Source organism: Spodoptera frugiperda, chromosome 12, assembly GCF_023101765.2.
Source record: "Spodoptera frugiperda isolate SF20-4 chromosome 12, AGI-APGP_CSIRO_Sfru_2.0, whole genome shotgun sequence".
Classification (NCBI taxonomy): domain Eukaryota; kingdom Metazoa; phylum Arthropoda; class Insecta; order Lepidoptera; family Noctuidae; genus Spodoptera; species Spodoptera frugiperda.
The window spans coordinates 3,670,011-4,768,357 of record NC_064223.1 but is presented as its reverse complement, the minus strand read 5'-3'; the positions used below and the strand labels follow the sequence as shown (position 1 = coordinate 4,768,357).

General features: G+C 36.0%; 57 protein-coding genes, 1 long non-coding RNA gene and 2 other non-coding genes across 119 annotated transcripts; 24 read left to right on the top strand and 36 right to left on the bottom strand.

Moving 5' to 3' along the window:
* Nucleotides 1-17,856: 17,856 nt before the first annotated feature.
* On the top strand, nt 17,857-19,579 carry LOC118262860 (zinc finger protein GLIS2). Its single transcript, XM_035574492.2, has 4 exons — nt 17,857-18,086; nt 18,190-18,416; nt 18,526-18,673; nt 18,799-19,579. Exons 1-4 carry the CDS (start codon nt 17,958-17,960, stop codon nt 19,543-19,545), a joined length of 1,251 nt encoding a protein of 416 aa, XP_035430385.2. The 5' UTR covers nt 17,857-17,957; the 3' UTR covers nt 19,546-19,579.
* A 1,406-nt stretch (nt 19,580-20,985) lies between these two features.
* LOC118262443 (probable nucleoporin Nup54) lies at nt 20,986-31,297 on the bottom strand. Of its 2 annotated transcripts, none has more exons than XM_035573786.2 (13): nt 30,987-31,297; nt 30,595-30,711; nt 30,235-30,333; nt 29,650-29,879; nt 29,372-29,528; nt 28,804-28,960; nt 28,019-28,127; nt 27,579-27,762; nt 27,217-27,305; nt 26,792-26,959; nt 26,218-26,337; nt 21,953-22,040; nt 20,986-21,481 (listed from the first exon to the last, which is right to left on the bottom strand). In XM_035573786.2, exons 1-13 carry the CDS (start codon nt 31,045-31,047, stop codon nt 21,348-21,350), a joined length of 1,713 nt encoding a protein of 570 aa, XP_035429679.1. In that variant the 5' UTR covers nt 31,048-31,297; the 3' UTR covers nt 20,986-21,347. The 2 variants fall into 2 exon arrangements, with proteins under 2 accessions (XP_035429679.1, XP_035429678.1); XM_035573785.2 differs by having other exon boundaries at nt 29,372-29,531; nt 30,987-31,295.
* Nucleotides 31,298-32,036: 739 nt separating this feature from the next.
* Nucleotides 32,037-32,882, bottom strand: LOC118262445 (endothelial differentiation-related factor 1 homolog). The gene has a single exon (XM_035573791.1). The coding sequence runs from the start codon at nt 32,764-32,766 to the stop codon at nt 32,326-32,328; it is 441 nt and encodes a 146-aa protein (XP_035429684.1). The 5' UTR covers nt 32,767-32,882; the 3' UTR covers nt 32,037-32,325.
* A 135-nt stretch (nt 32,883-33,017) lies between these two features.
* On the top strand, nt 33,018-36,934 carry LOC118262444 (cyclic GMP-AMP synthase-like receptor). Of its 3 annotated transcripts, XM_035573790.2 has the most exons (4): nt 33,018-33,437; nt 33,532-33,696; nt 34,056-34,199; nt 35,625-36,934. In XM_035573790.2, the coding sequence occupies exons 1-3, from the start codon at nt 33,284-33,286 to the stop codon at nt 34,187-34,189; spliced, it is 453 nt and encodes a 150-aa protein (XP_035429683.1). In that variant the 5' UTR covers nt 33,018-33,283; the 3' UTR covers nt 34,190-34,199; nt 35,625-36,934. The 3 variants fall into 3 exon arrangements, with proteins under 3 accessions (XP_035429683.1, XP_035429681.2, XP_035429682.2); XM_035573788.2 differs by lacking the exons at nt 33,018-33,437; nt 33,532-33,696; XM_035573789.2 differs by lacking the exons at nt 33,018-33,437; nt 33,532-33,696; nt 34,056-34,199 and adding an exon at nt 34,986-35,146.
* Nucleotides 36,935-37,750: 816 nt separating this feature from the next.
* Nucleotides 37,751-45,029, top strand: LOC118262714 (zinc finger protein 665). The gene is made up of 11 exons (XM_035574274.2): nt 37,751-37,919; nt 38,260-38,465; nt 38,784-39,093; nt 39,336-39,461; nt 39,886-40,029; nt 40,496-40,633; nt 40,970-41,273; nt 42,516-42,606; nt 42,984-43,060; nt 43,674-43,831; nt 43,909-45,029. The coding sequence occupies exons 2-11, from the start codon at nt 38,316-38,318 to the stop codon at nt 44,043-44,045; spliced, it is 1,635 nt and encodes a 544-aa protein (XP_035430167.1). The 5' UTR covers nt 37,751-37,919; nt 38,260-38,315; the 3' UTR covers nt 44,046-45,029.
* A 1,340-nt stretch (nt 45,030-46,369) lies between these two features.
* Nucleotides 46,370-47,023, bottom strand: LOC118262857 (nucleoside diphosphate kinase). The gene has a single exon (XM_035574487.2). It carries the CDS (start codon nt 47,012-47,014, stop codon nt 46,484-46,486), a length of 531 nt encoding a protein of 176 aa, XP_035430380.1. The 5' UTR covers nt 47,015-47,023; the 3' UTR covers nt 46,370-46,483.
* Nucleotides 47,024-49,804: 2,781 nt separating this feature from the next.
* Nucleotides 49,805-59,126, bottom strand: LOC126911263 (uncharacterized). Its single transcript, XM_050697300.1, has 7 exons — nt 58,656-59,126; nt 54,184-54,393; nt 53,496-53,594; nt 53,075-53,173; nt 52,190-52,288; nt 51,419-51,493; nt 49,805-51,128 (listed from the first exon to the last, which is right to left on the bottom strand). The coding sequence occupies exons 1-7, from the start codon at nt 58,687-58,689 to the stop codon at nt 50,572-50,574; spliced, it is 1,173 nt and encodes a 390-aa protein (XP_050553257.1). The 5' UTR covers nt 58,690-59,126; the 3' UTR covers nt 49,805-50,571.
* A 454-nt stretch (nt 59,127-59,580) lies between these two features.
* On the bottom strand, nt 59,581-60,403 carry LOC118262639 (DNA-3-methyladenine glycosylase 1-like). Its single transcript, XM_050697172.1, has one exon. It carries the CDS (start codon nt 60,244-60,246, stop codon nt 59,671-59,673), a length of 576 nt encoding a protein of 191 aa, XP_050553129.1. The 5' UTR covers nt 60,247-60,403; the 3' UTR covers nt 59,581-59,670.
* A 622-nt stretch (nt 60,404-61,025) lies between these two features.
* Nucleotides 61,026-63,153, bottom strand: LOC118262344 (uncharacterized). The gene is made up of 4 exons (XM_035573602.2): nt 62,986-63,153; nt 62,631-62,802; nt 61,514-62,271; nt 61,026-61,294 (listed from the first exon to the last, which is right to left on the bottom strand). The coding sequence occupies exons 1-4, from the start codon at nt 63,031-63,033 to the stop codon at nt 61,046-61,048; spliced, it is 1,227 nt and encodes a 408-aa protein (XP_035429495.2). The 5' UTR covers nt 63,034-63,153; the 3' UTR covers nt 61,026-61,045.
* A 722-nt stretch (nt 63,154-63,875) lies between these two features.
* LOC118262347 (anaphase-promoting complex subunit 15B-like) lies at nt 63,876-65,596 on the top strand. The gene is made up of 3 exons (XM_035573607.2): nt 63,876-64,108; nt 64,443-64,539; nt 65,168-65,596. The coding sequence occupies exons 1-3, from the start codon at nt 63,989-63,991 to the stop codon at nt 65,344-65,346; spliced, it is 396 nt and encodes a 131-aa protein (XP_035429500.1). The 5' UTR covers nt 63,876-63,988; the 3' UTR covers nt 65,347-65,596.
* A 269-nt stretch (nt 65,597-65,865) lies between these two features.
* Nucleotides 65,866-70,387, bottom strand: LOC118262345 (uncharacterized). Of its 2 annotated transcripts, none has more exons than XM_035573603.2 (7): nt 70,177-70,387; nt 69,751-69,923; nt 69,256-69,357; nt 68,060-68,505; nt 67,487-67,621; nt 66,420-66,671; nt 65,866-66,105 (listed from the first exon to the last, which is right to left on the bottom strand). In XM_035573603.2, exons 1-7 carry the CDS (start codon nt 70,198-70,200, stop codon nt 65,975-65,977), a joined length of 1,263 nt encoding a protein of 420 aa, XP_035429496.2. In that variant the 5' UTR covers nt 70,201-70,387; the 3' UTR covers nt 65,866-65,974. The 2 variants fall into 2 exon arrangements, with proteins under 2 accessions (XP_035429496.2, XP_035429497.2); XM_035573604.2 differs by having other exon boundaries at nt 68,060-68,451.
* A 138-nt stretch (nt 70,388-70,525) lies between these two features.
* On the bottom strand, nt 70,526-72,037 carry LOC118262346 (kallikrein-8-like). Its single transcript, XM_035573605.2, has one exon. It carries the CDS (start codon nt 71,737-71,739, stop codon nt 70,684-70,686), a length of 1,056 nt encoding a protein of 351 aa, XP_035429498.1. The 5' UTR covers nt 71,740-72,037; the 3' UTR covers nt 70,526-70,683.
* A 611-nt stretch (nt 72,038-72,648) lies between these two features.
* On the top strand, nt 72,649-84,180 carry LOC118262348 (ATP-binding cassette sub-family F member 1). Of its 2 annotated transcripts, XM_050697829.1 has the most exons (17): nt 72,649-73,012; nt 73,586-73,705; nt 74,325-74,426; nt 74,794-74,928; nt 75,505-75,609; nt 76,103-76,206; nt 76,330-76,603; nt 77,032-77,319; nt 77,682-77,758; nt 78,026-78,174; nt 78,658-78,741; nt 79,182-79,419; nt 80,259-80,436; nt 80,964-81,142; nt 81,541-81,774; nt 82,229-82,387; nt 82,986-84,180. In XM_050697829.1, the coding sequence occupies exons 1-17, from the start codon at nt 72,775-72,777 to the stop codon at nt 83,085-83,087; spliced, it is 2,766 nt and encodes a 921-aa protein (XP_050553786.1). In that variant the 5' UTR covers nt 72,649-72,774; the 3' UTR covers nt 83,088-84,180. The 2 variants fall into 2 exon arrangements, with proteins under 2 accessions (XP_050553786.1, XP_050553787.1); XM_050697830.1 differs by lacking the exons at nt 72,649-73,012; nt 73,586-73,705 and having other exon boundaries at nt 74,794-74,927; nt 75,503-75,609.
* A 13,058-nt stretch (nt 84,181-97,238) lies between these two features.
* LOC118262770 (dynein axonemal light chain 1) lies at nt 97,239-99,257 on the bottom strand. Of its 3 annotated transcripts, none has more exons than XM_035574366.2 (5): nt 99,119-99,257; nt 98,665-98,824; nt 98,195-98,306; nt 97,786-97,932; nt 97,239-97,487 (listed from the first exon to the last, which is right to left on the bottom strand). In XM_035574366.2, the coding sequence occupies exons 2-5, from the start codon at nt 98,820-98,822 to the stop codon at nt 97,344-97,346; spliced, it is 561 nt and encodes a 186-aa protein (XP_035430259.1). In that variant the 5' UTR covers nt 98,823-98,824; nt 99,119-99,257; the 3' UTR covers nt 97,239-97,343. The 3 variants fall into 3 exon arrangements, with proteins under 3 accessions (XP_035430259.1, XP_035430258.1, XP_050553130.1); XM_035574365.2 differs by having other exon boundaries at nt 98,665-98,876; nt 99,119-99,241; XM_050697173.1 differs by having other exon boundaries at nt 99,153-99,171.
* A 1,314-nt stretch (nt 99,258-100,571) lies between these two features.
* On the top strand, nt 100,572-109,082 carry LOC118262835 (probable ATP-dependent RNA helicase CG8611). Its single transcript, XM_035574453.2, has 13 exons — nt 100,572-100,714; nt 100,786-101,324; nt 101,707-101,875; nt 102,085-102,242; nt 102,545-102,830; nt 102,911-103,175; nt 103,254-103,822; nt 104,607-104,792; nt 106,235-106,323; nt 107,216-107,317; nt 107,923-108,074; nt 108,499-108,718; nt 108,868-109,082. Exons 1-13 carry the CDS (start codon nt 100,676-100,678, stop codon nt 109,004-109,006), a joined length of 2,913 nt encoding a protein of 970 aa, XP_035430346.2. The 5' UTR covers nt 100,572-100,675; the 3' UTR covers nt 109,007-109,082.
* Nucleotides 109,083-157,157: 48,075 nt separating this feature from the next.
* Nucleotides 157,158-183,764, bottom strand: LOC118262760 (homeobox protein B-H2). The gene is made up of 4 exons (XM_035574355.2): nt 183,094-183,764; nt 167,430-167,658; nt 158,681-158,905; nt 157,158-158,497 (listed from the first exon to the last, which is right to left on the bottom strand). Exons 1-4 carry the CDS (start codon nt 183,230-183,232, stop codon nt 158,251-158,253), a joined length of 840 nt encoding a protein of 279 aa, XP_035430248.1. The 5' UTR covers nt 183,233-183,764; the 3' UTR covers nt 157,158-158,250.
* Nucleotides 183,765-224,550: 40,786 nt separating this feature from the next.
* On the top strand, nt 224,551-228,185 carry LOC118262761 (uncharacterized). The gene is made up of 4 exons (XM_035574356.2): nt 224,551-224,680; nt 225,245-225,471; nt 226,370-226,550; nt 227,859-228,185. The coding sequence occupies exons 1-4, from the start codon at nt 224,650-224,652 to the stop codon at nt 228,047-228,049; spliced, it is 630 nt and encodes a 209-aa protein (XP_035430249.2). The 5' UTR covers nt 224,551-224,649; the 3' UTR covers nt 228,050-228,185.
* Nucleotides 228,186-233,263: 5,078 nt separating this feature from the next.
* On the bottom strand, nt 233,264-254,750 carry LOC118263130 (dynamin). Of its 12 annotated transcripts, none has more exons than XR_007705790.1 (18): nt 254,515-254,750; nt 250,132-250,205; nt 249,280-249,429; nt 246,273-246,476; nt 245,671-245,863; nt 244,561-244,770; nt 244,239-244,446; nt 243,991-244,128; nt 243,568-243,725; nt 243,300-243,406; nt 242,996-243,183; nt 242,781-242,900; nt 242,516-242,530; nt 240,487-240,696; nt 240,175-240,409; nt 239,691-239,847; nt 234,919-237,569; nt 233,264-234,317 (listed from the first exon to the last, which is right to left on the bottom strand). XR_007705790.1 is itself a non-coding variant. In XM_035574932.2 (18 exons), the coding sequence occupies exons 1-18, from the start codon at nt 254,676-254,678 to the stop codon at nt 234,254-234,256; spliced, it is 2,745 nt and encodes a 914-aa protein (XP_035430825.1). In that variant the 5' UTR covers nt 254,679-254,750; the 3' UTR covers nt 233,264-234,253. The 12 variants fall into 12 exon arrangements, 8 of the variants coding, with proteins under 8 accessions (XP_035430825.1, XP_035430823.1, XP_035430824.1 ...); XR_007705789.1 differs by lacking the exons at nt 242,516-242,530; nt 254,515-254,750 and adding exons at nt 242,001-242,045; nt 253,321-253,625 and having other exon boundaries at nt 234,919-238,961; XR_007705787.1 differs by lacking the exons at nt 242,516-242,530; nt 254,515-254,750 and adding exons at nt 242,001-242,045; nt 253,321-253,625.
* Nucleotides 254,751-255,358: 608 nt separating this feature from the next.
* LOC118263170 (protein PRRC2C-like) lies at nt 255,359-265,310 on the top strand. Of its 2 annotated transcripts, none has more exons than XM_050697380.1 (14): nt 255,359-255,557; nt 256,007-256,168; nt 256,692-256,837; nt 257,130-257,190; nt 257,436-257,610; nt 257,786-257,919; nt 258,012-258,262; nt 258,468-259,583; nt 259,855-263,125; nt 263,316-263,457; nt 263,635-263,906; nt 263,995-264,240; nt 264,353-264,560; nt 264,627-265,310. In XM_050697380.1, exons 2-14 carry the CDS (start codon nt 256,055-256,057, stop codon nt 264,743-264,745), a joined length of 6,255 nt encoding a protein of 2,084 aa, XP_050553337.1. In that variant the 5' UTR covers nt 255,359-255,557; nt 256,007-256,054; the 3' UTR covers nt 264,746-265,310. The 2 variants fall into 2 exon arrangements, with proteins under 2 accessions (XP_050553337.1, XP_050553336.1); XM_050697379.1 differs by having other exon boundaries at nt 255,360-255,557; nt 263,992-264,240.
* Nucleotides 265,311-267,546: 2,236 nt separating this feature from the next.
* Trnat-agu (transfer RNA threonine (anticodon AGU)) lies at nt 267,547-267,620 on the top strand. Its single transcript has one exon. It is a non-coding gene; the product is annotated as a tRNA-Thr (tRNA).
* Nucleotides 267,621-270,578: 2,958 nt separating this feature from the next.
* Nucleotides 270,579-299,931, top strand: LOC118263117 (choline transporter-like 2). Of its 7 annotated transcripts, none has more exons than XM_050697388.1 (14): nt 270,579-270,745; nt 270,906-271,056; nt 293,080-293,202; nt 293,423-293,586; nt 293,895-294,084; nt 294,808-294,920; nt 295,656-295,821; nt 296,242-296,467; nt 296,757-296,940; nt 297,190-297,316; nt 297,965-298,118; nt 298,401-298,692; nt 298,990-299,215; nt 299,433-299,931. In XM_050697388.1, the coding sequence occupies exons 2-14, from the start codon at nt 271,041-271,043 to the stop codon at nt 299,528-299,530; spliced, it is 2,079 nt and encodes a 692-aa protein (XP_050553345.1). In that variant the 5' UTR covers nt 270,579-270,745; nt 270,906-271,040; the 3' UTR covers nt 299,531-299,931. The 7 variants fall into 7 exon arrangements, with proteins under 7 accessions (XP_050553345.1, XP_050553341.1, XP_050553342.1 ...); XM_050697384.1 differs by lacking the exon at nt 294,808-294,920 and adding an exon at nt 294,283-294,506; XM_050697382.1 differs by lacking the exons at nt 270,579-270,745; nt 270,906-271,056; nt 294,808-294,920 and adding exons at nt 287,843-287,876; nt 292,379-292,611; nt 294,283-294,506.
* On the bottom strand, nt 299,587-302,518 carry LOC118262626 (exosome complex component RRP4). Its single transcript, XM_035574145.2, has 5 exons — nt 302,302-302,518; nt 301,983-302,220; nt 301,487-301,621; nt 300,877-301,062; nt 299,587-300,501 (listed from the first exon to the last, which is right to left on the bottom strand). Exons 1-5 carry the CDS (start codon nt 302,424-302,426, stop codon nt 300,286-300,288), a joined length of 900 nt encoding a protein of 299 aa, XP_035430038.1. The 5' UTR covers nt 302,427-302,518; the 3' UTR covers nt 299,587-300,285.
* Nucleotides 302,519-302,779: 261 nt separating this feature from the next.
* On the top strand, nt 302,780-305,495 carry LOC118262652 (mediator of RNA polymerase II transcription subunit 18). Its single transcript, XM_035574189.2, has 5 exons — nt 302,780-302,984; nt 303,063-303,194; nt 303,579-303,783; nt 304,050-304,162; nt 304,479-305,495. Exons 1-5 carry the CDS (start codon nt 302,880-302,882, stop codon nt 304,602-304,604), a joined length of 681 nt encoding a protein of 226 aa, XP_035430082.2. The 5' UTR covers nt 302,780-302,879; the 3' UTR covers nt 304,605-305,495.
* Nucleotides 305,413-325,500, bottom strand: LOC118262653 (uncharacterized). Its single transcript, XM_050697235.1, has 4 exons — nt 325,113-325,500; nt 306,120-306,192; nt 305,810-305,928; nt 305,413-305,625 (listed from the first exon to the last, which is right to left on the bottom strand). The coding sequence occupies exons 1-4, from the start codon at nt 325,303-325,305 to the stop codon at nt 305,486-305,488; spliced, it is 525 nt and encodes a 174-aa protein (XP_050553192.1). The 5' UTR covers nt 325,306-325,500; the 3' UTR covers nt 305,413-305,485.
* Nucleotides 323,498-324,576, bottom strand: LOC118262654 (proline-rich protein 36-like). The gene has a single exon (XM_035574191.2). It carries the CDS (start codon nt 324,464-324,466, stop codon nt 323,780-323,782), a length of 687 nt encoding a protein of 228 aa, XP_035430084.2. The 5' UTR covers nt 324,467-324,576; the 3' UTR covers nt 323,498-323,779.
* Nucleotides 325,501-344,471: 18,971 nt separating the features above from the next.
* On the bottom strand, nt 344,472-345,704 carry LOC118262570 (ribosomal RNA small subunit methyltransferase NEP1). The gene is made up of 3 exons (XM_035574052.2): nt 345,423-345,704; nt 345,093-345,336; nt 344,472-344,815 (listed from the first exon to the last, which is right to left on the bottom strand). The coding sequence occupies exons 1-3, from the start codon at nt 345,564-345,566 to the stop codon at nt 344,493-344,495; spliced, it is 711 nt and encodes a 236-aa protein (XP_035429945.2). The 5' UTR covers nt 345,567-345,704; the 3' UTR covers nt 344,472-344,492.
* Nucleotides 345,705-346,012: 308 nt separating this feature from the next.
* LOC118262572 (autophagy protein 5) lies at nt 346,013-353,946 on the top strand. Its single transcript, XM_035574054.2, has 5 exons — nt 346,013-346,343; nt 346,459-346,664; nt 346,767-346,891; nt 352,779-352,979; nt 353,098-353,946. The coding sequence occupies exons 1-5, from the start codon at nt 346,188-346,190 to the stop codon at nt 353,202-353,204; spliced, it is 795 nt and encodes a 264-aa protein (XP_035429947.1). The 5' UTR covers nt 346,013-346,187; the 3' UTR covers nt 353,205-353,946.
* LOC118262571 (torsin-like protein) lies at nt 353,284-355,916 on the bottom strand. Its single transcript, XM_035574053.2, has 6 exons — nt 355,443-355,916; nt 355,071-355,345; nt 354,737-354,888; nt 354,486-354,631; nt 354,259-354,406; nt 353,284-353,860 (listed from the first exon to the last, which is right to left on the bottom strand). Exons 1-6 carry the CDS (start codon nt 355,642-355,644, stop codon nt 353,731-353,733), a joined length of 1,053 nt encoding a protein of 350 aa, XP_035429946.2. The 5' UTR covers nt 355,645-355,916; the 3' UTR covers nt 353,284-353,730.
* A 1,386-nt stretch (nt 355,917-357,302) lies between these two features.
* Nucleotides 357,303-359,048, bottom strand: LOC118262303 (protein-serine O-palmitoleoyltransferase porcupine). The gene has a single exon (XM_035573532.2). It carries the CDS (start codon nt 358,768-358,770, stop codon nt 357,445-357,447), a length of 1,326 nt encoding a protein of 441 aa, XP_035429425.2. The 5' UTR covers nt 358,771-359,048; the 3' UTR covers nt 357,303-357,444.
* Nucleotides 359,049-359,606: 558 nt separating this feature from the next.
* LOC118262304 (ATP-dependent helicase brm) lies at nt 359,607-371,922 on the top strand. Its single transcript, XM_050697652.1, has 28 exons — nt 359,607-360,328; nt 363,079-363,653; nt 363,733-364,057; nt 364,151-364,228; nt 364,404-364,504; nt 364,580-364,718; nt 364,799-364,988; nt 365,110-365,248; nt 365,358-365,532; nt 365,633-365,740; nt 365,834-365,954; nt 366,035-366,164; nt 366,303-366,384; nt 366,471-366,628; nt 366,837-367,014; nt 367,098-367,340; nt 367,420-367,586; nt 367,692-367,880; nt 368,073-368,231; nt 368,362-368,533; nt 368,627-368,736; nt 368,826-368,946; nt 369,031-369,216; nt 369,321-369,517; nt 369,606-369,737; nt 369,964-370,087; nt 370,200-370,380; nt 370,991-371,922. The coding sequence occupies exons 1-28, from the start codon at nt 359,873-359,875 to the stop codon at nt 371,128-371,130; spliced, it is 5,076 nt and encodes a 1,691-aa protein (XP_050553609.1). The 5' UTR covers nt 359,607-359,872; the 3' UTR covers nt 371,131-371,922.
* Nucleotides 360,371-361,769, bottom strand: LOC118262301 (carboxypeptidase O-like). Its single transcript, XM_035573529.2, has 5 exons — nt 361,650-361,769; nt 361,454-361,571; nt 361,148-361,341; nt 360,953-361,037; nt 360,371-360,764 (listed from the first exon to the last, which is right to left on the bottom strand). Exons 1-5 carry the CDS (start codon nt 361,719-361,721, stop codon nt 360,502-360,504), a joined length of 732 nt encoding a protein of 243 aa, XP_035429422.2. The 5' UTR covers nt 361,722-361,769; the 3' UTR covers nt 360,371-360,501.
* Nucleotides 371,909-373,442, bottom strand: LOC118262302 (gastrula zinc finger protein XlCGF57.1). Its single transcript, XM_035573531.2, has 2 exons — nt 372,280-373,442; nt 371,909-372,208 (listed from the first exon to the last, which is right to left on the bottom strand). Exons 1-2 carry the CDS (start codon nt 373,332-373,334, stop codon nt 371,944-371,946), a joined length of 1,320 nt encoding a protein of 439 aa, XP_035429424.2. The 5' UTR covers nt 373,335-373,442; the 3' UTR covers nt 371,909-371,943.
* Nucleotides 373,443-374,110: 668 nt separating this feature from the next.
* LOC118262797 (60S ribosomal protein L5) lies at nt 374,111-376,786 on the bottom strand. Its single transcript, XM_035574407.2, has 7 exons — nt 376,620-376,786; nt 376,003-376,116; nt 375,771-375,920; nt 375,413-375,573; nt 375,006-375,164; nt 374,630-374,747; nt 374,111-374,338 (listed from the first exon to the last, which is right to left on the bottom strand). Exons 1-7 carry the CDS (start codon nt 376,620-376,622, stop codon nt 374,144-374,146), a joined length of 900 nt encoding a protein of 299 aa, XP_035430300.1. The 5' UTR covers nt 376,623-376,786; the 3' UTR covers nt 374,111-374,143.
* A 183-nt stretch (nt 376,787-376,969) lies between these two features.
* Nucleotides 376,970-379,964, top strand: LOC118262508 (1-acyl-sn-glycerol-3-phosphate acyltransferase alpha). The gene is made up of 5 exons (XM_035573935.2): nt 376,970-377,182; nt 377,283-377,416; nt 377,511-377,692; nt 377,770-377,935; nt 378,018-379,964. The coding sequence occupies exons 1-5, from the start codon at nt 376,992-376,994 to the stop codon at nt 378,170-378,172; spliced, it is 828 nt and encodes a 275-aa protein (XP_035429828.1). The 5' UTR covers nt 376,970-376,991; the 3' UTR covers nt 378,173-379,964.
* On the bottom strand, nt 379,062-383,358 carry LOC118262507 (protein-associating with the carboxyl-terminal domain of ezrin). Its single transcript, XM_035573934.2, has 7 exons — nt 383,014-383,358; nt 382,752-382,937; nt 382,518-382,657; nt 382,192-382,301; nt 381,775-382,104; nt 381,477-381,664; nt 379,062-381,304 (listed from the first exon to the last, which is right to left on the bottom strand). The coding sequence occupies exons 1-7, from the start codon at nt 383,224-383,226 to the stop codon at nt 380,495-380,497; spliced, it is 1,977 nt and encodes a 658-aa protein (XP_035429827.2). The 5' UTR covers nt 383,227-383,358; the 3' UTR covers nt 379,062-380,494.
* Nucleotides 383,359-383,676: 318 nt separating this feature from the next.
* On the top strand, nt 383,677-384,679 carry LOC118262902 (NADH dehydrogenase [ubiquinone] 1 beta subcomplex subunit 8, mitochondrial). Its single transcript, XM_035574559.2, has 3 exons — nt 383,677-383,844; nt 383,926-384,143; nt 384,400-384,679. The coding sequence occupies exons 1-3, from the start codon at nt 383,754-383,756 to the stop codon at nt 384,610-384,612; spliced, it is 522 nt and encodes a 173-aa protein (XP_035430452.1). The 5' UTR covers nt 383,677-383,753; the 3' UTR covers nt 384,613-384,679.
* A 692-nt stretch (nt 384,680-385,371) lies between these two features.
* On the bottom strand, nt 385,372-386,659 carry LOC118262903 (mediator of RNA polymerase II transcription subunit 22). Its single transcript, XM_035574560.2, has 3 exons — nt 386,453-386,659; nt 386,070-386,171; nt 385,372-385,640 (listed from the first exon to the last, which is right to left on the bottom strand). Exons 1-3 carry the CDS (start codon nt 386,547-386,549, stop codon nt 385,423-385,425), a joined length of 417 nt encoding a protein of 138 aa, XP_035430453.1. The 5' UTR covers nt 386,550-386,659; the 3' UTR covers nt 385,372-385,422.
* Nucleotides 386,660-387,093: 434 nt separating this feature from the next.
* On the top strand, nt 387,094-388,347 carry LOC118262992 (uncharacterized). The gene is made up of 3 exons (XR_004782552.2): nt 387,094-387,522; nt 387,611-387,760; nt 388,222-388,347. It is a non-coding gene; the product is annotated as an uncharacterized LOC118262992 (long non-coding RNA).
* Nucleotides 388,348-390,192: 1,845 nt separating this feature from the next.
* LOC118263025 (argininosuccinate synthase) lies at nt 390,193-393,947 on the bottom strand. Its single transcript, XM_035574765.2, has 9 exons — nt 393,784-393,947; nt 393,568-393,673; nt 393,230-393,475; nt 391,442-391,587; nt 391,210-391,331; nt 390,977-391,128; nt 390,749-390,840; nt 390,520-390,668; nt 390,193-390,408 (listed from the first exon to the last, which is right to left on the bottom strand). Exons 1-9 carry the CDS (start codon nt 393,846-393,848, stop codon nt 390,248-390,250), a joined length of 1,239 nt encoding a protein of 412 aa, XP_035430658.2. The 5' UTR covers nt 393,849-393,947; the 3' UTR covers nt 390,193-390,247.
* A 689-nt stretch (nt 393,948-394,636) lies between these two features.
* Nucleotides 394,637-404,014, bottom strand: LOC118262527 (protein ROP). Of its 2 annotated transcripts, none has more exons than XM_035573969.2 (15): nt 403,926-404,014; nt 402,625-402,765; nt 402,346-402,501; nt 402,098-402,201; nt 401,455-401,603; nt 401,314-401,374; nt 399,605-399,759; nt 399,351-399,499; nt 398,946-399,100; nt 398,706-398,786; nt 398,254-398,421; nt 398,050-398,139; nt 397,659-397,756; nt 397,471-397,553; nt 394,637-397,229 (listed from the first exon to the last, which is right to left on the bottom strand). In XM_035573969.2, the coding sequence occupies exons 1-15, from the start codon at nt 403,951-403,953 to the stop codon at nt 397,096-397,098; spliced, it is 1,752 nt and encodes a 583-aa protein (XP_035429862.1). In that variant the 5' UTR covers nt 403,954-404,014; the 3' UTR covers nt 394,637-397,095. The 2 variants fall into 2 exon arrangements, with proteins under 2 accessions (XP_035429862.1, XP_035429863.1); XM_035573970.2 differs by lacking the exon at nt 402,098-402,201 and adding an exon at nt 401,723-401,826.
* A 500-nt stretch (nt 404,015-404,514) lies between these two features.
* Nucleotides 404,515-561,383, top strand: LOC118263127 (ras GTPase-activating protein raskol-like). 14 transcript variants are annotated; one of them, XM_050697212.1, is made up of 20 exons: nt 404,515-404,675; nt 405,159-405,360; nt 453,838-453,959; nt 458,511-458,537; nt 470,899-471,082; nt 547,513-547,738; nt 551,242-551,311; nt 551,805-551,932; nt 553,032-553,175; nt 553,871-554,016; nt 554,439-554,669; nt 554,960-555,159; nt 555,535-555,743; nt 555,965-556,077; nt 556,234-556,400; nt 556,794-557,051; nt 557,131-557,231; nt 557,317-559,303; nt 559,434-559,549; nt 559,674-561,383. In XM_050697212.1, the coding sequence occupies exons 2-20, from the start codon at nt 405,291-405,293 to the stop codon at nt 559,954-559,956; spliced, it is 4,782 nt and encodes a 1,593-aa protein (XP_050553169.1). In that variant the 5' UTR covers nt 404,515-404,675; nt 405,159-405,290; the 3' UTR covers nt 559,957-561,383. The 14 variants fall into 14 exon arrangements, with proteins under 14 accessions (XP_050553169.1, XP_050553170.1, XP_050553164.1 ...); XM_050697207.1 differs by lacking the exons at nt 404,515-404,675; nt 405,159-405,360 and adding exons at nt 430,937-431,103; nt 436,316-437,262; XM_050697208.1 differs by lacking the exons at nt 404,515-404,675; nt 405,159-405,360 and adding exons at nt 430,939-431,280; nt 436,316-437,262.
* Nucleotides 561,384-562,679: 1,296 nt separating this feature from the next.
* LOC118262529 (uncharacterized) lies at nt 562,680-565,288 on the bottom strand. Its single transcript, XM_050697229.1, has one exon. It carries the CDS (start codon nt 565,142-565,144, stop codon nt 562,751-562,753), a length of 2,394 nt encoding a protein of 797 aa, XP_050553186.1. The 5' UTR covers nt 565,145-565,288; the 3' UTR covers nt 562,680-562,750.
* Nucleotides 565,289-574,996: 9,708 nt separating this feature from the next.
* On the top strand, nt 574,997-673,793 carry LOC118262489 (hormone receptor 4). 6 transcript variants are annotated; one of them, XM_035573903.2, is made up of 9 exons: nt 574,997-575,282; nt 576,328-576,414; nt 656,389-656,493; nt 661,516-662,616; nt 662,706-662,920; nt 663,001-663,396; nt 664,406-664,598; nt 668,635-668,750; nt 669,116-673,793. In XM_035573903.2, exons 3-9 carry the CDS (start codon nt 656,394-656,396, stop codon nt 669,194-669,196), a joined length of 2,202 nt encoding a protein of 733 aa, XP_035429796.1. In that variant the 5' UTR covers nt 574,997-575,282; nt 576,328-576,414; nt 656,389-656,393; the 3' UTR covers nt 669,197-673,793. The 6 variants fall into 6 exon arrangements, with proteins under 6 accessions (XP_035429796.1, XP_050553187.1, XP_035429795.1 ...); XM_035573902.2 differs by lacking the exons at nt 574,997-575,282; nt 576,328-576,414 and adding exons at nt 624,447-624,593; nt 647,863-648,118; XM_050697230.1 differs by lacking the exons at nt 574,997-575,282; nt 576,328-576,414 and adding an exon at nt 590,108-590,219.
* Nucleotides 673,794-675,135: 1,342 nt separating this feature from the next.
* On the top strand, nt 675,136-677,953 carry LOC118262336 (eukaryotic translation initiation factor 3 subunit I). The gene is made up of 5 exons (XM_035573596.2): nt 675,136-675,299; nt 675,426-675,652; nt 676,543-676,675; nt 676,921-677,088; nt 677,414-677,953. Exons 1-5 carry the CDS (start codon nt 675,297-675,299, stop codon nt 677,870-677,872), a joined length of 990 nt encoding a protein of 329 aa, XP_035429489.1. The 5' UTR covers nt 675,136-675,296; the 3' UTR covers nt 677,873-677,953.
* A 170-nt stretch (nt 677,954-678,123) lies between these two features.
* Nucleotides 678,124-680,414, bottom strand: LOC118262339 (serine/threonine-protein phosphatase 6 catalytic subunit). The gene is made up of 6 exons (XM_035573599.2): nt 680,058-680,414; nt 679,456-679,601; nt 679,060-679,201; nt 678,817-678,971; nt 678,541-678,653; nt 678,124-678,391 (listed from the first exon to the last, which is right to left on the bottom strand). Exons 1-6 carry the CDS (start codon nt 680,220-680,222, stop codon nt 678,201-678,203), a joined length of 912 nt encoding a protein of 303 aa, XP_035429492.1. The 5' UTR covers nt 680,223-680,414; the 3' UTR covers nt 678,124-678,200.
* A 1,583-nt stretch (nt 680,415-681,997) lies between these two features.
* Nucleotides 681,998-691,190, bottom strand: LOC118262329 (RNA-binding protein RO60). The gene is made up of 12 exons (XM_035573586.2): nt 691,049-691,190; nt 690,447-690,770; nt 689,443-689,617; nt 689,142-689,300; nt 688,158-688,369; nt 687,507-687,712; nt 686,496-686,632; nt 685,967-686,098; nt 685,621-685,788; nt 685,192-685,325; nt 684,567-684,820; nt 681,998-684,380 (listed from the first exon to the last, which is right to left on the bottom strand). Exons 2-12 carry the CDS (start codon nt 690,639-690,641, stop codon nt 684,245-684,247), a joined length of 1,908 nt encoding a protein of 635 aa, XP_035429479.2. The 5' UTR covers nt 690,642-690,770; nt 691,049-691,190; the 3' UTR covers nt 681,998-684,244.
* Nucleotides 691,191-692,164: 974 nt separating this feature from the next.
* On the top strand, nt 692,165-693,387 carry LOC118262331 (coiled-coil domain-containing protein 28A). The gene has a single exon (XM_035573590.2). It carries the CDS (start codon nt 692,362-692,364, stop codon nt 692,959-692,961), a length of 600 nt encoding a protein of 199 aa, XP_035429483.1. The 5' UTR covers nt 692,165-692,361; the 3' UTR covers nt 692,962-693,387.
* A 137-nt stretch (nt 693,388-693,524) lies between these two features.
* LOC118262330 (uncharacterized) lies at nt 693,525-697,401 on the bottom strand. The gene is made up of 2 exons (XM_035573589.2): nt 697,000-697,401; nt 693,525-696,591 (listed from the first exon to the last, which is right to left on the bottom strand). The coding sequence occupies exons 1-2, from the start codon at nt 697,220-697,222 to the stop codon at nt 695,042-695,044; spliced, it is 1,773 nt and encodes a 590-aa protein (XP_035429482.2). The 5' UTR covers nt 697,223-697,401; the 3' UTR covers nt 693,525-695,041.
* Nucleotides 697,402-700,540: 3,139 nt separating this feature from the next.
* Nucleotides 700,541-929,450, top strand: LOC118262332 (GTPase-activating Rap/Ran-GAP domain-like protein 3). Of its 7 annotated transcripts, none has more exons than XM_050697227.1 (26): nt 700,541-700,684; nt 703,952-704,062; nt 776,933-777,038; nt 888,084-888,153; nt 911,333-911,422; nt 913,839-913,920; nt 919,017-919,123; nt 919,578-919,709; nt 919,791-919,917; nt 919,993-920,091; nt 920,377-920,480; nt 921,379-921,484; nt 921,699-921,838; nt 922,137-922,259; nt 923,536-923,698; nt 923,817-923,957; nt 924,057-924,323; nt 924,427-924,536; nt 924,618-924,731; nt 924,812-924,923; nt 925,366-925,455; nt 925,568-925,689; nt 926,061-926,212; nt 926,429-926,577; nt 926,831-926,957; nt 927,196-928,099. In XM_050697227.1, the coding sequence occupies exons 2-26, from the start codon at nt 704,008-704,010 to the stop codon at nt 927,275-927,277; spliced, it is 2,970 nt and encodes a 989-aa protein (XP_050553184.1). In that variant the 5' UTR covers nt 700,541-700,684; nt 703,952-704,007; the 3' UTR covers nt 927,278-928,099. The 7 variants fall into 7 exon arrangements, with proteins under 7 accessions (XP_050553184.1, XP_050553185.1, XP_050553179.1 ...); XM_050697228.1 differs by lacking the exon at nt 700,541-700,684 and adding an exon at nt 816,006-816,030 and having other exon boundaries at nt 704,040-704,062; XM_050697222.1 differs by lacking the exons at nt 700,541-700,684; nt 703,952-704,062; nt 776,933-777,038 and adding an exon at nt 833,496-834,461.
* Nucleotides 788,223-788,294, bottom strand: Trnap-ugg (transfer RNA proline (anticodon UGG)). Its single transcript has one exon. It is a non-coding gene; the product is annotated as a tRNA-Pro (tRNA).
* LOC118262337 (ZZ-type zinc finger-containing protein 3) lies at nt 816,541-817,955 on the bottom strand. Its single transcript, XM_035573597.2, has 2 exons — nt 817,777-817,955; nt 816,541-817,631 (listed from the first exon to the last, which is right to left on the bottom strand). The coding sequence occupies exon 2, from the start codon at nt 817,623-817,625 to the stop codon at nt 816,651-816,653; it is 975 nt and encodes a 324-aa protein (XP_035429490.2). The 5' UTR covers nt 817,626-817,631; nt 817,777-817,955; the 3' UTR covers nt 816,541-816,650.
* On the bottom strand, nt 929,444-932,969 carry LOC118262333 (uncharacterized). Its single transcript, XM_035573592.2, has 5 exons — nt 931,197-932,969; nt 930,988-931,048; nt 930,655-930,785; nt 930,196-930,410; nt 929,444-929,696 (listed from the first exon to the last, which is right to left on the bottom strand). The coding sequence occupies exons 1-5, from the start codon at nt 932,771-932,773 to the stop codon at nt 929,605-929,607; spliced, it is 2,076 nt and encodes a 691-aa protein (XP_035429485.2). The 5' UTR covers nt 932,774-932,969; the 3' UTR covers nt 929,444-929,604.
* A 249-nt stretch (nt 932,970-933,218) lies between these two features.
* LOC118262635 (39S ribosomal protein L30, mitochondrial) lies at nt 933,219-934,106 on the top strand. The gene is made up of 3 exons (XM_035574161.2): nt 933,219-933,412; nt 933,489-933,615; nt 933,746-934,106. The coding sequence occupies exons 1-3, from the start codon at nt 933,300-933,302 to the stop codon at nt 934,046-934,048; spliced, it is 543 nt and encodes a 180-aa protein (XP_035430054.2). The 5' UTR covers nt 933,219-933,299; the 3' UTR covers nt 934,049-934,106.
* Nucleotides 934,107-934,451: 345 nt separating this feature from the next.
* LOC118262532 (uncharacterized) lies at nt 934,452-935,200 on the bottom strand. Its single transcript, XM_035573980.2, has one exon. It carries the CDS (start codon nt 935,198-935,200, stop codon nt 934,547-934,549), a length of 654 nt encoding a protein of 217 aa, XP_035429873.1. The 3' UTR covers nt 934,452-934,546.
* Nucleotides 934,452-947,275, bottom strand: LOC118262531 (cyclic AMP-dependent transcription factor ATF-6 alpha). 2 transcript variants are annotated; one of them, XM_035573978.2, is made up of 13 exons: nt 947,109-947,275; nt 946,588-946,786; nt 945,809-945,930; nt 945,400-945,500; nt 945,057-945,123; nt 943,815-944,086; nt 942,759-942,961; nt 940,759-940,909; nt 940,188-940,285; nt 939,730-939,824; nt 938,821-939,024; nt 938,013-938,402; nt 934,452-937,856 (listed from the first exon to the last, which is right to left on the bottom strand). In XM_035573978.2, exons 1-13 carry the CDS (start codon nt 947,149-947,151, stop codon nt 937,456-937,458), a joined length of 2,346 nt encoding a protein of 781 aa, XP_035429871.2. In that variant the 5' UTR covers nt 947,152-947,275; the 3' UTR covers nt 934,452-937,455. The 2 variants fall into 2 exon arrangements, with proteins under 2 accessions (XP_035429871.2, XP_035429872.2); XM_035573979.2 differs by having other exon boundaries at nt 945,809-945,927.
* A 475-nt stretch (nt 947,276-947,750) lies between these two features.
* On the top strand, nt 947,751-993,424 carry LOC118263064 (probable E3 ubiquitin-protein ligase HERC2). Its single transcript, XM_035574837.2, has 89 exons — nt 947,751-948,194; nt 948,347-948,521; nt 948,648-948,792; nt 949,104-949,268; nt 949,946-950,200; nt 950,502-950,657; nt 950,893-951,021; nt 951,182-951,302; nt 951,511-951,679; nt 952,814-953,024; nt 953,340-953,485; nt 953,943-954,102; nt 954,454-954,551; nt 954,634-954,789; nt 954,949-955,054; nt 955,190-955,292; nt 955,489-955,711; nt 955,978-956,122; nt 956,420-956,508; nt 956,595-956,668; nt 957,048-957,190; nt 957,634-957,830; nt 958,969-959,185; nt 959,538-959,775; nt 960,159-960,329; nt 960,646-960,849; nt 961,125-961,287; nt 961,370-961,488; nt 961,626-961,798; nt 961,878-962,461; nt 962,562-962,686; nt 962,803-963,170; nt 963,595-963,761; nt 964,159-964,298; nt 964,599-964,782; nt 965,021-965,257; nt 965,492-965,610; nt 965,870-966,056; nt 966,381-966,532; nt 966,842-966,935; nt 967,126-967,277; nt 967,605-967,746; nt 968,077-968,205; nt 968,522-968,683; nt 968,969-969,070; nt 969,221-969,322; nt 969,473-969,702; nt 970,481-970,549; nt 971,129-971,300; nt 971,405-971,500; nt 971,800-971,954; nt 972,231-972,458; nt 972,708-972,827; nt 972,898-972,999; nt 973,168-973,323; nt 973,730-973,891; nt 974,274-974,504; nt 974,890-975,013; nt 975,874-975,992; nt 976,068-976,223; nt 976,521-976,755; nt 976,928-977,067; nt 977,427-977,579; nt 977,922-978,041; nt 978,212-978,347; nt 978,565-978,717; nt 979,492-979,659; nt 980,388-980,485; nt 980,843-980,999; nt 981,425-981,630; nt 982,045-982,325; nt 982,701-982,921; nt 983,265-983,359; nt 983,544-983,650; nt 983,934-984,111; nt 984,474-984,597; nt 984,889-985,018; nt 985,288-985,394; nt 985,695-985,822; nt 986,233-986,382; nt 986,738-986,860; nt 987,202-987,412; nt 987,902-988,096; nt 988,421-988,593; nt 989,016-989,146; nt 989,515-989,678; nt 990,068-990,222; nt 990,364-990,476; nt 990,564-993,424. The coding sequence occupies exons 1-89, from the start codon at nt 947,958-947,960 to the stop codon at nt 990,733-990,735; spliced, it is 14,478 nt and encodes a 4,825-aa protein (XP_035430730.1). The 5' UTR covers nt 947,751-947,957; the 3' UTR covers nt 990,736-993,424.
* A 2,498-nt stretch (nt 993,425-995,922) lies between these two features.
* On the bottom strand, nt 995,923-1,004,523 carry LOC118263065 (leucine-rich repeat-containing protein 40). Of its 2 annotated transcripts, none has more exons than XM_035574839.2 (4): nt 1,004,200-1,004,523; nt 997,694-997,837; nt 997,200-997,367; nt 995,923-996,952 (listed from the first exon to the last, which is right to left on the bottom strand). In XM_035574839.2, exons 1-4 carry the CDS (start codon nt 1,004,360-1,004,362, stop codon nt 996,786-996,788), a joined length of 642 nt encoding a protein of 213 aa, XP_035430732.1. In that variant the 5' UTR covers nt 1,004,363-1,004,523; the 3' UTR covers nt 995,923-996,785. The 2 variants fall into 2 exon arrangements, with proteins under 2 accessions (XP_035430732.1, XP_035430733.1); XM_035574840.2 differs by lacking the exon at nt 1,004,200-1,004,523 and adding an exon at nt 998,803-999,165.
* An 8,675-nt stretch (nt 1,004,524-1,013,198) lies between these two features.
* On the bottom strand, nt 1,013,199-1,060,758 carry LOC118262864 (PDZ domain-containing protein 8). Of its 8 annotated transcripts, none has more exons than XM_035574499.2 (15): nt 1,060,532-1,060,758; nt 1,046,414-1,046,585; nt 1,038,590-1,038,772; nt 1,032,355-1,032,547; nt 1,031,153-1,031,363; nt 1,030,360-1,030,525; nt 1,029,232-1,029,432; nt 1,028,740-1,028,943; nt 1,027,963-1,028,594; nt 1,025,488-1,025,710; nt 1,024,475-1,024,580; nt 1,018,849-1,018,971; nt 1,016,087-1,016,210; nt 1,014,263-1,014,452; nt 1,013,199-1,013,384 (listed from the first exon to the last, which is right to left on the bottom strand). In XM_035574499.2, exons 2-15 carry the CDS (start codon nt 1,046,564-1,046,566, stop codon nt 1,013,226-1,013,228), a joined length of 2,868 nt encoding a protein of 955 aa, XP_035430392.1. In that variant the 5' UTR covers nt 1,046,567-1,046,585; nt 1,060,532-1,060,758; the 3' UTR covers nt 1,013,199-1,013,225. The 8 variants fall into 8 exon arrangements, 6 of the variants coding, with proteins under 6 accessions (XP_035430392.1, XP_035430393.1, XP_035430394.1 ...); XM_035574500.2 differs by having other exon boundaries at nt 1,025,488-1,025,704; nt 1,060,532-1,060,757; XM_035574501.2 differs by having other exon boundaries at nt 1,014,263-1,014,468; nt 1,060,532-1,060,755.
* Nucleotides 1,060,759-1,065,662: 4,904 nt separating this feature from the next.
* On the bottom strand, nt 1,065,663-1,071,125 carry LOC118262502 (phosphoglycerate kinase). Its single transcript, XM_035573924.2, has 10 exons — nt 1,070,959-1,071,125; nt 1,070,667-1,070,870; nt 1,070,156-1,070,382; nt 1,069,640-1,069,757; nt 1,069,244-1,069,382; nt 1,067,761-1,067,895; nt 1,067,208-1,067,329; nt 1,067,027-1,067,127; nt 1,066,601-1,066,699; nt 1,065,663-1,065,928 (listed from the first exon to the last, which is right to left on the bottom strand). Exons 1-10 carry the CDS (start codon nt 1,071,018-1,071,020, stop codon nt 1,065,888-1,065,890), a joined length of 1,248 nt encoding a protein of 415 aa, XP_035429817.1. The 5' UTR covers nt 1,071,021-1,071,125; the 3' UTR covers nt 1,065,663-1,065,887.
* Nucleotides 1,071,126-1,071,367: 242 nt separating this feature from the next.
* Nucleotides 1,071,368-1,080,396, top strand: LOC118262503 (WD repeat-containing protein 5). The gene is made up of 8 exons (XM_035573925.2): nt 1,071,368-1,071,721; nt 1,071,846-1,071,942; nt 1,073,028-1,073,173; nt 1,075,733-1,075,877; nt 1,077,496-1,077,598; nt 1,077,765-1,077,996; nt 1,079,351-1,079,550; nt 1,080,071-1,080,396. The coding sequence occupies exons 1-7, from the start codon at nt 1,071,593-1,071,595 to the stop codon at nt 1,079,537-1,079,539; spliced, it is 1,041 nt and encodes a 346-aa protein (XP_035429818.1). The 5' UTR covers nt 1,071,368-1,071,592; the 3' UTR covers nt 1,079,540-1,079,550; nt 1,080,071-1,080,396.
* Nucleotides 1,080,397-1,098,347: the final 17,951 nt, after the last annotated feature.

Genomic DNA, 1,098,347 nt, shown 5'->3' with positions numbered 1-1,098,347 from the left:
CGCAGCGGAGGAGGAACACCGCAGTGGTTTTATCCGGTAACAGTCCGGCACGCCTCCTCCCCTCAAACATCACGCTACGACCAATAAAAGCCGAATGTGGGTGAAAAATGATATAAATCGGACGGATGTAAATCACGCCTCTCTCTAAACCACTGTATAGATTCGAATAATTATTTTTGTGTTTAAAAAAAAAGTAGTGCATTTATCAAATGATCAACCTATATCAAGGAACGCTATAGCCTTCCTAAAAATTATAGGCTATAAAACATCACGCTACAATTAAACCTAGCCGAGCAGAGCGGGTGAAACCGCACGGAAGTGGCTAGTTTCCAATATAACAATTTCAAGGACCAGACCCAACTCAAAAGTCTTTTATCCTGACTAATTATTTTAAGAACAAGCTTAGCGGTCTTATAATAATACAATACATTAGTAGGTACATAGTCCAAATAGGTACATTACCATTTAATCGGGGCATGTGCCCATAATCTCATCTAGACATCGATTAATTCATTGATTGATAAATGAGGTACGGCTTAGCAAAGAAATATGACTGCGAATTTACTTAAATTAGTGGAAAATACCTCTTTAATAATAATTGCTATCAGTCCAGTGTCTATAGAAAATAATAATTTATGAATACTATCAATAAATACTTCTGTCTACCGCTTAGTTCTCGCACGATTTTGGCATACAGTTTTTGTAGCCAAATCAGCAAATCAGCTGTATTCTACCATTACAAAGTATTTTATTTAACATTAGTTTCATTAGAGCTGTTTCAGGATCAGTTGTCCAATTAAATCATTATTTTAATTTTGACCTTCAAATATTTCTTAAAGTTCAGGCAAAGTTTAAAATGATGAAATTGTAAGGAAATTACTGAAATCATCAATTTTTTCTTCCTATAGGTACAAACTGCGCAATAAGTGCCATGAAATATGTGACGGTAACAAATTATTTCAATCTGAACTAGTCGCAGGGTCAACAAAAAAACAAAAGACTCGTCAATGATGTCACCAAAAGACAAGTGCAGAAATATATCGTGTTCTCTTTCTATATGACACAAATCAAATTATGTGGTGTCCCTTCCCAATCTTCCCAATCCTCGATTCCCCAACAACCCTTAAATTCCTGGCCCCTAAAAGGCCGACAACGCATTCGTAACACCTCTAGTATTTCAAGTGTCCATGGACAGCGGCAGTTGCTCGCCATCATCCGGTGATCCGTCTGCTCGTTTACCGGCTTACACCATATAAAAATTATGTATGTAGGTATAAAAATTTTAATTGAAAATTGATACTTAGCCATGTTTATAGGTACGTATGTATAAAATAAAATATATCAAAAATTTTCTCCGCCCTAAAGATAACAATTACTGCGTTTCAGGATATGATTGACGCATTTCTATTTTTATTTATCGTAAAAGTATTAAAAGACTAGATTATCTGTAGGTAACCTTGGTGCATACGCATCAATGCACGACTTCGAAAAATATCTCGTATGATTCATTGTTTGTTTGTAAACTACACAACCCTTAAAATATCAATTGTTTACTAAGGTAAAAGTAATGTTTACATGTAGATTTATCTTTATTAATCTGAGATAATCGCAAACGTTTATTATTAGAAAATGAAATGTTAAAGTTAAAAAACAGACATAAAAGTTATATTTCTTTGTAATTTGCACCCAGCAAAGAAAGGATTTTTGAAATATTATTTTATTCTCGTGGGACTCGTGGCACAGAATAATAAGTACAGCTACAAGTGGGTGCTCGTGGGTGAAATCGGAAAAAATATTTTGTAAGTTATAGGCGGAATACCTGTTATTTCAAACCCTTAAGTCTTAACTAGATAATTGGGTCGGGTTCCCGATATTTTGGCTCTGCCCTAATTATTATTATTGTAAGTTCTCTTAAGAATATCTGGGAACTGTGAACATTGGACTCAATAAGTAATAGGGATATTGACGGGGTATAAACAATAAAAATCTATTTAGTCCGGTAATTTTTATTTTGTCATATAAGGTAGGTAACAATACTTAGATATACTTAACGAATCAAAGTTTAGGAGTGGGCGAAAATTCGTCATTTCTACGTACAAAACGCACTAAGAAGTGACGTCACGCGATATTTTAAATCAATACACTGGTATCGTTCGTAAGTATTTGTTTCCATAAGAAAAAAAAATATACGTGTCAAATATTTTAAAATAATCTAAAAGACGGACGTTAAAATGAAAATTAGTCATCTACCCTCCCCCTACCCTATAGATCTACACTAATATTATAAAGAGGAAAACTTTGTTTGTTTGTTTGGTTGTAACGAATAGGCTCAAAAACTACTGGACCGATTTTAAAAATTCTTTCACCATTCGAAAGCTACATTATCCACGAGTAACATAGGCTATATTTTAATTTGGAAAAAAATAGGGTTCCGTGAGATATTTGGATTTTTCGGACGCAAACTGAACAAAATCAACCAAAGAAGTTACTTATTTTGCGTACGCTGCCTAAACTACAAAAGATAGAACCATAAAATGTTATAATTAATTGTAGATCTTATAAATATCTACAAAAAAGTCCGCGACACACTATACCTATCTATGTCGAGTGAGGCACAACAACCACATTTTTATTTAAAAATCTTGAATTTTTTTGGACTACATTTAAACGCGTTTATTTTACTCATGCTATTAATCCTTATTAAAATAAATTATTTCACCAATAAGTACAGTTTATGTTGATAATATTTGGTCTTTGAATTATTAAAATTGGACGTTTGGTTTTGAAGTTGTGGTCAAATTAAAATATTACGATTTCTGCCGCACGGCCCGTTGCGAAGTGGACGTCGCCAAGGCCAGGGGTGCGTGTGCGGGAGAGGGGTGTTTAGATCTATGAGTAAGGTACCCGCGCGGCTCATTATTTAATATTATAAATGCTAAAGTAACTCTGTCTGTCTGTCTATTACGCTTACGTCGTTACGCCTAAACCAGTAAACCGAACATTTTAATGAAATTTGGTACAGAGATAGAATAGACCCTGGAGAACAACATAGACTTTTTAACTTTTTATTGCAAAAAAATAGGAGAGTGGGTAAAAATAGAGGATGAATGGTCATATGGAAATTCGCCATTTTTAAAGCTGTAACATAGGGGAGAGTGGGTAAAAATAGGGGATGAATGGTCTTATGGAAATTCGTCATTTTTAAAGCTGTAACAAAGGGGAGAGTGGGTAAAAATAGGGGATGAATGATCATATGGAAATTCGTCATTTTTAAAGTTGTAACAGTGAAACTTTGTATTTAGAGACTTAATGGGGAACGAAAGAACATAGGCTACTTTTTATTTTATAGCGAATAAAAAGGGTAGAAGGCGTTTTAATTTTGACCACCAACCACGCGTACGAAGTCGCGGGCAAAAGCTATAAATAGATAAAGTGATTCAAAAGGAAGGTTTATATCTATAATAGGTACATGCATAATTTATTACCATGGCACCCATGCGAAGCTGGGGCGGGTCGCTAGTCAACAACAAAGTCATCGCTATTATTGAGTACCACTAGTACCTAGAACTAAATGATAATGAAATTCTAGTAAATTTAGTAAGTCGTCGGTTGATAACACATCACATAGGTGCATACTTCAGATTTACAAGATATACAATCTTGTGCATTAATTTTAAGATCCCATAACATCGTACCAGTTAATCCCCGGAGGGGTAAGTTACATGCAATCATCACGGTATCACGCAGTACTTTGGTTTGTCACTAATTAGATCATATCACACTAACATGAGCGACGTATGTTCTAAGAAAGTTTGTTGTTTGTTTGGATGTTTGTCCGTCAATCACGCTGAAACTACTGAATGGATTTTTAATGTTTGGTATACAGACAGGGTATGAGCTGTCTTGGGTGATAAGATACTTTTTATCCCACGGGAACGTGAGCGAAGCCACTGGCAGAAGCTAGTATTAAATAGGTACTTATTACTAATGCCGTAATTAGCAATTAGCCACATTAGCAGTATATCATAGGCCGTATGAAATGGATCTGCGGGAATTTCGTATTTTTCGAAAAATTTGGTACCTTTTCTACTTAAATACTTACCTAATTCATAACAAAGATTCTTATTACGTAAGTAAATGCAACATAAGATAAAGGAGACCTTTGTTCAGTCTTTAGATATCCTTAATTTATATCAGAATCGTGCTGATTTCATCGAAAAGTTTATTGGAATGTAAAATTTGTAAGTTAAATCCAGTTTTCACTAGTTTGTCACCTGTTGATATTACAGAGGGCATGATAACGTTCGCATTTGGGTTATTTGGGTAATCATGACACGACAATATCCTCAATCAGGTTACTCATAAAAGAACACCTGCGAGATATCGTATGAGAGATGTTGGTAACTATCGACAAATATATTTGCTTAGGTATACCTACCTATTAGCTCTAAAACAGGTCTAATTAGAGGACTCGGTACCCCTTACCGGTGCTAAAGGTAGCCAAAAGAGTAACGATGGAGTTTCTTGCTCGTTCTTCTCCATTCGAAGCAACACTTTGGAACGAGCGTCTAGCTTCACTGACGGACAGACTGACGGACAATTCAATTTGACGTTTCAAAAGTGCCTAATTTAGGATTAATTGAAATAAATGCTTTGGCTTTGACTTTTGACGTGGTGGTTTTAGTGAGGTAAAAATCCCAAACTCACTAGCCTTTCTCCCCAAAAAGCTAAGCGCCTTTTGAAGGTTTCCCCCGTCATCAAAAAAAATAGGTACACCTACCTAAAAGTAGAAAAGAATCAATGCCCAAAGAAAACTCAGTTGGGGGGGAAAACACGTTACGCCGTACGTCATAATACGTATGACTATTTTAATTTCGCCGCGGTATAATCGAAGCGGCTATTTTCGAGTTTTTATTTTGGCGTAGTTCGCGTGTGGTCGATGCCGCCATCATGTTTTGGCGGGAAAGTCATAATGGTTGACGTTGGCCGCCGGTGCAGCCGCTGACGTGAAATTAAAAAGTCAGAATTTTATAATAATTTTGTGAAACTGCATAATATTTTATTATGGTGAGTCTTAATCTCAGCATCATAATAACATACTGACATACTAACTTTAATTTTTAAATATCGTGTGAAATACTACCATAAATTATGATAACCTATTTTCATTTTTTATAATCTGTGACCATTTTTAACCTACTTCATCGACGTTTTATTAAAAACTTAGGTATACTAATGCAGATAATATACTTCACTTAATAAATTGAAAATGTGATAAAACTAATTTTCAATAAATATAGGTGGATACTGACTAAATCTGATCCAATAACACGCAGATACGCAGTGTTATAGATATAGTTAGTCATATTTCCCTTATACGCATAAAACTCAAGTTTAGATTAGATGTAAAATAATTTGGTATCGAACCGCTGAAGTACCTGAGTCAATTCTATTTATACAATAGCACTAGATAGGTATAATTATATCCATATCTTTTATTTAGACTAATAATGTTTCGTTAACCTTAACATTTCGCTTAGAAAAAAATACCTAAGTATAAGTTCAATCCTAGCAAATGAGAAAAATGTCCTGAATCATAACAAAAGGTAAAAATGTAAATAATTAAGTAGCGCAAATGGTGAAAATTGGGTGTAGATTGTATAGCGGCATTACGTGCCGTAATGTGCACCTCTGCCTACCCCTTTGGGGATAAAAGGTGCGACGTTGTATAAGTAAGTACCTACCTTACTTCAGAAATATTCCCCGTACAATTTTGATTAGATCATCATTCATAATTATTGATTGTTGATAAACACGAAATTAATGTTTAAAGTTCATCAGCTATATGTATTCGTATTATCTTTGCATGTACTTTTTTTTAATGTGTGTGTAACATAATTAATCATTCTTCAGATATTTAATTTTGTAACAACGTGTGACTATTACGTATCCAACGAAAATTCCCTTAGAAATCATGAAATACGATACCTATTTTACTAATGAAATTGTCTGTTAAATGAATATTGAGCTCAATTCGCCAAAAAATCTATAGATTAGTGGTTCCCAAAGTTATTTGGATTATGACCAACCTAACTCAAGTTTACCTAACCCAGCGGGTTTACCGGGGATCCGGCTCGAAGGGTAGAAGTAGGAACGGGGTGATTTTTAGTCAGTAAGAGTCTGACACTCCCTCCCGCCTCGCCCAAGGTGGGAGAAGCCATTGGATGATTTTCACCCCTCAAAAAAAACCTAACTCAAGTTCCCAAACTCAGGACCTACGTTCAGGGAATTGAAATTAAAATTTCTAATTGAAACGCCCGTAAACCGTGACCAATGTCAAAAATCTAATACGAACCAAGAACGGTTGGCTACAGACAAGGCCCACTCATTACCTAATCAATCACAAACGACATAGGTACAGTACCTAAGACGTCTCAAAATCTACGATATCAGCATGTCACGAGTATCAAACACGGCAAGTACACTTGATACATTTTCAAATGCGTGCTACAATTAAGTAAATCACGCAACGACTGCATGATTATACTGCAACATGATTATGACATCAAAAACTGAAGGATTAGGTGTTTAGTTATCTCTTATCGGCGTTATCAACCGCCATCGAGTACGACCTGAGATTGGTGTCTGGCCTCATGATTTGACGCGTCATTTTATTTAACCCACTTGCTTTGCTAGTAATAGGTAACTAGTTAGCTATTTAGGTGTAACCCAGTATGGTATGCGCATCATGAAGACAAACATTTGGAAACCAGTAAGATAGACAGAAAGTTGTTGATACAAACGGCTGTCGAATAATAGACTATAAGACCCTTTTTTTAAGGGGGGGCAAAATTATCTAAAACTTCTCCCGCCTTGGGTGAGGCGAAAGGGAGTGTCAGACTCTTACTGACTAAAAACCATCCCGTTCCTACTCCTGCTTTTCGAGCCGGAACCCTGGTAAACTTGCTAGGTAGTCCGCAGCTCCGGAACTATAAGACCCTAGTCCCTGAAAAACTTAAAGTTGGTAGTAACACATAGAATTTTATTATACTCAGTTTTTGACTATTAGGTTCACTCCTATATCAAGGAAATTAAAAACATAATTAATGGAACATGGGAAGAACTGAAGAGGTACCGTAAAGAATAAAAAGCGATATGTTAAATCATATTCTTATGATTCTTATCCCGCGAAAATCACTTTCACTTATTTCCCATTAATAAAATACGAAATTAATTCGTGTAAAATTACGTGAACAATTCGGATAATTGAAGTTCCGTGTATTAATAAATCTGAACACAATTTAATCAAATCTGAAGGCGCTTTCAGCAAATAAGAATTACTGTTTCCATGTACGATCTCAAGTTAGTTAAGTACTTTTAAAGCATTAACTGTCGAAAGAAAACTGTTGAAGGCAAATCCTCCGCTCCCCCCCTCCTCAAAAATGCATAGTAATTACAGTTGGCCTGTTTACTATTAGATTTAACTTATTCTTCAAGAAAATGGCTTTGCTTTAGTTGATGTACCAAAACTAAATCCAGCAGGCTATCTAAAATAATGCATCGGGTACATTAAAGACTATTGACAATATTTAAATAACAAGGATTTCATTTAAAAATCAGTTTCATTTTATTACTAAATACCATAAGTCAACTCTCTCAATAAAAATAACCACAATGCTCAGAGCGTATTTTGGAAACAAAACACCCCCATGTAGATTCGAAAATATGCTCGTACTTATACATTCCTAGTAACTAAATGTCATAATTTTGTAGAGTCTGGATTGTATGATATGAAGGTAATTGTGTAAGTATTGTTTATGCAAATAACTTTGTACCGTAAAACATGGCAACTTTACCATATTTTGGAACAAAAATCGAAATATATTTTTAACCATAAGACGCATAGAAACCAAAACTATATATTTAGTATTGTAGTCTATCTGGCTCACTTTACCGTAATCGTCATTATATACAAACGCTTACTTTAGCCGTAGTAAAGAAAAAACAACATGGGTAAAGATACCAAATTTTTGGCAACTTTACCTACGCTCCGTATTCATCGTGTATTGCATATTATAGAGTTGTTGAGGTACAGAGGGCTTCATCTAGGACCTCTTCGTATTATAATGCAAACAATATGAGGAAATCTATAAAGATAACGGCTACACAGACAGTAGGGAAAGTTGCCACGGGTTTCATCGTAATTTACATACAAATAATTTGTTACGCTCGGGGTTGTCAAAAAATGAGAATTATTTTTATGACATGTATATTTAAAAAAAAATTATAAACCTTAAACCTAAAGTAAAAAAAAAGCATAAATATCTGACATAAATATTGTTCCCTTTTAAACTAAATTAAGTTCTAAAATTTTAAGTTATTTAAGTTTAAAATTGTAAAAAAAAGGCTACAAAATAATGTTTAATCTTTTGACTTTTTAATTTTTTGACTTCACTATCTCCATAGCTAATTTTAACATTACTTTCGTATACTTTTTATATTGTCTAACTCCGAGTTATCTGCGGTTTTGTTTCATGTGAGCCATTTTGGCTCTAAAACAAAAGGTATTATTAAATAAATTATAACTTATCATCCAGGATATTCACTATTATGCTGGGAAATTTAGGTATTCGAAAATGGTTACATACACACAAACAAGAAAAAAACATTTATTGCCAACCCTAACTATATTCTAAATTGTAGGTAAAGTTGCCACAAAGCAGGCCGTGGCAACTTTACCTAACCTGTGTCAACATTACCGAAGCGATTATTTATCAATAAATTAAAGAAAAAGCAATTTCTGACATTACAACAGTAATCCCAACTATATTATACATTCAAGATCAAAATTTCACTCACCTGTGACATATAATTAAGGCTCTGTGAGCACAATTTAGGAACTACTAACTTTTAGCACATTTTCACGCACTACACTGTGACGGCCATTACTGGCATAATAGCAGTCTTGCGTCTACGCAAAATATAGTAAATATTTCCTTTTAATGTCTAAAAAATACTACTATTACAAAACAGAATTCTAATGGGTAGATTTTTAGATAAATGAGTTTATACTGAATACCTATAGTATGGTAAAGTTGCCAAGGGTCCGGTAAAGTTGCCATAGTTTACCCTAATTATAGTGCTAATTCATAATTAAAATCATCAAGGAACATTAAAAAGGTACCTATTTTTATTTTGGGTATCCTCACGATGTCAAATCATGTGATGTCCTCGATGGCTGATTGCAGTGATTGTAAATAAAATAAGGTGATATTTGATCAGAAACCCGATTTCAAAGATTCCAAAAGTGGGTATCTGGTCAAACCCCACTCTTCTTAAACACGTTACTAGGTATTGATTTTGAAGGTTCCAAGAGGCCAAGAGCACTTAGTCAAACCTACCTTCCTAAATATGTTACTTCTGAAATAGTGACGAGTAAACTTTATTGAGCATAATATTTTTGACACATCAAACATTTAGTGCATACTTTAGGCTTTTTGGTGCATATTTGCACACGTACATTTTGGCGCTTTGCCTATAATAATCCGGTCATTACCGACATCACTCTTCATTGTTTGAGTCTATATACATTATCTTTTCTATTAGAGAAAAAAGTGCCGCAATCGGTAATTACCAATTCACGCAAAACTGGTGTACAGATATAAATTAAATTAAGCATAACTGATAGATTATGATGACTTGCGAGATTAGGACATTAGTACATTTCTTATAGATACTGATACGGATAGTGAAGCGGTTGGTGTTTTGTGTAAAACCAGTTCATAGAATTAAATCTACAAAGTTGAAATCAAAGTTACAAAAGAAACGATTAAGAAAGATTTTTATGCTCTTGGATAAAATAAGAAAAGAGAAGGGCTAAAAGTCATAAGCGTAATATCGATACCAAATCCAGAGTTGCAAACTACCTAGCGGGTTTACGAGGGTATCGACTCGAAAGTTTTCAGTTAGTAAGTCTTACACTCCCCCTCGCCTCACCAGAGTATTAAAAATTGTAGTTTTGAAGTTTAGGCAGATTGTGCAGGGGCGTAGCTTAATAATAAGACAAATAACAAAATTATAGATGGACTTTACGCGGAATGACAAGACAGAAACTGTTAGTGATAAGATGATATTCTGGTAATATAATAATAGAAAAAATTGCTCAAGTTACTTGTACTTTTTAGTGGGGCAAATCATTCAATGACTTCTCCCCGCCCTTTGTCAGGCGGGAGGGACTGCCAGACTCTTACTAACTAAAAACCACCCCGTTCCTACTCCTGCTCAGAGCCCCGGTAACTTCTTAGGTTGTCCGCAGTTCCGGATAGATTAGCATACTTGAAGTTGGTTTCCCGGTTAGTGTAACTGACCTTAAAAAATCCTAAAAACATAAGCATCTCGCATATTATATAGACATCTTTAATATAGACCTGTGTTGAACTGTGCAAAGTTCAGGATTCAGCGCATAACTAAACATGACGTAGGTAGTTGATAAGTATGTAATCTAACAATACTTAGTACATTTGGTACATTATACACCTAAATAACCAACTAAACAGGTTCAATAACTTTTTTACTAATATGGGTATTTGTCCATCGACATTTTTTCTTTAAGTACCTAGTTTAGATAGAAACGTAGCCTTTAGTAAATAAAAATATTAGATTTGACTGAACGGTTGTTGCGGTGGCTGGGCGATCGGCTGCCAAGCAACGTGTAGCGGGTTCGATTTCCGCACAGGCAGAGTAACTCCATGATCCACAAATTGTTTGTTCGGGACTGGGTGTCATGTGTCAATACCTATATGAAAATGTATGCTGAGGTCAACGTTTTTTTAAAAATGGTAAACTGATTTGCACATTTCAATTCCAATATCTAACCTATTTTTCTATAAAAATCTATCTAATTTACTTTACCATAAAAACAAACTAAAACTAATCTAGACCTACATTAGTTGTTCATATTATTTACTTTGATGATTTCATAAATCTTCAAGTGACATGGTAAAAAGCACCGCCTTGTTTGCTAACTCTATCTAAGAACACAATACACTGTTTTTCTTCACTATATTTACATAAGATAGCTTGAGAAAACTATTACCATTACATAACTGTTAGATATCATCTTGGTTTAGTTTTCAAAAACATGTACTTATAACGTAACATTACGTCTAAAGTTGTTTTTTTTTATCTTTATTTATTTAGGGACTTTTGGTTATTACAGTAACCATGTCAGTCCCATTGTAGCTCGTACATAATGTTATGAACATGAAAAACAAATTAAACTACAGTATACCATTATTTAACCTAAACTACTTTACACTTTACATTCTAGTATGCTTACAGTCTACAGAAACCTTCCGAGTAGCAGACACCTTATTGACTGAGACAACGGCTTACAAACTTATAAATCTTACGAGCACCTTCACTATGTGGATTGGATAATATGCAAAGTAATGATCCCAAATCTAACCTATTGATTTTCAGTTCAGTCAACAAGATGTCTCTTTCTCTTCGATAGCGGGCACATTCCATCAACAAGTGATGCACATCTTCTATAGTCCCACAGTGTTCACAGTTTGGACTGCTCACTTTTTTCTTAAAAAGCCAAACTTATTGAGTGGCATGTGCCCTGTCCTTAACCTATGAGCTAATACAATATTTTTACGGTTTATTTTACAATCTCAAAACCCTGAAAAATACTTTGACTGACCGACGACCTTGAAATAAAACTTAAGACCCTTCTAAGCCTATGACCTGTCGACAAACAAAGGAGTTTGTATAAAAGTATCTACATACCATTGTCGAAGTAAACATCATATTATGATACTTAAACATATTTTTCATAGTACAAAGAAAGATATGTTTGAACTATAAGCTGTTTATAACATGGACATGATGATGAAATACATTAAACTGAATGCTGGCTGGGTGTGATAAGGGGGTAACCGGCGCAAACCGGCGATGGCGGCCCGTGCGCCTGCCCCCGACGGACTTTACGATACTGACAAGTAAACACGTCTACTTTGACGACACGTGAACAAATATTGCTATATAACTTGCTAATAAACCTTAATAGAATCTCTATTTGCATAAAACCTGACATCCGTTAACTGTACCTATATACTTTTGTTATAAAATCACAAGGACCCCACGCAAATGCGAACCATTCGTCTTAAATTGAAGATGATATGTGGCCCGAACGGATATTGCAATTGGCGACAGATCAACGCGGCTTATAAAGAAGAATCGCTGCAGTTCCTTTGTGCTGTTATCTATATGACACTGCAGCATGTTCAACTGCGCATTTTAGGTTTTTATAGGTACGATTTTAAAAACCAACAGCGTGCGTGTCGAACTAAATGTGTCGAACAACGGTTAATATTGCAATGTATGAAATCAGTTAGCTACTAAGGGGCAGTTTGTTTGTTTTAAAAAGATAACATAAGCTCCAAATCAGCCATGTGTCAAAATATTCTTTATCTACCAGATCATTGTTTTAGCGTGGCTATAAGTAAAACTAATTTAGGTAACTGAAGAAGAAAAAGAAATATTTCTATCTCAAATCTTTCAAAGGGTAATTATAGGTAGCTACAACTAGTTACAACAAAACAATGGAAAAATATGATCGACACATCGTCTGCAAACACCTTATCAACAACTTAAATATTCGGAATTTATTAACCTCGATATCGATATTATTGTCAATAACCAGTAAACGATAAACTTGGCAACAGACCACGCATTGGACACACGAACTGATATATTCTTGTTATAAAAACAACAGTTTAACCTAGCCGGTTAAGTTAATTATAGCAGTGTTATTAAAATCAAGTAGGGATCCGGACCTGCAGTCTACCTAGCGGGTTTACCGGGTCTCCGGCTCTAAGAGCATGAGTAGGAACGGGGTGGTTTTTAGTCAGCAAGAGCCTACTCAGGTTGTTCCTCGACTAATTCAGCTTTTTCTGATTTGTGTAAGTGTTCAAGAGGTGTAGTGGTTTCGTCAGTGCCACTAATCTGATGGTACACGAGGTTCTCAATACCGCCCTTAAATAGTACAAATGATGTGATTTTTGTAGTGCTAAAATTGTCTTAAGAGGAGGCATCTCATACAATCATATCAAAACCCTTAACTGGATAAAAGTGCTGACACGTTTCAGTTGAACTAAATTTATATTATTTATTTTACCCCTAAACTTTACTGCTTAAATTAAACTGTTAAAGGACATAATTAAATATAAAAACTGCAGTATCAACAGCGTAGCGTAATCTCCATATTCATACAAAAAATCCAACAACGTTAATGTAGCTATTAATCATTACACACATCGGTATCGTGGCACATATATTTTTATTAAGTCCTTCATAAACTTTAGTACTGAGACTGAGCGTTGAAGACGACAGCAATGATAAGAGAACCGGCTGAAACCGGCGCACGCGCCGCGCGCCGGCCGCAGGGGGCCGTACGTACCCACACGACTACGTAACCCAAGTGTCCACACACACATTGAGCACGCACACAGCCACACAACGCCACTGATAACACTATCATTCGTTTGAACAAGTATTCAATGACGCACAGTTTTGCAGTGTATGTCCATATTTACTCGCGGTATGATGTTAACGCAGAATTAGGCGCTTTGTCACGTTTTGTCTACTGTTGCACAACGAAAAATACCAGAAATTTTCTTTAATACGCTTACAAACAATGAATTAGTTCATGCGTTGCTTAACAAATTATGTAATGTGTAATGACCTATTTATCTACACTTTGTTGTTTGCTTAAAACTGTTGATGTTTATCTATAAATAGACTATTTATATATACATAATAGATTATGTACATATTATGTATCATAACAATGTAAATGGTAAAAAATATTTAAATTGCGCATGAGCATGAGCTTTCTTCCTAATTAGTCTTCGAGACGTCGCGTGTATGCTTATTCAAGTTGACCTAGTAAATGTATCAACAACGTTAACAACATTTTAGTGATTTTCCGCATTAACATAACATCACACCTGTTATTCCCCGAAGGGTTAGACAGAGGCGCACATTTTAAATGTAACTTTTCACCACTTATGTTAATTATGAATCCCATAAATAAATTGCTGTACACCGGACACAACTGCAAGCTCCGTGTTACTACAAGAATTTTCGATAAGCCAAAAATGTCCCATTGTGCTTTGACTGATTCGGGCACCAAACGGATCGAACTCTTTACTCAGCAGTGGCGAGGCTACTGAAACAACAAGATACCTAAAAGTATAGGATTTACACTTACTTCTAGAAAGCAAAGTTCTCCAAGGGCACCTCATGACGTAGAGCCCATAGAGGTCATAGGATATGTGTCACTAGATAAGGTCAACAAGGGATATCTGAATCAGATATTGAATCATTTAAGGAGCTATTAGATTTATTTATAGTCTCGCTTGGGCGCGAGCTAGGGTTAGGGAAGGAAGCAATTGTCTACGTACCTACTGAATTTTAAATCTAGGACGAACTGCTTTACCCGGAGCTGTGGACTGCCTAGCGGGTTACCGGGGCTTGGGCTCGAAAAGCAGGAGTAGGAACGGGGTTGGTTTTTAGTCAGTAAGAGTCTGACTCCCTCTGGCCTCACTCAAGACGAGAGAAGACATTGGATTATTATGCCCTTGAAAAAAAGAGGACGGACTGCTTTATATGACCTTGAAGATGCATTTACAGGGCGCCAAAAAGTAATTATTACTATCAAAATCGCAATTACTATGACAACTAAAGAAAAGGCCCTTCGATACGTCATTTTAATGGCAACTGTCATTGATAATGATCCGTAATTTCCCGTTTTTGAATTACAAACTTGAATATCTAAAACAATGACGGAAACGTATCAATCGAAATCCAAAAGAGAAGATAATTCAGAAAATCCGGATCCTGTCAGCCAATCACGTGATAAGATAAAATCTGCGAGTATCCACCTCGGCCATTAATACCAGTTTACTTTACGTTTAAAGTAATCCAAACGAGAGGGGATTCGGCGCTCTGATTGGCCAGCTCGAATAAACCAACCAATCAGAGCGCTGAATGCGCTCTCGTTTCGAGTACTTTTAATGTAAAGGAAACTCATACTATGGGTTCTGATCATAAGAACTAGCGATGATACATGATAGACCACTTTCGCACCACGCACGCAAGCACGCACAATCGCCAAGCCAATTCGTCTCATACCTCGAATTTTTCCGATGGCCTAACTGATAATTTATCCTTATCAGATATGTCTGTCTGGCTGAATGGAACCAGAAACTGTGGGGAAAGGTCGTTTGATTGAAAAAACTGGTATCTTTAGTTACTAGCTACTCGTCGATACTCAATAAATCACGCATCGGAAACGTGTGCGTCCGTATTTTTACGTCGCGTCGTCCGTCGTGTACAGATATTCGATTTGCGATTTTCATTTGCGTTGTGTTATGTGATGTTGCATCGGTACTAGGTAGCTACAATAAGATGCCTTGCAAGAAAGTTAGACGTTGATTAGGTGATTTTTTATGGTATAAGTCTGTAAACGAGCTGACAGATCACCTAATTGTAAGCAATTGCCGCCGGACATGCGACACCCGAAACACCAGATGCGTTACAAGTGCGTTGCCGGCCTTCCTGGTTTTATGATGTAAGGGTTGTTAAGGAATCGGGGGAAGTGGGGTAATTGGGCCTCCGGTAACCTCACTCACACACCGAAACACAACGCAAACGTTGTTTCACGTCGATTTTCTGTGACACAGTAGTATCACTCCGGTCTAGCTGGCCAATTCGTGCCGAAGCATGGTTCTCCCACACCTGATGAAGCACTTGATTGACACACAAGATGATGGGACAGATGATACACAGACACACGTAGTTTACATAAAACTGCTTATTAAAATTTGCGTTCTTTCCCTAAGGCAAACGTCACTTTAGAAGGACTTCCCACTTGAATAGGGACTTAAAGAAATGCGTCCAAGCGACGTCACTCAGAACCAAAAGCAATCATAAGTTCAACATTTAACATATCTACTGACAATCACATACCTATTATCATCGAATGCTTAATAAATTATATATATATAGCAATTATCTAAGTATTAGATGAATAATAAATTACAGTAACCAATCGAAGTACAAGGTACACCGACCTATGAGCAAACTAAACTTCAGCAGATTTGATACAATACTGCAATATCGATAATTTTTACAATATCATGCTTCGTCATTTTACAAGCAAATTTAACGGACCTAAAATTACGCAATTCACACCTTTTATTGCCTATCAAAAGTATTGTTATAAAAATAATGCTTATGTCACTCTCAGACCCATATACAGGACATGTAAACAACATATCTATCATGAACATGACTCTTAATGGCTCGGATACCGGTTATTTTTCAAACCGTTATTATGTACTTGTACGCAAAACCTTTACATTGGGTTTCGTTCGCGAAACCGGTTTTTTTAAACCGGTATTTGGAACAGTATTTTCATAAAGGTTTTTTCGGATTAACCGGTTTAGAGCAATAAAAACCGGTTAATACGACGCACATCAAAGAAACGCCGCGCGCTGTTCAGCTTATTTCAATAATAATATTTCAACGCGTGTACCGACATGCCCCTCGTCGAATAAACCGGTTAATTTAGGTTAAAATAAAGTTCTTTAATGTTCACGTTCTTAAGAAAAGTTCGGAGGAAAACCGATATAAACCGGTATTAACCGGTATTTTTTAAACCGGTTCCGAGCCTTGCTCTTAATTGTCAAATTCAGGTGTTACTTTATCTGTTACAAAGCAGAAATAATTTTGTGCTAATGGCTTGAATACCTATCAGTTAGGTATATTTTTTAATTTATTTTTCTCCAGGTGTTTTCTTAAACTATTATTCAGTGGACTATCCTATTCCTCATTTAAATGCTTAAAAGCTAGAAAGAAAAGTAAAAAGTGTATCTATGTATCCCTATAATAAAGAGCAATCTACTTAACTAGAAGTGTAAATAAACAAAAAGATGCTCCCTACAATTTTTGTGTCACTTCCTCTAATTAGTGGCAAACAAAACACTTATGTATTTAAATTGATAATATACCAGAAATAAGATGCGCCTGCTACCAAACTGTTCGGTCTTATCGTACTCAAAATAACCAACCTTTAGGAATGAGCTAGAATAATCTTGTTTTGAATACAATATTAATACGGACAACTTAGTATACACGTGGCTGTATTTCACATAATTGCCAAACATTCAAGACTAACCACTTCGGTCCGCATTTTAATTAAAAAAAAATCTGTTACATCATGTATTTATCATAACTTTATAAACATTACATTCTTTATACAAATGGAGTGATAGCGATGTTTCAATTATCTATCTAAATCTTCCGCAAATTCCCCTTTCCGAGTGGATACTTCCGTGATGTAGGTACGTGAGCAACACCACGGCACACACGCGCTTTGTTCTTGGGCTAGCGTCTTGAAGGCGATTAGTAATGAGACCGTCAATAAGAACCAGTAAGAGGTCGCTTCACACCGACACTGCGATATCAGTCACCTATTGAACCGCGGCCTATCGGACTGGTAATAACTGGACAGCAGCCGCGGCAGGCGGCTTCTGATAACGCTCCCACATACACACGGTCCTACGTGAGTTCCACGATACAACGCGCTCAAGCCAAACTGACCCTTATTGCAACCAATTTTCAAAACCAAATTCATTCCGAAAATCTCGTAGTACACCTGTAGATGCAGATGAATGAATTTGTCGGTGAGAAAAAATTTACGTGAAATGTGTGAAGGTATCATGTTCGCGGGGGACTCGTCCTCTTATCAGCGCGTTGTCACTCGTAGACGTTTTATAAGTAGGCGACGCGAGCGCCCGCCATCATTGTCCGTAGCGACCGCGCGGTGACCACAACTACTTTTTATTTGTTACCATTTATTCAGTGAACAGTGTTACGTATTTACAATGTTAGTGTTTCCGGCTTGGAGATCGGATTTGCCCCGCGACGGGTGTAGGGTGCCCAGGTGGATGCCCGCTGAGAGATTCGCGCCATATTTCGCGAGAACCGTAGCTTTGCCACCACATCCACCACAGGTGCGGTTCTTTTTTAAGAAAAAAAAAATATTTTTATTTTGTAAACAAAACTTTCTTGTAATATTTTTTTTGCAAATTGTTTTATAATGAATTGTCTTTGCAGTTGGAAGATGATGATTCGTCCGGTGGATCGTCCCCTGACAGAACATCTACTGACACGGTTGAGAATGCGGAGGGAGTGTGCCAGTGGCGAGGGTGCGGCGCGCACTTCCCGAGCGTGGCACGTCTCTCGGCGCACGTCGCACGCGCACACGCGCTTGCACACAGAGATGGACTCTTCTACTGCGGGTGGAAGGGATGCGCAAGACCACAAAGAGGATTCAATGCACGGTAAGTGTCCCACAAACAAAACTTACTCTAAAAAATAAAGAAAATATTTATTTTTTTGCTAGCTTTTTGCTATTATTTTACTTATCTTTTTTTATTATTTTTTCAACAGATACAAAATGCTGGTGCACGTGCGAACACACACAAATGAACGTCCACACACTTGCAATCAGTGCAATAAGAGTTTCTCCAGAGCTGAAAACTTGAAAATTCACCTCAGGTCACATTCTGGAGAGAAGCCCTACGTTTGTCCTTATGAGGTAAATATCTGATTATATTAAATCATTAAGTATATTAAAAATAAATACCTTTTATTTATATTATATTACTATATACTATTGGTGATTTACAGCATGTTCTAATTTTTGTTTCTTTTTGTCATCAGGGTTGTGGCAAGGCATATTCAAACTCCAGCGACAGATTCAAGCACACAAGGACACATGCTGTAGAGAAGCCGTACTGCTGCAAGGTCCCCGGGTGCAACAAGCGTTACACAGACCCGTCCAGCTTGAGGAAGCACGTCAAGACATACAAACACTACACAGCGGAACAAAAGGCACGACAGGAGTCCTCAGATGAAGTTTACAGCCCAGACACGTACTCACCTACAAAGGAAAATAGCTCTTCGTACACAGTCATAGAGCCCACATCACCGTTACACGCTAGCAGAGCGTTCAACGTGCCCGTCAGCTCTCTATCCCCGACACTACCGACATACCCGCCGATGCTGGCAGACACCTCCGTCCCTACAACTCTGCCGTACTCTCCCATGGAACAAGTCACCTACATCAGGCCTCTTGAAACCCTCTACCCAGTGAGAATCCCGACAAATGAGATGTCCTACATGGAGTATACGCAGATGTATGAGCATGCGTACAGGAACTACTACTCCAGCACACTCTCCTACCCTGCATTGGGACCAAGTATTAGTGACAAAGTATTTACGTATGAGGAGCAGCCTCGCCTTGAAGAAGTATCCGTCAAGAAAGTGGCGGACAGTCCCAAAATGTACAGTCCAATGGACGAGGACATGCCACTAAACCTTATTTGCTCAAAACGACGAGATTACAAAACAATTGAAGAACTAGTCAGACGCACAGACTTACCTTTAGATTTAAGTACTAAGAGTTAATATTTATTTTGTAATAAAAGTATTATGAATCGCTTTTCTGATTTTCATTCATTTCCATAGACACGGGTACAAAGTCTACAGCAAATATTAGCACCTGTTTGGTATTGTTCATCATATTCAGCACATCTTTATCAGAGTACAAACACAGTACGTACCTACGTGACGAGACATACAAGCGGATTACTTCCTTATCTGATGACAAAAACTTGTGTTTACACACACCAATACAGTACAGGATGAGTTTTTGAAACGGATACATGTATATGGTCAATTTCGATAATTTGTGACTTTTTACATCAAAAATCTATCTATACCATCTCCATTGTACTATAGACCAAAGAAAGATATTTAACAAAAACAAATTACCTGGCATGAACAATGAATTAATGTTGATAAAAACTCACCTTGTACTGCAGACAGACAGACAGACTGATGCTCCAAATCACGCTATCTTTTACAAGGGTATTTAATACTTGTTAGCTTTACACATACTGCAACAAAATTGTTAGCTGCGGCCTTTTCCCAACTAGGTTGGGGTCGAGTCGATAACCAGATACAACTGGCTTTTGGCAATTTAAGTGGAATAACTGTCTGCCCTCTGCAACCCATCTAGCAACAGACCTCTTCAAGTGTTGTTAAGTCGTTTTACTACAAAATTCCCACTGGGCCATTAACTTTTCCAAAACGATCGGATAATTCGATGCCAAAAGTTGAAATTTGAGCTTAATTTGCTATTGTATACGTTCACAAAGTCCACGGAAATAAGCTAACGATAAACAGAAGTAGGAACGGGGTGGTTTTTAGTCAGTAAGATTCTGACACACTCTTACCTCGCCATGATTTTCTAGCCCCAAAAAAAATGTTTTATGGGATAGACTGTAATGGAGCAGACGAATCTCCTGTTAATGATCAGCTTTACCACTGAATGATAGACACTTATAGGCCACCTTGAACCCCAAAAAGCGGTTGGACCTCCAGCAATGAAGATACTCACGCAGCAAAACACAATGCTTTCACGTTGGTATTCTACCAGCACCCCGATTGAGCCGGTCCTATTCGGGTGTTATCAGCACAAAAATGCACGCAAAGAAGCCAATGAACCCTAATTATAATACCAGACTGAAAGATGTCACCGACTTGCAATATCGCAAAATAATTTTCTTTGAAATTGTGAACAGTTTTAGTGACAATTGGTTATTCATGTTACTTACAAATAACATGAAAAACTATAATAGGATTTCAATATAAAGATATTGTCACATTGATAAATATAAATAGAGGATACATTACCAACTGTATGTTATTTATAGATGTCTATCTATTAAGTACGACGGATCAAAGGTGGAATTTTTGTTAAACGGAAATCGGTCGCTTAATGCGGACACAATTAACCGATAAAGTCTAATTTAGGCGAATTACTAAACACAATATACACAAAAATAACTCCAATCAACTTTATTCAATACTTACTTATAATAAAGTATACAAAAATAGATAATTAAGGAAAATATTTTGAAAAACAATACATTAATTCAGTAAGGAGTCAAAATGATTACGGTATACGTTTTTGGATATTAATTTAACAAAAAAAATCCATTCTACAAGAAATAATATTCAATGTATACTGTGAAACAAATTAAAAATTTTCGTGCTACCAGCAGATCAACCCTACGCACTTTTTATTTCAACTTTCAACCTTAAGCTGTTACAATAAAGTTAAAACTCCATTAAACAGGTAAGGGTAGCTTGATGTGCTAGTATTTGTATTATTGATTATCAGAAATGTCAGGATATTTACATATTTAGGCTCGTACTAGTCGCGACATGCCTTCAGCAATAGTCCCGAGAGCCGCCAGGTCCTTACGGGCGGTGTCCAGTAGATGAGCCATTCCCTTCTGCTGTAGAGACAAGAACTGCTTCACGTCTTCTTGTGCACCTGCGAGGAGGAAAATACATGATAAATGTCGTAAGCAAACTTATGCTCATATGTTAATTGCACGGTTGGGGCGCGGTAGCTTAGGCACCCGGCTGCTGCGCAACGTGCAATGGGTTCGATTCCCGCACGGAGCAACTCTCAACACAGGAGAACACCCTAGTAGGCTAGTATAGGGCAAAGTTTTTACGCAATTGTTGAAGCCCACACAACAGATTTATTCATTTTCTTTGTTTTGGAGTACTTTCTACCTACTGATTTATTGACGCCAAAAATTCAACCTGCTTCAAGCTGTCCATAGATATTTAATTTTACAGCTTTGTAATAAAGTCTAAAATCTATCTAACTGATTTTACAGTTAACTTGCTGACGTCTGTACATTTTCTAACGTGAATTGTTTTTTTTTTAATAATATAGTTCTATATTCTTTATATTTGTTAATGGTTCTTAGATTGTGTGAAATAAATATCTTACCAGGATCCAGATGGTACCGCTCATGCGACGCGCCTGCGCTTGCGCTGCGTTGCAGTCGTACCGCACATAACAGCTCGTTCAGACGACCCTAAACAAAAAAAATATTTAAATTAATTAAATCCTTCATTATTATTAACCAAACGCAAAAAAAAAGTTATTAGAATGTCACATGCCAAACTGCCCTAAAAATAGTTCTCACATCTTTGTAGACTAGGGTTTCTTCGTTTTCTTTTTGGGTGCCATAGAAAATCCTATCATATTTACAAGTACCTTATCATAATTTAATTCCATTATTTAGAGCTAAAATGACTTATACATTAAATAAGACAATCAATATTTCTCTAATATAAAAAATGCACGCATTGTTGGTCCGGTGACTGGGCAGGCTGCCGGGAAACGAGTAGTGGGTTCGATTCTCGCACAGAGCAACTCTTTCTGTGATCCACAAATATTTGTCACTGTGTAAGTGAACTTGTATTTTTGTATCTTAGTATGGGGCAATGTTTAGAAAGAAACACAAAAAATGTATAATCATGGCACCCACAATATCCATAAACATTTTGTTACTACAACAACTAAGTGTATAACCAAACAAGCAATAACAAAACTCATTTCATATCAAAAACTCATACTTGCATCGCTTATTGCGCCGCATAATACTACATGAAAGCCTAGCCGTGTCAATATTATCTTAAACATCTAGAAGTAAGTTCTATGGGCGAAAATTGTCTGATGTATCGCTATATCACTATATCTATCTAGTCTACTGCAAAGTCACGCACGATTTGTTTCGTGTTTCGATATAACACCTCAACAATGCGTGATAGAGATGTGGACGCAACGTGATACTCCTATACCTCCTAAAATCGATTAATTAATGATAAACTACTATCTTGTGGTTTACCCGCACGATCGCTATTAATCGTAGAAATTCGTTAACCGGTTACAACCGGATAATTCGATTAAGCTGACGTATATCGTTGTAAAATTTGGCAATGTTATGCAATACTTGGTTTGTTATGGGATGCAATGTGAATATTGCCGCAATATGTGGTTTGTGATCTAATTTTAATCTATTGTACTTTTATAGATTAATGATCTAAGTAAGTAAAACATACCACAAAAATATTGTACTACTTGTACCTATATACTAAGTATAAGTATACACTAAGGCATAAGTAAAACAAATAGCAGGTCCAAAAACAATAATTGATTAGAGACTTGTTCGAGACAAGCTCATAGAAATTATTGTTGCCAATATTTCATAAATTATAATTTACAGAATCTAGAAACTTCTATTTGATTTCATTAGCTTTCAGTAATTTGTTTGGCTACTCGTAACTTTGTACAAAAGATCCAAACGAAACTAGAGCGCATTCGGCGTTCCTATTGGTTGATTAATTCGCACCGACCAATCAGAGCGCCGAACGCGCTTTCGTTTCGTTTTCGTTCAACGTAAAGCAAATTCGTCACTATACCTACCTAAATTGAAAAACGAATACTAAAGTTTTTATTAAAACCAAAATTTGTTCATATCCTATACAGCAAAGCTTTAGAAACGTTATTTAAACGTAATTGCAAACATTAAACACGTTTCCCACAAGTACATTGTAAATATACAAAATGATACGAAAATTCATTGTTTTGTCAGCGCCATTTACAAACATTGACTTTACTCTACTATAATGATTTAATACTAAAACAGAAATACTTGCAATATTTAAAAACACTGCATCACGAATAAAAATAAAACTGTATAGACACTACTAAAATTCCTAGTAAATCTTTAAAGCTCCACCATACAATGAAAAGACAACCTTATCAATAAAGAATTAAGGTTCCAATTTTATCACAGCTCCACCATAGGATTAGACATACCTACCCATAGGATACAAACAGTCTGTAACTTTCTCAGAACAAATTCTAAATTAAATATTTTTTCTAAGATCTGAAAGTAATCTTATAATCAAATAATCAGTCACTTTGCTGAGTAAATATGTCTAGACCAAAGGAACACTAGAATGTATGATAAAAGTGGTGAACTCTTAGGCTGCGTTTACACAGACGCGGCGCGGTTGACGTCCGTCATACATTGCTGATTATGTTCATGTTTGCGAAGCTATGACGTAGCCCGCTGCGGCAATGTACAACGAACCCCACAATTCTCGCCTCCTTAATATCTCTTTACATAAAGACTGTCTGTTTGTCTGCCTGCGTCTGTGTTTATTGACGCACTTGGTTACACCTCGAGACACGCATGTCCGATTGGCGTGATGTTTTGTTTGAAGACAAATACTAATGTAGCCATCACCCTGGTATATGTCTGTTGCTAGTTGATTTATAGATTCCAAGTTTCATCAACCTTTTATTGCACAAGAGTGAACAAAGATTGGACAATAAGTTCTTATAAGGCTGTGATGACAAGAGACAAGATGCGAACCCGCATTGAGCAAGCGTGGTGATTAATGCTCAAACCTTCTGCGTGCGAGAAGAGGGCTTTGGTCAGCAGTGGCCACTTAATAGGCTGTTCATGTGATGTGATGACAAGAAAGTGTGAAATAACATCATGCCTGCTATTCTACTCAGACGACAATTACTGTACTATCAGTTATCACTAATTGCAGGTTCTACATAATCTAGGTACGCTGACGAAAACACTACTAAGCCATAAACGAAACAGTCTACACGTGTAAACCAGGACTTATGCACCGGTTACAACTAAATCCAGTAAATTCCCGCCAATCAGATACTTTAATACGCAACATTGATAGTTGATACTTTATTATTTTACAAAATATATTGTACAACAATTAATCACTAAACCGATAGTTATCAACCACTTATTTAATTTAATTTGGATATTTCTAAACCCCCAATCGCGATACGTAACGCCTTAAATCATTTGAAAAATGACCAAGCATAAATAAATCATACATACCTAATCTATATAATTACCTATATATAGATTTTACATATAAGATATTCACAGATAAAGAATTCAGTATCTTGGTTACACTCGTTTCCTGCATGATAATCAAACCATTCCATTTTGATCCAAAGTAACATTTTGTACCGGTTTTTACTGGTTAAGGGATATTTCATAACACTTTTATAGATAGTACTATTCAAATAAGTCGAAAAGATAGCAGGCATTGTTGTTTTATGATAGGTTTACGATACGTAGACATTGTGTTATTTTCATTAGAACTAATAGACTAATGAACCGATGATCTAGCTTCTATAGGTAGATCGATTTACGTCTCAGGTGAGAAAACACATAACTTCACCAAAAACAAACCCCATTGTTATTCTTCGTTGGTGTTAATTATTAGTTTATCAACAACAGCGTAACGCCGATATATCTACTCGTGTTATAATACTGTCTGGCGTCTGGAGATAACGATAAGCTTTGATAAGGTAGCACGCGTTGCCCGAGTGTTCCTACATTCGGCCAGACAAGGTCATTGAGTACTAAAATTAACGTTGCAATAGTGATAAGCCGTCTGATCCCATGCGATAACAGGCACTAGCTGAATACCGTACGTGTAGATGAGCCACAGATCTACTGATAAGAATAATCATCATGAAAAACCAACTTTTTTTCGGTGTGTCATGGCCCCCGAAACTATTAGCTCTTGTAATATTATGTTGTTTTGTAAAGTCATTAATTTTTATACGTGACTAGTAGACCCAGCAAACTTCGCAATGCCTCAATTTTTTTTTTCTCACCTTTTAAACTTTCCCTGGACTTCCACAAATAATTCAAGACCAAAATTAGTCAAATCGGTCTAGCCGTTTTCGAGTTTTAGCGAGACTAATGAACAGAAATTCATTTTTATATATAAGAAGATATGGATACAGCTATTCATTCTCTAACTCTACCCTTAGAACGAATTTGCTTTACGTTGAACGAAAACGAAACAAGAGCACGTTCGGCGCTGTGATTGGCCGGCGCGAATGAACCAACCAATCAGATTGGCGAACCAACCTAATGAACAAACCGAAAAACTTAAAGCAAACTAATACTAACGCCCCTGTTCCGATATCCTTTACTCATCAAGTACTTCGTATCATCATGGTTGTGTCAGACATAGCACTCACAGATAAACTAAATCTTTTAAGTTGTAACCCTTAAATGTAAATGGAAACGAGGATCGTAGTCCATGAGTGGACGGTCATGACGATGATTATGTTGAACATCATTCAATATCAAGTTTAGTTTTCTACTTTTAGAACATATATTACATACTGTAGTGTGTACTTACATTGTATAGCGGTGGTGCAGCAAGTTGTGACGTAAGTTCGTGTAGCCTCGCCCGCGCCGCCTCCTCCTCGGGGGACAACGCCGCGCCCACGCGACCCATCACCTCGCGCCGAGCTACCACCTGTAATGACAATACAGGTTTTATAATAAAAAAAAAAGTCAACCAATGCTTATTAAAAAAAAGTATGAAAATTACGAAAATACTTGAAACTTTGAGATATAACTCTTGCTAAACTTAATTGTAATGGTAGTTCTGACTACTTTGTCACGTTACGTACTATTTTGTCACATTCAACTGGTAGTCAAAACTGTGATTACTGAACAAGGAGGATTTATATTTGAACCAATAGATTCTTTATAACTAATGAAAACTATTATAATGCATGTATACAGATTTCCTGAAATGTGGAATTAGATTTATAGTTTAATCACGGTAATTAGTTGAATTACCTCGTAACTATTTGAGGTTACTCGACTACGACAAGCAAGACGAATCGACAAGCCACGCTAGAGGTTCATATTCGGTGAATTAAAGGCCTTATATATATTAAAAATAGTCTCTGTAATCATGTTACCTGTAGCAGAGTATGTCGGCGAGCATGTAGCCGGGCGGCGAGCTGCGCCAGCCTGGCGGTGGCGGCGGCGCGGCGCGTGCGCAGCTCGGCCAGCTCGGCCGCGGCGCGCTGCAGCCACTGCGCCTGCAGCTTGGCCTGCTCCGACTGGCAGCGGCTGCGGAACTTTATCTGCAACAACATACACACTATTGTAACATGGATAGCTTCATCACTATCATTAGCCTGTGACTATCTAATGGGGATATAAATCAATAGGACTAAAATCAATTGAATTTGCCATTTTATTCACACTTAACAGATAGCTTAGATATCTCAATTTTAAAAGATTAATGTATATTAGAGTGTTGCTGCCCGGTCTTTGCTCAATGTACAGTTCCTTAGTCAGCTCTCCCGACATAGCATGTATAAGATAAAATAATGCTCACCTCAGAAAACCCAATTATGGGCACAGGAATGTAGTTTTCAGGGTCTGGATTGTCAGCCTGCGCTTGCTTCCAAAGTCTCATGTCCATTCCTGGAAAATTATACATTATTATTATTTGGTACTGTGAATATTGTTTACTGCAAACTCATCCATTTTATGTTACTCTCAACCTTACCCTTACCCTTTCAATAGGTTAAATTGGCATAAATAATTTTACTTTGACAGTCACTTATTATAATAAACCGATGCGTGATACGCATTGATTTACTAGAAACTACTGAAAAGTGGGTGTTACATTACATAATTATGTAGGTACTTCTGTCCACCCTTTATTAGAGATAATTAAATCATTTCTATACGTACCAGGCGGTGCAGTTTGTAAGTACTGCGCCAACATTTGCGGCGAGGGCGCAGTGACCGGCGACACGGTAGTACATCCCGCGCCGTTCAACGCGTTGCGAGCCGCGCCCGCGTTTAAAAAGTTACTCAGCTCGGACGCCGATATATGCGTGTTGCCTGCCCCTTTATCCACTACGTATATTACAACCTGAATAAAAACAAAAAAGGATGTTAGATTTTTTGCAGATGCAATTTATGATTATGAGCCTCGGTGTAGGTCGAAATTAGTCGAGATTCCTCGAACAATTTAAGTAAACCGTAAATATTATAATAATACACTACAATAATTTTGACGATAAAATAAATTATACGACATATTTCATCGCATCCTGACATGTATAAAAGTGAATAACATTATTAAATTGATATTGTATAAATAAAATAATTGATAAATAATCGAGTACCTGAGTTTTGTTATCAGAGACAGCCTTAACACATTCTATAGTGACGGCTAAATTAGGTTTGTTTCCCATTAAACCTTGCAGAGATGTAGTCAGGGCCTGCTGATTAGTTCTGGAAAAATTAATTGGTTTTATTATTTGTGAAATTTTACAAACTAACCTTCCACGCAAGTCAATCATTATCAAGTACTATAAAATTAATTCGTTGCGACGCAAAGGTTTAAAAACTGTCGAACAACAGGCGCAAGTATTATTCGTAGACCTTTCGAATTATTAAACAACCCTGAAATTATTGGCTTCCCCTATTATGCACCCTATGGTACCACCACTACCCTATGGTAGTGGCATTATTAACACGTTAACTGTTATGTCCGTGCATTACGTGTAAGGCAATTTTGATCTGGCTGTGACATCCGTGCATTATATATAATGCATTAGTCAGTGGCAATTGAACTGCGTTTCCTGCGCTGGACGTGTGAACTAGAACTTTATTTTTCTAGGGACATATGAACAAAGACTTGACAAAATAAAACTCAATGTCCCATCGAAAATGGTTTTTTTTTTCATCAGTAGAACATTTTAAGTATCCTCATTAGACGTGCCACTAGATTATCCAAAATAGATGGGACAGACAACGTGTTAACAGAAATAAGTTTTTTATCATTAATAACTCAGAATTAGGCCACTTGCCTGGCGGTAAGCAACGATGTGGCCAACAATGCTGTTTCATCCTAAAGACCAATAAAATAAAAATCCTTATTTCCTAAACAATAAAATTAAAAACATACTTGATCTCCTGTTCAGGTTTGTTGAACAGCATGGCGACGTGACCGTCCTTATCCTCGCGGCCGCCGAGTCGGGAGTATCCTACTGCCTTGAACCTGCATAGCGGATTCTGTTCGTTCAGCTCTAATGGAGGCGCGTTACGGCTGTAGTAGGCTTGACCTGAAAAATATAATAGTAGTTCTATTATGCTGTATTTGTCGAAAGTTTTACAAATCGCGATTAAGATTTCCGAAGAGTGCCTGATTAAGTTATCGTTAGCGTCTATCTATATTTGGACACATTTCCTATGGAAAATTCATTCAACCATAAGTATCCTTATTGATCACTTCCACTCAGTCTATGTGGAAGTCATTGGGGAAGGCCTATGTTCAGCATTCAACATCTTGTGACTGATATGATAAAGATGATGATGATGAATGACAGCTATTTAATCAGACAAATCAATTTTCTTACTGTCTGTCTACTAAAAGCGCTGAGTCTGGCTGGGGTAATCCAGGGATATTTATTCGTACAATTAAAGGTCAAATAATTGTCACCCCTACTTTACTACTCGTAGTATTGGTAACTCACCAGTGCCCCACTGTGCCTGTATAAGATTCCACTTGGCCAGCACTTGGTCCCTCTCATCTCCGAACACACAGCAATTGAAGACGGCGGCCACAAGCGCCTCGTGAGCTGATGTAGGACCCTGAGCCTGTTGCTGTTGTTGCTGCTGTTGCGCTTGTTGCTGCTGAAATGCAATATATAGTACTTTTTTAATTAATATTGCTAATATAAATAATTGTGTACACAATTTCTTATTGGAAACAAGAAAAATTACACACAGACATATTATTACATTATTTTACCTGTCCAAACTGTGGTGTTGCTCCGAGGTTACCGAATCCAGCAAATCCAGTTCCCGGCTTAGCTCCAAACCCTGAACCAAATGTGTTGGTACCACCGCCAAATGGTGCGCCAAAGGTATTGGAGCCAAGGGTATTGGTGCCAAATGTTGGTGCAGTGCTTCCAAATGTGGATTGACCAAATGCTGGTGTGGTGCCAAATGTGCTTGTACCAAATGAAGTATTCCCAAAACCTATGGAAAGATATAATTAACATAAACTTAATGGTTTAATTTGTTAATAATGTGTGTTTACACAATATTTATATATATAATAAACCAATTTTCTATTGTATTTTAAGTAAATTATTTCAAAGAATTTTTTTTGGGAATCTGTATTATAGACAAAGGGACTAAGGAAGTACACTTACTGAACTATATATAATATAGTTTTTATTTTGATTAATTATTACACTTTGTAAGGTGGCACTGAAACTGACTGATTCAGTAGAATATGGATATTTTTATTTAGAAAAAGAAAACATACAGTAGCTGATTGAGTTATCAATAAAGTTGTAAAAATACTTTGTTTATGGTAGAATGTTTGTACCTGTAGCTGGTTTAGCAGCAGTTGTGCCAAAACCTGTCCCACCAAACAGGGATGGGGCAGTAGATGCAGGTGTAGTTCCTAACCCACCAAATGGTGTAGCTGTGAAATATAACCACAAATTGAAGTTAAGACATTGAGAACATTGCCTTGTAATGAACATCAAGAATGTTCATTACAACAAACAACATAACAATATGTTTTACTTATACTTTGATGAAAGAACTTCATCTTTTATTTGGTGAAGACTGAAATGACACTAAAATGTTGTTATATGTGATATATCTTAGCTTAAGCATTCCCTAAAATTTAGAAGAGGTTGGTAAACACAGTCATGTGTTTCTGAAGTTAAACCATAGTTACCTGTACTAGTTGCTGTTGCACCGAATCCACCAAAACCTGTTGAAGTGGATGTATTTCCAAACCCACCAAAACCAGAGCTGGTTGTTGTTGTGGTAGCACCGCCAAATGAAAATGTGGCTGGAATTAGACAAAATATAGATATAAAGTAAAAAAGTAGTACTATGTTACCATTCAAAATGCAATTATTATGTTAATTTCTACATTCAATGTGTGAATGTCTTATCAGTAAACCTTCGTTAAAGAATATAATAGAAACTGAAAGGAACGGTAGCGTACTAGACACTTTAATTTAATGGCACTGGGCAATGAAGTATAATAATTAAGCATTAATAATTTCTTCTAAAGTTGTGTGTATTGCATGATATCTGTTAGGTATTGGCAAATTTACTTACGTTTTGCTGCAGCCCCGAAGGTTGAAGTTTGAGTACTAGGTGTTCCGAATGAAAAAGCCATTGTTGCTATTTATTTTTGTATTTTTTTAGTGATTTACAAACTTCTTACACTACGAACTTATCGCATATCGATAAGTTTTAATGAATTGTTCCGTTTCTTTTCAACACAAAATAAGGTGCTTTTAACAATAGAAATGTAAACAATTCATTAATTATTATAGAAAATTAACTAATTTAAAGAGGTTATTTTTGCAACAGTATGAGTAAACAACGAGAAGACCGGGAACGGGATGACGTTTAAATTTTGACATTTGACGTTCACGAAACGGAAACTTTCTCTTTTATTGTAGACCAATCATAGACAATAATAGGGATGAAAATCCTGAAAATCACAAACCACAATATTATTTTCGTTTATCACCAGGTGAATTGATGGCCAAATGACAAATCCTAGTAAATAAGTAAAAAAGGGAATATTGTAATAATACCACTTGACTGTTCAGGATATTAAATAGAACGTCTAATTCTAAGACAAAAATAGTATGTCGTAATCTTTCGGACAGATTTCTGTAAATTTGAATTTGAAACTACATTCTGAATAATTTAACTTTGCGACAACAATTATGAAATCTATTTGATATTAGACGCAAAATAAAAATTGTTTTTTTGTTCTTTATCATTTACGATTAGTAAGTTTTGATTCTTTAGTCTTTGGTTTGAGTAGGGTTGGGATTTCGAAACTGATAATCGTTTGGACGACATGCTCACACACAAGGTCACAACAGCTGATATGATAGAGACGAAAAATCAAAACATCAAACACAAAGTTATATTGAAGATATTGTTAATAATATAAATGCCTATTATTCGATTGAAACTTTAGAGTACTTTAGGATTGATATCATGTTTTTCATTTTTATTTAATAAGCTGACGAAACTATAGCACCTGTTTGTCAATCTGCGTGTAACCTATTGTATGAGGACACATAACCTATAAAAATACCTCCTTTTTTCGAAAGTATTTGCTTGTTTACAAATAAAAGATAAACAATCATAAATAGCTACTTTATTGCATATCACATCACCAATCCACCACTATCTCCAAATTCATTGTGAACATTTTCAGTAATCTGATAGAACATTTTTTCCTTGGTGGTAACACATTGTAAATCACAGATGGAACATTCCAGAGGAAAATAAATGCTTACATCATTTTACTTTTGTTAGTTTAGTAAGTATACAATCATTTAAAAGAACACATTCAACAGCAAAAATGAGATAGAATTAAAATTATGCAATAAACAAATCGGAGTTAAGTCTTCGCCTCCCAGGGAATCCGTTATTTCTTTCCTCCAGGAGGCTGTAGTGGCTGGCCACGTTCTTTTCCTCGAAGTTTTATTCCAATTGCCCTTTCTATCTTACCGAGAACAATATTGTTTGGAATGCCACGACCGGCCTCATAGTCATTGACAATTTGAGGTTTCTCGCAGATCTTTGTTGCCAAATCCTTTTGACTCATGCCTTTCGACTGTCTTCCTTGCATTATAAGTTTTCCCAGGTCAAGAGGTACTTTTTCATGGCGCAATTCTTCAGTCTCTCTATCGAGTTTAGCCGTGTTTTTAGTAGTAACGTGTTGTTTATTAGTCCCAGCTCCATATTTTTGTTGAGTTTCAACTGGTAGGCCTTGACGGCGTGCCGCATTTACGGCTTGTTCAGTCTTCAAAGCCGACGCTTTTGGTGGTTTCTTACGAAGAATCGTGACCGTATCCCAGTCAGACATTTTAGCGCAGCTGATATCACTGGTTTCACAAAGAAATGATTAGGTATACGAAAATTTATCTGCGTTTTCGTGTCTGCCGTGGTGTTCTCTCTATGGCAGCTAATTCAATGACTAGAGATGGGCATCGATAGATAAGTTTCGAAAGCAAACGATAATCGAAATAATACCGGTTTCATCTCATATAAAATTTACTAACGAAAAAATTATTAGGCTCCTATGTATACATTATCAGAAAAATTTTGGTACAATAAATTACTGACCAAATTAGCGTCGAGAAATCATTTTCATTGACTGAAATATACTTTTGCATATCTGCGGCCTCATCTGTTGTCTATAAACATTTTGACATTGACATAAAAACAGGCTGCTTTGTTATTGTTGCAACTTGCAAGTGATTCAAATTCAAAATAAAAATCAACAGTGCAGTGTCTATTTTAATAAGAATTATATTATAAAACAAAGAATTGTCTTTACGTCAGTCCCTAAGTGCTGAGCATTATAAAATAAGGTAAACAGCATGGCTGAAGTAAAGGTTGAATCTGAAGAGGAAGAATTTTTAGTTTACGCAGAATTTGAAGACACCGTAAACATTGAAAAATATCGAACTGTTCATGTACTGGGTGTTGATGGAAAGAATCCTATCATGCAAATGGATGACACGTTTTTCACAGGTATAGAATATTTAAACATTTTTGAAATCGCTATAAGCACTAATTCAAAGGTTATGTTTATGATAATGTAAATACTATAATTGAATTCAAACAGGTAAATATGACAACGCACTAGGAACGTATATGTTTTTCGAAGAAGATCCAGACCCTAAATCCGAAGACCCTTTATTTGATAAATTACCTGAGAAAAACCTGAAATATGTTTGTAAGACAGGAAAATTATTGACCATGGAACATGCTTACGTTACTCCAAAGGAAGGTAAACTTACAAAGCTTTATTATTTCGACAGCGAAGTAGCAATAAATCCTAACTGACAAAGTTTAAATTTTACACAAAATGAAATAAACCTTTCATTTTTTGGGTTTTCATACATCAGTTACTATTTCAATTAATTTCGAAATAATATCAGGAATTGGTACTTCGCCGTCGATTTATTTATTATCCTGCTTTCACATTTCTATAATAACATAACATCATCACACTTTTAAATCTCCGAATGGGTAAAGACATGTGACAAAAGTGTGCATAAGTTGATGAAATATCCACTTTTGACTACTTATGTCCAAATTAATATTGGGAGAGTCAGTGCCATTGCATAATGCTAACTTTTATTTCAGGTCATGATCTCCAAAACATGAAACTAGAAGTGGAAGATAATATAGAACCAATAAATTTCAAAACTTTACAAGAAGCTATTGACAAGTTTAAGAACCATTTCGAAGAAGAATCAATAACAGAAGTCATAGATTAATTTGAGTAAGGTGAGAAAAATTATGTTACTTGTTGAAAATAGAATTATAAACACAGATTGTTATATCGTAATTTGTTTCTTTTGATAATTTCCCTCAATATTATCTGTACTGTAGAAAGCCAGATCATTCCAGACTGTATTTTGTCTCTATAGTTCAGTATTTTTTTATATAATAAAGTAACAAACATTTGCATTTATAACATTTGTAGGATATAGGATAGGATAGGACCAAGTATTCTTTGATTTTTAAACAGTATATTGAAGTATAAGTATAATACAAAACTACAGAGGATTTAATGAGGCTGGTGTATATTGAGGTACATTACACCTCAATTGTGACCTTTTATCTTACGGAAAGAGGTTTTCATTCAAACTTACCATCCAGAGTATAATGGGTCTGATGTTATATTGATTAGATTAGACAGAAACAAATAATAATAATTAATAGAAATGCATTTAATAATAATATTATTATAAGAATATAAAGTAGAACTTACACATTTTTTTCATAGAACAAAACAATAAATTATCTACTTCATTTTTAATTAAGTATGTCAAAGTAATATAGGTACACAGATAACTTTTAGTCCACTACAACAATATTTATTCTTAACTAAAATACAAACACCTTAATGGCTACTGAATATTATTTTCCTTGATAATAGACAAACAAAACTAAAATTAACGAAGAAAAAGTCCCCTGTGAACTGAAAAATTCTATTAGTGCAGCAACACTAACGCGGGGAAAACCCACTGCGAACATAGGCAGACGCCGATGAAACATGAATGGTCTGATTAGTTCATTCGTTCATTATACATTGTATCGTGGCGACTGGGCGTCGTACACACAGTTTATTGTTAGCTTGGACGATTTAATTACTTACTGTTCAATTGGTACTACTAAGTACATAGTGGCGTTGAGTTTATACTCCGTATTACTTGGTGTTTGTGAGCTTGGTAAGCATATATGTATAAATAACTTGAACTTGAAAAGTAAATGCATGAATGATCTCATGTTTTATTTGCAACATATTATTGTGTCGAAGTATTTGCTTGTGTATCATTCAAGTCTTTAAACAATCTTTTTTCCCCTGGAAGTGACTCAAAATAGGTAGAAATAGCATTTTACTGAATGGAACAATTAATAAAACGAGATAACTAATAATTACGTTCGATAATTTCCTATCAACTTATTTTAACTTCATAGTTCATACTACTGTTTTCCGGTATACAGATAGATAAATAATTATAAACACGATACATGCGAGCGTAGCGTTCTAAACTGTGGTACCGATCTATAAATAATATGTTGATGAAGGCAATGAGTGCGCGACCGGTTTCAACTGTCATGTGCCGATTCCTTATTCCTGTGATATACCTAGGTTACAAATTCGTATATTCGTAAGAAAAAAGGTCTAATTTTTTTTTTTTTCAGCAAGATGACGAACACTAGCAGGCAGCCAGAAAAGAAACGTACAAAAAACTTGGAAAAAATATTTCAAGAGATAAATAAAAGACATGTACGGATTAAAAGAAAAGAGAGGAAAAATAATAACTCTATACTTTATAAAGTGCTGCAAGAACTTTTGAAGATAATGCGTAAATGCGACAGCCTGTTTGACAGTATGAAACCAAGATTAGAATATTTGGGCAGCTACTTTGACGGGTTACGCGTGGGACAACCAACAGAGTACGACATAAATGTTATTTTGACCATACACATCAATTATAATAAAATCGAATTAGATGCTTGTGATATTGAGAATGGCTATACAAGTATAATAATGCCAGCAGAATTCCGCAGACTGTCCAAAACTCCCGCGACTGCCGAAAAAGGTTTCAAGGAAACTGAATTTTGGTGTGACCGATCCCACCGTCTTTTAGTCACAAACTTTCGTTCATGGATGCAAAGTGTGGTAGATACAGCCCTCAATAAACTACCCTTAGTAGACGGTAAACGTATGCTAAGAGTAGAAGACAAGTTCTTTAAAATTGCCTACAAGATGTCTGGACCTGCTAATACTATAACAATATGTATGCAAAATGATTATGTAATTGATGTCGATTTGGTTCCAACATTATCGTTTGAACTACCTAAACAACCTGCTCATTCAATGATAGATTTTAGTAAAGTAAAACAGACCAAAATTTCGCGCTATTTTGCAGTACCAAAACCAAGTAACAATGATCTAAGTTGGAGATTAGCTTTTCCATATCAAGAAAGATATTACACGGATAATACAAATAACTTAAAAAGTGCATTAAAACTTTTAAAACTGTTTCGTGATATTCAAGGGTTTAATAAATTAGCTAGTTATTTTATTAAAACTTTATTTTTGTGGGAAATCATAGAAAATGATCGGGACTTTTGGAAAAAGAATTCATTGGCCTTCTTAGTACTCCATATGTTAAAAAAGCTGCGAGATAGTTTAGCAGTTGCGACTATCAACAATTTTTGGTGCCCTAATCACAATCTTCTTGTAAAAATAAAACGTGAAACATGTGAAAATTGGAGTAATCGCATATCTAATATAGTAAAAGATATAGAACGAAATAAATTAAAAAATCCGCATGTTGTGTTAAAATATTTCACAAAAACGACGGTAAAGTGTATGGACAAAATATAAATTTATGTCTATGCATAGCCCATGTAACATAGGTTTGACAAAAAATCAATCATGTAAATACACAATTATAATTTTAAGTTTTAGTGTAAAAGTAAATATAATTTATTACATAATCGATTATTTTGTGTGTCATTTTGAAAGTACTATGATATAATAACAATCCCTTATAGTTACTAGTAGACTATAGTTGTACTTGTAACGTGTGTGGAGTGAACGTAGACGTGATGTGACGAGTATGTCCTAATGTCCACTGAGGAGGAAAGTCTTATCTCGAAACTTAAGTTATGTCCAATCATATACTACAGACTACAGATCATTAGAAAAGTGTAATATCACACCTTATATCACTGAACGCGGATCTAGAAGTGTACAAATATTCAACGAAACAGTCACTTTTCATCAATTAGGAAAAGGTACCATGTAATTCCGCTAATTACATGTGCTTGTTACCTACCATTAACTGACATTCTGTACTGTTGCTGACACCCAAATTAGCCTACCTATTTGTTGTGTAAATTGTTTGTTGTAAATACGATTATTTCTCTTTGAGATGTCGAGAATTCCTTCGATTGTCGTAATTAGTACTCGTTGCAATCGACAGACTTTTTCCTAGAACTCAAGGGTTTGTGCTATATTTTTTTTTGCATAAATCCCCAATAATATCTAATTGACTATCCCCGGTATCGAACCTTGGATCTCTCCTCAAGGTAATTTATTGCCGAAATTCACGCAATAAGGTGATTGCTGTGATATGATTGTAACTGTTGAAATTAAAAATTAATTGTTAGCTATTTTTGCTTAATTTAATAAAAATATTGTTATTTTAAAAATTGCAATTATTATTTTTCGAAGACACATTTTTGCATCTGGTATGAAAAATTTGAAATGATGAAATAATATTTTTCATTGCTGGCAATGATAACTTACGCCCCTCCTCAATCAAAGCCGCCATTTTACTTGTATTGTATCGCCATTTCGTTTCTTTCGTGAGATGGAGAATTGGACAAGAAAGTGAGACAGAAATAAAATATTCTGAATCCTTTCCTAATATTTGTGTAATTTAAAGTTGTTAAAAGTAATATAGGCACGAAAATTATAAGCAGGTTAGCTATTTTGGACTCTTAAAACGTTTCCTATCACATTTTTTTTCATAATCGTGACCGCGTCTCACCTCTTGTTCGAGTACAATGGCGTCCGTTTACTCGTAGCGCGTATGGATATTCCGTCATCCTTTTCTTGCATATATCGACTATTCAGGAGACACTGCCTTTCTAACGAATGATCTTTTTACGAGTAGAGTAGACTGATAAGAAATATTCCCCGTTACCTTCGCACTTTGTGTTTGAGTTTCGCTTTCGCGTACAATAAAATTAGCCGCGCTTTTGTCGGACGCTTAAAAATGTTTTTATATACATTTTTAGAGTGTATTTTCTGTTATAACAGACAAACGAGATGTACAGCTGATTGAAATTGTGTGATGAAATAATTGATGTGTCGATATGTTCACTACGAACACCGTACAAACCGGCACGGTGCCGACGCTGCAGTATCAAGAGCATCCAACCCAAAAGTCACAAGGAAAAAACATTGAGAACGTTCAACAAAAGAATGCTCAACAGACTCAACAAACTCAGCAGCAACAACAACAGGTACAATATATTCTGTACATAACATACCACAAACTTTTTAATATTAACTTATTCATTTAGATGCAATAAATAACTGAAACATTCATCCCTATGAGTTTATTCCAATGATTATCAATAATTGCTTTGTCCTATGCTTACACCTGACTCTATTCTAAACTAAATCTGAATATAGTGGAATAATTTTACAAGTTAATAAAGGAATGTTTGTATTTGACAATTAAATGATATGGTAAAGTTTTGATTCAAAATGGATTACAACAATGCTAGAGATTCTTCAGTTCTATGTTTGTGACTTAATTTATTTACTTTCCATTCCAGGAGTTCCCAACATTCTGTTATACTACAAATGTCAACATGATTGGCAAACTGGGAACCGGTACCACAAGTGGTGCTGGGAATGTAACCAGCGGAGTAAATATAACTCAACTTACTACAAGTGACGATAAGACTTGTTATATAGCCCAACCATTTTCATACAACTATGCATTAGTGAATCAAATGCAAATAGCTCCCAATGGAATCCAGAATACAATATCAAATATTAGTTTTAAGTGTGATGTCTGTGGTCTTATGTTTGGGCATTTAACTCTTCTGAATGCTCATAAAAGGATACATGCTCAAGATACAGGTAATTCAAACTTTTTAACATACCAATTGCAGTGGTGTGCATTTCATATAGGCAGTTGGATTGTGGATATGCTACAAATATAGTGAAAATAAGTGTTTCTTGTATTTATTTACTATTTTTATAGAATAGGTGACCTAACTGCTCATATGAACTGCACAACACTGACTGTCAGTGGTGTGTAACGGACTGTTGAAATAAAGTTTTCGGTGAAATAATGATAACTTTTGTTTGTTTACTTTCAGAGAGCAATATAACAGTTGTAGCGACCGGTGTAAGTACTGGAAATGATGTTGCAATGCCACCACACATTCAAATCCTCTCCTCTGATCCCAATGAGCAGCAGCAACACCATGTGCCAATTCAAGACAGTTAGTAGGCAGTTGTTTATTTTTTTTTAAGCTTTGCTTTTGTTTATTACTCTCTATTTATTACTTCCAGATATCCAGACCTATTTTCAACCTTTGCACTGCTTTTTCTAGTTATATTTATGAATAAAACCTGTGAATAAAGTCAGTGTAGTGTAACGATAAATAATATTATTCATATTTAAATTAATACTGTTCATAAGACTGGAAAGCATGATGATTATACTTGGTCTGACAGTGTTATGGAAGATACTATATTTTTTACTCATATAGCACTGTTGGCACATATGTGGTTAAATTAAATTTCGTAATTTATATACTTAATTAATTTTTGACTTCAAATATATGCTATTTTAACTGCATGCTGACACTTTATTAATGGGAAAGATGTTTGATTCTTATATTAATGTTTCTATAATTGTTTCAGCTAAACCAGTCATAATAGAAAAAGTACAGAAATGTATTACTTGTGGTGGTCCTATACCCAATAACCCTAAAAGAAAGGGACCTAAACTAATACGCTGTGAAAACTGTATTGCACAAGATTCTGTGGATCAAAGGAATAATCAATGTAAGTAAATACTACTTTTTTATTTAGCCAAAACCTCTGGTTAAAGCATTAACTGCTGAAATAAATCTGTTGAAAGCAAACCTTCCGCTAAGTGGTACATGTTAAGTTTTGGTTTGTCTTATTAACAGATTATTTTAGATTCATAATAAATTTATAATTATTATAAGCGATCAAAAATCTGTCAGTTAATTATTTTAAATATTGTATACAGTTTAAATATTGAAGTAAAACTTTAAAGTTCATTGTATCATTCACGTTATAGTGTAAAAATGTTTAGTTTATCAGACATTGATCTTATGAGAAATAAATTAGAAAGTAATAATCAGAATTATTTTACTAATTACGAATCTAAGAATAAATACTATAAAATAAGTACCATTATTCTATCATTCAGTATTTCATAAAACATTACATTTGAAATTAGTTAAAGAAGGATGTGCTGATTAATTTTATTTATGTTTATCAGTGAATGCAACACAAATATTTGTGGCGGCGGAAGATAATGTGAAATTTGAAGTGAGCAATGTGACTACAGTGCAGCCATCTGCCGACCCACTGTCAACCACACAGACCAATCAACAAACGCAACAACAACAGAAACCTTGTGAGTACAATATTTATTGCTGAAACTTACCTAACAAATACTGTTGACTGCCTGTAAGGATACATACAAAATACATAATTATTATTGTCACACCTGTACCCCAGTGATGTAGGCAGAGACAACGGAATGCCAACAGAGATTCCGGCGTACCTCTGCTTCATTTACATAAATCATTCTCCTTATGCATGCTCATTGATTGGGATGCTTCTATATCCTGTCACCTATTTGGTTTTAGAAGAATGTCACAGGAGATTGTACTATTATAGTTGTATTGTTGTTCTGTAAAGATTCCAGATTTATCTTGATAACACATAATAAATAAATATTTTCTTTCAGTACCTGGACACCATCCTGTCAAGAGGAGAAACCTAGCATCAGTAACAAAATGTCAGAACTGCAACGGTTCAGGCATTATTTTTGTAGGCGGCAATAAGAATAAATTAAGTAATGCTAATTTGGACAAGCCATTCCACTGTAATATCTGTGGAGGATCTTTTGCAAGATATTCCTCATTGTGGTCACATAAGAAGTTGCATTCTGGTGAAAAGAATTTCAAATGTGGTATCTGTGGTATCGCATTTGCTAAGGCGGTTTATCTTAAGAATCATTCAAGAATACATACTGGAGAAAAACCGTACAGGTATGTTTATGATAAAAAATATATATATATATAATATTGCACCCTTTTATCCCTGAAGGGATAGGCAGAGGTGCATCTGCATATTAAGGCCGCGTTTCCATTGAAGCGGAGCGGGGCGGAGAAGAGCTTAGCGGTGCACGAATTGACCAATCACTATGCTCGAAATCTCCGCTCCGCTTCAATGGAATCAGCATGAGCGGGGCAGAGCAGAGCTGAGCGGATATTCATAAAAATATATAGCGAGACGATGCGGTGCGGAGGGCAGCGGGGCGGTGCTATGCGGAGGACAGCGGGGCGGTGCGGAGCAGCGCGGTGCGGTACTGTACTGTACTTAAGACAAGGATAGTGACACTAACACGACGCCAATGCTAACGTGTGACAGAGACATATAATCGAGTACCGAGTATTGTCGAATAAGCACGAAGATTCACGAAGTAACCAAAAAGGGATTCCAAGTAGCGTGTGTGAGGGTGTTGTTTATCGATTTTCTTAAAATCGATTACTACGAAACAAATTACTTATCAAACAAAAATATATTTATTTTCAATGTTATATTGATGTTTTAAATTTTCTTAAACAGTCGTTACTCAAATAGTCGTTAATGATAATTGATATTCAAGTAAATCATAACTTTCAATTGAGAAAATACTTTCTTTTAGTTTTATTTTCATGTCGAAATATCGTTTATAAAATTAACTATATTTGTAAATCTTATTTAGTTTAATATATCATATAAAAAAAACAATAAACTCTAAATGAAAATATCGATTGCGATATTTGATCGATAAAGGGTCTATTGTATTTAGACATGGTCAATCTCTCAATATGATTCCAAAAGTATGCTCCGCTCCGCCTCACTCCACTCCGCTGACCATTTTTCACCGCTCTTCTCCGCCCCTCTCCGCCCAGCTCCGCGTCAGTGGAAACACTGACCACTTTTCACCGCTCGTCACCGCTCTTCTCCGCCCCGCTCCGCGTCAATGGAAACGCGGCCTAAGGCACGTAATGCCAATGTATAATCTACACTCACTTTTCACCATTCGTGTTATAAGTCCCATGTAATATGTAAGCTCACATATTCTGTCATATTCTGGGCACAATTCTAGACTCTGTGCTACTACTGAGAATTTTTTGAATAATCTGAAAATCCCCAGTATTACTTTTGCCTGACAAATACTGTTAACTAAAACTATGTATTAAATGTTTACCAAATGGATGTGAAACATAAGTAATTAATTTCAGATGTAATACTTGCGGCATGCAGTTTTCACAATCACCACATTTGAAAAATCATGAAAGAACTCATTCTGGAGAGAAACCATATGTTTGTGAAGTAAGTGCAAATTAATATTATTTTAATATAAGTTTTGGTTTATAAGATAATTAATGGAAATGGTCAATACTCAACTTCTCATGTGATACTGACTAAAAAAAACTATGAAGTTATGTGAAGAGTTAAAATGGTTGCTCATATTTTGAGCTGAAGAAGTGTTTACATAATTATTATTATTCTTTATCAATTATTAAATGGTATGGTATTGCGCTGCATTGGAAATTGATGTGAGATGTTTATTTATATCCAATCTCATACACTTAACATGTTGTTAATTCAGTCATATATTAGGTTAATAAGTTTTATTAATATAAATTGTATCTTATCATAGGTTACAGTCAGTGTTTGAAAATATTAACACCATTGCTTTTATTTAGGTCTGTGACAAAGGATTTGCGCGGCACGCTACTTTATGGAATCATCGGCGTATACACACCGGAGAGAAACCATACAAGTAAGTTTATTGCATAAGTACTTAACTAACTACATAATAAAACAACATTGCATGGCATTGTGACTGCGAAAGACTATGTTTTATAGGCTCTTAGATATTATTCGAAAAATCAAAAAAGTTGTCATTTAAGTGAAAAGTACTTAAGATTTGAATTCAGTAAAAAGTAACGAATTTATAAACATTTCACAAAGAAAATTTGTTAATTTGTTATCCTTTGCACTAGCCAGTTATGGTATTTGTAGTATGTATAGGGTTTCTATTACAACTTACTACATTATTAAGTATAGTATCAATATGAAACAGATTTTAAACAATTATTGAAAATACAGAAAAAGTCAAGTGCTAATATAACATCTGTTTGGTCTGTCAGTTTATAGTTCTTATTAAAAAGAATAACAGTAAAATGGGGTGAATAGGGATCGAGAGGTGTATTTGTAGAGGGGAAATTCTTCATAGTATCTATTCACCCTTCTGTCTGTCTGACAGAAGTAACATATGAGTATACTTGTATACATCTTACATCCTCCAAAATAATGATAAAATGAATATATAGTTTTTTTTAATCAGCCTTTTAACTGATTAATTTCATAACAATATTTTTCATGTAATACAGGTGTGAAACATGTGGATCAGCATTCAGCCAGGCAGCCCACCTTAAGAACCATGCGAAAGTGCATTCCGGAGAGAAGCCTTTCAAGTGTGATATTTGTACGGCTGCTTTTGCAGATAGATTCGCGCTAAAGAGACATCGGGGTATTCACGACAAATATGGTATGTATGAAGATATTCATTGTTGCTCACAAAATATGTAAACTAAGATCGAATTATTAAAAGAATTACTATTGCAGGTCAAACAACACCATTACCTTCAAGAATACAACAAAACCAACAAGAGCAACAACAGCAGCAAACACAACAGAACAATGATCAACAGAGCACACAACCAGCTGTGGAAGTGGAACTCCATGCTGAACAAACACTTTGAGCTTCATGTCTTCCATGTGTTTTGAGATAATCCCACCCTGTCATTAATTCAACAACATTGATGACAAAAATGTCTATAGCTCAAGCAACTATGACTGTGTGATGGCCAGAGACATGTTATTGTGATATAGATGGCCGAAGTGTATTCAGTGATCAATAGTATTTCTCATCAATAGATATTTCGAAAGATATACAATTTTAATATACATAGTTAACGCAGCGGCATAAATGACTTACATGTTATGTGTTCATGTAATAATAATACGCAGGTGATACATCATAATAATATTTAAAAGGTTTCCCATTATTAGGAGTTTGTTTTACATATTAATAAGGTATACTCTCTGGTTGTTCTTAGCAGTCTCTTCTAGCACTGTCCCTTGGAGCAAGAGTTGTCACCCACCTGGGTGTAAATTTTTCTCAAGTGTTCACTTTCAAACCATACCAAAAGAGACTGCTTACTGGTATTTACTCTTCTCAATATAACTGGTGTTCAATTACTGTGTTCAAGGGGACTACTAGGAACAATTGATAATCTCAACGATTATTTAGCCTTTTAAAATAATTGGCTGTGGAACACAACATTTTAATTTTTATGCTCCAGTATCTGTTGTGATTTTTTATCAAAACATTGTAAATAAATTGAATTCAGGTGCATCACTAAGCCTATGTGATTTAGTATTTGTAGCATATCCAAGAGATGTCAATGAATTTTTGTTATATAGATTATGGATGGGATGAACTTACTAATATTAGAAGCAATACTTTGTTATTACAATTATGTAGATAAATGGTTCTCTGCAATATTTTATTCAGAATAGTGGATAAACAATTTACTCTTTATTTTTTATATATAGATGTTAATTATCTAATACATTTTGAAGTAAGTGCAGCTCATCCAGAGGCACCCGCATCACAGTGATGCATTTTATAAGTTAAACCTGGAATTTTTCATTAAGGAATATAGTAAAATTTTTGTCTATAATTTTGGTTTTATTATTCACTAATTTGATTTTTTTGAATGTTTTTATCCTAATACTTATTGCATAGGAAACAAACAATAAATATTTTCAAAAAAAAAAAAACGCTAACGTGGTTGTATCTGCACAAACATAGCCGTTGGTCGAGGCCTGCCAAGAGTGGTACCGACACAAGTCACAGCAATATGCAGAGTAGAAAAGTCCGGGGTGGCTTTATGATAAAAAAAAATCCGGTAGAAATTTTCTATCCAGTAGCGTAATTATAGTGTTCGAGGCCCGTGGCTAGCCAGTATACTATAGTAGTTTCTGGCCGTGGCTTATTCATTGGATGGACCCCCTTTGTCTTATAAAATAAGTTCAGCTACGAACCTTGACAGGGACCCGTAGCATTTTGCCGACTTCCCAGTTCCCACCCTGTAATTACGCCACTGTTTCTAATTTATTGTAATGTTATTTAGCCTCACGTTTCGGGATTATCTAGTTTATCGTATAGAAACTTATCTTAGGGTCATTAAGAGCATGAATATTCTCATTTATCATTATTATATTAATATTATCATTCTCATCTAATGAGAATAATACTGCACAAATTAACCTACGGGTCTATCACTGAATTTAATTAGGCATTTTTTCCAATCATCTATTTTAACTTGATTGATACCATTTTTTATTCGTCCCCTGTAATGTATGGCAAATGGTGGCAGTGACTAATATGATGCCTTTATTCATACCTCAATCTAGATCTTTCTTACTGGATTCTTGTTGCAAACGAGCATTTAAAATGTGTTTTTTTATTAGGTGTCTGTTATTTTCTAATTAGGTTTTATCATATTAGATTTAATCGGAATTAAATGACTAATAAGTTAAAGTCTATTTGAAATCTAATTCCTGATTCGTTTCAACGAATGTTACCATAATGGTACCTATATGTATTATTTAGGAATTACAATTCCTGAACACATTTTCCAAGCTCTTGGAAATTGTGATTATTGTCTACCAACTTGAATGGAAATATTTGGTTTCTGCCAACCCCCATTATGGAACAAGGACAAAGGCGTGAGTTTGTACATGGTTCAATAGGTAGGTATACCAAAAAAGTACTGTTTGATTATATTATTATAATCAGTTTTAGTTTTCTGGGAAAATTTAAATAACAAATTCTAGCAAAATAGGTACGTTACATTGTTGTTTACACAGGTTCAGCATGTTTTTAGAACAAGTATGATGGAGTTATGCGTGCAAACTGAACATAAGTTTTAAAACTTTCAAGGTTAGCAAATAGATAAGTAGGTACCTAGAATAACGATTTATGACACAAGGTAATAATGATAAATAAAAAAGAGTATGAGGTTTAGGAGTTTTTTAATATTATATCACTGTATAAACTTAAAAGCATTTACGAACCTATTACACGTGGTAAAAGGTTATAACACTTATAAATGGAATATTATGCTATAATTTATTCATAAACCCAGTTTTCGGCAGCCGGTGTCCATCCCACGACTTCTTTATCTCCAAACCAGAGAGCGATTTCCTTTTTAGCAGATTCGACACTGTCGGATCCGTGGATGATGTTGCGGCCAACTTCAATGCAGAGATCGCCACGAATAGTGCCGGGTAGAGAGTCAGCTGGGTTTGTAGCTCCAAGCATCTGACGGCCGGTCTTCACGGCGTTCAAGCCTTCCCACACCATGGGAACTACGGGTCCGGAGCTCATGTATTTCACTAGACCAGGGAAGAAGGGCTTGGACGACAAATCGCTGTAGTGTTTCTGCAGCAACTCTTCTGAGGGCCACATGAATTTGAGGCCGACTAACTTGAATCCTTTCTTCTCAAACCGTTCGATAATGGTGCCAACAAGTCCACGTTGGACACCATCAGGTTTAATCATGAGGAAAGTTCTTTCACGTTGTTCCGCCATTACGACTTTTATTAACGTGTAGCCGGCGCGTCTGAGATGGATTAGAAGGTAAAGCAAAGTGGCAATCATACGAAAAAGGATGATTTCGCAACGCGTCACAAAATCAACCACAGAATGTATATACCGAAAAATGGTTTGATGTATATCTATAACTAGGCGCGATAAGGGTTTTCATACAGAATTTTTTAGGTAAAATAATTATTTAAATGGCCTTAAAATTGTTAAGTAGTTTTTATCCACGTTAAATTTAAGTTACAGTTATACAAAAATATGCAAATGTAAAAAAATACTGAGTGTTTTTCATAGAGTAATATAATATATATATAGGTATAGAGAGCCCGCTCGCGGAATTTTTTGAAGACCGCTAATGTCAATTGATCTGAAAAACAGCGCCATCTATTATCGTCATCCACAAACTTACGATATGTATAGATATAGCGCCTATAGCTATAGACACGTACTAATGGCGCTTGGACTTCAGCTTCTTACTATTTTACTTGAATTTAAGTTGATAAAGTTGAGAGAAGTCAAGTTAACTAAAATCTTATCAACTTAAATACAGTAAAATAGTAAGAAGCTGCAATCTAAGCATAACTTTCAGTAAGTGAGTGGATACAAAAACAAAAACACATTTTATTTTACAATTTATTTATGTAGTTAAAACTTACATTATTTAACATTGAATTGTAAATTTTGACAATGGTACGGGATTTTAGGAAGTAATTGATTTTGATTGTTTTGTAATAATCAGAGACAATTATTTTGTACTGTACATGTATTATTTCAATATTATTATTATTATTCTGTTGAATACAATTTAATTTTTATGTAAGACTATTTAATACATCCAATATTTTATTTTAAATAACCCAATTTAATTTAATTATGACATTCAATCTTATTTATTTTCTATTAATGTATTTCTGTGTAAACACAACTAACATAGATTAAGATGATTTGTTACTAACAAAATTATGCACATATGATTAGTCTGAATAAAGAATTATTATTATATTATTTATTTATTCCATGTCTGTGTTTATTTTTATAAGCTTGTGCCGCTGTTTTTATTTCGTCCTCACCATGATACGTTATTTTGCCAGACAAAATACGGTTAATTGAACGGCACCAACTGTATACAAGTACATGAATGACTGTATTTTCAAAATATTTTTTTAACATTATTTTATGTTTATCACAATTGAAGGGATAATCCACAAATATGTCGGTAAACATTTTAATTTTATGTTTTAATCCTTTTTTAGGTACATCTTTCTTCAAAATATCTGTGACTAAATTTTGAATTTGAATAAAACATTTTTCCATGGCTTTTGATGGATATATTAAAGATTGTTTATTTTTTTTGTACTCTTTGGCCCTTATATATTCATTTGATGTGCTCTCAGGGTCGCCATACATATTTTTTTTACAGTCTTTGCAGCTTTTGCAAACATTTTTAATACATCTGTTCAGGACCCACCCACACACATAATTGCCCTGACCAACATCATTTACAGACGTATTTAAATTAATAAAAGGTACCACAATTTCATCATCTGTGCTTTCAGAAAATTGTGGCTCCTCCTCATCAATTGGGCTGGGAATATCAGAAGTCGACGGCGCCAAAACCGAATTTTCTTTTAAAAAAAAATCTAGGTTTTGTAAGCAATTATCTTCGTCTTTTTCGCAGTTTGCGTGCAGAGAATGGGGCGAGTTAAAATTATTTATTAATAGGGACTTAAAGGCCCCTTCGAATGCCACTGTGTCTGGTGCCGTATTCCTCGCCCCATAACTTCTGATATTCCCGAAGAAATTCTCTAGTGGGTCCTGGTTAAAATTACGAGTTAGCATAGCATCAAATGAATATGTTTGAGACAATAATATCCATATTTGTTGTATTCCCTCAATTGTGCGTATTAAGTTTTTAATAGATGGTATTGCTTTTGTTTCAATTAAACGGATTTTGTTATTATCCTTAATTTTTTTAACAAATTTTACTGTATTTAAAACTTTTATAGCATTCTTCCATAAATCATGGTGCAAACTATTTCTTCGTACACAACCTTTATAAATTTTACCATCAGGTACATGGAATGTATTGGAATTTAGGGAATCAAAAAGATTATCTATTAATTTGGTAAATTTTACCAGATTTTGGCATTCTGCTGGAATTTCTCCTCTTGCCACAAGATGTCCCGCAGTCGCAGCCATTGTGTGGCTAAAAATTTGGGCTGCTGGTTTCACTTTCATTTTTCTCATTTTTTCAACATAAATGTGCTCGTCTGTGATTTTTAGCAGGCATTTTAACTCTCCATAGGATTTGTCTGCTTCATACGTTAACTTGTAATAGTCCCATTTAACAATTTTTTCACTCTCCTCTTCAAAATCAAAATATTTCAAATCTTTGGTGAGCAGATTATTTCTCATTCCTTTTATTAAATGCGGAACATCAAATATAGGGATTAATTTTGTCTTCCCTATTTCAATTATTTCATTTTCCCATTGTTTTTGTTCTCTTAAATATTTTTTTCTTGTGTCTTCTATCAACTCATTGATTACACTAACATTGACTGTGCTTTGATCGCACACAGTGCACACAACTTTTAAACCTGTACTTCGTACATATGAAACAACTTTTTTTAATATTTCTTTTAATTGTGCCTTATTTAAGGCGTTGGTAAAATAATAGGCGATGGGTTGTTTAAATTTTTTTCTGAGTCCCTTAACCATGAAGACTAATACATGGTCTGCTATTTTTTCACCATTAATTGTGAACCCCCTAAGTAGATCTTTTGCAGCATTGTAATGGATTTGTGGAGAAATCGACATTTCGTCGAATATAAGGCTGCACAATCTGTCTTCTGGGTAGGGATTGCAATCCGGTCCGGCGGATCCGGTAATCCGGCGGATCCGGCGTGTTTTTGGACCTACCGGATCCGGCGAGTCGGCGCCGGATCCGGTGGCGGATCCGGTAAAGCAAAAAATACGCGAACGCGATCGAAAAAGAAACAGATTATGAGAAAATACTTAAAAAAGAAATGACTGCGTATGAAGTAGGAGTAAAAGGAAAACACATTTCGCTGATCTACAGTTACTTGATGGCGATTTGGCCAACCAGTGTTGAGGCAGAAAGGGCCTTTTCTGCCGCAGGTTATATTTGTAGTGCCATCAGAAGCAGACTAGGAGACAGTACAATAAACACTATTTGTTTTCTTAGATCGTTTTTTCAGGCACAAAATAATTTTCATTTGAATTTTGCATTGCAAAAAATAAATGCTTCTTGTTTTGTTTCTTAGGATTATGAACTGAAGTTGTTGATTTTATAAGTACAAATTTAAAAGACTGTTTTGTTATATAACTGTGTAGATTATTAATAAGAGTTTAATAGTATTATTATTACTTAAGTACTTTCAGATACTTACATAAATGGGTACATCAATAAGTGAGAGTCAGACTGATTACTTTATTATTAAAAATAGTTTCATAATTTGATTTAGTACAAATAGACCCAAAAATTACAATTAATACCGAAAAAATAATTAAAAGTGATTTTATTTTCCATAAATACGTATTTTATTTTCTTTTATACATTATTATCAAAACTAAAAACCACTAAATACTAGGCCCTAAGTAACTTTAAAATCCGGCCGGATCCGTCCGGATCCGGCCGGATTAGCATCAATCCGGTGAAATCCGGCCGGATCTTGATACCGGATTGCAATCCCTACTTCTGGGCTTAAATCCTTGACAGTATTTTTTATTTTTAAAAATATACATTTATTAAGCCCTGGCTCCACTTCTATTTTTGTTAAAAGTCTCTTCAAAGATTTTGTTGATGGCAATGTGAAAAATTTTGCTAACAGAGGGTAACTTCTCGGACTCTTCTTATATAGAGAAAGTGAGAGCACTTTTTCTTCAAGCGTGAATCTGCGCCCAGAAGGCTTCTTTCTTGTCTGGCTGTATTGCATTTTGGTGAAAATTTTTGCTGCTGTTGTCATTTTGCAGGACAGTTTTTTAAATAAATCGTCAGCAGACATTTTCTCCGCACTGGCTATTCTGGATTTAAGATTTTGGTTTCTCTTCTGAGATCTCATCAAGTTAGATTGCAAAATTTTAATTTTTCGTCTTGTTGTTTTAAGCTGATTTATCCAGAATGATGGCACCTCTTGCTGCTGATGATTACCTGTTTAAAGAAACACAATTTCATTAGTCTCAAACTAAGCGAAATAGTATTTGTATGCTGTATGTATTAATAGATTTGTTTGTTATTAACTTTAAAAAATAAAATATTATTTTTTTGTTAGCCTATCCTGTCCAACTCCTGCGCAAAGGCCTCCTACCAGTCTGCTCTTGCTAATCTTGACGGAATCGGTTTTTTTGTTTTTTTTTTTTTTTATTAATGGGATCGGGTTGGTCTTTAGAAAAAGTGCACTCTGTCACCAATTCCCCTAAACAATCTAAATAATAACTTACTTTTGTTTTTATTTATTGCCTTCTTCTGCAGCTGGCAATAATTGTGTTCTGAAATTATGATTCTGGCAGAGTCATCTGTAATGTGAAAAAAAAATTATTAGAAATATTGATATGTAGTTGTTTTTATATATATTATATTACAGGTAATGTGTATAATCCGGTATTCTATACAATACCTAGGCAATGTATAAAGTTAAAAAATAATAACCCTAACCTGTCCATGTCGGGGTGCTCTAAAATTACATTACCTCCTTTCTCGTCACTGCCTAGGTTTTGTATAGAATACCTGAATTATACATTGTAGAGTTGAAATTAACTTTTATTGAAATAGATGATGATGAATAATAGGCTCACCACCTATTACATGTTACAACATAAATTGTGAAATGTGGGTGTACACAATGGCATTACGTGCCATACACCTCTGCCTAATTAAAGGCGTGACGATGTTGTGAAATAGTTTACGTTATACAAATTATTACAGAGATGTTGTGTGTTACAATATTCCCGTCGGTCTGGTGGGAGTAGGGCAAGCGGGCATACACGGCGCGTCGAAAATGGCGTCGCTTCGTTTTAAGAGCGGGAAACGCTGATTGGTTGAAAACGCGGCAGGTGTGCCAACCGCGCACAAGTCTACCAACTTACAATTATATTTGCTCTGTGGCCCTTGCCATAGACAATTTGTAATAAAATTAGGAGGCGCGCTACAACATATATATTTACCAAAAACATGTGTAATAAACAATATTAAAATAATTATAATTAACATACCTGTCAATATAGATTCTGATACAGCAGGGTTGCTTCTTTCATGTTTGGATTCAGGTAAAAGTGTAATTTTCTCTGAAAGACCAACATCATCCGACTCGCCTGAAAAATAAGAGTATATGTTTAAGTATATTGCCGAGCACGGATAAACATAGGAAGATTTTATTTATCATTGAAAGTGTGTTTTACTACAACCCAAATGGTGAATTAATACAGTTAGTATTGATTGGGTTCAATACAGTTATTGACCATTTAGATTCTACTACATTCATTACATTTTATTAGAGTAGGCCCAAAATTAATTATGACGACCTTTTGGGCATGTTGACCTAGGCCCTTATTAATAAACGTTACTCAAAACTCCAGCATTACCGGATATTACCGGAGGCCCAATTCCCCCTTTCCCAATCTTCCCCATCCCCGATTCCCGAACAACAACCTTTAAATTCCTAACTCCCAAAAAGCCGGGAACGCACTTGTAACGCTTTTGGTGTTTCAAGAGTCCATGAGGGCCGCAATTGCTTACCATCACGTGATATGTCAGATAATAATAAAAAAAAAATACTTAAAACTAGTTTCAAACTTGAGTAACGTTTAGTATCATGGGACCTAGATGCCGTCAGCATTTCCAAAAGGTCATCATCGTTCAAAAGTTATTTGTTATAACAATAAAGGTTTAGTACCCTTGGACCCGAACCCAAGAGTACTAAACCCAATAAATAAATAAAATGAAATAAATTTTGTTATACATTTATATACCAAAATTTATTTTGACTTTCTTTAATAGCCCTTTAATACTTTAATCTTAGCCAAAAGACCGAAAAGTGATGTTTAATAGTTTTCTCTGCTAATTAGAATCCATATATATAATATGTAACCTGTACATACCTGCCAATGTCAGTTTTAGTGTAGTAAGGCTGCTTCTCTCAATCACAGGTTCAGGTACAAGAAAATCTTTTTCTGAAATACCAGCTTCATCAGACTTGCCTGAAAAATAAGAGAATAATTAATTATTTAAAAAATAAATAAAAACTTGTAAATTATGTCAGAGAATTTTTAATTTTAAGTTGGACATAAATATATTTTTTTATTATTAAAAAAAAAAGCAAACTGGGTTATAAATAAAAAGGAAATGTTTGATTTTTGTTTGTTTTGTGTTACAACTTATCTCCAAAATTCTCAAAGCTATATTTTTACTGAGTAACATGACTAATTATTTTCTTTGATATGGGCGAAATTGCTGACTGAAGCGAGTAGTGGCAAAATTTATATTGCTTATTATTTTATAAATTATGTAATTTGTACATACCAGCCTGTGTCGGTTTTAGTGCAGCAAGGATGCTTTCCTCAATCACAGGTTCAGGTACAAGGAAAACTTTTTCTGAAGTACCAGCTTCATCACACTTGCCTGGAAAATAAGAGAATAATAATATTATTTACTGTAAAAACAAATAAAAACTTATGAATTATTTCATTTTTGTTTGCTTGTTACAATTTATCACAATAATTCTTAAAACTACTTGAACAACTTAAAAAATTCTTTCATGGGAGCGAAGACGGTGACAGAAGTATATACATATATATAAACACTAATAAATATAAAAATCAAACAATACTAACCATAGCCAAGTAAACTACAGTAAGTGTTGTTGGGTAAAACATCATAGTTTTGCCTAATGGTTTAGGCGCACAATGCCACTTTCGCAGATTGCCACATTAGCAAAATGCCACATTCGCAAAATGCTACATTATCAAAATGACACATTCTCAAAATACACCCTAAAAAAATCCAAAATGAATGAATGAATTGAATAAATATTTTTGCCATTATGCGAAAGTGGCATTTTGCGAAATCATTTTGCGAATGTGGCATTGTGCGCCTAATCCTGCCTGAGCGCAATATTAGCAAAATATTAACTTCAATTTAATAAGTTATAATAAAAAGCCCAGTAATTAAGTTATAATGACTTAATTTAAAAATTATATGTAAATCTTACCAGGAAGGTGAAGTGATGGCACAGCTAGAAAATTTAACCGGTTATTACGGTTCCTGTCCCTGTCTGTAAAATGGATATCACAGATGACCTTCTTTCTATACAGTTCATAATCAGTAGGACTATCTAACTTCCCACCTGCTATATGAACCCAAGCCTTGAAACGGTCAGGATTCCTTTCTGGATGTGGAAATTGATGGTAGGAGATGTTCTCTGAAAAAAAAAATTCATGTTAAAGTTAACAATACTTACATCTCAGCCAATTATAACACTACTAATAATATAAACAAGCAGTCAAGTTAGACTTACACTCAATTTTTTTCTATCACCATGTGATATTAACACTACTTTTAAGTAAATCCTTGCTTAACAAGAAATTGGAACCCCCAAGCACCGTCAGGGATGTGGTCGGCGACGGCGACCTCTCGCGCCCGGCACTGGTTCAGGCCATGGTGCGGAGCGAGAGGGACTGGGATGCCGTCTCCTCCTTCTGCGAAGCAGTCATGCTAGCTAAGGAGGAGGCGGGGCGCGTGAGAGAACAAACCTCCTCACGTCCCAGCCGTCGCGAGAGACACTCCGGGCGTAGGGGATCGCGGGATGATCTCCGGCCACCGTAAGTGCGGGCCTGCGGACGGCGAGCAAGGGTAGCTCACCGCCCGAACAGAACCAGACCCGTGCGTCGCGTTCCGCGCGCGCCTCAAAGAGCCATCAGACCACCACAGATGGGGCCCAGCAGGGCTGATGCCTGATCCGGAGCTGCGGACTACCTAGCGGGTTTACCGGGGCTCCGGTTCGAAAGGCAGGAGAAGGAACGGGGTGGTTTTTAGTCAGTAAGAGTCTGACACTCCCTCTCGCCTCGCCCAAGGCGGGAGAAGTCATTGGCGCACGCGATCTGGTGTAAACAACTTTTAGTAAAGATGGAAGAAATATTACATGAGAACTTAGGCCCATATTAATAAACGTCACTTAAAACTCAAGCATTACTTAAAACTAGATTCAAGCCATTTGATTGGTTAAAACAAGTTTTAAGTAACACTTGAGTTTTGAGTGATGTTTATTAATATGTACTGGCTTTAGATTCACCATTGGTAAAGAAAGATTTGACATTACAGAAAGAAAACACAATATGTTGTAGCATAGGTACCAAAGAAAAAGATAAAAAAAAGAGAATAATTACTTATTTTTCAAATAATCACATTAGCAGTATACATGATTATTTGCAGACAGTAAAGCTACCATGCATAATAACACAAAGGCACCGGTTACCGACCGACCTCCTCGATCCGTCCATTTTAGTTTTTTTACGCTAACTTGTGTATTTATCGCGCGAAAGTCTTGAAACAAGCCTTAATCAATACATTAATTCGTCATACACCTTCAGTCTAAATTTGGGTTTTGTGCAGTTATCCCTATTCCAATTATCCCACAAAATCTAAAAAAGGAGCAGTTTGCGTAAAATTGAATGCGAAAAAAACATAAATCAGTGAAATAAAAGATCTCGATTTTTGCGATGAACACTCGGGTAAACTAGGAAAGTATTTACTTTATGTGAAGTATTGGTTCATTGAGTCCTTATAATTTCAATATGCATACAGAAATTCCATGGTTTTATAGATTTATCGATAAATTAATGTTGGACGGAATAAGGAACCCTACAAAATAACGACGTACCGAATACCGACCAAATTGGTCGGTAAACGGAATTTTAAGGTTTATGAATGACACTAATTTTCTGTAACGTGAGATGGTTTGGGAGTGTTTTGTGATTAGTTTCTTATTCTTAAAGCTATCCTTAGATAATAGACCGGTATTCAGCAGGGTTGGGTAAAAACATTTTTTGAAAAGAGTAACGATGGAGTTTCTTGCTCGTTCTTCTCCATTCGAAGCTACACTTTGGAACGAGCGCCTAGCTTCACTGACAGACAGACTGACGGACAATTCAATTTGACGTTTCAAAAGTGCCTAATTCAGGATTAATTGAAATAAATGCTTTGACTTTGACTTTGACTTTGTTGAAAAAAAAATGTTTTTTATTAATGCTTCACTGCTGTTTTAATTGACTTGTTTTAAACATGTTTTAATCTTGTTTTAAACACGTAAATATGTATAAAATGAATAAAAAAGCTGGAATTTCTATAAAGTTCCGCCAAAGCGGGTCTTTCTTCCGCCCTGTTATCATATTTTTTTCCCAAATAATACAGCACACATACACGCACTGTAATAGTTAATTAATAACGCCGAACAAAATTACGTAAAAAAAGTATATATACGGTCGAATTGAGAAACCTCCTCCTTTTTTTGAAGTCGGTTGAAAAAATACGTGTCCACCAAAAGCGAACCGGGAAATCCCCGCGTTTTATGAACATTCATTCACCGCATTCCCGCTTGTCAGTCAGGGGAATCCTATCTAGTAATATCCATGTTGCCAACTCTTTAGTAAAAAAATATACCATTAGGTTTTTAATTTCTTGAGTGTAAAAGTATAAAGAGATTTTTTTTATGTGTTTTCAACATACTTTTGTAGTGTTTTAATCAGTGTTTTAAACGTGTTGAAAACACATAAAAAAATACTCTTTATACTTTTACACTCAAGAAACTAAAAACCTAATGGTATATTTTTTTACTAAAGAGTTGGCAACATGGATATTACTAGATGGGATTCCCCTGACTGACAAGCGGGAATGCGGTGAATGAATGTTCATAAAACGCGGGGATTTCCCGGTTCGCTTTTGTTCAGTTAGATAGAACGAAAGCCAAACGAAATCGATCAATTCATGTTTTGCATGTGTAATGTGGTGGACACGTATTTTTTTTACGTAATTGTTTTTGTTCGGCGTTATTAATTAACTATTACAGTGCGTGTATGTGTGGTGTGTTATTTGGGAAAAAAATATGATAACAGGGCGGAAGAAAGACCCGCTTTGACGGAACTTTATAGAAATTCCAGCCTTTTTTTTCATTTTATACATATTTACGTGTTTAAAACAAGATTAAAACATGTTAAACATGTTTAGAACAGCAGTGAAGCATTAATAAAAAAACATGATTTTTTTGTTTTTCAATTAAAACATGATGTTTTTTTCTTTATAAAACAAACATGTTTTTTTCCAACCCTGCCGGTATCCGACCTATGCTAACTATAATGGATTCTTTGTAATTTACGTTTCAAATTGACATATTTCCGATTTATTTGCGATTCCTTCACAAATTCTTGCTAGAAGTAAACCTTTATATTTAATGTTTATTTCGAAGAATTTCATGAATACGATATTGTTACAACTTAATAAGTAATAGTAGAGTAGAAAGTAACTAAAAAAAAAATGGTATAAATTTCGGTAAAGACGTTTTATTAAATACAGGTTTGGTCGTAGTCTGGATACGATTTGTTTCCCTGTCCCTTGTTCCGACTAACTAAGGAAATATAGGTTTAGGTGTTTTTTTTAAATTACATGATAAGCACATCATCGGTAAGTCATCGGGATGAACGACAAAAACGTTGGTAATAGGTATAGTACTTGTGCGTAATACCTACGACACATAATGTTCCGAAAATAACTTCGGAGGTTTATTGTACCTACCTACAACCTACAAGAAGTAAAGTAAATAAAATAAGTACCTACCGTATGTACGATACATAGTATATAATATAAAGTAGGTACATACAAAAATTTAGTTACGAATATACCCAATGACGTATCTTAATTATAGGTACATAAGTACTTAATGACCATGATCGCATTAAACAGTAGGTAATACGAACAATTTCTTTATTAGGCATAATAAATTAAGATCGACATGATGTAGGTAAATCGTACTAGGAAACTTAATTAAAAAATTAAATATCTACCAACACGGTAGGTTGAAAAGTAGGCGTTACATTGTATGTTCTCTGCTTACCTCTCCGAGGCGAGTGTTAAAAGACGTAATGTTATGTTAAATTTTAAAATTCATTATCGTAATTTCAGTATCGAATCCAAAAACAATGCGTGAAAAGTTTTTGAAAGATTGTTGTTTTACGAATTTCTACTCTACTGCCAGATAGGTTCCTGAGGAGTCGGTATCACGTACATCTGTCGGCAGTCGGTCGGTATACGGGGACTTTAGTATTTTTCCAAGCGTAAGAGTTTAAATCGAAATAAAGGTACAAAATAGTCGTAAAAGAGCAAAATAATGAACATATTTCCAATTCATAGTTCTTACGGAATCCGGTACTTTCGGAAAAGCATTTTTTTTATTATACGATCTTGAATATTTGGTAATATGTTATTAGCCTTTCAGATACTGTCAATTTAAGGTTACTAGGCTACAGGTTATATTGTTCAAATTTATACACCTACGGCACTTGATTAACTTGAAATGACGCCGGATTGCACTAAGAACCAGCATGTAAGTAGGTACTTCAACTAGACTCTTCTTGGAAATCTATGAAGAAGAAAAAGATAATGGTAGAATATATATATGATGACTATACTTACTATTAGAACATCCTAATGCACAACGTTTAGGCATGATGAAAACAAATCACGAGCGTCTATATCGCAAAGAAACAGCACAAACACAGCGTTCGTCGCAAAATACGATTGCACAGGTATGGTGGAGGAACTAAAAGCTCAACTCGCACAAAAACTTCGAGAAATACGTACACTTCACTGCGGAGGAGAGGACTCAACTCAACGCGGATCAGAGGATTAATTTCACGAAGAACGGTACAAAAATATAACAAAACTACAAACAAGCGCAAACGCAAGGAGCAGCCGCCATATTTTTGAATTGACAATTTGCCACTTGATAATCAATATGGAGATCAATTCTCTGTGTTGCTATAGTAATTATTACTCAGCTTAAAAGCTACACAAAATTTAAAAATATAATACGATACGAGTTCAATTATGTAAATAATTTAGATATTTAAATAGATATTCTATGTATTTTTTTGTAATAAACTATTTCTTTTTGATTGTGTCGCCATCTGTGAGTGTACAAATCAACTAGTTGTTTTGGATGGAGATAAGAGATGGCGCATTTCACAAATAAAGACCCTAAATCTGTCATTCTAAGGAATTGTCCTACCCCTGGTGTTTTTACTGTTTTTTATCTAAATGGATGCCCTATCGCGATTTTGTGTAGAAACGATCGATATGTTTTGTATCATGTCAGGAAATCGATTGAAAAGGAGGACAGTATTCTCGTCCTTAGAATAATATTACTAATTTTTAAATATTTTTTTTTTATATTTTATAAGTAATGTTAAAAATATAATTTTAAAGTATTTTAAATAAATATATGGATAACTACTAAAGTACTATTCAATATAACTAAAAACTGAAGTGCAAAAGCGCAATAACAAAATTAGCTATTCACTAGGTAGTTATACTCACCTTACTAAAAAAAACTACAAAATGCAATTAGTATTATTTTTATAAACGTACAAACTTATTTATATTTACAACAAAGGGCTTACGAGAATTCTATGTATCTGAGATAGGGTTTTTATTTATATATATTGTAACACATACAGTTTAAAACATGATCATTGACAAGACCACATGCTTGCATGAATGCGTAACATATTTTGGAGCCCACAAACTTAAAACCCCTTTTTTTCAAAGCTTTAGATAAGGCTGTAGATTCTGGTGTTTCGGGAGGGATGTCTTTGTGGTGTTTCCAAGTATTGATAATGGGTTTTTTATTGACAAAACTCCAAATAAAATTGGAAAAATCTTCACCTTCGTTTTTCATTTGCAAGTAACATTTGGCATTGTTTATTATTGAATCTATTTTTCCTTTATGCCTTACAACTCCAGATTCATTCAAAATTAATTTCACATCCTTTTCCGTTAACTTTGATATTTTGTGAGGATCAAAGTTAAAAAATATCTTTCTATAGTTTTCCCTCTTCTTCAATATCGTTAACCACGAGAGCCCTGCTTGTTGGCCTTCTAAACACAACATTTCAAACAAAGCGTCGTTATTATATTGTGGTTTGCCCCACTCTTCATCGTGATATTTTATGTATAATGGGTCTTTTGTCAACCATCCACATCTAAGAATTTCATTTTCTGCCATTGTCACACTCCAATGAGAATTTATAAGGGGAATCACAGTCTCTTTGCGCTTGTCAAAACAGTACGGTGTATACAGAAACGTACATGTTTCTTGAATGACAATATTTTTAAAACTTTACTTCAGATACCTACTGAGTTTCTGATAATTATAACCTAACTCTTCTAAAACCACAGATAATGCAAAATTATCAACTTAAATTATGAAGTTGATACATATTTTTGCATTCATTCTTTTTGGATTGGCTAAAACCAGCTGAGACACTTTTTATGTAGAGAAAAAAATATTGGAGCTCCTAAATCTTAGATTTTTGTTAATAACTCTTCTTTCCTGAGTTAATTAGTTTTTGACCATGTTTTGATGCTAATGTGACACTAGCGCAAAATGCGCCAGAGAACATTTTATATTTGATGAATGTTTTATGGATGGAAGTTATAAAAATAAATACTTCTCTTATGTTAAATTCAATTATTTATTGTTTTGCGTAAAGTATTATACAATATTTTTGAGTTAGGTATGTCAGCAACCAGAGCTATTCATGGAACTCGGGAAGCCAAGATCTCATTTTGTACGTATGAAAGTTCTTACAAATATATTTTTAATGCTTTGAGGCTTAGCGACATATGTATTACAATATGTAATATCGATTCTGTTAAAAACGCTAACACTTAAAATAGTTGTTATTAAGTTGGCAAACTAAAGTGTTTTTTTTAGAAAAATATTTTAGTTATATGTGCTTATAGTTTCTTTAAACCAGCCAAAAATATAAATGTAAGTAGATATAATTTACGAAAAACTAAATTTAATCATACAAGCTAGCTGCATTTAAATTTAAATATCCTGTACAAACTAGCCATTTGGGGCCACCATATACTTTTGATAGTCTGGACTGGTGGTTACATCTGTGAGGCTTAATGTATCTTCGTGTTTGGGGTCCTGATACCAAGCTGTTCACAAGTCTTATATTTTCATCACTGAGTGTCCCTTCAGATATTTGCTGCAATAGTGGTATATATTCCGGTTTCGATAGTTCGTTTGTAATGCGCATCATCTGAAAAATATCAAAGTATTATAATGGTCTTCTAATCGAACAGTCGCGGTAGCCTCATTCGTAAAATGCGATGAGACAGGAATCAGAGCACAACTGGAGAGATCAAGCACAACGACTTAGCTTTCAAAGGGTGTCGCATTAAGTAATTTATGGGCCCACTCCACCCTGTTTGCTAGCCCAACGCAAGAATCGAATCCAATTATTAACAAAGGTACGTACCACAATTTTTAGTTGGGCTTCGGAAAGTGGTGTTGCTATGGGTCCCAGTAACATCACGCTGCTGTTTGAACCAAGACTCTCTGGATCCACCGATATAAGTCCATCGTCACTTCCATTACTCTTTATTTCGTCATTTATTATTAAAAACATGTGTTCGTTTGGCGCTGTGGTTTGTGAGTATTTGTGTTCTGGTACGTAAGGTTTCTGAATTATCGGTTGTGGCATTATGTCATTCAACAAAGCCTTGAGCTTCAATTTAGTTCTATCCTTCTTTTTGGATGGCTTATTTCGTTTGCAACAAAGTGTTTTTAATTGAGCGACAAGTACATCAAATAACAATTCTTTCTTCTCATCTTCTTCATCGTTCTTTTTATCTGATTCTACTTCTGAAGGATTACTATACAATAAATTGTTCAGTTTTTGTACAGCGAGATATTGAGGATCAGCGCCTCGGTTAGAAGCGAATGGGTCAACTTCTTTATTTTCAAGCCGAAAGACTGGCGCCTCTTGTTTAGGTTTCTCAAAACTTGTTAACATTTTCTTATTTTTCTTAGGACTCTCAAATATGCCTTTAAATTGTGCAAGAGCTTTGCTCAAGGTACTTTCTTTCTCTTTTGGTGGGGCTAAATTAGTCGTATATTTAGTAGCAAGTTTGACAATGTCCTTTAAATTATATTCAGATTTACTAGGTTGTTCGTTTAGTAGCTTAATTAATTCGTCGTCAGGTAATTTCGAAAGAAGATACGTGACGTCGCTATCTGAAAAAAAGCATATACCTATCATTACTAATATTGTTACAACTTTTCTAAAAACTATTCTCATCCAGTTCTGTTAGGAACTGCATTAAATTAAATGAATAACTGTGAGGTGGCATTAATGGTCTTTTCTAGTTTAAATTAAATCATTCGAATTAACGTAATTTATAGTCAAGTGCCTATAATGTTTCGACGATCTAATTCATTAAGAGCCAGAGCAATGCTGGTGTAGAGGTCACAACTGCGACAGCTGTCTACAACATGTTGAGATTAATAAAATTCTCAAGACGATAAAGTTTTGTTCAATATTAGTTAATACATCTATTTACGACACGAAAGCATTCCGTAGTAACTTTACTTACCCATATCTTTTGCTATCGATGCGCTTGACAAACTTTTTTCATTTGGTAAATCTTTTTCATTTGGCACTAACCCTTTTACAACTAAATATTCTGCTATATCAGTGTTCCAATGAGCGGGATATGGCGATGGGTTTTTATCTGCTATTAAAGACATCGGAAGCACTGCGTGTATCTGCAATAAATTAATAGTTTTAATACACCTTAATGAAACTGCTTATTAAATTATTTTGTAAAAGTCCTTCTTGTGGGCAAGTACGAATCTGTTTATAAGCATTTGTGATACAATATGAATAGGAATTTATTGAAATATTTTATTATGAACAAACTTAAAATATTGTATTGTGGTGTCACTTACCCAATATGAGAAAATTATTATCTTAAATTCATTAAAATACGGAAACATGTTCGTTACGAAGAAAGCAATATGCGGTCAATGCTAGTTTAATTTTACGGCTGAATGCTCAATAGCTTCTTTCTCATAAAAAGTAGTTACCTATCTTGTTATTGTTTACGAAATTAACAATGAACAAGCGCTCGTTAAAAGGTTTACGATAGCGATAAGAAGATTCATTCGTGTTGAATGTAATGTTTTAGCATGTCAAGGACTTTGTGCTTTTTTGTTTATCTACACAACAATCTGCACTTGCAATCAGATCACTAATGATATTTAGAGATTCCCTTATTCGGGGAATCACCTGGATTTAATTGTGATTTTGTGATACAAATAAATGGCATGATGCAGTATATTATCTATCATCGCTGAATAATACGTCTTTCAAATGAAAAATATGTCCATTTGGACATATTTTTCATTAAGTATATTAAGTTAGTGATCACAAGTACCCAGCAATGCCGAGCAAAGAATTTTGTGATCGATTACCGTATCAATTTTTATTAAGAATATTTCGAAAAATGTTAAGTACTAGCAGTACCGTAGCACGGTATCTGAAACTATGCCCGGTATACAATAATAAGTCCTTGTTACATGGGTCATAGGGACATATAATTCATAACTGGTAAAATAATAGTTGTTACATTGTACTTCTACCACTACTTACCACTTCAATTCAATCAATTATTTTAATTTTTCTTTATTAGGGAAAAACCAAGAGTTAAGACAAAATGTAATTATAAATTTTGTCTTAGATGTATATACATATAACATATTTATGTGCAAAAAATTTAGTATTCAGGCTTAAAAAAAAAGGCCAACCAATTGACAGACAGACAAGGTGACAGTGACATTGTATTGTTTGAAAATTTTGAAATTGATGTTGTTTGTTTTGCAGTGCATTGAAATACGAATAAATTACTGTATAGCCGTTATTATTTAACAAGTAACTTTAAAAACTAGAAAAATGAATATTCCTTTCCCAGTTTTGACTCCGCGTTTAGTAGACCCCTTGTGGTTTAACGCAGATAGTCCATGTGACGAAGAAACTGAGTTAACTGCTTTGGAACAAGCAAACCAACTTTGGGTTAGCACTTATTTACTACAATTCTAGAACATTGTTTATAATTTGTTTTTGTTACAGTTACGTCTTTCAAACTAAGTACCGTAATAATGCTAGAAACTGGAATATCATGTATCTTAAATGCTAATTGAACATTTTTGTAACTAACTTAAAAAATACCATTTATTTACGTATATTATGAAGTGATCATAATGATGAATAGCTCAGAAAAGGACAGAAGCCTCTCATTTCTTGAAGTCATAATATAAAAAAATATATATATATGTCGACCCACTAAATATATAAAAAACTTACTATCATTTAGATTAAAAGTATTGTTTTTACATTCTATTTCTAGTTGAACTCTATTGGCCAGCAGTACATGAAGCGTGCCCCACTTGGGAAAGCTGATCCTGAGCCTATGGAGGAAGAAGCAGACACTGACGAGGAGGAAGGTATAAAACTATTAATATGAATGTGAAAGTTTGTGTGTATGTTTGTTACTCAATCACATTAAAACAGCTGAAGGGATCAGGATGAAATTTGGAACTGTGGTTGATTTTAGTCTGGAATAACACATAAGCTTCTTTTTATTCCATTAGGTTACTTTTAACCCACAGGAACATAGGTAAAGCTGCTGGTGGTAACTAGTTTGTAATATTGTTACCAACAAATTCATATAAAAATATACTAATATACTTCTACTTTTATGTCAATTTAGAATTTTTGCTGTAGGTCAGGATATGACTGTGTTAGAACCTCTTGACGATAGCTATGTCGTATCACACACATTGTTATTGCATTTTGTTTACTTTCTGGCAAATGACAGGTTAATCTGAAGTATTAATTAACCTATTGTGTGCCGAAACATGGATCAATGTGAGACACAATGTATTTTCTATTGTGTCTTATATACAAGAGGTTAAAAGTTTTATTCACCCCTAATATTGGTGAATATTAATTCTGATTTAGAATAACACACCATTAAAAAAGAGAAAGTGTATGCAAGCAACTACTTATTGAGTATTAATGTACCAAAAGAATATTTTGAGAAGCTCCAGTTCTTATCATACTTTGTTACAGGTAATGATGAATCAGACGAATCTGAGGAATCTCATGATGAAGATGAAGAGGAGGACGTTCCAGCTTCATACTCCCCTGCCCGGAACAATAATGAGTTGGAACCGGACAGCTTAGATGATATCAACGATGGAACTGATCTCAACAGCTCCGATCAAAGTGCACTATGGCCTATACAATAGCTAGTATTAAATATTAGACTTTTAAATTGGTGATTTTAAAGGCAGATTTTACTTTGAATCTGGTAGTCAGTGTATGTCTTTTTCGTTGTGATTTTGATCTTGCGTAGCCTGCCTTTGAGTCATATAGTCAAATATATTGTCACCATTATGTGTAAGAATCTATTTATTGCAACATACATTGTTTTGACTGAACATAAGGACTAAGATTAATGTATAAATAAAACCTCTTTTTAAAAAAAGGGAACCATCTTTAATTTTCTTAATTGCATCCATTTTTGTTAGGTCAGCTTTTGGCTCTGAAACATTCTAAAATCGCTTCATCCAAACGCGAGATAATCGCACACCAACACACATATAGGTCAAACAGAAAGCATTTTTTTTTAAGTCAGTTAAATACCTCTTTTCTGCATATACTGCCTAAAGTTTCAGTAGGAAGACTGCCTATGACATTGTGTACGATAATGTACAAAAGCTTTGATTGAGAAATTAACAATAAATACTAAGAATAAAAAGCAAAAAATATTTTAAGTAATTTAATTATAAATTTTAATAATTAAATCTTATTAATAAATAAAAAAACGTAATAATATATTAACAAACTAATAGATCACTTCAATAAAATACTGGATTAAAATGCACTGGTCACATCAATAATGACATTGACCACTCTGGTTACTAGTGGCCTTATGTTTTCTGGGGAAACAGTCTTCCATTTCTTTGTAAGACACTTTTCGACGAATTCATGCGTTGATTTTGACACTGTAACAAAAATAATTAAGGATTAAATTAACAAACTAAAAAGTGACTGCAACCAATAGTAAATATACATACTCAGTAATTGAAGATCAATTTTGTATTAAAAATATTTAATTGGTCGAATTGGGATCAGTGAACACAATATTATATGACCATACTATAATAGGGTATACTATACAGACTATTTTGCGCTCAGTGTGTGGTATATATTATACAATCGCCCATATATTAAAATGGACTTATGACTGAAAACTGTGTTATACTACGCCATCCCCATCAAGAAATTAATAGGTGTGTAATAAATTTATTTTATTTACCTGATATATTTGAACAATTAGCCTTATTCAGAGTGAAAAATATAGCACTCTTCTTGACAAGAGGATCATATTCATCGCAGTAATAGTGGAAGGCCATGGCCAGGTCTGAAGGTACTGCGTCTACTTCTTTGACGAGCATCACCCCGGATCTGTTGACGTCATCCTTGTACCTTGAGATCAGCTGTCCATGTTCCTGCATGTCCAGGTTTGCACTTTCCACTACTGTATGTTGTATGGAAGACATTTCGCTACCTAAATTAGGGCAGAATAGAACAAAGTGCTGTTATTTACTTTATACAGGTTTGATATCTGAAATGAATGTTTGGAAATAGGCTTTGTATTATGTATTAAGTTATCGCAAGCATACTGATATTATTCCAGGTTCTATTCGAGGGTTTTTTTATTCAAAAAATTCCTAGAGGCAGGTGGAGTACCTTCAACCTTTATTTCAAAATTTTTACTCGTCATAAAACTGACACTAAAATGTAGCGTGTTATGTGCCTCATTTTATGGATATTTAGTAAGATGAGAAATAAATCTGAGCAATAATAAGAACAATGGCTATTGTATTGAATTATTAATGACAATACATTGTTAGAAGAATTAACGGTAATATTTTTCTGCAATATGTGGCTTTATTATTGGCAACTGATTTATCAAGCATCTGCATACCGAAATTTGGATAAATTGCAGGATACAATATGACAATATCACTATTTTGTATTCATAAATATACCTATAGCTATAGACCACTTAGAAGCATCTTAAAATCTCCTAACATCTTATGGACCAAGAGCCTGGGCTCTTGGTCCGATCTGATAAGCAAGTACGCAGGCGTTCAAGGTTCATATAAAAGCTACTCGGTATCCCACGTTTTGCCTTTCAGAAAATAAGTTATGTCTGGCAGGCCTCGGCTCTTACTCTATTACATCTTGCGACAAACGCGATGTAAATAAAACACCAGAAGAGTCAGTCATTCATTTCGAAGCGTGGTTCTCCCACACATGTGAAAGACGCATCTCGCACCCACGTCAAAAATGCTTATAATAAAAAAAAAAAATACTCACGCAAATATTTAGCAGCTGTGTAAGCGACTTCGTCTGTGAACTTGCCGAACTTAATAGCATCGAAATTGATCTTATTGCCGTTATAGAAGAATATAAAAGCTCCTGTGTCCATCCGTGAGATTATTGTTGATATACCTGAAACATTTCAACAGATTTGGAGTTCTATATTCTGGTCAAGAAGTTTCGAATTCGATTCCTCGGTTAGACAATAGCATGGACTCTGAATTGTGCAGTTTTTAACATTAGTATTATGCTTACCACCTAAGCATTTGGCATTTATTATAACTTAAGTGATGAAAAGTGGCTGTTAGGCATAACTGATTGCACGGTTGGCGCAGTGGCTGGGCAACCGGCTGCCAAGTAACGTTCCCGCACGAAGGTAGAGTCTTTGTGTGATCCACAAATTGTTGCTACGGGTCTGGGGTATCATGTGTATGTGAACTTGTATGTTTGTAAACACACCACTACAATTAAATGTAGGGCACATCAAAAAAAATATGTATACAATAGCCGTAGTAGGTCATTTTAGAGGTTTCTTAACTTAAAAATACTAATGACTGTTTCAAAACTTACCACTCTTCAGTTTCAGAATAGAATCATCATCAATATTGTATTTCTCCTGGAGGTCTCTTAAACTATTTTCAAATTTAATTTCATCATAATTAGTTTGCGTTGATTTATCTTGAGTCTGGATCGTTGTTTGATTATTTAATATAAAATATGAAAATACAGCTATAATGACTAAGAATATTGGAAGAATAATGCCTCGTGATGTGTTTGCTGGCTGGGGTTGTGTTGTCCTAGGATTGACTTTTGAAAAGGCGTTCAACTTCTGTTGATGAGGTAACGATGGATCACGTTCTAAACTGATGTTACTTCTATTCTTTGCTGACTGGTAACTTTCATCTTCAGCTCTTGACTTTGATAAATAGTTGGAAAAGCTATCTTCAACATCAGAATCATCACTGTAACGGAAACGTGACGGAAGTGTTGCAGGTAAAGATTTTGAAAGCACATTGCTGCAAACGAAACACATAATAGACTTCACAAAAGCTTTGTCACATATTCGCAAACAAATACTTGAATGAATGGCTAATGACTAGCTGACGATGATGATGTGTTATGATTAGCAGCAATGTGATTTAAAATGCTTATGAATAATTTATTGTATTAAATCCACCAGATCACCCAGAAATTCATTAACAATCATTGTTACTATTTTGATATCTTTTATCATTAAAAGTATTGATAATGTTATAGTTAATTTAAAGCTTATACAAGCTTTTAGTGGCAACAATCAATATAAGTCAGAAATCTATATGTGTTAAAATAAAATAATAAATATGCAACAGAAGAATTAGAAATCAGATTTAGTAAGTTGCAATGAGCTTTATTTTCCCCATGGGTTGCGGGACACAGTACCCATTTCCCACCAGGTCAACCACAAGAAGGACAGACCTCCACAGTTTAATAAAAAATTGTAAGTTGTTAGTACAAATATTATTGATATTGTTACTTTGCACACTTACTTTACAAAACTGTCAGTTTCCATGGTTAGTCATATATAACAGATTTTTTTTTGTTCCAGTGGAATTTAAATTACATTAAATACATGTTATATTATATTAATGTGTTAACACTGTCTATAACTTATCCACACCAAGAATAACTAATGAACAATGTAGTTATGGTATTAATGTTACATGACAAGCTTGACGGTAGTGATAACAAGCTAATGTAATTATAGTAATATTATCCTATCAACTCACGTAGTATTGTCATCCGAATTATCCTCATCCTGTGAATATGAATTTGATCTGTTTATCTTTTTCTTTCTTATTGATAGTGGACTTGTTTGACGAGCCATTTTGCTGAAAAATATGATTATTTTTTTAAATATTGTGAACGATAAAATATGATACTAACTTTAAAGGGATTTTTTATTATGTTCAAATATGTGTAAACGAGGAAAACAATACTGTATGTATTGATAATTTTACAATGTGTCTATTCAATTTTTTTAATAGAAGTAGGAATATTTACCATCTGTATTTCCTTATTGGAAATAGGAACATTAAAAGTTACTTTGTACAGTAAAAAGTATACCTGTGATATTGTATAATAATATAGAGCTAAGAATTTGTAAAAAGAACTATATTTTAAGTACTTATCGCTTCTGTTATAATTTTCTGAATTGTAATACAGTATAGTTAAAGACAGCTTTTGTTAAATGAAATAAATAAATATAACAAATTGTCCATTACCTCATTACATTGTCCGTTTCGTCCACTCCTCTATCAGCACCTTCTGGCCCATTTTGGGTGTTAGATTTGTTCAGCCCATACCTACCCATTGTTTCATTTGATCTTAACCTATCGTCTTTATAGCTATGAATACTCCTTCGAGCTGACGGCTTGATAATAACCCCCCCAGATGTCTGAAAATGTGTAATCATAACTTTTATTATTACTTACTATGCTTTCGGAATTTAGGTTTTGTTTAATTATTATTAATGGTCAACACTAAATATCTGTGCAAAATGCACCTTTTATAGTATTCTCAACCCAATACGAGCACTACTAGTAGACAAAGTAATGAGTGAAAAAATTTACTTTCGTAATTGCGCTCATTTCAGTATGGGACAACTGTTTTACTTAGTCTATAAAAAAATAATATTAAAAACGTCTCACCCCTTCTGAAGAATCACTATTCATTTATTTGTTTGTATAACACACTTTCTAATTAAAGTAAACAGAACGATGTAAAATTGTAATGAAGTTTGACATGTTACCCCCAAAACACGGTCACATTCAGCAAGATCAGTCGCACTCGCACACAATGATGTCAACATGTCAAAATACGAATTTTGATTACATCAAATTGACATTGACATTTATGGATTTCCGTAAAATTACCAGAGAATCCTACACTCTACGTAACTCACGAAATAATTATAATAGTTAGGTAGGAATATCTCATGGGGTAAGCTTTATCTTGGGAAAACAAGCTACACCTTTGGCAGAAATTAGTATTTGCACATTTAAAATACACTGTTTCCACATTTATTTTAAAGTATAACATCATAGTTCCAATACAAACGCAAATAAATAGAAAAGTATTGTCCAAAACGCAAAATCTATTATTAAGTCACAAAAAATTTACACGATTTTTACAGTAAAGGACTAATAAATAATACTTCAATAAAGTGCAAAGATACACACAATTCCTGTAAAAATATGCGCAGGAGTTGATGTACTTATTTCTACTCTCGAACTCGTGAACTTATGAAGACCTTCGAGATTATGTGCCCTTCTAACTGGTAGTCCTGGATAAGCCACTAGTGCAACATGTTCTTGTTCATCATTCTTTTTAATTTTTTCATCTAGCCACGCCTTAAAAGCATACGTCGGTATAACATCAACCATCCTTTTGTTTACAGCGTACGTGGATGACATTTCTTTTGAACATTCCTCTTGGCCTTTTATGACAATACCCATAAGCTCCTTATCAAATAAAACTGGGCCACCAGTATCTTTGAAACATGTTGTTACCTTGGTTTCAACGCAGTCAAAATAGATTTTCAAAACGTCTGTTACTTCTTCTGGTGAACGGTTTTCCATACCAACATACTGAAGCTCTTTCGTTTGTCCAATATCAGCATTCAATCCAAATCCTATACCTTCCAAGTCAAGAACATTGCGAGGGTTAGTGTAATTGCTAAGAATTATTTTGGTTGCAATACTATTATTGTGTTTCTCCGTATACACAATACCAATATCTTTTAGAGAGTCCGATCCAGTAAAAGTGGGGAAGCGTTCAGTTTTTATCACGTGAAGCGACACGGTGGTGTCGTCTTTTTTATCAGTTGTAGTATTTAATAGTATGTAACTTAGTGGTTGCTGAGTACACTGCGCTGTAGTTAATATTAATCCATTAGCGACCACTACACCAGAACACAAGTATTCGTTTTGTTGAGACATTATGGCGGCCATGAATGGAAATTGCTGATGACCTGCCGCCAGTATCTCATGCATTTGGCTATTTTGTCTTCTTGTGCACGTAATATTGTTGGGTTCACTTTCAACGGGAATGTCCAGGGATTCGTCTTTGGACTCATCGTTTGTTTCGCCGTTGTCATCTCTATTATCATCAACACTTTTTTTTACATTTTCACCAGCACACGTAGTAATAAAACCAAATACGAATACAATGGGAATTAGAAAATGCAGAAAAATTGAACCAATCTTCATCATTAAAATTTGCTTTTTTTCCCTAGAGGAATTCTAGTTCTTTTTTCGTATCTATCATGTCATGATTGTTTCTTCATATTTCACAATTTTTTAAGCTGCCAGCAAAAATGATAAATTGAAGTTTCTTATCATACGCGAATTACTCTGGTTAATTTATACGAACATATTCAACAGTAAGTTTTAGCAAGAATTAACACTTCGATACTTTATCTACACAACTTCTGATCGTAAGTCTCGGTCTGGATATCTTCTTTAGACGAAAAGATACCAAAGATTTTGGTAGAGACATTAAACTCATGCCTTTATCCCACGAGGGTAGGCAGAAAGTAAGAAACTACAGAGCGCCACCTAGTAAACTATCCTTCATATTTTTTGTGTGCGGTTTGAAGTACTTTTCGTAATCCTGTTTTCGTCTATTCTCTCAACATGGTTCTCTCACAAAAATATTTTAATATTTTTGGTAGGTACCTGAGTTAAGAGGGACGGAGGGAATGTCAGATTGTTACTTATTAAAAGCAACCCCGTTTTAACACTTGCCCTGTGTTGGGGCCACAGTATATATTTCGGCTAGCCATATGGTTAGCCCCGTTTATTTGCAATCTGGATAGGTTGCATCTATAATTTTAACAACCGTGTCTTCTTTTATGCTCCACAATTTTTTGTTATCAAGTTATTTCTTAGCTTACCTGTCACTTTTAAAGTGCAGATAATTTTTTTTTAATCAGTAAATATATCATATAGTCACTAAGTATTTTTAAAACTGATTCTTTCAGTAATCTCTTTACGAAAGAACAAGGGGCTTTACCCTAGCGTTACCTTGCGATAAAAAAAATATGAAATAGTCTATGTAAAAATCTGCATGGTCAATGACAATTACTCACATGTGTCATTGTCACGGTGACAACATATTACTGTCATCTGTCATTATCACACCAAAGGTTCACTCACATAGACGAGTTGATGGTTTTATTTTTTTAGTGAGTTGGCCGATTCTGCGAGATATTTTGTTTTAAATTAATATTGGTATAAATCACCAAAATGTCGAAAAAGAAGGGAAATAAGAAAAATCAAGATTTCGATGAGGATTTCGAGGAGAAAAAAACTATTACAAGCGATTCTCACGAGGTAACCTCTAAAAGTAAAGGAAAAGGGAAAAAGAAGGGTAAAAGCAACGCAGGCGACTGGAGTGATAGTGATGAAGACGTTCCGAAGAAGGTGGTAGCGTCTGATGACGAGGACGTTCCTAAACCAGCAGCAAAGAAATCACAAAAGAAAGGTACAGACAGACATATGTTATAAAGTAACTTGCATGCAATTATTTCTTATCATGATCTAATTTATAATATTCCATATTTAGCTTAGTAATCCCCCTATTGTTACTATTTTATATCTGTTCCTACTGACTATGTAAAATGTAATAGTTTCATGTAAAGGTTTATTGTAAACTAGCTTCTATGGCTTTATTCCGTGGCTTTGCCCACGTTCCTGTAGGGTAGAATGTAGCCTATGTGTTATTTCAGACCCTTATCTACCTCTGGTCCAAATTTCATCCTAATACCTTCACCCGTTTGCCATGATTGATTAACAAGTTTACACACAAACTTTCACATTTATAATATTAGTAACATGAATATTTAATCATTATTATTCATATACCAGTCATGTAGACTCAATCTGTAATGAAAAGATTAAATGGATTTAGTTACAACTTAAAATTACAAATAATTCAATGAATTTTAGTCAACCAACCAATAAACCAATAAGGTTGAAAATCGGTTAATTAATCAATCACCATACAGATAGGTTATATAGTTACTGAAAATGATTACTCAATATTGTGTAATTCCAGCCAAGAACAAGAAGAAGGGTCATGACTCTGATGATGAACAGGATGATACAAAATCAACAACGAGTAGTGCCACAAATGCTACTCCTAAACCAGCAGCCAAGGGCAGTAAAAAGAAGAAAGGTAGGATATTGAAATTATATTTATTAGTAAATAAACATAGACATTATTTTAGTATAACTAGCTTGAGACATACTGAATTAATCATTATGTTATTGGTTTACTCATGTGATTGTTGATGAGGAAATCAACTAGTTTTAAGCCACGCTAGAGGCTCATTTTCATGAGTAGTTAGTGTCACACCTTTCTCCCAGGTCCAGGTAGAGACAATGTAATACCATTGAATAAAAGAAAACAGTATGAATTATTTTTCTTCTATCAAAAAGCAACGATTGTGATTCAAAGCACCTTTATTGGCCAATGACGTTATTTTAGGTACTAGTATATAAATAATTTTACAAAACATATGTATATAAACTTACTTTTTAGTCATTTAAACACTTGAAGATACACTACAAACAACACTATACAAAATTAAAATTTTGTTATTTTCCATTATGAAAGTGTATCTTTTGTAAGTGCAGTTATAACTAGATTCCTTTACATACTGATCATTGTGTGTTACTTGCCAATATAAAATGTTAGTATTTATATTTATGTGACAATAGGGCTATATTAACATTTGGCGATGTATCAACATTTCCGCTTTGCCAATGAATTTCATATGAATGTATGTTTTTAGGCAAAGGTAAGAAAGACGACGATTGGTCTTCTGAAGGCAGTGATGTGGAGCTCAAAGAAGTATCAGAAGAAGAGATTGTGAAGCCTGTTAGTAAAAAGAAAAGTAAGTTGCAACTTTTATTTAATAATAGTTTGTTAATATACATATGTAACTTTTCATTGTACTCAAATACTTTTATTGAAATATTTTAAGAGTTTTGTATGCTTTTCTAAACATGGAACGGGTAGATTGCTAGACAGAGGTGCACAGTGTACATAGATAGTGAATTATATGAACTTGACTTTTTATCTGTTACATATACATATAGGGGGTTATTCACAAATTAAGTGCAATTTCAATCTTAATGCTATTATTACTAATGTACGTTTTTAAAAACCTTAAAATGTTACAATGTCTTTGCAGTTACATTTTAGTAAAATCACATACTATTCTGCCTGCCCATATATTTAATTTATCTTCTTACTTTCAGCTAAAAATAAAAAGAAAAATATAGACGCGGAATCGTCTGATGAAGAGGATCATGACCATGATGATTCTAAATCAGTAGTTAGCAATGTTTCTAGTAATCCAGCCAAACCAGCTTCTAAGTCAAAGAGCAAAAAAGGTTGGTATGAAACATTTACTAGTGAAATATAAATAGAATAACATCATCTTAATTTTAAGAATGATTGATTTGGACCTGCACTTAAGTAAAAAATATTATTTGGTCCGCTTCCCATGTAGTAAACACTTGTGTCTATCACAATACCACTCTGGCTTCACGTTGCTTGGCTCCTATTAATTATAGCATGATGTTTTATAGACTTCCTCTTTAAATGGACTATCCAACACAAAACGAATTATTTGACTGATGGCGCGGTGGCTGGGCAATTGGCTGCCGTGCAACGTGTAGTGGGTTCGATTCCCGCATGGAGCAACTCTTTGTGTGATCCACAAATTGTTTTTAAGTCCGGGTGTCATCTGCATGTGAAATTGTATGTTTGTAATGATTTGGATTGATAAGAATGATAAGGATTTTCTCCTGTACCGTGGGTGCATCCACGGTACAGGAGAAAATCCTTGAGAAGGGCAAAGTTTATTTAAAGATATAAATAAAAAGCAAATCTGGAGATTAGCACATTCAAACAAATAAATATTATCTTTAGCTACATATATTAGTATATATTTATCTTTATTCCAGGTAAAGGAAAGAAAGAAGACTGGCCAGATGAAGAGAGTGATAAGGAATTAAAAATGCCTTCAGAGGAGGAGGAAGAAATTGTAATCCCTGTAGTTAAGAGTAAAGGTAAAACTGGTGCAAGTTTTTGTTATTCCATAAAAAAATATACAGGTGGCTTACTCTTGAATCCAATTCCGATCCATCTTCAAACCCTAAGTGAATGTTGCTTATGGGCAGACATGCTCCATCGTAGGCCGCATCATCACTCACCATCAGGCGAGATAGAGGCCAAACCCATTCAGTGTAAAAAAAAAAAATTAACATTGATATTGTCAAATTTCATACTCTTGAGTTGCAACACCAGCACCTGTTGCGTCTATATATTTAAAGCATTAAATCGTATTGAGTTTGGCTTTATGTTCTGTACTCTGAATATTATTTTAACAGCTACGATTGGTGTTGCACAGTTTTGCCATTGAATAATTATTGAGATTGGTTTCAAGACTGTACCCTGGACATCCAGTAGTCTCATTATGAATCCAGGTTGGATACAATAAATAGGACCATTGCTGGAGACAAGTAATTTAATAGTCATTAAAATTATTGTTTTTTTTTTCAGGTAAAAATAAAAAGAAGAACAATATCGATGACATAGAGGCAGAGTTGAAGAAGTTTGAGGTGAAAGACCCTGAGCCTGAACCAGAGGTGCCCGTCAAATCAAAGGTATGAGACACAATAGTAATAACTCCTGTGACATACAAAATGTACACTGTAACATGTGCTCTATTACAACATCAATTAAGTTCATTATCATTCTAACAATTGCATAAATATAACATTTTATAGGATAAATCCAAGAAATCTAGTAAAAAGGAAGAAATAGTTGAACCAGAAGCCTCTCCTGATGAAGCTGCAATGGAGACTGACGATAAAGTACCAGAGTTACCGGAGAAGGAGAAGGAAGAGCCGGCTGAGAAGAAAATGAGTCACAAAGAGAAGAAGAAGTTGAAGAAACAGCAAGAGTATGAGAAGCAGATGGAGTTGTTGACTAAGAAGGGAGGACAGGGACACAGTGATCTAGATGCCAACTTCACTGTTAGTCAGGCGCAGAAAACTGCTGGTATGTACTTTATTATGTATTATTAATAACTTTTTTATATTATGTAATAGGATAGCGTGTCTAGTCTATGTCTATGTTTGTTTGAATAAGAAGTGTAACTGAGTTTGAATTTCGAAAATCATTGAGTACAACAATATTTTTTTTACTTGAACACTGAATTATGTGAGGTTGCAACCATGCAGACATCTTGGCTGTAATCTTATGTGATACTATTCTTCTTTTGCCGTTATCCCAAGTTACTCAAGTGTCGGTACAACATCTTTGTCAATAGTCAAAATCCGTGTAGCATATCGATATAGTATATCGATTTCATCGATATAGTAGATTCATAGATACATACACATAGTTCATAGATTTTTAATGTTCATACCCCATCGTCATCCCTATTTCTTTTGACAATAAAACTTAACTCTAAATTAATATTTCAGGTCAAATGGCAGCATTAGAAAACGCAGTGGACATTAAAGTAGAAAACTTTTCAATTAGCGCTAAGGGCAAAGATTTGTTCGTGAACGCCAACCTATTGATCGCTAACGGTCGGAGGTACGGTCTTGTAGGCCCTAATGGTCATGGAAAGACCACGTTGTTGAGGCATCTGGCCCAACGTGCCTTCCCTCTCCCTCCTCACATAGATATACTGCTGTGTGAGCAAGAGGTCACTGCTAGTGATATGAGTGCCGTTGATACTCTGCTTGAGGCTGATGTTAAGAGGACTGGTAAGATGTTTTATATTTTATATCACGCATTGTCTATTGGGGGAGGCATATGTTTAGCAGTGGACGTCTTATGACTAATATGATGAATGCAACTTAATTTTTTTTTTGTCAACCTCAGGAATAGGCTGAGGTGGACTATTCATAGTGTAACAACCAGTTTTCGTCAATTGTGTTACGTGTCTCATTCTCTAATAATGGGGAGTGTGCCAAGCTAGTTAAATATTATTCATACTACTTGATGTTATAGTAAAAAAAAGCCTTTAAGTGGCCACTGCTGACCAAAAGCCTGTTTTCATACTGAGAAGGTTTGAGTATTGATTACATGTTTGCTCGCAAGTAGCTAATTCAGTATTATTTTTCAGAATTGCTCAAGGAATGTAAAGAATTGGAAGCTATCATAGAAAAGGGAGATCTTAGCAAACAAGATAGGTTAAATGAGGTGAGTGTTGTATTAATTTATTTTTATTATATTAGGCGAATAATATCAGAACTTACTATTGCAATTTTCACTTATAAGATTGATTCATTTAGGAACATTGTCATAATAAAAGTATTTATCATTAGAACTTGAGACGAGATATTTACCATGTTTATTTATGTCTATGAGTTTCCGATATTTCGGCACTGTTGTAACCCGTCTCAAGTTCTAATGATAGTGTTAGTGACCATGTCAATTTAAAAACTAATAACAGTATTTGTTTCCCAGGTATACGCAGAATTGAAAGCTATTGGCGCGGACTCTGCCGAGCCGCGCGCGCGTCGTATCCTGGCCGGTCTCGGGTTCAGTCGGGAGATGCAGGACCGAGCTACTAAGAACTTCTCCGGAGGTTGGCGTATGAGAGTGTCGCTTGCTAGGTATTTATCTATCTTTTATTTATCTAAGTAGTAAATGTAATATAAATATTAAAAGAATTGAGTAAAATGAGTTGATTTTCCGAAAAAAATACCAGGAGCCTTAGTCTGCTATTACATTTGTGTCATAATGGGCGATCATTGAACAGTGCAAGAGAGAAGGAGCTATAGAACCTACATAGCTCGGTCCCTACCACACCAAAAATGGTCGACCATTCTGACAAATTGTAATAGCAGACTAAGGCCCCTGGTCTGTGGTAACTGTAATATAATCACAGTAGAGTTATGCCTTGTTTGCTTAACGCTAGTATTGCAGTCCAGTTGCGAGTACATAGTAGCTCTTTCGCTTCTCTTTAAAAATTTTCTCCATTATAGAGCTACTAAATACTCGACTGCTCGACTAAAATACTAGCATAGTACGAACAGGGCATCAGGGACTTTTATTATAAAGTAGTATAAATGACTAATATTGTATCTTTTTTACAGAGCGCTGTACATAGAGCCAACATTACTGATGCTTGACGAACCTACAAACCATTTAGATCTGAACGCCGTCATCTGGTTGGATAAGTAAGTCTTCTTGTTATTTCTTTATAGGTAAATATAAGCTCCGGTAGTGGTTCGAAATTAGTCGAGCATTGTTGAATAGATAATGTTGAAAAGATAATTATGTTTAACCATTTTAAACTGAAAAGAAACATGTTCAATCAATTTCTAACTTTTATCTCTACATATAAAATGAATTGCTGTTCGTATAGTCTCGCTAAAACTCGAAAATGTCTGGACCGATAGGGAAATATTGGTCTTGAAACTATTTGTGGAAGTCTAGTGAGAGGTTTAAAAGATAACGCAAATTATGTTTGAGGCCCTGGTATGAAGTTTGCCAGGTCAGTCTAGTCAACAATAAACTTTCTATCACTACACTAACAATACAATAGATTTTTAGTTTTAATTCCATACATGATTTTTTTTACATTTTCTATAACTAATTCAACCTACTCTTGTTCCAGCTACCTCCAAGGTTGGAAGAAGACACTCCTAGTAGTGTCCCACGACCAGTCTTTCTTAGACAACGTATGTAATGAGATCATCCACTTAGATACACAGAAGTTGTACTATTACAAGGGTAATTACTCCATGTTCAAGAAGATGTACGCGCAGAAGAGAAAGGAAATGATCAAGGAATATGAGAAGCAGGAGAAGAGATTGAAAGACTTGAAGGCGCATGGACAGTCGAAGAAACAGGCTGTAAGTTACATAGTATTTATTTTATTACTAGCAAATCAAGCGAACTGCGTTTCGCTACCGATGATTTTCCTTGTTTTTTCTGCTTTTCTCTTAAAATTTTTCTTGAATTTTCTGTGCTATAAACCCTCACTGAACGCCCGGTTGGAGACTTTTCTTCAACGAATTATGCAAAATTTGTGGGGTGTACTAACCTTGGACTGCGGGACTACACATTTAACAGAAAACGGGTAACATATACCTGTACCTTTGAAACTGCTATCTCGCCTGCTAAGTACAGAGACTATGATAAACCCTTTTATCATGTTAACTTTTCTAACAATACAATACATTTTTAGTTTTCATTCCGCTTGTAGATGTATTTTCAGCATGCGGTGTGAAGCACCACTTTCCCGTCTGCAATTAAATGCTCATGCGATCATTAAGATGCTGAAAATAAGCTTGGATTTGAATCGGACTTGAAAACTAAAAATTAATTGTTTTGTTATTGTAGCAAATTTCCGCAAAGTAACGACTGACTCTATTCTATACACGTTTTTTTTTTTTTTTTTTCTGTGCTAAAAACTTTGCCCCGCACTAGGATTTTTCCTGTGTCGTCGGTGCGTTAACAAACATACAAGTTCACATGCAAATGTACCCAGACCCGAAACAACAATTTGTGGATCTACACAAAGAGTTTCTCCGTGCGGGATCGAACCCGCTACCCGTTGCGCGGCAGCCAGTTGCCTTGTACAGCCACTGCATAGTATTTTTAGTGTAGTATGGATTTCCAACCGTGCAGTCAAAGTATTATTTCCCATTTTATAAATTTTCTAAAAAAATGCCATTTCTATCATTAACAGGAGAAGAAACAGAAGGACGCGTTGACTCGTAAACAGGAGAAGAACCGCAGTAAGGCGCAGCGCGAGGACGAGGAGAGCGCCGCGCCCACCGCGCTGCTGCAGCGGCCCAAGGAGTACATCGTCAAGTTCTCCTTCCCCGACCCGCCGCCGCTACAGCCCCCTATACTTGGGTTACACAGTACGTATGAAGTAGATGATTTTTTTTTATTTCGAAGATTCAATATATTTATCTTTGTATCTAAGCCGGAGAGGCTTGATTCACGCGCGTGAGTGTCTATCGCGTTGCCTGTCCGCGATTTAATTTTAATTGACTGGTGGTTAGGTTGAAGACTAATCTCGTGTGTACGGCGCGTTTGCCTTAAAGAGCTATCAGACCACTACAAATAGAACCTGTTGAGCTGATGCCCGTTCCGAAGCTGTCGACAACCTATCAGGTTACCGGGGCTCTTGCTACAAACAGTAGGTAGTGGGAACAGGGTAGTCACTCCCTTCCTCTTGCCTCACTCAGGGTGAAATGATTTTGTACCAATAGATGGCGCTATGGGTCATTTAAGCGTAACAAGTGATTTCGACGTTTTAACTGATACAATCGTGTAAGCAATGTTTAGATAGAACGCCAATATACCTGAAACCTACAAAAATAATGCTATAAACATGTAATAATTCACAATAGAAATAAAATCAATTCATCATTTCCATTCACAGATGTGTTCTTCAATTTCCCGGGCCAGAAGCCTCTGTTCAAAGGCGTGGACTTTGGTATTGACTTGAACTCACGTATCGCCATCGTTGGCCCCAACGGAGTGGGCAAGTCCACCTTCCTCAAACTGCTAGTGGGTGAACTAAACCCCGTGCAAGGAGAACTTATTAGGAATCATAGGCTGGTGAGTAAGATTAGATCTAATGTTCTAAGAATAAAGTGTACTCTGTAGAATTTTACTTAAGTAGATAGCGTGTCTAAATAATGCTGGTTGAAAAATTGTGAAAATTTTTGTGGCAACAAAAATCAAGTACTTAAATATCGTGAAACCGCGATGGGTAAAGTAAAAACTGACTGCCAACAAAAATCTGTGAAAGGCAAATCCTCTGCTAGCGCCGGTTACTTTTACCCTCCACGGCGTTTAATGTGTTAAGTAGATACTAAGTACCCGGAAAGTACTAATACTTGCATATAAATTCTTCATCTCATATCAATTGAAATCAATAAAAGTTGGTTTGGGTATATGTGATAGTAATATACAGTTTATAAATAGTAATTTGCAACCTTTTTTACCCGCAATAGAGGATAGGTCGCTTCGACCAGCATTCCGGCGAACATCTAACAGCCGAGGAGACTCCAGCCGAATACCTTCAGAGGCTGTTCGGCCTTCAATACGAGAAGGCTCGCAAGGCGCTCGGTACCTTCGGCCTGGCTAGTCACGCGCACACTATCAAGATGATGGATCTCAGTGGAGGACAGAAAGCCAGGGTTGCGCTGGCTGAACTGACTCTAATGGCACCCGATGTTGTTATTTTGGTAAGTTTGTTTTGAACTTTATTGCTGTTTAAATTAGGTTCACATTTTATTACTTTTCGTCCACAAACACTTTTGTCTGTTCGCTTGTCATCAGGTTTATCAACCGTGATAGGTAGACAGGGATTTTTACGGATGATGTATTTTTGTATAATATAAATACATAGGTATAGGAGATTTTTATAATAACTATCGTGAGACATACTATATTAACTAAAAATTATGGATTACATTCACGTAAAACGGACAAAATCTCTGTGACTCGAAACTAGTAGAGCTTTTCTCTATTTATTAACGTGGATAAACCGTGATTATTGAAATAGCAATGACTTAATGATATAAAAACTTTATTTACCATCTCCAAAAACCGTTTTTCATGATTTATTCTATTATTCTCTATACGCAATAATTCGCTAATTCTCTATATCTATTATAACTAACATTTGCATGAACACAGGACGAGCCTACAAACAACTTGGACATCGAGAGTATAGACGCGTTGGCGGACGCGATCAACGACTATAAGGGCGGCGTGGTCATAGTGTCCCACGACGAGCGACTTATCAGGGAGACCGACTGCGCGCTCTACGTCATCGAGGACCAGACTATCAATGAGGTAGGGTTGTTGTTTCGAACTTATGTAGTATTTTATGTATGTGTTGATAAGCTGTCTTAAAATTAAATTAAGTGTTGCTCTGAAGATAAATGACAGTATACGTTGAAAATAATCTTCTAAATATCTTAAAACAAAGTGATTTATTTAGCATGTGGTAGAATTAATTTCGATATCGTGCGAAGTCGATGGCAAAATGTAAACTTATCATAATGCGTTTATGCATCCAAGTAGGCAAAGGTGCACATATTAAATGTAGCACTTACTTTTCCCAAGTTATGTTATAAGTAATATGTAATAGTAAGTTAGCCGTTATTACGGAAATTAATATTTTCGAATATACATAATATATTGATTTGAAATATCGCGTGACGTCACGTACGTTTTATACGAAGAAATTTGCTTCCACTCCTAAAATTCGATTCGTTTTATCTAACTATTGTTATCTGATATGACAAAATAAAAACAGACTTAATACATTTTTGATATTAATACCCTGTCATCATTCCTATTGGAAAAAGATCCAGGAATCCTTGAGACCTATTGCTCTGCTATTGTGCTTGCAGCTATTCACCTTAATTAACCATTTTCTTCCTCCCAGGTGGACGGTGACTTCGACGACTACCGTAAGGAGTTGCTGGAGAGTCTCGGCGAGACCATCAACTCTCCGTCTATCATCGCGAACGCGGCGGTCCAACAGTAATCGAATAAACCCCAACTCGTTGTACCATTTGTTGAAATTATTTTATATGTACTTACTTATTATGTTTCTTCCTTCCACTATTAACTATTATAAATGTACACAATACATTATGTATCATTATACAATCATCGTCATATAAGCTACTAAGTACCAAGTTCTGTCACATAGGTCTCTCTCAAATAACTTTAATATCTTACATCCATTTTTACCTAGTGGTATGTATACTATTTGTCACCAAAATACATTTTTAACCGACTTCGAAAACGAGGAGGTTTTGATTTTGGTTTATATGTTATTTAGTGTCAAGAGATTTGAATGGTGCTAAAGGTTTTTTATCCTGTGCACATAGGTTGTGAATTTGGAATGGATAGAGTTAGGAAGTATGGGTGTAAGTTTCTTTCTTTGATAATAAAACTGTTTCTATGTCTACATAATCTAAGTTTTCATTAAATTTCAGTGCCATGAATAGTTTTGACAAATAGTACAGCGTGCGTATTGTTGAATATGATAAACTGTATTACTGTACTCAGTACATAATCGAATTCATTAAAGTTTTAATGTAAAACATGCTTGTATAATATGAGATTATTGTCTTGCAATCTCCAAGTGCCTATTTTTAGAGCACTCTTATATTCTAACACTGCCCATTATTACGTTTTTAAATAAAAATGAATTGTTATTTAATAGAAAATGTAGTATTCTTTACATATTGAAAACGTAGTATTCTTTACATATTCAAGTTTTGATATGTGGCAATACTTATTTTCTGTTATATGGCAACACAGACTTTCAAGATGTCTTCCAATACTTTCAGCTTAAAGTATGGTATCATCTAACAAATATGTCCATTTTTAAATGTTTTGTTTGATATACTCACGCGTAGTTAGTATAATAAATTCAGAATAATCTAGAACAAATAAAATGTCACATGATGTAATCGATTATTATAATAAAACACTGCGTTTTATTTCCAATTGTTTGTTTCTGTCGAATAGTATAATATGTTGGGCAATGTGTCTTTCACAATTGAATTTAAATGTAACATATTTAAATAAATATTTATACACATTAATAAATTTTGTTACAAAATGTACTTTTATTTTTTATTTTAATATTTAGTTCCGAACTCCCAAGGCACAGAACCTGAGGTTCCAATTTAGTTTCTTCTTGTTACCTTTCTCAAAACCTTTTATTTTAGCAAATTGAAAAAGTTTTAATTGCACGATTGGCGCATCGCGCAGTAGTTAGGTAACTGGCTGCTGCGCAGCGTGTCGTGGGTTTGATTCCCGCACGTAACTTCCATGGTTTACGTTGTGCGTGTAATAATTCGACTAGGAGTTAATATTTTAATTTGAACTTGAATTTGAATTATTTGAATAAATCTGCTTCTATAAAAAAATGCGTGTAACCTGCTACAAGCGCCGTCGGTGGTCGTAGCCAACTACGCAAAAGTTTGCGATATGTGCTACGGCGTAGCACCAATAAGGAATTCTAACAACACGAACACAACACTACACCGTTTTAGTGCCGCGCGATTGCCCGCTATTACGAGAACGGGTGCCGCGGCTCCCGCGCCGCCGCCGCCGCCGCCCCGCTGCCCGCAAAATTCGTGCCCGAGGCCTAGGTAACTGGCAGCTGCTGTCGCGGGTTTGACCCGCACGTAATTACATGGTTTACGTTGTAATAATTCGACTAGAAGTTCATATTTTTGAACTTGAAATATTTGAGTAAATCTGCTTCTATAAAACTTGACTGCTACTGCATGTTGGTACACTGGGCAACTGGCTGCCGCGCTACGGGTGCGGGTTCGATTCCCGCAATGTGTGATCCCAAATTGTTGTTTCGGGTCTGGGTGTCATGTGTATGAGAACTTGTATGCTTGTAAACCACCCACTACACAGGAGAAAATTCTAATTTGGGTGCACGTTTTATTAAAAAGAAAAAAAAGTGCGTGCAACCTGCTACAAGCGCCGGTGGTCGAGTAGCGTCGTGCCAACTACGCAAAAGTTTGCGATATGTAATACGGCGTATAAGGAATTGTGACATAGTATTGCGTCATTATATGCCGGAGTCTGGAAATGTGCCCGGTATAATGCATTACCTATTATATGGGACTTATAATTGGGTGCTAGATTGTAGTGGCATTATGTATCACAATGAGCACCTCTGTCTACCCATTAGAAAAAAGGCGTGACGATGAGTTTTTCATTTACTACCTAATTGGATTTAATCGGTATAAAGTGATAGTTTCGTATAGGCGCTGATTTAGTTATTAATATTAACAGATAATTTTATGTATTTTTCACACAAAACGTAGATTATAGCTAACTTTACCTTAGCTATGTGGGCTGATGTCGACCCGGAGCTGCGGACTACCTAGCGTGATTACCGGAGCTCCGGCTCGAAAAGCAGTAGTAGGATAGGGGTGGTTTTAAGTCAGTAAAAGTTTGACACTCCCTCTCGCCTCGCCCAAAGGGGTAGAAGTCATTGGATGATTATTCCCCTTCAAAAAAACCTAAGGTATGTATGGTGGAAGTTGCGTATCAGTTGTACGATATATAAAATAGCTAGCATTTAGTAACTCGTATGTCTTTCTCTAACAGTGAACCAGAAAATACCAACAAACACCAACTGCATGAATACTTAAATAGTCACTAACTGGCAAAGCGTTGCGATGTCTTATTAGAGAACGTATAAGCGAAATGTCTGGAGAACAATGGGTGCGCATTATTAAAGTTAACAGATGCAGGTTCGAAGCTCGATCGGTATGTCTGCAGTAAGTGCGCAAGTGTTCGTTAAAACGTTTCACGAGCCGCTGTTGTTAAATACGACACTTGTATTATGTTAGGTATATAACATGCATATTCACTGGTAATTAGGTACATACAGAGCTATAGGGATTCCCTTCCTATTGTAAAAATATTTAGTACTTACTTATCCGGCAAACTTCGTATTGCCTCAAATATTTTTTGTCTCATTTCCACCTTCCCTGGACTTCCACAAATAATTTAAGACTGAAATTAACCGAATCGGACCAGCCGTTCTCGAGTTTTAGCGAGACTATGTACAGCAATTGATTTTTATAGAGATTTACATAAGTTTCGAATAACAAAGTACGTACTTAAATGTTACCTAGGTACTTAAGGATTTTAAAATCCGTAGGTACCTAAGTTTCGAAAAAACTAATTTTGTAGAAACAAAGACTGGAACTCGCGATACCCTACATACTTAGTCGGCGCTCGCACGCTCATGTCAAATGAGCTTTCATGTATGGTAAGCTGTCTCACATTGAACCAGGTAAATTTCAAAGTCTCATAGTGGGCTGGATTTTCAATCAATGTCTTTAATTTTTTGTGTATACTTAGCAAATTTATCTAGCTTTAATTTTGTAAAACATTAATTTCTCATATTCCTTTTAGTTTCAGTGTAAACAAGGTTTTCATGAAAAATGATTTTTGGTTCAATGAGTACTTCAGGTGGTATACACATTTAACCAGGGTATGGTCCACATTTAGCCACCTTATTTCTATGTATTCTAGTTCCATTTATAAGCGAAATCAAAGCGAAAAACTTTGTGAGAATAATAAAAACAGGAATAGTGAATTATACAATTTTTATTTATTATAAAACAAACTATTCAGCAGTCTAATAATCAGCCTTATATTTAATTTTATTAAAATCACTTTAAATCTTATACGAATACTTTCACCTGTGCAGTTTAAGGGCTTTAAGCATGTTGCCAGCCAAATGCCCACCACTTTTCTTGTTAACACTTCGTTTCGCACCATTTTATAACAAATTAAAAACATTTCTTTAAAAAAACTCATTTAGTGACTGGGATGTACGTAATGTTCCAGGGCTCAATGTGTACCACCCTCAGGTGGCTCACTGTGAGACACACCACGTTTTGATAACTAACTTCAATATTTTACCGGCAAATCAATCTCGTAAAAACACGAATTCTAGCGCTTTTAATTGCTAACTAACCATAGAAAACAATGTATATATAATTAAATTGATATTATTTAATCGAAAAAAGCTAAAAAAGAATTGAATTTGCAAAAAAGATTTACTTTTTGAGTCAGTTTGCTTTCGAATGCTCCTCATAAAAACACTTTGCTCGCGATCGCCACGTAAACTAGTGGGCAGGAATGGAACGTAAATACCTCTCTTTTACTCATATTAGCGCACTTTAGCAATGTCACATTTTCGAGATTCGGCGGTGGCTAAATGTAGCTGCCTGGTTCAATGTGAGACACCCGAACTTAATCAGTACCTAAAGTTAGTTAGTTAAAGTATCTACTCTACCGAACTAAACCTATCATTTACTTCGAATACCTAAAGCTACCCAAGCAGATACCTAAATAACAATCCTATTTCAACCAATACAAATGCAATTTCAACGAAAGCATTCCAATTAATTAATATTTCCATGTACCAAGCTCGGTTCGCGGCGCAAGATTTTTCCTCAATTTGCCAGCAGCCTTTCGGCCCTCCATTACAAAGTTCTCAGCTTCATTAGAGGATTTAAAACGCAAATTTCCTTTTCGATTGTAACTTTTTTCTACTTCTTGAAAGGAACCTTCTTTTAAAGTTGAAAGAAAATTAGTATCCTCCCCTTTGAGGGGCGCGGACGTCTTTTAAGAGTTTCATTTGGATACTCGACTTAATCTGCTAGAATAATAATGTTTCCGCTCGTGAATACTTCGTCGATTACGTGAAAATATTGTACGTTTTTGTTTTCTTTGATTTGGGTAGACATATTGATATAATCTGCTGATGAACTAAGTTTATTCGGTAGAGGTTTGCCTACTGAATAAAATTATTATCTAGTACGTGTACCTATATCCATTCAATTTTAATGAATTGTAGTGATTACCAACCTCGTATCCATTGAAATAGGTATATTTCTAGTTAATCTGCTCAACAGGAATAAACTCTGGTTTTCATTTAAGAAGGAAATTATATAAATACCTATAACAAAATAGGAACAACATTATAGCAAAATTATTTACTTAAATAAAAACAAATACCACAAGACCGCACGCAGATTTCCCTTCTACGCACGCTAAACACATTACTGCGAATTATCCACTAACAAGCTAACAATGAGAGGCTTATCATCACCGCAAGAGCCTATTACTGTCTCGAGAGCATCCCCGCCCCTTCTTACGACGTCACTAGCCCCTGTTACCTTGTCACACTAACCATCCCTTACATAAAGCAAACAATACGATGGGACGACACTACTAACGCACTGCGACAGGGTTGTAAAACTTCTCAACGGAATAATTTCATACAATGTGTACACAATAGAAGCGATTATACTCTCCCCCGCGACATGATTTTATTTGTGCAGTTATTGCGTCGCCGAAAAGATATTTAAATTTCATTAGGTTTGTTTTACACTTAATTTGTGAGGGGAGTGTTGTATTGTATTGTAGGGGTGGGGCCCCGTTATTGCTACATTCGTTGCCCTCTGTATTCCGATGGCGATTTGAATTTAAGTAGATACATGAATCAGATAGTCACCCTATTACAGCGTTATCTAGCTATTGATCACTTTTAAACTAAAGATTAGTGCGTTAACAACTGCCGTGGAGGTTTCGTATATCATGGACATTAGAGCATATTAATAAAATATGAATGTCATAGTTTTTTGGTTCGTTGTTTTAACAATAAACGGGTGTAAAGTGCTGATCCAGGCGCCTCGCCACATGTAATGGAGTGGGTAGGTGGCCAACTACCCACTACTGGTCTAAGTGGGGATATTTCGCAGACGCAGACTCCATTAGTGGTGTTCGCCGGACTGTCACAATCATTTTTCTTTCCCGCCGCCGCTAATTCTCAACCGCGCTTCGCTGGGCAAGTACTGCGATCATCGTGTTTGATACTTTTCACAACTTATTTATGGAGCTTTAAAGTTGACGTGATCCATACAATCGGAATTCTATTTCATGGATTATGTGACATAACTGGCGAAACGTGAATAAAACACCCCATATCACTAGTTATCCACGACGAATCAAGATTGGAAGACAAGACAGGACGATAATCTAAGCTACCTACCTAGCTCCTACTTTTAGGTACAAAAATGTTATTATCAAATTGAAATTACATAGGTCCAACTTTCTAAAATTTTGAATCCTTGGATCTGTTCATTCTGAATACGCATTAAATATTTTTTATTTTTCATTCGAGATTTAAAATATAGCATATCATCACAGCAGTAGGACGATCATGGCTGAAATCTAATCTATATTCTAGCAGCTATTCAACACTTTCAGTAAACGTCGACCATCACCTAAAAATGTCAATGTTCACAAGGGCTAAAAACAGACATGGAAAAAAGCAAGAAAGTACCAAGATGTGTCAGCGAGAGGTCGTTCCAGGGAGGCTGATATCGACTTTTATTACTCCAGAGGGGTTGGTCATTAGCGGGATAAAGCGGCCGCCACCTGATAAAGTGCGTTTTGTTGCTCACTTGCTTATTTCTCTGTTCTATAAAGCTGAATGTATTTTTTAGGGTTGAAATCTTTACCCTTGAGTCAGGTCAGAACGTTATTTATTGAGAGCGGTCTAGAACAGACTTTGGGTTTTGAATAAATGGTCTTGGTCTGGTTTGGTATGTTGTATGAAAAGGTACTTTTGGTTAAAACTTACCTAACGTTACGTGTTTTATTCGTAGCGGGATAAACAAAGGCACCATTGTGAGTCTTTTCTCTGTAGTTTTCTATGTAGTACCTATGTATGTTTTTATGTATTTCTATGCGATATACCGACCGATATACATAGAACGATTCTTAGTTTTCACCAGACCCATGCGTCATTATGAACCAACACTGCACCTGCTACTTCTAAATCTAAAGAAACATCTATCAGCTAAATCGTAAGTTAGCTATAATAAAAATGTACGAGCAAATATCTAAAACACCTTAATGGCACAACCACTAATAAAGTCCCATACATCAGGTTAGTGATACGTGCTATCATTCTCTACGTGAATTTAGTTAGAAATGAACAATAGTGGCGGTAGCGATTATTAACACTTTCCCCACTCCTCCCCGCTCGTACTAAAATGATTGATGAGCTAGGCTCCCGGCTCCTATGACTAATTGTGTCGCCCCATATGATGGCGCTCTCTAGCAACTAGCACCGTTCATAAACAACGTTATTATTTCAATGGATAAGTGTCATAGGTTGCTCTAATTGAGAGAGTGATATTAATTGCTGTTACAACGAGTAGTTATGTTTTAATAATGGGATTGTGTTTGTTTCTTTGTCGTTCTTGTGGGATTGGAGATGTTGAGAATGGTTTTTCGAGGGTTGTCAAGTTTAGTATTGAGAGTAGGATTAAATATCGGGTCAAAAATTATAGGTAGGTACATCTATTATATACAGTTAGTTACCTAAGTGATATTTTTCCACATATAACATACAGTTTAAGTAAACATTTTAGTTTGAAACCACTCTATTCCTTACATTACAAATGTACATTTAATTCAGTAAGTGAGCAATATTTGTTATTATTCCATCTTTTGTGCTGTGTCGCCTTGAAGACTTTATATTCGTTTTCATAGCATAAATAGTTGTTTTTATACAACATCGGAGTACTTATTACGTAGTCGGCCTCACCCCAGTGTGCTGCGGGGCGCAAAATTCCGGGTCGGGGCAATAAACGCGATTAGACAAACATTTCCTGACGCGCGCCACTTTTTCTAAAACTTAGCGAATAAATCAGATCGGTGGTGCGTCGCAGTTTTCTCGTCGTCTTGCCAAATTTATGTACCGATCGGCCCTTTCGTATGGAGATGTGGCTCGCTATTTACATATAAATACCTCGATTATTTGAATTATTCAATCGAGAGGGGGCGGCGCTGACAAATCACTTCCTAAGAGATGGCACAAGTCGGTGGGCTCGAGATCAGCTTGACGCGTGTAGGATACATCTTCGTAACCAGCGTCCCTATAAGTTTTTATGATGCCTACTTAACATTCTTGGGTTTACTTAGTATGACTTAACTGTGTTGTTAGACCGATTCGATTTATCGACTTCTATGTCGTTGCTACACATAACGAATGTTTTTCTTGATGTTTTTCTAACTTTTGACGTGTTTTCGTCAACTTCAGGAGATATTTTTGTTGTAAACAATCGCTTAGTAGAGTCCTCTACTTAGATAGACATGTAATATATTTCCAGATCTTTTAAAGTTACCATAGAAAGCTGCCACAGTAGGCAATATCCTACAAAGGTAATAATTTTGGTCAAAAATTCGTAGATTCGTATTGTTGACTTGATAGCAAATAGCACTAAACGGTATATAATATCTAACTAGATCCCTACTAAGTATTAAGTAATTACGTTCAACAAAATTAACATATCCGAATCCCAAGCAGCACTGATTACAAACAGTCGCTAATAAATCGTAGCTGTCGGCTATTTATCTTGTTTATAAAGGGTGAAAAAAATATAAAAGTGTAGTTAACTATTCGGTAGCTAGTTGTAGTTTTCCCGCAGTTTTATGTCCTCTCACGTGCCATTTAGCTGGGGAAATAGAAGTTTTTGTATGGAAATCGGACGCACTAAACCTCCGGGCCTCGGGTGCGCACCGCCTATTGTTACTATGTAACAACCTCATAAAAGTTTATCATTCGCGTGAAAAACGAATTTGGATTGTTATGTTTTTTTTGCAAGCCTTGTTTCGGATGCGGGAAGTGGAATTTATTCTTGGGATAGACTGGGATGTGGATATGAGCTGTATCTAGGTTTTTATGGAGAAGGATATTAAGAACAGGGACATAGAACAATAATTATGAGAAGGAAGGTATAGGTGTCAAAGGGAGAACCTGGACCTATCTAATGCCATTTTACCGATACGAACTAGTAATGATTGTTTTATCTACATTCAGCATCATCATACATACAAAGTTAGTCTGTAAAATGTAGTGCAAGGCCCAAAACACACATAAAGAGCATCAGATCAGGTCAAAAACCCTTAATTAACCCACCAAAGAAAAACCAAGGCCAAATCCGTCAGTCCTTAACATTAAACATCCTGCAACAATAACATAAAGTAACAAGATACCTTTTGAGCATCAAAAACATATACTTTACCCTTGTAAACGCGACGCCTGATAACAATCTACGTATCCTGCTAAAATCCCTTGTTACGCTCTTGTAGTGTATTTATATCGCTAATCGTGTTATTGTCTCGTAGGAGCATTAGTGGCGCAGTGGTCGAGTGCAGGGCACCCGTTACATCAGATAACGCCATTTGATATGCTAATAGTGGTAGCAAGCAAGCAAATGTTCGCGTAATGAGCGTGCGACGGTTTAGCGCCTGCGATACACCCTTTGTGCGCCGAAGCTTTTTGTAAAGGACTGACTTCTATGTAATTTTCTACAGTTAACGAAATGTTTGTGTTTGTCGAGACGTCTGTCGGTGGTAAAGTGCTGGTTTTACGCGAGTTTGTTTAGTTTTGGTGTAACAAACGCAAATATGTATGCTTGATTCCTTACTTAAGTATATTTGTTACATAAAACATTGACCTATCGGAAAAATAAATGAAATAGTTGGGGTAGGCACATAAAGAAGAGTAGTGTAAAGTGAGAAGAGAGTGGTGTATTTATTTCACCATATTTATTCTATTGAAAGCTTTAAAGATAAATGCTCTTCACACATGCGTACAATGAGCCGTTAGCTGAGGACTTACACAGACGGATTAAGATGATATCGCGGGAATTTGACGCGCGTAACCGCCGCGCGGTCTTCCATCAGTTTGATCATCAGTTAACAACTAATGCGGTGTAATGCGCTCTTTGTTCACGTTACCGTATTATTTGCAGTGTTTACCACATGTACTCTGATAATGCTAAGTATCCCCTCATGTAGGTACCTAAGCACCTATGTGCTGACTTAGGTAGATGCATCATTTCTTTCTATCTCACTAACATGAAACGAAAAACAAGAGTCCACTAAAAAGCTACTCGTAAATAAATTATGATGTCTTATTTATGAACAAATAGCTATTTGAGATCACTTCCGATCGCTTTGGCTACTGATCGTGATCAAATCTCTCCGGCTACTTTTCCACCCTCTCTGCAAAGTAAATCGCATTTACAACGTTTCAACCTCGCTAACATGTTAAAACAGAACTAATGGACATTCGCTCCAGTCTCAGGCCGCAGGAGACGAATAATACAAGTAAAATGGTCCCATCTCCACGCTTCATTAATTTTATTGCCCCGAGGCGCTCCCGGCTCAAGTCGGAACGCCGCGCGCCACTGCCGCTGGCGAAAACACGCCATTATTCTATGTTGCCAGTGACTTAAATTAAATAAACACAAACCATTATGCGTATATCGAAATGCACTCACTTTTCTTTTGTCTATGCGACAACTGTCAACATTTTCGCGCGTAATCTTTTTCATGTAGATCTGTGCATAGTGCGGGTAACAATGAAGTTCTACACTAATGTAATGGAGATATTAGCGCGAAACCGTGGCGGAATAATTCAGACATGGTTTTTTGTGTGCGCGGAACACAATAGGATTATTCTCCATTGATCATTGCTTATTATAAGTAGTTGTAGAGGGTGCGTAACATGAAAACTAAATTTGGTTTATCGGCTATTATGGAAAGTAGGTGTTAATGTAAAAATAAATTTATGGTAAGATCGTGACTTCTACTGTTTGCACAATACTTAATGTTTATAAGCTGACTCATAGCCGTTTTTAATGAATAAAACATAAATAGTTATTTATTGGCTTTGTAGCAGGAAATATAGGTCTAGATAGAACGGATAGGTCTATTTAAGAACTAGAGAAACTAGGTACCTGCTCGGTGCTATCTACGATAAATAAACGCGGCTATATAATTAAGTAGTGAAGTATATATGCTTATATATCTACATTCTTAAATAAAACAAACAATTCTTATGAAACAAAAGGTAATGAGGGGTAAGTGGGAGTTATCTGGCCGTAAACTGTTAAGCCTGGAGTCGGCAGAGCGCGGCGGAGGCTTAAAGGAGGTTCGGAGGCGGAGGAAACCTCTCACAATACCCTCAACTACTAATGTTTACTCAACTCCGAGTGCGACAAAGGACCGGAACTATTGTTTGTTGGAAAAGCTTTATTTTGCTACCCTCGACGCTTGCCGCGACAATAGGTTACCCAACTTAAAAATATATTATCTTACTTTACGTTGGAAATGTGTAGACATGCTTGAGAGAAATAATATTTTTCTATTGAAATCACTATCTATGAAGATGAGTTTTGATTTATTATTATGTCACTCTTTGACTTCCCCTTCTTTAACTCCTTTACTTGATAATAAATGCTTTACGTGATATTGACCTCAACCCCGGTGATCAAAAGATTTTAAGAGAAAAAGATATTGGATAAAGTTGGTTTACTTATAATGAACTTAACATTAGTGTCCCTACTAATAAAATTTTAAGAGAAGTAAAATGTAACGTCACGTCCACACTAATTCCACATCCGCACGAAACGGGGGCGCTGGAGAGTTGAAAATTATCCTTTTCACGAACGACCTTAAGCATAATAGAGAAAGCACTTAAGCCATTTTCTCCGCCTTTGAGTGGCGTAAGCGCGACCGTTTGCTGGGGATACATCTCTTGAGCTAGAAAATCAGCCATTATAGTGGAATATATAGGAGTTTCACGAGTTTACCGTACAAGACTAGCCGGGGGCGGGCCGGTCGGCCAGCGTTTTAACCAAAAGGGACCATTGGGCGGCGCTAACGGCAATTAGGCTACATGCGAGCAAATGGATTGTGCATTACCGAGGACATGAATTGATTTATTGGCTAATAGAATATAAGCCCGATTTATATCAATTTGTCTATAGCATTTATTAACGCTCTACTTGAACATTTAATCAAAATCAAAAAGCACCTGGTATGATATAGCCATTACAACATGACTATCAATCGAATCAAGTATTAAATGCGATCAGTAGCGTGACCTGAAGTGATTGCTTGCCAATACACCGATACAACCACGAGCTCCATTCCTACAATATTAATAGCTTTTCAGAAACAATACCGAGTCAAATTTTCAATAACTGAAATGAAAACTCATTTCCCGATACGGGAAAACTCTGATGTCACGCGATTGAATACCTTATTTGTGAATGTATTTGGACTTTCTTTTATACTGCCCGAATATTCCCATAAATTGGATTCACATGATCTTATATTAAATTCATGTCCGTTAGAATCACTGCTCTTTATATCGAAGTCATGTTTTTTGATATTCCTTCACGTAAAAGATCACATCTGTTAGTGGCCGGGCATCTAGGTACCGACCTATGAATAATAAATGTGTCGAGCTGGCCGATTGGGGAAATTGAATTTTATAGTTCGTAACACACTCGAGGACAGATGTCACAAAATGGCTGCTCGCCGGCGGCTACGTGCCGCGTAATCGAAATGTCAAATAGAAATCAAAATTAGGTCGATTGTAGTGTTAATAATTAAATAATGACGGGCTATGTGGCGGTCGGCAGCATTTGTACGCATTAACGAGGGAGCTTACTTCATTTATAATGCGTAGGGAAGGTGCGAGCTTTATTTTGATTAACAGAGTTACTTCTGTTTGGATGGACAATTATCGGTCCATTACGCTGAGTACACAATGACCGGTTTCCATTAAATTATTGAGCGTCATTCAAATATCGCTTACGACGTACCTTGCTTGTGGTTAAGTATATATGACTAGTTTACATAAGGTATATACATTTTATTGATATCGTAGTTATAAAGAATGAGGGTAGTTACATAGGCAAGTTAAATAAACAAACTAGGCATCTATGTACAGAAACTATTTAACTTTGTAGTTTAACCGATCAGATCTTTGATAAGCTAGAAAATGTTGATTTCGCCAAGATCAGGTAAGTAAGTTAACTACAGTATACCTACTTAAAACTTACAATATCAAAATCTAGAGAATCAGTGGTAGGATGTGAGTGGTGAAAATTTAAATAAGATTACAACGTAAAGTAAAGTATTCTCAAATCTCCAGCTACTTTGTGTGTGCCCCTAAAATACAAATTAGTAAAGAGAGCTTAGAATCAATCTCCAACAGTATCGTATAACAATACCGAATTCAATTTGCTTTACAGCTGATATATTGTCGTTAATTGATTTCCCCTCAGTGGCCCGCTCCCCACGCGTTCTGAGTTAGATAAATTCGTGCTATCCGTTTACATCATTAAATTTTATTAGTGGCAACACAATGGCGGGGCCATTCGCGCATCTACGGAGAGAGGGACTTTTCCGCCGGCAATGGCGTCCCCGGCCAATTCGTATTTCCTTTTGGCGCGAATTAAGCAGGCTATTAAGTCGGCTTTGAGACGTATGACGAATCATAGAGTCACACGGACAAAGGCGACGCATTCACATGAAGATTTCGACGATTTGCAATAAAATAAGCAACTTTTTAGTACCAGAATGGGGAGTAGTTTGCGTTATTTTGCAATTTTCTCTATAGCAATCGATTTCCGGGGGAAATGTTAGTAGTCAATTGGTCCATAAAAGTATATTTAACTTTCTGTTCATGTCCAGTTCCTCACCAGCCCAATCCATTGCTTAAATAAATACCTATCGGTAATTGTTTGTGAGGTGTTTATTGGAATGCTTAGTTAAAATGATGGTGATAAGATTTTATCAACATGGGTTCATCAACGTATGAGTCAATTGATCGCTTCACGGTGTTAGTTGAATTAGTCTGTAATCTTCAATCTGTCCATCGCAATCATTATTCGATTAATGGAATTCAATCTTAACGCTGTCATGTTATAGTTGCGTCAACTAATAGATAGATGGCGTGTGGAGCTGTTATTAGTGTTGCCAGAGTCATAATCTGTCATAAATGTCAAGCAAGCGAGGCGATGCGACGTGGCTATTATTTCGAATATTATCGTCATTTCAATTCTTAGGCTAAACAAGTGGCCCTCTATCACCCATTGTTACGGAAAGTGTCACGCAATCAAAATTCTTATTCAGAGAATTAAATTTAGAGGGAATGTCGGAATAGTTTTGTAATTGATATAATGCGGTTCATACTATTAGGTAATAGCACAAGCTATAGTCAGTTACTATTAAACGACTGAATGGAAACTCACGGCCATTATATTAGGTAAATAGAATATTTTAATATACTTCTTGTGATTAAAATTAAATATTAGCTTCTTCAAAATAACATTAATTTTAAGAAATAATTTAGAATAATCGTCTACTCCCTTATGATCGGTATGCCATCCAGCTTGGTAATTTGTGGGAGTCGAGTAGAAGCCTGGGTACGCCAGGTGTCCACGTCTGGTTGGCTGTCAACTATAGGGTTGCCAATGAAGACCAAGTCCCTTAGATTAGGGCATTCCTATAAGAAAGAAATATTTATGAGAAAATCGGAGAATTTGGTCGATTTATTGATATACAACTAGGTACTTATCGTACGTACCTATTAGGTATCGATAAGTAGAGAAAACCAAATTTCTAACTCAATAAGTGTATTGAAAGCTGTGTTACGTATTACGTTAGAGTCTGATTTTCTTATTTCATTAATTATTATGTTATCGGCTTACTCATGTAACTGTTTGACGAGGAACTCGACTAGTCTTATTTCATGTGAAATCTTATCCAGTTGAAATAATACGTAATATAGGAACGTCACAAACCTGCAACCTGTTAAACTCCACCCACTCTTTGATCAGATTGTTAGACATGTACAGAACTTTTAATTGTTTGAGTGTCCCGACGCCTTTCAATTTATCTATCGGGTTGTAGCTTATCCATAATTCTTCCAATGTCTCTGCTACAGTTTCCTGAAATTTATTTAATTTCGGTGTTGGGTAACAGCCTTCCTGAGCTGCGGATTACCTATCGGGTTTATCGGGGCTCCGGCTCGAAGGACAGAAGTAGAAACGGGGTGGTTTTTAGTCAGTAAGAGTCTGAGCCCAAGGTTAATGGATAATTTCCCCCAGAAAAAAAAATAAACCTTAAGGCCTTGAGTATTGTTGAGCAGCGAAGATCGTCCGGTTGATGATGTCGATTATGATGATGAATGGAAATAGATTCAACGCTTACCACTCCTGCTAATGATTTTATATAATTTCTTCCAACAGACAATATCTTCAGATTTCTCATGCCAGCAATCCCAGCTATTTTGTCAATCATGTTCGATGATAGGCTTAGTTTTCTAGAAATAAATAAATAATCCTTTCTTTCATTTAGTCTGTATTTCGTATTCGTTAGTACCTACCTAAAGCGATTATTTTCACCTAAGTTAACCTTATTGGCTATGGATTTGGGAAGAGAAGAAGAACTATGATGATGATGAGGCATAATACTAAAGTGTTTCATGGCAGTTGGTGCAGTTGACGGTAAAGATCTTCGAGAATTTCAAGAAATGAAACCAATAAAAAATATCACTCTACATGCGTTTTGTATCTGTTTATTTTTTCATTGTCGAAAGTTGACGAATTATTAAAGAAACATGAAGGTAGATTGGTGTTGTTTTCCGTAATTTCCGACATTCCATTAGGTACTTTACTTACTCGCAGTTTACAAGAGTGGACAGAGCGCCATCCATCTTTTCTATAGGAGGCCATTGGAATTGGAGCTCGATCACTTTCGCTTCAGTGGAATTTTCACCTTTCGTCTTCTCCCAACGAGCTATAGCTTCCTTGCACGTGGTCGGTTTTAACGCCGCCATTGCTATTTGTTTTTGAGGGAATGGAAATTATCAATATCGAAGCATTGTTTTTGGCTGCAGTGTAAATAGGTTAATGCTTAGGTGCTGTTCATAATTAAACACGATTTACCTATTGGTATTTTTCTTCGTAAATAAGAAACACTAAAGTATTTATTTATATTCAAATAATACTTAATTAGATTATGTGTTATTAAAAGAAGAGTTGGAAAAAATCTTCTGTATTCTATGGGGCTCAATGCTCATGTTATTCAAGAAACCACAGTGCCAGGTACGAGGGGGAAGCAAAGTGTACTTACTCTATTGTCTTGCTTTAGATAAAGCGTCTCTAACCTATTTATTTTTTGAGTTTTTTGAATGATTAAGATGTTATTTGTTATGACAATATTGTGCAAGAAATCGTTGACGTTATTCCACGTTTTATGTTGACAGACGTTTATTATTCTCGTATTTTTCAGTCAAATAATGAGCCAAGTAGATTAATATAAAGATCGAGAGACTTCTGATTGACTTTGTCTTTTTTCTGTGCTAAGGTTTAGTACGAGATTGTTTTACGTTTAACGAGATCAAAAGCGTAGACCTGACCAAACATTACCTTCTCCTAAAAAAAACTCATTCAAACAAACAAAAAACTTATTGACTTAAAACCCCTATTTATTGTTAGGTATACAGAAATCACGAGTGTGTTTGCTTTAAATAGGAGAAGGGTATTAGAGCGGTCGGGCACGCGGGGTCGTCCCGGTTGGACGCCAGTAATCACGACGCGCCCTCACGCCTCCAACCGTCCTTTGGCCCTCAGCCCTCAGCCCTCAGGCCCTCACTCCATTTTCTCTGTGTGCCCGATGCGTGCGTTCCTTGAATTTTAAGTGTATGGATTTAGCGGTTCTTCCTTTCAATGGAGTTTATGCTAACTTGCGTTGGTAGAGATTTCAGGAATGTAGATATGTACTGACATCTATGTAAGGATTATTATTAAAGCACGTAATCTGTTGTTTTATTTTATGATACGCGACAATAATTTTTTTATAGATCTATAATTTGTTAAGTAATAAGTAATTTGCTTAGATTTAAAATCTTCTAAAACGAATAAGTGAACTAAGTCGGCAGTGATTATCATTATACAACTTTTGAAACTGTTTTTAGCTAGGATTTTTGTATTGCACCTACCCATACAATAAAATTCTGTCAACTTTCTAACAAAAGTATTTTTTCTTGTATTTTGGGTACCTATTTAACTACTGTTCTGTTTAATATACTCATGCAAGAGCAATTAATCAACTATGCTAAATTCAAGGCTTTTCACATTAATAATGTTTATTAAAATTCAAATAAGTATTTGTTCCGCCCCATAGAATACACAAAGGGATTATTTTCGCGCCACGCGTCGCCACGTGATCTTTCCGTAATTCGCATCATCACTGTGTTTTGGACACGTGTTCATAAGTACACTGCTTACAAAACACTTTGAGTTATAATAGGTTCTAATGGTTTGATGGGGAGTATGGTGAACTTAAATACCTATAGAATCTCTAAGAAACTTTATCGCGGAATTTTATTATTTTTTATCATCTAATAAATTATTCGTACTGGGTATTCTCGTGTGTACTGAAACAACTTTTCTAATACATTTTTGTGTTAATTAAATTCCCTCTAGGAAAGTTTTACTGGAATTCTAGAAGACTAAACATAAATAAATCGAGGAAAGATTTTTTTAAAAGTGTACTTCACAACACCACTTAGTTTCAGAACGTGCGGTAGAACTGTCAAAATAATCACAACAAACCAAACGTCAAAACGTGCGTATAACCTCACTTTATTAGTGAGTGAAACGTAAATAACGCGTGAATTAGTGAAATATGGATGATTTACAATTGAATATATCGGTGCCTAAAAAGGTAAGTGTTAGATATAGGTATAACCATAAATATATTACTATGATTATGTCTAAAATCGTGTATTTTGGTAGGATAAGAAAAAACCAAGTGCGCCACAGAACAATGCAGGCGAATACAAATTCGTTTCTAATCCAAAGTTCACTGGGAAGACAATAGCCAGGAAACGACCTCAAAACTTAGCTCAAGCCAATCGTGCTATATTAAAAAATGCTGAAGGGCCACCGAAAAAAGTGGCAAAAGTAGCACCTCCAGCAGTGGACAAATCTGATGATTTAGGGGCAAAACTACGTGACCTGAGTGAGAACAAAGGTAAATATGAAGGCAAGAACTACCAGGAACTCAGTGACAATATACAATTAAGACAGAATAAGCCTCGGAGTGGAGGTTGGATATCTTCACTATTCAAAAATAACCCACAAGTTCCTCGTATTGGGCAGCGAGCTGTCAAACCTATTGTGGAGAAGGTGTTTGCAGGCAAGACCTTCTCTGACCTAGACTTACATCCTCACAGTGTCGCCAACTTGCAACAAACTCTAGGTTTGAAAGAATTGATGACTGTGCAACAGAATGCAATACCCGTTATCTTACAGGGGAGAGATGTTCTTATTAGGTAAGTCTTAGTTTAATTCATAAAATATAATTAATTATGTTGAATATTCTACTGTTTTTGTTATTTTTTAAAAGTAATTTTATTGTGCAATACATACATCTGTTATTGCCATTGAATTGTGCAATACAAAGTAATTTCATAACTATTTGCATTATCTATAACTACATTCAAATAACTAAATATAGTGTAAATGTTTATACATCTTTGCTTATCTTTTAGTAAATTGATAGTACATGTTTTAACAACCAGTTTTTTTTTGTATGATAAAAATTGTTTATTTGCTTATTGTACTCAAATATCAAGAAGCAAAAATAATTTTGCTATTACATTACAAAACTTCTATTTTAATTTAATTGTACAATATTGTAATTTTTTTACTCAGGTCACAGACAGGTTCAGGGAAGACGTTAGCATATGCGCTACCAATCATAGAAGGTCTGCAGGCCATAAGGCCGAAGATAAACAGGAATGATGGTATCCGAGTTATTGTGGTTGTACCAACCAGGGAACTTGCAGTGCAGACTTATGAACTGTTCATAAAGCTAGTCAAGGTATTGTAGACATGGATATTATGGTAGAACTTTTTAGTTAATGTGCTTTTTTAAATTTCCATTTGAATTTCAACCCTATAACATTGTTGTAATAAAGTCGAAAATCAATTGAAGAAATGTGATATTTTAAGTTCACTATTTATTTTAGTGTCTCTACTATATGTAGAGATAAATAAGTATTAATTACAATAGAAAAATGATAATTTTAGCCTTTCCATTGGATTGTGCCTGGTCTGTTGAGTGGAGGACAAAAGAGGAAGGCAGAGAAGGCGCGCCTTAGAAAAGGTATCAGTGTGTTAGTGGGCACACCAGGACGCATCAACGACCATTTGAGACATACAGCGTCTTTTAACTTTGCTAAAACTGGGTAAGTTGATTTAAAATAAAATTCTATCTCAGTATTTTCAATGTAAAAGTCAGCTGATATTGAGACGCGATACAAACAGAGGCTCAAACTTTACTTTCTACACGAAAAAATTAATATTTCATGCCAAAGTTTCTGCGTTGCGCAAAGTACTGGCGTCTTTCAGTATCGTCGCGTTTCGCTGCGAATTGACTCTAAGACGGTGGCGATGTCTGAAAGACGGAAGAATACTATAGTCGATAGGTTTTTCCTTATTTCTCAACATTTTCTGTTACTCCGACTTTATGTGTTATGGGTATTTACAGCTGTTTAGTGTTGGATGAAGCAGATCGCTTATTAGACATGGGTTACGAGAAAGACGTGGCAGCTATAGTGAAAGCTATTGAGGATCATAAAAAAGCAGCCACCTACGATCCCCTAGCGCTAATGAAACAAAACATTGTAAAGAAAATACCAGATAATGATGACAGTAAAGAAGAATCTGAACACAATGAAAGTCACGAAGAGAAAGAAGGTGTAAAACATCATCTAACTGAAGTGTTTATGTCTAAAGAAAAGCAAACTGTTTTATTGTCTGCTACTCTTACTAAGGTAAATTCTCCATCACTTATTAATATAATTTTACTTTAGGTATATGTGTAAAAAAAGAACTAAGTAATATTGTTTTGTAGGCCGTTGAAAATTTAGCAGGGATCACGCTAGTCGATCCAGTCTTCGTAGATACGTCAGAAGGCAAAGCTGTTATAGCAGATTCTCTAAAATCAAATCAACCTGGACCTAGTGAGCAAAAAACCGAAGTAAAGAAGAAACCGGAGATAGACATAGCACCTGAAAAACTTAAACCACAAAAGGCAAAGCCAGAAAAAGTTAAAAAGGAAGATTCTGATGATGAAACGACTTTGCCAGATGAAGACAAAAATACAGAAACTAAACGAGGTAAGTGTCTTTCCACAATAGAACTAGATTTTTATGTAGTATTATGTGTGTATTAAAACGACGTTCATTTTACTATAGGACTAAAAGCCTTTACTGGTCTAAACCACAAAGATTTATTCAAGAAAGACGATGAAGCTGCACCAAGTACGGCTCCAAAAGCTAATGTCGTACAAAACGAAGATGACAGTGACAGCGATTCTGATTACGAATACTTCAAAGCACAAAGGGAACATGAACTTAAAAATCCTAAAGTTGTGAAAGAAAATGAATCAGAAGACGATAGTGATAGTGATGAGGATGGGAATGAGGAAGAAGCTACTCCGCAAGTGAATACTTTCGCTGCAGCAGTTAAATCAGCAATAGTGGAGGATGAGCTAGTACTACCAGCAACAGTGAACCAAACGTTCCTCATAGTCCCAATGAAACTAAGGCTTGTTACTTTGTGCGGTCTAATCGTAGAACACTGCGTAATGAACAAGAAAGGAGGCAAGATGATAGTGTTCGTAGCTACGCTGGAAATGGTGGACTATCTCTCGGATCTTATAGATACTGCGCTCACTGGCAAGGAAGTTAAAAAGAAAAATCAAGAGAAAGGTAAAAATTCTAAAGCGAAGAAAAGAAAAGCTGATGATGGTGATGATGATGATGTAAGTGAAACAAGTTTTTTTTTAATAGATTTATCGTATTTAATTTATTTATTCGATTACTAGCTTCTGCCAACGGCTTCGCCCGCGTTCCTGTGGGATAAAAAGTATTCTACCACCCAAGTCAGCTCATACCTTGTCTGTACCAGATTTCATTAAAATCCGTTCCGTAGTTTCAGCGTGATTTACGGACAAACATCCAAACTGTGTGATTGGCAATGATTCCTTTATAATATCAGACACGATTTAAGTACGATGTCATTGATTGAATGAGAAAGACAGACAAAAATTATGCTATAGGGGTTTAGGTGTATTTATTTTTACGCCAAATCACAATACCTAATAGGCGCAAAGTGCGTTTATTACTACACATACAGATAGTATTCTGCGTCTTTACAGAACAATAGACGAGGCTTTGTTTTAGATCATTATCATAACCGTTTCGTTCATTGAGTGGGAATGGGGAACCGAGATCTAGGATTCGCACTACAGGCAGTAGGGCAAACAGATTGACTGCACGGTTGACGCGGTGGCTGGGCAACTGGCTGCCGTGCAACGTGTAGCGGGTTCGATTACCGCACGGAGGAACTCTTTGTGTGTTCCACAAATTGTTGTTTCGGGTCTGGGTGTCATGTGCATGTGAAATTGTATGTTTGTAAACGCACCCACGACACAGGAGAAAATCCTAATGTGGGGCAACGTTTTATTAAAAAAAAAGAGATTGGGCAAAGCCTTACTGTGATTTTTGACCATCTATAATCAAATTGGCGTGTTACCTTTCTCCTAGGAGAAAGACTCATCATCATCAGAGGATGAAGATGACTTCAAGGTGGAATATGAAGAGCCAACTGAAGGTGGGTTGGTGCCGGTAGACCTGGATATGTTCAGCTTGCACGGATCCATGCCCCATGAGCAGAGGATGGAGGTGTTCAAGCAGTTCCGAACGGCAAGGAGCGGAGTGCTTATTTGTACGGTAAGTCACTAACAAATATTTATATCGGGCTAAAAATGGCTCCATTGGTGATCATTTACAAGTTTTATGGGTAGCAAATTAGAACCCATAGAAAAACGCGGACTTCTTTTCGGTTGTATGACCTGCACCGACATTGACATGAACACAATCAAGCGAATTTATTAATATGAATCAGTAGATCTAATTCATAATTACCTACTTTAATGCTTCCAACCTCACCGTGTCAATCATTGTCTTGCGTTATTACCGCGCACATGTAATTCGAATCAAATAAAATCGTATCTCTTGAATATTTTTTAATCGTGTTTACGCGTACAATAGAAATTCAATTTATTATCTTCGAAAACGTGCTACCAGATTAATCATCACATTCTTAGTTTAATAATGGCGTCCATGTTCCCGCCGCTCACCTTTGTCGCTAGCTATTGTGGCGCGGTGCCTATTAGCTGGTCATTCATCTAGCTCTCTGTGGCTCCCACACCGCCGCGCGCCGCGCGCCGCCACAATACGCCTCGATTATGTACAATTATATGTGTTTATTACATCTATCATCGCCGACATCGGAACCTTACTGTTACGCCGGAGATTCTAATTACAATTTCATTGTACAAAGTTGTTCATCCAGCGTCCTAGACGACACTAGGACAAGGTACTCAATTTAATATTCGGCCCAAGTTGGAAATTAAAAACTTAATTATGGTAATCATGGGCTTTGAGTTAGTATTAAGTTTTTGTAACGTTCTGTACCCTTTTCGAGTTTTTGCCGCTGAATATCAACCATAAGAACTAATATTCTACTAATGACTTTAGAAAAACTAAACGTCTTCATAATGCAACTGTTTAAACTTTGTAATTAGTAATCGACTACATGTTCGGAAAGGTCTTCTCGGAGACTGTTGAAAAAGTTCTTGATTATCGTTTTAATATTTTCCACGGTAGGTCGGACTTGTAGGTGAAGCGTAAAATAATTTTCTAATCGCGTAATTAGCCGAGACGAATACATTGTATGTGGTAGTGTGTTTTTAATTGCATTAATACAGCAATAGTCGCGGTGTAATGTCCTCCATAGTGTAGATAATGACGGTGCGAAGGCGAGATCGTATCGGGTTTAATCTTGGTCGCAGCGGGCGGTGGCTACCGAGGCGGCGCTCACTCGCTTACGCGCTGCGACGCTCCTGTATTCGTGTAACGTTCAGATTCGCTAAACTTTTTACATTAAACTTTTTTGTACACGGCTTATCGTGTACTAGATCTTATACTGATCTACTTCTGACTTTAAGATATTAGAAATATCTTGTAGCTCTTGACATAGAGCTGAAACTACTACGATCACCTCGCTTTTCCGGGGGTTGAAAAACATAAGGAATATTGATTTATATCAGCACCTTTCTATTTGTTTCGAATTCCATATCGTCATTGTATTGTCATTGTTGATCCACCAGGATGTAGCTGCCCGAGGAATTGATGTGCCTCGAGTGGATCTCGTTTTGCAGTTCTGCGTTCCAGCATCAGCCACCGATTATGTTCACAGGTACTTTGTAATTACCATTAATTTAATTTCATCCTACTAATATAATAAATCTGATGTTATGCATATTTGTCACCCCTTCACGTAAAAATTTTAAATGGATTAGAATTTTAGTACAGAAATAGGCAGTAATCAATGTTTTTGGAAGTAAAATTGTTAGAGTCACGAGCAGAAGTGCTTGCGAAAATCTAATATCTGAAATCATTGAAATTAAACATGCCACCATTTAACTGCAGATTGTCGGGGATGCAATTAGCGGTGATTGCTAATTGTGCACTAGTTATTAGTAGTCTTAATTGTTTAATTGGATCAGACAATTTGCGTAATTTAAACTTAACGACGCAAAAAGATGACTAAGATTCAGTGCCAACTTCAAAAAAACTAATTGACCAAAGAAACTGAACCGATATGACCTTCAACCCTTTAAGAGCATACTTATTCCTTTTTAAAAAGCCGGCAACACACCTGTGAGTCCTTTGGTGTTGCGAGTCTCCTGATCGATTACCATCTGGTGATCCGTTTGCTCGTTTGTAACGTATTCCATAAAAAAATATATTATTGACGATTGCAATTCTGCTCTTAAGTGAGTTCTAGGGGGGGGGAATTAATCCACTGACTTCTCTGGCCCTGGATGAGGTGAGAGGGAGTGTCAGATTCTCACTAACTAAAAACCATCCCGTTCCTACTCCTGGTTATCGAGCCCGAACCCCGGTAAACCCGCTAGTTCGAGGTTTCGGAGTAGTCCGTAGCTCCGTTTTTTTATGGGATAGGGCGGCAAACAAACAGATCGTTCATGTGAAGGTAAGCAATCGACGCTGCTGATATACATTCGTAACATCAGAGGTGCTTTACCTCCTCCCTTGTTCAGTAGTGAACTTATTCTTCTTTCATTCAGAGTGGGTCGTACGGGACGTGCAGCTCAAGTCGGTGCTGCCGTTCTGTTCTTGTTGCCTAGCGAAGCGAGGTTCATCAGGCATTTAGAAGAGAAAAGGATAAGGTGAGCTATTGTCGTAAAATGTTTAATTGCACGCACTTTAGCAGACTATTTTTTACTTCTGTTGCTTTAGGGTTCGGCTTGGGATGGATTACCACCTAATTGCATTGTTGGATGTTACCAAAACTGTTATTTTAAACTCCTTAAAGCATAAGCTGCCGAAAGAAAACTGTTGAAGGTGAATCCTCCGTTAAGCGTCGGTCACCAGTAGGTCTACACGAATTCAACGAAAAACTAAGTTTCGTCCAAAACTTGGCAGATTTCATACTACAATTCCATTTATTGCGAACTTTTGTGAATAAAAATGAACGAATGAAATGAAGGTAAATAATTAGGTTGAGATTAAGTAATTTTATTAGTAAATTAATAAAACCTACTAACGCTTGCGGCCGAAAATTAAACGAAACTTCGCATTCGAGAACTAGAGTTGACCTACAGTGTACGACGTGGTTATAAAGGGTTAACGTGTTAAATAACAATTCCTATATAGAATGCTAGTATATACTAAAACGTAGTTATTTGAAATAAAAATGATTATTTTATTTGCCTGTCTCTTAACGTTTTGTTTTTGAACATTCCCAAATATATCTGGCCCATTATTATCTTAGGTTACGCCAAGGCGACGAGTCCCGTGCTTTAGAAGCGTTGCGTACAGTAGTACCGGCTGCTACCACAGCACAGCGCGCCGCCATTGCGGTGCAGGCGCGGCTGGAACACACCGCCCATACTAACAGGGACTGGCTGCTTAGAGCCAGTAGAGGTACGTGTCTTGTTGATTGTATTTAGTCATTTGTAGTTAGTGAGAGAGTTGTGGATAGGTCTATTGTAACTTTTTGTCACTCTCAGTAAAAAAACGGTATATGTTTTTTTATGACGGTTTAAACTTAAACCCTCCGTTTAAGTTTAAATAGGTTTCTAGTCAATAGGTTTCTTAAGGATCGGCAAAGCGCATGTAATGCCCCAAGTGTTGCAAGCGTTCATAGGCCACGGTAACCACTTACCATCTGGTGGGCTGTGTGCTTTCTTGCCACCGTCGTGGTATAAAAAAGTTCACTTTTTCAGTATTATTAGTATTTTGAAGGGTCAATTGTAGATAGTTTTTTGATTTTTGTATTATAGTATCCCATTTAACTCATATTATGTACATGTCTAAAAATACTAAACAAGCCAATTCTCCAATTTAGCATACACATCATGGGTACGTTTCTACGCGGGCTATCCTCGTGACGTGCGCGAATATTTGGACTCGAAACAACTGCACTTGGGACACGCGGCCAAAGCTTTCGCGCTTCGGGACGCTCCAGGCACGCTAGCTCGGAGGGTCAAGTCCAACCCTAGCAATAAGAAGGACAGACCTTCCAATAGACTCACCGTACATGCTGATGAAGAGAAGAAACGGCCTGGGTAAGAGACTGCATGATTTAGATTGATAAAAATGTTTTTTTTGCCAATTTTGCAAATATTAAAAGTCATCGTGTTATTTGCAGTGGATCATTAAAACACTTAAATTGGTTTAAATCTCTTCATTACAATGTGTAATGCATCTTTCACAGATTCCCAAAAGCTAAATTCGGCGCCGGCAATCGTAACATACCGAAACAGAGCTCTATGCATACAGCCAGCGAATTCGACAGCGGCCTGCCTCCCGTCGACCAATCGCAACCCAAGCACAAGAAAAAGAAGAACAAATGACATTTAAATAACATAAGTCATGCGATTTAATATTAAAAAGGACCTTTGTAAATAAAAACCATTAACGACGCAGGTACTTATGTAGTTTCATTCCAACACCGTAATTGATCAACATTTTTGTTTTATTTATTCCGAAGAAGGTACCAGATTAATGAAAGATGGAGCTCGTCCAAAATTCTAATCGCAAGTCGGCTAGAGTTAATGGAAGCGCGCTCGATGCGATGGCTACCGTTTTCATATTTCTGACTCACGAGTGACTCGAATGAAAAATGATTTTAAACCATTACCGTGCCCCGTCCGGCCTTTTGATATTTAAATTTTTTTCAAGCGGCCGTCATTATCGCAGAATGATTTGCGAATTTCGCCCCAACTCGCGGTTTTTGTTTGTCTCTGAACGAGTTTTTTGTCGCTCTCATTTACCATGTTTTTATTGCTGCATAATGACAAATTAAAAGAGTATTGTGAGCCTCTTTCATGCCGCATTCTCTGGCCTTTTCAAGGTTGAAGGGCTTTTCATTTTAAAGGCGGGTCGAATGACTCAATTGTGACACATTTATCTTGAGAGAATTTAGTCTTTTAGCGAAGCTTGAGTCATAAAACATTTAGTTAAAATTAGTGAATAGGCGCCGCTGGTGGGGACCGCGTTGGACTTAAGTTTCCACGGCTAGTGTTTTGTGTCTAAACTTTATTTTCTGTTTGTAATGTGTTATTCCGTGTTTCTCACCATAAATAACGACTGTCAATACGTGTCAGTGTGGGGTCGAGAGGTATTCATAAGTCTCATTGGTTGTGATTCGCTTCGGATTGTGCAGATATCGGTAAAGTCGTAGCGTAGATATTAACGTTTACAACTCGCGCCGAGTTTTCACAATAAACTGTGTGTAATGTAACGTTTTGTGTCCGTAAAGCTAGTATAGTTGTGTGGCGTGGCTTCGCGCGTCATTAAACAGCACATTTGCATGGCGGCCGGCGCCAAAGCTCGTGAAAATGCCTTTTCATTAGCATCAGCTCTACTGAAAAATTGTTCTGGCAGCCATTGGTTGCTATGTGAGCCAGTAATGCCAAATGAATTATACAAGTAATTAATTGGTATTAGACCTTTAGTTTAGCGGTCGGTACAGTTCATTTAACACGGAATAATATGTTAGCGGAATATGGGAAACTGAACTTTGTAGACACGACGTTGTTTTGATGAAGACGTTCGTGGATCTAGGCTACATTATAATAACCTAGGCACCTACATTACAATAATTGCCACTATGTACCCACTCTAATTTACTTCAAAGAGCGTTGAATATCAAATCAACACATCTAAATATGATCTAATAATTCGCTAGTGTCGAGTGTATGATTGATGTTCGGGCAAATGTATCAGATTAAATAAATTTATGCCGACATAGTGGCTGCTTTCACGGCGAAGAATTCTATTGAAAGAGTCGGCGAGTCAATTCGGTAGTACAATGAAGCGACCGTGGTGGCCCGGGACGTACTGCTCAGCTGAAGGTAACTTTGGCTTCCTAGATGTTGCCTGCATTTCGTGAAACTCACTGAGGTTCACATAATTATGTTACAAAGCTGCTATTTTTATTTGAGTAAGTATCTAACAGTTGTATTATAATATTGTGCTTGTAATTTTACCTAATTTTCTTGGTCTTAGAATATTAGTAGTCTGTATTTCGACTTGCTTGAGTTCAAAATAAGGTCCCTTAAACTTGCTAATGATCTTTTTATTTTTGATTAATGCTTGTGCATGCTATATTTCCCTAATTAACGCAGTATCAAGTCTACGGCTCAGCCGAAACAGTTGGTCTATGACGGGCGGGAGAGTCAAACGCGCCGCGTCACGACCCACCGAATTATGGCCACAAAGCGCCGTTGATACCGAATATTCCATATAAATATTGAGCTAATCGCCCTTTCAATGAAGCGGCCCGCTTTTTATTAATAATTGATCGCGGAGCGGCGAGTCATGCGCCTGTATTGTGTAGACGAACATATTTTTTGCTGTTACTCATTAATGATCGCCGATCGGAGTTGTAACACATGACGCTGCCTGGGCGTGCTCCTAACAGATCGCGCAACGAATTCTCGATGGCTCCCAGGATACGACAATAATGTAAATAAACAACCTTAAAATAAACAACCTTAGATATAAACTAAATATTGCAATGTATCAGTTATGCAATAAATCAAATATTAATATTATTGATACCAACAATTACGTTGGTAAAAATGTATATATGACGAAAGATAGGTACTATCTTTCTCGTTATTATTTAAGACGAATAGCAGTGTCGCTATCATATTTTATTAGAATAACAGCCAAGAACTTGGCTAAACAGGTTACTCCTATTGAGCAACCTTCTAATATTGACTTTAATGTTAGTAATGTGACATTGAATGTTGATATTACTAATAATTTAAATTAAAGAGCAAGACAATAGAGTCATCCTCTTGCATACTTAACAGTAATATTATCAATCTGGTGCACCAAAACATCCAAGGTTTCATGAGTAAAGAATTAGAAATAGAATTATTTTTAAACTGTAATAATGTTGACATTTTGTGCATTACTGAGCATTGGCTGAAATCCCATCAGCTAATGTTCAACTATGGTAATCATCAGATTGGTAGCTCGTTCAGCAGAGAAAACGCTATACATGGTGGTTCACTAATTTTAATAAATAACAATCTTAAATTCAAAGAACGCAAGGATATAGTTGGTTACTCTGTTGAACGTACTGTTGAAATAGCCTGTGTGGAATTAGAGCGGTTTATTGTTTTGAGTGTGTATAGACCACCTTCTGGTTTGTATGACTGTTTTGAAACAGTATTAGATGAAGTATTAAATAAACTCAGTAGTTCAAATAAATTCATCATTACTTGTGGCGATTTTAATATAAATTTGTTGGAAAATTCTAGCTTAAGTACTAGAATTGTAAGTTTATTTGCTTCGTTTAACCTAACGAACCTGTTTCTGGAGCCCACTAGGATAACTCCTACTAGTGCTACTTGTCTAGATAATATTTATACTGATATTGTACCAACTAATAAACAAATTATATCATTGCTTGATTCAGATCATTGTGGACAATTAATTTCAATAGAAAATAAAGTAAATAAAGTGTCGAAACCACATATTATTGTTAACCCAAAGACTGAAAGACGCATTGAAACGTTCAAATCTAAACTCTCTGACAAATTACCTTTATTATTAAGGAATAAAAATACGAATAACTTGTGTAATGATTTTTTAAATACTTACCATACCGAGTTTAAATCTACCTTCACACCTAAAACCATACCAGCTCATGGCAATGCGCCTTTCAATCAATGGGCAACCACTGGCATCTATAAAAGTAGAAAACGCCTATATGAGCTTTATAACGAGAGGATATTTATAAACACTATTGAATTTAATGAATATGTAAAGAAGTATTCTAAATTGTTCAAAAAAGTTTGCTCTATTGCTAAATCACTATATTTGAGCTCTAAAATAAAAAACAGTTCCAATGTAATTAAAGCGACCTGGAGTATTATTAATGGTGAAGCGGGAAGATCTAAAAGGAGAAGTAGTGAATATAATCTGGTAATTGATAATAATGCAATTAAATCAGATGCTGAAGTTGCAGCCGCATTTGAAAACTTCTTTTCGGATATTCCTGTTTCCACTACCAGGTCCTTGAATTCATCACCCACTGTCGCAGAATCTTTACTAAAAGAAAATGTTGTAGCTTGCCATTCAAGTTTCAATTTTGAACACATAGATTATACAGATATAATTAAAACGTTCCATACTTTGAATAAGAAAAAGACTGCTGACCTGTGGGGTAATTCTGTGTACATTGCTAGCTCTGTAATAACTATTGTGGCACCTGTATTAGCTTTAATTTTTAATAACTGTATTGATCGTGGTGTGTTTCCTGATCTCATGAAGAATAGTAAAATAACTCCGTTATTTAAATCGGGTAGTACTTCTGACCCCACTAACTTTAGACCTATTTCAGTACTACCTACATTCAGTAAAATTTTTGAAAAAATTATTCTAAATCAGATGCAAAGATTTTTTAATAGAAATAAATTATTGCATGGTAACCAGTTTGGATTTACAAGGGGTCGTTCAACAACTGATGCCGGTGTTGAACTTCTTAATCAAGTATATGACGCGTGGGAGGACTCAGGGGACGCATTGGGTGTTTTTTGTGACTTATCCAAGGCGTTCGATTGTGTCCTTCATGAAACACTGATCAGGAAGCTATCCCATTATGGAGTGCGGGGCAACTCTCTGGACCTACTTATCTCTTACTTGAGTAATAGAATTCAGAGAGTTGAGATTAACGGGAAAATTTCTGCCGGGTCTGTTGTTAGGATGGGTGTTCCGCAGGGGTCAATTCTCGGTCCGTTTTTATTTCTTATTTATATTAATGACTTACCTTACCTTGTAAAGGATAACCATGGGATAGTACTGTTTGCTGATGATACCTCTTTATTATTTAAACTCAAACGTGGACAATTAGTCAGTGATCATGTAAATAGTGCTCTCTCAAAAATAGTACGCTGGTTTAGTGCCAATAACTTGCTACTTAATGAAACAAAAACTAAATGCATTAAATTCACAACACCAAATGTTAGGCATGTCAAAACCAGCGTGCTAATCAAGGGCGGGGAGTTGGACCCTGTAGATTCAGCTATCTTTTTAGGTATAACTCTAGACGCTGAGCTACAGTGGGCCCCACATATAGATAAGTTGTCGAAAAGGCTCAGCTCAGCAGCATATGCCGTTAAAAAAATTAGAAATTTAACTGATGTAAATACAGCGCGTCTAGTATACTTTAGTTATTTCCATAGTATCATGTCATATGGTATTCTCCTGTGGGGGAATGCTGCTGACATTCAGTCTGTCTTTGTGCTGCAGAAGCGAGCCATTCGATCAATTTATAATCTTAGTCCGAGGCATTCTCTCAGGGAACTATTTAAAGAAATTAATATAATGACTGTTGCCTCTCAATATATCTATGAAAATATAGTGTATGCTCATAAAAACATAAAGTTATTTAAAAAGTACAGTGATATACACAATATCAACACTAGAAATAAAAATAAATATGTTGTTCCTACTACTAGACTTAAGAAAATAAGCGGTTCGTTTAGATGTCAATGTATACGCTTTTACAATAAAGTTCCCAGCCATATTCAAAGTTTAAACCTAGGTAAATTTAAAAATGTTATTAAAGAAAAACTTTGTAGTAAAGCTTTTTATAAAATAAAAGACTACTTGGAGGATAGTCAGGCTTGGGAATGAACTGCTATAATGTCCACACAGGTCTTGCTGACATGTTTGTAACATATAGTTACATTTTTTATACAATTTGACATAAACTTAATTTGACATTGTTTTATATTTTTTTCCTTTTATATTTTTATATTTCCTTTTAAAATTGTTAGTTTGAGGACCGTGTGAGACTTTTGCTAGTCATTTTATTTTTAGTAAATTATATTCTGACAGTTTGAGCATTTGTGTGGCCTACCCAAATGTTCTTTTGGTTGGTGTTGTTCGTCGGATCATTCAGCAACAGCCGTCAGCTGAGCTGATTGTAAACTGACACATGCGTGCTGCCATCTGAACAGGTCCGCTCAAACTGCTGTGGTTCTTTCCTCAAAAGACCACTACAGAATCAACTTGCACGGTTCTCCGACATCTTTAATTGATTTTGTCTGGACTTTAAAAGAGACTATGACCTCTGAGTTTGTTTCGGCATTTCTTCTCAGAGTAGTCGGATAGGAAATGCCGGCCTCATCTAGTTATTTAAGAGATTGACGTGTAAAAGTGTTATTTTATAACCTATTTGCAAAATAAATATCATTTATCATTTATCATTTATCATTTAATGTGGAACTAATTATTGTTTGTGTTACCGATCCCTGGGTAATTAGTTTTGAAGCGATAATTTTTCGATGATGGTCATTTGTTTCTGCAATTCATATTCTATTCGCTTGCTTTTCGCAAAAGCTTCTAATTCTTTGCTAAGTTACCTAACGTACTTTTTATAATTAAATATAATTTATAAACGTTGCCAATTAAAAAGAAAGGCAAATGGTAAAGGAAGGAAGCATTTTATTAAAAAGGTAATTGTCCCATTGTAAGTAAAACTGTTATGTGTTTTTAAGTAACTCCTACGTACATACCTATTGCCTAATCGGCTTGAGAACTTGGAGGATTAGTATAATATCATTAGTCGTTGTTTCCACAATGTTTACTAGTGTGTCGTCACTTTCATTAGCTCTAATAAGTAGTTAGTTCCGTTTATTCCACTTATTTAATTAAACATTCTCACACGTTTCATAAATACAATAACTTTTAATTTTTAAGTATTATGAGTGCACCGCTTACAGGCAGTTAGGTTAACAGTAACAGCGGCGTGAGAACTCGGCTAAAAGGTTGTGGGGACCATATTGCATCAATTTTCTAGGATTATTTCCTACGTAATACCTCAATGGAAAAATGTGTTTAATAATTGGATTTTGTTATGGATCTGTTCTTAGATTTTCTTCTTCTTTAAATTCAAAAAAGGTTTTTAATTACCTAACGGTAAAGAAAGACTACACAGGAGCTATTTTTAACGTTAAATACTTATTAATTTTTTAAGAATATTTTTGCCTTTTATTGGATTTGCTTTTCTGATGCAGATTCTATGCTTTGCATATTTAAGATACAGATATTCTAGTACCTATTTCTGCCTCTATTTGTAACTTAGCCAAGAAAAACTATGATTGGCAATTGACGTTTCAGTTTTTGTCTCATGTCCACTTCACAGTCCGGTACCCTATCTTTATTCCCTGCCTTTAGTATTATAATTAGTCCTATTAGGTACTAAGATATTCTAAAATATGAGAATACGTTTATACTTACGTATTTGCATGTTACAATGTGACGGATAGAGAGTGGTGCTAACAAAGTAACGCGTAGGCCTATTGCATACCTAAATACCTGCGACTAATGATTATAATTAATTAAAATCTAGACCTAACTTGCAACTATGGTAAATTTAAAAATGTTATTAAAGAAAAACTTTGTAGTAAAGCTTTTTATAAAATAAAAGACTACTTGGAGGATAGTCAGGCTTGGGAATGAACTGCTATAATGTCCACACAGGTCTTGCTGACATGTTTGTAACATATAGTTACATTTTTTATACAATTTGACATTAACTTAATTTGACATTGTTTTATATATTTTTTTTCCTTTTATATTTTTATATTTCCTTTTAAAATTGTTAGTTTGAGGACCGTGTGAGACTTTTGCTAGTCATTTTATTTTTAGTAAATTATATTCTGACAGTTTGAGCATTTGTGTGGCCTACCCAAATGTTCTTTTGGTTGGTGTTGTTCGTCGGATCATTCAGCAACAGCCGTCAGCTGAGCTGATTGTAAACTGACACATGCGTGCTGCCATCTGAACAGGTCCGCTCAAACTGCTGTGGTTCTTTCCTCAAAAGACCACTACAGAATCAACTTGCACGGTTCTCCGACATCTTTAATTGATTTGTCTGGACTTTAAAAGAGACTATGACCTCTGAGTTTGTTTCGGCATTTCTTCTCAGAGTAGTCGGATAGGAAATGCCGGCCTCATCTAGTTATTTAAGAGATTGACGTGTAAAAGTGTTATTTTATAACCTATTTGCAAAATAAATATCATTTATCATTTATCATTTATCATTTATATCATACTGGTCTAAAGGCCATCTACAGGGGTGGATTTGTCATTAGGAAATTATCAGCTTATTCAAGTAACTGTTTGATGGAAAACTCGACTAGTTTCAAGTCATGCTAGGGGCTCATATTCATGAGCAGCATTCCGCGGCACGACGCGGTGACAGTCGTGTTGCTACTAATTAACATACTATGTCTAATGAAAGTTATAATAAAATTAAAGCTCTATAGGTACTTGGCACAGTTGGTCAGTTAAAACGGTTGAGTTCTATCAGAGAGACGGTTGAGTTCATTGTGCTTTCAGAGAGAGCTGCTGCCTGGTCTTTGTTAAATGTGCCTTAGTGTCGGTTCTTAAGACATCCGCGGTGATTATGAACAAACTCTCCTCCTTAAAACATAAAGATAAAAAAAAGACATCGCGGTGATTCGCGGAAAGAGGGGTGTCTCTGTCGCTAGGACACAGCTTGATTGTTCCCTAGTCAGTGCACCCACTATTTTCTACATTTTTATTACAATCAGTCGTCTGTACTATGCACACCCTGTTTACAAAGTTAGTGTTTATTGAATTGCTAATTATAAACACATTGGATATGCAAATGTGTGCGTAATATGCGTATGGAAGAAAACTATAAGCGTTATTATGATATCCCGTTGTAATCGGCATCCACTTAGGCACTTACTTCCTTTTGTTACCGGACATTGCTCGTTAGGTGTACCTAGGTGTGAATGAATCAATTTATTGCAGGTTTCCTTTCTGTTTACCAAAATAATTAGTGTTATTTGTCATACGTAAACTAACGTTGACTTCTTATTGAGTGAGATAAGGTTACTTGAGCGTACTGTGTAGCGTGTGACTCGGAGTCGAAGCAGGAGTAGGAACGGGGTGGTTTTTAGTCAGTAAGAGTCTGACACTCCATCTCGCCTCGCCCAAGTAGGGGAAATAGGATGACGTTTATTATTCAAAAAAAAAAGCGCGTAGAATGCTCGATTCGATTCTCAAATACATCCCCTAATCCCTTTTTAAATAAGACCAAATGTTTATGTGAAGCTTGTTTTACCTTATCAAAATTATACAAACTATGTATTCTATATTGTTTTCCCAAACCCATGGTCACATTAGCAGGCGCAGTGTCATTGTTCGCGAGATGTTGCCATCTGATTATTGTTATTGTTTCAGACCGGGAAACAGCTAACATTCACTCCATTTAATATAATTGAGTGAATGAGAAACGTTATCAATTATAATTGTTACGACGCATACTTTTAGTAGAAACTCTATTATAAACGTTTTCCATAGAAAGCCTGTTTGTGTTTGTGTTGCGCCCGCGCCGACGCTAAGAAAAACTTGTTGAAGCATATTTCTAATACACCTATTAAGAACTATAAACATTTGATACGTAATGAGTTTTAAAAACACGTCATTAAACAAGGCTTCAAACTAACTAGTAAAGTTAAACCTTTAGTAAATTCTCATAGACTGTTCCAGCTCAGATTTAAGCCTACTTGCTCCAAATAGCATAACGTTTTTCGTTAATTAACTTCAAATCGAGTTTTAAGTGCAATCAGCGCAAAGCATTAACTCATATCAGAATAACTTTACATACGAATATGCCTATACGCAGGCAAACTCATAAAAACAACGGATGATAGCAAACAGATCGTGCAAAATAGTTTTTAATGTACGTTTAAACAATGAATAATAAAATAGTAATTGCATCGAAGCAATATCGGTGTACATGCGTAGTAGCTAATGATGTGGAAATTGTTGGACAGTCGATAGGAAAAACAATAGGCCGGGCCTAGCCACTTTGTATAACACTGAATAATAGCAAGAAACAACCGTTTTACTAGAAATAATCACAGTGTTGGTAGCAAAAACTTGCTATTAATGGTTCGACTCGAACCCCAGTCCACTTGTTACTATTCATGAGCGAATTAACGGCAGTGTGGCAGTACTCTCACATATCGCGCACTAAACACATTACCAGAGGGGAAAATGTGTCGTAAATACTGATAATATTGTGATTGTTGCTAATGTACAATTATGAAGCTTTAATGGAGGGATGATAATGAGCTTTGACATATTTTTGTGACTATTAGGTTGGTTACTCAAACCAAATTTTGTTCTAATGGAAACTGTAAAATTGAATCCCGTTGATACACATCAACCGTATTTTAGTGGCCATCGCTGACCAAAGCCTCAAACACATGGAGAAGGTTTGAATATTATTCACCAGGTTTGCTCAATGAGGGTTGGCGATTTCAAATTTATAATTAGAAATTATAAGCCCAGGTTTCCTCACGATGTTTTCCTTCACCGTTTGTCAGTGGTAAATAATCTTAGACAGTGCATATAACTCGGAAAATGTCACCTGGTAGGTACTTGTCGTTGGTAGGTTTCGAACCCGCACTCTCATGCACGTGAAGCGGGCGTCTTAAACCTCCGGGCCACCATGACGCTTGCAACGCATCGATTGCTTTTGCATTATACAATTCGTTAATAGAGTTCTTGGTTGTAATGATACGCTAATAAGAGAAAACTTTCACATATAATTCTGATTGTATTATAAAATACTTGGAGCTACTAGAATCCAACAAAGTGCCACAGAAGCCGAAGCCAAAAGGGCCTTTTATGAAACGATTTCACTTGAGTGTAACTCGAGACATGTATCACTTGAACGGAGCCTGCGGTCGCACGACGATACAAAACACTGCGAAATTGCGCGTACGCATAACCCGTAACACACACATCGTTGCACGAAACGTAAGCTGTCATAATATACGTTAGTTTGTGTATATTATGTTATGTATGTGTATGTTGGTGTGAGATTGATCGTTAGGTAATTAAATATTGGTTTTGCAAATTAATATTTGTAAGCTTACCCACGTCTTTGAGTTTAGATACATGTGTTACATAGGTACAGATAGGAAATAAAAATTAATTAAGTGTATGTGTGTATGTAGGACTTGTGTATGAATTGTAAGTAATCTAAAGTATAATGACTTTCAGTGTCTAATTAAAATAACGAATAGAAATAAAGTCAGAGGGCTTGGTAATGGTTTGTTTTACGTTTAATGAGATCGAAACGAGAGCGTGTTCGATGCTGTGATTGGTTGGTTCATTGGAGCCAGCCAATTAGAGCGCCGATATAGGTACAGTTGTCGTAGTGTGTGTGACTATCAAAATTTGAAGAATGCCTTCTTTAAATTTTGTCTTCGTCACTGAGTCGACGTGACAATATTACGGTATTTTAAGATTAAAAGCATAAGTCTAATGTATTAATTTCAAGTAACGGAAGGCAATAGAAACCATACTGCCTTCTAAACGAAATTTTCCTGTAACTTAGATGACTAATTTTCCACTAGCTTTTCCAATAATTTCCATACAACAATTTCTATTTCCATCATCATTAATCCATTACGATTGTCCAGTCTGCCTTTCTAATACCGAGTAGCTCAATAAAAGTAAAGAAGCTAACATTTAAAATGTTGTCATTATAACTGTCAGGCCGCATAGCTAATGTTCAGTGTACACTAAGTAATACTGATGTGTGCGACTAGGTAGCCACACCATGTATCATTTTACCAGTCACTGATACATTAACCAATAGTTTAACTTGATCATATCAACTTACAGCGAAGTAGCTTCACTCACTTCACTGTCTTATTTAAAAGGAATATCTGTTTCTAATGCTCGCGCCAGACTTGTGCGCCACTTTGTGTTGCACGGACATTTGGTGCAATTTTTTTATAGCCACATTATGTGAAAAAGCAAGTGCGCACATGTCTGGCGCTAGCATAAAGTAGATCATCATAAAATTCCTTCCTGTAATTGATTTTCTACTGTATTGTTTCGTTGTTAAAGTCGATAGTTAAAGGGTAACTTGATGTGCTGTTGTTTCTACCATGTAATTATCATTCGCGATAAGCTTGCTGACTCGTCTTTGCATTATCTACTATTAATGTTATAATTACTTCTGCTAACTAGAGAAGTGCGGTGTCTAGAAAATTAATATTATTTTTTCTATTTTTCTCTTAAGTGCAATGTGACATGATTAATTGGTATATTGATTATTTTATTCATTAGTATTAGAATATGTTCTATTTGTGATGATAAATAGTTCGATGTTGTACCTAGGTATGTCTATTTTGATTGATTATATTGCATACACGAGTAGGACGTAATTAATTAGAAAAGTTCACACTTATACACTTAAAATTCTTCCTATTTATATGCTTTCAGTGGCCGGGAATGAGGTTCAATAAAACTTCAAGATGTTAGAAAATGACTAAGTTTGTGCATTGTAGTCAAAGTGACTGCTTTTTTATGAACGTTCTAAAGCTAGTTTTTGTTAAACTTTATAGTCTTACTTTGAACTAAATACCGATTCATAGTTCTCTAACTATGACTACATTTACCACTAAAACTACAACAACTACCTTTGTATTCATGTATCTATTAAAAATTTACACAGAAATCGAACCGAAACCCACTTCAATATCTCTTCAACCACTGAACCTCAAGATATACTAGTAGTTGATCAGTGTTTAGTCGAGATTACGTCCGTTTACCTAGCGAGCCGCGGCGACCACAGCCAACCGAGCTTGCACACACACGAACACATGTCATATGCACACACATGACTGTGTCAATGTGTGTGTTGCAGGCAAATTGTGAAATTAAACATGTAAGGAAATTGTATTAGAATTGCGATACGCTTCATTGGTTCATTGGGTAGAATAGAATACTGCTGTGAAATAGTGCTATCGGTTCTTTCGCTTGCATAGATATAGAGAATAGTGAATAGGTACTATAAGGTAAAGAAAAGTATGAAGGTAGTATGTATTTACACTTTTAGCTTATAGTAATGAGGTATTGAGACCAAGCATTGGTCAATTGTACTTTGATTAAAGTCTGCACTGTACCCTTAGTACGAGTTTGTTTTATGTTTAAAGTAATCGAAAAAATAGCGCGTTCGGCGCTCTGATTGGCCGGCTCGAATAAACCAACGAATAAGAGCGCCGAACGCGCTCTCGTTTCGATTTCGTTAAAACATAAAGCAAACTTCTACTAAGGGTACTGACCCTGAGCAGCGTATCAATACTTTAGAAGTTTAAGTAATGGCCTAAGAACACTAAAAAACATGCTATGCTGTATTTAAACATAATATTGTGTACCTAATAAAGTTATTATGTAAAGGTAATTCTTGGTAAATAATAATAACGAATTACCCATTATTTACCAAAATAGAATTATTGTCAGGTAAATAATTTACATTATAAACAATAGACATTAATTCTGCCAACACTAAATAATGAATTGTTCTATCATTGTTATAATATTATAATCGTTACAGGTTAATAGCAAAGATTTATTGGTGACAAGATAAATTATATTTTAGTGACGGAATAATAGGAAAATAATATTTTCCTCTAAAAGTAATTTTCAAAATAAATCATTATATTACACTTTTTGCTGTTATTGATTTTATTAACCCGCTTCTGACTACGTCGTGGCTTGAGACTGGTGTTAAGATTTTGGAATATAGAGAAAGGCACCTAACAAATTCAGGATATGACATAAATAGGATGATTCTAAAGTCAACATCAAACCGACTGTATGAATGACATATTTGATGATGAAGAATAAAAATGTCTGCCTATCGGACACTCAGTAAAGCATCACTTGGTTTAAATTTTTACTATGACTACAACAACTTCATAATTTTTTCATCAATTTTATCGATCGAAAACCAAACATTCCATTCAAATTGGTTGCTCAATGAACGAACGAATGACTGAAGTTTAATCCAAACAAAGTGTGGTGAACACCCGGCGCGATGGTTATCATGTTTAATAGAGTATGTGAACATGATATCCAGCCAGTATTAGCCACTGGGCAGGGCAGGATTAACCACCACCACGGCCCTGCGTAAAAGATTGCTCCGTATGACTATACCACAATATTTTTTTGGGTGAAACATTTAGAATCGATGGCCCGTTCCATTGCTACGGGCTCTGTGTTAATACGGCTGAAAATTATTAAATTTTTTAATATAAATTCTATGGAGTTTTCGTCAAAAATCTAGATCGGTCCAAAGATTTTGGATTAAGATCAGTTTTGGTTATTATTTTCGGTCTTTAATCCGTCTCTGTCACCGATCTCAATTCATTGGTTTGACGTGAATGCTACTCCATATTGACGGGACGGGAAGCAACGTTGCGGTTACGACCACTTGCGTTGAACTCGATGATTTTGTTTTTAATTGATCGTTGATTTATTTTAACAGACAAAAGCTTCTTGATTGTAACAACAAATTAGTTTGTGAAGCGAGATTTTTTGCTTCTGATTATTTGTTTGTAATTGAGATTAATGTAGATTAGAGTGCTTCGTTGGTTGGCTTGACTGTCCAGCACTGATTCGCCTGTTGTAACTGTCGAGCAAGGAGTCCGAAAGCCATGGAATAAGAAACAAACTTAATGTCATACCTGTGTATGGACATAATCCATGTTTAATTAACTAAAAATTACAGAGAAAAACTCTACAGTAGGCTGCGAGGCGTCTCCACGTCTGCGCACGCTGCTCATAATGAAGAGTCCTTCTGTGACTCGAAACTAGTAGAGCTTTTCTTAATTAATAATACGATAACCACGATTTTTAGTTAATTTAGTATGTCTCACGATAGTTATTATAAAAATACTCCGTGCTGATACTGTAAAACTTCGAAAATCAAAGAGGTCGATTAATACTTCGATCCGTGATCCGAACTCAAAACCCGTTCTTCAGCGGTACCACTAAAAACCAATCCAAGAAGCAATAAAGCTTGTTACGAACAAAAAAAGACATACTTCCTAACAATTTTTGCTATCATAATTTCTCCATCGTCAGACATCGGCGTGATACGATGTACCAGATCATTAGCACTGTATAAATGAGTGTAATGGAAGATTTATTCAAATTGTTACAGTAATCGGATACAAAGAGTGCATTGATATCGTCACATATATCCATGGGGCGTGACGTATGTTTCTCGCACCAATGCCCAGCAACGAGTTTAAACGAACGAAAAATCTGACATTCTGTAATTAACACCTATAAAGGATACTCGATACCAGAATTGTTAGCGCTTAATAATAATTATCGCCTTACACGTATACGTTGTACGGTATTTTTGAATAATAAAATGTTATTTGAATTAAGGTGACAAAGCAAGAAAGTTACCGTTTTGTTGGTTCAGTAGCCTAGAGGTCGCTAGTGCGTTACCGTGCACGGAATCTTGAGATTTTGAATAGTAGGTATTCGGCGTGCCAAATATTCGAATTATAAACTGGCCAATCGTTATCTATACTAATATTATAAAGCTGAAGAGTTTGTTTGATTGTTTGTTTGTTTGTTTGTTTGAACGCGCTAATCTCCGAAACTACTGGTCCGATTTGAATAATTCTTTTTGTGTTGGATAGTCCATTTATCGAGGAAGGCTATAGGCTATATCACGCTATACCTATTAGGAGCGAAGAAATAGAGGAAAATGTGGACAAAACGGGGGAAATTATTAATTCTTGAGGGCTTCCGTTGCGTGCGCTGCGAAAATGGTTCAAGATACGAAAATTATATGTATGAAAGAATTATTCCTCTTAAAATGATCTAAAAAAAAGTCCGCGACAGTATATGTCTATCTTTTAGGATTAACTTACTAGAATCGTTTTTATGGTAATCAAACTGGGTCGAAATTAATGAATTATTTGTTAAAAGTTGTATTAACGAAAAAATATTAATCTTTATCGAAATAAATGTGTTGTTCATTAAGAGTATTTAATTGTGAACAAAATTGTCTTTGACATCACTAAACTTCAATAAACATCTTAGAAGATATTACAGTTTTAAAATAACTCCGATATAAAATTCACCCGCGCCGCATGATGTGCGAAACACGACGCTGCGTGCTGCCAGGAGGAGAGGCATTGTTTGCGAACGACGCGGAGCCTGGTGTAACTATACTCAAAAAAATTATAGTCTTACTAACGAAGTAAAACATTTTTTGATCATTGACCATCGAAAGCGTTTGTTTACAGCGTAGAATAGCAAAAAAGCGGTTTACCACACGCCCACATTTTATTGTGGCTGTCTAACAAAGTACAACCAGATTCTATGTATAGTGCAATAATATCGGCTGAAACATTTGACAAACAAAAAAATCCAATTCTTCAATTTATTGTCATAAAAATATGATAGTGTATGTCATGTATATCATGTATGAAAGAAAACATTTGTTCTAGAAAGTACTCTTTCTTTTTTTTTGAGGTACTCTTTAATTTAAAATCATCCGTTGGCACTCCTGTCTTGGGTGAAGCGAGAAGGAGTGTAAAAATCACCCCGTTCTGATTTGAGCCGGGGCCCCGGTAATCTTTTACGTTGCGTTGTCTAGCACCGGATCGGGCATCAGCCCTATTGGGTCCCATCTGTAGTGGCCTGGTTCTTTGAGGCGCGCACAGAACGCGACACACGGTACGCACGGGTCTGGTTTTGATCGGGCGACGAGCTACTCTTACTCGCCGTCCGCAATTTGAGGGATTCAATCCTCGACGCCCGGATGTTTCTTTGTATGCACTATCAGTCACATAATCCTTAGCTAGGATACTTATCGCAGAAGGTGGTGAAACAGACGCTAAGAATAATAAAGAAATACATCGATTAACACTTGCATTAACTTAACGATCGTCCAAGAATTAAATACCGTATCAATCCGTCGAAGATTTCTCGTTACTTCCGCGAAAATTAAGTCATAAATTAATGCAATCAGCACATTTCTTGAACATTTATTGTTACACGTAACGAGATTAATACAAAGATATAATTGGCGATCATTTTCTCACAACAGAGTTGATTCTCCAAGTATTGGCATTAATGTACACGAGCGGGTAATTCGATCAGCTGAGATCGGCGCGCGCGCACCGGACCGAGCGACACCGTCTTCCTATTCCTACTTCTCACTTTACACTCGGTAAACGAGGTTTGACCAAAACATAATCTGTGTTATTTAACACACTGCTGAGTGAAATTTATACTTCTTTAATATTCTTTATGTTCCGACCGCGGCTTCGACCGCGTTTGTATCTGGAAGTATGTCCTAAATTTGTGGTATTTAATTCGGCACATAAAGTATTACCAAGAATAATTTCGATTAGATTAACTTAACGATCGAAGAATTAAATACCGTATCAATCCTGCTCGTTAAATTCATTGTCAGCACATTTCTTGACCTTTATTGTTACACGTAACGAGATTAATACAATATAATAGGACGATATTTTCTCAGCAGAGTTAATTCTCCAAGTATTGGCATTAATGTACACGAGCGGGTAAGTTCGATCAGCTGAGATCGGCGCGCGCAACCGAGCGACACCGTCTTCCTATTCCTACTTCTCAGTGTACACTCGGTAAACGAGGTTATGCTTCGGCATGAATAGGCCGGCTTCGACCGGAGTGATACCACGGCCTCACTGAAAACCGACGTGAAACAATAAAAAACATAAAATTTAAAATAAACCTTTATCTAGAATCTAGTTGAATAATAAAAGCAGCGTAAGTGCACTAAAACTACACTTAGGTACAGTCAAAGCAATTTAAATATCGTTTACAATTAAGTAAATAAAACATGGCCATGGATATGTACATGAAAATTGTTTATGCATATTTCAACGGGTTTTACATCAAAATGGCCGTATACTCAATGTTTGTCGGGCTAAAGTCAATAAAATGAACGCTTTCATTTACAAGATTTGTAAACATAAAAGGGTAAATTTACATTTTGATATTCGCAAGTGCTTCTGGGACTAAAGTGGCGTTCTCTCCCTAAAATTTTAAAACATCCATTTGCATATGCTTTGAGTACATAAACGACACTTTCTGAAGCACTTTCAACTGTCGGTGCGGGGCGCGGGGCGCGGGGAGCGAGGTGTTGGGAGTGGCGGTGGTAAATTAACGTTTTAATCCTTGCAAACTGACTGCTAATGTGCTAAAAACATTTGTAACGCGGACTTTTTGAGTTTGAAATTGACGTATTTAGTTATTTTTCCTCTAAAAGTAGAGTAGTTTTAGTTGAAGAGTTCAAAAAATCTAACAATTGTGATAACATAAAAATGATATCCTTACTTAGCCTTTAGCACCCTAGATATAGGCACTTTTACGGTAGAAACTACATGTAAATAATATCGATGACTTAATTTCAGCTTAAACTATAGAAAGTAAGTACGGTACCACAGAATACAGAAAACTAGTTCTATATTCCGTGTAATTTAATGATAATTACTGAAGTTTTATAGAAAGTTATCAATTTTAATAACTAAACACTTATACGCATACTATGTAAAAAAGAGCACAGAAATCCTTTTTATGAAAACTTGGAATACAGACGCGAACAAATTATTTTAGCACACACTTCGGTTCACTAAATCGTCCATTTGCATGTGTTTATCTTTCTGGGATCTGTACAATTGAGGAGCAGGGTGAAGCGTGACGGAAGAAGTGGCGGGGCGCGGGGGGCGGGGTGTAATCAGCGTAATGCCAATCATGCAAATGCCGAGATCCGACTGAAAGCCTCAACTGGCTTGTTTCAGGAGTTAAAATGGAGATCCACTTAGCGGGCTACGCAGCTCACATACGCAATTGATGGTGCCGGCAAAGATTTTAGCTGTAGACAGGACAAACGTAAAGCGTTCTACGAGTATGATTTGTCATTTTATGGGTCGTGGTGTGGGATTTCTTGTAGGAATATTGAATGTGATTTTCCAAAAATAGAAAGTAAGTTTATATTATTGAAACTAATATCTGCAAAGTGGTTTGCAGTTGTTGAAAACAAAGATTTGAAGATCGAACTGAGTGGTGTGTTAGTAGAGAAGCATAGAAATCTATTAAGGTTGGTTGGATCCTTAATTTTCATTACATTTTTTTACAAGATTTTTACAGTAAGTAATGTAATCAACTAGTCTTAACTTAAGATTACAGTCAAAATTTTGAATCAAGAAGAAGCGAATCTATTAAGTTTAATCTATGATAAACCCGCGAACGAAAACAACGCAGCTTGCTGCTAACGAATTTAAACGCCGGCTTAAACTGAGCTGTATGCTCGCTAATTGAGGATTTGTAACACGAACTCGCCTGTTTTGCTTTGACACAATTTACTAGGAACCTACCCGAGATTTCTTGGAAGCATTTTCGCAGATGTAATTGATTATTGAAACGTGAGATACCTAGTGAAACGAATGTGATAGGCGGAAGGAAAGTGGTGAAGTAGTTCATTTTGTATTTGTAATTTTCTTTCGATCAAAAGTAAATAGAGCTATCAAGTTATCTATGAAAATACCAGAGATTTGACCCTTGTTAATAAAATATACATTTACTAATAAACTAAGATTTTGATTGAAGATTATGATGAAATACTTTTAAGCCAAAGATAAACCAGTTACCGAAACAAACTAGAAAGTGGCAGTTGTCAAAAATAAAAACATCGCGCCTCTTTAATATTAAACACAATCGTCATCGTGTGAAGCATCTACAAACAGTCGCTAAAATATCAATTCACGTTCATTTACACTTTAATCAGAGCGCCACGTTTTATTCTCAAATATTTTCCATTAAAGGGTGCTAAAAGCAACATGGCCGCCTTTTCGCGCGCTTCCCGTTTACATTTCGTATTCAGAACGTGGAATCAGAGAAGAGCGGGCGTGGGTTTAATGTTGTCATTTTTAAATATTAAAATTAGATTATTTTGTCGTGACAGAAGTGTCGCAAATTGATTTTCACCACTTTACTGTCGAAGGAATCGATGCGGCGATGCTGGCTTGTAATATTCAGTGTTATTTCAGCTATTTTATATCAATGTGATAGAGCATTTTTATTAGTGAGAAGTTTTACTGTTGAAGGGATATTTCATACTATGTTGCACATAAGTATTTTCGGTGATGAGTAAAACTGAGAGCCATGAAGTGAAATGGAGAACACAGTAAGGGTTGACATCCAAATGAAACATTTTGAAAAAGTATTATTAACCTACTTCATGTAGGTATCACTATCGGGATCAATAACATATCTAGAAGAGTCTCAAACACAAGCTAATTTATTTAATGTAACCAAACACGCAAAATCTCCTTCTCGTAAGTTATTCCATTTCTATTAATGGCAGTAGCAAATTGTGTTACATTCACACGAAGAACGTATCGCAACAGCTTGTAAAAGCAGTGAAAAGCTACGAATTATATAAATTAACATATCAAACGCGCCTTCGTTATTCGCTACACCACCCTACTGAACTGCGACCCGACCATTTTGGTACTTTAAAGTGTAAGTTGCTTTTTAGTGTCTGATCTTAAAAAGTTGTTGAAATTGCACTATTTTGTACGAAGACTGTTATTCATTGTGGTTATATAGTCTTATTTATAGTTTATTATTTGTGCTATTTATGCCAATAGAGTAATTTCTCTAATCTGTGGAATATTATTTTTAATAGAGAATTGTAATAAAACTTCCTTTGATCTCTGAACCGGGGAGGGGGGGGGGGGGTGAATTAGTGGTAATTTTGATACTTGTAATAAAATTTAATTAACAATGCTGTTAGACGTCAAATACTTCAATTTACAAACATTTTAAACTTTATTATGCGAAAAGCAATAAACCATTGTTTTAAATCACAATGAAGATGGTGAAATCTCACAATAAAAATATAATTAAGGCTGCTAACCTAGATTTATAGTAACTGACGTTTAGAAAATAAGCTTAATTTTATTGACAAAACAAGATAAATTTAGTATCATCGTTAAAAATGTTTAGTTTTTTTCGCTGCATTGTCTATTTTCTGATGAGGGTCGTGATCTCCAAGAAGAGTTTTCCTGGATCATTTCACTGCATTCATTGTTGCATCGATGAAATAAAAAGTAAAGCTTTTCTTTGTGAACAATCACGTCACCATCGCAACCATTGCTTGTGTTCACTAGATGGCGTATAAAGCCTCGTCCCCACTAGGAACATTTGTCGGGCGACATGTGTCCCCGGAGACATCGGGCGATGTCGGGCGACGTTGGATGACATCGCCGCGACATTATTGAAACTGTTCCTTGTCGCACACTTAACCTTTTTTGACTTCGTCGCCCGACGTCGCGCAACATCACCCGATGTCTTCGGGGACATATGTCGCTCGACAAATGTTCCTAGTGGGGACGAGGCTTTACGAAACTAATCATTTTAACTGTAGCTGTTATTTAACTGACCATTTGATATGTGCTAAACAAAAACAACTTGAAAAACAAAAATAAATAATTATTGTATTTACCAAAAGATTTTACTTTGTAAAAGCCTAACTGTAAAACAAACGTTAAAATTCAGTCATGTTTATAGTAAAGTATCAAGAAGTGTGAACCGCGCAAGTAGTAGCGAGGTTGCATTCGCAGAAATAAATGACATTTTAAATTGGAACGAGTGTAAGTGCAACCCTCGACGCTCAGTGCCAACTAGTGCCTGAATTATTTACATCTACGTGCTATAGGTGCGAAGAAGGGGCTTGTTTTAAAGGCATACGCTTTTGTATATACAAAGACATACCATAGGACATTCCGGGTCTGCGGACTACCAGGGTTTACCGGGGTTCCGGCTCGAAGGGCAGAAGTAGGAACGGGGTGGTTTTTAGTCAGTCCCTCTCGCCTCGCCCAAGATGGGAGAAGTCATTGGATAGATCCCCCCCCTCTCAAAAACCATAGAACATTATCCTTCTAATTGAGGTAACTACGTACTAAGAAATACAATCAATTTGTTCCCAACAAACATCGGTAATTGCTCTTATCTGCGATGTTCACTTCAATTTACTTGACAAACTATTGTCCGCAGTAATCATTTGAGAGAGTCGCGTGTCTATAATAGGTAATTGATATTATCTCTAATCTATATAAAAAGGTAGGCAGCAAAAATCTTTCTTGTTCGTACAAAACTATAAACGGAGCTTTTAGCTAAATGCGATTTAGTGCTTGTCTAGAAAAAGAGTAGAAAACTTTTAATGGGATTGATGTATTGATGTATGGGGGATATAGAAAACTCAATGGAGTTTTTTACTATATCGGTAGACAAGCGCTAAAGGGTCATTTTGTTAGAGGCTTAGAACTAAATAATTTTAAGTGTTTATTTCTCATCTCTATCTATTTTGCGTACAAATTTTTGGGCCATTGTATTTTTTACTTATGTTGTTCAAACATAATTATGTAAATTATAAAGCTAAGTTTAGGTAAGCGGTTTCGTCAGATACATAGGGTTCCCTTATATGAAATATGGATGAGCCGAGAGTTCGACCCCGTGGGTGTGTCCCAGCCCACCTCGAGGCTTTCGTTAAACGCTGCTAAACGTTTGGGCGGCCCGCCCTACGTACTTCGATACGACAAAGTCACTCAACACCCTTCACAAACAAATTCAACTTTCTTCTCTAAAAGTTAAAGCTCATTTTCGTTATATGACTCAGACTGTGGGACTTTTTCAAAGTAAAAATGCACTAATGTCTCTACGTATAGTTTAAACGGTTTTGTTCTACGTATTAATAAGTTGGGCGTTTCTCTCTTCCCTCTATTTACTTGGAACTGATTGAAGTTTATGTGCATGGCTTACCTAAGTGAAAGAAATAAAGTGGTTTCACGATGTTTACTTGTAGCCATAAAATCATATGTATCTTAATAAAATAGATAATGAATGAGTCATACAATCATATGAGTTTTCAGCATGCGTAGGTACCCACGATTGAAGTTTTCATAAACGATGGTTTATTCACACCAGCTGTCCTGGAAATATGACATTATAAAATGTTAGTTAAATCAAATGAAATCAAATCACTTTAATGCATGCATAGTGTACAGTATGGTCTACGATTTTAATACAGTAATGTGTCACTACTAGTCGATCACATTTACATCTCTTATACAGAAACTTTTACAAGCGAGCCATAATAACTTATTATCATCTTCTCCGTGGAACTTACCAACTCTTCTTATCGATCGTAATCTGTAGAGTGTATCTGTAAAGCGCTTATTGAGTGGCCAGCGGCCGAGCGCCGGCTAAATGTCCTCCCCTCTCCCGCCATTAATAGCCTCTCGGAAAAAGTGCACAGTGCAGGGACGGATTTGGACGCTGGGGGAAATAGTTAACAAAGTAAGTGGAGTCGTGGATTATTATTTTAGATGGTAAATTTGGTTATTTTAATTGGTTGAAAGATCACAAGTGTCATTGTCGAGTAATTATTTTTTTGTTTTAAGCGAGTGACAAAGTACTAAATACAAATGGATTGATTGAGTCCTTATGAGTATCTCTGATATCTTACTAATTTCATTCAGTGGATTTATTAAAGAAAAAATGTTTGGATACATTTTCAATGATATTCAAAAATTAAAAAAAAAATACTTTGTTTTTCAAATTGATTCATGGTGTGTTTTCTAGCTATCAAGTATAATGGCTGTCCGGTCGACATGTTAGGTCAAATGAAAGAGTCGACGTATTTTTCCCTGCTTGGTCTGGCAAGCGTCCAGAAGAAATGACCAATGGATAGCATTAATCAATACTTACTACATTTTATTAGAAAAACAAGCTAAGACTTTTTTGTTTATTTTTGCGTACGAGTATAAAAGCTTAAGTAAATTGCGTCTTATTAAAATAAATTCTGTAAAATATATTGACTATGACTACTTACTAAACTGCTTAAAAGACTCCGTACTTATGTAATAGATACCGTTTCATTTCAAACCCAGAATACTATTAGCTTTTCTTATGTCACTGCGATTCAACCCACCTCATCACCTTAAGGCTCATGATGATCATATAAAGAAATACTAAGATGATTAAATAAAATACAACACAAAAGTTTGCTACAACTACGTGCCTGTTATTTTCCGCCCCGTAATACTCTGCCCTGACTAGATACGACTTTTTGCATTAGTCAGAGGCGCTGCACGGTTTCATGTAATACTTTGTTGGTTGACTATTTTAGATCGAGTGTTAGTAAACAAGCTATAATGAGTGTGAGTAATTATTAAATTAATGTCTGGTGCTAAAAAACCCGTTATTATATTTTTATTTTGAAATTAAAAAGTATTTATGAAGTATTTGGGGATATACTTACTAAGTGTATTTAAAGGGGTCTTTTTTGAGGGGACAAAATCATATTATAATGTATTCTCCCGCCTTGGGCGAGGTGAGAGAGAGAGGATGTCAGGATCTTGCTGACCAAAAACCACCATGTTTCTACTTGGCTTTTCGAGCCGGAACTCCGGTAACCCACTTGGTAATACTAAATCTTAAGATGTGTGATATGTGAGCCACACACTTACACCTGATCTTCATTTATAGAGTTTCATACACGCGAAATAATATATTTTTAATTGTTTTTTTAACTTATCATTACAAATTCGTAATCCGAGCAGTTCTATAATATTTTCCGCCTCACTTCAAATACTTATTTGAGTGTCACAGATTAAAAATTGCTATTTATAATTTTCCGTTTATGATCAAAGGTTGAGCGGCACTGTGGCGTCGATTTTTTTGCACGCCTAGTTAATAAGCGTCTACTGGGTCGTGAAATATTACAAATTGCGTCCCCCTTCCCCGCCACCCCTTGCGTCTGTCCCCCCCTCTACTTTCACACTGTCTTTTTCACGCTGCCACATCAGGGGTACTCGATCATCGAGTGTTGAATGAAATTTGTTTGTGTTCCTACATTGTTAATGTCATAATTTTTTCATGGATCTCCGTTATGTAGATTACCGCCGTATTCAGAGTCATTTAACGGTTACTTAGTCCAGTCCTTAGTAAGTGTGTTCGGAATTATAAATTGTTACTAAGGACTAGTTTAAGTAATCGTTAAATGCGTGGCAGTTAGGTGATAGTCATCTCGGTTTGGCTCTCAATGCACATTTTTCGTAGAAGAAAGTGTAATCGTGACATATTATTATTAATTTTCTTTATGTAATCTAGAAGGAAGATAACATTTTGTTCCGATGTTGACATTCCTGAATTTTTTCTAAGCATATTGAACATGTGTCGATATTTATTCTTTCCTGCAATACTATGTATACACGTCTTATTGCTCTAATAACTGTTTCATGTCAACTAATTAACAATCCATTATACTAAAGTTCCTTTTTTATATGCTCTTTAAAATATCATCCGCCTACGACATGATTATTTTCTTAGCGTACTCAGGAAAGTGCGTAGGCGGGTAACTTCTAAACTGTAGTACTTTGAGGGCTTAATACGATTGGCTTTACGTTTAACACGATCGGCGCGTAAATGACGTTTGGCGCTCTGATTGGCTTGCTGCAATGAACCAACCAATCAGAAGGCTATACGCGGTAACGTTTCGATCTCGTTGAACGTAAAACAAACTCGTACTAGGCCCTCTGTAGCGAGTAGAACGCGGTAAGTAATTAGATTACTAATGTAATATAATAGTGAGAGTTGCGTTACCATTTCCTACATTATTATAATAATCCCCTTCCTTTATCTCGTTTACTTTAGCGTTGAAATTGTCTGCAACTTGTTTTGAGAGGATTATAGTCCTGATGTTGGTAACTATGTTTTCCCTTACTGCTTATCCATCCAAAGGTTGTCTGTAATAGCTTTTTAGTGATAAGATCGCTTATTGTATTATCAATTTCTGAATGTTTGTCCTTTGTGTTTTTATGATTTACACAAAGAGTTTTCTAATGTAATATATGTATTAATATAAAAGTCAATATTTTTATTATTTCAAACAATTTATAAATTTCTAAATAGAATGTTCCGTCAGTCAGTTGAAGCTCATTTCTCTCCACGTAGATGTTGGAGCTCCTAAAACCTTGTGCTCATGCCCGAAAATTCATGTCCCTCTTACAACTCTTTTAAAATTCATCGCGTAAAATGTTATGTTCGTAAAAGGCTTGGAAACAGGCCTGGAAGACTGAAAGACGCTTTAAGCTTTAACTTAAAGCCCCAGTAACAAAGACATAGGTAAAAGCCAATTGAAGACAAGGAACGAACGCGTACAACTTACATTAATACCCTTACCGATTGATTAGCAAAACATCAAACGAAACCCAAACCAGTCACAACTCACAACGAAACATAAACTTAACCTAATTATAAAATTAGCTTTTAATTAAATTCATTTCTTCACGCTTCCTCGATCGGCACTGAGCATTATAGTAATTGAATTGAATCATTACGTAGTAAAATCACTTAAGTTGCGATAGAGCCAATCAATTTTCTTAAAGGATAACTTTATAAAAGCGGTTGGGTCCCCAGGAATTGGGAAAGTGAATTAAGCGCCCCACAAACTGGTTATATCAATCATAAACTTATTCGATTAATTACGTTTTGCGGAGTTAATAGCGACATCTAATATCGGCTGTAGTGATGTCTACGTGTCGATGATTTTAATATCGAGCTGTGTTCGCGATCCTACCGACATGTGTTTGCAAATAATTGGTGCTAACTTTAATAAAATATTACTATGTTAATGTAGTTTGATTACTTGTTTAACAAAGATACCTAATTCTAAGATGCCTTATTCTTTATCAGGAGTCATATTTATAGCAATGACATACGGTACTTAAGGCAGTCTCAATAAAGAAAAATACACATAAGCATTATTACCAACTATAAGTTTTTGTGTAACTTTTTATGGTCACGACATGTTTTCATCGTTCACATTATCTACAGCCTATAAACCTAGTCTCGACAACACACTAATTCATCATAAGTCCTATAAACGTGTCTCAACTGTCGACAACGGCGAGTGCATCACTATTGGGCCCATTTCGGCGGTGTCATTAGGCAGGCTGTGTTAATGATTAATGCGGCGCCGGGCTCACACGGCCCCCGCTCCCCGCGCGAATAAAACTCAAACCGACACTTAATCGAGCTACCCCTTTCGTCGGGAATCGGGATCCTGTCCTCGGCCTTATTTTTATTTGCCAATAGAGTTCGTTCGTGACTAGCCCCGCCACTAGTCTCGCTGGATTGCTTACGAATTGGTCGAGCACGATTTTTGTATTGCATTAAGCGTTTCTTTGATGTATGAGTTATTGTGACTTGTAATTGAGACTAACGTTAATATTTGAGCCTAATTCTGTTTTAAAACTATGTTTCTTATTAATGACTGAACAACATGCTTATGTACAAGGATGCTGTTTACTTGTACATAAAGGATAAATAACATGCTCACTTAACAACAACTTATGCAGCTTGCGCTTTTTGCTCTTACATTTTAATTTTGCAATCAAGTGGACGTCGGTATCTCGCAAGCAATTATTCGTAACAGCTCGCTCGGGCGTCGTATAGGTGTTCGGAGGACGAATTAAAAGGATAAGAGAGCCGAAGCAAGGTAGCAGGCAATTAGTCGCAGCGGATGATGGATGACGCCCTTCGCCGATACCCCGTGATGGACACAAAACGAGCAAGAGCACATAACTCATTATACGGCCATGATAACACGCGGTATAAAGTTGTAGTTAGATACGGAGTATTCGATGATTACGGGCGCGCCGCGCTTGCCGCAGATTACATTTTTAAAAGGAAGTCAGTGTCCACGTTTTTGTTTGTTGTCTCCTTTGTGGAGTTGTTGTCGTGTAATGCTCTTTTAATTTGGTTACTGTAATAAATTGTTCTACGAGGACGGCTGGCGTTTTATTGATCACACGGTTTACTCGTATATTATGGTCGTCGGTTGTTTATTTTTAATGTTGGACCGTTATTTGATTGTTTAATTTCTATTCACAAGTTTGAAATTGTAAAGTATTTCTTTCAAGATAAATTAGGGATATGACAACTAGCACGACAGCACAGTTTTAATTGTATTCATACAATAAACAAAATGTAGTATCGACAAATGTATATGTAAAATACACATTTTTTTTATATATAAAACAAACCCTCACTACAAATTCGCATAGATTTTACACTTAATAGTAATTTGAGTACAAACGACGAACTGATGGTTGTAAGGTCGCGTAAGTGCGGTAAACGGTAGGCTGAGGCGGAATGGTTCAAATCAGACATGGTCTCAGCGTAAGACAGAGCCTGGCCCATTACAGCGCATTAGGGGAGCCGCAGGTGTCGGCGAGTTAGATACGCTGCTGTCACACTCACTACCACTTATGTATGTACGTTTGTCCGTACTCACTCTGACCGGAGTGACCCACCGAAACGATGTCAGATAGATAAGGAATATGCATCATTATCATATTCTTACAGTTTATCAAATTATTATACCTCATTAGTTGGTTACCAGTGTGACGATCGAGTTCAATTTCGATGTCAAGTGAGTTTGATTAGAGTAAAGTGTTATTAAAATTTTCTATTTAGACAATTTATAGAAATTGTTGTTTCGTTACTCGTTAGTGTTTTAACAATATTTTACACAATTAAAGTGCTTACTGACGAAAAAGCAGGGTGCACTTTAAGTAAGTAAGTACACGATGACATTAATCAACGAAAAGCCGGGCTTATTGATATGAGTTGGTTTCCAATAGATATGGATAGACCTTCAGCCTATGTAATTGAAGCATAGTTAGCATTCTTTCTGCCTTCAGGGTGCTACAAAAATAGGTATCCTTGCAACTGGTTTGTTCTACACTATCCGAGGATAATTTCCTTTCCTTCTATGTACGGGTATGTAAACACATAGAACGGTCTCGATAAACGAATAAATCCTGCATAATAAATAGGTTGCTTTCTCTGTAACTCACAATTTATTTAGAATTACATGTACAGAGGTCTGTGTGCAGATCTGTAATTTACTTTTTGTTTTACATTTCAGAGGAAATGTACATAGCGTATCAGAGGTGGTAATCTAAATATTGGTCTTCATTTTCTAGTAAGTTGTTAATATGATGCAGTCAAAGGTACCGTTGAAATTTTGGCATAGCATTTAGTAGTAAGTAACAATAAATACATAGTTACAAATCTTTTATATAACACAGTACCTATTAACTATTCCACAAAACTCTCAAAGAATAAAATTAAACAATAAAACAACTATTAATAACAAAACGTGGCACCAATTCTTAAAAAGGCTTTAAAATTATCATCTACAAATTATTTGACCGGTCACAGTGTAACAAACGTGTAGTAGCTACCGTCGGCTACCGGCTACCGGGACCGTAGAGATGGGACACATAAGTACCGGGACCGTAGAGATGGGACACATAAGCCATTATTCGTAGGACGGTCGCGTCAAACATTAGTTTCGTGGAAATGACGCGCGGCAATGACGCGTAGATAACCGATGCGTTACGTCTCGCCCACCAGTTACGCGCTCACTACGTAAAAGTAAAATGACCTGTCCGTACTCCATGGTTCGCACCTGTTGTCCGGCATTGTATGGATTATTTATTTAATTAATTAAAATTATGATTCGGGTGCATTTATAAGTAAGAACTATGTATGTGTTGCGAAATTTTTGATTGTCTCTTAGATTCAATTTGAATTAGGAAAAGTTTGGTTTATCTTGCCTCATAGCTTACGAAGTGTCTGTCAAGTGGTAGCAATGGCAAATGCTGGGAAGGGTAAGACTAAGTTCTACTCGGGTTAGGGAAAGTATACAAGTAAAATCACGCAGCCTAGAATAGTAGACGGTGTTCAATAGGTTCGCCCTATTTAATGGGAGTTGTGATGTTAGATTTGTGCTTCATTTCCGAAATTATTTCAAGGATGCGATGTCATTAAGGATATTTTCGTTTCTACTTATTGATTATCACATTCAACTGATAATATGACAACCCTACCTACACTCATATATGCACATAAGATTTTTGACCACAGTTTTAACAGTAAACTGCATTTAAATGTATTCCCATAAAAATATGGTAAACTCTGGACATGAACGCATTCATTTCTAATGAAGCAATTATCTTTTGTTAGTTTAATTACATTTATTCAAAGCTTTTGTAAGAGACTGTTGGAATTTAATGGTAATTTCTTGTAGCCAGCTGTTGTTATGCCAATTATCATAAATTATTTTTAAAACTTTACTTAGTTTATGGTATAAATTTCTAATTCTAACTCTGCCATTTAAATACTTATGTCTGCATTTTCAGTTTTTGATTGTTTGTAATGTAGAGTATTGTTGGATTAGATTTTAATTACTTATTAAGATCAATGTAGTCTTAGACTATTTTTCTAGATCTTAGGCTATTTTTTATGATATAAGCCGGTAAACGAGTAGACGGATCACCTCATGGTAAGCAATCGCCGCTGCCCATGAGCGCCCGAAACACGAGAAGCATTACCAATGCGTTGCTGGCCTTTGGGGCTTAGGAATTCAAGGGTTGTTGGGAAATCGGGGATTGGGAAGATTGAGAAGGGGGGTAATTAAACGTGCAGTATTTAATGCACGCAATGAGTGCAGTATTTAATGAAAATGTAAGCGTTGTATGATTTTATGCCCACTGCAGAAAGCATAGTGAATCTCTATGAAAAAATATTACAACACATATATATGTTAATCCTATCAAAAGAAAGACTTTTTACCCATTCATTCATTTGTTTTAATCTCAGAACCATTCACTTAACCCCGACGCACACACACCCAAAACATTAAAAAAATAAATCAGTAAGACCAATAAACAAGGCAACCTCTACTAAATGTCTGTTTAATCAGTGGAACTCAGTTTAAATTAATAGTAAATAGTTCAATAATTTTGTGTGGATAAAGCGAACAACGCTTCGTTATCGGCCGCCATAAAACCTGGCCGCGGCACAATTTATCACGCGTTTACACATTTTACACATTTAATTGTCTGTAAGATCGACCTTATTCGTCAGTAATGATTAGGGTTGCCAACTCCAGACTGATCATATCCTGGACATTTTTAGGACTACGAACGGAATCTGTGTTTTTGTGTCCCATTCGAGACTAAACTGTAAAAGTTGGAATTAAGTAGGTCTAGAACTATCGGTTGATGAAAAAGAAATCCGTTTTGTTGAAGAAATGTTTTTAATTATTTTCTTAAGATATTAAATGTAATTCAACTTTTGCAAGTAACTTTAAAGGCAAATTTTTTAAACTTTGGAAGATATGAGCACGTTACAATGTTTGGTTTGACTTTTGCAGCCATAGTATTGTATTTTTGTGAAAAAAACTAGTATTTTTTAATTCCGGGACAGCAAAGTAAAATTACTGGACACGGGACAGCACACAACATTCCGGGACAATCCCGGAAATCTCGGCCATCTGACAACCCTATAATGATAGTGGCCAGGAATATTTATTGGCTATCCTATAAAAAGGTTGTATGATAGTAATGTGCTTAATTATTGCCACAAGTGTGTAACAGCCTTTTATGATGCCCCATACATCATATTAATTCGAACGTTAAGAACTTTGTTGTAGACATTCCATTAAGCAGGTTCTCGTGTGTGTGAAATTACTTATTTTCCATTTTTATTGAGTGTAAAATAGACTTTGCTAAAATTTCTTTTATTTATGGAGTAATTTAGCTACGTTAATTATTGTCTTTATGGAAATTATGTTCTTTTTATTAGTAATTAATGTTGTATTCTACGTCCACAGTTCGGGGACGCAACTTTTTAAAATTACTTATCAATGTCTAACGTACGTAACTGATACAAAATCCCATAACTTGTAAGTAAAAAAAAGTATAGTGAAGGCAAATGTCACAATTAAGATACTCGAAAATCCATAGTGAAGTTTACTTTTTTTATGTATTTGACGGACAGGTGACGGTAATGCCTTCCAGCACGAACCACAAAGCTCCCACTAACACGCGAATTGCTTCGCTCACCGTTTGATTTGATCTCATTACCGCCACTCCTGCGCAAGTTTCGGTCATTTGTCATTTGTACGAATATTAACGTCACACTTTCACCCAATTTACTAGTGGTTTGTAAGCCGACGTTTTGATTGGTCTGTCGTTGTAAATTACTGTAATACTTCTTTTATTTACCTTCATACAAAATTATAAATATTGTCGTAATGACAGAAAATTCGCTATTAAATGTAATTTGATTACGACAGGCGCCATGGTTAATGTATGAAAAATAGTTGTGTTGTTACATTGTGTATGATTCTTGACACGTTGACTCTCTAACCCTTCTTTGTTTCAGAACGTAATTGTTGCGCACGCGCGTAGCGTAACGTATTTATTTTTCATTCAACGATACTTTTAACGAGTGTTTCCTTGGTCTGTCTGTCTGCCTGGTTTCTAAAATGGGTTGGTGATAGTCGCAGTTAATAAATGCATTTCTCTCATAATAGGAAACTGTTCAAAACGTGACTGAATAATAATAATTAATTACTTATTCTTAATAGTAACGTTACATCTAGCGATAAGAGCCTCCTTTTAAGCAAATATTATATTAGAAGATTGTAATTAATAAATATTTCTTCTTCCTACCTATGCGGCATAATGCTCTATTTCATTCAACATACGTTTCTAAGACCTACCTGTGTACTGGCTACGCATTACTCTCCTACAGTTTCGAAGTTAACAAACGCGATTGCAAAGGTGAAATTATTGTTTAAATTTGATCAGAGCCAAACGTTGTACTTAGTGAAGTAGTAAATTGATAAAAGAGAGAAAAACTGTCTAGATTTAACATAATTCACACTTGTTATCTGGGCCCGGGCTGAGTGCACAAGGCGGTCGGGCTGGCGCGGCGATACCGGCCTGTAGGCCCTGTACCGAGTAAGTATAGCCGATACTTGGTACGTAGGTATAGTCGGTCCGCGAGTGAGCTCCAAAGGTAGATTGTGTTCTGCGGTAAAGCGATAATTCAGCTCAATCTATGTCGTGAGCGCTCGCGCTTTGTTTTATCCGCTAGCTTCTGTGCGCCTTTATTTAGAAAATTGATGAGAAATGGTTTCCATTACGATCTACCGCCTTATAAAAGATATTGCTACGCCGGATTCGCTATACGTTTGTTCCGAGGGAAAGGAAATGAACGCAAATTTGTTTTCGTGATTGCTAGCTTTGGAACGAATATCGAATTGATATCGATATCATTTTCTTGCGCAATCGTATTTCTCATTAGATATTTATGTGTGACCCCGTGAGAGCCCTTCTCTTCCTTCACGATCGCCTTCGGTTATTCAATAAATGTATAGAAATTGTACATTGTACATTCTTACAGTATCATATGTTGACGAATTGTTTTGATGTATAATTGATGCATTTATTTGTCACATACGTAGAAAAACAGTACATCGTTTGTTAACATACACGATTTGTTTTTGTAGAAATTATCAATATAATAGTAAGCATGATTCGCGTGGTTTATCAAAGTCAATCAAGTGGTACATACGAGCAGTACGCACACAAATATAAGTAATAGTAACATTCCGCGGTAACTAGCCGGCACTAACTATGATGTGAGCTCTAAACAGCTCCGTTTGAACGTGCAGCCGCTTCCAATTTGCGTGTGTTCGCATCTCACCACGGACAATCGCTCGCAAATTGCCCGGCCACTGATTGCCCGTCGACGTTTATCAATATTGCAGCTACCTATGCGGCGCGCCGACCCCGCTATCATGTCATAGATTGAGTAATTGTATAGGAAACACGCGACAGATGAAATATTAGACGCACGTAACAGCTCTCTTGTCGCTTTTGTTATTGATAATTAAACTAATCATATTCCTACAAAGAAGTAGCATCATTAATTAAGTCGGTCTGTTTTACAAACGCTACTCACCAATAACCGTGACCCGCTATAATCAATAATTACAATATAACATAATGTGGACGCGGAACTAATGATGCTGTTCCTACTTTCGTGTGACGAAGAGAGGTGCTCATGCTCAGCGGGTCGCTGCCGCGGCGCGCCTCACAATGCCGGGGTCATCCCTCACAATAGCTTCACGTTTATCGACGTGTCGAAATCAAGCATTCAAAGTCGATACCGAAAAAAATATCGATTTCCGTAAATAAGCGAGTGTGGCACATTTATAATAATGATGAATGGAAGCATCGGTTGTTGTTCGCGTCGATATTGCGTATCGAATCGTGCAACCGCTCGAACGCCACACGGCACGGCTACTACATTCATTGAGTGCTAATTGAAAAGGAATATCATCACACCACATCCTGCTATAAATCTAATATAAATTGGGGCGTAGGTACTTTACTTTGTATGCGTTTATTTCCATTTATAGTTATAAATCAATGTTGTATTCTTGAGTGGTGTCCTAAATCTTTAGCAGTTTTGTGAAGATTTATCTATTTGAAATCTTGTGTGCGAAAATGTGTTTTGTTCTTTATAGATGCTTTTAGGTTTCTTTGTGAATATTTCGCAATTCGATATTATTATTATAAACAATGGTATATCTGAGTAATCGATTAGCGATCGATTGCATAGCTTAGCGTGCGCGGCGGCACGACGGCCGGCCGCGCCAAATGTCGCGGCGAGCCAGTTACCCTCCGTGCCCATGGCGAATTGCCTTGTGAACACTGAACTCGTGTTTTGGTAATACATTGTATGATGATTGGTCACTAATGGATCGACATTTGTAATGGGTGCTTGATATTTATTCAGTAAAAGTAGAACGGCTCTATAGATACTTTTGTCATTTTTCTCATACTTTTTTTAGGAAGTTTTTGACCTTTTAGACAAAACTTGACTGAAGCTTTTAATAACTGTAATTACAGGATTGGTGATTACGAAAGATTAAGGTTGAAATCCGGACTACACCATTTGTCCTGCTACATTTCTAGGATAGGATCCAACTACGACCTTATCTGTCATTTGACTGCACGGTTGCACGATGGCTGGGCAAAACGCTGCTGCGCAAAATGTTGCGGGTTCGATTCCCGCATGTCTGGGTGTGATGTGTATGTTTGTAAACGCACCCACGATACAGGAGAAAATACTAGTGAAGGGCAAGGTTTAACAAATATATTTAGTAAAGCCACGACAGAACGTTGACATACTGCAATACAAAAACAAATACCACCAATGAGTACTTAACTACTTACACAAGTCAAGCTCGTTCTGTAACGACGTATCAATTATAAAAAGCTTGTAATTGTCAAACGAGAAAGTCGCAGCTCAGCGAGCCGTAGAACAGCTGTTCAGTTGTTCGGCGCAAGCGCACCGATCCCGGACAAAAGGACCCACAACAAATGCACTTCCAATTCGCATCGCCACTAATTACGTAATTATGGGGGAGGAGAGAGAAAAAAAAAAAACAAAATGGCGAGCATTCCCTGCGCTTGCGCTCGACACATTAGCTCACGACATTTCTCCACCATATTTTCCCCTGCAAATTGAAAGTCATGCATGAGTGTTTAAAATATTAGTTTGAGCACTTAAAATGCTTAATTACGTCAATGTAATAATCGGTTCTCTTGCTGGATTGATGGCGGCGAGTTCATTACTTAGTCCTGTTTGTTACTCGCTTCCATGCCTAGAATACTAAGTGGTCAGCAAAAAACTAGATGCTTGTACAATTTTGTTGTTTTAAGTACTTAAGTATTGTATTGTTTTTTTTCTTGTGTTACTATGTTGTTGTAGTTAGTTGAAAGTAGTTTTTTAGGGCTAGTTTACAAACTTGTATGTTATTTAACCTTTATCCACCTATTCCGATGGTGTAGGCTTAGCTTTATATTGACCACAACGATAACATTGCACATTGTCTTCAATGAGTACCACAGGAGCTCTACTCCTGGGCTTTTCCCTAGTTTTATGGTTAGTCCTGTGTTGACCAAAATTTATCTGAATGCCACTATCACGTAGAGTGACTACAACCTGGCTATATGCTCTCTACAACACGTTAAAGGACATATACCACATTTTCAAAACGGTTGTACAACACTGTTGTAAAATTTCAGATACTTCTTGTTAGATGTTTTAATGTTTATCTACGACTGTCATAGATGTTTGTATGTCCTTGAGGGAGATAGGTATTATGATATTCATAAATAGAAGATTTGGATCACTTTGACTCAAACTCTTGAACTGACTCCCTGCAACGACTGTTCCAGATTTGAATGAAAACATATTCTTTGAAGCATGCAGTAACCTTGAAATGTTAAACGCGCTCTTTAGCTCATTTCAAATGACTAATTAACATTTTGGTTTCAAAAAAGGAACAAAGCCGAAAAAGCATTCGACGTTTTGAATTTTTATCATAAACGTTATTACTTTTTTACATTATTATGTTGGTAACAAAAGTTAATTGTTGTCCTTATCGTTCGATCGACGAATAGCTAATTAGGTTGGTACACACTGATGTGTGTTTGTGTGCAGCACACATATACAAGTTGAATGGTCAGTGGACACAAATGCAGTGTTTGTGTCGTAATATTATGCTTGTCCGTAATTTATTATATCATCTATCAGAATAAATTAAGTTTCGCTGTTTGTCATGTGTGGGAAGGTGGTCTATTTTTATGTGATTTTTTCCTAGTGTGGTGTTACAATTAGCTGACTATACGTAGTGTTTATGTAGTTTGTGTTGATATCACCGTGTTTGCGTCATTATTCATTGTGGTAATACTAGTGTATAAATTGTTTTCATTTAAGGGATTCAATTTTAACGCATTGCCTTTATTTAATGTCATTTACCTACCACATATTTACAATATAATCAATGAACATATTTTAAAAATCATTTCAACGATACAATGCGTATTTTCTACCTCGATGGTCGAGTGATCGCAAGTGGGATTGCCGGACAAGAGGTGCCTGATTCGATTCCAGGGTCGGGCAAAGTATTGCTGGGATTTTTCGGTTTATCGAAAATTTGTCAATAACAGTAGGGAGTCTGGAAGTGTGCCCAGTGTATGATCATATGTCCATCCCAGAACATATGGGACTTCCAACATAAATGGTGAAAAGTGGGTGTACATTGTACAGCGGCATTACGTGCCGTTATGTACACCTCTACATACCCGATACCCCTGATACATGCGTATTTTAACGTTTAAAACAATTCAAATTCCCATCAACATTTCACTGCGCACTTCCAAAACAATCAACAATACAAAATAACAAAAATATCATTTAAAGTTACAAAAAAACCAATCACACCCCAAACCAAACTGTTTGAAGTCAAACACCTAATTGGAAAACACTAGCCATTCTCCCCTGTCCCTAGTCTATCTCTGTGTTGCACTCACACATACACAGGCGGGTCCGTCACCTGACTCCATCGGAACCGGCCACTTCCGGCGGACGCGGCAATTACTGACACACACACACACTCGATATGCCCACTTACACGTGTGTCAAGAAGCTGTTTGCTAATTGTTTCGCGAACTAGATGCACTTCTATTCTATAGTACTTGGTTGGTTAGATATTCTATTGGAAGCTGGGATATATTTTGAAATTCGAATAGAATCTTCAAATGTACAACAATATTTTTAAGATAGGTACGTGTGTTTATACTAAGTAAATGTGAGCACCTGAAATTCGGTGATGTAAGTATAAAAAATATGTATTTAGGAGTGTTCGTCATAACTTCTACGCTTGGTAGGAAGTCTAACCTATGTTTAAACACAACTTATTGTCGAAAACAATTCCTAAGGACTGGGTAAAGTAACTATTAAATAAATCTGAGTACGACAATAACACTTGAATCATAACGAACATATTGTATACGTAATGGAAGTTGGGGTTAACACAATGTTATGGTAATAGAAACCTGTGGTAATTAATTATCAGGACCTTATTGGTGTCGTATTTATAGGTTGTATGGGAAACAATCAAACGCCAAAAAGGTTCGATGAATAAAAGAGAGTAACTCAAAAGAATCCCTAATTTAAAAAGTCTAGAATCGAACAATACCTTTTTTATCCAATCGAGGTAGTAGAGACAACAATTAATTCAAAACACAAACATTACAACTTACCGCCGTATTCAGAGTCATTTAATCATTACTTACCCAGCCCTTAGCAATTGTTTTTCATACAAAATCGTTACAAAGGAATAGTTTAATTAATCATTAAATGACTCTGAGTACGACAGTTAACTAGATAATAAAAATTGTGATCGAATGTTAAAATAAACAATACCTATAAAATAATATATAGTGATTTGATTCCCATCACGATCTAATCGTACGTTTTAATTAGTTATTAAATCCAATGATTTGCAGTCAGAGTATAAACAGTAAACATTAATAATAATTAGACTTAATTCAATGAATTCTATGTGAAATTAATTTGATCGGAAATAAAGTTAGTTTGTTAAATCAGTATAATTGACGATGCTAAAACCAGAGTGATCTAGGGCACAAAAATATGTTTCTGAGAAAATTGAGGAAATGCGTTAAGCGTTATTTGTAAACTGAACAAATTCTATAGTGAGATAATGTGATCCCTCAAGTAATAAAGTACTGGGAGGCACTTAGATCGGTGTGGTCTGAAAGAATTATGTTTTTTCTACCTCCTTGGGTAACAAACTCATTTTTGGTAAAAATGTCACTTAGATCACTTTGGTTTTAGCGTCGTCAATTAAAGTCATGTAACAGGAACATTGGGCTTTTCATTCCTTGAAAGAGTAGTGAGTTCTGAGTTTGTTTCGGCTATTCTTCTCAGAGTAGTCGGATAAGAAATGCGGCCTCATCTAGTTATTTCAAAGATTGACGTGTAAAAGTGTTATCTTATAACCAACTTGCAAAAATAAATATCATTTATATTTATTTATCAGGGTTGGCCACTTTTACTTGGTAAGGCCATTATGTTTGTAAACTTCCCAATCCCCTATTCTCCAACCTTTCCTAACCCTCAAAAGTTGGGCAATAAACTTGTAACGCCTTTGTTGTTTCGGGTATCGAGTGGCGGCGATTGCTTACCATCAGGAATCAGGTGATTCGTCTGCTCGTAAAAAGTGTCCCTTAAAATATTATATTCACATAAAACAAAACTGTTTTAATGAATTAAGCAAAAGTAATTAATTATAATAACGCCACACTCATACTTTTACACAAAAGTCTGTCCGTTGAAAACGTAACGAAGCTTAAAATCAAAGTTCATTATTCATAATTTCCTCATTTTTAACTGAAGTTCAAAACTAAACCAGTTTCTGTGATAATTAAACAACTTTTTCGAGAACCCATTGTTCGTTTTTTTTTACTTTTTAATCGATTTAAAACGTAACTGACGAAGGAAGTGTGACATGTTGCGGTTAGCTACACAGCCTTTAGTTCAAAGAGGTAGAGTAAGGAAAAAATATGTTTGTTGTTCAGTTTGTCAGTAACAATATAACACCTTTGGGGATTAAAATAAGGTGGTATTTTTAGAAAAAAATATGTTCGATTTTGTCAGAAACATAACACTTCGGAAATGAAAAAAATGTGTGACCTTTAATCCCCGAAAGTGTTGGCAGAAGTAGACATAATAGTACAATATGACACTTAGTATTTCCCATTTATGTTATAAGCTTCATCTGATATGATATCTGAGGGTGATTCTATGGACAATTGTTTCATGTTTTGACAGTATTTTGTAGATACCTATAGCTTTAGTTAGGTGCGAATGTCCTAAGGTAAGTAGATAATCCAATTAAATGCAAAACCTTTACCAAACACAAAGTTTCAATTCAAGAAAAATGTTTTTCTAAACATATTCGTGTAGTTAACATTTAACAGACGTGAGTGGCAAATGAGCGGTTTAAAAACGGTGATAAAATCCGCAGGGGGCTACGGTCTGGCGAGAGGGGGTGGGTGGTCATTGGGGGCCAGGCGGGCGATAACATCGCGATTACGCGCTACAAAACGGGCGATATCGCGCGCTCATTACCAACACAGGTTAGCTGCATAATGGATATTTACAAACCATCTCGATTCACATCGACTATACTGTAACAATATACAAATATTGTGCTACAAGTCTTTACGTAAAACTAAGAAATTATTCTTCATGATGGAGAGCCGTTTTTTGCCATAATTAGACCATAAAACGTTTCACTAGCCCGTCATAAACTACGTACTTAAATAAATTAAGTTTGTTATAAAAACAAGCTAGTCATATTATGTATTCCGAGTTCCTACGTCCGATGTTTAACTACCGAATCAATTACAACCTTTATTAAAAACAATTTAATATCGTAACAATAAAATGACACGCGGTGGCCGCACACCGGCCTGGTTCGGACGCAGCTAACCGCGAAACGTCCATTTCATTTCCATAATTTCACAAAATGGCAGATTAAAATTCGAAAACAGCGCTGACAATCGCGACGCCGACAGAACAATGCGCCACGCCGCGTTTCCCGCGCATTATCCAATTTGCTTGTCAAAAACGTTGCGCGAGCGCATGACGGACGCGATACCCAGCCAATCACAATAATAAAAGACCATAAATGGTACTCATTTTGTATATAAATGTAACGAAACTAATTGGTCTTATAATAACGTGAGTTACAGCTTGTACTGTATGTTCAACGTTCATGTTACACAAGGCTGTAATAACGGTTATATCTCAATCAAAACATGCGTGGCACAAATAATACGCGGCGAATAAATCGATACGAAGAAATTAATTACAAAAAAGTGCATACAAAGCGTGCATCGAGTTATCGCGACAGAACGCGACGCGACTAAAATGAAACGACTAATTACCCAGTGGTCGCGCGATAACATCTCGTATCGCGCGACGCCGCGCCGCCCGCTGCCCGCTCCCGCTCCGCCGACCTCAGCGGCGCGCGGCGGTTTAAATACAACACTTTGTTAATCATTTTGATTGAAATGAAAGGAAACATAGACTGACAATTAAAAAAACAATGTAAACCCATAAAGGCAGATAGATAATAACTTTAAATGGAAACTATGCATGCATCCTATAAATGTAACCTGTCTACACATTATTTGTATCCTTTTAATTTTTTTAATAGGTACTTACCTTAATACCCATTTGGTAAAAGTAATACCATAATCATGCAATAGTAATGGACAGGAACGGGCTGATGATGATGATGACAACCCTAAACATATTAGTTATGTTATTTACAACCTGAAAAAATATATTTTCACAAATAACTGAATATAACTTACATAAAGACGACGGAATAAACATACAGAAAAATAAAAAGAAAATCTCTCTTCCGTCTCCAGTTCGTTACAACTGTTATTATAAACGTAACGCGGCGGTACGCACAAATGTAATTAATAATGAATTAGTATAACAGTGCTTGGTATTACCAAGCCTAATATTTTATTATTCATAGTGATTTTATTCGTGTTACAAACGCGCGGCCATATCGTTTACGCCGACGACTAAATGCTACGGTTAATTACGATGCGATAGAATCGGCGCGTGTTAAATAAAAATTACTTCGGTTTGCTATTCAAATCGCAGTGTCTGTGCAATTACGTATCTTAATGGCGAGATATCATTAACTGGAGCGCTCCTGTTCCACTTACCGCTAGCATTGCGTGCAAATAAAATGTCTTTATAATCAATTAAAGCTATAATATAATAGCGTTTATGCTGCATTTAGCCGTTGCGTAGCTTAGGGTTGCACCACATTGCCCAACAGAATTTCTTTTACATTCTAATATTCTGTCACATGAGCTACGGACTACCTAGCGGGTTTACTGGGGCTCCGGCTCGAAAAGCAGGAGTAGGAACGGGGTGGTTTTTAGTCAGTAAGACTCTGACACTCCCTATGAGAAGTCATTGGATATCTCCCCTCAAAAAAAAGTATTCTGACATATAGAGTCTGGTCTCACTAAGCTTTATATGTATAGAGCGGAGTAGATGATAAAGTAGAGATGATAATACTCCCCTTTCGCTTGGTTTTATACAATCATTGCATAAACTCTTAATATGATATTCTATTTGTGTAAAATGACCACTAGATGCATTTTTGTACTTATCTAATTATCCAAGATCGGAGTAATCAGACTCGTCTTAGAAATATTAAATAACAGTTCCCTTGGTCTTATTACCAACGTAAGATTGAGGTGTAAGTAATGCCTCCCCAATAATATATTATAGGCTTTCTAGTTAACAAAGAGTTTCACTGTAATTTATTCACTCATTACCATTCACAAGTATAACTATTCTGGTAAGTGTGTACATATAACACAATAATTCTTGTTTCCACACGCATTTTTTCCCCGTTTCATTGAGACAGGTGTTGCATTCGATTCCGTTAATACCAATGATTATTGTACAGGGTTTATAATTACAAATGTTATTATGAAGTATGTTTAAAAAAATTGGATAAAAGGTACGCTAGGACTAGGACTAAAATTAGATTTTGGACCTTACCTGAAAATGAATAAAGTTGAAAATGAATTAAAACAATTGACAGTTTGGGGTAGGTTGATCAGCAGTCTTGTCGTCTATCTATACTTATGTTTGTAATGATGTTTTTGCCTCAGTAAGTAGTTGCTTGAATAATGTAATAGTTTCAGGTGTGAATTTACGATTATTGTCTTAATTACAAGATATTTTTAAGACGTTTTTAATTGCTATTGAAAGGTCACGTTATTAAGCTTTTATCAGCTTGAGATTTTTTTTAAGTTAATGGAGTTATGAGCTTTACAAGAATGTATTACTAAGTTTTTAATGTAAATATATATGTATAAGTTGGTGGCCAATCTATACAATCATTACTCATATTATAGCCAGCTGCATAAATACATATAAAAGTAACTATAGTACACATACGTGTATGAAAAGATATAGGTAACTATAGAATACAGGCGTATAAGTATGATGTAAGAACATGCTTGCAATTTTGTCTATAGTTCGAGGGGAGAATGATGGAAAGATCTGAGAGTAAAGCCGATTTTTAACTACTGAAGCAAGTTGTGCCCAAACAGTAGGTAAGAGTAAGTTGGAGGAAGAAAGGGACCACACCCCTTCTCCCCCCTCCCAAGTTATCAACGAGACATTTTAAATTCTGTAAAATAATTTAAGTGAAAACTGAATGTTTCAAAATGAAATAGTTGAATGCTTTCAATTCATTAATTTATTTAACCTTTACAGTTTATGCATTTAACTACAAACAGCTATGTAGCCACATCCTTGCTCCACAATCCTGTGTTAATTCACACACTGCACTACAACTACAACAATGCATTAAGTGTACACAATATGAACGGCTCCACTGTTTTAATTGCACCCATTAGCTGCGTTTACGTTACCGCCCTGATTAATATGCTAATGTTCATTAATATTTTAATATCCCTTTGCAAGCCCGTAGCTTAAATATGCCAGTAACCACTTTCACATATCGTTACTCTTTATATCACACCTAACTTTTTAAAATGTCTATAAAAGTACGGTTAGACTTTATGGTTTCGGTAGCAATTATCTGTGGTAGGCTGGCAGCTAAGAATAATAAAAAAGGAAGAAGGTAAGGTTTTATGGCTTTGTGCAGATTTTATGATTGTTTTAGCTGTGGTAACGGTGCATTGTAATTGTGCTTGTAGAATGTAGGTGTCATGTGTTGGCTGTAGTTTGATGGTAACGTGGAACGCTGCTTATAAATGAATTTTATGAGAAAGTCTTCAAACTAGGTTTGTCACTCTTCTTCTTAAAGTTTAAAGACAGTACTGGTGTGGCTTTCAAATTAAGGTGCCCGCTTTTTAAACATGGGGGTGTGAATTGGGAAACTAACAACTACCTATGTGACTTTTTCAAGTTGTATGTACTTTCTAAACTTAGACATCGCACTGACGTATGTGAGGGAAAACTGGAATTTCAAATTATAATTTCACAGTCGCCAATCCGCCTTCCCTTCCGTGTGAGAAGAGGCATAGCGAGCTGTGGGACAGTTACAGGCCGATTATGAAAAACGTTGCCTTTTAGAACTATTCTCCCACAACCACTCAACTAGACCATCTAGGCACCTAGATATTTCAAATAGATAAAATTGTTCATAAAAACCGTTCATGTACTTACATTTCACTGTTTAAACAAAACTAATGGTGACTCCGCCGTTTTCCTGTTAACAAAAAGTTAAGCCTTTATCTTACATCGATCAAAATTATAGATACACTAGACTAACGCTGTTCAAAACTATCTAGCATATACTACCTACCTTTTACTAACAACGGCATATCAAGCTAACCGTCCAGAGTAAAAAGACCTCTCACCCTAAAGAAACTCATACGTTGCGAGGTCATGATACACTGGTTTTGTTTACCTTGATATGCCAAAGCATACATGTTAATTTATTCTATGTTAGTACACAGTAATCGTTGTCTATTTGACTTCGCCATGTCCGATAAGAGTTTGACACGACATTTTTAAATAGCATACAACGATTTATAGTCATTTGGAAACATTAATTCATAGAATTGTAGCTTTTTTGGCATTAGGCTTGTTGATTTAAAGGTCAATTTCGTTTGAAGCTGTTTTTACATAGTTTGCCTTTTGGAACAGGGTTTTGCTTGTATTTGGTGACGGCAGAGGCTACATTTGTCACCGCCGAACGGTGCCGTAACAACCAACTATCATCTGAAGGTATTCTAACGTAATTCAAATTCTCGGGATCAATTTAAGTCGTAAGTACTCGATCAATCGACCGAGAGATTTCGGGACATTTGAGAGAGACTGCCACAGCGCTTTTGCCAAATCTATATTTTAAACTGCGATCTCCAAATAACCTACCAAGCGTGGAGATATGACAAACCCTCTTATATGTAGAAGAGGGTTGTGTGGGTTGTTGATTTTAGATACTTTGCTTTTTTCAACAGACCTTTGACTTATGACTTGTTTTTGACTTTACCCTTGTCGTTTCTCTTCCTCGTCTTCTGCTGCAGCAAGTTTTCATCTCTTCGTCAGTTTTGAACACGATAAACAAAAGCTGTTCTTTTATTTACATAGATTTTCCGCCTTCCATTCTAAATCAAAATGATTGAATAAATATTTACCATGTTTATTTATGTCTATGACTTTCCGATATTTCGGCACTGTTGCAAGCACATAGGGCTTACAACATTACGGAAGTTCTAATGTTAGTGTTAGTGACCATGCCAGTTTAAAAACCTATATGATTGAATAAATGTTCTAAAAACGCTCTTTAGTTTTGTTATAATTAGTAGTTAAATGCAACATGTTCTTTCTCATAACCTTCTCCCTAATTAATTAGGGTCCGCACTGGACCTTGAATAATAAATAGGTGAAAAAGACAGGATTTAGGAGTAAAGCAATGCTTGAAAACAGAATCTAGAGTTTTATTAAAAGGATTTCAGATTGTACAGAGTACTTACGTATTAGTGTCTACTTTTTTCTTTATCATACTTAAGTACTGTCCAGTCTTTCATCAACTAATGACAATAAAAATTGAATTACTTTGGCTGTTTCGTTAATCGAGTATGACTGTACAGCACGGTTGCTTGATTCTCGAATCGGTAAAGTATAATACTGAATTTTACGTATTTTCCAAAGTTACCCAGTAATAGCACGATGCCAGTAAATCAGAGGTATCCGATTTACGAGTTTGTCACAGAAAAAATACAGGTTAAAAATCTACAGCTCACCAACAGCCCTAAACGTCAACATTAGTTTTTATTATCATTATGGTTAAAAAAAATACAAATACAAATGAGTCATATAGTTTACATGTGTGTGTGTAGTCGGGTCGCTGGACAAAAAGCCTAAAATCGCTTGTAATCAGTAATTACGGTGGTGGCAGCGACGGAAACAGATATAGATCTACAACGCAACGGCGCGGGCGCCGGCCCGCTTGTTGCCCATTGATTTAGTGCTAAACACTCGTTAAATGCTTTAATGATTTACCTTTAATAAATATATAAACTGTTTCGCTGAAAAACTTGTTTACGTTACTTTTAAAGACGTTTGACTTTTATGCGAGTGTTAGTTTAGTACTTAGAGCTAGCTGCATGTGCGATCATTTCCAAAGTATTTTAATTAAAAAATTGTATAGACTGGCCTTTCGAGTGAGCGATCGTGTGATAGCCAAAAAAGGATTTTAATTCGGTGTTCGGATAAAGCAACAACATGATTTTATTCAATAAGGAGCCCGGTAGACCCTGAAAACGTTCAAAATAATAATTGTAGTCATAAACAAGAACACTTTCAACAATTTCTTCGAATTGTTACTGAAATAATTTCTTCCTCAACCAGTACCGGTACAAACTAATTATTATACAACCGAACACGACATATGAGTATTCATTATCACATGTTCACTTCGTAATTACCGCGTATTACCCAAAATTGGCACTTTACAGGCAAAAGATTTCGTATCCGGGCCAATACGACCATTTTAAGAATTAATCTACTAATATGGCTGTCATAATAGCTAGCACCCATTTATTATCGCGAATTATGTTCGCAATGCAACTTGGAGAAACGTATTTTTGCTTTGTTGCTTACCTAAAGGAAACATTAGGTAGGTAAGTAGCCATAAAATGTTAAATATAACGCGAATTGAGGAAGCATCAGTCATAATTCACTCAATTAAACAATCTTTTAATGGCAACAATGTAATGCGAGGAAGTCGTATAAGTAAACTGACCATAGCAGCCATTTTTTCTTTTTTCCTACTCGTAATAGATTCTTGGGTGATACAAAAGATAAAGGGATGAGTTAAATGCCAATTAAATTATATGTTTTATTAAGGGATTGGGACTATCTAGTGCGGTCAACGTTTTCTAATTTAATTATGAGATCGTTCAAATTTATTTGTCAAAGTCGGGGTCGCTTTTTTATTCATAATTAATGTTATTGTTTGTCTTCACTGTTTTTTTTTTCAATAATTATTCATGTTTAATTACTACTCGTGTCATCGTAAAACAACTGAGAACGATAGTTTGCTAATGCATACCTAATTGCAATCAACAAATAGTCAAATAATCACGGCAATTCCATGTTTTTAGTTAAGTATTGATTTCAATCGGAAAATATTCATTTCGCTATAACTGACAGCAAAAACTATTCGTGTCTGTTGTGATTAAACATCGTTTAAACAACATAAATATTAATATGGCACGAGTGGGTATTGGCGTGGCGTGGCGTGGCGTGATACCAGCCTAGTTTTTATGTAACGCGTTGTTCCTACGTAAATATGTGTAGTAAATATAGTTTGCATTTATACCCTGTTATTATATCAACTCCTACTTTTTTGCGGTAAACGATTATGTAAAAAAAAGGTTTAAGTAAACAGTTGTAGTTTAGAAATTAATTCATGAGCGGCTTATATTGATGATATGATATAGATTGTGTAAAGCACTCGACTGAATTATTATTAAGCACGATAAAACTAGCACTAGCTGTTGTGTTGTGAATAGCTAATTGGATATTTCTTCACTGCCCCGTAATACAGGTGGGTTTGATCCTATCATTCTCAATAAGTTATGATGGCCATCAAGGCATCAAGCAAAATATGTTTGTATTTTCAAAGTTACATGGCTGTTGATCGTGGTCACTGCGTTACCCCAACGCGCTGAAGCACGCAATGCTTTGTAGAGGCGATTCTAGAAAACGGTCGTTTTGCGATTAGATCTGTGCGGGAGGAAAGACTGGGGTGTGCGGCGGTGGGGGGAGGGGCGCTGTTAATTGCTCCGTTTTGTGAACACGGTCGGTGGCGTGCCCCGTGGGCAATCAGCGGCCTCTGACTGATTGCTTTTTAAATAGGTTTTATGCCCGCTAAAAATGTTTCGAAGGAAATCAAAGAGAAGTTTTCATGAGGGCCGATTGTGTAAACGCGACCGAGGACAAGTTGCTTTATAAAACGCGAATCTGGCGTGACGGCCGTGACGTGTCGCTTGCTCTATGACTTTTTAATCGTTTCAATTTCTTACGACCACGTCATATGAGTGTCAAATGATTTAAAAACAAAGCGTTGTTGAAGTGTGGAATCGAATTGCGAACTATAAAATTTTTATTTGTTTGGAAAAACAGAATAGGCGCGCTAGTAAACTGGCGTAAACATAACACTTATTCGCGCAGCGTTAGATCGCGTGCAATCAGGACGTTGCACATAGCTCGGAGTCGTATATAGGCTCATATTCGTAACAGCCCTAATGGAGCAGTTGCAAATGGAGATAGCACACACAATTTAACACGGGCCTATTAACCGAGCCTGAGCCGATGGCGTGACAACGCGGAGTTAGCTCCACGGCGCGTAGCAGCCCGCTAGGTGTTCGTTACAACTGCTAAAGTGCCACGGAGAATGTATTAAATTTGCTTTTATATAGCACTTCTAATTAATCTTTACTTCAACCTCGTTTGCTTCTGTTTACATCAACTATTTGCATGTTTCTGCTCGATTGACAATTGTTTCTTAAACGTTTGACTGCGTGCGTTAATAGTTTTAGCTTTGAAATTAGATATTTGTTACGCTCTTAAATGTTATTAAAACCAATTGTTAAAGTGCATATTTTTCTTTAATTTCGTAAATAAAACTGGTTTACTGGCAAATATAAACGTGTCGTAAACAAATGCAAAGCGAACATCTATAATAATGAATGAGAAGGTGACAAACAGAAAAACAATAGCTATTTTTAATTGACAACATTTTAATTACAAAACACCACAAAATCTATGGGACATAAAATGCCACATCTCGGATTGCTTAAGTACACCGCTGTGTTATTACTATATAGCATTAGGTATTTTATTACATACATTTAATACTTTAAGTTGTGTATTTAATACTAACAATACATACATCGTATATGAATAGTTATATTTATATTATAATATACAGCATGTTTGCACAATTCGTAGACTGGCGTTGTTCCGAAAGATTAAATACTGTACATTGCACTCCAGGGCTTGTCATCCTACTCTCGTAATAATATCACTCACATGAGATTCATTTGTTTATCGCTAACGACTGCCAAGTTTGTTTTTATGCACTTAGTGACGTCACTGCTTGACTGATGATCATAATTTGCAATTTCGGTTCATTTCCATTAAAGTTACGACTGTATGTTTTTGACTGTAATTTAAGAAACATAACGTGTTACGTTTGTCCCAAGTTATGCATGAAATCTTCTTGAAAAATTATATTACTAAAACTCAATTGAAAAACGTGAATGCAACAGTGAGTCGAGATCGTGCAGGCAATCGTAGATCCTATGACATTATCAATAATTTAATGGATAATATTTCTTTATCACGAAGATGCAACACCGAAGCAAACCTTGTGGAACATTTCTTAAATATAAATTAATCATAAATGGAATGTTCAAATTCCTGCCTATTTATTTTCTATTGTAACTTACAAAGCATTGTCTAATCACTAATTTATCAATAAGTAGTTAACACGACATCAATTATATTTTACACGTCCTTATATCAAATCTGGGCTTATAATATCACATATCTCGGACAGGCAACGTCCGTCCCAAGGAAAGAATACTCGAAATGTAATACTCCAACAAGAAATTCTCGTGCAAAACAACAGTGCAACGGCAAAACCGACTCAAGAGGAACCACAACCAGACCGGGTGGTGGGCAGACTTGTCCATATACTTCCAAAGCACTCGTGAATGTAGAGTTCATCACTTTTTACTTTAACACTTTTAGTTTTTGATTGTCAGATCACTTTGGATGGAATTATTCACTTGTCGTAGGTTTGTTCACATTACACGTGGATGGGCTCGTCATCGTCTTCATCGTCGGAGCGTCTGTCTGCAGGAGTGTCGGGGGGTGAGCGGTGCGGGGGCGCAGGGCTACCAGGATCGAGATCTGGTGAAGGTGTTCGACGCGCATGCGCGTAGTAGCCCAACGCACCCAGCGCCGGCGCACCTAATGAGCCGAGGTGTGCCGATGGTCCTGGCAAACCCAATCCCAAGGGTGGGACGCCTCCTAACGGCGCACCGGGGTATAACCTGATGACAAAGGAGGACTATGTTGTAGGACAGAAGAACTTAAGATAGTTTTAGTACTAGTTACAACGTTATTAAAGACGAATGAGGCTTTTAATTTGAGGAATCTGATATCACAGTTAATGTAGAGTAAGTATACCAAAAAGATACTACATTACAGTATCAATAAATCTATTTCAAACTCACCGGTAAGGCAAGGGCTTCTGTAGCGTGTTAGCACTGGCCGATGCAGCTGCTGCAGCGGTTGCAGCAGCTTGCCTGTAGTACAGGTCAGCGGCTGCCGGCGCAGGTTGTGCTGGGTACGCCGGCACTCCAGGCCAGTACCCGCCGTACAGCCGCTGGAACGCTGCATAGTTGCCCGCTTCAGCCAGCAGTTCCAACCCAACCGCTGTTTGCCGTTTCCATTTTGTCCTGATGAAAGAAAAAAGGAGGTTATGAATGAGGTTTACTGACGTATCTTGTGTATTTGTGTTTTTAAGTATGTAGTGCATTCTATTTTTAATCATATAAGAATTAACGAATGCAGACACTAGACAAAAAATTGCCATTTGTAACTTCACAAGACCAAAATGAAATCTAAGAACATAATAACAACTATTAAAGTGGACGAATAAAAAACGCAATACAATACCGCAAAGTATGATTGATAAAAAAACTTTACAGTCCATTTGGAATCGAAATAAATCGTTACGAGAATCCCACAAGTACAGAGAAACGATTTATGTCACATTACAAACTTAAATCGAGTCTAAAATTCTGTGAACTGCCGTTTACGGACCCTACGGCCATAGATCACGGGCTGTGACCCCAATCGTCATCAAATTTGTCACAGTGCTCTCGAGACTACAATAGAGATACCACAGTGGTAAAACTAATAAAAAAAATGTAAATAAAATAATAAATTTGACAAAACGTCTTGGGCACTAGTGGAGTCGTCGGAGCGTGGTCGAGTACTTTAATTTGATTTATTTGATTCGGTTGGGAAAGGGTAAACCCGTATAAATTACGCTACAATACTCAGGGTTATTACTTTAGTTTACAACTGCTCTATCCCACAATGCTATTTAGCAAAAACTTTAATGGTACTTGTAAAGAATGATGATGTTAATTCTATAGGACTTGGATACGAAATTTACTTTTAAGAAAATATCTACAATTGTCTGGAAACTTTGATATAACGATATAAACCATTTATTTTGTTTTATCACACAGTTTCACGAAATATTTGGTTTCATTGTTAGTTACCTAATTGCACATTAAGTTCATTTACTTCCGATAACCCGATACTAAAAATTTGTAGTAGGCATTTGAGCCTATTAAATTATTTTTATGAATAGAAATCACCGCTGCAAATAATAATAATAAACGTGCTATAATTTCGCATTTATTTTCCGCACGCACCAAACAAACAAACGCATCCCCATTTTAAAATTTAATTTAATTCCGTTGTCGGTACTCGATTAGTTCCGAAGTGGTTGGTTATTGTCGTCGAGTGAGGTTTTTATTAATTCGTAGGGAGTCGTTCGTCGCATTATCATTGATATTATTAGTAGCGTAGTGCGCGCCCATTGTTACCGCGTCCTCGCACAACCAGACGCTTCACTGGCCACCTCGTTAATTAATTTCTATAAATGGATCATTTAATTTTATTAAATGCAAATGAGGGGGAGGCCATATTTTATTGCATGTCATTCATTCCATAATTTATATTTTTTGCTACCCTCATTTCTTTGCCATCAGTGTCATTAATTCATGTACGCGTTGTAGGTACAATGGTACATACAGCCTCACAATGAAAGCATTTTCGATTCAAATAGAACATTAATAGTTTAAGCCGTATTAAACTCGATCCTAATTTAAATGCTACACTTTAATTATCGGTAGCTGACAAATGATCGATAGAAAGCTGTGCTCTCATTAATCATGTTATTATGACGGCTCGCTCTTAGTTTACGTCACTCGAGAGCACTTATTTAATTGTCAAGTGCTGAATGAGGGGCAATCTGCTCAGTGACACTATTCTTTTTATTGCCGCCGCGGGCTACGAACAAAAAGCTCTCGGAGCGCACTTAAATTTGGACTGGCATCTCAAGTCGAGACCTGTCGACAGACAATACGCTGCTCTCTGTCTAACTCGAAGGCGCGAGGCGAGAGCCACTCTCCTCCGTCCCTGTTCCGCCGTCCCCCGGTGGAGTCTGAGTACGCCCCGCCCAGTGGTTTAGTGATTTGATGCTGCGTGAACTGATTCAATTGTTGTTCGAGGAGACCTGTCCAAAAACGGGCCTTAACAGCTCTTGTTAAAGACGAAAATTGTCCGGTAAAACGATCTCGCTTACGACCTCTCCGGGGGGGAGGTTGTTTATCTCAGTTTGCGTTTTTCGGCGACGTGATGCGAATTCGGCTTGTATATCCGGCAAACAAAGAACACTTTCATCGATCGTACGAGTGGCGGCGCTGGCGTCGCTTACGCTCTTACGGTGCTCACGTCTCGGGCCCAATTTGAGCTTTATCGAACGTTATTTATACGCTGCTTAGAAAGTTTCAGAAACATGCCTGTGTGAGCGCGCTTATGGGAATTGTTTGAAATTTAACCAGCTTTATTGTTGCGAACATGATACGTGCCTGTATTTCACGAATATTTTTTCTTACCTTAAAGATTTTGGCGAAGTTTAAAACTTTGAGGGGAACTTAGTGTTGTTTTACATGAATTCATGTGTAACTTTAAAAGAAATTGGGTGTTTTTATTATTTTCTCATTACCTAAGTCAGTTGGTACATAGGCACTTAAGGCATTGTCGATGCCTACTAAGGCATTAAATCACATTGTAATTTATAAATTAAAAAGCCATCTATTCTTATTGTAATAACGTCCGTTTCATTACATTTCAAGTTTTTGTGCCATTAAGTATTTGTTTAATGTAAAAAATACATTCAAAATTGAATAGGTACTTATTTAAATGAGAGGAAACAGCGATACCACTTGTTTTTTCAGTTTGTTTGTTTGTTATTTAACAATGCTTTAACGATTCTTTAGGTAACTACCTATTTAGTCAATGTTCCTTTTGTCAACAAAATATAAAAATTACTTTTTATTATTCATCAATAGGTACTATCAAAGTCATCATACAAGCACTGACCTATAAAAAGTTATCAAAGAAAAAAAATAAGATTCTTCTCAATAATATACATGACATAGTACCTATCAATTTGCATAAAATTTTCATAAATAAAACGACGAAACTTTTTAACCGAACTCCTATGAAAATATCAACGACGTGACGAGAATCTAGGATCCATAAATTATTACTAATGTCTGCCAAATGACATACGTGTAGAAATTTAGCATTTAATATACCTAAGCTGTCGAATACAAAGACTATAATTCAAACTATAATTTATAAAGGTCATCTGAATGATATAAAATAATGCAACGATCTTATTCACTACCGCGACGCTCACAAAAAACATGAACCATATTTAATTGAAGAAATAACAAATGTAGCAATTTGTCTGCTAAAACTAAAACACGTAATCTTATTTTAATGAACAACTAGGTAGGTATACAATAAAACATTTCCTGCAACTCGAACGTTCACTAATATCAGATTGCATCACGAGCCAGACTTAGAACTGCAAAATTGCTATACAACGAATAATCCCACTCGCAATCCGCTTATTAAAACCCGGCCAAAACTGAAATGGCATTTGCAATATAATGATTAGTGGTTAAATGATAAGCCGGGTGACCGGAGCGTCCTTGCTGCGAATCCCGTGTCTCTGCCATGTAATTTAGAAGGGTTCGCATTAACCGATTAGTCTGGTTCTCGGTAGCTACACGACTCGCGGAACCCGCGCATTATGTCATTAGAGATGTGTAAGCACACGTACGGAATTTTAATAAAGCTGCCGCTGTTTAGGATGCTAGGATCAATCGATTAAACAATCTATTGTTTCAAAAGCACGCGCTGATTCGATTGTTCGATTTAATTTACGACTTATTGCTAATCTATTCTTTAGCTTCGATTCGAATTGACACCGAGTAGGATAACTTCTATTGTGGATTAGTAGGAAATTGTTTTACGATGTCGAAATCATTCTTTGTCGTTACATCATTGCCAGTTTATCCGATCGTAATACATTTTAGAGCCTTATATCGTAGGGATTTTATATCACGAATTAAACTTAACTTCCTTTTAAATAATTGTAATCGTAATACTGCAATTAGACTTAGAACTAACGTTGAAGTGCTTGAAATTAACCTTTACGATCATATCATAAACTCGGCTAACATTAGTTACGGTACACACTAAGTGAAATCTACGAATTTGAGGAAAGTTTTAATATTTCGTGGTTAGTAGCATCGCTTGTTTCATGTGGTGTGAACCGAGGCTGCAGCACGTAGCTCGAATGATCGCCAGCATTTATACAAATGATACAAATTTACGAGAAACGGTGACCGTTTAGTCGCTAACATAAATTCATATTTACGCGCACGTTTCAGTTAACATAATGGAAACAAAATGGTTTGTTGGACCATCAGTTAGCTTAGTCATTGAAAATTATCCAACAGAGAGTTTTTGAAAAAAGAAATCTCGAATTGATGCTGAAATTATTTAAATATCTTTTGAGTGTTGGAGGTCATTAAAAATGCTTTTGGGAAATGCCAGATTTCATTAACTGAAGTTAAGTTTGATAGATCTTCAAATTGTAAATACATAATAGCAGAATCTCGACACTGATACCTCGAAGACAAAAACAAAAAAGAAACATTACACATTACGACTGTCATTTAATACCAAACACAGTCACGGTACGGAGCTAGTCTGAGCACAGGTAGGTGTTGTAGAGAATCATTACAGAATACGTCATTAGGTAATCGCGATGGATTATACGTTACGACGGCTAAACGCCGATAAACGACATTTTGTTCGCGGCCCTCCGCTTATTGTGAATTCACGATCACTCGTAATATTATCTATAACTATTCGTGAATCATCCTGTGAATCAGTCCACAGGGTCTATAGAGGTTTTATACCCGTTTTTATTCTAGTAATTTTTTAACTATCGGTTACATTGTAACCGATGATAATGCTCAGTTTTAACTTGTGTTTTAGAGATTAAAAACATGACTGTTAGGAGAGTTATTCAGTTCATCGAGTAGCAAAAATAATACGTTGTATGAAGTTTATCAATAATTGCGACTTTTTGAGATTTTTGGACAGTAAATCTAAACACAGTTTCGCTTCCGTTCCATTTCGATCACATTAGCCTGAGTAGTCCACAAAAATTGAAGTCATCACCAAATAAGGAAGCAATTTGAAAACAATTAAGTAAACACACACCGGTGTGTGTGCTGAGGCAGATTGTCGGCGGTGTGATGATTAATAAGAAGTGTGGAGCGGCGCCGGCGCGCCAGTGACTTGCAGCCTTTCAGATGATGCCAGCGCCGACGGTCACACGCTGGTACTAACACCAAATATCAGAGCAGAAAGTACCAATTTCACAATTTGCTTAGAAATGATATTTGATACTTAGTTAAGAAAGTTCTTTTTCGATGTGCAAATATTATTGTATCTTTATTACAATTCTGTTTTAGAATCAAATGCTAAATAACCTATATTTAGATTTTCTTTCGCTAAACGTAAAAGTCCTTCGTGATTGTCGGCTAAGTATTCTGAATAGCATTACATTATGGTAGTTGTCGGTAATTCTGCGGGGTCGTTCTTACACCTGACTCGTGGGAATGTCGCCAGGTGAGACACAATTACACTCATATCAAGCTCACATCCACTTAACGACACTACAAATTGCTCATCTAATAGCGAAAACTACAATCCATTTCTAAACGAACCACCCACTATCTAATTACGAAAATGGCGCATTTGTGAAACATAGTATCTGATACCAATTAAAAGTGATCGCGGCAAATAATCAAAATGTTAATGTTTTTCATTTAAATAGTTTGTAGAAAATCACTAAGCAAGTAGGCAAGAAGCTATGTAGCTGTGTAATTATTTATAATTAAGCAAAAAGCAAACGGCGTGTCTTGTAAATAGGTAATTAAAATTAATTGTTTCACTTTGGTTCGTTATTAAAAAGCTTTGTGTTTTTCCAAATTAGAAGTGACCATTGTTCAAAAATAATTCATATACGTATTAGTATAATTTATTCTGTATCCGGGGACCAGAAAATCGGTGCCTGTTATTAGTAGGTAGTGCCACTAATCTATTTGAGTGTACCGATATAAAAAGTATAGGAAAGTGACTGAACACAAAGGCCATTACATCTTTCAATTAACTCCGATTTCACACCCTTTCACGAACCGAAAAATCGAAGCCCAAACATTAGTTTAACCGAAATTATAGAAAATCAACAAAAAGTGCTACAAAAAGGTGCAGACACGGCGGCGGGGGCGTGGACGCACTGTGCGGCGCCTGCGCAGGGCTCACTGTCATATTTGCTATCATAAAATTAGCTGGGAATAGCACCTTTTGTCAATTAAGTAGCAATTTTTAATTGTTTTAGACCACACAAGTACCTATTCATTATTTTACAAAAAAAATGAAACTAACTGCACTTACGCGTATACGTACAAGAAACTATTAGCTCCATAGGACAAAAACTTTCATAATACAAATCTAAAAAACGAATTCACTATTAATAGTAGTACGGCAGTAGTTTTAATACTCCACAATCTTGATTACAAAGATGGTATTCAATCAATAGAAAATTAGTACAGTTTGTTATATTAGCTACCGTAGCTTTTTGTGAGGGAACCAGCGGAGGCGGCGATTGGACCCTAATTACAAACGTTTGTTTTTGAAATAGCCGCCGTACTGTCGCCGACAAAACTCCTTTGTTGCCAGTGTATTCTTTTTTTTTTCTAAAATATAATGGCACCTTAGAATCTTAATGATGTTCAAGAACAGAATTAATTAAAGCTATAATTCTGTTTATAAAGTTATATAATTTTTATGACTTTATTGCGAAGTTACGGTGGAAACGAGTTAATAAAATATTTTAATGGTTGTCGTTTTTAATTTATTTTTAATCCTTGGTTATGAAGACTATGTTGAAATTGCAAGCATCCGCGCTTGTCTGTGAGATGTGGGCCGTTCATTATTTCGTATTTAATTACTTTATGTGTTATTAAAGAAGGTTGGTCCCAGTTTCGGCCAGTAGTAATATGTGGACAGTTTTGCTGAGTCAGCAGGGCTTGTGAAGATTGCCGACTATCTCACGACCTCTGCTCGTGTTTGTTCTAAGTTACAAGCTACGTTTTAATTCGAAATTATGTGGCGATTTGATAAAGTCGATACAAAAAATACTTTATGTTATAAAACTGAGCAACGACCTTACTTTTTCTCTTGCTTTAGTAAAAATTGAGAAATTATTAATATTCGACGAACATTGTTAGAAAATCAACAAAATAAACCTTATTCCTTAGTTAGATTTTTCAAAAAAACATTATATTTAAATCAGATTTATTTTATTTAGAAATCCTACTTATTTAAAGATTATTACCAAGAAGACAGTTATCAACAAATACACCGCACATAGTTCGCTTCCGTCTGTAACTTGGACCACAAACATAAGAAATAATAAATCCACTGTGGTGAGTTAAATGGTTCTTTAATTGTTTTCTTCGATGTACTCTATATCATATTTGTATTATCCACGTGATACATACGAAAAATTGTATTTAAAAATACCTTTATATACATATAGGTAAGTAGTTTTTTTGTACTTAAAAGGATGGCGTTTCGCGACCATCACGCCATATACCATCGGTGGTAAGCGATGATGTGACTGACGATGAAGCACGGCTACCTATGAGCAACCTGTTCACTCGGGACTTGAAGACACCCAAGTTGTATTTTGCAGGAAACACAGACACCAGCAAGAAGTTTCATTCTTTAAATTTGCAGCGATTAGCATGTTAAATAGGCTCTTTAGAGAGACTCTCTAGAGAACTCTTTCTTTTTACTGAATTTCTTTATTAAATAATAGTCTCAGCCAGTATAAAGGTAAAGTAATAAAAGCAAGAAAATGTTTCGGTTTTGATTCCCGAGTGTGTTTTTTTAGTTCCTTAGTAAATATCCTGGAATAAAATATTGTGGCCAGCATATGGCAATATGCTCTATCTCCTAATACATAAGACTCATAATATAACAAATGAAAAGTGAGTGTTATATTGTAGGTACCTATGTACCTAGGTTTGTACCTATGTATAGGTATATGTGCAGTTGTGCACGTCTCCTGGACATAGAAGCCGTGCATTACGTGAAGTAAACTCCATACAATCTACTACTGTTGGAAATACCAAATTATAATTGTATAAGGATATTAAACCTAATTTTCCTAGTCTTTTGAAGAAAACAATGGTAATCTCATGTTTTTGTATAGCTAGGTGTCAGTAAATTAATCAAGTGTACGTGGAATTTGATAGTGCATGAAATAACAACGTATTTATTTAGATTATTTCCTTCTATTAAACTAATTAATCGGAATATTGCTGAAGTTACGGACAAACCGTTTACCTAAAGCTGTTAGGGAATCTCGTCTCTTTAGTTATCATGGCGGTCATAAGATGAAACTTGAGTAAATTATGCTCAATGTAAACATTGGTGGGAAAATTGTAAGTATTGAAAATAAGTATACAAATCGATTATATCTTTGCATCAAAACCTTGAGAAGTAAAAATAGTATAAAGATAATGGGATCATCTCACTGATTTTGTAAGAGTTAAGAGCTAAAAATTACCTAGGAAGTTCTACAACCCTCATAGATAAGGCGCATTAACGCAAGTAGGACAGAAAATTTTATAGAAAAGTCAACGGTATGACAACTATTTTAGTTGACATTATTAGTCATGTTTAAATCATACATACGTACAATGACTTTCTATTAATTTGTATTGGTCTTGTGGTACTAACCTTCTATTTTGATACCAGGTTTTGACCTGTGTATCTGTTAGTCCTAGTTTCGCTGCGAGCTCCATTCGGTCCTGGACGCTCAGGTACTTCTGTCTTTCGAAAGACTTTTCTAACGTCTGTAACTGGTGGTCTGTGAAGGCGGTCCTCGCTTTCCTTTGCTTCTTGACCAGTCCTGAGGAGTCTCCTCCGCAACTCTTGCTTGACACGTCGTCTGAGTCATCTTTTACTCCTGTTGAAGAAGAGTGTTTGGTTAGTAATTAGTATCTTTTAAAGGATATAGGGTTTTCTTTAGGTGACACTTAAATCGAAAGTCGGAGATCCAGACCACTAAACATAGAATATAACACACTATTCTGTATAAATCTTGAACTTTTGGATTACGAACATATTTTAATAACGTGAAAACCCTTTTTTTCCAACATTTTCATCTGATTTCCTAAATCCTTTTTTTTAGGGGGGAAAATCATCCAATGACTTCTACCGCCTTGGGTAAGGCGAGAGGGAGTGTCAGACTCTTACTGACTAAAAACCACCCCGTTACCCGAGCCCCGGTAAACCCGCTAGGTAGTCCGCAGCTCCGGGTTAAATCTGTAATAGGTTTAAAAACATAAATATGATGATAATAAAGTCCTTAAAACAGTCTCAGTCATCGACCTCACATGAAACGTGTTTCTTATTAAAGAGTGCTTGTCCTCGAGTCGCCACAGAAACCTTCCCCCGTGTAGGGCTTCTTGCGGTCAGTGGGCCTCGACCGCTTCCTCCAGACCTTTAGCTTTACAAACATACAACTTCGGGATTTGTCACACCAGGAGTTTAAATATTAAAAGTAGTTTATTTATTATTTGTTAATTTTCAGGCACTAATGATAGAGACAACAACATCTTGTACTAACACGTGATTGTGTTACAATAGCTTTTTTAATAGAATAAGATAAATAATTTCGTAACCCATGATACACGTAGACGATCTTTTTAATGAAGAGAACGAAAAAATAAGCAAGTTTTCAAAAACAGATCTTAAGTTTGTATCATATTGTATTATATCCCGATCTTGTTCCAGACTTCCGAATCAAAGCAGGAATGGAGAGGGACGGGATGTTTTTAGTCAGCAAGAGTCTGACACTCACTCTCGCCTCACCCAAATCGGGAGAAGTCATTGAATAATTTCTCCCACTCAAAAAAATGTCTATTCTCCATCTCAGAACAATAATAAAAAAAAACTTGCTCAAAAACGTTTCACCACGCCTTTCGTGTGTCGCTGTATTAGGCCGAACGTTTTAAATCCTAAACAAACGTTTTAAATCACCGTCCAATAAAAGTTATAAAGTGCCGAAAAGATTTCATTATGTAATATTAAATGGACGTTTTATGGCGTATAAATTCGCGGTTCCCGGTAAATATTTATAGACGATGTTTCCTTTGCTTAGTGTTATATGGCTCATAAAAAGTTTGTGAATTAAGATTTTATTGAAGAGCGGCTCGTCCGATTGGTAAGGATTTTACTATATGACTGTTAAGTCGTTCAAGTCAATAAGTAAGTTTACTTGTTGTGATCAAACTAATATGTAGTAGTTTCTCCGAGGTTTTATGACATCGGTTGCAGTCTAAATTCTATGAGAAATCGTTGTTAAGGAAATGTGTTTTTGGTCTAATATTTAAATCATCAGCAGTTATATAAAAAAACCCTGAATCTTTAAGAGCTACGACAAAAAGAGAGTTTAAAAATAGTTGACGTATTTCAAAAATCGACCCTCAATAAGCATTACACTTTGAAGTACCTAAGTAAACACAAACTAAACGAGTAGGTAAATATTTTCGTGACCTAAATAACAAAAGAAAAGCTACTTATTGTAAGGCGATAACGTCCTTAAGTCGACATAATATAATACGTGTTAAACACGGTGACGAGACAAAGGATTAAGTGTATAATGCGCAAGGAATTAGCGCAGTCGACCGGCGGTTGTGGTTGCGGCCGTTGCGGCTTGCCACCCATGTACGCGTTACGGAGCCAGCTAACGCAAACCGGCACGTTTACGTTTAGTATCCGATATTGTGAGTACCTATAAGAGCTCTGTCGATAGATATGATAACTGAATATGTATGTATAATGTACATATGTACATATGTATCGGGTGAATTTAACAACCGATCTCAATCTAAAATCTGTGAATTTAGATCAATTTTATTTCGACATAAGTTGTATGGACTGCAACAATAATTGATCCAGATCTTTTAAAATTGGTAATTTTTTTTATAATTTTGGCCATAAATAGGTTAATGTCTGATTTACTTTGTAACTTATACGAATATTGTATTACCTAGTTAGGTCAGAGATATTATAGCCTCCATAATATTGCTTAATCCTATGTATTTATAGAATATTTGTAAATAATTGTCACGTAGGTACCTACAATATACAGAATTTTCAAATCACAGTACAGGAAAAATTGGTTTTATTATATTTTTAAATATGACTTTTGAATAATACGAATAGTTATTTCGAAATGTTACCACCTTGCGGAACTATATTACTAATTTCACTAGAAACATTTCCATTGTTTAATTTTTTCCATGAATCTAGATGATCGAATATGACTTAATAATTATTATTTAGTATATAAGTATTATACTTACACAAAAATTCGGGGATAAAAGGCGAGACGTTGTGTGTGTGTATTATACTTTTCTAAATATGTCTCGGAATGCATACTATTCGTAACATGCAGAGCGTTCAATCGTATAGGTATATTTTTTACTGAAATCCTAATGTGTTTGGAAAAATCACAGAAGTAATGCTTTTTGCATCATATTGACAGAAGAAGTTGTTAAAGTTTTTAAAAATAACCCTTTACACGTTAAACAAACAAAAGAAAACGTCAATTACTTACGATATATTTAGTTTATGATTCAGGTAATTGCAACACAATCAATTTGCGGATCAAAAAACAACATTATTTTCAATTACAAGCGGTTTAAAATGTTTACACATAAACGTTTTCCGTAATAAACAACCTTGGATATAAATTGCTCGTTGGAAGTCGGAGCTGATTTTTTACCAACGACCCTTTAGCCATTTGTAATATTGAGTATAATTATGTACAGGCCATTAGGGTACACCGCCGTTAATTTATTATAATAAGGTCCAACTGCCGACTGCACTTACTCGACCGTGAAAATTATTATCATTAATACACGGTAATGTACAATGCAATGCCTACATTAATCTACTGCCCTTATCTACTGCTGAAGCTTATAAATACCCCGACCAATACGCGACGATACACTATTAGGTATTTGCAATTTTCCTTCATATATTGTTGTGCAATAATTCGCATAGTTTCGGGAGGTATAAAAATTACGCTCGAAGTTAAATCGGAATCTCGAACCTCGGAATCGATTATTTGTATCGAATTTATTGCAAATCTGTTTTTTTATTACGATTTTCTTCTCCGTTTTGTAACTTAAATTACGCAAAGTATTAAGGTACCTACTACTGCGACGTACGTTAAAGTAATATTTGTACAGTGCCAGAATCATCCCTAGTTCAAACAACACATCATAGTAGAGGTGTCGAATTGAATGTGCTCTCGATACAACGAACATTTCAATCGCCTAATTGAGAAATCGGAACGATGATGTGACGCAAAAGCTAAATGGTTCACTTGGCTCAAAGGCAGAGCACGGACACACGATCCGAGTCAACCGTGTCGCAACACTAGCTTATCGATTATACACCGAGATCATTGAATACTGTATCGAATGGTCGAATGGTACTCGATTGTGGCGATCTATATTACCTACGATTGAATTAATCTACGGGGAATTCCGTGCTGTGGCATAGCGATATAAATTGTGAGTTGATAATTTTAATAATGTCTTGATTAGCTAAATGTTTCTCATAGACGTCACGTCGGTTGGTTACGACTATTTGATCACGTAGGCGCGTTATGTAAGTTGACGGTTAAAAGTGCCCTTTATGAAACACTCTTATATAATTTCAATAGAAGGGCTATTTACAGTTTGTCTCCTACGGCTTTCGAATTATACATCGAAATAATGCTTTTTGCCCTACAAATCATAGGTTTTATTAACTTGACTTTGTTTAATATCACATTAGAGTCCGCTAAAACAAACCCGTTCAATAACTGAGTGTAATTGTGTTTTTTGTCGTGAACAAAATAATCACTGGTTCGACCTCTGTTAAATATAAAACAATATGCGTAGGAGCTCGCTAATGGGTTTATAATTGAAATTATGAGCTATGTTGCCCCTACAGCCTACACGCGCCACTCAACAGCTTGAGCGACGTCCATTGATGGCTTTGTATGGCAGAAAATTGCTGTTGTCTTTACTTAAACGGCAATGGATAGCGGATTACAACCAACGTTTTATTATGTTGGGCCAATGTGTGGCCAACACTAAACGGCCTCGTCAATCTGTCTGTCCCGGCAAGTACTCTCAGAGGACAATCAGACTTCAAAGGACCAGTATAAAATGATCTGCCATTACATAGATATTGCATACCGTGAAAGATCATTTTCCATTGGAAAGTAGAGGTGTCGTTGTTTGTACGTATCCATGTACACAAGTTCATTCGCTAATTGAATATTAAGTTAGTTAAGTCCGCGCGATTGGTTTCAAACAAGTTTTAATTATTCGATTATTTGTATCGATAGCTCGATTTAAAAAAATCGAATAGCGAAGGCCGTTGTAGTTACTAGTTAGTACTAACATGTCAAATGTAACCGACACGTAAAAGCTTTATTGGGTGTTAATTAGAACTCGTTGTTTCGTGTCCAATTAAAATTCGACCGTAACGTGTAAGGTAATAAAATTGGTTTTTCTGCACTCAACACTGTTGTTAAAATATCGATTTTATTCTCGTTAGAATTTCTCCTAATATAATAACACTAGATAACAAAAATATTCAATTAAATTATCTGATTGAATATAAACTCTTTTAATTAAAATTAAAAACGCGATCATATTAATTTAATATGAAAGTAATTATAATTGAATTGGTATAATTAACTATATTCAGGCAGGTGTGTCCACAGACGTTGAATTTCAATGACAGTCTAGATAAATTAGTGTTACAGACTAAGATAAGAACATCTGAGTGTAAGACATGCAACACTCACTTTTATGTACGTAATATAACTTTAATCTTCTAATGTATAAAATTTCCATGTCACAATGTTAGTTACCGTACTCTTCCGAAACGGCTTTACCGATTTGGACCAAATATAAAGTATAAGCGTATTCAGTAGGTTTAAAAATCGGCTACTATCTGTTTTCCATATACCATATTCCATACATTTTTTAGACACCACTGACAAACGGTGAAGGAAAATGTTACGAGGAAACCTGGGCTTATAATTTATTTTTATAAGTTTGAAATCGCCAACCCGCATTGAGCAAGCGTGGTGATTAATGCTTGAACCTTCTCCGTGTGAGAAGAGGCCTTTTGTCAGCAGTGGCAACTTATGATGTGATGTGTTGTGCTACTATACAATAGTATAGCCTTATTTTCATATACTTAAAGCTGAAAATTGTAGACTCGTACCCAAAAAGACTGACTTTTGATCCGCAGTCATACTTGTGACTACTAAACTAAACTGCTAAGGTAATAAACCTTGAGATATAAGTGCTAACTGCTAAGCAATAACATTCTAAATAGGAGTAGAGCGTTACTCGATAGAGAGCGATAAAACGATGCCTTAAACGGGTGTAGCAAATAAAAGCTGGCGCCTAAAATGTCGCTTACACTTTACAGTGGGCGTAAAATATTCAGCCGTTTCTTTGAAAGATAACAAGTAAAGGCAACAAACAGTGACAAGGGCACTCAGCGCTATGAAGCAATAAATTACAAACATTATTCAAATTAAATAACTTTGATGATCATGAAACATTGTTGTTTATCATCAGATCGCCATTAAATTTATCTATTCGGGGTACAAATGGAAAAATCGCCAACAACTGAATAGGACATCGATCACAATACAATGATGACTTAACCTAGATAAAACAACGTAGATTTATAGGCCTGTCAGCCATTTAATTATGAATAATACCCTATAGGAAATTCATTTAACAATAGATTGTTTTAATCACTATATAGGTACTCCCACTCTTAACGATGTAATTAATATAATTGTCCGATTAGTGGGAATTATTCTCTATTCATTGCTCTGTAGGGACGTGAATCAAACATTAATAACAGTTACGGCAGTAACAAGAACTTATATCAAATCTTTGTCTTTAATCACGGCTTAGATAACCTCCTTGTGTATTAACGACATTCTTTATGTAAACTTTAAAACAAAGGAAACATAATTAATCAAATTACGTATAGAAGGTACGAGAGCCGTTTCGAAATATTTATTTTGGATAGTATTACGTAAAGATAGAACGTCTGTTGGCTTGCATTGTAATAAATATCTAATCTAATGGCAATTAAAATCTAAACCGGTAGTAAGCAACTAAATAATAGACTATATGCCGTTTATACAATTTGCCTAATTACAGCAACGCTTGCTTTCCAGAGCGGCGATGCAAGAATAATGGCGCGGACACACGATGCGCGGTAGCGAATATCGCTACGTTTATAATATGAAAATTATTCTTCATTAAAATACGTTGTTGCATTTACAATATGACGTACTTACTTCCTATAAAACAGGTATTCATGACAATTTAACAAAAGCCACAGAAAGTTTCTGATCTAACTCGATGGTGGCCACCGGTATTTTTTTTATTTTAACAAAATATAAATGCCTTTTATTATAATGTTACAGGTATTATAATGTTAAACTAACGAAACAATAGTGACAATTAGAAGATCGCTACCTCTCCTAATTGTAAGCTAACTCTTAATGAATTGATGCACAATGGGCGAGCGAGGCAGCGCGGCGTGTGAGCGGCGCGGGCGCAGACGCTGCACAATGCACCGCGCATGCGTTATGTCACGACTGTGGCATAACACGTGCAATCATACACACAACCCATGCTCAACATCACTCAGCTTTCAGCAATAAAAACGTTTTTCTTTTTGTCTTACTGATGTAGACAACTGCAAATCTGGTATACGGTTTCCTTTTTCGAAAGGAGGTTGTCATACAGCGAAACGTGGATCTAAGCGCATGAAGTATGCATTCACTGGAAATTAATTTGACCATCGGTATAAGGACTGATAATCATTAAATTGAAAAAGGTCACGTTTTGGCACATTACCACAATATATTCTCATTATGTATTTTTGTAATATTTTGTTCATTAGTAAATCAACAAATATTAAACAAACTATATGGAAATTTCCGGCTTTCCGTTTATGGTCTGTATCACTAACATTATTATAATATACAAAGTAAGAGCTTCTCATTTTCCTGTCAATACAGTTAAGCCGCAACACACTAATACCTACAGTTTTAGTGTATCTTAGAATTACTACTGGACAGTCTCCGAGTATCTACAGTTACTGTGTAAAACGTTTACCAGAACTGGTCTGAAGCAATTGCCAGTTCTGTATTATTTCCGGAGGCTGTACACTGATGGTAATGTTAACAGAAAAGGTTGTTAAAGAAGTTTAAATATACATAGTATTCTGCTACTATACCATAATTGTATCTAGCTTTAAGAATAAGTTCGTGAAATGCGTGATACATTCGGTGTACGGTGGGTAAGTCGCAAAATCTTTCTTCTTCGTTTAAAGAGCAAGCAAAATCATATGCCATGGAAGTAAACAGTACAGGTTAAGTAACTACTAAATACTTAAGTTATATCATACTTAGAACGTCAACTGTTCCATATTGAGCAAACTTACAGTTTAACTTTTCAGGAAATGTGAATATTATTTAACATTTTAATGGAAAATATCGATAGAAATTCGTCACCGAAGCTTCCAATAAATCACGTCAAGTAAGGTAAAATAGTGAGACGACTTAAATGATACTTAAATTTCTAATTTATTAAGTAAATTAAGAATATGCGTTCGTATTTCTGTATTTCTAGTTGATTTATCTTAATAAACGTGCAATAGTTAACATAGAGTTTCTGTAGCTACAAAACCATCGCAAATAAATAAGACAATATTAAAACAATCTTAATGAGATCAAAACGCAAACTAGGAACGTAAACCCCGTACAGACTTAACAGTTAACGTATAAGGTAGGTTAATTTAATCGTTCACGTAAGTCAATACACGCTGGTTAACAATGCGGTGATTTTGCGCTAGAACCAATTACGTGCAATTGTGATTAATGTAATTGTTCGCTTACAACATGCATTTTAATATTTTTTCCCTGTTAAAGAAAGGTATTAGCTTAGGTACTCGTATAATTGAGAAGCTAGTGAGCATACACGGAATTGTGAAATCCAATCTTAGTTTTAACCAGCTGATGTTCGCCTGGGTGGTTTAGGAACGTTGTGACTTCATAAAGTAGCCTAAGTTACTACTTAATGCATCAGGTACCTGCCAATGAAAGTCCCGTTAAAATCCGTTCAGCCATTTCAGAGGTTAGCCGGAACAGACAGGCAGACAGACGAACAAAAATTGTAAAAGCGTATAAATATTACAAACAGACACTCCAGTTTTATTTATTAGTCTAAAAGCTAGACTTTTGTCTCAATTTCAGTCTCTATTTCTATATTAATTATACAATTGAATTTAAAATAATGTATGATATGTTAAGTTTCTTAAATTCGTTCCTAATCCCTTAAATTTCTAATCTATAAGACCGAATCAATTGAGGCGAAAGTCGATACAAAAATATGATTAAACATCCAACTAAACTCTGAAAATAGGGACGTAACGTTTCATCATAAAAATCATATCGATATCAAATGTATCGAATATGAAATATCGAGATATCAAAGTGGTATCGTTTCTCGATATATTCGGTCCTGTCGATGTGAAATCGGATGAAAAATTATGCATTTTCCGATAGCTTTTCTAGCTACCGTTCAAGTGGACGTAGAGACCCCATTACACGGTGTGTTCACACAAGTTACGTCTGCATGCCATGTTAATAATGTACCTAAGTACCATTGAGATAAGGTTCGATAAGCAATCGGTGATATCTACCTCTAAGATTGCTAAAGGGCTCAAATCTTTAGTATTAGTCGAGCTTGATTTTATGAATGTTGTGTTCTTTATATGTAGCCAGGTTTTTACAATTGTCGTTGTTTTGTCTGATATTCGATTCTCTAATTTAGTTGAAAATGTTTAATATTGTTCTTTTTCCGGTTACCATATCTGATAAGGTTAAATTTAACCATCCGATTTGGGCATTCTATGCAGTTAATTGTATGTGCAGCGGTTTAATATGGAACTACCAAAACAATTGTTCGATTGTCAACGTGTTACATTGCCTAAATTGGTCATTATTATAATTATCATTCGTCACATAGCTAACAAGCTATTTAACGAATATATTTCCTAACTAAATACTTTATATTTTTATGTTAATAAATAATGATCCTTAATAAAACGTTTTAAAATTAAAATATGACTAAGTGAACATACATAAAGTGTGGCTGAGTGCCTACAGTTGTAAATTAAAGCGAAATCTTAACATCTAGAAAAATAAATATTAGTCACTGTCTGTTTAAGATTATCGCGGTATAATTTCTACTACTTAACACTCCGGTGAGTTTCATAATCTATTAGCGAGTCTACACACACCTATAAGTATATACACATACTTATAGTTTTTTATTTTTTTAATTTAATTTGCACACACACATGTTACATCACATGCAGACATGGAATTAAGGAATGTTAGAATAAGTACAAGAGCGGTCGAGGTATCCATATGCCCCAAACTAGATACAGCCTGTATCTTGATGACCCAATATAAGCTTAGGCTAGGCAGTTCTCGGATCATAGTTGTGACATATCACAACTAAGTATGTTACTGACAGTTTTTTTTTTGTTTTTTTTAAGTCATCATAGTTAGACAAACAAGCTTATTAAAAACGTATAAAGTTTCTTATTAAACATATCAAAGTTAAAGGTTGACAGTTGTAACATAACTACAACTAAACAAACTTTAAATAATCCCCTTTGAAAATACAAAAAAAAAAGTAATCACAAAGTCTTGAGACGAACCTTTATATTTTAAATCGAACCCAATTTCACAGCTCGCATCGCTTGTCAGATGTGACACAAAGCCAATAGCAGCCGTATTATGAGAACTCAAACTGACCCTATTTATATCATTGATATAATATAATCTATTTATTGTCACAATAAAAACTTCTGATGTTATCAACTCGATGAAAGAATCGTCACCTTCATCTCATCCTTATCGCGATGCCAAAAGTCACGTTATATTGAACGTCTTAAATCAATTTAGACTTTATAGTTGTGTCGATAAGAATTGTATTTGCTTATCATTTCAATGAAGGTATGTTAAGCAGCTTAGCGATGCGATGGTGCGGACTCGAGGTTAGGCTCGCTTGACGTTTGGAGTGACGAGTCGATCCAGTGGCATCTTGTGCACTACAAGTACAGCCAACGACAAATTGTTCAACAATTAATTGAATTATTTTCATATAACCGTGACTAACTAAACTGGGTGGGAATTAAACACCTGTTAAACATAAAACAACTTGCTATTTGTTATGCGCGAAAATGTGGTTCAACACTACTAATGGCAGGAAATAAACCATTGTAAGATATTTAGCAGCGCTCAGTTCACGTGATCAATGATAATAAATAAGTTTTGCAATGAAAACTAATCGCTTTGCTCGCCCAGTTCAGGTAAGACACTCATTTACTAATGTCAAGGAAAACACGATATTTGTGCAGCAGATTCGAATATGCAACAATATTAATATGTTTGTATCAATGCAGATTTTCCTTTGTAGGCACTACAAACGATGCATTCGATATGGCCGTGCGACTGAATACCTCATTACTACTCATATATTAATTACTTTGTTAAATCGTCTTGGCTTGTATGGTCACTAATTGCTGTAAACGTTGTGTTTTTTAATTTTCTTGGTAAGTGGGTTTTTTCAAATTACGATGCCAGAGGTTTTGTATTTACAGTTGCATGAAACGTTTAATTGCCTCCAACGGATGTTAAATACAGTAATTGGGAGGTAAATTCGTGAGATAACGTATACGTTAAGAAATATAATAAGCATGGGGTGTCGTTACGTGGCATAAGTGGTAAGTATGAAAACAAATTGAGGGACGTACGAAAATAAATACATAAAACATGGTTGTACTCGACTGTACCGAGCTCATACAGATCTGTTGGATTTCGGTGAGCTATTTAAAAATTTAAAAAGCGAACGTAGCTTGACATTTGACAAAAGCTGATTATGACGTCAGTTTTTTTCTTTTTCCCCGTGTGACAACGAGTCCTTTGAGCCAGGATTAATTTGGTCCGTTTTATAAGGGCTTACTTATCTCGAAACCGAGTGTTAGGAACGGGTTGTATTTATCGCAACCCATTATACATTTTATTATTTAATTTATTTAACGCTTCGAGTTTAGCCGCTTGACTATTAAATCGTCGATGGGATAATGCGATCTAAACTCAAACATTACTTATTTTAAATGTGTTGTTTTATTAATTTATTTTTATTGAACTTTCTAACAGCTCGTAATGTGATTAAAAATCGTTAAGGAGATTGCGATGGTCGTGGTATCTAATGGAATGATGTAAGCGACTATACTAGTAATATCGACTCGATTTTATTAGCTGTTTGAAAAATAAGATAGACGAAATTTTAATTTAATGCTATCCGTACAGATTTTATGCAAATAATGCATGTTGTAAATATAAAATCTTGATAACAAGCATTTGTCTTGGTGTACATTAATTAGTTTGAGCCGAGTCGCATTATACATTAATGAGGAATTATAATGAAGCTGGGATTACACGGTCGGAACTTTAAATTAATAAATTATAATAATCATATGCAGTGCCCTTAATACGACGTCTTAAGTGGCCACTAGTTTATTGAATGTAACTTTCCAATGTTATAACAGTTTTGTGATCGAAACGTTTTGATAAAGTTTTGCTTTTAAACAGTTTGTTACGGCCACGTTTCATTGTTTTAAATTGAAACATAAATACTTTTTTGATCGATCTATTTTCATGTTTTTGACAGATATTTAAATAAAGAAGAGAAACAAAACAAGAGCGCCGCTCTTTAAAAAATTTTTACACAGCTGGTCTATCGAGGTAAAATAAAATATGTTTTTATTCTTATTAAGTAAGTTCATTGAAATAACTGTTGACTAGTTATTTCTACGCACATTCACTTATCGATATCAAAGACTTCCTAGACCTAAAGATCACTTAAGAACAAATTATGATAATTATAGGCATGACTTCGGTTCCGCGTTATAGACCGCGATTTTTTGCAAGTCACCTTTAGAAAAAAAAAACTTTAAATTAATTATACGGTAATAACTCTTAAGAACACTTAATTAAATAATGTTTGCTAATAAGCCTTCGTTTAGTCGTAAAAAAACTTTGAATAGTTAAAGTTCTAATTAGGAATACACATAAACTTTACGGAATATTTTATTTTATGGTCCGCCATTGTATTATTTTGTATATATTCGTATATGTATAATAAAATAATTATATTATATATATAATCTGGTTTTTAATTATTATTTTTGCACGTGATTTGGTGAAGTTTTGTTTGAAGCTCTGCCGTGTATAATTTAATATCTTTTATTGTATTTTTATAGCTCATTTCTTTAATTAGGTGGGTTATATATTTTAATATAAGAATGCGTTGAAAGATAATAGTTTTATTTTAATTATAAAATTAAGTACCTATATATATAAAAGCCAAACTCCTTTTTCCTTGCTCTAAATATCTAAGTTAATTTTCGACTAACTTATTTTTTATTACTTTTAATATCTATATTAAAGTATATCCTCAGCGTTTTATTTAAAATATTAAATGTGTTCTATCTATTACACCTATCTAGATTGTAGATCATTGAAACATTTTTTCCGCTCAGTAAAACAGTAGTAGAGCTCTATTATTCTTTTCACTATCCCATAAATATATTACATTTCATTCTTTAATCCCAACCCCACCCAGTGTATCAAAAAGAACTGATAATCAAAATTAAATCAAAACAATATAAAATGGTAGTCACAAGAGATTTGTGACAGTCGGTCAAACAGCGGACATCGGAAGAGGTCACACGTACTGTGATACCGGCACCACACTTAGTGTATTTTAAAGAAAATCCGCCTCAACACAATATGCACTTTAAATTAATGAAGAATAGGGTTTAATTTGTATTAAGCGTGTGTATCAAGTGACATAAATGTTCGGATCAAGTTGCATCCCCTCGCCCCCGCGTCAATCTCCTTCTCGCATGCACCTGTGTGACGTTTGACCCAACAAGGTCGAAAAATAACATCGTAAAGCCTTTATCGATGTAATAAAGCATATATTTGGAGTTTTATTACTACAACGATTTGTTAAACGGATGTTTAATAATTAGAAACCTTTAGATATATCTGCATTTTGGCGCGGACATGACGCGCATACATAATACGAGCGATTTTACATACATTAAAATTATAGTAGGATATTTTTTTATACATCAAGTACCTATACAGTATATCCACATACAGTCAGTATGCATTTTCATCAATAATATTACTAAACTTACACCTAAAGTCGGAAGTCTATCATTGCATAATGAACACTAATATGTGTTACTTTTAGGTTTCATATTACTTGTAGCAATTTTAAACCAAAACTGTAGTAGGCTGCGCGCTGTACCGTGACGGTGACAAAACATTTGCCTTAAATAAATACGTTGGTATACTTTTAGGTGTCATATATAACATAAATCTATGTCTATATACGGTATAAATCTTAGAGTACCCAGTATATGAGAGCCTGGCACTAATTTCGTGATACGTTATATGCATGAAGAAATAGGCAGAGCCACATATTAAATGTATTTTTATCCCACTTTAAACTTACTTTTTTTTGTAAAAAAATAAGTTCTGTGTCTGAATATCGCTATACCAATATCAGGTACAATTTTAGACTTCTTGGTATTACCGAAAACTTTTAAATCATTTATTAATTTGCTAAAATTCTTTCTTCTAAATAACAATAATATTTATTTAGATTTAATAAACAGAAATCATGTACAGTTATTATAAGGTCCAACAATAATTGATGATGAATTTATAGGAGTACATTGCAACCAAATTAAGATGTCTAACACAAGAGTAATGTTCGGTCGCACCTATTTGGTTTAACCTACTTTATTTAAGCAGTATTTGGTCTGTGGGCGGGACAAAATATATCTCGTTAAACCCACACCAAATACAGATTTATACAAAACTTTATTATTCATAACTTGTAATATATTTGCATATCGGAAAGTTATAGAAAATGGTTCTCAAAATATTAATTTGTAACAGAAAATTCAGTAATTTTTCATTACATTATGCGTCAATTAAAAATAACTTAAGACAATGCAGATATAATAGTTAAAATCAAAACATATATGCAAACGTATTCTATAAAGGTAAAGTACTGCACAATTTAAAAGAAGGGTTTCCCTAATGTTAATTACAATGTTGACTAAATGTAATTCCTAACTCATTACTTATGTAAATTACATACATAAAATTATCAAGATATTCCATAAAGTGCACAATCTCCGATACAAGACACGCATTATTTAAAAAAATCACCGAGGCACTTTCGTATGCATAATAAAGTAGGCAAATGATTGAATTGTACACTCGGGAACGTTAAAAAAGCCTGTGAACGGCGAGCCGTCACTCAAAGCACATTTAACACGTAAGTGCATTACATAAGTTAACGTGTTTATCACAATCGTTTCGAGGTAGACTCCTTAATAGACACCCTGGGTCGCATCGTCGCGTGACTGTACACTGTACGCGCCACTTTATCGCGGTTCCCAGCAATCGAACTAGATCAAATTATAATACCGTGCCTCTTTCATAATAAGTACCGCGCTACTATTACGGACTTGGAAGAAAACGTTTAAAATCCGTCTCGGGAAAATATGAAATAATAAGTGCATTGTCGTTGATGTCTTTTCTTTAATGCTACGACGTAGCACTCCCGTAGGCGAAATTAGTAATGACCCATCTTCCCGTAGCCATTTTTTTTCTTCGTAGCTATACAAATTTTGGCGTAATAAAATATTAGTTTTTTGTATATTCATTTATATGCGTAAGTTTTAGATAAAGTGTATGTTATAATTTTTCCTTATTTTGAAACCTAACATTATCGCGATAAGTTCTACTAATTGCAAGTTTTGCGTCATACGGTTTTTTTAATTACAATCAGTATCTACTTGGACTATAATAATCTCTCAGTCAAATGCTAGCAAAAACATACTGAACTCAAAAATAACGCAATAAAAGTTATTGCACAAAAGGGAATATTATCTAAGATACAAGTAAGATTACTCCAGACTTATCATGAAGCCTGTCAAGCCTAGTCTATTCAAGGGCCATTAAATATTCACATGTTGCATTCTGATTCTTGATTTAGATCAATCTAAAATACTGACACTGAAATCAATCTGGGATGCACGTGCTCCCAGCACATGCTTCCCACTGAGGCATGATACCTGACACAGTCGTCGCTATCTTTGCTAATAGAAGTGTGTAACGTACCTGGTGAGTCAGTGGCGGACCTGTCGGAGTCGGAGTCCCTGTGCGCGCTGAGGTCCCTGGGGGGCGCGTCCAGTATATCGGTGATCATGAAGCGCGTGCGGGGCGCGCGCGCGTCGCGCTCGTCGCGCTGCACCGTCATCGCCAGCGCGCCGCCGGCGGGGCCCGCGCCGCCGCCGCTCGCCGCCCCTACCGCATCCAGCGCTCGCCACCCCCGCCCCACGCACAGCTCGATGGCCCCCAGCTCGCCGCACTCACAACGACATCACACTCCCAAATTATTTGCGAAACTATTTCTTCTATATTAACACTTTACCAACTCAAGTGTTTCCGAACTCGCATCGCCGGCGCACTAAGTTCTAATCTCCTTGCAATAAAGTCAAGTGCTTCCAAAACTCCGTTAAGTAAAGATATTAATATTATTTTTCACTTTTCTTCTCAAATGTTTTTAAAGTTTATTTTATTTATTGCAATTAAAATCCATATAAACAGTTATCAGGCAAAGAGCAACAAAGTTTGCACACTTATAGTTCCCACGAAATAAAGTTTACTGCGAATTGCCGAGCGGTGAACAGCAACACAGCGGACGTGTATCGCGCGTCGGTGATCGCGAGTGATATGCGCGGGCGCGGCGTGGCGGTGTGTACGTCGCGCGCGGCGGGCTCGGCTCGACTGCCGCCGGTGGGCAGGAGGCGGGCCCGCCAATGGCGCTGCGGGAGGGAGCCGGGCCAGCCAACCGCCGGCCGCCGCCGCGGGGCGTGCCCCGGCCATGTTGCCGCATCAACTTAATGCTCTTTTTACCAACTCGCCGCCGGGAGAAAGCTCCGCGCGGATTTAAGCTTTTATACGTGGATAAAACGCTTTTATAGGAAAATAAAGCGTTCTCGCTGCGGGATATCGCACTTTATGACGGCGTTTTACTGAAAGTTGGCGACACTACACTCTAGTAATTGGTTCACGCCCGCCAAATTGAGGCTAGCGTGTCACTACAGCTTTGTGCCCTAGCATGAATAACTTACAGTTTTGAAACAAACTCGTTACTTATTTATCTCTAGTTTAAAATGTTCTCAATGTAAAATATGCTTCCATTCAAATAATTGTTCATTTCAGTATTCTGTCGTGTTTCTACTCCTGAAACGCATTTGGATATTTATTATTTCTTGCATACTCATAGTAAAATATAAAAACACAGATGTAAATGCAATCATCATAAAACTGAGAATTTTAAATTAAGAAATATAATTGGGCCACCATGCACTAGTAATTTTCCCATGAATTAAATGGTAAACGTACCATTTAAGTGTTTTAGTAGTACCTAAGTATTTTAGTCTGTAGACAATAGGGTAGAGGACAAATTTTTATTTGTGTCCGTCTGGTAGATTATTTTAAAACAATAAAAGCGTATTTTTTCTTTTATTACGGAAACAAGTACTTACTTTTGACGATATTTGATTTAAAATACCGCGTTTATCTCCCACTCCTAAACTTTCTATAGTTTTGTGTAAGTATTGTTATATTGTACGATAAAATAAATAAAAAAACGTGTCTAAATAGATTTTTAATTTTTATACCCCGTCATTATACATATTACTGGAAGATTTTTATGTTCTCTATATTTCTAAAAATCTTTTAGACACACATACTTGTAGTAAAACAATCATCTTTAAATTTGATAGATGATAAATAAGTATAAAGGTAACATTTATTTTAAAAGCTTCTTAGAATCTAACTGTGTGTCAAAGAACCTCTACATTTCATTATTTAAAAACACCCCTTAGAGTTATTTTTACTATAACTCCCTAAGTAGATATCTAAGCACAGTCAGCGGTTTCGCTTGCACAATCGGGATTAAAAGAAATCTGTATGTCTGTTTAGTAGTTTAAATATACATAAGTACCTACATCCCTACAGTATTTCACATTTATAATATTCATTGGATAGTAAGTAGAATTTAATTATTACCGGATTATTTTCGTATTAGGAAATTCTAATCATAATCATTATAATTCGATACAGATTATGATAAATATAATAAAATTTAAGACCTTAGATACATTGTTTCCTTTGATATCAATTTACTTTAACTATTACTAAAATATATAATATATTATTTATATTCATCTACTTTTATACACGGTGTAACAAAAAGGGGGTATAAATATCAAGTGCACGGTTTCTAGACAACATAACAAACGATACGGGAAGAGTTTTTTAAACTCATGTTTTCATGGAACAAAGTTATGATTTTTTTAAATACATAAAATTTCAGAAACCGAACATCAAAATTAGGTAGATACAGATACTTGGCGGTCAGATTTCCAGAAGAAATGTTTCGTCATTTTAGCGAGTGACCCCTGTATTGTAGTGATACGTTTGTATGATGATTTAAAATCAAGAACCATGCGACACCAAGTATTTGGCACCAATTTTTTTTAAACGTATTTGGAGCTGAAACTTTGTGTAGAGATTTTATTCAACCTGTATTCTTCAGTGCTTCTTGATGTATATGGGTACACGCTGTATATATAGTACAATTAAACATTATCTAAATGTTTAAATTTAAATAAAATAGAACAATAGAATTATGGCATTTATTATCCATATATTGTTTATTGAATTATATTAAATAAACCGTTTTGTTTTGTTATAAATTTATCAATATTAATAATTGTGTAGGAATAAGAATATCGGATGGATCTCGTTTTCCTGTTTTGCGGTTATACCTAATCTACTTGGACGTATTTACCTAATATTAGCGGCCATTTTTGTTCAACCGGCTTTAAATTTTATTTAGGAAGCTAGAAATTGTGGAATATTTGGGAAGCTACAAATTGTGAAGAATGTAAAGTGTAATTTATTATATAAAACGTACGAAATAGCGTAAACGACTAATTTTTATTTTAATGTCCATATTGTAGATTATTTTTTCAAAACAATAGACACGTATTTTTTATTTTCTTACGGAAACAAATACTTTCGAAAATACATTCTTTCTTTTTTTTTCTTTCTTCATCTAGATACATTTTATACATATAAATTACGTATTTACTCACACTACTAAACTTTAATTCGTTTTATCTAAGTAATTGTTAACAAATGACAAAATAAAAATATTTTTTCATTAGCTAACGGACGGACTAAATAGATTTTTGATTTTCATACGCCATCATCATCCCTACTGGTACTTATAGTGAACTGTGTAAGGATAAAATTTAATTATATTATAATTATTCAGGTTTTGTGTTTTTCCACGTTCGTTTGTATCTTTTACTCTTTGTTTACTAAATAATCTTGCTTTTTACTCCTGATACTTATATTTCAATACTATAAACAAAGAATTACTTATTAATAAAACTATTATAATTTTCTCTTTTAATCAAAGTAACTTTTCACCTGCAACTTAGCCCACGTGATCAATGAATATAGCCTTGTTTCTCTCCAGCCTCATAACAATATCTTGACACAATAACCACATATCTTAAAATTAGTCTTTAGACATAAAAAGTCACCCGGAGCTGCGGACAACGTAAAAGGTTACCGGAGCTCCGGCTTAAAGCAGGAGAAGTAACGGGGTGGTTTTTAGTCAGTAAGAGTCTGACACTCCCTCCCGCCTCACTTGTACAGAAGATGTGTAATTAGACCCCACGGCCCTGAAGCTAAAACTTCAACTCTAAACGATTCAAAAGCCTAATTGCCTACCTGGTTACATATGTTACATATAAGTGTGGGAGAGCCATGCTTCGGCACGAATGGGCCGGCTCGACCGGAGTGATACCACGGCCTCACAGAAAACCGACGTGAAACAACGCTTGCGTTGTGTTTCGTTGTGTGAGTGAGGTTACCGGAGGCCCAATTCCCCCTTCCCAATCTTCCCCATCCCCGATTCCCGAACAACAACCCTTAAATTCCTAACTCCCAAAAAGCCGGCAACGCACTTGTAACGCCTCTGGTGTTTCAAGTGTCCATGGGCGGCGGCGATTGCTTACCATCAGGTAATACGTCTGCTCGATTGCCGGCTTGTTCCATAAAAAAAAAAAAAAAATTATATGATATTATTACTCCAAATAAATAACTAATAAATTAATACTTTAATATTAATATATATTATTGATTTGTATAACCTTAATGTACTCAGTATCTTTATGACCCACGAATTCAGAAAACCCCATATGACTAATGAAGGTTAGCCATTCATTAGTCACTTTCATAAACTTGCCTGTTATTGCAAGGAAAATACCTATGGACTAGTGATGTAACGAATGGCATATTTTAGATGCGATTGCGAATATCTGAAAACGATATTCGCGAATGCGAATGCGGATATTGACCTAAGCCAATTTAGACCAATTTTTCTATGACTTTACTTTGATAATAGCGCAAATCGCAGCTCACATTGTTTGCATCAACTTCTGTCAGGTAAACATCAAAACAGTAGTCAATTAAATATAACTAAAGAATGGAAGAATCAAAATTCGATAGAAACGATCTGAGTTCTCCATTAGGAATATAATGTCAAAAATCCCCATAGATCCCATTAATCTTTAAAAATTGCCATTAGTCGCATTAAAAATTGCGAATGCGAATGTTAAAATTGTGCGAATATTCGTGATTGCAAATATTCGTTACATCACTACTATGGATATTGGAAATTCACAAAGTTTAATGATAAACATTTAACGGAATATACTTTTAATACTCAGAATAACTAACATAAATTAGATATGTATAATATATAATAATTAAATAAGGTAAATGCAAGACCAAGATAAATTGTAACAATAGGAAAATTGAATTGATTTAGGCATTCCAGGCTAACTTTTAGCATAACTCTTTACTTCATTTATGAAACCCTTGATATTATTATAGGTAAATGTAAAAGTCTAGGGTTGCGATCTAGGATAGGAGACTACTCAGGTAAAGGGCCTAGGAATATTGGTGGGGTCAGAAAAAGGGTAAAAAAACCCTCGATTGCAAGACCTGGGCCTCCCCAATAGCATACCGCTAAGCTCGCTCTTCAACCACTGGGACTTTGTGGATGTATTCCCTCCACCTAGCTGAAGGGTGCACCATGTCCCTACACTACATTTACCTAGACGTGGTCTTCATTCCGATTATGGGTCTCATAAAATAACTGACGGAAAATGAGCACTACGATAGGAGGTCCAATCCTCCCATTCCTCATCCCCATTACCAATATCCCCTAAACCCTCACATAGACTGGCCACGGACTTGTAACTCCTCTGATGCTGCACTTGCTAGGCATATGCATGGGCGACGTCGATTGCTTACCATTGATTATCAATTTGTTCGTTTGCCAAGCTGTTGATAAAAACTACATTTCATAATATAAGCTCCTCCACCAAACATCTTCAGGGTATCCGGAGCTGCGGACTACCTGCCGGGATTACTGGGGCTCGGGCTCGAAAATCAGGAGTAAGAACCGGATGGTTCTTAGTCACTCCCTCTCACTTCGCCCAAGGTGGGAAAGTCATTGGATTTCGCTTCAAGTATTATCAACCTACTAGTTCTAATGTCCTTTTACAAAAATATGAAAAAAATATATGAAATGAAGTAACAAAGCTATCCATATCATAAAATAAGTTTAATTTTATATCGTCTATGTTTTCGCCATTTTTATAAAGACTATTTAATTTATTTATTAAAAAGATATTACGCGAACGTGTTTTATAACAATTAAAAATTAAAGTTCATATATAGCTAGGAGCTATGGCAGAACCACAATGAGTTATTGTTAAACCAACTAGTAGTAACTGTCCCTATTGTAATATTAATTGCGTTTTATAACAAAGCCGGTATTTTTGAAGTTACCGTTTTTTGTTATAAATATTTATAACTAAATATTAATTAATATATTTTAATTAAACATCTTCAATTTAGTTAGCGTAAAAAGTGTGAGAGTGATTAAAGGAATAATAAAAAGTTTATTTTATTAAAAAACAATGAAACTATAAAAATGCCATATCCCTTATCGCAGACTGGTTTGCATCATGCAAATTATTGTTCAAAGGGTTTAACACCATCATTATCATCAGCCAAAATTAATCTACAGCTAAAGAAGGTCACTGCCATTAAAGAGATAGAAAGTCTCACCGTTTCATGGTGGATATCCCACCCACTCGCACGAAACGCTTCGCTTCAAGCTTCCTTGTGCGAACTGCTAGGGAATGGAACTCCTTACCGGAGTCTGTGTTTCCTGATGGGTACAACCTGGGTGTCTTCAAAGTCCGAGTGAATAGGTTGCTTATGGGCAGACGTACTCCACCGTAGGCCGCATCATCACTTACCATCAGGCGAGATAGCGGCCAAACGTCGGCCTTTAAGAAAACAATAATGTTAAGATATTATCTCCACGCGTCAAAGAAAGAAAACATAACCTTAAGGATAACAGCGTAATATTTTATTATAACTTTCGTGAGACATACTAAATTAATTATTATGTTATCAGCATACCTACTCACGTAACTGTTTGACGAGGAACTAGACTAGTATCGAATAATGCTAGAGGACCAGCTTGAGTAGCAGCGCGACAATCAATAGCCGAGTAATGCGTAAGTAATAATTTTTACGTTATAGTTACATTTGTGCTTTATACATGTAGTGTGGATACTAAGAAACTTTCTGTCATAGGGTATTGTTGTAAGGGTTATGAAAAAAAAAATTACATGACCCCCGGCTATCACTTGGATTTTTTTGGTATCTGTTTATAATTGACATTCGACTTGTAACAAGGATTATTGAAGTGCTTTTCGATTCGTAAGTTTCAGAAGCACAAATGCAATTATGACGCATAAATAGCATTGGCTACTGATAAAACTACCACGTTTAATAAATAATAACTCTGAACGGACTAAGATTTGGAACTTGGCGCCATAGTATTTATTCAGCTCAAAATTACCTCAAGGCTCACAATTAAAATTAGGTGGGACCAGATTTTATACAAACTCTGGCATCCTCCTTTGAGAATTACATATCATCTATATTTTAGACGATGTAACTACTTATGGCTGGTCGGAGTTTTAGGACATGCGCGAATCCAGTCAGTGAACAATAATAAAAGAGAGTATATGCATGGTACTGACACATTGGGTTAAAACCCAGACTAAACCCAGACTATTATAATAGTCTTGTTTGATTAGCTTTTAATTTACATTTGTGGTGTGGTGGGAAGTCCGTGTACCTATTGCATGAGACTTATATTTAGCTCTTAAATTAACTAATGTTTGTAGTTTAGTAAAGGTACCTATCATTATGCACTGCCTATGTACTAGAGAATACAATTTTAATGAGATATCTAGTAAAATAACGACCTAATGTAATCTCCAACCCCGTTAAAAAAACAATTTGGCGATTCCTTCACACATTATATCTTCGAAATTAACAAAACTACGTATAACTGAACACGCGGCAAAATTGCACAACAAGAAATATTTAAACCTTAGATAACAACAAGGAAACGATGTTATTTCCACATTAACAAACGGAATAACGAATTCGATAATATACATTTTAATGGTCATATCATGCAATTCGTGCATGCTGACTGCAAATCGTAAAGAGCCACTAATGGCCGAAGGAAAAAAACGGCAAAGTGCTGCAATTACTGTTAGGTCACAGTAGAGCGGCTCAGGCGCAGCCGACGATTACATACACAATTAAAACTACACACACCAATATAGAGTCTGTTAGTATTGTAGCATCATGTAGCCCTAATCTGACAACAAGGTCACATGTGATAACTTAATAAAGTGCACCAATAAGTTTACAAATTTTACATTTTAATTGACTTTTAATATTGGGACGAGTAACGCAGCGTCATCTTTGACCAGAGACATGCTCTAAATTTTATATTAAAATACCTACTTATTTTCCGCATAACAATTTATTGCTTCACTGGTTTTTACGCAGGTGATAAGGATGAATAGGTAACTGAGCACGCTTTTAGTTTAGTAGAAAGACACGTGCATCAACTTTATATTATTGTCCTCACGTACCTACTCTGACCACTCGCTCAAGTACGTAGGTAAATTTGTGGATTAAAATAATTGATATAATCTTATATTTACCAATGTAAAATCCAATGGGTACGCCATTGGATTTTACATACACTTTGTGTCATCCATAAATTGTTATTTCGGGTTTGGATGTCATGTGTATGTGAAATGGAATTGTACCTATGTTTGTAAACGCATCCAAGATACAGGACAAAATCCTAGTGTAGGGAAACTATATTTTAATACGAAAAATCCAGTGCGATGAAGGTGACCCAGTATAATATATGTATGTAAAAACTTTAGTTATGGTTTTAGTGCAAGTATTGAAAACGGAAAGTAAAAGCACACGACAGGTGGAAGAGTGAAAAATAAAATATAGTACAATTACTAAAGGTATGTTACAATTTATAATTCTATGGCAATTCTAACACCAACACCTTCACAGCCTTTTGTTATGACACATAAAAACCTTAACATTATCATATAAATGCGCAATTTTCAATTTTAATGGCCACTAGATCATCCAACATTGCCTCAAGGAAGATTCTTTACAGTTTTTCATTTATTTCGATGAAATTTTATCCCATAAAATGTACAAGACAACTTGCTAATGAAGCAATCGATAATATTACTTGTACTTGACTCTGCGATAATAATCCGCAATTCTTAGGTCAAGAGAACCATTAAATGACTTATGTAGGGTAAAAAAGTAGTTCTAGTGAATACCATCTGTATAGTGCAGCATTTGGAATTTTCATTTCACGCTCGCGTGAACCTTTAATCGCATGTAAGACTATTTAATTGTACAAATGCTCCTAAGCGTTTATTGAAAGTAACACCGGTGTGTGTGCACACTCACACACGTAATGCTCTTGTTGTTCCTCGGATATGTTTGCGATGAAACCGAACGTTGTTTGTTCGAGTTTAAGGTTATGACAACACGGGGTGAATGGTCAACATTTTTGTGTAAAGGTACTGTTTGTTTGTTTATACAATTCAGACAGCTCTTGCAAGTGATGTAGGTAAATGTTTCGTTAATTATATAGTATTATAAATAATAAGTAAGACCATAAACCCCCAAAATGCCGACAACGCACTTGTAACGCCTCTGGTGTTTCGAATGTCTAAGGGCGGCGGCAATTGCTTACCATTAGGTGATCCATCAGCTCGTTTCCTAGCTTGTATCATAAAACAAAATATTATTGTTTTTTTTCATCACATCAACATTACTGTATTCAAATCTCAATTAAGGTACATTTTTGTCCATGTTATGTGATGTTTAACATAGTGTCCCGTAGCTTAGCTCAGCGCAGCTCCACTCGTATCACTGTTCCCTCGTCACCAATACATAGATCGAGAATTGAGTGTTAGCTCGGCGAGTATGCGTTCGCAGTAATTTCACGCTTCCCGCCGCCAGCCACCACCTGAAAAACTAATCACACCACTTTTATGGCTCCTACTCGCAATTTATATTACAAATATGATAATTTTGAATGATAATAAATTTATTAGCAGTCCGTACTGAGCAAACTAGAGCGTTTATCGAGCGTTTCCGTTCTCGGTATCGAGTCGCGATACAGTTATATTATTTTTTTGCTATCGATTTTCAAGGAATCGTTGTTTTTAATTACAAATTGTAACGTTCCTGGAGTTTTCCGGTGCGGTTGTTCTTTCATGTGCCTTTTGTTAATAATGTCTTCCAAAAATACAGCGAGGTGGGCTACGTCATCGGATGTGGCTCCGGAAATGTTATCAAACGATACAGCCAATCAGTCACGGTTTCTTGTTATTAACACATTTCTATTTCATTCATAAATAAGGAATTATATTTTATAGTTATTTATTAATGATTTCATTTTGTAGACCGTGTGGCGACGAAGGAAGGTACGTTTTTGTGCTACGTACGTGACTTATTATATTGCTTATCTTTAGATTAGCAAAATAAAATTAAATAAGTTCGAAATATCTTCAATGATCACGTCGTTTCTTCTAATTTCCACAACTTACATAGATAGTTACAAACCTCTGTTATTAAAACCAATGTGTATTAAACCAAGTTGCTTATAATTGTTGAGAACCCAAAGTACTTTAGCTAAAATTAATTAATCCAAGTCAGTCTTTCTTTTTACTCAAATCATAATATTGCGAGATAATTATGAATTTTTACTTAAAAACGCTATCTTTAAGTAATCATAGCGTCAATCGTGCGGTGAATTCACATGCGAATTATAATCAAACAAAATCAATAATTGTGCTATAGAACTAATGTATTCCCACGTAATTGTTGTGATCGAATGACATAATTGTGTCGCGAGTTGCGTTTGCGCACCGCTCCCCACCCTTCCCCCTTTTGTAGCGTTCACAAGAACATTTTAAATTAAACAGTCTATATTTAAAATGAGAATGCAAGTCTTTATGAAACAGTTACTGACTGGTCACTAAGCAAAAGTTTGAAAATTGGAATGGGTTATTCTAAAAGAATTATGGAGCCTCGTCCAGTACTTAAAATTAAACCTAACCCTTATCACATAGGACTCAAATTGGGGTATAAAGTATATACCGAACTGCTGACTTCTAGGAATATACAAGCGTTATCTCGTTTATACGTAGGCACTCATTAGACTTCTGTAAGTGAAACAGGAAGCTAAAGTTTTTTACAATAGACACATTAAATATCAAAACAGCCGCCGGTTTTTAATAACTCCAAGTATGAGTGGCATGACATGCATTAATTAAATATAATAATTAACGAAACACGGGGAACGCAAATAAAATACTTGACAGCTAACGCGCTGACCGTACACTAATTGCTATAATTAGTCATTATCAGGAAGCTTGGCGCACATTAATTTAGAGTTTTTACTTGAGCAAGCTTAACAAATACTTATTTAATTGTTCGTCTTTGTTCCACCAACATTATTAGGTTGGTGACGTAATATACTAGTTTTTCGCGTGCGGCTTCACTTGTGTGAACTATTCTACATTTATAGGAGCAGATGTAATTTGAAATACTACTCTCTCCCATTCTTCTCTTAACTGACTGCCTTGTTGATCAAGTGGGTGCAAGTCCACTGCCAGGTAATCACTATAAATACTGGGTCAGACGAAAGCTTATCGAGGTTGTTTTGGTTTCTTAAAAAGTGTGCCCGGTATTTGCTATATGGAACCCATAACATAACTGGTAAAACGTGGATGGTAGTGGAACTTTTTTGGGAATCAAACGGCGTTGTGTTCCAACTCTCCAATAAAAGGCTCTCCGAATATTCTTTTGGCAAAACATTATCAAAAACATGATAATCAAAGTAACAATAAAAGTTATAGCTAGAAATAGTTGCAGGTGAAACTTGTCTAAGTCACAGATTTATTCGACAATTCCTGATGACAGATATTTACTACTCACAGTAAACCGACCATTATTTCTCATTACAACACAATAAATTGCCATTATCAACATACCAAAATGACGTCAAAATCTACATCAAATTAGCTCCTACATAAAAACTATGAAATATTAAAATGTTAGTGAGCCGGCAACATTGTCTTTTATATAATATATTGCAGATAGCATCACATAATTTTGATCGTTGCGCAAGAGTCGAGTAAGAAGTCGACTGCGGATTGCGCATGCGATGCTCGCGTGCTCGCGTACCCTTAATCAGATATTCTTTGTCTTGAAGTGATTCGCTGACAATACTTAGCGTCTAGTTTATGCATTAACTTAGTTCTGAAGCCGACGTTAGGTAACGGTATGACGGCACTAATTTCTTTTTACACGCCTATTGACTATTTCCCTGACAGTTTAATAGGCTGTGTAACCCACATTAATGATTACTACGTGTACTCGCAAATGTTGATACTTGCTCCTACTCATTTTTTTTGTTTTGTGCTTAAGAATTTATCATTGTCGTTTTTTGATCCTTCCCTATTGCGGTTGGGTAAGTGGAATTGTTTTAATGGTACTCGTATCGTTTAAAAGGACATGTGATGGGATACTTGTCTACTTAATGAAACAAAGTGTAACATCACACCTGTTGTTCCGGATAACCATACCAATGGTGTACTTTTTGTTCTAACACAATTTTTGCCAGTTATACAAGTTTTGTTTTAATAGACATTTTTTGTATTTGTATTCGTGATCATCAGCCGAAATACTCCTATTACTTAAACAGTCTCCTTCTAAAGAGCGGATTTACAAATATCTCCGCACTGAGCCAATTCAAGATCGCCATCTGTCATATCTCATATCATTGTCAATTTTAAGATTACTGCTTTTGTCACTTAATGGAATATCAGGCGTAATTCAAAACTCTATCACATTTTGGTATCAGCAAACACAATTATAGCTTCATTCATCATTCAAGAACGAGTTTGAAAGCCAATACTCTTTATGTTATAAATATAATCAAACTTTTATATTAAAAGAGACAAGAAAAATGAAGCCGTCCTATAAAATATATCGATTAAAAACTCATGCAATTTATAGTGACTCGTGTCATTAACATTCGTAAATTACACTTTTTAATTACGATGTCATTGTTTCCATTACAATACTCATCTAATTGTTCGCCAAGTTTTTATTTGTACATCTGTTCTGTACCTACTTAATTTATTTGACTTTATTTTCCGTTACTGTCAAACCAAACATAATTAAAATATAAGTAATTAATTAATTATCTAATTAAATTTAATATTTATTTCTTGTAGGGACATAATTATGAGTGCAATTGACTTCATCACTTGTTTGCAATTAATTAACGAAGAGTTTTATTGTGACCAATCAAGCACTATCACTTATAAGTACACTAATTTTTTATGGAACACGTAAACGAGCAGACGTATCACCTGATGGTAAGCAATCGCCGTCTCATGGACACTTGAAACACCAGAGGCGTTACATAAGTGCGTGCTGGCCTTTTGGGGGTTAGGAATTTAAGGGTTGTTGCGGAATCGGGGATTCGGAAGGGGGGTGTTGGGCCTCCGGTAACCTCACTCACACAACAAACCACAACGCAAGCGTAGTTTCACGTCGGTTTTCGGTGAGGCCGTGGTATCACTCCGGTTGAGCCTACCCATTCGTACCGAAGCATGGCTCTCCCACACTTAATTTTATTAATACAAATAAACCGAATCTTTACTAGCTTCCCTGGACTTATAAAAATAATTCAAAACCAAATAGATCCAATCGTTCTCGAGTTTCCACGAGACTAACGAACATTAATTGATTTTTATATTGTATATTGATATTGATTATTGTATTTTTATTAATACTAATAAATATGATCTTTATTGCTACTAGTTAAGACTAGTATTAATTAACTGCACAACTGTAGAGGTAGGTGGGAACATAAACACCGTAAGCGTTGATTACCAGACCTAATTTACACACGATATTTAAGTTAATCGAAGAGTTTATATTACTGTTGCACCTGTTTCATAGCCCGAAGCTAATAGTCTCAATATCTACCAGGCTTTACAAATATTATGAGTATATTAGTTATTACCTACAGGAAATTGGAATAATGTAAGTTTTTAACACAGCTGACACTTAGGTACACTAAGTGTGGGAGAGCCATGGTTCGGCACGAATGGGCCAGGTCGACCGGAGTGATACACGGTCTCACAGAAAACCGACGTAAAACAATGCTTGCGTTGTGTTTCGTTGTATGAGCGAGGTTACCGGCGGCCCAATTACCCCCCTTCCCAATCCCCGATCACCCAACGGCCCTTAAATTCCTAACCCCCAAAAGGTCGGTAACGCACTTGTAACCTTTGGTGTTTGGGGTACCTACGGGCGGCGACGATTGCTTACCATCAGGGGATCCGTCTGTTCGTTTACCGGCTTACACCATAAAAAACAACATCTATATATTAATACGCGATGCAAAAACTTTGTACCACTTTTTACGAAAATTGCGCGAACGTAGCAGCATAAAATTTGGTACACTTATAGTTTATGTGTAGGAGAAGTGCAGAACGCCAATATTTTTCAAAAATAATGCTGAAAAAGTACATTAAATCAATAAATAAAACATTACACACACTACCATGCATTATATCTGATCGTATTTGACAAAACGTCAAAATCGACTGACATTGCGATGATATTCTCACGTCTTATATGAATAGAGTTTTATAAAAGAGTTTGTTTGAGTTTGAGTTAAATAAAAATTATCCTTGAACGTATGTTAAGTGGTATTGTAAATTAAATCGTATATGGTCGAATTTCGATCACTAGGCGACCACTAGTACATACTGATAAATGTAACATAACATAAATGGTAAAAGAAATGTTATTTTTGTCTATGTGCAAACCCCGTTCAGTTATTAAAAACTGTCATGCTGTGTTATGTAAATCGTTTTCATCTGACTGTGTTGTTTATTCTAAAAGAATATTCCATAACAAAATTTTCTTTATTCGACCAATCAAATTAAATACTTCAACTTTCACTTTTCTTCAACATAATACAAATGTCGCTCAAAAACTACAGACAATATGATTCGCAAATTATTTCCATTATAATATAAATATGTCACTGGATACAAAATACCTAATAACGAAACTACATAATTTCAGCCAATCACAATCACTTACATAATATTTGTATGTGTGTATGTGGATGTGTAGAAACCTTCACACAATACACATTTCAGTTGACCGTTACAAACAAACAAATAGGTACATAAAACCTAAATATAGACATTAAATACAATTCACCGCTTCATGAAATGTACCAGCATGTATTATGTACAGGCGGTCACATAATATGTGTGGCATTATGTAAGATTACCATGAACGTTTGTACCAAAACTTGTGTTGAGCAATGTACGCCGTGGAGCGTGAAAATGTAATGGCATATATGTATGGCTATTAATTTTCGTTCTTATATTGTTTTTATATTCCAACTAGCAAACCTGACGAACTCCGTTTCGGCTTCGCTTATTTTTGTATCACAGAGGGCGCTGTATGTGAAAAATTGTTTTCTGTTCCAGCTATTCTCTTGAATTTTTCCTGAATTTTCGTATTCATATTCATATTAATTTGTTTGCTTTCCACAATGTACGATGTTCTTTGCTATAAACGAAAAAAATCGCTATAAATCTATGTTTGCTATAAATTGGCTCGAGAGTTCTGGAGTTAGTTACCTATAGCGCCAGGAAGGAAAACCCGAGTTATTTTTATATAATAGATGGGTCACATTATTGCAGACTGCACGATTGGCGCAGTGTGTTGGGCAAACTAGCTGATTAGCAACATGTCGAGCGTTTGATTCCCTCTACAATCAAATCAAAATCACTATCAGATTTAAAAAATATCGTTTTGGGTGTATATGAATTTGTATGTTTGTAAAAAGATAAAAAGAGAGAGAGACATAGACGCTGAAGAAATTCCTAATGTAGAGTCACGGTTAAAAAAACTACTGTTTTAAAGTATTTTAAAAGCGCTTTTCATTTCGCAAATTCTCTTGAACACGTGAATGAATAAGTAGAAAACAGTTGCAGCACATTTTCGATTAACTTATATTACACACATTCAAATAATTTTTCAATTCTCACATATTTCAGTACCTACAGGAAAACCATTTCAAACTAAAACTGACTTTTATGTATTTAGAATCATTTTTACATTTTAAATTTATATAACCTTAATTTTGTAAATTAAAGAATAACAATGTATTACAATATTTCCTTTATTAAATAGGATACTAAACAAATAGAAATATACAATACATTATGTAAATATTATGTATTTATATCCTTCCTTTCCTGAAATAGTTACCACATAGGTAAGGTAGCAACGAAATTTAACCTACAGGTATTTTGATTTAAAACGTGGTTGTTTCACATAGTTTTAAAGTTAGAAGAACAGTTTGTAATTACGCTAATTGCACGTGCGCGCACCTAAATCCTACTTTCCACAGCGATGTTATCTAACAGACTATGTTTTATGGCTGAAAATTAATTAAACAGATTCCCAAATTGAAACTAAAACGAACGCTCACATAAAATCAAACAGTCACATGAGCATAAAATTGGTGTTTAGGAGCATGGCGCGGCCGGAAACGGCTCAGACACGTAGAGCGCGCAACAAAATAATGAACAAAAGTCATTATAAGTGGCGAGATGGTCGCGATAACGCGGCGGTTAGAGTAAACGCGCTTTTTTACGTTAATTAAACTTACTTCTGTAAACGATGATGGTCTCATTATCTGCATTAAGCACCGCTCGCTGTTCGCAGTGCTTTTTACGCAACGCTGCGCGTGCGTTGAGCGGCCGAGCCTCGACGCCAGCGCCGCAGGTTGCCGTGTTTAAAAGTCATTTGGACTATTACAGTTTGTCATACAATTTAAAACAAAATCCTCATTATAAAACAGAAGAGAAAATGTGACCGTTTTATAAAAACGTTTTAAACATGCATAAGTATTGTAGTGCGGCAAAAAAAGTATCGTCAACATGCGACTGTCTCGTATTATCCCCCAAATAATGTCTCGTAAGTGATACGTGGTTGGGCGTGAGCAGCGGCGGGCGGCGCGGGAGCAGGCCGCAGGGTCGCACTTAATAGCCGGTGACGGCAAAGGACACATGACAAAAACTATCCTCATTATCTTTCCTATGACAATTCTCCTCCATTTATAATGCTATTAATAAAATAATGGCCCGCAACCACAATAAGAATTTAATTCAGCATCAAACAGACATTAAATGTCATTTTATCAGTATAACCATGTTGTAATAACCGTTTTGTTATTTTTTTGATGGCAATATTTATTTCTGCATTAGAGTGTCATGCCGTTGGTGTAGGTACTGCCGTTCCTGACGTCGATTTATGTTCTATTGTTAAAGAGTGTTCGTTGCATAATTGTATTTATTGTGATTACTGGCAGTAGCTGACTTCCACTCTTAAATAACTGCTTGTTGGTAACTAGGTTCTTCAGTACCGCTCGACTGTCTGGACGAAGACGGCTTGATTGATTTATTCAGGTACTTTATGTGTTAGTATTACGCATCACGTAAAAAGTGCGTAATGGATTTGAGTGTAAAAAATTAAAACATTTATTGTCTGTTATTAACGTTTAACACGCACAGAGCATGTCTTCATAACAGAGTAATGTTACACCTTTATTTCTTTGAAGAGGAAATTTATATGTGCATTCTTATTTCCACAAACTTCTTACTAGTTATGAAAATGTTGTTACATGAAACCCGTATTAGCCTTACACAGACAGACTAACACATATTTACAATATCCCAAATCTGTGATACTACTCAAAATTACGAAGCGACTTTATTTCTATCGATCGATACGGTTTGGAATATAAGCAATGAGCATAAAATATACATTAACATTTGACAGTTTTTTAGTATGGAAGAATTGTTTAATACCTATTCAAATGTATTCTTCCGATAATGTTTATCTGGCGTTAGAAAAATTGGCCCTTTCCGATATAAAAAGAAGATTTTCTATACCTAGTACACTGATAACAGTCATTATAACATAGTATAATAACTCTACCGTGGCCTGACTGTGTACCTATATCTAGGTCCGTAATACACCATGACTGCCCATGGCCTACCTAGGAGGCAACTTTTTGCATTAATAGCTTCACTTCACATACTATCGAAGGTTAATTCTCATTGGTATAATACATATAAATATTATGATGATATAGGTACATGACATAAGTAGGTAAATTCTAATTAAAGGCTAAGTTCTATATAAAAATGTTTTTCATAACAAATGCAATTACTATTTGAAGTCTCGTAGATAACGGTTACAAGAAAGTTACGATGTGAAACAATTTTCATTTAAAAACATTCCAATCTTTGATCTATCTGGATAGATCTAAAAACAAACAGTATGACTTAAGATTTAGGTACCTACCTACTTAAAATTTTATAATAACGATACCAACGTAAAAATTACTATCAGTCATCAAAACGCAAATACCTGAGTGATTTTAATCCTTCCACAAATTGTCACTCTACAATCAAACTATAGACGAGAAACAAACCAGACAAGTGCACACAAAAACAATAAATTGCAATGACGTATCACACAATCAAACGCAGTGAAGCGAAATTTTCCGTTTACATTCAAATTCGTACATATTGAGCGGTTGGCGGTCTGCGAAGACCAGAGCCGAGGGGTAAGGGTAAACATGAAATCAGGCTACTTATTACCCAACCGCGTTAGTATGCATGGGCTGGGAGCCCAGAGCCCTGCATTATGCTGCTCCGTACATAAACGATGCCTCCATTTACACCTAACTAGATTCAGCCACCCGCACCCTTGAATGCAGACCAACTCAATTTAGATTTTATTACGTGACGTCATCGTACCGTATTGTTTACTTCAGTTTTATTGTTTGACTGATCGCTTTGGGGTTGCCAATTATAATTTGTGTTATTATGTGGTACGTACTTTATTGATTTTATTTTGTTTTACTTTATGACATGTATTCTTGGAAAAGTACTGCAAATACTATAATTAATCATTGCCAAATTGATTTTGATGTTGTAAAAAGAAGGAAAACTAAGGCTGATTTTCTAAACAATTTTATTTATTTATCAGGAAACCAACGAGTATTGTGTTAGCTTGCTTTCCTTTTTCCCGTAAAAATGAACCTATTACATATGGTTGGAACACATTAACCGCCTAATGATACATCGTAACTGACAGTAATATCCAATTTATGAGCAATAGAACTGACATTATTACTAAAAATCGTGTCCATAAATACTGTAATTTCGATCAAAAAATTTTTCGAAACGAGCCATTTCATTTTGACTTTCAAAAAAACATTAGAAAAAGGTTGACATTCCGTCATTTTCTCAGGGACATTTCTTGAAATTAAACTATTATTAGTTGGCGATCACGTCGTAGGATGCTTTTAATATTGAATTAGGGGACCCTGTGGTTACAGCGCCCTTAATCGGGCCTTCGGTCGGCGCTGTTCGTGTATTAACGTTATATCCACAGTCGTGTAATGGCGTAAGTAATAATAAAGCCCAAATGACACAAAATATTGTCAAATTATAGGCTCTGAAAGCATGGGTAACCACTTACAATGTCTGCAGTTGATCCCCGCGTACCGTCCGCATATTATAGTCATGTCCTTGTCAAGTATATACGTTGTAAATATTATATGTGTTTTAAATGAGGTTCGTGGAAATTAGGAAGTAGTTTTTTTTTGTTTTCGGTTAGAAATTAAGAAAGTAAAGACAAAAAATGACATAAATTATTTAAATGTTAGATGATGTAGTGTCTTCGATCAATCATTCTGAATGTATCAATATTTATGCAAATCTAATTTAATCCTAACATCTAAGATTCATCAGATGTATAGTATAGCTTTTACTTATGTTTATTTCAAATGTGTGCGAAATCTAATTAAACATCGATATTTTTCTGCGGTCGCTACCTGCACTACACTTAATTATGGCTATATGAATAGTTTTCCTTTTTGGGTGCTCGAAGGAGATACAGAAATGGCTGTGTCATATTATTTTAGTGGATGACGCCGATCGCATAACTAACAGCTGCAACGACTCCGCTCTGATTGTAGTGTTTAGTCTCGATACGAATCGATTTCATACGATTTGTATCGAATGATCCAATCGTAAGCTAATAGGACCGATTCTGGTATATTTTTCGGCTCTCCGACCGATGATTTAGTTCGTACGTGATGTGCTTACACGGAAAATAAATCGTTTGAATCGCATTATATTCATTCGTATTATTAAATGTTCGTTTCTGTGAGAATTTCTGAGTTAGCCTACGCGTCGGAATGTACGGTGGCCCCATAAAAACTGAGTAGCAAAACCATTGGACGAACAAATTGCTGTACCTTTTGATGTTCAGTTATGATGAATTTGACTATTAAAATTTAATATCTGATGGTTTATTGTCGATTCGAGTGTTACGAAGTATCGTTCGCTTTCTTTGTATACAGGATTAATGTTGCGTTACCGTATCATTAGACATTGTGAATATCATTCAAACTTTCGACTAATGTTTTATTAATATCTATCTGCAGAGCCTTGACCACACTGTCGAACATTATCAGTGTAGGATCATTGATTTATTGATTTCCGAAGATTCATTGAAGGCTTCTTAAAAGAATTTATGCTCACATATAAATAAGGAAGTACGTCGAATTAAATAAACATAAAATGTTGAAAAAAATTAATCGTCGTGTGAGTAAAAGTCGTAACGTTATCTGATATCGATAATTTGAATGTTTTACGGGACCAATTTAAATCCGATTTGTTTGTTCATTGAATGTAACACGGAGAAGTATTATCGCACTCACACACTAAAGGCTCTAAAGTCAATTGTCAATTGGTTAATTAGTCTGTTTATTAGTCTTAAAACAAATTAATTTGAGGCGAGCGCGCCCATCTAATCTGCTTGGCGCCTCTTACGCATGTCGGTGTTCAGACTTAGCGACGGCTTTTTAATATAGTGTGATGAAACTATTATTAAAACTATAAACAAAATTATAATTCGATAAATTGTTATAAAAAAAAAATATTAAAAATGTATTTAAGAAGTTCATCAGAACCAAAGACAGTTCTGACTATGAGATTTAAGCATTTCTTACTAGTCTACTAAGAATTTTCCAGGTTAACCACCCCAAAATTTTGGAACATATATACTTTTTTGTACCTAACATTTTGGAAGTCATCGAAAATTAATGAAGCTCTTCCCTCTTCAATAAATTAGGTCTCATTGATCTTCATTATTTTTAACAAATCTTATTATTCTTAAATTTTTATAATGTTATATTTTGATTGAAAATACTATAAAACAATTTCAAAAAAATAATTCTCGGTCCCCCAGTCAGACACAACTCCATCCGTCCGGTCTGGTCGAGGTGTCACAAGTCGGGATACAGATAACGAATACAAACTAAAACCACATGAGAAAACCTTACAACACTTATAATTTCAACCTTATCCCTCTTTACATAAGACTTAACATATTTTTATTGGTGGTAATGATAAGTTGGTAAAGTTAAAGGTACTTAATGATACCTGCTTGGGCCCGATGACATCACAAGCAGTATTGTAAGTGGAGAGATAAGAATAATTCAATAGGTACCAAGGACTTTGATGACACAACGTTTGAGTGGTGGTTTTCATTGATTTAATCGATGTTTGTACGTTTACGTGTTCTCTTAAAAGGCGTTCCTCAATGGAGGTGCTGATAAGAGGGACTGGGTTTTAATTCAATTGTTGTTCTTGGTTGATATCGCTGTGGAGTTTGGATGTTCTGTGTTCGGCACTTGTAGATTAATTGTTGTATTGGAGGGTAGTGAGATAGTATGTAGAGGTAAGTTACATGGAGTCATAGAACCGCTTTTTAAAATAGAATTATATAAGTGAAGTTCCATCTTGTCACTTTGTGGTGAACTGGTAAGCCAAAACTCTACATCGGCCACGAGAAATTGTATCCATTTCTCATACAATATCGCTTATTTGGTACTGCTGTGGTGGTTACAATTAAAACGTCAACCAAAGCGAAAGTTGACATTCAAAGCCAATTTTTTTTTTAAGGATTTGAATGCCCGCTTTAGTCAATTATTTGTAGAAACCTATACAAAACGCCATATTTCCAAATTCCTTATCGAACACTCAAACAAATCACTAAACCATACAAATTATAAATCAAACACACGCAGCACAACGTAGAGGTATCTCCTACAATATTTGTCATTCCATTAAACGCACAAAAACTTAAAATTTGCTTCGAAATTCGGCGTTCAAGTGTCAAAGATACGTCGAAATGATCCCGTGCAAATAAAACTAACCCTACCGAGTTATCGTCAGCCAGAAAACGGCCAATACCATGTTTGGTCAAGGTAATCAAACGGGGAACATTGTCCTATGTCAACAGTTAACGTCGGTACCTATAAATCGATTGTGGCGCCCTCTGCGATACAGTGGCGCGTAGTGTGAAACCGAAAATTAAATGCAGATTGACATTTGCTGGTATTTGATCAGGGATTTCATGTGTAAAGCAAATGCCTATGGTTTATTGATGGTCTTAGATTATAAACTAATAACTAGATCACATATGTATTGCTTTGAAATAACAATTAAAACATATTTATTATTTACGCAATTCTATTGGCTTAAAACAAAACAACATTGAATTAATCACATAAAGAAACGTGCAACATGAGTATACAATAATAATTAGTTCTATTATATTCTATTACACCTAATTTAGTTCTTCGAAACCGAAGGAAAATCCCGCATTACACATTGCAAACTTTGAATCAGATATAAACAGAGGTAATAACTGTAAGCAGAATACAATATATCCTTAACAATATGTATTACTACATAATTACTAATCAAAAATGATTTTGATATGGAAAATTACTTCTAAGTTCCATACTGTGGTTGACTTCAATCCTAATAACAAATAATAGTTTCTAAGGCCAATGCAATCATGCGAAATCATTATACACAAACAACATTAGATTGCTTGCAATTTATAAAATGTGGTTATCTAGGTAATTATCCATGTCAGAGTACCTATGTACCTATTTATCTGTGTGCATAATACATTGTAATTTACTGACTAATATATAGCAAATCATACATAGGTAAAGACAGATGCAAGGACTTAAATGTAATGACGTCTTCCCACGAAGGTGGTAAATAAAAAGTGACATCAAATAAAACGAACCGATCCAACGTACCTGCCTGCCATTCACAAAACATAAACAAATTATCGAAAACAAAAAAAGTCAATCGTAATTTAACTTCTCCAATTCATTGTACAAATTAGTCGAAACACAAAAACCCATGAATGAACTCTAAACAATCCCAAATGATCATTTAGTGCCGGAAATGACCCGTTTGGCAAATAAATCAAAATTGCACTAGGATACATAAACGCAGCGATTAGTCGGCGCTTGTAAAGGATCCGGTGACGATGCGCATGCGACCGCCTATTTATTAATTTCTCGAGAAACCAGAGGCGGGTCCAGCCACTCTAATTGTGCCTAATTTGGGACACCATGCGAGTCAGGCTGCGGACTGCTGAGGACACGTCCCCGCAGGCAATATTCGTTGATACAACTTTGTTTTTATACAACTAGCGATAATTCGATTCACGTTAATTTAAGTGATGATAGACAAGTCTAATTGATCCGCAGAAGTTACTCAAAACTCTTAATGCAAGGTAATTGAACTAAGACAAATACAAGTTTGTCAAAATATCCTAATTATGAAGATCTCAGTCCGTGGATGTCAGTGAACCGTCGGACTCCGGTCAGTCCGAGTGACACCACAACTTTCAAATGTTTGTCACACGCAACAGCCCATTCATAAAATGCTAATGCGATTAGTTCCGCATTGTTTTTGCTAAATTTATTGCCCGGAGCGACAAACCAACCAGCCTGTTCAGCTTATGCCATTAATTTTATAATTAACACCTGGCAAAAACATTTAATATGAACACATTATGCTAATGAATATACGTCTTGGGACGCGACAACTAACAACATTACACTACAGTTTTTATGACATTCTCATACATTTATTACCTAACTACGTTCGCGGCGAGGTGTTAATGGATATCATTTGGCTCACACGTAACATAAATAAGTAACTACGAACGACCATCGGGACCCGATATCTCTTAAGTGAAATGAAAACGGATATCCAAAATTGGTACAATAAAACGCTTAGGCACAATAGGTTTATCGCGTCCACTTCCTACAGCCGCTCTAATAACCAAAACAAACAACAGCGACCAACACAAAGGGAGGCAAATAAGTCCAAAAAGTGCTAATATAAAAAAGTGTGCCCGTTTTTATAAGGCAACGAGTAAGTGTGAGGTCGGAGCGAGGAATGTTGGCGCCTGTCTGAGTACGTATACCTGTCCGTTTATCAATGGACCACGGACAATAAGGAGAAAAAAAATGTGAAAGAATATCAAAAAAGCGCTTCATCAAACCGATGCGTCCGGCAAGGGTTGTCGCTTCGCTATCGACGGTTATCCGTCCGTTACTGTCACATTATAATGCGCCCACGGGATCATAAACGACATCTTTGTTTAAATTACGATATATTAGCGTCTGCAGCTCGGTAATTACTCAAACGATACCCTTAATCCGGTAACCTGTAGAGCCTGTATCGTACATGCACGGTACATTAGCACAGCTCGGTGAACATACCAAAATCGGAGTAAGATATAGGTAAATCTTCAGCCTACGCGATTCTCTTGTAAATATCAATACAATTTCTGTATGAAAACAGAATAGAATTCTACATTCCGCGAGCGACGTCAACAATAAGTTTTCGACATTGTCGCGTGTAGGCTCGCCACTCGCCACCCCGACGCGGGGCGACATAAATATCCCGAGTAAAGCCTAACACAACTCAAGATGAACACGACAAAACTGATAAGGCCCCGCCACGCTCGCCAGAGACATCCCAATTTAGTGCCGGCCCTAAGATAACGCTATTATACAGCTTTTAACTATACGAACGATACGCTAAATGTGTTAAAATCAACTTATTGTGTGTGTTTTAAGGTAAAAGAATGTGTCAGCGCAGTGGTCACCTGCGCGGATATTGCGTGGGCTAAATGAAATGGCTAACAAATAGATATTTATTGGTTTTATTTGTGAATGTTTAAATGGCAATTTAAATGCGAAACGTTAAGATATCGTCAATTCCTTTACCTTTTGCGTGAAGACAACAAATTAACACGGCGTATTATTGAAATAGTTTTTCCTTTTTAGTGTTCATTGGCGTGTCGATGGCAATCTAAATTATGGGAGCCTAGAACTCAAATTGCATTGTCAAACATGATAATGTTGTTCTGACTTGTCTTGTAATGTACCTGCATCAGGTGTGCATCTTGATGTTCTATGATTTATAGAATCACGTCTGACTTAACTATCACACCATTTCATCTTCATATTGTACTCTTTACCACAAATGCATAACATAACTGCAAAAAGATCACATTGATTGCTGGGCTGGTTGGGTTTGCGTTTTTAGATTTACAACAAGACAACACAGATTGACATTAAAGGGGTACTTTTATAAAGTAATAATAAATAACTTACTTTACATGTTTATCAAGTTTTCACAGTTCTTTCTTCTATGAAACGTTGCCTCACGATATGATTTTCTCGTGTATCGTGGGTGAGTTTACAAACATACAAACACACATACCTGCACATGACACCCAAACCCGGAACAACAATTTGTGGATCACACAAAGATAGAGTTGCTTCGAGAGGGAATCGAACCACGGCACCAACCGTGCAGCTTTTTATACAAATTCTACCTATATCTGTTGCTACACAAACTTACCAAACGAAACCTTACTTAACATAACATTTACTACGCTGTGTCTGACACAACTTTTAACCGGAAACCGTAAACGTTCTGTTATCAATAATGCATCTGCATTTTAATGTTTAATTTTATTACTTGTACTGCCAAACAGTTAAAACATCGTATATCAATTTAAAACATAAAATCCAATTCTGTGCCAACCTTTACACTCATGAACACCTCTCTAAAACTTTTACTTCTGATAGAAAACTAATTTGTCTCGATCATAATATTCTTCTAATGTACAGCTGTCAAATGCATTCGCTTAAATACAAATATTAAATGAGCCGATGAAAGCATTAAATGTATGAGTATTTTTTGCAAATAACTTTCATAACCATTCCTAATTTATGTAGTTAAATAGAAAGTTAAATAGTTGAAATAACTTGCTGGTAATCTATCACGGATGCCATAATGGAGTCTGATCGACCGAGAGGAACAAGTCACTAATTTATTCAATGAATTACTTAATTAACGATATCGGCAGACATGCCCGTGCCAAACCAGAACTTTTGACTTGAATCGAATGACTAATTAATGTTAATTACTCTTGAACATTGAGAAAAACAGAATTTATATTTTCAAAACACGAGTTTACTATTAAGTTATTCGTGTAACATAACTGTATGCAGATTTTTGAGATAAAATTAGTATTATTTGTGTTAATCTTATGTATCTGAAACAGATGATATCTCTCTATTTAATTTATTTACGAGATGAGACAATGTTAAATTATTTAAAGATAGCTTTAGTTTATATAATATTCTTTTCAACATATTCATCTAAAACACGTATGTTAGTGATAACACTTAAAACGTCAAAACATGTGATGCGATGCGGGGTCGAGGTAAGCGCCGTGTGCGTCCGCCGAAGCTCGAATTTCCGTTTAACTAATTGAGCGAAAACGACACAACGAACGCCATTCAGCGTGGAACTAATGAATGGCCCTCGAAAAAGCCAATTTGTAGTTTTTTTAACACTTCAATTTGTGCCGTAAACCCCAAAAAAGGCTCGACCAAAACCACAATCGAATTAGTGTCCCTTGTTCCGGAGATTAGAGGACTGTCCACCTCTTATCTCGGTCGTTCGTTATTTTATTGGCTTGTATAGAGTAAGTCGATAAACACGACGCATAATGGCCCATAATGAATCGTCCTCGCCAGCGGTTTGACTAATCATAAAGGTTTTATGGGTGTCGTTTCTGAATACTCGCTTTATGACGCAGTGCTGGCTCTCTACGCTGGTCATCGACGCTATAGCACATTTGTTGTATAAACAGACCATAAAACCACCACCAAAACATTTTTCAATCTAAACTGGTAAAAGTACGACACGCTTTAGGTCTCTTTAATATAATCTATTTAGTTTTTAATTAATACAGCACGCAAATTGTGTTTACCGTAGTAAACATTCAAAGTCAGTCTACGAGCACCGAACTCCAGATGAAACCATTTTGTGTATAACATTATCATATTTAACCTCAGCTTACAAAAGCATTATATTCTGAATGTGTTACATAAATTAACGACGTGTAATTAAAAATTATTGCTGTGAGCTATTATCTTTGCATAAATAATTGCTCATAATAAGACACATTAATATCAAAAACTGGAAAAAAACATCACGAAGACATGAATTACTGGATCTACGATTCGAGAAATTGATAAAGATAATGTTTAAAATATGAAATTAGATACGCTCTAAATATCATTTATTGCTACAAATTACTCTTGTAACCGTTTTCTGTACATCCAGTATAACAACTGGCGAACACAAAGAATTGTAGTTCCGAAACGATCGTAGGAAGGCTCGACAATAGGTGACACAGATCGCTAACGGCCGCGCGCCGTCCCACAACACTGGCCACATATAACGAGACACATTAGTATCATATTAATGAATATAAAATGATGTACAAACCGCGTAAAAGAGCTATTCATAAGTCGAATTAAAAGTGAATTAAAATGTCTGAAATGTCAAATTGCGAGGACATAAGGCTTATTAGTGACGAATGTTAGACGCCGCCTGTCACACCGTACTGTAAGGAAATCGATTTTGAATGATATCGATTAGACGTTACTGACTGATGAGTTTACAACTTTCTTCAAGGTGTATGGTATTCATCACCTAGATAGCTGACGTGATATTTGAAATGAATGGTTAGTAATTATTTTGGAACTTTTGTCTGCAATATTTCAATGTTTTGTCTGTGTCGTTTTGGTCAAATAATCGTAAACATGACTGGTCAATTATATATTGGTCGTCATGCAATTTTAAAATATCGTGGTCGTCCTTTTCAATAGTTCTCATAGCCAGAATATGAAAAATCTAATTAGATGTAGATGCCATAGGTATCTTCCGTTCCGAAAATACAGGAGTAACGGTTTCATGTTTTGATGATCTCGTTTATCAAAACTAAAACAGCGCAGTTACTTACCACTAATTGGAATCTTAAACAGAGTTAAAATAAAAATTAAACATGAGTAATGTTCCATACAAGTGTGTACAAAAAACCTCATTCACATTTCACACCTTGCAATCACGGTGTGACACGCAGTCACGGTATTGGAACGACCATTCTCGTGAAATAGATGCCGCTCGCTCGCTTTGCCACTAATGACTTCCTGTATTTTTTCATATGCCAATTATTTCCCGTGGGTGAGCAAGCCGAAGACAACAATGTTTTTTTACCGATTCTTGTCTCAAGCCGATTTCAATTTAATTCACCGAGTATTTTGGAACCTCATAACTCTATGATTATCAGTTAACAGTTGTTGTAATGATTTGCAGGGTCTAATCGTCATTTTGGGTATTATAAAGTATAATGAACCGCTCGTTCTCAAAGTTATTTTACTATTACTTCTTCCGATAGCTGTAAATTATTCTAAAGCATAAAATGTCGTTGTGGGTGAGAGTTTAGATAAGAAATATTTTATATGAGATATACCGGAGCAGCGTGCGTCTCCACTATCTTTATGAATTGAAATGTCGATCTGCTCATGTGGCCTGATATCTTAACAATTGAGTGGGGAATGCGATCGCCTAATACTGTATCTGTTTAAAACACGGTAAATGAATTATAATAAAACCGTGGCGGTCGTCATCGGAACAAATGTGTTGTACATGTCGCCGCCCACGCGCGCCGCTATGTCGCGCTCGCCACACTTTTTATGTAGCTATACTTTCTGCGTCTTTTAATAAATAATCATATTGTTATAAATATTATGTACTTTTAAAAACGATACTTTTATTTTGCTATCTAAACTATTGGCTTTTCTTTTTGTTTTCTCATAGTTTATTCTGACAGTCTCTGATCGAATGATCAAAATAGTGACTATCATAGGATTTTTGCCAAAAAATAATACATAAAACTACTTTAGGAGGAAGGAAACCATTTATAAAACTTAGCACGATACAAAACGAACATTTTTATTTAAATTAAATATACAAGTACTTGTAACACATGTTGCAAACAATGAAACCGGGCGTGTCTGAAAACATTAAGGGCCCGGAGCTACGGAAGATGACATTATAAAAATCCAAAGCAATTTACTTGCAAATGACAAATAATTATACAAATTATGTATAGGTATGATTATGGTTTGTTTGTGGAATTATTTGCGATGCGTAGTGGCGAGGTGAGCACGTTTCGCTAAGTATTTAAGGGTGGGTTAGACCGCAAACAATTATGCGTTATAGGGGGGAGCAATAAAATGACATGCGGTCGAGTAAAGTCGGTGTTGTTAAAACACGGGCAATGTTCCGCCATTTGGTGGCAGTTAGCTGTAATTTTGATTCGATAACGTCGAATTAGGACTCGTGGTTGTAACTTGATGTGGTTGTTACTTTTAAGTAGACTGATTATTATTGAATGGTACAAAATATAGGTGCGTAAGAGAGAGACACCTCAATTTGCAGCACGGTTCGGTTTGGCAATGTGTCGCAGGTTCGATTCCCGTACGGAACAATTCTTGTGCGATGCACAAATAGTTGTTCCATGTCTGGGTGTCATGTGTATGTTTGTAAACGCAACCACGATACATAAGTGAGACATACCTACCAAAAATCCTAATAGAATTCATAAATTTTAACAATAATGAGCATATATTCATACACGGGGCACTCACCATTCACTAGTTAACATTGCATTATTTATGCCTTAATTCACAAGGCACGACCACAAACAGAAAATAAAAACAGCTAATAAACCTAGTTCACGCATTCACTAACATACATTTAAGGGTTTTCAGGTCAGACATGATTTTATTCATTTTCAATTTAATATCCTTTTCCAAGCCCTCCTGTCTGGGTATTATTTATAGTATATGTTTAAAACGTATATTCAAGTATTAAAGTATTTATTGCCTCCATAATGTACACAGGTGTTGGAAAATACAGTATTAAGTCACAATTATGGACCCTGTCAGGCAAAGCATTTAGAATTAATTTAATATCGTATTAAAATTAATAAAATAAGTAATAAATTGGCAATTTCAATATTGTAGTGTATATGTATATATTTAGTCCATATCTATAGTATTTCTCTCTGTATATAAAAATCAATTGCTGTTCGTTAGTCTCGCTAAAACTCGAGAACGGCTGGACCGATTCGGAAAATTTTGTTCTTGAATTAAAATTAACATATGGATGGTATGGAGTGGAAGTCCAGTGAAGTTTTAAACGGCGAGAAAAATGTTTGAGGCGGTACGAAGTTTGCTGGGTCAGCTAGTATTAGAATATATGTATATTAAGTCTTCTTTATTATGTTTATTCATTATAATTATATTTATATTAAAATGTGTATGAATCATACTAGTATACTGATGATTTGAATACTGAATTTCAGATACACAAAAGCTAGACCAACCGTTAAGCTACAATTGACACAAACATATAGCGATTATGTACAATATGCACATAATGTCTGCGCGTACCCATGGCGCGTTTAATGCGCACCCACGGCGCATGCGACGCGCGCGCACGTCTCCGCAATGAAGAGAGCCGGCCCAATCGTTGATACGTGACCAATGTGCCTACGATTCAGGATAATGTTAGACTCTACTATGGTTGTCAAGCTGAAATAGGCCTCTACTATGAACCAACATAAAAGTATCTCTCTCTCTCTCGCTCTCTCTCTTTCTTTCTCTCTCATTGTCCATGAATAAGAGTCCCGCTGTAACTTGAAATTAGTAGAGCTTTTCTCAGTCATTTACGTGAGTAAATCGTTATTACTAAAAATAATATGTTCATTAATAATAATAATGAAAGATTAATGTCTTGTATAATTTTATTCGTTCTATTTTTAAAGGAGTCTAAAGTTATAGTATTTAGTTAAAGTAGTAGGTATTTCGTGAGTTTACAAACGAGTATACAAACGAGTACACTGTAACCCTATGTAAGGGTTAAAGTGTACTCGTTTGTATTATCTTGTAGGATACATAATTTTCAGTTTTATTACTAACTAGTATGAATTTTGTATATCTAGAGCTTCATGCTTACTAAATATGACACGCAACCCTAGCCTCAGGAGAGATATTATTAAATAACCTAAGGCAACGTATTAATATGTGTAAATGTCACGTTAATTACATGAAATTGTAAACTAAATGTTACTCAGTAATGCTTAAGATATGTCCCTCTACTGACCGACTAAAGAATACTTTGTAGATATTATCAAGCATTTGATAGACGAATAGGTAAGTATATTACAACACTACTTTAAGAAAACTTATCAAATTTTTTTTTACCAATAAAAGCCCAAGCCAACCTCCCAAAACCGCTGTAACTACTGTAAACCAGGATCTACAGTAGTTACAACCATGAAAACACCGGAACATTGTAGTCCGAAGCGTTAAGTTAGTTAGTTAGATGTGTTTCTAAAAATTTTGATAATAAACTGCTTTCCAGTGTACCGAAATATTGCTAAATAATTTGTAACCTTAAGTTTATTTTTAATCCAATCTTTATTTACATATTTTGGAAAACATTTATTTAGGACCGGTTTAAAAATCCTTTAAGTATCAATTTGTTATAATGTAAGTATATGTGCAATATATGATTTAAAGTCATCTTTAAGTACCTATGAATAATACCACCGGGTTGCCGAAGCTCCGACTCTAAAAGCAGGAGTAGGAATGGGGTAGTTTTTGGCCGGTACGATTCTGACACTCCCTCTCGCCTCACCCAAAGCTGGAGAAGTAATTGAATAATTTTTCCCCCTCAAAAAAAAACTACCTAAAATAACCGGCTAAGTTAGGTAGGATAAAGGAACATTTTGGTCAGAAACATTCATGATATTACTAAGAGGAAACATTTCATTTATGATAAATAAGATCCATTTATGACAAAACGTTAATTTAATACGTTATTTTATTAATTATTAAAATGTGTTTCAATAACAAACACAGCTCTAACATGCCTACATTTAAAAATACTTTTAATAACCTACACCTAGTGTTTACACGGGTAAATGTGGAAAACACATTTGTAAATGTCAATTTAATTGAATGTTGTTTCTGGTCATAGGTAGGTAAGGTATGTGGCCCATATGTTGTACATGCAAGCCCCGTTTTAATTTCCGTAATGGTTATCGTTGGTGGTCCATTCAATCGTTAATGATTAGACGATTCGTATACAATAATAACGTATTTCGCTTTCCGATCGATATTTTAATAACAACTTTGAGCTCTATGTATGGGTACGATTAAGATATACTCCGAAAGCTTAACATCTGAAAAATAAAGGAGGAAAGTAGAATAACAATCAACGTCCGCTGTTGTATAATTAGCTTATCTCGTGTAGATCGGGTAACAACGCGCGGTCGTGCGCGCGCGCATTGGTGAGTGCCGCGCCAATAGCTGCGCAGCGATCGCCCATCGTTAGACCATCGATTCTTTTTGGTTATTACAATAATTCCGACACGATTGCATCTAATTGCGCTGGTTTCCGATCGTGGACCGAAGACAAGGAATTACGGATTATCTACGTTGCTTCGTATGAAGGTTCTTTGAAATTATAGTAGGTAATGCGGAATGTTATTGGGAAATCGGAGCTCGTTGAGGGAAGCGTATCGGCTTGATAATCTTAACGCTGCCTTATTAGATATCATTTTGCGGTACGTGTTTTCCTTGGCATCGCTTGTTTGCAACAAATGCCTGTAACGCGATGGTGTGAAGTGCTCTTACAGCACGTTACATTGTAATAACAGCTCTGAAATTGGTTCAGGCTATTTTCTTTGTGCTAATTCCATGCCTGCTTGTTAAAGGTTATCGGGATATGGACTTTGAAGTTTGGTATATTATTGTTTGTACTTTTACTGCTATTTTCCAACTGTCCTGTGGTTTTAATTGACCTGAAAGTTTAAAAATATCGTCGTATTGTATTTAATGTTAGGCACGTAGAACGTACTACCTATATACAAATAACTACACCGTATATTTTTAATACACATCAAGTATAACAAAATCTAAAGAGTAGCATCGTCAACTATACATACATAAGGCTAATATTCGTACACGCGAATAATGCTTCTCTAAGAACTTTCTAATCAAAATTTTGAGTTAACTGCACCCGTAACATGTTCACTAAATTACAGCAAGCGAAGACATTAGCATGCCAGTCGAGCTCGGGCTTAATAGCACTAAGATGGCAAAGCTTCGACATTTCCCGGCGTCAAAGGAACCTAACTGTCAACTAACTGCTAATTAACATTAACTACGTGTACAGCGGCGGCAACTTCCCACAGCCCGCACAAACTGTAAACACACACAGCCATACCGCACACTAAAACCACTCGCCATCCGAAAACTTAATCTACTTTAAAAGACAAAAAAGTAAACTCCTCTCTACCTAACGTTCACAAAATTGTAACAATGGCATAACATCAGCATCAATTTAGCAACGGAAGCTCAAAAATGACGGCTCGCAAAGGTTTTAGTAATGTTTTTACCGGCGTTTTATAGCCTCATCGCTAGATGGAATGGAACCGTCGTACATAATCAAACCACATGCGGGGCAGTAATTGCCTCTATATTCAAAGACCCGCTCACATCACGCCGTATAATGACAAAAATAGTCCAAAAAATACCTCCGCATATGAGATATTTTTTTCAGAGTTCGCGCTCTCGCACGGAGCTAAATTACGAAATAAAAGATTAAGTTAAAAGATCAATAAACTTAATAAATGATCTCAATAATTGTTGTATTACGGACACAATGGAGCGGCGTCGTGAAACGTCATTAAGGCGCGAACATCATTAATTTTATTCGCGGCTTTCTGACGTAAAGGCAATGGCGTCTGTCAGATTTGAAAAGCCGCGCAGCCGCCACCTGTTGGTAGCGCGGTGAATTAGACATTAAACCCCGCGGCGCGCGTTCCACTTGATACTGCCACTGGAATGACTCGCCACTAAATTGAACGACCATTCAATCGTAGAAAACACGCGTTTATAACATAAGAAAATAGAAATATTCATTTAGAGCACTCTTTGTAAGCTCACCATACAACTCCTGCACTAATTTTCTGTGAGCCGCAATAAGAAGTAAGTAACAATTTATGTGTTATTCGATTAGGTGTCCATCTATCAAAGTCGTCTTGATTAGCCAAAGCTTTGTTTCTATTAAGCATTCGTTATAGTTAGCTTTGTAATTCATTCTATTTATTCGAGGCGTCAATGTGGAACTCCAAAGATGGCGGCCAAAAAAGTCGGAGCCGCCTCTTGAGATTAGATTTCTTTTTGGTAGCTAATTGCGTTTTATCAAATTAAAGCTATTCTGCCCGCGGCCGCAGCGAAAATGATTGATAATGTTTGAGGAGCACCGGCCCGCTAGTTTTACAGAATAAACTGTTTTGATTCATATTAATGCTCGCCATTTGTCTCGTAGAGCATCCCCGGGCAATGATATTTTGATTTGTCGTTTTATAAATGATGGAATTATATTTTGGTATTCAGAACTCCTGATACCTGAGGCATAAACATTTATTTCATACATATTTATACCCTGCAAACACGGCTACGCTATGATGTAGTTAATAGCTAAAAACTCGATTTAGCGAAGAATGTAGGTAGCAAACTTTAATTTAATAAAAGTAATAGGTACGTACGTAGTAAGTATATGGAAGGCAGTGCACTGATTGGTGGGAATGCTTTATGTAAATTTTTTAATGTTGTTGGTGCTGGCTGGTAGGTGGCTGGAGCCTGGGGCATTAATACATTATGTATGTACCAAAATCTTGTAGCTACCGGTCTAGATATTACATTAGGATATCTTAGTTTTTATTAAATCTCTTTTTATTATACCTACATCTTACATTTTAATATTAAGAAACTGATTGTCCTAATTGCTTCAGTTTTTGTGTTGATACTTCATTACAGTCTTTTTATTGTTGCGTTGGAGGTGTTTTGGCAACGTTTTTGTTTGGGAACAGACAAATTAACTGCCTATGTTAAAAGGAAAAATATGAATTTTGACATGAAGTTAAAACCTTAACATAGGCTTCCAAGGAAACCGTTCACTCGAAAATATTAGGTACCTTATAAGAATCTACCTGCGGTGTTATGAAAAATCTTTTAAAACAATGTCAAATGTACGACACAAGTTGAATGTTTCGACTTTTCGTTGTCGAAACCACCCTGTAGCACAGTAATCGTATCACTTGGCACCCGTTCCTAGAGACTCACGGGCAGGGCGCTCGGCTGGGCGGCGCGGTCAGAGGGCAGCGTCTGGCATCATTTCAATCATTAAGAAGTTCGGCGGCAGACACAAAGCAGTGATTGATGCGCCCGTTTACCAGCCGCGGTGGCACCGACTGGTAAAAAACGAACGCTTAATTAACTCGTTTGGCACCGCCGCTCATTAGAATTATTAATCAAACCGAGGCGGGGCGATAGCGCGAGTATGATGTATTGAGCTTTGATTACATTAACGCATTTGGCCAGCAGTAATTAAAACCACGCCGGGATGTCCACGGAACGGACGAGAACAAAAGAGCTGCGGTTTAGCCATCGTCAATTATAACAGTTTTAATGGATGTTGAAGAAAAATGATTTCGCTAATGCAGGTGCCCCGGGATCAGATCACCTGCTTGTCTGATTCGTGGGCAGCTGTAATAGAACAACGTTTTAAATCGTTATTCGACCACAAAATTCTTTAAATAGTTAAAGTTTAGGTGATTGTCAATTTTGGATCAGATAGATCTAATATCTATTCATCGTATTCAGGACATTCTGAAAAATTAATTACAAACGCACAGAATTCCTTGAATTGACTGGCATTAGGTGTTTATGTATACATATTGTTAGAAAGCTCAATTTTAATTACAAATGCATCTATAATTCAATTACTACTAAGATACTTGAATATAAAACTAAAAACTAATCAAGTAGTAGTTAATTGGGACCAATCGAACATCTAAATCATAATAATTTGCTACTAAACCACTTAGTTTAACGTACACAAGTTCACACGCTTACCTTAAGTACTATGTACTACTATGATATCTTCTAATCAGTGAACAGTAAGACAAAAGTACATAAAACTAAAGCTAAAAAGTAACTCACTAATCAATAAACACGACAACAGAAGCGCGAACTATCTCATGGGAAACTAAGTACTTAGACATCTCAATTAATAAGCGAAAATATTTAATGTTAGACGTTTGTATTGCTCGTAAATTTTGCAAAGATAGTCTTTTTCCTATTTGTACTGTAATAACTGCGTTCTTATGAAGCAATAAAAGTATATTAGCAAGTAATTATTTCATTATATCTAAGACTCTTTATGAGCGAAAATTAAAAACCGAATAGAAAAAGATATTGAGTTTTTAAAACCTCATAAACTGTATACTACCTCCATCGATATATTTTTTCCAATTTTTATAGTTCATTGTAGTTTTAATTATGTTTTAAAACTTTTGCTGATTGGGTAATTGTAGTGTTCGTTCAAATTGAATTAAGTTGCAGAAAATTATTATCCACATTAGTTTTATGTTCGGCTTCGAATTTAATTGGTAGACTAAGTACCGATTGAATGCATCGCTGGTCTGAGCACTAGCATTCTAACTTCTACCATGTCAAACTAAATATTAATGGGATAATTTAAAGGAATTAAAACTTTTATCAACACCGTTTTTAGTAAGGCAGACGTTGATACACGAACTATTACAGATTTAATGCAATTTTTAAGAATTTTGTAAATTTTGTTTTTTTTTAAATATATATTTAAGTTTGGGAGAGCCATGCTTCGGCACGAATGGCTCGAACGCACTTATAACGCCTCTGGTGTTTCAAGTAAAAGTGGGGATTGCTTACCATCAGGTGATTCGTCTACTCATTTACCGGCTTATTCCAAAAAAATATGGCAACCTTGGAAAACGACCCTAAGACCCCATGCGATTACAGTAATCGTTGGTTACTTTAATTTGTTTTCAGTGTATTGCAAAGACATTGTTTTTATAAGAAATTCTGACTCCTTATCCCATTCACAATAAGGCATCACAATTTTATTATAAAACAACATTATCACGCGAGCTTTCATCAGTTCTACAAGTATATTCATAGGTCCGTGTCCTACAGCGCCCCCTGGTGGCCGGAGTGGGCGTGAAGTCGTGGCGCGCCCGATCTAATCTCCAGAGATAACAGAGCCACATAAACTAGAGGCAACGTTGCGCTGACGTACCCTGCTACAGAAATAGGAACATTTAATAATGCTTTTTATTTTCAACTAGCTCTGCCTTTAGCCACACACGATTTTTCTTCATTTTCTTCAACTTATTTGTCAAAAAATATTATTAATATTAATTTTATCCCACAAAGTTATTTATAACACTCTTATTAAGAAGGTACCTAGGACTGACAAACAACAATAAATAAGCATATACATAAGTATCGACACCTCAATGGTCTAGTGGTCACAAGTGCGACTGCTGGACAAGAGGTCCGGGTCGGGCAAAGTATTACCTACTGGACTTTTTTCGGTTTTTCGAAAATTTCTCAATAGTAGCAGAGAGTCTGGAACTGTGCCCAGTATATAGCAATAGGCGCACCGCCTATACACATACATACCTATATTGCATAGGACTTTTAGCACAAATGGTGAAAAGGGGGTGTACATCGTATTGGCATTACGTGCCGTAATGTGCACCTCTACCTACCCCTTGGGGGATAAAAGGCGCGACGTTGAAAAAAAATGAGTATCGACACCTCTACCAATCACACAGAGCATGAAGTTATTTTGTTTGTTTATAACTTAGCTTAATTCAGCCAAGGTCTTATATGAATTAAGTACGTATACAAATTATATCGCTTGAAGAGTCAAGGAGCTCATGAATACATTGACATCATTACCTGAATCTAGAAATTATATGAAATAAAGGAATAATTTATTGGGTATTACTAAGCAGGGTATTTTTCCAACTATATATATTGGAGCTTTGATTAGGTAGACTACAGCATAAATTAAATACATATAACGTAGTGTCCATTTAGTGTTAGATTGGTTATTCGGGCCACGTTAGTACGAGTATTATTACCTACAGTTTTTGAGTCTGAAATTTTCTATAAGTACTCAGCACCAAACCAATTACTTAACTCAGTAGTTAGTATTGGTGGGAAACGGGCTGCTTCGTTGGTCGAGTGGTCGGCAAAGACTTTTCTAACTCCGCGCTATTTTGCATGAATTTCTTCAGTAAGTGTGACGATACATTGGTCGGAAATTGATAAAATCATTTTCAATATCTTTTACCTAATTATTGATGACGCGTAAGGTAATTGTTAGTAGAATAATTTCTTGAACTGTTATTGGCATTCAAGGTTTTTACAATTTATCCATCAATAACGATCACAATAAACAGAAAAAACGACACAAACAAACAAAAGTTGAAATAAGCATTAAGCTAATAAGAAAATAAACAAAGTAAATAGATTATAACATTCAATATTCAGGTTTATTATTATGTATTAGTATTAATAAGAAAAAAACAATCGTTCACTCGGTGTTAACACGAGACATGTCACCTTCTAATTTGGATTCATATACTTTTAGAAAGTTCCACTCCATATATGTCGATACATACCTAGTATTGGGTGATTGATGACACGGTCATTCACCATTAGCCATATTTTATAAATTACACGCGTGTAAGAGTGTAACATCTAATAAAATAACAGTTATACCCTGACAGTATAAGCAGAGGTGCACTTAAAATGTACCAAACATATAATTGTAACCTCTGTTTAAAAATATAATTTAATATATTATAAAAATGAGGGAGACCCTTAGTACGAGTTTGCCTTATATTGAACGAAAACGAAACGAGAGCGAGAGCGCGTTCGAAGCTCTGATTGGTCGGCACAAAGGAACCAACCAATCAGTTCTTTTTCGTTCAACGTAAAACAAACTCGTGCTAAGGGTACTCAAGGCTAATCCTCCCCAAAAAATCAACAATGCACTACAATTGCTTTGGATTTACAAATGTTGATGGGCGCCGTTCATCGCTTATCACCAGGAGATCCATATACTCGTTTACCCCATATATTGTAATCAACAATTTGTTCTCACACGGAAATCAAATCAGCAAAACATTGCACACCAAACAATCATTCAGCTACTAAACAGAAACCATACAGTCAGTCACGCATGTATAATATATGTAGGTAAATGAGTGTAGTACGAGTACCTTCTACCTAATAACAGATTTAATGAGCCCGCGACGTCTACCAATGATTTATTGTCAGTTGTCCGGTATAAATTGGCAATGAAGTAACATTCATAATTGCCTAATTGGCAATGCGTGTTTGTTGAGTGTTGCTAATTTCTGCCAAGCTCTATTTCTCTGAGATATGGGAAACGATAAATAACTAATAACTTAATGACTTTGTGTAATGATTTCTATTGTGAAACTTTAATTTGTGTTTATTTATGCGATGTGCAACTTAATAAGTACAACTGCTGAATATATTCAGGTGTTGCGTAAGAAATAAATAGCTACAAATTATACGCTACGACGAACTTCGTAACTGTTTACGCATCTACTATGCTGCCTCTACGCATTCACTACGTAGCCATTCACGCATTTGCTACGCATCCTTTACGTACCGTCTATGCTTCCTCTACGCACTGATTATGTAACCGTTTACGCATTTGCTATGATTCCACTACGTACCTACAATGTAGCCGTCTACGCTTCCTCTACGCACTGACTACGTAGCTGTTTACGCATTTGCTACGTTTTTTCTGCGTACCTACAACGTAGCCGTCTACGCATCTACTACGCTGCTTCTACGCACTCACTACGTAGCAGTCTACGCATTTGCTACGCTTCCTTTACGTACCTACTATGTAGCAGTCTACGCATCTACTACGCTTCCTTTACGCACTGCATACGTAGCCGTTTACGCATTTCTTACGCTTACACACGTAGTATCTGCTACACAGCTATGTATGTTACCGATTCATATTTTACTTAAAAAGATAAAGTGCATCTGATTTTATCTTTAACAGATATAAATGCAGGAGTATTTTGTGGAGTACCACAGGAGTACCACGGGTACCTGGAAACAATAGCCCACACAGCTCTATGCACCAACTTCTACTTAAAACAAACACTTACTAAGAACAAGTCATTTGGGTTTCTCGTAAAGAAACGACAGATGTCACACCTCATGCGAAGCAACAAAGGATGGTAATCAAGTGTTCAACAAGAAGCGCGTGCGCACTTAACCGCAACCCCATGCGAATCCTTACTACCACACACTTACTCGAAAATCTACTTTCACTCAAGACCTAAAAGTACAATTTTGAATATAGGACCAATGACTTCTATACATTTATAGAAAAACCTACCTTCATGCTTTGGGTGAAGGAGTAATTTTGAGTGTATGGTTTAATGGTAACAATTCGCAAGCAGTTGATGGATAAATGCAAAACAAAAGGCAGTCGTGTTTCTTTGTCTTTAACCACACAGGAGTTTCGGAACGCTTGTGGTCCAACGGTAACAGAACACTTATGTATGATGTATTAAATATTTTGCAACATACAATAACCATATTTAAACTGTGAACCAGGCTTGTTTTCACAAGAGACTAAAATATTGATCTAAAAGTTGTTTTCCTTTAATATGGCAATGATTTCACTAATGAAGCAATACATGTTATACAACTAAACTTTTCCTAATATCAGGATATTGTTACATTGCATTGTCATCTCAAGACCATGAACAGCCCATGAACCTCTTTTACCTCTACATAAGAGAAAATTACGCTTGATGGATGAGCTTATGCGGGCTTTTTTTAAACATTACCCCACACTAGTATTTTCTCCTGTGTCGTGGGTGCGTTTACAAACATCTTGTATGTTTACGATACGATTCAATTTGTGGATCACTCAAACAGTTGCTCCATGCGGGAATCGGACTGGCTACACTTTGCCCGGCAGGCGTCATATAGGGTGATTATAATTTAATTTTAATGTCCCCTTGATATTTCTTCTAGGATTATAAGGCGTAGGCGCTATTTTTAAACGGTTTTTATCTACCTAATGTCATTAGACAAGGGCGAATCTCCTAAATAGCTCCCAAATCATTTTCCTGCTAAAAGGATTGATTAGTATTATCATATTACGAGGAATTGTCTCGTCTCACTCGGGACAGAGACGGGAAGTCGCTGTTTATTCTGTTTACTATGCGGTCATCGGGACAACGACGTACGCGCAACATATGGATCCGTGGATGAGGCTTTTGTTATGGGGTTAGCAGTAAATAACGCTTGAATTCAATTAAATTTTCATTGAAATTTACTGGAACACACAAACTTTTTAAAATATTGTCATTGGTATCTAGATTATTTTGAATAGTAACCCCAACATTAATTTTGCTATTCAAAAATACGTTCTTCTTCTTCTTCAAATGGCTATGCACCTATAGTTACCGACAAAAGTACCGTATATTAAAATGCTCCACAATACGACCAAATTGGAACTTAATTATGTTTTCTATGAACTCTTTAGAAAAATCAAAGTCGCATACCACGACTAAAACTAATTTACTCTTAAAAACATTCTTTCTTGATTCGCCTTGTCCATAGTTTTCGAATGTGCGATACATTTGCTAATCCCAGTGTCGTTAGTCGCAATCAAGTCATTCAGTTCATTACCGCAGTTGCGTCTGCGCAGCCCAGCTTCAGACATGTCGCCGACTATCACATTAATTTTCACAGGTATTTATTTTACACCATATATTTTGAATTTCACACAATACAAAAAAAATATAATTTAAACTGATCTATTAAGTAAAATACATTTTTATTTACTCATTCCTAGCCTCACCTCTTATTACATGAAACTCACAACGGAAGTACCTGATGTAAAATGGGTTTATACTTTTACATCAATACGGGAAAACAAAGATGTGACAAAGCAACGTCACGCCTTTAATCCCCTAAGGGATAGGCAGAGATGCACATTACGGCAGTAATAATGCTATACAATGTAAATCCACTTTTCACCATTTGTGTTATAAGTCCCATGTAATAGGGGGTGAGCCTATTGCCATATACTGGGCACAATTCCAGACTCCGTGCTACCACTGAGAAATTTTCGGAAAACCGAAAAGGTCCAACAATGCTTTGCCCGACCTGGGAATCGCACCCGAGACCCCTTATCCGGCAATCGCACTTGCGACCACCTGACCAACGACATAGATATGACAGAGATGTGTGATATGTTTGTTTCAACCTTATGATATATTTGTTTCAACATATACCTCAATTACTAATTTCCAGTGCTCGTGCTATACGCGTCCGTGGACGCTATGGCACATCACTCACACGACAAGAGCGAGAGACGAGAGAAGCAGGAGAAGCATCCAACTTGCCAGGAGTTCACACAGGGCCTCTCCTTCAACGACAGCAGTGCCATCGGCTCCTGGCACCTCCTGCATTTGAGGATGGAGAAGTCCAGTGGAGGCGTTGACACTCATTGTGTTAGCTTCACTGCTGTTAATGATCAGGTATAAAATAGTATAAATATCAACAGGAACACTAAAAACAAGTTAATTTTATGGGATAAAAGGTAGCAACATTGCTGTTTAATCACCTGATGGTAAGCGTATAGTAGTATCGGCACCGTTTATGGACGAGTGTCCAACACCAGAGAATTACAAGTATATTGCCGGTCTTTTATAGGTTAAGGGTTTGAGGACTCGGGATGGAAAGGGGAGAAGTGAGCCTCCGGTAACCTGACTCACACGACGAACCTGGACCCACCCTGGGGGTCTACTCTAATTCAACGAAAAACTAAGTTTCGTCGGAAACTTCGCAAATTTCGCACTACAATTCCATTTATGCGAACCTTTGTGAACAAAAATTAACGAATGAAATGAAGATAAATAAAAGGTTTTGATTTGAAATTAAAAATAAAACGTTATTTTAAGTAATTTTATTAGTAAATCAATAAAACTTACGGCCGAAAATTAAACGAAACTTCGGATTCGAGAACCGGAGTAGGCCCCCAAACTGAGCCTGAACCCAGCGCAAGTCTTGCGCTGGTTTTCTGTTACCCCGTAGTATATTTCAGTCATACCGGCCCATTCATACCAAAGCATGACTCACCCACGTGTAAAATTCTGAAATGAATAAGACTAATTTTAAAGGAAAGTTTTTGTTAGGTACACATTGGTTCTATTTGTTTTTGTTTAGTCATAACTTTAAAAATAAATTAAGTAGTCAATAATAACCACAAACAAATATATTTTGGTTAAACTTAAATACAATAATACCTAGTATTACCTAATGCCAATTCACAATTAGTATAACTACGAATATAACTTATGAACACCTACTACCTACCTACTACAATATTATCATAAGGATATACTAAATCTTTCTAACTCCATTACATAATAACAGGAACGCAATGATTTAAAAGAACTGATTGGGAAATTCGTGGAGAACCTGAAATGGGAGAACCTTGTGCTGAAGATGCAGATTCCGTGCGCAAGTCCTGGCTTCAACAAAAGCCGCGACTATTATTTGGAGAAACTTGAAGGTGACGGATCATACAGGACTCTGCAAATGCCTCCTCCTACAGGTACAAATTCACTTTGAAGTCTAATTCTTTGACTGAACACGTTCCCTGTGACACTGTTTTCTCGTCGCACTACAAGCGCGACTTAGACGAGGTGTTATAGGCCCTGTCCGCACGTGACGTGTTAAAGTCTATTTTTTATCATCACAGAAAGTTATGAAGGCCTGTCATCTTTGTGTCGCACCTCATAGAGCCATCCGATCACCGATGGGACCTAGTAGGGTTAATCTGGAGCTGCGGACTACCTAGCGGGTTTACCGGGGGTTCCGGCTCGAAAAGCAAGACTAGGAACGGGGTGGTTTTTAGACACTCCCTCTCGCCTCGCCCAAAGCTGGAAAAAATATTGGATGATTTTCCCCCCTCAAAAAAAGGGGGAAATTACACTTAAATTTATTTTTTATCCGAACGTAAAGTATTAATTCTATTCTGAACCTTAAGACACTATAGTAATTAGTAAGAGTTATACATTCAAGTATACTGAAGATAATATAAATAGGTATGGTAGGTCGATAGGTTGCTTATGGGCAGACGTGCTCCACCGTAGGCCGCATCATCACTTACCATCAGGTGAGATAGCGGTCAAACGTCGACCCATTAAATGTAAAAAAAAAAAAAAAAAATAATATGTAGGTACTCTTGATGATGATATTCAGAGTCAGAAAGTATGACTCTAATCAAATTTGTTCATCCTTGACAGCCTTTATTATGAAATAAGTAATTATAATGCATGCTACTACATAAGGCATATTCATAGCTATTATTCATACCAATTGCATACAGAATTAAATCCCTTTATAACACGAATCCGTTGACTTCAAGCAGGTGACTGTATAATCCTTATGTCTACACCTGTCCCTGTCCTATAGAGTATAGTTTAAAGAGCTGAGAAACTAACTGCCTTTAAACTTGGGTGGTCGTAAGTTAGACTATCACCTAGAAAGAATCCTTAGGTACCGATCCTGTGACGGGTTAATTATTATCAAAGTCTTATCTTATCTTTCTCATATTATAAATGCGAATGTTTGTGTATATTTGTTGCTCAATCACGTCAAAATGGCTGAAGCGATCGGGATGAAATTTGGAACAGGGGTAGATTATGGTCTGGAGTAATAAATAGACTACTCTTTATCCGACGTTAGCTAGTTCTTTATAATAGCAATGTTCATTGTTGGTTAATGGCAATTGTCAGCCACCTATTAATTTCATGCCACTCATAATCTCATCTGACAAAAATAGGTTTTTAGGTAACTCTTCAAACATTTCTTCAGCAATTATATGACAATATTATATTAAGCAATTTTTTTCTCGTAGCAAAACTCGATCTAGCAGACTTCCACCGCTATCCGATGAGATTGAAGGTCATTGAAGGACAGTATCTTGGCATGATGGACTGCCACGAGAAGTTCGTGTTCATCCTCGGCCCACAGCCACCTGAAGGCAAGGAGATTGACGAGAAACTCAAGAAGATGATAGATTTCTACTGGCCAGAAGAATCGGCCTAAAGAAACACCTTCGAAGTGATATTTTTATTCATTTATCTTTACTTTTTTATATTTATGTGAATAAAATAAAAACAAAAGTGCTGTAATACGAGTATGTATCCGAAAACGTCAATAAAAGGGATCATTTGTGAATAAATTCGCTTGTTTTATTGAACTTGCTCTTTCTACATCCTAGTAATAGGTATATCGTGAATTATTTAATTCATGTTACATAACCTTAAAAAATACCAAAATACCAAATCAATACCAACTAAATGAAAGGTTATAATACTTCCTTTAAGGCAATTAGGTATTGTTCACCTATATTTAATACAATTTTTATATCACATGCGTGTTCGTAAAAATCTGTGCGTTACATACAACTGCATGATACACGATATACAAACAATAATAAGTATAATTGCTGTACTATTTCCGGCCGGTTTAGGAAATTAGTATCGAAATAATCACAAAACCAACGGACCCATTACTTTAGAAGTCACCCTCTACACAACCCCTGCGTTGTAAGCACCACTCAAATTAAGTGTGGCTCGATCAACAGTTATTTTCGGTTACAATTAACCACACATTTGAGTGAAAAGTCAACCACCCACTCCAATTGATTTATTGTGTCCTACGAGTTCCGCCATTTTGTGGCGGATGTGTGTCGCGACTAATTGTTTTCGACTGGAAGCGGTATTGCATGGTTTTATTGCAGTTTATTTGGTATTTTGTTATTAGTAGGAGTTTTTATTAATTACCAAATGGTTTTAAATATATTCGACTGAGTCAGTCAGTGCAGAAGTTTTAGACTGAACAAAATATTTAGAGTTTAGCTTAGTTTACAAAGATTTTATCCAATGCGAAATCCGATGGTAAGAAGTGCTTTATTTTGTGAAAGTCTTGTTGTGCCATATATTTATCAATAATTCAATAATTCTAAGAGACACAAAACAAGGCATTACACATAAAAAGCGCTATGACCAAATTAACGCGTCTTTGCTATAGCAATAATACTAATTCACGCCCAAACAAAATTACGCAAGTCACTTCCATAAATTCTAGTTCAGTGTCGCATGTCGTGTGCCGTGAAGGGTGCAACGCTGTTCATTTGTCTAAACGCAGTAGCGTTTTGAAGGGCCCTACGCGGGGGCTGGGAAAGTGTTGCACTTTACAAAAAGTTAAATCGCTCCTCGAACATTCAAGTGGTGCTGCCAGTTTCGGTAACCGTTGGGCTTTTGTTTAATGACGACCACTTGACTCCACTGCACTATTGTAATGACGTTGTATACAAAACTATCTAACTGCCTGTGTCAGACCAGTCAGATTATTAGACGCCCACATCGCTCTAAAGTTCGCCGTAGATGCTATTACTGGGAACTATTATTTTGTACCTACCACATCTTGATGTACGCGTAGGATTCAAATCGTATGAAGCGAAGCCAACAAATACAATGTAATCACTTTGTAAGTTCTCAAATTACACTCGAGTTATTACGTCGAATTCGTCATGAAATCCTTGGTCACGTCGCTCGCTCGGGCGTATTATTAAAAGTTCAAATAGTAATAACCGCCAAATAAAACTGATATAAATCAGGAGAGAAGAAATAACAATAAAAATTGTAATTTCAAGCAGTTCGGGGTCTATATCGATGGCAAACTTTTTCAATTACAGCGGCAAAAGCATAATTATCGTAACAGCCAAATAATAATTGTAATTACATGTCAGGCTATTATTGGAGCACGTATCCCCCATTTCAGGCAAATGAGAAATTAATGTGTGTTTTATACGAACAAATTTAAAATGAGCGCAATTTGTGTTATCCACAGAGTAGGTCAATACAATCTCGCGTGGTCTGTACTAATTCTTAAACAAATAATGAAATGTTAGAAGTAGATCACCCACAGATATATTAAGCGTGACATTTATCCATCATTCGTGATAACACAATGCAACATAGTCGGGCGAGCGCAGCGGGCCTGTAGCGTGATTGAGCCGCCGTTTACCGCGCCACACCTGTAATTACTACATACACTACCTCGCATGTTAATTGTTGGGAAAATTCGGAACGATTGTAATGAGCGAGGGTGACTTTCTGACTTGTGGGAACGCGCCTATTGCCAATTAAATTAGACAACTGTTTAATTATATCTCTACCGATTCTTGCTGCCGCTAATTTGAGACCCATGTAACTGTCACTGCCACTAGTAACTAATTAAGGATTGTTATCTACTAATTATCAGACGTTTTTACAATGTAGGGGAGTGATTTACTCAGAAATACTTACTACAGAAATGAACTGATTTGTGTTAATTAGACATTTTTAAACGTAACATTATCTACCTACGTAAGAAGTTAAGGTTTTCTTGACCTAGTTGTTTTTAGATAAAGATTTTATAAAAGCTTTTTAATACATGATATCTATTTATGTTAGTTAGTTAGTAAGTAGGTAGAATATATGTTTATTGCCTTACGTAAATAGGAACACATTATTGGCCGTACATGTTACAGGTTCCTAATTACAACGGATCGAGTAAGTTCGTAGCTACACATTACAAAAATACCCACTAGTTAGTAAAATACTAAAGAAAATTAACTTGTAAATAGGTACGATACAGTTCGTTATGGTATGCAAAGCGCCGTCGGTATAGCACCGTTTAGCACTCGTAGTAAATTCCTCGGATTTGCATAGCTAATCGGCTGGTTAGCTACACGCACGCCGGCGATAAGGGAAATATGCTGTTCAATGATTTATATTCGGCACTTCATAGGTATTAAGTGGGTAACTACAACATTTATTAGACATAACAAGGTAATTTGTTACTTTCCTGATAATTAACGTGAGTTTAACATGTAAGTTTAATGTTAAGACTTTCTCTAACTTTAATTCATTACGATAGGTACCTACTACCTTAACTGCCTCCCTAACAATCCACTTGTAGATATATAATTTTCAACTACCCGGAACTACATAACTACTAACTAAAGATGACTCTCAATAACTTGAAAGAAATCGACACAAAATCAAAGCCATTATAACGCCTATAACAAGGCTTTTCAATGTACTTCGTAGATCTGATGATAGGTACGGCAATCATCAACAAACGACTGACGACGACAATTTTCTCTCTAATTTTCGTTAGTAATAGCATATGAATTACAATCGTTCGGGTAACAAACCGAGACTAAGTGCAGCCGAATATTTCCGCCGGTTCGAGTCCGCGGCCATTACGAGACGACGCCGATACAATTACCAGCCACTGAATAATTTGATAGGGAAAATGATTGATACAACAATCACACGTAATCAGAATCGTGTCGGTGCGATTAGGCCCCCGCGGGCCGCGACAGAGGGCGCCGCGCCGCCACAAACCCGACAATTGCTCACCGACGATTTAATCAAGTCCCCGTTCCTAATGGCTTTCTCTCTTCATTAAATTGTAATAATGGACACTGTTTTTGTCTTTGCGGTGTATACTGGGCGTGGTCAGCTTAATGCAGCTAATGATCTCTACCTACCGACCTCTCGCGGCTACAATACCGCGAAGCCTACCGTAATACAAAAAATATTCCTTAATTTCATAATCATTCGAAAAATCTAAAAACGTCTTGACGTGCAAAAAACGACTGATTTTTATCGGAGTCACATTAGCGCCTAAATCACGATTTTCATCAACACTAAGTTTTTCAAAGTTACTTAAATTATGTAGAAGAACTAGCTTGTTTTCGGAAACGTTTTCACGTAGTTAAATGTGCTACTAGACATGCGATTTCACAATTATCGAGAACGCTCAAGGGTGACAACAATATAAAGTAGTTCACAAAATCAAGAACAGATTATATCTTACGTACTTAATTACCTTAGGTAGAGCTTGGTATGTAGGTACCTATCTAACTTTATCTCTGCCTATGCCTCTACGGCGTGGAACACGCTGGTAGAGTGCGTCATACCCTCATATTAGAGATCAGAGACGACCAGTCACCGCCGATTGTTTTACAGAAAATGGTCGTCAGTACAGAGTCATGTCCTACAAAAATGTCATGTCGCTAAAGAAGGCTGCGGAAAGTGATAAGTAAAACACAATAAAAAGTGTGGGAGAGCCATGCTTCGGCACGAATGGGCCGGCTCGACCAGAGTGATACCACGGCCTCACAGAAAACCGACGTGAAACAACGCTTGCGGTGTGTGAGTGAGGTTACCGGAGGCCAATTCCCCCTTCCCAATCTTCCCCATCCCCATTCCCGAACAACAACCCTTAAATTCCTAACTCCCAAAAGCCGGTAACGCACTTGTAAAGCCTCTGGTGTTTCAAGTGTCCATGGGCGGCGGCGATTGCTTACCATCAGGTAATACGTCTGCTCGATTACGATTATGTCTCATAATAACCTTCAAGGTGTGGCTTGATTTTTTTAATCAAAGAATTTCCAAAATAAAAAACAAGTAATCACAACTCCTCTAGGTACCTACCTCAGGCGCAGCAGCTTCTATGCAACATTACACGAACGAATATCTATGATTTCATAATATCCGTTGATAAGTTGATAAGCCATAGAGCGCCACCTAGTTCGTAAGTAGGTACCCAGGTTACTTATTAAGGGTAGTTTAGGTTAATTAGTTAACGGCTTCCCTCGACCCATTAGGACAAGTTACAATTCAATACTTGTTTCAAGTAGCAGATCCTTGATGGATCTAGCGACTGGCGCTTTGGAAATAAAAGTTCAATATTGCTGGTCCGTGCTCATAGCTTAGCTACGCTTGTAGATCAACCAGGCAGCTTATTAGTTACGTATTTTTATGATATTACTTATTTTTATTAAGATGTAATGTATAGTAACTATGAATACCGAGATCGAGATGGAGAACCATTGTGACACCCTCTACCTCTATCAGGGATCATAGGGACCTTACATCACGTAAGTTACGAATATCGATGTTCTTAATATTTTTTATTTGTTATTTCTGGTTAAGTTCGTTAGTTCAAAAGTACTTGTAAATGTTCAATAACATTAAATCATACTTTAATAAACATTGGCAATACAATAAAATGCCAAACCAACTTGATTATGATATTAACTCCGACAATCGAACAGTCTAATGTTGCAATAAATTACATTTATTGCTATAACAGCTTCCAATCTGGGCATAAAACCCTTTCATGAAACTCCCAAACCCGAATAGGGCAAACTTTACCGACTATAGGCATTATAGGTACTTTATAAAGGAAAACAAAATATATGTTTTTATTTACACATTTATTACAATTGCATACAACAGTACACAGTATAAACAGGTCTATTATAATATTTATACATTTATATACATTTACGACCTGGCCCGAGACCATGAGGCTAAAAGGAATGTATGAAAACTAAAGTATTTACTTAGAAAAATCTAAAATTGGGAATAACAAAAATGTTTTTCGATAAAATTAGGGGTTGACTAGTGTTAGACGCGCAGACATACATCGGATTACTTTATAAATGCTTCGTCTGTACATTACAATCTCTTTGAACTCGATGCATAACGCCCCATCGGCCAGGTGCCAGGCTTTAATACTAAATGCCACGATAACACGATAAATGTGAAGTACATCTCTACTGAAGGCATCCATTTTATTGAGTAGCCTCTTCTATCACAAACATGCCAATATCCTACTTATAATATCAGTCGAAAATCCGACAGCTTGCTACACATCGCTCCTACACGAGGACATAAAAACATTATCGAGAATTGTATCATTTGATTTCAAATACAAGTAAATGTAAACGTGTTACTATAAGTACATACATCTAAAAATCGCGTGCCAGTGCCGTAAAATACAATTACATTATTACGAAATGTACGTACAGACACAATCTAATCACTTTGCTTGGTTAACATTAGAATAACAGTTATTCGAAGTCATAACAATAAGGCCCGTTGGCCAATACACGCGACCATAAATTAGTATCTCAATAACTTAGTACATAAATTCATGAAGTTCCTCATCTTACATATTTTATAAAATAATTCTCAATCAGCAAGCGCATGTTAACGGGCTCATATTAAGAAAATAATAAATTGAACTACTTTCATTAAAATTATATTGTAAAATACGAATTTCATCGACTTATAGTCATTAGTCAATGCTAAGCATTAAATAATTGTAAGCAAAGTAGGTACACAGTAGGGAACATATTTACATAGTTGCTTAGTATCACAAGGGCGGCGAAGTGTGGCGCGTTCAGTAAGGCCGGCCATTCTGCGGCCTCTCCGGCAGCTTGGGCGGCATGTTCGGCACCGGGCGGCTAGTAACATAAAGCACTTATTAGAATACGCTCGGCACACAAACAAACACAATGCTCGTATTATTTACAGTGATATCTAAATACCTAAGTAATGTACAATGAGAGTTCGACAAATAAAGAAGACGTACAAAGGGGAAATTATTTTTTTAGTTTAACGCAGACACATTCACAAGCACAAAGCTAATCCGAACCTTAATGAATTATACGCAATGCCATGCAACCACCGTCCGCAGGAGCTTTGTAATTAAACAACAATAACGCCTATTGGGATACAAAAGTTGTTCTATGTTTATGAGTAGCTCAGTCACAATGCTACTTTAAAAAATATATGAGCAAGGATCATACTTCGCTGTATGTACAGGCATACGCTTCAAAAACATGCACCAATTCCTAGAAACGTAACTGAACGCAAGCATATTCCTACAGTCACGGTTCAAGAACAAAGCAAATATTTCAATAAGAAAACATGAACATTCAGTTCTAAAATAGCACAGAAATATGAAAATAAATTACTACAAACATAAATATGGTTTAAGGTGAAGTCTACAAAACAAACAATTCTTATTGAAATATTTCTAACATTATTCAAAATCAGGCTTACCTAATATTACACCTGTAGATAACATAACCTGTTAGTAACATAGCCAATGGGCCAAACTACTGGAATAAATCAAACGTCTTTAGTACACATATAGCATTTAATTACTCTATTTATACAGCATAAGATTAACAATATTCATAAACTATATCAAATCCAACAATCACTGCCTATACCTTTTTCGATGGTACTAACGCTATTAACAAGAGAGAGCAAAACGTTTAATGAACGATTAATTTGGAATTCAGCTATTTGTCGATAGAGCAATGAGTACAACTAGATGTTGCGTTTAAACACTTCATATTTAGGAACTCCGTTTGGCGACGGCGTCGGTCGCGTTGGCCGCATCGCGTACGTCTCATGAAGCTCCCCTCGAGCCACTCAAGTCACTGTGACTTCGTTCCCATACCACAGACATATTCCGTGGTACCACTCTATCATAATTATGTTAAATGTAACGCCGACAACATGATGTCTAGTGTCAATGTTTGCGTTCTGACAACCGCAATAGTTAACGATGAAGTGGATGCATGATGATTCCAAGATTAAAATATCGATAAGCTTTATTTAATATTTTTAATAACGAATTCATATTGTATCATCACCATCAATAAAATGTTCTAATAATTGACCAAAGGTATTGCTAACAGCAACAATATACGAGACAACTGCTTTGGTCTTATCCATTATAAGTACAATAAGTTTACATACAAACTTTAATCGATAGATATATATCGTTACGAGTTCATAAGTTACGTGTTACCAGTGATCACTAAATACCTGATTATACTGACATACGTTGTAAATATACAACAATCAAGCTGGGTACATTTTAGAGTTAATGCATAAACGTTAAATACGCATCGTCGCTACTGGAGACGGGAAGAGAATAGACGAGCGTGTCAAAGTTCTAAACTACTGTAACACCTAGACACTGACGTGAGTACATGTTGCAACGACTGTTCCTACGCAGCTAGTTCTACGCGACATGGTGCGGCAACATCAACAAATATATCTTGTCTTTAAATAGTGTACAAACAACTCTAGCACATTACAAAACAATATGATATGCTCGAAGACTCCCAGCTCACTCCAGGAGCCCGTAATGCCCTCCGCGAAACAACTCAACTACGTAATCCCAATATACACCTATATTAAGCCACTGAATGTAACATTTACAATTAATCGTAACATAAAGTTAATTACATCATAAGTAAGTATAATTAAAGTAATGCGCAATGCGCGGCGCGCGGCGTGCCCGCGCTCCAATGTACGTTTGCATTGTTACATAATATCAAGCGCTGTGAGACAATACTTCCTTCACAGTTAATACTGAACAATTTAGTCATTATAAAATTTACGACGCTATACAAAATTTTATTGTTGTTAATATCTTTGGGTAACAACCCTAATTAAATAATTATAACCTAAATTTCATTACATAAAGCAACATGTTTGCAAGCGTAGATTAGTCTGCAAGTGGTCAACGATTGCATATTACATTAGTTAGGTTATACCTGTTAGTTGCCATTGCAACACTTGCAAACATAATCTCGCTGGTACCGAAATATAATCACTGGAATGTACACAGAATATCTATGCCACGATATTGGTAACATAATATCAATTGCCATAAGAGTATTTCAACATTATTTTTAAATCATCATTATTATAAAATGTGTGATCTCCGTGATTTTGAGCAAAAATAATGTTTGTGATCAATAAAAGAGTTGAATATATTAATAAATTATTAAATACATACAATTATAAACCCTACGGTAACGTTGGTTATGTATCACAAGCAGAGTCGGTGTGCAGCGTACGTGTTACACAGGCACATTGGAATACAAACACAGTCGGACGAGAAGCAATGTAACACAACACTGCAATCTATACCCATGTACAAGAGGTTTAGTTCACACTAAACGTTCAAGCAGTTAAACAGTGTGCTCTGAAAATGCTTGGACAAGTTAACATGTAAAACATTATAAGCAACAGAAAACTTTACGTGATAAAACATCGCTCACAGTCTCGACAATAACTCGTAAACAGTAACTATAACATACATTTCGGTATTCATTTAAGAATGTGTATAAGCGATGTTTTAAAACAAACATTTTAATGCGTATCCATTAATTTACAGAAGTTTTCCATTACATCAAGGAGAAAAGTTACTGATGGACAGACGTCACTTGTAACAAACGTGGTCACTTCGGATAAATTCGCATTTACTTAATCCTAAAACAAAAAGCTACTGGTTCACACATTGTGTGTCATAAGATCATTCATGAAATGAGTAAACCATGTGGTAGATTACTATCAATACTGTCCACATGTGATGTATGCAGGGCAGTGGGAGTAACATTGATATGTCCGTGAGAAGGAATGTCTACACTGATATGTGTTGTCAGGTGATCGGAGACAGCGGCTGGTTGAAGTGACGACGTTTCCTACAAAGTTTGCGTACATGACATAGAGACGTAGAACAACATTGTCTTGTTTACTTGAATCTGGCGAAGGCGGAGCTTAGTTCGTTGATGGCGGCGTTGGTGACGGCCTGGCCGACGGCCTGGTTGACCTGCTGACGCATGTGAGGCGGCATCTGGTTCATCACGCCGGCTACTGAACCCGCTGGCAGTCCACCTCCAGGCCTCCTATATATTTCATCACGAATATTTCCTTTTCAAAAATGATTAAAACAAACACAAAGCAAAAATATGATGGGGATAGATAAAGAATCCTTTGTGCATCCATGAATATGTTTTCTAGTAGAAGGGTACAGCAACAGTCAAATATGAACATTAAACACAAGGAAGAAAGAGACAGAAAGTCCTAAGTGACAATAATATCAAGTTGCTTTAAAGCTGTCACAGCTTCTCTGTAAGACATTTCGGAGTAACGTAACCGCCATAATAATGCAAGTGTTCGTTTAATAAATTAATTATCAAAGTGAACATATACAACTCTTACAGGGTAACTGTGAATGAATCAGTAACATACATCACTAACCAACTACACAATATTAAACTTTATCGAGTATTTTACAAAATTGCTACATTTATATTTCTAGGATAGTAGACATATTTTTTTATTCATCATACTACAGAGCACATATATAGTGATACTTAACTTTGAGTTCCCATTAAGAAGTAGATACACGACCAAAGAATATCAATACGTTTGAACTAATAAAACCACGAGGATCACACAAATTAGTGCCAAAAAGCATGCGGTGCTTCAATATTGTTAACACGTTGCAAAAATGAATCTAAACTATTTATAATAAAACACGTTTTTGTTTATCATACCAAAATAATATCCAAATTAAATCATTGTTAGCCCCTCCTTCAGCTTGTTTCTTATTGTAGTCACACGAATATATTGAAGGTAACTCTTGCGTAGACATTTATTATCATAATAGTATAACGGATACTGTTTACGTAGAATATGTATCGGTCGGCGAGCAGCCTGCACTGTTCGATGAGTACACAACCAGTTTCATCAAAAATATAACATTCAGAAAGTTTATTACACATTATGGAATAAAAATAGACATCTAAATAAAACGTTCAACGTATATTCAAAAGGTTCGTTTAACGAAAGGCTGCCCGCAAAGGATACATAAGCAGAATATAATTTATCTTTAATTTGTATTCTACCAAAAGGTAATAAATTCCACTATTATTTTAATAATTTTATGGAAGCAACATTTTTTTCATACGTATCATAAGTATTGATCATTTACATGACTAATAATAATATTGTATATAACATATGTATAATTTATTTATAAATTTGTCGATATTTGTTAACTTACTACAATCTCGTCACTGATCCAAGGTTCTTAGACGAAAAACAAGAAATGGATCTTAGAGATAAGAAATTATTTTCGGTATGTTCAATATTAAGGTAACGTTACGGTAAACTGGGGCAGTTACACTGATGCCAACGTGTAATAAGTTAACAAGTTCGTAGTTAGTGCCTTACGTCGATACGTAACTTATGTTAGTGAGTTAGTGCGCACGCGCCGGGCCGCTTAGCGCCGCCTGCGAACACATACACACAACTCAGCCTCTCCGGTCATTGGTATTAGTACTACACCCCCACACAAGTTAATGAACACAACCCGGCTGGTTAAATCTATTTCACCCAAACCATTAGTTTTCTGATTATGAAATCTTATTGTAACGTGCACAATTCATAAATAGACTAAGTAATTACGTAAATATATATTAAATATATTGTTATATATCAGTATATATTATAAAGCTCAATATGTGTTTACTGCAAATTATGGCTGTTACATCACCCACACAAATGCCTCCTACAGTACTTGAAGCAAAGCTCACACATCGACAGTGCAGCGGCGACGGGAAGCGCCACTACCATATAGTTAAATACGTCATACTGATGCAAATTACTTCAAATTAGAGAACAGTCATCACGTCCATGGTGAGTGCTCTAATACTCCAAACATATATGTATTGCGACCTACGTAACCCCAGACCATGTACTGTACCGAGCTCTAAAAACAAATGCACAATAGACAGTGAGGATGGACAATCTCCGTATCAAATCTACCAACAGATTTTAAAATGGTTTATATTACATAAAATTGTTATTCCCACTTTTTTATCAATTTCCCACCCTATTTTAGAAAATAAACCTCATTATTTAAACACGTTTACTTTTTAGCTAATTTACGCCAATGCTGGATATAATCGGAGACTACCCAGAACATTAATCAGTAGGTATAACTTTCAAAGTGTACTTACGTGGGCACAAGTGGCGCTGGAAGGCCGGGCTGGCCGGGCGCGGGGCGCACGGAGGGCGGCGGCGGGGCTCCGCCACCAGGGCGCGACGGCAGCGGGGGCGCAGGCCGGCCCGAACCACCGCCAGGGGGAGGCGGCGCGCCACGACCTCCTAGCGAGCCTGAAATATCATCAACTTTATTTAGCTTTCAATAAGCAAAGAAGCAGAAGTGTAACTAAGGCCCTAATCTTCAATGAATCTTAGATCAAACATCACAACAACATACTTGATCTTATAATCTAAGGAACCAAGAAAGGAGGACACGTCATTTCATAGATAAAACAATCTCTTTAGGCCTTGTGACAACATTAGGTCACCTATGATGTGTACTATGAGTATCATTATAATTAGTAAAAATAGATTCTAGCTAGATTATGTTTAGATACCGACAGGATTCAAAAGTTAATTGCTAATCAAAGTTGCTTATACAATGAATATGTAACGGACCTTGCTGCGCAGGCGCAGCTCTGCGTGGTCCGCCAGGGGAGGGCGGCGACAGTCGCGGGTTGGAGTCCAGGCGACTCTCCAACCAGTCGTTCTTCACGGGCGGAGGAACAGGCGTGCTCACTGTTGCCATGGAAACGTCGCCAATGATCCGCAACGCTTCTTTGCAAGCGTGGTACATACGCAACATCTCTTCGCGCTTGAGAGCCTCTTCTGGAGACTCTTCCATCATTTGTGACTGTGAAGAAAAAGTTATTGTTAAAAAACCAGCCCTAATAAATAGAAAGTATTAACTGATGTAAAGCTAATCCTTACTTGATCGCCGGAGGCGTATAGATGTGCAAGCAGCTCTCCGTTAATGAAGTCTTTGGCATTATTGATGATCATCATCATGATGGTCTTGGGTACGAGATCTCGCGTCGTCTTCGTCACGATGCGCATGTACGAGTCGACCAGGTTCCTGATGGTCTCCACCTGCCGCTCGAGCTGAGGGTCCATGCTGCTTGTGCCTGTGCTGTCCGAACTCTGCAAACAGATAAGTTCTTCATGCAATACTACGGTTCATTTGAACTCTTACATTTTCATCTTGAGCGTCAAAAGGACAACACAACGGCGATCATCGTCAAAATCATGATAAAATGTTACCAAATCCCATGTTTGATAATTTTTAGCCAAATTCAAACGACGAAAAAGAATTTTTGCCAACCAATTTTGCTGATGTTTTACCTTCAGAAGCAGAGTTCCCTCCACATGACAATCTTTAATACAATAATAAAAATCTACAGCATTGTACATTGTTTCTAACGCATCAAATTCCAAGCTTGATAGCTTAAAAAACAGTAATTTGCTACGGATAAAGGTGAATAAATAATCGGTTGTTATTGTAGCTAGATTGTTCATTGCAGATGATTGAAGCGAGGCCGAGAGAGATACATGAGACGAGGCGTAGTACGGCTTTGCCAATCAATACGAGTAATCGAGAATATTAAAGTAAATCGTAGCACTCCAAACGAGACTAATTAGTATCGAAATAGACTTCAAAGAGCATGCAGAAAAAGGTAATAGAAAAGGAATTCTGGACTATTTCTTCTGAAAAGAACGTAATTGCAGAAATTGATCCAAAATCCGAGAGGAATAGAAAAGGTTCTATGCAGAATAATACCTTCTTACATTGTACAGATGGACCAACATAATATTAATAAATAAAGTGCTATAAAAAAGTTGATGTTTTTAGCAGTTCCTGGGATATCAGACTTGTAAATATGAGTATGCTACAATAAAACTTACTTTGACAGCAATTTCTTAGTAGTTTTTGCTTCATCTAATTATATTTAAACAACGCAATTAATAAGGCATGCCTAATCTTCCTACTTCATTAATGATGCACTGTTTTTATAGTTGATATAAAGCATATTTTGTAACGGCATGCTTTACCTAAAACGACTACGAGCAGTGTTAGTATAGGGAGTTAAAAATAAACAAGACTCACTAAGGGCAATAATTAATAGCTACGAAAAATCAACCGACATTTTGCTTAGATTTGATGAAGTGCTTCACAATACAGTACTCACCCAGCAACGCCCCGCCCACAATACTTGACGAACCAATTAAATTGGCGCTAGGAACAACATTCACAACCAAATGACCAATACCAAGGCGATCCCTCAGGTTCACTTTGCAATTATTACTCTGAGCATAATTTGTAAGTTAATAATTGCACATGCAACAATTGTTTATGATACAAATTGCTCTACCGCCTAGAATCGCACATCACCCTTATAAACAGTTCAAAAATCCAGCAAACAAGCTTTAAAATACGAGTCACTTACTCTTTTATTTTTTTTTCCACCCATACCACTGGAAGGCGGAAAAAACTAAAAAATAAAAAAACATAAACATGCTAAAACAAAACTGAAATAAATTTCCACAATACATATCTTGAAAATTAATATAACGAAAGGGAAACTGTTTGTATACTTGCAAATACGCTCAAACAAACGAAGCACGACATTCAGGTGTTACTCCTACTGGTATAAACAGATGTGGCACGTTGTTGTTATGTAGTTACATACAGTTTGTTAGAGTGGGTGGCGCAACTTATGACGATGAAGTGCACGTGACACTACCAAATGACAAAACAGCACTCTACACGTCTCATGCTACATCGGCTGCAATGTATTTCAAGAAAGTATTTACAATACCACCGTTTAAAACAATGGTTACTACAATATATTACTTCAGTTAGTTATTCTTGATCCACATCGGGGGAGTGTTAATGTGCGACCACCGTGTTCAGTGTGATCTATGTACTTGTGTAATGTTTCGTAAGCCTGTATAAACAAACCTCGGTTCCTTCACTCTGAATAGCATGGCAAAACAACAGATTTTATAACATAAAATCGAAATATTATATATTTAAATATATAGTTAAATTCACATTTTAATAAACACCATTGATATTATAAAGCCATATATTAAGGAAATAAGCTCAAAGTAAAGATAAGTTATGTCTGCAATAGTTTAAAGGTGGGGGAGATATAAAGGGGAAAAGAAAGATTGGAATAAGACAGGCAGTAAGTAATAATATTGTAAATGAAAAGTGTGGTTACCTCGTCTCCATTGGCTGCTTCGGAGGTCTTCTCTGGGTAGACTCCGGCGCGAAGGAACGAAGCCTTCCACGAGTCGACGTCATCTTGTGTCTCACACGACAACTCAAGTTGTTTGTAATCCTGGAAAGTGTAACAAAAGAGTATCAGCACCAATCTATCGTAACCAAAGTGCTCAAACTGTATGCTAAAAAGATCTGTTTCTGTTATTACCGTACCTTGTACACGTTCCTGCCCTCTGGGTTGAAGAGTGCGAACATGTGTCGGCGCGACATGAAGCCTTGCTCCAGGTCCCTCAATTTCAGTCCATCTAGGGGCAGCATGTACTTCTTCTCTCGCTCCTCTTCGTCTTTGAACCAGGAGATGCTCTCAGCAGTCAGTACGAACCAGTAATCTTTGGAACCTCCTGAAGAGAAGATTATGAACCATTACAATTTTGTTGCAAGAAACACAACAGAAACAAAAAAAAATCAGTAAGGAAATATAAGTACCAAAGACATAAAACCTTTTTCAATATCTTACCTTTCATTATACCCAAGTTGTGGATGCACATGTACCCTTTCCTGATGACTTGGTTACCTAACGCGCGATGTCCTGACTTTGTTGAATTCTCAGACTGATTTTGAGCACTGTAACATTAAATGTAAGAGAAACTAAACTTACAGTTACGTTTAATGTTTATTTCATGTTTTCCTAAGTTTTAATCCATTTTCCACAAGTTTAATTTGTACATACAGACAACATTCATCATACATGTAGATATTATTTGCCAATATCCATAGTTACTTACTTGGCAAATCCAATGAAGTCCTCGTGGTTGGTGTTCATGTAGGCGAGCTCGCAGTCGATGAGCAGCACCAGTTGGTCCTTGCACATTTGTTCGCGAGAACGAACGTAAGACATGATAATGCGCTCCGTCTCCTCACGCAACCTCGGGTACCGGGACATCTGGAAAAATAATCAATTGTAATCAGTAAAAGAAAATTCAGCTAGGACTATATTTCATGCATAACCAGATTGTATCATAATAAGTGACACTCTATGTAATGTGTAAAGTTGCTACTACTTAAAGAACATAAAACTTGAACTGAAACTTTTATTTCATGGTGGTCTTGGGATAAATTATAAATATATGTATGAATGGCTAGACCAGCCTATAGAAATCACCGAAAACGTCATATCTAGGGCTCAAAATATAACTCCCTCCACTTACCCTTTCAGTGCAAATGCGAACAACATTGGACAGTTCAGCCACGACGAGATCAACGCATTTCAGACTGGGCTCCTTGAGTCGCGCGATTTGTTTCTTTACAATAGCCTCGAACGCCATGTCGGGAGTGAACAAGCCCACCTGAGAACCACACACAAATCATTAGACACGATAATATATTTTTATAATGTCTTATAATATAGTGTCAATCTAGAGGTTAATCGTTATGATGGTGGATGCATGACACTTACCCTAATACCGTGAATATTCCTAATAGCGAAAGCGATCTCCCTACGCAGTTCCTTCTCATCGAATTCCATTTTGACAATCTCGAAGGGGAATCGTTCGTGGAACAACCGATTGATTTTTGCACCGCCCGATAGTTCGTTTGTGTTGATCTGTGCAGAGCCAGAACCTTCAATTGTGCGTTCAAAGTCTGTTTGCAACTGCTGGATCATTCTGTAATAAATATTCGTAACTTTAGTTTTTGGACTCCTAATTTAATTAAAAACCCGTACCCCTTATATTGGAATCTGGTCCTTATAACCACTGTTATAAAGTTCATTTACTTACTGCAACATAGCCTTAGTCTTGATGGAAGGATCATCAGGTCTGAAATGTTTGTACTGGTCGACATCTTTCTCGAGTGTGAGCAGTTGTTTCTGCAGCTTGTCTCGAAGGCCGGGGAGGGTATCCCTGATGTGATTGGTCAGTTGCTGGTTCAGTACACGCTGCAGGTACGGGGTACCAAGTCGGTCCGCCAAATGTCGGTATGATGGGTGGCTGTAATAAAATAAAAATTACAATCTTCATCACTGGCATAACCTAAAGAGCACAACTGCTGATCCTCGTAAAATGCTTTAGCTTTAATCTAATTAATGCATGTGGTTATACGCCAGTTAAAAGAGAGTACGTACTCCTAAGTCCTTCATCATTTCCTATTAAATCCTTTCAGTTAGATAAAAATTTCGTACGGAAGACAACGACGAATCGACACAATTTTTTCGTTCAAGGAGAAAAGGATATCGAAATATATAATTATACTCAAACGTCGCCTTGTATCATTAAACGACTCAACTAAGCACTCTCGTTTATCAATGTTTACATAACAATTATTTTGGATACCTATATCCTTCATCGGCCTTACTATTATCGATCATTTGTTTGATAATGTTTTTTCTATTAGTCATACAATGCATCATACATAACGTAAGACAATATACTAAAGAAACTTTTTTAGTTTACTAAGCCGATAATATAATAGTGGTTATCTTCTCTCGCAAATTACAAATGCAATCGACGTAGGAAAGTAGGTCAACCCGATAGTCGAGAGCGACCTATATGTCTATGTCAGATATACCTATGTTGCAACTCCTCGTACGAGTATACAAGTACCTCTTGGTTAGCCCAACGTCGTTGTTTACACTCGAATTCGATGTATTCATTACCCATACGTCATTGAGGAAAATATGACTCATTACGGCCAATTCCTAATAATAATAATAACACTGTGATTTCTACTTAATTGACAACTGTGGTTGTTCGCACTATGAATAAGATTAAAATTAATATTACCATAAATGTAGAACGATTAGTTTTAACCTCATCACACACACGCAATTCCATAGAAAGTTCCTTGTTTGGTGACTACCTCAAAATTCGTTTGTAGTGACAAATACATACCTAAGGAAAAATTTCCTCTCGGCCGCCAAGGCAGCGGTGATGTCTTTGCGGCCATCAATGTCTTTCTGTGATCGGTTGACGACACCGATGTAACCGCGTCGGAGAGGCAACAGTTTGTTCTCGAGCACATCTCGTGCATCGGTGCCTTCATCCATCAAATCCAACTTCGTAATCACACCGATCGTACGAAGACCTGCAGTTAGACCAACATAATTATTTTTAGCATAAATATTTGCGTTCCTCAAATTCTTAGACTGCGGGCTTAGCGAGCTGATATAATACCTAAAATTGTACTTCGCTGCTGTTATAAAAAGCATAGTACAATGAAAAGTTGAATGAACTTCACAGAACTGCAGGAGTTTCATATTTTGTTCGTTTTAAAATGTAGGTACTTATTTGGCTAATGCACATGAGTCACCGACAAAATAACCGAGTAGACTACCTATAATTCCTGCATGTACTTATCCGAAGTGCAGACATCATTACATAGAAGTCAATCATCGTCATATTCGTCATACGTATTCAGCTGTAGTTGGTGTTTTAAGTTTACTAAACAATGACTCATATGATTGCAATTTTAGTATTAATATAAGTGAACTAGCCTTGAGGGTCGACTTCTTTTGCAAGTTTCAAGGCATCGCTGTTGGCCAAATCTGTGTTAGCTGGAGTGACGGCGAGGATGAGGCAGGATTCGCGTCTGATGAACTGGAAGATCATTCCTTTGATCTGTTGTTCGATATCTACCGGCTGGTCACCAATAGGCACCTTAGTCAGACCCGGCAAATCAATCAGGGTCAAGTTGAGCACTGGAAAATAAAATTACACACGTTTTCAATGAATACATTTTCTTTTTAGCTGTTCTTTATCCTGAAATTGTGTACCTACGTAAAGTTAATTACTTATATGGAAAACCGCAAAGACGCATTGTGAATGTCCCTACAGTAGAATATAATGTACAGCATTAAAGTTCACTGGCAGAAAGCATGACATAGATGGTTACTCAGCGTAAATCGACCTATAAACCCGCTGTCCGTACCAAAATATTTCTTCTTGCTTATTCTTTAATAAATAGTGAGTACGTTGCATACGTTAGCAGGCGCGAAATGTTGTTATTAATGAATAACACAAGGTCATTGTTATCGCGTAATAATAAGCATTGCTGTTTAACAACAAAATCAAATGTTTTCAATAATACACAGATAAACAATTTGTAGCTTATTGACTTTGATAAAAAGTCATGAACCCTTAACTGAAAATGTTGTTTCAGTATTTCTACAGTACATTTAACTTTTGTATTCTTCATGGCACGGCATTTTGTAGCGTCAAATTTTATAACGCATTTTGCATCTAAGTAGTGTATATGAAGAGTAAGATAAACATATGATGAGAGCTGTAACGATCAGCAAAATAGATAATATTGTATTGCATGATAATGATAGATAAGGAAAGATTTATGCTGTGTATATTTGATAGTTTCAGGGAAACTTGACAATCGTCATGTCAACCAAGGGTAATGACAGACACTTAGTCAACATGCATAATACAACTCTTCATAAAGGTCCTATTTCATTGGGACACCATGGTCGCACGATCAGTCGCGCCACCATAGTCTATTTCTATTCAGAGAAACACCAAAACAGACTCTATAGTTGATTTGGTCGCCGATAGTAGATTGGTTGCGCATCCAGGTGAAATACCCTCTGCATACAATTCGTGGAGATGGACCTAATGAAATTGGGCTATAAGTCTAGTCTCTTAGTGGCATAGTTGTGTTCACACACGTGCAAGTGCATATATTTTACAAGTGCATATACTTCAAATTTAATGGCGTAGTAGGTATAACTCGTGTCTCCTATGTACTACAATTTTACCTAAACATATTCCTATGTACTTCAAATCTATAAATGTGTTCACATAAATAAATAAATAAATATTCTATGCGTTCATGCATTTTATAGATAATGCTCGCCATGCAATAGGTATGTGTGCATAATGTGATTATCACTGCTTTATTGGAAAATTATGTTGCTACTGTAATTATTACTCGTGTTTTGTAGGTTTATAGGCAAGAATATATTAGAGAAGGAAGTCACTAGCTTGAGGATATTGTCAAATAGAGAATACTACAGAATACTACTAGAGGGCCTTATTAAAAAATCCTTTTCTTCGTTTAATATTTGATAGTTTTATATCATAGTTAATCTAAATTCCCGTCTAAAAACCCTTTAAATTAGTCCTTTGTAGAGACTTTATATCGATGAAGAACCACTAGGCATTAAAGAAGCATTAGTTATGTAGGTCATTGTCAAACTACGTATGGAATATCAAGTGAGCAATGTTTTAATAGAGATTGCATAATTAAGACGACTACACATGCATCACTACTACGTAGGTATATTGCAAAACATTAGTTCAGCGTATTTTTCTTATGGAGTGGAAGAAATATCTATTCCGCTAGTCACTAGTATAATAAAATTTAATGAAATATTCATGGGTGAACTTATGAATGAATGTTCAGTTATTATTCAGCCAGTAAACATAAAAACATACTTCCATATACTGTAAATTGATAAGGGTGTGTCACATAACATTATCAATTAAGCGGCCATTGTCTTATCTAAAGGACGATTAACACTGACTCATTTATTTATGACCAAGAGAAATCTTTGTCATACATCGGGTTCACATAGTACATTTTTACGAGATTAAAAAGGAGATAACATTTTGCTATCGACATACAGTTTTATCGATATATTCTTGGGGAATCTTTCATATCTGTGACACATGATAAATCGGTCCAAGACCCATCGATTGTATGAATAAGATAGAAATCTACATAGAATAATTTGTATGAAACTAAGCTTCAATGAACTGAAAATAATTGTCGTATTTTCGTTAAAACGAGTACGTATCGCAATAAAAGTAGTTATCTATTTGTAACTGCGCCACACAAGAACCAATGTACTATTAGATACCCATTTTGTTAAGTGGGATCTTATTCAGCTCTGTCAAAGGTGAGCAACGTGGCCTTGCCTTATTGATCTCATGACGCTCCAATACTCCACTCGACTTTAAGATGTTCTTTCAAGAATTTCTGTCGCCACAATACATCTTGATCTTGAGGGCAGAGGCGGTATTAGGCTTTAAAAGAACTTAATATTGTGTGGCGTTTCAGTTTTCTGACGCAAGTGTACTCATCTCAATAAATGCGTAATACCAACAAAATTCATGAATTTTGACCGGCAATGCTCTGCTTTTTCGTCGCTCTGTCGTTATTGCTAGATATGCTATCGAAGTGTCACACATTCGTCGGCCAATGACTTCATAAAATTGACAATCTATAACATTACGCATGCGTGTCGAGATGCTTCCGGTTCCAACCTATTTTCATTTTAGTTTGTCTCCTGATATGTAGAGCACATAATTATGAAGGTGTTATGGTCTCAGATTATGTAATATACGGTTCAGTTAATACTCTTGTCGCTCACGGCTTTAATGGTCCGGAAAGAGGATCAAGCTTACAGCAAATATACACGGTATGACGGACACGGCTGGCCTAAAATGTATTACAAGAGCTAATATTATACCATAAATGTGGATACAACTTACCATTTGGGGAATAAACACGCAGATTAATCGGAACTGGTGATATGCCCTTGTTAGAGCCAGTGATGCGGTCTGTCTCTGCTTCAATCTCCGCACGTACTTCATTGAAATCAACAAACTTCTTTCCTTTGCAATGCAGGAACTCCGCATATTCTACGATAAAAATGAGAAGGTAAATTATTTAGTGACTCATAAATCTACTGGGTATGTAAACTTATGCATACATAAATACGCACACGCATTACAGTATTAGGTATACAAAAAAAAATGTACGGCTTCGTAGCGTGCAAAATACCGGATGAAATCTGGTACAAGTCAAGACAGATGGGCTACCATGTGATCAGTGATCACTAACCATCTGCTCCATTCAATGTGTATTCATTCCAAATCCCAAAATACTATTTAGTTACTATTAAATCGTTAAGAACTTTTTTTTTTAAGTAAACGGCAATCTATTTTTATAACGGCTAAAAGTCATCAGTCATTAAGTACGAATACCACAAAATGTAAGGTCCCGATCATGCGGAACGGAAGGCTAGTGACCTATACGTGACCGGGAAAAAATATCAGAGCCTATCACAGCGTTACATTGGCCAAAACCGGCAATTTATTGTACAACGACGGGGCATCTTAAAACATTAAAACTGTTGAATTTTGACAAACTCATATACAGTAATGGAGTTTATTAGTAAGCCAATTAGTTGTTTTAACATTCGGAATACGGCTGAAGGTTAATGATCATATTTTGCACAATAATGAACTACATCACAGCTTGTTAACGGAGTTTAAAATAACGAAATGAGTGTCTTCTGTAAGACGAAACATTGTTAATTATTATTCTGAAAAAAAATATACCTGTATTTCCATGTATTAGCTGAAGGATCAATGGACGTCGCGTTACTATTCCGGAGCCTCGGGGTAGGAAGTCCCTGAAACAAGAAAAAAATGTAAAAATATGGACTAACTACTAATCTACTGTTTATCACAGAAACCAATACAAAACAATATGATAACTGTTTCTATGAATGATAGGGCTGGTATAGAGTAATTGCTTGTTGTATAGCCATTCGAATTAAATTCCTCCTTCAAAGTTGTTGCTAAGAACCAAAAAACCGAAGACAATTCACATCGAAAATTAAACATGAAGAAGTTGATGTCATCGTAATTTACCCAGATATGATCATAGTTGCCGTGATAAATGACTCATAGAGATGGAATAATAACAGTAATTGTCAAAACAATACACTTGACCAATGACAATAGTTGCTAAAATAGGTATTTGTGTTTTTGTTCTATGCAGTTAATTTGATTTCTTTACTTATATTTACTAAGAGAACATATTAGAAATATTTCAGTACTAATAAAGCCAATGACTTAAGTAACTAAAAAAAGAAAAAAAATCTAAAGAAAGATAGATAAATTGTAATTTTAATATCTTTGAGAATTTTCTAGAATAAACAATTAAAATATAAAATAAACTCAAATTATAATGTGTGTAAACACAATAACAAATGTAGATTACACATAAAGTAACAAAATTGTACTTCTAAAGTATTATTATTTCTAAACATTTAGTTTTTTTAGACAGGACTAATGTCCACAAATGCTACTCAATTTTAAGACACTCTCAAAACTAGTTCTGTCCCTATAAATTCTTTATAAAATGACAGAGATTTTTCAGGTGGGAAAATCATCCAATGACTTCTCTTGCAAGGCGAGAGGGTGTCAGACTCTTACTGACTAAAAACCACCCCGTTCCTACTCCTGCTTGTCGAGCCGGAGCCCCGGTAAACCCACTAGGTAGTCCGCCATAAAAATTACAGAGATAGCATGATATATAAGTACAACTTAAAATTTAGTAGCATTTCAGTATTCGGGCGTAATACTGATAGATGGAGCTTATCAAGATTCTCAGAACATTAATTTGATTTGCTATAATCTGTAGAGTATAATTAGCTATGATAAATTAATGCAAACATTTGAATTACACACTGGTAGTCCACAATAATGAGTTAATTTTCCTCTAAAACTGTATTGTGACATAACATGGTAACTTAACAAAATTAGTTTACCTTGTCAGGTATTTTAAACATAAATATTATTGATGAGTAAAAACAATGAAGACAATAATTATAATCATTACATTATCTGGTTTGTTATTTCTGTTACAATTTTCCTTAAATTCTTGTTTATGGAATCTAAATTTTAGTATGGCAAATAATAAAAACAATATGGCATTTTTTGTGTTAAGGGAAGTATGGTTAAGACACAGTAACTAGAGGCTTTTCTGTTAAGGATGTCAGATATTACATTACATAGTTTCATACTAATTTGAATTCTACTACATTGAATTCCATAATATCATATGTTTTCATTCTTTGAAAAGGTGGGCAGCCAGAAGTATCAAATATAACACAAACAATGACAAGCTTTTATAATGAAAATATTAAAATTTATAAGTTAATTAGGTATACTTTGCCTGAACCAATGATAAGACAATGTATCTAATTACAAAATTTCTGAGATTAATAAGCATTTTTAATCTTTATATTGACTTTTACTAAGCTCCTGAATGCATATACAGATGGGTTTGGCCATTATAGATTTTGTACATATGATTTTGCATGCTTTTATCTGTGGAATCTATTAACTCATTCTACATGTTACAGTGCACCTTCATAAGATGTATTCATCAGTGATGTTATTCGGTAATTCAGAAATTGACTTTTGACACAATATTTTTAAAGAATTATTTTTTATAGTAACCAAATATACACATAAGATATTGAAAGCAGTCATTGTACATTACAATATCTTACAAATAATAAAAATGTGAAAGTTTATGAGTTTGTGTGTATGTTTCTTATTCAATTACATCAAAACAGCTTAAGCGATCGGGATGATATTTGAAACAAGGGTAGACTATGGTTTGGAATAACACATACTACAGACCTTTTAATACATTGAATTTATACCTACTTTTTATCCTAATAGAATGTAGAGGAAAACCACTGACAATTAATATATCGTAATTATGAATACTACCAAATCATTTGAAATTAGAGTTGATTGATTATTCAAAATTTTATCAGGGGACAAAAATCTGCTTATAACCAAAATAATATTAAGTCAGTTATCAGTCTTTAACAAAAATGTAGGACAACCGAGAACTGAATTGAATTTTATACATTAAGTAGAAGTAAAAAGAGGTTTTAGTAATTTCCTATTAGAAAAACCAGTAGCTTATTTGTAGTAATTCTCAATAGACTACAGTGCATTTTAGGTATATTTCTTATCTTTTTCCTTTTCTTTAAGATATCATTACAGTTACTAATAGAGATAAAAGCCAAGTGCTTATGTTCTATAGTAAAATCAGATCCTAATTTATGAATGACAAAAGAAGAAAACTATTGTAAGAAGAATTCTCTCATAACAGATATAATTTTTCTAGTCCTTAGATTATGAATCTCTTTATTTACCAATTTGTGCAGCACTGCCGCACCACTCAATTCAATTTTGATGCCAATATGCCAAATGCCAATGCGAAATACTTGTGTAATTGTTAGATTATTAATTGTATGAAATTATGTAAAATAATTAATTCAAATATAACCCATAAACTCCGAGTCATTTAAACAAGAAAGCTAATGTCAATAATAAAATATTTCACTGGTCTTCAAAATGAGATTATGATTGTAGTTTTTTAGATACAAAAACTATCCGCAAAAGAAACTAATAGTAGTCTCATATCACAAAGGTTTTATTATTGTTGTTTGGGAAGGTTACCTATTGTATGAGTCACCAGATCCAACATTAGTAAATAACTTATTACAGTGAAATCTTATATGATCAGCTGACATACTACAAAGAAGCGAAATGTATGCACCAAGGAAATGAGTTTTCCTGGTGTCCGAACCATACATCGAACCAATAAATCGATTGTCTCTACAATAAACAAAGAAGGTGTTACATACTTCCGACTTCTTCAGTACTGTAAAATTAATTACATAGAACAACACAACTTCCTACGATTCGATATCTTACCTGCCTACAAAGTTTTCTAACACCGAACTCTTTCCTGCGGACTGACCACCCACAACTGCAATTTGGGGAAGATCTAAAGACATGTGCACGCCCATTTGCACAAATGCATCTTGCAATTTGTTTACAATGGGGATTAGCTGCTGCATTCCGAAATTTCCAGCCATTTTTTCTATGATACATTAAACTTTTATCACTCAAAAACACTAATAACACTTGCTCATCATCAATTCATCATCGATAAACTAATTTATTTTTCAATATGGTGGTGGGTGGTTACGTTACGTTTCGATTCAGCTTGATTCAACTACTGTCAAAAAATCACGAAAGCGTATTGGAGTTTCTTTCAAAACATTTTCTATCTCTGTTTGTTCAACGAGGGCCACTATTAAGACATGAGATGGCTATAAATTGTTACTCAATGTTTAGCATCCTAGTCCTAGTCTACCTGTTTATTTCTTTAAATTATTGTGAATCTATTTCTAAATCATCAATACCTATAAAAATATTTAAAGTTTAATAAATTATATCAATAGATTCTTTTAAATTTGCCCTACGCAACCATTGACATTTAAGTATTAGTAAATCAATACTGCTCGACATGCGCACTAAATCTAGGCCAGAATATAAAAATATCTCGACATAATATTTTCGTAGAAGATAACAATGTTTTCTATGAATTAAATGAAATAGATTGAATGCGTAAATTAAACGAAAAGAATAATTAAACGCAAAATGTTTGAAATATTAAGTTGCCAACAGTAAATATAAAATTCCTGCAATAGACATTTTGCTATTATGTTTTGGTTCTGATGTGGTTTTTGAAACACATAACTATTTATCTGTAAAAACTTTGGAACAATATAAATTAAAACTGAATGCTGGATAAACAAATACTCATAAGTAGGTCGTAACTTATCGATTTATTTATGTATTACCCACTATTTTTTGATTGAGCTATACCTGTACTAATTGATTGGTTTTTAATATTAGTACTTTTATTTTTAGTGGTTTTACTTCATAGCTCAAACTTACGTAATACGAAATTTTTATATGTAAAAATCCAAAATAAACTTAGTTTCAAAAGATCATATTTAAAAAATACATTTACTGTAATATTTAAATAGCTTTTTCTTCTCGTTTTACCAAATAAATAAAATTTTAATACATTGAATTTATACGCAGTTAGCCACTTACCTGCCCACAAAGTTTTCTAACACGGAGCTCTTGCCAGCAGACTGTCCACCCACAACTGCTATTTGTGGTAAATCCAACTGCATATGAACACCCAGCTGGGTAAAAGCATCTTGTAATTTGTTGACAATTGGAATCAATTGTTCCATTCCCATATTCCCGGCCATGGCTGCCGGTTTTCTCAAACACCCCTAGTATTATGAGCTTCTCCGCAGATCCTCGCCTACTGATTTTCCTTTCATCAATATGGTGCAAAGTTCTAATGCGCAGGCGTAAATGAAGAAAATTCTACAAGAAGAGATACGTATTTTTACAAGTAACAGTAACAAATAATGGGTTTATAGTTTTTGTGGTATATATTTTTAATAAAATCTTGTAGATCTCTTATAACTTAAAAGAGAAAATAAACAAAATATGTAGAGATCAACTTAATTTTGCATAAAAAGTTTTTCTGAATATTCAAAGAAAAAAGAATAGTTTAGTCGATGTCCCTGTATTAAATGAAAAAAAAAATATTTAGGAAAGTTTTTTTAGATAGGTACCTACTATTAAAGTATCTGAAAGTTATAGAAATGATTTGTATTTTGGACATTTTTTATTGCATTGCTAAAAACTAATAATATACGTGTGTTTGATCCATTTAATGTGAGTAAAAGGTTAAATGTGTTTTTAACTAAAACTTAATGCTTGCTTGTACTCCCAAAATAAAGTACCCACAATATTTTTAAATGTACTTTTTTTTCGATTAGTTTAGCATAGAGTTTTCTCTATATCTTTGTATAGAATTTAATTTATTTCATTGGCAAACTTATCGCCAAGCTTTGTCTGTTTATCCACCAGAGAGCGCTGTGTCGCGTCTTTGTGACGTCACACTATTGATTGTAAAAAGGAAGGAGATCGTCTTTTGGAGACGCCATCTTAAAATAAAGTGATATAAGTTTTTGGTAGCGTAGATTATAGTTTAAATCTAAAGTAATCTTCTTTAAGAAATTAGCAATCGAGCTTAGATATTTTTTATTCCGTGATACCAAGTGTAACGGACCAAGGTACAGATGTATTTTGATTTTATTGTTTTCTAGAAAGATAAAAATTAGTTTATTTACCGTTCTTTTCTTCGGTCTTGTTAGTACCGTTATTTTGAGCTAGATAGTAGAAAGTTATAAAAGTATAACGGATAGTATAGTGTATCTAAAAACGTAAGTGAAATTATTGAAGTCATCGATCCAGCGTACATCAGACGGATGTAACACGTCAATAAACCTTTGAGGGCAGGGCTCCAATTTATTGTTCAGTGCTGTGAAAGTGTTCTGTGTATTAGTGAATGTAATGGATTGTGTTAATTTTACATACTGTTCTGTTGAATATATCAAATCATTACTAGCATATTACATTCTATTACACTGAAGGACGATTGTCTTTGGTAGTTGCCTGTGAAACAGTGAGTTGCGTTTGGATTGTGGCCATTACATTACAGTGAAGGTTTGGCAAATTGCAGTTGGTGGTCAAAGCGAGGGTGACCTCCTGATGGTGTGTACATCGCAGCATGTCTGCACTCTCGACGCCGGGCGGCGGAGGCACTACGGCGCAGAGCAAGCCGACGTCCGGCAAGCAAAGATATCAGAAGTTGGACATCAATAGCTTGTACTGCGCTAACAGAGTAAGTAGTGTTCTTTTCATACTTTCGTGATATTCATACGCCCACCAAGACAATATCAGTGACCTGACCATAATGTAACTTTAATTTGTTGCATTAAATTACGATAGATCAATATTTTAATGGCTTTATGTCTTTAGCAATTAGTGCTATCATTGTTTCAATTTCGTGTTAAATTATAAGAAATGTGTAAATATTAGTTTCTCTGAGCCAAGATCATTGTTAACAAAATGCAAGCTAGTTGTACCATACAACAATTGTAATCAAGTCACAGTTGAACAAATTGACCTTCAGTTCCCTTGTGCATATCTAGTTGCAACAGTAGAATAGACAATGACCTTGTTTCAGTGATTTTTGATCAAAGAAAATGAGGTATTCAAATTATCTGCTGTAAAAGCTTATACATTTTTTTCTGTGTGCCTCAGCTATGACTAATTTATTTCCTGCTTTGTGAGAAAATTGTGAAATACCTGTTCTTATAATTGAAGTTATGTATTCAATACTTCTTTGTTTCAATTTATTGTAGAACGAGAACTCAGAACCGTCCTCAGTAAAATCTCAACTAAGCCGCAAACATGGAATGCAAAGTCTTGGAAAAGTACCTTCAGCTAGGCGACCACCTGCCAACTTGCCTTCTTTGAAAACTGAAACTGGTCAAGATCCTAATATAAAGTAAGTAATGCCTTAACCTTCATGTATTGTGTCAGTACTTTTGGGCCAAGACTCTTATTGAGAAATGTGTTTAGATATTGAATGATTTTCTTTATTTCTATTTTCATGTTATGTGGGCATGGCATTTTGCCACCACAACATTCCTGTTTAAAAATATTAAACAACTAGAGAAAGACAAGTTTTTTGTGCAAATAACCTTAACCTCACATAACATATGTAGAGGTGAACGTTTCAGTGATGAGTTCTTTGACCTATTGACATGTACTTACCGAAGCAATAAATTTATTTTCAGCTCTATTTCTGCTGTTGCTACTACTGTATCTACAACTTCAGCATGTACTTCCCAAACAACAGTAAGTAATTGTTTCACATTTTGCTTTGAATTTAGATTCAACAAAAGGTTTGTTTCTTCAGGTGGTTTGACTTAATTATTTATTCATTTATATAGATTATAGAGGTTATTGACTGCTGTAATGCAATTGATGCAAGTTGTTTATAATTTTTTTAAATAAATTAATAAATATTTAAGCTCATACATAATAAGTGCAATGCCTGAAGTTCATTAATTATTATAAAATTTGTATGTGTTTTTCCACAGTCTACAACATCGAACAGCAGTGTGCTTGCTGGGACTGGAGCAGGAGGATGGGTGGCACTCCCCCCACCGTCCTCCCCCCACTTCCGCACAGAGTTCCCCTCACTAGAGGCAGCTGCTCAACCTTCACATCGCTCATCAGAACATACGGCGCCACAACCACAATTGAGACCACAAAGTAAGTTAATTTATATTATGAAACAAAATGAGGGTATCAATAAAACAAAATATTTTATACTTCACATTTATTTTGGTCTGAAAATTTGTTCTTTTTCCGAGTAAATGTAGAGCTCAATCTCTGGGTGTGAATACTAATATTACGCTCCCTTACCAATTACGTTACGTTGTTACAGCGGAAGGCAGCTGGACGTGCGGTGGCACGGCGGGGGTCCGCCAGGAAGCCACATCCGCCGCCGCCGCACCCGCCGCCGCGCCTGCCTCACAACAGAGTCCTGCCTGCCTCCCACGATCGATTCTGCCATCTTTCGTATGTTATATTTTATTTTTTTGTTTTGTATGTTGACAATAAAAAGGTTATTGTTAATGTTAAAAGTAAAATAATGTTGCCTTTTTTAAAAGATGAAAGGTAGCAGTAGTGGCGGGCTCGGGCTGGGCACGCTGGGCGCCCTGCGCGGCGCCGCGGGCAGCGCTGCGGGCGCGGCTGCGAGCGCGGGGCCCGCGCCGCGGCAGGCGCCGCGCGCCGCGCCGGCCACTCCGCGAGCCGTCGAGGTGCTCACTGCACGCCCGATCCTGCGTGACGATCAGATCTCTTCTCTTGATGACATTTCTCGAGATGCCGGCTGGGCGCAGCAAGACGATATCGATTATGAGTAAGTCTTGTATGATGTTACTTCAATTTGAATAAATATATTTCAGTAAACCACATGAAGTCAGTAATCAGTATGGTAATAGGCTCACCTCCTATTAAATATAACTAGTGGATTGTAGGGTGTTATATTCAATGCCTATACTCTACTTTATGGAAATTAAAATGTTATTTTATAATTTTTAATTGTATCACATGTTTCATTACAGTCAGAAGCTGGACTTCTCGGATGGCGAATCTTCCGCTCCTAGTAAGGGACATAATAGAGGTAATCGCGCCAGCGCCGACAGTGAACGTGTTGATATGAAGCTTCATGAACCTGGTGACGAAGATCAGCTTTGGGCGGAGCGGCGCCAAAAACAGAGCAATGAGGTAGCTCAGGCGGTAGCTCGAGCTCGACAGCGCAAAGAGGAAGAACAGAGGCGTCAACATCGGGACGCACCCGCGTCCATGCAGTCCAAAGAGGCGCGCGATCGACCCGATAGGATGCCTGACCGAGACCGCAATGACAATAGAGATAGGGAACAAGAAGGGAGAGAAAAGGACAGAGGTGATATCAGGGACCGAGAACGTGCCGAAAATAGAGATCGTATAGATAATAGAGACAAGGACCGTAATGATGTACGTGAACGAGAGAAAGATCGTGTTGAAAGCAGAGAACGTGACCGTATTGAAAACAGAGACCGCTACGATAATCGAGACAGGGATCGGGATGTTAGAGACCGTGATCGAGACCGCGAACGAGAGCGTGACCGGGATCGTGAACGGGACCGCGACCGCGATCGTGATCGGGAACGCGACAGGGATCGAGACCGTGAGCGAGACAGATTAGATAGAGGTCGGGTGGAAAATAGAGATCGTCCAGAAAGCGATAAAGAAAGAACTGAGCCGAGGGATCGTAATGAGAATAGAGATCGTAATGATAACAGAGATCGCAACGATAATAGAGACCGCAATGACAACCGAGATCGCTTGGACCGTGATAGATTTGACAGGGAACGAGATCGATCCGATAGAGACCGCGACCGAGACCGCGGTGATAGAGATCGAAATGATCGTGAAAGGGATAGAGATCGCGAACGAGACTTTAGAGAGAGAGATCGTGACTATGGTCGCGACCGTGACCGCGACCAAGCTAATCCAGCATTTTCTAAAACGTTCCAAGCAAATATACCGCCGCGGTTCCTAAAGCAGCAGCAAAATAGACAACAAGATGATCACAAAGGCTGGGCGTTTTCCGGAAAACCAGCACCTAGACGTCAAGAGCCAACATCTTATAATGCACCTCGACACGCGCCACACAATGGCCGTCGCTCTTATTCACGGTAAGATTTATTGTTGTGACTTGGTTATGAAAATGGGTGACGGCAATGTATATGAACCTCACGTCCTTTGTAATTTGTACTACCCAAGTAGTTGAGACCTGCATGTATTAACAAAGTAAATCTTATACATAAATTGCACATCTTGGACAATTAGTATAAATTGAATATTATATACTGTGACATACTCGCTCAAGTCTCATCTTGTCGCACACTAGTTATATATTACATAGTTTTTAAAGACTTAAACGTTTATATGTACTTTGTGTTTCAGGGACTATTCTGACCGTGAAGATGATTTTAGAAGAGATCAAAAAGATGGACCTGGGCCGCAATGGCGGTCTGAAATGCAAGATTATGAAAGATCTGGCCGTGAATTGGACAGGTCTAATTCAAAAGATTCATATAGTGACTATAAAGAACGGAGAAATGAATCTGATAAAAAATCAATAGAGACTACTATTGAACCTAGCAGCCGAACTGCTGCTGATAAATTGACAGAAGTATTTGAAAGGAAGAGCATAGGACTCGCTGAACCTTTTGCCAATACTGACTCAACATCTCAAGCACACGCTCCTGATCGACGAAACTCTCCGCCGAGTTCGTCACAACGGGAATCCTCTGAAAGAGATTTTGGCAAGACATCTTGGGCTGAAGTGACTCAGGAAGAACCTAATAATTCCAATCAACACAAATTATCAACAGATAAAATCTCGGTGACAAAAGATAATGAACCAATACCTAAAGATGTTCATGATCGTGAAAATGTAAATGATGACTCAAAGCATATCTCTCAACAATCCCAAATGACTCATTCAGTTCAGCAATCCCAAGTTCCACCAAGTATTATTCCAAACCCACCAACAGCTCAAACTCAAATTCAAAAGGGTCAGAATAACTTATCTAATAACAATCAAAACTTTGGACAACCTCAACAAGCACAGTCCCAAGTACTTGTTAGCCAATCTCAAACATCCTTTACTGAAACTCAAACTACTTCTCTATCTGCCCCAAAACACCATAATATTAATGAAGTGTCATCAAATATTTCCCAGGCACAAAAACAAACCTCATCTGAAATAATACCACAACAAAATGTAGCTAAGCCTGTGTTCTCAGCTCAAAAGTCTGAAAAAGAACTTTCAGAATCTGAATCAATAGCTTCTAAGTCTAGCACAGATCCATCCAGCTTAGTAGGAATTAAAGTTAATGAAACATACTCTGCAGAATCTCTTCAAGTTAGTGCAGCTTCCCAAAAACGTTCTACTGATGATAAGAAAAATGAAAGAGTCAGCAATGAGCAGCTTAACAAAATTCCTGCAAAAGAACCCGTCGAACGAAAATCGAGTGGATCAGGATCTGAAAAGAAAAGTCGAGGGTATGGTGGAGGTGGCTATGCAGTCTATAATAAAGGCTGGGGTCCACGACGTCGTTCTCATCGTAGTTCTCGTTCAAACAATAGAGCAAGTGAATCCGATGGCTCAACTGATGGTGCTCCCAATTCCGACAGGAAAGAGAGACGAAGAGCGCCACGTAGCCCACGGCCTAAGAATACAACTGGTAAACCTGAAGATGGCAATCAACCTCTGATCATGGACCAACCTTCTGCTGCAACTGACAGCAATGGAACAGCTTTTGAACCTCGCGGACAACCCTCTCGACGGGGACGTGGAGGATTCCAGGGTAGTCAACGCCCGCAAGCACTTGCTCCTGCTAAAAGAGTGACTGGATATGGACCTCCCAATACTAAAAGTCCATTTAGTCAAGCCAATCGGGCTGTAAAAGATAATGAAGATCCTAAAGACAACGCACCAATGGACGATAAAATGAAAGGGAATAATAATAAGCCTAGAGCTGGTTCGTCTACAGGGAGAGGTCGTGATCGGCGCCCTAAGGGCACTGGACCTCCAAGTGGTGAGGATGAAAATTGGGAGACAACATCTGAGCATTCCGAAGGTGGTACATCTGGAAACCGTCGTTCTGCCGGTGGAAGACAAGCTGGTCAATCCCAGAAAGTTCAAGGCGGCCGTAATCAAAATTCTGGGAACCGACAGAACAATGGACGGAACTCTCAGGCCGGCAAAAAAGAAAATGCCGTTGATGGTAAAACTGGTGATATTACAGAGGCTATGACAGATCTCAAACTTACATCTGGCAAAAAAGACGATGAAGTCGTTGATGATGGTTTCCAAGAAGTAAGAAATAAAAAGAATTCGAAAGATGCCAGAGGACCAACAAAGGATGATAACAATCAACATTCAACTAAACCAAGATCTCATTCCAATCAAGGTGGTGGTAGAAATGGATCCACAACTAGAAATGCTAATGATAAGTCAAACCCGCGAGGTTCAGCTCCAGTTACTACTAAGTCGAATTCTCAATATGAGCGTCCGCGCCAGGCGAACCTGGCTCCTCGTTTCGTAAAACAGAGACAAAAGCAACAAATGGGTTTGGTGTCTGGATTTGGTCCAGACACTGGCGCTGCACCGCCACCACCGCCTGTTAACGCGTGGGACAAACCGATATCACAAACTCTACGTGGCAACGTAGAAGAACCAGCAGAACCAATTGAGAACAAGTCTGCTCAGGTAAGCCAACGTAGTACGCCCGGCGACACTCCAGTTGAGAATAAACCTATTCAACCCACCTGCGCCATTGTTGCTGATAAAAGTGGTGTGTTAGATGGTGCTACACCACCAGTTGAAACAATCATTTTTGAAAATACGAATTATAAGACTGCAACACCTGATGAAACATTACAGCAAAAATATCAAATGAATGCTATTCCAAAAACTCAAGCTGAGGAGATAAATACCGAATTAGAAAACCGAGCGCTTGCATTCAATGGAGAAGTACGACCACGCCCTAGATCTATACAAGAATTAATATCTGACAGACCTGTAGTGACTGATGCTGATGCTTCGAGTTTAGGTCTCCAAATGACTTTTGATACATCTCAAAAACCAGAAGATTCTTCAGACATGAAACTTGATTTTGCTTTTGATTCTGATCTCGGACAACTCACAGAAGATAAGTCTGCGAAGTCTCTCGGTATGCCACGCGGCGTTCACATGAGCACATCAAATACTATTTCACCTCTGGCAGCTGATCTCAATTTAAAAATCGCCAGTGTTAAGAAAGTTTGGGAGATGCCCGCCGTGGCCGAAGGCACCGAAGACATACAATTCGCAGGATTTGAAGAAAATAATACGGAGACCGCCCAGCCCAACGTTTGTAAAGTGAAGCCGACGCAACAACTGCAGTCGCCGCCGCCGCAGCACTACAATCACGTGGGCTACCAGGGCGGGTACGGCAGCCTGTCCGTGCCCTCGCCGCCCGCCGTCATGTTCAACTCGTCCCAGCAACTACTGAGCTCCTCGCAGCAACTGCCGCAACAGAGCGGCCTCTATGGAGCATTCCTTGACCAGAGTCGCGGTCAGTTCGGTGGATTCCCTGGCACTCCGTATGGTGCCGGCTCAGCCGCGCCATACAACTATCAGCCTCCACCTGATATGTTCCAGAGCCTTCCTAATCAATATCGTATGGTGAGCATACAGTCTTAATTCAAAATTGTTAGTACAGCAGTAAAAATCGATTCATTTAAAAATCGAGTTGTCTGCTACATTTACTAAATCAAACTTATACCAAGATAGAATTATTCTATATTGGTAAGAGCTGAATTATTTGTGTTATTTTATATTTTTTATTAATAATGTGTTTGTCCTTTATATTCAGGCCGCAGCTGCCGGTGGTGGTGCAGCATTCGGCCAGTCGGGCCAACTGGGTAATAGTCCCAGTACTGTTCTTATCTCGAGCACTTCTAATTCTCTCATGTCAGCCACTGTCAAGCCTTCCACTCAACAAATAGGCGCTATCGGTGCGTATAATATGTATCATCTCCCAAAAAATAAGAAACAGAAATGTCAATTTAAAGTTTTATATCTATTAATTTATATTTATTTTCAAAACTGGCTGATTAATCAATTCGTTTAATTTTGTATTGAAGTAGGATAGTATTAGGAAGTAATATTAAAAGTAAACGGTATATGTGCAGGTAGCAAAGGCGGCGGAGTGGGCGGAGTGAGCACGTACCAGCAGCAGTACCTGGGCTACTCGGCGCCGGTGGGCGAGGCGCCGTACTCGCTGCCCGGGCTGCTGCCGCGGCCCGCGCCGCCCGCCAGCTCCTACTACTCGCCCTACCAGCCGCCCGCCGCGCCCGCGCCCACCTACCCCCTGCAGTTCACTCAGCCGGCGCAGTCGGGCGCTTTCGGCTCCCAATTCCTCTCTTCACAACTGCAGGTCGCCGCGGCCGTTCAGCAGATGCAGGTATTTTTGACAACTGCTGGTATTGACTAACTTTTACATTATTTCAAAAGAGAGATCTACATAATATTTTTGTGATAAATTGCAGCAGCAGTACCGTGCTCCGTTGCAACAACAGTACGCGCCGCCGCAGCCCCGGCCGCCGCCGCAACAGCTGAAGAGTCCGCTGCACGAGCACGCCAATGGCTTCGCACCGCTATGCGACGCAGCTTCACCGACGCCCAAGGGGGCAGCCAAGCCGCAGAAACCTCCGCACTCTCCCCCGCAACACAAGTACCACGCGCCGCCACCGCACCCACCGCCCGCTCACACACCGCACCAACACCACCAACAACAGGTGAGTCACACATTGTTATGAAAGGAAAATATTATAATTATGACTTTCTGTCTTTTTCTGTCGAGGTCTTTATTTATTTCATTTCAAAAACATGTCGTACCTGATGATACAGATGGTGAGCGGAGGAAACAACGGACGATGCGGAGGAGGAGGCGGCGGAGGTGGGATGGGCCGCGGCGGCATGGTGGCGCCGCGCTACCCCGCGCCCATCGGCCAGCGGCCGCACGCGCCCGCCGTGCCGCTGTACCGCGCGCCGCCCGCCGCGCCGCGCCCGCACCACGCCGCGCGCCCCAACCTCTACTACCACCAGCACCAGCGCAGTTAGTACCCCACGCTGTGCTCGTCGCGTGTCGCGCGGCCCGCGCTCACTCGTGTCTTGTGTGCAGACGGCGGCGCCGGAGAGCGCGCGGCGGACGGCGGCGAGGCGGCGCCACCCGGCGACGAGCCCGGGGATGAGGCGCCCGCGCCCGACGCGCCGGCGCCCGCCGAGGTGAAGGCGGAGTGAAGGCGCGCGGCCGAGCCCCGCCCCCGCGCCGCCCCGTGCCGCGCTGCCGCCGCACGGAGACTCTCGCGCGCACACCGCGCGCGGCGAACGCGATCGACGTCGCCGACTTTAGATTTTCGGTATTTTAATTAGGACGTAAATTATGGAAGTGATTCTGAGCCGTTCGACTCGCGGAGCCCCCGCGGCCGCCGCCGAGTCGGCCGCGACGATACGCGGCGCGTTCTGTTCGTATGTAAATATGTCGATCGCACGGCCATCCGACTCCTTGACTGTTATATTTAAGTATATATAAAGACGCGACCGGTCGGCGGCTCCGTTGCGACGACCGGAGTTCCGCGAGAACCGTGCGTCCTTGTCCGATGCTGCCTCGAGACCTCTCATTAGTGAATATGTAGCTACGGATTTTGCAGAGCGTATGTCGATGCGATATAACCGAATAATAAATATAATTTGGAGCGCAGGTGACCGAATGCCGCTCGGCGTGTCTGCCGAACGACGCGGTTTATCGCTCCATGTATCATAATCAATTAATATTATATGCGAATAAAAATTATTATGACCGATACCTTGGTTTTTAATTCCCTTTTCTAAACACAGATCTAGATCTGTAGATATAAGTATACAGAGGATGGGTGTATTGCCACACCAGTCACCAGACTAATGTTACCATGAATAGAAATACTGATAACCACTGACAGCACTTTGTCGACCCTGGAATTCAAACTGAAACCCCTTATTCAGCAATGCAATCACTCTATCAACGAGATGAATAAAAATGAGATATTTTAAGCAGGCATACCTCCACGAGCGAAAGTTATCCACCAGAAACAGCAAAAGTGAAAGCCACGATGCAGGCCAGGCAATAAGATATATATTTTTATATAATAGATTTATCATTGAATCTATTGTTTACCAAAATTTCAGGTAACTGCAACACTTGGTTTTCGAGATCTCCGTCGGCCGCGCGGTTCGGGGCGTTTAAATGGTGCGGCCACATTCAAACCCTTTTATGTACCCGACTTAAATCGTCAGTAAAATATCAGACACTATTATGGTAGGATAACAGCAGTACGTAGATGATGTGCTTGCCTTATTAGTAAATTTCTATGAATTATCTAGGCATGAAAATAAAATAGAAAACATATTTTATACCGTCACGCTTTTCATTTCAGATGGGGGTTGGTCAAATATTATGGCATGCAATACCTACCACTGTTCAATGACCAATTTTTACCAGTTATGTTATACAAGTCCCATATTATAGTAAGGAGTGAACCTATTGCCATATTGTGCGCACAATTCCAGGCTCTGTGCTAACACAGATATTTTGAAAAACCGGTTATACTCTTGCCTGACTCGGGATCGAACCCGAGCCCCTTGCTCTTGCTCTTGCACTTGACCAAAGCGGCAGTTTCCCACATAGATACGTAAAACACAATCGAACATTACATTAATAGATACGTATAATAGGTAAAATCGACACTCGAACGAAAATCTATTTTAGCTCCAACTAGCAAATTCCACTTAGTAAAATAGCAAAGTTATGAATTCGTCCGACCGAAACAAAGTAACAGTGGTAGGTATTTTAAATCCGGAGCTGCGGACTATCTAGTGAGTTTCCCGGGGCTTCCGGGCTCGAAAAGCAGAAGTAGGAATGGGGTGGTTTTTAGTCAGTAAGACTAGTAAGAGTCTGAGACTCGCCTCGCCCAAAAAGGGAGAAGTAATTGGAAGATTTACCCAAATTAAAAAAGTTGTTTTAAATCTCTACTTATTGTTTTTATTATCCTACCTATATAGAACAATTACATACACACAAAGACTTAAAAATAGGATGTTTCAACATTTTTGCTTATATGGTACGCAGCTACTAGTATTTTTTTTATAATAGGCATTGTCCACACATAGGGAAGGATTAAGGAAAACGTATCTACTGAATTTTACTTTGATAATAACTAATAACAATTCCGAGTTTGGACGTAAGCCAAAATAACTTTACTCCCGATCGACTACCGAGGGTTATAATATGGGAAGAGGGTGTCACTCCCGGCCCCGCCATACTGGCGCCAGTCTGTAATGCAAGCTCAGATTTACGTGTTGTCTAGCAAGCGGACTTACCTACTTACGTTGTGTTGCATTACTTTACTCTCAGGAAGCGATATGCCCCAGCTTCGCATGGGTGCAATGGAGATATATTTTGCATGTAAAATACATATAAACCTTCCTCTTGAATTACTATCTATTAAAAAAAAAAACAGCAAAATCCATTGCGTAGAAAACTACGCATACAAAGGGACAGAGAAAGCGACTTTGTATTATATTATGTAGTGATATTAGTAGCATCATGTGAGTATATATTTACGCATACATAAACAGTATGCACACATTGCCTATATACAATAAGTTTTATGGACCTTCAAATGAGACTATTACCTATACTCTGACACATCTATAATAAGACTATTACCTATACAGCTCAGCTCTTTCGCTTCCTCTACAATCTATAAATTAATTAATTTCTTCATGCATGCTCTTATATGACTTACATAATATTTCATTAACTATGTACTTTATTCACTTTATGTTGGCAAATAATATCTTAATGTCTAGAATTGATTTTCATGTCATCTCAGGATCATTTCAAGAGTAGATATACCTGAGAGTACCTACATCTAACCGTTTTATTTTATGAGCAAACTTTTGCGTTTGTCATTTGTGGTGCATGAATGAATCAATATCCCATGTATTTTTGAATGTCTGTTTATTCTCAGAATAGAACTTTATATTTCGTCACTAGAAGCAGCGGCGCCGTGGCTTAGTTGGTTAAAGCGCCTGTCTAGTAAACAGGAGATCGCGAGTTCGAATCTCGCCGGGGCCTGCGTTCACTGTGGGTGAAACTTTTTTGCATGATAATAAGAGCTATTATAACTTAAAATAAACTGAAGACGACGCCACGATTAGTGTTATTCGGAGAGCTCTTGACTGACTCATTAGGGTTGAATTAATCATGGATAACACTCTTTACGACGGCTTTACACAGGAATTTCCCAATCACCAATTGATTAAAGAATCGAAGATTATATTATACTCGAAAGTCGAAAGTGTGCCTATTAATAAATACTTATTAGGTATAGATTTATTTTTGTGCTAGGTAGTGCGTCGCGTCGTCGTCACTCGATTGATAAGCAAGAATTGAATGCTACGTAATAAAACAAAACTTCTGGAAAGAGACAGTACCTATACCTGTCTATACCTAGAATTAACACACAATGTTTATTAAAATTTGCTTTTGAGGTACCTACATCATTTGGAGCGTTAAGAAAAAGGTGCTACAATATCTCAGCATCTTGAATCTTTCGGCATAGTTTCGTTTTTTAGGTGTCGATGATCGTAGTTGTACAGTCTTTCGTTAGTTAGTCTGACTAGCACCTAGCTCCACTGACAGACAGACTGACGGACAATTCCGGAAAAGTGCCTAATTTAGGATTAATGGAAATAAATGCTTTGACTATGACATACCCCTTTTGCTTTAAGAGGATTATCCGCATTGGGATAAAAAGTCAAAGGGTATCATAGTGAACGAATAGCGACAAAAACGCAGGTAGCTCAAATGATCCAGTCCTTTAGTTACGCCTTTAACTTTCATCTAATCATGTGTCTCGATATGACGAAGTGATTACTCATAAAACTATGTAGTTGAAGGACTGACTTATAACTTTCTATGAAATAGATAAGTAACTTAACATAGCATCTAATCTTGTACCTACTATCGTTATAGTAATAATATGTAGACTTATCGTCACGCCTTTCCAACTCATAAAGGAGAAGACAGAGGTGTACCTACATTCTCATTGTGACCCGCTAGGTGCCCACGTGACCATTTGCTGCTACCTATGTCGTGCAAAATATTCGTAAGTATAAGTATGCAGTTTAGTAAAGTTGGACGTACTCAACAAACAGCGATTTGTAGACAAAAAAAATGAACAAACAAAAAGTGAAATGAATTAGTTTATAAAAGTTGACGGCGGGTCAACACCCAGACAGGGATGCAATGCAAATGCTTTGTTCCGACCCTGCGGGGCGCCTCGCCTGGCCATTTACCCCGAATAATATACTCATCCACGTGCTTTAGGAGAGTCTATTTCCATATTTCATTCATGAGTGCATACATACACAATATCTTTATCTATACCATTCATCAATAAGTACATACAACGTATCTAGGGTTATCTTGAGGACGTTCATCAATAAAAACAAGAAACAAACATTCGTCACTGCACGTTCTATTATTCCTCTTACAGAGGTAAGTACCTAGTATACGTACGTAGGTAGGTACCGTCCTGTAATACAGCGCATTGACTTTATAAAAAAGGTAAATGCACTCGCTTGAAGGAGACAGACAGCGCACGCAGGTAAGTACTTTACCTGAAATAACTACCCTTAGCACAAAAAATAATTGAATTTGGAATTGGGATAGGGATGTCTACCAGGTTGCTGTCCTCGGATTATCTTCTATTTTTTTACAATACCTGTGGTTTAAATACATAATATTCTGTACCTATAATTTTCAGGCATTACAATTGAAAATAGACTTAACTACTAAGCATTGCGTGCTATAAGGCAAAGAATGTTGACCTAGGATTAAACCCGAGACTACATGTTTGGTAGTAACCCTAAGGTTCTAAAACAAGTTTTCGGTTGCCTAGCGCATAATATCGAGATGGTCTCGAGATGATGGCGTGTTTGTATCAGAATTATCCACCTATAAACTTTACGATACTTAGAAATAGAAAGGATGGAGACATTTTAGGCCTTCAGATGACCAATTTGGTCTTAATTTTTATACTATCTAATAGACAGTACGACAATGACTGTGAAAGCAAGTCTTGGAAATTGGATAAGGTATTCAGCCAAACCCTAGGTCTTGCCTATGTGAGTATGTTAAAAATATCGAATAGGAAATATTATAAATCCATTTTGTTGTTTATTGTAATATTGTGCGTACTGAAATATTTGTGTTCGGTATCTAAGTACTGGGTTTTCCTTTAGGCAATAGACTCTTTAGTAGGTATCTAAGCAGTTTCCTTAGTAAATTCCTGAATGTTATTACAATAGTTCGTATTTTTATTAGTTACTAGCAAATCCAGCGAACTCCGTTCCGCCACCTGCTCTTTTCTTGTTTTTTTTTTAATTTATTTTTTATAATTTAGGTACTTACAAACGTCTCCAAGTGTTACAATTTAGTGTGTCATAGCTGTACCTACGTTCGTTTTCGCAGTTACTGTAAGTGCATAAAATCCTTTATGTTTGTAGTGACGCTCTAATTAGCGTTGCTAATATTAGTTACAATGGCTATAACTACCATGACTAAACAAAACGAGGAAACATATTTCAAGGTAGGATGGGCGAGAAAAAATGAAGATGTCTAGAACTTCGTATTCTATAAAAAACCATTGGCAAGGAAATATTGAACAAGTTATTTGATTATTTATTACAAATAATGGAAAATGTGCACATATGACATAATTAAATGGGGAAAAGTTGTGAAGATAAATATTTTTAGGTGCACAGCTGCACAGTGCTCATTGTCGTTTTTCCTGAGGAAAAAAACTGAGCGAACCATTGTGAAAAGTTACAAAAACAACATTCAACAGTTGGTTAATCATCAAAGATGGTACTTAAAAACACTTGAAATTAAACGGTTTAGGCTTAATTGAGCTTATTGTTGCTCCAGATATGGAGAAACAAATTACAAAGAACCACGACGATGCACAGCTAGTAAAACGAGTACTACGGGCAAGACAAAGCGAAACTGGCTTTGTATGTATGAGTGGAGTAGTGAATCAGACAGGCCGCCGGCCACTGTCGCCGCCTGCACACTCCGACAACAGAACAAGCCAGTCAGCATTCGGCGCGCAGCCCGCTCGCACTGCTGTACCGCGCTACACATTCGACTTATTCGAATGTCAACAAACTTTCACCTCGTCTGTAAACAAACAAAATGTACGAGGAAATTCAATAAAGTGTTTTTATTATTTTAATTATTCCTCTTTATTGCAACTTTTTACTCAATTCATTAAACTTAATAAAGGCCTAATTGGTCGCGGTAAAGTGTTTGTTGGTGTTTTTCTTGGCCGATGTGTAACCATTGAAAATATTGCAGAAATAACATTGAATGTTGGAGATTTGTTGGTGTCAACTTTTATTGCATCGGAGCGAGCCGTGCAGAGGATTAAATTGACTGAATGTTCCAATTGTGCTGTGACTAAATTAACTAACTAGCTGCCAGTGATCCGCTATGGGCAAGGATTATGGTGAGTTGTGTTACACAAGTATTTTTTTAAAAAAAGAACAATGAAAAGAGATTAGTTTCATTCAAAGATTTACTTCATAATTTCGTTATTTTATTGCCACAGCGCGCCTAGAATAAATTCAAGGCAAATGCTATGAAAATTGTACGAGTGGAATGCATTTTGATACTTTCGTGTGTTTAAACTTGTAACAAAAACTACATACCTTCGTAAGTTTAAAATTATAGAAATTAGAGGAGAGATTAACTCGTTTGTCATACGATGCTGTGACCAAAAATAATTATAAATAACTTACCTCCTACAATTTTAGATTTCTATTTTCGTTGAGACAACTAGCGATCAAACAAAAAGCAAAAAAATATCTTGACGTTTGTTTTTGGTTGGATGCACTGAATAGAATTTTTTAGTCGACTACCTTTCGGTGTTGAATATCAAAATCCCTTCACAAAGAGCGAACGAGGAAGCGTAATTCAATTGAAATTCATTACAATGGAGTAGAATATAGTAGATCACTGAACTACAAAATTATAGAGCAGTTTCTGTGCTTTGAAATACTTTGAATACCAGTATAGATTGGTTACATACTAGGCAGGTAATTCTGATGCAAATAAACATTAAATGAATTAATTTTGTGTTTACCTTATTACAATATAGAACGATGTAAAAAGTGAATATGTATAAGTTTTACGTAGATAATAATTATTAGTTTTGAATCTAGCTGTGTTAGTTACGGTGGCGTTAAATTATCTTTATTTAAACGGAGAGGAGATAACCGCGATAATTACATTTGGCGATAGGCTCCATATTTGCTCAGTCTCATATGGAGGTATTAACACTAAAGCGTTTGATACAATGCACACACATACACAATGTTGATACCGTGATACTGATATACTGATGCCTACGTGCATGTTTTTTTGATATCTGGCATTAACTATAACATTCATTCAAAATGGAAGGGCGTATTTTTATTAATTATATATGCACAATTATTTGGATGTAAGTTATCATTATCTCCCATTAAACTGTTTCCATGCCTTCTACAGTCTACTCTCTGTTACCCATACATGTAATGAAGTAAATGATTTATGTCCGCCAACCTCAATGTTTCATTCAGGAATTATGAGAATAACATTCGATTTTGAAATTTAAAAAATGTAGGAGAGTTCCTAATGTGACCAAAATTTGAGAAACTGACGATAAGGGGCTGATGATGATGATAAGAAAAGAACATCGTCATCAAGGACCCGGGACAGTCCAATGCTAGAGGGTTTGCCATAAACTATTCACGTTGCAAGCGAATTGGGCATCATACATATTCTCATCATAGACATCTGCGAGAAGAGGCGAAACATCACCACACCACCCTTTAATACAAAAGTATAACAAATAATACGTGTTGAAAAGTGGGTGTAATTATTAGAAGTACTGTTGCTAAAGTAAATAAGTAGACTTCTGCCTACGCCTTTCAGGAATTGCAGGCGTGATGTCATACAATTATATAATGTATGGTTGTTTACAAAGGTCGGGAGCAGTAGCTACCTATCACTGTTACTGAGTTACAACGTTCCTAAGTACGGTAGCTATTTGTTCCATAGTTCCACCTGTGGTGATAAGTCGGATGCAAGAGTAAGGTCCGCTTGTGTCAGTAGTTTCTTTTCGAGACTATATTGTCACGGTTAGTAATCCTTGAATGGGTGTACTGATAAAGATGTATGATCTAACAACCGCTTTATCACTAATTTTGAGTTTCCGTACTAGAAGTTGAGGTTGGGTCTACTGCTATACGGCGATGCTATACGGCCGGGTCTAATTCCAGATATCTTACCTACTATCGCAATCCGGTGTTGCGAACAACGTAATAGGTTACCGGGGCTGGAGCTCAAAGCGAGGAGAAGGAACGGGTTGGTTTTTAGTAAGAGCCTGACAGTCTCTCTTGCCTCACAAGTGATTTTCCTTCCACAGAAAGATAACATTTTTTTTTTCAAAATTATTATTTGTTGATGAATTCTTTCTTCATGGGTTTTGTTATGTTTTGTGTAACTTCCCAGTCAACTTGTTACCATGTGAGTCACCACGGCGCATTGTGTCCTTTCCTCCAAACCATGTATTTCCGCTGACAAAATGGGTCAGATAAGAATTTACCATGAATCTGAATGTCATACCGATACTGTGACGAGACCTCGCTCACATTCGCACTCCGTTCGTGAAGTTGTGACACCGGTTCACTTCCCGGGAGGCTAACCTTGAAACATTTAAAAATCATGAACTTGTTTTTTTTTTTTTTTTTTTCTTTATTGGGACATAAAACAGTTACACATTTCAGATACAATAAAAAAAAAAACTAGGTATAGAAAATAAAAGGTAGATGTGTAACCCACACTAATGTCCGCGGAATAATATAATTGAAATTAAGAAAAATAGGTGCGTGCGACCATGGAACAGAAAGGTATAAAATATATACATATATAAATATACAATTACATGTTTAGGGATATAAAATTTCAGTGGCCATTCTTTTAAACTTGAAGTTGGGAAGTGCAAAAATATCAAGGGTTATATAGTGTGAGTTATACGTATCTACCATACGTCGGAGAGGCGCCCGTGCCCCCGCGTGGGTTCTACACCTTGCAGTGTGGAACAGCTGGGGCACGCGCGCCTCTCGACGCATCACAGTTCTAGGTACAATATAGCATATGTTATTTGTAATTTCAGGACAGTCAAACTTGTTGTTACATAAACCATGCAGCATCATGGTCATTAATAAACTGCGTCTAGACTCCAAACTCTGAAGATTATAACGTTTTAACAGTTGTTTGTATGGTAGTTTTGAGTGTGCGGTTCTATAGTGCGTGGCACGCAAGAATTTTTTTTGAACCATTTCTATTTTAGTTTTATACACATCAAAAATGGGACTCCAAATCGGGACTGCGTATTCCAATTGAGAACGAACTAAAGCTTTATATAGAAGTAAGAAAGTAGACGGTCTTTTAAAGTCATTTGACGATCGCAATACGAAACCAAACATACGATACGCTTTATTAACAATATTATCAATATGGACGTCAAAATGCAATTTAGAATCCATTGTGACCCCAAGATCTCTTATGTTGCTAACTTTTTTTAGAATCATATCATCTAGCTTGTAATCATATGTGATAATATTTTTATTTTTTGTGAAAGTGATTGCATTACACTTGGGTAAACTGAGCTGAAGTTTATTGTTCGAACAGTAACGAGAAAGCCTATCTAAGTCTTCCTGTAGTAACTGACAATCCTGAATGTTTTTACAAGACTTGTAAATTTTGATATCATCTGCAGACATTAGAAATCGAGAGTGAGTAAAACATTTTTTTATGTCATTCACGAACAGGACAAAAAGCAATGGTCCCAAAATTGAGCCTTGGGGCACACCGGAACTGACAACAATGGAATTGGACTGATAGCCATTTATAACGATTTTTTGTGACCTATTAAAAATATATGACTTGAACCAACGTAACAGATTTCCTCGGATGCCGTTGAAGGCAATTTTATCTAAAAGTAGTTTGTGGTCTACCTTGTCAAAAGCCTTCCGAAAGTCCGTGTAAATAGCATCAACTTGAATTTGATCGTCCATCGTTTTGAATAAAAAGTCAGTAAATACCAGGAGATTAGTATTCGTCGAACGACGCTTAATAAATCCATGCTGTTCACTTAAAATAAGGTGGTGAATGTGTGAATATAATTCATTGTGCACAAGACCCTCAAAAAGCTTCGACAAGATAGACAATATCGAGATAGGACGATAGTTTTTTTACATCATGTTTATCCCCAGTTTTAAAGACCGGTGTAATATTAGCGCATTTCCAAATATCGGGAAAAGTTCCTACACATAAACATTTGTTGAATATTATATGGAGAGGACAAACTATACATTCTGCGGTCTTTTTAAAAAAAATAGGTGGTAAAGAATCAGGACCGGGACCCTTATTCAAATCTAATTTCTTAATTGCATTAAGTACAACATCCTTAGACAAGTAAATATCTGAAAATATAGACGCATTATCTGCGTATGCGTTTGGTGGCTGCCACACTGTGGGATCAAAATTAGAAGGTTCATAAACTGAAGTGAAAAAAGTCGAAAACATATTACTTATTTCAATAGGATCACTCGAGTGTACGTCATCTAGATACATGTTCGCTGGTATCATTGTTTGTACTAATTCTATGTAAGAGGTACATAATCTGGTTTATTTTATTATCACTTATAGGTGAACAGTTCGGTCACGTGTTATCAACAAAATAGTAAAATAGAAATATCCAATTAATATTAGCGTTGGATATAAATGTCACTCATGAATTCATTATGGACTTTGATAATAAACTCTAAATTCACAGCTAACTCTCTTTCTTTGGTTAAGTGTTAGTAGACAACATAACATATCTATACATATAATAAAATCGTAGAAAAGTGCTGTCTGTACATTGAAAATAAAAATAAAAAAAATAGCAGGGGTTATTGTTATGTCGATGTCGAACCCAAAAATGTAATTAACTTTTTTTTTGTCTGTTTGTCTGTTTGTCGGTTTGTCTGTTTGTCTGTTTGTCTGTGTGTCTATGCGCGCTAATCTCAGAAACGGCTGATCCGATTTGGATGCGGTTTTCACGAATATATTGTGGTATGCTTCAATTTACATTTAGTGTTTGTTTCATGTCAATCGGTTCATAAATAAAAAAGTTATGTCAAATTAAAGAATCACGTCGAACACTATTCTATGCTTATACCATTAATCTCCGCCACTATTTGACGGATTTGGTTGAAATTTGGTACAGATATAGTTTAGAACCTTAGAAAAGACATAGGATAGTTTTTATTTCTCTATACATATAATAAAATCGTAGAAAAGTGCTGTCTGTACATTGAAATTCTATATAAATTGGTTTCGTTGTATTTGTCAATTAATAAGTTTATTTGTTGGGTTTTCCTGGTTTTCTGGTTAAATTATTTAACGTAGGTTTAGTTTGATATCGATTATTAGTAGTTACTGTAGTTAGTTTTTAATAAAATTGTAAGTCTAATTTCTTAATTAATTAGATAGATTAGATTTAAGTCGTTTCTTTTAAATTATTTAGTTTAAGCTTGGTTATTATAGCATAGAAGATAGGTTGTAATATAATTTCTTTTTTAATTGTTATAAATTCGTAATTCGTAGCTTTCTTTAGTTTTAAGTTAGTTTTCATCTTAAGTTCGGAAAGATTATAATATTTCTTTAGTTTAAGTCCGTTTTTAAACTATTTTTTCAATGCCCTAAGTGAGTATACGTCTATTAAATTCAAACGCAGAGCTCATTATGTTGATTTTTGAAGAGTTCCCTGGAATATCTTCTACATCTCATTTTTGAAGAGATTCCGCGAGATCGGGAACTATGTGGTTAAAACCAAAAATTTGTCGGAAGTCACTATTCCACGCGAACGAAGTCGCAGGCAAAAGCTAATACATAATACATACATACGTCACGCATTTTAACGGGCCTCTTCTCGCACGGAGACATAGCATTAATATTTCAGACTTATAATTAGAAATTATAAGCCCAGGTTTTTTCACGCTTCACGATGCAAGCCTCACGATGTTTGCCTTCATCGTTTGTCAGTGGTGTCTAAATAATCTTAGAAAGTACATACTTATATCTCGGAAAAAGCTACATTAATTTTATTGTAACTTTCGTGAGACATACTAAATTAATTATTATGTTATCGGCTTACTCACGTATTTGTTTGACGAGGAACGCCGCGTCGTGTGTCGCAGAATGCTGCTCATGAATATGAGCCTCTAGCATGGCTTGAAACTAGTCGAGTTCCTCGTCAAACAAATACGTGAGTAAGCCGATAATATAATAATTAATTTATAAGCTACATTGGTGCTTGCCTATCATGTAGGAGAAGCGGGCGTCTTAAACTCCGGGCCACCACGACTTTAATTGATTTGAGTATATTAAAACCTGTGGTGTAAGGTTTAGACTCATCTAGACTCATCTTTGTTCAACAGACGGCAGCAGCTACGTCTCGGTCCACTCAGCCAACGACGTACACTGCCTAATTTTTATCTTATGAATAGACCATTTAGTCTGAACCTAACTGTACTTAGATGCTGTAGGCGGCTAAGAATTGATCATGTATATTCATGGGGAAATGTCACAACGAATTTAGCACAGACTTAGCAGACAGACATTAGGTTATCTAGCCTACAATGTCAAAATAAAATGTTTTAAACATGACGCCACTGATTCCTGATAATGTTAAGCTTAAGTAGAAGATAATTGCTTATTATCAAGTGTAAGCGATGTTTACACACTAGGTAGGTACACTACGAGACTGCACATATGCCAGAGATCAGGCAGTAAACAGTGTCTTATAAACCTGCACTTTTTAAACTCCGATCTCTAACCTGCCTGCTAAGTATTGAAATTATGGCTAATATTCTTATGTACGGGGGTCAATAATAGTCCAACGGTGGACTGTCACGGGCTGTTTATATTGTTATTGAAGCAACGTCTATTACATGTCTTCACTATTTATATCATAATTGAATTGAATTGAAGAGTACCTCTACAGCAGCTACTGCTACCTATGATTAATCTTTTTATTTTTCTTCAAAAATAGAGCAATAACAATCTCTGATGTCAGCCAGTCAGTCTATATTACAGAAAATACTATGCCAGCAACATTTAAAGCATTGCAGTATCAAAATAAACCCATTATTAATGAAAATATATAATTTGCCGATTTCCTTGTGTTGCAAAACTTGTGACATTATTATACGTAACAGTTTTAACGTTTGCATAACATAAATTGTGTGGAGTCGATTCCAGTGTGTGTATGTGTGTGTGACTGATCCAAGTGGTCATAATATAATTATGCTGATGCATTTTGTTATGACTATTTTTAAATAGGTACCTACTCAACGATCGTGATACGTGTTTTGTAATGACTTAAAAATAGGTGTTAAATACAACTAGTGTTTCAGATTTCTACAAATCTTTAGGTAATGGAAACGCTATCAGTTCTCTCATTTATTTAGGTTCAAGTTTTCTTATGTTCGCTATATCTATAAGTATGTAAATTAGCTGCTCCCATTTTAATTAACTTATAACATGCCGTAATGTGTACCTCAGTCTATCCCTTAGGGAATAAAAGGCGTGACGTTGCATTGAAAGAAAATCTGAGTACCCATTCGGAAATCTAAATGTTTTTGTTTACCATGGACTTTATTAGTCCGTATTATTTCTAGGTATTTATTTATTCATTACAAACTAAAAATCGGCTAATTGATCAATTGATCAATGATCGATAATCGATAATATCCTTATCGATGACCTAATATCCGTGTAGTAAGATTTCTAATCGTTAAAATTCATCAAGGATTTAGATAAATAGCGGGAACTATATACGTAATATGAACCAATACAATAGTTGGAATTTTCTTGAAGATATCTTACTCATTAATATGTAAGATTTATTATTAAAATTTAATCATATGTATATTGGCCAATTTGTGTAATCTGCAGATAACAATTTATCAAATAGACGCCGTTGTCGTACGACATAGTATTTAATTTTCTAAATAGACGTTTTATTTACTCATCATCTGGACACAATAATGACACCTATATACATTTATGTAAGTACATTATATAATGTAGTAAGTAGGTAAACGGCACAGCCACTAAGTTGTAGTACTTAGCAAAAAAAAAAATGTTTACAATTAGGTACTGACAAAAATTGACGTAAATAGTAAAATATTTGGAAAGTATTTGAAACTCTTCAATTTTAAAATTCACTGACACATTTTTTTCCTGCTAAAAATTTCAAGACCGTATGCCATGCATGACTGTCACACATGTTTTCTTCGCTGGAGCCGTTGGACCGTGAGCCCGTGATCGACGCGACTTGCATTACATAATCAACCTTCTAACCTTAGAATCTCCCCGATGCGTCATGTGGCATTTATTTGTAGTAATGTACCAATGACGGACATGTTACCTAATAGATCTGATTACTGACAGTCGTTCATCAGTAAGTTAATAAACATAACCAAGTCGTTAAGACTAGGAACAGAGAGCTCTTGTTCGAAGTAGACAGGTAATAACGTTATTTACATATGTTGAAGTCGAAGTACGTGAAGTAAAATAAAGCCGTTTTATTAACCGACTTCCCAAAAAGGATGAAATAAAATTTAATGTTAATACAATTTGAGTGAAATGGTAGTTTTTTTAATTCACATTTTACGCAAAAAGGTGGTTTACAATTTTATTACAACTATAATAATGTAGTAGACAGTGTATGCAAAAAAATAACAAAATCTTAGATAAGGTGTAGTGGGAGGTCGTTACGCCACGTTACCCTATAAAATGTAGTAAATCAGACGTCTCACGATGTTTCAAATCAATGTATCCTCGAAATTATTTATGTTTGAAAAACAAAACAGAACAAATATGTGTTTAATGTTTAAAAAAATGTAGAATAATACCCTAGTATGCATGATTCTCATCATCCCATGCAAAAGTCTAGTCTAGTGAGTCTATTGCCATTTACCGTCACACTAAAACTCACGGTTTACTCACGTACACGCATCATCAGAGAGGTACCATGAAAAAAAAAAAACAGTGAAGAAGTCTTCATAACAATGTTCTGGCGTTTGACTGACTTTTCAAGGACAAAACTTAACACGCAATGTTCCACTTAAGTATTATATTAAACACACGTTTTATGAAACAAACCCGACATACTGCGATTATCTACGATATGAAGGGTACATTAACTACAGGTACTCAACGAACACAGTTTTTAATTAAAAAGTGAAAACATGAGTCATGATTGCATTGTTGTCATAGCGTGATAATGTCTTTCGAGACCAATCCTACATTTCTATTTTGTACTAGCTTTTGCCCGCGACTTCGTTCGCGTGGAATAGTGACTTCCGGCAAATTTTTGGTTTTAACCACATAGTTCCCATAGCTATAGGCTGATGATGATGATGATGATGATGATGAGTTCCCGATCTCGCGGGATCTTTTCAAAAATGAGATGTGGAAGATATTCCAGGGAACTCTTCAAAAATCAACATAATGAGCTCTGCGTTTGATTTTAATAGATGTATACTCACTTAGGGCATTGAAAAAATAGTTTAAAAACGGACTTTAACTAAAGAAATATTATAATCTTTCCGAACTTAAGATGAAAACTAACTTAAAACTAAAGAAAGCTACGAATTACGAATTTATAACAATTAAAAAAGAAATTATATTAGAACCTATCCTTTATGCTATAATAACCAAGCTTAAACTAAATAATTTAAAAGAAACGACTTAAATCTAATCTAATTAATTTATAAATTAGACTTACAATTTTATTAAAAAAACTAACTACAGTAACTACTAATAATCGATATCAAACTAAACCTACGTTAAAAAGTTTAACCAGAAAACCAGGAAAACCCAACAAATAAACTTATTAATTGACAAATACAACGAAACCAATTTAGAATATACGAAACAGCAGGACCACTACAGACAAATAATCATACGACTGATAATACACATTTTCTACAATAGTGCCGAAGCGCTCGGCCGATACCCAACCAAATAATTGTAACAAAACCATAGCGCAATCTATTTCGATCCCAACGCCATCTATCGAGGATAAAGACAACTTGGATTATTTATTTATACTCCGTTCGGGCATTTTTTTCATACCTTTTTACTATTTGTTAACTTTTTTTCGATGAATTAAAACAATAACATGAACCGAAGTCGTGTAACGATCGACATAGAATTATCTATACTCCGTTAGAGCGTTTTCTTTGTACTAAAAGTTGTATTATGTTATATTTTTCATTGCTTTTTACTATTTTGTAAAAACAAATTTCCAATGAATTAAAACAATAATATGAACTGAACAATTGTAGTTACACCATTGCGCGATCAACGCCATCTATCTACGGAGTATAGGAACAGCCCGACATTGTTCAATTCCGTACTATAAGTACGAAATTGAACAATAGATGGCGCTGTATGTCCGGAATAAATTTATTTTTTATTTTATTTTTATTTTATTTTTATTTTTATTTTATTTTTATTTTATTTTTATTTTATTTTTATTTTATTTTTATTTTATTTTTATTTTATTTTTATTTTATTTTTATTTTATTTTTATTTTATTTTTATTTTATTTTTATTTTATTTTTATTTTATTTTTATTTTATTTTTATTTTATTTTTATTTTATTTTTATTTTATTTTTATTTTATTTTTATTTTATTTTTATTTTATTTTTATTTTATTTTTATTTTATTTTTATTTTATTTTTATTTTATTTTTATTTTATTTTTATTTTATTTTTATTTTATTTTTATTTTATTTTTATTTTATTTTTATTTTATTTTTATTTTATTTTTATTTTTATTTTATTTTTATTTTTATTTTTATTTTATTTTTATTTTATTTTATTTTTATTTTATTTTCTTTCTATTTTATTTTTATTTTATTTTTATTTTATTTTTATTTTATTTTTATTTTATTTTTATTTTATTTTTATTTTATTTTTATTTTATTTTTATTTTATTTTTATTTTATTTTTATTTTATTTTTATTTTATTTTTATTTTATTTTTATTTTATTTTTATTTTATTTTTATTTTATTTTTATTTTATTTTTATTTTTATTTTATTTTTATTTTTATTTTTATTTTATTTTTTTTTTATTTTATTTTTATTTTATTTTATTTCTATTTTATTTTTATTTTATATTTATTTTATTTTTATTTTATTTTTATTTTATTTTTATTTTATTTTTATTTTATTTTTATTTTATTTTTATTTTATTTTTATTTTATTTTTATTTTATTTTTATTTTATTTTTATTTTATTTTTATTTTATTTTTATTTTATTTTTATTTTATTTTTATTTTATTTTTATTTTATTTTTATTTTATTTTTATTTTATTTTTATTTTATTTTTATTTTATTTTTATTTTATTTTTATTTTATTTTTATTTTATTTTTATTTTATTTTATTTTATTTTTATTTTATTTTTATTTTATTTTTTGATTTTTGAAATAAAAATATATCTATGTCCTTTCTAAGGTTCTAAACTATATCTGTACCAAATTTCAACCAAATCCAGATTAATGGTATAAGCATAGAATGTTCGACGTGATTCTTTAATTTGACATAACTTTTTTATTTATGAACCGATTGACATGAAACAAACACTAAATGTAAATTTAAGCATCCCACAATATATTCGTGAAAACCGCATCCAACTCGGATCAGCCGTTTCTGAGATTAGCGCGCACAGACGAACAGACAAACAGACAAACAGACAAACAGACAAACAGACAAACAGACAAACAGACAAACAGACAAAAAAAAAGTTAATTACATTTTTGGGTTCGACATCGACATAACAATAACCCCTGCTATTTTTTTTATTTTTATTTTCAATGTACAGACAGCACTTTTCTACGATTTTATTATATGTATAGATTTAGCAGAGATAGCTTCATAATATTATTCATATAAATGTGACTATTTATTCAGCTGAGTGAACGCTATGTTTCAAGTTTGATATTAACTATATTAGGCGAAGTTTTTTGGCTTTATGATTTCTTTACGTGTCCCTTGTTATGTAGCTATAATCTACTTCTCGTACAGATAGTCTACGTAAAATAAATTGGAATGAAAAATAGATGTTACATAAACCTATGAATAGTTCTGTGTTGTTATCCCGTCAGAAAGTCTGCAGTGTGATTTTATTTTGTTTAGAGTTCTATAATTGTTTAATGTCAAGTTACATCGTTTCTTCTTTGTGTCACTTTCAAAAACAAAAAACAAATAGTCAGTAGTTAATACAAAGTAATTTCACAACAAACATTTTCATGTAAAATGTTGCCATGACGAAGCCATACAGTTACCACTCTAATAAATCAGACCTTATGTAGAACGAATTTCATACCTCTACTTGCCCAGGCCCAAATCTATAAGTCCTGATTTTATCCGTCGATCGTAGCGCCGGTAGCGCGTAGTTCGTAGCGCGTAGTTCGTGACGTGTAGTGCGTAGTAATTCTTTACCGCTGCTAATGTTGCAGGCTTGCAAACATGTGGACTCAACAGGCGAGCCGCACAGAAAAAGTTTACAAATTTTGCGCCTTGGTCAAAATACGTGGTGGTTAATAAAAAATACGAAGAAGTGCATGAATCTCCACCTGTATCCTGTGTTTCTAGATGAGCGTATACGTATTTTTTTACATCAAACAAATGCTTGTACGTTTAGTTAGGTATTACTCATTTATCTTAGTCGACATTGAGCGGTCATACAAAGAAAAGAAAGCAACCAGACTTCTATACAAGTACGTAATTTGCTTTTTAGTTATTTTCGGAAACCATATGATGTATATTTTAAGTAACTATTACTAAATCTAAAAGATAATCTTTTGATATAATTCTGACAGAATCCACCTAATGGATTTGCTTGATAATTTGATGTAGGTAAGTTGATAACAGTTTACAATACTATTCTGAGAATTGACTGATTACTTTATTAGCTGATTGTGCTACGGAAATAGGTAAAATAATTGAAAAAGTAAACAGGATTACTTAATAATGATAAACAAAAGCATAAAGAAAACATCTAGACGCTTCTACGGACTCATCATAATTTTCGTGGTACATTTGGAAATTTCATAAAAATAAAAACAAGCTTTGCCTGATTTCCGAATACGTTATTACGAATGCATACCCGTAGAAATATGATTCATCAATGAATAATATTTTTACGCGTAGTACATAATATTGAGCGCGTGGCAGGTCAGCGATGCGATGGACAGATCAAATTGAAACTGCACTTAATGGTTCAATGCATTAGGAAGGCTGCAGTGCGCGAGAAGTGGCGACAAATTCTGAAGCATACCAGCACATGCACATGATGACAACAACCACTCTCCCAAAACATACCTAATATTTGTAATGCATCCGAAGTGTAGAAAAGAAGCTTGTTTCTATCTACATAAAAATGTCACACCTATTTATTTCCCGACGAAATTGGCTGAAGTGAACTTATTTTATTTTAGAGTTTGAGGAAGAAACTTTATAGCTTGTTACAACCGGATACAACATTGCCTGTGCCTAGGAAAATAAGTTATTTACTACTCAATATAATAAAACTGTAATTACAATCAATGTGAAATGAATAATCCACGAGTGAAAACATTTATTAAACCAACCTTGAAGGTAAAAACAATGGAGTAGGTATAATGATTTTATTTAAAACTGATAACTCATTAACCACTGAGAATGACGTGCAGTGCAGGACTCACTAAGGAGTAGCTATGTGTCACGCTCTGTTTGGTTTTCCCTACAACCAAAGTATGGGAACATTTACAACTAATTGTCCTATCTAACGGAGTGTATTTTGACTTTGTTATTGTTCTATATTTCTTTTGTTAGTAAATTATTTATAATTACGCCCTCATAACCCTACACCGCCCAAGATCTACGGTTTGCCCAAAATACATAAACCAAACTGGCCCCTGAGACCTATAGTTAGTCAGATTGATGCACCAACCTACAAACTGTCGCGGCATCTGGCAACTATATTACAACCTTTTACTGGGAAAACGAACTCATATGTGAAGGATTCCCGTCACTTCATCACACTATTGGCTGATATCCAACTCCAAGAAAAAGAGATAATCATGAGTTTCGACATCACATCACTTTTTACAAATGTTCCAGTAGATGAGGCAATAAATATTATCACCACAACTTTGAGCGGGACAGATTTACCTACTGGATACATTGACTGTGTAAGCCATTGCCTGACAACAGGTTATTTCTTGTGGAGAGGGGATTATTACCAGCAAGTGAACGGAGTTGCTATGGGTTCGCCGCTAGCGCCAGTGGTTGCTAATATGTATATGGAGTGGTTTGAGGGTCAAGCCTTAACATCCGCCCCGGTGCGCCCGCGATACTGGTGGAGATATGTTGATGACGTATTCGCCGTCATCAACCGGGAACATGTGGCTGAATTCGTGGGACACCTAAACTCGGTGCACGGTAGCATTCAGTTCACCACTGAGGAGGAAAAGGAAGGAATGTTGCCGTTCTTAGACGTGCTCGTGAGACGTGAAACAGACGGCCGCCTGTCACACACGGTTTACCGTAAACCGACACACACAGACCGGTACCTACGAGCCGACTCACACCATCATCCCTCCCACCTTGCCTCTGTTCCCCGTACTTTAATCAACCGGGCACTGAACCTGTGTGATCCCCAGTACATTGACGCGGAACTTGATCACCTTAAACAGGTACTGGAAACAAATGGGTACAACTGGCGCCAATGTACTCGACTGGCGAGTTCATCATGTAAAAGACGACCGGCAGTTGCGGAGCGGACTCCAGCATTCTTACCATATGTGAAAGGAGTAACCGACACCATCGGACACCTGTTACGCCGAAGATACAGCATCAGGACGATCTTCCGCCCACCCGGTCAATTACGGAACTTATTACGCTCGCCTAAGGATAAGGATCCACTGGCAGTTCCCGGGGTATACATGATACCGTGCGACTGTGGCTCGAGTTACATCGGGGAAACTCGCCGCAACATCACAACCAGACTCAAGGAACACATACGCAGTGTGAAGAACATGGACACTCATACATCGGCAGTAGCCGAGCATGCTTGTAGCGCGGGCACGACTCACTTCCTCCGTTTCGACAAGGTCTCCGTACTAGCGAGGGAGAAATACTTCGTACCACGGAAAGTACGTGAGGCCATCGAAATAAGTCGTCGTCCCAACTTCAACAGAGACGGTGGCTGGGCATTACCTCCTGCCTGGAAGCCAAGTCTGCAATCTGCGTCAGCCTACAATGTTGCGGGTCTGGAGTGTGACACAGTAAGCGCGGTATGTAACACCGTTTTTGCGTCGACCCGAGAATCGAACCCAACACCTGCGCAGCCGCCGGCGAGCGAGTCTAACGAGCCAACATCGTCGCGCGCGCCGGATAGTACGCGCGATTCCAGGCAGAGGGCGCGATGGGCGCGTAGCTCGAATCGCCAGTAGCAGTGCGACAATCGCCGCGTCGTGTGTTGCGTAATGCTGCTCATGAATATGAGCCTCTAGCATGGCTTGAAACTAGTCGAGTTCCTCGTCAAAACGATACGTGAGTAAGCCGATAACATAATAATTAAATTATTTATAATGTTATTTCTTGATCTTAGGTTCAATGCTAGAGTCGGATCTATGTGTCGTTTGTGTGCGTCTCTTAAAATCTCTACTCGATTCTAAGAAACATATTTCAATGAATAATTTGGCGATTTTATTTAATTTTGGTAACGTAGTTATTATACTTAGCCATGCCCATCCTTATGTCCATCAATGGAAACTAAATGCTCCATTTCAATATTAATTACTCGAATCACACGTCACGTGGGAAACGACAAATTCGTAGAACGACCTCGCCACTGGAAACTATTATTGCTAACACCAACCAGCACATCAAGATACTCGAAAACGTCAAAATTGTAAAAGAAATTTAAACCCTATATCTGTTTAGCACTAAGTAGAAAATTGCTTAAACAAATTAGTCGGATTGGTGTCTAATCTTTGATGATTGGACAGTTCGCCTGTAGCATCACAGAGAGCTAGTTACAGCGAGTAATATTGTGTTTATTTGCGGCACCGACACGAGGATCCGCCGATCGGAGCGCAAGACGTAAATAAAGCCACCGTCACCGCCATTCACTATGATGTTGACATTAGGCGCTATTCACGAATTTTATAAAAACGCGACCGACACGCGTCGACTGTTTTCTATTTTCTAAAGTTAGTTTGTGTAGTGGGAAATAAAAGTTTCTCGAAAGGTACAGAGGTTCTCGTTAGTAGAGAATTGACATATTATTTTTAACACCAATTCAGTTATGATAACAAACTTGCAAAATATAGTGTGAAATGTGGGATTCATAAGAGATAGGATTTTGGACTCATATAAGTTAGCATAGCACTACGCTCCATACATCCCACACACTCATTACGTCTCAGTTTTATGATAAATTCAAAAACCCAATCATGTTTTATTTGGCCTGAGTTCAACTCTAAATCCCAACCTGCTGTTAACCGTTTACATTTCTCACACAAAGCTGGTGCATTATGAGTTATTGTTAGATTTTAATCACCAGGTTATTCCGTACTGTTATCGGTAAGGAAATTCTTACACGTCCATTTTGTGTTAACCTCATTATTTATCATCTATTATTTTTTAATTAATCTAACTTCATTTATTAATTAAAAATAGTTGTAAATCGATTGAATCGCGTCTAGAAGTTATGATTAAAATGATGTTTTGATATCCGTAATGACACATAGGCATAAAGTATATTGGTAAGCAAGCATGTATGACAAAGTTGCTGTTTTGGAAATAACGAATTAGTCATTTTTGTGAATATGTATGCTATGTCTGATATAAGATAATACTCAAAGAAAATATCGTTCAACAAAAATGCATTGAGTCAACATTACGAAATTCATTATGTACCTACCCTACTTACTACTTAAACATAGTCATGGTAAATATGACTATCGAGGCAGTAACAGGTGGCTTCCCAACCATTATACCACAGCCATATGAAATTAAAGAAACAATAACAAAAAAAACTACACGACGCCATTGTCTCTCGTAGTCTCAGCGCATTATGAATGGCACCTTACATCACAGACTCATGGAACATACAAAGTCACTGGCCAGTTTACTATGTGACGCTGAAGCGGCCGCATATTTACTCGTACCTATAAATTTTCGTCAGTTTCCTTTAAAACTTTATCGTAAAACAAATCCGGTTATCTTGCAGCTCGCTTGCTTAGTTCATGTAAACAAACTATTAAAACAGTGTTACAGTGATAAAACATGAGCCCTTATTTTATTATCAAAAGTGATGTGTCGGGAGAAAACCTTGACGATTATATTTTGCACCATTTATCGTTATGTCATTAGTTCATTACCTCACGCGTTTCCATGTGTAATATACCACAGTGCAGTATATTATGCTGTTGATTTAAAAAAAATTTTCTCTTTCAATGTTTTAATTAATAAATCGATTATTATCGAGTCGAAAAACGTTCAAAATGTGAAATGTGATTAGGTTTTACATTGACGTGTACAAGTGAAGCCTTATTCCAGCGAAGAATTAGCGATTCCATATTACTTTTCTATGGTAGTTGACGAATTTGTGTTGTTTGTAAATTATTTGGAATTATGTGAAAATAATATTGAAGCAGTTAAATTATGTATGTAATTCATATCCATATAGATATATAACATTGAATAAGTGTGTATTATTAAAACATTAAATTGAGTCGTTTAGTGCAGTTAAGGTACCCAAATTGAGTTTATGGAAGCCGATGACATAATAATTAATTTAGTATGTCTCACTAAAGTTGTAATAAAATTATATTATATTGAGCCTTATAGGCATATTAAAAGTAGGTACTACTAGGTACATAGTATTCATAACACACATCTAAATAAGTTTAATACAAGAAAGCACATCTCTGCCTAACACTTCTAAAAAAAAATTAAGTCGAGCCAACTCAAATACTCGTGTATACCATTATCTACACCTACACCATAAAAGACCTATAACCTCTTATGGAACTCTTCACACGCCCTGCCTAGTAACAGCACAAATGTGATTTTAATAGTGCCGTACCAATGCGTAGAATAAAAAACCCGCACTATTTATAAAAATCACAAGGTTCGCTTTATACAGGTAACAGATATAATGGCTATATTTGTACTTAGTTTTTCCGGCCAGTGTCGGTAGTACGAGTAGTGGGGAAATACTGACGACCTAATAAATAATGATACAATGGCAACTGCCGGTATAACTGGTATTAGTAAAGGTCTTTGAGTGCGAAATGCAAACAGTTAATGTTTATTTATTATTATTGGTACTTTGTACCAAATGAAACACCTTAATTCATATCATGAACTAAACTACCTAATAGGAAATTAGTATAAATATGTTGTGTTTCTATTTAGGTAAAGGAAACCTAAAAAAAGATAAAAGATAAAATGTACAATGTGTGTAAACACTTTAAATAACAAAAAGTAAATTCACAAGTGATCTTTTAATTTCTCAAGACCTCGTTCAACTGGTATGTAAGGTTACTTAATTTAAAAAAAAAAACTACAAAAACAGGAAAAAGCCGCTACAAACAGGTTTTGCCCCATAAAAGCTAGAAAGAGCTTGGATAACACGAGGTTTGTCTATATTCTGTAATTGTTGCAAGAATGTGATCTACATAATAATATATCGGAGTTAGCTACAATGGAATCTATGTATTTAGGTGCAGACTGTGAGTCATAGATTAGTACTGTTTATGGTTACCTAGTCTACGATTTGCGTAATACTTCATAGTTTGGTACAGACGTTCATAAAATTGAGGATGCAACTGAGAATCTAATATGAATGTGACGTGGAATTGTCTAATATTAGTTCGTGGTCGTAGTTCGTACAACCGGTCTCTTGTCTCTCTAGTCGTCTTTTGTTTCTTTTTACATAACTCATCATTGAACTGCATTGAACTTGAAAGTTCACACATCATGGTCGTTTGAGTTAATCATTAATTCAGTAGGTACCTTTAGTACAAGTTTGCTTTTCGTTAAACGAAAACGTACCTACTGTTTTTTATTTAAGACTGCACGGTTGGTGCGGTGGCTGGGCAACTGGCTGCCGCGCAACGGGTAGCGGGTTCGATTCCCGCACGGAGCAACTCTTTGTGTGATCCACAAATTGTTGTTTCGGGTCTGGGTGTCATGTGTATGTGAATCTTGTATGTTTGTAAACGCACCCACGTTTGCGTCTGCTCTATGCAATATACGTAAACAATTTTCAGATGAAACACATAATTAGACCACTTTTATCCAGAAACATGCACAGAAAATATAGTATTAGTTAACCGAAACACCTCTCTGGCCATTAGTAAAGTTTTCTCCTCTGAACATCGAAAAATCTAATCGAAAGCTTACTCGACACACACTTCTTTTCATGTAGTTAGGTACATCTATGTTATAATTAAAACTGCATTATTTCTGTATAAACATGATTTAACATAGGAAGTATTAAACTAATAAATATATGTGTATGTACAGGAAAATAAACGCAGAACTAAGACTTCTTAGCAAAAGCAATCTAAGTATATATGTAATTACTTACTTACTTACAGCAACTACGTGTTTCCATCTCTACATAGATATTACTGTACGAGTATGTATAATATAAACATAATAATACTTAGTATTCGTATAAAACTACATTCAATATTTTATCGATCATATAATATAGGTAAAATAAAAACACACAAGTTTGTCATAGCTGCACTACAAGAACAAAATTATCCAACAATAAAATTAATCCCAGCAATAGAGATAAATTGATAAGTCAGCACAGCACCTATGTATGTGTGAATAAAGCTTTCTAATGTACCTTATGGGAAGTACCGCTTTGCTCATAAAGATAAGATAGTACAAATAGACCCGGCGATTAAGCATTGCGGTCAATACTTTATTATCTTTCCTTTTTCCACGTAATTATTCAAGTGTTTACGTAGGGCAGTGACGTCACTAGGTGTGTATTTAATCGCTAGTGTCTGTAATGCATCTCAATGAGTGGTCGTTAATGTTAACTAGGTCACTGTACTTGAATAATAGAAAGAAAGAAAATAAACCATTTATTTCCACACAAAAGAAAACAAACAACATATAGGTACAGTTTATAGTAGAAAAAAAGATTATATGTATTAAACTTTAAGTAGTAAGTACTACTTTATAGCAATTTAAAATGCCTGTTACTGCTTCTTTTAAAAAGGTTTACCTATAAGCCAGTCAAAAAACATGGCTCTATTCTAGCATAGTCTCTAAGCTTTTGGGAACATAGGTAATATAATGGCACACATACTATTTTTAATACATCAAAGCAAATAATATAATGTTGATGAATATTGCAAACCATAATAATAGATCTACATTATTAGAAACAAGTGAATATGTTAGGTACAAGTTCAGAATTAGTTGCTGCTCTCATAACTAAAACAGCTTTACTATGAAAACTATCGACATTGTATGAACACAATAAACAATAAGATCTAGGTAAATAAAAATACGTATGTATATTAAAAATAACGGGAGAACGAATACTAACTAGGTATGTATGTAAATTATTTTCCTAATGTTTGTAACCATTGTTTGTTACCATGTTACGCACGAAAATATAACGATATTGTTAACTGTTGAAGAGGAAACACTATGCAACCGACATTATGTGAAGTTAGTCGTTTTCTTGTATATACCTAATATTATATAAAAAAAAAAAACATTTAAAGTTCCACTCTTTCAATAGTGTAGTGGTTAAAATAAAATCATGGGTGAGTAGACTTGTTAAAGTGCAGGTTATTTATTTATTAAGTGTCACTTACAAAATATTGCACAATATTGCTGTATTTATATTACAGTATTATACAATATTATTTGTATATATCACAATATTTAAAATATTATATAACAAAAATGTAAATGAAAAATAAAAATGTCTTAGTACTTACTAAATTACATTTAAAATTAATACAAATTGCTAGTTCCAGTTCCACAGTCCACTTAATGTTCTTGTAACGTTTTGGTTAAGTGAGTTAATTATCTGTCTTTAAGAAAACAATGGACATCTAGTACTACTTTACCAATGTCACCCATAGTTATATATTGGCAAAACCTACTTTACCTGACTACGGCGATACAAAATTAAGTCCCGAATTGCTTTGAAAGTTGTCAAATTATTAACGAAACGTATTTTTTATTAGCAGTCTGACTGACATTATTCGCTCAAATTTTACAGATCATAAATTATCTTGGTCAAAGTCCCTACGTGTGTTCCTATTTCCACTATAAAAATACCATTAACTCGTAGATTGCGTATACTAAGATCTAGTTACTGTGTAGCGTCATCTCTATATATTTCTTCAATGATATCACCGAATTTAACGTCTCCACCACTTAACCACAACCTCGGTACTGTTGTGTTTACACGGAATATTTTTTCATTCGCTGATCTTAGAAGATACTCGTGGCTCTCCATCTATTCAATCAAAAACGCGTAGGTCGCCGCACCTAGCGCCGTGTCGCGCAGTCGTACGAATCATTAAAAACAAATACAAAAATCTATTTAAAGAAACTCAGATATGAATATTCCCTTTAAAAATACGATTGAATCTGCTACTGAGTTCACTTTCGCAGACTATTGGTCGAGTAATTCTTATCAAAATCATTTACGATAAGCAATCGTGATAGACGATGTTCCAAAGCTATGTGATGTGACGGAATTGAATTAGTGTTTTGTAATAATCAAAATTTTCAATAAGTGGGAGTATTGATGCTGGCGACCAGTCATCGGTGTGTGTAGGAAATTAAACATGATAATAATATATTGACATCAAAAATGGGCTGCTGCATACCGCCGAAAGAGTCTAGTAAGTTTTACTTAGCTATAAGTTTGTTATACTATAAGTAACGAAGGTTTAGTTTTAATCTAATAGTAATTGTAACAGTTGTATTGTATTACCTAATGAATGAAAAATTATTACCACATTTCTTTTTAATATTTTCTTGACTTTAACTTTTTTTTTATGTTAACTATCGTGCGTGTTATATATTTTAATAGAGGTTTAGATAATTAATTGTTATTATAGTTGTGTAGGTATACGTTCTTATACGGTATACCTAGCTACCTATTTAGCTATTGACGACCCAGTTAATGTACTAAACTACTTGTGTTATGTTTGTGTTTACATTATTATATACATCTGGAGGGGCAGAATTTACTCGTGTAATGTAACACACTGAACACACAATTTTTATACGACAATTACCTTCACGTAATTCTTCATTGTATAAATGATGCTTATTGTGTGTTTAAATGTACTTTCTCATTGTTTCAGGAGAGCCAATTCGGTATGACCCGAATTTCAACGGTCCCATCCACAACCGATCCTGTACAGACATCTTTTGGCTGGTTCTGTTCGTACTCTTTCTTGGAGTATGGGGTTACGTTGGCTACTATGGTAAAAATATATTTTAGTAAATAAAATGTTCATATTTTTTCTTTCCTCATAAATATTTAAATAGTGTAGTATATAATATTAAATAATAATTTGCTGTGATTTTTACCTCATTATTTAAACTTTAAATAAAATATATATAAGTATATTTTGTCCTTTAAATATACTTTTCCTGCTTTAAAGCTGTAAGTAAAATGTAGATAAATAAAATGTGTAATTTCAGGTATGACACACGGGAACATTGAAAAACTCCTCGCACCAATCGACACGTTTGGAGCACGATGTGGTCTGGACTCTAGTGTGAAAGACAAGCCGTACCTTGTGTTCTTTGATATTTCCAAATGTCTGTCACCCGGCACTCCCATCGTGGGCTGTCCCACGCCACAGGTAGCCACATCTATACTTCTATACTAATATTATAAAGCTGAAGAGTTTGTTTGTTTGTTTGTTTGTTTGTTTGTTTGAACGCGCTAATCTTCGGAACTACTGATCCGAATTGAATAATTCTTTTTGTGTTGGATAGTGCATTTATCGAGGAAGGCTATAGGCTATAAAACATCACGCTATGACCAATAGGAGCCGAGCAGAGCGGGTGAAACCGCGCGGAAGTAGCTAGTCTTATCTAAAATACGAACTAACTTTCTTAATTAACAAGATTATTTTTTATAAACAATATTCCCTCGTTATATTCTCAGGTTTGCGTATCGAAGTGTCCATCGAGAACTATAATTTTCGCCTCGGAAATGAACCAACAAAATTTTGATACATATAGATCCAGCATGGTGTGCACATATGACGTCAATGTTAACACCATCAGTTATTCGCAAGCTGTTGAATACATGGCAAATGGGAAATGCGCTCCATACGTGTTGGAAAGTCAAGCAGGTAAACTTTCAGTTTTGTTGTTTGTCGGAGTTTGTTCTGGGAGAACGAACATGTCAGTGTTTGTGTGAACCTCTGCCACTAATTATTTTGATGTTTGGCCCGAGTGTTACGTGTGTGGCATGTCCCTCCGGATATTCTCATTAAAATTGTTTGACCTAACGTTGCCCTGTGAGATATTGTATAATAACTACACCGCAGTGTTATCCCGTTGCATCGGCGATCTGTCAACACTACAATGCCAGGGAGACAGCAAGTCGAGTCCAAAGACTCTTAGTAAAGTGACCGACAGCTGCGTGAGGAACCCTAGCGAGGCTCGCAAGTCGTTGGTGAACAGAGCGACGGCTCTCGACTCTTACGTCGGCTGGATCGTAGCCAGCTGGATGTCCTTCTTCAGGCAGTCGGACGAGCGCGAAACTCACATTGTACGTAGCGCGCGACCTGCTGCGCATGACTCTGATGCACGCGTAGCTAGAAGCTTGTCTCTAACCCTTGTGCATGTGCACCGCTCCTTACTGACCAACGACTAATACGACTAAGTCCCCTATTTAAATGTTTTAGGAATGCCCGTTGCACTGTTCTTCGTTATAAACTTGTCTATAACTCACTATTTTAGTTGTAAGCACATTTACTGATCCTTCACATTGTCATAATTTAATAAATTAAAACACTTATCTATACATTAACGTCGCGATCGACGCTGTGCATGTTTGGTGATCGGCGCAGTGATGGGACGGTGTTTCGTGAACGTAGCCGATGTGAAGAACATCTTACAAAACGTGGACCTCACCGAGGAGGAGGTGATCTCACAGATCGTAAATCTGGTGCAGTTCCAAGAGGTAGATAGAGTTCATCTTAGCTCATTAGCTCTTTCCTATTACCTTAAGTTTAATTAAGTATTTCTGTTGTGCATGTTATTTAAATAAGCTAGTTACCTACTACAGTGCAGTTCTAAATAGAATGTATATCTAAACCTACTTAGATATTTCTCGTTATTCCTAACTTTGACTACCTAAGTGCTACTACTTCATTATTTAGTTGATGCTATTAGCTTACCTGATGTAATCTTGATCTTGGACTCTTGGTAGTTAATCTTACAATTCGATACTTGTCAGTAGCTCACCATAAGATCTCCAAGTTTACTGTTTTGAATAAAATGAAAGAACACTTTTTTTGTTTTATAAAGACTGATAAATTAACATAACATTTATATTTTTAGAGTCGTATTTCATATTTTTAAAATCGTTGTAAAAGTGTCTCTTTTCTTTACACGAAGTTTGCATAATATTCGTCTGTTTTATAAATAAATATAAGGTTAATTGTGATTCATATAAATAGGGAAAAATACCTAAGTAGGCACCTACGTTAAACTAACATTTTAACTTTGACTTGGTGACGGACAATAGGTATACTTAGTTTGTGGTGGAGGTAATCTATTTAGTTCATAAAATAAATGTATAAACATAAATTACTATAAATGTCCTTTTCCTGTTAAATTAATACGCGTACCTATCTATTTAGGTATTTCATTATTAATGTCATTAATACCTATATTTTATCGTACAATGAATCAGTTGTCGGCGCAAATAGTTCAAGACTTGGTACAGTCGAGGTGGTACCTGCTTGGTGCTGTCTTCGGAGTCGTAGTCCTATGTTTCCTGTACATCCTGCTGCTGCGCTGGGTGGTAGGCCCGGTCGTATGGGTCTCCATCGTTGGACTGATTGGCTTACTCGGCTTTTGTAAGTACTTTTAAATTCTATACACTATGGTAATTTTTTTCAACGGTTTCTTTCGTTTACCCTTGGTTTCTATCGTTCGTTTCTATAGTTCGGGCCATCAGAATTAGAATTAATTTGGGCTACAAGAATAAACAAAATTTAACTGTGTTTTAGTCTCATTTTTCAGGTTTAGATACTAAGGTTCTAAATGGAAGCTAACAAAATGTTAAAATTAATATAATATGATTAGAGCAATATGATTCAGACCATTTATTTTTAGTGTTTATCTCTGCTGTTGGGATTTTACAGAGCTACAAAATAATGTATCCTTGCTTTACGAATACGATAATAAATTATAAAAAAAAATGTATTAACATTAATACTTAGAAATAAAAATTCAACAATGTACCTACTTATCATTTGTAAATCCGTTAATTTCAGGCGTATATCTATGCTACAAGAACTATGCGTATTACAAAGCGAACCCAGGGTTGCTGCATCAGACGACCAACCTGAAGGGGTACGCTGAGTCCATGTTCACGAAGCCTGGCACCTGGATGGCCATCCTCATCGCAGTGGCCATCGTACTCCTCATTCTAGTGCTGATGGTCATTTTCCTGAGAAAGAGGATTTCTATTGCCATTGCCATCATCCGTGAGGGAAGCAAGTAAGTCTATTTTAAGAAGTTTAAGCCTGTGTGAAGTGTTTTATTGAACCTAATTGGCTCGTCTAAGTTTGAAATAAAATTGTTCATCTCGTGACTTACAAAAGGTTTTTTTTTAAAGCGAATGGATTGTTTTAAACGTTTCGCACTATCCAAAATTGGTACTTTTACTATTTTCATCTAAATATTGATATCAAAATGTCAAGTTAGGTAGTATTATTTATCCTCAATTACCCGAATATATATTATTGTTATTCTGAACATTTTATATTGAACTCTTGTTTATTTTCAGAGCGGTAACAGCAGTGAAGTCCACAATATTCTTCCCGCTTTTCCCGTGGATGTTCCAATGCTTCGTCATTGCTTACGGTGTGTTGGTGCTCATGTATCTCCTGTCCATCGGAGACTCTGCATTCAAAATAGTCAACCTACAGAATGACACTACTTGTAGCTGCAGTAATGGTGTTTATAGCCAGGTACGGATATTTTCTTCAGTAAATCATTGATATACAGGTATTTAATGTGTATTTTCTTATAATATTTTTAGCAAGTGATCTTCCCCTACACTTATTTTACTCTTTAAAATAGTCATACGCTAATCGAATGCCAATAAAAGGGGTTGTTAACTTGTAGGTCGGATTTGCATCTCTATTATCGATCGAATTTTGGAATAGGACGTACAGCTCTATCAGATTTGTGTTTAATTTCTGTTTATTTGCTTCCAGGACTATCAGTCGTGCGATCCAGTTACGTTCCTATCGCATTGTTTCGACAGTAGTGGCGGGTCGTGCAAGCAAGCCATGTGTCACTTCACTGGACTCGAAAATCCGCACAGCGTTGTCTACTTACATTGTAAGTAATACTCCTTACTGTTTCTTATAAGAAGCTTTTTTATAAAAAAAACTAGTATATATATATTCATACATTATCAGGCGAGAAAGAAACAACTTACTTACTACTTACTAAATATCCTGAAAATATAATTCCATATAAAATGTTGCCAAGACGAAAAAGTACACAAAGCTCACTGTCAAAAAGTTTTATGTAGAGCCAAGTTTGTAGCCCTATTTACCTAGCTCTAAATCTGTAAGCTCTAAACTTACACTTAGTTGCGGCGAAATGTTACAGCCGTAGTTCGTAGCGCGTAGTCCGTAGGTCGTAGCGCGTAGTCCGTAGGTCGTCGCGCGTAGTCCGTAGGTCGTAGCGCGTAGTCAATAGATCGTAGCGCGCAGTCCATAGGTCGTAGCGCGTAGTCCGTAGGTCTTAGTGCGTAGTCCGTAGGTCGCAGCTGGCAGGTCGTAGCACAATGTTCGTAGATCGTAGCGCGCAGTGTCTCATAGGTCTTAGTGCGTAACTCATAGTTCGTAGCGTGTTACTTATAGTCGCTCGCCTCGGCAACATTTGTATTACAAAAAAAAATATAGTTTAATGCTTTTGTTGATCTCCGCTAGCATGCGTATATTCAATTCAATTCAATTCAATTCAATATTCTGATTACAGTGGCCAACTTACTGGGTTTCTTCTGGACAATGTTCTTCATCAGTGGAGTGTCAGACATGATGCTGGCTAGTACTTTCTCCACGTGGTACTGGACATACGACAAGAAAGACCTTCCATTCTTCACACTTACCTCTGGTATATACAGGACAGTACGGTAAGAATTATAATACCTAAGAGTTTTAATTAATGTAATTTTGAGGAAAATAAGCATTTAAAATGTAATTGAATATAATCAGTTTTATAAGTATTGCTTTTTGTGCCCTCTTTTATATGGAAACTAAGTATACAGAGTTGGGTTTCGATATATGTATTACAGTTTATAAATATATATACTAAACAACAGCTACCTTTCCCATATTCACGTAAAAATAAACTCTATGATCATTATAAAATTGATTTCTTTAATATTATTATTTTAATATTTTTTACATTTTAGGTTTCACTTGGGTACCGTGGCCTTCGGAGCGCTGATCATAGCCATAGTTCGGGTAATTCGCGTCATACTCGAGTACATTGACCAGAAACTGAAGAAATTCGACAATCCTGTCACTAAGTGTCTCATGTGTCTTTGTAAATGCTTCTGTTGGTGTTTGGAGAACTTCCTCAAGTTCATCAATAAGAATGCGTACATAATGTGCGCGGTACACGGACAGAACTTCTGTACGAGCGCGAGAGACGCCTTCTCGTTGCTCATGAGGAATATCTTGAGAGTAGTCGTTATAGACAAGGTACGTATTTCTTTAATCATAGCCAAAAACGATATATTTTAAGTTAGCTATGAAGTCTTTGTTTCAATGTTTTATATTTAGTCTCTGAAACTACAGGCGTTAATTACCTGACTTTTTTGAACGACGACGGTGGCAAGTAAGCACCCGGCCCACCTGATGGTAACCAATGGTAACCACTGGTAACGGTAACTGCGTTTTTGAACAGGCTTTTTTCAACGAAGGGCGCAACGGAGAAAATGCCGTCAACAGATTTTTGTTGGCAGTCAATGTTTAAAGAACCCATAATAATTATTTCAGGTAACAGATTTCCTGTTCTTCTTGTCAAAACTATTGATATCCATCGGAGTGGGTGTCGGCGTGTACTACCTGCTGCAGTGGAACCTACTGTACGAAGTGACGAAGGGGCAGCCACTACACTACAACCACATTCCCGCCATCATACTGAGTATCGCCACCTACCTCATCTGTACAATATTCTTCAACGTCTACGAAATGGCCGTTGATACGTTGTTCCTTTGTTTCCGTAAGTATTTCAATCAATTGAATATTAGAAGGTATAAATACAGTTGCCCGGGTCAAAACTACTTCAATATGACAATTATTTTTAATTGATTTTCGACTTAATATCAAAACTATAAAGTTGAAAGTCTATTAAAATTTAAAGCAGAGTAAATTGACCATTTACAGACGTCTTTATCAACATTCATATTTTATACTAATACTTTTTTTCTCTATTTCAGTTGAAGACTGCGAAAGAAACGATGGTTCACCAGAGAAACCATACTTTATGTCGAAAAATCTTATGAGAATCCTTGGAAAACGAAATAAAGAATTATAAAGTGCCAAAAATTGCGTACGAGTGTTGTGAACGTAAAACTAAGAGGATAAGTTAAATCGTGTCAAAACTTTAATCATTTGTCACAATTTTTGTAATCACTGGTACTTCGATATACACGTTTTATAGGATTTTTTACTATATTTCTATTTGTAAAATATTTTTAATAATAATTTAGATGTGTACTCTTTTACAGTATTGTATCATAGTTTATAATGATAGAAACCAAATAATAATTTGTTATGTACGTTTTTAAAATTTATTACAATGGATATCACACCATTTATAAGAGAAACTGAGATTATTAAGATAATATTTTATGATTAATCAAGAAAAATTAAACATGTGTTTGATAAATAAATTAAGTGGTTTGTGATACTGAAAATAAATTATGTGAAATCAAATTGGCTTGTATTTTATTTATTAACCAAACTAAATGCTGACCTTAACGAGTGGCGAATAAGAAATTAATATAGTAACAATTTAAATTCAACCTAATTACTTTTATAATACGATTGTATTTGAAATATCTCCAAATGGACGCCAAGAACCTATCGTTGTGAAAATTAAAATCTCTTTGACTGTATTCATGTGGTTAGTCTATAATTATTCTTCGACGTCACTCCCTCCATCGGCAAAGACCAATAAACTACATTTCTCTGAACATACCTTTAATGCAATTCAACCACAATCCTTCACTCAACATTGCTATATGTAAATCTGTTGTCTCTTAAAATAGTCCAAATAAAATATACCAATTACTCTTCCAAAACATTATTTATTCTATGTTGTGTTAGAAAGGCTACATCAAGCATAGCTTCAGGGTCTAGTAATTCTTTAACATTGTCGTACTTGAGGCTCTCTTCGTACGCAAACATGATGCTTGTGTCATCCAGCAACATTTTGGAAGCAACTAGAGCAGCTATGCAGTTCCTCACTCTTGCCATTGTTTCCCTGTCTGATCTGCTAATACACTGTAACAGATAGTAAAGTATGGTTAAGCTACAATTAAATTTATTTTAAATATATATCTGTAATCACTTTGACATTGTTTGATAGTCTTCAAGGAATGTAGATAACCGAAAAACCCAATAAGACCTAACTTGACCCAGAAAATTAATCAGAAAGTTCTAATATGTGTAGTAACTACATCTACTTGACTAACAAGATGTGACCTATGGCCTGCAGTCTCCATAATAATAGTGTTATGTTATGAATTTATTCAATAGATTTTGAACCTTATAATTGATTAATGTTTACGACATATTGATTTATTTCCCTTTCTATAATTGTGAAAACTTCCAGCTCAGTTATATTTTAACAATACATCATACTAAAGTCCTCCTTACCTGTACTTCAACATTAACAATTTCATCTTTCTCTTCCTCCACCAAGTTATTTTGTTCCGGTGGACTTATCCAGATGTAGCCGTTGTTACCAATGATCACTGATATACCACACGGCAAGTTGTGGAAGTGGTTCTTTCTGCGTTTGATCAGTGAAGGGAATACTTTCATTAATATACCTTGGGAAAGCTGGAACATGAAAAAAGAACAATTTGAATATTAGGATAGTACTAAGAATACATATATTTACTGAACTGAATGAAAACTAGATAAGTCTATTTATTTCTTATTTGATTATTCTGTCTTCTAAGTACCACTTGGAGGATACTACTGGAAGGACCAGACCAGTAGCAGTAAAACTTATTTTAATTAGCAATTTATTACCATGTATTCTATTATGAATTAGTCAAGTCTACAGTAGTACAGGGTGTATTGTTCAATAGTAGTATAAGTACCAATCATAAAAATTAAAAGTACTCTTAACTTATGAGCAATATGAGCATGTATGAAAAGACTGATGACTGTTGATGAAGCGAAAGAGGTATACGCATTCCATAGTCTCTGCTTACCCCCATGGGAGATAGACATGAGATTGTATGTATGCTAATCTTACCTTGCCATATTTCAAACTCCTGGTGTGCAATGACAGAGAGCCATCTGAGAACACACTCTGTACCTCTGCACTGATGAGGTCACCCTCTTGAAGGTGCTTCCTCATCATCTGTTCATCTTCTGCTGATCTTCGCCTCTGTAATTTGAAACACCATTATTAGTTATTAAACATTTTAATAACTAACTATTTTAATTTAAAATACAAGAAATAAATTTCAATTTGTTTATTGATTGAACATTGTTAATTTCTCATATAATGTGGGTATGAACAAGAATGTTTATTTAATGGTTTGCTGTAAGTATGAGTATTTATAGGGTAAACTCAAGAACTATTCATATTATTTTGGCAAAAATTTTTATTTACTGACAGGAATATAGTTAGCAAGTGCTTCGTGTTTAGAGTAAAAGCACACAGAAAGTTCTACAATAAACTAAAAGACTGCTCAACAATAAGACATTGTTTATTACATTACTCAATTAATAGCAAATTAACATACCAGCTCGCCTCCAGGTAGATTCACAGATGATAACTGTAGAACTGAGTCTAGACGAGAATTAGTTTCAACTTTCCATCTTCTCTGCTGTACTTCAAGTACTCGTCCCACTACTACATCTCCTATTTCACCGACGTACCGATTCTTCAACGGTCGCACACATATCAACTTGTTTACTTTCTGCATTACCCCAGCTACGGAAGCTTTTAAACAGTCGTCTGATGCGTAAGTACCATGCCCACTGTAAATTGATACATGTAAATTAGTTGATAAGGGTACTTTTATACATGAAGCTTTAAAAAACAGCACTGCCTGATCTTACCGCATAAAATCCTCCATGCCCGTTACAACTTCACCAGGGGTATAGAATCGAGGTAATTCTCTGTTAGTAGGCACAGAATGATTCACTCTCTCTGAAGCTAAACGTATTTTAACGTGGCTCGTCATTTTTAAACAGAATTGTAAACAATTTTCAAATAAACAACAAAATCTCCACCAAGCAAGCTGATTCTAACCTCACTTATTATTGACAATTTGACAATTTTGACATTTGACAGAATAACAGCACTGACATGTCTACATCCCTGATAAAACAAAAAAGTAAATCCATCGACAAATTAAAAGGTAAATAAATAAATAAATAATAGCTAATAAATGAAACAAATCAAAATGAAATTAAAACACACTGTCTGTCGCATCGCGCTTGATATACTGGATGGCTCTGTATTCTCATTTCAGTTACCTATAGAGTAATTTCAATACCTGGCAATACTTTTGTCCAACGTCAATACTGTCAACTGTCACTTACTGTCAAACGAAATGGATGTTTGATTTCTTCGTATTTTGTTGTGGTTATCGAACTTTTTATGAATTAAGACCGTATTGAAGGAAAATTAAGAAATGGCTGGAATGTCAGCTGCTAATGCAGCTCCTATTACAGCTACCGACAGCTTATCACAAGCTCTAAAGGCTAATATAATTCCCAATCAAGAATATTTACTACAGGTAAGTTGCTTTTAATATATTTTGATATGTTGGATAAACCTAAGGCTTTATATAATCCTGTTTTGACTGTGCTTACAGGGATCTGTGCTAGATTCGGCTGTAGAAGTTTTACTTCATCGTCTTCGAGGGTTGTGTGATAATGTCGACGCTGGTCCGGAAACATTTGATGATCAAGAAGTCTGTTTTAGCCTGCGGGACCCTAACCAACAGGTAGATATAATTTATATGTTACTAAGACTTTGAATGTTTATGTTACTGAAACGGTAATTCTCGCAAATGACATTTTGTTATGAGTAGTTTTTTTTACATTGAGTCTGGAACCTGGCCAAATATATTTCATGACAATAGACACACCAAGTATTGCCCTGTGTGTAACTCTGCCCCACATTGTATATGAGACATAACAAACAATTTAAATAATCTGATTAGACTAGTGACTATATAGATAGACTACCTTGGGCCATATAGTCTACTACACTGACCAATACAAACTTAAACTAGATAGAAAAGTGCAGGACAAAGAAAGTTCTCATGCCTTAACAAGAACCAAAATCATTATCATATAATCACATTACTATTGATTATTATTTTCAGGCTGCTCCACTAATGTTGCGAGTAAGAAAGGCGCTGGACTACAGGGACATGCCATTCCAACTTCGCTACATTGGACAGCCGGATCTGGGAGACAAGAACAGGCCTACAGTGGTGCGATCAAGCCTTGATATAGCTTGCAGTGGAATGCTCATAGATTTCCTCAATGAACTAGGATGCAGAATTGAATTTGAATATAGTGTTAAAGGTAAAGTATCTTTTGTGAATTTTCTTTTTTACTGAATAATATTCTAGGATACAAAATTGATTTTGGTAATACTTCATAGTCATCACATCAAGCAAGCAAAAATGTCTCTTTTCTGAATGGTTCATAAGTTTGTGATAAGTGTGTTCATATTCAGTAATAATAGGTTTATTAGCATTTACTCCACTCTGAATAATCAGGATAATCAGGTGTGCCAGCACCTTTGCATAAAGGAGAAATATACTTATTTGTTATTTTCAATTTTACAGGTTACATGTTCAGAAAAGGTCGCATGAAGATAACAGTTGCGAAGGTTTTCAAGATATCCCAAGGGTCAATGCCCCCAGAGCCTATATCTCAGAGTTATCTGGTTGAATTATCAGTGAGTTTAGATCCTTATACTTAACTATAAAAGTTTAGATAAATCCATCAATTTTTCTACTGTGTATGTTATCATTGATGCCATGATTGCCATCGTTTTGCACTCATGATGGTCTGATCTTAAAATTTTTCATTCCAGGATTATTAGTAGTTAAATGTGAAGAATGAAACATTAAAATTAAGTTTTAAAATTATAATAGAAACTTGAATGACAGTCAATGTCAATACCAAGTTTTCCAAAGATGTTCTGTTTACCTCTCAAAGTTCCTTTTTATTAAAAACAAAATAACTAATGAGCCTTCATTTATTTTATTCAGGTCCTAGCACCTCAAGGACAAGACGCAATAGCAGAGGACATGCGCGCATTCGCAGACCAGCTGCGACCTCTCGTCCAACTCGACAAGATCGACTACAAGAGGCTCGGCCACATAGGCGTCACATAGCCCATGTTCCTCACATAGGCTGGCCTCACACCGACCGACGTGGACTACGCTGCCTCATCGTGGACCCAATAGGTTGGTGTGAAGACAGCCTTTGTAGTGCAAAAGCACATTTAAATACTGGATGAACTAGACTTTTTATTTATTAAGCATTATTATATCAATACCATTATAGACAGTTGTAAAGTGCTGGGTTTTTTTGGTTAAACTCGACACAGTGTGCAGGTGAACTTAGATATTTGTTGTTTTTACAGTGGTGTCTCAAAAGTGAATTGCTAATTAGTGGTTAAAATAATCAGGAAAACTCAATATTGTAACCAGAAACTTACTAAATCTAATAAATGTCACATATATTGAAGCTCTGTGTTAAACTTTATCAAAATTATTTACATTAGTAGATATGGTCCTAAAATCTTATGTTGTTTTGTTGATCGAATACATTATTTCTTTAATATTTTCGTTGAGTACTATTGTCTCACTCTCTCATAAGTTAACTGCATGTTAATGTCTGTAACTCCAAACAATCTATGCAATTAGGTACTTATCTACGTATTCGATAACAATTAGTGCCCAATGGCCTGCATTGGTTACTAATTGGACCACTTATATACCGGGTGATGATTATATTTACATATTTTATCTGTTTCCTCAACAATGGTAATATGTAGTAATCATAACGACTTACTAACAAGGTTATTAAATACAATAGTTTAACATAATTAATAATTTTAAATAGAAATAATATAGTTGTGTACATGTTTTTCATATATCCATACAGAAATATGAAAATAGAAAGTGATTCAGTTTCATCTGTACTTTAGTACTAGGTTTAATTCTCTATAACATTTATTACGTAAATCATTTAATTAAATAAAAATACATTATCATATAAAATCTGGGTTCTTTTTTGAGTGTAACACTGTGAGATGTTCCTCGCCGTAGTCGAGATCTTCGTGTTTGTATCCGTGGACGTAAGCGAAGTTACCGAAGTACAAACATTTTTCGTATTTCATCGGGAAAAATGCTGTATAACAATAATTTTACATCACTAATCTTAATACACATATTTTACCTATAAAGCTATATATATATCGCCTTTTTTTGATTCGGAAGTTTAGTCATAAATGCGTGTAATAATATACCTAGATAATGCAACAGTAAGAAGCAGTAAATTATGGAATAGCTAATAATATGGTTGAGTAACAAACCACTGTCTTCCATGCAGTTGTACAAGTCCATTACGCAGTGATTGTCGAATATGTACGTCGAGTTGGATTTGGGGTCGAACGCGCAGATCTTTTGGAAATACGTGGGACATACGCCGCACCTGTTGGACGTTATTATTGTTTATTTATTCTAATAAATGTATCATTAACCCCTAATACTTCAGTAATTTTACAGTTTCAACTACAAGATTAGATTATTTATAAGAACTATTCGAATTAAGACTAAAAACAGAAAGTATTCTAAGAGCGATGACAACATTTCCGGATTTTTGTGTAAATTAAATTATACAACCTGTGGCCATCTGGTGCTGGGTTAATGCGATAAGTTAACGGCTCTACACGTCCATAGTCCTGTGCATCGGCCCCTGTAGCATGACATGAAAAAATAATTAGATAGGTGCACTATACATTTTATTATACTGAAACTGAACTATAAGTATTAGGTATGTCACTTACTAAAAACAATGAAAAAAAACCACAAAGTCAATCTTACATACATATTTCTTATACAACAAGTTGTTCAATGTATACCTTACATTGACTTTCTTATCTTTTAATTAAATGCTTATATGGAAATCATGACATCAAATTAATTAAGTTTTCAACGGATGTATGTAAAGTGGGCTTAGCATTTTTTGTAATCTGCAATGACTGCTGGCTTGTTTTGTTGGAAGTTAACGGGCGGAATCTTAAACCTCAAGTAGAATCGGTTAAAGTTATATAACTCGGAGAACAGGTCCATCGAAGAGTCTATTTTATGCATGTAATGTAACATGTCTGTGCGAGAAGCAGTAAGGTAGGTAGTGATGTGGCGAGTGGCGACGAACGTGCGCGGTATCACGATCACGGGGATGAGTCACCCGCTCGCCGGCAGCCTGCTTCATCGCGGATCCGCTATCCACACGATAATTATTATAATGAGATGCCCACCCCCTGACCTCAAGGTGCAGATAAGACGTGCCAACTTGCTGTGTCCTTTAATTGCTATTTCAGTTACTGACTGCTGTTTTTGCATTGGTAACTAAGAGCGGGAAAGACCAGTTTATAACGTGATTACTTTAAAGTGCCTCAAACAGAATGTGGCTTGCCTTTGTTATTCGGAAAATACGCTTACAAACTTGTTTTCACGCGCTACGTAAGTATCTAGGATAAAGTTGCGTTTTCTCTATAAAATCATTCAACGTCGGTCGTGGAAACTAAAGTGAACCTAACGACCGCCGTCAACATTGATTAGACCATCCTTTACGCACGAATCACGATTACTCATTATTATGCATCATGCGTAGACACTTATGAACATAGCAAAGGCGCGTAGGCCGATCGGTTGCGTGGGCAGCATGACAGGTAGGTGCTGCGGGGTGCGGGCGAGGAGGTCGGAGGGGGGGGGAGTAGGTGCTGTCCACACCAGACTCACTGGCGCTGCGCAGCCGTGCCGGTTTACCTTGACGCTCACCCAAGCTGTAGAGCCCTTAAACACCGATAGGTAGGTACTTCAGATCAATGCATTCTAATTGTTGGCTTGCCTGATTTACGACTAGATAGGTACCTACCTACTATTCAGTTGTGAAACCGACTGTGATTATGTAGGTGCCTATGTGCCAGTGTGCATGCTGAAGACAAAACAATAGATAGATATATGCGATTAGCTAACTGAAATTGATAAATAGTCGTCATGATAAGAGGTAGGTAGGTAGGTAACAAGCAGTAACAAGTGAATAGTTTATGCATAAAAAATAATAAATATGTATAGCGACGTGAATGCATTTATCAAATTCAACACTTTATTTCAAGTGTTTCCAAGTAATAGGTAGATAATAGATATTAAGGTACTTATAGAGGTATAGATATTTAGATTTGAATTACATATTAACTTACAGGAATTAGTAAACTAGGTACTTTTTAGCAAACGTAGGTGGCTAGGTGGATACCTATACCTACTTACCTATTTATAAAAGTTTGTGCATGTCCATGAGTTGATATTTATTAAGACGTAGGGACCGAGTCTAGAAACCCTTAGGTACCCCATTAGGTACCAGCTTTAATGCCCAAATAATGGTGCACGCAGGAGCACTAGGTATCATAGAAGAAATTATTTCTAATTAAATAGTTACGGGTTTAGTTGGACTTTACGATCAAAACTTTGTACAACGAACGTCAACGATAATAAGTACCAATTAATGAATGAAAATGGATATTATAACGCAATGATTAGTCATTGTAAAGGACTTGTTGGTAGCAGTAATAATAATAATAAATTAACCATGGTGAATGAACAAAAACAAAGTATGGCGTAAGACGTCACGTGGTGGACGCGTCATTTCAATGGCGATTGAAGAAAATGGGTGGCTGTTTCTATGGTGGGTACAGACAGACAGATACAGAGTGGGTGTGCTAGCTTGGCAACTTGCCGCTACTTATAATTACAGATACTATTGTGTAATAATATTCTAATTTTAATAAAGCTGTCTAGATGTCAGTAGGTACCCACCTACGCAGGTACATACCTTATTCAAAAGAAATCTTCAATACAATCATTTGAAAAGTTTTACAACAACCTGTATCTTCAATAATAGCACGTTATAGATGGGCATGTATTATTTCGTAGGTTTTCACACTTCCTTCACAATTGGACTATTAATCAATTAAGTAGATAAATACAATATATACCGTACTTAGATTAGATTTTTATCAACTTAACAGTTTCCTAAAGCTAAGTTAGTATTGGAAAATGGCGCTCCATACGGTGTATATAGGTACTTACTCAGTAGTTCTACAACGTAGACGTGCCTACTTTATGTGATATCTACCTATCTCTATCTACATTTAATCACATTAGAAATTGTAATTAAGTAGTCATTAGAGGCACCTGATTAAAATTAACATGTAAATGCTTGTTGTTTTGCTTGTTGACTATTTATTTATTACTGTTAACACAAATACCTCGGTGAAGGATCCCACAGTCTCTCGGCTCCATTTCTCCTTAGATTGCGAATACTTAGTCACCAAAGCATTTTACAGCACATAATTTTGTAGGTTTTGTGTACAAACATAATAGCTATGATTATTGTAGTAAGCGTAGGTACAGGTTTGGATTGCAAATTGATAAAAGTAAATCAATCAGCCTAAATAATAATCTGGTTGAATTATGACAATGATTACAATAGACGAACAGAAGCCCAAAACCAATTGATCCTATTAATTAACTAGGACCCCTATAGACTTCTGGCATAATAGCTAATAGGTACCTACTGTCAACTAATTTAAGAAAATACTAGAAATTAATAATAACTTTAAATTATTCAGTTTATTAATGTATATATTTAATTTAAATTTAATGGTTAGTATTACCTAATAATTGAAGGTACAACATAAGTTATTATTAATTCTGTTTGTTTATTTACACTTGTGTATACATATAACACATGATGGATTACTTAATAATGTTAATTCTAACATTGTTATAAATAACTCTGCTGACAAATTAATCCCAGAAACAGTTGACGCAAATATGAAATCCAGTGGATTCTGAAAATTATATTACACCTTATGAATTTATTACCTAGGAAAGTAAAGAAAATAATGAAAATGTATGTGCATTACGTGTAGCATAAACTATCAATATCGATAATAAATCTTTATTCAGACCAGATACCTATAATTATTATGCATGGCAATGTAACTTGAGCATTTGACCTTCAACGGTTCGCTGGCTTCGTGTCTCTGAACTTAATAACTCAAGAATGCCCATAATGGTTATTTGCCCTTAATGATAAGGACAGCTTGGTAATTCGCACATCTCAACTTAGGTTTCATTATGATAATGTCCAAAAAACAACAAAAGTATGAATTAAGTGCAATTTCACTAATAAATCTTTACAAATAAAAAAAATTGGAGTGTCTGCTGTTGTAATATTGAAATAACTGACTTTTACTTCATGCATTTCATATACATAGTTACATACGACACATAACCAAAATAACATTTGTTCCGGCTAATCTCTGAAATGGCTGAACCGATTTTGACGGGACTTATACTGGCAGATAGCTGGTGTACTAAGGTACTCCTTAGTTAAAAGTAAAAATATTTTATTTCGTAAGTTTGCAATGAAGCTTGTAATCCACGCGAGCGAAGCAGTGCGCGTCAGTTAGTATTTAATAAATGTGGTTAATAATAAGTTCGCTTCGATAGGTTTTCCCTAGCCAGGCAAATGTTTTGTTGGGTTCTTGAATATAGAAATTCTCAGTAGGTATTATGAAATTTATGGATTCGTGTTCAGTGGTTTGTAAAATGTTATTTACGGTTATAAAATAGATTGAACTTATGCTATAACCGTAATAACAGTATCTGAGTAAATACCTAGTGTTGTAGGTACTTTTACCGTCTATTCATGTAAGGATAGGTATGTATGACATAATGTGTGGATTGCCGTTCGAGGATAAACACTAATGTTTTGTTTATGTCGGGTTGTTCAATATTTTTGTCTGTCTCTGCAGACTGCACTTGCACTCTATACTCAACTACTATTAGCGGTAGCGTTGAAAAGATATCGATTAGATATTCATGCGAGTTAAATAGAGTGAGAGTGACGATCAATGCTCGCAACTACCTGTCCATTTTATTTAACGGGTTTCAATGCAAGTTTCTTACGCCCTTCTTGCCCTAAGTATGAATTACTTTACAATCTTCTACCTGACCTCATCCTATTGAACGTTATTGCATTGTAAAATGAAAATGGGTACACGACTACGCAATGTAAGGAGCGCAATAAATGTCTCAATTACGTTTTGCTATAGGTAATTCCACAAAAAACATTTTCATGTAAAATGTAAAAAAGACGAGACCGTAAGAGCTTGCACTGTCAAAAAGTAATCAGATTTCATGAAGAGAAAAGTTTCTAACTCTACACGCGCCAATAACTTTACACTAAATTTTACTCTAGTTCATAGCTCGTAACGCGTAGTTCGTAACAGTGCGTAGCGCAACGAATTATGGTCAATATGCTACGAGCCACGTAGTATGCGCTACAAAATTCGTGCTACGGGCTACGAAATAGGCGCTACAAGTTACGGACTACGCGCTTCAAACTACGTACTAAGGGCTACGAAATATGCGCTACGAGTTACGGACTACGCGCTTCAAACTACTTACTACGGGTTACGAATTATGCACTACGAACTACGCGTTACAAACTATGCGCTACGAGCTAGGGCTACAGAATTTCGCCGAAACTTAATATATTAATATATATTAAGTTAAAAATATTACTCTACATGTATACCATTTCTTATGAGAAATAATTACTTTTTGATAGTGTGAGCTATATGATTTCGTCTGGGTAACATTTTACATAAATAATTTTTTGTGGGATTCAATTTCTTAGGCTTATAAAGTGTAGTTGAGTATCAATTATTATTAAGGTATAAAAGAACTTCAGAATAAGTTTCTACTCATTTTCCTTGCGGTTTACTGTTTTGTTTGCTAACGTATGAGCTACGTAGGTAAGTACTAATGTACGTAGGTACGTCATACCATTTACTCGTACAACACGCAACAATACTCACTGCTAATATGTTCAATGTTGATCATGTTGTAATGTTCTCGTACTACGAAATACAAGTTTGGAAGTTGTTAAACATCAATCAATTCTGTCTTTGACTAATAATTGCGCCTGTGATGGGAGCAGGAACCGAAACAAAGCATTATGAGAATGTATCCATGAATCCCGAGTGTCTACCATGAAGCAAGTACAAAGGCTGAAAATGCTACATAACTTGGTTGAAAAAAACTGAGGTGAAACTGCGATACTATATTATGTAGTTCTTATTAGGTTACATAGACTGTAATGCTAAATTATATGGATCATAACAATTTACACTTTGATAGAAACTCAATCTTAAAGAATATTCATAGTATACAACAACATATCTATTCCAAACATATCTATTCCCGACGGAAAACATCTTGGCTATAATAATATTTAACTCGTGTGTCGCTATTTACATAGGTAGAAATTGGAAAGCGTATGGCATGCGCATTGAGCTAATTCTTTAAATGTCCATTAGTCATTCAGGAGAAACCTAGGCCCAATGGTAATTTATTCAGCGGATTAGACAACTCTCCATATAAAGTGCGACCCACCTCAGCACGCCGGCCAACTTGCTGCGTAGCGGCAGGCAAGCGGTGCCGCGGTGCTCACTACTCGATAAATTATCTACTCGCACCGACAACACACACATACACAATATCACACCTACTTTGACACGCCTATTTATGTGTAACGCCAATACATTATCTATGTGGGAGTAGTGATGCGTCCACAGAGCACGACCACAGCATGGAATATATTCCTTTGTGTTGACATTATCCACATGATGCAAACATATCACTTACAAAGATTATCTATGTATTTACCTACGGTACGGTCTACAAGTTAAGGGGCATAGCAGAGGTATAGAGCTTTCCATCCCAAAGCTTTTCTTTTTTTTTCTAGAACAGTCCAATTGTTAAACGCCTTAGTTACTAAAAAGCAAAATACTCACAAACAAGTTATAACAAGGTTTAAAATTACAGTAGAACTCCAATTATCCGAATTAATGGGGACCGGGACCCATTCGGATAATCAAATATTCGGATAATCGGATTTTTTTTTAAAAAAATTGCCATTTAAGAGAATAAAAGCTACGTTATTGAATTAAATTGCGGGGGGAAGTCAGTGTAGGCACAACGGCAAGTTAAGACAAGTCAAGTCAAGACTTGACGCGCAAACACTGGCTTCGCGGGGGGGGGAGAATAATAGCGCACTTAGACTTTTTTGGACAATTTTTGTGATTCGGATAATCGGCGATTCGGATAGTCGGAGTTCGGATAATTGGAGTTCTACTGTATTGAATTTAAAGCCAGTGAAGGCTTAACTCAGTGTAACTCATGTAGAGTTACAATATTTTCAGGTTGTGTAACAGCGCACGATTGCTTCTGTTTTATTCTACACGTGCAGTAGGTAATAAAATAAAACCTGCGACCACCTGTTTATTGAGAGGTGATTCGCATGTTTCATGATCAACAGTTGGGCCAATTTATTGGACAAATGACACGATATAACTTGGGTCCTACATTTATGAACTTTATCACCTAACGGCCAATCTCATTAACTTTATAACCTACGTGGCGGTAGACTTGGCTACTAGAGACAGTTTTTACAAATATCGTTATTTTAGCACATTTTGGCTCATCAATCTGGGGGCACGGCAGTGCCCCGCCAAGTTACCATCCTTTTCTCGAAGCAATTCGGGCCTTTTTCGATATTTCGGTTGTGGAGTAATTGTATTTTGTATAAACACGGAATATTTAAAATTTCAGCTATTTTATTCATTGTTAAAGTTTCTAAATTTTGTCACTCACTGTCACCGATCATCAAAAGTAAGGCACTTCTAGCAGACTTTAGTGTGATCTAATAAAATAATGTGTCATTTCGGGGATTACTTATTTATGCGGTGTATAGGAAGACGAAAATATGGTGAAGTCGGGGAGATGTTATATTTTCATCAAAAGTTGTGAGATACATGTAATACCAAGTCGGTTAATCTATTTAGTGTCTACTTGAAGGACCTTCTGTCTTAAGTTATTACATAAGTTATTATCATGCCAATATTAAAAATATTTAACGTTTTAAACAAATAGATCGACTTGGACATCGCATGAAAACAAAATGAATATTACAATATTATATTAGATTCTTTAGTCTCTCGCGCCTCACGCGATTGAAACTCTCGTTCCTGTTGGTCGCTGGCCCGTCGTGCTGTGTAGTGTGATACATACTAATAATCAAATCAAGCGATGTCCAAGTCGATCTATTTGTTTAAAACGTTAAATATTTTTAATATTGGCATGATAATAACTTATGTAATGACTTAAGACAGAAGGTCCTTCAAGTAGACACTAAATAGATTAACCGACTTGGTATTACATGTATCTCACAACTTTTGACGGTAGAAAGACTGAGCTGCGAGACTTGGGTTTTTTACAGGATGTTTTTGATGGGATTAAATTTTCCCGTCTAAGAAACTGTGTCGTACGTATCAACTGCCAAATGTCAATGTGTGCGTCACCATATCGCCAGATTCGTTTTCTGAGAAGCGGTGGCGCGGGCGCAGCGGGGCAAGGCGGGGGGAGTGGGAGAGGGGTACAGGCCGCGTCAGGTCCATAATAATGCGGCGGGGCGAGGGCGGTGCGGAGCCCGGGCGCCGGCCCTGCCAGACAAGTTGTCGCTGAACCCCGGAACCGATGTTCGGAGGCCTCCCCTGCCCCGCGCACCCACTCGCAGCAAATTACTTGGCGCACCCAACTTCTTAACTAACCAGTTTATAACCTATGTGGAATTGGTTACCGATAGGTATCATCATTACGATCTGAATGTATTTTTTATATTAGAAAAGCTGTTATTTTCACATGTAGCTTTTAGCGTCCGTGTGTTAAGGTTAAATTCTCATAAATGCGTTTTTGCTAATCAATGCTACATAGCAAGCTTATCTATGGTAAGTTGATATATCAGAATGAACTTTCTTTATCTAAAATACTAATGTGTAGTGGATGAATTTAAATTAACGTGTACTATTAACAAAGCGTATAAACGGATAAATTTAAAATTATTCAATTTTTCTTAAATGGCGTCGTTTCATTTATTATTTTGGTCATTAATTTGTGCAATGTTCGCACCAGATATTGACCGACCGGGCATACTTCCACAATGACAACGAGCCTGAGTCATTCTTTGTTTCGAACTAGGTCATCTACTCCATATGGATTTACCACTAATTGATAAGAATAACATTTTGTAACAATTCATTACAGTCCTTACTTCGATTGGAGTATTAACTAACTTTATGACGCAAGTAGCGCGCTGGATTAAATTTAAATCTGTGCTTTAATCACTTCAAACAAAGGAGATTATAATATATCCAAAGAGATTTAGTGTTAGTTCCCTATCTCATCAGTATCTCGGCTTATCTGTGGCTGAAGTGCTGAGCGCAGTGTCGCCGATGATCCTCGTTGCGCCACAGATATTTATGACATCGGTCACACAGAACGTAGCACCGCTCGGGTGGTCCGCCCGTGTGGCGGAGGCACATAATCAACAGGAGTTTATCAAGAGGGCAACCGTTAAAAACTCATGGAAACTGATATGAACCCGTTTTAATGATCTCAGCCAATAATACCGCGCTTGCCGCGGCGAACACAAATTAACTTACGCTATTATATTTCCACGAAGGTGAATTGGAAACCAAGTAAACCATGATAAGTTTGTAAAACTGAAGTTTTAAATATAGTGGACTAGCACTTGTAAATTAGTATAATATTAAAGCTTCAGCTTAATTTATACTAGATCAGATTCGCAGTGTAGATCATTCTGTTTTTTCTTTTCACTTCAAACAAGATGAAAAGTCAAAATCTTAGCTTGGTAACGCTAAATTTAGAATGCCTAAAATATTTGTGTCTTGGCACGTTGACATTCGGTAGGTGTAACAATGCCCACAAGAAGAAATGTAAGTGATTAGCGCTTCCATTGGCACGATTTTATTTGCGTCACGGCCGGTCGTCGTTCGTGAAAGTGCACGAAAAATATTCATTGTCACACCATTGACCCTTGCCTTGAAGCTAAAGTTCAGTGTTCACGTTGTCGAACACACGCAGTTATAAGTACTTTAACAACAATTAGTCGCCTGTTATTATGCAGTCTGTCTGATTTATTATCTGATTTAGATAATACTCAATTATTACATAGAGGTATCAGGTATCTCTAATATCACGCCTGTATTTTTCTGTAGATATATTTAGTATATTTTCGGTCCATCTATGTGACTATATTGAGGAAAGTGCAATGAATTGTCACAAATTCAGACTTCCTTAAAGCTATTCCAGCAAAATCAATTTCATGTAAAACGTTACCAAAATTTAAAATAATTTAAAATGGTTACACAGTAAAAAAATATTAAGGCTCATGTAGGTCTCTAGTTACATGTACTGAACATAGAGGCAAGTTCCTTACGTTCCGGGTTAAAACTTGAAGCCCTAACTTCACAACTCTACGCGTAAGTCAATAGCAGACTGAGTATTAGAAGTTTAGTTTAGTTTGAAGTGACAGGGTGTACTACAATCAATTGATCGAATAAGTACTAAGTATAAATCGAAACCAAACGGCTCTACGGCCATTTTCACTAAGGTGTTGTGACGTTGTGTCTTGGCAAACACGTGATTTTCACTCGATTATTTAATTGCTTTAACATTTTGACATAAGTAAGATTGCCGGTTTCGATAAAACATATCTGTTGATGAGTAATTCGCGTCTCATTATATTAATTTGATGTCAATTCAACTTGGAAGCAAAGTTCATAATTCAATAATAGCTACAAATATTTCTGAGGTTTCGTACCTAGTAACTGATTGTATGGATAAGTTTTATCATCCTCGGTCTGGCTGTTTGGTTTGGGAATAGAAGATTAAACTTTAAATTCCAACCCATTTTTTGTAAACTACAGTTCAAGCAAACTTTATCATTCAGTTCTTTGAGTATGTATATCCTCCAAAACCTCTAACTACCGGTAAACATTTGTAAGCAAGACTTCGAAAGTGAAAACCGCTACTGCAAGCGAAAGCTGGATAGAATATCTTTACTCGTTCCATTCCATATCTACTCCTGAACATTCTGAATTATAAGGACCTCAAATAAACCTGTGTCTGTCCAGAATAAGGTTGTTTTAGTGGTCGATTTAAATTACGTTGCAATTGTAAGGCTTATATGAATGTTTGCAACTGATAAGATGACTTAATACTTTCAGTAGGTACCTACCTACTTACTAAATAGCGTCCACATGTAATATGACTAACCGAGGAAAAGTTACGAACATTAGTAATTTGTAAAGTGTTACGAGATGATGAAGTGACAACGAATTAGTTGTTGTATTTGGCAACGACCACAGTTACCTGCGTCACGGTCGGTCATCGGTACTGAAAGAGTCTTAACTCATTGACGTGTCCACAGTAGGTAATTTCTCTCATAAGCCCTCAACACTATTCTATTTTCTTATCTTCTTGTCATAGGTACAGTGCGGTCCTACAAACAGTATAGAGTGAAAAAATATGTGAGAAAAAATAATCGATCTTAAAACCCCCTTTTTTGAAGTCAAGAACAGCTAGAAAGCCATTTCCAGCGGAAAAAGAATACAAAAATCTTTGTGCTTCCCATATCAGATTCTTCTTCAGACTCCTAAATAAAACTTTAAACAGTCTTAGATAATGAAAAAGAGTAAATGGCACATGAAGTGGAAATCGGATACGCTAACCTTGACCAACAGTGTCATCCAATCTGTCGGTCATAGCTATTACCTCAGCGATCATCGCAAATCTATTGTAGCAGCTGTGAATGGCTCGCGTGCTGAAGCTCATCACTTTTGTACGTGATGTACGAAGAGCTTACACTTCCGACAAAAAAATGGCAGAATGATCGACACCTGCACAAAAAATCTACCGTTTGTTTATCTAAGTAAGTTCTAAAAACTGTGCCATTGTTATAGTACTCGGTAGTTGGTGTGTTCAAGTAAATAGGTACGTTCTGAACGCTTTTTGCTATTGTCAGCAGAAGAGGAGCGCTTTGCTCCTACTCTGATTATGATTATTATTCCGCAGTATTTCATCTTCCAGGAAAATAGAGGTAGGTTCTGTGATTTTACTCCTAATGTTAGGTAAGTAGACAATAAGACCAAAATCATTTTTGCAGTCTTCCAAAAGTAGTCAAGTACTCATATGTGACTGTGCAAACCGTTAAGCACTTAATTTAATCTGATCTTCTTTGAATTACTTATTAACTGACATAACAGTGTCTCATCTGCGTACCAGAAAGTTTTACTCTTTGGAAGTGAATAAGCGGATACCGGAGTCCATAATTTGAAGAATTCCCATTAATACTTGAACATTAATCGGTTGCTGGACCATTTCACTATTTGAAGCTACACACCTACATTGCTTGATGAGAAAGTAAAGTGGACGAGGTTAAGTTTGCTGTTAATGTGCCAAACGGTACGAGGAGCTCGAACTACATTATCAGAGGTACCGAGGCTGGTGTCAAAGGGCGTGCTGATTGCGTTACACAACTACACTGGCAACGGACGTGTTTACAGAGAAGAGACGTTTCAACGCCGCCGACACCTCTCTGATCTCACCGAACGGCCGCTATCAAAGCCAGACGACATCAATTAAAAGAACCGACCGGCTTGTGTGCCTGTTAACAATGTCTTGTTTTGAGGATGATCATGCGATTGCTTTGTGTGGAAAGTTTGGTAGATAAGCTTATTTTATAGGTAGGCAACGAAGTATAATTCTGCGTAGGCCTTAAAATAACATTCATGAGAAAACAATTTGGCTGTGTTGTGCGTGCAGGATATGTGAACGGACTCGTCGGACAGTCGGTCGATGTGAGCTCGCTGAATATTATAATTAGTCGAAGCCGGTGTGAGTAATGGCGTCGGAAATAACACGCGGGCGGCGTTGGCGCCAAGCGGAGCGGCCATCGAGCACCGCACACAAACGCAGCGCGCGCGCAGCCGCGCATCCCCTCTGAGCCGAGCGCGCGCCGACCGGTCTGTCTTGTGACTTGAGCTATTTATGTGCTAAGGAGTGACGTGACTCCGGCTGATTTATTTAGGAGATCACCTCACGGAGACTTAAAGGTTGCTCTATTATTATTATTAATTACTTACTTGTGTACTTTAATATGTAGGTACTCACAATAATTGAGAATTGTGACATAGCATGACAAGCGCTATATATTTTTAAGACACGATATACTACACCCACATACATTAATGTATAATTATTAATTTTGAAGTTTTTTTTGAAACTAGCAGACGCTTCCTCAGAGCTAAATAAAATATTTTTGAGCATATTGACAACACTTAACTTTGATACTTTAACAAATAATTACTCATGGCTACTTCAAAAATAAAGGTAATTAAATACGTATCAAAGATCAGTAGCAGTAACGCGCAGTGCACTTAACTCTATAAGGCTTCTTAGAAACTAGTCCTGGCGTGCCTATGTATGTACCTGTTAAGTATTTGTAGTAGGTACCACAAAGCATTTACCGTTCATTTAGTTTTATTACACGGTGAGCTGTTACATAAACTTAGACACATTACGTATTGCCGAGTGCATATTCTATTCTACGCATAGCACGTGAACAAAATGCATCGCTTGAAATGTAGATAACAATCAAAGTTAGGAGTGAAATAATAAAGGTTGAAGGACCACATTCCATTCATCTGAGTTGTTCCCCAACAAAGCAGTGAGAGTTAGATATTTCTGTATGATTACGACTAGCTGAACTGGACTCTGACATCAAAGCAAACCATATTAGAAATCGAGCTGCAACGGGTACATTCAAACATCTTAACATTTAAAGCAATTTCTGGAAGAGGCAAACAAAGGCACCGCGGTTAATTAGTCTGTGTTTGCGCTGAAGAAACAAACCCGCTCTAAAGACAGACAACACCAAAGGATATTCACTTTATGCCGACACACACACATCCGGATACCTACCAAACAATTGTACTAGTCGTGGAAGAAAGAATATCGTTCCAGCAGTCATGCGTAAAAACGGAAATCTGTACAACTTGCCAATAAACAACTGTAACTTTTCAGGGTTAGAAGAGAGAGAACTTGCTTGCTTGTTAGAGTTGTATACTGATAAAAAAGAGAAATTAGCTGCATTTATTTACTTTGATACAACTTGGTGAACTTGGGTATTCTAAAAAACAGTTAGTAATTATTCGAAATGCAGTTAAGGTGATGAAGGTCATTTTGCAACGAAACCGATGAAGGTAATGGGCTCTGGGTTCTAATTTGGCAATTGATTGCAGTATTGGTTACACAAAATTTCTTCAGTTATTCGCCACTCTTTTTAAACCTGCCTAGGTCTAAATAGAACATTTTTTTTACATTTTTGACATAGTTTCTTGCAGCAGTGACAAAACTGGCTTAAAGCAAACGAACAGACGTTTTCTTACTATCTGCTAAGAAAAGTTGTATTATTTTTCTTTTTATGAAAAGCCCAGCCAGATGTTAGCTGAAAATTACAAAACAACGATGTGAACGAGACTGCACGAAGCATCAGTCCCTTGAGGAAAGTACGGAGAAAAACTATTGTTATATGACCCGTGAACTATAACAGAGAGTGTATCCTGTGCTCGCGTGTGCCAAAAATATCCTTGACTTCATAGTTGATGCCGTGCCTACTTGCTTTATGGCCCATCGCGTCGTCCGGCAGAACATCGTAAATATCACACTCACATCTGCAAATGCAACTCGAACACTAGGTAGGTACCTATTATATTATGCGGCTCGCTAAATTATCCACCTCGGCTGTAAAACATGGCGAAATACCTATTTCAATACATACGTCAAAGAGACGTCAGTGGGCTGTCGCTGGCGTCGTCAGTGCCCGGTCGAGCCACAGAAATACTTACAGGTCCTAAAGCATATTTTTAATGTGAGCTGAAGGGAAACATTTGGCAACTTAAGTAGTTTGCGATTATTTTAAGCTTGGACATGACATGGCTCCTCTCTCTGCTCTCACTCTCTCAGTCGCAGATATAATGTCGTTAGAAGCGGCTGAACACACTGCTCAGGTAATGTGCGCGTACTTTATTATCTTGTAAGTATTCACTTCGGGACAATACATATTTTAAACACTTACAACACACTTTACCATCCTATTATCATGTACATGTGTTCTCCTTGTTATAATGATGTCAATAGAATAAATAACTATCTATCTATTTACGTCTTTAACAGAGTAATAACATCCGTACAATACGGAATTGTGGTTTCAGAAAAAAGCTTCTGGTATTTTCCAGAAACAACAACTTGTTATTCTACTTAAGGTATTTACCTGATAAATTTTTACCTCAAATTAGTCATTATCAATACCTAATCTTATGCAGGTTTGTAAACACTTACTCTCTATACTGTATCCTGCCATTTATTTATTGCACACTACAAGCTTACAAAAGTATTTGTCCTCTGTCGACACATCGTTTTTTTTAAGTAATAAAGCTGCGTGTCTTCTTTATTTTTTTAAATACATTGTTTTAACTTAATTTTAAAAACCATGGGGCTCCACTTTCTGTACAAAATAACCATAGGGATCTTTTGAAACCCTTTTTTGTACTAAATAGTGGACATCAAAGGTGGGCTACTTATTCATTGGTGAGAAGTTCAAAAGTTGCCGCCTAACGCCTTTTGTTAATGCCTCCATTAGGTAGGCTTCCCTTGTTTTTAAAACCTCACAAATGATTTAAAATAAAAAATCTACAGGACAATGTAATCGGATAAGCTGATAGATACAATATTTTGTTCTATCTAAAGAGCCATAAAAAAAAACAATTTACTGAGGTAGTAGTGGACCGTTAATGTTATAAGGTAACTTAAAGTTTCTTGGAACTCAGTACCTAATTAGTTTTCCTATTTATTTATTTTTTTAAATTATGCAGACAAGACAAAGAAATAAAATACTAAATAACTATCAAAGGATAGACCAACACTTTTATTAGTTGTCTGTATTCAAGTGTCAAGTAACTAATTAATTACATAAGTACCTGCTTTCATGTTATATGTCAATGGGCATAACGGTATTGCAACATGTAGATGGGTAAAAATATAGTACATAATAGAAAAATCGGAAATCATCCATCAGCTAATATGGGAAACTCGGCAACTTCAATTAACACAACATTCCAATGTGTTCCGACGGTTATGGTTGTGTATTAATTGAATTGTAGTAAACCAATTATTTTAATAACCAAGTAGCTGGTAGTGGCGAGTTTTTTCGTTATATCGTCAAAGTAGCGGCCCTAGTGCGGCATATGATACAAACATACAGACATACAGGCATTCCACATGTGTTGTGGGACTTGTGGGTTTAAGCGCGACCGGGGACCGATGAACGCGCCTTGCCTCGTGCCGCCCTGCCGCGCCAGACTGCTCGTCGCCATTACGTTACCCCACACCGCAAATGTTCTCAATAATAAAACAACTACTTTATTGTTTCAGACTCAATGCTGAATGTGTTCGTTGAAAACTAACACCATAAACGCACTGTAGGCACTTTTATTTAAATTAAAGTTATATTTTCCTTTGAAAAGTTCGTTGTATTCCATATTGGTAGGTAAATACTGCAGTTTAAACTGCATACCTATTAATATAAAAAAAATATTTTATACATCAATAGGTACAATAATTCTAAATATTACCATACTTTTATTTGGTTTCATATTGTCATAATATTTTCTGAGAAAGTCAATTGCATTGGTGAAACCGCAGAGGGCATGTCATCATTAGGTCGTACCTAACTGTGGCTCTGAGTCCTGACGTCGACAACACACCATATACCTAATGACTATTCATGACTCAATCACTTACTTCCAATACAAGTACGCACGTTTTATAATAAAAATCCAAAATTTTACTTATAGGTACCCAGTATTAGTATTGAATATAGTAGTAATATGTCATCATACACGCAGTATTTTTTTATATCAACTTGAAATTAATGACTGACAATAAGTTTGCAGATTCTCTAACTTTTGGGGCATTATCCTACTTTAAGTGGAGTAGATAGTTATTATTTATTCTGAAATATAATTATTTCAGAATTGATTAGTACTGTACTTCTGACAAAAAGATATAATATGTAGAAAATCAGAAAAATTACAGATCGACATGTCACGGGTTTTTTTGAAGGGGGAAAAGCATCTAATGACTTTTCCCGCCTTAGGCGAGGCGAAAGGGAGTGTCACTCGTACTAACTCTGCTATTCTACTCTGATGTGTTACCTATGTGAAATTGTAACAAAAGAAATAGAGCTAAATATTAATATTTTAAGCATAAACGTAAGTAACTATTAAGAATTAAAATCAAAAATAAGTTGTGAGAGAAACTATCTACATACATTTGCCTACATCGGCTCTATCTTACTCAATTTTGAGAACTATATATGCAAGGAATAGGAAAGATTAGCCTTACATCCATTTGTAAATTCGTTATTAGGGTGTTTGACGATGATTATAATGAAAATAAATATTATTTGTTTGATATTGTTTGTACTAGGAGACCGTCGTAGTATATTATTTATTATGTACCAACTGTTGCACATGTTTGATATTGTACTATAAATTGCATACATTATTTTGATTTATTAAACTTCTATAGACTCACATCACTTTTGTATTTTATTTTTATTTATATATTTGACGAAGCGCCGTGGTCAGCAAGAATTCTTGAGACTACACACAATGACCACGTGGCTCATAGTCATTTAAAAGTTTGTCTTAAATTATTTTTATGAACTCTAGATTTATATTTTTGGTTTTCACTTATTCCAGAATCTTTAGAAAATCATTTAATATAATCCAGCATGTCATATAATCATGAAAATAACAATACTGTAAATTAAGTTTAGGTACTCATAGATAAAGTTCACCAAGAGAATTCCACGAACACTAAAAAAAGTCTTACAAAGATTTTGTAAAAGTATAATAGAGATTACATCAGGTAGGCAGGAGGATAGCGCCGGCGCTACCTGCTGTAGCGCGGCCAGTACACTTTCAATGAATCAAACAACGTTTTAGTAAACAATCCTCTTTATTTATTCAATAATAATAATAATAGACGTTATAATATTTATATTCTTTATAAATGTAGGTAAGCTTCATAAACCCCACATATAAAAATACAATCTTAAACTTTATACACAAAATATCTGTCATCGGGTGATGACGGCATAATGCACTATGGCGGCGTGAACATTAAGGCACGATGATAAAGGGCTACGCCCCAGGCGGCGCCAGGCGGGCGTCAGCGACTAGATCACAGGAGTTACGGAGCAGGGCTCCGACGGCACACTCTCATCTGAGTGGAGCCGGGAAGGAGGGAATAGGTGAGCACCATCGCGGGGCGGAGCACGCAGCGAGCGCGCAACCCGCCGCGCTTTGCACCGGTACAAACGCTGACACATGAACGCCGCTAGACACAGGCAGCGATGCCAGCGATGGTCGCTTTTCTTCTTCGTCTTCAAGTAGATACGGCCGGAATAGTTTGAAAGGCTTGCGTGTCGGACAAGGTGCCGTAGGTGGCACATAGGCCGGTTGAGGCGCAGGTGGTGGTGTAGGTCGACGTACTGACAGGTCGATGGGCTCAGAAATTTGCATAGGCACAGGAACGGGCACTGGTACTGGTAAAGGTGTGGGCACTTGCACCGGTGTGGCTACTGTCACTGGTGGCGGCGAAGGCAGCCGTGCGCTCTCTGGAGATCCAGCTGCGTAAGGCGGTGGCGACGGCGCTGGTTGCGGCGCTCGCCTCAGAAGTGCTGCTCGAAGTGCAGGTTCCGCTTGAAGCCACTTTTGGATTTGACGACGATGTATTCCGAATTTTCTTGCTGTAGCTCGTTGATTTCCGCGACATTGAGCGTCACGCCTGTACGCTTCGAGAACTTGCAGCTTAAATTGTGGTGGGAATATACGGCGGGAACCGGCACGGCCCTCTGAGCGACGGTCTGAGGGCGCGGGGGCCGGGTGCGTGTGGGCGGCGGCCATTATTTGGAGAATACGTGTTCGCGTGGCGGTTGTCGGCGCCGGACTGACTGTGGCTGCTCTCTCGCCTCGACACGGCGCGGATGTTGGTGGCGCGCCGCTGCCTGTCCAACGTGCGTGAGTGTGCGACGTGAGTCTCGTATACATATAAAACTGCGTTTACACTGCCGATTCAAGTGAACCGTTTTATTTTTTAACTAGGTTCTGCCAGCGGCTTCGTCGGCGTTCCCGTTGGATAAAAAGTATGCTACAGATTCTGTCTGTATACCAACTTTCATCAAAATCTATTCAGTAGGTAGTTTCAGCGTGATTGATGGACAAAAATTCAAACAAACAAACTTTCACATTTATAATATTAGTGTGATTTTAAAATAATAACAGTATCTTATGAAGGGCCATAAATCGACGATTACCTAACGGTTAATTGATTATTCTAGATGATTAGTTAATTACAAAATTACTCCTTCTTTTTTTATATTAGGTAGTTTTCTTATCGAAATATCTTATTTTTTAAAGTCAAGTCATTGTGAGTATACCATTGCAACTTCAGTAAACAACAACTTTTTTGTTTTTTTATTTAATACCTCTCATAATTTAATTTTCATTACATTAATATTAACTTTAAAAAATATATGTCTTAAAAACTCACTTGTGTACGCAGCTTTACGCAGTAATCTCGCCTCATTCTCGGCGTGAAAAAATGCCGCAAGTGGGAGCCGATAGCACGTAGCGCCACCATTTCTATCTCTTTCCTGAGCACAAAGTTTCGCATTGTAGAAGAAGACAGATAATCGTGCCCTGCCCCGGTCGCTGCCACATCCGTTTACGAAACAAGTTTGCATGCGATGTTGCCACTTAGTGCGCGCGGGCGGCTCACGAGCATCGAGGGGAGCGGGCGGATAGGAATGCGCACGGAATGGCAACGGTGCCGACCGTGGCAGACAGGGTGTCGCCGACTCGCCGCCGTAGACAGGCCGTCGCTCGGCGGCGCTAGCCCCCCTTACACCCGCGCGCACCCATCCCACCCGCAACGCACATCAACAAGTTATTTCGGCCCAGCCTGTTGCGTTGTTATAAGATCTCAAGTAACATGGTTCAAGCGGGTGGTTACGACGTTTTGGGTCACAAGGCAAAGTTAGCGCCATCGCTGTTTCGAGGAAAGTTGTTTTTTTTGTCGAGCGGCCGCCTGCTGCGCCTGCCTCGCTCGCGTCCGGCGACCGTGAAAATAGCGATCCAACACTAAAAAGGACCGTACCTTACAAAATATTTTAAAATGTTGTATTTTAAATATTAAAACTATTCCTTATTTTAATTTCTTTATGAAATAATCAGACTGTTGCTATTGCAAGTATACATTAAAATAAAGTTATGTTTCTGGTGTTCTTTTATGAAATGCTTAAATATAAAACTAGTCATTATTTTGTATTTTTGTAAAAATATTTGAAACCACTAAGTGCATACATGGAGAATATTTCCAATAATTTACAATGAGTAGGTTTGGCTACAAGAGTTGCAGAATTTTTATTATATTTTTCTAGTAATTATGTACCTACATACGTAGGATGTAATTACTCTCTTAAATGTAAAAATAATAAGGTAAAAGAGCCTTTTCTAGAGATATTGTACCCACAATTGTATTTAAGCAAATGATAAACATACAAAAAGTATGGTTTAGATAGCCTTTGACAGCATTACTGTTGGCTATTACTGGACTGCGTAGTAGAGTTCTTGCAATTACTAATTTATCACACAAATGCAATACCTAACAACTAATAAATTGCACAATTGTACACAATTATGCAGATAACTGCGTGTTAAATAAACACTGACTCAATTTGATAAGAAAATCAGAGCCCAGTGACAGCGTTAGTACCTACTCTACATACAATATTATTATCTTTAGAGATCACGTCATCGGTACTAGCTCGGAGGAAAATTATTGTATTATCCGCATGTTACTAGGAAGTTGAGAGGTGTTCACGAAAACATGACTGTGCCTCTTATGAAAGTATATTTTTCAGTTTTACCATGATAATATTTTTCCAGTACTTAATCAATTACCTATCTACCTATATTACATTTGCCTACAAAGATAGCCTACTAACTAATAGTACTGGTAGGTAATTTTTTGCAGGAAAAAAACAGGAAATCTGTATTTAATCCCTCATCACTAATTAAAATTGTTTAATTTATTAACCCTAAGTAACAATTAAAATAAACTGTTGTAGTTTTACAACGCGTTGATCTTTGACTTCTTAACTTTAGTGAAATAGTGATGTGCCATAACTAGTGTGTGATCCCGGGATGTTTGTAAATTGAAACTGAACATGTTACCAACTTTTACAAGTACCCCGGAATTACAAACAATACAATAGTTCTTAAAATATGAAGTAGTTTTATTACTTGGGCACCAATAACTACTTAGCTACTTACAGACTAATTATTACAGAGCTCGTTTATCTTCGAAAACATGGCTGACTGAGTAATTACTTCGTTGATAAGCAACCAGTTTTTGTGCCCCAAGTAGATTGTTATTAGTTTCTGAGTATGTACTTATTACAACAAATAATGGGCTACCTATCTTAGTGAAAAGAACCTCCTCCATTTTAGGAAGTCGGTTAATGAATCTGTATTTTTATATGATGCCAAAATTGAATTAGAGTAACTTGTTTGTTTGCTGTTATTATTTCATAATTATATCATACGAACATTTTTGATGGCTACCAAAAGAATGGTACGCAAAAACTTGACTGGTGGGCTGCGGGTAATGGGTGTCCGAAATATTTCAATGATATTATGCTTATTAAAAAACTTGCTGAGGCAAAGTCCATTATGTGTATCTGGTCTCTTACTTATTAGATTTTATGATTACGTACTAGAAGCTACCATGAATGTGGACAAACCTATAATCAACAATGTCATAAATTATTAAAATTACGCTTTGCTATATAAATAGATATAGGATAATTATAGAACTTTTTAATTTTTAGAAAGACAGTAGGTAAAACAGATTTGTACATACAATATTTTTAAACAATATGTTTGAAGTATTTATTTAAATTATATAGTGCCTTGGACTTACGAGTGCTATAATAAAATTCATAATATGCTCGCTAAACATCTAAGCTTTCCGGATCTAGACCACGTAGATGTTGCTGACCTTTGAAAACTGGTACAAAAATGGCAGACAAACATACTCCAGCTGGCCAGTTTTTGTAAAAATAGTATTATCTAATGAAGGCTGATAGCATCGGACAACCGATGTGAGGCAAATATTATTCGCGAGAGATACAAACAGTGACAGGATGGCAGTGGCACGGTGGCACCAACAAACCGGTGCGCGGTGCGAGCAGGCGTTGCGCGCTGCCGTTGGTCGCACGGGTCGCACCGCTCCACCATCACCGCATTCACCGCTCATTCAACTGCGAACCAAATTCACTTGATTGAAATTAATCCATGCTAATATGAGGCCCCTCCAGGCGTCAACGCTCTTGGCCAAACGAGTTCTACACTCGTTATAAAATATCATCAACATAATCTCATGAGATAGATAATTTTAATCGAATCAGTCAATAAAAATAAAACAATAAAGATATCCGTTTCTTTTTTTGTTGTGAGTCGCAGATTGCGTTTGTAGTCTCTTTTCAGGGATATGAACTATTTATAAGTTTCTATCAATTATATTATTGACAAACTCTTATTTTCTTAGAACTCTTAATATGTTTTGGATATTCAAACATAGAATATAACGTCTTTTGATGAGAGTTTTATGCAAAATCAGAATGATTTTCATTATCTTAATAAAAAATATCCTGAATTTTAGTCTCATCAGTTTGTCTAGCAGTACGTTTTAGGTAGCACGATGCCTCATTTATGTGACATAAAAAGATAATAATGTTGTCTTCGTTAAAATGGGTTTGTAATAATTATTTTTTGTTACAAATGTGTACTTGTAAGTTGTAAGTAGGTACTGTACCGATAATATTCGTTGACTAACTACCTACAACTGACAAGCAAGGTCATAGTACTCAGTAATTTAATCCACCATGACATCATGGCGTTTGTAAAATATTCCACTGTGCTGGCTCGAGTTTTTGCATGGTGCCACGGACTGCCACGCTATGCTCACTCAGCGCTCACATCGCATTTAGACAGGTTAGTTAATTGCGACGCGGATACCCACCTAATGGATTCCATAGCAACAACGTATTATAACATAGACAGGTATAATATGCCAACAAAATCCTATTTATTGATAGATATAGATGATAAAGAAAAGCAATAGAGATTCAGAAGATAAAGCTATAAAAATGTGTGATACCCAACTAACAATTTTGCCCTATAACCAAACCTTATATCTCAAAAAAGCTGGGTAAATGATGTATAAAGGTTTTGGTGGTGACTGATTGTTGTGTAAAAGCGTTTGACAACACAGTTTGGCTCTATAAGTTTATATAGCAAAAACGACCTATTAATAGTTGATGTAAAGGTTTACTTCACGACTTTATATAGCTGTTATAGTCAGGCGTTATAGCAACCTCCATTGTGACTAGTATACAACGATTGAACTTCATAACAGTTTTAACTGTCACCCTAATGCGCCTAATTTGCGCAATAAAGGTTCGAAACGAACTCCTATGTGTCGTTTGTTAAAGTAGAGATGACAACTCAGGAATAGGACGATATTACGATATTGAGGGTTTTAAGATCATCGTTACAGTACACAGTAATATAGTGGGCACAAAAAGTCTACATCGGAGTGATTTGGTGATACAGCTGAGTTTCAAATTATATTTATATAGCTTAATTGTCTTATAAAAGGTTGTTAATGCCCATTATAGCTGTAGTGATAAACTTATATCACAAATACACTTTTTAGAAGCAGATTGTTTTTTTATAACTATTATAGTTCCTCTATTACACAACAGTACTATAACGGAGATCTTATGTGTTTTAAAACATTATTATTGTGTATAAAGGTAGGCTAGCATGCTTTTAAATGATAATTCCGTTTTGTAAAAGCACTTCTATCGCTCTTCTACAACAATATTGACATTTGAATAATTCTTTTTGAAGACCCATTTATAGAAAATGGTTCCGTACAAAATACAGTTCACATCAGTGATGAAATGGAGAATAATTCATTTGTGGACAGCGATTCCAGGTGTGACAGTTTTTCAGATTGTTTGATTGATTCAACTGAAGAAAAAACCAGCAACTACGAGATGGTTTGAAGCATTGGGCTATTAATTATAATATTTCACACGAAGCAATAAAAAGTCTGCCTCGTTGGTCGAGTGGTTGCAAGTGCGACTGCCGGGCAAGGGGTCTCTGGTTCGATTCCCGGGTCGGGCGAAGTATTGCTGAGCCTTTTTCGCTTTTTCGAAAATTTCTCAGTAGTAGCACGGAGTCTGGAAATGTGCCCGGTATATGGCAATAGGCTCACCACCTATTACATGGGACTTACAATATAAATAATTATGAAATGTGGGTGTACACAGTGGCATTACGTGCCATAATGTGCACCTCTACCTACCCCTTCGGGGATTAAAGGTGTGACGATATGTATGTATGTAGTTATACTTCTCTGACGTCATACGTAGTACCTACACAGATTTATAAACCATAACATTTATTCATTAACAAAAGTATTCATCATATTTATGGAATAAGGACAAAAAATAAAACAAAAATAACAAACAAGCTCAAAAGGAACCCTAATTTCATGTAATGGTGGATGTAATCTATCATAATGAGTACTATAGTAGAGTTAAGGAAGCTGGAACTATGTTTATAACTTAAAATAAGAAATTATTTTAGTAAAAGCTCATTAATTCGAAGGGGGCATTCAAATATGTCGTAAATCCATACATAGTTTATCAGTAAAATTACAGTCGCACAACATTTTCCTCGTAAGAGACGAATAATTCGATTAACTACAAAATAATATCTTAGTCACCACGATACCCCGTCACTTTTCTTATTTTTTTATTTCTCTTCTAAAACACTGAGACACTGCAGCGACGTGAACGAATGTAAAATGAATGAATGATGAATTTTAGTGATGTAATGGAATCATGAACTCTTTTACAGTACCCAAAAACACTTTAGTAGTGCTGCGGTGGCTTATATATCACCAAATAGAGATTGCGTGACTGTAACATCAACTGCAATGGGCCAAAATTGTCATGCCTGATACCCTTATAGTTCTACTTTAACACTGAATGGAGATATAATTGCGCCACTTTCTTTGTAGATGCACCTTCTTTGGCCTTTTATTTGACCACCGTTTAGTTTTTACAAAACGTTCTATGGCCTTCTATAAAACTAACTTTTGTTGGTTGGGTATTTTTGTATTCAGACATATATTAAATTCAGATTTATTCATGGATAAAACACACAAATACCAATCTACTTCATTTATATAATAAAATATTCCGAATGTTAACAATGCTCAAGTGATCTTGACATTTTCTGATCTATTTGTGATTATTATAATGATTATTTTTTAGTCTTAAAAGTTTTCCTTAAATATATTTAATATTAGAACATTTGAGAGCGGAACACCAGTCGGAGAGACAAGACAAGCAGTCGCCGCTCATAAAATCAGCTAATCAAACCTACAGACACATCGACGCCGCTGCCTGTTCGCCATACCAATGAGTATTTCACGATAACAGAATGGTTTATCTACCATTATCGTGATGTGTATTATAGACTCTATGCTACGGGAATACAACACTTACTTGAAAATCATGTTCCGAAGCTATAAAATACTTTAGTCGTAAACATAATGCCATAGCAATAATGACTTATATCAAATAAGTTACGTTGTAAATTGACTCGTTTGACCATTTCATAAGGGTGTATTTTCTCGTGGCATCTATCGTATGAGTTTGTAGAGGTTTAAGTGTCAAGCACACGTGTGTTTCAAGCGTCACCCAAATGGGGACCAGTTAGAGCTCCATAATATATCTCCTGAGATCGTAGCATTGATAACTGTATCAATACCGGCCTCTGTCGGGACTTAATGGGCTGTTTCTTGCTTCGTTAATATCTATGGGACTTGTGAGACACATCCTGTGGGCCGAGTGTTTTAAAAACTACTTTGGCCTTTTTGGGAGCATTTGCTTTATGGCGCCTATAGCTGTTCCATAAGGTAGTAAACCGTTTCATTAAAATAAATGTATCTTATACAAATAATCTTAACCCTCCTGATTAACCACATAAAATAGAATATCTATTACATCCGCTTCAGCTCTAAGAAAACCGTACAGTGGACACAAAGCTCTCACTCTCATAATAAATGCGATGCGCGTGCGCCAATCAGTTTGCTTTTCAGATTAGAGTCAATAAAGTCACTACGCAAACAGACAGACGACGATTCTTTTTTAGCAGAGTGTTAATTATCTAAGATTATGTAGAATATGCATGCAATAGCACAGGTGCTCCTACGTCAATGACATATTTAGTATCATCATCTATCAAATGTCCTCTCGACTCGTTGGCAAAGTGGCAAAAACTTTACCACTTTACAAGTTTATTTGAATAACAAATGAAGTTGAAACATGAAAACTTTTGAAAAACATTTGTGGCGACGTTATCTATATTGGTTTTCACCTTATTTGAAATTACTAAATATAACTCTATACACAATAATTATGTAGCTATAAACCCGTTTGAATTACTCAATTGTGAAAAAGTCAATCCTAAATTAATAAAGCAAATAGTCATAAAATTACCGATATTCCCGGCATAGGGACATCACTAGTCCCTTCGGTTCACCATCATAGTTTTTGTTTTGCGGAACATTATATCCTCTACGAAAAAAACACAATAATGAAGTAAAAGGATTACGATTTATAGGAGTGTCACATACCATTTGCCACATCCACATTGTTTCGACATTAGTAGTCCCAGTTTACCTCTCAGTTAACCTCAAAAAGGCAGATATGATTCAAGAAATAATAAAGACCTAGTTAATGATCCTCTCATTTTTAGTATATTACAACATCTTTGAACGATTACATACAATTCGTTTCTGTGCATTTCACTGAAATATGTGCACACAAAGTAAAGCAAGCCGCTACCTTAGTGTGTGACTTGTGAGTCACGAGCTTATTGCACTTGTATGTATACCTAAACTCCATTCCGTTCCTAGTTGGTAAATGTTCAGTTTAACATCTACGCATGGTTCGCAATATGAATATTGCAACTATCTCTCTCTCTTGAGCAATGCGTTTGATAAGAGTTTGGTACGTAGATTAGTGCTTGTCACATTAATGCATAAAATAACAAAATGTGATGAAATCGAATGAAATATCAGGCTATCGAGTTTATAATTTGAATAAGTATTAGTTGATTTGGAGTGGATGTGAAGATGTGGCGAGATGGTACGGGCCTGCGGGGCAACCGGTTTGTGGTCATCTCAGCTCACCTGCGCGTTTCCTCTCGCCGCGCAGACGCGCAGTGCGCACACGCGTCGGACGCCAGGTACCTACTTACACAAGGCCTGCTCGCCTCATTCACGACCACGTTAGCTTTCTACGCCGCACACACGAGGAAAACTTCTATGTTAATTACATAAATTCGTGGTAAACAACATGAAAAGCGCTTCAAACTTCCAATTATGGCAGAAACATGAATGTTTATGTAGGTAACGTACTACCACTGTCTACTGTATAATAACACGCGATCGGTTCGCTTGTAAACTGCTGTTGTTAATGATGTTAACATTTGTAATACTAACACAGCTGTTAACAATTCAACATTAATTATTACTGACTATTACAACCGGTGGCAGTTGATCTGACAGGTATCTAGATGAGTCATTAAGTAGTTACCTAGGTATTGATTTCATCGGCCGAAAAAACAGAAGCTCTTTATGGTAAACTTCCACACAGCTTGAGCTAGGTGCTGTGGAAGGATGTACCAGATAGAGTCGATAAAGAAAGGTCATTCACTGCTTCGTCGTCATATTCTACAAGTTGAATAGGGACAGTACCGTACACTTTATATGTCAGTATTTTGTATTAGCACGCTGTTATTATGTGTCATTATTCGAAAGATATTTTAATTAATGCGTGTGGGACGATGTACGCGGCTACGCGGTCGGCGCAACAGGCGGCGCGGGCGCAATCACGCTTGGCGCCGCCTACAACTACGAGTTAATCATAGTTTATGCTAAACTAGCCGACAGAAACGAACCGTTATCCTCTAGCTAGTACTGCGACCTATTTAATCTAATTATTTATACGCATTTATTTGTTAACTAACAGCTGCAACATTCAAAGACACATACCTATTACATACTTACCTATTTACTATAAATTATATGTTGCTAAAACTTGCTGGGGTTTCATGTTATCAATACGTTAATGGTTCGTAATAATAATTTATCACTTCAATTATAGTGTGGTCCAACAATTTCAGCTAATCATATAGTAGAGAGCGGTAGCGGTAAGTACTAGAAATGTTTGTGATACAATTTCGCAGTCATTCACCGACACAATCACACTCTGGGTGCGATTGCATCACGTCCAAATATAGCGGTCACGTGTTGATACAGCGCCAATCACTCGAACCAAGTACCATGTCAATGCACCGATTACCGCGAATTTTACGAAGCGCGACATTCATTACCGTTTGATAACAACACTCTGTTTGTCAAACTCGTACTCAACTGGTAATCGATGCTAAACTTCGACACAATTTAGTGCCTAAACAATTTCATCAAGTTTTTATTATGTACATTGCAGGTCCTAAATAAATACGCCTGAATATTATTCAGGGTAAACCTGACACGTCTTCACTGATCACGTCCTTGAAACGAAAACAAAAATGTTATCATTTTATACTTATTATGATAAAAAGATAATAAACCCTTGAAACTATTAATTAATTATTTCATGTTATTTCAAGTTCACCTAGGCTTATTATTAGATCCTTAGGTGATAATCATTCTTATATTATTTTGTCTTTTTAAAGAATACATTCTTCAATCCTTTAACACAAAAATAAAAATAAGTATTAGGGGACACGGGAAATCCCGTAGCAAGAAGGCAAGGCAAGAAACATCAATAAACAATTTTACGAAGTTTCTGAAACAACAACTATAATCCTGACAGACCAGACAGATTTTCTTAGGGGTTAATAATATACAGTAGAACTCCAATTATCCGAATTAATGGGGACCGGGACCCATTCGGATAATCAAATATTCGGATAATCGGATTTTTTCAAAAAAATTGCCATTGAAGAGAATAAAAGCTACGTTTTGATATTGCACTATTTTTTTATTGAATTAAATTGCAAGTCAGCGTAGGCACAACGGCAAGTTAAGACAAGTCAAGTCAAGACTTGACAAACACTGTAGGTCGGCGATTCGGATAGTCGGAGTTCGGATAATTGGAGTTCTACTGTAGTAGGTACATTACTAATTACTAATTTACACTGACGCTAACAAACTCGTAGGTCACGTATACGTACATATTGCTAACTAACCAACGGCCGTTTCGCAGTTCACTCTAATGAATAAGAATCGAGTAAAGCGTGACATGAAAGGAATACCATCACGAGCCAGGAAACGAGTTTTAAGTGCAATTATTTTATTAACGAATCCCATTGAGTAAGTGTTGAGTGTAAGTATCTAACTTGCATCCGGTACCTACGTTTCCGACAAAACAAACTCATTATGAGTCTAGCCACACTCCGTTGTTGGAACGTAAAGGCAATGAGTACTTATTGTTATATAGAAATATTGATAAACACGTGTGTATAGTCCATATCACTCAGAGTAGGCGCCTACGTGCGGTAATTCGCGTTGCCAATTATTACGCAGCACCCATACGTAAACAAAATGTATATCTACACTACTACATGGTAGATAACGAGCATTCCACTTGAAACACAGTACCTAGATACCTACCACAACGCAACAAAGGCAATAAAATCATCAATGCGCTTGATGGCCGATGTCCAATTTACTTCGATCCGTTGAATTAAATGACTTTTTTGATGACCATAGTTTAATTTGATAATTCGTTCTTCCTGTCACGATTTTCGGGTGAAATAAGAAAACTTGTGTACTTTTACCTGATGATATCATTGAATGAATAGTTAAATAGTTTTTTACCGAGGTAATTTCTAAGAAAAGAATTACGTACGGGATTTCAAAGAAACCGTTTTTTTACATAAAAATTTTCAAGAATTCTGATGTAATATTTGTAATCCTTGGGATTTAACCGTGACATATCTTTAATGAAATTTAGTTTTGTGAGCTTCCAACGAAGGTTATTATCATTTACACATTATATTAATGATTTATTCCTGAATTCTCTTATTGTAATTCAGCCTCCCAGTTGCCAGTTCAAAAGTCTCTATAGGCAGGTAGGTACCAAGTTAAATGCAATTCTGTCACGCTAATGAACTTGATGCGATGGCGTTTCGCTCGGGTGGCTGTTGTGCAAGTGTAGCGGTGCGGGCAGGCTGCGCGTACGCACGTCATCGATCGACACGCGATGCAGGCGCCATCAGCAGCGTTCGGCCACGCTGTTTGTCGCCGCATCGACTCAAATCTACGTATAAAGAACAAAAGCCATGCGTCATCTTAGTTTGCAATGTGGCTTTTTACGGTACAATGCAAGTAATGTGACTCTACAATAACAAACTGCGTAATTCAATATACTATACTATGATAGTAAAGAGGTGTTCATTTACCAATGTGTAAGAATAGTTTGTTCTGAGTTTTTATGTCTTCACCGCACTATAAACATAGAAAGACCTACGTATATTTTGTGGAGACATTTAACGACTCTCGAGTGTTTCGACGGTGCTAAATCACCTCTCCACGTTAATTTAAATGTAAATGTAGTCTAGATAATTTCAGTCAACTCGGTCTAGATTTAGATCTAGATAGTGGTTAGTGTGATAATTCGTCCGTCCGAGTTACCTCGGTAGATTTTGCACCTATTGTGCAACGGTGACGGTGGCGCCTAGCCAGCCGACGAATCATAGCATTCATGGCCATCCGATGCAACAAGTTATTTGTAGACGCAGTCGCGGCTTCGTTGTCCCAATATTCAACACCTTCCATCATCACCAGTATTAAACTAATCTCGATGACTATAGACCGGTTATTACTATAATGGCATGAATACGTAACAGTTTATAGTAAAGTAATCACGCCACGCCTCGCAGCGTAGTACAATGTGCATAGCAATCCGTGAGTACATGAGTGTGCTATGCCGCATGCCGTACACATAACAGAGGAGTCCACAGGCGGATGTAGATAACATTTCGCCGCGTTGACATCATTCAGCTAAAGTTGCATAGCCGAGGCCGCCGATATTGTAACTCAAGATAACGGGGAAAATGTAACCGACAGTAAAAGGAACTGGAATACTTGTGCGCAAATGTAAAGTTATGTAATCGTTCCTGGTGCGTCAATTCAAATTCGCTGATAACTAATATCAACTCGCTGCCCTCACTGAATCATTTATCATGCACTTAATATCTATTGTACACTATCTTTTGTTAATTATGTTACAAGGACTTTGCATGTCGAAGGAATTTGATAAGCATTTCTTTGTATTGAATCAACAAATTACTACCTAGTATTGTTTATCATCGTACATATAGTCATAATATAGTGCTACAGTCCTCTAATTTTAGTATTCTAGAAATGTATTTTGAAATTGGTTACGTGGTTTCGTAGAGTTTTCGGGTGCGACGCACGCGGTGGGGCCTGTGAACGTGGCGTGGTTGTCGGCGCTGCCAGTGAGAGGAAACCTGTTTGGTCGGAGAACTGATGTTGGTCGTGGGCGTCTGCCGAGCCCGCGGCCCGGCCACACCTAATGCTAATGCTGCTTGGCATAATCATTTTACTAACATCCAATTGTTTATAATACTAATACTTAAACTATTTTGCAGCGGTAGTACGAATAAAGCTGATGCTCTAAGTTATTTAACATGCTCTATCTACTGTAAAATAGATGAGTCCTCCAAACAAATTAACAATAACGTTAGCGTAGATATCAAAGAATCAAACATTTCTTTAGAAAGGTTGCGAAACAATAAAAGAGCCAATAAATTGAGGAATGGCAGCGAAATCTTCACCGACATTAGAACAGGTTGTGATTTTGTTTAGAAGTTAGGCGGGTCCGTTTAAAGGTGCCACAAAAAATAAGGTGCCAATAAAGGGACGGAAACCCATTGTTTGAATGTTATTCTGGAATCAGGAATTTCGGGGAAAAAAGCGAAGAAGCTAAGGGTCCATTCTATAGAATCGGGCGGTGAAGAATACAATGAGTCCTTTGTGTGCGCAGGCGCCGAACGGTCTGGCGGCGCAGGCGCGACACCGCCGCCGCCGCTTCGTCTGGCGCGCCCGCACTCGGTCCTATGTGTGTAGTGTGTACTTAGTAGTTCCATTGGACGCTTTGTCACGAACGTCCACCACCCCGATATGGCAGGCGGGTGAACTAGAGCTGTGGCGCTGCGCTGGCGCACGCTTGCATCTGCAATAATCTGCATACAATGCCTTTATTTATCCCTGCGCTGCGTCGGCGTCGTTCTCGTACATCCTCACCCGTCAGCCTATAACAACGCACGTTTACCTTCGTTCTACACGACACGTAACACACCAACGCCAACATTTTCGACAAAATTAATCCGACTCTCATAATAACAAATGGTCCTCTCATACACGTAACTCCAGAAGCTGGGAATATATTGGTTTTTTCGGAGATTAACACAATAAAAAGGTATGTTTGACACGTTTGGGACTGGGATTTGGTCAGTATCTAAATTGCCGTAAAATTTATTCAATTAGAAATATGGAAATGTCCTTGAAAGAACGGAGTTGATTAGGTAGATCATAGAAAGAAACAAATCGGTAATAATATGAAAATGTTTAAGTAAATTTGATACCTATGTATATGATATAAATGGATAGGCTGGTAAACCTAATTCTACCGGTGACATATCTTACTAGATAGTTGAAAAGAAATCGTTTTTGTCATCAATATCCAGATTCCTACTTAATCAATGACAACGTAACCCGTAGCGCGTAGACCGTAGCCGCTGTAGGCACCCTTGTAGACCTGTAATAAAAGATGGAGAAAATCGAGAAACACCTCTTATTTTTCAATGCATAAGAGCTTTAGTTCTACACGTTGAGGTTTCTATCCAGAAAGCATAGCTTCAATAGAGAAGAGATGTTACCCAAAGCTCAAATAAAAGATTAGCTACTTATAATCAACAGAAAGGCTTTCAGCAAAAGATGAAAATCCGTGAAGTACGTCCATATATTATCTAAGAATAAACATCTCGTAAAACGCAGTCCACGTGATTCAGCCCCGTCGTCACACATCACACCATTAGAGCTAGGGTTATAAAACGCTACGTGCCTGACTCAACGAGTCAACGAAGGACAACCATTGAATGACGCAAAAATGCTTCACATACCTTTCTGTTCCTGTCGATTGCGCTTGATAACGCACACTTATCTTTCTCATGCGTCAGGAATGTAGAATATCTACGTAGGTAGGTACAATACCTACCTAGAAATACATTAAAGTTGCAGCCGTGTAAAATCATTCGTCGCTTCCAATAAATAAATCTATTATTCATAAAACTATGTATTTTCAGGAAAATAATGCATTTACCTAATTTTAACTTGTAACAAATAAAATCCTTGACCTGCCCAACAGTTACGTTGCAATGTTTGTATTGTACCTTTAGTGCTTAGTTGTTTCCAAAATAATAATCTTATCTACCTCATTTATCTGGCGGGGGCCTGCAGTGAAGATTATGAAAATACAGTTTACCAGGAAACATAAAAGAAACGTCCAATGTACAAAAAAATCAAGTGAATGAAAGTATATTGACAAAAGGCGCATTCAAAGTATGACAATGCAAGATTTGCACTTGTTTATACTACTCACTGTGAGTCTCTTGGCTGCTCCTATCCTTGAGGCGACGTCGTGCCTTGAGTACCTAAGCAATAATATCGAGCATAGATCTAGGCTAGGTATATCTAATCTGCTGGGGCTTAACACGCAGCGACTCCATAAGTTAACACTGTAACTGTACCTAAGGTAGAAATGGCAGAAATATCCCGTAAGGTAAACTTAAACTGACAATGCCAATAACCAGATTGTATTCACTTGAAAAATAATTAGCATTACCAACACCCATATGGCGCCTCTGTACCTGATTGGGTACAGTGAAACAATTGACAAAAGTTGTAATTATTTTTACTCATTGCTGCTGTTACTGCTCGTTGTAGTGGTCTATTGGAATAGGTCTTCCAAATAAACGGCAGTTTATGCCGATTCATTTTTGAAATCTGTATCTGTGAGGATTTTAACATCGTACTATAATTGTGCATAGAGGTAAGTACTGAATAATATTTTTGTTTTAAGTTTAGCGTAAAGAAAATGTTATATTTTATTTATTGTTTTTATAGTGCATAGAACAATTTTTAATGATATACAATAAAAATATTTTATTTCATAATTTACATTGTAATTCAGCATGGAACCGTACTGTACCTAATTGAGTACAGCGGCCGAATCTGTATAGGTAACGATTATTCGTCTTTTGTTTCAGATTTGTGTGATAATGAGTTCGAAACGGTTTAACGTTTCTGATCATCACAGCGGGATAGAGGAAGCAGTTAGCGCTAATTTAGAATATAGTGACAGTGATTCAGGATGCGACTTTGCTGTCATACTACCAGCACCCAGCATTGTCACTGATATCACTGTGAGGACCGCCCGGAGGACACGGTGGAGCATACGGTGGCGGTGTGCTCTGCTTGGGCCGAGCACCACCGTATCCTCAGGGATGTGGTCGGCGATGGCGACCTCTCGCGTCCGGCATTAGTTCAAACCATGGTGCGGATCGAGGCGGACTGGGATTCTCTGCTCCTTCTACTAAGCAGATATGCTAGATAAGGAGAATGCGAAGCGCGTGAGAGAACGGGCCTCCTCCTGCCCCAGCCGTCGCGAGAGACACTCCGGGTGTCCGGGATTGCGCGACGATCTCCGGCCACCGTAAGTGCGGGTCTGCAGACGGCAAGCAAGGGTAGTTCGCCGACCGACCAAAACCAGGCCCGTGCGTGCAGCGTGTCGTGTTCTGCAAACGCCTCAAAGAGCCATCAGACCACCACAGATGGGGCCCAGTAGGGCTAATGTCTGATCCGGAGCTGCGGACTACTTTGCGGGTTTACTGGGGCTCCGGCTAGAAAAGCAAGAGTAGGATCGTGGTGGTTTTTAGTCAGTAAGAGTCTGACACTCCCTCTCGCCTCGCTCAAGGCGGGAGAAGCCATTGGATGATTTTCCCCCTCAAAAAAAAGCGTTGTCACAGATGAGGAAGAAGGTGGCGAAGTAAAAAATGTCTTAAAACATTGTGTGTAGAAAAAAATGATTTTGAAATTTTCACACATAATACGCCGCTGTACTCAATTGGGTACACCACCATAAATCGGACCCAAATTATAATTTTCAATTTTTTTGTTGATTTATAGTTTATTTTATGTCTACGCAGTAATAAAATAAACAATTCATATAAATATTTCTTTTAGTTTTATTTTGGCGGTTAATGGGTTAACAAAACATATTCAACTAAGTTTAAAACATAACACTGTAACATGAGCATGGGTGTACCTCTAACAACCACTCGCTTATGAGCAACCAAATTCAAGGAACCACGTAATCAGATACGTATGTGGTTATTATTGATACAGAACACTTTATTCTTAACCTCAAGTGTACATTACATACTTATAAATACTTTGTATAATATACATTGGTACATATTATAGGTACTTGTTAAGCTTTGGAGCAGAATAACGAATATAACATACTCCTTATAGAATGAAGAATAGAATACAATACCCTGGGAACAACACAGTTACGTTTTCGCAATTTTAAAAGTCACTTCTCAATTCAAAATTCTCAATCTAATAAAGACTGTGCACATACAAGTTCAAGAGATATTAAGGAGTGTAAGGACCTAAGGATCAACAAGAACTAGGACGTAATTATGTAGTCTTTAGATTCTAATTAACTTCTATTAATTTAAATTTTTTTCCTTGACTTTGAATAAGGTACCGGACAATATGGGGCCAATTTATACAGATACGTGAGATGGATCACTCTATCTGAACATCACAGTACCTTAAATAGCTATCAAATAAGTAGTTGGACTTCTTCATTTCATTAAAATTATGAAACGACTTGCGTATTATGGAGGTTAATATTAAACCGATAGATACCTATCCTATATTATTTGATATGATAGGTAAATTCTAAGAAATTACGCTTGGCCTTGTGAAGCAAGCGCACAGAGCGTGGTAATCTTTGCAGTGTAATTACACACGTACATACATCTATAGAACTGGGTAGGTAGTCGTAATAGGTATTTTTTTAAATTAGGTAACTACTACTCCTCTTCAATCCAGGAATACTTACCTATCGTTAAGAGCTTTTACTAGTATACTACCGTTACAGTTGCAGCATACTGACCTGTTGCACGTTGTTTTATTAACTGTCGCTGTAACAATTGTCATAATTAAATTCTAGGCAGGCGCTTGCAGAACTGCTCTAAATTCCCATGATGAGGCTTCCTAGTGTATAGAGTTACCTACTTGCGTATAAAGTTTTGCACTCAATATTGGTACCTATGCAAGTCCTTGTGTTATTCATGACGCGTTATATTAGTTCATCGGTATGTCCTGCCAGTAGCTACTTAGGTATATATTCTAGTAGGTAGTTGTTTACATTATTGTGCAGTTAATTGGCTCACAGAGTCAGACCATACGCCGTATAAGGCAAGTTGCCGAGAATCTAGTCCCACAAGTCGACGTGCGGCACAGCGGCGGCGACTGGCCAACCGCTTTCATCATGCCACGATTACTTATGTCAAGCATTATCCTTTTACAAGAAGTAGGTATTCACCATGTTGGCATGACGCGTATGAGAATAACTACGTACGCACTGACGACTGTGAAATAACTTATTGTCAATAGCACTCTCATACTTTAAAACTAAACATAATAAATTACCACCCAGACAACTTGAATGTTCGTTTGTTACACCGCATTAACACTGTTATAATCGAATAATGCGATATGATTGTGTTTTATAATATAGGGCTGTGGTTTACTTTTTGTTTCTCCCAAAAGAAAACAAGACCTCATGAACGCATTCCATAGTTCCCGGCCTCCCGACCCGCCCTCGCATTCCGTCGAGATAGTTTTGAAGATACACTCGGCGTCACAAAAATCGCACCTCTTGGAAAATTGTAAGTTTAAAACATGTCCCGCCAGTAACGAATACATTACACATTATTAATATTGGTATCAATTGAAAGTACGTTTAACGACCTTTAAATTAACAACAGTTAGAATTCCTAAACACAACAGATCTCATCAGCACGTAACGTTAAAAAAATGTTGTCAAAATATTCAGAATGGGATAACATTCCTCAAGAGACTGTTGTCACATTAATTCGTCCATGAGAGAAAGCATTGAAGCAGTCATCAGGGCTAGGGAGGGTAACACTAGGTTTTAAATTGTTTATTGCTGATAAAATAAAATGTAACTTTTTAACCATTTGCATTTGCTTGCTTTTTTTATTCCCTGGTAAACAAAAAACCAAATCCATTGATTTATTCTTAAACTTAAATGAATTGCCTTTCCAATGATACCTTACAGTCATATGTCTGCCATTGATTAATAGGGTTAAAATGACTATGAAGGGAACTTTTAAAGAGGTGCGATTTTTGTGACGCCGAGTGTAGTTCATTTAGGGATCAAACCTCGACAAAAAATAGATTGATGTTATGAGAAAAACCTCTGAACTGCCCTTCCTCCCTTGGGTCTTGATTGCAGATTAATAGGTAGGTAGATACCAAAAAACTGCATAGTTAATTGCCAGCCTACAAAATTTAAAATAGAGTAGGTAAGTACTAATTACCTACCCAACAATTATAAAATCCGAGAACTCGTACAATCCTTCACACTGGTTCATTATTATATTTAATTTAAAATACGACATGTTTCAAAATTATCTAAAGGCAGGTACTAAAATTATGTGCTTGTATACCTACAAGCACTTAATTATTTTTAAAGTTCCTGAGGACCTGTATTTCACGTGCCGTTTACGCAACAGGAAATTGGTGACGGGTGTGTGAAGGATACTTAGTAGATACAAGATACAATTCTGTTTGACATACCCGCCTATTTGTAAATTTAACGGATGCCACTTCGTTACCGTTTTTGTGGCAGCAACTAGTTTTTGCAGCCCCAGCATGTGTAGCCGACTCTCAAGCCGAACACGTGGGATGAAGATATGCTTCCTAATTTGTAATAAGTAGATAGTTAAGTAAGTATGTGTGTTCCCATGATTTTGATGACGTTGTTTTTTTTTTTATTTAATCGCAATCTAACCAAAGTTATTTTATGGCGCAGACGAATCACCAGATTAGATGTTGCGAACACGCAAATGCCCGCAATACAAGAAGAGTTACAGTTACAAGTGCGTTGCCAGTCTTTTAGTGAAGTGTAGGGGTTTATGTTTGGGACCCACAAACTCAAACCTCACTCACACGAGAAACATTGGTTTAACTTTGCCCGTTACTTCGTAGGATTATAGGATAGTATTCTGAAAATTGATATTAAAATAATGTTCCTTCTTGTTACGTACAAATAACATAATCATAAGTTGGATGTTGGCAACAATCTTGAATGGCAATTTGCAATTTGATAGGCCAAGAAAAAGCATCTTACTGCCATCTATTAGCTAATAGTAGAACTCTTCAAGCAACTCATTTTACATAAGACAGATGGCACTGTTCTAAATCTCTGATAACGTGAATTCCGTTTATCGCAAAACCTGCTTTTAACGAAATTATGAAAATTGATTGCATTCTATGTCACTTACTTTTCAATTTAAGTCTAAAGTGGTGTTATTAAATTTTTTCCAAAGCAAAATGAAAAACCAATAATAATACAGTATTGTTTATTTATACAACATCCCAAACTTCCTCAAAAGCTGTACATAGTTTGGCACAAGTCAATGCCGCTGACAATGGATAATTACTTATTGATATAACATCTTCGGAATAGTCTACCTCTACTTTACCATGAGCCATAGCTCCGATAACCATTACAATTGGTTCATCTTTTGGTACTAATTCTCTACAGTTTTTCACAACTGTAGAACTAAAGGACATTGTTACTTTTCTTACACCAACTGGTAAATGTGATGTGACAGGATTTTTAATAACTTTAAGTAGCTTCATTGGACCATCAGAAGCTCGAATCGCAAACTTGTGTAGAAGTTGAACTGTAAACAAGAAATAGAAATTTAAGTATGATGATAAAGTTTACAAATAAAGATAAACTTTAAAAGTAATGAGTTCATTGCTAAACGCAAATAATCCGTGATCATGGTGCTTGCAACAGAGCTGAAATATCGGAAACTCACAAAAACAAACAAACATGATAAAAATCCCATTTTAAATTCAAATGATATTACTAGTGACCGTGGCAGTTTAAAAACTTATAACTTTAAAAATCTTTATATTAAATATACTTTCAGATATTATACTTCAGTGACTTACCCATTAAACCCGCAAATCGTTTAAAAGTACGTGGTATTCTGGTTTGTGGGTTTATTTCAATGAGCACATTTTTCTCTGTGTGAATATAAACCTGCAAGAGGCCAGCTCTATTGAGAGGGGAATCCATTAACATTAGGAGCGATTGATGAGTTATATCGGGCCTGCATGAGCCAGGGTCTCTGTCATTCTTCCGTAAAATGTTTGCATGATCATCACAGTTCAGTAACTCAAAGCTGTTGCCTGTCTGAAAATAAACACAATATTATTAGCACGTGGGATTAAAATTTTAAGTTTTACCTGATATATCCATACAAATAGTGTTCACTGTACCTTTACTGTTTCAAGCTGAGCATTTTCTAAAATAACTATCAGACGTTTCTCTTGCTTTTTAATATGTGAAGTTACTAAATGTCTCGGTATTGGATCGAATTCAAATTCGTCATCTTTGGCTCCCAGTTTCCTTTTCTTTCCCATTCTTGATAAATGTTGTAACAAAAACAATAAATAGACTATTTAAGCCACAACTTTTGATATAGAATTTACAAAACACTGTTCAAACGCACGTGTTTATAAATTGACAAGACTCAACAAGACAAGCCGTCAGACGTCGTTGAAAAGATTGACAATATTTGGTAAATGTCAAGTTGACATTCAAGGGAAAAAGCGTGTTGTTTCTAGACGAAATAAATAAAGAAGTTTTCTACGGCATAATTTACTTATAATAATTTGTAATTATTCTTAGAATACTCATTGTATAATCTTGTTCGTTTATAATTAAAAGTAAGTATAAATAAGGTCATGTTATTTTGTGTTACTTTTGTTTGCCAAGGTAGCCTAGCCATAAACAACAATAAAAACTGGATGTAGCTTTCTGAACGGATTTTGCAAATGATATAAACAAAACAACTGTCAGCTATCACTATCCAAGTTGTCTTTCTACTCAGTTGTCAAAATTAGGTTTTCGAGTTTCGCCTTTGCTGCATCACTTTGTTATCAATAATATTATTTTGGTGTGCTGGTTTCCTTGTAACATCGGATTTTGAATAATCTTCTGAATATATTTGTGCTTATTTATAATAAATCAACAATATCTTCATGGCTAATGATCGAGAGGTTCTTCGTGAAATATGGGACGGCAAGTTGCCGATTTGTTTTCAATTAGCACAAGAAGAAATAATGGAAATACAACAACCCGATGCGTTTTATGTTATGGTCCCAAGATTGAGCTATTTTCCACTTGTAACAGATAAGGTGGGTTACTCACAATATTATCCTTATAAATTATAGATGCTTATCATGCATATAACATATTCAATAACTATATGTGGTACAAAGCTATTTACAAATTACTTATTGATATTTTCAGATGAAAAGACACTTCTTGCGTTACATTTCCCAAGAAAACTCTGATAGTGAAATGTGGTTGGATTATAATGGTCAGCCCCTCAAATGGCACTACCCAATAGGCTTTCTCTATGATCTGTATTGTGGTAACGACCCTCAACTACCGTGGCATCTAACTGTGCACTTCACTAAGTTCCCAGAAGACGTCCTACTTCATTGTACAAACAAGTAATAACATCAAGATTTCTTCTTTCAATTCATTGCTGTAAAAATCTTTTTCTTAAATATTTTGATATTAAGTTTAAAAAACTTAAATAATAATGATTTCAGGGATGTTGTAGAAGCACATTTTATGTCAACTGTGAAGGAGGCTGATGTTCTAAAACACAGAGGCCAAGTCATGTCCACAATGCAGAAGAAAGACCACAATCAATTATGGCTTGGTTTACAAAATGGTAAGAAATATTATATTGCAATGTTTTTTAGTATCTACATACACAACCTTACACCTATCTCCCATGAGGGTAGGCAGACCATAGAACGCAATTGCTATGAATCTTACACACCTATCTATGTAATACTAAATGATAATGATAAATGATAAATGATATTTATTTCTGTAAATAGATTATAAAATAACACTTTTACACGTCAATATTTCAAATAGCTAGATGAGGCCGGCATTTCCTATCCGACTACTCTGAGAAGAAATGCCGAAACAAACTCAGAGGTCATAGTCTCTTTTAAAGTCCAGACAAAATCAATTAGAGATGTCGGAGAACCGTGCAAGTTTATTCTGTAGTGGTCTTTTGAGGAAAGAACCACAGCAGTTTGAGCGGACCTGTTCAGATGGCAGCACGCATGTGTCAGTTTACAATTAGCTCAGCTGACGGCTGTTGCTGAATGATCCAACGAACAATACCAACCAAAAGAACATTTGGGTAGGCCACACAAATGCTCACACTGTCAGAACATAATTAACTAAAAGTGAAATGACTAGGCAAACTCTCGCACGGTCCTCAAACTAACAATTTTAAAAATAATATGTAAAAAAAAAAAATATCGAATGATATTAATGTATATCATGTCAAATTGTATAAAAATGTAACTTGTGTTACAAACATGTCAACATGACCTGTGTGGACATTATAGCGGCTCACTCCCAAGCCTGACTATCATCTAAGTAGTCTTTAATTTTATAAAAAGCTTTACTATACAGTTTTTCTTTAATAACATTTTTAAATTTATTCAGGCTCAAACTTTGAATATCGCTGGGAATTTTATTGTAAAAGCGTATGCATTGACATCTGAACGAACCACTTATTTTCTTAAGTCTAGTAGTGGGAACAATATATTTGTTTTTACTTCTAGTGTTTATATTATGTATATCACAATACTTTTTGAATAAATTAATGTTTTTGTGAGCATACACTACATTTTCATAAATGTATTGAGAAGGAACAGTCAATATATTAATTTCTTTAAATAGTTCCCTAAGAGAGTGCCTCGGACTAAGATTATAAATTGATCGAATGGCTCTTTTCTGCAGCACAAAGACAGACTGAATGTCAGCAGCATTTCCCCATAGGAGGATACCATATGACATGATACTATGAAAATAACTAAAGTATACTAATCGCGCTGTATTTACATCGGTTAAATTTCTAATTTTTTTAACGGCATATGCTGCAGAGCTGAGCCTTTTCGACAACTTATCTACGTGTGGAGCCCACTGTAGCTTAGCGTCCAGAGTTATACCTAAAAAGACAGTTGAATCTACAGGGTCCAACTCCTCGCCCTTGATTAGCACGCTGGTTTTCACATGTCTAACATTTGGTGTTGTGAATTTAATGCATTTAGTTTTTGATTCATTAAGTAATAAATTATTGGCACTAAACCAGCGTACTATTTTTGAGAGAGCACTATTTACATGATCACTGACTAATTGTCCACGTTTGAGTTTAAACAATAAAGATGTATCATCAGCAAACAGTACTATCCCATGGTTATCCTTCACAAGGTAAGGTAAATCATTAATATAAATAAGAAAAAGAAACGGGCCGAGAATTGACCCCTGCGGAACACCCATCCTAACAATAGACCCGGAGGAAACTTTTCCGTTAATGTCGACTCTCTGAATCCTATCACTCAAGTATGAAATAAGAAGATCCAGAGAGCTGCCCCGTATTCCATAATGGGATAGCTTCCTGATCAGTGTTTCATGAGAGACACAATCGAACGCCTTGGATAAGTCACAAAAAATACCCAATGCGTCGGCCGAGTCCTCCCATGCATCATAAATGTTATTAAGAAGTTCAACACCGGCATCAGTTGTTGAACGACCCCTTGTGAAACCAAACTGGTTTCCATGTAATAATTTATTTCTATTAAAGAATCTTTGCAACTGATGTAGAATAATTTTTTCAAAAATTTTACTGAATGTAGGTAGTACTGAAATAGGTCTAAAGTTAGTGGGGTCAGAAGTACTACCCGATTTAAATAACGGAGTTATTTTACTATTCTTCATGAGATCAGGAAACACACCACGATCGACACAGTTATTAAAGATTAGAGCTAATACGGGTGCTACAATATCTATTACAGAGCCGGTAATGAACACAGAATTACCCCACAGATCTGCAGTCTTTTTCTTGTTCAAGGTATGGAACGTTTTGACAATATCTGTATAATCTATGTGTTCGAAAGAGAAGCCTAAATTGCAAGCTGCAACATTTTCTTTTAGTAAAGATTCTGCAACTGTGGGAGATGAGTTCAAAGACTTAGTAGTGGACACAGGAACGTCCGAAAAGAAGTTTTCAAATGCAGCTGCGACTTCTGCATCCGATTTAATTACATTATTATCAATTATAAGACTAAATTCACAACTCTTCTCTTTAGACCTCCCTGTTTCACTGTTAATAATACTCCAGGTCGCTTTAATTACATTGTCACTGTTTTTTATTTTAGAGCTCAAGTATAACGATTTTGCAATTGAGCAAACTTTTTTAAATAATTTAGAATATTTCTTTACATATTCACTAAATTCAGTTGTATTAATATATGTCCTCTCGTTATAAAGCTCATATAGGCGTTTCCTACTTTTATAGATGCCAGTAGTTGCCCATTGATTGAAAGACGCATTGCCATGAGCTGGTATGGTTTTAGGTGTGAAGGTGGACTTAAACTCGGTATGGTAAATGTTAAAAAATTCATCACACAAGTTATTAGAATTTTTATTCCTTAATAATAAAGGTATTTTATCAGTGAGTTTAGATTTGAAAGTTTCAATGCGTCTTTCAGTCTTTGGGTTAACAATAATATGTGGTTTCGACACTTTATTTACTTTATTTGTTATTGAAATTAATTGTCCACAATGATCTGAATCAAGCAATGATATTATTTGTTTATTAGTTGGTACAATGTCAGTATAAATATTATCTAGGCAAGTGGCACTAGTAGGAGTTATCCTAGTGGGCTCCAGAAACAGGTTCGTGAGGTTAAATGAGGCAAATAAACTTACAATTTTTGTACTTAGACTAGAATTTTCTAACAAATTTACATTAAAATCGCCACAAGTAATGATGAATTTATTTGAACTACTGAGTTTATTTAGTACTTCATCTAATACTGTTTCAAAACAGTCATACAAACCAGTAGGTGGTCTATACACACTTAAAACAATAAACCGCTCTAATTCCACACAGGCTATTTCAACAGTACGTTCAACAGAGTAACTAACTATATCCTTGCGTTCTTTAAATTTAAGTTTGTTGTTTAGTAAAATTAGTGAACCACCATGTATAGCGTTCTCCCTGCTGAACGAGCTACCAATCTGATGATTACCAAAGTTGAACATTAGTTGATGAGATTTCAACCAATGCTCAGTAATGCACAGAATATCAATACTATTACAATTTAAAAATAGTTCTATTTCTAATTCCTTACTCAAAAAACCTTGAATATTTTGGTGAACCAGATTGATAACATTACTGTTATATTTGCAAGAGGTGGACTCTCTTGTCTTATTTTTTAATTTAAATTATGGGGAATGTCAACACTAATAGAATTATTTTGAGCTATGTCAATATTTGAATGTTGCTCAATAGGAGCAACCTGTTTAGCCAAGATTTTGGCTGTTATATTAATAAAATATGATAGCGACACAGCTATCTGTCTTAAATAATACCTGGAAAGATAGTACCTATCTTTCGTCAAATAAACATGTTTACCAACATAATTGTTGGTGTCAATAATATGTACATTTGTGTAATTGCATAAATTATAATTTATGCAATTACACATTGCAACATTTAATTTATATCTATGGTTATTTTCTTCCTGTGGCAAGCTATTGCTGTAAGGTAATGTAAACAAAATTATTTGCTTTAGTTTAAGTGCTACAAGTGAACTATGATATTTAAGAAAATTATTTTTATTCAAACTACCTCTATTTGCACAAATAATTATGAGGGTAGCATCATGACTAAAATTATAATTAATAATTCTCTCCAAAATATTACCAAAAGTACAGCCGGGCATACAGTGATTTATTATTGATTGTCCAGGGTATTTACTTGTCAATAAGGAACCTAAGTTTTTACCAATCTCATCACTGAAGATCACAACATTATTGTTATTACAGCTAGAGTTATTATTACATTGGCTAGGAAGTAATAAACTGGCACCATGAGACAAGGTGGTATCACATGGTGGCAAAGTACAAGCAGGCAGTACATTGCTGGAATCACATTTCTCACATTGGTTCTCCTGTGATTGTGACCGCACTAACTCATCCATCGCCAACATGTATTCTCTCATTTGTTTTTCAGATGCACTATATTTGTTGGTCATGGTGTGCAACTTTGCAGTTAAATGGTCTAGTTCTAACTGTAGGTTGTTGGTGTCAGTTTCATACTTCCTGTTATTTTTATTTAATCTTGAAGAGTAAATATTTAGTTGGTTTAGAAGCCGGAAACGCTCTTTATTAAGTTTAACATTTTTTATAAAAAACTTTTGTCTTTTGATCAATCTGTTGGTTTTTGTTATAAATTTATTGATCTTAATATATTTTTTTAGTTTATTATTACTAAAACAAGGATTTTTTTAGAATGACATGAATCACTTTCACCTGTTAAATCTATAGTCAATGGATTCAAGTCTATTTGTTGTGATTGAGAAGCACGGGCTGACACCAATTCGCTGAAGAGACTGTTATTCAGACTGGCCGTGATGTTGTGGTTAATCATTTCAAGGTGGCTAATTTGATTATTGGCCTCATGTAGCTGATGTTCTAGAAGAGCTTTACTATGTAATGTTTGTTCGTACTCACTGCTACACTGACTGAATCCGTCCACAACAAATTGGAGCCTATCCCGAGCCTCAATGGCTTCAGTGTGTTGAGTATGTAACTGAGCCATTTCACATTTCAGTTTCTTATTATTATTTAAAACGTCTAGGAATTCCCTCTCATTGTCATCTCTTTCTTTCAGCAGTTGATCACACAACTCTTTTGAAGCCTTTAGTTCGCTCAAAGCCAGGTTGAGTTTTGACTCCTCTTGGCGAGCATGGGCTTTGCGAGTTAGAATCATATTGAAAGTAAGAGAAGGAGACAGTAAGATGGAAGTTATGTTAATAAAATGGGAAATTGATTTAGTCAAGAAAACTGCTAGAAAAGTTAAGTAGTTTTAAACAAAGGAGTTGTGTCAACAACCGCAAAGAGGTTATGTTTACTAATATTTTTAACTTATCAGGCCTTATACTTGAATTTTATTTAGTGGTATCGTTGTAAATACGATTATTATAATGCAAAATAGCCTATTTCGTTCAAATTATACAATATTTTACCTGATATTGAGATGACAGTTTAACAAATTCCTTACGCCGGTAACCGTAAATTTTCGAACTTCACCAACTTCACAAAATCACTTTAAAACTACGAAAACTTCTTAGTATACACTATATATAATATATTTCCTCAGTGCTGAGATTGTTTCAGAGATTAATACACTAAAAAAACATAAATTAAAGAAAAAATAATACGGACAGTAACAAATCAGCTGTTTACCCCAGTGTTGCCACAGCAAAAAAAAAAAAAAGTACTGTACAAACAACTCATATCAAGGGGCATATACACGCATACATAGTACAAGTAGGTACCACTATTTGATTTAGAATGAATCATGAGGTTATATCAATATCACAATATTCTGCAGCATTTTTATAGTTACTGGCCATTAACCACAGTGAAAAACATTATCACTTACTTTAATATCCTATATGTATCATCAGCCGCTTTGTTTTTATCAGAATTAAGATATTTAAGAACGGTGTTGTTTATTGCAGACAAATTCGATCAATTTTGGGCTATAAATAGACGACTGATGGAATCCCATGGAGACAGTGAAGGTTTCAAACACATTCCTATTAAATTATACTCAGATGATGGAACATGCAGTCAGCGCCTTGTTAGTCCTAAGAACAATGATGGCAGTAGGAAAACATTGCAACAAATGATTGCTGAATTGTATCCAGATAAACTTGATGGTATGTATACTAACTATATTTTAATATGTGATGTTTGTTTATTTTATGACAATTTAAATCTTAGAATCAGTATAATAATACTGTAATCATTTTAAAACATTTCTATTTTCCTTTTCAGTGCAACTAAGGACACATGGGATAGTAATCCCAACTGATACACCTCTACAATGGCTTTCTGAACATTTGAGTTATCCAGATAACTTTCTTCATATGTGTGTCTTTTAAGAAACTTAATTATATGCTTTTATCCTAAGCCATAAGATAAAGTGTGATTTCATGTAAAGCAATTAAATCAAAGACGTAGTAGTAATGAATGGTTTTATTGCCAAATAGTCACATTTAGTGAATATAAAACAACATTTAGAGAGAGAGAACAGTCCTTACTTAATACTCCTCGCAAATAAACTTAAGTTTTTATTTACATCATCATTAGTTTATAAATTAATAGAATATTCAGGTTAACATCAAGATTCCCAAGAGTATAGCAACTTCATTGTTAACAAAATAAATAATAATACATGATCTTTTCTTTTTATCTAAATAAAACACTGTCAACAAATAGAATTTGTATCATTATAAACAGATGTGATGTTTTGTAAAACTTAACAAACCAAATGTTCTTAAAAATGCTTCTGTATTATTATTATCATTTTACGAAATACAACTACTTTGTACAAAAAGGTTTAAAGCTAAATAAATTAACAAATATCAGTTGAAAATATCACAAGGTTACCTCTGTTGTTTAAGTTGTTTATAACTCTGTCTTCTGTTTATTCTTTTGTATTACATAAGGAATGTGTCTTGTAAACCGCTTGCATCCATTATTTGCAAATATTGGCTGGTCTTCATTAGGGCCATATGTTATAACTGATAAAGCTTCCCTGTAATAGATGTGTAAAGATTTAAATTTTAAACTATTTTACTAAGCACTTAAATGTACATAAGTAAATAATGTATTTAATTTAGATTGTGTTGTTTGATTTTACTTGAACACCAGAAGTTAATTTGAAATAAGTGTACTTTAGATAGCTGTTTAGGCTTAACATCTTTAACCTTTTGTCTGTAGGTATATGAAACACAAAGAAAACACATTGTCTCTTGTAGATTTGCATTCCAACATGCAATGGCTTAAAGAATATGGAATCTTTAGGGAAAATTCAAATGACAATTACTGCTATTTATTTATGATTCCTAATAAGATGATCATGGTATTTTATAACTATACAAATTATTTTTGTCCATTTAATATTTAGGTATAAACTGAAGATAATACACTTACATCATCATTTCCTTTGTTGGGTGGTATATGGCATGAGATCTAAACTCAGCTAGAGCACACATTTCTACATGTTGTTGCTCCAGGGGTAAAAATGGCACATAATGATCTATCAAGTGATTTGCTATTGCAGCAGCCTTTTCAAACCCACCTGAAATAATGAATTAAATTAATTAAAAAACAAATAATATTTCACAATAAAAATAAAGAAGATATGATATGTAAATAACCTTGGAAATATGCTGTTCTCCTTATAATTGGCTCAAAGTCATGAAATTCGACATCATTCCGCTTTGCACCCTTATCATAGAGTTCCAACAATTTTGTCGCTATTTCTTGACCTCCAATATTTGATATGAATATAAATATGCTATCTCTGAAAAGGCAGACAAAAATTAAGAGTAATGTGCCTATCTTCACTTTGTTCATTTCTTGCTTTTGACTCCCTGTAAGAAAAGGTTGTCATTAGTTCGTAACTTACCTATAATCAATACCATCCACAGCATGATGATGATCAAGCATTGGTTTGATGGTATCCAATACTGAAGGACACATATCATGGATTTCATCAAATATAATTAATGATTTTGGACATTTTCTTACAATACTATTTAAAGTAGCCACCAATTCTTCCTGAAATAAAATAAACACTTGTTTTAAAAGTAATTGAATATGTTTAATGTTGACAGACATTAGCAAATGTTTTTTTAGTCAGATCAGAGAAGACCAGCAGACCAAAGGTCATAAAGTTTTATTAGTTAATCTTAAGAACTGACTCTATGTAGGTACTTATACTTTTATAAGTTTATACTTACTTTTTTCTGCTGCAAGTTTGAGCAGTCAAAGTCTTTTTTCCCCATATATAGCTTGACATATTTACTGTGCATACCTTTAGCATAAAGTGCTTCAGCTATCATAGTAGCAGCATAGTTTTTACCTACACCAGGCCATCCATGAAGGCTTATCACTAAAGCCTTTTTGTTACTTTTGTTTGGGTCACTTACAGCCTCTTTGTGTGCGTGTAATATATTAACCAACTCATCAACTAATGGCTGGCCAAACATTCTTTGAGATAATGATAATTTCAACTCTGTAAAGTAAATAAATGTCAATATAAATGTGTAGCGAGAATTGTACAATTGGAATGTTTCATGTATTGAAAAGGAACTATAACTATTTCTACTCACTATTGATATCGAAAGGCACATGCTGATCATTACAACATTCCACATACCGACAATACGTATTATCTTTTATCGTATTCCATTTGTACCAACCACTAGCTATAGCAGCGGTTCCGAGCAAAGACATTGTGATAAATTCGGAAAAGCAACATTGTAATAGAGTTAACAATATTGAAAACAATAAAATATTGTTTCTTATTAGCATTTTGCAACAGACTGACAGGCGGGAATATTGTAGACGAGAAATACTATTTAATTATAAGTTTTTTACGAGCACTCAGCACTTAAAACTAGACAGTTTTAAAAATTTCATTTTACTATTTATTTCTTGTTGGTTACAAGAAGGCCAAAACCGGTTTATTACTTCTACAAATAATGAAATGATATTCTAAGTTTACAAGAGATTGCAAGACATTTAAAAACAACAAAAGGTGACATTTGACATATGCTAGACGATTTCATTGACACTTGACAAACGTTACAACCATAGGAGCATAGATTCACAGCATAGACTGTATTGGTTTTTTAATGAAAACGATTGTCAATATTGAAAGTAGCAGAGTAAGTCACTGTCAAGCTGTCTGTAGATATTGTTGTATTTGTTGTTGTTTTCATTGTTTGGCGCGCGTAACTTTGCTGCTATAATATATTATTTTATTTACTCTTTGTGTTTGTTTGGCAACAAAATATCTTCAAAATGACATCAATTAAGTATAAAGTTGAATCAGGAGTTCAACTTTTAGCAAGGTTGACTAAGAAGCCAGTCATTGAAAACTTTTATTGCAGTTTATTCCAGCCCGGACTGAAACAGGACGATGTAGTCGAAATAGTTGGTGAAGAAATCTCTTCAAGTTTATTGATCGATTTGATCGTAGAAGCTTTATTACCTAGCAAGATTAATGTAGAACCCATTGGGGTATTAGTTTTCAATACGATTGGAAAACTTAACTATGAAGAACTTATCAAAACATTGAAAAAACGAATTGGAACATTATCAGCCTCAAATATTGATTGTGTTGAAGTAAATGATGCCCTTCATAGATCTCTCAGTAACTTGTTCATATTAGACATATATGATACAACACAGTTGTATACAACTATTCATAATTTAGACAATATATTGACAAACCATCATAATATATCATTACTAATATTTGACACTTTGACTGCATTCTACTGGTCAGAGCAAGGACATAAAATAACAAAGATGGATTTGTACATAAAAAATTTACTCAAAATGATACAAAAAGTTACCAAAGAACATAAAGTAATATTAATTTATACTAAACCTAGACATTTCAATTCAAACAAAGATTCTGGCAATCCAAATGATATTCAAATCACTGAGGGAATAAATTATAAGGTACAATTATTAGAAAGTAATAGTTCCAGGTTATACAATTTAATTATAAGAACAAATGACTTGTGTTACACAAAATACATAAATATAGAAGACAATCAAATAAATTGGCTTTGAAACATCATAAAATTAGTTTTATTTTCTCTATATTTAATATCATTAAACAACTATTTTGATCTCAAATCTAGTATTTATGTTAATCAATTATAAATCAGTGACCCTACTTTATGTAAGTGATATAAAAAGTTAATAGAAATTGCATATACTACTATCAAAATTGTGCATTAATGTGCTAGAGAAACACAAGCATTAAATTGTTTAATACTAATAATTGTTTTGAAGTATCATAACATCAGTGCCATGAACACTGTTAGTTCTCATCTGTTTCCTATAGTAGGAACAACCATGATATAAACTTTTTGATAACTGATTTTGTCAGCACAATAATTCCTTACTTAAATAAAATCTAATATTTAGTAATATTAAATACAAGCTTTAAAGATCATAGATCTATTTAAAAGAAATCTTAATATAGTGGAATTTCAAATTTTTATGTAAAAAAATTTATAATACTGTAAGAGATCATAAGAGATTCAGAAGACACTTATTTTCTATGCTTTGTTATTTAACTACTAAGAAACTTACTTAAATTAGTATATAAACAACATACAAAAACCCTGCAAGAATATGACTGAAATAATCAAGGTTTTCCCATTTACTAATTGTGTGGAAATAGGAATAACCAGATTCTTGTACAGAAAATGATGCTTCAAACATCACCCCCAAATAAGCGAGGTGTATGATAGTTATTATAGAAAATATTGTGTTAGTGATTACTGCAAGCATACTGTTCTTCTTGTACTTGTGATCACATTGTTTACCACATGGATTTGCTAAACAACATACATCAAATGTTTGTGCTACCTTGAGACGTAAATTATACTCAACATATGAGAATGTCCCTATACTAAGAAGGACAGCTGAAAATTGGAAATTCCATCCATGAAGTAATGATGACACTGCATATGTTATAAATATGGCCACAAATTTACCATATGGCTGACAAGTTTTAAAAACATAATGTTTCAACCATTGGTGCATGGGAATGTTCCAATAAATTACCACTTGGACTAGAGACCTTGGCAGTTCAATGAAAAATGGTTTAGTGACTTGGACTTCAGAACGACAATCATTTGTAAGTCCAAATCCAGCACTTGTCATTGAAAGCATAGACATCCTTGATATAAAATAGTGAGACATTCTAAAAGCTTGTGCATCTCTATAAGCTATTAGCCACTTTGGCAATGAGTCATCAATATACCATGGTACTATACAATTGGATAAAGTCAAGAAAAATATAGATACAACCAGATCAACTGCAATTAACTTAATCCATCGTTTGTTGAGAAATTTAACTTCAAGATAGTTATTGTAATGGTGAAATGATATCCATGGGCCAATAACAGAATTAGCTGGACACAGTAAATATCCTCCAAATTCCACAGGGTTCAACATTTTTTTAAATAAATCTCTGTCCAACTCTATTGCTACAGAAATTATTTTCATAGCAGCTATCATCTGGATGCCTCTTATTTGTTGCCATAATTTTGGATGGAGTATATGAACTTCACAAAGTAACAGAAATGAAATAACAAATATAGACACCACTAGTCCTCTCCATTTTTTAGTAACAAATGATAGTAAAATTATAAGAATATAAGCACTAGCAGTAAGTCCTACAGTCCAGATAAATGGAGGACCTATACAGTGGTACAAAAGGAAACTACCAATAACTAAACTCAAACTATGGCGAAGGTTGTGAGGTAGCGGTATATACTGGATCATAAGACGAAGAGCAACATTAGCCAAAAGTAAATCCCTGACAAATCTGAACCCTTCATATACAGTTGGTTCCACACACAATAGCATATAGGTCCAAGTACTTTCATAGTATTCTTCATCTTCATTCATGTTTTATCAATGCCACCACGCCGGCTTCTTTGTTTCGTCGAACTTATTTGCTATTCCATTAAAATATTGTTGACATTAAATAATTGATTCCTTTTGTACTCGTTTTCGTTCCTTACAAAAAACTGCGATTGATTTGATGTCTCATACACGATTCCTTCAAATTTCAATTTGGAAAAGTGTATTTTATAGTCACATATTTACCATTTTCAGTTTTTTCGGTACCTACACTTTGTCTGACATTCTCTGACAAAATTGTCATTTTCTGTCTGTCAAACTTGTCGATGAGAACTACAAAGTCATAGAGTAAACAAGCGTTTATGATTCAACATTATGGTATATACGTGTTTTCTTTATTATTTTATAGTAGAGTCATACAAATAGTTAATTTAAGCAGTAATTTGTAGTCATTTATTTATCATTAATCCGAAAAAAAAAGTTATATGTACGATAAATGACACTAATAGTTATGTTAAGAATACGGAAGCTGGAAATTAACAAACACATGCAATCTAAAATACATCATCTCGAAACTATCATTTTGTCGCTTCCAGCTATAGCTTCCAAACAGGTCGAGTCTTCTCTGTACTCTGTAGTTCTTTGTTCACTATGCGTGACGTTAACTTGACATAGATCTTGTTGCCAGTAAATAAATTTATAAAATATTATTTTCCGTATTTAGAATTTTCTAAAGTGAAAATAAAGGCCCATTTACAACATGTTATATTTACTTTTTGTCCTAAATTATACCTATACTTAGGTAAAAATACACAAGTTCTGCTTTGCACAAGAATTAAAATGTACACTGTATAGCATAAATTAAATTATATGTAATGGCAACATTATTCTGAAGTTGCATTGATTGGGATTGGGATGTTGTATTATTTTATTTAACTGTTTTACATAGAAATTTCTCGTAATCAATGCTTTAAAAACAAACGTGAGACTGCTTAATGCCCAGCATTTAATAAAGTACGGAATTGTGTGTTGAAGTGACGTGAACTTCCATAAACATTCGCTTCGTCTCTGAACCGTGTTAGCGTGCGTAACTGTTTAGTATAAAATCCGTTTGATATGTGCATTCAGTGACTATTGTTTTGAAGAGATGGCTAGCCCGTCACCTCAGAGCAGTCCGATGCCGCCACCGCAGGCACCGAGCCCTATGGGGCCGCCAACTCAGAGCCCGGCACCGCCACAGTCTCCGCATAGTCCCTACAACCAACAACATGTGAACGGGCCGCCTCCGTCTCACCCCCCTGGCGCCGGACAGCCGCCGATGCCTAATCATATGTCACCGTCTGGTCCAGGGCATCCTAATTCTAATGGACCTCCAGGTGTACCACAACAGCATTCTGGAATGCCACCAACTGGACATCAGATGCCTCCACACATGGTTGGGCCTCATATGCCAGGCCCTCCAGGACACCCAATAGGTCCTGGTGGTGCCCACCCACCTGGACCCAATGGACACCCTGGTGCACCACAGCATCCAATCATGCCTGGACAAGGTCCACCTCATGGATACATGCAACATCAAATTGGCCATATGCCACCTGGACAGGTAAATATTATTTGCTATTTTAATGATTAATGAAGTAGGGCAGCGTCTTGTATGCTTTAAATACAAACATTCAGGCAAAACAATTGTTTATATTCTTTATTTGTATTAACGTGGTATAGTATAATTAAACTTTTTGATATTAATGAAAATGAAAATTAATTAGACAATAAATGTTATAATGTTATAGTGCACATAATATTTACGAGTATTACAATAACTTGTAAGCAATGTCTACTCTGATTACTAAATAGTGGGCTGTAGATACTATTTCCAAGGAGTAAAATCTCCTTTATCATAGTACTAAACTGATCAGTCATTGGCTGTATATCTTCAGGACTAGCATAAAGATAATCTATATTCTTCATATATATGGTGTAGACAATAGGTGTGTTCAATTTCTTCTTAACCCAATCAGCTACATTACCAGTGTAATTATCTAAATGAACATGGAATAGTAACATCCTTTAATTACCAATATATCATAAGTAACCAATTTTGTTTAACCCCTCAAGCACGTCACATACAATGCATGTACATAAGCGAAAACACTCCAAGTGCTTAGAGGGTTTTCACTAAATGGAAATTAATAGATGGAATAAAACCTATGATATTTGATATACTCACAGAAATAGGAAGAAGTAGCACCATAGAAAAATGTTTTATTATGCTCCTCTTTTACTTTTTCATACACCGAAGTTATTATTTCCATCTGTGAAATTAATGTACTTCATGATTAGTATGGAATTTTATTTTGGTCAACCAATATATATATCATTTTAGATTGCTTAAAGATAAATTCAAATAAATATAAAATGGTACCAAAATAGGGTAATTGTTGGCTTGGTCAGTAGTATACCCATAGGGTATGGTCACAAGGTCATCGAAAGATCTGAGATTGATGAAAGCCAAGATATCAAGAGCTTTTCTATTTAAAAAAATTGCCAATCTCATATTTTCTTCTTCAGATAAGGATTTATAACCTGAGAAGACTGAATCACATTCTTCATTTTTTACTGAAAATAAGTTTCATAATAATATTATAATTACTAGTAAGATATGAACTCAACATCAACCAGGTATAAGACATGCATCAGTAGTAATTTTCTTTTTAAATGTTTTGCTTACTTAATGTTTCTTTGCTAAAATACCAATTTCTATCCAAATTTATACCAATGGCAGTTATATTTTCGTTACACTTTTTTTTGGGAAAATAAATTCTTCTATTTCTTGACCAAACCAATTCCTGGAATGTGATGTATTTTTAATTGTTGATATATTAAGTGAAGTATTAAAAATATAATTAATTTTAATACTTAATTACTTTCATGCTGTAATCATGACCATCAGGATTAAGCATTGGTAGAATATAGAAATCATGATGTTTTATCAGCATATCTACATTAAGTTTATGCTGCAATATGTATTCAATAAAATTCAAAAGTACAGCGAGGATCTCTTGTCAAACAATATTGTCTGTCTACTCATGATTTCGCTTGCAGCTTTCGTTGGCAATATTAATAGGCTTACTAGAGGAACTGATGTTGTGTATAATGTTTCACTAAATAATATTGAATGATTGCAATATGATGTTCAGTGCATCAAACACATTATCAATTAATGTGTAGTAAAATCAAAAGGAACGGACCCAGATTCATGTACACAGCATATCGACGCGGTAGTGGTATGGTGTACATGAGCCCTTACGCACAATTACTCGTCATATCCCCAAAAAAAAAAAAAAAGAAATACAGCTGATTTTTTATGTCCACTTGATAATTTTAATACTATTATTTCTTTTTTCTCATAACTTTCACCAATTATGATTTTTGTTAACTTTGGAAAATGTTTGACTTTAAAATCAATCCATAATTTGAGTGTATCCCAATAATAAAATGATTTTGTTATATTTAGAGTATTTCCATCATTCCGGTGGTATGGGATATAAAGAATATCTGCACTCTTAGCCCTATAAAATATAATATACTTAGTTATAAGGGAACACATATTTCATATTATTTTATGTTTGACATTAACACATAACATAGCAACCATATTCCGGTGGTATGGGATATAAAGAATATCTGCACTCTTAGCCCTATAAAATATAATATACTTAGTTATAAGGGAACACATATTTCATATTATTTTATGTTTGACATTAACACATAACATAGCAACATATTAGTCTTACAAGAACGTTTCATTGATTTTAACAAATTCTATGCCATCTGCTCTCAATTTATCTTCAAAAAAATTTGTGCAACATTTATCCACTATGATATCCATAGGTACAGCAGCTTCGTTTGAAATTCCATTTAGAAACACAAGTTCGTCATTTTTTACATAAAGATAATACAGTAAGGCCCTTTCTCTGGCATTAAAAGCTGACACTTCATAGACTGCATAGTTTGAAAATCTGTGACCTGGTGTTAATTGAGCTAATTGTTGTTTAATTAATAAAAGGTAAAAATAAATATTTAGAAAATTTAACATTTTCAATTGAACTTAGTACAATTTTTTATACATACTATTATTATTCAGTTAGGCCATGCTGTGTGAAGAGTGTGATTTTAAGATGGCTTTTTAAATTAGATGATGACTGAGCGATAACTAGGTACTTATAGTTTAACTTCTGTGCTACGTTTACCTTCTATTATTGATTCCTTATATCCTAAAATAATTAAGAAAAGTTTCCTCAAATAAAAATCATTGTTTTGAAAAGTTAATAACAAATGATTATGTTATCATAGGCGCCTATGCCAATGGGTGGAGGACCACCTGGTAATGGGCCGCAGGGTCCGCCTGGAGCTCCAGGAGTGCCTCTGCCTCTATCGGGCCCACCGCCGCACGGAGTACACCCGCAGGGCATGCCGCCTGCCGCTCCTGGCCACATGTCTTCGCACCATCCTATGATGCCAGGTCAAGGCCCTCCACCGCACGCTGCATCACCCGGATATGGTCACGTTCCTCCTTCCGGAGCTGCTGGAGGCCCGGCAGCGTCGCCCTCAGGGGCGCCCCCTACAGCTCCGCCTCAGGGTGGTGCTCCCCCACATCCCCCGGCTGCACAGACACCTCCGCACGGACAGCCACCACCGACATCCTCAGCCAATGGCCCCCCACCTGCGTCATCTCCAATGCAGGGCTCACTACCAGCTCCCGGTCCTGATAACCTGCACGCCATCCAGCGAACGATTGATTCTATGGAAGAAAAAGGACTACAGGAGGACCCAAGATTCTCGCAATTGTTGGCACTGCGAGCACGCTCAAACCCTGGCCAAGACCCTAGCAAGGGTTTGTTTAGCAACAATCAGCTCTGCCAACTTAAGTAAGTGTTATTTCATTGAATCGAAATATGTTTAAAAATATTTGAATGTGGTTTTTATCGTCAATTGTGATCATTATAGGGCGCAAATAACAGCATACCGAAGCCTGGCGAGAAATCAACCACTGTCGCAGCAGATAGCTATGATGGCGTCCGGCAAGCGCACGGGCGAAACACCCCCAGAGTGCCCTACTCCACCAGCTCAGCCCCCTTACGGTGAGGGGCAGGGTGCGCCGCCCAGCTCCGCGGCGGGGTTGGGCGGGCTCAGTGCCACCGGGGGCAAGGCGGGAGCCGGCGGCGCGGCGGGCGACGCAGCCCGCGGCGGCGGCGGCGCTCCTCCCACCCCGCTCCCGATGACGGGCCAGATGGCACCGCCGACGCAACTCACTCCACCTTTAGTAAATCCTGTAAGATATTTAATAAATTAAAATGAAACATTTGATTTATTCGTGCCAAAATATCTATACTTACACAAGCAATACGATTTTATTCACATTTAGCCAGTAAGTGGAGGACCAGCTTTACGAGGACCCGCCCCCTTACGTCCGCAAGCTCCGGGTACGCAGCCTCAACATCAGGTAATTTTTGTTCATAATCCAGTCCAAATAAAAAAAAAAAACTAATGCATTCTCATTATATTGAATTTGTCTCCCACGAAGGGTTTCTCTGTACTCAATTTTTTAATTTAGCTGCGTCCACATTTTCTTTGTAAAAAATGACCAATAGTAACATAATATTTTTTATCCATACCAGCCAGGGGTACCAATACCAGGAACGAAGCAGAATCGTATCACCAGTATGCCCAAACCTGTGGGAATTGATCCTCTACAGATCTTGAATGAAAGAGAAAACAGGTAAGTTAAAATATACATTATCATGTATATGATGTATAACGCATAAATGGAGATTAACTGTATATCTTACTATAGAATTGCAGCGCGCATCGCCCACCGCATCGAATTACTCTCCAATCTGCCAGCCAATATGCCCGATGACCTCCGACTGCAAGCACAAATTGAGCTCAGGGCTCTTCGAGTGCTCAACTTCCAGAAACAATTACGTTCTGAGGTAAATATTGAACTACTTACCAGTAGTCACACAAGACAGTGTCAGTTAAATAAATGTCTAAATCCTAATGTATTAAACAGATTCTGGGTCAAGTCCGTCGCGACACGACATTAGAAACAGCCGTGAACATTAAAGCGTACAAGCGTACAAAGCGACAAGGGTTGCGAGAAGCTCGCGCTACAGAAAAGTTGGAGAAACAACAGAAACTGGAGGCAGAGCGGAAGCGGCGACAGAAACACCAAGAGTTCCTGCAGACCGTATTGCAACACGGTTAGTCTACAATGATACATTTATTCGGTCTATTTACAAATAAAAATATCCTATAACAATACATTTGTAACCTCTATTTTTAGATTTAGAACTAATCATAATTTTAAATGTCGTTTTGCAGCCAAGGACTTCAAGGAGTACCATCGCAACAACATAGCCAAGCTGTCACGTATGAACAAGGCTATCATGAACCATCACGCTAACGCCGAGCGGGAACAGAAGAAGGAACAAGAGCGCATTGAGAAAGAACGTATGAGACGGTACGTATTTAACATATTTATTGAAAAAATATATCGATTTGTGACATTACGAAATTGCACAGATACATTCCTGCGGTAATATACACATCTTGCTTGTATTTTATTCTAGTTTGATGGCGGAAGATGAAGAGGGATATCGTAAACTTATCGATCAGAAGAAAGACAAGCGATTGGCGTTCCTTCTGTCGCAGACCGACGAGTACATCGCCAGCCTCACGGAGATGGTCAAGCAACATAAGCAGGAACAACGTAAAAAACAACAGGAAGAAGAGCGCAGGAAAAGGGTTAGGATTTTAATATTTTACTCTATCTTTACTACGTGTACATAGGTGTTTGACATGTACTGGGGAGTTTTATACTTATTTAAATAAATTGTTTATGCAGAAATCGAGAAAGAAGAAGTTGCTGGAAGGCGGAGAGATCGATGCCTTGGATGACAGCTCGCAAACATCAGACTCACGTGTTAACGTCATAGACCCTAAGACTGGCGAGGTAACTACACTTTGCGCACTAGCTTCATCTTATTACTGTCTGACTATAATTAAAAATATTTTGTTACTAACTCAATATTTTATTTACTAATAGATACTGAGAGGAGAAGAAGCGCCGTTGCTGTCTCAGTTGAAGGACTGGATGGAGACTCACCCTGGTTGGGAGGTGATGTCCGACTCTGAGGACTCTGGAGACGACAGCCAAGACGATGATGGTAATTATACATTCAAATATATTCCCTTACAAATAGAGTCTAATTTTGAATACACAATAATATATTAATTGCGGCCACAGAAAAGAGGAAAGGACACAGAGATGAGAGGAGTGACAAAGAGAAGACTGAAGAAGAGAAAGCACGGGAAATGATTAAGAAGGCTAAAGTCGAAGATGATGAGTATAAGACAGAAGAACAGACTTATTACAGGTTTGTTACTACTATATTTTGATGAGCTTAATATAACAATGTTCTAGTTCAGTCAATTATTCGAGTAGCCTATTCCAAACTTAGAAAGAAAGTAATACTAAAATATAACTTGAAAGTAATCATTTCGTATTCTTCCAGCATTGCCCACACAGTCCACGAGTCTGTTACTGAACAAGCCAACATCCTCGTCAATGGTAAACTTAAGGAATATCAAATCAAGGTATATAAAGCATTAAATTAATGTTAAAATAACAATTTAATAAATATTGAGTTATATATTTAACTAATATTTTACGTTGTTTCCAGGGTCTGGAGTGGCTGGTATCTTTGTTTAATAATAACCTGAATGGCATTCTAGCAGACGAGATGGGTCTCGGTAAGACCATCCAAACTATAGCGCTGGTCACATATCTGATGGAGAAGAAGAAAGTTAACGGACCTTTCCTTATTATTGTACCACTGAGGTAATAACGGGTTACTTTGCTTTACGTTAACGCGATCGACACGTTTATGAAGTTCAGCGTTCGATTAGCCTTATTCCAAATAAACTAACCATTTAGGTCTAAACGCGATATCGTGTCGATCGTTATTATTTATATTTATTGCACTTACTTTACAAAATCGTTTTTTGATAGTATTAGAATTTGAAGTTAAACTTTGTTCTGATTTCAGTACACTATCTAACTGGGTGTTGGAGTTTGAGAAGTGGGCGCCGACGGTGTCAGTAGTGTCGTACAAAGGATCCCCTCAGTCGCGTCGCCTTGTACAGGCACAGATGAGATCCACCAAATTCAACGTGCTGCTTACTACTTATGAATATGTTATCAAGGATAAGGCTGTGCTGGCTAAGGTAATATATTAAAAAATATTATGGAAAAATACATTATCTGGAATATTTGTAGAATAGTCATAATATCTGTGACCTTTTCTCAGGTACAATGGAAGTATATGATAATCGACGAGGGTCATCGTATGAAGAACCATCACTGCAAACTGACTCAAGTATTGAACACGCACTACATTGCACCGCACCGCCTACTTCTGACTGGTACCCCGCTACAGAACAAGCTGCCAGAGTTGTGGGCGCTACTGAACTTCTTGCTGCCCTCTATCTTCAAGAGCTGCTCCACATTCGAACAATGGTTCAACGCGCCTTTCGCTACTACTGGTGAAAAGGTGAGACACAATTTTCTATAGAATATAATAACTCTTGTTTTTATCAACATCCAATTTACAACATCTTTCTTGTAACTAGGTCGAACTGAACGAGGAAGAAACAATCCTTATCATCCGTCGTCTGCACAAAGTGCTGCGTCCGTTCTTGTTGCGTAGGCTCAAGAAAGAAGTAGAGAGCCAACTGCCTGACAAGGTGGAATATATTATCAAGTGTGACATGAGTGGACTACAACGAGTTCTGTACAAGTAAGTTAATATTAATAGCTTTGTCCAGTTGGTAGCATTTAAGCTGGCATCCAATACAATATAGTAAGCCAGCAATTCTTTCTAATATATTTTATTTTTACACAGACACATGCAGTCTAAGGGAGTGCTGTTGACTGATGGCTCCGAGAAGGGCAACAAAGGTAAAGGCGGTGCTAAAGCGCTGATGAACACCATCGTACAGCTGCGCAAGCTTTGCAACCATCCCTTCATGTTCCAACATATTGAGGAGAAATTCTGCGACCATATTGGTACTGGGGGTGGTGTGGTCTCAGGGTAAGATATTTCTTTAACTTATTAGAATGTTCCTAACAGTTCCTTTTTTTCCTATCAGTTTTTTATAAATTCGTATTTAATACACACATCGGCTACTTTAAATGCCGCCAAAATGTTCGCTTCCCTTAACTACAGCTCATACAAGGTATTACAAGCATGGCTTGACTTTTAAATGTGGTATTTTAATTACAGGCCGGACCTATACCGAGTATCTGGTAAATTCGAGCTTCTCGATCGTATATTACCGAAGCTGAAGGCAACTGGACACAGAGTTCTAGTGTTCTGTCAAATGACCCAGTGTATGACCATCATTGAAGACTATCTGTCCTGGAGAGCTTTCCAATATTTGAGGTAAGAAATAAATTGTAATTAATTTTGTCTGTTAGTTTCGGTTTTCGTTGCAATTAAAATACAGCCAAGCAAGTCTATCATACTAGATTGATATAATTCATAATAACTTATTGAACATCGTATCTCCTAGATTGGATGGTATGACAAAAGCTGAGGATCGTGGTGAGCTGCTCAAGAAGTTTAACGACGTGGGCTCAGATTACTTCATCTTCTTGCTGTCGACCCGCGCCGGTGGTCTCGGTCTCAATCTGCAAAGTGCTGACACCGTCATCATATTCGACTCTGATTGGAATCCACATCAGGTATTGTGGAATTCAGTAGTAGTATATTGTAGGGTAACATTAGTTGTGTAAATTGTTCTTTATTTGTTTACATTATATTCTTTGTTGTAACAGGATCTCCAAGCGCAAGATCGTGCCCATCGTATCGGGCAACGTAACGAAGTGCGAGTACTTAGGTTGATGACTGTCAACTCAGTGGAGGAAAGAATTCTAGCGGCAGCTAGGTAACCATATTATTTTAAATTACTCATTCTATTTGGAAATTCAATAAATTTGAATGGAATGGAAATTCAATCAATTTGTCTCATTTTAGGTACAAATTAAACATGGACGAGAAAGTCATTCAAGCTGGTATGTTCGATCAGAAGTCGACAGGCTCTGAGCGTCAACAGTTCCTTCAGAGCATTTTACATCAAGATGGGGATGATGAAGAGGTTTGTATCTTAAAAATTATTATATATTAAAAACGTATGTAACAGTTTTTAATAAACATTTTAATTCTCTCTGAATATTTGTAGGAGGAAAATGAGCTCCCTGATGATGATCTAATCAATGAGATGATAGCAAGATCAGAAGAAGAGTTAGAAATCTTCAAACAAATTGACATTGAGCGTAAGAAGAATGAGACGCAATCCCGACTCATTGAAGAATCGGAACTGCCTGATTGGCTGGTTAAAAATGAAGACGAGGTTGTTTGCAACAAGGTTAGTTTTGCATTATAAAAGTTTAAATAATTAAGTTATTTTTTAAGATATTATTATTTTATAAGTAAGATCTATAACACTAAAACTAAAACGTTTATGTTTAGGGGCAAGGCTGGAACTATCTAGACGAAGACGAGACGCTAGGCCGTGGTTCTCGACAACGCAAAGAAGTGGACTATACAGACTCTCTTACGGAGAAGGAGTGGCTGAAGGCCATTGATGATGAATTTGAAGAGGAAGAAGAAGAAGATGACGACGACGAAGTTCTTGACAAGAAGCGGAAGAAGGGTCGTAAGCGACGGTAAGAAAAGTCCTAACATTTAATCTCAAAGCCTACATAAAATGTTATGCTTTTAAGAATACGTAGTGAACTTTCGGTTTTCTTACAGCCGCCCAGAGGAATCTGATGAAGAAGAGGCACCGAGTTCCTCTAAGAAGAAGAGTAAAACGGAAATTAACCAAGTAAAGAAACGGTTGAAGATGATTATGAAGAAAGTTATAGATTATACAGCTAAAGATGAGTGAGTATTGTACTTACAAGTTATTTAAACAACAAAAAAAAAGGTTCTCAATTCGCTACGAATTTGTATGTTTGTTATTCAGGACTTTCGATTAGGTGAACCTGTATTATGTGACACAATGTATTTTCTATTATTTCTCATAGCCAGCAATCAAGAGTTTAATTTTTTGTACCTTAGTTCCTTAAGAGGTTGGTTGGATACAGCTAATTTATTATTGACCTTTCAGTGGCCGTGTATTATCTGAGCCATTCATGAAGCTTCCATCACGCCGGGAATTGCCAGATTACTATGACATTATCAAGAAACCTTTGGATATAAAGAAAATTATGAACAGGATCGAAGATGGCAAGGTAAAATTCATACATAAATTATCATTTTCTTTTTGTCGTTTCTGCCCAATCTCAAAGAACAAAGGCGTGTGTTTATTTATGTGTATAATTTTGTTTCTTTTTTTTTTGACAGTATAATGACATATCGGATCTCGAACGTGATTTCTTCACGCTGTGCGCTAACGCTCAGACGTACAATGAGGAGCAGTCCTTGATATACGCGGACTCAGTGCGTCTTCGTAACGCGTTCATTGAAATACGACGTCGGTATGAAAGCGGACAGAACTCCGACGACTCGGATGATAATGATAAAGGTTGGTAACTAAAATTGTTTTCTTTGCACATAAGGCAGTTGTCCCACCAACGGCGAGAAAACGACTAACTATCGGCTATTTTCTCGCTCAAGAAACGTACAATAGATATACTTTCCGTGTAAACAAAAGAGATGCATATATAAACAGTTGATCGCTGACTGTTCACACTGCCGGCGAGTGCTCGCTTCACTAGTTTGTCGCTGAGCGACAAGAGCTATGAAAGATAACACTCGCTCGGCGACACTCGCCAAGCGACACGGTCATTTTTCTACAGTGCGTATCGTACTGATGCGAGTAATCGCCCGCCTTACTCGCACACTCGCTTATAGCCGAACTACACAAATATCGAAACTACGCACTCGCTCCCCGCGTCTCGCTAACTCGTTGCTAGTTCTAGCTCTACTCGTTACTCGTTAATCGTTGCCGGTGGGACAACTGCCTAAGTTGAAAAGACCAGAGGTGTGTCAATATATAATACATACTCACTGTCTTGAGTTCTCAATTCAACACAGTATTTTACCATATACTATGAATCTGTGCTGCTTCATGTTTCAGCATCATTGATGAATGGATAGATGAATTTTAATCACTATTTTTTTTTTTTTGATAGATGATGAAGATTCGGATGGCGAATCTAACCGCTCTGTCAAAATGAAGATCAAGTTGAAGGGTAAAAGCAAAAGCACACCATCCAGGAAGCGGAAACCACGAAAGTATGTCTCCGAGGACGAAGATTATGAGGAGGATTAAACTCAATTCTTTGTATTACCCTTCTAGTAACTAACACTTGATCAATCATGTTAGGCAATTTTAATAACCTAATTTAAATTCATAGATTTACCTATAGACAAGATTCAACTATATCGCTTTATGTAATGGAATTATTATAATTTGACATTTAAAATATTTTTCTTGCGAACAATAATTTCTTCAATAATGAATTATCTCATCTGTATTTAAAAATATTACATGTTTACTCTAGTTAATAGAAGGGAGTTAGGATATTTCAGGTAGTTGCCCTTATGGTAACTTCTTGTTAGTAATTAAGGATATTATTTAGTAGTAATAGCAATGAAATATTGTGGTATCCCAAGAACACACTAAGCAGATGGCACTGGTGCTTGCATGTGACGTTTTTTGGGACTAACTTAAAGTATACCTACAGTTAGAATAAAAACTGACTTTTATAAAATATTCAAATGACTTTATAGGCTTTATCAACTTTTATTAACCACATAATATATATGATTTAATCTAAATTTATATCAGATAAAATAACAGACTTTTGTCTTGTGGTTTGCCTGAACTTGCTGAATACCTGGTTACATTTTTTCGCAAATATTATTTTATGGCAATCAACATTAAATTTTTCTATTAAAATATTACTTAAAGTAAGACCTAAATTATTTGACATTGACTCTGAATAACAAATATTTTTATTCTCTAGACATCAAAACAATGTTTGGAATTTAGGTATTTAGGGTTAGAGTAATAGGATTTATGTATGTGCTTTGGCATTCAAAATAAATTTCTATGTTTAAATTGTGTTTTATTTAATATCAACTATTTTGATGAAGTAGGCATATTTACATCAGTCTTGTCTACAAGCTTTGCTATAGTTTCTTTCCAATCTGCCCATTTGTAGTCGACTCCATGTATAGTTTTCATATGTTTATTAAGACTTGGACTATAACTAAACTTTTGGCTGCAAGTAGGACATGAGTATGGTTTATCTCCGGTGTGCACTCTCAAATGCCGCCTCAGGTTGCTCTGTGTGTAGAAGCCTACATGGCACATATCACATTTGAATGTCCTGTTTCCAGTGTGTCTGAAACAATTAAACAATATTAATCTCTTGTTAACATTAATAGTACTATACTAACTGTATAGCTATTATACCTTTTCAAATGCATAATCAAGTTTTTCTTAGTATGTGTTTTATACCCACACATATGACATTGTAATTTCTTTTCTAAGCTATGTTTTTTTCTATGATTATGTAACTCTGCAGATGTTACAAATGTGGCTCCACAATCTTCACAGTTGTAATTACAAATTTTAAAATGCCTATGCATATGTGCTCGTAGAGTTTCCTTTGATTTTAATGTTTTTAGGCAAATATTGCAAGTGAAGCTTGCATTTTCATGAACCCGCATGTGTTTTTTCATAGTAAATGCATGCTTGAACTGTTTGCCACATAAGCTACATGTGAAGTAAGTTGTGGTACTGTGGGTTTTCCGATGTGCTGCGAGACTTGATGACTGTGTAAAACTCTTACTACATTCACTACAGTTGTATGGTCTCTCCCCATTATGGGTTCTCATATGACTTACTAAGGTTTGGCTGTGAGGTGTAGAATAAGTGCATGATGTACAATGGTATCTTCTAGCGGCACCAAACCCAGACACTTTGCCAATATGTTTTCTTTTCTCATGCATTGATACATAATGTTTTAGTAAAGTAATTCTTGTCTTTAAAACTTTATGACATAAATTACATTTAAAGTTACTTGTTTCTTTTTGTAAACAATTTTCTTCACCCTTGTTAACTTCATTGACCTTTCTCCACACAACATTTAAATCAGAACAGTCATTAACACAGGAATCTGAATCTGGACCATCTTCGTAATTTGATATACAGTTACTATACTCATTTTCAACTTGGTCTTTGCCTTCTTGCAAATGTTCTTTCAGATATAGCTCGAGTCTTTCATTGAGTGTAATACACTTGAGTCGAAAATTATTAGCGACATTCAATTCGTGTAGGCAGTCGCCGCACATCAAAGAAGGTATACTTTTATCAGCAGATAACGTAACTTGAAAACATTGATAGATTTTATTTAAAGTTTCTTTGGATTCGTTGTTGTCATAAAAGAGATTTATGAAGTGTTTAGCCTTCTGTAAACAAATCACGCACAAAGCCTGCAAATCAACTTTCTCAGGTGTTGGATTCATTGTCAAGGAGATTTAAGTGATAATTTTAAAAAGTACTACTCGTTAAATAACATCTTGCAAAAAACACAAACCACAAATAGTAAACAAATCACTCAAACAACTCGTCCACAGTTCTGTCAATAATTTGACATTAACGGAAATTGAGAAGTTTTGTTGCCAGTTGAAATATTTATACTGTGAATAGAATAATTTTATTGGGTAACTAAATGAGGATAAAAAATTTGACTATAAAAAAAAATGAATGGGGCAATGTTATGGTATCCCTCAAAAATATATGGTACGTCTATCTCCATAACGAGAGAATGTTATTTTGTCGCAGTCGACCGTCTTCATCAAAGGCGGGAGAAGTCCTTTGATGCCTACTCTGCCATCCTCCCAAAATTAAGTCACCTAAGCACTTAAACAGTCGACATTAGCTTGCGTTTTATAACCTTGAAAAACATGCTGTTGCTTTTTTCTTTTGCCTAGAATCTTGGATTGATCATAACTTTAGCCCCAGGCTCACCCACAGGAGGGTATAGCAAAGAGTATAATAAGTCCCTTCCTCTTTTTTGCTGTCCTGTGTGTGCATGCGCCATTGATTTATTTAGTTTTCATAGTACATAGATGCTAAATTCTCAAAGATGATTATAGTTTAGCAATATTTGGGAAAGGTTAATGTAATAATGATAGGAACTGCCTAGTAAATTAAAAAATTTTAGTAAGTGTCCCACCCACCCCCATGGAAGTTTGTGGGTCAAAACAAGGGGGATATTAGGAAATAAAAATGCAATTGGTTAAATGGTATAGGCCTGTATTGTTGTTAAAGCCTACGCCTCTGCTTGAGCCTGAAGCCTCTTGATGTAGGATGCCTTCTTCTGCTTGATCCTGTTCTTCCTCTCGGCCAGGGTCAGCTTGCGCTTGTTCCAGCGCTTCTGTTTGCCGGCATCCTTCTTGACTTCCTTCTTCTTGTGGGATGGGTCTGCGCGGATGAGTTCATGTGCTTTCTTGTAAGTGGCTTCAATCTGAAAATTTCCAGTTAATTAGTTTTACTATATGAAGACTATTTTATAGTTTTTAACAGATGCTAAAATTCAAAAGCCAAGATTGGATATTTTTTGTTTGTAAAAATCTTTTTGAGGATTTGAAATTGTTGCAATATTTTAGTACTTAGAATCATACAATATTGTAAGTGTGGATGAAATCATTGCATTACTTTGGTCCAACTTCGACACTGCTCATGCTTTATTACAAGAACAGTAATTTGTTTGGACGTATTTGGGTAGTTTGTTATTGTAATATAGAAGGATACTTACAGCATCAGCATTTACACCGAGCTTAATGTATTTGCTGAATTGTCTCTTGAAGGAGTCCTCATCATCAGCCTCAAGACTGCGCATGTACTCAGCAACATGCAGACCGAAGATGTGTGCTCTGTAAATAATTACATTCATTGTAAAACTTGCATAGTTTGTAAATATAGAGGTTAATTTCGCTTGCTAACAAAATAGATATGTTTTTAAGACCGGTTTCCAAAAGTAAAAATAAACTTTTGATCACAACCAAAAATCCTAAAATATACTATTGCTCCAATAACGCTGACTAAATAATAGATAAACCATTAATTAGAGGATGAATGGAGCTAATATAACTTTTATGTAAAAATATTAAATACTAAAAAATTTTTCTTACCTGTGTACTTCAGCATTGAATTTCTTTGCTTCAGCATCATAACCTGGGAACCTCTTGATGGAGTGAGGGACATTAAGACCACCATCAACTGCACCTTTCATGGCTCCAAACACGCGAGCACCAGTGGTGGTGCGTGCTAGACCCACATCAAGGTAACACCTGTTGACATTGACTTCATTTAGAAAATTGTAATTTTTCTGTAATATTTACCTAAAGGAGGTAAAAGATCAGAATATTACGATACAACAGTTTTTATAGCATTGTACTTGCTTTCAGTCCGCCCGTAATAACTTCATCATTATAGTATTATGATTCAAATGTTATCAAAAACATCTGTTTATCCCAAACAGCTGGACTGACATAAACATATAACTACTCAAACAATAAAAATGTGGTCAATTAGTTACCTGAAGGCGCCTGGTCCAAAATCAACGGGTTCTACATTGTATTCATCACCAGTGACCTCAGTGGCACCGCTGTATAAGGAGTCAAGGCCAAGTCTCTGGAGCAGTCTTCTTGCAAGCAGCAAACCAGTACAGTAGGCTGCAGCATAGTTTGTCAAACCAACCTAAAATAAAAGAGACCTGATTATAACCCCAAGTTGTTATTAAAGCAACTGTCACTAGATTTACATACAAATCTCAGTATTGAACATATAACAACAGGATTTTGTGAGTTTGTACGTCTCTTCAGACCGCCCGTTCAAAATCATCATTGGAAAAGAAAGTTTTTTTGTGTAAGTTTACAGTAGGGAATGTTACTAACCTTGACGCCGTAGCGGGGCAGTTCGTGAGAGTAGGCGGCGCACACAATGTGGTCACCCTCGATACGGGAGTAAGCCACCTGACAGGTCACATCCTTGTTGGACAGACGGACGATCAGGCGGTACTTGGGTGTGTTGTATTTGTTCTTGTCCTGTAAGCAACATCACTAAAATTAGAACTTCGTTTACAATTTGTAACAATGCCATGAAATAGAAATTCAGTAAACAACTTACTTGAACAACGAGGCGTTTACGGGCATAGTAGTCGGTTTTTCCCTCACGACGCCTCTTGAACTTAACTTGGTACCTCTTGAAGTATTGCTTGTTCTTCACGACTTTCACGAAACCCTAAAACATAGCTCCAGTTCAATAGACTGCATATTTCCACAAACATCCATGTTGTGACGAGTTAGGTTATCAGAGACACTTTATAATCATTAGTGCTGCAGTCCAAAACAAAACTGATATTGCAATACACATAAAACATGGTACTGCACATCTATTTTGCCTATTCTACAGCATCAGATGACGCGCATGTGTCGGTGTTTCATCATTTAAGGTTATAAATTGAAATGTTTTGTATTCGAAACATAATTTCTACGAACGTGATTCTAGAGGTTGAAAGATATTGTAGTAACAATTGACAAAGTATTAATAGGTACACAATCTGAAAGTAATCTTTGTCACCCCAACTAACAAGTACAGTGGTAACATAAACTTTCTGACATGGCTCACAAAATATCAATCCATATTTTCACAATCACTGCTTATAATTGCAATAACATTTGATTAAGAACACAAGATATAACCACACTAAATGAAACTGTAAATATTTTAGCAACATTGCTCACCATTTTTATTTATTCCTAAAACAATTTAGGAATCTGGCGTCCGAGAAAGGACACCACCGGAAAAAGAAACTTTGGTTAGAAATGACACATGACGTTTATTAAGGTGTTGCCATTAATTTATATTTATGAACAATAATACAATGTAAAAAAATAGAGTGGTGGCTTATTAAAATAATCATGTTTTAATTGAAAATAACGCTCTATAGAACACCAAATATACACTCACTTACTTATTTATTTTACAATTATTGTAGATTTTTTCAACTTAAACTCAGTGACAATAAATAATTATTATTTTCGTGAAACCAATATTCTTACCAATATTTTTATAGTGGTAACCTTTAAATTAAATGTCAAATTAAATTCTTCGTTATGGCTTCCTCCTATTCATATCCTGAATTATTTTTGGCGGGTTTTATATTTACCTTGCCCTTTTTATATGAAAAAAGCAATGTTTTCCGATATTACTTGAAATTTTTCCTCTACTACGCTTATGTGTTAATCACTTGCACAGTGCTATTGCCCGTAGTATTAATATATCCTCGCGACGTAACAAACCTAATGTAAGATATCGATTTATTTATTATTTCGTGTTGGTTAATGTAGACTATTCCCGAATGATATTTACAGAACTAATTATATAAACTTTCTGTAATTTTTCAGAGTTGCTTCCAGATTTTGTCGTTATGCCTCATATATAGTAGGTATAGAATGGGAGTTGAGGGGGATGGAACATTGGAACTCTGAACAATGCTATATTGTGATATCTAATCATCAAAGCTCATTAGATATATTAGGTAAAAATAATTCTTAATTTTTGGAATAAATTATTTAATAGAATAATATACAAATAATATTTTTTCATTCATTATTTTCTCTTATTATTCTCAGGCATGTTTGAAATGTGGCCACGCATGAAACGCTGCACTGTCGTGGCGAAGAGACCTTTAATGTTTACTGGTGCATTTGGTTTTGGAGCTTGGCTCTCTGGACTAGTATTTATTGACCGGTTAAGAACAGAGCGAGCTCGACAACTAATGAAGGATGCTACTCAAAGAGTCATAAAAGAAAAAGTAAGTATCATTAATATTGAACCAGTTGATTATTTATCGTGAATTTTATTTTCATAAACTTCATTGTGATTTTCTAGACAAAGCTATGGATATTCCCAGAAGGGGCAAGATTTAACAAAGGCAGTATACAGGCATTCAAGAAAGGAGCATTTTATTTAGCTATTGATGCTCAGATACCAATTATGCCAGTTGTATTTAGTCAATACTATTTCCTTGACAGTGAGACCAAGACATTTGAACCAGGTATGTTATAATATTACCTATATGAAAAAAAAATATTAGTGTAAAATTTAAAATTCATAAAATAATCGATTTTTTATTACAGGAAAAGTTGTCATCACTACACTGCCTCCTATCCCAACAAGTGGAATGACTCGCAATGATGTTGAAAGATTATCTGAAATAGCTCGCCAGCAAATGATTGATGTTTTCCATGAGACCTCCAAAGACTTGGTCATGCAAAAGAAAATTGCTATTTAAAACTATCCATAAACACCTCCAATTAATTGATGTAAATCAAATCTAAAAAGTATTTCCTAGAATCTCATCTTAGAAAATTAAGTGCTATTTATTAGTTTTTTTTAACATTTTATTATTGTTTGATTGATTGTAGTCATTAGGATGTGAGGTATTTGTAAATTCTCTAAACATGTACACATCAAATGTTGTATATTACTCATGAAAATGTGAACATGTGGAGATATTTGAAGACAAGTGCCAATCATTCACTTTATGGCTAGTTAATTAAGTTTACTCCAAGAAGCCATAATGTAGTTATATAACTGTGTTGTTCCTTTTACAAACCTCTAGTCGTTTTTTTTATTTGTTTAGTGAGATGTAGTATAAGAGGATTATTTCCTATTTCTAGTCCTATTTTTATTTGTAAGTTTTACCTGTTTACCCATTTTGTTGACTGATATTATATAAAAATGTTTGTTCTTCCTTTATGCCTTTAGAATGTTAAAGTATCTTATATTGTAAGTAACTCAATTGTTTATTATTATTGCATAAGTAGTTGTTAGTAATTTCACAAGCAAATCAAGAAAATGGTTTACATAAGTCTGCCAGTGATATTATATTCACTTGATAAAAACACCCTTTATAGTTAGAAATAACTGTCATGTATATAATTTTATTGTAATAAGCATGTCGCAATAGAGACGAGTGGAAGGGGGGTAGAGAGGACGCTGCCCTGCAGTGGGACGACCATGGCTGAAAATAAAATAAAAATAAATAAAGCATGTCGCAATATATCTGGTGCTTATTTTTACTGTCATGGTTATGATATACCAATCAGTAGCTATGAGACAAATAATCTAGACACAATTTGCCTAAAATTTAACCCTAGGTGTTAATTAAATAAAACAAGTTTAGAGAATCTTAGATAAATATTTATTTGGCTAAGCCAATGATTCTAAAATGCAATGTAATTTAATGCGTTTGGGCTGTATGCTCGTAAGATATACAAAAGCGTCGATTCTCTTGTACAAACAATTAATTTGTATGTGTAATGTACTGATAATACAAAAAATACAGATTTCTATTAAATATTTTCTATTCAAGTTTATTTGAAAATCTAACTAGTAACAGAGAGCAAGGGTTCTATTGTTTGAAGAGAATCGACGCCTATGGCGAGGTTGTGAGATTGTCACATAACACGAGGCTTATTTGATTAATATCAAGAACTTGAAACAATTTCGAACAAGCCTATTGAAACACCTCTAAGCTTTGTGTGTACTATGATGAAGCTAAGGATGGACAGAGCTTAATGTAGGTTATGTTGAAATTTAAGAGAGCAATAGTATGAAAATCCAGATTTATAAATTTGTTAGTTCTCGCTCTTGTAGAGATAGTATGCCTCTAGAGGACATTATAGATTCAATTTTATACTTAGCATGTAACTATTTGAATACTGACACTTTTATAACCACTGTTACAGTAACTTGTCCAAAGTATTAATCAGTAGGAATCAAAAAAGGTTTAATCATTACTTGCGCTAGATTGACGCAATTATTTTGTTTTCATACTTTTTCGCTTTCTTAAATCTTCACAACTATCTGCTTATTAGTTACAACTGTACTGTCAAATACATTTTGATACACAATGCACATAATTATGCAAAATTCGTGGTTATAAAACCTGCATCACTAGTTCGTCACAAGCAATAAAGTTCATAATCTATGTATCATAAACCTGAATGTTTGCTATAAGATTGTGATTTAATAGTTCTTGTGCGAGAGAAAGAAGAAATAAATTGCACATACAATAAAAACAGTGTTTTACTCTTACATTTTCACATATGTATTTATAAGAATGTATCCATTTTTACTTTCTAAAACACAACGTTTGATAATTCAACCTACTATTCAACGCGCCTAAACAGTATGTTCGTTTTTTATATAAATCACACAAGTACTTATTTGAATTATGAAAATAGCGGAGTGCCAGCTCTGTGCTATCATTAATTTCAATATGAAAGTACAAAAATCGTTAACCAATAAATAGGAATGTAAACCAAGGTCGTTAATATGCGTTTCATAATTACGGCATAATGGCGAGATAAAATAATAATTACAATATGACCACAATAATATGGTACAATAAATTTGTGTATAGGTCTGATCTAATCGTTATTTAACATACTATAATTTTCTAATCTCATATAAATATTTGATTTACAAATATGTACATATATCTTATATATAACAGAAGTACTGAAACAATATTTTTCGTTTGTAGATTTCTTGTATAACAAAATATCCTATAAAGAATTGTAATTATGCAATCTCAATCAATTCTCTACTAATCATTCCAACTCTCGCCCCAGCCTTCATTCTCATCGATATTTTCATCTGGAACAAAGTTTAATTTGCTGCTTACGTTTTCAGAATTTTGAGCAATATTTACAACAGCTGGCTTCTCAATTACAGGTGCCATATCAGCAAAAAAATCGAACTCATCTGAACCCTTTTTCGAATAATCGAATTTCTGATTTTTTATGTCTAATTCAGAAATATCTACTATGTTCTTTTTTGCCTGCATTGCAGCTTTTTGCAATAATGTTGTTCTTGATTCAGACACAATTTTTGAATTAGCATCTGAGTTTGAAGGAATTTTATCATCCACAGTTTCAATGTTGACTAGTTGTCCAATTTTATTATTTTCTTCGAATATTGGAGAATCAGGTTTAGTTGTCAACTGACGATTATCCCAGTCACTCCAGTCATCTTCACTATCTGCTTTCTGTTTTGTGTGTAATTCTGTTGATATAATTTCGTCATCCAAGGATTCCCCACCAACAGGCGAAGGCCTTTCATTTAATGTTAAAGTCTTATCAAATGAAATTAATTCATTTCTATCATCACTTTCATATATCTCCTCAGAACAAGGTAGATCTCGTAAAGATTTTGCTAAATAAACATTATTTTCGGTTAATGGACTGGCTCCAGGTAGCAGAGATTTTGGTTTTGAATTAGGTCTACCATCTGTGAAAAATTTTGATCTTTTTCCACCTATGACAGTGTCAGCTCCTAATATTGGTACCAACTCACTTAAACATATTAAAGTTGCTGATACTAAACTGTCGTCTGTGTCCTTTATCCCCAAAAGTAACTGCAACAATTAAAAGATAAACATTTAAACAATGTATCATTTGTAAAATAACTATCTTCTATTTTTAATTATGTTTTTGAATCAAAAAGGTTAAATAAAACTGACACTAAAATTTCTAAAGATCTAGCATGTAATATATCATCTATTTATACAATAAGACTGGCATAATTACCTCAGGAAGGATATGTTGAGACAGTTCTTCATGCGAGAAGACATGTACAAACTTTGAAAAATGTCTCAAAAGTAACATTCTTATTTGACTATCCCTCACTCCAAATAACTGCATAAGTCTGGGTTTAATGTGTTCTTTGAACACATTGAGACTAAAAAAGCCTGGTACTTCACCATGAGTAATGCGATCTGGAATTTGTAAAACAAAAACATTAAATTGACTGTATTTTTTAAGTATCCCCATTAACTTAATTTTTTTAACGTAATATTAAGTATATGACTAGTATCTAGTATATTACCATTTTTAGGTTTAAGAATAAAAGGAATGACATCTTTTCTCGCAGTTTGGTCCAACATTGTGAGCCTGGATAGTAAAAGACCGCCCAGTTGCTTGGCTACAGTTTCTTCATCATAACATTTCAGATTGTCTAAAATATTTGCAAAAAACTGGCACCTTTCTTCTTCTGATTTCAAAGGAAGGAAATTGAGAAATTTGTATATAGAAATAAATTCATGATTGAAAAAGTTGTGTTGTAATACTTCTGATAAGTTGGGCCTTTTGGCAGGATTTTGATGTTGTAAGCAATCTCTACAGTATTTCTTGAATTCTTTTAAATGTGGCACTTCATCTGAAAGTAAAAGGAAAACATAAGACCATTTTTCATAACAAATAAATAGGATGATATACTTATAGGATATTTCAATTAATTACATACCATCTTTGCATTCTTTGAAAACATCATCCACTAATACTGCAAATGCATATTGGTCCACTTTAGTAGTAATCTCATATGAGTCTTCATTGGGATCTACTGCTTTGTCATACCTAGGCAGACAAAAGTCATAATAAATGATTACCTCATGCAATCAAAAGCAAAACTTTATTATCTAGAATTAAATACTTATCTGAGTTACCTTGGTCTTTAATGTGATATCTAACAGATTATCAAGAAAGTAAGTTTGAAGTATAATTAAGTATTATTAAAGTAAATAATATAGTAAAATATAGTATAAATATATAACTAGTGTAAATAAATTATACCTGTGAATCCTTGCATGTCTCAGATAAGCTGCTGTTAGTTCAGAAAAGGCGCACAGGTACTGCAGTCCTCCCAGCTTCCACTGACCGTCTCCAGTAACATATATTGCGGACACACTCACATTATTGTGAGACATACCAGCCTATGAAGAGAAAGTATATTTCATATCTTAATAGTATCAAACAATCTGACACAGACATTAATTCCGAGCAATGTTCAATATGGAATGCACATACCTGCTCATGAATAAACACCAAAGCTCTCAAAATATTGTTCAGTCCTATGCATATTTGGAGTGGTGTTAAGGATGGAAGGATATGTGACAGTGGCTGCACATACTCTGTAGCTAAGTGAAGAGTAGAACGCTGTTGCCAAGCTGAGATATATCGAACAATACACGGATGGCGGTACTTCAGAAGATTCTAAAAAGAACATTGAAGATTTGTATACCAGAGTCAAGTCATACACATAAATATATAACACACGATGATTACATACGTTTGAAAACTTTTCCAGTGGTGTTGATATCGACCACAGAGGCCCAACTGCAGCTTCTCCTTTGAAAACTGAAACTGATCCATCGCCTTTCAGGCTGAAATATCTGCAGCTATCATTAATTGTAGCCTGATAGTGGCACCAAAAATCGGTAACTTCTATAGCCTTCTCTTCAATTTCTAGGCCACTTAACTGTGAACTCTCGTTACCCATCATTTAGGATTTTACTTGTTTAATCAAACATTTATATCATTTCAATTTTTAATTAATATGAGGAAAGGAAAACTAGTATCAACAAAATGTTCAACGTGACAGTCCGAAACTTGGTTGAATACTGTGACAGCTGATTATCTGTCATTAATTGACATGTCAATAATAGAGATGGGCGATTTTTATCCATTTTGACTATTATCAGCAATATTAGCGATGCGGACGAGTACTTCAACGCCTAACGAGAATTTTTATTTTATTTTAGTTTTATGTTAGTGTTTGTTCCTTTTTTTAGGTATTTTGAAGTTGTAAAATTAAATAATGTGTAAGTTATCGTTATAATTTACTTCGAATAAATCAAAAAACCGAAAAATTGCCCATCGTGTAGTCGTGTTCGAGTCTGCTACTTTTACATTTGTGGTAAAATTCTTTTTTGTATATTTATAATGTCAATTTGACTTTGTGTCATAATTGTCATTGTCAAACATTAATGTCAAACTGTCCATATTTTTTAGGTGGTGTTATTAGCAAAAATGGCATCGAATTTATTAAAAAAAGCCATCTTTTCTAACCCTGTCTCTGTAAGAAAGACACTTGGGATATTCTGCAATGCTACACGAAACCGTAAGGCTTAAGTCCATTAGCATTAATTCCTTTACTGTTTTTATTTCTAGTGTTATGATTGTTACGTCATTTTCATTTTAGATTGGAACTATCAATACCAGCCCGGTCCTTACCCGAAGACTCCTGAGGCGCGTGAGGCTGCGGCAAAAAAATATGGCATGAGCATTGAGGAGTACCAACCTTACCCCGAACATATGGGCTATGGTGATTACCCGAAGTTACCTGACATTGGAGAGGATTCTAAGGACCCACACTACCCTTATGATAACCCTGAGCTAAAGAGGAACTTTAACGAACCTGTAAGCAAACTATGTTTTACTAAAGAAATCAAACATTATAGAATTTAGTTAAATAATCATTAATATTTATTTTTGTTTATTAAATTACTAAAATCTACTATACAAAATAACTAAATACTATCTATATGATTTATATTCTAAGATAATGTTAGGTAAATATTAGAGAATGGGCTATTTGGATAGGGATATATCTTACTTAATAAAATTTAGTGGTAAAGAAAAATATGTAATTATGAAATAATTTGTTTCATTACAGATTCATGCACGAATGGAAATATTTGGTGGTGACCGTTATGACCCTTCAATGAAACGCAGGTTTTCAGTGCTCCACCAAGCAATCTGGTTCTTCGGTGTGGTCGGCGGATCTTATGCACTGTACACCTTTTTGGAAGATTACAAGGTTGGCAGGCCTGTTACTTGCAAGCAGTACCCAGCTAATGGACCTCACTATTCATTTGCAACCAACTAAACATCTGTTATTCTTCGATATTTAGAATTATAATTTATTAGCTTCAATAAAACAATTTGAGTTTTAAGTTATATCTTTTATTGTTTTACCTTTTATGATAATTCATGCTGTGATTAAAGTTATTGAATCTTTAGACAAGGACCTATCTTAACAATGTAGATTGTGGACATGAATTCCATTATAATTTTTCTTCAAATATATTTATTTCAAATCTACACACCATAACAGTTACACCCAATGCAATAATGTGTCACTTCATATGTTATTGTGAGTAGAGACTTATTAAATACACATACAAATAGACATATTAACCTTTCGTATGCCGTATATAAGACAACAATAGAAAATACATTGTGTCTCGCATAGATCTGCGTTCCGGCACACAACCAGTTAAACTATGACATAGGCTTCTTTCTATCTGCAAGGTTTAAAGACTGTGCGAGCACTTTTTCATCAGGGATCCTGCTTTTTTTATGGAATAGGTGGCAAACAAGCAGACGAGTCATGTGATGGTAAGAGTATAATAAGTATAGGGGACACCACCCATTGACACCTGCAACACCAGAGGTCACAGGTGCATTGCCAGCCTCTTAAAAAAGAGTATGCTCTTTTCTTGAAGGTTGTATAGTCTGTTAAACTAATACAGGTTCAGGAGCCAATGTTCATTAGAAATCTGTTCTCTATGTATTTGTTTCTTATAACAGAAGTAACACTAATACAGATGTAAGGTAAAATATATAATTGTATAACACAAATCAATTAAAAAAAAAGGAATATTATTATTTATTATAACTTAATTATACATGAATTTCACTTATATATACTAGTAAAATATTCATCTTCCAAATCATAGAGATCAGCTGCAATATCATCTCGGAGTGACATGAGTTTTTGATCACATTCTTGTTGCTTTGTTCGGAACAGTTTGGAGTTTTGTGTTATAGCCTCATTCACTGATGGGAAATCATTCAGTATTAAGTATTGTTTTATATCTGATACCAACTTCATTAAGGATTCACCAGCTCTCACTGAAAAATAAAGGATAAATAAAGATCTTTAGTTTCTTTAGTGATAAAAAAACTTTACATGTTTATATAGAAAATTTTCTGCCCATGCCTTTGCCCACACATAATAGCTCTTGTGATATAGAAAATGGCCTAAGTGTTATTTCAGACCATAATCTACCTCTGTTCCAAATCTTGATCCTTTCAGCAGTTTTGTTGTGAAGCAGTAACAAACAAACAAATGTTTACATTTATAATATTACTATGATTCTACTGACAAACTTATTATCCTTTCTCATAAATGGGGCTAATGTTGTCGGTCAATATACATAAATCTCTTGTATTATTTAAATACTGACTGATATACAACATATATCCAAAGCTACTGAATGCAAGGTAGCTGAAATTTGGCACAACTGATGAATAAAATGGGATTAGGAAAGAAAAACTTACCAATGTTAGCTGCTCGGACTTGCATTTCAAATGTGTCCTGTTCAATTTGTGTCATTCTATTGAGTTGGGTTTCATTTTCAAGTTTTGCAAGCTTGATGATCTCTAAACAACAAACATGACATTATCATAATATGTTACACATATTTTATTATGACAATAACATCTCGTAAGAATCATCACTATAATATTATATAAAGTTCTCAGTGGTGCAAACAACTTTTGTTCTCACTCAACACTAAGTTATTACTAAAACGAAACACCTTGGTTAACATATAACAAAACATGCATGGAATACTGACTGTATATTGTAGTATAAACATTATATTATTTTATGAACATAGAAAAATTTACCACAAAAGGAACCGATCAAGCATTGTATTTACCTTCAAAATTTTCTAGCATACTTTTGACGTCTTCCTTTAACCTAGTTGTGTAGGATTTCAGCAGGGCTTCTTTATTTTGAGGCAAATTTCTTTGCATTTTGATTGATAGTATAAATAAATATTCAAAGCGAGTCACACACTGTTTTTGTTTAGTACACAATCAATGAATGCAACACAGACATTACAGACAGACAATTATGTCAATCATGAGTGACATTTAATGTCAAACGGCGGTTTTGATAGTGCTGTGGAATTCGATACTTTCCGATACTTTTTATAGTCGATTAATTTTATCTTTGCCAATAATGTTTTAGTTTTATGATCGAAATAGATTACTTATAAGTGCCTATCTAAAATGAAAATCTAAGCTACCGTGCCGTGTTATCAAAGAATATAATAAGTATAGGATGTAATAGGGAGCGATGTAAATGCCATTCATAATAATCCATCATCATATTAAACTAATGAGTATTTTACATATTTATTGATGTTATCTTTTAGTTTTATTAAAATGCATAGTTAACTTAAAAATATATTCCACAACTTCCACAAGCCATAGCTCTGCTGATGCCAAAAAACACTGACAAAAACAAAGATTTTATTTCTTTTTCGAAACGGTTCTTGTCTTTGGTAAGCGATCTAGTTTTGAATTTAAAAACTTAGTATACTTTTTGGCCAAAGAGTAAGTTAGTATAGGGGAGGGAAAGCCAAAACTTCCCATCGAAATCAACATATAAGAGGCTTTGTAGGGTTGGTTGTTTGGTTATCTGGCCGGCGGAATCGGAAACAATAATGGAGGATGTACTACCTCAGGAACCAACGCCAGCGGTGGACCCACCACAGCAGGAGGAGGTACCGACACAGGAGGTGGTACAACCACTTCAAGGGGAATTACCTCCTCCTGTACTTCCTCGTCAACGTTCACGCCGGCGACGTGGTATTACCAAGGAGGAGGCTCGCCAGCAACTCATAGAATTAAGCAAAAAAAAATTGGAAATCGAAAGAAAAAATTCCGAAGCATTGAAACAAATACTTGTTGCAATTAATAAAATTGCTGATAAAATCGACATGTAATATTTCTTAGCTTAGCTTCCTAAAAATAATATAATCATGTTCATAAATAATATAATATAAATCTATAATAAAATTACTCTCTAGGATTACCTACGTGAGGCGGAGTGACGACGGCGCTCCTAACAACTAACTCAACTCTCAATTCATTGGCGCTACGTTTCGCAGCCTGTCCACAGTGAGGCTGTGACTGTTGCATAGTTGCTTCATGCACCAACTCGTTCTCTGACAATTGAGGTAGGTACCTACTTTAATATTTGCATTGATACTCATATTATGCAACCCTGTTCAAGCATTGACTATGGAGGCTGCTACTATAGGTATATAAATAATGTAAGATATGGTGTACCATATATTATAATGGTTATTATTACCACCACCATAATCTCTATAATATTTATTGTCCAGTGTCCTTGTATGACTTGTTGTAATAGGCTTTTGGAGAGGCTGGAAAGGTGTTGAAATTGTAGTCATCATATTATCTTCTCAGGGTGTAGCCAGAATCAGAATTAAAATCCACTTTGTAAACTGTTCAGAATTACATTTATATTTATTATTTCTACATACCAAGTAACCATACAGACTCATTTCGATTAATTTCCTCCATTTATGGTTTCAGTGGATGGCTCTCCCAAATAAATAAATATACACTGATTATCTCCATGTCTGCATTGCTAATCTTAAATATTTTGTTTCAGATTGTGATTTATTGAAGAAGAATGAAGAAGCTCTTACACAATTATAGTTATTAAGTTTTTTGTTTTATTATAATTCATATTACATTACTTTTGTTACTTTTGATTGAAATAAATTCTTATAATTAATATGAGTTTTTTATTAATTGCACAAGAGAATGGTATTTTTTTTCTGCAGTAATATGTCTCTTCACGTTCCCCAGGGCGAATAACAATCTATATTAATAACATAGATGCAATCTGTACAGCCCAACATGCCCACAAAAACAAAGTATCTAAAACATTTACAAACCTAGTTAATACATTTAAAGTTTCACTATGTCTTATTTGGTTGGTTGAGAGGTTGTGTAATATTAAATAAAGATTGCTTGCTATTTGTTTTGATTGAACAATTTTAGCAAATTTTGGAACTGACTGACTGGAAATAAGAGTTCATAATACGGCCCCAGAACAAAGTATACAATATCAGACTTTGTGCTGCCTGCCGCTATACTATTTCCAAGAAACCGAAAAATATCTTTATTTTTTAATGTTGCCCCACACTAGGATTTTCCCCTGTGTCGTGGTTGCGTTTACAAACATACAAGTTCAAACACCCAGACTCGAAACTACAATTTGTGGACCCAGAGTTGTTCCGTGCGGGAATCGAACCCGCTACACGTTGCACGGCAGCCAGTTACCCAGCCACCGCACCAACCGTGCAGTCAAAATCCAATCATTGCTAACCCGGGATTCGAACCCATTCGATAGTCTTTACAGGGGTTCCCTCTATCTGGCAGAATTTTAATGCTCCGAAATTTGTTTGGCATAACACACTTGGCAGAATCTTCTTTAAACGAATATACATATGGCATAAAAATCATTTAATATAATTATTGTTTTGTCGAATGTTTATATGTCCGAATTTACAAAGGCATACTTTTCAGATGGTAGAATTTTATTTCGCATAATTACGTTTGGCAAAGCTTAATTTTGCATAATTTTGTTTCACATAACGTTTATTTAGAGCGACGATTGTTTGGCATAATTTCACTTGGCATAATAAGAATATGGTAGAATAAAAGTTAGTGAAGTGACAGAACCGAATCGCTGCAAAACCGACTGCACGTAGTCTTGTTTGTCCTACCCCTAGAGTGCAATTTAAAATCGCGTAGGCGCGGAGGGGCGAGGCGGCCCGCGGGCTGAGGAGCAGGCGGCTATGGAGGTTGCGGTGGTGAGCGAAAGCCGTCTGCGACGATTAGCGCGCGTGGGGCCGCCGGAGCCCCGCAGCGCCGGAGCCGTGACAGAAACCATGCTTGCTTGCATGCTGTTTGCTTGCTGCATGCTTGCTTGCATGCTGCTTGCTTGCTTGCATGCTGTTTGCTTGCTGCATGCTTGCTTGCATGCTGCTTGCTTGCTTGCATGCTGCTTGCTTGCTTGCATGCTTGCATGCATGCTGCATGCTTGCTTGCATGCTGCTTGCTTGCTTGTTTGCATGCTGCATGCTTGCTTGCATGCTGCTTGCTTGCTTGCTTGTTTGCATGCTTGCTTGCATGCTTGTTTGCTTGCTTGCATGCTGCATGCTTGCTTGTATGCTGCATGCTTGCGTGATAGATGAGTCTTTCAATTATTATGGATATTAAAAGTATGCCAAAAGACGATGGTTCTACCTTTCAATTATTATGCGTATCAATTTATGCCTAAAGATGATTCTGACTTACAAAATTATGCGTTTTTAATGTATTACAAATGATGGTATACCAAATGATTTTCTGCGAAATGAAGTTTCTGCCATGCGTTGTTATGCAAAATAAAATTATGACCAAAAAAATTCTACTAATAAAGGTAGACCCCCTTTACAGGCTTTTAAATTAATTTATGTAAAATTATAATGGGATAACGAGGAATATGTTCCTCTATATACCGTACTTATTATACTTTAGGAACCTGTTTTGTTATGCGATGCTTACAGATTTTATAAAATAAAAATGCAAATGTGGTAAAGAAGAATTTAATAGGCAACTTTTAATGGACTGCTAGCTTTTGTTTATTATTTTGATTGTTTCGAAAATCTGGCATATTCCTTTAGACGAAGAGCATTGATATTAATGAATCCAGTGCTGTCTTCAGGTGAGAATCCTCCAGCAATATCCATTGATACTAAATCTTTATTATACAAACTTGCTGAACTCTTTCTTGCTAATATAGTCACTGTAATCAAACATTGACAAAAAGTGTAAGTAACAATTCAATTCACAAAAAACGTCGTAAGAAAATGATATGGGCCTAAAAAATGATATGGGCCTAAATAAAATTACTTACCATTTCCCCTATAGATGTGAACGGTAACCATTCCGTTCACAGTTTCTTGGGACAACTCCAAGCATTTGCGCGTGTAAGTGGCTTCAGGTGAGAACCAAAATCCATTGTAAACAAAATCAGCCATTTTGTCTTGCAGGTATTTCTTTACTCTGAAAGTTATGTTAAATTGTTATTTAAGTCATTTGTGTATTGTTTTATATTATAAAGAAAAATGTAAGACGAGATTTACCTCAACACTTCTCTATCGAGAGCATAGGCCTCCATATCGACATGGGCTATATGGAGGATTGTTCCTGCCGGCGTTTCGTATAATCCACGAGACTGCAAAATAAGTACATTGTATTTCGTTAATATTATTTCTCTCCGTCCATTTTTGTAGAGTAGGCGGGTAAGTTATTTGATAGTTTGATAGATATTTTATAAATGTATATTCTACAAATATTAGGTAGTATTTTACCTTCAATCCAAGGAATCGGTTTTCCACAATGTCAATACGTCCCACTCCATGTTGACCACCTAACTTGTTCAAGGTTTGAACTATGGCTAGTGGATCAGTCAATACCAGAGACTTTTCGTGACCACTGGGAATGCGAACGGATACTGGAAGTCCTGTTGAATACATAAAAATGTATAATTCATTTATTCATAAAACGTACAATCTGGGTAGATAAATAGATAGTAGGTACTTACCTTTTTCAAAATTGATATCGATCACACTGGGATAATCCTCAGCCTGCTTTAAATCGCGCGTAATTTTGAAAATACCACTAGGAGGTATTGCACCAGGATCTTCTAGGACACCGGATTCGTAACTGAATTAGATAATAGTATTAATATAACAATATTACAAAACTTTATCGATTACATAAAGATTAGAGAGTTAGTTATACAAGATATTTTTTATTCTAAAATATTCGCTTACCTAATGTGCATAATATTTTCGTCAGTTGACCAGGGTTCTTTAGGAGTTGCTGATACGGGAATGTTTTCCTGTTTCGCAAATTCAATAAGGTCACTTCTCCCTTGGAACCGTTCGAAAAATTCTGGAAGCCTCCAAGGAGCTATCACCTAAGAAAAAGATTTAGGATCATAAGAACTTTTAGGTATTTGATGCAGTGGCGTAGCGTGAGTGTCGGCCGCCCGGGGCGGAAGACAATTTTGCCGCCCCGGACTTATTTAGGTATTTTAATTTAATGCATACTACACATTACATACATTCATAATAGAGAACTTTTCGGCGAGAACAGTCATGAATCAGAGCACTCCCCGTGGTATAGGCGATATAATGTACAACGAAGCTACATCTCTACGCATTGCCAAAGTGTCAAGTCGGTTTTAAATTTCCTGCCACTTAACAATCCGATTCGCACGCCGCTGAACGCGGTCCAGAGGATGAACCTGGTACTGGGGTGCCCCCGCCCACAGATGAGACTAGTATTCCATATGGGGCCGAACCTGCGCCTTATATAGAAGCAGGCGATGGGCTGGAGTGAAATGCTGCCTCGATCTGTTGAGCACACCAAGCTTTTTCGAGGCTAATTTAGCCTTATCCTCTAGATGACCACGGATATGGACGTCGTTTGAAATGTTGTTGCCAAGTATCCCAATTCTAATACCGGACTAAACACGCCGACCTGTGTCTTAGTAGGGTTAAACTGGAACATATTAAGTTCACCCCAATCTGAGATTCTCCGCAAAGAAGTTTCGATTTCAGACACAAGTCTGTTTCGGTTCTCGATGACGTTTTCCCGAGAAATGTTAGCGCGGCCGGTATAATAGGCATCACCTGTACTGTCATCCGCATAACAATGAATGCTGCTGATTTGCAACATATCATTGATATGGAGGAGGAACAGCACAGGTAGGTGATAGCACGCAGCCTTGAGGGACACCTGCGTTTACAGACAGAGTCGGAGCATTCCCCGTCGACAACGACCTTAATGCTTCTGTCTGCAAGGAAGCAGTAGACCCATTCGCACAATTTCTCGGGAAGACCATAGGAAGAAATTTTTCATCAAAATTAACCGTTTGAAAGTTAGACGTTTCTAAAGTGGAAAAATGAGTGTCGCCCCCCCCCTCTAACTTTTAAAATAAGAGAAGGAGAAAAGAAAAATAAATATATGCTGTAGATTTCAATAGAAACTAGCAACGAAAATTGGTTTAAACCAGATATCATTATTAGTTTTTAAGAAATAAAACATTTTCGAAAACCGCAAACATAACTTTGCCGTTCATACAAACACTATGTAAAACCATGTTATTTTACAACTTTTATATCTGTGGCGTCAAGGTAAAAGGGGATGAGTCATAAATTTTGAAAAATGAGTTAATGACACATTTGGATAAAATAAATGAATTTATTTTACGGTAAAAAGGAGATAAGTCAATTAAATTGTTTAAAATTTCGGGACTACGTCTAAAGAGTAAGCTCATTTTATTCGGTTCAAATTTGTACAGTCAACTCTATCTAAAGGTTCCCTCTCGGCGGGCAGGACCACTCGTTAAAGGTTCCATCCCCACTATCACTACTTTCTCCGATCTCTAGTTGCGACAAAAATGGTTGAAATATTTACAAAATATTTTTATTATTTATTGTTTAAAATTTGCCGCCCCCTAAAAAGTGCCGCCCGGGGCGGGCCGCCCCTGCCGCCCCCACTACGCTACGCCACTGATTTGATGACCTTTATAAGTCATATTATTTTGTGCTCACCTTTCCTTCAGGCCAGAGTGAATAAGCGCTCAATTCAAATCTGACTTGATCATTACCCTTGCCTGTAGCACCATGAGAAATATATTTAGCTCCTAGTTTTTTAGCAGCGTTGACTAAGCCAACGGTAATACAGGGTCGCGCTAGAGAGGTTCCCAAATAATAACGATTTTCGTAAACCAGACCCATTTGCACGGCCGGTAACATGTAGTTGGATATGAATTCTTTACGAAGATCTTCAACGATCACCTAAAGGAGAACAAAATAAATAAATATAAAATATAAGAACAACGAAATAAATATTTTTTCAAAGGAAGGTAGGTGCACCATAAAGTACTCACGTCTTTAGCTCCCACACCCAAAGCCTTTTCCCTGGCTTTTTTGAAATCTTCGTTTTGACCGACATCGGCCATATAGCATACCACATCGTAATTTTTCTGGATTAACCTGACAATTGAGGAATTAATTGATATTATATTATAGGTACCAGGTTGAAAACCAAGTGATCTATCTACTGTAGGTAGGTAATTAGTTAATTTAGAGTTTTGGTATCTTACCATTTTAGAATGCAACTGGTATCCAAACCACCAGAATAAGCTAATATTACGAGATCTTTCGCCATGTCGTTTTTGTAACGGTATCACTCGTTGACTGGTGTCTATTATTTGAAAGCGACGATGAACTGTCGCATTTTCATTGATAACCCTAAGGTTAACATAATAGTGAAGTCTCTCTCATTGTTGATAGATATAGACCAGACGTTTATAAGTTATAAATATAATTATTTGTTTTATTGAAATTGTTCATAGCTTGTGATGCTACCCAACTACCTACATTAGACATACAAGAGACATTCATCCTAATTATGACTTCAGATTTTAACAAGCCGAGAATCGAACATGTTTTTTCGAATTTGGTAGTCGTGGCCTAAGCTATAACCTAGAACATACAGTAAGGCCAAGCCCTTGTGAAATGTAACGAAACATGGGTCTGTGGTTGGCCACAGAAGAGAGCCATGCTTCAGCATGAATGATCCAATAGACCAGGGTACCAAAACCAGATAATTATGGCGTTACAACAATCGATATTATGTTTCGCTCTATAAAGTAGTAGACAAAGTACAAATTGTTCATAAGTATTATTTTAGCCACAACACTCACACTACTTCACAATCAAATATCAACAAACGCGATAACCTGCGGATAATATTCACAAGACTTTGTTAGTCACATGATTATTTTGTTTTTAAATAAACAATCAAACGGTTTAATGATGTTGTTGTTTAGTAGACAGATACAAAAAAATAATTAACAACTCGACTGTTTTCTTGTTACATTATGCTAATATCAGCAAATGAGCATCATAAAGGTGCTACAGGTGACGGTTGGGATTAATAAAATAAAACAAGCATTATTTAATAATGATTAAATAATTTAATGAAATTGTTAACAATTAAATACTGATATTTATGATTTGACTGGCTAGTAACACGAATACTTCCTACATAATTGCACAATCCTTCAATAACACACAATTTATGAAAATTTATAGATTACATATTTTATAATGGCCAGATTAAGATGAGACCAACATACAAGTTCGATATTATTTCAACAGTGAACTATATTTCATTATGTTGAATGACATTGTGATCGTAATACCTATCTAGAACATTCTACTTGATATCTTAGGTTAAAATTGTAAATCACCAATACGTTAAACGTACCTAACTTAGTACAGACGATGTAAGAGGTAAATACTAAATAATTTCAAGAGTAAAAGATTGTCTAACGACTATATTAGAGGAAGTCTGGAATGTAAACGTAACGGTTCTTATTATGAATAGCAAACACGCAGCATAATATCATAGATAAGTATAATAGTTGAGTAAGTCTAGTGTCGTGAATTACATCAAGTCGACGCGCCCGTGTGCCATCGACCGTAGTGCGCTGAACAGAGTAATCAAAGGTGCACTTTTTGAATAACAGAGTTCTTCCCACAAATTATCTCTACAGTAATACTTGTAAGATTCTAGCATTTGGCATTAAATAAACTGCACAACGGTATTTGGAAGCGAATTTTACAACTAGTAAACACACACATGATAAAAGACATTGTACTCACTATAATTTAGTAAACAATTTATATTTAGAACTACGTCTACACTTTCAAAATATTATCTCAATAGAAATTTTAATGTACCATAGTTTAACAATAGCATGTTGTTTGAATCAGTCGATATTAATATTACGCAAAACCATGCCATGTAATGTTTAACATTCCTATCAACAAAATAATACAATTGAAAACTCTTACAAACTAATAATTCCAATAATTATATAATTACTTTTAAATAAATGTCAACAATATAAATATTTTGATCATTCTGCTATACAACAAAACGTAATATGAAAGATAAAACATAATTATTAATAAAGCACTTTTGCACTCTGATCTTAAATTTTAAAATATACTAAGTTATTTATCCACTCTAACGTCCATGGATAGCACGGTATCCAAAAAAAGGAGCGTCATACGTCCATGGATACTATAGTTTCCAAAGTGACGAGTTCTGTTTAACTCCCTCTAGTTTAAAATACGGTCTTGTTTGGTGAGTTTTGACTGATTATCTATACAGCTGAATAAATTGTTCGACGAAAAAATAAGACATGGCGTTGTAATATGCTTTGACAAACAAAATATAAATTTTTAAAGTTAGTTGACTCGTTTTTGAAGTGTTTTTGTGAGTTCCAACAATTATGTCGTAAATACTACAGTTTTGTTTAATTTATCTTGCAAGTGTTATACATCAAAATAAACTAGAAGATTTGTGCTTTACGATGATGTGTAAATATCACAGTTTTAGCTGATAAATCTAGTCTAATTTTAACTTCAAACGATTGTTGTTTCGAAAAAAATGGCCGGTCTGGTGTTGGCCACTTTTAGTTTTGTTTATACATATATTACATACTTTGCATTACAATAGTATATAAAATATCGAAATACATTTCGTAATAAGCAAAATAATACATTTTTCAAAGAGAAATATACTAAATTCATTGAAGATTCCATAATAATGTCAATGTGTTCCTCAGGTTTTTTGATGTGTAAAATTACGAGTAGTGTTTTCTTTCGATTTAATTACAATACTTAGAGTTAACCGAATATAATCATATATACATCAAAAGAAAGGGTAATGAGTCTAGTTTGTTGTAAAAATATTTTATTGATAAAATATGCAATAGTTGTGCCGTATATTCTAAAAAGGTAGAAATAATTCTGTTTTTTTTCTGTGTTTCATGTTTAACCCGTTTTATTGTATTTTAAAGATTAACTAAAGATTTAAAAAAATCGTTAAGATTGATCAGTATTCTTCAATCTTTTTTTTGGTATTCTTTTCTTTATTCTAGGCATTACGGTTCAGTAGCTATATAGGTTTTTTGTTACGACGAACTTGCGAGTCGCGCGCGGTTCAGATGCCGTGCGCGGCTGGACGTTAGAGAGATAAACGGTCGCGCGGGCCGGACGTTAGAGTGGTTATAGTACACACACGATTTGTATTCAGAAACAACCATTCTGTCTGTGTCAGATGGTAGTGCTTGTAATTAGAAGCGGTTTTAAAGTAAAATTGGCCCTTAAAATAAATTAAGTTCTGCCATAAACAAGAGCATAGTCACTATAATGCTGATATCACAATAAAAGAGTCGAAGTGTTGCAACACTGCAAATTTTATGTAATACATACATAAACTGATGTGTTTCAATGTAATGGGCCTAGACATTTCGCTAGCTTCGACAACTCAAAACAAGTTAGGCATTCACTTTATGAATTTCTGTAATGTAATAGCCGGCTTCTCAAGCGTTCCGGATTTAGGCGGTTAGAGAGCTGAGGTCTGACAGGAAGTTGTCAGGGGTCAGTATGTGGGACGAGCCGATAATCACCTCCCAGTTCTTAAGCGCAGCAGTCACCTCGTACGCGCAGCGAATTTCAGAGAAGCAGACACCTGGAAAAGAAGAAATAAAATTGTAGTCATCTGAGGGCTTAGTACGAGTTTGGTTTACGTTTAACGAGATCGAAACGAGAGTGCGTTCGGCGCTCTGATTGGTTGGTTCATTCGAGCCGGCCAATCAGAGCGACAAACGCGTCCTCATTTTGTTTGTACTAAGAGTACAGGTAACAAGATCATCATAAGTAGCATATTTGGGATTATGTTCTATATTGATTTTCATAGTTTTATTCCCTACCTCCAACAACGAAGACAATCAGTCGCGGCACGTTCTTAATAGTCTGCTGCGCCTTGTCCTTATGCCAGTGTCCGTAGCGCACGCTGCAATAATCAAACAAATATATTAATACAGAGATATAAAACAATGACCCACTAAAATGTTTAAGAATTGAAATATAGAAGATTACGGTTTATTTAGTAGTTTACCTAGTGGGTGCCTGGTATCCTGAAGTTTGGGCGCGACCAGCCAAGAATGGGAAGTGACGTTGGTCCAGCTTATCTTCAATCGCGTCTTCCATGATATCCTGAACGAAAGATACATGTGTACTACTTTATGCATATTTTAGGTAATATACATTATTTATTATGTTATAATTTGACGCGGAATGCTGCTCAGTAGCAGGGCGACAATCGCCGCGTCCTTTGTCGCGGAATGCTGCTCATGAATATGGGTGTCTGGCATGGCTTGATACTAGTCGAATTCCTCGTCAAACAATTACGTGAGTAAGCCGATAACATATTAATTAATTTAGTATGTCTCACGAAAGTTATAATAAAATAATATTGATTAAATGAATTGAAGGGTTATGGAACTAACCTTGATCACAGGTGTCCACCTTGACATTTGGTATGTTTGCTCAGTGATCCTCTCCTTCCTGGGTACTTGATATTGCTTCTTTCTGTTGCCCTATGAAATAAAATACAAAATTGTTTAATTTTATGATTTTAAGCCCCTTAATTCCCTAAAAAGTTGGTCAAAATGTGAAGAAACTATAATAGTTGTAAACTTTTAAGTACTTACATCAACCACGACATTGAGTCCCAAGTTGGCAAGGTTAAGCAAGGTCTGCTTGTCAGAGGGTTCAAGTTGCGCATGTGTCACCAGTTTGTTCAAGTTCTCCTCAGAGATGCCGTTCTTGGACATGATGTATAGTGCGATGATACGCATCTTGTTGAAGTTGATCACTGCCTGTTATACGAAAATTATGTTACATAATTCGAATATTCTTGTGATGGTTTTTGTATAAAAATATAGTAATTGTGAAATTTTAAATTAATTAAAATATATTTGAGAAAGGCTCTACTAGTTTCACTTCACTTTGGGACGCATATTCATCAGTAATGTGCACGGTGCAGTGCCGACGTCGAAACTAGAGATTTTAATTAAATCATTCCTTTATGGTCTAAAATATTTTTTTCTGAGATAAACAGTAGTTAAAGTTTCTAATTATTTTAAAGATAAGTGCTAAATACCTGATCAAGAAGCACAGGCACAATGCTTCTCATGTGATCCTTGATTTTCTCGCCCTCAGCGTCTGTGCCCATAGCAAGATCCTGTAGTCAAGAAATAAAACAATTTGAAATATTTTTTATAAAGAAATTATAAGTATTTGATTTATTCTACAACTGGTATGTTTTAGGTTTATTTAAACATCATAGTTGTGATATATCTCATGATTTAATGGTAGTATTTGTTGGGTTTTTCGTATTTACCTGTTCAACTTTGCAGAGTTTGTCGACGTAGCCTTGGTAGGCCTTCATGCAGTCTTCAGCGAGGCGCAGATGTGTGGCGTACTTGGACAGCTCTTTTTGGTACTGAGGCATCTTCTTGATCATCTGGGAGAGATCGCGCATGGACTGCTTGTCTCCTTTAGGCCATTTAAAATAATTATTATTAAAGGACTAGAAATACAGGTCTACTGAACACTAAAAGGAATTTGGTTCTTCAAATTTATGGCTACTTTTTATATCAAATACATTAGGAGAAGTCTTATGGTAAATTAGCTGACTCTGATAGATGTAGTGTGTGTCTTAGAAATTAATCAATTAGGAAGACTAGAAGTAAACAGAATGAACTCAAACAAAATTAATTGATAGTAATGGTCTTTTGATAGTTACCTCCGCCCATGCGTTTGGATTCAGTGAACTTCTTCAAGTTCTTGGTGACTGACGTGGATACGACAGCAATATGCTGGTGTCGCAGTTCCACCCACAGCTCGTCGTTCTCATCCAGCAGTACTTCCTTCATGTTTCCAGACGAGTCATATCTGAAAGAACATAAACCATGTTATTTGAATATATTTATTTTGAAATGTTTATCCTAGTTTGTGTAAGTATTACGATGTACGATTCATTGGTATATGTATACTCACTTGTAGACATCATTTTCAATTGGCAAGAGATCGTAAGCCATGGCCTGAAGAGTCAGCTCATGAAGTAGGGGCGACACGCAATCAAAACCGCGATCAATGACCAGCAGTTGAGAGCGAGCCTTCTCTGGCCCTTCGCCCATGGTCGGCTCGTCGGCCTGCAGACAAAATCATTTTATTATAGTGTACATTGGCTTCCTTATTTTAGCTTACTGACTAAACTGCAAGTAGACGCCGTATATACAGACTTCTGCAAGGCATTTGACAAGGTGGATCATGAGTTGCTGCTTAATAAAATAGCTTTCAATGGGATTCGAGGCAATTTATTACGGTGGTTTGCCTCTTATATGTCTAATCGCTGTCAAAGAGTAGTAATCAATGGATACAGTTCGAGGGTCATCGAGGTTACATCAGGCGTCCCACAAGGCTCTATCCTTGGGCCATTATTATTTAACATTTTTGTTAACGATATTGGTTACTGTTTTCATCATACACAGTTTCTAATGTACGCAGACGATCTGAAGGTCTACAAATCCATAAAAACTGTGGACGATTCTATTTTATTCCAACAAGACCTGGACAGACTTACAGATTACTGCCATAGAAACAAACTTAAGCTTAGTATACCCAAATGCAACTTCCTCACATTTACTAAAAATAAACATATAATCAAGTACACTTACATCCTTTCTCATAAGTCTTTATCTCAACTGAAATCAGTTCGCGACCTCGGTGTAATATTCGACACCAAACTATGCCTAGACTTACACATCAACAAAATTGTTAGCAAAGCTTTTCAACTTTTCGGATTTGTCATGCGGTCCACTCTTGACTTCAAAAAAACCACATCGTATTTATGTTTGTACAAAGCTCTTGTTCGTTCACAACTGGAGTATGCAGTTTCGGTATGGAATCCATTCTACAAAAAATACGCTGAGATGGTAGAGAATGTCCAGTACAAATTTTTGCGTGCTATGCATTATAGATGCCATAAAGCATACCTACCGTATCCTAATTTACTAAGTAAATACAAGCTCCTTTCCCTTAGCTCTCGAAGAAAGTACCTTGAAGCGACTGTCTTGTATAATATAGTCAGAAATAGATTTAATTGTACAAACCTGACTAACATGATCTGTTACGCTGTACCTAGAACCATTCACAGGCGACAGGTACGCGCAGGCACTCTCTTTGCACTGAACACCTGTCGTACTAATTCAGGCCTACGTTCACCTGTCCGCCGTATGGTTGACACTTATAATGTCACCTTTGTAGACATAGATATTTTTAATTGTAGCATAAATAAGTTCAAAAGTCTCCTTCACAGTTCCCTACTTAATACCCAAACCACTTTATAATAGCAGTTTTAACTTTTTCATTTTGTCTTTATCTTCAAACTCCTCTTTCTTTATAAATACATTATGCTAATAGTCATGTTTACACAACAATACTTTCATTATTTGTTACACGTACTGCTATTAATGTTCCTAGCGATTAGAATTCTTCATTTCTAAATATTTATGTTTACCTGTGGATAGCGTTGTGGGTTACATTATGACCACAACAAGTCATTGTTATATTAGTTGTAAGATTTTATAATGTAACTGTTTGCTGTTCCTCAAAATGAAAAATAAAAATAAAATAAATAAACTGGATATAAGTTAATAGAGACAGATTAGATTCCAATATATTGAAGAACAAAATGTGTTGATTACCTTGTATGCATCAAGCTTCTGTTGGATTAGCTGAGCGAGTTCGACATTGCGTTCCCAGTCACTGTAATAAAATAATTACATTTAGCTATAGAAGTTACGACCTTATTAACTTATTAATAGAGTCCATAAATTGATAATTACCTGCGGTATCGTACTGAGGGGTACTCTCCGAGAGTAGCGCAGAGGGTGGCGATCTGCTCGGCGATGCGCTCCATGTTGGCATTGCGAGTCTGGGCCAGCGCTGGGTTGTACATGCACTGGAATGTCTCAGGCGAATCCAGGGAGAACACCTGACAACATAGATAAAACACTTTAAAAATGTAGATAGTTGATAACTTCTCCTTTGATACATGAAATTCTTTTGAATAGTTCTACCAAGTGATGTTTATGTAAGGTGGTCCTTACTAACCTGGCTCTCATAAGGCAAGAAAGCAATGTTGATTTCCTTCAAAGTTTTAATTTTTCTTGCTGCAGATGACTTGCAGAGTTCATTGAACAATTCCTCAGGGCATACTAATTAGTGGCAGCGTGTAACAATTATAACAGACATTAGTATTCAGGTAGAACTTCATCTTTTGTTAAACTAAAGTAGAATTTAAAAAACAAATGATGCACAAACATTTACATTATTGCTCATATTTCTAAACTGATGTCATATTTTAAGTAAATGTGAGATGACTCACATGCATGAGCACACATACATTGATTAGATTTGTTTTTGTAGTAAGTTCTACTTTAGCAAGACCAGTTCTCCCTTCTGAAAAAACAATAAAAGTTGACAAACCTGTTGTTCATAGGGAATAAAAGCAATGTTGATTTCCTTTAATGTTTTGATATATTTAGCTACAGGACTACGAGATAATTCGTCAAATCGTGCATCGGGACAAGCTGTAAAATAAAAAATAAGTTGCAAATAAAAGATAAAGCATAAAAATGTAAAATAATGAAAAACTGAACTAGCAATACAAAGAAAGATGAAGTTTTATAAATCTTAAAGTATACAAAGCCTTAATTATGTAAAGTACAACTTACCTTCAGTGAAGAAGACATGGGCAGCCCTGTACATGATGCGGTTTCCCACCGAGAAGTCATTGATGAGTGCATGGACTGATTTTTCAGATGGAGTGATGAGGTAGATGCCGTCCATGGTGCACAGTGGCTCCCTCTTCTTGTGGATGTCTTCCACCACTGAAGTGGTAGAAATATGTTCTTGTTAGTTTTTGTACACAAATTACATCATGATGTTGTGAAAAATTATGAGTAAGGCATATTTAGATTAGGGTGATATAAAATAATTTTGAAAGTACTTACAAGTGATGCCTTCTGCAGAGATGTCGTGCATTTTGCAGCATGCTGACACCATGCGCATAGACAACTGGTCGACCACAAGAACTCGCCATTCTATTTTATCCTTTCCCTTTGACCGGTACCGGATCACCTCATTCATAATCTCTGTAATAGGAATATTAAATAATTTAGTTGAGAGGAATATGTATAGAGACAGTTAGACTGGTATGTCATTTTATGATTCTTATTGGATAGTGCCTACACATTACCTTAAAAATTCTAATAAACTTACTTCAGACTTGTGGCATTATTGGGCTTATTTACCATTCTTATTAGAATACTGTGGTGATGTAACATAATATTATGTTTGATGCTATCCATAACCGCAAAGCAACAAACTTTGGTGGTTTTATTTAGTAGATTCATTTTTGTATATAAATTACAATCAAATAGAGGTGATAGGTAACCCATTTCCTTGTATTGGAGATTTCCTTTAATAAGAATAGAGAGAATAAATTGTGTATCTGGAGTACTTTCTCTCAGAGAGAATACTACTAAGACTAGACTAGACTAGAGTAGACTTATAATTTATCACAGACCAACAGTTAACTCTAGGTACTATGAAGATGGAATTACATCACTCAACAATTTTGAGTAGTAGGTAACATTCTGATTGGGGTCAGTTAAGATTTCACTGATTTGTTATGATTCATGACAGAGTTTCAAATTGCATCAGGCAGAGAACAGACTGATGCAATCAATAGGAAATGAGGTTTCTGAAAACAAAGGTTACGGGCCTGAAGGCTCGTTTCATGAGTTCATGACGTATGTAGCACCCCACGCCCCACCCCCTTGGCTGAAGTGACACAAGAAAATCAATAATCGCGCGGTGCGTTTACTGCCCTTTCACATAACTTCCATTACACAAAATGATTTCTCTATACGATTTCACATTGCATCTAAGCTTTGTTTTGATATTTTTCACAATTATTCTTCCCCTTCCAATTAAATTCTAACAAATCCATACAATCCTTTGTTTACATGACGATAACTTCAACCGAACCGTACACCTAACTGTAGGTTGTTGGTCTCACTCTCATGGAATTTTAGATAAAAAATACCAAAATAATTCAACTAAAACACATAAAACTATTAGTCATCGATAAGTTGATATCTGTTGATAGAAAGAAATAATACGAAATATTTGACTAAACATCGAAAAAAATATATCACAACACCCATAATTAGTTTCTACTTCAGAATAAAATAGGTATATAGTATTTTAACGCCTTAAATATGGCTAAAAATATATTTTTTTAACTCACTTTGCCCGACAAGTGCTTTGAGAGCCATGTTGAACCGTAGACTAAAGAGTTGTATGAGAACTGTCGCACAAGTCGAAGATTTGCCTGCCCTGTTACACGAACAAAATAATTATCTGACATTTACGAATCAGGTTACAAAAAAATATACACTTTAAAATAAGTCAGGTAATTTAATTTTGTAATATTCAGTGCCCACGATCTGCACACTTACCTATCATATGTGAAAGGGTTTCACTCTTGTTATCCCAAGTAAATTTTTGATTATTGATGTCAGTCTTATGTCAATCTGATTTTGTCTATGGAACAATATGTCACGCAATTTCAACTTTTCAAGCCAAACGAAATAAAATAATTCTTCCTTCCTAAACTTAATTAAACTGCAAAAAAATGAAGAGCAAGATGAATTCTTATAATTGTTAAAATTTGGTAATATTTTCTATTATAATATGCATTTACCAAAACAGATCGCACTATAAGCTTTCTACACTTTATGATGCGCGCGCATTTGATAACATGAATGATAAGAAGGGCGGGTCAATAAAGAAGCGATAGAGACGCAAAATATTGCTATTACACTCTTCCGCAGCGGAATAGAGCGGAAAACTGACTAGAATCGGCAATTCAGTTTTTTGTGTACTGGTGTTGGATGTGGGTGTGTTGTCGGTTAGCGAATTAGTGTAATTATCACGTGCGCGAGAATTTTTAACATCTATAACTTATTTAGGATACAGAATCGGTACAACAGTTAAGGTAAATATTAGGTAAAAATAATTATGTTGATTTAAATAATATTGAACCTTTAACTTTAGCATAAATCAAAGAAAACTAACAAGTTGATGGAAAAGTATGTAAACTACCCTCAACTTTTATATGTTTGCGATTTGAAAAAAAAATAAGGACTAAAGAGAAAATTTCAAAAATAATGTTGTTTATTATTTTGTTTAATAAATAAAATAAACAAGCAGATTTTAATATTATTATTGTTTTGTAAACTAAGATTATTTTTGTTTTGAAAATGTTCTGTATCTAACGCTGAATAAATTTAATTTGAACAACAACGAACAGGAATGTTGTTTTTTTAAATCAACTAAAAATAAAAATCGCGTCGCACCGTGATAAAATAGATTTCGAATGTGCATAGCTGAAGTAGCTGAAGCTAGAGGCATTTCAATTTTTATCTTATTGTACCGCTGCTATTTCCAATGATTAACATAGTTCTCTTTTTATCGGCAGCTGGTGAAAGTGTTGTGTAGTCGAGGAGTCCAGTGCTTGAAGCGCTTGATCAGCCACGCTGTGTACAGTGAAATGTAAAGCGATGTATGGACTTGTATCAGTGTTTGTTGTTGAAAAGTGATTGTGTACAAGATGAGGAACGATGATCTGCTGATGGTGATCTCGTATCCCTGCCGCGCTGAAGGCTGGCTCGACCGATGTGGTAAGTGCTCCTATTCCTACCGCCAATTAAATACAACATTGTTCTACGAGTATGTACAAAGTTTACGTTCAGTAACGCTTGCTATTTTTACCGTGAAATTATTCGCAAGTTATTTGGGGCGCTTTACGTAAGTGCTCAATCAGTGACATGTATCATGTATGCAAGTAAGGTCGCGTGCATTGCCAACAATCCCTGTGTAATGGCGTATTTTTGTTGTTGGATTTTTATAAACAAAATATTGTATTCTTTTAATTTAAAGATAGTGGGTTAGTCCGGATATTTAGGTTTGCATTTTATTATGCAGCGGTCTTTAGAAATAGGTATCTGCAGAACTAGAGAATAGTTTATTATTGCTAAGGAAGTATAGGGGAGGAGGATGATAGAAGATAGTTTCGCTTTACGATGTTGATTCTGGATGCGATATGAAGGTAGTCTACCCCTTATCTTATAGTAAGTACTTACTTAATGTGCAGCTCATAAAACTAACCCAAACGAATTTTAATATACGGATTCAATTTAAACCCAAATGGAATTTTGATTAAATATCTATTAATAGGTAACTTTAAAACTTATTAGATGTCTAATTAAAATTAAATATAATATTTTCTGATTGTTTCATTAATTTTCCTATTATCACCGTAGGTTTTATCTACTCTATATAGGTATGTGTGCTAAGTATAAGGCGAACCTAATTGTTATGAAGGCTAAGTTCGAATCGAAGTTGATAAAATCAAAAAAGGAATTTGTCACTTAAAAATCGTGCCTATGAAATGAGAACGTGCTCTGTAATCAATCACGCAGCCTATAAATATTCAAATGTAAAAAACGGCCGAATTTGTCAAATAAGGTTTGATAGATTTCTATGAGTAATCACCAGGGACTTGCGTGAATTGATTTTGATTTGTGGCCGAGATGTTGTGATTGTGTTTAATTGTACAGTTGCACAATACGGACAGTGGGTGTTGGGCGTCCCAGTCATGTCCCCGTCATCCGGCAATTATGTATATTGACTTGAAACCAACTACAAGTAATTGTTTAAGTCCTAAATTGAGCCACGTGCGCACTGCTTAGTCATTCTGATCATCTGAAGAGATTGAGTAAGCGCTGAAATGACTTTAATTGATATGAATTTATTGGACGGAGGACTTAGGTTCTGACAATGTTTGTACTGTATAACGATTATAAAGACGAAATATACCTTTGATTCGTAGTGTTAGGGTGGTTTTTCGTAAACTAACTCAAGTTCAATTTTACAAGCTTCCTAATGATATTTAAAATGTAAATCTTCAACTAAAAAAGTAACTTAGCGTTAAACGAGTGTTCAAACAATTATTTTTGCTGCGGCCAGTGTAATGTCAATCACGCAAGATATTTGCGTTAAAATATTGCCTGGCTAGTATAATATTTACCTTTCTTTTTCGCAGTTTTGTTTAGAAGATAAATGTCGTCTATTGCGTGTTGTACGGATAGTAAATTATTCAAGTTCTGTTAACTATTCTAGTTGCAGATGCTGTATCATAGACAATCGTGTGTAAAATTAGACATTAGCAGGTAACGATACCACACTTTATAGATTTATAACGTAAATATTACATTTCTGCGTTCGGTTTCGCTCGAATTACCAGTGTCTTGATAAAATGATATAAATTAGCAGTGTTATTGAAATTATGTAGCGGTGCGTAATGAAGTCTTGTCTGTTTTGTTGTGAAATAATAACAAATCTACATGGTATAAGTATTTGTAATGTTTTATAGGATTTAAGACGCAAGTTTCTCTATTACCATGACTGACTGTACATCAAATAACGTCATACGAGTTTCCTATCGATATTTAGTTCCGCAATTACCAACTATCTTCGTTCCTAAGGTCAACGTCTGAACACATCTGTCAAGTTAGTTTACAACTCTCAATTGTCCGTACAATAATAAAATCGCTAGAGTAATTAATACAATGACGGACCTTATCGTCAAGAGAGTAGCAGGTCGTTCGCGTATGGCCCACTTACAGTGAAAACTATACGCCGCTCTGTGGTTTCTATCGAGTTTCGGTCCATCAGGCTGGGACCAATTGACTCACTTTCTAGCCTCAATTAAGGGATTGTGGTATCCGTGAGAATGATTAACGAGAAGCGGTGGGGAAAGAAATAATGGGGTGAATACTTCGAACGGTTGTCTAGATACTAGATGACCTAGGTAACTAGGTACAATATTTAAAAGGTATGTAGGTTAATTAACTCGGTCGATTTAAGCGTTTTTACGAGAGGTATTTTATTTTGGAAGCAGTTTTAATGTTACTTTCCTACATTTCGCAGTTTCGGCTTTTGCATGGAACAAATACTTGCTGTTGTGTACTACAGACCAGCTTTGTTCGTTTATTTTCGCTTTAACTTAAGTACGAAAATAAAGCCATATCATTTAGCTTTCTTTACATTTAAATTTAATGATATTTTTGTCATAATTGTAATAATGACTGCTGGATTTGAGATTTTGACGCCCTTACATTTTTAAAGAAAGAAAAAAACAGTACCTAATTCATTTCCATTTTAAAATTCTCAGGATTATCATATACATTTTGTACTAGTACCATTAGCTCTCAAGTATGTACGGCGAAAAATAGCCGCAATGTTTGTAAAAAACAGTATTAACCTAGATAAAAGGCCATTTTTCACGCAATAACTTTCAGTGATGCGTGTTTATCTCTTGTGGAAGCTGCCATTAATCTCGGTCCGAAGTTCCCACAATGTGTTGCAACAATAACAGCCATAAATTCGTTTATACCATGTCATACGTGATTGTCCATTAGAAATAATGGAATTTCCTCATTATAAAGAATCTATTTCACCTAAAATCCAGTTAATACGGACAAATAATGAATTACACGGCCTACTGGGTATTTAGTGATGGGCATGTGTTGTATGTGTAGCGATGTGTATCATTATTGCATATTTTCTTACATCATTACAATACTGAGTATCTACTGCATTATTTACACTGTTCACTGATATGCTAATAACATATTTGAATAGCCGTTATTTTTAGACTAGCGTGTACCAATAAATTTAAAACATTTTCTTTAAAGTAAGCAGGTACCATTTTCTCCCCCCTGATTTTGTAAACTTGTTTTAAATTGTGTCCACTGTATTGTCTCGTTTTTACTTTTCAGTTAGAGCCAGTTTGTTCAATAAAATACTTATAATTGGTGTAATCTATAATATTATAAATGCGGAAGTTTGTGTCTATGTTTGTTACTTAATCACGTCAGAACGGCTGAAGGGATCAGGGGTAAATTATGGTCTGGAATAAGACGTAATTTTTATCCAGTGGGTAGGCGGGCAGAAGCTAGTAAAACAAAATGTAGTAATATTAAAAGCACTACACTTTTATTTTTTGTCAGTTTGTAGTGTTTTTACTAAATAAATTTTATCAATAGGTGATTAGTTGACTCGCCCAATTATTAATTATATTTGGTTAGTGATTGGGCTGAGTGATTGTTTGAACATTTTATCACGCCATTCCCTGATGGGGAAGGAAAAAGAGTATAGTAAGTAAAGTCAAGTTTTAAGTAACAGTGTACCTACAAGTACGAGTATGACTATTATATTTAATTACTAACAAAGTTCCATGCTAATCATAATATAACGAAACGATTATTTTGATTTGCAAACGTTAAATTTGGTATTTTTGGTACTGAGTCTAAATAGAAATTACTTTCTAGATTTTTACGTTACGACACAAGGGAATTGATTTTTTATAGGTTTAGTAAACAAAAACATATATTGAATGTGTTTATAATAACTATTTTGAGACATACTAAATTAACTTCGAATCACGGTATACTCAGTAGGCTTGTGTGAGCACAAAACTACTGGTTTCAAATCACAGAGCTTTTCTCCGTTAATTTGCGTGAGTAAACCGTAATTTTTGGTAAACATATATTGAATGTTTTATAGTCACAGTTGGGACGTAAACAGTATGACTAGTTAATTGCTAACACTTAGGTATTTATTTATTCATTAATGTAAATCCTAAGTCAATGTTTTCCTTTTGTCCTGCCAGTAATTGGCTCCCAATCAATATTATTGTTATGCCTTACATGTTCCATTCATATGTAGCTTAGCTACCGACTTAAAACAGTTTCAATGTTTTATTTAATGCGCAATATAGTTACGTACTATAAAATTGAGTAGGTACATACTTATTATTTGGAACTAGCTCAATTTAATTTAAATTCTTTTGATTAATGGATTGGAATGTTTGTTCAGTTTAACACGTCTTAAATGTAATATTTTTTTTATGTATAATAATTATTCTAACTGTTTAACCAGTAAGCAGTCGTTACACTCACAAAGTTTTAGACAAAGTATTGTTCGAAATAATATAACAAATCTATAAGTGTAAATAACTGTTCATTTACCTAATAAATAAATAAATCTATATAGATATTTTGTCTAAAACAGTATAATAAGGTAAAAAGTTCCATGCTACGAATGTGCTACACGCCTACGCTTCCACCCTCAGCGCTCCCATCATTGTTTGACAGGTGCTAGGTGTTACGTATCCAGTGTCGTAGCACTCGTAGCTCACAAGCTACGCCAATAAATGTCCCTCATAAAACAGACGCTTTACAAAAATGTTGTGCGTAATAAGTAGTATTTTTATGAATTGAAATTAAATCAGGTTTGTAGCAAAAATATGTAAAACAAATACAAGTATGTTACCTACACAGTCGTAACCACAATACCACATATTTCGTCGTAAGTTTAGTTTAAACGTAGGTTTTTAGTCACATTCATTAGTATTTTGTTTCAAAGCCCTATTTATTTTCATAAACACGTATGTATAGGTAATTGTACATCAGTGTTATTCTTAATTTTTAATTTGTATTTGCAAGGAAGTCATAGTGAACTTTGGCACACTATGTAAATTTTTTTTTTATAATGACTATTATAAGACAATATAAATTAACTTAAAATCACGATTTTCTCACTTACATAAATGGATAAAAGCTCTACTAGTTTCAAGTCAAGGGACACTTCGTCATGAGTTAACTGCTGTAGCCGTATCCTAAAGTGAGTCCCTCTATGACTCGAAACTAGTAGAGCTTTTCTTCATTAATGTACGTGAGTAAACCGTGATTTTTCAGTTAACATATAATATTTTGCTTGTGTTTTAAATGTTCACCATAAATCAAATTTTAAGGTCATATCAATGGAGTTCTTATACTGGTTTTTTCCACCCAACCTTTGGATAAATGAAATAAATCACTTACAAATTATAGTTTTTCTTACATACAAAGATTATAATGATAGGTAACGTTAATGTAACGGCATGTTACGGTACTAACTGACACACATTATACTTGAATGCTGCGCATATCTTTAATTGATATAAACACTGGTTTGTATCTCTGTAAATTTTTTCCTCACTCTCAATGTATTTGTTTCTATTATTGCTTATAATAAATAAATAAGTAATAGGTACACATATACGATAGGAATCGTAAAGACTTCTACGATGGGCATATGGACGTTCGGGAGAGAGATCGTAGTTTTTAGGGTTCCGTAGCCAAATGGCAAAAAACGGAACCCTTATAGATTCGTCATGTCTGTCTGTCTGTCCGTCCGTCCGTCCGTCCGTCCGTATGTCACAGCCTTTTATTTCCGAAACTGTTGGGCCTACATAGTTGAAACTTTGTAAGATGGTGTATTTCGGTAACCGCTATTAGAATTTTGAATAAAAATTAATAAATTTAAAAATTAAAGGGGGGCACTCCATACATGGAACTGATTAAAAAAAAATTTTTTTCAGCTTACATATCCGTGATGGGTGTCTATGGATAGGTCTTTAAAAAAGACATTAAGGTTCCTAAAACCACTTTTCGTCAAAATCAATCGTTTGAAAGTTAGACGCTTCCAAAGTGGAAAAATGTGAGTCCCCCTCTAACTTTTAAAATAAGAGAGTGAGAAAACTGAAAATATATGTTGTAGATTTCAATGGAAACTAACAACGAAAATTGGTTTGAACGAGATATCATTATTAGTTTTTAAGAAATAAAACATTTTCAAAAACCGCAAATATAACTTTGTCGTTCATACAAACACTATGTAAAACCAAGTTATTTTACAACTTTTATATTATACCATCTTATTGCTGCTACGCAACCCTTCTTCAGCGAGTCCGACTCGCACTCGGCCAGTTTTTAAAGATTCAGGTTTATCAGAAAGTTCGATCTTTGTCAGATGTGTAGTCCCTTATGCTTTGTTCGCATTACGCTAGTATTTTAGTCTAGTAGCGAAGTAGACAGTTGCACTCTCTCGCTTCGATTTCGGGAGAGAGAGCTACTAAATACCCGATACTTAACTAAAATACTAGCCTAATGCGAACAAGGCATTAGTCAGTTCTTATTAGTCTAGTAGTGATAAATGTTTCCTACTCTGCCATTACGACAACACAAAGTAGATTATACGAGATTACTTTAATTCGTTGTTTCGGAAGCCATGTTGCTCGTATTGTTTGTATTGTAAGCTTAATTTAACTTGATGTCACATCAATCACTTTACGTGCGGAGCTGGACGCGGATGCGGATGTGAGGACCATTCACCTTGATTATACTTCTAATCTATTTGAATTGGTTCTGCTCCGTTTTGTTCATTATTCACGTCTAGTGCCATCAAATCTATTTTCTCTGTTAGATAAATTGTGTCATTATTTACATAATAATTTAATTTCAAGTGGCGCCTGTTTATAATAGACCGGTTTAGAGTGTATAATGTTATTTATTTGGTGTAACACTATTGTGATTAGCTATTGAATTGTTGCTGGCGGTACCATTAGCCATTAGCTGGCTCCTATAAAGGGTCACCTAGTCCAGGTCTAAGCAAATCAGTTTCTTTCTTTATTTTTTATGGCACATATATATATGCAATATCACCCCTTTTATCCCCGAAGGGGTAGGCAGAGGCGCACAATACGGCATGTAAGTTGTATGGCACATCCCTAGGGAAATATGTGTCTAATGTCAGTCTTGTTTCTCTTAGTGTGAATTTAAAAATGAAACAAAAACAACTCGTAATCAAAGTAAGGTCGAAGCAGGAGGCTCAAGCCAGCAATCCCGTTAGCTATTAGACATCAAGGTCTTGTCGAAAATGTTCGCGATGTCATTTAACCTTATTTAACGTACCTACTTAATAATAAAGTAGGTATGCCGTCCTAATCAAATTAATGCGTATTACTGAGCCATTCAGTCATGCCTTTGAAATACGAACTTCGTGGTAGTGATGTCATTTGCCCTTCACAGCTTGTTTGTTTGTTTCCACCCACTGGCTCCATAGGAATTGGCAAGTTCGCCACAGGTCGGGGTATGTTTTGTGAAATGGGCGCGTGTTTGAATAATTTCCCCGATTTGTTATACCTAGTCAAATGAGCGTCCGGTTAGTCGGCCGCAAGGGCCTTGGAAAGTTGTGTTACGGAAATAACTCTATTGTTCTTATGTTATTACATTTGGCATGTAATAATTATGTTACCCTTATTTAGTAGGAAAGGTTCCTCCCTTTTATGAAATTCGGTGACAAAACTATATTAGTTTAGCGGTTAGTAATACGCATATATTACTTTTTTATATTAACTTTCGTGAGACATACTAAATTAAATAAAAATCTCGGTTTGCTTCATGTATATTAAAGGGAGAAAGCTCTACTAGTTTCGAGTCATAGAAGGACTCTTCATCATGTACGCTGCGCCCCGCCGCTCATGATGAGAAGAGTAAATCGTGATTTTTTCGTTAATATATATTACATTTGTTATAACTAAATAGGTAGATAATAACAGCATAATATCATTACAAAAGATTTCTTCATACATCTATTATTCGACTATACCTACCCAAGTTAGAAGACACTGAGGTTGAATGACCACGCTGAAATTAACTTTACAGCACAATTTTTTGCTGTAGTTTTTTATTCACAAGATTCCTCATTATATTGTTGACTGTTTAATGTTTATTTATTTTAAAGCTATTCATAGTTTCTTCAACGAATACCTTGTTAAGAGTTTAAATTATTATTTTTCGTTGACAAAAAATTAAACAGAAAAAGAAAAGGATTTCAGGATCCTTTCAGGTCAGATTAGTTTTAGTCTTACTTGTAGAACTTAGTTATGATATAAGTTATTTTTGTAACGGTGCAAAAAACTGTTTTTCTTTCTTTCTTTCTTTCTTCTGTTAAGAAATTGTTGAGCATGTCCGTTGGGGTCAGACTTATATTATGTGATGTAATATTTATTTGTTACCTGATATCCTGCTCAATAAAAACAAGGTTTTCCATGAGTAGTGATCATACCTAATAACGTAGTTACAAATTAACCTTTGAAATCAATTAGCACGTAAGTACATCTTAATGTAGTATGGCTTATTAATGTCAATGCGTTTATTGAATCATTGGCATCGACCTATTGAATGACATTGTGTTCAAGACTCGAAAAACATAATATTTAGTATTTACTTCAAGTCTGAGTTATATTTAAGTAAGACTTTAAGGATAAATGTGACTATGTAGGTCCTATTTTTATCCGTTACCTAACACTAAGGAATTGTTGCTACAAAGTGTAGGTGGTAGAAGTTAAAATATTTACAATAAATAACACCAAAAAGCCGACACAACTACATATTATCGTCATCGTCCCACATTAAGACTGTTGCACTTTCAACTTTAACTGTGAATGACTTAATTTACGTAGAAATGCTCGAAACTCGACTCCTCTGTGACTTTTTTTCACCTCCGTATAAAATGATGACATAAAATTCCACTTAGTGCATTAAGATAATTCTGGCTAAACTAAGTAACAAATGAAAAAACCGTTTCGTAAAATAATTAGCGGTCATTAGCTTCAAAGCGTGAGAAAAGTCGCGAGTTTATCAGTTACATCTAAAGCAAACTTGAATTTATCTTTGATTCTTTATCTACATAATGTCTGTGTATCGAAACAACCGGACTATTAAGTTCTCCATGTTAATAATCTGATTATAATCCTATGGCTATCAGGTCACGATGGATATCGCAGATTATAATCACTAGCATTGCGAAGTAATATCGTCTTTATGCAAATGATACTATCGTCATCTTGCTTTTTACTGCTACATGTAAGGTGAAGATTTTTATCACGACATATGCTCATTTGTTAATCAATATTTTGAGCAGAAACTGCTGAACGATATAAGGAGAAGCTAATTAGAATATTGTGGAGTATGTAATATCGATTGGGTGGACAACGATAACAATATGGCAGTTCCGTCCTGTTCGACGAGTAATACATTCTCAGCGTGACGAGAAAAGCTCCGTTATTTTAATACTGACTTGGATAGAGACCGGGCACGTGCCGCGCCTGCGAATGACATTCGGTAGAAAGTAAACTCTCGCATTAACGTAGGCACATCGGCCAGGCCCGATGAGCCACGCTCCTCGAGGCTACTTGGCTACTGTTCTCCTTACAGTACTCCAAGCGTCCGTCACCAACCAGAGACCATTGTTTTGTTCTACAGAGTGACATCTATATCTCGTGAAATTCTACCACTTTCTACATTACGACTCTCGAAAAATAAAACAAACCGTTTCGTATCTTTTTTCGTCTGTTTGATGTATTTTCACACAGTTTGCGACACAATTAAATAATGATCATACCGTTTTGCTAATTACCCGGCTTTGTTTGTGTTAGAAAGTTGTTAATATTGTGCCAACTTCCAAATTCTCATGCGTGTCATTGCATTTTAAATTTTATGCGGTTTTAATTGTTGTGCTGTTGCTAAAGAACTATATAATTATACAATTAGTTTGTAACAGTTTTCCCCGAAACTTGGTAATTTCGTGGGTCGGTGTGGGGTGAGTGGTAACAATCTAATGAATGTTCTGGTGTAGGGGTCTTTTCGAATCGCTGGGTAATTACTATCCGCCCCTGGGCGACATTTCGAAGGACCCTCTAGAGTTTTGGGTATAAATCACTGCTAACGCGGCTTAGCCGATCACGCTATCGGGATTGCAACTAAATTGATTCTCCTTAGCGATACTGATGAAGTTACTGTTTGGAACGGAGCCAGTGAAGAAAGTTACTACAGATTAACAAATAGATTTATTTGAAGTGAGTAATTTTCATGTTTTTTGTTTTAAATGATTTCTTCGTAAACCTTGATTTTGAAAACGATTATCAAGTATGGTATGGTATGTAAATGTGTGACAAATTGTTATCTGTACTTACTTAAGTAGTATCGGTGTGAAATGTTGATTGTTTAAAGTTAGTGTTACGGGGCGTGTCGGGTTGGTGAGTGTGGCTCATGTTTGGGCACGCCAAAAGGACAGTTCATCTGTGTCCACACCCGCGTTGCATCACCAACGAACACAAGTGTTGCGCAAACCGGCAATTCCTGGTATACCTCGTCAAGCTGTGTAAACACAACTCTACTATCGACTTTTCTAATCCTCATTTGTTTAAAATACCTAGGTACCTGTTAACAAGGCGTTTCAAACAAATATGTAGCTATAGGTATAAGTGTAATAATTAATGCATATTTCGTTGCTTTACTGTCAAAAGGTGATCAAATTCTTAGTATAATGCTGCTATAGTAAATTGACTGAATATAATCCAAATTCATTCTACAATAGAGAATTCAATAGTATTTTTGCTATCACTGTGAAATAAACCCCAAATGCTCATGTTTCCAACTAAAGCTAGATACTAGGAAGTCTACTATAGCTTACAGCAGTAAAATAAATAATTATGTCAAGTTCCTACAACTAGTTACTATAAAAGGTTCATTAAACTCACGTGAACAAACAACACGTGCTTGCTTTGTTAATAAATCAAAATATAAAGCTAGTTACACATCAAAATAAATACATTCTGCTACCGTTCTGCTTTTACAAACAATGTAGGAAATGTAACCTATGTGTCATAAGCTTAACTTTTCTTTTTAATGTTTGTTTCATCCTGGTGTTGGAATTATTTTTCCAATCGTTGAAGCATGATGTCAGGTTTAATTAATTGCTTGTAAAAGTTTATACTAACTTTAGTTTGTTGATGCAAAACTGTAGTATATATTTCACTCGTTAGTTTTCCTGCCACTCTTTTTTATTTGATTGATTGACAGTTTGACACAAACCTGCCTATTTAACTATTTTGCTTTACTTTCAAAAGCATTGGGATAAACCGTGCCATTATTGTAAAAGATATCTTTATTTTTTGTAACCTGTCTTTATTTTTTAGCAATTTTAATCTGAAAAGACCACGATCCGAAACTGAAACGGGTGGACGTTTTCCTCGTCGCATTGTTGAAAGCCGCGGGGCATCAAGTTCGCGCGTCGCTGAGACGGTAACTCGAGCATAAATAGAACGCCATTAAGAAAATAGAACACAGAAAACTATGATTTCAGCCACGCTAATGATAAAGACAAGGGAATTACTGGCCTATCATTCAATTAGAGGAATAGAGAGGTCATGGAGTATCCTCCCACGGTCATGCTTATCAACAGAACTGGACCGGGGTCGGCGGCCAGCCAACCAGCCACGTTAATGTGACTGCAACCCGATTCTAATTGTAATTTTACGTGTCAACTCCACATTTTGTTAATCTTACGCATGTTATCGCGGCGTAAATTGTTTTAATCAGTACCGTAGACTACTCCGTTTTGAAAGTCCTCTACGCTTAACCAAGGAAGTGCGTAGTACCTGTCTAATTTGAAGATTATATCTACAAATTATTTCTACATCGAGCAAAAAATGAATTATTAAACATTTAAGGCCACAAAATTATTGAGATTTATTAAACGAAGTCAAATTTTATGCTCTAAAGTTATTGCTTACTAAAATGTTATGCAATAATAAATAAAATGGCTTCGCTTTTTTTTCGCATAATTTCGAAATTATGTAAATTAAATAGAACTCTGCAATAATAATGGCAATAAAACGTATCTATTTTTAAATGTATCAGTATTATATGTTAATGAGGTGCGTATTAAAATTAGGAGTTGCATTAAATTAAATATGTATCCATATACATAAAGTCGTTGGCCATAATTTATGTTGGCGTTGATAGTACCTAAATATTCAGACAGGACATAGTTTTTAAAGGCAGGTTGCGGATCTAAACAGGTAATCAAAGAATAGCTAATTTAATTTCTTAGTCACAGAACGGCACTTGGCCTCGTCTTTGTGATGAAAGTCCCCAGTGTTTCATGTGGGATTAATGACATTAACTATTGGCGGAAATTGGGTGCACTTACAAAGGGTTCACTTATATTCACCCCTTTTGTAAATTATATCATACTAGTGGCATTATGTAAGGGTAATTTACATAGAGCAGTATCACGTCATATCATAGACGTACACAAACGAAACATGTTTATAAAAGTTGTCGTGAAAACGCAGCTATGTAACCGGGAGTAGAGTAGCAGCCGTGCCGGGTCTTAGTATATTTTTACTTTCACACTTTCAATCACGATAAGGCGTGCGACAAGTTTTATTTCTTCGTCCGCCGTCGAAACTGAATGTTTTTCGTGCCAACGATTTCGTAAACTGCAGTTTTGTTAAGAATTTTTATGTTTGGTTCGCGTTGCTAAAGTATTTATCTGCCCTTGCTCGCACGTGGATGCCGCTAAGAAAACTTTCGTAAACAAGTAAGGTATGTTACGCAAGTTTGCGAAGAAAGTTCGTATGTGTGCGTAGCCAGTAGAGTAAAAAATGTGTTGGTCTAGTCAATGTACATAGACATGTATGCCTAGATGTTGTTAGTTAGTTCCATCTGTTTATGCAACTTTCTAAGTAGGTACCTACACAATTGTAAGCACAATGTATTTACATTATTTACAGTTTTGCATCAAGGAAAAGGAATTTTAGAAGTGAAAATCTTGTGGCTGTCTCTTAACAGCTGAATAGTATCTCCAAATCAAGCTAATACTCAGCGTCCTTGGACGGACGGGACAAAAACAGGAATATGTTTTTCCATATTATAATAGATTAACATTAACAAACAAACATTTGATTGACATACGAGATGGCGTTGGCTGCGCTAAGCTCGCTACATTGCATTTGGTTATCAGTCATGTTTTTGGGTTCCTGGCGAGGCTTGAAACTAGTCTAGTAGCTAACAGTTATTTGATTAAACCATACAACTCAACTAATAATTTAACATAGTCGTACTAGGATATTCAAATTATATCAAGTACGTCTACAGCAGTCTCGCTATAGACACTATACAGTAACCGAATAGGTTTCCAATTTCCATTTAATCCTAAGAGATATATTTCAAAGCTCACTACGGTAATCAATACCGAAGAATTCGCCAGTTGATCAATGCAACGTGACTTCGTGACACCACGACGGATATCGAATTACATTCACACTTATTTTTATACCAATATTCTGTCAACTATACTTTTGGTCATGATTTATTTCCAAAACAAGATGTTTTTGCTCCGGTCGCTCTTTGTAAAAACAGGATTCTAACTGTTGTCTAACATACAGGTTTGATAGATACGTAATATGTAAGTAAGTAAAATCTCCCTATACTCCTCACTTCGGAGAAAGACTAGGTTTATAAATAAATTCAAGCTGATATTTTACATGATTAAAACATATTTTCAGGCGATAATTAACCTTTTTCAAAAACGTGATATAAAATTACCCAGCAGCGCAAAAATCTGTATAAAAAGTAATTATGTAACAATGTTACGAAGTCTTACTTTCATAATTTAATTACACCCGTACCAGATCTGCGAGATAATATTGATTGTAAATGTTATGCTTGTATTACTATGTAATTAATTTATAATTATTGTAATCAAGTCTTTGTGCCAGTTCTGTAATTAGTTATAAATAATTTTAATGTTATATGCTCCCTGTTTCCGATTGATTTATGATTGGTTTTCTTTTAATATTTCTTGCAAAGACCAATTTGTCCAGTTACGTTGTTGGTAATAAGAGATATTATAGATTCCCTGAACGCACTCCGACACATCGAAACTACATTGTTGTGATGTTTCTTGTTGGGTTGGCTTCTACTGTACTTTGGCTTACGAGATTTGTAGTGACTAGATAGCCTACACAAACCTCAACATTTTTTGCAGTGAATTCGAAAGGTACAGTTTTCACTTTCAGCGATTCGATCAAAAAGAAAGACTATATGTTACAGTTAGTACAAAGTTAAATGTTTACTGGCCCACCTCCCACGACCTTACGTAAAGGTCTGTATAAGACATGGGGAGCCTAAGGCGAGGTGTCAAGATGTCTACACCACGATCCACGATCCAGTGTTATCTATTGTAAGTTTGTAACATGTTATTACAAGAAACCAATAATCTAAATGTCAAAGGTTGCGTTTGTAGGGCATTGACTTAAATGTTACGTAAGTGGGTTAAATATATGTTGCGTAATATTCTATAGCGTATTTATCAATCTTAACACACATAGTAATAATACAAATGAACCATTGTATGTAGCCAACAATATTGATAGGTACGGTGTATTGTATTTTTTTCTTTTTTGTTGTCTATCCATCCAATACTACTGCTAACTGCCAATTTCAATAATCTATCTATTTGTAGATTCGCTTACTAGAGATGGTATTTTGACATAAGCTCCATACAAAATGTGTTAAAATTGTATCTCTAGTAAGCAAATCTACAGATAGATAGGTTATTGAAACTGGCCATAAAAACAGAAAAATTAAATAAGAATATAATAAAAAAAGAAAATATTATCAACACCATCTGTGTAAAATCAATGCAAATTAAAACAATAACCCAACAATCTACCACCATCAATATTCAGTATTACTGTACGTTCATTTCACATTTCCGTTTTCAGGCCGCAATTCCGATAATTCCAACGACGCGGCTTGCAGATAATTAATGAATCGAAAATGGTGCTGCACACAATTCGAATTTCCATTTAATTTCAATATTAATAACCTTTGCTTTGTACACGCCTAGACAAATACACCTTTGTTGTTGTGGTGTAGGGAGAAATCAAAGAGGGCACTACGATCCATATTTTTACAGTTTATGTGTTTTTCATGTTCACCTGTAAGTAAATATGTCGATTACAGTAGTTTTAACGATCTGTTTATTGAGTTAGATTCGGTAAGTTTAGTTTAGTACGAAATTATTTATTATTTTACTTCTCCAAACAGGTGAAACAAATACAGTGTGCAAATGAATACTTTAAGTCCAATAGTTTATTGACCAGAGCGGATCAAATGTTGTTGGACGACTTCTGAGATACAGTTACTTATTAGACTCAGTTTTTATTTTTTACTAATAAATTCATACAAATCATTGTCAGACGGACATTTTACGTTTTTCACCGGCCAGTGAATATCTGTGGTGCGGTCAAGCGCGACCGTTGTTGCTAGAACAGTGTCGTGTTACTATGAGAACGCATCGTAATGATACAGCGCATCTCCATCTGCGTGGGAGGCTGGTCGCACTCCACTGATATTAATTTCACATTTATATCACAATTACACCGTTCTTCGGCACTTGTGACACGTCACAATAGTGAACGTAATTCCCATTCATAGAGCGTTTAATTTCGGAGTGCGATGTAGAAATGTTTAAAGGTTTCGTGACATGGGTTCATAATCATAGTATTGTAGTATTTCGTGGGCGAATATGTTAAGTACTGACCTTATCAATGTAATTATGTAGCGTTAACTACTACGTAATGTGCGTGTTGATCTAGTTCATATTTGTGTATATTAAGTACTTCATTCGCGCACGTTTTCAGTTTGTTCAGTTTTTGTAGTTTCACGACAACTTAGCGCGTAATTCTACCCGCCTGCATGCATGTAGCATTCGAAAATGATTAGGCGAAGTTTAACGGGATTTCATTGTTATTATTGTCACGCCATACGCCAGGTCGCCATGGCAAAAGGAATTGGAACAACGACGTGACCAAAGCGCGGGGAAAACCTAACTCTAACGTTATCCATTCTGATTTTAATCTTTTAATATTTTATTGACTTAAAAGCTAGATTTATAGACTCATTGTGTCAGCTTTATTACAGATTTTTTGCGCTGCATAGCATGACATCATCCTTCTCTGAATATTTTAGACGTCATTAAAACCCTCCTCAGGGCTTTTTGCAATGCGTCACAAGGGACGCCCTTGCATAAATCCCAGACAACATGCCTCTTTCGCTAGTCGCCCTCCGACCCTCTGCGGCGCATTGTGCACGGGGGGCAGCGACCGTCATGTAGGAAGCTCTCCCTCGTCGCCATGACAACGCCACTTCCCGCGAATATTGACAGACGCCGAAGTAGACAGTGAAACAACCCTCGCCCGCCATGCAATGTTACACGCGTTCACGCGTGTCTGCCTCCAATGATATATTTTTGCAAGAATTAACTTCCCCACGTGATGACGTGCTCATTACTGATAAGGTGTCTGCCATTGTGTCAGCCACAGTCCGCAATGGGGGGTTTATTGCTGCTATTTAAAGTGTTAATGCGTCTGCCATATTCGTAAACACAATTTTAGTAGGGTTATAATATTACTTTGAATGCTTAACAGTTATTTGTTTTGGGTTAACTCAGTATAACAGATTAGATTGGTGTCTACCAATCACATTAATCTGGTTTGTCCGAGAGACTTGATCTTGTAGAATTATGATGATCAAGAGAAAGGAAAGGCTGCGTTTTATTGCGGAACTCTAAACTTGAAATATGCTTCGTGTCGAGGGTTTCGGGTTATTTCCTGATTACGTATTTTTGTTGCATTTATAAGGATTGCGTATTAAATATAAGACCTACATCTCATTTAGTGTTTGCTTGCATATTTATAAGACCTAAATCTCATTTACAGTGCTTCAACACTCATTCACTAACAAGACTGCAATGTACACAAAGTGAATGTATGTAAATCGACGTGAGTTGTATGTTTGTTACTACAATGAAAAGCGTATTAACGCACTTTGCGTTATAAATTCTTGGAGGCAACGCACAATTTAATGATATGCAATAGAAATCCATTAATTCATTCAACATCTGCGCACGCTGACATTTACTTTGCATTGATTTTAGAATCAGTATTCATGGTCTGACAAATTGACATTAGCTTTTTTTTTGTAAAAACATAAACAAGTTAGACGAGGGGTTGTCGACCTTGCCGTATTGATTTCGCAATAACTTCACAATGAAATAGATTGAGCAATAACATGTTATGAACCTGGTAAATGTGCGATTTATAAGCGAAGTGTTGAATACAACAATATTGTGTCGTGGTCGTACTGGTCGTCCCACTGAGCCCTTGACACGGATATTGAAATGCAACTCAAAGTCAGTGGACTGGATTGTAAATAAACCGCTGCGTCAGCGATGACCACTCAATATGGATACGACGACTGGATCCGCGAACTGCCTCGCATATTTAACCAACCACTCGAATGAATAGAGAGTAAACCAGTTTACGGATGTGTTTCATTTTCATCTAATTTTAAAAGGATAGCGTTCCCGTTGCTTTTAAATTTTCGTTCGTAGCGAGCCGCTACGCCGCGGCTACGAGTCTCTATTCACAGGATGAAAAATTAAGGCATAAACACGTACGCGTACAACACACACAATAGATGGTTCATACGTTTTCAAATTCATGATTTCGCTCCGTTACGTATTTAATAAATAAATGGTTGGTTTGTTTGCGGTCTCTATGTATAATGCACTTGATCGACCAAGCGCGGTATGCGCTTATTGATAATATTTGGTCGACCCTGCTTTTATTGATCTTCATTCATTGCTTGTACGTAGGCATTAGTTCAGTAAATATAGGACGCGACCTACTACGACTTTTCAATTTTAATAATCTTGATAAGTTTGCGAACAATACGGCGATATGATGGAATGGATTCAATTATTGTTTCTGTGGAATAATGTGACTTTGTTTAACACACTCTATTACTGTAATCGGAATTGAATACTGTATAATGTATATACATAGATACATATTACATATGTACCAATTTATTCTACCTACATATTAACAGGTAACAAGTACCGTTAGTATCATATACTACCTATACAATACCATCGTAACTGGGGACATATTATGTAATTAGTTACTGACATAATAATGTTAAGATGCCTAGTGACATCCAAATCGAGTAAGTAATTTTAGTAACATGTCACCAATTCTCTCGTAAGTCCTGAAACTTTTGGTATCTCAAACATAAATAGTGTTTGGCTTGCTTTGAATCATGGCGCTCTGTATGTCTGGATATGTGAGCTTAATCTGCGTCGTTCCGGTTAATCGCCGAGTGCACAGTGTCCATCCTAGCGTGTAACGTAATTTCTCTCTACGGCCCGGAGGGATTGCCTCCCCACTCCCTCTCACTTCCCGCTACATACACCAGTATTATAAAATGAATGAAAATTCAAATTTTATGTAATAAAATCGTAATGGTAGCTTTCTTTTATAAGAAGGGTGGTTCCTTCTTAGCTTGCTGACATTTTCTTTGTTGAAAGGTTGCTTATAATGAAGTTGTAACATAAAGGTACCTATTGTATTATCGGTAAGACCTTCATGATTTTGTAATGGGTTATATTTAGTCTCTGTACGGTGACAAGAACCTGTATGCGTTGCCGTTTTCCTGGTAATTGCATGCTAATACTTGCTTCGAGAGTTTGTATGAGTTGCTTTACTAGAATATTGTGCAATTAGTTTGTTTAATTTAACCTCTAAACGTAAAAATTACAAAAAAGACGTTTAGGTGCAAATATTTTGCAAGAACCTTGTGCTTTATTCCTCTTTAATTTTTAATTAGTTGTATGACGATATTGTTGCAAATAAAATAACCCGTGCATCGACACTGCGTTCCAATTATGTTTTTAATAAATCGGTGTACTAATTTCTTTGATATATTTATATGACGAACAAACAGGAAGAAAGTTGCTATTGTTATCGTCAATCACGTTTGTATTAATAAACAAAATTTAGCGGAGCGAACAACTAACCCGCTAGTCTGTTAGCGAATTATAATTAAACCTGCCATCAATATTATTAACTGTGACTTGCAGTTTGCGCAATTTCATTAACATTATGTATTGATTGAAATGCTCCAATACCAGCCCAACCCGTTGTGTTTTTGTGGAACATACATATCGGAAAATGGCCACCGTCCCAAATAGCAAAAGCGCTTTGTAACGCAATCTGCTGAATAGTCTTGCATTCGACTTCCGTGTGGAACGCTAAAAATAAAAATATATGAGGCAAACTGTAATAAATGCGCCAGTGGATAGCATAATAATATAATGGACAATAAACATCTTGAATATAATGCTTACGTTTATGGTTTACAACTCGTTAACGTTACTGTTAATTAATTACCTATGTTATGTGTTGTTATATAGTGTCTATTTTACATTAGGTATATAACACACGTTGTTCTTTTTTTTTTGTTTAATAAGTCTACGTAGTGTGAATGGATATGGGTGTTGATAGAGTGTTTAATAAGAAGTCCAATTGAAATTAGCAGTATTTTTAATCCAAAAAGAGTTTTGAAATAAATTATCCGTATTTTTCAAATGAAACAATTCCAACAAAGATATGAAATATAAAACAAAAAAAAAGGATTGATTTAAATCAATTCGACGGTGAGCAAAAGCTTCATCGACATAATGACGGTACCTGCTAATTTATTCATAAATATTCATAAACTCCTCTGCCTTTATATTTTTATACGAACCTCGTGTTTGGTACCGTACCGCGAATGTCGAAACGTCCGCCCGGGGTCATCAAAGGCTGCTTCACACTAATTTGAATAGAGACACTATTTATGTATTCAAAACAGTTTATTGCGTGACGCCCACAAAGGATGCATGCATAGTCTCCTGTTATTGTTCATCCGTTATATGAAGGACAATTTGTCGACTGTCAATAGAATAATAGCGGCTGTCGATACGAGCTCCATCAATTCGTATCAATCTCAATAAATACTAATCAGCTCTAAAATCTTAGAGCTTTCGAACACGTGTGTGTAACGTTCTCGCATCGTGTTATCGACATGTGTAGTTGTGTCTACCGAACAACGTAGCCAATGTTGAACGCTCAATATTTTCCAAGAATAATGACCTAACTATTCAATGAGCATTACGCAGATCAATGAACAAAGAGCGTGCAAAAATCGCAAGTACTGGCTGCTTCCAAAAACGGTTGATGTGCAAATAAAGTAACGGGACTGTAGAGAATGCTGGCCATGCTAGGCGTACGGGGAGTCTGGTGTTTGTGTCGGGCTTGGATGGGTGAGGAAGGACGCGGCGTGTCCTGCCGCTGCGATACCCAGCCGGACGTGTGGTGCTGCGCTAACAGTGACCTCATCGTAACGGTTGCGCATACTAACCGCGGCCAATGAGCATGTTTTGACTTTAAGCTAAGCCACCTGTTATTTCGACTCTTACATGCATACTTGTATGACACATAACTCGTGATCTGTTACTTATACGTGCTCAGTAAGTCAGTCAGTGCCCGTGTAAGTCTCGCGAATGATATCTGTTAATGGAAGAGTCTTGTAGCGTAAGATTAAGCTGCGTGTACAGTCGTTAAGCTGCAGGATCGTGAATACCTTGTTTACCTCAATATAACATGACTTCAAGACTTTAAACCTTCCTTAAAGTAAATTATTGTTTGTGAAGAAAAATCTCAGCAAAATATTATAATAAATTATGTTTTCAGTTTACAGTCTTTAGTGGTGGGTATAGGTATACATAATTGTGTTTTATAGGTATCTATCGAAAAAGGTATAAATATAAATATTGAGATAGTATAAAAGTAGTTATAATAAAACGTGGCTGCTGATCACTTTGTTATTAAACTAGATGAAAGTAAAAGATGATGATGACTAAGGTTCGATCTTATTATTTATATAGCATAAGATAGGCCAATACAATATGCTGTCCAAAGTATGTGTATAGTGTAAGTTAATTTTGACGTAATGTGCTCTTGACACACAACTTGTAGGTAACAGTCATATTTACTGAGTCACCAGCCATTTACCTGAAGGTCAATAACATTATTATGAAGGAGATGCATAAAGTTTTATTAATGATGACTAAATACTTAATTTCGAGTCAAAACATGTTTAGTGTTTACATCCTAAATGTCTGTGCTAATCCATATCGTGATGTCAAAATATCTCAAAGATATCCAATGTCTGTTGTAGGTATTTATATAAACATGAAATTTTCTATTTTTGTGGTTTTCAAAGCTATTTTTTTTATATAGTACAATTCTTTATAACGTAAAACTCAGTTAATCGGAAACACTCTATTATGTTATAATTTTAAACAGGTTACTTTTGTCAATGTGTGTAAGACTATAAAAAACATTTCGGATTTTGTTTATGATAGATTTAAAAAAAATCGATAGTTAATTTTCTCTTAAGTTTTGCATTATTACAACAAAACTTGTTGCAGCGCCATCTAGGATTGAGTAGTTACACTATTTGAAAGACAAACTCAAGAGCTGCTGTTATGTTTACAAAAGAGCAAACTAGATGGCGTGGCTTACAACCGTAGATTCTACTCGATAACAGATGGCGCTGGTAAGCGAATTTATACTTATAAATTGATATTATTTCGGCTTATAAAATTATTACGTGTACTTACATGCCATTAAAATATTTTTTTATTTATCAATTTGTATGTCTAGATTTTTTAGATATAACTCAAATTTGCTGTGACTTGCTTTTGTTAAAACGTCTTTCAAGGAATTATGTTTTCCGTTTGATGACTTGTGCAACTGAATACGTTTTGCGTTGTATTTTGGAGTCTGCAAAGTCTGGTATCTAGTTCCCAACTTATTTCAAAATAAGTGAATGAATATTCCAATTTTATTTCAGTTCAAATTTCTTGGTGATTATTTCAATCAAAATGCTGTTCCATCACTAATCAAAACAGAACAGTGATATTTTAAAATGATGCCCATAAAAGCTCGTGTTTGATATAAACATTAAACACGTACCATACAAAAAATAGGGTCAATCTCTCTAACTAAACATAACGTGCTTACCACATGTATTCATGTAATTATTTCAAAACGCGAACAAGAAGCATCATAGATCGCTAATGTACATACGGTCATTGACACCGTCATTATTTGATTTCTAAAGTACTTATGTACTTATTCAGTTCCCGTGGGTGTTATTGTTCCTACTAATTGGTGCAAGATTGAGGAACTGCGTGTTATAATGCTATTCACACCGCATCGCCCACGTATCATTTGTGTTTGTATGACGTGAAATATTCTCCGATTTCATCCTTAGATAGCGGAGATCCTAAAATATTGGCGCTACGAAGGCGAGCCAGTCAATGAAATTCGATGAATGCATTCGTTTTGTAGTGAGAATTGCAGGCGATCTGGTGTTGCAGTTCCCGTAAATGGATATGGAATGACGTGTCGTCTATTATGCCGATGAAGTGATACTACCTTCTTCAGTTACCATTATTACATTTACTTATGTTAGCCGTAACTTTTTTTTTGCTTTGATAATTTGCCCATCAATGGCGTTAGGCCATCAGCCATCACTTACAGAGGACTTTTTAATGAAATTCTTCTAGATAGAGGAAATAGGATAGGCGTTGATAGCATATTCCATATTCGATGTGTATTAACCCGATCTAGAAATCTTCATTCTTTGCTTTCTTTGCATTATTCATATTTTATGTAATTAGTGCCACGACAATCTCTATTATAATAGGTTCTTGTAGTAATTGACGATGATCGAAAACCATTTTTGCATATCAGCAGGCTGGTCGTAAATCCACAGTTAGGTCTTGTTATGTTCGCATTTGTGACACATCGTGAATAACGTGTTAAGTTTACGCGTTACAACCTCATTGGTGCCATACGACGACACTGGCCGCTAGCCACTACACACGCGTGATATGATTTCTTGATGGATAGAAAATAGTGATGTATTGAAAATGGGTTTGCAAACGATGTAAAGTAGCAATGTGTATTCGTTGCAGTAACTTCGAATAAATAATGCTTGGTTTGGAGCCAACTTCAGTAATGGTCAAGCTAGGACATTTACCTGCCAGAGTTAGAATTTAGATACGGTTTGTATGGAGTTTATATCAAAAATATATCTTTATTAGAATCTACCGATAGGTTATTCTGTACTAGTGTTTCGATCACTTTAAACGTAAAGCAAACCCATATTAAAAGGTACAGATAGGACCCAAATCTTGAATAGTGCGAAAAAGTATTAGTTGTGTGTCGATAATAACTACAATATATCGACTTTTAAGATTAATCTGAGAGACCAATCGTCGTCTTACTTATCGATTGGTTACTATTAACCTTTTTTGTTTGACTTTGAATGATTTCATATGAACTTTGCCAGTAGATTGACTCATAGAGCTTAAAAATGGGAATGACTCCTTTTAAGTAGTGAGTGATGCATGTGTCTACGACACTATCTGTTGGCGTCATGTTTTTAATGTCTTGTCCTATATTTACTTCTACAATATTGTGGCCATCTTACAATTTCAAATTAAATGAATTAACGTATTAGTAACGTCGCTTCCAACCGGCCTTTCTCGAAGTCATTGGGGGAGGCCTATGTTCAGCAGTGGACGTCTAATGGCTCATATGATGATGATGAACGTATCAATATAGACCAAAATAAACCCACGTCTATAATTTTTTTAATAAAAAAAGGTAAATTGTGTCGAATGGGCTTTGGTCCTTGTTATCACGTTTAAATTCTAAACAGTGGGGTGACGGTCAGAATATAAAATGTCCAGCAACTATTTACTTAGGTGACCTACTGTAAACTTCAATATTGACGGAGCAATAACGAGTAACCATCTGCTATGGAGATGTCGGCAAACAATCGCTTCCCGTGTGAAAGATAGATACACCGTGATCCGTGATCTGTGATCGTTTACTAAACAAGATCATTTCATTACTGTGTAAATAGGGTTTACAGATTCTAATAAGAGTATTAGAAATGTTAATGTAAAAGATTAATCTTTGCCAATATTTTAATGCGAAAGTGAGTCTGTTTGTAGATTACAATCAAATTATCAAATCATATCGTAAAGAAAAAAAATGGACTATGGATGTAGCTAGAACGAATGAAGTGGATATGGACTATTTTTTCTTTAGTTATTGTTGGTGAAGCTGACAACTTATAAACATAAATATATCTGTCTTATTGAATGATCGCAAGTAAGTGATTTCGGATTGGACACTCTAGTTGAGCAGGGTACTTATTATTAGGTTTATGGCATAGCATAGCAATGAAATTTTTTTATCTATTTTATTGGACTCAACAAATTATCCGATGATAACTTAGTCTTACGTATATCTTTTTCTCTATTTGGTCAAAGCAATAAAATTGCTTTGATTTGAAAGTTGTTGAGTAAGATATCTGAAAGAGATGCACCTGCCCAAAAGTATGTTACGACCATGTTTCCATAATTAATTTTATACAAACGTTAATTCTGCAAGTGCTATGATCAAAGTGAAAGGCTACGCTAAATCCGTAGTGGTGTGCCCTTCTGAGTAATGACGGGATTTAGTGACCATTAATCCTATCAGTTCCATGGCCACCCTTACTGACTGGGGCAGTCTAAATTAACTGCAATTAATTTTACGTGTTGTCGATTTCTTTAAAAGTAAGCTGTAGAGAGCTGTTGCTATGTCACGATATCGCGTTGCGGTTGTGGAGTCACATTTGCATGTATCCTAATTATTGTAATGATTTCAAAAACACTTATGCAAATTGCACCGAATGAATGTCAACGAAATAATGTGTAATTGTGCAATTAGTAAATATAGAGTATGTGGCGTCGCACAATATCGTGTCAGTAATCGTTGCGGACCATAATGGCCGAAGATAAGGGACCTTTGACTTTTCAATTAAGCTCTATTAAGCAACACAATACAATTTCCTTGCACAACGGCTATAAACGCTCAGTGTGAAATTGCTTACACACTGCATGTTCATTTGTTTGTACTATTTTTATCTCGGCTTAACAGGCATCGGCTGTTGTCTCTCGTCGTTGGATCCCAGCGCGGTTAAATGCAAATAATCAGAAGTGAACCGGTCCACCGCTCGAAATCCACGATAAAGTAACGCTTATGTGCCAACTAGCATTACGATGCCATATTAAAAAAACTTTTTGACGCCCTAATAGACGATATTGTGGGATTGTAGCAACCCCTGTAATATTTGAACAGAATAAAAATACCATGTATCTGCCTTCTATTGTAAATCTCTGGATTATAAAAATGGTGTAATGATGTAATGCCCCCGTGTGCTCCCTAGTCAATTGTGAATCTAGTCGCGCAAACTAGTTTTAGAGTGTTGACAAGCCCGCGCTATGGATAGGTGCGTTCAATTGAAATCCTTTGTTACGTGTTTAATAGTTGACATGAATTCATGAATATCAAATGGGATTTGTTTGTGACTTGGAATTGGTGTCCCTCACGAGTGGTAACGGTTCGTGCGTGGCCGGCGCGGGCGACCAGCTGCGAACAGATGAGCGGCTCTGTGGACGAGCGCCGAGCGCCGAGCGCCCTCCGCGCAGCCGCAGCGCGCACCAGTCGGTGCGAGCGCGATCAGCCACGCGCACCTCTGTGCCGCGCGTCAACTTCGAAACGAATTATATCGAAACATTCGAATCAAACGGCCTCTGTCCATTGTCGACTCACTATTGTCAAGTGACAGCCTTACGTCCAGTGTCAAGTTCAGTGTTTGCGTTCGGTACGAGTTTTCTAGCTTTTTAACTGTTTATGTTTACTACTGTCGGTGTTTTATTTATGTGTCATTCATTGGATTTACCTCAACTGAAAGTTTTTGAAGAACAAGTTTTGTACACTGCATGCGCTGGATTAAACAATTGTTTACATTCTTCATGTATTGACTTTGACATGTGTTAAGGTACCTATGTATATTTATTTATTCCGTTAGTGTCGTTATGTTTAATTCTAGCGTTTGTTGTATTAGAGTAATTATTGAAGTTAGTTCTATGAACCGTATGAGACTTAACCTGCAGTTAGACGTGACATTGAGGAAAAAGTTTTCCCGCGAAGTGTTTACTCACTGCTATGAGAACTAACCGTTGGTATACCTAGTTAATTCTGGAAAAGTATTGGAATATAGTTTATTATGGAATTTGATTCAGGTACTTTCCTTGTTTATGTATAAGGAAACTTATGAATGGTTAGCTTATCAGAGCCCATTTAAACTCTTTACCAAGAAATGTGTCTCAATTTAAAATATACCTTCACAAGTACTTATTATATTGTATTTTCTCAATACAACAATTTACCTCTGTCAGCAATGACATCGATAATATTAACTCGATTTTTCTAACGCTCGACTAACGTTGGCTACGAAAGCTCCCTACGTTGCTACGATAACGCGAGGGGCGATACTTTTATATTACGGGGTAATAATATCAATATTAGTTGCCAGGCGATACCAACCGTAAACCTGGTTTAATATCCCCATTAGTGGACGACTCTCACCTGTGTTTACCATACATCCAGCGACCTCGGCCGCGCGTCATCGTCAAATCTCTCGGGAGCTTTCCCCAAAGGGGGTCGTCGCTACATTCTGTCTAGCTAGACCGACTTTCCTAACGAACATTTAGAAAATCGAATGCAAAATTTAATATTTATATCATTAGAATGTTTCGCGAATATCCATAAAATAGAAAGTGAATTTAGTAGCCGATTAAATATTTATATTTATTTACTAATTAATTGTGATTTAGAAAATTTGGTCTCGTTGCCTCATTATTTCGTTTAGCAAATGCTGATGCACTAATCAAAATGGATTGGAGTTTTTAATATCTTCATCATTTGTCTTGTTTTTTATTTACATTTTAGTGACAGCACTGTAGCTACCAGTTACTTTGCCTTCGGCATTTTACTGTATTCGTTAGAGCAGTAACATTCCGTCACATAGCAAGTCATATAGATGTCTATTGTGAAGCAGGCCTTTTAGCATAAATGAACTTGTCTGCGGTTAGGTTACTTGATGGTCTACAAAACAACACAAAGCCTCAGCACTTGGAATAAATAGCTCACTTGCCATATAAAGTTTACTATTTCACTATTATCTACTACCATTAGCGCTCAAGTACAGGAATATGGCTATTTTATGAGTTTACTACACCCACTAAACCCACTTGCTTTGTTTTTAGATACAATAAAATCGTAAATAAATAGTACCTAAGCATTTACAAAGCTTCTTGAATTATATTTGTGGACGTCTTCCGACTGTCGATGATAATGTTGATGAATAAGTATTTATTAATAAAAAGTTCATAAACAACACTCTTTCTTGTGTTTACGTTTACAATCAGTTTAAACGTGTACATTCGCATCTTTACGCAAAATGTTATGGAATTTTTCAAAAACATTTTTAAATTATAATGTAATGGAATTGTAAGTAGAGGCAGATTATTGCAATCAAATAAAGTATCTATTGCATGTCATTATGGTTTAAACTAAAGTTGATACGGAATTGTGAATTTTAGCACTTTTTTAACACATGTTCGTTTATGTGTTTATCGGTTCTTCAAAGTAACTGTTAGAAAACTAAGTCACGAATGGACCCCACTTGAGCATTTGCGAACAAGCTTATGCAATTATCGTTACATTTCACATAGCCATATCACATTAAAAAGTGTATAGATTTTCCACTTTTTACTTCAAATTACATCATAAAAGTTAACAGTAGTTATGTTTACGAGTTGTAAATACTTTCCTTAAGTTACAACTTGTATTAGGTATATATTTAATAGAGTATTGCAAAATATCCATATAAGCTAAGTTTTATAAATTACTAATATAAGATACACATCTCATGAGCTATAAACGTGTATAGTTTTCTCTGTAATTCTAACAAAATATCTATTTTACGATCTGTTTCTCTACAACACTATTATAATAAAATTCATTATTAGCTTTTTACCGACTTACATTTATAGACGTACCGTACTCACACAGGTACCTTTGCTTTCAGAGCATAAAGCGTATTCATATTATGAAATAGTTTATTCTATATTATTCACTGCAGGGTGATTTATTTAATGATAGATGTAGAGCATTTCCTATTGGTATCCGACGCGTGCGCAGGTATACGAGTAAAATGGTTGGTTATTTTCGTTCATTGACCGTGGTTAACTGATGTTTTTGTCGCCCACCACATCGAGCCTCGAGAATTGTAGCACGTGCCTACGAGCCTACGACCGCTATGCGCCTGCGCAGCTCGAATTACAACAAAATCTTTTCTAACATGTAAAATACATGTAAATAACACCTGTAGAATTTAAATATAAATAATTCGCACTCTAGTTAATTACACATTAAATAATTAACAACCCGTGAAGTGTTCCTATTTGTATTCTTTAAATTCTGTAATTAAAATCAGCTGTCAAGTAAAAGTAATTTATCTTAGCAACGAGATAAATGTACAGATAGTACGTAATTAGTGTTTTAATGTTGTTAATAGTTTTATTTTAGTTTGCTAAAATAGATCTTAATTTTAGTGTCGTAAGAATAAAATTTGTGAATGACGATCGAATTGTCTCTTATTATTGATCTGACAAAAACTAGTGTGGGCTAGGACCCAATCATTCCAAACCCTAATTTAAAATCATAACAATCATGACGTAACATAACACCTGTTGTATTCAGAGGCGTAAGTAATTATTATGATATGATGATAATTATATGACAAAATTGTCAGTATTACGACGTTTATACTACGAAAACGTTTACACGACGAAACAGTTGTGTATGTAAGTTATAAAGATGTCGTCGTAGACACTATTATACGACGATTGTATAAAAAAGTTGTAATAACGTCTATATGACATTATAATACGACCAAAAATGTATATGACTATTCGGTCAGATAAGGCACCAGTACACGTCGAAGAGTTATAAAAACTACTGTAAAATAACTTTAATACGACTCAAAGTCATATAAATGTTTGATTATATAACAAAAATGTTTGCTGGGTGTCTCTTATTATTGATCTGACAAAAACTAGTGTGGGCTAGGACCCAATCATTCCAAACCCTAATTTAAAATCATAACAATCATGACGTAACATAACACCTGTTGTTTAAGGCGTAAGTAGTCATTATGATAGATAAGAAGTGTCTACCTTCTACATATTTCGTGATTTCTTTGCTAAACTGGTATTCGTGGACATTTTTTCCTCTGATGTTTACAGCATTAGTGGTCACGACATCCCATCTCTTATTACTAAGCCGCTATAACAATTTTCAAGGTACTTACAAAATAATTGCGTTTCCTAAGCACGACTCAGCAGCAGCAGCCGTTGACCCTTTATTCACTTACTGCCGTTTTGTTTAATGGGTGAAAAGTGTGAAATTGGTTGCTAGTTTCAAAACATTTTTATAGTTCCCCCATTAGGAACGTAAGCTTGGCTTTAGTAGACGTTTAATATACTTTGATGATGCACAACAAATCTTATTGATAGTTTTATTTTTAACATTGATCAAAAGTAAAAATTGTAGCGTTTATTGTAAGATTTCGCCAAGGGGGGTAAATATTAGTAGACTTAAAACCTCATCTGTTGAAAATTTAAGGTTCTTATAGTCACCATACAAAACATAAGCTTGACTACAGTGACGCTTGATTAAATAATAATGCCCTAACAAATGACAATTAATTTGAACTAAGGGACCAATTGATCCCGCTAGTAGGTTATACGGGCCAGTCGCTCACTCCTTTATTTTGTTTCGTAGGAGAGTTACCACAAATACATCTTGGTCAAATAAGAACAAACGTACTTCAATATTACAATTGCATTACTGTTCAAGACTGAATCTGTAACTGTTGTTCGTTGGGATACGTACAGGGGATCTACATTAAATGTTTTACTAGGTTTATTAGAGGCTGAGCTTTCTGTTATACCAGCTACTTTAAGTCAAATCAAATCTAATTCATTAAATATGCAGAACAATTTGACCAAGATCCAGCGCAAGGAATTCAACGTAAGAAAGGAAATGAAACCGGTCAAAAGTATCAAACTAGTCACGGAACGAGGCAACTTGTAAAATGATTCATCTTTATTAGAACATAGAAACTCATTTCGGACGTAATTATATCAATTACATTAGCCGCGTAAGAGTAAAATAATTTAGTAAGAGTTTCGTAACGGACGCGAGTCCAAATAATTCGAATGTAACGGGTCCGTCGATACGATACCGTAAAGCACTGGACCTGTTATCATGTCTACAACTAGTTTCAAATACATCCGGCAACTTTAATATAAACCTCTTTGTATAAATTACCTATATTAATGTACTCTAGTTAGTATTACGAATCGAAGAAATAAAATATCAGGAGAGACAGAAACACTCTTTGCTATCTTACGACGATTGATATCGGTTAGGTTATTTATAGGATCAATGGATGTTATTTCATATGGATATTTCTTAACAGTTATTGTAACGTTATCAGAGTTCCTGAGACATGTAGTGTGCATGCTATGTGCATATGTTCATTGTTTGGTTTTATTACGCGCAGCTTTCTGACCCACATCGCAGCCGTTCTATTTGAAGTTGTTTCACCCATTAACGACGGCGACGCTTTTTCGATTAGTATGTTTGCTCACTAAAATTAATCAGTCAGACATTATTTTATGGCTCATATCGTGTAACATCACTATTATAGTTAGTAAAACTTATGGCATGGCAATGGCAGGGAGAAATAAAATGTTATAATGCCATCGATATGAACTTTAGGCGATGCAAGTTTTTCATATCTCATACGGTTTCACTGATTAATTTGTTTAAAATTACATTAAATACTTAAAGGTAACAAAATGACTCAAATTATATGGAGAATCGGTTCTTAGAACATTTCAGCGCATGTTTGTACAACTGTAAACACCGACAGTAGAAACTTACTCAGATATTTTTTCTAGGTTGAACAAAATTATATGTGACATAATGTGCTAAAGTCTGGTTAGTTACCAACGTGGTTGTGACCCTGGGATGAAAACAGTTCTTTTTTGTGTCGTTGTAAAGTGATGGTTGTCAACAGCAATGCCAGATTGGCGATACAACGTGCTCTCGACCAACGAGGCATTCATAGACACTGAAGGGGCGCCCATGTGTGACCCACTGGCCGCGAGCTACCCGCGCCGCGCCGACCGCAGCAGGCCGCACCACACCTGCCCCTACACCACCATATTCCTGGGTGGCCGCTCACATCATGCTCCCTATAGATTACCAGCTCTGCAGAGTGATTCCATTGATCCCTATGCAGATGTTTACTCTGTGGACCGGTCATCCAATCTCACCGACACCTCGAGTTTTGCACGATACGAGGATTGTCGCCCACACATCGATGAGATCTTGTCAGAATCCGAGGATCAAGCTTACGTTGACGGAAATTTGACAGAAAATTTAACACAAGTTCAAAAAGTGCCATACGGTTCGAGTGTGTTTTATCTGTCCGGAAAAACTGAAGCAGCACGGAAAGACGTAGTGCAAAGTAATGATGTCTTCCTCGTGGAAGAATCCGATTCGGATGCATTATCGTCGTGCACCTGTGACAGTTTTGAACGATGTGAGTTTGATTGTAGAGACTTTGAACCGTTCTCGGACACGTGTTGTTGCGATCCATTAAGTGACGGTGTGTGTAGTCGGAGTCCTAAGGATGTCGACTCCCCGGAACATTTCTGTGACCGAGTGGCGGAAGAGGATGGTGTATCTAATCGCAGTGATATGGACGGTTTGGATCTTGCGCTGTTTGAACCGGCGCAAACTGAGTCGGGTGAAGGCGAGGAAGCACCTGCACAAACGACTGCTGTATCCGCTTCGTCCACTCTGTGCGGAGTATTGTACGCTCTGCCCGACAGCTGCATTGGTAAGTGACGTGTAAACTAATTTATTCGCAGTTAAGCGCAAGCATCCCGGAACCGTTGTAGTGATAACGCTCAATTACAGTGATTAGGAGCACGGCGAATAGAGCAGCCGCGCTGTACCGCCGTGTGGTCTGCGTCAATCCGAATCGTATCGGATACGAACAACGGTGTGCGGGAAATTACTATCGCATCAATCACTGGCGGCATTGTCATACTTGTGTGACAACAGAGTCAGCAATCGGCGAGCTAGCATAATAGACCGTAAAGGTACTTATCATAACACACGCAACTTTACCTACATACCTTGCCAGTCATGTACTTGATCTTGATCGAATCACTGCGTTGTTTAAGACGGATATAAGGCTGTTGGTATTGTTATGCTTTCGTTACGTAGTACGTATATTTATTTACGGATCAGATGGTCAAAGAAGTAGTTAATAATTGCGATTTAAAGCTATCACGGATGTGCCACATAGACGTAGCGATAGAAAAAATCTGGAAACTGTTAGCGTTTGTTATGCGGAAGCTAGCGAAGCTTTTATATTGTACAAGTGCTACCTACAAATTGCGTACCGTTACTCGCAAGTTTCTAATTACCGGTAGCGATAGAGGGCGATTGTTGCCTCATGCAAATCCGATGGATACCGGAGCAGATAAGCGAAGATACAAAGATATACTCTGGCATGCAAACATATGTGTTTACCAAGTCAATGTTCTGTATTTTTTCCCGTTGAAAGTACTGACACACGATGGAGAAAACGTAACGGACCACTTAGAATATGGGTAAAAAACAGAATTCACGTGAAATACAGGATTTATTTTGGTTGTGCAATTCTAAAATGCCTTTAAAATTGCATGTTACTTTACTTTTAGTAACGAGAAGACAGAAGTTTACGACTTTATACAGCTCATAATAGTGATCGCACTCGGTTAGAGTAATTATTTCCTTGTGAACCAAAACTTATAATAGCTGTCGTTATGATCGAAACAGCACGTACCATTAAAATGCTCCAATGGATTTTTAATGGGCCCCAATTCAGTCGGACAGTCGAACAGGTAAAGCGACTAATTCTGGTTTTGCATTTATGTGACATTTTAGCTCCTTTTGTACACACTTCCTTGACAAAAATAGCCGTATTCGTTCCTTATTTTTATAAACCGATGCATGTCTGGTGTATGAGGTCAATAAAGTAATTTACATTTATTTGAAACCTCATAACAGAAAAAAAATGTGCGTCCACATCAGCGTCATAAAATATGAACTTTTTCAACTTACACAAAAAATGCTTAAAAAGTCTGTGGTACGTGTACGTGCTATGGTATCAAAAGATTTAAGAATGAGTAGCAAGGAACCGCGACCGTTAAATTTCAAGGTTATCAGATAACTAACAAACAAGCGTAGTTTGTGAATTGTACGAATATGGAATGGTATTTTCGTGACATTGTTATGGAGTGGAGAACATTCATAACAAACGTCAGAACGTTCATTGTTAAATGAGCTAAAAGTCGCAGGACGTGGTCTACCATATAAACAAGTATTTTACAATACGTGAGAAAGTTGAGGGGTCATTGCTGTTCATATTTTACGAGGGTTTGTAGCGCTAAGATCCTTTGGTTAACTTCTAAATAACGGTAAGCTTATATTTGCATTGCTGTTTAAAACGTTTGCTAGGTTTGCGTTCAATCATACACCTTCAAAATCTTTATTCATGACTGTGTTCTTTCCAATTTTAGCATAAACTATTACCTTCTTCTATAGAGTAACACTTTCTAGCTTAGAGTCCTCGACAGCAGCTTTTACATTTATATAATTGATCGTTTAACATCGGTTATGTTTTTTTTTTGTAAGCGAAATCGATATCGTCTACTTAATTAATTTATCATTAAAATGAATGCTTTCATAACGTCCAGGTTACCTAACATTTTAATAACATTACGTTAGTAAGAATGTCTTGATGTTTCCTAAATGTTTTTAAAACACGGTCATCGTGAGAGCGTGTGCCTCTGCGTCAGTGGTTCCAGTATCCAAAACAAGGAAACTTGTGTTGATTTACACCGCATTGTGCCAACGAAAAACTGCAAAGTATTACTTTTAAGAAACATTTACATTGAGTTTTGACGAAAAGTGATTCATCATGTTTATACGTCTATTGTTGTTGAACTTGATTTATTTATAAACTAATTCCGCGAAATAGGTGTTTCGTTTGAACTAATTTCGTCCAGGTGCTACTTAATGTATGTAGTTTCTATTGAATCGTAGGTGTTTATTAACTTCGGGTTGATTTGTATTGCACTTTGCACTAAACGTCGATCTGTTTTGTCAATTTGTTCTTTAGGTGCTTTTTATCATGGATAAGTAGTGTTTACTCAATCTTATCCTACATTTAATCGAGTGTCGGTGCGATATGTCAACATCATAATCACAGGAGACCATTCATATTATGTAGGCAGTCTTGAGTTGCTATAAATGACACTAATTACTTCATGCCGGCTTCCGACGGCTCATCAACTTCAAGTCACCATTAGACACCTCAGCGATACCGAAGAATGTCGTCAGTCTCGTACAACTTGTTACAAACCAATCAAAGCCCATGTCAGCCTTCAAGTAATCTTATCTTAATACTCAATGCAAATAATAATCCAACATTGGTACTGTTTAATTACGACATGTCCGCAGCAGACACGATACTGCGGACCAACACCGCTCCACCAGCTAAATGAGTCGTACGCCGCTCCGAGTTATGATCGTCATCAGCTATAAATCGAGCCCACTATAAGATGGAGACGATTAAATTCAATAACAAGCCTCGGCACCAGCACTAAATCCCGCTCAGTTATAACCTCACATGCTCTTTCAGGTTTCTTATATGGAATCCCGAGTGCATAACGTCAATAATCTCGCTAGACTCGATCAGGGACTGGGTGCGCATCCTTGTCCAGTTATGTATGTGATGCAATCGTTTGCTTATACTTTCTAATGAGCCTGCCCTTCCTGTAAGCCGCCTCTTGAAGGAAGCCACTTGCGCATGCACTTAGCACTTCGCGTGCAATGCAGTGAAGCAAGCGCAGGATTCAACATTTCACTACACGACGTTTTCATTAAAATACTAGTTTTGTAACTTTTAGATATCAGAATGTCGAAAGTTTTTGCATTGTATTCAGTATGAACAGGGCTTTAGTGCCGGCCAGTTTGCGAATAATTTAATAATTTGCATGATAGACACCTGCATTTGAATATGAATAATTAATAACCTGGTGATTATATTCGTCGCGACAAGCGGACCGAATGCAAACTTAATTATTAAATACATCATGTGAATAACATTTAGCGAAATAATAATCCTAATAATGATTTAATTAAGCTTCGACATCTAAACACCATTAATGATGAATAAATAGTAATAAAATACAACGGGAACTCGAAACGAACATAAGAATAAATATAAAGAAAAAAGTGTAACAGCAATTTATCTTTAATGAGATCATGATGAAAATTAGAACACACACTGAGAACTTCTTACGTTTCGATAATAGAAAAAGAAATACCAGGGCGGTCACCTACTACCGTGGTTGCAATTTCGCGTAATAGCCAGCAATTTGTATGAGAAACTCATAGACAATACGGATACGGAATTGAGTTTACGGTATCTAATTATGTCATAATGGTTATATGCGGTTGTGTATTTTGGAGTAACATAAGAATACAGTTAGCTGTTCAAGTAATCGTACGTACAACTTTATTTCTGGAGAATTACTGGCACAAGTCAATAATCAAACCGAAGTTTATTATCCACGAAGTAATGTTCTCAGAATTAAATCATCTGCACAAAGCCGTATGCAAATTCAAAGAAACTTATCGTTTACCGAAGAACTTAATATTTACACAGGCATGGTAATAGTCGTAACTCGTAATGTAGGAACATGAAGTCATTAAACAATTTTCGCAATATGGCGTCTTGTCCGAGTCGTCGGTTATTTCCGTCGCTATCTTAGTCCTGTTGGCTGTTTACTTGTATGCAACGGAGAAAGTCTATTAGGAAAGCGGATCCTGGCATCAGGCCAATGAACATAACTTACACAAGAAGGATTGCTAAGCCTCGACAGAGATTTACCTCGCCTATTTTCCAAGGATACGAAAATTGTAGTGTTTGCTTTATTAAGTAGGTCCGCTCTAAGCCAACCCAGTATTTTCTTAATACTGACATTTCAAGTTATGGTAAGACGTATAATCGGTGTCTTGTATGACTCAAGTAACTTAGTCTAGATTAATCAGTTTGTCATTGCGTCCAAGGTGAGGGCGTTCGTTGATTTTTATTTATTCTCTGATAAAGGGAACGCCTTCCAAATATTTATCAATCTCGTAAAGTTTACAACTGTTCGTTTTCCCCGAGAATGTTACTTGCATTTGTTTGAAGGAAGTTTTACGACCCGCTGCATCCTTTAACGGCCGAGAATAAAAACGGACGTTTCTGTGGAAGTGCAATGTGTTACAATGAAGACATCTTCAACATTGATTCCGAATACCGGTACATTGTTGGCTTCGATTGCATAAATATGTCTATTGGCTTCTTCATCCATCGACGGGGCATTGTCTCTATTGTTTGTTGAGTGAAGTGACGTGTGATTGTGAAACGTAATAATTTGATGCATGATTGAGACTAATTTGAACAATTTTTCATTTCGACGCAATCAAGCGACCTTCATATCTACATACATGTAGTGTTGCACAATCTTACCAATACCTGTGGTGTAAGTGCTTGCATGGCTCGGTTAGCTATGGCATATGAAATAATAGTTATAATCAAATATTTGATGATGGTATTTTTTCATAAAAACATCGACTAAAATAGGTATAAGATGTATTATGGATTGTTATTAAGGAAGTGATGACAGTAACGATAGTTCAGTTTGTAATATACAGTCAATATTACAGATATTCATGTTGTCTATCTCATGCTCATTTTCCTAACCATGGTTAAGTTGGCGATCGATCGTATCTAATTCTGTAATTTGAATGTATGGAAATGGATGTGAAGGAAAAATGGCTACGATTCAGATATTGAGTAGAGTACTTCGTCTTGCGGATACTACGTTTCTTGGAAAAACAATTTAAGCGACTGCTATCTGCAGATAATTTACAACTAGCTCAAAGACAAATGTCGTAGATAATCATGGGAACCAACTACGAAGCCTAGAATATTGTCCAACTCCCATAACATCAAATTTCCATACTACTGGAATCGGATTGCGTTCAGTACATAAATTAGGAGTACCGATATCCATCGTCGTTCCGTAATTTATGGTGTTTTGGTACGTGAGATAGATACCCTTGTGATTTATTTCCATAACATAAATATGTTCAAATATGTGGTTGGGAACGGTTGATTTAAGCACCGGTTGGTATTTATTTGATGTGGCATAGCTGTTGAATATGTTAAGAGCCTTTCACAAACCATCCAGATTCGAAGATCTTACTAGAGATATTTGTTTAAATATAATAGAACGATTAACATCTGGGTAAAACCAGTTGGTGTACAGGCGACGGCTTAAAACCAATTATTTGCATTGCATTCATATTTTTTGTGGCATTGCGAATTTTCTGAATAGGTTTCATTGAACGGTCGGCAGCTGTGGTGTGGCGCACGCGCCTGTCGGCCGCGGCGCGGTCGACGCGGGCGCACCTGTACCAGTGTGCGGACTGCGGCCACTCGCCCGACTGGTCCAGTTTCCCCAGTTCACTTCAACGCTGACGTCACCTTCACATATACTTACCGATTAAAACTTTCAAAGTGATAGTGACTGAATAAAAGTCAAGGTAACCTGATGCATTCATTGTTTGTTTGTTTTCGCGTCGGCAACTCGTTGAGCTTACTCATAATGTTTGTAAGCAAACAACTGCTCTACTTTAATAAATCTCCGAGTACATTTCTTTTGACTATACATATTTGTTTATATCGTACCAGTGTTTTTCTTGTTATACGCGTAACTTGAGTTTTAGGTCGTAACACACATGGAGGTAACTTTAGCTGTCGTGCACGCGTCATGTACCTTCGTCCATTTCGGTACGTGGTTTCCATTCAAGAACCTGTTTAGTTCAAACATTTATTATATTTAAACTATGTATAAATTCAACATAAAACGACGAGCACATAGTTGTAAATTCATTCATTCTTTTAGTGTGCGTTACTAAAATGTACGATTTAGTCTCACGAAAGTCAGCATTAAATTATGCACGGCATTTGAAGTACTACAACGGCTTTAATTTACATAATACTGGTATTAATTGTACGCTTAGACTTGCTTGAATGTTTAGTGTACATTACATGGAATAAAGCATTCAGATGTAAAGTTATGAATAAGAATAAAATATAAAAATAGCTGTGCAAGGAAACTATAATCCGGCTAAAGCTTTTAAAATGACATGAGATAAACGACGCCAGGCCTAAACAGTCAGCTATAAATACATTAAAAAGTCAAGTAACTACAGCGAAGACGGATGATCAATGATTTTTAAATGGGCTTTGAAATAATTCTGTGCACATCTGCAACCCCTCGGTACACTGCGACCGACAAAAGTGTTATTCATGCGCTGAATGTAAAGGCGGAGAGTTCGTGACTTGTGACAACTATACCGTACGGCTCAATTCTACTAAGTCACAGGCTCGCGTGTGCAGCCCATAGCAATTTGAATAGTTTATTCATGTGATTATAATTGATTTCTTTTTATATGAATGAACCCAGCCTCGCGGAAGAAATGACCTCTTTTATCTTTGTTCTCTTTCTTCATTCATAAGCTTCCATAATTCATTCAGTGAGCAGACAAACATAATAAGTTTATCGAGCGTGCGACCCTGCATAAGAACTACTGTGAATTGATTCTTCAAACATCCTGTAGTACATTTTGCATAGAAAGAACATTTATTTTCTGCTTGTTCTCCCTTTATGAGTTTTCATGAAATTTGTGTATTATGTCAATTTATATTATTCGCATAACACGAAGGAAGTCGAGGTATTAGTTCTTGGAAGCTCACACGAGTGACGCGTGCGCAAACAAATGCGTTTCCGGTGACAGACGGAGAGTACTCGTACATGGAGAAAGTTGTCAAGCCTTCTTTCTTAACAATGCTCTAGCATTTTGCCATTACATCACGCCTCCCGCTTTTTTTGGATGATTAGTCGATGTAGGAAGAGATTATGAAACTAATACTAGTGCTCTTCAGGTAAAACCGACGTGATTGATGTTCTCCACATCACTAATGTTCGATGATGTCGTTGTTTTTGTGCGAAGTTAATCGTTCATCCTAAAATAATGATTTTCTTCCTACGTAAGACATTAGATCTAGTATTAAGTAACTGACTGGAGTAGTATCTTGATGACAATAACATTAAACTTTGATAACTACTCGTGAATATCGTTTGCACATCTTTATGATGGATTCCAATATTGAGTTAAGTTTCGAAACAATACAAAGGCTGCTTTGAAAATTACGACCATGTTGTGTATAACTGCGGGCAATTTGGCTGAACACAAAGAGCTTAGATGTTGTCTGATACGAAACATGAACAATAAGTAAAATGTGCACAAGTTAATGTTCCAACCCGATGCGTGTGAAATAGCTACCGTCAACGGACACGCCGTGGTTGTCAGCTAAATGTTCTTCGCGTTGACAATGGACGCGGCTTATGAAACGCCGCAATCTAATTCGCCTTTATTTTCTGAGGGAAACAAAGGTATTTATAATGCCCAGATCGTATTACTAACACGACTAGGGAACATTGCAGCTATGAGGAAATCCTTGACGGTGGTATTAAGGGTAATTCAAACCTTTGTGTGATTGTGATTTTCGTGCTGGCTTCGATCAGTTTATTGCTCTCTCGCGTGATGTATGTTGGAGGCTTGGAGGCTAATCAGCTTTGAGGTCGTAGGGTTTCCGTTGCAAATAATACCAGCTATCCAACGCCACATCTGTTACATCAACCGTGCAATTGTGGGAACTGTTGCATACGTTTTTAATTATCATTGTATTGTTAGCCTATAGTTTCTTTCTAGGTAATAAGAGCACATACGCAACCTATATGTATGCACTTTACGATAATTAAGGACATAAGCAGCTATTGTTTTACATGCATCATATTACCACACCTACTATCTTCCTATAACTTTTCATTAAACACGTAATATTGATTATACAACGTTGTTCTTATGACAAAGAAAAACACTTCCCATGGATGTGAATTGTGCTATGTTTCTGTTATAAATTGTCATCTACTGCCGATGATACTTCTTGATGGTCATGCTAATGTGGACCGTTATGACAGTGCCAATGAAATACTTGTTTATCTTACAATGTAGGAATAATTTGATCTACTTTCTCAATAGTGTAAAGGGCTCGAAAGCCAACCTCGAGAGTCTCGAGAGATGTCGACATGTTGCGCCTACGCACTTCAGAAATTATCACTTAGTGTGTTCAATGTTCAACTGATTGTGTCATAAATTAATCCAAATTTATTTCCACCAGTGCTTTTCAACAAACAAATGAGAGCTTTATTTATTTGACGTAAAAGCATTTGTCCTAAGCAGGACAATAGTACCTTCGAGGTTCTGTCATGGTGAATTAATTCAGTACGCTTGCCCAATTAAATATACTTCGAAACAACTTTAAATAAACATTCCAATAATAATCAATAAGCAATGTTATTCCCATAAGAATATACTAATTTAATTATTCAAAATGGTTTGTAATGGTATTCAGCTCACGATGTAACGCATGAAATTCGACGCAAGCGCTGCCGCTGTTCATGCGCAGGCGTGTCGTTCACATGCCTACGTAATCGTCTGTCAAAATGCTCACATTTTTAGCGGCCGGCATTATATTATACGAAGATTAACTCCTACGCGACAATCTGCTCGACGGGAAGCTTATATTGCCCTTAATGCAAGCGTGATGGAGATACAAAAGCAATCTGATGCGTGGCATTAGTTCTTGAAGGCGTCCCTTAGAATTTGAACATCAATAACATACAAATATGATTAATGAATATGTAATTATGCTGTCCTTGTGATGAAAGGACTGTTTTTACTGCGCGCCTTTCTTACTTAATGAGTGATGTCACTAAATTTTATTAGGTATATCTTTTGTATGTCTCCTAAGGTCCCAAGATCTATAGAAGTTCACACTTATTTATAGGTACTAAAATAATTTGCAGAAAGAAGACGACTTAAACCTTTTTACAACTTCGGAAAATCAGGCGCAATGTTATGTTATTTTTTCTGTACCATTGTTGTTGTTAAAGTTAAATAAAAATATGGGCTTGCTCAACCTGTTCGTTGCGTACTAACGAGAATCTCACTATTTCCAGACAACTTAATGCTATTTTAGAACTGGCAACGCATTAAAAATCAGTAAGCTCTTTGAGAATATGGGCGGCGTGAATATTATAAATTTTGCTAGAAGAAGAAAATTGCATATTATTATGATTCCCACGTTCCTAGTCTACGGTAATGTTTAGTTTTTATGTAGCTGTATGTATATAGTTTACATGTATGCGGGGTGATATAATTACGTGTATAAAGTAGATCCGTGTGTGCAAACGTATAATTTATAATTGTGCCCGCTTGGCGTAGCTTCAAAAGGGCGACGACCTTTACAGCCGGTCGACAACTGACCTTTAGGTCTACTAAGGGCAGGAAACCTAGATGCTAGGAATTCTCATATTTTTTCAACTAGCAATTTGAGGTCAATTTTTTATCAGGATTTTTGCGAAGTTTCTGCAGTATTATGTATGGAAATTGCATAATTGTTATTTGCTATCACTAGAACTAGGGAAGGGGTATTATTAAACTTCTAAGAAAGAATAAAATAAATTACTCGGATTATAGTACCTTTTTCTACATTACGGTAATGCTTGAGAAATGTTGTAACTCATTTCTAAAACGTAAATGTTAATTCTTCCTCAATCTGCTTAAAATAACAAGGTTGAACTATTACAAGGTAGCATCTCTTTAGTTTGACCTGACATTTTATTTTTATGAAGTAACGTAAGTATTTAGCAAATTAACATCACGTAACATGATGTCAGGTGTTGCATTGTATATTATGTTGCGTTTTATTGGTTAATAAAGTTATATTATTATACTTTTTCGTTGTGGCAATAAAACAGGCCACACGCTAGATGCTCTAGTTTGATTGCACTTAGTTTTGTCATTCTGTGGCAGTGGTATCATAGATCCACTTTGAGAATCTGTGTCGCTTTTAATAACTAATTACTTCAACTACCAAATTACTGTATTGTGTTACAGTAGCTTCAGCATACACTGACATCAGTCAATGATGTACATCCGCGTATCATACTGTCGCTTTTTGATGGAATCCGTATTCAAATCATAATAATATTTAGCTAATGTTAGCATTTCAATAAACTCCCTTCAACCTGAATGTAGCTAAGCTAGTAAACATGCTCAAACCTCAAGGTGAACCACTTTGATCAATACTTAATCTATTCCTCAAATCTTAATGACATATTTATAAAATGAATCGAGAACAACGCGCACCTCCGTGAGAAACTATTAATGTTAAATTCACTCGTTACTTTGTAACTTATTTACATAACAAGTTATAAACATTGTTATGAAGATAAATAGAATAATTACTCGTGTTTTAGTTCCCAAATTAGGCAACATTTTGATCTGCGCGATAGAGATTTGATGATCATGTTAAGGAGGTGATACAGAAATGGAATCAGGACACGGTTTTGCAAATGTAATTGTTTAACGTTGGACTGAATATGCTGCATTTTTTTTTTGCATCCAATTATTTCTCCTTCCATCTTGGGTGAGGTGAGAGGGAATGTCAGACTCTGACTAAAACATGCCTCAACCACTCAGCCGGAGCCCCAGTAACCTGTTACGTGGTCCGCATCTCTGGGATTTGCATATAGACTTATGCCTTTAGGTAGGTACATCTAGAATTCCTACTGTGGTTGAAAATGTTAAAATGGCAAAACCTCAATGCCCAATGCACTAAACTAAAAAGTAAGTCAAGGTGCAAGTTGGCTTCGTTCAGCTGAGTTCAAATGTAAATAGCACAAACAATAGACAATAATGTATTCGCAACGCTAGGAGTTAGATGCAGTGTGCCATCGGTAGCTATCCGTTTATCTATCTCGTAGTGTCGGTATGTTTATAAATAAACAACGGGCAACATGTTGCGGCGGTCGTGAGGTTCTGTTTATTTCAAGTTCATTGTTGTGCGCCATCTCGCGTGAAGGCGCGCCGCCCTCCCACGCAACCGTACCCCTTCCACACAAATACTGAAATTATTTTAACACATACTAAAAAGCTTCCTTTCATTGGTTAGGGAGCCGTTAATATGCCTCTGTACATTGTCTACAAACGACTTCTGTTCAATGTTTACAAGTAGAATATAAGAACGAATGCAGGGAGTGTAAACTGGAAAGTGGATTCCGTTGTTAAGTCGAAACGTTATGATACTGCGCTGTCTCTTGCGGTTTACATGATAATACACTAAAGTGTATTGTTTTATGGGTTGTATAAAAACTTTTTCAACGCCACACTGCGTTTCAGACACATATTGGTTTTTATTTAGCCTTGGGTGTTCTTATGATGTGCAGGTTTGGTTGCACGTAGTAGGGGTCTGCTCGGTCGTATATTTAATGTTATCATAAGGCAACTTGTACCGAGACGAGTCTTTCTCGTTTGGTTGACGAGTCGCGAACTGCAGTCGCTTTTAGCTTGAATCATTGCCTTTGGCCGGCGCTAACTAGGTGCCACCGGCATTACCACACTGACTGGTAATCAGGCCTATCTTGGATCAAAGATATGATCGCCGGATACGCCTACCTACGTGAAAGGTACACCGACACTGTTATGAAGAGTATGTCGCATTGATGTGGGCAAATGTTTGACTTGCTTTAAAATGTAAAGTCATGCAATACGCAACACAGAAGTGGGACTTGATAATAATCTTTATCGTTTTAATGACATGTTACGTTTAGAGACATCGTTAATTTAAACGTGTAATGTAACTTTCGAGCTTAATTTTTCTGAAGGTGGAAGAGTACGTACACACATTTTCTGGTTATGCTAATTCTATAGTATTTTTTTGTTAAATGTATATTTTATATTCATTATTGCGGGATTTTTCCTTGGTAGCTCGTAGCCATATCATGGAGAAGGCGAAGCGTGCGTGACTTAGACGGAGATAGTGATTTTGATAGCCGCCGGCTATTTTCGAAGCACGACGGGCTTTTAAAGGCTATTCTAGGTTTACGCTCATTAACTATAAGTATTCTGTGGCGGCTTTGAGGAATCCATGAAAGAAATATAAGAGATAAGGTACATAGGTGATAGCTTTAAAGTTGACTTGAATTATATGTATTTGAGCACCCAAAGATTATTCGATTTCCTATATTGGATTATATAGATAGTAATTAGAATCATTTAGATTTCAGTCAGTTTTACGTTGCTCTTTCGCAGAGTTATGTCTCAGTTTTCGAACTGTTTTTATCTGTTCTGTAATTCATACTTTATAAGTAACGAAACATTTAAAATTGAAAGTCACTGACCCCAACATTCATACAAACGCACTTGCACTCTTTCGTTCGATGACGTGATGATAACAAGTGAAATTGATGTTAATTATCAAGAACATAAAGCACCTTTTATAAGACAGGTGTTTCATAAAACGGTTGATGGTTTATAATTTCATTTTCTACGTATTTTGGAACTGGATGTGTTTGAGACGTGTTAGTGGGATCTTTCCTTATACTCTTACTTAATAATGTTTCTTAGATAATACCTTTTAGTTCCTGAGTTGTCATATAGTTATGTTAGCAACACTTCAGGAAATAGAAGAGATTTTTTTATTACATGAATTTAATTCGCAATATGTATTAGTGTTAGTGTCGGCCACTTGCTCAGCTAGTGGAATTTTAAGCAGCTTAGTAACAATACAATAATAATATCTATACAACTAATCAATCAACCTAAACAGCAAACCAGTTTCATCAGCACGCAACAAACTAGTCAGCAAGTAAGAAACAGAGACATGAAATCAATAATTAATCCATCCATCTTCAAATACCATGATCATTTTATACATTTAAAATTCTCAATATCAATGGATCAATTAATTTAATTTTACACAATAGATAATAGTGCTATTAAAATTGTTGTTTCTGTGGGTGCAAATAAATGCGCTTTCTACACAATTAAATATTCTCACGTATTCAATACGGCTAGTCGACTTGCCTCAAGCGCTAGCACGAGTAGGTGTGCTTTGCGCGATAGATTATCACAAAAATTCACCACATCGCCGTGGGTGGGTAGCTTATAGTACCGACGTAACTTTTTATATGCCAGTAGGTGTATTGGTGTAAATGCTGCATTAGCGGATTATTTATCATTGCGTAGAAATTGTGCAAGTCCACAGCAGGAAACGACGTTTATGAAATTCGTGTTCCATTTACAATCCCATTTCTAATAATAAGCTAACAGCATGAACAGAAAATGAGTCGAAAACTGTATGAACTCTAACGTATGCAATATTAAAAGTTCCAATAGTCAATTACCTTCAGACTAGTTCAATGTAGACGCACCGTCTTAATATTTCAGTTCAGAGTTATGTAGTAGATATGTTGATACCGTTTACTAGCTCGCGTGCTTCACGAGACAAATAGACGCAAAACGATTGATATTACGAGCATAATCAACTCCGTATAGCATTTGCAACTGTATGACTCACGCCCAACTGTTATAGCAATAACCTAAAGAGAGTAAAATTTATTTGTTTCACAGTTTCACTGGCTCACCGTCGAACCGTTTGTTGCGTGAATCAACTTTAGATTGATACTATCGGTACTTTGAAGCTCGTTTTTGCTCAACTTATTTATGATATCTAATTTTCCAAATAAATGCTCTAACTTAGTAGATATTATGAAGTTAATATCCATGTCCCTTTTGATTACCGTTTTCTGAATCGTCAGTCCCCATGAGTCACTGTTTAATAGATTAAATGGAACGCATTAATCCATGTGGACGCAGCGCACCACCAGCTTTTATTAGCTGAACAAGTGCTTCAATTACTGCCTTTGTCCTGTTTAAAAATTGACTTCGGATTTCTTTTTTATTTTCGGATATTTTTAGATTGTAGACAAAGTGATGTTTGTTGGAGTTATTTTTGGTCGTTGGATCTAAATTGGTTGAACAATAAAGTTCAAACATATAATTGTAGTTTATATGAATAGTGTACGTTTGCACTGACATGTATTATTGTTCTATTCATTTACTTAGTAGATGCACAGTGTGCGCAGTCAACTTATTCATATATTAATCAACGTTGAGGCTTTGACAGGCGACTGAGTAAAAGCTACTGTTATGTTCACAAGTAATGAATTTGCTGCTGTATCTGAACAAATAGTTTTTAAACGCAGTAACATCATTACCTTATGTGGCTTCGAATGGTATAGACAGTAGGCACCTTATATTTGTACTGCTCGAGCCGTTTGTTTACCCCGTAAGGAAGAACAGTGTGAACGAGCCACAAGCTCCATTGAAATGCGTTTACTCAAGATTGTTTTAAAACATCGCCTTTGTTTTAATGTTACTTTATGCTTATACTTGCTTATGTGACTAATAACATGTGGGCACGCCATTATAAAGTACTGATTAAGATCGCGTTGAAGGGTTTATGGTAAATTATTGTATGGGACGTGGATCGGGCTCCAGTATAATAGATCAGTCGTGCCGCGGCTAAGATATTGGTCCGTCATCAGTCAGGTTGACTCGTTTTTCTACTTTGTCTGCAGCAATCGATGCTGTAATATATTGCATAAACTACTTAGCTGCCGACGTTGCTTCGTGATTATTTAAATTGTAAACTAACCTTTTTATAACTGAGACGATAACGAGGGAGCTTGTTAGGCTTGTCTTATGTCGTAGGTGTATCTGATTTGATAGCTTCTCTATGAATAATCACTTAATTATAGTGATGATATCTATTTATTGATTTCTTATATATCTATCTATATACATAAATATCAATTGCTGTTCGTTAGTCTCGCTAAATGTCGGGAACGGGTGAACCGCTTTGGCAAATATTGGTCATGAATTAATGTTGGAATAATATATAGATACTTTATATACTTTAATTAGGTATATTAAAAATTTCTTCGCATTTCTATTTAATAAGTCTCTCGTGAAACTGACCACAATAATCGCTAGTGGTTAGCTCATTAGATATAATCATTAAAGTCGATTTATATTTATGCTGCGTTACGCCACAATTCACATCTCAGCGTGTTTATAATTCAGATCTTTCCAATTTTATCTGATTGATGAACGGCCCACTTTCCACGTTATCTAGCGGTATCGTCGTATGCTAATTAAAAATCTACGGGGAACGATACATAGTGTATGGAAGTTACTATGTAATTTACTTGCCATATAACAAAAGACTTCGGTCACGTAATCTAATAGTATTTGTGGCATGTTATATACAATTAAATAAGTTGATATTAGTACCTTTCACTTCATATTATGGTATTATAACGTAACATAAGTGTGTTCTTATTGAAATATTATGTTTATTACTCTTTATATGGTTGTGTAATTAAGTTTTTAAGTTGTTATGAGTGATGGTGAATTGCATACGATGTGTATTTATAGGAAAGCTTGCAGATGTTATATGAAAATGCCGATTAAATTACACAATACAATGTAACTACAACGTATCCGATACAATCTATTGGATTTCTTTATTATCTTGGCAGAGCTTACTGGAAAGATTAGAATAATAAACTTGATGATCAAATAGATTCAAATACGATGAACAGTGACGCTGACTTACTAGTATTATTAATATTTTTTTTATAATTACGAACAAACATGGTCTGAATAGAACAATTTCTTTGTACATAGATACTTACCTACTTCTCAAGAAGTCAGTGCGTTGTCCAGATGATATCGTTTATGTCATCATAATCTTGGCCACATGTTATCCAACGGGACGGTTGGCTGGTTGGTATTGGTTTACTGGTTACTGCTTAGTTGGTACCATATGTGAGCGACGGTTTCTATTCTGCTAGTGCCAAAGTAACGAGCAACGTCTAGCCAGTCAAGAAAAGATTATTATTTTCCTTATTTCTTTTATTTAGGTTAGTTTAGTTACAATTTAGAAAGAACTTGAAAACAACAAAGATACGTATTACTATCTAGCGGGTTACCTAATAGCTGGAGTAGGAACGGAGTGATTTTAAGTCAGTAAAAGTCTGACAATCTCTCTTGCCCAAGGCTGGAGAAGTCATTAGATGATATTCCCTCACAAAGAAAACTGTTTTTCCAAGTATTAATTTTCCACGTATGTTAATTTTGAAGAAAACTTTATGAGCTTTTATTTTTTAGTGATCTTTATTTACTTACTGCAATTTTCTAGGAACGTTTTATCGGGAAGCCTCAATGGTGGGCTTAAATTAATTTGACAGTTGCTTATTACGTATGAAAGTTCAAACAAATGTTTTAAAGTTCCAATTTTTAAAGGTTGTCTTGTATTTGTCATCAGATGGGGCAACAAGCGCGGTTGCGGGTGCGGCTGTGGGGGTGCCCCTATCTTGGGAGCCATTCTACTGCGTGCTGCAGCAGGATCGACGCATCCTCACTGCATATACCAGCGAAGAGCTTGCTGTAAGTATCTTTGACATTATCATGTGGAACAACATTTTCGTCAGAGTAGAAGGAGAGTGCCCTATTGACTTGTTACAAATAATTCATAAGTAACCGAAATAATGGACAAAAAATGGTTCGGATTTCAATGACCAACGTTATTTCAGCCTACGCGCTCTAATTAACAAACGCATAACCTATGAGCCGAATGGAAATGATTTGTCGTTTCCAGGACATTCCAGTTTTTAACGATTCTAATGCCGATTTTATGTAGACAAATCGAGTAGTTTAACATTCCGTATGGGTCAGTAAATAATGGCAACACGAAGGTTTTATTTATTGCCGTATAATCGTTGAAAACCGGATGCACTGATGTTACTAAATTTGAGTGCAATAGAGCGTGACTATTGTCGAACGCGGCTAGGTTTTGTACGTATATTTGGCACATAAACGTAAAATATATGTACCTACCTATCGTTGTAACGTTTTGCTAATACGATTAGATACGAACCAATGAATCACTAATAGGATAATAAATCAGTCGCTATTCTTAGTTATATTATAATAAAATTATCTGTTTTCTTTTGCTTTAGTCGTTATACAGGAAAAGCTTATACATTTTCCTTGATCCTGTTTAATTTTTTGTGGTAAATATACATAGGTAGGTAAGTCATACAAGTTTTTAAACAAATGTACTACAACAGGCTTAAAATTACAAATATTGTATTAAAGGTAATTACGATTACTGGTATTGTCAAAAAAGCCAATAGTTATTTAATTTCAATTATACTATTATCAGGTACTTTTCAAACGTCAATAAGTAAATAGGCGCCAGTCTGTTCGTCAGTGAATCTAGTTGCTTATTTTAAATTGTAGCTTCGAATGGAGCACTATAGCCGAGCAAGAAACATACATACATACTCGGTACATAATGTGGTCTTCACATCTTAACCAAAAAGAGTAAATCTTGTAACAGGTAGTTATGGTCACTTTCTCACATATTTTTTCGAAATTGTGATTTATCTGTCGGTTCGTTTGTTCCGCTTTCCTAATCTCGTGGAAATTGCCTGTTCGGTACATCATAATTTAATGCTTTTTGAAGAAATTGAGTTTTATTAAGTAATAGTAAGTCATATATTTTGAAGACGTTAATAGAGGAATGCTGTTCAATGTCGTGGACAAATATTTTGATATTTATATATAGTATTAATATAAGTAGATTTAGTTCAGTTAATACAATATCGTTTTATGCTATTTTTACTCCCTTTTAACAAAGGCCAAATATAAAACAAATAGTGATATGCAGTACAGATGCAGTTACTTAATTTAGTAACGTTTGAAATAGCTCAATTTGACTGTTGATCTCATTGTGGTTGCGTGTGCGCAGCTCGCGTGCGCTAGAGTGCATCATCGGACAGCTAGGGAACATTCCTGATCATTATGCCTGCACAGGGCTGGCCGTGGGCCCATTTTTTGTCTTAAATTCGATTTATACGACTGTAAACAAACATTTGTTTACTTACATACGTTTTAGGATGAAATACTCTGTATTTGAGTTGTTGTTGACAAATGTCGTACATTTACGTAAGTACGACACGGCTTTATGAAGTAACGACAAAATAAGTGAAATTCTTGAACATTCTTAAAACATTCTTGATATTTCTTGAAACCCAAAAGATTTCAAATACCTATAATCCATTAAGGCACAGGTTTATTATTAGAGGTCCATCTTTAGGAACCTTTTTTAAAACGGGGCATCCCTAATTACATAAGTGAAAGTTGATATTAGTGGAGCCGTACTCATCGATATTTATATATTTCCACAATGAGTTGGGAAGTATCGATACAATCATTATTTAATAACAGTATGCACTGGCATTTTAGTTTTGATTACACTTATTATTATAACTATGGGACCAACGGATGACGTTACGTCACTATGGGAAATTAGATTAATAGTGTTGTAACATGAACGCGATTAGTACGCAATACGCATTTGAAACGTACGAGAACACATGAACCGTTTTAATGATGATTTACAATGAGGTAGATTTACTCATTTACATTTTAGTTTAATTGAAGGCCTTCTACAGATTTATAGTCGTTTTGGGGAATAAATGTACTAGCGAATGGCTGGAATAACAGTTGTATTATACATTTTTTTTCTTAAAATGTATTGTTTTGCACAAAACAACCTGTTGTGGGAAAATCGCAAAAACTTTTAGTTATTTAAAAAGAAGAATATTTTCAATTCGGTATTTCTTTAATAAATGATATTTGTTCAAATAAGGCCATAATATTTTTGTCGTGCGTCGCCTGCGCATTGAGTACAAACAGACAAATGCGAGGCGTGGGCGCGCGCGCGGCCGGCACTCTGCATAAATCAAAATTATGCGTTGCACGCCTAAGAGCGGCTTTTTGCCGCGCAGGCGCAGGATAAGACGAATGAACTCTGCAGTAAAAGCTTTGTTTGAACCGCAGTTTTATGGGCTGTTTGATACTTGTTAGACACTTTGTGGTGAATTGAAATAGAGATGTTGCTGCGCTGAGGTCTAGGTGGCCTTGTTTAATGTTCGTGTGCATGATAAATGTGACACGGGCAAACTTATGGAGTCACTTTAAATAAAAGTAGAGATAATATAATGAAATGTAAATAAAATAATTTCTAGTAAATTGAACTGAACGGCTTAAGTTGAGAACTGCTAAGGTGAGAACTCTTGACCAAATTATTAACTGAGGCCAAAAAAACAACAGAAAGACGCAAATCATTCTGCTACCGTATGTTTAACCATTTAGTTTCATACAATTATCGTTACTGTATTTGCCCCGTTGAACCTTAACGTTATTCAAAGTCTCACGAGCACCAACACGCGAATCATGACTCATAATGAGTTTCTTGTCCCAAAAATTTACATTCCTCAACAAACTACGGTTGGGTCTCATGGACGAGGTTATTTTAAGCTCCGAGATGTTTGATGAACATCTGTCTATATTGAACATAGTTTAATACATCTTCCTTAGTTCTGTGTTTTAGGATATTTTTCCTTATCCGGATCAACCTATCATAGGACAAAGAAAGGTTAAACTTTTGGAGCTCCTATCAAAGTAAAGTGATTGACAAATTCGTTCGGCTTTCCTGTATGCCATGACTGGCTTTAAGTAGTCGTCATCAACGATCATGTACCCTTCCTCTAGATCACCGGCCAGTCAAATACGTCCTACACGAGGTTTTTAATCAAATGCAGGATGTCTTCAAACAATGAGGACGGAAACATACACTGACTGGGTTCCGCTTCTCACGAAGACATCACTTTCTAGCTGAATCATATCATGTAGTACTTCTGATGCGTTGTGTCATCTAGTAGAGCATTTGTCTTGCTTGATTAAGTGATGTCACACTTGGGTGAAAAAAGGTTTCATGGGAAGAATAAGATTATGTTAGAATTGTCGCTAGAATAGTACTACTAAGTACGTGTTTTTGAAAGTGTATGACAAGCCCATGGTAAAAAAGGCTTAAAAAAATGAAGTATTCGAAGGTCTTTTTCATTTTGACTATGAAGTTCGTATAGTGAGTTGTATGAATGCATGACGTGATTTGATATTCGACGGGCTCGATGATGTTGTAGGCTCTGAATTCTGATCACAACTATTACATAGAAAAAGTGATATCAATCATTGTTTCTAAGGGATATTAATAAGATAATATAGGAAAATAAAAAACATTTAAATACGTAAAAAGTGCTTATTTCACTGGACTTTAACATTTATGCGAATCTGTCATGAACATCATAGAATTAGATAGGAGTAATTCCAAGGCGCTGACTGGTAGTTAGCTAATCATTTACGATCACGATCATCATAATAACTGTTGCCTTTGCACGTTCCTTTACCGTCTCTCTCGTAAACTTGTAAAACTTCCGCGACGTGACAGCTTTAGATTTACTTGGTTTGTTTTCAGATTGCTAGAAATCGCGAAATTAATAACCTACTTTAATCCAAAATCTCTAATCTCTGCCTTTCTTTTATAAAGAGTTTGTAGTGAAAGAACTATTCTTGAGAGCATCTTCAAATTGAGTGACTTTGGAGTATTTGACCATAAATGGATCTAGATTTTTGGTAAAAATTCAGTCAGAATTAATGTCAAAATAAAAATAAAAATAAGTAAACATTCTAAATCCTAAGACTTTGGATTGACAGCGGTTATTAATTTTGTTCATTAGTCAGTACTTTCAAATTGCCAATTAATGCTGTGTTGTAATAGTGTTAAATTAATGAATGTTTTATAGTTAGTTTTGATTGTTAGAATTAAATTAAATTCTATAACTATTTATTACTGTATATTGGAATAAGGAACAGATTTCTAGTTATGAAGCGTCTTAAATTAAATTATTATCTCAGAAAATAATATAGGAAAAGTATACGATGTCATATCACGTCAAGAAATGTTAAAGAGACGAGAATTTTATTGAAAGTAATATTATGTATTTTATGTAATTGTATTTACATAATAATTATGATGTGTATTGTATTTTGTATTGATTCTGACTTGTATTGTTGCACGCGGCCGGACAGTCGTTCCCTGGGTTTTATATCGACAAGGTAAGATGTGTGTCTAGCTTTTGTGACCCCTAGCTTTTATTTTATGTCTAATTCCCAAATTTCACATTAAATAGTGTAATATATCACCTTTTTATTTTGACACGTATTGTGATTGTTGATTTGCATGATTTTATTACTATGACTGTGGCAAGATAGCTCACGGCCCACCTGTTGGTAAGTGTTTGCAATACTTGCGGCATTTACATGCGCTTTGCCGACCCTTAAGAAGCCCATTTTGTTAGTTATTGAAGTACTCCATATTGTAGCCTACTGGGAAGACCTCAGCATCCCAGTTCATTCATGTTTTTATTGTAACTAGTGGTCGCCTAGTGGTTGAAATTCAACCATATACGATTTAATTTACAATACCACTTAACATACGTTCAAGGATAATTTTTATTTAACTCAAACTCAAACAAACTCTTTTATAAAACTCTATTCATATGAGACGTCAATATCATCGCAATGTCTCTCGGTTTTGACGTTTTGTCAAATACGATAAGATACTATGCATGTGTGTGTAATGTTTTATTTATTGATTTAATGTACTTTATAAGCATTATTTTTGAAAAATATTAGCGTTCTCCACTTCTCCTACACATAAACTATAAGTGTACCAAATTTTATGCTCCTACGTCCGCGCAATTTTCGTAAATAGCGGTCCAAAGTTTTTGCATCACGTATTAATATATAGATTTTACCTACATATTGGTAGCACATGTTGGTCCTCTTGTATTCAAATCTCATGTTCAGCTGTAAATATTACGTACCTTAATGTTTAATGTAAATATTTTAAAATTCATGTTATAACAAAACGGAAATCATTATCATATAAATTTTCTTGGTTACATCTTGCATTAGGTGAATATGAAAGCTTTCCGGTGTCGCAGTGTTGATTAAAATTGCATTGCAATACTGAATGCATAATTCGAAAGGTAACTAGTCAGTTATGAAGACTCTTTATTGAGTTTCTTATTAATTTTCAACACAAATACCTACATGATTTTACTTCTATATTCTATCAAAGCTTCCTTATTTATAGAATACGAATTCTATATTCAAACTTGTATGGTTATCTATTTCTTCAAAAGACCACTTGCAAGGTTCTCAATCAATATTTTTCTTTGTCTAGACTTTAAAAGACTGTGACCTCCGAGTTTCTAATCAATGTTTTTCTCTAATTATTCAGATAGTAAATATTTCTTATACATAATATTGACGAGCAAAGTCTTTAATGTTACCTATTTACAGAAATAAATACAATTTCACTTCTTTACATTAACATAAATGTAAAGATATAAATTATTAATTAAAGTGAATGTGTATTAAACATTAAACTCAAACAAGTTGAGTCTCTACACACAGCCAGACAAACAAACGTTTTCTATATCAAGTAATGAGTAATGGAGCTTGCGTTAATGCAGTAACACTCACGTTTACTATAATTGATTTTTACCATTAATTACTTAATGCTTTTCCAAACAAGCTTCTATTATAATGATATTATGTATCACTTTTCTTTGAAGGGGTAAGTAATGATACCTTTATATAGCCACTACTATAAGAATTATGAAAATCGAATTTCTTTTTGGTGGTAGTTTTTAAGCAAAACTTATGCTGAACTGGAGACATTTGTGTAATTTCTGAATCTTTAATAGGGACAGTCATAAACATAGATATTGTGTTGTACAGCAATGACGTAACCAAAATATTGTGCTGCAAGCCATCAAGGGAACACGTGTCAATGGTTCGCCATTGCTGTACTAGGTAACCAAACCCTTTGCTCAATAGACTACTCATTAATACTGCTAAGAACATTAAAAAACACAAAAATCAAATATGTCCAACTAAGATCTCATCTCGAACCCTAACTCTTTAGGGTTCTCAGTCAAAGTACTCAGTCAAATTTTAAAGGTTTTTGTATTATAAAGCTTTTCATATCCAACCTCTTTGTCCTAATACTTGGAAGTTACTTTGGGTTATGGTGGCGATGTAAATGGCACCGTAACCATATACGATACATACAACATACAACGATGAGTCGGTGTCAGCCTAGGAAACGCCAACAACTAGCACGGCACGGGCGGAGTGGTGGTTAAGTACCTACTTACAACTGGTGTAAAACTGTAATGTTTTGTTGTGATAATAGGTAAATAACAAACCCATCTTAGTTGGCTGACACCGACTCCAGAAGTAACAATAATTGTACCTACTTACATTATAATGTGTGTGATGAGTTAGTAAAGTTAGTTGATCTATTAAGTTGTTGAAAAATACGCAATTATTTCTTTTACTTTTTAGTGCATATTAATTTGTTTTGGAATATTTATTTTTTGAAGTCGGTTTTTTTTTTGTTAAAATTGTTTTTTTAGTGGATAAGGTCATTTGGATTACTGTAAATGTATTGATATCGGCTTCGATGAAATTCCTTTTAAACAAACCTGTGTACTGAGTGTGAGGTTCGTGATATGAACTATTTAGTTTCATCAGTTAAAGAGTAACATACATTATCGTAGTGTTTGCAATTACGGGAAGACTTTGTTGAAGGGCTAAAATAATATAAATAAAATTATTCTCACGTATTTAATGATCAAACTTAAATAATTCATCAAAATAACTATGGTTATACACTATTATATACAAATGTATACAGACTATATACAAACTATTATGCTATATTGTTGCTCAAAGATCAGTTCATCAAAATCACATCGATCATTAAGTTCAGCCTTAATTAATTATACGTATAAACATTGTTCATAAACTATTGTTAATGAACATGATTTATTATTGTAATTCGATATCAATGATTAATTTCACTGTAATTTATTGTAAATATCCAATATTATTAATTTCTTCGAAGTAACGCGTACTTTCCTTAACGTAATTCGTAATTTAAATGGTGTCAGTGTGTATTTGTAATCAGTTCTCCTTAACGACTTGACCGATTTCGATGACCTTAAAGGAAGGCAAGTGATGAGGATGTATGCAAGATACTTAATAAGTAGGTACTTCCGATGTTCTTTATACTAAAGCTTACAAGATGATTTTTACGAAAAAATCAAATAGGAAGTTGTAAGTAGGTTAGGTGCACAAGTTACATTATAAGTATTATTTACCCATATTATCACTAACTATCATTATAAACAATGTTGTCAACACTCCATTTCTGTTAAGATTTAACTGATCAAATATGTGCCCAGTGCTTAGCCCACTTATCTCCACGAGACTGTAGGAAACCTTCAATCTAAAATAATTCGTGGTAATCACGTCGCACCAGATACAGCTAATTCAACGCTGAGGCCTTCATAATTTATTTGCCTACATTTCAAAGGGCTCTCGACGCGTTTCTAATTTCATACAGCTTTCTCCGACCTATATTTAGTGTCTATTACAAGGTGCAATGTCCGCCGGTTGTAACGTGTCATACATTACTCTCCATATATCAGATTTGACCAACACTATCATTATCTTTATGCAGTTGAAGCGAATTTGTGTTGATTCTTGTTTAATGTAGGCCGCGCAATTTGTTTGTTATGTAATCACAGGTGCTCGTTTAGGTTATGACACTGAACAATTTTTGTTTAGTTACGAAAATTTCAACGACACGTTTTCGCCAGGATAGAGCTATTACTTTTTTTCTCTCATTTATGAATATTGACATACACATAAATTAAAAAATATATATGATACAGCTACTAATATAGATGATAACACATGTTCACCTCATTTCTATTATAAAACACATAATTATTTCTCAAATATAACTTCCACATTTTCATATATCTGTGTCCGGCACGAACGCATCAAGTCTCAGTTGCAAGGAGGAAGCTTCCTAATTAGGTCACATTTAGCGTCTGCAGGCCACACTGCACACGCCGTGCATTATGTCGCTCGTTCACTTTTTATTACCAGTTTTACGCACCAACTTGCTTTGAAACTTTGAGCGCATCAGCCGTAATAAATGTGCCATGTCTCAGTCCGCTGTTCACAAGTTTTCAAACAGATCGAACATAGAACATTAACGGGTAAAAGTGGCATGGTAAAAGCGCTCGATTTGAACCTAGATTCTAATAACGGGAAGAGCGGTAAAACTGATAACTTGTTGAACATTGTACTAGTCAGTGTGGACAGTTATGGTAGAATGAGCAATGAGTTATATGGGCGCTTTAGATATGGTGTAATTTGTAAAATATGTTTTAACGATATATTTTTGTCTATTATTAACTAAGATGAACATGTAAAACTACCTCTACCGTGAGTCAACCTCAGTAGCAATAGTATTTGTCGATAGTCGCTAGCGACGACGAAACTTTTTTGTATGTCAAATTTTACAACGCCTCTACCGGTTATCTGTGGAACTATTTGCTATACAAAAAATTTACGTCGTCGCCAGTAACTATCGACAAATGTTATTGCTTCAAGCTCATGGTAGAGGTACTGATCTTGAAGTCTTTTAAATAGTTCACAGAAAAAAGTAAAATGAAAGAAACGATTTCACAGTATAAACAAACAATAAGAAAGTACTAAACTGATGCACAACTGGTGAAAAGTACGTCGTGCATCTCTTTGTGCCTTTTCGGGGAACAAAACACGGTGTTTATAAACATACAACTGTTGAGCATTGGAACGCAGAAGGGCAACCATCTTTAATGCAACGATCGTGACGTGACCAGCAAAGAATATTGAAATTACTACACGCCTTTTTAAAGTTCAATATTAATTGAATCTCATAATTATTTATTACGATGGCAATTTCATTATATTTGCTTATGTCATTATTAATTAGGCATTTTTAATTTTGTATGGGTCGTGATTATGATTAGAGTGGTTTTAAATTAAGTATAGTTGATTTCTAATTTTAAAGGTTTGATTGCTTTGGTGGTCTAGTTGTACCTGATAGACAGAAATTGTTATACATTTTATATTTGTTTCACATTTTAAAAGGAGCACTGTAGCATCCATGCAATTAATATACTGATCACAATCATCGATCAGTCTTATCAATAATTCTGGTTTATTCTAAACATCAATTTACTCCCAATTACCTATCCTATTAAATTTAATGTCATCATTCAGTAAACATTAGTCAGAACAAAAGCTCTGTTTAAATAAAGTGCAGTAAGTATTAAAATTGATTGGAAACAAAGTGACCTAGTTAGTGATGTCCTTGTTGGTATCATCGTTTACGTTCATTAATCTGACAGCGGCATTTAATTATACATACAGGCCGTCAATTGTGCGTCTGGACTGTATTAAAACCTCATCATTCCGACCTATTTAGGGTATGGAGTTTCTAAGAAAGTGCTCGAATGAAGTGTATTTTTTCTCGGGATTGTACCCAGAACTTAAACATACTTGCAACTTGCAATTACTCGATTGAGAACAATAAAAATAAAACCGAGTACTTTTACTTAACTACCAAGTAAGTTCACTTTAATCGAAACCCTCTACCTTAACAAAAGTAACCTATAACAGAGCGTGTATGACTTTTTCATTGGTTCTGGGTTAAAATTACCCTGTACGATTAAACAAACCCGATTTTTCGGTATAAAAGTTTAAGGTAATGCCATTGGACGCTCCTCAGAACAACTTAATAAGTAGATCAGACCTAATCAATAGTTCCTGGAACATTATTTTCTTCGTCTGTTATAATGAAGTTGTGTCTAGCTCCTAGTGTTTACGACGTGTCTACTGTCTTGTCAGACTAAATAAACACCTTAACAAATGGATCGCCATTGTTTATTTACTCAACAAGCTTTCCGTTTAATGAAGAATACGACTTCACCTAATATAAACAGAAAATGTAATTATGTATATTTCTTTTACCATTTTTGTAGGTAGGTCTGACTGCTTCGTTGGTCAAGTTGTCGCAAGTGCGACTGCCGGGTAAGGCATCCCCGGTTCGATTCCCGGGCCGGGCAAAGTAGTACTGGGATTTTTAAATAGGGTCAATAGGGTCACCCCCTATTACATGGGACTTACAATATAAATGGTGAAAAGTGGGTGTACATTGTACAGCGGCATTATGTCGTATTGTGCACCTCTGTTTACCCCTTCGGTGATAAAAGGCGTGACGGTACTGACTACATAGGTCTCAATACTGGCTACTTATATTAGCATTTGTACATATGTGTATTAATTTATTTAATATATCTTAATGTACGCTGACGTGTAATAAGACTGCTACTTATCTGTCCACGACAGTCGCGAGTGTCAGCCAGCGATGTCGTTCCAGTGAATGTGCTACGATGTTGTCAGTGATCTTGTCTCTTGTCTCTTGTCACTGTCCACATCGCCAAAGGCTTGTCGCCAACAACTTGTCATTTCATAGTGGCTGTTAGAATTAACGAGGAACATAATCAAACACTCTGATAAATGTTAATTGTGCTTAAGACTGTGTTTTTTTACACCTAATAAAGATATATAGATATGGAAAACTTTGATATATGTATAATGGACAAAACCTGATTGACACAAACGGTCAATGCAGGTGGTGTCCACAAATGAGTATCGTAAATAAATGGGTTTTAAAACCTATACTTGTAATAGAATAGAATCAGGCGTTACTTTGCGGATATCCATGCTACACTAACAATACAATATTGTTCTTTTTTTATTTAAGTGTTAGTGTACCTATACTTGTTTCGCATTTAAGTGTTCATTATTAGTACGTAACTAATTATTAGTGCATTGTCGGGAATTGGGATGAGGTTCTACTAAACATTCTTTTGCAATACGTCCCTCGTTTACCCAAACATCCTTCATTTCTGTATATACGATGCGATCGTAGATCAAGAAACATGCATCTATGCTACACATTCCAAGAGGGTACTGTAATATAGCCTCTATGTCCAAGTACATACAAGCTAATTAAATGCAACGTTCCCACGATAATATTGGCCGCTAGAACGCTACTTATTTAGTCCAAACTAATTGTGGTGTCAGCTCCAGTTAGATGGGAATTTGTTAAGTAATTCTTAATCTATTTAGAATGGCTTGTATTCAATGTTTTGATTGCACGGTTAGTTCGGTGGCTGGGCAATTGGCTTACATGCAACGTGTAGCGGGTTCGATTCTCGCACGGAGCAACTCTTTGTGTGATCCGCACATTTCTGTTTCGGGGGTGGATGTCATGTGCCTGTGAACTTGTATGCATTATTAAAATCCAAGTATGGGCCAACGTTATTTTTGAAAAATAACACAATGTTTCAGCTTAAAATTCTTAATATTATTAAAACATAATACGACAATAGTGGTTATTGTAAGCGTGTATATGAATTAAATATTATTAATTGAATTTCAAGTAACTGTAACATGACTTTCTTGTCAATATTTTCATGGAAACTTAGAAGTCACCTTCTGTCGTAAGTATAACAATGATATCATGCTTTTTAATTACCTATGTTGACGGCGAAGTATATTGGTACTTCTAAGGGTAATGGGACTTCAGAGGGTTATGGGAAGTACATTGGTACTTCTAAGGGTAATGGGACTTCAGAGGGTTATGGGAAGTACATTGGTACTTCGCCGTCGATGGAGGTATTGCCTCTGAATAACAAAAGTCTAAGTTTTACACAAATTGAAAAAAATAACCATTGCATTTCTTGGGTTTTCATACATTAGTTACTATTTCGATTAATTTCGAAAAAAAATACAGTTAGGATGTATTGATACTTTACCGTCGATATCATGAAAGTAAATACAATTTGGTGGTGGTAATGCGTAAAACAGGGAAATGGGATGAGGAGGAGGACATATGTATTTCGATCTTCATTAAACATCTCAGTTGAATCACGAACATAATCATAACAAAATCAATAAGTACTACGGATCTAATGAAACGATCATGTGACAGGTATCATTAGAGAGGTACGACAAGGACGTGGTGACTTGGTATCAAGTGGCGTACGTACGTCACGCATCAGGTATTCTCCGTTCACATGTCGCGAGGTGGCGATGTCATACCAGGGTAATGGGAAATATCGCGAGCTTCGCATTCTTCCGTCATTAAGTACTGCAGTACTGAGGTACTATGTAGTTTGGTTACACCTCTAGGCCCTATTCAATTATATTGTCGCTTGTAGGTACAGTCAGCTAAGTTATTTGGTATATAGGAGTTAAAGATAGTGGTGAAAGAGGTTTTAAATTTTACACTCAATTTTAATCGTGCCCCTAATAATGGAAGACAATATTTTACATCAGGCATTAGGACGGCACTGTTGTTACTAAGCTTTTTAAAATATCGTTAAACCAAACAATACTATACCATATCATCATCATCATCAGCCGAGAGACGTCCACTGAAAATAAAATAAAACAATACTATACTAGACGAAAATTAAAAGGGAGACTATACCACCAGACACTTTTCCCCACTTCCACCAATAGGCAGCCTATTGTAGTCTCAGAAAATAGAAATACTGATTGTAGTCACTTAGTCACTTGTATTGTATGGAATTTATTCAATAGCCAGTAATAGTTGCATAGTGCACTGATATTGTGCAACAATATGCCTCACCGTGGTAGCATTGTGACCTTTTTTCTGCAGATACTAGTGTGCAGTCATTTGTTATTAATGTCGGCCAATTACTGATTAATGTGCGCAAAGTATAAATTACTCTCGAGAATCAATGAATGGAACTGATGCTGAAATTGTGAATGAAATGATAAGCGTCATGTTTATAGTAAAGTTTGTTACGCTTTGGAAATGTATGCTTTACTTATACAAAATTTTAAGAATTGAAAAGTTTTCATAAAACTTCGACCTAGTTAAAAGTTACTAGTTCATAATTATGTTCTTAACACGCATACACAATTAGCGTTGTATCTCAATATCTCACGTAGGACACACATCTAGATCCTATAATAATTACACTCCACACACACTTATCTCCATTCCAGTAGAACAAGCAACAAATTAAAATATTCCCACAGCATTAATCTCATCACCGATCACCAACAACGTATAATCTTGAAACGGTAACAACTAGTTTGTAATCAATCCAATCAAGTCAAAGTTTTGTAAGCAGTTCTCGGTAACGTGTACCGTACACTATCTTACTGGGTGAGATGATCTCCGACTGACGAGAGGACCCGTATAAGGCCTCGAACAACCCGACTGATATACTCCATGTTCCCACGATATTTAAACCGATCGACCGCCACAATGTACCTAATTACTTTCATATTACCCTGTATTACAGTCTAGCAAATTACACCTTTATTCAAGCACTTAATTGGATAAATTAATTGTCGTAAGCCGCACCGGTTGCTCATGAACTCATAACACCACTTGTATTGACTAAGTGCGTACGTGTCTCATATGAACATACGCAGAGTGACTTGTAATCAAAGCATTATTGGATTGTAATCGATTGTTATTATCTTGGCCGCGGCTCAAGTACTGACTTTAGTGACTTTAGATTTACTTTCTATCTAAGTTTTAGTTCATAAATTACGATTAGGTGAGGTATAATATTATAATTGGTAATCTTAACTATATAAATGAAAAAAAGTTGTACCTATGTGTATTTTTTTTAAATATTTAGCAATAGTATTCGTAGAGTCAATCTAATCAGCATGAGGTCTAGATTGTTTATTATCAACTTTAATATGTGCAGAGAATAATGCTATCATACCGTTGCTGTTTTGGATAAACGTCTGCTAACTTACCATTTGCATGTGTTAACTTAGGTTTAAGTAAGACAGCCTCATTCGCAGTGACTTACGCGAAATCCGCCGTAAGGCAGGATCTCCTAAAATAGCTTGGCAAAAAAGCAGCAATAATGCTAAGTAGTGACGAGAGTTGACGGGATGTTAGCCCGTTACTCACCACCATAGGATACAAGCTGACGTCCTCAGAAACACTGGTTTTATACATTTGTTTGATAGTTCAAATATTTGCATAATATTATTTCTTGAATTTGAATAATCAACTGTTGTCACATAACTAATATCTTAGGTACACAAATAGGATTTTAATGACTTTTTTATTGTTAGTTTAATATTTTATCTGACATCTGGTATTTAAATGTAGATTTTATTCAATGCTTATTTTTATTTAAACTTTGTCATGCTCATTTTTACCCGACTGCCAAGGAAGGGTTATGTTTTTCGCGCGTATCTTGTATGTATGAGCCTAATATTCTTTATTACCTCATTTCTTCGAAACGGCTTGATGGATTTCCACAATCAGGGTATCGTTGGATTCGTCTTAATTACCCAAGTGTTCTTAGATATGTGACGTAAAACAAAAACCAACATGGCGGCCGTGAGGCGCCCTAGATAGGAGTAAAAAAAAATAATTTTTATTTGCTACAATATGGGTATCAAATTAAAGAGCTCATCATGAGGATTCCAAAATGGTATATCACTGACATATAGAAAAAAATACTATGTGCAATTATGTTCTTTATTATCCAAACTAAATACTCGTATTAGTTTACTACGCGACGCGATTGACTAGCGGTGTCTGAACTTAAAAGTGAAAAGTGATAATAAAAGTACGTCTTAACTAAATTATTTACAATGAATTTATTTATAAATACAGGACTAGCGACCCGCCCTCGCTTTGCTGAACGTTAAATAAGGAATCTATCTACATAGTCGTTTACCTATAGCCCATGCGACGCGTCAACTGTAAAGACCGTTTTTTGTCTAAAACTAGTAGAAATTTTGAAACAGTGTAAAGAGCAAATTTTATCTTCATTTAATGTAGAAAATTAATAGACTATTTAAAAGGATAAGGATTAATACTATTACGGACAAAAACCCCTCACAATAAAAGATCTAAAAAAAATATATTAAATAGTCCACACGACGAAAATTCTTTAAAGAATTAGACCGTTTACGAAATTTGTAAATAGTAAATTTTACTGCCCTTAATCCTTCTTCTTTTTCTAATTCCTTTACTCTCTTTGTGTTACGCAATCAATCTAAAATAACTGGATCGACGTGTGTTATTTTTTTATTATCTTGGTATTGGAAGTAGTTCTCTCGTGTCGCGGGTGAAATCTTGAGAAACACATAGCCGTATTATAACTAACTAAAAAGTGTTAAATAAAAATAAATAAATTTAAAAAATTAAAAAACCCGACTGCATAAAAAACACTTTAAATCAATACACAAAAAATAATAATCTTATGCGAAACATAATTGAGTGTAACAGTCGGGACCCATTAAATAAACTAGACTAAAATCATTCAATATGGGTCCCGACTGACTTTTTTATTGTTAGTTTAATATTTTATCTGACATCTGGTATTTAAATGTAGATTTTATTCAATGCTTATTTTTATTTAAACTTTGTCATGTTTTTTTTATAGTGGCGACTGGCGTTTAGGTTTAGCAGCTACTTTTGCAAGTTTTTGACATATTTTAAGTTTTTTACACTTCTATTATCTTCTACTATCTATATTGTGGAGCTTAATTAAGGATTAGGTTCTAGGATATGATCAATGTTGAGAATTATTATACAAAATGAGTGTACGTACTATAAGAAGCCCGCTGTCAAGCCCAGCGAGGAATAAAATAAGATATTATATTGTGCTGCACTATTCACGGTCAAAGTACTGCAGCGATAAGCCTATAAGCCCAAAGCTTGATTTACAAATCCCTTCTCACAACATGGCCATATTTAAAGCAGTATTTATTCTTAATAACGTATCATTATCAGTAAGCAGATGCTACTTCGTGCTCGCTAAGTAAATGTGAGTCGTTCATTCGTCCGTTGCGTTTTACGTTTTACCTGTAGGTATATTTAATCATACCCTGTATATACAGTTACGAGCAATCAAACATATGAGTTGGCATCTTCTCTAATTATTTTTTTTAACTTAAACTCAATTAGGTAATTCTCTGCAAAATAATTTGCGGGATTTATAATTATCACTAAACGAGTTAGTTAGAAAATGTTCTTTTCCAGTTTTATTAATATGTAGTAAGTAATTTGTAAACGTATTCATGTCATTGGCGTACATGTAATAGTAGTCGTCGTAGTCATCGTGACTGTACATGTAATAAATCTAGGTAGTGCCTATGTACTACACTCAATTAGTCCCTGTTTTAGTAATTCCACGCATCCGTTTTAATTTTACCGAAGTGTGTTGTGATTAGCTTAATTTTATCATTTAACTACCTGCGTACATGTACGCGGCAGGCTAATGACAGTTGCTTCCTTTATTTTATTACTGTTTTTGCACCATTCATCGCCAAATACCTAACAACATACCTACTAGAAAATAATTTACGTCTTTCGGGACTTTCAACAGCCAAGTTAATGCTGTCACAATTATATTGTAATTAATGAACTTGATTTCTTTTAAGATTGTGGAACTAATATTTGTATATTTTTTTACAGAGCAATAATAACGGAGAATATTCATCGAGGAGTCTTCCTCGTGTGAGGCTCGACAACGGTGCTAACGTTGGCACGGCCGGTGTTAGACTCCGCTGTTGGGCTGCACCGCCATCAATAACAGAAGAAGATGTTGAAGAAGAAATCGAAGAAGATGCAGTATCACTACGGGCAATGCCTGCTCAAGGTTAGTAAAATTTAATTTATGCAACGCCCTCTAGCGTGTAATAGTTAACTTAATTTATGTGTGCGCCACCTAGTGAGTAATAGTTGTTTTAATTTATCAACGCCATCTAACGGGTAATAGTGAACTTTGTATCAGCGCCATCTAGTGTGTATTATATAAAGCTGTGATAGTGTTTCTACTTGACACCAGGGGGCGCTTTTACAATCTGTAGGTTTGGTCCATTCAACGATAGATGGCGTTGCTTTTTATATTTTAAAATTTTATTTTTAAAATACAAAATTGCTGTTAATTCCTTCCGATTTTATATCTAGTTACATACTGTGTTCGATCTATGGAAAAATGTATTTTTAATGAAAACAATAATGCTGATGAATTTGAAGATTTTATAAAAATAGGTATACTTGGCATTTTTTTATCAAATAGTAGATATTAATTAGTTACTTTCAGGATGAGGTGTTTTTAAAGTGAAACATTTAATTATTTGTTGGTGGTCGTACTTATGCCTATGACACATGGCTCTTAGGCTGAGCTTTCAGGAAATGTTAATCGTTTGAAGTAGGGCAAATGAGTTAACGTGTTTTCCCCGCTTCCGTGAAACCATACGAAATGACATAAAATTCTGAAACAGAAAGTCAATTAATCATGTACAACAAGTTTTCACTTCGCATTAATGTGAAGTCAGTTGCCGGGGTCTAGTGACGTTTCGTTCTGTGGCACCGCCGCCGTAATACGATGCAAGAAGGGCGCACACCGTGACGCGAGCGCACCCGTGGCCGTCCGCCGTCACCAATCGATTCGTCCCATTGTTTCACGCCCGCGCTGCATACTTGTCACTCTTTTTATCACTTGGAAAATTAGTGAGAATATTAGCTTCTTTAACGAATTCCTAAGCCTCGTTGCGTTGTCTTGCGTAACAATTCTCCATATTTTTTGTTGGAGTATCGTCACATTTTTTCCATATTGCTCAATAAAATGTTTTTTGTGGAGATCATTTCCACAGATTGCTTGCTTTAATTGTATGGTGATTTATGTTAAAAAATGGTAACAAATAGTTTTCAATTTTGTGAAAATAAGCAGTTTTGAATAATCCCTGCACTTACTTTTTAAATTCAAAATATGAATTTATAGGTTTTAAACAAAAAACATTAAACCCACTTCACACACGATTGCCATAAGTTACATTGGAAATGGTACCGTACATAAAACGTATGTTTTTCCAGTCGTGCACTGGACATGACGGTATCGCAATTCGACACGCGACAGCGCTCAGCGCTCAGTGTCCCTTCGCCCCCGTCTGGCGCAATCGAGCTAAAATGGGTACAATTAGGGCCCGGCCGTTTTTAATTGACATCGGTCCCTCGGCTCGTGAGCGTTGCACGGGCCTATGACTATCAATCTCTGACTTTGAACGCAAATATGTATAGCACTTGATGTTATCTGGCTACAACACGAAACAAAACGGAAGGGTTATTTTTGTACTGTAGCCCCCGGGTTCATTTTGTCGGACGTTAATGGTCCCTTTAACTAATAGTTTGGACAACTGCGGAATATTTTCAGTGTACGTAACAAAAACAAGCAAATTATTTAATTTGTTCGGTAGCAGATAGTCCGTGTGGGCAGATTAATGTATGTCACAAGGTGCATCTATCGGCGTGTGAATCTATTAATTTGTTGTTTGACCTTCTGTGTTGAAGATAAGGCGACTTCGTCTGGCTGCTCCCAATAATGGCTATCTTATCTGTATCTTAAGTTAATAAGCTAATTATAAGAGAAGATGTTTTCCCAGACTCGCATACTTTACATTTTAATTTTTACCTGCCTACGTTTATACACTTTCCTTATATGTACCTAGTTCAGTTTCTAGACTAAAATACGATTCCTGAAAATCTCTACAAAGCTCGTGCTCAAAATAGATGGCAGCGCTACACGCAACTGCATGCAACCATCACTCAGTTTTCTGCTTTAGTAATTATTTCAGCTACAAAGAAAGGAGTTGAGGACCGAAATACAAACTGTTTAACCTGTCGCCCGCCGGGAACTTTGTCAGTAAGCAAACACGGGGTCGATTGACAACTCCGAAATAGCGGACGTTGGCGACGGTTAAAAAGAAATTCTAATTTCGAACGAGAGCTTAATGTTTTTTTTTATTTTTTTACTCCTGTAATATTTTTGGTGACTTGAAACTCGATGTGGCCTAAGCACTTAGTGTAGAAGGAGGCCCATTGATCTTATACTGTAATTTGTTAACGTTTTTCGAGATTTCCTAATGAATATTGTTTATTTGTTCGGCAGCTTTGTTTTTGTGTTGCCATGTTAGTTTGTGGGGTTACGTAACCTTACGTTACTCTGCGAAAGAACTTAAGACATATCGCAGACATTAAAAAATATTGGTTTGAATGTGAAGTTTGTTTCATAAACTAACTGTCTTTGTAAACGTTAATTATTATAACTTAGTAATGAAGACAACAACGCAAATATTAGGTACTATTTATTCGCACTACAATAACAAAAGTTACAGAAATAGATTGTTGAATATTGGTTTGAATAAATTGGTAATTCATGCATTTTTCAATAGGTACAGACTGTAAATAACGTTAACAAATAAACCTTTCGTTTTCACCGTCTGCGTCATTAAACTCACTTTATGGGTTTAACGAATGAGTAAGTTTAATTGACCATATTTTTGATATTACGAGTACGAGGGCGATGCCTCGTTTACCTAAATACGATTTAGCGTGAGTCAGTGCGACTGATAGGGATGTGAAGGCGGCTTACACACAGTTCCTATGAACTGACGCTCGTCCTGAATATTAATTGGCGACACATTGTGTGTGTATAAGGACTGCCTACTGGTCGGTTTCCGAACAAAAACTGAATAGTTAATAGAGTCGGCGTCACTCTGTCGATCGAGTTGTTAGCAGACATTACGAAAGCGATAAACGAGAAATTTCAAGTTTTATTATCGAGTATTGGTATTTATACGGTAGTAAATCACTGATTTGTTGCTGGTATGTGTAGCAAAAACTTTGTGTGTTGGTACTTTAATAGATAGAAGGTGTGTTGGATTAAATTATCTTTCTATTCGTTTTTGCCTCGAATACTTTTCCCGTCTAATCAATTAAGGAAAGCAGAAATGATTAAAATATCTGTGGAGTTGGTTATTGTTGTATTTTTATGTAATTGTACCTATGTCTAACTACATACGATACGTGATTTCTTTTTTTAATATAAATCTAGAAATTACGTCATTTTTTAAACAGCTAGGTAAAATTTCAGAAAAAAAATTATATATCAAAAAAAATAATATTTATCTTTGAAAATGTGCAATGCATAGAGGTACAAAATTTGCAACTATGTAACTGATGATTACTAGATACAGATTAATAGTTTATTGTCATGCATGCGTACATGCACTGCACAATGTATTACGTGTGTTTGTATATCTACGTGCTACGTGCATATGTCATTGTTCTCGAGAATAAACATTTAATCTTATTTACAATATCTCATCATCATCTTCGTATGACTACAAGATGTCCATTGCTGAACGTGACAACGACTTCCAGATTGGCTAGTTGGAAGCGACTTGCATTCAGCCTGCAACCTTAAATATATTCCAATTTTTAACTAATAATCACGGTTTACTCACGTAAATTAATGGAGAAAAGCTCTACTAGTTTCGAGTTACGCGGGGACTCTTAATCACGAAATCTACTGTACTAGTACAGCTTTTCTCTGTTAATTTACAAGAGTAACCCGTGATCTTTAGTTAATTTAGTATGTCTCACGATATTTATTAATAAGTACAATGTATATGTATATCAGTTTATGGCAAGCTATAATTAAGTTTTATTTTGGTATCAGGATAGGGAATTCACAGAACATTAATACATATATCTTAAAACTCTGTTTGTTTATATAGGTTCCTATAAATATTGAATATTTCTTTCCATACACAACAGGAAAATGTATTTAAATTGAATATGTATATTGTACCTACAGATGATTCGTAGAATACAATTACACAAATAATTGTTATTAATCATTTAATATGTACCTTTTACAAGTATTTTAATCGTATTCAATTTTAATTATTCAGCTTTTAGCCTACGTTTGATAGACTAGAAGTCAAAGACAAAACAATATATAATTTATAAAGATACTTGAGTAAATACTCCATAATTTATTTGACTAGAAATATTATATTATGTTCCATTAATAAATACTACTGTTGTTTTTCCTCTTCGTAATTTGACCGTGCTTATGGTACGAGAGCTAGCAACGTCGAAAAAACAAGCATTTCAAGAAGGCCAGTTTTTAGATATATTATGTCTCTCAGTCTCCCAGACATCATACGGGCTATCTGGCACCTGGTAGTCGTTGCGTTCATCAGTGCGCATCGCATTTGTACAGGTAAAATTTCAATTTTTCAAACCATTTTAAGAAGTTATTTTTTATTATTATTATTTTTATTGAACTTATAGTAACATGAATCTCTTATTGCCAGGCATTTTTCATGTTGTTTAAGGTCTGCCAGGCGCCAATTTTGATTTAAAAAAAAATTTTTTCAAATCATTTTAGTATGGCTGAAATTTTAGTATGATGTTATTTAAGTAAGAAAAGACCCAAAATTAATTTGCCAAGCAGTTATTCGGTTGTTAACCTTCAGCCAGACCGATCTAAAACTGAAAAATGATGTAGTATCATTTCGCTTGGTCTAGAAATATTTGTCGAACGAATTACAGAGAAAGGGATTAAACAACCGGCCAAGTGCGAGTCGGACTCGCCCATGAAGGGTTCCGTAGCAGCAAGTAGACGACTAAATAAAAAAGTTATAAAATAACTTGGTTTTACATAGTGTTTTTATGAACGACAAAGTTATATTTGTGGTTTTGGAAAAAGTTTTATTTCTTAAAAACTAATAATGGTATCTCGTTCAAACCAATTTTAGTTGAAACATTTTATTGAAATGTATAGCATATATTTTTTTTAATTTCCTCACTCTCTTATTTTAAAAGTTAGAGGGGGGTACACTCATTTTTCCACTTTGGAAGCGTCTAACTTTCAAACGATTGATTTTGACGAAAAATGGCTTTAGGAACCTTAATGTCTTTTTTAAAGACCTATCCATAGACACCCATCACGAATATGTCAGCTGAAAAAATTTGTTTTTTAAATCAGTTCCACGTATGGAGTGGCCCCCTTAAATTTTTAAATTTATTAATTTTTATTCAAAATTCGAATAGTGGTTACCGAAACACATCAACCTACAAAGTTTCAACTTTGTAGGCCCAACAGTTTGGGAAATAAATGGTTGTGACATACGGACGGACGGACAGACGGACAGACAGACAGACAGACAGACAGACATGACGAATCTATAAGGGTTCCGTTTTTTGCCATTTGGCTACGGAACCCTAAAAACTATCAAATTAATTCGTAAATTAATACGGTATCAAAATACTGATTTATTTTTGTACAAAATTAAGATATCTCAAGTATAAAAATAAACATAAAATTGAATGGTTACATGAAAATTAAGGTTAATTATTATGTTATCGGCTTACTCACGTAACTGTTTGACGAGGAACTCGACTAAAGTTGAAGATGAGCTTCTAGCATGGCTAGAAACTAGTCGAGTTCCTCGTCAAACAAATACGTGAGTAAGCCGATAATAATGATAATAATGCAAAAGACGATGATGACAATGAAAGCGACAGCAGTGATGAAGATGATTATCAAGATTTCTCCGTTTTGTAATTTAAGTTAAAGTAAATGTAAGTTAAATATAATTTTATTGTAGAGTCTTTCGTGAGCATTATACTAAATTAATTATTATGTTATCGGCTTACTCACGTATTTGTTTGACGAGGAACTCGACTAGTTTCTAGCCATGCTAGAAGCTCATCTTCAACTTTAGTCGAGTTCCTCGTCAAACAGTTACGTGAGTAAGCCGATAACATAATAATTAACCTTAATTTTCATGTAACCATTCAATTTTATGTTTATTTTTATACTTGAGATATCTTAATTTTGTACAAAAATAAATCAGTATTTTGATACCGTATTAATTTACGAATTAATTTGATAGTTTTTAGGGTTCCGTAGCCAAATGGCAAAAAACGGAACCCTTATAGATTCGTCATGTCTGTCTGTCTGTCTGTCTGTCTGTCCGTCTGTCTGTCCGTCCGTCCGTATGTCACAGCCATTTATTTCCCAAACTGTTGGGCCTACAAAGTTGAAACTTTGTAGGTTGATGTGTTTCGGTAACCGCTATTCGAATTTTGAATAAAAATTAATAAATTTAAAAATTTAAGGGGGCCACTCCATACGTGGAACTGATTTAAAAAACAAATTTTTTCAGCTGACATATTCGTGATGGGTGTCTATGGATAGGTCTTTAAAAAAGACATTAAGGTTCCTAAAGCCATTTTTCGTCAAAATCAATCGTTTGAAAGTTAGACGCTTCCAAAGTGGAAAAATGAGTGTACCCCCCTCTAACTTTTAAAATAAGAGAGTGAGGAAATTAAAAAAAATATATGCTATACATTTCAATAAAATGTTTCAACTAAAATTGGTTTGAACGAGATATCATTATTAGTTTTTAAGAAATAAAACATTTTCCAAAACCACAAATATAACTTTGTCGTTCATAAAAACACTATGTAAAACCAAGTTATTTTATAACTTTTTTATTTAGTCGTCTACTTGCTGCTACGGAACCCTTCATGGGCGAGTCCGACTCGCACTTGGCCGGTTGTTTAATCCCTTTCTCTGTAATTCGTTCGACAAATATTTCTAGACCAAGCGAAATGATACTACATCATTTTTCAGTTTTAGATCGGTCTGGCTGAAGGTTAACAACCGAATAACTGCTTGGCAAATTAATTTTGGGTCTTTTCTTACTTAAATAACATCATACTAAAATTTCAGCCATACTAAAATGATTTGAAAAAATTTTTTTTTAAATCAAAATTGGCGCCTGGCAGACCTTAAACAACATGAAAAATGCCTGGCAATAAGAGATTCATGTTACTATAAGTTCAATAAAAATAATAATAATAAAAAATAACTTCTTAAAATGGTTTGAAAAATTGAAATTTTACCTGTACAAATGCGATGCGCACTGATGAACGCAACGACTACCAGGTGCCAGATAGCCCGTATGATGTCTGGGAGACTGAGAGACATAATATATCTAAAAACTGGCCTTCTTGAAATGCTCTCTCAAAAACGTTGCCAGCGCTTATACTATTATGACACAGTTAAACGATTTATGAAGCTTTTATTCAAAATTTTCTTCACAACATATTTATCAAACCATAAAAAGATGCCATTTTGGGACAATAACAACCAAAAAGTTTTGTAAACGTAAATGGTCACAGATTATAAAAGTGGAAAGCATGTCGCGACATAAGCGGCGCGTCCTTACGGCCAGACGTTCGTTATTGAACTTTCATGAAAGGATAACAGCTCTACCGTCTATACTCTGTGGAATAGCTGTGTCGGTGTGTGTAACAATGCATGATTCATGCGCCCTGCTACCAGGATATTTTATGTATCTGCTTGCAGACTAGATAGTTTTTCATGTTAAATTGAAAATCCTAATAAATACCTCTTTACATTAAATCTACTCCAGCAATATTCTTGCAATTTTGCATATTTTAAGTACTTATAAACCTTTTAAGCTTAGATATGAAATACGAGGAAAGCCTCGGGTAAAAACTGGTTTATATTTAGTATAAGATTACCTACTACCAATACGTTACTCAAAGAAGGATCTATGAATAAGTCACAGTTAGGGAACTGTGTCTATTTTTATGGATTAGTTAATAATTTTTCGCTCACTGTTCGTAAAGGTTGTAACCTTGAATTTCCGTTTGATCATCTTAACTATCAATACATTGTAGTGACGATGTTTTACTTCCTTAATAAAAGACTTAAGCGCAACGATGACCAAAGCTCGAATGTTTATTATATACAAAAAAAAAGTACTGGATTTATTTTCCTTCATTAATTGGGTTAACTAGATTGCATTTTGACGAATCACCATCACTAATAAATTTAATTCGGCCGTAAAATACACGTGGGGTAGCCACACGGTCTGCACAACAGTGGAGACATGTGGGCGGGCCGTCTGGGACATTAATGAATATCTGCCATAACGTTTCAACCCCGCCAAATATAGCTCGTGGCGTTTTTGGATGCAGCCAGTGATTCATCATAATACTTCCAATATTGGACGCGATGCATTTCCACTGTCCGACGATTTGATATCAGTCGGCGACTCCGAGCCGATACTGCTACCATCTATTGTCTGCGCGTAATTCATTGTTAGGGCTGCCATAATATGACAAACGCGCGCTCGCTCGTTTGTGAAATCTCTATACCTAAGAATAGACTTTTAATATTCTCTCTCTGTCCAGAATAGGTGTGAAGCGAATTATAATATAGACATCATAAAACGCATAATTATGCTAAATCGCTGTGTGAAATATTTAGCAGTACATTTATAAAAATAAATGAAAGTAAACAAACGTAATGAATGAGTTGTAATTAACCATAATTATCTTTGCTTTCTCTGGGCGTGTACGACAATAGAGTCATTTCGCTGAAAAATCGTGTGCGCGTTGCAGGCGGTTCGGATTTTAATTGTTAACAAGCGGAAAATTATATACGTATAGTTGGTGACGCCCCTACTTTTCTCTGAGTCAATGGCGGCAGACGCGAGTCGCGTACGCGGGCTCCGCGCCAGTGTGCGTCGCCGCTTCCGACTCACCACACTTCGCCTCCTTCGGCAACGAATCGCCGATCGGATTTTCAAACTTCGAAAACAATCGGGCGCGATTTTCTTTCTCCTAATAAAATTTTCAATGCACTCGCTGCTTTTGTGATTGAAAGTAAAGTTCTGTGCGTGAAAATTAACTGATATTTAACATCTGAGTGTGGTGATAGTGTTGTGTTCTGTGATACGATCAGCTGTTTTGGAATTATCGTCATAAGGTTTCTGTTGTTCATGGTAAACATTGGCGACAAATCAGTTTAGTATTACACTGTGTGGAATTTGTTCAATATTGTAGAGAAAGAACATGTTTCATTACGTTACTAATAATTATTATTATTGAGGAAGATAACTAAAACAAATATTGACCAATTGATTGTAAACTAATGAATCGTCCATTGATAAAACAATAATAATGACAGCAGCCATTATATCGGATTGGAAGCCTGGAGAATATTTAACTCATAAAATATACTTTAAGCTATTGTTAATTAAGGCTATTTTACAAAACTATGTATATCTACTACCTTGAGATGTACTCGTATCTCGTGTTAACATAAGAAACACGTGTGGGTGTTATATTGTTTGTTATTATCTCACAAACAGTATAACTGCACATAACAATGCTATCTGTACTTCTACGAACATTTCGATAATATAATCGATTCGTAACCAAAACATAACGTTTGTATCGATAAAAACTGTAAACAATTTGATTCGTTCATTTGGTTCGGTGTAAAAAAAACAATAAAAACACAATTCACTGATCTAATCAGTGTAGGTACATATCTACAATCAAGGCTCTATAAAAAGTTATGACTGGAAAGATGTTTTATATGTGTTGTAGCTTCAAATTCTCACACGGGGTCTGGGGTACACAGTGTGTAATATAGAATTGTTTATGAGGCATAGGAGATTACTGTTGACCTTCTAGGCTCTAATAGAGAATCTAGACATTCTTAGGCGTCTTGACTGTATGAATATAAAGTAATTCACCCATAAACTATGCTCAATATTCAATATCATACATTCTGATGCGCACATTAATTTCCTTAATATTATAATCCTATTTACATATGTCCTTTTGGAAAAAGAACAATAAGAAGTAGAACACAATAATTATATATTTTTTTATTGTAATGCAACCTTCGCACGTTGGCAGAAATAAAAAAGGAGCATTGATCAGCATCCGCTGGCAACAGATGCGTAGGAGTCTGTCAACTCCGTTCTCACAGCCTGCCTTGTCTTAATTGAATATAATTATTTTATAATAATACGTGGCCATGTTAATACCAGGCTTCTCTAGGCAGTCTCAACACAATGTCAAAACTTTAATGGAACAATCAAACTAGTTTGGGTAACCTTTGAATTTTTGATAGGATGTTATAATATAGGCATAAATATGTATATTTCCGTAAAAACGAGATTTTTCTGCTATGTCAATGATGATGTGGAGAAAATAAGTATTTTCGACAAGTAGGTACACGATTGTGTATCCATCACACTTCTACTTAATTGAAAAGAATACACATGCAGAAAAGCTAAATAAACTCCACGACAAATTTTTTTTGATGATATTATGAACGTTCCCTCTCTGTCTTTTGGCAATTTAACAGTTGCCAGCTCTTGTATATTCTTACCGAAGTTTCAGAATGGAACAACGGCATCGACTTCAGTTCACATTCTGTTTTTAACCTGTGAAATGCGAAATGAACGTAAACAGTAAACAAAGTTAGTGTTTGTTATGAAATTCCGTCCTAATATAGTACTTTACGAGTACAAACAAGTACGAGTACGCTCTCGCACATAATGCTCGCGTCAAGTTGACATACAGTGATATAAGTTTCCGGCGAATTTGAAGTAATTATTTTAATAGTTGCAATGTATGAAAAAGTTAGAATAGACCTAGTTGCTCGCGAAGGTAATGCACAAGTTCACCTTAATGACAGACCTGACCGCCATCGCCTGTCTCATTAGCACAAGATTAGAAGATTATGTAGATCGAAGTACTTACAGCTTCACATTGACCCGTGAGAACTCCTTGTACCCTTGATTTTTGCATGCGAGTTAATGTCGAACGTACAAGTGAAAAGTTTACCGATATTGAGATAAAATTCGTAATCCGTGAGTCAGATTCTCGAGTGGGAATTCCGTGAGTTTACCGACCACAGCGTCGGCATCGTCACGTTATTGTCGTAGTAAAGATTTAATCAGTGCTATCGCGTTTTGCCGGCGCGGCGTGTTTGATTGCAAGATGGACAGTCATCAATAAATCTTCGCTAAAACGATTTCTGAAAGCGCTATGATTTATAGTCTTTATAGTTGAACAAGGCTGATGATTGCAACTATATCGTTAATTGTCGAGCACGAAGCTGCTTAAATTCTCCACATTCTTCGTTATTTGCAACTGTTACAGCATAATTATTATCGATTTCATAGTATTTATGTAACATACAACTATGACTTTATGCAATAAAGCCGCGCGGTGGCTATCGTGTCAAACTCGATCTAAACAACGGTTAATCGAACAGCTCCTTCTGTAAAAGTGTTATAATTGCTACTTCCTGACGTGACGTGACGTGTGTGACGTAATTAATACTAACTGTGACGATTCGTTCCGACTCGTTCTACTAGTATCTTCACGAAACGAAAATACGTGAACCAATAACGATCACGAAACTGAATGCATTAATGTTGTTTTTATCACGATTTGATTTGAACTCTTATTAATTCACGCCATTAGCAATGTGACAAAAATAATATTATATTGTACCAATATTTTAGATGTCCATGACTGTTTCAATAATACGATGGTTAGCAAACAATTTTTCATTTTGTAATACTACAGAAGTATGAAATAAAACAAATCCTGTATCTGTTGCACTACACTATATCTTACGTGTTGTTCAGGCAAAAACAGCTCTTAACACCTTGCATTACATTGTATATTTGATTGCTACGCAAGATCATATCAAGTCATATACCCAGGTAATCAGAGATGTGAGTCACGCGAGGGGAAACTATTAGTGATGTGACTAGTGAGCCCACTTTCTGATTGATAAATGCTAAATGACTTGTGACAGTTACGACTGATTGGACATTCGATTCAAGTTATTGCCATTTAATCTTCTGGAAAATGTTTATGGCTAATTTGTTGATAAATTATTGTTTATGGATTTTATGATTATCTACCGTGTTACTGGAAAGTTGATAGAAATGTGTTCATTTGTAGTAGGGTTATCACCAGCCATCAACACATTCCTAAATTGTTTGAGATGTCATAATTTTTCTTTAATTTAGAAAATTACTGCTGGATTGACATTTTTGGCAAACAAAATTACGTAAAGAACTCTGTATTAAAGTTCTAATGTCCTAATAGTGTGAACATTCGTCTACCTAAGTTTAAATTTGTTAAATTCATTTTTAAGATTTAAATTCATTTGCCCACTTCTCAGAACCTTGGAATATATTGTAATTGTCAGACATCTTTGTTTGAAGCATAAACAATAATGAGTTTTTTTTAAATAAAATATTAGAATAACAGATTATATTACGAGATAACGGGTTCATTCTATTGTTTCAAACAATCTCGGGAAGTTTAGAGCAAATAGTTTTTGCTTAATTTGGAGCGAGTTATGATTCCTTGTCTTTGGATTGTAATTATTTGTTGATTCGATATTTAAAATTTTAATTGCGAGTCTTTAAGTTTTCTAAATTTAATTTGCTCAGAATGAATATTCTAAAGTTATTTTTTTGCTCAGGTCGAAAACAAATGGCCATATTAATTATGTAGTCAACAGGAAAATACAAATTAGTCTCAATATCTATTTATATTACGCATTTCCTTAAATAATGTGCTTACATAACGCAGTAAACAGAAGCCATGACAACGTCGAATTACACATGTACACTGGCGAAGTAACCGTAATAAATTGTACCAGTAATACGATTAGTTATACAACAAGTGAACCTACTCCAATCTGACAATATTTTTCATTGGATTTTTGACTCTATGGGTTTTCAATAGAGTCCAAAATCTTGTCTGTACTTACGTTTCAAGTTTCCACTAAATCAATTCACGTTTGTAGCTGCCCCGATCATTTCTCACTGATGTTAAAAATATATTAGATAAGTAAATTAAAATTCCGAAAGTTTAATGCGGAATAAATTGCAATGGTAATTTTTTTGTGTTCTATAGAAATTGTAATTTATTTACTACATAGATTAGTCGCATAGTAAACGTACATGTGCTTCTCTATGTGTATAGTCACATAAACAATATTATATTTTTTATTAAATGTCCAACTAGTTCCAACTAGCACCTAGCTTTACTGATGGACAGATTGACAGACTATTATTTATTTCTTTCTTTGTTGACGTTTCAAAAATACCTAAGTATAAAATATGGTTTAATTGGAATAAATGATTTGACTTTGACTTTGAGTCTATCTATAATCAACTTAGTTTCACTCAAATCTACATAGTTTATCTCTAGTCAGGTTTTTTATTTATAGTGCTTAATTTTAGCCATGTATTTGGTTCATCTTGTATTATAATGACAATAAAATTATATTGTTTATGGCACCACAGGAAATAATAGGCCTATTGTAAATATGTTTAGTGTTGCCTTATTACAAACAATAAAATCAAGGTGAATTCCTTATTATTAAGTTACAATCCTTATTAATTTGCGGTAAATTCAATCGTTTCAGGAAGTCATACTGGTACTTAGTACGTTTATAAAATAAGGAATAACAATAGTTATTTGCCGTGGTTCAGTTTATTGTGGCTGTTGTATAGTTGATTGGCTTTTAAAACAATTGGCTACTAACGCGACATTTTTAGTTTATTTTTAATAACTAGCACTTTTGATACGTCCTTACTAAACCACAATCAAATTAATCCATGTTTAGAAAATATATCTCTATCATTTTTAATCTTTCTTAAACTTCTAGAGATCTGAACATTTTTTTTGTTATACATTGTATCGTCAATATTCCGATTGTCAATTCAATCTATATCAAATTTTGAATTCTATTCATCGTCAACTTTTACGACTCAACAATACTTTCATGTACGTGACTCTCAAAGTATCCTATTCAAAATCCTATAGATATTACAAAAACCGTAAAATATCAGTTTCGATTTCTATAACCTCTCATCGATATGACGCAACAAAATCTCTTGATCTAAAGCCTTATCATAATCAGCGTCACTCATGCGCAACCTGTCAAACAACTCAAACAGCAATTTCCCCGGCGCTGGCGCAGTGAAACTTATGTCTTTACCTCTAGCGAAAGTTTACTCGATACGTTATTAACATTTTCCCTTCCATTATATAAAGATATATAGTGATGGCGTGTGAAGACGCAATAGATGGCCTTTCGCTAAAATATAACTAGATTAGTTACTGGTGATACGATTTGTGTTACTCTTAATGGCTAAATCAGTTTGTTACTGTCATTCATTGTGATTGAGATTTTAGTAATTAATTACTTTGACAAAGATCTTAATTTTTTTAGTATCATTACCATGTTTTCATAAAGCAAGAACTTTTGAAACAACACTTCAGTTTAGCCTCGAAGTTCCGATAAAAATCAATCGGGAGTTGAAAATCGATTGGTTTTAAGATAAATAACTCAAACGAGTATTGCATGAAATCTATGTAGGCGTATCTTCAATGAGATAAAACGGTAAAGTAGACTAATATTGCAAAATCTCATATGATATAGTTAGTAGATAAACACTGTGTAGCTGTTTACTTCCATTATCAATTGAGCTAACTATGCAGTAGACATATACGATATCACGCCTAATGAACCAGTGAAAGCTAAAACTCGGATAATATTGTTTCCAATTAAAATGAGCTCACGTTCATAATTAATGTTATTGCCTCTATTTAGATGTCTGCTCGATAGCAATCTTAATTGATCCTTGAATTGAACGCACACTTAATCCGTATTTCTATTGGTGAGCCGAAGCCGGCGTAAAGAATACTATCTCACACACGTCAAGAACGGAATCTTTTACCGAGTTTCAAGGCTCGTTACTTTACCGAATACTTTAGTCCTTAAATGGATTGACATTGAGGTACACGAATACTAATCAACACGTTTGTCCAGTCCAAACAAATATAGTCAACTTTGCTTTACAAGTGCAAACGAATTTCCATTGTCTTTTACTATTGTTGAGTCTCATTTGTCTGGCGGGTGATGTTGCTGGCTTAGCAAAATGAACCCTTTCCAATAGAGCGAGGGGAGAGCGACGCGATTCATTAGGCAGTCACATTATTGGCCACCCCTGGCTCCCCCGAAGGGTGACCTAGGCCCCTAAAGTTAAATCCTGCGAGGGGCCGCTGAATCCATTTGTGCACTCGATATGCTTAGATGAGCATCAACTGCAATGGGTGCAGCTCGTAATTGGTACATACAGACATACATATTCATGGCTTTAGGGGCTTTGTTTCCTACTGCCGACTTAAGCCGTTTTAAAACAGGGGCCAACTCTGTATTGTTTTGGTATAACGCACGCGTGCCTTGTTTAATGTTATCTTTTTGTGCAGTAGCCGTGTTTTAAGAAATTCTAGAAGTACTTGTAATATCTATCCAATTATGTAGCTGGGTGGTTCTTAGAAGCATATTCGTTTAGCCAATTGGCACGGTCGGTAGATACTCCACGATACGGACACGGTAACGCTGCCTTAACTGGGATTCAAAATAATGGATCTCTATTATCATTATGAATTTGAATTCAGTATAATATTTTTATTCTGTTTCCATGTATCATTTTTGTTCTTGGTTACTGTTGCTTCAATCTTTTGCACACGAAAGTATAACACAAATAATTCACCTTCATTTATGATGACATGGCAACTTCACACTACGCTTTTTGTTTCCCAAGAGACAAGCAGGGGTATAGAACACTCACGTTTCACCACTTGTTATTAGTCCCTTGCATTAGGGGAGCGAAGCTATTGTCATAAACATAAAATTATAAAATGCAATCTGTATGAATATGAACTTGTTTTATTATGTACTGGTGGCATATTAACATTAATTAATTCATTATTACAACTAGTCCAGTCTTCAGCTTAGTTCTAATCGTGCTAAGTGACAGCAGATAACGATGCCAAGGCTGTGATGATCGCGTACCCAATGTCGATACTTTGTAGTGTACACCAGCTTATGTAGCTATCCCATACTGTCTTTAAACGATTTTCAACTATATCACCAAATGCTAAGGTTGAAAATCATTGACAGAGGGTAGCTTTATCTGCTTATAGTATTAACTCAATAAGCTGTTCCTTAAATGGACTGTGGTATAAGTATTTGGTCAAGTGATCTTAGCTTTCTATGGAGTTTTGAGTGTCATTGTTCATTTAGAAACTGATGGCAAGACGTTGGCGGTAACATATGTGTTCTCTTGGCTTGTGACGAGGCCCTGTCCTTGTCAATGATGGCTGTTGTATAAAATAAATACTTTTTGTCGTAATATACATGACATGCTTTTTACCTTTACGTCTGTTCCATCAAACTGAAGAGGAAAACGTATGTAACAAATTATAGGTTACCGTTTTGTCATTACGCTAATAGTTCTATGTAAAAGTATTATAGGGGTTGACCGCAATGGAAAACCAAACATTACCAGGTTTCTGAATCATATCATTGGCATCAAGCTAAGCACTGGTACTTCTGGTGAAACAAAACCAATGAACATTTTTATTACTATTCATTTTAGTACCTCAACTATCGTCGATACTCTCCCTAAAAACGATTTTAACTATCACAATTGGACTTAACAGTATACTTATACGACCATTCACTGGGTGGCCCCCACAATGTTTACATAGAGAGACGTAAATAAATGCAGTGATAACTTATTCACGATCAAGTCATTCGCGCAAACATCGTTATCTAAATGTCAATCACGTTTAGTCTATTGCCGATGCGGTCAAGACTTACGACGCAACACGATATGTTAAAATCTACTAGAGTAGATAGGGTTACTTTTAGAATATTGATATATTTCCTTCTATTTCAAGGGCTGTCACTAATCAAAACTGTTTTCCCCGTATAAGGCTTGTATACATGACACGTGGGAGATTTGTTTTCCTAATTTCTCAACTTCTTTTCTTGTGAATTATTACATGGGATCTTTTTCACAATCCTGAGTTGATTTTAGTCCTTCCTCCGTAGAAAGACGACTCTCAACTGCGCAGTCTCATTAAGAAGTCTGATAGTCAAAAGTATAGAAAAATTTAGTATGGTGTGTATTACCATTATTTACCGTAGCTAGTCCTATTGTTAAAGAACGAGCTTCTTACCAAGCCGGGCGTAAACTGAATGATGGTCTTTAACGTATTGTAATTGAAGGAAAAAAACAGTCTATCTACGTTAAAGGATTGATTCATTTCTTCATTCATAAAATGGCAGCGAGAAAAACTCAGATTACCTACCTTTACTAGGTCTAGAAAGCCAGTCCGTTCTAGATACTTCCCTCTAATGACGTCGGTAAACACTAAGAGGGTTTATTAGACTCGTCAACATCTTGACCCATTGAACCGAATAATATGCAGGTATACTAGGTACCTATCTGCGTAGATTTTCTACAAAAAATAATTTAACTAGGTAACAAAACGTTTGCAAAGTTAAAACCATTAAAGTATAAAGTCACTACTGGTTTCCATCGTCAATTGTAATATTAAAATATAATATAAAGTACAAATGACTCAATAACCTGGTTGCGGTATAAATATTGATGTGTCAGTGTATTATTTGTATATAAATAGGTATTCCTCATGACGTAGCATATCTCAACACGTGTTCTGTAAACAGATTGTCTTTAGACTGTATGGGAGGCCCGCAAACCACATCCGAGCTTATTGTTGTTTCATTACTGGCAGTCAGAAAATATCGTAAACCATTTATTTTGTTGAACTCAGAACGTAAATTATTTAGTAAAAACAAAATCAAATTGTAAATTGAAATGGTTTGAAAAAAGAATAATGCTGTTCGAAATATAAATTGCAATTTTCTTGAAGTAATTTCTTACTAGCCAGTAATCAACTAATTAATTAAAAGTCACATAGATAAAAAGTTCGGTCGCGTGAAATTCATTATCTATGGGTCGTTAATATTTATTCTGGGCAACAATATAATTATTAGGGACGTCGCTATCAATCACTAGTTCTACTTATTTACTAGCTGGTTGCACCACTGTAATTACCAAATGCAGTTCAACCATACTGCCATACTTGCGTGCTTGATAAGATACACTTGTTTTCCGGGTCGTCACATTTAAAGATAAAATGACGGTTTATTTAATTTACATAATTAATGTCAACAGTGGACGGGTATAAGTTTTTCGTTTCGCTGATACTCGTATTATTCATAATAATAAATTAAAGTATGGGCGTGTAATTACGTCATGGAGAATACGTTCGCTATGGGTTTTGTATAAAAACGTTGATCAATTTGTTATGAGAGAGTCGTAGTAGGTAGTAGTATTTGGCCGTGAGTCATCCATGGTTTGTGCTATGTTAGTCCTTCTAGAGTCGTCGTAAAGTCGAACGCTGCAATGGATTTACGAGGTACTCTGTGCTGTGCTAAAACTAGATGGATGTAATTATGTGTAGGCGACTGCTGTAGTAAATGTCTTCGGAAGACTCAACTTAAGCTGAAGGCTTATTCTATTGTAAAAATAATAAGTCTGGCGACACGAAAGTTATGAGAACGTAGCTTTGTCATAGAAAATATTGTCATAGAAATTCAAGCCAGTACATTAAGTATCTCTTCAAGTTATTCTGAAATGTTTTAATGATTCCGAAAATCGAAAGAACGATGAAAATCTATGCAAAACCTTTAAAGATTTTAATCAAGACCATACAATACTGAGGTTCAGTACTGGTTAACTGTGCATGTAGCTGTCGAAAATAAAGCGTTAAATCATTCCTCCTGTTAGCAGCGTCAGCTTGGCGCGGTGCCAGCATCCGTTCAACAAGGATGTTCGAGTCGGGATGTTATGATCACCGTCTTTTTCGTCTGCAACTTGACGTCATGCGCCAATCCCTCTTTACTCGAGGAGCAGTCTTTTGTTCTGATTAGTACTACATTGCCTAGGTACAGTATCATCGCTTGCGAATTTCTATCCAAGCAATTTTCACTTTTCGATTTAATTTCCGGGTTCGATTCCCTTGGTCCAAAGTATTGCTGGGCTTTTTTCTGTTTGAAAAATCTTCTTAAATTATGTTTGTTATGAGCAATGGATTACAAGAATTGAGTAACCAATTTCAAGGTAGTTATTTTTATTTATAGCTCAAAGTGTGTAAGTACGTTAGATTGTGAACTTTATGAGGTTCTATCTTGTAACAACAGCTCCATATCTTTATACGGCCCCATTATTACGCTATAAAAGATTTTTAGCTTTACGTTTAGTTTTATTTTTAGTAAAATAACTTTAAGATTTCGCGGTTGGTGGTCCTTTTCAATACAAATAATAATCTTCGTGTCAATTAATGATAATATTACATAAAAAAATCAACCGACACATTATATTATATCTCCTACCTAATTATATAATACACTTGGCAAGTGGGGGGAGGTCGCAATTTTAATATATTTTTTAAATATTTTTATGTTTATCTGAGAACACTATTTATACTTTGTTCTTACGAAACCCGCAGCAAGAGTAGGGGTGGTTAAATGCATTTTCCAGTGCCGTGACCAAGGTAGGATGACCAGTAGTTGTATGTATATTTAAATGGGTCATGACTACGTGTATGTATGTACCCGAATATATCTGCGTTGTGGTCATTAAAATTATTTACGTGCGTAATTTATGCAGCCCTGGTATTTCAATGTCGAATGTATTAATTTTTATAACAATGACCAGTTAGTTGTTACATAAAGGTGCAGTTATAATGACAGGGTAATTGAAATATTGTGGAATGTAGTCAGTAGGCAATGTGGGGTACTTCAAGCAGGGAGTAAATAGGATTCTTAAGGGTCGGCAAAGCACATGTAATGTCCCAAGTATTAGAAAGTTCATGGGCCAAGGTAACTACTTCCCTCAGGTGGGCAGTGTGCCTACTTGCCGCAGATGTGGTATAAAAGATATGTACGTTTAATACAAGCTGAGTAAATAAACTTTTTCTATGATTACATATTTCGATATCTATCGGTATAGGCACTAAGCTTTTACTATATAGTTCTGGTTAAAAGATGTTTTAGGCTTAACTTAAGCTGAAGAAAGTAAAATTCAATCGTTGTTACAACAGATTCCATTTAAAAACCCGTAGTCATTTACTTTTCCCATAGATCTCACATCAATTACCTAGATCAGATGATCTGAGGTATTTGATACGTAACACTCACACGTGTTCATGTTCAGTCCCGAGCAAGTTCCTCCATTGTTCGCCAAGATTAATAAAAACACTATATTATTTAGTTTAAGTAAAGAATATAATATACCTTACGACACAACAATTAGATCCTTTCAATAAGCTACTTATAAATTACATCAGTGGCGCCATTCTTTTCATTAATTATGTCCCAGAATAGACTCATAAAACTGTCCTTCAGGCCAATTTATTTAATTAGATATCTACTGGATTTACCCACATATGTGAACTAGGACTACAGTCCCTTAGTATGAGTTTTTTGGACGTTTAAAGTAATCGAAAAACGGTGCGTTCAGCGCTCTGATTGGCCGGTTCAAATAAACCAACGAATCAGAGCGCCGAATGTGCTCTCGTTTCAATTACGTTAAAAGTAAAGTAAACTCGTACTAAGGGTACAGACGAATAGTAAAAGCTAAGTAATTTAGGTACCAAGAGCAATGAACTCGTAGTACATAGAACACAGTCATAATTCAGCCATTGAGCAAGCATATGTATGTATATATAGAGATATGTGGAACAGTTCCTGTTTCTATATTTATTTCATTGATAGTATCAAATGTTTCCAGTAACCGTATTATTTTGATTGCGGCCTTATTTCTGTTTTACTGCTATGGGTTAGAGTAAACAATGGAGTTGGCTCAACGCCATCTGTTGGTGATTTGCCTGAACATCTGATGACTAATACAAGGTTATTGCAGGGATATGACGCTGATAGTGGTAATTGCTTGCATTAACTATGATAGTACTGACAGGTAATGTTATATCTTGGCTCAGCCAATAGCATAATTGATGTGGCAGTGGGATGAGCTTGATTTACGTTCTCCCATCGTATTTTACTGAGGCAATAGTGCTTTACGCCTAGGCTAATACGCCTCCGTTCAGAATGGAAATGCATAAAGTTAATTTGTTAATTTTCGTTTGTAGGTTTGACTTACAACTAAAGATTAGTGTTCAATTTCAACCTGTGTAACCCTCAGAAAAATCGTGTTATTTAAATCTACTGGTTAACTTATCCGTATTTTGGATGACGCTTAGCTACGTATTACTAGTGTTGCTACATTAAAAACAGTAGCATCATTGGGAACTATGTAATAGGCCAGTTGAACAATAAATAGTGTACAAAATACTGGGCACGTATCGATGACAATGTAAGATCGATGTGTCGCAATGTAGTAATCATTGTCTTGGCGTTATTTACAAATATACCGTCATTTTATTATTGTCACAAATAATAAATAGCACGTCATCGTCATTTGTGATACCAACATGCTGTCTAACAAGCGTTAAACATCAGGTATTTTATTCTTATTGACGATAGCTACGCCTACGACTGAAATTCTGGATTTCCCCAGGTGCGGAAGTATTGGGAGTTTTCCTATCTGACTTTTTTTAAAAAACCCCGTGCAGTTCTAGTTTGCAATTTGACGGAAAAACAGAAATGATGTTATGTTCTATTTACGTGGAATAATATTCTGATAAATCAAATATCTGGAGCTCGACGCCCACACATGAAAGAAGATATTTCCTTGAAAGCGTTCGTTAGAAAATTTATAAACAATTAAGTAGTAAAATGCAAAATCTTGAAATATTTTCGCTTGCATTTCTCAGCATTGTGTAGGTGCTATTCACGTCTGACGTCGAACTATGACGAACTGTTAATAAGACTCTATTATTAGTGAAGTGTTTGTTCTGAAATCTAGTACGAGAGAAATGGATTCGGAAAACCGCAGGTGCAGCAGGTGACCCAACCCCAAACCCCGATCTATATTCCTGTAAACGATATTAAACTTTATTTATTTTGAAATGAAGTCGAAAATATTTTAAACAAATTACACGAAATGGAGTAGGTTGAAATGTTGCAATATCTTCCTGTATTCTTACAAAGTTTTATAAAACTCATCTCATAAATAACTATAAATCTACAGATGCATTTATAAATAGGTTATTCATAAATTTGTTACGCGAACCGATAAAAGTGAACGCTTACGAAGTATTGTTTTCAAAACGTATGAGTTTTTGTACCTACCTACTAGCTTAATGTGTTATTAGATTGTAGGCTGGTACTCTGGTAGCGACGCGGTAGATTATCGGATGAAAATATGATATTGGGTGTCGTGAGTTCAATTGAACTTTTAAAAGTGGACTTAAAACGTGTCGTGTTTTATCAAAAAGATTCTTAACAACTTCTCAATCACTGCAATGTGGGTCTAGTAGTAATGACAGATGTATAAGTGCAAGATTTTTTCTGAGAGATCTCAAAAACGTCATTCATCAAGAATTTGGAGTTTGCTTTTGCGTTTAGGCCAATCAGCTCGCCTCTAGTTACATGTTCCACCACCTCGTTGCCTATAAATACACCTCCGAGAGATTTCCAGCCAGACGAGTTCCTAGTTCCGAGGAAGTTTGCAGACAACTTGTAAAACGTTTATAGTTTCCGCGGTTAGTGCTCGTCTGTGAAAGTTACACGTGAACTTGTCTCAAAGGCTTTATTGTTCGGATTTCATGCAGTTTTTAACAGCTTTGACATTTTAATTTAGGAAAACCTTTTTAATTGCATAGTCCATGTGAAAATTTGGTGTAGTAGCCAAATTGCTTCTTCAGACTACGATGAACAAAAATTTGGCTATTCTTAGTTTAATTTGTTAAATAGAGTATTTTTTTCCGCAGAGTAAACTAGTACATTGACACCACAACAACGATTACTCACATAAATTAAAATGATTGGGTGATGTAAACCCTTCAGTACAGTTGACTCATCTTCAGTAGTTTGTGGCATTGTATGCAAACAGGCGCAGTGACGCCGCTAGTTTCGGTACAATGCCAACTTAAGACAAAGAACCGTCGATTTGTTATGGTATTACACTGAGCTTGGTCATGCCTCAAAGAAATTGAGACACTATAGTGTAACTCGCTTTTTTTCTACCTTTTTTGACATGGATTGTGAACTTTGTAGTAATTTAGGCACTAGGCAAAGAAACAGGCAATTTTCATAACAGTTTTTACTATGTAATGGATAATGCCTCTTACGTAAAATTGTTCTATTGTTTTTATTTGTGAACAAATCCTTCCACGTGGAGCTCAAAACCGTAACCGCAAATCATGTCTATACGATATTACATAGACGATACTACCTAGCAATAGCAATAGACGAAGACTTTTTAACTTTTCACAATAGTGCCAACGTAATTTGTACGCCTGTACGTTAGTAATAAAGTGTATTATAAAGGTGACAATGGTCGTAATTTGAATAAAATTAGTCTGAATGTCATGAGCCTATTCAACAGTGCGACGGTACCGCTCACATCATTGTGCAACAGCCAACAATAACACGTAAACATTATCTTTATTGTGAGTCTAATCTTAACACATCATTCATTATTAAGTATATCGTTAATACTAACTGTTATTAATGCGAAAGTCTGTAAGAATAGGTAGTGAGATAGATGGGAGATTTTATAACCATGTGAGTAAAAACTATTGATCGGAATCTAGAATTTTTCTTCCCTATTCCAATTGTTAACGGGCCTGGTGTCTTCATCTTCTATCAAACTTTTGATGAAATATGTAAATACTATAAACTGAATTAATTATTTATTACTCCATTAATGTGTAGACAATTAGATATGTGAGCATAAAGCAAGTTAATTACCTACATCTGATTTTCACAGTCTATTGTTTGCGCGCGCGTGTTACTGTGAAATAAGCAACGATTACATCTCATCAGAGACTTTTTAATTAGAATCTTATTCTTGGCCGAGGTCCAGGGTTCACGTACTGTCCTCATTTACTTAATTGTTAAACAAATACAGCTATTTGCAGCACTTTTAAACGTTATAGTGTTGGGACGTGCCTTTTCTTTCAAATGGCCGAGTAATTGTTAATTATTGGTAGCCGATTGTAATGCAAAGTGTGCACCTGTGATTTTATTGTTTTAAGTGTCACGGACAGTTATTTGATCCAGTTCAATGCTCGGTTTGATTTGCTGTTTCTTATCGATTAGCTTCCTTACTTGGCCTATATCTAATTACAATGTTATATTTTTGTTAGTTAAAATGTGAGTCTTGACTATGTTAAACTACGCTTTGAGTAACTGCGAGATTATGATTCAGAAATGGAAGGTGATTACTATACCAACAAGGAGACTACAAATTGACTTTGACTTTCAATATTTTCAGTACGGTATATAAAAAGTATCACAGCATATTGTAATCAGTTCAAAGCTGAACTAATCAAAAAATAAAAAGTCCAGTAGGTTACGTTTCTTGTCATTGAACCCTTTTACGTCTCAACGCGTTTATCATCAAGGGACCTTATGGCCACAGCAGTCATCGCTCGTTAAGGAATGCTACAAGTGCTCAGGTGCCCGTTATTCGTCCTGATAATTTTGTCATAAGTATAAAGTGCTACATGTTAGAAATTTAGGAAGTGACGTCATGTCACATGTGCTTTCACACTATCAGTAATTTATATGCAGTCTACATTCTTCCTTATTTCTTTACTTTACACTGCAAATGCAGGGACGCCACATCCTCATGTTTTCCGAAAATGACAAAGCTGAACCGTATTGTTTCGCTATAAAATAGAAATTTTACTCATAACATCACAATTCTTCAAAAGTCTTGTGATTGTGGAATTGTATGTAAACCACGGGCCCTTTGCGTAAAGATTGGCTGCACGAGGCAGTAATGTAGACAAATTGATTTTAAAAGTTAAATGACCACATAACACAAATGGTCCCGAGACACACTTGAGGGCAGCGCCCCTATCTTCGTTCACTATCGTTATCTCGTTACATCGTCGTGTCGTAATGCTAGTGATTTACACGCCAATTGTCCGCATCTATCCACTCGACCCTTGAACTCTCGCGATTTATAACAGAAACTTTATGACTTCTCAATTCTCAACTGTCTTGTTATAGAGCTCATAGCAATGAACAGCCGATAAAACAAAGTTAACAAAGTGAAGTGTGTTTTTCATAAAAAGTGCAAGTAAAAAATAATGTAATGAGTCTACAAAGGGAAAAACGTCCAAAATTTAATATGTGGAAGGCGATTATACACAGGAAGAGGAAATATAGTGAAGTTTTACAATGCGATCGTGAGTCGTACTCCGCTCTAGCGGCAATGCAAGGAGGTAGTTCTGCGACGCTACCGCCATCTCTTGACGCACTCAGAGCATGTAAGTATTGTCGCTACTCGACGCTAGATGGCAGCACCGATAGTTTACTACGGATTTCTTGTTGTTTCGTATTTTATTTTCAGTTCATGTTTTGACGTGATCAAAATTTTGTAAATCCGATAATATGATTCTATAAAACCATTTATTTTATTGCTATTTAATGTCATGATTTAGATTTCTACTGTCGTATTACTTTTTTACTTGTTTTCTCAAAATTTTATTATTTTTATCTCAAGATTTACGATTCTATTCAAATTTACTATTTCAAGAACAACATGAAATTTAAACGCGATCTACAAACAGGTATTGAGTAAAATATTTAAAAATCAACACGGTGACATTGTATGCATTTTTTACAGTGACGCGTAATGGCATGGCCAATGCCTCCTCTCGTTGTATTGTGAGAAAATATGATTCATAGCATTGTGTTTAGCACACCAACCGCGTCAAACGTTGCCGCTCTCTGAATGAGGTCAATCTTTGTTACAATTCTGGCGACTCTACGCTCGTGACCCACGGCTCACAACAAACGGAGCCCTTGCGACAACGCACAGATACAAAAGCTTACTATTATTATCTACGAGATCTTGGGACTTGAAAGACTGCCGATCTAAAGAAAAACTTGTTCACTTGTTTTCTTGATATTTTTTTTATTAATTTCTGTCTGGATTCTGGAAATATATGGTAACTTTTATCTAACATATGATATCTATTTTTACTTTGTTATTAAAAGTTAAGTTTTCAAGTGAACATCCTCGGAATACCCCTGAGCTGGTTCTCGCCATTCTTCATCCTTATTCGAAAACAATTGTCATTGTTCCAAGTAAACATCATGAAAGGACATCAGTTGGCAATACGAAGAGGTAATCTTTAGGTACACATTCAACAATGTGCTGACAATAAAAAACTGACACTCATGGCGCCGAAGTTGCCCACGCGCAGACAATATGGCTCCCACGACACGGTTTCCATGACTTTACGTAAATCTGCTAATTACTGCGCATTTAGACATAACAATGATATGTTTCCTCACTTTAATACACATAAATTGTTCAAAATGGAAAATATTATTATAATGCCCTGTAATAGGTATCTGTTTGAAAGGCTACAGTCGTTTATTAGTATGTTGGGTTTGATGGACAAATGTACTGAACGTCTTTTAATTTTACAACTCTACAAACGTTAAAGTGTAACAAATAAATGTCTAGAGAGGACAAGGATACATCAATCATTAAGGTAACATGCATAGAAAATCGAAGGCCTTTTTAAAAAGACTTATTATTAGTAAAGTTTTACACATAACGTACATTGAAAGCATTCCGCTTCCTAAGTAAATGTCCATACTAATTACAATCGTTGCTACATAAGCACATACATAAATATGTGCGTGTGACATTTGTTTATACACATGGGTGAGTGAGTGTCACTCACGCGAGCCTCAGTGGTCGATGTCACTGTTCAGGTTTGACCCACATACTTGCCAGCTCGTCGTCTGCGGCGTTGCCTCCTCCGGGACGCCAAACAACACATACACTCGAACATATTTATGCATATCTGAATCAACAATAACCTGCATAATGAGTCCCTTCAACGCTTTGCATACATTTGTTAATGAGGCCGACATTTTCTAGTGCGTCCGGTCTTAATACATTCGATGTCTCTCATGATTACTATGATTTTGGAACATTCGGAAGTCTTGTTCATTTCAAATTTTAGAATTACAGCTATTCATATTTGGCTCCATTTGCCGGTCTATTGCTATATTTAAAAGCTTTTTTTTTTCTATAGATTGCACACAAATTACTTTCTCTTCTATTGAACTTTATTTACTCTAATAATGGTATTCACTTTCAATAAATTCGTTGATAACCTTACTTCACGGGTGAGTAACTGTAGAGGTTCTGTAGCGATGCAATGCGATATTCGCAAAAATTCATTGTGCCAGTGTCCCCGAGCTCGTCACGGATAATGAGCAGCTCCTGCTATTGTGTTCAAATTGTGTCAAATTAACGCATCCGTTTTCTAAGAACTGACTCATGACGAATTAACTTGTAGAGCTTCGAACTCATGGTTTTATCATTTTGCGGTTAGGTTAGGGTAAAGGCTTTTCTACGAAAAACCTTTCTATTACTTTATTTTACCTTCATTACTCAATGGGCCGAAGGGCGACGTAGTCCTGTATTTCCCGCCCACTGACCACAACGTCGATTCATGTGACAACTTTAGCATTAATACGGCAATTCGTAAATAAAAAACGATGTGTAAATTGATCTTGATCTTCCGATACCCATTTTCCAAGACCAAGTTAATTGTCCATATATGTGGAGCCTGCTTCAGAAACAACCTCCTACTGTGGATGTGGAAGCGAGAGCTGCTTCCACAAAAAAACTAGTTACGCTCTGAAGGCCGTCATTACTAAATTCTCTATAGTTTTTATTGGACTAAGCTCTCAGAAGCAATTCCAATCACGTTCTTTCGATGAATACGGAAAACCGATCTCTACTGTGCCTTCAAGTACTCGAGGAAGGAGTTAAGAAGGTTTTGTGCCGGTTCGTGCTCATGATCCATTTTATACCTTTAGTTATACGGCGTTGTCCGACTTTTTAAAGATGTTAACGTGGTGTTTGATTTTATGTTTCCCATTAAAGGTAGGCGATCTGTGAGGCGATCAAAGCTTGTTTGATGGATGTGCAGGCGGAGATCGTTGCTTAATTGAATAGCTGTTTGTTTGTTGTTTTAGCATGTTTTGCTAAAGCGAGTGGTGTATTCACCATCTGTTAGGACATTAATATCAGTAATCGCGTTCGTAGTTCCCATGGATCATTGAGGGCTACAGCTTTCTCGAAAACCTGTTCCTTTGTTTATATGTTAGCTTCAAATGTCCTAGTTTTCTCGTCTAAAAATCAGGACGGTTTTCGCAAAACTCATATGTTACAAGCATGGGTATTGGGTCGGTAATGCTCAGTTTGCTTTATTTACGTATTGTTCGGATCGCGCTACGACATATGGGAGGCGGTACCTTCACCGCAGCTGGGGGCAACAGGATGTGAATATACGATTAGCGATCTTTTTTCTCCTGCATTTTAAATTACTTTAATACTGCATTACGGTTATAAGATAGTTTCCGGTCATTATCAAGGATTTATTTACGGTACAATAAATAATTATTGACTCCTATTGTTGAAATCCGTTGAGCAATAATAATTGACAGGTAATTAAAGTTGTACTTGTAGCTTGTCCAAAATAGATTTTAAACTAAGTATTGGTTTAGGATGAGTCGGTTGTGGGTTGTTATGTAGGCAGATTTTGTAAAGTATCCTCATTGTATAAGTGGGTATAGCGAGTGGGATATTACAGGTTATATAACTTTTCATTGTAGTGTTGAAAACAATGAATCAGCCGAGTGCTCGTTAGTGAGTCACCTCCCTTGTTGTGGAGGCCATATTGCCTATCCTTGCGTTTTTTCTTAGCACAGATAATCTCGTATTCTGCATCTGTGTTTACGCTCAAGTACTATGTGCAATGTTTACTCATATTCACCTCATTGCGAATGCTGGAGAGAGCCAACTAATTGACATACCTCGGCGCGACCTACTCCCTAACGAATATTAAACTTTTAATTAATTCCTACTTACACAGTTCCAACAAGCTTGTCGAACAAAGTGTAATAGGCTTGATTTTATGTATTCGAAACACTTTCTTAATTTTTAATTATTTAAATTATGTTTTTATAAACTTTCACTAATTATGTAATCATTTTGTTACAGGTAAGTGTCGATTGTGGTGCATTAAGTACGGTTCGCAGTAAGTACATGGACTTAAGTTTATCTTAAATTCACGCTCTCTAAACAAAGGTCCCTTCTTCACCTCGTACTTACTGACTGACTACCCACTCCGTTATGTTTCAATTCGGTATGGCCTCTCAGCGAGTAATTATCTCAGTGCTTTCATCAAGATGTAATCTCTCAATTTCGCAGTTTCACCCAATTTCATTCTTAATTTACACCCAAAAAGAATTAAATTTGTGTTAAGTTTAAGTTGTGATTTACGGTTGTCTGATCTTTTACTACCGTGTCTTAAATGTCATTTCTTTATGTAATGCGCTACATATTGGGTCGGAGCTGCGATGTAATAAACATTTGCGATTGGTATTTAAAATCAGATTTTGTTGTAAACAGGCAGGTTTCTCATAAAAAATATAATTTAACGATGTCGTGGTTAATAAGGGAAAATGTGTTAAATTATGGAAGCAATAGAGTGTAAAATTCGTTGATGTAATTAAAGCTCCTTTGTATCGAGTGTCACGATGTTCCGATGGCCACCTCGTCGGTCGCCGGATGCTGTCGGCCTGTGAAACAGCTTAGAGTTACGTGGTGGGATTGTCCAGGCTTTCAAGCTGACGACCGCAAACAAGGTGTTTGGTTGACTTGCGTAATTGGGGCTGTGAAAATCCTGTGTACGCAGATTTATCACATAGTGAGCGCTGGACAGCTTACGGACCACCATGCGATCCGTCTTATGTTATCAGGGGATACAGCTTTCGCGAAAGACGGAAACAGAACAGAGGTTCTTACAACAGATGAGGATATAGTTCTTATGGAATAAGTTAAGTTGTACCAGTATTTAGATTATTTACTCTACACAGTTAATGTGCTACGGTGGGTGTGGCTTTAGTTTCGTCCTTTCCATGGAAAAAATAACGTAACTAATCTAAAGAAGGGTTTCCGCCCACGTTTAACCGAAAAGGTTCATTATCTTAGTTAACAAGGGTATTTTTGTAACCTGCATTCTTGAGATAGCACCGCACTGTGCCGTCACTCCTGCACCGTTATTCAATCAGCCGAGTTAATCAACACTCACTGTTAGTTTGTATTGATTTATAAACCTGTTGTGATTATGTCATGATGGCCTTCCACTCGCACTTTGATAGCGCCTCTCTCAACGGTATTATGTCGACACCAGCAATTTATACTACGCTAACTCGAAATTTGGAAAAAACTTTTTTTATGCCAAGTTGCTTAAAATGTGTGTTTGCATACGTCATAAAAAAATTGAGAAGATATATGCAAAAATAAGAAAGTTACAAATCTTATAAATCGCTAAGTAAAGGTACTTTTTGAAATCACTCGATTTATATTACGCCAACTATTTATTAGCGGAGTGTGCGCGGGGATCTTTTGTCAAAGTCCGTGCAACACTGCACTAACTCATAGTTTGCGTAGTTTAGTGCGTTCGTGTGTATACTTGTTCGTTTGCAAAATGAATGACTTAGCGACTTTTACATAGTAAATACTTATGTGTTAACGTATTAATTAGTTTATTAATGGTACGTTGACTATTCTTTTTGTGAGTAAGTACATGTTCTTTATAAAATATTGAAATATGCATCAGATGATTGATCATGCACTACGACGTCCCGTACTACACTACGCTAACATAAGTTAGACGTGTGTAAGATGTAATTTTTTTTTGATGAATTACGTTTATATACGGCTAACTTGCGCTAAATCAAAAAATAGAAATAGTTAAGGAAATATAAATATGAGATATTACAATGAATAAATTAAATATTAAGCATACCAAATTTCAAAAAAGTATCTTAATTAATGTAAAAGTTATCACGTTTTTCCCTTTAAACGCCTCTACTGTAAAGTACGCTTTTTGAGTTAGCGCAGTATAAATTGCTGGTGTCGATGTTTGATCGACAAGATATGTAAACTTGAAACGTACATTTCGCTTCAGAATCGTCATTTTGCATTCTATTTAACGTGACTTTAGTAAACTTGTTCTAAGTTTAGCGTGTTTTCTAAACACTCATTTATTCATCGCAGAATTTCTTTTAAATTATACCAATTAATTATGCGAATCACATAACAGAATGTCAAGCTCTCGTGGCTCACTCCGTACATTTTCTTAGAATCGTTATACAGGCGATATTTAAAATTTTCTCTATAACCCATAGTGCACGCACATTAACGATTCTGTACGCATAAGGAGTGTGGGAGTCTCGGAATAGATTGTACTAAAACTCACATTTATATGGATAATTTAGATACAAATAGGCTTATTGAATATACCGTGAAATAGTTCTTTGTAAAACGGGTATCCATTAACAAGGCGCCTTATCATTTGGGAAATATTAACCAGCTATGTAGTTTATTTTCTGTATTTATATAAAATACGTGAAAAGTTGGTCTGTTATTTAAAGTTTCCAATGACAACCAGTACGAGTTTTTCACTTCAAGTGAAAACCGATGATTTCCGCTTTACAGAGACTTGGCCCGATTTAAAAAATCTGTGCCAAAAAATATTATTTCCACATTCAACGGCAATGCAGATGTGCCATTTTACGCATACAAATTGGGACACAGCCGTGTACCGAGCACCATATTATGCAGAGCTCAGCATATTTCGAAACTTTAAACTTTCCCGTACAATGCAGCCACTTTTTTCTGGCGATTAATTTTTTTACGCAAATATACGTTAACTGTGCGGTGTAAGGGCAATCATGCATGTAAAACGATGTAGTAAAAATGTACGAGTGATGTAGCGTGTCATTATGACTGCATTCATATCAAATTGTGTGGAATATTCTTTGAAGTTATAATCTGAAGTAAGCTTTAAATGAAAGTCAGATTGTGGTGTGGTTGTATGATAACGCATATTTATTATTATTTCTTATCTCAGAACGTGTATGTTCACGTGCGTGAAAACTTGTAAGTTTGTGAACGTGATTCAGGGCGGCCCTCACCGGTGTACGAGGCAGCCGCTCCATATAATAATTTACCTTTTTTGTGTTCTACACACACGGTACAAAGGCCAGCTTTGAAACTGTCGGCCATTCGGCCGCTAATTTTAGCCCAAGATTGATGTTTACCTATGTCTTCCGGCGGTCGCTGTAAATACTCCTAGTTTATTTACACTTTTACATAAATTACTTGGAAAATACAATTTCCGTTGATCAAGATAGCCGTGAAATGTGTAAATAAATCGGAATTATTTCGTAACGGTCCCACTTCGCGTTATCTGCATATATTGCTCAATTATTATTGCATGTAGATAAGGGCCTACTGTGCTGAACACATGTCATGTGTCGATATTTACATATGAGCACTTACTTACGTTAGGCTCTGACCATTCTGTCATGTCGTCGTGTGAGTGTGTCCGAAAGAAAACCACCGTAGCACTGACAAATTATCGTAGTTCCCATGTGACCCCATTTTTCTATCAGTGTTAATTTGTGTAAGTGAAGTTTCAATTATGTACAAGTAAATGACATGACACGTTCAACACTTGGAGTTCGTGTTTACCAAGTACTGAGCCGTTCCCTCCTCATACGCGTATTACATACAATCATGCTTAACATATATGCGAGGTTATTTAATTACAGTTTCACAGAAATGCATTTTAATTTCAAAAGTAATTCATCAAAGTGCTTTAATTTCGTACGAAAGTGTGTCAAGTCATACGCCATTACGGGAACGACATTTATGTGTGTGACTCTTGGAACTTGGAAGTCAAGCGTGGGTTATTCTATTTTTTCTGTAGCAGTTATTAAGCTAGATTGTCAGATGTCATGTAACTGTTCATACAGAGAACAGTCAGTAAGCTGACCCCAGTTTTATTAACTTATGCACATGACCTTACACCGAGCGGCTTAATGTTACGTATCTCCTAACCGCAGTACATAACAAAGTAATGTAGATAACGTCTATATTATGTCTAATACAGAAAATATATCTATGACCAAGTAGGGTACACCAACGGGGTTCCGACGCGATATGATAGTGCTTATCACTTGTATGACCAAGTTTTTTGTGAACTCAGCTTTACGAGTCACGTAGGGTTGCTGAATATTGCACCACACACATATTTTAGTCCCAGATAAATAGAAAAACCACAGTTAATTCCAAACTAGAACTTAAATACTTTATGAAGCTTGTGCTAAATATTTTCCTTATAGCGAATGATTGGATTGTTTTAATTTCCGCCGTCTGCGCCGTATTAAGGGCCGATTTAAACCGTATGGTTAAAGTAAACAAACAACAATATCCTCATTTGAATGATCACGTGCCAGCCCTGCTAGTGGTGGGTGCACACCGAGCGCGCGTTGGTAAACAGTTGGCATCAGTCCGTGTCGCGCGCACGTCGCGCCTCGCTTCTCCGATATTGTGTGAGGTGCGTCCACACTCTTGTGTCCGGTGCCCGGTGTGCCAGCAGCCGCGCGCCACAATGTGCAGGAACTCTGCGGTTTGCTTCCAATGAACCACCGGACTATTGTGCTTGTTTTGTGGAATCATTACGTGCTTTTGTCGAGTGTTACACGTCGTGTTCAGTGACCAGTTCCCTACAGTTAGTATGTGATTTGTTGCTGTATGATACCTAGGTATTGTTGTCAACACCAGAATGATCCACTGAATGAATGCGTACATTACATGCGACGTTCAAGTATAACCGGTAACTTACATAACTGCGATAAGAAATACGAAATAATTTATGAACTTTACGAAGATTGTGCTTTCGAAAGCTTCTGACGAATCATCTTGCGTTTGCGGATAAATCTTTATGCAAATGTCACATTTCATAAATTATAAGGTCAGTCGATAAGGTGACAGTGGCCCTGTGGAGCAGTGTTCTGTAATAAATCAATTAATTACTCAGTATATTGATTGGCTCCAGTGGCCCAGGCCTCGTATCACGTCGGTGCGTTGGTGGCGCGTAAGAGTCGAGGGGCCTAAATATAGTTGGCCCAGTGTGGCGGTCACCACCGTCACCCTTTGCGGTGACATCTACACAGGAGCAAGCTTAATTAGCGTGTCGACGCTTTAAAATTAATGTTACAGATGTTGTCGTCTGTGTGCACTGTGCAAGTTGTACTGGAACAACTGAGTAGGATGAGTACCTAGTCTCACGAACAATTTTAAACACAATGCCGTTAATTTACCTGAATGTTTCTTTGACGTCTTGCTGTAAACCCAAGACCTTTTTACAATTGTTGTTTAGTTCTGACTGCTAATACAATGGCATCACCTATTTACTTCAGTTTGTTTTAAAGTTTCCACCTCATCGTTATAGTTACGTTTATTACTCTATGATTGGTAGTAATGGTCGTTAAAAATGTGTAACTACCATCTTGATTACAGATGAATTAGTTCTAGTTGTCGGGATTGATTCAACTATTCATGTTTCTAATATTGAAAATATTTTGTTAAATCTTCTTGCCTAGTAGCGTGACTGAGAGTCAGCACTTCGCGGTTGGATTGCTATCAATGGACAAAAGTTTAGATACACACGAACGATTTGGTGTCCAATAATTTTAACAAAAGCAGTCGTGGTTTAATCTTCACGTAATATCAACTGAAAAAAGTATCATTTAATAACTTTCGGTTTCTCTATCGATCGTGTGCTCGACATGTAAAGTTAATCTGTGGCGAATATTTGAACGGTGATTAAAAAAGTATGAGAGCATCTGCCGCGCCGGCTGTTACAAAATCACGCTCGCACATGTCGTGTGTTGGTCGGGCGTACCAACGTCTTGGGGGCCCGTCTCCCGCTACCTGCTCCGCATTGTTCTCTTCCCTTCTCTTGTCTTGTAATAATGGACCTTCTTACTTTTTGTTCTACGAAAAACAATAACAAGAGGTTTTGTTCTCAAGTACACCATCATAGCTGCACTTGATTAGGAAACTGTTGAAACGTTAAGTTCACTAAGTAATGTAGTTGAGTTGTTTGAACTTCATTATAACTCGCTTGCTTAATAAAGCACACCTCCTTTTGTGTAATGAATGCAATTACATACCTACCTACTGCAAATGTGTGTGTTGTCATGCGGTTGCAGGAGGTTGCAAACATTGACAGAATATAAAGTTATACGTCTTCGCGATACAGGTAAACGATTCATAATAGTCGAACAGCCTGTTTTGTCAATCGCGCCACGTCTTTTGCCCACTGTGCATCCATGTTGAATGCAAAGAGATTCCGATTCGGCCGTACATTGCGATGGAATTTTAATCGCTGTTTTCATAATAGAAATTTATTTTGGGGACCGCTGTTCAGCAAAAAATGCTTTAACCGGCCTACAAATAACATTCCGTACTTCACCGTTGCGTTTGACGGATTCTTCAATGTTTGTGTACGATTAAATCTCGCGGTTCACATTCATTCATTTAAAGGGAAGGAATTAAGTGTAGGTAGGTGTGCGTACAGCACTTAGTATGTGAGTAGTTTTTGTAAGAGTTCTTTAGCTTAATGCCTCTAGCTTATAAATCGCGGCCCGTGGTCCCCGGCGACAGATAAGTGCGTGCTTATCGTCACTGAACGAATTCCCCGAGAAGCCGATAACATGCCGTGAGAACACGCATTCGAGGGATAATCCTGGATTTTTGGGGAACATTTAAGGCCAATAAACATAACTCATGTTGATTACGATAGAAGCTTTCTTTAGATTTAGGGGCGTGCGCTGCAATGTCAAGTTGTATGAGGTTTTATTACGATCTAAACGTTTTATCGTTATTTTGGTGGTTCGACTATTATCACGTATCTATTTAAATAAGCCGATAAGTGGTATCTACTATCATAGAGCTATCTTGCACACATGTCTGGATTACACAACTTTTTATGAATTTGAAGTCAGGGTGATCCAGATTCGACTCTGCTGCTAGTTAGATGTCGTTGCACTTAGTTTGCCTAATGAAATGTTTTGCTGCTCGTAACACGAGCCTGTGTAATCACATTCAATGAAATTACCTATGATCACATTCGCAGAATAGAGGGCAGTTTTAATCACCGGATATATTGTGCAGATTATAAAAGATAACTGCTTGAATCAAGGAAACATTATTCAACTTTAAGTTACCGTTATTGCCTCCGTTGTTTTACCACTCGTTTGCTTAAGAAATATTTTGAGTTCTGGACAACGTGTAATAACATAAGTCTCTGCAGAAATTAGTTTATCCGCATGAGAAAACTCAAATGTAAGTCATGTGAAAATTTAAAAATTCCTTGTAAATTGGTCGCAAATACATTCGCCTTGTAGGAAGTCAATCTTGACCATCTTTCCTGCAAAAGTGTGGTGCCTTAACGGTGGAACGGTACATATTGTAAATTTTCGCAGCGTGCAGTATACTTAAGTGGTCAGCAGTCAGATAGGATCGCGGTCATTCCCCTGAAGTTCCGGCACCTGCGTATTCGCCGGATATTGACGCGCACTCGCTGAGCTCATGGTGTCACTCACGACCGTCATCCCGGGATGGACATAAGGAATTTTGTGACACTAGATGTACCTCATTATTGCTGTGATTTATTATGGATTAATAAAATACACAATTATCTTCCAATATTATCTTCTTTTACATAAACTCAACGACGTAAATCTAGTCTTTTTTATCGCTTAACAAAATTGCTCAACAAAAACAGTTTGAGATTTTATAACTAGAAAGTCGTTTCTTTATTTCCGTGGCCGTTTGATTTACGAACAATAAAATGTATAGAATCGGGAACATGTCGAATACGGCGGAGTCCGTTGATAAATGTTGATAGTACCCTTGGCGCTAATGTCTAATGACATCATCTCGGCCGAGGGAAAGTATCGAGTACTTTATATTCGCTTTCCCAAGCAATTTGCTACTAAATTGCTACTGAGTACCTACCCACTAAGATAATATAATTATCGTGTTTTCTAAAGGTCTTTATAGCGGTCTCCCTTGTAGCGAATGTCAACAATATCACGCCTGTCTGAGTAGAAGGGTTATACAGAGCATTTATGAAAACTATTTGTACACCGGGAATTTCAAATAGAGACCTAACTCTTATAAACTTTGGGCTTGAAATCGGAAACTTAACATTCAGTAGCCGCGATTATGGTCATTATTACAAAAAGTACAATGTTACCATTTTAACGTAAGCTATTGTCTCCTTCTATCACGTTTAACCTTTTAAATGTTGATATTTGGTAGTTTACTACATAAAATACATTTAACAAGGATTGTGCAAGTAGGAAATGGAGCAAAACGTGCAATGTCCTATAGAAATTTTGTATAGCCACGTTTAGTGATAGTCACGAATTCAATCTTGTTTGGGAACGCTCTGTAATGAGAGTAATTCTTGTAATTACGTGGGAAACATGGAAATAATTTACATAAAATTATAAAATACAATGTATTTCGTATTGTTTCAGAGATTTTATAGCGTACTTTGTTCTTGTTATACAAGAGCTTTCACTTTTATTTTTGTGAAAATTTCGAATGCACTTAAGGCTTATTACGTGTAGGTTCATACAGAGTATCTCTGGTTTTATTAAGTTAGCGGGTGTATTGTGAGTGCGGTGAAATCTTACGAGTGGGACGGGCCAGCACATCAAGTTACCTCGTTCTTTAAGATTTCTTTAATAGATTTTGAACTTTAACGTGAACTGATAAGGTTTAGAATCTATAAGAATTTGACAAAGTGTGGTAGCATGATGAGCTGGTTTCGTCGGTACATTGTCGGTGTGTTCTTGTACCTCACTAAGGTCTGTCAATTACGGGACTGGAGTCGCACTTTATGACTGCGTGCACAAGTTGTCGGTCTTGTCGGACTACTTACCCGTGTGCCACTTCCAGTGAAATTCTTTGACTTACCGAAATCTGTGAAACCGATGACAGCTTTGCAATTACTGCGACTGTGTTATCAGCTTGGGATCAGTTTGAAATGCTACAAATTTGTACCTACAAGAACACTAAGAGCAATTATCAGGTTGATTTTATTTAAACTATAATTTGAGAGACAGATATAAATCTTCAAATTAATTTAAAAATGCATTCATAATTTACGTTTTAATTTCTGTAACCAACTAAGCACATAACTACACAGCTACACACACACCTGGTGAATCAGTTAATTTCATTAACTTGACCTTTTTGTAAGATCGTTAGTAGTGTTACAAAGCAAGCAAAACCTGGTGATAATCATCTTACTGATGTCCTAAGGCATTCGGCTGAAGCAAAGCAATATTGCTAATATTTACTAGGCACGAACTGGAGTAATCATCACTGCGAACAGAATGGTTTCATCCGAGATGTGTTTAGATCCATAAATACAAATAATGCTGCGCCAACGCAATCTCGAGTTGCAGTAGATCATATTTGAAATTCCAGACGTAAATCTTAGAAGTTGTACACATAGAAGAAAATTAAATAAGATTGCATTCGACGCATGTTTGATTTTCCCACATTAGACAAATATACACGTGTACATGTACCTAATGTAATGGTGTAAATTAACGGAAATATTTTGTCTACACTATTAATACACGTTTCCCTGATAAATCCATTTGGAATTATGTATGTATGTATTAGGTAGCTTTGTCATTTGTGGTAAAAACAACTAGCGGCGATGAGGTAAAATATTATGGTAACGCAATATGTAGGTAGAGACTAGTAACTAAGCGTATGGTGTAATCCCTATATTCGCTTACAGCTTAGCGTTTTGGAAAATATAAACCCATATTTTTACCTAATCCCTGCATGCCCGTCATTGCAGTCATTGTCATTGACGCAGCTATGAATGGAGGTTTCCTTTTCAATTAACGCAGTGCAAGCTAAAAATACTCTGACTGAAATTTAATACTTACATAAGTATAGGTTATAAATATCATTTGAGATTAATTTAAGGCAACACCAGATTCGTTTAAAGGCCAAAACTAATCCTAACATAATTGCGTAGCTTCTCCTGCCAGAGGAAATCTTGATAAACGAGTGCTTACATTTTGCAGAATATAATTGCTTGTTTATATTAAAATTCCGAACACGCTGTATCCTCGGTCATTAGTACATTGCTCTGCAAGTAAGCTTCGTTCGGTTCTGCGAAGGCAGCCTGCTAGAACATTATGCGAATCTGCAATGTTCATACATTATGGCGAGAGTGTTACAAACGTAATTCTATTCGTGTTCATTAGGCTTAAGTCTGTAATAAGCGCATTTATTAAATCTGTATTGCATTTCTTAGTCTTCATGTATCATACTGTGTTGCTACTGGCTTTGGTTTGTGTGATTCACTCGCATTCTTTATTTTCAATTATCGTTATTTTATTTAGTACAAAATGTATGCCATTTATGGTTTGAGAGAAAACAAACTCCTTTCTTTATAGTGTTTACAAAGAGTTGTTTAGCAATTGTCATTTTAAATAAGGATAAGTGAGACATCCTATTCATAATGTTTTTATGTCAGTAACGTTCTAATTACTAGACACGAGAACATCCGCCTTGTCTTGTCTTGTAACACTCTCTTAATTGATGTTGATGGCTGCAGTGTTGGTCTGGTGATCACAAGCAAGCGCCCGTCCAGTTGAGCTTCTTGATTGGTTAAAGAACTGGGTTGAAATCAGCCGTGCACGGGACTAATAATATGACTGACATCAAAGTTAGTTTTACCTATTTCTTCTTTGTAAACTGCTTTGTTCAAGGATAAGTGGATGTGATGATGTTATGTTTATATTTTTGATTGAAGTGTTATAATCCATGTGGACACTGTTCCCATTCAACACTATGTGGCAATCGTCCATTCCAGTCAAGTTTATACCATTGAGCTATTTATCCAGCGTAAGGCCGTCTAAATTGAGAGGCGGGATGCGATACACGAATGTTCCAATATCATTGCAAAGGCAGATACAGTTACATCGATTCCGGGAGCCGATCGGGATCAACTGGCGTTCGTCCAAACAACAGTTTATTGCTGACACTGTGCACTGTTTACTGACCGAGCCGTCACCTAAATATGTTCCCGGCTTTCAAGCTTTTATCTCACCCAAATGCGTTGTTCTACTCGTGCCGGATGCGGAAATGCTTGTTGCTATCAACGTAGAAATGGTCCGCGATATATTTCTAATTGGAGTTGTGTGTCATCATCATCGTTCGTTTTGTTTTGGTTTTTCAATGTAAATATTGTGTGACGAAGCTATGTATTATGTCAATCTTACGTAGTTCGTGTTTTATGACATGGGTTGACAGACGCGCCTACCATCAAAGAAGTGGCTTTAAATTTATTCTTTGTCTGATCTAAGACATCTTCAATTGGCATCTAGACACCTGTAGAGTGTGTGTATCAGTGAAATTGTTAAGTTAAATAAAGTCGACTCGCATTTATTTTAAAATCATTCATAAAAAACAACATTTATAACGCTACAGCTACAACATTTTCAGAGATCAAAGTTATAAATGTTTATGTAAATTTTCCCCTAGTAATAAGGATGATCTCATTATTTTATGTATGTCAGTGTAAACAACTAAACACACAGATGCAGTAGTCGGCTAGGTATGTATGCAACGGTAATGCGTCGTCGGCGTTCAACGTGCGTGCTTAATTTCTTCCATTGAGCATTTGTAAGGCGGCTGTATTCTTTTTACCCACTACCCTGATTGACTCCTCTACCGTATATCCATTATGTTGAATCTGTATTTTGATTTTTATTCATTAAAACGTTAATATTCAACGTTTTTGTTCATCATTTTCTTGTCTGCTGCTCTGCTATTCCGCCAATTTAGAACGAACAAATTTGTTTCTAGAATGTATTCAGCATTGTTTGATTATAATTTCAGTGAATCTGGATTTGAGTTCACTCTATATATTTACACTTTTCATTTATATTTTACGCCTGGAACGCGTCAGTTTCACTTACGTTTGCTGAAGTATTTACGCATGCAGTTATTCACTACATTTGCACGGCTGCGTCGGGCGTTTGTCTGCGCACACGCACACTCCCTCGGCATTCTATTGGCACACTTCTCTCTAACGAAAGTTTGTTATTTATTCCAGTTTTTGCGCTTTCCTTGCCACTGGCTTCTTCATTGATCCAGTGTTCTATTAAACAGTTTGATTTTATAATTGATTCGATGTCACGCGTCACGTATTTCGTGTCGTGTTAGCCACTTATCAAAGTCTCGAACGTTTAATTACGTTAATGTACCTAATTACTTTTTTATTTTCAATATTTGGAAATGTGTGCATTTTGTTTCGTTTTTTCAGTTCAATGATACGTATGTACTAACTATCACAGTGCCACTTATGTGCGTATTCAATCGGAAAATAAGGTTCTGTAATTAAATAGGTGTATTCATCGCTCTAATAATAGCTTTGTATGCGACAAATGGATGTTTACATCTATTGTGGACAAATTGTGATCCTTTTTGTATTGTCATTGAATATAGAAGGGCTTGTATTGGTTGCGCAAGAGTAGCCGGCGTGCCAAGTTCAGTCGCCCACCTCCGCCCAAGCATGCGCCTACGCGGCATCGGTAAGCTGGTCTTAGCATCCATTAGGATTTGTGATTGTAACGATTAACAACAGATAACTGTTGATGTTCGACAATTGTGTGCTTATCTCGAATATGGAGCCGACACTCGTTACAAGACCTTATTAGAGACAGTGTAAACAGATTAAGAACAAGAAAAATAAACAAGTTAGTATTGTTTGGTTGTGTATTCAGATTCCAGTTTTTATACTTATTTATCGTAGTTTTTTTGGCACATGAATACATTATCGAAGGGTATCTACTGCGATTTTGTACATAATATCTCTTTAATGATAATTTTGTAGTTTTGTTGGGCTACACAATATTTTTAGTAGAGCTAGTCTGTCAGGCATTTGGGCTCGTGCCTAATGATGGGTGAAATAACGTAAAAGACTTTGCTATCGCGTAAATTATCCTACGCACCCTGAGAATTCCGTTTCTCGAAACCGCTCGCACCTGCTTGCTGCTCAATGATGAATGTTACCGTTTATTTTTATCGAGTGCATCTCGTACGAAGTCGCACGACAAGATATCGCGCGTCCATGAACCAACGATACAAGATGTATGGCAGTAAGCGTAACATTGTTCTGTACTCAAGGCCGTCGTCTTGAGCTACTGACATACCTTCAGTTTCAAGTGTTACCATGGGAACAATTTTCGCTTTTTACTTTTTACACTCATACCAATCGAGGTATGAAAATAAATGCAATGTAGTTACCCTTTGCGTGCTCTAAATTAGTTGGAAAACTTGGCTTTGCGTCCTGTCACGACATCTAATTAAGATGTTTGTGTTTGTTGTGATTTATTATGGTTAAGGTTGAATTGTTGGTTTGCCCAATGAGCCGAAGCTTACCTTGGTAAAGTGGAACTAACTCTCCTGTTCAATCGGCGGAACCATTTGACGAATTGTTGATGTTTTGAAGAAGATATTTGTAAATTTGCTTTTGCAAAGCGCTTGCATCATTGTCAACATAATAATATTATATCAGCAGCAAAGGGTAACCAACTAACCATTACAAAAACATTGTACAGTCATATTTTTAATATTATAAATCGTTTATTCAGTATTAATCAGTAGGTACTAAATCTTTGGGAAACTCCATGAATGTGGTTTTCCTGAAACGTGTCACTGGAAAAATTCTTCATAATTTAAAAATTGATGTTGGCATGATCATATTGGCAGCAATAGGGACGATTATTGTAAAACAGCAATTGAGTTGAAACCTTAAAGTAATGAACGTAAAAAAACATTCACGTGCATTTTTTCCATTTGAGATAATATCACAGCTAGTGGCTTGATGATGCATAGATATGCAGTCGACCATTTTAGTCATCTCATTCACTGATTCTGACTCAAGCTGACAATACGTAATTTAAGTATATTAAACTCTACATTCGCTTTTTGCGTCAGTTAACGAGAATCTTTCTTTGTGTAATAAGAGGTGACACTACGCTCGTGTCATAAGTCAACCATTTTTTCAGAATGTCTCTGTTCCTATTTTGGAAATGGGCAACTCAGTCACACTGGCTGACTTGGGATCAGATCTTGTTCGTAGGTTACATTTATTTCCATTCGACTGAACTACAATTTTTATCCTTTGTAGTAACCCGGCCTATGAATGTAGGCTAAAGGTGAACCGTAACACAGTGGGCGTAACACCTGCTTCGGGGTTGCTTTGTGTTATACAAAATTGGATTATTGTTTCTAATTATGAGCATCGTTAACTTCCATCCATACCTTCGTTTCATTTTGTTTAAAATACCATTTCATTTAGCAACGCCTTTCCTAAACAAAAACCCTCGTTCCAGCCTTAGTTATCATTACAGATTCAGAAATAAATATCTTTATTTATAACCAAATGGATATAGATTTCGTATGCAACTCAACATTACGTAATGTTTTCACCCACTCAAAGCGAAGCAAGAATGTTTATTTTTCTCAGCGTTAGCCTAGTTGTGAGTGCTATCTATTTGATATTGTATTGCAATCACTCATCAAAACAGTGAAAGAATGCTACTCGAGTTAGCTAGAGAAAAAACAGGTTCACATGTAGACGGAACATTCAGTAATGTTTACGTACGAAACGTGGTAAGCTACGTGTCGTGTTACATTTAATTCATGTTCTGGCTATTCAAACATTTGTACTTTATTTTATTATTTCTGAGTGCTGCGACAGAATGGAAGCCCTCCTTAAATATGCGGCCCACATTCCAGTTCGTCTCTGTTTACTCGTCCTCGTCTAGCGGGCTTAAAATAATTACACAAGTGCGTTGGTGCAACCCACCCTTCAGAGGTCCTTGCCCCTGCACTTAGTTACCTGACATTTTGTTTCTCGTAACAGTAAAAGTGTTCCAAACTTTTAACAGGTTTTTCAAGCGGATTTTGTGAGTGGCGACGCTTAACTTTCACTTTCGATTTTATCCATATACCTACTAATATTATTGATCCGGTTTCCATAAATATATCTATTAATGTTATTTGCATTTTTTTAATTTCTCTTTCATTTAATACTATGTTTTCTCAATGGTTCTTGTTTATGTTATGGCTCGTTCAATTTATACGTAGTGTTGATATATATAAACATCTACCTCCGACCCTTATTGTACCTTGTGGAATCCTCAGACCATCTGTGTTATGTTGATTATTGGAGCATGTTCGAATTTTAAACTGTGAATAGTAAATAAACGGTTGGCGGAGGGCACAGCGTGCGCGCGCGCAGCTCATGCTTGTCTTCGCGGCTCGTTGAGTCGCCGCTGAGTTCAGTTCAGTGTGTTGCTATCTGTCAATGGAGACAGTCACGCGGTGTTCCGTTCTACTCTATAATTACGTTGTGGTACGAAAGTCGGGCGATTCCGTGTGTATGTGGATTAGACCCATAACCTAACCAGTCCGCGTACTATCCGCTGTGTATTGTGCTTCAAGTTTGTCGACATTGTAGTGACGTGTACATTTATTTCTGGGTAAATTCTATTTTCGTGGTGATGTTCTTAGTGTGATTAAACAGCATCGTTATTTATTGCTTTAACAATTTAATTAGCATTTATATTTGTATTCGCTATTCGTAGTTACTCAGAAGTTATATTGTCTGGAAGCTATGTGATTATAAAGGTGGTGTACATATGGTGTTATGACTGAAATAGAAGGTTGTGCACGATTTTGCCGTAAAGAAGTGTAGTTTAGTGCGTAATTCACTTTGTGTGAAATACGAGATGTTTCGCTATGAATCATTTGTAGAGGCGAATGTCAATTAGATGAAAACGTCAAAAGTGATGTTAAGTCAGTCACGGGCAGTAACTCTTCCACTGCCTTATTAAAGCAACCTTCAACTTCTGCACTTGCTCTTCATACGCGAGTGGTTAAAGACAATAAACACGACGTGGACTTGTTTTTATTCGATTAATGTAAAGGCTATCCGCGGGCACATGTCTGACACTCGTACAAAGCGTACACAAACTGAAGAAACAAAATAAATATTGTAAAAAATGTTGGCTATTGAATGATGACAAGCACAGAGTGGGACAATGACAGCATTGTAGTGTGGCCGACATAATGAGCGAGATTAATAAGTCAGTTCACGAGTTCACCGCGCGTATGCCGCTCTACTTGCTCCAATCGCCATATCCGTCGCAAATCGACCGTTTCCTCCGACCATCTTCGCGTTGACTCGCTATTATAAACATGATTTATACCTGACCCATCATTAGTTAACATGTCAACGATTGTCGCTAGCGGATGCATTTTATTTGCTCCGACACTATTTATAACCAGCTCTATAAGAATGAAGACTTAACAGGCCTCACTTAAAGGATTAACTGAGGCGATGCTATTTTGTAGTGTTATTCACGGCGCGACGCATCATAAGGTCTTCTAACAGAGTTTAACATTTCTTATCGCATGTGTTGTGGGCGGAAATCTCGGAGAAAGGTCAACACCGAAAACACTCGAGATATCAAATCAAAGGTTTCTTTATCTGGATTATGAGAGTGGCAAGGTTGTTCGTTTATGACATAGTTAATATATAATTTTAGTGTTGGCATTATGATTTAACCCGGTCGCCATTTTCGTGTGGATAATCTGGAAATGATTTAGGTGGCACACGCTATGCTGAGGCCAGTGGTCGGAGCCCTGGCGCACTTTATCTTGGGAAAATCTCGGTCTCGTACGGAAAATATTGGCTTCGTGCCAGCCCTCGTCCTCACGCGCGTTTCCATTATTGTACCGACTCTGTGTTACGGTTACGCTAGGCTTGATTAACTGCACTATGCCAAATAGGTTTCTAATTTTAGAGGTTTTGTTTTTAATAGACTGGGTTGTAATGAAACAATTTTAGAGCTCATTATCAGGTCATATTTAGTCATTGATTAGGTAGATATTTTGAACTCATAAACGGAAATATTTTATGTTTACAAGTTATGTTAGCAATAAGTTGTTATGGTTCAATTGAATCACAACTACTTACATCTACTACAAAAGTACTTATTTAATAATAACTATATCGAGCCGTTCCTGGTGGTCTGGCACCTTGAGACGGCCTTCGGAACAATGGTAAATTGGTAGTATTGTTTACAACAGCGGGTTCCTCGGCGAGAGCAGATCGGCGAAAATAGCCACGTGCTGGTGTTTGCAAGGAATCTTGTTTATGTAATGTGCCAAATAAGTGTGAAAGCAGGGGAACGTCAATTGTTTCTTCATCAAATAAATACTCATGAAAGTTCAGTGCTTAATTCCGCAATTTTCTCGCCGACAATTCGATTCAAGTCGTCAACAGCTCCCACGCAGAACTTTCCACAGAAACAATAGGTCGTTGAAGATTTCACTGTTTTTGTCAACGTATCAACTTGCCGCAATCCGGTGTTAATTAAAATCAGTCGTAACAGTCTCTTCCTCGATTCAGGTTTTATTTTGTTTCACTAATTGTTACGTAAAGACCTCCAGCTCCCACACGTCTACTGCAATGCGTTCATGCATTTTATGTCATGTACATTATTTTTTTATTTTTCACAATCACGTCCGGATTCTTGCGTAAACATAATCCTGCTGCGGAATATTATTTGACATTCAGTTCCTATATGCTGTTACAAGTTGCATGACAGAGCTTATATTCTGCTATTGTGCGTTCAATGCTAATTACATTACACCAATGATTCCGGGTTATACGATTGGTGTATGAACATTTTGTAACTTTAGTAAGTAACTCAGTCAAATACAGTTACATATTTGGAAATTTTGAATGAAATTGCAGTAAACGTAATAAATAAATTGTGGGTAATCGGTTATGTTTACGTTACCTACCAGCTTCATTGTTTCGTAAATTTTAATGGTCGATTAATTAAACGTTTAGTAGTTTCAAGTTTGTAATAATTCGATAATTCGACAATTGGTTCCGTCATTATTTAAGCAATGGTCAGGGCTACGAGTGTTGCGGAAATCAGATTGCGTCGCTTGGGTTTTTGCGGGTGGTGTGTTGAACAAAAAGGGTGTATTGTATTTTTAGTTAACGACGAGGCGGCCGTACTAAAAGTTACGACACTCAAAACTGAAACATCAGACGAGTCGCCAGTTGCAGGAGTACGTGAATAGGTCCACGGCGCCATCGCCACAAAGATGTGCTCCTTTGTTCGTCTGCCATTCATTAGCCGAATGTGGTATGGTCTCCATTCTTTGGGAGTGCGTTGAACTGTCATGTTTCCTGCGTGTCCGCGTGTAACGTGTTTTACGGGTTGAAACGCCTTTTGGTACGTTTCGATGTTGCAATCAGTCACTATGTCGAGTTGAGATTCAACAAACCAAGATAAGGGGGTTCCATTTCGCTTTAAATGCGTTATTCTTTATCTTTATTCATATTTCTTTGAAGTGATGATTATTATGCGTTCTGGAAATAAAGTGGGGGAATATTCAGTTCTGGTGAGAACAGTGGAAGTACCGCATGTCCAATTGTCCAATCCTTTAGTTATACCGTGAACTTGGATTGTAGGCCCGACTATCCGTGACAGTCGTGCTTGTGATGTAAACACCGCGAAATGTGACAATTTGTGTTTAGATAATAATCGTGAAATGATTCGTAATATTTGTTTACCTAGTTCCCATTGCAATATCAGTGACGAATTTAATTTTGTTTATTTTTGAGTTACCGAGAATTGGTCGCTTACCATGGTAGATAATCGATAAATAGTCCATAATAAAAGCTATAGTAAATTAATTATAATCCATAAGATGTTAAATGTTTTAAAATTGCTGTTTATTTGCATGTAGAGCATTCGTTCAGTAGATCATTGTATCCTTACGATTACAGAGTCCTTCGATAACGAATGATAAGAAAAACGACAATGTGAAATAAACAGTGTTATCTAAAAAGGTGTGCAGTTTACACGGAACGTTCAACGCTGACCGACCAATCGCGAGATACCTGACGATACAGTGACGTAACAAACGAAACCAATTAATCAGTGGAAGGTTAAATGTGTTAAGAAAAGTGCAAAAACCAGTGAATGAAGTATAACAAGTTGTGTATTTTATACGTAAGGGAGTTCAAAATCAGTGTGGTGTTCAGGACATGAGTGACAATGAGTACAGAGAGGCGTCTCTCCCGGAGTTTTCACTCATGTTTGAAGGGTTCCTCAACTGAGGAGGCCGCAGATGAAGAGGAAAGTTGCTACCACTCCCTCGGAGGGAGGCACTCCTTGAGTCGAAATCATCCACAAGTGTATGTTGAGGACTTGACCAACATATCCTTAGCGGATTTCGAAGCAACACAAGATGAAAATGGTATGTATTTATTGCTAGCGACTATACGTCTTATACCTAGACTTTTAGGAATCAGGCAAAAACTAAGTTATTTGCTTATGCAGTTTTCGACCGCAACTTTAAAAAACTTCTTCGTAAGTGTCATGTGTATAAAAATATAAATATTTTGAGTCCTTCACAACATTCTGGATAATTTGGCACTATATGTACTTAGCAATTTACACGTGTTTGTGTACTACCAACAGATGTTTTCAAGGCTAATGACCCAATGTATTATTTTAATTTATTTCGGTAATTAACAGCTCACTGGTTAATGGTTAGTATTATCGAAAGTAATTAATGCAGGCCGTAACTGTAAACTGTGAATGCGAGTTATCAATATGTTAATTTGACGCAAATGTATGACATTTTAGTAGTGAACACGTTGACATTTGAAGTCCATTATAATTATTTTGCATTTAATTCTGGTTATAAAATGTGAATGCAGTTTTGTTGCTTATTTTTGTTTGATTGCTTTGTGCTTAGTGGGTTTTATTGCGATTTTATTGGAATCTTTTTGTAGGTACAGTATACAAAACATTACCTACACATGTTTTTGTTTGAGAACAAATATTAAACTGATGTCTATTTTTTCTATGGTTTTAAAACAAACTTATTACTACTTGTATAGTGTGTTACTTTGGGAATAAACGTGTCGGAAAATTGATCAAAATATTTTGTACAGATCTTAATTTGAATGCTAAGTTTGCTGGAGAAAAAATATTCTGCTGTATAATCTCTTCTAAGAATTAGATCAAAGCTTTTCTCAAAATAAAGGCTATGCAGTAGTTATGTTTTCCATGGCCACTGCAAAAAGGTCTGGTAACTGGTCCGTTCCTAATGCGCTCAGTGACCCGCTAAGGGGGTCTGACATATAAAGATCGGAAAATTTATTAATTAACAGATTTTAAAACAGTTCACTGGAAAGTCTACCGTAACACGAGTCAAATATGATTTAGTTTTGATTAAATCGTTGATAGTAAGTACGTGCATGTAATGATTGACTAAAAAACAAATGAAACTTGCTGTTCATATACTTTTTTGTGTGTGTTGACTCGGATTACATGTGTTACTTACTTTTGAATGGTTTAACTCGTAGTGGCAGCCAGTGAACTAACCAGTGTCCTGTTGATCTACTGACCACGATACCGAACACTTGGATTGAATAATAAGTTCAATTACCTACCGGATCGATAAGTGTTATTGATTTTCATTGGGACATGTTTAGGAATTCTCAATCATTTAAGACACTTTAAATAATTATCTACTTTTACGGGTATTTAATGTAAACACTACTGAATGTATATTGACCAAATTCTATGTAAAAAGTAGGTACATTATTGTGGAATTGTATCCGGTGTATATGGTGATAAAATCAACCTGTATAGTACATAAAATTACTAGTGAAAATTATCCCACCTAATGTGATGCTTTAACTATATTCTTATAGGAATAACTTTGCGTCAATAATTAGTTAAAACACTTTTATTTACCCCTTTAAGAGAAGAAGTCGTAATATTATGTTATGTTGACAGTTAACACCAAATTCGGTAACAGTGGACTGTTTTTATGAACTGTCAGATTAATAATCACCGGAGTTTATGTTTCTACGTGTCGTTATAACTATATGGGGTGATGTTTTGCTTTCCTCGCTATATTTATTATATGGACCGCTGCACCTCAAGCTGATCTAAACTATATTACTTTAACCGATTTTAATAGGGGAGCTTTACCCGTATTATAATAGGGGTGAAACTGGTATGAAGGAGTTTGACAGTTTTGGATAACTTGATGTGCGAGTCTGTGTTCTATTTAGGTATTTAGAATTGATAAACAAATCATCCTGGTTCGTTTCTTTTATTTTAGTTTTGTGCGCTGGCTTTGAATTAGCCGGATGTGTGCGTTTCTATTTTATATTTATTTTTAATCTGTCTTAAACACTGACGTGTTATGCTTGTAGAATTAGAAATTTTGTAAATTTGGAATTCGTTTTTAGAAGGTTCTTGTGATCTTTTAAATTGTTTAGTGAAACCTAGAATTTGGTTGTTATGTCAAAGCAGTTTATAATCAATGATAATATAATAACGTTTATTATTTTGGCTTTCAACACTTTTTCTTTCTGTCTTCCACACTTTCGAGTAGTGTGTGTAGTGTACATAAAATTGTAGATCTATAGTGATTTATTCTTAGGCTTTCATTACCGTTACATAGGTGAAGCCAGAAGTAGAAAGCTAATTAATTAATGTAGTATAATATTGATATTAACTAAAATCACTGTTTACTTTAGTAGTATATCTCATGATATTTATTATTAATTACGTCTAACAAGTCCGACTAGTTCAACATTGTTAACATGGACGTCAGTTGCAGAATCACATGTTATTACTGGTTCTAGTATATTATCTTAGCTAATGTATAATATACTACATCTAGTTGTGCATTAGGTATCTAAGCTACTGACAAGGCCTTAGGCAATGTATTATGGTTATCTTAGGATGTTACGATATGGCTTTCCAAGGAGGTGTAGGTAGGTATGTGAACACTTCACATGGTTGTAATATGATGATTTTCTCTGGAAAATGATAAAATACTTAGTGCTAAATAGCACTGTAAACTGCTTGATCTTGTATTTATTTATTTATTTAATATGGTACATCAACAATATACATAAAATACATTCTATTTTTTTATTTATTTTTATAACTATAAGCAAATCTTTTGCTAAATATACGCCATATATAAGATAATACTCTTTCTGATAAGAAAATCAAGCCTCAAGCTGTCAACTTACAATCATTAAACTATCGAAGCTATAAAGCTTCAGGCAATGAAGGTTAATTAATAAACAATCTTGTAGAACCAGTGAACAAACTGAGGCTACTAAGTGATGAGTGTCATTTTTTAACTCGACTCCTTCATTATAGCCCGTATGTATCAACCGGTCCATTTATGTTGTATTACATAAGCGTACAATCTGTTATTATGTAAATTAAACGAGCCTTTTTTATGGAAAACGTATTATGTGGTTCGGTTATATACGTCCGTAGTAGCCATATAAGGAAGGCATGTTGAAAGAGGTTTTTAAATAATAAGTAATATGTATTTGTCATTGAATCTATTAGGTAAGCTCGTGAGTTTATGACCTACATTAAGCCAATGTCAAATTGATAATAATAATTGTTGTATACAGGTAAATATAATAAATGGCTACTCTCCCGCTATGTTTTACTGAAATATATATTTTATTACGTAATTTATTCAATATTTTGTGATGTGACAATAATTGTGTTTCTGATTTGGCTGAATATGATTGATTATTGAAATATTAAATTTATTCATTATAGGCACAAAACATGTTATTTGCTCCGGTATATTGTAGGTTGCACTATTTTAATTATGATTATGGCTTTTATTAATATCGTAGTTTTTCCTTATTATTACAGCGCTAAAAAGTAACTCATACTTGTTGAATACAAAATTACTATAACCAACATGTAAACATGTAACTTTTATTTATTAGGTACTTATTTACCTAGATGACTGCAAATGGAAATTATGAATGGAATATAGGTCGAAATTTGACACAAACTATTGTAAGTAACATTTACATAATAAAGATTTGTTCTATTGTCACTCCATATTTAGTGTAGGTACCTGTGAGCATGTGCCTGTGACTGATTGGAAGTCCCACAAAGTTTAGAAGTAGTTCAGCTAATGGATTGCAATAATATGATTGATCCCCTTTCTCTGACTTCGGCGCCAAGTTTGTTGCTGAAACTAAATAATAAGTATAGTGATTCCTCCTATTTTTTGTTCAATATGTAGCAGGGCTTAAAATTATTATTTTAGACTAAAAAGAAAATGTGTAGTTGAATACCAAATATGGATATCGTAAATTTTATACCACAAATGAAAACAGGTAAAAGCAGGACAACCAGGATAATAAAAGCAATGTGGAATTATGATAACATATTTTAGTAAAGAATTTTTCGTATAATTTGTTACAAGCCGAGACTTGATGTTCCTATCATCCATATGTTGAAATTGGATGCCAGGTATGAGGAAGGTATTAGAAGCTCACGTTTACGGCATATCAGTGCTAGTGGTGAGTGATCTAACTGTCAGGCTCACCGCTAACCACAGATTGTGAATGCTATAAGTAAAACCGTATCCAACTTTATACGTGTGTAATCTAAACTCTGAGAGGAAAAACATTGCTGTATGTGTAGAGGTGAAGAAGGGAATTGCGATGAAATGAATTGAATTGTAAACTTTACTTACATTTAATTTAATGTTATTGTAAAGTTTCTTGTTGTAGTTGGCACAGCTTGTAAAGATGCTGTTTCTTTAAAAGTATTTTTGAGTGTGAAATATTACCTATTTGTATCTTAATTGAAGATTAAAGTCATCACTCCTTTAAAACAAAGTAATTAATTGATGTTCCGCTGTACTACGTGTTTATAGTCAACACGTTTCGTGATCATATCTAAACTTGGACATCTTAATTCTGACTAATTTCGGAAGCGCCAAAGCTATTGCCATCCCTCTCTTCTCGTAAGAACGGAAAGAGAGAACCGTGTCTTATTAAAGTGGGTTCAAGAGTTTGTTAACATAGTAATTAACATTAGGGTTTGCTAAAAACTTCAAGGTGATATATCTTTGGTTCGATCTTGACATTGATTCGAAGCAATATTCGCGTGTTCGCTAACTATGACTCACTATTACACCGGATAAGTATTACGTGTTACGTCTACCTCCGCTCTTATGTGATCGTGGGCTTGACGTATGTACTTTTTGCCGATTCATGGCATTTAACGTGATTATCAATGTAAGTTGATGACAATAAAGGTCATATTACATTGAACTATAAAATGTCTTATTGCTATTTGTTATGGGATTGCTTAGTCCATCCATGTAATTGATGATTTCTTGTGCTATTTTATCTTATCTTGTATAATGTGTTATTTCTGATTGTTTCAAATGAGACGGGGTTTATAAATTATATCAAGTTATTTTGAGTAAGCTTCGTTTTCATACAACCCATTTATAATGTATTTGAAGTCATCAATTTATTCAATAATTACGTAATAATAACGCTTCGAGGTTTTTGAATTGTAAAACACCATTTATTAGGAGTACTCCTTAGAATGGTAATGGTAACCGGATCTCTACGGAATTCTCTACTTTTATTACAAAGCTTTGAGACTTACTAAAGGAATATATTGAAACTAATTCTAAGCACGTTCTTATTGAAACAAAAAAGTCACGTGTTAACGTTTAGTTGAAGCTAGAAGTTTAGTTAAGAGCTTGAATCATGGCTTGCGCGGGCGCCGCACCTGTGACTGCGCGCGCGCAAACGCCGCACATCCGCTTCCTGTGTTCCTGCCTTTACACCCCTTCGCAGTACCAGTCACGACTTCCGCCCCTAATTATAATAATATCAAGGTTAAATAAACAAAGGAACGAACCCAAAGCTTACAAATGGATGCTAAAAATATTACTATGTTGGTAATCTTTTTTTTTAAGTCGCTTAAAAGGCCATATTTGAACTATAAGCAATATTATCTTTTTCTAATTCATCATAATTTGGTTCTTGGGAATTTAAGCAAGTAACTAAAGAATGGTTATTGTAGGTACCTTTTATATTAAAAGTACGTAGCCTCGCAAGAAGATATAATCTACATCGCACTTACATTTACACAACTGTACTGGCCTACCTTTTATCGTAGGAAAATCGTGTCCAATTCCCACCGAAGTAATATTTCATCAGACAAAAAGCGACTCCACTACTTGTCTGAATGAAGTCACGTAGAATCAAGATATTTCGTTAATTATTAGCATCCGCTGAGTGCGTCGACATCGATATTGTCAATCCTGTATTATCTCCGACATCTTGTCTCGGGCTCGGGGGCTGGTTTTTGTGGCACGTCCATTACTGACGGAAGCTGAGTGGGATGGAGCTTTGTGAGTTTGTGAGCCAAGCCAACACACAGACATCTCTTTGTAGTGCATACTCACGCCCGAGGTATAGAAGCGAAGGTGCACGTGCTAATTGTCATCACAAACAGCTGAGCACGAACGTTTGGGCTCACTTTCTCAGAATGTTACTAACATTCTTTATCTCGTTACGGTGCATCACGATAAGGTTCGGTAGTGGCGCGTCTTCGCTCGGCGTGCCACGTTCAATTATAAAGTAAATTGTGACAATTAAAACGTTCGTTTCGCTCAACCGCGTTCGTTTAGTACAGGCGCGCATGAGATCACTCATGAGCTCATCAAAATATCATAATTATCATACTTATCGATGTCATTATCATAACATTGAAGTTTGCGCTCTGAAATTGCCTGTTTAGCACTAACTGCGCGTAGGTGTAATGTTGCATCGTAACATTCCAAGTGGGTAATAAGATTTTTCTTGACCTATTTACGTGCAAGCAATAGTGCGAATTAACAGTGCCACAAGTATGTTAGTCTATTGTTCAATGGTACTATACTAGTGTGCTCTCGTTTCCATTTACCTTTACAACTGACTATTGATAAAAAGTGACATACAAAGCCTTCCACTCGCTCACAAAAGTGTGAAGGAAGTGTTTAATTCTTGGTGTGAGTAATACACAAGTTCGCCGCTGGTCAGAATGTTTTGATTTGTCCCGTGCATTGCACTCTACAGTTCTATTAATACCGCCTTCTTGGCAAGCCGCTAGTTTTGATATAACAACGTTTGTCAAATGTCATTCATAAAAGAGCTGGGTTTTAGTTATGTTTCGTCCTGTAACTACATATATTAAAGTAGGCATTAAATTAAAGTTAACTTTTTTCGAATTATTACGAGGAAAAGATTGTATATTTTTGTTATATAATAAAATTATTTGTCGAGTATACATATGTATGGTATTATTATAAAATCTTATGCTTCAAGGATAAATTAAGCCATGAAATAATGATCGTAATTGGCCTGTTTGTGCGCGCCGTGTAGCATTCGGATCATATTTCATTAGAAGTAATGATTGACTGGTAAAAAATGTAGCGCGGAATAAGCTGGCACAATCATGGCATTCTACTGTTATCGCATGTGAAAAGTATGCCGTACGCAGGAAATGATAGTTTCTATGTAAATGAGTACATATTTTGCAACACCAGCCAACCGATATGTACCAAGTACCAACCACTCATTTTAATCTACATAATAATTTTCCTATTAACTGTCTACGTAATCATATTGCAGAACTGCAAAGTAATAAATCTTTCCCTGACACGGTAGCAAACTTGTTGAAAATGTGTTTAATTTTATTTACTACATACTCTTTTTTTTGTGTTACAGCTTTTGTTTACTTTTGCAATGAATATGTTTACTATAATTTACATAAACCTGTATTAACGTAATGTTTTTTTGTTTCAGGTAAGTTATACTTATCGGTAACCGTACCCGTAACTACTGGCAGCGCCATCTACATCAACATTAAGCTACTGTAGTTCTGCTACTTGACGCCAGATGGCAGTAACAGCGCGACTTCAAGTACAGTAACAATTAAAATTTTTATGCGTCTAATAATTCTTTAGGCTGATTGATATTATGTAAAAGGCACACGGAAAAGTAGATTTAATTTTAAAATTACCATAAAAACTTTTGAACACTTCTTGATATAATTATAAGTTTTAACACAACTAAGCTTTAATTAGTTATCATCATCTCTATATTTTCTATGTATAGCAAAATCGAATTAATTTATAGAAATGTATGTAGGTTCGTATCGTCTTTACCTTGATTTGTAGTAAGAACAATACCACCGAGAACCAGTTTAGTAGGTTCATGACCGACTCGATCGCCTCTCGCATAATGCCGAGGCTTGTTGTGATTTATTCATGTTCGCTTGTGCCCTGCGGCGAATAAAAACTGCCCAAGAAAGGAACCGCGTTTTGTTACCACTTTTATTAGACCTACATGCTCCTTTATCAAAACGCTCATTACGCATATTTTAAAACGGAACTAGAGGTCCAACTAGTTGGCCAAAAACAAAAGTGGTTCGATAACGGCTCGGAGAATGCGGAAACGTAAAAAAAATATTCAAATATCTAACCTTGAGTATATTTTCTATACGTTTTATGCTTATTTAAGAAATTCCCTTTGGTATTAATTACGCAAATTTGAGATCACACGTTTGATGTAGCGCTGCATAGCGCTACGTAGCGTTGCGTAGTGCTACGAACTTAAGTAGCAATTACGAAGTGCTTGATGTGATTCTGATTCATTCATAAATATTTTACGAAAAGTGTCCCTGTTTTTAATAACATAAAGTAATATTTTAAACAACACTATTCATCAGCAACATTCCTTATTTTTAATTTAACAGTTCGTGACAGTCCACCGCTGAACTTTTTACCCAATTTATTTATACAATATCAATTCTTCTTTTAAGAAAAATGATCACGTAATATTTAATAGTATATTTATTATGTATTTGATATAACGTCGTTTGATGTGGTCCATAAAGGTCAAGTATGCGTACATAGAGCATTGTTTCTCACTTCGATACCCATAACACAAGGGTAATATTTCTATCGCATGATATTGTCTAATTAATAGTATAATTTTGTTTTTAAAATAATTTGTATTTACCAGAGCAGGGAGTTTCGTTCAATTTATGGCAATGGCAATAGGCTCACCCCATATTACATGATGATGAGACTCGATATATACTTCTACCTCCTTCCTCTGGGAATATACAAATTAACAAGTGTATGTCATAGGGCAATATTTGAAAGCATTGATTTGAGATATAGTGTGTCGTCACGATTTAATACAACAACGTACAGTAACGTAACAAACTCTTCAACTCCTAAACATAAGTTCCGTTTTATATAGGTAAGCATTGTAACCTTATACAGCAAAATAAAAAATACGTGTCCCATTTTAGTGATGTAACTGACGGACTAATAAGATTTTTAGATCTATTATAAATAAATAAAAAAAATTTATAATATTATATAACATAACATTTCATACGATTAGGCACTAGCTGTGCGAAATGCATACTTAATTTTTGTAATTTTTAATATTTATGCTTGTTTTGTTTACGAGTCTGACATTGACCCAACTAAGCAAACCTGAAATTCTAGTCTATTTCGAGTTTTTAATCACACAAAAACTAATACGATTTGTAACTTTTTTCCGAAAGATAAGAGTAATAGTATTTCTTAACAGATTATGAACTCACTCCACTCAGAATGGAAAGCAACCTCTTTTATAGAAGTATTTCGCAATATCTTCAATGGGCATTGTTTACTTAAACAATTGTATATATCTAAATATAATAAATGCGCAGTATAACAAAATAAAAGAAAATAGACGTCTTGTACATTCAATGCGTTCATAAAGAGGTCTGACTGAATAGAGGAGGACTTGTTCACTTTAACCAGTCTTCGTTGAGTCAGTGAGTTACGATAGTAGTGTACACTTCCGAAGATACCCGAGCGCCGCCGGAGATTGCCGAAGGTATAAAACATGGCGGGTGGTTGTGCGCTTAGCGCTTGTCAACAAAGTTACTCGACTTCGACTGCCTGACCGGTCGCGCGCTTTGGTGTTCCGTTCCATAACCGCGAGTTTAAAAAGTGCATGTATACAGTGAGACAAGTGAAAAAGTGAATAAAACAAGCCTTTTTGTTTTGGAATTTGTGTTTATACGGGTTTTCATTTAATTCGTTTTAAAAAAAGTGGTATGTTGATGTGCTTTACGGAATGTTGGAGTATTGAGGGTCATAGAATGCCATATCGTATAATAATAGCAATTATTATGAATTAATTTTTAATAACAATATTATTTGTGTCTAAGAAATAAAAATGTAGTCATTTTCTTAACTCTTCTCTATATTATGATAGGTTTATATATATATAGTCGAAGTGTTTAAATAATTTTTCTCGATAAAACTTGTAAATATTTTGTAAACAAGTAATATGATATAATCGGTTATTTAATATATTATCAATGTTACATAGTTTCTAAGGCGACTTTCACCCAAACACAGCGTGTTGTCGATGAAGCTAACTTATTAGCATACTGGTACCGGCAGTAATACATTCCCCCTAACTAATGGGCAGCGCATAGTATTTTCCGGGACGACACTGTTCGGCAACTATTCATTCTACCCCATAGCCGAGGCCCGCACGTGCTCAACTTGTTGCATAAAAACGGGCCCTCAGCCCTCACGTTTCTTGATGCATTGTCAGCAAACAATAGATCATATATCTTGAAATAATGTGACGGATTCTTTGAACTCTACGCAATGTCTAGCTATTTACCCGACTGCGCCAGAAGGAGGGTTATGTTTTTCGAGTGTATGTATGTATGTAGGTATGTATGTATGTATAATTGTTTGGCACGCTCTGCAGCCTAAACGGCTTGATGGATTTTGGCTTGAGAGGTGTCGTTAGATTCGTATTTACTGTGAGAGTGACACTGGATATATCAAAATTATAAAAAAACAAAATGGCGGATTTTTGGCGCCAAATTTGAATATTGCTCACTCTCTAGTCTGAACGAGTCGATGGATTTTAGCTTGAGAGGTGTCGTTAGATTTGTATTTACTGTGAGAGTGACACTAGATATATCAACATATAAAACTAAAAGAAAATAAAATAAAAAAATGTAATTTAAAAAACTAAAAGACCCAACTGCGTTTGAAAAACTAAAACAGCCCTAAAACAAGAAAGTCATCGTAAAATTGAAGCAGTCGGGACCCATTCTAGAAAGCCAGCCGTATGTGCCATCAATAAGTCGTCATGTTTGGGTCCCGACTGCTTCAATTTTACGATGACTTTCTTGTTTTAGGGCTGTTTTAGTTTTTCAAACGCAGTCGGGTTTTTTAGTTTTTTAAATTACATTTTTTTTTTAAAACATTTTTTCTCCAAAGGAAAGGATGCTATTAACTTATTCTTTGATAGTCACTATCTAGAAATGAAGTAAATATTATTATCAAAGTACTTCATGAATATCCGGAGAATATAAATGGAAGTCCCCGACAGGACTATGAATATTTCATTAGATCAGACAGAAAATGTCAAATAAACCGATTCCTGTCACATATCTCAAGTATGTCATAGCCGTATGAGTAAATAGAGGAAACATTCATATTGTCGATCTATAGCTGCGTCAATAAATAACGATAGGGATGTCTTATATGAACATCGTTTGGCTCCCAGACGGTCAACATTCCAAGTGTTTATGTCTGGACTATCGAGCTTTGTACAGTGGCGGAAGGGCCATAGTTCCACAGATAGTCAGACTGAACTTGTGTGGGTGTCTGTGCCACCCCGAGGGACAACTGTGCGTGTTTAGACAGCTATTACATAGACCGGCATTTAGGGAAAAATGCGCGAAACGTGACACTCACATCAAAGTCACGTTTGGAATTGACTTTAGTAACAGTTGTGTAGTTCGAATGGATGAAGAATACTAGCCGTTTTATTACGTTTATTTCAACCTAAATAGAGTTTTGTATGGGCATTTATTTATGTATAATAAACCAAAGAACTAATTTAATTCGTAGGTTATTTTGCCAAGACAAGAATAAAATTGCATTATTTTCATTCTTTTCGTAATAAATTATTTCTATCCCTCCAGTCACAAATGCATTTCCTTCGATAAGATAAATGCGTTAGTTATACTGGGTTAATCCATCTCCAGGCGTTGTGCATAAATTCAGTAGTCACATCACCGCCTGATAAATCCGGCGGAGCCAACTCTCGGTCTATCGTTAATCTTCTTAGCAAGTTCGCAGCTCGCCGCCCCGACTCATCCCTCAAAGCTTTGAGATAACAGTCTCAGTCACGCCATTGTATTAATTCAAATCATGTCCTTTAACTGTATTGTTTTAGTCCTCGACAGAAACGGTAGAATATTTTTACACTAACTTTTTACAAATAGTTAGTAAGTAACACTGTTAAATTCTGCATCTTTGCAATAATCCCCTTGGCCTCGTTCAAGATTTTTGTTGTGTAATAAACTGCATTGAAGGATTAGAAAATTTACATTACAGTTGGCGTTCGTCATATTTTTGAATAACAGGCGTATGATTGACGTATCAAAATATAACAACCGTGAATAAATTCAAATGAAACGGAGATGTGGGATGTCGTATGACTAAAAAAGCGTGTAGGCGTGTGTAATCCTGTTTACCTATGCACCCACGTCGGATTTTAGTGGACTTTCTAAAGACGCGACCCGTCGTACACCCAATAAACTGTAGTTTAAAAAAAAAGTGCGTTCGAATGAGTCACATCAAGTCCATCGAGGTCTGGGTCACATTCCAGGGCTGCCGCGTCGGGTTCCAAACCGGACCCACGCGACTACATGCGTTCCTTTTTCTTTTATATCTTTTCCGTTTACGTAATACTTTCTTTGGAGTACTAAACTGCAAGGGTTTTAAAGAAGCCGTATCGCAAAATCACGTTACGTTGCGTCATTTTTTTTTTAATAAAAAGGACTTCACGATACAAGTTATGATGTAACAAGTATAGGGTTACCAAAAAGGTTTTTTCAAGTCTTTGTGGCGTATCACATGTGTGTGAGTAGAGTTCGCTGTAGGCCTCGAAGTTTTCGAACCCCCATCACAAAGGGGGCGGTTTTTTAACCATCTGCTGAGGCAGGTGTCCTCATACATATTAAGCAGGTGATTTGAATTCGCTTTCCTTAGTCTTCCAACCTTATTTTTTGCTACGTTTAAAGTGATAGCTGTGTAAAGAACGATTAAATTCAATTTATATAAGGTCTGTCGTTTCCTGTATCAGAATTGACCATGAGTGTTAAATCTTTAACGTTTAAAAATATTATTTATTGTACACATATGTTTTTTCGAATATTCCGAATATAAGAGAGATTTAAATAATTCCATTTCGAATAAAATGCAATGTTTAGACAATAATAGTGTATTTTTGTAACATTAGCATATTAATCGAGAAATCCTTGTTAACAACGTGTTTGTCCATTTCATTAATACGCAAGTATTGTAAAATATATTAATTTATCTCCTCAGGAGCCGTGGAACCGGTACAATTTTATGATCCAATTACATTAAATGTCCATTAACTACTATTTATTATGGTCAACCAATATTTTTTGTTTGAATAACGTTCACTATTCGCAGTTTTCTCTCACGGTAGGTACTTGCGTGAATCATAGTAGAACCGGTGTCAATGTTTGTCTGCCAAAATGGGATGCCATTACGATTTCTATGCTTATATTTTTAATAAGAAAGCCAATCTATTAACTATATACATTGACGTAGGATTATTCATCATGTTTTGATCGCTATTTCAAGCTTTCGTTAACGTAACAAGAAACTAACTCTTGTAAATATTAAGTATGTATTTATTATCTTTCTAAACTACACCAGGCTCTTTTTCAATTGGTTGATCTTTTAACTACAAATATCTATTTACTCATATTGAAATATAGAGAAAACCTCTACTAGTTTCGAATAACAGAAGGACTCTTCCTTATAAGCAGCGAGCGCGGATATAGGACTCTGCATCATGTGAAGGCGCCACAAATACTTATGTTGATCCTTTATCAGAAAGAGATTGTAAACTAGAGTACATTGACCTCTGAATTTATGAATGTGTATAAGTGTTGTAGTACATGTCCTAAGTACGGAGCATATAAAATAAAGTCAGTGTGTAACAGTGCATTTAATGTGTAAATTATTGCCTATTGTTACTGCTAGCTAGTACGGTTCATTTCATCCGATTGCATTGAAACACATCGTCGTGTTTACACAGAGCTTGTGCCTGTTAAATTACATAACATAGAGAATAGTAGGTATTTAAACTAATCTATAACAACTAAACCAATTTCTAAATACCGATAACCTAGAATTTATTGAGTTAATAAAATATTTATTTATTAATTCAATGCATGTTTAATTTGTGGACGATATCAAAATGTGTTCGTAAAAGTTGTGACCACCTGTCTTGAAAAGTTTTTCTTTATTTTTGTGCATAATCGTAAAATCTTAAAGCAGGTGTTTGTTGTATCCTACAAAGTAAGTGTTCAAAGAAACATCTGTTAAATGCAAACAGATTAAGCTTAAAAATTAATATATTATCTTTTATACTTAAAACGTAACACATTACAAATATTATGTAGTAGCTGTATAAGATAAAACTATAACTAAAACCAGAATAGGCCCCAACTATGAACCAATAACTGGCAATGAAAACATTTGACAGGAAATCGGGTTATCTCATTGACAACTCAAATGCTTTACGCTTCCTCCCAATGTTTATGACTTAATTTAATAATGGACATGACTCGTTGTTTACCACACTACCATCAGTATAATAATAATGAACTGGTATTGGTCTATTAAAGTTATATTAATTATTCTTATGAGTACCTTGATAGATTATTATTAAATAAACTTTATGAAAACAGATATATATTACTTAATATTTCCTATATTTATAATTTTTGAATAGATATAGAGACATAGATTATTTTGGATTATAATTTAGGGTCTTGGTAATTCGTTTGGCCCGCTAGACTCTAATGATCTCAGTGAGTCACTTGACCCCGCGCGAATTGTTCGGGTGATCGGCACTTTTGTGTGTTGAATCATCCTGTGCAACGCCTCTATAAAAAAATCTTTATGTCGACCAGGAGAGAGACGGAGAGAAGTCACGACTTGTTTTTGTTTGCGATTTAGACTGGGCCCCCAAGTAGAGAGTCTTTGGGACCCGATTTATTATTCGCTACCTCCAATATATGACTAATCCGACTGATGAACTGATGGCTTCGACTGCAATCAATGTTTCCATCGATGCGCATCATTACGATTGAAACATTACTCAAAAACTTAATTATTTCTCTTTGTTTAACTGAATCCAGAACAAATTAGTAAGTAAAACAATACTCAGTGAACATTAACGGAGGGAAATCGTTCGCTCTATTTAAGATGATAAGTTCTTTGACAGAATTCGGCTTCTTAATTACATTTTTTGTCGACATTCCACAGACGACGGCCGGCGTCAACATTTTGTAATTATCATAATCGAGTAATAAGTACTCGCAATCATATTTAAGACTGACGTTATTATATTTTCATAAGTTAATGTAATAATTATATTGGTAAATAGGCTAGCAAAATTTATGCATTGGATTGTATAATTCTTACACAATTCTGGAGGACAAACGTAAACTAAATTACTAAGGCCATCTTCTGGAATTGAACTGTAAATTCCAATTGGTTACTCTACAGATTAACTCGTTCCAACAAACAGAATTTACAGCTTATTGTATTAGTATAGATTCGGCCTTCAGAACTGTTATTTCAATGTGTATTTTTTACTGCAACTTTTTAATATTTACTTTGTTAGTGTGTATGTAAATGATATGCTGTTTAACATATAAATAGTGCCGTGTTATGATATTGACCTTTTAACAGCCATTCTAATTTGCCTTCGGCTTGATTGAAAGCGAGTAACAATTGAGTCTCATGGAATAAATGCGCTATAGTGAAATAATACGTATGTATGCGTATATATTTTCCTTGACACACCTAAAACTTTCGCTCATTCCTTGCAGTTATCTTATCATTAACTAATGAATCAGTTGTTTTAAGATAGCGGCTTAAACACACCATTGTTAAGATTTGAATCTAGTCACGAGTAAAATGATTTAACCGTATCATGTTAGGCGGTTTAGACATTCTAAGTGGTAACGTATAGTCTTCTTGGCGAAACAGCCTATCGGTGTTGGTAACTGGAGCGAAATGATCTGAAAATTTTGTCTTATCTGAAAATATCTCTACACATAGTTAATGTTCACATCAGCATGCATGTTTTGAAGTCGTTGTATTCTACGATTATGCGGTTTCCGACCCGCTTGCAATCGGACTTGGGTTGTTGCATTTAAATAAGTAGCAACATTAAGTGCCGTCATACTGGCTGATCGTGACCTTGCTTCAGTGAATGTTGGGCTATCTACCATGCAACTGGGCCTCGGTGCGATTTCATCTAGCGCTTTATTTATTCTACTTTTGTTCACTCGACTTTAAACAAATACGTACTCGTTTTACTTCCGCATTTCTATTTGCGAGAACAAGGATCAACAAAAAGTTGTGTTTATTTTTAGAAATAAATGCATTAATACTTTTTTATTTCCTGTTTCGTGTTGCATTAACCGCATTCTAGTTTTTAATCTGTCGTCTTTGAGAAATCTTTGACAATGTACGTAAATATTTGGCTCCATGCATTCGTTGTTCAAACAACGTATGGCGTGGTAGAAAATCGTTATTGCACAACGCAACCGTGATTACCTTCGGAACACGTTCCGTTGCTTGGCCACCTTTGTTTGCGTCGCCCCCAATCATTCCCGTGCTATGCTCGTGTCACCTTTGAACTTCCTTGGAACAATAATTGCATTAGCTGCAATAACAATAACGCCTATTTTCCTATGACTCTATATTTGGTGCGAGTACTTAGCAAACAGATCTCGGTGATGCGTTCAGTCAATGTTTTGCTTACCATGAAGACGTGCACGAAGCTTATGGTAAGCTATTTCGAAATGTAATAACTGTTTACTCGAGTTAGTAAGAAACATAGGATCTTTCCATATACGAAGTGCTCATACTAGTCATATTTGGTAAGCATGGACGGTAGTGTTGTTAGTACAAATTGCATTTTGTACTTGGTAGTCACGCTCTTGCCCTCGTTCCGTAGTCTTGTCGAGGTGCGCTATAACTAAGAGCTTTTAACGTGACCCGCCGCCTGCCCTATATCCCGGGGCTGCGATGCCACGTCACGTGTTCCTCGATATTTGACAAACGGGGACATACTTTGTGTTACTTTAGCACTTGCGCTTCCACGAAAATGTGATAAAGTAAATCATATTTGCCAATGGAAGATTCGCCTTTTAATATGAAGTGAAAAGATTTTATTGAGTTTATGATAGGAATTGAAGGGTGGCTCGTTATGTGTTTGTTTAGTTTCTTTAGTAAAGATACAAGATTCTTAGTAATTCGAAAATATTAATAAAAACTGTGTATTTTAACTAATCAAATAAAGATAGTTCGATCGATACTTCATTTTGCACTTGTAGAAACTGCAAAAGGTAGATAACAGAAAGTGGTGGAACCGGTTCTTACTATTAACAACGTACAACAATATGTACGTTCGTACAATATTTGTACTGCAGCTCCAAAATTATTGGCTGCCACAGATAACTGTATTCTTGGGCAAGTTACTACAAACACGTGCACGGTATACGCGAGTTCAACTCTTTAGTGCGGAGTTCATTTGAGAAACAGTATCTTACTCTTGAATAACGGGACGCCTTCGCCTCTTTTTGCTTCGTTTTCTGCTGCACTTTTATGGAAACCATTAAGTTGAAGGTTTTATATCTTTTTTCCTTACTCTTTATCTTGCTAAATTCTATGAGAAAGATTGATTTGAATGATGTGCGTAAAAGGCCTTAAGAGCATATTCATCATTTTTCAATTACTGTCTTTCAAATCTATAGCTTGTTGACCTCAATAAAGTGGGCGGAAGATGACTTGATGCATTGGTTCTGTACATTATAACTTGTTCTTGTCTGATCAAGTAAGAGCAACTGTTCCCAGTACGAAACGGTACTTTATGTCTGATATTAATTCATCTGGCGTCTACTGGAGCTTACTACTAACCCACCTTGCTTCCTTTAATTCCTATATTTCTAATGACTGCAATCTTAGAATGAAGTAGATATTTATTACACAAGCATAAAGTTTTATTAATTCTCCAGCAATAACTCTTGCCTAGCCATTTACTTAGGTCTGTTCGTTTATGATCTAAAGTCATAATAGTCTAGTGATGTAACTCAATATTACTTCTGTAATAAGTATTGGATACGTTTCATATTTATCTATTACACATTACCTAATGTGACTTAGCAGGGCCTTCGTAAAAAACAAGTCATTTACCTTTTACTTATTGAATAACGTACATTTCCTATACTAGAGTAGAAATCGACCTTATTTCGATATTATTGAGTAATGGATGATTTGTGTTCTTTCGACGAGAAAGTTATAATTTGGAACCATCGACGGCTACGCGTCACTATAACAGAATAAATTGGACGTACGTTTAAGACGTGACGTATTGACAAGATGGGACCCTTTTCATTGCGAAAACAATGATTGATAGCCTTGATCGTCTATCAGACGACGTAATATCGCAGCCCGTCTTCTGAATTGGGTGATTTGCTTTGATCAGTGATGTGATTTCCATTGAAGTTGGTTGCTACTTAACCCTTCTATTAGAGAGCTTTCAAACTAAATTTTCAACACCATTAAGTTCACTTTGTGTGTGGTATTGGAGATTTAATTATCAATAACGTACATGTCTTTGATGTGGTTCTATTTAGATTAGTATACAATACGTAATGATAGTTAATGCTAGTTCAAATGAAAGTTTTTATCAGTTATGATCTACACACCGTCGTCTCTAACAACTATAAACTCACGTCGATGTCCGGTCGACAAACCTGTATCTGTTGCTAGTAATCTTGTTGGCCGGTCCAAGGAAGTATTGGATCGTAGTGTATCCGCACCCGATGTCTCTTAGCAACGAACTTTTATTTATGTGATTGCTTCGTACACACACCAACCTCTAAAGCATTCAGTCCCTAACATGGTATTGATAATTGCGTTGATAATTTTTGTCGACAGAACCGGATTTTTAGTAATAGAAGACGTTTTATAAAGGAAAGTTATCTTGTTATAATGAAATCTAGGAAAAAGTTGGTTATTTTATATGAAATCATATACGATGTACGTAACTCTTGATTATTTATTTTACTACGCAGCTTAGGGACTTTCTAAAATGGAAAGCTCCTCGGTACATGCTGGTTTCGAAGTTATGGTTGTTTCTCTCAGAGTTACGATTATTGTAATAATTGCCGCATGCGCATTGCACTGTTGTCACCGGATACCATTTCTAGTTTTGACATCATTCGCCTTCCGGGACTCGTGCACTTAGACGCAGTAATTAAATCCGGCCAGTGTTCCGTGTTCTGGCTTTCTTGTAACTTCACTTTATTCTTAGCCTGCGAATAACAGCAATTCACATAATACTCAGACTGTTCAATCTACTATCGACTGCCTCCTACACAGAAATAATTTTATAGCTCTAACTCTACGTAATGTTGCCAAGTCATAAAATCGATCATAATAATTCTGTGTTGCAATATCTCTTACGAACGATCTGTCAAAAACATTCAGCAGATTATCTCAGTGAAAAATCCTTCGTAGTTTATTTAGAGCAGTTCAATTTGCATGAATAATTAAGTGTAGGCGTTTACAGTAATGACGACCGCAAATTCAATTGATTGCTGCAATTAATTTGTTGTATACTTGGAACAACTTATTTATCAAAGTGGGTTAGAACTTGAATTGCCGTTCAAGTTTATTTCTTCAAAAGTTATTAAATAGTGTTGGAACAAAACGTGATATATCAACGCACCTGTTGTATCTGTGCAAGTTTCACCGAGACATTATATTGAAACAATAAGCCGTCGTGTTTTGACTTAACAAAGTAATTTCTGGCTAATGTTTTTCGAGATTATGGTTATGTAGGTACATGCTCTCAAAGAGCATAATATTTTGATTGCGAAACACAACGGTTCTGTGGTTTTATGGTATTTGTTGCATTCGCCGAGCATGCGGTCGGAATAACTTGCGAAAGTCCGGAGGAAACTTTTGCAACCGCTTTAGTTTCATGCGTCGGGCGCCGGCGGACACTAATCTTTGTCACAAAATGTCTTGACCGCATATGTGAGAGGAGTTTTCGAGATTCTTCACTAAGTGCCTAGAGCTAGGTTTCCCACAGATAACATTGCTAGCATTCCTGAATTTCTTTTTAAACTGCATTTCTACTGTGTTTTGTCTTCCATCTCAAACACGCTTGTAGCTTTCATCTTTTAGATCTTTAACAAGAATTTAATAGTGTCTAATTACTAAATCGTCATGTAAATTGATTGTCTAGTCGTTTATCGAACTAATAGTCGTAATCTAATAGATTAAGGTTGATAATCAATCCATATCTCAATCATGGATTAACTAAAACTACATGGTTGTATAAACATATATCCTCGAAGTAATTGGGAGTCCAATTGAACTGTCAGCTACATGAATGTCCCAATTAATAGTATTTTTTAACTAGGATTTTCTCCTGTACATGCCCAAGACACCCAATGTGTGTGTGTGTGTGTGTGTGTGTCGATAGTTAGTGTGTTCTTTTTTCTGATATTTTTCATTTAATTTCAATATGAATTCCTACAGCTACAGATGTTATTCACAATGAATATGTTGTTATTTATCATTTGTCTAGATTTTTCCTCTTTATCCTACCTGCTATAATTAAGGTATTTGTGTATAAGGAAAATCATTATTTAGTTCTCCCTGTTTCCAGGAACATCACCTATTTGTATTGTGGTTATTTTAGATAAGTACCTAAGTAGCTATTATAAATATTTCATATTGAAGTCCCTCTTATATTGGTACGACAATAACAATTTATAATTATTGTTATCGTATTGTTTCGTTCTCATTTACATTCTATTTCAGGAAATAATTTGTAAATATTATGAAGTAGCAACACCTACACTGCATACTTTCCTCCAGTGACATTAGTATTAATTTAGTCTCATTACATAAAGTTTATAAATATAAATTCTAGAAGTGTCTAATCGAGATGTGCTTATCGAATTTTAGAGACAAAAATGGACAGCCAAAGTTCACGTATGCATGATTGTATGTACGTAAATTGAGCTTTAATCTAAAACTAAACCACTGGTCTTTGACCACGACTAAATATTTAAAATTACCTGAAGCCATAAAATCATCAACCATTATCTATGTTTATCCTGTGACCGTCGATGTATTCGATTAGTTATGCCATTTCATTTTGTTCTTAGTTGACTACCTTACTATTTTCTGTGCACTAACGGTAGCTGCCAGCCAGTTGGCATCGGATCCGTTACGTTACATACATGACCTTTAAAACCCTTAATGTGTTTTCTATCTGTAATGGCTAACAAATTACTCCCGTCACTTCGCATTACATATTCTCATAAGGAGAATAAAAAGGAATATTTATCCATTTATTATATCCTCGTACAAGTGACGAGCAAATTGCTTAGCTAAGTTGCGTGTTGTATAATTCGCGAGGACTGCGTGAGAAAAATACTCCGGCCGCCATATTGGATTGTTTTATTTTCATATCCATATTTCACGCTTACGATCACCGCGTGTTAGATGTTATGATTAAGTTTCATTTAAATGTTTTGTTCTGTTCATTTCATTTGGCTTATGAACTTTGTTCTTTAATATAAATAAGGGGTTGTTGACTCTAAGTTTTAGTTCATTGAACAATGAGATCTAGGACTTTGATACTTCAAGAAACAATAACTTACTTTACTAGGTAAATCAAGATAAGGTAAGCCATTAATAATGATTAGAGTAGTACTCGAGTTTACTAAGCAGATATTCCACTTTCCTCCGAGTTGAAAGACCGAGAGACACTCATAGCTACAAAGTTGCGCAGCCCTGCGCTTGCGCCGCGCTGCCTTGAATCATGATTGTCCGCGCGTTAGTCACGCCACCGCTCGACCACTTTCAGCGAAGGCTCATATTTCCATTTCTCACTGTTTATTTTTATTTTTCATAGTTTTATGCGGTCCTCGTAGTGTTTTTCGAATATTTCACATTTTTATGTTAAAGTGCCATTAGTGTAAAGGAATGGCCTATACAACATCGACTGAAAAGGTGCAAAACCTTTACATATTTTCTTAATACTTTAAGTAAACCTAATATTCTATTCTACTAGCGCAAATAGAAATAGTACCTACCTCTATCTCATTGATAGAATTCGTTATCTATACAACTCAATCCGCTGATAAGTACTCCGTTGATAAAATGTTTTAGTACCTATTTGTTAATTGTCACTTCGGCCCTTTGTCGTCGTCACCCGTCCGTCGCTCAAATGAAATTATTGAAATACTTGGAATTATTAAATCTGTGAAAGGAGCGTGTTTGTTTAGGTCCACATCTCCGCAAAGCTTTTGAGATCCCTTTGAAACATTGTATGTAAAGCATTTTATGCGCGCTACGAACATGAGGCTCGTCTTTTTGTCTTCACTTAGTAGGCTCGACGTGAAGAAATGTTACTATTTTATTACCTACTTCATAACCATGTATAAAGTAATATATTATGAGCACAGACTTCTTATTGCATCAATTCATTATTACAAGATCGGTTACTAAAGGCAGTCATTTACATACTAATGGTACGAGCGAATGAAGCCTCATTGGAAGGCAGGCGACGCGAGTCTGGTAGCTGCTACTCTTGTTTTTAAATTCTTACATCAGCGTTGATAATCGCATGTGTACTGTGTAGTAAACTTGTTTTATTCAGTAAGCTACCAAGTTGTGGTGCTTGACTATGTGCATTCGTTCCGCAAGCTTCGCTTTCGTCGTGCGATCACAAGCTCAGATCTCATTCGCTCCTCGCCTCTGTATTCACGACATCCGGTATTTTATTTTGCGTTTCTTTGAACACGGTACAACGAACTTAAAGCAGCCTCGTATGGGGAGCAATTATGGTCGTGCCATACAAATTTTGCACGAATATTTTTAAATTTATTCCTTTTTCACAATGTCGTAGTCAGCGGTAACGTTTTTGTTTACTGTTTTGGATAATTCGTCGGCAAACTTAAGTGCTGGCCTGGCTGCATAATGTTCCGGGATTATTAAAGTGTACTTAGTTCAACGCTAAACTAACCATTAACACTTCGTGACTATGATTGCACAAATTATTACAGCGGTGATGACTGAGACCTACTTAATGTAGGAAACCTGTCATTAGGAAGAGTTGAGTTTCTTCGGTTAGGGAAGCAACATTTTACATTTCTGTATTCCCAGTCATGCGGATATGAGCTGACCTGGAATTGTCTAATGGAAAGCAATCTCTTAAAGTTATTTCTGAGTAGAGTTAGTGTGCATAAATCATGATCCTTGCGCCCTTTAGATTCGCGCGCTGCCGCTGTTACAAAATGTTCGGGACACACGCGTGCGTTAATTAAATTAAACTGATTTGTATGTCGTAAGCTAATTGCGAATACGTATGGGCTAGGGCGGCTCTAAATATATTCGCACGACACCACCACTCCTCATCACAAACACAAACCAACACACATGTTGTCCTAATATTATTCCTATTTTCGGTCACGCGTTAACGGCCGTCCATACAATTATATATCACGATATTAAGAATTACGCCTTCTTTCTACTTTCATTACGTTTGTAATATTATTAATGTTATCCTTGGATTAATTAGTTTACGTATCCTAACCATTTTTATTCATAAATACAATTAGTGTAACATTTGCTTTGGCCTCTTTACATTGATTCGATACGATATTTTCATTGGTTGTTGTTAGTGCATAATCTTATCGGTAGTTGATAAAACAAAACAGTTTTACTTCGATCAATACTTGTATACACACATGTACCTCACCCACTTATGAATCAGTTCTCTTGCCTTATCACACTTTTCGTAAAACATTTTCCAATATTCTTTAGTTTCACAATAGGTGTGATTTGAAGCACTCAACATGATTTTGTATGACCCGATTATACTCCAACATGTACGTCTCTGTTTAGTAGAACGAGTCATTTCAAGTGGTCTAAAACAGTGAGTAATCAAAAGTGCACTCTGGGTTTCAATTAACAGTCGCAAAGTGTGAAATGAAAGCAGAAAAGGATTACTAGAAGAAGAACAGTGAAACGAATGGCGGCGGCGATGCGGCGAGGGAACTTAGTGGAGGCCAACAGGCGTTAACGCAGCGTGCATCCGCCGCGCGCCGCGACTTGTCGCCCGCTATGTCGAGTGCGCTGTCTCCGAGCGCCTCGGACGTCGGCGACGAACCGGCGCGACGTCGCTCCGTCTTTTACGTGCCATTGTTCGAGAGCTTCGACAATTATCTGCCCTTGACGCCAGAAGAAAAAGAAGCTCTAATATCTGGGCAAAACTTAGATGCTGCCTCTACAAAAACTAAAAGGAGGAATGCGTCAGACAGCGGCAGATTGCGAATCCCCTCCCGAGGTGATTCATCCTTTACGGAAAGTGAAAGTGACATGAGCGCCTTTAGTCCAGAGAGACGGTTTCGTCGGCCTTTGTCATCGACGGCGAGCTCAAACGAGGCGCTGACAAGATTGGGTCATCGTGATCTGACGAGTCCAAGACTCGTCGTCGCCCAAAGCACCATCATGAAAAACACGAAGCCGAGATTACGAAGCACGACATCGTGTGAACCTCGATACGATCGGATATTTACACCTATTGGTGGATCGATTTCAACAAATAAATTGAACAGTTCAACAACGAATATTGGAAGTAAATTACCCTCTAAAACTTCTATTATGAATTCTAACCTGTCACTGATACCTGATTCTCCAAAGCTCTTGTCTCCGGCGAAAGAAAAATCGAAGACACTTCCACAAAATCTAAATGTGCCATCACCTATTAGAGGTAGTAGTAGCTCTACGTCTATATTTAGAACGCCTAGAATAACTGTTACTCCAGAGAGTCCTAATAAAAGTCCTGGAAAAATGTCAGGATTAAACTTTATTCGACGATCTCGAAGCACGAAGCTATCAAGAAGCAACTCCTTATTGCGCAGTATTACTGCGCGACATATTGAGGAGGGGCTCGACGAACACACCGCCGTAGTGACGGACCTGACTGAAAACTATGATAACTTTGTGGATAACAATGGTGGTGAATCAGAAGTGATATGTGCCCTAATTAAGAAAAACGAAGCACAGATGGCGAACAGTCCCATGAGCATACGTCGGGCGTATCTCGACGTGGATGACGATGTCGCCGTACATTCTGGTAAGACTTGTCTTCGTAAACACCACAATTCAATGTAACCTTGAATAAATTGTAATTTAGTTCCCATCAACTCTATTCGCTGACCATAATTTATACCATTATAGAAACAGTCCGTTTGACTTCGTTGCGTAAAGTGAAATATAGAGGCGTGCGCCTGCTTGACATTGATCGTCAAATTAATAACATTGAATGAATAGCCAAGATCCTTTCTAAAATAAATTAGCTCCGATTACATTATGAGTCAGTTAAAGGTATTCACGTTTATTTTAATTGTATAGGTGATCTAAGCGTGTTTGCAATTTTGTGTGTATCTAGAAACGGATAGCGTAAGTGGCTGAACTCGTATCCATCGATCATGTTACATTGTGCTCACTAGAGTATACTTAACGGACAATACCAGACACTAGAGAGGAGAAAGCGTTTGAAAGCCCTTAGCAAGCGAGTACCTTTAACATGGATGACTTAACACTTTCAAACTATAGCACAGTTTATATAGTATGCTCGTTCATAACAGCAAACAAAGCCTTCTAATTACACAGCAAGGATCTGAAGCGAAGGTCTTTAACTAACGATACATCATGTCTCAAAGTTGGCATTACGAAAAGTGGAAGTCATCTTGTTATTCAAAACCCATTATAACTAAGTGACTGTAACCATAAACAATGGTTATTCAAATTGTGTTTTAGTAATGTTGATCAGAACATGAATTATTATGAAATAGCTCGGGTAGGAAACAATTGTATACTATAAATGTTAAGAAAACAATATTTACTTTGACTTTGTAATTATTTTGAAATGGTATAAATTGTTTTGATGAGATAATGGAATGTAATCATAATAAAATAACTTTACGTGTGTGTAGAATTCCTCCGATTGCGGAGATATTTTAATCGATTAGTATTAAATTCCCATAGGTGTGAGAAATCTAATAATAGGCTGACGAAGACGTTGATAGCATACAACAATGCTCGGCTACACGTAAATCTCTGTAGTAATGAACAAGTGAACAGTTTCTCAACATGACGGTACTTTGTAAAAAGTTTGTGTGGAATCTCATGAAGCGAGTGTATTCCTGTGTCATCATCCTGTTAATAGGTACTATAAAATTGTATTACAATTGCACACTGTGTTTTCCGCATTTATTTAGAACCTGGTTACTAGGGAGCTAGATACTTATATATGTTGTAGGTTAGTACTAAGTTATTACGTAAGTAATAATTAGATGTATTTAAAAGACTGTATCTTCTATATGGGTAGTGAATTGTGGATAGGTACTTGTACTTAAGAATTGTAAAACTATTGCTCTATCACAAAACAAGTCAGTTGCTGTTCTGACTTGAAGCAACAAAGTTGTGAGTGAAATATACTTTTTAATACTTATTTGAATTTGAATGTTTCGTAACTCGAATATAAAAATGTTCTAATGTACCGGCACTATCGTATCGTCGCGTTGCATTTCCTCGTGGCCGATCGTAGCCTTATCGAAGTACGCATAATGGCTGCGCAGAGTATCGCCTCTGCGGACCTTTTCAAATAATTACTTCTCATTTGGAACAAATTAACCGACAACTTCATTGCTCTCGTGATTACATACGCGACGAGAATCTGTGTAATTTTTCATTTTTATTGTGCTATGTGTTTATATTGTAGTATACACTTGAATAGGATTTATAATCTGCTCAAAAAGGGTTTGTATACAATAACGACTTTTCTTTTGGCCTATAAAACATGAGAGATTGTTTATATTAGTTTATGTTATACAGCTACCGACTCTTGCAAAGAAGTTTTGTTATTTTGACAATTATATAGAAGAATGGGTTTTGATTTGTTCGCCTTGGTGCCGTGGAAGACCTCTAGACAACAATCAGCTTAACCATGAAAACTTTAATGTCATTCATTGTGCATTAGAACAGAGATTATCTACGTGTATTAGCAAAACATTCCATTCGTTTATAAACAAGTCGGATGCCATCCATTCACTAACCGTAAGTCAGAGTTAAAGAAGACATGACACGAATCGTTAATCATGTCTTTAGCGTCTTATAATATACAGAATGCAACCATTTTTGTCACCAGATTTTTTACAATAGGTGATCACCACGAGTCTCTGTACTTGATATCTGTGCTGATGATCACTAACCCAATACAGGAGTCAAACAGGAATTGGCTTAAAATGGTACCTAACTGAATAATTGACTTCTGTTAGCTACTGGTTAGTTAACACCGGTCATAACTTGTAGCCCTCGGTACGACACGTAAACCGAAGTAATAACGATAATGGCTTCGAAACAACATCTGTTGCTTCACACGTCGCCGTGTCGTTGACATTGCAGGCCGTTGCCAACCGAACAAATTGTAAGCAATTTTTTTCTACCAAAACAAACGAATCAAAATAAACAAGAAACCTAATCCATAAACCGCCATCACTATTAATAGCGGTCACAAATATTAGTCGTAACCATTTATTTATTGTCGATGCACTATCGAGTTTCCAAGAAAGACATGTTTATGTTCAAGTTATACGGATTAATTTTTTGTTACTGTACTTGAGTCATCTGCGGTACTGTCCTCAATTTAGTCGAGTTAATATTATCTAGCTAAAGACACTGGCCAATCAGGTCGCCAAATGTTTAATACATATTTTGGACACGGCCACCATAATAATTTGTTGCTCAAAACTTTTTGTCGTACATTTGCCGACGCATGCGCAGCGGTCACGGGCGGCGTGCGCGCAACTTCCGGCGGAAACCACGCCGTACATGGCTACTGCTATGTAGTGTAGATATCATATTACAATATCTATCAGTAATGTCGCGGTAATGTGAGTCCTCGCGAATGCAATACGTACCTACACGTATACCTATTGTTTGCAGGTCAGCTATAGTAATTTTCTTGCAAGGTTGACGCTAAATCAGTGTCAATTGTACTCTCTGGTGATACAGATATGAGGCTTTATATTTGTCATAGTTTTTTAACTTGTGTTGGTAATATTCGTTTGGATTAATTGAAACAAATGTTTAATATTATCCCATAATTTTATTTAGTCATTTATAAACAAATTTTATTTAGTTATTTACAATTATATTTTATTCTTTCCAGATACTTCCTATGAAAAGGCATGTCGTCGTGGCTCAGCGCCGAGCACGCCGGTGCCGGGTGCGCAGGCGCAGCACAGTCCCTCACGGCTGGCTTCCTTCTTCTTTTCCAAACGCTCGTTCAGGAGCAACCCCCTCAAGAGGACCAAGTCAGCGACGAAGCTCGAGAGGGAACGAGCCCTCGCCACCGTGCCCACACATCCACCAACACATGCCTTACGGACGTCAAGGTTAGTTACACATTTTAGCATTATTATATTTAAGTAATTTTATCAATTAGGACTGTGGTAATTAGGTACATAATTAAATTATTTCAACGAAATTGAATAGGAATATGACAAGAAATATAATTAAGTTTGTGGTTTCGGTTTCATTGAAATCTGTCCTAAATGAAAGGATATCAAGAAATACTACCTAAAAGTTCCTTAAACTTCTCTTATCATTGTTTACTCAGGATTCCCGACGTTGTGAGTGTCAGTGTTTCCTGTTCACCATTATACAGGGTGACTTTGAATTCGACGTATTCCTCTCGGGAGGTGATAATACAACTAATTTCCTACAAAATTAGTCCTGAGGTCCTTGGGCGGAAAGTGGCTAGTTTCTGAGATATTCAACATTTTTGGTTATGGTAAAGAAATCCCGAATTGAATACAAAAACATCAATAAATAAAAAAATACTGGTTGGATTTTAGTTATTTTAGTTTTAATCAGTTGCCAATACATCAGTTATCATTTATAAATACTAATAATGGCAGAAATATCATTCGTTTTAAAATAGCAAGTAATTTCCTATGAAATTTTGTTTTGTTTCACTAATTTGGTCAATAGATAACTGGATTTATTTCGAAAAAAACATATGACACTAAGCGTACAAACTATTAGAAAAACTTCCTTGGTTTATTAGCTACCCAGAAACGTAAAATTATTTACAATATTCCCAAAAACAAATGAATTACTTGATGCTAAGTAGAGTGTAAAGGGAAAAGCGCAATTTCAAAAACATCTTAATTTGCAAAATTTTGTTCAAAATGATCTTCCCTACGACGAATACATGCCCGAACACACTTCCTTATCCCTATGACGTTCACTCTTGGGCTGAATATGCGTTTTATTTCGTCACTACGTTTTGGAGAAGAATTTCGATATTCGGCCAATTCCCTCTGCATAAACAAGGGACTTCATGTGAAAATCAACCAGCGTTAGATTCTGGACACCGCGCTTGTCATGTAGTTGGACCCCCATGCCAATATAACGCTTGGGATCCAAGGTATCCAACCATTGCCCCACAGTAATTCGATAGTGTGCTGGATAAACTATCACAATATCCATTATTAGCCACAAAAAGTCAACAAAATCCGAAAAAAGTAAGCCATCGTTAGCGCATCCCGGTTTATATTCAAATGTTTGCATGGTTATCATAATTAATTATTTGATTGGACCCTACTTTTCATCCAACAATTCAAATTGTGAGAATTATGAAAAAAAAATTAAGGAATGTGCTAAGGTCAGGTGTTTTAAATTTGAATTTAAAAACAAGATGAATAAACTTTTTCTACTTATTGAATCAATCTATTAATTTGATTGACGAATTTATTCCACATGACGATTGTTAAGTGCATTATCGGACTACTGTGCGGCAATGGTCGAAAACATTGATTCTCAGGCATTGGATTAGTAGGGCGGTCTAACTACATGGCATGCATAATGATCAGAACCTAACGCTTGTTGATTTTTACATGAAGTCCCTTGTTTATGCAGAGGGAATTGGCCGAATATCGAAATTCTTCTCCAAAACATAGTGACGAAATAAAACGCATATTCAGCCCAAGAGTGAACGTCATAGGGATAAGGAAGTGTGTTCGGGCATGTATTCGTCGTAGGGAAGATCATTTTGAACAAAATTTTGCAAATTAAGATGTTTTTGAAATTGCGCTTTTCCCTTTACACTCTACTTAGCATCAATTAATTCATTTGTTTTTGGGAATATTGTAAATAATTTTACGTTTCTGGGTAGCTAATAAACCAAGGAAGTTTTTCTAATAGTTTGTACGCTTAGTGTCATATTTTTTTCGAAATAAATCCAGTTATCTATTGACCAAATTAGTGAAACAAAACAAAATTTCATAGGAAATTACTTGCTATTTTAAAACGAATGATATTTCTGCCATTATTAGTATTTATAAATGATAACTGATGTATTGGCAACTGATTAAAACTAAAATAACTAAAATCCAACCAGTATTTTTTTATTTATTGATGTTTTTGTAATCTATTCGGGATATTTTTACCAAAACCAAAAATGTTGAATATCTCAGAAACTAGCCACTTTCCGCCCAAGGACCTCAGGGCTAATTTTGTAGGAAATTAGTTGTATTATCACCTCCCGAGAGGAATACGTCGAATTCAAAGTCACCCTGTATACCTGTATTTTTCTCACTCCAGAGATTAGCGTATTCAAACAATATCTTGTGTACAGAAACAAGTAACATCACTTCGATAGAATCTGAATTGCAGATATCTCTTTGATGTCAAACAATTGATCGGTATCGAGTAACAGCGTTTTTGTTTTTCTTCGAAGAAAGTGTGTGAATATTTCATTATTACGCTCTCACAGTACAAGTGTGACAGTTTATTGAATTATATAAACTCGCTATTACATCAGATTACTAGATATTTTGCTACTAACAATAACTTGTTTTATGATGCGAATAAAATAATCTGTGTAATACGAAACATCCCTGTTCTCACCTCATAACTTAGTTTACGATGCCATCACTTGTTTCCCCCGAAATAGTGATCGTAAAACGTCCCCAAATTCTTATTGCGATTGTTGAATATAAAGTTACTTGGCCATCATAATTTCTAGATGGTTAACTTCATAAACACAATTTTATATTAGGCATATTGTCGCCATAACTTTGTTAATATTCCTACGTTTACGAAAATAAGTTCTGATTGTTATCGTTGTAACGAGTTTCCGTTTTATGTTAATAAAAAGAAAATTAAAAGTTTATTCTTATAACAACTGTTCTAAAATAAGGGCATAATGGCGTCGGCTAACTTTAATTCCAATAAATTGCGCTGCGTATAAAACCAAATTCAGGGCTTGTCGTTCATACACCCTATTGTGCAAATTAGTTTGTAAAACGAATGTCAAGTGTATTTAGTAATATGTCGTGACTGTAAAACGTTATCCAGGTTGTATGGTGTCGTATTTCAATGTGTAGGAGTGTCGCCCCGCCCCGTCTGCCCCTGAGCTATTTACCAAATGTTCTTAATTACTTCCCTCCCAACGCAAACACGACAACTTCATCGAGACCTAATTAAATAGTGAACAACTTTGGCGGCCAATTAACGCCTGCTAATAGTGCTATATATGGCTCAATGATTATTTGAAGTTCGTCCAACAGATGCTCTCCATCACGCGCAATGTAAACGTTTACGTAAACAATGCAAGCTGTAAACTGTAAGGGAATAACACTTCCTGTTCTTGCTTGATCTACGAATCTATTAAAAAGGAACGAACATTGAATACAATCTCTGCTCCTGGCTTTGAATTTAGAGCAAACATTCCTTAGAGAATAAAATATTATCTGCCATCTACAATTTCTTTAGAAAGTGCTCAGTGAAATTTTTGGAATATTAGGGAGACCGGAATCCGTCCATTAATAAAATCCTCGCCCAAATAATCCCTTTGACGAGCGCTAACGGTAATCAAATCTGTTTGTTTCAGATCTCACGAAAGCCTTCTGTCTGCACATTCACCCGCCGTTTCCACCATGGATTTGGGGCCACCTAATCAAGTAAGTATTCATTTGCGAATTTCATTTGACAACAAGTTATCAGATTTAGACATGATTTTCATTTCATAAACTTAAATATTTCTGGAAAATATTGTTATATTGTACTTATATTTACATTGTCGTTTATACATGTATGTGAACGCTGAGGTCAGCTTTCCAACTTTAGTGGATAACACGTAAAGTATTTCGGGTCGCATTCTAACTATGCTAGTGAGCAAGAAATTCCTGCCGTAGTTTGAACTTGAAGCAAGGCATTCGACCTTCATGAATTTAGTCTTCTACTAAGAATGTTATTACCTCCTAAAGTACACGACACATGGTATTACCACCGTCTCATATAAATGCTACAGACTTAATGACGAGGCTTCCTCAAAGTGCTCATATTGTATGCTCACTCTAGCATGAAGGTTATTTTAGTGCACTCAATCATTTTCCTAGATATTATGACGTACCTATAGTATAGTTTATTAACTATCCTTATTAATATTTTCAGGTAGAAATCCGATCTCTGCACTCGTCAGTCCTGGGCAGGCCACATTGCTTCGCGCTCAGTGCTGAGAGTAGAGCGCCTCGCTACTTCGCCTGTGCCTCGCGGAAAGAACGGGATCGCTGGATATACAGGTATATTACCGTTTATATACAAATACATACTAGTAAAAGTATATTTGTTTAGGTAATAATAGTACCTAATTTTATAGAAAAAGTAGTCGAGAGTTTCCTACTACATAACATGCAGTTTAGATTCAACACAAGTTATACATATTTTATGCTGCGCAAACACAGCCACTACTCTGTTGGCTTAAGGAAATGTCCCTAGACCATCTATTACCTATATTGTAAGTGGTTAGAGACTGCACCTTTTGTCGGCCACGTCGTTATCAATCAATATTATGTACAATGTATAAGTTACGTTCTTTGAACCGCCAGCTGACTTGAGTTGGTGGTGTCTAAGTAAACTTACGCCCTCAGGCTAATTGGTTAGCTATTAGGTTCAGGCTAGAAGAATAATGTAAAACTTTAAAGATAAAATTAACTATTAATTGCTATTTGACAGGATCTTTGAGGTTGCACAAATTAATAATACTGCGTTTTATTCAGAAAAAGTGTGTCTTTAAGGTACAATATATTTAATTATCTATTATCTATTACTGATATTACGAAATTCACAGTATTTCGTATGCTCATTAAAAATCCTTCCATTCTAAAATCGACAACGTCGTATTGTATGTCATTACGAAGACGGCTGTAAAATATTATTATTACATTTTAATGTTTTTATGCGTTTACGAGTGAAACTAGTTAGTGCGATAGATAAACCTCTTAAACCGCTAGAAAGTGATCCGTGAGGTTAAGCGTTATCGCTTTAAACATGTATGCCCTTTGTCGTTACTGATTAAGTTATTATGAACTAGAACTGGCTCAAAGGGATCCTGTTAGAAATAAGGAGATAATATCGTTAATAAAAGAAAGGATTTTATTGATAATATAGGTAAATAAACAAACCCATTTTCAACAGTTATTGAACCTAATATGTGAAAAGGTGACTTGTATTGTCATTTATCGGGGTCAAATTCACACTTGCTGTAACTGAAAATTTCAATAAACTAAGAACCAAATACTAGCGTTCTCTATATAATTCTTGTTATTTGACGACTCTTCATAAATATGACTCTGTACTTAATTTAATAAATAATTTTATTTAATATTCTTACGTTTATAGCTTACGGCAAGCGGCACGGCCGGACGAGTTGCGCACGCGCCGATGTGAGCGGACCGTCAAGCTGTGGCTATTGGAGGCCAAGGCGATACCGCCCAAGAAGAGATACTACTGCGAGATCCTGCTCGACGATACGTTATATGCGAGGTAAGTTATTTCATGTGATTATAAGGTCATTGACACCTAGTACCTGTAACCTACTTTATAATATATATTACTTCTGGGGCCTTAGTCTGCTATTACAATTGTGTCAGAATGGTCGATCACTGATCAGTGTAAGAGGGACGGAGCTATGTAGGTTGTATAGCTCCATCCCTCTTGCACTGCTCAATGATCGACCATTGTAACACAATTGTAATAGCAGACTAAGGCCCCAGGTGTTATGTTTCATATATGTATGTGCAGATGGTAGCAGCTCAATCTACTCCTTTCTGTCAAATTCCTTTATGCGATTTTGAACTTTATTTTTTTCAATGTTAAGTCGAAAATCCAGTGGAGGACGGAATCACTAGACTAATTCCGTCTACTCCAAAATAGGTTAACCTGCTGGTGTTCGCAATACGTACAAAAATATAGATATCTAATTTACCAACCGATCACATTACAGCTTTCCAAATGAAACTTGAAGAAGAACAATAGCTTTAACCCTTCGTATGTTTGGAACGTGGATCCACGCGAGACACAATGTGTTTTCTATTGTTGTCTTATATATGGCATACGAGAGGTTAAAATCCATTAACTTAATATTAAAAGCTTTAAACAGATATGAGTGGAAGGAGGTAAGGGAGGCCTTTGCCCTGCAATGGGACGATTATTGTTGAAATCTATATCTAATATTACAGATCATCATCAAAGCTGAAGACGGAGCTATGTTTCTGGGGCGAGGTGTATGAGTTCGGCAGCCTGCCGGCGGTGCGCGCCATACACGTCAACGTGTACAGGGAGCCCGAGCGACGCTCCAGGAAGAGGGACAAACATGCGCTTGTTGGTTAGTACGCTTTTTAATAAATAGGTATAGTTAGGTGTCCTAGGATGTTATATAAAAAGGCTTTAGTGAAATGGATTCAGGGATCACCTGAATTTGGTGAAACAACGCCTTATTAAAAACTAATATTGGTTATTAGTGGAAATTGACATCATATCATTTATCCTCCGAAAAGGTGCATGCTAAATTCTACCTATGTTCTTGGCCAGTTATGTTGTGAATACAATGTAATAAACGGCGTTTAGCATTCATTAGGCATAATTCCAATGTCGGTATCAATCACCTATCTGGAATGAGTCTGAACCCCTTTTTATGGTATAGGGTGACAAACGAGCCGATCGGCCACCTGGTTGGGAGGCAACGGTTGCCGACCTCAAAATGTATCTTCTTCATATTAATCTAAACTAAACCTTATTTATCTCCAGGTACAGTCCGCATTCCAGTCGACGACGTATCCTCCAGATACCTCAACGAGCGGTGGTACCCACTGACTGAGACCGACAAGCCCCAGTCCCCGGCCGCGCCTGCGCCCGCGCTGCGAATCAAGTGCCGCTACCAAAGCGTTGATGTACTACCCATCGACAACTACGCTCGGTTCCTAGACTATCTGAAGAGGAATTACAGACGGTTGTGTGAATATTTGGAGCCTGTTATCGGTGAGTGGGTTTCTTGAAATTATTTTGGTTTAAGACTACATATTAATTGGCAGCAGCGCTCTGTAATGCACATGAATCTTTTAAGCAGTGGTCTCCAACCCATACTAAATGTAGAGATTATGACACAGCCTCTCTATGCATAGTCTGTATAAGCCTCGGATGTAGTCAATCTAGCAGGGGATATCCACGTTGCTGATAACTATTGATAATGATAATAAAATCATTAATTGGGTATGTTAGAGATTAGCTTTTTCGACTATTACCTTACCTTGTTTTAATTTATTTCACAGGTGTGAAAGCCAAGGAGGACATCGGTTGTGCGCTGGTACTGTGTATGGCGGGCGCGGGCATGGCGCCGCGCTACCTGGCCGACGTGGTGGCGCTGGACGTGCGCCGCACCGGCGACCACTCGCTCACCTTCCGCGGGAACTCGCTCGCAACCAAGAGCATGGAGGCCTACCTCAAGCTCGTCGGTGATCAGTATCTGCAGGTTAGTTCATCAGTAATTGACTGCATGGTTGGCGCAGTGGCTGGGTAATTGGCTGTCGTGCAACGTGTAGTGAGTTTGATTCCCGCAAACTCTTTGTATGATTCACAAATTGTTGTTTCTGTGCCCTTAGTACGAGTTTGCTTTACGTTTAACAAGATTGAAATGAGAGCGCGTTCAGCGCTCTGATAGGATGGTTCATTCGCGCCGGCCAATCAGAACGCCGAACGCGTTCTCGATTCGTTTACGTTTAACGTAAAACGAACTCGTAATAAGGGTACTGGTCTGGGTGTCATGTGCAACGAAACTACCAACTAGACCTTTCTCTACCAAATAAAAAGGTAAATGACAAATGATTAATCCGTGCTGTATGTACAGGACACGCTGTGCGCGGCGGTGGCGGCGGCGGCGGGCCCGGGCGCGGCGGAGTGCGAGGTGGACCCGCTGCGCGCGGGCGGCGCGGCGGCGCTGCGGCGCCAGCAGGCGGCGCTGCGGGACGCCGTCACCCTCGCCTGGCGCTCCATCGAGCACTCCGCGCCACGCTTCCCGCCGCCGCTCAGAGACTGCTTCGCTACCTTCCGAGAAAGGTAACTTATCCTTTTATGTACTTTTGTCGTCATTCATATACAGTTATTAGATATACTGTGACATTTTCGTGTGGGAAAGTCATGTATCGGTACGAATGAGCCAGCTCAACCGGAGTGACACCATGATCTCACAGAAAACCGGCGTGAAGCAGCGCTCACGTTGTTTCATTTTGTTTTCGGTTTATCAAATACAAATTAAAAATATTTTTATTCCGTTACAGACTGACGGCGATGGGTCGAGAAGACATCTCGGACAACTTGATCAGTGCATCCATCTTCCTTCGCTTCCTTTGTCCAGCTATACTGTCTCCAAGTCTTTTTGGAATCACACATGGTAAGTTCTACTTAACATATAAAAAATTCTATGCAACATAAATAAGTATTTTTGTGAGATACATTTTTGAAACTCAAAATTACGCTTTATATTACAAATCACACGTTAAAGCTACTTCAAAAATTAAACATCTCCATGTAATAAACTTGGTTGCAGAGTACCCGAATGAGCGCGCAGCCCGTAACTTGACTTTGGTGGCGAAGACTCTGCAGACCCTGGCCAACTTCACGCGGTTCCAGGGCAAGGAGGCCTTCATGGAGTTCCTCAACGACTTCCTTGAGCAGGAGGCGCCTCATATGAAGGCGTTCCTTAGAGCTATTTCGGTGAGTACAGCTCTCAGTTATTATCAAACAGGAAACTATGCTGAACTTAGCCTACCACTAAATAAGGAACGCACATAAAAATACAAGTCAAGCATTATGTGTCTAATCTTATAAACGAACACTCTCAAGCGAAACTTGAATGTCGAAATACTTAGAATTTAATCAGAAAATAACTATAAACTATAATTAATGAATATTTCACCAGCTTCCATATAGTCACGTCTTCAGATAACAACTCAAACTTAAGAATATAAATATGTGAACATGTTCTGAAAATGGTTTAGTCTATTCAAGGTGTAACACTGAGCAATGTTGTGTAATACAAAGAATTATCCGTACCGATGGTGTTGGGGTAAAATGTCAAACCCTAAATATCCACTTTACTATCAACAGACTCGTCCACAAGAGCAACAACAATCTCAACAACAACAACAACAGCAGCAGCAGCAGCAACAACAACAGCAACAACAGGATGGCAGTAAGCGCAACTCTGCCGCCTCGCAGGGATCCAACTCCGGGTCTGAGGGACCCCGCGACAGCGTGGAGCCCGACCCCGAGTGGGCTCCGCACGTGGACTTGGGCAAACAACTCGCCACGCTACACGCGTTGCTTGTTGATAGCTTGCCTAAGCTACCTGCTAATAAGATACAGGTATGTTACTTACATTTTGTGTTTCTGTGAGCTTGATGACCATAAACATATTTTTATTTTATTGTTGTATTTCCTACAGGAGTTGGACCCATTATCAGACATTTTAGACGAACTAAGCAAGAGGCTAGTAAGCAACGACATCAGCTCTCCTGCACCCCCTGCTGCTGATAATATCTTCAGGTACGCATAATAACAACATTAAATTTCATTTATTTGGTGCCATGTTAAATACAATGGAAATCTTATAATAACCCCTTCTTTACAGGTTCAACGACCCTACTTGTAATACGCCTACGAAGCAACCGATCGAGCCAGCAACCAACGGACAGGTCAACAATTTTGCTCACAGCTCTCCCATCATGAACAAAAACGGTGTTCAATTCAACATCAGTCCATCCAAATCGAACGCCGAGGAATCAAAGTATAAGCCTGGATATGCAGCTGTCACCAAGTCGCCCAGCTTCAACTTACGATCAGCTACTTTACCCAGGAATGGCTACGGTTCCAGTCCTGCAAGCCAAGCAGTCAATCCAGACAGATACAGTTCGCAATACAACAATCAAGAACATTGCGTCAATCTGAAAGTTGTACAAATTGGCTTTGGATCCGACCAGTATCCCAAAGGCATAAGTAATGGCGTCGGTGAAAGCTTAGAGCGCAGGTTCCAGGACCGGTACAAGCCCAACAACAACTACAACAACCAACAAGCCCACTTTCACAATTCCAACTACAACAGCACTGAGAGGTCACCAAGCAGCGACAGCATCAACCACAATTACTGCTCCAGTGACATGCAGAACATCATGAAAGAAACTGCTACACTAGAGGAACTGTCCGACCTTCTGAAGTATGCTGATGACTCTGAAATAGTTGAAGACAAACTCATTATGAACAAAAAGAACTTGTCACAATCTATTTCAAATAACAACAACATCGTGAATGGAAATAAGACCAACTACACAAACAACGGCTCCAACGTTTCCATTAGTGGCTTATCAAATGTAGCGAGTTCCGGTTACCAAAGTATTGCTACGTACAGTCAAAGTTCAAGTCCCATTGAGAATACGACGCACCATCATCAGCCATACGAGAATGGCGGACAGCCAATGAGTCGATACTCACAAATGAATTACCAGAAGCAAAGAGACAAACAGTATTATGACAGTAAAAACGAAAAGTTCTATCCAAAGAGCCCAGTGCAACAAAAAATTGACTATGACATCCAAAAGTATGGAATCCAAAACTTCACAACTGCGGATAACACACCATCAAACACCAACACAAATCCAAAGGTAGCTCCGCTAGTGTTCACGAATCCAGTGTACAACATGGATGACAATCGTCAGGCGCAAGAGAAGAAGAACAATGAAAACAGAAATTCAAAACGTTGTCCTTGTGGCTCATCCAGTTCATCGATAGATGAGGAGGGTTTGAGCACAGACAACGTCGAGACAAACTCTGAAGAGGGTTCTACTAACTTCAACGAGGATAGTAGAAACTATGACCAACAGAATCGCAACAATTCCCACCGAAAACTCACCAGAGATAACTGTAATTATGATGATATGTATCAGAGGAGCAACCATAGTCACTCCCCAAGGATACGAGACGACGAATCGTCTAGCAATTCGCCTAGTCTACGGAAGAGTAGTAAGACGCGAATGCCCAGAACAAATCCTATGCTCTCTTACTCCACAAACCAAAATCCCGTTAACTTCAAACACTTTGGACAAAGAGGAGAATCACTGTACGAAAGCAAGCCTCACCACATCTCAACCGATTCCGGCTACCCCATGAGCAGGTCCGACTCGAACGTAGAGGAAGTCAACAAAGAAATGTACAGGTTACAGATTTCACGCAGTCAGAAGGCACTCTACAACATGGAGAACTCTAAAAACTCTCCAGAAAAGTACTCGATGACTGAAAGTGCAATACCAGAGACTAACTATCCGCTGGATCGGACCTATTCTGGAGCAAAAATGTCGAGTAGCCGACTGAACGAAGATTTAGAAAGGCACCAAGAATACTACGGGGTTCGAGGTGAAAGACGAGAATCTCCATCGAGAGTGGTGTTCGGGCGCGAGTCGCAGTCAAGTGAGGCCAGCGAGCGCGCGCCCGCGGACAAACTGCACAGGAGGCTCAGCCTGGACTCCGCGCGAGACCTCACTGACAGCTCCGACGAGATGGAAGACACGCTCTATAGTACTACAGGTCGACGACGAGCTTCGAAGCATCAGAGGACCATCGAACAGGTAAACTACATGAATAGCTCCTTCACTTACCTAATATTCGTAAATAGATTAACATTTACACTTTTTCAAATATATTTGAATGCCACAATAAGATGAACTGCAATGATAAGTAAATTGTTGTTTTTTACAGTACGAACGTGAAATTGAAAGGTTAAAATGTTCTGTGGAACTTCTTCGCGGGAGGTTGGGACCAGCCGAGCCGGGACAAGATCATACGGACGCTAAAATGAAGGCCATCATCTCAAGGTACTTGTTGACAACATTTTTACAAACTTCTAGTATCAAAAAATATAGATAAAGATCAAAAATACATAAAAACGTTAACTGTAACACTTAAACATTAATTAAAACTTATCTGTATGACTTTCAGGTTGATTTGTGTGGAGGAAGAACTGAGACGAGAGCAACGCAAGATGGCCGCGGCGCTGTCGCACAAGCAGCGCGTGATCGAGGCGCAGGAGCATCGCATCGCGGCGCTGGACGAGGCCAACACGCGCCTGCTGTCCGCGCTCGTGCACCTGCAGCAGCGCGCGCCGCACTCGCCGCACGCGCCGCACGCGCCGCACCAGCCGCACACTGCGCACGCGCCGCACGCCGCCGCCGCGCACCCCGCGCCGCACTCGCAACACACGCACCAAGAGCTGCAGATATAAACGTAACGCAGATATAGATACAGGTAGATACCACTCGTGGAGGAAGTTTACCAACTTTTGTACCTGTTGACTGAATTTGAACTTTAAGTGAAAGAAAAATAATATTCATATTCTTTCACACAGATTCATAATAACCTTAGTTTTCATATGTTGTTCTGTTCATTTAAATGAGAATGTATTGAGAGAGCTGATAACACCTTGATAATAATTAGGTATAAGATTTATCCTAAGAAGTACTGGTATTAACGATGATATTATTTAAAAATTGGATCCACCTTTATCTATGTCTGTACCGTAGCATTTTATCAGTCTCGATAGTACTGCATCAGAAATACTGTTTTCAATGTACGCTGTTATTTTGATCTCTGTTTTCATTGGACGACTCAACGCATACGATGTTGGTGCATTCGATTTAAACGAATGAACATTACTTTTGTAACATATTTGGAAATTAAGTTTCTCAGTGCTATGATGGAATGTATGCTCTGGCTTCTTTAGCAGTTTTGTAAAAAATGAGTGCTAAATAGTTTGTGAAATTACAGTATGATTGATTGTATGTGCGTTCTATTATTCTATGTACTATTTTTCAAATAAATTATTCTTATTCTCCTATTTTACGCACAAAATGGTACAACGGCCCGTTAGTAGTGTCGTGTGATGAATGTCTACTTTGCTTATTTTAAAGTTTCATACAGTTAAAGGCACAATTAACAAGTTTTGCACGCAGTTTATCTATATTATTAGAAAGTGTTCGTCGTTGTATGTCTTCGTTAATTGCAATATGAATAAACTCATCGCGGAGTAAATATTTGTTATAACATAATGGTTAGTATTGTTTTGTAACTCGTGTATCGCAATAATTGTTTTGCCATTTAACATTTTTGTTACATTGTTTCTTTAGTTTTATTGAAATATGCTTTAAATGACATTAATTCTCTATAAATATCAGTATTTTCGTAAATTCGATGTAACGTTCGCTCCATGTGTCGACATGTTTGATTTCTGTAACAATGATACCAAAGACGATTGAATATCCCTTAGACTGGTTGCAGTGGTCATATCGAACCCGCTGCAACCAAGTCTTAGTGTTGTATTTTAAATAAAAAGTTATAGATTTTATAATTATAATATAAGACTTGTATCATAATATTCTTAAGAGATACGATAAGTTTAATGTGGTATGAAATCAAAATTTATTTTTAATACCTTTGGAGTATTATAACTATTATGGGATTTATAAATTGTTAAACAACCTAATACTTAAAATTGTAAGTCTGTATCGAGATGTAAAAGTAAGTTTCAAACCACGACTTATGACGTATTGTGCAACATACCTAGTTACAGCGAAAATGTAATTTAAGCCATAACTTGAATTAAATATACCTACACCGGTATATAAATTATCACATTAAATTATGAATTACGTACACTTTAGTTTTATTGCATATCAACGTTCCCTTGATTCGCTAAATTAAAGGCATTCACAATTGTACAATAAGGGCAAGACCTAAAGGCGTCGTGGTCACAGCCCGATACGTTGGTCCGATCAGATCCTCACTATACTGGATTGCACTATCCACACCGTCAGAGACAGAACTTGATGTAGAAAGAGCATACGTGAGAAGCTGATACATGTTAGTCACGACTTTCAGCACTAAGGAAACATAATCAAGGAGGAGTAAGATCAATACCACCCACCCTTTTCCGAGTTAAGAGTTTGAGTGTAGCTCTCTCAAGATGTCTTTCTTTACCGTTCTGATTTTTCAGTATTTATATTACCTTTTTTTAAGGGGGGAAAATCATCCAATGACTTCTTGGAACCTTGGAATTTATACTACCTAAGGTACCTACTAGATACTACTAGGTATTTATACTACTAAGGTAAGATTGCGCATTTCTATCCTTGAAGGGGTAAGCAGAGGTATATCTACATTAAACGTGTCGCCCACTTTTCACCAGTTATCTTATTATTCCCGTCATAGGCGTAGCCAGGTTTTAGTTTCGGGAGGGGTTTAAGAAAGTCGACCCATGAAATGTGTGACCAAAAAAAAAAGAAAAACTTCATACATGACAAAAAAAGAAAATTATGAAATAAACAGATTCATAGGTAGTCATAGAGACCTTTGCCAAACAGGGGATGTACTATGCTAACTAGAAAAATAACGCTCTGTAATGTCTAGGTTTGCATTTTTCGGGGGTTTGAACCCCAACCCCCCCCCCCTGGCTACGCCTATGATTCCCGTTCAATCTATACTGACGTTATAAAAGTGAAGAGTTAGTTTGTTTGAACGCGCTGATCTCCGGGGCTACTGGTTTGAATTTTATAGGTATTTGTTTTAGCTAGTCCATTTATCAAGGAAGGCTTTAGGCTACAAAACTTTACGCTACAATCAATAGGAACTGAGCAGCGTTAACAACCGCACCGGAGTAACAAGTAAGCTCCACGTAGTTGTCACTGCCTAATCAACAGTCATATAATTATTAGGCACCACATAATTCCACCTTCGTGCATCATCCATAATGATTTTTGAAAAATGAGTCCTATACAGTAATCATATAAGGTACTTAACTAAGAAAGTAACTACATAGTACCTATATTATATAACTTTATAAACACGTTGCATCTGTTCAGATTTCGAACACATATGTCTCCACGTTTGAAAACCTGACGCCTAAGCATCCTCCAACAATTTGCTCCTCGAAGAAAATAAAAAACCAAATCGTATATATATATTTAACAGATCATTATTGTTTAAGAACAGAACAATTGGACATTAGACAGAAACAATTATAATCACGATGTTTTCGGTTCGTACCCATCTGGTAAACAAATATATCTCTTTCTTCGCATAATTACTTTTCTTTCTTCTGTCTCCCTCGCACAATAAGGGTGTATCAGCTGTAGATCTTCTATTCTACTATACAAATACGAAAAGTATATTTCTCGAAAATTCTTGTCGGGAAATTCAGCTTGATACATAGATCTCCATAGTAAGTTAGTGACGTAAGCATGTGATCTAAACATGGACAGCTTGTACCTGTGTGTAAAATGTCTAAATTTATCGTTGAGATTCTGTTTGTGGTACCAAGTAGTGTGACCCCGAAACATTGGTTCTTTAGGTGTTGCTACGTGCCCGAACCCTTTTCCGCTGAGCGTTGTGAACATTCTCCAATATGTGGTACTTTTTCGTAGGTATTCCCTTTTCTCTTCAGGTGTTAGGTCCCCGTAGAGTCTTTGTCTCATCCATTCCTTGAGTTCGGGAACTAAATGCAAATCAGGTAGACGTGCTGCAACATTCATTTGCCGCATGTGTCGTAGTGCGCATTTCAGGTAGTCTTGAGGCTTTGGATTCTGTCCTAAGCAAGTGCCCGAGGCGTTATTATTAGCCGATTGGCTTCTATTTCTTTTACTGGTGCCGCTATCTGAAGCTAAAGTTTTCTTTGAAGCTTTTCTTTGAGATATTCTAAGTTTTTTCTGAGTTTCTGGATCCACCTTGGGCTCTTTCTTTGCTTCACTTATAGACATTCGTCTTTTAGCATTTTCTGCTATCGACATTCTCCTTTGGATTGCATCTGTTTTAGATGGTCTACTGTTTCTTTTCAGTTTATCATCATCATCACCAGGTGTATCCTTCCGTTTCTTTGAATCGTCATCGGTGATTGCATTATCTGTGTCTGCCGGCTTTTTAGGAACAGTGTCAGCAGGTTTTTTCTTTTTTTTCTTCTTATCAGTTATTGCGGGAGTAGTTCCATCGTCCTCATGTAATATACTATCTGTATCCCAAGCTTTCTTAAATTCCGATTCTATATATAATCTTTTATCATCTAAATCGAATATTCGGTCGTAGTTAAAACTTAGTGGACCATGGCGTGTAGGTTTGTTAAAATAAGGTAGTTGGTCTGGAGGGAAGGTAGTATCTTCATTTCTAAAATCGTAGTAATGACCACAGTAGCATTTATGATCTTTAATATATTGAAAGACTGAGTCATTCCACTCCTTTAAACAATCGCAAGGGATAGATTTTCTCGCCGGCGGCCGTCCACGAAAACCACAATGTATTGTAATATATTCTCCATTAACGGCACGGTATCCTCCGTGGATGAGATCACCTTCTGAAGGTAAAAGTGTAACACTACCCAAAACATAACATGTCTTACCATGAACTCGATATACTCCGTTAATCATATATTGAACATTCCTCAAGCCAGTCGTTGGAGCTACTAGTTTTCTTCGGCGCCCTTTTTTTTTCGGTATCTGGTTAGCATTGTCTAGATTCAATGATTTTAATTTACTAGTATCCATAAGACTTGATTTTGAGCTTTTCAATTTCCGTAATAGATTTCGTGGAGATTTTTTCTCTTTGTTACTATTCGTGGCAGTCGAAACTTGAGGCTTAATTTCCTCAATCCCTGCTAGTTGGTCGCAGTACGAGATTGGTAATCTTTTCTTCGGTGGTGGTGGAGGAGGTGGCGGTGGAGGAGGTTTCTGTATAATGGGCTCCTCTTCATATGGCTCATTGAGGTCACTTAGATCTGGCAAAGGCAACGGCGATTTACGACGAATTTGTGGTGGCTCATATAAAGTCGCCACCATTGGTACTAAGTATGGAGATGGAGGTGGAATCTTTGGCTTTGGTTTTGGTTTAGGTGGAGGTTTTGGTTTAGGTTCATCTGGAGCAAATGTTTTCTGAAGTAACACTAACAAGTTATCCAGTCCCAAGTAAAAGATGGCCGACAACATAAGTCTAGCATTCAAACAATACGAAGTACGTTTCCCCTCGATAGGGTAACCATAGGTTGACAGATATAATTGCGCCAGCATTTCTTTTGGGTCGTTACGACCTGCATACAGACAATTCATAAGTTCTGTGGTACTCGGACGAGGGACCAATCCGAGCTTATGCATAATAACAGACGACCTCTCGGGACGTCCTTCCAATATATCTTGGTAAATAGAATCTTTCAGAGAATCCAATGCTACTCTCTGAGGTACACTTAAAGCTTGATACCATCGAGGCCCAACAGCAACTACAATGCTCTGTAGCATTTGTTTATCTTTGATTCTTCGATATTCCTTCAAGTCATCCATAAATATTTGTTTCTCACGGGTTTGACGCGCATACACCACCTGCATACGACGTCGAATCTTCTCATCGTGCGTTTCGGAGCCATGTTTCCGTTCAACCATTTTAATTACAATTACACAATAAAATTAACGAACAAAGACATTAACACATATATATTTTTGTGTATAACTGAATTATACTGCAATTTAGAAAAAAAATCAATTAGTCTCAAGATATTTTGAGTGACAACTAACAAATTTTCAATTTGTTTTTCAGGACAGCAAAAATCTAACGCGTTCATGATTGCCAGTTTGAAGTGTGATTTCGGATGTTACCAGGTGGTATACTTACATTAAAAGGAATATTATTTAGTATTTCAGTGCAATCTAATAAGCTATGAAAGCTATCAAGCGTAACAAGCGAAAAAGAAAATTGAATAAAATATTTAATGTCTATAGGCTTGCATTAATTTATTACACCGCCATCTGTTGTCGAGTAGTCTTAAACTCATCTTTATAAATCTAAAAAGATATGTTTCCGTAATTGCCCAGTGCAACAAAAATGGAAGAAAATTTTATTATAATATGTAATGGCTAATTATTGCTTATAAATAGTATTTGTTAATAATGGTATGTATGTTTCGACCTTTCCACCCTAAAAAAGTGAGTAAGCCGATAACATATTATTAACTATTAATTTGGTATGTCTCACAAAAGTTATAATAAAGCAAAGGTAAGTACTTAGCAGTTTTTTTTCCTTTCGAAGGGAAATGGAGCTACTTTTTCGAAGTCACATTAAAATAAGGCAGAAAATCAAATTTTTGGTACAAGAAGAAAAAATAAAAATGGATCATGGATGATAAAGCGCATCTTTAAACATTAAAGAAGTCCGTCACAAACGAAATAACAAATAACGGTATTCTAAAAAGCAGTGATTCAAAATATTTATTTATACAAATAGGGAGCTGAGGGCGAGTGACTCTGGTAGCGGGCATGGCCCGATCAGCTGTGCGAAACTCGGCCGGTCGAAGACCCGCACCCCGAGGTGAACGGCCCAGCTCATCCATCACCTGAATAATTCTTCACCTCATTCATACGCACTGGCGAATCCATCTCAATATTTAAGCTCCATACATTGTTCCGGAAACCATCAATCAAGTGAGACTTTACAGCGTCGCCTCAACATGTAAAATCGATTGACCGCGCGAGACAGTGGCGTAAACACCGGTAGTGAATGAAGTTCCATTTGTGGTCAACGTCACTGCATTGTATCAGAGATCGGATCGATTACTGCATCGAACAAATGTACTCAACTACCGGACCGCTGGAACTATGATTTTTATTACACTGTCGTTTAAATTTCTTATAACATTAAAAAAAAAAAACATAATTAAGGTACTGCAAACATTATCAATCAAACATAGATCTTATATTTTTTTCACATCAAATTACATCAATAGCCCTGAACAGTCTACTACTGGACTCTAGGCCACTTCTACTCAGCAGGAGTTTGTCATGATTACCACACAATTTCCAATCCATATACACGTATAAATAGGGCAGCAATTTTATTTATTAATTTTGGTGTAACGTCTCTGCTATACTACTACAAAATCATTGCTTAAGTCCTAGGACAGGAGGAAACACAAGTGAAAACGTGGGAAGAACACTTTTATATAATACTAATGTAACATGACTCTAGGTCGTTGAACTAACAGAGTATAATACTATAAACACTATAATAAAAATAATTTTCACACTTTTATTTCTATAACGTGTGTGATCCGATATTAACTAATGTATGATATGATATGATTCACGTACGCTCGTGACGATGACACAGCGAGCTTTGAAAGAATTCACATTCTTTGATATAATGTGATTCACTGATTAAATTATAGACCGTGTACATTGACTTGGATTCTAATCGACATTACTTGTGTAACTTGAGGCCATTTAAATAGATGCTTGTTGTTTTAGGAGTGAAGTCAGTTAATCAATTGATCAAACATATTTTAACGAAATAAATATTTATTGAGCGACCTTAATCCAGCATTGAGATTATGAAAACTTCACCGTACAAAACTACTTCTAAAATACATTATTTAGGTAGAAATTTATGCCAGCTTCAAACTTTTCTCAGAAAGATTTAGTTTGAATTAGGTTCCAAACTTTGAAAGGAATAGTTATCTTTTATACTAACTAGTACAAACACAAATCATATATTTAGTAGAGCGAGGTGCGATATGGCGAAATGTTCTAGACCTGACTTGAGAGTATTAACATCCGATTAAAGCCACGTGGTTACTTTTGCCGATTGCATTGCGTTTCGCCAAGGCTTAGTGAGCTCTAGGTTTTTCCACTAGTTCCCTTTCTCCAAAGGTATACAGACATTCTAAGTTTTCACATTGTCGTTTGCTGATTTTTATCTTGCGCAACCTTGCGTTGCATTTTAAGTTAATACCGGTTTCCTTTGTTTTCAAATGGGATTGGTCGGAGTACGGAAAAAAACTTACTCTAAAAGCATACACGCGCTGTTTCTTGATATGCATATAAAATGCAAAAAGAAATTATAGTGTGCAGTAGTGTTTTTTCAGTGAAATATAACATCAATAGAAAAATCGTTGCATTTCCCTTGCACGGCAGATGTGTATCTGTGAGGCAGGCGCTAGGTAGGGCTGCATCATGCCGTGTCTGGGTGCTCATGAGCGTTCACTTTCCACGTGTCAGGAAGTATCCGAAGCCACTTTCACTCCATTCAAGATCACAGCTCGTTCCGCCTCACGCTGCCTAGCCTGCACTTCTAAACAATAACTAGCTATTGTCTACATCGCATTTTGCCATTTTACGTTGATTGCTTATTGGTTGAGATCTCTGATAACTCGATTTCCATTGATGTTAAATGCCTTTTAACTTATATCTTTTATCTATGGACAAGAAAGTCATATTGTATATTTTTATACAGTGAAGATGCTGTCTTGTAAGATTAATACTAATTTCAGGCGCTATTTCTTATGCGGGTTCATTGACCGAGCTCTTATCTTGTATGCATGTGTGCATCCACGTGTGATATGGCGGTGTGTGCGGCTGCGCCTGCGTCTGTGCTGTGTACTACTGTGAGCTGCACATTATTATGCAACGCTTATGTAGCGGTTAAGCCACATTATCGGAAAGTGCATCGAAATGTATATTTAGTTGTAAGATTGTTTATTATTGTGTAAATTCGAGGGACGCGTGTGCCATCTTTAATTTTAGATTAACGTAACGAGTATTAAGTATATATTTACTTCTGTAATTGGCAAACTGCTACTTTTGCTAGTATTGTCTAAAGATTCACAGAAAAATATTATTGCAGTAAATTAGGGATACATTATGTATTATAATAAATGAACAATCAGTGAAGAGTGAAACGATAAATAACTATGTAATCAGAGGTTAAGATAAAAACACGTGGTTTCCGTGTAATGTAATGTACGATCAATTTTTCATGCTAGGTTTGCATTCTTTCAGACATTTTTATTTATTTACTATATTTTTTTGTATATGTTTTTATAATAATAAGTAAAGATAATCTAATTGGTGGATACTTAAACAGTTTTCAGTAGCTACAGCGTGAATAGTCAACAGTACAGTTGAACTGCGCGTGTTCACTAATACTACATTTTCTATGAATGAATGTATAAATGCGTGCACGTAACCTCAAAAATACATAAATTCCTACAGACTGCAGACATCACGACCTCAGTCAAGTAATAAAATAAATAATTCTAAATCATGTTCCTTTTCTTTATGTACAAGTGTCTACCTATGTGTCTATGTGCACAAGTCAACATGAAACATTTAAAAAAAGCGACACAATTATTGTTTTATAGACAGTAGAGGTATCGTGTCTCCGGACAGGTGACATCTATCAATCCAACTTACGAGTATCTAACACGTAAAATGAGAAAGTAAAAGCACGTCGACAAGACTGTATCCTTTGACAAATAGTCCCTGAAGGGAGAAGGGCGATGCCCAAATATTGGGTGAACAACCTCTTAATGCTTTGAGGAGACATTTTATTTTTACCATACCACGCGTATCTATGACTGTGGGACGCAACAGAATTTGGACATGTTTACAAAAAGTTCCATTCGAAGTTTTTAATAGAGCGAAGTAAGGCCACACAATTTTCAAAGTCACGCGTCGAGATTTCCCGGTGCGTTTACCTAGATACGAGAGCGTTGTTTCCTCGGAAGTGCGTCATTGTCGGGCTGCCGAGTGACACACACGTTTATTATAGTTCGTCGGCTGACAGCGTATGAACGAAAATATCGGCGTTATCAACGTCTAATTATAGAGGAAACTCCGCTCGAGTCAAGGGTACGTTAACTCCTCCAAGTTCAAAGGTCACGGAGGTCAGGGCTGAAACGAATTCGCCACAAACTTCACAAACAAAATCTATTCTCTCAACAAACGTTGAACTTACTTTTGTCTGCTGGGATTCTGGATAGGATTACTATTCCGGTTTCGGGGTCGTTTGCATACAAAACTCCGCATAACAAGCATGTACAGCCGTATATTTGTCTACACACAGAAATCATTATTCATGTTTCCTCTTTCTTAACAACTGCATCAATTCCTGTTGGCCTGATTGCTATGCTTTTATCAGAAAATGGTGACATTTCGACAATGGTTTTCCGGCGGTAGTATCGGAGCGAGTTTGTGTGCGTGCATGCGTGTTGTCGCACGGCCGACCTGCGCATGTGTGCGTCAGGATCGCGTTACAGCTGAAACTTGGGGCGCCTGCCGAAAAGTGCGGTCGTCGACCCGGTCAGGAGCCCGGCCGTACAGCGCGCGCAACCAGCGTTGATACATTGTCTAAAGTAACAGTGACGTAGTCTTTGAATGAAAAGCAAATATTTGATGACAATTTGTATACGTGCTCATTATTAATATTTATTTTTGTTGCCAAACTGCTGTTAATTGTATATTATGAGTCATAGAAACGTTTTATTTTCAATGTGTAATTAATTTATTGATCATTTTCATCAATAACAATCAACTAGTTCTTATTGTTACTAAAACACGCCTTCAAATAATAACCAGTCCTTGGCTACATTATTAATTTTTTTAAAGAAAATACTTCTACTAAATTGATTTCATACGAGTTTTACATAAAATACCGTACCATTTCCGTCTATAAATTAGCTTAATTCATAATATTTTCATTAGAATGTACAAGCAAGCAAACAAGTAAGACACGCCTCCACACGAAGTACCGTACTTCCCTACAAGTATCACGAGCGGGCGCGCGCGGTACACGGCTCGGTGATATATTTTGGTGACATTGAACCGAGTCCATTGCCAACGACCTCACTCCTCGGGGAAGCGCGGTTTGCGTAATCGCTCCTGCGTACTGTACGCAGACCCCGACATAACAATACGCACACAGACAACGTACACGCACACTAACACAACTACTCGTGAACTCTGATAACATTTTATAGTAATAAAAATTAAATGTAGAAATTTCGTTGAGGGCGTTTCAAATGTGGAAGTTCGTTAGTTTACTCTCACGCGGGTTCAATTTTAATTTGCTGTGTTATAAAATCTTTAAATGTCAGTTGCACTTACATATGTAGTTATACTTTGACGATTTATAACAATGTATACGAGTGCTTGATTCATACATAAAAATGTATTCGTGCCGCCATTACAAAAGAATAAGGAAAATGTGGTATTGACCTGTTGCCGTAGAAGAAATGTTGATCAATATTTTTAGTACAATTTACGTCTTGTAATATGTATGAGATACTAACTTATTGATACATGTAAATAAATACTGTTTTTTGTGTTTCATGTGTATACCTACTGTTTTATATAAGAAACCTACGTCAATCCGATTAAAATATGGAATATCAAAAAATAAATTAGGGAATTTCTTTACATTTTTTTCCCTACCATTTAAATAACGTATTATGAAGCATTAAAAGAGAGAAGCCCTACACAAAAGGGAAATTACTTCCCCTATTTTGTATTTGTATCGATCTTTCTCTCGTCAATTTTATTTTCGGCAACTTGTTTAATGTTTATGAATCATACCAAATTAAATCGACTGCTTAAAGTAATGATTCAGAAGAAGGGCAAAAAGATAAGCTCTATGGACCTAACTCTTCTCGCGGGTGTAGTAACAATCGACTGAAAAACTACAAAACTGATAAACCTGAACCTTAAACTATCGATTTCTTTTTCTTCTCCTCTAATAATATCTTCTGATTTATTTCGTTGCGGGATTCAAGACTGTTCATTCATGTCCCTGGGAAGCACCGGACTTCCGTGTTCCTGTGTTTTCATGCTTGTATCTTCTGTAGATGCTGGCTTATAGGAGTTGCAGCGGTTGCAGGAGGTTGTGGCGGGCTTGTCACATAAAAAATACCTGAACCTTTTAAACTGCTGTGAGTGACTCGCCCGTCAAGCGTGGATATTGAAAATGGAGCAAAATTGGATGGATTCGGGAGATAACATCCTTATTTTAACTTTAAGGTAAAAAAGGTAGGTATTTATAATTACTTTATCAACGTTTTCACTGTTTCTCATTTTAACGCAACCCTTCAATGTATTCTAGAAATCTTTGTTTCAAATTGTCAAATTGTCAAGATTAGTCACGGAATTTCTAGAGCGGACTGGTAATTTGACATTCTTCAGATCTTTTGTGACTCATTAATGTAAGAATGCGATTAGTGATTACATGATTAGACACTATCTAACAACCTTCAAACGCAATTACTTGATCTACCCAGCCATTGAATTTGATCTCAAACCATTTTGCTGCGTCCAATTCGAAATGAAAATAAATTGCATTATTGAAAAAGGCGACTTAGGTTAGTAAGTCTTTCATATCTTTATTCAATCTGCACTACAATTTAAGCAGTTATAATTTAATACGATATGCAATAGAAATTCCTATTCTTTTAAACTTACATTACACTTTGGAGGATCATGCTACAACCAACTGCCAGAAATGCCAAGCAGAAAACAGAATAATTATATTTTTTCGAAAGGGAAAAGAGTAATTTCTAAATATCTTTGTAACAGTCAAATTAGTTTCACAACCTTATACGGGATACTAATGGCACATTAGATCCCAATCGGGAGAAACATATTAGGTTTATAGGCATGCACAGATTGTTTACTAAACAGTAAATATTCAAAATCTAAAATAGAAAATGTCTGTATGATAAAAGTAAAAACGTTCTTCCATTAAGTATCCAAATTAGACAGACAGGATAAAAAAACGTTACGTTAACGTAAAGTCAAGACATGTAGACTTCTCATTGAATAAAAATCAAGCCATCATCATGCCCCCGTTACAAAAAAAGGCAAAGAAAATAAATTCTAAATAGGTACTGACGTCTTTTTCGGTATACGGTCGACGAACTTTCTTTTCGAAAACAAATATTGTTATGTTTGGCACTTCCCTAACGACTCCACTGATAACACTAATTAAGTCAATGTTTATGTAAGCAAATAATTAAACAATACTATCGTAATTATTATAACTATTAAAAGAAATCGCACTATGACCGTTAAGATCACGAATTATGAATTAATAAACGAAGATTCATTTACATCCACAATTTTAGTGCGTGAAATAATATATGGCCTGAAAAATTTAACTGACCTTAATTTAATACAAAGGCTTATTAACACTTAATTCTAAATTAATCCTATATTATTAATGTTAATCACATATTAAAAACATTGGGTTAATACCTAAAATAAGACATTACACACCCACACACACACACACAGACACACTTTTCTTTTTCCAGCACTTTAACCTATTAAGATGCGCAACTCAAGCATGTTTGTCCCAAAACTGAATGTGATTGGCTATCTGTCAAATATTTTTTTACTGGGTTAATCACTGATCACTTTACATAAATCCTACCTGAACTTTCTTAATTATTACGTTATTCTTATTTTGAATAATGTGCACACTAAAAATATACAGACCAATAAATAAAAATTGCTATAAATTTATGTTTTCGTTTCTATCGCCATTTAATATTTCATAGTTATTTTAACTGTCAGCGATATTATTAATTAGCTAATTGGTTCTAAATTATCTTTTAATTCACTTAAGGCGAAACTCGGTTAATGACCCCTGACTCCGGAAATTGAGACTGCAAGTTATACCGAACTGCTGGCAATGTAACGGTACCATTGAACAAAAGTAATTACTTGTATTTGATGCTACTTAATGCTCCAATAGACTGCACCTAGAACGCTATTCATAGACTTTTCAGTTTTATGTGAATGACTAACTAACATTACTGTATTCTATGGCACTGACACTTTAAAATTATTTTGGAAGACAAATAACTAGAGCAGTTATATACAATATCGGTAGATTTTTACTAGATGGAATAAATGATCTAGAACCTAAACTACATGTTCTCAAGCTTAAAAATACCTAAGCACTGAATAGTGATAATATCTCAATAATAATAATGTTACAGCTAATATTTTAAACTATTCTGAAAAGTTTTCATTTCCCAGTAAACGATTTTATTATAAATCGGCTTATTATGTAAGTGTATATTTTTAGCATATATTTATGGTAATTAATTCCTAAAAGTATAAAGAATAAATTGAACGCTTATAGCGAAAATGTCTATTTATAGATACGGTTCAAAGGGGCGGAAATAAGAAGATTATTCTCTATGGCAACACATTATTTAGGGAAAACGTTGTAATTGCCTGGCAACCCGACGGACATGGGATTACTCCTAGCATATCAAACATACGCGCTTAGCTGTAAGCGTGTACTTTGGAAAAATACAATTATTATAACAGAGGATTGATTTTGTATATGAAGATTGTCTCACATTTTATTATTTCGATTGTTTGAATTACAGAAAAATCTGCCAATATAAGTGTGCAAAGCAGTTTTTAGATGTATAATGAGCTAAATAAACCATCCTTCGATTAATCAACTTTAGTTTAGATTTAAGATACTTTTAAACCTTTTTCTGTTCTTATAATATAATATATCTTAGATATTTTATTAAAGTCTTGCCTTCGTCAAACTAAATTGTTACACTAGAGAGTAATGAATTAGGAGCGTCTGTTTTCGTTCACCTTAATACTACGAGGTATCTAGATACCTGAGTACCAGTGATCTGGTATAATTTATGTAAAATTCCGCAATATTGCGACTTTCCATGCTAAAAGTACAAATGTTTTAGTTAGCAGTGTACAGTTCGCTCAAGGTCTTGCAGGGCGCGCCGTTGTATTGCCCCCGCGAGGTGCGCTCGCCTAGACCGCGACCACTTTCACTCTCCACTGAGACCATTGGAGACCATTATAGAACCGCTTACACTTGCTGGTACAGTCGCATCACTGTTTAGTTTCATAGGTGAAACCTGACACGCTGCACTATATGCATTTCGTATTTCATACATCCTTGTCGTCGTCTGCTGCTGCAATTTTTTCATAAGCAGGTGTCCGATTACGAGATCGAGGGAGGTCCGGTAGATAACTTTGTTTACCAAGTGTATGAAAGACTACATACAATACAAATGGCAGACTCAATGATTTTCTCGATAGTGTAAGAAAAACAAATGTACGCAGATGTCAACGACCGCACGGTGCTCGTAAGATTCGGACAGATGAAGAGAATAATTTGCCATCCACATACTTTCATACAGTCAGATTGCAATTCACATGCTGTGAATTTTAATCATAATTCCGAAATGTACTGAGACGAAATGAGAGGTCGGTACTGATGCGTGATCCCGACGATGTTGCATAAACCTGTTGAGACAATGATGCACAAAGAGTGGTGCGAACACATGTGCAGTGTGGTCGCGTGAGGAAAGCGTCGCTGGCTCGTGTGTTGCGGGTCTGATTCCCGGCGGAAGGGTCCCGGAGGAGCGCTCCAGGCGGGGTGGTGCGGCAGTGTGCCGGTCAGTCACCGCTCTGCCGGCGCGCCGCGCGCTCGCTGCTGTGTCGTCTTGCGCCGCTCCACGCCGCGCTGCTATTGTTCCGAGTAGCCGACAACTCCTATGTTTATCTGCTACCCTGGTACGCATGGCACGTCTAGTATGAACTTGTGACGTGATCTTTCTGTTTTTCAGACTAGTGCATCTATCTTTCAGTGGATTGTGACCGTTTATGTGTAAGATAGTGGAAAGTGACTTACTACTGAGGATTCTTGTTACCGAGGATTTTTATGGGATTGCTGCAGAGGACACTTCTGCAGTGAAAATTTCAGGTTGTTGTTTGAAGTCTATGAACAATTATAAAATTTAAGATGTGCTTAGTAAACAAATATAATAATCGTACATTCGTTTCGAAACGTTTGACATCGTCACACTAAAAAAAAAAATTCGTGCAAGACTGAATGAATCCCCGTATAGTCTTGGAGATGTTCGATGTTACCCAAAAATCTGAAAGTTAGTTTTCATTCAGTTTCATAATGTTATGTTTATCCTGCCGCTTGTTTCCCTGAAGTTGTTGCGATTGTTTTCACGCAGTTTTCCGGGCAGTTATTAGGCTGTCACACAATAATTTAAAACTAAATAACAATAATTAATTACATGACAGCGTGATTAATATATATTCGCATTTTCTATATCAATATTGATGCATTCATTCATTATAATTACAAAATTGTATTTGTTTGCTCAAAACAATAATAATCACCTAATCTTCGTGATTTTTGATATATATCGCTGTTATTTTCAGCCGTTAGAGTTCATTGCTCATTTTTTATCTATTTACAAAATGTAAACAGTTTTGTTCTTTAAATAATATGTATTTGTTTACTTATATGTGACATCACCAAAGGTATTAAATGCGGTATGTTAACCACATTTCCTGTGTGGCTTTAAAGGACCAAATATTTTATCGGTGTCAAAACACAATGATTTGTTTACTAATTACTTTACTTAATTTCCTTAAAGAAACATGATTACAAACAAAGTTTTATTTATTTTGCTTATTACTTACTTGAAATTTATTTTCAAATTAGCAATACAGGAGCTTGTGGAAAAGGGTGAACAGATAAAAACTTTTCAGGAATTTTCTCCTTGCTATTAGAAATTTTCTCTTAGCTGTCGTATCTAGTATTTGCAATAAGCAGTAAACATATTTAGTTAATTATATGGATCAGACTCTTAGCAAAATGCAATAAGTATTTAAAATAACGTTCAAAGTTTCGTGTTCAATTTACATTAAATCTTTAAAGAGTTTCTGTTCACCGCGTCTCATTTTAGTGTTGTACATATTACAAACTGAAGTATATATTTTCCTCACAGCCCTGAGAAAACCTTACTTTGGCTCAGCACCTACAGAAATGAGGGAGAAAGGCTGAACACATACCTTGGAGGATTCAGAATAACAATGTAAGTACTAGCTGTAATGTTTTACTGCCGAAACCCTTTTACAGTCGGGTCGGTACTCTCGACCCATCCGTTATGAAAGGTGAAATTCGAACGTTCTTTCCTATATTGGCCGATGGAAACATCCAGTTTACGAGTACCTATGTTCAATCGATTGGAAATGTTATTAGAATGTTTTAATTTTGAGTGTGTAGTGCTAGATAAGTTTTAAATATCTGATTTGTTTATACTAACACACTATTCTTTTAACCTATGTTAAGATGTAGAGTTATTTTTTGTTAAATATTAGAAGCTAAAGTTATTATTCCATTTACAATTATTTAATAGTTGTCAAAATTTTATGTCACTGAAATAGAATAGCGTGTCAAATACTGCAGTTAGTATATGAAGTGTTTTTAAGTTAGGTAATAATTAAATATTTTAATGAGTAGCAAACGTAACCTATAAAATGGGCCAACTACAATATTCTGTTAGTCTGAGGTTCATACGATGTCGTTATATTCTGATGATGGAATAAACAATTATACTTTTTATTCCAAGTTGCAATTTTTAATGGATACATAATGTTGTGTGTTGCGCACTCCAACCTCGATTTAGAGACAAGAGATGGACTGCTAGATAATGAATAAATTGTCCAAGTCATCACTGGTGTACTCACATATATAGTATATAGTCATAATGTACTGGATAATATATTAATATCCAAATATTTGCAATACTTTACCAAATTAATAATAGATATTATGAATTGTTAATTGTGAATTCTCCAAATTATGTGGAGACGTTAATAAAATCTGCAATAAAAATCAAGTTAATGAGGATACCGAAACATTGATTACCGATTTCCAAATTTAAGTTTGATGACTTTAGTCTGCGAATCCAAAATAAAACAGACAAAGAGCGATTCTCGGTTATTCTATTACTGAAATATTTTCGTTACCAACCACGTGAGCTAGAGCATTACTCTGGTAGCAATGCTCCTGGCTATAAACAAGACAATGAAGTCATCGTGACGATTTGAAACAAACTCGATCATCCATTGCAGCGTCCACACCACGTCACTAGTTACGTCCAACAGTCAAAATGACGCGAATATATTTTTAAACTCATGCGCATGACCAAGGTGTATGCTTTGAAGGTTACCCTTTTTCGGAATTTGTCCACAACGGTTGTTTGACTAAGTGAAAGGTAAAGAGCATTTGTGTATAACAACGTTTCCAAAATATTTTTAAGAAGTACCTACTTACTTACCAAGAAGTTCAAGATATTTATCTAACAAAATATATAAAATATTTTCGAGAAATACTAATGAAAAAGTTTGCTTATGCTTATGTACCTACTTATAGTAATGCTTATTTTAAAAAAAACATCTAAAATTCTTTAAGTATAGGCCAATATAATATGCTCATGAATGCATTTTTGAAGTCATAAAGCGAACCTAATTGTATCTATTTGTCACCGGATGAATGACGTCAAATGTTACATAAAGGTGTCCCAATTTGTTTATTATTCGCACGATGCATTATTTAAACATTGTATGCACACTGTCATTGGTGTTGAGTACACTGAGCGCAGTAACCAGAGCTATTAATTCACTGATATTTCGTTAACTATAGTTAGATAAAGTGTGATATTTTAATATAAGCAGTATAACCGAAAGCCTCGTGATCAAAGCACGATTCATTATTTTAAACTTAAACTTGACAACAAATAAATTCCTCGATCAAAACAATTTAACAGTCTAGACTAGACTATGAAGCAATTTACAAAGAGGAGATGCCATAATGTGATTGTGCAATGTGACACAAAAATCGATCCTGCCCAATGATATTTATTATAAGTAAAAAGGTGAAGATAGATTATAAGTACTCAGAATATGGTACAATAAAATGTGGACAATTGGCAATTACATTGTTTTTATAGTAGGTATAGGACCGCTAGATGGAAAATAGAGAAGGGCGTGGTTTGTAACGTCCCACACTTCTCACAAAGTTTCCCACATTAAATTCTGTTATGACATCTCCTCTTTGTATTTGCTTCATAGTCTAAACCTTCCAAAAGGTGAACTGATCTTTTTTTACTAAAATGTATAATAAGCTACTATAAATTCTGTACACAAATTGTCAATACCCACCCAATTAATTACACACGAATTTACGAAGACTCTGAATTTAATTAAAATCTTGCAAACGAAGCTGTGAATACCTTTATTAAATGTTTATAGAGCGAATATTGTTCACAATTAACGGAGAATGCACCTGCGTTGTTTAAAAGAGGTTCGTATTAAATGAACATAAGTCGCTTCCAGTGATTAATCACAATAATATTGTAATACTTGCAGGATTGCACATTCTCCGGAGGTCGTTCAACTCTGTGACATGAGATAATATCATATTAGACCTTTGTGCAAGCACGCGTTTTTGGAGACTTCGTCCGGTATGAACTATAGACCGTACGCGAACTGCATACGTCACATTTCCTTTAAGAATTGACAAATAAGAAGTTGTTTCTAAGAAATAATGTGATATTCTGAGCTGCGGACTACCTAGCGAGTTTACCGGGGCTCCGGCTCGAAAAGCAGAAGTAGGAACGGGGTGTTTTTTAGTCAGTAAGAGTCTGAAACTCCCTCTCGCCTCGCCCAAAGCGGGAGAAGACATTAGATGATTTTCCCCCTTAATAAAAAGAAATGATGTGATGAAGATCACAGTTTGTTACGCTACAAATAGCAGATTACAATCATTGAATTCCGTTAATGCTTTATATTGTTACTTGTTCAGTGTTTGAGATGAAGTTTAAATGTACAGCATGTTTTAGTCTTGTTTTAAATTGTGTTGTTTAACCAAATACCGTAACATTTCTTAGACCATGAACTTGCTACTTCTCACAAAACACAGGGAATCTTAAAAGTACTATAATGGACTGAATTACTGAAAATTGGAGTTTAACATTTGACATGAATAACTATAGAATTTAAAAAACGAGTCCATTGGTCATTGGCTACATAAGGTCACCACACTAACGGAAACTGTAATTAGCCAATATGCTATACTACAAATATCAGGTTGTCTGTGAACTCGCCTAAATAACCTCAAATTGTCAGTCAGTGTCAATCAGGCGACCTAGATCCAAAACTAATTTTCTTCGTCGTTTAAATAAAAATCAAATATTTGAGACATGGAACTGACATTCCTATGTACGTAGGTAATGAGTATATCTACAATGTATGTAGATATTTTGAAGCTAGCTAAGTTAAACGAAAATAAAGAAAAGGTATTAAAACTTTAAGCAATCTATTTTCGTCTCCATATTGCTATGGTAACAAGTAACTTTATTACACAATGCATTACAAAGTACTTTCAGCCAATTTGCATGCGACAAATTGTACTAAACAATATATCGCTCCAAATCGTTTTCTCTTACAAATTTTCACAAAGTCTAAACGAGACCAGTCGTTGTCGGTGCCACAACGACCATGTTCAGCCATAACACACCGCACTTAATGGCGGTAATTATAAACAAATTGGAAGAGCTTTCTAAAGCATTTTCAATTCTCTCAGGCGACTTTTACTGACACACTCATAGTTTCAGTTTCATTTTCATCCGCAGATGAGCCATTTCTCTGTCATTGAATAGCATATTATTGGGCTCACTTGCACGTTCTCAATTTTAGATATTAGTTGAAACTATAAATGTGTTCTAAACAAATTTATTCTGCGAAACTATTACCGGCCAGTATATACACGCACAACGCATTCTGTGCGTGCTGTGCGAGCAATAATAGATCTATTAGTGAGAGAGTCATGATATGGAATTGCGTGGCGAGACTCGGTGCATTGTTGCAGGAATAATGCACTGACGGCAGTAGTTTACGAGGTCTTTCACCGGCCACATTATATAGGTCAGTTAGATTAGCAACGCTCCCCGCGCTCGCAACTACTACTTGTGGCTATCGCTATGAAATTATGGATTTTTCTATGTGATTAGAAATTAATACATGAAGGCAACAACGTTAGCCTGGTTCTTTGGCGAGAAATCGAATAACATTTCTATAGTATGAGCTGCTTTCAATCCAACATCTAACGTGACGCTGAACCTATTACATGCGTTGCTCCCAAACATTATAAATCGTCACACCTGTGATGTTGGAGGGTTTGTTAGACAGAGGGTTGCCATTGTGCTCTTGTAAACATGAGGGGTCGCACAGCTAGGGAGGCGAATCTATGACCAGTAATTGAGCACAAGTTCAAACAGCATTTATCTCTAAATATTTTTGAAGATTTACTAAACGTTGACCTCAGAAATGTAGTATCTCAAGAATGTTGTGTAATTTATATACTAGTAAGCAGCAAAACAATTTGCTCTATTTATTGGAGTAAATAAATACTGATATTGTTTTAGACTTGTATCATGACGACCAGATCTAGAGCGGAGGCGTATCACGAAAGGACAACTTGCAGATAAACCAAGGATATCCTTGAGAATAAGCTACAAAATACAGTCGTAAACTTAGCTTTCTTATACATACGTACTATATCATTTACCTTATATAATCGTACTACCCAATAAAATAATTCAAATAACCAACAAAAATAAGTGTAAATAAGAAAAACTGATTGTTAACTTTTATTTTTAATTTATTTTAAGAACATTCAAGTTTCTTACAGAGTCACAATGTGGTCACATATAAAAGTTACAAGATATTTACAGGTTGGAATAATAGATTCTAGACATTAAAGATAGAACAAAAATGTGATTGCACTTGCTACTTAACACGTCATATTAATTTAAGATGTTAACGTAAGTAGCAATCTATTTGTAGAAGAGAACCAGTATTTACATATAAGACGGCGACGCTCAAATTCTAGGTTAACGATTTCCTACGAGCGACGCTCTGCTCCTAAGGTCTACTGCGCCCTCGATACGAATAGCATTGTTTCTACTCCTTATCGACTTATTATTGTAGCACATATTATACTGCCATTAATTTACTGTTTTCATGTCCCACATCTATGCAATCAATGTTACTTCACTGATATGCAAACTTTATGTGCAACTTTACTTTTCTATTAATTAGGTTACGTGAATTTTCCCTTCGTTATCATAACTTAGAAATAGGCAATGATTAGGAATCTCCTCTTAAAAACCGTAAACGAAATTTCTAGGAAACTACGAGTGTCTACGACCATTTCTCCGCCTGAAAATGTTACGTTCATCCCTTTTAATCAAAACAAAATTGTGAGCGTCTTCGTTCCTTATTATTACGGTACTTTGCGAAAATCTTTTATCATTCAACACATCTATACCTATTACACAAAAAAGTATTTCTAGCTCAACATTTCGAGAACACGAATTTTAATAATTGGACAAGTTATCGATACCGGGATTATCACTAGATTGGAAACTGTATAACGCGCGCGGGAAATTCCCGAAGGTTCCTCGGAGACAGAATGGATTTATTGTGGAAATGATGGCGGCCCGCAAGCCTCCAGACCAGGCCCGCCCCACTTTCAGGAGGTCGCCGCCCGATCGTGAACTCTGCACTCCGTTCGATCGCTGCCGCCCTCGTGTTTTTATAATTTGAAACATTTTCGGCCTATGCATGATGCCTTAAATATTTGCTTTCTTTGATAATATCTAATATTCTTTAATGTACCTCTATAAAATATCCCTAAATTATATAATCGTTTACGTTTCCTATTGAAGTAAATAGGCTGCAAAAAATATCGCTAATGAGATTCGAATGAACTCTTGTGCAACAGTATTTTGACGTCATTATAGTCATTCATAGTTGGCAACATATAAAGTTCATTTTAGTGGCTCAATGTCCTGAGCTATGAGAAAGATTTCGTCAGCCACCCCATTGCGATTCGGCCAACCGCACGAGTCTGTGCGATGGGGTCAATGTCCGCGAGTGGTATATAGGTCAAATGAAGGCGCCTCGTCGTCTGTGTTATGTCAGCCAGGCTGTGCCACGGTAATGGTACGCGAATTTGGCTTTAACTACTCTTTTAGAAAACTCTTTCAGAACTAGTTCCTAAAACAGGTATTGTCAATTTTACTCCTTATTCTTTCGTGACTTTTACAATGTACACGGCATTCATACATCAATTCACAACCGGTTATTTTATCATGAATTATTTATAAAGTCGCCAGTTGTACAGAAGGGGTTAAATTATAACTGGATTATGGAATATTTCATGCAAAATATATCCCGACCAACCTGGATTAGAAAGCTAGACCGTTAGAACCTATTGTTATTTAAAAAGTAACATTTGATATTTTGCGGCCTCACAATAGCCGGGCTAACGATGGTCAATGAACCCGTAGGAAGTAGAGCTGGTTTAATTGTCAATTTTCCACATGTCTGAACACAACCTTAGGTTCGATGAGATACCTTAATTCAAATGCTTAGCAGCTGCCACGCATCATGAAGCAGCGATCACTTAACCTCATTTGGTGGTTAACTGCATTATAAGGCGGCCAAGTATAAGAGGGCTCGTGTGGTTATGACGAACACTAGAGCAGTGGCCGTCTTTCGGTTTAGTGGGATTATAGTGATGCATAGAGTGGTCGGCTGCTGCGCGCGGGCAAAAGGGAAAGTGTTCCGAGCTTCCTGCTCGCACGCGGAAGCGTTTAGTTTACTATACGTAACTGCATTTCGCGTCGTTGCACCGACTAGTGTTGCAACATCTACCGATGAGTCTAGTGTGAAAGGTATACTTGTCTGTGACACTCATTTATCAGTCTGCGAGTCAAAAAGCTATTTATGTGGATACTGCCTGGAGGTGTTGCCAATACTGTACTGGATAATTTTCAGTAGCGTATTCTGATACACTCTAAAAATTAAATATATTTTTAATAATACTTTCTCTCATCTTTGCTTGTTTTAAATTCATATAAATCGAAGCATACAAAATATTCGTCAATACAATCAAACATCGAAGTTGATTAACAATCTTGAATCTAGGATTAACAAACCTCAGAATCCGAGCATTGAATTGAAGCTTACAGCAAAAGTTTGTCGAATATCCGCCTACGGTAGGCGGTATAAAGGAAACCCTAAGCCGCTTATTAGACCCGACGGCACAAACTACTGCACTCGACTGTTCCGAAATTCACTTCAAAGTTACAAAATATGCGAATCAATAAATCAAAGAGAATTAGGCTAATTACAGAGTATCGGCGCTAGTATCGTCTCGAGGCACTCGCTCATCATCAACGGTTTTACTTTCGTTGAACGGTCCCGTCGCGTCATGCACTCTCGCTGGAACAGAAACAAGTCATCATCGTGAACACTCAGCACGATATTATATCTTATTGTTTACGAAATTGCTACTAGTTTACTATCACGAATTTAGATGAGAAAATTGCTTCGTAATTTCTCAATTTTCGTGAGACACTATTACCTACCTACATATTACAATAAAAGTGTTTACTTAACATTTGATGGAATATTAAATTTCACAGGACGGTCATAAAATTTGTTGAACAATAAATATTGAAATGGCTTAATTAATTCTAGTACTTTCACTTTGGAACAAGCTTTAACAAATGAACAGTCGTACGGACGATCACAGTTAAGATAAAACAGTTTCATTAATAAACAAACTAATTATTCCGTTACACCGACAACAAACACGCATCCGAGATCGTTAATCGCCTGTATTCATTACCGTGGCACAACAAAACGTCGGTGTGAACTGTGGCCAGCCGTGCAACTCGACTCTTCCGCATTTGCCTTGCACTTTCTCCGCCTCCGCTGCGCTTTGAATGTTTACTGCAGAATTATTTTGCTGAAGCAAAACGCAGCGAGTGCGCGCGAGAAATCTAATGCCTGCATTATGTTCTTGATTGCATCTTTTATTATCTTTATTTTGTGTATGCTTATCCGACTCTGCTGATTTGAGCGGACGTGAGAAGTGTCTACGGACCATTTCAAAATAAGAAGTTGGCAATTGCTTATTGCTACTTACTTTAAGATTATTGCTAGATTTGCTACATCGCGGTGTAAATGCGATTAAATAAATTAATTTATTATACTTTGTCGATAATACAATTTTACACCCCGTATTTATACCGATGGCAATACGGAAAACATTTAAATAACAATTAAATGTTGAAAGTGTTCGCTCGCTTCTTACCTTCTCCAATAGCATTGCCTATTATTAATTTATTACTTCCCTATATGTATTCTCTTGTAGCGACAGAAGTATCGACTATAGCACTTTCACTGGGAAATTTCTAACGTTCTTTATACAAGCCGCGTACACATTTAAATAGGGACTAAGCGCGAGTGAAGTAATGAATTATATAAGATACGTGCTAATTAGATATTATTTATTTACATGTATAAACTAAAAAAAATAATAATGAGTTGCACTTTTGTATAAGGAAAATATTAACTACAGAAATGAATTTTCTGTGCAGCACGTGCAAAATGAATCGCTTAGAAATATGAAACCGAATTATTAATTCAATTTATTGTGATTTGAAAGCTGATTCCTTTTTATAGCGACAATGTAGCGACGGAGTAGCTAGTAAATATCCAACTTAAAGTAATATATTAGACTTCCGACGCGACACAGATACGAATCACAGGATTTACAGATCACACGCCTCGATATACTAAATGTAACTGCTGGCAAGTGAAATTGTGTGGTTATTAACGGCTAATAAGAAAGCCAAGACCTTCTCATTTCACTTTAAGTTACTATACAATACATAATAGATATATAAAATGTAATGTCACGCCTTTTTAATCTCTAACGGTTTAAGTGCTTCAATGTCACACCCATTTTTTACTACTTCTGTTATGGACCACATTTAACTTATATACATATTTTACTAAATAATATTATAGTGTAATGAACTCAGGTTCAATTAGGCTAGCATGTGATTTCCTGATTCTGGAGCCATCTTATTATACCTTTTGTATCATTGAACATGTGATATATATTGAAGTTTTTGGATTCAACGTTTTTTTTAATGGAAATCTGAAATCTGCTTATTATATTATCTTCGAGCAATAACTAACGCCTATTGTTAATTTGCAATGCTACCTACCACATGAGTGGTTTCCTTCATATTATTTTATGAGGGATGTCGGTCATCATACAATCAATCATCCATCAATTGTACAATCAAGGACGTCAATATTAAACACATACAGTACACACTATACACTACACCAACCACAAGACACTACTGACTGATATAAATTGCATAAGGTCAAATTAATTTCTATCGCTATGAAAATGAAACCAGTGTTTCAGATACGATAATGATTTAAAAAAAATAATGTCCATACATTTCTTTAGTTCCCATAGTGTTTAAATAATATTGTGTAGAGAAGATGGATAACATAATAAAGAGAAAGAAACTCAATATAAGAGCTTCCCATAATCACCACTGTTGCCTGATAGGTTGGATGTGACAGTAGAAACAATATGAAACTACTGCAAGACTGCTGGACCGTGCGCTTACAGTCTTTTTGTATAGACGTTATGAAATATATATCATACGACATAAGATTGAATGTTCAAATTCAAATAACAAGTTTATTGCTGCGTTGGAGCGGTGCCGTTAATGTGTGATTTGTCCTTTAGTCAGCTTATGGCACCCGTGAGGCCGGCTGAAGTGGTGACAAATGCTTGCTACTCTGATCTTACCATACGGCTAAGGGTGCAGTTCACGTATTTCGTATTAACTGCCCCTCACCGTATTCGCTTCTCACACGTTTAAGATGACCTTTAAAGCTGGGATCATAAAGCTTACGATCAAACACTCGATGATCCGAAATGCATTAGGTGTCGTCAAATAGCAGGACATTGCATTATTTACTAGTTACGTTACAAAGACTTGTCCTTGCTACGACATTAATGTTTTTATATTGTAAAAGTAGGTGTAGTAGCCAGATATTGTATTCTTTCCTATGAATTATGACGCGAGGGTAATCTTGAGTCCTGCTCCTGAAAATGTAACGGGTGTCCCAACAAGAACGCAAGATTTAAATTTGGCGGTATTTGAAGTGTCATTGTTTGACATTTGAACAAGTGTTATTGTTTGTTAGTATAAGGTACGAGGTTAGTAAAAATGGGGCGCTACACGATTGAAAATTAGGCAGGTCAAGCGCAAACAGTCAATCATAGTGTTCGGTATCGTAAAATGATAACCAGTTGTTTCGTACCTCGAATTAAAAAAATGGATTTGGAGGGCATGTGGTTTCAAGAAGATAGCGCCACATGTCATACAGCCAGAGAAACAATTAAATTGCTGCATCAGTCATGTCCCGGTCGTGTTATTTCACGTTTTGGAGACCAGAATTGGCCGCCTTAATCATGTGATTTATCAACATTAGACTTTTTTCTTTGGGGTTTCTTAAAGTCGATGGTTTATGCGAGTAAGCCGAAGACGACTCAAGCCTTAGAAGGAAATTGGACGCTGTATTAATGAAATACCGCAGCATTTATGCAAAACGGTCATTGAAAATTTCATTAAAAGATCACGTATGTTTCAGCAAACCAGCGGCAGCCATCTGCCCGATGTATTGTTCCATAGATAACCTCATCCTCTCTACTTTACGATATTATAAAGCTTTCACGATTTTTTTAAAAATATCTGCGTTTTATTTAAAATTTAAATCTTGCGTTCTTGTTGGGACACCCTTTATATGTGTGTACCTTAACAATGGTGAGTAACCGAGTGGTGATATCAAAAGTTCACAGAGTTCTGTGGTTTTATACCTGTAGTCTTGTTTATTAAATCTCTGTAACTATCAAAAATGTAATATCGAATTTGGTCTGATAATAGCAAATTCTCAAATGTACAACGGATATTAGTTCTCGCTATCGATATTATTATACGCTATTGGCGAAATTATACGCGAAAGTCTTCGTTCCAAAACAATAAATCACTATGATACTTCGCCCAACTAACTTATATAACTCTGAATGCCGACCCATCGCACATACAACTTAGTACATACTTACTAGACTAACTATGAAGACTATCTATTCATATTGTAATCACTAGAATAGATTCGATTCTAGAATCATAGCGGGAGGTCGTTGCCCAGACGTGGGAAGAAACGTGCTGATTGCTGAAAAAAAAACTGTAAGAGATGCTACTTACTGTTTTCATAGACGAATGTTTAAAAAAGAAGGAACAGGAAAAAAATTGTTAACATTGCCTTTTAGTTTGATAAAACAAACAATACCAAAACTAAGATCAATGTTTTTGGTGTATGTGGTAGACAAAGTATGTATTTTTTATGGTATATACGAGCCGAGGATGGATGAACGGACCTGATGCACTTTAATACTGTAATATTTATCTTTTTATTATTATTTTGTCTGTACCACTGTGCATGTAATATGCCAAATAAATGTTTTTTCTTTCTTTCTGATGGTAAGCAATTACTGCCACCCATTGACACCCAAAACACCAGAAGCATTAATATAGCGTTACCGATCTTTTGGTGGTTAGGAATTTAGGGGTTGTGGGGAATCGGGGATCGGGAAGATTCGAAAGAGGGTAATTGGGCCTCCTGCAACCTCATTTACACAACGCAAGCGTTGTTTCACGTCGGTTTTCTGTGAGGCCGTAGTATCACTCCGATCGAGCCAGCCCATTTGTGCTGCAGCATGGCTCTCCCACACTTGGCATTATTAATCATAACAAAGCAATATTAATGTTTTCGATTACTTCAATCAAACATTAACACCTAATATGCATGAGCTTTCTTATAAATTCACTTAATTTCCTTCATATATTTATCCCACAATATATTCATATTTTCTGTTGACAGACTCATACATATTTGTCGTTCGTTATAATGCATACTAATCATAGAAATCCTTAATGCCTTCTTTTGTCCAACGTTAGTATGTTAATTTTATTAATCAGTATCCTAGAATAATGAATTAAGTTAATTCCTGTGGTGTTACTCCCATCCGCGTCAATATTTCATTGGTCTTCAGCACCGACATGAAGTCATAATTAATTCTAATTTCGTTCTCAACTTTTAATTTTCGTGATTATTTTGCATAATGTAGCCTCCTGCAATTTTGAGAGAGCTATTTTAATTTATTGTATGTTATTCGTGTGTCTCCCTTACTCAATAAATAAATAATGAGTATGTTATCGCATAGTGGCTAATTGTGATGCCGAAGTTACAATGCTATTTTTTATATAGTTTGAATATAAGGAACTAAATAAATAGTCAATACATTTGTGTGTGTAGCGAAAATCTCAGATGCAATTGATGTCTTTTTGGCGAGTAATCCTAAATCCTCAAAAGTAGAAACCTTTGAAGAGGTTCCCTCTTCCCGAGTGTAACACGCAAAGGGCTCTCAGAGGATTTAATCTTTAGTGAAACGAGACACCGTCCCGGATTGTCCTCGGGAGGTTTGTGTCTATTGTGAGGACTAGAAGTGAACCGTGGACGAAAAAAGATAATCTAACCTCGACTCTTCTTTTGAGATTGTTAAATTTAACTTTATTTTATAAAAATAATGAGTTTCTCAATTCGACCTGTAAATATGTATAATATTTTCAGACGACTAACTTACATTTTTAGGCGGTTCCCTTTTTTCATCAGTCAATTTAGTTTTAACGATTGGCAAGACGAACGTCTTAGTGTGCTATTGGAAAAACTTATATTGAGAAGAGGATGGAATTGGGCTGATGATGAAAGAAGGAGTAGATAGTCAGAGGTCTCGAAGTACAGACTGAGTTGTTAGTTTGGTTCAGGTGCGAAGGATATAAATAGAGGAAGACCCGATACCAGGAACTCATGGCTCTGAATGGTCATATCACGGTGGTTGCGTAGGTGCGATGACACGTCAGCGTAGACGGTTGCGAGACGGTGACGTCACGGGAGCGCCGGCCTGGCCCGGGTTCATCGGCTCGCCCGCCAGGTGCGTTCACACGACAACCATTATTTCCCGTTTTCCGCGCTATTTATTATAATATCATTATTTTATTCCGCACAACTGATTTGGCAATGTCTTTATAACAGGTGACTGAATCTATTATTATGTCTTGAAGCCTGTAAATAGCGTGGGACGTAACGATTCCCGGAATCTCGTCGAATCTATTTCGAATACATTGATGATGCTCGTTTGTATACTTAATTTATGAACTCTCTATGAGAAGGGTTAAAATAATTTACTTTAGGTAATCGATGTGACAATCCATAATTAAGCAAACAATTTGTATTTTGCACTAAAACTAAAAATGTTAACTCCTTTATTGAATACCAAAGGAAAATATATTTTCAGTATAAAGTAAATATGAATATTGACATATATTATGATAATAAAATATAATATATAAAATAGAATGAGGAAGTTATGTAGCGCTCGTTTAGATAATAGCACGGAATAACACGATAAATCTTTCTTTTTTTGTTTTTAATAATGATGTTAGCTACCTTTCAGTGAACTACAGTTCGAAATCAGTGTATAAACAGCCGCTATATTAATCGGTTGTTTCATAAATAAATCATTCAGTCAACACATTATAGATGCCGTATAAAAATTCGTTCACAACCGAAGTGTTTAATTGATTTGAATAATATGGAAATTGGTACGGTAGCGCGCAATATCCGCGGGAAAGAGACAGGCATACGTCTGTGAGGACCGCGCAGCTGTGCTAAGGACGGTCGTTGGCCCCGCGGACGGCCGCAAGTGAACTCCGAATATTATCGTGTGCGTTTATTTATTGTAGTGGTCCACTCTCAGAGATCCCGCTCATTAATTCGACCGTTGTTGCACTACTGCTGATTGACGCACGCTACGAGAGGCCAGGTAATTATTTCTAATACATTACTCTTGCAATATCGGCTTTCAATTTTGTCGCTTGTGTGTAACATTAGAACGTATTTCGTAGTTAAAGCTTATAATGCTATTATTAGTGAGGTTTTGGTTATGTCATATCTTCACGTTGGTCCGGTCAAATGACTATGAGTTAGTTTAAATTACATTTTATGTCTAACATAAATTTTAATCAATTAATTACATCATCAATATTCATTATTTTAAAACTTTATATTCTGTATTGAAATTTTAGCCTGTGTAATGTAAATATAGACTAATTACGACAAATCTAGATATATCACGTCACAGCTAAAATTACAATGCATGTATGTAATATATAATCCTAATTCACCCGTGACATTAGTCGTTGACATTGAAAGTGACGTCATCGGTACATTTCCTAAATTCTTTTCCTATAGTTTATCGCGAGGTCAATGGCTGGGTGACGACTCCTGCGCCGACATACTCGCGGCCGGGTTACTCATTAAACAAATAATAATTAAAACAATAGCAACAAAGACAATCGTTATTTCTGGTTGAAAATATATCGGCCGTCCATAGACCTCGAGGCTTTGATTAAACTATGTATTTTTAAACGTAGACAAAGATGTATATTTTTCTAATCCCCGCTACTTATAGTCTCTCAGTAAACAATAATAAACTCGTTATATTTACCTAGCCTACCGTGTAACGTAATCTTTTAATGAAAAATATTTAGAATATTACAAACTTTGTAATTATCCTCAATATTTTGTAATGAAAATAAACCGTTTTAATTTACGCAACGATGAAAAGTTATAAAAGCGTGTAACTGTAATATATTTGAATAACAATAAACATTGTAATGATCTTGAAACAAAGTCGTCAGGTTCACGGACATCCGCGTCACACTTCCCTTGGTGACATTGAGGATAATTATGCACACAATAATGTAACCGCATTATCATTACAACTTGCAATTAAATACTAAGAATTATAGATAGCATTACTGAGAAATCTTTTCATACATGAATAATGCCAAAACTAGACGCGTTTTACCAGCAAATAGAGTCACATTGCGTACTTATTTTAGTAATTTCAGCATAATTTCGTAAGCAGTAATAATTTGCTTTATTGGATACAATATAAAGTATCTGAAATAACGATTTTAATACGATTACATTGCGAAAGTTGTCAAATAGTCATAACAAAAAATGTACAAGTATTCAAAACATGGTTCGGTGCGCTCTCTCAATATAAAGTGACACGTAACACAGTGTATAGGTGTGTAGTGGTAATATTTTCACATTAGCGTGTAAACATCGGTGTGATTGGACGTTTATCTGAACATGTGTAACGTTTGATATCTGGAGACGGGCCCTGGAGTCATTGTCACGTACACTGTGCATACAGCGACCATTGTGGACTCACTGTTTACCAACCTTATCAATAACATACGCGGTCCAGTGCTATACCTCCGGCAGAATACAAGCGATGCTATACAGGCTCTCGGAATTTCATGTTACTTTCTACAAAAGAAATAACCCTAAAAAACTAGTTTGTATAGTGATGAATATACATTTCTACGGAAAAATGTCCGGTTTTCCCCTTATGGTTCAGTGCCCTCTTTAAAATTATTGGAATTTATGTTTTGACCGTAATATAACAGCAATATTCGAAATCAAACACGTGTTTTCCTTGTACATAAATTATCTCACATCATTCTCATTCATATCTTTTATCATAACATCGTTTTCACGTCTCGGCTATAAATAGCGGCTTCCTCGCTATATTGCTGTATGTTCTATATCTTGTAGTGTAGTAATTGTCATGCCGTCAGCGGGTTCAAGTTCGGGCGGACGACAATGAACTTGGCCGGCCATGACTCACGCATGCCAACCATCGGAGTTACGAAACCATAAACACTGAGCATCTGTGCGAATGCAACCGAATGCAATTGAGACGGCCATTGTCCACACACGCCCTTGACGATTGAGATTGATTGGATTTTATTACCTTGATGTTAGTTGATACCAATTACCAACCAATTGCACTCCGTGAATTTATAAAAGTATTCTCACTTGGTAATTTCGTGGGGTGGTTAATGATCGTTGATTGCATGTTGTCGGTTTTCCAAGAATTTTCGGCACCGCGAGCCGTTTTTTGGTTTTCTTTATTCAAACATCTGCGCTGTTGGGGTGTCGATATAATTTAGTTTGAGCGTGTGCGTCGCATGTTTATCAACTTGGAATTGTTATGTACGACACCCCCTTTTCTACATACCACCAACAACGATAACTCGAGTAAATATAACTTTGCTGACATTAGATAGTTTATGTATATTATTTGAACAGTAAAATATATTTTCTGTATATTTTTGCTAAGTTTTCGATGGCGGACGTTACCGTTAATTCATTGTGATAGCAAACACAATGTTTAAACAGCTAACCCAAACATAGTTGCTCCACATAACTAGCTACTCTACGAACGAATATTGGCTACACTAATTAAAACCAAAGTGATGATCAATAGCACCTAGAATATTAAAGTAGTTACATACCATCATTGCTCCCTGTTTGTATTGTAGCATTTATCTTTGAAAGTAATTTAAAACAATCCACAGTCTAATTTATTTGACTTGAACGAAGAAAAATACGAAATAAAATACCGTTATCATGGATCCTTCATTCTTAATGAGTTCAAAGATTCAAGGGCATGTAGTAAACGTCAAATATGTACAGACATACTGTATGTAAAGTCTAACGAGATTGTGTAACCTTGACAGAGCTAGATTCGTGTATCAAAATAGTGATGTTTAACCAAAGGTCGGTATACTCGGTGTAACGGTGCTGCAGCACGAGAAGTTTTATTTGGAAAAATGTTACTATCTTTTAAGTGAATTTGGAGAAATACTTTATTCTATAGATTCATTTATTTAATGTAGTATCTAAACAAAGAAATTTATCACTTCTTGGTGAAGGATTCAAGGAAACAGACGTAGTAGACTCAGTCTGTTTTCCCCTTTGCCAATTAGATGAGCTCGGCACTGAATCTTATCAAGATTTGTCTGAATGTTATTATTTTGTATGGAGCGGCTGCCATTTGCCCTCTAAATCTTACTAGGGGTGAGAGATGCTGTGTTACGTTAGACATTTGCCAGACTTTCATTTTGTGATTGTCTAACATTTTTAACAAATATGTTTTGTTTTAATTTCGGGTTCTATTCGTTAAGTTGATTGATTTAAATAATAAATATACGGTACCTATTAAGGCAACCACTACAGCTACCAGAAAACCATATAACATGTTTGCGAACGTTACGGTGTAATATACCCTTGATAGGTTATAGAAGATAGATAGCAATAGCAGTGGCCCTTTTATAAATTACTGTTCTTTAAGATTCAGTGCTGGCACTAAAATAATAAAGGAAAAATCAAAAAAGTAATAAGTTATAACAAAACTTATATACCTACTTAGTTGAGTGTTCGATCTCGAATAGAGTAGCATCGGTAATCGGTATTTAATCAAGACCTTGGCATAATATAGGTGGTAATGATGTCACGTCGTGTCCAATGTCAGTGGCCGGTGGTCGCAGACACAGTTGTATAAACACGCGGACGCTACTGATAATATTTTTGTTTTCGTCCCGTCTTGCTTGGACCGAGTTAGGTGCACACTGCAACGCTGCACCTATTGTAATATCGATAATTACAAAGATTGGTGTGAAGTACCTGTGTTGATTTACTCTTGTTTCCGTCAAAGTAATTGTAATTAAATGTGCATGTGTTCAGTACACAAATTGATACATTCAATTAACATCTTTTTAATTTATCTACGAGTATTAGCCCAAAATCCAAACATGGTATTGGGTTACAATCCAGACAATAATAAATGGAACTCCACTGTCCGCTGTCTATGCTCTTAAAATAAAAATCTAAATACCTATCATTGTTTAGCTATAAAATTTAAGTATACATTCTGGCTATTCCTTTTCTTTCCAAGAATATACAAAATGAGGGTACATCCCACACTACACAAGAGCATTATTGTGCTCGTCTGAAAGCAATTTGATGGGCACACAAAATAGCACGAGACTTAAAAAGAAACACAATATTTCGAGCGGCCATTATTCCATCGTTTACAAAACTAAGAAGTACTGAAAACCGAAGACATCCGAAGCGTAGCGGAGGTTCCCGAAGGAATGACAAGCAAGCGCTTTCCGTGGAACGCGGAAAACGTCGGCACATGTTGAAAATACGGGTGGGCATTGACCCCGAGCGGGCTTGCCTGAACACACAGCTGTTACAGAATCTAGCGCGGTGCATCTCGTGATGCGTTTATTTATGTTCGCCGCCACCTACTACATATGTACTGCTCATAGATCTTAGATAAGTGCTACATTAAGAGCCAGATTTAATATTAACTTAAGATGGCCAATATTTTCTAAGATTTAGGCCAAGGAATGTCACTGAAAACATTTTGTCATATATACTTCTTAGGATATTGCGGAATCTCCGAGACTTTTCATAACACCTTCATAAGCTTTGCCACTATAAAATGTATAAACATATTCAATATAGAAGGTTGTCGTTTACGAAACTTCGGGGATCTATGAGGAAGAGACACGCCATTGATCGTTTGCCATCGACAGACGCGGAGGAAATTCTATATTCGGTCCTGTTCGTACCAGAAGCTGGATGTTTCAAAGAAGTTAATTACTGATATCGCAACAGTTGCAATTTCTTAGGTTTCCAATGAATCATCCTTGTGTAATGTTGAAGTTTGCTTCAACATGTTTTCTAACGTCTTTAAAAGATTTTCTACGGTTACGCATTTTGGTTGAAGTGGAAAATTATCCGATATTTTTTCAGTTATTAAATTTGATTATATTTTAGCTACAATACGTAACCAATATTGTAACTTTTCCGTGATAATTTGGTAAAATTGACAACCATTTACTTTATCCCCTTGACCACGAAAATCACTCAAATTTTACAACAAAGATTAATGGACATATAGTACGAAGGCGACACTCCTTCCTCTAGGATCAACAACGGTGTACCATCAAATGCACATCAGTGGTAACAATGTTATGCATAGTTCTTATTTCTGAGTCATAGGGATGATTTTCGAAAATCAAGTGTCTTAAATTGTGTGGTTAACTTACTGGTCACGAGTGTAAGATGAGCAAGATTGATCGAGGGAGAAAGACAATATGAGTTTTCTTGCTTCGCCCTGTATGGGTGGTTGTTTAGATATAAATATTGGATAGCCTTATATTTAAATGATTGATCCACCGACATAAACTTTGTTTTTTTATACACGAATTGAAGAAATTAGTGCTAGGTTTTTACTTGGTTCCCAAACTTTTTATACCTGTGTACCCAATAATTATATAGGCAGATCTAAGACTTAGTAAGACGACTGTTAATGTATACTGATAGTAAGTTGCACATACATTACGGACTATTACAGCACACATGCTCAGTTTACCGCCTAGCGCCTGTACACCGCGAGTGCCGCTGATCTAGATCACGGAAGAGACTTACGCAATGCTGCACACTTTGTATCACTTAGGTGTTAATAGCAGACTTTGTACCAATAAAATAACGTGAAATCCTAGGAATGTTTCCAACAAATTATCACATCATTTAGTAATAATTTCTGCGGCATTAGAGACTATTATCATAAAAACTAAATTAACTTAGGTACAGATTACAATTTTTATTATGATATAAAATAGAAAACAGGAAGCGAAATGGCACACCATATCTTTTTGCAATGAAATGGTTAAATAACTATTAAATTAAGTTAACAATTTCATAAAACAAGATTACACAAGATAAGGAAAAGTATTTATTACAGACAACTTGTTGTATGTTATATCATTTTATTGATTAGTCCTGTCCACTTATGCAACAAACCGGTGCGAGAGCCGGGAAATGTTGAAAGAAATAATCCCGGAATTTCCGATGAAAATATCAAACCAAAGACATTCTTAACATGTCCGGGAAAAGATTTATTGAATAAATTTAAGGCCAATTAAAGCTGACGCCGCCCGGTTTAACGTGTGGCGCACGCGTCGAGCCTTTTGACAAATATATTTAGAAAGACGCGGCGTAAAAGTTTATCTTTCAGTACCGGGAAATTATTCGCAAACATCACCAACAATGTATGCGGATTTCTTTATGTTTTATCCTCTGTTTTCGTTTTATCCTCAACACAGACACCCCTGTTATACCTCTCTTGACAAACAGGCTTCTTGGTTACTGAAAATCAATAGAAGGGGGATATAATAGACATAAACTGTTGGTAGACTGAAGATTAACAAACCAACTATTCATTGAACGTATATTATTTGAGCACAACGTGTCTCTATTAACTTCCATAATAGTCTGGCTAGCGTTTACTATTCTCGCAACTATGAGGGGTGTGATATAAAAGTCCCCTGATTATATTAACATTAAAAAGGACTGTAAAATGTGATACTGCAGAACTAGCCCTAATAGCAGTATGCAGACCGAATTACAAAGCTGCCGATTACATCTGTCCGTCTGGTGGGTTTTGATACAAAAGGTTCAATTTCCACCTTTAGAATAGTACCAAGTACCTATATGCATACGAGTAAGTGTAATATGCAAAATATGTACGCTTATTATTCAAACTATTCATAGCTGGACATTTGACATGATGGGGGCATAAACATCGCACTACGCATTATTAGCATTAGGAGACTTAGATTTCCCAATTGATGAAAAAAAAAACGTTTCTTAAATATTACTCTCGATTCTCCTTGCAACTTTGATAAGTCAACAAAAAGATCTCACGGTCTTAAAGTTATTTGTATTGTGGTCTTAATTTATGCGTTTCACATTAACTTCACTTTTAATGCACTCGACGAAAGACCATATCCACGGCGGAGAATCTCACGTCGTCGCCGTTTTCGTGGTCGAAAATAATTCGTACTAAAAAGATGCGTAAGCACAGCCCAAATGCTCACTTAGTCACTTCGTTAATTTCAGGAAGGTGCGCTGGAATTCTTTTCTTTTTAATTTTTGCCTGACTGAGCGGAGATGGCACATTTGTTTACTACTTTTTGTTCTTTTTGTTCTTGTCAGATTCCAAAATGCGTTCGCGCCTAATTCGTTTTGAATATGGAATGATTTGTGTCGTGGTTTCATTACATTAGCGTCTGTTTGCTCTGGTGCCCACACGCATGGACGGTCATTCATTTTCATTCATTGAGTAACGGATTGTGTTTTATTTTTATTGAACTTAATTGGATGTGAGTCACTGATTCCATTTAGTATTTGTTCATTACGATTATTAGAAACTATGCTACTTTCTTTTGAAATAAGTGTTTGTAAAATCATGCATAATACGATTAAAAACTGAGCATACGTTTAATTAATCGGTAAAGCCAATATCATAGGAAGGAAGTACAAGATTTTGATTATTTAACACTTCCTCTGTTACTCCAATTCTTAGCCAGGTGTAAAATGTCAACCCGTGTAAGATTTAAAAGTGTAATTTTTCGTAACATTTTTTTTATAAAAGAAGTATCTGCATTAAGTATCCCTCTGGAATTTATACGGTGCAATAAAAATAAAATTCCACTTTAGGAACATTATTTAGAATTTCGATAGAGCACACCGGAAGGCGGAAGCGTTAACGGAGGTCGTTGAACCGTACGCCGAGTCAATGTCAGCGTCGGCGAGGCGTGGGTCCAAGATTCGGCAAGAACAAGGGTGCGTACTTGTCGGTACGGGGTAGCAGGGTGCAACTGTCGCGGGGTAACGACCGGGCCGGGGTCGTCGCCCGGCGCCACGCGGCCGAGCGACCGAGCCATCCGATTGATTGGAGCGGGACAGCACTACTACTTCATACCCTCACGATCTAACTACCCCTGCTCTTAATAGGGGAAATAACACTTTGTTTCGTAACAGATAAGGTATGATTCAGTTTGCCCACTAAATCGACGATAGAGCTTTTTGAGTTTGGATACGGGGAGGTAACCGACGCACACAGCTGCGTTAAGGGAAGTAGTTTTGCTCAAAATATTGATTTTTCCGCGGGCCTCGGTGGGCCGCGTGGCATGTTCTAGTGTGCGTGCGGTGTGTGCGTGTAGGCGCGCGCGAGTGTGCGTGCGCGTCTATTTTGGGTAGAGCACGTGGTCGTAGTTGTTGCTTGTTGACATGCGTTTTTATTTTTATGGCGGGTTTACGGTTTGATCGGTTAATTGAATTGCATCATTGTTTGTAATTCAAATCCTTGTGATTTATACGATCTGTTGTTATGGACGATACGCATTATTATTGTTATTTTTTTCAAACGTTTCCGTTATTCAGATGCAATGTTATGTTAATATTATACGCGATACTTTTTACTTCATGGATATTTAAAAGTATTTGAATTGGGTAACCCGGATATCTAGGCAACCTTATTCGACAGCATCAGGCTAATGTATATGTATAGATAACAAAACAGAAGATATAGATATTCTAACTGCAACTGTAAGTTTGAGTCTCAACATTACTCAACATTACAAGATCTTGATCTTCTTTTCTAAATAATAAGACAAGCTACAGAAAACAAGTGTTAAAGCACTTGCATTTGAAGTTGAACTCATAATATTCAAAAAGTTAGTACAAGTCAGCAGTTTATATCACGAGACAAGACTGCTTAACGTTTTCTTATACCCGAGGTTCAGTGGACAGGAGACGACTTGCAAATACATACACACAAGTGCCGACTTCTTTCTCTGTGTACACCGAATATATTACGTATATTAGCTATACGTGTACGTATGTATAGTTATCGATGCACAAACACAAAGCCGGTTCCGAGGACTCACGCACACTACCTCACCAACTTACCCTTGATTTTGCCAGCTCAAGGTCTCTACCCTCCACGGATATGCACTCGCACCCTGGCCACCCAGCATAAGTCTATCTCCCTCTAAAGTGCGGACATCGCCGAAATTTCCCGACCAGGAGCCGGGGTCGACGACCTGTAACGACATACGTATTGGTAAATAAACATTGATGCTGGGTTACATAACAATTATAACGTACGCTTTGTATTGATTCCAAGTTTTGCTTTTGATTGAATACCGAACTGTAGCTTATAGGCGTGTTTGGGAGTGATTTATGTTGATGAATGATTCAAGGACTTATTTAATGTTTTGGTACTTATATGATTTAAAAATATTGTTAACATTAGTATTTTTTCAAGATTGCAAATAAAGTAGACTATCGGTACTTCTAGGAAAAAGAAATCATAATTTCCAAAAGAAAACGTCACGTATTTCTGTTATATGTTTACGATGGAATTATTCAACAAGGGATTATGCATGCATACACTAACCGGATTTTAAATTTGAATGTAATTGAATTAATTTGTAGCTCTGTTATTTTTTCTACGTCATGATTCATATAGAAACACAAAAACAATGAATATTAAGTTACATATCAATTTTCCATACATAAATAACATTGTAGAATATTTTCCTGTAAAAATATTGGTTTAGATATGGATAGGGATTGGTTATTATGGATAGGGATTAATTATTATTTTACGATGATTAGTCAGTTTATTGCAATGTACCATTTGTACCATTTCGCGAAGAACTATTTTATACAAAACGTAATAAAGACATTTCCTCGATAGCATTGAATCTGAATAGTTGTCAGTTGACTATACAATATATCGGTAGGGATATTGAAAACATTGCGCCAGCTCGAGAGAAATCCTTCTAAATTAAATATTCAAGGCTGATACATTCTCTAGAGTAAACTAGACAAATCTTAGCTGAGTGGTACCTCACTTCGTGTATCAAGGGTTGCTACAAACTGTTTTACAAATAACCAGACGAGGGTTAGGGATAGGGCAAGATGTATATTTTAGAAATGTGGAATTACACGTATTATGTAAATTTAATGTAGTGACTTTAGTGACAACTATGCAACAATGTGAATTTTTGGTCCTTTGCATTCGTCATCTTAAGAACCAGGCAGACCAGACGTATTTAATGGGATAGTCAAAATAATTTGCAAAAAGTGGTTGAGGCGAAAACCTTTAACGATCTCTTTTGTGGTATAATGTGTAATATTATTTATAGTAGAATATAACAAGTACTTCATATAACGACGTTCCTTGCGTAGGATGTTCAAGTAGGTGGTGAAGACACGAACAAGAAAATTTCTAGAATAACAGGGTAACGTGAGCTCGGGATAGAAACCTACATGAAATACTCGGTACAATTTACAGCGGGATACTGTAAAACCAATATTCTCTAGGTAATTGATACTCGTACATGCTTCATAAAGAATTGAGACATTTTTCAAGAGACCAGTTTTTTTTATGTTAAATAAGCATTGCATGTTCCAATTCAACAAAACTAACAAACATATTAGTATAATAAAATTGTAAAATAAAATAAAATAAATTTTCTGTAAGCAATAACACCATATCTGCTCACAATAATCTTGTTACAACAGAAACAGCGAACAAACTGCACAGCAGACCATCACGATTTAATTCATGATCCCGACTCCATTCCACTGCCAATATTTTCCAAACAAGACGTCATTTTAAATGAAACAACACGTCGAATGAACAACAAAAACTAATTATTGTGAAAAATAAAGTCGAGTCCCATAGCAGGCGCATCCCACTCCGAGCGTTTGATTACGTGATGGTAGTTATTGGCAGTGGAGGGCGGTGGGTGGTGCCCGACCTACCCCCCAGGACCTACGCCAACACTGCACCGATGCACCCACATCTAGATCTAGCTATCTAGATAGACGTCTGGACGGCCACGCACGCACACAGCGCCGACCGCCCCGTCCATGTAGTGCACTGTTGACAATCTATACGAGCGGTGTGTGCAATGTTTACCTCCGATACAATTTGTATAATATAAGTACTCTCTGTGACCTCAGTTCCATTTTATTGAAATATAAAATGAAATGGTCACAAGGGTGAAGGACGGTTGATGTGTCAATCAACAGAAATGCTTTGATAAATTATATCAATGACTGTTTCGGTCAATAAACTTGTCTTACTTATTGAAAATTTGTTAGGTATTACATTTCTCCTTTAAATAAGTATAATTAATATTTAGTTTCAGTTAAATATTGAAGTAAAGTTTTAAAAGAAAATTCATGACAAATATGCAAAAAAATGCAATTTCATTTAAATTAAAGCCATACAATAAACTTGGAATCCTTTTCAAACCATTGGAAAAATACTTTATTTGAGTCGATACTTACGTCATCTGAGACTATTGATAAAATCTTTGAGAGACTATTGAGAAAATACGAGTATAAAATAATATGTTTCTTTTATATTTTTACTATATGAAAAGCAATAAAACACATGAAAATATTATCTAATACAACAGATTTCCAAAATATATTTTACATGGACCAGCGAACATAACATTCCGCGGAACACGACCTCTCTACAATCAAAACATAATGACGAATTCTTCGCGTTTCAAATTTCGTACGAATTCAGTTACTCTCGTAGCACGGACCTACCCCAACATAGCTCGGTGCAGCCGCACTGAGACCTAAGTCAGTGTGCCTAGTCCGTACTATGCACATACACACACACACATTCGCAATATTTACGTGAAGTTCAATTATGCTATTGGAGAGGGAGGAGACGCTATACATACGTACTATGCACAATCTACATGCACTTGTTTGTGTCTGAACTTTTCAACATAATATTGCACTCTGCGTCAAGGACAAAAGACTTATATTTATTCAATTTTGTTATGAACACTAGATCTTGTAATCTTGTTGAAGTGGACTTTTCATATTTGTTTTTGTTTAGTATTAACTTGAAGTTAGTGAATTGTTACTCTACTTTAGTCTAATGTCCGCCACTTTAATGTGACTCGCTGAAGGAATGCTTTTAAGAACGTTTCAAAGTTAAGTGGCGTTTGAGTATTAAGGTGTTGAGTTCGTCGTAAAGCCAAGGACTTGGTACTGAATTAATAATTACTATTTTATACGATACTATGGCTGAAAATTGTAGCCGAACGAAATGAAAATATATTTTTAAGATTACAACATTGTATCATTTTAGAACATAAAGGTATAATAAATCTACTTTCTATAAACATTCGATATCTTGAACTTAGAAACTGTTACTGTTAATATTATAACGCCTAATTATGTAAACAAAATATCAAATTAAACAACAATAACCTTGAACGAGAGCAATGTGTTATAGCCGGAAACATTTAATTGTTTGTAAACGCTACACGATACTGACCACGCGTGTGTAAACCGTAAATAAAGTCATAATTTTAAACTAATAAGCAACTTAATACATCAAAACTATTTGCTAATTTATCAACTTGCTAATTACGGAAATATATTTTATTACCCGTAACCGTCTACAGCTAACTTTAACGTTAAATGAAATTCTTCGGGCATTTTCGGTCGGATGCCTACGCCGTAGCACTTGCTACGAAGTTTGCGTAGCAACGATAAACTACTTTTGTATGCAGACTGAAATGTCTTATTCATCCCAGTTTTCTTTTAAGTAGGATTTAGGTGTACGTTCTTTATTTTTAAAATCTTTTATTTTTATATAATTGGTAATTACCAATTGAAATAAGTTCTCAAGTATTAAGTAAAAAATATTAAAAAGTCATTTTATACTTTTTATAAATTTTATATTTTTTTATGATAATAATTGAGGGGTCATAAATGTGATTTAATGGGATTTATGCATCTAAAGTAATTTCAATTTAGTCGTCGACCATAGTACAATCAAATACGCCACCTAGCGGCGAGCGGCGCAATCGTAAGTTCGGCAATTCGGCGCTAGATGGCAGTCGCATTCAGTTATCTAAACATTCCATCGAAAGGAACAATGTTTTTAATTACGCTATTTATATAGTGCAAATTAATGTTACGGTAGACAATCTTATCTCACATTATACTTAGCCTTGATTTATATTTGCAATTCGTTCCAGTAAAAGTAGGTGCACCAGGGATTATCTGATGACTGGGTTATTTCCACTCACAAATTATTGTCAGCCAAGATAGTAATTTACATCAGTACTCAAAACTTACAGTGTGCACTACTTAAGTCTGAGAATACTCAGAATTTAATAACCCACATAAATGTCCCATTTTCATATTTCATTCGAAGTCCAATAGATGCTTTGTGGTTGCTGAAACCGTAACATGTTCTAAGAATCGTCCTATCCTAGGATCGCGACTAAGGAGTTGAGCGTATGATGACTAATTATTTTTGGGCAATTTGCCAGCCGGCAGACCGAAATGTGAATATAGGGCGTCCGGCGTTGTTGCTCCATACACAACACTTCCCAAAGGTTAGCGTGCATCGCTTTCAGATGAGTCGAAGCGTCATAAAATATTATTATGTTGACTCAGTGAGCCCGCAGACGACTCCGGCTATATTTTTTATAGTTTCAATTACGAAATAGTCGTATTGTGACACAGAGAATGAATGAACGGGAACAGACTGTGTGCGAGACAGTTAAATTCGAGCATTCTTAAAATAAACATTTTCCTGGAATTTCTTTTCAATGTTTTGCCTTTTATTTTCTTTTTTTTTTCCTTTCAGAAACGTATCTTATTCACACACCTGTAAGGCTCACAATGTATGAATCCTAAGATTTCAGTACCTGATACTTTCTACAGTGGATACTATCGTGTTTCGGCATCAAGAGCCCAATCCATCAAGATATCCCCATTTCTATGGGAACTGTGTGCAAGGAACACATAGATGAAAACTGTAACAAATGGTGTTCAAATATTGCATACACTTAAACATTGGTATCTACTTGTAAGAAGGTACTAAGCCTGGTCTCTTAATGGCTCTCAAGACTCGTATCTTTGTAATTTGAAGGCGTTTGTACACAGAAACATTTTTAAACGCATTTGAGATTAAAACATGTAACTTTCAGATAATGTTTCGTTATTTTAAATTTTTCATTTAAAACAGAAAGTGAATATTGAACTGATGTTTGTGATTATTCAAACCTTCAAGAAAAGGGCGTATTCCTTTTTAAAAGGCCGGTACCTGTGTCACCTCTGGTATTGCGGGTATCCATCGGCGGCGCTGATCGCTTACCATCAAGTGATCCTTCCTTCCATACAAGTGGTCGTTTGCCCATATATATATATAGAAGTTAATATAGTTTTGAACTTCGTTATTCAACTATTGTTCTAATACAAGAACCGCTAGTTCCGCTTAGTAAACTGTGCAGGTGCAACTGACCTTCCAGTTTTTTAAACGGAATTAACAATTTGTATTAGTACATAGATAGAACATAATATTTAATCAACGCTTCATAGTAAGAATAAGTTCCTCTAATTAAGATTCAGTTAACCGCTAATTAGACTAACTGAAACTTAACCAGAAGTGGGAACTGGAACTTAATATTTAATGTAGCGTAAAATGAATCCTGTTATTCCAAGTACTCCTAGTTTTCGACAGCTGTTTTTACTATAATAATTCCATAATAATAGAGGGTGTGGCTATCGCGGCGTCGGACACAATTAACGGGCATTTGTACTTTCCTTTCATGAAATCAAAATAAAGTAATTTTGAATAACGTTCCGTTGATAACAGCGATTTAGGACACCATATTTGAATCCATAGAAGTCATGAGAAACTTTCATTAGGTTTATTTATTTTGACAGTTTCGTCACTAAAACATTGTTTTTACTGTAACGCTTTTTCCTATAGTGAACACATCAGTTTTCCGTGTTCAGCTATATTAGTCATGTTTAATTAACCTATTCGGAGATTAGATTGCATAAATATTCAAAATTTAGGATATGGATGATATCATCGGGAGTTGGTACACACTGTCTTTCACAATTCAAAAACATAATTTCCTGACGAAGAATATAAAAATTAAAGAAATCTTTTATTTCAATAGTTTCATAAGACTTCGGAGAATATCTATTTTAAAACGCTAATGGCTTAGAATATAGACTGTAATTACATGAAACACATAAAAATTTTACAGCTTTATTTTAGTTGTAAATTAGAAACATTCGGTGAGAAATAATGATTTTATTAATATTTATGTATTTGTATAATAAGGAGTAATCAGTAATCACCCTCGCGGTGTATATCTGCGTGGTGTGGTGGTGGTGTACAAGGTGTGCTAGCACCTGCTAGGGCACGACGTCGGTCACGTGACTGCGATTGGGCAACCACTCCACTTCGACCCAGCCCATACTTAGCCACTACCGCATCCGTGATCGCCACTATGGTGTACTTGTAATAACAATCATGCGCAATACATTGATACGGTGAATTATTATAAAAATTTGGGCTGCGCTATTGAGGGTACTCGAGTTCAAACCGGGTTCTAGGACAGTCTGTCGCAACTAGCAAGTTCGGAACGCTTATCGTTATCAAGATAGGTATTTTGTATATCAAGTGCGCATTATACACTCGCTCACCCAATTCCTGAAGATAGTCGGTAACCTCCTTAACCGACCTAGATGGTGAAACACCTTTTCCTGCTTTAATCAGTATTATTAGCAGTGTCTGACTTTCACGGGTCGTTGAAAATTATTGTTATGCAAAAATATACTTTCTTTTCAGTACATGTAATTGTTTTTACAATTTCAGACAGTTGAAATGCTAGAAGAAATCAGGAAGTCTATAAATAAAGCTATATAGTTGTAAAGGTTTGTTTCGAGGTCGTTTCGTGTCATGGCATTTACATAAAACCAAGTTATAACCACGGAACAGCGAAATAATTCAAGAATTTCAATCATTTGTTTTATGTCTTAATTTGCAATACTGGCAATGTAATCTCGTGGAGTATATTTGTGCCCGTGACACACTTTAACGTATTTGCTATCTCCAAGATTTTTCGTTTACAAATTAATACTAATAACATAAATTGACGTAGTAAGTAAGTTTAACCGTTTTTATTAATACCAGTAGTCAACCCTAGACCATGTAATAGAAATAGAAAAGTTGTATGAGTGTGCGTGAATTGCACTTGTAGTGTTGTTATGTGTGCAATAAATACTTTATGTATCCATCTCTTTCCTTCTCGACATTTCACTGATAGCTATGGCCTTGTCTAGTCGCATCTAATGCTGGCATTAGTCTGTTTACTTCACGCTGCGACTCGCGCCAGTAACTGGCACGAATACTTGCACGTTATTTTCAGTTAAAGATTATTCACTGTATTAGATTAACACAATGTTAGTCACACAATGAAACACTCCAATTAATACTAATTTAGTAGGTTACACACTCATACAGTATATTTGTGTCAAAAAATTATGACTGTGTAAACAGATGTTAAGTTTTAACAAATTTTACGGTCATTGGCATGGTTATTAAATTTATGCGGAAACGACTATTTGTTTTGATCATTTCACCAAGCAATGCTTTTTGTTTCAGGTAAGTTCGATTTATTATTCAGAAATCGGACCTACACGACTTACTGCGATGGTCTAAAATTTCCATCAAAATGAAAGACTACAGGTAATTTGGCTTATGGTTTGTTGGATTTTATATCTTTTTTAAAAGTACTATTCTATATACTTATAACCCATTAGATAGTAAATATTAACTAGACATAATTTTATCTGGTAGTCAAATTGTACCTACTAAGTTATTTTACTCTCCGACTAGAACTCACCTAAGTTACTTGTACAAGTGGACTTGCTCATCAAACACACCAAACGTCCCTGTAGCGAGTGTTGACTGAGCCGGAGTGTTGACCGGTATGTAGGTTACAGCGCGCGAACCGGCGAACGCCCCCCTCACCTCCACGCCCCGCACACCACGCAACTACTTCTATGATCCGTGCACTTTTCAACAAGAAAATGTCAAATGCACACTCCTTGGGAGGAACCGATGCATACTGCGCAGGTACAGACAGAAATAGGTTAACAGGAAAGACTTTGTGCTATCCACTTCAGTTTCTACATATTCTAGCAAACATTCTTTTGGACACCGCATAAACAAAGGTTACACAATGGACAAAGCAAATAGAGGTACTTAGTTGAGATTGTTTTGACTACACAGATAACGAATCGCTTGGAAATATCATTCCATTTTTGAAATGTCAAAGTGCATCGTAGCTGCATATCGACTAGCAACGAAGGAGTTGGTAACTATAGTTAGGAATTTGGGCTTTGGATCGTAGAGCGGCGGCAATGTGCCACCGACCAATTCTATTATTGGACGTGGGCCTATGTATTATATTTATATCAACCGCTACCCGTGGTCACTGGGGCAAGTTCGCTCGCTTCTTTAAACTCGCAATAAAAATCGGACAAGTTCGAGCCCGAGACCGTGGCCTGTGTAAACACTCCATATATTTGCCAATTTTCATATCAAACGTAAAATTAAAATACTTTTTTTATGAATATCATTCTTATTTAAGTTATATTGTGGGTAGTTGTATAATTCGCTTAACCTTGAGAACGTGTTGCTATAATCTGCATGTCGGTAGACTCTCGGTGAATCGAAGTAACATTACAAAATCCATATGTAGATATATTCTAATGTTGTTGTTATGATATATTTAAACTATAATACCAACTGTTTTATCATCTCAAGGTAACGCGTATAAAGCAATGATAAACGAGTGACCATCAAATTAGGAGATCGACAACCGGCCGTGACTCTATTTACAACTAAACTATATCTTCTGGTAAAAATACGAAGGATATATTCGCGATAAGATGACACAGAAATGTATGTACACTCACTTCTTTTAAATGCGGTAACACTATTAAACTGATTACCTATATTTTTGAAAAATAGATGATAAACATCAGTGTCAGTGTTCAAGGTTCTTTCTTTCTCCTGGCTTTTCCCCAAGTGGGTCAGTTCGGAATCTTAAACAACTTCAGCTGGAAACCAGGATTTTACGCTACTACAATGTACCTGACAGAACTCATTTCAGTAGAAGACATGTCAACCGCTTAGATTTCTTCAGCGTTTGTCGGCTCTAAACAATTGTCATACCATAGATCGTGCAACATCACGCCTTTTATTTCCGAAAGGGTAGACAGACGTGCACATTGCGGCATATCATAGATCGTCGTTTGATAACTTGAATTGTCAGTTTTATGTGCTCTTCGAGGCACGGAAACCGCCCACTTCCATACTTCAATGTAGATGTAGATATTACTTATTTTTGTGGACCTGCATTGATCCACATATCACAGGGATAGTAAGGTAGTAAAAGTAATACATACTCAAGGCTATCTATACATCATTTTAAAACTGAAGAATACTACGTAGCTCTTGTACTGTCTTCGTAGTTTTACATTCGAGTGAGTCAATGTGTTCTGCCCTATATTCCGTGTGTCCATTTGTTCCCGCAGTCGAACGTATTTTAGTGAAAGTGTGTTTACAACTGCCAAGGTTTTAACACCTGCATTAAATTGTTACAAATCATACGTTCTTATAACAAGCTACTTGTAGGAAGCATACGCCACAAGAACTTTGATAGATTACTTAACAAAATATAATTAACTGATTTTCTAGAGAAACTATATTTCTTTTATTATTTTAGTATAATAATAACGAACAATAAAATTTTATCAATTGGAGAAACCATTTTAAAAATTGCAAGTACAATATAAATACCTAACCAGATGTGTGACAAAAAGTATTCTGAATTAAATTGCAACCTCATGACGTAAAACCGACCACATTTTATCGCATCTCAAGCATTATACTAAACGGCAGCTAATTAAAATCAAAACTTCACCATAAACCATTAAATCAAAAAGTAATGTGCGACAATTGGCCTACCGCCAAATACGGGGAGACTTCACTCAAACGATTTACAAAAGTGCGTACAATGATCTCTCCTCATTACTATAAATTACCGCTACCGAGTGAAAACAAAGACTTACTTTCGAAAGTGCAAGCGAAATGTGGTTCAGTTGCGTATCTTGTTCGCGCTCCATAGATCATCTGCGGAGAGCACTATAACGAATGCGGACGTTTCGCAATAATACTGGCATTACCGGCGATCTAGCTGGTGTGCTAGTCAATACTCAAGACAATAGTTACACGCTCATGTTTGAATCGAAATGTTTTCATTCGTCAAAGTCTGCGTCTAATGAGCTTTATCTTGGAAAGTAACGCCAGCTAAAATAATAGTCAAAAAACTACACGCGTAAAATAGTACGATGTTATTATTTTCAAAAGACCTTAACATTTACACGAGTACTAAGTTTATTTTACAAACAGAGCATATTTCAATCATTTAGCATTATAAAAGCTCACAGTAAATAATTTACAGCAAATTATTATATTACATATAGATCTAAAACCTCGTTAATTCTGCTTGTCAAGCGTAACTTTCTTTTAATACTATTAAAACATTTATGTAATGTATGAAAATTCACTGCAAAATTTAAACTAGGTAAAGAAATTAAAACGCTTTTAAAGTTAGGTTATTTTTTTTATTTTTTCCATTAAAGTCTACTACACTAAATAGACAGGTTTGTATCTCATAATAATCAATGTTACAATTTGAAATCATGGTCAAAACTGTGTACAATGATAACCTTCACATCGTATATGGTTGAAAAAGCTTACACAAATGCAAACGCAATATGTACCTGTTTAAAATATGAATTTGTAGTATAAATCTTAGAATATCTTAATACAAATTTACAATAACTTTTGAACAACTCACTGTAAGCCCACTTCCTTTGAAACCGACTGATTTTATCTAAAACTTCAGCTTAGATTCTTATCTTGGCAACATGATTTATCTCATAGTAAATTAAAGGCCACGCATTGATTTTCTAACAATAAAATCAATGATAAAACATAAGTATCTAACTGTCTAATGGTTAATTAAAACGTACTACTTTATGCACAATAGGACTTTATAGTTGCAGTGCAAATTATAATAAAAAGTTTTGTTAATTCTTTGAACGATTCCTATTGGCGCTATGTATGATAGAAGCGACTCCATTGGTTGTTTGAAATTAACGCACGAGAATGTAATTGGCTAGCTCCGTTTGTGTTTGCGCAGTTTTCATTACGCTGTAAGGCCACGTTACGCGGATGAGGTCAGGTCACAGACCTTAATGCATATTGCACTTACTGAGTAATTGGAATGCTTTATTAACGCAGCAAGCAAATAAAAAAATGTGCAGTTATTACAATGTTGTTGTGTTGAGTTGTAATACAGTTTAATTCCAACTGGTAGAATCACGATTGTACCCAAGGTCGTTGAGACTAGGTCGATAGTGGATACTACATTAGGTCAGGATACTTGACCTTGTATTAAAAATATTACAAGTTGCATGCCACCATTACTTCGGTGGTTGGTTCGGTGCTCGGTACTTGTTTTCTTGGAATACGTCGTTACATTATTTCGTAAAAAACGAGGCTGGTAATTGTAGTTCCTTAATAACTGTTGTTGATTGCAAGTCAGCATGATGATGGAATTACTTACAGAATCATCAGGAATGAACTATGTGTGATGAAGTGTTTAAATCAAACTTATTTTTTAACAATAGTATCTCACTAGCTAACATTTATGTTGGCTGTTTTTAACTGTATTAACATCAAGCATCTAAATTATATTGCCTATAAATTGTCAGGTTTTCTTTATTTTTGGTTTTCGATATTTTTTTAACAGCTTTCTAGTTCTAGTTTTATCTTACACCAATTGCCAAACTTAACTAACGCTTAAAACAACAAATGCAGTAACAAAGTAACTTTTAATTTCTGCGTGTATTTGTAAGTACCGTATCATGACGTAGCGTATCGTTAATATAAAATCTGAAACACTTCTTTCCCCGCCGTAAGAAACACGAGCCACATGGCCCAGCGAACAATAATAAAAATGGCACAAATTAAAAAATAAACAATCGGTGTGATGGTTCCTGGTAACCTTAATACACACAAACAAACATCTTCCATCAGTGTATCGTTTTATTTTAGCTGACACAAATAAATTAGGAAGAGGATCTGATATTTAAGTCTTCTCAAACGACATAGATCTTGATTCTTGAACCTCTTTTCTGAGAAGCAATTTTTGTGTTGGCACTGCATGCGTCCGGAGTTTAAAACGTGGTATGGTCCAAGCTACAGGCGTTTCGCGTAGTTCAAGTTGAAGGTACTTGTATAAGGCCATGTGACATCACAAAAATCTTAATATTTTTTTAATCAAGGCTGTTCATCCTTTACTGCATATTTAAAACCATACCTTAATTTTAAATTAAAAAATACGGTACTTGTTAACCTGCATGTCAGTACGACTCATTGCAACCTAAACGGCTTTCCATCACCGTGTGTGAAATATAAAAACATTGCACACAAAGTTTATCAAACAAGTAAAATAACGTTTCAAACGTTATGCATGATAACTTATATTATGTATATTTAAAAAACATTTATAAAAGCAATTGCAAGTAAAGCCTGATCGTAAATTTTGAGTTCTGTAAATCTCTCTTGTTATGACAATAAATCTCTTAAATCTGCACTCGTCGTAAATGAAAACACTAAAAATTTATTTGTTTCATTAAAATTTGTTTTTTTCGATCATGTGTATGCATTGAAAACAATCATGGAAGCTTACATACGCTTAAAAGTATTATTTGTTGTGAAATAGATTTAACATCTAGTTCTGTAACACTACATTTCTTAAAAATCGTTAAAATTTATATTCTACAAAATTTTCAAAATCCACCCTACGCCTACTCGATAACAACCTTGCAGCTATCCACGCTTTTCTCCTAAAGCTTGGGCCATACACCAGCGGTCGGCGGCCGGCCTAGTTTCGCGCTAGGAATAGGCGCCGCCCCCGCTTCGCGCCCTACACCAGCCAAGTACTGACTTGTTAAAGGACACATACAAGCTTTTCATGCTACAAGCCACGTTGCTTTCAAATACCCTTTTATACCAGCTAAAAGAAAACCTCTTTTAATTTAGCTTTTTTAGGTCAAAGAACATTACAGTCTGTTTTGATCTATGAGCTGTTTCGAATCTTAGTATTCTTAGTCTGTGACTACTTGATTACTCAATGCTTTGTTATTTCATCTGGCTGAAAAGTTTTGTTTTACTTTAACCGCATGGATAGGAAGTGACCCCACGCTTTGGTGTACTATTTCACTGACATTACTCATACTCAGGTCTATTATCGTATTTGTCTGTTTGTATTGATTTCATATGAAGTGGTTTCGTCCATTGTTGCACGTGTAGGTACTATCTTTACATCCGTCAAAGGATTAATGTGAACTAACAAGTTTTACAGTGTGCTATAAAGTGAATATAAGCACCTTGCTCGACAACGAAGCACTGAGATTTATCGGTTCGTTAAAACGAGCACGTGAGCACGTTCCATTAGGCACCCTACCGACAACGACGGACGTCCAAAGAGAACGCACAAACACTTGCGGTATTGAAGTGTTAGCGGACCAATGGGACAGAAAATTTGTGTTTTAACTTACCCGCACCAATGTAAGGGTGCGTGAATAAAACAATACGACCCTCTTGTGAGCTCATATTTTCAATGCTGAACCCACCTATTTTGAAGTTATTAATAAAGCTCCAGTGGTATTTTTACTACAAATTATGAATATTTTAATCCGAAATCCGTTACTAAAGGATTGGCCACACGATAATTTGTTACACATTTTGTCATAAATTCATGGAATGGCATGCTAAAGCCCATCATCATGAATATGTTTAGTACGATTACGTAGCATAACTAAGGCTAAAATCGATTAAACTTAATAAATAGTAAACTTATAACGTTGATCATCGTAAAACTGTGCGCAAGAGTGCATTGCATCACGAAATAGATGGAAGTACTAGCGGGTACCGCGTAATGTGCGTGTATGAGTTACGACTGTGCGACTCCGGCGCAGCGCATCGCAGGGTTGACAACGGATATACAATACTGTACTTAAGAACTTACACAATACCGTACTTATATTGAGTAGTTTTTATGAATGCTCTTGGTTAAGTTTCACATCTTGTATCTACATATCTAACTCCGATACATGATTACTTTCGGGTATTCATAAAAATTGTCAGCTTATATCAAAGTGTTTCGTTTGTCAAGTGGTCGCAAGAGTGACTGTTAAGTCAGGTTGAAGTCTCAAAGTATTATTATTATATTAGTAATTACTAAACGACAAATAAATTAATAGAATCTGGATACGATATGAAAAAAAAAGTTATCAAAAATATGTATTTTCCATACAAATACAATTTGAAACTGCATAGTAAATGCGCTAGCGACCCTAGCTGGCTGTAAATGCATGCGACGCGGAGTAGTCCTTCGATTACACTCGCCTCTGTGTGTGTTGTCACTATTCTTTACGTGTAATTGCGTAGATCGCGTGTACGTACACACACACACTAGCACACCCCAGTCTAGGCGCAGTCGTTGTAATGAGCTAAAATTATTTGCAATTTCCTTTCTGTTCCATCTATACCTAAGCAACTCAACTAGGAATTCGCTAACATGTGTGCGACACATGTATTTTGTACGTGTTAAGTTTTAATTTAGATGTCTTATGGTAAAGGATATTGGATAGTTTATGGCTACTTTGCTCATGTATTTTATATGGCGTTATATCAAATTCACTTTTAGTTGAATACCTTTCATAACATTGTAGTAGGTAATAGAATGTATCTATTGAAAGTGACATGTAATCAAAAGTTTTATTTATTTCCATTATATCTATATTATTGAACATTAATAGTATGGTATTTTATTGTCTACTTCAGATATGAACTTCGTCTATAATTCAAAATATAAAAGCTAAAAAAGCAACGAATAGAATTAAATAATCAGAACAGAATAATTTTCTTTACACAAACATAATAAAATTGTCCACTACACCGTCCAGGTTATTAGCCCCACGCTAGGCTGTCGACCTGACCTGAAGATGTAACAATAAGTAACCCAAGAACTCACTCGCTTCAAGAGGCGTCGCGCCTTCGCGGCAACCTACGTCCACTCCACACACAAACTCACAAAGGGCAGTTTATTTACACACGCAGACATACTAACGATCTTCTCCCCGCAAGTCAACAACATTTAAACAATAAACCTCAACGTATTTTTATTTAACAGCAACCATCATTAATGACAACAACTAATAAATGGACGTGCTCGTCCAATAAACAAATGTGAAGACAAAACATGAAACAAAATATGCATTTAATTTCGTCCGAGAGCCGAAAATATAATTTAAAGAATTTCCATAAGAAACGTACATACATTGTATCTAACCTAGATTGAATCTTATAATCAGACGATCAATACATGGTGTGACCCGTAAAGCGTCCATGGGGTACTTGGATAGATCCCTTACCCGTGTAACGCGTGAACTTCGACCTGGGTTTTGGAGGTCATTAACATTTGGGCGGGCGGAACTGGGTCGGTGCGTCGTCGGGCTGCAGCGTCGTCATGGCAACGCGCCGCCGCCTTCGCCACCCTAGACGAAGCCCAATATAAAGCCTCCAAACACTCCCTTCTTGTTTATACAGGATTCTGAGTTAAATTACGTTATTATCGTCGGGCAGCTATTTATAGAAATACTCTCGACTTGTAAATGCTATGTTTATTTACGTTTATGGTTATTTTATTGTAATATTTATTTTTAATTGATACATGGCATGTAATTAATGTTTGCTGCCTTTATTTTATATCTTGATGAAAACTCAGAAAAAATAATTCAAACTTAGACCAGCCTGGAAAGTAGAAATTTGGTATTTTTATACATAAAACTTATGTTATAAACATGCAATTGGCTTTTGTTTCCATGGGATCCTAACACGCCAACAAGTGATGACACCGCGAAGCTAAGAGCCGGACGCATGCTAGTACACTACAAAAACTATGAATCTCATACGTTTACAATTTCTTTTTGGCTGTATTAAATAATATTTAATAACTTTACCTTAATTTTTCCTAAGAAGACAGATAAAATAATGAAGAACTGTTTAAATCAACAAAAAGTCACAATTAATATTTCGAATACCCAACCGAGACTTTAATATTATTTCCAATTAAATCTCCACAAATGCACCTTCTAGAAAAACTAACTAATTTAAACATAGTGATTGTTAAACGTATAAATATGTAGAGTAACTATTGCAATGGCTTTAAAATCCTACATTAAAAAAAATATCCCATGAAATAAACAAACTCCAGCGAAGTTCTCAGCTTTAGGAGCAGCAGTGTTGCGAGCCTGCTTGCGTCACCATCCCACTGGTACAAGGGACTTGGAAATAGGTCAAAAGGGGGCCGAACCACTGTCACTGCCACAGCACACTGCTGCACTTACACACACATACCCAACCGTGTACACTGTACTCCTACAAATCTACCAAAATCAATGGCGGCACGTGTAAATTGTACGACCTTCGAAATTTCGAGAGGTCATCTTACCGGCTTACTTAGCCATAGGACAACCTGGGAATTTGTATGGTTTCCATGACAACGCTCCATGCGTTCACAGTTATATAAGTGATATAACATGGGGGACGTAATCGTGCCGTAAACAAGGCGTAAACATTCGCTTTTGGGTCATTTCGGGGAAAAGTTTATTTGACATCTCTTGAGAATTATTATACTGATCGGAAGGTAATTTAAAGACCAGGAAAATGTGTACTGAAATAAATACGTCTTGTACATTGTAACTTAATGTATGCGTTAGTCTATTACATGGAACAAGATAATGTATTTTGTAAAATTTACAAAATTGACAAGAAACTGCCATATCTGGATTTTAGTGCAGGCTTAGTTATCAAGTAATTAGATTACTTAACTTTTTAGTGTTAGCCATTTAAAATAGATGCTTTTTACGGCGATACAAAAATACGTATACAATGAACCGAAAATAAAAGGTTATTTTTATATAATGCTCACTCAGCCGTCAAGGGATGTGACCTAATTAGGTAACTACCATGGTGTGACGGTGTTTTCTTCCTTTCATCATTTTTACAGGAAACTTTTTTCAGGCAATTGAACATTATCAAGGAGAGCTTTTTTAGACGTTTTGTTCATATACCTGTAGAATGAACACGTACAATGTAGTAACAGGTATAAAATTGCTACTGTTTTTAGAACTCTGTTTTTACATTACATAATATTTTTTTATATCACGACGGTGGCAATAAAGCACTCTGCCCATGGTAAATGGATACCGTGGCCTATGAACGCTTGCAACTCTAAAAATTACCAAGTTTAAATCAACACACATATTGAAGAAATCTATAGAAAGTTCAAATCAGAAAAAATAATAAAGGCATTGGAAATGAAATGACTTAATTGCTAGACTAAAGCGATACATATTTCATTAGCTTCATAGGTGGACTGGCTAAGACAAAGCTAGGTTAATCGAATAGCTCGGTGTCAAACTGTTAGTCAATAGTGGCCAAGCACAGCCCTTCGCGCGGGTGAGGGACATCGCATGCATACACGTTCATTATAAGGCTTTGAAGGTAATTTCAGGTTGGCTGGACTGTATTGTATTAGCTACTACAATGTAGTACTATTGTTGTGAATATTCTTTCATTGTAGTAGAATACATACATGAATGTTCACATGTGATTATTTGCCTATACCTTATAAATGCGACAGTTTGTAAGTTTGTGGGTATATTTGTTACTCTATCACATAAAAACGGCTGAAGGGATCGGGATGAAATTTGAAACAGGGATAAATTATAGTTTGGAATAACACATACCTATGCCATCCCCAGGCTTTTTATCCCCAGAAGCTAGTTATTTTATATTGCAGTAGACGTCATGTAAACGTCATGTTGATGATCAAGAATAGTCATCCAAATAATTAAATTATTTTTGATTGTATTAAATTATGTATTAGCTGACTGTATTTACGTTTATTTGTATTCAGAACGGTAACCTTAATTACTTTCTGCTTTGTCCGTATTTTGTTTCTTTTTAAATAATTTCTTACGTGACAGCCTAAATACCGAAGTATTAGTTCGGGAATGTGAAGGCGGACAGTGACAAAATGGTTTTATTTTTAATTTGTTTCTTATAATACAACATTTGTTTTTAAGTAATTAATAGTCATAATAGTCGTTTAATTTTTGCCTTGTTAGTTAGCTTTAAAATATAGTTTGAAATTTCATCAAATTTTGTGTCTTTCAGAATAAAATTGAATTTAAAGCAATTACCCACTCATATCGTCGTGTAATGCAATCTCATCAGGTAATAAAACATGAATTAGCAAGATTTATGATAATTTCATTCGAATTATAAAATATAAATTACAATAATTTTGAAACATGAAAAGTCACTTCATTTTTATATTTTACTTTATGCCAAATAATTATCGTAAACGCATTTTAGAATAAACGCTATTAAGATATTTGTATTTTGAAAATGTTTGAAGCAATGACATCTGCATTCTGAGATACTAGGTTGTTCACATGCTTGAATAAAACCTTAACTCTTTATACTTACATTTAATAACTATTCCTACCGCAAACATATTCAGTACCGCACCTTGATTGCCTAGGTAGGTATGTACATACAATTTGTATCCATTTTTTTAAACGTAAAAATTAAGTATATTTTATTGTGTACTGAGATACGTAATTAGCAAGTTACAAAATAGCTATGAATGTGTGAGACTTCCCTGCAAGTTAGAATAAAATTAACCTGTAAATCAAAAAGTAGAAATATAAAATCCGAACCAAAATATATAAAGTAACGTTTAAACGCTTCAAATTACAGTAAGAGAAGTTGATGAAGGCTCAGACTATATCTCACTTTTACTTTCCTTACAAATATGTAAACACAACTCTTGAACTTCGTGACTTCTGAATGGAACCACTCATTAATCGGCTGAATGTATCACATTGAAATGCAGCTGAGACAAAATTCTTAGGGCCCCTGACATTGGGCTTTGACCTCACTCCGCCTTTTGGCAGTCGCCTTGGCATTGCAGCAGGGCCGCATTCAAAACTCCGCGCCTCAAAATGTAAACCCAGTATCGAACAACAATATCGGCTGTCCTTTACCTTCAGCTGCAATATAATGCCTTCTGATGGCTGCCTTTTTTCGTCTATATTATTTCTGAAACATTTATTACAGTCAATTGTTAATTATAGAACTTGGCTCGGAGTGTTCGCTTTGTTCAGTGCACGTACTTCGTGTTATTGTAAAGGTCAACGGAGTTAATATCGGGCACTATCTGGTTGGATCGAATCTCGCAGTGCGCGATATTGCGCCATTAGATGTAGAAAAAAAAGAAAACGCATTACGCCATTAAAATGCCTCGATGCAATTTGGCAATAACTCCTTGAAGATAAAACTAAGCCAAATTTGAGAGTCAGGTACTGAGTACATTGGGAAGAAAGAGGTAATTACTACACCATTAATGGACAAATATTCCATACCAGTTTCTATAGTGACGTATTTTTTTAATGAATTGAAGAATGGAAAGAAAAAGAATTTTATAAAAAAAATCTACATTTCTGTCGGTGTGAAAGTCATTAAAATCCAATACCTACCAAGAAATTAAACCTCACTCCACAAAAATTAAACTATTAACCTACATTCTACAAGCCAGTAGCAATAGCCCCTGCACCTTTTAATAATAAAACAGATATACGCCTACCATCATTTATTGATCTATAGATGTCGAATGTCAAGAGTTCAACCAACATGGCGGGCGAGGTTGTCTTTTGTTTATATGAAATTGCAACTTTAAAATGATAGAAAAATTGCAATTTTCGTACAGAGATGGGGCTATATGGTTTCTAGAGTAAGCAAGTGTGATGATTATATATTTTTGTGGGACAAATGCGAATTTTAATGTAGTGTTGGGAGGATGCACCGGCCGGCTACGTCGGCGTCAGCGGCGACGGGGTAGCGCTTGCGCGACGCCCCAGTTCCCAGCTCGAGGTCAGGAGTTCGTTCCCCGATACGTATTGATCGCCCTGTCGAGGCCGGAAGTTGGCTTCGGTGCAGTGGACCTCCATCGTGCTGTTAACACCACCTTTTCATAAAGAAACTTAATGAATCACAACTGTGAATGGCCAAGCTAGAGGTTACGTAAAGATCCAGGCAAAACCAAAAAAATATATCCCAGTTACAGGTAAATTAAAACGTCTTACTCAATCTATATAAATTAGTTCACTTCGAATACGAATTAGTAAAATTCTAGAACTAGAAATCGTGAGTCAAGAAAAAATCTTAATTTAATTATTTAAATTATTTCATTATGGTAGAGTAAACAAATCCGACAACGATGATCACGCAAGGGTTGGAGAAGCATGCAGTTCATAACATATTTTTGTATATTTTTTTTTAACACCTAGGCATTTAATGAGATAGACACTACGTTGCGAAACCGGGGCAGATAGCTAGTTAATTGTGTGTCATTTGAATACCCCAGTTTCTACTCTTGACATTGGCACAAAATCATTAGGTAAACTACAAGGAAAATTGTGTTTTAAATCAAGCTAGGTATTAGGTGCAGTACATTGGGTAAGGTCTAGATTTCATTAATATTAATAACTGATTAATTATATTTCGTTTAAGAAAAATATTACCTGTAGATTTTATAATAATTTTATGGTCGTATTTATTTTAAATCTCAAGAACACATAAATCAAATTGAAGGTAGAACAAATATTTTCTGTTTTGAAATCGAATATTTTCATCCTAACATTGGAGTTTTCAGCGAGAAATCTCGTGACGACCTTGCATACCGAAATTATTTACATTATCAGTTGCAGTGACGAGGACACGTGAACATTATAAGGAGAGGTTGAAAGCAAACAGTCGCTGTTGTATTGTTATTAGCATAAACTCGGTACAGAGAGGAATCAGTCGCCGTATCGGCGGGGGTGTTATCGGCCCGCTATAAGTAGGCCCCGGAGGTGGGTCAATGACGTTCGTTCACCCGCTGCAACCCGCACGTGTCGGCCTCGCATCCCTCCGCGCCCCCGCGCGCCCCGCGACCGCCACACACCCCGCCCCGCCCTCCACTAAAACTTATGCTGATTGTCAACCTTTCCAAATGTCTCAATTACTCCGGATTCGCATGCTTAGTGCATCCATCATAACACAACTTCATGGCAGTCGATAGTGACATAATTTCAAACTATTTGAACGTAATGAACTGAAATCAATATTTAAATGTCTTTGTTATGATCAATATTTCAGGAATTTCATGATTTAATTTAGGTACGGTATTTAAAATTATGTCTCAACATGTTAATGTTACTATTTACCAACAAATAGACCATATTAAACCTAGGATTATACTTTATACACCTATTTAGAAAATTCAAACTGTTAAATAATTTGTAAATTTAGAATTTCATATTGGAATCTGTATATTAGATTTCTTAATCCGAAGCTTAAGGAAAGTGTTTTATTTGTCCAATTACATAACATATGCGTAAACAGTACTTAAATCAACATACAGCAGGTTACTATCCAAATAGTAACTAAAATAAAACAAACGTTGGAAGAATGTAGGTACCAATTCGTTTAATTGAAACATTGCATCGTTTGAATTCGCATTGTTATTTCAACAGATTCGTTCAGTCATAGGTCAGGCACCCATTCCACGCAACGCTTCCTATTGATTGGTCGATTGACGTCTTCACATTTGACGCACTAACCTACCTCTATCTACAGTCTAGGTACGCTGTACACAAGTTTCATTGCCATATTCCCGGAGATCGCTATATTTATCAGTCTGGTCTGGCGGAGGGGGCGCGGGGCGCGGGTCGCGGGGCGGGGCGGTAGCGCGCAGGTAGGTACTAGGTGGGTCAATGACGTTCCTTCACCCGTTGCAGCCTGCGCACCCTGAAACTAGGGCGGCTACCTACCACCCCTGCTATGTACGCCCGATGCTCTTAACCCCCCCTTTTATATAAGTTAACTGCACTTAGAGTGTCGTACTTCACACTTGGATAGATCAATCAATGCCACTAGCTTTCTAAACGTGAAAATAATTCTAGAACTTACTGGACATTACCGTATTTTTTAATTAATTTAAGGAATATTGGATTCACTTTATTGGCTTCAAAAGCACATTAATGAGAAATAAGGATAAGTTACGTAGGACTTAATATGAGGAGATTTAGTTGTAAATCTAGTATAAACAGTGAAGGTACACCTATGGATTTCTATCTCCCCCTTCAGTAAATAAAGGATGAGGTCCTATAATGTTACAAATCTGGTACTATAGTACCAGAATACATATATTGTTATTTTCTGAAAGTAGACAATTTAGATATACAAAACAAGATACAATCTGTGCAAGTAAACGATTGCAAGAATGTATGTATAAGTAGGTAGTACATGCTTTGTGTACACTGCATATACTTCGCGGGCAGTGATAACAGAATTAAAAGATGACGTCATATCACAGCGACAGGGCATACCCGCCTCGCATCCCTTGAACTAATTTGATATAAAATTATTAAATTACAATTAGCATTATCGTGCTATGAACTCCGTGCTTCTATGTTCGGAAAACCGGTCTCACAATGGGTAATTATAACTATAGGATACTAATTAATTCTTAATATTAACTTGACCTTCAACGATCAGCTTTTCAATGTAAATTCTACAGATTACGTTTGTAATTAAGTATAATGTATTCAAGTTTATTTGTACTTTTGTAAACATGTATAGACAATATTAGTTTGCAAGGTCGAACGCATGCATTTTATTTTTATATTTTCCCTTTATTATGCATTGCGTTTTATAACTGAAACATTTAAAATTACGCAGTTCATACAACAGTCATGCAAAATACCTGTTTTGTAAGCAAGTCAGTAATAAGCAAGTTACTTAATTTTGCCATCGATTATGCAACAGATTCACATCTAAGTAATTTTGCGAAACCTACATATGCTTAGTAGCTACTTAAGTAGCAGACTGTATCTGCCTGCACAAAGCCTATACACACGCGATCCACATGACATAACGTACACCGGCAAGTGGAACAACAGGTAAACATCGGCGCCGCTAATCCAATGAGAGTGTACCAAGAATTAGAACATTACATAAGGACACGCTGACGATAGCGATAAACTTATTGCATCCAAGTACTGGCTGCACTATAAGTACCAAACAGTACTGGAGCCTTCGCCCATGTACTCGTAAAAGTAGATAGAATGTCTAAGTCAGCCAGGCCAGTAGGAGCCAAGGCTAGGTTGAACCACTGTTTCACTGCAATTTAAACTTTATTTCTACTCGAGTAACATAGAAAACGGCTTGGCGGTTGTCGTCAATGACGTTCGTTGACTCGAGCGTTCGATGCCGGCGCAGTGCTGTTTTCCTTCTCCGTTTTCATGCATTGATATTAGAAACTATTGAAGTTGTTTCTGTTATAATATTGGTACAACTCCCATTGATATATTTAATACACATTTAATAATTTCACTTCCACAAAAAGTCTTACTCGTATTTAAGACAGAAATTTATTTTGCAGTAATGACCTTACAAATCTTGCGAAATTAAACGCGACTTTGCATTTAAATATAATGTAACCTTGAATACACTATGCATATTTAGAAATGGGAACAACTCTCTTGGAAGCTATGCTGCAATTAGCGGAGGCTTCAATATTTAATTAATTGATTTAGTCATTAAGATTTATTCTTGATTATTTATCTTATACATTAATTGAACGGAGAGCAAAACTGCCATGTTGAATGGAAGGAAATACGGCATAGTGAAATAAAAACTTTAGAGTACCTAGGCAAAAAACACTAAGAGCATAGCATTCAAGGCCTTCTCCTGGATGTAAGGCAATTCCGCGTCCGATCTATCATGTTGAAACACACGTAGTTATTTTAAACTGCAGAAGGTTTATTTCATTTGTCGTCTTGCAAGTACAGCACCAGCTACACAAGACCTATGCCGCCTGTCGCTCACTAGTCTCATGATGCTAGATGGAGGGAATCGTGCGCACGTCAGAGGTCTCGGTTAGCTAGCCGATGTGTACGTGAGGTGGCTCAGAGCTCGTGACCCAATTTCGCAGCTGCTGGTTTCAGCAGCGGCGAGGGGAGTCCGCGGTGGCCGTGCGGTGCGCGGGGGCAGCGGCAGCGGCGGGAGGCGGGCGCGTGTCAATGCCGTTCGTTGACTCGCAGCAGCGCAGCGGCATCGACGCGGCCTCCGCCTTACATAACCAACGACAATGAGCGCTCGGCGAATGCGTGTGATGTACCAGCCGGCCCCACTGTTGCTGCGATACACCGGTACCGGTGCCATCCGATGCGCCTGTGCTCTAAACCCATACAACTCACTCGCCAATCTGAATCCTAGGCACTCATAACTACGAATGTGCGTAGGCCTACCGTTACTATCCAGAATGTTCTAGAAGGAGCACTGACGTGGTTTCTATTCTTTTCTAGCACATAATGTAGGCAAGGTCAGTACACATATTCAAATATAATTCAGAATACTTGAGATAATAAATGGCAAAACCATATTTAATTAAATCTCCATTCAGAGTTATTCTAACCATGGGCTGAAAAAAATTCTTACTAATTGTACTAAACTAAAATTCTTTAAAATAAATAAATCAATACATATATTGATAAAAAAAGAATTAAACAGTTATTTATTTATCAATCATCTAACAATCTATGAAATGATATTAACTACAGCATTACAGGTACTTTGCAGTCAGTTCAAGTTTTCACATAAAAAATTAAGTTCAATGCTCTTTTAGGTTGTATGTACCTGATATTTAATATTTCCTGAGCAATCTAAGCAACAATTACTACAATTAAAATACCATTTAGTACTTTAGTAATTAAGTACTTCAATTCAGTAAGTCAATGAACTTGTTTAACTGCAAAATTAATTCATGAATAATCATTTGTCAATCCTAAAATTTAATCGGAAGTTACAAAGGTCTCGATTGTCACTTTTGTGAATGAGACACGTCGTTTGTGGAAAGTGGTTGGTCGCTATATAGGGGCGCAACAGTGGGCGCGTAGGGCGGGCGGGCGGAGCCAGGCAAAGTCGGGCCGAAAGTGAAAGATGCGCGGGTGCGGGGTTGTGGGGCGCGCGCGGGGCGGGGCGCACAGCACCGCGGGCAGAGCCGCGCGGCGGCACTAGCGGGCCGAGTGCACTGAGTCGCAGCCTCACGCAAACAAAACTTTAGTTACTAACCTACTTCCGTGCGGGCGCCAACCGCGAGCGCGACTCCCGCTCCGTTGCACGCTCGCCCTGTGCGCGCACCGCTGGCGGACGTACCTTACCTATGACACGTTATAGTGATGAACTATTCTATGAAATTAAATAGGACTTTAAACCGGCTTGGCTGTTTACTTTGAATGGACACAAACTCGTTAAAGCTGACCGGACGACAAGGGCAATTGAACAAAATGTTTTATGGTGAGATGACGTTGTGTACGTCTTGTACAGCTTTTATGTTATTTTATTTTTCACGTTGGCATGCACTTCGCAGTCTCGTCGTTTCATTCATATCTTGTTTATTAAGTAGACGAACACGCACACACTGCACGTCAAACACGTGTATTTCTAAGAAAACGATAACTAGCTAAAACTACGTTAATTTGATCAGTACCGAAATTCTTCTACACTTTATTTACTTCTCTATTGCTATCAAATTCTAGATTACTGTTGGTGTACTCATAATTTTATTGCATTCAATTATTATATCTATAACTTCAATCTAAACAATCTTATCCATCGCTATGCAGAAAAACTTTTCAGTAGGTCATTATTTTGTCCAATGGATACCAATGGACAAAATAATGACAAACGCCACCAATTCGCTGAACTCAAATTGCATAAAGTGATATGCTGGATATTGTTGTGATTTGATGAATTTAAATTTATAAAATTAGCTTTGTGTTACTTTGCAACATATTTTAAATCTCGTTTATATTTATGTTTCGCTTGAATGTCAGTGTTGTACGTTTTTTCTAGTTATTTATATTAATTTAAATGAAATCTTTAGTAATAAGTATGTATTTAAGTTGACGTTATAATATCTTTTGATTGGCGGCCATATTGGATTTGTCTATGTGCTACTATAGTCGCCATCTAGCGACTAATGATGTTATTGTTATTTAGTCAAAATATAATTTTGCTTTATAACCATTATTACCTGATTATATTGCAATTTATGAATCCATACAGAAAGAAAATAAATGTGTACATACAATATTATGTAGGTTATCTGCAAATATCAACGTGTTTTGAAGTTCTTATCTTACTTATTAATCTGCCCATATAATGATGAATAACATAATAAGTAACTGCCCATATTGTCACGAAGAAATAAGTGAGACAATGGTTTAATCAAACTAGGGCACGAAATATAATAACATATACAATTCTTCTACATAGTATAAATATACATCTGACTAAACTGATAGCCATATCGTGGCATTCGTTTCGTTTCTGGAAGATAACAAATAATAAATTAATTATTTAATCCTTTATAATCGGGTTATCCCTTTTTAAATTGAAAGTATTTAACACGTATGGCATTTAGGGTAGAACTCTGACTAACGTAAATAAGTTTTAACAAATTACTCATAATGAAATCCAAAAAGCACACATATGGCTGGATTATTTTCATACTTTAGGCATTTTATCCCCGCATAGTGATCTCACGGTTATATTTTAACCACTGAGCGGCTGCTGCACTAACCGTAGTTACTGCGCACGTATATTGAAACGTAGGTGCAGTAAGTACCTACTACTAGTACCTATGCCAGTAACTGCAGTTAAATTTAACCGAAGTTGCTACTTTCTTGTTTAAATCTGATACGACTGGGATGAGAGGCAATTGATTCAGTAATCTTTTTAATTACGTATTTGGTAATTAGAGACATTTTTTTATTTATGCGCATTTAAATAAAGAGTAAAAGTAATCTATTGCAAATTCTCGAACTCTCAAAACCTCTAGAGGTTAAACTTATTTAGACACATTATACTATATATATCTTTGGTAATATAATCTTCTAAAAAATTTAATAAAGTCATTTATTTTACTTTATAACGACGGTTTTAGCCAAAAATTTGAATTTTTGCATTGTTTGAGGGCCAGCAGCTTGTCAGTCAACTTTAGAGTCTGCTGATATTTCGACAACATTGCAATCGTCATGGCCAAGGCCTACTGGAGACCATTGACCATATAACTTTCGAAATTCGGACCAGTTATTTTTATTGACACACCAAATTATTTTTGCTTTATTTTTACAAGTACCTACTCAATTAATCATTACGTGTATGTTACTTTAGTAAGTGCTAAGGAAATTTACATTTATTTAGTTGGTATATTAAATGTTTTTTTTTATCCAACTCGGTAAACTAAAACGCAACTTCTAAACATTATATTTTAAAATATAGTAGATACTTAATTAGCAAAACAATGTTAGGCTATTTTTAAAAGTAAAAAATACAATATTAGAATAGTGAATCATTATGGCTATTTATAATAGTTTCATCAAAACGTAAAATTAGCGTAAATGTGTATTTTTAGTTTGGTAATTCTACCTAGTGTAATAATTACATCCATTACATAAACAGGTACTATAGCGCTGCAACACAGTTTCGAAATACCTTTAAACGGCTCGTCGTTTAAACAGTAAACACGAATTTATTCAACGAGCAATGACGCGTATTTAGTATTGGTCAATAAATATTTAGAGCGAGAATTATGTGAGTTCGTTGCGTGGTAGCGACTAATTCGTAGTGTTCACGAATACGCTGTCGTACGCGAATACGTTGATGTGTGCGTTGATTGAAGTGTTGCGTATGTGTTTGTGGATTTTTGAGTAAAACGCGCACACGGGACCATCGTGTGGGCTCTCGAACGAAACTGGGTCGGTTCAGTGACCCATATGTTTATCTAACGATTGTGCGTCGGGCGCGAAAGGCCCGTAGCGCCTCGCGGTGTTATCTTTATCAATGCGTTCGCGTTTTCGTTTAGGTTATCTGTCGGGCAACCTGTCTCCTGCACTACACTGATTAACATCATGTTTTACGATACAGTACACATACGCCGAGTTTAAGAATGCAGTAAATTTAGTAAGCGTTAACGTTGTAATGTAGCTGCGTCCCGTATCAATACCATTATTTAAATCATCCATATATATAAACTATGTAGATGAAAATGCTCCCGTATGCAGAATGTAACTCATTTGGAAATCTCAATCAATGCTTCAGTTTCCTAAGCAAAAGAATATCAATTGAATATTTTTTCAGCGGCACTCTGTTTCACTGGATTTTATGTGGCTCTTTATTCCAGCCATTTAAAAATACCACTTCTGATTCACACGTTTTCCTTGTTTAAAAATGGAATTCCTCATCTGAATCATGTAACAACTTAATTGGTCATGAATACCGCAGTATATGGATAATATAATGAACTTTTTTATGTTACCTAGACTCAGAATAGTTCGTGAAACCATGCATGTATCAATGGACTCTAGTAAAGTACATAATACCCTAATTACCTATTCAAATTCGCTTTACTTTTTAATTTATTTTAAATCGTCTACCCACGCGGAGAAATTCGCTACAAAGACAATTATATTTTGTGTACTTACTTTCTCCAACATAATAATACTTTTTATGTCTTAATCGCTAAATTACTTCGTCGATAAGATCCCACAGACAAACGTGTGCAATACCAATGAAGAGTTGCAACTTGGCATATACCTTCTAACTACCTAACAGTTGCACTTCTGCAAACCAAGTGCAATCGACTGTAAACCTTCTTCAGATAATGCTAAGGATGCTATTGTGTTTCATACTGCATACAAAGCTTTGTAAGGCACCTATTACCGTTTGCTCGCCAAGGACGGTGAAAGCGAAGAGAAAGGATGTGCACTTGTGACGTAAACATTTAAAAGTTCTATGTAAATCTTTCAAAAGAATATTTCATAAAATTATGGTAGTGAAAATATAAATGACGCTGTGGTTTTACATTTTCGGGAAAACTCCTGAAAATTTTCTTCAATATTCTATGCACATTTCGCCCCGTATTTTAAGCAAACACACCGACTTACTTCGTTTCAGTGGCCTGAATTTTGATTTTATTTCGTCAACATTCAAATTCAGAGTTGAATGCGAGTCTAAAGCTATGTAGAGTGATTTAAAGATTTATAAAATAAATATAAGTATGACAGTAATGGTAAAATAATGTGGTCGCATATGTATTAATGGCAGCCATGTGCCAGCCAATTGACGATCATTGCTATCAGGATCGTGATATTTACAAGTGTAAATTCTTAGCAATTAGTACTCAACCTAAGCCCGTTACCTTCAAACTCTTGAAACTACCATCGCCCTTCATTTTCGTTAGCGCCGTCCATACTTTACCTTTATGAAGGTGAACGCTGCTGTAGTACCAACTCAAATCATCATTCACATAGTTACGTCTCATTCTAGACCGTGATAACGGGTATTAGCGCGAGCGGGATGCTACAAATTGGTTGTTGTTATTATTAGTTAGTCTAACGCGCTTAGGCTTAAGGTCGCTTGGACAAAACGTAGATGCGTCAACGAACGCTGGCAAGGTGACGCATTGTCACTAGGAATGTATTAGTATTGTAATACTGGTGGAGTTACGTGCGTAATAGAGTTGCACATTGAAAAATTCATAGACGTAACATACATAAATGTAACGGCTCTTTGCAACACATACGCACTGAACATTTCAAATAATGTTATATAAAATATTGAAAATTGAGAATACGTATTAATACTGGTTATATTACATTCAAATTTTAATTAACTTTGCTGTCGAAAATATACATTCTAAAATAATTCATAAAAAAAATAAAAAGATCAGGCACAATGTACAGTGTATCAAAACAAATAAATAAAATGTTAGCCTAAAACTTTAAAATAGTTGACAAATAAAATAAATTAAGTCCGTATAAAAAAAATAACCTGCAACTTAAATTATAACTACGAAGGTCAGATAAAATCTGCGGGTAAACAATAAAAAATATATCTGAGTAAAAGGATCCAATGCAATATCGATGATAAAATTTTTCTTAGAAGCATGTAAGACATCCGTTTGTACAACTACAAGAGAGTATTAGTATGCAGCCCCTCACTAATAAATAAATATTATGTAAATAGAAACATAGGAACTTTGTCATCTAGGTACTATGTACCGAGATGTATTCATTCAGCGTTCTATCGTTTATCTTGTTAACGCTACGACACGATAGATGGCGCTGTTAGTTTTACTTTAACAGAAATAAAAAACCATAATGTCGTTATAATCACGCAAAACAGCTAAAAGATAGTAATGTATTACAGACCAATCGTAACCCTTCCAATAACTTAATTTAAAATACTCAAACCAATACTTTAAATATTACTCTCTCTAACCGTTTCATACATCCTAAATTCAGATAAAAAATAACAATAACAAAGAGATGAGAACACTAGATACGTCCACCAGCCGGGATGTCGGTCTGTCTGTCCTAGTTTCCACACGCGTTGTAGGCACACTACGTAAACGTTTACTGTGCGATCACCAACGTTTTGATTTATGAGTAATCACCAATACAAGGACTATACATTTTAAAATTTTATCAATTACATGGCATACAGGATAAGATGTGTGCAGCTTGTAAATTGAGGTTACTTTAGGTGATGATTTCATTCACAATTAAATTTAGTGCACTATATTATTCTTATTCATCCAGGGGCAGACCACATTGACAAATAAGGACGAAGCTTTCCGTCTTTAATCTTTTAATATATTGTGATTGTGACAAATACAATAATTCGTGGAAGTCCTAATGGATTGACGAAATATTAATACAAAATAATATCTTTGTTAAGATGAATCTGACTACGAAACAACACATGTGGTAACCTAAAACGTATCTGTATAAAGTATAAATAAGAAAAATAAAACTATCAAACATATTCACAGATGGTTAGAGACGCGAGCGGGAGGTATGCGCTGTCTAAAATTAGGGTCAATGATGATAAGACCGTAAAGCCGTCATCTACGACTGTACCACACCGACCGACACTTACAATTTATACGTGACAATACCAGATGATGCTGCTAAACTTTAAAACTGCGAATATAAATATTTTAAACTCAACTGTTTACTAATTTATTGGGGGATTTTATATATATTTTTTAATAGTTTCAAAAAATATATAATACTTTGGTTATAGACCAGTACAATATTTGGGCCTTAATCATTAAAATAATATTAAGGCTATACACAATATTGGATATCATATTACTTACAATGCATCGTTGTTAGACATTTGATTTACATCAATCAGAGGCTGTCAGCGGATATAGTAGGCGATCACCGCCCATCCGCCCACAGCCCAACTTGTAACCTAAGTTTAACTCAATGTAAGTAATATCAAATGCACAGGCAGACATTAAACAAGCCGGTACTATAAAAGACAATACCTAACGTAATGTAGGGTCTTTTAAATAGCTATGATTTAAGCCCAAGAACTGCCACACCTGTTTCAATGAATAAATGGCAAAAGTTCAACATGCTTTTTCTAGTAACTTTATAAGTAAACTGTTTTGTTGGTGTTCAATTTAGTGAACCTATTGAACAATGTTGGAAAGCATGTATTTTCTCGTGAATATAAATACTATATTTTATGAAATCATTCATTATTCTATTAACCAAATATAATAAAAATCGTGAGATGTATTTAATTCAGCTCTACTCAAAACGCGGAAGACATCGATTTAAATTTCCCAATTAAACTAACAGCCAACATAACTACGTAATGTTGCGCAAACGCTAGAGCTAAGTTCAAACCACTGACAATCTAGCCGGTGCGCGGTGACTGCAATAGGGTTTCCCACGCAGGCAGGCAGCCCTGCGGTGGCCTTGTCGTTAAACCTTTGTGCTCCTACTCGCACAATGTTATCGAGGAGTCATGGACTCGCGCCTGCAACTATTGTGTTAATCTCATTGACGTAAATTATTCAATTCGAGCTACCCCGCGTTGCATTCGTGCAAATCGACAGACTTCATTCCAAACCATTATTGTCATGTAATTTTGTGATTTCTGTTTTATTCGATTTAATTCATTTTGAGTACCGTATTATTTACCTTTTAATTACTTTATTATTAAACTATTTTTTGTAATCATGTTAGGTCACAAACATCAAAATAAACAAAGCGATCATTAGCATGTATTTGTTCGCCCATCCCGTGGCATGTGCGTGACGTGTTTGATACAGGTCATTACTAATTAAATGACATGTCCATAAGCAAGCACACGTGGAGCAATTAATCAACAGAGGTGAATGATCTTGAAATCAGATAGATCTCTTGGACATTCTTATGGAAAGTGAGCGTACACTATAAATAGATACTGACCTTTCGCTCCACTGATGCGTCAGCCAAAGTTACGTGATGTAACCGACAATACACACGCACACGAACATAAAGCACGTAAAGTGTTAGCTTGTGTTTGTGTGTTCATGCAAGCACGATCAGCGGCCATCGAAAGAGAAAGTGGTTAAGGTCTCAATGGTGGTTGACCGGTGCTCAAGTAGTGCTGTCGCGCTGCCATCGCCTGTACTATCGATAAATTTCATCGCTAACCCAGAGAGGTGTTATTGACCCCGCGACTTACGTACATTTCGACTTCTGTCCTTGTAACACTGTAACACATATTGAACATGAAAATATTTTAAAGTTAAGCCTATTTTTAAATTGCTTAGAATTTCACCCATTTTATTTATGAATTGCGATTACCTACTCACCCACGCTAATCGTTTCATGCATGCTAAAATAAACTATTAATTAATTTAACGTTCTAGCACACAGAACACTAAAACGTCTTCACTAAAAAAAGTTTAAGAACTATCTTTAAAAAATTGCTCTTAAACTTTCTAAATATAGAGATTCTGCTTTGTCTGTCTAAATTAAAAAAAAAAAAGTATTTGACTGTTACACAACATAAATTCGATTTACATGCACTTAAAATGTTTTTTACGTTTAGACAGATAAATAAACTTGTAATGGTATTAGTTTAAGCATAAAAAATACTAAATAGTGTATAAAAGAACAGTATCATCAATCGATATTTACTTGTAGCAAGTAGAGTAACATCTCTAGTATTGCGGGATGCCGCGGACCCGTTCCTACGGGAAGTACCGTAACATACACCGGGTACCGTTGCTCCGTGCCCGCTCGCTACGTGTTGTGCGCCCGCGCCGCCTAGACCGCCAATTACTCTCGCTTTCGATTTAAATCTTATTTCCGAAGACAATGAACTTTCTTCGCGTTATTTATGCCTATTGCGTTCACGATTTATGTAATTTCAATGTGAATTGTTAGAATGGTGAACGTTTTACCAATTTTATGATTTTCGTACATAATTTAAAGTTAAGTGTAAAAAATATATATTACTTGCAGTAATCACATTACTCGTAAAAATATTAATTTGCTATTACATTGAAACATTTTAGAGGTCAGATTGATCAATTAGTTTGATTCCAACACTAAATAAGGCATCAAAGCCACAAAGTGCGGACGACGTCAATCACAGTCCGCATCGTGTACGAAAACAGAAGATAAAATCGGGTGAAGCAAGCATTCAAAAAAACTTGAGCCTTGACCACGGGTGGCTGACATTAAAAACTCACGCGCCTTTCACGGCGAACTCAGGTGGACGTTGTATAACACACTTTCCATTTCTTTGGCAGAGCTTTAAGCCTCATCTGCATGTGGCTTGAACTGCAAAAGATGATCATTTTTATACTAATTATTTGAATTTTAATATTATTAAGAAAAAATATAAAAATATACAATGAGTAGTTTTCATTAGTTTCCGTGACGTAACGTGATATTTACAGTAAACAAAATTAACTTGTATGTATTTTGTACAAGTTCGATTGATGCAATAGTCTATAGAAATCGTAATCTTCGTACCAATTAATTCAAAAATTCTGAACAAAAGTGTATATATAATTGCATCCGCCACGTGTTAAGTCACTCTGGTAGTGTATTCTGGGCTTTATTCGCGGTGTCGTCTTACGAAACTGGCGGACTCGCGCCGAGTTAAGGTCGCCGATATGTGGCAATTTTCCCATTTCGAAGAGAAGCCAAACCTTGACCTAGGAATTAAATTTCATTTCGTCACTACGCTTTAGTCGCTACGTATTGCAATTTATTGGCTACCACGTTTGTGTTATAAATGCAAAGTGTGTGAGTAATATGTTGATTATAATGTTTTATTAGGTATTCAGATACTTGACAATGCAAATCTGACAATTGTTCAACAACAACAAAAAATGAAGAAAGGCATGGCCAACTTCATATAATTCGGACGCAAGCACAAAAGAAAGTTATAAAATTGACAACGAGTGAAAATTTAAATTGCCAAGCTCAACAAATTTACGAATAATTTGCAATATTCTGTTCAAAGACTACATTATTACCTACCGTTTACGAGTATTGTATTTACTTATTAAGACTGCAATAATATGCATAAGTTAACGCATACAGATGTATTTTGTAGATTTTTGTATTCATCTTCTTTCTGAAAGCGCAAACAGGAAAACACAGCTTTAAACAAACAGCTGTACGCGAAAATACTTGCGATTTTATCACATATGTACACATAGTACGTATAAATGACAATGAAAGCGTCAGTTAGATGGCGCTGCGCATACGCCGCGTCACGTCACCGGTGGAGCCACGAGCCGCGGAGGGGGTCGGTTGCGCCACAGCGCGGGCGCTTTACGCAACGCGGCCGTTCACCCCGGAAGGCGTTTTCCTCGCAGTTTCTTTAGCAGTGTGTTACTGTGGCGCGCTCGCGTGACTTCATCGCGTGCTCAATCACCCCCACTAACCCTCTCGCTACATCCGAACCACTCAAAACTGCAGACCTAATTATCTTATCGCATGAGACAAATATGTAACACTTGCACTAACGTCTGCTTTTAGCTATTAACGGGAATAGTAGCAGGATGCACTTATAGCATATATGTATAAAAAATATTATATAGTAGCGAGTGAAGTAAACTTTAAAGACAATAATATATTTTCGAAATGACTCTTAAGCACATTTACACAGCAATTTGTTATTTCGAAAGAAAGCTGTTAATATTGTCGACGCGTTCATTTATCCTTCCATTCGAAGTGACATTAAATTCTGTCGCTTTTTGTCATGATTTTTCCAGACAAAGATACATTAATTATTCTAATTTATAATGTTTAATAACATCAAACTGTTGATTGACTGAAATACAAATGAATTAGTCGAAAACAACGAACAACCTGACTTTGTCCTGCTTGCTAGTTAGTGTCTATGATGTCGCAACGCGTATCAAGTTTCAGAATAGCAAAATAGATGCGAGCAGTAAATAGGGAAACTAAAATACCATGAAACATAACGGATGACGCCGCAACAAGTATTTCTCGTAGCTGGGTTAACGCCAGTTTATATGAGGAAATTCGTTTTAGTGTTTTGGTCTCGTGAAAATTTCGTAACTACATGCAACTGGACCGCGGTGAGTCAAGTGTAAATTTATAAACAATAAGAACCCTATTATTTACGAAACAGCTTCACACAACTTTTAAATTAACGTTGCTCTATGGGAAGACCGACAAATTGCTTGCTTCGCTATTGTATCTCGAACATAATCAATTGCAACTCTTCTAGAACTTACTACTCCAAAACAAGATTTCACGAATCTCGTTAAAGTGCAATATACAAATACATGCGGTTAATAAGCACAAGGAGAATATTCCGCAAGTAATTGTCGAACTTAGATTTTACATAACACATGACATTGCCGTCGCCTGCGCAGGTTTACGCAAGGATGCACTAGCCAACGGTGGCACTTGCGAAAGTGTAAGCGCACGTGCATTGTTAAGGGCAACACCTAAATTAAACATGCAGGAATGCTTGCAACCAATTTACGTATATGATGAGCATTAATTCAATTGTTAACGCGAATAATTTTGTGTTTTCTTCCCAATTCGTAAGAAATGGTTTCTGCTGTTACCGACTTATCCGATTCTAGGTATGTAATTGAGTAAAACACTTAACATTTAATTTAACAAATAGGTACAGTGCAACCGTACACAATACAGTTAACTATTAAAATAAATCAATTAATATTTATTTTCGCTTTAGGACGCATCTTCGCTTTAAGTAGGTATCTATTACGAAACATGTTCTTTTAAAATATAATCTAAGATTTGCAGTCTAGACTATATTTTATGAAATCTTGTTTTACCGCCACAATAGCAGTAGCTAATTGAACGAAACATTGGAAGAAATTTCATAATTTGTTGAATTAATATATCCATATCGTGCTGTTTGCGCAATAATAACGACTAATATTGCCCAGTAAAAGGTTGTAATGTCCGTCCTAAATTATACTGCAATTATAAAATGTATATAATTGCTAGGACATTTAGAAGAAATTTGGAACATAAGAAAATCTTGTAAATAGCATTCCTACGTATAAATAAATAGAGCAGCAAGATTAATGATCATTTTAATTTCGACACAAGTTAAATTAATTTCATTCATTTGGAATATAACAAATCAACCGATCGATTGGTTTAATAATTGGAATCGATTGGAAGTATCAGCGTTATAAATTATAGATTTTCTCATTAGAAACCACACCCTACTGATGATCGAAAGTTATCTTTCGCAAACCACAAAGAAGATTGTGTATCGTCGACAAACTGCTAAAAGCTCAGAGATATTGCTCAAACACAAATTGAAAAGTGATGCTGCGGTGACCGGCAGTGTCATCCAGTACTGTGTGCAGTTACTCAATGGTTGAACAAGTGCTAATACTCGTAAATTAAAACATCTCTTTAGTATAGCTGTCCCAAATAAACAAGGGTAAAGACCTTTTACGTAACTCAGTGTTACGTGGCCCGGTGAGAGGCAATGTCAGCCTTTACGATTGTTATGACAGCCACGCAGTTTTAGATCCCCACACAATGTCGCATTACAAACAACTCGATGCATACAATCTTTTTCACTAAACCTCTATTTGCGACAAACTTATATTTTTATAATAAAAAATGCCTTTTAATATTGAAATCGAAATATTACGCCAATAGGCCAGCGGTATTTACAATTTCAATTATTTACCAGATGTTGGTATCTGTCCCTGATATAGCCTAAAAAGCGCACAGTGAAATACATTACTTAATCAACTAACTCTAGGTAATATAAAAAGTCGGCATTTAGTCACTGCACGTGCCTTTTTTAATTTATACTTTAAAATCATCATTATAAAGAACATAAGTTTTAATATACATTAACATTAGCTAAAATAGTTAGCTAGTATTAAACATTACATGACATTCCCATTTCGCATAAAGGTAAAAAGGGTCTACGAAATTTGCTACGCGCTACGCCGCTACGGACTAGCTGCTACGCACATCTTGTATTTGCTGTAAACCTATTTAAACTTCAGTACTTCTTAGACAATTTAATATCTCTTACTCTGCATGCCAAAGAATTTTACATAAGCGTTAAATAGCTACCTACACTACATAATGGATATTAATAGATTCTACCCATTTTTTCTAATTTCACAACAAGGCAGTGTATTGCAGATCAAGGTTCCTCTTTATATCTAATAAAATTCGTCTTTTGTTTCGCTAGTGTTATGTGCCTAAAAAGGTCAATGAACAGCCTCGGTATTTCTTCAACCGAACCTTGTATAACATAACGGCGTTTATTGCATTTCACGTAACTTTATTTTAAATACTAAGCCGTACCCATAAGGTTCAAAATTCGTTTGCAGTTCGTTGAATGAAGACCTTACGTTTTACTATTCAAGCGTCGATGTGCACGGTGAACTCTGTCGTAGGTTACTAGCTTATTTTGATGTAATTTGAACTCAGTCTCAAAGCATTAGATGTCGAAATCATTTGGCATGAACTGGTTGTTTTGACATATTGTATTTAATTTATAGTTTGGCAGTGACGGCCAAAATGTTAGTTTGTTTATCGTTAGCGCTCGTTCTTGACAGCGAAAAAGTGAAAACGGCTGCGGTGGCTGAGCGTTGCGATTGTGAAACTAGGCTCCGCGGCGAGGCCCCGCGACGATGGTGCGCTAGCGCCGTGGCCCAGCCGACACATGCTTATGTAATAGGAAGCATGCCAGTGTTGACTCCAACTAACTGTCACAACATGTGTCATAAAGTTAGTCATGCAAATCACCCGTAATCTTCATATTTACTGAAACTAAAAAAAACTAATGTTTTATTTTTTTATCGTTAGAAATTCATTTTTACCCGGAGAGAATTGTCAGGTTAGGGTCATTTAAAAATTTCGCGTCTATTATAATACTTAAAATTTCATGCCATTGACATTGGGGTGCGGTGCCAGAAGACCTCCCCGTGGTGCACCCTGGGTACAGGTAGTAGTCCCCCTAACGGGGGTGATAGGGTTGGAGTGGCTGTTGCCTGTAGCGAACTTCTGGACGGAGCGGAAGAACCCGAGATGGGTTCCGAAGGCGGCAGGCTTTGTGCTGACACATGGCCTGCGCCTCCGAGAGAGCGTCTTTCCGCCCGTCTCTCTGAACCTAGCAGAGAGCGTGGCGGAGAGGCAAGGACGGTGCTCGTTGTGCACTCACCCTGCCAACGAGCAGCATCGGGGCACAAGTTGTCCTCGATTGCAACCGTTGATATCGTAATCCGTGAAGAGGTCATGGTCATGTTTTATGACTCTGAACGGAACGAGGGTCTTGGCTTGGCCGCCCGGACCGCGAGGAAGATAACCTCTATAAAAAATTCCTCTAATACCAAGTTCTGGTGCGCGGCGAGGGTATGCGTGGCTGAGGAGTAGTGTCAGTCTCGAGCGCACCCCCAGCTAGGGGACCGGTGGACCCTCTAGTTGGGATACAAATATACACTTACCCAGGTACAGGGGGCACTGCCTGGGTGGACGGAATATTTCCCCCATACTCGTGGGAACTTTATGGAGTTAGCAAAAAAACCAAACCACCAGTGGAGGAGAGGGCAGGTGAGCTCAGCTCGCCTGCGGTAATAGTTTTAGAGAGCCCTAGTGGCTCTGGTGCCCGAGGGGAGGCGCTGGACGAATCCAGCAGGCCCAACACACGGGCTTCAAGTCGGAGGGAGTCGGGCGCGGAGTCCGACTCATCTGCATCCGCCGTGAGCGGAAGCTCAAAGCGTGTTACAAGGGGGCTTTTAAACGTCCCAGGGTGGAGGATGGCCAGGGACATTCTTCGTCCTCCAACACGCAGGGGCCTCCAGACCCTCCTAAAATCCCTACGACCGCGCGGGGTAGAGGCAGAGGGAAAAGAAAGAGGTTGGCACACACTGCACAGTCCGAGCCAGCTGAGCAACTGGCCGCTGAGAGTGGCGCCTTGCAAAGTGGCGCCCTCTCGGACTCCTCCGTAATGGAGGTAATAGAGGTCGCGGGTTTGGAGGGCGAGGCAGAGAGTTCTGTGGCGCTTCGCCAAACTATCAGAGAGGAGCTGCGCAGGGTGGCTGGCAAAAAATGCCAGTCTGCACAATTAAAGTCCGTGGAGGCGAGCATTATGGCGGCAATATTTGAGGTGTGCAGCGTGCCTTCGGCGGCTAAAGTGCACCAAGAGCTGGCAGAAATGCGGCGGGAGTTGGTGCGCTTGTCGGCCTCTAATGCGCATCTGGAGTCCGAACTCCGGTGCGCCAAGGCTGACCTCGCCGTTTGCCGAGGAAGGCAACCTCAAGCTTCGACGGAGACCGAATTGCTGGGGCTGGTGCGTAGAGAGATGGCAGTTTTCCAGCAGCGTTTCGACGTGCTGGAGAGTAGGTTCCTCCGTCCTCCGCTAGCGGCCTCGAGCTCATATGCGGCTGTTGCGGCTGGGTCCTCGACCTCTTCGGGTCAGTCTGGCCACGGCGCTCAACCACGGGCAAAAACACGTGCGGCTCCCGCAGCGAGAGCCCCAGCGCCTCCACCTGTGCAGGCTCCCGTTGCACAGATGGCAAACGGGACAGTGGAACAAGTTAATAAAAAAAGAGGAGGGGCACAGCGGCTCAGCAGACTGCCCCAGCCACAAGCGAGCTTATCCCACCGACAAGGGATTTAAGTGGTAGTGAGTGGCAAGTGGCCGGCGAGGCGAGGAGGGTCGCCAAAGAAGCGAAGAAGCGCCGCAAAAAAGCGCAGCAACAGCGGCGGCAGCAGCAGCGAAAAGAAAAGCGCGCGGCGGCCTTGCTTCTCGCCCCAAAAACCGCGGCTGTAGTGATAACACTACAGCCCGATGCGGTCAAGAAGGGTGTGACATATGGCGACGTCCTCGCCAAATTAAAGGGGGCGGTGACTCCCGCGGAGTTTGGGGCCCCTAACGGGTTCGCAATGAAAACAACCGCGACAGGAGCCCGTTTATTGGAGGTCCCCGGCGCAACCAGCGGCCCGTCCGCTGACGCCTTAGCCGAAAGGCTTCGGGCGTGTCTCGGTGCGGACGAGGTTCGCGTGTCCAGGCCCACCAAGTGCTTGGATTTACGAATAATGGGCCTGGACGACTCCGTGACGGAAGACGAGGTGGTGGCCGCTGTCGCCAGGACAGGAGGGTGCCCTGCTGACCAGATCAGGGCAGGCACCATCCGTCCGGACAACTCGGGGCTGCGCACGGTGGTCGTGAGTTGCCCCGTCACAGCGGCCAAAAAGATTAAGGAGGGCAAAAGGCTCCTTGTCGGGTGGGTCTCGGCGCAGGTCAAACTGCTCGAGCTCCGGCCTCTGAGGTGCTACCGCTGCCACGTAGGCGACCACGTGAGCGCTAAATGCACCTCGGAGGTTGACCGCAGCGACCGCTGCTTCCGCTGCGGTCAGCCCGGTCACAAGGCCGGCACATGTACCGCCCCGCTGCACTGCGACGCATGTGCGGCGGCCGGCAAGCCGGCCAATCACCGGGTTGGGAGCAAGGCCTGTTCCCCGCCTACCAAACCCAGGGGGAAGGGTAGGCCCTCCGCCACCCCCGTCGTTTCCACCGCCGCCACCGTGGCAGTCGCCACTGCCGCCGCCGCCGCGGTCACCGCCAGCTGTAGTGCCGCCAGGGGGAGGTCGTGATGGATTGCCATTAATGAATCCATTCCGCCTCCTCCAGGCGAACATTAACCACTGCGCCGCTGCTCAGGATCTCCTGCTCCAGAGCATGACGCAGTGGTCGATCAATGTCGCCGTAGTCTCCGAGCCGTATTTCGTCCCGCCCAGGGATCACTGGGTTGCGGACTTAGACGGCTCGGTGACCATCATCTCGTCGGCCGCCGCCGGTACCCCGACTCTCGAGAGTGCTCGGAGAGGCCGGGGTTGTGTCGCAGCACGGTTCGGAGAGATCGCTGTGGTGGGCGTGTATTTCTCTCCGAACCGAACTCTCGCCGAGTTCCACAACTCCCTGAGGGAGTTGGTCGCCGTCGTCGTCGGGTTCCGTTCCCTCCCCGTGCTCGTCCTCGGGGACTTCAATGCCAAGAATTTGGCTTGGGGTTCCCGGATCACTGACACGCGGGGTAGGATGGTGGAAGACTGGGCTCTGGAGACAGGCCTAGTCGTCCTGAACCGGGGTTCTGTCCCCACGTGTGTGCGGATGCAGGGTGAATCGGTTGTGGATATTTCGTTCGCGAGCCCTGCTCTGTCACCGCGTGTCGTCGACTGGTGTGTCATGGAGGAGGTGGAGACATATTCCGATCACCGGTACATCCGGTTCGATGTTTCCGCCGAGTCCGCGGACCCACCGGTCAGACAGGCCCCATGTGGCCCGCGTTGGGCGCTGAGGCAGCTGGACCGGGAGCTATTTCTGGAAGCCGCCATCGTGCAGGCCTGGGTGATACCACCAGACAGGCCTGCCGACATCAACGAGGAGGCGCGGTGGCTCCAGGACGCCATGTCCAGAATTTGTGACGTGGCGATGCCCCGGGTCCGTCCAGGACAGCGGAAGCGCCAGATGTACTGGTGGTCGCAAGAGCTGGCTGCTCTGCGCAATGCGTGTGTTGCTGCGCGACGCCAGTACACTAGGCACCGCAGGCTTCGTATCCGTCCACCGGACGCGGAAGCTAGAGAGGCGGAGTTATATGAGGGGTACAAGGCGGCGAAAGACGCCCTAAAAACGGAAATCCGGCGGGCCAAAAACCAGGCCCGCCAGGAGATGCTGGAGACTCTGGACAGAGACCCGTGGGGACGCCCCTACCTAATGGTGCGCGACAAGCTCCGCACACAGGCTCCCCCGCTGACACAGAGTCTCCGGCCAGAGGTTGTAGAGGAGGTGGTCACCACCTTGTTCCCCCAATCACGGAGGGGCTACATCCCTCCGTGTATGACTCCGCTCCCTGCGGTGCCCGATGCGGGCCACAGCGACGACGACGACGACACAGCACCAGAAGTGACCGAGGCAGAGCTGAGAGTGGCGGTGCGCCGGATGGGCGCCAAGAACACCGCCCCGGGACCCGACGGATTGCCTGGCAAGGCGTGGGTCCTGGCTTCGGAGACTCTCAGGCCTCGACTAATTGGTCTCTTCAGCGCATGTTTGGAGAGGGGCCAGTTCCCGCTATCATGGAAGGCGGGTAAACTGGTCCTTGTGAAGAAGCCAGGGCGCCCTGCGGACTCTCCGTCCGCGTACCGGCCCATCGTGCTACTCGACGAGGTGGGAAAACTGTTTGAAAGAATAATTTCAAACCGCCTCGTCGCGCACCTGACGGGAACAGGGCCGGACCTCGCGGACGGCCAGTTCGGCTTCCGCAAAGGGCGCTCTACGGTGGACGCCATCATGCGCGTGAGAGACCTTACGACGGGGTCTGCAGTGTCCAGGGGTAAGGTCGTCGTGGCGGTGTCTTTGGACATCGCCAACGCCTTCAACTCTCTGCCCTGGAGCTGCATTTTGGAGGCACTACGGTATCATCGGGTGCCTGCCTATCTCCGTCGTATAGTCGAGGCTTATCTGACGGATAGATCCGTCATCTACCCCGGTCACCGAGGTGAGTGGAACCGGCGAGAGATGTCGCGCGGTGTTCCACAGGGATCGGTCCTGGGACGCTCCTGTGGAACATTGGCTACGACTGGGTGCTGCGCACTGACCTCCCGAACGGCGTCAGCGTGGTTTGCTACGCTGACGATACGCTGGTACTAGCACACGGGAGGTCACACCAGGCGGCGGCCGACCTGATGATGAGAGCGGTTGCGATAGTCGTTGAAAGGATCCGGCAGCTGGGACTCGAGGTGGCGCTTCATAAGTCCGAGGCCATGTGTTTTTATGGCCGCGGGAATGCGCCACCTCCGGGTGAGTTCCAGATCATGGCAGGAGGGGTTTCCATCGGCATCGAGGTGACGATGAAGTACCTGGGACTCGTCCTCGACAGTCGGTGGAAATTTGAGGAACATTTCCGACGTTTGGCTCCCAAGTTGGAACGGACGGGGGCTGCCCTAAAGCGGCTCCTACCCAACCTCGGGGGACCAAACGCCTCCTGCCGGAGGTTATACGCGGGGATCGTGCGGTCCATGGCCCTCTATGGGGCCCCGGTGTGGGCGCCACATCTAAGGCGACGACCAGCTCGGGCGCTGGTTTCATCCCAGAGGGTCATGGCCATTCGGATGATCCGTGGGTACCGCACGATCTCCGGGGAGGCGGCTAACCTCCTTGCGGGATCACCGCCGTGGGATCTGGAGGCGAAAGTGCTCGCGCACGTATACAGCCTACGTGCGGAGGCGCATCGCCGGGGCGAAACCCCACTGCCGCGTCAGATTAGTGCGTGGCGGGATGAGCTCCGGCGCGATCTCATGGCGGAATGGAAGCAGCGACTGTCGCAACCGAGGGCTGGGCTCGCTGTTATTGCAGCGGTAAGTCCCCTCTTTGAGGAGTGGCTAGAGAGGCGTCATGGCGTCCTCACCTACCGCCTGACGCAGGTGCTTACCGGACACGGAAGTTTCGGTAGGTACCTGTTTCGGATTCGGCGGGAGGAAACGCCCGGGTGTCGTCATTGCGAGGATCACCCGGAGGACACGGTGGAACATACAGTAGCGGTGTGCCCTGCATGGGCTGAGCATCGCCGTGTCCTTAGGGATGTGATCGGCGACGGTGACCTCTCGCGTCCGGCCCTGGTTCAGGCCATGGTGCGGAGCGAGGGGGAATGGGACGCCGTCTCCTCCTTCTGCGAAGCAGTCATGCTAGCTAAGGAGGAGGCGGAGCGCGTGAGGGAACGATCCTCCTCACGCCCCAGCCGCCGCAGAAGACACTCCGAGCGTCGGGGATCGCGTGACGATCTCCGGCCACCGTAAGTGCGGGTCTGCGGACGACGAGTAAGGGTAGCTCGCCGCCCGAACAGAACCAGACCCGTGCGTACGGCGCGTCGCGTTCCGCGCGCGCCTCAAAGAGCCAGACCACCACAGTTGGGGCCCAGTAGGGTTGATGCTCGATCCGGAGCTGCGGAAAACGTAAAAGGTTACCGGGGCTCCGGCTCAAAGCAGGAGAAGGAACGGGGTGGTTTTTAGTCAGTAAGAGTCTGACACTCCCTCCCGCCTCACCCAAGGCGGGAGAAGTCATTGGATGATTTTCCCCCTGAAAAAAAAAAAAAAAAAAAAAAAAAAAAAAAAAATGCCATTGACATTCAATTCTAGCGATTTCTACGAAATATGTAAATGTAATATTACTCTATGAAATTAAATGAATTTCGAAACAGAAAGCCTTGAAATGCGAATAGTTCTTTTTTGTAAAATAATGGATACAGTTTACTTGGAATACGTTTTCGTCGGTACTTAACAAGACTTTCTTTCGGCGTTGGCAACGCTCATTATGTTTAAATGCATAGGTACGTTTTGGCACTGTATTTGTAGTCGCAGTTGGTTCGTCCAGCCAAATTTTATAACAATGGTAACGTTTAATGTCATTGACATAACTATTGTTCATTGTTTAATTGACGCAATTTTACTTCAATGTTCCTGACTGTCGTCCTCTTTTTGTAAGGCAATGCCTAAATTGTGTATTTTAATTCCACTAGGCGAACACTAAGGCCAATGCCAGTTTACAATCATTGTCCAATGTATTTAAAATACTAGATTCGTTGAAATAACCCTGCCTAAATAGATTCTCATAGTTTTAGGAAAAAAACATATTCTTTTGTGTCACGGCCAGTCATCCACAATTAACAAAATAATTATAAAGAACGAGGAAACGGTGCTGTAGACTCATTTAGGTTTGCTTTGTCGCGATGTTTACCAATGGGTGAGGTCATTCACACCTTTATCGCACGACTCGGCAGAATTTGGATTGTCACTAAGCGAAGTAGGCGAGCACTCCGTCTACTGATACTGATACATAAGGAGATCACAACAACACGTCATTATGTTTGTAATCGGTCACGCATAGTCTACATCCTCCTTAAATGGTTAAGATCTGATTTACTGCTAGTAATGCAATTTGAAAAAAATGTCTGATGGTGAAGTATCTATCAACAAATTTTAATTGCAGATATATTATATCGTTACTCATAAATAAACACTAGGCTATACCAAGTTAACCAGACCATTTTTATTAACCTCACGTTTGTAGGCAAACAACATACTGCCATTACGCATTTCTTGAATTTTGATTTTGTAAGAACAGGTGTCCCACAAGTAAACATGCGATCAACTTACTTATATTTATGTTTGTTTCGTGAACTATCGTCATAACTATAAAAAACAATTTTATCAACAACCGGTGGCCTTATCAAACAATGACTCGAGATTTGATTGTTTCAACGTATTTTGACAAATTATTCAAGATTAGTGAATACCGCTTAAGGTAGGTCGTTCAACCTCAACTAGATCACCTAGTCTCGACGGAGCGTGTGAAAAACATTCACACTACATCCGAAGAATCGATACAATGATTTGTCGATACGCTTCATTACGCGACTGATAACATTCCAAACGATGGGAACCACATCCTAAAATTCTATGATGCAGTTGCGAAACATTATTGTCGAGAGTTTAACACAAATAAAACATAACAAAGGTTGTCAGTTTGTCAGAGATATATTGAACCAGAATTCTTTCTCTCGTATCAAACTCAAATATTTGTTCAATTGAAGAATTTAGGTAACGCTGATATACCTATAATTCAGGTATCGATAACATTCACTGAAAGTTGGTCACGTTGTCTGAAAATGTTATCTGTGGTTTTGTTTGTCATCGATAGAGCTCGACGCCGATACAAAACAAACCTATATCGTCTGAATTTATGTCTACTTTGTTTATCTATTGTTCCAAGTTTATCTTTTTGTCGTTGTGCGAAAATATTGCACTAAAATAGCCCGCAGACGACAGACATCATAATCATTCAGATTATCAGATATTTGGATATTCCAATTTGAAGTTCTGGGGGTGAATACTGACAAAGTGGTTTGGATATCAAATAAGAATAAGGTGTATGTGTGATGACTGTGGAATCTCTTAGATTATTATTATGTATTAGTGTCCCGCAGTACTATTTATTTTGTACACGAACTTAGCATGACTTACTAACACCGTGTTAATAACCTCAATTTATGTAGTTTTCCGCAACACAGATATCATTATAAATGCCTCCTATTTAATCATGTGTGACTAATGACATCTAACGCCGATGCACTGACTCATTAACGATACAAGCCCATGAAAAATTCATTGCCATTAAATATAGTTCAGAAATGAAACAGACACGCTTCCAGGAATATAACGTATGCGGTTTCGTATATTGCAGAACTTCCTGTTTTCGTAGTGCCAAGAATGGGGTTATTCGGTCCAGCTCGCTTTCACCCATTCTTCAGATAGGCCAACCATACATAGAGCGTTGCGTCAATATTTCGAGTGGCCGTGTTTTCTTCGGGAGAATAGTTAACCCAGTTTCGGTCGGTCCTGGCTAAATATACCGCGCCTACCTGACTTCGAACGCATACCAGCAGCGCATGGTCGCAGCAAGTGGCATGACACGTTGTCAATCTTATTTAAAATATTTTTAATGTTACGACTTGTTGGCAGGGCTGTGTACTGACTGGTTGGCTGAATGATTCATACACTTTAGATATGTTTAAAACAAATAGGTACACACTTTTTTTAAGGAGAGAAAATCATCCAATGACTTCTCTCGCCTTACTCTTACTGACTAAAAACCACTCGGTCCCTACTACTGTTTTTCGAACCGAAGCCCCAGCTATCAATCAATCCGCAGCTCCGAATAGGTAGCAATTAAAGTATAATACTTGATAATAGTATAATAAAAAGAAATGCTTTTGTTTGGTGAGTTACCCATCACCATTAAGTAATTCAGTATTGCAATATCTAACAAAACTAATGCAATAACTGGTGTCATAGTGGTACTAATAGATATAGCATCATCTATAATACGTAAATAGGAAAGTATTGTTTCTAATATACCTAGATTTTAAATATAATTTGTTTCAAAAAAGTTAAATTTATGTATTTGCGTAGGTAGATGGTATTTGAAAATGGTAATAATTAAAAACATTTTGTGAGAACAAAACTTTATTATACTAATATGCTTCTCACATCGATTAAGTAGGCTCCAAGTATAGACAGGGCTAATTTCCATATTCTTACAATGTAAGTAATGAATTCGTGCTTATAACATTAGTGAAACTCAGCTCATTGTTCGAACAATGAATCAAAATGTAATCTAGATACTAGTGAATAGCGGCCGATGCGAATGAACTCACTTTTAATGTAACCCGACACATAAGTGTGCCATCGGCCTGACTAACCTTTCAGACAAAAACTAGGGCTAACTGGGCTATGCATTGTCACGTCAACAGTTTAACTATTCCTGTGATAACTGAATAAATAACAAACATTTTCTATGTCACTAATATTTGAATATTACGTTATTTGCAAAAAAAATGTCTTTTCAATAACAAAAGGTTTGCGGATTGCATTAAAAGCAATTACAAGGTTGTTATTATAATGCCATTTAAAAACATAATTATAATTTAATTCGGCATGTCATTTGGCGTATTCTCAAAGTAAATTAATAGATTACAGAGATGCATCCTTAAAATTGTAAAGACAATATTGCCAGTGTGTAATTCAGTCGTTACGCGGTCATGAGGAACCGCGCGTGCGCGTGCGTCTGACCTACTTATGCGCTGGCGACCATTAGTACTTGCCATCAGACCACACACGCTATACTTCCACGACGCGCCTCACACCCATCGACATTACTGTGGCCCATCCTAGTCAGTACTGAAACATCATCACTATCCATACCGAATCCCTTTTCGGCGGTTCAACGACCCCGCTATCGAAATCCGCACACTCACACGCGCGTCCATGGACGAAACGGCCAGATAAAAAAAATGAAACAAAAAACTCCTCGCGTAACGGTGAATGAGTACCAGACAGAGATAACTATATTTCGGCGGTGTACTCGTCGAGTTTAAGGTCGGCTACGAAAAACACTGACGCAATTTTTACAGCGTACGTAATTGAGAACTGACGGAGTCAGCGGTGTGTGCGTGAGCGCCGAGAGCGACGCCCGCGTCCGCCGAAACGGAGGCGGAATATTTAGGTGAAAGTGTTTCGAATTTCGACATGACGACATTCGCGCGCAGTCGTTATCGTGATTTTGCCGAATCGAGAGGTTCGGAGAGTGCGCAGACTACCCGCGACGAGACTGCGTTCCGCGCCCGCGCAACCCTAAAGTGTTCGCTCCGCAGGAAGTGCTTCGGACTCTGCATGCTGACCGTGTCTAGTGCTTGCGTTGAAAAACTATGCTGAGAGTTGGTGTGTCCAAAAATTTTCGGAGACGTAAATTAAAAAGGTGATCGGTGAATTCGGAACAAGGTGGTTCTTCGTGTGATGTGCGTGTTGAAGCGCTAAGCAAGCTGTCGGCGGGCGACAAGCTGGGGCCCGACGAGGCGTTGGACGCCTCTACTCACGCGCACCAACTGCAGACGATGACCTCCACCATGGGTAAATATTGTGATTATTCAACAAAACATCATCCATAACGAAAAAGTTAACCAAACTAACAGGCACGTCCACATCTACAGGAAAACCCATAAAAAAAAAATACTAACAAAATATTGTGATTACTATAAAAACGAATTACATGTTAAATATGAATAATGTATACTAACAATACAAGTCAAGTGCTAATCTCAGCAACCTACATCGAAATGTGCGTACTTACCTATATTATTGTAAAAGTTACAGTTCGTAGCCGTTTGCTACGCGCTACGAAATCAGCATCTCACAATATAATAATATTCTTTAAATTTGGTGTATCCTCTTTTTTTAATTATTTTGTGTAATTTTAATAAAATTCTTGCGCTTTGTTTACAAAACTTTAAAAAAATCCTCTTGCATTTTTATGAATAATTAAAAATTAAATAAAGAAAATATACAATTAATTTCACAAATGTATTTAGGCACTATAAAAACTAAATAAACATATTTTCGTTATTATGAAAACAATAAAAAATATATAAAATAACTTTAATTACAATTAAGTAAAGCTCGTAGCAAGTGCTACGAAATGTGCTACGCTCGAATCAATCGTGTGTGTGCGCGGAAAGGCTACGTTACAAAAAAGTCGAGAATATACAATTTATATGTGATTTTATGAAGATAAATTTATATGTTTTCATACTTAACATTTGGTATATAACATTATGTATAATTGCGTAGGCCCTATATTATTTAGTTAGTCGCAATTACAATTTTGAGCAAAAATATTTTCATATAAGCTTCGTGTAAATATGTTGTGCATTAATGTTGTGGTGGCGGTGGATTTAATGACATATCTGGAAAATTGACATTAGGGTAATGTAGAAAAGAGTGTACGGTAGTTGTGAGACTATTATTATTCTTTTCATAAACATTATTATTTTGCCTATGATATGATATGCCTTGTATAAAATAGCAATAATATGCGGTCGTCGTAACAAATTTTCATAAATATAGTTTCGAAAACACTTCCTGTATATTTAGTCTGCAAACCAATGTAAACTTTGTATCAAAACCAATAACACCTATAACCCGATACACACCAACACAACAACCGTGTTACTGGCTCAATGTCTTATTGAGCAAACACCGGATTCTGAAACATAAAAAATAAATCAGCATATTGTTGCAAAACAAAAGAGGTACCGTTTTACCATTGAGCAGTAACCATGACATTCCCAAATCATCTCGTGGATCACAATCGTGACTTTATAGTCTATGACCGGCTACTTTTACTTTCGTTACAATATGGCCGCCCTTTGTCTATGTTCTATGAGTCGGCGAGGTTGTTGATCTCCCGCCATATTGCCGTTGCCGAAATACGTTTTTTACGCTCACTTTCCAATGCGGTGAAAGCGAAAAGGTACAGAATGTCACTGCTTCCTTTCAAAGCATTGTAGTGGGAGGACGTTGTCGAGTTTCGATAATAATAGGTGCGATAGTTTGCCCGTCAAAAAATGCTATTGTTCACTAATTCTAATACAGTGTAATGTATGTGTAAATTCGTTTCGGTCCATGTGTTTGGTGATAACACGTTTAACAAGACAAACAAATGTGTTTAAGTAAACACGTTCAAGAAACATGGTTACAATGAAAAAATATCCGCTAATGACGCAAAGATATTACAATTTAAGTCTTGATGAAAATTAAACTCAGTTTGTCAGCAAAATTTTTACATGCTTTTAATTCATAAATAACAATTCAAGAATACCTTTAGAGGTGTTTAACTTGTTACAATATTTAGTAGTCATTTTTCCATCTAATATTTCCTATCGACTTATAAAGATTTTATAGCTCAGTTTTGTATACATGACCTTAGCCGTCTCAAGTTTCCGATATCGCAATCCGCATATTTGTAATCCGGAAGCATACTCAAAAGAATATTCTTACCTATAAATAGACATAGTAAAGTTCTTGAATATAAGTACTTCTCTATGAGTAAGAGTACTTTTTCCCAAACAATTGTACTCTAGTATGTTTTCTATATTCCGAAGAAGAATAAGCGTCCTAACTGCAGTACTTGTATTTGTTAGTATAACATTTTTCAATTACTAGATAAGACGAAAATTACAGTAAACCTTGTAAAGTTTACACTACTAACTTTTACCAACAAATAAGATGTATCAATATATTATTGTAATCATATATTATACCAAATAGGAAGTGAATAGATCGGAAGTGTTGGTAGTTAAAAATGGAACGTTTAGTTGTGAGCGCACGCGCAGCGAAACTTGAATGTCAAGGCGCCACCGCCAGAGGCCATGAGAGAGGCCCAGCATCGGGGCTCTAAAATACATATGAACTATCTGCTATGGGTCTATCATAATAAATAATGTTCTAAATATATCGAAATCCAAATACATAATTGCCAATATCTGTGCGAAACATTGATTTAACTCTATTCTGTCTTATAAATCTTTAAAAGCAGAATGCCAAAATCATGAATTGAAATAACAAATAAAAAATTATATTTTATGTTATCTGACTTAAACATCTACTATTTAATTTGTGTATGTCAAAGATATACATTTTTCAGACAAATAGGTAGATTAAACCGTAACAAATAAATGACGATTCAATACCAGACAACTTTCATCAGCATTACAAAGAACGCTAAAAAACCAAGTAAACCAAAAAAGGTAGAACGGAAGCACATTTTAGGTCATACAATCAATTTAAACCTTTGAGGTCGTTCAACTATTCGTGTAGATCTTTTACCCTTGCCCTTAATACTTATTGATCCTTTATAATACAAACAATAAATGTTAGCCCTGTCAATATTCACGTATGAAAACGATGACCTACACGAGTAAAAATAAGGAACAGAAATAATATACTTGCTACCAATTTCGACGTTGGCTATCAAGCTACTGGTGTTACCACATAGCCCTGAAGTGTTCAAGGAATATGTGTACACCAAGTCCGTTCACTCAACCACACTCGAGTTGAGCATTCGGACGGTCGTTGGCGTCGAATCGGGCAGCCGACCTCGCCGGTGACACTGACATTGAGACCGGAACCACTCGACAACTTCCTGACACATTACACAGACAACATAAGATGTACAATCTTAACTAGTCCATTACTGGTGTCTAATAACATTCTTAAATCGGTCAGATAAATCCATCTGTTTCGGAAATACGAAGGTCAACAACTCGTCACGCTTTTTTGCGCAGCAATTGATAGCTTTTATGTTTTATTTTTGTACTAGACAAGCTGTGAACTATTTCAACTATTAATTCAACAAACATTTTTAATTACGTTTTATTATTTGTTGTCAATGTTTCTAGTATGTATGCAATCAAGCTAAATTCAACTAAAAGCATAATTATATTAAGTCTAGATTAGTATTGCAGCTTACATTTTCCAAATAGCTAGCTGAGACTAGCATGATGCAAGAAGAACTACCAGTTGGTACGAGCAACCTTGACAACTTACAACATTCACACGAGACTGGCTTGATACATTCTACGTCCGTTTCGTTAAACAATCTTCGGAACTCGTGATGCCATCTGGTACTGGCGAAACTCCGAAGTGAAACATCAAAAAGACTTGGAAATTTAAAAAAATATAATTGTTTTTCAATAATTTATTTCTAACACTAAATTGCATTCTAAGAAGGAATTACATCTTTAATTCTTTACGATATCGTTGGTTTTAGAGAATGCAAAAGAAATGTTTCAGTCTTGCGATCTTAATACTCGAATGTACAGCACTGCACTTTCATTAACAGCGCAGCGTAAACAGTAGAACATTAACAAGAGCATTGCACCGATGAACTGTAGACATAAAAAAACGATACTTTTTACGGTTTAGTAAACATTTTGTTAAAATCACGTGGCGAACTGCCAAAGCGCTCATTGAGCTTTTAGGAGGAATGTTTATGATTAAATCGATGTTCATAAGTACATCATTAGGCACGTTTTAATCCGTTTTGTCTGGTAAATATTTCTATTCTTGTGCCAGCGACAATCTTCAAGAATTTTTAAAGTTGATTTCCTAAAATAAGTGAATATTTCATATAACCAGTTTATGCATCTCATTTCCAAACACAGTTCTGTATGTTTCACAATAAAGTTGAAAGTACATTAACACATTATTTAGTTCAGCCAACAATAATATTTATATTTGCGGACTTGGAAATATAGTTGCAATGAACCTGCCTCCGCTCCTACGAGTTCATGAAAACAGATTACCACTATATGTAGGTCACGAACTAAACCGAAACATACAGATACTTCTATAGCTAAAAGTACCTATCTAAAATATTGAACTTGGTCATATCACTCTTCAGTCAATCATTATAGGATTTTAAGTAATGGCAATTTAAGGCTAGTCAATTTGGCAGATATGGGTGTGTATGAGCAAATTACAGGTTGTGCCTACTTAAATGTGAACACTGATATGAAAAACATGTCTACTTCTAAAATAAGTCATACTGACTTTTTGTTTTAGTACTTCCTTACTTCTTGTATGTCTCCAACGGTCAACTTGTTACAATTTTACGGTGGGTGTTATATCTTAAAAAGACGGAACCCTAACAGCGGAACCGTGGGCGATAAGCAGGCGACCACGGTAGAGGTCACAACACTTCCGGCCATGAAGTACATTGCTTTCGGCCAGTACACGTGTTTATCAGGCCCTTAAATTGAGCCAGCCTTGTATCGTGTCCTCAAATATGATTTTCCTTGAACTCTAGTCATTATTCGTGCTTAGTTCTGTGAGCAAAGCGAACTCAATGATGACGCGTCAACAGCTATCAGGTTTTTCATAATCAATACACGTTTGTGGTCATCAAAAAATGACTGCATAAGCCATTTACAAACCACATTTGAATGATCAAAAGATTAAAGCAATGAAAAAAATAACAAAACAAACCTGTGTTATCAAACATTGCCCTTTATCAAGCGAACTATAAGCCTATATTCATAATGATATGACTAAAAACCGAGACTAGGATCTTCAAATTTTATGATTGGAAGTATACGTGGAATTATTTTTTATTTCTGTATCACAAATTGTTTTGCATTCTTTCCTATGCTGCTTATTTAAGCGTCGTAATTGCTACGCTACTTGTCAAATTCCTACATTGTACTGGCACGAAGGACATCGCCGAGAACGTACGCAGTACTGTATAATAAGCAACAATAATGAATGCAATTAAACAAAGCCGAACAGACGAGCGGTCAAGTATCCGACCCTGTGCGGGGACGCACGCGCTTCCGTGTGATCTTGCTTTAGGCTGCGTTCAAGATCAACCAATTCCATTCCATTATCCCTTTATCTAAACACTCCTAATGTTACGTTTCAATAAATCGATACACAATTATCAAGTAATATTCAACTTGTTTTGCTTAAGTTGCGTGTTGAGGTGCAAATTATTATTTATTAGTCTGATAATTTCTACAACAGTCTGCACAACTAAGTTTGATAATTGAAAATAATGATTATAATTAAACTAACATTAAAGATTAGAAAAAACAAAATTACTCTAATTTGCTACCAAATTCCTCAATACGTTTTCATACTTCTAATAAGGTTAAACTACTAATAAACCAATTCGTACCTTCACCAAAGGCCACTCGACTGAGATTCCAAGCAACTCAAAGCAAAAACTTCCGCTTCCTTGAACCTGTGAAATAAAGGTATAATATGTAGATATGGTTGCAAAAATAATAAAGATAAAATCACAAACAAGTCATTTTATTAAAAAAATAAATATTTGTTCGATCCCAAAGAAGGTTATTTTCGATATACAAACAATATAATCACCATATATAAAAGTAATAAAGTTATAAGTGTATTTATTTCCTATATGTCCGCGGAAGTCAAAGCTCACGGCCTTCGCAAAAGCTCGCGAACATCGCGTCGCTGCGCCGAATCCGCGAATAATTTTATTGAGTCATTTAAACGTCACTATCAAGGTCTTTGACTCACACTAGTTTATTTGGGAGACTAGACTTCGATATATGTTGACAAAATACATTCAAAGAACGTTGCACTCGAGTTTTATACAAAATTAATTTCAGAGAATCATTTCACTTGAGATATAAACAAGTGGTTGAGATATAATAAAGTCGTGAATAATTGATTTATCTATCTGACGTAATGCATGTATTTTCGGATAACGATCATATTCTTTTCTTCTTAAATTTGTGGTGCCGGGTAATTTTCGCCTCTACTATACATATGATGAATTAACAAATAATCGTGTTCAAGTGTGACGTATGTTAAATAAAATACGAATTTTTATTTGTTTGATAACTTAGTTAAACATTAACGTCATCGGGAAACACATAATGAAAAATATATTAAATGGTCATGCACTGTACTTGATAGGCCTTAATATCGTTTGATTACTGTTGCTAAGAAAAGGCACATTGTTTCAATCTTCATAATTTAACTGTGAAGTGACGTATGAATGAGTCAATCTCTTATCATGCGCCGGTGTAAATATGTTTTACGAGTTTTTTCTTATATTCTACGTCAATGTTACAACACGATTCTACAAATACGTACTACAGTTTTACTGTTCAACGTAGTCACGCAAATATTTCATATTGGAATACGTATTAGACATTAAATAAACGTTACATCATATACCTAATTCCATTAAATATAAACTTTGCACATTGTTGTTAATATGACGCCCGTGATAATGATCCAGACGAGATTATCAGTACATATCGTACATTTCGGAATGACCAAGTCGAAAACTATAGTTCACACAAGTCTGTTCGTATCACAATGACGTAATCAGATCATTACAACCCACACCATTGTGTTCATGAACAAAATTTATCAACAACTCGAGATACATGAACTCATGTATTTTAATACTGGGGTTAAAGAACCTATTTTGATAAAATTATTGTCGAAATTTCTCTATCCATGTGACACGCACATAACAACATCATGGATACTGTCCATTGACCTGTCACGTGTTTCTATCTATGTACATTACATTATATGTATTTAAACATACACTACACAACATATTCGTACGTAGATACATAATTACATAATGGTTCGCGAATTCCTACATCAATTGAAATCGATTGTCTACAATATACATTAATCGGTCATGATTTTCGTGACGACAATTTCGTCACAATGAATAAATTATTATGTTTCAATGCAATATTCATACCATTATGTACAAATGCTTGTAAGAAATAAATCGTAATTTTACGAATAAATGTGCCATAAATATACTAGAGTAATATTCATTACTCGATTTAAATTCGGCATTGATCTTTTATTTTAAAATTTATAATATGCACATATATATGTCTGTATTTAATATAGCCATAAGATAAAAATCCGTTTTGACAACAAACGGTTACCTAACAGTTAACACCTCTTACTTTATGAGATTAGCAAACAACTAAACAGCAATAAAGTAAAAGTAGTAGCACTTCACTTAAATTCTTAATCCGACCATTAAAAAGAATCACATCATTATGCAACATAATGACGTGTGAACATACGACGCAAATAATATTTGCCTGTTGAAATGCATTACACTTTCGTGTATGACCTCACAACGTACGTGGGCACGATATCTACTACAAATTCCATTACCTACTGCCGTTATCAAAGCTATAAAATGCACTCTACGTCTGCGTAAGATGAATGGAAATCACACAACATCGAAATAAAACCAAGGGTCACGCGCTTTCCGCCCGTAGTCAGCACCCGCCATGAACCGGGCTGACATTGAATTATGATATTATTTAATCGCGGAAAATTAATAATATTCACAAATGATGCACGATCGATATCCAATCATATCCGGACCACACTACGTGTCTAGACCAGACATGTCGCCGGATTGCCGTAAGTGACCTACACTAACTAACTAATCGCACAGCTATCGTAATTGAAATAATCTCATTACTAAATTAATCTTTACGGTTAACTTAAAATCGAACAATTAAGTTAAAAAAAACAAAGTCGAACTGAATTAAGTTAAACATACCTGTTACGGATCCTTAATAGATAAATTAATTAGCGCTCACTAATTCATTAAAATAAAAATAATGATGTTTTTTATTTTTGTAAAACCAAAGCTTGCTCGGGAGATAATCTCATTTTAAAAAAAGAATCAATACTTTTTTTAGGCAACAAACGTGAAAACGACCAAGTCTCAAGCGCCAGTATTACTTCAAGAAATAGAAAAGGTTTTTATTATTCTGATAGTTTTTTAATTTTGGATTTTATTTTGTCCACAGGAATAATGACACTCAGCCGCGGCCCGTGTGACCTCGACAACATGAGTCTGTTCCAAGACCTCAAACTCAAGAGGCGGAAAGTTGACTCCCGATGTAGCAGTGATGGTAAGTAACGCATACTAAATATTAATCAATTATTCATTATTATCCTTCCGATTCAATAGAATCTTATTATGTATATCACTATCTTTTATTATTAATTCTAACTTGCTAAGAATTATTTTTAAATGTAACTCTTTTTACAGTCGGACGTTTTAAAAAAAGAACACCATAGACATTTTTTTATTTCCCGCGTTATTGGAACACAAAGGGCTGGCGGACTCGCCAGACTGGCCGGTAGTAGACGAAACAAGCCGTTATTGTTATTGTAAATAAATAGATAAAGTGCGAGACTAAGGTCGCAGCACGGCGGTACTTGTTATTCGTGTCGAGATGTCTTCCATAGTTGTGACGCGGATCACGGACCGCTATCACTTTCTGTCGCTGTGAAGTCTTTTGTTACTAGTAATTTCATTTTCATTTAAACGTGACCCTCGCATTTCCACTAATGGTAGCTGAGCAGTTTTACTTTTCTGTTTTTCTTTTTATTTTTCTAATGACATCTGATTATGTATGCTGGCTGAGCGTCTAAGCAGACATGACTTCAATTTTCGAATTTTCCATGACAGATATCAAACCTTACAAAGAATAATAGGTATGTTTTAAAAATTACTTGGACAAAAAATATAATAACACATGATATTCTTACTCGAATTTAAAAAAAATATTCCATGTTGTTTAATTTAATACACAAATTAAAGCTATAAAAATGTTTCTAGTGAAAATGCATTCGATACAAGTCATTAAAATCGATATTATCATAATCGAATTACACAACGATGATATTCGTAAACAAATTAATGTTTGATAACGATCGTCACTGAAAGTTAAATAACAGATCAACATAACACGGCGTGAGAGAGTCGCGACTGGTTCCGAGAAATGCAAACTTTCACTTACAAATATTAAAAAAATAAACTCCCAAAAACAAGATCCGGTTCGACAAGTAACAGTCGCTGTCGGATTATGAATAGCGGGCATAATCTTCGTAATCTTATTATTTTTAACTGTAACGGTTATTTATAGAGAGTTAATTTTATTGAAATAAGAAATAAAGAATCTAGACTAGACATCTTTGTCCTATTGTTATAATATTTTCTAAAATAATTTGATTTGTATTATCTAATTGATAGCTATTCAAACTAACAAATAAAAATATTTTTAAAATACTCGTTCCAAATCTTTTTCAACACTACTCCATCCCAGAAAAATATGACTAATTATTTCATGTATAAACGAATGAACATTCTGTAAACTTCAATTTTTCCCACATTAACAGTGAACTTGGAAAAAACGTTCACATACATACATAAATATAATAAATATTTTTGCATTTCACACTTCATAATTATTACGTAAACAGTGACGTAGCGAGTGAAGTCACGGTGATAAAGAAAGTTTACGTAAACTCACGAAAGGTGAAAGCAATAAATACCGGTGCTGTAATTATTGTTATTGTAGCTCCATGAATAAGTCATGAGAGAAAGATGTATTCACTGTCATATAACGTAACACCACGCCCGACGGCCCGAGGCTACCACAGACAATGATTTGAGAACATCTTTTATTTTTTGCATACACTCACTCAAGCTACACAATGCAATCGCTTGTTAATGGAAGTAAATTGCTTTTATCTCGATACTCTATAATATGAAACGCATTATATGTTGCCAAAGGTACATAGATTACATACAAGTAAATTGGTGGTAGTGCATATCTCAATCTATAATATTAAGTAGTCTCTTTGAAATTTATATACGTGGTTTTTAACTACAAGAGTTGGGTAGTTAACTGAAAATTATTAAACCGAGATTTTTTTGTTCTACTTACAAACGCAGCCCAGTTCACTTATTCAACGACTAGTAAACGTAAAAAATTAAAAATAAAACGTAAAAAACGTACAGCAAATTCAATTTAAAATTTGTAATTGCTGTCCGCGAATAGACGGATTCTATTTTTGGATATGAAATTGTGAATAAACCCGTGTAACGGTGTAAACCGGGATCATCAGAGCGGGGCCGAGGCGGCGTGGAAAGCGGCTCGCGTGGGGTGTGACGCGGCCGCGGCGTGACGCGGGGAGCGTCATCGTGACGCGCCCCTCACGCACATTTGTGACACACCACTTTGTACGTACTAACGAGATAACGGACAAGCCAGTTTGTTTTTTGGCCTCTCCTAATTGTGCATGGCAAATGGGCTTCGTGTCATTTAATTTGTTGTTTAAAAGGGTTCGTGTACCTACGGCAGTTAGACGTGACAAATGAATATTCGTCATTTGTTTAAAAATAAATAAATTTCATTTTGCGTACTGAATAATCTACGTTAGAAACAAAATGAACTAGCGTTTTCAATGTATAATCAACACACCCTTGAAAACTTTGTGGAATTTTCAAGGAAAATGCTTCACCCGCTTATCTGCTAAATAGTCATGAAGAGTGCATTAAACTCACATATTGTTATTTTATACATAAATAAATCAATAAAAATAAATTTCCTGTAACATCAATGTTTGTTTACAATTTTAAATTACTATATGTTCATAGTTTCATATAATAAAATCGAGCGGACGCACTTTCTTTGTAAATACCAATGCTAAAGGAGTAAATGCGTGAAAATTTCAGTAAAAATACTTATACACACACATCCTCATAACTTGTAACAATAAAGTCGTTGTACTGACTTCCGAAGGTCTCTGATAACGGCGTGCGTAAATAAATTACTACAGACTCAACTGAAATAGTAAAACTATTGTATCGTCACGCTATTTTCGCTTGCGAGGCCAGTTACACTTGAGGTGCTGGAGAGTAGTAAGTTTCAATATCGCTGCAGTTTCGAGGCCAATCGTTCGTGATAAGATTATCTTATTCTGCAGAGTATAGGCTTGGGATAGAGTTCTAATGGGTATAGGACATTCAAATATAAAACATAAATCAGTTATGCAAATAAAATATTTAAATGCTTAAGACGTGTTACAGTAGTAATGAATAATGAGTCTAATGAAGATGTGATTGATAAGTGCACGTCGGGACGCGGGACAGAGACGCGGCGCGGAGCGCGACACGTGGCGTCGCGGAGCCTCGGGGGTGTCGGGGCGCGGTCCCGTGGTAGGGGTGTGACCCACTTTCCCATGTGTCGGTGACCGCGGCCGACCTTCGAGCCTGCACCGACTGAATAAACGATCGTTCATCCGCCCCGAAATAAAAGACTGCAGATTGCGTAACCGTCTTTATTGTTGTCTGTCTACCGCAATTCTTTTACCAAACAAATACCACAACGTTTGCTTAGATTACTCTGCTGGCTGCAATGTGTGAGTTGTTATTACATAAAATAATGAACTTTAGCGCTCGTACAAAGGCAACGAGATACAGGAAAACTAGCTATGTGCATTTGTGCAACATTACCACTACCATAAACAAGTAATCAGAACGGGACGTTTATCTAGGCGCTTGTGTGAGTCTACCTAGAACCTCTAGAGCTATTGCATCACGTGGCTAGAAAGATCGGTCCCCACCAATGATGTGGCAAAGGACGCAGCGTGAAATAGAGATCGTCCTCGAAGCGAGAGCGGTGCACGCGTTGCACTAGTCATTGTGCGGTTGCAGTTCGCACGCACGGCCGTCTGAGTGACCTAATAGCGGCTGGAGGGAGGGACCGGGAAGCGCTGCGGGGAGCGGGGCGCGGCTGCCGCTCGTGCGGTAGGTCGGGCTCACTGCGCGCGCCCGCCGCCCGACGTCGCGCCGCCGACAGTGGAAAACTTTCTTCGCGACTTTTCCTCGTGTAAACAAAACCGCGCAAAATTTTGCGCCCGCGCGTCCCTGTTTCTAAGCTGGAAAACCGCGCTTTTTTGCTCAAATGACGTTAATTATTTCACTGCGATACTTTTATTTTTCCTTGATAATTTTAAATATCTTAAAATTTGCGAAACTACCCTTGTGGACAATAATGTGATTAAATAAGATCGTTCTCCCAAATATCAACAGACTATTGACCGTGTTTGCGATGTAAAAGCCAGGTCACGTGAGAGGGTAAAGACAACGCCTATGGATTTAGTAATAAAAAGTCGGTAAAGTTTAGTGTTTAGAATTATGGTAATGATTTTATTTCGATAGGTATTTCTACTTATTTCTAAGCCCGAACTTATTCCGAAGATATATCACTTCTTCATGATATTGTATATTACTCCTGTCACATACAATGCAGTCACAGATTTCCTTGTTTTGAGATTGTTGTCTTGACTTATGAATTTAGAAAGTCTAAATATTCCTTGTAAATTCTTTCTACTGATTTTGCTACAGGTTTTTCCCATAAGAAGTATAAATTAGGTAAGCAATACTTTGCTTAGTAATAAATCTATTTTTAATAACAAGTTATTTGAAAGTTTTTTAAGTGATCTAGATATAATAAGGATCTATAATTATTATAACGATATAACATAATAGACATTATTGTTGTGTGACGTAGAGCCCTTTGTGGTGTGTGTGAGCGCGGCGCAGGCGCAACGCTTCCGGGCGCCGCATCTGCGCTCACGCCGCTTTCACTTTCTCCTCGCGCGCGCCACCGCATCTCGTGCTCGCGCCGCGACCCGCATCCACGCTTCCTACATTTTCCACATCTATTCCGGATAGTTACATAAATTGCAACATTGTGCACCTAAAACTGAATCTATCAATTAGTTACTATCGCATAAATCATGAGTTGGACGTCGTGATTGTACCTCATTATGATTACACGTTCCAAAACTTCGTCCATAAATATAATAGATTAGTTTTGAATGTGGCCGGGACGGCAAAGGCGGCGCTCACATCGTGACGCAACCGGCTAGCTAATCTAGTCGGCGGCGTCGGGAAGTGCAGTGTCGCGTCCCCGCGTCGCTCCCCGCGCACTCTAACTACGATCGCGCCGCGCGGTCGTTGACTTTTCACCTAGTTTCTATTAGTCGCTTCTAAAAAGTCCATGGTGTTCTTTTTCTATCACGTTGAGACAAAAGTTCGCACGTCACTGTTCTTGACCAAAACGCGTGTTCAACAGGCGAGTCGGCCGCAGATACCAGCACGTCGTCGCCGGACCCCGGCCCGCCGTCGCCGCGCATGGCCGAGGCGGGCTGCAGCACGCCGCCGCATCCGCCGCCCGTGTTCGATGGCGGCGGCTCTCCGACACCATCGCCTGCTTGCCACCCCACCGTAATCCGCTCTGCGCCACCCTACTCTGTCATCAAGTTCGAGAGCAGCCCGGCTTCTGTCAAGGCAGAATGCTCACCTGCCAACAACAAACCTGACGCGACGCCACCCCAGCTATCTTCTGTGAAGCTTGAAAACACACCGGAACCTCAACCATATAGACCACGTGCGCTGGCTCCACCGCCACCTGGTTCACACACATCATTATCACCAGGACCCTGGCCTCCAGCTGCCTGCATTAACGGTGTTAAACCGGAGCTGATAGGCGGACATTTCCCACCTCAACCACTAGAACCTAAACCTGGCGCACGAGGATCAACGCAATGGCGAGGTACTCCTGCTGTAATAATGGGCGAGTCCGGTGGAGTCCGGACAATGTTCTGGACGCTGCCAGCACCCACGTCTAGTGGCGAGCCAGCAGCAAGTGCGTCACACACGCCTACACCACCGACTCCTGACCCAGCTACGTGTAGTGAAGAATCGGCAGCGCGGCTATTGCTCAATCTGGGCGGTGAGCTGAGGCGGCCGCGTGGACCTCCGTTAAATATGGAACTACTTTGGGCAGGAGATGTATCTCAGCTACCCGCGCATCAACAGCTTACTGCCTTGAATTTGAGTGCTGCCGCCGGAAGCGTGGCGGGTGCGTCACAGGTGGCAGGAGCCAGCGCTCTGGCACTACCCAGACCAGAGCTTCGAGCTTATGCCCCCGAAGCGGAACGTGATGAAGATGAACAACCCATGATTTGCATGATTTGTGAAGACAAAGCCACAGGACTGCATTATGGCATTATTACATGTGAGGGGTGCAAAGGTTTCTTCAAACGAACAGTGCAGAATCGACGAGTTTATACGTGCGTGGCCGATGGTGGTTGTGAAATCACGAAAGCACAAAGGAATAGATGCCAATATTGCCGATTCAAAAAGTGTATCGAACAAGGAATGGTATTGCAAGGTGTGTATTGACCACAATTGAACTAAGAGTTTCACTTTCATAAAGGTTCATAGACTAACTAATCGTTACTAATCATTTATATGTTACAGCGGTACGAGAAGACAGGATGCCAGGTGGTAGAAATAGCGGTGCCGTCTACAACCTATATAAAGTAAAATATAAGAAACACAATAAAAAAGCAAAGGCAGCGACAACAACAAGTCGAGCGTCACCACCAGAGAAGCCCAAAGACCCTTTACCGCCTATCCCATCTCATCTCGTTAATGGTACCATCCTTAAGACTGCTCTCACTAACCCCAGCGAGGTAAGCTATCCTAGGAAAAAAATATTTAATGTAATTACATTTAAATAAGTATTTTTATTAACATTCATAATTTATTCCAGGTTGTCCATTTAAGAGCACGGTTAGAAAGCGCCGTGTCATCATCGCGAGATCGTGCCGTACCCCTGGAAAGGGCGTTACACATGATCCGAGCCTTGATCGACTGCGATGCCATGGAAGACATCGCCACGGTGCGACATCTACCCGATTTGCTTCACGACACCTCAGAAATCGGTGACAAACTATGTAAGATCGGAGACTCGATCGTACACAAAATGGTCGCTTGGACAAAAAAATTACCATTTATAATGGAAATACCAATGGAAATACATTCCAAGCTGTTGATGGAAAAATGGCATGAGATCTCAGTACTGACGACGGCGGCGTACCAGGCGATGCACGGAAAGCATGCCCACGCGCCACCCTCATCGGACCACGAACAAGACTTTATGCAAGAGGTGAGTACCAGTTAATGCACAGCGTTAGTTGCGAAAGTCTCATAATAAAAGTGTATTTTTCCACACAATTTGACTAACGAGCCCTAGATGTGGCTCAAGCACGCTCCGGGTCACATTCGCTCCAGAGACTTCCGCACATGCGCCGGAGTGCAGTTACGTGATCTGCATCGCTTGCGCAACCGCGGTAGAAAGTCGCCGGCTGCGGCTGCCAGACAACTAGTTGCACTCGGACGTTTTGCACACTCGCCGCATAACCAGCTGTGTTACACTAGTCAATTAATGCAGCGCACCAGACGCTCAGCGTTTCTATTATCTTACAGATGTCGAGATTGGCGACTAACTCTCAGAACTTGATTTACTTACCATTCTCTGAGCTTTGACTTGTATTTAATTAGCTGTATTTATTTATGTGATCTAAGCCAAACAATAGGGAATATGTTTTATTTTACGCGATTGGAAAACAAAATGCAACAAACAGAATCGCGAGCTAAGAATTGCATGCGTTACATAAACTGCACACGCGGTGTTGTAACATCGGTAGTTACACAGAAAGTATTTTTCATTGTCTAGAGCATTTCCTCTTTATTTATTCATTACATATTACGTAAATATAACGTATTATGTTCGCACGCGCATGCACACAATTTTCACCGATTTGAAATGACTGTAAAAGTAGATGAACTGGTATTTCAACTATTTCTAGTTATTAAAATGATGTTAGTTTTGTAATATGCTAATACGAATTATGACTAACAAGAATAGCCCTTGGCAAACGACATGCCTCATTAGCATTGAATTATTGTTAAATGAGATGTAAGAACATAGTAACATACATACTATGCAGGCTATACATAAAAGGATATTAAGTACAATGTCGTCAGTATCTTGCTATAAAATATCTAGAAAACGATGACATGCGACAAAACTTCATACTCTTTTAAACTTTAGAGAACCATAGAATGTACGTATGTTAACAATGTATATTAATGATTACTTATTTGTTTCCTAGGTGAATGCTAACCTCAGGACGCTGCAGAACTGCCTGACGTCCCTGATGGGTCGGCCCATCACGTTGGAACAGCTGCGGCTGGACGTGGGGCTGGTGGTGGAGAAGATGACGCAGATCACCTGTGTCTTCCGCCGCATCCAGCTCCGAATGGAGGAGTACGTCTGTCTCAAGGTCTACATACTCTTAAACCAAGGTAACAGCAGTTTATTTACATTCATATTCAATGTATTTCTTTTTTCAGTCGCAAGTAGATCCAATTAGCTGATTCAAAAAGTTAATGGGCATTAAACATCGACGTTGCACAATTAGATAAACGATAGTTATTGTATCGCATATAGGGCATCGGATATTTATATAAAAACTTTCTCAGTTTTTCCTAACTTCAGTGTATTGTAAAATAGGTTCAGCTTACAAACTTCGTCTTCAAACTATTAACAAGCTACAACATTTATGCAACAAAAGTTTACGATAACAGTTCAAGCTCTTCGAATAATCGCTATAACCATAATAAATTATCTGCCCATTAAAAATAACTGCAAATCTTATTTGATAAACTAGTATTCTAAATAATAGATTGACGTCAAAATTCACAGCTCGGACAAATCTCTCATTTTTTAATTATGTTAATTGGATCTGGATAACCTTTCACCGCACTGCAGGCCACTGGGACCGTTTATTTAGGCTACGTAAATAAAATCAATGGACGTTTCCTTGTTTACGGAACCACAATAATCTTTTTATACGAGTATTCAATTACCGATAATGTTTGCTGTACATTCGTATAATCCAATTAAATATTTATTGAATCCAGTTGAACAAGCGAAACGATCATTGGACATCGGAGCGGTTTTAAGGAATAGTGCTGTGTTCTCAGTTATCGATAAACAATTTATTTCAACACTTCCTCGTTCCACATGATAGTGACACGAGCGACATAAAGCTGTGCACACCACCCCTCTGGGATATTCTGGTTCGTGCCTTGAGTAAGTCAACGCACCACATTGTAATCCAGTTATGGACTCGTTAAGGGGTGCATCGGCCCACGGTGCATGTAGGTCAGTTACTGTTACGCAAGCTAGGCGTCCTACGCTATGACGTCGACCTGACTCATTATGTTACCCGTTTATATCTGCTTAGGTACTAGCCTTCACGTACAAAACGTTTAATGCCAGTATTACTTCCTAAAGATACGCACTAAGTGACATGTCTCGAATGTTTTATTACTCTAATAAATTCAATAGAACAATAATTTTACTTTTAATTAAATTTATCTGCATTACTTCCTGAAATAAATAGAGCAGCTATTTATCATCATAGAAAGAGAAGTCAAAAAATACTTTCTAATACGATACGAAGGCTCCATAAATCTGGCTGTAGATTTTATCGTATGATTAATAGACACAATGCGATAAATGACAACACAATAAAAATCTCGACTCGAAGTGCCGATGTACGCGGTGCAAAGTGTTCGTTAATATTATTATGATTTATGTTACAAGTAACCCAGATGTGGCGGAGTCGAGAGCCGCTCGCGACACCGATTAGGAACCACTTCTCAACGTTGATAACAATTTCACTCAGTGAACTTTGCTGCCATACGAAAGTATTGATATCATCTGTAATTGCTTTATTTGTTTCGGAAAATTTGTATTATTTCTTCGACCACTCTTCTACACCACGTTTAAATACGACGCATATTATACGCTCTTCTAAAATGATGCGCTTATATAAGTAGGCATATTCATAACCTTGTAAAATATAGTCACAAATTGAAAACGTAATTTCATTAGCTACACCGCAAGTTAAGTTACAATAACTAAGTTTGAGACGCAATAGAATGTACCTCGCGACTCGCAAGACGTAAACTCAGTCACATCTAACCTTCGGCGATAATGTTTTACATGGTTAATCACAGTTGGTCCGCTCGTCCTAGTACTATGGCAGGGAAACTGTGACATCCTGTGTTATCGCCAGTAACTGGGTCGCACCACGCTCTAGCGCCATGTTTGAAAATTATTTTCACCGCGCATGCACATTTATACGTTAAGTAGGTGCGCTGTTTATCAAACTATGAAAGTACTCAGTGAGTGTTTAGCCGCGCTCGGAAATACCGCGTATTATGTTGCACGATGCTTATGTAAATTAAACTCTCAACATAATAATACAATGCTATGTGTATGTACCTACTGCAACAGTTACCAAGTACACAGATTAATGGCGTCGTCTCAGACAGTAGTGAATCATTAATCATATGGCATTTCGACTCCATGAAAGCAAATACTTCTTGCATATGACACCCGAGAAATTTCATTTATTCCAATTCGTTACGGGTCTGTTAAATTCTCAATTGACGGTGACATCATCAAAATTGATGAAAGTAGTTCACTGATATTTTAAATATTATTAGTCAATGTTCTCTATGACTATGACTAATATAGAGTTGTAAAACAGATTGGGTAAACAAGGACTTTTCCTTATGCCTTTACTTATCCGTAAATCTGAAATAATAAAGTCATGGCTGTACTTGGTTATCAAAAGATCCTATAAATAGTACATTATGTACCGACTGTGTACATAACACAAGGAACACTTATGTGCCAGTTGTCAATGAAGCTAACTATCGAACAGAATTGGCTTCAAATTGATATTGTTAATAACCTACTTATGAACTGATTGAAACGCATGCGCACTGTTTTATACTTGTCACCGCTAGAAGAAAAATGTACGTATCGAAAGATATTCCATTTCATTTTAGGGTTTATTTAAAGCTAGACAATTAAAGCAATTCACTGAATGTAATTGTGTCGAAAACTAGTCCTTATCTTCAGAATTTTAAGCGTCCATTTATAAAATTTCCAGAAGGAAAAATGTCCCTATAAATTGCCACGCTTACTTGTATGCGTTTGTCAGTGTTCAATTTTCACTTTATACATAAGTATGTGTGTGTGTCCTGGTTGGTACCATAGCTGTACTAGTGCGGACTACGGTGAAATGGAAAGCGCTTGCGCAACTGCGCCCGCGTCGGTTGTGCCGCTGTGTGTGTGTTTGTTAGATACTTGTAACAAAATGTTAGTTGCGTGTGAGCCGCGTTGAGTAATGTGTTAGGATTTTTGGAACGTATCGACTTATTTGTCCCTGTGTTTGTATAGAGTTGTATCTCGTATTCTACCAATCAACAAATAATTTATAAATAAAACTTTGAACACAAAGCCATTGAAGTAGCCATTTCACTCGTTACACTCTAATTATTGTGTAATGAAATCAAACAATACATCCATAGTTCGTTACCCTTAAAACCTTTATGTTTAGAATTAAAACTGTAGCATTTGCGTTGCATACAAAGGCGCATTGCGTATAATAATGTAGCGTTAGTTACGTCAGCTAAAACGGGACAGCATTTCACTCTCGGAGCGGAAAGCGCGACGCGGAAGGCGAACTTTCTCTTTTGCAGCGCAGTGCGCGCATTGAAAAAAGCGCAAGCGCAGATTATAGAATGAACGAGTACCGCTACGTCTCGCGCGCCTTCCTTTACGTAACCGATACTACAGGCGCGCGGCTCATGTGCACCCGTACAGTGCACTGATACCACACGATATAATCATACTTTACATTCATTAACTTTTGTCACTCCGTTACAGCGGAATGTATTGTATACTTTATTATTATCACTAACAATGTATTTGAGTTCACCAAAATAGTTCTCGATAGAAATATTATTATCGACATAAATTGTATATTGTTCAGCAAAAATAAACAAACGTCAATTAAATGTAGTCGCAATAACAGCACACACGAAACAGTCGCGCGTACAATATCGTGGAAAAATGCGCGCGCGAGAGCGAGACGGCAACAGCCACAGCGATGAGGACGCGAGCGAGCTCGAGCGGAGGTCAACGGCTAGCCGCGGTCGTTGCCCTGCTATCGGAGTGACCTACTGAGCGCGTGACGTCACCGCCGCACCGCGCGCGCCGTGGCATTGGTTCACCGCCACCGCTCAGCGCCATCTACAAGCGAGTAGGCGCACTACACGAGATCGTCATTGCATGATTGTAGTAATATAAATTAATCAATACAATCCAATGCCATTCGCTACTACTACTACCACTGCGCTCGCAGAATATTTTGCATTTTACGTTAGGTTTATTTTGATGAATTCAATCTTTCCTTTAGGTATATTAATTTAGGTACTGTAATTTGGAGATGTTTAACTCTGTTCGTGTTTGTTTCAGAAGTTGAGTTGGAGGGTATTCAGGAGCGGTACGTGCAAGTGTTGCGCAGTTACCTAGAGCACGCTGCTCCGCATCACCCAGGACGGCTGCAGGAACTGTTCGCCAGGATACCTGAGGTAAGTTATTGCTGTATATTTTCATTTGTTATATTTTGGTTTAATTAATAGAAACCGAAGGCCTAACCATGTCAAACAATACTGAAGCATGTGAATTGCTTTCACTTCCAATTTCAAAGAAATAGGTACCTCGATGGTTTTTATAGCGAGAGAGAGTGGTACGTAGATCACTCAGGATACTAAATCTTAGTCAGTCAATATGTTTGCATAAATACGCAATTTCTACAGTCAGTCTCGTTACCAAGGGATAAGATAGCAAAATTGTCGTGTATCCCACAAAGTAAAATTTACAAGGCACATTCACAATAGAAAGTGGTAGGAAAGCTTTTGATTTCACGATACTTAGTTGTCGTTTTCACTTACAGATCCAAGCGGCGGCGAACCTGTTGCTGGAGAGCAAAATGTTCTACGTACCTTTCGTGCTCAACTCGGCTGAGATCAGATAGTACATGGCGCAGCAGGGCGTCTAGTTCTCGATGTACGAGCGGCTGACTCCCCGCCCGCGCCCGCTCCCCCGCCGCACGCCCGTCTTATGATCGCACTCGCCACATGTGTTCACGCCGCCACTCGCGCCGCCACTCGCGCCGCCACGCCGCGCCGCCACGCCGCGCAGCACGCAGCCACGCGCGACCGCGCGGCTCCCGCGCACCGCGCTGCACAAGAGTTCGTACAAATGTTCCTACTCCGGCACCGACAATAAGTGCGCCCGCCCAGTGCGACAAACAGTGACAGTCAACACAAGTGCGGTACATTTATACCTTTGTTGAGTCGATGAGTGTATTGGTTTATTGTTTAGTAGAGGAATTAAAACGTCCCATACGACAGACTGATTTATTATTAAATAGCTATTACGTAAGGTACCAGGGACTTGAATGCGTGTTTTATACGTGGTAGTGTATACTACATAGTGTTAAATAGAATAAAATATATATTATGTTACTATTTAAATTTGTCAGTCGGAGAATCGCATAATATATTATTTCTGTAAATATAGAGTAAACTTTACAATATAGGTAATTAAGTCGTTGTTTTAGACAGAATTGTTTCTTGTAAATGAAATACTGCTGTTTTAGTTTGCATTTTATATTGTCTAGGATTAACCAGTAAATTAATTACTGGGTGTGTAATATTGAGAATTTCAATTTAATTTTATATGACTTGTTCGTACATAATGTAAGTAGCACTAAGTACCTACTCTCAGTGTTTACCAAGACTGCTTGTATACAACTGTACTGTTTATACACTAACATAAGCGGCGCGGTGGCTCGCGCGGTTCTTATAGTCACAACTTATGCATTTTTATTGCCAATACTTCGCATAACACAATACTTGTTTCGTTCTGAACGTCTCACTTCTCTATTCTGGTCTAACTAGGTGTAAGAGTGCGCGCTCGCGCCGGACCGTCGCTCGGCACGCCGCGCCGCCGCGCGTGTCGACGACGTCGCCGCGCGCGCCGCCGACTGCTCTCGATGCATTTCTAAACTGACGAACGTTATCTTTATGTGCGTAGGTGCTTCGGACATTTATTGATCTTATACTTTGCTTCCTTTGATGTGTTCAAATGTAATTGTGCTCAATGTACCGTGATTTTGTTCGGATATTCAAATTTTGTAGTAATCGTTTGTGTCATTTCATATCGCATTCGTATCATTGGATTTCTTTCGCGCATCGTTCCTCTAGTATATGTAGATACACCTTGTACATACATTAAAATATTTTGTACATATTGCGTTAAATCTCGATTGCATAAACTATTTGATTGATTTACAACTATCTATAATTAATAAATAAGTGATTTAATTGTGGAGTCCTAATTTTATTACAAAACAGGTAAACGTGCATGCATCACACAAATCACCGAGACAATGACAGACACGACAGATACTATGAATTTATAATACATTATTACATGTCAGCATCACAGCATTAGCCCTCTAGCATTCCTCTTTCCATCATTTCATGTGTTTACGCACTTAACTCTCCTGGACTACAATACCTACATATATTTAGTAAAGGCGAAGTAAATATATCACTAACACGACTTACATCTTAACATAAAATAAGGTATCAAACAATAACAATAAAAGCGTATCATTACATGATCACAAAAAAAATCATACATAATAAATAAACTTACGAAAAGACTTTCAAACCTACTACTGTCAGTAATCACTGCCTTTCATTTTCTTAAAATTTATTCGCCGTTATCGTTAAATAACACTTTGTATTAATCGTTAATGTTAAAATTTGTAATAAACGTTCCATCAACGGTGAACAGTTACCACTAGCTATAGGGGGCGATGTAAGCCTTGTTAAAATTAAGTAATTACAACCAAAAAGTTCGTTCTAAGGACTTAGGTTCTAGTTAATTAGATTTTTTTATATCTTAGCTTTCTCACGGTCGACGTCGGCGTATTCAGAGCAAATAGTAGCCACATACCTTCTCACTTATAAATAAATATTTAATGATATAGACTTCACAACCTGTCACTGCCGAATAAAGAACCATAATGAAAGTCTCGCGCGTGAAGGTTGTGGACAGATAAAGTTGACAGCGGAATGTACTTGCACTCTACTTCGCGTTAAGTAGCGACAGTCGACATAACAAACAACTTGTAATATTAGATAATCCTGTTACCTGAATGAGCGATACACGTCCGTTCCTCATCGTGTTACCATTAGTTAAGTATTAGCGGTTAAATGTGTTTTGTACATTATAATTAGTTGGAATACAACCAGTTACGATACTGCCATCAAATGCCTAAATAGTTTTCAATTAATTTTGTTATAATTTACGTACGGTTAATTAAGTTAATGACGTTGGTGAAATTATTAGTTAATTGTAATAGAAACAGTGATATAATATCGGAGTAGGCGCCTCGGCCCGCCCGCGCGGTAACTCGCGCGAGCGAGCGTTGTGCGCCGGCGCCGCGCGCCGCCCGGTGCGCGCGCGCCTTCACTAATATTCGGTCTCACTACGTGAACCCTTCACGTCGATTGGGTAACTATATTTATTTATTCATTTTTATCTAACTTAATTATAATTAATTAGTTATTAACAACACCATCCGAACGACGGTGTTAAATCTAAAGTCTGAGGTAAAGATGCCTTTATAGATTTTTAAACGTGTAATGACGGAAATCGTAAATATAACTATAATCGCGAATCGTGCATCGTTCTACTAATATGTATGTAAATGATAATGTATGTAAGTAATATTGACACTTATTTTGTTAGTATCATAGCGTATTGTTAAGGCGAAACTAACGGCAGTGTATCAAATGGGAATTAGATTTGTAAGGATGTTATTGGCGTTGTACAAAGGATAGTATTGTTAGTAATTAAACAATGAAATTGGCGCATTACTGGCGAGTACCTAATTAGAATAGTACACGACAGCCCGCTGAGGCTATACATTCATGTAATATGTAAATACAAATTATGCTTCGACGTGTAAGGCGGCCTGTCGCTTTCGTTGCACTTCTAAATTATTTGCTATTACTGTGAAATAGGGCCTGTTCGCCTCTTCGTCTAATTTCAAGGAACTCGTAGTATAAACTTTTGAATATCAAAATTGACTGACCGATTCATTGGAAGAATTACAAATAATTTGCTGCTCGCTTTCTGCTTGCTATTTTAATTTTTAATGAGTTTGCATAACTTTACTACCGCAAGTCCCGGGGACTTGTCGCCCGGGACGGACGGTTACAACCGGCGTCGAACGAGCTCGTGTGTCCGATACCACCGTGTGTTTGTTTAATGTACTAGCATGCACTGGGCAGCGGCCCCGAGATGCTCTAACCGGCATACAATAATACCACCAACTAATTAAGTTCAATCGTCAATTAGCACTGTAACATTACTAATGGCCCACTGTAGGATATCTAAATCAAGAATATCTTCATCATCACAACACACACAGCCGAGCCGACGCCGGTTCGTAGATAATACTGCGAAAATATTTTGACTGATATAGTTATGTAATAAACATAATAATGTTAATATATTTATAAGGGTGTAACAAAAACTTAATGCATTTCACGTTTCTTTACAGTCCATAAGAGAATAATTAATTACGTGTAAGATATTACATGTAACATATTGTGACGAAATATTTTCACATTCGTAGTGTAAGGTTTGTTGTGTATAAAAATAGCGTTTCAAGTATTTCGGGTAAAAGAAGGGTTAAAATTTTGTGTACATTAGACATTGTATTAAAATAGTTATGAAATCGAGTGTAACGCCGTAAGAGAATATATATTTGGAAACGTTGACGAGTGTTTGTTGTATGTATTTCATGTCACAGATGGATATTTGAACTCTAAGTACATATAGATATATATTCTACGAGTTATACTTCATGTTTTAATCAAATAATAACAGTAATCAATTTTGTTACAGTTTCATGAACAAACACGTTTCGCTTGTCTTACTAATTTCAATGTTTAGAAACAATTTTGTGTCCACTTTTACAATTTTTCAAAATAGAATGTAAACTAATGATAATGGTCGAAGTCACAGATTGCATTAGTTGTAACTGCGAGTGCCTCACTGGTAGACAGTAGACACGACGTTGTGTAGCGACTACATTTTATTTATAAGAGTTCAATGTGATTGAGTATGCTATATTTCACGTATTTAGTTGGGCTCGCTCAATACCAAGACTTATCGCTTTCAGACCTAGCATACATTAAGTATTATCGATACATTAGGGATCTATGTTTATACGTAGCAAATCACATTAGTTGCTGATTGCTGTACTGTTCTCGATGGAATAAGGCTGTTGTTAAAATTCGACCAAGTTAAGATTATACAGTGACTGTTAGCAGTACTCAGGAGTTTGTCGTTCGTGTAAGTCTCGTTGAGTGGTGCGCCGGCGCCGGCGTAGTCAATCGAATGTGTACTGGTTTGCCAAGAGAAGTTACCTACAGTTGTGTTTAGTTAGCGATGCATAACGTGTTTGTACTTTAATTTGTTTTTTAGTTGTACTCTTGGAAATCAATGGTTAATAATTTAAGAAAATAAATTGTATGTGAAATATATCTAATCATTTTATTTCTCCCTATTCCAACCTCTAACAATAAATCATTTAAGGTGAGTGTAAAATCAAACATTTAAAAAAGAGTGAATTCCTTCTTAAAAAGCCGGCAACGCACCCCTGACACTTCTGGTGTTGCGGGTGTCCAGTTGTCCACCCGAAGTGTCATAGGTGACCCGTCTGCTGGATTGGCCCTTTTCCCATGAAAAAAAAAACCGATTGCTGAAAAAGATGTAGCTGCAAGCTTACAAAACTTAGATAATTACTAGATTTCATAATATAAATGAGTTTGAGAGTTACATCGCAAATCATTAATTTATCATTTAAATGAAGATGGCATCTGAAAGACTAAAACCAAAGGAACCTAGCGTTAGGGGACTAGGGATATGATTCCGACGTCACTAAAACTAACCGACCCGAAGCTCGTCAGTAGCACTTACAACGCACTGGGACTACATAGATTAACTCCGGAACCTAACCTGTACTACGCAGGTTACAGCATATCCTTAAAACGAAAGAAATACATTGTGGAAATACAAGTGCGTTGCCGGCCTTTTGGGGGTTAGGAATTTAAGGGTTGATGGGGAACCGGGGATTGGGCAGATTGGGAAGAGGGGAATTGGGCCTCCGAAAGTTATGTTAGAAGTCTTCGAATTACATGTAAAACAGCTTTAATAATATAGGAAAAGGAATCTATGTCTTCGTACTATAGAAACGTAAACACAGACCCTCGACTCGGCCCTCTAGATCGTGCTGTTGCTTATCTAAAGCTTATCAGCCAACACAAATAAATCGTAACCATTAATTAAAGAGAACAGGTTGCAATGATAACTTACAGCCTTTATGTTGTAGCTTTTAGACTATGTTTCTCTTAAGACCAATGGAATTACCTACATGTATTATCTAAAGTTGATCATTTCTGACCAAAACAAGCCAAGAAAGCATTAAAATCTTTTTTATTAAAGCATGGTATTATGAACGAACGAGAAGCCAACAATTTGATGTGACCCAACGATTATTGGAAAAAGGTATATATAATTTATAACAACAGAAAATCGGTTTCTTGATAACTATTTGTTATGTTTAGCTTTTACGCTTAAAATATAGATTATTTTTTTGTACTGGATTGTTCTACTTCTGCCCTCTAGCGCCGAGTAGCATAACCAATGTTAAGGAAAGATGGAAAAATTTTTTTTTCCACAAGATGGCACTAGTAGTAACGGCATAACAACATTTTAAATATAAATAACTGTTTTCAAATTAAAAATATATTATTCCCTTACCTTTTAACTTAATATAAATTAAATAATTATTAATAAAATATTGTTTTATCAAAACTTACAGCTGGTTATAATCTATGGTCGATTTTAAACTCTATGAACCTGCATACATCCAATCCAATATGTCTTTCTGTCAAAAATTGTCTGCCGCTTGCCACATGTCAGTCAGTAATTATTGTGGTTTTACTATATTTTACTAAAAATTTATCGCAAAACAATCACGAAAAATGGTAAGTGGTACTTATGTGATCACAATAAGTTGATATAAGTCTAATCTGGCTAATCTTCTGATGTAACAATAACAAAACCTGTAAAGAAGCAAGTTAAGCATGGTGTCATGAATAATTCCATTTCAGAAACCTCTTATGCTCCAAGGGCACGAGCGTGCCATCACACAGATCAAATATAACCGCGAGGGTGATTTACTGTTCTCCGCGGCTAAAGATGCCAAGCCAAATGTATGGTGGTCCCTGAACGGAGAACGCCTCGGTACATTCAATGGCCACGGTGGTGTAGTATGGTGCCTAGATGTAGATTGGCAGACCATTAACCTGATCACCGGTGGAGGTGACAGTTCATGCAGGTTTGTATACCCTTAGTAACCTTATTTGCTTTGTAAATAGTAAATAATTATTAGTTTTCTTTAATTTTTAAGTTTTCTAGTTCAGTTGTAAATATTATGTAGTAATATATTGTATTTCAAACAAAACACCACAAAAGCATCTATAGTAAGTAAAGTTATTTTAATACAAAACAATATTTTAATACATTTTGTCACAGCCTTATTGATGTGAGATATTGCAACAATAGTGATGGTATTCATTTTGTATGTTTTCTCATTTTCCTTGTTTAAGAGACTAGTGTTTATGTGACATCGATTTTTGTTAATATGCCTTGAATTTTCATGAATTCGGGATTGGCAAATATTTTTATTGATGATGTTATTATAACATGTTTGAAAAAGCATTGAATTGTGTGTTGATTGCACAATTTTATGCAATATTTACAGATCTTGATTATTGTTTACTTAAAGAATCTAATTAGGTGCTGTAACTAATAGGTTCTGTGTTGGATACCTAATTATACTTACAATCAACTTTGTGGTATTAATGATTGTATACAGGTGTAAACAGAACACTCTCAAAATCCCAAAACAGATAATGAAAAAAAAAAGGGATTCAATGTTTATTTTCAAAATAATAGTTGCAATCAACTGCTTAAGGCTGTTTTGCATAAATAATACAAAACAAAAACTGCTAAAATTATAAAAACAAAAAAGAATTGTAGTGTTTTTCAGGAGCGTTCCATTTACAACTTGCATAAGTAGATAATCAAAAATATCTGATAAGTTGTTTTTCTCTTAGAATTCAAAACTTTACCATTACTTTACTAGTGCTACTGTCAGTAATATACATTTTGTAGCTTTTCTTAAAGATTTAGTTGATTCTGTTAATTAATCATTTCTTTTTACAGACTATGGGACTTGGAGACTGGTAAGAACATAGCAACAATTAAGACAAACTCCTCTGTGAGGACTTGCAACTTTAGCTACAGTGCCTACCAGGCCGCTTACACTACTGATAAGGCTATGGGACACCCTTGTGAGGTAAATAGTAACTTTTTACTAAATTTTAATCATAATTGCAGTAATGCATGCTATTTTGTAGATTCACATTAAAAATTACAGAGGAAATAATTTTGTGTTCTATGATATAATATGTAATTTACATCTAAGTATACTGATGTAGTATGTATTGTTTTTTTATATTGATCAGATAACTCAGTATTGATCAGATAACTCAGCTCTTGTGAAGCACAATTTAAATGACACCTGTATCATCTTCTTTTCAGGTGTTTGTGATTGACACAAGAACTGTTGATGACTCTATCTCCAGCCAGGCTCCTATCTTGAAATGGGAGATCACAGACTCCAAGGTCACATCCATGGTGTGGGGTATCCTGGACGAGACCCTCATCACTGGTCATGAAGCTGGAGACATCATCCAGTGGGATTTGAGGGTAAGCTAAGTATTTCATTGAAGATACAATAGTGTTTACAATGTCCTATGATAATTATCAACATTGACTGCACGGGTGGCGCAGTGGCTAGGTAACCAGCTGCTTGAATCTGTATATTTGTAAACACACCATGGCATTGGAATACATCATAGATTGCGGTATTATTTTATAAAGACAAAGATAATTATTAGCTAGGATATTCACTGCTGAACATAAACCACCTGCTTAATAATATTAAGATAATATTTTTCAATGTTGTATGATTTGAAAAGTATTTGCTTGGTGATATTTTATTCCGTTTTCTAATGGTTTTAATTATTTCTAGACTGGCAAGAAGATCCACTCAATCAAGGAGCACACGCACCAGATCAATGACATGCAGCTGTCACGCGACGGCACCATGTTCATTACAGCTTCCAAGGATCAGACCGCTAAGCTCTTCGACACAAGCTCCTTGGAACTTCTTAAGGAGTACAAAACTGAGAGGCCTGTCAACTCTGCCGCCCTCAGCCCCATCCTAGACCATGTGGTACTTGGAGGAGGTCAAGATGCTATGGAAGTAACCACCACCTCTACCCGCCAGGGTAAATTCGACGCTAGATTCTTCCATCTAGTCTTCGAAGAAGAGTTCGGTCGTATCAAGGGACATTTCGGTCCCATCAACAGTTTAGCATTCCACCCTGATGGCAAGAGCTACGCGTCCGGTGGTGAAGACGGTTACGTGCGTGTCCAGAGTTTTGATCAATCCTACTTTGACTATACTTTTGATTACAACAGGGATTGAGTTAATATAAGCAGGAAGGTATTATAATAAAGTTAAAACAATATTGTAAATGTCAATAAAACCAATTTTTAATAAATGGTCCATTGGTTGTTTTATTTTTAACATTAATGCTGTGGTACATAATTCTAATCTGTGGTGATATAATAGCTCTATGAGGCGCGCGTAGAACGCGATTCGCCGTTGCAGTATCATTTCGTGCCTAAGAACATATCTAATCTAGTAAAAATATATACAATTAAAACAAATCCAGCTATTGTATGCAACAATTTATTATATAAAACATTTCATTACATTTGGGGAATACTTTCACTTATGCTTATAAGATATTTCACAGGAAATAAGGCGTAGTATGTTGTGGGGGCACTTCTCTTTCACTATCAGGAACTGCTTGGAACAGTTTAGGGACTCTGTCGTTTACTGTATTGAACTCTAATATGGAGGCGACGTTGCCGCAGCGATAACAATAGTTGGGCGCTGACCACACTGTCACCAGACGTTTATCAAACATGTATTTGAAACCTGGAAAAGATAACAATTTTTGTTAAGTATTGCATATAAAAACTTATTAGCTTACGGATTGTCTACTAGGAAAAAACCTTAGATAACGAATTCTAAAACTGTGTTTTTAATACTGATGACATAATACACAAATAATATTGAACACTAACCTTCATTTACTAGCTGATGTGCTCTGCAGATTAAATTCAAATTGTTGTAATTCATAAAAAGCTCTGTGACATAACTACCAAACAACCATCCTGCACCCCTTGGGCTCACAGACCTGTAAACAAACACATTTTCTATGCAATAACTGTAAAATCCACTTCATAATTCTTAGTAACATTAGTCATTATGGTGCTCCACAATATCTCTATGCATCAACTTTATACAAGGCACTTCTTATTCTTCTGATATTAATAAAATAATCTAAAATGTTTTCATACCACATCTTGACATCAGCAGGATCTGACCACAGAAGATCACAGAAAGCTCCTTTGTGAGGTATTTGTTGATTTCTGTCAATACATCTAATTTGATCTAACATGGAAATCTCGGGGGACAGCCCGCCATGGACACACAGGACTGTCTCGTCTATTAGCTGTAACAAATCAATTTTATATACAATTTAGAAAAATACTTTTATAAAATAGGTGATTTATGCTTTTGGAAGGTGTAGGAATACTCACAGCTGCCACTGTTAGCAAATCAAACACTCTACAACAATCCTTCCATGCATTAGCATTCCCATATTTGTTGAGACACTCATCGTAGAAGCCATACACCTTTGTAATTTGACAAGTCTCATGATTACCCCTAAGTAAGATTATTCTGAAAGAAAACATCAAGATTATTAATATTTCTAAACAATCTTTTTAATTTTTCATCATCATCATATCAGCCACAAGACATCCACCGCTGAACATAGGCCTCCCCCAATTACTTCCAGATAGGCTGTTTGGAAGTGGCCTGCATCCAGCAGCTCCCAGCGACCTTTAAATTTTAGGCTTTCCTAAAATATTTGACTATATTCATCAAAAAGTACTCGAGATTGTGTTCTAATGTGAAATTCAAAAGAAAATTACCTGTCTGGATACCTCGCCTTTAGTGCCATAAGTAGTGTGAGTGTTTCTAAGCTGTAGTAGCCGCGGTCCACATAGTCACCCATGAATATATACTTTGTGTTGGGCACCTGGCCCCCTATGTGAAATAATTCCTCTAGGTCATAAAACTGAAACAAAGAATTCAAACTTTTGCAATTACATCTACCTAAATTAACAAAGTTAAGTTCACTTTGATAAAATAGGTAATTTCACTCAAATTCGTATTAGAAATATTACAATTCTTTTCACCTGAAGAGAAAAAAAAACAATATTATATTTTTTTTATTAATTAAGTTACTAAAGGTCATATAAGAAACCTGACAAGTGCATTAGGTACTAACATGTAAACAAAGAAATAACAAGTAATAAGATTCAGCTATCTAATCAGATTTGAAAAGTCATTCTAGAGATAAATCAGTGGTAACTTGTTACCAACAACCACATTTGTGGCTATAACTAAAGTAACAAAACTTTTTTCTGTTGGTTAGGTCATCTTCAGGATAATACTGTAGAAGGAAGGTAACATGACTGGTTGAGCTAGATGCATCGAGTGTATCGTAATTTCACAAGTTGTTTCACTTTACCTGGCCATGTATATCACCGCAGACAGTTACAGGTGTTTGCACCGGTTGTACATTGGGCTCCTCCAACAACAAGTCACAAACAATATTGCAAAGCTCCCGCAAGTCATCTTCAGGTAAATATTTACACCTCTTCGCGATCTCTATCCACTTATCCACGTCACTCATTTTGTGGAATATTGGACGAAAAAGGGGTCGTTTATTTTCTTGACTATACACAGCAACGATTTTTGAGATTATATTGTAGGGGTTCGCCCTATATGTCGGCCACGATAGTGATACTATAATCGATTAATAATGATCAATTTGTTAGATATATTAAGAAATACGCATTGCTAATTTCGTTATTATAATTTTATAATTATCCAGGTAAGTTTTATTTTGTATTGATTAATTAAATCTATAATTTTAATCTAAGTAGTAAATAATATTTGTGTGACTACAAAATCGAATGAAATAAATGTATTGGGAGAATCGTTATGTAGCACAACTCTACAAAATATTATGTCATTCATCCAGAGGGTCACGTCACTTTTGACATTAGCTAAACATTTACGAGTTTTGTTATAGAATATAATTAAGAAATTATTACTGTTATAGGAAAATACAGTTAGTTACTTTAGAGATACAACTAAATTGAAGTATTTAGGTGGGCTACCTCATTTATAGGACTCGGAACGGTGGCCGAGATGTTACATGTAGGACATCAATGTGTTGGTCGCCTACGTGTGCGCACCATATATACCCTAAAGAGGGCTACATGGAACACCTCACGAAAATATGTGTTTTCTGCACCCTTGTACCCAGGTGTGAGACGAGACACTATGGTAGTTTTTAGCCATTAGGAACGTGACAGTCCCTCTCGTCCTCCCCTGGGGCTCCATTAGAATTTTCTGCCTTGATCCATTAGAACCTAAAAAAAAAATTCTAAACAAGGTTAAATAAAAAAAATATCCAATAGATAGAATAGAATTTATGTTTATTGTAGTTATATAAAATTCTTTGTTAGACTCAAAGAGAAGATAATACGGCCAGACTACTAGAGTATGTTTCCCGAAAAGAATTAATTAACCTTGGTGTCAAGGTCTGAGGGGGCAAACATGCTTTATTGTTTAGCCTTCATGTTCATTCTGTATCGTAGCTTACTACTACTATCGATACTATACTATACTACTAGCCTACTACTATCAGGCGAGATAATGGCCAAATGCCGGTCCAAAGGAAAAATTGGAATAAATTATAATTAATGTTCGAGTTGGGCATTTACTAGCAAGCGAGCCATATTATGATCGTGGTTAAAAAAAATCGAAGTGACCCAGAGGTATAGAATACCCACTTCTCATGTATGGGTGCAGGGGCGAAACCTGGCTATATTATGTACCTACTTTCTAAGATTAAGACACCAGTGACACATGGTAAAGGAAAACATCGAATGATCGGAAGGAAACCTGAGCTTTATAATTTTAAATTTCCATGTATAAATAAGTTTTAAAATCACTAACCACCCTTGTTACTGAAGTACGTGGTGATTAGGTAATTCTCAACTCTTCTCCGTGTGAAATATGGTCTTTATTCAGTAGTAGGCACTTATATACTGTTGATATGTTGTGGTTCGTTTCGCAAGGGCTTTCTAACAAACCTCTCCCCGTACGCACATACTGAGAATATTTTTTTACCAGATTTTCGAACCAGATACACGCGTAGCTTTTTGGTATCGTAACAGTACATGCGTGCAACGGTGAGGGTTACAGTCGTTGGTTACAATTCGATAATATGTTAGGTACGTATTATCGAATTGTACTTTAGAGATATCTAAAGCAGGTTTATCTCTGTGCTGGTTACTGGTGGTCAGTGGTGGTCAGACTTTGTGGGTTAAACTACATGTTCTATTACTGCTTACTGATATTGAATAGTAATGTCGGTAAAAATAAAAAAGCCAAGAGTTATGCTTACTTAAACAATTTATTGACGTGAAAACAAACATGCAAGTACATTTTCGAATGTTATACATTTTGTTATTCATTAGGTAAGGTGCTTTTTTGATATGCTGCTGTGAATGGGTTAAAATAATATGATTATAAATGTACTACTTTAACTTAACGCTAAAAGCACATTAGGTATTGAAATACAACAGACATTTTGTAGTCAGGACGGACCTTTTTTGTCAGTGAGTCAAAAATGCACTAGGCTTCGTATAATATGCACGTGATTTAAGTATAAAAGTACTCATGTACTTGTTTTCAGTTAACAACAGAGTAAAGTTACGGTTTGTAGTCATAATACTATAAAGCTATTATTAAAACTAGAACCGGCTGTTTTCTTCAAATTTAACAACTTCATTTTGGATTTCAAAGAAAACGAGTCCGATTAAAAATAATATCACCAAAGTGCAGAGTTGCCAAGGCATTATAAATCACAGAATGCTATTTTTGAGATGCGAACCATACACTGGAAACAGATGAGTCGAATCACAAAATAATAAATAAGTACCTGTGATGGTCCAAAAATAAACTTTATGATAACTACAACAAAGGTTAATGTGATACAATCACAATAAAAGCATAAAGTAAAATGATTCTCGACCACCATAATACTAACAGTTTATTCTTACATTGTATATTCCTCAACAATATAGTGATACGTATAATAAAAAAGCATATCTAGCAATTTCGAGTTCTTTATCTAAGTTTTGAATTTATCAACTTTTACAGGTATAAAAATTACTTAAACCCGAGAGAGTACCAAGTGATCACAGATTTTGAAAAGTCCGCTCATATCTATTAGTACAAAAGTAACCAATATTCTGAAACGGTTTCACCTATTAGCTACATCATTATGAAAGCAGAAGCATGCTCGTCAGTTTATATCAATATTTCTCTCTGTCTGGGAGTGACTCATTGTATCACAACAAATGTTAATGAGACACATTCCACATAATAAATACACAAGCACACTTCTGGTTTCATTATACTATATTATCAAGATATGCTAATAATTAATTTCTATGCTAATTCACGTTTGCGGGCCAGTACTCTTTGAATAAAATTACAAATGCATAATTACTTTGGCAAATACAAAAACGTTAAAAACATACAACCTCACTAGTGACCTGTCAATGGCCTACAAAACAGAAATAAATAAAAATTTGAAACTCAACAACTAATACAAAAGTACTGGCGTTCAAACATTTATTTACGGGAGGTGCAGTACGACAGTTGTGTGAAATACACTCTTTTATAGATTTTAAATAAAAGACATTTCCCCCTTTTGTCAATGTTTGCCTCCTTCACAAGTTATTGTTTATTGAACACAAACTGATTAATGAGCGCCAGGTGCCAATTTTTGTTTAACCAAAAAGACCCTGTTACGAATATTTAGGCTATACGTATTAAGCTTATTTATATCTAAAATAACACACTTCGTTATCATATAAAAGGGAAGAATAAATAAATAATGAACATATAAAAGTTCAATAAAACAATTTGTTCTGCTACCAAACAAAGTTTAGATGACAATTTCTCAAAAATACTTTTATTATGCAGAATGAATAACCTGGTCTAAATATAACGTTAAGCAATAAACTCGTTCTCGTAGTTTGGCGTATGCCAAGTCGCATTTAGTAAACATTAAATTAATCAATTTAGTCTACGCTAACAAGCAACACACGTGTCAATAAGTAAACTTATAATCTAAACTGTAAAGCAATAACGTCGTTATCATACCACGGTTAACATTAATTCACTGTTCCCTGGTAATACGATATTTCTGTAGCTGTGCGCCAATTAATATGTACTGAGTGTACACTCGTGTTTTAACTTAAAACTAATTCGAGTGCGCCTACCAATAATAATTCATAAGCAGAGATCCAAATCAGGGTTAAAAGAAACAGTTATTTTATACGAAACTGTCTCATAACTACCTTGTAAGCGAATAAAACAAAATTAACACTAAAAAACATGCAAATATAGTAAAAAAGATCTCTAAACAATCAGAATTACATTCAGATTACTATAAGAAATATCAGTTCCGTTTATCAATTGTATCAGCCTCGGAACACAAGGTGGTAATGATTTTTGATGGACACAATTTGATTGTAAATACTGAGGTAAAAGGTCTTTATCGATCGAGATTATGACCTTTGAAATTGACAAACTTCGAAGCATTTGTTTTGGGTTTATATTTAGCAGCAATCACTTGAACTGCCCGAGTACGAAGGCATCAAGGACTTTGGGAACATGCTCGTCGATACCGACAATGTCAAGGACTCCCTCGTGGGTACCGTCAGTAGTACACACTTTGTGAGAGGCCAAGCTCATCACCACCAACCTGTAACAGAGAATATTATTATTGAAATAGTTGAACAACACAACAGTGAACTAATAATGAATGATCTTCAGCTTTTGGTTTTTTTAAGGAAATAATAGCTTGTTATTATTAAAAAATCTTGTCAGACAACTTAGTGTCATCTATTTTAGATCGAGAGATTGAGAAAATAAAATATGGATTACGTACTTTGCGTCGTGAACCTCTTCAGCGTCGCGGTATCGTTGCAGAGCTCGAACCGGGCAGTGGTCGGGTATTTCTTTGGTGGCTGGCGGCGGGGGCCCGTAGCGACCGCCCGGGCCGCGTCCCCCGCGGTTGTTGATGTCTAGCTCCATATAGCGTGTAGTACGATCGACCATGTTGATAAATACGTCGTATTTCTTATGGTTGTTCATAGCGTAGTTGATTGGTGCATCCAGCTGCACACGGCCTAAGTTCGCATTCTGTAAAAAGTTGATTTCAATTAGATTAAAGTAGTTGTATCGAGTACACGTTTTAATTTTTCGTAATTTTTCTATTGAAGAAATAGAACAGACAGAAAGATCAACAAATAAAAAAACAACAGGCAGAAATATGACGTAAATCTGACCAGCTGCAATGAGTTATAAATAATGGCGTTAATTTATTAAAAATCATTTCTGCTAGCAGCTACCCCGCGTTTTCGTGGGATAAAAAGTAGCGTATGTGCTATTCTACATTATAATCTACCCAAACAATAACAACAATAACTGATTTAGTAACAAATATCAACAGAAACTTTCGCGTTTTCATTAATATGATTGATGTCATAGAAAATAATATATGATAAACTTACTCTGAACAAGAACTCAGCCTCTTCGATGTTGCTAAAATTGCGTTCAACAGTAACTATCTGTATTCCTTCTTCAGTGAAGACGGCCAAATCCACGTGGTTCTCGCGCTTCAACAGCTGCAGCGCCAGGACGATAGCTAGGAAATAAAAAATATTGTAAATATCAATTTATTTCTCGTAAGTACTTTCTCTTCTTATGTATGTTTGACAAACTTTGTTCAAGAAGTAGTAGTAGATGTAGTGCATCTACTGAAAAAAACCACACAAAAATTGGTTTAATAATTTTTGAGATTATTGTAGACAGACGCGGTGAATCATTTTATTATACAATATGTATTTACTAAACATTGACATTAATATTTTAAAGAATGATCTTTGATTGTACTCTAGTAGGTTATTACGCTGGTTATAAATGTTATATTGTGTACATACCTGCATGTCCAGGGGTAACATTAATGTTGTAGAAACACTCTGCCAGCAGATGCTTCTTGCTCTTCTTCTCAGTATCAGCGTCGCCGCCGCCGGTCGGTGGCGCTGGCTTCGCCGCCGTCTTCTTACCTTTCTTCGCCGGGACCGTGAACGTCTTGCAGAAGTGACGACCTGATTCAAACATTTTTATTCTTTACATTATTAAACTTCATTTGTATTCTAAGTTGCCTGATTTACCGAGTTTCTGTTAATCAACATATTTATATTATGTTCAAGTACATTTTATACGGGTTTACATTTTATAAGCAGTGAAAATAATAAATGAAGGTAAACACTAAACAATACCTACCTTTGAACATGTGGTGGCGCATGTCCATCGTAATAAGATATCGGGCATTTGTAGGCGGCGTCAGTACCCAGGTGAGGTCAACTAGCTTGTTCAGAGCTGTCAACACTGCGGGGTTTGGTGGCTGGTCGATGCCTGTACAATAAAATATGATTATAGTCTCGATCACATGGCAGAAGTTCTGTACAATACTTATTCAATTTTTAATTTACCTCTTAAATGTTTCACCATTTGGTAAGTCTGAGGAGCGAATATCATTTATGTCCTTTTTTTCTCGCTTCAAATTATGTTTAACATATAATATTATGTAACTTTATTTTATTTTTATATTAAACTCATATCTAATGTTAGTGTTAATTGATAATTTTATATTTACGAATGCTCGCCTATAATCGAATGTAACATTTACTTACATATATTGGAAATGTTTGTTATTAAATGTAGTAATGTAAACAAGTGTTGGAGGACCAATAAAGTTAACTAAAAATTTGTATAAAAATGTATTATTGTGTATACTGCATTGGACACTCACCCCAATGCTTGGCCTCTCTCGGGTGTCGCTTTGTAGTGGTCCACTCCCACGTCTCCGTCTTGCTGTCGAAGATCTGACGCGTGCGGCGTCTAGCCTCCCTCTCCAATGCCACCTTTGCTTTCTCAAATTTCATAGGCCTGATTGAATTGAATAAATAGGTACAAAATTAGCAACGCTTTAAATCTGGTAACGTTATACCTTTTATCCTTGAAGAGGGAAGCAGAGGTGCACATTAGGCACATAATGCCACTGGTTGTCTAATGTACACCCACTTTTTACCATTTATTACCTTTCTGTTTAAACATTTAGGTTTTGTATTTTATTTTTTTAAGAAAACCTAAACGGTGATACAGAAGATTTAATTTCTTTTAACACAAGATTTGTTACACAATCTCTATTGCATAGAATGTGGGAATAGGATAAATATAAATCCTCACACAAAATAATTTCATGTGTATAAACTACACCTATGAAATATATTCTGTCTACTTATGAATTATTACTAAACAATAGAATCATATAAATATTGAACTTGAAACCTTTTAAACAATTCCACAGGTGTGACTACACTGATGGTAACAAGAATGAAATGTAAATATTCTTTCTTTGTCATAAAAGATAAACTTATTGAAAATAAAGTACATAAGGCTACACACCGAGCGATACAAAACCATTTTACAGTCTTGCTTTGTATTATTGAGTAAAATTTTATATTTGTTGAAGTTGCCTACTGGGTACATATGTTTGCCTATACACTATTATATCTTTTAACCGAAATCGAATAGGCCATTGACCCGGGACATGTTAGACACCAAGATCAGAAAAAATATAAAGGATAAAACTAAAATTTTTATATGGTCGAACAAACTGATAATGAACAAAATGATGAAGAGGAGATAGACCAATATTTATGACTTTTCCGCGCATTCGACGGACAATTTATAGCAATTTTGCAAAGCTTCGTGTGTAGTCGTATGTAAACAGTTCTTATTACATAATGTTTGAACTTACTTCGATTTTTTAGCATAATTAGCCATCGTAATATATACTTCCAGTGACGTCACTTTAGACTTCTTGATTTTGTCCTGGTTGCTCAGTAGAGAAACCAGTATAGAGGTGGTGGTGGATTCGTTCGACAAGAATCCCATATTGTGGATGCGTTGGATGTTGTGGAGTAATTCTTCCAAGCTGAATTGAGGCAGCACTGCATCCCAAACCTATCACAATAATTATATTATTAGTATTATATGAGTAGCAGTGCGAAAGTTGCCGCGCCGTATGTCGCGTAATGCTGCTCATGAATATGAGCCTCTAGAATGGCTTGAGACTAGTCGAGTTCCTCGTCAGACAGTTATGTGAATAAGGCGAAAACTATAATAAACTATACAATAGTTATAGGTTAGCAAATGCTTGAATTAGAAAGTTAGAATATTGTGGCGATAGTGATTTAATTGCCCCTATTACATTGTATTGGTATTGATAATATTGGTTTATGGGTCAAGAGTCAACGCGCAGAGTAATAATTAGTGACTGGAATTCGAAATTGGAAAGATAACAAAATATTACACATACATACATACATACATAGTATACATACTACACATTACTACTTTCTATCAGCTCCAACGGCGAATTAATACGTTATTGTAAAATATTACACACCTCCTGAGAAGTCAACAAATGCCCAGGCACATGATCCAGCGTGAATTGGTTCTGAGTGGCGATCGCCGCGGCTGCCAGGGGATCTTCGCAATGCCTCATGTCTTCTACACATTGTATGTAATCAAAAATTTCTTTCGTCCCCGTTTTATCACCGATTAATTGTTTCGCGTGCTTGAAGCCATAGATGGCGTACTTCACAACTGCATCACGAGCTAAAAACAAAGAAGTTTGTAAGATATTTTGTATTTTACTTTCAGAATCAATTTAGTCTAGTTAGTAGTAGGATTCTATAGTGTTGTAAAAATAGGTCAATAGCGCGCTGGACCCAAACGAAGGGTTCGGCACTATAATATAAAATAAACCTGTTCTTTGTATGGGCCCCCATTTAAAACTTATTTTATTCTGGTTGTGTTGTAAAAAAAACCTCATTGGTGAAATTTACGCTATCACGGTTCAAGAGATGCAGTTTACTGACAAACAAACAGGATAGCTCAGTAATGGAATCTTAAAAATGAAAGGGTTTATTTTATTCAACGTCTGCTAATAATCGTAACGGCACACGTGCACGACTGTACCAAGGTCAAGGGCAGACCACGGTCTTTTTTTTACTACCTACATGGGGATATAATATAAAGGGTGTCCCAGAAATCGACGTTGAAGCGATACCAGGTTATTGGCCAAGTTAAAAATCAGTCAATCAATCAATCAGTTCAATGTTTTTTACAAATAAAAAAAAACAGACACAAACATAATGATTTATGAAAAGAGTTAGAAACTGTGACAACATTTTGAGACCTTACTAACATAATAAATGTGAAAGTTTGTGAGTTTGTGTCTATGTTTGTTACTCAATCAAGGGATAGAAATACTCTAAACGCTAAAATATGTTTTTCTTACACCGGAATTACCCAAAGATCCCTCGTTCAGCAGGCACATTTATAGCAATTCTACCAACAAGCAATGTAACTTTAAGTGATGTCTTACCATGATCTTCACTCGGAACCTTGAGATGACATTTCCTCAATAGAGTCTTGTGAGATCGTCCGTGGCGTGCACGAACTCTGGTCACATCCTTCGCAAGATCCATCGGATCTTTCTTGCTGTACCATTCTTTGAGTGTCTTGCACCATCCGCGGCCATTACCTTTGGACATAATATATAGTAATTAGATAAATCTTACTATTATTATAAATGCGAAAATTTCGCATGAAATTTGCAAACAGAAGTAGATTATGGTCAGGAATAATAGATAATCAATTAATCAAAAAATAAGTTTGTGTCTTACCAGTTTTCAACAGCCGTGTGAACTTGGTGAAGAGCATAATTTGCTCCGGAGTGACACAGATTTGCATTGCAGCTTTGTAGGCAGCTTCTTTCATGGTAGTGTTTCCTATTTGGAGACATTTGGCCAGGGCAAATGCGATGGCATCAAACCGGGTGTATAATGCATCCTTGCTTGCCTAAAAACCATACATATGTTAGTCTCTCAAGTAATGTTGAGTGAAAATTAAACTTATAAATAATGCATAAAATGAAATGGACACATGGTCATGGTATAAAAATATTTGTTGACTACTTCTTAGCTTCATTGACAGAAAAATGCATTTTAGCATTATTAACAATACTCGCTATTGTAGCTAATACCCTTTATAATAATGTAGTTTTATTTTTCTTTTATAATGAAGGTATAACTAAATTTTCATGATTTGATACTTTAAACAGCTGCTTAATGTTCATGCAACATCTGCCGATGTTGGTTGAATAACACGAAAACAAAAACAATTAAAATTATAAAAAAGAAAGTAGCATTTTCAGGAGCATTCCTAACAATGAAACTTGTTTAGTACAGAAGAGAGTATTGTTATAATTTAAGAGAAAGTTTGTGTCAGCAACAATAGAAAACTGATAAAATTAATTTTCTCAGGATATAAAATATTATTTTATTAACTTGGTAGAAAATAAATACCACACACCACAAAAGAAAAAAAAAGACCACATGGTTTGGGTTCTAGGCCACAAGGTAAATAACTTGAACAATGACTACTGCCGCATGGTCCTTTTTTTTCTACCAAGCCAGCAAAAAATACTCCTTACATTTCCTTGTTACAATACCCTGTTACAATAATTGTTATTATTCCCAAGTAAAAAGGATTTAAAGTAACATAAATCAAGACTAAAAACTGTTTCAACTCTCATCAAAATTGACATGATTGAATTTGTATACACAACATCACAAACAATACAAATAACAAATTACCTTCTCCGTAAGTATAATATTATAAAAATTACCTTAAGAATGATCTCGACAGCTTCAGTGTTCCCGGGGTGTATTTCAACAATCTGGGGGAGAACAGGGAGCTTGTCTTCCTCGAAATACTTGTGAGTGGTCCAGCACCCAGGATAATACCTAGGGAACTCATTACCCGTGTGGAGGAATCGGGTCAGCCGGTTGGTCAACTCTGGCTCAAGCGTCGGTTCACCCATTATCACTCACTTTATTAAAACAAGTAACTCTTCAAAATCCAAAATATTGCATGTACTATGCAAAATACAATGTCGTATCAGCGTCCCGATATTAATCGGAATGTACCGAAGCTAACTCGCAGTCGAAACCTGAGAAAGATACGGTGACTAAAGGTAAATGCACTGACTGTTGAAACTATTAATTTTTTGTCGGTATTCGAGCGAAACATGTGCCACAATAAATTGAGGATGTGGCTAGAAAAAATGGACAATGGAGGTTGAATCTAAACTGGAGCGTAGTAACAACATTTAATTACGGAACAAAATATAAAATATTACAAATACATTTACTGATTATGTATAGTTAATAATGCCAAAGAGCCTTATAGCAAGAAAACCCTACAAAATTATAAAATTGTTATAAATACCTGTCTCTTCCCCTGTGTGTTGAAATTGACAAATCAAGTCATTGACACATTTGTTTAGTTTTTATGTACAGTTTTAAACAAGAACTTGTAACCGAGTCTTTTAAGATACTTTTTTGTATGTTGTGGTGTTTTGTTTATGGATATTTCACAATTAATTTTAAAGCCTGATTTTAGAGCTTTTTATTCTAAACTTGCTTAACTGCCACCAGCCCACGTAGCGTCGTAAAAAAACTGAATAACCTTTCTGACCATTATGAGTCAGATTGGTGTGTAAATGTAACCAGATTCTTAAGTCCAGGACTATACTATATTATGACTCTTTTTTAAAGTCGACGTTTGGCCCTAATCTCGCCTGATAGTAAATGGTGATGCGGCTTACGATGGAGCACGTTTGCCCATAAGCAACGTATTCACTCGGGCTTTAAAGATACCCAGGTTATACCCATCAGGAAACCCAGGTTCCGGCAAAGAATTCTGACTAAAAACCACCTGATCTTCCTAACTCCTTCTTTTCGAGCCGGAACCCTGGTAGACCCGTTAGGTAGTTCGCAGCTCTGGGTCGGCCCTTACTGGGCCACATCTGTGATTGTCTGATCTTTCATTTGCCACTTGGGTCTGGTTTTGATCAGGCGGCGAGCTACCCTTGCACGCTCTATTGCATGAACCAATGCTCGATGCTAGAGGTCGCTGTCATCGATCATATCTCTGAGGACACAGCGGTACTCAGCCCGAACAGGGCACAGCGCCACTGCATGCTCCAGCACGTCCTTCTGGCGGTCTTCACAATGATGACATCCGGGCCTTTCCTCCCACCTTATAAGAAACAGGTACCTAGATACCAAAACGCTCACGTCTGGTGAGCACCTGTGTCTGACGGTAGGTGAGGACGCCGTGACATGACCACTCTTCAAGGAGGGAGAACATACCGCTGCAATGATAGCGAGCCCAACGATTATAATCCTAAGATTATAAAGCAAAACTAGAGGCCACACCTTAAAGATCACCTGCTCTTGCTTGCCCCCTATCCCATAAAAAACACTTTATGACCTATGCGTTGACAGAACTCTGTCAACGTCAACACTGATGGGTGTCTTTGACATTGTCAATGTCATAATCAGTAGTCAAAACATCCGAGATTTCTACTCGAGTCGAGTTTGTCATTGTTGATTATGATTGTTTATAATTGTTTCGTATTAAGTGTTTGTAAATAAAATATAAATACAACCAAAAGTAACTGTGTAAACTAGAGCAGCGGTAACGGTTCGCTCATTATTCTTAATATTTAACTACATATTGCGCCATCAAAAGTCTACATGAGCTTACATTTGGAAGAAGCCAACGAGACACAACAACTTATGCAGAATGAGGTTGAAGAAGATGAGCATAAAGTGCCTCATGCGGCAACATCACCTGTTACAAGCAATAAATTGTCGAGTGGCGCTGCCAGTCTGACATCAAAGAATCTGGCCCAGACTGTGTCTGGTGTAGGCAACAGCAGTGTAAATGAGTCGACAAAGATATCATATGTCAGTGAGAAACAAAATCGATTAAATCGAGACAATAACATGATGCGATCCACTAACAAACCAAAGAATATTCCAAAAGAAACACCAGATGTCAAAAATATGGAAAAGGCCTTGTTAGAATTGTTAGATGACTTCCACACTGGTAAACTAAGTGCATTTGGTACAGGTTGTAGTATGGAACAAATGATAAATATAAGAGATCAGCAGGAGCACTTGGCACGTTTACATTTTCGTTTGTGTGCTGATGTTGAGAAGCCTACGGAGGATAGTTTTGAAAACTCTGCATCTCGGGATAAAATGGCTCAGCTAGTTCAGAGCCTTGAACAACTTTCTGCATCTATTGAACACTTACACTCTGATGTAAATGGCACTGACAAACCAACGTGAAAACTTTGTACCTAATAGCTTATTTAAAACTATGTACAACCTTTATAATTTTAAGCTAATCATGTACCTAATCATATTGTCCACATGCTCAGATGATTTTCATGTCAACAAATCATTCAATGTTTTTAATGTTTACTAACATGTTGCCTAGAAAGTTATAGTTTTATCAATTTCAACTTTCGTAGTCAATTTTTGAAGCTGGAGAGTTCTTGTTTCTGGATTTGTCCAAGATGTATTTTTCATGAAAAGTATGTTAACATTTCTATTTTAATTCATTGAAATTGGGTATTGGATTTAGCAATATTTGAACTGAATGTTATTTAGATCTTATTAAATAAGACTAAAATAATAACAGATCACCTTTTTATTTAATAAAGAAATAATAATAGTTTTGTGTATTTGAATAAAGGGGTATGAAAATGGTCATTTATTATTTCATTTCAACAATATTAAATACCTATTTATAGTAAGGGTAAATATATTTGTTTTGGTGAGGTTACCAGTTTGGAGATTAATAGGTGGCAATGAAATTCTGCAAATATTAAAAATAAAACGAATTTGCGTATATATCACATTTTTAATTTGTAGAACAATATTGGATAAAGATTTCCATCAATATAAAAAAATATTACATCATATTCTAAAATCAAACTAAATGTTGAAAACATAGAAAATAAAATAACATTTACGCATTATTCTGTTTAGGAATATTATTCAAATTAAAGTATTATTATAATACAATGACATATTATATAAGGAGCTTTAAAAGTATCTACCACGGCATTAATGGGAGGTAGTATTGTGTTTGAAGATTACAATATATAAAAATAATTACTTGTATTCAATTGTTTATATTTACATAAATTATTGAATACAAGTAATTATTTTTTTCATACAAAAATCTACGTGTTTATTGTCTTCCTCAATGAAATCTATTGATTGTCACGTCATGCAGAGTAGAGTCAATGTTTTATTAACTTTTTTTTGTTCTCAAATTGAATTAACTGGTCCGAGGTACGAAATTTCTTCACTATTGTAATCTTCGAACACAACACTTCCATTATAGCAGTGGCAGATAATTTTAGAACATCTTATATAAAAACTTAAACTACATAGACTTACATGTTTTATAACAATATTATTATCCTATACATATGAAGAGTAATTATGTAAGCCAGAATGTATTGACTTATACATTTTTTTAACAGGCACTATATTTAAATTTACACAGTAGTTAGGTACTTTTATATTTAATTACATATTATATAAATCCTTTGTCTTTAATATTATCTTCATTGAGTAAAACTGGAATTATTGGTACATTTAGTAATGCTAATCAGAGGGAATGAAGACCACAAGCATTCTTTTGATTATAAATACTCTTTCTTTATAATATTTTTCACATAGTAATTAATACCCCTTTTACAATCATAAAAACAAAAGAAAAAATATTAAGTATTAAATAGCATGTTCCACATGCAGCATGTCCTACATGCTATTGCAGTTGATTTGAAGTCACTCATATATTTATGAAGTCTTATGGCAGATAGTCATCACCCTCGGAAGCACATGGGCCCAATCAACAATAAAAAAGTTAAATTTTTATCAGATCTGATAAAGACAGCTTCCTGTAGCCTAATTTTAACAAGACACAGAAGTGAAAAGTTCCTAAAAAATATTACTTAGAACATCATTAGCCAGGTACATATACATAACAGTTAAATCTCTTTGTAATAATGTAACTATGCTATCATTTGGTAATAAATGCATATTATGTGGAATAGAACATGGTGAATTGTAAATAAAATTCTTACATTCATACACATATACAGTGGATCACATATTCATCACTTTCTATAATTACAATTCTAAAACTTTACAAGTTTTTTGCAACAATATTGAAAAGATAAAGTATTGTATCAGGTGATACAATAGTAAGGTGTATGTGTAATGTTGATGGCACTATTCATTAATTAATAATATGTGACTAGTAGGATATAGTCTTAGCCTAACAAAGTTACACATACAAATTTGGACATTTCTAGAAATAAGATTTGGAGAACATAAAATAAGTACACATTTATAAATACAACAGATGGTATCCTCCATTTGGACCTTTCAGAGCTTTTCGACAAGTAGGACATTTTTTTCCATTTTGTCTAATAGCTGTTTTTATACAATTCACACAGAAAACATGACCACATAGTGTGGAAGCAATTCCATTAGAAGTAAGTGAGTCTAAACAAATAGGACAGTCTCCTAAACTTCTTTTAGGTTCTGGTGATGGTGGTCGAGGGGTGCTGGTAGTTTGCTGAGGTGGCCTGCTTACTGCAGTAGGAGGCCTTTGTCTGTTTTCTTCAATTCGTAAATTGTTGGCTGCTGTTTGACTATCAACAGTATTCACTGTTCTTATTTGATTGCTATTGTTAGTACCTGGTATTGAATTTATAAATGATTCTATTAACCTTTGCAATGGTTCAGTGTTCTCAGGTCTTCCAGTTTTTCTTTTTTGTGCTCGATGTCTAAAGAAATCATCAAGTATGGTTCTAAAAATAGATGCCTGTGGCTGTGGTGGTGGAACTTCTTGAGTAACCTCAACTGGTTCTGACAATGTTTGTTGATTTTGGTTATTCAGTTGCAGTCTTGGTTGATTATGACTGCCTTCAGTTACTGGTTGAGGAGTTTGGCAGTCTACTACAACAACACTTTCATTTTGATCAATGTGTGAATTTGGTTGATTATTATTTGTGGGATCAGTGACAGCAGTTGATGTTTCCATTCTTGTATTACTATAATTATCAGGAACTTCAATTACTGTAGTTACTTGGTTTAATTCTGTTGTTTTATTTTTCCACTTACTAAGTATAGATTTATTTTCATTTAGTATATCGTCTACATCTATAACATCATCATATTGTTTGTCATCATTAAATGTGAATGGTTCATTGATATAGCTGTAATCATCTTCAACAATTATAGTTTCTTTTGAATCCTCATTTACAGTTTCATTTGTAATAATTATGCAATCATCATCATTGGTCAAATTATTTAATGTTTGTTTAGGTTTGGGAACTTCAATGGTATCTGGCTCAATTATTTCAATTAAATCTGATTCTTCAAGTTCGTTTTTAATCCTTTTTTGTGGCAAACTATCACTATTTTCATCAATTACAATAGTGTCATATGGTACATCAATAATTTCTACTTCATTTTCATTTTGAGGAGACTGTTGTGCTGGAGTACTTTCCTCTAACTTCTCTACTTTTACATTGTTATTTTCAGTAGCTTTTTCTTTCAGTGGGGATGGGTGTTCCATTGCATCAATTCCTTTTAAACTTTCATTAAATAACTCATCATTTTTTATAAAAGTTTCCCTGTCTTTGGAAGTACTTGGAAGTGGTGAAAAAGGCCGAGGTTTCACAGGTTGATATAGTGTATATGGTGTTGCATCATATTCTATTGTTTTATTACTATCTGAACTACAATCACTAACATTATAATTGGATTCATTTTCAGTCAATTTCTTAGAAATTTCGTCACTGAGAGCATTGAAAGTGGATTTTGAGTAATTTTTAATCCTTGACTTTTTAGCTTTCTTCCTTTTTGGTTCCTCTTCTTCTGGATCAGCATCTGAAGAAGATATACCATAGTCATTACCACCTTTACAAAAATTTGTACTTGCTCTGCTTGGCACTTGAGGGCGATCCTTGCAACCAACAATATATGGAAATTCAGGTTTCTTTCTTTTTTTTGGGGGTATTATAGGGGGTGGTGGCAAATCTAATTCTTCTAAGGGTAATTTCTGATTATGAAAATCCTCTATTAATTTCTCCACATTCTCTGCAATTTTTTTTATGGTTGAAGGGGATACTTGGATTGTTTTATTGTCACAATTTGATAACAGCTTATCTGGTGGAGGAGATGTACATGAATTTTGTTTGGTATTTATCGTATTATTATTTCGATTGTCTGTATCATTATCATCATCAGAATCTTCAAACATTTTCTTCAGTTCGGATAAAGAAGGTATAGGCTTACCATTGGGGCAAATCCGTTCATGTTTAGATTGCCTTCTTGCACGGGTTTTGTTCTTTTTCATTAACAACAGTTTAGATTTAGCAATGCCATCGTCTGGGTCACTTCTTACTGTAGGTTTTTCATTTTTCGGGACGTTTTCTTTATGTTCTGATGATGTTTTGCTTAATGATTTTTTAGGTACCTTGCGGGGTTTTTTGTTTTTCTTACTATCGGAGTTCTCCATCTTTACACATAGACTGAGAATATGTTTGCGTCCGTAAGGAAATTTTCAATGCACTTCTCAAAATCTTTAGTCCCTAGCTGATAGATAAAGTGATAACATTGCACACAACAGCAAATTCAAAATAAAATGTGTAAACGAAACTGTCAAAGTGTCAAGAGTGACAAGAAGTTGTTGGGGTCGTGCGTGACGCATGGACTCATATCCGAGCCATAGACAATAAATCAGTATTGCCATAAAGAGCACAAACAAATTCCTTTATTTGGCAGTACAGTCATAGTCATAATATTTATATTTCGTAGCTTTTTATCGAGTGGCATTGCTCAATTCAAGGGTAGAAAAGTAGTAAATAGTAACTAAAACCGAACGTGCAACATAAATTTTGGAACTTGATATATATAATAGTCTATCGAAAGGTTACATGAGCTTTGCATTTTATAGGACGCAATTTTTTTGGACATTTGTGGGGTTGCCATTTTCCTCCTCCGGTGGCTATCAATGACCAGTTTATTATGGTTTTGTTATTAGTACTATAAAGGACTATTGAAAGATATGAACTACTCGTATAGAGATAAGGAATTACATTTACAAGGTTTACAAGACAACCCCCAAACCTAAAAGATTTTTCAATTTAGAACACGAAGTGATTTAAAAAAAAAATAAACATTATAATCTGACTGTTAGACTGTTTAGAGTTTGTTTAACTCAAAATTATACGTATGGGGTCTGGGCCCATTCCAAAGATGATTTTTGATGTACATTCTGACGGGAACGTGTACAAGTTTTTTTGTGTTTGAACGAGCTAACTAATTAAGGAGGCACGTGTCATTTCAGCTAATGGCCCCGAAATCCTGAAATGAATAACCAATCTCAATCCAAAATCCCTGGATCGATCTAGGTTTTAGATAGAACATACCTAAACATAAATTGGCCGACCACATCGTCAGAGTCGTGCGGACCCAGTGTATGAAGTTGTTAAGCTGTCGTTCGGCGTGGAGGATTAGGGGGTGCCTAAGGGCCTTTGTCCAGCAGTGGACGTCTTCCGGCTGTTGGTGATAATGAAACATAAATTATACATAAACATTGAGATTGGTTATCTTTATTTAACTTAGGGACTTAACCATGTATCTAGTTATGAAATGTGTTTAGTATAAGAAAAAATAAAATACCCTAAAAGCATTAGTGAACTTAAAACACCGAACAAATATAATAGCATAGGTGCCTAGTGTGCCTAACTACTAAAAGTGCCTACTTTTTGCTCTAATTGTGCTACGTCATGGAGTAATGAACATGATGAATATTATTTTCTTGTTTAGCCCATGGTACCCGACCTAGTGGTGGCTATAAAATAAGTTCCTACCTCTACATGAAACGAATATTTTACTAACGGGAGTGCCTTTTTATTTAAAACCAATTTGTTATGAGTCGGTGTCAAGACAAATCACGCAAGACCCGAAACAGGACACATCACAAGTAAAGGTAAGTAGATACAATCATGAGTAATGGTGACAATAGAGTTTCAACATTAAAGTAAAACTACTTGAGTTGAAGATCTGTTAGTATGATTGACTGATTAGAGGAACGTAACGATAAGCTAGATGATTTAAGTAATTATTTCATCAGATGTCGTTTATTGTACAGCCCTTATGGAACCTAGAACAAATTTCCGTGGGTTTAGACGATTTTGTCATAGCTATTACTGGAAGCAGGACAGCTTATATACAGGACCCCACTTAGTTATAAGTCAAAATTGCCCGGTGCTTGATAACTAGGCTTCTCCCAGTTGCGCAGTCTCTTTTGTGCATTTATGCTGAAGTGGAAACTAACGCTCTTTTTCTTCTCCTCTAATATAAATTAAATATCTTCTGATTTATTTCGTTGCGGGATCCAAGAGACATGACATGTCCCTGGGACGCAGCGCCCTTCACTGTTTTGGTGTTTTCATGATTGAATCTATTGCAAATCCTGGCTTACAGGAGCTGCAGCAGTTTTAGGAGGAGGTGGCGGGTTAGAACAAAGAAAAAGAACAGTGAAAATGTTTAGAGGAACTCAATTTGCGGTGTAGTTACATTCTAATTTGTTTAAGTACCTATACAAAATAATTATGTTGCGTGGCCACTCCCATCGGATCATCGGATTAGTAGTGTAACATAAAACACAATGTTTTTAATTATAACCCACATAGCTACTACTAATAAGTTAATAGATATGTCAATTTTATATAAAAAAACGTTATTTTCGTTGCGTGGTGCACCGTGCACATCAGTTTTCCATCATAAAAGTTCTGTATGAAGGGAAGTACCTAGCCGTTGTCCAGTTGTAAGATCAGTACTGAGTTTTATTTACCTATACATTCAGCTACTTACCTACACTCGTACATTCAGCTCAATTTTCTATTACTTACTTCTGATGTGTCCTAGATGGGGCAGAGGGCGTCCACAGAGGTCCTTCATCTCGATCTGTCTTGAGCTTCCCGCTTCAGCTCGCTGTAGCCTGTACGTCATGCCGATGCTCGCCGCTTCCGCCACTATAGAAGAAAAAATAGACATCTGGTTTTCAAAGTCGGATTAAAATCGAACACAAAAATAGTAGGTATACATAACGTTATCTGGAAAACAAAATGATGCAGTTATACGGTATGCACTTACCATCAACTTTGCCCTGGCGAGAGAAGTCATTGGATGATTTTCCCCCCTGAAAAAAAAGAAAAAAAAACCATCAAGTAGCCCATAATCTTCACTGAAACAGATAGTATAAAATGTAGTACTACTAGGTCAAAATAGATCTTGGTAACAATTTGGTAATTTTTTTCTTTCAAGATGAGCCCTGGAAGGATTTCGGAATGTCATAAACAGGACAAATTGTAAAATTATTAGTGTTCCAGACGTCCGTAGAATTAGAATACCAAAGTTTCTTGCGTAGCGTGCCTTTGAAGGAAAGTTATCTTAAGTTTAACAAAGGAAAACTTATCATTGTTGGTAAGTTGTGAAATAACACACGAGTAAGCGTTGGTTTCCCAGTTAGATTATAGTGAAATTCATCTGCTAACATACAGAATTCATTGTCATTTGAAAGTGGTGTATCCTTTTTATAACAATTTATCATCTTTAATCCAAGAGCTGCAACAACATGCTTACCATAACAAATATCAGCACAGACCATTAATCTTCGTTGGTCGGTATAACACTGACACCCGTATACTTGATTTCATGTTAATCATGGGAAACTTGTAGCTCATGGAAAGTTGGTCGGCAGCGTATACAAGAAGCTTACATAAGCGAAGTTAGGAACCAGTGCGGCAGTGTGATGAGGCAGAGGCGCCGCGCTACGGTCAGTCGCGTTCTGCGTCGCTGGCGGTTCGCGCGTCTCGCTCCTAACGCAGTATAAACCCACCGCCCGTACACAACACGAAAATCTAAATTAAATACAAAGAAAATATCAATAAAAATTAACATACAATTCGTGGTAACTATAACTTTTCTATGAAATCATTATCTTTTTCACAGTTTATCGACTACACATGACACATCGTCCATCATTGTAACTCTATTGGAAAAGTTTTGAATATTGCATGAAGCGCGAAAGGCGGTCGTGGGAAATTCTGTTTGTTGGTTTTTGTACTAAGTTTTTAAGTAACTACTCGTGTTAATCTGTTGATATGATATATTTTTTAGGTCACATATTTATTTTCTTTTCTCATTTTCATACATTATTTAGCTTTAACATTTTTGTGAATACTTAGAAAGCGTTTGAATAATGAAACATTACTTTTAGTTGCAATTTTATTCGAACAAACTTCGCCTCACATTGTCTTTAGAATATGTGCAAGGTTTTAGAATATATGTATCTATAATATAATCAGGCAAAAAACATGGAATTTTGAATCAGGTATGAGAAAGCTCGTAAAGCCTTTATTAAAATAAATATGAATACATTTACATTGTTGACGGTTTTATGTATATTTGTACAAACCTACACACATGTGTATATTCTCTATACAATGTATCATAAATTAGAAATGAGACAGACTGAAGTAGGAGTGAATAAATATCATTATGTAATGAAAGAGTTGATGAAAGCCGCGTAATTTCCTTTTGTGTGATGTTCTGTTGTACCGTACAATTGAGTACCTACAGTACTATGACAATATACTAAATAGGTTAGTGTTATTCATAGTTTTACTAGCCTAGTACTGTGTATCGTTTGCATAGTGAAACTACAGATAGTGCCTGATAAAATGACTGATAAAAATACAGTCGAGTGTTGAACTGTTTTGTTATTATTAGAGATCTATTCTTGTTTTATGAAATAAAGTATTGTTTAATATTTCTAATTTTACTATATTAAAGTAATACTACCATAAATTATTTTCCGTTTTTTGAGTACGCACTTTTTCTGTCAATACCAATTATGGTTCAAATCTATCTGTCCAAGTAACGTTTTTAGTATTTTCATCGCTGTATAAATATAAAAAGGTACTTGCTAGCTATTTTCGTTGAAAATCGGCCTTTGAATCATGAATGAAGCGTATCTATCATTTATTCAATTTAAAATTCTACGTAGCACCCGCTACGGCGTAGCTCAGACGTAGCAAAAGATCAATGTTAACAAATTGAATAACTGGCTGACTGAAGTGATTGACTTATTGTTTTGTACTTTGTGACGATAAATAAAGACGTCGCTTAGTGACATTTTAAATGGTAAACAGATATAGATCTGTTTTTAAATAATTCTGAGTATACCTACCTACATAAATGACAACATTTAGTACTTAGGTACATTTAGAAAAAGTATTAATAGTAACTAAAAAGTTTTTACGATACTTAAAATGAACAGCAGCACGTTTTATTTTAAAAAAAGTAGTATAATCAAGTTACGATAATATTAAACGAATTTCGTAGTCTGCTACGAAGCGTAGCCACTCGTAGCCGTAGCAATAAAGTGCTACAACATACTTGGACATAAAAATAATTTGGACGTAGGCTGCTTTTAGTAGGCTTTCTATCTGTTTTTATGGGCTTCTTTCGGACTCAAATGTGGCATATGTATCGCGAGTGAGTACGTGACGAGCCGACTAAGAGCCTTTGATAAAGCCCTAAAACAAATTACACCTGTTCTATTAATGAACACGATGTGTCAACGTTTGTTTTAAATTAGATTTGATTTAGTGATCGATATTAGATTTCGCTGTTTAGCGTCTGTTATTCTACATATTATTTATTTATTTATTTAATCTTCTTCTTACAAATAAGAGTGAACGGCGGTCTTAATTTTAAGGCATTCGAAATGTACCATTGGTCCGAAGCCAGAACACAATCTTGAAAACACAACGAGTGTATCTGAGAGCGTGTATCTAGTATATATTATCACTTTCTGCTCAGTATCATAGATTCATATCTGTGACTAATACTAACAGAAAGGGTGAAAAATGTCCTTCAAAGAAAAGGGCGTGAGACCATACAAATGTTAAAATAATGACTCGTCATCATAGCCGACACGTATCGCACACAACGTTAATAAAGTAAATTATGTGGGTGCCATTAATTCCATCGTATAAATATGAATACGATACGTAACACATTTATATATACACATAAAGTCAAAGTCAAAGCATTTATTTCAAGCAATTCTTAATTAGGCACTTATGAAACGTCAAATTGAATATTACGTCAGTCTGTCTGTCAGGGAAGCTAGGTGCTCCAAAGTGTTGCTTCGAATGCAGAAGTACGAACTAGAAATTCCATAGTTATTATCATTAAAATAATCACAACTTATATAATAAAGCACGTTTTTTTATGAAAACGAATGTTATAATTACATGTTCATTTATCGAATTTAAAGCAGATTAAGGTTCTACATTACATTTTAATCTTATTATTTTGATGTGATGAAGAGGATTTTCGAGTATGCATATTATATATTATGTAACTATATATGGTATAATATGATACGTCTCTGTCAAAGGAAGCCTTGGGATGTTTCAGTTGCTCACGAGTATAATGTTACATGATTACAAGCCTGCCTTCACGTTAACAGTAACGGTATCATTTTCTGTGTTCTCAAATTTTCCCTTTGTGTGGAGAAAAATTTCTCACTCCAAATGACTTTTGTGAATTCGAAAATGTATTCGTATTCGATGAATTGTACATATTTACTTCTGTATTCATTAAAGCGTATGATCTGATAATTGACAATTCATTTTTGTCAATATAACAAATAAGAGTAAAGTCATGTTAAGGAGCTTCGTAGACTCGCTTTAGAACCAAACATCTTTTTAATTTTACTTAACAAATTTTTTGTTGAATTAAAATTGACTTTTGATTACGATAGTTCTGTCTTAAAATATTCGCAAGTACTATTAAGATCGAAATAATAAACAATTATCAATACAACTAAAAATCAATGTCGAAAATGCTTTTAATTTTCTATATACCGAGAACCAGAAACGAAAATCGGATGTTGATTTACGTTTCCCCATCCGACTCATTTCCTTTTTCCGATTGAGATAAAACAAATTCTGCTTTTTATTCTGCGTTGCGTCGCGTCGTGGGAAACCTAATTAAAAGACCAAACAGCGACAAGACAAACTGACAGGTAGCGGTTCCCTTGTTACGGTCCCCGCCTTTCATTTTCGATGTAATATTTAGGACAAAGCTCCACAATATACCTCAATATTAATTAATTAATTTTCCAAGTTACCATGAATTTGTAATAAATAACGTCTGGTTTCAGTGTGATAATACGAGATACTGATAAAATGTAATGTGCGAGTGAGATTGATTGTGGAGATGGAGAGACGTGCGGACGAGGGCCGACTTCGAGCAGCCGCGTCTCAAGACCAAGGTACGTATGGTACACATGACGGCTGGTATCAATAATACTTTGTACCGACTTATAATTTGTTATTGAAGATTGTGGAAATATTAGTTACGAAATTGCCCATAGAAGACACACATAGATCAACTAAGTATCAAGCTTATTTATTGACAAACATGTTATATCATACAAATGTAAGTGGTTATAAATTTTTGTTATCTACTTAAACAAGTGAATAAAAATGTGCTTCGTCTGTATTGGCAATATGCAGAGTGAAATTAGGCAAATTGACACTATAAAGTACTTGTCGTCACGCCATGAACTACATGTTTTTATTAGCCAACTTTGTTGGCATTATAATTATCTTTAACCTTGCCAAATTTCACTTCAATGGGGGCAACGGTTCGAGTTTGAGTGTCGTATCATGACATGACATATCAAAGTTATTTTATTGCCTTTTGCTAAGTTATTATAAGTTTTCCGAATGGAATAATACAAAATCTGACACTTGTTATGGGTTAAGGTTTTCTACTGAACATATTAATGGCTCAAATGATATACTTTGGAGTAAATAATGGTGTTCAATATAGTCATTTCCAAAATAGATGAGTGAAAACACTATTACGCTTTGTTTGAAAAATATCTTCATTCATAACGGCATGAAAAGGTTAAAACGATTCCAAAAATATAGTCCAAATAGGTCTTACTTGATCGTATTTAGCTTAAGCTTGCAGTGCAATGTAGCCTTGACTGACATAATAGGAAGTCTACGCTCAATATAGGTCAATGCTAGAAACAGTCGGAGCAGAATAAACAATAACAACGTTCACTCACTCCAAAAATGCAGTAATGTAGTACTCGTTGCTTTTTTAATGTGGCAATAAATACACGGTAACCTTTCATACTATTTCGTAAGGTATTTTATAGTCATAGTATAGGGTAATTTCGTTGCTTGATATAGCGTGAACTTAAATTGTCCTTGTAACATTTTTTACGACAAAATTAAATGACTATTAAATGCCGGTTAAATGAGTGAATAAAATACAATGAGCTTGAAATAGGTCGAATGTCAGCCTATACTTTGTATTTTCTATTCACTTGTTGGAATAGCTTCTAAATTCGGATAGCAAAGCAGATTCGTATACTAAGTCGCTCGTACAAACAAAACAGAAAGGCACACAGTCTGAAAAGTATAGGTAACGTCTAATACCAACATTGAATTCGAGTTTTCATTTTAACTTTTTCCGTTCGCTTCGTTCCTGAGTAATGCTGTTCCATGCGAATGGCGTAGAAATCGCGCGGTGAGAAATAAAATCGCGGTGAAAATAAAGCAATATACTTTGTGAGAAGAAAATCTGTGTTTAGCTCTTTTTATATTATTATTTACGTCCGCTCGTTCTAGTGATGAGTGCTACAGCTGTAGAATTTATTTGAATATAGCTAGTCATTGAGAGAAGTCTTTATGTAAAGTGAGGATTGTCTTTCTCGATGTGAAAAGCTAGGATTTAAGTTGTGTTTTAAGATCCGACTGGGGGATTACATATTTGACAAAGACTGAGCCGCAGCGCTCTCTAGGTAAACATGAACTTTTTTCTTTGTATATAGATTATGGGGAACTCTTGTATGTTCGTGTAGATGATACTTCTAGTCTCTCGCTACATAAGTTTGGGGTTGGATACACTAAAAATGTTTTACATTGTTAATTAGAGCGCATTGAATAAAAAGACTTTCTTGTATTAATAATGATGTTCTTAACTGTTCACAATATAGGGCAAAAAAGACCTCCCCTTTTCAATCTTCCCAATCCCCGATTTCCCAACCCCCTAAATTCCTATCCCCTAAAAGGCCGACAATATACTTATATTATATATATCCGCCTCTGATGTTTTGGGTGTTTATAGACAGCGGCGATTGCTCACCAGCAGGTGATCCGTCAGCTGGTTTTTCGGTTTATAACATACAAAAACCGAAATGAATAATGCTATATATCGTATTTGGAGAAGCAAATGATAAGAGCATAGTTGCAGCATATTATAAAGACAGTATTTATAAATTAATTGTGTGCGTATATGTATACGCAAGATAATTGCCATGATCCGGACATTATTCAATAATGATATTTATTATCGGTTATGCGTCATTTGTAAATTCCGTTTTGTAGTTTGAATTGTAACTGCGTTATCATGCTGGCACTTATCGATAATGTTATTAAATATATAATGTGGTAACGATCAGTATATGAGGTTGTTATGTTTTGTTCTTACTTGTTCTAACATGTCTGATTTATTTATTGCAATGATAATGTCGATTCTATGCATTTATGTTGTAAAATATGATTTGTCGACATAACATTAACTACATATATGCATTTCTGCCCAGTCATTAGAAGAATGAAAGTGGTGATGTAATGTTTTATTATAATCTGAAAAGACGGTTAATTATTTTTTGATCATTACGGTTCCTGAAAATTCGAAATGAAAATAAAATAGTATCCAACTGGATATCAAGTCTTTAGACAAAATGTTTTAAAAATAGAATTTAGAAAAAATACCCTTTGAAGTTAGAAAAGTTGAACATTTCTGTTGTAAATAGAATTTAATTGTACAAAGCTAAGCTGTAGCCTCAACAGTCGGACATTTACATGGAACTTCAAGCTCCCTTTGTGAAAACAACTACAACGAACTGTACACTGATTAATGGAGAGCCTACAGACAAAGCAAACGGTAGTTTTGGTTGAATAGCTATTACCGACTAATTCTTTGTTCCCGGGATTTATACAACACGTACCTAATGAAAGAGAGTCGTAGTTACACAGTGTATGTATGTACGTGTGTTTGTTTGCGGCATTTTACTGCTATGTATAAAGTGTGTATGTTAGCTAAGAACTTTTCCCAGTAAGCATCTCAATGACTAATTATTATGTTATCGGCTTACTCACGTAACTGTTGACGAGGAACTCGACTAGTTTCAAGCCATGCTAGAGGCTCATATTCATGAACAGTATTCCGCAACACACGCCTCGACGATTGTCGAGCTGTTAAGTGAGTAGGCCGATAACATAATAATTAATTTAGTATGTCTCACGAAAGTTATAACATCTCAATGATTTTCAAAGTAGGTACTTTGGTATGTTGCATTCTAATGCTAGCTGGCTTCAGCCTCGCCTAGGTAATAACGTTTGCCACTTATCTTAATTTTAAAGTCAGCTTACATCTTGTGCACCAGCGTGGTAATATAACCTATCTTGACGGGTACGTAATGTACGTCTTGGCAACGCTTGTATCACGAAACTCACCTTTACAGACAAGAATATAAGGTCAGTTTTAGTCTGCTAGTAGTGGTTGAGTGGTCTGCCAGTACGTACAGATATACACATTCGTTCACCACTGACATTATTGTGGTTTATGCTCGCTGGTGATAAATGTGGTCATTTTAAATTGAGTTTTATTTAGATTTATTTTGAGTCTAATTTTAATTCATTGTTATTAATTTATTATGTTTTTCTTTCTTTCATATTGTTATAGTCGTAGTTGTCAAATAAACTGCTTTAGATTCCAAATAAGATTATTTATTTAGCTTTAAGTGCTCTCAAAGGCACAAACACAGTTAGTCCAAAAGGAATAGAGAAAGATCGCACACCCACAGGCCATTTCGGTCACTAAACACGTAGGCGTAACTGGATAACTTAATAGTTATACCGACTAAGAAAGCTGGCGTCAATCACAAATTGTATAGCAATCGAAAATACCTACTGGTCAATCAATACCTACATAGGTACCTATAGATATAGGTATAGGCAGTCATTCCATACTCACCTTTACTCACATTACTCAAGGTAGCTTTTACGATAATGTACTCAAGGGCTAAAAAAAGGCTCCCCTTCACGATGAAAGCCGATCGAGTGTCTTTTTGATTACTTCGTCCATCAATCGTGTTCATTTTTTCTATTTCTAATGGACGATAAAATCGAATGGTGTTTTTCACAGTTTCTGAAACAGTATTTTGAAAGAAAACTTTCTGATAGAATTGTGGTAATGTTTAACAATCGAGCAATTACTCTTTATCATATTAACTCTATAAAGTTGTGCACTTAATTTCTACAGCACCTTTGTTTATAGATTATCATTAAGCATTGGTTTATCAAATACTATGAGTTTGAATAGGTAATATTTACTCTAATATTATTGTACTAGTTATACTTGATAATAAAACACACAACGGAAACTGCAAGATGTAGCCCGTCAGTATACAACTAACTATGAATGCGTTCGAAAAATACTTAAGTTTTCCTGCCACAGGTTCCCAGAAAGAAACTCCAATAGGAATTCTATGTGATACGTATATACCTTAATTGTATATATGTGTTATCCTTTATGTTGTATGTGTGAACATTAAATAGTAAAAATAAATAACTTTACGTAATCCAAACACTATCGTGTACTGGCCATTAAACTTTTACCACGACTATTTCTTAATTGAATTTACTCGCTTTTATTCGCTAAGACATCATAAAAAACTCAGGACCTCTCGCGTCTTGAGTGCTATTTTCCACGTAAAATGGTAAAAGAAGGTTAATGTAAGTAAGTAAGCTAGTGCAGCGATAAAAGTAAACGATTAAGATTGCTTTTAACAGCTGTTTGTGAGAAAATGTCTAATTGTGAGTGTTGCGTAACTATGTGACTGTGTGCTGGACTTCTGGATTGGTTGGCTTTGAAGATATTGTTTGGAAGGACAGGGACTGCAAATTTGTGTGCCTGAAATAAATATTTTATCATCAATATATCGTGTACGGTACTTAACGTATGTAAGCGTCACTGATCAAATTATGTATGGTGTAATTTCGAAATTAGAGTTACGTTTAAACGTATTTTTTAATTTTGTAATTAACATTGTAAATAGTAGCCAGAAGAGCAGGGGTGATTCATCAACAAATTAAAATTAACAATTAATATAAAACAGCAATTCAGTTTTCGCGGTAGACTCGCCAATTAGCCTAATAAATAACTGACCATTAGGGAAATATAATTTTTAATTTATATCTTGTCGACAATAGATATAAGTGTGCGGTAGTTAATTGTCAGAACGGCTAATTCAAATATTAACAAAATTACGTCATATTACATTTATTTCGTAAATCATGCAATGCCAAAGCCCCACCCAGTACATGAAAGTTGTGTCGATTGGCCTTAGAACAAGGCCAAAAAGTTGGAGAACATAGAGGCATAATTTGAAATCCCCGTGTCATCTTATTTCAAGTGCAAGAGGTCAACCTTAGCCGCTTGTCGTTGGACGCGGGCCAACCGTACTGAAACTAAATATTGCGACTTTATACTACAATCTTCTTTCTGTTTTATTTTGTTTAAACCGTGCAGTTTGTTGCATAATGTGTGCACCTGTTATTATTATGTCTATAGTTATGAAATGTTGTTTGTTGTCCATTTCTTTTTTTGTGTTGCCGTTTCCTAAATATTGTGTGCTTAATTGTGTAAATTAAAATACTTTTATATTGTAGTAGACATATCATGTTTTAGACACGTAACATCACATTAATTACTGCGTATAAACAGACAAATACATATAGTCTCATTTGTAAATTAATTCAAAATGTCTGTCATAGATCAACGATATAGGCGTTTTCGTATAGGATAGATATTTGAGGATAGTCGTGGGAAAGTTGTGATGAATAAGTTAACATCACAAAATCCACAAGGGTAACATATCCGACCCAACTAGAGTATGTCGAATCGATACTTGCCGCATATCCGTTGACTTTATGAAGATTAAACTCTGACTTGCCGGGTCAGACTCGGTCCGCCGCTTATATTAAACTGTTGGCTAATATTTGATAACGCTATACCTGTATCTGAAAGTTACGAGAAAGTTAGAACTTTGTGTTGTTCTACCAGTATTTATTGGTTTCATAGCGATAACTTTTGTGAACTTCAATTTACAGAAAATTGGGGTTACGTTACTTTATATTAATTGCTGAAACTTCATGGACTCGGTGGGTATCGATGTCCAATCATAATAAACTTAAAATAGATGTCTGTGAAGTCATCGTCATTATTATGAATGGTTTTGCCGCAAATACTGCCCCAGGCATTTGGACCCGCGTCGCTATCCAATAAATTTCGGTGACCTTCGCTTGTCGGACAATCTTACGTTACCTACGCTCGATCTTCAGTCTTCTCGTACACGGTCCGAACTTCAAAAGTTTTCGGTCCTATTGGGAACAATACGCCAAAGTGAAAATTTTCTTTGCTTAACTACAACTGATCGAGGGGTTAGAGCTCCCGGGATGTGACTTTTGCTTATTTTCTGACGTTTGTAATTAGTAAATCTTTACGATGTTATTTTGTAAATGTGTTTAAATAAAATAGATACGCGCACTTGAACTCGTGTCAGACAACTAAAACATACAAAGCTGTTTGATGTCAAGTCTAAAAGGACATGACATAGCGCGCGTTACTCCTCTAAATACTTAATGAATTCTGTTCAAACATTCGTTCTGAGTCTAAGCTGTCCGTCTACAAGTCAAAAAGAATAATTGAACAGTAATTAAACTCCTATTCAAAGATTAACAGCCTCGTTTATCTGCCTCATCATTTTTCACTAGACTTGAAATAATATTGTGAAAAGCGAGCCGACGGTTTAACAATTATTCCGTCTTCGTTTATCCGGGTTACATTCATCACTTTATTTATTCATTGCTCGTTAAAGTTTATTTTTCAATTTCCTTTAAGAGAAAATACAAGTTTGTTTATATCGTGCAATTTGTTTGTAGAATGTGAGTCTGCGCTGGTGACACGGGCGCCATTACAGGGAGCGAGAGAATCCTTGAATTAATTTGTACTAAGTAATACTGTAAATATGGATGGGATACGGGATTAAAATGTTCTTACATTTGGAGCAAGATGTGAGTAGTTGAAAAATTTGTGAACTTTCGGATCTGCTGCTAATGTCGTCATTAGTAGTAAGTAGGTAATTGAATTAAGTATAGAATGTACTTAATAGTGGGTTTATGAATATCTCTTAGAATTTGTTATTATAATACCAATTATTTGCATTCGTTACTCATAATTTGATTCGATAAATATTGTCTACTGTGAGATAAAAGATCATCTTTATATTTTTGAGACAAGACATGTACCTCGTAAAAACCTTATCATCATTTATTACTTTCAACTTTAACAAATCGTAATTTCTAATTACGAATGGAGAGATGAATCAGTCACTCTTTGCGATTAAATGTAGATGAGACGTGATGTATTTAAATAAGTGAAAAGTTATAATAGAATATTGAAAATTTCTTAACTCAGTCATTTTAATCTTTGCTTAAGAATTGAAGTTCAATAAAAGAACAAGGAATGTCGGCCATACATACCGTCGGAGATAAAATGCTATTATAAAACAAAGTTCAGTTAAGACTCCATTTTGTCTGTGCAAAGCTGTGGCGGGCAGCCATTGTTAAATATTCTCATTGTCTTGTACGAGTGTAATACTGCGCTAGATAGGTACATTACCCTCTTAGAAAGTAGATGTAGATCGTTCGAAATAAAATTGTTTTAAACTCAGAAATATACGACGTTGAAATTAAGATTAAGATCATATCTTAACTGTTTAAACTTGCTCAGCAAAGAAAAAATATTTATTAAGATTGTAAAGTGAACTTCGAGTTATTAAAATGAAATGTAAAGCGGAGATTTGGTAAATATTGTACCAATGAGGAGCTTGGAGTTGGTCCAGTAATTGTATGTTTAGAAGTGTAACCTATTTATTTATTTAAAAAAATCGTTATACTTTGAATGTAGAATATTTTCTTTTTAGTTTTTAAAAGGTATAAAGTAAATATTTCTTTAAGTATTTATGTTATGAAGTTAGTGGTAGTCTTTTTGACTATTTAGGTTAATAAAAGAACGAACTTACTTGGACTAGAAATGTCAGGCAGGCGTCAGCCAGTCAGGGCTTTGAATTTCCACGAATTTACACCTTTTGCTTCGGCGTAACTTTAATCAGAAAACGATTGGGTCTACCGTTGACCTCGTCATTTGGATGGCCGCCATTTGTCGGTATTGGGTCTCTTCGATCAACGCTTACTTTTCATTGTAGGTGAGGCGGCATTTTTATAAAGACTTAACGTTTTCACACACCTTTCACCTTACAAAAACCCTTTGTCAGCTAGACTTAATTAACAAAAATGCTTCAAAGGTAATCTTAAGGATACGTTTACAGATTGGATGTCGTTTAGTAATTTTAATAAAGCTCAGTTACGGATTTTGCTATATTGAAATATAGTCATAAATTCTGAAAGAAACTGTGTCCTTGGCTTGTAAATAGCCTTTTGTATCACTTTGTATTATAGCGTTACTATCAATAAGATTCCCAGCTGTTCTTAAATTGCTCGGATGCTGGAGTGAGATGAAGGAAGGAGCGGTTCTATAGGGTAAATCTCGTTGCCTCTCAACGGTATTTAATTAATTTTAGGGCCAAGAACGTCGCCTGTGGGACTGACACCCTTCTAAATACGGATTGAATTAGTTCATCAATTTATTTTTTAAACACAGTTTTGCTAGTATCGGAATCGAAATATTATTTGATATTTGCATTCCGATGTTCCCACACAGTCCCCTTAAATGTTTATACGATATTTAATATGTTTGAAATGTATTATTCCTGTCTTCGGATAGTGCTATTACGCCTTTAAAAATCACACTTTTAAAAGAGATCGTACTCAAATAATTGCGTAATAAGTTAAAGATTAGTAGTAGTAGTAGTAGTTTAGATTGTGAAAATCTCTTACTTATTAATTTCTTATTTTGCCAACCCTAGGAATTAGACGAGATATATTCTGTAGTTACATAGAAAGGATTAAAAACACAATTTGAAACTAAGAAGCAAAGTATCTCTATCGAAGTCAATCAGTATTTTAGACATTTATTCAGTTTTACAGTCGAGTTGTAAACTTAATTCTATGTTCTACACAATGTAGATACAGGTTTACGGTCTCGGTATAAAAGGTAGCTAAAGATAAAATCGTTTTAGGAAACGTTCTTCCTACATTGTTTGATGAATGTGGGCGTTTATTTAAAGCACTTGACTTCCGAATAACCTTCTGATAATTTTGCTTTTCACATGGTTCAGAGAAGAAAGATGTGTATGTTACTTTCTAGCTTCATCATAACTATCATCAGACATAAAAATTGCTCCGTTGTGATTAGATTATCCGGAGTGATTATATATTTTTTAAGAGTTTATAACACCACGTTGGTTTTAGATAATTGAAACTTTGTTTGAGGGAGAGCAATATGAATGCTAGTTTCTTATTTAGGCAGATACTTAAAATTTGTTACTGAACTAGATTCCGAAATATAAGATGATAAAAGAGTCTGTGTATAGTCAATTATGACCATATAATAATTCGTAAAATGAAACATGTATAGGTAGCTACTTATAATAAATAAAATAAAAATGATTAAACATGTAGTATATGGCAATAGGTCACCCCCTATTAAATGAGACTTATAACACAAATTGTGAAAAGTGGGTGTACATTGTATATGCACCCTTTCGGGAATAAAAGGAATGACGTTGCACATAAATAGGTAGGTCGGTAAGTACCTACGTATCTACTTTTTATTTACAGAAATCAAAAGCAATAAGATTGACATTCAGACATTATTTTAACCTTTAAACGATTTATTTCATCTCCGAAAACGTTTTATTTTTCATTAGAACATTTCTTTTCTCGAAAGTTCGGTCATTCTATGTGTAAATAAAACCTTTTTATCACAGGATATAGTTGTTCAAAGGTCGCATGGTGTAATAATCTACGTCCGGTAGCATTATAACGTTCGGATTTCCATTTGCATTTTTATGAAGGAAAGCTCCACAAGTATTTTAAGTAAGTACTTATTGGACATTCTTGGGGCAGAGTTTCATATAATTTCGGTATAAGATATTTCAGTGATGCGTCACTCGCCTTCCGCGTTCGTCGGTATATGTATCCTCATATTTTAATAAGTTCTATTGCTTACATCTTTATATCTTCCTATTTATTTCCTCATGGTTTTTTTGCCTTTCCTCGATATCAATATTCATGTTATTATATTTTTTTATTAGAATATATAAGAAAATTCGTAGCTACCTTTTTCATAAGGAAATGTTGTGGTTATTAACGCTCGTGGAAAAAGAATTTTGTAGATATTTTTCTCGTTTTATGTTGGAATGCTTGACAAAATGATTGCTTATGCTTAGTTGGAATTGCGTTGAATGTAAAAAGTAGTCGCGTCATTTTAATTGCGTCTACACTTCTTTATACCTAGGATACTTATAATTTTATCTGAGTCAGTAAGAATATTATAAACATATAGTTTCAAAATGTATGACTTTAAAATCTCAATAATCATAATTGCTGCTCATATTTAAACAAAAATCAATATAAAACAATTATTTACTTACTTACTTGTGAGTTAGGTACTTTTTATACTTGTATAATAGCAGATGAATTTTATGTCAAGAGCTACGATTGGTTGTTTGTCTTTACTTCAACCAATCACGTTCGTTGACATTGGATTTTGCTGCAAATTAAATTGGTCGTCTTACATAAACCGAAGAGAAGATTATATCAGACTGTTCATCCGTCTGTAGTTTCGTGACCTACGTACCTACTATCGAGGAATCAGTATCTACTTTATTTTGATTACCCAACAGACCTAGACAGCATGCATTGAACGTAATACCCAATATTCGCCAATAATAGGCACATGTACTATATTATATGCATACCTTGCACAGTGCTCACCTTTTTTGAGAATTTTGGTAATCAAACATTCCAATAACATTTTATCCGACGACAGCAAGACCCTTTTTTCTGCAATCTTATTTATGACCACTCGACATTGGTGGATAATCTTTTGATTACTTTGTTAGAAAAGTATTAAGTCTCCTTAAAGCTTACGTGTTAGTTTACAAGTGGTTAAATTGTTTCGTGACCAAAACAATCGAAGTTTCGAAATGATAAGCATCAATTTATCTACTTACATGATAATAATGAAGTCAGTTCGGAAGTTTATTTTCGGTAGTATTTGATCACGCAACCTAGAGAGTCAATCCAAATTCTGAGGATTGTGTCCATGATATTAGGGATACTGAAAGGCTGTGTGACGTCATCATGCCGCACATCCTACTCAACAATAAGAGTCCCGTCGTGACTTGAAACTAGTAGAGAATTTCTCAATTTACATTTTCACGTGAATAAGTTTTTAATTTTAATGAATACCGAAATAAGATTAATTCAATAATTATCTATCTACACGAGTTCTTACTTAGGTATCAAGGTTACATATCTACGTAATAATATTATGTATATGTGTTAAGATTATTATCTAACTCGGCTTTTGACACTCGGGTATACATATAATACGTACTCAAAATATAATTCAGATCAGCAAGTCAACATATTTCGGATGCCACTTGCTTCAAGTTTAATCAAATAATAGTCAAAATTATCTTTGATGTCGGTATTTATGTACATACGAGCCAAGTTCGTCACTAAGGAGTTTTGATTAAACTGTGAATTGTTTAATTAAAGTAAAGTAACAAAATAACTGTTGTAGACAGGCTTGTAAAGTTTACACAGTAAAAATACTTTAGTGTTTAATAGTGTTGGACATATCACGCCGTATGGCTGAGTAGAATACATTAACCAGTCATCCACTCTTCCCGCGGTAGTCTTAGCTTAGGAACTACTTACACATTGAACAGACACCAGAGAGCTTTCGTTTCAATTTCGTTTAACGTAAAGCAAATTCATACTAAGGCAGCAGAGCTCTCTGATAAACTTGAACCTTCCTTTTCAACTGCGATCCTCTAACTCGCAAACTTTTTTTGTAGACACAATAGTTATTTAAGTTATTTAATTAACTTCTTTTTCGTAAGTAGGAATCTTCAATGAATTTAAACTTTATATGAAGACTTTTTAAAATAACTGATGCTTTCAAGCATGACCACCTCAAGAAAGTCAACTCCTGGTAACATTCGTTTACTTTTAACATCCGCTCTTTTAAAATTTTCACCAGATTTTTTCACTTGTACCTATAAGTAGAATCGTTCAAAAACACGAGTACGAGTATTCAGTTAACTTTTCTAGCATCGTATAAACTCGTCCATAGTTTCCATTCGAACATGGCCTCCAAACTTTTCGACACTAACCACTAACACAATAACTGTGACATATGAGTTTCGGTACGTCGTTCTCCAACGTTTTCGTTAAAGTAATTCGGTTATAACTTTTGAAGGCTCTAAATACGTCAATTTTGGTTGATTTAGGACGATTGAGGTTATGTTTACACTACACTTGACAGCTCCTGTCAATATGAAAGTGATGAGCCTATGTGTCGAGTTCATAATATACTTGTAGTAGTTATTCGTGTGAAACTTATGGAAGCCCGTCCGGCAAGTTAAGGGGTCTTGGATTTGATTTTAGGTTCAGGTAAAGGATAATTGAGCTTACTTTGATTTAAAAAAATCTGGATAGTAGTTATATTCATTCCTTGCCGGAGTCTGTGTTTGTTACAAAATATAACTTGGGTATCTTTAAGACCCGAGTGAATAGGTTGCTCTTAGGTAGACGTGATCCATCGTCGGCGACATCATCGGTTACCACCAAGATGGTGGCCAAGCTTCCTATTAAGTATAAAAAAATAAATTAGTACATCTTCAGAAATACATGGCTATAATATCTTGGCCACATCTTTTGACGGAATACTCCAAATGGTAGGTATTGTATTTACACTTACTGGAACACTTAAAATATTAGCGCTGCCAACAGATAATATATCTCTGACAGCGTGGGTACCTGTGACGTCATGGTACAATAAATCGCTTTATACCCGTCATCAACAATGGAGCAGGAAGGTAGGGACGTCTCCAGTGAAATTCTTCACTTCCATTAGTCTGTCATACGGCAGAATCTGCCCTCGGGACTTGAATAATCTTCTATCATAATAAAGATACGATGAATAAACATTTATTTTGTATTTATTATTCCAAAGACGCAGGAAATGAAGAGGTACCATGATACCTACATACTTATTCCTTCTTTTAGGAAAGAAATATTTTGAATTTGGAAGCGAGTGTGTTTGTTAGTTTGTCTCGCTTACAATAATATAACTTGATGTAGTTATAAAATGTCACTAGAGAAACAGGCATGTATGTATGAATGCATGTATGTATGTATGTATAATGCTTCTGTGAAAATGATTCGTAAAGTGAAGAAATCACGAGCAAATGCTTGAGTTTTTTACAACTACTGTGACACTTCATGTCGTTCTTGAAACAAGAAGCCAGCCCCTATAAAATCTTTATATATATAATTCTTCTGTACGTGTGTATGTCACTGAACTTCTCTTAAACGACTGGATCGATTTTGATGATTTTTTTTGTGTGTGTTCAAGGGGATCTGAGAATGGTTTACATTCACAATTTTGTCCGCTGGACAATGTTTTTTTTAATTAATTTTTAATTTATTTGTAGTTGTTGATTTTGGAATGTTTTACATTGGATCCGACAGACGGCGCTACCATCGCAGTGTCAAATATTAATGACGTTAGATATTGTCATAACATTTGAATAACAATTTTCAGCAAAAAGGTCCAGAACGTTTTAGCTTATTAAAAAAAGTTTAAAATTTTCAAATTAAAGACGTGTAGACAGGACAACGTCTGTCGGGTCCGCTAGTATTGTATAAAATTGTACCGAGATTTTTAAATAATTTTGTGTTAAATTAATATAAATGAATTCCTCTACATCTAACAACACGTAGCTATTTATGTAGCAACAATTTAAATAAACATTTCAAGAATGCTAGTTGTGAAAGCATTTTTGTTTTAAGCTTCGGACTATTTATTAAAACGTGGTACAAAGTTGTTTGTGAATATAATATGAGATATGAGGACTCGAGGACATGTGTACCATTCTCTGTTCGTCGTTTTCTCTTGTATTGCAATCCCGGTGTTATTTATTAACATATGAATTCAAATGCAGGAATGTATAAAAAATGTTGTGTACTATTTTTGCAGGCATGACGCATTAAAATTTTTAAAATATTTGAGGCTTGTCACAGACTTTAGGTACTTACCTCTGAAAATTTTAAGATCTATTTGTCTCTTTGTAAGAATAATAAAGATAAGCCCCTGCTTATCTTTCTTTTAACTTCGAACTATCGAGAGTTTGACGCCGATAAGTTCCAATTACGAGTTATTTGGTTACGTAGCAATGATTTTTTCGTTGGAATTATCACAAAAGTGAATTCATTTAGTTCGAAATATAAAGAGATTTTCTAAGTACCTCGTAAGACCTTCAAATCACCAAGAGGTTCGAACTATCGATGGTTTGAATTATCGAGAGTTAACTGTATTATGAACCGAAGTTTCCAGAACCATATCCGAATTTTGAAATCAAAAATCTTAAGTAGACTTGGCTGGTTTGGGGTTGATCCGAAATCTTTAATAGACAGTAATACTTTGGCAAGCCTAAATAATATAATTTCTAAAATACATTTATAAATAATTTAACTCTAAATATGTTTAATGTTAGAAAATTCACTTTAACACAATTTAATTTATGTCGAGTGGTCAAAAGGTTATCGTTTGTATTTTCATATCACACGGAATTCCCTTGTGTACGAGTATACACAGGTACATCTGTGATAACCTCTGCGTAGTCATCTGGTCTGACCATTCATATAATATTTTAATTGGATTTCAAGTGATCGTAAGTCCTTTGCTGATCATGATGGTATGTAATCAATTTATGTGATGGATGGGATTTGAAATAAATTATTGCGTTTACGTTTGTTAATATTCATATTTTTAGTAATCAATACACACGTACGGTACGTACTTAGTAGTACCCATACAAATTGTGAAAGAAATGATTGAGTAACAAAACCTAATCTCAACTCAACTCAACTAGGTTTTTTTGTAGATGTTTGTTATCTAAGTATAGAAACATATTAGAAAATTGGGATACGTGATATACACATTTTAATAGGAGTATTATTATAATAATAGGTACATACGTACTATGACAAAATGATAAATAGGTATATATCCACATCTCGTTAATGTCGTCGTACTCAGATGTGATCCACGTATAAATCACAGATATTATTTAACACTGCGTAAAAATAGATCTTATTATATCTCTGATATAGTCCAATCTTGTATAATTACCTATAGGTATATTATAACTACAGATAATTTCATAACAGTATCTAAATATGTAGCAGATTGTAATTTTCCGTTGTGAATAAGATGCACCTTCATATAAAGCGGTTTTATTTTAGCACTGCCATTAATATTGCGGGCCATTTTTATGGGCAGAAGTGTAATCTCGGTCATAAAGTTGTATATTTTCTTGCTCATAGATACATTGTGTAGCGTCGTTGTTTACTATCGGAAGAAAACAAGAGGGTCCTCTCTATAACGTATGAGAATCTAAAAATATTTTGGTTAGGCACTAGGAAAGCTGTAGATTACCTAGCGGGTTTACCGGAGCTCTGGCTCGAAAAGCAGGATTAAGAACGCGGTGGTTTTTAGTCAGTAAGAGTCTGTCACTCCCTCTTGCCTCGCCCAAGGCGGGAGAAGTCAATGTATGATTTTCTACATTAAAAAAGTCACTAAAAAAACTGAGTTTAAATAAAAATTTTAGATAAACATTAGTGTTGGACCAAATGTTCACATGAACCGGCACAATAACGAAAAAATACAAAAAATGTTGCATCACACAAAGTGAGAATCGCGTCGTTGGCAAACGCTTTTGAAATGACACCTGTCGGAAACAGACCCTCACTGAATTTGAGCATTCAATTACATTATTTCACTTTAGATGGTACGCGCCCAAATACTGAACTGATATTAAATATTTTGTATTTAGATCGTATTATATAAGATGCTCTAAAAATATCGGCCACGGCTTTAAGAAATTATTATTCTACTCAGCTTTTCATAAATACGCACTATGAGACAGTGAAAGATATAACTCTTTCATAACAAACTCACACGTAAAAATATACTTATAATCAATCACTTACATTTACCATTGTTATCTTCAAACACAATAACAATACCTTCCATTAAGACCGAGGCAGATACTTTTAAAGCTCTTAAACAAAGTTACAGTTTATATTTCGGATGTAATAAATTATAGGTATTGTTCATTCATTTCATTGTTCATTATGTGAACACGCGCACTGTGTATCCGTCTTAGTAATAAGGAACAACATACTTTCAGTCGTCATCGGTCTTTTATTTGCTCTACACCTTAGATCACGCACCACTACCCTCTAAATAGATATAGTAAGGATATGGTTAGTGGATTGGAAACACCAGAAACACATAACTGTGGACTATTTCATAAAAGGACAAGCCATTATAATCTTCATTAACTCACAATTTAATGAAAACCTTTTCCTTAACCCAGAAAAACTCAGATTTAATCATGCAAATTCCCTAACTTTCTTACTTTTTCTTTGACCAACGGGCCATTCACTGTCAAAAGTAATTAGAATAAAACTGATATAAGTCAAGACCATTATGAGGTGGAATTTGAATCCAAATGACATCACAGGGCTCAGGGTTACCACGGAACAAAGATACCGGAGAATATATTGCAAATCAACATTAAAATTATGCAAGGCCCTTAAAATCCCTCGTTGAAATTCTCGATTTTGCATCTCGATACAGGAGAACTGGAAGCGAGATTTCTCTTGAGATTTGCGTCAAGATAAATGGCGGATAATATTCTAATGTTATAAGTCTGACGGTATACCTTGTTTGTTTATTGCTTGGAGCTTACAATGTTCCTCTGGTCATTAGGATAATGCGTGCTAGTTATAAATGGTTCGTCCGACATATTTCTTGTTTAGGAGATATAAAGTTCTTGAGTTGGGGCTCTATAGGTAAGTGTGATGTTTTATTGAGGACCTATACGAAGATTCGTGTAGAAATAGAAGATAAAATAGCAATTATAATGACATCTTGTGATAAAAAAATATCTTCAAACAAGCAGATTCGTCAGAATCGATAAAAGAGATGTTCAATCTTTGCAAAATCGTTATTTTCGCCAGAAAACTTGTTTACCAGGTACACCGTCAGCGGGTATTGGTAGCCATTTTTTCACTGCTGGGCCGTTTAGTCGTCAATTTGGCGCCAAACGAGCTCCACATGAATTTATGTTGGCATTGATGAAACAGAAAAGACAGGTTTTTATCTAAAACGTAAGGGATTTTTAGGAAATTTACGATTTTAAGACTCACAATTATTAATGACTGATTCAAAAGTAAACCTTATAAAATAGTTATTAAAAAATGTAGATTTGACTTTGAAATCTTTCTGGTCTGAACAAGTTTAAATCGATGAATAAAATTAAACGATGAATAGAAAAAAACATTTTAAATCGATATTTTTTTTAAAAACAACGTTAAAAAAATAAATAAAAAATTATAGCCTTGGGAATTAACAACCAATTATTGGTAACAAATATAATTTTGTAATATCATAAACAATTTATTTATTTTAATTTGTGTTAAATACGCCTCTGTTATATGAGTGGGAATGAAGGCACACGATTCGCAATTAGTTTTACAAAAAGGTTCCAAATATAAAATATTTTCTACTAAATTAAAAATCTGTGTAGCAACAAGTTTAATCAGTAACGTAAATACACATTTTTTTATTCAACACTAATTTAATTTAAGTTGAAAATATAATATTTAAGTCAAAGTAAAATGAGAACAAAAATGGCAGCCTCATCTCCTTGTACATAACATTTATTTTTGGGAATTATTAAGTTTCACAATGAGTATTTGAGTAATCTTGTTAAGTTTGTTTGAACGTGTTCTTATCTTTGTTAGCTTCTTAATTTTGAAAAACATAAATTTAATTAACGAGCTACTTGGTCCTAGTTTGTTTTATTTCACTAACAAATAATATGTAATTAGTTAAGTTGAATTTCTAAGTTGCTCGTAGCACAAATAAAATCATGGGAAAATATCTTGTAAATATTAATTCTGCAAATATTACAAAAATATCAACTTAAAAACAGACGTTTTATGATGTAAGTATTATTTCGTATTAACCTTTTATTTTCATGTCTCGATTTGAAAATTGTTGGCAACATTTCAAAGGGAATTTCGAGGCGGGCAACTTTTTTTCTGCTGCGGTTTTTGCCCATTCGTATTAACATTTCGTGCTCAAATGTAGTAAAGTGAGGCGAGCGTGAGATATTTGTATGTAGATTATTTTTATGGAACTCTTCGCAAAATTACAGTCCGAATTCTGAAGAATGTACATATTAAAGTATGTTTTGGTAAAACTTTTAAGAAAGATATTCATGAAATAGTCAGCGTAACCTGCAGATGATAGTAAGCATTATAAAAAGGTTTTAATATTATTATCACACGAATGAGCTGGCTGAATACTAATTGCCATTTACTTTATAAAAAAATAAAATAAAAAAGTATTTTTAATGGCATCTTTATTTTTTGGAAGTAAACAACCAGTATTAGTGGCAACAATTATCTAAAAGAAGGTTTTAAATCTTAATAAAAAATTGACATGCTGGCCGTTTTCATCTGAAACGTCATGTCAAATAGCCATTTAAAAAAAGAGAAAAATAAAATAAAAAATAAATTGTAATGGCATCTATTAATTTTTTCGAAGTAAACAGCCAGTATTTGCAAATTAATTATAGAAAAAAGGTTACTGTTTAAGTATCTACCTTATTTGTAGGCACGACAATATAATTTTGTATACCTTGTAGGTATACGATGCGAAGTAGATAAATAAAACCTTGAAAATTCTACACAGCGAACTTCTTGTGCAATTTGTGTGCGACAGTTTCAATGCATATCGATACAAGCAATTACTTGATAATATTGCTTAGGTACTGAATACGAAATACTGGTCAATGCACTTCAGTTCCTATTTTTAGTCTTACAACAGTAGGCGTTTTCTGCGGTACAGATAAAAAAGCAAAGTTAATGTAGAAAAAAAAGCAATGCTTCTATACTTATACAAAGTATTACGTACTATTTTTCCTTGCACGCGTTCACCGTTGACTGACATGCCACATTATTTTCCATATCATTACATGTAAATGAGATATCATGTATGTATGAGCATGTAGTACATTTGTTTACTCTTAGAAGTCTAGACATATTTTGACAAAGTTGTACCGCTCTTGGACCTGTCTCGTTGATTAAGGGCGCACAAACTCGAGAACTGAAAATAATGTTAAAGTTCAATATCTTAACTTATTATTGGTATAACAGTTTCATTTTTGTAATCAGTACCCTTAGTATGAGTTGGCTTTATGTTTAAAGTAATCGAAATGAGAGCGCGTACGGCGCTCTAATTGGCCGGCTCGAATAAACCAACCAATCAAAGTGCCGAAAGCGTTTTCGTTTACATTTTTTCTTATTTTCTTTTCTTTTTTCAATTACATTTTTATGATTGTAGAAGTGCGAAAGTTTTTATATCCACTCAAAGGTTATTTTAATTTATAGTCACCAAGTAAAGTCACAGTACTTTGTATGTTTATTATAAGACATGTTTAGGGAGCAAAAGTTCATTGAACTGTGCACAGATAATGTACAACTAGTGCCATAAATTGATTTATATAGGCTGTAAAGGCCGAATGCCTTAGCACTGCTAAAGATAAGTAAAGTGTCTATTCTTTTACAATTTCGTTAGAAAATTCATACGAATTAAGATAGCTTTTCTAATATCGGAATTAATGTTTCTTTTGATTATCATTATTAGTAAGAAAATAAAATAAAATTGTTGTTATAGGTCCTGCAGATATTCTGTAAAACTTCGACCATAAGGCTTTGTAGGGACGTAGATTCCGGAGCTGCAGACAACCTAGCGGGTTACCGGGGCTCCGGCTCGAAAAGCAGGAATAGGAACAGGGTGGTTTTTAGTCAGTAAGTGTCTGACATTCCCTCTCGCTTCGCCACAGGCGAGAGGTCATTGTATGATTTTCCCCCTTAAAAAAGGAACATAGATTACATATTGATTACTCTTCAATAAAATTGATCAATTGATAAAAATATTAATTACATATTTTTAAGATTGTTACAATTATTTTACTAACCATTACCTATATTACACACACAAAAACACACAATAGAAAAAAAACAAAATTAAATATAATTTTCATCAGACCCAACGTTATTCATTACTCGGAAAGAGTGAAGTAAAGCAATATAATAACGAGTTTAATTAAGAGTATCGGGCGACGTTAATTTTAACACAACGGTCTCATTAGCGCCCACAAACCTGTACACACCAATAAGTAAAACAAAAACATACTTGTACAATGTACATATATGGCGAAATGGAAAGCACCTTTCGCTACTGAAATTAAAAAGTGGATACGTTTATTTAAATAAGTAACGGTAAAACAGGGTGAATAGAATTCAAACATTGTATAGACACAAGAAAGGGGTGAATAGATGTTAGAATATGTCACACAAAAAAAACAAGAAGTGTGGGAGAGCCATGCTTCGGCACGAATGGGCCGGCTCGACCGGAGTGATACTACGGCCTCACTGAAAACCGACGTGAAACAACGCTTGCATTGTGTTTCGTTGTGTGAGTGAGGTTACCGGAGGCCCAATCCCCCTTTCCAATCTTCCCGATCCCCGATTCCCACAACCATTAAATTCATAACCCCCAAAAAGCCGGCAACGCACTTGTAACGCCTCTGATGTTTCGGGTGTCATGGGCGGCGGCGGTTGCTTACCATCTGGTGAGTGTTCGTGTTTCAGAAAAAAAAATGATAGAAAATTTTTCCTACATTTATTCACCCCTCGAATTCTATTCATCTTGTTTTACGGTACAGTAAAATGAGTCATATTGCCTTATTGACAAGAAAGAACATTCAATTTCCATTTTCAAATTCTGTCCCCCGAATTTTTAATCTTACCAGTTATTTAATCAGACTTATAAAATAATTGGCGAAAGGGTTTAATTATGTCTCTGCCTAACCCTTGGGGATATTAACGCGATGTTATATTTATGAAAATTTGGGGTACTGATTAAAACAAGCCCTAATATTCATTCTTATCCGGCCTTTTAACCGTTTTACTTTTAATTTTCAAAAAAGGTGAACAAGTAAGGTTGACATTGGTAAGATGTAGAAGATTTCTCGAGGAAAATTCAGCATGTTTTCTTTCTTTTCTTAAATTGTGCTTGGCTACCGAGATTAGCTTTGAATTTGTAACTTAGGATTGTATTTTGGGCCGCCTGATTTGTTGTTATTTACTTCGCTCCGTTTGCGGTTTATCCGTGTTACCGGCGATAGCAAATATCTGTAAATCCAGGGATACCCTCAGTTTATGTGTGTTTTCCGAATTAGTTCTGAATCGGTTTAGTAATATTGCGTATACTTACCAATAAACATTTTATTCACTAGGCTTCAAAAAACATCTAAATGTTTCTAAACAATGCTGTTAATTAAAGTTTATATAACCAGTAGTAATGCTTTTTTTCGTTGGTGCTACCTCAGCATGTTCTCTTTAGAATTGAGTTTCTCTTATATGTACAAGCCCATGAATCGTTGAACAAAAACCAAAAAGTTCCAAAGCAGGATTTTATCAAAATCCACTTAAACAGTTTTCACACGATTGGACGTGATATGGCGTATAAATAATCGCATTTAGTCAGTGTATGGGACATAACGGGTGTTCTAATATCGTTTTTGTACACACGGATGCCTGTGGCGGGAATAAACCAGTTTTTGGACCTAATTGTCTCAACTGCGGTCACGGCTAACTGATTTACATGCAAATTGAAACGGGTCAATATTAGCCGAGTCGATTTAATTCGCTCGTCCCTCCCAGTACCAAATATCACAGATTTTGCTCTTTTTTAATCTCTAATAATAACAGAACCGCGATTATTGCGAATTTGTACCCGATTTTTATATAAATTCAATTGTTTGGTTTGACTTAATTAATTAATTTTACGTCCTTTGTAAATATTTAGACTTTATATTGGATTGTTTTGTTTACGCCGAGTTATTAATGAAGATCGTACCTAATATTCAAATTTTCTACTGCTGCTATAGAAAAGTTACCCGCTAGCTTCCTGGAAGAACATTCTTTGAGAATAGCAAGACTGAACTATTTTCTGAACGAATAAAGGCTTTGTAGAGTTAGTTAAGGATTGAAAAAGAAGAGATAATTATAATCAAATAATGCCTTTGCCTTTTATTTTCGTGTGAATGTATCTTAGTACTTATCGATGATCGTATAGTCCATTGGTATGGCATAACTATTGGCTATCCCGTCCAATTGGTTCCGAACTATAACTTGCCAAACACTGAACTCCCAAGAATTTTAAAATAGGTAAGTATTTCTAATAATCCCATGAGATTTTATTTAAAAAAACGTGAAACATACACAATTCACTATAAAATTCTTTTTTTAAAGGTAAACATTGATCAACTTCATTCGCAAACCGACAAACAGGGTAAATATTTTACATGTAAACAAGCGACATGCAGAACTCGATCCGTCGCTACTGAGCATACACACATACATTTCACTGCTTCGCCAATTGATTTCAAGGGCACTGCCTCGAAGCCTCGAACAGAAAGCCTTCTGCGGTTACTGTGTGCACGAGACTTACAATGTTTGTCAAGGTACTAGTGTACTACGTACGAAGATGTTGGTAGACTACACAAATACGTTTCGAGATCGGTATTGGCTATTGTTTTGTTTTGTTTGCTTGTTTGTTGTAACTAGCTTTTGTATACATTTTGTAGAACTAGTCTTCGGCAAAAAAGTCACCATTTTGTAGAGACACTTTATTACAAGTACAATAATTTGATTAATGAGTCAGAGGGTTAGCCAAGTTTTATAGCTCGCCGCCCGACCAGAACCAGACCCGTGCGCTTCAAAGAACCATTAGACCACCACAGATGGGGCCCAGTAGTGCTGATGCCTGATCCGGAGCTGCGGGCAACCCAGCGGGTTTACTGAGGCTCCACCTCGAAAAGCAGGAGTGGGAACGGGGTGGTTTTAAGTCAGTAAAACTCTGACACTATCTCTCGCCTCGCGCAAGACGAGTAAAGTCATTGAATGATTATTTCCTCCTAAAAAAGGTGATAAACCACACAAAACTAGTATAAAAAATATTAAACACAATATGTTCGAATACAAAGTAGAATAATGTATAACAAATACACTTAGTCGTATAGAGTAAAACATGAAGTTGATCTTAATGCGTGCAGCAGTTTATTTGTCAAACTGACATTCTGGTTCTGCAGTGACAATTGTTATTAGAATATGAACAACAATAATAATGGGTTAAGGTCATTTTCATGAAACTTGACCACGAGTAAACAAAGCGATGCACGACTGTTTCAAAACAATTTAAATTAGTTTGGATTCAAATACAATTTGCAAACCGTATATATTTATACGATTGGAGTTAGATTTCGGTTTGTAAATAAATTGAAACTGAATAGTTAGTCATACTGTCACAGTTGTATTATGTATGATTCTGTAATTTATTTTTGGATTGCTGTTTTTTTTTTTCGGAGTCTGGCATTATCCAGTACATATATGGCTATGGGCTCACCCACTATTACAAGGGACTTACAACATAAATGGTGAAAATTAGGTGTACATTGTACAGTAGTATTATGTGTCATAATGAGCACTTCTGCCTACCTCTTTGGGGATAAAAGGCGTAACGATTTTTATATTTGTACTGGAAGAAAAACATCAAATACAAAGTAATATTGCGTTAAATCAGTTGAAATTCACATTGAAAAATATATATCTCAATCCGAAGACATCAGTTTAAATAAAAATCTGTCCAGTGCGCTGAGATGAAGACAAAATCAATAAGCTCCGTTCACTTCAAGCGTATGTGTACAATGTATATACAGTGTGTTCCTAAATTGCTTTCTCACGTGACCGTTTCTAAATAAATAGCTTCTAAAGTTTGGTGTATACTTTTTATCTTTTGCTGTGTTATATTTGTACCACGTTTCTTGGTTAGCTTGTTTTTTAATTTTTTTACCAATACAGCTTAGATTACTTTAGATGTCTAAATCTTTTTATATATAAGAACGAAGAAGAAGAATATATAAGAACACTGAAAAACAAAAAGTTGATAAAATAATATACAGCACAGAATACTGTACTTTATGATTGGTACTGTGAAAAAGTTTTTTTTTATTGCTTGACACCAAATGTTGTAACACACTGTACGCGTCATTGTCATGCCGATGACGACAAATCCATTCTACTCTTTTCCGTTTTATTTACCCGATATCCCATCACGTTGAAGGACTTACTGATTGCATGTTTCCCAAGCAGAACCCACTAACTCCCATGGATTTACTTCAAAAGTTACGACTCAGTACAAGTAGATTTTCTTTATAAAGTCATCGACGTATGAAAGTTTGCTTTGTAGTAGCTACTCAAGTTATACGGGTCATATCTATTAAGATACGAATTTTGATATCGTACTCTCCTATTGTTGTAAGTAGGTCGATATTTCAACGGGTTTCCGTTACTCGACTGACCTCTTTGTTTCGAGACAGCAAAATGCTGCTAAAGAGTCTCGGTAACATTTTTCTTAAGAACTCTTATTGTTTTTTGCAGGTAAACAAATGTAGCTTGGCTATTTTTTCACTGTTCTTAGAATTTAAATGTAAGACGTACTGCTTTCAGAAACAGATAAGGGCAGATTACACAGTTGATACAGTTTTCTTAGTTTATAGTCAACAGTAAAAATACTGTGATAATGAGCTTTTATAAGGGATTTCTGTAACTAGAATATTAAGATTCTTATGCTTGAAAAATAGGTTACTTAACACGGATTCCTGAGACATTGGCATTATGAAGAATTGTTATGACAGGAGTTCATTACCATATCATACACGATTACACATACTGCACACAGTCGAATATCATTCGTTCGTTACCAAATTCAAAATGTAAAAATATATGTCAGCATGAATATTCCATCAAAGATCTCGTTCTTCTCCCTACAAGGCAGTCATAACGATTAAAGAATAAATAAAAATCATCTCTTCTAAAAGTCTGACAGTATTAAATGAATGCAAGCGATAAAAAGTTGGTACAATAAGTTGGTGATCGACGGGAGCGCACACATTGCCTTCGTGATAAATGACTTTCTGATCTCACCGAGATAAAGAGTAATGGTGGAAGCAATTATATGCCCTGAATAGGACGAACGACATTTTCGGCAACACTGGAATGTATAATTTAACTTCATTATGCGCATAATAGATTTTTTTGCTACCTCTTCATACAATTTTCGCGGCATCTGGACAAATTATGGGTTCATTTACTAGTAATCGACACTGGACGGACGATTTGTCTTGTGCTGTCATTTTCAGTTTTCCTTTGAATGGGACTATAATTTCATGGTATTGAATTTGTGCGGAGAGCGCTTAGCCCTCGCGTTAATCAACGCGGTCAGATAAGCCGTTCAGAAACAACTTTACGTCATGGATAAAGGCTTGGGCGACATGTTTTTAAGCCGTTTTTATGACGGTCAGTGTCGGGTCACGATAAGACTCACAGACACACACTTCTATAGTCTTGCCGTGCCCTTCGAAATTGACATCCGACTAAGGGATACGCATTTCCTTTTAAGCACCGAACATAAAAATATTGAAATCCGACTCATGGTAAGGGTTACATATTGCTGAAATCATAAAATATAATGTGTTCACAGAATGGCTTCTGTTTAATTTCGATATAATTTGAAAAGGGAGAGTTGAAGTTATCGCTTATGTATGGCGCGTAAAATAAGGTTCCGGTTCGTTTTGAATGGGGAATGAAGTGTGATTGGGTTCAGCTGCGAGTTGTTATAATATAATTGGGGCTGTGCCAGGAAAATGCCGAAAGGTTTTTCCTTGAAAATGGATACCATAATCTTCTTTAGAGTCTCGCATTTAGGGAAAATAATAAATTCCAAAAACATCTCTTATTGTATCCAACAATAAAGTTCACAAGTCGAGCAGAAAGTCGCATTTTTATCACTGACCATTATTTTTCTTTTCTTAAAATTTTACGGTTAAGTACTTTTTACTTACCTACTAAAGCTCTAATTAAATCGAATACTATCTCGTTTACAGCGGGTATTAAACAACAACATTAAAAAGTAGTAACCTTATTCTTTAAAAACGGAAGAGAGCTTTTACGCGGTTCGTTTTATTATTAAAAAAAACCTTTGTTTATGCTATCATGTTTTTCAGTTAAAAAAGTAGAAAGGAAAAATTTGGGTTACGTTATTCGGTGCTACAGTTGATTGTTTTCTTTTAATATTTTACGACCTCAATGTCGCAGTCCGGCGCCATCTTGGAATCATATTGTGTCAAGGGTTGATGATGGTCGGCTGAATGTAGTAATTTCTTTAGAGGGTTTGGGTAAAGTTGCGAATTGTGTTCGAAATTCAAATTTGAAGTATTTGTTTTGACAGGGTGACGTCGATTGTGATAATGAACTCATTTGAAAATAGATCGTTTTAATGTGGGTGGACGAAATGTGCAAACAAAGTTTACCCGCATACAATTTAATTATTTGGTTGGTTGAGTTGAACTGTGCATTGTCTTTTATTTAGTTAATAAATACGGTACTACTTCACTGTAGCAGTGATGAAGTGATGTGAGGCAGGAGAAATTATATAATTTAGTGTTGTAAAATTGTCTGTAACAACCCTTATATTCGTTTGGTAGTTTCAAACTATACTTATACAATCTGTATCAGAATAAATTGCATAGACACGAGTGTCATCATGTACAGTCCACATTATACTGATCGAAATCGTGTTTGAACTATCGAATTTACAAAATTCAACAGCACGTAGCATCGTCACATTCGTTACCGATGTTGCCAGTGCAAATATTTTCTTTTATGAATATGAAAGCTGAATGGCAACATTGATACGTGTCCAAAGGCCGCTCAATAGGTTTATTTATGACCTGGCTATTGCGCGTGGCGTTGTTTGTGTGGAAATAAATTTATTATGTTTTGTTGTACCTGGTGAAACATAAAAGAAGTCAATATAACAAATAGTGTCATATTGCGTAAGATTTAAAGAAAAATATTGCAGATTACTAGATTTTTTTTGTGTCGTGTGTTTGCGACCACTCAACACATATGTAGGACTTATAATGTTATACTGCCATGTATACACGACACGTAGCATAGTTCTCTATACCTTATTACGTGTTATTGTAATTAAGGCTAAGTATAAAAATAGCAGTAATGAAAACGTAGCTAATTAGTATCTAAATAAAACAAAGGAAAAATAACATAATGGCAATAGACCTATATCCTACTTATGAACCTATTACATGGGACTTATAACACAAAAAGTGAAAAGTGGGTGTACATGCCATAGCGGCAATATGCGCCGTAATGTGCATCACTGCCTATCGTTTCGAGGATATAAGGCGTGACATTGCATATAAAAAACATATAGCTAATGAAAAAAGTTCATACTACCTATAGCTCAGCTTGTATTTTCATTAACAAACGGGTCTGATTTTATATAATATAACATTGTACTTAAGTATTTTCTATTTCAGAAATAGGCATTGAAATTTACATTAATTTCAAAGCTCAATATGTTATTTGGAGCAGAAGAGCTGTTGTAATATAAATTTAATTAATGTATGTAGTGAATACAATATTACCACAAAATATTTTAATTATTTGAAGCGTGATTCGCGATATTACTTCTTTGTTTTCGGTAAACCACAAATATAATAATTTCTTGTCTATATGTAACAACACGTTTAATATTGGATATACTTGAAGAGTTCTTTATTTTGGTACATTATATGATTTTGTGTTACTGATAAAGAGATGTGGATTTTTAACCGACTTCAAAAAAGGTTCGGAGGTTCTGAGGTTGACCTTTATGTATGTATCTTTGTGCACGATTATTACAACTACTCGATATTTTTAGTGTAGTATTTTTTTACTTAGGAGCAAGTTTTAGGGATGTTATCTGACTTAAAAATGGAGACGGTAAAGAAAATAGAAGCCGGACCCTTAAAAAACCAGTTAATCTAACTATCTATAAAATAATGTAATTGAATTATATCTATAACCTGACGAATAAAAACATTGCTTTGTAACTGCCGACTCTGTTGGTTGCTCACCGCTATTGGAAAATGTCAATATGTAAAAATACAAGCGCAATTTAACAACATAAAATATTGAATAAAAATTCATGAAAAAGTGGTTGAGTGGCCCACTTTTTGTATTTTATTGGATAAAAGAGTCCCACAAGAGCCGTTCGTATTTTAAATAATATACCAACGGCATGTAAGCGTTTGTCAGTTGTATTTAAATGGACGTATTTTTACTTTAATTATTTGGAGCCATTTGGATTGTTAAATACTTGTCTTTACTAATGAGTGTAAAGATAATCTTTTTATCATTGTATCTTTGAGGCCTCAGGACGTTTAAGGATCGGAGTGATACCACAACTTTTACACGACCCTTACAGAAAACCGACATGAAACAACGCTTGCATTGTGTGAGTGAGGTTACCGGAGGCCAATTGCCCTTCATCCCAATGTTCCCAATGTTCCCAGATTCCCCAACAACCCTTAAATTCCTAATCCCCAAAAGGCTGGCAAACGCACTTGTAATGCCTCTGGTGCTTCGGGTGTCCATGAGCGGTGGCGATTGCTTACTTATCATCTGGTAATCCGTCTGCTCGTTTACCGGCTTATACCATAAAAAAAAAATCCACTGCTGAACATACATCGCCCCCAATGAGTTCCTGATCGGTCGACTAGAAGTGTTCTTTAGTACATTGTTTCGAGACAGCTTTTTTACTTAAATAGGTACTAAGTAAATCTTTTCGGCTTAGGTAGTTTTAGGAAAGCTTGCTTATATCTATTCTGCAGAAGTTGACATCTATTATAGTCCTGGGAAACATTATAACACAGTTATTATACTTCAAATGACAATACATAGAAGTCTAATGTTTTGAGCCAAAGCTCTAAGTACGTGGTGGGGAACAATTATGAGTTACGAACCAAAATTGACTTACTTCGAGTACGTAGTGTGTAATTTATAACTTAAATTGTTAACTTCGGGTCGTACCTACACAGTAATTTATTTGATAACGAAGCTTTACATAGAAATAAATCATTATGATATTTTGGCAGTTAATTACATTCATTTTTATGTTTCAAAATGTAAGCATAATAATATAATGGTTGTCTTCAGGTCTGCGATCCGTGATGATGAAGAAGAGTATCTTATTGAATTAACTAAACAAGCAGCCTACTCTACAGTAGGCTACAGTAGGCTTCCTGACGTTGCCGCGACTGCGCACGCTGCTCATTATGACTCTGTGACTCGAAACTAGTAGAGTTTTTCTCCATTAATATACGTGAGTAAACCGTGATTTTTAGTCAATTTAGTATGTCTCACAATAGTTATTGTAAAATATAGTCTATAGACTACTAATCCAAAACATATCGAACAAAAATAACACCGTTAAAATGTAACCTTAATAAAAAAGAAGCATAATGTACTCTTAAACGGTACTTAATTAACCTTAATGACGCGATTGAGCCCTCAAGATTTGCGTGCAGACAACAGGGAGCCTCGTTACCTTGATTATTCTACGACACGCGTAATACATTGTTTTTACAGCCGCTTTAAAAGCGGAATTAACATGCGCTTTCAAGCGCTTCGCTTTAAGCGGCCCGGAAAAAGGTCCTTAGATATAAATGAAGGTGTGCCAAGTAATTACTGCGTTCCTTTGATATAGGTCCGGACTACCTAGCGGGTTTACCGGGGCTCCAGCTTGAAAAGCAGAAGTAGGAACGGGGTGGATTTTAGTCAGTAAGAGTCTGACACTCCCTTTTGCTTCGCTCAAGGCGGGAGAACACATTGGATGATTTTACCTACATAAAAAAAAATAGTAGATAGGTACCTATTCGCAATTTAGAATCAGGTCCTGTGGGTCGATTAAGCTTTAGTTAAGAGTAAATTCATCATGTGATTGGTTGAAAATACAACACCACCTCTTTGGTTCGTCGATTTTCTAAAGGTCCCGCAGAAAAGTCGAGACGGATTAGAGAACACATCGTAAGCACAATCATGGACAGTGAATTGATGGAAAGTGGTTGCCGTCGTCGGGATCTTCAGTACTTACTAAGAGGATTAGGTACAGACATCGTATCCATACTACGTCATCACTACTCCGAGCACTCGGAATAGGGAAGACACTTAGATCCAGGATTCCACTTTTTAATGTAAAACGGACCTTTTGATACACCTACATAAATGTTAATTTACCTTAATTTTCATTTCTTATAAAAGGAAAGAAATTAATTTCTTACGTATACTTAGATAGTAGAAGCGTATGGAATTAATTTCCTTTCGGCTATTGAAGTTTTCCTGCTTTTTTATTTCATTTATTCAAGGAAGTCCTTAGATCGTTGGTAGCATATTAATTTAAAGTACATTGGTACTTGTATCTAATATATTTTGTTCTGTCTTTTCCTTTCTTTTTTATAATATTCTTTGGTCGACCTTATTAGGTACGGTACTTATAATATGGCACCTATATAGCAATATGATTATTGCAGACGCGTGCGTACGGCGCGTCGCATTCCGCGTGCGTCTCAATGAGCCAGATCACCACAGATTGGGCCCAGCAGGGCTGATGCCCGTTCCGAAGCTGCGGAGAACGTAACAGGGCGTTACCGGGCTCCGGCCCAAAGCAGGAGATGGAATGGGTTGGTTTTTAGTTCGTAAGAGTCTGAAACTGCCTCTCGCCTCACCAAAGTCGGGAAAAGTCATTGGATGATTTTCCCCACTCAAAACTTAACACCCATCACAAATACAATAATACAATACGTTTATGTTCAAGTTCTAAAGTTCTTTGTTGATATTAAACTAGGGGTATTGTAACTAACAATTTCAGTTCATAAACAGTTTGAAACGTAGCACGATGATTACAAAGTTGCATGTGGTGTGCAATGAGATACGTTAACCGATAGCCAGGTGAACCACACACATTAATGTTTGTGGGTAAATACACTTGTAGTTATATGAACCTGTTATTATTATTTGTAGGACAGGGCAATAAAGGTCTCTCTTTAGCGTCCTTATGAAGTATTTATTAAGGTGGTTTTTTGAAACACAACTAAAAATATTTTTAAAATGGTTATATTGTATTGTACTATGCTCAAGTTGTAAATTGTTTTGCGGGTGCGTTGCGGACCGTGTAAAAAATAAATTGTTTCTTGGGAAGAGGTTGTTCTGAAAAGGGTAAACATTCTTTTTTGAACTAATTTCGCATACCTGAACACAAAAGTACCAAAGATTCTAGGTAGCGTTAAAACTTTACAATCACTTACCTTTAAATCTTTTTTTATGGTATAAGCCGGTAAACGCTCAAACGGATCACCGGATGGTAAGCAACCGCCGCCGTCTATGGACACCCGAAACACCAGAGGCGAGGCACAAGTGCGTTGCCGGATTTTGGGGGTAAGAAATTTAAGGGTTGTGGTGGGTGAATCGGGGATTGGGATGATTGTGGAGGTAATTAGGCCTCCGGTAATCTCACTCACACAACGCAAGCGTTGTTTCACGTCGGTATTCTATGAGGTCGTGGTATAACTCCCCTCGAGCCGGTCCATTCGTGCCGAAGCATTGCTCTCCCACACTTAAAACATACATTAACCATAACCAGGATCATATTTAAATGCGGAATGAGTTTGTTAAAAGCTTTTACTTCACTGTATGAAGGAAGTATCACGTAGAATATACAAATCCTCTTAATTTCAAATTCCTTAATTAGATAAGACCCTTAGAAACTCATACAAGAGCGAGTGGTAATTTAGGCAGCTCGTGTAAATATCTTGTACTTTAATAATTCTTAAATAAACACGCGAGATGAAAATTAAACAACATACACGTAATTATAATGTAAACATAATTATTTTCTTTAAATAAACTTAGTTTATTATTATTTCTGTGTTAGGTTTTGTGATAAGATTTGAGAAATAACGAGAGAATATCTACAAACTAAACTATATTCTGGACAAATCTGAGTGACAATGTAACTGTGACTATTTGTAACTGGTATAACAATTGACTGCACGGTTGCTGTCACGGTCACGGTGCTGCAGCTGGGCAGCCGGCTGCCGTGCAGCATGTAGCGGGTAGGATTTCCGCACGGAGCAACTCTTTGTGTGATCCATCAATTGTTGTTTCGGGTCTGGGTGTCGTGTGTATGTGAATGCACTCACGACACAGGAGTAAATCCTAGTGTTAAGCCAAGTTTTATAAAAATGCAAAACGTTTCCACAAAAAGAAAAATCGGAACTGAAGAAATAACCGAATATTTCCTCCTGGATATTAAAAATAAGTTCTTTTAGTAAACATTTACATTCTGTTCCGCATAACGTTGTGTTTAGCCTGCGGCATGTCCTTATCTTATCAAAACTGAAATTGTATGGAAAGGGACAGTAAAAGGGATGGTAAAGGGACAACTATACATTTACGTTTAAAGTTTCCTACACCTGTTTCACTTGGAGAATAATTCCTCAAATGACATTATCTTGCTATCACGGATCACTTTCTATTGTATCTGATGGAAATATGGTTCCTGGAGATCCTTTCCTTGTTATTATGCGCTTTGTAAAGTTTTAGATTAGCTATGGAGTGGTTTCTTATGAAAATTTTCAGAAATAATGTTAGTTTATTGTTAGATATGTTACAATCAGAGTAATATATAAATCCATGGTCTATCAATAACTGTATTATTGGGGTTAGGTACGTTTTGTTAAAAAAAATAATATTATAATGATAATATTACTTGATCGACGATAAGTAATACATTCAGAAGCAGGAAAGTATCACCGTAATGCACGCCATACAGCTTATGATTAAACTGTGCAGTTTTAACTGCACGGTCGATCTGTACAGTTAAATCGTAGGTCAGCCTACACACTACCTTACGATTTAACGGTATAGTTCGACTGTACAGTTAAAAAGTTAATGGTGCACATTACCTAAATCGTAAGGCATGTAGCGTACATAAGATGTAGCTATTAATAAAAACATTAAGAAGTTCCATCGTGAAATAGACATTAATGGTTTTCTGAATCGCCTTCAACTTAGCAAAATACTCCAACGATGAACGTCGACCTTGTTGGAATCCCAAAACTTTGGAATATAAATGGTTTGTATTAAGTTTTTTGATCCAAAGGGAAGTTCAACGACTCGATTAGTTCCAAGACAATGAAATAAAATGGTTATGGATTATAGTAAATCTATAGAACGAGGAAGATTAGCTTTTATTATGATATTGTGAGACTTATAAGGCCAGCATTAAGTTAATATTACCCAATAACTGGGACGATATTTCTTTCTATCTGTATTTATAAGAAAGAAATTGCCTTGTTTGTTGAATGGACGCAAATATGACTATAATAATAATCCTTAATATCATTTTGAAAAAGAAAAAAATTATGTCTGCGAATGCGTAGTTTTGTGTGTGGCGGACTAATGACAACATACATAAATCAAGAGAAAAATTACACGCATTTTACACAACGTATTATTATCCAAAGAAAAGAGTAATGCAGGCTTATACAAAAATGGTTATAAATTACTATGTTTTAGACTAATCGATCACCATCCACAAATGTTCGCAGGTTGCAAATATTCCAATAAATCGTAGATCCATTTCAGATTTTATGAGTAATCATTCACCACTATAATAACCCTAGCTTAATTCAGCAACGATGGTATTACCATATTTCACTTTAAATCCTAACTATTAAGGTCTAAATTTATTCGTCTACTGGAGACGTAAGTATGACTTACGGCATTCTATGTACGGAGGGATCGAATTGATTTTAAAATTCGTATAAGTTTTATTTATTTAGGACACTGTCTGCCGGGTTTACGACTGCCTTCTGTTGACTTGGAGAAAGGAGTAAAAAAATATTCGTTTGAGAAATTTTCGAGTGTTTTTTTATGTATAGTAAAAAGTAAGTTGGCATCGTGAATAAAAGCACAATTGGAGAAGTACCTACAAGTTACACAGAACTTGCCATTTAAAAGACGATTAGTTAGCACAAAAACCTACACGCAATAACATGTTATTGCTTAAAAAACCTTCAAAGCAAATTTCAGTTGAATAAGTTACCAAACATGTTTTGGGAAAACGTATGATTCTGTAGCAAACATACGAGACACAGAAAACAGAGAGAACGTGATCTATTGAAATACACTCACAAAAGTAACTCGTATTTCTTTCAATTTGTCGTTGCTACAACAATTTTCCAGTAGAAATACCGTGACTTTATATCAATTGTCGTTGCATTTACAATAAATATCTAGCACGGAGCTTGTAACACGGATGTACTAAAAATACGGGCGGAGCAGACAAGTCACATTAATGTAAGGGGGAGTTCACACGCGAGGCTCATTCTTCACGTCAACAAGACAGCCACTACTTATCCTCAGCCTAGGTAACAGTTTAGCATATGCTAAGGCGCGGTTGATTTACGATGTTTACGAAACTTGTAGTTTGGTTTACTATTTGTAAAAAAAATATAGCCATTATTGAGTGCCATTTATTTTGTTTGTTGGTTTTTTTAAAGGCAATGTAATGCAGGTGGATCTCATTGCTAAAAGAGCAGGTCTAATTTTTTTTACTAAAAGTGTTCGTAAAACATCCATCCAACTTTTGGGTTGTCGTACAAAACTACTTTCACGAAAACGACTAGCGAACTAAATGCAAGCAGTAACAATACGAGTGGTTTTGTTAGTACAAAACAGTTTTGTTGTTTAAAACTTTTGCCGCCTCGCTCATAAAGTTGAACATTTAATTACCTGTACAAAAAGTACACAGTCCTGATTATAAACTCTACATATACAATGAGACACCATTTTTGCAACGAACAGATGGCGCCACAGGCGAGAAAAGTCTTGCCCTTAATACAATAACAGCAACATTAACAAGCGTCTCATTCATTGGTCCTAATTATAATACACAGTAAAAGCAAATCTATTCTAACTATGTACGGTACATATTTCATCAACATCAAATTGCTCACATACTGAAATGACAGCTTTTCAACCAGCATAGAGGCGCTGACAATGGAGGTCAGCTCGCTGCAGCTCACACAAACGATTTGACGAAACTGTCAGTGACAATGAAAACAAAATAGTGCGATCGTTTCTTCATTCTTCCAACGTGGATCTAGCGAGTACAAGCATTTATAGCGCGAACATGTTTGCTGTTTGCTAATTCGTAAACCTGGATTGAACCTGGACCCAAAAAAGTAGCCGACAATTCAACTATACTGTCTAATAAAAGAAATTTGTGAAAGGTAATTCACCGCTAATGCTGTATCATCGGTGCATCAGTTTAGTGTTAAAATTCCCTCACTTTTGGGTTGTAAGTTTATTAGGTTTATTAGCACTTTTTTTGAGCGGGTCAAATCATCCAATGACTTCTCCCGCCTTGGGCGAAGAGCCTTACTGCTAGGTTGCGTACTACTTCGTTTTAAAGTCTTGTGTATAGGTTTGAATCCACCAAGTTAGTTCTCATGAAAGAATCATTTTTATTTTGTTTTTATCCATGATAACAACAAGCCTTCGTGCAAAACAATAACAACAGTATTTGATCGTTTTACTTCAGGGAAATAGACAAAATATCTTTGCTATCCCACAGCATTTCAATAATGAAAAGCCGCGTGTTCCCGGACGCATTCACGTTTATGATAACAAAAGGAAAAATGGAAGCATTTCCTAGGCGCTAGGGAAATTAAAAATCGCATTGAACAACCGAGAAGCGAAGGTTTGTGCTGATCATAACTGTTTGTCTGTATGTATACATACAGTTTACTCTGTGGTTTCAAACATACAGTTTACCTAACTACATTTAGATAATGAATGGACTTTTGGTTGAAATTGTTTAGTAATGTTTGGGAATAATTGTGTTATGGTTATGGATTGCATTTTATTCGGATTTCCATTCGAAAGTTTATTTCATACATGAACAATATAGATAGTCCCTTGTTTCATGAAACGAGTGGTCCGTTCGAGAGTTGGTTGATAATGTTTCTGCTGAGTATGAGTTGTAATTCATACGAAATTGGTTAATTGATTAATAACCAATTTTTAAACATGGAAGTACGTTTTTTTTATTCAGAAAATATTCCTACGTAATTGAAAATCGGACATGTTTTTCATACAAATACTAGCAAACCCGGCGAACTCCGTTTCGCCACCAATGTAATTTTTTTCCTGAATTTTCTTTACTATAAACCTCACGGAGCCCGAGACCTTTCCAACGAATGCAAAACCGTGCAAATCGGTTCGTGCGTTCTGGAGTTATAGCGTCAGGAAGGAAAACCCGACTTATTTTTATATAATAGATAAAGCGGATTTTTTTTCAACCGAAATTCCTAATCCCTGACCGTTGTCAACAATGTTCCACAATTGTGACACATGTCTTAGTCTTGCGTTTCCCAATTTTTTCCTTTTTCCGGTAATATGGAGTAAAAACAACTACGTTAGATATCCTTCAGGTAAAGAAAAACTATTCTTTAGCAATAATAATATGGTAAATGTTTCGATCAAATGAATGACATGTATGGAATGTTTTTGTTTAGGCCAGCCGTACACGGACGGCTTCAAGCAGTTATAACCGACTGCTTGAAGCCGCGACTGCGCGATGAACTATAGCCATTCATTCGCTGCCGTACACACGACTGCTCGAGCAGTCGCGACCGCTTCAAGCCGTCAACTGCACGATGAAATTCCATCGTGCCGTCGACCGCTCGCGAGCAGTTGCGAGGCATACACGGACTGCTCGAGCCGTTGACTGCTCTAGAGCAGTCGACAGCTCTCCGACTTTCCTCCCCCCGCCCTTTGCGGCCTCGCGGCGTCTGCTGAAAAAATCAAAAGAACATCAACTGCTCGAGCAGTTGAGTACACGCTACCCAACTGCTCGAGCTGCGGTCGCGACTGCTCGAGCAGTCGTGTGTACGGCAGCGAATGAATGGCTATAGTTCATCGCGCAGTCGCGGCTTCAAGCAGTCGGTTATAACTGCTTGAAGCCGTCCGTGTACGGCTGGCCTTAGTAATACTATACAGCAATAGTTGTATTCGTGTATTTGAGATAGTTGTAATTTCAGGAAAACATATCGATGCCTTCCGGCTAAAACAAGGTGAACGATTTTTTTTTGCAATTTGATTTATATACATATTCGGTATCAGATATCTTCATCGAATGATGTGTAAAACTCAATATCACAAAAAATAGCTTAGGTACCTTCTTTTGGCCGGAAGGCATCGAAATACACTACACACTACGCAATAACATAGGTATACAAATAAAACTGCAGAATCTCGACGTGAGTAGGTACTAGTTTGACTAGATATTTGAAAATTTTAGAAAACATAGAGTGTATGAGTTACCTACACATTTTTTGGTGCAAAAAATCCTATTATTTAACTTGATTTTAAGCGTCGGCTATCAACTGCCAACTAGCGGCTGTTAACATTGAATTACTATTGTAATATTTTCTGTAACGGTTCAATTTTGCAGCACTTTTACCCGGTACAGGATAACTATTCGAGGCTAGGTAAAAACAAAAGGTAGACCGTCAGTTTACGGCTTCGAGGTAAATGAAATAGCACGAAACAAGCGAGGCAGGCGGCGCAAATAGAGCTTTCAAACTAACTTATCGATTGCTGGCTCTCGACCTTAGTCAATTTACAATGGGTGCAAACAACTTACCGTCTTTCTACGAATGGTAATTTGTAGTAATCACGCTTTTTTTTTTAAGTAGAGAAAATCCTGCATTGACTTCTCTCATCGTGGGCGAGGCGAGAGGGAATGTCAGTCTTTTATTGACTAAGAACTACCCCGTTCCTACTCTTCTACTACTTTTAGAGCTGGAGCCCCGGTAACCAATCCTAGGCAATCCGCTACATTAAATCACTGGTCGAAGTGACGCTGCAATACTTGCATCAGTTTTTCTCTATATCTGGTTTAGAATGAATCTACTGTCTTATACTCAGATTCTCACGCTGTTTCTGATAGTTTTTAAACTATAACGGTAGGCGGAGATATGAAACTCTTTATTGGCATACCTTCTACGTTTCATTTATATTCATTACCTTATCTCTTCATGTCTCTGGAAAAGATTGGGAATCAGATTAGACCTAATCATAATATAAATTTTAGACCCAGGAATCGTCAAGCCTGTTCTCAGCAGATATATCTGACACAAGTCTGTTGACAGTAGGAGTTTTATTCAAAGAAATACGGTATTTGATATTCTTTTGCTTGGAACCAATATTGTTACGTATCAAAGACTGGAGTAATCTCCTTATCCTAACGGGCACGGGGAATGGAGCGCATGAGATAAGAATTTTTATTTAATTCTTTGTATCGGTACGTTTTCCTGTGATTTTCACAAGACATTGATTCCCAAGAATTATCGCTTAGCGTGGAAATAAATTAGAACGTTCTTTCGTAACTTTTTATGTACGGAACAGATTTTTTTATCTTTATGTTCAAGTTCAATGCGAAATCCTCCAAGCTGAGATTTATACATTAAAGCCGTCATTGTTAAAATATTATGATGTTTTTGAATACATGGTGGAAAGCCTAGATTAAGAAATGATACGCAACGATAATCAACGATTTTTTGGCTGTTTGAAGGTTTGATTTTCTAGAAAATACGAGTAGTTTGATGATATTCGCAAACCCAAAAAAGTGTTGGTTTCGTAAAGAAATAAAGAGAAAAGCAGTTTCAATTAGGATTAGTAAGGTTTGTAAGTTTCTACGGACATATTGGAAGAAACGACGCAAACGGCGCAAATCCCGGTCGGTGTTGGACAAGGATCCGTTCGGAGAAATATTGCGAACAAAATGGCGGATATCCGAATGATCGTTTCAAATGTTGATGTAGAACTGTACTGTTAGTAAGTCGTCTTGAGTTCTTAGAAGCTTTCTTTTGGGAAGGAAGTTCAAAGATATTCTAAAAGATGACTTTAAGAAAGATAAAAAGATGTAAGAAAAGGTAAAATGTTTTGAAAATCTCAGTTTATCTTGAAGTGAACTACTTTGTTGCGTAAATACGAACGAAAGTAACAAACAAACATTTGAAACATGTTTGTGATGTTTTATCTAATCTCAAAAGTCAGACTGCGAGGGTCCAGGTTACTTAACAAAATAAGTTACTTAAACGAGGCATCTCCACTCCTTGTAGTGTCCATCCCGCGAGTCTTTCATGTGACAGTGATATTCAAACACTGACCATATATTAAGTTTCAGAACACATGTTACACAGTTACATACGAATAAAAGCGTTCCCTATTCTCAAAGAGACTCGTGTTGAAATTAGTCTGTCTGTGTGTGGCTGAAAGAGCGGTATTTAACTCAAGCGACCGGAAGGCACCATCCGGAGCGGTTGAAGTAGGTACGTTCCGCTCCGGCCCGGATGATACCTCCCCGTGATACGTGAGAATGGGAGAACACATTGTCACGTAATGGTGAATGCGGGCGACGTCATTTGAATATGGACAGAACGTGATCTGTGCAAAAAAATGGGGATTTTTATGATGATTCCCATTTTTTCGGTTTGCGCTATGTAGGTTAGAGCTTCGGACAAGTGGTGTTCTATTTTATTAAAACTCTAGACCTCCTGCGCGGATAACTTTTGCTTCAAGGCATTAAAGCACCAGCTGTGTTTTATATTAAAAAAACTAGGTTTCTGACATAGTGTCACACCCAAATTTTATTCCAATAATATTACAGAAAAATGTTAGACAAGCCCAAAGTCGTTTGCGAGAAATTGGCCCAAAATACTTCAATATTTGATCCCATTTTTTAGCCTGTATCATTGTAAACATGTCATTTGTAAACATATTTATAAAATATCTTCTACTCCAACACTATAATATTTGGAAATGATAATAAGATGGTAGAATCATTGTGAGAGAAATGGGTTATACAAATAATAAGAAATGTTATAAACCTTTTCTATAGATACAATACAGTATTTAGGTTTTATCCGGTTCGATCTTCATCTCTAGGGTTTGGTTGCCTGATAATTTGGCTACAGATACCAATAATTATATCTTAAAATCAAAATATTGTTATTTTTTTACAATTAAGCACTTTATTTTCTATAAAATAAATAATAGTTGAAGTCGGTACATTATACTTCTGCCACCTCACTATTCTCCGACTGCTATCAAAAACGAATTCTACTTGTTACTATGTTACAAATGTTCCAAAACCCAGTTTAGGCGCGTGACCGTCCATTGATGGTATTGTACGGGTGCACGGTCATCGCAGCAGAAATAAAACAGCGTTGTATACTGTTTCTAGTTTCACCGTCCATTGCTCGTGTGATGTAATGTCGGATGTGTTCATACAGAAAAGTTCACGTAGTTTGTTGAACTTTTGTTTTAACTTAATATTAGTACTTTGGCCTTCAGTAATCCATTATCATATTAATACTCTCAAGGTTGAGGTTACGTGTTATTTTCTAAGCATTTGTTTTAGCCTTTTATTAGAGAAACTAGCCGATGCTCGTGACTTCGCTCGTGTGGTAACGGACTTTATGAATAACCTACGAAATGCAACTCCTATTTTCACCCCTCTTCGTTTCTAGATATTTTACCCTAAAAATATTGCAAGTGCTACGAACTATCGACCCGTATTTCATCCATTATAAGAGAAATAAATGTTCTTATGTTGAGACATACGGCATGGTGGTTAGTGGACAATACACAAAGACAATAACATGTTAATATTTAGTTGCTAGGTGCATAAGTGTTTCATTTTTGGATCAAATATGTCTAAATACCTATCTTTGAACCTTCTTACCATTTTAAAACAGGCAACAAACAAACGGTACATTAAGGAACAAACCTAACTACGGGCACAAGTGGTGAGTGTGATCTCGTATTGTGTTGCGAAAGAAAGGAGGCACTGACACCGATGCCTGTTGGCGGACTTAAATTCATCCGGCCCATTGTGCCCAGAGCGGCGTAACAGGAAGCCAAGAAAACAGAACTATGTATATGTCAGACACGGGAACGTATACCTACATTGAATGTACGCCTTCTATGCTTTGATTTTATCACTAGACTATTGTTATGTGGGTGCGAAGTGTTGTATATAAATTCCTATATGTATGTAAGTGTTATGGGGTTACAGAAGCATTTTCGCTATCGAAATTGTGATGTTACATGAATAAAACATGAAGGTTTTCATGGTTTTTTGTTCCCAAAGGGTAGACGGAGGTGAACGTGTTTAATGTAACTTCCTACTTTTTGGTGGTAACGTTATGAGTATATATGAATAAAGGTGGCTAGTTTGTTTTAGAGGTTACAATATATCTAATGTTGGTATCGATAATACAGATTAATTGAAATAGTTTTATGCTAAAATGTATCGAGTAAACAAAACAAAGGATGTACTACATAGATACAAATTACTGGTTTTCGAATCTACATACAAATTGAGTTGCATTCTCGTAGTCGTAAACTAAACCATTCGAAGATAGGATCGTTTTACATGCATAGGTCATCAAGTTACCAACTTTAATTATTTTCTGACAGTAGGCAATCGAATAAATCCTGCTAAATCATAAAAAATGTGGAATAAGTGTGGTAGAGTCATGCTCGACCGGAGTGATACCACGGCCTCACAGAAAACTGACGTGAAACAATGCTTGCGTTGTGTTTTGTTATCGGATGCGCAATTACCCCCTTCCCAATCCCCGATTCCCATAAATTCTTGAATCCCAAAAGGCCGGCAACGCAATTGTAACGCGTCTGGTGTTTCAAGTGTCCATGGGCGGCGGCAATTGCTTACCATCAGGTGATCCGTCTGCTCGTTTACCGACTTATACCACACAAAATAATAATATTTTAACTTCACAATCGCTCCAGGGAACAAAATACGTAACGACGGTAAAAACAAAAATGGACATATTCGTACCTACATAGCGATTCCAGAGAAAAACACGCGCGATTGTTATGTCATGTATAAACAAACACATTCTGCCTACCAAGTACCAAGAACTGACCTTAAATATTGGATGAGCAAACGAAACAAATGTTTGATATTTTTAAAACGCGACCGGATACGTTACGTTTGCAAATGAAACATATTTCACGAACAATTAGCTCTCATTCCGTACGGTTGACGCTCCCATTTTCAACAAAAAAAATATGGACGAAATATTTTTAAAGCAAAAACGTATATTGGACATTGTAATATATTTTTAGTCTTGTGTTCATTAGTGAAATTAATTATGAGAATACGTCTCTCGGCGTTGTTAGGTTTGTGGGTGGCGTAGCTCTATATTATTTTGTGACCGCGATTTCGCTTGTATTTTTCCTTGTTACCTATTAGACTAAGCCTGATTTAATTTAATTAGATTTTATAGGTTTATGTCTATGCACAGTTTACGTTATAGTGTATTATAATAGTATAACTTCTTAACTAGACGAAGACCTAGGTATCTAGGTATAAAGGTTTTTGTTCAATCATAGCTTTGTTAAACAATACAATGACCTGCTAAAAGACGCTGAAAGCGGTTGAATTTAAAAACAAAAATTCCATTACTACGCTTTTTACAACGCACCGTTGGGACTTTAAAATGGACACTGTTACTCGTTATGTTCAAGGGAAAGCAGTAATAGAAAAATATTTGATGTTTAATTTAATGTTGAGTACATTTTAAATATCAATTTTCTTTTTCATTTTCCATTCATTGATGGGAGAATTTTGGAGGGTTGGAGTTAATGGGGACGCGACGGTACATCTTGACTTTAAAAGGTTTTTATCTTCGTTATGCTGTTTTTGGGTCCATTTGTTGATTACACGATTTTTTTTGCATACCAATTTAATAAGCGATTTGTAATGTACTTAAGTAGGTAAATGTAATAGGTAAAGACCAATTGTTTATTGTAATGTACTTGCAGATAGATTGGTTATTTAAGCGTTTAAGACGTATTGGCGTTTTATAGATATTGCAATATTAAAAAAAAAAGGGTTTCACTGCGAAACACAACGCAAGCGTTGTTTTACGCTGATTGCAGCCAAACCAGCTTATTCATGCCGAAAACCTAAATCTTAACACATTAAGTATTAGAATATAAATACCTACATCTTATCAAGCGAACATTCCCAGCCACGGCAGATCGTGCTAATAACAGCACTGTAAAGGATTATCAAAGTACTTGAATGGAGATTAATATGGCTTAAACAACAAGAGTAATCAATTAGATTGCCTTGGCATCGGGAACTTGGCACAACATACTGTATTTAACACTAATCTTCGCGTTAAGTTCAAACTGAAATGCAATCCTACACGCCGCGCCGGTTGCTAGCTGCCAGTAAATTGAAATGTGGTTTGGATTATACGAGTGACGTTTTTAATTATTTATTTCTCATAATTTTATTTAAATACTGTTGGGTTCTACAAGTTCACTACTTATGCAAGTTAAAGCTCCAAATGGAATTTGTAGTACGTTTTTTATAATAATCCCTGAAGTTATTATACATTTTTAGAAGCGTAAATGCACCTAATGTATGTTAATAGGTTAGTAAAAATAAACCAATTAAAATACCTTAACATAAGTGGCCCGGTAAACAAAATAAATATGCCAAATATACCCCTACCTAATACCAAAGTATAATAAATGTCCTAAAAATAGCAAAACAAACCGTCACCCGTCTGACCACAGACAATAAATTACCTTAACTAACCTCTGCGCTGACGGCCTTGCTCTAAAACTGTTCATAACGGCGCCAATTAAATTCCACGAAATGTAAAAATTAAAAACTATTCCGAAACAGCTATTCTGTGGCCTTCTGTCGGAATATTAAAGCGAACTCGAAGTTTAATTAAAACAAGTTTAATAGTTCCCGGAAAGCCAACCAATATGTAGTTACTAGTTAGGTAATTTGATTCTGTAAGTGGTGTGGCGCTACACTTTACAAGTATTCGATACATAAATAAACAGGTTTTGATAACGGCGTGGCTTTTAGTCAACTGTTTAGTGCAATGGTGCAAGTTGGGAGCGGGCGACATGACGCAGCAACAGACGACATCTTGTTGCTTCATGTAGCCACGACAAGTCATGCGATCTATCACTGCAGTTATCATTTCGACCTATAACAGCCGCACTACTGATCCGCATTCGGGCGATACTATGGTGTCTGCCGCTTGGCGACACGTCGCTGCATGGCTTCGTGTCAATAGTTACGGAGGCAATTTTATAGAAACCAATAGTGTGGCTGCGACATGTCGTCCGCGGCTGCCTCATGTCGCCCGCTTCCAACTTAAAAGTTGAGTTTGTTCCAAAGAAGTAGGGACGAGATGTAATAAATATGAGAAGACAGTTCAATATCATTTGATGAAATTGAAAGGAAATTGTAACTCTGAATTTATCCTACATTGCACTTACGTAAAACATCTGGACGTTGTAAACAAGTGATATTTCAAATGAAAGTGAGCAGGTAGTGGAGGGATCGCTCTCCACCTGTCGCCCGCGCTATGAGCCGACAGACGTGGATAAATCGAGTGCCAACCCCGCCACGATAATGCTTTACGATAATCTTTACCTTCTACGGTTTTGTTGGGAAATTCGATCTTTTCACACTGTACGTAGGTTGAAAATTAGATAAGTGTAATAGTGTAAATACTTTTACGCAAACCGTCCTAAATACAGCGTGTACGACAGTAGATGCGACAGCTCTTGGTTGATAAGCCTTTGATATGACGGGTTAGACATGGGTCTCCTTTAATTTTAAGTTTTAACTCTAGATAACAAAATGTTGTCTTACTCTTATAGTAACAAGGTTCATAATAACATAATTAGTAAAAATCGCTCTACACTCCGAAAATACCAGAAGTCATGTTACGTCATTGTATGGAACAAGTAAGGGTCACTTACACTTTAATGCCCTATCCTGTGTCCACTCGTTTTATGTGTACATATCCGCCTATTACCTATTCAAGTTATGTATGAGCTGACCGTTTTCTCAGAAAATAAAATGAGTTTTCCAAGAAACACAATTTTATTGTACGATTGGGTTCGATAGGCTCCGGCCAGTTTAGGTTTTAACTGGAAGTTATTTCCTTCAAAGTACATAATGATAGGGGTGTTGGTTTAATGCAATTGTAGACTGTTTCGTACTAAGAACGGTCGTTTATTGCAATGTTGTCACAATTTGACTAATGACACAACTAGTGAGGGTTTGCTATAAACATACATTTGCATTCCTCGCTGTCATTACCAAGTCGTCTAATTGTACGTATATTTTTGTCATATTATTTATATGTAATATCACTAAAAACCCAGGTGAATTTTCTCATAGTCTATCTTAAGCAATTTTTATCAGTTGTGCGGCATTGTCATATTTATTTCACGTAACAGTTCACACATTTGTAATCTGTTATAAAACATGGCTCAACTATAATATCAAATTATATTTTGCGTAAGTAATTGAAGATGTTGTGTGTCTAAACCGGCTTTTGAAAAAAATACATTAGATGAATGTCAATCAAAGAGCCTATGACACCATTATCGCTTGTTGCTTCTTTAGTTCAAAAGCGACGCTGTTTAATTAAAACTTAAATTAGTATAATTAAAAGGAGCAGTTGACCTTTCAGTGGTTTAATCGCTCTTTGCTCACGCACAAAATGATTCTAGAATAATATTAAAATCTAGTTTAGGAATAATTTGGTGGCAAAGAAAAAATATTTCTTATTAAATGTAAAACAGTTCATTTTTAATTATAGCTCTATTATTCTTTAAGTTAATTAAGATACGATCTTCAAGGAACATTTTGTTTTAATTTTTTACCTTGATTAATAAAAGGTTATTTATCGTAATTTTCTACTGTTTTTAATTTATTGTGGTTGATCAATGTACGTAGATTATGTACGTTCTGACAATACTTGACTATTTAGGATCGTGGGCTCTGCTGAAATGCTAAGGTTTCTTTCAGATAAACATAATTACATGGAACTAAGGAAGCTGTTTCTAAGTCTACGAAACATATTTCGTTTTTTTAATGATATAAACCGGTATACGAGATCGATTACCTGATCGTAAGCAATCGTCGCCGCCCAAAAACCCGAAACACCAGAGGCGTTACAATTGCGTTGCTGGTAATCTCACTCACACAACGAAACACAACGCAAGCGTTGGTTCAAGTCGGTTTTTTGTAAGTCTGTGATACTTAACTCTCCTATTTCCACCTACAGCGAAAAACTGTTAAAATGTTTATGCCCCTTTAATGAATAAACGTTATAACAATCACAATAAAAAGCTACATAGAATCATTAAGATTCGGGGCTGTCAGTAAGACGCCATTAAATCGTTACCTGAGTTACAATTCGGCCATTTTATTCCTTTCTTAGTTCCCTAAAGGGTCATAAAGACGTAAATGAAATAAAGTTTTGTACAAATCAAATGATTTCGTTTGAAATAAAGCTCGGAAAATATTAGTGGAAAATAAGTTGGCTTTTTGACATAAAACGGGATCGCGTAACGTCCTCTCTTTGTTGAGAATTCGTGGTACAAAGCTACAAGTGCGTACAGATTTAATAATATCAAACGTTTCATATCAATAGTTCGCAAAAATAAAATCGTTTTGCGATATCTCGAATATTAAAAGACCTGTATTGTTATATTGTATGTAGGTACGGCACTTGATTTGGATATATTTGTGTACGTCAAACGTTTAGCAGATTTTTGTTTGAACACTTGGATTAGCGATGGCGGGTCTCATTTGAACTAACTATTGAAAAAAAAAACTAGAAGAAGTTTCTAATTTCAAACTTTTTAGCCAAGTCCTTAATTCACAATGATGTTCCAATTTTTTATTACCAGCATAAAACGTTATCCGTTATCACTTTCGTACTTTTAGGTTCGCTTTAGAATAAAAATCTTGATGACTAAAGTTCAACAAAGGCTCTCCAACTTACCTAATTCGTTACACCTCCGAACATAATATCATCAATCACAAAGACCTAAAGGAAATTCAAATTATTATTAGAAACACGCAGAAAGGCAGTTTTCTTACACTCGGCGAGGAAATGAGAAAAGTTTTTGTATCGCACGGGCACAGAACGGGCGCAGTAGTTGAATCACTTTTAAAATTGACAACTGTTTAATATATGCCGAGGGAAGTTATTGGGAAATAAGATCTTCTGTAATAAATGGCCGCTGTCATTTGTTTAGGAAACTTAGTTTTGGTTTTGCAGGGTTAGAGGCAAAATTTCTCAGTAGTACAAGCTTAGAAACGGGCCAGTAGTATATGGCAATAAGCTCACTCCCTATTACATGGAACTTGTAAAACCGTCGCACCTTTTATTATGTTTATATTTATATTATAAAAATGTGACAAGTGGGTGTACATTGGGGTACAATGTGCACAAAGGGGTAGACAGAGGTGTACTTTTGCCCATTAATTTTAGGTATGATTGCCTAGAAGGTATCTAAAAATCTTTCATTAAGGTAATAGGTACAGGATTATGCCACGCTGTAGCGTGTACAAAATTTAGCGTCCCACCACCTACTAAAACTTATCTCAATATATGAGCTTGAAACAATACCCTATATTGGGAACCATTCTCGTATGAAAAGTCCCTTAACAGCTGCCACCGAATAGCACGTTACTCTGGATAGTGTAGGCGACACACGTAGCTTCCTACTTAATTAAGATACGTAGTATCAACAGGACAGTATTTGGCAAGCCGCCAAACTCGTCCCCCACTATCTACGAACCACTGTAGAGGTATTTTAAGTTATTTTTCACGAAGGTTTCAAAGCCTTTTGTTCGATGTACGTGACACGGTTTTTTCGTGAAATCAATATTCGTTTTTCTACATAATTTACGACGCCCACAGGCTGTCTGTAATATAATGATTTAGCCTCGAATATTCGAAAACTATGTTAAATACGACTTCATCTTAGATATTACACTGTCTCTTCTATTCATCGAAAAGCTCTTTGTTTTTCTTTCATGTAAATATTTTCTTCTTTTATATGTATAACGTAGGTAGGTGTTACGAAGAAGTACTATAATATTATATTGAACATTATATCTCATTAAAGAAGACGTAATACCAAAGATGAATAGTGACGTTGAGTACCTAAGCCCTTTGATGCGTAGAATGTGTGTTGTAGGTATGTATAACAGGCAGTTCACACACAGTTTATAATCTGCTTGTCGCTTTGTACATGGTAATACAGAGAGGAACAAACAAGGAATGATCATACAAATTCTTGTTCGTCAAAATGAGTTTCATAACAGCATTATTAAATAGCTAGAACGCGTAGCATCGCATTTTCAGGGGCAGTTTTTGCTTTGTTCGGTTTCGTGGGACGATTACAAGCCGTATTATATGTTGTAATTGTTTTTGTTCAACGTTCCTTGAACCTGAAGCTCGTAAACCTTTGTAATTAGTGCCGTTACGTTTTGCTCGAGTTTTTTGTTAATAAAATTACTTGAAATTCTCGCGGACATATTTTGTACCGCATCATTAATTTCGTAACTGAATTAGCATGATTGTTGTATTCATTTATTTTTTGTTATTGTTACAGGTACAAAGGAAGTTCTGGAGAAAAGTCCGATTGTTCACATTGTGTCGTTAAGATATCAACTGGTTTAATGGTTAAGTGTTATGATAACTGTATTCTGGCTTTTATCCAACTAAATTGGAGTATATGTTGCCTTCCTCGTATTATTTGGTATTTAATCGGTTTATATGGAATTTTCCATGAAGAATTCAGTGAATTAAAATATACTTTAATGATCTTAGTATTTAATGCGTTCCGGCTTGATGATTAAGCCTCATATATCGCATGCACAACTACCTATTCAATAGTCAAACCATATTCAACCTCAAAAGTACAAAAAAAGAAACAGCAATAGAGCATGTTTTCGCTTGCATAACAAAAAACAAGCTATAAGCGCAGTCGGTAAGCTCATTTTACTGGCGCGACGTCACAGCACCGCTCACCGCTCGGGTGACATTCAAATACAAGTACCTACATACACAAGTACATAAGTACCTACGTCCCGGTCCCGGCGGAGATACCGCGATAATGCACGGTTATGCTGCTGTGGATTTAGACGATATAAGCGTATACTTTAATAGAACTGCGCTGCGGCTTCGCTTGCGTGAAATATTGGTTTTAAAAAGGGAAATTTCCCCCTTGGCTTCTTGTCTGTTTACGTGTTCTAAGCCCTTATTAAATTTTGTTTTTTATTTTGTGGATTCTCCCCAAAGAAGATTAGAGTTTGCATCGATAGATACTCGTATCTATTCTATATCATCAGACTGGCCTGCTTCTCATTAATTTATTCGTCTTCAAAGCATTAATTCTTATATGGTATAAAGTTCGCCATATTGAGCTAGTTTCACATTCTACTATCCCCAATAATAGACTTAGTTCCCTCATCATACCAAGAATGTAGCAAGCTCCTATAAACCATCCTTTACCTAAATGTATTCACATAAAGTCACTTTGGGGCTTAGGGATTCACTCTGGATAGTACCAGGCCTTCATAACAAAAAGAACATTACATAAAATAAAATAGTAGAAGCCGACGGGCTCATAATGTTGCTATATTTATTCGTATAGCGCCTAATGTCTCATTTGCACTGAATCTCGGCTCGTTTATTTATGAAATTGGATTAGAATTCTCGATTCAATTTCAAGGGGCGTGTTTAAAATTTTTCCTTGATATACTTTTAACAATTTTATAATTTAGTTATGAATTTGTTGGAGCGTGTCTCATCTTGTTCGATTACTCCGAGGATCATCATACTGTAATTTCCTCTTACCTTGATAAATTTATTTTTAAAGACTCGAATGTAATGGTTTTTGAACAGTATTTTTAATTTCACAGATGAAAAATGTGATGAGGAATCTATTTTTATTGTAAAAGTTATTTAAATTATTTAGTTTTATACCTTTAGTAGTCTAGAAGTTTGTTCAAAAGACAGGGTTCTTCTCTTTGAACAACTTAGTCATAAAACAGAGAGTTATTTAGTATGAAAAGTGCTTCAAAAGTAATATTGTCAGGCGTTACTTGAGTCTCGTAAATTATTTCGAAAGTGCGCGACGATGATCGCTTAATCCCATTTTGTCTTAATGAGACTTCATTGTTCAAGTACTAAACCAAAGTAGTTGAGTAGTTGCAACAGTTTCTTACATCGCTAAATTTATAGGAAGGTACAGTCGAGGAGGAAGATATTGCTGATTACACCTGAGTAGGTAAATGATGAGAAAAAATATTTTATCAATGTATAATTGATTCTAATTTCATTCAGGCTTCATATAATTGGACCGCTATCATGAGCGACCAAGAGAAAAAAACACTTTAAAAAATTTCCAGGTTCAGAGACTTACATTCAGAGAGCAAAAGGTACGTCCATTCTCTATAGATTACCTACAATGGTGTATGTTGCAGGGAACAAAAAGTACACATAAGGAGAAAATTTCAACAGTAAAAATATTCGCTAGTACAATGTAAATAAAATGTTTTTACTTTTAAACACGAAACTCCTTGTTGCAACTGTACGTACTCGTATATAGCTAGGTGAGTTTCTGAAGTTTCAAACACAATTTTGCACTTTCGAAGTAACTTTGCAGTTGGGATTGCTGGAGCACTTGGCCGTCGATTTAAACGACCTCTTACGGACAGCATTATGGAACTTTGGTAGCGATATCGTGCGAATGCAAGTAGTTTCAATTTTACTCTTGTGTGTGATGATATTAAGAGAAAATATTGAGAGCCAAGGAAAGCTATGTGACTAGCCTATTTTATTTGAAAGGCAACAAATAAATTGATTAATTATTATGTTATCAGCCTTCTCACGTAACCACGTAACTGTTTGACGAGGAACTCCACTCGACGGCTCATATGAACCTCTAGCATGGCTTGAAATTATTATCAATAGCTTGCCGAGACTGCCAGAATATCCAACAATTAAAAGGGAATCTATATTCTACCTCTATGCAGAAAAAAAATCGGTTAAAATTGGTATCAAATATCACATTTTACATTCAACAATCGAAAATCCTAGTAAAATCCCTGTTTCTAATGGAACGAGTGTACTTTATGTGAAATGTGTTCCTCTATGCATTGTGATCCATTTGTCCCAGCGTCCAAAGCCTGGGATTACTCGAGTTTTGATTGCACAGTGTAAAATATGAGCGGTATAACAATGAACCAGCATTTTTAGCATACGAACACAGATACATTAATTCTTGCCCGAACTGTTTGTCTGTTTGGTACATACCTCGCATCGCTGCCCGTTTTGATTTCGTTTTGCATAGGAAACATATTTCGCTCATGTTATATTCATACTTTGAGGTCAATCGCTGATCAAAACGGCGGTTTGTAGCAGTGGAATAGCGAGCAATATTGGGTGATTGCTCTGATAAATTGGTGGTGTCTGACTTCAATGCGTGGTTACTTGAACCTCAACAATTATTATTTTTGAGGATTAAAACCTTATCTTATTCTCATGGTGAAATTTATAAAAATACTATTAAAGTTGTTAAACATTTCTAGTGGGCTTTTCAGTGGCTTTTATTTTATGCTGTATCCTTAAGGGCGTCAAGTTCCAACACGAATAACGTTTCCAGTTTTGCACTATTGGTTTGACTATCTACGCAATTACTGGCATATGGTAATTAAAAAATCAATTGTCTAGATGTCTAAGGCCTTCAGGTGTAAAACCTAAGACATTAAATATTAACCTCAATATCGATTTATAGTACCAGTACTTCATCCATTACTAAATGCGAGTAGGCTGTATAAAAACCGTCTTTTGCCATACGGGTCCGTTCCAATTTACGACACAATTTATCAATGACCTGTCATTTTTATTTTGACATATGGGCTGAGTTCAAGTATTTGTGTCCTACCACAGTACTTACGTAATCTTAAAAAGAACATTTGTATGATTGATTGTTTACTTGACAGGCTCATATTAATTGATTTGTAGCAACATGGTATATAGAACCGGATTTTTTATCAGATATGGTTGTTTTGATACTATGAAAGGACAAATCACTCGACAATCCTCAAGGGTGATAAGCATATTTTGGATTTAAATTTTAAGCCGCTTTCTGGCTCTCAACTATCCGTTACCGTACCAACTGTTATGGTGTATGATCACCCGGCCACCGTAAGCACGGGCCTGTGGACAGCGAGTAAGAGTAGCTTACCATCCAACCAGAACCAGATCTGACCGTTTCAAAGAGCCATCAGACCACCACAGATGGGGCTGTAGGGCGGTTGCCCGATATAGAGCCGATATAATATTACCGGGGCCACGGCTCGAAGAGCAGGTGTAGGAACGGCGTGGTTCCCCGCCAGTATGAGTCTGACACTTTCTAACTTTACCCAAGACGGGAGAAGTCATTGAATAATTTTCCTCCCTCAAAACGGGGCTAATGAATGGATGTGGTAGACATTTCAAACCTGGTTGGTTTACCTTCTACTGAGTTGTAACTTACCCGTGGTACTTTTCTTTTTCATAAAAGTATCAATGTCAAGATGTCAATATATGAAAGTAAATTCCTACGTTTCCATGATAAATTGGTTTGTTTTTTCTGTCCAGTGCCGGTGAATTATTGTTTTTCTCAAGGTCTTAGTGATGTGTTAGGTTGGTTTGTCACATGATAACAAAATTCTTGATAATAGAACTATAAGAACATATGTATAGTATTTATTTTTAGGTTATAAAATATCAAAAATCCTTCTTGTTTAATAATATTAAAATAGATTGTTTTATTAAATAATCTTGTGACGTACTAAATTAATTATTATGTTATCATGTGCTACCGAGAGTAGCAGCGCGACAATACCCGCTTCGTGTGCCGCGGAATGCTGCTAATGAATATGAGCCTCTAGTATGGCTTGAAACTGGTCGAGTTCTTCGTCACACAGTTACATGAGTAAGCCGATGACATAATAATTAAATACATTATTTATGAAAGAAAAGTCAATGTGTTTTTTTTTTACACTGATTTTCATTCTTGAGATTTTATATTAAACTAAACTACTACTGGAACATTCATAATACAATAAATTAACTGTCTACAGCAAATATTTTCAAAGGACATCAAGGGGAAAAATCGAGAAATTTCCCGAGTCGACAAACTTTATTTGTCGCGGAAGTGGCCCAAAATATATTGCGTTAGTACTGAGTTGCCACTTTTATGGGAGTTTTTGGTAAATGGAATGATGAATGTCGTATACGGGTTCAATATCATCTTTGCGACAAATAAGCACACTTTTATTACTTTTCTCATCATTTCATTGCCATGGGCACTGAGAGATATTTTGATGTTATATATTTTTTATGGTTTGCTAAGAATTCACGACATCATTGTCGTGTAATAATATAAATGTGTAGGGATATATGATAATAGATAGTAAGATAAACCATGGGAAACAAAATTACAATATAAAACAAGTATAAGAATAAACAGTAGTATTTTTTTTAACCCTCGGTATTTTTCCAACAAGACACATAGGTTACTATAGTTGGAGTAAAGGATAAAGTATTTAGTGCACAGTTGTGTATGTGAACTTGTATCAATGGTCTGGTTTTTTCATATTTTTTTAATAAGAATCTTCGTAATCTATATGTATTTTACAGGGCAAGACTATCGGTGTTATACCGTATTGAAATACCAAGAAATACAGAAGAAATACTCATTAATTGTTGAAACAGTATCACAAATAGCAATTTGTTGGCAATAAACTCTTACTTAGAATAGGCGGACGCTATAAAATATGGCGGACATTACGGCAGAAGGTTGGTTAACATTATTTTATCTTGTGTCCAAGTAATGGGCGCCTGAAGCTTTGACCTCAACGAATTTATGTAGGTACTGACATGTCGAACATAACTATATACTATTATAGTTAATTAAGTATATTATTTTCTATTCCCAGTATATTTTGTTAAAGGTGGAATACAATACACCTACATTCGACAGTTTTAATTTAATTTCCATTTAGTTTCGTGGTATATTGTTGTAATTACATAATCATAGCGTTACAAATTGTAATCCCTGAAGGCATACAAGTTGTAGGTAGAAGAGAATTTGTATAATGTACCATCCATTTTCCAATAGTTACATTAATCAGTGCCATAGGAGGTGACACTATTGCCTTTTGCCGCGTGACGTAATTTTTTTTGCGTATTATACTAACTCTATTATAATACAGGTAGACTACCTTTTACCTATTCTATTCTAAGCTATTGTGCTAACCTAGGTATAGACCAAAAGTCAGTACAAGTCTAGCACCAACGGATTAATCAGGTAGATTCGAAATTAAGGTCACGTATCTCGACTGTAATACCGACTAGGTGGCTGCCTAGCCAACTTGAATTTTAAACAGCTCCAGATTAGGTTCATTCTCGAAAAACTATTTGTTTATATTGGACGATAAAACGTCATTGTTATGCCGTATTTTTGGATAAAGATCTCTAAGTTAACGATATTTTGGTCGAATTTACTCTTAACTTTATTATATTTTAGAGCTTTATTAATGTAGAAATCACGAAAGCGTATGCAATGATGTTTTCTTATCGTTAATAATAATTAAAATTCTTATATTTTTTTTCTAGTCATCCATTATACTTGTCAGTCCGCGTCCTCCGTGGAATGTAATTAAGATTACGCTGTTTTTAATTAATATGGACGTAAAACGGTAATCCTTTAAAAAAGGCGACCTATCTTTTCATGCGAAATGAGCTGCGGCAAAAGTTAGTTACGGAATAAATGAAATTGCCGCTATTTTGTCGTAACAAAAAAATACAGCTTCTCACCACCAAATTCATATTATTTTTTAAAAGAAGCTAAGTAGGTTCCGTCTGATTATTAATGCAGAACTTTTTCAGACATTCCGTGATGAAACTTAGTTAGAAATGTACATAATAATTGTTATGTTTGTAATTCTCGACAAAACATTTTATTTTCGTTCGCCATTTTTGAAGTTCCTAAGTTTTAATTTATTTATAAAGACTTTATACTTTGAAAATATGCTTGTTGGTAGTTATTTCATAGAATATTAACGGGGTACGGAGAGAAGCGCATCCTCCATTTTAAAATTCATCGTGCCCGCTACTTCAATATGAATGAAATCAGAGGACTTCTAAATGTATTCATACTCGCACTTGACTGGGGAGCATAGTTTGTTATCTAATAAAACTGGTCACACTGAAAAAAAAAAAACAAAATTCGAGTTTTCAAATGTGAATTGCTTCACACTAGGATTTTCTCCCATGTCGTGGGTGCGTTTACAAACATACAATTACAAAATTTCTTTCAATACAGACAACTTTCACAACAGTTTGTAGATCACATAAAGAGTAGCTCCGTGCGGAAATCGAACCCGCGACACGTTACACGGCAGCCAGTTGCCCAGCCACCATGCCAACCGTTTCTTTCAGGAGGTTTTTATTTCACAAATGTGTGATTATATCAGTATGAAGTAGTCAGAATGGTCAATTCGTACGGGACAATACCGAAGTACGTAGTTATACTGTAGAATAATATGATGGGTATTAATGTGGTATTTCTTTTATCCATGGTATTAATACCTGCATACGCTATTTTATACACAGGTATATGATCCAGTATTCGGTTACGTACGAGTACTCACTTAATCCATAGATTGACAAGGTTAACGGTCGGCATGCGATTCAACGAATAATCACATTACGTAATTTATCGTATTTATGAACTATGTGGGAGTGAGCTTTGTTTTTTAACGCAGGTAAGCTTGACTTTTCTAGGAAATAAAATGTGCTGTACATAGAATGCCATTTTTATGATAACTTTCGTGAGACATACTAAATTAACTAAAAATCACGGTTTACTCACGTAAATTAATGGCTGCGTGCGCAGACGCGGCGACGTCGCGCATAGTTTTGGTGAACACGCTACTCATGATGAAGAGTCCCTCTGTGACTCGAAACTAGTAGAGCTTTTCTTCATTAATTTACGTGAGTAAACCGCGATTTTTAGTTAAATTCAGTTAGCCAATATTGTTCTATATTAATTATATTATGTTTCATCATTAGACATAGACTAATCTAATAGTTACTCAGTTATGATAGACTTAGTAACTATTAGATTATTCGTAAGCCAGCTTGATAGCTGGTATGCTAACACAATCACATAACATCACATATTACTATAAAGCTAATAACATTTCACGCACATCCAACCAGTATAAATTAACAAAATGACTACCAAACACAAATACAGAACAGCAAGTAATAACTGGAATTAATCCTAAACAAGCTGGTCAATAACTAAGCATTTCACAGTACATTAATTATACACACAAACTAAATTAATCTCCTACTTACCGTTGTTTTAGCGACAATGTTGGCAACATTTGTGTTTTTGGGGTGGCCAACGGTATTTATTTAAGGTTAAACTTTGGAATTAGTGTTTCCGTTACAAAAGTCGTGATGTGCCTAGAGCGTAAACTGGTGTGTAGGTGTGTCTTTGTGCCAATGTTCGTTTAATTTTTGTTAAACAACTAGATTTTTCCTGCGGCGGTGCTCAGGATAATTTGATCCAATTTTGTGCCAAATGAACAATACTTAGAACTTGTTCCTAAACTAGGTAAGTACTAAATTCATTATTATGTTTTTCGGCTTACTAACGTAATTATTTGACAAGAAACATGACTAGTTTCAAGCCGTGCTAGAGGCTCAAATTCATGAGCAGCATTCCGCGAAACACGACGCGGCGATTTTCGCCAAATAACTAGGTACATCAAATAATTACGTGAGTAAGCCGAAAAACATAATAATTAATTTACTTTGTCTCGCGAAAGTCATAATATAAACACAGTTAAGAGTACTACATAAAGGTAAATAGTTTCTACAAAGAAGAAATATTAAGGGTACCATATTAGTTAGCCTACCTACTACAAATTAAACAATTAAATACTTCGTGTTGATAATGGTCAAGGAGGATAGAGGACTAAGGGGAGGCCTTTGTTCAGCAATGGACGTCTCTCGGCTGATCATAACGATGATGACAATGGTTAAAGTAACAATATAAACAGTACATTTATAATACTAATATTAAAGAACACTTAAATCCACTTTCATAAGGAAATGTGTATAACACGTGCAGTTAAATGTCTCCTTTGAGGAATCCTCGTCTAAGACTTGAGGCGTGAAGGATATTGGATCTTGTAATTAACAAGGCAATCATTACATTAACGCGATGCGGGTACAAACAGCCTCTGAGGCTATCCATCTGTCTGTCAAGGCTTTAGGCTTTAGGCCACGTCTTCTAGACATTTTTTCTCTTGAAAATTAGAATTTGGGTCTAGAAAGTAATTATAGATGACAGTAATTGTTGAAAACTGAACTTTTTTCCACTGCGAGGTCTGTTTGTGAAATTAGTTAAATTTACTACCGTTTTTGTTGGAAAAAGATATAATTTTTATATAAAGTTATGAGTTAGGTACCATGGTTATTGGGATCTATCAACAGTTTGGTAATTTTTATTAATGGAGTTATATCTGCTTTTAAAATAAACTACAAATTCATTGAAAAAAACCATACCTAATAAAACATCTAAACTTGTAGTTTATAATAGGTTACAATACTTTTAGCCCTTAGTATGATTACATTTTACCTTTCGGTAGCTTTTAATTTTACCGAGTTTAACCAGATTTCCTCTCGTAAGGAAATGGTAAGAAAAGGTAAATAAGGTACTTGTAACAAGTCGTACAAACCAAACCGTAGTAGTAAACAAAGCTATTTAAATACTAAAGCTGGCTGATTGGAATTCTTTAAGAGACTATGAATCCTTTGCAAGCTGTTGGAATCTCAAATACTGTTGTATCTATCTCGTTTACTCTCAATGTTGTGAAAAGAGATGGAAGCTTTCTAAATCTTTGAATAATCTTGCTCAGGGGATCATTTATGGGTTCGGTAGTAAATATCGAGTTGTTGTCGGTGGCTTTGCATTTAATATTGGCTGGAATATAAAAAAAAAAAAAACGAAAAAAGATTCGAGAGAGAAAAATCTGCATGTGTCTTCTTCCTGTGGAACATTAATTATCATTGGACTCCAGAGTCCAATAGTGAGTATGTGTATTTAAAGTCTATTAAGACCAAACTGTCGTACTCAGTGTCATTTAATGATTACTTTAACTATGCCTTAGTAATATTTCTGTTTCCAAAACAATTGCTAAGTAAACATTAAATGACTCTGGGCACGGTAAGTTAAAGTTTTCATTGATCCGATGATACTCTTCCAATGCAGCTCTGGCAATATTCACATTAACATTTTAACAAAACAAATTAATGCAACGGTATACACAGTTCTGTACACACAAACAGTGTCGTTGCTATCCAAACGAATCTAGCACACATGTTGCCCGTTTGCCACCTTCCCATCCTCGGATGCAACACAAACAAAAACAATCAAATCTTTGTTTGAATAGAATTACCGAAGTGTTTACCCAAGAATGAATATAAAATGGAGGATAAAGCGAAAACAGCGCTTGAATAAACATTAGTGCGGAGTATCTACGCTTTATGAAGCGGATGGGGAGGACATATATATAATTTAATTGAGTGTAGCAGCGGACCACAGAACTATTATAGTATTGTTATTACCTATTCAGGGATGGATTGTGAAAGAATAGAAGGCCTTTTATAGTACAGTAGAGTAGGCTTGGGCTGGGAATTATAATTGTTTGGTTAAATGGGTTCTTTATAGTCAAAGTCATACAGAACAACTTTTCACAGCTACTTACACAATATTTTAATGCAACGTTTTTTTTTTTTATAAAAGAAAAGAAGAATAATTAAAAATAACTTGAAACAATAGAAAAACTATATTTTCTTAGATTAGTGCCCGCATATACTAGATATGGAAAAAAGAGATTAGTCTAGAATGGAACAGATAAGTTACGTTACGTTTATCAAAGCATAGTATCACATATTTTTAATACAAACCTTGAAATTAGTAGAGTTTTTGTTTTACGATACTTATTATACAAATACATATACTATTTTCACCCCAACAATTCAAATCCAACTCTGTTACATAACATATAAAAGCTACTTTTTACTATCATTGCCTGCTAAACGTTCTCAGATTTTATATAAGCTCCATTGACCTCAGGGCAAAGTATATAGACCGCGCGAAGCTCGTAAATGATTACTGCTGAATATGTATTCCTACTCTTAAGTAAATGATATGGAGCTAGCCTGGTCAGGCTCCCATTTAATTATTAGTTTAATTTATTAAGGGTAGAGCTTTGTTCTCCGTATTTTGTATTTGGTTTATTTATTGGCTCAGTGGTCAGTTACGTAATCGTTTTATTTATGTATGTATGTTTTGTATAAAAAATTAAATGTAAAAAAATGTTTTTGAAATAATGGAATTACATATGAAAGAGCTGGTTTTTAAACATGTGAGAATTAATAATCAAGATCTTTAGCTATTCATAATGATTTGATTTTGAATTAAACTATTCGTCCTCGGGTTCAGGTGACCGAAAGCCTTTTTTTTTTTTTTTTTTTTTTTTTGAGGGGGAAAATCATCCAATGACTTTTCTCGCCTTGGGCGAGGCGAGAGGGAGTGTCAGACTCTTACTGACTAAAAACCACCCCGTTCCTACTCCTGCTTTTCGAGCCGGAGCCCCGGTAAACCCGCTAGGTAGTCCGCAGCTCCGGATCAGGCATCAGTCCTATTGGGCCCCATCTGTGGTGGTCTGATGGCTCTTTGAGGCGCGCGCGGAACGCGACGCGCCGCACGCACGGGTCTGGTTCTGTTCGGGCGGTGAGCTACCCTTGCTCGCCGTCCGCAGGCCCGCACTTACGGTGGCCGGAGATCGTCTCGGGATCCCCTACGTCCGGAGTGTCTTTCGCGACGGCTGGGGCGTGAGGAGGTTTGTTCTCTCACGCGCCCCGCCTCCTCCTTAGCTAGCATGACTGCTTCGCAGAAGGAGGAGACGGCATCCCAGTCCCTCTCGCTCCGCACCATGGCCTGAACCAGTGCCGGGCGCGAGAGGTCGCCGTCGCCGACCACATCCCTGAGGACTTGGCGGTGCTCAGCCCACGCAGGGCACACCGCCACCGTATGTTCTACCGTGTCCTCCGGGCGGTCCTCACAGTGATGACACCCGGGCGTTTCCTCCCGCCCAATAAGGAACAGGAACCTACCGAAACTCCCATGTCCGGTAAGCACCTGCGTTAGGCGGTAGGTGAGGACGCCGTGGCGCCTCTCTAGCCACTCCTCAAAGAGGGGACTTACCGCTGCGATGACAGCGAGCCCAGCCCTCGGTTGCGACAGTCGTTGCTGCCATTCCGCCATGAGATCGCGCCGGAGCTCGTCCCGCCACGCACTTATCTGGCGCGGCAATGGAGTTTCGCCCCGGCGACACGCGTCGGCGCGCAGACTGAAGACGCGCGCGAGCACCTTCGCCTCCAAATCCCACGGCGGTAATCCGGCAAGGAGGTTCGCCGCCTCCCCGGAGATCGTGCGATATCCACGAATCACCCGGATGGCCATGACCCTCTGAGACGTGAGCAGCGCCCGAGCTGGCCGCCGCATCAGGTTCGGCGCCCACACAGGGGCGCCGTAGAGGGCCATGGACCGCACGATCCCCGCGTACAACCTCCGGCAGGAGGCATTTGGCCCCCCGAGGTTTGGCAGGAGCCGCTTAAGCGCAGCCCCCGTCCGCTCCAACTTAGGAGCCAAACGTCGGAAGTGTTCCACGAAGTTCCATCGACTGTCGAGGACGAGTCCTAGATACTTCATCGTCGTCTCGACGCCGATGGAAACTCCTCCCGCCGTTATTTGGGACCCACCCGGAGGTGGCGCGTTCCCGCGGCCATGAAAGCACATGGCCTCGGACTTGTGGAGCGCCACCTCGAGTCCCAATTGCCGGATCCTGTCAACAACTGTCGCAACCGCTCTCGCCATTAAGTTGGCCGCCGCCTGGTGCGACCTCCCGTGCGCTAACACTAGCGTATCGTCGGCGTAACATATTACGCCGACGCCGTTCGGGAGGTCGGTGCGCAGCACCCAGTCGTAACCGATATCCCACAGGAGCGGTCCCATAACCGAACCCTGTGGAACACCGCGCGACATCTCTCGCCGTTTCCATTCGCCCTGGTGACCGGGGTATATGACATACCTGTCTGTCAGGTAGGCCTCGATTATATGACGGAGGTAGGTAGGAACCCGGTGATACCGGAGTGCCTCCAGTATGCAGCTCCAGGGTAGGGAGTTGAAGGCGTTGGCGATGTCCAATGACACCGCTACAACGACCTTACCCCTGGACACTGCAGTCCCCGTCGTGAGGTCCCTTACGCGCATGATGGCGTCCACCGTGGAGCGCCCTCTGCGGAAGCCGAACTGGCCATCCGCGAGGTCCGGCCCAGATCCGGACAAGTGCGCGACGAGGCGGTTCGAAATTATCCTTTCGAAGACTTTTCCCACCTCGTCGAGCAGCACAATGGGCCGGTACGCGGATGGAGAGTCCGCAGGGCGCCCCGGCTTCTTCACGAGGACCAGTTTTCCCGTCTTCCACTGAAGTGGGAACTGGCCCTTCTCCAAGCATGCGCTATAGAGACCTATTAATCGAGGCCCGAGAGCCTCCGAGGCCAGGACCCACGCCTTGCCATGTATGCCATCGGGTCCTGGGGCGGTGTTCTTGGCGCCCATCCGGCGCACCGCCGCTCTCAGTTCTGCCTCGGTCACCTCCGGAACGATGTCGTCGTCGTCGTCACTGTGGCCCGCATTGGGCACCGCAGGGGGCGGAGTCATGGATGGAGGGGTGAAACCCCTCCGTAGTCGGGGAAACAAGGTGCCGACTACTTCCTCTACGATCTCTGGCCGGAGACTCTGAGTCAGTGGGGGAGCCCACGTGCGGAGCTTGTCACGCACCATCCGATAGGGGCGCCCCCATGGATCTCTGTTCAGAGTCTCCAGCATCGTCCGGCGGGCTTCTTCCTTAGCCCGCCAAATCTCCGCCTTGAGGGCGGCCTTCGCCACCTTGTACCCCTCGTACAACTCCGCCTCTCTTACCTCCGCGTCTGGAGCGCGGATACGGAGCCTGCGGTGCCTCGTGTACCGGCGGCGCGCAGCTACGCACGCACTGCGCAGAGCAGCCAGCTCTTGCGACCACCAGTACACCTGGCGCTTGCGCTGACCTGGCCGGACCCGGGGCATCGCCACGTCACATATTCTGGACATGGCGTCCTGGAGCCATCTTGCCTCTTCGTCGATGTCGGCAGGCCTGTCCGGTGGGATCACCCAGGCCTGCACGATTGCGGCTTCCAGGAAAAGCTCCCGGTCCAACTGTCTTAGCGCCCAACGCGGGCCACATGGGGCCTGTCTGACTGGCGGGTCCGCGGACTCGGCGGAGACGTTGAACCGGATATACCGGTGGTCAGAAAACGTCTCCACCTCCTCCATAACGCGCCAGTCAACAACACGGGGTGACAGAGCGGGGCTGGCGAACGAGATATCCACCATCAATTCGCCCTGCATCCGCACACACGTGGGGACAGAACCCCGGTTCAGGACGACTAGGCCTGTCTCCAGAGCCCAGTCTTCCACCATCCTACCCCGAACGTCAGTGAACCGGGAACCCCAAGCCAAGTTTTTGGCATTGAAGTCCCCGAGGACAAGTACGGGGAGGGAACGGAACCCGACGACGACGGCGACCAACTCCCTAAGGGAGTTGTGGAACTCGGCGAGAGTTCGGTTCGGAGAGAAATACACGCCCACCACAGCGATCTCTCCGAACCGTGCTGCGACACAACCCCGGCCTCTTCGAGCGCTCTCGAGAGTCGGGGTACCGGCGGCGGCCGACGAGATGATGGTCACCGAGCCGTCCAAGTCCGCCACCCAGTGATCCCTGGGCGGGACGAAATACGGCTCGGAGACTACGGCGACATTGATCGACCACTGCGCCATGCTCTGGAGCAGGAGATCCTGAGCAGCGGCGCAGTGGTTGATGTTCGCCTGGAGGAGGCGGAATGGATTCATTAATGGCAATCCATTACAACCTCCTCCCTGGCGGCATTACAGCCGGCGCTGACCGCGGCGGCGGTGGCAGTGGCGACTGCCACAGTGGCGGCGGTGGAAACGACGGGGGCGGCGGAGGGCCTTGCCCCTGGATTTGGTAGGCGGGGAGCAGACCTTGCTCCCGGCCCGGTGATTGGCCGGCTTGCCAGCCGCCGCACATGCGTCGCAGTGCAGCGGGCCAGTGCACGTACCGGCCTTATGACCGGGCTGACCGCAGCGGAAGCAGCGGTCACTGCGGTCAACCTCCGAGGTGCATTTAACGCTTACGTGGTGGCCCACGTGGCAGCGGTAGCACCTCAGAGGCCGGACCTCGAGCAGCTTAACCTGCGCCGAGACCCAACCTACCAGGAGCCTTTTGCCCTCCTTAATTTTTTTGGCCGCTGTGACGGGGCAACTCACGACCACCGTTCGCAGACCCGAGTTGTCCGGACGGATGGTGCCTGCTTTGACTTGATCAGCAGGGCACCCTCCTGTCCTGGCGACAGCGGCCACCACCTCATGCTCCGTCACGGAGTCGTCCAGGCCCATTATTCGCAGATCCAAGCACTTAGTGGGCCTGGACACGCGAACCTCGTCCGCACCGAGACACGCCCGAAGCCTTTCGGCTAAGGCGTCAGCGGACGGGCCGCTGGTTGCGCCGGGGACCTCCAATAAACGGGCTCCTGTAGCGGTCGCTTTAATAGCGAACCCGTTAGGGGCCCCGAACTCCGCGGGAGTCACCGCCCCCTTCAATTTGGCGAGTGACCGAAAGCCTAGCTACTACTCGTAGCTTGGTAAGGGTTTGCCATCCAACGTGGCATTACCTCACGACTCCGTTGAGGATAATGTTTTCGACGCCTTAAGTTAGTTTTTATTTCTTTTTATTTTTAAGTTGTAATTTTAGTCATAGTTATTATAGTTACTTAGTTTCTATACCCATAATCTAAATATAAAACTCAAAGGTGACTGACTGACTGACATAGTGATCTATCAACGCACAGCTGAAATCACTGGACGACGTAGGCATCTGCTAAAAAAGGATTTTGAATAATTCTACTCCCAATGGGATAAAATAGGGGATGAAACTTTGTGTGAAATTTTGACAATTTTAAACCAATCGGACTGAGACTTTGCATGCATAAAGCTACTATGGCGTAGCGCCTAATGACAGATTAGTAAAGAAAGAAGTTTTGTAGGCCCTAATTTTTTACACACGCTAAACAAAAGTAAAGCCGCAAAAACCATACCTAATTAATAATAATACTTCTTAACGCGAGCGAAGCCGCGGGCAAAAGCTAGTGTTAAATAAATTTAGTGTAAAACAGTGGTTGGTGAACCAATAAAAAAATTCGTTCTCTAAACATTGTGTGACCAACCACATCCGGTTGTGGTTGGTGATAGAAAACACTGTCCACTTTTTTAAAACTCGAATCTAATCTCACACATACATTGATAAGTCTTTCAGTTGAAGGCAATAAATACGCAACATTTGTCCTAATAAAGCCAAAAACAGTTTCATTAGAGCCATTTACAAGTAAATGTTCCTAATATGTATCGTGGTGGGTCTAGACCTGTATTTGTCACTATTTACTTCACCAATTTACTTTATTACAGCTATATATTGCCAGCCTTATGACTCTTAATATGTACATGTTCTTCGTGGTTTAACTATCCAGAATAAATGCACCTCATAAATTGTTGGCTACCCATAGGGCAAGAGGTCAACTTTCATTGGTTATCAGTTGAACACGCACAGTTGTCTCTTGAATTACAAATACCACCTTTATTGTGTTAGAAATAAAGATCAAAGTGTATAAAAGAATTATATTTAACTGAATAATTAGGAAATGATTCAATGAGTTTTCTGTTCGTAAATTAATTTATTTGTTATTATTTATTTCTTTGCCAGTTGAACCTAAGGCTTCTATTGTTTGTGAGGGAAATTATTAATTTATTTTTGCTACCTTAAATAACAACCGAGGGATGTAAAATTTATTAGATTTAAATTAAAAAGGGAGTTGCGTGGTAGTTAGATATGATATTGTTCTTAATTTTTTTTATAATGAAAAGGTTAACATTTTAATAAAGAAGAAAAAAGAATTGATCAAACAATAGCGTAAAAAGGCAGTAAAATTGTAAATCCTTGTTACACGTACCGAAATAACATTATGAATCGTAGCCGCGTAGTCAATTGACTCACGTTACTACGATATTGCGTAGCTCGTAGCCCGTAGCGCCGTGCTACGAATGTGTAAACGCCGGGTGTTGTTCACGAAGAATCAATAAACTTAGTGTAACTAACTTTGAATATAGAAAATAAATGACAATCTTACATATTCATTTTTGATGTGGCACTTATAAAATTAATTTCAGTAAGTAGGTACAATGAATCTTTTTCTCATATTTTTGTTAGTCGTCAAAAATATAGGTCGACACAATTTTAAAATTACTAAAAAGTTTTAAACGTTTTCAAAATGAATTATAGTTTTAAAATATCTCTTCAAAATAAGTGTCACAGTGTAGGTTTCTTTCATTCTAAGTACGGTAACAAAATAATTTGTATGTACATTGTATTGCAGCGTCTCCTAATAAAGAACTTAGATGCTGTTAGGTCTCTTTGAGACAAACTTCGAGCTGGCAGTGATGAGCTATGCATTTAAATTACCAACCTTATTTCCTAGGCCATACATACCAAATTACAACGTACGCTATATGTAAAAGATTAGTAAGTACATTTGTATGTTTATCTATGCATTATTCACGAATGTCAATACGCGTAGTGACAATTTGACTAATGACTAATGAATGTGATTTGTTCGGTAGTAATTGAATATCAATTCTTGGATGGTAATTATAGGATAATAATATATTGGTATAATTTGTATTTAGTGTCCTTACACGAAGCTCGGGTCGAACAGTACTACTACTAGCACCGAATCTAGATTTGAGCCGGAGATCTTTTTATATCTTCATATAAAAAGGTAAAAACAAGTATAAAACCCACCAAAAATACATCAAATTATTAAAGCCATATTATTTTATAGTAAAGTAATAAAGAGAAATGATGTAAACGGCTACTAAACTTAATTTCCCATCACGATGATGGCGTTTTCCCCCAAAACGAATTTGGTCCTTTATGTACAAATTGCTCGCGGCGTTTAAGATGCGGTAGTAACATACTTACGGTCCCTAAAAATCCCATCTTTGCCCCTTCCATGGCCGTATAAAAATAGCCTTTGATAACATATTAAATGATAAAAAATAAACTGCTTCCTACATCGATTGATGGTTTGCGAATGTAGAAGAGTTACTTAGGTTTGATTACTTAGACTTAGAGAATGATGGTATTTGTGGTGGTGGAAATGGATTGCAGTCTGGATTTTTTGAGAAAAAACGTTAACAGAAATTAACTATGTTTTAAGATAAAAAAGGTAAAAAAGTTAATAGAATCTATTATGTAATTACTTTGAAAAATAACTAATAATCCCTTATTTTGACAAAGCCTTGTGAGTAACTAATGAAACTCACAAAAAATAAATCATATAATATATCTACATTTAACAAACAAACCCAAACAAATATTTCAAAACATACACATCATCATCATTTTGTGATAGAAATAGTAATAGATTTGAGCACTCCTAGGGTTGTAGGTACTAGGACAACATGAAGTGTCAGCTGTTAGTCTTCCCACACGCGGCGTGACAGCGGGAAGTGTGTCCTACATACTATACGTGACTTGTGTGCCATGCATCATTTGAGCGTTGTTACGAGGTGACAACGTTGCAACTATTTTGTTTGGAGAATAGATTGAAACAAATGTGCTACCAGTTTATATGTTGTTGTGATTCAAAAACAACAAGTATGTAATCGAAATATCTATGTATCTTGATTGATCGATTAGCAACTGATTGAAACTTTATCCCATGCGTTCGGTGCGTTGCGTTCCACACGCGCTTCAAAGAGACATCAGACCAGCACAGATGGAGCCTAGTAGCGCTGAAGCCTGATCCGGAGCTGCGGACTACCTAGCAGGTTTACCGGGGCTCCGGCTCGAAGGGCACAAGTAGGAACGGGGTGGTTTTTAGTCAGTAAGAGTTTGACACTCCCTCTCGCCTCGCCCAAGATATTTATAATTATAGTTACAAACAGATTTTAGTATAACTAAATTCTTTTTAAAAATAACATTGCATTTTCTCATTAAATCCTTCTTATTGCGCTTTTGATGCTTGATTAAAGCCCTTTTTTATGCTGGAGAAACGAGAAAGAAATTCATATTCCAAGACCAACGATTTTAAGTACTTTTCGCCTCTATTTTCGCCAAACTTGAAGGTATAAGAGAGGGGGTAAAATGTTTTCATATTTAAGATTATTAAACCTCTCACAAAAGGAAAGATGAAACACAGTACATGTTTAAAATTTCTTGAAAACTTACGAGTAAGCAAAGCAAAATGACAATTTGCTGTTCTCGCAAAGGAGTAAGCAAGTTGTTTTGAAGTATTAATTTGAATGAATAGCAGAACTTTTGTTAGGGAGATGCATATTTTATTAGAGTAAAATCATGACAGTGAAAATACTCGTACTTTCAGAAACAGTTATTGCTTTTTGTATAGTAAGTAATTATATGTAGTTTTGCCCTCCCAGTCCTCAACTTCTTTCTATTACAGTTTGTTATTAATCATATCTCTTCTAACAAATAGTTAGAAGTTTCTTTCTGTGCATTTCGTCTGATTTTTTTGTTCCGTTCCTATTCACGCATTTTTTATACTTTATTTTAATTGGTGCCATAATACCGATCGCATAAAATTTAAATGTATCTGATTCGCTTTGCTACTACAAAGGGTTGAAATTCGATATTCCATTTAAAATTTGTGACAAAAAATGTGATCATTTCGAATTTAAATGTTTTAATGCATACGAGATCCATCTGTTTTTACTACATACTGATAGTAAAAAAGTATTGCAGACATTTTTAATATGTATATATTTGTTTTTTGTATTTGTAAACGAAATAGCTTTTTACGTAGTTTACTGTTTACTTCACGTGCACTATTCCTATGTAGTATAAACCAAACTCTATTTTACTAAATACGCATTTTATCAATCTTTCCAGGAACAATAAAATGTAATCTAAAGATCGAAATTAAATCTCACGTAAATAAACTTAAACTTACAAACAATTAAATACCACTTTCAATACAACTTTCAATCTAATTGAAATGTCGCGTTGTACAAACGCATAGCTAAGCCTTACACCGCCACGCATACGCAATTTGTTATAGGAATTCCTTGAATAACTTCCGCGCGTTTTCCTCGCGACAGGACGCGATAAGACTCCGTAATCAGAGGTTTTAATATCTACTTACAGGAGTATTTTTTCTCCATTCTATCGGCAAACAATATTCCTTTGAGATCTTTAGTTTTAAAACAGTCATTTATCTGGAGTGTTCCAAGAATTTCTCTGTTCACTCGATCTCAAGTTTATGATATGATAATACTGGTTGAATATATTACTTGGCCTATGAACATTGAGGGCTGAGGGTGATTTGACAAATCGAATACCGACAATTAGTTGGTTTAGCTTTAGTTCAAGACTTTATGAAGTATCTAAGTGTAAGTATATTAAACATAACTAAATCATATTACTTACCATACGTTAGATTAATACTAGACATGTAATACTAATACCTGCCTGCCTAGCGGGTTACCGAACCGGTTACTCGGCTCGAAAAGCAGAAGTAGGATTGAACGGGGTGGTTTTTAGTCAATAAGAGTCTGACACTCGAGGCGAGAGGCGCCTCGCCCAAGGCGGGCGAAGTCATTGGATAATTTTCTCCGTCAATATTTAGGTAAAAGTTTTTTTTTGTTGTAATTAGTCCTAAGTTAAACTAAAGAGTCAATTAGTTATGACGCCGACAATTAGACTAATGAGCGTTATTAGCTAGTAAAAGTTCAATTTTGTTATTTAAATTCAAAACTTTTTGGTGCGAGTTACTTCACAAATTGTTACTATAATTTATTATTATAATTAACAAAGTTTCCGTGTGTTTTAAACTTAAAGTAACGTTACCTGTTTTAGACTTTTAACCGCTTTATAAATAAACGTTCATCTGAATTAAATTGGCAATTATTTTCAACTTTATTCGCTTACAAATAAAGTATTTTTTTGTTTTAGGGTAATGTGAACCTTAGAAACACATTAATAAAGGTTATTTCTTGTTTAGAAACATGTATCGTCACCATAGTTAGGTGCAGTGCTTCGCAGTACCTACCTGTATGACCAAACAAATCTGCTGGTTGATTTAAAAGTTCTTAGACAAAAACTATAGCACCGCTGTCATAGATTAGTTTTATTATTTAAATCAGTTACTTTTTTGTAATTATGAGGACACAGGGCTTTCCTAAATTCCTAAATTCCTGCTAAATTCACGATATAATACGCGACTTACTGACAGCTCAGTAAGTCGCGTAAGGAATTTTTATTAAAAAAAAGTATTGTCGAAGGAAAATTCATCCATATTTTACTATTCTTCCGTCATCCCAAAAGGAGAATAATCATTCGTCTTTGAATTCAGACGTTTCCTATTGAATTTCTATCTTGACAAAATATAGGGGACTGGTGTCCACTGACCTTCATCTGGAAGCTATTGAGGGACTCTTTTCTCGATCGAAAATCTTTTATTGTTGGTTTACAGGGCAGGGGCGGCAAAATATTAAAAAGATAGTTCCACTAAATTATGTCATTTCATTCTTATTTTGTGTGACCACTACCTTGCTCTTTGGGTCAATCGCCTTTGTCGACATCGTGCACAGTGAAAAATTATTGCTGATTAACCGTTTAGTAAGTTATTGCAGTTATTTCATCTTTTTTAGCATCTTAGTAGAAGTTTCATTGTTAAAGAAATGCAACCACCACGAGCTATTTTAGTACGGTACGTATTTTCTGATTCCATATTTTTAAACGATTAAAAACACGTCGTGCAATCCTATTTTTGTATCCACGCTACAGATATTATAAAAGAAAAGAGTGCTAAAGAAGTAACATTTTTGCCCAGTTTCTTCAATGACATATGTGTTTACTATAATTTAGTTTAAAAGGTTAGTTTTAAACAATATGTAGTTGTTAGCAACATCTCGAAAACTATATTTTCCCGAGCAATATACATAAATGGTACTTTAATGGTCATAAACAATATGCTATGACTTTACTTTAAGCTGTATCTATGTTCACACAGTTTGTTGTTCCTGAGCACACACATACAATATCCCAAGCCATTATCGACAGAGAATTGTTTAATGGCCGGCACTGATTGGCTGGTTCAGCTCTTAGCCAGTTCCAATATTTAAGCTTTGCACACTTTGTTGTTTTGTTTTGATAAGGGAATCTTTATTGTGCCCTTTGTGGCGAGCCAACAAACCTAAATAACCATTGTAATGTTACTGTAGGTGACTCCAGCCTCGACCTAAACTAACATTAATTGAAGTGTTACTGCTATTTGTATTTTAAAGCTTTTACTTTGTTTCCAATTCAATTGCTGACTAGAAACTGTTTTGCACTGTGCACAAAGTTATAATTAAAAAGGTTTTTACAAAAGGTCGTTTCGATTCGCATTGAATTGTTTTTTGCAGGCATTGAAAATAATAGGGTGTTCTGAAAACGTGGCGACACAGTCTGTTTTTATTTCATTTACATATCGGTTTTAAACGAGAACGAACGAATGGAAAACAAACGTCGATTAGGTGCTCACATTTTTATAAAAACTAACTTTGTTATTGATTCTGAATTTCGAATCTGAAAAAGCAGTAGATATTGATATTACCCATTCGATTGATTCAGATTACAAGTACTTATTTTGGGAATAATGTCAGCAATATCATTCGGCATTAATCGTCAGTAATAACGAACTTAGTACACGTACATTTTCCCTTAACATTCATAGTAATAGAAAACGATTCCAACAAGAATATTTCAGTAATAAATATTAACGATAGTGCACCTATCTTTTGTAGCATTAAATACTAAACCGTTGGCAACAAACGAAAGCCCGCGAAGATATATCGCACGTGCGCCACAGAACACGAACCGCGATATTTTATAAATGAACGAAATGAGAATGAACGAGCTAGAGGTACCGTGTACGATTAATAGGTACTCCTCGTTTCGTTCACTGGTTCGAACGAAGCTAATGAACATAAACAATAAAATGGTACTAGCTGACTGAACTTAATTGAACAGCTATTGTCAGGGGTTTTGAAATTCGGTTCCTATTTCCTTGCAAAGGCCTAGTGAGCAGTAATTTTAGGTCTATAGAGCCCGTGGGGAAAGTAAATTTTATCTTACTAAAATATAAGCTTAATAAATATACCATCTTATCTATTAGGTATCCCTTGAAAAGATGGGAGCTGAGGTGTAAATATTTATTGTACTACCACTTTTCCATTTTCTTCTCATCCAATGATATCTTCTGATTTATTAAGTGGTAGGATCGATCCTAAATAGTTGATCTCTATTGAAATCTATATCATTATGCCCGATATCTACATGACCACCAAAAGAATAGTGAAAAGCCTAAGTCTTCTGGAGTTCTTCTCGAGTCTTCCTAAGTTAAGTTTTCGAGAAATAAAAAGCGTAATCTTATGTTAACAGACAATACAATCATATCTACTCTAATAATAATATACACTCCATGTAGAAACATATTTACAACCATACCATTCCGTTGATCAATACAAGACTAAATCTAGTTGAGAAAAGGCCAGGGAGTAAGTCAAAGGTAATTGAGACTAGCGACTTTTGAAGCAGAAAACTCAATTTGATGATGAATTTGAAATTGGTCGAACGATTCCTGAATACGTGTCACTGTCGGGTAGGACCGGGTCAAGGATGCAGTAGCCAAATAGTTTTGAATATCGAACACAGAGAATAGAGAGATTTAGACGGATTTACTTTTTTGTGGCTTTGTATTTAATGGTTCGCGGTTTTTTCGTTTGTAGCTTTTGTTTTAACGGGTTGGATTTTTGTGGTCTGGTTAAATGGAGATAGATAAGTTCTTGTTGGTAGAATGGATTGTTGACTGTTTATGTAAATAAATGTAATGTATTTATGTATTCAAGAAGAGTGAGAGTTATGAATACGATTTTCACATCATTATTAAATGAGTGCTCTCATAATACGTAGGTAATTTTGTATCACCTACTATAGAAATTTTCTTCATTAATGTTTGTTAATTGCATTTAACCAAAGAGGTAGAATAAATAATCAAGAGTGTAATACTTAATACTTTGTATGAGTTCTTGAATTTTGTACAAACTTTTCGTAGGTAATTGCTACAGAAGTTTAATGCGAGCAAGGAACAAAGGCATACATGTAACAGTTATTTATATTATGCTTTCATTGTGTACCATGTGTGAATTGAAGCCAAATTATTTGTATTATCTACCTATTTCCATAATTTTAACGCCCTGTTTTTAGGTATGAGTATTTCGTAAACATTGTGATCTGAGAGGACACCCTTTACTATCCCTAATATGTAGGTAAATACTTTTTAATCCAATTCGAATTTCAAACAGATTAGTTTATAACTTGCCAGCTACACTTGCACTTTTTACCGAGGAGATTGGATACCAAGTTTAAAATCAAGACTTTTTTGTTGTAAATGAAACTCTTTAGTAACTAACCTACTTTGTCGTAGGAACTTCACCTTCGTGGGAGCAGTTCGTGAGAGAGTCATTAGTGCAGGCGGCTTGGCCCGTGGCGTTGGTCGCCCCGCCCCGCCGAGCCCTTACTGTAGATCACCAGTGAGTACCATTCTTTACAGTAATGAAGTATTTGTATGACTGTAACGTTGTTATACTGATTTCAGTGTTGATTTATAAGACCTTTTTATCTGATTTCTACGATTGAAATAGGAAAAGAAATGTATTTATTCCGTCAGGTTTGTTACGAAATTAAGAAGATTTTTTGGTTTATCGAATCTTTAAATGTAAGTAAAAACTTATAAAGCTGAAGCCGAGTTTTACTAAGTCAAAATTACAAAAATAAAGTAGCACAATATTAATGTGTATAAAACAATTTATGGTTATAATATTTTGATCGCACATCAAAGAAGATCACAGACAAAGGAAACATCAAGTAGTCATAATCCCTAACTATATACTTCGTAAATTCCTCAAAAAGTTCTCGTTCGTTAATAAGTCGAGCGTGATGATTCTCTCCGTATTTACTGAACAGTACTTAAGCCACGAAGCGCTTTTCAAAAAGTAATTCGGAAATGAAGCGTGGCAAACATATAGATTGATATCTGAGTTTTTCGATAAACGTGTCGTTAAATTCCCAAAGAATATTATTATATAATACTTACCTACATATATATTCTGAGTGAAGCGAGAAACGAGAAATATCGAATTCAATTCGTATTCCGATACTTTGTCGACGCAATTTGTGTATATTGTACTGGTTTTTTGGAAAAATATTTTCCAGTCGAATTTTTAGATTCGTACCTTAATATCGTTTGAAAATACGGGGATTTTACTTGGCACGTTTTACTCAAGATTCTTCGCCACGTGTAGTGAAAATTTGTAGTTCTCAAAACTACATTAAGTGTATGAATAAAATATATCGTCATTTAATTTAAATAACTGTCTTTAAATTAAAAAAGCTTTGTAATCGAACCTAGCAGTTTACAAAAAAAAAAAAGAACAAAAAGAGATTTAGACACGTGTTAAAGCTTTTTTATTTTTATATGTCGATGGATGCATCCTATGTTCCATCCATCAACATATAAGAAAATGTTGACACAACACAAGAAAGTCTCCACACATTTTGTACCGAGATCATAACGTCGCACTTCATAAGAAATTTGAACACTCGAAGGGACGAGGGTATGAATGATTTATGAAACTGGATCCGCTATAAAATTCAACATAAAACATACCGCTACCTCTAGAATACTCCAACATAAAGCTACAAGAAATTATGCGAAGAAAATTAATCCTTTACCAAGTATAAGGAAATTAATTTGTTTCAAATTTTCCTATTGAATTCATTATGTTTTAGGCTTACCTTAAGCAGGTACATGAAAATGTATTTACTTTGTAAAATGTTGACTATCCTGACTGGTTTAATCCTAATGCCAGCTTTTCTCGGGTTTTCACCTCGTTGCGTCACGCTTACACATTTATTTTGTGAGTATTATTAAATGTTACTTTTTCTTTTAGAATTGAGTAACGGTTTATGAAATCCAGCTTTTAGGTATTTTAATGTTTCTGTGGCAACATCGCGCCTGCATTTCCATCTGGTCTTTGGTAATAGGGAATAGGGAAAATCGAATATTTGTTGTGGTTTATAGATATTATGCATATAAGCTGATAATAATAATACGTTTCTTTCTTCTACCTTTTATTGAATAAGCAAGGCTATATATAAGAGTGGTTCCTTAACAATAATGTTAAGGAACCACTCTGCTCCTCAAAAACATTTTATAAAAAAACTTTGCCAAATAAAGATATTCATACATTGTATTCACTTGAAACAAAACGCACTATTTACCTAGTTACATTACTAAAAGTAACGCATTACTGTAATTCATGAAGTTAGATCAAAAAACTTCTTCAATACGTTACTAAATAAAATATGGGCAACTATGAGAATGTCTGAAAGTTTTATCAAAGTCTGAATATAGTTAGGAAAAACAGTACGGCACTGAACGGGTTTGTTTTTCAAATGTGATTCTTGATCAAAGTAAAAGTAAGTGTAGTTGGAATGGATACAATGTCATATATTGTTTAGTATAAACTGACTTTGTTTCATCTGTAAATGTAAAAGTTGTACATTGTATTTGTGAGAGCTTAGTTAATTTATCCTTGAAGCTTAAAACACTGTTATGTCTGCATACATCTATACTCTTTACACATGTGTAGTAAGACATTTTTCAGATGAGTTCTTTAGAGAAATTGAACACGAGAAAGGCACGTAAAATAAATACCCAGTATCACACTAATCACATTATTATTAATTGATATTATAAATGTGAAAATTTGTTTGTTTGGATGTTTGTCCATAATTGACGGTAAAACTATTCAACGTAAAACTATTCAACGTATTTTGATGAAAAGTGGTATACAAACAGGGTATAAGCTGATAGGATACTTTTTGTCCCACGGGAACGCGGGCGAAGCTAGTTTATTTATAAAACTCACCTATTATATTCACAAACCTCTTTGCTTCACACGTTATTCATAACAAATTTATACGCGTTTTGGTTGAAATTCATGAAAATTAATAACCTTGTGTGCGTAACCTTCAAGCGGGCGAAGCATTTATTTTCAACAAAGTTACAATTTATTACGCCGGCCACCTGAACCGTACGAATAGTTGGAGGTCTGCCTACCCCAGGGGAGAACACGCAAAATACAGCTGTTCTGACCTAATTACACATTATAACTGGTTTGGAGTGTAAAACAAATACTTGTTTGTGGGAATGTTACCTTCTATTGTGTTTAAGGTTTGTTATACTCGCCTAAAACCTTCTGAAATTAAAGTTAAATTATTATGTAAAGCAAATTGTACCTACTCGTATTAACTATGCATACACCTAGATGTTATTCCTTACTTTCTGTTTACAATTCCAGACTGAATTAAATCTCTTATTATCTTACCTGGTCGAACTTATTATAAACTATCACGGTACAGTCACTATGCCATGTATCTTAACATCATATCAGATAGACAGTGTATGAGTGACCTGTGACGTTATCAAATCTCTCGGGGAGTAGAAACTTCATGAATTTCGTAGTAGCATTTGATGAAACTTCTCTTTGAGGACCATTCTTCTTTTTATTATATTATTCACAAAGGATTTGTTTGTAAATAGTCGTCAATTTAAGGATAATTGAATAGAAAATTGAGTCTTAAATACGTTAAAAGATACTGTGAATGTGTTTATTTCGATACTTAGCCAACTTATAGAAGTCGTTGAGCCGGTAAATGTTGAGTAATCGGTTTCAATTTCAGTTAAAGAGTAAGTAAATTTGTTTTGTCGTTTATATTAAGAGCTTTGCCTCTATTGAATACAACCATGCGACCAAAAAATATTCACACTAGCGAATAGCCTAAATAAGTTGAACGAACTAACAATTGGTAAATTACCTACAGCAATCGATAGTAAAGGATCCTGAACGACCCTTCTCCTATGCAAACTTGTCTAAGAAAGGTCGCGAGAGCCCTTGAATAATTTATGAACATAGAAAATGTTTAAAGTAGGTAACTTGTTAGACACGATACGACCTGTTATTTAGTAATAATACTTACTTTTCTTGAATAAAATCCTGGAAGTTTGATATTAATACATTATTAGTTAGTTAAACTGTTAACTCTGTAAGGGATCTATGCGCCAATTAATTAAAGGTATAATTATAAGACATAACAATAATACTATCGTAATGATACACGGTCATAAAAACGTTAGTGTTAAAAAGGTTATACTCGTTCATTTACATAAGTTTATTGCAACATATAGACCTGCCCTTTGTTACTTGTCTTGTGAATAAAACATATCAATGAGCAAAAACATGGTATACATACTTAAGTGTATATATTATTCAATTCGTAATTGGTAGACGGAGATGCAAATTTTATTCAAATATACCTCATCTACAATTTAGAGAATAAAACAAACCGCTTAAATTGTTCCAAATTACCAACAAGCGAAAATTTTCTCAAAAGGATCATTTATTCAAATCCCCAGAGAGACGTTCCATCGAGTTGCAACTCCACTATGTTTCATGTTAATCCCCAATTCATTCACAGTAGCAGACATTGTTGTCGACCATTTACTATGCAGACGAACGGGCGGAGAATTAGTGTGGACGTGCAGTCACGAACGGTACGGAAATTAGGTGTCTTATAGACGGGGGCGGTACGGGATGACATAAGGCTATAGTGAGCCATAGTGGGCCATAGTGAGCGGTGTATGTACACACAAGGACATTGCTCAGAGGTCCTAAGCACGGCCGCTGCGGCTAACCGACGTCATACATGCTCGACGCCACCGGAATGAATGTGCATAACTACATTAATGCACCGCTATTTGTACAAGATCTTAGTTCCAAAGTTGTCTTAAATTGCAGATCAAATTCTCTGCTTGAAATCCGTAATGGCTTTTAGCTACAATGATGATGGGCGTCTGTAATCCATATTTCATATCTCTAATGATAATGTATTTGAAGCCTTAAGTGACGTACGCAGTAATCCATTTCTGCCATTTCAACGTTCTGGTTTCGAAGTAAATCACAAATAAGGTACTCTTAATCTGATTTATCCTAATCGAACGTGGAACGTGATATATTATTGTGACATTTGTGATAAATATTTATGTGGAGAGAAAGGGGCTAATTTAAACAGAATCATCTCCATACATCACTGAAAGAAGTTACTAAGTTTAGGGGAACTATGCTGAATGAACAATATGACGAATGACGTCACATGTTGCCACTCAGTAGCTGACTATTTTGGTATATACGAGTATACGTCATCGGTATGGTCCGTGTAAAATTAACCATGACAGTTGTAATTATATACTTACCTCGCTGTTTATAATTCTATTGAAACCTAATTTTAGAAAGGTCAAACCGTTCCCAAAACGGCCTCAAAAGTATCAATTTAGCGTAAAATATTTATTGCAGGAAGAACTAATTAATTTATCAAGTTATGAAAATTTGTTATGGTATAACAAACTTTTAGTGGAAAATTGGAAAGTTATTAGACAGCTATATCAATTTTATTGTCTGGATAATAAACGTGAAAGTTTGGTAGGAACATTGAATGGGTGTTTGTTAGGTACGCTTTCTGGCAAACCCTTTTTAAATGGGTTTCGCTAGCAGATAAAATTAAATAGTCCATGACCTAAATTGTTAGAGCCCATTTTTACCAAAAGACCAGCTACTAAAAGCATTGAAAAAAAAAAACATTAAACGATAAAGAGTTTTAACAAAGATTTAGATAAAAATCTTCGTAGGTAAACATATTCAAATAAGGACGTCTAAAAATACTTGAAAAGCAAGAAAAACTTTGTGGCGAAAACAAGCGGAGCTGGCCCGTTTCAAACAATTACGTTAGCATAATAAAAAACTTGTTTGAACCAACTTTTTTCTGACATCTGTACTTTGGGATGCTAATAGATTTCTAAAGTATCAAGTTAGGTAGGTACTCGTACAAATTCGGAATCAACTGAATGGTTAAGTTGGTTGTGTTAGGGATCCAATTTCGAAGTAACCACTGCTTGGCAAATGTTGAAAAGTTTTTTGAACTTGCGCTATGAAATACCACAAGTCGATTCGATCTTCCGATAATTAATAAAGGCGTTTCGAAAATTTTGATACTTTAGGATATTTATGTGTTTACTTAGGCATTACTTACATTAACCTTATTAATAATAATTTTAGCTCTTGGTTTCGGCCCGTACTAACCCTCAAGTCTTAGCTGAGGTCAGAAAAAAGAACCAACCATATAGTAATAATGGAACAATAACCAAGCTCCCGCTGCTGGTCGGCTCCTATTTTTATATTTTTAAGGAAAGGTTCATGTCTGGCGTAAAATACGTCGAGCGTATCATCAGTCGTACTGATGTCATCAATTGAGTGTGAATTTACACTTACACTTACATACTCAGTAGTATTTCTATCATTTGTCTGTTCTAGCGTGACGCATCTTCCGTCAGTATTATAATTTTTTTTTGTTTAAGTAGTAATTAATATGTAGGTATTTATAGATGATTTTAAATAAATTTTTGGAACAATAATAATACCTATTCTACGATACTTACTATGTGTAAATTCCTAAAGATGAAATTCTTGTAGCCTTTGCATAGTGACTTTTAAACAATTTGATCGTTATTTTGTCGTAATCAAAGTTTCAAATTTTCATTTACGGATCAGCTAATCCGCTTACAGAAATTCAGATTAATTCCACTTTCAGACAACATTTTCGTAAGGAATATTATTATTTAATTTTATTCAAAAAGTTCTGTTACCTCAACATTTCTTTGTTATTCATAGAAACTAAGTAAATGCTCTGACTTGTAAATTAGCTTTTTGTGTTCCGTGTTTAAGAGAAATAGGAACAATAGTAATGTATATGAGTGATTGCTTCCTTGTAAACGTAAAAAGGGAACTTTAACCTGGCTTATCGTTTGTGTTACGTCGCCATTAATAATTTAAAACACGAAAGAACTAGAGAAATCACTTAATGTTTAACAAACGGTATCGTGACGAAAGAACGTAACCGTATTTTCTCTATTTTCCGTTTTCTTCGTAGCTTTTCCGTTTGGAATAAGTTAGTAATTTCCGTTGTAATAATAACAGGAGCATGTAGCAAGTCGCTGTATACTTGGTTCTAAGCAATTTTTAATATCGTGAGATATGTTAACCTTGTATTATGGCCTTGTAGAGATTGTACAGATAACGTATGTATCTCAGTATCTCTTACTAAACATGATATTATTTTCTCAGTAGTACGTACCTATAACATAACATAACATAACATAACATAACATCAAGTCTTGTAAACTCCGCATATATTATAAGTGAAACGCAGAAGTGCAGATACTAATGTGACATTCACTTTTCTTACGAAAAATATTGACTATTATGATTAGTGCACGTTAGCTGAACTACAAATATATCCTGTCTACAGTCCTACACCTATGCTCACATTATACCATAAAATTCACATTCACAAATACACAAGTTAGGATTACTCCACCGAATAGCCGAAGTAGTTTTTACATTGACGTAATTTACTGGCTACAGTGAGGAAAGTAAAGAAAAACCGGCGCAGTAGTAAAAAAGAATATATGAAAGTGCCTTTGTGTGAAGTCCTTAATCCAAGCCTCTATTGTATGAAGCCTGTTCGATGGCCATATATTGAAGTAAAAGTGCCCGCTTTTGTTTTGTGGATAATCCACGGTGAGCTCGTAAAGCGTGGAATAAAGCTACCGAACGCTAGGAAACTTAAAAGTGAGGATTAATTGCAAATTGTTACCTGTAGTTAACCTGTTTCAGCCTGATTTTCAGCCTAGAGCACTTTAATTAAAATAAATGTTTGTTTCATTTATACTTTAATTATTGTTTTAGAGAGCGAATTCGAATTAGAGATTACGTGCTTGTTTTCCTTAAAGCTATTGTTTGTTAGTACTGGAAACATTTTAGTATTTTTTTTTTATAAATAAATAAGTAACTGCTCGTTGTTTTTCACTAAGTGGCTAGCAGTGGTTGAATGCGAAGGGTAGAAGATTAGTGGCGTGTTATTGACTTCCAATTACACAGCACTGAGCTCGATCATCAGGCATTGTTGAACTGCTATGCATAGAGCTTTACCTACAGCCCGTAATGTAACTACCTAACGAGCTTAAAAAGCAAGAATAGGATCGGGGTGGTTTTTAGTTAGTAAGAGTCTGACACTCCTTTTCGCGTCGCCCAAGGCGGTAGAAGTCGTTTGATGATATTGCCCACTAAAAAAAAAAATGGCCCCCAATCGATGGAACAATGATGGGAAAATGACAATTATTTAAGTATTATAATTGGAACTAGTGCCTACCTACGTCCTTCTAAATTGTTATTACAATTAATTTCAATTTACAAATTACAATTATGCCTATTCACCAGTTTGTTTTCCCTCGAGAATTATAAATAATAAATTATGATGTTTTGTATGTAAATATTTATTTACTGTAGGTATTGCCATTATCATGTTAACAATACATTAGGGATTTAGTTTTTGGAACAAGGTCTAGTTTAAATAGTGTTTATCTGAAAACTAGTGTTAATGTTATTGTTGTTTCAGTTTTTAATGGTAGTTCTGTTAATTTTATTACCTCTATTTTACACTTAATACAACCACACAATTAGCATTAACAACATTTCATTTATTTATTTTCTATATCAAATAAGTGAATAGAAAAGTTGATGTATAGGATTGTTAACTGATATTCAATAACTATGTCAGAACTTATATCAAGCCCAAAACTTTGATGATTTGTTTCATTCAGTTTGACTAACGTATTCACCATTTATTTATATGTAGGTGGAAACTTCTATGCTGATAATTAATTAGTACCCTTAGTACGAGTTTCCTTTATGTTTAAAGTAATTGAAAGGAGAGCGCGTTCGGCGCTCTGATAGACCGGCTCGAAGAAACCAACCAATCAAAGCGCCGAATGCGCTCTCGCAAAACAAACTCATACTAAGGGTACTGATATAAACCGCATAATAAACATACATACTATCACAGTATCATTTTGACTACAGAGAATTGCCAAATATTCCTTTTGTTTATGTAAATATACAATTATATATGTATGTAATGAAGCACAGTACTCTCACGGAAGAAGGTCAAAGTCAATTCAAGTCGGTTCCAATTAGTTAATTATTGTTAGAACAAGCATAACGTTTGTTTACGTATTGCTAATTTGAGAAACTGTATTCTGGCTGGCTGGATCTTTGTGCCATCTACCACAACGTTCCTCTTTGTGCAAGATAGAATATAATGTTCTGTTATTTGCGACTGTAGTTTTGTGAGAGTCGAGAATTTTAATTAAAGGGTTTGTATAAGTCTCACCAAATAATATAATATAATATCTAATATAATCCTCACCATTTTGAAATAGGAAAATCATCCAATGACTTCTCTCGTGTCCGACTCTTAATGACTAAAAACCACACCATTCCTACTCCTGCTTTTCTAACCAGAGCCCCAGTAAATCGCTAGGCAGCCCGTAGCTCCGGTAGAATCCTTACTTAATATGTCGAATATTTGTTCAATTTCTGCAATAAAAAAAATTACATATTTGGAAGCCAAAAACTTAATCTAAGTATTATTTTTTCTATAAGTTTGGTTGAAGTTCTAATTAAAGAACAGCTTTACGTTTAAACTAATCGCAGCGAGAACGTGTTCGGTGCTCTGATTGGTTAGTTTATTCGAGCCGGCCAATCAGAGCGCCGAACGCGCAAAGTAAACTCGTACTAAGGGTACAGAATCGTGGGAGGCTCAGTTTCCTAACTAGTTCTATTGTAAGTACCTTGTAGTTTATAACAACATGTTCAACTTTCAAAGTATGTGCGGTTTGTAAATGGTATGTACAAGTTTGATCATATCTTAGGTATACCTATAGGTACATATAATATCACCTATTAATAGTTTGATCATTATTATACCCTTATCACATAGAGAGTTAGTCGCCAAACACCTACGAACTATAAAAATAGTTCGTTATAGTTCCTAATATTAGAACATAGGTACTAGGCAAAAGTGTAGACATAAAAAAATTATAAAAATAAAATAACACCGCACTAAAGTAAACACTATTAATGAAACGTGAGCTTCATATTTCAGTAGGTGCTTAATGTAGGGGCACTTTGGACCGTTAACCCTGTAATGCTCGTGACATTTTAGGCTTCAATTTTATTCCTATCGGGGACATTTTCAGTGAAATGTTTTGGAGCCTGGATTATCTAGCCTAGGTATCTATGTAAGTGCTTAGGTAGTATCGACATGTGTGGTGGTGTCGTGTGCTTATTTTTGAAGTATATTTATAATTTTAAAAAGCAAATTTTATTTGTGTTTTAGGGACTGAAAGCAAAATGTGAGACTAAGTAATTGTTTCACAATGTCTGGATAGCCAACTATGTATCTGATAACTTTGAACTAAAAACGTAATTTGTATGCATTATCTGTCACATAAGTTTATCAGACACTTAAATGAAGTTGGTGAAACAGGCGCTAAATATGCATCGTTACGAAACAATACAGCAAGCTAGGAAACTGTAAAACGTTAGGTAAAAATATGTAAGATTCCAGTAAAAATACCATCATATTATAAAGTACTATGATATTATAACACAGTTTAATACAATCGTATTTTCACACAGGAAGGGAAGGGAATATTTATACGGGTCGCTCCTTTATGGGCGAAGGACAATCTTAATGCCTTTAAGTGATGTAAGCTCAAATTTTCAGGTATAAGGAAGGGATTTCATGGACCTTTCAGGCCGTAAAAACACAAATTGCAAGATAGTCCCAGATCATTAGTATATTCGACCGATTTTTTGTTAGGACATAAAATTACGTAAGACTATTTTATATAAAAAGACCTTATGTACATGTACCTAGCTATGTATAGGTATGTATTATGTTTGGTTTGTTATTATTAGATGTAGGGGCATTAAATGACTATGACACAGGTCTTCAGTATGTTATTTTTTAAATAAAGTTGAATATAATTTTTATACATGTTTTATGTTCGAGGAGTAGGTAAGCGAAGTTCATTGACCTCAGTCTTTGATTCTTTAACCTTTTGAGTTTTTAGGGAGAATTAATAATTCATTATTATTTCACCACTCACACTCACACATACACACCACAAAAAATTGGCATACCTCATTGATGGTATAGCATAGGTACCTACTTCCCAATATTATTTTTACACACACACAAACAAAGGACGTTACGATGTCGTGACGTGTGAGATCAAAGTGGCGTGCAAACTCGACTGTTTGCAAACATTTAGAAAGTTTAATCAATAATGGTAGAAACACCTATAAAATATCCTAAGCAGAGATTTGTATGAATGAGTTGCGAAACAGGCGATCGTAACTCCATCTATCAAGTCTGACAGGTACTACCGCTGCAACGTTGCATCGCGCGAATGAATCGTAGTGTCACATTAAACGGGTAGACAGCCGTAAATCTACAATGAATTGTGAACTTTTATTAAACAATAAATAAAGATGAAAATGCAATAAAAACATTTTATTGCGAAATTTTTATCGACATTTTTGATTTGAACAATACGAGTATTTAACGAGCGCGTATAAAAATTCGATACAAGAATAATGGACATAAATATATGGAACTCTGATTTATATTGTACATACACTTGAATATAATGTAAATCGTATAGATAAGGGAGTTGCAACTACAAAAAAGTTGGGCTCGTCCGGGATTTGAACCCGGGACCTCTCGCACCCAAAGCGAGAATCATACCCCTAGACCAACGAGCCGCTTGTAATTTCTGACAAAATAACCGACTACATTCTTCCACTGATATAAAAATTGTATTTACTTTATCGTTAGATTGTTACGCACATTAAAAATGTCTTACACAAGTTGAACTAATATTGATATATTAGCAATTGATTCAATACCATACCTGTTTGATGACGTCATCTATGTTATGTTATACATACCTATCATGATTTTAATAAGAATATAGTAACTTTTTTAGGTACAGTTGCTGAGCCTATGTAATATTCATAGTTTCGTTATTAATTCTATTACTTTTTTATTCTTCTAGGAAAATGATATTTAGAAGGAAAATAATATTATTATTAAAAATGTTACCTAAATAAAATTAGAAAGATTCTCATCTTTTCAATTAGGCATCTAATGAAATGTTGGTAGACTAAACAAACAGGAAAATATTGTATTAGTGAAGAATAATGGTAGTCTCGTACCTACTTATTAATATAAATAAAAATAATTGGGTTTTACAATACGTAATAAAAATAATTTACGTAGCTGTAGTCGAACCTTGCAGAAAACTACTAGGTACTAACTACGGTACGGTATATGTTTCTAGGTTACTTACTAGCTATATTAAAATGCGATTAATAAAAAAAATGCAATCCATGCTACATAGCCACATACGTAACTGAAAAAGTATGCGAGGGTCATGCTTCGGCACAAAAGGGGCGGTTCGACGGGAGTGATACAACGGTGTCACAGAAAACCAACGTGAAACAATGCTTGCGTTGTATTTCGTTGTGTGATTGAGGTTATCTGAAACCCAATTACCCTTCTCTCCAATCACCCTAATACTCAACAATCCTTCAACTCGTAACACCCCCTCCCCCCAAACTGGTGTTTCGAATGCCTATGGAGGGCGCCGATTCCTTACCATCAGGTGATGCATCTAGTTTACCGGCTTATAATATAAAAGCAATCTACTAAGGCAATCTTAGAATCTCTAATTTCACTGCCAAACCATCTAACTATTTATATTAACTTTGTTTCCAACAAATTATAGTCAGCTGTCTACTGCTAATTTAAAGTCATTATCTATGTATTAACATCTTTCTTTAAAATAAAATCGTTTGATAACTCTTTATTTATCAATTCAATCAATCAGATTGTGTACAGCTGATTGCTATTAAGATAAAACTTTATTAATTAAAATCTTTTGTCCATTACACTGTGACATGTAAGTACGTGTTTCAGTAGAATCTAGTACTTTTTAATAAGTAAATAGTGTAAGTACCTACTACTGACCGTATAGTCGGAGTGGCAATAAATTGCTAACTGGGCTTTATCTTGCGTCATCAACATTATCAGTTCGTCTCCGTGCCCGGCTGAATATAAACCTTAAAACCCGCTGCTGAGCTGAATTTTCAGTTATTCGCATCTTACCACTACCAGTTGCCTGGCAAACATCCTCACTTCAACTGTCCCCAACAATAATTCGATTTTCGGCTGTCATAAGTGAGTTTACAAGCATACAAGTTCACATACACATGAGGCCTGCAACAACAATTTGTGGATCACAAAAAGAGTTGCTCCGCACGGGAAGCGAGCCCTACACGTAGCACGACAGCTGGTTTCCCGGCTACCCTACCAGTCATGCTGTCCAGCAGGTTTAGTTTTTACTATCGCCACAGCGGTTCCAGACCACAGACCCATACCAGGAAAATAAAACCTCAATTTTACTTTGTTCTATTCAGCCTCAGGCCCCGCGCCCAAGCCTGGGGCTGACCGACCCAGTGAATAGATATTTGATAAAGTACCTTCGGTTTTCATTTCAAAGGAATTCGTTTCGTGTAAATACGGCCGTGGTTTTGCTATGGTTGTTGCTAACTTCATACAGTTTAATTGGCAATTAAAAGCTAAATATTTGTATAGTGTTAGAAAACATAGATATGGTTATCGGAAGTCCAATTACCTCCTTCCCAGTCCCCGATTTCTCAATAACTGTTAAATTCCTAACGTCCAAAAGGCCGGCAACGCACTCTTAACGTCTCTGGTGTTTCGGGTATCCATGCGCGACGCCGTTCTGTCCGCTCGTTTACCGGCTTATATCATAAAAGAAAGAATCGCTGTTATGTCAGATTGAACAAAGTTAAAAAATAATATCCAATATTCCGTGGGAAAGTATTCAATATAAAAATAACAAACAATTAACCCGTCCGGGTCAGTGAACATCGTTTATTTATCAGTGAATACAATTTCATTATGATATGACCCCATCGACTAAAGCTGACTATTCGTTGGCTCGCGCAAACACATTCATTCACCTATTAGTCTGTTGAATTCGGTGATTGCATTTAAACAGTACAATGCCCAAATAGTCTACTCCTTTTGAACTACGATTATTAAGAGTTTCATTGCGGTTTTCAGAGGTAGTTGTTATTCCTTACTCGTCTACCTATATTAAGCTTTACTAAAATGAGTGTATTATGAATAATAGTATGTAGTTAATATAAATATGAAAAAAGGTTTAGGTAATTGGCTCTTACGACACCTACGATAAAAGGATTTTAAAGTATCTTGCCCTGTCTTCATCACACAGCTTGATATTCTTTTTAGCTATTAGTAAACTTCGACCATTCTCATAAATTACTCTTCATAAGTCTAAATCTTCTAGCATTACTGTAGTCTAGCTTACTAAACCAGTGTTGTAAATCCAGATCTTCTTTGTTTACTGTAGCTAGAGCTGTGCTAAGCTGTTCCAGTACAACTATCCTAACAACAGACACTCCAGATTTATGACGCAAAAACAACCACCGGGCACATTAGCTCGTCGATCTCGCTACGCGATACCGTGTCGTTACATTGTTCCTATGTTGGTACAGACGGTAGTTAGTGATGTCAGAATACACTGACTTATGGCGTGCTTTGAGAGAATTCAGCTAGGTTATAGCGTGGCTTCGTTCGTGTACCATCTTTGGTACTTTAGGTTTAAAGATCTATTAGTGTTTATGTCACTTTATGTGTTATGATAAGTAAATGGAGAGATTATTGGTGTTGGTTGGTAATGGCTGTTCTTCATCTTAGAATTGCGAGGTTAAAAATACTTTTTACAGATAGAAAAATCTTGATGGAGAATCCGCCTTGCTAGAAAATTGACAGTCTCTTAACGTGCAAAAAATACCTCAATATTTTTGCAAAAGGACGAGAAATAAAGGATATCCGCAATACGAATGTTTATTTTCCACCCAGAATATACTAGGGGTGAATACTTAACTATCTACCATTGGACAAAAACTTTGTCCTCAATGTCATTGACCCTTTCGTGAAATATTCCAAACATTATTAAGTAGAATCAATGTTATTACTTCAGTAGGTATCTACCTAATATCCATGTCGAACATGCTTCATGTTTTATCGGTGGAATCGTTAACAGTATCGATGAAATAGTTAAAATTAACGACACTAAAAATACTAAAGTTATCGATAAGGGCTATTTTCGTCTACATTTGGGGTTTGATTTTCCAAAATATAATTTTAATTATGTTACTTAGATAACTTTCTCAATTAGGAAGTAATGAATTAACTGAATATCTAATCTCTGAGTGTGATCGTGGGTGTTATTCCTGCCTATGCTGCCAATAACATCATGCATGATTATACGATTTATATGTAGATGGATTTCCAACCTTATCAACCTACGCACAAACTCCAATTAGTTTTTATTAATATTAATGTCGACACGACATTTTTTAATAGGATCTGTTTGCGAGCTGACATTTTCCTAGAAAAGAAAACAACAAACGAATACTGGGACCCTAGTACTTCTAATTTTATTAAATAATTAGAGATACATATAATAAACACTGCTGCCCTTTTTTCATTTTAATTTATCTAATTACCTAAATAACTCTAATGATTTATATGTAGTATTTTTCTATACACCATAGAAAAAAGGTTTTTATTCTCGTTTTATTTTCCTATCTACTACAGCTTTTCACCTGGTGGCAGGCGACGGTACTCAATCTAGTAGATTCTACTGATAATAGTCGGTGATCCGGGCAGGCTTTGAATGGCATTGTTGGCTGATAATGACCAGAAATGTCGCCGTTTTCTATTCTGTGGTATGATGCCTTTGAAACATTAACGAGGGCGAGGCATTATTGATGATTGATTGCGTTTATTTTGTCGAATTGTTCGAAGGAATATTGATTTAAGGAACAATGGGGAAGTAATATAATGGACTGTAGAAAAATACGTTAAGGAATATATCTTCATTAGTGATGGTAGAAAAGTACCTGTTTATTATTTAGTCGACAATGGAAGTTGTATTGCTAACAGTTGTAAGGACAAGACATAATAAATTATGTTTTGTTTAATCTATCCAAAACAAAAATTATCATATTAGTATAAAATATCTTTCTTTTTAATACACGACCGACACCGTGGCAAAAAAAACACATGCCCCCTGATAGTAAGTGGTTATCGTATCGTGACCTATGAACGCTTATAACATTTGGGGCATTAGGCATATGTGCTTTGTCGAACCTAAAAAAACTTTTATACTTCCTTCTTGAAGTACCCCATATTGTAGCCTACTGGGAATACCTCGGATAGGAGTTCACCCTAAGTACCAGTTTAAAGTAAGTAATTGAAACGAGAGCGCGTTCGGCGCTCTGATTGGCGGGCTTGAAACAGTCTAACCAATTATTTTAAACGCAAATAAAAGATTACTTTAAATGTCAAGCAAACTCGTACTAAATATACCGTACTGGGCGCCATCTTTACATTCTGACGGTGTTGAAGTCGATCGTTGCTTTCAAAATAGAATACGGATTCCCCAGAGTGGTATCCAGCAGATACAAGCGAAAAATGGTTTTCGGAACCTTTTAAATATTGACACACAGCTCAGTGGATACTTGTTACGTTTTTATGGTTTATTTACTCCTGTAGGTGATCCCTAAAGATACAAGCCTTTCTACAATCCTCTCACTTTCAAAGTTAAAAATTCAAATGATAAAGAACCTGCTTGTTCATAAAAACTTAACTTCATATTTAAAATAACATTATGGTAAATTAACTTAATAATCACGGATTACTCACGTACATTAATTTACACGTCCTCCATAAATTTACGTAAGTAAACCCTGATTAATTAGTTAATTTAATATTTATGTCTCACGACAGTTAATATTAAAAAAGAACACTATGGTACGCGAATAACCTCAAAACACTATTATAATACTTATTATAATTAATTATTTTGTTAAAACTGTTTAGAGTAGCGTGTACCCAATTTTATATCTGCTCTAAAAATCTATGTACGTTCAAACTCGACAAATTGATTTTAGTGGTCACGAACATTGTGGCTAGAGCATTTTAGGTCCTAATTTTGTACCTAAATAGCTTACACACAATCTACATCCACTATCCAATTTAGTTATTCACTACGTAGGTAGGTACTAACATTTTACGAGATATCTAGTCAGCAAAAACATGTTTACATTACGAACTCAGAGTAACTTCGTGTTATGTAAAACCTACGTATATACATACCCACATAGTTATCTTCGGAATATTTGTCTCAGAAAGTTATTCAGTCTCATATATAGGGCAGGATATATTAGGTATACCCTTACATAGTACGCTCTTTTTTACAATTAAGAATATTAGAAGGCGATATTATTCGCATAATAAACCTAATGGGTTTATGTAATGTTATGTAGTCAGCAGCGGTAAACACAGATTTTGCATAATATCTAGGTACACTTTGACAATTGAACCAAATTGTACAAAAACTACATTCATTGCAATAATAATTGGCCTATTATAGACGAAAAGCATTTTTCAGTGTGCCATGCATAGTGGTACAGGCAGAAATAATAATGAAGACAAACATTACAAAATTTTAATAACAATATTAAAGCTCAAAACAGGTCTCCGAGCATGCCTATACCGAATGGGCCTCCACCTCAGCATTATGTTGAGCGCGGTAACACTCAACGCTGATTTTCGGGTGGCATGCTGCAGTGCGTTTCTTTAGTAGTTAGTAGGCTTTATGAGTTTGATAGATCATGTGTATTCACAATTACGTAATAAAGATACTGAAATGTATGTTGAGTCCAGTGGACTTAAATAACGTGATAATTATATAAATACAATCAAAAGATGTACCTATAAACATTCCTACATATTTACTTTTGTTTGAACGTAGCTACACCTACCTACACTGATATTATAAACGCTCACCCTTATTAAGTATTCCGTTTGAATAAAAACAATTTTCTTGACTCAGAATTGCTGATAAGATTGTAATGTAACAAAAATATCTTACATAAATGATAAGGTTGAGATTCTTAGACGGATTATGTTAGCATGTGATCAGTTATGCATTAAAAGTAAGCTTTGAGACAGCAAGATGTATTTGTGTTATTGGTTTAAATATACATATTCAATATTAAAAGATATGTAAATATACTATGTAAACAAAATGAGGTTTACAATAAGGTTCGTCAAACAAAATCAAATTTCTCTTCGTCTTCGAAACATGTTATATGGCTAATTAATTATTAAGTTATCGGCTAACTAACGTAACTACAGAGTACTCTAAACTGTCAGTATGTTCCACGAAAGTACTAATAAACATAGCCATACATGTTTATTCATGAAAATGGGAAAAATGCGATTATCACTAAAATTGACATTACTCAATGAAGGACTTCGGAAGCCTCTAACTCTATGATCATTAATTAACAACATGGCGCTACTAGGTATTAAAAACATCAATAACTATCAATTACTAAGTAAGTAAATATATAACATTCGGTTTGCTATAAACATCTTAGAACTTTAACAGTAAACATACGCAGCTATCTAATGAATTAGAACCAATAATTGAATTGACTACAAACTAAGAAAACTTTACAATTATCTCAGAAGGTTGTCATGCACTTGCCACGTCACGTGTCTAGAATCTGTTTGCCTGTTTCATCTAGCCTCTATTTATATAAGGTAATGAACTTAGGCCAACATTTGAGGGTCATGCGAAAGTGTTTAAAGGTCCAATGTGACCTCTTTGATTAAAAGCAGTTAGACCTTTCGACCCGCTGTTTGGAGTCATTGCTTCACTTATTTAGGTATTTTAAGCACTTATTTTAATTAACATTTACCCTGACTTAATCTAGTTTTGGATGTTTTCAGGGTTACAAGATAATAAGACAGAGATTCGGTTTATACATATATGTAGTTGGATTCTGCTATCATAACTATTATTGTGAAGTTGAAAGTGTGGAAGAATGTTTAAGGAATGAATATTACTTAGCTTGGAATATAAATAGATAGGATATGAACTATCTAATTATATAGATTACTAAATGTTTAATTCCTTGAATATTCGTATAATAACATTGAAGTTGCAGCCGAAACTTCAAGCAAATATACATTATTCGAATGTTGATTCGAATTTAAAATTTTGGCTTTTACCAGCCAGCATGTAAATTACTACGTCACGGGAAACGAGATCTTTGATACTGTCACAGAATATGTAACGGTTTGAAAAAGAGGCAGAAGGTAGATGTAGGTACGAACACGATGTGAAATAATTTATGGATACGGCAAATATGTTCTCTTTCCCGTTTCACCATCTGTCGTTTTCGTCAATTTATCATAGCCTTCTGTCAAAAGGCTACATTTACTATACCAGTTGCCTATACTTACTACATACCAAAGGCTACACTAACTACATATTTACGTAGTAGGTAACTATAGGCTATATAAGTATAGTAATACCAGATGCCTCTACTTATGCCCCAAATAAAATATTAGCCGATAGTAGTATACACAACACTGAGTTTTTATTGCAGAAATACGAGTTCTTTTTAAGTTAGCAACCACTGGAACTTTTGGTAAAGGTGATCCCATTATAAATATACATTTTCCAATTATTATATAACTATTTTTAAGAACTATCGTTAGACATACGAAATTAACTAAAAACACGGTTTACTCACTTAAATATATGAAGAAAAGCTAGTTTCGAGTCAAAGAGGGACTCTTCATTATGAGCAGCACGCAGACGGTGAAGTCGCACAGTCTAATCCATAATTATATCTAACTAATAACACCTATCTAATTAAATATTATTAAACTATTAAAGACACGATGATTTTATTGTAACTTTCGTGAGACATACTAAATTAATTATTATGTTATCGGCTTACTCACGTATTGATTTGACCAGCCATGCTAGAGGCTCATATTCAAGAACAGGGACACCCATACATCGGCAGTAGCCGAGCATGCTTGTAGCGCGGGCACGGCTCACTTCCTTCGCTTCGACAAGGTCTCCGTACTAGCGAGGGAGAAATACTTTGTACCGCGGAAAGTACGTGAGGCCATCGAAATAAGTCGCCGTCCCAACTTCAACAGAGACGGTGGCTGGGCATTACCACCTGCCTGGAAGCCGAGTCTAAAATCTGCGTCAACCTACAATGTTGCGGGTCTGGAGTGTGACACAGTGAGCGCGGTATGTGGCACCGTTTTTGCGCCGACCCGAGAATCGAATCTAACACCTGCGCAGCCGCCGGCGAACGAGTCTAACGAGCCAACATCGTCGCGCGCGCCAGATAGTGCGCGCGATTCCAGACAGAGGGCGCGATGGGCGCGATCCTCGAATCGCCAGTAGCAGCGCGACAATCGCCGCGTCGTGTGTCGCGGAATGCTGCTCATGAATATGAGCCTCTAGCATGGCTTGAAACTAGTCGAGTTCCTCGTCAAATCAATACGTGAGTAAGCCGATAACATAATAATTATTAAAGACACAAGACGTCATTCATATTATCTAAATATCTAAAGTTTAAATATGTAAAAAAATAGAGCTCAAGTTTAAAGTAGCTATTTCTCGCTTCAGTACTTCACTGTAACAATTCTCGTTGGTTGGTTGAGAAAGAATATAGCAAGCGTGGATTACGGGAAAGAAATAGCTTTTTGTGATCCAAGAGAAACTGTTAGGTTAAGCTGCAAACGACCTCTTTCAACTCTCATTAGAGCTTTGGACTAAAACTAAGGGTAAATGCGTTTTAGTGGATTTTCTTTGTTTGTCTATGTCCTTACCTACTTGTATTGGAATTTGATTGATATATTCAGTACGTGTGACGAAGTTAGTGTAACATTGTTAGGATTCTACTTATGCGTTCACAAAAATGGATATAATCTGTTACGTTTAGCTAAGTTTTCGAGGTATACGTATCTATCATTGAAGCTAAATAAAATTACCAATCTTGTTCTAAATATTTCCACACTTACCATGAGTTATCCACACCCAATTTCAAATCCAAACGCATTAATTTTATTTATTATTAGCTGTATGCTGTATATTTTAATGTAACTGATAGTTTGGTTAGCAACCTACGTCAGAAGGTTTTAGGGTTTAATATTAAATACAAACCAGATACAACCCTTTAGTTCCTTTGGCGTAGATATTTGATACTTGGAATATTACATTTAGATGGGATATTACATGTTTTACGTAACGGGTTAGAGAGTTCAAAACACGAATACACTGTATGCTAATTAGTATTACCTACATTTGCCGAAGGCTGTAGATAACTTTAAAAAAAGACTCATCAATATAAACACATGTTGCTTGTGGTCATAAACCCATTATTTTCTTTAAAATCGTCTTTATATACATATTGAATGACATCACGATTCAATCAAATATAGTCTTAAACATATCAAAGAAGGTACACAGTTAATATGTCTATATCTATAATATAGATATTATATTTACTATCATGAAAGAACTCAATATATGTATTGTCACGCTTGGTAAGATTTTTCTTTGAAGCGGCTTATATATCGAAGTAATTACTTAAATACGATTATATACCACTTCATAACAGCCGAATGGCTTTTTAAGTACTCGTAAATCAATAATGCTTCATTACACCGAATAGTTTCTTAGAAACTATTTGAATGGGTCATTGAATAACTGATTAAAGTAAGTAATGTACGCTATACAATTATACTTGAATGCTTATGAAGGACATCTGAAAAGTATCGATAATGAAAGTAAATCGGAAAAATCGCATAAACATTTTGAGCTCGAAATACTAACTAAATATGAGATATGTATTCTATAACTTGAAAAGTCTATCAATTCGCTCTCGATAAACGTTTAGTAATTAATAATGCTTAAACATAACCACAAAAAGTCTTTCAAACTTCTCAAGATCCGTACCAGTCATCGTCAAGTTCACTTTCCAATAATCACGACCGTGATCCGATTATGTTCTGCTAAATCACCGCAGACGGCAAACCATAACCTCTTCTTGTGGCAAATCGGTCGAACAAACTTTGGCTGCTAATACAATGACAAGAATAAATGACTTTAGTCGCGTATTGTACTCAAGTACCGTTGATACGTTTAATATTCCTCTTTTATAGCTTAAGCACTTTCTTTAATACAATGTCAACTCTATTATTGCAATAGCTTAAGTTTAATATTCTTTGGTAGATTGGGATAACTTGACGTGATGCGGTCTCGACATTGATGGCAATAAACGGGCCATTTGGGATTGTGTACGATTTAAAACTCTTTAAATACTGTTTGGGGAATAAAGAATAATGGATTCTTTCTGCGCAATTTAGCTACTCGCCGACTAATGGGATCTTTTTTAAGCATTTTTTTTTTCAGATCCCTAAGGAATACTAGGTTTTTAATGTGATCTGGGAATAAATACTTATATAATTTGTGAACAGTTAATAGGAGTTCGGAGTGCAAAAACTACATTGTTGATGCACATTGTCCTTCAAAGAACTTCTGAAACATATCAATATACCTCAGAGCATTAAGTATTGATTCTCTAACTCTCTAACGATGGGATTGATCTTCCCATGAGGCTATGAGCATTCATTTGTATGCTATAGGAATTCTTCTATAGCCGTAAATAACATTTTACAATATCATTACAGTCACGATATCGTAATTGTCTACTTTAGCCAAAAAAATATAAGTAGATGTGTATGTATAAATGGTCCATAATTAAGTATAAATACAGGCTCAGAATGTGTTAGAAGTGATAATATTCGAAGCAGAGAAATTCCCATCGAAAATATTGCTGTCATCAAATATATGACAGTATATTTATATTAGCATAACAGAAACATATCGTTGTACTCTAAATCTTTTCAAGAACACATTTGTGTAAGATTCGTGTAATGTGCCAGTAAGCTTTGTATTGTTTGAAATAATGGACACATTTCCATGTCTTCTCTGCCTTCTCTATCGTTTCGGTCTTGGCAGAGCCATCTCGATCACGTTAAGGTGGCCGCATTTGTATTGGAGGTGGATGTTAAAGCAACATCCACCTAGCGATCTCCCGCCATCTCTCCCTGCTTGTGGACTGTCTGGCACAGTCTGACACATGGTTTCCTGTAACCGATTTCACTTGATCAGCCCAGCACATAGGTGATCTGGTTCTCTTGACTTTCCCCTGCACGTTGCACATGTCCATGTCTTGGAATATTGTTCTAAATATCTTCTCTTAGTACTTTATTTATAATCTGCAAGGAACTTACGTGCTAAGTTTTCGGAGAGCGCTCTTCCCCAATAATGTACCCCCTGGTCAATAAGTTAAACTTAGGATTCTTCCTAGTAATATTATCGTTTTGGGTATCTACAACAATCCCACGGAGAAATCTTTAGCCAAATAGATCGCATTAATCTAACACCCTCATTAACATCAATGAATATTCTGTAAGGCTAAGCGAACCCACTTTGGCTTGACAATGACTTAACGTTAACTAGTCCTTAGTTGGTGTACACATTACCTAATTACATTTCTTTAAAGGCAATTGCCGCTTGTTATTATATTGACTTCTTGTTTTTTTATATCGTAATATTTGCTTAGACGCTCAAAAGTGCCTTCCCGGTCTATTTGAAATAAATAATTTTGACTTTGACATTAACTTTGACTTCGACTTACAACCTTTTTAGTAGCCTTAATTATTTACCATCTGTATTTTTTACATTCTATTTCTATTGAGATAAGTGTACCCAAACCAACATTATATCGTACATTGTTTGAGAAATAAACTTACTCAACGCTTGCCAGAAGTCTTAAAACATAACACAGCCTCCACTCTCCCTTTACATACAAAGACTTAGCCAAAGTTCTTCAAGTGTGGAACTATCACAAACACAGTAAAACAAAGATTATATAAAACTACTTCGAAATATCGCTAGTGTGCTTATATATCTACTACAAAATTCAATTTAACAGGCTATGTAAAGATACAGTGTAAACTCGATTACAGTGTTCATATTTGAAACTCCACTTCATACGATTATTATAATTGAAGCTTTTCCTTCACTATGTATCGTAGGAAAATATAATATATGGTAAATTGTTATACGCCATGTTGTACACGCAAAGTAAATGGATGGATATCTATCACACGGGGCGGTAGAGCAAGATAATTCGCTACCAGCCGCGCACTATGGATTCAAATTCCGAAAACGATACGAGGTAGGGCAAAGACCTTTGTTCCATTACTGTTTTTCTTCAAGCCGCAGATTATAACAAAGAAAAAAGCAAGCAATGAACTTCAAAATTAGAGTTAAGCTCAGTAATTTCAAGGATTATCTCCAAATATGGTACACGTTCCTTTCATAACAAGGCAAGACATATGGATATCATTCCAAGCATAATTCCCACTGTTTTGTGACGGGACGCCACATTAAATCTAGAACAAAGTTTTTGTCATAAACCAAATGTACTTAGCAATAAAATTACTTTCCACCACTGGGGCGGGCTACGTGGGATTACTTCCCGTTAATGCTTCCCTAAGGAATGTCGTAACTCTAGTCATATAGCACTCATCTCGCAGATAAATTGTCACGGACTTAATTTGAGTTATGCTGGATGTCAAAATTAGCTGAATATTTTGAGCACTTTTTAGGTAGGGATCAAAGGATCATACTCTAACTGCCGTACTCAAAAAAATTTAAAGATTACTTAAATTATTCCTTAGTGACGATTTTGTATGGAAAACAATGGCTAAAGATTGAGTTAAGTAACCATTAAATGACTCTGAATACGGCGGTAAGTGTTTCTAAAAATGGTGGTTGGGTAAGACGCGGAAATATGAAAGACAAAGAGACTCAAGGGCGCAGTGAATAGTTGGGAATGGGGAAGTTTTAAGATAAAAGCCTTACCAGATTATCTTCTTACGTTTCTCCAAAGACTAGCTTATCTCAAGAGATTTAAGACTTCTGAAGTGACATAACAATGTAAAAAAGTCACAATTTATCTCTAAGTTAGTCGTTTTACACAAACTTCTAAGTCGTTTTGTTTCATCGTTGTAATTGAATTTCCTATTCTATTTAATTTTATATATAAAATTTCCATGACACAGTGTTAGTTGCCGTCCTTCTCCGAAACGGCTTCACCGTTTTATTTCAATTTTATATGCATATTCAGTAGGTCTGAGAATTGGATACTATCTATTTTCCCCATACACCTAAGTGATAAGGGTTATTCACCCTTATTTTTTTTTTTACTAAAAAATTTATAATTTTTATGACCTTTACAGGTCAGCTAGTTTGTTATAAAAATAAATAATTAGATAAAAACCTAAAGTTATGTTATTTAATTTTAAAACCTCCAATTACGTAAACTTTAAACCTTATCTACGCTAGTAAACCTACAAAGATAATTTCGGCATATAACGTACAGTCATAACTTTTAGTGTCGCAATACAGTAATATCTACATATTCATGTGTACGCAATAAACAAGAGATGCAAAGTCAGCTCACCTATAACTATGTGACATGATCACGAGTCTTGATACTTACAGCCTTGCCACGGGTAGCGACGGGCGACAAACTTGTTACAATCAACTTCGCATTATTACCCCTCCCTATAAGACTATCGTTTGAAAGGAAATCGAACTGTACCCTTAGTACGACGTTGCTTTACGTTAAACGAAAACGAAACTAGACCGCGTTCGGCGAAATGATTGGCCGGTGCGAATGAACCAACCAATCAGAGCGCCGAATGCGTACTAAGCCTTCGGTTTTTATTTTGAGTTTTATAGACTTTATTGGCGAATATGGTCATGGTTGATTGTATTGCATTGTACATTTCTATATACCAATATGTTGCAGCACATTGTTCCTCAACAATATTGTCTGTTCACAAAACAACTACACGCCTACCACCAACATTTTGCACGACGATCGCAGAACACTTGCTTCAGGCAACGAGCCTTCATTTGTTTCGCCACCTATCGCGCCACTTATCGCTCTCGCTGTACCGTACCTTTCCTGTAGCCAGACTGTTACAAATTTTGATACAAACAGCAACTAGTACACTTAACCCTATCTTTTACGAGCTACATTACTCTCAGTATTTACGAGTGGAAGGAAGAGATAAAGTCTGTATGGTGTTGTGTTTTTCTTCTTTAAGGTTGAGGAAAACATAGCTTCGCTTCTTTTCGCCTGAAGGCTTAAGTAAATGTACCTTGATATATCTACATATACGTATGTGCAATGGGGTAAATGCTATAATATGTAGTTATATCGATTTAAAAAATACAAAACCTAATAGACGATTGTTACACATTATAAAACGAAGTAGGTTACCGAATATATCAATAAATATTTGCTTAATTCTAATATAATAAGAAATTCCTTATACTAAGCCGAGCATCGTATATTGTCGTTATTTTGATGCAAATCATACAAATAATATGAAAACAAAATTCCTTACTTACATTATTTGTCTTGTATTGTTTTATCATCTGTACTGGTAAGGAAATAATATTTTACGATCCGTTTAATATGAATATTACCCCTAAAGGCATACATACAGGAAAACAATTGTGTTTGTTTGTACATTCCAACTCTAATTAGGGCAATGGATTTCTTTGTTAGAAAAACAACCACACGAATAACGGACAAAACAATTTTTTGTTCTTTTTCTTTATAGATTTACCGAATTATCTCATGTATTGTTTACGTTACGGAAGTAAATTATTATTACAATGTCTTGTGAAAATTACAAGTCAGGACAAGAGAAACAGTCAAATTATATTCAACATTGTACTATCTATCTCAAATTGTCACAGCATAATTAATGTAAAAAGTTAAGAACTTTGTTGTATCATACAGTAAACATAATCATCAACTAATATAGTTCCTACATTTACAAATACAACATTGTACGTATTCCAAAAATAGAAATGTGAAAACTGTTCTCTACCTACCTACCAACATATCATAATCGGGACGAGCTCCTCATAATAATTAACTCATCAATCTCCACATTGGCTATTGTTAAGGCAAGCTTTTCTCGCTCCCGTCCCGCGCCGGTCCCGCCCTCGTGTCGCTGTCGTTCCGCACTCGTCCCGCACCCGGCTCGCAGTCACCACCCAGCTGTGAAGCCATTGTTTCACTGACACACAAGCGTCATAGTCATAAAGCCCCGATATGACAAAAATAATAATTGAATTCCGCAAATTAAATCGGAAAATTGAATTTTTATGTCTGACAACATTTTCGAATGGGATCTGCTGGATTTCGTAAAATGCTTCGTTTTCTAAATTCAGATCTTTATAATAGTTTTCTTAGTATGAATAGGTAATTGCAAAGTCTTGTCGCTATCGTCTTAGTAAATGTGAAGCGTCTAGAGTTTCAGAATAAAACTAACATTACGTTGAAATTATTTAAATTAATTCTGTTTACTAGGCACTAGTAATGATGCGGTCTTACGCTCTAATTCTTATAAGACCTCTGCGTTCCAACAGAGCTTCATAAGGACTATTTAATGTAGAAGTAGTCTTTGGCCTGGCTTACAGGATTAATTTTATGTAGCTTCGCTTTGTAGTGTACCTGTGTCGCTGTGGATAAACTTCAGCAGAACTAAGTTGTTCAAAGTAATTGGGAGCATGTTCTAAAACCCGAAATGTCAACCGGCTTTTGTCTGTATTTCTGAAATTTTAAGTTAATTTATGTTAATTTACAAAATTTTTTCTTTGTTTAAATAAAATTATTTGAAAGAAAAAGTAGTTTTTAGACACATGTCAAAAGTCAGTGGAAACATGTAACTTTGAAGTCAAGTTATTCTTACAAAATTATAATTATAGAGAACTTAATACACCAAAATAGACGTGGTAGTGATCCTTCTCGGAAAGAGTAACAAAATGTTCCACTAACATAAGTTGACCTTTTCGAAGTTAAGCACAAAGGACTATGACATTTCCTCAAAACAAAACAAAACCCCCATACACAGCTAATTAATTAAGACATTATTATTGTCATTAGCTAGTTATTTCCCATCATACTTATAAGGAATTTCTAAGTGAGGATATTCCTTCTATTAAGAGATTGCCCTTTTGTCTTACCTTTTCTGTTAGTTAATGGTATTTCTCTTTTCTGTGGTTACAATTGTTGTTTCCAACCTATTGTTTTTGATTTGATCGATTCTCTTTACAAAGTATAATATCGATTCTGTAATTACTTAGTTTCCTGATCTTCATTTGTTTTAGTAGCTGACATCTTTGGTTAAAGTTAATTTTCAAATATAGGATCTCGACTTGATTGACGGCCTCCGATGATCTCACATTAATGTGTACATACAACATAACATAAGCGTTTTTTTAAGTCGGTTTTCTGTAAGATTGAGGTAGGTATCTCTTCGGTGGGACCGGTACTATTACATTTTAAAAGTATATGTAAACTATAGATATTTGTACTTGTGTCACGTCTCTGTATGTTTACGAGTGGCCCACCTGCGTGACGTCGTAAAAGTCTTTCGTTTACATAGATCCTGTTTTATTAAACCTTCCATCAGGAAGGGAATGTTTGATGGCATTCGATCTCACCAAACCACACATATATTATTTTTTGTTATTTTATTGTTATATTTATTTGATCATCTTATTTCTAGTTTTATCTGGGCGACGGGTTACTGTGCAACGTTACGCAGTTTCGAGTACTGCACGGCACTTTGTGTGATCCAAATGTTGTGGTTTCAAGTGCATTGTGTACGTCAAATTATTGTCTGTATAGTTGTCATGTATGGGTTTATTAATGTTCAATCATTCTGTTTCAATTATGTTATAATATGAACCCACAACATGGGAGACAGTTGTAGCCTACAGTACCGTTTTTTATTTTAATAAGAAGCAAAACACAGATTTAACCAAAGCTTATATCATGCTTGTATTGAGTAGCCCTAAAGTTAAGACAAATTTCTATCAAAAGTTACACATATTGCTTTGGAAAGCAAGGACACAAAATCACAATTCTATATAATTTTTTATACAAACCTCGCTCATCGTACTCCTTTCCAGTTAAAGGATAAATAAGTAGAAAAATAAATAGGGAAAATCAAGTACCTAAATAAATATAAAGAGGAAGATGTCGAAATGAGGTAGGATATATTTACTTTATTTGCATAAAAAATCATTCAATATTTGTATCATATTAACATACAGGGTGTAAGCGGAACGCTCCCGAAATACGCCACAAATTGTTTATGTTTTTATAATTTTAATCGTTTTTGTGTTTGTATTATTCATGCTATATTAAAATTCAGCATTAGATTACAACTATTATTACTTAAAATAAACATTGAATTCTTTATTTTTTTAAAAATAATACACGTTTTTTACCATCACCTGTTTGCGACGTTTGGGAGCGTTCCGCTTACACCCTGTATATTTCTAAGGAAACGATCTTGATCGTCTAATAATAAATATATTTGGTATCATTATAACATTATTAGACCTATATTATAGACCGAGTGAACAGGTTGCTCTTAGGTAGGCCTGCTCCATCGTCGGCCACATCATCGCTTACCACCAGGCGAGATGGTGGCCAAGCACCATACTGTTAAGTATAAAAAAATACTATAATAACGACATATTTTGGTATAGTTGGCTGGCAATAATTGATTCATTAGGTATTTCATATGTAACTTGTTGAACAGTTAGGCTCATTAAGGCTTATAATGCCTCATGAGCCCATATGTCCTCTTTTGAGTTCCTATGACGCTTTTAAGTTTCTGATACATTTAAATGTAATAATATATACATATTACCACAATTGTGTTGAAACTCTTCTTAACAGTTATAAACTATTCTTATATAACTTATTTGCCGGGATTAATTCGACCACTATCGCCCGAGGCGCGGTTACTAACCGCACCGACCGTTTAATATCTATACATATAATAAAATCGTAGAAAAGTGCTGTCTGTACATTGAAAATAAAAAATAAAAAAATAGCAGGGGTTATTGTTATGTCGATGTCGAACCCAAAAATGTAATTAACTTTTTTTTTGTCTGTTTGTCTGTTTGTCTGTTTGTCTGTTTGTCTGTTTGTCTGTTTGTCTGTTCGTCTGTGCGCGCTAATCTCAGAAACGGCTGATCCGAGTTGGATGCGGTTTTCACGAATATATTGTGGGATGCTTAAATTTACATTTAGTGTTTGTTTCATGTCAATCGGTTCATAAATAAAAAAGTTATGTCAAATTAAAAAATCACGTCGAACATTCTATGCTTATACCATTAATCTCCGCAACTATTTGACGGATTTGGTTGAAATTTGGTACAGATATAGTTTAGAACCTTAGAAAGGACATAGATATATTTTTATTTCAAAAATCAAAAAATAAAAATAAGAAATAAATTATTTATAAATAATTCTATGTCGATCGTTACACGACTTCGGTTCATGTTATTGTTTTAATTTATCGAAAAAAAGTAAATAAATAGTAAAAAGGTATGAAAAAAATAATATCAATATAATAAAACATTTAGTACAAAGAAAATGCTCTAACGGAGTATAGATAATTCTATGTCGATCGTTACACGACTTCGGTTCATGTTATTGTTTTAATTCATCGAAAAAAGTAAATAAATAGTAAAAAGGTATGAAAAAAATAATATCAATATAATTAAACTTTTAGTACAAAGAAAATGCCCGAACGGAGTATAAATAAATAATCCAAGTTGTCTTTATCCTCGATAGATGGCGTTGGGATCGAAATAGATCGCGCTATGGTTTCGTTACATTCATTTGGTTGGGTATCGGCCGAGCGCTTCGGTACTATCGTAGAAAAAGTGTATTATCAGTCGTATGATTATTTGTCTGTAGTGGTCCTGCTGTTTCGTATATTCTAAATTGGTTTCGTTGTATTTGTCAATTAATAAGTTTATTTGTTGGGTTTTCCTGGTTTTTTGGTTAAACTATTTAACGTAGGTTTAGTTTGATATCGATTATATTATTAGTAGTTACTGTAGTTAGTTTTTTTAATAAAATTGTAAGTCTAATTTATAAATTAATTAGATTAGATTTAAGTCGTTTCTTTTAAATTATTTAGTTTAAGCTTGGTTATTATAGCATAGAGAATAGGTTGTAATATAGTTTCTTTTTTAATTGTTATAAATTCGTAATTCGTAGCTTTCTTTAGTTTTAAGTTAGTTTAAGTCCGTTTTTAAACTATTTTTTCAATGCCCTAAGTGAGTATACATCTATTAAATTCAAACGCAGAGCTCATTATGTTGATTTTTGAAGAGTTCCCTGGAATATCTTCCACATCTCATTTTTGAAGAGATCCCGCGAGATCGGGAACTATGTGGTTAAAACCAAAAATTTGCCGGAAGTCACTATTCCACGCGAACGAAGTCGCGGGCAAAAGCTAGTCATTAATAAATCTGGGTATTATAACATGCCACTGTATTTATATTTAATTAGTTTGACGAATTACACGGTATCCTAAAATAATGAGGTGAATATTTAAATTTAATTATTAATTAAAACGGTTAATTAATCTGTTATCCATCGTGAGTTTAATTAAAACTACAGATGAACTGTCCTAAATTAAAAGTTCGTTTTGTTTTATCTTAAGGCAAGGTAAAAACACATTTTTCGACCAAGGATTAAGGTACCAGATTATAAGGCAAGGTTTCTATTAGAAAAGGAAGATTGTAGCAAAATATGTACGCTTGTTCAATTTGACGATGTAAGTTTATATATCTATGAAGAGATTCCCAAAATTGAGTTAACAACACAAAGATCAAAAGCATAAGATCAATACTAACAGTGTTTTAACTACTCATCTTTTAACATTTTTCGTCATCCTTTAATAAGGATTCATTCCAAAATAAAGGATTTAGTGACTAAACTAAATCCGTTATTTTTAATAAATAAATCCTTCATTTTATAATACACGTACAAAAATAATCCTTTCCACATCTAACAGCCTACCAAATCAAATTAAACAACATCTAAAAATACGTTATACACGTGTCCGTACAACACAGAGACTAGAATACATAATTACATATACGAGATACGTCTGTGTGGTAACTACTAGCCTTTTTATTTTTATTCCTCTAATGAGTTAAAGGCGAAGCGTGGCAGGGTTAACAAACAAGCAGCGGCTAATTGGCGATGGGACGAGACACCTGACACCCCTAGCCGCTAATGTGTACTTACATACGTTCACTAAGCACACGTGACTATGTACTGTGAACAAATGAGACATTTATGTAGTTAGATAATTTTAGATTACTAGAGGAAGGGATTTGATACATAAATTAGGCACTCATTTCACATTTCACAGGGATTGAGGATTAGGGTTAGAGGCAGGATTGGGCCTCCGATAACCTCATTCGCAACCCAACGCAACGTTGCTTTCCGCTAATTTTCTGTCAGGCTGTCATAGTATCACTTCAATGTAAGTACTAGCTATAGATATAGTTACGCATTTTATCCCTGTAGGGGTAGGCAGAGGTGGACACCCACTTTTCATTATTTGTTTAATAAGTCTCATGTAATAGGTATTGAGCCTATTGCCAATTATTGGGCACAATTCCAGACTCCGTGTTGCTACTGTGAAATTTTCGAAAAACCGAAAAAAACCCAACAATATTTTGCCCGGCCCAGGAATCCCCTTGCCCGGCAGTCGCATTTGCAACCATTTGACCAACGAGGTAGTCAGTATTGGTTATATATATATTCTATAGATAGTGCCACCGCGCCAACAGTAGTCAATTTTAGTTTTATGACCCAACTAATTACAAAACTCATTAATATCGTAATTAAACAGAAAGGACAAAACTGTCTTTATAGGATATTCTGTTAATTTTAGCTCCATTGACTAAAACCTTTATGAGGAACAAAGCCGTAGCTCCCACTAAACAATTAAAATAATTAATAGGTCACAAGCCTCGACGTATTTCATTCATCATTTCAGGGTTAAATTATGGTTCATCTTTATGTAGTTTATTAGCCCTATTCTGACTGCCTGTTGGTGACGTAATGTATAATGAAGGTATATGCGTCATTTATTATACAAGCGTTCAAGAAATACCTTCAATATTGCTACGAGTGATGAGCGTAGTATTCTGCTACGCTCGTAGTAATTTCGTAGCAAATGGCGTAGCAGTGGTATCTCTAAATGTGTTATAGGTATACATATTTTATTGAATAAGTAGAACTTGTGGGGATGTTTGATTTTAGCAATCATCATGTTTTAAAAGACAGATAGCTCTTTTCGTATTTCCTTTTAACAAGAGAATTTCATAAAATGAAATAAGAATATACCAAGGTCAAGTTCCAATCACTCGAATACAATCAGTACGGTATAAATCTAAACACAAAATCTTCTTTTGTTTTATGATTAGAAACAAGAGCAGCTCCGTATTTGATAGCAATTACAAAACAATCTCGTTCTGAGCAACCATTCTACAAAACTTGTTTTTCATCGTTCCCAAGTAATACAAGAAATACTTTTCCTTATATACGTACATAGTTCTATCTGAAATTGCCGATTGAATCTTCGCACCTAGAGAATAGGTGTCAAAATTGAATGATTGCGTCCATCGATCTTGGAGAGTGAGTTTCGTGATCCATCAGCACCGATTGGAATGAATGAAACCTACTAAGCGAAACCCTTTTCCTTAATGATCAGATCGTATCTGAATAAGTAATGTGCTATATAGGGCATGTATTGTTTATATAATGATTATATCTCGGTTTACGACACGGTTCTTCCATTTGTAGGTGGTAAAACGGGTTTTATGACAACAGTTTGGTATTAAACAGATCAATATTAATGTAAAACATACGTGTAATATATTCCTTCTAGCTAATACTCACCTACATATGTAACATAGCAAATATATAGGGCTTTAGAATTCTTTTTAATGTTTTGTTTTAATAAATACCACATTTTGATACATTAGAAGTCAGAAGCCCAATACCACCATTTTATGACAAAATAAATAAAGATACTCACTTTACCAAAAAACACAGGGTACGTGTCCCATCGTCGGATCACCGAGATAGCCCTGAATAAATAGAAAGGTATTAGATGAAAATTTATTCTGCTCCCTGATACATTGGCTCAATACGTCTGCTGTACAGCCAGAATTACCTAGACCCACTGTTTATGGAACTTTCATGTGATGGACTAAAGAAACCCTTTTTTTACCATTAAATTACATCAATCATTCTTCTGTATTCAAGGAAAAGGCATATAATTTACTTATAGATAAGAAAAAAAGGTTATTTTTTCTACGTCACACACATTACGAACTTACTTTCTAAAGTACCATGTAGGTATACCGTGTTTGTTATGATTGTTCTAGTCGGAGCCTGTAGCCAAATACCACTTTAGCGTTTGTCTACCGAGAATGTGGAATTCTCAATGTACGGAGATGATACTGACAAGTGTCAAAATTTACGTCAATCCCGAATAATTTAATTTTCTACTCTACAAGTAGACAAGCTCTAAATAGCGTTTGGTTATAAGGCTCAGGTTTGCGTAAATGACAGAAAAAATCTACCAAATTACTAGTAAAATAAAAAAGTAGTACCTCCTCGTGCGCAAACGGTGTGGGTTTCTATATTAGTAAATGATAAATATTATGTAGGTGGAAGCCTATTGCTGGTGGTAGGTATAGATACTATCGGCTATCGAACAAATTCCTATCTCAATATTCAATTATTTTTTGTATTCCACAATGTTGATTTAGGTGATAGGACTGAACAAGATATTCGATTGCCCATGTCAAAATATATATTCTTGGTTCGGTACACTGATACTGTATAGGTGCGACATTTTTCTTATTATTGAATAGGAATTGACGGCACGAAACATTGGAACAAATAAAACAACAACGAAAAATAACATGGTTATAACAAATAACATTAAACGGTTTTATTTATTTATTCATTGAAATTTCACCCCCTTCTGGTGACAGATCTCTGATCTCTCATCTCATATTTGGTAGAATCTCTTAATATTGACGACCATTCAACATAAAATATTACCTTCATTAGGTATAGCAAACGAAAGGGCTTAATTGGTAGAATGGAACTCATTAAAACCGTTTAACATATTTTTTGTATGTATTACTTGTTATACTGGGTACCTACCGTATCAATGATACCTCATAATACGTGTTCACGTGTAGGTACAAAAAATAAAATATTCTCATAACTTTCTCTTTTAATTAAACAACGAACATTGTCCACATGTACCTACAGATTTACAAAAATAGTATCTATTCTCATAACTTTCCCTTTTTAAACTAAAACTGTATAAAAAACTTAACTAATTAAAGTTTTTCTCTGTAGTGCTCATAAAAATATGGTTTTTCATATAAAATAAATATAAAACATAGAGTACGTACACTGTCCGACGTTGTATAGTTTCATCTAAAATTATTGCCCTGAAACATAAAATAAAATGTTACGACGACGTCGCCGCACTGTCGTGATAATACATTTAAAATTTTGTGTTATGAAGACATAAATAAATTATGAGTTTGTGCAGTGTTCTGTTCGTGTCAACCATTTATTTATTTATTGTTCGTAATACTGTTTTCATACGATCATCTATCATTCTATGACGTTATTTTATATTATAATATACATATAAAGACTTGATGTGATGTATGAAAACAGAATAGCAATATTGTATTTTTTTGTCAATATATCTTGGCGTGCGAAAAGTATCTTCTAGCACCAAAGAACTCTGGAGCTGCGTATTACCTAACGGGTTACCGGGACTCCGGCTCGAAAAGCAGGAGTAGGAACGGGGTGGTTTTTAATCAGCCAGAGTCTCACTCTCTCTCTCGCCTAGCCCAAGGCGAGAAAGTCATTGGATGTTTTAATTCCTCCCTCAAAAAAGTACCAAAAAGGTTTGAATTAGGTACCTACCAATTAGAAACTTATATATACATACAGGTTTTTCTAGAATAGAACTATTGAAGTAGGTAAAGAATCATTTTTATCTTAAACAGTTTACCAAGATAAAAGCCCCTCTTATAAGAGTCTAGATGATATTAGACACTTTAAAATAATTTATTTTAAGTACGTACAACGTTTCTAGGCCTTGTTTAATATAATAACATTAAACATAAAACGTTTTATCTCCGAACACACGCACTAGTTAGGAACATAAACTACTAAATAATGCGATATTTAACAATATAGCTTAGTGTAGTAATTTTTTATAGGACTTTAAATAATAAAAAAAACAGCACTTTTACGTAAAAAAATCCAGCTTTTCCTCTTTGAAAATATGCTGATAGTGACTTATTACAAACATTTTTTCTTTGATTTCAGTATTATATTAGATTGCCAATATGACCATCAATAGTTTTAACACTTCAAAGATATCTCATATTCCTTACTGACACTAATGGAATTTAAATAAATATGAACGTATTTTCTTTTCTTCTAATGTCTTCTTCATACAGCTGTGACACATTAACCAGTGGTTCTGGCGTTACTACAAGGGTAACAGTAGTAAGCTGTAAGTGGTGTGCTTCTAACTAATATAAAACTATCGCATAGCAAGCTATCCACAAAAACCTTAATAAAATTTATGTTTTCATATATCAATTCTTTGAAAACCTATTTATAAGATAAGAGAGGCAATGTTAGTAGAATACAAAGTAAATGATAAAGCCACTTACGGGAAACCAGTGTCATCCATTACCGAACAACGGGAGCCCTATTAGTGATAGTAAGTTAGTTGGGGCGCGCCATATTGGATTTGTTCTCGTTATTGTCTTTATTGGAGTAGGCATTCATTTATACTTAGGACCTTCTCATAATATAGCACTTGAGTTTTCTGGGTATATGCAAACACGTGATGCTGGATTTGTCGAAGTACCAATGACAAGACATTCGCTACTGAGTCATTCCGAAGTTTTCCGAAAGTTTCCGACAACAGATTATACACTATTTTTCGACTGAGATGCCTTCTTCACACTTTTCCTTAGGCAAACAAAAAAAGAGGTTGTTCAATATTTATAGAGTTAAATTACTGTTGTTTATGTATTACTGGTAAAGCCTTCTCTACCAGTGTGAGTGAACTCTTACACGCCCGGGAATAACTGTAAACTTTCCATTGCGTAACCCGAGTTTTGAGATTTTCCGATACGCAATCAGATGGAAATTATGAAGAACTTGTAATTTATACGGTAGATATTAACTTTGTGGGTAATGTTCATCCGTGTGTATTCTTAGGTACTTGAATAAATATTGTTTACAATACACAAGTGCCTCGATATACCTACATAGGAAAGGCACTCTGCCGTAAAGGCATTACGCCAAAAGCAAAGACTTTTCGTGCCTGTCAAAAGTCCCTACAAGCTTACTGCATAAAGTTATTTAATAATAACGATCACTTTTTTGGATTTCTTACAGATAGTATAAAACACAAGGAAGTACGATTAAAGGCACGTAATGCACAGACTAAAAATACAGCACATGCTATAGTTATGTATCTTTATTCGATCAAGCTAAACAACAAACAAATTCGAGGTTGCACATGGTCCAGCTCAGCGAAAACAGCTTTCTAACAAAAACAACTGCAAAGTATGGAAGCGTGGATCAGTAAACGATTCGAGGAAAACATACGAGAAAATGTTCAAATAAATCGGTTAAACACACAAAAGCTTCTCTGTTATTTATTTAAGTCACTTTAAAATATTTTCTACGGTCTATGGGTCGAGTGTATAGCTGCGACCAGCCACCAAAGCTATCGAGAGTTGTATGGTATATGGATCTAGATTTCAAACAAAGATGATGGTTTTTTAAGGGGGGAAATCCAAAGACTTCTCCAGTCTTGAGAGAGAGTTTCAGACTCTTACTGACTAAAAACCACCCCGTTCCCACTCCTGCTCTTTGACCCGGAGCCCAGTAAATGAAGATGGTGGTAAATAATTAAACTATCAAGTAGGAGCTTAGGTTTTCGTCAACAGTCTTGGCAATACACAATTTCATCATTCATCTGGAATAATTTGAATGATTACGAGATTACTACGTTGTTTATTTGAAATAGACAATGTACCTAGATGCCTATTGTAGAACAATGTCAGTCCGTGTTGTTAATTAACGGTAGAACGAGATGGAGACTGTTCCGATTTGCCTCACCGCGTCCAATCATAGTTATCTGAGAGACGGATAGACCACAGCACAAATAAATGTCTCTACAGAGTCGGGGGCCACTGAGGATTTAATGAAATAGTACCTGTAGCTAGTATCTACATAGGTAGGTGCAAAACAAAGATTTAAAAGCTTCAAATGGAAACATTTTTAAGATCAAACCCCGAAGACAGGTACCTACCTACTTACTTATGTTACCTACCTGGAAAATCTTTAATGGAAGATGATTAACTCTGATCTCATACGTAGCAAGCAGATGCTTGCCTTCTTTAGACTCCTATCACACTGATAATACAATTTATGTTAAGTAGAATATGAACCTAATAATATCGTTTCTAACATGTAAGCTCATTCATACGCAAATGATGAATAACGATATCTTTGCAAGCAGTTAGTCTGCTTGCTTGTCGTACCTACATAATAATTATGTAGATAGGTGAACGCTAAAGGTGGATTATCCATTTAAAAAAAAATGGTCAGCAATTCAATATTCGGTAGACATAGGCATTTTTATTCCCAAAAACATTACCTACACGCCAATAGCACTCCCACATTGGTAGGTAAAGAGTGAAAAACGTGGCTCATCCCTCATAAACTATGCATAATATGACATGATAGATTTTCTAGATGTTAGGTATAGAAACGTCGAAATGTGAAAACTCAATCGATATAGCACAGGGTAAATTCTTAGGTGAAAGATTGTATTTATATATACTTACCTAAGCACTAAAGTAGGTACGTACTTAGGTAGAGAGCAAGACTGACCTGACCTCTCATTTTAGGCACATGTTTTATAGTTATACAGAAACAAATTTCGTAGTTATTTACTCAGGACAGGAAAACTATCACGTTCACTGTATCTACCAAAGTGCCAACAAAATAGTAAAACACAACTACTCTATATATTTCCAGAACGACACACGTTACTTTTATTTGCTGTGATTCATATTTCCGCGCGTACACCTAAATAAAACTAAACATTTTTAAGCTCCAGCAAAAGTACCTAGGTATGTTATATTTCAGACCAATATCTAAAAGAACGCGTCCATCATATTTGTCATTTTATCTTATAAATAATGTAGGTCCAATTTACGTCTCGTCTGTCGTACGATATAGATATGTTTTATGTACCTACCCATATAGGTATCTACGATCTACCAAAATAAGGACGCGCTACTCACCATGCGGGACATTTTTACTTAGAACATAGTGGAAATAAAATTAATATTAAAAAGTAACTAAACTATAATTAACAGATTGTATTATTTTCAGTGTATCAAAGCAAAAGTGGACCTGGGTGAGTTTGTTTGATTCCGTAGTGTGCTTTGCACTGACACGCTTTTTGAAATGAACCCTAGACGAATTCGGATTCGATTTGCAAAAGCGCTTCACCGATATTGTGCATGCAATCGAGATTTAAAAAGGAACGCGCGGGGTTAGCATGTGGCCGATGTCCCTTGTTACCCTCCAATCTCTATAGGTATCTATCTAGGATAGAGGGTACAATAGACGAGTGCGAGCCGTGTTCAGTGTTCCAGGCCAGTGGATCTTCATCAGTCGCGGCGCCCGCCTCACTGAGAGCTCACACAAACTTTGCTTGCTGTGTAAATTAATAAAACGAGCATTTAGATCAATTAGATAAAAATAGTGTGCCTTGTGTGATAGTGATTTAGTGATAGTGGCATGATTTCAATTCATCGTTTGGTAATGTGGTGTTTGATTCTAGATTTAAATCAAAATTTCAAGAGATAAAATTACTATAAACAAAATTTAAAATTCTACTTAAATTAAAAATAAAACTAATAGATGTAGTAAATAAATAAGTGTATTCTTTGCTGTTTATAAAAGTGTGATACAGAATTTTAATTGTCAAGTCATGAGTGTGTGTGGTATGAACAAATAGTGAGCTTTATTACATCACACAGGTTGTCGCACAGGTATCAGTCTCTCAGCTGGCAGCAGCTTCACCACACAGTCAGTGCAATAGTCTGTGCCTGCATTATCCGTCCACCTTGCACCCAAGAACCCAGTTTTCTGGCATCCAACACACATAGTTTTAGACTGATAGACAGGTGCGGTTTCATCTAATATCCTTTGTTCCCTTGCAGCTTTCAGTAACTCCAACATATACTTGTTACTGTTCTTTATTTCTACAGTGGCCACACTGTCATGGGCCTCTCCACTGTCATATGGATCCTCCATGGTGACAGGCACATGTAGTTGCGGGAAGAATGTAGACTTCTTGTAAAATATAGATTTATTCTTTTCTCTCCCAATACCTTTTGGAATTCTACCTGGTATTGGCAATCCTGCCTTGGCCAGTTTAGCAAAATACTTTTGTATTCTGCTCATGACTTGTATAGGTGTCCGAGTACCTAATGCCTCAGCTATTTTCTTGTAACGTCTTGCCTCTATAGGTTCCTCAGGATAGATTTCAAGTAATTCTTCTAATCTTTTCTGCTCTTCACAAGACCAAAGCTGGTTGAATGTTTCCGGTTTACTGTCTGTGAACTTTCGTCCTCTCACTTTAGTGCTATTATCAAGATCATCTTTATTTGGTTTAGTGTCCCTCATGTCATCTCCGTCCAAAGTAGAGTCTATGCCATAACTGCTCCAGTCGATATTTGGTATTTCGGCAATATTTTGTCGCGGTGGGAAGTTCACATTGCCAGATTTCATTTCCTCCAGGAAAGACAATGGATCATTCAAAGCTCTGTTTTGAGCTTCAGATAACTCTTCTATATCTTTCAATGCCTTTACTTTCTGAGCCTCTAGTTTTACGATAAACTTCAGCAGGTCACAATAATCTTTGTTTCCACGAAGAGCTAGGTGGTCAGTTTCAAAGGCAAATTCCTCTTCAGAGTCCATGTTTTCTGAATCTATGTTATCCATGATTATCTGTAAGGTTAAAATGACCAAATAATTACCAGCTTGCCGATAAAAATGAGTGTAAGTTCGAGTGTGAAACTGCCGGGAAGTCCAAAGAGGTTGAGTGTAAAAATTAAAAACAAACTTAACAGTGTACAACAGAAAAAATGCAAACCTGAATACAGAAGCACGTCTCTTGAAGGATGGTCTGGACGGTAAGTAAGTAAATTAATAATTGTTTGTTATTGTTCCTGTTCACATCACATCGTTTTATATTTACTTTCAATTAAAAAACTCCGCGATTTCGTAAAATACCATGTCCTAATACTAAATGTCAAAACAGTGACGTTCAGAATCATAATTCTGTCCCGACCAAACAACCGCAGCAGAGATAAAAATCCTCCATGGTTTAATGTACTGGTGTGGTTGTTTTATAAAGAACGTAACAAGATTTTTGTTTTAGCAAAATAATGTTTAGAAACTATTTAAATTAAATATAATATTTAAAAGACACAATATAGTATAACATTTTTTTGTAGGTTTTTGAACGAATCTAATATTGTTGTATTTTGCGCCCTCTAGCGGCGTATATGAAAACTACTAACACCCCTACTATGCTTGGTGCGTCAGTTTTAACCTAGAGGGCGCTATTACGAGATCGCCGAACAGTTACAAGAGTTCAAAAGCAGATGGCGCTTTAATACATTATGCTTATTAACAGACACGACAGAGGGCGCTATCTTCGAATTTCTTTTTTTTTGTTTTGTTTTCCTTTGGAATTTAATTTCCTATTTGAAATCATATTTGCACTAAGAACTTTTTGAACCTCAAACCTTTACAGTAAATAAACAGGTTTTAAGACGGTAAAATCATCCAAGGACTTATACCGTCTTGGGCGAGACGAAAGGGAGTGTCAGACTCTTAGGTACTGGTTAAAAATCACCCCTTTCCTACACAGCTTTTCGAACCAGAACCCCGGTAAACCTTTAAAACTTTGAATTATTTTATAGGTAAGTCGAATAATATTTTTAATAGAAACAAAGGTACCTAAACAAACCTAAGTATTTACCAACTTATTTTATTAAATTCCGATTCACACAAGGTCCCATAAACACTGAAAGGTCACAGGGTCTAACGTAAAAGTTAGTAAGTATGTCGTGTCATATAAAGGTGATTTCCAGTCGGGTTATGAAAGGCTTTGTAGGTCAAATGTAGGCGTTCGCGGACAGAACAATCATCTAATGAAATTTTCATAATATGTATTAGCTTTAGCCGTGTCTTGATTAAAAGGTACCTAACTTAGGGTTATTTCTGATGTCTACGCATCTTCGTGTGTAATTTAGCGGATAAGTACCTACATAACTGCCTACATTAAGTTCTAAAAACAAGAATACATATTTCACGAATGATTATGCAGGATTATGCAAAGTAAACCACTAGATCAGAACTTTAAATAATTCCAGCTACTAGACATCTATGTCTAGGTAGGTACCTACTGGACATAGGTCTCCAACTTGCATCTGGTTAGAACCAACTTGCATCTAATAATTCCCTGCAACCTTTATTTCGCCATCTTGTAATTGGGCATCTTGTACGTGCCTGGGCATGCTGTTATAATTTTGGTATCGGAGAACTCTATAACAATTCGAATTAAAAGTTAGTACATAAAAGTTAGTTCCGTTTTACCGAATGGAAATTCTCATGAATGTCGAATGAAGCTTAGGTAGCATCCATTACCCGCCTGTTTCGATTACATCTATGATTATCACGTATGATGAAAAGATAAAGCTAAGTTCTAAATATGAAGTATATTACCTGTTGAGCCTATTATTTCATTAGGCAGTTGTGTCTGCCCACACTTGTAATAAAGCCCTGGGCTATCAGTGCCCAACATAATGTAAGTACCTTCCTACGTCATTATTAAGGTAATACTATGCGTGGGTAAATACTTAATTATTAATTAGGATAATTCTAGATCTAGAACTGTGTAGATGGAAACGAAAAGTATTGCTTTCATAAAATTATCGACTCCTGTTTTTCTTTGCCTGACATCAGTGCACTCTGGTGTTAGATTAGATAAAACCATTAAAGCACCGCACAGCAAAAAACATCTGTAATTTCCTGATGAGTAAGACGTATTAAAGTTCTACAGTATTCAGTATTGCAGAACCTTCTTGTCTCCACAGACTAATCGAAATAAATCACCGAAAGTCTTTACATGTATTGACTGCACTGCAACGACAATTTTTAACTCTGGATGCCGTAATGAATCGCGTAAAGCCAGCGATAATATTCTGTCTCCAAGACCTATTCGTGATCTGGACAGGTGCCAGACTAGTCTCCTGAAGTTATCCAACTTTAACGGAGTCTGGCTGATCAAGTTACTTTAGCAACACTTACACAATAAACTGGAACAGTTTTTATTGAACATTATTTTTAATTGGGTTACTAGACTTAACCGAATTTAATTGTTTGGACATTATGCAAGTGCTGAAGTTTTTTTCACTCATTCCTCTAGAAGTTGACGTTGTGCAAATACCAATAAAGTAACTTATGGCAGGCCATAAGGTATTTTACTTTGGATTGGTACACTGTGTCTAAATCAAAAGATCAAAACTGAAAAGGAAAGCAATATCTAATACTGGAATACCTATATGAAATTAATTCCTAACTGGATACAAGAAACATTGTAAAATATGTATATGTACATTGTACCTAATAACGAATTATAGATAAAGGACAAATACTTACCAACCTGGTTTATCGTAATTAAAAACCAATTTAGTAATAGACCTACGTCATAATTACCCCAAAATAATTACTTAATAATATTAATAGAAGCTGCCTACACTAAGTGACCGGGATTCTCTGGGCTCATAAGTGTTATGAGATCAACCCACACGACAGTAAGGGTCGCTGTCGTATCTATAGCCTGGATCACGTCTCCCCTTCTAAAAAGATCCGAGGAAGACTGTTTTCTATAATTATAATTGGTCGCCCGTCAATGGGACTATAAATAACTCCCATAGGGGTCACTTGGTGATCACGAGTCCACCCTCAAGCGTCAGGTTTTAAATATCGAGATGTCCGTTTTAAGAATTCTAATTTAGTGTGTCGTGGTTATAAATTCTCATTCCTTCCCCGTGTGAGAAGAGGCCTTTACCCAGCGGTTGGATAGATGCAGACTGATGATATTCATGGTCACTAACTGACCGATTAAGACAGATAATAACTTAACGCAAAGATGCAAGTTCCTAAGATTTCAATTACTGAGGTATGGCCTCTTTAATATTTTCAATCATTAGTGAAATTATGCATGAAACATAAAGAAAAAAAAAATACCTCATGTAAATACCTACCTAAAACATAAATCTTCACATACAGGGTGTCCCTGAAGTCGACGTCCAACGGGCACCAGATGATCGGCAAGGTTCCAAATGTTATCAAAAAAATATAAAAAAAATTCTAAGTCCTACAGTTTTTAAATTACAGTGACTTATGTGTTATCCACGAAAAAGTACACCCTGTGCCAGTCTTTTGACTCTTGTTGCTACAAATCTTTATTTTTTCGTCTGCAGTCTTCCTTACATTATCCTGAATAGTGCTCCAGTAATATGGAATCATAAATTCTTAGCCAACTGCTTTAGATTGGAAAACATTGTTAGTTTTAGAGGAACCAAATACTCTGAATAAAATTTTCACCTTACTTTAAGTGACTGTACTGAATAAATTATGTATGGCACTAGTAGTGGCAAATTTCACCAAAGTTGGCGCATTTAATAAGGATTATAAAATGGTATAGCACTTTGCAAATTATTTCTTAAATTCGACACAAAAAAAGATTTTTTAACGAAACTCCGTTTCGATGAATTTATTTGATCTTACTAAAAAATCTTCTAGTTTACTCAAATCATACGTTACAACCTCGTATGCACTAGACAGCACTTTGCACGCTATTTGTTATCATCATGTTGAAAATCAGCGAGGATCTCTTGTCAAACAACATTGTCTGTTTACCCGTGATTTCGCTTGCAGCATTCGTCGGCAATATTATCGCTAGACGAACTGGTGTTGTGCATCTCGAGCCATCGTACCCGGGCTTCGGCATTTTAGCTGAGCACTAGCTTTTTTGCGCCATGTTGATTATTTATTTTTTAAATTATTTTTTGCTTTACCTGCAATTCCTTGTAACGGTGCAAATAACTCTTTCTCGACAAACTAAAGAATATTTGATGCTTCATCCCGCATTGATCACAAGGCATGAACACGTAACTTAATCGGAGGATTCACCCAATTCTTTTTTTTTTTTTTTTGTTGGGGAAATGACGAGTTATTGTACGTAATCATGTACACCATACCACTACCGCGTCGATATGCTGTGTACATAGAGAATACAATCCCGAGCATGTTTTTCAATCCCGGGATTACGGGATTTTAAATGTGTAATCCCGGGATCCCGGGGCTATCCCGGGATTAGACTTTGTGGTTTCTAATTGGGCTCAAATGAAAACAGAACTTGAGTTATTTAAAAAAAAATGATTTTAATATCGTTGCACAATATAAATCACATCACAACACAATACAGTACGAAACGAAAATTGACAAAACAATCAAAATACTTTTGCAAGAAATTTAAAAGACAACACAACAAAACTAATTAGAATTTCGAAAATACAATCGCAGGAATATCAAAGCATCCAACGTTTCACTTCCAAGCCTGCTTCGTAGTTTATTGCCAATATAAGCAGCAGCTGAAAACGCTCGCTCAGGTTTTACGCTGGTTGGAGGAATAGACATTAGATATTTATTTGCTATTTCTAAGTGATATCCACGAGTTCCTCCATTTTCGAACAGGCTCATTTCACGTCTAATACTATTTGCCAACCCTGATTCATTTTGTATTTGTACTTTAGGATCTGGGGAATTCATACTCTTATCAATTTCCAGCTGTAACTTTTCCTTTAATGTCAATCCTAAAAATCCCGAGATTAGCCAAGTACAGTCCCGGGATTTTCGGGACAAGAAAACGGCCGGGATCCCGGGATCCCGAGATTCGGGATCCCGGGATTGTATTCTCTATGTGTACATGAATCTGCCGCGTCCGTTCCTTTTGATTTTACTACACATTTGATAATGTGTTTGATGCACTATGAACATCATATTGCAATTATTCAATATTATTTAGTGAAACATGATACACAACATCAGTTCCTCTAGTAAGTCTAGTAATATTGCCGACGAAAGCTGCAAGCAAAATCATGAGTAGACAGACAATGTTGTTTGACAAGAGATCCTCGCTGATTTTCAACATGATGATAACAAATCGCGTGCAAAGTGTTGTCTAGTGCATTCGAGGTTGTAACGTATGATTTGAGTACACTAGAAGAAATATTAGTAAGTTCAAATAAATTCATCGAAACCGAGTTTCGTTGAAAAATCTTTTTTTGTGTCGAATTTAAGAAATAATGTGCAAAGTGCTATACCATTTTATAATCCTTATTAAATGCGCCAACTTTGGTGAAATTTGCCACTACTAGCGCCATACATTATTTATTCAGTACAGTCACTTAAAGTAAGGTGAAAATTTTATTCAGAGTATTTGGTTCCTCTAAAACTAACAATGTTTTCCAATCTAAAGCAGTTGGCTAAGAATTTATGATTCCATATTACTGGAGCACTATTCAGGATAATGTAAGGAAGACTGCAGACGAAAAAATAAAGATTTGTAGCAACAAGAGTCAAAAGACTGGCACAGGGTGTACTTTTTCGTGGATAACACATAAGTCACTGTAATTTAAAAACTGTAGGACTTAGAATTTTTTTTATATTTTTCTGATAACATTTGGAACCTTGCCGATCATCTGGTGCCTGTTGGACGTCGACTTCAGGGACACCCTGTATATGAGTACCGTACTTTATTATATCTCCAAGTTTTAGAAAAGTATCGCAAAACGAAAACCACCGAAATTCAGTACCTAGAACATCGGTCGGTATTTCATTCATCTCGCGGCGAAACCGTACGAAAGATTTTAAATAAACAAAGCGATGAATTTCAAAGTATTCGCTTTGGTTGAACAACGAAATTGATATGAAAACATAACATTTTCTCTGTTATTCTGCGAATGGGGTAGGCAGAAGTGTAGGTACCAATTAAGAATACACCCACTTTTCGTCTTTGTATTAGTCTTATTATAATAGATTTACTTTTAACCAAAAATCTACAATACGAAGAACTTGAAAAACTCAACTTGACTTTTTTAAGAAAAAAAAGGGGTGGTTAAGTAAAGTTCAAACAGTTATGTCTCTATCAGGCTACATATTATGAAACATGGAACAGTCCTTATTACACTATCACACACACATCATATTAATTACCTTTCTCGTCAGTAAGTCCAACACATATATTACGACAAAAACCACAAAAGAATTAATTATAACTTTCCTTAGAAGCACAAATTATATTTACAAGCTTCCAAAAATTATTCAATTAATAAAATCACACAGAAAGATCGTGCCCACACAACTTCACGTCGACTAATAGTCTTCGTAATTAAATTTGTAATTTTATGAAGTTTCTTACATATACATAAGTGAACAGTTTTCTATAAATATTTGCTTCGTGTTCCCGAAGCCGCCAGTTAGAGGAAGACCCACGCACGTTAATTACTCTACAAACGTTTGCTTGCACGAGAGAAATGTTGCGTGCCAAGTATATAGTCCGACGTAACTGGTTTAGTCTAGAAATGCAGGTATTCAAATAATTTTTAGAGACCTTTACCTACTCATTTATTTCGAAATAAATTTAAAATTTTTCATCTAGTGTTGAAAAATGTTTGCTGATTAACCCCAATCGCGAACTTTTGCGATATCACTTATGACTCTCTATGATTCTATAGTCATATCACATGCAGATACATTATCGCTCGCTGTTATTGCAGCGGTAAGTCCCCTCTTTGAGGAGTGGCTAGAGAGGCGTCACGGCGTCCTCACCTACCGCCTGACGCAGGTGCTTACCGGACACGGAAGTTTCGGTAGGTACCTGTTTCGGATTCGGCGGGAGGAAACGCCCGGGTGTCGTCATTGCGAGGACCACCCGGAGGACACAGTGGAGCATACAGTAGCGGTGTGCCCTGCATGGGCTGAGCACCGCCGTGTCCTTAGGGATGTGATCGGCGACGGTGACCTCTCGCGTCCGGCCCTGGTTCAGGCCATGGTGCGGAGCGAGGGGGAATGGGATGCCGTCTCCTCCTTCTGCGAAGCAGTCATGCTAGCTAAGGAGGAGGCGGAGCGCGTGAGGGAACGATCCTCCTCACGCCCCAGCCGCCGCAGAAGACACTCCGGGCGTCGGGGATCGCGTGACGATCTCCGGCCACCGTAAGTGCGGGTCTGCGGACGACGAGCAAGGGTAGCTCGCCGCCCGAACAAAACCAGACCCGTGCGTACGGCGCGTCGCGTTCCGCGCGCGCCTCAAAGAGCCATCAGACCACCATAGATGGGGCCCAGTAGGGCTGATGCCCGATCCGGAGCTGCGGACAACGTAAAAGGTTACCGGGCTCCGGCTCAAAGCAGGAGAAGGAACGGGGTGGTTTTTAGTCAGTAAGAGTCTGACACTCCCTCTCGCCTCACCCAAGGCAGGAGAAGTCATTGGATGATTTTCCCCCTCAAAAAAAAAAAAAAAAAAAAGATACATTATCGCTTATAAGGCATTATATGGTTATTTATATTTTAAAGGTTGTAAAGATCCCGATTATCATTTTTTTACTTCTTGTATAAACAGCCATATATCCTTAACTCCAATTTCAAATGCAACCAGCAACGTGTATCACAGCACGTTATTAATGTACTTGTTTAGCACATATTGTTGTTGCCTAATCGATTTACTGCCGGCATTCCGTTGGGCCACTCTGCTAATTGCGCCCGAACATCATATTAGCGTGTTACACATATATGGCGGTAATTACTAGAGATGGAAGCTTAAAAGGCAAATGTGTTGTGTTGACCTTCTGTTAATCTTGATTTGGTTGCGGATTTTGGGAACTTTGAGAGTAAATAGACAAAGTATAAATCAACTCTGTTATTGAATGAAGATATTTTAATGATTAATGGAGACTGAATATTAGTTATTTATTCTTTGCTAGCAAATTGCTAATGGAAGTTCATTTGTCATGGCTATTAATGAATTTATTTTAACTGCGAAGGAGTGGAATTCTTTGCCGGAGTCTGTGTTACCTGATGGGCCCGAGTGAATAGGTTGCTTATGGCAGACGTGCTCCATCGTAGACCGCATCATCACTAACTATCAGACGAGATAGCCGCCAAACGTCGACCCATCAAATATATGTACATATAAAAAAATATGAAGATATAAAAAACAATACAACAAAACATGCAAAGATTTCTCATATTGCGATGTCCTATCTACTATGCATACATACATTTTGTTGTTTATGTTGTGTCAAAGCAAAGTTCCATTACTCGTTCTTTTTGCGGGAAAAGGATTTTGATTATGTGTCGAGTATGTTTGCGGGCAACAACATATCAATCTGAAATTATGCCGAATGCCGTCGAGCAGGAAATGGAAATCAAAGTGTTGCCGGCAGCCGTCATCTCGCCACATATTTACTGTTTGTATTATACTATTTATCAGGGTAAAATAAGCAGAAAAATAAGAGTAAAATAAGAGAATTTTGTTAGGAAATGTCGATTTCAGTAAGTCATTTTAAATAATGAAGTTATCATTTGGAATTAATTAATAGGGTAGGTGACTTATTTTTATTGAAATGTCCGCCTTGTAGATTATATATTAAAATACGTCCCTTCTAGGTACGTAGAATTGACGTATTTGCTCCCACTCCTAAACTTTGATGTTATTTTGATTTTATCTAAGTATTGTTGTCTTATATGATGAAATAAAAACTCTTGTCTAATATTTTTAATTATCTAACTAACTATCTAAATAGGGATAATGATATCCCTATTAAGTGGTTAAGTAGTCGCAAGAAGAACAACTAATCCTTCCGAGATGTATTACATAGTATGAAACTCTTTAACACGTTTCAGAAGTCGTCTCTCCGACACTGCGCTAACCGTATCGATACTAGATTGTAATGCGAAGCCTTTTAACATTAGCTTATTGGATTTTGAAATCGCAAGACCTAACTAGGATTTGCGCATAGCACTACTCGTAATAGTGCACTCGATTGGAACAACTTATGTGATCATCGGAACGGACGAATTGGAAGTTGATTATAAATAAATTGAGGTTAAAATACTCTTTTTCCCTGACTGTATTCCACAAAAGATGATAGGGAATTAGGTACCATTCACACCACACCCAACCGAATTCAAACTACTTAAAATTACTTTACTTATCCAGATGTAAGAACCTTGTATATACTATATCAATGGTTGAAAGGCTAATTGGTCGTATCATATTATATCATATTATTGGTCATATAATAATTTAGTAATTTCGTATCATACATATACGAAATTACTAAATTATTCCCCATCGAATGATGTATGTAACTCAATATCGCAAAAAAATCTCTTCGATCAATTAGCTTCTCAACCGTCCATATGAATACCGTACCTATTTTGATTTCTTTGTTTTGAACAAAAACCATAATGTTATTATACAGCATGTTAAACTCATATCAAATTTCTTAAAATTACCAAAATCCAAGTTTAGATTACATTTTCCGTTTATGAAAGCATTTATTAGGGTTCCTTTTGGGTTTATAGACAAGCCAACCTTTATGAAACATGAAGCGAATATTGTAGAGTTCTCGTGCCGAATCACAAATATTTATATTAGGTTTAAAGAAAGGTATTTATTACCTGACTAATTATCTAGACCCAAATTTTTGGTGAGGGCTCATTCCTAGTCTAAACCTAACCTATTTTCGATTAGTATATTTTGTCTTTACAAGAGATACGTTGTAGATTGTAGGTGAAGAAGAAATTTGCGTCTATTTAGCTATTAGATGACTCTTTCTTCTTTCTTAAATAGCTCTAAGTATGTTTTTCTAACATCAAATCAAATTTTGATAACATCAAAGCAGACGAGTGGTATACCTACATGCTTATTCTAACCTAAATGCATTGTCTTCTCAACACACACCGTCAAAACCCATCGTATCGTTACTGACGTTGACATTATTCCTACATTTTTCTCTTACATCGCGACCCTGATCGACTTATTCTGTCCCGGAAATGTGCCCTCGAGAATGCCATGTTTGGCCCCGTGGAGGGAGACGAAATCACGAAATAGTTTCATTTTCCTGTAGTTTAAGGGTGTAACTGCGTAGTACGTGTCCAACCAACCATGTCGAATTATATTCGCCTCTGGAAAATGTAGCATTTCCTCTATAATGCTATCTGTTGGAGAGAGAAATCTTTAGACGGTTTTTAGAGCTGCGGAAAAAGTGTTTGCATATTGTGATCTGATCTGAAGATGTACATGAATGAAACTGGATATTATGTTTTATTATCTCTGCCTAGCCCAATGGGTGACAGTCGTGATTATGTAAGTATATACTTATGAAGTCGCAAGTTTCTGCTAAAATATAGTGTGACTCAATCTTGGCAATTGCACTTTGCCTTTCTTATAATACTATAATAATTCCCATTGGGGCTTTGAATATTTAATTCGAATTACTTAAACCTGTCAGCTTAAACTAACTACAGTTTAATCCAAGCGCATTTCCCTCATAATCTGATTCTGTTCTTCTGATATCTCTTTAATTACTACACTAAGTAAGCCGATCATTATTAAAAGAATTGCTTGAACTGTGAGATGAACTTACTTATAAATCGGTATTTTATTGAATTCTTACACAATCCCGTGGTTTCGATCTCGTAATAAACTAAAAACTTTAATCTAAAAACCATTCATTGTTTTGGCTGTGTCTACCTACTGATAGTTCAGAAGTACCTAAGTAATACTTCATTATAGGGGTAGTAATTAGCGTTAATAACTCAGGTTTTCGGTATTGAATAAACAAACAAACACGAAACGTGTAGACAAAGGTTGAACAAGTTAATCTAGAGCCCTCGATAAATCTATACATATAATAAAATCGTAGAAAAGTGCTGTCTGTACATTGAAAATAAAAATAAAAAAAATAGCAGGGGTTATTGTTATGTCGATGTCGAACCCAAAAATGTAATTAACTTTTTTTTTGTCTGTTTGTCTGTTTGTCTGTTTGTCTGTTCGTCTGTGCGCGATAATCTCAGAAACGGCTGATCCGAGTTGGATGCGGTTTTTACGAATATATTGTGGGATGCTTAAATTTACATTTAGTGTTTGTTTCATGTCAATCGGTTCATAAATAAAAAAGTTATGTCAAATTAAAGAATCACGTCGAACATTCTATGCTTATGCCATTAATCTCTGCAACTATTTGACGGATTTGGTTGAAATTTGGTACAGATATAGTTTAGAACCTTAGAAAGGACATAGATATATTTTTATTTCAAAAATCAAAAAATAAAAATAAGAAATAAATTATTTATAAATAATTCTATGGTGATCGTTACACGACTTCGGTTCATGTTATTGTTTTAATTCATCGAAAAAAAGTAAATAAATAGTAAAAAGGTATGAAAAAAATAATATCAATATAATAAAACATTTAGTACAAAGAAAATGCTCTAACGGAGTATAGATAATTCTATGTCGATCGTTACACGACTTCGGTTCATATTATTGTTTTAATTCATCGAAAAAAGTAAATAAATAGTAAAAAGGTATGAAAAAATAATATCAATATAATTAAACTTTTAGTACAAAGAAAATGCCCGAACGGAGTATAAATAAATAATCCAAGTTGTCTTTATCCTCGATAGATGGCGTTGGGATCGAAATAGATCGCGCTATGGTTTCGTTACATTCATTTGGTTGGGTATCGGCCGAGCGCTTCGGTACTATCGTAGAAAAAGTGTATTATCAGTCGTATGATTATTTGTCTGTAGTGGTCCTGCTGTTTCGTATATTCTAAATTGGTTTCATTGTATTTGTCAATTAATAAGTTTATTTGTTGGGTTTTCCTGGTTTTCTGGTTAAACTATTTAACGTAGGTTTAGTTTGATATCGATTATTAGTAGTTACTGTAGTTAGTTTTTTTAATAAAATTGTAAGTCTAATTTATAAATTAATTAGATTAGATTTAAGTCGTTTCTTTTAAATTATTTAGTTTAAGCTTGATTATTATAGCATAGAGGATAGGTTGTAATATAGTTTCTTTTTTAATTGTTATAAATTCGTAATTCGTAGCTTTCTTTAGTTTTAAGTTAGTTTAAGTCCGTTTTTAATCATAGCTAATTTCAAAGACAAAAGTAACCACTCTCCAGTTTGTAAATAGAATCACTGACCAAACTAGCCATCCGGAAATTGCGGTTTCATAACAAATGCACAGTGGTGACGTAACTGCAGGAATTGTTTATTGATATAATGACGTCACGCGATGGATGGCCCCCGATTTTGGCGACGGTTTCGCGCATAAAACGTTCGTTGACTCGACCCGGCGACCGAGTGCCAGTGTCAACATCTGCATCGAATAGTTCCACTTTTTAACTTATTATGTTACTTAGAAACTACTTATGTATGAATATTATGTGTATTTAAATTATTACGTATGACGTTTGAGGTGTTGAAACCAATTACAGGGATGTGCAATTTTCAATACATTATCTCACACAAAAAAAAATAACTAAATTGCCTTTTACAAATACAATATAGAAACACATAGCAACTACTGTTTAATTGAAATACAAATTTGAGAATTGCTCTGTGTCAACCGTGCAGATTCAAGATGCCTGTGTGTGTTAAGCAAAATCCCATTGACGATTGGATAAGGACTATTAAAATTTTTATTACACATACTATTTTAAAGTCTCTACAATAAGTACGCCAATTTTAACTCCTTCGGGGAGTTATTGCACGTGATATTAGTAATTGCGGCTCTAGATACCAGTACCAGTGGGTAATCTGCAGCTAACAATGTTTTCATAACAAGTCCACAGGTGTTCCATTTATCCCTATAACGGGCTGTTAGTTGTGTGCTACGACACCCTGGGGAGAGGACGCGATTCTAATCGTAATAGGATCCTATGACCTCCAGTTAAGCGTTGTGTACTGCATAGAGAATGTATTTGTGCCTTGTGCTAAACCAATGTCTTGCTGTAGACTATTTTTGATCTTATGAGATAAAGTTTAAGGTTTTAAATTTTGCAACGCCTTTTATCCCCGAAGGGGTAGGTTGAGGTGCATATTACGGCACATAATGCCACAATGTACACCAATTTTTCCCCATTTGTGTTATAAGTCCCGTATAATAGAGGTGTGCTTATTACCATACACTGGGCACAATTCCAAATTTCGTGCTACTACTGAGAAATTTTCGAAAAACCAAAAAATATCCAATAATACTTTGCCCCACTCGGGAATCGAACCCGAGACTCCTTGTCCGGCAGTCGGACATTTTTGTTTTGATAATAATATTGTAATTTTTTAAAAGGGTTAGTAACTGTACCTTTTTGCATGATGTGGCCTCCTATAATTGAGGAAGCACATAGTTTTAATATTGGTTGTATTGTTATTCGTGTTTTCAATGTGTATTCCTTGTTGGAGACCCTTAAATAAATAAATAAATAAATAAATTATATAGGATATCTACTTTCTTCAAGATATCTTCAAGATTTTCGAAAATGGAACTTCCCCATTGTAAAATTCTGATTGAATTGAATTCATCGCAGCAGCATCTACATTACAGGACTGTACCTCTAAACAACACAATGAAATAACACATAATATAAAACGACCAAAAAGCTCAGTGTCTCCTCAAACAGTCTCATTAGTTAGACCTTGGGATCCTCCTTAAGCCATCACAAATCTGTCAGCCGCAGCACTGCTCCTATTTTCTTCCTTTATATAACATTTGAAGGCACGTGTTTTTGTTCTTATCAACACACGACTTTTGTAAAGAATTGTATAGGTAGGTACATTCGTACCTATATTATGTTGTGTATAAGTCAAGAACACACCTTAGTTGGTATATCCTCTATTATGATTTTATCTGTTGATAGTGACTTTATACACGCTATTTTACCTGTAGATGTTTCGGGAATTCTTCGTGGCAATTGTACGAAGGATAAATTCTTTAGGAAACTAACTGTCATACTTAGAGTCATTTAAAGATTACTTAAACTATTCCTTAATAACGATTTTGTACCGAAAACGATTGCTAAGTAACTATTAACAACTCTGAGTACGGCAGTAAATGCAATGCAATTAATTACTCTTTTAAAAATAGTAATTCGTAACATATTTTACAAAAACATTATTGATTTACAAAGATTTTTCTTAAGGTCTTACCCCGTGTTAATTCAACAATAAGACACGCCGACCAATAACTAAACCTTTACACGTGTTCCAATAGAAAACAAAACGCTATTAATGTCACTTACAAGCACGCTTAGTATAGAAAACTGTTACCACTGCTAGTTCCTTTGAAATTGTTCGCAGACACTCAATGGAGTTCCAAGCACGTTTTTAATTTCAAACGGCTCAAACTTCACAATTACCAAGGTACTTGGTGTACACACCAGCACTTAAAGCTACCCCAAACTAAAAATACCTTCGATGGAATTCCAACTTTAAAGTTTCATGTAATAAAGGTGGGAATTCTTTAAAGGAATTTGTCGGTTTTGGATACCTTGACGTGCTAGTTTTTTCTACTTCTATCTGTCTAGAAAAGTGTTTTACATACTTTATGAGCTTCTTTTAAATTGATGTTTACCACGTTTTTAAAAGAAATGTGATGTAATTAATATTCAATTTGGTTTTATTTAGTATTCTAAGATAGTTACCGAATATGTATAGGTTGTTGTTTTTTTTTTTTCTAAATACATAATACGCAATGAGCAAGTTATTTTTGTTAATACATTTATATCTACGCTTAATTCCTGTTAGAGGGACCATTGCTTTATCTCAGTAAGACTAACTTGAGATTCTTCAAATACTTCAAATACATAACATTCTCACCATGTACCAATTACCTGATTTATTTTTGTTTAACGTTTTAAATTGATCATATTACTATGTAAGAAGGGCCATTGACCCCTTACAATCTTATATCTATAATATGATCGCACCTTTCTGTTATACGTTATTGTCTCGTATCCTATATCTAAATATAATCTAGTTACACGGGTCATGGGAGCTTTTTTAGATATATGCCTCGTAAATCATACGATATGTTGTCATGTCTAAGTACATATAGGTATTCCTTCGAGGGATTGACAGATTTATATACTGTATTAGACATATTTATAAAAGTAACAAGTCTACGGTTACCTCAATCTTACTCTTTTTCCTTGCTTTCTGCTGATATTTCTCTTATCCCTAAATTGTGGTCGGTTCTGAGTATCACCCTGCGTATTACTTAAATATACCAAGAAGGCTTTCTATATTTAAACGATAATAATTACTCAAGTTATCAATAATCAAAACAATGTAACCCATCCTTCCTGTTGATTGACTTTCCCAGAATAAGTACCTACTAGGGCCCCATACTCAACATCACAAAGAATATTTGACAGTTATCACATCTCACATCATATTACAAAAGATACATGATACACAAAACCTTTGAAATTCCTCGAATAAACCTCTGTTTATGCGAAGTATTCACTATCGTAAGTAATTACAGACGAGATTAAATTTTACGCGTTTGACGACGGCACTTATGAAACCCGTCATGATATATGGCAGCAAAACTTTACGCAAGTTTGGGTGACAACGGCGCGTCAAAGTCGAGGGAGCCCTATATTATATCGCAAGTAGTCGCAAGTTGTGAGCACACGGCAGGCCGTGGCAGGCGGTCCGAAGTTGGTCGCGTAGACACCGCTACGGGCCGTAGTACAGCGCCGAGCGCTCGCTCAGTCGGCGAGAAGCGGTCCACGCGACACGTCACCGCCCCCAGCGGCCGCTCACACCTCGCTCGGCGGGAAACTTCTAAAAACAATCCGATTACTTTTCAATCCTAAAACCGATTCCATCACCGTCGTCGCGGTTATTAAAAAGTTTACCACAAGTTTTGATGCTTTTTTGCCTCGCTACCGATAAATCTGGGCCTACCTCGCGTGATGTAACTTCTGCGACTTTGCCCTATTTACTAATACGATTGTTTCTTCGCGTAAGCCATACTTATCGCCCACCCTCCGACACAATCATGGTAAACTCCGTGATTAACTCTGTTCGTGAAGTGTCACATCACTAACTCTCACGACCCCGACAAAGTTTAATTGTTCGAGTGAATATTTCATTCGCAGTGTTCTCGGTGGCGTCCGTCCGTTATAAGATCAAAAAGAAACTTTACACGCTAAATTAAATCAAAAAATGAACTTGCAGTTGAAAAGTTTGTGTTGAATATTGTATCAGACAGCATACCGTAAAACTTTGAGTGGATAGTTGGTGAGATGCAATTTTAATGCACAAAGAAGTTGCACATACGTTGTCATATAATTGAACGAGTAATATTCGTGTGGTCTCGAACTGCGCCATAACTCGTGGTTACAGCTGAGCTATAAAAACATCGTGAGGTATCGAGGTTAGTTGTGAGACAGACCTTGGAGGTTTTATGTGTTAAGTGTTGAGGAGGGTTAAGGCTGGGCGGGGTAGCAGACACGGATGGTGTGCGATGGTGGCGCCATGTTGTGCCTGGAGTCGCTGATGGCGCGGTGGCGCGAGCGCAGCGCCAGGGAGGGGGAGAGGCGCGCGCGCTCGCGCAGCCTCTGCTCCTCGGGGGCGGATGGCAGCCTGCTGCAACTTCTGCATAGGAGGGCCAGCAGCGCTATGTAAGTCACTAGAACTTATTTTGTTTAGATATTCGGGCATCACAGAATGCTTTGAACGTGTTATTAGCATCGGCATTTATATTTTTGAAATCGTTCAAAAATCAATCCAATCACAATCAAGATACATTGATTTGAAATATCGTGTGACATCGCGATTTACTGCATTTTATACACGTTTGCCTCGTGACGTAACAACCTCCGACTCCTAAACCTAACTCCCTTTAAGTACAAACTCCCTTTAATTTAGGTATAAAGGGAGTTAGGTTTGAGTATAACCTTATATGACAAAATAAAACGTATCTAACATTTTGTCATTATCTAACTGACGAAGTAATTAGATGTTTTATTTTCTTACTCTGTCTACTGTCTCTACCCTATTCCAAGTTCCTTAGGTCGAACATTTTAATCCTGTATAGTAAGATCTTTCAAACAATCCATTCGACGTATCTATAGACTTGTCCTCATCCATCTATCCCAATTGAAAGTCAGACACTTTTTAATACAACACACTATAGTTTATTTATTTCATGTATTGGATTTTTATTCTACTGTAATTACATACGTGCCTATCCATTTATAGTTTATTCAATATTTTAATTATAGCTATTGGTGTTCCTGTATAAATAAATTAATAAATAAATAAGCATAGCTCTATTATGTTCATTTATTTTCATTAAACAACTAATAGGTGTGTACTGTGGTGTCATTTATTACAGCTAGTACAATTTTCCTGTTGACAATATTAGTCTTTATTATTATTTACTTAATTGCTTTATTTTGTTTTTACAGAGTTATAATAGAATATTATTAGTCTAGTAAAATGTTTTGTTTAATTAAATGTTTATACTTTTAGTTTATTCTGTATTTATACTTCAATGTAACACAGTTTCCATTAGGTACATCAGCAAAGTATTAAAAAATCTATGTACATTTCAAAGTAAAGTTACTGTTAATGGATTATTTCAATATTACTTTTAACTAGAAATACTAACAGGTTTCAAATAATCCCTCAATGCATAACAGCAATCCCATTACAACAACAAAATTAACCATTTCAAAAAATAAAAAAAAATATTCACTTTTTCCAACAATATGTGATTAAATTACCCCTTTTATCGTAAGACATGCTGATTCAATACGCTCCAACATTTCCTGCTCCCCTGGTGCTGGTGAGCACTGACCCCGTCGCGTGACGTCACTCGAGGAAAACGTATGACCAAATAAATCACGAGCAATTAATCTTGAACACATTCAGATTATGGATGTGTGCCATTTTCTCTGAATAGGTGCAAATAAAACTCACTCTAGGAATGTATAGTGTGGGACAAGTGTGGTGTAACGCAAATTTGTAGGACTCATGTAGGACTGGTTTAGGTAAAAATAATAATATGTTTATAGTAAGTAAGTTTACATTTAGTATAATATGTTCGGCTATCGTTGTGCCGATAGTCGTGTCGGCCAACGGTTTAATACCCAACAGCCTCGACAACCACCTTAGAAGGCTGGGGTTGGGCGGATGGATCAAGGGCCTGATGCAGAAGGCAGTACTCCTCGAAACGGCACGTATTGTGAGGAGGTTTCTGTCTTTGGAGCCCTAACCACCGGTAGCTTGGACCATGCTCCCGCTACTGGTCGGCTCCTATTTTTATATTTTTAAATGTTATTTTGTTTTTTATTTTTATAAGTAATGTTTAAAAATATAATTTTAGAGTGTTTTAAATAAATATATGGAAATATCAAGTATAATATGTAATACCTAAATTAGATGACTATTTAGTATAAGATAAATAGCTACGCCCTAACAGGATATTGTACTGTATCTTTGTAGATTGTGCAATAAATAAATAAACATGTTGTTGAAGGCAACAATTGGTTTCATTAAGTAGATAGAACCTAGAGATCAAATGACCACTGCGCAAAAATAGACATTTTAAACTAGGATAATTTTAAGATATAGGCATTCCATTCCGTAGAGTATAGTCTATACTTCTATGAAATATTTGACTCGACAAAAAAGCATTGACATGCCTAGGCAAGTACTTTTAAAGATATTAATCTTGAAAATAAAGATATTGATAAATTAAACAGCATTATCACATGAAGCAATCAAATTCATTTGGTCACAACCCTCAAATCGAGTGATGGAAATGGAAAATCATCATGAAAGAGGTTGACGCCCTCTTTACGCAATGACAACTCCGTTTCTATTCACCCCATTATAGGAATTATAACAAAGAATGAAAGAAAAACAGAGTAATCCGGTTCGTGGACGGAAAGTGTATTACAAGATTGTCAGTAAGTACACAGTTACACACTACACATCTAGCTTAACAGAACCAGTATAAACTGACCCACGAAAGTGCGAAAACTTCATACAAAGTGAGACCATGATTAACTGGAATTGTATAACTCGATGTGTCGTGTACATTTTGTCCCTTGTGTGTCCTTGGAAGGCGTTAGAATGGGATCATCAATGCTATTGTGAACCTTAATGGTTATGTCTTCCTGTTACTCCATGGCTTATGGCTAGATGTCATTCAATAACAATAAGTATTGATAAACCAATTGCTCAGGCTCTGGATTTTTCTCTTGCAAAGGTTAGACAATTTCTATGATTATATCAGAATGGTTAGGAACCTTGGTATTTGATTGAGAGAAGTGTTTCGTTTTCCAGATTGGACAAATTGTTATTCTTAGTTTTAGCTCTAAATGTTTCAGTATATGATTTTGCACATTCCTCACACCTTATTTATCACTAGCTGATGAACGCAGTTATGTTCGCATGGATTAAGGACTTTGAGACTTCATTTTCTAAAGTAAAACTAGGTAAAAATAAACCTAAGTTACTCCTTAGTACATCAGCTACCAGCCAATAAAATTACAGCTACCAGTCAAAATGGATACAGCCATGTAAGAGATTAGTTGGAACAAACAGACAAATAGACTTGAATTTTTTGGAATATGAATCGTATGTGTTCTATATGCATGCAAAGCGGGTATTTTATTCAATATTACAAACAGACACTTCAATTTTATTTATTAGTCGAGATTAGATTTAAACTGACTGATCAGTATCAGTTAAAGGACGTTGTATAATATTTCAAAATTCAATAATTTATATTAAAAATGAATAATTACCAAAACAAATTAACCCTATCACTCCTAAAAAAAAATAACATTTTAGTAACTTATCTACTCATCAGTGAATAATAATAGCTTTCAAAATGTTGGAATTTGCTGTCTAGAGCTGTAATTAACGGCTCACCCCGCTAAATATAGCCCCCAAGTCCAAATAATTTGTAACTATAAATCTTTGTTGGCTACACCGCTTTTACTTTTCAACGAAATATTTATTTTTCCACTGTTTTCTTTGGGCTATTTTTAGCCTTAAGTTTTTCAATTTACATATTCTTAGGTGTAACCTACACGAAGTTTGGATATTGTTAGGCGTGTGTTTCTAACAAAACTTGATTAAAAGTGGTTGTATATTCTAAATTCATAAACTTATACTAAAAAATTACTTATCAAAGTCAAAGTCAAATCGGTTATTCCAATTAAACCAGAAATGGGTATCTACTTTTGAAATATCAACTAATAAAGAAATAAATAATAGTCACTGTTTACTGACGGATAAATTTCAGCCAGTAAAGCTAGGTGCTCGTTCCATAGTGTAGTTATTCTAAAAGTACTTTAATGGAACATGACACATATTTTTATTATAGTTATTTTACATCGTCTTTAATGATTTGACTTATGCAATAAGAATTGAGTAGCTAAGTAGTAATAAACGAGTCTTCAATAAAAGCCTTGTTATTACAAGAATAAAGATCTTTTTGAAATATCCATACAGAACTAGTTGATTGCAAATCTATCGGCCTGTCTGTGCTTCTATAAACCGCAACAGCTCAAAAAGAATATTCCCTACCCAACAACCAAAACAAATTGCTACACACAAAACAAACAACTCGAGAAGCAGACAATCCCCGTTGATTGGGAGGGAGAAATAATATCTGAACATATATAATTTGCTTATCTTCAACAATTTGTGACTGCGTGGGGCCAACTAAGGGAAATAGGTTACTGGGGTGCCGACTGCCGCCTGCTGGGAGCGCTGGCTGACTGAAATGCACTTTGTATCGGCTACTTTGGCACTGCTTCGCTTTTAACACAACACTGAGTAGTATGTACACATTATGTACACAGTACGGTACATATACTTTCTTCTCCTCTAATAATATCTTCTGATTCATTTCGTTGCGGGATCCAAGACAGTCATTTATGTCCGTGAGACGCACTGGACTTCAGTGTTCCGGTGTTTTCATGGTTGTATCTACTGTAGATCCTGGCTTACAGGAATTGCAGCGGTTTGGGAGGTTGTGGTGGGCTTGGGTTATTTAAACGAAGTACGGCACATACTGCATCTTTGTGCGCTTTTTATTTTCAGAAAACGTAACTGCGACTTTATTTTTGCCGCTGTCAGAAAATTTTGGTGAAAACAAGTTTTCGTAGAAAACGTAGTAGGTAGTAGAACGGGTGGAACGTGGAACAAACTGTCGCGTGTAACGTGTGCTGGTGAATTTGTTAAAATTGAAATAGAAATACTTTTATTTGAAAAGTTTTGTTTGATAGCAGAAAAATATTTTTGATGCCTGAACCACTGTACGTATCTTTTGCGTGTATACTTTTACTTATTACTACAGGTTTTTTATGGTATAAGCCGGTAAACGAGCAGACGTATCACACGATGGTAAGCAATCGGTGCGCTCATGGACACCCGGAACACCAGGGCTGTTACAAGTGCGTTGCTGGCCTTTTAGGCCTGAAGAATTTAAAGATTGTTGGGGAATCGGGGATTGGGGGTAATTGGACCTCTGGTAACCTCACTTACACGATGAAACACAACGCAAGCGTTGTATCACGTCGATTTTCTAGGAGGCCGTAGTATCACTGCGATCGACCCGGTCCATTCGTGCTGAAGCATGGCTCTTCCACAGTTAGAATGTTAAGCATGAACTACGTATCTAATAGATAACTATTATTAGTTTATACCTTTAATATTTCTATATTCGGATTATCGTGGCGTAAATAGAAGTCATAACTGATATTTTATATACTTAAATACAGCTCTACCTTTTATTACCAACTGTGAATGGTGTGATGTAACATAAACAGTAATCTAACTTGTATAAATAAATAAGTTATTTTTATCAGGAAGTGGAAACCCATAAGAAGTCATAAAAGTTATTTGTTTACAATTTACACGTCGATAGGAGGCCATTAATATTATTTAGAACTTTCTGAGCATAGGTGATGTGTTTACGCTGCGGTTGTTTACAAAAAATATGTTTATCCGACCATTAGGGCGGGTGCAGGTCAAAACAAGCTTATTCGATTATTCTTGTCACATAATTTATTTATGAACTTTTTGATTGTTGAATAAATATTGTGTATTATTAATTTTGAAGTCTATAAATAGATGTGTGTGTCTTAAGGAGTACATACATATAATGATATGAATGGATTAGTTGCTGAATAAAAAATCTCCAGTGCGAGATTTCGGATAGTGCAAATTATGATTACTGGTATTTTTCGGTTTTTAGATGTATAAGATCACTAGACTAGACAAGACCATCTCGAAAAACTTTACAAAACTGACCGATATAACAATAATGGCAACTTAGTACCCAAAAAACTAAATAAATATAAACTCATTTTACAACCAACAAACCCGAAACAGCAAAATGAATAAATGAACACGCGAATCTATTCCTATGGGGAAGGAAACAACATAATATTATTGATAGCTGTGTGGCCCAGTTTGTGGCTTCAAATTGGGTCATCTTGACAAAGAGATGGTCAATGAGATGCATCCCCGCTTTCAGTGTGAACGAAACAAGGACCCTATTGCGAGATTGATAGCCAGTATCGAACTTGCGATGAAGCTATAGATAATAGATAACAGCTCCAAACGTTTCATAGAGCAAAGGTATTGAAGAAAACCAAGCGATTTGTTTATTAGCCTCAGTTACACTACTTACTAAAAAATTGTAGGCAGGTATAGAAAATTGTGCTCGGTATATAGCATTAGACTCAATTCTTATTATATAGGAACTGAAAAAGTGTATGCTACATTGTACATACATTTGCACCTCGTCTCACGTTTTAGCTTATATTTTCAAATACATATAAATCTCAAAATACTCCTTTGAACCAAAAATAAAAGCAAATGATACAGAAACTCACTCGAGCGATGCACCATAAAAGTTATCGGGCCGATACTCACTGTTCTCATAATATATAGGAAGGAAACATTTCACTTATTCTTGCAGAGACACCAGCACATGAACCTATACCATTTCATCTTTCTACAATGCATTTTGGACTTTACTACAATTTGATAGAGTTGAAAATTTACAAAAGAGATTTCTATTTTATCCTTTTACCACCAAATAAAATGAAAATAGTTCGTACTAGTGTTTGTCTTGTTCCGAAGTCCACTGGGCGCCCACATCGGTACTTACCACTATTTGTTGGTCGTCTTACGTAACCAGCTCCCGGATATTTTTAAACGATTTCAATTGTTAGCTTTTACCTAGTGTCTTTAATGTAGTTCAACTTGATTCAATTCAATTTACTAGCGGAATTGCTTTAAAAATGTGAATATAAAATCTCCGTGAATACTCATAAAAATTTACTCTTGAAAAGACTTAGAATTACGAATATGACATGACAAAAAGCTCTGGATATTTTGGGCTTTCGGCTTACTAAGTATCAAGCTTTTAAGTGTTATTTTTTTAATAAATATACTAATATTTATAATAATCAACCTAAAATTATTATTGGCAGCCATAGTTATCTAGTTCTACAATCAACAAACAAATGCATGTAATCTACTTTGTTTGGCCGCCATCCTCGTCTTGCGACAGGGTAAACACGCGGTTTATTGACCAAACCAGTAATTATAAGCTAAGGGTAGGGTCAGCCATAAAATCTGGCTACAACCTCACGATAAGGTCCCACAAAACTAGGTTTACAACAGCCTTCTGCTCTACTTTCTTTTTCACTTGTTATTCGGAGTTTCGTAATATTAACTGCCTCATTAGTCAGGGGTCGTTTATACCACTACCCAGAATAAGATCTCGGATTTTAATCAGTCGGATATAGAGGTTGTATAGTGAGTCAGTGGATAAAGAATATGTTTGACAATTAAAATAAATTAAATCGAAAATTAGACGCCGTTGTAGTAGGTTTAGTTTTGTTTACGTCTACGTAAAATAAAACATGTGAGATTGTGTTCAATATTTGTAAACTGCTAAATATAACAAGACTATAAAATTGCATTGGCTGTTTTAATAGAGCTAATACGTATATTGTTTTTTTTAAGGGGTATTTTATCTAATGTCTTCTCCCGTCTTGGGTGAAGCAAGAGTGTCTTATTACTGATTAAAAAACACCTCGTTCCTATTCTTGCTTTTCGAGCTGGAGCCCCGGTAAACCCGCTAGGTAGTCCGCAGCTCCGGGATACGTATATTATTGGAAGTCAAATACAACTAAAAGTAAAATACGTTTACCAGGATCATAATACCTCATATGGTTATCCTCCTCAGAACTAAGTTTGGGTGCCATAAAATCGTGTCTAAAAGAACTATTACTTCGACATTAAAGTGTTGGCATGTGAAGCAGATCCCATCTCAACTTCGACAATAAAACAGTTCTTGCATCTAACAGCCGTTTCTAAATGCTAATTCAAGCAAATTGTCCGAATATATTTCAATGCTAGCTCAGACTTTTATTAAGTTATTCAATATTTTCTATTTAGAATGGATATTTTATGTCTGACTGACTTTTTATTAAGTTTTCAGTACCAGTAAGCCCAATTGAACTTGAATTTGGTTTGGTTTTACAATGCTCTCTTGAAAATAATGATTTTTATTTAATAATGGTTTTATTCAATAATTAATAAATATATCAAAGAATGCAACTACTTCTCTCTAATAACGTCCCCTATTTAGCATTTTGTAAAATAAAATGTATACAATTGCTACTAGTTCTTGTCTTATTATCATAAGCTTATTGAAAACCCAAATAAATTAATTTAATATCTCATACAGTCTTTGAAATTCAGTTTCAATAAAATTAAACATTATTCGTAGCTCTGAAAATCTGAGAGATACGAAGCCTCGCTTTACATAAACTGTAATTTAAAATTACGAATTTCAGTGAAACCGTGCGAACATTTACATTATTTTCATGGAAGGATTTTCGCATGTGTTCCGGAAATTGTATCCCGTAAATACAGGTGCGGCGATTTCACGTACATTTTGTTTAACCTTTAGTAACTGAAATTAATTTTACAGGAATTTTAGATACCATATTTAAAAATGCCTTATATTTACCGAAATCTGAAAAAAGTTAATAATTTTAAGAAAAACTATTTAGTCGGAAAGTAGGTGACCTAGACAACACTATTAAATAACTGGCTTTAGATAAGTAAGTTTAGTAAAATAAAAACTTTTTCAAAAATCTTATATCATCAACCTGATTCTCCAACTTAACAACTAAAGCGTCTGCCAACGCAATTTCAACCGTAACAGCTATCTGAAAACGTCTAAAGGAAAGTAGAACTCGGTTATATTATTCTTGTAAAAAGTTAAGCTATAAATCTTTGTACAATGCGTACGTAGAGCTCATATTCGGTTGCTGTCAGAAGTTCAGACGTCGCGATAAAACAAAGTGGTCTGATAGTGGTTGTTATTGTGGATAGTATTCTTTTACGAATCATATATTTTAAGTTAAAAGTTTTAATTTAAAACCCAATTGCTTTCTGGCTGATGAGACTATAATTATTCAAGGAAAAATATAATCAAAAATTTATAAATTCTTTATAATACTTTAATGTATAAACAAACAATTCTTCATGTCTTGTACGAGGTTCAAAAGAAAGAGTATATTTATTGCAGAACATATTATAACATCTAATTCAATAAAATCAAAGACGATGGGACATATTGACCTATTTCTGGTCTCTAAGATAAATGCATTATATTGGAGGCATCGAAGTGTCGGCACGTATTATATTATTGATTCCAGTAATTACTCGCTGCTCTGCGAGTCCAAAACTGTTGCCCGCAAAACCGGGCCACGTCCGAATCGTGAACGTCTCGGTTTTATGATTGATAGCGACGAACAGCTTGAATTTTTAATTTAGGAATATTAATTTTATAGCATTAGGTTGTTAAGTTTCAATCTGCTCTTTTTCTTCGTTGAAAATGTATGAGGGAAGTTTATATCTTAAAGATAAGTAGGCATCGTATTAGTTTTAAAACAGAAAATTAAAAAAATATTTGTGTTAAAGATTTCGTAGCCCAAACGCTACGCTGCTACGGCGCTACGACTTGCTACGACGCGACTACGAAACTTACAAATATTGACTTTTTAACTTTTTTTCTTACAGCAAAGGCATACTTAAACATCCTATTTGCATTACAAATACTTACTTGAGGCCCATACATTTGCATTTTAAGTTAGTAACAAATTAATTTTCAGTAGCTCTTTGAACTAAATAGAATTTTCTTTTGACCACAGACGGTTCAACTTACTTCCTAACTGAATTTTTATTAATTATTCACGTTGAATTTTAAAATGTGTTTATCACAAAACTAATTACTTCGTGTAGATTGGTTTAATGATAATTTAACACGTGATACTGTTTTCAAAATTGGAGTGATTAGAGACCCTCGAAATGTGTTTCTTCGCGACCCAATTACGTAATGTAAATTAAATTACAGCTTACAAGAAAGGATTTATTATATCTTGTACCTTGTGCACGGTGTGTGGGAATTGTATTGACGTTGAATTAATTAAATACATAATTTGTTATATGTACCGTACTTATTTATATATGTGTAAAACAAAGTAAATACACTTATAAATGAAAGTAAAAAGATTATTTTACATCTATTAAAAAACTTAATAAACAAGAGAAGCGAAAGAATTTAGTCTAAATAAACAATAATAAAGGATGTATTTGTCTTTCCACAGAGTGATTAATAGTTTAGACGCGACAGCAGAACAGCGGACATTTAATTTGCTTAAACTTTGGCACGAATTAATTTGCGCTGTCATTGTTTTTATCGCTTGTGAAGCAATAAAGGCTTGGCTCGAAGTTAAAAGTTAGGTAGGGTCTGTTCTAAAGGATTTAACATAGCAACATTCTTCTTTTCTTGAAGAAGTGAGAAGAATATTGAATGACGCAGAACAAACAAAATATTTGCCATCAATGAAAATCAAAATACTTTTTCAAAATCCAAAACTAAAAGCATATCAGCCAATGAATATTTTAAACAATCCTATTTCAATATAACTGTCATCCGGATTGGAACGCATTAATCAAAATGTGCAGGGTATTATCGCATTAATCGTATTGCCAATCAACCACTTCTATTTCCAATAAACTGGTAATTATTAATTTGTTCGTAATAGGTACTATTGTTAACTTGCATGAGCACGTAATATCAGAGTGTAGGTCAATTTAATCATTGAAACTGGCGCAAAGTTCGAACAATCTGCACTTAGCAACTTCTACGTAATACGTCCTGGCAGCGAGTAATGGATTTAGGTAAACAATCCGCTACGAAAGTTAAACAGCATTGTATAGTGAATGTGTGTACGGTCTAATTCCACATTGAGTCTATAGACATTCGACTGTATTGTGAGATTAGAGAACACAATATTGTGTAAAACTGAGACATAATGTAGTGGACAAATGGGCAGGTTCTTTTTTAAATTTTGTATTGTGTAAAATTAATGGGAATTTGAGAGTCATGGCCCGATCGTTAATGAGATTTACCCATGAGAATATTTAAGAGTCTGTCTGCATATAGTCTGGCCCATAGAAACTACAAAAGTTAGGATGTTATGTAGGTATATTTACCTATTCTTTTCGATTTATTATTGACAACATTTTTAACAATCCGCCCACCCGCTGTCTCTTCCCACATCAATTAAATCCAAACCCCGCACACAGGAATCAGTGAAGTTTAAATAACGGTGGTCCTTTGAAGCCGGTTAATTACAACGAGCATTCGACAATGATGGCCGTAAGGCCGCTTACGCACTGCCTCCGTACCGGATCCGAGAGTACACAAAATAATAAATAATAGAGTATATTTTATATTTAATCCTAGTAGAATTTCGAAATTTAACGTGGTTTAGTGGGTTGTTATTATTGAACTGCATTTTAGAAGCGATGCAAACTTATGCATCGTCACACTTTTTATCCCCGAAGGGTAGGCACATTACGGCACGTAGCCGTCATGTAATGTACACACATTTCCACAATTTGTGTTATAAGTCCCATGTAATAGGGGGTGAGAGTTTTTCCTTTTCCGTGGGTAGCCTATTGCCATATACTGGGCACAATTCCAGACTCTGTGCTACTACTGAAAATTTTTCCACTCGTCCAACGAGGCAGTCGCTAATGAGAAATACTTAACAAATCAATGTATTACTATAATTAAATACGTCGTAGCTATGCCGGATCCGATCCGGACTTCTGGCAGTATGAAACAATCCTAAACTTGCTTTCAAGGAATCGTCCTCGATGAGCGTTCAGGCCTGGCGGACCGTGAAAAACCGGATTTGTCCTACTTAGAACTTGTTTGCTACTTATTTATGTTAGGCACAAGTGTTTGTGGATTCCTATTTATAAATAAACCTCTTTCAATGACCCTCCTATGCGTAGCGTTGAGGCGTATCGAGTGGTGATACATTGGATATAAGTTAGCTCACATAACGACATTGATTGAATGATTTCCTTGTAACAGGTCTCGGGTTATGAAATACATGTTAATATGAGATGTAGTGGGGATTATCCTTGAGCCATGTTTTCATGTTGTTGGGGTTTTAAGGATTAACACATTTTGTTTGTGTTTTCTGGTAAATTATAGACTAAAGAAGTTTACAGGTTTAGGAAACGAAATAAAACGTGGTATGTTATTATTTTTATTGTAACTTTCGTGAGACATACTAAATTAATTGTTAGGTTATCAGCTTACTCACGTTACTGTTTGACGAGGAACTCGACTAGTCTCAAGCCATGTCAGTCAGTGATAGTCGCGCTGCTGCTAGAGTAGCAGCGTGACTTTCACCGCGCCATGTACGGCAGAATGCTGCTCATGTATATGAGCCTCAACATTGGCTTGAAACTAGTCGAATTCTTCGTCAAACAGTTACATGAATTTATTTGTATGACATTTTCACATTTTATGATAATACTTTTACAAATACAATAATTACAACAATATTAAGCTACACGGAACACAAGTCCTTCTATCAATACAAATGTGTCATTAGCTATGTTCGAAAAATCAATATAAACATCTATTAAAAGATTAACATTAGAATAACCTGAGTAAAATTAACAGAACCCAAATAGATTCGTCCAATATTAGTACGTTTATATTTATAGAATCTAGCCAAAAATATTCATTAAAATTATATCACACGACCTTTCACTACACGCTTATACATATTTAGCTTAATCACTTACGTTACAGATATTTATAAATACTTACACACATACACATACATGCACACATATGTAAATACTCACGAACATTCAGACAGATGCTTTCTGTTCAGAATCTGACTAACTCTAACTGACAAATCTCATCCTCCCTATTCATTCATTTCGATGCTTCTCTATATATAACCGTGTTGCAATGAGGTCAAGGTCAAGATTGAGTTTGAGACTTATTTAAATTGATTTCAATACCTGCTTACTTTTTGGTTACCGCCACCAGAAAGCTGATACTTTTTATCAGACGTTTTCAACATAAACAGTAAAAGCTTTTAAAAAAACAAAGCTTTTATAACGATTGATAAATGGGATAGCCATAACAACCATTTTTGAACTACGCGAACCACGACAACGTACCCTTTTCATTCAAAACCCTGATAGCAAAAGATAAAAAGATAAAATAATTATAAATACTAACTATATAATATGTGCTATATTGGCATATCAATGCGATAAAAGTAATCAATCGTACTTCATTAATCCAGATGGCCACTTGAGTGTCATCAATTTGATCCAATAAATACCTCTCAATATTGCTTAATGATCCGATTCATTTTTGTGGTTGAATACCCTTTTATTTTTAGTTCTATTTGACCAGTTCACCATTTATTTGAACTCCGAGGGCAGTGTAGATCGTTCATCCGTCCGAAGACTAAACACTACACTTATACATAGGTATATATCTGCACAGAGAGGTATGAGGATGACATATAGGTCTCTATAGTGAAGTGCTATAACAGGCGTTGCACCACGGGAGGTCCGGAGTTGGTCTACTAAGAGGACTCGGTGCCTCCTTTAGGTGCAGATGGTGGCCACCGGGGAGGTTTTAGTGAGGTAAAAATCCCACACTCCCTAGTTTTTCCCCAAAAAGCTAGGCGCCTTTTGAAGGTTTCTCCCCGTCAACAAAAAAAAGGTATATTATATTTCACACGCTCGCTTACACCAGCTGCGGACTACCTAGCTGGTTTACCGGGTCTCCGGCTCGAAAAGCAGGAGTAGGAACGGGTTAGTTTTTAGTCAGTAAGAGTCTGACACTCCCTCTCGCCTCGCCCATGGCGAGAGAAGTCATTGGATGATTTTCCCCCTTCAAAAAACTTAGTAGGGCACTACCGATCTGCATAAATATACGGATAACTACAAAATCGATAATAATTTTAATCTACCAATGACCAGATAATACGAAAATTGATATTTATTACACCTGTATTTTGTTGCGGCTACCACCGAAATAACAAGACCTCAAATTAAAACCAATATCCAGTATAATGTTTCGTCGACCGCAAATTGCCTGAAGCTAATTCTATTTTCGATACTAGGCACTATAACAAAGTCTATTGAGTCTAGAATAACACTGAAGTTAATCTCAATTCTGCTAAAAATAACTCAACGGCGGTGAATGAGACTTCGCTGAATGAATGAGAATTCGTTTTAGTGGAATTAATTGTCTATCTATTTTCGTAGCGAACAATATTTTTAAGTGTAGTTTATCTATCTCAATTACATAGTATTCAAAAACATCAGTACAGTTGTACTTCGTCTATGAGTTTAAATATCATACACCTAAATCCAGGATTCCTACTTAAATATCAGGCACGTTTGTTCATTCCCTTTAGACAGTAGCCATCAATAATTTCGCTGCAGACCTAAAAACGGCGCAGTAAACCATTACATTAGCATCGCAAAAAATAGCTCCAACATTGAATTAAATCACGCCTCGGCGAATCGCGACGTGAATTTAAACTCCCCAAGCCGTGACACCGATACTTTTCAAGTCACCTCACACAATTTTTTCGCGCTCGACTTGGCGAAAAAGAATTACTTGCCGAAGACTCGGTTTTGTAACGGTATTTTAGAAAATACTTTTAGATTTTTCTGGTTCACCCGTATAGATATCGGCGAGGCTTTGGAAAAGTGTAGCGACTTTTTGTGCTCGAATACGAAACCGTGGCTTCGATATTGTAATGCCTATTGAGGGATGCAAACGCTATTGTCACCTCGCTATTGTTGTTAACATAAAATATTCGAAACCGGGATAATATGATCATCTTTTTTACAAACTCAATCTTTCCACGTTTAACAAGATTTATCCCACCGCCTATCTTTATTCCTATTCTTTGCCCTTTCCACCCAATCGAAACGCTAAAAATAGTAAAGTAAGTCAAAAGAAAAATTGCAAGCTAACATCTTAAGCGTCGTTCTCTAAGAAGTTTTTATTACTTCTATAAATCACAAAAAAGGGGACGTACATCATGTCCTAGGGTCTAATTTAACACTTACAATTACACTCGCGAGAAAGTTTGACATAGCACTTAAGAAGGTTTATTTGAAGCCTTTTAAAAGTTCCTGGTCAAGATTGATCACCACATTTCGTCTGATGGTCTACCGGCACGTCTGACCTCCTTCCTTTAGGCCTTGAAATATTTCTACACCCATTATGGGTACTTTATTGGATTATACCTACGTAAATACCAAAGGTACAACGACACTGAATTTGTGGTGCGCGAGCGTTATGAATCATTTTCCATATCCCCACTCGTAAATCACTGAACCAAATGTTATATTATGACAAATTGTGAATCGTTTATTTAATTCGTTTTTGTTAACTCATGTGGACTCATGCTTCAAAATATATTTCGCATTGGAACTTATTCAATCGTAAAATGTATTCTAATGCAAATTCATTTGGAAGTTTAGGCAGGCGTAGAGTTCAGTATACCTACATAATACTCGACTTGTAATATAGGCATAATCGCTTGGTTACATAAAGTTTGTTTATTCCACACATTCGGCAACTATAGATATAATCTAACAATAGCGCCCGTCAGGATTACTGAATCGTACCGATGTAATGACGACAGGCTACAAATGTTTACCATAGGAAGTGTGTTATTGTGGCGCATGTCCATGGTGGCGGCAATTTGACGCCGTTTGCCGCCAAAACGACAAATATGGCCGACCCAGTTCCCGCGTCGATGACTTCGTGACGTACGGCGGCGCCTGCAACGAAACGAAAATGTAGACTTGGAAAGGATGGGATTCGTGTGTAAGATTATCTTGCACATTTTACTTATACCCCTAGTAAACAGCGTGGGTCATTAACCTTTAATGGCAAGACTGACCGCAATTTACTTTTACCTTTTTGTGGTTCAATTGTTACACGTAACCCATACTTTATAGTATCCCAAAATACCATGTCAAGCTTTAGGTACTAGTAAGAAGAAAACATTCAATAGTTATATCATGTATTTGTCTTCTAATGTTGTCCAATTTTTTATAGTTATTACATATTATTACTATATGTGATCACGTACACAATTCGATGACTTTTACGAGCTGTTTAACGTAAATTTTTACTTTCGCAATGCGGGCTCTGGACTTCGAGAAAAACTTGGGCGCAAAATGCCGACTCATGTATACGCATGCTTCTGTTTAACACGAGCAAAATAACCTTATGAAGAATATTATAGAGCCAAGTACGAAAGTCGATTTATTATTTATGGAATTGTAAATACATAATGCTTTCTAAAATAGCTCGCGAAACATTATAAATTCCCTCTTGTCTTTCGTCATGTCATTTAATTAATTACTATGTGATGTGACATGTGTCCAGGCGGCAAATTGAATAACGTGTCTACACACGTTTGAGCTTTTGTAAGAGCCTACGAAGGGGTCAATTCAAAATTCCCTCAAAAAATTAATACTTAATTTAGTTTACACTTTGACAGAAATAAACATCGTCTTCCTGGAATTCATTTGGTTTTGATATTAAACAAAAAAGTCAAGTTCCTTATGTTATAATATATTCTTATTACGTAAGTAAAGAGAAACGACTCACTCAATCAAAACGGATGTACCGACGTCTGTCATACGATAAGGAGAACACTTAACTCGTTTTCCTTTTTTATCTGTGCCTTGTAATAAATAAAAAAGTAAACGCCACATTTGGAACTCATAAATTTGCTTTTATTTTACTTCGCCGAATGTTCTTTGACTTTTATCAAATTTATTTTAGCTGACTGATACAGAAGTGGTGTTTAAACGAACACTTTGCTCGGCTTCAAGTGTTTCAACCGGGAATAGCCATGACATCAGATTTAACTGACAGGACGCGATGAACTGAGTAATTGGACAAAATGCTGATTTCTAAATTAGCATTACAGCTTTCGGTCACGCCACTGACTTCGGCTGACATTAAATGTTCGCTCAGTTTGTACTGTGCGCGGCATTTAAGGGTTATATACCTGAAAATACCTGCACGCCATTTCTGACGTTATCGCGTGAAAAACAAGGGTTATATTAGGGTGTAAAGTCTAGGCGTGTATAAGCACGATGGAGAACCGACACTATTTTACCTTCGGCCAAAATAATTTATTTGGATTTTGCGTTTTATGATACCGTTTTACGCATAAACCGAGACAGGCTCGGAATAAAGTAAGTCTGGTACAAATTAAAAGAAATGGTCCGCGGTGGGGAGGTACAGCTGCACGGTACAAATTTTATCTTCGGTAATCTTATTGCTTCCCATGGGCGCAAAGAAGACGCAAAAACACTTTATCTTTTAATGCAGTGAGTTTAAAGTAAAAAAAAAAACAATCTTTAAAATATTATACTTACACAAATAGTTTCAAGCGCTTGACAATTCAGATTAGACTAATTAAATGTCGTCAGTAAAAAAAAACTCTGTGCGATAAAACCACCTATTACACCTATAGTCTTTTTTAAAGCTATTTTAGGTTCCTTTGTGGTGTAGTACAGTGCAAAATAAATAAATAATTTTGAATTAAAGCTAATAGACCTTTTGACTTGAGCCGTTGTTAGATTCGGTTATTTTTTGTTCTGAATAAGACATAGATTTCAGGGTGTGATAAACAACGTAAGTCAATTGTTACCTTGCCCTTTGACAATAAATCAGATGTAAATCTAGTCAGCAAAACGCCTTCATAAATAAAACGGGCTATTTTAGTGCTAAGACTTGTGACAAGTCAAAACAAGTTGTTTGTCGCCTAGATAGAGTTCAGATTTATTTGTGACAGTAATGTAAGAAATCAAGGAGATTGAGCGTCCAATCTAACAATCACAGGTTTATCTGGGTCTATGGTGAATTGTCTATGTGTGTGTGCCGGACACTAACACATCTAGGGTTGTCAACTCCGAAAACTTTAAACTAAATATAGCTATAATTTACCTTGCGGATAAGAAAGAAAGTAAGGAACCAGACTCATGATTCGTTGCACCGTAACCGCAGTTACTCATCTTCTAAATTCAGTCAAATAGTTAAAATAAAATAACAGTGGATAGTAGATTTATTTATGTATTAGATTTTATTTTATTTTATTAAAACGTAAACGATTTCGTGTTAACTGTTAGTCTGTATTGTTGTTAAATTATGAATAAATGAATAAGAAAATGCCAAATATCACAGGTATACAAAATTCAACAACCCTGTTACTGCCAGACGGCGTCATAAAGACCTATATGACAATAAACTTGACCTTCACTAATCGCACGTTCGTTGTAAGACCCCATCGCCTTGTTAGGGAACTCTCCGCTTTACGACTGATCCACTGCCTACATTGAAACAAAACCGTTATTGTTTTTGTTGAGTACGCAATTGTTTGGTATAAGCAATCTGAAGATCAAATTATGAGGCTTCCCTCTTTTCCCTCTCTCAAATAATGGAGTATACCTAGAAAGATGATACGGTATTTTCAAAAGCGACCTTGTGGTTGCGTACACACAAAGTATCTACGTTTATCTAGGTATCTAGTTATTTGGTAAATGAATAGGGGTTGGATTCTAGAAGTACTTGAAAACTCTGTTTCAATATCAGTTTCAATTTCTTACACATTTAGGCTATACATATATCATCCTATCGTTCGTACAGGAACGGTATTGAAATCTACAAAAGGCTGGCAAAATCCTAGTATTTTCACATTCACACGCTCATCACGCTCGCATGTTAAGTCATCCACGATTCAGTCGACGTGACCGTTGTCTTATCAACATTGGCCGTGTTTGATTTTATTAAAGAGAGCAAACTAACCCTTCTACACGTCACTGCCATGGTGCTAGGGAATGCGTGCGTCTTAACGACTGTGAATATTTCCCCGCTGTAGTCTATGGCGTAATACGTGGCGGTGAAACTTGTGTGGAATATTACAGACTATAAAGAGTTCGGTTGTTGATATATGAATAGTATGGAAGTGTGTTTGCATAGCAACTGCTTTTTTGGTGAGAATGTTCTTTAAGTTAGATTTACGTTGAGCCCTTAGTTATTCATTTGAGATTTGCTTTTTTTATTGGTTCTCTCAATTTGCCTTTGGAACTTTTGTATTCATTAAGTACATCTAACTTTAGTTTAATTTTATCCAAGAATTCAGCTTTTATACACCTAGCAACCTAACCAAAAACATTGTTATCGCAGCAACCATATTGAATCTTGAACAATTTGCTGAATTAACATTTCGCTTCTTCAAAAACCTGTCACTGAATAAATCCCTGACATTAACAAATTATAAACATTTAAGTGTATTGCTCCTTGTGGTCTCAAGTAAGCTTGTTAGTGGTGTCCTCAAGGGTACGTCGGATAGCCAAGAAGGGTCACTTATCGGGAGATACGCCGCGCCTACAAATCGTTCTCATAAATCTCCGGACGCCGCTGACTTTGCTCATAAAATAAGTTAGTCGATAAATTGAATGAGGATACCATGTAGTGGATACTTCCGATCGTAGTAATCCTGTAGACTTTTGTTTCTGGTTATACTCATCCGGGTTTATCCTGGATAGCTTCGATTTTATGTGGGCGCAGGAGGGCGTGACCGTGGTTTCGCAGTAAGATACATTACGAAATCCAAACTTGATTTACATGATTTACCGATTTTATGCTCAAATGCGTACGTAGTATTGTTTTTCTTTTATTTTCTCTTTTTAACATCCTACGAAAGGGCATGTTCTTTACCAATGTACTTAAAAGACCAAATGATAACTATCTGTCAATTTAATAATGAAATGTTTAACAGAAAGGCACGGCCTCTACTTAAGAGGTCAATGTACCTTTAATTGTAGTATCTATTCTATAGACATACTTGTTTACCTACTCACTCATAGCAAATATCGTAAACGAACTTACGATATTCGTTAAATTTAGGGTACAATTTCTACGAATATGAACATATGTACCTATGAATTAACTAATTGTGCTTCAATACTTATAAATATAAACCATTTACTTTCAGTAAATTGTGATCAACATATGAGATACTAAACAGATACCTGTGATGACATTGCATTAAATGTGTTGGAAAATAAACCCTTAAAAAACTTTCCGTATTGTTGGAACAATTTTCCAGCTAAACCAATACAAACAGAGGTGTCGAGTCGTATCAGATTAATGATCAAAAAGAACCACTAAACCAGGTCTCCCTGCGTCGAGTATCGATTAACGTTCTATGTGTGAGTCGCAGTGGTAAGTGTAGCACACATATACAACACAAATCAAAGAAAGTGTAAACAAACATTTAAGTTTGCTTCTATTCGGACATCGCTTTGACTTGAGTTAGGGGGATTAGGAAAGTACCTTTTTTCCTTACTAAGAATTTATTTGTAATTTATTTGCTAAGTACTTATTTTTGTTTCTACTGCATAGACAGGCTTTCGTGCATAATACATTTTCAACGTTCTAACTACGTTTTATTCTTGTAACATGACTATCGTCTGATATCGATAAAAAAACATCGATATCGTCGAAGCAATAGGCTGCAAAAGAAAATAATCGTTGTTATTTTAGTTTTAAATATCGAACTTCGAAGGTTCCCAACTTTTTCTTCATTTCCATATTTGAATAGAATATTTGGAATGAATTTGAATATCTTGTCATCTCGAATCTTAACCAGCCTGTTTTATTTAAGGGATACATAACTTTACCAACCTTTTTGTTAGATTTAGGCAATACAATAAATGTTACCTGACAGTAGCCAATTTTTATCTGAACCTAACTGCGTTCAGATAAAAATGGGCTAAATATTCAATAACTGGAGTAATGGCCTGTCATCCTTTTAGTCCGTTTTTATATAAAAAAAGCTGGCTGATCATTTCCCTACTTGTCTCCAGCCAGCTGTTTCAGCTTAGTGCATTATCGTAATCTAATTCGACGCGATTTCGCCCACAGGGGACGCTAGCAGCCCTTGGAAGACTGTAATCGCGGCGACCTACTGAACAAAATATAATTACTAACCTCATAACTCAAGTTTATGGTACATTTTTGCTTTCATTTCAGTAAAAAACATAATAATGTCTTTATTGCTCCGTTTATCTCGGAAAATTAAAGCAATATAACGGCTTATTAAAAATGTTTCTTTAGTCCTGTGGCTTTGTTATAGCTCGGCAAACATTTTAGATCGATTCCTGTGACGAGCAGTGTTTTTCTTCTAACTATACATATATATGGGCGTCTTTTACAGACAAATAATAAAAAATTAACTTATGAAAAACACAAAGTCCTTTTTCTGGTAGTAAACAATATCAAAACTTCACACACCACGATTATTTCCATTTAAAACACTGTCATAGATACATTCTCTAAACGCCATTAAAGTAGTAATGAAATAGTCCCCAGGGCGGCGGTCGCAATCTAATGCCGCGATGAAAAATATTGCTCCCGTAATATACGCCAGCTTTTTCTAGATTACTGCAAAGGTTTCATGCGATTTAAGTATAACTTGCAACTTCTTAACGTGAGCTTAAAACCATGTGACCATATGTGTATACAATGTGTAATAGTAAGAAATATTTGTTTTGGTAATTAGAAATGTGCTTACAATTTTTTTCGTGCCAATGTATAATTTTTTATAATTTCGTGTTTCAAATTAAGTATATATTTTTTTTTTTTGTATATCAATTAAGCTTATTATTATGATTAAATACCTGGTGTACTTCCAAGGAATTTGGGTTGTCAGCAACATGTTTGAATGAGACTTTTCATAGTAGGATTGCAAAAAATGGTTAAATACAAATAAATTGTTCATTTTATTCACCAATCTTTTAGTTTTTACCAGTCATGGAACATTTTCTAATTAGAGTCCCCACAAATTAAGAAAATCTAGGCCACAGGCACACAAGTGGCTATCAAAATATTTTCAATATCGAAAGTTGTTTAATTTTCGTCGACTTTTGTTTGAGAAGAAAAACAGAGTAGTAAGCTGTCGTGCTGCAAACGACAGATTAATTTGTTGGTGACCGACTTTAGGCGTCGGTGGGCTTAAAACAGATCTATTTACTACCAAAATAAATATTTAATTTTAAGGGGCACTTATTATGCAAGTAAAAATATTGAGAGTTGTGAATTCCCAGTACATATTACTTTACGCGGATCAAAGGACCAAACACAAAGTGCGTATTAAGAAGTATTAGGTATCACAATCGATAAAAGAACAAACAAAAACCTACCAACTATATATAGCACACAAAACATTATCGCACAAAAAATACAAAGACATAATAAGAAACCAGACCAATTACAAAATACAATACATGGCCCTCACAAATAAAGCAAAATTCTATATTATCTATAATTACTTACACAACTTACTTAATAACGCCGACACACGAAAGAAAATCTAATTTATTCGTGGAACAAAACCTTTTAGCTCAACAATGATTTATTTGACACGATCAAATGTCAAACACAATTTGCATGACGTCGCGACCTTACAAATTGTTACACAGAAACATACACACACATACAAGCCAATCAAAATTATACATTAGACGTTATGAAGGAGGTTCTAATTGAAGAAATGCTGATTGTAACCAGACAGAAAAGAAAGGGAAAATGGACTTTTTTTTTTAGAAATTAATAAGAAGTTTTAATTGGTTTCATTAGCGTTTTCGTTACGTTGGAAAATGTCAAAGTTTTGTTTTAGAATCCCGTAGTTAAGTATTGGCGTAGATGGCTTGGCAGCTTCTTTGTGAAATGTTCTTTTTAGAAAGAAAGAATACGTGATATGCTGAACATTATTATATGATAAGTATTTATCTACTAACTTACTCAATATGATCTCTCTCATAGATTAGTACTAAGCTCAACGCATATCTAATAGCCACTTAATTACTAATCTAAATCAGAACCTAGTTAGTTTGAAACTATTCCCGGAACTAACCCAATCAACGAATTACTAGTAGCTTATTAAACTTATTGCTTACATCACGAACAGCCCCGGCGGTCGGCAGCACAGTTTGTAGTTCAATTACAAAGCGTAAATGTTGGGAAACTGTTAAATTGCATTAAACTTTGGAACTTTGCCTGTAAATGTGACTGTGCCCTTTAAAATCGTTTAAGGGATGCGCAGCGTAGACAGGCACAATAAGTAATAGGTATCCATTATCGCTGATAGCTTCCTTCCAGGCCAGCTGTTGAGAACTCCATTTAACATCGATTTTATAATGTATTAATGAAATAGGGAAGTGAATGTTTTAAATTTGCAGTCACTTTTCTTTTAAATTACTTTTTAGATTGGAAAATTGGATGAATCGTTTTCGCATTTAACGTTATATCTACTGTTTTGTATATAGATAATCTTGATTTATGATCGCTCTAACTAAAATGATGTTAGTGTATTTAGTTTTCTAATAGGTATTAAACATTTACCATGTATCTTAATCAAACGAAAGTGAATGTTTAACCTCAACCCATTAAGGATAAAATGGATAGTTACAATCGAATTAATCGCTACTTAATAGGGCATCGTCTCGATTAAAGTATTCGATTCGCATCCGAGTCACGTCGGCCATAGGGGCAGGTTGTTCGTATCGATTCGACCAGACCGCAATTGCCTCTCATGTCAATGGAAACGACCGTCATACAAACTACGGGTTACAGGTTTACGGTCAACCGTTCTAATTAAATTGTGACGAGAGTTAATCAAATTGTTTGAAATTAGCATTTTATTATAAACTAGCTACGTCCACGCGGTTTAACCCGCTCTTCTCGTTTCCTATTGGTCTTAGCGTGATGTTTTTTATTTCATAGTCTTTCTCGATAAATGCACTATCCAATAAAAAAAATAATTATTCAAATTAGACCAGTAGTTTGGGCGCAAAGAAGAGGCAGAGCCATGAGTTGCTTTGTGTTTATTTAATTTACAATACTATTGTAAATCGCAACCCGGTATCACTCCGGTCGAGCCGGCCCATTCGTGCCGAAGCATGGCTCTCCCACACTTAAACTCTTCATCTAGTATAGAAGTATATATTTCTTATCATTTAGTTAAGGCTATTTGGTTATTCTAAACAAATTAAAACGGTATTCTAAGTACAATGTTCATAATTATGATCAAACAATTACTCATGTAAATCTAAACAATTTTCTTTGAATACCCATTCAGCACTAATATAAGTACGTAAATACGAAAATTAGTGAAGGATTTACACAATTCGCACACGCAAGTCATTCTGAGCAAGCAATTAACAGCCGAACAGAATTCTTAGAAGCTATGAACAAATTCAATTGAGTTTCGTTTATCGCCCAAAGTCTAATTTCGGTGTAAATGTAGCCGTGAAAACGAAGTTTACGTGTTAAACAGAAACATAAAGAAGTATACAGACTTTAACAGTTCGGTTTATAGTACACTCTAAATTCGGTCCATGAGTGGCCGTTAAGTTCGGTACAAAAGACCAAAATTGGTCCTTCGATTCGTTTTTTTATAAAATACACGCTCGATTGATAATAATTTTTTCTCATGAACCACAATTTATGGATGAGAAATTGGATTTCGTATGAAAAATACAATTACGATTATCGTTTGGAAATATTAGGGAACAAATTCCTGTTTTTTTCGCACGCTAATAGGGCAATGCCTGGGCTGATAAAAGTGACCGTTCCCATTTGATTTATATAGCGAATGCCCTTTATTGGAAGTTCAAAGACGTAATTCTGAACATTAATTTTGTTTATACGCAAATTAATATAAACATCTATATTAAGTCCAATATTTTGTAAGTACATTCTTTTGTACTACGATTTACGGTACCCTCAGATTAAACGTCCAAAAAATTTAATAATGTTCAAGGAAAAGGTGTGAAGACGAGCGTGAAAACACTTAAATTTTACTTCAATGTATACATAAATTTATGTTATATTGTTGAGTTAAAAAGCGGTAAAATATTATAGAAGGTCGTAGTAAAACATTTTGTCATCAACTCCAGGGAACCTACATTTTACTTAGGTGTGGGTTGAAAGTGAAAAACCTCAGTGACAGCAAAAAAAATATTTTACAACAATTTTTCTTTAAAACTGCCGCAATTAAATCAAGTATGTACTCATATTTTTTATCTATCAGGTATCGGAAAAGCTAGATATGAAAAAGACTAAACAATAATTCACGTACAAACTTGCAGGTAGTAAGAACCTCCTTGGAAATATTATTTTCTACATCTGATATCTCCAATTTGCTGTCAATGTAATAAATCAAAAGTGACATGAAAAATAAGTGCTTGCTGCTCGCTGTCGTATTACGAGGAAAATTCGAAAGAACTTGAGAAGGGAAATCTAAAATTGGAAATGTTAAACTCTGTATATCTTGTGGATCTTTATTTGATAAATATGAGAAAATTAAAAATTCTAAATATAAAGCCATTTTTCCAATTTTCTATTATGACAGTCACGCGTAAGCATAATTATAATTTTATAGCTCATTCCAAAAATACGTAGTCCAATAAAACCTATAAAATAATAATAGTATTAGCAATCTTTATTACAATCAACAGCCATTCAAATAAAAAACATAATAATCTAAACCAAACGATTTTCAATTTAATAACAAATGTAAAATAATTTAATACAGTTTTCACAGAAACACTTAAATTAAAAAAAATACCTAGGTAACGTGATTTGTTGTGGTGTAGATATTTATCGGGCATGAACTCAACAGCTGTTGATTTGAACCACGTCGTTTGCATGATCACTAGCAATTAATTTTAAATGAACCACGCGGTCCTATTTTCAAATATCGATAGAAATTCGTAACTGCTTTACTGTACAGTTTAATAATGTGCAAAATAATATAGTGTACCTATTATTATTTAATAGCAATAAACTATTATTTATAATAAAATATTTTTATATTAATCTTAGTATTACATAATGCAAAATAATAACCATAATAGCCAAAAAACCGGACAAAGATCGTTAGCAATTTTCCACAAAAAAGGATATGACATGAAGCAAGCCGTTTTATCCCGAACAGTCCAATTATGTGTTAACGTGCTATCATCACATATGCTCTTTAAGATTAGCAGGACAATCTTAGCCCATTGTGTAGCTGAACCTGTTTAGCTATTATCAAAACTAATTTAGCTCAACATTTAAAAATAACTATGAATAAAAACTCTATAGACCCTGTTACGTACCACAGGACCAAAAAACATGGTCTTTTATCACTAGGCGTCATTCGAAGGTCGTTTTGATTAATGGTGTCACTTTATACTCGATAGTTCGAAACTGATAGGGGTTCGGAAAACAGTACCTATGTGTTTTGTGTATGAGTAACACGCAAATAGGTGTAATGTACTAACTACTATAGTGTACCTATTAGTAATTTGTAGCAATAAACTATAAAAAAATGTGTTTTTCCATTGATGGCGCATGTTTACATAATTGTAGGTAAGGGTTTTTTAAAGTAGATATTTAAATATAAAACTCTATATATAAAAATCGATTGCTCGTTCGTTCCTTCGTTAGTCTCGCTAAAATTCGAGGTCGGCTGGACCTGACTGATTTTGGTCTTGAATGATTTGTGGAAGAACAGAGAAGGTTTAAAATGTGTGAACAAAATGTTTGAGGCGGTTCAAAGTATCAGGTCATCTAGCACAGTACATTTCTTTAATATTTGTTAAGTACTCTTGAGTTTGATAAATACTTCGCACATAATTTAAACAAAAAGAGCAATTAAAACCCTCTAACATTACATAAGCTGTAACTCTAAACACAACATAAAGTTAAAGTCGCCGCCATCCGCCATTTTAATAAAATGTCGTTCATTTAAAAGTGAAGCGCCGTAATTTGTAGACCTAAGTAGGTATGTACTACTTAAGCTTTAAACTCGGTCATCGGTCTACTCCCCGCCACATTTCTCCCTGTTCAATTTCCTTCTAGATATTTTAGGTGATTGTACTTATTATTTGTTCGCCTATCCTTGTGGTATGTTAGTAAATAATATTTTGTTACTGTCACTACCTTTTTCACTTCGCATTATGACAGAGATGTCTCTGTTTGCGACGTTTCTTGGCCTTATATTCTCCAGCTCTCCCATTTTATATTAGATCGTATCTCCAAGAGGACACAGTCGTCTAAAGTAACACATAAAATGTTTATTTACTAACTTTGTATGTGTTTTGTAAAAATTTTGTCGTCATGATTTCAAAGCTGTTTCTGTCTCGAAAAGGTGTACAGAATTACTTATTTTAATATACGATTCAATTAATAATGAGAAATACATCTCTATTTAATGTAAAATTTTCGAAAGGAACATATAATAGTGCAAGACCGAACATTAAAAAAAATTGAATCGCCTTCAATTTTTATCTTTTTGAGTAGGTGAGAAATCGCTTCAGCCAATTGACATAATCGTGCATAAAATATGCATACATACATTCATACAGGTCAAACTGAGAATCTCTTTTTACTGGAAGTCGGTTAAAAATAATCGAAATCCTTTAATCCCTTGCTTGATTACATTTACGACTGATTGACCAAAAAGGTAGACAGTATGTGGACCTACGTACCTCATATTTTCTATATTCATACTACAGCACCAAGCTACCCTAGGAACATTCTTACTTATTTTATGGTTTGTGAAATTCCAAACCTTTTTTTACAGGTATCTGTAAAAAAGCTTTTAACAAAACCGAATCCAAAAAGCTATCCTAACAAATTGAGAACCTTTCGTACGCCGATATCGAGAGTTAAAAATCTTCTCCGTATAAAAGAAATCTCTAAGATCTTTTAAATTTAAAAGCTTTGAAGAATTCACTTTTTTTCTTTATTTGAGTGGTAAGAAAGTATGAATGCCGAGATTGGGGTCTCAGGTCCTCTTTTAATACTCAGTATAGTTTCAGTCACTATCCTTGTATGTACCTATGTATATAGTTCGCAATACGTGTTACGATTGTAACCTCTACTAATAAAAAAAATGTGGCTTAATCTTATATTACACCTCTGTCTATCCCATCAAAAAATAAAAAAATAGCAATTAAACTTACTCCAGACAACAACTGAATACATGTCACTATTGGCATGCAAACGAAACTTCAAAAAAACCACACCATACAGAACACAGAGTTGAATAAACTGAAATATAAATTCGCATTTTGTACTCACGCTAAACGTGCATTTCATTCGAGGAAAACCCACTTACACGAAAATGTTTTTTTAAACTCGTAGTAAAGTTATAATTGCCTTTTAACCCCCATGTGAAATGCACTATGCACCCTGCACTCTACAAATCCGTTTACATTTTCATACAACAAAAAGTTAGCTCACTGTTTTGAAGCGGTTTAAAGGGTAAAAGCTGGTAAAGGGTTACTTTATTTCATTGTATTTTAGTTGTTGTTGGATTTAGTAACTATTTGTTTAACTGTTGTGTTTCTGATCGCTGAGTCAGCTGTGATTTTACAGTAGCGTAAAGGCTTAGTGATCTTGTTAATCAATTCTATTTATCAAATTTTCGTTAATAGATATGGAGTATGGAAATTTACGTACGTATTCTTTAAATACGAATTAATTACGAATTTACATTATAATATTAGTTAGTATTTTGCACGTGGACTAAGCATATTTAGTGGCAATAGAGTAAGATGAGCTAAGAACCCCTAAACTGTTATAGGATAATACCGTTCCAAGCAAATAGGCAGAGCCCTTGCCAGTTTCCGGGTGAGAGATCACAGTTAGGACAACTAGACCCGGGTCCCTACTGTATAACGGCCTTAAACTAGTGGTATGTAAGCTCAATATTTTAGGGAGCTGAGTTTTAGGATAGATAGCATAGTTTAAATTTTAAATTTTTACTAAATATTATTGTGACATTAATCTGTTTTGATGAACAACGCTTGTGTTGTGTTTCGTTGTATGAGTGAAGTTACCCAATCTTCCCAATTCCCGATTCCCCAACAACCCTTAAATTCCTAATCCCCAAAAGACCAGCAACACACTTGTAACGCCTCTGGTGTTTCGGGTGTCTTTGGGTGGCGGGGATTGGTTACAAGCATGTGATCCATCTGCTCGTTTACCGTCTTGTACCACAAAAAGGCTGAAGGGCCAAAATAACACATAGGCTACTTTTTATCCCACAGAAACGAAGCCGAAGGCAGTAGCGAGTATTCAATATAATTCTTATTAAGTCATAAGTTATGTATATAGAAGTAATAAATGTGTATCAAGTGTTGAAAGTGAACGTATGAGGAACTTCTAAAGTAGCTAGGGATGTAGGATCTCCTTTTAAAGTTCAGAGAACAGTTTCTAAGCGGCTTAGTAAACCAGAGTAAAGTGGTTCAGCTCCGTAGCCGAGATTTATGGTACCTATATGAAGTAAGTACCTAGATATATCTTATTATGAAACCGCATTATGTATGTCACACCACACTAAACCTCTATACGTATATGTAATATTAAAGTATATTTTCTATGATGGTTTTTATACAGTGTGCATTGTTTTATTATAATTGGTACACAGTTTTAATAGAGACTCTTTATTAAATTAATTAAGGAGGGAGTAAAATAAAAATGCGTTAGTAATAAAAACTGGAAATAATTTATAAAGAAGAAAACTGTACCTAATTAAATTTTTCTGCCCCTTTTATCTAGTTCTAAGAACGAATGATTACAATGAACTCTTTAATTCAACCGGTGCGGACAATAATGAAACTCTTTTGTGATTTTTTTATAACGAACAGACTGAACACTTAATGGTAAGCAAGCGCCACCTCCGAAACACCAAATTTGTTACAAGTGCGTAGCCTTTTGAGGGTTAGGAATTTAAGGGTTGTTGGGGAATCGGGGATTGGGAAAGGGGATAATTGAGCCTCCAGTAATCATTTACACAACAAAACATAACGTAAGCGTTGTTTCACGCCAGTTTTCTGTGAGGCCATGATATCAGTCCGGTAGAGCCGGCCCAAGGCAATGTTCGAAGAGAAATACAAGTATCAAGATCCTCTATTTAAGTTACTTTGCTAGTAATCTATACAACCTCTTTACTTCATCCTTATAGCACGACATTTAATTAAAAATAAAAGAGATATACGAGAGAGTCTCAGTGGCACAACACGCAAAGTTTTTTCATTACTCCTTTAAGCGGTTCCCATAAAGACATTCTGAAACAGAGCCCTCTAAGTACTAATTAAAAAGACATGGCGGCTCGTTCGTTCTTATTTAACTTTACTTTAAAGGGTTGCCAGTTGTGAAATCCTGTTATGTACAAGATTAAAACGGACAAAGCCATATAAAATCCGGGTGATGTGCAAAATGCTGGCAATGCTAATTAACTTATGTTTGCGCTGCGCTGCGTGTTGCTTCGTTAAGGTACTTATGAGGGTGATATAATTGTCAGCTGGACATCAAAGAGATATGCCATAAAAGGATGGATTTTAATGATATCACGTGACTTGACTTCGTTGGTCTCAATTGCAGGTCGGCGGCTAAAGGCTTCAGTGTTATTGTAATAGACGTTTGATTTTATTACTTCTACACAGGGAATGGCGTATTCAGCATTTCGTTTTGTGTATTCACCAGTCAATCAGTAGCATCGTTATTCTTCAGTGGTCTCTGCAAAAAGAAGTATAGAACAATAACCCACTATAGTAGGTCTTATTTGCTATCCAAAATGATATCATACAGAAACGTGATATGAAATCCTCTGTGCACAGACCATTCATATCCGACGTTCGGGCAGGCCCCGTGTGGTTAATCAAAGTACATCAGCCGGGAATGGCTGCAATATTCTAGACATTCGTGCTCTTGCAGAAATGCACATCAAACTACATGTAGCCAGTATTCACTGACCTTCCAATGTAGAGAAAACACTTATATATTGAGGTCAGTGTATATTGGACGGTTAGTATGATATGCGATATGTACAAAGCAGGTCACGCGATACAAAGGCTGGTATTCTAGAGATGTTATTACAACTATCAAAGAACCAGACCACGAAAGTCTCATTAAAATTGTAGTTCTTAAAACAAATTGTGGTAATACTAACAACTTGGTTCTAGTTTATTGTATTAGTAGAGCAAACAGAAGTGAACGATTTGATTCCGAACCCATTGCGTTTGTTCTAAATTGTGATTAGAAATGGTGATCATTCTTGTTATTGACAATTGATTTAACTACAATTTATAGTTACTAGGGTTATGTATACATGTTCTTATTTATTTGCCTAATATATAGACATATCTGTCGAATTTATTCATTATTACAATATAGTCTCGCGATATTAATAAAAATAATGTTATTTATTGCAAACTAAACATGAATTTCAATACCGTACGAAGAAAACGAAGCATTTCAAATACAAAAGAAAGACGCCCCAGCGCGCGAGACACTGTACCTAAAGATAAATTAATTTTTTATGTAAACTACATTATAACAACGATAATATTTTAAGTCTCATTGAATAGAATTAACAAACAGTAAACTAAGTACGAGTTTGCTTTACGTTTAGTAATCGAAAAGAGCGCACGCTCGGCGCTCTGATTGGTTGGTTTATTCGAGCCGACCAATTAGAGCTCTTGTTTCGATTACTGTAAACATAAAGCAAATTCGTACTAAGGGTATAGAGTGAACAGTTATATTTAAATATCGTCCTAAAGTTCTAACTTGTCACTGCACGTTACACGGTTTGACCTAAAAACATTTTGACTTCATTTTTCATTCACGAATCTGGCATAGTGAGTCACGTTACACAATTAGTCGAGTTTTTTATCATTTTTCATTTCAAGTACCTTCTGCTGAAATTGGATCGCTCTGCTGACGTCCGCGTGGTTGATTAGTCATGGTAATAAGCCACTCGGACCCAGTGAGGAGTGATGTTTTTTTTTTAAATAATGTTGTTGAAAACTGCATAAGTACCTTATTTTTAAAAGTGGTCTATTGAATAACAAACTCATTTTTTATTGGAAATAACGACTATTTCAATGTATCTAAAATATGTGCCTCCCATACATTTAAAGTAAAGTGAATTGAAACAAAGACAAAAGGTTAATAGCAGCTATTATTCCAATATATCACGGACTCCACGAATGAGGAGGCTCGATAAAGAGATTAGTTTCAAAACACTTAACCCTGCACTCCGGGTTAACACAATTAGCATAGTTTGGCAATCCACGGAGTATAAAGCCAGTAATTATTTGGATTGTAAATGCAGTTGCAAACGTTTAAAGTACGCTGTATGCTGCTACGACTTTAGAATTTTAGCGTTTCTATACAGTATATGAAATGGTTCTTTAATTCCTATCCAACTAGGTACTTGAAGTAAACATACATACACGGCTTGGTTGGTAGTTTTATTATAACTTTCATGAGACATATTAAATTAATTATTATGTTATCGGCTTTAACTGTTTGACGAGGAACTCGACTAGTTTAAAGCCATGCTCATATCCATGATCAGCAGCTTCACACTAGTCGAGTTCTTCGTGTAACAGTTACGTAATTAAGGCGAAAACATAATAATTTTATTAGGATTGGTAGTTCTTATTATTAGTGTAATGCGATCAGCCACTATCACGACACGACTACGACTTTTGGGTAGTTTCATAAATGCAAAGTATCACTTTTATTGTATAGTGTTTAATCAAAGTCGAAACATTTGTATTCCATACCAGTTTTGAAGTTAAATAATACGTCACGAGTTTTCGAGTCACTGAAATGATAGAAAAATATATTCTCTTTAATTTTATTGTAAGTTGCAGCTTTATTTTATTTGTAGTAACAGTAAATGTGCACTCAAATAAATATCAGACTTCATACAATGAGTACTTAGGTACGTTTTATTTAATTACTGCAGCAGTTCGTTTCTCGTTGTTTGTTTGGGTAATGGTAACTATGAGTTTGCTTCGTTTTAATTTTATGTACATGCATAATATTACTTGACTAGCTCTCCATGTCATCGAGATGATAAATATTATTATGTAAATCTATCGAGTGTGTTACTGAAACACGTTTTTTAGTTTTTATACGGTAACCATTCTGTCCACGCAGTTTATTCCCGTAGCAAAAAAAAACTCTTGAAGTTTTTTCGATTTCGAAATAATTCTGAAACATTTAGACAAAATTATAATTAAGTGTAAAACCACATGCCAATATCAGTAAAGTACCAATTAACCACCAATAAAAATAAATTAAAAACGATGCAAAAAATCTGCTGACGACGTAATTCATTAAGTGATCAACTAGCCTTTTTAAATTATCTCTCAGCTGAGATGGCGTATCATTTAGCTCAGCTGTTTCTGCCGCGACATTTTCCAATAATTTAGAGTGCATTGATCTTGGGGGTAACCTCTAGGGGCTATTGAAATATCGCTTACTGCGGCCCCGCTAGATGGCACTAGAAGCGACTCGAATTCAATGTGAAGTGGGATCTCCACTTGGGTGACACGTCCCAAATCTTACATTGTGTTAAGTGTTATTATGTTCGCTTTTATACCTCTTTGTGGACTGTGGCCGTGTTTTGTATAGATTAGATCTTCTGGTATGGAACCATTGTTTGTTTTTATTTCCTCGTTAGATTTTGGATAGAAATGGTTATTGTTTTTAGTTATTTTCAAGATTTAAGATCTTTTATTGCTTAACTGCCTTTTTAGTGAAATGATTGTTAGTACAAGGGCATAATTAATCATCAATAAAAGAGTATTTGACTTTCTACAGCTTTTAAAAGTACCTAAGTATTGATACAACAACACAAACCGACAAACCAACAGGAATACCTACACCAAAGTTTCTATTCTTAGCTTTGAAAGTCGTTTAGAATCCTATCAGTTCCTTTTCCCGGCCATCTTGCCTGTTTAGATACATTTGCTGAGTAAATCCTTTTCGTTACGTTAATCTGCTTCCGTTCCATCTCTTTTCCAAAAACTCCGGAATATATTCGACTTTAATTAATGAGCGCTTTGTGTTTGTATAGCTTTTTCTTTACAAGACTGCATCGACAACAACAACGATTTATTTTGACGGGGAAAATCGTCCAATTGTTTCTTACGGCATAGCGAGAGAGAGTGTCAGACTAACTAAAAAAACTAACTGACTAAAAACCACCCCGTTCCTACTCCTATTTTTCGAGCCGGAGCCCCAGTAAACCAGCCTACTAGGCCCCATCTGTGGTGGAATAACAACGGTAGGTTATTCTAATGAATGGTGACTTCTACATTTATATGATACGATAACTATCAATTCAATTTTCATAATGATAAACTACTTAATCTTGGCTTTTTCCTTTAATATTATTTAGAAACTTTATGATTATTATATGATAAACAAAAAACTTTAGGGCGCTGTCGTGTGAATATAACATAAAACATCGCATTTAGGTATAACAACAATATCCAATGTATTATATTATTTGCCTATTATATACAATATATGTGGAAATTACTGTGGTACCGCTCTAGTTTCGCTATTCTGGCGTACTTTACCTGATTGGCTATTCTAGTAACGTTCAGAATAAAGACTTAATTTTCGATGTAAACATCGATTACCGGCAAAACACAGGCCGTAAAATAAAAACGAGGTTTATGGGTGAAAACAGGGTATGAGGGCTGGGCGACCTTATCCGTAACGAGTCTAATTCTCTGAGGCATTTTTTTTTTGTTTCCGGACAACCAACAATACAAAAGAAAATCTTGAAGAGAGGAAGTATAGGATTTCAGGTTTACCTTTTAAAGAAGTCGTTTCTGAGTTCATTCAACTTAGCCTACATCCTTAGGGCTGAATTTCTACTCTGACTATCAAATACACCGTCTTAATTCTTAGATTGTCCCAAAACTTCTCTATCATTCCTAAATTCAGATTGAACTCTGCGGTTACTAACTTTTTTATGGTATAAAACGGTAAACGAGCAGACGGATCACCTAATGGTAAGCAATCGCCACCGCCCATGGACACCCGAAACACCAATGACGTTACAAGTGCGTTGCCGGCCTTTTGGGCTTTGACTTTATGTTGTTTTAACCAATAAATATCAAACAGAACCGTTTTTAATTTTCCCATTTCACATACTACATCATCGTACGTACTACAAAGCATGTTGCCATAGTACACAACACACAATACGTGTGCTTGTTATTAGCAACAGTTCGAACATGACGCCCCGTGTGTCGGTAGCCGACGAACATTTATCAATGACACTTCCATTTGTCATCGTCGGTTTACGGATGGGCTAGCATACACGGTTTGTTAGTAATATGACACGTGCATCTATGTCAATAGAGTTCGTTTTTGGATATTGATTGTGTAAAAGTTGCTTGTTTTGCTCAAGGTAAGTCAACTCGAATCCTCTTAGGAGTTGATTATAAGTATAAAAAGTGTAAGAATACTATTAATGTATTTTTTGACCTTTTCTCATTTATTTCATTACGGCAAACTGAGGCCGTATGAAGAATATTCGTATTTTAATGATAAGAAAAGTCATTTATTTCGCACGCAAAAAGAAAACAATTACAAGTAAGTACAGTTTATGCAGAATTTTGACGATGTATGGACTTTGTCTGCGGTGGAATAGGACCATTTCAGCATGTGCAAAATAGGGCCTTGCTCTGGTATTCTACTGGTCTCAAGAATGTTATCTTTTTCAATACTTTTAGAAAAAAAAACTAAGCACTTACTTACTTTTTCTATTCTTGCTAAACCTATACCAATAACTTCTTGCTTTACTATCACATCGTTACATATACGTTTGCGAGAAAAAATCCACCATCTTAATACACATCATAAAGCCTCTACCTTTATCTCTAAGTACTAAGTCACACGTGCATCACATCTTAGGAAACTCAGTGACCGAATTGGAGTGGCAACAATACGTATATATTGTCAATTCGGAGTCAGACCCAATTAGAGCGTGTACCATTGTGTGTAGCTGTGTAGCCTCTGATAGCAGGGCTTTACATATTGTACACACAGTTGCACATCAAGCTACGTAAAGCCAGCTTATCATGGTCTCGCTTTGTATCATCTTTTGAACATTCTACGGTCAGTTTATAATGGTTTTGCTTAGCTTGATATGTAGTCTTGTATGTATACAATACTATACAAAGTAGTAAGATATGTTCGCACAAAGCTTATTCCAGTGGGACGCTACAGTCCAGTTGTGTGGCATAATGAGAAGGATAAAAAATAACTTGCTTTTGATGTTTGTAAGCATGAAAAATGAGTTATTATTGGTGTAGAAGTTTAGTTAACAACACATAACATATTTAGTAGGTATTTCTTTCATTTAAATCAACGGTAGGCACGGTACACCTATACCTCCTATTATGTAATATGTATTATACAATATACAGTATCTAGGCAAAGCCTTGCCTTTAAATTTTTCAAGATGTATCATGCAATGACTGTAGAAATCCCACGGATGGAATATCATTCCTACGAGAAGCATACTAAAGCTTTTAGAATTTCCAACTCCATTTTCATAAATAAATTTCATGCACTGTGCACATAGATTTTCCGAGAATATCCGACTGACATCTTTATGCCTAAGTACTTGGACATTAGAAAAGGAAATAGATATGTACCGTATTCATTTTTATATGGTTATAAAATAGGTCCTTATTGTTGTACATAAAATAAATAACATTTAGTAAATAAATAATTTGATTACTATGTTATCAGAGAAAGTATTTATGGTATTAAAAATAATTATAAATAACTGTCGCTACAAAACATAAAACAATTTTAAGAAAAACTTCAAATTGTGTTCAAGTAACCAAGCATATGCGCCTCCGTTTGAAAAACGAAACAACCAATACTATCCTAAGTGTAACGAGGTTTCGAACATAAATCATTGTCGAAACGCAAAAAAATCAGGGAACAGAAATATCGGCCACACAAAACTCTTGTCGAAATGGTTTCGAAAACGAAGCGAATCCGTGTAAAACCGCGATTGGTCATGAAAAGTTCGAATTTAATTGCTTTTATTTTAGCTTTATTTTATTTTACGGGTGCTAAACAAAAACAGGTGTTACAATATTATATAGGTTGATTCCTTTTCCTTTCCTACAGGGAGAAATCGTTAAGGTAAGCATGAGTCTGTACGGGTTTACTTCTTTATTTCGTTTTGAATCAGATTGTGTTTTTTTTTATCATGACTTTACATGCTTCCTGAATAGAACAGGTATACGTGCTACAAAAATTGGAGATATTACAATGGAATGGTAACTTTACTCAAAACCGTTGACTGCTTTACTTGTTCTTAATTTTTTTTTATTAAACTACCTATATACAGGGGACTTACTAACACAACTGTGTATTGTAGGTTGTGTGTTGTAGTAGGTATATTACATTGTAGTTTCTGTGTACCACACCTACCCGATGTTATCAACTGAATGTTCTTGTAACACACATAGTTTGTGGACTCCCATTAAAGTTTACGTGCGGTGCCGGCGGTCTTTGCGCATGACTTGTGACACCAGACTGGAGTAATCACGCCGCGTACTTTATTTACACTGTTATCTTTACTGTTAAAGAGAATGAAGAACAGTTACGTTACAGTGACACAGTTATTTACTCCACTAAGATTTTACACAGAAACATTTTTTGTATAACACTCACTATGAGACAACTTGCAACTAGCATGTCCTTTCGAGAACATCATTCGATTCTTAATAGGGCAAGATCAGGTCTGGAACTTTTAACAATACTTATCAGCTCAAAATATCTGGCAACGCCTCTAGCCAAGATGCATCTTTCCTGCTTTAAGCCCGGTAACCCTCATATAATCTTCAGTCATCAGAATTACCTACAAACCCAATCTAGTTGGCAAAACTAAACAAAAGAAGAAGCTATAGCAAAATCCTTTTCGACCTATATTTATAAAAGTAACAATCCCAGCTTTATACAGAACAATATATTGAGACGTTAGATTCTTCGAAACAGCGATATAAATGCCAATAATATGTTTCTGAGTGGATGTACAAAGACATTTAATGGAACAACAGCGCTACACGCCGCGCGCCCGCCGCGCACCCGCCACGCACCCGCCGCGCACCCGCCACGCACCCGCCACCCAATGTTGCGAACAACGCTGTAATACATTTTGCGTGTTCCTTTATATTGCTAAACTTATTAAAAGCTTATGAAATTATTTTCTTATTAACAAGTTTGTTTATTTCTGCTAACCGTTGTAGCTACGGAATTAATTCAAGGTACTTACTTAGGCATTTATTTTGATATAATCTTTAAGCTGGATTAATTGTTTACTGGGTTGCTTATTCAATCTAGACACACGGCAGTGTGTCCGCCAAGTTCGAGCAAAAAAAACCGACACACTGGCATTCCAATATTATCGAACTTGGCAGCCTTTCACATTTATGTTTTGGGTGGTAATATTTCTCAGGGACAAGAGGCATATATTTGGAACTCTCAATAACACTTTACTTAACCCCCGAAAATCAAATTTCCGTGATCACTTATCTAAAGAGCCGTGGACATATCGGATGTAAATATTTGATAGAAACAACGACTATTTATAAGTGACATGGAACTTCAAAGACCCGTTTACATCAACCAGAAATTGGTTTAAAATGAATTTGATATTCCAAAACATTTGATATCGTCGTGTTATTTTAAGGTATCTCTGATCTCTCATAGAACGAACAATTGATTTTCCTTATAAAGTTTTGTAGTATAATGTTACGGCATTTGAATTTATAAAGTGAATTGAAACTGTTCAGTTATGAAAGCCAAGTTTGATATTTGAAACATTTCGGAAATTCAATTTATACTCATTGTTTATTTAACCTTTATTCATAGTTGTGAGACTCGACCTATTGCTTGGCACTGATTTGCACACTGTTAAACATATATTTGCGATAATTATTAAAGACATAGTCATTACTTCTATTAAGTAACTTAATAGAAAACCACTTACTGCCGTACTTAGAGAATAATTTAAATAAACATTTAACGTTTATTTAAATTATTTCTTAGTAACGAATTTGTATCGAAAACAATTGCTAAGAACTAGGTTAAGAAAGCATTAAATGACTCGGTGTAACTAATTTTATTCGTTGAAATATTTATATAATTCTAATGCAACTGCAAATATGTATCTAATAGAGATTATGCTATGTCTATAAATATTTATTGCCCCGGCTATTATCCTACTGAGCTCGCTTTCACGTCTGCCTCACGAAGCTGCTCATCAATCACCTTTTATTCTAGTTGTAGATATTTTAAAAGGGAAATATGGGAATATGTAATACTAATTTTATTATTTTTATACTAGAGAAGACAATGATGAACGATGTGTTTATTATATTAAAGTAATGAACAGACGGACGGTTGGTTATGTTTTTAATATTTGGAATACCAATTACGAATATGATATGGTGTTTCTTTAAAGTCTAACATCTTTATCATGACTGGCAATTATTAAAAATGTCTACGTAAAAAGTAATCAAAAACAAATAACTGCACTACTGTACTAGAAGTAATTTAATGATTACATGAGCTATTCCTTAGTAACAATTTAGTTCCGAAAACAATTGTTATGGACTGGGCTAAGTGACCATTAAAGGACTTTGAATACGGCGGTATATACATATATGTATACTTTTTTTATAAAATATGTATGCCTCAGACACAATTCAATTATGTAGGTCCGTATAATAAAATATGTAACCTCGACATTTCAAAAGTGTTCATATTAACTCAACATTAAAATTTAAATAGTAAAAAGGTTTTCATAGGAAATATAACACAGAACGTGACTAGACGGAACCGACACGGGAAATGAACTGGTCATCCGTGAGTATACAATGTCGGGAAAGATGAATACAATATTGAAACGGAATGCCACAATACGGGACGCTCAGCTCGGAAGTCCGAGGTGGATACTTGATTGTTTGATGTAGTTATGTGTTTGACTTTTGGATTAAATTTGTAGAGAGAACATTTGGGAAATTATTTTAATGGCTTATATTATTATTACTTATATTATAATGGCTTCTGAGATCAAGACCTGAAAAGTAAGTGACTCAAGATCTCCACAGTTTTTTTTTTAGGAGGGTAAATCATCCTATGACTTTTCCTACCTTGGCTGAAGCGAGAGGGAGTGTCAGACTCTTACTGACTAAAAACCACCCCGTTCCTGCTCCTGCTTTAGGCTGGAGCCCTGATAACCTCTACAACCTGAGATTCAAATTTCAACGAAGATTGACTGGACTCACATCATAGATTTATTAAGTTTTTAGATTAAAAAATCTTTAATATCGAAATTAATAGGTATCTAGTTATTTTTATTCTGCACCATTCTTAGCCATATATTGTTATTTAGTGAAACGTATATTACATTGTATAATATCTAAGACAAACTAGTTAAGCCTTATCAATCACTTTACTAAGTAAGTATCAATCACAAAGAAGGATTGATGGTGACATTCACGCTTATATTTTTTCACATAGAATATTTACACAATCTTAAAGTACCTATTTAATATCTTAACAAATTAAAAAATGTTTTTTTTTATAGAAGGAAAGGCTCATATTCTAGGAGTAAGATGTCATTAGCTATTGATGATTATAATAAAAAAAGAGAAAATAATGTTTGTTTTAAAGCCATAAAACCCTACATTTTCAGAAAGGTTTAGCAGAAACCCTAAAGTGAAAACAATGATGACAAACGTTAGTAACTATGTACATACATACAACAGACATGTCGTTGCGTGTAAACTGTAAACGCTAATGTTCAAATAAGAGTTGAGGATTTTGCCGCAATGTGTAATCTCAGTCGGTACCAAACCATTTGTTAGAGAAAGCCTCTCTGTATCTAAAAACTGGAAATCTTAATGATATTTTAGTCACCAGTAGTCAAAAACGTTTTATTTTCGAAATCTGCCGTTTTTTGTTTGAATAATTTTTAGTCGCAAATAATGTAATTTGGACCAATCAAATACCACAAATGTGTCAAGAATATGAGAGAATCTGCAAGAATGTATGTTCTGTAACAAGTTGGACTGCAAACATCTGTGTTAGCTCTAACAATTTGACAAAAGACAAAACTCTGAAATATTTCTCATTGAAATTCCTTGATCAAATGTTTAAATTTATATAGGGTTGAATTGTTTGTGACACTCACCTATTGATGTTAATATTGTAGTAAATATGTTATTATACATTCCAAGAATTTGAATCTCAAAAAATACCAAATAATAAAAAAAATACTAAATTATTTTTCGTTAAGTTTTCACATTTTTTTGGAAAGTCAAGTTCGCTGTTTTTCAGTAGTAGTGTCAATTTCATCAACACCTACGCAATAAACAGACATACGCAACACAAAATCTCATCAATCATAAGTAAAAAATATTTTTCATGAACTTTATTTTACTACAATAAGTCATTGCATGATCACGTCCACTGTGTGGTAGGTGACGTATAATTAAATAAGTATCAAGAATGCAGTAATGCACACACGAAGTACGGTGATCCATCATTCGGGGACCTTAATGACCGTAATATCGGTTTTTACATGAATAATGTATGGGGACCAACTGTAGGCCATTATTTCTCATTCGTTTATTTGTTGTTGTATTTTAACATGACTTAATATGCTTTAGTCAATTGGTATTTCATTGTTATGACGCCATCATGGTTGTTTTTCCGGTAAATTCTAGTTTATAGAGGTGATGATATTCTCTTAAGTAGAAGTCGAAATACTTTATTGAGTGGACTTATTCATAATCATCGAATCAAGCAAAATACCTGAGCTTGTTAGCTTTGAAAAGAAAAATGACCGATTTGGTTATTTTACTGTTCCAGTCATAATAAAATAAATATTCGTACTCAATACTCAAATCAGTATCGTCCTCTATAGTATAAAAATAAGTCGGGTTTTCCTTCCTGACGCTCGCTATAACTCCAGAACGCACGAACCGATTTCCACGGTTTTGCATTTGTAGGAAGAGGTCGAGCTCCGTGAGGTTTATAGCAAAAAAATCAAGAGAAAAGTAAGAAAACAGGGAAAATCATTGATGGCAAAACGGAGTCACCTATAAAAATAAATATTCCTATATTAATATCGTAAAGTATTTTGATTTAAATGCTGAACTGTAATAAAAATCCGTCAGACGGCTGTGTCGCGTATATCACTACAGACGGCAGACGTTACTTTGATACGGCGTATAAAATATTTATCGGAGTATGCAACGTATTATCGGATGCAACAATGAATTTTCATATTTATGTGAAATTGCTTTTTTGTCTATATATTTTATTGAGATTATTAAACTGGTTGGTTTGTGAACAATTGTAATTGAAGTTACGATTGATAAGACAACTATGTCATTACATATTTCGATAACAAAATTTAAAATATTGTGTCTTAAAGCCGAAAAAAAAAGACTCTTAAAGATAAGCCTCTACAGGCCCGCGTCGTACGCCACGGATTTTAGTTTGTTATAGAAACTCATGCAAGTGGGTCTAGGTACTGATCCGCATCGTACAGACGCAGTTAATCCGTTTGATGCGATTCATCCAATGCGTGCGATACGTACGATGCGGAGCTGTGACGCTTACTATTAGAATGTCTCTCTAAGTCAAACTTTTCTAAACATTCCTACAAGTTTAGTGTTAAACAGACAAAACCGACCATCGCACATATCAGTTAATCACAAATTAATTCAGTTCATTGATTCTCTGAACAAGTATGTGGGCACATTTGCAGCATATATTTTACCGCACTGTTTAACATTCATGAAACATGGTGGTCAAAATTTACATGTTGCATGCTTCAAGTGGGGCATCGGAGTAATAAATGTCAACCCGGGTAACCTGCTAACGAACGGGGTAAGAGTGACCGAATGGGGTCCCCAGATTTGGAATTGTAACAAAAAGTGTTAACTGTGTTAAGTGTACTTGTTGGTCTATTGTGTACGAAAATAGTGTTGTGTATTTTTGGTTGAGCTGGTCCAGTTAGTAACACGCAAAGCGATGATCGAAGCATTTCTTTTAGGGATTGTTATGTTAATTATTTGTCCAACTCAAATTAAAAACATTGACTGCCTTATAGTTTGAACGTGGAGTAAAATTTTTTTAAAGTATTTATTGGTTATTTACTTTTTATAGTTTATTTACTTCTGATACTACCGATTGGTAAGCATAATGTTGACTAAGCTTTCCTTAATTTCTTGTATCTAACCTACTTGTACATCTTCCTTCGAAGACTAAAATCCTTAATGATGTGTGGAATTAAATTCAGCCCTTCTTCCTTCGCTTTGAGCGTGAATAAAGAATCAGTTTAATCTCTAATAGCGTCGAGAACCCGGTATCGAAATCGCTTCATTACCCCGACGCCGTGACGCGCCCTCCTTAGATTAAACACTTCAATTCATTATCAAATCACGATCTGAATGAACGAACGTTGCGTTCAATAATGTTAGACCATTTTCTCCATGTAGTTCAATGCACTGGAATAATTGAAATTCCGTTTTGGGCTCTGTTCTGATTAGATTTTCTGCAGTTGAAATTTTGCCTAAATTTTGCTTCATTATTATAACTGGAGTCCTATGTTTTTTATTTGTAGTCAGAGCAGTAACTACGGGAAGAAAGAGAAAACATTCTTAATTTTTTTTATACGTTATGTGTCTGTCTCTTTCATTTTGAGTGTAGCCTCAGTAATATGTCATTTGTTTTATCTTTTTTTCATTTGTATGTTATAAGCAGTCTGCTGAAAGTCTATCGCCGTCGTAACGCGTCATACATAATGTGAAAATGTATAGAAAAATAATTTTCTTCGTGATTCCTTTTGTGTTGGCCAAATACCTGTAACAATCTTGTATCATCTGTTTTACTGTTTTTACAATCTTCTCTGAATTCCTACATTTTCACATTTATTCCAGTTGAAATAAACTTTTATCATTTGTAATCTTTCTAAAACAAATCGGACGTGGACAAGGAACAGCAATGAAGATGAAGATGTTATACTACATAACGAAGGGAGAATCCGTGATAAGCACCATTAAGTGAACTCACTGCAACCCGGTTTGACCCGGTACAAGTATTTTAGAAAAAAGGTCATTTGTTCGCAGGTGTCAGATATCCCAGCAATAAGACTTTGTCTTTAACGATATTTTTTCATACTTTAATGGGGAACAATTATGCTTACTTCGACAAATGGTCAAGTATTTTACAACAAATGTTGGTGATTTGTTGAATTGACTCGTTAGTCGACGATGAGGGCACGAGGAAATCCTCTTTTTTTTGTGTAGCAGTCTTTAGTAATTGTTTTTGGAGCAAAATTGTTAATAAGGAATAGTTTATGTAATCATTAAATGCCTCTGAGCACGGCGGTTAGATTAGGTACGTTGCCTCATCGGGTCTTATTTGAATTTTGATTCTCAACATTTTTAAGTAACAGCTGTGGATTAGTAACTAATGTTTGGTTAACACACAAACTAGGAAAGTAAACAAAACATTTCCTGAAATAACTAATCTAGCAGATAGAATCCGGTCTCCGCAAAATTTACCTTTAAATAAGTGAATTGGATGTAGGAAACCCAACGTTGGCATTTCCACGAGCTACACATACAACAATAACGTTTTCCTTTAGGCCAATTACATTACGTATACGAATCTAGGCTTGCTACCGGACTACGATGTGTTGAATTGAAAATACATTGAAGATGAATACAAATAGTTGTAGTTTACTGAATCTGTTTATTGGTTTTGTTTATCTGTTTATTGAGATATGAAGATTCTAGTACATACATATACTTACTGCACAGACTTACCCTTCTTTTTATGATATGAGTCGGTATACGCATGCGTTGTTTCACGTAGGTTTTCTGTGAAGCCGTGGTATCACTCCGGTTGAGCAGGGCCCATTCGTGTCGAAGCATGGCTCTCCCACACGTACGTGTGAGCCGAGCAACATTAATCGGTATACAGCCAACATAACTATAGCTATGCAATACCTTTACATGTGTGGGTAATTTTATAGTAATGTGCATAAAAACAAACTAATAGTCAAACGCCTATTACGCACACAGTTTCATCACGCATACACTTATACTAAATATCATTTTCGTGAGGGTATACGCATTAATTCAATAATGAAATATAAATAAAAACAAGGGTAAACATAAAAACAATACGTAACAAACATTGAATAAATCAAATAAGGAACGATCGAGTTACAAAAATTACACCCATATAAATATAATATCTTCTCATCGTTTTTTATGTTATTCAATGAGATACGATATTTGGATTGTCACTTTAATTGCACGTATGGCGCAATGGTTATCACTTGCGGATAAAGTGACGAGACGCCGGTTCGATCCCAGCATCGCGTTCTTTTTGTAACATTTTTTAAACATTATTGAATGCAAATTTTCTAATGTTTCAATATCTAAATAAAAATTTACAATGTTTGAGGCAACCACAGAACTCTCAGGTTATTTTATTTGGCCCGTTTATGAAGTAACTACCGACAATCCGCAATATTTTTCTCAAACACCCCACATTATAAAAAGTTTGTATTCTTAGTTGTCAGTCTACGAGTATTTATCCACAACTCATAGTCGTGTTTAATTTAATTTATATCTATCCATACAAAGTTAAAGTATAAACATATAAACATAACATAGTCGTTGTTTTGCGGAAGAAGAACACATAAATTATTTGATATTGTGAAGCGATTAAGAATATTGGTGAGTAACAGTTAGACATTATTTTGATATTCTTTACCTATACAAATTACTAGTTATTTCAATTTTATTCTTTGTTCTTCACTTTTTATGATTATATATTATTTGCCTTTTATGTTTATAAATAAATTAATTTAACTCAAGTTATTTATAAGTCTATATACCAACCTAAGTATCTAAATATATAAGGTTATTTTTATCATATAGACCAAATTATTATTATTATAATTGACTGTTTTATTTTGTATCCACAGAGGAAAAACAAGAAATGCAGTTATGGGTCGGCTGATATGGATATTCTGGAAACATGGGATATAGAATCACGCTAACGACGCGAAATAAGTAAATCCAGAGATGAATTCTTCGTTTAGCCACCACGGCATTGTGCCCGAACGCAAGGTTGATTCGGATTACTTCCAATGCTTTCTTCTCCACACGCGTAACAACGCGCGCCTATGCTGCAATCTGTGATATCACCTTCATTCTGCCGTTTTACGTTGCAGCAAGTCAGCGCTGAACACAACAATTACAAATCTATAATAATAGCTCATCGATAAAACAAAACCAATTACAATCTGCTAGGTTGATCTTAATTTTGAAAATAATGTTGTAATTTTACTAAATAAACATTTGATCATTTGGATAAAGGTGAAATATAATGGTGTAAAAATGTGTGCGGCCTAATAGGTGTGATTATAGTGAACGAATTACTTTAACTAGTGGAATCATAAGTGTATTGCAGTTGAATTTATTTTACTTAGTAATTGTAAACCTTATTTATACAGACATAACATTCATAATTGTTTAGCAATGTGAACAAAAACAAATTTTAATAATAACTGAATACACACGTTATCGCAATTTGATTTTTTGTCCATTACTAGGAATATCGAAAGTCTAAAGGAGACGGTGAAGTGATGTTATTGTTAAGATGTTGGAAATTGTCATAATTTCTTTCCATTTAACATGTTGATTCATTTCACCACTCGTATTAGCCTAATTAAATTTAAATAGCTATAGATTGTGAATGTTAAACGTGTCTGTATTAAATAATTGCACCACGATATTTTTTCATCCAATTTTTTCATGTTTTTTTACTTATTGGACATAATAACACATAAATAATAAATTATTTACAATAAAAAATAATGTTGTTTTATTCAGAATCTGTTTCATTAATACTTTGATTTTATTATACAGAAAACAAAAGCAAAGCATAACAAAACAAAGAAAAACAACATAGTAAATAAATAAAATAAAATCTTTTGGTTAGATTCGAACCCACATTGTCGTAAACGATGTTTGAAACCGGTTCATTAACCACTCGTCCACGAGCACTACGTCTATTCAATTGAAAATGTTGAATGATATCATTGATTGTAAATATTATTAACCTTACCCATATATTAAATTATAAAAATACGTATACCGACACAAAAATTATAGTATTTACCAATGTGTGCGTAATAGGCGTTTGGCTATTACGTTTGTTTTTATGCACATTACTATAAAATTACCCACACATGTAAAGGTATTGCATAGTTATAGTTATGTTGGGTGTATACTTATTACTGTGGCTTTGTGTACATGGGGCTCATAACATCATAACTGGTGAAAAGTGAGTATTACACTGTACATGTGCATCTCTGCCTACCTCAACAAGGATTAAAAGGTGTGGCGTTAAGTAAATGAGGTTAAATGTTTTAAGTCCAAACAAATCTCTTTATCGTTATACCTCATTCGTGGTAATATATTGTACCCACGCTCCAAGGCTTCGTGTTTTTGTTCGGTTACGTAAACATATACAAATGTTAGTCTTTCGGGCTCAGAGTTTATCAAAACGCTTCGTTTAGCTAATAACTAAACAGCTGTTTAGTCTCAGGGTAAGGGCTAATGTCGTGTTTACTTAATAAGTATATACTTCTTTGTTTTTCTAGTGCTCTGATGATGTTGTCTTTCATAATCTCAAGATTAGAGTGTGTTACATTACTGGTATTATGTCTTTAAGTTGGTCTAATTTTTGATAGTAAGTATTATACATAGTTCTACAACTCTTTGAGTTGCATTTTCTTTAATTGACTCGCTTATAAAGTGAATCCACTGACAAACAACCTTAACCCAAACAAATAAGGTCCTAAATACAGATTACATCATATTTTATGGGCAAAAAATCTGGTGGCAAACTAACTGTCTATACCAAGTCTGGAAAGTAGAATACTTTTCCTAGGAGAAAAACAAGGTGATAAAAATCCAACCATAGCAATAGAATAAATTCTTTCTTAGCCTTCTCTAGTAGAAATACAATTGTTTTGTACGATTGTACGTAAACAAGGTTCAAGGTACGTATAATTTGAAACGACGCCGATGGACCAAATGGACCGTTTCCATTCGAAACACCTTTTAATGGAATTAGGAGCTCTATCTTTTTCATTAGACAAATGGCTGAAGTAAAAAGGTACGTAGGAGGTGCTTTTAGAGTTCGAAAGGGTTTAATGGGGTTACACTTATATTTACTGGCTTCTACTAATTTGTACTTATGCACTTTTAATACTTTTTGTACATTTAAGAAATAGTTATAAAAAAACTTGCCACCTGGGCTTCTTCCAGTTTTGTCTTTTGTGCCTTTGGGCTGAAGTCATTCTGTCCCCTGCATTAAATTCACCGAGGCAAGTGGAAGCTATCGTTATTTTTCTTCTCCTCTAAATATATCTTCCGATTTATTTCGTTTTGGGTTGCAAGACGCTTTCTTTTTCCATGTCCTTGAGAAGAGTCAGTTTCCCAGTATTGTATGGTTGTATCTACTGTAGATCCTGACTTACAGGAGATTCGGTTTTGGGAGGTTATTGCGGGCTTGTTCCATCAAAAAAGACAAACAAACTTATTATCCGGGACACGTCAAATTGACAATCAAAATGAATACTGCATTTTACATTTTATAGATCACAATCCTACGTACCGCTTACCAGTATAAAATGTATGATACACTGTTTGAAACTACTTCTAAATTCTTAAAAGTTATCGACGTGTCACTAACGCTCTAACTAATGAATGCAGTTCTAAAAGTGCACTTGACATTTTACCCTTACCAACCTTTTAAGTCTTCCTTTGATGCATTCGCTTTTTAAGAATACTCCTAACAGTCTGCCCTTTGCAGACAAGTCGCGTTTACCTTAACATACTCAGCGAACTCCGTAAAAAGTTCATCCGTGGGATAAACTCCTTTATTTACCTTGAAACTTTGAACTAATATCTATTGCACCGAGTTATCCCGTCACCAAGCACCAAGTTGGCACCAGTTCTGTTAATACAGTTCAACTTATATGTTTCAACTTTGCTTTGCTGTCAACTATAAGTTGTGGGAAATGTTGACAGGTGTATTGGCAGGACCTGTCTGGCTAGCAGCAAGAGTGTTTGTTATTATTGAAACTAGTTTTAACTGGATTAAACGTGAATTTAAGTTTGTATTTTAAAGAAAAATGGGCATAAGTAAATGCATCTACCAGACTAGAAAAATAAATGTGTGTATTAGTGTTATATTCTGGTAATTAGGTACGTATTTATCTTTATCAGAAAATGTGAAAAAAGTCCCTCGCGTTAAAATAAATTTGTTAATTTTATTTCACAATTTTTACGCTACAAATCCATGAAGTTTCAAGTAGTGATATAGATAACAAGGAATCCCCTACCCACATACTTCATGGACGTGATACGACTTTCATATCACTCTGAATAAATAAACACAGATGTCCGTATATAAATCTGTACGATATTCACTTACGCAGATATTATCGTCATATTTATCCTCCATAGCTTTATGCAAATGTAGTCTTTATTTTTATAGCCAGTGATAAACTGTAATGTATTAGGTATTTGTATGAATTATCTGCTTTGTGTAGCTATTGGCCTTACAAAAAGTGCTTAGATAAATATAAAGGAAAAGACGGCATTTTTTTTCTCGACACACTACGTTGTACTCGTATTTTATTCATAAGTTATTATACATAGTCGCTTCACTTGTTTTCATAACAATATTTTGAACTAAATAAGTCTCAATTAAAACTTCACTATAGTTCATAGCAACAAGCCAAACGTGCGTCATTAGTCATTTTTATCAAATCTCTCGCTCACACTTATGCTAATTGTGCGGGATTATCACATTCCTTTGACATGACAGTTCGCACGTTTGTAATGGTCTAACTATAGCAATAAGCGATCGATTTGGACTACTATAATAGGGGCAGGAATTAAAAGAAAATCTGTCCAAAATGTCCATGAAAAAATTTAGTAAAACACCATTCAAAAATAAGTATCAAAAGCACTAAAACTGAAAGGCGCTCCATTTTAACATCAGATTCCCAGCTATTAAGCTATGCGTAAAAGAAGTGAGGGCTTTAGCTTTTATTGTCTCTACCGCCTTAGGAAAGCACTTAATCTCCTCGCTCGTTTATACTACCTACTTTAATATTGTACCATGATTTACTACTTTATTTTTACATTTTCTGGCCTTTTACTGCCTTTGTCATTTAGTATTTAGTGTATCTATTACCTCTCTTATTGAAGTTGGCAAATCATTCAATGTTTTCTCCCGCCTTCGGTGAAGCGATAGGGAACGTCAGACTCTTACTGACTAAAAACCATTCCGTTACTACTCCGGCTTTGAGCCAGAACCCCGGCAGTCCGTAGCAACGTATCTATTACGGTACCTAAATATTAATTCAATTCTAGAGTTAGACAATGTGCCTATAAAATGTTTTAGATTTTGAAATAAATACGCAAGTTTCGTTTACTTAGGCACTAATTACAATACCACGAGATTTAGATAATGTGGAATCGTATAAAGACATTTTCTCAAGCGAATATTAATTGGTCTCTTTATATCCTTAAATGCCAGGATCTGGAATTCATTAGCATTACTTATGTCTAAGATAGTCCGTCTTAAGGTCAATGAACCATTGATGATTGACTCTAGGGAGTTACTACAAACAAACTGCTTGAATCTCAATACAAATGGTACTATAGTATTTCAATGACTGGCGAAGGCTTTCTTTACATACATAACCTCACGCCAGTCTCCCATGGGGGTAGGCAGAGACAATGGAACGCCAATTGTCACGGTTCTTACACACTTCTTAAGCTTCATCAAGTTCTCGTCTTAAAATTTCTTTTTTCGTCGTCGTCTTAAAGTTCTTTCGAAGTTATTTTTAGAACATCACGTTGTTTATGGTAGGCGTTAAAGAATGTCATCTACGCAAAAATCTTACCGCTATTGTAATAAAATCCAAAACTCCTACGATAATAAAAATATTTCAAAAGTATGCAGACTGAATTTCAATGTTACATCACCCACTGCGCAACTTTAAAAGGTGAATGACTTTCAAATGCCCTAGACACATAATAATAGCTCGCCTAGCCAGTATAAATACTGAAACGGGGCACCAAGTATAACGGTGCTAAAGAATAACTTACTTTGACAGCTTCCAATATAGACAGTACCTATACAGTCAACCGAGTACATCCCTAACTGTCCTCAAACTACGAAAATCGATTTTAATGCTACGATATAAAGTCGTTTGTCAAATGATAGAGTTAAGTGGTCTTGACTTAGTGGTCTCGGTGAACAGAACTGGGGGTTGTAAAACTCAAAACTTAAGCCTTTTAGATAAAACTTGACATTATTATAAGTACAAGGCTTCACTTTTCGATTTGTTTATTTGTTGCACGTAGGTGTTATAAAACGCAAAACTTCCACCACATATCACAAATACTGGGCACATATCAAAGAATTTGTGATAAAACTCACAATTTGGTGGTAATTTGTCTTAATCGAATCACGAACCATTAATCAAAACCGTAGTAGAGTTATTACTAACAAATTCAACTGAACAATCTACAATTAATTCAATTAATCACAATCTACCACACGCTTTAATTCTAAAAGCTAATAATTCTACGAACTAAACTATTCGACTTTCGAAGGAAACATGTAACGGGTTTTCCACGAAAGAGGTTTCGTTTGTCAAGGTCCGTTTCGCTTGGCCTTTCGGCTGCTCTATGTCAGGTATGCGGAACGGTCCATCAATCAAATCAAATCAGAAGCACGCATCTCCAGGACACTCGACCTCCATTCCCTTGCATACACACACACACCCGCAAAATAAACGTCATAGGTCACGAAGTTCTAACTTCGGAAATAAATTAAATTGAATAAAGATCTGACCTTTTGCGATGCGTGTTAACTTGTCTGATGGATCTGGATTGCAATTATCTCGCAGGAAACTAGCTTTCGAAGTGTGTTCGAGTTAATTGGAGCTCTAAATCTGACTGATGGTATCTACTGGTGTCTGATAGTTCACTCTTCGTAAGGTTCGCCGCTTGAACTTTGTGATGTCGAACTATCAGACAACTCGGTCCGTGTGGAATGGATTAGAATAAATTACTCTTTGATGCTACTTGAGTGGGTAGTTCTCGATAGCATATTGTGTTTCTTTTTTCTGATAATGTGTTAGCTTTCGCCGCCACAATAAAACTGAAATAAATGACATCAAATTGTAATCAACATTGATGTGTAAGTAAAACTGTTATTAATACATCAAGACCAAGTGCCGTGTATCATCAGAAATACTAGATAGCATCATCCACTAGTCCACATAAGACTAAGCATTTCCAATTTTATTAAAAAATAGTTATAAAAAGTTAGACATTTCCACTACCGTTTCCAATTTACGAAATTTTCGCATTTAAAGAACGATATCTGGAATGGCGACGCGACGGTACAAAAATTTGCAAAGCTGTGGAAATTCGAAATGTCTGTAGCAGTGAAAAATTTGCACGGCATGCACTCTGCAGTCCCACGTTATCTAAACCGACGTTATTTGCAAAGTTAAAACGACGATTTTGGTAAAGTTTTAATGCAATTCCTTTGTACAAAACCTGGATTCAGATAAAGTAAGGTTGTACTTTGTAGTTAAGAATTAACGATTTAGTTTTATTTTGACGCTATTCTGTTTAAAAATGCTTACTTACGCTTTATTGTAATTAAGAGTGTATTTATTTGTCCTTTTGAAGTTACCGTAAAATTCTTGTGATTACCTATCACTTCAAAATTTTATTAAAGATCATTTTTTTATTGCCTTCTTGGTCGAGTGGTCGCAGTTGCGACTGCCGGGCAAGGGATATCCAGTTCGATTCCCGTGTCGGGCAAAGTGTTACTGGCATTTTTTTCAATTTTTCGAAAATATCAGGAGGAGGAGTCGGAGTCTGGAATTGTGCCCGGTATGTGGCAATAGGCTAACCCCCATTACACGGGACTTATAACACAAACGGTGAAAAGTCGATGTACATTGTACTGTGGCATTACGAGTCGTATAACGTTCACCTCTGCATACCACTTCCAGGATTAAATGCGACGCATTGCATATTTTTTTTGTTAAAGTCGTTATTTAAAGACACCTTACCTACTTACTTCCTACATGAGATTCTTTACTCCAATACCAACAACTAATCCAGTTAACCTTTCATGAAATAAACGTGTTGTAATTGATGTATTTTTAATGAATGTAACAACAATATCGTCTGGTTTGCGTCATTCATTTGTTTCCCTGTCTCCTGTCTCCAAACGATCCTGTCAATTTTGATGGATTGTTAATTAATATACGTAGGTACCACGTAGGTATACGTGTGTATTGGTGTGGTTTGAATACGTATCTTTGTGTTTCTTTTTATGTGGTATAAGCCGGTAAACGAGCATGCGGATCTCCTGATGGTAAGCAATCGCCGCCTCCCATGGACACCTGAAACACCAGAGACGTTACTAGTGCTTGTTGGGAATTTTTCTATATTAATAGATGTGAAACTCATCAGTGGTGGTCTCCAGATACGCTATACATAATCTTAAGGGTATTAGAAAAGCTTTTTTCTTTATTTATTACTTAGGTACCTAATTGATTTGAAAATTTTAAGTTTACTTCTTGGTACAGTAATTGATCTCGATTTATTTTAGTTGCAACCAGCCATTCAGGATGTCAACTGTTTATGTTTCGAGAAAAAAAATATATATATTTGCTAAGTTCCTCTAAAGGAAGCGACTTCAAAACATTATTGTACCTCACATGTTGCTAACCAATAATTTTGCTTGTCCACAGATCATCGGCTAGCGAGCTCATCTCACGACGGGGCGTATTTTCCAGGAGACAATATGGATCCGTTGAACAAGTAAGTTGTACTGTTAATTAAAAGAATATCTTTAATTAAAAACACGTGGTATTGCACTTGCAGACACCATCAAAAGGGTTTGTTTGCTACGTTCATGATCAAAAGGTTTAAATATTTCAATTGATGCTATTGTGTACTTCAGTATTCATTGCCCAGGAATAATACAAATATAATATAGCTATTAACATGTAGTTACCATCTACAAACTATATAAAACAATTGGTAAACCCTTTAAAATGTTTAATTGAATTATTATTCTTATATTTATCTCCGTTCTCTTCTCTTAGACAAGCACACTTTGATTTACTAATTAAAATAAATCTAGGCCATCTAACTGTCTAGACAATTTTAATATTATTAAGACTATCAAAGAATTTTAACATAAAACTTGAAATAAGTACTTAAAATACAAACTTTTTGTCTTGATGACTTTGTTTGTATTAATGCAAAGAAAGGCTCAAAAATATCCATCCATAGTAGATACATGTGTATAAATACAATGTAAACAGATGTTCGAACTTGTAAGAAGCCCAAGAAATAAGTAGATTCCGGTCTTAGCAGATGAGGCTCTGTAGTTTCTCTTTAGGCTCATGGGATAAAGCTGCTACTTTCTACCTACCCAAATTATACGCGTATAGTTTAAACATTTTTAGAACACTTTATAGTTTTATAGCTTTTATTTTCTGAAATCTAAAATGTATTAAATATACATACATAACCTCACGTTTGTCTCTCGTGCGAGCGACTGAGACAATGGAACGTCAATTGCTACGAATTTTACATACCTCTTTCGCTTCATCAACAGTCATTAGTCACTTTAAATTTGGCCCTTCTTTAATATATCGTCAATATATGGTCCCTGTAATCTAAAATATACTTTTCGCTTCTAACATCATAAGTCTTATGTAAGTAACAGTAGACGAACCTATTGCTCAAATTGAACCGATTTGGACCCTATATTCAGCACTAAATTTTATAATCATACATATGAACTGAATTACTGGCTTTTATGAATACATGAAATAAATGACTTTATTTGTGGTGTACATTATCGTCAGGATATCAATATGGATTTCAAAAATGGAATACGGGTAGTCACCTGGATACTCGAAGAACAGCACAAAGTGCAAAGCTGAGGCAACCGGCTAGATGTAAAATATAAACAGACTAGAACATTCTGCCGGTCAGTGGAGTATTTGAACTGGTTACCTCTGCCATGTGGTCCGTGCAATAAATGCAGCTAACATTTTTAACTTAGAAGCAACCGCTGTACAAATATATTGACTATAAACTCGGCAATGTGGTCAGTATCTCGCAGTTATTATTTTATTCTTCCAGATAATATATTTTAGAACTAGCCAGGTATAAAGCAGACTTTAATGTTCCGTCTTGTGGAACGTTTTTGAACAACATTAAAACTTTTATGGCTATTATCTGAATAAAAGTAGATTTTAGACGAAAGACCGCCGATCCCGGTCGTTTTTCGGCCAAAACTTAAAAACGTCTATTGTTCCCTAATGATACCGAGATTTAATTTAAAAGTTAGCTCTTATATAATTTACTTGTGTTTTAGTGTATACTAAGGGATGACTTTAATAATGAAGGATTTTTTATTTAGAAATCTAACATGTACCTGATTGATTGATTTGATTTCAACCATAATCGTCCCACTGTAGGTCAAAGGCCGTAGAAGCAGTAGAAGTAGGGTAGGGAACCCTACTTCTACTGCTTTCTGTTTAAAACTTTTTTCTGTATACGTACCTGGCCGGCATTAACCTGTACCTGGATATCATGAACTCAAGGAAGGAAGGAAGGTAGGTAGGTAGGTACACCTAGCATTAATCTACCTGACATTTTTATTTACTATCTTTCTCAATTGAGACCATATATACATCATACCTATTGCCGGTTATACCTAATACTAAAATAAAGGTGAGATTTGCCATAAAAGTTTAAACGCAAACATTTCAATGAACTAGAATAACGAGAATTTATTATACTAACACGGTTGGACGATACTGTGAAATACTAATTAGCGTTTCCCCGAACTATAGTTCAGGGTTTGAACAAAAAGTTATCAAATTAATTATTATAGCTTTCCTCGTTAATTGACTGAAATAACTAATTGAAACACGTGTTGGACTATCGATGTTTTAGTTTGTGAACTTAATATTAATGTCAATTTAGAGGTGCATAATGCCACATGGTTTTTGTTATTCCGCAATTATATACATATAGACAGATGTATAATATAACTGGAGGTTGACTATAGAAAAAAGCCAGGAAATAATACGATGTAGAGCTGCTTCCAAATTCTTAAAAAGTAATATTTGATTGTACTCGCAGTCCGACTGAACTGTCTTCGTGTTATAATTTGGTTTTAAGCAAAACTCTTCTGCCAAGCCAATTAAAGCCCTTTGGCACAGGTCATAGGACATCCAAAAAGAACTCGTAATTACAAGTATAGGTTATACCTATACTAGTATACCTATACTAGTATAGGTATAACATTGCAAGCTAGAACGTCCCTTTGTCATAGCAAACACTTTGACAGACACAAAGTCAAAGTAGCTCAAAGCCCGTAAAAAGACAAGGGATCTAGCCAAAACTGTCGTAGGTGTCAACTGAAATAAATGAAAGATGGAATTTCACGTGAAATAGTGAAATTAAGTTGAAAATAGTCTGAAATGGACATTAGGAGCTACATACAATATGAAAAGGGCAGGATATTTTCATTTTTCACGACTTATGTGATGATGTAACTTACTTCTGACAGCGTGTGTCGTTACAGTCTAGTGATCTCCAAAAGGTCACTTCTAGGTATAGAATTTTCATTACTAGAGGGAAAATTGACATTATTATTAGCAGGGATGTTAACTTTAAAATTCTCAGTAATTTCGTGGAATCTAGTATTACGCTCGTCTTTCATAACACTAGAACTTTTTACGCCATACCCTCTGTATGTAACCATGACGTGTCATTGGTTTGTACCGTTCTATTCAAATAAATAAATAAATGACTTGTTCAACAGAATTTAAACTGTATTCTATACAAATAAGAATTCAAAATTAAGTGCTCCACTCGATGCAAGTTATGTGACTTGATGAAAGCAAACCTGAGAAAGTTTAACAGCACCTAACTTGTATCTTTGCAAACTGAATACTTAGTTCACTTTGTAACAAACTGTGGTACCTTGACATATTTCGAAACTTGCTATCTTTAACATACTGCACTATTATGAACATGCTAGTTTAATATGTTAAGGAAAAACTAGCGTAATTAACTAGTATACGGGAACATGGACTTTTAGACATGACTCTTATATCCTGCCTTCTATAGAAAGTTGGAAGTCCCGTGAAACTTTCCCTTCTCAATAAATATCTCTTAGTTATTCTAAACGCCTTTTCGTATATTTTATTTCATAAAATTCCATTAAAAGTTTATAATAGTAATCTTAAAAATACTACTTAATACATACGTATCTGCTAGCAAATAACCCTGACAGGTAAATCCAAGGGACACAAATATATTGAAAAGTTTGTGCAGAAAAAGCCGAGGCCATACTGAACAAGGGTCCACTTGAGAACCACAGGAGAGGTTCTTTCCCGTTCTAGTTAGGCCTGAACTAATGAGGGGAGCTCTCCACTCTTATCTGGCTACTTCAAATGGCCGGCCATGTTAATTTGAAGTTCACAGTGTACACGTAGTAACACTGAACAAAGCAAAGATATATTGCATTGTAAATATTTGATTTAAAAACACACTTATTGTGAAATTTTATGGAACCATTTTATTATTAGGGACTAACTATGAGTGTTGATTTTGTCATGTTGGGTGTAATTGGGAAAATAGTGTATCTTTAACGCCCCAGCCCTACTTCCCTACCCCAGTTACACAAACAAATATGGGATATACAATGTGATAGGGGTGGGACTTCTAACCCGTTAAGGCTGAGTACTACATCTAATTTTATCGACAAAAAAAAATAATATGAGGGGTTGAACTCCTAATTGAAAATATTGAAAAATAGTGATTTTTTCGGTAAAAATAATTCACAAATGATTTTTTTTCTCACCAAAACATTATCAATCATATGAAAAAAGTAATGAATTAGTTAGCCAAGGTTATTAGCTACCGTTTGTCGTTTTTTTTTTTGTTTCTACGACGCAAACAACCTTTGATATCAAAAAAAGTAAAAAAAATATTAAAATAGCCATAATTTTTAGGGGGAGGGGGTTCGACCCCTTCGACCCCCGACTTTTGTCGATAGAATTAGATGTAGTACTCAGCCTTAACGGGTTAGAAGTCTCGCCCCTATCACATTGTATATGGAAAACGACGCTGCGACAACGCTGCGACGACACAACGCAGTGCAACGGACAAGTGGAGCCGAGCCTAAGACCGGTGAAAAGTAAATATATCATTTCACATATTGATCCTACTTATCCCTTTGAGGTTTAAAGTCTATTTAAGTTTTAATTTTCATATCAAAATTGCTGTCGCATAATAAATTATATCGACTATTATACTTTAATACATGTTTATTGTGTTTATTGGACAATTGTAAATGTCGATAGCATCCAGTTATTAATTTGCGGTTGAACTATTGTTCTGAAAACAATTATATGAATGACAATAATTTGATGAAAATAACTCCTACTATAAACATGTTTTCATTGAATTGCATTGAGAGTTTTACGAATTCATTATTTCTGACAGCAAATTGCGTTTAACCAGAATTATTACACAAATTGTGTGAATACTTTGAAATACGTATTTTATATTCGACCTACAGATGAAACTTTAATGAAATTCTTTTGGTTTTTACGATTTTCTATAAGTTTTAGCCACTTAAGTCTCATCACCTCGGCTTACGATCACTGTATATTCGATCCAAATATTCATCGAAACGTGATTGTACAATAAATATAGGTATACAACCGCAAACAACATCCAACCACAATATGGACTGTGGCAAAGCAAAAAATAGATGGTAAATAAAAAAGTAATAAATAAAATCTGACTCCCAGACGAATCCAATTTATACATGACTGGATATTTTCACAGAAATTGCGCATTCATCATTTTATTTTAACACGTATTCACGCACTAACTAATATTTTTAATGATCTCCAAAATGTATCAAACCTTAAATTATAAAACAAATGAAATGAATCTTTAAAGTTAGTGCATTAAAGTAATTTTTCAAAAGCACCAAAAATTCTGACAATGTGACAAAGCCTCTTTGTTCATCAGATATTTCAAAATTAAACTGCAAGCTTCGAAAAGCGGATTTCTCGCAAACAAAACAGCTTTTACAATTTCTGCTGACTTTGTAATGAATAAATGTGATACTGTTTCAAAGTAAGTGTAGTTTATATGGAAGCGTATAACTGCACGGCTCCCTGGCGTTCGTCCAATACAAGTCTTCATCGTGATAGATGCGTACACGTTGCGTTTATGTAACGTTTACTCTGCGTCTATAAATCGCATTTCTGGTTTTGTACGCAATTATTTCTAAGCAAGGATTATTTATCCTTTTAGTCTCCACATAAGAGAATACACTCAAATAACGTTACTTAAGTACAATTTAGTGTATCTCACAATGTAACACTTTACTCATCATACTTCTTGCTAATCCTACTAATGTTATGGCTCTGAAGATAGAGTCTATGCTATGTCTTGTCTCGGAATAAGGATCAGGGTTACTTTATTATTGTAAGTTTCGCTAACCCCTTCTAACTTATAGTCGTCATATAACCAACGAAGCATTATTAAATTCAATTAATTTATTTTCCATCGAAATTTATAATAGGTATTTCTCATCACATATTTTGTCTACTATCAATTATTGACCTTTTCTCAGTTGTCACTGACATAAGGACCGCCACGCCGTCTGAGACACGTATGTGTGTGCTACGTATAATTGTGCGCGCGATGATTCAGCTCAAAGGGCTGTATCAATTCTAAGCCATTGTTGTGTGATAACTGCGCACAATGGCGCATTGTTCATACTTGTCCCACGTTATTAGTGAATAGACACTTTTGCCTTTGTATTTAAGTTTTATTGCGATAATAAAGCCAATGTGTGTGACATTTGCGGTTGGGTCTTTAAGTAATTGCGCGTAGACCGTATTATTACAGACTTATAAACAATATTTTGAATTACAACGCTAATATACACACGTTTTCCAATTGATTGGAAAAATACACCATCAATCGTAAGGATCATACGAAAATGATCCTCGTAAATCGCTGAATATTCGATTTGCCGGTACAGCGAACATCGCCTCGACTATTAAGTGGAATTAATTAAACTGAGGTATTAACCGAATTAATAAACGAATTTAATTATTACATTTTTATTTCATTACGGTAAGCTAATATCATCGTAAACAAATAAGAGAAAGCAATTTCATTTGTTTGACTCAGCAAGATTACGAATAATGAATTCTTTTGAAAACATTTTTTTAGACAAGTCATCCCTTATTCTTGGTATCTCAATTTTTCCGAGATTAACGTGAAAGCCAGCAGTGTGCCTGAAGGGCCAGACAAACAAATAGCTATCATATATAAACAACTATTGAGTTTGAAATACGGTGACATAAAAGCCTGTCATCCTCTGTTTGTATTTGATGTTGGGAAATGAATATAACTCCCACTCATACAAAAGACTTGGTATTTGATTGGAATCTGTGCAATTTTGCTTTGTGAGGGAAACTAACGACATTGTTGTGTTGGTAATTAGAAGCACTGCCTCTTTGGTAATGTCTTATGGTTCAGGTCCTTCCTCATCAGACCACAGGCACACTCTCTTTTCCTTTTATATATTATTTGCTATACCACTGTAGAGGTAACAGGCCCCTTTGGTAGAGATCAGTCCCGTTGTTGTCAGCGAGTTATAAGTAGCTCATAACTGTCTCTTAACCATTTTAGCCAGTTTTTGAGAAACTCCAAACTACAGTCCTTGAATTCCACATAATAATATAGCTCTTCAATCTTGCATTATATTTACGGTTAGAGCTACGCATAACAACTAAGTTCAACTTACAAATTAGTTCTGTTATTGTTATTATGTTTGGTTTACCTATAGTATAACTTGTTGTAATAATATGTTAGTTCTCATCCACTTCGTTTTAGAATAATATATAACTTTTAGCAATATACATATACTCACGCCTTTTTCCCATGGCAAAAACCACCTACACTAAACTACTAAACATATTGTGGTTTCGCACTACACAAGTAGAGTACGCCAATAGGAACATACTAGAATAAAGTAGACTGTAGGCAATAAAGCATTGTGCACTTATTCCTTATGGTGTTAACGTACTGCTTTGCTGGTTACACACTCATTCATCTAGTCATACACACGCATCTAATTAGCAATCTGAACCTTATTTGAGAAATTTCTATTATAATTTTCTTTGACTATCGTAGTTCAATTTTAAAGCTAAGTTTATACTAGTGCTTTTTTTATAACGTTACGCCTTTAATCCCCGATCTATTGCTTTCATCATCTTATTATTTATTTATTATTCTTATTTATTCACTCTTGTAACTAGCCCAAAGTACGTTCACGTGCCTTAATATAAGTATAATAATACCAGAATGAGGCTAATACTTCATACTTACTGCAAGAATGTCACAGCCCAGTTACGTCTTGACAAGGCCGATTATGGAAGGGTCAGCCCTGGTTGGGTTGTGCCCTAATGATACACAAGTAGCTCCGTAAGGTCGGGGCTTAAAGAGTAAAGTCGGGCGCCCTGCTATAGGTAATGACAAAAATAATACCGAGGTAGTGGATTAATAAATGTAGGTTAAATACAATAACGACTTAATCGTACCATTTCATATTTATAAGAGTAACTACATACAAGACTATATACCAAGACATCCATTTGTTTTTAGTTATGGACAAGAAACAGATACCAAACTCATTGTGATCAGATAAAGGTTCTAATACTACATTTTGATTTTTTCTAAAAATAATGGATATAGATGGCCAATAAAAATATTTCTTGTGTTTCTGAGAACTCAATCGACAAAGATTCTGACTACCTAAGTATTGTTATAATAATACGTAACATTCATGTATTTTGTTACATTAATAATGCCGGCCTAGTTAGTCCATATATATCCCTTTTTTGCTTTCTCTTCTTTAATAATAGTGAACAAAATATTATAAGGATTGTTACGAAAATAGTATTGTTTCTTATTCTTATGTATGAGGTAATCCTTATTAATGATAACAACTCAATCTCATTAGATATTTAATTTCTTATAGGTAAGTATTACTTAAAGAATATTCTTCGGAAATAGGATTTTTCTTATTCATGAATATTATTATTTTATTCATTAAAAGATAGAAGGAAAAGGAACCTGTTATTATAGAAATAATATATAAAAGAATAATATTTATATAAAGAAAGCAAGAATTAGGATGATTTCTTCAGTCTAGATCAAATGACTACTAATGTTGTTACCTGGCTCAAGATCTCGTATTCGATGCCACCACCAGTTTTGCTTCCTAATTTCTAAATTCTCATATAGCATTGGACAACAAGCACACTTTCATTGGACCTGATAAATACTGGATTTATTAAGTACACCTGCTTAAACCTTCTTATTCTGGCTATAACATATATGATATGACCTATGAGAAACAAGAGAAGAAACCTTTTAATAATCAATAAAACGTAGGTGTGAGTATCTTTTACCTGTGCATTTATTCAGCTTAACCATAATAAACCATTTAAGTGATTAAACATTTATCCAATTACAATATGAAATTGTGAAATATGAATATGCAAGTACCTTGACTTTTAATAAAATTAAATCATTTATCAAAGGTCACAAATGTTACTGGCGTACAAAGATTTGATAAGACAAAGTACGACTGGAAGAATTCTCAGTAGGTGCCGTACTAAAACAGAAGCGTAAACGAAAAGTTATTTATTACATGGGCGTGATCAAAGCCAAAAGTGTCAATAATATGTGCCACTGTAAAGTGCTTTCTTTAAAATAAATATTTATTACATTTAAAGGTCTTCTCTTCTATACATACCAAACATAAATCTTCAATACAGGCCTCGATACAAAAATTCCCCCAAGGCGACATGCCTTGTTCCACCCTTGAATCGGAACATGACATCATACGTTCCTATATTACCGACATATCTTTTCACTTCCAGTCATCGGAGGCCAATTTCCGAATCGTCATTTCGACAATTTGTCAATTCAGAGTAATTTTCCGCATTCCCTGGGTGGGCATTTCGGTAAATCGGTTCGGATGTATTGTATTTTTTAGGATATTTGCTTTATTAAACATTATTGATTAAAGACCCGGGCGGTCTCAGGTTTGATTCCCAGTACAAGGAGATCCGGAATGTCAAACAGTCTTTAATTAATCTATATATTAATACGTGATGCAAAAACTTTCGGAACCTTTTTACGAAAATTGCGCGGACGTAGGAGCATAAAATTTGGTACACTTATAGTTTATGTGTAGGAGAAGTGAAAAATGCTAATATTTTTCAAAAATAATGCTTATAAAGAGTACATTAAATCAATAAATAAAACATTACACACACTACCATGCATAGCATCGTATTTGACAAAACGTCAAAATTGATAGACATTGCGATGATATTCTCACGTCTCATATGAAAAGAGGTTTCTCATTGAAGGAGGTTTGGTTATTCATGATCCGCCGAAATATATTAATTTGAATTTCACAAAACTAATAGCAATTTGTTAAATAAAAATTATCCTTGAACGTATGGAAAGTGGTATTGTAAATTAAATCGTATATGGTCGAATTTCGACCACTAGGCGACCACTAGTATATATAATTATTTAATGAATATACAGTTCAATTCTACCCACAACTTTAGGGAATAAAGCTCTTAGAGAAATTTAATTATTACTGTTTTAATGGTACTTGAGTTTATAATAAGTTTTAATAGAATTTCAACTTCAAACAGACATCCTCTAGACACCGAAACATTAAACATCAGCTTTCCAGTCTAAAAACTTTTCTACCATAACTTATTTATATATTCCCAGTAGATTTATACAGAGGTGTATGTACGTCTGTACGTGTAGACATATACACTAATATACCTTATTCGTATTTACTGTTCACCAATTATTTTACTAGACATAAAAGAGGGTTAACTTGCTCTGACTGCCACCAACATTCATACATTTGGAGAGACATTCAAGCTTTTAATATAATATATACTAGCTGTTGTCCGCGACTTCGTCTGCTTAGAATAATGACTTCCAACAAAATGTGGGTTTTTGATTGATATATTTATTTTAAAATAAAATATTTTTTCTAAAATAAAAGTAGCCAAGTTGCTCCTTAATACATCAGCTACCTGCCAATAAAAGTTTCGTCAAAATTATTCAAACATTAATTTGTAGCAAATCCTACATGAAATCTCATTAAGTAGATTTTACACGATTATAATCCTTATAGAAGTTTTAATAAGGACACAATAGTAGGGATAAGCCATCATTGTAGCTTATTAGCCTACCTCGCAACACAAGTTACCTTATTAGTAACTGTAAGTGAAGTTATGCGCGCAAATGAGCAGTCTAAGGGATTACCACTCCGCCGTACTAAGCCTCACGCTACGTTACATACATATTGTTATGTATGTAAATAACTAATGGGAATGCTGCTATCTCAGTGATTACATTGTGTACAGTCACCAGTATAAATTACCTCAATCATGATTATTATTTTGCATTGTAGTTGAAAATCGAATAAATTATCTACATAGTCGAGATAGGTTTATTACCTATCATCTAAAGTTGTCTGTTCTTTTTTCATGGCAACCCGAAACACCAGAGGCATTACATTGCATTACCGGCCTTTTGGGGGTTAGAAATTTAAGGGTTGTTAGGGAATCGGGGATTGGAAAGGGGGGTAATTGGGCCTCTGGTAACCTCACTCACACAAAACTCTACGCACGTTGTTTCACGTCGGTATTCTGTGAGGCCGTGGTATCACTCAGGTCGAGGCGCATGTGCCATAATGCCATCAAATATTATTTTATCATAAATACCATTGTCTATAGCAGAATTCGTACAGATGTAAATACCATAAAGTAAAATAGACTCGATTACTGTTTCCAAATAAAGTGTAACAACCATCCTCCCCCAGCAATATACAATACACCATAATTCTTACGATCTGACATTCAATACTAAAACACACGCGTGAACAATTAAGAATTTAATTAATTGTAATTAATTAAGCTAGATATTCGGTTTACAATCAAAGCTAGTTCAGGATAGCGTTCAATTCGCGCATGCCCAATGCCCAGTACTAATTAAGCAATTAATCTGACGAAGCTCATCGAAGCGAGTGAAACAATCGGACCGTCATGATGGCTGACAATGAGACACTGATGAAGTGTTGGGACCGCTCCAGTAACTAGACTTATATTAATATTAAAGATCTGTCTAGCCTACCTAATCTAACATTAGGTAGGCTAGACAGTAAATAAGAACTAAAAGGGGAAGGAACAAGAGGCGTGAATATTGTATTCTGTTTGCTGACTTCATTGCCGACTTTGATGATGCGAAGTTTTAAGTTAAAACTGATTTATAATATATGGAAAAAAACAAATAACCACATATTTATACGGGAATCTCCTAAAATGCTGGTGATCTGATTCTTCGAAATAAAATAACTTCGATATGTTTTCTTGACCTTTTGTATAAAAACCAATATCATGTCTTTATTTTCGACATGTCTTTATTTTTTCAACATCATGACGTTATTTGTATTACACCCACATTTCTCCAGTTATATAGAAATTCTCATAATTTATTGTAGGCATAAACTGCCACATAAATCCTGCCTCATCAAAACTTGGATGAGTTTACCGAGAATAATTCATGAATCATTTCAATTAGCTATTTATTTTATCGCTAGCTTTTCGAGTAAGTGGTTCTTGATTTTCTTTAGTATAATGTATATTGGAATACAAAGGACTGGGTGTGGAAAATTTTATACCTACGTAGATTTTGAACAGATTTCAACTCTGTTTTGACAGACTGACAGATTCTTTTTTTGTAGTTTCACAACTACCTATCTGGTTTAGTTAAAATAAAAGCTTTGAATTTGCCTTTGTAGTTTGAATGCAGTTAGTCTATTTTTCGCACCACTGCATCAGGACCACACAGTTGGTAACCACTAAGTAAATATACTTGGTATACAATAAAGGAACCAGATGTACCAGACTAGACTGTTAACATAGCCAAAATCAAGTAGAACTCCAAAAGTATTAGTTGCTTCACCGATTTGAGGTCACTCACAATTGACTACTTATTTGTTTAGTAGTCCTGTATTTTTACATGAAAATTTCTTCAATTACAGCAGGTGTACATAAATCTTCTTTTTTCCTTTTCTAGCGTTCTTTGTGGCATAATGGTAATCACATCATCATTTTCAACTCTCTAGTGATGACTTTAGCTAATGGCGTGTTATGTATATATTATACATAATTATATTAATATTAATTGATTGTATAATTGAAGAGCGATAATTTCATTTTCACAACAAAAAAAAGAAACAAGTTTTATTTGTTTTCAAACTCACTAGCAGCTAATTACACTGGACTAATTCTTTTTCAAGAGGCAATTAGTACGGTCGAAACCTTTTCAGTAAAAATTTTCAGAAGTTAACAAGTGTTTCTTTATAATAGGGTCTATGTACCCCCAATTAATACGTCTCTGGCTTGATTTTCTATACATACGAGTCACGAGTACTTTTGTATTCTATTGAATGATTTATTTAAATAGAAATTATTCCACAGTCTTGCATTTAGGGTAATAACGTAACCTACTTGGCGTTTAATTGTAAAGTATTTTAAACTGAATTATATATTTATTATAATCATTGTTATCTCAACAAGCTAATCAAGTAGTATATTTTCTACCTTTATACAATCACTTTTACAATTACCATTAGCTTCTGCCAGCGGCTTCGCCCGCGTTCTCGTTGGATAAAAATAGCCTATGTGTTATTCCAGACCATAATCTACCCCTGTTCCAAATTTCATCGTGATCCCTATATACACATTCATACATAATCACAAACTATCTCATTTAGTAGGATTATAACGTCACTGGAACCGCTCCTAACACATTTAAGTTAATTCGCAGGATGTGATTCCCTGTAATTGAAGGTTCATAAGGCCATGTAAATTAAAGTAAATGGTATTTTAGCATATAATTGTATGCTTTATTCAAGTGTGAGAGGAAGTCTAATTAAACAAAATAAAATAAAAACACATAATTTAGGCTTCACAAGTATATTATATGAAAATTGAGAAAATAGTTAATCAAGAACCCAATAACTTTCTACAACCACTTGCACGGAACTCTAAAAAAGTAATCGTAGTTCTCGGTAAGAGTGGACTCAAAAGGAACGATTAAACGAAGTGTATTCATTGTTTTATTGCTCACGGTACGCTCAAAGAGAACTTTAACAGTTTCCAAACCTGATTACAATTTGTATTTTTATTTGATTACTGATGCGCTTTTGTAGATGCATATTATTATGGCTATTAAAACATAATACTTTATAAAATGGAAATTGTTTAACATAGTTGCTACAGTTAATCAAATAGTTGAATTTTAAAATATTTTAAACGCAACACTCTTAGCGCTAGCAATATTAATATTTTATATTTTTAATTGAACTAGATTCTAGAATGCGAGCCTTATATATGATCAGAGAAAAGTACAAATTCTATAAGGTGAATTAAACATATTATTTATATACAACGTCACGCTTTTTATCCCCGAAAGGGTATGGAAAGGTTCACATTACGACACGTAATACCACTATACAATTAAACATATTATTTAAACTTAAATATACATTTTTATTAACAACTACTATCATAACAGAACCAAGTACTCCATTTTCATTATTAATTATGAAATTCTATAGAACCGTAGTTAATTTGAATATTATTTACTTACCAATTAACCGTACTTAATTACCATCACTAAATTTGTCCAGTGAGGCCCGACCACATTTACACTTGAAACTTAATTTAATACTTCACTGAATATAATAATAATAGTGTTAATTATCCTATAAACATAAGTATACCTATGTTATGCATATACTATAATATACATATAGAATAAGTTCATGGAATAACATAGACTAGTGAAATTTGATTCTTGTGGTATTACTGATATATGCCGTATAGGAGTTATATTAAATCCTAATTAGATTATTACTAAGTTAATCATATACCTCCATCGATCTTTTCCAAAAGAGTTTCATATAATTATACATGAGTAGCAATTGGCGTTCTATAGTCTTTGCCTACCCCCATTGGAGACAGGCGTGAGGTTGTGTATGTATGTCTATTCTTTTACAAGAAATAAAGAACGTGAAAATCCTACAAGTTACTCCTCTTCCACAATATTGTGAAATGAAATAGAAAAACATTGTCCATTAAATTGCAGAAATCAGACAAATTAACATAGCATCGAATATCCGTTTCGTAAAGAAAATGTGATTTTAACGGAAATCTTTATTCACAAATGTAAATGTAACAGAAACAGATTTTATTTTACATTCTTCGAAGAAATGAAAAAACAATATGATTATCAATTTTCATTTAGCGATACCGGCACCTCCCTCGAGATTTCAGTTACAGCTTTGACCTTTCAAAGTTGGTTTCGGTTATCGAATTCATCCAAGGTCCATTAAATTTCAAGAACCGTGCTCAACGAATATTGCATTTCAGTAAAGTACGAAATACGAGTAGTGAATGGAACACTGATCAAGCTGCTACGAAATACACGTAGCAAGCGTAGCAATGTGCTACGTCGTAGTAATTGCTACGAAGAACTCGTAATCCGGTGCTGTTGATGAATTCTAGTTAGGTTTTATTACTAACAGAATTCTGAATATTCGAGAAGAGCTCTCAATGATTTATCTTAATCAGCCAAACTAGATTAAACCCTTTTTTAACAATTTGCGGTACTAAATTAAATTGTCTAAAATGGTTTTTGTTGTCCTTTTCAATCAATTTATTATTTTGATACAAACATCTTTCTTAGAAGCCATAATCTTCTTCATCAACATTTTTACGATAATCCAATAGATTTTGCAGACAGGCGAGAAATATAATTTAATTTAAAACAAACAAACAAGCCAATTATTTTGTTAGGCCAACAGTTCGATCGAAATGTAACTTTGAAACAAACAAACAAACTAAAATATTACGGCACACTTTCCAGATTTAATATTGAAAGAGGTAAAGCCGATTCTGTATTCGTAAACAAAATACGATTTAATATTGTCCCGTTTTCTCGTTAGCAATTCTAGTAATTCATATTAACACATTAAATTTATATGTCAAATTTAAGTTATTCGGATTGGTTTGCCTTACTGGTTATCCACTTAACCAGCATCAACATATAAAATTTGTTATGTTTTCTACTTCATAATCTATTCTTTCTTCTTCAACAAGACCAATAAAATGTATTAATCGAAACTGTCCAATTATCCCAATGTATAACTACGTTCAACTCTTAGAAAAAGTATGTAATCGTGACCGTCATTGTCATATAAAATTACCCTCCCGAAGTACCAATTACCCAGTGAACCCAAAGGCCCAATTACCCCTCTTTCCAATCTTCCCAATCCCCGTTTCCCCAATAACCTTATTGGGGAAGAAAGAAATTCCTAACGCTCAAAAGGCCAGCAACAAACTTGTAACGCTTCTCGTATTTGGGTATCCATTGGCGATAGTGGTTGCATATCATCAGGTGATTTGTTGACTTGTTTACCGGCTTATATCATAAAAAATACCACCCTCTTTATTAAATTCCCGAATCAAACATGTAAGTAAATTAAGTCGCAAATGAACACGTTATTTTATACTGCCCCTAAAAGAAATGTCCAAAAAATCCCATATTTAACAAGGGTCTGGGAAAAAGGCATTCTTTAAATTTTGAGGTTATACAACAGGATTTATTGGATGGCGGTCAACGTGGACGATTTGTTAAATGTCCCTTTACATTTCTTTGTGTAAATGTATTCTAGTGAATTTTTACACACAATGAATGGTACGATTTTACACAATGTGATACATCTATTCAACTTTATTTTGCTTTAGCGTAGTAAAATATAATTCACTCCGGAATTTTAGGTTACTCCTTTATTTTATTACTACTACTGACTTGTAAGAGTTGACTGTGATACTCGCTCCATCTTTTGATACAAATAAACAGATGATAGAAACTGAAACTGATGATAGAAATCCGCCCCTAAGGCTACCCACTGACTTTGTTAATCAATCTCTAAACTATTAGCATTAAAGTCCAATTTTATTAAAACGTAGTCTCTATAAATCTATACTAATATGTATATATAATATTATAAAGCTGAAGAGTTTGTTTGTTTAAACGCGCTAATCTCCGGAACTACTAACCCGAATTGAATAATTCTTTTTGTATTGGATAGTGCATTTATCGAGGAAGGCTATAGGCTATAAAACATCACGCTATGACCAATAGGAGCCGAGCAGAGCGGGTGAAACCGCGCGGAAGTAGCTAGTCCTACAATAAAAGAACTGTCCAACCAAAGACTAACTTTATTGATAGCTACTTAGGTACGTCCGTCGATAACATTAATCTATATTTCCATAAAACACTTACACTGTGTTTAAAACTATTAACACACATACACATATTTGTTGGAAACAAAAAAAAATAAAAAAAAAATTTAAAACAGCTATTTACAAAAAAAATGAGGTTGAAATACCAAAATTCAAACCTGAATTCTCCGCAAGCCACAATCAATATTTTACGTTAGTCAAATAATCTTTAAAGTTGTTCAATAAAACAAATTCTTAACAAGTTACGAACCACATAATAACCATAATTACTTACAGAACTATTTTATTCCAAACTCAATATCGGCTAAATACTTAACAGCATCTTAGAAGCGCTTGAAACCACGGAGTTGTTAGAAAATTAGAACTTTGTTCAAGAATACCCTTTATCTCTCTTCATTATAAAATTTGGAATATTGTTCTACCCATAGAACCGAAAAATACTGTCTGTTCGTTTGTTCTGTGGTCTACCTCGATGGTCGAGCGGTCACAATGTACCCACAACAGTCAATATAATGTAACACAACGATCTGGTTGTTTGGTTTATTCGAGCCAGCCAATCAGAGAGTCGAACGCGCACTCGTTTAGATTACTTTAAACGTAAATCAAACTCATACTAATGGTACAGATACAGGTCGATTATTCTGAACTGACCAATATAAATAAAATACAAAAGATTTCGCTGTCGTTCACACACACAATTATTATTTACCTACTAAAAAAGTTACTGTTTCTACCGAATTACTCTACCATCTTTTTTCTTTTACCTCTAAACCAAAATATTTTGCTGGTAGAACATAGCATATTATTATGTCAATAATCATACATAAAGACCCTTTCACCTTAGGAAGAAATTATGATTTGAAATCAGAAACCCAATATTGACGTAGCACCTGTATAGGTTATATTTTGTACTAAGATATTGCGGTACGTATGTATAGTTGCGTGTTTCGGCTTGCGTACGTGATACGCAACATAATCCTAATATTGATAGTCCTCGAGATAGGATTCACTGCACACTCGATCGCACTTTAATAGCTTAAGTTAGTCTGCCATTATGTGTGCTCACTAGTACGAAATTATGGCAATAAGAGCAAAATAATCCTTAAAACCAGCAAGATTACTATTTTCGAAGTGCAGATTTTAGTACTGTTGAGTATTGTGTATTGATAAGTACTCACAACTGCAATATGCACAATTGTTGGTTGATTAAGTATTACTGTGGCGTCACATGAAACGATATTCCTACTTATATTTAAATAGGAAATTATAGAGAGTGATTAAATTGAAAATCTAATAAATAATACTTTACCCGACCTCTAAAGAAACATGGCAATTTGCTATTCACTTAAAATATTTCGGTTATTAGGCAAAGCACCTAATATAGACACAAAACAAAATGTATAAAACTGATACCGTACCATTCTATTTCTACATTTCCATCAATCAATTTGAAATATAGATCTTAACTTTTCTTTACAGTTTTATGGATTCATTCCGCAACGAAATCAATAAAGACGTTACGTAACGCGGCATGCACCGTCTGTTTATGTAATATCTGCCTCGTAGATATATTATTCTAAGGTTATGTAATAATATGTCAATAGATATAATATGTATGCCTAATAAAAAGCACCTATAATGATATATCGCTAATCTGTATTTTTTTAATGCAAACTCGGCTTCATTGCTTGCATTTACTACTTTTTCAAAGACTATTTGTAATAGTGAACAAAATGCTATGCATATGTATGTGCGTATTTACGTTATACCCTATAGTATATCCTAGAAAAAAGCATTATGGCAACTATAAGAAGCTAATACGCATTAGAGAATTGCATAATTACATTGTATCTTTTCGTCACGCCCTTTCCGCATGCCCCGTGACTTCGCAATATAAATGGACCCTTATATTTAGGCCGAGCCAACGTTGCGCCCCAGTTTTTCAAGAGCCGTATCGAACAGCTGTTTTGATGGATTTTTTCACCAAAATTTTATAATAGATTTGGGAAAATCCAGCCAGGGGACCGGGAAAGTTGTTACCTACCAAAATAAATAAAAATGCTGTTAGAAGTTGTAATACCGGACGGATGAACCTTTCTTATCCTATTGGATGTATCGAAATCCTTTTGTATCGCATTCAAAACAGACCCTTTTTATCTATTGTTTGTCCCTCAACTAAATACATGAGTAGTCAAATGCGGGCATTGCCTCTACGTATCAGTACAGAAAGACTTTTAAATAAACGATATTCAGATTGTATTGAGTTGATGCCCGCAACCTGATCATAAACAATTTTGCTACCGCTCTTCCTGCCGCGTTCGCGCCTATCAACTGTCAAAATCCCGCCATTATCGTATCGATGCACATTTATGACGTACAATGTTATGAAAATGGCGTCGCGTTCGTTGTAGCGTATTTACCAGCTGTGTTGTCTGTTTATAGTTATTGGAAGTTATTGTAACGCGTTGTGCTGCTTGCCAGGCGGACTTGACATTAAGTGGAACGTATAGGCTGGCCCCAGCAGCAAGGTTACTACAACATGTAGGTTAAATGTAATGTTATTGCCTTACAAGATTTTTTTTTCATGTTTATGAGACTGGAAGTTATTTTATGCAATGAAAGTGTCGTAAGGAAATAATAAATCTTTTAATTATGTATTACTACACACTGTCGCTTACAATAGGGTAACGCCGAGATATTGAACCATAGAGCGATATATCAAACCGCGATCACCAACGCCCCTAAAGCCATTCGTTATGGCAGTTATGGCTTCTTTATGCGAGGCCTACTTTCTGCGGAACACTAGGTACCTATTTTATATATTCATTTTACCAACGCCGAGTCAAAAAGCCTCGTAAAAAAACATTTCGCATTCAAATGACTCCGGCACGCTGAGTTACTATTACCTACGTTATAACTTAGGTGCCTATTTTAGTAGAAACTGTTATCACTCGGATGATTTTATTTCGGCATATTTTAGCCATAGAAAATGTTACTTAGAAATATTGATTTCCAGGCCGTTTTCTGTCATATTGGAGTTCAAGCTCAAGTTCAATGTCATAAGCATAGTTTTAAAAGATTCAAATGATAACCAAATGCTCTGGTTATAGTGTGTTACACGTAATAACAAGAAGTGAATTTAATTTAATTTTATTACAATTGTTGTATCAAGTGTTCCCATACTTTTATTGGTTTGGATAGGTACCTTCTACTACTACTAAAAATACTTATAATATTTTCATTTTTATTTAATCTTCATCACAAAAATTATAGTGAATGGCGGACTTAATTTTATGGTTTGCAACTATCATTCTTACGCGCTTAAATTAACCTTACCTATTTTCTGCAGTAGGTATATTAGAGATGTTAAAAATATATTAGGTACCTAAATAAGAATAAATAAATTCCCAATTTTACACACAGATAATGGAACTTTTTATACTAACCTCATTAAAAAATTTAAACCTGGCTACATTTGGTCAAAAAAGTTGTAAAATGCCATTAAATTTTATTTTTCTTTTATTTCTTTTAATTTTTAAATAGCGTTTGCTTAGGTAATTTTTTGAGATGATTCAGCCAGATTTTTCTTTTCATCGAATAATGGAACCTCCTTACATAATATTTCGTGTTTCTTTTCAGATTTATGTAAAACGATAATAAAATTATTATTCTTATTTACGTAATATTATTGTCCTTGGTCTATTATTGTTTTAATTAATACACAAATGGTTATGTAACTGTTTTATAAACGACGATTTTAATCTATTTGTTGGTCGAAATAAATTAATTAAGTCCGCTATTGAATCCTTATTGTTTCTAGACCACAAACAGTTAATGGCAGGCATTGTTTTCTTGATTATATTCAGTCCTGAATAGAAGGTAGTTAACTGAAGGATTTACTTTGTTTTTGTTAAGTTACTGTGGTTAATCATAATGGTGAATGTTTATTAGATTGGATATTTAGTACAAAACGTATTTATTTTATTTCAATTTTAGTTGAAATATTTGCTACGTATAGGTGGCGTAAATCGTAATAATACGTCATTGCCATGTGATATGTAGCCTCTTAATAAAATGAAACCTCATTGAGAACAATCTTTTCAGCAAATTTCATTTTAAGCACAATTTGTTCGTTAAACTGAGTCTGAAGTCTGAATGGAGTTAAATAAATAAAATAATTGGTAAATAACTCTGTTTCACATAAAATTGTTTAATGTTGCAAGAAACGTTTTTCATTTCAATTTTTTGAGGACCGTTCACGGCAAGTTTTCTCTTATTATGGAATAATACCACGTACAATATTCATAACGTTTCATTAGTCCTGCCTTTGAGAAAGCAATCAAATATTCATAGGAAATGAGATCAAATCCAATAAGTACACGATGAGAAGGAAAACGTTACCAAAATTGTTTTTTATTTGATTTTTGATACGTAAGTACTTATAGGTCGTTGACCTGAATCGGATTCTCATTAGTCTTGATTACTCGGCTCCGCCTAGCAACTGACCAATGGGTACCAACCTATGTCTGCCCAAATAGATCAGCTGTCTTAAATGTGAGGTAGCCATTTTAGAACGAGCATTAGGAAAATTAAATCTGCCAATCAAGTTACTTTATAAGATTTGTACCCAGCTTATAAAGACAGACGGATTGTTAGACGATATTCAGACTAAAAGTGAATTATGAAACTTTTGGTGTCATGTTTAAATTATATCTGTTATTTCTAGATGTAAGTACGTATGCTATTTTAAATCCTATAATCTCACTAAGTAATTAAGTATATTATATTCTAGTACTTACGTATTATTTATGCTTACTTATTTTATGGTAAGCAATCACCGCTGCCCATGGACGCCGATACACCACAGGGGTTACAAGTGCGTTGCCAGCCTTTTGGGGGTTAGGAATTTAATCATTGTTGGGGTATCAGGCCTTTGTTCAGTAGTGGACGTCTTTTAGCTGATGATGATAATGGAGAATAAGGGATTGGAAAGAGAGGTAATTGGGTCTCCGGTAACCTCACTTACACAACGTGAGAGTTATTTCGCGTCGGTTTTCTGTGAGGCCGTGGTATCACTCCAGCTGAGTCGTCATTCCACCCATTCGTGCCCAAACATGGCTTTCCCACACTTATTGATAAAATAATAGTGACAGCAAATACATAGTTAAAACTTCGCCCCTTTGAAATTAACACTAGGTACTATTAACTGAAGTGAGCCGCATAAGCTCAGTACCGTACCTAATCATATACGGTTTACCTACGTGTTACCTATACCTAGGTGCAGTGTGGCATAATAGTCTAATCAAAAAGTCAATTAATCTCGACCTGCACTGCGTTGAATATCAACCGTTTTAATAGCATTTCGTGCTATTATTCACTGCGTGATTTATTTTGTGAGTACATTTTTTATGTTATTTTATATATTTTTATTTTAACGATTTTGTAGTTATATGGAAACCTAAAGTCTATTTCGAATGAAATTAAACATCTGAATCTTGGTATCTATTACAAATGTAAATAAACATGTTTTCTCATAGGTGAAACGTATTCAGATAACGAAGACTACCAAGGCGTGGAATAAGGCATCAAATGCTAGGATAACTTACAAAAAAGTAAATTAAACTTCTTTGAAAGAACTTGTGTGAGCAAACTTTAATAGTTATAAAGTATTGAACATACCTACCTATATTAAGTTATCGATAAACCCGTATTTACCCCTAAATTACATGTCATGTGAACTAACTCCTATATCATAATAAATATTTGAAACTCTCGAAACTTCCAAACAGTCTTCATCCGCCTGATTGAATTTTTCCATTCCTATCATCCAATTGGAAAACTTCGCAGTCTCAGGGATCATGTAGCCAAAATAGGATCGAAATTTTGCGGAAAGTTTTAATTTTCTTTGCTTAAATTTTAATATTTATATTCAGGTTAACATAAAAGTCCTTTCTACCTGTTAACTTTTTCTTTTGTTCACTTAGGTAAGTACTATGCTGTTTTGAAACGATGAAAAAATATGATTTATAAAACCATCAGGAATTGTGTATACTTCCTTGGCTCATTTACTTGCAGACTTAAAAAAAGTATTATTAATAAAATGAATACTTACCTATTTTATACAGTCAATAATCAAAAGCGTAATAATTTAAACAATATGTACTGGCCAGAATAAAAATTATTTAAATATGGAATCGCTTATAATGGCGCGAAAATATTATACCTAGTTAATAGCTTTTAGAAATACTTGTAATTTTATTGATTTATTTTTTACAACGTGGATAAAAGTGGTGATAAAAAAGGTATTCTGTATAACAATAGAAAGACACAATTGTCTACAAGTTTGTTTATCAAAATTAGGTACATTACAAGCCCGTTCATTACATAATACATTCAATAGTCGCCCACGGGCTGACATGAGTTGACAAGAAGTTAAACTTTCATTAGTTTCCTACCCTTTGTGAGTGATTAAAAGTGTCAGTCATTAACGAGGATGGTTTGTTTTGCAGCTGTCAGCGTCCGGCGACCCGGGAGCCTTGGATGCTGTGGCGCGCCGCTATCGCCTCGAAAATGGCAACTCGCTGGGGGAAAAGGATGAGGTAAGCATTTTCATCAACATTTTACTACAAGCATAAGTATCTTTTTCCGACGGTAAACCTTTGTAGGAAGAAATGTTGTTGGCGGCGAAATTTCATTCTCAAGCTTTTTTTTACCTTACAGCTAAGTTGCAATATAGGCAGTTCTTTTTATTTATTGCATTAATAAAGGCGAGTTTACACTTTCCCCTTAATCATAAAGCTCTATATTTCCCTTGTTAGAACAAAATTTTCATTTGAAAAAATATGTAGCTAAGTTCGTAAAATCTCACACAAAAATAAGAGTAGGTGTGTCTGTACCTTATACCGAAAAATCAGCGTTAAACTTTCCCTTGGGGCAGCTGACCCATTTAGTAATAGTGTCCCCTTGAGCTTTTACAGCAAATCATTTCTATGACCGTCATTACTCATTCTGCTAAGGTGTGTGTATCTAACGGAAACGTGCCTGATGGTTAGAAATAGGCTGCCTATTACAATAGGAATTATAAGAGCCCAAAATGAGATATGTAGAATGTATCTTACTTTTTCTAAGTTATTACACCTAATAGAAAAGCTCTCTATTCTCTAAATATCTCTGAAAGGCATAGATATGAAATATCAGCGAAAACGTCGAATAACAGAATGTAGGCGCACGAAAAATCACTATGAGCCTTTGTCAAAAGTTTATTGGCAAATATCCGGGCAACCCTACGCTGGTGTAATGTATGTTGAGGAATTTGAGTACGGTATCCATCACACATGATTACATACATAGGTACTATATGTATTTGTGTGTATCGTGCTGTACCAGTGTATGCAGAACAGGAAATTACATATGAATAATATGTGTGTACCTTACAAATATATGATGGATGTGTTAATGCATCTCGATTGGCGTCTATATAATTGTGTGTGGTTGGTTAATTTTCAAGATTTTTAGATGTTTAAGTGCAGGGTTAGTATTTATTTTTATTTGTAGAGCAAGTTATTATACGAAACTAAATGTGTATTTCTGGGCACTATAGTTTTCTAGTAATATATGGCATGGAAATGACATCATAAAATACATCACGCTTATTTTTTTTTTATAAAATCTCATGTATGTACAAATATTTGTATAAACTCTACATGTCACTTGTTTGTTTAGCGCGTGGAATAAATGCATTTTTTTCTATTTTCTTCTTTCTATATGTTTGTTTTTGTTTTATCGTAGTGAAATAGTTATTACAATTCTAATAAAAACTGTTCAAATGTTTTTAACATGTAAAATAAATCTGTTAACACCTGGCAGCATGTTTAAAGAGAACCGTTCCAAAGTTATAATATTTCTATAGAGCAATATTCTAGTTCGTAGTTCGGTAGGAGTTTTATTGAGAAGTTTGTTTTTTACCGACAGCAACTAACTGAAAAGCAACGTTCGGTGAAAAGCAGAATTTTAATCGAAATTCTGACCTTTCGCCTAGAAAGCGTAGGTATTTCATAAAGCACAATAATATATGATTTATTCACTGAATGACATATTTTATTTGGTTTCTCTTTACAAGAAAATGCTCCCACATAACCTTTGTACTCGTACGTCGTATATTTAATATAATTTAATTAAGTGAATTCTTCGATTTAAGAACCTACCTGATGATACCTACTAGGTGCAGTGAAATGAAATACTAACAAACTAACTAAGTAACAAATAACACCAAAATCCGTTCACTAGTTTCGGCGTGATTGACGCACAATCATACATACAAAATTTTACATTTATAATATTAGTGTGATTGCAGTTAATATTATTTTAGGCCTTTTCACTGCGCACTGTATAAGTAATCATCTTTTAAAATGTCCGTATTGTACAAAAGTAGAACCCACAACCTTATATGTCAATTTGGGCATGGTTTGGGTTTAAAGAGTTGACAAGCCAGTTAATTGCAGACAAATGAGCAATTACAACTTGGTCTGTGTGATCCCAACCCAAGCCCAACGCATCTGCGGCCCAAGTATGGCTATTTATCGTAATTTGTCATTGTGACATACATGTATTAAAATGATACCATAATGATGGCACGACATGGCTTCTGTAGTAATGGCATTTTACACGCCATTAATAAAATGGTGGTGTTTTTGTTTCCTTTGGACACGTGGAATCCAAACTTCAGGATTGGGTTGCTTTTGTGGAATTAGCAGTTTAAAATAACTCAAATGCAAAATAAAGTTAGGGTGGGTTGTAGATGCACTACAATTCTCAAACATATTATTTGTGTTAGTTTATTAAAATCACTGCAAAATTCCTAGTTTTAGGTAATTAATTTGTGATAAGTTATTAGCGGTTTTGGACAATTAATTCATTCATTACTAGCCCTAAAAACAGTAAAAATGTCCAAATACTTAAGCTTTAATTAAATGTCTGCAATTATAACATCAATTTAATATTAAATATTGTTCGCAGTTATTCGGACCCCCGAGCGCGCCTGTACTCGAAAATCCAGAGTTTCAAACGCGATGGTACTTCAAATATTTCCTCGGGAAAAGTAAGTATTGTTATACAATTGTTTATACATTTTTTCTTGTAAACAAAAAGTAATTTTGTCTGTGTTCAAACTCTTTTTTGAATACATGTTAAAAAAACTGTTTTTTAATGTGTTGTTGTGTGTTGCTTTCTTACAATAGACGTATTAATATTTATAATTAACGAGACCTACTCATTAGGGAATAAAACGTAAAAACATCACTAATATAATAAAAGTATATCAAATCCCTTAAAAGCTTCATACATAAAATACTAGGGAGAGCATGTTTTCTTGATAAAAAGCTATACATCTAAAAATAAAAATAAAATAATATTCATCATAAGCTGCTAAACAATAAATACAGTAATAATAGTAAAGAACCGTTATTCACTTCACTGAGAACATAAAGGAAATGAGAAAATTATTTTAATATTCTTTTGAGCCATTCACAAACAAAGTACAGTTCAGTGAGTGAAATCGAAACACACGAGTTATTTTCTTTCCTTCTATTTATTTTCCTTTATATTTTTGTTAAATTATAATAAATGAGCATTCTTATTATGAGGTTGCCATTAAATCATATTTTGGTAAAAACACATGTGCATACCTTTTTATGTATAGCTACATAATAAAATGTGATTTGTTCCTTACCCATACAGAGGTTTCAAACTTTTATCCTAATACTCATTAACTGAGAAACAAACACTTTTACCTTTAGTCAATGAGTATATAATAATAGATTATATATGTGTACTTTTACTTAACTAAATACATTACCAATTGTAGTAAATATCCGCCTCTATCGAAAAGCTAAAAATAGAATATAAAATGTTCGTGAAGAGCGACGATTAAAATAGTCTCTCTTTCGGTAAAGTTTCCCGGTTAGAGTAAATAAACTTCGATCTTGAGACTTGAACAGTATTCTTACTTGCAATAAGTTCCCGCCTTTTAGATGAAGTTCGTCCAACCGATCAGAATAATAGAGCAGACCAGCCATCTGTAATTTTAAAAGCAAAAATTCTAATGATTGTTTAGTCTATGTGCAAGCCATATCGAATGATCGACTGTTCAAAACACTTGTGTACTTAGTCAGGCAGTCAATCATTGAAAACACACATCTAGTGTATTTATTTATTATTAACTCTGCACCCCTTCGAGAATAATACTCATAATGCCTGAAAATATAATATGCTATTTACATTACTGTGAATATGTTTTAATGAAATAAGTAATTCTTGGATATCATTCGTGAGAATTGTTCTACCTAGAATACTCATTAGTTTAATAATTCATTTATAAGGGACTCTGTTTGATAAAATATTCATCTTAAAATTTAATTAAATTTTCAGGCAGCCTTTAAAATACATCGTAAATACGTAGAATATCTTCACATATAATTTTATTATAGGATTTAAGCACTATATGCCCAAGTTTAGTGTTTTGTAATAAGTCCAACGAAGTTTGGAAACCTTTTCATGTCAATAAACTCAATCATTATTTAAGTTATGTGTTCTAGAAGAAATCCGATTAGATAAAACTTGATATGTTTCAACATTTCTATTTTGATCTTAAATACCATCGTACCTTCGTGAAGTAAGTTCATATCTTGGATGAAACAAAACGGCAAATAATTTCACGGTTTCTGAAAGCAGTACATTACTCATGAAGGTAATTAAACTGTTGTACTGTTATTGCGCCAGTTGATTTAAGTATGAATTCTGTTACGTGCAACAATAGCGAGTCGTTCCGAACAGCTGGTTGTGACAGGGCCCACCTATTGTCACCCTGAACATTATTTATTACTGTTTACGATTATGATGCGGTAGCAACGCACTTCTGGGGTTAATAACTATAAATTAATGATAATTACTGCCGTATTTGTAGTTCCTAACTAAAGACAGGTGCTTACAACAATGGATTGGTAGCCACGTAGTTCTATTTTTAACGTCCTTTCTTAGCGTAATCTATCTATCTGTTGGAGTCTTACAAAAATCCCGGATGTTTCTCCGCAAAATCCCTCTTCGTGTTTTACGTGAAAAATTGCTATTCCCGTTTTCGACGTGTAATGGTGAGGACTCAATCAATGTCGTGGTGGACATTTACAGAGATACATTCGACCAATAAATTGCCTCATTTTTTCGCTACCAAAATGGCACTTTAATATCAGAACTATGGTTGAAGATCAAAGTAGTTTTCTAGAGACCTGACTTAATTACAGCTAGAATCTTAATTTCCTGTAATTATTAAAATAAGCATAATAACATTACACACTTGATTGAAACCAGAGCACGAAAATCAAATTATGAACGGTACCTAGCTACCCGTCGGACTTCTCTCAAAATAGAAACATGGCATCCCCACTGCACTTCAAGTCGAGGTTGTATAAGTAACTTGCATGATATATGGTGAGCCTAAATTGAGAATTTCCTTCATTCTAAGAGTCCAATTTTGTGTGGTGTGCGTCGCTATATCATACATATTAGATATGACAGCGGAATGTTTCCCTGCGAGATTATTTAGGGTTATTTCGGAAGTCATAACGATAAATATTTGCGTATAATCTAAAAGTATGATTGGGGTACTTTTCCTTTACATAAACTTTCATTTATAATAAAACGAAAAAACTATAATTTTTTCGTGTTCAAGGACGGAAAAATGAATCGGCTTGTTTTCCATTACTAAGTAATGTATACTATACGATGAAAGCGACTAGTACCTAGCTAATACTATCGTAGGTGCGTGACTTAATCCACCCGTCGCAGAAAGCCGTAACTTATATCTTTATAGCTTTATTATCTTCACCTTGTATCTTTCGGCGAACGGCGTCCGTAACACTACAGTGCTAAAATTAATTTCAACAAAAGTACCTCATTTCGGGGCAACGACACGTAGGTACCTACCTATATCCAAGCGGTTATTTGGCAAACTTTGTAACAACAGCTGAAATAGTTATTAGTATGCGGGCTTTAACAGCCAATTGTAACTCTTATCTCAAGTCTATTTGAACGTCACAAACATTCTTCATTGTTAGACGTTGGTACTACAGGTGATATTCTAACCGCTGCGTACCTAATTCTCGACAAAACTTTCCATTTAAGTACTGCCACAAATACTTAGTGAATAAGATATCAAGAATGAGCCTTTTAAGAAATATCTTAGGAAATATGATATTACCTATTATTTGTAATTGGGTTTAACTATTCATAGCAGCGAAACACGAGGAAAATTTTAGGTTATGGGCCTATGAAAATTGATTATTTGACCTTTTAAAACAAAAATAAGAGCCGTAAGAAGCAAACATTTTCCAAAGGTTTTTATGTAATGTGAGGAAAATAACGACGGAGGATGTTCTACACAGCAAAATAAGGACTGTCAACAACAGATAAGTAGGTACCTACCTATCAAACGAGCCTGAAACAATCAGTTTTAACTTGGATCACGTAATCTATTTATTCCTAAAATACAAATATAATTTCCCTACTATATGCTAATTTTAAATGTAAATTTTCTAATGACTAATATTAGGTTAATAAGGTTTAAGAAAATACATTTTTGTGCGACGCCGATGTACCTAAAGTAAAATAAAGAAATCTCATGCTCAGTAGACAATTCTTGCAAAAATCAGTGAAGATGTTTTTCTATAAATACATGCATGTGACATCACCAGATATTAGTAAACATCAATTTAATCCTTTGTCAACAACATCTGTTCAGTTTCCAATTATCTAATCATAATTAATTAATACTTGTGTAAATACATACATTACCTACATACAACCGTAGAGTCTTAGTTGTACTAAGAATATGTAAACAATACATTGTTCAACTGCATCTTATATCAATAATATAATCAACTATTTTGGTTAATTAGCAATTTGCTTGTTAGGTGGTAGATCATGTTATGATATTGTTTGAAAGTGAAGAAGATATTTGTACCCAACATTTCATAAAAATGGGATATGATTGACATATGTATTTGTGTGGATCGCAATATTCGCTTTCCACGAAGAAACTTTATGCCAACATGTATGAAGTAGGTATGTATCATGTGTATGTACAATGGAAATAAAAGGCGTATTTGATCTCAAGCTCTAAGCCAGCATAAAGGCTCCAAGTTATTGAATTCCTTTATCAAATAGAAGTTTCAAACGGTATGTACTTTTATTGATCTCAAAACAAATAACCAATATTTATGTGAAGAAATATTTGTGTTAGTCATTTGTGATTGGAATACGATTCTTGATAGAAATGTTAGACTACAATATAAAATGGTTGCCAAAAAGCTAGGGAACCTAGACTAATATAAACTAGTCTAATTATTAGATAGCAAAATATTTATACAGATCTTAATTTTGTCAATGTTCACATTCTGGAACGAATTTTCCAAAAACTAAAAACAAGGCTTTTCAAATATTTTTCAATGTTGTGACATTTTTGCTACCTGCCTAACTAAATTGAAACGGGAAAATCGCTTTGTATCGGAAGTTAGAATTTAAACGATATTGATAAAATTGTATTGTTATGGTCTATATTGTATACACACATTTTACATTTGACGTTGTGGCTTACTTTAACAATAAACTATGTGATATAGTTTCCACGTATTTAGAGTTTATGATAATAGTTATATATAATTTATTTATTTTAGGTACAACTTTGATGTTTAATATCGTATGGTGGCAATTCCCATAATTGTTTGCACAAGGGTAAAGTTTACCTTCTTGATAGAATGCCATAGTTTGTTCGGGAGGTGTAGGTTCCGGGAACGTAATTCGAAGTGGCTAACTAAATAGTTTTACCCTGAAATCTATTTATGTTACTGTATGGCTACACATATAATTTAAACCTCCAACTTCATCTTAAAATATTCGTAATGTTGCCTTCACGAACATTTATACTTTTCTCGAGTAAAGAGTTATGTAACGACGATCTTACATCTATTAATCGAACGTCAAGCCTAGCATTATCTACTGCTAGGGTTCTGTTTTTAGGTAGATGAATTATCTTAAGTAAAAGCGTTAGGTTTTACCACATTGCCATTACCAGAATGAGAGTAGTTACGTTTCTTATTCCGTTAGTATTGGTCGTAACGTTGTACAATCATAAAATGTTTGCAGTGCATCAGAACTACATCGGAGTTGATGGATCTAGAGAGCCGTACCTGCTAAGTGTGGTGCAAGAGGGTGGAGCGGGACTTTTAAGAGCCATCCTCTTCAATAAAATGGTGAGAAGTGCCACTTACAACAGTAATAGCAGGCGCCCTTCAAGATTTCAATCACTTTTATTTCGAACGTCAGTTCTAAATTATAATGCCTTTTACAGCTATAAAGCCGGAAAAATATTACCTTTAAACTGGGTCTGACGCAATTCCAAAGGGTCTTCGTGACGGAATAATTAATTTGTTGGCTCGTGCAATATAAAATACTTGATTCCATCATAATTGATTTGCCATTTTATTTTCTTACTTATAAATTTATTTTATAACTTTTTAGCCCAGAACTGCTTACGAGCGTATCGGTTCTAGTCTGAAAGGTATGCAATAAACGTTGAATGCTAGAAACAGAATTTTCCTGTGAGACCTTATAGCTTCGAAACGTCCAATAATAACCCAACAGTTATTAATCAATATCCACTACATTTGATAGTTCTAATGTTTCTTGGTATTCCTTACATCTTAGGGTGCCCATAAGATATATTTACCACCAAGCGCTTGGAATAGTGGAGGAGGGCAAGCTCCCACAAGACCAACGGTCAAGCAAATTTTAGGACAATTTCCATCAATGGAACGAGTAGATAAGGTCCCAAGAGAGGTGAGCAATACTTTAAAATCTCAATCACAATATCTCATGTTCATGTGTGCACACGTATAATGAAATGTTTTTCTTGAACAGATAACATGTGCCGAATTACAAAAAGATGTGCTACTACTTGAAGAACAGGAAGGATCTGTTAATTTTAAGATAGGAGTAATGCTTATGAAACCTGGCCAAAAGACTGATGACGAAATGCTTTCCAACGGTAAATATTATACTAAAATATTAAAAGCAAAATACATTCCTCGGGAAGGACATTTAAATGTTGAAAATCTTTCAGAGAAAGGCGACGAGAAGTGGGACAGATTTATTTCACTTTTGGGAGATAAAATTCGATTACGAGGCTGGAACCGTTTTCGAGGGGGGCTAGACGTCAAAGGTAACATTCATATTTCAATTTGTTACAACTTATTACACAATAAACAAACGGTAGAAGGTTATTTTCTATGGCCTCGAGGTTACACGTGTTTCAGCGAAGACTTTTGTTTTCTCGATAAATTCAACCAACATGTTTGCCAGAGCTCGAGAGTTCGTTATTTTTGAATAGACACGAGTATTTGCTAAAGCCAAGCAAGTGGAAACTCAGCAAAAACGATAATAATTTGCTGAAACACGCCGTTGAAAATATTATCTCGAGTCATCTTAATTGGGCTCCTTGTTACAGGTGACATGACTGGGAGCCATTCCATCTACACGATGCATCAAGGACACGAAATTATGTTTCACGTCTCCACAATGTTACCGTTTTCCAAGGATAATAAACAACAGGTGAGAGTAATGAAATTATTTTATAATTTATTTCAACGTGAAGAAAGAATTTAATCACATCGTCACAACAAGCTTATTAAATTGTTGATATTACATATTATGTTTACACTCGACTTTGTCACGTAACCGAATCATCTAAGTCTTGCTTTAGATAAATCTGCAAAAGAATGAAAGTTCCTAAAAAGTTGGAATTTTGATAGAAACTCGAGACCTAAACTTTTCTTAACCAAGAAAACGAGCTTAACTTATTTCATTCGAACTTGAGATCGAAGATACGACTTTCTACATTTTTTGAGGTAACTTTGCACGGAGATGCTTCAAATTATGTTTAGAGATTTAAAGTACGATATGAATATTGTTATCGTCTGCTCTCACTGTGGTTATATTTTCTTTTACTTTAAAATATTTCAGCAAAGTAGACGTGTTAATTGCCTACAACAATATAATAACTTTCGATCGAAAAGAGAAATCCTTAACATAATTTCAATGATATCTTAGTACTGATATCTTAGTTACTAAAATATACTACTACTAAGTCTTACTTCTTACTTCGTACTAAGTCTTAGTACCTACGTAGCATGCAGCTGAAGAGAGAAACATTCGAGATTGATTCTATTACCTACTTATATCCAACCCTAAAAGCAATTTATCGTGGGGTTTACTAACAAAATTTTGAACAAATAACTATGTTTTCCAAACAACAAACAAAACGAATAGTATGTATCACAAAGGTCAAAGTTTATTTAGAAGCTCGGCTTTGCATACAACTCGAACTAGAATTGTGAGTTTCCGGTTGAAAATAGTTTAGGGTATGGATCCGAACCATTTCGTATGTTGGACTGACAGTAACCCAGGAGTTACGGCCTTAATAAAACTTGCAACTTTACACCCATTGCAGTTGGAGAGGAAACGGCACATCGGCAACGACATCGTGAACATAGTGTTCACAGACGACTCTGTGCACAATACCTTTAATCCGCAGTGCGTCAAAAGCCATTTCACACGTATCCTTTTATCAATATTTTTCACTATGCTACATATTCTGTATTTTTCATTGTTCACTTTAGGAGGGCGGTCGGTGGTGACTGGAATTTTTAGTAGCATCGCTTTTTCTTTTCAATTTATGTTTTTGTGTATTGTCGCTAAAAATTTGATATCGGGTCTTGTGTTCTATTCTATTACGAAATGTTTTGGATATTTTCCTTAAAGCGAAAACAGATATATTCGCAGTCGTTTCAGAGGTGGAGGAAGGATATAAACTTAGCGTATACAGTGACGATACAGTGCCACCATTTGGTCCTTCACTACCTTGTCCACCGATATTCAACGACCCCCAATTATTTAGAGAGTTTCTATTGGTAAGCAACAATTAAAATGTTTTTCTCTAAAATGTGGGTTCACTGCCCTTATATTATTTTTCTCATACAATTGTTTGTATATTTAGTCTATCAATTACAATAGAAAGACGTATAATCAAAAGATCGTTTTGTCTGATCTTTTGTTAGTAGTTATTATTATTTTCCTTTTTACTTTTTCTGTAATTAAAACAATGGCAAAGACAAAGACGTTCTAATCAAAGGACGGGCTTTCAGATCTTTTTTCGACATTCAAAACTGGAGATTGACATTTATTTTTAATCATAATTTAAATTCGCAGGTAAAATTAATGAACGGAGAGAAAGCGGCCTTCCAAACGCCTACATTTGCATTGAAACGACAACGAACCTTGGACACGCTGATAAGGGACATCTACGCGGAACACTGCTCGGACCATAAGGTGGTAAGTCTCCACACAGAACTTGTGAATTTTAAACGTTATTTGTTAATCTTATAATTTTCTTTACGGATGACAATTTTCTGCATTTAGTTTAGACTAAACTCGTTCGGAAGTTTCCAAATCAGGGCACCGATTTAAGCTATATCTGCAGCTTAAATTGAATACTTTGGCTTTCTTCCAAGGGATAAAAGCATTCATGAATGAGCAAAATAAACTCTTTCCATTACCATGTCTCCAATCCTAGTAGGTTAACAAATTGAAATTCTTACATGCTGCAATAATAAAACTTTAATATATCTTTACTTAATTGATAAACTGAACTATTCTTTGTATTCATGTTTGCTATTTGAACAAAGAGTTTTCGAGGATGCTGTGGAGTCTAAAATCACCCGTTATAAATATCGTGAGGCATTGAAGTAGTTTCACGCCAAGTAATTGATTATTTTATGCTACCGTTCTAGCATTTTAGTTAGTGCCCTACTTCTAGTCTTACCCCGACCACATATCAAGCAATGCCGTAAGTGACACGTCATACGCTTGTAACTTTAAAACTTCCAAGTTAGCTGAACCGTAGTAGGTAACAAGTATTTGTAGTTTGCAAACTCTTACAGGAGTGTTTGTTGAGAAATATTTTGCTCGGCTTCTCACTCAAGCTCTGAACAAATCAGAAAAGCTTGTAGTTTTAAAAGCTAAGCAGAAATAAGCAGCCATTTGTGTATAGTAGTTTCTTTTGCTTCCTTAATTAGAACTCAAACTTAATACTTCAATGATCTCATACTTTATGATTATTTTTTGTTACTCTATTTAATAGGCTTACACCCAAACATAAATAGTTTATCTGTGTTGGTAGTTTCCTATATTTTCATTTACGTCTCTATTTATACCTATTATACCAATAACCAATGTAACCTATTCATACCACAAACCTAACAAACTATACTCTATCTAAAAATATGTTTTTCTTTCACTTCCAGATCATGTTCATATCATTATCATCAGGGCTGTGATCCAAGAAAGTCTAGTAAAATGAGACAATCAAATCCCAAATGATAGGCGACGAGCCGACAGCGACTGACTCGGGACATAATGAGCGCGACCTTGCGACCAGTTTCATAAAGCTCCAAATTATGTTAAGAGACGGAAGAGCCGTATATTCTCGAGCTTTGCAAAAAAGCCAAAAGACAAACTCCTACCTTAGCACCTTAAACTCTCCTTTTCCCTCCTTTATAAATGAAGCTTTGTCTACTCTTCTTCTAAATAACTTAAGGTTTATTTCCAGCCGATGCTATCACGGCGAGCGTTATCAGACGTATGGTCGGGCGGCGCAGGCGCAGGAGGTGCGGGCGCTGCGCGAACAGAACATTTCTTGCATGTGGGACAGGCGCTCAAACTTGATGCTGTACTACGAGGCGATGCTCCCACTAGTCTCGTTTCATCAGGTAGCCAGTCTGATATCCGATTTGATCAAATTAATAATGTTATTATGCAATAGACGATTTTGTAAAATAATGAACTTACCGCAGTGAATGTTTGTTGCCGTAACCGAGTTAATGTGTTTAGGATGCGGAGGTTCCCGACGAGCCCCCTGGGAAGGTAAAGTGTGGCGCGCTGCACCACTGCCAGCCACGCCGGTGTGCGCGGAACAACTCGCTGAGGGACGCCTTCTGTTATCTACGACGTCTAATACATATATTTTAGAAGGTACCATCATTTAAACACCTATAAATCTATATTATTTCATATTTTGAAATGTTATAAAATTTTCTAGATCTGTACTTAATCTTTTGATAATTTGAACAGAAAGCGGAACAACCCGCGTAGTGTTAAGATGGGAAGGCTGCGTCCGCGCAGCTCGGGTGAGTGAGCGAGCTGGTCTGTTCCGTGTTGGTGCACGAGTAGTCGCTGGCGGGGGCTCCACTACAGGGGGCGCTGGGGGCGCGGGCCTGTACGCACTGCCCGTACAGGAGCTCTGCGCAGGCGCCTGGGCCATGCGTCCACTGCAGGACTGCAAGCATGCTCGGCTTCCAAGGACTAAGACTGCTCATTATTTTGATCTTCTAGAAACTGGTAAGTTCATAAAAGAAATATTTCCTGGAGATTTGTATAATGTTTCGTAAAATGTTAGGTGAGTAACATTTTGTCGTAACAATCTTGTGCGATTTGGTTGTAGGCGAAGGAGGTAAAACAACATTAGCGGTAGCGATCGGTAGAAGGGTAATGCTTATGATTGAAGAATCAAAGACTGACAACGAGATGGGTTTTGAATATACACATATCAAAGTAAGTTTATATACTGAAACTAAACTATTACACACAAATTTTATCATACAGACAATTATTTTAATAAATCGTTCTTTCCAGGATATCCAACTAAGCGAATCGCCTATACTGATCAAGCTTATGGATGGAGAAGTAGGAATAATGGTAGTTGGATACAAGCATCATTGGGAAGTTTTAGAATCTGGGACAGGCCAGGTACACTCTCAATCTAAAGTGAACATAATTTAGCCTATAATAAGAGTGATTTTAAAAGTAAGAATATCTGTTCTTTGTAGGCAGTGAAACGAGCAGAAAACTCTGAAGATAGTGGACCTCGCCGTGGTACTCTCGTCAACGCGTTACGTATAGGAGACGAGAGGGATGGACAAATTGTTTTATGTTATAATCGTAAGTACTTGTAATAAAGAATTTGAATTTATCTTGTGTCTTCGCCGACCCTACACAATACATGTTGCTGTTTCTTATACTTGTCTCGTGGAGTCACAAACACTAAAGTAAAGAGTTGTTATGCCAACAGTTCTTTCTAATTAGAAAAAACTTACAATTACCTATCGTGTAATGACAGGACATGAAGCAAATACAAATACAGATCATATAACTGGATTTCCCTTAACATAATGGGTGACACTTTATGGGAAATCCAAGACGTTACAAACCACACACCTCTCTATTTTCCATCTAGCGGTCCCATACTACAAAACTGTCACTTTCTGAGCGCTTATAAACTATCTTCATCTTTTTGCTTCTGGGCCTCTATAGCACCTCTTCGTACTTGCATCATGTGACAGAACTACTTTGCTTTTCTATATTACATTTTTGTGTTTCGCAGATACGTGCCATTTTGAAAGACTAACAAGTAAAGGACTAGAAAGTGATACTGAATATGACTTTCATTGGACAACTGTGCCTGCAGCAGTAGGTAAGTAAAACCTAATATAAAATTAAAAAAGAAATAGGTCATCTATAGTAAAAACTTTGCTTTCATCGTCACATTGTGAGCAATGAATAACGACTGACTATTTTTGTTTCAGTATGCGCTTTCCCCTATATTATGGCATTTGCCGAAGATTTATTAGAGATACGACTAGTTGCTAATGGATCCTTAGTACACGCAGCCTGCATACCTGGACTGAAATTGTTATGCGGGCGAAGAGTAAGTACATTTAGTTGATCACTCTATCGAAATCTAGATCCGAGAATCCGCACAATTTTTTGCAGTCATTTAGCACCTCATTAGTTGATATCAACGTCTAAATCTAAGGATAGGTTTAACAAAAAATGTGTTCCTAAGAAAACCTACGGCTTTTAACTAAAACAAAAAATTGCTACGATCCATCTTGCTCTGATCTTTCCAATAACTCCGCAGGGAGTCTGCTAGCGTTTTTTCAGGTTATTACTTCTTTCGTATAAAAATTGTATTGAATTTGATGTAGGTAATTCAGAATCGATACCTACTTAATATCGTCTAATAGATTAAATTTAAAAGATCATTTGTATTATTTTACCTTTATAACGCAAAATAAGTTTCAGGATATATTCTATGTGGCATGCGCACCGGAATACGTGCCTTTAAGTCGCGAGATAGACCCTTGTCTCAGCTTACACGACGAGCTCGTCCGACAGATGAGCAAACAATGTGGACCTTATTCTCTTGACGAAGATGACAACCACGACAGGTGGGCATTGTTTACTTAAGCTTTTAATAGGGTGTTTTTCTAGCATAATTTTAATGAATGATATAGGTACTTTAATAATGTCTACCAATAAAATGTGAAATCAGTAGCTTTACTTGATTGTAAAGGTCTTTTTGAAAAGCAGCTCCCAAAGATTGACTTTGAAAAAAACATAATATTAATTATTTTTTGAAATTAACACTATCGTATTTTTTACAGAGACCCCTACAGCATGAACCGTACTACTACCGCACCTTCGGAAAATAATTCGGCGTCGAGCAGAAGCAGTTCTATTTCATCCGAACAGGAGAACATAAGACCGCCGCTGACACGAATGGCTCCAATCTCACCACCAACTTCTCCCCAAGGTTTGTACAGTCAACTAATGAGCGTTGTTATTCCCAATTAGTTTAACCTCAAACTTTTAGTTTGGAAGTGAATTGACAACAAGTTTCCGTCTGTTTCTGGTTTCACATACCCAAAACTGGGTTATGAGTTTTGACAATAGTTCCCGAACAACAAAACTTTTCTTAACAACTCTTTGATACAGCAAAATATCTAGTGACATTTGCAAAGTGCCAAATTTAGTAGTTTAAAATATTGTTATTGTTATGATTCCAGTGCTCCCAGAAAACAGCGGAAGGTGTGTGAGGATCTACAAGATCCCGCAGAGCAACCTGAGCGCAGGAGCATACCAAAGGCAGTCCGTGTCCGCGGACCAAGTAGTTACTTCCTACTTTTCTGACAGGTAAGTTTCAAAGTTAATTTTATTTGTATTATAGCTATCGTGAGGCTTAGGGCTCCGACTGGGCTTGAAACGAGTCGGTTGTCTGTCTCCATAATATACTTACGTCAATAATATAATTAATATAGTACTTAATGACTAAAATAAATTGCAAGTAGAGCTAGACACGGTCACAATAATCTACTTAATTAGTTTGAATTTTATATCGATGTATGTTAACCACATGAACCACTGATTTCAGGCCAAACAGCATTCGGCAGAGGCTAGCAGAACTGAGACTAGACAGCAAATCAAGAGGCGGAGGTGACGACGAAACTTTATAAGTGATATGTAGACAACCACAAACTTCGTAGCTTGTTATCGAATACGGAACCAGGTGCACAATTTTAATCAGTAGCTAGATATACAACTGTAGGTACCTATAGGTATTGAGTGTTGGGAAGTTGCCGACACACGAATAAACTTTCGAAATCGCACGGAACATTCTAGAGAACTTAGTTCAAGCGTGTCGTGTCAAGCAAACTTAAATGTCTAGATTAATGTTTAATCTTTAATGAAAATTATTTTAATTCAAGTAGAAACGTTACATGTAGAAATAGTACGAGTAGATACTTTTGAATGCAAAGATGTGATATAATAAATATGGGTGATGTGTAGTGAACAGAAATATATTTCGTAGAGCATAATGAACAAATAAATTATGAAGCTATTTTACATTGACAAATATTCTATCATTGTTGCAAAATTGGAAATTTTTAAATAAAATAAAAAGAGAAAATATATAACAATAGATGTATATTTATCTTTCCTGCTATTGAAATAAGAAAATTAAGAATAATTTAAATGTCTATATACCTTAATTGCTCTGCACAAAATATATGCTCAATATAAGGAACATACTGTAAAAACAAAATTATATTAAAACTAACCGTTACGATGTAGTCGTTCAATGTTAAAGTAATTTATGAGATAAGGAATTTTATGAATTAGCAACATTTTTACAAAAATATACAATGTACAGTGTAACTACAGAATGAATTCAAATAAATAATTAAAAATAAATAATTTAAAGAATCTCATATTTAATGTAATATTCTAGTCACTTGACTTCAACATGTAAGACAAAAAAGTGATGTAAAATAGTTCTCTTTAGGATTAAACGTATTATGATGAAATGATTATAAATATTATCTTTCGAAAGTCTGTTTGACACCAGAAAAGAAGTGCCATCCAACTATTTGGTTATCTTTCTAGACTTAATAGTATAAAAACTGTAATATTTTGCGATGCAAGAGAATTGAAATCTTATTTAAGTGTTAATACAAATTATCTTCAATGTACATAGAGGTGTAATAGTAGTGTAACATTTCAGATGTATTCATTAAAGTTACATATTTACTTGTATTACAGAACGTCTAGTAGTGTATTGAATGTTTCAATGTCGTGCGAAATGTATATTACTAACCAAAGAAAAGAACCAAACTGATAGAGATAAGATTAAATCATAAGAATTATGAATGCTGACAGCACTTGAGATTTAAAACTATGTGTGTTACTGTACATTATGTAGTCATAAAGTTTTGTCCAATTGGAAATGGAATATTGTGTAACTGATATGTCTATTAGGAGTTAAGCTTTTCGATAGTGTAGTACTAATCTAGTTAGATCCTTCTTTCGTTTCTTTCCTAAATTATAAATGTTAAAGGTATGTGTCCCAATAATGTATGTATGTTGAAATATTAGTGTAAATAATAACTTATCATATAAGATTGTACGTTTTTATAATATTTCTTAGTTCATCTACAACTACACTGTGTATTGTTCCCATATGATATAGAAAAGTTTCAAAACATAATATTTATCATAGAAGGTAACATTGTCTTAAGCAGAATTGGTGTATAATATAAATATTTTTATTACCATTTCCAAACTTATGGAGTACAATTTTTTGTCTGTGAGAGATATTCGAAATACCTCGGAAAGAAGAAATATATAATGATGTTATAGTAGTTCACGGAGTTTATTGAAAAAATCTATATTTTAAATAAAAGAGTGTATGAAATCCGCATGCATATTAATGATAAAGACATTTTTGATGCATTTAGTTATGAAAATGCATGCGTGTAATATGTATGTATACTTACGTTTAAATGCACATAATTCTAGTTTCAGTATTAGTGTAACGATGTACTTTTGCTAATATGCATGCGGCATAATTATCCTAAATCATGTTTCAACAAAATGTGATAATTGCGTGAAACAAAATAATAGCACATTATATGAAATTAAAATTTATTGTTTGTATCATACATATAATATGTAGACAAATTAATGTATATTACTATAATACTTCATAATAAACCCGAGATACTGAACAAATATAAGTGTAATGTAATAAACAAAAGGTTCCAGTAACAAATATACCTACTTGTATAATGTAGGGTTTTACTCTGTTATTTTCTCTGAGGTTTAAAATAAATGTCTGTTCAGAAGAAAGTGTATCTTATTTTCACGTCAAACTATACCTAACATTAGAGCTAAGTAAGTCAACTACTTAAAATCTAATCCAAATTAATACATATAACAATATTATACAATATTCTTAACTATTAAAAAATAAATAACAATACAATTGATTAGAAATACCTACCTATAAAAACTTAGGCTGCTGTTTTAAAGCAGTTATGTCTAAGAATCGAGGCATCTCACCAGGAGAAGCAGACTTCGAGGGTGGTGGTATACCTGAAACAAACAATGATAACATCATTTCACCATCTAGATTTTTTTATTTTAAACTAGTCGGCAGACGTAATCCTGTCCGGGATAGTAGCTTGACGATATATTTCCGAAATTACATTTAACAATGTTTCCGCTCCGCCACCACCTATCGCATATGCCACTATCTATCTATTTATAATATCTTGAGATGCGTAATATAAAACAAAGGAAAAATTAATAAAATGTAGGCCCCCTTAGTCCTCCATCGACTTTGTCAAAAAATGTTTACGGTACTTGATCCATCAGATTATAAAGAATGGTCTGGCAGTCCCCATGGCTTAACTATTAACATTGGATGCTCTTTATACACTTGAGGAAGAATGCTTACATTTAGCACAGAAGATTCAGATGTTGCAACTTAATTGGTAACAAATTCACAAAAAACTTAATACAATAAAGTGTCACCTGCCCATTACTGAATGGTCAGCACTCAGCAGTCTACCTTAAAAGAAGCAGTAATTACCTTGCAATAATTTATGTCGCTCCATATAGTTTCTGGTAGCAAAAGACATGTCAACTGGTGCAGTGGCTGGTCTTTGCGTGAGTCGTTGTGGCACTGCGACCGGAGCCCCGTTCTTCAAGTACTTGGCGGCCAGCTGGTTCATTTTCAAACTGGTGTCAGTAGACGCATAGATATGCGGTTGGTGTAATCCTAGAGGATCGTCGCCGAATTTCACTCTGAAATAATTATATTCTGCTTAGAATAAGTCTGGATTTTTAGGGATTACTCCAGTGGTTTACAAAATAAACATTTTTTTTGTCAACAAATAAAAACGCTAGATGTCTAAAATAAATTATAAAATCATTAATTGGCTTCTGTAAAACTTAGTTTTTATTTTTACTATCTAATTTAATAACCTTCTGACATAGCTTAATACTATCTAAATCCACCATCAAAATAAAAACAATTTTATAACTTTACCTTTTAGTCACACTAACATTAGTTTTGTCAATATGCATTTGTACAGTCTGCAGCTGTTGTCTAGTGTTCCTGTATAGGGCACTGGCCGAAGATGGCATGTCTGAATCTTGCAGCATACCATTCACATGAGTCTATAAAAAGAACAAAATAAAAATGATTGTCTCCTTTGTCAGTATTATTCAGTTCAACTAAGCATGTGATACCTAGGTATGACTCATTAGGCTAACACCATTTTTAAGGATCTCATGTAACTGGTACAAAGTAAGCCTTAAGACAAAAATGGAAACCAACATACTTCATTTCAACATACAAAGACTAAGAAATTAATATTACCATAACTTTATTATAATAGGTCCAGCCAACATTTGATTGGTTATCACTGTCTGCATCAGAACTGAAAACAAAGAAAAAAATGTTTTTTTTTTTCAGATAATATGACATAAGATAAAAATAAAAATCCGAACATAGAACCTCCTCCTTTTGCTTGATGTTAATAATAAATTATAAAGATAATTGAACAATGTATGGCATGAAGAACTTACTCGCTATAATCTCTGACATCCAAATACAAGCTCTGCTCTGGTGACATCAATGGAGTAGTTGCATTATCTACTTGGACATTACACAGGCTCAATTCATTCAATGTTTTCTCTTCATTCACACCTGCAAGTGGAAGCACACTACCATTCATTGGAGTGTTTGTTAAAACATTCCCTTGCGCCTCAAACTCTGCCCTCATAGTCTCACCTACAGGTGTAATACCATCTAAAAAGTTTGGATTGGGAGTTTGCCCCTTAGATACAACCTCTTTTATACTTATTTGGGATCTATTGCATTGTATTTGTGCATTGTCATTTGTTTTCAATATTTCCTTGTTAATTACTGTTGATGTTCTAACCATTTCAAAACTAGTCATGACTCCTATTGATATTTTGTGCTGCTCATTCCCAACAGTTTCAATAGCTACATGTTTCTGAGCAGGTATTTGTGTTTGCTGGCTAGCAGTAATGAATTTATCCACTTTTTCTTGCAACAATTGCAACTGTTCATTTTGAAGCTTTATTATCTTAAAAAGGTCAGATACAGTTGGCTCTCTTTTCTCTTTGGAAACATTTGTTTGTTTTTCAACCTCCATGGAGTCTGAGTTTTTGCTCTGCTCATATCTTTCTATGGCCCAGGTCTTTTTGTCAACTGCATTTAATTTTGGACTAGGTGTTTTGTCAGTACCACATGGACTACACTGGCATTTCCTAGCAGGTGGTGTAGGAGTGCAGCAGGAACATCTGCTTGGCTGTGGTGGCAATATACATGGGCAGTGATTGTGTCTCATAGCATTTTGTACAATAAAAGGAGAAGCATGGTTAGGCCTGTGGTGCTGAGGCATTTGTTCATTTGTCATTATATAATTGCTATTTATTGGAGTAGTCTTTTTAACACAGTGGTGACATCTACAGTCAGAATCATCAAATCTAGTAGGCTGTGGCTGACTTTTCACATTGTCCTGCATGTTTATAGCTGCCATTTGCACCATTTCAGATTTTCTAGTGAAGGGATCATTTTCTTTGTCCAAACTAAGCATATTCAGTTGCTTTGTTAATGGATTCATATCCAAATTAAACTTATCTAAGTTATCTCTTTTTATAAAGAAGCCATCATCTTTAATCATTATGTTTGGTAGCTTTAGTGTTTTATTTTCAGAGGATATCTTTGGCGCAGAACTACTCTCAGGAGTATACTTGATTGAGTCACGATCATCAACAGCATTATGGTTAACATTGGTAGGCTTAAGGATAGATCTAGAAAACGTAGGCCTTCTAGGTTCATGGTAAGAAGCATCCAACATACTTAGATCCAAGTCGTGAGACGGCGACCACTCAGGAGATTTCTGATAGCCAGGCAACGGAGTCTTTGTCATTGTTGGATACGGTGAACTGTTGCTACACTCAAAAAGTTGCACTGGGTCATTACTGTACGGTAAAACCTTAACCTGACTGTATACATCAGGTACATTAGCATGAATCTGCCTCTCTACTAGTGGACGAGGCGAATGGCACTCACGCTCGTTCATGTCGATTGATAAGAAAGCTTTAGCAGGACTCTCAAACCTAACTTTCTTCATTAGCCTGGCACCTTTAAAATATACCACACACCATCAAATATATAGTTTCAGACACTACACAACACATAAAAACAATATATTATATTAGATTCAATTAAGGTATCCTATATAAAACTAAATCCAAAATTAATTACAAAACTCTTGTATTCCCACGAAAACAACACAACAAACTTTTGAAAATCTGTAAACGTTAACAAATGACATTGACATTTGACAGAATAATAGCAATTTCAATAGACAAGCATACCAAAGAGTAAAATGAGCAGCCAATGGACTTCAGTTTATAAGATTAAATATTTAATTTGATTTTATAGTACAAATTGAATGAACAATATTAATTTCTTACAATTAATTTTATCGCTGCAAATATAGCCTTATAAACAATTTTAATATATTGTAATACTAAATCCAACAGCTTCAATTCAACTGTCAACTGTCATGGTTGGTTGCCATTATCTAGAAATGTCAATAGGAGTTATTTTCATTTGAGGTTATTGTATGGTCTTCGGTTTTTAGAAAAATCAAAATGAATGGGCAACTTTTAAAAGTGTTAAGCCCCTTAGTTTCGACTATTAGGTCGAAAGGCTACAAAGCACCGGGTGGGATTCGATATCCAGGAGGCATCGTGTACTACCCAAGGTATCAACTTATTCAGGTGTAAGCAAATCCACTTGTTAATACTTATTTTCATTTACAATAATATTATACTTTTTAGATATCCTGATCACAAAGACCCTGAATATACGCCTACTAAATTATTTAGAGTGGAACGAATCAAACCCAGTAAACACCAGCCGCATTACCTCAAGTCTATCCTTCGGGAATTTAACATTTTGGAGGAAGTAAGTGAAACATCCTTATGTTATAGTTTAGTACATCAAAAACAATATTCGTATAAATTATGTATGAGTAGGATAATTATAATCTTGAAATAAGTATGAATATGAGCACTAAACTTTACTTTTATTTCAGTGTCACAATACTGTTACAGTAGTAAAAAATATTCCCGAAATAAACATGAGACTATGGAAAGTAAAACATTTGATAAAAGTTACACCGATTGTATTTCCTTATGGAGAACCAACTAAAGAAGACATAAACTACACAGTTCTGAAGGAAAATGGTCAATGTATTGTTACCAAGTCAATTACTCCCAAACCAGAGCAAATTGAATCTTTAGAACAATTTGATAAGAGTGAGAAGAAAATGGATGGAGAGACATTGAGGAAGGATTCAAGATATAAATGGAATAATGCATTTAATGGAGGATTCTAATTGTATTGCATTGTAATTTAGTATTTTAGTGTACAAAATAAAAGTTATGTTATAAGCTTATGTTTGTCTCAATTGTATAATATTCAGAAATCTAGATTTCTGTTTAGCTATTTAATTTAGACACGCATATTTTCCCCATTATATAAATGATCATCATCATCAGCCGAGAGACGTCCACTGCTGAACAAAGGCCTCCCCCTTAGTCCTCCGTGTAGAACGACAAGCCGCCACCTGCATCTACTGGCAGCGACTTTGATGATGTAGTCGATCCACCTAGTGGACCGAAAGTACTAACCATAATCAATATTTTTTATTTATTATTCATGGACAAGCATACAACACATTAAAGTTGAGATACATAGGGACCACGTATTCCTATTGTAATATCAATAAAACAAGAGTATGTTATATGAAAACATTTATTCTATAGCTTGTAACAACAAAAGCTAATAATTAAAACTACATACATAATAACATAAATATTGTAATCTTAACAAATTATTCTTCTTCAGCATTTTCCGAACTCTTTTTGTTCAACATATAGTGAAAATGTTCAGGTGTTTTGAAGTAGTTCTCTAATATGATGCCATGCTTATTACCAAGATCAAACCTAGCCTCACCCCAGGAGACAAAGAAAGTAGGTTTTAACTTTTTAAAATCTTTCAATTTAAACTTGTGTGTAGTTATACTATTAAAGAAGTGCCCTCTAAACACTGCTAAATATTCGTCACCATCCTGATACATTCTGATGACGTATCTGGATATTAATACTTTTATAGCAATATGTAATGCAATGAAGGATCCAAGGTATACTAAGCACTCAACTGGGTTGTTAGCAATCACCACATTGTCTCCGATTACCACTGGGTTGTACATATCCGCCTTATCAAATACGAAAGCAGCATAGTACAGAGTGCTGGCTCCAATTATACCCGTTGATACCGTTAAGTAAGAAGATGCGTACTTAAGTGCAGTGTCCATTGGAGCTTTGTATATCAACTGCCAACGTTTGGATATTCCATCTCTTTCTCTCCACATCTTTTGGGTTTCCATGTAACGAATTGGAGCGTTTGAGGCATATCTAGCCAATGTTGTATGAAACCCTCGAAATGTTTGTTTTTCGGCTAGTCGTAACAATCGTACGCAATTCATTCTTCGTGTTTTATCTAGCTTAGTGCAATTTCAATATTATTATGCTAAATCGAAACTATTCAGTCATGTTTTTCTCCAATTCTAGAGTAGAGCACAATATTGTTTCTTCGGTTGATTTGTTTGTATTTTTGAGGTTATATTTTGATGTGACACTTGAACAGACAGCTGATTGTGACATTTTATGTTGCGTTCAATAACTGGGTACACAGAAAAATTAAAGTTGCGTTCTTGAACTTCGTCTATGTTTTATACGAAGTCTGATTTGCTTATACTATTTGATTACTGCATAACAAATTCTTCAATGAATATTACTTTTATCATCCAGAATTTTAGAATCATCTTTCGTTTTATATTTATGATGCCGTTCATTACCTCGCCAAGACTAGAAAGACTATTTAGAAGAAAATAGACTGGAATATTTAGAGTATAGTTTATTAAATCATGTTAGATATAACTTAAATATTTGATTCACGGAAAACAATACTATGACAGTCAGTATTTATACAAAAACGTGCATAATTAATTATGTAAAAGAAACTTAAAATAAAAGAATAAATTATAAGTATCCCGTGAAATAAAATCAACATACACATAATTATTTAAAAATAAAACAACAAGTTACAAAAATTATAGAATAGTTTTGTGATAGTTATAAATATTACAACTGTTAAATAATATAGCTAATTAACAATTATGAAAGTAATAGTTAAGTAACATGAATTTGAAAACTCAAAAAGAGTTCATTGGTTCCAAATTATTTTCTCTGTCCAGTTATAAACACTGATGAAAATAATTATACACTAGACAACAAATAACTACATTGAGGTACTATTTCTTTACATTACTTACACTTAAAATAATGGACTGTTGATGAATAACACAAACTTATTCTCTATCGCACCATTTCGTAGCAGGACCGACAGTCCCGACATTTTTAACGACATCATTCGGTCGCTAAGTTGGGAATGTTCGCATAGATTTTCAGCCTTATCGATTTATAATAAAGCTAAAAATCTATCGATAGTGAAAATTCTGTCATAGCGAAGAATTTCTGTCGTTATCACTGTCGAGACTACCAGCCCTGGTTGGAAGCGCAAAAGTCACAAAGTATAATACACAGAAGTCTGCATAAAACTCTTAAAAATTGCCACATTATCGTATTAAACACCTTGATACAAAATCTTGAGACTAGTTGTGATTACATTATATTTTATAATATTGCTATTTTGAACCAATACATCAATAATTCTACCAGTTAATGGAATATTGCATAACATAGTAACAAACCTTCTATAATAATACACACAGCCAAGGCAGGTATATTTTATCTGGCTTAATTAAACTAGGCTTGTCAAAAACTATATCTCTATGCATCTATTTTTACTTACGATTAAGTATAATATTAATAAATCTGTAACATAAATATATCTTCAGATAAGGGTTAATTCATATTAGCGCAGAGTCGAAACATCGATTTGATGTCATAGTAAATTCAACTTTATCTTTACAACGTAATGCACATTTTCCGACAAATCTACGCTACTATGAATTTACGTTTATATTTATATTATTATATTCCATTAAAATAATAATTTCACACGTTGTGGTTTCGACATAATGAGATCGATGTACATTCTAAATCTATTGCATAACATATTTTTCTTTTAACACTTTTTTGTAAGATATAATAGAACACGTTGACAATTAAGTATCAAAACTAAATTAGAATTTTCTGGAAGATATTAAAACCTACCTGTAGTTGCCTAGATACACAGTCCTCTCACAGGTGGTAGGCACCACTGGGGCAAAAGGTCCCTTAAGACTAATTACTCTCAAAAATATTTAGGTAGATTATATATTAGCCTGAACTTAATGCTATTCCAGAGCATGAAGTAATACGAACATTCAATAATAATAAGTGTCATGAATAAAAACGAATTATACATAAAATATTATATGGACGTAACATAATTAGTAAACACAAACATTGGTTCAATATTACGCATGGTCATCTCGTGACGATGAGAAGCATTTAGACAGCATAGTACGAGTTTGTTTTACGTTTAACGAGATCGAAACGAGAGCTCGCTCGGCGGTCTGATTTGTTGGTTCATCTGAGCCAGCCAATCAAAGCGCCGGATGCGCTTTCCTTTAAACGTAAAGCAAACTCGTACCAAGGGTACTGATTGTACAATTTATCCACCAATCAGGTGTTTGAGCGTAGAGAACAAAATACTGAATTTTAAATAATAAACTCACGTTGAACTTGTAGTGCTATTACTTTCTTTTTTCTCAACAGTTTTTTTACTACGAGGCCTTTTAGCCGGACTGTCTTTAGAGTTTTCGTACTTAGAGAATAAGTACTGGGCAAATAAGTCATCTTTGCCTACATCTACTTTATGTGGCACATTTTGATTTTTTGAATAATTAGATATCCTATTACTAGAGTTTTGTAGGAGATTGATATCAATATTATCATTATTTGTTTTGTAATAAGTTGAAGTGTTCTCACGTTTCTCTTCTTGTTCGACTGTCGGGTCGGTTGTGGGTTTCCTTAGGCTTTCTGGTAGAGCGTCAGATTTTAACTTGACTAGCGTTGTATTGACGACTGAACAGTCAATCTGCATCAGCGTTACGTGGTCATTCATTAGAGAATCTGAAATTAATAATGAAAATACGTGTTAGTAACAACGAACTTTATGTTTGCTAGTTTAGAGTTGAAATTACTGTGTAACGTGAAGCACTTCTATTCGGAAATATAATTGAAACTCATATAAAATAAAAGATGATTGTAATATTATTTTGAACTTACCGTTACCACTCCTAGCAGGCAAGATCAGAGCCATCTTCGGTGGCCTAGTGACATTATGTGAGACGGCTGGTAGTAACAAATGCTCCCCTTTACCGAAACCTACAATATAGAACGTGTCGTCTCGCCTATGTAGAGCTTCAAGTAAAGCGTTCCACTCTCCTAAGTCATCCATATTGAAATCATTGACAGCTTTCCTCATAGGCTTACGGTAAAGAGTTTCGTAGTCTATAACCGCGTTTTCTGCGAAATCTATGTCTTTATTCCTCCTTAGACGACGTAATCGTGATTTGTCCTTGACGGTTTTTGCGTGAGTCCTTATACTTGGAAAGTCCATTAAGTTGTTTTCTAAATGCAGTTTGTTGAACAGCCTGTAGCTCTCTAGTAGACCACCTGTAAATTAAATTAAAAAAATTAAAATTAAAGATTGTAAAAATGTATGCTATATAAATTATCTAATGTACTTACAAATTATCATACAACTTTTCCTGTTTTTACCACCGAGTTTAGAGGAAAACTATGACGAGTTTAACCACAAAATTACATGACGTATATAATTTTCCCTTTATGTCATTTGTATAATGCAATAAATACATAACCATCCGCCATGGGAGACAGGCTTGTGCGTGGTGTTGTGGTTATGCATGTATTATTGCAACAAATGAGAGATAAGGTAAACATAGTATAAAATGTAGAATTAGAAATTACTGAACCTCGACGTTGATAAAGCAAACTTGTTTACACCATTCAACCACACATACACATTTTAATAAATTTTGACTAAATAAATACATACAAAGTATCAACGTACCATTAATCTTCTCCTCGCTAAGATAAGCCTGTCGTTTCTTCCGTGGCACATCGTACGTCCAGTTCAGCGTCTTCCCGCCGCCGATCCATCGCTTCAGCTCGCCCGCTATCCGTATACTCTCCGTCTGATTGATGTTCACAAAGTCCGTCGCTTTCATTGTCGCGTTCTGGCAGTCTGTCACGTACGTCCCATTTGTTAAGTCATCTGGAATCAGGGTGTTTGGAAACTTATTTTATAAGGAGTTAGGACTACTTTAGTTAAGCCAGGAGAAATAGAGCTTTGGGGAATTTAAACATATATTTAAAAAAACAGAGTACCTATCCCAAATCTTTGTTAAAACATAATAATGAAATTCTATTAATTTTTATTCTATCATCTTCAATTTGAGCAAGAAAGTATTTAATCAGGTTCTTAAGTTCTAACCTGTTTAGAATCATAATTATGTAAGAAGAAAAATAAGAATATCTATTTCTGAAGGTGAAACAGTCAATAGTCTTGACTGTATGCCACCGGATTTTCCAGTCGATATATTATAGAAACAAAAAGAATCAATACATTATAATTCTATACACATTTAACATTTATAAAGGTCAAATACAATTCATTGTATGTTGCTATTAATTCTAAGCCTTGTGGCCATGAATTCAAAGCTTAAATTACTTTGTTGATTATCCTGCATTGTGATGAGCTAAGATTAATAGAGGTATTTCTAGTTTGGAATGTAATGCATTCTATTATTATTTATGTAGAATTCGAAATGATCTTAAAACGCTATTAAAGGCCTGTTCCACTAAATTATAGTAGCAATAAAATTACAAAGACAATCAAGTATATTGTTCTAATTGACAAATTGGCAGTGAAACAGACCCTTAAGTGATATAAAACAATGAAAGGGATAGGGGTACACACCATTTACAATATCTACAGCGGTGTCCTCTGACCATAGTAAATGCCTTGTGCTCCGGTGTGGGGCGGAGGGCCCGACAAAAGGCTTTGCGTTCCACCTTTTGTGAAAAAAAAAAACAAACAAAAGTTATGTTAGAAGAGTGATGGAACATGAGAATAATTACGTATTTATATTTGATAATGTATTTGTTAGTTATAATAATGAAACAATGAACAGTTATTAGTATATTTTTGTATAATTTAATTCTTGAGGAAGTTAAATTAAGTTTGTTAGAAGAGGATGGCTAAAGTTGATACTGATCTTTATGTATGTACAATAACAAATGTTAAATGGTTCGTCAAACTTTAAAATATATTTTTTGTGTTAATTCATAAATCAAACATGATTTTGAATCTTATTCTAAAGGCTTATGGCTTCAAATAAAATATCAATAGCATAACAAGAGTAACATTGTCCTTACCCAAGAACGTTCCAGTTTAGTGATACCATGAATACCATAGCAAATATAACAGCTATGTTCTTTTTGGGTATCAACAGCGAGGCGTCGAGTCGCGGCATCTGTTACAACATTAATCAGGTGTAAATAAAATTTAGGTAATGAGTTTATAGGTAATATTTTAATATTATGTACAAACTGTATGTAAAACAAGGTCAGACATGTGTCTGTATGTAATAATGCTAAAGTTTGTTCAGTTTGTCGTTAGCTAAAATCGGAATAGATTTGAAAAAGGAAGTCGATGATTAACACTGTTCTTAAATGCAGCCAGCATTGAAGAACAATACCCTTAGTACGAGTTTGCTTAACATTGAATGAAAACGTAACGAGAGCTCGTTCAGCTTTCTAATTGGCCGGCGCGAATTAACCAACCAATAAGAGCGCCGAACATGCTTTCGTTTCGATATCGTTAAAGGTAAAGCAAACTTATACTAAGGGTACTGAAAATTGTTTACTAACATTTTTTTAACGCACGAGTATACCTACTAAGTAGTATTTTCGATCACAATAATAATGTCAAATGCAGCAATCTTACCTTCCGACTCCGCCCACCAGTTTCCAGTTGGTCCCTGAGAAGTTTGTTCTCTAGTCGCAACCTGGCAATCTCTTGCTGAGCTTCAAACAATTTCTGTTCTAACGCAGTCACGTATTCTTTCTTCTTCTGCCGAGATTGACATGCTGATTCCCTTTAGAATAGAAGAAACATAAGTTGTGCACTAGGTGAGGTAAAATAAACCATATTTCTATCATTATAAAGTTGCTTTTGTGTAAATGTGGTGGCACTATTTTATGTATCACAAACATTTGAATCATTGCAGTTTAAACTTTTTTCGAATATTATAAAACTTTATTTCGAATGTTAATTTCTAATCGAAATGAAGTTCTCTTTGAACGTCGAGTTAAAATTCACAGTCTTATTTCGATAAAAACTAGTTGGTAGTAAAATTATGATAATTTAAAGGCACAGGAAATTATTTTATTGTAACTTTCGTGAGACATACTAAATTAATTATTATGTTATCGGCTTACTCACTGGTGGAGATATGTTGATGACGTATTCGCCGTCATCAACCGGGAACATGTGGCGGAATTCGTGGGACACCTAAACTCGGTGCACGGTAGCATTCAGTTCACGACCGAGGAGGAAAAAGAGGGAATGTTACCGTTCTTGGACGTGCTCGTGAGGCGTGAAACAGACGGCCGCCTGTCACACACGGTTTACCGTAAACCGACACACACGGACCGGTACCTACGAGCCGACTCACACCATCATCCCTCCCACCTTGCCTCTGTTCCCCGTACGTTAATCAACCGGGCACTGAACCTGTGTGATCCCCAGTACATTGACGCGGAACTTAACCACCTTAGACGGGTACTGGAAACAAATGGGTACAACTGGCGTCAATGTACTCGACTGGCGAGTTCATCATGTAAAAGACGACCGGCAGTTGCGGAGCGGACTCCAGCATTCTTACCCTATGTGAAAGGAGTAACCGACACCATCGGACACCTGTTACGCCGAAGATACAGCATCAGGACGATCTTACGCCCACCCGGTCAATTACGGAACTTATTACGCTCGCCTAAGGATAAGGATCCACTGGCAGTTCCCGGGGTATACATGATACCGTGCGACTGTGGCTCGAGTTACATCGGGGAAACTCGCCGCAACATCACAACCAGACTCAAAGAACACATACGCAGTGTGAAGAACAGGGACACCCATACATCGGCAGTAGCTGAGCATGCTTGTAGCGCGGGCACGACTCACTTCCTTCGCTTCGACAAGGTCTCCGTACTAGCGAGGGAGAAATACTTTGTACCGCGGAAAGTACGTGAGGCCATCGAAATAAATCGCCATCCCAACTTCAACAGAGACGGTGGCTGGGCATTACCACCTGCCTGGAAGCCGAGTCTACAATCTGCGTCAACCTACAATGTTGCGGGTCTGGAGTGTGACACAGTGAGCGCGGTATGTAACACCGTTTTTGCGCCGACCCGAGAATCGAATCTAACACCTGCGCAGCCGCCGGCGAACGAGTTTAACGAGCCAACATCGTCCCGCGCGCCAGATAGTGCGCGCGATTCCAGACAGAGGGCGCGATGGGCGCGATCCTCGAATCGCCAGTAGCAGCGCGACAATCGCCGCGTCGTGTGTCGCGGAATGCTGCTCATGAATATGAGCCTCTAGCATGGCTTGAAACTAGTCGAGTTCCTCGTCAAAACAGTACGTGAGTAAGCCGATAACATAATAATTAATTTAGCACAGGAAATTTTAAAAGAAACTCATTTTGAAAACATGTAACAACATATTCATTCTGTACATATTAAGTATTTAGTAAGTACTCGAAAGTTTTTTTGGAATGGGCTTAGGAGTAGAAAAGATTAATAAATCTTCCATAGGCAAAAACTAAACCAATGATGACTTGATACTCATACACAACCACTAGATAAAAAAGCATTATGTTTGTATCTCCATATTGAAATTTTTAGGACCATCATTACATGCTTGTATTTTTTTATATTCTTTCTTACCTATTCTTAATCATCCTCTGTTGCTTCTTGATAGCCTTGATCTCCGCTTCACTGAAGTTGGAGAGGTCTATCGTAGGGCTGTTGGACCCCTCACTATCAGCGTAAGGAGGTATCACATGGTTTTGTACTATCTGTGGCGCTGTGCCATTGGTGGACACCGTCAGATTAGGGTTAATTACTATGTTACTTCTTGGTGATGTTACCTGGAAATAGATAAACAATATAGAGTAAGGATCGGTTCATATCTGACGTAAAATACGTCGAGCGTATCATGGGTTGACTGTTTGTTGACGGTCTACTGTTTTGTGACCGACGATACGCGACGCATGTTCCGTCAAATATGAACCGACCCTTATTCATAAATCTTGAAGATAGTGACTTAAGTGTAATATTTCTAAAGATTTGAATACAACAGGGGAATTAGTGGGCAAAAAGCTAATTATTTTGCAATAAAAGATTTTATAAGTAACAAAAAAAATACATTAAACATCATGCGTAATTGACTATTTCGATTCAATTTACTTGATATCCATTTAATAACTACTTTGAATTAATAGTAGGTAATACAAAAACTAATAATGATAGTTCAAAGTCAAAGGCTATAGGTATGAACGTATTGACCCGGGGAAAATTCTCGATAACGTTTGTGCAAACAGCATGTAAACATACATATGTATATTACTTGTAAACATAGATAGTGGATTATTACGCGAATTGTTTACTTTGGTCTTAACATTTTTTGGCTATACATACGTATAAAGTGCTGACATGTATTCAGACGTATCTAGTTCACATCATTTTGTTTTGAAATACTTGTATTGTTCATTGTTTCACATAGCCTTAATTTTATATTTTTATATCAGACTTAGAAGATTTTACTAACAAAATGTGTCTTGCTCTACATTAATATGTATTAGCATAATCATATGCATAAGTTACATCACATAGAAGAATACATTTAATGTTTGCTGATGTGTGTGTCCTGAAGTGACTGATCCGAAAATAAAATAAAAAACTAGCTCAAAAAATATTATTGTGATAAAAAAAAATACAAACCTGAACTTGACCATCCTTGGCCCCATTAAATTTAGTTTGTGTCAGTGGTGATATTGCGATCTTCCCGCCCTTTGTGCTCTCCGCCGGGATTATAATACTGGGTGGCTTCGTGGTCACATTGGAATGCCTTTTCAAAATACTCGGCACCTTCTTATGTTCCACTATCAACTGAATCTGGCCATTCACCGCAATCTTATTGTCATTGGCATTGGGAGAATTATTTGTGTTCTCATTCACCACTTTGAAGTAAGAGTTTTGATGGTAACCATTACCTAGAACCAATATAATTGTCAATTAACAGTATGTATTAAAACATTACATAGAAGATACACCTCTGACCTTTAAACACTCTAGCAGAACCACTGCAAATAAGATATATTGCTTCTTAATCAATGTAAATTCAAAATACAGAAATTGTCTATTTTTACTCTAATAATAATGAAAATTTATGGTAAATAACACACAGTAAATAACAGTCCCCAAGTTAGTAGCAGGTACAATGTAAATATAATTATGATGCATTGTATCGATGACCATATAATCTTGATAAAACATAAATCACGACATGTACATAGCGACATGCTCGTAAAAGTCATAAAATGCGTGGAATATTACGACGCTCCGTTATAAAAGTATAAGTAGGAAACATACGTCATTTTCACATTCATTGTGTACCATATTCACACAGATGCAACATCCCAGACATTGTTTAAACAAATTGGTTACTGCACGGTATGAAGCCTACCATGCTTCTTTAACTTCCAACATATGTATGCCTCTAATCATACAAGAGTGTAGATAAATTTCAATAAAACAAGTTATGTTTTTGATGAAAAGTAGATAGGTAGATAGATATCTATCACAACAATATTATTAATGTGAAAGTTGGTTTGTTTGGATGTTTGTCAGTCAATCACACTGAAACTACTAATTGGATTTTGATGAAATTTGGTACAAAGACAGGGTATGAGCTAACTTGGGTGATAGGATACTTTTTATCCCACGGGAATGCGAGAGACGCCGCTAGCAGAAGCTAATCTACTATATTGGTGACCTGAGAATCAAAGACCATTTACCTCACTTAGTCATATTTTCACTACATCCACAGACTAGTCAACAAACAAAGATTAGATTAACCTAACTCATTTCTTCTAACAACAAATATTTGTACAACCAAAATGTTAACAAGTCATTGAACTTATTTAGATTAGAGTGATGTAATCCAATGCAATGGAAACTCACCTTTGTTGCCCTTAGAATAAGAGTTCCTTATTTCACTATCACAGTCTTCAATCTCCATTTTAATGCCCTGCAACGAAAGAGATTATTGGATTATTTTATTTTTAATGCAAACAAGTAAAATTTTACATCATACTTTTGTGGTGAGTAATAGTATAGTCTATAATCTAAGACAGTGTCACTGTATTGTCTGTATCACTCATAGGCTCATCCTATTACATGAGATTCATAACATAACCGATAAAGAGTGAATATTATGTTATGTCTGACTGCATGTGCCTCCAAAATAATGCAGTTTTAAATTAAAAATCAATACCAAGAATAGAATATCTTATACTTTATGTACCTTAATAACACCATTTTCAATAGCCATGACTGGTCCATTTCTTTCAGGAGATTTTCCATTTGTCAGTACTTTGTGTAATGGTGGGTTATCAGGATTGGGAGCTGTATACAAACAATTAAACATTTAAATGCAAATACTTACCTTAATTGCATAAATATATATGCAGTACATGCAGATGACAGATTCCGATAAGTAAAATACATGTTGGAGAGAAAGTTTATAAAGTAACTAAGATCATTTGTTTAACTGTGTAAGTGAAAACATAATACAATATTAAATATGGTACAAAATTTAAACTTTGAACAATAAGATCAAATAAATTATGATAATATTATCATTAACAGAATATTCTATCATAAAAGAATCTTATAAGAATGATGATAAGGTACAAAATAACAAACAAACATACCAGTTTTTTGTAGGAACAGTTCAATATCTTCAAGATTCAAGTTATTGGTAGGTTCCTCATTAAAATTTGTCCAATCAAAAGGTGATTGAGATGATTGTCTAGCTGATGTGCCACTGGAGCTGCTGTAGAAAAAATTAACTTAATTTAAGAAGTTCTAATAAGTATTGCATACATTATCAGCTGGATAATAATAGGTAGTATACATTAGAGAGAGTGGAAGGAGGGCAGGGAGGCCTTTGCCCTGCAGTGGGATGATCAAGACTGAAAACTAAAACTAAGTAGTTAAATGTTATCCATTGCAAATAGTAGTATACTAGTGGGTTAAGATATTATCACCAGTTTCTTATTTGCAATAAGATTCCAAGTGGCATTTATCTACTTATACCACATAATCATAAGCTAGTTAATCCTATGAGATTATAACCAGTATCAGATCATTAATTATAGCCATATAGGATGAAGTTTATTATTACTCAATTTGTTCTAAATTATGTTATCCTTGGATAGTTTCCTCAATGTATATGATACAGACACTATTGCAGTTATCACTGAATATTGAAGTAATTTATCATTCACATTAAAAAGTGAAACTAACAGTATTTTGCTCCAAAAAATTATATAAAGTCCAAAGATTTGTGTGAAAGTGTCTGGAAACCTGATTCTTACATTTCATTCTTGATTAATTGAACTGTTCTGAAGATAATAATAATTATATGACTATTACTAAATGTTTTATTTTATGATCATGGTTTTTTACTGCTTTTACTTGAATTACTAACTTTTTGGAATCATCTTCACTGCCAGAATCAGAATTGCTGCTGCCTTCTGATGACTTAATACTCAGAATTGGTGATATCGGCGGTACTAAGATAGGTGCAGCATCAGCCAGGATCTCGCTCGGCGAAGCGTCTGTCGCATCCAGCAGAGACGACCATTTGTAGTCATTTGACGACAACAACTGATCGAGAAAATCCTCACCTGCAATAAAGTTATAAAAATATTTCGTGAAGTGCAAGTGACAGACCTTATCGCAAGTGATAAAAAAGCGATATAACTTTACTGACTTTACTACACTATAACATTTGAATGCGTAATGCAGGCGGCGTTCATAAATGAGAAATCTTTGTTTGTTTACAATTAATTACGCACAATGAATTAAAACTGAAAGCGCATCCAAGGACACGTGCTAATACAAAATACGTTGAGGGGTCAATAACATGATTCAATCAAATAAAATTAGCAGCACATTGTTATTGTAAATTAGCCGGAGCATACCATAATACACAGAACTAAAAATTACCATATAAGTAGTCCTTATTTTCAATTAAAATATCTGTATCCATTGGAATACCAGCACAGGGTCCATTAATTTGTAATAACAATTATATTGCACTAAATTATTGCGTAGGTAAAACACATTGTTCACATACAATAACACGACGGCAATGATTAATATTTTTTTATCTGTGAATATTTTAATCAATGTAGCAGGTGCATTTGAATACCAAACTTAGGATAAAGTAAAAGCTTGGAAGTAGAAGAAAAAATGATTAATCAGATCATTTACAACGGTTTTACATGATATTTAGCTACACATTATTTAGTATCTCTTGTAAGAAATATAATGAAAATCGAAACTACAGCAAAATAAATAATTATATATTTCAAACACGGTAAAATATGAATAAGTCCACGTTTTAGAACGACTCTCAATGACGCCCAGCTCATACCTACGTTTCATTTTTCATAACAAATGTCTTAACAAAAGCAGTATCTGTATTTTATACACCTAGTTTGGGATACTAATATAAAATTTTTACATTATATTGTTTTAGAAGTCTCTTGTATTGTTCAAAAATAAAAAAAATAATTCATTCTTCCATTGGTAGTTCAACGTTCAAACGGTTCTATTAAGCAAATTAAATGACACAGCTGATTCTCGAAAAATGGAACGTGTTGGATTTGACAGTTTTCTTCGGGCCGATTGATTTGTCGATTCTTGTTTCGATGTATTATTATAATATTTTTTACTCGATATTCTAGAATGAAAATATATTAACGATCGATTAATTTGTAAAGACTTATTATTAAAGTTTTTACAAAAACTTAAAATGGGTGTGTGAATTTATCAAAGGCACCGGTTGCGAAAATGTCTGTCCCTGAAGATCAGGACGATTTCATATTTCGTCCACAGCAACATTTAGATGCAAAATGGCTAAATCCTGATTTACAAGAAGCGCTTCATGATCCCGATGGCTTGTGCACTCTATTCAATAGTCTTTTGCAAGACAGAGAAATATATTTCGAGGCCGGAAACGGGCTCGTAAATAGTGCTGGTGCCACTTCTAAACTTGGTGACAGTGGAAAATATTACTGTGGTCTGAGGGTACGTATGATGGCTGATACATCCACATGTTAAGTTTTCGATTTGCAAAATTATTTAGTATGTTTATGATTTACCATAATTAAAATTAATACATTAGGACTAATTATAAACTAATTAGAACTCCTGCAATAACATTATTTTTTTCCATTCAGATTCTAACTTGCACCTGTTGTGATGGTCTCTGTGGGCCACACTCTGGGTGTGCCTGCCCACCATGCAGCACTCTATCAGCTGAGGAGGAGCTCAGAATCTCTATACGGTCCAAGCTAGTGGCACCACCTCCATCCCACCAGATAGTTGATGACCTAAAATGGAAACAAGACCCTGGTATGTTTTTATTTATAAACATGTGTTGTAGAGTTAACATCATCACTAGTTCCTTTGTTCTACTTAGTATTATTATACCTACCTAAATTGTTTTGTTGACCTCTTTTTTTTAACTTGTATATCCAGGTCCAGAATGCCTGCAAAGTTTAATGGAGGCTTTGGTCTGGGAACAGCGAGTGAGAGCAATCAACACGGCTGTTAGTTGTCCATTCATATCTCAGATCCGTCGACTCATTGTGTTGTGCAATAGACATCTTGTAGCTGTTATTAGGTATTGTTATTTTATTTGTATGTTGTTGAATACTGTAGTCTTTTTCTAGTACATCACCAAATCTTATTCGAATATTGACCTACTAAGATAAGACTTATCACAATGTCATAAGGTTTAATTTAAGACAAAATATCGAAGCTGTGTCCTAATTTAATTTGCTAATAACTTGTTCAATTTGCTAATATATGGCTTTGATATCTTATAAAAAAAAATATAGTAACTTTCATTATCATAAAATAAACAAGACATTATTATGTACCAACAAAATAAATATTATTGTAAATTAAATTCGAAACAAAACCCTTTTCCAGAGATCAAAGTCAGAACAAAGAGGTAAAAAGAGTGAGGATAGAAAGAAAGCCACCTCATACAGTCAGTAACAGGGCACTGAGCAGTGTAGTGGGCACTCTGAACAAACCTGGAGAGGGAACTGACACCCAGGAAGATACTGAGGAGCAGACTGATGACTCAGAGAGGTTTGTAGCACATCTATTATTTTATAATGTTGTAGACAGAATTATAAGTTTATCTCTGGACTTTCTGTACAAGCTATATCCAACTGAAGGTCACTACATCGCGACAAGACCACTCATTGTACACTGTGCTTATTTATGTTGTCCTTTGTGATTTTGTGATGTACAATAAAGTATAAATAAATAAATAAAATCAGCACATTTCTAGATTAACCCGTGTGCTCTGGGTTGGCAGTTGTAAGTCATGCAACAATACAAGTAATTAGTAAAAACAAAGAAATATGTTCTTCATTTCTTTTTTCATATGGAATTTTGTTTAACTACTCTTATTTCATAATAATCACCTTGAGTGAACTTATTGGTAATTAAACAGATAGGTGCATGTTAAACACTGAGCAGGATGTTTCACAAACATGTACTGTTGCTTTATGCTTGTGAATAAATTATTAATGTATGTAGTAAACATACATACAATTTGTTTTCCATTTATTTTTGTCAATAGAGAATATATTAAAACTGGTGGATACTTGTCTGATATTAATAGCATCTGCATTGAGGTAAATCTACAGGAAATATTTAATAGTTATGTGGAAACCATGGCATTGAATTCTTTTGTCATCTGTTTTTTTTTTGTTCGAAGCTTATAATTATTGATATTCTATTTAACTATAATATTCTAGTGCTATTGGCCTCGCTCGAGTCGGTGCTCGTGCAGCCCTTCGCTTGGCCCTCTCCCTCGTGCGTCGCGCATGGCGTTGCGGTGAAGATGCAGACGTTTGCTCCGCGTTACTCCGAGACGCTCTCGACGCAGTACGAGCGCTGCCCGATGCGGGACTGTTCGCTGGTACGGGGTCCACAACTGCCCCAAGGTCACAGAAGATATGGGCTGAAGTTGTTGATAGTGCTGCCAAATTCTTGCATCAAGTTGTTGTTGGGTATGTGATCGCTATTATTATTAAATGATTGCATGCTTGACTTACTCATTTACTTTTACGGCCCTTATGAAATACAATAGAAACAAATTATTTCATTCAGTGTAACAAATGCACATAATCTGCGACCTTTGCGTGTGTCGAACTCCTATTGTGTATTAAAACAAACTGCTTAACAATAGCAAATAAAATTGTTTCAGTATCATTTTTTCTAGTTTATATTAATTTTTTTCTATTTATAGCGACTTTAGTAGAAACAAATAATTAAATCAATAAAAGGTGTAATATGTTTTTCTACCAACAGAGAAGTCGGGTGTAATGTACCACAAGGTGACTGGCGAACCTCCCTATGTGTGTGGGTGGAGTTATGTGCGCGGAGAGCTGAACTACCCGCTTTGTTGAAGGCCGCTGATGTTCTAGTCACATTACCTCCTAAGCAGAAACGACACCCTGATAATAGGTAAATCTTTTGTAGTTAGATTTCAGCCATGATCGTCCCACTGCAGGGCAAAGGCCTCCCTACCTTACTTCCACTTCTCTCTGTTTAGTTTAAAGCTTTTTGCGGCCAATCCTTTTCACAGCGTTTGAATTTGTCCCGTTGTGTAGTTACTTTATTAATTTAGTTATAGAAATAAAATTAGTAATAAACATTACAAAGACCATTTTAAATTAAACTTTATAATAATTTTTTCCAGGATTGTTTTAGAAGAATGCACAGCGCCGTTAGGACCGTTTCTAAGACGAATGGCAAAAGTAACAGCGCCAACTCCCATTATCAACAATGAACCATCTACTGAACCTAATATTACGGAAATGTACCTCAAGTGAGTCATATATACTTACATACAAGCTATAATCACATTTACGGTATACTAAATAAAGTTCCAAATCCATCATAACTATTGTTTCAGAGAATATTCGTGATACCTACAATCGCCTTTATTGCGAATGAAATAAAGTTGCTAATTGCATGTCTTATTTTAGGGAACTAAATATTCCAAGTGGTGATGGGTTGATGGGAGTAAGAAAAGCTGGTATTGCTTTGTTATGTCACCTGGACAGACTGGGAGCTCCACTTCTTCCACCATTAAGAGGATTTGTTACTGTAAGTAGGACAAAGGATTCATGAATATATTTATTAAATACTAATGCCACCATTTTATAAAAGTATTTAAGTACATAATAATAATCTCATAAGAAGACCAAATTTAAAACCCCTTATTTATGTATCTTGGTAATGTCTAAATTCGTCTATATTTTTTTTAAACTCTAAGTCGAAATATGTTTTGTACCAATTTATTTTCTCATTCCAGTGCATAGAGTCGGCTCAAGAAGTAGTATCAGTTGGTTCAGGACCTATACACCTGGGTCCTCTGAGGATCCAACAGATAGCGTGCGCTGAGAAACTAGCCTTGCTGCTCACTCAAGATGGTGCTGTGTATACACTGCCTTACGACACTATGACACCACAATTAGTGCCAGGTTAGTGGAAAGTCGCGTATTTATATTATGTTTCTCTGTTTTACTGTTACCTGTTGTCGCTAGTGAGGCATAAAGCCACCGAACTATTAAAAGTTTAGTTGTCAAATAACTCAGGTTTCTGAAATACTCCTAAAAATAATCAGCACTTCTGTATGTGTATTACTTAATATACTTATCGATATCGTAATTTAATTCTTTTTTCAATTATTCCTCCGAATACCTGGTCTCTGTCAAATGTGTAGTCGTTTAGTCGGGTCTTACGATATACCGGTCACTATACCTAATGCGCTCTAACAAGGTGCGGCTGACAGATGCCAGTATGACGTTGACGTCTCTCTTTAGGGATGGACATTAGAAAAATCTTTTTTTATCGCTATCGATACTCGCAGCATACATTTAATTCTATTGAATTTTTTTATTAAATGTGTGTGTTATTTAGTTGTGCAGTCTAACTACGTGTATATACTTGTCAAAATAAATATTTTATGACCGAGCCCTGAGGTGTTTCTGAGTTACAGTTTTACAGAACCGTGAAGAAAACAAGGATATATTAGTTTGTATATGTTGGAATAGTACCACCACGCATTATCAATGGCGCCGGAAATGTCTAGAAAAATGCCTACTACATATTTCTGCTCAGATAATGTCACTGTGGTTTGGGCAGAGAGAGCCGCGTCTACAGTGGATTTACCCACATAATTAAAGGTTTTTTAAGAATGATAATTGAACGACGCACGATTTTCGTTTTTTATTCTAAAAAAACATCGACTACCTATCCATCGTAGCCGTACATCCCATCACTAAACACGACTATGGATTTACGTTATACGCATAACACTTTACTTTATTTTTCATTTCATTAGATTTTAATTGAATACTAGAACATTCCGGTTGGTTTTAATTTAATTAACTACGCATCCGAATGATTTAACATAATACGAATGTGATACAGCTAAAATATTAAGGCATAATTTTTAAATCGCAGCAACTTTCAAGAGTGATACGAAACGTTACTGAATCTGTCAGCCGCACCTTGTTAGAGCGCATTAGGTATAGTCCCATGCTTTATTTAATTTTCAACAGAAAGAAAAACATACTAGTATTGATTATAATAACTCTTATATTCCTTAACAGGACTGGAAAGCAAGACAATAACGCAAGTCGCTTGTCACCCGACCGGCCGCCATTACTTGTGTCGTTCGTCGTGCGGCGGCGCGTGGTCGTGGGGGGCGGGGGACGACGGCCGGCTGGGCCACGGGGACACCGCGCCCAGGGACGCGCCCGCGCATCTACACCATCTAGCTCAACATGAGATCGTTAAGGTCGCTGCTGGGGATGCTTGCAGGTGACTGCGATGATACTGAAATATTATCATTGAATAATTAAGTTTATCTTATAACTTAAAACATTAAAATATTTATTTTTTATAATTTTTCGCAAAAGTTGGGAAGATTCCAATGTATAAAGGGATAACCTATTGCTATACACTGAGTAAAATTCTGGTTTTACTACGGAGAACTTAAAAAATCGAAAGACATACCATACATGACCGAAATGGGAAGAGCTCATTTAATTTGTTTGTTACACTTGTGACCAACAAGTCAGCGGCTTATCAAACATTTAAAATTATACCATAGTTATCTATAATATTCGTTGACAGTGCTGCACTAACGTCACGAGGCGTGCTATTCACGTGGGGTCGAGGCGCGCAAGGCCGCCTCGGTCACGCTACCATCGAGAACTGTCTCACTCCGCAACCTGTCACCTTCAACTTGCATCTAGGACGGGTTATTGATGTCACGTTAGGTAAGCAATAGTTCAAAATATTTTCTATTAATTTCTTAACCGCAAAAAGGCAGACGTATTTAACACTTATTAAATCTATACTAATACTTAATATTATAAAGCTGAAGAGTTTGTTTGTTTGATTGTTTGTTTGTTTGTTTGAACGCGCTAATCTCCAGAACTACTGGTCCGATTTGAATAATTATTTTTGTGTTGGATAGTCCTTTTATCGAGGAAGGCTATAGGCTATAAAACATCGCGCTATGACCAATAGGAGTCGAGCAGAGCGGGTGAAACCGCGCGGAAGTAACTAGTGTTATATAAAGTCTAATATTACTTTGAAAACTGCAAAATAGAATGAAAATGTCTCATATAAATAATTTATTGGCTTATCACTTTTGGCGCTAACTTTGCGCAATAAAAAAACGACCTACTATCACACGATATAAAGTTATATTTAAATTGTTCCTCCATCAAGGTTGGGGTGATGGTCAAGCGGTGTGCAGTACAATAGATGGTACGTTGCAAGTGTTCGGTGACGCGGAAGGCGGAGCCCCTCGCCCTCTGATATCAAGGTCCGCACATATCTACTCGCGCGTCTACGCTGGAGAACATTGGAATGCTGTGCTTACTAATGAGTAAGTTCCGTCTTAAAGTTAACTTAGCACATTTTACATGTTAAAATATGTTTTCAAAGTAAGTTGTACTATCATGTAAGCACCATTAGAGGGTCTTTGTCTGCGTCGGTACGCTAGCACGACCAGTTTTTTTTTATCAGGTCTCAGTTTTCTTTTATATAAAAACTTTTACGTCAAATAGCAGACTTATTTCTAGAATAGCTAGAAAAATTTGAAAATGAAATAGATCATCAAATGTATGAATGAAGAAAGTGTGATTATGTATTTTATATGTCATTGTATTGGAAAGTCGATGACTGAGGAAACTGCTCAATTGCAATATTATGTAATATTTAATTAATATATTTGCAGAGGTCGAGTATTCACTTGGGGTAAAGGAGATGACTTTCGTTTGGGACACGGCAATCTTGAGAGTCTGAAGATACCAAGACTAGTGGATGCGTTAGAAGGTATTTTAGTATGTCACTATCTTAACGCTTCACAATTAAGTAATTTACGAAGGAATACATTTATTGTTTTAATTTATTTTAGGTATAAAAGTGGTAGATCTATCCTTGGGATCGACCCACGGCTTAGCTCTGACAGCAGAGGGCGCGTTGTACGCTTGGGGCACAAACGAACGTGCGCAAATAACGAGACCTGTACCGCAACTGTTGCACGTACTCAATCCATCTCTTAAGGCTAATGGTAAGTCAGTCTGTTGACAGGTTTTATTCTTACTTTTTGAATTGTGAAGTCTTATTGGTTATTAATAGTCAAAGAATATTTTTACCTAAATTAGTGTCTGTGGTATGTTGTCCATGTCTGACATGAAATATGACTTACTGATTTGAGTTTACTTTCCAGGCGTTTGCAGTGGACTGTCACAGATAATAGTTTGGAGCGAAGAAAGTCCAAGAGATCTACCGTCTTCTTTGCCATTCGTTATAGATTTATCTGATAGCACATTCAAGTGAGTAGCAAAAATATTAAATTGTTGTTTACAGATATTTTTGCTACAATTTTGGCTTCACCTTAAGTATTTTTTTGGGATTGTTAAAAGTAAAGATAAATTATTGAAAAATATTCTTATCATTCTCTTTTGCAGACTTTTAGAAAGACTATTGAGGATAGTCGTAGAACAAAGCAACTCAGCAACGAAGGAGGTTGAATGCATGGCTATATCGTGTCTCAATCTTTTGCGGTTACAAGTAAGTTCGAACTAGCCAGCCTCACCATGTTCTAATTTCAAATTCTAAAAATCTTGTATATTTTTTAATTATGTATTTGACTGCCAATAGAAAACTATTGAAGGCAAATCCTCCGCTAACGTCGGTCACCGGTGACCACCCGGCGGCGTTCAGTGTGTTAACCTTTATTATCAGTTTCTTATTTTTCAAAACCCAGGTACAAGCATGGCAATGTACTCGTGGCTCAGAACCGGAGGACATAGAGGGCGAAGCTCGTTCGTGGTGCAATGGCGTACATACTGCGCTAGTTGCTCTAGTAGAAGGTCGCGCGGGCGCCGGCGCAGCTGCTGCAGCGAGACGAGCGCTGGCGGCCGCCTGGCCACTACTACTGCCTACCCCACAAGTTAGGGCACATCATCTTATCACGCTGTTGCCTCAAGGTGAGAATACTGATAGTTGGTTGTAACATGTATTTTTGATAACATCTATAAGTGGTTGATCGTATCGTATCGGATAAGATTGTTATCAATATGATAGTTGAACATCTCATATCATGACAATGGATTTATTTGTCTTCATAATGTAGGTAAAATGTTTGAACCAGATGTTGATAATCGATACGAACTTTTGAAAAATCGATTATTGTAGCATCTACCGTAATCTATGTAATCTAAGCCATGTAAAAAGCCTTTGTTCTTCTATATAGGTTCAGGACCAGCCAGCGCAGGCGCACGTTTCATGACAGAGCTACTCGTATGGTCGTTGCTCGGCGGCGGTGGGTTGCGGGACGCGCTACGCAACGCGTTACAGGACCAGTCGCCGGACGCGTACAATCACTTACAACTTGATGCGTATGTGACTTAAATTTATTTTATGGTATAAAATAATAAAGAATAATATTTGACTTGTATTTTCGCTACAGGTATTAGGCAGATGAACTTAGACTCCACTTTGTTTTAATTGATTTGCTTTGTTAACTATAAGCCCAATCATAATTAATGAGTCTATTCGACTGTATCTATTTCTACGAACGGCGGTAACCATTATACGGTCTATATTATAATTCTCTAAAATGGAACTTGCTAACGGACCAGAGAAATCGCTTAGTAATTACAAGACAAAATATATTGAAAAACGGTCTGTTTTAGGGATTATGATCAAGTTGATATAGTGACGGGACAGCGAGGCCCGCCCCCCAAGCCGACTGGATCCGACAGTGATACAACAATAACAGCAGGTAATTATGACACTTATAGTAACTGTCATAAGGATGTTTTTTCAAGTGTACATCAAAATGACGTTTATACACGTTCTTTTTCTTAGGTTGTGCTGAAGAATACCAGATGAATAATGCAGCGGCAACTGATAAAGGAGCATCTGTGCCTTTGATGCATTTGGTAAGTCTGACTGTGTATATGTTTGATGATATACGAACAATCAACGAAATAGGCCCAGTCGTTAACCAAAAAGTGCATTATTCACTTTGAGCTAATTTGGACACTATTTTACAAATACGGCAATAAGCCGCGTCACATGTTCGTAACATTCCTAGCCTAACCTACAACATTACAGCTCTTCTGTGGTCAAGGAATATGGAGCGATTCACATACAATTTAATACTTGGTTAATTTAATTATTTATTTTGTTTGAAGATATAATTTTTTAAATGTTCTGTTTACGTTGACATATGTAGTGTATTATGCTTCTGTGGATTTGTACTACTTGTAGTTTCATTTAAGTCACATGAGTGATTTCTTACTGTATATTTGTTACTAGGTGAAGCACTTGATCCGCAACACATCCTGTCAGACACAGATGCATATAAACGCAATAATGCACGGTGATACGAGCAAGGCGGACGATCCTAAAGGACACGACACCGTTAGTCCTAGCTGCGATCTGCTTATACGGTTTCAAAGGTAAGATTTTGCTCTGTAAAACTCATATACATAATTTCACATATTTCTAAAAACTAATTAAATTAATATAGAAATAGAATGTTTTAATTCTAAAGGCTCGAGCGGAACGTATACGTGCTCGTACATGGTACGCATCCGGTCTGCTCTGACCTTAATCTATAAAGAAAATTGCTGTAAAAAGAGGTTTTGTATGAAAATTTGTGTAGTAAAAATATTGTTTGTCAAACGTAACATTACATTCATCAGTACCCTTAGTACGAGTTTGCTTTACGTTGAACAAAAACAAGATCGCGTTCGCCGCTTTGATTGATCGTCGCGAATGAACCAACCTATCAGAGCGACGAACGCACTTTCGTTCTGTTTTCGTTCAACGTAAAGCAACCTCGTACTAAGATTACAGAGAGTTTCAAAATGTAAAACTTTATTACTTTTTTTTTCCTTAGGTTACTATTCTGCGAAGCCATGTGGTCGCGTGGAGGGCGTAGCACGCGCGGCAGTGTACGTGCTCTCATCACTCAGTACATAGAGCTGTTGGCAGAACATGTACAGTCCACGCTCCGATACTTCGTGCGAGCGGTACATAAGGCAGATAATACGCAGCTCGGGTCGCTCTGCGAACTTATTACTGCTGATATTGTTGGTAAGTGTGGTTTGAGAATGTATGAGGAAATTGCTTCTAAGTAAATAATAATAGTAACCTGATTTTAGTCACCTGGTTCCTAAAAGGCTGATCAACAAAAAAATCATCAAACCAGCTGTTATAACTCTTCTTGGGAGTAGTCTGTGGTTCTAAAAGTACCTATGTTTATAAAGGGTGTCCCAACAAGAACGCAAGATTTAAATTTTAAATAAAACGCAGATATTTTTAAAAATATCGTAAAATCTATATTATATCGTAAAGTAGAGAGTATGAGGTTATCTATGGAACAATTCATCGGGCAGATGGCCGCCGCGGCTTTGCTGGCACATACGCGATCTTTCAATGAAATTTTCATTGACCGTTTTGCATAAATGCTGCGGTATTTCATTAATACAGCGTCCAATTTCCTATTTAAGCATTGAGTCGCCGTCGGCTTATTCGCATAAACCATCAACTTTAAGAAACCCCAAAGAAAAAAGTCTAATGGTGATAAATCACATGATCTAGACGGCCAATACTGGTCTCCAAAACGTGAAATAACACGACCGGGAAGTGACTGATGCAGCAATTCAATGGTTTCTCCGGCTGTACGACATGTGGCTCCATCTTGTTGAAACCACATGCCCTCCAAATTAATTTTTTCAATTCGAGTCACGAAAAGACTGGTTATCATTTTACGATACCGAACACCATGATTGACTGCTTGCGCTTGACCTGCCTCATTTTCAATGGTGTAGCGCTCCATTTTTACTAACCTTGTACCTTATACTACCAAACAATAACAAGTGTTCAAATGTCAAACAATGACACTTCGAATGCCGCCAAATTTAAATCTTGCGTTCTTGTTGGGACACCCGATACTTGTCTTGATTTGTTTTATGGGAGGGCGACGTTTGGCATTTAAACTTACTAGACTTGTAGTGATGATAATATTATGTTTGTTCTATTTATATATTTATACTTTATTTACACCTTACAAAAATACAGGAGAATACAAAATTACAGTGTGTACACTAACATTGGCAACTTTGATAAACACTTACGTCCTTTCGTTTGATTACTGTACAATCACTTAAAGGAACCTTTCACATAAAACAAAGTTTGATGAAACAGCTCTAAATCCAACATTATACGTCAGGTCGCGTGGTCAGTGAGCTGGGAGCGTGGATATGCGCATGTACAGCCCGTGCGCCGTGTGCCCTGGCGGACTCGGCGAGCTCTCTGGTGAAGATAGCACGCGCTTGCGATGACGCTGCCAAGGCCCTGCCGTCTGCTGCTAAACTGGATGCTGACCTTCTTGGTTGGCCAGGCTTGGTGTCTAAGAAACAGCAGATGAAAAACAAGATTATTCGCAAGTGAGTTGCCTTTGTTTTTAAAGTTCTTAGTGAAGTATGAGTTAGAGCCAGCCAATCAAAGCCCGAACGCGCTCTCGTTACTAACGTAAAGCAAACTCGTACTTAAGGGTACTAGGTGATGACAGATTTTTGTGATAACAATAATGTGATTTAAAACATTGTGTATTCACTGTATTTACTGCCTCATTGTTGGAGTGGCCGCAAGTGCGACTGCTGCAAAAAAGTTCTGATATATAAACAGCTATAAAGTATCTGTTACGAAATTATCATTAACAGTATTGAGTCTGAATATATGGTGTGTTTGACAACAAACACTTCATTATTAGCGACTATGATATTCACTTCATTCCAGATGCGACCTCCAGAACCACACTCGAGAAGGAGGCTCATGGGTGGTGATAGCAGGTCACGTGTTCGACGTGGAGAACTTCGAGTGTGACAACGCTAGTACAGTGGAGATGGTCCGCAAGCTGCGCGGGTCGGACGCCACGGCCGCCATGAGCGTCGACCCGCACGCCGCGTACATATCGCGCGTCACGGACAAATATGTCGGGATGTACTCTGATCAGATTTACGCGCATAAGTGTCAGGTGAGTTAATATTTGTATTTTTTTTGTGTGGGATTTAGCCTATGGTGGTAATATGCGCTCATGGACACCCGCAACACAAGAGGTCTTCCAAGCGTTAGTGAAGAACGTTATAGATAGTAAAGTTTTAGTAGAATGACTGATATTACGTTACTTCTGACTGAAGGCTGGAAAATTGTTCAATGTTGTTAATTGGCCATATTATGAAGACAATACTAGCAACAAGAAGGTGTACTATAGGTAATATTTGTAAATCTATGCCTTGTTCATTAATAGACACCACAACAATGTGTTCTGCAAAGAAAAAGTCACACCATTTCTAATCAAAGAAAACCCCATAATAAAGTAACAAGTTATTACTAAACATCATGAAATGAATTGTACAGGAAAGTACAGCAAGTCTGAAGTGCCACCACATTCTGTCGACGTGTGCGTTCAACGTGGCGGTGGGACTGACGCAGTGCGGGTCCCGCCTGGCGCGCTCGCTGCCCGTACAACAAGCCGAGCAAGATGCAGCACCGTATGCCGCCGCCGTGTTCCTGAGAGGGGGGCTGCAGGTTTGTACTCATGTATCTGTAGTATACAAGTGCTTAATAAAAGTATTTCTTAAGTTTAATTACCTAGCAAGAAGCCTCTCCTTAATCCTTCTCTGTAATAGTTGTATTTAATCTGCACAGTTGGCGTGGTAACTGGGCATTCGATTCGATTCGACACACGGAGCAACTTTGTGTGATCCACTAATTGTTTCGGGTTTGGGTGTCATGTGTATATGAACTTGTATGTTTGTAGCCCCAACCACGACACTGGAGAAAATCCTAGTGTGGGGTAACGTTTGCGTATTCAATAAAAAAAAAAACTATTTATTAATTTCAGGTACCTCAACTAACAAATCCGTTCGACGAGGAGAAGGCAGAAGCCCGCAGTGGTTCGTCCACGGGCGGTAACAGTCCGGCCGGTGACGCTCCGATACCGACGCGGACGTCGCGGCCCCCTCGCCCCCCACCACGGGTCAACGTCGCCCAATCACCTGCTAGAGCGGAAGCATTATTGTTCGCGTTAGCTGAACCTAAATTGCATGTAAGTATCAATCTGATTCAGAAAACAACTACTATATGTGAAGCGATAGTAACAGCTTCATTACTGTTGTAGGAAACTTCAAGCCACAAAAAGCAAATTTTTGTGGTTTTAATTCATAATTATTATGCAAAGCATTCACAATAAATTCTAGGCCTAACTAATTTGGTCTCTCTTTCAAACACAGTTGTAAATATCATGTCTATTTAACCAACTCGGAAGATGATACTCAATTCAACTGTGTATTTAGTTATTTCAACAACCTTTAATTTCTGTAGGATCCTCTCGCTCTACACTTATGGTGGGCATGTGAGAGACGCGAAGGTTGTGCTCCTCACTTTCCACCTGAACATCCGTTGGAAGAGCTGCGTCGCGCGCTGCTAGCCGCTTTATTGTACCATGCGGGACTGAAGGAACATGCGTTGGCTACTGCTATGGCAGGTGAGATTCATTTCTTTATATATTTTTACACTTTCATACAGACTTATTTCCACACATAAAAAATAATTAACGTATGTTTTAGAAATGGAGAAGGGTGAAGTGAAACTATCGCCTGCTATGTCTGAAATAGTTAAAGCTGTACAGCAAAGCAAATGGACTCTCATGAGGACCAGGCAACAGCTGTCTAGAGGCTATAAAGAGGTATGTCTTGATGATTATCATTACATTTATTCTTAAAATTTATCACTTTTTAGTTGTTTGATAGCAAAGTATGTAATTTGATCTGATTCTCAGGTTTCGTAAGGTACGGGTTATTTATCTTTTCACTATGTTTGTAGGTTTGTGCAGCGCCTCTAGAAAGGGCTCGGTTCCTTCTCCACGAAGTCCGAGCTGCAATGTCCCCAGCAGTATCAGCGTTGTATTCCCGACCGCCATCACATAGGCCCCCCACAGCCAAGAAAATATTTCAAAAAGTAATGCGAGCTTCTAAGACACCAGGATTTAATAAATGGTAACATAATTAAAGCATTTTTTATAACTATATTATATTACATATTACACAGTGAAGTACATAAATAATGTTCTTTCAGTTTCGAAACAACAAAAGACCTCAGAAACAGGCAGAACAGTCTCTCTAAGAGCATGTTCAAGGCCACCAGTAGCCTTCTACATGGCGATGCACTCCTCATAAAGTCATCTGTCGCTCAAGCTTCGAAAACTCCTGAAGACGCTCCCTGCATCATTGTTGAACCCTCTAAAGGACACAACGAACCACCTCCCGCTCCTACAAAAGACACCTTATTAAGACCTAAAGTGACCTTGAAAGTAAAAGATAAGCCCTTAGAAAAGGATTTAAAAAACGCGTCAAACAATGATGATATGAAGAACGATGGTCGAGGCGATCGAGACAAGGACAGAGGCGACAAAGACGACGGTCCCGATAAAGAACACGACGATAAAACCCCCACGAACGAAATATCGATTAGCTCGATAAACGATATGACCGATAACTCGATTTTTAAAGAATCGATGGAAAGCGAGAAGCAAGTTATGATACTAGCTGATGATCTGAAGACTGATTTGATTATGGCGGACGAAGAAAAAGATGATGATAATTCTGAAAGGAACAAGTTTGTTAATGCGTGGGTTTCGAGACTCGCATGTGAAGAGAAAGGTAAGACTTTTTACTCAGCAGTGTCTGATGGCCTAATCAAGTAAAGAAAATGACAAATTAATTGTTGATTTAAATGTGTGTCTCTCTCTCTCTGTCCTAGATCTCTATTGGCTGCTAGAGGAAGTCACTCAAGAGCAGCAAGCTTTGACAGTCGCCATTATTGACTTCGTCATGACTGAAAACCCCTGTGATATAGACATACTTAGGAGAGCTTTGTATTGTCAGGTATGAATATTGGAAAATAAGCCTTAACTCAATTCCAATAAAGTTCATTTTCACTTTTATAGGTCTACACGAGCAAATGTTAACTCTATTGACTTTGCTATACGGTTCAATTTCAGGTACAAAGAGCGGAAATGAGAAAGAAAGGTTACAGTATGATCAATAGTATGCTGAACTCATCACAAACGATGTCTGACAGTATTAAGTACGCGGCCCTGGCTGGTATTTTAGGCGCCAATATAGCAGAGTCCGTACCATTCGTAGCTTTAAAGCCTAGCATACCATTGACACACCCTCTATTAGGAATCGAATCTGTGATACCTTACTCAAAGTACATGGTGTTGTTAGAACGGTCTAAATTAATGGATTTTATACTGATTGAGTTGAAAGCGAGAGTGTTGGAAGGCGAACAGACGCAGGCGCTGCCGTTGAAAATGAGCGCGAATTATGGTGCGCACGCGTTGTTGAATCGACCGTCTAGAGCTAGGTAAGATTATTGTCTATAATAAGTTTTGCATTGATCTTGGCATATTTGACTTTAAAGCAGGTATTATTTAACCATGAAGCAAATACAAAGAGGATATGTCATAACTGGTTTTCCCTTTACCATAATTCGTGAGACTTTACAAGCAGCGCGGGACCCTACAAACGACGGCCACGACTCTCTATTATACATCAAGCGGTCTTATACTACAAAAACGTTGCCAATTGTCCACATTTTAATGTGCCACTTTCTGAGCGCTTATAACCGATCTACTCCTTTTTGTGTTATAATATCATTGGGCAGGGCCCATTTGTTTTGTCACAGTGCACAATCACACTATCGCATCTCATCTTTGTACTTGCTTCATGGATTTAACGCCATCGCCATTTACACTAATTAAATATTTTTAATCTCGTTTATATTTTAGGTTCCTAATAACTCTACTATCGCTGCTAATAGAAGGGTGTCAGGGTCCGGAACTAGAACAGTTAATTAATGGCGGGGCTCTGAGCTCGTGTCTAACGTTGTTGAAACAAATCGGAGGGGACACGTCTCAGCTGACCTCTCTCATTTGTAATGGACTGAAGGCGAAATGTGAGTATTTTTTTAAAACTATCTCACATGATTTATACATCGATTCTATAGTATAGGTAAAACCTCTACTGAAGTGTTGTCATGATGTTTTTTTTACATAGCCAAAAATATAGTATTTCTAATCCAATTTCTTTAGTTTAAACAATTTTCGATTTGTCGAGTTACTTTCAATGGATTTTATGATCTTTGTACTCTGATCTTCCTGTAGAATTTATCATTACAATGGATTTTCGACTTTACTATGAAATCATAAAATTGGTAATTTTAAAAACAAAATTCGGAGTAGTCGACCCTGGTATTCTGAACTTATCTTTAATATCATTTTTAATCGATACCTACCAAATACATTTCAATTAGATGAAAATAGTTCCAAACTGAGTATTTTTTAAATTTTCAGCTGATTGCCTGGTAATATTCGAGGACGAGAGACTCGGCGCCCGCGCACGTGGAGCGTCACTGTCTGGTCCTGAACTAGCTTCTTTGATGAAGATTGGCACCCGAGTCGTTCGTGGCAAGGATTGGAAGTGGGGTGATCAGGTAACTAAAACAAGGAATTTCATATTTTGCACGTAACAGTTCTTTTACACTTTGATTCGTATTTTTGATTGCCACAGACTTTAACTTTCTGATTAGTCTTTTCACAGACAGATGGTGTAATATGTAACAGATTTTCGTGTGTCGACTATTCTCAGTAAGCGCAGCGATTCAATAGCTATTAAAAAAATACCATAATAATTTTTCGAATTCTAGTATTAATTGTGGATTAGTACTTATACTTAAAAAGATATATTCAAATGATATATTTTTTTATACATAATCTAAACTATTGTCTTATAGGATGGTGTGCCCGGAGGAGAAGGTAGAGTTATAGGAGAGTTAGGTGAAGACGGCTGGGTACGAGTGGCATGGGACGCTGGTGGTACAAACTCCTATCGAATGGGCAAAGAGGGGAAATATGACCTCAAGCTAGCTCGTTCACCGTCACCCCCTCCGTCAGTAGATGAAACTGTACATGGGCATGGTAAGATATTGAATTAATTTTAATTTTATGTTAGTACATTTAAGAAAGTAATTTCTCAAAGCTATTACATTTTTATTTTGAACGGCAACCAAAACAAATCGATCAAGTTTTTCATAGATTTTAGGTTTATTTTCAATATTATGCTTACACAATTTGCGCAACATTTTGCGCAAGTATTAAATGTTAGCGCAATAGTTGCGCATCTAGTTTTGTTCACTTAATTTTGTTTATTCAACAGCAGTAACAGATAACAACGTAGAATGGTGGCCAGTAAGCGAGGTCCGTGCAGCCTGCACTGGAGCTATCAGAGCTCTGTGCGCCGGTGCGGGCGGCGCTCTCGCCTGTGTTGGTACAGTCGCTAGAAGAAATGTCGCCGCGTTACAAAGGAGATTGATGACATTGGCTCATGCACACTCGACGCCTCCTCCGACGGCGTTTACTACGCATTATCATACTGCGTTAGCGTTGTTGCGAGGTGAGACCAGACTTTATAATTATTTTTATGGCCAAATTTTTTCTATGGTCGTTTGATATTTCTACTAGTCAGGCTTTTGTTTAGCACTTTGTAAGTTACGAGTGATAATTTTTAAATATAGCTTGAATTTTGAAACTTACTTTAAATACTTTGTCAAGTTTCGCTGTGTACCGAAAGCCTTATGAATAAAATAATAAAGTGTATTACAAGTTACCTATGTTTATTTTGTTACAGCTAGTGCACAAAGCTTAGAGATGCGCATATCTTTGTGCACCGACTCGTGGTTTGAACTCTGCTACAGTATTATTTCGGCTGCAGACAAGCCGATCACACAGGATCTCATTTATTTACAAGTAAGTTTAACAAACATGTCTCTTCTTAATGTTTTAACTGATTCTGAAGCTACAAATTATTCTTTCTAAAATTAGCCACTGTCAATGTAGCCCATGAAATGTAGATCAATAACCCATTAACTTAAGGTGGATGCGCATAATAAAAAACTCAAGTCTTTATCGCAATTTTAGTTTCATAAAAATCAAGATTTTGGGTTTTTTGTCTTTGTCCAGTTCCTAGTAAGTCTATAATATTATATTAAACTATTTTTTTCTCCAGATCCAATCACTATGGCTTCTTCGCCGCGTACTAATAGAACACACGGGTCCGCCGGAGTGGAGGCGCACGGTCGGCGCCCAGTTGTTGGCGCTGATTGGTCGGCTGTGGCTGGAGACCCACTCGTGGGACCCCGCCTTCAAGCCCAACTACCAAGCTATCACCAATAACACTGATGAAGAGGAAGTCGGTAAGAAAATTGAAAAATAGTGGCTTTGTATTGTGGGAACTTGAAATGATGACTGTATTTAACCTACTTATCAAAGTCGTAATAAAATACGTATCAGAGAGCTTAGTACGTTTAACGAGATCGAAACAAGAGCGCGTTCGGCGCTCTGATTGGTTGGTTTATTCGAGCCGGCCAATAATGCTAAATGCGTCCTCATTTCATATTCGTTACACGTAGAGCAAACTTATACTAAGGGTACACTTAGAAGAACTTCGCAAGTCATCAATAACTATACCCAACGTACATATCTTCCAAACTCAAAATAAATAAACTTCCACCTACCAGACAACAGATGGCGCGCCCCAGCGACTGCGAGTTACACGGGCGCTACGTGCGCAGCGCTCGTACAGTTAGTGCGACAACTACACTCGGCGGCCCAGTGGCACAATCCTATAACTAGCTTACTGCTAGATAAGTTGCAGTTAGCTGCGCAGACGGTAAGCTTTTTAAATGAAAGTCTTTTCATAGTATTTTCTCAAATATATGTGGACTACCATTGTTGGGGTTGGTTTCAGTCAAAAATGTATTCAAAATCACTGTAACAGTCAAAATTCACTAATTGCAAATCCACTAACGATAGTTTTTATTGGGTTTGGCACAAAGTATTCACCAGAGTCTGCTATCGGACATTTAGGCAATAATTAGGATTGTAAAGACGTGCCCACCTTTGATTTATTATAAAAACTGATGCCTTTTTGTTCTAAAGCAGTTCCAAAAAATCTTTATCTCGCATTTTTATTTCACAGGTTACTTCCGACTGGCATTGGTGGCCACACACGAGTCAAGATTTGACGCAAACAATGAAACCCGCACCTCCTAGTCTAGAGAGTTGTCTCATCGGTAAGTAATCACACAACACAACCAAAATACCACTTTATATCTAAATTACTAAGGTTCACAATTACTTGCAGATAGTGCACTGGGTTGTTTACCCTATATCCATGATACTACGAGTCAGTCTTTTACAGCTGGTGCACTGGGCGTTATTTTACTCTATGTCTATGAAATTAAGGTTCATAATCCTTTGCAGCTGGTGCACTGGGCGTTGTTGGTGGTGTGGAATGGCGAATAAGATTAGGACAAAGAGTTACTGCGGGGTCGCCGCCTCGAAGTGCCATTGTGACACAGTTGTCGCCTAGAGCGAAGATTACTCTAACACATGAAGACAATACTGTTACTAAGGTAAGAGTTGTAAAGAAATTTGTATCTTATATTGAAGCACGTAAAGTTTACTTTTTAATCTCTCTAATCCAACTTTAAGCTTTTGATACGATTTTATTGTTCGCATGCCTGACTACTTGGAGTAAGTAATCTACCCCCCTTGCCAATTTGCTAAATCCCCGGATCCCCAACCATCTTAAATTTCTAACATCTACTTGTAAAGTCTCTGATGTTTCGGGTATCCCGGGGCAGCTGCGTTTACTGGCCTATCCCACAAAAAAGTTCACGTCTTTACAAATTTGAACTCTACCTCATCAGTATTAAAGTGGTAATTCCTATGTCCACCAGACTGAACTAAGCGGCATTCAGAGCGCGGAGGGTGACCGCCTCACCCTACCACTGGGTGGAGGAGAGAGTGCATTGCGTGTTTGTGCTGCTTTATTAGGCGCCGGACCTCAAGCGTCGCCTATGCATCCACATCATTTGCCCGGTGAGGACACAGTATTATAATTATCGAGCTGGTTTGTAAAGGATATTATTTTTCTCGTGATTTATCTTAACAGTCTTGTAAGTATTTGAGATTACCTTGGAATAATAACTACAGCTGAGAACAGGAGGAACAATATTTTCAATGAAGAGCTTTAGCGTTTCAATGGAAAAGGTATACATTCATATTCAATTGATTGCGCGACGTCGTTTACCTCGTCCATGATTATGAGTCCCAATGTGCCTTGAAACCAATCGAACATCCTCGAAAAAGGTTACGTTGAGTAAGCTTTAAGTAATGTATATGTATTTACGTGTATTGTGTATGTTTTAGCTGAAATCGACGTGTACGGTCTAAGGAAGCAACAGATGGAACTGCTCACACTATGTGCTGTTCGTGGACTTCTAACCACGAGGACAAGACTACGGAAGGTTCTTATGCAGCCACCAGACCATGCGGCGGGTACGTTATCCAAATACTTCCATAAGTTGCTCAGGTTAAGCTAAATGCAACCTTATTATCTGTGTAAGAAAGTCGACTTTAAATTGTTACATAGACACGCCGACAAATAATTGACGAATGATAAACCATTTGTACAAGCTTACCCAAATGCAACCTTATTCATATTAAATTACAGTCGATTATCACTTGGCACGTAGACACACCGACAAAATTTCACAAATTATCACAAAATGTTAAATAATTCATATTTCCTTAACTTAAAGTCGATATTCGCTTATCAATGAACTTAATATTATTATTTTTCTAATTGCTTCAGGTAACATAGACCGAGGAATAGTCCTAGGTACAGAAGGTACTCTCTTGCGCCGGCTACTGGCGCTAGCGACTCGGCCGAGTCCACTGGCCGCGTCCCACTCGTCGCGGGAACTTGAATCCGCCGCACTCACTATAGTGCAGCAGTTGGCTGCTCATGTTAATGGTAACAATACTAACAATGGTTGCAATTCCATATAGACTTAAGTACAATTTTTCAAGTAATTATGTTGAAGTTGAATATTTTTGCTTTAAAGCCATGCTAATACAATACGAAGAAATGTAAATACCCGTCGATAATAATAAATATATAAGGATTAAGTAAATTTAATTACCAAATCTGCATCTACTATTTAAAATGTCATAATAGTGGGGAATAACTACTGATTTACACAGTGGGGAATAATTACATAAATACAAAAAAAAAAACATACAATTTCTTTTTCTACAGGAGATGACAAGGATCACGACACGCCGCCTGAAATGCCGATCATAGATAAAAGTAATGTAATGCAAATATCAATGGGACCCTCCACCAGTACAGCCTCATTGTGTAAGTATTTGTAATAAAAGTACACATCTGTTTATCAGCTACAAATCGTCAATCAATGAAATCATTTTTTTATCATTTCTCTTGATCTTAGCCTGCTTTAATCAAGTAATGAATTTATATAATTAATCTTAATTAATGACATTTTTGTAGCTCGGAAAGATCTCAACACTTGGGCGAACTCGTCACAAGTGCAACAAGTCATAGAAATGGGATTTTCTAGACACGCTGTATATGCAGCTATTCAAGCTTTAGGTACGTACAACCATAATTACAATCGAATTTACCCTCTAATTACTAAACTATAAGGTTCAATATTCCTTGCATCCACAATACCTCCTAGCCGTACTTCAATCAAATTTCAACTCTAACTTTTAAACTATAAAGCTCAATATCTCTTTGCAGGTGGTACTAGTCTGCCCTCAGTGGAATCTCTAGTCGTATATTTATTAGAACTACCTCAGCATGGTATGGACGATTCAGTATTCGAAATGCGCCCTCTAACTAAACCGGAGAAGAAACAGACGCCGTATAGATGGCGCAGTTGTTTTGCTAGTGAAGAAGAGTACGCGCAGTACTTGTCTGATGTCATAACTCCTGGGATGACTGTACGCTGCTGTAAGGCGGTTGAACCGGTAAGTTGTAGATTATTATTAATGATGATGTTTCTTTTGGTGTCTTTGTAATGGGGATAATGATACAAAATAATTAAATTCGACACCTTGATCGGAGTAGCTTATTAAAGTTAAAAATGAGTGCTACCGAGTTTGAAAAGCAGGAGTAGGTACGGGTTGGTTTTTTGTCAGTAAGAGTCTGACACTCCCTCTCGCCTCGTCCAAGGCGGGAGAAGTCATTAAATGATTTTCCGCCGTCAAAAAAAAAAAGAAGAAGTGGGTGCTCAATAAGTAACCACCAAGTCGTTTAAAATAAGGTTTAGTGTCATGTTTCGACATATCTATAGGTACATTTAGTTGTCTAGAAAAAAGGTTTAATTAATTTATCATAATATTATTATCACTATAAAAATTATAGAAAATAAACTATTTTATTATGGCAATTCCGCTTTTAGTTTTAAGTGACGCTTTCGAGATTCACTGCTCGAGGGAGAGCTAGCTATGCTTAACAAAACACACATGCTGAAGCAATTGGAATTATTTCGTTTATGCATAAATTATACATATTATACATAAACACTTAGCGCCGTACTCAGAGTCATTTAATGGTTACTTAACCCAGTCTTTTTTCTAACAAAATCGTTCCAAAGGAATAGTTTACGTAATGTCTCTGAGTACGCCAGTTAGACGCATATATATATGAACATTTTAGCTTATTTTGAACTCATAGCTTATTCACAGTAATATCTAGTTTCGCTTGCTTATATTATTTTGAGAAATGTCGACCGTATTTTTGCAGGTTGCTTTAGGAGATGTCGGACAAGTGCAAAAAGTCGAACGCGATATTAAACAAAACGTCTTCTTACACGTAAGTCATCCGCTATTATAAGCCAACTATTTGCCAAAGTAAACAGTTTGAATTTCAACTTTATTTCGCAAGACATAAGGTTGTTTTTCGTTTAAATGTTCTCATTGACTTGCGGTTTTTAAGCTATGTTTATAATTGAGCACTAGTTTGTTATTTTAAAGTGTACGCAATTTTCGTCAATCGTTTATTTGTTAAAATATTAAAGTAAATAAGGCGAACTCACTACTAAATAGTTCTCTGATTATTTTGCATATTCAAACCACAGTATTTTGCTAACCCCAGTTTTGTGCTCCAAAAATCATTGACCCTGTACATAAAGTTACAAAAGAATCTTGTATTTTCTTTGTTAAGTAGCTTTAGAGTTGGCTACTGAAAATATATTTTTTATGTATTTTTAGTAGCCAACTGTGCCGGCAGATAGACAAGTGAAGTCTGTTTGTCCAATCCCAAAGGTTCTTTGGGATTGGACAAACAGACTTGACGCTACAAGCATCAGCCACTGAGCAAAATAATGATAACTCTTATTGACACTAGCTATTAATCTTTATCCCTCAATTAACTTTGATATCAATTGCGCAGGTGGAATGGCGTGGTCTAGGACGCGTGTTCGGCGTGCGCGCATTGCACGCGGAAGTGGTATCGGGCACGCCCCCCTTCGCGGTGGGGGACAGGGTGCGCGTGCGCGCCGCCGTCACCCAGCCGCGGTACAAGTGGGGGTGTATTGATCATACCAGTGTTGGCACTGTTACTTGTACGTATTTTTTCTTAATTGTAGAGTTACTAATAATTTTAGACCAAAGAGGACTAATGTTTTTTACAATGTTCATTGAATGACAATTATTTCCGTTTCTACAGCAATCTCAAGCAACGGGCGTGACCTAACCGTAGACTTCCCTCAGCAACCTGGTTGGACAGGACAAGTCAGTGAAATGGAACTTGTTACTGATCAGTGTAAGTATTCACTTGCTGATGTATTTTTATCTAAGCACTCAAGAGTGGCCGCCTCTATCCATTCGACTACGGGACTACAAATGTGACAGAGACCGGACAGCACCACCCTTTGATATACAATCTTTTACCCACACAATATCCACGCTAAACAGGCGTTAGATGAGTATATAGAGGATACTAATAGGCCAGCATTAGACTGTTATAGCCAGCTTCTTGATGTTGAACTACTAGAGTGCCAGTACCGTCTACATATTATGATGTTCTATTCATAGTTATAATGTTTAAATTACTTGGTACAGCGGAGTGGGGAGAGAGTGCGGGTGGCACGGCGGTAGGGTGGCGCGGCGCGGTGCGGGCCGTGCGCGTGTCCTCGTGTCGGCCCGGCGCCGGCGCACGACGGCTGCTTGATTCACAGCCTCATACGTATTGGCAGAGTTCCAGTGGGAATGGTCAGGTTAGTGTCTTTGTGGTAGAATTTCTTTTTTACCGATTGTAGGAAGTGTATTGTTTTTCGCTCATATCTCCTATGTATTTATGTGAGTGTAATATTTTTTACTACCTCAATGTTTTTTAATTATGCTAAGTTTTAATTACCACCATAAATCTTGCTTTGAAACCCTATTTTCTCTTGTCCTGAAGCAGAATAAGGTAAAACTAAAAATATACTTACGCTTTCACATAATTTACATAACTTTACCTTGCCGAGTTCAAACAACTCTTATTTTCTCAGCACTGGATCCGCGTAGAGATGCGCAACGGCGTGCGCGTACGCCGCCTCGGTTTAGGCGTCGGTGGCGGGGCGTACGGTCCGGCCGCGCTAGCAGTGCGCGCGGGCGCTACGTTCGACGACGCTGCGCTCGCGCCGCTGGCCGCAGTGCCTTGTACGCCTTCTGCGCCTACGAGGGACAGGCCTCCTGCGCATTTAGCACAAATACAGTTGCTGGCTGATTGTAAACAGGTGTGTTATAATATTAACTCTATTAATGTTGTGTTACAGGAAATTGAACTCTATTGTACTGTAGGTCTAATTTCAACGGTACTTATTATACCTTTTTTAGTTATTGATTAAATTCTATAGAAATTGCGTTGTGAATTCTATGTTGTATCATGTTTATTCTCTATCGTCTTTATAGTAACTATGGATATAATTTTTACTTGTCATTACTACTATTACTTTCTGTAAATAATGTTACGTTTTTGGTTTCAGTATTACGCTTGCATAGAAATTGGTATAAAACAGAATCGGAACGTGAACGCCGATTGTCGTGTTCATGGTTTATACATAACGGGCTTCAGACCAAATCCGCTGTACAACGAAGTGTTACAAGTAAGCATACTAAATTCAACTCTATCTTAACAGAAATAAGAACTAGTTTTGATTGTGCTGATTGTTTCAGAGTATGAACTTTGTAGCCGAAGATTGGATGGAGAAAGACAATCAGTCGAGTTCTGTGTCAGCTGATAATAATCCACCTGTTTTGCCAAGTGATTGTCCTAAAGTAAGTTTTCGAAACTTTCTTTTTACTACGAATACCATACCTATTTAAGAATTATTATGTTAATGGCTTTTGGCTTAATGATAAGACTGAAAATTGCAATAGCACACGTCTGTAGTTTTATTCTCGTTCCACATCACCTTTGAACTAAAATGTATATTTACTTCGCAGGTATATGTATGGGGTCTAAATGACAAGGACCAACTGGGCGGTGTGAAAGGGTCGAAGGTTAAAATCCCCGTGTTCTCGCCAAGTCTCAGCGCTTACCGACCTGTCCATATTGCCGGTGGATCGAAGACACTCTTCATTGTCTCACATGATGGAAAGGTATGTTTTGAATAAAAGGTGATAGGATTATCAATGTTCATTTTATTACTTATTGCCATACTCGAGACATTTAATGATTACTTAAATGACACTGAGTGTGGCAGTTAGAGGCGTTCAACGTCCTGAAAATTATGGGGAGGTTTTTATAATTACTTTTAGAGTACTGTTCTTATCAGAAGATTTTGGATTAAGCTTTATTCAGGAAGTCAAAATTCAACCCAAATTATGCCACTACGTGACCAAAGATCTCTCTGCCTTTCTTCCATCCCTCTGTATTTTGAGAAAATATAACCTGAAAGAACAGTTACAATAAAAAAACACACATATAATTTTCTAAACTCGTCTCTTCTACAATTATTTCAGTACATTTACAACAAAATATTGACATATACTTCATTTTCCACAGCTGTTCGCCTGTGGTGAAGGCACAAACGGTAGACTGGGCCTAGGCCACAGTAACAACGTGTCGAGTCCGCGCGCCAACCCGTACCTCGCGCACGTACTCGTACGACGCGTCGCCGTACATTCCGGGGGGAAACATGCGCTCGCACTCACTGCTGATGGCAAGGTAAGGGTTTAAAGGAAAATATGATCTATTGTAATGTGATAAGGTTGTTAATCTAGTGTAAAGTTTGGTTGACTGTCTTCTTTATACCTTTATCCCAATTCAGTTTTGAATGGCACTATGATTTGATATGTTTGAAGTTTTAAAGGCACTTGTGATTCCTCTGGTGTTGCAAGTGTCCATAGGCGACGCTGATCGCTTTGAACCCGATTCCATAAAAAAGTTTTAAAGAAGAATGCATTCTTTAACATTTTTTCTTTATAACATCCAGCACTTTTAACAATTAATCTGTGATAAATTATAAAAGTGTAGACTAACTGTAAACTGACTACACACAATTTACAACTCTAAACCAACCTTATAAAACACACTTTCGTTTCTCTAGGTCTACTCCTGGGGTGAAGGCGAAGACGGCAAGCTAGGTCATGGTAACCGAATCACCCTGGAAGTTCCTCGCCTTATAGAGACGTTGTCTGGTGAGAGGGTCGTGGGCATTGCGTGTGGGTCGGCGCATAGTGCGTGTGTGACCGCTAGGGGACACTTGTACACGTGGGGGATGGGGGAATACGGCAGGCTTGGACATGGCGACGATATGACGCAACTTTATCCTAAGATGGTGAGTGATTGGTATTGAAAATCTTGTTTGCTGCTGACGTAATGGTTCGGTTGAACATGACTGTGTACCCCAAAGTTACTTGAAACTTATCAAGTTAGCTCGTTAAACATTTTTTCAAAATAATTAATTTACTTTAGCCGTGATCGTTCACTGTAGTGCAGGGTAAAGACCTCCCTACCCTCCTTCACAGGAGTAGTTATTTCTTTGTAGGGAGGTCCCTCTCTGTGCGTTCTTTCGATTCTCGTTGAGAATGTTCTAATACACTCCTGTCGTTGACCGTTGACACATCAATATTTAAACACCACAAATTGCTATATTTTTTTAAAAACCTTGAATTTGTTGATTCTGAATTAATAGGATTTATGATATTATTTTCCTCTTCTAGGTGGAAGCTTTAGCTAGCTTCAGAGTAGTACAAGTGGCGTGTGGATCTCGCGATGCTCAAACATTGGCTCTTACTGCCTGTGGCAAAGTATTCTCTTGGGGAGACGGTGACTTCGGCAAATTAGGTAAGTAACACTTTAATTTGAACTTTAATTGCATTTAATCAAAGTCTAATCTAGTTTATTTTGCAACAGCAGTGTACTCAAAAGGTATATAATGTATAATCCAAAGTCATCATATCGACGCTGGAAAGGCAAAATGTATTAACCGCCATTATATGAATTGTTCAGTAGAGCGATTTGAAGTTTCAAATTTTGCAAAAAAAATCATAACTAATTAATTACTGGAGCTTTTTCATTGAAAATCAAAATAGTTATTACGAATAACGTTTACTATGAAATGTAATAATAGAAAATAATCTAGGTGTCTTCGTGTCCAAGATTTTGGAGTTAATACAACGCAGGCTTGCAATCTTGGTTAGGTAAAATTGACTTAAGTCTGTTAACCATACTCACCGTGTCCAGGTAAAACATGTTTTAACGAACAAAAAGTTGCATAAAATGAGCTAGAAAAACGTGTTATATTCTATAGGAAATTGACTTATGTGTAGATTTTTTAATAATTGCCAATCTGTAAAATGTTTTATTGCGTTATTTTTTAGAAAAATGGAAAGGTAAAGAGTTTTAAAACCAATCTAGTTGTAAACTTAAGCAGATATAAATGACTTATCAATAGTTTGTTACTATCATGTACGCTTTATGAGCCAAAGTAAAAAAATGAATGGATTTAAAACAAAAAAATATACGAAAAAGTCTAAAATCACCGGTGTATTAACCGCCATCAAAATGCTCAAATTAAGGCGTGACATAGACCATTCGAAAGAGAAAAATCAGGCGATTCCAACGCTATATATAACTCATTTTCGACCAAAGTGGCGCTTAATACATTTTGCCTTTCCAGCGTCGATATTATTTCTTTGTTTTAGGTCGAGGCGGCTCTGATGGTTGCGCAGTGCCAATGAACATTGAAAGACTGAATACTCTAGGAGTTATTCAAGTGGAGTGTGGTGCACAATTTAGCTTGGCTCTAACTAGAGATGGAGAGGTAGGTTTATTCCCCCCTCACACATTACACTTATAATACAAGATTATTGTTTATTTTGTAAATGTACAATTTTAGGTATGGACATGGGGTAAAGGTGACTACTTCCGCCTTGGTCATGGATGTGATGCCCATGTCCGGCGCCCGACTTTGGTAGAAGCGTTGCGCGGGCGCAGAGTTATACATGTAGCTGTTGGAGCACTACACTGTCTCGCTGTTACTAGTGAACATCAGGTATGTTAAGCTAAACGTCTTACGAATGTCTTGATATATTTTTTTCGGTCATACTAATGAATAATATCAATTATATTATGTCCTAACACTGCTTCATTGCTTATGATGAGTAACGTAGACAAATACTATAAAAGTATTTGCTTTTTTAAACCTAGTATGTTCGCAGAATACAGGTCAAATTATCCCACCCTACTCCCGACTAAATAAGAATATCAGATGGTTGATTACTGTTTAAAATAGGTACCGATTTTCAACAAAAATATTCAAGATGAGTAACTTACACAACGTTTCTCCTAGGTATGGGCATGGGGTGACAACGACCACGGTCAACAAGGGAATGGTACAACTTGCGTCAACCGTCGCCCGGCGCTCGTCGCTGGCGTGGAAGGAGTACAGAGGGCCGCCGCTGGTTCCTCTCACTCAGCCGCCTGGTCATTAAGACCCTCAGCTTTACAGCATGATACTCATACTGCCCATGTATCTCCAGTGCCATTCCCGACGCTGAAGGATCCTTTGGGAGCACAGAGTTTGGGTAAGAACAATGTTGATAAAACGTAATTAGAAATGTGTAATACACAGTCACGACAGGAATACGAGCGTCAATGTGTTAGATAGCGCAACATTTAGCGCAAGTTCTAACACATTGCGCAAACTAAAATATTTTGCGGTTCTTTTCATTTTTACATATTTCGCTTGTTTTACAGGATTATATTCGGAAGAAGCAGTAGTAGAGGAACCTCAGGGCCCACGAGCGTCTTTAGCTGCTGCAGCGTTGGCATTAGAACCACCTGTAGCTGTACAGCATGCACTGTCTTTGATTCTACTTGCTTTGCATATAACACAGGTAATTTAATTTGTCGCCTTGTATTTTATGTATTAAATATTATATGATTATCTCACCCCTGTTACACGGGAATTATAACACAAACAGTGAAATATGTAAAAAGTAAAGTGTACCTAGGTATGCCTACCCCTTCGGGGATAAAAAGCGTGACGTTGCTATATTATGTGATGGTGTATGATCACCGATGATGTGGTCAGCTCCTATAAGTAACCTATACACTCGAACTCGAAGATACTCAAGTTGTATGCTAAAAGTAAACATCAAACTTTCTAATATGGTTGTTTTAAAAAAATAAACTTTCGCAGGAAATAAAATTTACTCAGACATTTTTAACACAACGTTACTTGTTCAATTACCAGGCGCGCAGTTTGCTAGTAGAGGCTCTACGTGCTCACGAGGCGTGTTCCGCGGTGGCCCCCGTAGTGGCCACGATCGATACGGAAGACGAAGACGCCGAGGGTGACGCCCGGACTGGAGGGGGCGAGGCACCCGCTGATAGAGCTACGTTACCTGTGAGTAAAGTTGTTCTTTCCGTATCCTGTTCTTTCAGTATCTTTAATTATAGGTTACAGTACATTACTGTTTTGTTGATTAGAATTGAGAAAAAAGAGATCTTCGAATTATTATGTGGTCTTGAAGAATGTAGTAAACACATTTTTTACCATCAAAAATGTTCGGTTGATATTGGTAACGCTTAACCAGAATAAGATGGGGGATATTATTGTGAAATTCTTTTACCTTATACCGAGTCACTATTACTATACACTTATACACAATGTGTGTTGTTTAATTGACAAGACATTTTTAAATACTAATATGTACTTATACAATATTTTTTAAATTCGTTTGAGCAGAGCGGAGCGAGCAGCCCTCTGAGTGGTTCGATATCGTCCCGTCATTCGGCCGTGATGTCGTCCAGCGCGGTGTCGGTAGCGGCCGCCACGATGACCGTGCAACAAGCTGAGGCTCCTAAGGTACTGCACATTATTATGCCCAGTAATAATGTTAACATTGCGCGATTGTTGCGCTTATATAGGTGCGTTTTGTGCAAACATGCGCAACTATTATTTCTTTTTTTTTATTAAGCATTTAAAAACATCTTACCCAAATCAGTTCTTATTCTAAAATGAAAGTTTTATTGCAGTTGGTGTTGGACGAGTTCACGTCGCAACTCGGAGAATCCGATGCAAGGGCTCTGGTTGATTTACTGAAGTTAGCAGCGGCAGGCAGAATACCGGACTCAAATAATGCTGTGAAGATCATTACTGATGTTCTTATGGGTAAGTTATAAAGCCATTTAGAACATTGCATCACTTAGGTACTTGTAAAATGTCACTTTGGTCCTTTCCCGAAGTCAGGTTTCCCGCACTCCCATGTATGAGAAACGAGCGTCTTAAACCTCCGGGCCACCATGACATAAACTTTTCTAAACATTCTGTCCATAATTTGTCATATATTTTATTCAATATTTACCTCTAAATAACAATCGTTTCCTAGCTCTGTGCGCCAGTAAGCCTGCGGTGGCGGACATGGTGGTGGAGGTGTGTGTGTGTGAGCTGGAGGAGGCGGCCGCGGGAGGGGGGAGGGCGCCGCCGCAACCCGTCACCGTCGACAGTCCGCACCCCTATATTGACGATACTGATATATCAGGTAAGAGACTTTAAGCCCATACAAGTACTATTGATATTTATAAACGTACATGTATTTCAATGTTTTTGGATAATTAATACTACTAGTGGTCGCCTAGTGGCTGAAATTCGACCATATATGATTTAATTTACAATACCACTTAACTTACGTTGAAGGATAATTTTTATATAACTCAAACTCTTTTATAAAACTCTTTTCATATGAGACGTGAGAATATCATCGCAATGTCTATCGATTTTGACGTTTTGTCAAATACGATCAGATACTATGCATGTGTGTGTAGTGTTTTATTTATTGATTTAATGTACTTTATAAGCATTATTTTTGAAAAATATTAGCGCTATGCATTCTCCTACACATAAACTATAAATGTACCAAATTTTATGCTTTTACGTCCGCGCAATTTTCGTAAAAAGCGGTCCAAAGTTTTTGCATCACGTATTAATATATAGATTTCTTACCATGATGATATAATACGTGCATTATTTCGTTTGGCTCGATAAGTATACAGAATTTATTCCAGTTGATATATCAGTTTTTCCAAACTCTTTGTGTAAAAAATGTCTCTTAGGATAAGTTTGTCAATAATAAACTTGACTTATAGTTAAGTCGACCTGAAAGTAAAGACCTTATTCTCTGCAGCCGCGTATACAAACAGTCGATAAACGAGATCGACTTAGAAATAGTTTTAAATACAGTGTTCTTGTTCCAGTACATTTTCATTTATTTACTTTTTTTATGAAAATTTAACTTTAACCATCTTTTATGAAACAGGCGTAGTTAAGATCCCCGGTGCATCATCCCTCCGCGTTGTCTTCGAACAAGGATGTTCTACGGAGCGACGTAATGATCCCCTCACAATTTCGGATAGTACGGGTCGGGTACTCGCCACTCGATCGGGACGAGAGCCGACCGATTGGGCGCAAGAAATCATTGTTAATGGTAAGTTGCGCTAATTGCGCAAACTATTTGCGCAAAAGTTTTAGTGAAATGTTTGGTGAAAAATTAATATTATTGAATGAAACTGAATCTTTTAGGTGATATATTTGGTAGAGTCCGACCGAAACTGGTTTTCCAGCCGAAACCGAAACCGAAACCGAATATTCGGCCGTGGCTTTAGTTTCGGCCGAAACCGAAACTCACGTGGTCATGTATAAAATTACTTAGAATACTGAAAGGAGATTGTCCAAATCTGGCTATTTTTGAACAGGCTGGTCAACAAAAATGTAATTTACCAATAATTTTATTTATATTTTAGTAAATGTCTGATGCTAATAACTTTGTAGGAATTGGCACTATAAAAAATTCGATAATTATTGGTATTTGTTATGATAAGACCAAGTCTTTGTAGTAGTTGGATGCTTTGAATTTGACTTTAGTGCTGCCGATCTGCTGTCAATCTGTTGTGTCTTTCGTCAAAATGACAGATATTATTCGCTTTGTTCTTTTGCATTGTGAGTGTTGCAACTGCAGTTTATTGTGACAATCTCCTTTCGGTCGGACACTAATATTTGGTACCATAAATTATTTCCGTTGGAAATAAATAAGTTTTTATTGGTAATGGAAATTTAATATAGCGTTAACTTAGTTTCGACACATGAATTCTACAAATAATAAAATGTGAGATGTTTTAAACTTTTTTATTTATGTTTCCATATTGTTCCAATCAGGTGATGAGTTAAGGTGGAGGTTTACAAGCGATGGTTCGGTCACCGGTTGGGGCTGGAGATTCACCGCTCATCCTATGTTGCCCGCCCATTCCCTTAGTGTGAGTACTCTAACATTGCAGATTACTACAATAATAAATTACATATCGTTATATTTCTAGTTATTTGCGAACTTTTACGAAATGGTAAACGATCGGCGGCGCTGATTAACATAACCAACCAACCAACACTAGTGTTACAACTGTTACAAGTGCGTTGCCGTCTTTTGGGGGTTTGGTATTTGAGGGTTGGAGCTGTTAGTTTGGGTCATAATGTGATCTATACATATTGTGGCATACTGAGCATCAGCTGATAGCCTTATTATACAGTATCAACATTGTGCTAACTCAAATACAGATACTTATAATAAACTGGTATTTAAGTTTAAAGATAACACCACGTCTTCTTTTTCTCATCAGGATAGCGGTTCGGATCGCTACGTGTTGTCATGTCCGTCAGTGGATTTGGCGTGGCGGTTGCTTGACGGTCCACTGCTTGCGGCGATATCCAAGGACCATCAGTTGGCGCCAAGGTTGGCTCAAGCGTTGGCCATTTGTGCGCAGATGCCTGCTTTGTGTAAGTTTTTAAAATGTATTTTGTAAAGTTTTAACACACTTTTGATCTATTGGTGTAGGAATATATGTTTTACTAATGTGCGGAACTTCGACAATATCTACATCTTATTGCCATAAGGTTAAGTTTAAACACATTGATTATATTTCATATAACAAAATATACTTCAGTTAAGATTTCATAAAACAGTTTCCAACTTCGCAAAAGCTTCACTAGAATGGTTATCCTAGAGGAGCTATGCTGCTCATGTACGAATGATGTACAAAAACACTAACTGCAAAGTTTTCAAGAAACGTAGGTTGATAGATAATCGTAGGCTTCATACAGACGGAGGCTTAGTCAGCCTCCGTCTTATATATCTCTGATTGCGATCCTTTCATATTAAATTCAAACATAGTGAATTCACATCTATGTCTATAACACACCAGCATGGCGAGCTCGTGTATGGTGCGTCCGTCGTCTCCGCGGCGTAGTATGCGGCGGCAGTGGGTGCGGCGCGGGCGAGGGCGGGACGGGCGGCGCGCCCGCGCCCCCCGCGCTGCAGCAACTGCCGCAGCTGCTGCACGCGCAGTACGAGCACGAGGAGCCCGCGCTAAGGACCGGCTCGCATCTATTCCATACGCATTATCTTAAGGTAAGCGTTTCAAGTGGTATTTCAGTGTATATGAACTCTAATTTCCAGTCCTGTTTAAAACTTTCAGTTACTTATTATGTTGAGTTACAAAAGTGGTTTAGGGAGGCCTTTGCCCTGCAGTGGGACGACCATGGCTGAAAATAAATACAAAAATTGTTTACGTTACTGAGATTCTATACTATTCTGAAACTTTAAATTTCGAAAGATCGAAGTGAACTGATTCGCGGTCCGCCATGTTATTGGATGGAGAATGCGATTGAGCTCACTTTGAAAGTTTGAATTAATAAGACAGTCACGGAATAGCCTAGCTGCATAAAAAATAAAAACGAATCATTAAAGTACGTCTAATCATACCAAAACAAGTTTACATAGTATATGTTAAAAATTGAAATATCCTTTAAATTATTCGCACAGGAACTAGCCTGGTTGGCATGTGGTCTTCGTATGGACACTCGTGTTTGCGGCGGTCCAGATTCCATGCGTTGGGCGTGGTTCAAGCGTTACTGCCTCTGTCTACGTACAGCCGACGCTCTCATACGACGGACTCCCTTACCCACTCCCTTCCTAGCCGACGTGCGCAAGAGACTGTCAGACCTCTGCGTCTACGATGAAACTAGCGAACCGAATTACCAATGGGAAGATAACACCAAGTTCACGAAGCAACACGATGAGCAGCTCCTGCATTGGGTTAATAAGTAAGTTTTTAAATTCAATAAATAATAATTAATAAGAACAATTTTTTAAGTAAAAAAGTACGATATGTGGTCATCATTTCAGGTAAAATAATCTTTCTTTGAAACCGTACTTGTGTCGTGCGAATTTAAATTTCAAGTAATATTTTGCACTTACCAATCGACTTTAGTGAGACTAATGTCCTAATGACCTTAAATGAGCCTATTCGTATAATCGGACAAAGTTAATGCAGCAGGAGAACCTTTATTATCTACGTATCTTGTACCTTAGGCTCCTATATGAAAGAATGCAGCGTCACTTGTTCATATTTAGCGACATTCATCTGCACAAGTTGTCCTAAATTCACCAAAAAAACTATATACCCTATCTAACCCCAGACGGCCAGAAGACTGGTGCGGTTGGTGGGGCGGAGTGTTCCGAGGGTGCGCGGTGTACGGCTGGGGCCACAACCACCGCGGCCAGCTGGGCGGGGTGGAGGGGGCCAAGGTACGCACCCCCACCGCCTGCCACGCACTCGCCGCGCTCAATCCCGTGCAGCTGGTGGGAGGGGAGCAGACCTTGTTCGCCGTCACACCCGATGGAAAAGTTTATGCTACTGGTAAGAGAATATTATAGAATAGTACAAATAATTTTGTCAATGAAGCGTATTATTATGTAAAACGTGCTTTATATTTCATAAGAATTTAATCCCTTCCTATAAAACTTTACTATTGAAGATAATAACGAAGAAGAAAGGTAATTTAATTCTAATTAGAAGGACAAGAGAGAGTGAGAGAGATAGAGAGCGAGAAGAGAGATAGAGAGTGAGAAAAGAGATAGAGTGAGAAGAGAGAGATAAAGAGTGAGAAGAGAAATAGAGAGTGAGAATAGAGAGATAGAGAGTGAGAAGGGAGAGATAGAGAGAGATAAATCTTCATTCATACTTGATTTTGTTGTATCAGGTTACGGCGCTGGCGGCAGACTAGGTATTGGAGGCATCGACTCGGTCTCGCAACCCACACTACTGGCCTCAATTCAACACGTTTTTATTGCTAAGGTAACATTTTACATGACACTGACTTAAAAAAAACATGATCTAATTTATAAGTGAACACAATCTATTTCAATAGTTATGTTATCTGCTGTTCAAAGAGGAAAGAAATCAAATGACATTTTCTTTTTTAGCTACCAGTACTTCTTAAATAAATATTTAAACACGATATATTATATTTTGTTGGCAGGTCGCTTGTAACTCAGGCGGCAAGCATTGCTTAGCACTGTCCGCTGACGGCGATGTGTACAGCTGGGGTGAAGGCGAAGACGGCAAGCTGGGGCATGGGAACAGAGTGTAAGTATACATTTGACGTTAATTTAACATTGATAAATATTTTTATAGCTTTTAAATAAGGTATTATAATATTACAATATAGTGTCGCGAGCGCAACGACCACGGCCATGCATAGAGCATATGAAATAAAAAAATATACATATACTCAACACAGCCACACCCTCCATTGATGAAATGAAATGATTACCATGGTATTTAAGTCTACCTCTATCTCTCTTTGATGTTAACAGGCGCGGTGCTATACAATGCATATTGTTTTAATATTTTATATTATTTTCGATAGGAGCTACGACCGTCCCAAGCTAATCACAGCTCTATCGGGCCTGGAAGTAGTGGCCATTGCCTGTGGAGGCGCACATTCTGCGTGTTTGACCGCCAGAGGGCGCATCTATACCTGGGGGAAAGGCAGGTATGGAAGATTAGGACATGGGGACTCTGAAGACCAGCTGGTACCGAAGATGGTAAGTGACATATTGTGTATATATTTATAAACATGTTATAATATCCGCTGCGTCATGTTATGTCATACAAAATAAGTATAAAATTTTGTTCATCTAACACTAGTGGCCCCGCGAACTTTGTTTCGCCTAAATTATTTTTTCTTCTCACCCTTTATAAGGCAAAGGGAATATTTTTACCACCATGTTTACTTTAACGAAAAGTTCAGTGAATATTAATTAAAAAGCATATTTTAATAAACTACAAAAAGTTTTACTTTAATGTTATGCCTTATAAAGGGTTAAGACTACTTCTCTTTTCTTTTTAACGATTGACGCTGGTACAAGCACGTTAGCACGGTATTTAACATTGGATGATATTCTAGGTGGAAGCGCTGTCATCATACCGCGTGATTGACGTCGCTTGCGGCTCGGGAGACGCTCAAACTCTTTGTATCACTGACGACGACAATGTCTGGTCGTGGGGCGACGGTGACTATGGGAAACTGGGTAAGAACGATTTGTATTACACAATATTATTTAATTATTTACTAATTTACTTATTAATTATTTTAATTACTTTTAATTTGCGCCTACTAAAATTGACATAAAATCTTTACTTTTAACTTAGACCCATTCTAGGATTGTCTCTGACGAGTGCATTCACTTTGCATTTAATTTCACATACAAATTATACTTACCACCTAACAGCAAATCACATTAATAAAAGAAAATGAAAAGAAGTATTAAAATTTTTAGCTTCAATTTGTTCATAGTTTATTATTTGTGTATTTGTTTTAGGTCGCGGTGGTTCAGAAGGCTGCAAGCTTCCAATGAGGATAGACTGTTTGAAAGGACTCCGAGTAATCAAAGTTGAATGCGGATCTCAATTCTCTGTGGCGTTATGTCAATGTGGAAGTGTTTACACGTGGTGAGTAACATGATCATAAACTCTCTGCACAAGTCATTTTAATAGCAACTGCCAAGCAAAAAGAGACGTCAACGTCATACTGGCATCTTTCAGCCGAAACTCGCCTAATTACATTGCACCGAATAATGTTAAAAATATGTGCACTTAAAACTCTGGAAATAAACTTAAGTTTTAGTTTTAACGACTGTTAACAGTCGCGTTACTGGTTGTTTGCCGTGCGTGGCAGCCAACATTTACATCACATTTATATTTTAATTCATTTGTAACAGGGGCAAAGGAGATTACCACCGACTGGGACACGGTAGCTATGACCACGTAAGGCGTCCCATGCGTGTCACAGGCATGCAGGGGAAGACTATCGTGTCTATAGCTACAGGTACATTATACTTATATACATAATCGTACATAGCTTATCAGTAACATGTAGACATTGTGAAAATCTCACGTGTAGGTATTAAAAATATACACAGAAATAGCAGCACCTTTTCATAGGTTCCAGTTAAGTGTTGGTAATTTATTAAAAACCTACTTTTTGAATCCTCCTTTAATATATTCATGTTTAATTTAACATAATATCCTGTACTTTGATAGATAAAATAAATCTAAAGGTTATTCTAGTTATTGCACTTAAAAAAAAATCTTAATTGATATTCATTTCTGAATGTATTATCAACAGGGAGTCTCCATTGTGTGGCGTGTACGGACACTGGTGAGGTGTACACGTGGGGTGACAACGATGAAGGACAGCTGGGAGACGGAACCACACTCGCTGCTCAAAGGCCCAGGCTTTTGACGGCTTTGCAGGTGAGATAGTACATTGTTATTAGTAAAGGCTTTTCCTTTTGCGAACTATTTGTAGCGTTACTGAAGAATAAAGATTTATTTCTCTAATTCATTTTGAGAGAAAAGAACTTGTTTCCATGTTTGTACCTTTGTTGCCAAATAAATTATTCACGAGGTTATCGGACACAGAAATAACACAACGGACCTTAATTGTGTCTTTTTTATTTATTTAATTTTTGTTCAAATATTATTTGTTTTACACGGGATTCGCTGGACGCATGTCGCTTCCAATTGTGATCGGTTATTTATATTCTGCGGCCGACGTCTTCCTTGTTCCGATATGAAGATGAACTTGTTTTTACAGATACTATTAGAAACGACTTATTTACATATTGTAAATGTCTTAATAATGCCACTATGTATATCTCCAGGGCAAGCGTGTAACGAAGGTAGCGTGTGGCAGTGCCCACACGGTGGCGGTGTGCGTGGAGGCGCCGCGCGCCCCCCGCGCCCCGCCCGCGCCCCCACTCGAGTGCCATCTACTCAGGGATCTATCGCCGCAACTCACGTGTAATAGACTGGTCAGTTTCAAATTACTTTATAAACTACGTTTCAAAATCCGTCTCTAAAGTTAATAATAAAAATCCGTCTCTATAGTTGGTTAAAAACTGTAACCAACACTTTGCTGAAAGCAAATAAACCAAAGAAGCCTTGTTCTTTTCGTATAGTACTAAGACCTTACAATACATAGCAAAAACTCGTAAAACACGCCCGAAATATGATCAATTCCAAAGTATAAAGCATAATAATTTAAGTGTTTTAAACTTGGGAGGACCATACTGTAATATAGTTTGGTGAAGAAAAGTTTATCGATTAAACGTGTAAACCAACTTTTGGTCTATGTCACAAAATTTTGAGTGTTTTATAACATTTCAGGTACTGCTCCATCAATTTTCGGAACTGGTTTGTCCCAACCTTCCGTTGTTGATCCTCGACGGTCCTCTAGACCAATTAAGAACTCTCCTATTCTATAGTGTCAAAGAAACTGCGTTTAGGAAGGTAAGAAATTCATGATTTCAGCAATGTCTATTTGTGTCAATTTAATGAGCAATGTTTTTATCAACCCGTAACTATCTTTTTGTGATTTAAACTCTTATATAAGTGCTAATTATACCAGTAAAAAAAAAACACCGGAACTATCTCTGTTAACGTATTTTCTATATGAAATAGGTATGTCAACTATCACACATGATTTTTTTTAACGTACGTTACGTACGTTAATATATCTGCGTTTAGCCACCAATCCGCTTACTGCCAGGTCGGCGAAGCTAAGAAATGTTTCAATAAACTTCATCAGCCATTTTGAAACAACGCCTTATTTATAATAATTATTCTCACAGACGATACTGTCAACCATGACACGGGAGCGGCAACACGGTCCAGTGGTTGAGTTGTCCCGCGTGGCGGCGCGTCGCGCCCGGCGCGGCGGGACGGGGCTGGCGGGGCCCGCCGGCATGCGCTCCGTCTTCGGACAGATGGTGGCGCGCCTGCCCGTACTCACGCAGGAGGCACTGGGACTACCGCAGCGGGTGTGGAAGGTTAAGTTTGTCGGTGAGTACTTGTATTTTTATGATGAATACTTCTTTGTTTGGACTTTTTAAAGGCGTCTTTGGTGTATTACAAAAAGAAAACAAAAGTATAGGTAAAGACAAGCATGTCCAGTTACTCCAAATTAATCAAAGAGAAACTTATGAATGGACTTGACACTTGCCAATTACAAAAACAAAAAAATTTATATCATAATCCTAAGCTGAGCACATTCACCGACACACCAACTAATTGAATAGCACAGGTCGTTATAGAATAGCATAAACTGTCCACAGACAACAATACGTACCGTTTGATCATATTCTCATACCTAACGAAATCTCTTTCATGCACCCAAATGTTCATATTTTAATAGTTAACGAAATCTGATGAAATCTTACATTTTACTGGAATTTTCTGCAAGAAATATGTAACTTTTTTTTTCTCCATGTACTCACACACTACTACCCAAATACACTACATTAAACATATTATAATGTCTATGATGTCCAGGTGAGAGTGTGGACGACTGCGGCGGCGGCTACAACGAGAGTATCGCGGAGATGTGTGAGGAGTTACAGAACGGGTCGCTGCCACTGCTGATGGCCACGCCCAACGGACGCGGCGACGCGGGCGCCTCTAGGGACGCGTTCCTATTGAACCCCACCGCTAATACCCCGCTACATCTCAACTGCTTCCGGTTTCTTGGTGAGTCTTTTGACTTTAGAGAAACAGCATGTAACTATATTAATCATATTGCATATTGAGCAGTTTAATGGAGTTTTAAAATACATCAAGGAGTCTTTAGTAACCTGAAATTAAGTTCTGTTTGTTGTACCATTTTTAGGTATTACAAGAATTATTATGGGTTTGTCAAAAACTTGAATCTGATGGTATAATCTGTTTCTTTTCACACCACACCCAATCTTATAATTCCTAGAAAAAAACTGCTAAATTACAATTACTATTCATTTAGATAGATGAGCACCATAATAATATCTTCTAAAATGAACGTTAATTAATACCACACAGGTGTTCTAATGGGCATCGCAATTCGCACGGGCTCCCCGCTGTCGCTGTCTCTGGCGGAGGGAATATGGCGGCAACTAGCCGGACAACCGCTGCGGCCGCAAGACCTAGCTGAAGTCGATAAAGACTTCCTACCTGCTCTACTGTGTATTAGGGATATGACACCTAATAATAAGGTAAGGAGAACTGAAATGATTTAAAATTACAGAGAATCAAGTTAACTGAGAAGCACTTTTAATTTGTAGAAAGTACTGTTTTTATACAGGGACAGAACCAAATTAGCGATATCTTAAAAAGAACATCTTATTCAAACATTGCTTTACACACATCTTATTCTTTTTTTTATAACGAGCGGGCGGATCGCCGTGGACACGCGTAACATCAGAGGCGTTAGAAGTTGCCGGCCTTTTGGAGGTTAAGAATTTAAGGGTTGTTGGGGAATCGGATTTTGAGCCACACGCACACAACGAAACACAACTTATCTCAATAACTTCTTTTACAGGGTTTCAATGCTAATATGAAGTTTAAAGTCAAACCATTTATGGATAAGAATAATATAATAAGCCACTTTAAAAAAAATACCTATCTCGTTTAACAGGAACTGCAAAACTTGGAACTTCCATTCTCGATTCCATCGGCGGCGGGCCACGAGGTGCCTCTGTCCACGCGACACAAGCGCGTCACGCCAGACAACAAGGACGAATACGTACAGCTAGCTCTGCATTATAGGTGGAGATATTTTACATTTACTTGATAGTTTCTGTACAATTGCTAGGTTATAACTTTCCAAAGATACTTTTGAATAAATCTGGTTAAATGTGCAAAATGCACAAAGTACCTTAACCATGTTTACTAACATTTTTGGCTTATTACGTACTATTGTTGAAAAAAAATACCAAGTGAGGAAGTATTCTAAATGATTTTAAGATTAAATCGTTTTGTATTTAATTATTTAACACACAAATATCTGAAGCTATCAAAACAAAATCCATTTAAATTCTTAAAGATGGCTCTCGAATATAAAACTGAAAATCATCATTATCAAAGCATACCATACAATTTCAGCACTTTTAACATTACAATACAACCACTTCCAGACTACACGAATTCGACGAACAAGTCCGCGCGGTCCGCGACGGTATATCCCGCGTGATCCCGGCGCCGCTGCTCGGGCTGTTTACTGCGGCCGAGCTGGAGACACTCATCTGCGGCTCCCCAGACATACCCGTGCAGGCGCTGCGAGCCTCCGCCACTTATAAAGGTAAACTATACAGCTCTAAATAAATATAATAAACATCAACATAAAATAAGATTTGAAACATGTTAGTTACACCCTGTATTACTTGAAAACGGCTGGTCAAATCATCTTAGTTCAGAATAACGTACACATACATGAGAAGAATTGGCCGCTAAAAGCTCTACACAGAGAGGACTGAATGGAGGATGGTGGGCCTTTACCCTGGAGTGGAACGATCATGGCTGAAAACAAAACAAACAAACATGGCATGTGTTGACATGATCTTTTACTACTACTACTACTATACTTTTACTTAATTCATGTTGAAACCATATCGTAATTAATGTCCATTTTATATGTTAGGAAGCTGTAGCACAACAGTTAGTTAATTGATTGATATGTATTTTGTTTAGGTATCGAGCCCAACGCGCCTCTAGTGCAGTGGTTCTGGGAGGTGATGGAGGAACTGTCGGGCAGCGAACGAGCGCTGTTCCTACGGTTTGTGTGGGGACGGACTCGACTACCCAGAGCACCACAGGACCCTAGGCAACGGGACTTTGTATTACAGGTAAGATAATTATTATCATATTATTTTCTCGTTAGTCATTACTAATTATGCGAGTTGTGCTATTCCTACTATAACTTAATGTTAAAATTTAAAAACTTCAGCTTTTGGTTTGACGAATGATATTATAATTTTTTACTACAGGTGTTAGACAAGTACCAACCGCCAGACCACTTCCTACCCGAGAGCTACACATGTTTCTTCCTTCTCAAGATGCCAAGATATTCGTGCAAGTCTGTTCTACGGGAGAAATTACGGTAATTACTTTAATCCTCTCTCGTTAAGTAACACTCTGTTGTCTTATTGTTAAAAAAAAAAATTAAAACTCGTATTCTTTTCCTCAGGTACGCAATCCACTTCTGCAAGAGCATAGACACAGACGAGTACGCGCGCGTAGCACTAACTGCAGCTGAACGAGTGTCCTCGGAGGAATCTGATTCTGAAGCAGATCTGCCGACGCCGGTAGTGAACCCCCCACCCCTGTACTCACTGAGTAGAGCGCCCACGTGGCTCTGAGACCGCGCCGATGGTCCTTGGACCATACACGCGGACCTCGCGCTACTCGCCGCCCGACAAGCTTAGTCAAACTAAACGTTGATGTCATCGGGCTGATGAGATACTGGCATAAAGACATTTACCTCATGCCAGGCAGTGAAACTTTGACTATTTTCGAAACATATTGAAATAATACGGACATGTAACCAGTGAATATTTAAGGTGTTCTAAACAAGTTATTTTTATATAACTTTACGCTTAGTGACATTGGAATATGTAGCGGTTATTGACATAGAATAGTCAACTTGTTCCGAAAAGAAGATATGTGCTTGTAACGGCATGTGTTTTCCTTTTGAAGCGTCCAGCTTATTATGTTGTATTTATATGGGACGAACTTTCATTAAGAATCTTCACTTGGCTTGTGCGCATGAGCATCCGAGGCTAATGTCTTCGTAAGTAGTATTACTAAGGTCACTGACACCATGCACTTGGAAGCATCTATCCTGATCGTTTATATACGTCGAAGGACAAAGCTTTGTTAGCATTTCACAAAATGATGACTGTTGCGTATGAGCAACGCATTCGAATACTCTTAGAAATTACTCGTTGTGAATCATGATATTTTAACCATAGAATATTATAAGGTGCGTTGGGGTAAGATCGGCGCAGGGGTAAGAACGTACAAATCAAATATCTCACTCCGTGTTGACCGGAGCGAGTGGTGATCACCGCGGGACAGAGCGGAACTTAATGACGTGCCACGCAATGTGATCAGCATTAAAAAATATAGCCAAATAAGTGAGATATTTGATTTGTACGTTCTTACCCCTGCGCCGATCTTACCCCAACGCACCTTACTCGTAATAATTCAGTAATCAGTGAGACTTCCTTATATTGTCCATGCAATATAATTATAAGTCAACGTTACAATTACCAAATCGGATTTTTCAATTCCAGCATTCCATCCATAGCTTAGGTACCGAACTCGAGCAATTTTCGTACTTATGCGAATGTGTTTAAGAATAATAATTGTATACAACGATCGGCAACACTGCCACATTCCATTTTAACGTATATTGTAACGCTTCGTAATCTCTTACTACCATTTAGTATTTTGACCGAAATCAGTCTTTTATCTACTTTATTATCACCATTTTATAACGAATAACGAGTGCAAAATAGATATTTACTTTTGCAAAACAAGCAATAACACATTGAGCTAGGTAAAAGGCTGGTTCTGGTAATTTCATGATATTTTAAGGAATGATAAAAGCCCCAAGGATTGGCGAGAAAGCGACGGAAAGGAATGCTTTGTAATGCATTGAACTATAACAAAAACGCTTGTACTGATGGATATAATAACTAGGTTCCTAACTTCCAAATTCCTTATGTATTCAAGTTCACGATGTTAGAAAAATAAATTTTGGGATCAATTCAAAATTCTGGAAAATCAGTTTCATGCCAAAATGGTTCTAATATCGAGATCAAGAGAGATCGATATTCCTTAAACTCGAATAGTTTCACATTAGACTTTAAAATAGAAAGAATAATGTTATACAATGAAAGAACCAAATACACATAACTACTGACTGACTGAAGCATGGAACTGTGAATACTGTGATGTTAATGGCCGACGAGGGTAAGGGTACGAATGTCTTAGATAGGATTTGTAAGTAATGCATTTCGCAGATCAAACATTTTAAACTAGTCACTCACTGCAATTTGTATGTAGTATTGCCAGAATGATATTATATGCGCATTGATGTACGACAACGTAGTCAGAATGCTGCTTGGTTTTAATAACATAGTTTTAAAAATACATTTTTAACATCTAACATGTTGCCAATTATTATTATTAATAAATAAGTAATTGGGTTCATAATGCAGGGTAAAGAATGTAAACAACTAACAACACTGCATTTCAAATGGCAACCCCTAACCGGTATTGCTATACATATAAAATGTATTTTTGCATTTTAAAGGAATAATAATAGAATCAAAATTGTTGAAAAAAACTAAAGCAATATTTTGTATTGCATATACAATTTATTTTTGGCAATATAATTGGTCTGTTTGACTGTTCTTACAAATAGCTAGGAATCAATCTACATATTCATTTATTCATTATCAAATTCGTGAAGAGACGCCCTAGGTCAGAAATAAACTTCGTGAATTATTAAGTTGTATGTTATCTTCATCATTAAATAAATAATAATTTCACGAAATAGTTGCTTCGCTAGTGTTAATCGGTAGGCTTTTGGTGCTAGAGTTTCACGATTAGTCATAAATTTTTATACTGAAATATATAAATGCACAAATGATTATAAAATTGAAATTTAAGTAAAGTTCTGCTTTATTGTCATATTATTTGAACAAATTATGTGTTGTATTTTAATTATTTCTCCTATATGAATATACTTGGTTGAAAAGTAATTAGTAAATGTATGTTGTTATTGCATACATTATACTTTTTTACAATAATATTACCCCATTCATTGAAATTCCCATTGCGCCTACATTTTCCATTTATAATCTGGTTTTATCATCCTGTAAATCAGATGTATTGTACCACCAAAGAATGTTTTTATTTAAGAAAAACAAGAATATTTTACTTTTGAGATCTGAAACAAGCTTTCTTTATGATCTATCCTATGCAGCATTATTTATTTTTTAAATGGCTATAGAATTATAAATACAGAATTAATTTAAATTTTATGTGTTTTATTTCTTATTCCTTATTACTAAAAAAGACACTTTAATTTAAGGGAAGATGCAAAAAAAATATTGATCTTATACAACATTTGGAACTAAAATGTGGCACACCAAAATGTTATATTAAACTTACTGCTGCACTTGGAGCCATTTAATTATTACTTAAACTATTAGTTAACTTAGTAAAGATTTTGCTCCAAAAACAATTGCTAAGGACTGGGTTAAGAAACCATTAAATGACTGAGTATGGTGTTTACATTTTTTTTTCTTAAAGTCAAAACCAGGTTTATCGCAAAGAGAAACCATACCAGTTGGATCATCTGATGTTCAACAATTGAAATAAAATTCAAAAGAGAGTTCACATGATTTATTTACTATATAACTTACATGTTGCCCTTAAGGAAATTAAAAGTACTAATATGATCACAAATGAAAAACCATAAAATGCGAATTACTTCTTCGACTTAGGTTTAAGGGTGAAGTATAGGATCATAGCGCCCATGACTGCGTAGGTTGCCTTGGCGGTCTGAAACAAACATAAGAAACCTGTTTAATAAGAGTAGTTGTGTCATTTGATGACTTTCATGATAATTTCTTTTGTTAAGATTTAAATTAAAAAACATTCATGATTATACTTTGGACAACTTCAGATAATTTGAAATAATACAGATAAAATTATTTAGAGTTGAAAGTCACTGGGTACAAACTTGAAATACATTTATTACACATCAATTAATATTCAATCAATCAGTCTAATTTAAAGACACAAAATCTTATATTATCTACAAGCTAATTATAGAAACTGCGTTGCTTATAATCATTGCGTTTGATTACGCCCAGTAAGACTTATTGGAATCACCCTAGTAAGAACATTTCTCGTACTTAACCTATAAGGTTTACAATCGTATTATATTTTGAAATATAGTATTAATGAGTACTCACGTTAGCTCTGCCCTTGTTTGTTTGGCTGTTGAAGTATTTGGACAAGCCCTTAAGCTGGGATTCATCGACAGAACTGTCTCCGGCCATTCTACAATAAAATAATTAAATGACTGATCAATCACAAAATATATTTCTAAATAAATATTAGATTAACGACCGTTTTTATATAATATTGTACAGTGTACAATTAATGGTATAAAGCCAGATTTTATGTGAAATTAATGAAAATTACCTGACAAAAAGTTATTTTAACCCTTATGTAATAACGCACAGTAGGTACAATTCCCAAAGTCGTGTACACTGTACAACTTAGAAATAAATAGAATTTTTAGCGTAACATTGACAACAGTATAGCTTTATTTCCATTTCTTCGAGAGTGAAAGAGATGTGAAGACAGACATGCTAAAGAAATTATTACGCAAACTGGTTTATCAACAGCTGTCATACTACTGTCAAAAGTGTCAGTCAACGTTTTGTTATCACCTCAGGATGATAGGAAGATGAAATCAAGTAACTAAAATAGGTACTCAATTTAAAATGTCCCTAATATTAAAAATATACAAATCCACTTACACTTCTTTTTCTTAGATCCTTTGAAGAATGCAAAGTAAACAATGCATGCACCCATCAGACCAAGAGTCACTTTTGATGTCTGTAAAATATTTATGATGAGAAGGCACTCTGGTTTTAAAGATAATTATAATGAAGTATCCCTACCCAAAGCTCCTCATCAATAGCCATTCGAACAATCGTACCTCAGTAGGTTTATGTTATACAATAATATACTGTAGTCCACAGATTTTAAAGTGAAATGTCCACTTGAAAATCTAGCAACATCTAGAGGTCTTATTTAAAAATAACATTTACATTTTATCAGACACATCCCCCTTATTAACACGTCCCAACGAAGTAACGTGTTTATATATAATATCTATATAAAATAATAATAATGCCCCTCCCATTTACAGCAAACCTTTATTATTATACGGTGTATTTGTGTGTTCATATATAGGTAAACCTGAAGGTACCCACATAATTACTTAAATTTTATGTTAGGTAGTGTAATACTAGATTATCGTGGTCTGAACTTACATTGGCTCGGCCTCTATTTGTTTGACTGTTAAATAGACGAGTAAATCCTTTCAATTTTGGGTCGTCTTCAACTCCGTGCCCTGCCATTACTAAATTGTAGTTAGGTATATTAAATTTAAAGTATGATTTTTATCATTTTTTCGATTTTACCAGATATTTTCTTTAAAAAAACATGCCAAGTCAAGATCTAGTTAACAAGTATAAGAAACTGACTTGGCTAGGCATGTTTTTTATTTTGGCATAACTTGACATTTAGCCTAGACATAAACTTCGTTTTTTTACTTCAAGTAGGCTTCCAAAGACTAAAATACTTGGGATACAGTCTACCAAAGAGTATATAATGTGATTGGGAAAATAACATCATTCATCGAAGGAGGAGGCAGAGGTTAACATAAGTAGTATTTAACATAACACCCAGCGCATTTCGCCACAAGGTGTTATTTAAAAATTAAAACGACATCATTCGTATTGCATTTGGCAAATTCGTTTAATTGTTTATTCTTGATTTATTTTTTACAAAACACTTCACAAAGACTTAATCATATTTTCGAAAATTCCTGGGTATTTAATTCAACAGACATTACAAATTATATTGTTTAATTCATCAGTCAATAATCTTTGGATAAAAATGTTGTCAATAAAAAGTTACAAGCAATTTACATAGAATGAATTAGTAGATAATAACAACAGCACATTTCAGTACTTATTGCAAATATAGATTTGTGTACTTATCATTTACTTACAACATAATTTCATTCCTATTGGAATTCATAATCTTAACTAATGATGGACTAGTATTCAATACAATGAGATATATCAACACAATACTATCCAACCATCTTATGTATCAAAAATATATACCACTTCATATATAAAACTCTTTAAATTGCTTCATTTGTAATATAAGCCATATACTTAAGGACATCAAACCATTGCACTTTAGACTAATTAAGTACACTAACTTTTGAGCATGTCAAAAGATATAAAAACCATTTATTAATCTCTCACAAATCTCTTTCGAATCACGACAATGTTGTCAATAATCACTAAGACAATATAGAATACACTATCAAATCATGTTGATATTGTCCTCTTTTCACAGAGAAGATCACAGTTTAGTTAGGACCAGTTGTTTTAAGCATTGCCATTAATATTGCACCAATCCCGCCACTTATGCTAGAGTTTGAAATAATTGCTTGTTTGAATAATGCAACTTTGTGTATAGAACTATAGAAGTGTAAACTCATTAGTTCTGCGAGTGGTTTCGTCGGACCGTGCCGCTTCAACCCTGGCCCTGAATGCAAAGTCCATAAGAATGCACTCTCTTATATAATGAGGTCTTCTTCCCAGTCTTCTTTCTGCCTCTCCGAGACTGACACTGACGGTCGTGATAGTTGCTTCAGCTCATCGTAAGTGCGCGGCGGAATGGGATTGTCACTGAGATCTACGTACTCTAGAGCGCGGGATCTGGCTAATCTGTCCACATCGATTTCTGAAAATGAGAGAATTCACGTCAATAATAACTAAAGATTCAGTAAAATTTGCGTCAGCTTTAATTTTGTTTTTGTTCCTTTGTCAATTTGCGCCTTGAGAGAGCATTTTTTTCGGAGTGAGAGGAAAATTTGCTTGTGACATTCACAGGCTGATCTATTAAGAAATCATAGAACCTAAAACATATTCTAAGAATATGCCATTCAAACTATTACCTTAAATTACACAAAAATAAAAGTTTCAAGTACCAATGATCTGATTGTGATGTGCAAGCAATGTGTGCAGACTGGGGCACTGGAAGGTGATGTGAGGGAGTGCCACGAAGGTGTTGTGAGAGATGTCCAGCCGCTCTAGGCAGGCGAGGGTACACAGCTCATCTGGGAGCTTCGCCATTTGGTTGTTGGAGAGGTTCAAATCTGAAATTGAGAAAATATCAAATAAAAAATTTTAATATAATAAGTTTTTGTTCACTAAAGTTTTACTAACATGATTATCTGACAGCATTTAATATTTATATACCACAGACAATTCCAAAAAGAGTTTAGCCATTAATAACCAGTCATAGATAAGTCTTATGTTAGAGACTGAGTTTGTTGAGGAAATCCAGCTAAACTTTCAGATTCCTAAATTCCTTGCTCTTATCTGATATTGATCTGCAATGCTTTGTAGTCGAAATTAAGAATGATTGTCAGAGACTAGCAGTAAAATACAGAGTGATCATAATTTGAAAGCTAATACTGACCTGTAATTAGGCTAAATTTGACTGCAAACTTAGGAGGTATCTTAGTAATAACATTTCCGCTGAGATCACAACTCTTGAGCTCTGTGTGTCGCATCAGATGGTACACGGCATCAGGTACTTGCATCAGTTGACATTCTGACAAATCTGAAATAAAAACAGAGAAATAATTTAAAATTTGGCCGACACTATGGTGCGCCTAGGAATAGTAATGTGTTTCTCTATCAAAGCGAATTTATGGGCTTTCTTAGTTTCCACAATACAACTTTCTTCTATGTTGTGGGTGTGTTTCTCCTATGCAAACCTAAACAATAATTTGTGGACTACACAAAGAGTCATTTCATGCAGCAATTGTGCAGAATAGTTGAAGAGCCAGGATCATGATTGCTACATACTTTCTTATCAGTCAGCGAAAGTAAGAGCAGACAAAGTATGAGTAATTATAAAGCAATATTATTTGTAGAATCTCCTAGAATGTGTCACAATCACATTTATAACTCTGAATAACTGCTAATCAGAATGTCTTTATCATAGTTCAATGATAGTCAAGATATGGCAAGTAGAATATTTTATAGAAAACAAGGATGTAGAAATATGTTGAGAACAATAGCAACTAGGATAATTATTATTATTTATCAATATTTCAGCCTAAGAAAGAATGTAACATTCCAATAATGTTATAATTACATCTCTACAGAGTCAGGTCTCTATTATCTTTATAAAATTCTCAAATTTCTTCCTTTGTATAATTGTGGAACTATTTGAAATGCTTGTGCAATGTTGATATACATCTAGTATGTTATTAACTCACTGTGAATCAAAGTCTAACCAAGCATCACACTTCAATTATAAGAAAATAACTAATTAAAGTTTGATCTAATAATAAGGTAGGCTCACTAATTCAACTGCCCTATTTATTTAAGTGCGTAATTAGCACCCAATACTAAGGCTGATTAAGAAAAAAATGTTTGGTTATGCTCATAAATTTTCGAAGCAGTTTTAGGACACATTGCAATCAGTTTATTAGAGCAGAAAGCGTGAGTAGTTACGTCATTAACTAGAATATATTCGCAGTTTCAATTAGCCTTGTATTTAATAGCTGTTAATCATACCTAGTACTTGAGTTTTTTGAGCATCTTCGCACTTTAATACCACTCGAGTTACTGCCAGAGCCATTTTGATATTAAACACACTAACTCTTGATTTTACTAGCACAGCGGACTAACTAACTAACTAGTAACGGGATCACGGGTATCGGCGCGAGTTCCTAAAGTTATTTTTAAATACATAAAATATTTCAACTCGCGAAGCACGTAGTGAACTATTAATAAATTGGCAGTCAACTTTTTATTGTCATATTCAAACAAAGACGTTTAGGTTAAGTTTTTATAATAATTAGGCTCATTTAATGTTTAAATTTCGCATATTGATTTAAAATTAAATAAAACTCTTCCTTGTGTTTCTTTCGATTTTGTTTGACAGTTTGTTGAATTCTGTTTTTGACGTTTCACAATCAGCTGTTTGTCAGTTTATACAGCACGTTCCGAAACTTTCTTTGTTAGAATGTTTATTACTCAACAAATCTTTTCAAATCCAATCATGTAAAAATTGAGTAATTTTTACATTTACTCTAAGTACTTTCTGTTTACTCAAATTCTATTTCTTGTACGTTGCAAAAACAGAATACATAGGTATTTAATTATAGTTTAGAATTTGTTCAAATTGTAGAAAAGCATTAATTTGAAGGATCCTTTTTTTAACGTCCTTGTGATGGATCATCATGATCTGCCACATGACCCATAATTCAACTGATGAGAAAATTCCAATATGCAAATTAATCATTTGGAAGCAACCTACACTCAGTTTCTCTTTTGCTTATGATGGGCTTACTTACATACACTTTATATTACGATACGTACCTACTCAGTCTAGGAAACTTACATCATATCTCAAAGACGAAGTGAAAACAAAGAGTTTCACGATCTTTTTTATATCTAGATTACAGATATCATGACTTCTTGTTGTCATAATCAACAATGAATGAATCACGTCGCTACAAGGAAGTGTTTTAACGAGCAGTGACCTCTCTACAAGCCGGCACTACTGTATAAGGAATAAATTGGTTAGCTAAGGCCAACATGTGTTGAACAGGCGAGTTCAAGCCGTTCGAGTTTGTAAATCATACGCACGCGCATGTGAGATGTTCTAAATCGATCGCACTCGATGTATGGCGTCGTCTGTGGCGCGGAATCGTTACATGTGCGGGTCTTCCGCGTTTGTGCATTCTTTGTGCTAGGTTTTCCGGGAGCCTATATGGATGTGAACGTGGATTAGTTACGATAAAAAATAATAAATCTACTATTGTCTCAATTTCAACTAGGTACAACTCTTTATGCAGGAGTAGAATTGTTTACGTTTTCTAAAATTCTAATCAATCAATAGTAAACTAATTCGGTATTGCCAGTAGGTACCTACGTACGTAAAATAAAATGAATAAGTATTTGTTAAAGTTTTTTTTATAACAATAATAACAAGCCATCATCATGCAAGCATTCTGCTTACAGTGCGTAACTAATTGACAAAAATAACTGCGATACTGTTGAAATTAAGTGTTAGTGAGGTAATTTCAAGTTTACTTAGGTATCGTTTTATAATATCAACATACTCGTACATCGCCATTAGTTAATTAAAGACACGCAAAACTTTGATCCGCGTTCTTGTTTAGGACGTTCGCACATGTTTGTACTGCGCAGATTTCACTTCTCCAAAATAACATACACTAATATTAGGTATTACGACTTTGTACGGTAGCCAGATTTTTGTTTTTATTTGTGTATTTTTACTGGACTAAATGCTACATGACAAGCATTAAATAATAAACATTTATCATCTTTTGACACCAGTGGAGCTGTAGATTGTAACTAAACGGTTGTATAGGAATGGAAACGTTTTCCTCTCGCATATAAAACAATGAGGCGGTGTAAGATCTTTGTACTCATGTTTACAACACAACATTTCTTACGCAGTTACTGGCTTTACATTACCAACTATGATATAGTTGCAAAAAACGCGATTGTGTATCACAAAGAATTAATTAACCATATGAAATTAATCCGTGTAACAAAGGCCAGTTACAACTAGGTCTGGCCTCGGCCAGTTTCACAATTTTTACACGATATCTTCGTCTTCGTTTACGAAAGTCGAATGCAACAGAACACTCATTTGAACCTCGCGGTTATGCAAACGGGCATATTTCGCGTAATTATTCATTCGAGATACCGCATGGCATTGACTACGTTAAGTCATATGCAATAAGGTTGGGTTTTGTAAGTGGTTTGATGAATGAGTCGTTAGCGATCGCTTGGTGTTCTCTGATGATGTCCTCGGGAGAGATAAGCGCGAAGATTTGACGTAATAGTGCGACAAAAAGTGGCGGTAGTAGAGAGTTGTTACGTGGAAGTGGTGATTAAGGGCCTTTATGTACAAATTGCCACATTATAACTGCTATTAACATTGTTACTAAAATAACGGTGTGCCAGAAAATTTGTCGATAGTGGAATACTTAGGTGTCGTTATTCATTGCTATCTTAGGTTTCTCTACAGTTGGAGTACATTAAATGTTGTCAATTCTTCGGATGTTTCTATGATTTAAGTATTAGATATTTATTACTAACTAATTTATAGAAGATAACAAACATACTCTAAAAAATCTTCTTGCTGATAGCACATTTACTTAGGTACATAATTTAAATGCGGAATAAGATATATTTACACGGAAAGCTTTATACATTCGCATACATATGAAATAAATTATTGCCTATGAATTTCAAATATAGCTATTTTATAATATGTTATCTAAATTATGTAGTAATAGCGTGTGTCATCCATCTTGTTAATATGTATATATTTAAGTTTTGAAACGGTGTAACTTAAAACTGATGCTGAGAGAAGTCTGCCTGTCTGTCGGTAAGTCAGTCTTCAATCTGTGCTTATTTTATCCAATAACTTACCCTAATTTTAAGTCTCTTTTCTCAAGCCCTTTAGAGTTAAATGTCGTAATGTTTCGTTCATCTACCTAAATTACTCAACAAAAAGTCTAACTATACCGCACTTTTAATGATTACCTCTATCCTTACTACCTTTTTCTTAGTAGCGATTATGTATCGGAAACAATTGTAAGGGCCTGGGGTAAAAGTAACCATTAAAAGACTCTGAGTACGGCGGTAAATCATCTTCTACTAAAGATTCTATTTGCGGCCTAAGTACCTATTACGTATGAGCAGCATTAAGTGAAATCTACGTAAGAACGATGACAATTAAATCGATTGTTATGTGATATCGATTGTCTACTCGTACGCATGTTTTCATCACATGATCGAGTCGTGTTATTGCTGTAGACTAGAAGGACTTTATAAGCTTTCTAATTATATATTTACATTCTAATACATAGTTAAGTACATACCACCAGTACCTACTACAGTTGTCTGTTTATACAGAGACAAACTGTATATAATTCAACTTGTGCTTTAAAAAAAAGTTTTTTATTCAGAAACAAAGTAATGTAAAATAATATAGAGGTATATAAGTACCTTTTTATTTATCTACAACCTCTGGATATATCTTTGAGGAAACCAAATTTAAAATTTAAACTTTTTCTATATTGGTATGTCTGTGTCATTATAGCTTACGAAACTGCTGAGTAGTTTCTGATAATTCTACTCTAAAAGGATGTAAATATTTTGAAGATTATTCTATAATACTATTTATCAAGTTCCGTACAGGTGACGGACGGGTATCTAGGTACTAGGTAACTACTTACACTTAAACAAAAATGATTAATTGCGTTATTATTCTTGTTGTTATCAGTCAACAGCTGATTATTAGTCATGCATTACGTTTATTACACAAATAAATGCAAGTAATTTGAATATTATCATTGAACTTTTATAATGTGGTTTGTGATGCACTTTGATATTATTTGACCTTAGTTATAGAAGGTAAGGTCATTAGAATTATTTAGTATTTTTTATTATAATTAAGAAGATCATCACTATTTATTATTTATTTAAGACAGGAAGCAATAACCTTCCGGTTTTCCACAAATCCTTAGCTACGTGGATGGAATCAGACCATTAGTCTATGTCTACTGCAAAAGTACATCTACTAGAAAAGTACATCTACTGTAAAATTACATCTAGGTACCTCAAAATTACATCTACTGAAAAAAGTTTATTTAATAACATTAAGATTAAAAGCCTTCGATCATCAAAAGGTATCGAAATGGCGGAATCCATCTTTACAACGCAAAATGATAACTGATGCCGCGATACTTGATAAGTATTGCAAACAAACAATAAGTAAGTATTTATTGTTAGTGTTGTTATCTTTTGTAATTGCGTTGTGTTCGATATGGAAATGTTTTGTTTACATTCTAATTTAAAAGAACATAATTTAAATAGAAAACGTAAGAAGAATATCTAACATTTTTTTCGGTCATAAACTCCTTTTGAACGAAGAGATTAAAGTTTCTAGACTACCTATAACCGAAAATGTATCCTTTAGTCATTGTAATTAAACTAAATATTAATTGAACGACATCATAAAATTTTATCTCTATATATAAAAATCAATTGCTGTTCGTCAGTCTCGCTAAAACTCCAGAACGGCTGGATCGATTTGGCAGATTTTGTCCTTAAATAAAATTGTTTATTTGTTTATATGTCCAAGGAAGGTTTAAAAGATAAGATTTTTTTTAAATCGGTATGAAGTTTGCCGGCCCATCTAGAATAAAATATTAATGTATACAAATAAAATCGTAACTTATTATGACATAGACATACACATAATATTATGCCATACGTTGTTGGGCCAGTCCACTGCCACTAATATGTCAGGGCCTTCATTAATTCATTGACTAATTTTCTCACTCGTAACCTACAATGTTAGTAAACATTAATCCGTGTTATGGAGGTCATCATCGCCTATTAATTCACACTCGATTTGACCCCGATTACGCGACCGACGCTCTACTTCGAAAGGGTTAAGATTCCTATTATCGTACCTTCGATAATCGATAAGATAATGATAATAATTAATTTGCGTAAAACAACAATGCTAGCTAGGAAGCTAATGTGCGCAAAATATTAAGGTTTCTAGATTAGTTCGATGACCTTAACTATTCTTTTGTTATACTTGTATTAGAACTAATTTGGTACATATATGACTGATGGTGACTGCTAATAAATGCGAATTGCTGTTTAGTTGTAGTTATGATGGCTCTAAAACATTAATTCATGTTTTATTCATAGTGTACGTGTTGTGCCTCGAGCATATTTATCTACCTAAGTAGAATTGAGTGGCTACTAATGTTTTTGTTGTGATTTTTTTTTATCGCGTTTATTTACATTTCGTCGCAATATTTTTTTCTAAGTGATGTTGTTTTGATAGGTGTAGCTTGCAAGATAAGATTTAAATAAGAACATAATTCGCGTAAGTGGGTACCTACTTACCTAGTTGACTATTTTCCTGAGCATCTTCGCATCGTCCCACTACTCTGATGATGGCGCGTCCAGCCAGCCTCGCGCAGATCATCATGGGTCGCGCCCGAGGGTCGTGTTCCTCCGCCTCACTGGGCATCCTCGCACCTCCATCGTATTCCGTAGGGGGCCTCATCACTGCACTTGATAAACAGTCACTGCACAATTCCTTAGTTAAGTCACTGCTAGGTCACGACTATGAAAGTCTTTCACAAGCTGAAAGAATCACGAATCATCTACCACCGCAGCGAAACGCGATGCGCCTGGTTCCACGGTAGCACTCTGGTAAAATTCGAGCGCCGCGTTCGCAGCTTGCCTTTATATCGTTGCCAAAACAAAGAAGCGTGGTGCGGGAAAGAGAGCGCAACAACAACAAATGTCCGTCTCACTCGCACTGTCTGCTGCGCAGTTGACGCAAGTTGGCTAGTGGCGGAAGCGCGCGGAAAATATTAGGTACAGGGGATGGACGAAACCAGATGAAACTTCGTCACGGGTGTTGTCCTGACACAAAGGAATGGTGGTTTTCCGCTTGGACAAACAATCCTGTGATCTCGTTTTCAGCAGAGCGCATTGTCACGTCTTCAATGAGAGCATTGTGATACAGAGCCCGTTATCTGATTGTATTGTTTGTGGGAATAATCGCTGTTTGAATGCATGTCGTTGATCAGCTCAATGTGAAAGGCTGGGCTGACGGTCGAACATGATTTTCCAGCCTAATTCACAACGTGCCATCAATGTGTTACATGTTGCAATTTATTGCGGACTCGTTCGATGCGCAAACTTGATTACAATGAATTAAAACGGTTTTATTTTTGAGTCATGAGCGCGTTGTTCAATATGTTTCCTGGAATTGCATCATTTGAGAGTAAAAGTGAATCAAATGAATAGAAAATGTATGTAGTTCACTACATTGTAATTGAATATGAACGGTTCCTCTTATAATTTCCATAGCGGCCTTCGTTCACTTTACCGTCATCGATCGTGATTGAAGAAATCCGTGGAAAAGTGTTATAACTTTTAACTAATTAGTAACGCTTCGTTCAAGGACCGTTAAATGATTTCCGTTTATAAATCGTGTGGTAAGCAGTAGTTGTTGTGGAAATCTGCTGCTCGATGCTCACAGGGCAAGCATTTCAAACCTATCGACTGAATTTTTTCTAGGTCCACTTATATCTTTGTTATGACACCATCTAAGACGTCGATTAACAACACAGTAGTTAGTTGGAAAGTGCCGTCCATAGATATAATAATTTAATATTTCAATGCCATGAATAAACCTCGTTAGTTCTCTCTTCACTTTTATGAAGGAATGCCAATGTCCAATATTTACCACGGTACGGCTTCAAGTCCCAACAATAAGAAATTGTTAGCAGCATATTTATTACAATTTCTTTTTATTATCGATCTAATAATTACCGATATTATATAAACATTAGGTGCATCCATGTATCTATTTGTGTTACTGAAGTGCGTTCCACATATATACAATAATATATACTTATGTACAATATAGATAATTGCGTCGACGTCAATTAAAAAGTTGACGTCCACAGTCGTGCGTTCAACGCACTGCCTTGAAGTTTCGGCCAAAGAGAGTCGTAGATTTTCGCCAGAGCTAACCTTGAACGTGTGCCAAAAACTATATTCCCGACTGCGGTGCTCCGATTAATATTTACAGTAAACTATTTATTTTTGGAAGATAAGCAGGGAAGTTTGAACTAGAACTAACTAGACCATGTGTTTTTATTACGACGTTCTATAGGTGAATTGGTCAATAAGGATATGTTTATAATTTTGTACGTTTTTCCGCGTTATCTATAATATCTATCTATTATTAATATGGCAACTAAATACTTACCTTATACATTACTTTTGTTTTTCCTTCTCTCTCCAGATCAAAGAAACTATACCGTACATGATTTAGCAAACACCTAATAATGAGATACTTTTGAAATCCAATGTTCAATCCAACCTTGTGTTTTTATAACACATTTACCTAGGTATAAGACTCGTGTCTGACCTTTAACCTTAGCCATTACGGGTTAAATTGAACCGAATTTAATAATACGTTTCTCTTCAATAAACATCCACATCAGTACCCTTAGTATGAGTTTACTTTACGTTTAAAGTAATCGAAACGAGAGCGCGTTCGGAACTCCTGGTTGGCTGGGTCGAATAAACGAACCAATCATAGCGCCGAATGCGCTCTCATTTCGTTTTCGTTCAACATAATGCAAACTCGTACTAAAGATACAGATATATGTTTGCACCCAGTACCAGGTGCAACAACTTCTGAAAAATGCAGGAGCGTGCTGAATCGTTTCTTTGTTTCATAAAGTTGTTTATTATTGAGGTCAAAGTCGTCTTTATTGGATATGCTTTCCGTTTTTAGAATACCTAATTTTGAAGATGTCTTTTAAATAGAGCTAGCCGTTTAACTAGACTAGATGGACGCCCATGGACACTCAAAACACCGGAGGCGTTACAAGTGCGTTGTCGACCTTTTGGGAGTTAGGAATTTAACTTAGGAAGATTGGGAATTCATACAACGAAACACAATACAAGCGTTGTTTCACGTCGGTTTTCTGTGAGGCCCTTGTATCACTACAGCTCATTCGTGCCGAAGAGCGGCTCTCCCACACTTATAGCCAAAAATATAAAAAAAAATCACAATTCTTACTAAGATATTTCCCATTGCTGTCGCTACGAAGTGCCTTGTCTCAATTTCAATGCTAACGATGTAAAAGAAAGGATCAATCGGTTGCATAGTTACAATAGCAAAGTTAGAGAACAATAAACAATAGGTGCCTTCATAGATCACACCAGAAGTTCTTAACATAATAATAAAAATATCTATCTTTTGTATAAAAATAATATGATTTTATTTACGCTTCCTACACGAGGCGACTTCGTGTCTGCTATTCCTATTTATTCCTTTCTTCTAACGCCCTACTTTTGAAACGATCTACGTTTTATTTATCGAGAAATTTATTACCCAACCGTATTTTGTAAACACGGAAAATTTCATGTTTAAAGGTATAAACATTTTTCTATGTCGCATAATTTTGGCGAAGTAGAATGTCACCAACCTCAATTTTTCTCGCTCAACTAAAGGAACATAGCACAGAAATATAATTTTATAATATCTAGTGCTATCTGATGAACCTAAAACTATTAAACTGCGATCTCTGCACTCTTTCTGCTGCACTCAGAGACATCGAATGATTACTTAAACTATTTCCTAGTAGCGATTTTGTATGGAAAACAATTTGCTAAGGACTGGGTTAAGTAATGATTATCTGATTCTAAGTACGGCGGTTTTAGGCTCATTTATGTAGAGGAAGCCCATAGTTCGGCAGTAGATTATACGAGGCTGTTGGTAATGATGAAACATTTTTCATAGTGGGTCTTTTATGTTAAACTAGCTGACCCGGCAAACTTCGTACCGTACACATACATTTTTTCTTACCTTTTAAACCTTACCTGGACTTCCACAAATATCTAATTCAAGACCAAACTTTGCCAAATCGGTCCAGCCGTTCTCGAGTTTTAGTGAGACTAACGAACAGCAATTGATTTTTATATTTATGCAAATGTCACAATGTTTTAATATTGTGCTTTCTCTGATTCATTTAGAACAAAGCTTTTGGGGAAACGAGATTTATTCACATAACAAAAGTGGCTAATGACGGATGTTTGAAAAATAAACACGATGACGCAGCAAGCACGAGTGCTGCGTGCGCGCAGTGAAAATGTTACTGAAATTGATTTGTGGGTACATTTGACAGGTGTAGATTTTAATTGAACGATCTAATAAGCAATAAACCTTTCCTGTATTAATAGTTACTTTTCAACTTTCCCTGTATTTTACCCATCTTATCGTTCCATCAATTTTTCAACACCAAAAAGGTAGATACTATAGTATCAATAGATTAGGCTGTCAGTAACGAATGACTTCTAATTAGAGACGATATATTTAAAACACAACTATAATATTCTATTACTAAACAATAATTTATTGATGGGCGGTGTTGTCAGGCGACTACTGAGCCAGAAAATGTGGGATTTTCACATATGTACTTACATATGTATGTCGCACGCACGACGGAACAGGTTGATGTCATTTGTACATATATATTATACTTGACTTACTTGACTTAAGGTCCTATGACCCCTTAGATGGGGCAGAGGGCGTCGACAGAGGTCCTCCATTTCGATCGGTCTTGAGCTTCCCGCTTCACCTCGCTCCACGTCATGCCGATGCCCGCCGCTTCCGCCACTACAGTACGTCGCCAGGTTTGCCGAGGACGGCCACGCTTCCTTTTCCCCTGGGGATTCCACTCTAATGCTTGTTTAGGAATGTGGTCGGGGCCTCTTCGGAGAGTATGGCCAATCCATCCCCACTTGCGGCGTTTTATTTGGCGATCGATAGGACTTTCGTGGCATTTCTCCAACAGGTCTAAGTTGGAGATGGTCTCGGGCCAGTAAATACCGAGAATGCGACGCAAACATCGGTTAACGAAGACCTGGATTTGGCGGGAGATGTCCTTTGTCACCTTCCACGTCTCGCACCCGTATAGCAGTACCGATTTGACATTGGACCCGAAGATCTTAAGCTTGATCCTTCGGGTCAGTTTTCGGGACTGCCAGACCGGTCTCAACTGCGCGAAAGTTGCTCGAGCTTTGGCGATCCGTGAGGCGATGTCCTCCTCACTTCCTCCAGTTTCTGACACGACGCTCCCGAGGTATGTGAATTTGTGGACGCGCTCCACTGCCTCTGTGCCAATCAGCAACGGTGAATTATTCTTCACGCCAGATCTTATTTCTTTGGTCTTCCGGGTATTAATTTTAAGCCCTGTTTTTGCTGCCTCCTGTCGCAAATCGTCCAACTTAGCTTGCATGTCGGCATGGGTGTGACTCAGCAGGCAAAGATCGTCGGCATAGTCCAGGTCTTCTAATGTGTTGGACAGTCCCCATTCTATCCCGCGGCGCCGTTTATCTGTGATGCGAAGCATAATTCCGTCCAGGACGACCAGAAAAAGCAGAGGCGACAGAAGGCAGCCTTGGCGGACACCTGCGTGCACCGTTATGTCTTCCGAAATGAGACCGTTGTGAGTTACTCTACAGGAGTACTTTCTGTAGATACTCTCCAACAGGCGGACAATCTTCGGTGGCACTCCAATTTCCAGTAGACGAGACCAGATGCTTGGCCACTTCAACGTATCAAAGGCTTTTTCGAAGTCAACAAATGTGAGGTAAATCTCTCTCTGCCATTCTGATGCCTGTTCCAGTATGATACGAAGAGTGTTGATCTGGTCCGTACACGAGCGGCTCGAACGGAAACCAGCCTGTTCCCTGCGGAGGAGAGGGTCCACGGCCCTTGCCAGTCTGTCCAGGATGATCTTGCAGAAAACCTTAGCAGGAATCGAGAGCAATGTGATGCCTCTCCAGTTGTCACACATACTAAGGTCTCCTTTCTTAGGTACAGTGATAACAAGGCCTTTGTTCCAGTCATCCGGTAGCTCCTCTGAAGTCCAAATTTTCTCGATTAGAGGCGTCAGAACATCGACAGCGGAAGGTAAGTCTGCTTGTAGCATCTCCGCAGTGATGAGGTCGAGTCCTGGTGCTTTGCCTGTCTTTAGAGAATGGATTGCTTTAGCTACTTCCAAGGCTGAAGGTGGGTCCACATTAATATCGAGCAGCTGTGGTGGTGGGGAATTAAAATGAAGTTCGCCAGGTGTTGATGTCGTAGGTAACCGGAAGACCTCTACAAAGTGTTGATGCCAGCGTGCCAGCTGCCCCTCTGGTGTCACAATGAGTTGCCCATCTTTATCTTTCAGCGGCTTTTTTCTCCTGGACTTACTGCCACCTGCCAAGGATTTTGTAGCTTTATATAGCTCCTTTAAGTTGCCTGTGTTCGCAGCGTGTTGAGCACGATCTGCAATACCGTCAGCCCACTGCCTCCTATCCTTGCGGGTACTGCGATAGATTTCTTTGCGCTTTTGACGGTATTGCACGTTAAGTTCGGCTCGAACAGCGTCATCATGGGCTTCGAGGCGTCTCAGGTGAAGTCTCCGTCTGTCTTCTATAAGGTCCCATGTACGTTGCGACATCCAGTCCTCCTTTGAGTGAGTGCTCTTACGCCCTAAAACGATGGAGCTGGTCTCTGTATAGGCCACTTTGATCCGATTCCACTCCTCGTCCAATGTGTTAGTAGCCGTGTCGAGTGTGGCAAAACGATTGCGCAATTCAAGTTGGAATGATTTGCGCGTATCTGGATCGTTTAATTTGCCCACCTCAAATCTCTTCCCAACCCTGCCAGGTCCTCCAGCTGCGCGAGCCACCGCGACCTTAAGCCGAACTTCAGCAACAACCAGGTGGTGATCGCTATCAATATCGGCTCCCCTACGGTTGCGGACATCTAGCAATGAGGAGCGCCATTTGGAGCTGATGGCTAGGTGGTCGATTTGGTTCTTCGTGGTGCCATCGGGTGAATTCCACGTGTATTTGTGGTGGTCGCCATGAATAAATAATGTCCCTCCGATGGTCAGATCATGGTTCTGGCAAAACTCGACAAATCGCTCACCATTCTCATTACACACCCCAAGTCCGTGTGTACCCATATGCCTCGTGCGGTTAGTGTTGTCGCTGCCAACCTTAGCGTTTAGGTCCCCCATGACGACGACAATGTCTTGTTTCTTTATTTTCTTAATGGTAGCATTCAGAGCATTGTAGAAGTCATCCTTGGTATCCTCTGTTGCTGCATTAGTTGGGGCATAGCACTGGCTGGGGCATATATTATAGCTACCTAGTTTTACTGTGAAATATTTGTAGAGAAATGGAGTAACGAAGTAACCAAACAATCCTTGACACCATTTAAGAAATGGATCAGTATAACTATCTAATCCATTACTGGTAATCATCGCATCTACGAACATGCGTGCAAATGGTAGCAGGTCAACCTATCCCAATTTGTACATTACTTCATTGGATTTTCGCCTTTATATCAATAAGGTAAAGGTTCACCGCCGTCTACATAATCAACCACATATGTAAATGAGTTTTCAACACCGCATCGTCGGTACTGGCCACTTATCTCGATGATCCGGCGCACGCGCACCGATGACGCACAAAATTTTCCGTCCGTCGGTCGTACGCTGACATTTCGCAGAAGTTTTTTCTCAAGTAAAACTTTGAGGTCGATCCTTTGTGCTATTTCAGGAAAATCTGGATACAAGCCAGTTCCCTGTACAACGCATTCGACGCAGTACTTTGATCCCTTCGTCCTTACACGGTAATTTGGACTCTATGTGGAGGGAATAAAGATGAAACGGTCAATGCTTCGATGTTTGTTTTTGCTTGTGAATCCGTTTATTAATTTTCTTTTGTTTATAGCTAAAGTCTAGATGGGGATATTGCCTCGGGGCTCCGAGGTTTGTGTAGCGTATAAACGTTATTGATGTTAATGTTTTTAAATGGCCTACATTCCTCTCTATCATAATATTATAAAGTTAGATATTAGAAAGTATTACTGGGCTTTTTCAGATTTTAGAAAATTTCTCAGAAGTAGCACGGAGTCTGGAATTATGCCCAATATATGACAATAGGCTCACCTCCTATTACATGGAACTTATAACACAAATGGTCAAAAGTGGGTGTACATTGTATAGCTGTGCTCCTCTGCCTACCCTTTCGGGGATAAAAGAGTGATGTTGCATCATCATATTAGAAAGCTTGTAATTTTCCTCAAGACTTCATATCAAGAACTCTTTACAAAAATATTGTTATAATCCGACAAACACTTCTAGAGAATAATATGTTCAAACAAAAACAGTTCTTACCCTTTAAGATATAAACATAGATTTTCATTGATTAGTTACGTGTAAGTTGGAAATGTTTACATTTTTTTTTCAGGAAAGTCTACATCTGTACTTTATAGTTTGTTTACAAAACTCGCGTTGTTTTGAAAGTGTGTGGTGCGTAGTATATAAATGTGTTAGCGTCTATTTAATGTCCGAAATAGAACGAATATAGCTGTTTTACTTATTTTAATTGATACGTTTTCATATCAACATCATTTGGGTTGTCAAGGTCAGTTTTTGTGTAAATATTGGGTATTTGATGATATTTTGATTAGTATGTGAAAATATAGGGATGTTTGTTTATTTAATGTTATTTGAATTTCCCTATATTAGGGTTAACATACACCTTAGAGGGGGTCCAGTAGGGCTGATGCCTGATTCGAAGCTGCGGGCTACCTAGCTTACCGAGGCTCCGGCTCGAAAATCAGGAGTAGGAACGGGGTTTTTTAGTTTGTAAGAGTCTGAAATTCCCTCTCGGCTCGCCCAAGGCGGGAGAAGATTCATTGGATGATTTTCCCCTCATAAAAAGAACAAAAGGGTAAACATACGTTTGGTCTATTATTCTATTTGACTTAGTAGGTAATCTTCAAATTTTGTTGGGAAAACATCGCAAGTTGTATTATTGAACTTATTAACGGATTAAATATAAGGAAATAGATAAACATCAATCTCAAAGTAACTCCACATTTCATAGCTGGTGAAAATTGTTTGACTTTCCATGACATTCGTTCTCAGACGGCTTGCCGCTACGGCAGTGGCGGGTGACGTCACCGCGTCACGCTTTTTAGGTGACTCGGTCACTGATTAGTCAAGTGTGAGTGGTACGATCATTAGCAATAACCGGCAATATAAACCGAGTACTTATTACTTTGTTACTTAGAAAACTGTACCTGAAACTTCCTGAAATATACCGTACTTTGATAGATCAACTTAAAAACTGTTTCCACATTTTTCAGTTTTCCTATGCCTCTGTGGTTTTATTTGTTTTATGCGAAAGACAAAGAAACTTATTTATGTATTTCAAATACATATTAGTATCTGTGACATCACTTAGTAGGTAGGTACGTAAGCTCAATCACTTTCGTGGCACCCCGAAATAAAACGAGAAAGTTCACAATGAACAATAATGTAATATCATCAAGTGGGTGCGCTGTCGGCGCGTTGCTGTGCGAGTTGCGCGGCCGCACAGCAGTGCAACATCAGCGCGGTTAGCGCGCATGCGCGGAGCTCCCCACCATTGGCATCGCCCGCGCTGCTCGCGTCTTCAGCTGATAACTCTTCACGAACTGCTTGTAGCTAGGGAAAGGGATAAAGAAAATAGTTAAAAATTGGATCTACCGAATTTATCTGTCTCCGAAGTCTCTACTGAATAAAGATGGTTTAAGGGAACCGAAAAATATAAGAAAAAAGGAAGTGGAGACCTATAGGAGGGGATGATTCTATCATTGTAATGTGAAAGATAATGATTGACTCAAAGTTAGTATTTAAGTCAAACATTGAGGGAACTTGTCTTTTCGCTTGTGGAGGACAAAAGAAACTTCGTCTATGAGAGACGAGAGAGACTAACTAACATGTCCTTAGAATATTCTCTACCGCTTTTAGTGTAAGCTCTTTTTTGTACATTTGTTGGCATAAATATTAGCTTTATGAATTAAGTCTAGATGGATTGTAGGTGATACAGGATAGTTATTAATAGATGACCTAGGCATCCAAACAAATCATTAATATTAACTACTTTAGACAATCCTTGGGTAAGGTCGCATTATTTTAGAATAGTATAGCTGTTACAACAACAACAATATACTGAGCAGTGAATTTTCCTTTGTTCCTCATTATAATAATGTTTTTGGAAATTTGGACCAACTGTATTCTCAGTTCAATGACTCTGACTTTGCTATTATTTTGTTTACTCATTCGTGCTCTATTCCGCGATGCATCATGATTATGCTAAAATAGTTTCTGAATGTTCTTTTGAAATAGTGTTCTAGAGCAACTTCTAGCAATAGATGAGTATCATTTATACTTATTTCATTTGTGACAGTACCCCACTGTTGTTATTGGACGACTACATATAAAGTTTTAGATTACCCTTCACATATGTTAAATTTTCGTTCAATACATATAACGTCGTTTATCATGAGAGTAGTATCTGTCTCTGTCTGTGATAGTCTCACCATATCATGTATCTGCTGCGCGGTGAGGCGGCTGGCGAGCTCAGGCGCGGAGTCCCTGGCGGCCGCGAGCAGCACGTCCGGCGGCAGCGCGCTGCGCAGCGCCGGCGCCAGCATGGCGCTCACGCCGCCCCTCGCCAGCCACGTCGCGCCGCACGCGCCGAACGGGTTGCACGACTCCAGCGACTGCTTCCTTTACGTCACACGGGCTGCTCGTCAACAAAGTGTAGGCTCTTTCTTTCTTTAACCACTTCGCGTGAGAAGAATTTGAAAATGAGGATAGATATGAAGACATATGAAGTCTTACGTCAGTCACTACCTTCGTGTGACACTAGCTGATAGGTTGCAGTGTGGCGCATGTAGTGACTACTGTATCTGGGAGTGTGGCGGAGAGCGTGAGGACCAAGGCGTATAGCACGAGACGTGGTAAAGAAGTAGGCGTACTTGGGAGACAACTTGGCATTCTATGGCTACCTACTTTCCGTGTTTATACAAGAGAGTGAGTAAAGGATGATGAGTTACCTAGCATAGTGTGTCGGCGTTTGAGTACTTTCTAACCAATCCAAACATTCAGATACTTCAATAATGGGGTAAGGGTATACGATAAAAGTAATGAAAGAGACTAAAAAGGGACACAAAGATATACACGAAAAGGACACAACACGAAAATCCTAACTACGAATGGAAATGAATAAACACACATCACAATACACACAATTCAATGAAAAATTAATTAAGACAAATATTGCAAACTCATTTGTTACTCTTATAATCTCATCTCATGACTGTTTTACGTTTATGTCTAGCACTGGTACTGGATTTTCTATGGATTTCCTATGGATTCTGGAAGTACTTAATAAGGAGTTCTTTAGTAATTAATTAATCCTTTTAAAGTAAAATACAGTCGGTAAGATCTGTACCCATACTGAATCACTGTCGATTTTTAGGCATCTTTATTAGGGTATATATTTATACCCTAATAAAGATGTCTTATTAGACAATAAAAAAGAAATTAAGTAAAGTTAAGAAAGTAAGTAAGAAATTAAAGTATATCTTTGTTATTTAACTCTCAAAACTAGTATTTTTAAAAACACTCCTTACACACATACACGAAGAAACACACAGACACGAAAATGAATGGAACTTTGGAAACGGTAAGGGACAGCAATAGGAATGAAGAAGAGAAAACATAACTATCAGTGAAATACCTTTGTGTGTCTTCAAACGTTGAAGGACATAATGATGTGCGAACTAATAAAAACAAAGTAGAGTATTATCACGCAACTCGTATTATGGTATTGGTACCTAAACGGCAATGGTACAGTAATACAAAGATTGTCAGGTCTAGTGATATGTTTGTTGGAAACGGGCTTAGCTCACGGAGCAATGTTCGTCTAGGAGACCGTAGTTGCAAATTGTAAGTATTGGATGATACGGACAGAGTAGGGTTTCATCAAGAATATAATGTGGCAAGAAGTTGATAAGTTAATAACGGCATCAATCCTTTCAAAATCATTGAACGAAGTGTAGATTTAAAATCAAATTTGTGGTTGCCCTCACTTTAAGTGCTCCGTCAACACAGTTCATGTTGTAGTTTGGAGTGGTCACTCTAACTCTAAATGAGTCTACCAGTCACAATGTACACCGTGAACCCAGCCCTTTATTGCTCACTATACTGTCAATAAGAATAAGCGTTATACAGATTGAAACGTCACTAAATGTAGGTGCATAGAGTCTAATTTTGTGTTTCCTTTTAAATTCTAGTGTCTTTACCGGTTGGAGATATTGCCGAGTGAAGAGTACGACATGGGTGAGTGCTTAACATACCTGGGTGTATGACTAGGAGATGGTGGTAAGGACCTTGAAGATGCGTTGGTTTTGGGCGCAGATAGGGAATGGGCGGAACCGGCGCGCCGTAGTCCAGCCACTAGCGCGCTCATCGCTCCACCACCTGATGTACCAACAATACTATTGAAGGGAGATGTAAAGTATGAAAGAGTAAAGGAGGTAGTGAGGCTAACAGAGGTTCTTTAAGGAGAGGTCTGTGAACGGATTATAGGTAGGATATAAATTGGATAGGTTCAATCGGTGGAAAGATCAAAAAGATGGAATGTGTAACAAAAAAGTTTTGTAATGACCAAGTATTTTTTCATAAACACTGTAGTTAGAATCTATGAATATTTAGTCTAATATTTCCAAAGAACACTAATTAGTAATTAGCTCAGCCAAGATTAACTACGATAACGCAATAAAACCGTGAATGTAGAAATTATAATAAAAATTAATGAGATATTTCGCGGTATTTTGAAAACGGTACAGATATTCAGTACGCTAGATAGTATTGCAATCCTTGGTAACAAACTTAACCAGAGCGTTAAAGGACAAATTAAAACATTACCACATTTATAAGGAACTGTTTGCTTGGAAAATAACCAAATGACTAGTTGTCAAGTTGGCACAATTAGGTTAATTTTTGTATATTCAGTTGCATCGTTGATATATTTGATTGCTTCACGTTATGTGACTGAGATATGGTGGTGGTATGTTCCTTTCTTGTAAGTATAACCGACGACGTAATGTTATGTGTTGCCTGCTTTTTTCTTTGTTTTCTAATAGTTACAGCGTAAGGTCTGTTTATATCATGGGGGTTATCTTAATCATTGCCATTTTTCGAACTATGTAATATGTGTATATAAGAGCATATTCATTAGATTTCTAGCAATCACTGTTTCACAAACATAGCCATTGAGATATCAGTTTACATAGACGTTAAATACTGGTACAGAAGATTTTGTTATCCTAATCCTAACCCCATAAATAAATATTGTTTCCATCACGCAATCGTCATGCAATAAATATCATAGTGATGGCCCAGAAATGTTCACTCGCTTTGTTTTTAAAAGGGCCACTGTCAATTTTTGGGGTTAACGACCGCGGCAGACATGATATTATGATGTAAATAATTACATGGTGCTTTGTTTCATGTGTTTTTTTATTTTTTATTGCTGTTGTACTAATGTGCATTATGTAAGCAGTATTAATGTGTTTGAACTGTGATAGGGTGTTTTGAGTAAATATGAATGGCAGTTTGTCTTCTATTAATTTTAATTTGGAGAGTTACTTTTTCTGATTGGAGATTAACTTATCTGTGTCTATCTGGACAGTGCGAAGTTGTGGAATAATTATTTACAGATTTCAAAACCCTGTAAACACTAAAAGGATAGGATATCCCGATCTAGATGGTTTTTGAGATAGAAACTACCAATTATCTCCAACTGTTCTTCTTTTGGATCTCTAGTTATAAGGGTCATTAAGGTTGAAAGAATTTAAATTCATCCCATTCAATTTGAATTCCCCCATCAAATAGGATAATCAGAGAGGGGATTTATCAATATTTCTCAGCTACATCATGGTATAGGACATGCAAGGATGCATGGAAGAGACATTTTCATTAATAAGTTTCGAAACCAATCAACCAAGAATTGTATTAAATTGATATTGAGTCCACTAAGACCACAATGCATAGGGGAATAAAGGACCACACATTGGACTTGTCACAGACAAAACAAATGGAGTGAAATATTAATATATAACAAAAACCTGTATTAAATGCAACTGGCGAGTGCAATACAGCAAAAAGTTGTCCGTTTGTCAGCATTCAAATAATTCGTCTGTACAAAAAAGAAAATAAAAACAAATAAATCTTAACTTGTGAAATAACCTAAATTACGTACGGTACCTGCCTTTTACAAAATTATAAAACAAAATACGAACACGTCATAAAATGTTAAAATTAATATTTTTGCCAATCGAAATGGAACTCTGTAACGTAGGCTATTGACTGTAATTTCACTTGTTCGGATATAACAAAAAGTTTGACATAAAAAGAACTCATTCTTTTTTTAAATCAAAAGTACTTTAAGAACTAGATAATAGCTAGATAATAGTGAGATAATATTATGTAATAGTCTCATTAACATAAAGAAAACTACACAAACAGGCTTTACTGTATGTACGCCTAATGTCTAATTACCCTTCAGGGGGGAGGAGGGGCGTACGGCATGATATTACATTACTACGCACGTACGTAATTTATCGATGACACTATGAAAGTGTAAAGCAAAATGATGGATGTTGCCAAACGCTCGCACAATGTTGGCAGCCGATCTAAATAACTGCGCAAACGCAACGGGAAGTAAAAGATCGACGCAAGCGCCTCTATCGTTGATCACGGAACGGGTAAATAGTATGGCAGTTATATAATTTTTATTGTGCGTGAGAAATATTTAAGGCTTAGATAATGTTAATTATTTGTTTATTTTTTTATGTTATATTGACAATCTGCGTACCTAACCATTATTAATTATTTCACGCCAAGTATTTGTCAACAGTGATTTTGTTATAGGGAAATATGTACCCTATTGTGACAAGACACGAGTCATTTTCAAATACTGGACATAATTTATACTATGTGGATGTACATACATACTCGAGCTAAATACCTATCAAGCTAAATTTAACCGTGTATAGTTATAACTACAGTTCATTTTTGCTTAATACTATTCAAAGTTACGTGTCTCAAGTCTTACCCTCCTCGTGGACATCTAAGGAGTCTTTCCTCTCGGGTTCATCATCGGAGTCAGGGTCAGCAATGGCGTCGGCTTCGGTCATGATCAGCTCCGGAGGTGGACAGTTCATTGTACTCGTCGAGTCTAACAAAGAAAAGTATTATGTAAGCAAAGATAATGGTCCATTTTGATTTTTGTATGGGATAGTGGGACGGGTAGTAACGGAGCAGATGGGTACCTGATTGGAAGTGATAGTATAAGATAAAGTGTGTGCATTATTAAGTCAATATCAAATTTATATTATGACTGCACGGTTAGTGTGGTGGCTGGGCAAGTGGGCAACTTGCTGCCGCGCAACGTGTCTCGGGTATACCATTTCCACAAGGAGTAACTCTTTGTGGGATCCACACATTATTGTTCCGGGTCTTGATGTGATGTGTATGTGAATTTGTATGTTTGTACACGATACAAGAGAAAATCCTAGAGAGGGGCAACGTTAAAAAAACTAGTATTTACTTATAATATTAAAAATAATAAAAACAACTTTCTAAAACGCAATAAAACGTATCTATCTTTACAGTCATCAGACTACTGTAATCCGTAATTTATTATGTCGTAAAAGTACATGTAAGTATAGTTTACGTGGAATTACATTAACTAAGCTAATATAAAAGTATAGTAATGTTAAAGTAGAACATTATTTGTAATCTCTTCCGCGTTCACCGCAATGCACGCAACCTTCTGAATTTTTATTTAATGCCATGTCGGAATCTCGACTTCGCCGCTAATAAGTATTTCTTTACATTACATTACCTAACACGCCTTTGTTCCCTGATGATATTGGCAGAAGAAATATCTTAATTGTATATCATATATTCGGTATATCATAGCCTACAAGTTAGACAAATCTCCTTTTGCTTCGTCGGTCAAGTGGTCGCAAGTGCGACTGCAGGGCCAGGGCTCGGGTAAAGTAGTGCTATGTACCACGGAGTCTGAAATTGTGCCCAATACATAGCGATAGACTCACCCTCTATTACATAACACAAATTGTGGAAAATGGGTGTACATTGTACGGAGGCGTTACGTGCCGTAACGTGCATCTTTGCCTATCCCTTCGGGGATAAAATGTGTGACTATATCTACTTGCATATCGTCCGCTGAGGACAGTGGGGTGCTACTGCAATTTACTAATGGCACGCGTGTCTAGTGTTGCAATAGTATGTACAGTCAGGAGAGAAAATAAAGATTGATTCAATACAGATGCAGTATTGGTTGATTACTGAGTTGACTAATAGTTACAAAAGAATTATAAAGCATTTAATTTAACATCAAGAGAGCTATAGTCTTTGTACATAACACCTAGCTCTTTATTTTCTTATCTGCACACCAATTAACTTTGCTGACTGTACATAATGATGTTGTCATTATTGTATCGTACAATTATATACGAAATTCACATTCTACAATATCAGTTCAATTTAAGACATTGTATTAAGAAAGAGCTCGTCTACTGGTATCCGAAGTGACTCAATTTGATGAGTCAGTATAAGGAAAACTTCGTGAGCAATTTTAAGAGAAAATCTGTAATTTTGTTTTGGATAAAACCGGCTACATGTTTATCTTCGAAACTTACTGTGTGTATAAAAATAGATAATTACACTTAATTTTTCCATGAAGGGAGTTTGGCTTTCATCAAGTAAATACTTCTTTGTATTCCACGTTTACAAAAACAGTCGACTCTCGGTAATTCGAAATTCAAAATATTTCCAATTACAGAGTGTTCGAAATATCAAATGGTTCGAAATTTTTACTTGCCTCATTGGTACTTACCTACTTACTGCAAATTCTGAGATCTTTCTGTCCCTTTCACCCCGCTACTTCAAAGTTCGAATTCATGGTAGACATTTGGTTACGTAGCAATGCTTTTTTCGTTCGAATTGGGTACTATCCTCGGTCAAAAATAAATTATTACAACTTTTCAATACAATAAAATATTAAAAAATAATCACACTCGATGAACTATTTAATTTTCGATTTTTTCTAGCTAAATTTCTAGAAATAAGTCTGCTATTTGACGTCAAAAACTTATAACGTCATAACGCACTATTTCATACAAAGTTCATAGAAAATATCGTTTTTGACGTTTCGAAAAAAGTATTGAATTTGACTAGTAGGAAAGTAGCCTATTATCAAGTGCACAGAAATGTATTGATTTAGTTCGAAATATAAAGAGATTTTCTAGGTACCTCGTTACTTTCTAGATACCTAGTTACTGCGAATTACCGAGAGGTTCAAATTATCGAGAGTCAACTGTGTCGAGTAAATAATAAAATTATAAATATGCATGTTTGGACGGGTGTTCGGTCTTTCATTGTTCCTTTGTTTTGTATTCAGACAGTACAAATAATTTTAGTGCATCTTATTCGGTTGATAAGGTCTAATGAATAATGTCTGACCTCAACCTTGCAGGTTGGGAAAAGGCCAGGAGTCGCCTTTCTTCCTTATGTCTCCTTAAAATTTTGGCACATTATCTTAACTGATATACTTTAGTCCTTAGTAATAAATATGTCAACAAGGAGGTACACAAGTTCACCAATTTAAATCATGTGTTTTGAAACCTAAATATAACTAAACACAGGTGAAACCTCTACGTGTGTCTTTGCCAAAATCATGAAAAGTGGTAAGTGCTTTTGGAGTAGGTAGTTCATACCTGTGTCTCTTAGGTGTGAAGAAAATAATTACCTAAATACGCTATATATTTATGACTGTCATTTACGGGTAAATTATTGCTAGTATTAGTTTCAACTCTAATTTGGCAAATGTGTTGTGTATTCAATGAATGATTCTGTCATAACAGCGCATTATTGATTAGCTACCTAATCTTATTATTCTGCCAAGAAACACATTTATTTTCTAAATGTAGAAATATCCCATGTAATTAATTTAGGAGAACAGATCAGAAGCGTCACACATTAATTTAATAATGTTATTAACTCGATTTTAAAAGTGGATTATAAGTTAATCACCGTCGAATGACATTGCATTAATGGCAATTTTATTTCACTCAATAATTTATTGTCTTGCCAAAATAAGCCGTAAGTACTTTTTACAATATTTAATAATAGAATGCATTATTAGCTCCTGTCAAACAAAATATTCGAAGGTCATTGACCGTGCGGGCTGTTAATACATTTCGGATGTGACGCGATTATTTTGGCGCGAATTCAAACCGAAAGTGATGACACAAATATAGATGTTTAATTCCTTTTTCAGAATATTTTCGAGATAAAAACATTTTTGCGTCTCTTTAAAATTATCGATCAACAAGTTTTTAAATAAATACAACGTTATATTTTTGGTAGCAAATATGACGGTAGAAAGAAGTTGGGAGACTTTAGGAAACCATTGAGAACTTAGCATACATCACTAAATACAGAAACAAAGCCTTTTTTATGGGATGAGAGGGGTAAATCATCTAATGTCTTCTCCCGACTAGGGTGAGGCGAAAGAGTGTGTCAGACTCTTACTGACTAAAAACCACCTCGTTCCTACTCCTTCTTGTCGAACCGGAGCCTCGGTAACCTACTAGGTAGCCGGAGCCCTGGGGAAATAAACGCTACAAGCTAAAGGCGAGGGTTTTATGTTTTTTTTTTAATAAATATCTCACACTATATATGGCTCCGTTAATCGTTAAAAGGATTGTAGTATAAATCCAATTATGGAATACATTGACATGCCTTATTTAGTAGAAGTAATAGATACTGTAATAACTGAACCTAATCGGTTGATCGACAACCCAGACTGTGCCATTGAAAGCATGTAGACGTTGTGTTACATATGTTTTAAGTGCTATTTATTTAAAGAGTTTACAAATCAGAGATTGTAGATTTTGTCAATAAAAGATATTTGTTTTAATTTTATGGGACAAGCTAGCTATAACCTCCCAAAACTGCTACAACCCATGAAAGCCAGGATCTACAGTAGATACAACCATGAAAACACCGAAACACTAAAGTCTGGCACGTCTCAGGGAAATTAATAACTGTCTTGGATCTTGCAACGAAATAAATCTACAAGATATTCCTAGAGAAGAAGAAAAAACTATAGTATCCATTTCCCTCGGTGAATTGAATGCAGAAACAGAACAACTCAAGCCAAAGGCACAAAAGAGACTAATAAAAGATAATAACAAAATGTCTAAATACAACTAAATAGAATTTGTCCATCATTAAATCACTTAGCAAAATCATCCACCATGACAAGCTTACTACAATGACAAAGCCAATTTCTCTACAAAACAATATAATAATTATTACATTCTACGTCCGCATACATTTTACTCGTGGGACGCTCGACCTAGACCTCACTGCAAGGTTGCACAACAAACATACAAGTTTCAGGAAATACTTCCAGTGCGTGAGTAATACTTGGCAGGGCGTGATAAATGTGGCTCGATGTAGGGGAAATAGTGTGTCATAGATTTGGTGTTGAGCAATTATGTTTATCGGTCTTTAATAGGCATGTGTGTTGAAATTGTTTAGTGTTGTAAGTAAATTACAATACTAGCTTTGAAAGTTCTTAGTATTCAAATAAAATTAATAATTATCGTTAAAAAGTTGAGTTTGTAAAACTTGTTAAACTCGAAAACGATTTTTATATAATCTTTATTGATAGACAGCGCTCTGTCTATTAGTATAGATTATAAAAAAATCAGTAGTTTACCAAAATCTTTTACATTCTCTATTCTCTCTGCTGTCTGCTCTCTCCACCGTCTTATACATACTTAAGAAATTAAGTAAACAAGAAATTTTAACAAGAGAAAACAAGAATTATCAATATAACAATAATTACTGTAAAGTCAGTTACTGACTTTGCAATCGTATTGTAAAACTCTACTTATTATTTAGTAAATACAAAATTTTGTAATACAAATAATTTGCAAATGTTGCGGATTAGACAGTATTGAATACAAAAAGTAATGTAATTACTTGCAAAATCCGCTGCCAAATATGACATCTTTACTATGTATGATATACGGCATTGCACTGGTATATAATGTACGACTTTATACAAGACGATGCGTCATACACGCACCGTTCTCCTGCTATAGGGAAAATACGTACTTTGGCAATAAAATGCAATCCATTTCCGATCGTTGGAACTTGCTACTTAATGCCTTTTTGTTTTTTTTTAAACGTTGCCCCACTTAATGATTTTATCCAGTGTTGTAGGTACATTTACTAACACATAATAGGTATGATGACTAATTTTTTTTAATGTCTGTGTCGTAGATTATTTTAAAACTTTAGATAGTGTTTTTTATTTTCTAACGGAAACAAATACTTTCGAAGATATGTATATTATTTTGAAATAACCTGGAACGTCACATCTAGGTACGTTTTATTCGTAGAAATTACGTGTTTGCTCCCACTCCTAAACTTTGATTCTTTTAGAATTTACCCTGCGATACGATGATACGTTTTGCAGCAGTGGGTGGTTTAACAACTCACTATGCCAACCAACCAACCTTGCAGTCGAGTTAGTGGTAAAAATGCGTTATTAATTTTAATAAAACAGAGGCGAGTTCATATTCCTGGTAATTTTTTAAGACTGGTTCTGCCTCAGAGGCTATGAGTCAACCACTCACCTCTATCCTTAGGAATGCAGGGCGAGGACTCCTGGCATTTTGTGACGCACTTCTTGTGGCAGGAGAGACCACAGTTGCGACACTGCATCGCGTCTTTTAACCAGATCTGGAATAAAATTATTTAAAGATTTAAGTTTCGTCTTTTTATTTTTCTAGTCCTGGATACACCCAGAATTATTTTACAACATAAATAAAAATTTATAATAAAATTAGCGAAAGTTCTAACATAAAAGTACACATACAAGAGATGCTTATTTACTGAACTTTAAAAGAGCAGTAAAAATAACACGATTTTAACGTATACATTTGCAAAAATATTCGTTGAAATGTTTTCGAAAACAAAGTTTATTTTTAATGTTGTTTTTAAAGGTCAGTGAATGTACTTGAAATATGCATTTTTATTCTTACTTTGAATGCTTTGTATGACTTAAATATCGTCTTTTGAGTTAAAGTTTGGGTTTTTTTAAGTGTGTGAGAGCCATGCTTCGGCACGAATGGGCCGGCTCGACCGGAGTAATACCACGGCCTCACAGAAAACCGACGTGAAACAACGCTTGCGTTGAGTTTCGTTGTGTGAGTGAGGTTACCGCGCGGAGGCCCAATTCCCCCCTTCCCAATCTTCCCCATCCCCATTCCTGAACCTTTAAATTCCTAACTCCCAAAAAGCCGGTAACGCACTTGTACAGCCTCTGGTGTTTCAAGTGTCCATGGGCGGCGGCGATTGCTTACCATCAGGTAATAAAAAAAAAGTTAAAGCATAACACTTCTGGTGGTGGCCGTACAAAATAAAGTATTTTGCAACTGGATTATATCCTGAGGGCTTAGTACGAGTTTGTTTAAAGTTTAACGAGATCGAAATGAGCCCACGTTCGGCGCTCTGATTGGTTAGTGCATTCGTAGCGTCCAATCACGGAGCTGAAAGCGGACTCATTTCGTTTCGTTCAATGTAAAGCAAACTCGTACTAAGGGTACTGGTAATGTGAAGAAAAAAGAAAAAAAAAGACGAATCATACCTTCTTATTACAGAAATCACATTGCGTTGATCTATGGAAGTGTGTTCGCACGAAGTCATGGCTTGTCCTAGTCGGTTTAGGAGGTCTTGGCAACACGGGGTCCCGGCTGGTCCTGGGGGTCGCTCGAGCTGGGCCAAGCCCCTCCCACTCCCACCAAACAAGGGCATCACCGAAACATAGGCAGGGTTCGAAGCCGGCGTGCGATGATAGCTTGTGGCTTTTGCTGGAAATATGTTTTCAGATTAATCTCTTATGAAGACTATTTATTATCCTCTTGTATTTTTCTCAGAAAAAAATAAAAGGCTATTTCATACATAAAAACGAATGTCAAGAGGCGAACCTATTGCCATAAACTATTAAAAATAATTATTAGAAATTTTCCTAAATATGATACAGTCAAAGAAATTAAAAATTGCAACAGTTTGGGTATTCTAGATATATAAAACACCTGCAATGCTATTCTGTAAGAATATTCAAACAATTTTCGAAGTGAGTTCGATCGCATTCTCGCCTTTTATTGATCGAGTTTATTCTCACAACCAATGACATGGCATGCCGCGATCGGTTCACTTCGAATTGAAAGTTATAGAATAGCCTAGCAGAAATAAGTGTTACAATAAAATTAATGACGGTGCATTTCTATACGGTACTCTTAGTATGAGTTTGCTTTACGTTCAAAGTAATCGAAACGAGATCGCGTTCGGCGTTATGATTGGCCGGCTCGAATAAACCAACCAATCATAGCGCCGAACGTGCTCTCTATTCGAATACTTTAAACGTAAAGTAAACTCATACTAAGGGTACTGTGCTGATTCACTGATACGTTTAGTTTGAATATAAATAAATTATCGCAATGCAGTTTGCACGTTCGATTTATTTCATCTTGACTTATGAATCATGACAATAGGGACTAATCGCTATCGCAACACGTAATGACCGATAAGATATCGTTCGACTGAGGATCTTTGAAACGTCACTCGACAGACTAAGGTAACTTTTGATTAAGAAATAAGTAGATTAATAAATTAATTGCTATATGATTATAAAATGTAGCAGTTTAACCGAACAAATGTTATTTTTTTCAATTTTGGTAGCGGCGAGTTTAGTATTTGAGGATTTTTAGTGATTTGGGGATATTTGGAGCCCTTCTCCTCTGATAACCTCACCCCCATGACGAAAAACAACGCAAGCATTGTTTCATGTAGGTTGTCTATGAGGCCGAGTTCCTCTGGTCGAGACGACCCATTCATGTCGAAGCATGGCTTAACATACCTAACTGAAGTAACAAACTAGACTGCTTTTCAGACTCCTTATAGAATTGACACAGTATATTTTCTAATTCTACACAGTATAATTTCCACCCAACCTGGGTTTGCCCACTGGCAGTATTCCAACATTGCAAGTATTACCTAGAATTTGTCAGAAGCCCAATTAATGCGCATTAGTAAATAATTCTCACAGATGAGCTAATCTTTGTAGCACTTCTAAGAATTGTTAAAAGTATTGTCATTGCTATATCGAGGTTTGGGGTGTTAGGACAGTGATGTCCGGAGCTGCGGACTGTCAGCGGATTACCGGAGCAACGGCTCGAAAAGCAGGAGTAAGAACGGGGTGATTTTTAGTGAGTAAGAGTCTGACTCTCCCTCTCGCCTCACGTAAGGCGGGAGAAGTCATTAGAAGATTTCCACCCCTTCAAAAAAACCACAGTATTGTCAATGGTCTCTTCATATTTGTAGGTATAGTAATTGCGCAACGGGATAATATGGCTATTTTATCCAACAATTATTGAGTGTTTCAAAATGTCTTACGTGACGACGGATATTTATTTTTGTATGAAATATGTATCTAGATACATAGCAGTCTGTGATGCATTTCTTTGTGAGTTTATATTATCTTACCTGCCTGCCTTACCACCAGTTACTATGTGACTTAAGATTTACGATGTAGGTATAGAATCAAACCTCTAGCCTACTTTTTTAATGTGAATATTGTTTTTTTAGCAACAGGTTCACCTTTAATGTATTGCATGGATCGAGGAGGCGATCGTTATTTTATGGTAGGTATCTTAGGAAAATTTAATTATTATAGAATAGGAAATATAGGAAAACAATGCTTACTTGTGATTTATGTGGAAGACATGCAAGAAAAGGTTGGTTATTATTGTAGGATTAAAAATAGCTTCTAAATGTTGCGCATGTTTGCGCAATATTAGGAAACATGCGCAACACATTACATTAAATGCGATTGAACTTTTGCGCATCAACCAAATGGCGCAATTTAATTCATATTTGGAAAAACTTATATTTATTATTTACTTAGAGGAAAAATTGTAGGTGCCACACATTTCAGAGTTTATCTAGCAGAAGGACATGCGCAAACACATACAATAGTGTGTCACACAAACATCAATGATTAGTTAATTTATTATTAGATTTAAACCCTCAATGCCATCTAGTGTCACAAATCAAACCTTACCTGAACTTTATATCGACATCTGGCGGCAAAAACTGGTACCTCTTCATATGGTGGGGAACGGTGGAGTCTTGGCACTCAGCCAGTAGAGCTGTGAGCGGTATATTCAAGTATCCTAGTAAAATCTCCTCTTTCTCCCCAGCCACAGTCGCCCAAACATTGATGTTCAAATATTTATGATTTTCGTTCAATTTGAATTCTGTTTCTTCGTCAAAAGGTATTATTGGTTTCAAAGGAGTATTTTTAGTCCAAAACATTTGGCATATCTCAACATGTTCGCATTGTCGAGGGCCTCCGACTTCGAACATTTGTTCTTCTTCCTCATTCGTTTCCTTCTCTGGTATCCTGCATTCTGAGGAGTCTGTTCTGATGATGGGTATGTCTGGGTGTTTCACTGTCTTGTTGATGACGTTGGCTTGTCTTAGAGGGGTACTTGCCCCTGAAGCTGGTGGAGTACTACCAGCTGAGCTGTCGGAAGACTTATTTTCTACGGAGCAGCGTCGCTTCCGAAGGCCGAAATTAGCCGAAGGCTGTTCGGATGACTTCGGTTGGCGTGTGCTTTCAGTTTTAGGTTTGGCTTGTGCATCAGTCTCGTTTTGTGGTTCTACTGTTTTTGCTGGGCTGGATTCCGGTTCCTAGGGATAGAGAAAAGTTGAAACACAGCAAAAAATAGTTTTAATATTTTACAGGTACTCTGATATAGCTTCAGCAGTTAAAAGCTTAAGGCAAGGCACAATGCCTAAATGGAATATTGCTTATTGTCTTTATTTTACCACCAACCTGTAAATTACTCTTAGAAGCTGCAGCCCTCATGCCTTGCAGCCTGACTCCCTCCATGACCTCCGACACCCTTCTGAATGAGAAGTTGGGCTTGATTCGCTTCGGTTCGCTCGCCTCGTCGCGCCGCACTCCCGCGCCGTTACCGCCGCGTTTCACTCGCACTGTTACCGCTCGCCGTTCTACTAGACGGAGGAGTTTGCCCACCTGGAGTAGAAAGAGAGGAATTGTGCTGTTAATTGAGACTCTCTGTGATCTAAATTGTGTTTTAGGACAAAGCTAAATATGTGTTAGCTAAATAGGTACGTTTTATCTTAATGTGTAGGTTTGGAAAGAAATGAATGACAATGAGTACGTTTGGATGATTCTTAAAATTAACTTAGGAAATACCGCCTTCATTAAGATTTTTAGGTAACAGATATTTGGAATTCACAATTTCTTTAATTTGTGAGGCCATAAATAAATAAATATAAAACATTACTCTGTTAGACTCACCTGAGCCACATTATTAACAGGCTTATTATCGATAGCTAGTACGACGTCATCACGACGTAAATCAGCGCGGTAAGCAGGCGACATTGGCACCACGGTGTCTACCAACACGGCGCCCACACCCTGGCAACACACGAGTCCCAGCGGGCCCGCTACGGCTGGCAACACCACGTCTAGGACTAGGACGCCGCGACGAAGTGATACCTGGGTGATAACAAAGTATTTGGGTAATATTGAAATAATGAAAAATAGGTGTAACGTGTATATAAGTAGTGTATCGGGTGCAACCAAAAATAGCGAAATAGGTCTAGTTTTCGAATTTTAGCAAGGTTAACGAACAGCAATTGATTTTAATATATTTGAATAAGTAATTTTATTATTTAAGAAAACATTTACACCTATATTGAAATATTTATTTACACCTAGAACTTATCTGATGATAAGAAATAACAATTACCTTATCAAATGATAAGATTAAGAAAAGGATAATCTTGTTAATCCAGGAATCAGACGCCTTGCTCGGCAGTCGCAGTTGTAAGTTGCGACTACCGAGCAAGGCAGTCAGTATACGAAAAATATTTAGCATTCCGAATACGTAGAATAGACAAAAAGTACTTAACATTCTGAATAAGTAATGAGGTTGAAATAAATGAGTTTTGTTTGAAATTGCCTAGTTTCCTGCAAAGTTCTTTGTTTAAGTATCTTTCCGTGTTAGATAAGTATGGATAGTACTACCTATAAATAATATTAACATAGGAATTTATTTGTTGGCCTGCGAATTTACGGGCGATGATTTTTCGCCGTTTAGCAGTTTAACGTCCAAATACTGAAACGCAACTCACTTTTAAGTTGTACTGAAATATCGTATTATCTCTGTCTTTTATAAAGAACGTGTAGTAACACAACTATTTCTGAGAACGTCTTAAAATGTCGCAGTCTTTGAAGATGTAGGTAGGCATGTGTAATTCATCTGCTTTTGCTAGTCCCAATTTCTACAATCATTTGTGTGCAATGTACGACAAGGTGTCTTTGAGGATCATAAGAAAGTTTAAAGAATTTTGTGCTTCGTAACGAGAATCAGAAAAATATTCTAATGCCTATAAGAAAATCTTCGTAGAAATAGAAACTCACCCATCCATGAGAATCGACAGCTAGGGCTGCGCGCACAGTAGCGGGTCCACCAGACCACTGCAACCTGGTGACTTCCATCAGTCGCACCGTTAACCGACCATGTGGACACGGGCCCTCGTCTCCTTCCGTACTGCCAGGGTCTGACTTCGGGAAGAACGGTTTGTACCTGAAAAATGGAATACGTAGATAGATTAAAGAAATTATTATTCAGGAGGCGTCATCCTACATTTTCTTTATGGGGCCAATAAGCAAGGATCTCCTGAAGGTAAACGATCCGCAATTCTATCGTTTCTTTCGTAGAATCTCACTTTCAGAATTACATATTTGTAATGGAATAAGGTTGCAAAACTATTCAAGTACATTTGTTTGTCTGTCTGTACATACACTCTACCATGTAATAGAGGGTGACACATTTCATGCCTAGTTTGTTCTAAACTTTTTTTGTCCCTAACCTTGTTGTGTACTTGTGTCTTGGGGCTAACTTTGCTTCGCCTCTAATCTTTAATGTGACGTAAACTAACTCTTTTACTACAAGTCCCTTTTTTACAGCTCATAAAGTTCTAGCTCAAGTGAAAAATTAAATAAGTGCTCTGAAGCTCAACTTTTGTGAACCGTTACGTCTACATAGGTATTGCCTTATATGTGGTTTCGTATCTAAACAAAGATTACTTGGATGTGGTTTCCTTATAAAATAATTGAGGAAAAAATGTACTCATTATTTATTTGACTTGTATAATTAAAGCCCGTACAAAGGTTCGGGTATTTCATCAAAGTAAAGAAACGTTACACTTACCGTATTTTATAATTGGGCAACGTATGCCTCTGTGCTACCGCTCGTCTTATGTGCGCAGCGACTAATGAAGCCAGTCTAGGCTTGATCTGTCTGCCCTGAAACCTGCCTCGCACTCGGAGCTCAAGTTTCGGTGGTGACTCGAAGGCTATAGCCCAATGAGTGTATGGATTGCGACGGAACATCACTCTTACGTTGCCGCTTATGCTTTCCACTGAAAATAGAATTTAATGGATTCGTGAATTTATTTGACTATGTTTTCTTCACAGCATTTGAGTACTATGACACGAATGCCTAACATAGATGGTTATGTCATGTTAATATTTTCGTTTAAGTTTGATGTGTATGTGAACTTGTTTGTTTGTAAATGTACCTACGACACAGGAGAGAACCATAGTATGGGGGGACGTTAAAAAAAAACTCAATACAAAACTGGGTAATATATTCAATATTTGTATATAATATTTATAGAACTGACTGTATTCGTAAGAAGACTCCTGGTTTAAAATTATTGGTGAAGTTGCCAGTAGAAGAAAGGTAAAAACATAACCCTTCCTTGGCAGTCGGGTAAAAAGAAAGCGCAGTCTCCTACATCAGAGTTTAAACATGAAAATAAGTAAAAGGGTCTTTCATGAGGTAAAATGTGAAAGAAAGGACCTTTTCAAGTTAACCAAGTCATATAATACGGAGTTATGCGTTCAAAACTTTATAAGTCGGTTCAAAGTTCATACTGAGATAAAGTTCTCTTTGGATCTGTCGTCGGTGATTTATTCGCTTGAACTAAAGTATGTTTCAAATACTACTTACTGGGAATCGAGTTTATCAAAAATTTTTGGGGTATTATGTTTATCTTTGGATTCAGGATAGAAGGTTATTAATAAAACGATTTGTGTCCAGAAAACAGACGTTTGTTATATATACCTAAATCACCCACATATATACAGATAGAGTGCCTTTAATGTTTCAGGGTTTTTATACCTACACATATTTTTTTGTGGCACACGCGGTAAACGAGCAATCATATCACCTGATGGTAAGCAATCGCCGCTTTGATTTGAAACTCCAGAAGCGTTAGAAGTGCGTTGCCTTTTGGGGGTTAGGAATTTTAATAATAAGAATCTACATTGATAATGTTTATGTAAAACATCAGACGGAGCATTTTAGTCATTTATAGATATGTGACTTGTTCCTTCACCAAAACTTACCAGTAATAGATATGTTTGCGATTTTCCCAAGTAACATGACGGCATCGACATCGATTCTGAAGTTGCCATCATACGCCAGGTCGAACTTCAGGTCCAAAGCCCTCAGCCGTGCCCCATCCTCCTCTAATTCACCAGACTGAAGCCTCAGGTTCGTGATGCTGGGGAACTCTGTGCCCACTTCTAGGGAGCGAAGCTGTGGATAAGAATAAATGATTATTAGATTATAGTTGTTGTTTAGCATAATTTTTTCATAGTTCACCAATGTTTTTGTCCAGGGGCCTTAGTCTGCTATTACTATTGTGTCACAATGGTCTATGTAGGTTGTATATGTATATGTCCGTCCCTCTGGCACTGCTCAGTGATCGACCATTCTGACACAATTGTAATAGCAGACTAAGGCCCCAGATTCCTTTTGTTAAGGCATAAGGTCGTTGAGTGACTAGAAAAAATGATTTAACTTACTGCCGATTTCAATATCCGACCTCAATCCAAAATCTTAATTAAGATCGATTTTACGACATAGTTCTATGTCCAAAATGAAGATTGATCCAAAGATAAGATCAGTAATTGAAATTATAGAATTAATAATAATTCAAGTAGTCTCTTATATCTACTAAGAGACTTAAGTTAAATAAGTTAATTCTGTTAATACTTATTTCAATTATTTGTTTCGCTTATTATACGAGGCTGGTACATTGCCGTGTATGTACGTAGGAGTATCTATGTATGTATAATACGTATATATTTTGCAAAACATGTTTATTGTATATGACGTAAATTTCGTAACATTACGTGTACTGAACATGTAGCCCTCGAGCGCAAACCCTTATTTTAAAGGAAAATACACAGAGAACATTATGTTACTATGTATATTTACATTGTATTAGAAATTTTCTCAAAATAAAAGTTTTAACATCAGTAGCTTTAATATTTTTCGCCGAAGATAAGTTAAAGATAGCCTCGTCGTTTGAGTCGTCGCATTCGATAAGCATTCGATCAATTGTTGGATTCGATTCTCGTGTCGTGCAAAGTATTTGTTCGGTTTTTCGACAAATTCTTAGTAGTAGCACGGTGTTTCGAATTGTAAACGTCCCGTATATGGTAACAGGCCAATCATCTAATACATGGGACTTATAATATAACATAAATGATAACGATTAAAACTATTAAGTGCTGTGGATCTCTTATCTATATTTTTCCAGCCAGAAAACCCCGTAAACCGTGCTCAGCATTTCCACTTGTGGCTTTTCGAACGAAAGGCCGTCAAATAAAACTTTTGACTTTTGGGTCACGAAAATCACTAGCGAGAGTCGTTACGGAAGAAAGTTTTTTTAGAGGCAAATAACTTCACAACCTCCGGCTATAGAGCCCAGACTTCTTGTAAAGATTTAAACAAACTAATTAATTTACGGAGAAAAACCTTCTTAGAAACGACTATTATTCTTTTAGAGTTCTGCTGTCCGGAGTTGCGGACTACCTGGCGGGTTACCGGGGCTCTGGCTCGAAGAGCAGGAGTAGAAACGGGGTGGATTTTTGTCAGTAAAATTCTAACACTGCCTATCGCCTCGCCTAAGGTGGAAGAAGTCATTGGATGATGTTCCCCTTAAAAAAAAACGGTTCTGCTGTAACTTAAGTAACTAGTGCCTTGAGTGTCTATGTATTATTATAAAGCACTGATAAAATTGCTAGCGAATATTGCGAGTCATATTACTTCTGTCTAGCGTATTGAAAAAAGGGTTTATTGGAGCGCAAACAATAAAATTAATATTAAGTAACGTATAATATTACGTACTAATATGTAACTTAAAAAACGGACAATTGGGACAAATATTATTATAAACATTTTTGCTGACCAAAGGTCTCTTTTTCAAAGTTACCGTATTGTATTTCTACAGGACCCTCGCAGCGAATCTGTTCCGTACACATAGTCGGTTTATTACACAAACTTTACGAGTTCCCTAGTGAAAAATCTTTCTTATAAAAGGTTCTGGGCTGTGCCCCTTAGCAACAAGTAGGTTATCATAACTTCAAATGGTGTATTCTGTGAAAAATTACAAAGCGTTTGTAATAGAGGTCCGTTTCCAACGGATTTCAAGTTGGGTAACCTTTGGAAGAATTTTGTATAACCGATAGTGAGTTTTTGATTAGAGGCTAGTACATTTTTTATAGGTAGGTAGGTTAACTGTATAATATCTAGCAAGCCTTACCTACGCTTTAAAAAAATATTTTCATTTTAACTAGGTACTTAATTTCTTCGGATGGTTGCTTATTAAGTTATAGTAGGTACTTACTTAGTAGGTAGGCCTCTAAAAGGTAAATGAAAATATATGTATATGTTTGTTTCTTATATATTATGTATATCTGATAATATCCAACTTTTCCTACTTTAGTTACGATGTATGAAAGAGAATCACCAAAGTACAAAAAATATCATTTTCTTATTCTTGGTGGTTTCCATAGCGACAGCTAAAATGATGTTATTCAATAAGTGGCTACGTCTAGCCCACTCAGGGCATTCAACCTTTTTTTTTTTTTTTTTTTTTTTAGGGTGGAAAATCATCCAATGACTTCTCCCGCCTTGGGCGAGGCGAGAGGGAGTGTCAGACTCTTACTGACTAAAAACCACCCCGTTCCTACTCCTGCCCGTCGAGCCGGAGCCCCGGTAAACCCGCTAGGTTGTCCGCAGCTCGGGGGCATTCAACCTTGCTATTATTATCAGTGTTGAATGGTCAATTTACCTACTCTGCCACTAGAAAATTACCATTTCGCCTGAATTTGGAATTTATGGTGGCAGATAGAGGTCAACTTATCTGGTCCTATGATTAGTATAGTTGGATTGTAGCAACTAGTTTGGTTCTCTTATTGTTTCGCCTAGTCTGTATAAATAGGTGAAATAATGGGACTAAGTGTTATAAGAGAGAAGTGTCCTCTGTAACAACACTTTACTTCACCAAGTTTACTTATTTTTTAAGGACTCTAGTAGGCTACGCGACATCGCCACGTCTGCGCACGCTGCTCATGATGAAGAGTGTCTCTGTGACTCGAAACTAGTAGAGCTTTTCTCCATAAATTTACGTAAGTTTACTTTGTATAATTATAGTGGACAGAGAACAATAATCACAAGATAATAACTAGTAGTCTGCCATAGAACAGTATCTAGACTAGAAGGACATCTTAAGTAATGTTAATATTTCCCTAAGGCTTAGGGAAAAACGTCAGTACCACATTCAAAATTCCACTAAAACTTTAAATAGCAATTGAAGTGTCAAAACTTACTTCCACATGAGTTTGTAGACGCTCGAACAAAATGCGACGCGCTAAAACGCTTCAGAGCGCCAATATCGGTATCCTACTTAGAAATTCAATACTCCCACTTATGGCTGCATAATAACAACGTGTTGACGGTACTATCAGCATATTATTAGCGGTTTTAATAAGCGGTCGGAGTTAAGGCGGGGTGTTTTCACATCAGCGGTCACGAATCGTTGGCGCCGATTGAACCGCAAATCTGCGACCATTGGAGCGAATAGTTCGCTTGTAAACCGCATTTATAGATGAACTAGGTTCTAACAGCGGTTTCGCCCGTGTTCCCGTGGAATAAAAAGCCTATAGGTTATATCCAGACTATAATCTAACCTTGTTCTAAACTATATCTCGATTCCTTCAGTCCTTTTGACGTGATTGAGTAACAAACATACACATAAACTCTCTAAGAAAGATTGGCATTTGTATATTTATTCGTAAATCAAGATGTTCATTATTGTATAGTAAATGCCAAAAAGCCTTTAATTAATATTGTAATTTAATATGGTACAGCTCTAGGCTCGATCTTCTTAGAAGTGATTAGCGATTGTTTACAAAAGTTTAGTAATACGAGAAGTAGTCAGTAACAATAGGTAAGCTTATCCGATAAACTGAAACGTCTGTTAAGAATCTTCACGAAATTCGTTGAATTGTCTCAATATTTTTCTTATAATTATTCTGTTATCTGTTCTGAGAAAAGTCAATATCTCTGGATTCAACATCTCGAGTAATAGACTAAACTGACTAAATACTTAATAGCTGCCATACTCAGATCCAAATACCTACAGTCAAAGTTGGAGACGCTGCGTGAATGGCAAAATTAATTTCTGGAAGTTCGAGTTGGGAGTCAAATGACAAAGCGTCCTTCGGGTGACTAGCTATGAGTAAGTGAGGTATAATGGGCTACAAGTTATAGAGCGCCCGGAATAGTTGACCGCGGGCGTTAAACTTCTAAAAGTGTATTTGTCTTTTGTTCCAATAATTGAATAATTACATATTATTTACATTATCTCGATATTTCTATTAAGGGGGCAAATCATTCAATGACTTCTGTCGCCTTGAGCGAGGCGAGAGGGAGTGTTCTGACACTCACTCTCGCCTCTTACTGACTAAAAACTACCCCATTCCTACTCCTGTTTTTCGAGCTGGAGCCCCAATGAACCCGCTTCGGATCAGGCATCAGTCCTACCGGGTACCATCAGCCCATCTATGGTGGTCTGATGACTCTTTGAGGCGCGCGCGGTACGCGACGTACCGCACGATATCTCGATATTGGTCAACACGTATTATTGTCTAATCTCATACCTATGCGTAGCAAGCAGTAAGCAAACCGCCCCCTCACGCCCCCTCACACCCCTGTTCGCCACCTTAGAGCTGCCAACTAGTTCCACGCGCACTATACAATAAGATTGGGAAGAATTCGAGAACGTTACTTTTTACTTAGTCCTCATAGTCCCGTGCTATAAGTACTATCAAGCCTCTTAGTGATAAATGCTGGGATAGATCCAGGCATGTTTTTACAGCAAATTACCAAATTAAAAGATTCACCAGCTAATTGAAGCACGGAAATGATTCAATCAAAGTATGAATAGAATATATGAAGCCATCTACAAATAATTTGTGCAATTTGCGATCGTTACGCCACATGCATAATACATTGACCGCCGATTACGTGGCCTATATTTACTCGGTAATAGACATGGCGCAATGTAATTTTCTCTGACAAGATTATTGCTGGTTTGAACGCAATGATGTGATTTAAAAGGAAATGATTGACTTGTGAATGGATGGCAGTTGATTTATATTTTAATTTGGTCAATTATTTGGTAAGAAGGTACCTAAAGATATAAATTTTTTGAAATCTTCTATACTTATAATAAATCTGTAGAGAGGTCAATTCTGTACATGAAACATATTTCCAAAATAACTATCAGCGGGTGATTAGTGATCGATACTGACGCCAAAAATGCAATCAGAAATTTTTTTGTCTGTCTGTCTGTCTGTCTGTCTGTCTGTCTGTCTGTCTGTCTGTCTGTATGTTCTTTATAGAAACAAAAACCACTCGACAGATTTCAACGAAACTTGGTACAATTGTTCTTCATACTCCTGGGCAGGTTATAGTATACTTTTCATCACGCTACGATCAATAGGAGCAAAGCAGTGAAGGGAAATGTTGGGAAAACAGGAGAACTTACTCCGTTTTTCAAGCTTCCGTCGCGTGTGCAGCCTTTTAAAGCTACACAGAAATCATATATGACGGAAATGTTCTCCTTAAAATTGTTTAAAAAATATTCCACGACAACAAATGTCTATCTCTTATGGTTGACTCACAATAACACGTATAACTCCCGATAGCTTAGCAGTTTGGAACTTTCTGATTATATTTGTCTACTCTTACATTTATAACACTCTCATTCATTCATTCATTCATATTATAATAAATCTGTAGAAGGGTCAATTCTGTACATTGAAAATATTGAAAGAATAAATAGCAGGGAGTGTTACTGGATCGATACCAAACCCAAATATGTGATTAAAAATGTTTTTCTCTGTCTGTATGTTCATGCATCACGTGAAAACTAACGGTTCGATATCGATGAAACTTGGTATAATTATAACCTTATTACCCTGGGCATAAAATAGGATACTTTTTATCCTGGAAATATAAGATGTAATTGTCAGAGTTACTCAAAATGGAGAAATAAAACTTCCACGCGAAGACCGACATCCACGCGGACGGAGTCGCGGGCGGAAGCTAGTAGTTAATAAAAATGCGTTTTCGTGGACTGATGACATCTGTAAAGTAAACGACTGTGACTGGATTATGCTATTAGATGATAATGCCTATATCCAGTAGTAGATGGAACTAAGCGGTGATGGTATAGTTACTTAGTTACACATAGGTATATTTAGTACGTAATCTCTTTCTTACCGTCAAAGACTCAAAGATCTTTCCAGAAGATGTTTTGGCCAGCAGCTCTGCGAGTTCAGTGGCCATGCGCCTGCGCAACCAACGCGTGTCAGCCGTGCTTTGTTGAAAGATGAACTGCAGCATCGTGTTCAGAGCACCTTCTGGAGAACTTCCCAACCCCCTCGTGAGTTCGTTCAGGACGTCCTGTTGACAATATAATGTAACATTTAACATTGTATTTTCAAAAATCTTCCGTGACGTAGGTCAAAGAACGAGCGAGCTTCAGAGAACTCCCACTCTAGCTTGCTGCCTCGTCGGTGAACCAATGACCATTTACGTACGAATATTTTGGAATGAAACATAATGTAGAGCGCTTATACGCTAGGTTATGCTGTACGCTAAGGGCTGAAGATCGAGGTCAGTAGCGTGCTATTGAAGGATATATCCAGCATTACAGCAGCAGGCAACAAGACGGTAACGATAATGATGAAGAAGCAGAAACATTTGAATTTTAATTCAGATAATTTCATCACATCAAATACATCAACAACGCATAAATCCTTAGCAAAGCAAATAGGTCAGAGCACCAATTCGCGATGTATTGTACACACACATACATACATAGTACATACATACACATATGTTAGTACGGACGCAGCAATTACGTATGCAGGTGTGTCGAATATTGGTGTGATCAATCAATTAGAGGTACCGTTAAACGCCCCGATGATGATGAGCTAGTGTGCCATTTACACGTCATAGCCCCAATATTGATTCGCAATTAGTTTCGGACATGGTTTATGTGTGTTTACAGTACATATTTGAGTTCCTGTTTTAAAAAAATGTACCTACTGTAGAAACGTTTCGAACGTTCGTTTTTAACGAAAAAAATGTACGATAGCTTTTTTCTTCTTTTCTCATCCTTCAATGACTTCTCCCGCCTTCAGCGATGCTAGAGGGAATGTTGGACTCTTATCCTAATGCTACTTTTCGAGTCGAAGCCCCGATTACCCGTTAGGCGGTACGCAGCACTGGTAGTGTGACAGTTTAGTGGTTGTATGTGCTGTGCTGTGTTTCTCTTGATTCTCTTTTGGAATAACATACTTGAATGATCAGATCAGAGTCATACTGTGATGTATAAAATAAATATGACAAAACAGAGAATACAAATCACGAAAAACAATCTTAAAGTGTCACAGATGTACTGACATATCACGTTCTATGTAACATAGGGCAAAACAAACTTTGTAAAGAAGAAAATGTTGTTGGTCATTTGGGAAATAAGTTAACGCTAACAATATCACAACCATGAGATTATTTGAGTAACAAACAGGATTTATTCTTAGATCTTTAGCAGGATACGCATTATTTACACTTCGATGTATTAGTCTCTATTTCTTTAGCGTTAGGACCTAATTATAGCTCCTGATTAACCCGTCTATCAGTCTGTAAACTAAATCAATCACAAGTGTTCAATTCGATCAATCGTTGCCACAATACCATTCGTAGTTGAACTACCTTAGACAATACTTTTACGCGTAGTATTCAACGTTTTATAATGTATAAAAAACACATAATACCTGTCTACCATAGTATATAAACAAGTAGTTACTTGCTTCCTTAATTCCCCACGGCCCTTAAAAAGGCAAGCTTGAGACTGTAGGCAAAGTAGATCTTAATATTCATGTAAAGAGGAGTATTTTCTAAACCTCCCTTTGAGTTTATTTTGGTACCTAGATACTTATCTCATTGGGTCTTAACACCCACATCCCTTTTATTCCCTAGAGGTATCAATGTTAGACGTAAAGTGGGTAATATGTCGTATGTACGGTACGTCATTTCATAGAACTACAAGATGTATTGCTACACATATTTCTGAGTTGCGGACTACCTAGCGGGTTACCGGGGCTCCAGCTCGTAAAGTGACTAAAAACGGTGTGGTTCTTAGTCAGTGACAGTCTGACACTACTTCTCGCCTCGCCAAAGGCGGGAGAAGTCATTGGATTATTTTTCCCCCTCAAAAAAATTAAGAAATCCCAATATTTTTTTAACGTCGAATTATTCCCTAGTTCCTTTATTCGGCAAGTCCCGTTGCGAAAACACAAATGAAGCAATCGTGCTAGGCATGGCAGAGAATATTAACTTTTTAAATATGATAATCATCCCAAACACAATGCCTTGTATAAGTAGATGTGACATAAGATGATGAACGATGCACTAAGGCGACTAAACAGAGCAACAAAGCGAGGTAAGTGAATGCTAATCTCCTATCATTAACATCTGCCACCTCATAATCCGCTTGATGAAGACAACTAAGAATATAGATGGGTTATGAAGATTTATACGGGAGGAATAAGTGTTTTTATATGCAAATACTACCTTATAGCCGAAACTTTGTATACAAAAAACTCATTTTCCTTGTTACTTCCAGAAAATCTTCTTTCTTAGTGAACTTCTTCATTCTTCAAGTAATTACTTGTGAAGAGTGAAGAAGGTTAGCATGTTTGCATGTCAAACTTTGAAGTATTTTCTGAAGGCTGTGCGTTGACTCCCAGTCAAAATATCACTCGGCCACAATCCGGAAGAGTCTTTTGAGCAAATAGTGATGATGTTATTACTATTGTTACCTACACAGTTTTGGTTGGTAGATCGTGATCAACCATGTTGGGTTTCGAACTCAGTATTAAGTACCTATTTGTACCCTCCCCGACTTTTGCGGGCCTCTTAAATTATTCAAGCCTTGATCAACTGTCCCTTGTTGCCCTCCCAAACGACGCCCTAAGGCGATTTTCATACCGCACTGGGGGATGCCCTGAGTTATTGTGTGATGTTGATTTCAAAGTATTCGGACGCTACGTTTCTACGTTTCTTTCACCTCTTTTAGAATGAAGTTATGATTATTAGTAACTAGCAACCCGCCCCAGCTTCGCATGGGTGCATTGGTGATATATATAAACCTTCCTCTTGAATCACGGCATCTGTTAAAAAAACGGCATCAAAATCTGTTTCGTAGTTTTAAAGATTTAGGCATGCAAAGGCACATAGGGACAGAGATTTTGTTATAAGCGACTTTGTTATAAACTATGTAATGAAGATTTACATGAAGCAATGGAACATCAAATATCAGGACCGGTGGGATGACGAGCCTATTTACAATTTCAACGAACTGAAGATCCAATTTCGAAATTATTTATTCAAATAAATCCAGCACGTTTTCGATTCGCTTAATCTGCAAATACAAACATACAAATACAAGTGATGACATCACGAACCTCATCAGACGCCATTTTATAGGCCTGGTTTTATTCATTATATTTCGTACTAAAATTGAGGGCGACAAGCTTAATTAAAGGGCTATATTTGGAATGGCGGTTAGTGCCGAATATTATTAATGTTTTAGGAGAAAATATTAAATGTCTAGTGTAGAAACGAAATGTAAATCACGTTCATTAAATGTTAAAGATTACGCACAATGTTTAAACTCAATATTATGCGCGGTTTGTTCACCACCAGGTGATCTGATTGTTCGTTTGCCGCCCTATCTCATAAAAAAGAACGTAGGATCCCGGTCAACTGTCCCTATAGTGAAATTTAAACTCCTAACGGAACTACAAAATTGTGGCTAGATCCCGCTAAAAATCTTTAATTGAATTGTGACTCGGGCGAGCCATGCTTCTGAATCATAACAAACATAACTCTCAATTCCTAAAAAGGTTGGCAACGCCCTTGTGACTTCTCTAGTATACGGGAAAACATGGGTAAAGCCGATTGCTTAACATCAAGATTGGACTGCGTGTTTGCCACCCTAACTCATAAAAATATATCCGGAGCTGCGGGCAACGTAACAGGTCATCCGTCACAAAGCAGGAAGAGGAACGGTGTGGTTTTTAGTCAGAGGAATTTGACACTCCCTCTTGCCTCACCTAAGGCGGGAGAAGTTATTGGATGATTTTCCGAAGTCAAAAAACATTTATAAAAATATGACACTCATTCGAACGTAAGCAAAGATAATACTAACACGCTTTATACTCAGTAAGAAAGTAAAAGACAATACAATTTACCAAAATAGCACCTTCACAACGGACACGTAATACATTAAGCCAAGTAAATACAATCTGTTTGTTTTACAAATGTGTTCACGTACACTACGCATTGTTACGAAACAATTGATTGGATATAGTCTTATTGTAGTAGCTATACATAGGTCGCTATATACCAACTAAAGTGTACGTTGTGCGAAGCGTTAACAAGTAATCAATATTGATAAACTGATCGACGGGCGGCACTTTAACAAATACCTTTGCTTAGAAGACGGAGAGCTTTATTGATTTCATTAATTAAAGATTAGCTTTCTTGTTGCTAAGGAGGTGGCAGATGAAAACTACTGTGACGTACTTTAATATTTCATGAGATGAAGCAATAATGAGGAGGTACTTAATAGTTGCAGGTCATAGCTGGTTAGGGAATAAATGTGATCTCTACGCTACGAAGATGTAATAGCTAAGCTGTGAAACGATGTGACCGTTTTCATTGATACTAAGCTATGCAGCTTTTCGAGGACGATGCGCAACTCGAGTATGCGATGTATCGATAGTAAGAAAGCCATCCATAACACGCATCTTTCCATATAAATAAACATAGCGTACCAATTAATATGATTTTTAGAGGGCAAATGCAACCCTTATTTGTTTACATCTTTTTCTAATTTATTTTTTAGAAGACTCATAAGTAAGTACTGATGTGCCGACAAATTTTAAGTGTGGGAGAGCCATGCTTCGGCACGAATGGGCCGGCTCGACCGGAGTGATACCACGGCCTCACAGAAAACCGACGTGAAACAACGCTTGCGTTGTGTTTCGTTGTGTGAGTGAGGTTACCGGAGGCCCAATTCCCCCTTCCCAATCTTCCCCATCCCCGATTCCCGAACATAAATTCCTAACTCCCAAAAAGCCGGCAACGCACTTGTAACGCCTTTGGTGTTTCAAGTGTCCATGGGCGGCGGCGATTGCTTACCATCAGGTAATACGTCTGCTCGATTGCCGGCTTGTTCCATAAAAAAAAAAAAAAAAAAAAAAAAAAAAAAAAAAAAAAAAACCCAAAATGTTCGTCTAACCGTATTTCCCAGCTTTAACTATGCTCAAAGTTCTAGCTTATAAAGGATGCAAGTTTCCAATCGATTCCTATGAGTATCCAGTAGATACACTCATGCGAAGCGATGGAGAATTTAATTATTTCCTGCTTCAAGTAATAAGTTATCCGGAGCCACTGCTGTACTACTTTCAATATGAGTACGAGTATTAGATAAGTCTTTTTTATTACTATTTTCGCCAGGAATGATTTTAATGCTAGTATTCAACCTATTAGGTCCTATCTGGAAGTTATTGAGGACGGCCTATGTTCAGCAGTGGACGTCTTGTATGATGGTGATGATGTTTAACCGATTTATCATTAATAAAAAATAGTGCAAGCTAATGGGCCACCTAATGATAAGTTCTTGATCACCCTAGCCAAAATACACGAATTTAGTCATTTCTAAATTAAATAAACCTTTGCACGACTGAATCTTGTTCAAGTATCGATACTTAGTCTCTATCTAGGGTCCTTGAATAAAAATATTAGTTGTTCCTATTTTCGTTAATTACGTATCACTTCTCGATTTCTCTCAAGATCAGCTCTCTTTCTTCATCGGATCGTGAATGGATTTACGGATGATTGCAATGACTAGGCACGTGCCGAGAGGGTCGAAACGGGGTTCTAACTTCTAGATGGCTATTCACGTGGGGAAAGAAAGAAATGTAAGACCTCCATACATACATATATACTCCATATGTATAGGATAGGTTTGCTTCAAGGGGAATAGTAATGATTGACTTTTTATGGCGGGTGAAACCAGTCGCAAGGATATCGAATATCTAAGAGTTCGGTAGGTATTTTTTTTTCTTTTTTGAAGTGACGAAGGTTGAGGAAAACAGTAACACGCACGTTTATTACTGAAATGAGGGTTGGGTGTTAGAGATGGAAGTAGGTAAACCCGCAATACAAGGAAATGTTCCTTCCATTTTTGTGGTCTCATTGTTTGATATTCACAGATATAATGAAAGTAAGCAACAAAATATAGTGTTGTAAAATAGGAGTGGGAGTCAATTGTCATTTATACGTATAAAATGTACCTAGAAGAGGCGTCACGCGATATTTCGAATGGATATATCTTCGAAAGTATTTGGTTCCGGATGTAAATGAAAAAATACGTGTCTAATATTTTAAAATTAAAATAATTTACAAGACGGACATTAAAATAAAAAATAGTCATCTGCCCTATTACTTACATTCCTATTAGGTACACTTACCTACACGTTCACATACCCAGCAAAGTCACGCCTAATGTCAAACATACGAGTACAAACCAAATACAATCGAACTATTTCTGACTCCTAACATTATTAATTAACACATATTACCAATAAAATTAATTAGAACACACATTTGTCGTAATGAAACACTACGGTATTGAGGAAGTGAAGCCAGGTCCGAATCCGACCTTGACGCACGATCAAGTCATGCGATATGGGAGCACTTTGTCATACTTGATTATGCTTTAAAAAGATTTTTAAAGGTCGCGCCCGTAATAGGATCTTTTTATAGGTAAACGTAAATAGCTTTCTTAATAATCCTGTAGAATGAAAGGCGGGTTTTAAGAAATAATGCCTCATTTTGAGCTCATCGTTCAATTTGTTTTCAGAAAAATCTTTTCTTCTACTCATTTATTTCCTCATTTTGTTCTCTTATTCATTTAATGAACTACGTAGGTTGTCTTAACAACTTTCTTTTGATTGTTACCATCCAAATATGAATTAATTTTTACTGTTTTTAGTAGGAAAATCTTTAGTATATTATATTATGTCTAACGCAAGTCTTTTGTTACGCTTCAATATTAACATTTAACATAAAATTCCTTGGAAAAACAACGCTTATTCAACATTAAATTCTAGTAAAAACAACTACGGTCTGATTATAAAGAAAAAGAGCCCATAATTTTCACGTCAACACGACTTGAACAGGCGGGTGCCAATCATAACAATTTCTGAATGTTGCCTAACCGTGGAACTGTCAGTTGTTTATTTTCCCGCCTAAATAACCGTGGCTGGCACTAAGTAAATTATCGCTGCTCCAAAACCATAGCCAAACTGTTTTTTTTTTACGCTACAAGCAGTCTCGTAATGCCAATATTTATCTAATAATGTTGTGTACAAAAATGGGCTTTATTTTAAGCTCCAATTTGTGTATTGTTTTCTTCAATCGCGTTGTATATTGTGTGTTTAACGCTTCGGAGGTTTTAGCCGTACGTCGGGAGAGATTGATGAGAAACGTAATTTACGAATATACAGCTGCGAAAGTAACATAACTTGCTCGTGTCTCACCCAGCGAATGTTAACTAAGATAAATATGCTTATGTCTGTTAGTGATGAGGTGGCAAGACTATGATTACTTCATAATGCCGTTTTGTAAGATTATAACTTTATCGGAGTAAAATTATTTATCTATGAAAGCTTATAAGTAGTAGGATGTAAGTACATACGATTTACTTTCGTCCAAGTTACGCAGTTGGTTAAAGATAGTGATAGATTTCATTTTCGATAACTTAGTTTTGGGTTCGCTATAAGTAATGTTGAACGATCTAATATATATCATCTACTTTTTGATGCAGATTTAGATTAGATTTCAACCATGATCGTCCCACTGCAGGGCAAAGACCTCTTTTCCTTTTTGCGGCCAATTCTCGATTTAATTTTAATGTAGACTGATTCAAAGCGTAATTTCAAAGGTAGAACAGAAATAAGTACTTACGGGTGGTAACGTGACAGGTAGACTATAATCTTCTGTAGCCTGTGTTTTCTTCTCAAAAGGGCGCACGAAGTAGATGAGGAGTACCAGAGGAACGGAGAGAGCAGAGACTGCTCCGAACACTGCAGCAAACACCAGCCACGTCCAGTCCGGCATTTTGATCTAGCGATAATTACTGTGGACAAGAAGAAAGAACATACCTTCAAATCAATAAGAAGATAAGAAGATTTTACTTTGGCGTGAGAAAATGAATGCTTTGTTTAAAACTCTCCCTTTTTTGTGTCACGGGCTTAACGTTACGGTAAATTGTAACGCTTGTCAAGTGATACCGAAATATTAATAAAAAATCGCTAACAAAAAGTACTTATCTCACCAATTCAACGTTAAAATCCCTTTCAAAGTTTTCTACCGATTCGACTTTGTCGTGTTCTACCTTATCTACCCTTGTTTAGGTACCGTAAAACGGTTCGGTGCCTAAACAAACAAACAAGTCTAAATCCGACTAAGCTTCAAGAATAACAAATAAGAGCACAGGAACATCGCGATACGGTTCGGAAGTATGAACAGAGATAAACTGTACTGCTTGCAGGTGTGAAGCTAAATATAGACCTGTTAGACGGTATCGTCGGTACTAAAGGCACCGTTCTGGCACATCTGTTCTGCTGGAAGCTTACAGCTGGAATATCAATATTGATGTGATTATCTTTGCTAAGATTAGGAAGATTTGGATGAGGAAACTGGGAGTTTATTTCTGTAATTGAGTATAGATTGATTGTCGTACCTTCTGATGGTTTAGTATGAGTTTGTTTTACGTTCGAAACGAGAACTCGTTTGGCACTCTGATTGGCTGGCGCGAATGAAGCAACCAATCAGAGCGCCGAATGCGCTCTCGTTTCGTTTTCGTTCTACGTAAAACAAACTCGTACTAAGGTTCGGTAACAGAGCTTAAAGTTAAGGATAGTAGTGAAACCACGTGTAAGAACTAGTACAGAGATAAATCTTCGAATTCGGCGAAAATACTATCAAATAATCCGCCTAAAATCCGTCCTTTTTTCGGGATCTTTTCCGTACTACACAAGATTTGAATAATTTATTTCTGAAAGAACCTTCCTTGCATTTGTACGCAAACCATATTCGCTTAGATGATTGGCTCGATGGTTCGATGGTATTACGGGTGGTACGCTGGCTTATCTTGTTTAGCTATAACACCTGACCTCCTTTGTATTTCGGAAGGCTGGTCACGACAATTTACGACTCAGGTATTGGCTAAACGGCCAGTATCCCGACCCTTGCTAAAATTTTCAATAGTTCTACTTGCAAACGTTCAAACTCCGAACAACGACTGTGTATTAAATATTTAGGGTCTATAAAGTTTTGCTGTGATGTGTGGTGGACGTGCGTTGTAATAAATGATGAAGGTTGAAAGTCAACAGTTTCGGGAATCGTGAGTTTTTGAAGCTTTGCCTACGTTATGATTTTCTTCTATGTCGTAGGCGTATTCAAACACTAATCTCGCTTCGTATAACAAATATTTGTTGTAGAATAGTCATTATGCGTTAGTACTTAGGTACCTTTATGTAAGTGAAATCTGTTGATCCTAAGTTGTGGGAGCGGACAAAATACTGATTAGACTCATTTTGATTTAAGTTAGTTAAGTATATAAGTTACTTTCTTGTTTTATGTCTGTTCTTGTTCATACAATCTTCGGGCATTTTGTGCGTAAGATAGAATTTTATTCTTCTTTCATGTCCCTAAACTATTTACTAGCCATTTCCCAATTTCTTTGGCGCCTAAAAGGAACATTATAAACCTTTTAGCGTTACCCTTTACGAAGCGATGATATTTCCCAGCACTGTAATTCACTTTATGTTTTACCCGCCCCTTTGTACAATAGGCGGCAAGGGCAACGATTTCTTGGTGTCTTCTGTTCCTTGTAGACGCTATACGCTCGATAGCACACAAAATATTTTTTTCCTTGTTAATATTGTAAACAAAATTGCGAAAGAAAATAGAAGGAATCCCAGATGAACGGTTCCATGACCGAGTCCACAACTCATTTTGTGACAGGTATCTTTAGTACGTGTTTGTTTTATGTTTAATTAAAGTAATCGAAACGAGAGCGCGTTCGGTGTTCTGATTGGTTGGTTTATTCGAGCCGGCCAATCATGGCGCCGAACGCGCTCTGGTTTCAAATATGTTAAACGTAAAGCAAACTCATACTAAGGGTATAGAATATAATTTTAAGGAATCAAACTAATATACTCTTATACTCTCTCAACTATTAATAAAGCAGTTCTTTCTACTTTAGGACTAAAGTAACACAGTAATTCTGCAAGAGGATTTCTTACCCTAATTACCATGTCCTAACAACATTTACGATGTTCAAAGTGAATCGTTTCACCGTTGACAACGAAATGGATGGACATGAATAAAAAATAACCCACAGCAGTAGGCACCGTATTGCCTCATTTATCATGATAATTCTAGTATAAGTAGTTTACTAGTAGGTATTGTTAGTCACAATATTTATTAGAGTTCAAATTTGTATGAATTTGTAGTTGTTCCTAAAATATGACTTCGTATTTGAGCAAAGTTGGTCTCAGTTTTTCACTACGTAAAAGATTTCGTGTCGTTTAATGTAAATTGTTTTTAACTGTTTGTGCCTAGACATGTTTACTTGCGTATTCTAGTAGAGCTTTTAATGTTAAACAAACATGAGGTATATTTACAAAATACCTATTATGAACTACTGAATTTTTTTAGTAAGACAACGGTCGTAATAAAAAAAATCAGTACGGATTTTTCAATGATCCTCTTAAATTTATTTGTGCATCTGGACCTTAACGAAAATTGAATTTAACATCTAGACTAATAAATTAAATAGCAGTGTCTGTTTGTAATAAAAAGCCGCTTTTTACTACGTGCATGTGAGTATACATACGATACATACACACATATACACGAAATCCCTTTTTTTTAATTCTTGTCTGTCTATCTGTTTGTTCCGGCTAATCTCTGAAATCGCTGGACCGATTCTGGCGAGACTTTTATTGGCATGTAGCTGATGTACTAAGGCTGCATAAACTATAAACTTAGACTATTTTTAGTTTAGTTTGTTCTGACAAACTAAACTAAAAATAGTCCGCAACTGCAAGTTGCAGGCAACAGCTAGTCATAAATAAACACACAGTTTGTCAGTCTATAAACATGACCAGCTGCACAAAATAGATGTAACCTTCTGCGAAAGCCGATTATGTTTTATCGTCAACTATAACTCTGTACTTGTCTCTATATTTGACGAATCAAAGGAAAATACTTTGAAAAGGAAATGCCTTTGATTGCGTCAGATCTTATATAAGCCTGATCCACGTCAGCCCCTCGATTGTGCAGATGTTACATGTCCATCTAACTGAAGGACACAACTGAAAAGTAGGTGTTATGAAACCCACGCTTACGACAACAGATGTAAAAACATTTATTTTATTAAACGGATTTTAAGGCTTTAAAATACAAATTAAAAACAGACGGGCCCTAATCTTGTCACATTAATGTATCTCGCGTATTATATTTGTTTAATGTAATTTAGGTGATGTCTTTTATTTTAATTTCGGTTATACCTATTTCATATTATACTAGCAGACCCGGCAAACTTAATATCGCCTTAAACATTTTTGTTCTTTTACACCTTCTCTGGACACGAATAATTCAAGATGAACATTGGCCAAATCGGTCCAGCCGTTCTCGAGTTTTAGCGAGACTAACGTACAGTAATTGATTTTTATATATAGAGATAGATATACAGACATTTTTTAAGGGGAAATTCATCCAATGACTACTCTCGCCTTGGGCGAACCGAGATCCAGTGTCAGACTCTTACTGACTAAAAAACACTCCATTCGTACTCCTGTTTTTCGAGATATACATAGACATAGGAATGTATGCAATGTACAGTGCTGGTGGGACAAATAAAAGAAATAAAGCACGTACCTGGATCACCTATCTAGAGTATCTAGTATCTAGATAAAACTTAGGTACCTACTTGCATAAAATTCCAAACGAATCTAGTTAGTAACAAAGTCAAAACCATAAAAACTGAGCCCGCATAAAGTATACGGCGGGGTTGATAGTAAAATAACGATTTCGCCATTATTTATCGACTTCACAAAGCGTTTAGTTACCATCAGATTGAATGTTTAAGGGACTAAAAGAACACGAAGTATTATGTTCTAGAATCTATTTACAGGTCATTTGAAGAACGTTTTCCATGGCCTTATGACTTTACAAATATACGTGGAGATGGATGGTGCAAAGTAAGGTATTGTTTGCAATTTTGTTGTAGAAAAATTAAGAGGTACTTATAAAACTTGTTAAACAGCCGGGCCAGGCTACACGTGGCAAGATCTGTATATTGAGAAGTAAATATTACTTAGATATGACAAGCACAACAAGAAAAGACAGGCACAACTTTAATACCAACATAATGAACATAATGCCCTTACATACTTAAAAAGGGCTATCAAGGAAGTATTGCTCAAAAACAACTCTGTCAAAATATAGAGCTTTTTGTTACACCTCGTATTAAACTTGTTTATGTTCCATAATTTCACACCCACCTGTTATCCCCCAAAGGGGTCATCAAAAGTGTAAATAAAGTACAGCCCACTTTTCACCAGTTACGTTAGTAGTCCCATGTATGCTATTATACGGGACATTTTTATACATGTGTGGGAATCCAGATTTTGTATTACTTTCAGAGATATTTACAGACCATTTTGCTTATTACGCTAAAGAAGCAGTTTGATTGATCGCTTTAATAAATATTGTTAGGTACCGAAAGACTGAAAACTTAGAGAAAACCGTATATCCCCATATGGTAGTGTAATATAACAAAAAACTTTTTATATTAATTCCTTATGATTAAGGAATTACTGTAACAACTTCGACTAGAAATTATGAAGCAGTCAAAGAGTCAAAGTCATTTCAGTTGATTCCCGTGCATCTCAAAAAGCCATCAGACTAACACAGATGGGGCCCAGTGGGACTTATGATCCGTAGCTGCGGACTACCTAGCAGGTTTACCGGAGCTCGGCTCAAAAAGCAGAAGTAGGAACGGGGTGGGTTTTAGTCAGTAAGAGTCTGACATTCCCTCTCGTCTCGCCTAAATCGGGAGAAGTCATTGGATGATTTTTCCTCCTCAAAAAGAAACCTAGTTGATTGAAACAATGAATGTAAAGAAACTTTTTCTACCTTTTTATGTGGTGAACCACTTGTCAGGAACATTGTGTAACAGGTACACACTACAATACAGGCAGCGATTCATTCCACAATCAGTGATCGACTCATTTGTTTGTAGGCACACATCTTTACAAATACGTATGTTTATGTAGGTATTGGTTCTAATTTACTTTAACATGTTTCTCTGTTCTGTATGTCGGTTTTTCTCTATTTATCTACGCTTGAGAATAGCTTCGAGGAACGAATTTTATAATGTTGATGTTGTAAAAGTGAAAGTCAACATTTATTATTTCAAATAGATTGGGAAGGCACTTTTGAAAAGTTACAGCAAATATTATAATATAAAAAATATATGTCAGTCGGTCAGTCCTCTACTGAAGCTATTTGTTCGTTCTAAATTGTAGATGGCGAAGAATGAGCAAGAAACTCCATAGGTTACTCCATAAGTTGAAATAGCGCATTTAGTTTCAACTTTACATTATTTCGGATAATAGAGAACCATTCCCAGCACCCGTTATTAGATTTGGGAAATTGTAGTGTGAGTAGCCTATTTCTTAGTAAAAAAATAAAATGTTGTAGCTACTATCACAGGCTTACACAAAGCAGTGAACCTCGCACATTAGTCCAGATTTCATTAAGAAGTCTTGTAACAGATTATGCCTTACATAATTGTACTTACAAAACAGACAGAGGAAAACAAAGAGAAAATCTCCAAATAATTTGGGGCCGACGCCTAACAAACAGGAGAGGGGGGTGAGGTCTATATTTATAAAAAAAAAATCGAACATTCCCCAAACAAGGCACGTCTTTATCGCAGCGCGGTATATCTGCCGTTTAATTTTCTCTTCATTTTAATATCCGACTTTATAGCCATCGTAAAATATCGTGGTTGCCCGATGCCGCGGTGGTTTAAAAGCCCGCTTCTCATGCACAAGAGTGTGGGTTCGAAACCTACCAACGGTAGTTATCAAAGTGACATTTTCCGAGTTAAATGTCCTTTCTAATATTAATTAGACAGTGAAGGAAAACATCGTAAGGTAACCAGGGCTTATAATTTTATTAGGGCGCCAACCCGCATAGAGCAAGCGTGGTGATTAATGCTAAAACCTTCTTCGTGTGAGAGGCCTTCGGTCAGCAGTAGCCACTTACAGGCTAATAATGATAGCCATCGTAGAAACTACTATGGATTAAAACGAAAAATGGCGACGAGTGCTCTGTCTGAAGTTTTTTAAAATATAAGTTTAATTTGGTAAATAAATCTATATATTTTTTCAGCGTTTCATAGCTATATCAGTTCAGATCATCAGTTTTGAAACATACAATAACACTACATCATTGTACTGAAGTATTATTTACGATGAAATGCCTACAAAAACTCCAAAAAACTACATTGTAGCTACATGACAAAACTAACATGTTGTTGAGCTTCTAACCTATTACAAATCCCTCAGGCAACAAAGCAAACATTACCCTGCACGACTTACGAGCACAAAACAAAATACAAGCACACACAACCAACAAAATAAAGAAAGAAAAGTGTATTAGAACCTCGCAATTATTTCAACCTAAGCCCGGGTGTACACAGTTGTAAATTAATTACCAACTCCGTATGTGTTTGTTACATGTCGTGTGCATTGGACCTATGATTTCCTTCCCGGAAATTGCATTGTTAGCTGCATACAACGTAACCAGTACATTCGGAGAGAGCAATCTATTGACATAATGTGTGTTATTGTAGGTACTATTGATATAGATTATGTAATATATGTAATAGTGTATTATGTACTGCATAAACAGTTCTGTATAGTGATTGCTATACTCCTGCAGCTTTGATTACACAGACTAGTGTTTTTTGACTAAAGTAAAATCACTACATAGTATAAATCAAAGTCGCTTTCTCTGTCTCTGTATCCTTATGTATGCTTAAATCTTTAAAACTACGCAACGGATTTCGTAGCGGTATTTTTTTAATAGATACAGTGATTCAAGAGGAAGGTTTATCACCATACGAAGCTGGGGCGGATCGCTAGTTCAATTATTATTATAAAATCTGTTCCGTCAAGATGTTAGTGAACTCTTCGTCAGTATCAATGGAGTATCAATGACACCTAAGTACATGACACGATCATTTATCACCTTATTGCAAGTCATACTTAGTACCCCAAACTTCTACATTAAAAGCTCAGATTTAATAATAATATCCCAACCTTAAACAAGTTTCATTGGCGATTGTACCTAAAACACGGTTCGCTAGGGTGTGAGTTAGGGTTCCAAACCCCCCCTTTCACCCCTAATCCGTGACCCGTGCACAGTTTCGTCTCACTTGGCACGAAACTGCACAATGCATTGTAACAGGACGAATGTGGAACGGCTGCGCTGTAGCTAATGTTTTAGTAGCACGTAAATTGTACTTACGTCACTGGTATTAGGGTTTAAATTATAGTGGCTAGTGTTTTTATTTGTTTGTTGAAATTATTGTAAGCGTGATTGTTGAACATGAGATTTTTTCTTACTTTTATTTTTACTAGGATTTACTTTTAGGTCAGGTATTGTTTCCAAAATAATATCTCGTCGATAGCTAAATGTAGCTGCTAAAAAAGTAATCTTGAAATAAAAAATATCTTTCGATATCTACTTCGTCTGTATTTTATTCATCACAGCAAAACCTTCATTACTTAAAAGCTACGGTACAGGTGAAATGTCGAAAACAATTGACACATTTCCTTGAAAAGAACACTTTATTTGTCGTGTTTGGCTGCCGAGCTTGTTCATTGGTAGTGCGTGGTGTCTGTGAGAGCGTATTGCTGAAAGCGGACAACTGTCTTTTCAACTCACACATTAACTGTTCAGACATATTCTCATATTTATACCACCTGCTACTTCGCACCCAAATCGCTATCAGTGAGGACGCACCCTTAGATTGGGTAGACAGCAGCGTACCGTGACGATTGTCAATGACGTGACATCATTCCCGCGTAGCACCGTAGCCTCGTAGCCGTAGCACGGCGTAGCGTATTTATGTAGATTGCTACGACAATTTTCCGCTACGATAACGCTGTTCTAAAGCAACTGGTAAATATTGCTACCGACCTACATTTACTGATTTTCAGTAAAGCTAAAGTAGTACATACAGATTATTTTACTGGACTTGTTGGACTGAAAATACAGTATGGTTCGACGAAAGAAAATATAATTGAACTTGATTTTCTAATCAATATTTCTATCGAAATATAATTTATTCATATCGAATCAATCACGCGGCGTGTCTTTCAAATTAAAGTTTTCAAATCGCGACGAAATTGAAAAAGTTCAGTAAAGAAATCAATTGATGTTGGGTTTCTGATATTACAAATGAAGAAAAGATCTCAAAGATGCTGGAATGAAGTTAAATTAAAAAAATATTTATAGACGGCAAATAAAATTACGTCTATTTCGCAGTAAAATTAGGTTAGGTACTTCAATTTTATATACGTGTTTTCTTTTATGTTGTATGTGTGTGTACATGAATAAAGCTACCTAATTAAGTAACTAATTAATATTTGGCTTATGTAATAAAAACAATAAATAGCGTTCTTGACTTATTGGGTAAAATAGATATTAATTCCCATTTTCTTTTCTGAGGCATGTTTGCACTTTATTTTTGTTATCGCCATTTACATTAGTAAAACGGAACTAGAACTATACATATTTTGTTTTCGGATCAACTAAGATCATTTTTTTCCAAAGAAACATTAATCATGACGTCACACGTATTCCTTGGTAACTCCAGACAAGTTATCTAGACCATAAAATCAAACTATCACCTTCATTCTTTGTTACAGCATTCTGTGCTATAACACGTACGTAATAAAGTATATATTCGTTAATTAATGTTATAAACGTGGGCCTAGACGCCTTTTAATTTGATATGAACGTTGACGATATTAGTGACTCATTAGTATGATTAATTTCCGTTATTAAATATGGAGTTATATAAGGTACACGTACAGGTGTTTGTTGCTGGTTATAAATACATAGTATTACGTTTGTTTCTCATGGAAAAGGTAAGCAGAGGTGTAAAATTAAGACGCTTTTCGACGGATCCGTGAAAAGTGTTAATTTTTGTAACACGTAGCAGTTTTTTTTTTTTGAGGGTGAAAAATCATCCTATGTGTTCTCCCGCCTTGTGCGAGGCGAAAGGGAGTGGCTTTGAAGTTGAACAAAAACGATATAGGCACATTCCACAAGATATTAAGTAAGCCAGGTAGATCCCAAAATCACTCCCCGACACCTTATACCTGGTACACACCCAGGCAGAAAAGGAAACCCTTAAGAACCAGGGATACGGGTCGGGCGATGGATCACGCATCCTCACTATACACGAGGCTCAGGGACTTTCGTCCGCGAATGTGGTAGTTGTGAACACAGCAACAAAGAGGCAGAAAATTCATGATAGTGTACCACATGCAGTAGTTGCAATATCGCGTCACACACATAGTTGCATCTACTACACGGACAACTGTGATGACGCGATAAGTAAATTGATCAGAAGGGCTGCTGAAGAGAGCGACCATAGGATTATGGACTACAACCTGAAAATGGCCATCAAACACAGAGACGCGGCAGTTGTGGGGGCGCTTTTGGGTGAGAAATGTTCCTTGGACTAAAATAAAAATTTATATAGCGGGGGATAATGTGTATGCGGAAAGCGTAAATAAGTACATAACTGCTATATAGATAATTATATAATTGTTAACTCTTTGACTTCTGTAAGCTCTGTTTAAGTCAGCCCACCCGACAGGGTTTGAGGCGTCATGCACACATAAATGTCCTACAGTCGGTGGCGCTGTGTGTTGGGTTGTTCCGGTCCCAACAAAATGGTTGACTGGACCAATTGCTGACACACACGTCATACTCGTGAACGAGTGCCTTCTGCTGGGGCAGGTCGGCTCTCCCAGCGCGCCGGTGGACTGACTTGGCAGAGCCGCCGGTAAATTTAATTTAGTGGATAAAAAAAACAAACAAATATGTTAATCGTAAGTATTTTTGTAGTTATAATTGAATAGTTGTGGTAAATTGTAGTGTGTAAGGTAGATACCATATTGATAAAATTTATTGTAAAAATAAAAACTAATTGTATGACAAGGGCACGGACCAAGAGTCTGTGGAGAACAAATGTAAAAAAAAAAAAAAAAAAAAAAAAAAAAAAAAAGGAAGCCAGGTAGTGATGATGCAAGAAAGTTGTTCAAAAAATTCAAAAGAATAAAAAAAAAAAAAAAAGAAAGGGAGTGTCAGTCTCTGACTGACTAAAAACCACCTTCGTTCCTACTCCTGTTTTGAGAGCCGGAGCCCCGGTAAACCCGTTAGGTAGTCCGCAGCTCCACTTGTACCTGTTAGATAACTACATTTTTTTTAAACTTAATAGTGATGTAAAGCAATGAAAAGATATTTATGAACCCTGAAAGTGGTTGTAGACTTGGCGTGGTTTTAGTGAGGTAAAAAAACCCACACTCCCTCGTCTTTTATCTACAAAAAGCTAGGCGCCTTTAGAAGGATTTCTCCAGTCATCAAAAAAAGAAACTTACTTATTTGAAGTGGAATAAAGCAATGGAGAAATGTATTTCATATCACTTAAATAAATAGAAAGCTGTCCGTTTTCACTCTACGACTATTAAAGTTATCACTTTAATACTCGTCTGAGAATTCACAGAGTGATGCCACGTTTACAACATAGAACAAAGAAACTACTTCCATTAAGAATATGAAAATGTTCAACATTTATACAACGCTTGAGATTTGCCAATTAGGTCTCTACTTAAAAACAATTTAGAAGTTAAAACATCAAAGTGTAACAAAAAGATTTCTGCAAAATTGTATAAAATAAGGTAAACGACACAATTCTCTGCTAAAGTATTAAAATTTTCCAACTTTCATGTTAAAGGTCAAACCAATTTCATGTTTTTAGCAAAAAATTACACGAAAATTTACTTAGATCATAATAACTTTTTATATAACAAGTAATTCTGAATAATCTTATGTTTCTGACACGACGCTAATGAGCGGTTTACCTTAGCTATTAGCGAAGTTTAATGAGTTTCAACCTTACTGTAAGCGTGGAAAGGTGGGGTTTTCGATGTCGAAGTTTGGTTTTACGTTTTACAATATTTGATGGTTTCAAACCTCAACTGTATATGTGTGTAAATACATAGTATTGTGAACGACAGCTACTAATTATGCAGCACAGATTGGAATCTGTAATATGTTTGATTAACTACGTACCTAGTGCGGTAATGGAACATTCTGGAATATTCATTTATTATCTGTATTAAAATATTTGATGCATTAAAGTTTTATGAGTATACATATCGACTCCACAATAATTAGTAATCAAGCATGGAGTCTGTCGGTTGGCAACTGATACTAGAAAATAAATAAAAAAAAGAGCAACTAATTCAACTTAAACATTTACCGGAGTAGGTACCTAGGTAGTTATTACATTACACTACTTGCAAAATGGAGCCAATAGAGCTATGTGGTCTAGTGTTTATAATACTATATCGGCTTATTCCTTTAGCAATGCGATTAAATAATACTTTACACTTGAGATCGGATTCTCCGATACGACCATCTCCTCAGGTAAAAGAACTAACTTGCGAAAGACGTCGATCAATCAAGAATGTTTGAATTTGATCCTAAAATAATTTTACTAGCCTGTTGAATCGAAATCCTTTAGAAAGCCTCAGGCCTCAATGGCACCCGATTTAGCCAAATTCAAAGGATGATTTAGTGAACCTTAAGCGTGCCTGTTGAACATTATTTCTGTAAAGATGTGTTATCTGATCTATTCTCCAACATAGGAGCTACTTTACTTTTGTAAGAGACGTAAAACCACTATTCCAGATTATTAAAAGAAAGAACTTAGATGTTCTGCATCTAAGTTCTTTCTTTTAAAAAAAGCAGGGCTACGAACAGAGTGGCTTTTAGTCAGTAAGATTCTGACACTCTCTTTCGCTTCGCCCAAGGCGGGAGAAGTCATTTGATGATGTTCCCACTCAAAAAGTATTTATTCTTAAAAAAAATGTGTGTTATCTAATTTATTTCCGAAAATAAGTGTTACTTTTGTAAAAACACAGAGACGTAAAAACCACTATTCGAAAGAAGAAAGAAAAGCCTTAATGTTACCAAAAAGCCAATTCATTTGTGCCCAAAACCGTTCCCTAAAATCACCATGGTAACCTTAATAGGTAGTACTTAAATAAATTATGAGAATCGAAGGAAGCTACCATTATGGGAACTACGATACGAAATACGGTCGAAGACTTTTAAAACTGTGGAGAATCGATATGCAAATTAGTGCATGCTTCAATGGACGTTCCTCGCTTGAAGAGAATATGAGGAAGACAGGATCGTGGTATTGAAATATTATAAGTTTAAAATATAGGGAGGGGTGTGCCTACACTGTACATTGCACGTACATTTTGCTGGTCACGTTCTGCACCCCATATGTTAGGGTGTGAGATTATTGCTATGCCACCAGAATAATAAATTCTGTGTTGTTGAATTTTGAACTTTGTGACATTTTGTTATAAACCCTATAGTCCTTTAGCAAAAAAATTGTTTTGACTTATTACAAAAACATTGACCAAATATTTTGAGAATTCGTATGTCTTTATCTATTTGACGTTGCAAGTTCGTTTTTTGGAATTACTTTTGGAAGATCACATATTCTTTAGAGGAGCTTCTGTTTCAAACGCTTGATGGATGTTTTATGGTAATAATATCACGCAGACATTTAAATAATCACAAACGACAGTCATTAGCTTCGTCCTTGTTATAAAAATCGATTATTTAAATCTTAAAGATTTCATGACCACAGACGTTCTTTGTCTCATAGTAAATGATAAAGAATAATTTAGACTATACGATGTATGATTGAATACTACTTCTAATATACCTAATGAGTTTACACTTACATACTTCTATTTTGACTAGAAAAAATAAAATGGTAGTCGTGATTTTAAACTTCGAAATTTTATTCAAAGATCAAATTGTGCCAATATATCCTATCACATAACTATGATCAATAGTTAATAAATGCAAATTAAAAGCGTTTACTCGTATAATACTTGGTTCAAAAGCCTACAGGTAACTAGAACACTGGAGCCGAAAGAGCCTGCGATTCAACGATCGGTATTGACCGAATTACCGTGGCTCTAGTATATGCACTTTGGCTTGCATAACGGTAGGGTAACACATGACGGAGTATGTCTAAATATTTACTCACTTTTAGGGTCATAGTTTGATAGAGTAATTATTTCATTTCAGTAATCGTTTAATTGTACACGAATGTATGAAGATGAAAAGAATTTTAATTTTACATCATATTTAAAAAAATATTAAAGAGAAAATCTAAATTAAATACTTAAATGAATATGTAAAAAGAAATTAGTAAAGGGTATCTATTTTTACGCTATATTAAATATCTAGTTACGGATATTTATATCAAGTCTCCATAAAATAAAATGCAGAAAATAATATTTACAGTATAAATGTTATTAAATCTACAAGTATCTAAACGTAATTGACCTGTAGCTTCCAAACATTTTAGAAAAAGGAACAGGTCGCAATCATATCGTAGGCAAAATATAAATACAGTAAACTATTAACTACTTATCAGTAAATTAGATTTATCAAAGATATCGAATTAATTAGCCAAAAACACGCAAATAAGTTTAAATTAAGGAGAAACTTAATTGTTCTTCACATGGACTAAGGCCAAAAAATAAATAAAACCAAGTTGACAAACAGAAACACCATTAACACCGTACATAAACCGTAAAACTGCGGGAACAATAAAGATAATGAAACTAAATAAAAACAAATGAGCAACAAACTTCAACCACTCACCTGAGAATAAATTTACCTAAAAACAACGATATTTTCTCTACGTACAATCGATATACACTAAAACAATTGACATTAAACGCTTTCACTAAACTAATCGTATGTTGTCTCTCAATGAGACTATCTTCCTACATTTTTCACGCCAGCCGGCTCGCCCGGCGGCGTCAGATGTCCTTTACATCACTGACACTAAGTAAAATTACTATTTTTTGGTTAAAAACCACCTCTGCCCACTGGGCATGCGCGAACCCTCGCCAATTGGACCAATCCTCACGTATTGGTGAGCTATAGACCCACTTGGTATGTAACACGCAACAAATATTAATAAATATAATTTCCTAACTATTCATTAAGCTTTATAGAAATATCAACGTATTTCCCCTCATTTATGTCATTCCATTGTCAACGAGGCTCAATTTTCTACGTGCCGTATCACCTTGCATGTATAGAGACGCTTGCGCGAAGCAGCGATCGATACCACCACATACAGCTGCAATAGGTCCCGTAACCACAGAGTGTGCGTTTAAAAACCTATCTTATACCGCAGACATAAGACCTAAAATAAATGAATTCAACACTGAAAAGGACAGCGGCTCATTCATGAAAGTAAAACAAATTGTTTACACGGCAGATAAATGTCAATAAAGTTCAGATTGGTTGTACCCACTGATACAAAGCCTTTGATATTTACAACTCAAAGTGGTGGTACCTTTCTGTATAAGGTTACAGGTACGGTAACATTGAACAGAATGAGGAATTCGACCCAAAAGAGTCTTTACCTCACTTTTATAGGAAAGGTGAGACCACACGTAACTTGAATACTGTAGACCGAATAGTTTGTATCTTTGAGGTATAAAAGACTGAAAAAAAGGACTGGGTATTAAGTTGAGGGTGATTGGAAGGTCGTGGATTCAATCGATAGCCTAGGCTCTAGAACTTGCAGTCTTATCTGACTGGAGCGTTCGTTTTCATATAGATGTTAGCATTAAATGCTCATTTGTCACCATTAAGGTGACAGTGCAGATATGAAAAGGACGAAAATCTTTTCGAAACGATAATTTACTGCGCAGACAGCATACTTATTTTAAAGCAATAAAAGTATGTCACTAAATTAAGAGCCATCGCGTATTCGTGGCCGCTAGTTTTCCATTAAAGATTTTAAAAATTTATCATCTTTCGTATTTGTAAAATAGAGTTGGCTCCAGGAAGCAAAAAGGGTAGCATTAATCCAAATTAATATTTGAATAGTGAATTAATTTGAACGCTAATGGCGTCGGGTAATGGTTTGGAAGAAATGGCTCGCTTTTGTTAAAATACATTAAGTTCATCCCATCACAGTAATGAAGTCGGAAAATTCGGGTTAATACTAAAATATTGTGAAAGGTTATGTTTCCTTGTTCTAATTTTACACATCGTTAGGTAATTGATGTCTTGTTAATTAGACCTTAATCGGTATTTCTTTAGTTTACCATTTATGATTATAATTAGTAGGTACTATTTATAATCGCCCGGAGGACACGGTGGAGCATAAGGTGGCGGTGTGCCCTGCATGGGTTGAGCATCGCCGTGTCCCTACTATGTAGTCAGCTCAGGCCATTATGCAGAGCGAGGGGGACTGGGATGACGTCTATTTCTTCTGTGAAGCAGTCATGCTAGCTAAAGAGGAGGAGGGACGCAAGAGGGTAGAATCCTCCTCACGCTCCAGCCATCGCGAGAGACACTCCGGGCGTCTGGGATCGCGCAACGATCTCCGGCCACCTTGCAAACCACCTAAAGCGGGAGAAGTCATGGGATGATTTTACCCCTACAAAAAAGAAAGGTAGCTGCTATTTATGACACAATGATAAGTGAAAAATAGATAGTAGTAATAGATCCTACCAAAAATATTCCGTAGAAATCTAGCCAAACGTCGGTGGAGCTGCATGTTTTTCTCTAAAAAAAAGTAATGAAAACTTGACAAAGTAGTCGCATTATCGTTAATGATATATGACTGGCCGTTGAACATTCTTTACTTATACGTTAGTGGGAGCAACCCGACCGTTAAGCCAGATACGACCTATCTATCTTGTTGGTGGAGTAGTTATAAGTTCTCTCGGATCAGACAAAGAATTATTTAAGTCAGACGAAAAATTCTTAGTAGGTGCGGCAATAAACTCATCTCCTATTTAATGGGAGTCAATAAATTATTTTAACTTAGGTAATTCGTGAAAGAAATCAGCTTTTGGTGTCGTGAAGTTACGTTAATGTTAAATGGTGGTTTAAGGTTTTTTTGTAATTTCGTGTTTCTCTAGAGCAATGCGGCACCGTTATTCTCTTTGTAACCTCTATTCCCTAAGGAACGGGACTTTAATTTTACTTTCTCTATTTTTGACGAAAACTTTGTTGGTTTTCTGACGTAATACTAAAGTTTAATTATTGTTTAATTTATCTTTAGACCTTTGAAGAACTTTGAAGATAGTATCACACCTACTACTTTTTGAAGAGTTAGGGAGTTGCAGACATTAAATTAACACCCACTTTTCGCAAGTTGTGTTATGCTTATTGGTCCTACGGGTCCATCGCAGACATCAAGTAATTAAGGGTCATCTCACACATAAAGGACATGAACATGCCACAGCGCTTTTTGCTTTGGAAACAATACAAAAATGCTGTAAGTGTACTGTCGGCGCGCGGACCGCGCGTTTACAGCCTTTTTGTATTGACATTATGAATTATTCAAATTTAAATTACAAGTTTAAGTATTGCTGGGTAGGTGCGGTGGCGTTAAAGTATGATATCTTCAATGCTACCAGTCTGGTAGGAAGTCAGCCTATTACCACATTGTGTAATAAGTTAGGTTCATACCCAGATAACAGAATACTACCCAGACTTCATGGTATTGTTGAGATCGAAAAGCTTCGTGTTTGATCGTCACATATGGGCTTATTTAACCACCGAGGTAGTCGATAAGAAAACGTACCTAAGTATACCTACGTACAATACTGTAGCTTCCATGGAAAAGGTTTTTAACCTCGGTCTAATATTATCGACATTAAATCTATCTAAAAATACTATTGGGATTCCGTGAAAGCAATTTCGCCCTAATTGATTTAAGCTACGTCTCATATATTTTTCTATAGCACTTTAATGTAGGGCCGTAAGTACCTATTTATAGCTGATAACTACCTAGCGGATTTACAGGGGCTCCGGCTCGAAAAGCAGGAGAATGAACGGGGTGGTTTTTAGTCACTAAGACTCTGACACTCTCTGAGTGTCAGAATCTTGGATTGGATGATTTCGCCTCTCAAAAAATCTATTTAAGGTATATCCAGGTAGAACATTAATTTATTTTTATGAGCTTATAAGATATTTTTTTATACCTGTGTTAACAAATAAATAAATTTTGAACTCATCTCTGAAAATAATGATTTGGTAACTTTTGAAAGTTAAATCCTCAAGGAAAGCCTACGACAATTATTTTACTAATGTAGCATGCGAGCAATATCTCCAAGAATAGCTACCTAATATGAACAAACCACTTACTCTGGTAACTAGCGTTTCTTAGACCAAAGACTATTTGAGGCAAAACTTTTTCAACGTCAGCAAACACGATCTAATAAAAATTCTCGGACGGAGACATGTTTTCATCTTTCAATGGCACGTGTACCTAAGTGACCTTTAGTCTTAGTATTGTCTGTATGTTGGGTTCTGTTGTTACTCATTGAACTTTCTAGAATCTTTTAGAATATAAGAACTGTAATATAATATAATTACCCATGTAAGGCAGAAGTAGGCCACTAACTTATTATTTAAATTCAAGAGATTTAACACAATTAACGCCTTCTTAATCCCCGATTCTCCAACAACCCTTACTTACATTCCTGGCAACGCATTTGTAACGTTTCTGGCTTTCTGGTGTTTCGGGTGTCCATGAGCGGCGGCGATTGCTTACAATCAGGTGGTCCGTCTGCTCATTTACCGGCTTATACCATAAAAACCTATCTATTATCTGGCAAAAATGCGCAATCAAAGGGTCTACTAGCTGATTTTTAGTGTTATGGCCACGAAGGTTTATTGCAGATCAAACATTTTTAGGTAGGTAACAGCAACAAAACGCCATAAATTCACTCCTGCCAGTATAAAATGTAACCTTAACATAAAGAGACAAGGTCGAAAGTGGAACATCAAAGTAGAAAACCAATAATTTGAGCGACGGAACCCAATGATCGGGCGTTACATGTCCGTCACGCACTGACAAGTTTTCTTTTGATTGAGTTTGTTCTGGGGTTTCAAGAGTTTCATGTTATCTCTTCCACTGATTGCTATTAATATACAATTTGACTGTACGGTTGGCGTGGTGGCTGGACAACCGGAAATATTTGCAAAGTATCTAGGAAAATATTTGCAAAGTATTGCCAAATTCATACCTATTATAAGACTAGCAGCCCTAGCAGGATCTACTTATGTGCCAAAGTGCTAACCAACAGGCGAAAATAGTCACAAATTCTGATAACTTCTCATGATTTAGATACTATCTAACTAAAACTGTTTAGGTAATTGAACCCACAGAACCTTCGAGAATCAAAAGCCTCATATTGCTTTTTGGTCTCAAGAAATAAATACAAGTTCCAACATTTACCATCCACGATACATTAAGCTGACTATGCAAATAAAACTCAATATACCGTACGTACATTGCCGCTTCGTAACTGAATTACTAACCGTTTTAGAGAGAATATAGGTAGAATAGGTACCTTTATACGATGCTAGCGCCATGTTTACCCTCCATCAGATCGGCTTTATAGCTGTATTATTGAATTATGGAATAATTTAGTTGGTCGTTTATCTTGCATATAGACTTGTATTTATTCTGTGGGATGAATATTTCTTTTATGTTAGCAGTGAAAGTTATGTGATCAAGCTGACTGGAGCCGTAATCCTCTTAACAGACTTAAGTTTTCACCATAAATTAAGATAGATTGTTGAGGTAATAGGTGCATAATTTTATTATGTTTGTGAATAAAAAGTAATATGGGTAAAACTGCGGGCAGAAAGTAGTTCAGTAAAATCAAATTAACTTCGTAATACGACTTTACATGCGTTTATATTTCAATAGGTATGTTAAACTACAAACTACAAAAAATGAATGCAAGAATTATAACCAACAATTTCATTTCATTTATTACGATAATAAATTATTGCACTATTCGATACACATGACACTTTTCTCATTTAACTTAAAAATAAAGTAGTATACATACATACATATCACTTACAAAACATAATTTCTTGACTTTTCGCTCTATCAAATAGGATATTAGTTAATTTCCAAACACTTCTAGGAAGCAAATAGGTGTAAATACTCTTTGCTCTTTATTGTCTATGCGTCAGACAGCGCTGCTACTCCTGGCAACACTTTACCTGTGGAAAAAAAGGATAAATTGAATTTGGAATTCTAGCTTGCATTGCTGCGTCACATCTACACTCAACTAGAGCATCCACTTTTATTGTAACTAAATTTTTATTCTCTTTTTTCTTCAGAAATCTTCACTATTCAGATAGTAAATTTTATTTGGGATACAATTTCAAATTAGACTTCAAAAGAAAAAGAGGCATGGCAATTTATTCCAACGAACAACGGTTAGTTGACTGCCTCGTTGGTCGAGTGGTCGCAAGTGCGACTGCCGAACAAGGGGTCTCGGTTTCAATTCCCGGGTCGGGCAAAGTATTACTGGGCTTTTTTCGGATTTTCGAAAAATTTCTCAGTGGTAGCACGGAGTCTGGAATTGTGTCCAGGATATGGCAATAGGCTCACCCCCTATTACATGGGACTTTAACACAAAATGGTGAAAAGTGGGTGTACATTGTATAGCGGCATTACGTGCCGTAATGTGCACCTCTGCGTACCCCTTCGGGGATAAAAGGCGTGACGTTATGTGTGTGTGTGAACAACGGTTGGGCAGAAAGCCCGCCAGACACGATCATCTCGCCTGATCGGAGGATGATCCTTTTCTTAGAGAACTTTACTCACTGTTCCCTAAAGAAGTATAAAAAATATATTATTATTTACTTTAAAAAAAGTATATTATTTACCCTCAAGCAGTTCCAGGGAAGCGCCACCGCCGGTGGACACGTGAGAGACTTTGTCTTCGGTACCCCACTTGGCGCAGCACGTCGCTGTGTCACCTCCACCTGTTTGGAAAGTAGATATTAATATTAAACAAATAAATAATAAAATTTTTACTAGATGTTTGATTTTGATATTGCACAATCCAGTGACTTAAGTCTTGCTGCATAGCATACAAGTTCATTTCAATGTACCATAACATAATAATATTTATTATATGAGATCAGGCAGGATAATATACCTATATGTGATCCCCTAATTCAGAAAATATAATAAAACAATATGTATTGCAAACATCTGCAGTGAATGAATAACAAAATAAATGTACCTAACTTATTGTATAAATTATCTTCTGTCAATTGCATAATTATTGATTTATTTAAAGAACTTACCAATGATGGTGATGGTTCCATTTGCAGTGGCCTTCACAACACCATCCATGAGAGCCCTGGTGCCTCCAGCGAACTTCTCAAATTCGAACACTCCAGCAGGTCTATCGAACAGAAATAAAACTTAACATTCATATAATAAAGTCCACTCTTCAATGACCAATGAATGATCTTGAATACATACCCATTCCATACAATAACTTTAGCTCTCGCAATGGGCTCGGCGAAAAGTGCCTGAGATTTGGGGCCAACGTCGAGACCAAGCCAACCGTCGGGGATACCGCTTGCAATGTCGGCGGCGCCAACCTAAAGGAATAAAATATGATGACAGTGTATTATATCAAATCTATTAGTAAAGAAAGCCTGACTCTTTACAAAGGGGTTTATGTACCCCTACACATACCTTACAGCTCTGGAAGCGCAGTAAGATCACCGACGGGTCCGTTTAATTATTAACGTGCGGTTAATTTCGGACTAACTATCTATATTGAAACGCCATTTTAGGTTTATGTAAATAGAGAGTTTAAATAAACGCAATTGAATTTATTTCAAATCTATCTTAGTTTCTAGTTCAGCTGTAGACACATTTCAATCAGTTTACAGATAGAACTTCTTTCATTCAAAACAACATTGAAAGAATGTGCTTCATTGTAGGCCGTATGATGATGCGGCCTACGGCTTACCACCAGGCCGAACAATAGTGAATGATGATAAAAAAAATGTAATCCTAGACTCACCTGTGCATTCTCATCGAACTTATCACCGGTGACGAAGTCAACAGGTAGATGAACCTTCACATTGTTCTTGGCAGCCTTTTCCAAAAGCTTTCCAACAATCTTAGCACCCTCCGCATCGTACAAGGAGTTACCAATCTAGAAATAAAATTATTGATTAGTTTATTTTTCTTTTCAGTAAAGAACTGCTTTCAACATGAAATATTTGATGTATGTATTAATATTTATTTATCTGTATATTAATATTATGCTGAGAAGTTGGTTTGTCTATATTATTTTTGTGTTGTGTACTAATTTGTCAAGGAAGACTACAGGGCACTTACTCTTCAATCCAATCTAAATCTCAATGCTATTTTAATTCAATAAAATCTCAATAATTATTCAATGTTGAAACTGTTTTTTTTTTTTTTTTTTTGAGGGGGGAAAATCATCCGATGACTTTTCTCGCCTTGGGCGAGGCGAGAGGGAGTGTCAGACTCTTACTGACTAAAAACCACCTCGTTCCTTCACCTGCCTTTCGAGCCGGAGCCCCGGTAAACCCGCTAGGTAGTCCGCAGCTCCGGATCAGGCATCAGCCCTACTGGGCCCCATCTGTGGTGGTCTGATGGCTCTTTGAGGCGCGCGCGGAACGCGACGCGCCGCACGCACGGGTCTGGTTCTGGTCGGGCGGCGAACTACCCTTGCTCGCCGTCCGCAGGCCCGCACTTACGGTGGCCGGAGATCGTCGCGCGATCCCCGACGCCCGGAGTGTCTCTCGCGACGGCTGGGGCGTGAGGAGGTTCGTTCTCTCACGCGCCCCGCCTCCTCCTTAGCTATCATGACTGCTTCGCAGAAGGAGGAGACGGCATCCCAGTCCCCCTCGCTCCGCACCATGGCTTGTACCAATGCCGGACGCGAGAGGTCGCCGTCGCCGACTACATCCCTGAGGACACGGCGGTGCTCAGCCCATGCAGGGCACAGCGCCACCGTATGTTCCACTGTGTCCTCCGGACGGTCCTCGCAGTGATGACACTCGGGCGTTTCCTCCCGCCCAATCAGAAACAGGAACCTACCGAAACTTCCATGTCCAGTAAGCACCTGCGTCAGGCGGTAGGTGAGGACGCCGTGGCGTCTCTCAAGCCACTCCTCAAAGAGGGGACTTATCGCTGCAATGACAGCGAGCCCAAATGTTGAAACTGTACAATCTGAATTACGGTTGTTAAAATAGCATTCAGAGTAAGGAATATGACAAGCCATAAGCCCAACTCAATACCATTTACTTCATTCAATATGCACACAATAAGGATGCAATGGGCGCTAGTGTTGCAACTCAAGAGTATGAAATATCACAATATCAATGTCAATCAATCAGAATTGGATACAAAAGTAAGCCCCCTGGTTAAAACATCATGCTATGATTAATATGAGCTGAGCAGAGTGTGAAACTGTGTGGGAGTAGCTAGTCCACTGCTAAAAGTGTAAGAAAGTGTTAAAATGTTATACTTACAGCCATACCCTGTGTTTCCTTCAGGAAAGTATAGGCCATACCACCACCAATGATCATCTCATTCACTTTGTCCAACAGGTTCTCAATCAACTGAATCTTGTCAGCTACTTTAGCACCTCCCAAAATAGCAAGGAATGGTCTAGAAATAAAATGAAAGATAATACATTACTAGAGAGAGAAGTTTCTTTTTTTTTTAAATAACACATTGTGTCTTGCTTATATACCATGTGTTAATGGCAGAAGAATACATTACTAGAGAGAAGAGAAGAGGTATTTTTTAAACAACAATAACAGTTTTTGTCTCTCTTAGATCCACGGGTTAATAGTTAAGTTAAAAGATGGCAGAAGGCCATCTTTTAGCTTTTGTTTACTTTTAACTTACAAATAAAATTTTACCTTTCAGGTTCATGCAGAGCCTTGGCAAAATATTGCAGTTCCTTCTTCAGTAAGAAGCCACTGGCTCTCTGTTCGAAGCCTTCTCCCATCATCGAGCTGTGGGCTCTGTGTGCTGTACCTGTTGAAAATATATAATAATGAGAGGAAGAGGATTGTCACATACTTCATCAACTGGATGAGCTCATGGCATATTATTTTTCTAAATTATTTAACAGCACAATCAGATGTATGTACTTAGATCAATCTCATCTATCTCATGTAAAAAATTAAGATATAATGAGATATAAAATAAATTATTGATAGATATAATATAGTATAAAATCAATTATTGAAAATGTTAAACATTTTAAAATACATTAGTTTTTAATACAGACCAAAAACAAGTTATTAAAATTAATCCTTGAATTTTCTATTCAATGTTGGTATTTAATGGTAGTAGTGGTTGCTGATATTTTTAATTGAAATAAACGAAGTAATTATTATTTCTATACTCTATCACAGATCATAAATACTTACCAAAGGCATCATTGATGTAAACATCACCCAGCTTCCTCAGGCTTGCCCTGAATGCCTTGACCTTCTCAGGGTCAGCTTTAGCCTTGGCACCGGACGCATCAATACCCTTGCCCTCCTCCTCGATGTGGAAACGGAGGTTCTCCAGCAAGATTACAGATCCAGGGGTTGGGTCAGCACAAGCTGCTTCCACCTCAGCACCCACACAGTCAGGAAGGAATGTCACATCTCTGAAAATTTTTATAAATGGAATTTGTAATAATTTAAGGTGTATGTAATGGTTAATTACGAAGACAAGTTAATAATGTCCTTCGAAAAAAAGAATGTAGTTATGAGAATTTTATTTGTGGCGACTACTAAAATGATATATATTGTTAATGTTTTGATTTTGTGTGATAACAATTATAACATAACAGTTGTGTTATCTGGTCACCTTGACTCATACACAAGACACCTAAATATAGTTATGGCAGTCATGAAACTTATCCACATAAATGCACACGTAATATCTTACTTGTTCAAGAGTTTCTTGAGCTCCTCAGCGACCGGCTTTAGGGTATACTTAAGGTTTGCCTGACCATCGGGCCTGCCCAAATGTGACATAAGTACAACTGATTTTGCACCCTTGTCCAACGCATATTTAACGGAATCCAAAGCTGCGACGATGCGCTGGTTATTGGTGATGACTCCATCCTTCAAGGGGACGTTGAAATCCACTCTGCAATTATTCAATCAATTTTATTTTCACACTGATTGTATCCCGTTGTTATATGAGTTTTTTGTGAAGTTAGAATATAAAAACTTACCGCATCAACACGCGCTTGCCAGCCAAGTTTAGGGCATCAATACTGAGTTTATTTAAAGCCATTTTGGTTAAAGTTTTTAAACTTTTTAGCAAAAATCTCACTCGGCCAGTGGCGAATTCTAAATGTCAAATGTATCCTTGGGAATGTCAAAGAGGTCATTTCCAACGTGCCAGCGTTAAAATTTGTTTTTTACATCTGGCAATAATAAGCCCAGACCATATCATCATTTACTAAAATTTGATTAAATAATATTTTATTATAATTAGAGTAATAGAGCTTCTTTAAATTTAAATAAGAAACGTGTGAAAGAATAATAAATTTCTGTATTATTTATAAATATTTAAAAAAGTTAACCAAAGACAATAAGTTGGCCAGCTAGACTGCTGCGGGGAGGGAATAGTTTTAAAAGTAGGTTGGCACCACTGTTCGTCTTCGCGAAATATGCACGCATTGGGACGCCCGGATTTAGAATGTTCTTTGAAAATCTACGTTGAAATATATGTAAAAACTGAAGTGAGTGACAAGTTCCGTGTGTTGCCTATTTCTAAGTTTAATTTAGATTGTGTTTCATTGTGTGATAGTGACTGTGTTGGGTGACGAACAAAGTAAAGCGTAGTGCGTCGAAAGTTGAAACATGGTGCCGCTAGGTCCCGGCCCAGGCCATCCTGCTGCACACCAAACACACGGCGGGCCTTCCGCCAACCTTTCCGGCCCAAATTCATTATCACAATCTGCACCACAATCAAACAAGTCTTCAGTGGCGGTAAGTAGCGTTGTCTCACTGCATTTCATTGGTTTGCGTCAGTCTGGCGGGCGGCACATGTTTATGTAACTTCAACTTGTGTGAGCACGTGCGATTTGGCGCTAATTTTGATGTCGGTTTACAGAAGCCGAACTACACGCTCAAATTCACACTCGCGGGTCATACGAAAGCTGTGTCTTCCGTTAAATTCAGTCCAAATGGAGAATGGTTGGCAAGTTCCTGTGAGTATAATACTTTATGCATTAATTAATGGCTCATGTCATGTCAGTTATTTATTTACCTTTGATGACCCATTTATGTTTGGATTGTTTGTTTTTTTATTCTAGGAGAAATAAAAAATAGGAATGTTTATCATACAACAATTATAAATCAACATTTATTGTCACCATGATTGTTGAAGAGTAAAGAAAGTAGGAAGTGGAAGTGATACTTTTAACTTTTTAAATAATAGAACAATTTTTTTTTCAAGAGTCCCTTAACTTTCGTTAGGCTTCTGTTTATTATTTATCATTACATTTTATTGTAAAAATGTAGTCATTTTCATAAACAAATGAAGCATTTTTTATAGTAACTATAGAGCATACTCAATCCATCAACATGGTTTTTGTTCAACAATATATTAATTACTTGTAATAAGAGAACTAGTCCTTATTACATTAATTGTTTAAGGATCAATTTACCATGATCAATGACCTATATAAATACTTTAAATGTTTTTTTTAAGAACATTAGCTTTGGGCTTGGGCAACAGTTTGGTATAGAGTTGGCCTTGAATGCCCACTGCCAATAGGTGGAAGTATTGTATGAAAAGTTTACATCATTGTTTTTTGTTTCTTTAATACAGTGATGTAATGGTTTGAACGTCATAATAATGTAGAACTCAAGCTGCTCAACAAACTTTTGTAGAATATTCTATCTTAAATAAAGTTTTAACATGTGTTGCCAACATGTTAAAAATAAAACTTTTAAATTAAGAACAAAGAAAAAGAATACCTTATATTTAATCTGAAAAAAAAGTATTCCTCAATTATTTTTTTACTGAAACTTTACATGATCAATGAAATGATGCATACCTAGTTTGAATATCTAATTTATATTTCAACGGAACATTCAAGTTTCTTGACCTTCACTTCAATTTGCAATTTAAACCAGCTGTTGCCAGGCAAGCAACTCAGCATTTTATGTCAATGATTACTTAAGTCACACTAAATAATGATGTCATTCTTATTATCATGATTATAAGGACTATAATAAATAAGTCCCACTAATATTGCATGATAGATAACATTTCCTTTTTACTTTACAGCTGCTGACAAACTCATCAAAGTGTGGGGTGCTTATGATGGCAAATTTGAAAAAACTATATCAGGACACAAAATGGGAATCAGTGATGTGGCTTGGTCCTCAGACAGCAGGTTGATAGTCAGTGCCAGTGATGACAAAACCTTAAAGGTAATATTTGATTTTATCATAATCATACATCAACATAACATAATCTGACTTAAGCAGCCAATAAAAATAGCATTCATAGGTAGTAAATGTCTCTATCATATGAATTCCAATGTCAGTGTACCTTGATACAACATAAAACCTTATTTTACATTTGACCTTAAAACTAAATTAACTTCCTCATAAAAGTACTCAAAACCATAGAGCGTCGATGCGCGCCAAATTCGAATAGCGAACGTTAACGGGGGGCGCGCATGCGCGGTGAATGATCTGTGTAGGGCGAAGTAGGAGGAGGGGGTGGGGAGTAAGGAATTGCGTGAGGACCTTTTTACACACGCGAATTCCGTGTCGCCGTACTCACGAACGGAATTTAAACGAAAAAGGTTACATGCGGCCGTTAATTTGTCGCTATACGGACATTGTGATTATAATTTATTTATCATTAATAAATAAATTATTGATGTTTACTACAATTTAAGGGTAATAAAATTTAATTGATTTGGAAATAATTGAGTATGAATATTTGAAGATTCTGAGGCTATTACTAGCTCTGTCATTCCCTAATCGATAATAATATAATAAGTATTAGTTTTAGCATAAAATTCATCTATACTAATATTATAAAGAGGTAATGTTGAAATAAAAAAGTAAAGTTCCATAGTAACCCGAAACTCAGCTATTCCATTTACATAATATATGTGTCAACTTGCTTATCATGATTGATGCCCATTATTACCACTTGTCCCAAATTCTAAATTTCCAAGTTCCCTTTGTTAAAACAGTCTGGGAAACTAGATAACAAACTCTTTGGGTTAGTGAACTCATATTATCTTAATAGATAACAGTGTGTGTTTATGTCCTCAGAATTTTATAGATAAAAACATTAGGGCTTTAAAAATGTATGCATCCTTCTTTATAACTAAGTAAAGTTTGATCATGATTTTAATGAATAAGAGAATTGTTAGAAGACATTATTTTGTTACTCCTATTGTAATTAGGTACCTATACACATGAAAAATAAAAACTCATAAGGTATTTCCTCTTTAAAATGTTTGCCAAAGGTGTGGCCAAATATCTTTAAACATTGTGTAATATGTGCATATGTTACGGTAAGAGTGAATAATTGAAAATTATTAATAATTATCTACTATTATTAATAATTACCGAAACTCGAGGTAAAAGTGATAAATTAATCACATTTGTCGCTTATTATTAATAATTTTACCCCAGTAGTGATAAATGTAATAAGTGGCCAAGATGTTATTTTTATTTCAATTTAAAAGGCAATATTGTACTTACACAACAAATATTTGTTGAATTCTATGATAATACTTTTAGAATTTTAATTTGATGCATTTATACAGAAGAAGGCAAGCCAAATGTGATTATTGATGATTGCTTTTAGGATTCGTGTTGATTTTGTTAATGAAACAATAATTGTTTAATTTTATTTTTGTTACAATTTTATGTACCACGATAGACTTTTTTGCATAAGTTTCATGGTAATTTGATTTTAAAAGAATTTTATTGTTAATTTTGTGATAAATGTGTCCTTTTTGGCGAGGTGAGAGGGAGTGTCAGACTTTTACTAACTAAAAACCACCCCGTTCTTACTCCTGATTTTCGAACCGGAGCCCCGGTAAACCCGCTAGGTAGTCCGCAGCTCCGGATCAGGCATCAGCCCTACTGGGCCCCATCTGTGGTGGTCTGATGGCTCTTTGAGGCGCGCGCAGAACTCGACGCGCCGCACGCACGGGTCTCGTTCTGGTCGGGTGGCGAGCTACCCCTACTTGCCGTCCGCAGAGCCGCACTTACGCGCAGAATATGTGAATTTGTTGTCCTTTTGGTTTAAAGCAAGTACAAGTAACCTTGTTTGTGTGATCTCTAATTAATATAATCGTAAGACGGTGTTTAATATTATACATGCTGGTCAAAAAACATAGGGTTTATATTTATTTTATTACTTTCACCAATATGTGTCGTGAATTATTAATAATCACTACTAAAAGTGATAAATTTCGATCGATTATTCACATTTACCAAAACGTGTGGTAATTATTAATAATTTAGCAAAATTATTAATAATTTTCAATTAATCAGATTTACCGTAACACATACATTTCTCCAACTCACATAAAAGTAATGAATGAAGTATGATTATGAGATCATTTCGTTCTATGTATTATTACATAATGTTATCAAAGTATTAAATAATTTCTGTCATCAATACGAAACATATTGTTATGCACATTGCATATTTATCCTTTGACCCCCATATCTAAATGCAAAAGCTATGATTTATCTAATCTAATTATTGTATTTGATGTCAGAAGCTATCAAACAAATTGTGTCCATTATGTTTTCATTAACTGCATTTTGGAAGGATTATTTACAAATAAAAATATCCTATTTATGTATATTCTGTAAGCTATTAATTTGTTTTTACGTCGAAAACGGACTTAGGCTCTTGTAATCCTACCTCATTACATCAGTATTGCACCATAATATCTGAAAATAGATCAGCTCCCCACAAAAGCTTTACGACCTATTTTTATGTTACAGGTATGGGAACTGAGTTCAGGCAAATGTTTGAAGACATTGAAGGGACATAGTAACTATGTATTTTGCTGTAATTTTAATCCACAAAGCAATCTTATCGTATCGGGAAGTTTTGACGAGAGTGTACGGATATGGGATGTAAGAACAGGTAAGAAATTATTTTTATTTGTAACAACATTCCCTTTCACCCAATGTCGTATGTATTATCGCAAAAATATAAAAAAATTGAAATGAATTCGTTCAAACGAAGCGTAAACGTAGTCTTTTAAAATTGATAGTATTAAATCCTACTATAGCAGATAGTAGAAATATAAAAAAGTGCAAGTCGAAAATGATAAAGTCTATAACCGGATTCGACACGGGCTAATGCCGCGAGCGCCAACGTACAAATGGCTTCTGTTTTTAAATAAAACAAAAGTTATAATGTTGCAAACGAACAAACTGTAAATTGCTCACTTTTAACGGTTACGATAGCATTTTGTATATGTCGCACAGAAAAGGTTAATTTATACGAACTGACTTTTAAAAAGTCGAGTAAATTGTTTTAAAATTAAGCCATAAAAAGCTAGTGTTTGATAAATGTAACTTCTTTTTACAAAACCCGCTTTTTCTCTTTGTTAGTTTATCAAGTAAATTATCGGGCGAACAAAAATAGGAAGTTAAAATAAAATGTCCTTACATAGTACTAAAATTTGCACTTGTTCATTAATGTTGTAGTTCTCAGAAACGATAAGGCGATGTGTAGTCCATAATAATTGCACCAGTTGTTATTTGGCGTCAATAACTAGGTACCGTTACATAGTTAAACTAAACCTATTTCCATACATTGTATGCATTGTTCTCAAATTCGAATCACTATTAAAATTATTTGAAGTTTCAAGCTTTATAACAATTTGGTATTATACCTTCGCGGTTGAAAACCAGTTTTTATTAGTCATTCATTGAGATTTTGTGACTGTTTATACATGTAAATAATGATTACTTTAGTGGCAAAGGAAACGCGGTCAACGATCTACATTTATAACACAACAGCTGCATTAGAATATGCATCTTTACTATGCTAAACAATGAGTCGAAAATGTAGGCGTGAGGCCAGTCACGACTTCTGTTCTCCAAATATACCTAAAGTTTACATTACACAACTTTGAACCTTATTAACATCACAGTGTTAAACATTTTCACCTCTCACGACTCTACTTTCAACAGATTTCCATACAAACTATAATTACTTCTAATTTTAGATAGGTACAAATAGAAACAATCGTAAATGTCAAGCAGCTACTCCTGTAGAAATAGGTTACTGTACTATTTATACCATTAACATCCTAGTCGGTTCGGTATTTCGTCTCAATCATCTGTACATTGGAGATTCAAAAATAAAATATCTACGTGTCTTTGTTGTCCTGTGCACTAGTCTTTACCCATGATTTTACTCCGATGATTTTACACCGCTATACGCAAAGGAATAATAATCTTATCTTCCTTGAAAATTGGGTTACCAAATGCAAAAAGCTTTAAACAGAGAGGAGTGGAAGGAAGGTAGGGAGGCCTTTGCCCTGCAGTGGGACGATCATGGCTGAAATCTAAAATCTAAATCTAAATGCAAAATAGTCTCGAAGATTGACATTAAAAAAAAAATTATATACTATTCAATGTTATTACTAGTTATAAAGATTTTTCATTCGATAAATTATTTGACCCACATTTGCGTTGACAGGGTTGTTGTTAATCGACGTAATTAATGCATTAAATATTATTCTTTCCAGGCAAATGTTTGAAAACACTACCAGCGCATTCAGATCCAGTATCAGCAGTGCATTTTAACAGAGATGGCAGCCTTATTGTATCGTCCAGTTATGATGGATTATGGTACGTATTTTATTCAATTTGTTTATTCTATCTAAGTATTTTAAATATCATTATTTATTAAAATGTGGCGTATAAGTTAGACGTGGCGTGACGTGGTCGTACACCACGATATTGTATTTTCATCTGATAAACAAATCGCAACATAATCTTTTCTTTTTCATTTTAGTCGAATCTGGGATACAGCGTCAGGTCAATGTCTAAAGACTTTGATAGACGACGATAATCCGCCGGTTTCGTTCGTGAAGTTCTCTCCAAACGGCAAATACATTCTGGCGGCGACACTCGACAACACACTCAAACTCTGGGACTACAGCCGGGGCAAGTGCCTCAAGACTTACACGGGACATAAAAACGAGAAATATTGCATTTTTGCCAACTTCAGTGTCACTGGAGGAAAGGTAAGACTTTTCTGTTTACTATAAAATCTGTGATATGAGTTAATTCCGCCATTTTCCCGACAAAAAATCTAAACAAGATGTTATGTTTGCATTCCAATGCAAAGTTAAGTAGTGAGCATTTCTAGCGTAACATTTGTTCAGTATTATTTTGAGCCATATATTATAAAATTGACATGCATTGATAATTGTATACTAAGACAGGTTTATAAAGAAAATACAAGATAAGAATAAAAAATACTCAATGAATTGTACTTTTATCAACAAAATGAGAAATGCCACAAGTATATTCATCGAAATCGTCAACTATGTATAGCGTAGCCTGCGTAGATACAGCTATTTTTAGCCATTCTTAGTGGGGGGGTTTAACAAAGCTCAGCTGGATGTCACCAAATATTTTTTCTCACTATTTCTACTATTCTTCCTCATTTAGAATTGAGTTCTCTGACGCTCATTCCATCGTTTGATAACCATTATTTCGAGCGATAAATTCCTTATCAGTCATTTGTGCTCTCACAGATTTTTACAACTACAATCTGACGTTGATAAGAGATTGCAAGTATGTCAAGGTAAAATAGAATTCCCACGGACTTGCTAGCGATCTACTTTTAGTATGTAAAACAGTAAAATATAAATCCTTTGCGTGTAAAAAAGATAAGCTGCAAAATTTGTAGGGACCATAATTAATTAATTTGACGAAATTTCGAAAAAAATCGCCTATAAACTAAATCGGTCATACGTCTTTCATTTACTTATGGAAAGCTATGTTTTCATGTTAGTTACACATGAATGCAGGGCCAAGAGTTATAGCGTTATTCACATAGACCCAGACACGCTGTGTAGCGGAACTCCTACGCAAGCGTATTGTAGGTGTCGTTTACGTAGATAGCAAGGTGATCCTTCCTTTGACGTCATTCGATGGTTTTATCGCGAATTTGTGGAATCGTAGGTCAGCTTAAGTAGGATAAAATAATAAATGAAAGATTAATTGCTAGTGACAGTGTTTACTTTATCTTTTGCTATGTGCTATATGCTATCTAAAATGTTATAGCTTAAAATCTTAAATTCCTATTTAGAAAAAAAAAAATTAATTATTATTTTATTTCACTCGACAACAAACGTGTAGTGAGAGAATAGCAACAAACGTGTAATGAGTTTTTGGCGTATAAGTTATGGGCATTCTCTACCAACGAAACAGTTTGTTTGCACTTTTATCCCCAGATATCCAACCTCTCATCAATATGAGCAAAAGATATCTCCTTTTACAATTGAATATCTTTTGGTATAATCCTGCAAATGGTTAAAATGTCAGTTTCATACAGCTTATTTTAACAATATAATATTATTTTGTCCGCAGTGGATAGTATCAGGCTCAGAAGATAACTTGGTGTACATCTGGAACCTGCAGTCAAAAGAGATCGTGCAGCGGCTGTCGGGGCACACTGACACTGTGCTCTGTACGGCGTGCCATCCCACCGAGAACATCATCGCGTCGGCAGCCCTCGAGAACGACAAGACTATCAAGCTTTGGAAGAGCGATACTTAAAAGTAGATTTTGTGAGTAGTATTAGCTGAATCTTTATTGTTTTGTGTTGTGTAATGTATTTTTGCTTTTAAATTATCGCATCTTTGCTCGAATAGTGTCATAACTCATAAAAAATTATCATGTGTGTGAAATTAGAGATAATTTCACATTGCTTTTAAAGTTTACTACACAAAATGTCAAGTTTATAATGCATTTATATTTGTTTTTATAGAGAAAACTATTGAGAAATATATTATACTGTTGGAACAATGTTCAATGGACTTTTTCGAGATCTGGCACTATTTAAACAAAGTGTGATGTACTAAGTGATAAGCTTACAAAGCAATAAGAAAAATATGTGAATTTTACTATGAGGTGGTAATAGACTAAGCTTCTTCTAACTATAGTTTAAGGTGAAAATGTTCATGAAAGTTGAAATTTGTGTTTTGTAAAAAGTGAAATTGAGTTTGATATGTACAAAAATAGAGACTGCATGCCGATAATAAATTGTGGAGGCGTTCCCGTTTACTGAAGCTCACCATTTTGTTACAGACTTGTAACCAGACAGTGATCTGTACATCGTGGCTTCATATTGAAAGCCGGCGCCCCTGGCTTGTGAATATATTTTATATACTAGATACTAGTCGAAGTATCCCGGACGATGGACGCTGAAATTATGAGTGCGTTGTTTTAATTCAATAAGTTTAGTGTATCACATGGTATGAGTGGATTTTCTGTTGATATAAGATATAAATATTTTTGTATCTGACATACAAATGAGAAAGGTTCGAGTTTTAGCGATTATGTTTAGTTAAGATTGATTTAAAAGATTCGCTTAAGAGTACTTGTTGGATATAATTAAAGATTCTGTAGTTGTACGTGTTGTTTTTATTGAATCCTCACGTTGTAAGGTAGGTACTTCATTTGACTAATGTAATAAATAAGACTACAAAGATTTTGTTATTATGCAATAATATAAAGCTCTTCCGTGCTGGAAATAGAAAATGGTAGTTTTAATTTCCATCCCTAACTAACACTACCAATTTGCAATACTCATATTAATATATTACTACATTAGATACACACAAAACTACATATTTTGGCTGTTATGAGTTACAAATTCAAACAGTTCAAGGTTACATGACATAATGTAAGGATAAAAGCACAAAACTACTACAATAACAATAGACATTCATATACGCTTCATTATTATGCACTTTTAGCACTTAAGACACAAAACATCAATATCTCCCAAGCACCATGACCTATGACGCTTTTTATTTCCCGAAAACCCAGAATTGACTGAATTGTGAGATATACCTGCCGCGCTAATTCAGTAGGTAACCAGCAAAATATTACATTTAAAAACCGAAAGTAATACGATGGTAAGTGGTGATTTGTTGAAAATCGGCTTTAAATCCAAACAGTACCTAATACCACAGCTAATATGGCCATATACCGAATTACCAGCAATACCTAGTGGAAAAAAGCAAAACAAAGAAAAAAAAAATTCCTTAACCCTTCGTGTGCCGGAACGCAGATCTACGCGAGACACAATGTGTTTTCTATTGTTGTCTTATATACGGCATACGAGAGGTTAACCCCGTTACGGGAATAGGTAGACATTAGATACAAGGGCCATAAATAAAATTACGATGCTGGTATATTATAGTTTGCAACTATAAAGAAAGAATCGAAGAAGCCTACTTTTTGTTCCAACCTATCGGATTACAGGTAGGTATGATACATCGCCTGACTTAAAAAACTGCCTCTGGTCTGTGGAAATAGCTACCTATACCTACCTACTGTGTACAATAAAGCCTGTGGATTTCCAATAGTGTCAGGTCATCCGTTCCGGGAGTTAAGATAATAACGCCAGAGCATTGATGTTATTAGTACGTGGAAGAATTAGGTCGCCCAACCACTAGGGAGTTGTGGAGACGACTACAGCGGTGTTGCCTTGAAAATAATGATGCGGTGATTGATTCTGTCGAAACCTCGAGAGTCAGTGAGGAGTTTTTTGAGCTAACTACTGATATAAACGGGAAACGACTAGTTATCTAAGTAAGTATCTAGGTAGGTAGATAAATTAATGACTTTTTCTCTGCCTAGGTACCTAATTTGTAATGCCTAATACCTTATATGCCATCAGATGTAATTAAAAGATGTAATTGCATTTTTCTTTTATAAACTCTCATCATATCCACGTTATTGTAAGTAGGTACCTACTTAATTTAAATAAATGCATATGAATAGTACGTTGGTAATGTTGCTACATCAAAAAACACTTCGCATTAGCTTACAATTACATTTACTATGCACTAAACAAACATCAAATTCACTCTACTTATTCAGAAAAAGCTTCTAACTATTCACAGAAAACTTAGAAATAAAAGAGCTGTGAATATAACTGGCGTCTATGGATTAAAAAGTAATTACGAACACTACGATGCGTTGAGTGCCGAGCGCGCGCTCACCGCTTCTGACATTCGATTAAGAATTGCTCAAAGCCAAGCTAAATAAGCATGCGGATGAGTGGCTTGTCACTTCTTGTCGGTGCTAGCACTCTTTTAATTATAGACGCCTAGTTAAATTACACCTCCGTATCATTTATCTTCTGTGTTAGATGTTTACGCCTTTGAAAGTCTAATTAGGAAGTGCCAGGTTGCTAAGTGGTGCTAGATGATTATCTATTGTTGAATTTGAAATTAACCGCCGCACTTCTATATGTGTAATTGAGAATATGATACTTATATGCCATATTTAGGACCTAATACTTATTTAGTTATTTGAGTAGATTAGGTACCTATATACCTACTTAAAGTTTTGAAACCGAGACCTTTTTCCTCTTGTAACTAACGATACGGCAAGGTAGCTTTCATAATATCTACTTACCTATATTATACCTACATTGCGTTAGTAAGTAAGTAGGTAGGTAAGTTTGTTCTTACATCTTACGTTTCCCATTGAAACTAACGAGCTCGCATCGTGCTGTGAACTATCTCCAGTTTCATAAGTTTCAATAAACAAGATTGTAGGGAGGTGCTCCTACTTTATTGTGTGCTCCTACTCTTATTTTATTTTATGAGGAAAACTGATTTGTTGTAAGTGGAGCGTCCTGGTAATAAGTATACCTATAGGAAAGTTACATAGGAAAGTACGTAGGCACCTTTGTAGGTCTATATGTTGATAATAATGTACGTAAGTAGGTACCTACTGTATGTGCTACATAGCTTCATCATTAATTAATCATAAACACGATCAATCACCTTTGACAGTCTAACTACATGAGTTTATGGCAAGCCCGCCACAACCTCCTAAAACTGCTGCAACTCCTGTAAGCTAGGATGTGCTAGGATCTACAGTAGATATAACCTACTGAAGTCCGGCGCGTCCCAGGGACATCAATGATTGTCTTGGATACAGCAACGAAATAAATCAGAAGATATTATTAGAGGAGAAGAAAAATATCTACATGAGTATAGGTATAGGTACTTTACATAGTCTCTTAGTATTTATAACGTGAGATAAAATTACACTTCCCTACTTTTGATCTCAGATCTGTAGCTTACCTACCAGATTTACGATCTTTGGTTTTCATTGGAAAATTATTTCACTTGGAACTGAGTGATCGTTAAATTAACCCCGATCGTCATCTTAACTCAGGCGATAAAAGTTTCAGGGCGTCATAAATTTTATTTTTATACCACCCATTGTTTTGTTGAGTGCTTTAAGAATATCCGTAGATATATCGAACAATGCATTTATTTACTTATGTAGGTTAGGTAGAATAAAAAAATTATCAGTATAATAATTTAGGTACTCTTATGTAGTTTCGGTCCGTTTCATGTGTGCTAACAATTCAGATGCGTTTTCAAACACAAACTTAATTTGACCTGGTACATCATGCTCCGAACAACAATAATATGTGAGCATCCAAAGAATATTGCCGTGAATTCAGTGACTCTGTAGACAATAAAACTGAAAATAAGAAGAAGTGTATATTTTTATACAATCATATCACATATTATTATGCTAAATCTAAAAATATTACCTAACAACTATTTCTCCTTAATAAAATAATAAACAAAACATCTTTCATCAGGTACAGAGTACATGTCATAATAAACCTACATCAAAAACATGAAAACACACGCAAACACTTATCTCCATCTACTTTATACACACACATACATAACAAAAGGACATCAATGTATGATTTCTCAGTTGGTACCGGATAGTCGAGCGTGTTTCAATAAAATGTGACGGGATTGTGCTCACCGCAATCTGATAAAATATAGCAATGGTTGATAGAAAAGCGGGGAACGTCTATTTGAGGTTCACACATAAAAGGTTTCTGCGACTAGAGTGCTTCTGTTTTCTTTTTACTTCATATCGTTTTGTTGGTCAATACGATATACGTTTTATAAATTTTTAAAAAGTTTTAGGTATGTTTGACTGTTTTTGTATTTGTAGGAGGGGGATGTAAGGGACGTTCTGTAGTGAGATGACTTAGATGTAAATGATACTTAAATGAGGGAACTCGAAACATTATGGTTTTCGCGTGACATCAGCTACAGTATGAAACTAATAAATTATAGTATAATAGAAAGTAGGAACCTACCTCGGTCTTTTATTTCCTGAAAGATTTTTTATGACATAGTTGCTAGCTGCAAAACGAGCAGACGGATAATCTGCCATCTGCAATTAGCATCACCCATGGATATTCGTAACACTAGAGGAGTTACAAGTGGGTTCCCAGCCTTTTAGGAATTCGGAAATTAGAATGATTAGGTAAGTCAAGTTATGAACTTATGAAGTGTGCCTAAGCTCGTTAAGAAATATGTGTCTAACTAAGTACCTACTACTTTTCTCAAGCTACGAGCCAAGAATAAATAGAGAAAATAGATTCTGGACAAAGTTAAGACATAACAACTAACATTCACTCCAGATCTATCGTAATTGACAAAATACTTCCTGAAATCAGAGCGTCCATCAGACAATGCAAATGTGGTCCCAACTTAGATTACGTTCGGTGATCCCGTAGTTACCTGACTACCTCGTAAACTATCTGTCACGATCTATTAATCATAGAAGTTGTGCTGTGCAGCTGCCTAAAGTTATCAAGTACTTTAGGAAGTAAATTGTGGAGAGTTATTGCAGAATTTAACTTAATTCATCATTGACTACAAACTTAATTTTGTTACTGAGAAATTGTCGAAAAAGCTGACAGTTTTTTTTTATGTTATAAGCCGGTAAACGAGCAGACGGATTACTTGATGGTAAGCAATCGCCACTGCCCATAGACACCCAAAACAGGCGTTACTAGTGCGTTGCCGGCTTTTTGGGGGATAGGAATTTAAGGGTCGTTGGAGAATCGGGGATTGGAAAGATTGGGAAGGGGGAATTAGGCCTCTGGTAATCTCACTCACACAACGAAACACATACAAACGTGGTTTTACTCCGGTCCAGCTGGCCCATTCGTGCCAAAGCATGGCTCTCCTACACTTAACAGTATTGTCTTACCATACCTGGATCGAGCTACATCGAATGCGCAACTGGTGCGCTTACTCTATACCTAGCCATACTAATAAATTCCTTCTAAAATACATTTCGTATTGCAAACAAACCTTCCGAATATTTTAACGTCCACGCGTTATCTACTCCGCAAGACATACTTTACAGCAGTAAAAGAAAACACCAAGAATTATTGCTGCCAGTAACATATAAACCACGAAAGAGGTCACAGTGATAACACTGTCCCTTTTTTAATCTGTACATAAAGTAAAGGATTCATGGTGGAAGACTTTACAGTTGTGGTAAGTGTACGCTTATCATGCTTGTTAGCTCTCTAACTAAGATATAGGTAGTATTTACTTGCACAGTAATTTAAATTACTTTTCCTAGTCTAGCATCTTTATGATGAATCTATTAACAAACATAAGGTACCTACAAATACAGATTATATTAATAAGTTGTAGCCGAAAATTTAAAAATGGAATCTGAACATCACTCTTTGTCTGACCTTTTTTTTAAACGTTTCCGCACACTAGGATTTTTTCCTGTGTCGTGGGATACGTTTAAAAACATGCAAAGTTCACGTGCACATGACACCCAGACCCGAAACAACTTGTGAATACACAAAGAGTTGCACCATGCAGGAATCGAACCCGTTACACGTTCGTTCTACACGCACAGGTAGCTAGTTGCCTAGCTACCGCGCCAACCGGGCAGTCAATACCTTAGAATCAATTTAACTACACTTAGCTTCCGTTTCACCACCTTCATATAAGTGCCCTATAAACTTATGTGACAGTACTTACATACTCGTACAAATTACATTCTTAATTCAAAGTTATCTAATACATAGCGGCTATCCAGACTTCGTGAAACAAGTCCCCAATGAAATTATTTAACAGCAGTACCTACCTACTTATAGCTACATAATTAAGACTTCATATTATTTCATAATGATTACAAAAACTTTCTTATACCTACAATATAGAAGGAAATAGGATAAAGAAAGACAAAAATGATCTTCAATCTCGATAATGTCAATGTTCCCAAAGATTTATGGTGTTCAGAATTTCATTATAAGTTTCTTCCCGAGAGCAAATGTTCGAAATGACGCGTGCCCGTTCTGTCCATCATTAATGTTCATTAAAATATTGGTTTTAAGTGGCAATCGGTGTAATGAGGTCGATGAAATTTCATATCTGGCAGAATATAATTTCAAACAATTTTGTGTTACTACACAATTAAAAGTGGTTTCGAGACTTACTGCCGCACTCAAAGTCACTTAATGATTAGATACTTAAACTATTCTTTAGTAACGATTTTGTACCGAAAACCATTGCTAAGGACTGGGTTAGGTAACCATGAAATGATTCTGAGTACAGCACGGCAGTTAGACACATATTTAAGCGGTAAATATTTTTTTTTTGCCGACAAGTCCAGAAGTCGTACACATCACTATCAGTATTCAGTTAATACAACAATTTAATAATCACGTCCTAGGAAACCATATAAAAATAACCATCATTTTTTTCAATTAAGGCTCAACAAAAAGTATCTAATGAAGGTTTGCAGACCCAATTTGTTTGAGCTCTTCAATTAAAAGTTTTAATTTAAAGGGCGTTATATTAATATCAATCTTTGACGAGGTATTTAGTCAAGTGAATTATTGGAAAATAAATATTCTATCATCATTCTGGAGTCAACGATTTTGCGTCATCATGATCCTGTTGCGTAGGATTATTGGTAGCGTAATGACATTAAAACATGATTGCCCGAAGAAGAATATGATTGTGATCTGAAACAACATAAGCGTTGTTTTACGCTGGGGCGGGGATCTGTGATCACCGCGTCTGCTCCTGTCGACACGCCCTTTCGTGCCCAAGCTTCTTCCACTTCTCCTGCCGGTGACGTTAAAACTAAACCAGATTGACAAACTACTAGTTTAAAAACTACCTTGAAAGTTACTAAAGAAATGTGGATTAGTAGCTATAACGGCTACATAAAGTATTATGGTATGCCTCGTTAGGCGAGTGGTCGTAAGTGCAACTGACAGGCAAGGGGTCTCGGGGTCGATGTCTGCGTCGGGCAAGGTACTGCTGGGTTATTTTCGGTTTTTGAAAAATGTTCCCGGTATATGGAAAGAGGCTCGCCCCCTTGTAACATGGGACTTATAACATAAATTGTGAAAACTGCGTGTACATTGTATAGTGGTATTGCGTGCCATAATGTGCACTGTGAAGGATAAAAGGCGTGATGATATTTATTTAATTCGTATCTGGCAGTTTCAATATGTTTTTCAATAATGGTGTTTAAGTATCAATCTATCTATTTTAAAACAGTAGTTAATTAACTGACTGACAATTGATTGATCTAGTTAACATTACATTTAATCATAGTTAATTAGATTAGCCGTATCTCAATAACAAATCTATTCAGCACGGAGGTTTAATTATGAGATATTAATTAGTGTTTGAATACCGAGCTGATCGATATGGATGTCATGTTAATTACCTATAATAAACTAGCTTTTCGTCTGTGACTATGCTTGTGTGAAATTTAGATTCCTTTTAAGTGGGTTCAAATGCCGTAGGGATAAAAGTATGTGTCACTATGAAAAATACACTTTTCTATAATATATTTTTTTAAATATTTCTATTAGTTTTCTTGTAGTAGGTATGTGTAGAAGTGATATTATCTATTCGTGTATCGTGTTATATGTATATGTAACTATGTACCCTAATATAGGTATAGTCGAGGAGTTGCTGACTACCTAGTCGGTTACCGGGGCTACGGATCGAAGAACAGGAGCATTGGAAGTTTTTAGTCAGTAAGAGTCTGACACTCCCTCTCGTCTCACTATAGGCGGGAGACATCATTGGATGATTTCACAAAATAACTTTTTATTTAAAAATACCCATCCCTTGACGTTATTTTATATCTCCAAAAATAATGAAAGCCATTTAAAAAAACTTTTTTTCAGCTCTCAAAACCGCAAAAGTCACAAAACATTTAGAAATTTGGAAGTTTACGTCAAAGTTTTTAGTTATTTTATGAAAATGAAAGAGTATGGTGATTTTGAACCGACTTCTTATAAATAATAATCGGTAATACTTCGTTCGTCAATAACGTTGTTTGAACTTTTAAAGAGGTGAAGTAGAACAGAATAATGTTTACGGGATTTTAATAGTGGTCATATAGACACTTCTTTGCTTATAATAAAATTGTTTATACTAGTAATAAAAAGTTGAAATGTATTTTGAATATTACTGTAAGTCGCTACCTAGTACATATATAGGATTATATGATAAAATAAAATGTTTATTTTATATAATTAAGTGATTGAAAACCTGAACGATAGATTACACTACTATTTACGTGTTGATAAAATTCGACGGTTTCCAACATAGTCCGCAAAATACTTGTGTACTTGAGATGCCTTTCTGTTTTGGATTGATGCTTTGATGTTCCCAAAGACTTAAAAATAAACTATAAAAATAAGACAATTATATCAGGTAGGTTCAATAACCTTCATTAAAAATCAAGAGGCAAGAGTAGATAGTACCTCTATTCTACGTTATTACTCAGTCCCAACTTAGTAGATTCCCCAAAGAGAACTTTCAATGACTTATATTATGACATGCACATCTATAAAATTATATAAACCATTGATGCACTATACATAAACTTACACAATATACTTATGTATCGTTGAAAACCGAAGCACGTATCAATAAGTTTTTAATATCTCCTCCGGTGAACGTAGTTCGAGTAGGAATCGAGTTTTATTTATTTTTGCTGCAAATTCTCGGTATGCATTTCGTTCCATTTCGATTTTATAGAGACGGTATATGCAGCTGTATTCGATACCTATCAAGAATCGAGTTATTTAATAACTCAATCAGACGGAAATAATTGTAGGTTTATTTTTGCTTCTATTTATTGAGTTTCTATTTGATTGGCCGTATTTAAAAATAAAAACGCAGTTTGCCAGACTAATAAATTTAATAATAGAAGTTACGTGCTTGCAATGACGTTAGCGGCAATTTTAGGTATCTAAATTAAAGGTTTATTTTGTAGAAATTTGTAAAGGCATAGAACAACATCTAATTATTGTCATTAGCTATCTATATTGCTGGTAATGATGACTGAAGTTCATGGGGCAGAATTTGGAATGACCACTAAGTGGAAACTAGAGACAACACAACGATTAAGATGTTTAAACAGTAATGATATTATATTATCAATATTGTTCTCGATAGATCGAACAACATTATCAATCGTATTTTTGTAAGATATTCGATTAAGTTTCGCATATTTAATTGAACTATGATATACTTAAATGTTCTTTTGATAAAATAAAATTTCCTTAAACGAAAGATAGAAATCAATAAAGCCTTTTCCAATACGTTCCGTAGGTGACATTACGCCCACTTTATCAGACTCACAGAAAATCTCATGTTTCAAAACCTTATAGACTTAATTGGTTTACCTATGCCTATGTACCTGGTACGTAGATTCTCGAGTAAACTAGATAAACTAAGAAGCGAGTGAATACTAGGTACTCTAGGACTTGCTTAAACAATTTTGCGAGAGACTGGTGAGAGACTGCGAGACTGCAACGATATTAATGACAAGAGACAACGAAGACGGGACGATGAAAATCAGTTTTCGCTTCGTTTTAGCTGCGAAGTGGATTAATTAATAATGTAATAGTGTTTGCAGGCTTAAGATAATGAAGTTATAAGTAATGCAAGTAAACCCTTGGCGAGGATAAGATATATTTTTTTAATCTTAATCTTTTTTTTTTTTAAATTATGTTTCTTTAAGGTTTATTTATTTATCACCAACAATGTGTGAGTGAACTATTGTATGAGTTTTTTATAAGTACCTACAATCTACATATTATACAGGTATACAAAGATTTGCCTTGAATTCCACCCTTGGCTGGTGGGCTAAAGATAGTAATACCACTTACGAACATCGCTGTTTCAGGGATCCTTAAGCTGTTTTAATGTTTCTATTGAAAGGTATTTAAATCATGAATTATATGATGAGTGCTGAGATGTTCTTTAGAAGTGTAAGTGTAGGTTTTATTTATGTGGTTTGAGTCTTTTAAATGATCTAGGTATATTTTTTATTGCGTTGCATTGTAAGATATTTTGCGTTGATTTTTGAAGAACGTTTACAGGCCGAAGAATAGAGTAGTAGAAGGAAACTTTACAATAATAATTGGCCACTTTGGGTGCTTTTCCAAGAGAAATATACTATGTAACTATGCTACTAAGCTGTGAAACTACGTGACCGTTTCCACCGATACTAAGTAATGTAGCTGTGCGAAGATGCGCAGCTCGACTATACGATGTATCGAAGTAAAGAAGCAATAAATAGCACATAGCTTAGCTAAGTTCGTTTCCACCAGTGCTAAGCTATGTACACCAACGATTAGCGCAAACCAAACGCATTCAAAGCAACGTAGCATAGCATATCTCTGGCGGAAAAGCAACTGATAATTAAATGGAGGGGTGCAAGTTGCCAATTTACTTAAGAAGAAAAAAATAAATTGGATTTGAATAAATTCAAAATGAAAACACCATTACCATGGAACCGTGGAAAACATTCTATAAACAACCAACCAATCAGGTTGTCACGTAGTGGAAAATCCCCGTAGCTATAACTTTTTTACCACAACTTTTTCGACGAGCCAAAGTTTGTTATTAGAACTCCATACAGAAAAAAAAAGAACTTGAAAATTCGTACGTTGTTCCGCATTCGCAAACGAATTCGTAAAATTACTTTTTTTTCTCGATTCCTCGAATTAAAAGCAGGCAGGAAAAGTTTAAATCTTGTACTTTTTATTATTTTATATATAACTGAGTTTGCCTTTTGGGTAATTAATATGATTGGTAGGCATTTGGTGAGCATGCATGAAAAGACATGTTAGTGAAGCGAAAGAGGTGAAGTATTCGTTGCAATTGACGTTCTATTGCCTCTACCCGTATGGGAGACAAGCGTGAGTTTATGTTCGTAACTTAATGACACCCTGTGTCCCTGCATCCTCTCTTTAAACAAGTTACTAAAACTGCTTCTACGTAAGACTTGCTCTCTATAATTAATTGATACTCAAGAAACTACAGAAAAATAAAAAAATAAAAATACAATAAACAAAAATACGGAACCAGCAATGCACCGTGACATTTTATGAATATAAATTTTAATTTAAATCGCGATCGTGCCGCCCGCGTCCGCCGGTGGTGAGGGCGAAAATAAAAACAAGATCCAGGGAGTCTAGCCTAGAATAGTAATAAAAAGAAGGGTAGGACGGAACGTCGCAGAGTTGTACAGGTAGTTCCTATTAAAAAGTTGATAGGGACTGTTAAATTAAAGTATTGCAACTGCTGAAGCTACAATGTTTTGAATGAATGAGAATCTACTTTACATTGAAGTACATTGTATATTCTAAGCTATGGGATGTTTTCCGGAACTGTGGACTACCTAGCTGGATTACCGGAGCTCCGGCTCGAAAAGCGGGAGTAGAAACGGGGTGGTTTTTAGTGAGTAAGAGTCTGACACTTCGGGTCTGGGTGTCACGTGTATGTGAACTTGTATATTTGTAAACGCACCCACGACACAGGAGAACACGACAAAATCCTAGTGTGGGTTGGGGTGTAACGTTTTCATTAAATAAAAAAATATACTAATAAGCATGAAGAGTTTCATAGTAAATAGTATACCTAGTTCTAGTTCTCCAGAATTATAACACTCACCCTTTAACATTAACTGAACAGTTTCAGCAAAACCAATGGAAATCATAACGAAATAATTCGAGGAATAGAGACCGGTATACAAAATATCAATTTCCCTATCACAACCCTTTAAAAGATCAAAATTAATGACGTCAATCAGATTAATAGAACTTTCAATTAATTTTAGAATTCAAGGTAAAGTGTGGGTTGCGATGTCGCGGAAATCAGTTCTCTAGAATGTTCCAGGGCTTTGGGTAATGTTGGCACATGGCATCCGCGTCGTTTGCAAGTACTAGAATGTTCCATTTCCCTTAATTGGTTCTTAGAATTTGCCAAGCTCTTACATTTAAATAGCTCTGGTTGGTAACTGACGATTAGTTTTCTTTGTTATGCCAATAACAGATGTAAGGTAGATCGGGATTTGTTTAAAAAGGTAAGGTAATTTTTGCGATTTTTTATGTATTTCATTTGGATATAGATCTATATATACGAATAAAAATAAATATTTGTTTTGATAGCAATATTGATGTTTTTTCTCCTAATATAACAAAATACTTATTTCAATCAGAAATTAAACTTGTGCAACACGTCGCGCAACACTAGTCAGCTAAATCAAATCGCCGCCAGCCGTAATTTTCTAAAGCTACTTCACAATCATACTAACGGCGCATTCCAAATTCTACGGCTCGTAGGCACATCTACCGATCCGTAGTTTATTGGAATGCGCCGTAAAACTACCAGGAAAGCCTACAAAGAGACTTTTAAATGAACCACTAAAATAGTTTCATATTAAATATCCGTCGACATTAGGATATCATAGATTTGCAGAGAGAATCATTCACAACGCGACGCAGTGACGTGTGAAATTTCCACAAAGCCGCCATGACAGTTTCCCGCTACCAAAATGTCACAAAACTGTAATATTTTGACAGATGCGAATTGTATGATGACAGGAGTTAGGGTGGATGTTTAGGGATGGGGAGGTTTTATGTTGTTTTTCATTTATGCTATAAGTTTTTAATGGGAATACGGCAGGTGGTTCTTTTGATGGCAGGAAAAGGTAGTAAACCATGGATTTTAATGGCTTGCGTACCTACATACGTACCTACACGAAATCACTTCTATTATTCTTGTGTCCTGTAAAATGTCCTTACCTATAAAATTCACATATTTTTCAGTAAAGAGGGATTGGTGGGCGAACTTATTGTTTTGCTAACGAAAATTCAAGACGGATAACTCGAAACCTTTACGTAGTGTGAGTTTGAACCTAAGCTGGTGTTCATTATTCGCGTTTCTGATTACTAGACGACAACAGACTTACCTACCTACGTAGGTACATTTGCTTTAGTGCCTACTCAAGCAAATGTAGGCACTTACATGTAATGTTATTAATATCTCCGATTAATTTGAAACAACATGAGCATCAAAATCAATATTAATATGACAGCTTTATTGTGACAAGGTCCCATCGAATCATGTTGACGTGACGATGTTATTATAGGGACGCGTCTAATCGATTTAAAAGGAGTAACTACACCTGGTTGAACGATATCACTTCTTTGATGTTGGTATCACTGAATTATTGATAGACATACATATACTTATATATAAATATAGCCTCACGTCTGTCTCCCATGGTAGGCAGAGACAATGGAACGCAAATTGCTACGAATCTTACGTGCTTCTGTCGTTTCATCAACAGTAATCAGTCTTTTTATACATGCTCGTAGTTTTCATGCATGGCTCTCTCACATCAGCACAAGCTGAACGGCATGGACATGTGCCCATAGGTACAAGAAGTTTATGTACATGTCACTTGTTTTTACCGATAGCAATAAATGTTTCTTTTTCCTTTCTTTCTTTCTCATACTTATTACCCCTTCGTTGACGAACAGACGTAATGCTATACTTATTAAGCATTTCGACACGACGCTATACTTAGCTACTAAACTCCCAGTAAGTACTAAATAAATAAGTTCTACACTTAACACTTGCAGTAATCGATCCAATTCGAAGAACGCAAAGTTGGGATCGCCCCTTCAGAACTTGATCCAGCAATACTAGATTTGGAATTCAAGGATTGCATCGGACTGCGCCGTACTGTGATTTCTTTGATCTAGTGATTTCAAGTGCGTATTTTCCTGTTAGTAAAACGCATTATTAGCATGTTACCATAATAGGCCGTTGTTCTTGATTTTATCCGCTGAAGTGATAGGTGCGTAGGTATATTAAACGTCACATGATTTTTGGGATTATTACCGGTAAAATATATTATTATCTTACATCTTTTGCAGCTTTTACTGAAATTTTTTAACCACATTCTTTATGATTTGCCAAATAAACGCTGATCAATTCTTTCTATCGCGTTAGAAACTAAAAACCTCAATTAATGTTAAAATAATAATTTGTTTATTTATTTATATATAAAGTGCATCTCAATACTGTCGCACGGAGCCGTAAAGTACCTAGCGGGTTACCGGGGCTTCGGATCGAAGCGCACGAATGTTGTGGTTTTCAGTTAGTAAGAGTCTGACACTTACGCTCGCCTCAGCCTAAGCGGGAAAAGTCAATGAAGACATTACTAACCCCTCAAAAAAAAAAAAAAAAAAACTCAGTACAGTGCATTTCTCCAAAATACGTCTATGACCCATTTCCTTATTTAACCGCCACAAACAATTAGTTCAAACAGTTGAGACTTTGAAATACTCTCTCAAATAAACAGAAAGATCTTTGTATAATGTTTGAGATGTATTTTAATACTGAAATTAGTTCGTAGTTCAATGGTCGAGCGGTTTCAAGACGAGTTGAGCTTAAGATTTCAGACTAGGTCGTTTTTTGAGTTAGTAGAACTGTCGAACATTTTAGATTGAGATTTGAGATCAATTTTTGACAGCAGTTCTATAAAGTTTCTTAACATAATCGAGATTGTTGCTCTTTGGCTATTTGTGTGTATTTTATCAAGTTTAGTTAGTTTAATGATAAGTTCGTTTTCGTTGTTTTCGAAGCAAGCGGATTGCAATGTACTTTCCATTTGAGAGAACAGAAAAAATCTCTTAACCATAAGAAATGCTCTAACAAAAAAAAAATAAATAAATTAGCAATTCTCGCCCATCATTGGTCGATATCGCTGGGGTAAACGTGTTCTAGACTTCTCCAGTCTAAAGTCCAAGTCTAGGCAAGCGTAGTGTAGGGCGCCCTCCAGCTAGGTGGAGTGACGATATCCGCAAGGTGGCTGGTAGTGGTTGGATGCGTAGAGCTGAAGATCGAGCTCAGTGGCGTGCCATTGGAGAGGCCTATGTCCAGCAGTTGACGAGAACGGGCTGATAAAGACATGATGATTGGTCGAGATTATTCTCACAACAAAAACATGGCGGACCGCGATCGAGGTCACTTCGAATGTTTCGAATTGACAATAACAGAATAGCCCGGCTGGTGTGATGTCTTACATTTAATTTTGTTAATCAGTTCATCTCTATTATATGTATACTATTAAGATAATTAAAGATGTTAAAGTGAATCTAGATCAGTGATTACGCTTCATTAAAACAATAGTTTTGGTTTATATTATCGTGTACTTACTGTTTTCATTCGCCTACGATTTTGCGGTCATGTTACTGTGAGTAGTGTGAATTAAGACTTTATTGAAACTTCCTATTTTTGTTTTATTTAAAATTATCTTACATATCATTGTTTTATTAATAAGAATAAAAATTATCTTCACACTTTATTCAATATGGCGTAGGTAATGTGAAGAAGATTTTAAGCAAATACTTTGAACAATTTCTGCTATTTAGTCTTTAACCAAGAGTCACATTCGTAAAATCGATTTTATCAGAGTAGTCAGTTGTAATAAAAATTAGCAAATGCAGATGATAGGTAATTATATTATCATAATTTATAAGTACCTACTTATGACTAATAAATAGGGTGTGTAATATTATGTAATCTGTACTTTTACGGAGATGCCATTGAAAAATAGTTCTTAAAAGGGCCAGCTTATGGTATTTTATGAGGTACAGATGCAGCGGAGAAATAAAATAATAATTCCAGTGACGTAGGTGTCTATATCTCCAACTTTATCCATCCAACTTTATTTCAGTCCTTTGGTAACTACTTAATTTATCTAATACAAGTAATACAACTTTATACGGATCGGAAAATTGTTCAATAAAAATAACTCTCAGCCGGCTAGATTTATAAATAAAACGATTGCCCAAACTTTTCCTTGGCTAAACGAAGTTCTTGCGGATAAATCTCAAAAGATCCGTCTGATTATTTTTGATTGGTAAACCAACTCAATGTAATATGAAAACTTTTCATTTCTACGACTTAGAAGTTACTAAAACTGCAAATTCAAGAATCATATTTCATCTTTGATACCCAAATAGGCAGTTTTATTTATCTTAATCGAATAACACAATATTTGTGTTCTTAATTATTGAAAAACTACAGTGACAAAGACTACTATGCCACGTTCGCCGGTCCCCTCTAGTCTATGAAAATAGACGTTTCAAAGAATTCACAATAGACCGCTGTTTTACAGTAACATAAACAAATATTTTGCTCGATAGTAAAAATGTCTAAACATTCTATCTGTTGGCAACTGTACCGTGATTAATATCCTGACAGGCTCATAAACCAAAAGGTGCGTTGATAACATGTTTATTTTTATCTTTTATTTCGATCGCGGCAGAAACAAGGCGTTATTATGTAAAACACGGCAGCCATGATTCATAAACTGGCCAGTAATTCTTTTTGGCGGGAAAACATCAATCACCTGCTGTAGTGTTGCTATCAGAAAAATATCGCTCCGAAAACAGGAAAAAACAACGTAAATGTGTTTTCGGGAAATTGACTTTGAAGTGGATGTAACTATTGAAGTAAATAATAGTGATCTCATTTAATTATGCTTTTTACTGTTGCTTTCCTGCCTTTGATATGGGTTCCTGTACGTAAATATTTTACAGACGAGTAGAAAATAAAAGATCAGAAGCAACCTCTATCAAAAATTGAAACGGAGTTACATGATATTCGATCGCTTTGATAGTGTAAGTATTTTATAATCGTACAATTCAATAAAAAAAAATACTTCAAAGATTTTACGCTATTTTTTAATATAGCAAATATCAGAAATAGTAAAGTAAAATTTTAATTACAAAATAAACTTCTAATATTTCGATTTCAGCAACGCAAATAATAATTAAAGCAACTAACTACTCTTACATAGCAATACATGGAATATTAAGGGCAATATTTCGCAGCCACTGGCAACACTAAGCTACGGAACGCACTCGACATGGCGCACCTGGGTTCCGTCGCTAATTTACGTGTAGTAACGCGGAAAATTGGGTTACACAGATTATTATAAGATCTATGCTCGGGAGGGGGCGAAAGGAAAGGTTTTACACTGCGATTCTGTTGTGTCCCATAGAAATAATTATAAAAAGGTATATTTATCTACATTCATACGTTTATTTGCAAATTCTATTGCTTTAGGTACTTATAAATATATATTTTTTAATCATATTCCACATTTCACACTAGAAATATCTCGTATTATCTCAATAAGTGTGCCGACACTGAGCTGCGGCTTACCTAGCGGGTTACCGGGGTGCCAGCTCGAAAAGCAGTAATAGGAACGGGGTGGTTTTTAGTCAGTAAGAGTCTGACACTGCCTCTCGCCTCGCCCAAAGCGAGAGAAGTCTTTGGATGACTTCCTCGTCAAAAACAGGTAATTATCGTGCTTACAAACATACAAATTCACATATGTACACAACACATCTAAATCTGGAACAACTATAAATAATAATATGTGGATGAAACAAAGAGTTGTTCTGTTCAAGAATAAGGCGACTCATTGTACAGCACCCAGTGTTCCAGCTATTGCACCAAATGCGCAGTTCATTTATTTGAACGTGCACTTAGTCATAGTTGTAGATGTTTGGTGAACCAGAACCCACGTTAGCTATTTGCAAACAGAGTTTCAGAACGAGTGGGATTTTCCCACTACGAACTTTCCAGACATAGTCTGTCTATTATCCGGTATTTGGTTATAGATTTGCTCTTTCCATGGAATAGCTAAAAACAAGCGAAAAAAGGAAATATTGTACACGCGTATTTTAGCAATGTTGACAACGTATTTGTGTCTCCTCTGGTGTTGCGGGTGTACATGAGCAGCGTTGATCGCTTGCCATGAAGTGATCCGTCTGGTCGTTTGCCACATGTTCCATAAAGAAACTCCCATGTTTAAAGTTTACAGGAGAACAGGTAATATAATATTTTGCAGTTTGAGAAACATTGTAACATTTTCAGAGGAATTTGTTAAAATACAGGTATACTCTTTATGAAAATAGATTTTTTTTAAAGTAAATTTAAAATTAGACTTCACGACCGGCTGTGTATTTATTGCTAACTAATTAATTATCTAGTTAACTTTACCAACAATGAAGTTGGTTAAAAATATGATATGATATGATTGAAAATTCTTTAACCCCCTAATAAAATAAGTTATAATTGGTAAAAGCAGCATAATATTATTCTAAACTACAATGTCTTCATGTTTTTAAACA

Coding starts and splice junctions, on each gene's coding strand:
- LOC118262348 (XM_050697829.1), top strand. CDS start 72,775: ATGTCGAAAAAGAAGGGAAATAAGAAAAATCAAGATTTCGATGAGGAT. Junction 76,207..76,329: donor AGGTGCCCGTCAAATCAAAG/GTATGAGACACA, acceptor AACATTTTATAG/GATAAATCCAAGAAATCTAG. Junction 77,759..78,025: donor AACAAGATAGGTTAAATGAG/GTGAGTGTTGTA, acceptor TTTGTTTCCCAG/GTATACGCAGAATTGAAAGC.
- LOC118262835 (XM_035574453.2), top strand. CDS start 100,676: ATGGATGATTTACAATTGAATATATCGGTGCCTAAAAAG. Junction 102,243..102,544: donor TTTAACTTTGCTAAAACTGG/GTAAGTTGATTT, acceptor GGGTATTTACAG/CTGTTTAGTGTTGGATGAAG. Junction 102,831..102,910: donor TGTCTGCTACTCTTACTAAG/GTAAATTCTCCA, acceptor ATTGTTTTGTAG/GCCGTTGAAAATTTAGCAGG.
- LOC118262508 (XM_035573935.2), top strand. CDS start 376,992: ATGGCTTCCTCCTATTCATATCCTGAATTATTTTTGGCGGGTTTTATA. Junction 377,693..377,769: donor AAAGAGTCATAAAAGAAAAA/GTAAGTATCATT, acceptor GTGATTTTCTAG/ACAAAGCTATGGATATTCCC. Junction 377,936..378,017: donor GACCAAGACATTTGAACCAG/GTATGTTATAAT, acceptor TTTTTATTACAG/GAAAAGTTGTCATCACTACA.
- LOC118263065 (XM_035574839.2), bottom strand. CDS start 1,004,362: ATGAGGCCCCCTACGGAATACGATGGAGGTGCGAGGATGCCCAGTGAG. Junction 997,838..1,004,199: donor TCAGGAAAATAGTCAACTAG/GTAAGTAGGTAC, acceptor TTTTTATTTCAG/ATTTGTCAGAATGTCAACTG. Junction 996,953..997,199: donor ACATCACAATCAGATCATTG/GTACTTGAAACT, acceptor TCTCATTTTCAG/AAATCGATGTGGACAGATTA.
- LOC118262330 (XM_035573589.2), bottom strand. CDS start 697,222: ATGGAGAACTCCGATAGTAAGAAAAACAAAAAACCCCGCAAGGTACCT. Junction 696,592..696,999: donor TGAACGGATTTGCCCCAATG/GTAAGCCTATAC, acceptor TATCTTCTTCAG/ATGCTGATCCAGAAGAAGAG.
- LOC118262652 (XM_035574189.2), top strand. CDS start 302,880: ATGGCTGGAATGTCAGCTGCTAATGCAGCTCCTATTACAGCTACCGAC. Junction 302,985..303,062: donor ATCAAGAATATTTACTACAG/GTAAGTTGCTTT, acceptor CTGTGCTTACAG/GGATCTGTGCTAGATTCGGC. Junction 303,784..304,049: donor ATTTGAATATAGTGTTAAAG/GTAAAGTATCTT, acceptor TCAATTTTACAG/GTTACATGTTCAGAAAAGGT.
- LOC118262529 (XM_050697229.1), bottom strand. CDS start 565,144: ATGGTTGAACGGAAACATGGCTCCGAAACGCACGATGAGAAGATTCGA.
- LOC118262635 (XM_035574161.2), top strand. CDS start 933,300: ATGAATGGGCAACTTTTAAAAGTGTTAAGCCCCTTAGTTTCGACTATT. Junction 933,413..933,488: donor GGCATCGTGTACTACCCAAG/GTATCAACTTAT, acceptor TATACTTTTTAG/ATATCCTGATCACAAAGACC. Junction 933,616..933,745: donor AATTTAACATTTTGGAGGAA/GTAAGTGAAACA, acceptor CTTTTATTTCAG/TGTCACAATACTGTTACAGT.
- LOC118262347 (XM_035573607.2), top strand. CDS start 63,989: ATGAATATTCCTTTCCCAGTTTTGACTCCGCGTTTAGTAGACCCCTTG. Junction 64,109..64,442: donor AACAAGCAAACCAACTTTGG/GTTAGCACTTAT, acceptor TTCTATTTCTAG/TTGAACTCTATTGGCCAGCA. Junction 64,540..65,167: donor AGACACTGACGAGGAGGAAG/GTATAAAACTAT, acceptor ACTTTGTTACAG/GTAATGATGAATCAGACGAA.
- LOC118262654 (XM_035574191.2), bottom strand. CDS start 324,466: ATGGCCGCCGCCCACACGCACCCGGCCCCCGCGCCCTCAGACCGTCGC.
- LOC118262626 (XM_035574145.2), bottom strand. CDS start 302,426: ATGACGAGCCACGTTAAAATACGTTTAGCTTCAGAGAGAGTGAATCAT. Junction 302,221..302,301: donor GGCATGGAGGATTTTATGCG/GTAAGATCAGGC, acceptor ATCAATTTACAG/TGGGCATGGTACTTACGCAT. Junction 300,502..300,876: donor TTGTTAATGTTGAAGTACAG/GTAAGGAGGACT, acceptor TATCTGTTACAG/TGTATTAGCAGATCAGACAG.
- LOC126911263 (XM_050697300.1), bottom strand. CDS start 58,689: ATGCCTAAACGTTGTGCATTAGGATGTTCTAATA. Junction 53,174..53,495: donor ACTAAAACCGACACAGGCTG/GTATGTACAAAT, acceptor CTTATTTTTCAG/GCAAGTCTGATGAAGCTGGT. Junction 51,129..51,418: donor GGCAATAAATAAAAACAAAA/GTAAGTTATTAT, acceptor TTCTTTAAACAG/GTAATCATCAGCAGCAAGAG.
- LOC118262532 (XM_035573980.2), bottom strand. CDS start 935,200: ATGAATTGCGTACGATTGTTACGACTAGCCGAAAAACAAACATTTCGA.
- LOC118262332 (XM_050697222.1), top strand. CDS start 834,295: ATGGTGTGCGATGGTGGCGCCATGTTGTGCCTGGAGTCGCTGATGGCG. Junction 834,462..888,083: donor AGGAGGGCCAGCAGCGCTAT/GTAAGTCACTAG, acceptor GCTTGTCCACAG/ATCATCGGCTAGCGAGCTCA. Junction 923,958..924,056: donor TAATACATATATTTTAGAAG/GTACCATCATTT, acceptor TAATTTGAACAG/AAAGCGGAACAACCCGCGTA.
- LOC118262531 (XM_035573978.2), bottom strand. CDS start 947,151: ATGGATACAGATATTTTAATTGAAAATAAGGACTACTTATATG. Junction 945,124..945,399: donor TTGAAAATGGTGTTATTAAG/GTACATAAAGTA, acceptor CTTTCGTTGCAG/GGCATTAAAATGGAGATTGA. Junction 938,403..938,820: donor TAGCGAGGAGAAGATTAATG/GTACGTTGATAC, acceptor TTTAATTTACAG/GTGGTCTACTAGAGAGCTAC.
- LOC118262502 (XM_035573924.2), bottom strand. CDS start 1,071,020: ATGGCTTTAAATAAACTCAGTATTGATGCCCTAAACTTGGCTGGCAAG. Junction 1,067,330..1,067,760: donor AGTTCGATGAGAATGCACAG/GTGAGTCTAGGA, acceptor TTATTCCTTTAG/GTTGGCGCCGCCGACATTGC. Junction 1,067,128..1,067,207: donor AAAGTTATTGTATGGAATGG/GTATGTATTCAA, acceptor TCTGTTCGATAG/ACCTGCTGGAGTGTTCGAAT.
- LOC118262445 (XM_035573791.1), bottom strand. CDS start 32,766: ATGTCTGACTGGGATACGGTCACGATTCTTCGTAAGAAACCACCAAAA.
- LOC118262570 (XM_035574052.2), bottom strand. CDS start 345,566: ATGGGAAAGAAAAGGAAACTGGGAGCCAAAGATGACGAATTTGAATTC. Junction 345,337..345,422: donor CTCAGCTTGAAACAGTAAAG/GTACAGTGAACA, acceptor GTTTATTTTCAG/ACAGGCAACAGCTTTGAGTT. Junction 344,816..345,092: donor ACGATTTGCGGGTTTAATGG/GTAAGTCACTGA, acceptor TCTTGTTTACAG/TTCAACTTCTACACAAGTTT.
- LOC118262331 (XM_035573590.2), top strand. CDS start 692,362: ATGAGCTTACATTTGGAAGAAGCCAACGAGACACAACAACTTATGCAG.
- LOC118262902 (XM_035574559.2), top strand. CDS start 383,754: ATGGCATCGAATTTATTAAAAAAAGCCATCTTTTCTAACCCTGTCTCT. Junction 383,845..383,925: donor CTGCAATGCTACACGAAACC/GTAAGGCTTAAG, acceptor TTTTCATTTTAG/ATTGGAACTATCAATACCAG. Junction 384,144..384,399: donor AGAGGAACTTTAACGAACCT/GTAAGCAAACTA, acceptor GTTTCATTACAG/ATTCATGCACGAATGGAAAT.
- LOC118262344 (XM_035573602.2), bottom strand. CDS start 63,033: ATGTTTCCGTATTTTAATGAATTTAAGATAATAATTTTCTCATATTGG. Junction 62,803..62,985: donor TAATAATTTTCTCATATTGG/GTAAGTGACACC, acceptor AATTTATTGCAG/ATACACGCAGTGCTTCCGAT. Junction 61,295..61,513: donor AAGCCCAACTAAAAATTGTG/GTACGTACCTTT, acceptor GATATTTTTCAG/ATGATGCGCATTACAAACGA.
- LOC118262760 (XM_035574355.2), bottom strand. CDS start 183,232: ATGACGGTGCAGCGCGACGAGCGCGACGCGCGCGCGCCCCGCACGCGC. Junction 167,659..183,093: donor GTCCGCCACTGACTCACCAG/GTACGTTACACA, acceptor CTTCTTCAACAG/GAGTAAAAGATGACTCAGAC. Junction 158,906..167,429: donor ACCTGGTATCAAAATAGAAG/GTTAGTACCACA, acceptor TTCTTTCATCAG/GACAAAATGGAAACGGCAAA.
- LOC118263064 (XM_035574837.2), top strand. CDS start 947,958: ATGTCTGTCCCTGAAGATCAGGACGATTTCATATTTCGTCCACAGCAA. Junction 962,687..962,802: donor GGAGAGCTTTGTATTGTCAG/GTATGAATATTG, acceptor GTTCAATTTCAG/GTACAAAGAGCGGAAATGAG. Junction 983,360..983,543: donor AACACGTTTTTATTGCTAAG/GTAACATTTTAC, acceptor TTTTGTTGGCAG/GTCGCTTGTAACTCAGGCGG.
- LOC118262572 (XM_035574054.2), top strand. CDS start 346,188: ATGGCTAATGATCGAGAGGTTCTTCGTGAAATATGGGACGGCAAGTTG. Junction 346,344..346,458: donor TTCCACTTGTAACAGATAAG/GTGGGTTACTCA, acceptor TGATATTTTCAG/ATGAAAAGACACTTCTTGCG. Junction 352,980..353,097: donor GTATCCAGATAAACTTGATG/GTATGTATACTA, acceptor TTTCCTTTTCAG/TGCAACTAAGGACACATGGG.
- LOC118263117 (XM_050697382.1), top strand. CDS start 292,581: ATGGGCTGCTGCATACCGCCGAAAGAGTCTA. Junction 298,119..298,400: donor GGTATATACAGGACAGTACG/GTAAGAATTATA, acceptor TTTACATTTTAG/GTTTCACTTGGGTACCGTGG. Junction 298,693..298,989: donor GAGTAGTCGTTATAGACAAG/GTACGTATTTCT, acceptor TAATTATTTCAG/GTAACAGATTTCCTGTTCTT.
- LOC118262527 (XM_035573969.2), bottom strand. CDS start 403,953: ATGGCTCTCAAAGCACTTGTCGGGCAAA. Junction 401,375..401,454: donor CCCTCAGTACGATACCGCAG/GTAATTATCAAT, acceptor ATTTTATTACAG/TGACTGGGAACGCAATGTCG. Junction 399,760..401,313: donor AGAAGCTTGATGCATACAAG/GTAATCAACACA, acceptor TTTTGTCTGCAG/GCCGACGAGCCGACCATGGG.
- LOC118262653 (XM_050697235.1), bottom strand. CDS start 325,305: ATGCAAACTTGTTTCGTAAACGGATGTGGCAGCGACCGGGGCAGGGCA. Junction 306,193..325,112: donor GCGTAAAGCTGCGTACACAA/GTGAGTTTTTAA, acceptor GTCATGCTACAG/GGGCCGATGCACAGGACTAT. Junction 305,626..305,809: donor CAACTGCATGGAAGACAGTG/GTTTGTTACTCA, acceptor ATTGTTATACAG/CATTTTTCCCGATGAAATAC.
- LOC118263170 (XM_050697379.1), top strand. CDS start 256,055: ATGTCTGCACTCTCGACGCCGGGCGGCGGAGGCACTACGGCGCAGAGC. Junction 263,458..263,634: donor TCAACAAATAGGCGCTATCG/GTGCGTATAATA, acceptor GTATATGTGCAG/GTAGCAAAGGCGGCGGAGTG. Junction 264,561..264,626: donor CTACCACCAGCACCAGCGCA/GTTAGTACCCCA, acceptor TCTTGTGTGCAG/ACGGCGGCGCCGGAGAGCGC.
- LOC118262639 (XM_050697172.1), bottom strand. CDS start 60,246: ATGGCAGAAAATGAAATTCTTAGATGTGGATGGTTGACAAAAGACCCA.
- LOC118262489 (XM_035573902.2), top strand. Junction 656,494..661,515: donor CTCCCGATGTAGCAGTGATG/GTAAGTAACGCA, acceptor CGTGTTCAACAG/GCGAGTCGGCCGCAGATACC. Junction 662,921..663,000: donor CTCTCACTAACCCCAGCGAG/GTAAGCTATCCT, acceptor AATTTATTCCAG/GTTGTCCATTTAAGAGCACG.
- LOC118262346 (XM_035573605.2), bottom strand. CDS start 71,739: ATGATGAAGATTGGTTCAATTTTTCTGCATTTTCTAATTCCCATTGTA.
- LOC118262333 (XM_035573592.2), bottom strand. CDS start 932,773: ATGAAGAAAGTTAGGTTTGAGAGTCCTGCTAAAGCTTTCTTATCAATC. Junction 930,411..930,654: donor AATGTTAGTGTGACTAAAAG/GTAAAGTTATAA, acceptor TAATTATTTCAG/AGTGAAATTCGGCGACGATC. Junction 929,697..930,195: donor GCGACATAAATTATTGCAAG/GTAATTACTGCT, acceptor TGTTTGTTTCAG/GTATACCACCACCCTCGAAG.
- LOC118262797 (XM_035574407.2), bottom strand. Junction 375,574..375,770: donor TGCCCCGCTACGGCGTCAAG/GTTAGTAACATT, acceptor CTTTTATTTTAG/GTTGGTTTGACAAACTATGC. Junction 375,165..375,412: donor TTTGGACCAGGCGCCTTCAG/GTAACTAATTGA, acceptor CAATGTCAACAG/GTGTTACCTTGATGTGGGTC.
- LOC118262304 (XM_050697652.1), top strand. CDS start 359,873: ATGGCTAGCCCGTCACCTCAGAGCAGTCCGATGCCGCCACCGCAGGCA. Junction 365,249..365,357: donor GAGAAAGAACGTATGAGACG/GTACGTATTTAA, acceptor ATTTTATTCTAG/TTTGATGGCGGAAGATGAAG. Junction 367,015..367,097: donor ATAAGGCTGTGCTGGCTAAG/GTAATATATTAA, acceptor ACCTTTTCTCAG/GTACAATGGAAGTATATGAT.
- LOC118263025 (XM_035574765.2), bottom strand. CDS start 393,848: ATGGCGAAAGATCTCGTAATATTAGCTTATTCTGGTGGTTTGGATACC. Junction 391,332..391,441: donor GAAAATATTATGCACATTAG/GTAAGCGAATAT, acceptor TATCTAATTCAG/TTACGAATCCGGTGTCCTAG. Junction 390,841..390,976: donor ACCGATTCCTTGGATTGAAG/GTAAAATACTAC, acceptor CTTATTTTGCAG/TCTCGTGGATTATACGAAAC.
- LOC118262329 (XM_035573586.2), bottom strand. CDS start 690,641: ATGGGTGAACCGACGCTTGAGCCAGAGTTGACCAACCGGCTGACCCGA. Junction 686,633..687,506: donor AATTATGCTAAAAAATCGAA/GTAAGTTCAAAC, acceptor CAATTCAATCAG/GCCTATGAAATTTGAGAAAG. Junction 684,381..684,566: donor GAAGAGGTTCACGACGCAAA/GTACGTAATCCA, acceptor TCTCTGTTACAG/GTTGGTGGTGATGAGCTTGG.
- LOC118262503 (XM_035573925.2), top strand. CDS start 1,071,593: ATGGTGCCGCTAGGTCCCGGCCCAGGCCATCCTGCTGCACACCAAACA. Junction 1,073,174..1,075,732: donor GTGATGACAAAACCTTAAAG/GTAATATTTGAT, acceptor TTTATGTTACAG/GTATGGGAACTGAGTTCAGG. Junction 1,077,599..1,077,764: donor TCCAGTTATGATGGATTATG/GTACGTATTTTA, acceptor TTTTCATTTTAG/TCGAATCTGGGATACAGCGT.
- LOC118262864 (XM_035574499.2), bottom strand. CDS start 1,046,566: ATGCCGGACTGGACGTGGCTGGTGTTTGCTGCAGTGTTCGGAGCAGTC. Junction 1,038,773..1,046,413: donor TACCTGTCACGTTACCACCC/GTAAGTACTTAT, acceptor TATTGTCAACAG/GACGTCCTGAACGAACTCAC. Junction 1,024,581..1,025,487: donor GTGATTTCTGTAATAAGAAG/GTATGATTCGTC, acceptor ATTTTATTCCAG/ATCTGGTTAAAAGACGCGAT.
- LOC118262860 (XM_035574492.2), top strand. CDS start 17,958: ATGTTAGTGTTTCCGGCTTGGAGATCGGATTTGCCCCGCGACGGGTGT. Junction 18,087..18,189: donor TGCCACCACATCCACCACAG/GTGCGGTTCTTT, acceptor TTGTCTTTGCAG/TTGGAAGATGATGATTCGTC. Junction 18,417..18,525: donor CAAAGAGGATTCAATGCACG/GTAAGTGTCCCA, acceptor TTTTTTCAACAG/ATACAAAATGCTGGTGCACG.
- LOC118262303 (XM_035573532.2), bottom strand. CDS start 358,770: ATGAATGAAGATGAAGAATACTATGAAAGTACTTGGACCTATATGCTA.
- LOC118262714 (XM_035574274.2), top strand. CDS start 38,316: ATGTTCACTACGAACACCGTACAAACCGGCACGGTGCCGACGCTGCAG. Junction 38,466..38,783: donor CTCAGCAGCAACAACAACAG/GTACAATATATT, acceptor TTTCCATTCCAG/GAGTTCCCAACATTCTGTTA. Junction 39,094..39,335: donor GATACATGCTCAAGATACAG/GTAATTCAAACT, acceptor GTTTACTTTCAG/AGAGCAATATAACAGTTGTA.
- LOC118263127 (XM_050697207.1), top strand. CDS start 436,437: ATGCCAGATTGGCGATACAACGTGCTCTCGACCAACGAGGCATTCATA. Junction 551,312..551,804: donor ATTTGGGGCCACCTAATCAA/GTAAGTATTCAT, acceptor TAATATTTTCAG/GTAGAAATCCGATCTCTGCA. Junction 557,232..557,316: donor GCTGCTGATAATATCTTCAG/GTACGCATAATA, acceptor CCTTCTTTACAG/GTTCAACGACCCTACTTGTA.
- LOC118262903 (XM_035574560.2), bottom strand. CDS start 386,549: ATGCAAAGAAATTTGCCTCAAAATAAAGAAGCCCTGCTGAAATCCTAC. Junction 386,172..386,452: donor TATGCTAGAAAATTTTGAAG/GTAAATACAATG, acceptor TTTGTTGTTTAG/AGATCATCAAGCTTGCAAAA. Junction 385,641..386,069: donor AGTCCGAGCAGCTAACATTG/GTAAGTTTTTCT, acceptor TTTATTTTTCAG/TGAGAGCTGGTGAATCCTTA.
- LOC118262444 (XM_035573788.2), top strand. CDS start 35,629: ATGACGAACACTAGCAGGCAGCCAGAAAAGAAACGTACAAAAAACTTG.
- LOC118262345 (XM_035573603.2), bottom strand. CDS start 70,200: ATGAATAGTGATTCTTCAGAAGGG. Junction 69,924..70,176: donor ATAGTGATTCTTCAGAAGGG/GTGAGACGTTTT, acceptor ACACATTTTCAG/ACATCTGGGGGGGTTATTAT. Junction 66,106..66,419: donor TAATTGTTCAAATATATCAG/GTAAATAAAATA, acceptor TTTTTGTTACAG/TGTCAAAATCAACGCATGAA.
- LOC118262336 (XM_035573596.2), top strand. Junction 676,676..676,920: donor CTATGGGACACCCTTGTGAG/GTAAATAGTAAC, acceptor TCTTCTTTTCAG/GTGTTTGTGATTGACACAAG. Junction 677,089..677,413: donor TCATCCAGTGGGATTTGAGG/GTAAGCTAAGTA, acceptor AATTATTTCTAG/ACTGGCAAGAAGATCCACTC.
- LOC118262443 (XM_035573785.2), bottom strand. CDS start 31,047: ATGGCTTTTTCATTCGGAACACCTAGTACTCAAACTTCAACCTTCGGG. Junction 29,532..29,649: donor CAACACCACAGTTTGGACAG/GTAAAATAATGT, acceptor ATTGCATTTCAG/CAGCAACAAGCGCAACAGCA. Junction 26,960..27,216: donor CCATAATTGGGTTTTCTGAG/GTGAGCATTATT, acceptor ATGTTGTTGCAG/ATAAAGTTCCGCAGCCGCTG.
- LOC118262339 (XM_035573599.2), bottom strand. CDS start 680,222: ATGAGTGACGTGGATAAGTGGATAGAGATCGCGAAGAGGTGTAAATAT. Junction 679,202..679,455: donor AAGGCGAGGTATCCAGACAG/GTAATTTTCTTT, acceptor GTTTTCTTTCAG/AATAATCTTACTTAGGGGTA. Junction 678,392..678,540: donor ACATCAGCTAGTAAATGAAG/GTTAGTGTTCAA, acceptor TATCTTTTCCAG/GTTTCAAATACATGTTTGAT.
- LOC118262507 (XM_035573934.2), bottom strand. CDS start 383,226: ATGATGGGTAACGAGAGTTCACAGTTAAGTGGCCTAGAAATTGAAGAG. Junction 382,938..383,013: donor CACTGGAAAAGTTTTCAAAC/GTATGTAATCAT, acceptor TGTTCTTTTTAG/AATCTTCTGAAGTACCGCCA. Junction 381,305..381,476: donor CTCAACATATCCTTCCTGAG/GTAATTATGCCA, acceptor TAATTGTTGCAG/TTACTTTTGGGGATAAAGGA.
- LOC118262301 (XM_035573529.2), bottom strand. CDS start 361,721: ATGCTGATAAAACATCATGATTTCTATATTCTACCAATGCTTAATCCT. Junction 361,342..361,453: donor TTTTAGCAAAGAAACATTAA/GTAAGCAAAACA, acceptor ACTTATTTTCAG/TAAAAAATGAAGAATGTGAT. Junction 361,038..361,147: donor CCAACAATTACCCTATTTTG/GTACCATTTTAT, acceptor TTAATTTCACAG/ATGGAAATAATAACTTCGGT.
- LOC118262302 (XM_035573531.2), bottom strand. CDS start 373,334: ATGAATCCAACACCTGAGAAAGTTGATTTGCAGGCTTTGTGCGTGATT. Junction 372,209..372,279: donor TTGATTATGCATTTGAAAAG/GTATAATAGCTA, acceptor TAATTGTTTCAG/ACACACTGGAAACAGGACAT.
- LOC118262337 (XM_035573597.2), bottom strand. CDS start 817,625: ATGGATAACATAGATTCAGAAAACATGGACTCTGAAGAGGAATTTGCC.
- LOC118262761 (XM_035574356.2), top strand. CDS start 224,650: ATGTCGCCGACTATCACATTAATTTTCACAG. Junction 225,472..226,369: donor TCACTGCTGTTAATGATCAG/GTATAAAATAGT, acceptor ACATAATAACAG/GAACGCAATGATTTAAAAGA. Junction 226,551..227,858: donor GCAAATGCCTCCTCCTACAG/GTACAAATTCAC, acceptor TTTTTCTCGTAG/CAAAACTCGATCTAGCAGAC.
- LOC118263130 (XM_035574930.2), bottom strand. CDS start 254,678: ATGGCCGGGAATATGGGAATGGAACAATTGATTCCAATTGTCAACAAA. Junction 243,726..243,990: donor TTCGCATTTGCACTGAAAGG/GTAAGTGGAGGG, acceptor TTATTTTTCCAG/ATGTCCCGGTACCCGAGGTT. Junction 242,901..242,995: donor AGGGCAGGAACGTGTACAAG/GTACGGTAATAA, acceptor TACACTTTCCAG/GATTACAAACAACTTGAGTT.
- LOC118262770 (XM_035574366.2), bottom strand. CDS start 98,822: ATGGCGGCGTTAAAACCGACCACGTGCAAGGAAGCTATAGCTCGTTGG. Junction 98,307..98,664: donor TCCACTCTTGTAAACTGCGA/GTAAGTAAAGTA, acceptor ATTTATTTCTAG/AAAACTAAGCCTATCATCGA. Junction 97,488..97,785: donor TGGAGTTTAACAGGTTGCAG/GTTTGTGACGTT, acceptor TCTTTCTTATAG/GAATGCCCTAATCTAAGGGA.
- LOC118262857 (XM_035574487.2), bottom strand. CDS start 47,014: ATGATTGCCACTTTGCTTTACCTTCTAATCCATCTCAGACGCGCCGGC.
- LOC118262571 (XM_035574053.2), bottom strand. CDS start 355,644: ATGCTAATAAGAAACAATATTTTATTGTTTTCAATATTGTTAACTCTA. Junction 354,889..355,070: donor CAAACTTGCAGCAGAAAAAA/GTAAGTATAAAC, acceptor ATTTTATTTCAG/GAAGAATTGGTGGCTACTTT. Junction 354,407..354,485: donor GAGAACAGCATATTTCCAAG/GTTATTTACATA, acceptor TCATTATTTCAG/GTGGGTTTGAAAAGGCTGCT.